The 1,018,049-nt window shown below is 33.1% G+C and overlaps 8 protein-coding genes across 8 annotated transcripts; 6 read left to right on the plus strand and 2 right to left on the minus strand.

Moving 5' to 3' along the window:
* Positions 1 to 4,223: 4,223 nt before the first annotated feature.
* sav (scaffold protein salvador) lies at positions 4,224 to 14,459 on the minus strand. Its single transcript, XM_085948000.1, has 9 exons — positions 14,175 to 14,459; positions 12,134 to 12,317; positions 11,695 to 11,770; positions 10,010 to 10,394; positions 8,517 to 8,645; positions 6,437 to 6,608; positions 6,207 to 6,343; positions 5,573 to 5,705; positions 4,224 to 4,435 (listed from the first exon to the last, which is right to left on the minus strand). Exons 1-9 carry the CDS (start codon positions 14,257 to 14,259, stop codon positions 4,366 to 4,368), a joined length of 1,371 nt encoding a protein of 456 aa, XP_085804126.1. The 5' UTR covers positions 14,260 to 14,459; the 3' UTR covers positions 4,224 to 4,365.
* A 12,599-nt stretch (positions 14,460 to 27,058) lies between these two features.
* On the plus strand, positions 27,059 to 46,984 carry Stt3B (catalytic subunit 3B of the oligosaccharyltransferase complex). Its single transcript, XM_085947999.1, has 13 exons — positions 27,059 to 27,317; positions 27,584 to 27,802; positions 29,517 to 29,760; positions 32,282 to 32,480; positions 33,429 to 33,600; positions 34,240 to 34,418; positions 35,129 to 35,349; positions 36,100 to 36,317; positions 39,821 to 39,923; positions 40,178 to 40,420; positions 42,503 to 42,741; positions 43,607 to 43,691; positions 45,537 to 46,984. The coding sequence occupies exons 1-13, from the start codon at positions 27,118 to 27,120 to the stop codon at positions 45,606 to 45,608; spliced, it is 2,394 nt and encodes a 797-aa protein (XP_085804125.1). The 5' UTR covers positions 27,059 to 27,117; the 3' UTR covers positions 45,609 to 46,984.
* A 19,977-nt stretch (positions 46,985 to 66,961) lies between these two features.
* On the minus strand, positions 66,962 to 616,045 carry LOC147071610 (uncharacterized). The gene is made up of 20 exons (XM_085947980.1): positions 615,770 to 616,045; positions 608,018 to 608,203; positions 602,859 to 602,918; positions 330,687 to 330,858; positions 264,742 to 264,882; positions 255,017 to 255,111; positions 152,191 to 152,309; positions 132,367 to 132,491; positions 126,743 to 126,921; positions 125,327 to 125,794; positions 83,345 to 83,503; positions 80,636 to 80,756; positions 79,637 to 79,926; positions 78,059 to 78,265; positions 76,369 to 77,764; positions 75,287 to 75,493; positions 74,108 to 74,376; positions 73,137 to 73,262; positions 72,794 to 72,906; positions 66,962 to 67,726 (listed from the first exon to the last, which is right to left on the minus strand). Exons 2-20 carry the CDS (start codon positions 608,030 to 608,032, stop codon positions 67,567 to 67,569), a joined length of 4,422 nt encoding a protein of 1,473 aa, XP_085804106.1. The 5' UTR covers positions 608,033 to 608,203; positions 615,770 to 616,045; the 3' UTR covers positions 66,962 to 67,566.
* Positions 616,046 to 705,020: 88,975 nt separating this feature from the next.
* LOC147071611 (uncharacterized) lies at positions 705,021 to 776,025 on the plus strand. The gene is made up of 2 exons (XM_085947981.1): positions 705,021 to 705,645; positions 775,970 to 776,025. The coding sequence occupies exons 1-2, from the start codon at positions 705,021 to 705,023 to the stop codon at positions 776,023 to 776,025; spliced, it is 681 nt and encodes a 226-aa protein (XP_085804107.1).
* Positions 776,026 to 928,539: 152,514 nt separating this feature from the next.
* Positions 928,540 to 929,406, plus strand: LOC147071612 (uncharacterized). The gene has a single exon (XM_085947982.1). It carries the CDS (start codon positions 928,540 to 928,542, stop codon positions 929,404 to 929,406), a length of 867 nt encoding a protein of 288 aa, XP_085804108.1.
* Positions 929,407 to 931,964: 2,558 nt separating this feature from the next.
* On the plus strand, positions 931,965 to 932,489 carry LOC147071613 (uncharacterized). The gene has a single exon (XM_085947984.1). The coding sequence runs from the start codon at positions 931,965 to 931,967 to the stop codon at positions 932,487 to 932,489; it is 525 nt and encodes a 174-aa protein (XP_085804110.1).
* Positions 932,490 to 975,782: 43,293 nt separating this feature from the next.
* Idi (Isopentenyl-diphosphate delta isomerase) lies at positions 975,783 to 989,652 on the plus strand. Its single transcript, XM_085947924.1, has 6 exons — positions 975,783 to 975,900; positions 980,556 to 980,657; positions 981,103 to 981,288; positions 986,813 to 986,941; positions 987,733 to 987,908; positions 988,274 to 989,652. Exons 2-6 carry the CDS (start codon positions 980,556 to 980,558, stop codon positions 988,416 to 988,418), a joined length of 738 nt encoding a protein of 245 aa, XP_085804050.1. The 5' UTR covers positions 975,783 to 975,900; the 3' UTR covers positions 988,419 to 989,652.
* A 19,695-nt stretch (positions 989,653 to 1,009,347) lies between these two features.
* LOC147071615 (cytochrome P450 6a2-like) lies at positions 1,009,348 to 1,014,739 on the plus strand. Its single transcript, XM_085948190.1, has 4 exons — positions 1,009,348 to 1,010,467; positions 1,011,940 to 1,012,179; positions 1,013,074 to 1,013,325; positions 1,014,182 to 1,014,739. The coding sequence occupies exons 1-4, from the start codon at positions 1,009,576 to 1,009,578 to the stop codon at positions 1,014,358 to 1,014,360; spliced, it is 1,563 nt and encodes a 520-aa protein (XP_085804316.1). The 5' UTR covers positions 1,009,348 to 1,009,575; the 3' UTR covers positions 1,014,361 to 1,014,739.
* Positions 1,014,740 to 1,018,049: the final 3,310 nt, after the last annotated feature.

A 1,018,049-nucleotide genomic window follows, 5' to 3' on the forward strand; every position in this document is an offset into this window, starting at 1 on the left:
AAATGCATACGTCACGAAGATGCGTACAGGAATGCGCACCAAACTTAAAATGGCGGCGATCTGCGCGAGCTGTCAGTGTCACTTTAATATACGTCTAAAATGAGTTTATCACAACAAGCGTTTAGTAGGAGACTTGAAACGTGCCGTTGTGCTATAGTCGGATTCATGATGATGCTAAATGATACTAAATGCTTGTAAAAATGTATACAAATCGTGGATCGATGGAGATGTATGTAATATTGTCAATGAGTCCACGAAGCTGTTTGCCATATTATGGAAATATTTACTGAGTATACTTTATCATTTTGTGCATTAAGAAGTATAAAATAAATATGATTTTATAAAAAATAAATTATTTAAAGTTCAGGATAATTATTCATTTATAATTATTAAATTTATATGGTACCGATTGCACATTTTTACACCTATTCACAATTTCGAAATTTTAAATTATCGGGAAATTTAAATGTTGGTAACATCAGCCACGGCATGACACGTATTACATCAGCGACGTGACGTTACTATTCGACAGATTCAAATTAGGTTTATGCATGCAAATTTGCAGTAAATAGCTTGAATGCAGTTTGCTGTTATATGCATAAGCCAGTTAGACAATTGTTATCAAGGCCCACTATAGTTAGGCTGCGACACGAAACTGTAAACTTCGACAATAGTACTATGTAGTATTGCTCATACTTTGAATGTAATATGGTAAACTATTTGTAGAAAATGGTGATTGTTGTATATTGAAATAAATGGTAATAATTTGAATGAAATATGCAATTGGAAATCATCATTTATTGCGAATAGGTTTCCGCGTCGCATTCGAAGATAATCAATAACTAGGCACTACCATTGTGATTCGCAATTAGTTAGCCTTGCTTGTTATAGACAGCCTGAGATAGATGTAGGTGCAGACCTGTTGTCACCTGGTGCTATTGTCTTCGGGTCAACCAAGTGGTTTATCATTCATATTATTTATAATATAGGTACCTAGATATAAATATAATGATGTTTGGAAATTTTTTATTTCGCCATTAATATATATCACATACAAATATCGTTTGTAAACAGAAGACACGTTTTAAAAGATTACATTGAGTTAAATCAGGAACTTTTAACTTAATACTAAAAATATCTTCAGAAGCATTCATCTAACACAAATACATAATAATTATTCAAGTCTCATCGATTCTAAGGCACCTACGTTTTATTTATTGGATGTTAAAACTACAAATTATAATCGGTTTATGAACTGAGATCAGTTTTATTAGACATTTATTCTTGAATTAATTATTTACTCATTCATTATTATGTATAAGTCATCTTTTTTAAAACGTTTACAGTGTTAACAATCAAATAGCAGAAGATGGATTTCTGAAATTAGTATGAAGTGGCTAGACGAATCCACGTGTACTAAAAATGTTAGCATACTATTTTGAACTGTGCCCAATTAATCTTTGCAAATCTAGGTTGTGCATTTCTGAACACATGAGAGTTTTGTTGTCTATAACTCTCATTTATTTACAGCCAATGAGATTTCTAGATTTAGAGGGAGTTAGGCCATCCACTCACGTGAATACTCAAAAAAGACAAGACTGAAACTCCAGTATCTAGCTATGTATTTCAATGGCGGCTCGCTGACGGCAAGACTAGAATCTCTCAGTTTCAAAACGTTCGCGACCGAAACAGAAGAAAAGCGACATGCTAGTCTCCCAGTCTCTCAGTTTCCAGTCACCCATTAAACAGTGGTACCAATATCAGTAGATTCGATGAAAAATCATATATTCTTACCAAAACTGGTAGCACACTGAACTAAAACTGAACAAGAAATAACAAGCCAAGACGTTAAGTAAAAGTTAAAGATGGGCAAAACGATTTTTAATTTAAAATATGTGGCAGATGTTGAGAAATACTCTGAATAATTACAGGCTGCCAGAATATTCCCGTAAAGATATTACGGAAAAAGCTTAGAATGAAGTAGGAAAGACAATGGGTTTGACAGTTTGAGGTTGAGATTATTAGGTTTCAGTATCACCATGTGCGAAGCATCAATCACTGGCCAGTTAATGAGTTCCATCACCAACCAGTTTGTCAGATTTTAGTTTCTGGGTGAGAGGATGGCCTTACTGTTATTGAAATTTATATAGATGGGTAGATAAAAAGAGAAAACAGACAATTAACGACGAAGAATCTGCAATATTATTAGGAATTATATGGCTTGACATTAGCTGTCACTTGAGAAGTAATCAAGATGGCCGGCACCTCTGATAACAACACCAAGATAGTATTGAAGGACACAATAATTAGAAAAATCAACGCAGGTTTCAAGTTTGTGAGGAATCGAAGTAGCAAATGTGAAGCATTTTTAAAATCTCTTATAACTTTCGAAAACATAGTCATTCATTTTATAACACGGCTAATTTCAGAAATCGGTTTACAGAAGAGACCACACGGTCAATTAATATCTTCGTAAAATAAAATATTTGAAAGGCACTCTGGTCGGCAATTATCAGTAGAATGTGGTGGCCCTTGTAAATATTTTTTACGTGAAAGTGAAAAAAATATTGTATTACATATCACAGTTTTTAACTCTTAGCCCAAATTTTTACTACATTCAAGATTTTATCCATACAACAACAGTATACAATATGATATGAATTTTTACAAAAATATAATATAATACAATAAAAATACACTGTTTTTTTTGAGAAAACATGTATCACATAAAAATATGTATTTTCAATACCCTTCATTAGAAACTATGTATCAACAGAAATTATAATATGTTAACGATTACATATCTATATTATACACTGTACATTATTAGACTCACTTTGTGGGTGATTTTTATAAATTGTATACTTAATTAATATATTCTGTAGTACGGAAGACCCAAAGGCAACCATATTTTTTTATTACAATGCCTATATTATGTAGGTCTGAATACCATAAATCTGTGACATTTACTGTGAAAATGCTATAATTTGAATGCATTTTTTCCTGTCGCAGGCCACTAGTAACATAATATTATATGTAAAACATAAAGAATATTCAAATATATATATATATCAGTGGCGAAGGGTGGAGGTAGGCTGTTAAGATTCGCTATAAATAGTGCACACTAAACTTTTTTAGTCATATGTATTTTTTTTTAATGAACTAAGACTACAATTTACAGATGGTGTTAGTTAGTTTTTAAAAATCGATTAAACCATGCCTAAACGAAACCATAATAGTTTTGGTCTAATTTGGGGAATACGACAAAATTGTGTATACTTTTTCATTCATAGTTATTTGTTTTCGTTGTATTAAAAATACATATTACACATATTGTTGGTTATTTTTTTTAATTCATTAAGCCCTGACTAAACCAAACTATAATAAATAAAAAATATTATTCTATCTATAAACTATCCAAAGTTATGTATGATTTAATTGCATAATTTTAGATATTTTATAAATAGACATGTATTTTTGGACTATTATCTATTATGGCTTGGTTTCTCAGGGTTTAATTGAATTTTGAAAACTAACCAACACTATCTGTAAATTGTAGTCTTATTTCAATGAACACAAATATGTATGTCTGAAAAAGTTTAATGTGCACTATTTATGGCGGATCTTAACAGCCTACCTCCACCCTTCGCCACTGATATATATATACTAATATATTATGAAAACTGTAGTTGGATGCATGATTTTGATCTGTATAACGTAATTCAGATGTAACAAAACGTTTATTACATAGATGGGTAACTGGGTTGGTGCACAGATGTTGCATGTTTAGTTTTGTTTATCGATAGAGAATCAAAAGCACATGTCGTATGGTTGCTACGTCGATAATTTAGAGTTAACAACGGATTATGTGTCTATATATACATATTATGTATGCTAGAAAAAAGATTCAAGCTCATTCAATATTATATAGAACATGCACATAAAGCACAAAGAAATTAGCATTTTGCCTGATTTTAGAAGGCATGTCAAACTTCAAATTGCAATTCCTGCATAACATGATTTCGAGACTTAATAACTTTTGGCAGTAACTCCATTGAGAAAATATTGTTTCATTCGAATATATTATATTCAAATGAGACGATATTTTCTCAAATATACTATATTTTTATAGCATGAAGGTATGACACAGAAGGACATCTTTCATATTATAATAATTTAGTTTTAATAAAAGCTGGACTTCCAAATCTATGCACTAACCCATAATATAAATACACAGATGACACACAGAACCGTTACATAATATAATATTATTATTTATTGATCATATACAAATATTCAATGGTCGTATTTTTTAACCAATTAAAATCATTAGGCTTATTTAAGGGTAATAAATATCATATTCTATCAGCAGTTTGAATGTGCGTGATAGCCGATCCCTTGTCTTCTTCTTTCAATTTCTTGCACCAATGCAGATCTGGAATAACGTCATGGTAAAATTTGTTTAAGTAAAAGAGGATCAAATACAAACAAATTGGTTCGGTATACAAATTGCGAAGAAGTCAGACCAGTTTCACGTCTGGAAATGATAAACTTACAGTAACACCCTGAAGTTATGTCGTAGGTCCGTGGTTTATAAACTTAAGCATTAAAACTACGAACTTGGATTATCATGGGTGCTTAGTACATATTATTGTATTGTGACCGTACTGAAAAGCTCGATTTGATTTAAATGAGATTTCAAGATTTTTTAAAATTAAACATAAAATACATTAAGGGCTTGCGCAGACAGAGAGCGGTCGGAGTTCTGCGTTCAACCGACCGTTGACCGCTAGCGTTCAGGGACAGCAGACAGGTGGCGGTCAACAATGTGCGTTCCATTTGTGTACAAACGTTGTAGTGACACAGGCGCTGCATAATGCGAGACCGCTATATTCCGACTGCGAGTGGAAGTGAGAAAGCACCGCTGTTGCGTACTCACTCCCCCGTGTGGTTTCGCTCTATGTTGTTTGACTGCTCAAATTCCTATGACGGGACTGGACGGGAGGTACAGCGTTCTTTGTAATTCTGGGAATAGAACTCTAGAACGCTAGCGTTCCAATTGACCGGCGCGGTCTGACCGCCAGCTGTGTACCCATACAGTATGAAGTCCATACAGTACAAAGAACGCCGAACTCCGAACGCGGAACGCAGACCGCCTGACCGCTCTCTGTCTGCGCAAGCCCTTATACTATGAACTCGGATTATCATGCGTGGTGGTTTATAAACTTACAGCGAGAAGCTTTAGAGAAGCTTCTCGAGATCTTGGAATTACAGAAATGTTAAAAATTTCAATTCTCGAGATTCGGGATTGGAAAATCTCGAAAATTTCTCGAGAATTCCCATCAGGAAATTCCCGGAACCCAACTCTATTTACACCGTATCGTCCACGGATAATCTGCAAACTGGATAATCCACACACAGATAATCAGGAGTTTACTGTAATATGCTCGACCTTAATTAGTTTAATTGAAAGGCGATCTCCATCTGGCTCGGAGTCATGAAGCAGCTGATAAAGAGAATTGAGGAGGAGGAAGAGGAGGAGATTAGTGATGATTGTAATAATCTTAATTACCTATATTGCTCGTACTTCATTACGATAAGTTGGAGCTCTTGCTTGTATAGCCTGGTCAGCATTGCCGAATAGCAGTCTAGTTCAGTCAACCTGAACATGCCCCATCGTAGCTTGTGATCCAATTCTTTAGATGCTGTAAACAAAATTCAAAGTTATCACACACTGCTAATATCTATAGATTGACGAAAAGATCATGGGTGTGATGTCATAGCATTGTATGTCGCGTAAAGCAGCACTTCTCAAACTGGGGGGCCGTGGAGCGTAGTGATCACTGGACGATACCTGTTACAAATCAGTCAAAATATCGAGGTCGAATTTTTACACAATCACAGTACTATATCCGATATGGATAAGAATTGTAGAACTTAGAAATGAATTTCGCCCTTTCTTCATGACAAAAAATCAGATCTTTCTTTTTTTTTGGGGATGGCAGCCTTGGATTTTTTTCTTCGAATCCCTCGTTGATTGCGAAATTTCGCTTATTGCAACCGCGCCCAAAATGCATCCGTGGGGTTAACCATTGATAGGGGAATCAACAGTTACCTATATTGCATTGTTCTCATTCGTTATTTCTTTCACATACATAGGTCCAAACTTTTGGACTTTCCATTACATAGTTGATTGTATTTATTACCTTTGGAATAGACTATAAGCCACGGAGGAATCTCTTCAAGTAAATAAGGCGGAACTAGGGCTCCAGAGAGCGATCCAAACACATAGCACCCACCGACGAGGCACGGATGAGCAGAGGACGCCTGCCGGGTCATTTCACTGTAAAAAAAAATTGGTGCATGTTATAGCAAACATTAAATTTCTAGTACTTCCCAAGAGGAACTTAATGTAGAGGTAATAATAGATGCTTACTTAAAATAATAAAGGCCTTGTGGACTGCGGACTCTCTGCCAGCCAGAGGGAACTGACTCCAGTGGATGCGTCCAATGTGTGGTCTGAGTGTTGTGGTCCATGTAATATTTGCGGCCGCGTAGAGTGAAGTCCACTGACCAGCCAGGAGGCAACGGAAGTTCTCCATCTTCACCTGATTTCATTAATTTCACATTAACAATGTACCTAATAATAATAAAAGCAACAAGTAATTTGTTACAAGTGTTGGTGCTGTTCGGTTACCAGGAATACAGCGGAAAACACATTTTGAAAACAGCCGATAAACTGGATTATTTGTTAGGTTAACCTAACCAAACCTAAACTAACCCAAACTAACAAATAATCCAGTATATTGGGTATTTTCAAAATGTGTTTTCCGCTGTATTCCTGATAACCGAACAGTACCCAAGTGTTCGCATAAATCTGATCTGATGAAAAAGTCGATGTTAAAAGAGAAACAGATTTTTAAAGAAAGGGGCTGAATCTCTTTAAATCATTTGTAATTTTCTCTAAAAGTTTATCCACTGTAATTTTAACATATTCTGACTACATTTTTTACACTGAAACACCAATTTCGAGTAGACTAGAGTTATTGACAATAAAAAAAGTCAAACTAATCGACATAGGACCTGTAGGAATAAAATCAATGTTGTATCTGACCTGACATAAGACGGAAAAAAGTTAAGGTCGGTATCAATTATCGACTATCAGTTCACGGATTCTAGTATATCGGCTGCTTCCAGTGATTTTGACCTTCGTAGGCATTGGCGTAAGACACGGCTTCTCATACCCTGGGCTCGATTGCCGCTGAGGTGCATAATACATCCATGTGATTTCTACAAGTCTAAGTGTTTCACTACTATAATTGGGCCTCATGGTCTGTTGTAGTGTTAAAGAAAAAAAAATGACAACTAAATAATATGGACAAGGAATAAAATACCAATATAATTTGTGCTCACTTCAGGAATTTAATTATCATGTATATTACTCTAAACGTAAGCTTATAGTGTTCTACAATGTTGTTATGTAAATGTTTCTCTGAATGTCTCATTATGACAGACCTTCTCATTAATATTCTCTCTGTTGGGGAGGTGGACAATATATTCATACGGAAGTGTGAATTTTTGTCCTACCCGCAGAGAGCAACAGTCGCTGGTCAGCCTATGAGTAAGGGAGTGTACTCGGTGCCAATGTTCCCTGCACACCTACCGAAATGTGTCCGCACACATGTTTTCATCCCCTGCACAGTCCTCATACAAAAGTATTGTAAAAGAAAGTTTCCTTTGCCAGATTTTAGTTTTGTTCGAATGCACGAAACCATCAAATGCACAATCTTTCAACTCATTTCTCGAAAAGCGAAGGTCAAGTGCGACTAACGTGAGCACGCAAGTAAAATTTTACATCAAGCGGGATCACTATATCCGTCCCGTTCTATCGCGTGCCAAAGTATACGAAAAGAAGATACGTATTTTAGTGTTTATCAATGACCACCTATGTGCCGGGTCCTCTACATTTCTTAGTCTTTGACATGTTTCAACTTTGCAAGAAACATTGTCAGTACAGTCTCATAGTAGTCCTTATTGTGAAAACATCAGTTTTTATTCATCTTCAAATTATCGTTGTTAGTGTTATTATTATATAAAATCACTGAAATTAATAAACATCTTAAAAATATAAGTTTTAATGAAAAATTGTATGTGTGTGTTTGTGGGTGAGGGGGTGTAAATTTGCAGCACTGGGTGACACCAACCCTAATTACGTCACTGCTCAGATGCGTTGATAGTCCGCACACACAATAGAAATATTAGAGAGAACGTTGCTCAGTACCTGCTTGATTTTCATGTCATGCGACATGAACAACTCGAGCAGCGGTGTTGTATCAAATTTTGCATCAAGCTTGCCGATACCCTAACAGAAACGACCGGTTGATAGATGGTCACATGTCCGTACGCTACCCACTGACTCACATTGAACATGTGCGGACTTTGGCCGTGCAAAAATGTTCTGAAGGTCCTCCATCATCTTCAGCGCTTAAGAATATCAAAAATTAAAATATTTTAACCTTGATTACTTCCAATTATTCCTGAGCTGTGTGTCGCATTGTGAATCAGCTGTTCTCCGTACGTCATATTTGTTGGTCCATTTATCATGTTTGAATATATCGGTGCAGTCGTCATATTATTGTTATAAGCTAAAAAAAAACAATATGGATTAGAGCGCTTGTGTGTTTAATTAATAATATGCCATTTTAATGGTGTCAACACTATCAATTTTAGTTAAAAGCATTTTTACTAAACAATTTACTTGCAAGCATAGAACAGTTTCTAAGATTTTCCCAAAAAATCGACAGAATCTTGTAGTATTAGGTTCACGAATTGAACTTGTCCCACCATTATAATAACCATAATAATCTATGTACAGAATATTTTATTATAACGTTGATCTTTTCTTTTAAGAAGCGACTCTTGATATTAATGGCGGTACAGCCTGGTGTAGGTCTTGGTCGCCGCCAACATTATTCTCCACCATCTTCTCTCCCTTGCCCTGGAATGCCAGTTGGACGCACCGAGAGTCTAGAGGTTCACTGGAGTCATGATTTTCTGCGCCGTTGACTCTCCAGTTTTGTCAACGTTAAGTGCTTCAATGCTTATGTTCATCCCTTCCATGTGTGATTTTTTAATATTTTTACATAGTAAAGGTTTTAAAATTTTTTTACATAGTGAATAAAAAATAAATATGAATCTTTTGAAAGCTGCATGTTTCCATATAGAGTAACTAAATATTTTTTCTTTGGTTACTGTTAAGTCTATGTCCAACGAAATATTTAAAGTTTGCATCAAAGTAATCATATGTTTTTGCATACATACTATTATATTGCAATATTATAAATAGCAAAATTACTAAAATTTTACTTCAAAACTCTATGCTTGCACTTGAAACAGAAACCATAGAATATTCGTGGGGTTATTGTCAAAAGTTGGCAAGTCTTGAAATAATGTTATGAGGTAATAATTGCAATTTGAAAGTGTGACATGCCCTATAAAATCAGGCATAATGCTTATTTCTGTGTGCTTTATGTGCGTGTTCTATATATCGGATGGATTGAATTTTTTTTCTAGCACACATATTTATATAGACACAATCCGTTGTTACCTCTAAATACCTACCTAAATTATCGACTTACCAACTTTTGGTAGCTTCCCCACGTATTTTGTTCTATCACGAAAATAACAATTGAAAACCACAATAGGATTTAAGTAATAAGTACTGTCCGACAAGAAGATCTAGGCAATAACCGGAAGTCGCTAGTGCGGTTAAAAATGGGAGGCACTTGTTAGTTCACAGTTTTAACACGTAGACAACTCGCCGCTAACCGGAAGGCGCTTCAATCGGAGTGCGGTTAAAAATGGGAGAAGCTTGTTGGTTCACAGTTTTAATACGTAGCCAAGAAGATCCTGTTGGACAGTAATTGAAAAATCATGACTTGAGAGAGCATATTATATTTTGTACGATCACAATTTGTATCGCCAGAAGGCGTAAAAAACATATGCCAACCTTGTATTTGGCCGTGATTGACTGAATGATGAGACAGGTTGGTGGCAGAGGCGGGCAGATGATGCTGCGAAGAGGTGGGCGTGACTGCGGGCGAGGACAGGTGATGCGTGGAAGAGGCGGACGATGAGATAGCAGAGATGGCGTGCGGCTCGTTGCTGTTCTCTCTGGTCAGGATGTGATGCTGTTGCTGCTGCTGCTTGACTTGCTGTTGATTCTGGTAAATGGGATCCTTGGACTGGTGATTTTGATAGATGGGGTCCTCCATTTGGTGAATCTGATACATCGCCATGTCCGCTGGCCGGTGGTGCATTGGCGTCCTCTGTCGGCTCGGTTGTCTGCTTAAATTGCCACCTTCCATGTCCGCGTAGCTTACAGAGTGACTTATCTGTAACATGGGTAAGATATTAATGACACGTATCAATGGGTTTATTATTCGATATAAAATTATAAAACCACAATTGATAGGTTAGCGCACAGATGTATGTTTTTAAACAACTGAGTTTGAAAGATTCGAATCGATTGAAAATCAAAGACAAAATGGACATAATATTGAATGATACAGTATCTTCTCAAATACTTTATTTGGATGAATAATATTTTTACATCGATACGATTTTTCACGGATGGACGTTTTGTGTGTAATAAATAACCAGATTTCAGTAAAAATTGTATATAGAATATCCCCGCACTAAACCATCGAGTCATACATGTCCATAACTTGGTAAGTCCTGTGGCGAAGAATGTCTTAATAATTAAGGTTATATGTAAACTGTACATAAAACATTTCACTACGCCACAGTTCGCCGTGAGTTTTCTTATCAGAAAGAGATGACCGTATACTATACGGTCTCCAATTTTATTAGATTCAATATGAACATTAATTCAAGAATGAAAACCTAAACTAACAAATAATCCAGTATATCGGCTATTTCCAAAATTTATCTGCTGCTGGTTTCCTGTAAAGTGTAAACTGAAAAGAACCGTATTTTATTTAGACAATAAATTTTATGTCAGTACTATTACGACCCAAAGAGGTTGGGCTGTCTTTAATATACGGCCATGTATTTCTGATACAACATTTCACGGTGAAGTGTGATACGGCTAACTGCATACGTACAAGTTTCCGGACACGCTTAATTAAAGAGAAATATACTAAAGCCTAGCCCAGACCATGAACATCTGTACCTACATGAACAATGTTTTCCATCCCCGTCGGTAAACAAAAATACATGAACAATTATTGAATCAGAACCTGTTAAATTTTTGGAAAAAATTTTTTAAGTTTGTATAATATAATGTTAATATAAATTATATTAAATTTTACAGGTTATGTACCACGCATTATAGTTAGTTGGCGAATAGGGATTCGTGGTCTCATTCTGCAACCGTGGAAGTGAAAGGCACTGTGCAAAAGGGATGACGGTCACAGTACAGTCTTATGGCTAGGTATCTAAAATAAGCTTATATTATAAAAGCTTAACTTTACTGAAGTTAAATAAGAATGATGTCTATATAAAATCAAAAGCAACAGTCCTGTTAATATTTTGTTAGTGATAAATATATGTTGGCAATCTTCTCGATACTGTCACGTCAGTATTCTTTCAATCAAAATTGAAGAAAATACCCTAATGTTAGTAAATAATATCAACGGTATTGTACTCATCAGTAAATCGGTGATTACTTACAGAGGTCGGGTTGATGTCTGTGCTATAATGTAATGGAACGGGCAATGATTCACCGCTGGCGGAAAGACTTGCAAATCTATCGGTAAAAGAAAAAGACAATAAACTTATTACATTATTTATAATGGGTGACTAAACACTGAACCTAGAAAAAATAAGATGTCCAATGAATGCGCTGTAAATGCGATGCGACCGGTAGGTTGCAGCAACCATGTGCGTAAATGCTTTTTCCATTTCGTCTCTTCTCCCTAGTGATTGCCGGAGACCAATCGACAGTGCGCAAGGGGCCTGATACAGTAATGATAACAGTGACAAATAATACAAACTGAACCTACATCGATAATAATAATTTTTAGATTCATAACTATGTTCGATATAAAAAAAAATGTTTTGGCTATCGAAAATGTGTATAAAATAATGTGGTTTATAAATATGAATTTACCGATGTGCCAGGTTAGGCACGGATTCACTGGGTGTGTATTTTCCAGCATGGCCACCGAGGCCTTGCCCTTTTCCAAATTTATGTTCCGGCGGAGGTACAATTGCAGCCGGGCTTCCTTCAGGGACTGACTGCAATTGTTGACTGCGAGATCTTCCATTTCTCTCGCTCGTCCATACATTGATTACTAGAAATAAAATTTTAATTATGCAACAGCTAGAGAATATCCGCCATGTACAGATTAACCTCAAAGTTAATTTCCTAATTCCCAACAATGAATTATAATAATCCTTAATTAAAAAAATATGGTTAGCCAAACCGTGGATTGTACAAGAAAGACAATTAAAGCAGACATGAAATGCTTGCAATTGTATGGCAGATTAACATAACTTATCCCAGCAGAAATAAAATATAGGTACTTGAATGTTATAGCATTGAGAAGTGTCCTTGAAAAATTGCCTACACGATGGTCCAAGTAAAGGATGCTTCAGATCTGTCAATACATTCAGCTATGCAGTTGGGGAAATGTAGGGATTGCAATACCGAATGAAAACATCAATACAGGTATTTAATATTGACTGCTTAATCCGCAAACCAGCTAACTCCACTTGGGAAAATTGTTCAGGAAGGAGAAAAAACTTAATAATTTAACTATCGAGTGAAATTTAAAATTCCAAAAATACACTAAGAATTTATTTTTCACAAATAAGCTGCACTACGAATACTATTTTAGCTTCCCTTTAAATTTTATTTAAAGAGCGGAGTTGTTCCATTTATGATATTGGAAATTTGGCACCTGCAGTTGGGTGTATTGTGTGAAGAACGATAACGCATTTATTTATTTGTTTAGGACCTATAACCTATTGTTGAAAATTATTTGCCGTTTCACTTATGTATACTCTTAACAACCGCAGTGCGCGAATGCGCTGACGACTAGTTTCAGGTGACATTGGTCATTCGCAACTTGCGAATATTCACGCAAATCACAACCAAAATGTCTTATAACCATTTGATGATATCGATTAAATGTATAAATACAAATACATAACTAACAGTACTATAACTCTCATTGTATTATCAAAAAATTGACATTTACTTTCATAAACACAATATGATATTCTTGCCATAATACCCCGTTTACACTGCATAGATTCACTGTGTACAGTAAGAAAATGTATGGGGAAACATGTATTATCCTGCAGTTAGCAAGATTGCGTACATGAATCGAACAAGTTTGGAAGGTTCCAAATTTCAGCGCGCAAGTAAGATTATTTTCGATCTGCGTCTGTGCAGTAGAGCGATAGGGGCGGGGCGAACATGCCGGTAAAAAAAGAACTACTCATTTTGAGCTTAACCGATTTTCAATACGACCTGTCAGATAGTAGTATAAAATGATAACCTCGCGTCTCGCTTACTCTTGAAGAATGAGATTGGAGAGACAGTCAGCACTTTTACGTGTCACGATAAGTAAGTCCATGCACGTGTACAGGCGCTATAATGGTTATTTGTCACTTTAGTTGGGTTATTTAGATTGCTGGGTAAACCAAATAAGAGATTGGTTAACTCGATGGAAGAAGATTGGAAATGCCTGGGGAGTACTAGAATGTTAAAAATTATAATTGTTTGGTGCGCACCTCGAGAAACAGGCATTTAAACACTGTTAGGTACACATTTTAAAGCTAGTATTGATATTCACAAGGTTGCTAGAACTATCAATTGATTATGTAGTATTATTATAAAAACTACAATGGAGATCAAACTTTTTCACAAGAATAAGAACCACTTTTTGTTTTGTATTCAGTCAAATTATATTGTGGTAATAAATCATTTTGTTACCCGATTTCATCGAAATTTGTCAATTCTTGATTTTGTTCGTTTCTATCGTCCACGAAATACAAAACAAATTTTACATTGAACAAAATTTTTGACACAAACAAAAAATGAGATTTGACAACTGACTTGTTTGCATTTAAATTCTATGACAGAATTCAGCAAAAAAACTTTTATTACTCGTTGAGAAGTTTTGATGGCATAAAATACTCACTCGGAATTTCTGGAGGAGTATCCTTTTTAACGTATTTACCGACAACTCCTCCTTTTATTGTCTTTTGTCCCTTTCGTGAAATCATTTTGTCAGTTGTTGTTGTCGATGTCAGAAATGTAGTAAAAGGTTACGGTCTATAAATTTAACACACGGGTTTGATTTTAATCCACTAATGTACCTACGGCGTGGGAGATTACTATTGTTTATTATTAAATTCATAGCGAGTATCCCAAAACACAATAATTGACCCAACTCATCACGACAGATCCAAAATTTTTCAAATGTAGTGTTGCAAGTCGTAATACCAGTGTTGCCATATTTTGAAAGTGGAATTATAGTACAGAGCCTCCAAAATTATAGTATTTGGGGATAAAATATAGTACGCGTTGTCATCTCTTGAAAATGAAAATTTTCCCAATTTTTCATAGTCGGCTCGTTTTTTTTAGAAAAAATATTTCGTCGCGGGCCGCAGGTTCCCGATTTTTCGTGGTCGGCTTGTTTTTTTTAGGAAAAATATTTCGCCGCGGGCCGCAGATTTCCAAATTTTCGAAATGGCAAATGCAGAATTATAGTACTTTTATATAAAATTATAGTACGATTTTCAAAATTATAGTATTTTGGCCGTACTATACCTATTTTATATCGTACATAGTACGCGGACCAAAATTATAGTACAAATACTATAATTATAGTACGGTTGGCAACACTGCGTAATACAGACGTAAGTATTTTTATGGGTTTCTTGCCAGAATATTTTTGTATTGTGTTTCCCCAAAATTTCTATACGTGATGTAAACTTGTCTTCTTCCATATCCACTCCTAAGTTGGAGCATATGACACCACACGACGTCTCCAAGAATCCCAGTCGCTCGCCAGCATCTCGCCAGTCTTCTTACCTCTTCCCAGATCATGCCAGCAGTGGCGGCCGGTGGTCTTCAGAATAGCATTTTTTGGTAGTGCGCAATGGTTTTACCTTCTATAACGAGAATGTATTCTTCTTACACCCTGTCACGACCCAGAATTGGGGCATATGGCAAGCACAATTTCGCGTCACTTCCCTCGGTCCGTCGCCAACTCTTGCTCCTCCCGCTATGTCAGACCTGCAGCACGTAGGTCGCTTTTGTGGCACCGCTGCAGGGTGAGGAAATGCCGGCCATGGCGACGGAGCCCTTGCAGCTTGCCATAAGGGTAAGAAGTGTCACACTCTTTGGTGGCATCCGGACACGTGTCCTAGCCACGTAAGGTCGTAAAGCGTCTTTTCATGATTACCTCAATCACCGAAGGCTACCGTGTTCTCTTACCGACTTCTCAGAAGGTAAATTAAATATGTCTTTGTTTATTTATACTATTTCTCAAAAAAGTTTTTGAACAGAATGATTTAATATCATTAAAGAAATATAAATGTCACAGTTTATGGCTTTACGCTCCAAGCGAACAATGCTTCAGCCAAATAAATAACCGCTGATGTGTTTTTTATTATTTTGAATGTATGAGTGGTTTAGAAATAAACACGGGAGTTTGTATGTTCGTAAAATGTTGGCGATTCATTAAATATGTTAACTGTAAAATTGTTAAAAATTAACTCGCCAACATTGTTATAAAACAGAAACTGGCGTTTTTGTTTCTGGAGTCCTTCGTTTCGTGCGCCGATCTGTGTGTAAAAAATTCTACACAAAACGCCATTAGAGGAAAATTCGACCACGGTTTAAGTAGTATATAATGACCTCATTGTAATCCTGTGCAAACTGTAAATCTGTCTGGATCGTAATCGCTTTGCTCACGAATGGAGTATTGTTCATAATACTGCTACATGTTCTACTTCGTGAAGTGAGTGATACACGTATGAATAACAATGAAAAGTTGAGCGATGTCTTCAAAGATGGAGGCAGTGCGTAGCACTTGCATGGTATTAGAGGAGCCGCCGCTGCATGCCAGCATCCCGTAGCTTTACCGTAAATACAACGTTTGAAATGGATTTATTTTTGGAACCGGAACGTTCGATAATTTTCCCTAAATACCAACATAATATTTATCTAACTTTACTATTACCTATTATTCGAATTTGACTTTGAAGTCCTTGAGATAGGGTTTGCTCTTTCTTCTTCGCGTGAGGTTATATTCTACTAATTTATTTTCCTTTTTCTTGTCGTTGGTCATTCCTCCGATTTTATTTATTGGTCATACCCGCGCGTCAATTTTTTATGTATGGAGTTTGGGATCCTTTTGTCTTCATTAAGGATTTTTTTTTTTTTTTTGAATTATTAATAACCATGTCCTTGCTTTTTCGTACAAGGTGGTTGTTAGTAATTTTGAACAATCACAAACACCCAGGCTTTGAGAAAAACACATAAATGTTTTTGTCATGACCGGGAATCGAACCCAGGAACTCTCGGGTGGAAAAGGATTTGACTTTCTTATTGTTTACATGTTGCGTCTGACAGTTCATTCTAACTATCAAAAAAATATCTTGGACGAACGTTAAGTGATAGTTAAGTGATCAGTGGTCGCAACATCTGAATGACCGTGAGGAGGATATTCTAAAAGAAATGGTCACCAGACGGTGAAGCAGAACTGCTACAGGAGGAAAAGTTCAACGTACGAGCGTCGATTAAGATGCTGCTGTTTGAGGTATCCTCGTTACGTACCTTATTTCAGCAAGGGGACCGGCAAAGAGTGGCACAACGCCCAAAAAACAATTCTTGGCGGCCCCTACGGTCGTAGAGTTAGGTCTAAATGACAAGTTGCGTCGGTGCGACCACTCGTCATCAGCTAACCATCTGACGGAGAAGACCATCGCGGCCCTCCAGAATGCGATGTTTTCCCAACGGGACAGCTTCTAAAAGGGTATGCAAGGGTTAGTGGATTGGGCAACCAATCCTCAAAACATCATAACAGCGATGAGCCTGTACCAAAAAATTGAAGAGGGTTTTGGGGACAACGCATAATAAAATTTGCGAGAACATGACTCAGATCCTTACCGGAAAGATACCTTCACTCGGGAGGCACTATCAAGGATTCCTCCGAGCTGAGAGTCCCGGAAGGCCTTCGAACTCACATTATGGCCGGGGTACTTCTAAGGGGCGACGTCCTGTGGGAAGGGAGTTCTCCGTCGGAGGTACGGGCTCCACCAGGGATCCGTACTCTAAGCGAAGGTGACCGCATCTGGACGACCAACAACATTGGGGGCCGCCTAAGAGACGTTCGGGGAGTCTGGATGGCGTAGTGTACCCCCCCCCCCAACATTGGTAAAAATAATAGCCGTAGCCCGCATACCTTTTGTGCTGATATCACCATTGGTAAGTCCTTCTTTACTTTTACGGAAAGAATTTCAAACGCAACAATCAGCAGAGGTCACTCTCGAGATCGAGGACTTAAAGAACTCAGGGGTTCTAGAAGAAGCGGGTCAAACTCCCAGTTTTCCTCTCAACCCTGTTTCTGATCAAGAAAGAAGACGGGGCCGTATGCCCTGTTTTCAACCAAAAGCGTTTGAATGCGTTCCTACGCCAAAGCTATTCAAACTAATTCACCATTACGAGGTTCCAGCCGTCTTACAAACAGAAGACTGGCTAGTAATAAGAGATCTAAGCCAGGCGTACCTCCAGGTACCAATGGCTTCCCAACATCGTCGATTCGTTCGACTAGCCTACCAAGGGGAGCTCCTACAATTCACGTATCTCCCGTTCGTGCTGCCAACCGCTTCAATTATGTTGGCATCCCTGACCAATTGAACGCCTACGAAAGAATGGCTGAGAATATTCATTTACCTAGACGACTTCTTAGTAGCCAACCAATCCTAGAAACAGTTTCGGTTCAGGTGGAATACAGGATAACCTTCCTACAGTCTTTAGGGTGGTTAACCCAAGCCAACAATGAGGGTCCCTGGACATCACGTAGGACACACACAACAAGCGGAGGTTTCTGTCGCCGGAGAAGTGTGTAGCACTCCGTCACCATCTGCCAATGCAGGTACAAAAAGGCAGTTGGTCCCTCAGACAGGCACATATCCAATCCCTTCTGGGGCGACTAAACTTCATATCCTACCTCTACGAGGAAGGCTGCATTGCCGATGGCTACAACGCTCCAGTCAGCAATATGGCCGAGGTCTCATCCTCGCTAATTGATGACAATCCCACCACAGGCCCAACGGGACATCATGTGGTGGCTCTAGGCGATAGGATCCTCAGATTTGACACAACGCAGGTACAAAAGGCAGTTGGTCCCTAAGGCAGGCACATGTTCAATCTCTTCTGGGGCGACTTAACTTCGCATCCTACCTCCACGAGGAAGGTTGCATTGCCGATGGCTACAAAGCTCCAGTCATCAATATTGTCGAGGTCCCATTCTCGCCAATAGACGACAATCCCACCACAGGCCTAACAGGACATCATGTGGTGGCTCCAGGTGATAGGCTCCTCAGAGTTGACACACATCAATCACTTCCTGACGACAGACGCAGCTGACACAGGCTAGGGAGCCCAACTGAATGAACACCACCTATCAGGTACGTGGGAACAAGACCAGTTAGCATGGCATGGCATTCCAACAGGAAGGAAATGTTTGCAATTCAATCTCAGGTACAATCAATCATAGGATTAGATCTGCTTCTGCAGACAGACAACAAAACAGTGGTGGCATAGTTACATCAACAACGAGGGCGGCACAAAATCTGTCACCCTCCTAAACCTATGCCAACAGATACTAGTATTTACCAGTCGAGCCAACATCACGTTTACTGCACAATACTTCCGCCGAAATTACAACTGCGTGGCAGATCATCTCTCCCGCAGACAACTCATTCCCGAATGGCACCTCATCAACACCGCAACCACCCCCCTGTTTCAAAGATGGGGTGTTCCCGAGGTGGATTTATTCGCAAGCGAAACAGCACATGTCATTGCAACGTATGTGTTACGAGACGTTACAGACAGTGGCACGCTGTTTCACGACGCCTTCAGCCGAGTGTAAGACTTCAGATTGGCGTGGATATTTCCCCCACCAAACTTACTTTCACGAGTCCTAGCGCACCTGAACTCAGAAAAAGGGAAGTACTATCACTTCCCTCCATTTTGGTAAGAGAATTTCTCAACTGTCACTTTGTGTTTTGTTTTCTTTTTTATCGTCTGTATTTGGGATGAAGGTGGATAATTAAGTCACCGGAATTGTGATGGAAAACGGCGAGTTTATTTACGTTATTATTATACTATATGGTTACCTTTTGAATAATTTATTTTATCCGTACGAAATCGGCGTGCTCGCAGTTTAGCTGTTTGTCGCGATCTGCGCGCCATCTTGTGATTTTTTCCAACGAAACCGTCGTCGAAAAGAAAGCGACGTTGCAAATCTCCAACGGTTAACAAAATTTACGGCATTGCCGGCTGGGCTCTTTTATTATTATTTATTTTCGTAATCAGCGCTTTATTATTTGTTGGCTTTGATACCGATTCGGGCGTCTCCAGATACACAAAGACATCCCCAAATGGGGACCATACGGGGGTGTCACAGTACTTACTAGTGGCACCGAGCTGGAAACAATGCTTTTGGGGAGTGGACTTACGAAAAAGGGCAATAGTACCTCCTTATACAATGCCTCACCTACATACGACACTAGTAGGTATGGAGACCAACCGTCCACCTCCAAGGACCCAGGACATGTCCCTTTAACTATGGATAATTTCGGGTGGGGTGGAAATAACATCAAATTGAATGGTGGAAGAAAGGGCACTCCTTACTTCCAGATGGCGGCCTTCGACTCTAAAAACTTACAAACCAGCTTGGAATAAATGGAAGACAATGACATGGGTAACATGAACCTAATGGATCATAATAGCAATCAACCAATGGAATTGGCCAGATACCTAGGCTACATGCACAACATGGAGGGTTTGTCGTACAACATCATCCTGGTGCATAAGTCAGCCATAGCCACTTTTTGCAAACCGATTATCATTGTAGATAATATCAGCATCAACGTGGTAGTACAACACAATATGTTACAGGCAATTTCGGTACATAAAACGAAACCCGTCAAACCACCGGTTTGGGATCCAGGACGAGTGGTAGATCATCTTAGGAAAACAACACCGGTGGAGTACAACCTATTCGAAACCTCTCGCAGGACAGCTACCTACTCGGCTGCTTCTCGCATCGGGACGAAGGGTACATGACCTCATACTACTCAGTAATAGTAGACAATGGATTAGTGGAAAAAAGTGACCACATAATTGTATGGCCAATGTTTGGCTCAAATACAGATACCGCCAAGCATCGTCAATCGGAATGGAAGCTAAGCGCTTACACGTGTCAAAACATCGACCCAGTATTCTGGTTACGGAAACTCGTCTGCATGTCGAACCCAAGGAGAGGGGAAGGTGGGGATATTTCGGAATTATTTACATCTTCAAGAGGATCACCAAAACCAGCCACCAGGACAGTTATAGGGAATTGGATAAGGTCAGTACTGTTGGAAGCAGGGGTACAAGAACCACCAGGCAGTGTCCGCTCAGTGGTGGTTTCCTTAAGCTGTAAATATACCCAATAGATGATATCTTAAAGAGAGGTAACTGGCGTAGTGAGTCGACATTTCGCGAGTGGAGAACTACAAGGTTCTAAGTGTTTGTCATTGGAGAAACAAAAGTAACAATGGGGCAGCTTAGAATACTACTTCATTGTTGGGTTTGTTTTTTCAAGGACAAACACTTAGAATCTTGTAGTATTCGGCTCGCGATTTCACGACAATTACCAGAGAACGATGGATACACCATCAGAAGGGGAAAAGAACCCATTAACTTCTCTATTCAACCATATACATGGAAAGTCACGATGGTCTATACCTCGTCAATGAATCATTGTCACATACAGAAATTTGGCATACCCAACACCAGGTGATAACAAACAGATATCTCAAGGACTTCAAAGTCAAATTCGAATAATGAAAGGAGTTTTACCTACCAATAGAACTCTTATTATTCATGTTGACTTTGAAGTCCAGGTAACTTCTACCTGGTTCCATGAGTCATATCATAATGAAGACAAAAGGATCCCAAACTCCATACATAAAAAAATTGACGCGCGGGTATGACCAGTAAATAAAAACGGAGGAATGACCAACGACAAGAAAAAGGAAAATAAATTAGTAGAATATAACCTGACGCGAAGAAGAAAGAGCAAACCCTATCTCAAGGACTTAAAGTCAACATGAATAATAAGAGTTTTATTGGTAGGTAAACCTCTTTTCATTTTATAAAAATAAGTCATTTTTTTAACGAGATGGAGCGATGGATAATCTCGAAGATTTTATGAAGCTCTGGTAATTTAGAACCCTGCGTAAATACCAGAATCCGGTTAAAAAGTGAATCAATTGATAAATATAAATAAAATATTTAAATAGTAGGTACCTACATATACATTAATGCCCCTGATCCATTAAAGGTAAACCATATGGCAGAGAAGTTAAAAATGTGCACCGCGGCCAAAGGGTTTATGACGGTACACTCTCGCCTGTAGGCCTGTTGGCACGCAAATCAGACGATCTTCGGACATTTTTTTTCGCGTGGAACCCGCAGACCAGGCTCGTTGGATTTCAAATGTTTTTTTTAGGTAAAACTTAATTAACAACTAAAATAAATATTTTTTTTCAGAGGATATTATATAATATTGTATTATTCGCTATTGACTCTGAAGTCCCTTGAGATGTTGATCGTATTTTTGCCTTGTGTTCTTCTGCGCTGGCCCCCTTTTACCCCCTTTTCTTCTCGATTATTTACCTCTCTGGTTGTTCATCTTGTTTTTTACCGGCTGGCAGGACTGACGCTTGTATAGCGGCGTGCTTTGTCTTTGGTATTCAATTGTTTGATTGTATTGCTTTGTTCGAAAGCGAAAAATTTTTGTCAGTGCAGTTAAATTGTGAAAATTGTGCAATAATGGAGCGTAATGAAGCCAGTAACGTCGCGGAGGGACTAGCGATGGAGACCGACTCGAATGAATCGGAATTGCTGTTGGAAGATCCAGTGGGTGAGCGAAGGGAAACAGTTAGATCCCTGGACAACAAGGTATCACAAATTTATTCAATCTTGACCCAACAGGGTCTCCCTGCAGTGGTGCCTACTCCGCAGAAGCCGATGGTAAACATCGACTCTCCGGTAAGTTTTTTACGGCCGCCCGCAAGGCCTGAGACAGCGGAAAAACCCAACAGGATTCCGTTGCCTGTATTTAGCGTCATAGTTCAGGAGCCTGCTTTTCCGACGCCAGACAAAGCTCGGGTAGCGGAACTTACCAGGCTCCAACTGTTCGACACAGATAATTGGGCGGGGGTTCGCTACGCTGAAACCCAAAAACAATATTTGGCGGCCCCGTCTTTCGTTGAGTTGGGACTCAACGATGAGTTACGCCCCTACGACCATTCATCGCAAACAATACATTTAATGGAGCGTACGATTGCCGGCCTCCAAAATGCAATGCTCGCTCAAAAAGAGTGTATTCGGGACGCGTTGCAGCGAGTGGTCGACTCTGTCAGCGACCACACCATCGGTACGGCTCTTTTTGAGACTGTCGTAAAGGAGTTCGGGCCCTCTTCAGCACTCAACAAAGTGTCTGAGGACGTCACCCGAATCCTTTGTGGAAAGCGGGCAGAGTTAGTTCAGACGAGACGGAAGAAAATCCTCTCCGGTATAAGAGACACCTTCACCCGAGAGGCTCTTAACAAGATCCCACCTAGCACCGAACACATCTTCAATAAAGATAAACTGGCGGTATTCCTAGAGAGAGGTGGGGGTCGTGAGAAGGTCTTCGATCAGACCACCAAAGTGGTTGACCAGGTTAGGGAGAGTCAACCTAGCACTTCGTCAGGTGGACGCAAGGACACCTTTCGGAGGCAGGGATATACGAGGAGGATACCAGACCAGGTTAGGGGTGGCCTGCCGAGAGGCCCACGCCCATCCAACCGAGGTTTCCCCAGAGATAACCGAGGTGGTGCAAGGGGCACTTACCCAAGACGCAGGTGACCGGGTCTCCCTCACCACGTTCAAAGGGGGACGCCTCCAGCATTTCCAGGAAATCTGGCAGGCCAAGGGTGCACCACCACCATTATTAAAAATAATAACGGGAACCCGTATTCCGTTTATAAAGAAACCCCCTCTAATAATGCCTTCCGTGCAATTCCAGAAGGATTTCCAAACGCGACAATCGCCGGAGATCACTTCACAAATCGCGGAACTGAAGGAATCGGGAGTATTGGAATTGGCAGAACCATCTCCAAGCTTCCTCTCAACCCTGTTCCTAGTAAGGAAGCAAGACGGCAGTCAACGACCCGTCTTCAACCTAAAACGCCTAAACGGTTTCCTACAACCAAGGCCGTTCAAACTGTTCCACCACTTCAAGGTCCCAACATTCCTGCAAAGGGAAGACTGGTTAGTAAAAATAGACCTAAGCCAAGCGTACCTACATGTACCTATAGCTATACAACATCGCCGATTTCTTCGGCTAGTTTACCAAGGAGAACTCCTTCAATTCACGTGCCTTCCATTCGGACTGTCGGCAGCACCAAGACTGTTTGCCTCGTTAACAAACTGGGTGGCCGAACACCTCCGGGGAAAGGGTATGAGAATCGTCACTTACTTAGACGACTTTCTGATAGCAAATCAGTCCAGAGAGATTCTCCTGTCGCAACTGACTTATATGATAGATTTCATGCAAGCTCTAGGCTGGATAATCAACAAGAAAAAATCTTGTCTGATTCCAAGCCAACAGCGGGAGTTCTTGGGTATCACGTGGGATACTCACAACAATCGGAAATATCTATCAACAGAGAAGTGCACATCACTTCGTCACCACCTGCAATTGCAGATCCAAAAAGGCAGTTGGTCGCTCAGGCAGGCCCAACGCCTCCTCGGGCGACTCAACTTTGCAACCTTCGTCACTCCACAGGGGAGGTTGCATTGCCGACGTCTACAACGTACGAGCGCTCAATTATCGAGGAGCCACCCTCACAAATCAACATCGATTCCTCCACAAGCTCGAGAGGACATCATGTGGTGGATTCGAGCGGTGGGCTCCTCAGGAAAGATTCACAGGGCAACCTACAATCACTTCCTCACCACAGACGCAGCCGATTCAGGCTGGGGAGCGCAGTTAGACGAGTACCACCTATCAGGTACATGGACAAAACGCCAATCCACGTGGCACTCCAACCGAAAAGAGCTGTTTGCGGTACTTTCAGCCATACAACTCCGGGAGCAAACGCTCAGGGGATCAGATTTACTCCTACAAACCGACAACAAAACAGTGGTGGCCTACATCAACAACGAAAGGGGCACAAAGTCCGCAAGCCTACTAAGTCTTTGCCGACAGATCCTGGAAATCGCCAACCAGGCCAGTATATCATTGACTGCACAATACCTTCCAGGAAAATACAACTGCGTGGCAGACCATCTCTCACGCAGCAAAATTATCCCAGAATGGCACCTAGTTATGGCGGCTACAGCTCCCCTATTTCAAAGATGGGGACTCCCAGACGTAGACCTGTTCGCGTCCAACACAGCCCATGTTGTCGCAACCTATGTCTCACGAAATCCGAACGATGCTTTTGCACTGTTCCACGATGCCTTCAGTCGACAGTGGGACTTCAAACTAGCCTGGATATTCCCGCCACCGAATCTAATTCCACAAGTATTGGCACACCTGAACATGGCAAGGGGAAAATATTTACTAGTGGCCCCATGGTGGAAGAAGTGTTTTTGGAGCGCAGACCTACAGCAGAGATCACTGGAACCCCCCTACCCGATCCCGCACTTGGAGTCATTTCTAGTGGATACGGTGACAAACCATCCACCTCCACAAGTCCGGGACCTATCACTCCAGTTATGGATAATTTTGGGTGGGCAGAGTTAGTTTCTAGCTGGTCGGTAGAGGACAGATCACTTCTCACTTCTGGCTGGCGACCATCCACTTTGAAGACTTATAGACCGGCATGGGACAAATGGAAGACATGGTGCATGGCCAACACGATAAGCTATAATACCCCCGAGCCGATTGAAGTGGCTAGATACCTGGGTCACTTATACAATAAGGAAGGTCTTTCATATAACACTATTCTTGTACATAAGTCAGCCATAGCTACCTTTTGCAAACCTATGATCAGTAAAGACATCAGCAGTAACATAGTAGTGCGTCATATGTTAAAAGCCATATCCACCCGCAAGACTAGACCTACAAAACCACCGATTTGGGATCCTAGAATAATCGTGGACTACCTCAAGAAAACAACACCACTAGTATACAACCTATATGAGGTTTCACGCAGAACAGCTATACTATTATTACTCGCATCGGGACGACGGGTTCATGACCTTACCCTACTCAGTATAGCGGATAATGGCCTAGTCGATAATGGCGACCATATAATTCTATGGCCAGTGTTTGGTTCCAAGACGGACACATCAAGGCACCGCCAATCTGGATGGAAATTAAGCGCTTCCAGTTGCCAAAACATCGATCCAGTTTTTTGGCTACGAAAACTCATCTGCGTTTCCAATGAGAGAAGAGAAGAGGGTGGTAATATTCCGGCATTATTTATCTCGTCAAGAGGCCCCCCAAAACCTGCGACTCGAGCAGTCATTGAAAATTGGGTGAAGTCAGTACTCGCTGATGCAGGAGTACAGGAATCACCAGGCAGTACTCGATCAGCAGTCGCCTCTCTAAATTGGTTAGAGAACTACCCCATAGATGACATCCTGCAGAGAGGTAATTGGCGCCAAGAAGCTACTTTTAAGACATTTTACCAGAGACCGATAGACACACAGACTTCTACAGCGGGGGAACAAAATATGTTGACCTCTCTATTCAGCCCGGTACACTGAGCCTAAAAGCAAGGAGATGTTATACCTAATTCTCATGTTAGGTTCATCCACCTTATCTTGCAGGATCTATCTTGCTTTACCAGGTGATAACAAACATATATCTCAAGGGACTTCAGAGTCAATAGCGAATAATGAAAGGAGTTTTACCTACCATTAAAACTCTTATTATTCTTGTTGACTCTGAAGTCCAGAGAACACCTACCTGGTTTCCTTGAGACATATCAAATTGAATACCAAAGACAAAGCACGCCGCTATACAAGCGTCAGTCCTGCCAGCCGGTAAAAAACAAGATGAACAACCAGAGAGGTAAATAATCGAGAAGAAAAGGGGGTAAAAGGGGGCCAGCGCAGAAGAACACAAGGCAAAAATACGATCAACATCTCAAGGGACTTCAGAGTCAACAAGAATAATAAGAGTTTTAATGGTAGGTAAAACTCCTTTCATTATGTTATATAGGAGAGTAACATAATAATATTATTATTTAATTTAATTGTTTGTATTTTTTCATATTAACAAGTCTATGGTTTGCCATATTGTCTATGTGCTAGTGTTGCCAACCGTACTATAACTATAGTATTTGTACTATAAATTTGGTCCGCGTACTATGTATGATATAAAATAGGTATAGTACGCCCAAAATACTATAATTTTGAATATCGTTCTTTAATTTAATATAAAAGTACTATAATTTCGCATTTGCCATTTCGCAATCGAGTGGTCTTCGAAAATTTGGAAATGTGCGGCCCGCGGCGAAATATTTTTTCTAAAAAAAACGAGCCGACTATGAAAAATTGGGAACCTGCGGCCCGCGGCGAAATATATCTCCTAAAAAAACAAGCCTACTATGAAAAATTGGGAAAATTTTCATTTTCAACAGATGACAACGCGTTCTATATTTTATCCCCAAATACTATAATTTTGGAGGCTCTGTACTAATTCCACTTTCAAAATATGGCAACACTGCTATGTGCCATACGTCGATTGTTTATGGTACATTCTGCAGTGAGGCAACTTTCTAGCCGCGACGTGTCATTCTCATATTCACCAATATTCACTGTGACAACTTACTGCTGGCGTAGTTTGCCAGCGCATGAATAGACCGGTAAAGATGCCGGCTGTCGAACATTCCGAGAAAACCAACCGGAGAACAAATCCAAAGTTTTCAAATGCCGCAGGATATAGCACTTTGATAACATTTACCATATTAGCACTAGCATGGATATCTGGATTTGCATCCCGGCTATTCGCCGTCATCCGATTCGAGAGTATCATTCACGAATTCGATCCATGGTATGTTTATTCATTTGCCATCGCATCTCAAAAAATATACCTATTCCAAATGAAACGTGTTAATTAACGTTTTACATTCAATTTATCTTTTCTGCACACTCGCACTATTAATGCCGATGTCAATAAATTCCTTAAAGGATGTCGAATTATCAAATAAAATGTTATCGCACCGTAAAAAACCTGTTGTAAATGAGTGCAGCTGTGATAATCATGTGCTAATTTGATTAGAAACTGTGACTAAATAGTTATGTTTTACGATTTTTTAGGTTCAATTACCGTGCCACGGCATACATGGTACAGCATGGATTTTATAACTTTTTGAATTGGTTTGATGAGAGAGCATGGTATCCGCTCGGAAGGATTGTTGGGGGGACAGTATATCCCGGACTGATGATCACCTCGGGGGCCATACATTCAGTACTCCATACCCTGAACATTCCTGTTCACATCAGAGATATCTGTGTTTTCTTAGCGCCTGTGTTTAGGTATGTACTTCTTATTTATGTCTCATATAAAACTACGTACATGTATAAATATAATGATAGACAATTTGAAAATTATTAAAAGGAGTATTTTGTTAAAGGCAATGTTTTGATTATCTCTGTAAATGCTTTTGTAGTCTTGATGATGTTATGACCAACCGAAACTGCTAAGATTGTCATTATAAATTGTCAACTAAAAATGTTACTCCATAGACTGGTCAATATATTATCTGATTTTATGATTTCCTGTGTCATGAAGCAATCTCTACTTTTTGACAGCAGCATAGACAATTTAACTTTTTAGGCGACTGTAGACAATATAAAACACTGCAATAATAATATAAGTATTTGAAAGAATAAATTAATAGGTAGGTATTGAAAATAATGACAAATCAAGTAGGTAATTTCAGATTGTTGAAAAATTTTAATCTAAAAATGATTTTCTATTGTAATCTATGGGTAACGTTTTGGACACGGTAAGCGAAATTCATGATCAGAGGGAATTTGAACCACCAAACAATTTAAGATATGAAAAGCTTTTTTAACAAACTAAATACAATTAATAACAAAATAAATGTCATACATAAAATATAATCAATTCAACTTTGAAATAAACTGAAAAAAATAACATCAATTTTATTCTTCTCTCCTTTCTTTCGACCATGTCCGATCCTAATAGGATCATATTATGTGCCTCCACAGAGTAGAAGTTTGTATTAACAGATTTTGTTTTTACGAGAAATGGATGTCAGCTACTTGCTCAACCTATTAGGTCCATACTCTGACTTCTGCACAAATTGAAAAACAATAGGTGTACTTGCCAGCCAGGATTCGAACCTGGGACCTACAACGTTATAGGCTGACGCTTAAACCGCGTGGACGCCTTGCAAAAAAATAATCTACATAGTCGTTTGTCCTGCTTGGATTGTCCGCACTTACACGTAAAATTAGTCAAATAATCTGATCATAATATGCGCATGATTCCACTCATGACGATTCCTAGCAGGTGGTTAATTGCTGTCAATTGCATTGACTGGCATAGTAGCAGTGGCGAAAGATGGAGGTAGGCTCTGGAGAAGAATATCTACCATGGTTTGGCTTAGGCAGGGTTTAAAGACTAACCAACACCATCTGGAAATTGTATTCTTAGTTCAATGAATACAAATAAGTACGACTGACAAAGTTTAGTGTGCACTATTTATGTTGGATCTCCATAGACTACCTCCACTCTTCGCCACTGCATAGTGCTAATGAAAAAATAGTATGATGTCTTCTGACATTCGGGTTGGCTTAAATGTATTGGCAAACTATTTTATAACATTTGTGCTATAAACACTCTATCTGTTTATTTACTACATCTGTGAATAACTGTTAGAAAGTTGTATAAAAACTGTTAATGAATATTTCTATAAGAACGTTTGAATATTATATAATAATTATTCCACTCTTTTCAATCAAGTTACATATTAACATTTAATTCTTTTTGTCATTTGGATATGGAATTTTTGAATAGTGAAATGATAATCTTACCATGACGAAGCCATTAGGAGAAAACAGTGTGACGTCACGCGGTGTGATTTCATGCGGAACTCATGCATGAAATCACGGATGTGGTGCAAGGGGTTCTTCAGTATTTTCCGTATTATAGTGTGAAAAAATGCGCGTGTGGCCTACGCCTTGATTCCAGTAAAAACTCATTTGATATTTTTTTTTACAGTGGCCTTACAGCTATATCTACATATTTGCTAACGGCAGAATTATGGTCGAAAGGCGCTGGACTGTTTGCGGCCTGTTTCATAGCTATCGTCCCTGGATACATCAGTAGGTCTGTCGCCGGCAGCTACGACAATGAGGGCATCGCCATTTTCGCTTTACAGTTTACTTATTACTTATGGGTAAAGAGTGTCAAAACTGGATCCATATTCTGGGCGACCATGACTGCTCTTTCTTACTTTTATATGGTAAGTGAATAGAATACAGTGTTTATTATCTATGAATTCTTGCTTATACAGAAGAGAGTCAATTGGATTGTAATATAAGTATGCACAGCTGTTTCGGGCTGTAAATCCATCTTCCGAATCATGATGGCAATAACTAAAGTTAGATATTAAAAGAGCAAATGTTAATTTCTGGGAAAGAAAATGTTCAGAGATGGACTAATTAATGTAGATAGCAATCAATCAGTGTATATTAATCCTCCGGACACTTTAAATACTCGAAAGATATTTCAAGTATGTCGGAAAGAAAATCATTTTTGGCATCCCAATTTCATCCTCTTTCTTTTTCCACAGTACAATCTAATATATAAAAATTAATATTTGTGTGTTTGTGTGTTTGTTTGTTCGTATTGAATGCGCAGCCATACCGTTCATCCGATTGCGATAAAACTTTGTAAACTTATTGCTTGCACTTGCGCGAAGAGTATAGGCTATACTAATATATAAAAATGAATGTCTGTCTGTCTGTATGTCTGTATGTCTGTGTGTCTGTCCCGTATGAGTTCCTATACCATTCATCCGATTGCGATGAAATTTTGGTAAGTGGTTGTATGCACACCCATGAAGGTTTATGAATTAGAAAAATCATCATCTTCTTCTTCTTCTTCATTCTATTTTCTTTTATTCGTATGGTTCCTATACCATTCATCCGATTGCAATGAAATTTTGGTAAGTGGTTGTATGCACACCCATGAAGGTTTCTGAATTAGAAAAATTATCATCTTATTCTTCTTCTTCTTCATTCTATTTTCTTTTATTCGTATGGTTCCTATACCATTCATCCGATTGCGATGAAATTTTGGTAAGTGGTTGTATGCACACCCATGAAGGTTTCTGAATTAGAAAAATCATAATCTTCTTCTTCTTCTTCATTCTATCTTCTTTTATTCGTATGGTTCCTATATCATTCATCCGATTGCTATGAAACCTTCATAAGTTGTTGTGGTAACACCCGTAAAGGTTTCTGAATTAGTACAACCATCTTCTTCTTCTTCTTAATTATATCTTCTTTTATTCGTATGGTCCCTATATCATTCATCCGATTGCGATGAAACTTTTGTCAGTGGTTGTGCCAACACCCGCAAAGGTTTCTGAATTAGAAAAATCATCTTCTTCTTCTTCATTATATCTTCTTTTATTCGTATGGTTCCTATATCATTCATCCGATTGCGATGAAACCTTCACCAGTTGTTGTGGTAACACCCGTAAAGGTTTCTGAATTAGTACAACCATCTTCTTCTTCTTCTTATTCTTCTTCATTATATCTTCTTTTATTCGTATGGTCCCTATATCATTCATCCGATTGCGATGAAACTTTCGTCAGTGGTTTTGCCAACACCCGCGAAGGTTTCTGAATTTGTACAACCATCTTCTTCTTCATTCTATTTTCTTTTATTCGTATGGTCGTATGCCAACACCCGCAAAGGTTTATGAATTTGTAAAAACATTTTCTTCGTCTTCTTCATTATATCTTCTTTTATTCGTATGGTTCCTATACCATTCATCCGATTGCGATGAAACCTTCGTCAATTGTTGTGGTAACACCCGCAAAGGTTTCTGAATTAGTACAGCCATCTTCTTCTTCTATTCTATATTCTTATATTTGTATGAGTTCCTATTTCATTCATCCGATTGCAATAAAACTTTCGTCAGTAATTGTGCCAACACCCGCGAAGGTTTCTGAATTAGTACAACCATCTTCTTCTTTTTCTATTCGTATGCGTTCCTATACCATTCATCCGATTGCAATGAAATTTTGATCAAGTGCTGTGCTCACGCCCGCAAAGGTTTCTGAATTGATACAACCATTTTCTTCTTCTTTTTCTTCTATTCTATCTTCTTCTATTCGTATGCTTTCTTATACCATTCATCCGATTGCGATGAAATTTTGACCAGTTTTTGTTACCTCTTATGATTTTTTAAATATCTAACCACGAAGCGACCCTGTGCGAAGCCGGGTACTTCAGCTAGTAAGTAATAAAAATAGAAATTAAATTTTACAAGGGATGGAAAAAAATCTGAAAAACCAATGACTTTCAAGCCGAGGATACCAAATTTATAATAATTCCTTCTATACCAAGAAAAAAATATAATGATTATGATAAAAGGTATTCTGGAATTGCTTTAAAAATATTTTGATGTTGTAGGCGACATGTATTCTAATTCGCGTTGTTTTCAGCCTCTCCTGTAATGTTTTGAAAAATACACATTGAAGGCGCAACGACGATATGTGGAATTTATATTTAAGTTCTCTGAACCATGTACATATACCATGTACATCCAATAAGTTTTTTTCAAAACCATTATGAGTTCTATCCTGTAAACATTAAGAATATGGTTCTATAAGGCTGCACGCTTCACATTGCTATACAAATCTTAAGCGAAAACGACAATATGTAGTTAGGCCCTAGGTTGACTGATGTACATGTATGACAACTAAAAGTCAAATATGGAGAGGATGATGCTAAAATATTTTGGTTTTCAGGTGTCGGCGTGGGGTGGATACGTTTTCATTATAAATTTGATCCCGCTTCACGTGTTTGTTCTTTTGTTGATGGGTCGCTATTCCGTGCGTCTCTTCACCAGCTACACGGTGTTTTATATTCTGGGGCTGCTGCTGTCCATGCAGATACCGTTTGTTGGATTCCAGCCTATAAGAACGAGTGAACACATGGCGGCATCAGGTATAATTGCACATGCTATTTTTTAGAGTGTTACAGCTTAATATCGCTTTAGTGGTGAACTTATCTATTCCGCATTATTATGTTTTATTTGACCAAATGACTTTGAAAATAGCATGTAAAACATGTTTAGTAAGACATAATTTAAAAATACCCAATCTCTGAAATTTTACCACCAAGGTAGTCGTAGAGGAAGGTTAGTCGACTTCTAGTTCTCTACTCAATTCTTCCACTAGATGTACCCACGGTGTAGTAGTGGCAGATAGGGGCTCGAATCCTGCCGCTATTGGAAATTTTTTTTCAATGCGTGTTTGATTCAGAACAAGGATCCAATCGATTGAACAAATGGCTAACCGTTAAAACCATATTTGCCTTTTACTCTTGCTTATATCTGATAAAAAATGTTTTTTGCTTAAGGGATTGTCCATATATGACATTCTATGGGAGGAAGGGGCTCTTATTTATTGTGATGATTTATGGTGAAGGGGGTTTAGGGAGGTTGTAGAAAATGTGACATCAATGAACATCAGTGAATATAATGCCGGGTCCACACTGGCAACATGTCGCCGGCAACCTCGTTAAATTTTACGATAAGTATGATAATTATCGTAAAATTTCTTAAGCAATTATGATAATTAACGTAAAATTTAACGAGGTTGCCGGCAACATGTTGCCAGTGTGGACCCGGCATTATACTGACATGAATCATTTCCATCAAACTCATTTTTTTAACAATTTAACTACAAAAATTTGACATAGTATAAACATGTCAGTAAAAAATTTTGTGATGGGGAGAAAAAACGTTGATAAATAAGTATAGAAAATTCTGTGAAATCATTTACGTCCTGCCCCGCCCACTCTTTCTTTGTTTCCTGTCCAGATTATCGGATCTTATTACAATGTGGTAGTTATTACAATTTATATATTATCTCATGTAATGTTTGCTTTTAGGTGTTTTTGCCCTGATGATTGCCGTTGGTGCACTGCGTTATGTGCAATCAATGATGCCAAAGGGGGAGTGGAAGAAGGTCCTCATAGCTGGTGGACTCGTGGCTGGAGTAGCAGTATTTTTAGTTGTCGTTTTACTAACCTATGCTGGCGTTATTGCCCCTTGGAGCGGAAGGTAACCTACAAATTCTTTTCTGTTAATATTTAATTACTTCGTTTCTTGCGATGTCATTATCAAGACTAATGCCTTTTATTACAAAAATGTAGAAAGGGTTGGTAACCTGCAACCTTTTGAATGACCCCAAATTTTCCATATTTTGAAGCTAGTTAAGTAGGTATTAATACCTTTTGAAGTGTACCCAATTAAGTTTCTTGAATGTGGTCTATGTGGCTACATTTAAGTCTTTCAGCGCTAAAGACGCGCTAGGCACGTAAAGATTAGGTGGCCATTAGATATAATTAGCATGCTATTTAAATGTGGTAATTAATTAGTAATTATCTAGTCAGCAGTCAATGTGTTTACTGAATGCGGCTTTCCAACATGAGAAAGTTCAATGTGTAGTGATTTATCGTAAGCAAAGAATAATTTATATTTATTCTAATGGATTTAAGTTTCGTACTATTCCATTTGAGTTCAAAGTTCAAATGCAATAGTACAAAACCTAAATCCATTAGAATTCAAATTCAAATTCCATCAAGTACCTTTGGTCGATAGTATTAATATTATATTTATTCGATTCAATCAGGATCCGTCCCTGTCTAACACGTTCATATTAAGGGGCATGAGTTCTATTTTTCTCTCTTTTTGTTACAGATTCTATTCTCTGTGGGACACAGCCTATGCCAAAGTTCACATACCTATTATTGCGTCTGTATCGGAGCATCAACCTACTACGTGGTTCTCATTTTTCTTTGACCTGCATATCCTGGTGTGTACCTTCCCCGTGGGACTATGGTACTGCATCAAAAATATCAACGATGAGAGGGTATTCGGTGAGTCAATCAGCATTTTCCTCATATTGATAGTAATTGAGTGTTTGTAGAGATGTACCGGTGCTCGTAGTATAGAAAAGAGAATGTGAGTCATAAAGCTCATATTGTCGAACAAGAACTTCTTGTCCACGTGTTAAAACTGTGAACTAACAAGCCCCTCCTGTGCAATTAATTGCATTTACGTTTTCAAATGAGGGATGCCCCCAAATTTATCATTTCATTTTACGCTGTACAGATCTATCAATTTACATAATTTGATGCTTTTTATAATAAAAATATGTCTAAAATGATCAGGTGTGATGTTAAAAATATTATTAGTAAACTTTTGGTTTATTGTGAAGAAGAAAAGGAGTCATATCTAAAAAGAGAGCTGGTACATTATTATATGACAGTTATGTTACTGGGAAGTCTTCTATATGTGACTACGGCGAATTCCTGCTTTCGACGAGATCTTCTTGTTGGTCAGTACTCGACTATATTCCTACAAACATTATCTGCAGCAGAAAAGCCCAGTCCTGGTTTATTTCAGACATACAAATATTATCGTTGATGTGCGGGTATGAAACGAAACACTGTCTCACTTATTGTAAAGAGAAACCATTTCCCTTCTCCCACTTGCATTCTTATATATATTTATTGTATTTTGTAACCGGTGTGCGATTGCTTGATACATCTGGAAGAGGTCATTAAATAATTATTCGTCTCAACAGTGGCTCTCTATGCATTGAGTGCGGTTTACTTCGCGGGTGTGATGGTCAGATTGATGCTGACTCTCACTCCGGTGGTGTGCATGCTTTCCGGAGTGGCGTTCTCCGGTGTCTTGGAAATCTTCCTGAAGGAAGACGAATCAGAGGATCGGGTTTCAGGAAATTCCAATGACGGAGACGAACACACCCAATCCACCTCGACTAATAAGAATATGTACGATAAGGTAAGGTCTATTGAAATTATTTTTTCATAATTTTGATAATCACAAATTCAGATGTCCACAGACTTAAGTTCTATAAGAATATCGGTAGTCAAAAATGATATCAAAATAATATCATTTTTGATATCTTAGAGCTTATTATGCTGTGACACGGATTGATACACTGATAAGGATTACAGAACTGATTTTTGTCTCATTTCATCATATGCATGCGATCATGTTATGTCCTGACTTTAGGAAATATTCAAAATAATCAAGTAACTGCACCTTGCGTTTCACACATCCAAATAGTAAAAAATAATAAATTCGGTAAACATGATATATAAAAAATAATTTTCCAAATGGCGGGATACATTGTTACGCAGAGAATTCTGTTGTACCCGAGTTACAGACACATACTCATTAAGTCTCACTGACCATCTGGCGCGTATAACATTTTCAAACTTTTTAACAAATCATGAACGGATATAATATGAATATTTATATTAACTCATTGAATGGGGTAAGAGATTGGCTCGAAGAGTTATATTTCGCACCAAGCCTCTATGTCAATGCTATCATGTTGATGTTATCTTTTATAATACTAGTTATTTTATGTATTAATTTATTTTAAGTCATACTTTTTCAACAAGCTTTTGCGAACTCTTGAGGAATATTGTTTGGGACTCGCTGATCTATGTCTTGTAATAATATGCCTATGCAATACTTCTCTCAGCGTTTAAAAGCACCATCTTTCTTTTTGTTATGTTGAAGGCTGGCAAACTTAGGCGCATGAAGCATGAACAAGATGGTGCGAGTGGGGTGGCTACGGCGGCTCCGCAGTCCAGCGAGGGTCTGGGCGTCAACCTCCGATCTGCCGTCATCGTTGTCTGCATGATCCTCCTCATGCTGTTTGCTGTTCACTGCACTTGGGTCACTTCTAATGCTTACTCCAGCCCCAGCATTGTGCTGGCTTTCTATACCAATGACGGGTGAGACTTAATTTTGGTTTTTGACAATTTTAGTTGATGATTTTGAAACGGAGATTAAGAAACTGAATTTATTGTTATCTTTTTAAGTCTTATCTATCGAATAAGGAATCAAATATTATGACGTTAATAATTTACATTCGCTATTTAGTCACAGTAGAATTTATGTATTTCTTATAACAACTGAAATATTAATGATGGCAGTTTGGGACAAGATGCATATAATAAACTAAAACAAACTAACAAATTAAATAAACACAATTTTTAATGTCATTTAACATCCAACAAAGAAAAAAAATTTTGTTTACCGATTACATACACAATCTGTTAAGACTAGCAGTATTAAATACGTATTACAGTAAAACCTCGTTAATACGAATTCCATGGGACCAAAAATCGAAAAAAAATTCGAATTACGAATTATGAAATGTATGGGGGAAAAATATAAAAATTTTTGATTTTCATTAATTTTGTTTCCAATCATAGATGTGCCTACCGAATTGGGTCATAAAACGTCAGGATTATTTTACCTTCTTAAAATAAGAATTTTTGATTTTTTTAAGAAAAGTCTGTCACAATTTTCAATGACTGGCTCATGAAATAGTGTACTTTATTACGATTTATTGAATATTTTTGTATGCCAGGGACTCTGAAATCATTTCGAATTAAAGGTATGGTTTTATATGAAAATAATGTTCAAGGGACTTTTTTTTCAGGAAAATTTCGAATTACGGCGAATTTCGAATTATCAGTGTTCTTACTAACGAGGTTTTACTGTATAATATTATTCGCACTGTCGATATTCGATTGATATCTATTATGTAAACAGACACCATCAATATACGAATTTCATTGTCATGTCAGTAAAAAAATATACGAATGACACTGTAGGTATACTGTATACACAATGAATTCATATCTTCAGTTAACCATTGATGATGCAACCATTAAATTATTTAAAGTTTATGTTGACCATTTAATATTAGCAACAATTTTTATTGTTCTACGAAACGTTGGCTTGCTAATTATGATTTTCACATAAATTGATAATATATTAATCCGTTTACACGTGCATGGATTTACTGCTGACAGTACATAACAAGAAAATGCACATGTGAACATGCATTATCATGCAAGTTGCAAGATTGCATGCACGAATCAAAAAAGTTCAGAAGCTTCTGAATTTTCATGCGATAGTTCGAACTCGTATGCGCTAGTTGCGAACATACTGGAAAAATACGAATTACACCGCACAGCACATTTTAACGTTTACCTATTTTCACAACCTATCAAATAGCATGAAACAATAATAACAACACTTCTCCCTTACTTGAAGAATGAGATTGACAGTCAGCACCTTTACGTATAAACAGTTATTATTGCGATAGTTGAATTAACATACTATGTATGTATTGATGCCAAGTAAATCCATGCATGTATACTATATGCGCGGCTTTGATGTTATTTTGAATTAATATAATGTCGAAATTCTATGGATAAGGGCACAAGCTATCAATGAAGACATGAAAATTTGAAATAAAGAAGTAATTGAACATAGATAATTTTGAAAACACTTCTGAGTAAATATATTATAACCAATAGAAAAAATCTTTTAAAAAAGTAAGCAGGAATCGAACCTGCATCTTTCGGGTATCGCGCCGCACATAGACCACTATGCTAAAGAAGTCATACTTAATTGTGACAAATTTTAATTAATGGCTTTTAATACTCACTGAAGCGCTTTCCAAATTGAGCTACTATTGGCGATCGGTTTTTGTATTTTAAATCAAAGTAAGGTATTACTTTAATTACTAACCGACGTCATGGACCGCTCAAAGATTTTTTGTTGCAACTTACTTGAACTTGCTAATAATTTTTAATCAACTATTTTTTTTCTTCAATGAATAATTCACAAGATTTAAGAACGTTACATTCTTAATTCTTGTGAATTAATTCGTTGAATAAAAAAAATAGTTAATTAAAAAGAAGTAATTGTTAGTTTCTAAAAGGAGGATGAGAATTTTGATGAATGACTGACTTTGATTGTGTTTCTATTAATTTATTTTATTTTTATTTTTATTTCCTAAACACGCTATCCGAAGTGATGATGGAGGGTAAGCAACAATATTTATCTTTTAATTTATGATAGACCACAATATAGTGGTTGGTTAGAAAAGGCTTAAGTACTATTGGGGCCAATATTTGAACCGCGCGGCTGAAGCGTCGGCCTATAGCTTCGTGGGTCCCAGGTTCGAATCCTGGGTCTGGCAAGTACACATATTGTTTTTCAATATATGTGTGAGTCAGAGTATGGACCTAATAGGTTGAGCAAGTGGCTGATATTCATTTCTCGTAGAAACAAAATCTGTGAATACAAACCTCCACTCTGTAGAAGGCCCATGTGATCCTATTATCATCGGACATGGTCTTAAACTATTGGAGCTTTCGTGTTAAGTGTTGCACACTAAACTTTATCAGTCAAACGTATTTGTTTTCATTTAACTTAGACCACAATGTGTGTTTTTAAAATTCAATTAAACTGGGTGGGAAGTATATTTTAGCTAAACCTTTTGATGTTGATTTCACAATGGCATTCATCATATTATCCTTTAGGCATAAAAGCACTGCCCACCCCTGCCTTCCCGGCAAACATAGAGCGCTCATCAAATAGAAAGTTATTGACACAATAGAGCAGTGGCGAAGGGTGGAGGTAAGCTGTGAAGATCCAACATAAATAGTGCACATTAAACTAAGACTACATGTAGATAGTGTTTGTTAGTTTTAAAAATTCAATTAAACCCTATCTAATCCAAGCCATAGTGGATAACAGTAATAAAATATTCATTTATCTATAAAATATCTAAAATTATGCCATTAAACCATACATAATGTAGACAGGTGAATATTTTGTATCGATTATGGTTTGGTTTTAATGCAGGCTTATAGATTTTTAAAAAACTAACCAACACCATCTGTAATATTATATATTCTTAATTCAATGAAAACAAATAAATATGACTGAAAAAGTGTGCACTATTTTTGTCGGATCGCCCATGGCATACCTAAACTATTATGGTTTGGTTTAGGCAGGGTTTAATTGAATTTAACAATTAACCAGCACCATCTGCAAGTTGTATATGTTCAATGAAAACTGACAAAGTTTTGTGCGGACTACTTCTGTCGAACAGTCTACCTTCACCTCTTGCCACTGTGTTATAGTGTTTCCATTTTATCTGGGCTGCAGACGTCGCAGCAGTGATCGACGGCATTACAGATCCCCCACTCGTTCATTTACAACTCTATACCCTGACCCTCAGTTTTATCCATAATACTGCATACAGCGCTATGAAATTGCAGTCATGACATTTCTGTTATAGAATAAAACTGCACAGATATCTATTTTGTTAATAGACATTAAAGAAATATTCAATGCGACTAAATACTTCACTGTACTGGAAAAACGCATGAATCACATGTGACATGATTCAATATGTACCGTTTTTCAGATCACGCCAAATCTTAGATGACTTCAGAGAGGCCTACTATTGGCTGTCACAAAACACCGTTGATGATGCACGCGTAATGTCCTGGTGGGATTACGGATATCAGGTATGTAATTGGATTACAATATGTTTTATTTGAACATCCTATTCTCTCTTCTTCAAACCTGATGTATTCCATTAATTGAAGGACTGGTAAACACAATGAACACAGTTGAGTTATACAATGCTGGTATGACCTAGGTCTTGGGGGAAGCTAGAAAACTGGGGAGTGGTAAGGATTCCTGAAAGTGTAGTCGAAGAATGTTGTACCACTGCACGTAGTGCCAAAAACATATTAACCATTTCTGCTTGTCGTTTCAGATAGCGGGGATGGCAAATCGGACAACTCTAGTGGATAATAATACGTGGAATAATTCGCATATCGCTCTCGTTGGCAAGGCCATGGCCTCGAACGAGAGCGCAGCCTACGAGATCATGACTTCCCTCGATGTGGACTACGTGCTCGTCATCTTTGGCGGCGCCATCGGCTACTCTGGTGACGACATCAACAAGTTCCTCTGGATGGTGCGCATCGCAGAAGGAGAACACCCCAAGGATATAAGGGTAATGTTTGTGATGATTACATGGTCTCTTTCAAATAGAAATACATTAACAATTGACGGGTAGTATAGTAAAATAGATTTTGATTCTGTGATCAGATTAGAATAGTTGATAATCTACAAGACCTTCTTGGTTCCCATTTGTATTACTTTTAAGGTCGTACATTCATACTCAACATAACTAAAACACAGTGGCGTTTTCAAAACACAAGTAACTTAATGTACCGACTGTCACACACAGCGTTGATGCAACATTGTTGGTTGGAAATTATCAGCATGTAAGTGTGCATTTCCGAAAGTCGGGTTACTTCTCAGATCATATAGGGAGAGTGAACATGACAAGGGTGCTGTTCATAACGAAATGACATTTCTGATTAACAAATATCCTTAAAACAATTGAAAGAAAATGTCTCAGTCCATTGAGCATACCTTTGTGTTTACTGCAATAATTTTTTTGTATTCCGTGGATAAATTTATTTATGTCACGCGTCTGGGGTTTGAATCTCCTAGTCTGGCTAATTCACATTTTTTTTTTTAAATGTGTTTGCACCTAGAGTATGGACCTAATAGATAAGTAAACCATTTCGTGACATTGCCAAAGTATTCATTTGATTGTGCAGCCATTGATTTGGTATGATAGATATGGTTTCTGGCCTACAGTTTATATGTGTGTCAATGAAATTGGGACATAAATAGCTAGGTAATAAGTGTCTAAAATACAGGTGTTGATTACCAGTTGTGTAAATGGTGTTACTTTATAATGGTGACATTGCATCCGAGTTTGCATTAAATTTATGTTCGTCTGATCAAACATGTGTTCATCGCAAAAGTATTTCAAAAAGATTCTTTATGTGGTAATAAATATTTCATAGTTTATAGACAGAATGATGTAACATTAAATTTCTTAAAGATGATTACATTCATTGCCAAAATGTTCTAACTTCAAATTAGAAATTAAACTTGATATAATTTTTTTTTTTTTGCTGTGTTATGTTTTCGGCAACAAAAATCCTTACCAACGGGCCCTGATCCTTCACGTGGTCCAGTGGAAGGGTTATGTCAGTAATAAGACTCGATGGATGTAAATCTTCAGAGATGTTTATTTGTCATGTATCAATTTACAGTTACATGTTGTAAATAAAAGAAAAAGAACTCGGAAGAGTTCCATCCGCAGTGAAACAACTCGGAGAGTAGAGCTGAATTATGTTTGAACAAGTTGAATGGTCTGAGTTGAATGATATTTGAATCATTTACGGTAGTATAAATATAAAATAGTTTGTAAGTAATGTTAGTGACGCTTAGTTCATGTACAAGGGTTTATATGTGTGTAGTAACACAGCTAGATAGGGTGGATAAGTTTGGGGGTTGATCAATAATATAATATTGAGTAGGTACATTGCGATAGTCGAAATCACACCGATTGAATATTCTTAACAATGGTACATCATTAGTAACTCAGGGTGTCTATGAATTAAACAAAAGTCAATTGGTTATTGGGGAGATACCATAGAAAGGGGAGTTATGGATACATAGCAGCTGATAATTGGCATGACAGACGATTTGTAGTTTATCGGTGGATGAGTTTTTATTGAAGAATATCCTGACACACTGTGTACATGTCTCCTCTGTCTTTAACTTATAGTACATAGTAGTATTGTCACCAATATGGTGGCGTGTTATTCAGATTTGATTGCTGCTACCAAATTTTTCATGTGAAGAAATTTGAAATGTATGCCACTGTAGTGGAACCGCTTAACCAACAGATACAATTTCTTCTTCTGTGCATTTGTCATATTGCCTTGTCTCGCCTTGTTTCATGCTGATTATCTAACATTACTGGTTATACGGTATGTTTATAGTAGTAAACTGATAATTTTTTTTTAAATTTCAAGGATTTTTTCAGAGCAAGTATGATGTTGACATAAATAAATGACAATTCAAGTGACATCACAAACGAAATCAATCACATTGACTTATGTAACTAGTTTGATTTTGTCTGTGATTGATAACCTGCCGCCATTCGTTCAAAAAAGAATTTTTACCAAATAATATTCAACGCAGTTACAGCATTTTGTTATGTTTACAGGAGAATGACTACTTCACGGAGCGTGGAGAATTCAGAATTGACACAGAAGGAGCGCCTGCGCTGCTGAACTGCCTCATGTACAAATTATCTTACTATGGGTACGAGAGCGCGCGCGGGGATGCCCGAGGCCCTCCTGGCTTCGACAGGACCCGCCAAGCTGTGCCCGGCAACCGAGGATTCTCCCTCACCTACCTGGAGGAGGCCTACACGTCTGAGCATTGGCTAGTCAGAATTTATAGGTCAGATAATTACCTTTTTACAGATTATAGTGTCCTAACATAGAGTAATTCCAGAGTGCCTCTGAAACCGGTTCGCATCCCGTGTCTGGCTATATTCACATGTGTGTTTGATCTATTGATGATCATTGGGTATGTGGAGGTCCATATGCTCCGTCTTGGAATGGACCAATGTTTGAATGTATTCAATTAATGTAGACTAATTTTCTCTGTTCGGTAAAACTTCAAAGGGCCTTTAATTAAGAAGTACCGATGACTAACTACGCTCGGAGTACTGAATTGAAAGGTGACAGTTTGGATAGGTGCATGTGGAAAGAGTTGTTGGAGGAGACCACTACTTATTCCGGGTTATCGCACAACTGATGAATGATTTTTTGATCCTCAGGAGTCGTTTTTTGGTATTTTTTGAAAACCCTTTTAAAAGTGATCATTTTCAGTATCTACATAATATATTGTTGTCAACTCCCTTCCTTCCTTCCTATTGTCCGTTTCTTTAACGTTCAGGTTTTGTAATGAACGACTCCGTAGACCAGCACGGGTCGGGTATGGTGTAACATTTGCTCGTGCTTCGAGTGCCCAGTACTGTTTGGATTGCAGAAGAGATATTTAATTTTTTCAAAAATGCTTCTTGCTGTCTCAATCTCATGATCTGGGCGCCAGTCTTCATGTAGACGACATCCAAGGTATTTTACGTGCGTTTTACAGGTCCACCCTCAATGTATAGGTTATAATATTATGTAAAACGGTTTTTTGCATATTTATATTTTAGTCAGTAAGCATTGAAGGTCGTATTATCCATCAGTGGCACTGTGTCTTCGATTTAATGAAGATTATTTATCCATCTAACATAATATTTGTCTTTATTCAGGGTTAAAAAGCCTCATGAGTTCAACCGTCCGAGGCTGCCAGTTGCGAATAGATCAATCAAAACGTCCGGATTCATCTCAAAAAAGGTTAGTGCGTAATATCCGACCTGCTTTTATTTTATTCTAGTCTACTATAAAAAATCAACATACATTGTATTAATTATAACGAAAGTATTGTTTTGATTAGTTGAGTACTTAGATGTTAGTTTACGTTTACATGCTTCCTTTAAATATTTGAAATCATATTAATATTTTATTCTTTGAATTACTATTTATTTTAAGCACTCAAGTCATAAGACTGCATAATGTGGTAAGTTAAAATTAATTTAACAGTAATTTTTTCGTGTCCATATAGATTGTCTCGTATCTATGATTTTATTATTATTTATTGTCTATGAAATCTATATTTTTATCTATTGAGTTAAATATTTTTAATTACATAATATCACTCAATTTCAAATATTTACCCATCTTGTTTTTAGTATGGCGACAGTATTAAATTAAAATAAATTATTATCATTGAATGATCCTCAAAATTCTAGTTCTTTTTAATGTTGCCATTCATAAATCTTGATGTCTGTCTAGTAGTTTTAGAATTTTCATTTTTGTTGTGATATTTTTGTGGTCCTAGTGTTTGCAAATTTTATCCCTGTGTATTGGGGCGCAATAGATAAAAAATTAAGATTTTCGGATATGTTAGCAGTTTAATTCTGAACAATTCGTAAATATTGTCAGTAAAGATATTTGTGTCATTATGATGCCATATCTTTTCTTATACGAATTAATGAACGCATAAAATATTTTATAACCTAAAATTATTTTTCGTATTTACCGTAGAAATGTAGTGTCAATTGCAACTTCAATAAAAAGTTTTATTGAAAATATTTTTACTAAATAATATAAATGTTTATTCTTATGACCAAAGTGACAAATATCTGTCATATTAAGTTTATTGATTGATCAGGCTTAGACCCCTAACACACCCCGAATTTATCATTTTGAACACATTTCGGGCATCCGTTTAGTTAATGCAATTCCTCTTTATATTATATTTGCCAGGTTTCGTAAATCTATTTTGAAAAAAATTCAATTTAAATCAATTCGACTGCGTTATATATTAACAAAGCAAGTGGGACTATCAAAAAAAACCTCCCAGTGAATAGAATATTTAAGTTTACTAGTAAAATAAAATTATTATAAACATCCAAAAATATTGGTCAACGATACTTTGAAGTAGTTTTCAATTCAGCAACACTGCATTGCACTGATTGCGTACATTGTCTCTGTATCACGAAAAGTCATTTGTCCCATTAATGTATAACGCAGCGCGTCGTATAATGAATTTCTAACTTTTCATAACTTGTTCAGAGATTTCAACTTTTAATTTAGTATAAAAATTAAATCATTAACAAATTTACCTGATCTCAGACGACTGACCATTTGGGTTGATTCACAAGTTTATTAAAACTATTACATATACACTGATTTTTGAAGTAAATTGATGATATAAAATATAATTATATAACTATAATTGTGAATTTGTGAATAAATCCTGAAATTAAACTATTAACAGGCTAATACAGTGATAGTAAACCATGTGATCATCACTGTTTAGTAAATTATTAATTTCGAAAATCAATGTTTAGGCGGGAAGTGTATTTTCAAGGCTTGCTTGGTTGACACCTAATTTCTGTGCCTCGAAAGGAATAAGGTGATGAGTCCAAACTCATTACTTTTCAGAAGTGCAAAGGAGTTTAGGACAACTTTGTATGAATTCAGAGGCGCTGATTCGACTCACCTCTTATGTGTACTTATTCTACAATTTTTTTAAAATTTTTAAGTCATAGTTCGTTTTTCCTTTTGCTCGCAGATTTATGTGTGTATAATATGTAACATTGTGATAATGATGTGAATAATCTTTTTCCATTCCAGACTTCAAGACGCAAAAAAGGTACAATAAAGAACAAACCGGTAGTTGTGAAAGGAAAAAAATCCGTTAAATAATACATAACCTAACTTAAGTGATGGCATAAAAGACTGCTCTCATCCCGAACTAGTCTGCAAAAGTTTATAATGCAATGTAAACAAAACAACTTTGTCAGAACACCCATAAACAAACGAAAAAAAAAACCATTTGCCAGCTGTAGACTCAAAACATAACGTGGCTGTGAAGTGTCTATGGAAAAAAAAACGTATCATCCATTTTAGAACCGCAGGGTATTTCATCCCATCGCAACTATAACAAGTGTTTTAATCATAATTATTACGAATTTACGCATTGTGATTTATGAATTCAAAGTTGTAAATCGAGGTTTATAATGACGGCTTTATTTTACGTAATCCGAGTCTTCTGTAAAGGCAAAGTTCATTTAATTTGTATCAAATTGCTTCACAATTCATATTTTTCACTTATCAATAATCGATCTATCAAAATAAGGACCTGGTGCATGGAATGTCAACATTCTGTAAAACGAACTAATTACGAACCATATTCATAGATGACAGCTTACCAAAAACAATCGGTAACAAGGCAATGTTACTTTCTGCGATAAAAATTGACATTACAATGGTAAAAGTATGTAAACTTGTAATTAAATTCACCCACGGCGGATAGTAGTATCCCTAGTATTTGGACAATATTTTTCATGGATTGCAAGTATTGTACTGTGTCAACACTGTATCAGTTGATGCATGTACAACTGTCAATCTGGTTTAATTCATTGGAATAATAATATAATAAGGCAAAACAATTTTATAAAACCATATTTCATTAATTTCTGCTTAAAATACGTGATACGTAGGTGACAGCTGTCACTTTTGTTTCAATTTTATGGTTTAATATATTTTTTATTTACCCAGCCGAAACTGAGAGATTAAAAAAAAATTAAGTACCGATTATTTCGAGTACTTCTGGATGGTCTACGATGACGTATGATGGTATCATAGAATTCTAAAAAGGGCACTGCTGTAATTGTCATAATATATTCTCACACACAGTGTGTGTATGTCTATTCCACATGGTCACGAATTGACTAACATACACACTCAACTTGTATGTCTCAAAAGAATTTAAAGAAAAGAATTCGATAGTACAAAATACAGACCTTTATTAGAGGCATGTCATATATTATTATTATTAATTACCAAGTTGTTATAATAATTTTTTCTTTTGTCTTTACATTCTACTCGTCATAAAGCGTCCATTATGTATATCTCAGAATTATATCAATATTTCTATAATCATTAATATTATAAATTCTTTTGCCCCACAATCATGTTACTGATGTAATGTTAGCAGTCAATTATTACAACTACATCTTTTATAATATACAAATACACACACCAAAGTTTCTCTAAAAGAAATACATACTGAAAAATAAAGTTATATTTAATGTCATATTTTCTTTTTGGAACGACTCAAGTTTGTTAATTTTTATCGTAAATATCTTTTTTATATTAAAATTTATGTATCCAATTATCGTAACGGTGATGTCTGTTGTCGCATCACATCAATGTGGTATAAGAAAATAATGAATTTGTCATTTGTAACGCCTAAAATGGCGGTGTGTGAAATTTCACGAATTAATTTTCACTTGTGAATTGATTGAATTTCACGCTTGTCTCTTGAGAATTTGTTTTCATTTAAACCAAGCACCATTTGCACACGTCAATGTGTTGTGTTTTTTTTTATCCATAATTTAAAATGTGTCTACGATCGGTTCATAATATGTATTTTATTTTTGGCTATTGAGGAGTAGATATCCTAATCAAATTATTTATGTACTTACTTTCTTGATATAGTCTGTTGGAAGTATTTACTTTACAATATGTTTTCCCTTCCATATCCCTGATTTAAAATTCATATTCGTTGTGCTACTGCCAAAAGTTGGTAAGTCTCAAAATCATGTTATGGAGTAATTATAATTTTAAGTTTGACATGCCCTCTAAAATCAGGCATAATGCTAATTTCTTTGTGTATTACGTGCATGATCTAAATATCAGATGACATTGAATATTTTTTCTAGTGTACATGTTTATATATTTAGACACAATCCATTGTTAACTCTAAATGCCTAAATTATCGACTTACTTACTTTTGGCAGCAACATGCGATATATTATGTTACATGCATTTTTGGTCATACAGCAGACTTGCAATAATTAATTTATGTTGCGGGGCAATTGATTTGTCCAAGTATATGTAAACTATAGTATGAAGTATCAGAAATATTTTAGTAGTACTCCAGTGTGTATAATTTAATAAACCTTTTCATCACGTGACGTGAAGAGAAAACAATATCTGTACTACAGTGCGCTATTAATTAAATTTTTGTCATGTAGTGCCACTAAATTAATTCTGAGAACTATAATAGTGAACTATTCTACTGTTTTTTTACAATTTGTTCATCATTTATCCCTCGCAGTATAAGATTTAATTTAGAACTGATTTAATATTCAATTTAACCAATAGATGTCCGGTCACAAGGGTCTTGTTTTGTAATGCAACTTATTAGAATAAGTATCTCTGTTATTATTTTAAAATCAAGGATATCTATCTTTAGGAGTCTGCTGTGTGCTTATTCGATTTTTTTAATTCGTAATTTGAAATTCTCTGTCTCAAACTTAATTCGTAACGCCAATACATACATAGATTCCATTTTATATAATATTCCTTAGATACATAATAGAATGCGATTGATATATACGTAATGCCAAAATTTATCACATACATATTACTACTTAATACATCTATTACAGAAGCATCTAGAATTACTCTCGAAATTACGTTAATATCTTAGCATAATATATTATGTTGGTAACGTATACATTATTATCTGTTAATCTCTCTTGCAACCGGTGTCGGAATAGTTTTTATCACTATTATGTATTATGAATATTTGTGTTAATTACAAATGTAATTATTTACCTATTAAATCTGGGTATTAATTTATGTTTACATCACTAGTTTTTCCATAAAATTTACAAACTTTTAGCAATATTTCTTTTGTCACATAAGAAACATACAACATACAGGTAATAAATTCGATGTAGTAAAATAATATAATTTTATTGTACAAAGTATGTAACTTCGGTTTCGAATTCTAATACATATTGTCACTAACAACGATCTGTCATGCATGAGTTGATTAACAAGATTCCAATTTAACAAGTCTTGTTCGACTGATGTTCGACAGTCAAATTTGCGTACTATAGATTGAAAATTAATCTTCAAATTTTCTTTCGATTCTCCTGATGTTGGTGTACTGTTTTGTTGATTATTATTTATGTAAATATTATATTTTTATCAACGGCTAAAATTGAACTATTATATAATATTGTTTCGGTAAACTTTCTGTTGTTTGATACTGAAATTCGGTTATGACTTGTGACTTGCAGTCTTTTTGATTAGCGAGCGTTAGTAAAATAAATATGGAGCAAGGATAACTAATTTGTAAATGGCGACGGATGAATAATGTTTCAGTGTTTGACTTGGAGTTGTTGTATTTATTGTTAAAATAAATAATGATAACAACTAATGTGTTTTTTTACATTTCCTATTTGTCTATCATTCCCCCTGAAAAGAACCACAAACAAAATAATGAGACGAGGTCAAGAAAATGATACAACAGTATTTATTAGTTATTGTTTCAAAGAGAAGTACAGTAGACTTTCATTAATCGTTACACTATAGAGGTCTGGCACTATCTGATCCGGAGAAAGGCGGTGGTAGAGAGTTTTTAAACGACGTTCGGGTGAGTGAGAAAACAATCGTCGATAAGAGATTATTTTGATGAAAACGATCCAAAAAAAATCAGTTTTGGTATTACATATAAAAATAGGTTGATTTTTAAAATTCATATTATGTAAACAATATATATTTTCAATCTTAATTAAAATGACAAATATTATTTAGTCGAATCGATCTCAAAAATATTATTTAATTATTTTTAAATATATTTTTTCAGAGGCCGTCAGTGTATCGATCAGTGAGAAACGTTGACTGCGAAAATAAGGCTGTGTAGTACATACATTTGTAGCGTACAACTTTTACACGAATCTAATTACCAATTGCAAATAAGAACTTTTACCTCGGTAATATTAATATTTATTATGTTAAAAATGCATTTCTCACCGAAGGCATGGGATACTCAGTGTCAGCATTATTCAATCCTGAGGTGTTCAATAAATAGGCTATCACGACTGAATGGATATCTCACTCCGCTTTCATCTTGGTCGTGTAACAGTCACTCAGTATTGCCAAGCCTCGGGCTACATATCTCACTAGTTTTTATATCTTATATTATTGACTATACTATATACCTATGTAAACTGTATATGTCAATCTGGAAATAAACCTTACCATATCCACCAGCAACTACAAGTCTTCGAACTCTACTGTTCATCATCGCATCTCATATCATTAATCCTCCAACATCAACACCAACACTCTTCAACCCTAAAAATCTGCAAGAATATTACATAATTAAAAACGAAGAAACAACGGAAACTTCCTCATTTAGAATCAATGGTTCCGGTTTCCTTTCCAACTCTGGCCTAAACAGGGTGTCCGTGAAATAAAAAGCTTATTTTTCATTTTCCTTATTTTGTATATTACATGAAGATATACATAGTACGTATTACATTGACATTTTTTTTTATATATTATTAATACAATAATTCATTTATCAATTTGTCTATTAATCAAATTATTGAAAAGAAATTAAACTTAGATTACGTTAAGGTACTTTTGAAACAACAATCAATGCGTTCTGCCGAATAAAACAACATTATATTATAAAGAAACGAAAATTGTCTTTTTGAAATAATTTAAAAAACAGATTGAGATAAACGACTACATTTCTTAGAAATACAAAACTATTCAGAATTTCTTAATAATTTGTAATAGAAACATTAACATAATAAAATATTCAAGTGTTTGAATAGAAATATATTATTTTATGGCAATTTTCTTTAATGTAAAATTGATAGGTACATTAAACATTTACACTCATAAATTTGCAAAACATGTTTATTTACAAGATAACATCCTCTTAATTTAGGTATAAGTACTCTTAAACATTATCAACTAATTTTAGACCATTCAATGGCAAAGACACAGAGATTAAACCTTCAAAACTGTACATTTTATTTATAATATAAATAACTAGTCTAGTTTTAAGAAAATGTAACAAATATATTAAAGATTAACACAAACGCAGTAAATTGTAACAGATTAGGTCAGAGAAGTCACACCGAACGGTGACGGTGACAGGCAGTCACACGAATTTATTTATTATTAAAATAGTGTACCATAGTAATAAAATTTATTGAAATGGAAAAGTATCTTGTAACACTTATAACAAAATGATAACTGATTAACAATTAATTAATACACAATGAATAAAATACATATTAAAACTATTATGATTTCGTATAAATATAATATACTTGGTGAATATATTGTTATGAAGGTACATGAGTAAAGTTATGGCTGCTTGTAATATTCACATTTAAATTTTTACCAAACACGGGAAAATAATTAACAATAGGAAATTATGTACTATATTCTTTTTGGTACAAGACTTACTTCTTTCAAAATTTACTTCTTTCTGAATTCACCAATAAACCGACGTAATATTATATCTATATCACATGAAATAAATATATATTCTGTGATATACGTAAATCTGTATGTGAAAGGATAAATTGCTACTATACGCGGAAAACCGTGTATGAGAATTTCTGTTACCGTTTGAAATTGATTGATTCTAATCAAACAGCGTTGCTTGGACATTATGATAACCTTATTTCTTATAGGGAAACAACTCAAAATATCTTGTTCTAAGATAATGGCGTTTTAAAATTTTGCACATATTCTTATTTCAATGTTAAAAAAACCTTGATTTTTTAAGTAAATGTGTTTATTTTTTATTTGCTTCAAATGAACTTAGCAATGCACAATGAAATACATTCCCGTTAATAATCGAATCAATGATTAATCCCAGAAAGCGTTATTCAATTTTATGACACATTGAAGATTTTTTTTTATTGAATTATAAAGAAAAGATATTTCTACATCGAATGGCATTATTAACTCAAAACCTTGAAATTTTGAGTTGTTTCCCTATATAACTAGGATATCGATTATCTGTCTTTTTAATGCATGTTATGCGTTATGGGTAATTAACTAAACATAACTAATTTAACAAATATATATAATATACATATCTCCATTTTCCTTTTGCATACAGAAATATATATTAATATTACTGACTGTTGATTTCTTGGTGAATACAGAGCCATTAAAAAGGAAAACTGTATTACGGTGCAAATAAATTATAATGTATGGACTCATGACATTCATTTTAATAATGGTTTCTTTGGATTGACAAAACATATTATTAATAGTTGAAAAAAATACAGTAAAACATTAATATTTTGTTATTAACTATATTGGAAATCATTTAATTTGGCACCAAAAATTGTATCACGAAAATATTATGTACTTCAATTATTATTCAATACAGGCTTGTAATATTTATTTTTCTGCTGTTTAAAAAAATATTTACAACAATAATAATATTATTTCCGAATGACATTTGAGGCAGTGAGTACTGCAATGGCCTAACCCATAGTTCTTTACATTGGCTGATTCCCATAAGGATTACTGCAGATCTATTCCAACATACTCAGAATGCATTATTAATAGTGATAAAAGTGCTATGATGTATTTCAAGTGTTAACTATCTCGGGGTATGAAATGTCAAAAATAACATTGCCACGTTAATTAGATATACACTGATAATTATTTTTTTTTTTTTTTTGTAATATGAGGTGAGGTAGTTTGAAGAACTAATATCTTACAATACTCGCAATACTAGTGCCTCAAGTTATAGTGCTTTATGACCCTGTGAACTGTCATGCAAAATTTTTTTAACAAATTACTATGGCAATTTATCTTGCATGTACAAAGCAAAGCGAAGTAGATAATTAAGATAGTATATTATATTATACAGTGGCATCGTAGCAACCTGTCTTTGTCCACCCATTTCTTTTATGTTATTTTATATGTTTGTACAATTTAAAATAAAGAGAATTTCCGCGAAACATGTACAAAAAAAAGCGTAATGCTATGCTACCCGTTATTTTCGATAATCGTTGTGGACACAGAATACATCTGAAATACAGTGAGGTTATCTAGGATTAAAAAATATAACGAAATTGTGTTATGTTACGTGGTTGGAATAGACCTTCCGAAGTATTTGATAATCTGAGCAAAATTTTAAATTTAACTATGAGTGATGTTGCATTCAAATTTCTTTTTTTTAACAAGATAATTTTTAATGATTTGTCTCCAATCTAATTTATTGGTGTTAGGCCATTTCTAGTACTCATAGAATTATTTTATATTTCAGATCACGAAGTTAGTGTATAAAAGAAATTTTTGTTTCCTATTGCTCAAGTTGCTCACCTATTGACAAATGTTTTCTTATATAATATTATTGGGAGCAATTTGTATAGTATGTACACAGATGATAACAATATGCTGATTTTATGATTATTTAGACATTTATGACATAAAACATCAATGATCGATATAAACATGTGGAGTAATAATTTAAGTCAATTTGTTTGATACAATATTGAAGACGACATACTAGCTGTATGAAGTTACTGTAAGTATTATATTTTTTTATATTTGAAATAGAGCACCCTTTTCAGCTCGACGGGTAATATATTATTTTAGATATTAATTTTTAGGGTGCATAAATACAGTTCTTACAGCCGTAAATGAAAATTAAAATATGGGGGGACGCCCTGAATAGAATATTACATACTTGTTGTATCAATACATTTTTTTGGCACGTTATTAGTATTATTGAAGGGAATCTTTTAAAAAAGGATATGTTATTTCTACCATGACTAGATTTTTTTGAGCAGAAGAATGAGGAATATTACTTTAATTTTTTAGGTACTTAATTTAAATCAATTTAATCTTCTCCGGGGAATAAAGTTTACAAAGTAAATCAAATTTCAATAAATGAGATCAAACGATGTTCTTGTTAAGAAACCTCAACCAAAAAAAACCAAAAATTCTTTTATTAAATTTTGTAAAACCAAATTCTGTCTATTGATTTGATTGAAATTAAAATTGAGACATTTTTAGAAGAAAATAAATCAATATGTCGTCAAATATTGATTGTAAATATTTAGTTTGTAATTTGAGCATAGAAAAAATAAAATAAGCTAATTAACCCATTTAATGCCGGGAGGTATTAGCCATGGTGGGCTGTGAATTTCTAATATTTTGAAACTACAGTCGAACTTGGTTATTACGAGGAAGATGGGACCGACTGAATTTGCTCGTTATAAGCGGTATTCGTTATATCAGAGAACAGGTATTTTTAAATGAGCGGTTACAACAAAAAAGTCGAAAATATATATTTTTTAAAACCATCGTAAAAATCCCCGAAACATGCATGGCCTTCATAAACTACAAAAGAACTTCAGACTTCACAAACCTTGGATTTTTCAACCATGTGCGTGGATACTTTTTCATTATTGTCGGCGAAAACAACAATTGGACACTTAACTAGTGTCATAAACGTAATCCGTCCCAGGCGGCATCCTGTCTGATTGGATTTTATTGATTAGGGTCGAAATGTTTTTAACGATCGACACATTGACAGTATTTTAGCTCGGTATATCTGATAAGTTGCTCGTTATAACAGTTAATAAATATATGTCATAAAACCAAATCTCAACGAATGTTTCCTCATTGCATCCGAGATCTCGCTATGTCCGAGATCGTAATAACTAAGTTCGACTGTATATTAAAGTATATCACAAAGGCTTGTATTTCAATTAAGTATTTCACCATGATTTCAAGAGATGGTAGTATGTCCACAATATATTAAATTATTTAAAACAATCGACCGGGGCTAGTATAATGAGTGTGAAGTGCAGTGTTTATGCACACTTATTTTCTATGGTTGGCGCTGTGGCATACATGTGAATTAAATTCTGTAATAACCAAGTTTGACATTTATTAGCTACGTCTTCATTTGTTCACTAAATCTTCCAATTTGCTTCAAATTTTTAATTTTGCTTTTTGTCGTTGCGTATGCCTTGGATTGAATGTGTTGGACGCATTTCGTCAACCGTCTACAATTGTATGTGTTTTAAATATTTACGGAAAGCAGTGTTGCCAAATTTTATAGGCTGATTATGATACAAAGATATAAAATTATAGTATTTTGAAAAAACTTCAGTACACAGAACATTTTTCATTTTGAATTCTTCAAAATTTAATATTTTTGGTGTAAAATTACAGTACAATAATTAATACATTTTTCGCATAATCATTCGGTTGGCAATACTGACATGATGTTTAACAGAAATTTAATGCTGGTGAGACTACATTCGTTAGCACTTTCATCACGATAAATGGTCATCTTGAAACTAGTTTGAAGCAGCCAATGCACATGCCACGCATGTCCTGCGATGCGTTTCTTTAGCAAATGAAGAAATGCAAAAATGTAGATATAGCTATAGTTTGTTTTTATAATGGTGATTTATTTCTTCTATAAAAGTCTCAATTTTATCACTTCAATAATTATAGATACATATTAATTTGTTTGTATTGTTTGTTTAGCCATAAAAAATAAAAAATAATATGTTTTTACAAAAAAAGAATTAAAACAGGTAATTTGTGAATTTGTTACTAAAATAATGTTTTTTTTTGTATTTGAAATTACGATTTAAACATTTTAAACTTATATTTGAAATGGTAAATATAAAAATTTATGTTGCACCGATTTTTCCAATAATAGCATTAAAATTTTTGTGTCGGTATAAATAATAAATGCTGGGCAAAATTGCTTGTGTTGAATTCACAATATTATGAAAGGATATATATCGAGAGAAGACATATTGGGAAATAAGTCCATTTAAATATTGACTAAATTATTGTACACATATTTTCAAATACATCAATGAACAAATAAAACTATTCATCTATCTATTGGCAATTTCTCATGTAGTTTGTCTAGCATCTAAGGATTCTATGACGGTTTATCAAAGGAAATCTATTCTATGGAGAAATCACGATAATATTTTGCCTAATCTTAAATATATATATTATTTCTTGCATGAAAACAACGCATTCGTGATTTCTCTGCCTTACGATTCAAGACATTATTACACTCAAAGGGATTGTCACTTATATACGTAGGTATTTTAAATAGAATTTAAATGAGCTTCAAATCAAAAACATCACCTTTCCGTTATTACTTTTATACATTAAATATATTCACTTTCTCAGTGGAAAAAATTTAATAACAATATTTTGACTCCCAATTCATGAAACACTTAGCATGTTTTCAAACCCAAAATATCACTGACATCTATGAAAGGTGATTGATAATACAAAATATTCAATGGTAAAAATATCATAGTAATGTTTACAGATTAATAATAGATTGTTATTTACTTCCTTCTGGACATTTTCAAATTACTATGAAGATTCATAATCAACACTGGATAGTGAAGTTTTGTTTAGTTTGTCCTTTTTTTTATCTCATCTGTCAGATGAGATATTTATCGGTTTCATAGATGTCACTGATTGATTTCACGTAAAGTCATTTGAGTTAATTTTGTTATACTTCCACCGATTAGTGAAATAAAAAATGTAACTTTATTGTGCAGCGCGCTACCCTTTACCGGAAAACATTCAAGCAAATAAAGGGAACATAATGACATTATAATGTGTATTCGCTAAAAATCACCGTGTAAACATGATCTATCAATTAGAGAAGTCTGTCCTTATTGGGTAAATATTTTTTTATTATTGTTCAACGATATGCAGTGTTATTACGGCGCAGAGTACTGCCGCGGGACGACCGGGTTCGGACATCCGCTAACGAGGTGTAATATTTATTTTCTTCTTATCTATCGACATCAATTAATAACGTTCTGTAAATATGTTACGACGAGTCAAAACATAGATACATTATTTTCATCTAAAACTAGTATACGATACCTAATATGTCTAACTAACTAGGAAACGCTTCAGAGGAAAGGTAAAGTCAGTATGTCGGTTAAAATATTATGAATTAATAGAGCGCCTAGATCACAACACAGAGTGGGTACTGCACTTTCTCTATTTGAAGTGGTACAAACATAGTCGAGCACATTCAAATATTATAGACCATTAATTAGAAACATACCTATCTAATCACATGAGATATATTATTTTTATTCATCGTACACACGGCACGAATGCCAGTAGAATTTCTCGTGTACTATATTTTATATTTTCAAGTGCACGCACAACCATATTTACAAATACATTATTTTTATATCTTTATCGATCCTGATTAACTTGGAGAGCCGTGTTTTAATAGAAAACAAAATAAGTTAGGTTATTAGTATTATACAACGTTTCGTGGATAGTTATAGACTTGATTAAAGACAGAATTCAACACTGCAAAGTCTGATTTTTAATAACCGCCAATAAATTTTTAAAAAGTTATTGTGATTAAAACAAAATTAAGATTATCGATTTATATTAGAATTAGAGTATTCCAAATTAAAACTTTGGTAGCAGAATATGTGGCAAGTCAGGGAATAAATGGATCCTACACAGGCATCCCAAAAATTACTAGCAACACCGGACCTAGACTAATTTAATTAACTTTAATTTTCCTTCAATTTATCAGAAAATTCCTGAATAAAAACCTTATTCCGTTAGTAGTAAAAATATAATTTAATATTAAATTTTATTTTTTAAATAATGTAGGCTGTCGTCTTGGCGTTTTAATATAAAGTAGACTTGTTAGAGAAGTTTGTATTTTTTTAAAAATACATCCCAGAAATGTGAGACACGGATAAATACTCTTCAATTTGTCTCAGTTATTTGGAAATAAAGGTTATGTAATAGCAGAGTTGAGATTCTGTTTCTAAGTAAATGGGGAATTTAGTTTTTTTATACATGGCAATCGTTGAGTGCTTTACCATTTTATTCAAGATCGATACGGATGCATTGATGTGCGATTGAAATATTTTGAAAAAATATGAATTTAATGTAACAACTTTTACGCTTTAGGTAATGTTTTCTTTTTTAATTAGGTACTATTTTTTACTCCAGATAAATGATGAAAAATAGTTTTTGATTTCCATACTTAATCAAAAATTATAATATTATTATAATATTGTATTCACAACGAGCTTAGGCCTAGGTTTAAATTTATCGCCGTTCAGTTTGTGTGTAAATATACGAGTTTCACATCCATATAAATAACATTTTCATGCAAACACTCAATAATTAAATGCATAGATGAATAATAGTATAGAATATACATATACATATGAATTTAATATAATATTATATAATATAAAAGTATGTATACATAAACTTTCATTTCACCGATAAGAAAGTAGTTTTGTATCGTACAATAAGTATAATATTGAAAGTACCTTTTATAAATCTTTTACTATCTTCCATAGGTCAAAGGCACTTGGCTCTTATGAGGGGCGGACTTTCTAGAAATGATAAGTGATTCGTTTTTCATGAAAGTTAGTTATTAAAAAAGACTTAAATTCGACTTCTACACTAATATTATTATCTCAAATGAAAATAAATAAAATAAAATACCTACTCGAAATAAATTCTATAGCTCCTATTTATTGCATTAATCTAATATATTTTTGAACTAAAACAAAATCTTCTACAATTAAATGTTAACTATTTTGAATGAGAAGCATACATATTGATTACAATCAGTCATTGTTTTTGAACAACTCAATTAAATATACATTTTTTTAAACAATCTAATCATTCTATTCATAAGTTAATGTTACCAATACATGAATATTATTATTTTTCAGTAGTATTTAAAAAATAATATTCCAAATTAAAATACAATTGAAACTACATGGAAGATAATTACATATTATACAGAGTGTCTGATAGTTATAGTGTGTCATTAAATTTGGATTGATTGCAAAAATCGTAAGTAGACTACGGCAAGTTTAACGTCAAATGTGGCAGTTTCGAGAACTACAATACTGACAAGCCTTTCATAATATATAGCAGCTTAGGTATACTAGTTAAATGAAAAAGTGATTCGAATTTTAATCATATATAATTTTGGTTTTGGTCTATTTTAAAAAAATATCTCCATAAAAACAAAAAAATGTATATTTGGTGGTTTTTTATTTATGGGAAAATAGCATAATGATGATCTAACATTGACACCTCGTATCTGACGTTAAATGTTTCCGATAGGGGGAATTAAAATGTTATAAAAAATGAATAGCATTAAGCGTATTTTTGTTTCTGTTTATTTTCATTTAATAGTTTTTGTATAACATTTTAACTCCCCCCATGTCAAAAATATTAAATGTCAGATACGAGGTGTCAATATTAGACAGTCGATAATGTAAATTAATTTATTTTTGATACACCAAATTCCAACAAATAACGATTCAAAAATGCAGTGTTTGTTCTAAACATAGAATGATCGTTCACTAAAATTGATAACCTGCAGAGTTGGTGGATATTTTAAAGAGACAACTCATTTTTTATAAGGATTTTTTATAAACAATTAATATCGATTACCAGGCCCAGACACTCTGTACATATATAAGTCTACCCCGTTAATTATTTTGACTAATGTCATAAGCGGATTTATTAAAAATAATAATTCATAAACTATCCCTCAGATCTTTCGAAATAAGAGTGCTTAAGGGCAGTTTTAAGACGCTGTTTTCAGCTACAATGGAATTTATCTACAATACATGGTAATCATTGCATGATTTACCACAATGTTTTTTTATCCATGCACCAAACACTCTATATATCACAAAATCACCTATTTTTTCTAATATCAGAAGTCTATACTATTAATTTTTTTGTCTAATAAATGTCATAAGCACTTTTCGTCATATCTGATAAAACTGATCAAGTGCCATAGTTAAACACGGCTCTTAATGAGTTTTCTCTGGTATGACGATTTAATGCTGTCCGAACAGAATATCTTGTACTAAGTCAATATGTATGCTAATATCATCATATATGTATTGTTGCAGTGCGAGAATCCACCCCTCACTATGAACTCTGCATCTATCATTCCAACTATAGTCAAATCAAATGCTACTACTCATATTGTTATTGAACATTCTGAAAGATAAACAAAACAATGTAACAAACATTTTACATTCATACAATGAGTGTATTCATGCAAAACAGTGTGATATTTTTATACAGGGGTGAATAATTCATATTGAAATAGTTAAAAATTGAGGGAAGTAAAAGATATTTGTTAAAACTGACTACATTTACCATCATAATAATCTTATGTAAGCGGGGATTCAGACAGACGTCACTATCAACTGGCGTTTACCAATATTGTATATCATATCAATTATATGGCCAAATGCAGAGATGTCGACGTTACGTTAGCCTTTATTAAATCATTAAAATAAGAATAATATTATTAACACGTCACTTATTTTTCTCACTTTCATAAATCCACCGATATCATCATCGTAAGGTTAAGTGTTGCTTAAGCCTCAATGACATTGAGCTACTTTACAAGCTGCTTGTTGGCAAATTTAAAAGCAGGCGAGTCAGCTAGTGTGATTGTGATGATGACACACAAAATTTTCCACTCGCTTAGAACTCAACAAGCTAGCGAGTTGAAACCGTCATTTTTGGTACAATTTTGACAGGATGTATTGAGTAGTTCATTTTTTTACTGGGAGGTCACTACTATCGCTCTACTGCACAGATGCAGTAGGCCCATAAGCCAGCGTGTAAAGTTGAGCGGCTTTCAACTTTTCTCGGAAGATTGTTTACAATCTGCCTGTTAGCTTGTTCGTTAGTTTACAAGTAGATTGTAAATTCGCCAACAAGCAGCTTGTAAAGTAGCTCAATGTCATTGAGGCTTTAGGAACATAAGTATGCATTTGTCCAACAGATTGTAGTGTTGATATGAAAGGTAATAAATAATTTAATTAAAATGATGATAAATGTTGCCATGAGAGTAATATTTTTGGCTCATGGTAATTAGATTATAGTGGGTGGTACCTAGATATTCTATAGATCAATAAAATTAACTGATATACCTATTGGAACTATACATCAGTAAATTGAACCACTAGTTGTAGGTTATCAATTAATAATCATCATTGGTTTAATTACCTAATTATTTTTAATGTTTATTTAAATCTGTGAAGGAGGGTTACTGAAAAATTGCATTATTATTAATTAATTAAATAGATAATGATATCCATAGACTCTGTATGAATTAATTACCATAAGCCTCAAAGTATTACAATCGACAAACAAATTATACGTGCTTATGTAAACAGATGCTCAATAGTTTAGTTAAAACTCAAAGTTAAGATTGAATTGACATGTTTTCCTTAAGAAATAATTGAATAGTTATTTGTTTATATGGCATGTACCAACGCGCTATTGCATATTAAAAGCTATTCTCTTTTATTTTCTTGTTTGTAAATATTTTTAAATAATGATTCTTGCCTTTCAAATAAAATTTTGTGAAACATAAAAATGGACACGATTTTTTTTTTAAAAGGATGTTAAAAATTTCGTATGAAAATATGCCCTAGACATTAGCAAGTACGAAACGAAATTACGATACATTAGTTTATGTTAAGTAAGGTAAGTATATCATTTTTTTTTTAAATATCTTCTAATTTTAATTGGCATATTTTTTAAATGTTTATTTAATCTCCTATATTATTTATGTACAGACAACCCTGATAAATTTGAAAATAATGTATTGAGTAGAGAAATAGGATGAATGAATGAAATGACTTTTTTAAAATGAGAAAATAATTGCTGTTAGTTTTTTGTTATGTGACAAAGTATTTGTATCTCATGTGTATTCAAATCATTAACATAATTCATAATGTCATCAATTAATAGATGAAGCATTACTTTACGATCTTTGAAATTTTATTTATTGATTCATGTTGCCGAAAGAAAAAAAAGACATTCTGTGAGAATAAGCAATAAAATATGTACTATTTCTTTTGAAAAAAGAACAAAATATATTTCTTTTTCATGCAAAACAAATACAACATTGTTGTTTTATATAGTAAAGGACACCATAAGTTATGTTCCTTTAATCAAACACTTCATTGGTGATGGATGATTATTCTTTCATTCTGGAATTTTCATTTTTACATGAAAGAATATAATGATAGCAATTATAAACATTATTTTACATTGTTATGAGTTTCGTAAAACCTTGTTAATTGCTGTTGTTGCATTGCTATGTTGAAAATTTTACGAGGGTGGGTCAATAAGTCCTTAGAAAAGCCGACAGGTGGCGCGACTAGTACTGTAAGCGGTTTGTTTTCATGCAGCGGCACTACCGATTCAGTATGCTGCGAAGTTTCAATCAGATTGGTCGGGTTGTTGTGTGTTTCTCGTACATTTAAAAAAAAAAATTGCTTGTGGAAAATGGAAAAATGGAAAATGGAGAAAATTGAGGTTAGAGCTGTTATTAAACATTTTAATATAAAAGGGTTAACAGCAAAGGAAACAAAAAATGAGTTGGATTTAGTTCACGGCATATCTGCTCCTTCACTTGCAACTATTTATAACTGGTTAAATGAATTTAAACGTGATCGTACATCAACAAAGGATGAACCACGCTCAGGACGTCCTGTAGAGGTGACTACACCAGAAATGATCAATAAAATCCACGATATGGTGTTAAGTGACCGAAGATTAAAGTTGAGTGAGATAATTGAGGTTACAGGGATCTCAAAAGGTAGCGTCATTTCTATTTTACATGACAAATTGGGCATGAAAAATATTTCTGCAAGATGGGTGCCGCGTTTGCTCACAGTCGACAATAAACGCAATAGGGTGGTGACCTCTAAAGCCCTGTTGTCGCTCATGCAACGCAATCCGGATGAATTTTTTCGTCGCTTTGTGACTGTAGATGAAACATGGATACACCACTATACTCCCGAGACGAAAGAACAGTCAAAGCAGTGGATTGCGAAGGCAAACCATGTCCAAAGAAGGCGAAAACCGTAAAATCAGCTGGTAAGGTTATGGCTACTGTATTTTGGGATGCACGTGAAATTATTTTCGTTGACTATTTGGAAAAAGGAAAAAAAATAACAGGGGATTATTATGCATCTTTATTGGACCAGCTAAAAAACAAAATTGAAGAAAAACGGCCTCATTTAAACAGGAAAAAAATCCTCTTTCATCAGGACAATGCCCGTGTTCACACATGTTTACGATCAATGGCTAAAATTGAAGAATTGAAGTTCGAATTGGTCGACCACCCACCGTATTCGCCAGATTTAGCCCCCAGTGACTTTTTCCTTTTCCCAAACTTAAAAAAATGGCTAAGTGGACAACGTTTTTTTTCAAGTGAAGAAGTCATCGATCGGACAAATGCTTATTTTGAGGACCTTCCGAAAACTTATTTTTCTGACGGTTTAAAAAATATTGAGAAACGTCTAACCAAGTGTATTGAGCTCCAAGGAGATTATGTTGAGAAATAAAAAAAAAATACAAAAATAAAAACTGTTTTAATGCTTTTTTCTAAGGAATTATTGACCCACCCTCATACCAAAGAAGTAAATTTTTAATTTGGATCAGACAGACACCAAAGATTGAATTTTCTTTTTCTTTCTGAAACAATAATGTTATGTAAATTTCTGTGATATGGTTTTAATATAGTGAATTCTCAATATATCATACATACTTTTTTTGCAGTCACTAGATTTCTTACTAGCAACTTAACACAGTAGTTATTTATGATTCATCTTCAGATGTCAATAATATTTTTGACCTGCTTGTTAGTTTTACCAGTAAGAACATCCAGTTTTATAATATTATCAAAACCTACTAACAGATGGTGTTGAAAATACTATTAGAAGAGAATTATTAGTATAAATATTGATAATTTAAGCCACTTACTTTTTTTTACTCAAAGCTTTTCATTTATTGTACCTAATTGTTTTTACATTTTAATTTTTTTCGCAATATCTAAATGATATTTTCTTCATAATTGATAAATTGAGATGTCACCATATGTCTATCCACCATTTTCAAAAATGTTTTATATGATTTCTTTAAAATATAGTGGCATCTATGATTGAACAACAAAGCTGATACAAATTTCTTCAAATTAACGGTGAGTAATGGAAACTGTGTTTATTTTATATTCGTTTTGTGATTGTCTTTAAACATTTATTTGCTGGATGGAATATAAGCGCATTTATCTTTTTCGACTAATTTTAAACATATCTTTTATCATTCCGCACTTTACGCGGACCAGAAAAATCCCCGTGGAAGTGCGAAAGTTAAATTTATTATTTTTTTTTAAATATCTTACTCTCGACTTATTAAGAGAACAACCATTTACGAATTGTCGGTTTAATACTGAATTTATTTTTGTTTATTTTAATATTTCTTCAGTACGATATTGCCATTTAATACAAAAGATATTTTAGGGACATATGTTATTTCGTAAGTAAATTATTATCGGGAAGTATTCGAATAGACACAACCGTACGTTTGCTTTAAAGAACGACGAATGATTTAATGTAACGTTATTCATTATTTCATGAAGATAATTTCATTTGGCCTAGACCAAATTTTGAGACAGGAACATTTAAAAATGATTCAAGTCCAAATTTAAATTAAGAATTAAAATGTATTATGCAGCTTTATGTGTAATACTTGATTTTGTTTTTAATTTAAATTTGAAAACCGGTTTTAATTGTGTCTCTAAATTTGGACTGGTCCACTTTAGAAAATGATCTCCTCATTAATGTTCTATGAAATAATATAATATGTATTACCTAATTAAAATCACGTCTACGACAGTTGCTAAAACGATAAAGTGATTAATACAAGTTTAGTATGTAAGGTTAATGAAATTATTTAATGCATTTATGTTTCATTTCTATTCTTACCTGAGGAACGAGTATTTATCAATTCATATCACATGTCACTTTTGTTTTGGCTTATTTTCATTAAATTACAACGTTAAAACTATCCACAGATAACAATAACTATCTGCCACACGCTAATAAATTCGTTTAATTTTATTACCAAGTATGATTAAGAATGCGCGATGTATTGATAGTCAAAAGAATGAGAAAGTTTGCTATCCATATTCGCTAGAAATAGTTAAGAAAATACTTTTAGATTACGCAGTAGTTATACAATTCTCTAAACATAGGTAATTACTTGAGCATGCTGTTTTATTTCATGTTCAACATGTATTATTTTTATTTTTTACTGCAAATAATTTACAATCTATCACTTTGATTCGTAGGTATTTTTTTTTTAATATTAAATTACTTATGTTTAATTTTTTCTGCAAAGTGTTAATCAAATTAGAGACAGACAACTTTTACTTTACTACTTTTTAGAAGAATATTCATTTATTTTACTTAGAAGACGAGAGAAATTATATTCATAAAAAATAAAAATATAATTCTGTACACGAGAAGAAAAGGGAGAGTTAAATATGTCAAATTAATCATTACGCATATAATGCATAGATAAAAAAAAAAACGAGTTGTGAATTAATAAATTCCACAATTTTCTTTTTGCTCTCGAGAGAGTTTAAACCTATCTCCCCTTTCCTTTTCTATACAGAATTAATCATCGCAAAATTAATTGTTTTATTCGTTCATACTTTTGATTATTATTTTTTTTATTCAAAACTGAAAATCTTACGTTATGACACTCGAAGGCCGGATATAAGGCGCGAAAGAGATGAGATGATGGGAATATGAGACAGCGCCAGTGAAAGATTTCACTTTGAGTTTGTGAAAATTTAGCCAAAATGTGTGGTATATACTGTATCGTTTTGAATATAGTTGTAGGAATAAATCGATTGGGGATTACTAAAATAATCTTGAATAACAAAACAGTAATTTATTAAAAGAAACAGCATTTGATTCAGAATCAAAATGTAAAAATTTGCATAAATCTTATAATTTTTTTCTACTCTTGACTGAATGTAAATTTAGCAGAGGTTACCATATTTTGCCTCATATTGACACATTGGGCACAGATTCAAATCGGCCATGGTCACACAAGGTGAATGTCTAACAACCCATCTGCATAAGAAGTGTTTAAATCCTTACAGCGCTGACGGCACAGCTGTTGTGTCCTCATTAGGTGGCCATTAGATATAATTAGCATGTTATTTAAAACGTGGTAATTAAATGTTCCGCAATGAAGTGGTTAATATAGGTAGGTATCTTTGCACCGCGGCGGCTCATATATTCTTAATATTAACGCTAGGTACCCATTATTTGAATAATGTATGTCATGACGTATGTTTAAGTGTTACATGCAATAAAATATTATAATGATTCTTAATCGTGAATAATCAAAAGTGATGAACGAATTTTCATTTGTAATAGAAAAAAAACCGCTAATGAAAAATATTTTAAAGATTAGATCGAAGGTGTTTTAAACGTATTTTTTTTTCTAATATTAATTGAATATTTCAAATATTATATTTTCAATGTTTATTTATTTATACACAACCTATAACTGTTTTAAAAATTTAAACTATTTATTATGGCAAACAGTTAAAGTTTTGCATTGATATGTCTTTAATTTTCAGTTGTGGCATCACTGGAGAGTAGATCATTCGCTGTATGTTCCCAGACTGGTGAACCACCAGGCCCGCTATTTTTAAAAAAAAAACGACTTGACAATCCTTTTTTTATTTTTACAATACAGTAGAAATAAAGCATTATTCTTATAAAATTTCTCACGTTGACAATACAGAAATTAAAATATATATATATTATAAATTTTTGAATTGTACAATTGTATATATTTAGTTTCACAATATTCATGATTACAATTTTATCAAGTTGAAACGTACAAACATGTTGATACGACTGAAATATGTATTTCAATTTGTCTTTTCATATTAATGAAAACGTCGTAACATTAAAAAGAACACATTTATATGTAAGTATATAAGACTTTTCATTTGAAGAATGTTGATTTTTAAAAAATATCAATATTATTAAAATTGAAAAGTGGAAAATAGGGGATATTAAAGTGTTTCACTCGATCACTCAGAGACAAAAATTGTGTATTTAAAATACCGTACTGAAAATTGAGGTCTTTGCTACTAAAAAATAATTGCGTTATAGCAGATACATATCAGTATTAGCATAAACGTTCTTATAAATTTGAGGTCTTACATGACTTAATTAAGAAAATATGGCTTCGACATCTGTACTTGTGACAAAACACATAATATACCTATATTTATGTGACAGTACACATTGCTAGAACCTATCTGATATTATTTTGTGGTGAACTTCCATGGATTTTTAAGACTTGTGCGTTTAGTAACACCATTTAGATTAAAACCACATTATTTGAGTGTCATTATTTAATTCAACTCTTCATTTGACATTTAATTCAAGATGGCGTCTTTTAGATTCAGCTGATAATAATAAGATAATACGAAATCTTCTTATTGTTGAACTGTTATTTATTTTGTTTATCCTTCATAGAATAAATTGTGTATTTAGACAATTTATTTGAAGGTCTTTGAACCTCATGGTTACGTCAATACGGTATTTATAAATTACAATTAATTCATTTAGGTACATAATTAAATTAACATTTATAAAGAAAATCTGTTTATCTTTCACACCAATAAAGTCATCAATCGAAGTGCAGTTGGCTCCAGCAATGCTCTTTAATGGGACATCTGTCAAAATCAAAAGGATTATCTGTAGCTTGCATATCGTTTACGTTTACACAGAGACTGTTATACTTTGAAACATACACACTAAATGAGAATAAGTCATTGTCCAACGGGTGAGGTCTGGTATAGATTAGTCTGTCTGTTTGCATTCAGGCAGTTGGGATTGAAATGAGGCAGGATTGGGCGGGATTAGCAGATGTCCTATGGCTGCATTTTGGAATGGTTATCGGGCGAGGCTCGGTGCTTTTCCTCGAGCGGTGCGAGCCTCTCACACTTGTCAACTTTCGGTCTCTTCGATTCGGCGTCGGGCGGCCGATGCGATTTCATATGAGCACTCCGGCTTTTTACTTTGTTAAACACTCTGAAACATATCGTCACAAACACATACATGAATGAACACAGTACGGAGAGAGGATCGCAAATGTTTACATAGACAAAAACTGGTTAGTAAAACGGGACATGTTAGATGAAAAAATAAACCTATGGCCGACCGACATGCTTATTAAGCCTAGTACAGACCGACATACACCTTTCCGCAAACAAATTATGCAATTGTTTGTAAACTTTTTCCGCTACACAAATGTTTTTTTTAAAACTTAGCGCAAATGTAAATATTCCTATAAGATTAAATATAGTCTTAACAGTCCATATTGTTAAAAAAATTGTTTGCTTTAAACAAAACTAAACTCCACATGACCAGACGCTGGTATTTTCAGTGAAAGAATAATGTTGATTTACATAAATAGGTAAGTATAGGTAAGTATATAACACTTTTATTTAATTTCATATTATAGAATTTACTGGTGCAGATATTTTGACAATAATCAACAAATTCACTCTGGTGGCAGCCATATTTGATTTCAGACACTTTGAAACACTACTCGTGTTGTTGGTTTAAAAGCGCCTGTACACGTGCATGGAATTACTGTTCGCAATAGTGCTTATTTTAAACTATCATGACAATAACTTTTTACACGTACTGTCTGACTGACTGTCTCTCCAATCTCATTCTTCAAGAGTAAGCGAGGCGCCATGTTGTCATTTTTGGTACTATTTGACAGGACGTATTAAAAATCGGTTAACGTCAAAATGAGTTGTTCGCTTTTTACCAGCATCTTTGCCCCTATCGCTCTACTGCGCAGGCGCAGATCGAAAATAATCTTACTTGCGCGTTGAATTCAGAACCGTCCACACTTGTTTGATTCATGCACGCAATCTTGCCAACTGCAGGATAATAGTTTCCCCATACATTTTCTTACTGTGCACAGTGAATCTATGCACTTTATTTTAATCTGTGGTAATAATAATTCAAAATTGGAACAAACAAACATATTGAATTTGTTTCATGTCTTCCTTTAATTTTAAGTTTTATATAATTTTTTGCATCTCTATTTTATTGAAATTATCTCATTAAATGTATTTTATTACCCATAATTTTGCTTTATCCCTATAATAAAATGAAAAAATAAAAGTATCAATTCTCAATTAAATGAAGTAGGTACAAATCTATTTACATAATAATATTATGTAGTTGTCAAATGACTGACATTTTACACTACAACGAATTTGTGCACCTAAATTCACAGATATCAAAACATGGAGTAGACTTTCTACCGCAGCATCATCTCCGTGGTAGTAGTAGGAAAATAACAAACCTCCAGGGTTTTTATAAAATGCTGAAGTATTTGTTTGCGTGCAGATGTATGTTCAGGTTTGTACTAGGTTTTACAAAGTGGAACTCACACAGTCGGTGAAAGCCGGTTGCATTAGTGTGATTAACGGTGTGTCCGAAAACATGCTTGGTATATATTCAATACATTACATCTGGACATTATACTGATACGACTTTCACACCAAAACAATTGACTTTTACCGGCCAAACAATTTCTACAAAATTTCTTTCAATTTTCTACTATTTCTCAAAGCTATTCATACATTCAAATAATTTATAGAATTTGTATATATTATTATAAGCAACAGTAAATGTTTTTAGGGTGTACATTAATTTATTATTGTTTGACAAAACGATAATAAATAAAACTAACAGAAACCGCCGGAGGTTGCCGGTTGTTCTGCTAGATATATTCATTTAACAGTTTCCATCTAAAATATTAGAACAATACTCATGCATGTCTAATGTGTATGTTTAGGTGTGAATATTTTATATGACAGAACTTATTGCTTTTAGCAATTACACGCCTCATATATCGTCTCTGTTCTGGCAGAAAACACTAACTGGAGAATACTAGTTTGGAGTAATTTGACTTTGAAGTTGTTAAAATTTTTGAAATAATGGTCTATCACGTGAGTTTATTAAGTAATCGTAAAAAGGGTGACTTTAAAATAAAGACTGTTTATTTATTAAGAAGGTTTCCAGACGGTAATGTTTGAAATAAGGAACATTTTGGTACTAACTCAATATGTAATTTTTTTGAATTAGTGTTTTCTGCCAGAACAGTGACGATATATACAATCATTAATCTGTGTAATATTAATAATAAATGTATGGGAAAATTGTATTATGATATTTATCGTTTTTAATATCTTAATTAAAAGTGTAAGTGTGAATCCCATCTATTAAAAAAAGTCTAAGAGGATTGGTGCTATCCCGCTACTGTCATGTCAGTTTGCCTGAGGTTTTCTGTATAATAATTAGGTAATATGGATTAAGGATGATGTTTGTATTAAAAATGTCTAATATAGGCTAGGTATAACCCATCGTCGTCATTCAGACAAAAGTCACCAACCCAAAAAACATCATTTCAAGATATCACAATTTGAGAGTTTGGAGATAGAGGAAAAATCAGATTTTAATGTTTTTAGGGTTTTATCTATATTGCATAATTTTCTCATGTCTTCTTAATAAATTCTGTACGTTACTTTTACTTCTTGATGCTAATTAATACATACGGCAGGTTTTGAAGGAGGCAAGGTGGCTAAAATGCGGTTTAAGTAGTGACTTTTGCTTGTTAATAATCTGGACCAATGCGATCTTATTATAACAGGCTAAAGTAACTATTCCTGTTTAATTATTGTTGCTTATTTCATAAAAGTTTAGAAGTTTTCAAATGATAAATCAGTATGTCGCCATAGATAGTTTAGTAACTTTTGCTTCTATTTTTTAATAAGGAATTATTTTTTTTATAGTTTTTTGATAGTGTCAATAATCAGATTCTATCCGCCAATAATGATATATTGACTTATGCTTGTTAAGATTTTATCGAGTCATTCAGTCAAAACTAAATAATTCAGATTTAAGTAGGTACCTAACATTTTACTAACTAATGTACCGTGGTGACTTGAGCATCTCAAAGAACATAATTTTACGCTGTGGGACTGGTTTGTCGAATAGACCAAACGTTCAGGAGACGAAAAACAAATTTAATAATCCTATATTTAAATACATGGAGATATTTAAATTGTTATTTTTACAGTATATGAATGATGTATTCATTACCATTACAAAGTAATTTAAAGAAAAGGATTGTTCTAGTCCATTTAGATACAAAAAAACATTCTGCATGGCAAGGTTGATTTCGACAAAAACGGATATTCGACAAACGAATCCTTTAGCGACGATACTCAACTCAAAACTGCCTTTTTGAGGGTTGGTGACTTTTGCCTGAACGGTGACGATATATAGGTAATATTTTGAACCAAATCGATCAATAAATATATCAAGAGATTTGCATAATGCGTGTACAGTAGAACCTCGATATAACGGACTAATGCGAGTGAGGGGGTGTCCGTTAAAGCCAATATTCCGTTATATAAAGTAGGTTAAAAGGTATAAAAGTTTTTCATTCAATGTTAAATTAATTCTTTTCCGTTTGTACACATTTTAAGTGTATAATTACAACAATGTATTTGATTGTAATTTACAATTTAAACTTATTGAATGGAGTAATAAGTGCATCCATTCACTTTGTGTAAACAAATTAAACTGCTGTGCAGCTGTGTGAATTAGTGGCCAGCGTTGCAAACGTCAGTGCTATGTTAAGTCTACGAGTAGGACGGCATTATGAATCGAATTCGAGTCCGAGAAATGTGACATGATTATCATGCGTAGAGCATTGTTTACAAGCGGTGACACTTGGATATAAACATGTATAACAGTAACAGGTTGTGTTAACAATTTTCACAATTGACCAGATATTTTGTCTGTTAAGTCCGTTATATCGAGGTTCTACTGTATTGTGATTATATAGCCATAGATAATATATAATTTCGCCAGCAACACTTTTCTGACCATGTTTTAGAAAATTAATCGTTGGATACACCTGTATTCAAGTTCTCCCTTTCACTCACTTCTGTATTGATACCAGTGATGAAGAGTGCTTGTAAAGGAGAGGTAAACGATAGGCAACCAAGAAGAATAGCGCCTGATAGATATATAATAGAGATATAAATATACACATTAGTGATATATCAAATTGAGTGATGAATTTAAATTGCATATTATTATGCTTAACTATCGTTGATGGATCATAGATGGTGGTAGTATTTATTTTGTAAAATTTAACATTATTTCATTAATTATTATTGCAATATAATGAATAACAAAATTTATAACATTAATAATTATTATATTTTGGTTTCCCATACTAAACTGTGGCATAATAGCTTTCCACCCTGATACAATAATGCACTGCTTTGATAATTGTGCACTAGATGGCATTCTTCAATTTTAATACAAAAATTGTTTTTAAATTACGGTTACAATAATTTGACAGAAACAACTTGTTTGATTATTGACATTTACTATATTATAATAGATATTGCTGTTACCGTAGTGATTTTTTAAATTATTAATCTGCACAACTAAATTTGAAATTCGTAATTAAAAAAATATTCTTTAAAAAGTCTTTGTCACTGTTAGATGTAAGTAGATACCTAATTATATTATGATTGTGGTAAAATACGCGGTGATAAAATTAGTGATCCATAGTAATTAACTGAACAGAGAAGTGTTGCTAGTTATACTAGAACAATTAGACAATTAGTTGAAGGAAACAGATTTATTCCACAATTTTTAAAAATGTGTATTATTTTATGTGGCAAATCAACTCTCAAATTTAATATGTTTATCTATTGGTATAGTTTTTTTTTCTCACTATTGGTTTGTGACAGCACTTGGCTACAGTGCTGGCTTTGATAGATTCAGATATAGTTATTTTCTCTATTAGATGTATCCAATTTATAACCAGTTTGAGGCATGCATGCAAGTTATTGAACCAAAATGATTTTTTACATGCAATAAAAAAAAGAATATTTTAAAAATAAATGCAAGTCATGTAAATCTGAATGATAATTTCTGTTTGTGAATGGTCTGTAGCACAAACCAATAGTGGAGCATTTTGAGAATAGATGTATGTGTTGTATGACAGAAGTGTGGTTTTGATATGGTAATAATATGTGGTAAACTTACTTTCCACAGAGCTTGCAGGGGAATTCATCCCCGCTATCTGTAGCGGGAGTTCCTGGCGGAGTACTTGGCGGGCGGTTGCTTCCTCTCGCTGTACCTCCCCATCTCGGCCAGCCCTGGAATTTAAAAGGATTTGTTCATAAAATTGCAGGCTTGTTAACATCTAAACAATATTGCAAAAGCTACCTTGTTTTAGTTGCTTGTTTTAGTGTGTTTTATATTATTACAAATGTTTTTTTGTGCTTGACGTACAGAAAGTTGCATATGTGTGAATATTTTTTATTTAGGTATTAATGGTAGTTATCAGAGAAATCTTTGTTTATTGAATAATGGGTATTATTATTACCTGATGAAGTCGGTCGCCAATTCTATCGGGACTCCATGATCTTAGATACAAAGCCTTGTAGTCTTTTGTAACTTTCTTCCAAAAGTAGTAAAACTGAATACATTGTTTGCCGCTTTTCGTTCCAACCTGAAAAAATCAGAGATTTCTAATAACTGTATTCAAATCTGGTCGGCCTGGATCAGCCACGTGCATGGAATGCTAGAGGAGTTACCAGCAAGGTGGGGTAGTTATGTATTCCCTGACGGCAGCGCGCACACCTAAAAAGGAACGTTGCTCATGGCACGGTATTCTTCATAATGCAACTGCAATTTGCAGCCGTGGTCAAGATATATGAAATCCCGTATCTAAACTCTTTCATTGTGGGGGGGGGGGGGGGGATATTGAAGTCATCATCATCATAAGTGGCCCAACAACCCATAATGGGTTGAGCATTGTGGATTATTGCTACATGGCCCATTCATCGGAGTCTACCAAGTTTAACGAATGCAAAGATACACTCTTCTTGGAAGAGGCTATAGGTTTCTTTGTTATTTTGAATACGCCATTCTTCTCCTTCTAATATGGGCTCATATTAAATCCTACGTAGCACCTCCCTTTAAAATATATCGAGTGCTCGCTCATCGGCCTTCGTAAAAATCCAATACTCTGGCCCGTAGATCCACAAAAAAGGATGCGTGACTTAAGCTAATTTTGTAGACCAAAGTAAAACCTGTTGACTATTTTGACTCTATTTTTATTCCTCACTTATAATATTCTTGTTGTTTACTAGGGAACCGAGGTACACAAAACTATCAACATGTCGTTGATTCAGAGACCTGAATGACTATATACTCGGTGGCCTCATTGATCTTCAAGTCCATGTTTTTTGCTGATGCTTCCAGAGCAGTGAAAGCTTCTACTAGTACAAATCTGGATCTGCCAATTATGTTTATGTCATTCATATAGGCAATAATCTGCACATTTGTACTCACTTGCTTGGCGATCCTAAAGAAGTCCTTATCGTGCTCTCTCAGTCCAGCTAAGAAGGATTCTACTTCATCCGGAGACCAGCGTTCGGCTGCAGGGGATGCGTTGGCTGAGGCTGACATTGTTCCTGTGGCATTGTTTCCCCCGCTCATGAGCCGGAGTGTGGCCGCATGGATGTTTCCTCCGCATCTCCCCAGTACGTACAGCGCGTGCTCTCGTGAATGCCCACCGACCGGCATGGCAGCGCACATGGCTAGCTCCATGAACATTCGAACTGGAAATTAAAACAGATGTCTAAGTAAATATAGGTATATATTTTTTAAAATGCAACCATTACTTCGCATGTTAGTGTTAAGATATGCAGCATTACAAGTTGCAGCAAATTGAAGACAATACAATGCACATCTGGCATAACCAAACTGATTACGCGAATGCGGTAACTTGCATCGTCATGTGTCTTAGCCCTTAAAAGTATTTTATATCAGAAAGATAATGCATAGTCAATATATATCTTAGAGCTTGGTCTATTATTACAGAATGTGATGGCATTTCTAGAACGATATTCGTCTGCTAGAATTAATAGCAATAAAAATAATATTGTATGATATTTTACACTGGCTCTGAGGCAAGTAGAGTTTATTATCTTTTATAGCTTTGCACTTTTTTTTGCATTTTTTTCTACACTGATACGCCTCTTTGCTTGATTACCTCGCACAAAATTAGATAAAATGACATTCACTTGTATTAATATAATATTATCTAGTAATAAATAAATAAATAGATAATATAATATTATGTACGCCCACGGTGGCCGCGCGGCATAAGCGTTGGACTACAAAGCCGTGGGTCCCAGGTTCGAATCCTGGGTCTGGCAAGTACAAAAATTGTTTTTCAATTTGTGTGTGTCAGGGTATGGACCTAATAGGTTGAGCAAGTGGCTGACATCCATTTCTCGTAAAAAACAAAATCTGTCAATACAAACCTCCACTCTGTGGAGGCCCATATGATCCTATCAGGATCGGACATGGTCGAAAAAAAAAAAAAAAAAAAAAAAAAATAATATTATGTAAAAAAATATTTTTGGAATATATTCCATTATTTTCATCCTAGAGCCGGAGTGCAAAGTTATAAAGCGTAATATAATCTACATATTAATATGGATAATATGTTATCATAGCACGTACCTTCATTGTCATCCAAAGTGTCATTAATACCGGGATCCCACAACAAATGCTCGTAACTTGGGTCTCGGTCAAACTTCATCTCCTCAGCATTTGTCTCAGGAATCTCGGCCTGGAACTGTTGGCCGATGTTTATCCGCGGTGATCTTCTTTCCTCGCTGTCAGCCTTCAGAGCGTCTAACAGGTGGTGACTGCTGGACATTTGCGTCCCTGCAAGAGAAAGGTACAACTTAGTACATATTCTGCTAATTGGGCGACATGATGCTACATTTCGAGACATATTAATATGCATAACATATATTCTGTTCTATGGTGTGGAGTTATGGATTAAATAAGGATGTATCATACAGAGGTTGAGATCTTCGAGATGTGACTGAATATATTGTATATCTTTAAAATTTCTTTGACTAATAGGGTGACTAATGTTGATGTCCTTGAACAAATAGAAAAGGAACAAGCAAATCTGCGTAGCATCAAATCTAAAAAAATACAGTGGCGCCTCGTTCACATTATGAGTGGAGGTTCAACATTCTCCAGCTCATTATCCAAGGAAACATCAATTGTACGTTACTAATTGATTTAAGAACTTTTGTAGGAGTGCAGTTCCACTGAACTGTTTCAGTTAGCAGATGATAAAGTTAATACCATTATTATGGTGACCGACCTTTAATAAAGGAAGGTACAAGAAGAAGAAACATTAACATATTATTATATAATATGCACCTTATTATAGAATTTAATATTTTAGCTAGATAATAATATCATGGGAGAAGAAGAATGTCATGGATGATAGTAACATCTAATGTTCAGGGTAACAACTAATAGGATGTTATCGGTGGACACATTGATGTTCGGTTACGAAAATAATACTCAAGAAAGAAACATAATAGTTTCTACTCTTACCAGTGTAATTACTGACTGAGTCTTATTCTAGAACAGAACAGAAAGAACTGAAAATTTAATAAAAATGGTGTCAGAATTAATTATTTTTGATTATCTTTATAATTCTTCAAGAATATTTAATCAACCTTTTTGGTCAGGTAGGTAGAGCTTAGTAAGATGTACATACTTAGTAGATAACTTACCACTCGGGTTTACTTCGTTGTAAAGACCTGGAGCCAATCGAGTTGGATTCAGCATGGGGGGAGGAGTAAAGAAATCATCGGTGCAACTTCTGAGTCTCGACTGATGTTGCCCTTGGAAGGTGGATGTCCCGAATGTCTCTGACCTCGGTCGCTTTCTGGATATTCTTTGAGGAGGCGCACTGGCGGTCAATCCGCACAAAACCATCGATTCCGTGGGCGCTTCTTGTTTTATACCATCGACATCCACTTTCAGAGTAGTTATAATGTTATTAGACATTTGGTCGCTTTGGTCTTGCGACTGTGTCATTGCCTGAAGAGGAGACTTGATGACTCCCAGCTGCTTCGCCGGCTGCATCTGAGGCAAGCTATCTTTTGAAACTATCTGGTGAGTAGCGCTCGTTAGCCAAGATACTGGGAGTTGATTGGATGCCGCTTGAATGAGCTTGTATTCTCCGTTCGATTCAACCAAGATTCCCGTCAAATTTGGATTGTTCAGGTCGATCGGACCGTGGCTGATAATCTTGTAAGACTGATATCCGCCAAAATCGAACTTTTTCTTGCTTCCAAAATCTTTAGGGCTACTCGAGAGTAAAGGGTCTTCAGAATTAGGCATCATCTGCGACTGCAAGGTCTGTAGGGTCTGTCTAGGGAATGTTATGTGGCCGCTGGGGACAAACGGTTGGGTGCAAGGCGAGTGGATGCCGTTTCCTTGGCGGTTGGATAAAGGTGATGGTAAAGGAGTCACGCACATTGGTGATTGAGGAGGAGGCGACGGATTACTTAATCCGTACATATCCAATGCGTCTCCATGGACGATGCTTTCTCCGGGTAAGACTTCTTCTAAGGCTTCCTCGACCTCTTCCGCACTGGACATTGTGGTGGTGAAGAATGCTGCTGAGAGGGGAGAACTTGTGTTTCTTACTTCATCCACATCCGTTCCGTGAGTCATGACAGGTTCGATGAAACTGTCCGTGGTGTGCACGTTATTAGTCGGAGATAGAATTGGTAAATTCTGAACTGTCCCTTGTCCCACGGACGGTGACTGTGCTTCGTGGCTCGCGGGAGGAGTGGGATAAGTAAAGCTTGGGGAGTCATGGTACTTCAATGGAGACGGCAGAGGCGAAGGCGCAGACAGACCGACGTGAGGTGAATTTGCATACATTATGTACTCTTTCTGAAACCCGAGAACGTCTTTCGAATTCGAACTCGACTCGGCAACTGTTGAATGGTAAGTGCTGAAGTCCGCTAAACTTTCCGGCAGTGGAGAGTTGAGGACCGCTTGCAGCTGCTGATTGACCGGATACTGGATGGTAGATTGGTCTTGGAGAGAAGCTGTGACGCTCGCGTAGTCTTCCAATGAAGCCAAGTCATCCAGTTGCTCGGACGCACTCGTAAACTAAAATTAAATTATATTATAGGTATTAATTATATTAGCCTGGGTATACAAAAGGCAAAATAACAACTAGTGATATAATTTGAATTTTATTGAATAAACGATAGTAGTTATATTGGATGACCAAATGTGGAATTAGAGATGAAATATAATGTCTGCCAAAGGTTTGCTATTGGGATCTGAATACGATCGAAGTGTTATATTTGGGTTTCTCACAAACCTAAGTATCCAGTTGGCAACCTTTTATTTATTTTTGTAGGGATGTACCTGATTGAAGAGATTTATTAGTAGTTATACCTGGAGTGCATCACTTGAACTCTGCTGCAGCAAAATCGCTGGGTCTTGGACCTGATAGACTTCATCTTGAAGAGAAGGCGAGAAGTAGCCTCCCTCATCAGACTGGAACGACATGCTTGTCAGAGTGAACTCTGCTTGCTGGAAACTGAGCTGCACCGGTCCCGGTGATTGATGGCCAGGGTCTGAAGCGGATCTCTTCACAGACACCTAAGATAATATAACACATTCAAGTTTTCTTTATGCAGATTGACATATCAGGCATGGGCTCCGTGGGTTTGATTCAATTCAATTTATTTATTTTACATATTATGGACATTACAAATTATAAGTTTAAGACGTTCACAACATGACATAAAACATTATTATAAAGAAGAAAGAAAAAGAAAAGTAATAAAAGAGATAAAAAGAGAACATAATATTGTAAACATACAAACGCAGTGAAAAACAATTATGCATCTATTTATAGTAGTTCATAGAAGTACTCAGAGTTTGCTAAGGAGACCCTATTTTAAGAATTTATAAAATAGTGTCCACCTAAACTCACCCTCACGCAAGTGGAATATATCACGCTGATCTGGTATGAAATCCAGCTCAACATAACATGACATTAAAAAATATTGCTGTGCAATAATTCCGATTCCTCTCAACTCTTTACAACCCAAATCTAAAAAAGTAAAGTTAATTTTAAACCGATGACTGCCAAGTCTTTATTTTTTCTAATTTATTTTTGTAAGCATTATGTATTACAAGACCTAGCGAGACAGACTGGCGACCGCCAGCTGGCTCTGCTAGTTATGTATTACTATTAGAGGTGAGTTGGAAATACTGTCACCAGTTTGTGTACTCAAGTTTCGGATGAAACTACCCATACTCAGTATGTGTGGCCCAATGAACTTATTCCAAAAAACTTGTGATGATATCATCGCGAGTCGCTCGCCAGTTGATAGACTTTCAACACTATTGACATTAAATGCGCGCAAACGAAATAGCACTTGAATATAGGTATATTTTAATTTATTAGTCTATTGCTATATGAATATTAGGTCATAAATTTTGTGTCGCAGCACAGTGGTGAGATGACGCACAGGCTTAGGCTCCGACCACTCTAAACATATGACCGCTCAAAACATGTTTAAAATTAAAAAAAACATTGTTATTCATTTTTGTATTTCAAATACTAATAAGGAGTTGTTTTTAGTTTCAGTTGAGTATGAAACTTTTGTCGCATACTCACGCCAAACGCTATATATAGTATTCCAAATACTAGTAAGTATTTTGGAATAAGTTTCTATACTAAGTATTTTTCTATACTGGTACTCGTAGTAAGTATACTTAGTCTTCAAAATCGACCAGTTTTCCCATCTCTAATTATTACTATGCATCAGTTTCGGGAGTCTACGTCTAAAGACATGGACGTGAGGCACTGAAATCTTTTCATTCGGATTCACTGTGGACCATCAACTTACGAATATGAAGAACATAATAGAATGTCATATTAAAATATTATATGTAGTTTTGATGTATTTGATGGTTATTTTTTTTATCATAAACTGTATTAAGACAATAATTAGGACTTACTTTTGATCCTCGTTTGAGGAGTTCAATAAGTGTCGCATCCTTCTGCTGCGCCTGGTGCTGAGACGTGGGCGTCCGAGGAGGTGGAAGAAATTCAGGAGTTGGGGTCGACGGCTGCTTGGGAGTCGGCAGCGGCGACGGAGGAGGCGGAGGCGCTAGGGGACCCGGCGTCACGAATGACGGGTTCCGGCTGGCCACTGACGACGAAGAGGAGGCAGATACTGTGGAGACTGGCGTTACGGCCATCGAGGATGCGACAGTCGTGGCGCATCCTGGTGTTTCTTGAGAAGAAACTAGAACATTAAATAATATGTCACTAGTTAAAATAAAATCTTTACAACTAGGTAATAAACGTTGTCTGACATTTATATTAGTGGAATATTTTTTCATAGTTATTGTATATTGGACACGGCGCGGATAAATATAATTTGTCACAAAAATTCAACATGCGTCCATTTAATGTTATATTTATTGTTATATTAGTAATAATGATAATAATATTATATATTATAATATATTATATTCATTGTTCTTTTTCGAGTAGGTACACGAGTAACGTTTTTTAATCATCTTTACACGATATAAGAATATATTCCTCCGACGCCATCACAAAACAAATTGATGTGCTCACATATCGACTGCCGCTCTCCGATTGGCGACGAGTGCGAAATTTCGTCCCACCTGTTGTTGAAAATTATTTGCCGTTTCACTTACGAGATATTGAGCTGCTGCAAAATTTACCTAGGAGTCCCTAATTCAATATTTTCTATAATTACTGTCTTTTCTATCAAATGTTTAAATATAAAGCTGAACTGACATTTTGCTATATTGAAAGCCCATAAAATACCAAGACGGCGAAATTACTTTTTTTCTACAATTACTGTCTAATTTGAACGCGATTGATGCAATTGGACATGCCTGTTATAGAGGATATGACGCTTTGAAAATATATTATTAAAACAAGGCAATTAATCGACACGTATAAATTTTATACTTCTTTACCTGCAGGTGCGGCTCGTCTGCTAATGATCTTTTCTTCAATGAGCGCTCTGACTGAAACTGATGCTGTCTGCAAAGGAGGTCCGGTTGCTTCTTTCTTCTCTGCCTTTTTGCTTTCAGCCTCCTGAAAAAAATGCGTATTTTATTTATTTGATGTGGAGTAGTTAAATGGCAGAGCGTCGCCAGTTCATAACGTGCGTCTGGAAAATTAACATGTATTTGATCTAAATCAAGGACCTGATTGACTGAGAAAATGACTGAAAACCATTCGTCATGCTATGAGTACTGCAAGGAAAGAGTTGTTGCTCAAATCAACTAGCTGTTGGGGCCATCTAGGGGTGTCAAACCCAGTCAAGCCTAACCACAAAAATTAATTTTATAGCTTTAAACAAAATCCTATGTGCATGAAAATCTCTTCACACAATATTATGCTCGGAATGTTTAATAAAGTTTTTGTTCTTATGTTTTTATATTTATTTTATACTATTTATATTTTTCCCTCAATGTGCTCCGCTCTTCTATGCGCACTTGTAAATTTAGTGTCAAGTAAACTCATTACCAGGTATAAGGCAGGTGATACGTACGAATAGAGTTGGGTTTTGGAAATTTCCCGACGGGAATTCTCGAGAAATTTTCGAGATTTTCAATCCCGAATCTCGAGAATTGAAATTTTTAGCATTTCGGGAAATCCCGGATCTCGAGAATCTTTTCTCGGACGTCGACTCAAAATGAGCGCAATTTTTCAACATTAGGGAATTTTGTGTCTCAAAAGCATGCGGGATTGTCAGACGCATCGATACAGTCTGTGTTTTTTGAATTTCTATTTTAATAAGTAATGTTTTGAATTATTTTTGTCTTCCTACTTCTATTTGTTTGTCTTCTTACATAAATGAAAAAAAAAACATATTTTTTTGGAATTTGTCTGTTTTTATGTACACTGATTTTAGGATTTTTACAGGTTTTTTTTTAAATTTCCCGATATCTCGGGAATTCTTTTCTGGAAATCCCGAATCTCGAGATTGAGATTTTCTCGGGAAATACCCAACTCAACGTACGATGGTATCGTGCAGTATGGTTGGTTTAATGAGCTAGTAACTTCAATATTAAAACAAACACCATCCTGTGGAAGTCCATGTGCTAAAAAATATTTCATCCATTTTTACCATATAAATATTAATACTTATATTTATCTGATGACAGAAATTGTCACTATCCAATTACTTAAGATGAAAATATAAATAATTATAAATATAGTCATGTAGTTAGGTAGGTACTGTTCAGGCTGGAGTAAAAAAGAACATGGCTCTAGAACGGTTTATATTTTAAAGATCAAGACATGCAACGTACAGTTTACAATAATTATTCTATAAATTAGAAAAAATAAAATTATAAAGCCCGCCGACTGTCATTGGTTGCACTAATTTCTCAATTAATTTTCAGAACATTCGTATCTAACAGCTAATCAAATTTGTACAAATAAAATAAAAAAATCTTAATTACTATTTAATTACTAAAAATGTTCAAACACGCGCGTTACCATGATCTTACTCCCTACTTCATTTATCGTTTGTCAATTTATGGCTACGGCCGTATGTTGTAGCTTAACCACTGGGAAATGCCAATAGAAATGGCTTATTTCAAAAAAATACTACCTTATTCTTAGGTCAATAATTATTATAAAGCAATCATTATTCGTAGGATGTTTATCACATTTGAATGGTCAAAGACATAGCTTATAATCAGTATCTTTAGAATTATGTTCAAATGTGTTAATCGTGTCCATTTTTTGAATAATAAAATGCCGAATTCTTGTCAAAAGGAACATAAAAAATCTTAAAACCACTGCACATGGATGTACTGAAATATGACTATATTCTAAAACATTAGAGCGAGAGGTTTAAAAGAATACTATTTTATGTAATAAAAATACTTTATGCAGTCATCAAATGTTAAATAAATATAAAGGATAATAAGGCTTCAAAATTATATAAATAGATTATCTACAACGTTTAAGGAATGTCCAGGGTTATGCTCTGGAAATGCCATAAAAGCTCAATTTTTACCTACGCTGAGTATGTGGGCCCTTAAGCAATGTTTAAACCAAACTATAATAGATAAAAAATATTATTTTATCTATAAAATATTCAAAGTTATGTATTATTTAATTGCATGATTTTAGATATTTTATAGATAGACGAGTATTTTTTGGCTGTTATCTATTATGGCTTGGTTTTTGCAGGGTTTAATTGAATTTTAAAAACTAACTAACACCGTCTGGGAATTGTAGTCTTATTTCAATGAACTGTACTATTTATGGCAGCTCTTAACCCATAGCTTACGGGCCGCACAAAATTGTGTTTTTGCTAATTACTTTTCAAATGCAAATTAACACGTTAATTAAAAAATTAATTAAAAGGGCCCGTAAGCATTGTGTTATTAACAGCCTACCTCTACCCTTCGTCACTGCAATATAGTGTTTATTCTAAAATTGCAAATGTTCAGTCATCACATTTCGACCACAGAATCATCATAATACGATCTTATTTGCATTAAATTCCTATTTGGTGTAACATTCGAGGTATTGCAAAATTTTCGATATTTTTTATCATTCTGTTTATTGCGACCCTTGGGAGAATCTCGGCACATTGGACTGTTTACTAAAACAGACTTCCATTCAGTTATATCGGTCCATTTAGTCGAAGGTGTGTTTACCTTTTTGAAGTAGCCGCCGTGCAGTCTCATGTGGCCATTGAGGGCGGGGACATTCTTGAATTTCCTGTGGCAGAGGTTGCATTCGACGGGCACGGTCCTCGCGGCGGTCGCCGGCGGGCTGCGGACCGCACTCGATGACCTCTGCTGGCTCTGCTGCGCCTGCAAAAGCAGGGTGGATAATCAATAACACGAATCTACAACGGTACAGCGTTTATAGCACAAACTTGCACAAATAGAAAACAACAAAAGTTCGATGTTTTTGCGCTTACTGTGGTTTGTCATATTGGTTTAATAACATTTGCTTTTGGTTATTTGGCGTATTACAAGATCACGTATTTTCATATAAAATGGAAATTTGGTACACATAAATGAGTGGTGACAATAAATTCTAAATACAAATTGGGGCACTGGATTTTTGGATTTTTCTCTAGTGAGTATATGCATGAGATATTTTAAAATTATTTATGTTCAATATGTAGAATATTACATTCTCAAATCTTGTGAATTAATCGTTGAATAAAAGTAATGGATTATTAATGTTATTATTGATTGATTCTAATAACATTACTATCTGCAATGCTCCACTCACAAAGCATATTTTTTTATATCGATGCTATACGGTCATCTCTTTCCGGTACTCACAGTGAATTGTGATACGGCGAAATGTAATATGTATAATTTAGATATAACCACGCTACCACGCAACGCACAGGAACAGGACCGAGAAAAGTTGAATCAGCTTGGAGAGGCCTTCATCTAGAAGTGGATAGATTCAAGCTGATGATGATGATGGCATAACCGTCGAGTGCACCGTTTCATGATGATTTTCAGTCTATTGAGGGCTTTTCATGATCATATTATTTTTACTGAGACGGTTTATAATTAATTTATATTTGAAAAAGTAAATAGTGTTATATTCGGCCGCGAACCTACGATTGAGGATTGAGTTCCCCTATAATAATAGTATCATTTACAAAGTTTGAGAATATAAACCCTCCCCTCTCCGCCATCCGTTCGTTAGTCCTCCAGAGGTATCTTTGTTTCCCTGTGACAAATTTATTCAAAAGTCTCCGAGAGAAACTTTTGTTGAGCCAAGATAAAACTTCACCCCTGAGTAAAACTCCACTCCTGTGTGTGTGGGTGGGGGAGAGCCTTAAAAAGATTGTCGACGGGGGATGGGAGTGGAGATGGATGGAATCTAAGTTAATTAATTGCTCTTTTGAAAAGAGAGAGACAGCCATATATCATAACAGTGGTCGTACACACACTGAACTCGACTTCAGAGATAGCAGATAGCTTTAAAAGTAAGTTTAAACTAAAATTCAATACATAAAGCATACATACTGACATATGAGTATTCCGGTTCACAGAAAATAGACGGCACAATTCAAACATGAAAAACTAAGTTATTTTTTATACCAGGATTTTTGGCGTATAACATTTCGGTACGGTGTTAACAATGAATACATAGTTTGAAAGGTAAGGAATATTTCTATACGCTAAGAGAAAAATAATCATGAAATATTGATGAACTTCACACTCTCGCCGTCTAAAATATTTAATGTATAGTTTCATGACTAACTGTTGCACAAAAGCAAGAAAAATACCGAAAATCGAAAAAGGAGGCAAATGAGAATTCACAAAGGTTGAAAAAATCAATTACGGTAAACTTATTTCTTTCTTTTGCTCTATTCTTACTCAAGCAACTATCTACATCATTTTAACACAGTACAGTTTTATTTTTTGTGTCTTCGTGTCACGTTGTGAACGTCTTGAATTCGCAAAGTAAACCGTATGTAAATAAATAAATTTGAATTGAATTTTAATCAGATGTTCGTGGCTATAGCTTTTTAAAATATGTTCAGTAAACTTTCAATTGAAGTTTGCAATTGATTTGTAATTTTGGGGAAATTATTGGTCCTTGGTGTTCAATATACCACGTGTTTTCCTAAGTGAGTAACCAATTGTCATTGTATTTATTTACGAACAATGCATAGTATATTAATTTGTATACCAATACGTACTAATTCAATAATCATTCTGGACATTTAGGAAACGGTATCAAATATTGTAATATAAAAAAATGTCGTCCTATTTTTAAGGATTTAAGATGTTTTGTAAAGCATTTAGTATTTTAACGATCGGTCCATGTAGTAATTTAACCGTAAACAAATATATTACTATCTTTTTAATAATTTATGTTTCGTGAAATAATTACTTCGGCAACGTAAATTTGAATGGGGCCCCCTTGAAAACCTGGTTATGAAAAACCATAAAACCGAGTATAATACCCATACATAAAACCGAATTTTACTACCGAGGTTCATAACGTTGCCTACCTCTGAATTTAGACAATGAAGAAAACAAAGGTATTACGTTGTATACAAATCTGTTTGCAGGATTCTCTGTACAAATAAATTATATTTAAAAAAAAATACGCAAAGTAATTTAGTTTAGCTCGTTTTTTTTGAAGGAATTTAACGAAACTAATTTGATGAGAAACATTAATTTGATCTGACGAAAAAGCACGTACTGATTGATGGTATTTCTAAATTAAAATATGTAACTACATATAACATTAAATTAAAATACTATCGGATAGTGGTAACAAACTTTAATTGTAAAAGCGTCGACAGCTTGAAATAGAGTGTACCTACATTTTATAACTTAGCACTTTTTTGCACTCTTTACTATACTGACAGTTTACTATGCCAAACCAATGCCTTGTGCAAACATTAGTGTTCTCGATATTTTTATACGGAGTCGAGTCGTGGACCCTGAAGGCAAGAGAATGGAAGGCAATTGATGCCGTTGAGATGTGGTGTTGGCGCCGAACGCTTCGTATTTCTTGGATGGAGCACAGGACGAATCAGTCAATCATCCAGAGACTGAAGATAAAAGAACGGCTCTCGACGATATGTACGAGAAGAATTCTGCAGTTTTTGGATATATTGTCAGGCGCGGACCGGACAACCTGGAGAGACTGGTAGTTTTGGGTAGCCTCCAGGGAAGGCGAAGCAGAAGAAGAGCGTCTGCGCGATGCAGCGACCAAGTGAAATAGCTGACTGGGGGCACCATCCATTCTGCCCTGAGAGAAGCGGAAGATCGAGAAGGATGGAAAGTCTTGGTCGCTCAAAGGATGGCGAAATTTAAATGTGGTCACGATCCTCAGCCATGAGTGCATGACCAAGAAGAGACTATACTGATACGCCTCTTTGCCTGATTACCTCGCATACAATTAGATGATATATGATATTCACTAATTGTATTATTATATATAGTAATACATAAATAGTAGATAATATATTATATATAAAATATATTTTTAGAATATATTACATCATTTTTATTCTAAAGCCGGAGTGCAAAGTTATGAAGCATATACTCTACCTGGGGGTACACATCACGGGAGATGACATTTCGCAAAGAGAGCTCGCTATCCGAATGGGAATGGCTGGAGCAACATTCAACTCGATGCAGTATCTGGGATTCACGATTATACATACTTGGTCAAAACCAAATGCCGCCTATTCGACGCTTGCATTCTGACGGTGCTGCTTTACGGTAGCGAATCATGGCACCTTATGAAGGCTCAGAGCAACCGTTTACTGAGCTTCGAGAACAGATGTTTGCGACGGAAACTGTAGCAACGAGGAGATAAGAGAGCGCACCAAGCAGTCCCTCATCACGCTGAGCTATACGGCGGAGCTACGAGATGCTGGTTTGACCTGGAACGATGCAAGGAGATTGGCGAGCAACAGGGATTCTAGGAGGCGCCTCGTGGTATCCATATGCTCCAACTAAGGGGCGGATATGGGTAAAGAAGTATAAATTGTAAACTTGTAATTTGGCCCTGTTCGAAGGCGTACATTGATCAAGAGGCTAGGTAGGGCGGTTTTAAATAATCAGGAATTTTAGCGGAGAACGGTATTTATTTAAAAAATAAACAATTAAAGATACATTGGTATATAATAGAAAAAATAGAGTGACCGTTAGCTACTATAGTTCACAGACCGCAGTATAGTTCCATAATTATGTTTCAATATCAATACAATCACGAAATACGGTTTCAATAAATGCGTCATTGGATAGATGTCTTTTAATATTGATATTTTATAAAATACACTAACCAGACAAGTCAGTTCAACGCGTCGATAGAGAGCTATTTTTATCTTCATGAGAATAACCTGAAATAATGGTAGGTACATAAATCAAATTCATGAAAAGAAAATTATCATCCCTTTTTCGGTATGCCAAAGAGTCGTGTTTAATGTAAGGGTAGTGGTGTCACTATACTAGTCGGTTGTTAAAATAACTTCTGGTTTGCGAACCGGTTGTAATTATTTAATAATAACTAATAAACTTAGCTTAATCATGACAGTCCGACAAACTTGGAGCAATAGCGATGAACCGCATCCACCAATAATATTATTTGATATTTTGTAATATTAAATGTGACACGTAGAAAACGAAACTGACTATCTGGTCAGAGATGTTTTACTGCCAGCTTGCTTTCATAGAATACCATGCATGCTAATATAGCGAATCGCAAAAGCGCCAATCACATCCTCTGGGAGTTTCACCACATGTGAGTTGAAAGGGGATAGGTATTCAAGTCTGCCCAACCTTCAGTTGGGCCGAAAAGCGTGTATTTATCGGAAAAATAAATTCAATAACTACAATAATGACAGCGTCAGGTTGTAATCGCGGATTTGGATGAACTAGACTGATGTGATCAAGAGATTGATTATATTGATTAACTGAGAGACTTGATTCGAGTGGAATGACGGTTGACTATGTCGAGTGACGGACTTGATGAGTGAGTGAGGATTCATGCATTGTCCTTCCAATTTATACAAATGCAGTATATATATATATTACAAGAAAGATTGTCGCAATTAACATATAACAGACTCTACTGAGCTAGTTATGATTGAAGAAATGCTGACGATCATTCTCGCTCCGTTGTTTTGTTTTGACAACAAAACATACATATTATTAAAGTGTATCACTCATTTAATGCTGAATTGTAGTTTGCTACAGGCCAATGCTACCTCACTTCCATCAATGAATATTTATAATGCATTTATTAAATTTATTTAAAGTAATTGGATTAACAGATTTGAATGAGATGATGTTTTGTAGAGCAATGAATGGTTAGAATACTTCTGACTAAATCTCTGAACCTCATATTATACGATGTGGAGTCACACATGAGCAATTTGGGATTTATAAATTTCCGACGCCATATAATGAGAGAAAAAGTCATCTAGGCCAGATAAGAGAACACAATCTTGTAAGTATTTACTGGGACGTACGCAACATATGTTATCAAGTATCATTGACGAAATGTGCCAGACTGTCTAAGAAAAGGAGTATTTGGCGGCAAAACTGCTATCATTAAATATTGTTTGTCGTCTGTTTAGAATAAGTAAAGGGGAGGAGGTGTGGAGAGAGAGAATGTCAGCATGAGACCGGCCGATCTTGAAGGGACTATTTCTAACAACAATATGACGTAACTATATGAAATTGTGAGCCAGTTGTTGGAAATTTAAAATGGCAACACTATGCAAAGGCATTTCGGAATAACCGCAGTAGTAAACTGTAAAACTGTGTAGGACACTTAGCCCAGTCGCACATTGAAAATCGTCTCGACTGGGATATAGACATAGATCAAAACCGGGTGCAATGTTGCAACTTCCTTCCGTGCGTGACAGTGACAATACGCGGGTAGCCGAAATTAACGAAAAAGTAGTTCTGAACATATTGTGACGATCGGAAACCAGTTGTTTTTTTTCAAATTAAAAATGTCGCATTCGAGCAGTGTGCGAAGGTACATTAAATTAAATACGTTTTGTGAGTACCAACAAAACTACATCGACATATTCGACGTGTGAAAGTCGTGGTGAGTTTAGATGTGCGATCCGGCTAAGACACCCCGTTATCAGGCGCCATGTTGCTTTTCGGCTTTTCGCGCCGTACACAGTCTTAAGAGCTTACCCGATCCGAATACCGCTTTCAGATGGCAGTTAAGTTTGGAGTTATAAGTCACAATGGGATGTTACATAGTCACGTTGTTAAATATGTAGCGAATATACCTATCACACGTTTTATTTCATAACTAAGTAGAAAACCTATTCAACGATGTATGAAAAAATATCTAAATTCTTGTTAACTATTAAGAACTTTATGCTGGTAACTATAATTTAGAGAGGTGCCTCATGGTTAAGGCTATACTTCAGCTGAGGCATGGTCTACAAAGATCGTGACTACGCGACGCGCAGATTATGCAAACGACGCGTGACGAAAAAAACATAATTTGTCATAAAAATTCAACATGCGTCCATTTAATGTTATGTTTATTGTTATATTAGTAATAATAATAATATATTCATTGACATGTTTTCTTTGGCAACGAGTGCGAAATTACGTCCCACTTATTGTTTTTAAAATTATTTGCCGTTTCACTGATGTATGCTCTTAAATAAGAGAACAAGATTAGACCACTAAATTAAAGTCGGTACCAATTCATATATTTTTTATATTTATAAAATCTTGCATATATAATGGTGTCAGATTCTTCTGGGAGCGCAGGTGACTCATTTAGGTTATCGACAATGACACAAATGGCACTAACACAATTACAAACTGATTTCGTCGTGGCCGCAATACCAGAAGAATGTGTCTTTCCTCTACTTATGTAAAAGTATTATAATATTCAAAATTAATAATTAATTAAAGTCCATGGTCAGAATGTCTTCTAAAACCTTCCAAAAAATCTTTTTCATGCTTTGCAAAACGTTACTTATTAGGTAGATATCCTAGCGTTTCGAAAGAGTGACGATCAAAACAGTTTCCATTCGGTTTGAATGCTTTCTGCCGCTTGTTAATTGGACTGATGGTTTCGATAAACTTCCCTTCGTACAGTATGACACCACGGTCGTTTCTGGAACTAAAAACCTCCCCCATATTTACTTTCACCGCAACTACATTCCTCGCGCCCGTAATTCAATAGTGTTCAATATTACGTGTAGTCTTATTCACATTAAAATACCTAAACCGATGAAATGCCGAAATTCGAGAAAATGCACACGAATAGCATTATTACAAATGTAAAAGTAGGTATTGTGAGGAGGAGAAACAGAAAATAAAGCTTTTAGTTCCTATCAATAGTGCCAGAGATATGCTATAAGTTCAGTGACGTCCCGTGGGGGCAGGCAGATTGAGCGTCGCTTGGGGGCGGCAGTTACTCGAAGGGCGGCAAATCGAGGAAAATCATTTGGAATATATAGAAATATCTACCTAAACTTGGTAATAACGAAAATATCTTTCCATTAAAAAAATCAGCTCACTGGTTTTGTCGGGTTTGCGATATCTAGTTTACTTCCGTTGCCCTTCGACTTCCTTGGTGACCAGAAACGACACGTGCAGATTTGCGAATAATTAGTCCGATATGTTGTAAGTAATGTATTCATACAACACATTTTTTAGATATTGGACTCATGAAAGAATGATAAAAATAATGTAAGTATAAAAAAATGAGGCGGCATTTTGGCGCTGCCTAGGGGTGGCATTTTATCTAGGGACGCCACTGTATAAGTTAGCACTCAAAGAACACGTGACGTAACAGTGTCTGAACATGAAGCGCTGTGACGTAGAAAACTTGATAGAGAAGTTGGTCTATACAATAAATTATAGTCGCACAAATAACCGGATACGTTTGGATATATTATGAGTAGGGAGCGGATTTATATGCAACAAAAACATGATTATATGCATGCACGTATGCACTTAAAATCAATAAAATATGCACTAAAACCAAAGAACACTTTACCCAATATTACTGACAAAAAATCGAATAATTAGTTTTTCAACAAAATATGACAGCAGAACAAAAAAACACAAACAATTAATATAAAGTTAATCAATTACAATTTTCAAAATAGTTTTTTCACAAGTACAAATAATTGAATAATAGATGTAATGTAAACCAAACATAACTTCAAAAACAAAAACGACACACTTAACTATTTTTAATACATTTTCTGTTTTTTGCCCGAAAAAAAATACATTTTTTTTTCAATATTATGCTCTGGCATTAAATTTTTCCGAATGTCTGTATCTGTCAGTATTTTGTTCATATGCGGAAAACGTCCGCTCAACATCCACAGAGGTGATGGGCAAACTTTAAATAAAAGTGCCCTAATTGAATTCACTTTTTCTGATAAATCCACGACACGGAGATGGCATTAAAAATGCAAGTGCATCTAAACTATCTACCTTCCTAACTTAGTTATATTTCGATAAAATAATTAAAAAAAACTAAAATTATAAATTAAAAAGCTCTAAAATATGAAATTTATTTATGAAATATGCACTAATGTCTCAAATATGCTCTAACGTCTCAAATATGCATTTATATGCACAATAAAATTTTATTTTTGGATTCTGTGTCCTTCAAAACAGATTTCTGTGCAACTCTCATGTCAGTGCATACACCCTAACAAAACATGCACTAGCATATAAATCTGGGCCCTAATTATGAGTATTGCTTGACCGCTTTCAAACGGCTGGCTGTCACCAAATGCAACTTAGGTACCAAACAATAGTATAATATGCTAAGCCCATTTTGATACATAATTCAATTTTGAAACGGTGTACGCGGAGTGGTTTCCCTCATCCTGGGAAGGATGCAGAGCGTAAAACGTTGCAGGTGTTACCGCCGACTAACTGAAGAGCTATTGCGGTGGCGCCACTCGTATATCTTGTAAATTGATGTATAAAATATGGTTATATAGTCGGCAATCTTGGTTTTCTAGATTCTTGCATGGTTATTGCATGCCGTCTATTTGGGCGGAGCGCGAAACTCAAGCAGCGGGTAAGCACCCCATTGCCAGAAGTATTCAACATTTTCCATCCATTTCCATGAGTGCTGAGCTTGACCCCGATTTGCTGTAAATAGATGCATTAATATTTTTAACGACACCCTTAAGATGTTATGTTCAGATCTGCGTATAACTAACTTACCTAGAAGAAATTTCTTCGATGTCTTTATTTTAAGAGATATAACTATTTTCCTATAGATAATTCGTCAAATGATTATTTTCCGACTGCCTTTCTACAAGGCATGCTTGCTTTTAACTCTCCTCGTAGGTCTCTTCTGCTCTTGAAACACTTTTTACTGTTATCGTGAGGGATGGTTTCCAATCCTGGTGTCCTAATGAATTTGAATTTACATGCGCCTGTCAATTACCTACGTGGTCGTTTTTTATTATTAAATATTATTTTATATATTCTCTCTTGTGAGGGTAATATTATTTGTTATAATGTTGTTATTATCTCATGTTGTGCACGTCTTGAATTTAGATTTGTTGCGTCCACAATGTTCTTCTCTTAAATAAATAAAAATATAAGTTTGTCCGGAATCTTGTAGTTAGGTACGTATCACACTTCACCGTGAAATGTTGTATCGGAAATATATGGCCATATAACCTCTTTGGGTCATATTGTACTGACATAAAATTCATGTCTAAATAAAACACGGTTCAAGTCGGTTTACACTTTACAGAAGGAAACAAATTTTGAAAATAGCCAATATACTGAATTATTTCAAAATCAGCTATGCAAATTGAATTAATGTTCATATTGAATCTAATAAAATTGGATACCGTATAGTGTACGGACATCTCCTTCAAATAAGAAAGCTCATGGCGAACTGTGTCACGGTGAAATGTTTTACGTACAATTTACATGTAAACATCCAAAATAAGACAAAACTTTCTGAATGCCCGGGTAGGAGATGATTTTACACGAAGTTTATCATAAGCTATTTTTGTTGTATAATGAATCTAGTCTCAAGTAGATACTGAAGATGGGATCCTACTAAAAAAACTGATAACCATTGTACATACGACATAAGTGCAACATTTGCAAGTAGAGTTGGGTTTCGGGAATTTTCCGACGGGAATTCTCGAAAATTTTTCGAGATTTTCCATCCTGAATCTCGAGAATTGAAATTTTTTACATTTCGGACATCCTGAATCTCGAGAATCTCTTCTCGGGATTCAGGATTTCTTTATTATCAAATATTAATTGAAAAAACGATTTTCTATATGAAAAAAGTGGACAGAAAACACAAAACGTTCAAAGACTGATCGGGGCATTTAACACAATTAAGCGAACGCGACTCAAAATGAGCGCAATTTTTGCAATATCAGGGAATTTTGTGTCTCAAAAGCGTACGCGATTGTCAGACGCAGTGATTGACAGTCTGTGTATTTTGAAATTCCATTTTAATAAGTAATGTTTTGAATTATTTTTGTTTTCATACTTCTATTTTGTCTGTCTTCTTACGTAAATAAAAAAAAATATATTTTTTTGGAATTTGTCTGTAAATGCAATTTCAATGAGATCCTATAAGCTGAATTGTGTTGTTTTTTTTTAACTTCTGGAGCGACACCCATTGAAAATCTGACAATACGAAGAGGAATCAAACCATTTTTTGTATGTGGTAATATTTAAGCATTTACGTTATCGAAAAATGACGTAACTACTATAAAGATACGTACACAACTTTTAATATGTCATTTTATCGAAATGTAGGTATTTTTAACTGCGTTTATCTGTTGACGACAGAATGAAAATCAATAAACTAAGATGGTTTTATATATTAATGCTGCATCGATTAGTAAGTGGAATGGTTCAAGAGAATTGTGGAGTGTAGGTTAAACGGAAAGGTCTACATCACCGCCATATTAGATTAATAAAGCCCGAGCATAACTTTTTGCACAAGCAACGAGTGGTCCACTTTTCATCTGTCAAAATCAGATCCCAGATTGCTTGACATTGATTCGCCCTTTCTCGTTTCAAATTGAATTATAGAAAATTCTCAAATCAAATATATTAACTATCAGTGTTATTAATAAATAATATACATTCCTGTTTTTCATCAGCACTGTCAAAGTCAGACTAGTCCTTCACACAAAAACCGGTGGTAATATCGATTTCCAAACAATATTGTAGCATTGATCTATGCATTACATTTGTAGAAGGTGTTTTAATTCTAGTGTATTATTTATCATGTAACTTATCTATTCAAATAAAACCATTCCCTGTGTGAACACGATAGACGCGTCAGTATGAGGACTCTAGAACAATGACAGTTGATACATATACAACAACGGGAGGGGCGGAAAAGGAGGACTAGTCGTTGTGAATGTATCGGCTTTCTACTTGAGTCGGCAATGTCTACATCCAATGTGGATGAACATATCAAAAGACTCAGCAAAAAGTATGCTGTAAGAATATGTTTATTTTAAAATGGCCCAGTGAATACTGGCGTAAAATGTTTCCGACGTCTTCAACAGAGGGTGAATTCAGAATTTCGACGCTAAATACGGACGGAATCGACATAAGTTACGGACGTTTAAGGTTTACAAACGATCTCGACTTTGTTGAATATTTTCCGACATTATTAAATTTAAAACTGGCGGAGAGATAGGATATTCATTCCATGTTATGAATGGGATTATTTGTATATAGCATAATATTATATACGTATATTTAATTATTATTATGAAACAAATTAAAGCCAGGTATCAGTTTATGAAGTAAGTATATAATATATATATATACTTATTGAACTGGTTTAGATATTATTTAATCAATATTACATGTAAATAATTATAGTAATCTGTACCATCTTTATAATTTTCCAAGCATTGTCTTTTACAAAATTAATATAATTATATAGCAGTAGCGAAGGGTGGAGGTTAGCTGTTAAAATCTGCCATAAATACTGCACTTTCAACTTCATATTGTTGTGTAATCACAAAATTAAAAGAGAGGGGGGATTATGTCTCATTATGTGAGTAGAATACTTAGGCAGAGGCAAATTGTTTATTTTTGTGATTTTAATAATGGTATGACAACCGAAACAACTATTGACTAATAAACCAATCTATATAACAGTGGTAAAGGGTGGAGGTAGGCCGTTAAGATCCGCCATAAATAGTGTACATTAAACTTTGTTAGTCATACGAATTTGTTTTTATTGAAATAAGACCATAATAATTTACATATAGTGTTGGTTTGTTTTTAAAAGTCAATTACTGCTTACATAATGTAGTTTAAAGCTTAGAAGAGATCTACATAGCCACATATTTTTTGCGGCTTGTAGGTAAACGGTGAAAATGGAAACTCTGCCATTCTTGATAGTATTGACTTATGTGTAACTGATAATATTATTATTTTAGAAATCGGGAGCATCCGTTGTTTGTTCTCCCAATCTGCAGAACTAACCTGTCATTGATAATGTCATTTGGGCGGCAAATAACTATGTTCAATCAACACGCTTTGGATATTGATATAGGTATTCCACTTAAGTGAGAGTGAGTTTAGGTAAACGTTTTATATTTTTTTAAGATATGGTCTAGTTTGTTCACTCTCGAGTTTCCGTGTACTTTGTCTTACTCATATTAACCTATAGGTATTTTTATAAAATAACATGTATTTTTATGTCATGTCGTGAACGCTTTGAATTTTAATTCATTCATTTTAATATAAAAGTGTTGTCCTTCAACTATTTTGTATAAAATAAAGCATTTGGAAATGCCAAAAAACGAATTATTTTTTAATGTAGGTATTTATGTATTATCGACTTTGAAGTCATACTGAAATAAAAATTTACAAGCCTTTAAACATGATTGTATTTTAAACAAAGAATAATCGAAAATAAATCAATGTTTAGAGGTGAAGGTGTAGAGATGAGAGTCTAATTGGAGTGGCTCGAATGAATCGAGGAGAGAGTTTATTTACTGACTACTAAATAAATATAATGATAAAATGACAGGGCAAAGTTATGATATATTGTGCTGTAAGACTGACTATGTTAACAGACTGGGATAACCCCTCAACTATAACTCGCTATTTATATACATGTATATTCGGTAGATTGTCATTGTTGATATAGTTTCTAATTGAGAAATCTGCTGACCTCCACATAGTTGCAACTTCGAGGCGTTTCGATGACCAAGCCAGATGTAGTCGAACTCCATCGAAGAATGTCACACGCTTAGAATATGCTGAATATACGATAGTTAACAGACATGCTGATTATTACGTTGTCGAAATAATGCTGACAAGGCCCGATGTCGTTGACTGCTTCAAATATGTATATTTGATGCTAAATAATTATAATCCTGCAATCCCATATAACTAGTGTAATGCACTACCTCTTTCCTACGGCAGGCGAAGTTTTAAAACAAATCCTTTTATAATTCATATACAATCACCGCTAAAATTAGTTCTTGCTAAAAGGAGTTTAACTTTAATGTCGCGATCGCACTAAATTGAAATTAGCACTGGGATAGTAATTTATTAACGAGTTAAATTTTACCTTTGGTCGTAAAAACGTTGGAGTGTGAAAAAGCTGCGAGATCCAATGGTCCATTCTAACAACTTCATTTGCACTAAGCACTAACATAAATTATTTAAAAACGAAATTGAAAATTTAAATAGTTTTCCGAAAGCGCCACCGGTTATGGACGCTTCTCTGCAACTTTTCGCATAATTCCTCATAAAGTTTCTTTCTTTAATGTCGGTCTTAAAGCTGTGATAATGAATCATTCGGGAATTGTGTCAAACGGTTTGAGAAACACTGCACGCAATGATTATCCAAAAACTAATATAAATTTACTATTATTTATATTTTAACGGATACAACGTAACGTTCTAAAACTATGCAACCATACTTTAATAAATTTTATTACAAATAATTGAATTAATTAATTTGTTTTAAGTAGTTTAAAAAACTAAACAATCATATTATTTAAAACGTGTATTAATGTAAAGTAACAGATAGTTAAATTGAAAATGCTTTTATATTATATATTATATTGCAACTATACTATTAAAGCACATAAAAAAAACTCACAACATATTCACTTAAAACACAATAAATTATATTATTATTATTATGTAACTAGTTTGTAATTGATTACTTAAAACTAAAATTGAATATGATACTTGCAACTCGTGTACTTAATTAATTATTGTTAGAATGATTTTAATTAATATTGATTTAACTTTAGTATTAGAAAATAAATTTTAAAATTAACAACTGTTTAAAAATCTGATTAAAAACAAGGGTTTGTATTTTTATTATTAATGATAAATTAAACTATGTATTATTTAGTATGTCACTCGACGAAGGCTAATTCTGAACTAAGTGTACGTGTTAATTCTACTATCAATGTACACCGTTAAAGTATGAGATTAAATTAAAAAGTTTGCAAAAAACGTTGGTCATTTGAAGGGAACAAAATAATAATACATGAATACATTATCTGTAAGAGTACGAGTGCAGAGCCGGCGCCTGGAATATTACCGCCCCTCAATACTAATAATATAAGGACACACAAAAAATAAATTTATTTATTTATTTATTATTCCCTCGATGGCCGAGCGGTTATACGTCAGGATTATAATATCATATCTAATCCTGGGTTTGGAAAACTCAAATGTTGTTTTTGGACCTAATATGTTGAGCAAGGGGCTAACACCCATCTCTCGCAAAACAAAGATCTTTTAATATAATTTCCACTCTGTGGATATCCATATGGTTTTCTCAAGATCGAACATGGTTAAAAAATATTATTATCAAAATACAAAAAATACAATGTCTTTCCACAACGGACAGTTCACACCAATATAGGTAATATCTTTCAAGGCTTTATTATATCTATGAAAATTTTAGTAGTTGCAACATTTTTGCTTTACTATATTTTATACGTATTTATAGTCGATGTAACTGTTTGTTTCCCATTTTACAGTTAATATTACAAATTATAAATTAAAGCAGTTCACAACATGATACAAAAAATATGTATAACAGTATAACCGGGGCCCCCGAATTCGACTCGGTGAGGTCACAATATATTTATGTGATTTTCTTAAAGCCAAGAATATTTGTGATTGTTCCTCTTTTATTATTAAATACACTACCTGCTGTCATTGGGCCTCATGGCATGTTGTGGTGTCAAAAAGAATATAATATATGATATATATAATATACTTTTTTTGTAATATTTGTACAATTACATATATTATATGTAATTGTACAAATATTACAAAAAAGTACACGGAAGAATTTATTAAACAACGTTCATTAAAACTCACGTGACGCAAGCGGAATATATCAATATATGAATCAATTTAACTGAATATCGTTATTGCCCCCCAATTGGCAATACCAATGGGAGGTCAGGTCTTCCGACTGTTAATAGTGACACATAGGGCGATACTGTCGAGTCACCATTTTATAACGTGTAAGTATAAGTCAGAAAAAATACTTTGTCAAATAAAGATCTTTTATAAATTATAGATTACAGTATTCAGCCACTGGATAAGAAACCACTAAATTAGATCACACGGACTGGATGATTCTTGGAGAAACCATGTCTGACTGGTAAAAAATAAGAAGACGGTCATACCAGTAACTAAGCAGGCATCCGAATGATCTCCAGAAAGATGGTGTGATTGTGTGTGCGTATGGTATGAAATGCAGGTTAAAGAATATAAGAATAAGAGTGTAGAAGATTATAAGCTAAAATCGGTAATATTTTAATGGATGCTAATATTCTTCTTCTGTTTTTTTTATAATTTAGTTAAAACATCTTACATTGGGCATATATATTATTAGTCCATCTCTGTAGGGATGGTGCTACACTCAGAAATTCCTTCTCTGGACAGGGGTTGATTTTTAAGGGAAAACTTGTTGTGTGAGATAAAAATATCGATTTACTTTTATTATAATTTTTAGCAAGCAGTAGTGAGTTGTTTTTTTATTGTAAAGCTCGAATAGGCTTAGTTTTTTTATCGACCTATTATGTTAATACATAAATTATTTGCGTCCCTATTACAAATAAATAAATATTTTTGCGATGTTATTGTTATTCAAACTTTGTTGTATTAATTATTCAAATGTGAAATAATACATTTAGTCTTTTAGAGCTCAAAGTCTTTCATAATATAATATAAGTAGTACACGTTCGAAATGAAACATATTTTTAAGTGTGATCAGATTTATTTGTACAGGTGTATATGGCGTAGTCGTATGATTCTGATATGCCACAGGACAAAGGGATATAACTTTTCGGAGGCGTCTTGTCTTGAACGTATGCTCCACCTAGCAGTGGCGAGGAGTGGAGGTAGGCTATTAAGATTCGATATAAATAGTACACACTAAACTTTGTCAGTCATACTTATTTGTTTTCATTGAATTAATAATATCATTTTCAGATGGTGCTGGTTAGTTTTTAAAATTCAATTAAGCCCTGCCTAAACCAAACCATGGTAGTTAAGGTATGCTATAGGCGATCCGACAAAATAGTGCACATTTTTTCAGTCATACTAATTTATTTTCGTTGAATTATAAATACATAATACAGATGATGTTGGTTGTTATCATTAAACCCTGCCTGACTAAACCATAATCGAAATAATTACAAGATAAAAAGAACTTTTTATATCCAACGTTTTTAAATTCTGTTGAACCATATAAACTTGATTCGACTAGCTTAAACGATCAAAAAAAATTGTGCTTGACATGTCATATTGATTTCCATAGTAACTTACGTATATATTAATAATTTAGTTGCTAGGACCCCAGACCCCTAGAAACCAATAATGGTGTCAAAATAACTTTTCATACAAAACAGAATTAACTGAAAATGAATCCAATTCTACTTAAAGATGACTAAAAGTATTAAAAAAATGCATTGCCATCGTGTTATGATGTATTCTAAAAGTTTCAAATGTCTAGGGGGTCGGGAAGTTAGTTAAAAATCGATTGGAAGATTTGTACCGGAGAACGAATAAGAATACGAGCTAAGAAAAACGTTGTAAAAAAATATTTTTCTATCTATAGTATCTCAAATTATGTATGGTTTAATGGTATAATATTAGATATTTTATATAGATAAATGAATATTTTTGACTATTATCTACTACGGATTGGATTATGCAGGTTTTAAATTGAATTTTATAAATTAACAAACACTATCTAAACATTGTAGTCTTACTAGCGGGGTTTACTTATTTCAAAAAGATTTTTTTCTATTGGTTATAATATATTTTCTAAGTGTTTTCAAAATTATATATAAAACAAAATACCTTTGACTGTTATGTGTGTATTATGTCTAATATTAACAGCCTACCTCCACCCTTCTTCACTGCCACATAGTATGTGAATATGGCTAATGAAGAAACATTCAAGTCCTTTACAAAAACAATCAGTTGTGTCATGGCTTGAGAATTGAAAATTATTTTGACGGTAGATTTCAGTAATATAATACACTAATACACTAATTAACCACATATAGCGTTAATTCAATTTAATTATCATAATATTGCAAATTAGGTTAATGTAAACATGAATGTTATCGCTTCATATATATATAGGTAAGTAACAAGAATATAGTCCCAAATGTAGAGGTTATATTACTAGTAGACATTTTTACGAGCAAATTTACCATTCACCCATCCTCTCGGATCAAAACACTGCATCAAACACGCATTGAAAACAACATGCATTTATTTATACCCGGCGAAATTTGATAAAACGGACTCACGACCCATTGCTTCAGATACGGCCCTTCTACCAAACAAGCCACAGTAGATACGGGTATAAATTTGTCTCATTAATTCAAAAATAAAATATTTTGCAGTGCTGAATCAGTCAATTAGAAGGAGAAACCACTGTATAACCCCTATTTTTCTGTTATTTTTTTTTCTTTTTTCCCTCAGACCCACAATGAAAGGCCTTGAAATCTTCGTTAATAGGTATATAAATGCGAGTACTACATATGAAGATAAAAGACCATTTGGTCTCGGTACCTCATATTATACCTATCTAATATATTGTATGGATACTATCCGTGGCTTTGTCCAACTGACTATCGCTTAGGTATGCTTATATACTGCAGTTTGCAATTTAGAAGAAATCTTTATTTGTCTACGTATTTTTTTCGACTTATACGATGTATAAATGAGAACTCTACCATTCTTGGCATTGTTGACCTGTGTGTCCCTGATAACTATCTTAGAAATAGAGAGCATCAGTTGTTTATTCTCCCAAGGTGCAGAACCAACCTGACACTCGTAATGCCAATTGGGAGGGCGATAAGTATGTTTAACCAAATTGCTTTGGGTATTGATATATTCCACCCGCGCGAAGGTGAGTTTAGGTGGACGCTATTTTATAAATTATTCTTAAAATAGGGTCTCCTTAGCAAATTCGGTGTACTTCTTTGAAGTTCTATAGATGCATAATAATTGAATTTTCACTGCGTTTGTATGTTTAAAATATGTTCTCTTTTTATATTTTCATTGTTATCGTTTTTATTACTTACTGATTATAATTTGTAATGTCCACAATATGTTTAAAAATAAATTGAAATTGAAATTTAATTGATATAAGATGGTGATCACTAGAATTACACGCATCTATTTCGATTTGGCGCGATATGATTGATTCTGTCATTGTTAATTGAGTTGTTTTGTTAATAATGATTAATGACACCCATTTGAAAGACGTACACCCTCGTGACCTACAAACTCCCGTATATAAATAACAGGAATTACAATTTAAAAGTTGATTTTGTAATATATAATGTATCGATATAACATGAAACAGGATATTTATGTATTGTACAATTTTAAAATAGAATAATATTAATTCGATGAAGTATTTTGTTTTTCCTCGCTAATCAATTTAGTATTATTATTATCCTCTTATCAAGGCGTGTTCTCAATGGAGGAGAAAGTCCATTAAGTTATTTTTTAACGGTCTAGACAGAGCGTACTTCGAAAATATTGTATTCTGTGAAAAAATCGAGTGCCTGCTTACTCTCGACTTGTGTGTCAAAGAACTCAACTTTTTTTTGCTCTGCATATAAATTGTTTTATTAATAATATTAAATGACAAAAACAATACGAATTTTCTCGCCTACGGGCCATTATAAGGGTCGTTGAAGTGATACTAATTCGGACTTAATAAAAATGAAAATATTTTCATTACAAGTATTACCGAGAAATTTACAATAAAAAAATGAAATAATATTATTAAATTATGAAAAAGATTGGCAAAATTCAGAGGCGACTTTTTTTGATGCAAAAAATACAATAGATTTGTCAGAAAAATTAAAAGAGGGTCTCCAAATAGTTCAGACAAATTATTGTACTTAGCAAAAAAAAAAAGTGTTGGTATTTATTGCAAATATGTTGTAAAGTATTACAAAAAAATACAAATTGAATGAAAGATATTTGCCAAAAACTAAAATCGTAGAAATACTGCTGTATGTATAAAAGGAGTTTTATAAGGGAAGAAGAAAAATTGGTACAAGTCGGTGTACGGGAAGCCAGGCGAGAACCGCGTCAATTTTCATAGGCGATTTTGGTAAAATTCATGAATTGAAGAATGAAAACATAACCTAACCTAACCTAACTTAATCTAACCTAACAAGTAATCGAGTATATTGGTTATTTTCAAAAAGAACCGAAAAAATTAAATAAATGCAATTAATCCATGTTTTTATAAAATAATAAATAATTTAAATGCTATTTTTACTGTAGGGTGCTCAAAATCAGTCAGTCCGTCGAGCCTACACGCCACGAAACGCACCAATGAGTATTAAACAAGCAGGTTTTATTATCGTAAACACCCACGGTGGCCGCGCGGCTTAAGCGTTGGACTATCACGCCGTAGGTCCCAGGTTCGAATCCTGGCTCTGGCAAGTACACGTATTGTTTTTAAATTTGTGTGTGAGTCAAGGTATGGACCTAATAGGTTGAGCAAGTGGCTGACATCCATTTCTCGTAAAAAAACAAAATCTCTTAATACAAACGTCTACTCTGTGGAGGCCCATATGATCTTATTAGGATCGGACATGGTCGAAATACAAAAAACCAACCGTTCCTTTCTACATAATTTATTATATTGAACTATTTCATCAATACCAATAACTTTAAAAATCAAAAAAAAACTAGTATAAAAAGTATTTAAACCACGGTAGTCTAATAGGTAGGTCTAATTTTATTTAGTATCTATATATATATATTAAGAATGAGTTTACAGTTAAAGGAAATAATTGTGAAATATTACATGGGAATGGCTGGAGCAACATTTAACTCGATGCGAAATGTCTGGGACTCACGATTGTACTCGGTCAAAACCAAATGCCGCCTATTCGACGCTTGCATTCTGATGGTGCTGCTTTACGGTAGCGAATCATGGCACCTTACGAAGGCTCAGAGCAACCGTATACTGAGCTTCGAAAACAGATGTTTGCGAAGAATACTGGGTGTGCTTTAGGAGCAACGAGGAGATAAGAGAACGCACCAAGCAGCCTCTCATCACGCTGAAAGTGAAGAGGCGACGTTGGACCCTGGCTCGGCCACGTGCTGCGGATGCCAGAAGAGAACTTTAACCTGGCTTGCCTGTTCTTCAAGCCGACTGGATTCCGGCGACCTGGAAGGCCGCTAAATACAATCTATAGAGTGTATATGGCGGAGCTACGGGATGCTGGTTTGACCTGGAACGAAGCAAGAAGACTGGCGAGCGACAGGGATTCTTGGAGGCGCCGCGTGGTGTCCATATGCTCCAGTTAAGGGGCGGATATGGCCAAAGAAGAAGAAGACATATTATTATGATTATTAAATTATGGAGAAAGTAGTCTTCTGCGAATTCAAAAAGTAAACTTATGGTGATTACTTAAAACAAGGAAAAGCGAATTATATTGTACCTGTTCAATAAGTAGGCATATAAAATAATTATATGTTAAAATATGGCCTTAAAGTAGGTACCTGATCGATGAGTATATTTCATAAAGACGTGAGCAAATTTTTGACGAGTGTCTGTTTTTCATTTCCTTATTATTAAAGTATCCTGTCAGAGAGATTGATGCTTTTGAGACGACAGAGGGAGGCGAATAATAATGTTTTCACATAATTATATAACAGAATTTCCATATTACTTTATGGCAGCTGTACTTGAACAGTGTTCCGCGAACATGGGTGTTACCACAGAACAGATTGATAAATAAAATTCCGATAGGCTATATTATACCAATACAGTAAATTTTGACGCATGGTTTTGAATGTGTGAGTATCCTATGAAAATGAACCACGTATTATAGACGTGCAATAGTGCGTGTAATACACTAATGTTAAATGAGCGTCAATGTATAAACCGAAAGCAGTTGTCGGTATTCGACGTATTCTTGACACGTTTTTAAATTTATCCCGTATTCTGCCTTACTCGAGATCGGTTGCCTGCTTCTCCTTACCCGTTAGGTAATTCATTTCCCATTATTCCCTGGGTGTTCCATTCACTGGCTGGTTCAGAAAATATTTAATGGAATGCCTGTTTAATTTAAAAACGTAATTCACCGTAAAACTAGGTGATTTTACATCGAGTGTAGTTATGCGGAATGTAGTCAGTCCACAATTTGGGCAAAAATGAGTCATCGTGTTTAATATATTTAATGTAATTTTTCGACTGCACAAGAATATTATGTCAACTCCGATTTACTGAAAATACGCAGTAATTAAAACACTAAGCTATTCCATATGCCCTATTCCTATTTTATACCATGATGGCCGAGCGGTTTAAGCATCGGCATATAGCGTCGTGGGTCCCAGGTTCGAATCCTGGGTCTGGCAAGTACATCTATTGTTTTTAAATTCGTGTATGAGTCAGAGTATGGACCTAATAGGTTGAGCAAGTGGCTGACATCAATTTATCGTAAAAAACAAAATCTGCCTCAGCTGAGGCATGGTATAAAAAGATCGTAACTATGCGTAACTAGGCGTGCCGAACGTAACATAATTTGTCATAAAAATTCAACATGCGTCCATTTAGTGTTATATTTATTGTTATATTAGTAATAATAATAATATATTCATTGACATGTTTTATTTTTCGAGTACAGCCATGACGTTTTTTAGTCATCTTTCCACGATACAAGAATATATTCCTACGACGTCATCACACAACAAATCGACGTGCACTCACCTCGAATGCCGCTCGACGATTGGTGACGAATGCGAAATTTCGTTCCAAATATTGTTTAAAATAATCTGTCGTTTCACTTATCTATGCTTTTAATACAAACCTCCACTTTGTGGATGCCCATATATGATCTTATTACAATCGGACATGACCGAGAGAAATATTATTAGTGTATGGTGAAATGTCAATAGAAAATAATATGTATATTAAATTAAATTCTTTCAAGATAGTGGTCATTATTTCTCATCCACATTTGGTTTCGAAAAGAAATTATAATTTGACTTCCAAGGTAAAAATAAATGGGACGTAATTTCGTTAGTGTATTATAAAATATTTTTTCTTGAGTAAAAAGATTTGAGAACCACTGAAGTTAAGGTTTTACTGTAGTTAAGTACTCATACGTATTGTATTATTGGAAAACTCTTTCTTTTATATTATTACCTATGTCAAATACCTAGCTAAAACAATAAGGACTAGTACAATGATTTATTACTTGGAAAGTAGGATTTATATTTATTCCAAATTTGTTGCTACACTATACCTATTTACTATTGATTGATCATGTGATGTATGTAATAGATTTAAAAAAATGTTACATGGAACTAAGGAGGATTTATAGGTCTCGGAAAAGATATTTGATAAATATATCTAGCAGTGGCGTGGGGTGGAGGTAGCTGTTAAGATTCGACATAAATACTATTTAACAGGTCGTGAAAATTGGTTAACCTCAAAATGAGTCTCTGCGCGGTGTAGTTCGTTTTTTTACAAGCAGGTTGTTAGGTGTTGTTGACGCGATAAAAAAAAATCAGGGCATCACGGAGGATTTACTTTGGTCATTATAACGTAACCATATACTATAATCTTAACGTAGAAATTTTACCGCAACTTGATTACCAGCCCGCCCCACCATACTTTTTTTTACCATACTAGCCTGCTTCACCATACTTTCATATAACCTGCCGCCCCTAGGCAGACACAGATATTGCACGATAAAGATGTCGCGTGAAAATTCAGAAGCTTCTGACCTTTTTTGATTCATGCATGCAATCTTGCAATTTGCACGATAATACTTCTTTACAAGTGCATTTTTTTGTTATAACTGTTAATAATTGTAAAACCATGCACGTGTAAATGGAGTATTACTCTTGCTCTGAGATATGGCAGAAATTGACAAAATATTAACACAATGCTTACGGGCCCTTTTAATTAATTTTGTAATTAACGTGTTAATTTGCATTTGAAAAGTAATTAGAAAAAAACACAATTTTGTGCGGCTCGTAAGCTATGGGTTGTTCATTTGATTGATTGCAAATGCAATACAATTATTAAAACATACAGCAGTATTTTTTAATTGGAAGGTCATTTTATAAGTATTGAAAAAAATATAATAAAAGCATTACGTAATAAATCTAAGCGTATTTAAGCATAAAGCCCTCCCGTGTAAAATGAATCACACGTATTGAAGAAAAAAATGCATACAAAATGCCTACATAATCCTACGCATTTTTAAAATTCAGTGGTCCATTCTAATCGATTATACAGTTGCAACAAAAGTAAAATTATTTGCATAAAATACGCGAATATAATCAAATAGACAGGGAGGACATTGCGATTGGTCCACGAATTTATTGCTAAATCAGGGTTATCACACAACCAAATCAACCAGATATTTAAAAAAAAACATTTTGATATTTTTGATTTATTATTTTGAATGTTGTATAAATTGAAAACAAATGAAATTGTAATCTATCCATATAATTCATTCAGGATCAGAACCGGTTCCATTGAATTATGTCATTGTATATGTCTATAGAACTGTACCATAAGTGGATAATGGTAATTTAAATTTAAGCAAATATTAATTACGTATGTATTAAGTAATTATGTAGAGGTGAATTTAATATTTAAGACGGTCAATGACACCAACATAATATTTGTTATCCGATAGAATTTGCTTTATATGGCTATCCATTGGCCGATATAAATAGTCAGTATTATCAGTTATTTTAATTGAATTTTATTGTATATAATCTTTTAGTTTAAACTATTATTTCTGAGAACAAAAAGCTACACAAAACCGTCTTATAAATTTGTACTGAGTCTACAAAATGATGTTTTATAATAACATTAAATTGGGTGGCGCTTCAGTCAATAATTATTCTTGTTGCCCAATATTGAAATAAAAAAACAAATTGCCAGCCTATAATGCCATGGGTTTCGGATTCGAATCCCGGGTCTGGTAAAAAAATACATGTCGTTTTTCAACGTCTGTTTGTACCCATAGTATGGAGCTAATTAGCTGAGCAAGAGGCTTACATGCATTTCTCAAAAAAACCAAAATCTTTTAACACAATCACTGCTAACCTTTTAATTACCACATTTAAATAACACGTTAATTATATCTAATAGCTAACGACTCCAAACGCGCCAGTTAGCGCTAAATGAGTTTTAATACACCCCCCACTCAGTAGAGGCACATATTAATATGATCTTAGAATTGGACATGGCTAAAAAATAAATAAAGACATAGGTACTTACCTATACTTATAGTTTTTTGGTATTCTACATAGTTAAAAAAAAAACCTTTCTCTGAATCTTAGGACCCTAAGCAATCTAGGGAATTTATTAGTTTTCAATAAATATTATATAATTTTTAGCGACTAATACGATGTTACTTAAATGTCTATAGTTTTATTTTATATATGGAAAATTAATTGGTCATAATTCTATTGCTTTTATTTTTTGTCTTTATATAAATATTATGTATAGTGTATATTATTAGCTTTAATTGTATCAAAATAATAATATAAACTATGAATAATTAATATCATTTAAATTTAACCTACATTTCTATATTTTTATTATAAGATTACATTATTTTTTTGCTAGATTGGCAACCCTGCATTATAAAAATATTAATAATATATACTATTGGATAAGTATAAGAATGTAGTGAGCGAAGAACAAGTTGTTTAGACGATTCGTAGTGGGGTCAACTAGCGTGGGAAAGTGGCGGACCTCCGTTTTTAAAGGGGTGGGTCACCTCGCCCAGTCCGCAAAGGAGGGCGATTTGCTATCATCTTTCGCGAATAGTCAATATCGCGGCTGAGATGCTGGAATATTCCGTTATCCACCAAAAATCACGAGATTATCACTAAATTTACACAAATCAGATTTACCTAATCGTATCACACCCGGTCTTAAAAGAAAAATAAATCACTCAATATGCTTTGATCCACAGAACAGTTTAATAGACAGAAATACGAAAACTAATCCGCATAGTTCAACAGCTTGATTTATTAATTTTATTAATGCCAGTCCATAAAATGCAAGAAATACCAAGCCCGCTGAGTTTATCAAATATTACCAATTTTGAATGCGAGTTCGTAAATGTGTTGAAATTGAATGCATATTATCATAGATACGTAACTATTAAAAATATCATATTCTTTAACAAATGTTTAATTTTATCCGATGTTCTTCCACACTCAATAGTTATACATTCTTACAGCCTCATCCAGACGGTAAGAAGCTTCCCTATTTTTTTCTTCCATGGCTATAACTATTATCACATATTCGCATAGGTTTGACGCGCACATAGTTTTTGACATTTCATAAAATTTAGTCTCTTTGGTTACATATTTTTGTATGTACAGTGAATAACGAAGTCTGTCCTTTCATACACAGTTATTGCTAAAATGTATTAAACTATAACTGCTTTCTGTCCGATACAAGTAGAGATGGGTTTTGTCTTTAAAATATTTAAAATTTGTTGCAATTATGAAAAAATAATTACATACATTGACGATAATTGAATTTATGGGTGAATTTGAGCAATATACATACATATTGAAATTGACTGATTGAGTTAATGTACAACTGCGATGTTTTTTTTAAAGATGCGAGTGATAGCAGTGTCATGTTTATAACAAATGAATCTGCAATGGAAAATAACTTGCAACCAATCTAATCATTAACATTAAAAACTTTTGTTTACATATCAAGGGTCTGCATAAAAATGCAAATAATTTTTAATTGTGTTAAAATGCTTTAGGGGTTTGAAACACTTTGACCAGAATAAAGATAATACGGTGAAGTTTGAATCTACAGTACAAAGTAACTTTCAGTTAAATTGAAATCACAAATAAAATATCATTGAAAAAGAAATATCGAAATACTTAAGATAGATATCGTAAGTATTACATATTCCAAATCAGCTCCGGACTTAAGTACACAGTGCACCGCGAATAAACCGGATCTATCGACGCATTACTATGCATAACAACATAAGGGGATGCTGTAAGGAACCGGTCATTTTATTCCGCCGGACAGTAAAAATAGGTAGGTCTCCAAATACGTACCTATCTATAATTCTGTGCGCCACTGATTTATAAACTGTGGAAATATAATTGGTATTTTTTTATTCCCACTAAGAGCTTTCGTAACAGATTTTGTACGAGAAATGTATGTTAGCCACTTGTCTTGTTCGACCCATTAGGCTCATGCGCTGTGTCCAAACACGCATTGAAAAAAGAACATATGAATATTCAAGACTCGAGATTTGAAGCCGAGCACTACGATTTCATAAGCCAACACGTTACCGCTCGGCCATTGCATACAATTTACATTGTTATTTCAATAAAAACACATTAGCATTGAATATATTCTAATAATATAATTAAGTGTATGTCTGTGATTTCGAAAAGCACAACTTAGCACGAATTACAGTATTTAAAAAAAATATTTTTGTCTATCTGTCTGTTTTATATTGCGTTTTAATTCAAAAACTACATGACCAATATTGATATCACACTTCTTATTGATTCCGAAGTTAGGATAAAACTGTTCTGCAAATAATGTATTTGCACTAATACTTTTTATTTACTTTATTACTTTTATAACTTTTTATTACAATAAATTTATCACGATTGGGGAAAGTTGTCAGATAGTAGCGGTGGAGTGGCGAGGTGAGGTACGAGTAGAGAGGCTTGGACTCATACCATCCGTTGATTTAATTGATTTTTCATTAATTTAAATCGAATCAGTCTATTTCTTTATACTCTGCCTTTTATTTCAGGATTTTTTTTTATTTCAAGACTTTTATAATATGGTGGAAGATCATTCTGGTATTCAGTTGGTTTCGAAGAACAATATAGGTACCTAGTACTTGTTTGTTGTTACGATTTTTAATTTAATTTTTTTCACGATTGTTGGTTATAAGGCAATGAATGTATGCACATATTATGGCTATTGATATAATTGAAGATGTAGCTGTGATAGTTAAATTAATTTATTTAAAAAATAAACTTCTACAGAGTTAAATTGAATTGAAGTTCTCAGTGGTCTTTTATCCACTGCGTTACGATGGCAATTATTTTGTTCAAGGCATTGCCAATTATAACATATTTTAAAGTCGCGTTCTTCTCAAGACATTTGTCAAACGACGTCAGAGTTTCCTTTAACTAAACTAAATACTAACAAACGTTGTTTATGAAAAACAATCCGAAGTTTTAAATAAAGGTCCAAGCTTTAACGAACTAAACGAAGTCTCAGGTATTTCAAATAAAATTTATTATTCATTATTTTTGTTTACTCGCAGAAGTTTATATTTTATTTTGCGTGCTTATCTTCGAAATAATTGTTTTTTTTTCTCCTTTCCTTAGCCTAATATAAATACCGTCAAAATGAAACCTGTTCAGAAATGTACTTGGTCTTAAAAAAACACTGCCTTATTTATTAAAAAAAAAAAACAAAATAAACTCAGAGTGGATTAATAAACATGATAAGTAAATACAAACAGCGAAAGATCGTTGCCTTCATTTGCGATGGTGGCATCTGGTGACTTCCGCTATAATCATGAGTTTTGTAAGTAATTTCATGCTGGCGATGGACCAGCTTTGTGGCATGTATGTAAGTTCTTGATTCTTGAAATAGAGTGTGGGAGGAACACGACTTCGATGGCTTGATGGTACACAGAAAAAAACGTAAGTGCTGATAAAACCGAACAGAATGTAGGAGTCTGTTCACCTCTGGTTACGGCGTTAAAATTGGAAGCCTCCACTAAAGATAGGACACATGTTTTTTTTCCTAATATAAAATGGCGAATGGAGATAACTGTTTTGACTCCGGACCATTCACCAGTCAATTCTTGATTGGACATGGTAGTTTTGCTGTCAGGCTCTATCAGCTTGGTCTTATTACCCATATGGCTGTCATCGGATTCTTGTGACCCAGATCTCAACTATAATATTATATATTAAATATTCATTTTTCACGTACAATCAGTCAGTACCTATATATAATATGATTTCGTAATGTTATGAGATAGCGGATATGCAATTTTATAACTTTATTAATCAATATTATTTTACCATAATTTCAAAATATTATTTATATTTAAATGTATAAAAAGCGGGTCAGAATCTATTGCACATCTCATTCGATTACAAGTTTCCGTCAAAGACACATCGCACCGAACTACCGTTATATTTATCATATTGCATCGATTGTACCCTTGTAGTTATTTGAAACAGTAAATAAAATCTTGCCTCCTCCATCATCACGAACAAGACGTACTGCCGTATCTCATATGTAATACCTATCCTCCGCCGAACCAAAGAATACAACACCCGTTCAAAATCTCCATTTGTCGGAGAAATATAGGATGCTAACCACATCCTCTGGAAATGTTCTATCTAACATGTGTATGGAATGGAAAGAGCTAATAAAGTTTGTTCAACCAGCTGTTGGGTCCATCGGATCGTCCGACCTGGTTATTCTTTGCAATTAGAAAAATTACTGCGTTATAATGTCAACGTAAAGATCTTTTTACTTAAATTGTTAACTAGTTTTGCATTCGATTTTGTTATTTACTATTTTTTTTAAATGTTGCTCCTCTTGAGTATATGATGGCGCCAGTCTTGGGTAACTTCTCCTGACACATTCCCATTCATAAAAAATACTGATGCTCTACATCAAACGCAGGGTCCCATGACACGCCCGATCAAGACCGGGTGTGGTTTGGTGAGGTCGATATTTTTTTGTCTTCAGTTGTCACCGAAATCAGAAACGACATTGGATACACTGGTATCCTTGCATACAAATATTTATTTCCCGTACGTCCGATTCTTGTAGTTCATGAACCGTATAGTTTTGCATCCTGGCGAGCCTTGAGTAAAACATTCATACTACTCTCCAACAAGAAGATTTAGGCAAAAGCCTGAAGGCGCTGTTGTCGACTAAATGGGAGGAGCTTGTTAGTTTATAATGTAATTGCGGTTAAAAATAGGAGGAACTTGTTAGTTCACAGTTTTAACACGTAGACAAGAAGATGTTGTTTGAGTATACCTGAAATATCACTGTAACGAAATGTACTTTGAGATCATTGGTAAATACAATTTATGTTTAGTAAGTAAGCAAATTTTTTTTATGATTTTAGACATTTCCTTCCTCGAAATATACTTGAAGGTAAGTCAGTGGAAAGAGCTTGTAGCTAGTGGAAATATTTCTTGAAGGCAGCAAAGACTCACATGCGTTTCTTTTTAATTGATTTCGGTTCATATAATCGATAATGAAAGCGAAGGCTTTATGTATAATATTGTATAATGATTATTTTAAAATTTGATATTTTATTTGAAGAAAAGAACAGAATATTTTATTTAAATTCGAATTTAAAATTTAGAACCACTAACGCGCGGTTACATAAATTGCCCTGTCCCTAGTATTGAATTATAAAGAACCTTCCTACCTATTCTATTCCATACAACTGGTAACACTTGATATTCGATTAGAAACGTGGTGGAATTTTTAATAGCATTTACAGAATTATTTACCCCTTTCAGTTGCCTAATAGCGCTCCATTAAAACTGCTGCAATGTGCTTTGCCTTGCAAAAATAGACCAGTGACGTAGATCCTAGTTTAAATATTGAGGATTAATTTTATGAAAGCTACATGGATAATTTATATCCATAATTATTGTACTCATCGTTGGCCCTAATCTGATGTCGAGATTCGGTAAAACGATTCGCGTAATGAGAAACCGCAAGAATTATTAGTTTTGAATTTACTAGCAAAATAGATAATTTTTGTCATCACTGAAAGCGTATGTTAGTAAACTGGTATCCGTAAGCGAGTTCAGTCAATTGCTAGCTAACGCAAACGATGATGTATTGTTTCATGTACGTTCGGTTATTTTAGTTCACGAACCGTACCATATTGGAACTAATTCATTTAGAAAGTACATATACAAAATTATTAGGTGGCAATACCACCTGTCAAGATTCTTGTACTATTTTAGCTAACAATAATATCATAAGCAAAGCAATATAGGGCAATATTCATAGCTAAAAATGCATCGTTTTGAATACGAATATAGATTGGTAGGTATTTATTTCGATAAAGCCAGTGTATTTTACGTGAGTTTCTTCCAAATTTACTATGCAATAGAGAGATAGAGAGAGAGATAAAGATTTTGTGTGTGTGCTGTACTGCGTTACAGACAGACTGACTGATATATAAATTATTAGCACACATTAGCATAAAAAAGAGACATCTTAAATGTAAAAGATGATCTGGACCGCCCCTCAACAATGGTAAAATATGTTGTTATTGAAGTTGTGGAATGGTGGTTCGAATTTTGTGTCTAGAAAAGACGTGACATGTGTTTGGGATCCAGAGCAAATATCCAATGGATTAAGTGAATTGCTTACAATAATTTCAGTCTGTTAATTTAATCCTACTTATGAGAGCTAGTACGTTCCACAAAAATCGAATTTTATTTTTAAATACATATACCTCTAGTCACTAGTGTGTTGGATTTTAATAGTGGATTGGATACGGTTTTGGAAAAAAATATAATTTAACAAAACTCCTTTGTTTATATAGAAAAAATCTATGCACGTCAATGTGTATCGCAAGTCGTGCAAGAATATAGAAAAGGCACTATTCTGCAGAGCTGAACCACTTATTTTTGATAATAGCAAATATTTAGTTTTCTGAAAGCTTTTTAGAAATTAAATAATTTGATTTTGTAAGAAAAATAATATTGAATGGTTATGACGTGTTAATGATGGCACTGGTAGTGAATTGACATGAAGCTTTCAAAAGCTGTCGATTTGAAAACTAACTTTGAAAAGTTAGTGGAAAGTAATAATATAATAATATTTTCTATTTACCTATTAGGTATATGAATCGAAATTATATTTTGTACATATTCTGATTTTTACAAAGTCATTTAATTTATGGTTTTTCGTGAATATTGTGAATATTATAACGCTAATGTATATTCTATCTTACTTTTATGTAGTTATTTTTTAATCTATATAAATATATATATATAAATATATATATATATAATCATATAAAATTGTTGAACTAATCTACATTAGCAGGGCTATTCTAACATGAAACTAACTTAACTCCAAAATCAATAACAAGTGATAAAAATATTATTTTGCATTGCAGGAGTTTACTATCTCGAGGTAAGAACTATCAAATGTAACGTCAACAGCCGCGCTCACTAGATAGACAGCAATTAAATTAAATTAATACTTACATCGTAACACTAGTGCTACTACATCGCACGTCAAGTTACAGTTGTCGTATCTCACGTATACACGCCGTTGTATGTGAACTTCCTTATTTTGGCAAAACCTGGTAATAGCATTTGTATACAAATATAAATTACGATTAAAGACCAATAATTTTATATACTATAAATATATCGCTTGTTTGTCACGATGTAATTTCAATGCGACTGTAGTCTTAAACTCTTTGCCAAAAATGAGAGCTTTTTATAAAGCATGTTGTCTATGCTCACATATTATAATTTCAAACTCCCAAACCTATGAATAAATGCATTATCGTTTTTCACACAAAACAGCCAACTGCAGATGCCAAATTTACAATACCATAAATGAAACAACTCCGCTCTTTATATATTTTTTCTTTATAATATATAAAAGGGAAGCTAAAATAGTGTATTATTCATAGTGTAGTTTATTTGTAAAAAAAAGTTTAATTATTAAGCCTTTTCTCCTTCCTGAACAATTTGCCGAAATGGAGTTAGCCGGTTTGCAGATCAAGTAGTCGATATATGCTTGGATCCAGAGTATGTACCTACTAGGTTGAGTAAGTGGCTAAAATGTATTTCTCTTAAAAACAAAAATCTGTTAATAAAACTTTCACTCTGTGGAGGCCCATAATATTTATCACTTTTTAGGATCGGATATGGTATAAAAAAATCGGTTTGTGTACTTATGTACGCGCGTTAGAAGTTATACTTCTTTGGCGTAACAAAACAAAAACAAAACTTGTGATATCCTAAATTCTTCGACTAGCTTTTAATTATCTTGTTAAATTACACACTCAAGAAAAAGGACCGCTTATTGGAACGCCGTTGGTTTATTTCTATACACTTTAACTTATATTACTAAATTATATAATTATTTATCGTTGTTTTTATTTTTAAAGTAACAACTGCCACTATGACGTCTAATAGTTTGTTTACGTAAGGAATTGCAAAAGGCCGACAATAATAAATTCGCTGCCTGGGCAACGGAACAATTCTAAACCATAATATTATACTGTATAATAAATTCGATGCCTAGGCAACGGAACAATTCTAAACTATAATATTATACTGTATATTCGTCACGATTGGAGTATCATATGTGTGAAAAAAATTTTATGTGTTATACACAAAAATATACTCTGATCTGATTTTCCAAACGCGCATAAAGAAGTATAACTTCAAAAACAAAGATTTCAATTTTCACTATTCGCGGTAATTACGTCGTATTAAGTTTCGGAAATTCTCATATTGAAATATTTTTTTTAATTATTAAAGTAAATGTTAAATAATAGCTGAGTGTATCGAATTTTTTCAAACGATCTATGGTGACAAAGGAGCGATAAAGCCTTATTGGCCACCAATGCCATGAAATATGTACGCTGTAAAAAAGTTTCTGAAATCTGATATTTTTTATGACAATAATAAAATAACGTTGGCGTAAAATAAAATATAAAAAGGGGAAAGGTGGGATGGGGCGTTGTTAATGTCGATAAAAATAAGTTACAAAAAGAAAGAAAAAAAATCGCTAAGTGTTAGGTACTTACCTACAACATTCAAAACAAAATATTCATAAATCTTCAATGACTGTGAGATGTCTTTTATAGAGAATACTACTGAAAGAATACAGTGTGTTTGATAATAAATATTATAATTTGATACATTATTAAGTATCTTAAGTGTAATTTTAAATTCTCTTAAAAAATAATTACAAGATAAAAAGAACTTTTTATATACCAGCCATGTTTTTAAATTTTCTGTTGAATCATATAAACTTGACAATTCTATGTATTAATAATTTAGGACAAATAAGGCAATTGTCAACAAATCATTTTTTTGCTATTTTCCAACAAACAAACAAATATAGAATACTGCAATGTCATTTTGATTTCCATAGTAACGCACGTATATATTAATAATTTAGTTACTAGGACCACCCCCTTAGCAACCAATAATAGTCTTTTACTTTTTACAGATTTTTCTGAAATAAATTTCCATACAAAACAGAATTAACTGAAAATGGATTCAATTCTGCTTAAAGATGGCTAAAAGTATTAAAAGAATGCATTGGCATCGTGTTCTGATATATTCTAAAAGTTTCAAATGTCTAGCTAGTCGGGAAGTTAGTTAAAAATCGATTGCAAGATTTATACTGGATAAACAACCATCGGACAAACAAGAATACGAGCTAATAAAAACGTTGTAATAAGCCTGAAATACGCACGGGCCTTTTGCGCAGTCAATTACTACATCTATCTTGGATAATAACTGCCAATCAGATGTCTGTTTGACGAAATTGTACGTACAATCAAACTGGAATGAAATGCATTTGGTTGTCTGAATACCATCTTCAAAATTGACTTTCCATTGCAGTATTAAACAAATATAATATGCTACAAGTGCTCACGCATGCGTTGTGATACATGGACTATTATTGTTAGGTTTCGAAAGCTGGATATTTGACATAATTTATTTATAAGGCATTTTTTGATGACTTTTCTAATAAGTATGTTTCTGATGTATTTTCAAATTATGTACCTATGTTAAATACAGAATGTTACGTTATCGAATATTGAGAATTATTCATTGTACGTATATCAATGCAAGTAAAAGACAATAAAACTTTGGAATTATCCTGACAACGGTTAGTAATCAATAATAAGTAATACTTTGATTTAAAATGCAAAAGTCGACAGCCAAATAATATCGAAATTCAGAAAGCACTTCAGTAAGAATTCTTAAAGCCATTAGTTAACTTCGTCGCAATTGGATAGGACACACATAGCTTAACGGTTAGAGTACATGGGCGCGAATCCCAGGTGTACGGGTTCGAGCCTGGTGGGTGTCGTATTTTTTTCAAAATATTTTTTGCAGTGGTTATATTATTACTTACAGGTGTTTTAAAATTATGAATAAAAAAAAATAGTTTATTAAATTAGTAGCAAGTGCAAGTAAGTAAAAACTAAAATTTGGTAAGATCCAGACGACGGCTGGTAATCAAGACAAGTAAATATTATTGTTAGTAGAAAACTAGTAAAGTTTGACGTAATTAAATAGGATGTAGGTGTCTCATTGGTAAAGTGCATTGGCCGTTATCCGATGGATGCGTGTTTTTCTAGTACCTAGGTACGTTTTTGAAGTGTACAATATTATAATTAAGTCTCTAGTAAAAAAATATATAGTGGAACCTCTCATAACGAGAAAAACAAATTGTAAAAAATGGCTCCCAGTGACGCAGAAGAGCTTATGGAGTTGAATCGTGTTTTACAGCAAGAAGTTGTGGAGAAGAGTTTATCAGTGGAGGAGGTAGCAAACCAACAATCTTATGGCACAATAAGAGAAATGATGAAAGCATGGGAAGCTGTTGCGTCGTATATTGAGAAGCATCACCTTAATAAGGCGATGGCTATGCACACTACAAAAAATTATTCAATAATAATGATAATGCTGTGTAATTTTCACCAAATTTTGAAGCGTCGGCAAAACCAAATGTCTGTAAACAGCTTTCTAGTAAAATATAAATAGTGATTGTCATAAATTCATAAATAATAATAAGTAGTTTTATTTGAATAAACGTTACAAATAAAAAAAAGAGTATTTTTTCGGGATGGAACGTATTATCGTATTTATATTAATTTATTATATGGGAGAAATTGTTTCGCTTAACGAGTGTTTTACATTATGAGTAAGATTTTGGAACAAATTATGCTCGTTATGAGAGGTTCCACTGTACACATATATAAATTATGTATAAATGATGTGTATAATAATTGTGTCGCTACATTTCAAAATTAGCCAAGTCCATCTATTTTTTACTTTTTTATGAATTGCTGAAGAACTGTTTCTTTCTAACATTTCTGCTTTATCAAAATGTGGAATTTATTAATTTTAAATATTCTATACTAGAAATAATATAAACTTTCACCCTTGTGAGAAATTCGAGAAAACAAAAAGCTGTTTTTCTCCTATTCATCTATTATGGACTTGGCTGATTTTGAAATCTAGCGACACAATTATAATGTATGTATTATATAGATGTATATATTATATGGATGTGTAGTTCTACCGCAATGTACTGCATAGCTGGCTTCTTTCTGCATATTTATGCACAATTATGAGCCAGGTAAATAAAATAATTATTATTTTACGAGAAATTTACCGCATGCGAAAAATATTGATATTTTCCCCAAGTAAGCTAGATTACAAGGTTACCGCGTTAACTTCTACTCTACGGTGGGTTGCTAAGTAGTATGTCAAAAATATAGCCAGCAAAAATAAATAACGTTGAAAAAAATAATATTCTAATGTAAGTAGCTTTAGCCGTATAAAGAACTTCAAAGCAAAAATGTCACCGAATAAATTTAATATTTATGTAAGTAAGTAAAAGGTACACGGAAAGTTTCCTACAGGCGGTATCTTAGCGAAGTCAATATCGAGGAAGTTGCCAGTATAAATAAATATTGAGGCAGTTAATTTTATATTCCGCCGCTGGCCGCACTGTATTAGAAAACATTACGCGGGAAAACGGCGAAGTTTTTATATTGTTACGATCAGAAGTCTCCAGAGAGGGCGAACATTGTCGTCTTGAAGATATTATATTGATGCTGCTAACACAGAAGGGTTTAAATGAGGCCTATAAAAACAAATACAGCAAACTCCATATTGGTATGTTTTTCAGAAATCATAAAAAAAACTGTTTAACAGTCGGAATAATTGATACATAAGCAAACATAATATTAATAAAAATGTACAATGATTTTACTGATTTATTAATCATAAGTTATAATTATAAAAATAAGTAGTTTATTTATAATTTAATATTTATTTTTTGGAGTTTTATGGATTTGATGTTGAATTACGAAAATTGCTGTTTTTGTGTAAGCTCTTGTGGAGTTTGTTGTTTCTAATACTAACAGCAGCATGGCATGATGTCATCAATAGTAATCATTATTTACCAGTGCAGTACAATGGAAATTAAAACAATGCGTTTAGAAGAAATTTTAGAAGAAAATAAATGTATGTAAAGATATTCATAAAAACCATTCATTAATTTAAAAAAAATATTGAAGATTATTTTATATATATTTTTTTCATGTACATTGGATATAATATTATATAATATAATGTTTTGCATCAGATGATAAAGGTAACAATGCTCATTATAAAATCAATCTGTTTCTCAAACTATTTAATTATAATAAACTTTACTATAAACATGTGGGTTACATTGGGAATATATTGAATATTATTATTGGTATATTTGTAATATCAAGGATAAAACTGAATCATTTTCAGACAGTTCTGTCAGTAGGTGACAGACCATACACGAAGTATTGATCCATTTTCTTCATGTGACCTCTTCTATTCCTCTGCAGTATTCTTTAGTTCGGCGGAGGATAGGTATTGCAGATGAAAGATGGTAGTGGTTGTTCGTGATGATGAAGGATGCGAGAATTTATCTACTTTTACAAATAACTACAAGGGTACAATTGATGCAATATAATAAATATAACGGTAGTTCGGTGCGATGTGTCTTTGACGGAAACTTGTAATCGAGTGAGATGTCCAAACGATTCTGACCGGCCGCATTATGAAATAATATGTTGAAATTATTATGAAATAATATTAATTCGCAATGTTATGAAATTGCAGAACCGCTATCTAATAATATTACGAAATCATTTTATGTATAGGTAGTGACACCCACGGTGGCTGCGCGGCTTAAGCGTTGGACTATAAAGCCGTGGGTCCCAGGTTGAAATCCTGGGTCTGGCAAGTACACATATTGTTTTTCAATTTGTGTGTGTCAGGGTATGGACCTAATAGGTTGAACAAGTGGCTGACATCTATTTCTCATAAAAAACAAAATCTCTCAATACAAATCTCCGCTCTGTGGAGGCCCATATGATCCTATCAGGATCGGACATGGTCGAAATAAAAAATAAAAAAGTGACTGAGTGTACGTGAAAAATGAATATTTAAGTTTATACACATTATAGACGTGCAATGGTATGTGTTGCAACCTTCAAATACACCAATATTGAATGAGCGTCAGTGAACAAGCCAGGAGCACTTGTCAAAATAAAGGACAAGTGTTTTTTTTTTAATTATATATGTTTCTTTGTTAAACACCACAACAGGCCGTGAAGCTCAATAACAGTGGTAAAACTCCCAGGCTTGAGGAATTTATATACATATTAGATTATGTAAATATATATTTGACCTCACCGAGAATCGAACCACGAGCTCCCGGATGGAAGGCCAGCGCCTTACGCACTGTACCACGAGAGTGTACGAGAGTAAACACGTGTTCAAGTTTATCCCATATTCTTCCACACTCGAGATCGCTTGCCTATTACTCCACACCCGTTAGGTATTTCACTTCCCATCATTTCTGAGTTCCCTTGTTTTTATAGTATAATCATGCGCCGATTATTAATTATTTCAGACGTTTTATTATTTTATAAAAATGCCATTTTATCACACTGGGCTAGTGGCAGAGTTTTGATATCGCCTCGAAAATATGTACTTATTGATAACGCCAAGGAAAAGTGGAACGCCTATTTGGAGAAAAACAACGTTAGAAATAAGAAAGAGCCAAAACGTAAACGACCAACGAAATGGGCAGTGGGATGTTATTTTGTAAATAAAAATCCCCGTGATCCAGTGGCGTATGAATGACGTTTTAAAAGTATGTTAACAAATAAGTAGAATTTATATAAAATTTATAAATAAATACATAAACATATTATTTATGCTCTTTCGTCTTAGTCAAAATGTATTAATTAATATGATAGAGGTATTTTAGTGGTTATTTTTCAAAACTGGACATGTCCACTATTCACTCCTGTGAGATAAATGAACTTTACAAATAAAAACACAGAGCGAAAATACGCACGCGACAAAAACCAAACTGTCAGATTGTATGACAACTTACTACTTAGTCTACTTAGTTAACTTACTTAGTCACGTGACTCAATACAGTCCCGCCATTAGCTGAAGGTGACATGTCTCATTTCGAATGTCAACAATGTTGGACGTGTCCCTATTTGAATGTCAACCTACTTTTTGAAACCTCTTTTCAATATGAAATTGGTGTTTTGTGGCTATTTTTGAAAGTCAACAAAGTGTGAACGAGGTTATAGAATGATATTCCGATAATAACTCATTTTCGGCATATATGAAACATGTCCAGTTTTGAAAGTTAACCACTGATTTATCTTCTTGAATTTGCGAAAAGTAAAATTGCATTATAAACAACGGTGTATTATTATGTAAAATAAATCATATACTATGTAATCTTTATTCTCAAAGTGTGAAAATAAGCTTTAAATATTTGTTTGAGCTAATTATGGTAGCGTTAACCATCACTGTTGTGCATCAGGCATGTTATAAACAATGTAGTTATCTTCAGACCATCAAAGCGTCAAGATGTGTATTAGTTTGATCTTAGCGTCACCAAAGAAGTAATTCGATTATGAGTTACGGTTCGCCCAATGCTGTGTCAATCACCGACAATCATAAACTCATTACTCTTCCATCCGTCACAATTAAGTGTAACCGTGAGAATGATTGTACTAGTTGTGAGTGCGCGTGCCATATCAACATTAAATGTAAGTGCCAGGATTGAATCCCTGTATAACCCCCTCATCATCCAAATCAACCGTTTCCTACAGTCCACTGAAAAGCGCCGCCAATATTAAATAAAAGTTATAAGATTATTAAAAATTCTAGACTAAATAAATTTATTATTAAATACACTGTACCTATCTAAGTGATAAACTCCATTCGTAATAATTTATAACCACAAACAAAAATGGTTGAAGCATTTTGGTGTATGTCGGGTGTATAATCGATGTGTCTAATATCAAAAGCGATAAATCAAACATAATAATATTATGATCAAAATGTGACAAAGTATATTGTGTACACATTCTATGCGTACTATTACACGATATGTAATAATCAATAACTTCTAAAGCTCGCCAAAATCAAAACGAACGATTTACATAAACCCATATTAATTAAAGTAATAAATTAATGTTGTTGTGTTCAAATTTAACTTTCATATATTTATTGCAAACAGGGTTTTACCAGTTAATAGAAATGGATGTATAATTACTTGAAAATAAAAACACTTCATTTATCATTGAAATTGAATTATGGACTACATAGTTTTTGTAAAGATGCCTCAATTTTCTGTGGGGTTTTCCAGTGACACGAATAATGTTAATTAATTGATTAATTTTGTTATTATTTTATTCAGTACATAATCAATTCAAAAAATTATGTGTAATTTGTTTATGAGCTTGGGTATATTGAAATTATGAATGGATAGCTTTAAAATTGATTATGATTACTATCGAAATAGATTTAAGGCTCATTTTTGAGACAGTTATAAATAAATTAATGCACAGTTACTGTGAGAAAATAAATGGATTGTAAATCAAAAGATATATTAACAGTTTATTTGAATGGGAAAAATCTTCTTTAATATCCAACATTTTAATGCGGAATTTTTAACAAAAAAAAACAATGATATATGAGTCATGTTTTGTGAATATGTATATGAAGCGCCAAGTTTCAAAAGCCCCCAAAACGGTTTTTGAAATTTTCTGAGTTAGACATATTGTATTTATATAGATATTTTCGTTACCTATATGATGGCTAAAGATTAAACTTTAAAAAACGCCAAATCCGTCAATACGTATGATCAAAAATTAAGGTAAATTTCAAAACCCGCTAAAATGGTTGGGTGTGGTTTTCTTTCTTTCGACCATGTCCGATCCTGATAGGATCATATGGGCCTCCACAGAGTGGAGGTTTGTATTGACAGATTTTGTTTTTTACGAGAAATGGATGTCAGCCACTTGCTCAACCTATTAGGTCCATACCCTGACACACACAAATTGAAAAACAATTTTTGTACTTGCCAGACCCAGGATTCGAACCTGGGACCCACGGCTTTGTAGTCCAACGCTTATGCCGCGCAAATACCCCTAAAATAGAAAGCCAAAATACTCTTTAGAATATAACGAATTTAAGAATAAATACATAATGTTCACAGATTTAATAGATATGAGTTTTTCTCATTTTTCTCAAAACTACCTTAAAATCGTTTTAGGGGCTTTTGAAACTAAGCGCTTCAATAATAACTAAATTTCGGAAAAAAAACTGGATATACCACAAAATATGTGCTCTAAAAAAAACGTCATTATTATTTAGTTTTTAAACCCTTCATTATTATCATTGTAAAATTACAAGATCTTCAGAGAAACAGTAATAACTACAGATGTAATATTTATATAGCATGAAAGTATAATGTAACTCAATTTCGGTAAAAACTGGACATACAATATAAGTGCTTGAACACATTGTAATGTAGTTTTTTTCCCAGAAAACTAAGTTAAGAGCTTACATCAATTGTCGCTATAAACCAACGAACACATTGTAATGCAGTTTTCACAGAAACTATAGAACTCCTAGCTTTCATTAATTGTCGCTGTAAGCCCGCAAATTAAAATTATTGAAGGTCGTTGTTTCCTTGGCAAGCCACTGGCCATTCAAGCGCTTCCCAAAAGTTTCGACAGCGAAGCAATATGGGAATCGAGCCGGCCGCACACGGTGTCCAAACCGTACTAGTCCGCCGACGATTCGGTGAGTGTAATCCACCCTTTGCTTAAGTGATTCCGGGACGTGGGTGTGTTTTATCTGAATCTTTATTTATTTTGTTGAGAGTCTCGCTGCTCAATAAAAAGCGGAATAGCGTACGAATTTGTGTCGATAACAATATCGCAAGTCTGTCGGTCTTATCGCAAAAATGAAAACTTTATCAGAGATATCGGATACAGACGTATTTATTTAACGAGATAAAAGATCTTTCGCGAAATCATCTTAAGTTTTTTTTTATAGATGTAACTACGTTATTTACTCTACGAACAATACCATGTATAGACTCAAAAAATATAGAAGAAAACCTTATTCTATACTATATACTCTATAGAGATATAGTCTAGTCGAGACCTTCTGTAGATATATACTAACATATGAAAATGAGGCAAAAAGAACCTCAGAAGTTGAAGAATTTGGACTACGAATAGTAGCAGCCTTATACGCTGTTTATGATAACTTATTGTCAATTATTAAACAAACTTTCACCTAGTTTTTGTTTCTTCAATCAATATCTATACCTTGTGTGGAAAACGAAAATATACATAATATTTAATTGCCCTAAATACGTGGTTTTAATTAATGGTAAAATAAACCGTCTGATATAAGCCCCCTCATCTCAATGATATGTAGATTTAGAATAACGATATAAGTAAAGATGATTATAGATATTACCTGCATGTTCCATGTTCTCGGAGGACGCTGCACGGCAACGGGTCTTGAAGGCCTCTGCGGTGAACTTCCTCCACTCGTATCCTGCTGAGATCCCGTAGACCCGACGCTCTGCTGATTATTTTGTGTGCTGGCCTGCCCGCTAGGTTGCCCGCCCTGTTGGCCGCCGGCTTGACCGCTCTGTTGTCCGCTCGCCGGCCCGCTCTGCCCCTTCTGCTGAGTCCGCGGTTGGCCGGTCTGACTCCGTTGCAGGATATTCTGTTGCTGCGCTGATGAGTTTGATTTTCCGGGGACAGTCGGGTGTTTTGAATGCAGAGAGCTGTTGTTGTTGTTATTGCTGACTGATGATGTCTTGTTTTGGTGGCTCGGATGCTTTACGTGGTGCACGCTTGCTTGGCCGTTTTGTAGCCCGCTTGATGAGGTTCTCGCTTGCTGGCCTGCATTGCAGGGTTCGTTGCTTAGTTTCGCGGACTGAAATATACAAAAATTAACGATTAAGGCATTGGCATTAATTATTATAATTTTTAGTTTGAAGCAGACATGAAAACGGATCGATTGGTTTGGCTATGCGTCGTGGAGAGAAGAATTCAATTTTTTTTTCAGAGGGATTTTTTTTACTTGAAGCTGTATGTACACTATCCATGGCTTTTCTAATTGATTATTTTTTAGACTTATGCGCGGCGTAAATAAATGCACACTGACAAACAATATATCTGTGGACAAAAGGAAGAGGGTGGATAAGTCTTAAAAATCGAAAATGTGTTAAATATAGCAAATGAACCATAATACACATCTGCACAAATGAGAAAAAAGAAAAATCAAATCAACACCTTTGAATTACTAAATTCCATACAGAAACATTGGAGTTCCCATACAAAATGGTCTACAAATTAATCTTCTTTTGGTTGTCCTGAAAAGTAGCGATTTGAGACTTACGCCTTCTTCCTTTTGCACACAGATATAGGGCCTGAAAATGCTGAAAGACAAAACCCGAGTTGCAAAAAACGACACGAATAGTACAAAACGTAAATCGATTAGAATTTGAGAACCTATTTGGGTTTGGAATATAAAATTATATAAATTTATGAAATCGCTGAATCCATGTGCCAAGGAGCCGTTAATGAGTGAAATTGCGAGACTGGCTATCGCAAAATGGTAGAGGTATGATGAATCGACAAATATTTTCGGGATATAGAACTGAATTTTAATTAATTATTCACGTATTTTGAAAATTAACGGATTCAGCAATAAAGTATATAATTATTATAATAATATTGTTCCCAAAATGATACTTTTTTTAATATTGATATTTGTAAATTTATGAATAATGTCCCACTACAGATAAGGTAGGACTACGCTGTCACTTCATTGTTTTATAATACTACCCTGCAGTAAGTACCATGTTGAATTAATAATTACCTTGAGAGGTAGAGGGCTGGTGTCAGTAGCTGGTCTTCCTCCCGCAGGAGTATCTTTGTGTCTTGCAGGACTGCCCCTGGCGGGACTTCCTCGACCTCCTCCATCTCTCGCACCCTCGCGTCCACCTCCAGCATACTGTATGCAAGACGAGCCGTGAGGAGACGACGCACTTCCTGATGCTAAACAGAAAGAATTAATGGAAATTTAATATGTTTGACTTTTAGACACCATATTTATTATTCACACATTATGAAATATCATGAATTAGAATATTAGGTAGTTAATACTTGTAGGTACAATTTTTTTAAATGCACGTATAAAAAACAAAAGTTAAAATGCCGGTTTAAAACTTTTCTAATAAAACAATGCAATTCACGTTACTTATGAATTAGACTAATTTGAAAGTGTTTCATGATTGAGTACGCAAAGGCTTTCAGGTTTTAAACATATTATAGTCCCCTAATACTTAAAATTCTTTTCTTCTTTCGACCATGTCCGATCCTAATAGGATCATATATGGGCCTCCATAGAGTGGAGGTGTGTATTGAAAGATTTTGTTTTTACGAGAAATGGTTGTCAGAAACTTGCTCAACCTATTAGTTCGACACTCTGACTCTACACAAAATCAAAAAAACAATATGTGTACTTGCCAGACCCCGATTTAAACCTGGAACCCAAGACGCAATATGCCAACGCTTAAGCCGCGCGGCCATCGTGGGTGATTTTCAATGTTTTTGAGTTAGCTATTGAATATTATTCTACATATACAATATGATAAAATTACGTAATTCAGAAGTTAATGGGAACTGTATTAATTTTATTTTTGAAAATATTAGACAACTTTAAAGCCATAAATGCATTAAATAAATAAAATGATATACGTATATACAATATTTTTTCATACAATTGAACATTATTTAATTGTTCCCAATTAGACAAGTACAATTTTCCATTTTTATTTTAAATACTTATTATAGCCTAGATTTAAGTTAATTCAGTAAACTTCAGTTTCCCAACAATGACCAAACCAGAGTTATCTATTTGTAGTATTGAGGTGACGATATTGTTTATACACATAACGTTTATTATATAAATGTTTTTTGAATATAATATCATTATTAACAAACAGTAAAAATTTATTATTGACATTTATTTCTATCATATTTCGTTATATTATATTAATTAAGGGGGGGCATGCTCGTCGTAGGTCAAAATTGAGTTTTTATTGTATTTTAAAACCATGATCCTGGACACTGCTTAAACGTTGTAGATAATCTATTTATATAATTTTGAAGCCTTATTATCCCTCATATTTATTTTAAACATATGATGACTGCATAAAGTATTTTTGTTACATAAAATAGTATTCTTTTAAACCTCTCGCTCTAATGTTGTAGAATATAGTCATATTTCGGTACATAACTGTGCAGTGGTGTTACATTTTTTTACATTTATTAATTTTTAGACGCATTTATAAAACCATTAGTATAATTTATGACGAGATAATTTTGTAAAATATTCACGATAAAAAATTATACTGATAATCTCTGTGATCCCAAATTTGACAAGAATTAGGCATTTTATTATTCAAAAATCGGCAAGATTAACACATTTGAAGATAATTCTAAAGATACTCATTATATGCTATGTCTTTGACCATTCAAGTGTGATAAACATCTTATGAATAATGATTGCTTTATAATAATTATTGACCTAAGAATAAGGTAGTGTTTTTTTGAAATACGCCATTTCTTTTGTCATTCCCCAGTGGTTAAGCTACAACATACGGCCGTAGCCATAAATTGACAAACTTTAATTAAAGTAGGGAGTAAAATTATGTTAACGCGCGTGTTTGAACATGTACCTAACCGAATTTTTTTTTAAACGGTACATGTTCAAACACGCGCGTCAATATCATTTTACTCCCTACTTTAATTATAGTTTGTCAATTTATGGCTACGGCCGTATGTTGTAGCTTAACCATTGGGGAATGACAAAAGAAATGGCGTAATTCAAAAACACACTACCTTATTCTTAGGTCAATAATTATTATAAAGCAATCATTATTCATAAGATGTTTATCACACTTGAATGGTCAAAGACATAGCTTATAATAAGTATCTTTAGAATCATCTTCAAATTTGTTAATCTTGCCGATTTTTTGAATAATAAAATGCCTAATTATTGTCAAATTTGGGATCACAGAGATTATCAATATAATTTTTTATCGTGAATATTTTACAAAAATTATCTCGTCATAAATTATACTAATGGTTTTATAAATGCGTTTAAAAATTCATAAATGTAACACCACTCACTGCACATTTATGTACTGAAATATGACTGTATTCTAAAACATTAGAGCGAGAGGTTTAAAAGAATACTATTTTCATACATCAAATGTTTAAAATAACTATAAAGGATAATAAGGCTTCAAAATTATATAAATATATTATCTACAACGTTTAAGGAGTGTCCAGGATCATGGTTTGAAAATACAATAAAAACTCAATTTTGACCTACGACGAGCATGTGGGCCGTTAATTGTAGGCATAAATTGATTATATTAGGGTAAACGTTTTATCATGATAAAAAATACTATTTTCTTTCATTTTTATTCCCTACTAAAAAGTCTGCTTGAAAATTTTATGATAATTACTTATGCACATTTTTAAAAATTAACGACATTTTGACTACGTCCTCAATACGTTATACACTCTTTGAACAGGTGGGTACGTCATAATAACTTAGCCAGATGGAGCATATGGACCCCATGGTGTTGAGGTAGGTATCTTGTCAGATTATTTGAACGAGGATCGTTTGTAAAAATTCATTTAATCCAGTTGTACAATCAGAAGATAAAAACGGTTATTCATTGAATTAGTATTTATATTGTGTAATGTTGATTGACTAGTCGATAGCTATTTCCGTTATTAAACCATTATCATGACTAAGAAGATAAATGATTCGTCTTTGATTAAATAACAGTAGCGAAGGGTGGATGTAAGCAGTTAAAATTCGCCATAAATAGTGCAAACTAAACTTTGTTAGTCATACGTATTGTTTTTATTGAAATAAGACTACAATTTACAGATGGTATTGGTTAGTTTTTGAAAATCAATTAAACCTTGCCTAAACCAAACCATTATATTTTTGATATATTTTGGGCGATATAACAAAATTGTACAAACTGTTTCATTCATACTTATTTGTTTTCGTTGGATTAAGAATACATATTCCACATATTGCTGGTTCATTTTTTTAAAATTCATTAAACCCTGCCTAACCAAACTATAATAGAAACAAAATAATATTATTTTTCAAGGTCTATTTATTATCGATCTTAAGTGGTTTATGTCACAAATAGTAAATTTGTAGAAAATTTAAAGTAAAATACGTTTTCGAATGCTGTTTCATTCATACTTATTTGTTTTCGTTGGATTAAGAATACATATTCCACATATTGCTGGTTCATTTTTTTAAAATTCATTAAACCCTGCCTAACCAAACTATAATAGATAAAAAATAATATTCTGTCTATAAAATATTCAAAGTTATGTATGATATAATTGCATAATTTTAGATATTTTATAGATAGACGAATATTTTTTTGACTATTATGGCGTATGGGTTTATTCGCAAGAATCAAAACGAAAGCAGCTAATTCTCACTTAACAATAAATTAATACAATAAAGTAAGGTAAAAACTTTATCACCTACCTATTAAGTCAAAGTGCACAATGAAAAATTTAACAAACAATTAATTATGAATAGTTGAATTGTGGCAGTATGAAAAAAAAAGATTTTACCACAAACCATCTGAAAAATACATACATCATAAAACATATACGTGATTTTGTGCCCCAAAACACTTATTTTATTATTATTTTGACGATTAGGAAAATTATGACACATGTTTCAGTGGCCATTACTATGACAGCATTCGAAAACGTATTTTACTTTAAATTTTCTACAAATTTACTATTTGTGACATAAACCACTTAAGATCGATAATAAATAGACCTTGAAAAATAATATTATTTTGTTTCTATTGATAATGCCAATAAACATACTCCTGGATACGTCCCTTTGAAAATAACAAAACATGGCGACCCTGTATTAAGTACATGCAAAGTTTTTCAAATCGCTTAAAGCCCAACCAAGTAGGTATTTATCAGAATAATTAAAGTCCACCTATATTTTATCTAAACTGCTCAAGTCCAAAATATTTTTTTTTATAAATGTTGCACCGAACGAATACCTTTAGGACTTCTTTGTGGCCATCGTGGTTATAAGATTCAATTATCTTACAATATCTCACATGCTGCAACCATTTGTATTACAAGATAATAAATAATATAATATAACTACATTTTTCTCAGTTTGACATTCACTGGTATTTTATGATGTTTGATTTGTCAACACAAGTTATAACACCTGGTCTACGTCATGTGGTCTTGCCAATTTGATTGTTACTGCAATGCGAGTAAAGGTCATTTTTCTATGAGTTAAAATACTGTTCGCGACGGATAAAATTTTGGAAAAAAGACGTCATCACCCGTTGAAATTCAGAAGCCTACTAAGGTTAGAAATGAGAAATTAAAAAAACTAAATAAATTAATCGATAAAATGGTCTCTTTTTGTTAATTTTGCAAAATAATTATATTTCTAAATTGTCTGAAAATAGGATAAATACATGAAAACGTACGACGTGTTTTGGTAATATAGCGTCACTAATTGTACCGAATTTATAGGGTTTTATTTATTTTTTCATTGTTAATTAATATTTATAGTATTACTTGAATGTTATATTATAATAAAAAAATATTTTTATTGTGCAGTATATATTATTTTGTGAGAAAAAATCATTCAAAATTGGCTGATGTATACTCAAACTAAAATGGCTTTAAAATATTTATTTTTCTGATAATAAAAAAAGTACGTAGGTTAATCAATCAAATGTATTATTTTACCTATTTCTTTCATACAATATATACCAGCAAAAATATTATTAAGTTCAAAAATTCACTGTGGCGTGACAGTCGTTTTGGCCAATTTCGAAAACAGGACCGACTATTTGTCATTTATTTTAAAAAGTAAAGCGAATCAGAAAATTTTAATGACACAAAAAGTGTAATTTGAATATTATTTATTAGATTTTAAATAAATAAAGTGTTTATTATGTGTCAATTCGTGTTAAACATCCTTGCCATTTCCACGATTCTGAGAAGACAGGAAAAAACGGGTCCAATGGCCTTATCTATTATGGGTGGGTTTTTGCAGGGTTTAATTGAATTTTAAAAACTAACCAATACCATCTGTAAATTGCAGTCTTATTTCAATGAAAACAAATACGTCTGACTGACAAGTTCAGTGTGCACTATTTATGACGGATTTTAACAGCTTACCTCCACCTTACGCCACTGTTAAATAATATAACCACCCGAAGAAATGGATATTTGGCATTATTTCGAAGGTAATAAATCCCATTCCATACAGTCCACTCGCATCTTTCAAAATAATTGCGATCACTGATATTTTATTATTACTTAGTTTTTATGACATTGATATTCTAAAATAATTATTAAATACATTGTAGTAATAAGATTCAAATGACTCTTTACCTGGTGCTCCATGGTGATTCTCAGCATGACGTCTCAATGATCTGGCGTCGCAGTATGATTTCCCACAACCTTCGGCTCTACACTCGTAAGGCTTTTTGTTACGGTGCGTCAGCATATGTCCATTTCTTAAAAAAAAAAGATAACATGTTGAGTACGAAAGAAGAAGAATGAGAAAAGTTTTGAATTATCATCGCTTACAAATATTTTTAGGTAACTTTGACTCATCAGCCCAACTTTGGCCCAAATTATTTATTTTATTTTTACAGCAGTTATATAAGCCGTTATTTAATTTATATAACTGACTAACTTTTTTGCAATACGAAATATTAAAAAAATATAGGCCAAAGTTAGACCGAATACGTCATAATTATCATACTACATGTAGCATTTATTTTAAATAATTACAAGACAAAAAGACCTTTTTATAGACAACGTTTTTAAATTTTCTGTTGTATTATTATGCTGAATATGCTTGAACTTGCACTTGATATGAAGTAAATAAAAAACAAACAAACAAATATAGAATACTGAAATGTCATTTTGATTTCCATAGCAACGCACGTATACATAAATAATTTAGTTGCAAGGACCACCCCCTTAGCAACCAATAATAGTCTTTTACTTTTTAGGGATTTTTCTGAAATAACTTTCCATACAAAACAGAATTAACTGAAAATGAACTCAATTCTGCTTAAAGATGGCTAAAAGTATTAAAAAATGCATTGGCATAATGTTCTGATATATTCTAAAAGTTTCAAATGTCTAGCTAGTCGGGAAGTTAGTTAAAAATCGATTGACAGATTTGTACTGGACAAACAACCACCGGACAAACAAGAATACGAGCGAATAAAAACGTTGTAAAATATAGCATGTTCAATAAGTAAGAAGAAAAGTAAGATTAATATTGTATTGCCATAGAGTCATATTTCAGGTAACTGTGAGTCATCGGCCTAACTTTGACCAACATTGTTTTTATTTCTACGATAATAATGTAGGTAGTTATTTGACTTGTATAATCGACTTATTTTTGTGCAAAAATAAAGATTACAAATTTAGGAACCAAGGTTAGACCGATTTACCCATTTTAAAAGGATGCACGATTTTCTGTAAAGTCAATATACATTTAAATGTATGAAATCATGTTATATTTTGAATTATGTTTATTCGTAATAGTTTTGAAAAATAATGAATAAATAAAAATGCCAGATGCAATACGCAAACTAAATCATTCATCTCTATGAATATGACATATCGAATCTTAATTTTTGTTCAACACCAAAAATGTAGTAAAGAAATAAACAGATGGAGTACTTTTATACAGAAATAGTTTGCCAGGAAATATAATCCCAATTCAAAAAATGACAATTATAAATACACTGAGCTACCTACCTATCATTTTGGTTTGTTTTTCAAAATGTATGAACCGTTCTACAACTTTTGTAATTGAATGCTAAACTTGAATGTGCTTTCAATAATTGATCTATGATCCGGACTTGTTCAATAATATGTTCTGTGACCATAATCGTACCTATTAATTCAACGAGCAATGGTGGGTATGCATTAATTATGTTTTTTCTCTAACTTTATGGTCTCATTTATTACATGGTTAATATTTTGAAAATTTATTATTTTTTTCATTTAAAATAATAAAAGAAGTAGTTACCTATAAATAAACAAATTTAAAAACTATGTTTGAAAGGTATTTAATATTGCAAACATGTCTGCCATTGTTGTGTATCTGGTGTAGGTATTTCATATTTTTAATTAAACAACACACTGCTTTATTTCAAAAGAATGTCATAAGTTTTTTTGAATGCGTGCATACTCGTTTTGCTGGATTATAATGTAGTTGACAACGGGATAATTGAGTTTAAGCCTGGTGTACAAAATGATACGTTATGAAAAATGAAAATGTTTTACCCTGCAATGTCTGCAAGCGAGTGCAGACAATGGACCGAGTTTTAATTATCTCGTTAAGGGGGGACATGCTCGTCGTAGGTCAAAATTGAGTTTTTATTGTATTTTCAAACCATGATCCTGGACACTCCTTAAACGTTTTAGATAATCTATTTATATAATTTTGAAGCCTAATTATTCTTCATATTTATTTTAAACATTTGATGACTGCATAAAGTATTTTTGTTACATAAAATAGTATTCTTTTAAACCTCTCGCTCTAATGTTTTAGAATATAGTCATATTTCGGTACATAACTGTGCAGTGGTGTTAAGATTTTTTACATTTATTAATTTTTAAACGCATTTATAAAACCATTAGTATAATTTATTACGAGATAATTTTTGTAAAATATTCACGATAAAAAATTATATTGATAATCTCTGTGGTCCCAAATTTGACAAGAATTAGGCATTTTATTATTCAAAAAATCGGCAAGATTAACACATTTGAAGATGATTCTAAAGATACTTATTATAAGCTATGTCTTTGACCATTCAAGTGTGATAAACATCTTATGAATAATGATTGCTTTATAATAATTATTGACCTAAGAATAAGGTAACGTTTTTTTGAAATACGCCATTTCTTTTGTCATTCCCCAGTAGTTAAGCTACAACATATGGCCGTAGCCATAAATTAACAAACTATAATTAAAGTAGGGAGTAAAATTATGTTAACGCGCGTGTTTGAACATGTACCTAACCGATTTTTTTTTAATTTTTTTTTAAACGGTACATGTTCAAACACGCGCGTCAATATCATTTTACTCCCTACTTCAATTATAGTTTGTCAATTTATGGCTATGGCCGTATGTTGTAGCTTAACCACTGGGGAATGACAAAAGAAATGGCGTATTTAAAAAAAACACTACCTTATTCTTAGGTCAATAATTATTATAAAGCAATCATTATTCATAAAATGTTTATCACACTTGAATGGTCAAAGACATAGCTTATAATAAGTATCTTTAGAATCATCTTCAAATGTGTTAGTCTTGCCGATTTTTTGAATAATAAAATGCCTAATTCTTGTCAAATTTGGGATCGCAGAGATTATCAATATAATTTTTTATCGTGAATATTTTACAAAAATTATCTCGTAATAAATTATACTAATAGTTTTATAAATGCGTTTAAAAATTAATAAATGTAAAAAATCTTAACACCACTGCACAGTTATGTACCGAAATATGACTATATTCTAAAACATTAGAGCGAGAGGTTTAAAAGAATACTATTTTATGTAACAAAAATACTTTATGCAGTCATCAAATGTTTAAAATAACTATAAAGGATAATAAAGCTTCAAAATTATATAAATAGATTATCTACAACGTTTAAGGATTGTCCAGGATCATGGTTTGAAAATACAATAAAAACTCAATTTTGACCTTCAACGAGCATGTCCCCCCTTAAATTAAATAATGAACTCTGGCGGATTTATAAAATATAACGTGATTGGAAAATTTTAATTACGACATGTTATTATGTATTCATAATACAAAATAACTGAATACAGTTTAATAGTACTCGTATATGTAGGTACAGATAATTTTATATCATGGGGTTGCCACCAAAGGTAGAGTTAGGTAACAACTGATTATGTATCTATAATTAAATATGTATGCTAGAAAAAAAATTCAAAGACATCCTATATAACATTCACGTAAAGCACAAATAATTAAGCATAATGTCTGATTTTAGAGGGCATATTGTCAAACTTCAAATTGCAATTTCTCCATAATATGATTTCGAGACTTACCAACTTTTGGCAGAAATACCACAATATTATACTCGCGAGACTTACTGAAGAATTTTTTGGAGATCATAGCTGGGATGGAGTGTATTAAATACACTCCACTAAATTTTGATCATCTATATACTAGAAGGACATCACTCTATTTCTGAAGCCTTAGGTGTTTTTTGAGTAGATATTATTAGAGAGTAGATTGCGACATCGCATACCAGTAAAATACTGTCTAAATGCAATTTTTTAGTCATTTGAAATTTAAAACCTTTCAAAAACTTCCTGTAAACACAGGAAAAGTCTTGATGCATAAATTACTACATATTTTTATGAAAAAATGTCATTCCAGCTTACATTTCTAGATTTTCTCGAAAGCATAGGAAAATGGAGATATTTAAACATTTTTTAGTTGCCATATTACTGTATTAGGACATTTAATAACATTATTATAGTTGTTCAGATAGCTTTTTTATTTTATGAGGTATTTAAACTGTATTTAATTTGTTCAATAAGTAAATATATTTTATAAAGTGCATTTTGCTGATACTAGTTGACTTAAAAATATTATGGAAGTATTTTATTACAATACAAACAAAATGAATCCAACCACATTCATGAATCTAAATTTATTTCCGACTTATGATGGTATTTTACTGGGTGTATGGTATATTATATTATATACCTATAAAAATGGAGCTTAAGGGCACACATGCTCAGCGTAGGTCAAAATGGAGCTTGGTATTTTCAGAGCATAACCCTAGACATTCCTTAAACGTTGTAGATAATCTATTTAAATAATTTTGAAGCCTTATAATCCTTTATATTTATTTTAAACATTTAATGACTGCATAAAGTATTTTTATTAGATAAAATAGTATTCTTTTAAATCTCTCGCTCTAATGTTTTAGAATATAGTCATATTTCAGTAGGTACATCCATGTGCAGTGGTGTTAAGATTTTTTTATTTTTTAAACGCATTTAAAAACCATTAGTAAAACTAATGTTAACATTATATAGTGACATATTTACGATAAAAATATATTTAGTAATGTTTGTGATACCAAATTTAAGAATTAGGCATTTTATTATCCAAAAAATGGGCACAATTAATACATTTGAAGATAATTATAAAGATACTGATTATAAGCAATGTCTTCAACCATTCAAATGTGATAAAAATCCTACGAATAATGATTGCTTTACAATAATTATTGACCTAAGAATAAGGTAGTATTTTTTTGAAATACCCCATTTCTATTGGCATTTCCCAGTGGTTAAGCTACAACATACGGCCGTAGCCATAAATTGACAAACGATAAATGAAGTAGGGAGTAAGATCATGGTAATGCGTGTGTTTGAACATTTACCGTTTTTAACAAAATATATTTTTTTCGGTTACGTACAGTTTGCGTAAATTTAAAAAAAAAATGCAGCGTTGTATTAGTTGTTTGGCCATTATATTATTGAAAAGATATCCAAATATAAGGAAAATGACAACGCAGAATGGAGAGATCGAAGAATAAATAAATAGGTAATAGACTGAACAATATTTTTGGATGTAATATTTATAACATGTAACAATATCAAAGTAGAGAAGAGTAGGTCGTATTTAGTATAGTAGGTAGTAGAAATTTCACAATGTAATGGAACCCAATATATATGCAACTCAGAGCTCGATGGGTCAATGAGATAATGATGCAACAATGCACCCGTAACAAAGCTTCCATGCAACTATAATATTATGTAATGTTGATTTATTACTAATGTAATAATTCGAGTTATTTTTTTGTATGAAACTAGGCGGAATTCTCAACCATTCTTCTAGCTCTTCTTATGTATTTAACTCTAATATAAAATAAATTCATTTGTCGCGAATAGGGCTTGCAATACCGAATGAAAATATCAATACCGGTTTTTCGGTATTTATTCTTGAATACCGGTATTCGTTAAAAAAAATGTAAATAAGGCTATTAAAAACCTACCTATCTACATTCATTATGTTGACATTAAAAATATGTATTGATCATAATATTGTAAAACTGTTAATTTTCACAAATAATTTGAATATATTGATAATTTTAATTAAAGCCCTTTAAAAGGCTGGTGCAGGAAAAGCTTCTTCAACGCTTATACAGTCATATCAATAATTATTGTATTATAGAATAATTGAAAATTTGTCACGGATGTTTTGTATTTCAGACAATTTTATAAATAGGTATATTAAATTTAATGGATTTTGTTTTGTTGTTATTTCACCTTTGTTGGATTCAGTAAATATATTTTCATTTTAGCAGCACATAACTTATACACTCAATTTAATAGGCAATACAGTAATTGTAATGTAATGAGTAATGAAAAAAATCATTTTCAAAACGTAAACGAGTGTGGTTTCTTAATACTGAAAATTCCGGTATTTTGGATGTTTAAAACCGGTATTTCGGTATTGATAAATACTGGAATACCGGTTTTGTAATACCCGTATTTCAATCCCTAGTCGCGAATACGAGCTTGTGAAATTGTTTATTATCATTTACCACTTCACCATTTGAAATGAAATCACGAGTCATCATAAGTCGTGAGGTATTCAACAAAACAAGTTCTCGATAATTTCTCGACAAATGAGAAGCAATAATAGTATCATGATGGGTGAGCTTCGTTAGGAAGAAGAATAAATCAACTGCAGTAACTATCTAATTAATTATTCATGACGAAGTTAACTTGGTGTTTGGGTAAATATTATGAGAGAGAGCTTACTAAAATAATATTAAACAAAAATAAAAACATCCACCTACGCTGTAAACAACTTTGAATGATCAAAGAATTTCGCGCAGTAAAAACAAATAACATTAAAAAAATGTGCTAATTATGAAAAAACATAGGTAGCGGTGTACACTGTACATCAGAAGTTTACAACAAACTGTGGCTAATTTCCATACCATGTTTTTTAAAGAAATCATTTTTTTTTATAAAATTGGCTGTTGTGAACAATCGAATGAAGACAAAAAACTTCGTTAATATCTTCTTTCGCAGTGCACAACGCATAAAGAAGGTTAATTTGAATGATACATTTAATTTAATTATTGTTTTTATACATAATTCGGCAATATCCCAGAAACATGTCTATTAGAAAAAGCTTAATTTTTTTCGTACCCCGCAGCAGCCCCCTTTTTACATCGTTTTTATTAGCTCGTATTCTTGCTTGTTTGGTGGTTGTTTATCCAGTACAAATCTTGCAATCGATTTTTAACTAACTTCCCGACTAGCTAGACATTTGAAACTTTTAGAATATATCAGAACACGATGCCAATGCATTCTTTTAATACTTTTAGCTATCTTTAAGTAGAATTGAATTCATTTAATTATGTTTTGTATGAAAAGTTATTTCGGAAGAAATCCGTAATCCAATCCACTATTATTCGTTGCTAAGTGGGTGGTCCTAGCAACTAAATTATTAATATATACGTGCGTTTCAATGGAAATCAAAATGACATTTCAGTATTCTATATTTGTTTGTTTGTTTTTTATTTACTTCATATCAAGTACAAGTTTGAGCATATTGAGCATAATAATTGAACAGGAAATTTAAAAACGTTGTATATAAAAAGTTCTTTTTATCTTGTAATTATTTCAAACGTTCCTAATATATATTATGTTTCTGAAATGTAATTCAATGAATTATTAATCTTCAATAAAGAATATTACATTATTCAATTTTGTAAATTAATCATTGAATAAAAAGCTTATTCAATTATCTTTTATTTTATACTGAATTATTTTTCTTTTCGTACGGTTTTCTATCGAAGATTGGCAACAAAATATCTGCACAATTCACTATCCTAGACCAGTTGTATCAGATAACCAATTCCGTGAATATTGAGAGCCTATTAAGGAGACTGCACAGCCAAAAGATTCTCCTTATACATGAGCCTTTGTCGTTTTCTACCGTTTTCTACATTTATAAACTGGATACTTCTCCTTCAGAAAGATATGATCAAAGTATACAGACTATCTGCATGTAATAGTACCTATAATTTACATGGTTTATTGATTTATTTTAAAACTTCATTATGTTTAATATGATCAATTGAGAAAATCTTTATCGGATGCCGATATAGCCGCAACACAAACGTGCAGTCTTTTGCTGGTCCATTTAATTATATGTATGTTGATTTCAGACTTTTAAGTGCATTTATTTAATTACATTATGGGTCCTGTATTTTTCAGTAATGAATACGAATAAAAATCCACCAATCTAACTAATTTAATTGGATGTTAACTGAAAAAAATATTGAAAATTCTACAGGAAAAACTCTAATATGTGTTAATAAACGTTAAATATTTTTATTAATATACTATTTCTTTTTTTATCATAAAGAATTTGTGGAATTTTGTTAATTTTTTTTTGGTGAATAAAATAAACTACAAACTATAAAATACAAACACATGTAAATGTTACAGCAGTGGCGAAGGGTGGAGGCAGGCTGTTAAGATCCGCGATAAATACTGTACAGTAAACTTTATCAGCCATACGTTTTTGTTTTCATTGAAATAAGACTACACTTTACATATGGTGATGGTTAGTTTTTAAAATTCAATTAAACCCCGTGAAAACCAAGATATAATAGATAGTCAAAAATACTCGTCTATCTAAAAAATGTATAAAATTATGCAATTAAATCATACATAACTTTGAATATTTTATAGATATAATAATATTTTTAATTTATTATAGTTTGGTTAGGCAGGGTTTAATGAATTAAAAAAAATGTTCCAACAATGTGTATAAAATGTATTTTTAATCCAACTAAAACAAATAAGTATGCACGAAAAACTGTGCAAAATTTGTCGTATCGCCAAAAATATACCAAAAGTATTATGGTTTGGTTTGGGCAGGGTTTGATTGATTTTTAAAAACTAACCAATACCATTTGTAAAATATAGTCTTGGTTCAATAAAAACAAATACGTATGACTAACAAAGTTTAATGTGCACTATTTATGGTGGATATTAACAGTCTACCTCCATCCTTCGCTACTGTGTTACATAGTTACTGGTTAACTAAAAATGTTGGAATTTCAAAATTCTGGAATTATTTGAAATACATAATACGTTTTGAAACTTTGAAATACCAACCACTCAGTTTTTTAGCATTATATGTTGACGGTGCCTGCTATACAGCCTGGTAATTAAAAATATTATAGAAACTTTATCTGATGTGAAAGTTTCTCCTCTTAATGAATGCTATTTGCCTTGAGCTATATATTATATTTTTATTTTGTATGCAACGCTAATAAATCTGCAAATAGTTTTTGCTGGTATCATTTGTGGTGAATATGAAGTGGTACTTAGACTTGAAAAATGCATCATGTACCTACTACTACAAAGTGAATACCAAATGCTTTGAAAAAATACAAATAAACTTTGAGGATTATGCTTGGGATCCCTTGATCTGCCAGGCGTATGGATAGATTCTCCCGCGAAGAACTAAAGATAAAGACAAACTCTCAATAATCTGTCTGAGGTGGTGTAGTCTTCATTAATTTAAGCATGTGACGGTAAAAGAATATTAGGAAAAAATCCTCACGTTAGATCAATAAAAAAGGAGAAGCTGCCCACGACATACACGATCCTTAGTTATGGAGTAACGACTAAGAATCTCATCCTTAAGCAATCGAATTGAGTATGTCGTTCGACAAACTGCAATATGTCGTAACCCACAATTCAAAAATTTTACAGGAGCCACATACATTCGTATGCATATTATAATGCAATATATGACAAATCTTTAAATAGTTTCTTCTGTACATTTTTGTATCATATGACGTAGATTAAGACAAGTATAAATCTAACATGCAAAAAGTTCAATATCTCGCCTGGAAGGCACAAGACTCATTGCAATTATTTTTTTGGTATCATCTATATATATAAAAGAAAGTCGGGTTAGTTACACCATTTATAACTCGAGAACGGCTAGACCGATTTTTACGATCTTTGCATTGTTGGATTTGTCTCAGCCCCGAATAGCAGAATAATTATTAAAAAATCGGAAAAATTTACGGGAAAAAAAATATGAAGAAAATTAATTTTCTCATACATTTTGACATTTTGAACAATGAACGCGCAATCGAAAATAAAAGAAAATCACAAAAAATTTAAATCCGTATACAACGCCATCTCTGATACATGACAGAAACAATAAACAAACAAACAAAAGAAAGAATGATAGTCGAAATGTCTAACTGTCAATGGTGTAGTGTGCTCAACATTTCGTACTTCATGTCAACAGCTCAATTTGCTTGAAAACGATACGAGTTACACCATTTATAACTCAAAAACGGCTGGATCGATTTTTATGATCATTGATTGTTGGATTTGTCTCCACCACGAATAGCAGAATAACTATTAAAACATCGAAAAAATCACGGAAAAAATGTGAAGAAAATTCATTTTCTCATACATTTCGTATGGAGCGGCTTTTTTGATGACATCTCGAGAACTGATTTACTGATTTAGTTGATTTTTTTTGTTCTTCATTTGTTCGTCGTTTGTTGTTCGTTTTGTACGTCAAAATCGAGACGGAGCGCTTCACTTTCATTCGGTTGAACCAAGCGAAACTGCGTTCGGAAGTGTATATTCATTTACGCGATGCAATCAGCACCGAAGGAGATGCAGCTAATGTTGGTCGATTGACTATTCTACTGGCGACGTACATTAGCAGCCCGCGTCATATGCATGAATATGCGCAATATGCAATGACATAATATTATGTTCGTCATTACGGTCGTCTAGATCTATTCATCACCTTTACGTGCAATCCGAAATGGATAGAAATTGTTCAATTGCTGCCCCCGGACAAACATCAAATGTTCAGCACGACATCACCGCACGTGTCTTCAAACAAAAAATCCTGTCGCTGATGAACTACATTGTTAATCATCGCGTATTTGGGGATACTTGATGCTGGATGTATTCGATTGAATGGCAAAAACGAGGCTTACCGCATGCACACATTTTTTTTTGGTTAGTTGAAAGAATCCGACCAGACCAAATAGATGACATCATATGCGACGAGATTCCTGATCCCGAAACTGATCCAGACCTGCATGATGTTATAATTACTAACATGATTCACGGACCGTGTCGCGCCATCAACCCCCAATCACCGTGCATGGTCGACGGCAAGTGTTACAAGCATTATCCACAAAATTTGAAGGAGGAGACTATCACTGCGAACGATGGTTATCCACTATATTGGCGTCGATCACCCGATGATAACGGTAGAACCATCACAACGAAAGTGAAAGGAAACGATATCGTAGTCAACAACACTTGGATTGTTCCGTATTTGCCACTTCTTCCCAAAATATTCAAGGCGTATTGCAACGTGAAGTATTGCAATTCAGTGAAGTCCATCAAATACATCTGCAAATATATCACCAAAGGCAGCGATATGGCGGTTTTTGGTGTTCAAACTCCCAATACCAACGATAAAATCACACACTATCAAGTTGTCGATATGTGAGTTGCAATGAAGCGATTTGGCGTATTTTCTCATTCCCCATTCATGAACGTCATCACATCGTTGTACATTTGGCGGTGCATCTGAAGAATGGTCAACGAGTTTATTTTAATGCATCGAATGTTGCTCAACGTGCTGTAACACCTCCAGCGACAACATTGACCAGTTTATTTTCGATTTGCCAAAACGATCCGTTTGCACGAACGTTGCTCTACTCTGAGATGCCACGTTATTACACTTGGAACACTTCATCGAAGAAATTTCAATGTCGGAAGCAAGGCGATGCAGTTCCTGATCATACGGATGTGCGTTTTGCTGATGCTCTTGGTCCCATTTACACAGTTCATCCGAAGAATGACGAATGCTTCCACTTGCGGTTGTTTCCGGTGAATGTTCGTAGGCCGACATCATTTGAATCACTTCGAACTGTCAATGGTGTGGTGTGCCCAATATTTCGTGCTGCATGTCAACGGCTCAATTTACTTGAAAACAATACTCATTGGGACATGACAATCGCTGAAGTAATTATTGTTTCTGCATCTCCAAGTCAGACACGCACATTATTTGCTATCATTATTTCGACACGCTTCCCATCGAATCCACCTGAAATGTGAAACAAGTACAAGGATGACATGTCAGAAGACATTTTACATTGAATTCGTGTCAGTTCAGGGAATCCCGATCTCGGAGTGAATAAGTAAATACATAACCAGGCTTTGCTTTTGATCGAAGACATGTGTTACCTCATGTGCGGCAGTTTGTTAGTCAAGTTAGGAATGCCAACGCCACATCGTGGAATAAACGACTCTTTTAATCTAGAATCGGAACGTGAACATGAATATGATTGAGATGCATTGAACCAATCAGTTCGAACGAATGTACCACTGTTGAACCCCCAAAAGAAGGAAGTGTACGATACGTTAATGAAGGCAATTGATGATGAAAATGGTGGCTTATTTTTCCTCGATGCGCCCGGTAGAACTGGGAAGACATTCCTCATGTTCATGATTTCGCCACTATTCGTGCGAGATCCAAAATTGATGTAACAGTTGCTTCTTCTGAGATAGCGGCCACGTTGCTAGATGCTGAACGGCTCATTCAGCGTTTAAATTGCCGTAAAATCTTCAAACAACTCAAAAACCAACATGCAACATTGCTAAGTACTCAGCAATGGCCAAAGGTTTGGAAGCAAGTAAAATCATCACCTGGCATGAATGCACAATGGCGCACAAACGCGCATTGGAAGCACTCAATCGAACTATGAAAGATCTGCGATCAAGATGTTTTGGAGGCGCAATGATTCTACTATCTGGCGATTTCCGCCAAACACTACCAGTCATTCCAAGATCGACCGCTGCCGATGAAATAAACACTTGCCTCAAATCATCGACTCTGTGACGCTATCTGAAGAAACTTCAGCTGACGAAAAATATGCGTTGCATTGCTAAACGATCCATCAGCCGAAGATTTCTCCAAGCAATTGCTGACTATCGGTAACGGCCGTGTTCCTGTCGACGAATCGAATGGATTGATTTCGTTTCCGCTGAATTTTTGCAATTTCGTCTCAACGAAGGACGACCTCATCAACAAAGTGTTCCCAAACATCATTGCTAACCACGATCAACAAATCACAAGGCCAATCATTGAGTGTTTGTGGCCTGAATCTAGAAAATAAATGTTTCTCTCACGGTCAATTGTACGTAGCATGATAACGTGTCGGCAAACCATCCACTTTGTTCGTTCTCGCACCTGACAACAAAACGAAAAATGTCGTATAGCACAAGTTACTTCAATGAAGGGAATCGACCCTAGTGCAAGCCATCCACCAAATAGTTTAACAGAAAGTAGTGCAACAATGCTACGCGAATCATATCTATTCGCTTCAATAAAGCAAATGCCTTGCTGCCACGTGAATTACATTCATTTCAATGTAATTAAAATACTTTTCATTTTGATTTGATTTTTGCACATTTATTGAACTTAATTAATTTTGCGTATTCATAAAAACTGAATTAAATTATTCAGCTAATAAGTTAACACAATATTTCTTGATTCTGAGGCGGTACGAAGTTCGCCGGGTCAGCTAGTATAGAATAAATGACAATTTGATTTTTTTTGTTTAAAAGAAAACTATTCATTAAAGCTTTCTGATATTTTACAAAGATACGTATACTAAAACTCATTAAAGCATATTGGCGATACCAGTGGATATACAGGTTCAAATCCCGTCGGACGTTGTATTTTTTTTAAATGTGATTTTTTAGTAGGTATACATCTAAAGTGTTTTAAAGTTATGTATGTTCAATATATATATAATGTTACATTCTCTATTCGTTGAATAAAAGAAATGGTTATTAAAATTCCTCGACAAATATGTTAATTTATCCAAATTGGGGAGTTACGGCATATTGTTATATTTATCGAACGACATGACACTGGCTTCTGATGGTCTTAATAACAATGAGTTGGCTGCAACGCAGATAAGTATTAATGTTCAATTTTAATTAAAAAGTGTCATAAATCTCTAAAATGACCTAGAAGGAGTATATAATTTTTTTACCTGGTCCCATATTCCGAGAAAGCAAAACTCACTTAAGGCTGTGCACCTGGAATACCAAATATGGTACTTGGACCTCAGCCCTTACCGAGGTGACTCACTTTTGAAGACATTAATAATGTAGACACTTGAATAATAAAGATATTATTGATTAATTACTTTTAGACTATAAAATAAAAATAAAGAATTAAAAAAAAATTCTTACTTCGTGTAAAAATAAGTATTTAAAGATTCAGGATAAAACGTACTAAAATAGAATAATAATTATAACATTTATGATTTATTGTTGGAACGACATCTGTGTGTTTGAGGTGAAATATTAAAAAAGTGGGGCTATGAAAGAGTGAATAATCGATTTTTCGTTCGCGGTAACCTTTTCGGTAATTATTCTCACTTTGAAAGTAAAAATTATCCGTGAGACAATGACAGATTATTCAAGATTGATGTATTTACTAAGAGGGATTGTGAAAGTTTAAAAATAACGAAATCTATATAAGACTCAACGTCGTTATATTAGAAGTTAGTAACTATAATAATATTATATAGTAATACTAATATCTACGCCTTTGACCAGTTACACATAACCATTTTACCTTCGTCTTTTATCAAAGACTGATAACCAAATTGCAAATAATCTCCCTATTGTGGGCCATTCTAGGGATTGAAATACCGGTATTTAATAATTATTAATTGATACCGAAATACCAGTTAAAAAAATCAAAAATACCGGTATTTTCGGTATTAAAAAATCTTCCATTTTATGTTCTCATAAAATGAATTGAATGTATTTTTTTAATTAATTACTAGGTATATTATACTTATATTAAATTTAGTGTATATGTTGTATGGTTCCAAAACGCAAATATGTTGACTAAAACCAACAAAAGTTAAATACTCTTATTTTGAATTAACATAATTTTCGAAAAAGAAAACACTCGTGGCAAATATTTCCAATAATTATTCTCTAACTATTGATCCAACGTTTATAGTATATCCAATATTCATATAGATTTTCCTGTGCCACGGTTTATAATTGATGCTGTAAAGTATTGGTTTAAATTGATTTAAATAGTTATATTTATTGATAGGTACGTCTTTTTTTATGTTTATGTAATATGTAATATGTTTTGATGAATACCGGTATTAAAACCGGTATTCAATATGAAATACCGAAATACCGGTATTGATATATTCATTCCCTAGGGCAGTCGTATCATATCACCACCGCCTTAGACATTGAGCAACTCTTTCAGCCTACGCATTTTCCCACCCTTTACGTTTCCCTACATTATGGGTAAGACAAAATCATAATTTCCATTACCTACAGATATGATGGTCTATGCAATTAGCATGATAATTAAATGTGGTAATTAACTAGTCAGCAGTGAATGTATAAGTATCTAATAGCCACACGCCAGGCGTCATGGCCCCCACAAGGGGGGGGGGGGGGGGCTGACAGGGCTCTAGCCTGGGGCCCGGCGTAGCAAGTCGACAAAATAAGTGAGATAAACACACATCATAAATTTGCTCTAATAGTAAAAAAAATTATGTGGTTGGACAACGCAATTTTTAATTGTGTATCGATAACCGACAACTCCATAATTCAAATGGATGTAGGTAATAAAATATACAAAAAAAAACACTAAATATATTAATATAACTAGAGCGTTACACTGCCTTTATCCTAAGCGATAGGTAGGGGGACGGCCAAAGATCCTAGCCTGGGGGCCCGCTTCAGGATGTGGGGGCCATGCCTGGCGTATTCTTAGCATGGAATGTGTGATATAAAACTGGAAAAGCCAGTTGCCATGAAACAAAGTATTGAAGTTAATTTCGGTTTATGATTTAATAACGATCAGTTTTATGCAGAATTTTAGTTATTTTTAAAATACATCGGCGTGGGATCTGTGATGGGAAACGGTCATAACTGCTGTTTACACAATTTTACAGCAGAGCAAAAACAAAATTATGAAATCACTCTGATAATTTAGATTATAAGATATTATGTTAAAGTATTTTATATCAAAATAAGCGGAATTAACATAAAATGTTATTTTAAAAATAAAAAAAAGTAAAAATTTGTTTTAAAAATATTGAAGTTTTATTCTTAACTTACACTTTAAGCAAATACATATTTTTGCTATATCAAGTTTTTTCACATTTGGTCAGCTGGAGATATTTTTTAACATTACTTCTTAACCAATAAAGTTGCACGTCAAATAATGTACACTTTGAAACATATTATTATGAAAGAAAACTTAAAGAGTAAAAAAAAACTGCTTATAACAGTCTGCCATCACAGTACCGACATAATTTCCTTAAATTGAATCTCTGTATTGTGGCTCTTTGATGTGTGACAACTAACTAGAGATGGAAAACTGGTCGATTTTGAAGACTAAATATACTTACTATCAGTATAAAAAAATACTTAGTAAATAAACTTGTTCCAAAATACTTACTAGTATTTGGAATACTATATAGATCGTTTGGCGTGCGTATGCGACAAAAGTTTCATACTCAACTGAAACTAAAACCAACTCCATATTATTAGTATTTTAAAATACGTATCGACTCAGGGAACTCAGACTGTGTATCGGCTTCAATATAATCGCTAAAATACGCTGAGCTCCGCTTGTCGAAAATTCCCATTTATTATAAAATTTTAAACACAAAATGTATGGGTTGTTTTTCTGTTAGGTTACAATGTTATTGTTAACAGAAATGAATAACTTTGTTTTTTTAAAATTTCAAGCGTCTTTTGAGTGGTATATAAGAAACCTAAGCCTGTGCGTCATCTCACCACTGTGCTGCGACACATAAATTTATGACCAATTATTATTCATACATTCGAACGCAATAGACTAATAAATTAAAATATACCTATATTCAAGTGTTATTTCGTTCGTGCGCATTTAATGTCAATAGTGTTGAAAGTCTACCAACTGGCGAGTGCACAGAACAGCGACTCGCGATGATATCATCACAAGTTTTTTGGAATAAGTTTATTGGGCCACAAATACTTAGAATGGGTAGTTTCATCCGAAACTTGAGTACACAAACTGGTGACAGTATTTCCAACTCACCTCCACAACTAACGCCTAATTCTAAAATTACAATGATACGATTTTTTATTCGTTAATTTTAATTTGTCCGTGAGCCGTAGCTTGTGCACCACTGGCGTAGATGTCAGATTGCTAATGTTTCCAACTCGATGTTACCGCCGCTTTGCCAAAGAATCGTTATTATATTTTTCTATAAAAATATGTTATTTATTTCGTTGGTTATTATCGTTATTAGAAACTGTCTACGTCGTAGAATCTACGGCTACGGCGTAGAGGGCGTAGACTCTAAGGCAGAGTCATTTAACATATTTTACTATATCTCATTAAGAGAAGTATCGTCGATCTAGCATTATATGTGTAAATTTAAAGGGTATCGTATTAACTCATACTAATAATTTGGTACCTTAACTCTTATTTCACACGATGACTTCACAGCCAAGCTGCATGGTTTTCGTTTGATAGGACATGGGTCAGAATGCATTTACGGGCACGACCATCAAGACGCTAAACACGTCTAGGACTGCCCGTTGATGGGATCCAACCGAGCGGAACTGTTTGCTAGGGTCCGTCCACACACGAGCCCGATTGGCCACGCCGACTTGATATCAACTAATGCCAACTTTGATGCATTTTTAAAATTTGCTGCGTCATATGGAGGACGGAATAATTCTGATCCCTCATTAGATTCATCACTTTCAACGGGTACGTAAGACACTTCAAGTCATTAAAGATAAATGACTCAACATTCTTTTGATTTTCTAAAACTCTTCCTTTAAGCACTAAGGTGCATGGTTGCTACATCAGTCCCGTGCAGCATCGCTTCGGGACAAGGAAGTGTGGCACTAAAATCTTTTCATTCTGACACGTTTATAGTGTCATGGAAGGCGGCCGTGCGCAAACCGCGGCTCCATTTACAGAATGGGCAACTCAAATCATATACGGTTTTAACTGTACGGAAAAAAATCGATTGGTAAAAATCCGAATCGGCAACAAGCTCACACTCTTTTCACACTATACGGTTTATTCCGTCACAAGCTCAGTTTGTGGTTGAGTGTTATCGATTTGCAAACGTCTAACGTGAAAGCGTGCATTAGGTCACGTACACTACTGAGTCATCAGTGGCCGTCCGAGCGCCGTGAATACAGTAGAAATGGACGGCTGCTATACGGCGCCGTTTCGCTTTTTAGCCGTCGCCGTGTAATGTGAAAAGGAATAATGTAAAAAAAGCGTAAATAGCTAAGAAAATGGTATATTTCGGTTAAAATATTAAAGTCTTAAGGAAATATTATTGAAGAATAATGCCTGCGGTCTTATTCCAATCTACCACATGCTGTGATACAATTCGCGTTAGATGACGTCACGTTGCACGAGTTTAATAATTATTGTGGCGAGAAACCATTCGCGATAATCTTGCACGTCGGTGACGTCATCTAGCGGGAATTATATCGTAGCCCGTGAACTCGCGGGAGGCTGGAATAAGACCGCTGGTTTTAATCGGGCATAATATCGTGATACACAAAAGGTGATGTGAAGCATATTCTGCAGTTATTTAAATATGATAATCTTCTAGGAGCAACTGCCCAAGATCACGGTTATTAGTATCACACACTCAGATATGCTTATTGAATTGATGTTCAAAAAGTCACAGAAAAAGTAAAAGAAAAGAAAGGAAAAACACCAGTTAGGCCAAATAATAGATAGTATTCTCTCGCTCGTAGTATGATGTCACTTTTTTCAATGGTGACATCTGAGTTTATGGCTGTATCGTAAAGTGGATAGCATCTTACGAATCATAGCCACAAAGACATTTATGCCAATCAATAAGTTCATGGCTGAAGATTTGCCAGCAAAGCCACCATGCCCAGTCAAGAATTAATTCGTATTGTAATCTGAAGACAGACCGATTATCTCAAATCACCACTTAATACCTGTAGAAAAACAAATATTTCTACCCCTACAAAAACATCCTTGATGCCATTAACTTGTTATTCTTAATACCTTGATTTAAAATTACAAAAGATGGTCGCCAATATTAGCGGAATTGAAACAATCTTACTATCATCATTGCTAAATATATGCTAAATTGATAAATTTATGTTAATTATTATGCATATTAATTAATTTCACAAGTAGCTTAAGCGGTGAAGCTCACGACATAGATTGCTATGGATGTGGGTTCACGTCCAATGTACGAATATTGTCTTGTTTTATTTTTCGAATAGTGAAATATTTTAAATACGCTCTATATTGTGTCGTCAGTACGGAGTATTCTTGAATATGGGGTCCATTATCTGGAGTCCTTATAAGGTTTCCTATCAGCCTTTTTTAGACTTTTAGAGCGTATTCAGAAGAGATTTCTTCGACATCTTTATTTAAATGTTTATAATTATTTTTCTTTTGACAATTTCTCAAACGAGTATTTTCCGACTAACTTTCTTCGAGGCATGCTCGCCTTTCATTATCTTGAAGCTCGTAGGTCACTTCTGCTCTTAAAGCATTTTACCTGCTTTCACGTGGTATAGTATCTAATCCCGATATTCTGGAATATTTGAATTTTTATACACCCGTCAATTACATGCGTAGTCGCCATGACCTATTTTGGGTGAAAGCTGTTTCCTAATGTCAGGCTCACCAGGCACCAATAGCGAGGGCTGTGGGGATGGTCAATGCACTCCTCATTTTTAGCGATGAATTATGTATTTTGTTTTTTAAATTTTATTTTATTGCTTAATTTGTATTTTTATTGTTTTTTTTTAAATTTTATTTCTTTTGCTATGAAGTTTTTTTCTTTATTAAGTTGATTTACACTTTTTATTCTAAATGTTATGTTGTGAATGTCTTTAATTAAGATTTTTTCTCATTAAATATTTAAGAAAACCGCGCGCGCGTACCAAAGAGTCTGTACTAGTTGATGTACTAAGTAGGTACTAGTAAAACACCCTATTTTTAAAAAAACTGATTATAACAGTAGGTTTACTTACAGATGGTCCTGTCGTTTGAAAGCTTTGGCACACATTGAGCAGACATACTTCCTCTCGTCACTGTGGGTCAGCTTGTGTTTGGCGAGGGCTGACGCATTTCCGAAGATCTTATTGCACACCTGTAGAAGAAGAAGAATATTTTAAAATAATTTTACCCACTTACCCATTATATATTATTAACTTAAAGTACCTACGAGTATAAAAAATTAGCAATCATGTAAATACGTTTTTATCAAAAGCACGCATAAAACGAGACGAGGTCCTTATTCGTTTCATAAATATTACATCGAGAGTAAAAAGAAATGAAAAAAAAAACCTATGGAGAAAATACACGAGTCATTTCACGAACGAAAAATTCTCTGCTGGAAATATTGCATACGCGCGAGATTTATAAAAACGAACGATTTTTTGGATGAATAAATCTCAATTGCCTCCCGTTTGTTTCATATCCATCCAATATCATTTATAACGGAAAGTCCAACGGGAAAAATATACTAAAAAAATATACTGGAATATTCCATACATTCCGTAAGTATACTTGTAAAATTATACAATTAGTATATTGCTAAGTTAATTAGCAGACAGATTACTTATATTGCTTGAGACTTGCACGGTTGGTTATTTTTGCCTACATATTAATATTATGTAGTGCTCGGTAATCGCTGATATTCTGTAATGTTTTAACCAGAGGGTTAGAGCGGACCCTTTTTTGAGTTGCTCCGCTCTATGTATTATATTATATTGTATACAAAGGTAAAAAAATAATTTTAAAATAAGGTTTATTGTTCGTCATTTTCATTATGAACTCTACTAAACAAAATTACCGACAGCAAATCGTTTTTCATTATCTGCCTCATATGTCAAAAAAGTGAGATTTTTATTTATCACTCGGGTGTTGCAGAGTGTCAAATATAATATTTTTTCATTGGATTTTAGGACGAAAATTTAACATAAAAAAACATCCGGAGCAGTGGAGCACTACACATTTTCGCTGCTTTGGCTCCACTCCTGCTCCGGGTAAAACCCCATTGCTACACTGCTCCGTAGTCCTGCTCCGAGCTCTGCTCCAACGCTTTGGTTTTAGCCGCGTTGACCTAACTTTGCGGCGGTGAAGATCTATTTACTTAGAATGTTCGGCAGTTTTGTATTAACTTTAATTTGTTACTTACTACAATTTTTAATATTGCCTCTACGTGCTCATCTTTCCCATGGGTACCTTAAATTAAGTTCATGTAAATTCAGTCAAAGCATATTTTAGTGCATGGCGATCTTAATCTTGGGTAACTGCTCCTGAGACATTCCCAGTCATAAAAATAAAAATGATGCTTCACACCAAACGTAGGGTTTTGTGATACGCCCGATTAAGACCGGATGTGGTTTAGTGGGGCCATTAACTTCGATGCGTTGACTTGTAGTTCTCATACTCTTCTTAATTGTTTGCAAAGTTTGGCAAATATACTTTTTTAGACATCCGTGACAGTTTATTTCATATACGCCCGCCGAAACTAAAATCTACGGGTTGTTATTGGCCGTAAAACATTTCTGACCTTTATGATTGTTATAAAAATCGTTTCTACTTTATATTTCGTTATTTTACTACTTGTAGAATCGATACTATTTTTTTTATGTATTGTGGGAAAGCCCTGTCTTTGAATTCTGTATTTTCATCTTGGTCAACGGATTTCATGAGCCCGAAATATTGAGGACAAACCAAAAACAAATATACGATACGATAAAAGTACCTATTCGCTACCTACTCTGAATATCACAGAGTAGCGCAGTTATATGAACACAAAAATAACATAATATATTTATAAATGTATTTTACGTTTATTATAGAGAATAAAGAGAAACATTTAATACATTTCCCTTACACAATGCGATTTATGATCAATTTTCATTCAATAAGTCTTAATGTATTTGCACTAGCTATAAGTACATTGGTCGGTGTCAGATGGATACAGGTTTGACTTCTGTCTGACGCCATATATGTTTCAAGAGTTTTTCTAATATGATTATTTCTGAGGCTTTCCAATTTTTTTTATTATTTTTTGCTGGGTGACTTGAGGTGACGATATATATTTATATACACATAATCCGTTGTTAACTCCAAATACTAAATTATCGACTTATAGGTATATAGACTATAAATATACAAAATTTTAAAATTTCCATTAGGTACCTACTATCGCTTTATTTTTCACCAGTAAATAATTCGTTCAAAAACACTATACATTAAATTTGTTGATAGTACCATATTCATCATAGTATTGTAAGAGGCTTATATCGGATTATCTGCAATATTGTACAATGTGGACATGTCATTCAAGAAGCAAAAGAAATCAATTATAGTAACTAGACCCTTTCCTCGTTCTACAAAAGTGAAGCTCAATATTGGTGGATCCAATGCTAAGTAGCGAACTTAGACTTTACGAGTAAATATAACCTGGAATCAATCGATTCTTTTATAAATATATTGGTAGATATTTAAGAGCCGGAGTCATAATGATATTGTAGTATAGTTACCTAAAAATGATTGTGACAGATTTTTGAAATTGACTCAAAATGGCAGAATACTTTGAAAATAACGTTCTCAATTTAAAATAAAAATGCTATAAAATGTTGTTGGAAGTCCATTTTTTAAACAAGATACGCTGATAATTCAATATTCTTGTCGATGCTCTTAATGATTTAATCATTAGCAAAGCAATATAGAGAACAATATTCATAGCTAGAAACGTGTCGATTTGAATACTAATATATATTGCAGTGGCAAAGAGTGGAGGTAGGCTGTTATAAGATTCGAAATAAATAGTGCACACTAAACTTTCTCAGTCATTCGTATTTGTTTTCATTACGTTGGACGCAGGACGCAGGACGCATTACGCAGGACGTTGGGTTGTAAAATAAATAAATATTGAGGATTGGACGTGTAACGGTTTATCATTGGTCCAAATCCAAATTTCGTACACGGACCATAGACTATTGATCGAATTCTGATATTCCCCACTGAAGGATGGTTTTATTTAGAATGTCGCTTCTACTTATGTTATTAGTATTATTATATAGAACAAAAGAATAGATTGAGTATGTTCACTATTGCAAAAAAGTGTATATTGACTAGATATATTAAAATGTTGTGATGTAATTTTAATTTAAAAAGAAAATGCTTGACTTTCATTGTTTATATCGTTATCATCTAGAGAAATTAAAAATAATTAGAACAAGAGATTTTTAAATCGCCTGGTATCCGTAGTGTCAATAATAAATAAAAAAGAGAATGCCACAAACAAAAGATACATATTGCATAGTGCATAATATATATTGGCGGCGAAGAGTCATTTATAATTAATAATGATAATTATTAAACATTTGAACATACCTAATTTTGAAAAAAACTTTCTGAGAAAATATATTATAACCAATAGAAAAAAATCTTTTTTGAAAAAAGTAAACCACCCCGGCAGGGAATCGAATCCTGCATCTCCCGGGTTTACGCCCCATCCGCGCATTACCTCTATGTAGTATGTAGTGACATACTAATTGCGACAAATTTTAACTATTGGCCACTTTTAATACCCACTCGCGCCCAACATCTATCAGCGCTCTTCCAAATCAAGCTACTATGGCAATCGATTTTTGTTTATTGAATCAAAGTAGATACCTATTACTTCAATAATTACTAACCGACGTCGTGGATTTCTCCAAATTTTTTTATGATGTAACTTACTTCAACATGCTAATAATTTATAATTAACTATTTCTTTTATTCGGGGTTCGATTCCCTGCCGGGGTGGCTTACTTTTTTCAAAAAAGATTTTTTCTATTGGTTATAATATATTTTCTCAGAAAGTGTTTTTCAAAATTATGTATGTTCAATAATTAGAATGGTACATTCTTAAATCTTGTGAATTATTCGTTGAATAAAAGAAATAGTTAATTACATATTAAACATTTAATGTTTACATTGTTTAGCAAAGAAATCATTTAATTACAAGAAATAATTATCTATCACTAAAATATAATTAGTAGTAGAAAGAATAATATTAACTTACGTGTTTACTTAAATTCGACAATAGCATCTCTTCGAATTATAGAAACCTGTCGATTGTTGCAGCCTATTTCATGCATCAAAATTTAAACAAACACGCTGATGACTTCACAAATACTATTAAAAAATGTATGGGTAAACTAAGCGAATTTTAGAAAGCTTATTGTGTATTTAAAAATATTACCTACCAAAGGCGGTTTTAACTATCTGCTATTAAGTCTGTTTGCTATGTTATTTGTGTCTAGTTTGATTTGAATATTTACAGCACGCACTGTAGTCAAGGTGCTGGACCGTCTATACAACCATGGGATGCAGGATCAATCACGGTTTTTCAAAGAAAATTGCATATTGTTTATTTATTTATATATTAAAATTCAGTAAAATACGGAGAATAAAATAAAATAAAAGTCGCGTAAGCATGACTATTCTAGCATTTTTTTCTAGTTATCGATCGTCTATTTCCATCTGGCAGGTACTTTTCACCATTTTGCCATCGTCCACAATTTTAACAAAATCAAAAATATAGATATTAGGTATTTTATTCTTGTGTTTTGGAAATACGTTTTTTTAAAGAGATATTTATTTTATATAAAACGATGAATATTAGTAGAATATAATATAATAAGGGCTTGTAGATTTTAATATGTTTATGGTATATTAACTGTTTACGTACTTGTACATGTATGTATATGTTTGAGTGTAATGTGGGTAATATTTTATACCCACCAAATTTTTGAGAAATACGTATTTTTTTAAAGATTTTAGTATAATTTAATAATTATATGACCGGTTTGAACAGTTTCGAGCCCCCCTTTTAAATCTTCTGACATGTTTAATATTGCACCAAAGAAAAATCGTCGCCGCACCACCCCCCACATACTTCCATGCATAACAAACGTGTAGCGCCCTTTTATAGTTGTGTTGAGGTTCAGTATTGCTAACTTAACAGTTTTTATTATCAGATCCAGTATTTTTCGCCAGTCGTCTAGACTGTTTGTATTAATAGTTTGAAGTGTTTTAAGACCCCTTTTTAAATCTTCTGATCAATCGGTTGCGTCATTTGCGTAAAAGAAAATCCCAGCAGGGTATTGGGTGTGTTACAATATATGTGCAATAACTACCTACTGATAAAATTATAACTTAATATTATAAAGTGTTCGTTATTTCTAATAATAATAAAACTATACTGCGAGATATATACGGGAACCGTCAAATATACGTAGACACTTATATTTTTTATAATAACTTTATAAATTATGCTAGAACGTAGCACTCATGCATGTGAAATTGTTTCGTATTATGGCCACCTCTACGGCTCGCTTGCGGCAACCCAACCAATGAATTTTTTTTTAATCAAAAAAACAAATAACCTACACACTAAGTGACATGATTTTTTTTGCTTATCTAGAAATGAAATGACTAGAATTATACTCGGGGCTGCAAAAATGCTTTTCTTTTTTTTTAAATACATAATAATTGCCACAGAATTTTCCCGCCTTTGTGTTATTTTGTTGTTTCATGTTTTTTTGTCATAATATATCTGAAAAAAAAAACTCTTTATACCAACCTAATAAATTTTAAATTAAAATAAATACTATGTTTTCTTTCATATGACTCTAAATATGTATGTAAAACAACCTGTTACCATAATCTCCACTCTTCCATATCCTTTTTACTATCATTTAGGTAGTAGATTTCTTTTATATAAAAGTGTTTCTTTTTCCGGAATAATTAATTGAAAATTACAAGATAAAAAGAACTTTTTATATACCATGTTTTTAAATTTTCTGTTGAATCATATAAACATGACAATTCTATGTATTAATAAAAACTTTTTATTGTACTTGACAGAAATACTGAATAAATATTATAGAATACGGAAATGTCATTTTCACATTTCATATTGATTTCCATAGTAACGCACGTATATATTAATAATTTACTTGCTAGGACCCACTTAGCAACCAATAATGGTGAGTAGTAAATATTACTTTTAACGAATTTTTTCCGAAACATACAAAACAGAATTAACTGAAAATGAATTCAATTCTACTTAAAGATGGCTAAAAGTATTAAAAGAATGCATTGTCGTCGTGTTCTGATATATTCTAAAAGTTTCAAATGTCTAGCTAGTCGGGAAGTTAGTTAAAAATCTTGGACAAACAAGAAAAAAATTGTACCGGACAAACAAGAATACGAGCTAATAAAAACGTGGTAAAATAAAATTCATTTTATTATAGATATGTTTGAATCAATGGCGCATTTTGTTACACAGCAGCTCAACGCATTGACTTATAGCGCCTGTATACGTGGATGGATTTACTGGCGGCAATAGTGCGCATTTTAAACTATCGTGATAATAACTCTTACACGTAAAAGTGCTGACCGTTTCTCCAATTCATTCTTTAAGAGTGAACGAGACGCGATGTTGTCATTTTACGGTACTATTTGACAGGTAGTTAAAATCTGTGAATCTGAAAATTCGTTCGTAGTTCGTTTTTTTACCGGCAGGTAAACCATTGTCGTTTTACTGCGCAGGCGCAGATCGAACAAAGTCGCATGAAAATTCAGAAGCTTCCAAACTTTTTTGATTCATGCATGCATTCATGCCAACTGCAGGATAATACATATTTACCCATACATTTTTTTACTGTCAACAGTAAATCCATCCACGTAAACGGGGTATTACGCTACAACGATAACGAAATGACATTCTAATCAGTTTGTGAAAAATACGCATTTTTTCAAATTTTAATTTCAATTATTAATTCTGTTTTAACTCTTCAAACTTTCTGAGGCCCCTTTTAATTTTTTTTTGACGAAACCCGGGTCGCAAAAAACGACTCAAATGTAATAGTACAAAATTTTAATCCAAATTCAAATTCCATCAAGTAACTTCGGTCGATAGTATTATTATTTTAAAATAGTTATAGTTTTTATTCACAGGTGCCACTGTTAAATTATAAAATATTATCAAACATTAAATGTGATCGATTAGAAAAGTAATGTGTACCTACATTAAAGGGTTTACATAATTTATTTAAGGGTTAAGTAATTTTTGAGTTATATTGTAACAAACGAACACAATATAATTAGTTAGTATAAATTTACATATTCTATTTTAATTGCGGAGCGTAACTAAAAGTTGGCCGCTTGCACCGTATAAATCTTTCAAATAAATTCAGAACGTAGAAAAAGCGTTGACCTATTTTCCAGATTACTGATTGCGCAATTTGTAAAAATTATTAATTCAATCACTTGGATAATACGAATGACCCTTTCTGATATATATTTTGCTAAAACTAATTAAATTTAACCGAGTCAATCTTCTTTCCGTATTTTAATTGATACATTAAAAACGAAATCAAAACGCATTGACTCCATGAAATTATTCCCAGTGAATGGTTCCTACTTCCTATACCCATTCAGCGCAAACGCCACGAGAATTGGGTCACTCCTAAGGGTGGCCCTGTTTTACTTGGGCCGAAACGGGTGAACTAAGGACGATTTACCGCTTGGATAGATTTACAAGGCTCTTGAAAAAGGTATCACCTACTGTCACCCCTGAAGATACTCATTCATTCATTTTATTAATTAAAATTAGAGTAAATATTACAAGTAGCTCAAGACATTCACAACGCGACAAAAACAAAATATAAGTAATATTATATACATACGGATATATTACAAAAAAGACTAATTAAAACTACAATGAAGTAACCAGAATGTGTCAAATATATCATACTTTAAGAATATTACGTCAAATGATTATTTTCCGACTGCCTTACTACAAGGCATGCTTACTTTCACTCTCTTGAATCTCGTAGGTCTCTTCTGCTCTTGAAACACCTTTGCCTATTATCGCGAGGGATGGTTTCCAATTATGGTGTCCTTATGAATTTGGATTAACATGCGCCTGTCAATTACCTACGTGTTCGCAGCCATGATTTATTCTGGATCGGAACCGTTTCCTCGTGTAAAGCCAGCCTATCAGGCACCATTAGTGAGGGGTGCAAGACTAGTCAATGCGCTCCTCAAAGACGTAGACATTTTCGGTGACATGCTATGTATTTTGTATTCGAAATTTTATTTTTCTGTATACAATTGTACTTAAATATTTTTTTAATTTATTATTATTATTATTTTAAAATATATTTTCTTCTTCTCTCTTGTGAGGGTCATATTATTGTTATAATGTAAATCTCATGTTGTGCACGTCTTGAATTTAGATTCTTTATGTCCACAATGTTTTGTTTTCTTAAATAAATATATAAAACATATCTACAAAAACTTTCTTCACTCAAGTGAAGTATATAAAAAAGTGAAGCGATCTGGTTGAACAAAGTTATTGCTATTCTAATTGGTCAGGTTAGTTCTGCAGCCTGGAAGAACAAACCACTTATTAAATATTATTATTGTCTATTAAATATTGTAATTGATAAAATAAAGCGACTAGCGTTATAAAAGCAAACGTCAACATGACAACATTGATAATGAGTGGCACATGTGAGCGGAGGCGGAACCTAATGCCTTTGAGCTAATCTGTTACCACAATCCAGTGGCGAAGGGTGACTTTTGGAAAGAGGTAGGCTGTGGAGATCAAAGAAAAACGAAAACTTGTCAAGTATACTCACAGAAAATAAGACGATAATACGATATTACTGCTGATGAATAAGTACACACTAATGTCAACGTCACACTAAAACGATGAAATTTCAATAGCTCACTGACGATATAGAATTGAGCAATGAATATAAATTATGTATTGTCCTTTACCTTAACACGTAACATACGCATTCAAATATATTATCATATATCATCAACAGCCCAATATGGCAAACAACTAAACAAAAAATAATAATATATATGCTAGTCTATGACTGAATTAACTGATAAATAATAATCACGAGATAAAATTATTAATTATTTTTAAATATAGATATTCCATCATTATATGACGGGTTGAACCCATAGATTTTTTTTTAATTATCGCATTATTAATTATTATTTGAATAAAGCCCCAAAGCGACAGTACTCGACACTAAATATATCCAGAGATAAGCTTTGCCTTATAAACTTATAGATTCGTATGGATAAAACCAGACTACCCCAATGCCCTTGAGACGCAGTTCATACAATAAGCTCGGCAAATTCATCTCGAGTGAATTGATATTTCAACACTCGCTAGAGGCGTTGCTTTGTCACTTATTATTTATTTATTTTACATTATTCTGACGATAGATGGCTCTCATTTATATATATATTTTTTATATATTAATTATTTACTATTCTAACGATATATTCAATTGGTTCCCGCACATTTTTTTATTTAAATTTAAATACTTTCTATCTATTTTTTTTAGAAGGTAGGTTTCAAATAATCGCCTACTATGGAGCCATCGCCACTGTCACAATCATTGCAACAGATCGGGTAATACGTAATAAAGAATTTTATATCTTATTCACAACTCAATGAAAAGAACAAAATTATAAAAACTTGAAGTCATCTTATTTATTGATAGTTAAAACAAAAAGTTGAATTAAATATTATCACGGCCGGACACAATGGTCACCACATCTTTCCCCCATACCGACGCTACTAAATTGCAGAGTCAATGGCGCCCACTTTCTCCTCGGCTTCCGTTATCACGATGTAACGGCGAACCTACCTATAACCGGGCGTCTGTGAAAGGGATTCTAAAATAGCTTTAATTAAATTAAATTATTGCCACGGGCGGAATCAAACTTTAAAAAAAGAGAAAAATCAAAATCGAACGGAATTTTTTTACTTGGATTCCTTAATTGAAACATTATTTTGTTACTATAGTGACCATGGAATTCAAAAAAATTGGATTTGTGTTTCGGATTATTTATTTTGTCTGCGGGTGAAATAAAATTCTTACGTCGTATTGGAAATAAATAGTATAGGTTAGCTTCCTCTATTTTTTTTACTTGCTGGGCGGAATTAAATATTTCAAATAAATGTGTCCGGTAAATTGTACGTAAAAAGTTGTACGAATACATTGTTATAGCCCCGCAACTCTGAGCCTATCTTTGTATTTTTACAACGTTTTTATTGGCTCGTATTCTTATTTGTCCGGTGGTTGTTTATCCAGTACAAATCTTGCAATCGATTTTTAACTAACTTCCCGACTAGCTAGACATTTGAAACTTTTAGAATATATCAGAACACGATGCCAATGCATTCTTTCAATACTTTTAACCATCTTTAAGTAGAATTGAATTCATTTTCAGTTAATTCTGTTTTGTATTAAGTTATTTCGGAAGAAATCCGTAGTCCAATCCACTATTATTGGTTGCTAAGTGGGTGGTCCTAGCAACTAAATTATTAATATATACGTGCGTTACTATGGACATCAAAATGACATTTCAGTATTATATATTTGTTTGTTTCTTTGTTTTTTATTTACTTTATATCAAGTACAAGTTTGAGCATTTTGAGCATAAAAATTGAACACAAAATTTAAAAACGTTGTATATGAAAAGTTCTTTTTATCTTGTAATTATTATAAAGTATTAATAAGCATGCACAATGAATGACTGGGAATGTATTTGATAAAGATTTGCGTTATCGCACCATTGTTCTTATCAACATTCACGACGGCCGCGCCCGCGATCCGTCTGATAAGTACACATATTGTTTTTCAATTTGTGTATGAGTCAGAGTATGGACCTAATAGGTTGACCAAGTGGCTTTCTCATAAAGGGAAAAATCTCCAACCTGTGGAGGCGCATATGATCTTACTAGGATCGGACATGGTCGAGAAGTTTTTTTTATCAATATAAACGCCTGGAATGCAATGTATCTTTATCGCTCATTGTTTCAAACTTCTCTCTAATGGATATTGTTTTATAGGTATCCACTTTAACTAAATGGCTGAGAATGCCATGCGTAATATTAATAAAGTTTGATTTACATAGAATTAAAATAGCTTTTCAATTCAGTTTTAACTCAACCTTAAATGAGCTCGAAAACTTCTAAAATCCACGACTAACTGGTATAATTTGCGGCATCTTATTGCAGACGTGAAGATCTCTTCACATAGTCTTGTTTGTATTGTTTTAGCTTTGTTTTGTGTATCATATAATATATCATTAAATTCATTTATTTCTGTTTCTCCATGAGACTGTTTATTAAATTACGTCTTTCAGTAAATTCAGTCAAAGCTCACTTGAGAGTGTGGCGATTTCAGTCTTGGGTATCTGCTCCTGAGACATTTCCAGGCGTAAACGACTGCTGATGCTTTCGATCCAAACGTGATTTGGCCTCGCGATATGCTCGATTAAGACCGAGTGTGGTGTGGGGCGGGTTGGTTTGGAGGGGACCATGTTTGTGTTGACTGGTAAAAAAGCATTTTGATGAATTTCGTACAGTGAAATTTTGTTCCCAAAGCGACAAGTGACACTTGATAGTCACTTAAAACAACTAAATCAAACGTTTCTCTAAGTAACTGCATTGAGTTTTTTCTTTTTTAAATACCTACCGAAAATACCGGTATTTTTGATTTTTTTTAAACCGTTATTTCGTTATCGATTAATATTAGAATCCCGGTTTTAGTATACCGGTAATGTAACCCCTATACGTGACCCTTAATAAAATATCCACAAGTTATATTATACTTCACACCCGCGCAAAGATAATGTAGTATCGCAGTAAAGGAAACTTTGGCAAGTCGCCGCGGGGTATGAATTGCTTTTCTTTATCTGAAGCCTCCAATAACTGGAGATGTCAAATACACTTAGATAACAACCATATACAGGAACCGCACACTGTTGAGTGTGACACTATTACAGCATGTAAACGCATGGTAAATTGTCAAAAACATAACATAACAAAAACTTGAGATAACATATGTCTACTGTCATATGATAAGGTAGTAAGAAGATGTCTAGCATTGTAGAATAAATCAACATAAACCTGTAAAGTCATTTTAGTTTAATTGAAATAATATTACGTCATAAGCTAAGACAAGGGTTGGAAAACTTTTGATTCTGAAGAGCCAAACACGAGTATAATAACAATAAAAAGTGGAGGTAGGCTGTTAAGATCTGACATAAATAGTGCACATTAAACTTTGTTAGTCATACGTATTTGTTTTCATTGAAATAGTACTACAATAATTAGGTATTTACAGATGGTGTTGGTTAATTTTTGAAAATCAATTAAACCTTGCCTAAACCAAACCACAATAGTTTATAGTTTTGGTATACTTTGGACTATTTGACAAAATTGTGCACACTTTTTCATTCATTCTTATTTGTTTTGTTTGAGTTAAGAATACATATTACACGTATTGTTAGTTTTATTTCATTTTATTTTATTTCTTTTCTTCTATTGTTTCTTATTTTATTACTTATTGTAGGTATTATTAACTCACATCTCTCTGTATTTTTATTTTAAAAATTTATAACACTTATTTTATGTCATGTCGTGAACGCTTTGAATTTATAATTTGTTATGTTCACTATATGTAAAATAAATAAATTTGATTTAATTTGTTTAAATTAATTAAACCCTGCCTAAACCAAACTATACTAGATACAAAATATTATTCTGTCTATAAAATATCAAAAGTTATATATGATTTAATGGCATCTATATATATTATCTATTATGACTTGGTCCCTCCAGGGTTTCATAGAATTATAAGAACTAACAAACAATATCTACACATTCTAGTCTTAGTTCAATGACAAATGTATGACTGACAAAGTTTTAAGATTGGTTGAACGGTCGTCTTAATGTATCCTGGATTGACGTTATTATATTAAGGTTACGTGGTAGTGAAGAACAAAAAAATGATAAGAATGAACATAGGTTGAGGATCTAGTAGTGAGAGTGTTGACGGTGCCAAGGTCCGCAGTGGACTACCTGAACCGGTAACGTCACAATAGTGTTTTTTGTTGCGGTTTATAATCAAAACTTGAGACGACGTGAAAGGTCTTCAGGCTTTCATAGCTGCTATGATCAAACGTAGCTATAAAAAATATAAGCTTTAGATACTGAAAGTATTTACCAATAATAATTCTAAAAGCTTACACTCGAATTTTTTTCCTAAAGCATATCGTTTAAATATAATTTAAAAGAACAAAACCAACAGAATAATAAAAAAAAAAAGAATCCCAAAAGTCATCGATGAAATCCATTCAGCGAGGCAAAATTTAAACAAAATAATGGAAATTTAAAAAATATAAACGAAATAGGCCCCGGCCCGCCAGATTTTACCATATTTTTCGGGGACAATCGCTTTTTATTTCGATTTTTTTTATTATAAACTATGCTAACAATACAAAAACTAAAAGGGTTCTCCCAAATTGATCACAATATACAGCCTGTGGAAGGCTTAAAGCATGAAGCCTGTGGTAAAGGAAAACCTTTTCCAGAGCTTCTCAGATAATAACAGGTGAGCTTTCTAATATAAAATATTTTTTTATTTACTAAAAATATTAAAATTCAACACACAACTTAACCTATAGATCATATTCTATGATCATTACCAATTCTGACTTATTTAATGTTTTGAATAATGGTTCCTCAACCAAAGCTGCAAGTAATTTTAGTATATTATTTTAGTACACACTCACCACCGGATTTTATATTTATTATAAACTCGTGAATTAGAAAAAATGATATCAGCAGAAGTATATACTTATTGTGTATAGCAAATTTTAAGATGAATATTAGGGAGCGTCACACAAGTTTCGGTACCTTTTGAAAGACTCTTCACATTATCACACTTCGTCACAAAATCTTTTACCACCCATTTAAATTACGTCATATTTTTTAAAATTACTACATTGCCTTTATCAGATTATATCACACCCCCTTAACCATATTTTGGCATGACGTAATAATTATATAGATGACACCTCAATACACGTTTTAGGCCATCCTCCCACGGCGCAACTGCAGTCTGACGGAACTGAAACTAAAATCCCAGCCAGTATCTAGCTAATGTATTTCAATGGCGGCTCGCTGACGGCGAGACTGGAATCTCTCAGCTTCAAAACGGTCGCGAAGAGACGCGACATGCTAGTCGCGCGGTCTCTGAAGTTTCCAGTCACCGTAAAACAGTGGTACCAACATCATTAGATTCGGTGAAAAATCATATTTTCTTACCAAAATTGGTCGCACTGCGAACATGTGTCATGCTATAAAAATTATTAACATCCCAAAACGTAAAAAGTACAAGATAAGCAAAATTGAAATAACCTAATTCTATTCGAATAAACGCAGCAGCGTGCGTGTTGTCGGTTTTTGTACAAAACAGCTGATGGTTCAGTTTGACAGTTTGAGGTTATGTGATTATTATTTCAAGTGGTTTCAGTAGCGCCGTGTGCGAAGCATAACATTCATAGATAAGATACTTCCTTCACAAACCAGTTCTGTCAGATTTAAGTTGCGCCGTGGGAGGAGGGCCTTATTGTGATATTATGAAATTATCTGAATATGCATATAATATGAACACATACATATTTTATGCATATTTTGGATGAAAAACATTTAAGTAGTATATATTATTGATTTATTTATTAAAACGCAAAATTGTTCATTTTCATTTTTTCATGTACCTATTGGTAGATTATTTGTGTCGCCTTTTAAATTTGTTTTGGTAAATACCTGTATTATAAATATTATTCATTTAAACTGTTCCTCTGAGGCGGACGAAACCGATCCAGATTTATTTATTATAAAAGTGGAATAAATACTAAAAAAAAATGTAAAGTTCCACCATGAATTGACAGTTAACACAATAAAATTAAATATAGTATATATATATATACATAAACCATAACAAATTTCCAAAACAGCAACCCTATAAAATGTCGAAAAGTAGAATGAATATGTGAAATTTGTATTAAAATTAAGTAAAACTTTATAAGTAAACCAATCGTAAATAAGTCACCGTTATAGATGAGGATATTTATTTATGTATTGTGTTTCGACTTAATATAATATGAGACTATGGAATTTGTATTTAATTCATAATAATTTATCAAAAGTGCCCCCACATCATAATATTATTTTAAATTAACACAAATGGTCTTTGGTTTAAATAAGTAGGGACCAAACCAGAGCCAGTTTGATTTTGTTTGAAATTGGCGCGTTTTTACCCGACGCCTTGTGACGATTTTAGACATTGTTACAGATAGATGAAAAAGGTCTGTAAAGTTGTCCTCCGTTCTTACGAATAAGATTCCATTTAAAATAAAACTTACCTAAGCTTATTTTTTTCGGGACGAGAGAATTTGTAATATTCAACCAACTATTGAAATAAGTAAAAAAAAAAATCGGTGTGTGTACTTATGTACGTGCGTTAGAAGGTATAATTGTTTGGCGTAACAAAACAAAAATTGTGATAACCTAGATTTTTCGACTAGCTGTTAATTAACTTGTTAAATTATACACTTAAGAAAAAGGGCCGCTTATTGGAGCGCTGTTGGTTTATTTCTATACAATTTAACTTATATTATGTAATTATTTCTCGTTGTTTTTATTTTTTAAGTAAAAGCTGTCATTCTCACGTTTAATCGTTTGTTTATGTAAGGAATTGCAAATGGCCGACAATAATAAATTCGTTGCCTAGCAACGGAACAATTCTGCTATCAAACTTGCGTTTGTATACAGCTGACTGATTCGCAGCTAACTTCATACTGTCGCGCACTTTCGTAACGGTGTGCGTGCGAAGCTATCAGTTTCAATCTCTACCAAACGCCCCAAAAGAAGTATAACTTCAAATAAATCATAGCCGTGTATATTGTATAATTATATTAATCAATACCGAAATAACTGTGTTTGTTTGAAAAGTAAGTGCCAGTTATCAATTACTTACGCCTCGATTCGAGACTATGTTCAGTTGTTGTCATGCGACGTAAACTATCATAAGCCCTAGTATCACGATATAATATTATACCTGTACAGTTTGAGAAGCTCGCATATTCGCGGAGTGCTTAAAGCTGTTCTCTAGTTAAGTCAGGTGGGTGGCATAGATCATCGTGGAATTTTCGACGACTTTCCATGGAAAAATCTGAGGCGAGGAGGCAGGAAAATAAAAATAAGCAAAAGAATTGTTGTCGGGGAAAATGTGAAAATGGTAGGATGGAATAAATCATGTCGGAGCCGCGTCATAAAATATAATAATATATCACAAAGTTAAAAGTCGTACTTTTCCCAACAAAAAAAAATGCAAAACTGATTTGATTTATAAAAAAAAAACGAAAAAACAACACTGACATATGGTAAAAGTCTGATTGTTTCGAAAGAAGTACAAAATTGATTTTATTTGTAGTTTTTTAGTAACTTCGCTTAGGATTTATATAATATTCTTCTCTTTCTTTCGACGATGTCCGATCCTAATAAGATCGTATGGGCCTCCACAGGATGTAGGTTTGTATGAACAGATTTTGTTTTTACGAGAAATAGATGTCAGCCACTCGCTCAACTTATTAGGTCCATACTCTGATTAAAACACAAATTGAAAAACAATATGTGTACTTGCCAGTCCCAGGATTCGAACCTGGGGCCAACGACGCTATATACCGATGCTTAAGCCACGCGGCAATTGTGGGACTGTAAATATATAATATATAAGTATATAAATATATGCCGTCATATAGTGGTACTTAAAGAAAATTTAACAACCACACAGATACCTTATAACCTGTTGGATAGACGAGCACATATAGTTTAGTGAATGTACATGGCAGTGAAGGACTAGGAACTGAAAAGAGTGGAAGAAACTGATGAACGCCATCATGCAGTAGGGGTTTAACCCCGGCTAACGATAATTATATAAATGTATTAATTATAATTATATTTAATTACGCCAAAACCCTGATGGTATTAATGGTTACACGTAAGTTGTACGTATGCAGTTCATCGTGAGATACTTCTTCGTAAGCCACAGTACGTGAAACATGTGTTCGTATAACATTTAATCAAATGACGAGTTCTTCGTTGAACATTTCACTGTAGAGTATAATATTATGTACGTATGAATGATATGTATTTATTGGTTTTAAATAATTTAATGTTGAAACAACGTAATTAATATTCCTATACGATATGATTGTATTTATAATCTACTTTCTATTTTCTATTATATTATTGTATATCTATTTATACATATTTTCTTCTGTGTGTTTCTTGTTAAGTGTATTATTTAGATATGAATATTATAGATTAATCAAGGCCTGAACAAAAACGATGCATGAGTGCGAGTGAGAAAGTATTCGCCACCCTTTTAATCTCTGCGACACGCGCTAGAGTAAGATAAAAGGTCTACATATGTTTAAGTTAGTTTCCAAAACTATCGCCGACAAATCGTGGTGAATCGCTTCACGTAGCGCCGTAGCTCGTGTTGCTAAATTGCTATTTTTTGTGTTAAACATAAAGTCAGTGGTAAATATTTTTAGTTAATTAAGTAGGAAAGATCGTTCTGTGTGTTGTTGATACATGTTCGTGATAAGTTATTTGTATATTATTATATATTTTAATATCAGTGACCTAGTCTTTCTTTAAAATAACTTAAATTATGGATATTTTTACCTAATAGTTGCATTTTGACCGCTTAAAAATACTATATAACGTAAAAAATAGAAAATTATATTTTAATCCTGAGCGTCTAGTGCGAGCACTTTGGGCGAGCACTACCGAAATGGTCTATGGTCTCGAAAATTTGTAGACGAATGCGTTCGTTAGCCCACAAACCAAACGCATGACACGCAGCTTCATTTAGCAATGCAACGGGTGGCGTCTAGATGTATCTATAGTCTATGAGATTAATGGTTAACTGAAATAGCACCGCTTGTAAACGATGTACTGCGCATGATAATCACGCCATACTTCTCTCGAATGCACTCGAATTTGAGTCATAACGTCGTCCTGCTCGTAGACCAAACGTATCATTGAAGTTTGCAACGCTGGTCGCTAATTCACACAGCTGCACAGCAGTTTGATTTGTTTACTCAAGATGAATGGATGCATTTATTCCTCCATTCAATAAGTTCGATTGTAAATTACATAATCGTAATCATATCCTTAAAATATGGACAAGCGGAAATGAATTAATTTAACATTCAAATTTTTTTATACATTTTAATCTACTTTAATATAACGGACTTTCATCTTTAACGGACATCTTATTACCCGTATTAGTCCGTTATATTGGGGTTCTACTATATTTTAATTAATTAGTCTTGAATAAAAACTAACCAAAACATACCTATATTAGCGAGTACAATTTATTTGGAGCAATCTTGATACAATTTACGAAAATTAGTCATATTACATAATATAACGTAATGATTATAATAATATAATATTGCAATCACCATTCCCTTGAAGATTAAGCAACTGGACTGATATAAGATTTATATATATTTAGAGTATCCGATTTATGATGATAAAGTGATTTTCTTGCAAGGCTCAGAATACCTCCAAAGTATAATGCAGAAACTCGCTAAAGTAAGTGGCAAAACTGGTTTAAAAATAAACATACGAGTATTAGAGATGAAATGAAAGTCATGTTCAACGGCTCTGGTTACTGACTAGAGCTTTTAACCAATGCTACTTAACCATCAAAAGAATAAGAGATACAATATACTATCTGGGTAAAGTATCTATAGATGGAAGTGTGACCAGTGAAACACGTGAGAGCACTTTGCCATAAGATTTATTTGATTTAATTATTATTTATATATCATGTTAATTTGGACATGAATGTGCGTGACATACTGTGTAATGCGTGTGTACTGCGCCCCAAGCTTTATGATGGACTGAGTTTAGGCGGGACGCTGCAGGACCACCTTCGTTTTATTTTTAATCCACATATTCCATGAAATCAATTGCAGAAAATACCTGGGCTGAAAAGATTGTGGCCACCTGAATCATGTCTACAAAAATGACCTTCTATTTTGCCGATCATACAAAGCGTTTTATCTACCACCAAATATGCGTGTAAAACGTGAAATAATAGAAGAGAAAATCAAAAATCTTAAAGTAGTATGATATGGAGGGTCTAGGTCGATTCGGCGCCGGGACAACTGGGCGCCACGCAATCGAATGAAATTTGAAAATAAATAGACATTCGTGAATTATAGGTACCTACTTAAAAAAATATACTTAATATTATTATTTAATAGTTGGTGAGAATTTATATATGCACACGTAAATAATTATTTATTTGCTCTTATGTTTAAGTTCCAATGAGAAGACAGTTATTTTATTTTTATATAAAGCCTCAGGCATGATACTTATCAAACCACTAATAAAAAATATAATTTTAAGAGAAAAAATGAATTAAAACTACGAAGTAGTAGATAAAAACTGATTCAAATTCCTCGTCTACCTTCTGCATAAAATCATAACGAACGTCCATTTATTTTAGTCGACAGAGCGGCGCCCAATTGTCCTGGCGCCCAGTTGTCCCATTTCCGGTATGGAAATGTGTAAGGCCAAAAAAATCATTCGACGAGGTCACCAATAAGAGAATGCGATGTGATATAGATTTATAAAAAAGTCATATATATATATAAAATATAAAAAACAAACATTTCCTGGACGCTAAGCTCTAAGAAGAGAAAATCGCTGGACAAACCAAAGAGGTAGAAAAAAAATCTGAAACATAGATCTAGCGACTGCTGGATTGACGATAGAGATACGTTTGTGAGTTTGTGACTATGTATCGCACGGGACAATAAAAGATGGAATACACTTAGAGAGGTCTTCGTCTAGTAGTGAAAAGAAAACAGGCTAATGCCAGGATCCAGGTAGAGCCTCTTGTGATATGCCTATGAAGTTGTCAGTTTGACGTTAGTACCACTTTTGTATGCAAAGCAGAGTAGTAAATACTAGTATTTGGATTTGTAAGAAAATTATTGATCCTAGTGGTCCTTATTGCCATCAATTTCATATGTTTAGGCTCTGTTTCAATATAAAAAGGGTTTCTTCTACATCTTTGCAATGTTATTCTAGAATTTGTACCACTACTACACAGATTTTCTTATATGCGAAAAAAGTTAAATATTGTTTTCCATATAAATATTCGTTTCCCGTAGAGTATGGCGAAGTTGGATGTGCCGCCGGATTCGTATGTATGTTTGAACAAGGTGATTTGTTAGGAAGCCCCGATTTACGTGCTTCCATATAAAAGACGTCCCCCGGGAAATAGACATTCGTGCAGTGCAGGGACCCTCATCCCCATAAAGAAAGCCACAGCGAGCATTTCCATATATCAAACACACATACAGTTCAATAAACAACGATTAGAAAAAAATATGACTTGGTACTATATAATATACAACTTATTTGACGAAAATTTAAGACTTACATACTAAGACGTATAGTCCAGTCGTAATAGAGCTTTACCTGAATTTCATTCCTCTAAAAGGGAAGCTTTTAAAATGTATAGTGAGAGTGCCCAGTCAAACATAAACCTATCTAAACCAACCCGCCCCACACCACACCCGGTCTTAAGAACTAAAAATGCAGGCATTATGCAACATATGTAGTTTTGTTTTATTAATATTATTTGTATAAAAGTTTGTGAACTTTGTGTAATAGCGCCTGTACAAGTGAATGAATTTACTGTCGGCAATAGTGCTTATTTTAAACTATCATGTCAATAACTGTTTACACGTAAAAGTGCTGACTGTCTCTCCAATCTCATTCTTCAAGAGTAAACTAGGCGTGATGTTGTCATTTTATAGTACTGTTTGACAAAACGTGTTGAAAATCGATTAACCTCAAAATGAGTAGTTTGGCTGTTTACCGTCAGGTTCGCTATTATCGTTCTATTGCCCAAGCGCAGATCTTGCGCGTTAAAATTCAGAAGCTCCCAAACTTGTTTGGTTCATGCACGCAATCTTGCCAACTGCATGATAATACATGTTTACTCTTACATTATCTTACTGTGAAGTAAATCCATGCACGTGTAAACGGGGTATAATACGCCAATAAAACTACATTTTTCATTACAAAAAATTATATTTTTCTGTTGATTATTGAGTTTTCTCGACCCAATTATGGAGAAATCAGCCGCATAACGATCTAAAGAAAGTTATAGAATGCATTTAATAAGAATAATAAAACTTCTACGCTATATACGTGGATGGCAGCGTATCTGAGAATGGACCGCCAACAAATACTTTCACACATTATTACTATACAGACACATTTTTTCTAATATGTATCTACGAAACATCTTAGACTTAATACTGGAAGAAAAAGATTTACTCTATAATGCAATAATGTAATCTGACCATTGTCAGTTATTGTATATAGCAGCGGCGAAGGGTGAAGGTAGGCTGTTAAAATTCGACATAAATAGTACATACTAAACTTTGTCAGTCATACTTATTTGTTTTCTTTGAACTAAGAATACAACTTGCAGATGGCGCTGGTTAGTTTTTAAAATTCAATTAAACCCTGCCTAATCCAAACCATTAGGTATGCCATGAGCAATCTGATAAAAATAGTGCACACATTTTCAGTAATACTTATTTGTTTTCGTTGAATTAAAAATATTTATTACAGATTGTGTTCTGCCTAACCAAACCATAATAGATAAAAAATATTCTTCTATCTATAAAATATCTAAAATTATGTATGGCTTAAAGGCATAATTTAATATATTACATAATATATAAACGAATATTTTTTGACTATTAATTGCTATGACTTGGATTAGGTGGGGCTTAATTGAATAAAAAAACGAACTAAGTACACTATCTACACATTGTAGACTTAGTTCAATGAAAACAAATACGTTTGGCTGACAAGTTTAGTGTACACTATTTATGTCAGATACCTCCACCTACCTCCAGCCTACCTCCACCCTTCGCCACTGGTATATTTCTTCAGGCACCAAACGCGGTTCAACCGTCGCACTAGACTAGCCAGGTTCTCACCGGCCATGGCAACTTCGCCGCCAAGCTTCATGGGTTTCGCTTAATCGAAGATGGGCCGGGTTGTACCTGCGGGCATGACCAACAACACGCTGAACACGTCCTCTGTGATTGCCCGTTTATGGAATCCGAACGAGCGGATCTGTTTGCCAGGATTCGTCCTCACACGGGCCCAATTGGCCACGCGGACCTGATTGCAACACATGCCAATTTTGCGGCATTTGAAAAATTTGCAGCATCGTATGGGGAGCGGGACTATCCCGACTCCTCCGTAGAATCAGACTAAAATCTTGAGCATCAGTACGCGGGTACACAGGGCGTACTCACGCCGGCGGCCAGCAGAGCTGGACCTCACTTTCTCATTCTTCCTGGAGTCAGTCTTAAGCACCGAGGTGCATGGTTGCAATAATCGGTCCCGTGCGGCTCCGTTCGGGACGAAATGTGAGCAATTAAATATTCATTATGTCGCAATACAGCTCTGTTAATGGCGGCCGTGCATAATCCATGGCTGTACAGACACGGCGGGTGGAGGAGGGTGTCAGACAGTCAAATAATTATTATTTAAAAAATCTTAAGATTAAAAATCTAATAAGTGCCGTCGCCTTTTAATTTGCCAATCTACAGAATATGATTTATTTTGTTCTATAAATATTAATTCAAAAATACATAAACCTTTGTGAAATGATTATCGAGTAATATACGAGTACAATACAACAAATTTATAATATGACTCTTGTCGTAGATCAATTCCTTTGACGTAATGCGTATTCCATGTATTGGCATAAGAGGAGGTACGTACTGATACCTGTACCTAACATCAAAGCAGGTGTTATTATCAAAAAGACTCTGACAAGGATTTCTAGCCTTGTTTCCTTCACTTACCTACACCTACACCCACGTCTACATATTTGATTGCCACCCAATATCGAATGCCTGTTACCGTTTCCACTTCAACTTCAACCTCCTTAAGTAAACGTGATATCATTTTATAAATTCTGGGATATGAATGAATATAATTAAAATGTATAAAAAAATAAAAAATAAAAACAAAAATTGAAAAGTAACAATATAAACAATCTTAAAATCCGTTGTTTGTTCCATCATTTTATTTCCCTCGTCTCTTTCTTACTTAATGTATTCTGAAAAACATCATTTTTTCTTCCCCCCCCCCGTAATATACTGTTATTATGACATGTGTTTCTGTGGTCCGAAAAAAGTTCAAGCAGCTGTTGGGCCCATTGGACCGTCCGACCAGGTCGCCTCAAAGGCCAATTTTATTGAATTTACAAAATTTGCGGCATCGTACTGCCAACGTGAAGATCTCTTCGCTAAGAATGTTCGGCAGTTTTGTATTGGCTTTAATTTGTTACTTACTACAATTTTTTACGTGCCTATGAGTACCTACCTTAACTTAAAGTTATGTAAATTCAGTCAAAAAACATTTGAGTACCCAAGACCAAGGTTGCCATGCACCTTGGTCTTGAGTAACTAGTCCTGAATAAAAAAAAATGATGCTTCACAGCCAAACGTAGGGTCCCGTGACATGTCCGATTAAGACTGGATGTGGTGCGGGGCGGGTATGGTTTGGTGGTGCCATTAACTTCAATGTCGTCCAAAAAAAGTGAGATAAGTTGAGAGTATGTATTGAAATTTAAGTTAAAAATACCAAATTAATCATAATGAAAACAGCGCTCGAAATGGACCGGAACGCACCGGAGCGCAGCTCCTGTTCTTATTCTGCAGTGTCTCGTGGAAAAATTAAATATTGCATCACGGTTCGTGAATCATTAAAAAATACGAAACCTGTCGGAATCATAGTAAAAATATAATATTTATGACGTGACGTAAGCATTGATTTTCATCACCATCGCCGACACATTATAGCATTATACCATAATCTTGCATGCCATGAGTTTAAAGACAGTTACTTCATTTTATGGTCAGAGCTTGGTAAATGGTATCGAGCGCTCCGGTTCGTAAAATCTTTCATTTCGACCGCTGAATGAAGATATGCATAGAAGAAAAGAGGGATGAGTGGAATCGATATTACTGTAATGGTGAATTTCCCATGGATATAATTTATCATACAAATTGGTGTAAAAATTAATACACTTTTCCTTTTGACCACGGATTGATCTCTTGCCCAATATTAATAAAAATGTTACCGATTCAATATGAATAGTGGCTTTATTGGTGTAGTAGTTTTGGCGCTGGTCTTTCATCTGGGGTCTCCGGGTTTGATTCCGGTGAGGAAACAATCTAATTATGGGATTTTCTCAAAGCTCAGGTGTTTGTGATTGTTTCACTTCTATTACTAGATACACTACTGTTACTGGGCGTCTTAGCCAGCTGTAGTGTCAAAAAGAATATATTATGTAGGTATATATTTTAAATTATATAATATAATATATAAGTAGGTACTAAGACATTAATCCATCGAATCAAATATTAGCATATATATACGACATTGATATCATAGGCCATAATGAAAATACTGTCAGTGAAATATGTGTGGAGCTTGAGAAAACGAAATCAGTGAAGAGGTAAAAATTCGCCGCGGTGTAAGACAGGGGTGTATATTGTCACCTCTGCTATTTAACATGTACTCAGAAGCTATTTTCAAGGAAGCCTTACAGGGTGAATCGGTGGGTATTTTGGTTAATGGCAAACATATTAACAATATACGATATGCCGATGATATTGTGCTGATTGCTGATAGTTTAAAGAGTTTACACCAACTAGTAGAAAAAGTTAATGAGGTCAGTAATTCTTATGGTTTAGGCAAGAAAACGAAACTCTTACTAGTATCAAAAATAGCGACACCAGATACCAACACAAATTTCGTCATTAACAGCGAACCAATCGAACGTGTGACCCATTATACATATTTAGGTACATGGATCAATGAGAAATGGGATCAGTCTCAGGAAATAAAAACTAAAATTGAGATCGCAAGGAGCGCCTTTCTCAAAATGAGACGCCTCCTTAGCAATCGAGATCTTAACCTAGGTCTGAGACTGCGTATGGTACGTTGTTATGTTCTCTTAATTATTTCTACGGTATGGAAGTATGGGCGCTAAACCAAGAGATGTCACGGAGACTTGACGCTTTCGAGATGTGGCTGTATAGACGCATCCTCAAAATTCCTTGGACTGACCGGGTGACAAATGTTGAAGTTCTCAATCGAATGGGGTAGGACCAAGAAGTTCTACGTAGTATAAAAACCAGGAAACTACAGTACCTCGGCCACATTATGAGAGGACAAAAATACAGCATTCCCCAACTTGTCATTCAAGGAAAGATCAATGGAAGCGTAGTAGAGGACGGCGCCGCATTTCGTGGCTTAAGAACCTCCGTGATTGGTACGAGTGCAACTCCACTGAACTGTTCCGGGTAGCAGACGACAAAGATAAGATCGCCTTGATGGTGGCCGACCTTCGCTAGGGGATGGCACAATAAGAAGAAGAAGAGAAAAACGCCCGTACATTATAGTTTACTGTTAATGTGGATAAAATCAAATTTATGGTATATGCAGTAGAGTAGGGTTAAATTACAATTAAAAGAAGAATTGTACTAGGCAACTATAATTGATGTGATTATTGTGAACATACCAACATTCGATGATTTAATGTAAATTGTAAAGAAAATGCCAAAAATTAAGAAAAAGTTTCGTATTTTTCCGCTAGGTGCCTCTGGTAGGCGGAGTATTCAGTTTATGACTATTACTTTAAAATGTTGATAATTTATTGGTTTGCGTCTACAATATATTTTTTTCGATATCAATAAAGTAAAATCATATATTATGTAAGTATAGTTATATTTGTGTAGTATGAATTAAAGTTTTTAATATATTATTATACGGCAAGGTTAGATTATAGTAGAGTTTTTATCAGTAGAAGCACGAAAAAAATTAATTCAGCTGACCTGTGTTCGAGTAATACTCGAAAATAGTATTATTTTTCATTAGAGCAACGCAAAAAAACATATTTCACTTAGGCATCTGAGGGGCCTATTATCCTGGGTATAAATTTAATTGAGATTAACATCAATTAATACGTTTTCGAAATAAGCTTGGCTCTTTATGAAATTATCGTGTAAACAACCCTCTTTAAATGTTATTAAATTACAAGCTTTGTTAGACCTCCTTTGCGCCCGCTGGGGGGGACTTGCTTGGCAAGTCACGACCTTTTTGCTCCTCCCCTCTCTCCTCTTACCCTCAGGGCTCCACGCCACTGCTTCAAACCATTTAACCCCTAGCTTATCTTAATGCTTTGTATTTATTTTTTTGTCATATTGTAAAGTTTTTGTTAATATTATGCAAATACAAGGGATGAGTTTTGTGCTTCTGCCTCGGGTCAAAGATTAATATAGATTTTCTGCGAGCGTCTAGTTTTTTGTTATATCATAATAGTATTATCAAAATAATGAACTTGAATATATATTAGTGTTATATAAAGTAACAAGGTCAAATTTAATATGCTTGTAATCTTATATCTCGAATGCCACTGTGTATTTAATGCCTATATCACATGGTTCTATTAAGGCCATGCCAATGATCGCGAAATCATTAGAAATTGACTCCAACGACGGTTTTTATATGTTATATTTTCTGTAATAGATTTACAATATTTTGGTTTCATTATTTTCGTGCTAGGATAAAATATATTAATTCGAATGCCAGTATGGACTTTTTACGTAATGTTTTTGTAATCGCATTACTGCAATCACAATTAAACACAATATGAAAATAGTCCCAAAATGTTGCAGTAATTGATGAATAATTATCGATATGATTTCCAAGTGAATAAAAAAATAAAATAGATAAATCAATAGCTATTAATCGCGATCAATAAGTCGAGATGTTTTATAAGGGTTACCAACTATATAATTAATTGGAAAGAATACCGACATGGTCGAAAATTCGAAACTAATTTGTAATTGATTAATTTTGTCTAAAATTGGTGAAAGACCTTTTCGCTTGAAAATCAGAGAATTTGGATAAAATGGTAAATGAACACTAACAAATCCGATAAATAATGTGAAAAAAATAGTCACAATGCGTAAGAAAATGTGATGATTGCGAGTTTACGTGTAAAACTACACAAAGTAAGAGATAATATTATTATAATGATTGTTAATACGCACGTTGAATTTTGTTATAATATAATTACTGGTAATGTGTTTTAAATGCCTTATCGAAATGTGGTTAGTTACTTGGGTATTTAAAAAAAGGTTTACGAATCGAAAAGTATTTGAAACCCGTGTATAAAAAAATGTATGCACATAATATAATATTATGACAAATTTAAAGATTCACTATACTGATCAAAGTGGTACATGTATGATGAAATTACATTAGTGGAAAGTTGTTTACTTATCATATCAATCAAAGTCTGGATAAAATAAGAACGTAAAAGAAAAATTGTCATATTCGAGTCCTGTATTACCATAAAATAAGAAAATATTTTGATATAATGACTACAGTATAACCACACACATATTTTTTCATAATAAAATTAAAACAAAACCGTATCTGAAACTTTTAACACGTTTTTTTAATACTACAGTTTAGTACGTGAGAATACTGTTAGGAATTTAAATATTAACTCCGATTTAATATATTAGTTAAAAAATAAAGTTACAGCCAAAACATAAAATAAAATGTGTGTTTTTTTAAAGTTGATTTTTATTGGAAATTATATCGTGTTTTATTATTTTTTATCATTAAAACATGGTTTTATAAATGCTTTTTAGAAGGTGACAAACGATTATTTTTGAATTTATAGTTTTTAAGTATTTTTTGAAATTTAAAATATCGCTTTTTATAAAAAATATTAAAATGTGTTTAAAAAAAAGTTATTTCCTGATTACATATTCGAAATAATAATTATACATTGGCGTTGTGTACAGCCTTTTTCAGTTTATATGTACAATATGTATTTTACAACGTTTTTATTAGCTCGTATTCTTGTTTGTCCGGTGGTTGTTTGTCCAGTACAAATCTTGCAATCAATTTTTAGCTAACTTGCCGACTAGCTAGGCATTTGAAACTTTTAGAATATATCAGAACACGGTGCCAATGCATTCTTTTAATACTTTTAGCCGTCTTTATGAAGAATTGAATTCATTTATAGTTAATTCTGTTTTGTATGGAAAGCTATTTCAGAAAAATCCGTAAAAAGTAAAAGACTATTATTGTTTACTAAGGGGGTGGTCCTAGCAACTAAATTATTAATATATACGTGCGTTACTATGGAAATCAAAATGAAATATCAAAATGACATTTCAGTATTCTATGTTTGTTTGTTTGTTTGTTTTTTATTTACTTCATATCAAGTACAAGTTTGAGCATATTGAGCACAATAATTCAACAGAAATTTAAAAAAAGTTGTATATATAAAGTTCTTTTTATCTTGTAATTATTTCATTCTGTTTTTCCATAGGTTACATTTGAATTATAATATTATTTGGTTTGCAGTAATTATTAATGTTTTGCTTGCGATACAGGTGAAATAGCATGACTTAAGCACTTTTACCCGGAAACCACAGAATTGATGACTGTTACTATTTGAGTGAACCTAAAATTGTATTAAAATGCGTGACATTTTTGATAGTTATTATATATGATACTATAACAGCGTAAAGAAGTTTCCTAAAATGAATCAACAAAACGAATGATATGCAGGTAATTTAAATAGTAAACCAAGAATCCTTGTATGCGTGTCACTACAATAATATATTTATGTTCCGTTTACTAGTTTAGAGAAAGTTTTCTTGAACATTTTTGAATGATTCTATACGATTCTTAAGTACGAAAAACAGATTTGGCAAATATATAAAAGAATTGCCGTTTTTTTCCCCATCAAAGCTAGATACGGATCAAAAACGTTTTACGGTATAACCCTCTGAGATTAACAAAAAATAGCCCGCCTTATCTGACAGTGTGCTAAACACTAGAAAAGCTTTAGTAATGGAAACCACAGATCACCGAAAGGCTCTGAGGGTGTGGGGGTGTCGGGAAAATGCTGGGCGGTGGAGGGATGGGACGCCATGATGGATTCAGGCTGTGTCCTCCGGTCTCCAGAGAACTGAAGATACGATGATGATGATTGAATACTTCGACTAGTATCAGTTTTAGCAATGTAATATAATTATCTAATGTTATTAATAGTACATATAATATTACACGCGTCAATACGATGGCCGAGCGGCAACGTGTCGAAAAATATAGTCGTCAAATCAGGGGTCTGTAAAAAAAGTGTCTAACATACATTTGTGAAGCGTGTTCGGAAATTTGTACGTATGGAGTTCACCGTATCACACTTCACCGTTGAATGTTGTATTGAAAATATATTGTCGTATATATACCGTCCAACCTCTTTGGGTCGTATAGTACTGAGATAAAATTTAAGTTTAAATAAAATACGGTTCTTGTCGGTTTACAGGAAGCCAGCGGCAAAAAAAAAATGGAAATAGCAGATATAGATTTGGTTAGGTAAGGTTAGATTATGTTAGGTTTTCGGTTTGCCCCCATGGTGGCCGCGTGGCTTAAGCGTTGGTCTATCATGCCGTGGATCTCAGGTTCGAATCCTGGGTCTGGCAAGTACACATATCGTTTTTTCAATTTGTGTGTGAGTCAGGGTATGGACTTAATAGGTTGAGCAAGTGGCTGACATCCATTTCTCGTAAAAAAACAAAATCTGTTAATACAAACCTCTACTCTGTGGAGGCCCATATGATCCTATTAGGATCGAACATGGTCGAAAAAAAAAATTTTAGGTTTTCAATCATGAATTCATGAATTTCGCCAAAATCGGCATGAAAATTGAATAAATGTTCATATTTTTCCTAATAAAATTGGAGACCGTCTAGTATACGGTCGTTTTTTCCCGATAAGAAAGCTCACGGCAAATTGTGCTACGGTGACATGTAATACGTACATGTAACCATTTGTGGAGGCCCATATTATGATCTTCTTAGGATCGAATATGGTATAAATACAATATAATGTCTGAGTTATTTTTCAAATGATATACAAACGTAATCCATTATTAATAAGAAAGCAAAGGTTATACACGTGGAGTGTACGGGTATCTGATCCAGTAGTTCTGAACATTTTTTTCTCGGCGAAATCCTTGGAGCATTTTGTAAAATCTCAGAAAACTCCTATCTCGACACATACCCAGATTTAACAACAAGATTTAACGAGCTTTCAAAGTTTATTCAAAGCTAACGTTCACACAAATAATATTTTGAAATTGCTGGCATTTTTTATTATTAAAATATAAAATATATTTATTTCGTTCATGTTTTTAAGTACACACTAATGTCAACGTCAAACTAAATCGATGAAATTTCAATAGCTCACTACTGATGATATAGAATTGAGCAATGAATATAAATTATGTATTTTCCTATACCTACACGTAACATACGCCTAAAAATATATCATCGGTAAATCTTATCAACAGCCCAATATGACATCAACTAAACAAAAAATAATATACTTACTTATATTATGTTCTGACTGAATTAAATGATAAATAATAATCACGAGATAAAATTATTAATTATTTTTAAAAATATTCTATCTTTGACGTGATTGAACAAATATTTTTTTTTTAAATTATCGCATTATTAATTGTTATTTGAATAAAGCCCTAAAGCGACAGTCCTCGACACTAAATATATAAGCTTTTCCTTATAAGCCTACAGATTTGTATGAATAAAAGCAGACTTCCCGATGCCCTAGAGACGCAGTTCATACAATACGCTTGGAAAACTATTCTCTAGTGAATCGATATTAATTCAATACTCGCTAGAGGCGCTGGTTTGTCACTTATTATTTATTTATTCTACATTATTCTGAAAATAGATGGCTCTCATTTATATATATATATATTTGAAATATTAATTATTATTCTGACGATATAACCAATTTGTTCCCGCCCATTTTTTTATTTAAGTATTTAAATTTAAATACTTTCTATCTATTTTTCTTAGAAGGTAGGCTTCAAATAATCGCCTACTATGGAGCCTTCGCCACTGGTATGTTAGCTGGACTCCTTTACAAATCGCCAATTGTGATTTCAATCAAAGATCTCTCGAAAACGTATTTACAGATTCAAATAATGTATCTCCAAACAAAGAATGTTACATTTTTATTCTTGGAATATGAAAATAGTTTATTGAATTACGTTTATACGAAATGCATTGTTTACACAAAGAAAGAGAACATGACATGTTACTTTGTGAAATTTTACATTCTATCATTAAGTATTATTCTGAGTGGTCTATTAGGTAAGGTGATGTAACTAGATGGAAATAATAATTATACCTATGTATGTTCATTAAACATATTAAAAACAATAACGACACCTAGAGGAATAAGCGAAAAACTCAACTAAACACTTAGAACAAAAACAAAAAAAAAAATGACACATAAAACTTCTCTTTAAAAAATTAACTGAAAACAAAAAAACACGACATAAGAGTGCCCATAAGCCTTAGCAAGTTAAAAATATGTATACATTTAAACCAGAAATTCGCGGGCCTTACAGTTGAGCATATTTATCTTTGCTTATCACCAGGGAAAAGGAAAATGAAAATAAAAAACTGTAGCAAACAGCGTGCCGTTATATTTTTGTTGAATTTTCCGGCAGGAAAAATCAGAAAGCTGTTTTCATCATTGAAAAACATTATGTTTTTTTTTTGTTCGAATACCACAAGCTGAAAGTGTGATATGTTACTATTTTTCATCTGTGGGTGTGGACGTAGGACCGAGTTATGTTTATTAATGATTTTGTTTCTAGTGGTTATGATTCTGATCAATTTTGTTCGTTAATGAATTTTACTTTGGTGCAAATAATACGTTCGATTATATATACGCTCAGTTTTTAGGCTGTTTTTATAAAAACGTGTATATTATAAGCGCGATAATTCAAATTTATTTATTTTACGTACTGAACATAACAAATTATAAATTTAAAGCGTTCATAACATGACATAAAATTTTGAAATATAAATACAGAGCAATGTGAGTTAATGATACAATAGGTAATAAAATAAGAAATAAAATAAGAAAAGAAATAAAATACCATAAATAAAAGTAGATGGAAGCACACAAAGTCAACTATTGATAGACCCTATCTTAAAAACATATAAAACAACGTCCACCTAAATTCACCATCACGTAAGTGGACTATATCAACTTCCGAAGCGATTTCATTAAACATGGTTATTGCCCTCCCAATTGGCATCACTAATAATGGTAGGTTAGTTCTGCACCTTGGCAGAATAAACAACGGACACTCTCGAATCCTAAGATAATTATCAGAGACACACAAGCCAACAACACCAAGAATGGCAGAGTTTCCATTAACGCAGCGTATAAGTCGGAAAAATATGTATTCATACTGGGTAGTCTGTTTTATACGGTTATTATTAACTATTTCTTTTAATCAACGATTTGAGATAGTTTTATTGAATTATTAGCATGTCTAAGTACTAAACTAAATAATAAATAAAGTGATGCACCAGTTGCGTTGGACGCCGTGAAAAGGATTTGTTAATTGAAAAAGAATATTGGTGCGAATCAGCAGATACGGGTTCAAGTCCCGTGGGTGTCGTATTTTTTCTTCTTCTATAAAATGATTTTATCTAGTGTGTATATGCATGAGATTTTTTCAAATTATGTATAATCGGTTATTATTACCATTTAAATTTAAATATAAATCATGCAACCTTTCCAAATACACAGCAACTAGTCACAACGGATTTGCTTTAAAATTATTCGGAAACGGCAAAACTATCTTGACTGAAGGTGTGTGCTTATTATTTTAATAAAACAAACTGTTCTTTCAATTTTAACAATATAGTTTAGTATTTACTAACTTCTAAAATAGATTTGAAAAAATCCAAAAAACCATTGTAACTGTTTTAACTTGGTTACGTATATAAATTCTAAATAGTAATAATTATCGTAGAATAGTACCATTTATAAGTTGAATAAATGAAGTGGCTAATAATAATTATTAGTTCACTGCACGGTTCTCAAGACAGAAAAATGAGAGCAATACACTTAAAATAACGAGAAGGCAAAGCGTAAAAAGCGGAAATGACAATGTGCGCTTTATAGAAGAACAATTTATTTTTAAATTAGAATTTTATTAGTTAGTCGTATATTTCTCATTAACTATCCTAACAAAGGAATAATAATTGTTACTTGGACACGGAATACATTCATGCCGACACATTTTTGCAACGCTATTGATGGCATTCTAATTTATAATCTATACCATAGAATTCGTATTCTACATAATACATAACAATATATAGTAGACGCCTTATAATATGCATTCATTATTAGATTTTTTTAATTCAGTTCGATTTTTGAATCGTTATTTATTTCTTTCTTCTATTGGCAGCTCCGAAAAGAAAATGGCGGTCGAAGTTTTGGTTTGAAGTATGATGCTCCGTTTACATAACATACGTACGCAATTTTTGATGTCTTACGTGATTGTTTATAATAAAGATAATGTTAAACTGATAAGGAAATATCTTTCCACAGGTAAAGGTAAATCATCCTGCAGTGACAACAGGCGATTCGCATGTGTATTGGAAAAAGTTAGTAATAGTGCTTGTTTCAACTTAACCAAGCAATGTTAATGTTACCCATGATTATAGCTACATTTTATATTCAAATGTCTGCTTTTCAATGAATGGCAATTTGTGAGATGAATGAAATGTCAGATTAAAGTAGAATTTAATTAAACATCGTTCCTTTAAATTTAAATATTAATTGCTTATTTTGGCAATATCTGCACATACATTTTTATTACCACGTTTTTCTTAGCTCGTATTCTTGTTTGTCCGGTGGTTGTTTATCCAGTACAAATCTTGCAATCAATTTTTAACTAACTTCCCGACTAGCTAGACTTTTGAAACTTTTAGAATATATCAGAACACGATGCCAGTGCATTTTTTCAATACGTTTAGCCATCTTTAAGGAGAATTGAATTCATTTTCAGTTAATTCTGTTTTGTATGAAAAGTTATTTCGGAAGAAATCCGTAATCTAATCCACTATTATTGGTTGCTAAGGGGGTAGTCCTAGCAACTAAATTATTAATATATACGTGCGTTACTATGAAAATCAAAATGACATTTCACTATTTTATATTTGTTTGTTGCAAAAAAGCAAAAAAATGATTTGTTGACAATAAATTGCCTTATTTGTCCTAAATTATTAATAAATAGAATTGTCAAGTTTATATGATTCAACAGAAAATTTATAAACGTGGTATATAAAAAGTTCTTTTTATCTTGTAATTATTTATTTATTTAAGTCAACCAACAGGATCGATCACAAATAATTATATGATGATGGTCCTAATAAAAGGTTGACACAAAAGCAGTGACGTCCCGTGGAGGTAGGCAGATTGAGCGTCGCTTGGGGGCGGCAGTTACCCAAAGGGCGGCAAATCGAGGATAATCATTAAGTCTACATAGAAAGCTACCTAAACTTAGTAATGACGGAAATATCGTTCCATTAAAAAATTCAGCTCACTAGTTGGAAACAGAATATATTAATTAGGTAGGTACTATAAAACTTTTAAGAGGACTTTATTTTTTTCGGGTTCGCGTTGTCTAGTTTACTTCCGTTGTCCTTGGACGTCACGTTCTTGGTGAACAGCAATGATACGCGCATGCCTAATTTAAAATTTATCCAAATATATTTGCCAGTCACTCGCGAGTTTTGGAAGTTGTCATGTGCATTTTTAAATGTACCTTTCTGAAACCGTAGACCTGCAATATTGTCTATTGAAGCATAGATGGTATTTAAATTAGATTTAGTGGTATAATGGTGGTATACGTATATCTTGATAAAAGATACTGTATAAAAATGTGGCGGCATTTTGGCACTGCCTAGGGGCGGCATTTCGTCTAGGGACGTCACTGCACAAAAGGCACAATAAATCAAATGTAAACAAATATTAAATACATTTATAAAGAATTTATTTGTGAGTACATCCTGAGAGAATGAAAAATATAAGAAAATCTGAAAAACATAAAGTGAAGACAGGCAATATAGGAAAAGAAAAATACAATCAAAATAGCAGTCATCCAGATACAATTATCACATATATATTTGGGTGTCTGAAATTATAGTATAATGTGATGAAATATGTTAACAATCAAAATTAGATGTATCCACTATTTATCGTTCAAAAATAAATGTAGTTTTCTGTAATTCGATTTGCCCGCATACATATAGTAGCTACGCGCTTACGTCATTGGCGGAAATGGACATATCTCATTGTGAATGTCACTAACTTTGAACATGTCCCGATTTGAAAATCTCTTTCCAATATGAAATTGATATTTTTTGGCTATTATTGAAAGTCTTCAAGATGTGTGTGTAGTTATAGAAATTATATAATAGAATATGTATTTCGATACTAACTCATTCAAAGCATATATGGGATGTATCCAGTTTTGATTGTTAACTACTGAATTTAGTGCTAAGTTCTTTCCAAATTGACATGCAATGCGAAGTTATTTATAAGTAGACTAAAGGTAATTTTTTGCTTCAAATTAAGGGATTTTTAAACGTCTTTAATCTAATCCCATAAATAACTAATTTTTCCCTAAAAAATCCCTACACCCCTTTGGTGTAGTATCCTCGAATGATAAAGACTTTTTCACCACCCCTGCCATAGACCAAAACGGTTTTATCGTATAGGGGTTAAGGCCTCGTAGTCCTTTACAGTTCTGACCCATCCGTTAGTATTGTGTTTCCTCCATTAGCATTGTTAGGCAGTACGAAGTTTCCATGTTAAATGGCTTGTCTCCCATTAATTTGTACGCCCATTGTGTTGCTGTTGGAAGAACATCGGATGGAAAATTACTACGCCAAAAAAATAAATGGACGGCTTTGATATGTAGTTACGAATCTTACATGGGCGTACATTGTAATGGTATTGGGTCCCACAAGATGTTTCACAATTTCCCCATATTTTATTGTTAATTATTTACACCTGAAAATTAGTAGATGTACCCATCTGTTGTTCACAACGAACACTTTTTTGGATAAACGAAACTTAAGATTTTTCGGGTCATTTACATTAATGGTGTTACCACGTAATCGCCTCTGAGATATTCAAATCATAATTTATTAATTTTTATACAGTGAGCTTTACAAATTACAAATTCAAAACGTTCACAATATGGTATTCAAAAACAAAGGAATAGTATTTATTTAAGAATACAAAACATTGTGGACATAACAAATCTAAATTCAAGACGTACACAACATGAGATTTACATTATAACAAATATTACCCTCACAAGAGAGATGAAGAGAATATAGAATATAATAATAATAATAATAACAGAAAAAAATTAAATCAAAACATACTTGAGTACAATAATTTTATACAGAAAAATAAAATTTTGAAAACAAAAAACATACAATTTTATACAGTTAAATAAAGTTTCAAAAACAAAATGCAAAGTACATCATTGAAAATATCTGTGTCTTTAGAGAGGGGATTTACTAATCTAGCACCTCTCGATAATGGTGCCTGATTGGCTTGACACGAGGAAACGGTTCCGATCGAGAATAAATCATGGGTGCAACCACGTAGGTAATTGACAGGCGCATGTAAATTCAAATTCATTAGGACACCAGGATTGGAAACCATCCCTCGCGCTAACACGTAAAAGTGTTTAAACTAAAAGTGTTTAAACTATTAAAACAGTATATAAAAAAACACATAATTATATTATTATGCAGTATTAAAAAACAGTATTAAAAGGAAATATATAAAAAAATAGAAGTAATTACACGGAACTACACGGAAGTTTTATAAAAACCACCACCTATTCCACCTATATTCATCTTAATGTAAGTGGAATATATCAACATCCGAAGCGATTTGGTCGAACATAGTTATTGCCCTCCCAATTGACATCATCAATGGCAGGTTAGTTCTGGACCTTGGGAGAACAAATAACTGATGCTTCTGATTACTATGATAGTTATCAGGGATTATGTTAATTTGGGTATAAAATTTATAATTAGGTAACTCATTTGCACAAAATTCGGACACATATATTTACGTGTATTTGTGTGTACCTACATAATATAATATCGTCCATCATTAATTCAATATATATAAAGAAATCATTTTAGTATAAAAAAATACAAAAATAAAGATTTTTGAGAATAAAATCATAGAACTAGCCACATAACTAGTCATATTGGAGCCGAAATGGCTCTGGGGCGTTCATCAACATAATACAAAGGCCTCCTATATTATATCGAGCGCGACACCGGTCTGAAACTGGTCCGGAATTGCCACGTTGGATTAGTGTACCGGGTGCAATAAACAATCTTATTATAAAAAAGTATTTATGTTTACTAAAAATGTTTTAAAAAATGAGGCCCAAGTGGGAAAAAATAATAGCCACGCACGGCACTGGTGACCTCCATCTCTTTTCTGGATTTCTGATCTCTAACGAAAGGACAAAATCATCGCAAACGATTCCTGAAAAGGAATTTAATATTAATTTTATTGAAAAAGGTAGACTCGTAAATTTACGGAAGAGCCTAATTGAAGGTATAAACTTAATTGAACGATCTGTGTCCCTAGACGAATGCCGGATAAAGGCTAGATAAAAGGTATTCAAGGTATTTTACTATTTAATTGGAAAGGGCTGGATAAAACTGACTAAATCCAATTTATTGTAGAAAGTATTGATTTCGACTGACGGCATACTAAAGGTAATGATCCATTTGTGACTTTGGTGTCTTTAATATTTTTTCATTACCATCAACATAAAACTAAACGGTTCCTATCAGAAAAGAAAATGAATGATATCTATATTTCGGCTGCTCTCCAAAAATAAGCGAAAATCGGTATTTGACTACCAAAATATAAACTAGCTTTAAAATAAAAAAAATATATCAGCTGCCCAATTCTAAGAAGACTATAGGTTTGTGCGTAAAACACATCGCCAGTTGAACCCATGCAGTTACCTGTATAAGGTTCTCTTTTCCTTTTTTCTTTTGATCATATCCGATCCTATTAAAATCAAATCGGCCTCAACAGAGTGGAGGTTTGTATTAACAGATTTTTTTTTACGAGAAATGGATGTTAGCCACATGCTCAATCTATTAGATCCATACTCTGACTCCAAACACAAATTGAAAAATGTTTATTTGTCAGATCCAGGATTCGAACATGGGACCCACGTCATTATAAGACGACGCGTAAGCTGCTCGGCCATCGTTGTATATTTACTTACTCTATTTTGCATACAAAAGTGGCACTAACGTCAAACTGACAACTTTATGGTAAAATTAGAGAACGCTCTATTTGGATTCTATATTTAAATAATCCGTGAGTGTCAAAATATAGGGTTACTCAGACATTAACTTTCCAATCCCTTCAATTTCCCACGTGATTTTAATAAATGAATACGTGTATTAATTAAGGGTCTAAGTACCAAACAGTAGTGTTGCCTGTGGTTACAAAATACTAAGTCATTGCAGTAAAATTGTATGAAGCAGACCTTTTGAAAAATATGTTTTCACAGTGTGAAGCAATCTCGGTAGCTTCCATAATTTTAGAAATTAAGAATTCGCGACTGTCAACATACCGTCGTCAGCCATTTTATATTGAATTCCATTGACCACTGCATTGGTACTTACACAATTATAAATAAAACACTCCAATGGACTTACAACGTCACCAGATTTAAATAATTTGCTGTATTTTTTTGACTTTCTTGAGGCACTTAGACCATAGTTGACGTTATTGGCGTTGGTATGTAGAACCTTTTTCTATAAAAACGGCAGTTTTTATTTTTTTGGTACTTAGCGCCTTAATTAATGCACGTATTCAAATACCGAAACAAATTCTCGATTGTTGGAGCTTGCCCATCATTCTAAGCAACGTATACCGTAGATACAGGTATGAAAATATAATCCGTTTTTTTAGTAGAAGAATGTCAGCAGGTGAGCGTGGTTGATCGCAGATAGTTTTTATACTAAATCACGGCCTACTTGACGTTGGATATACCCTCGTAGTTGAAGGTCACCAACTTCATTAATCAAAAGTATTCCAAAATCCTCAGCAATAGTCTGGCAGTATCTTTGTAATCCTGATGCTGCCTAGTCTACCAATAAAGTTACAACTATAATGATGATGTAAATGTAGCCGAATATTTTTTTCAAGCAGAGATATTATTTAAATTTTCCCAGCAAATTGTCTCGTTTTTCATATACATAAGAATACCTACGGTTTAGAGTAATGTATCATTTCCATATATTGTCACTGTGGCTTTAAAATCGGTTATATATTTTCAGCAAAAATATACTCTAAAGTTGTTTTATAAATATTTTTCACGTTATACGACGCACTCGTTAAAATTCGCGGCGGCTTTTCCTTTTCAATTTTAGTTTTCCAAAATACAGCTACAGCTGAGTTTGAAAAAAATATGTAGGTAGTGGCGCATTTAATAACGGAGGGCCCACACCCTTACTGATTTTGAGGCCAATCGAAACCAAAAAAACAACCGAATTTAAATTGTTAAATAAATCCCCGCATTCAAACAATTTATTACAACGTTTTTATTAGGTCGTATTCTTGTTTGTCCGGTGGTTGTTTGTCCAGTATAAATGTTGCAATCGATTTTTAACTAACTTCCCGACTAGCTAGATATTTGAAACTTTTAGAATATATCAGAACACGATGCCAATGCATTCTTTTAATACTTTTAGCCATTTTTAAGCAGAATTGAATTAATTTTAAGCTAATTCTGTTTTGTATAGAAAATTATTTCAGAAAAATCCGTAAAAAATAAAAGACTATTATTGGTTACTAAGAGGGTGGTCCTAGCAACTAAATTATTAATATATACGTGCGTTACTATGGAAATCAAAATGAAATGTCAAAATGACATTTCAGTGTTCTATATTTGTTCGTTTGTTTGTTTTTTATTTACTTCATATCAAGTACAAGTTTGAGCATATTGAGCATAAGAATTCAACAGAAAATTTAAAAACGTTGTATATAAAAAGTTCTTTTATCTTGTAATTATTGTTTTAATTTTGTATAATTCATACAAACATAGTTTAATTGACCTCAAACACCACTTTAATAACGCCACTGTAGTGCGACAGACTGCCTTTAACCTAAGCGATGGGAAGGGGGGCCCGAATCGGGATGTGGGGGCCATGCCTACAACATACACTTCCATTAATGTCACAGCACACGACAGTAGCGCCGCAGGCGAAAAAATATCAATCACGGAATCTACGATCAAGATGTGTGTAATATTCATAAATTCTGTTTTAATTTTCTAAATAATAATATGACCTGCGAAATTCCACGTGACGTCACTAAGCTTCATTTTACCAAATTATGAATGCAATAATTTTGTAACGTTTTGGGTAATATTTTACCATCAGTTTGTTAAAAATACGTTTATTTTTTTTAAATTTCATTATAATTTAATAACTTTGTGACTGATTTTGATTCTTCGGAGGCCCCTTTTAAATTTACTTACGAATCGGTTGCGTCATTTGTGTCACGTGCTTCTATACGAAGTTAGATGATAATTCAATATAATTAATAACACAATATTTTGGCTGCATATTATGTATAATATATAAAAAAATTCTAAGCAGTATCACTGATTAGAAAAGAGACTAAGTAATAATTAACTTTTTACTCCCCGCATTTTTTGTGTTCAAATTGCCTGACTGGAAGTAGGTATGTTCAATTCCCCCAAATTCAGTTTTTCGTACGAATGCCGCCCTCGGAAATAGGTCATGCAGTCAGATTGTCGCAGATTTATGTGTATTTTTCCGCGACATTTGTTCGTATAATCTGACGCTTGGCAAGTTTTGTATTTTTTCCAACAAGAAAATTCTCTTAAATTAAAAATAATTTAGATTTGAAAACAATAAAACAACGCAAACATTTGATTCCAATTCTTTACTATAATCTAAATAATATTATGTTTATTTGATTTACTTTTTCTACTTGGCCTCGACTGACATCTACATTTAAAAAATACAATGTACGTAGTTACAGTCCTACAAACTTATCTAAAGAACGGTCAAAAATGGAACTACGAACTACCATATGGACCATCGTAATAGATTTTTGGGTTTCCACCGTGTGTCCTTCCTTCTTTCCTCGACGTTTCGGGCTCGTTGCAGAGGCCATTATCATGAGATCATATGTTTTATGATGAAATGTAGTGTAGGTGTATGAATGTAAACGTTTCTCTAAGAATGTCAAAAGGAATCCGATTAGCTAAGAGCAAACGTTACTCAGAGTAATGTGTCTATCGTTACGACCAGAGATACTGGTTTGAATATTGGATTTTGCTGATGGTGCCGGAAGCCATAACGTTTTTAACCGTAATCCATCATCCATATTAATATGTTCAGGGTTTCTATGGATTTAAAAAGCCTGAAACATTATATACCATATGGACCCCATTTTAAAAACGTCATTCGAATGTCAGATTATGTCCAGTTGCGAGTCTTGATTGGGTAGTTTTCGATAGTGGCTCCCCCATCCATTCTTTAGACAAGTTTGTAAGTCTGTATATCAAATTTGTTCAAATTACAGACCTACAAACTTATCTGTAGAATGGCAAAAAATGGAACTACGAACTACCATAGGACACCATTTTGAAAATTTCATTTGAATGTCAGATTTTGTTCAGCTACGAGCCTTGATTGGGTAGTTTTCGACAGTGGCTCCCCCATCCAATTCTTAAGATAAGTTTGTAGGTCTGTACTATATTCCTGCCAATTCTAATTTTGAATTGCATATTTGGATTCATTTTTAATTTCTTTTGTTTGACTTGGCTGTCAGAATTATTTTCATTTTGACGCGTTGTAGGTACCTAAATAATTATGTCTAGATACCTACAGATATTTTAATATTGATGAATGTAATTATTATTGTTATGTTAAGTAGAATTCCTTAAATTTTACGTCGACGAAAAAAGGAAAGTGTGATAAACTAATTAGGCCATATATATTGAAACGAGGTGAGATTATGCCAATCGCATTTTACAATACATATTTTGGTAAATAAATTGAAACCAAGACTTCGTTATAAATGAGTAATTATTTATGGGAATGGGACAACTGGACGCCGCACTGTCGTAGACACGTAAACAGAACGTAGACGAGGAATTTTAATCAGTTTTTATCTACTACTTAGTAGTTTTAATTCATTTTACTCTTAAAATAATGTTTTTTTTATTGCGAGAATTGAGAATTATCGTACCTAAGGCATTATATAAAAATTAAAAACTCTTTTTTCGTTGGAACTTAAACATATGTAAGATTAAATCATTATAAAAATTTACGTGTGCATATTTAAATTGTCACCAACTATTAAATCATAATAGGATAATTTAAATATAAATAATAATATTAAATATTTTTTTGAAAGTACATGTAAGTACCTAACGTCAATTTATTTTTGAATTGCGTGGCGTCCAGTTGTCTCGGCGCCAAATCGTCCTAGACCCTTATTTATTATGTATTATAGTTATTGAAATGCAAATATTTAAGAAGATATTAGTTAACTCCATAATATAGATTTTCTTGATAAATAATAGTACTTTCTCAATACCTTGAATTTTTTCTATGCTAGCAACACTGTCCGTAATATTTTTCCGGGAAACGTCACTGCACGTGAAAGAATCCACGTGACGTCAGACGTGAGAAGCGTAAATAAGGGGTGGAGATGAAAAGTGAAAGTAAAAAGTTTACGACTCATCTCCCGGGATGACGACGTCTGCTGTGTTAGGAGGATCACAATGATTGCGCTCGTGTGATAACGGGTTCTATTCAAATGAATGAAACGAGGGAGACGGCATGAGGTCTTGTCTTTTCGTGGCCATGAGATATCGTATAGTTCGTCATCGAGGTAATTTTAAAGCACTGATTGGGGTTAAAAGTTATATATCATTTTATTTTCTGGTTAAAATCATATAGAACATTTACTACAATGTAAACGAAAGCTTTGTTTTCATTTTGTAGGATCTCGAAGTCTCGAAATTTCGTTATGGAGCAATTGCAATTTTAAGTTTGACATGACCTCTAAAATCAGGCATAATGCTAATATCTGCGTGCTTTGTGTACGTGTTATTTAAATATAGACACATAATAGGGATTGCAATACCGAATGAAAATGTCAATACCGGTTTTTTGGTATTTATGATTGAATACCAGTATTTCTTAAACATTAAAAAAAATAGAAGTAGGTGCTTATCAATAAATATAGCTGTTAAAATCTTTTAAAAATATTATTTTATAGCAAAACCTACAGACCTACATTTATTATGTTGACATTAAAAATATATATTGATCATAATTGTAAAACTAGTGATTTTTTACAAATAATTTGAATATATTGATAATTTTAACTAACGCCCTCAAAAGTTCATCAAGTGCAAATAAGTCTGGCTGCAGGTAAAGTTTCTTAAATCCAACGCTTTTACAGTCATCAATAATATTATTATAGAATAATTGAACATTTTTGTCACGGATGTTTTCTTTTTCGAAATAATATTATGATAATTCATCGTGACAATTCCTTATATTATAAGTATATTTGATGAAATTTGTTTTATTATTTTTTCACCTCTGTTGGATTCACTCAATATATTTGCATTTTAGCAGCACATAAGTTATAATTAATTTTCAAAAACGTGAACGTGGGTGCTTTCTTAATATCGAAAATTCCGGTATTTTGGATTTTTAAAACCGGTATTTCGGTATTGATAAATACTGGAATACCGGTTTTGTAATACCGGTATTGCAATCCCTACACATAACCCGTTGTTAAATACCTAAATTATCGACTTACCAACTTTTGGCAGTAAACCCAATAGATTTGATTTTAGGTATGCTTAATCTACCCAAAAACGGTTGTCGTATCAATTGTGACATTTTGTAGTGTATTTTGATTTGAAATATAATATATTTATTCTCTATCTATTATGCAGAGTGAATCATAAATAGTGGTGAGTGGACAACCGTTTTAAAATCCTGTCATACAGTAGTATCAAAAAGAGCACTGAACTAGAATAAGGATGTCCTAAATCACTCTGGAAAGACGAACCCACAATATAGGTACGTGGCAGCGAAGAACGAGAAAACAAGAGAGTGGAGGGACCTAGAGGAAGCCTTCATTCAGCAGTGGATCGTATACAGTGATGAAATATTTTATTAATTGCCTTTTTTATATTATAAAATGATGCTATAGCCTAAGTTAAATAGTGGATTCCCTAATGATTATCCGTCTACACTTCTTCCCTCTTCTTTGTTCACCAGAAGCAGTTCTTTAGAATCATTCCCTACGTTTACGTCTTCCGACAGCTTTCTTCACCCATGTGTACACATCAATATTATTCAATGGAATTCAGTAGTCATTAATCTATTGCAGGTGTCTCTTCCTTCTAAATCGAAGCTTTTTCAGATCTATATTATAATCAAGTATTTTGGTCATAAACGGAGAATATGGATATGTATTTTTTATGCCAAACTGCGAAATACAACCCGTGACTCAAGGCTTTAGAGACGGTTTCTCTACCAATCAGACCAGCGTGGGACCTAGCAATATATTATGTGTATTAAATTTAAACAGTATAAGTGTAGTGGTAGGGGGGAGTCATAATGAGATCATTGTGTTTTATCTTTTCAGTGAGTCAAATAAGAGACAGATTGTTGAACATAATATCTATTGGTAAACACTTTATTAATATGTGTAAATTGAAATAAAAATAAAAGATATTTTTATTTTTAGTGTAGATTTTGCAACATTGTTTATGGATGTCATGTCATGAATAGCTGCATATAGAGACATTTCGCTCATTTTTTTTTTTCTCGACAATGTCCGATCTTAATAAGAGTGGAGTGGAGGTTCGTATTAACAGATTTTGTTTTTACGAGAAATGGACGTCAGCTACTTGCTCAGCCTATTAGATCCATACTATGTCTCATACACAAATTGAAAAATAATATGTGTATTTGCCAGACCCAGGATTCGAATCTGGGACCCACGATGCTATGGGCTGACGCTTAAGCTGCGCGGCCACCGCGGGTATTTTGCGCATCTATTAACGTCTTAATTATTTTATTAATAAACAATTCATTCAATGAATAACTACTATATTTACGAAAGTAATATTCTTTATTGAACATACATACCCAGTACTATTGATTAAAACCATAAAAGGCGATTGCCAATATTTAATATATATAATATAATATATACCTAAAGTAATTTTGATATAATTTCGTTTGGTGAAGTTTACTAAATTGGTAAAGCACATTGCGTGTGTTTATGAGGTGTTTCCGAATTATTCATTTCTTTAAATTGACCTGGACATTTTGTCGTAAGAAAAAGACAACTGAATTGTTATTTGAGTCCCGAAGTTATTTTGACAAGAACTATTTCATGCTGTCACTTTCACCGTATCGATAATTAGCCTGTCGAAATAGATGACGAATTGTCACGGCCGTATTGAAAGATTTACCGCGATGATGTCTTACGGACGATTGTCGGCGGAGAGTTTGTTTTTTTTATTAGGGGCATTCCCAAAGTGTTTTGCCAGCGGATTGCTTTCATCACTTTGGATGGTATTCAATGAGCCAACTCATTTTCCACCTGTTTTTGGCGCAGAATACACTATTATCTCTAGCATCATCGGCGTTGGTGTTTTAACGCCTTTCAAGTACGTCATAGATTAAATACGAAACTACCTGTATTAATCCAATATTATATCGATGGATTGGTATACATATTATGTATGTATGTAAGTCTAGTTCAATATGTTTTAAACAAATTAAATTTAAAAGGTACCCCATTTCAACGCCTTCTATATTATATTGATATTACGCCATGACGCTGTATACGATAACAGTATTACGTCACGCGATTTTTGCATGATTGCGGATTTCAACAGTTTTAGTTCCAGAAACGACCGGGGTGACGTGTATGTCTCGATATAGAAGCCGCAGTTTATGTACAATATTTTTACAGCACAATTGTATACGTACAATAGTTAATTTAGGTAAACGTTCCTAGGCAAAGTGCCGCACATAAACAGACTTAGAATGCCAATCCCTTTCATTTTTAGTTTCAAATTGTCTGGAAATTACTTTATACACTTTACATATTTTATTATTTTTTTTCTTTTTTTGTCTTACATGGATATACTGAGAATCTTTAAACAACTATTAAGGTGACGCATCAGTGAAACGCCAAATAATTTTCAACTGTACGCGCGACGAAATTTTGTACTCGCTTCGCATTCATTGAGAGAACGTCGAGTCAGACACACGTCACTTTGCTGCGTGATGGCGACGGGCCAATTAATTCTAAAATCGTGTAAAGATGACTAAAAACGTTACCCATTTACTTTAAAAAGAAAACATGTCAATGAATATATTATTATTGTTACTAATAGAATAATAAACAGAACATAAAATGGACGTATGTTGGATTTATATGAGAAATAATATTTCGTTTGACAGGCGTCTTTTGCACCCGCGACCCGCAATCCGCACATCGCCTAGCAACGATCTTTTTAGACCGTGCCTCAACTAATGCATGGCCTTAAAGCATTTCCGCAAAACAGTAGTGGTTTTAGGTACATTTTTGATGTAACATTGCTTAAATTTTGCCTGTGGGATAAACTGTTATTACAATATGTATTACAGCACGATAATAGTTATGGCATCAGGATTTTTTATGCGTAGTTTATTTTTTTAAATGAAGATATAAACTTTCTAATCAAATGACAGCATCGTCTACTTCATGAAAAACCAGTACTGCTCTCGAAAGTTGTCATATTTGTATCTGCTTATTCATTCGCCGCCCTTTATAATTTGACGCCCTGCAGCCCGATTTCCTAACTATCGTCTCGTGTGGCACCAGACGACATGACGTAATTGTGACGTCAGCCAATACACGCTCGAGCGGGCGGCATGTATTGGCTGACGTCACAATTACGTCATGTCGTCTGGTGCCACACGAGACGATAGTTAGGAAATCGGGCCCCTGCCCCCATGAGATCATACTGCATCTACGCAATATCCCATCGATATAAATGTCATTCAACTAAAATATTGTTTTATGATTAACGTGACGTATTATATAATATTGTAACTATTTCATTGCGTTTGAGACTTTCACGATTGTTTGTTATAATTAATAGTTAACTATTAGACTGTCACCGTGTGTCCTTTAAGCTTCCTTTCTCGACGTGTCAGACCACCGCCATCTTTACATTAATAAAGCTTGAGCATAACTTTTTGTACAAGCAACGAGTGGTTTACTTTTCAGCTGTCAAAATCAGATCCCAGATTGCTTGACATATTGATTCGCCTTTTCTCGTTTCAAATTGAATTATAAAACGTTCTCAAATGAAATATATTAACTATCAGTGTTATTAAGGCCATGCATTAGTTGAGGCACGGTCTAAAAAGATCGTTGCTAGGCGATGTGCGGATTGCGGGTCGCGGGTTCAAAAGACGCCTGTCAAACGAAATATTATTTCTCATATAAATCCAACATACGTCCATTTTATGTTCTGTTTATTATTCTATTAGTAACAATAATAATATATTCATTGACATGTTTTCTTTTTAAAGTAAATGAGTAACGTTTTTAGTCATCTTTACACGATTTTAGAATTAATTGGCCCGTCGCCATCACGCAGCAAAGTGACGCGTGTCTGACTCGACGTTCTCTCAATGAATGCGAAGCGAGTACAAAATTTCGTCGCGCGTACAGTTGAAAATTATTTGGCGTTTCACTGATGCGTCACCTTAATAAATAATATACATTCCTGTTATTAATCAGCTGTCAAAGTCAGATTAGTCCTTCACACAAAAACCTGTGGTAATATCGATATCCAAAAAATATGTAGCATTGATCTATACATTACATTTGTAGAAGGTGTGTTAATGCTAGTGTATTATTTAGCATGTAACTTATCTATTCAAATAAAACCATTCCCTGTGTGAACACGACAGACGCGTCAGTATGAGTATGATATAGAACAATGACAGTTCATACATAGACAACAGCGGGAGGTGCGGAAAAAGTAGGACCAGTCGTTGTGAATGTATCGGGTTTCTACTTGAGTCGGCAATGGTCAGACTCATTGTAGAGGCCATAATGGGTATACTGTATTGAAAGGTACTATTATGAATATTAATGCAAACGTTGCTCTGAGTGATTAAAAAGCGGTATGTTAAGATGAGAGTGCACATTGTTTAAAGGAAAAAGGGAGAAGATAGTGTTGGGTCAGTTGTGACGAACAGAGATAACAGAATCTAATAATATTTCATTGTGGTGTTTTAATATTATGTTATGTCTGCTTTTTTACAGAATTGAGCCAAATCGGTCAGTAAAGTCTACAGATTCCAGAAGGGAAAACTTTAGTCGATAAATCGATTAACATTTAATAGAAAAAATATTAAAGTGCATGTCTAGTAATGTCGCCAGATGTCTCTAATGCGTAGTACAATCCACCTTAAAGCTTTTACCTATACACGAAATAATAATCCTTTATCTAATGAGTAATGATATTACATTTTCCCGCCAACAGATAGCGCTGCGAGCATGACGGACCGACGTAGACGTTTCTAAAATGGCCGCCGCTCAGGGGAAACGTGGAAAAATGTATTTTTTCCGGCGTGAGAAATGGCGCAAATCAAAAAAACCGGTAGGGGATAATGAGCAGAAGGGCGGCGGGGGGTACTCGGCCAACTGCGCACTTATTGAATTGGAAAATTTATAAGTGCCACAATATAATATGTCTGATATTTTCCGAGATCGAGATGTAATGGCGGCCTTTCATCACATTCTTCTAATTACAGCGAACAGTAAAGTTTTGTAACAGTATTACTTCAAATTAAAAACTTGGGGACTCACGTACCGCAAAAAATAACTATTCATATTTCGATTTTAACAATCGTTATTTAAATCAGACGATTGTTTGTGAATCATATTATTGAGATGGTGATTATTATAAACCAATTGGTTTTTCTTACAACATCATTCGGTTATTACGTAAAGATTTGCTTTTCTACAAAAATAAAATTGCCGTTAAGTTCAGTGGATTATCCACTGAGAATTATATTGACTAAGTTTTTCCAAATTTATTGTTGAAAGTACATTATAATGCCACATTAAAATAAAAAGTAGTTATAATTTAGTTACGCTCAATTACATAGTAAACATTTTTCATTTTTTGAGAGGTTATCAATTAAGAAAGGTACTTATAATGTAAAGATTTAAAAAAAGTGAGTAATTAAATACATAGAATATTAATATTATTACACGTTCTAGAATTTTAGATGGAGTCTGTAGTGTGTACCAAATTATTATCGACATGATGTATCATGTAAGTCTGAGTGGATAAAACTGGCTCTTATCTCTGTTACATTTTTTGGATTATATACTGTATAATATTATTTTTTAATATACTAATTGATCTCACGGGTTTCTAAAAAAAATATACAGTTGGCACTAATAACGTGATACAACTAATTAATGTAGTATACATATACATTAAATAGTATAATTAATGCTTTATTATGGCTGTATATCAAAAGTTAAAGGCCAGCGCATCTATTCTATGGACACAAGGCTGATATCGGCGGTTATCGGCAGCTATCGGTGGCTATCGATAGTAGTTTATTATTATTTATGTATTGACAAGGTTAATTGTTACAATAAGTTAACCGTCTGAACTGCCAACAAGTGCTATGTATATTTAACAGCACCTCTGTTGGCTATGTTAACTTTTAGAGCCTTTATAGACAGTTTTGACAGTTTAGACGGCTAACTTACTGTAAAAATTATAAAACCTCAATACATAAATATGATAAACTACTTTTAATAGCCGCCGATAGCAGTCTTATGTATAGAATAGATGCGCTGGTGTCAGATATTGGAAATTATTGAGGAAAGAGCAAAATGAAAAATTATTTAAGTTTTGGCCATACTCAATGATAAACGCATAACTTTCGCTGTGTAATTTTTTATCACTAATATAATATTATGGTTCTGTTACAATAATTCTATATTAAACTTTTAGGTACCTATCTGAATATCTTTGACTTCGAAAAGAATTTTGAACACCTATCTATGTACAATGATTTAACTTTGTAATAATACTTCTTTGGCATTATTTTTTTTAGCAAATAATGTAAGAAAAGCAAAGAATAACTACGTTCATAAATTTTTACATAAAAAGGGACCGTCGACCATTAATTTATCATGTTTATTTATATAGAAAAAAGAGTATTATGGAATTACAAAGATTCGCCAATGCGTCACAATACATAATAAATACAAAATATAAAAAAATGATTTAATTACAAATAATAATAATAAAGTAAAAGAAACTGTATGTTGTGAATATTAAAGTAAAATGGTAAAACAATTACAAATTTAACGTATTTAACACATTCACGAATATTATATAGTTCAAAGAAATGAATCAACCTTTATGGTGTCATTAAACAGGTTAATCGCACAATACACAGCATCATGAAACATCACATCCTTCAGGGTATCATGAAAACCGCATAGTTACGAGTGATATTGATTGGTGGAAACATACCTAAAAATTAATGTTTGCCAGTATATACTGATTGTAAATGAACCACTAATAAGCAAAAAGATACCTTCCGGTGGACACGTGAAACTTTATATAGCAAAGAATTAAATTTTATTCACCTGTCAGTAAATTATTTTAAAACTTATAATATTTAGTTTAATTAATGCTTATAATGACTTTCAAAATAAATACCTGTAATATTGTGATAATAATTCAAATTTGTAAGTACCTACATGACTTTATTGAAAAATAAAAATCTGTAATATATTTATTGACCATCAATATTTAATTGTTTTTGTGGTCAATATCGACAGTGATACCGCCAGTTTTACTACTCTGATGATGTGACCAGAGCGCTTTGAGAATATAGTAATGGCCGACATCTTTACATTATATTGTTTGTGTGTCTGAAAGACTGGCGGCGTAGAGGGCGCCCTACTTCCACTCTCTTCGCCAATGGTATATAGCCATTGGAAGAATTGCTGACAATTTGTTTTATAACGACATTAATCTCGAACGTCTTATTCCAGCGGCCAATTGAATTCAGCAGGGTGCAGGAAACTTCCATAGAAAGTAATTTAATAGATTTCTCTTACGAAGCGTCAGTTATCATAGAGAATCAAATATATTATGTCTATGTATAGAAAAGCTCTTGCAGAAATAATATAATGTGAGATAAAATGAACAAACAAAATAATATAATATTTATATGTATAATAGTAGATCAATAATTAAATATACATAATTTTGAAAACACCTAATAGAAAAAATCTTTTTTGAAAAAAGTAAGACACCCCGCAGGAATCGAACCTGCATCTCTCGGGTATCGCGCACATGCACATATAACCATTATCCTAAAGGAGTCATACTTAATTGTGACAAAATTTAACTAATAAATGTGTTTTAATAATCACTGAAATGCTTTGCAAATTGAGCTACTATTAATTGGTGATCGGCTTTTTGTATTTTTAAATCAAAGTAGGTATTACTTCAATTTTGAAAAAAGATTTTTTCTATTGGTTTCTAATATATTTTCGCATACGCGTTTTCAAAATTATGTATGTTTAATAATTAGAGTATTACATTCTTAAATCTTGTGAATTATTCGTTGAATAAAAATAAAGTTAATTATTATAATTAAATATTGTATAGCATTAAGAGTAAAGAAAGTGGTAATCTTCATAAAAGTCATGTGACCTTATAAAGGCTTCGAAAATATATGTTTGCAGTTACTGGGTGTCCAGTGGTATTTTAGGAGTAACATGGAGACAAGAGAGAGCTTAGAGTGAAGAGGCAACGTTGAACTTGGTGCTACGTGTTGCGGATAAAATAATATAAACTTCGCTTGCATGTTCTTCAAGTGCACTGGATTCTGGAGTCCTCGCTAAATACCAACACATATAGTATACGGCGGATCTATGGGATGCTGACATGACCTGGGATGATGAAAGAGGACTTGTGGTTATTTTATTCACTCTCATCGAGGTAAACCATTCGTAGTTGGTTTATAATCTATTTTTTAATGTATTACTTAATTTTACTTCTTGTTGTTGACTTTATCTTGATTAACTAAATAAATTTAATTAGTTTTGCATCATGTATGGATGGACTATGTCTAGTTGCACCGAAAGTTAGTTTTATTTTCTACCAATATATGCTACTATACACTGGCGAGTGATAGGGATTATTGGAGCTACATGTTGTATCCATATGGTCCTACCTGAAGTGTATGAAGTCAAATAAGATACCTATTTAACATGAGTACATTTTTTCTATATAATAATGCAGGGTCGCAGATTTGTTGACCTACATCGACTGTCTACGCAGATGGAATGGAAATGGGCTGGACATATCACTCGGTGAGTGGACAGCCTCTGGATAAATGCCAACATATACAGTGACATCCAAAAGGCACTAAATGAGTACAGTCTTAAAACTCACTGGATAGATAAAGTCATAAAGTTGTACGTAGCACTGAAGAACTAGGACCCAAGAAGGGGGCCTTCATTCGGCAGTGGATCGATCATGGATGATGATAAACCTAAAATAACTGAAATTTAGAATGCACCGCGGATACAAGAGTATCCTAAGTTCTTAGTTAGACAATACATCTTGATTTGTCAACTATTTACGCTTGTAATAAATTTATGTCAATCGTGTGAATATTATAATTAGACACGTTTAATACTGATAGTCTTTCGTATTTGCGTAGATAATCGATACAAAAAAAATGTTTTAACGGAATTAGTAAACGACATTTAAAACTTTATTTATTTATTTAGTTTCTGTTTCGAATACCTAATTATAAGACAGTTATCACATTTGTTTTAATTTGCGGCTGAAAAACGGCTGATTAATGAATAAGTTTACTAATATTAATAAGTATAACTACGGCCTTAGGCTATCTGTGAAGTAAAATTTATTGTTAAGATTATGATAACAGGACTTAGTCTCTTTTCTTCGTTACTTCCCCATAGTTTTGGACCACTTACATTTTTTTTTCGAAATTAACAAATTGTAGATATTTGAATAATGTAGTCGTTACTAAAAAAGAAGCACAATCTTATTTATTATTCATAGTCATGAATATTTTTAATACATCATCTGTCTAGTAAATCTGTCAAAAGGGGAAAGGGAGGATGTACCAGACACAAAACGAGCCGCCGAGGAATAAGTAAAGAATAAAATGCCTGGCGTTTGTTGTTTGTTTTTCTGTGTTTTTTTTTTTTTTTTTTTTCATTGAAAATATTTAATGAAGCATTGGAAGGGCGTTTCAGCGCACTGCCTTGTCATTTGGAGGGGTAGGTAGGTAGCAATTTGAAATATTACAACGATTCTTTTTTTACGTATCCAAAAAAAAGAAAATTTTGGAGTGCAAAGTTATTCCATTGAGATTATTGTCCGTTATTTGTATCACCTCGTCATAATATGAACATGAACAAAAAAAACTACACCAGAAATAATGTAATACATTTAATACGTACAGATGGCAGATGCGGACATTCGAGACCTTCCGGGGACCATGGCAAACGAGGCCGGAAGAGATGCCCTTTTTAATTTCTGTATTGATGTAATAAAAAGAATAAAAATAATAAATGGTGACATGTAAAGATGATTCATGCCTTTCAGATCCAGTGACTGCAATCATATAAGATAGGATAAGTATATACTTAGAACATTAGTCCAATGCGACATTTCTTTTACCACGGGAAAAAACTCGACTACAAATCGCAGTCCTCAGTTCCCAATGAATACGACAAAATATTCATCAGAATCACCTCCGCCTTGCGCTACTAAGAATTTTCCAGGGTTTTTGCAAGGCGGTATCATAGGCCCTGGCCGAATTCAAATCAGCAATACCCGATGCGGGTAGAAGAACAGTTTTCAATAAGGCATATTCTCTCAGCCGGCACAATTTTCATTTGACTAGCATCAAGTAGAGTAGTTTGCGTGCCAAAGTCCTTAAGAAACCTCGATAGTAAATGCGAGGTATCCATAAAGGCATCTAGAAAAAAATAAATAAAAAAAAAATACATTTAATACGGAACAGTAAAAGGCAATCACATTACGGGAGAGCATTTTTTCAAGAAATGAAAATATAATTAATATTAAATTCTACAGGTTTTTAAAAGATTTGTCGATAGCTATTTCGGTTGTAACACCATTATCAAGACTATTCAGATAGGCCGTTTGCCTTTGCTTAAATACTATACGTGTATAGAGAGAGACAGATATAGTATACACGTATAGTATTTAAGCAAAGGCAAACGGCCTATCTGAATAGTCTTGATAATGGTGTTACAAAGCTATCGACAAACCTTTTAAAAACCTGTAGAATTTAATATTAATTATATTTTCATTTCTTGTAAAATGGAATTCTACCAAGTAAATGCTATCTCAATTAATAAAGAACATTGTTTTATTTTAAATTGATCAAAGGGATATATTTTTTGAAAAGCTGTACATATTAATACAATGTTTTGTTGTCTTAAATAAATGAATAATTAAATAATACGTGGGTGTACTATAAACCAGCGGTCCCCAACCGGACCACCACTGGTCCGTGAGAGATTTTTTGTGGTCCGCAGAGTAATTTGAATATATTTGCAATTTTTGTATTTATTTTTCAGTATATTCTATAGTATTTTCAGTATTTCGATATATATTTTTTTTTTGCAATTTTAGCCTTATTACGTCATCAGTCCATATTCAATGTGTTAAAGAAGAAATAAATTGAATACAGTTTGCTGTTCGGGATAAAATAAATTGAAAATATCGACACACTGATATTATTATTTGTAATTCAACTTTAACAAGTGTGGAAAAAATACGTGGTAGTGGTCCGCGGGATTCAAGATTTTGAGTATATTGGTTCGCGAGGTCCAAAAGGTTGGGGACCGCTGCTATAAACTATTGTTTACAGCTACTGTCTTTATAGTTAAGAAATAAGATACTATATTTAAACAATATTTCGATTTCATTATCATCAACTAAATCTATATAGGTACCGACATTAGAAATTAAATAATAAATATTCACACGTTACAGTGTTAACAGTTTTTTTCATATAGCGAGAGCCTACTCAATAGTATTAGAAGAAATCTGTAAATAAATATTTAACATTTATATTCAACTAACTGAAATATCCGGCTTTGCACGAGGTCGCTTCATTGATTGATATACATTTATATTACTTAACAATATGCAAACGTTGGAATTGACAGAAAAAGCAATTTGAACAAATAAACTTTGTATATTTTATGTATTTAGATGTCAGTTGGGGCCAAATAATAATTGTAATGTATCGTAATAAAATGGTACTATACCGTATAGTTGGGCCAATCATGGTGGCCATCATACCTTTTTTGATTAAGTTTACATTCCGTTACTTCAAGACAGCGGGCGCGCCTAGGCTTGTTAACCGTAAGACTTTATCGCGCCGTGATCTGATACGATACGAGCGAAGCCGCGTTAACCATAGAGTGACTCATCTAAAACGCATCTGTTCGACCTTCGTTACGACAAACCTGATATGGTATGAAAGAACGTCGCGTCTATCATCCATCCTAAAAACTTGTCATCATCATTTATCCCAAAACCCAAGTGAAACCGTGAGAGTAACATTCCGAACCATTCGTTTACCAGTGCGTGAACACCGAACCAGCTCCAGCGCGCTAGCCCTCTCATCATAAAAGGTCAGTGCCTGGCATCCAGTTGAAACCTCCCCCCCCACAGATCTGTAATCCATAAGACAAGCATCTCCAAAATTGAATTCTACTGCAAAGAGCGCAAATACCGTAATATTAACAATATTATTACTAGATTGCGATATTGTAATTTTACTTGAATTTAAATCTAATGTTTCAAAAATATAATTAATAATATATTTGCAATACATTGATTGTGCTATCGATATTTATGATTGCGTTTTGGTAAATACTAGCAAAGAGTTATCTCCGGATTATTGGAAAATTAAGTATACATTAAGTTTAAAATCCTAATGGCTTTCGTCAGCCAAAGATAAAGTTAAGCAAGAAATTTAATACTTCAGCTTAGAGAGAGCATAATAAATTTACAACACAAGCTTGGAGTTGTAGCCGCAGAATTCAAACAGTTCAACAAGAATCCGCCATATTGTTCGATGATATGGGCTGGCTGTGAATAATAATTGAAATTATAAAGATTACGGTTAATACTTTACCTAACAGAAGCACCTAGCGGAAAAATATGAAGCTTGCAATAATGAGACATTTATCTAAAAATGTTTGGCGGCGCTTGTCGCAGTGGACTGTATAATTTGAAGGATAATGTGTAGTCCGGATCTAGTGGTGGGGGCGATTTTACAGAATGCCAGACACTGACCTTTATGATGATTTATGATGGCTCCGTGGTCTGGTTGCACTATCACTCACGCGGTATTGTTTATTTTAGGTTACCCGATGCGCGGCACTTGCTACACAGTTTTATGGATGATAATATGTGAGGGTGGATGAATGATGATGAGTTGTATGATTGATGCGGATGCGACGTTCACTCAAGCCGTATCAGACTTAATGCAACGAAGGTCTAACAGAATGTTTTGAATCACTCAATAGTTAACGCAGCGCGGCAACACGCACTCGATCGTATCCTTGAACTGACCTTATCGTACTGTGACCTACCGTGCACAAATGAGAGTTATCTTATTGAGTATCAAAAGTTCGTACCTAAGAGCGAAATGCAGAAAAATTTGTCATAACTAAAATTTCCTTAGCAGAAAACATTATGCAGAAACATTGTCCTTAGTTAAGATCATGTTGTCTATGGTTCACCTCGTCTTAAAGCTTCGTTCGTTTTTTCTATTGAAAATAATACCATATTTAAAAATTCTCTTTCCTATAGTTTAAGGCAAATTATTTTATAATTGTTAAACGATGACAAAAATATGACAACTCCACTTTATAAATGCAATAACTATAAATACATATTAATATTTAATTATAATAATCTTATGTTTCCGTTATAAGTCATTATACGTGATTCCACAGGCACCGCAAGATATTTTTTTAACATGGTAACACTAACGTCAAGTGTCATTCTATCGTCTGGCATCTTGTATTTCTGCGGGCTGGCGTATAAAAGTAAAATAATATTCTGCAAGTACATGCCAAATGAATTAACACGATAAATATCCATATTGAGATACATTGTTAAATGAATTTGAGTGTATGGACTGTTTTATAGACATGCGAATTTATTTTGACAGCATCTATCAGTGGTAAATGGTAATACAGAAGGGGGCGTGTTCATAACAAAAGTAGTCTATGGTTAAGGATTCCTTAACTCTATACTCAGTACAGTCTATAGTTAAGTCATTCTTTTCGGCAACTTATCCTTAAGATCGAAATCTTGGACTCTGTATAGGGCTCTAAGCGTTTTTGATATCATTTTTTGACAGGTGATATTTGAATAAATTAAAAATTATAAAACTATCAAGCAAGTGTCATTTAGGCAAGGAATGCGTATGTTTTTCAAAATGATAAAGATTGATAATATGGGAGATAATCAACAAAATTATATGTGTGTTAAAATAATGTAATATTCACATTGTACTCTGGCTGTACTCTTAGGGTTTGTATGGGTTAGCTGGTTAGAACATTCAGTCTAACCGTGTGATGTGATGAGCCAAGTGTTAAGTTTCAATGAAAACACTTTTGAGTGGGAACGAAATAATGTGGGCAGACATGTTTTCAAAAAGGATTACAAAGCAACGTTGTAAATTTATTTAAATTAAGCATGTATATACTTAAGCAGTATTATTTTAATGCTTAACCCAAAATCATTTATGGATACAATCAAAAAATTCGCAGGAATACAGCCATTTGTAACATTGCTAACCGTACATGTTTAAAATAAATTAATATTCTCCCAAACATAAAGCATTGTTACTTAACATAATATTTTTTGTAAAAAATGTTGGCATAATATTCGAGTTCTTAGAAAAAAACTATTCGCAATGGATGTATTTTGTTGGTGGGAAAACAGAAAGTAAAGCATCGAATGAAGCTGTGGCTAGAGTTGGGTTTCGGAAATTTCCCGACGGGAATTCTCGAGAAATTTTCAAGATTTTCCACCCCGAATCTCGAGAATTGAAATTTTTAACATATCGGGAAATCCCGGATCTCGAGAATCTTTCCTTGGGATTCGGGATTTCTTTATTATCAAATATTAATTGAAAAAACGATTTTCAATATATGAAAAAAGTGGACAGAAAACACAAAACATTCAAAGATTGATCGGGGCATTTAACACAATTTAACCAACGTCGACTCAAAATGAGCGCAATTTTTGCAACATCAGGGAATTTTGTGTCTCAAAAACGTACGCGATTGTCAGACGCAGCGATTGACAGTCTGTGTTTTTTGAAATTATATTTTAATAAGTAATGTTTTGAATCATTTTTGTTTCCTACTTATATTTTGTTTGTTTTCTCACATAAATAAAAAAAAATCATATTTTTTTGGAATTTCCCGATATCTCGAGAATTCTCCAGAATCCTTTTCTGAAAATACCGAATCTCGAGAATTCAAAATTTCATCATTTCGGGAAATACCCAACTCTAGCTATGGCTAAGGATAAAGGTAGGCTGTGGAGATTCGACATAAATACTAAACTTTGTCAGTAATGCATATTTGTTTTCATTGAACTAAGAATACAAAATTGTAGATTGTATTGTTTAATTTTTTAAATTCAGTTAAACCCTGCCTAGGCCCAAGAGTGTAGCTAGATTAAACCATAATAATAGAGGTAGGATAAAAAGAAAAGGCACACTTTATCAGTCATATATTTGTTTTCGTTGAATTAAAAATACAAATTGCAGACGGTTTTAAAAATTTGATCGAGCCCTGCCTAAACTAATCAATAAAAACTAAAAAAAAATATTCTTCTATCTACAAAATATTTAAAACGATGTATGATTTAATGTCATAATTTTTGATATTTTATATAGAAAAATATTTTTACCTAACAATATGTATTATGGTTTCTTTAGGCAAGGTTTAAATGATTTAAAAAATAATTACAAGATAAATACAACGTTTTTAAATTTACTGTTGAATTATTATGCTCAATATGCTCAAACGTGTACTTGGTATGAAGTAAATAAAAAAAAACAAACAAACAAACAAATATAGAATACTGAAATGTCATTTCATTTTGATTTCCATAGTAACGCACGTATATATTATTAATTTTGTTGCTAGGACCACCCCCTTAGCAACGAATAATAGTCTTTTACTTTTTACGGATTTTTATGAAATAACTTTCCATACAAAACAGAATTAACTGAAAATGAATTCAATTCTACTTAAAGATTGCTAAACGTATTAAAAGAATGCATTGGCAACGTGTTCTGATATATTCAAAAAGTTTCAAATGTCTAACTAGTCGGGAAATTAGTTAAAAATCGATTGCAAGATTTGTACTGGATAAACAACCACCGACAAACAAGAATACCACCTAATAAAAGCGTTGTAAAAATAACTAATAACATATGCAGTTTGTATTCTTTGTCAATGAAAACAAATAAACATGACTGATAAAAGTTTAGTATACAGGTACTATTTATGTCGGATTTCCACAGCCTGCCTCTACTTTTCGTCAATGTAATCTGATAATAACTCCAGCATGTATGACTTTTTAATTAAAGGCTTAGGATGTCGTTGTACATATCATTTGAGAACTTGGCTTTTTTTAAACTTTTTTGTTTTGAAGAAAATATTTTGATCTGGAAAAGCTAAAGAAAGATCTCGCGTTTTTTTAAACAAAACTTATTAAACAAAGGATTATTTATTAAAATTTCCGATTTCGGGACCTTTTGAAAAAATTTTTCACATTGGAAATTATTAGTTGCAGAGTTATAGGTATACTAAAAGGTTACATGTAAGTTGTACGTATGCAGTTCATCGTGGGACACTTATTCGTGCGCCGCCGTACGTGAAACATGAGTTCGTATAACATTTTATGAAATGACGAGTTCTTTGTTGAACATTTCACCGTGGAATACATTTGTACGTATCTTACAAAATGCGGCAATAGTTTGCAAATAGTACTGTTCCAATTAGATTAACCCTAACCTAACCTAACCTAGTAAAGACATCTCATAAAATTTGCCACATGTTGTGGCATACGTACAAATATAATCCACGGTGAAATGTTCAACGAAGAACCCATCATCTCCTATATATTATTATCCTAAGAGATTTTGGAAAACGCACCAACGGCTCATTTAAGCGACATTTTATTGTTATTTTTACATCTTCACTTCGATATGTGCGCTGCCAAATTATCTACCGATTGAATTGACCAAATTTGAGAAAAATCCGTTGATTTTCCAGAAACATGACGTTTATAACCGATATTTTCTCATATACCGTATACGATTCGCCATCTTTATTTTAACGCACAGCAGAATGACGTCTTCGTCGCTTAAGACCTTCTAATCCTTTATTGACAAACGGAATCGATTATTTTTATTCAAATATCGTAATGTAGGCATTGGCGCAATTTTTTCCGGTGAGAAAGCCATACTCTTGTTTGAAACTCATGTTTCACGTACTGCGCCGCACGAATAAGTGCCCTGTGGTGAACTGTTTACGTACAAATTTCCGGATACGATACTGAAAAACCGAAAAACAATAGAATGTTTGGAAAGTTTTCATTTTTCAGAAGCATCAAGGTTTTTTCAAGAATTTGTTTGTGCTATGTATGCAACTCGATATGGTCATGTGATTAAAGTATATATATAATATATTGTACAAGTATAGTACAAAAAGGTTTATTTAAGTTTCGAACCTTCATACTTTTAAAACTTTTTTTACTGTATATAATATTCGAATTGTTAGTAGGGTAAATGTGCCTACCTGTCACAAACTCACTCTGATAAAAACACTTTTTGGAACAATTCATTTGTCATCGTTTCCCGAAAGTTTTCCCTTTTATGTTATCAGAACAAAGAAAAACCTACAGTTGGATTTTTCCGAAGCCCCACCGGTAAAACTATTTTCTTCACTATTATGTGGAAACTAAGACGAACTGAGTATGGTGGGGTAGGACTGTTTTTTGTGTTGTCGGGATTTTGAGATTAAGTGTTTCCTTCTGAAACTGATATATAATTTTTCACTTGTATTATCATGGAGACGTTTCAAGAAAAATAAAGGATTGTTTTATATACATTTTGTATGTATCGTGAGACATGGATATCGAATGCAATGTTAAAGAAAATATGCCAAATAACTGTATAATAAATCAGAAAGTTAAACTATTATTATACTTTATATAGTAAGACATTTTACTTATTCAGTACATATATAGGGTAGGGTTTTGATCTCAGATTTAAGTTACATAAAAAAACACATTGTAAATACGTCATCGCCTAGTTGGTGAATTTTATTTGGTTCTTAAATCAGTGTCCACAGAATATTGTTATATCGTAGTGGAGTTTATGTTACATACAACTACGACGAATCGATTGGACAATATTTTAGATCCATACTACCACCAATAAAAACATCATCGCAGATTCTGTTCTTCATAAAATTCGTTCTCATAGAGACAAAATTGTCCCTGCGATAGCCAACGCACATGTTACAAAACTGGCGATGTCGTGTTGCATTTGCACGAATATAGTTAACAATACTTATAACCTGTTGCAAAGTGTCACTTAAAATAGTGGCTTCAGCATTGAGATTTTGTTGATGTAAGATACTCGTACAATCAAAAGAAATGAGGGCATCTGGATCTGTTAATTATTTACTAAAACGATAGAAAAATAATCAAATAATAATAAATGAAGTATACCAAATAAATAAAAAGTTTATTAATATTGGCATATTATCGAAAGTGGATGTTGGCCGCCTCGTAAAAAGGTTTATATGGGTGTTTTATTAGGTCAATACACTTGATCGAAAAAAATAATAAAAAACAATACATAAATTTGTCAGTCAGGGTTTGAACCTGGGACCCCTGGCTTTAGAAGGGGATAACCTGCCTCTCGTCTACGGCGGATAATTTTGGTTACGATAATATACTCGTTATATAGTACCGTGATAAAATAAAGTAATTGTCAATAATTGATTTGTCGTATTGAACGGCAATAGTTAATTAATGTAATTCATTTAAAATCCACCCAATGAACCTGAAGTATTTACTTATCATCTATCAAAGCTTTGTTAAAGAATTTCTCCTTTGTCCATAATTTTGGTGCGTATTTCTCGTTCGTTTTTCTCTGACCTAGTAAGGAAAATCCTAAATATCTTTTTCGGGACCTAAATCCACAGTCATTGGGCTTGGCAAACATTGTTTTATTTGAGGATAAACATTCCTTGGATGGGTGCGGTCGTATGACATAGTGTGAAGGAATTTATTTGTTCCTTCCCACACGAATTGGACATCGAAACTTTAAAAAGTTCAAAGAAAATATTAAAAAATAATGAATATATGCAGGGGCCTCACGGTAAGTTTAAAATAAGTGGCGAAGTGGTAGTTGTTTGCTTAAGCGTCTATTAAAATGGTCCCCTATAACCTCCGTCGCGCAATGGGATAAATATTAAATTTGTTGACTTTTCAATCTAGATTTACTCAATTGGGTTTGAGTAATAAATAGTTGAAAGTCTAAGATAAATCAAATTTTAATTAGAATAAAGGTAAATCACATTCAACCACATAATACAAAAGATGTAGGAGTACTTTTTAGTGATGAACTATATGACAGGTAAAATAATGTAAGTCCTAGATAAGAACATAAAAATTTACCGACAGTATCTATAGAATTATTCTTTATTCACCATATTGACTCCTCTTCTAGAATTAGGCCGTAACGGAATTATGTTATTATAGCTAGGAGTAAGCTTAAATTATTTTGTGTACCGTTAAAAATTGATTACGCCTTCGATGGCCGAGTGGCTAACGCGGCAGTTTATAACGTCGTGGGGCGAATGGGACAACTGGACGCCAGGACAATTGGACGCCGCACTGTCGTAGACACGTAAACAGAACGTAGACGATGAATTTTAATTAGTTTTTATCTACTATTCAGTAATTTGAATTCATTTTACTCTACACATAATGTTTTTTTTTATTGTGGATTGAGAATTACCATGCCGAAGGCTTTATATAAAAATAAAAAACTCTTTTTTTGTTGGAACTTAAATATATGCCCGATTAAATCATTATTAACGTGTGCATATTTAAATTCTCACCATCAATTAAATCATAATATAATAATTTAAATATAAATCTCTATATATATAAAAATCTCGTGTCACGGTGTTTGTGGTCGCACTCCTCCGAAATGGCTCGACCGATTTTTATGAATTTTTTAATGTATATTTTTTAGGTATGAGAATAGGTCACCAAGTATATTTCATACCGCTAGGTGATTAGGGTATCTCTATCCAGAAAAAAATTTCTTTTATTTTTTTGAAAATATCTTTTTGTATTTTTTTTATTATTTTGCATCAAAAAATCCTTATAACTCCAAATTTTCATCATCCTACCCCCACCCTCACATTTTTTAATCGCGATTTTGTTATTTTTGTATAAACAAATTTAACCGTCGTTCGTATTTCAAACAGAACGAAATTAGTTATGTTTTTGAATGACAGATGGCGCTACATCTGAGAAGAATTTAATAGAAGCGTCACGTCATTTTGACATTTCATTCGGCATATCACAACGCAGTGCGTGCAAAATTTTGTACGATTTATTTTAATTTAGGAGGCACGAGCTGAACGAAATCAACAACGACAATTGGAACGGAGCCAAGCGCGCCGGTTCGTAGTTAACACACGCAGAGCAAATGACCAACAATGCCAACAAGTACATCGAGCATTTACATCCGCTTCGTTCCTTCGTCTCGCATTCGAGTACGAGCCAGATATTGAATATTCCGCTCATCCGAAAGTGCTGATTGGTGCTATAAACAAAGAATTTCCCCATTGCCATGCACTTAAATTCAAACATGAGTCAACCGGGATGTGTTGCGCATCAGGAAAAGTGCAACTACCAGAAATTGAGATACCACCAGAATCATTGAACGGCTTGCTTATCGGCACGGTTCCAGATTCAAACCTGTTCCTGAAGTTCATTTGCACGTTCAATTCATACTTCCAAATGACTTCGTTCGGAGCAACAGAAATAGTTCACAATACTGCGGCAAATGGTCAACAATTCCATTCTACGTTCAAAATCAAAGGCCAAGTATACCACAAAGTAGGCTCATTGCTGCCAATGCCAAACGAACCACATACATTTTTACAAATCTACTTCATGGGCGGTGAGAACATCAATCGTGTGGATGCAAGTTGCGGCTACAATAAACTCAATTCGCCTAATGCCAGGCGCATCGTCGGCAAACTGGACGCCCTATTGAATGAGCACAATGAATTATTGAAATTCTTCAAAGCACACATGCACGAATTGCAAAGTGACAATCACGCTATTGTCATCAATCCTGATAAAACACCAGCTGGAGAGCACGTGCGTCGATTCAATGCGTCTGTTGTTGACAATATTGCTGGAATCATGGTTGGCGACCGCACATCGACGCGAGAAATCGTGATTCGAAGAAGAAACAATAATCTGGAGTTTATCGCTGACACACACCGTTCATACGACGCTCTCCAATATCCGCTAATTTTATGGAAGGGACAAGACGGTTATTGCATAAATATTAAACAACGAGATCCTACCACAGGTAATTCATTCATTATGAACATCATTACTCATTTTGAATTGAGAAAATGAATGGTTGGTGTTTTTTTTTGTTTTTATCGGAGGTCATCGTCTACAGCGCTCCATTCCTCTTTCTATCATAGATCCCATCCCCACACACTTACGATACATTCGTTATTTTTTATTTAACAACCAAAATATTCACTAGACATAATTTATATGGCAGAACAACGTTTACCGGGCCAGCTAGTAATAATATATATTTTTTAAAGTACCTATAAGTACCTAATGTCTATTTATTTTCGAACTGCATGGCGTCCAGTTGTCCCGGCGGCAAATCGTCCTAGACCCGTCGTGAGGCCTAGGTTTTTATCCTGGGTGTGGCAAATACACATACTGTTTTTCAATGTGTATTTGGAGTCAGAATATGGACCTAATAGGTTGAGCAAGTGGCTAACGTAAATTAATCGAAAAAAAGAATTTATTAATACAAACCTAAAGATCATCTCTATATATATAAAAATCTCGTGTCACGATGTTTGTGGTCGCACTCCTCCGAAACGGCTCAACCCATCTTTATGATTTTTTTTAAATATATATTAAGTAGGTATGAGAATAGGTCAACAAGTATATTTCATACCGCTAAGTGATTAGGGTATCTCTATCCAGAAAATTTTTTCTTTTATTTTTTTGACATTTTTTTTTTGTATTTTTTTTATTATTTGGCATCAAAAAATACATATAATCCCAAATTTTTACCCTGATTTTATTATTTTTGTATGAACAAATTTTTTAACCGTCGTTCGTATTTCAAACAGAACGAAATTATTTATGTTGTTGAATGACAGATGGCGCTACGTCCGAGAAGAATTTAAGAGAAGCGTTTTCATTCGGCATATCACAACGCACTGCGTGCAAAATGTTGTACCATTTATTTCAATTTATCTATTTTTGTGTGCGTGTATTACAGTGCACAATGCCAGCAAGACGCAAAGGGGGCCATTTGGACCGTCGAACGAATAAAGCAACAAACATGCAAAGTAGTAGAGTAGAAAGAACAGACGAACAAATCCAACAAGATAACAAAAACGTGCGTGTGAGCATGTCGCAATTGCGTGCATCTCAATCACAAGAGGCACGAGCTGAACAAAATCAACAACGACAATTGGAACGGAGCCAAGCGCGCCTGTTCGTAGTTAACACACGCAGAGCAAATGACTGACAACGCCAACAAGTACATCGAGCATTTACATCCGCTTCGTTCCTTCGTTTCGCATTCGAGTACGAGCCAGATATTGAATATTCCGCTCATCCGAAAGTGCTGATTGGTGCTATGGACAAAGAATGTCCCCATTGTCATGCGCTCAAATTCAAACATGAGTCAGCCGGGATGTGTTACGCATCAGGAAAAGTGCAACTACCAGAAGTTGAGATACCACCAGAACCATTGAACGGCTTGCTCATCGGCACGGTTCCAGATTCAAACCTGTTCCTGAAGTCCATTCGCACATTCAATTCATGCTTCCAAATGACTTCGTTCGGAGCAACAGAAATAGTTCACAATACTGCGGCAAATGGTCAACAATTCCATTCTACGTTCAAAATCAAAGGCCAAGTATACCACAAAGTAGGCTCATTGCTGCCAATGCCAAGCGAATCACATACATTTTTACAAATCTACTTCATGGGCGGTGAGGACATCAATTGTGTGGATGCACGTTGCGGCTACAATAACCTTAATTCGCCTAATGCCAGGCGCATCGTTGGCAAACTGGACGCCCTATCGAATGAGCACAATGAATTATTGAAATACTTCAAAGCACACATGCACAAATTGCAAAGTGACAATCACGCTATTGTCATCAATCCTGATAAAACACCAGCTGAAGAGCACGTGCGTCGATTCAATGCGCCTGTTGTTGACGACATTGCTAAAATAATGGTTGGCGACCGCATATCGACGCGAAAAATCGTGATTCGAAGAAGAAACAATAATCTCGAGTTCATCGCTGACACACACTGTTCATACGACGCTCTCCAATATCCGCTAATTTTCTGGAAGGGACAAGACGGATATTGCATAAACATTAAACAACGAGATCCTGTCACAGGTAATTCATTCATTATGAACATCATTACTCATTTTGAATTGAGAAAATGAATGGTTGGTGTTTTTTGTTCTTATCGGCGGTCATCGTCTACAGCGCTCAATTCCTCTTTCTGTCATAGATCCCATCCCCACACACTTACGATACATTCGTTATTTTTTATTTAACAACCAAAATATTACTAGAAATAATTTATATGGCAGAACAACGTTTGCCGGGTCAGCTAGTAGTCTTATAGTAGTATGATCTTCTTAAGATCGGAAATGGTTAACTTTGTTTTTGATTAGCTGAAAAAACAAAAAAAAAACAGTCTAATCACTGACACAACAGCTTGAGTTGGAATATAAAATGGAAAAAGATGACGATTAGAAATTGTCGTCACTTGCCAATTACATGGGCAGTAGGACTTTGTCTTTTTAGCAGGCTGGTGCACCCTGTAAATTTATATTATTATTAATAAATTAATAATCGTCCCTTTTACGTAAATACCTCACCGTCGCAAGTAGTTTTTTATTGCATTAAGGGGGGACATGCTCAGCGTAGGTCAAAATGGAGCTTTTGTTGCATTTTAAAAACATGATCCTGGACATTCCTTTAACGTTGTAGATAATCTTTTTATATAAATTAATAAATATAAAAAATATTAACACCACTGCACATGCATGTACTGAAATATGACTATATTCTAAAATATTAGAGCGAGAGGTTTAAAAGAATACTAGTTTATGTAGCAAAAATACTTTATGCAGTCATCAAATGTTTAAAATAAATATAAAGGATAACAAGGCTTCAAAATTATATAAATAGATTATCTACAACGTTGAAGGAATGTACAGGATCATGCTTTGAAAATACAATAAAAGCTCCATTTTAACCTACGCTGAGCATGTCCGCCCTTAACCACCCGTCAACCGTTATAATAGGTACAAACTTTACTTACGCTAAATGAATATGATAATATTTTGTTTAATCAAAAAATTATATTACCGTTTTTGCTGAAATACCATATTGGCCGACACAGGGTGAAGGTTATCTTGCCAGGACTCTGGTTTCAACAAGAAATGTTTGTTAGACGTTCAATCAAACTGAATGTAGGTACAATGTTACCCCTTTTATGTTATCAGAACAAAGAAAAATTCTGAAGCTTCAACGGTATAACTGTTTTCTTCACTATCACGTAGAAAACAAAATGGTGCTGTAAGATTTTTTTGTGTATCAGCGCCTATTATTTAGAAAGACCCAGATGCATAGAGTGTCGACGTTACGTAAACCTAACTGACGGTAACAAATGGAATGGTAGAATACAACGTTGCTTTGTGGAATCAAATTTTTAAATTCCGATTGCCCGATACTTATTCAAATATTTTTTAATTAAAACACAATAGTAAAAGTATGAACACTGCGTAATATAAATGGCTACATAGTTAATAATATAAACTTATAATATTTTTTTGGTTATTTTATCAGTATAAATACAGTTAAGTATTCATATATTTTTTATTGTCATAGCGACGAAATTTTATTTATTGTTTACAAATAGATGTTAATATACTGTCAACATAATATTACTGCTTCGTGTTTACGTAGATAATCAGTACTGAAAATAAATTGTATTTATTGGAAAAAATTAAACGATATTAAAAATTGTGTTTAACTGTAAACGATATAAATTTTCAAAAATTAAATATTTTATTTTTTCTCTAATTCTTATATTTTAGTTATGGCTCAAATAGACTCTATGACGATCGGTCATATAAATGCCGAAAACCCCGTTTCTTATGTTGGCGTCCTATGTCACAGAGTGTAAATACGATGTCATAGCTGTCATACAATATGTATGTATAATATGTCGGAATGGCATAGATATGATCATAGACACTAAATCGCTCTTAGCATATATGTGCCCGATCGTCGTATAGTCTATTTGAACCTTTACGTTAGGACAAACTTTTTGAGTAACTATTACACTGGCTAGGAATATAGGTAAGTATCTATGGTTGGTACCTTGATTCAAACTACAAAAGTCAGTCTTAAGTGAATTTTGTCGTTATTAAGTAAGATGCAGGTGGCTAAATTGGTAAAGTGTATTGGCCGGAACCCGATGAATGCAGATTTAGATTACGGTCCGGCACCATATTTTTTCATGATTTTTTTTTATTAAGAATGTAATATGTTTCTGAGGTGTTTTACAAAATATGTATGTATTTATTTCATTTATGCTTAAAATATGTAATTATATGATATAATACTGTATTGACTGTTTTACCGAAAGGTAGAGTTGCCACTTCATAACTTTGCACTCTAGCTATAAGATGAAAATTATGTAATTATATTCTAAAAATATTTTTTAACATTTACTTATTATCTATCAATTTGTTTATTACTAAATATATTAATACAATACTAATACAGCATTTTGAACTAATTTTATGCAAGGCAATCAGGAAAAGAGGCATATCAGTATAGTAAAGTAGGTATGCGTACAGCCATTGTACACAAATCAATATTCACTGTTTACCCAAATAACGGCTGATTAGTGATTAATAACAATCTATGCATCGGGGCCAAAGTATTTTGATACTGAGATATATCATTTTTCAGTTGTTTTACCGTAATGGTGGTTTAATATCCATGCCATGGATTCAAACACATATTGAAATACGATGTAATATTATGATCATAAAAAAACTTACTCTAAGATTCAAACATGAAACAAACAAATTTAAGCTCTGTTCACTAATCCACTGGCGGTACTAAATATAGGAAGTAGCTCTATTAAAAAAAAAATAAAAGGAGAAAATTTCTATTTGAAAATTTTTAGTTAATGGATATAGGTAGGTACTGCACTTAAGCTTAGTAAGACAGAATGGATTAAAAAATCTTAAAATTCGTTGTTTTGTTTTATCATTTATTTCCGTTGCCTCATTATTACTTAATGGATTCTGCAAAATACTCGATTTTTCGTTTTTTCTTCTCATATCATACTTTTAGTATGAGATATGTATTTGTTGTATGAAAAAAAGGAGATAAGTTGAAATTATTAAAAAAATAGTTCAATAATACGTCAAAAAGCGTAAAGGAAAAGGCATAAGAAAATCAACGTTATTAAAATAGTAATTTTAGGTGGTCCAAAAGTCAATATGTTCTGCCTTTCCCGAAAATAGTGATTTAATAGAAATTTTTCCTTTTGTACACAGATTGATCTCTTGATCAGTATTAATAAAATGTTTCCGATTGAATATGAATTATAATTGAATATGCAGTCTAGTGCGTAAGGTCCCTTGTCCACATGGTGCGTTTTGACTCGCGTCATTGGGCCGTCCACGTGCACTCGCGCCGTGACGACTGTCGCGCGGTTGAGGTACAGGTGACCTCATTAAGGTGTCCACATGCACTCGCGGCGAGTCGCACTGGGACATGTGTCATGTGAACAAGACTTCGATTCTCGGTGAGGTCACAATATATTTATGTGATTTCTCTTCAAAGCATGGGTGTTTGTGATTGTTTTACTTATATTACTAAATAAATACACAACTATTTTACTACACTTTTGCCATTGATTCTCATGGTATGTTGTAGTGTTAACAAGAATATTCTTCTTATTGTGCCATCCCCTAGCGGAGGTCGAAGACGAAATGCGGCGCCGTCCTCTGCTACGCTTCCCATTGATCTTTCCTTGAATGACGAGTTGGAGAATGCTGTATTTTTGTCCTCTCATAATGTGGCCGAGGTATTGTAGTTTCCTGGTTTTGATACTACGTAGATCTTCTCGGTCCTTCCCCATTCGATTGAGAACTTCAACATTTGTCACCCGGTCAGTCCAAGGAATTTTGAGGATGCGTCTATACAGCCACATCTCGAAAGCTTGAAGTCTCCGTGACATCTCTTGGTTTAGCGTTCATACTTCCATACCATAGAAAAGAATTGAGAGCACATGACAACGTACCATACGCAGTCTCAGACCTAGGTTAAGATTTCGATTGCTAAGGAGGCGTCTCATTTTGAGAAAGGCGCTCCTTGCGATCTCAATTCTAGTTTTTATTTCCTGAGACTGGTCCCATTTCTCATTGACCCATGTACCTAAATATTTATAATAGGTTTCACGTTCGATTGGTTCGCTGTTAATGACAAAATTTGTGTTGGTGTCTGGTGTCGCTGTTTTTGATACTAGTAATAGTTTTGTTTTCTTGAGGTTCATTTTTAAACCATAAGAATTATAACCATAAGAATTACTGACCTCGAACAAGAATATGAATATAATAAAATAGAATAATCATAATATTATGTAAAATTAAAAGATTATATTAGTTTAATACAATTATTGTAATATATTAACTAAACATCCCCTTCACAATAGCACAGGTCAGGAAAGTGTTGGTGCACTTTGGTGCGTCTTGAAATACCAACACTGCGTCGATAGACGGTAAACATTTGTTGGTCAACGTTTATATCGCCCTCTTCAAAATGGTGAGCATCGCATGACCACATACATAAAAAGCCTGACTTGGACTATTGTAAGGAGCCAGCATTACACGATTACACATCAATCTTTGATAGATATTAAATATATTATATATTATAAGATTACATAATATTTATATGACATGCCTAGTACTTAATTCGTGGGAGAATACGAATTTTCAAGTTTAAAACATATTGTGCGCTACTGGAATGTAAAGAGTTTCAAATAATTTGAATGGCATAGTTATATGATATTACGAACGTAGAAATTTAAAAAGTTGTAAGCCATAAATAAATGAAAACGTCAAAAAAAGTATGAAATTATATAGATTTTTTTTTAAATCTTCTTAATAAATATGTGCCTATCAATCGAAAGATGTAAGGATGTCAACAAATATCTGACACTTTGTACATTTGACATTTACATGTAATATTTGTTCATGCTTCGAAATTTTATTGTAATATTTAAAAAAAATCGCAATATATGACATGTGAACTAGGTTAATTAATCAAATCGTAAAACATCTCGTCGGTAACGGTTTCCAAAATGAAAACTCTTCGAATAAAGCGTCGCTTCATTGCCAAGAAAAATAATATATTATTTAAGTAGGTATCTCATTCTGTCGCACAGAATTTCAACTGCAAACACAGCCATCTTTCAAACCCGAAATGGGTCACAGATAAAAGTGACGACGCTGCTGACGTATTCAGAAAAAAGCTCCGGACGGAAAAAAAGAAAAAGGTTAACCTATTTGAGATTTAACCTTTTCGTCAGGTAGCAACGGTTAGGAAAGTGACGTCGCCTTAATGGACGGACCATGTCCAGTCACACATTTCCAGTGACGTAAGGACGAGCCTTACGAACAAAACTTGATATCCACATTATTAATTATTCAACAATCCGTCAAATCCCTTTGATACGATTAGTTGTCAATGGAAACCTATTTGCTTTCAAACTATCCCGACCTATTTAAATGAAAAGTGAAGACATTAACTACTGGAAATACACAATAGGCGCACCGACCACAGGAGGTGGCAGGGAAAGAGCACTGAAAAAATATATTATGTTGGAATATTTCATAACTCATCTGCCTATCTTTTTTGTAGTTGGTTTCTAGAAAATGATGTAAAAATAAACCGTCCATTTACTTTTCGAGATAATGACAGAAAAATATTTTACTACATAGAAACTAACATGGGCAGTGCGAAAGCGTCTGATTATGTATACTTTGTGCAATGCCTCGAAAACCCGTGGCGAATACTAAGTTTTGTCTCGCCACCTTCTGTCGGGTGTCTCACTTAAAGAATTAGTGGGACGGGCTACAGATGGAGTATGTACGAATAAAGGTAAAATGATAAAATTCGAGCATAACCATAAAGTAGTTGGTACTCTTAGTAGACCGTCTACCTCTGAATCCATGGATGCTGGTTTGAATCCCACGTCTAGCAAGAAGTATATAATATTGTGTACAATATTTTTCAGTCATTTGCATTGGATCTAGCGACTACATAAATGAGATGGTTAACTTAAATCATTGTAATGGATGTGTTTTTGTGCTCCGCCGCTGGATCAAACACGAAACCATCGGTATTAAGAACAGTCGATCTACCAACCAGGAAACCGTGTGTTAAATCAACTATATCTGGGATGGCGAACCTATGGCACGCGAGATGATTTTTCATGGCACGCGATTGTTTTATGTTGAAGAGAAAAAAATAGATATATAATTTAATAGATATTTTTTTTACAAAAAGTGTTACAGATACCTATAGTATATACATATAATATATTATATAATATTAAAATTGCGTATTTTCTTCTGTTTTTAATAATATTTTTACCAATAATATTTATCAATCGATGCTCAAACGGAAACGACAAAATTCATGCATAAATGACTGATCGCATTCTATAAAAAAAATAATAGGCAGCTAATACTCTTGAAGAATTAGCATTATAATTAATTTAAATTGCATAGATGGGTCCTAAGGTTTTATGTGTCACACATAATAATATTATAGCACTGACCTCATCAGGCGACGGGGTAAGCCGTGTCGCGAACCTCTGATTTTGATCGATTTACAATCGTTTTACAATACTTGAGACCACTGTAGCGAAAGGATGGGTCATCTGATCCGAGAAATTTTGGCGTCAACTTGTGCGTAAAAAAAACAAATTAAGTAGGTATTATAGTAATACTCAAGAACTCAATTGCTTATAATTTTTGAACTTTTTTAATAGACTTCTTATAACTATTTTTTTAAATTTTTGCTCGAACTACTCGAAAAACTGCTCGGCAAGTAAATTATATTTAGGAAATTTAGGCACGTGCACGTAAAAAGGTTCGCCGTCCCTGAACTCTATCATTCATAATACCGCTGTTTAATAATTATAACTTGCCTGAATTACTAATATTGTACTCTTTTCGGCGCAATAATAATATAATATGCAATAGCTCCACTGTGTTTGTGTGACACACTAAACAATATGTGCACGCCACTGCCTTAAGGCGAGTTTTACAAATTCGTAAACCATTATAATATTTATAAGGCTTTTTAAATATTCCGTGCCCCGGCAGGCTTCTTAAGTTCGATAACATTGGCGTGGAAAAAAGCGATCGGGTGGGTAACTTTCGGGGAGGGAACTTGCGGATAAGTTTTGCTTCACAAATTTGAGGAAAACTGGGGAATGTTTTTACCCTGAGCCTGGCTTAGATCAAAGTTTCACAAGTAGGGTGCCCAATATCTATCAATCGCGTGTAGTTTTATATATTATATCATGAATAATATATTATACATGTATATATGAAGCTATTAAAAGCAAAGCAATAAACTTTTAAATAGTTTATTAAACTATTAGCAAGTGCAAGTACGTAATAACAAAAATTTAGAGTGATCCTGATAATAAAACTATTTGACTTGCGAATGTTGCATTCATATAATATGTATATGGAATCATGAGATTGGGTCTATTGTCTGGGGAACGCATCAATTGGAGTACGGCCTTATGGTAGAAAGAGTTCAGAGACTTCTTTGCCTGAAGCTATATGGATACTATCCGTGGCTTTATCCAACTGAATATCTCTTAGGTATAATATACTATATTCTAAAAATCAGAAGATATCTATATTTGGCTACCTACTTTTTCTGGCTTATGCGGAGTATAAATGCGAACTCCACTTCCATTCAAGATGCAGAACTAACCTGCCATTTATAATGCACATTGGGCGAGCAATAACTGTATTCAACCAAATCGCTTCAGATATTGATATATTCCACCTACGTGTGCATGAATATAGGTTACTTAGTTTATTCGGAGTACTTTCATGCACTTAACAATATTTTTATTTACTGTGTATACTCTTTTTATACCGTTCATCCAATATTTCTTCTATGTATTTGTTTTTTTCCTATGACATCTTATGAACGTCTTAAATTTATAATTTATAAATGTGACTATATATATATAGAAATATCAATAGTGAAACAAGTCAAAAAACCTTGTTTCAAGATACTAGGGTTTGATTTTTTTGCAGAAATTCTCATTTAAATAAATTGTAAAGTCTTGATTTTGAGAAAATTGTATGTTTTTATTTAGTTTAGTATTCAGCAATTCACAATGAAATGTTATAGTTTAATAAGGAATTAGTCTAGAAATTTCAGTTTATAACTGAATTAGTCTCAGAAAGGGTTATTCGATTTTATGACACATTGAAGAAATTTTTTGCTGGATTATAAAGACATCAAATGGCATTATTAACTCAAAACCTTGAAGTATTGAGTTGTTTATTTATTGAACTGGGGGTATCGATATATATAGGTACATATGTTTTTGACTGTACATACATAAATTTTACGTAAAATATATAAATCTAGATATTATAATATATGAAATAAATTATGACTGAAGAATGTCGTTATTCAAGATGGGTACCAATTAAAAATAAAATTTGTTCTTTAATTTCGTATCATTGCATTTAATTTTATTGAGATATTGGCAACCCCCTAAAAAAATACTTCATGACCCACGGGTTGCGACCCTGTGTCTAGGCCGAACATTCTAAACTGACGAGACTAAGGCAAGAACTTTAGGAAAATATGATACTGTCAAATATTCCCATAGAATACGCACCCTACATCACGAGCTCAGCCATCCCACAATCAATAGGAACCGCCCAATCGAAATGTGTTTCACTTGCCGATTGCGAATGATGTTCCCAGAATCCGCCTAATTAGTTTACTTATACTTTGAGTTACCTCTGCGGCTTATAGATACTTCTGACGGAGGTATTGGCTTGTACACGAGTACATATATATATATATTATATTATGAAACTCGATGAAATTTCTGCCAATCCGAAATAAACTTTTCACTGTTTGAACAGTACATTAACTATGAGAAAATTGATTTTATATTCACAATTTATGTGGTAGACACCAGGGTAAATATTATTACAAAGTCATGATCTTATATAACTACCAAGAATTATGTACCTATATAACTGTTTATTTAGCTATATTATTGACATTTTTACTATTAATTGTATTTATTCTTCTTCTTTCACCCTGTCACGACCCAGCATTGGGGCATAGGGCAAGCACAACTTTGCGCCACTTCCCTTGGTCCATAGCCAACTCTTGCGCCTCCCGCCATGCCAGACTTGCAGCGTGTAGATTGTAGCACCGCTGCAGGGTGAGGGAGGGCCGGCCACGGCGACGGAACCCTTGAGGCTGTGTCACAAGGGTACGAAGTGTCGCTCTCTCTGGTGGCATCTAGAACATATGTCCCAGCCACGTAAAGCGCCTCTTCGTGATTACCCCAATCACCGAGGGCTGCTGTGTCTGCTCACGGACGGTGTTTGTAACACGGCCGTACCAATGTATCCCTAAGATTCGGCGGAGACATCGATTCTCAAAGCTCAAAAGCCGAAACCTATGAAGCTTAGTAAAATGTCATGTCTCACAACCATACAGGTGCGCAGGTAGCACACACGCGTTGAACAAACGACATTTGGTTCTCACTACAGCCTTGACCTCCATGCGACTCCAAATTGGTTAAATGCATCCCAGCCATAGCCATGCGGATTCCAAGCTCACTAGAAATATTACCACCGTCGGCAACCGTGGCACCTAATGTTTTGTATATGGCTATGTAATATCAATTATAACAGAAAATAGATCGACGATAAAAATGTTTTTTCTCTGTATGAGAAATCGATTGGCAAAGGTTTAATCGTTTCAGATCGATACATTTAGATTATAAATATATAGTCAAAATTAATATAATATAAGTTTAGTCAAAATAAAACTACAGTTTTACACGGAGAAAAAATAAATTTGTGAGTATTAGCGTATTGTAATTACTTAAAAACAAATAAATTAGAAAGCTCATTATATTATGCTGGGCGGCCCTCGTGGTCTAAAGCGTAGGGCACTGGGCACTGGGCTCTCACCTGAGGGCTCAATGTTTGATTCCCGGTGAGGTCACAATATAATTTGTACTATGTAAAAATATGATATACCTAAAATTTTACTCAGAACATAAAACGTTACCGACAGAATCTATAAACTTGTTTATTAGATAGAAACATCCACGATATTGACTCCCTTTCAGGAATTAGGCCGTAACCAACTTGTGTTATTACAATTAGAAGTAAGCTTAAATTAATTGATGTAGCGTTAAACATTGATAACGCCCACGATGGCTGAGCGGCTTAAGCGTCGGCTTATAATGTCGTGGGTTCCAAGTTCGTATCCTGGGTCTGGCAAATACACAAATTAATTTTTCAGTTTGTGTTTTGAGTGGACCTAATAGGTTGAGCAAGTGGCTAATAATCTGAAAAAATCTGTTAATACATCTACTCTATGAAAGCCTATTTATGATCCTCTCAGAATCGAACATGGTAAAATAATAAATAATAATAAGTCATAATTCAATTTTATGAATATTACGGTTTATAATATTATTAGTAGTAGTACCCCACGGTGGCCGCGCAGCTTAAGCGTTGGACTATCACGCCGTGGGTCCCAGGTTCGAATCCAGGGTCTGGCAAGTATACATATTGTTTTTCAATTTGTGTCTGTCAGGGTATGGACCTAATAGGTTGAGCAAGTTGCTGACATCCATTTCTCGTAAAAAACAAAATCTGTTAATACCTCTACTCTGTGGAGGCCCATATGATCCTATTAGGATCGGACATGGTCGAAAGAAAAAGAAGTTTTAATGGCATTCCTATAAACAAAAGTCACCACACGTAACTGAAAGATAAAAAACATTTTTTATTTTTATTTTTCAATTTTGAAAAATAAAAATGGATTCAAAGATTGTCGTGTCAGTTGTGTGTTATATAATGAAAATCTATCATTCTATGTATTTAGCTCATTTTATAAAAGCGTATGAGATGGATCCTTTAGGTGTGACGTCGTTCAATCATTATGCAAAGCCGCACCGATATGGATATGTAAAATAATGCAAAAGCCAATGCTGTTTGATCAATGAGTAAAAAACAAAACTTGAAATATTCCCATTTCTCATGATGTTATTATTTCATAATGTGATATGTTGGTACAAAACAAAAGACATCACCATGATACAATATACCGCTGGCTTGTCGAATTACGATTCGATTTTTGTGATATGGGTTAACTTAAAATTGACAGCGGCTTGATACCTTTCTGCCAGGAGGGAAACAAAAGTGTGTTTTGCTAGAAATTCATCATTCCGGCGCGGTGAAACTGTTTAGATTCAATAAGAATGCGAGACACAATATCAATTTTGAAAACGAATATTCATGGCTATGTCTATTTATAATATTGAATGGAAACAAAAAAGTTTTTACATAATCTATTTTATGCAAATATATCTCCATCTCAATACTATCAACTAGATAACTTGATTTTCACTATTTTTGAGATAGCTATTGAATATGATTCTACATTTCCTTATCTTGCTTAACTTAACATTGTTTTATCTATTTAGTTTTATTGTTGTGTAATATAACCCGATTAATATATGTTTTGTGACTAGGTAGGTTAAGAACTTATAACTATTGTATATTTTTTTCATGGCATCACCCTTTTTACAATAAAAATAATTACAAATAAAAATTTCAGTTTACAATATAAAAGTTTGTTTACAGTCAAATTCTTGGTGGAAGGACAATGTTTTATTTTATTTTATGGATTTGAAACAATGGGAAAGTCTTTTACTCAGTGCTTAAAGTAAAGTGGATTTGTGCTAAGTATATAAAAAGAGTTTCATTTATAAAAAAAATAATGAAATAAACTTATTTGCAATACATATTTTAAATTTTCCAATAAACAAACACCAAAAAGCCCATTTCACAAATCACGCATATTGTACGCGATCTTTTAACGAGGCCATCATGCAAAATGTCTCTTTTCAGCCGGGTAGTTTCCTAATTCCACTACTTTGTATATTATTCATCGTGTGGGATAACCGATTGTTTCCAATAACTGATAAAAATCAAAACTCTGTACGCGGATCGTGCATTTTGCTCGCTCTCGCGATCGCCCGTATGATGGAGCGAGAAAGAGATATGTCAATTACTTTTAACAGTACATGGATATCTAATTGCCTCATTGTCTATTCGAAACGATAAATTAATAACGAAACGTGTTTTCATAATATTCTGATTTCGCAGAATCAATTAGAGTGGCAAGGTGTCTAAAAATAATACAATACTTTAATTTATCAACAATTATTAGTAGCAATCCTCGCCCGGATTTTGAAAAACATCGTAGCAGCCAAAGGTCATAAATGGATTAAATAAATAAAATGATACATTATCTACAATATTTTTTCATACAATTGAACATTATTTAATTGTTCCCAATTAGACAAGCACAATTTTCCACTTTTATTTTAAATATTAATTTTACCCAAAGTTTAAATTTAATTTTCCCACCAATTACCAAAATATTTGAGTTAGCTAGTTGTAGTATTGAGATGACCATATATATTATATATTGAACTTTTCTCTCATCGTGTTGTAACCACATAATATACAGATCAAAGTAATTTAATTCATGCCAGAAAAAAACAGTAATCAGGTTTCTGTAGTATTCGCCATTGCCATTTTCGTTTTCAAAAAAATTCGATCCAATTACACCTCCAGATCATAAACCACAAACTGTTAATTTTTGCAGTTGTAAAGGTATTTCAAGAAAAGCGTGTGGCTTTAATTTACTATAAATGCGACCATTATGCTTATTTAAGAAGCCAGTTTACCAAAAATGAGCTTCATCGCTAAAGATGATATTTTAAATAAATAATTATAATAATAAATAAGTTGCTCTAAAACAAAATCAGAAAAATTATGATCACGCCACGTACTGTCATGTGATGGCACGGCGACAACACGTTCTCTGTAAATTCAATGATGGAGTAACCTAGTAAACGAGTCTCTGTAAATTCTATAATATTTTGAACGGAACCCAACCCGTATAGTCTTAAAGAAAATACATAGTGCCAACTACTAAAAACAAAAAACAAGGCATGTAGAAAATAATATAACACGTTCATTGAGTCATGTTGGTGTCGATGTAGCGCGGTACGAGTGAGGTAACCTCATTGTTGTTCTTGTGATTTCGACAGATTTTGATAACTGACAATGTTCGTTTAAAAGTTCACAATGTGCTACGGGATAGTAGCATCAGTCTACATTTTAAACACCAAAAAAAACGACATTACATACATTTCTTCCTGCAATGGCAGCTTATTGTGACAACACATAACGTGATCATATTAAAACAATCGAAACATTACTGATGGAAAAAATCATTTCACTTGTTTCGAATGTTCGATATTTAAAATTTGTTTATGATAGAATCGAACACTAAGCACATAATTTTTGTGGCGAATAATTGCAGTCTAACAATCCTCTACTTCGCAATTTTACGCTAACCGGTGGTAAAGAAGTAGTACTTAAAAAATAATACAGGTAGAGATAATAACGATGATAATAATAATAGGGCTACGATAACTCTAAAAGCGGTGTAATCAATTTTGCTAAGAGCAGATGGGAAAATGTAGGAGAGACTGATTAGTAACACTTTGTTGTTCTTTCTGTTCTGCTGGGAGAGTTGTACATTTGAAACATTAAATTTAATGGAGGTCACGTCGTTCGATCGAACGTCCGAGAAAGAGACGCCGCGACGAAGTGCTCGACGACGCGCGCCGACAGTGAATCACAACATTTTAATTGTCAGAAACCATTGATTTATAGCAGACATGTCCATCTTCAACTAAACTGTGATTTACTTGCTTTTCCCTTCACCACCCGCCACATCTTTACACCCGTTATGCAGGTGTATACCGTGGCGTAACGAACGTTAGGCGCTCTTCAAATTTGTGCCGAAAGTGTCCCAGGAGCAACTTCCCAAGACCTTGGTTGGCGTGCACTAGAGTGTGCGTGATCCCTATTTCGATATAATGTATTACGGTTAATACTCGATGAGAAAAGACCTTCTCGATCGCCGTAAGATTCCGTAAAATTCCGCAAACTTTTTAAAAGCTGAGAAATTTTCCCTCGTAGATACCATAACCATAACGGTCCAACTGAGGGTCGGACCGACTTGAGAAGCTATGGGGACACTCCCAGAGGATGTGATCAGCATCCTGCAATTAGCCACATAAGCACGTCGGAGATTCTATTAGGCCAAGATGACAGAGCTTGGAGGCAAAACCACCGTGTCGGCTGTGATCTACTATCTAAGTCTTTCACAAAGAAATACTCAATTTCCCATTCGTTGCAAAAACTACGTCCTAGTTTAAAGCGTGGGGATTTACATCATCTCTTTCTCTCACTCCTGTGTGATACGACAAAATCATGCTGACGTTCTTATGGCTAATTTTAATACGACTTATACGTAAGCTGGTTAATAAAATAACAAGAAGAATAGGTAATACTTCCCCTTTAAAAATCCTAATGAAAACATAATATTTTATTTTTAAATTTTCTGTGTTGGTGTCATAGGCCCTGGCCGAATTCAAATTAAGAATAACCGATGCGAGTAGACGAATGGTTTTCAATAATACATCTTTCTCAGCCGGCACAATTTTCATTTGACTAGCATCAAGTAGAGTAGTTTGCATGCCAAAGTCCTTACAGAAACCTCGATAGTAAATCTAGAATAAAAAAAACTGGTGGACATAGCTGACTTACAGGATACAAAACAATATGTAAGAGTCGCCCTTATTACAATGTAGGTTACAATTGAATTTTTATATATTTTTTATAACAAATATCTGATTTTATAGCTGTAGATGCTTTGGACAGATTGGAACTATAATAGTTACGTATAGAGATTTACGAAAACCCAAGTCCTGAAGAAAAACTGACCATAAGTGAAAAAGCATTCGGCATATTATTATCTTTAATATACGAAATATGCATTAGAGTAAGGCAGGAAATATGAATAAATGAGAGGTCTTTGGGTGTGTCACCTGCAAATATTAGTTTGACGGACCTGCATAGGGCGAACACTGGGAGTAGGTACGTATTTTTTAAGTACATAGTTTTTTACTCTTGTTTAAGTATATAGTTTTTGTGCAAAATATAAAGTTAGGGGTAAATATTTGTAGTTGATTTAGTAACTGTGTTGTGTATAAATATGGTAGCCGCACTGAGAAGCAAGATGGGTGGTATAATGTTTCATATGTAAAACCAGCACCATATTGCCGAACAATACCCTGAATATTTAGTTTCATTGTTTCATGCGTAAATCCCAAATTGGCAAAACTGTAGGTTCATTTATCCACAATTTTCATGTTTTAGAAAGAATTATGGGAGTACTCAGGCAGTCTAACTAAACGCATGCGGCATGTTGCCATTTTTTCACACACTTCGTCCATTATTAATACATAAATATTCTGAGTAACTCCAGACATATAACTATGTATCATAAACAAATCCAAAAACCCTCAGTAGGATTTGAATATAAATATTAAATATTACGAGCAAAAGTAGTTTTTAATCAATTAACCTACCAACCTGGCAAAGTTCGTACTGTTGTAAATTCTGTCTAAAATGGGTATTTATCACTAAACTACTTCATTTTCATCGTCGATTTTATCATTTTGATTTTAAAGTTATCAGAAATATTAATAAAAATCGGTGTGTGTACTTATATGTACGCGCGTTGGAAGTTATACTTATTTGTCGTAACAAAACAAAAACGAAACTCATGATAACCTAGATTCTTCGACTAGCTCTTAAATATCTTGTTAAATTACACACTCAAGAAAAAGGACCGCTTATTGGAACGCCGTTGGTTTATTTCTATACACTTTAACTTATATTACTAAATTATATAATTATTTATTGTTGTTTTTATTTTTAAAGTAACAACTGCCACTATGACGTTTAATAGTTTATTTACGTAAGGAATTGCAAATGGCCGACAATAATAAACTCGCTGCCTAGGCAACGGAACAATTCTAAACTATAATATTATACTGTATAATCGTCACGATTTGAGTATCGTACTGTAGTGTAATGGTAGTGCGTTCGGCTGATAACTGAACAATCGGTGGTTCGAATCCAATCGAGTGCGTTTATTTTTGTGTAAAAAAATTAATTATGTGTTACATGTCACACGCCAAAAATACACTCTGATCTGATTTCCCAAACGTGCCAAAAGAAGTATAACTTCAATAAAAAATACGTACCTAAGGCATAAAGTAAAATGCTTATTGTTAATATAGTCTAGTAGAATTAATTTTCCATGTAGTATTTATTATTGTAACCTGTTATAATGCAATATTTCATTTGGAAAATAACAATTCAGTAACTAAACTAATTTGACCATATTACAATTTCGCCCTATTGTCATCATTTATACCATGTACCACGGGTTCAACGCTGCGTAGAGTAGGTCAAAAATAGGCTGAGATCCTTCTTGGGGGGGAGTTGAGCAGCCCCTCGGGGGGTCGCATTAAGGGTGTGGGCGCCCCCAGCCGCAGGTGGCGCTTTACTCAATATCACTTTGTCTTTTTTAATGGAATGTTTATCTTTCACGAAAGATGGATACTGTAGCGAGAAGAGAGGTCGCGCTTAGGGACCTCAGGGGTCTGGAGAAGGAAAAATCTCGTTATTTTTCAAAGGAGTCGTCCGCGATGTGATTATTCGACTTCCGGCTTGGCTGAAGGAGGGGACAGGAAAGAGAATTTTTACAGGTAATTTTGTTTGTTATTGTTAGTAGGCAAATAAAATTTGACGCAATTTAGTGTCACGCGAAATGAGTTTTTTTATATTAAGAAAGTGAATTTCTCTCAATTTTTTTTAAAAACATATTATTCAAAAGATATTTAAATTAACAAAGAAAAATGGCAGCTGTCTTCCCGCCGTTGTTTAAGATAACGACAGAAACCGACATTTAAAATATAATTTATATCATTTCATTTTCTCGGGGATCGCTTAGAAAATAAATATTATTTTTATGTCTTTCTCGTTTCGATTTAGTTTCTTTGTCTCTGTGTATTATTAAACAAGACATTAAAATTAGGGCGCTCGTGCTGAAAAAAAATACTTTATTATAATCAAATAACTTAGGCTATAGGTACAGAGTACAAAAGTATATTGTAATAAAATAGTAGTTGAAGGCGATTCCAATACGTTTTTAATGTTTTATAAAATATTATTAGATATAAGACATGAATTATGACTGACCGAATTCCCACAGAATTATGTTATACTGGTAAATATTATAGCAAAGGATGTTTCGATAAAAATAGATAAGGCATACCTTTTAGATTAAATACTGATTGGACTTTATTATTTATTGTGTAATTTTAAGAACTAGCTATATTCCAACAGTATTGTAGAGGGTGTAGTGCGACGGATATTGGGTGTGCTTAGAAGCAACGAGGAGATAAGAAAGCGCACCAAGCAGCCTCTCATTACGCTGAGAGTGAAGAGGGGACGTTGGACCTGGCTCGGCAAGGTGCTGCGGATGCCAGAAGAGAACCTCAACCTGGCTTGCCTGTTCTTCAAGCCGACCGGATTCCCGCATCCTGTAAAGTAGCTAAATACTATCTATATAATGTATACGGTGGAGCTACAGGATGCTGGTTTGACCTGGAATGAAGTAAGAATACTGGCGAGGGATAGAGATTCTTGGAGGCGCTGCGTGGTGTCCATATGCTCCGACTAAGGGGCGGATATGACCGAAGAAGAAGTAGTAACATGAATTGTAAATGTTCACATCATAAAATCGATAGTTTGTAATATTTTTCTAGAAAATACATAAAATATACAGGTTATTATATCCCTTTGATTGACCCTTGTCCATGGGAACATATTGCAAGTACGATATATCTCTATCCAGTATCCAAGCTATGTATTAAGCATATAGTGAATGTAAAGCGGACTCTTATTTCAGACGTCATATTGATAAGTTATGTAACTGTCAATTAATTTAATCTAATAAAGTATTTTAATAATTAAAAAAAATGTTATTTACTAATTTTTGGATAATTATAGCAGCCTGGTTAAACAGTGTTATAACAAGTGTTGTTTAAATGGAAGCTATAGAAAATATATTATTTTGTACGTTGGCGCATTTAAATATATTGGGTAATTTCGAAATTTTGTTATAATGCAGGGGAGAATATTTAAAAATTAATACTTTTGAAAGTTCTATTAGTAGAATTATCTGTACTGGGTATGGTTGTTAGTCGATCGTCAAGCCCATTTGGTCCGTGCCCCGGATCAATACCGCCTCTCTATTAAGACTGCCCTCATAAAATAAAAAAAGCCACAACTCCCAACATTGTCAAAACGATGTTAAGACTGAGAAGTTATCAGTTAGTACAGATTTATAATACTTATAGCCAGCAATATTTAAAATAGTCACGTCTCCAACATTTTTAAAAAGACTATTTTGTATAAATAACTGAAGCAGGAAAAACGTCTCTTGATCATTGTTAAATTATATGAATGAAGTACTATAAATTGAGGCTATTAGATTCAAAGTCGGTAACGTTAATTTTTACTTTTTTGATATTTTTCTTGATTTATGATTATGTGAGTACTTTTTCATCGTATACATAAAATATCGTTTGTTAGTTAGGTATATAGAATTAAACCGGAGGTTGATTGCAAAGTTCTTTAAATTCATCAGCCATTTTATTTCGCTATTGGCTTTTTCTAATAAAATATTCTATTTGCAGTCCTAAATGTGTGGTACCACAGCCGACTCGACTCTATTACAAGCCGAAACATTCGGAAACTTACCAACAGCGAATGATCCTTCCTTTCCTACCCCTCCCGTTGCTGTCTATGGATGACGTATATTTGTTCTATAGAGTGCTCATACTGACCGCGTGTGTCGTGTTCACTTGTTAGAGCATTTGTCATTTTAGATTTCATTAAAAACTGATTACTTTAACGTATCTTGGAGACCTCTAGAGTTCATATTATTTAGTGGTTATGTGTTTTATTTTTGTGTGTTTATGACGTTAATTTTGAACAATCACAAATACCCAGGCTTTGAGAAAAAAACATAAATATTGTGTGCCCAGACCGGGAATCGAACCCAGGAACTCTTACACACTGCACTACGAGAGCCGCCCTATTGTGGTTATTTATTTATTTTATTTATTTATTTGAAAAAGACACGTTGAGTACATAACAAATTATTAATTCAGGACGTTCACAACATGAGATTTAGAATAAAAATTACAAGTAATCAGTTCGGAAAATCAGAAAAAACAAAGTGGAGAAAAAAAGAAAGCAAAGATAGTTTTATACAAAAGAAAAAAAATTAAAAAAAACAACAATGATTGAAAAAGTACAAATTAAACAATAAAATAGAATTTAAAAAACAGAATATACCTACAATGGATCGCCAAAAATATCTACATCTCTAGGGAGTGCATTGAACAACCGCACAGCCCTCGCTATTGGTGCCTGGTGAGCTTGACATGAGGAAACAGCTTTCATCCAAAATAGGTCATGGCTGCGACCACGCATGTAATTGACGGGTGCGTAAAAATTTAAATTTTCTAGAATATCGAGATTGAAAATGATACCACGTGAGAGCAGGGAAAAATGCTTTAAGAGCAGAAGTGACCTACGAGCTTCAAGAGATTGAAAGGCGAGCATGCCTTGAAGAAAGTTAGTCGGAAAAGACTCGTTTGAGAAGGTGTCAAAAGGAAAATAATTATAAGCTTTAAAATAGAGATGACGAAGAAATTTTTCTGAACACGCTCTAAAACAAGCTTATAGGAATCTTCATAAGGACTCCAGATGATGGAGCCATACTCAAGAATACTCCGTACTAACGACACATAGAGTGTACGTAAAACAGTTGGATTCTTGAGTGACTTGGCTTGTCTCATGAGGAATCCTAGAAGCTTGCTCGCACGCAATGCCGTAGAAGTGATGTGCGAGCGAAATGTTATATGTTATTAATAATTGGAAGTGACGAGCAAACTAAGTAAACTTCTTTATATTGTCACAATACAATGGGACGCTTGCTAAATTGACAGTCGGTTCAAAACGGCAATAACTAATAGGTTTTTTATTTTCTTCAGTCATTATAGAATAGCAAACTCTGCTTGCAAGTACATTATCAATAGTGTGATAAACAGAATATTATTTCCAAGTTAGTTTTTTATTATAAATAATAGTATTATATCAAAATGACAAACCATGTCACGTAGATTTGATTATTAAACACACATTCAAACAGTGGGACCACTCGTTTGAGAAATATGCTTGTGCAAAAAGATATGCGCAGGCTTTGTATCTAAAGATGGCGCTGGTGGTACTCATTTGTTTGCTGTAAAATTTTTCAATAAAATAGCAATTACGCGCTATAAAAATAAGCCATTTGTATGAATTAATACAATACTATTTAAAATTGTATTTGTTATCCGTTACTGAACATATTGAAAACATTCATAACTATGACACATTGCACCAATAAAAAATAAAATAACGTAAAATGTTTATTATTGGTGCTTCAAATTGAAATACGACTATCCCATTAAGCCATGTTATTAATCAAATTTTCCATAAGCCATTATTCAAATAATTTTCAACAAGGTAAATCATTCGTTAATTACTATTTCGAAACTACATTAAAGGCTGTGCTCACCAGCTGTCTGTAGGTTGCCTTACATTTTGGTGATTGTTGTGGAGCAAAGGTTAAGACTAGGATCTTGGTCGGTTAGTCAAGGGTTTGAAACAAAGAGATCTTTATCTTTGACTTAAAATAAAAAATATTTTTCTTTTTAATGTTTTCAGATACTTACATAATATGTAATACAAATACAATACAAATGTGTACAATTGCAAGCTTGGTATTTTGACAACGTTTTTATTAGCTCGTATTCTTGTTTGTCCGGTGGTTGTTTGTCCAGTACAAATCATCTTGCAATCGATTTTTAACTAACTTCCCGACTAGCTAGACATTTGAAACTTTTAGAATATATGAAAACACGATGCCAATGCATTCTTTTAATACTTTTAGCCATCTTTAAGTAGAATTGAATTCATTTTCAGTTAATTCTGTTTTATTTTAAAAGTTATTTCGGAAGAAATCCGTAATCCAATCCACTATTATTGGTTGCTAAGGTGGTGGTCCTAGCAACAAAATTATAAGTATATATGTGCGTTACTATGGAAATCAAAATGACATTTCAGTATTCTATAGTTTTTGTTCATTTGTTGCAAAATACAAAGTATGTTGACAATTGCCTTATTTGTCCTAAATTATTAATACATAGAATTGTCAAGTTTATATGATTCAACAGAAAATTTAAAAACGTGGTATAATATGAAAAGTTCTTTTTATCTTTTAATTATTTTTCGCTAAATGCCTCTGGTAGGTAAAGACATCGCCTTGAGAGTGAAAATATTTATAGATATTTGATTGAAAACGTAAGTTAGAACTCCAGTAATACAAATCGATTTTTCCATTTATTCAATTTAGAAAAGAATATTAATATTTAAGAAGTTATAAAAGCGTTGTAATTCTGTTTAAAGCTCATTCTGTTTTTCCAACGGCCGAATCAATTTTCAAAGGTACAGCCAGTGCCGTGCACGATAGTAAAGTTTGAATCCGCAAGGGGCTAAATATTCCAATTCTGCAGTACCTTTTCATTCGGTGGGTGTCCGACCAAAGCATCGACCGTTAATAATTTATCGGCTTTCGTGAAATCTGTTTCGATGGAAACTTTGTCTTAATAAATGTACCGCGCCAAACTTTCTAGCCGCGACCACCAACACCGCTGACTACGCCGGCGATGTTCAACCTTTTTGGGCCGGGACCTACCAAACTACAAGACTTGACCATGTTCTTATTATATCGAATGTTGGTGTTTACTCTGGGAAACTATACATGTAGTTAACTTTACAAATTTATCTGTGATCGTTAAACAAGGTTAATATACGCTTCATTCACTTTATATGTTTGCGTATTGTTTCTTGTTTTATACGTCTCCTGGGCACTTAATAATTTAGTGACTTAACGACTTGTGCATCTTATTTGAATTCGTTCCATAAGCTATTAGGTACGCAAAATTTGTACCATTCAAAAGTGATATAAACTTTATGAATGTATCTTGTGAGTCGTCCACAACGCCCAAAAACTAAAAACGGTGCTTCGAGTAGAGTTGGGTTTCGGGAATTTCCCGATGGGAATTCTCGATAAATTTTTGAGATTTTCAATCCCGAATCTCTAAAACTGAAATTTTTAATATTTCGGGAAATCCCGGATCTCGAGAATCTTTTCTCGGGAATCGGGATTTCTTTATTATCAAATATTAATTGAAAAACGATTTTTCTATATTATGAAAAAAGTAGACAGACAACATAAAACGTTCACAGAGTAATCGGGGCATTTAACACAATTAAGCCAACTTCGACTCAAAATGAGCGCAATTTTTTAACGTCAGCGAATTTTATGTCTCAAAAACATACGCGATTGTCAGACGCAGCGATTGACAGTTTGTGTTTTTTGAAAAATCCTATTTTTATAAGTAATGTTATGAATTATTTTTGTTTTCCTACTTCTATTTGTTTGTCTTCTTACATAAATAAAAAAATCATATTTTTTGGAATCTGTCTGTTTTTACACTGATTTTGTGATTTTTTACAGGTTTTTTTTAAATTTCCCGATATCCATATAAAATTATCCACCATAAAATTATATAGTACTAAAATTTCTATAATCATCGATAAAACAAATAGTGCAATATAGTAATGAGAGAATTCAATATACCCGTTGACGTGTGTGCCACCACAACATTATGTAGTTGCCCGGAGTTTCTAATTCTACAATTAATATAGTCCAATCATTTAGAGATTCACGAGACGATTCGGTTAATACGATCACAATCAAACAAATAGGTGAACACATAGTGATTATGTTTGGATCACTTATAAAGACAGCTGGATAAAAAGGTGGTGCAGAGATAAATTAAAAAGGCACTCTGCGGCCGCCCTATCGTTTAGCCGGCCATGTGTATCGCACAGAATCTTAGGCCCGTTTCAGATGGGACACCGGTGTCACGATCAATATAGTGTAGGGGGCCTTTGTATTCGAATAAAGGGACGTTTGTATTATGTTTATGAACGCCCCGGAGCTAATGAGCCAACGCATAATTTCGCGTTATAAATTAGAACATAAAACTGGCTGTGGATCGGCGGCTTGAAAATGTAGCGGCCGACGGAAAAGTGTACCGGGCACGCGTTGACTCATTAGCTCTGGGGCGTTAATAAACATATTAAAAAGTTCCCTTTATTCGAATACAAAGGCCTCCTATATTATATCGAACCCGACACCAGTGTCCCGCCTGAAACGGGCCTTAAAGACGTGATGCCCCTGCTTGTGGGCTACCAGTCACCCGCGAGCTACCAGTTGAACATTACTTCATGGTCATAAATCTTTGCGTTTGTATAGAAGAACAAGACTACTTACTCATGCATAAGCCCAGAGATATTTCATTATTACCAAAGTATCGAATGTTAACTATGAAATAATTCATGCGAATTGATTTTTAATTACTCTCGCATGACCTGGCACCGCTTTCAGCGCCTTATTAACACATTTCGGCGCCCCGGGGCAAAAAATGGCTGCCTTTGTGGTAAAGGAAAAACAAGACATATATTCGGTTTATAACTCAATAATTCTGTAGAGGAAAAGAAGAAAAAACCATGCTTGCTTTAGGATTTATTATATAATTATTACACATCGTTATTACTGTGTAAATGTTCTTTAACATCATAATAATATATTATCACATAATATATTTACCAAAAAAATTGTGTGTATTTAGTATTGAATAAATGAGGGGTGTGGTGGAAAAACTGGATAACAAACAGCAAGTTCTATTTTGAGCTATCTACTTTATTGACTACAGCAGATTTTTCTTTTCATACTTCAATTATTTTAGTTAAAACATAGATTAGTAGATGGCAGTAATATATAAAAATAAATTTCACATTTACCCACTCTACCGTTTGAAAAACAAGACAAGCCACGACAAGATGGCCGCCGTTAGAGATTTTTGGGAGCATTGCAAGAGTTTAAAATCCAATAATGAAAGAATTTAGGGGAGTTTTGTAGAGAAAATAGTAAGAATTCAATCTGGTGAACCTCACACTTGTTTTGAAACTGTTGATTGAGATGAAAATAATGTCCTATTGTCCCTTAAACGTATTATATGTTGATTATCCAGTTTTTCACTATTATGCATGCTTGATTTTTGATGAGAGTTTTTAAAAACCAAAAACCAGTCAAAGAATGTTAGATAAAACTTTTGATCACTGAGTATAAATAAATTAAGAAAAACTACCCTGTCCCCCCACCCGCCGACCAGGCGACGCCGGCAACTGGATAAGCCACAATTATTTGCAGACAATTTTTTAAAACTTTGATGTTGTTTATCTCCAAAACACACTTTTCTGGGTTATCCAGTTTTCTCACCACAACCCTCAAATATATTATAATATATATCACTGATAATAAAAAAATAATATATTATATGAATTGTAATAACAGTGATAAAAATAATTACAAGATAAAAATAACTTTTTATATACAACGTTTATAAATTTTCTGTTGAATTATTATGCTCAATATGCTCAAACTTATACTTGATATTATGAAGTAAATAAAAAACAAACACACAAACAAAAATATAGAATACTGAAATGTCATTTTGACATTTAATTTTGATTTCCATAGTAACGCACGTATATATTAATAATTTAGTTGCTAGGACCACTTCCTTAGCAACTAATAATAGTCTTTTACTTTTTACTGATTTTTATGAAATAACTTTCTACACAAAACAGAATTAACTGAAAATGAATTCAATTCTGCTTGAAGATGGCTAAAAGTATTAAAAGAATGTATTGGCATCGTGGTCTGATATATTCGAAAAGTTTCAAATGTCTAGCCAGTCGGGAAGTTAGTTAAAAATCAATTGAAAGATTTCTACTGGATGAACAACCACCGGACAAACAATAATACGAGCTAATAAAAACATTGTAATATAATGATAAAGCGTCCAGACGTTTAATGTAGACAGCTAAATAATTATGTATAATATACTAAAATCAATAATTTCATCCCTAATTTTGGAATTATTCGCAGTATTGGGTAGTATTTTGCTGAGGGGTAGTTTCAATGGACGTGCAGCTTTTATTTGCGCGGTTCAAAGGCTGTATTGACTCGTTGGCGATGCCTTCAAAGCAACGCAAAACCAACAATTTTGACGCGGAAAGTGGTAGGTAGATAGATACACGTGCCGCCCGTGAACCTCAAAATGTCAAATTAACCTAACGTTGTGCAAATGTAAACTTTGAATTGCTACTTATATAATATAATTTATTATTTATAATGCTCTCGAAATTCGAGTTACTATCAATGGTAGGTCAAAAGTCATGCCATTATTTTGTTTTGTCGCCATTTTGTTTTTAAAAAGATGTGAATGTCAGTTTGGTTTTGACTATTTCTGTATAAAATTGTACTTACGTATGTTTTTTTTTTAATTATTATTATTATTTTATATAATCTCTTCTTTTCTCTTATGAGGTTAATATTTGATATAATGTAAATCTCATTTTGTGTACGTCTTGAATTTAGATTTGTTATCTCCATAATGGTTTGTTTCCATAAATAAATAAACAAAATAAAAGAATGCACTGAAGTCATTACAATTGTATATTAAGAATATTCAATGCATTCATCGAAATATCCAACATTAGGGCTCGTTTACACGTGTTTGCTACTAATCAATAGTATTCGCCACTCTCACTAATACCGACACTCATGGTAACTAGCCGAATACTAATAATAATAGTATATTCATTGATATGTTTTCTTTTTTAAGTACATACGTAAAGTTTTTTAGTCATCTTTACACGATTTAAAAATATTTTCATCCGACGCCATGATAAAACAAATCGACGTGCGGACACCTCGACTATCAGTCTCCGAATGGCGACTAGTGAGAAATTTTGTCGTACCTACTGTTGAAAATTATTTGCCATTTTACTGAAGTACGCTCTTAAGGTGATACATCAGTGAAACGGCAAATAATTTTCAACTATAGGCGCGACGAAATTTTGGACTCGCTCGCATTCTGAGAGAGAACGTTGAGCTGGAAACACGTCAATTTGTTTCGTGGTGGCGACGGGCGTATTAATTCTTAAATCGTGTAAAGTTGACTAAAAACGTTACCCATTTACTTTAAAAAGAAAACATGTCAATGAATATATTATTATTGTTACTGATAGAACAATAAACAGAACATTAAATGGACATATGTTGGATTTATATGACAAATTATATTTCATTTGACGTGTAAAAAAAAACCCTAACTATAATGGTGTGGTATTTAAGTGATTTGAATAATGTGGTATTAGTAAGTGTGGTATTTAAGTGATTGAATGAATTGGTTTAAGTGAAACTTCCCTGATAGATCCTGACATATTTTTATTTGCGTTGACTTGTAAGTGTGCGTACTGATGGTGCCGACGCCCGAAAAAGACTAACTCAGCCGGTGTCACCACTGATATAATTCAACAATTTTTAGTGGTAAAAATAGAACTGGAGGGTAAATGGTTTTTGAAAAAATGGTACTACCACACCACATGCATACGTCACGTAATGCTATGATAACTTTGAAGGACATATTCCCGGGTCTTCTCGCCCTTTGACATGTTGCAAGACCTCTGGATTTCATGAATTCTTATTTTATTTTGCAGGGGGTTTAAAATTAAATTATGTGTAAATGAGTCTGAAACTATCGATCTACTAAAGGACAGTGTTCGTGAAGAACACCCCGGCAATATTGCCAAAATCGCTGAAGAAAGTTATAAAAATTACGTTCAAAATGATGCGAGTGGGTTTGGGTCGAAATTCCGAAGGCCGGAATCCCGAAGGCTGAAATCCAGAATGCTGAAATCCCGAATGGCCGAAATCCCGAAGACCGAAATCCCGAAAAATAAAAAAAATACAATAAGCAATAATTGCGCAATCTTGTCACTTATCTTGAATTGAGCCAATTTTACAAAAGGGACAAAAAACTACTTTTTTGTGGAAAATGAGTTGTTGTCTCGTGCGCAATTCAAGATAAGTGTTAAGATTGCGCAAATTTTTAAAGGAGAGACAAAAACCCATTTATTCTACAAAAAAAAATGGTTTTTTGTCTCTCTTGTAAAATTTGCGCAATTCAAGATAAGTGCTAAGATTGCGCAAATATTACTGTTTGTATTTTTTTATTTTTCGGGATTCCGGCCATTCAAAGATTTCAGCCATTCGGGATTTCAGCATTCGGGATTTCGGCCTTCGGGATTTCGTCCGGCACCCGATGCGAGTGTTGCATAGCAGCTGACGGCGCATATTTAATATAACATACTATAATTAAAATAAAATAATTATTAACAAATTAAAAGCCAAAATAAAATATGTTTAATTTAATTTATAAACAAATTTATTAAAAGTCGAATTGGTAGCATGACACTTGCTCCACCCTATATAATAAATTTAGTACCAACTATAAGACATTCGTTTATTTACATAATTATTATATATACATGTATTAGAATCTTATAAATAAACCCGACTGAAGTTAAAATCTTATTTTGACTAGAAACTGAGAATCAGTGAAAGACTAGTTTCTGAGCAGTGGCGCCCCATTCTAATGGGTACTACGTGCACAGGCGGCCTAACCAAGATAATTTGACTATCTTCGGTACGATATGACGTCACCACGAATATTAACAAAATTTGAATTAATGAATTAAGCAACATGAACGATTGGTAATTTACAATTATTGCATACATCTTATGTATAGGTGCATTACGTGAGGTTACATAGATGATCTGCAATGAAGAATAATTCCAATAAGAGATTAGTCTTTAAGTAACGGACAACGGTACTTCAGTCTAAATATAAATTGACTCTAAAGCCCCAAATTAAAATTATTCTGATAAATGAGAACGGAATGCAGAATCCAATATTTCGATCTTAAGGATAAGTTGCCGAAAAGGATGACTTAACTATTGACTATACTGACAATAGAGTTAAGGAATCCTTAACCATATACTACTTTTGTTATGAACACACCCCCTTCTGTATTACCATTTACGACTGACAGCTGCTGTCAAAATAAATTCGCGTGTCTATAAAACAGTCCATACACTCAAATTCATTTAACAATTTATCTTAATGTGGATATAGATAGTGTTAATTCGTTTGGCATGTACTTGCAGAACATTATTTTACTTTTTATACGCCAGCCCGCAGAAATACAAGATTCCAAACAGAATGACACTTGATGCTAGTGTTACCATGTTAAAAAAAATATCTTGCGGTGCCTGTGGAATCACGTAAAATGACTGATAACGGAAACATAAGAGTATTATAATTAAATATTAAATATGTATTTATAGTTATTGCATTTATAAAGTGCAGTTGTCATATTTCATAATCGTTTAACAATTACAAAATAATTTACCTAAACTTAAATATGGTATTATTTTCAATAGAAAAAACGAACGAAGCTTTAAGACGAGGTGAACCATAGACAACGTGATCTTAACTAAAGACAATGTTTCTGCATAGTGTTTTCTGCTAAGGAAATTTTAGTTATGACAAATGTTTCTGCATTCCGCTCCTAGTTATTTATTTATAACTCAAGGTGGTATTTTTTTTCATACACGGGTGGCTGTACTCCTTGCGGCGGCCCTGGTAACAGTGGATATCTCGTATTAAACGATCCATCGGACATACTGTTCGGTCAGTTCAAGAAAGCCTCGAAAGTTTAATATTTGTGATGATTAGGTAAGGTTAGGTTAGATTAGGTTGTGATGATGTCATGTGATACAAGTAGGCCAGGGCACACCTCGGGCTGTTCAGTCACGAATGATATAATAATCTGTATATATACAAAGTTTTGGAAACTTCAGTACCAATGTATTAAGCTTCAAGCGATGTCTGACGCACCACCCTTCTATTTTCAATTCGCACATACTCGTATATGTGCAAAATATTATGTTCATATATATATGTATATATTATATCCGAATGCGAATTATGTTATATCGTGTTATTCAGTTATATGGAGGTCGCTCGCTTTGTTCCGATTTTCATTGAAGCTTAATTTGAATTGTGTTGCGTATTAAACGTACCACTGCTCTGGTGGGCATCGCCGTAGAGCTTTTATATATTATATATACATTATATATATATATATGTGATACATACATGGTGTGCTCCAAAACAATAGAAGCTTTAAATTTGGATCTGTCATACAGCTATGCAGAGTGTGGTAAATATTTGTGTTTTGTGGATACCGCGTAATTCAATTATCCATAATGGCTTTGAATTAATGATTCATCAACGTCGCACTGGTATAATATTATTCTATTTTTGAAAAATCATTATCAGTAGGTAATATATATTTACTTACATATATATATATGTAATAATATTAAACTTGTCATATTGTTCCCAACGTCACTCGTAATTCGGTGGTATTCGAGGGAAAACGTGGTGTTTGATGATGTTATTTGGTCGACCGCAATCATATGAAAATTATATATAATATATATATGCCAGGGACGAAGGGCGGTGGTAGGCTGTGGAGATCTGACAAATATAGTGCACAGCACTTTGTCAGTCACACTTATTTCTTTTCATTGAACGAATACAGATTGCCGATGGTGTTGTAAGTAATAGCGTATGTATGTACTGGTACTACAAAAGCGATCTACACGCTGCACATCTCACATGTCAAGAACCGCTAGATGTGGCGATAGACCGAGGGAAGTGGCGCGTCCTTGGTGCAATGCTATGCCCTAATACTGGGGCGTGACAAGATGAAGTTAGTGCAGTGAAAAATTCACAAAATGAAAAAAATAGGAATTAGGAACTTGTCATAATCGTCACGGAATGGCTTACAATCAACCCTTATCAGAATAATATTTATATACTCATGTTCAATCTGTAAGGGGCCGTATACATATTTTGTTTAAAGTAGATACGCCGCGCGGCATAAGCGTTGGACTATAAAGCCGTGGGTCCCAGGTTCGAATCCTGGGTCTGGCAAGTACACTTGTTTTTCAATTTGTGTGTGTCAGGGTATGGACCTAATAGGTTGAGCAAGTGGCTGACATCCATTTCTCGTAAAAAACAAAATCTGTCAATACAAACCTCCACTCTGTGGAGGCCCATATGATCCTATCAGGATCGGACATGGTCGAAAAAAAAAAAAAGATACTGTATAAAAAAAAATATTTCAATAAAAAAAATGACACAAAAAGTGCAGTATATTAATTATAAAATTAGCTGCCTGGTACTGCTCCCTATGTGAGCAAATGTGATGTTATCATCATACATCTAATATATACAACTAATTTATAAATCCATAAATACAATGTAGGTACCTTGCCCATTTCACGTCAGTACGTAAGGCGAATAAATTTTCTTAAAAATCTTTAAATCTTTTAAAAATTAAAATATCTCGCGTGATAAAAATGTTATGTAATTTAACATTATCACGTTATATTTTAATATATATATGTATGAATATATTATGCCTTTATTTGGTTATTACTTAGAGAGCTTCTGGATGTTCCTGGATCCAGAAAATGTTTAACAACTTGCTTAAGCCCGATTACCAATAACCATGTTTCAGTGAATATTAATGGAAGGGCTTTTATGAGATTATATAAATTTAGGCAACGATTGTATATTGATTATTATTGCGCAAATGGTAAAAGCATTTTTAAATCCCTCTGAAAGCTTTTTGTGAAACGGATTTATAAAAAGTATAAAACGTATTTATATAATAGAGAATAAATCAGCATTTATTTATGTAGGTAGATAAATACACACTCAGCAATATTGTTAGAACGTGGAATGAATAAAATATGAATGAATATTTTTTCATAATGCAATTTACACTATGAAGTATTATTCAGAGTGGGGCAATTTACACAAGTAATTTTTTCTATTATTATTTTGTTCTCCAAAGCAATAACATAACGAGCAAAATGACTAGCAAAAAATCTGTCAATATTACCCGTAGTATATTAAAACCCATATTTTACTCTGTTTAGGAATGAAAACAATAATTAATTTATATACTATCAAAATATAAGTAATGATAGTATAAATTAAATATACAACTATACATTAAATTTTATATACTTACAACGTTTTTAAATTTTCTGTTGAATCATATAAACAAAAAATTTGTAATTGATAGAAATAATACTGAAGTGTCATATTGATTTCCATAGTAATGCACGTATATATTAATATTAATAATTTAGTTGCTAGGACCCACTTAGCAACCAATAATAGTTTTACTTTTTACGGATTTCTTCCGAAATAACTTTTCATACAAAACAGAATTAACTGAAAATAAAACCAATTCTACTTAAAGATGGCTAAAAGTATTAAAAAATGTATTGGCATCGTGTTCTGATATATTCTAAAAGTTTCAAATGTCTAGTTAGTCGGGAAGTTAGTTAAAAATCGATTGCAAGATTTGTACCGGACAAACAACCACCGGACATATACACGAAGAATACAAGCTAAGAAAAACGTTTTAAAATATATGCAGATGGAGCATATTATTGAGGTTATCAATAAAGGTACGTTAACTGTATTTTTATAAGGGTCAGTTGTTAGCCATCTGAGTTATATTAAAAGTATCAACTGCCTTGTGGCATATCACGGGACCCTACATTTGAATATGTTTTTATGACTGAAAATGTATCAGGAGCAGTTACCCAAGACTGAGGTCGCCTTACACTCAAATATGCTTTGAATGAATTTACATGAGTAAGTTAAGAGTACCTATGGGATAGAGGAACACGAAGACGTAAAATCAAAATTTGTAGTACTTAAGTAACAAAAGCTAATACAAAACTGCAGAATAATCTAAGTGAAGAGATATTCATGATAGCAATAATTTATAAATGCAACAAAATTGACCTTTGTGGCGACCAAGTTGGGGTCTAGGACTATTTGGCGCTGGGACAACTGGGCGCCACGAAATCAAATGAAATTCGAAAATATATAGACGTTCGTAAATGATAGGTATTTATGAAATATATATTTAATATAGTTATTTATATTTAAATTATTATATTATTATTTAATACGTGGTGAGAATTTAAACATGCATCCGTAAATAATGATTTAATTGTGAGTATTATGTTTAAGTTCCAACGAGAAAAGAGTTCTTTTATTTTTATATAAAACCTCAGGCATGATAATTCTCAATACTCAATAAAGAACATTATATTAAGAGCAAAATGAATTAAAGTACTAAGTAGTAGATATAAACTGATTAAAATTTCTCGTCTACTTTCTGTATAAAATCGGAATGATCGTCTATTTTTTTAATTCGACAGTGTGATGCCCAATTGTCCTGGCGTCCAATTGTCCCATTCACACCAGGTTGGATGGTCCGATGGGCACAACAGCTGGTTGAACTGACGTAAACAGCTCTTCCCTTCCGTTTTTATGATATGTGGTTTGCATCCCGAGTATTTCAGTGTACCGGATCTACCCCTTAGTGCGTATTTAATATTAATTGTTATTCACTTTTTTACTAATAATAACTTGCGAATATATATATATATATATCTTGTGACGCCAAAGAAAATTTTGCTCAACATTGAAACAGATTCGATTAATTTTCCTACGCCCGCCGTATAGACTCGGAGATATTATGCAAAATGTAACAATAAAAAGCGGCCGTAAAAAAGGGTATGCATGCCCCCCCATCGCAGTCACCTTTGGCTGTATTATTTCTGCTCGCAGAATGTGACTCGTAAATTTGAAAATAATTCTGACAAAGCGATGAAAATATATGGCTGCCGGGACCTCTAATGCAAATGCGCAAAAATATACCTGACGATAAATTTTGCAGGCGAAATAAAATGTCGATAGGATAAGGTCGGGGGATGAAAAATTATTGTTTCTAACCGGGTCACTGTGCCTTTTGAATCAGGCACAGATCGATTCCTTTGTGACTGTACTGACATATTTCATTACTATATTTTTGAAGTTATACTTCTTTAGGCGCGTTTGGCAATTCAGATCAGAGTATATTTTTGGCGTGTGACATGTAACACATAATTTATTTTTTCACACGAAAATAAATGCACTCGATTGGATTCGAACCACCGATTGTTCGGTTATCAGCCGAACGCACTACCATTACGCCACAGTATGATACTCCAATTGTGACGATTATATAGTATGATATTATAGTTTAGAATTGTTCCGTTGCCTAGGCAGCGAATTTATTATATTAGGCCATTTGCAATTCCTTACGTCAACAAACGATTAAACGTCAACAAAACAAACGTGTCAAACGTGACAGTTGGTACTTTAAAAATAAAAACAACGAGAAACCATTTTATAATTTAGTAATATAAGTTAAAGTGTATAGAAATAAACTAACGGCGTTTCAATAAGCGACCCCTTTTCTTGAGTGTGTAATTTAACAACACATTTTTCTCTTACATATACATTATGTGTAATTTTTCCATCATTTGTAATTCTCAGATGCAGGTGACTTAAAAAACTTTTTTCCTGAAGAATCAGTTTGTAAACGATTAGTTTACATTAATATATTAGGTCACGTAATAAAAAGGAAAAAGACGGATTTTTGTTGTTGTTGCTGAAAAGAACGTATTTGCCAATTTTAATTCCATACAAACAAAACTTGCACAAAAGCACAGAAACATTGTAAAACAACAAAACAATAAAAGCGAAAATGTTATTTTTCGTGATATCGCGTTTTTACTATGAAACATTTGCATGGTCACTATGTCATGTTTATTGTAGGTTTTAACGTTGTTGTTTTACAAAGTTGTTCATTGAATTGACAAAAACAAGTCTATCCAGAATGAAAACCATACATCGTGAATCGTGATATCTCTTGGGCGTAATTTGATGATTTATTCTTCCTGCGGGAACTAGTCGAATGTTTGCTTCGTAATATGAATATCTGTGTACAAATGTAATTAAGATAGGATACTTTGGGAAGTATTGTATGTACAATTAATTAATGTATTCTTCTAACACAAATATGACATATTATCGTTTTTGCTAATCTTATAAAAAAATATAGGTATATTGGATTTCATCTTTATTCATAATATGTACCTAGCGTCTAATTCTGATTTCAAAATATTTGCCTTTTGATCAGTGCTTAGATTACTTTACATTATTGTACGTATTTTATAGTCATTATTAGAGTTGTTTTGAATTTAACATTTGAGGCGTCTAATTCCAAAAAGCGATTAGTCCAATTTTGGTCAAAATCGAGAAAAAAGTACGCACGTATTCTTTGTATAATTTTACACAATTTGTATTTATCTATAAATTCCAAAACGCGACAAAACCCAACGAAAAAAAAAATATTTTAAGTCTCGATTTATTACAAAAAGCGCCAAGTCCTTGTTTCATATTATTTAAAGTTTGGTTGACTTCGCGCGTGCTGAAGTCAACCAATAAGGGAACGTTCAATATTGAAAATGGCGTATCCCATACTGTAGCATCTGGTAAACTCATGACAGTGCCATGGAAATATGTGCCTTATGCGGCATAAATTAAAAAGTGAGGTACAAGTAGCGCTATGTCTAATTTTATTTTGCCTATATTTATTACATTTAAGAGTTTATCGGCTGAAACAAATTGACATTTGGTTCTAATTTCGACATAGAATACAACGGAAAAAATAATCTCACATTAAAACAAATAATTGAAGCTTGAAACATAAAAACTTTGTTTCCCGAAAATATTGAATTGTGGGCCATCGCATTTTGTAATTAGACGCCTAATTTAAGGTCCGAAGTCTAAAAACTACATATTAATAAAATGCTTATTGAGGAATTTGAGTAGAAATCATGTTTATTTATTTTTTCTTGTTTAGTAAAACAATATTACGTTGTTGTTAATTAAGTCACTAAAAACAATTGGTACGTCATCTATTGAAATTTTATAATTATTCTATATCACATTTATATTTTATTTATGGTTTTAACTGTCAGTTCACTGTGAAATGCATTTTATCACTAATTGACAATGTGCTTCTGAGGTGGACGAAACTGGTAGAGTTTAATATTAATTATATTGTAATAAAAGTGGAATTCGTACTATAAAATTGCGTTTTATTAAAATTAATAATCACATATATTTCCAACATTGGGTTACCTTGCATATTTCATGATAATACTAATAAAGTTATGATTATATTTAGACTGTAGACTTTGGGTTACCTGCTAATGACCAACAGAGAGCTATGAGCTGAGATTTTATATCAACAAGGCGGAGTAGCACCTAAATAATAACACATTTATACACCGTCTAGATCTCATCAAACGTTTGTATTTTATTTTCACAATACTTAATATGCTTTTTACATTAAACATATATTTAAATACGGAAATGGGGCTAAAGGGGTAAAGTTGAATATTCTTCTAGCCTCAAAATAACACATGTCGTAGTTTATATCATTACAATTAATCTACGTTCTAGTTTCCATTAGCGATCACACGGATATATGATATTTGGAGCGTTGTTCGTTGTTGACGTTTGTAGTCAAGCGAGCAACCCCTACGGCCAGTGTGGCGTCTGTTGATTTTTAGTGAAACATTGCTTTTCTCAAAGCCATACAAAAAATAAATATATAAATCAAGCAATATTTTTTGCTCAAATACTTTCGATAATTTCAACGCCTCAAAAGCCTTGATGATGTATTGTGTTGGTAATTAATACTAATATATAATTTATCATAACATCTCTACAACAATGCCTGATTCATAAAACAAATATAAGCAAATGGTGTAATTTATTGGTGTTGTGAATTTACCTGGCACTGCTGGGGTCCTTGTCTACTGGGAGAAGCTGCTTTGGGACGGAGTCTCCGAGACGCAAACCGCGCTGCAGCGGTGTTTCCTTCACCACCTGATGGATAAAAAACACATCCTCAATATAAATCGTCTCGTCATTAATTTATTATACAATTTAAAAAATGTATTAAATAATCATATTCATCAATAGGTAGGTCTAAGCGACCGTCTTCCAAATTTTCAAGTGTATTATAAGTACCTAATTAATTAATATAAAGTGCTTTTTAAAAAATTGCAATATTTGAATTATTTAGGTAGGTACGAGTATAATAATATTTCTCAAACTGATAAATAATATAGCTCCTTTTACATGAAAATCCAACTTAAAATTGAAGGATTATACATTCCAACTGCTTCAATCGAAAGAGTATTTTTTTGATAACAACATCCACCGAAACCGCAAAAATGACGAAATATGGAGCTGAATCTTTTTTGATGCAAGGTCTTCATTGACATATTAAGACATACCATTTTTATAATCGTGTTTCCTATCCGACACAATAAACTTCTTTATACCTTTCCGCCAATATTTACTTATTACTGTATTTATAAGAAATATTAAATACTACTAAATTGTACCTACACATATAGGTAGGCGAGAAACAAAGTATTTCTCTGTAATTCGACCGTTAGATTAAACTAGTTCAGTACTAAATAGTTAATTCTCTTTAAAACTTTAAAATCACTTAAAAACTCGTTTTAGTGAAGCAAATTTACAGCTTTTCTAACTTCTTTAAGAAAAAGCTCATTCCGTGACTTTATACGACGCAGGCTGCAACTTTCGGCGATGTATTTTTATTACATTCTTCAGTGTAGAAAGGAAGGAAGAAACTATTTCTCTAAGATTGTTCCGGTTTACTTAGGATCTCGCAATAGATACGATCCGTATTTGATAGACTAACATACGGAGGTATCTAGCTTTTACATTATGTATATATACAAAAGCTCAGTTTGTTACAGTTCTAAGTAAATAATATAATATAAATATTTAATAATAATAATTATTCCCTACTATTTGAATATCTATCAGAAAATAATAAATGTCATTACAAGTATATTTTGGATACTCAATCAAAAAATTTTAAAGACATATTATTCTTAATACCAATTATTATGATAGGCGGCTCTCGTGGTGCAGTGCGTAAGGCGCTGGACTTCCACCCGAGAGCTGTGGGTTCGATTCCCGGTGAGGACACAATATTTATGTGATTTTCTCAAAGCCTGGGTATTTGTGATTGATCAAAATTACTAACAACCACCTTGTACGGAAAAGCAAGGACATGGTTATTATTAATTCTAAAAAAATACCAATTATGATATACGGAATCAAGGTAAAGCAGACACAGTATGCAAAACTTAGTATAAATTGTCTTGTATCGTCGTATATCGTAGGCAAACCAAGAGGTTACAATATAACAATGGCTAATTACGATTTATATACCGAATAGTAATGTCCACAAAAGAAACCAATTGATATGATAGATATTGCTGAGCAGATAAAATAGCGCAACAAAGATGCAAAATCTTTCAACTCTTTCTTCAAACGAGTGAATAGCCGCTGGAATAATTAATACTGTCATAAAATGGTATCTAAGATGCAGTCAACGACCAGAGGGACGCCCGAAAACTTGTTAGATAGATGAACTCATAAAGTTCTGTGGATGCGCGTGGTAGTGAAGAACTAGTGCCCACAACAATGGATAACGATAGAGGAGGCCTTCATATAGCAATTGTTTGATCCCAACTGATGATGACGATATCACATAAGTACATTACAAGATCGTGAAAATGTATTATTAAGTAAATGATTTCAATATAAGTATTTGGAATTACACAAGACTATTAAAATATAATAATCTTTTTTTTAATTTGAAATCAGAAAAAATATTACAATTAATGTTATTATCTATAATATTTGCTTCAAAACTTTAAATTACTCGTCAAGTGTGCGCATTAATTATTACTAAGAAATAATAAGACGAAGCCGAGAAAGAAAAAGTTTTAAAACTTCGTGGGATGCAGCACAGAGGCAATCAATCTAATGTCGTTAAAAACTTAGACGTTCGCTGGATCACAGCAGAACTAATATCATTTAAGTTTGCCACACCACAACTACTGACTCTAACTGAGTTATTATTAATAACCAAGTAGTTACAAGAAAATTCAAATTTATGTTGAATCTGCCGGTTTTTGTAAAGATCACTGTATTAGGTTTATAAAAACATACGTCATCATTGACAAATAATTGTAAAATACACGATTTAGTACTAGAACACAGTGGTCGATCGGGCGGCGGGGCGACAGCGGCGTGCGCAACTCAAACGTGTAACCGTATAAATGTATAAAAAACAAAATACATTGTCTACGAACATTTTCACAAACTGTCATACGTTTGAGTTGCGCACGGAACTCAACGCCCCGGTAAATGCTGTCCACTCAGGCCGTACGTACACTAACGTATAACCGTGTGTGAAATATTCGTAGGCAGTGTCTTATTTTGGGCATTTCACACACGGTTATACGTTTGAGTTTCACGCACCGCTGCCGCCTCGCTGTCCGCGTGTTCACTCTGACCAAGCACTTAGACATACCAACCGGTAACTCGCGAGGGATTGAGATGTGTGCCGTATGATATTGTTACAATTGTTCGATTCCATTAGATTCAAAGAATGACAGGACTTTTTAAAGTCAGTTTAAAGATGTTTTTTAGTTGTTTGAGTTATTTCATTTATCTACAATTTGACATTAGTAACCTTCTTCATTAATTATCAATAATCTAAAAAGATTAGGTACCAATTATAAAATTTTTGTGATCGGTTTTACGAGTAGGTAGTTCTTTCAAGCATTGTTTTAAAATTTTTGAAAATTTATTTATATTCTGCCAAAATTAAGTGATACGTATTCAATATAGTAGTAAATGGTTGGGCCGATTATGGTAGCGCAATCCCTTATAAATTCCATACCCACGTTTAGGCATGATACCTCCCCCCAGCATCCGAATTATTCTGTCTAATACAGTCCACTGAAAAACGCTGCCAGTCAATTATTATGGAACATGCGTTTCAGCATCCAATTATAGTGTGAGTTTTTGAAAAACGTTATATTCTTCTGTGTAACGCAAAAATATAATTTGAATAGTGTGCCATGAAACGAAAGTGGTTGAGAAATAGTGATATATTTCAGCTATTGTATATGACGTTTAATCGTTTGTTTACGTAAGGAATTGCAAATGGCCGACAATAATAAATTCGCTGCCTAGGCAACGGAACAATTCTAAACTATAATATTATACTGTATAATCGTCACGATTGCAGTATCATATTGTGGCGTAAAGGTAGTGCGTTCGGCTGATAACCGAGCAATTGGTGGCTCGAATCCAATCGAGTGCGTTTTTTTTCGTGTGAAAAAATAAATTATGTGTTACATGTCACACGCCAAAAATACACTCTGATCTGATTTCCCAAACGCGTCAAAAGAAGTATAACTTCAAAAACATGTGATAGTGCTTTTTAGATGGGTTAGTTTTTTTTGGTTTTGCCCATTTTTTTAACAAATAAAAGTGTTACCTAGCCCCTCACCTAATTGTGTGTTTCTTTGTAATACTCTGTATGTATATTCAGCATTGATTAAAAAAAATATATCTCAACAAAACTCACTTTATTATCGGGATTAAAAACAAATTATTATAATGCGAAAAATTAAATAACGCTTATACGACTTTTAAATTTCGATAAGGATCTCAATACAGATGCATTATCAACGTGTTATTAACGGTCTAGTGAAGGCGGCATCATTATGAAACTTTTTTGCTAGTGAAGTATTTTGAGTGGGTGTTAATATAAAATACTTTTCGGTGAAAATATTTCGACGCAGCACTCTGCGAAATTCCCTCAGTACATACCAATTGAATGGTTACAACTCGTGGAAAGTTTGGAAATAATATTTCCATAAAAATAAATCATTTTGCGCCGTAGGGCGCGTCAGCGGCAGACTCTCGCGTTTCCTATTCAAAACCAAACCGAACGTCACAGAATTAAAAAGTCAACATAAATCAATTGTCCAACATCTGTATAGTATTCATTCCCAAACCGTACAATATCGACTGCTTTAAAAGTGAATCAAGTATCGAATTTTGCTCGCAAATGAAAATGGAGTAATTCCAAGGCCTGTGCAAAAAAAAAACATAAGTGCGAGTGAAAAATCATTCGGCATGCTTATATCTCCGTAATATGCGTTAGAGTAAGATAGTATTTCTACGGCTAAATTAAATATGTTCTGTACACGTCGCCGGTAAATATTGATTTAAATATTAATTGAGTCATTTAAAAATTGCGAGCATGTGTTTTGTTTGTTTTAAATTTATTGTAGCACAGCCTCAAGAGTTCCGTCGTCATCGTGGCCGGTCCTCCCTCATCCTGCAGCGGTGCTACAAAAGCGATCTACGCGCTGCAGGTCTGGAATGGCGGGAGGCGCAAGAGTTGGCGATGGATCGAGGGAAGTGGCGCGAACTTGTGCTTGCCCTATGCCCCAACACTGGGTCGTGATAGGATGAAAGAAGAAGAAGAACTATAAATTTTGTGTTAACTATTTTTAGATAATTTAGTAGAAAATATGGTTAACTATGTTATATTTAAATTTGGTGGCCGTACTGAGAGGTAACATGATGGTATAACGTTTCATAGTTAAGTTGATAATAATAAAATTGAAGTTCTACTATGCGAATAGAAACACGGCTTCATTTTGCCGAACAATACTCAGTCACTTTATATTATTACTTTGAGATAAATCACAATTTTCGTTACAATACGGAACGTATATTGTCTTTACCCTTATCGGTTGCCATCTATCGGTAGCAGAGAGTAGAGGTAGGCTGTTAAGATCCGCCATAAATAGTGGACAATAATCTTTGACTGTCATACGTATTTGTTTTAATTGAAATAAGACTACACTTTACAGATGATGTTGGTTAATTTTTAAAATTCAATTAAACCCTGAGGAAACAAAGCCATAATATATAATAGTCAAAAAATAATCATCTATCTATAAAATATCTAAAATTATACAATTAAATGATACGTAACTTTGAGTATTTTATAGATAGAATAATATTTTTTAACTATTATAGTTTGATTTAGGCAGGGCTTAATGAATTTAAAACATGTATTCATAATCGTATAATAATATTTGTATAATATGTATTCATAATCGAACGAAAACTAATAAGTATGAATGAAAAAATGTGCACAATTTTGTCGTATCGCCCAAAATATACCAAAAATATTATCGTTTGGTTGGGCAGGGTTTAATTGATTTTTAAAAACTAACCAATACCATTTGTAAATTGTAGCCTTAGTTCAATAAAAACAAATACGTATGACTAAGAAAATTTAATATGCACTATTTATAACGGATCTTAACAGCCTACCTCCACCTTTCACTACTGTCATTTATGAAAGATACAATAAAGTAGCAAAACTTTATAGCAGACGCCTACTGAGATAAGAAATTAGCGAAAAATCTGTAAATTATCCTATCTATAATAATATATAGGCTACCATTATTCTCAAACAATCAATGTCGTTTCTTTTATAAGTGAATGATTGAATTTTCATTCTAAATAAAACGGGATTAATTATTTATGCTACAATGTTTGTTATATACTGCTATCTATGAAACACATAAGAAAGTAATTATATAATATGGCAGGCGTCGGTGATTTTCCTTGACGCACATGACGCAATAAGTTCGTCAGAAATTTATAAAGGGGCCTTGAAATGGCTCAAACTTTTCATACAGTTAAAAATAACGCAAAATCTTAAAAAGTGATAGGTAGAGTATAAAATATTGTCCAAAGCGTACCTAAATAAATGTGATGATGTGATGGACACATACCTAATTATATACAAAGACATGAAGCACTAATATTATTATGTGCTATCACTGTCATCCTTGATACAAATTAGTTTTAGTTCAGATTTATGAAATTATTAATGATTTATGTTTTTTTTTACAGTGGGGGTCAAAATTGGCCGGTACGTCGGGTCTCTAAGTTTTTATACCTGCCATTAGTTGCAGGTGCCCGTTAAATAAATATCATTAACTTAAACATTAAATATTTGTGGTCAGATAATTGCTTAACAATCTCCATTAACCAATTACCCAATTATACCCAACATTATACCTAGCGCAATTCGATAAGCATTTCGTGTAATAACTACTAGTTGAAATCGTAGTAATTAATTAGGATGCTCGTAGTTTAATTGAAAGCACACTGGTGTGAATCCAGCGGATATAGGCTCAGGTCCCGTTGTGTGTCTACAAAAAGATTTTTTCTAGTGTTGATAATATATATGTTAAATATATAATGTTATAGTGTTACATTCTCAAATCATGTGTCTTATTCGTTGAATAAAATAAATAGTTTATTCAACTAGCAAACCTTTATGGACTATAATTACTGTTATCTAATCGTGCGATATTATTTATTTAAATAAAACTGAACTAAGGATTGAATGTTTGTAATGACAATGTAATTGGGTGGTTATTATTGCAAATTGTAACACAGGATAATAATATTGACCTGCGGTGATTGTTCTATATTGGTATCTGTGAGACACACAAGAAAGTTAATAATATAATTAAGCAGATGCCTGTATTATTAAGGTCAATCAGAAGCTGACATAAATGATAATTAATTTGTGAATCTGCTATGCGAAGCCATAACAGTTTACATTATTATCAATGTCAGTAAAAATTAATATATTTTATTCTCTAAAACCGTGGACCAAGTGCAGCTGTATAATTAATTAGCCATTGGGAAATGCGTATAACTAACCGACAATTTCATCTGTCTCGGGTACGTCATTACCGTAAACAATGGAATTATGTATCAGAATACTTATACAGACTGCCAACAAATATAGCTTTGGATTCCATAAACATATCTTTAGTCAAAATTGTTATAATTGAAAACGAAATTCCAAACGTACAAAACAATACAGAACCCAGTCGTTATAATATAATATGTATCAGATGATGGGTCATAAAGAAAAAAATCTGAAAACTATCAGTTACAGCGGCGCATTTCTTTGACGCAGATGACGCAATTGATTTACGTTAAAGTTCCCACCACCACCCGTCATATAGGTATGCACAGCTGTGGATATGCACGGCCGCTTTCTATGATGCTTTAAACGTGTCTGATAGAAGTGATTTTAAGTGTTCATTCCGTCCCGAGACGAAGCCGCACGGGACTGATGCTGCAACCATGCACCGTAGTGCTTAAAGAAGAAAATTAAGAAAGAATTTGTTTTTTTTTTTGTTTTTTAGACTGGCTCTGCTGTCCGCTGACGTTAAGCGCTTTGTGTATCCGCATACTGAGTGTCACGAATTGAAATGGATGAGTCTACAGAAGAGTCGGGTCTATCCCGCTCCCCATATGACGCTGCAAATTTCTTGAATGCCGCAAAGTTGGCCTCGGTTGCTATCAGATCTCCATTACCAATTGAGCCCGTGTGAGGACGGACCCTGGCAAACAGCTCCGCTCGTTCGAGTTCCATAAGCGGGAATCCCAGAGGATGTGTTCAACATCTTGGTGATCATGCCCGCAGGTACAACCCGGCCCATCTACCATCAAGCCAAACTCGTGGGGTCTGGCGGTGAAGTTGCCATGGCCGGTGAGGAACTATTGACGCAATTGATTTGTAAGAATATATTTTAAAAGGTGCATAGAAACGGTTCAAACTAGTCACACAACTATTAAATTATACCGAAATCTTGAAAACACACGTTATACAAAGTACGTGTAAAATCATATTCAAAGCATAACAAATCCCTGCAACTGACATCACATACACCATTGCAAGTTGCAGTGTTGGTACCGCATTTATGCGGTGGCGTGTGTCGTACTCCTTAGATAATATAATACGTATATACGGCATTTGGCATTTTTATTGCAACGCCGTGTATCTTCAATTTGCTGCGACTTGTAGTGCCGTGTATCTCAGCCCTAACGAGATACGCCTGTGACCTATGTAGGTTTCTATACGATTATATGTGTTTTTAATGCGGGCCATCAGTATACATGTATTTCATTTTATTTATCGTTAGAATACTCATAAAAACATATTATTTCGTGGTCGTAGAGATTTGTGTGAAATCATCTAATTTATGTTTTAAATAAAAATATGAAAATGTTTAATTAAATCTAAAAAATAATGAAGCTAACACAAACCTATTATTTATTAATTTAAATTTTAACCAGTAAAAAGGTCTATAATGAAGTCTTTCATTCCGATTCGACATACAGTTTATGAATCTCTGTTAGAAAAAGGTTTTTCCGAAAAAGTATTTTTAATGTATCAGAACAGTTTGACATGTTGAACTTTGAAATTTCGAAATACAGTATTTTTTATGTACCCACCCACATACGTATATGTACACAGATCTGTTTAGAAAAAAGAAAATAAACGGATACAATTTGTTTTTGTTTGGCACTTTTTACTAAGCGGAAACTAAAAACAAAATTGTTTACGAATTTACAAAGCTTTTTTTATCGATTATTTATTATAGTCTTCTTTTAATATATTTTATTTATCAATTCTTTTGGTTTTAACCTTTCCTGTTCTGTGATGTTAAGTCATGTTATATTAAATTTGTTTTTAAATATTTTTATTTATTTCACATTATAAAGAGCCCGATTCCATTGAAAAATTAACTACACATTATGACATTAAAGAGAATTGATAATCCTTATTATAGTGCACTGCGTAAGGCGCTGGGTTTTCACCCGGGGGCTCCGGGTTCGATTCAAGGTGAAGTCACAATATATTATTTACATAATTTAATATATAAATTCATTACGTCGGGGAGTTTTGCTAGTGTAATTGGGCTTCACGATCTATTGTGGTGTTTAAATAAAGACATAAAAAAATGTACTACACAATACTGCTTATCTATTAAACCCATTTGATTAATTGCAAATAACGATTAATTTACAGAAGGTTGTTTACAAATTGGGTTATATTCATAATATGTATGTATATAATATGTTCAGATCTTAGACTTAGATTAACTCAGATTAACTCTAAACATTGTTTTTTTTAATAATTTTAATGTATTTTGGGTAATTTTTATTTCGCGATTTACTTTTTATAATTATTTGCAATATTTTTTTAAATTTGTAGTCGTAATAATGTGATTAAATTATTTTTATAATTATCCCAAAATGGCGATACATGAAGGTGGCCGACTTTGAAACTAATATACTTACTTCCAGTTTATAGCGAACTTAAGTAATTACATCGGTGAATTTTTCTTTTAAATCATTCCATAATGCCACAGCCATAAAGTAAACAATGAAATATATACATAAAAAAAAACTTATAACCAAAACATAATCTGGATAATAAACACGTCAAAGCTTATTATGAGAAAAAAATATTCGTACAGAGCCGAACTGGATCCATTGGATTCCGGCCAATGTGCTTTACTAATAAAGTCTTAATTAACTAATAAATATCATTGTTGGCCAACATCTCGCTTACGCTCTTTTGGATTAGCATACTTAATATTTCGATGTAATCTTGAATTTTATGAAATATTATAAAACGTACCTTATTATAAGTTATAATAAAGATACTTTTTTCCTGAATAAATAAATGCACTATATCGTGTTAGTTATTACCTTGTTCCTGTTCATTCTGGCCCAGACTGTCAGAGGTGTCTGTGAGGAAAGCATCTGAGGCCAGTTGCGGTGACAGAGCCATCTCGTGGCAAGACGAGGAGTCCAAGAGGTCAAAGGTGGTAGTTGTTGATTCGCCAGTGCCTGAAGACAAAAGAAAGAAAAATCATCAGAATATATTTATATAGCCTGAACTCCTAGCTTAGATCCAGTTTCGTGTCTCGAGTCACGTTTCACGTTGATCTTCATAAGTAAATTAAACTGTTTCACGGCCTATTTAATGCGGATGATTCATATTCTGCCAAACAGTTCGTCTATCAATATGTTTAATACCTGCACTTGAGTGCTAAAACAATGCATTTCAAGAACGTGTATACTCACTTTTTCATCTGCTTAAATATCATTTATCTAAATGCTATTTAAAATGAGTTTACTGTTGCGATGTATATTATCGTATCCGGAAATTTGTACGTAAACAGTTCACCGCAGGACATTAATTCATGCGCCGTGGTACGTGAAATATGAGTTCGTGTAACATTTAATCAAGTGAAAAGTTCTTCGTTGAACATTTCACCGTGGAGTATATTTATACGTATGCTATAACATGTGGAGATGTCTTTACTAGGTTAGGTTAGGGTTAATCTAATTGGAACAGTACTATTTGGAAACTATTGCCGCATTTTGTAAGATACGTACAAATGTATTCCACGGTGAAATGTTCAACGAAGAACTCGTCATTTGATAAAATGTTATACGAACTCATGTTTCACGTACTGCGGCACACGAATAAGTGTCTCACGATGAATTGTATATGTGCAACTTACATGTAACCGTATATTATGTATTGTTGACCACATAATAGTGCCGCAATTGAAAAATATATTTTAAAAAAGGCCATTGATGTACACGTTGTCGTTTTCGATTCATCTGTTCGTAATAAAGTTGCTCCTGTAAAACGTGTTTTTATGAAGTTTAACTAATCATGTCAATTCATTCCGTTATGTTTCCGGGACAAAGACATTCACTCATTTTCCCTGCGTCAGCTTTTAATTATGTTCTATAATAAATTATCATCATCAAAATCATCGTAATTGTCAAATTCTTGATAAATATAAATATTTGTGGTTGGACGACTACGTGGATTTATTTGTTATCATATAGAGAGATAGATCAAATCTTTAGTTAAAATACCCAAGATCGGGTCTAGGACGATTTGGCGCCGGAAAACTGGACGCCACGAAATTCGAAAATATATAGACGTTACTCATAGGTACTTTAAAAAATATGTTTAATATTATTATTTATATTTAAGTTATTATATTATGATTTAATAGATGGTGAGAATTTAAATATGCACACGTAAATAATGATTTAATCGTGCATATGTTACACTTCCAACGATAAAAGAGTTTTTTTATTTTTATGTAAAGCCTTAGGTATTGTAATTCTCAATCCGCAATAAAAAAAACATCATGGTAAGAGTAAAATGAATTAAAACTACTAAATAGTAGATAGAAATTGATTAAAATTCCTCGTCTATGTACTGTTTACGTGTCTGGGAGTGTCCCTATATGTCGGTTGAAAGGGAAGAGCTTCTCAAGTCGGTCCGACCCTCAATTGGACCGGTCGGCCATTGCGACTTGGTATCTACGAGGGAAAATTTCTCAGCTTTTAAAAAGTTTGCGGCATTATACGGCAAGCGAGAAGGTCTTTTCTCATCGAGAATTGACCGTTATACATTATATGGAATTAGGGATCACGCACACTCTAGTGCACGCCAACCAAGGTCTTGGAAAGTTGCTCCTGGGACACTTTCGGCACAAATTTGAACAGCGCCTATCGTTCGTTACGCCACGGTATACGCCTGCATAACGGGTGTGGAGACGTGGCGGGTGGTGGAGGGAAAAGCAAGTGCGGCGTCTAATTGTCGTGGCGTCCAGTTGTCCCATTCATCCAAGATGTATGTATCATCAAACACATACGAATTGTCTCACATTTATGTTTTGATATTATTATATACTTATGTTTTTTTTCCAAATATCAAACTGTGAATGGAGATAACCGCTTTGACTCCAGATCATTACATCAGTCAATTCTCGACTTGACATGGTGGCTTTGCTGGCAGGCTCTCTGAGCTTGGTCTTACTACCTGATCAACATGTCCATGTGGCGGAGAAATACAGGATGCAAACCACATACTCTGGGAATGCCATAAAATGCGTACGGAAAAGGAAGAGCTGCTCAAGTCGGTTCAACCAGCTGTTGGGCCTATCGTACCGTCCGACCAGGTGGCCATAAAGACCAATTTTATTGCATTTAGAAAATTTGCAGCGTCATACTGCCAACGTGAAGGTCTTTTCACTTAGAATGTTCGGCAGTTTTGTATTAGCTTTAATATGTTACTTACTACAATTTTTAATATTGACTCTACGTACTCATCTTTCCCATTAGTACCTTAATTTAAAGTCATGTAAATTCAGTCAAAGCACATTTGAGTGCATGGTGCCCTTAGTCTTGGGTAGCTGCTCCTGAGACATTCCCAGTCATAAAAATAAAAATGATGCTTCACATCAAAACGTATGGTTCCGTGATACGCCCGATTAAGATCGGGTGTTGTGCAGGGCGGGTTTGGTTTGGAGGGATTACTTCAATTGTCTCACATTTAGTGGATCAGAAGGAAGACGAATAGACAGTGGATTGAGGTTAAAAAAATCTTCGCTTATTTCATTGAATCACAAAGAAAATATCGTCTCTGTTCTGGCAGAACACACTAACTGGAGAATACTAGTTTTGAGTAATTTGACTTTGAAGTTCTTAAAATGTTTGAAATGGTCTATCATGTAAGTTTATTAAGTAATCGTAAAAAGAATGGCTTTAAAATAAAGACTGTTTATTTATTAAGAAGGTTTCCAGACGGTAAAGTTTGAAATAAGGAAAATTTTGGTATAACTAACTCAATATGTCATTTTTTCGAATTAGTGTCTTCTGACAGAATAGTGACGATATGTTTTATATTCCATGTACGAGTACATACATGGATGTAAATTTTGATTGGAAACCTACATGACATATGCATAATTAATTAAATTATAATCAATTACTCATGTAATCCGAGCCAATCAATGGAAGTACGTATTAGCTACTCACAATCAACTAACAATCAAATAGATATGTGTTCAATTGATTGCAAATATCTGTGATATAGTAAATTAATTTATATTATCAACGATTAAAAGCCATACATGGTTTGATTTGTTTTATCTCAAGAATGTTTTGTATAATAAGCCTATATTATACCAGTAGCGAAGAGTGGGGGTAGGCTGTTAAAATCCAGCATAAATAGTGGACATTAAACTTTGTTAGTCATACGTATTTGTTTTTATTGAACTATGACTATAATAGATAAATAAAGACTATGATTGATAAAAAAAATATTATTCTATATATAAAATATGCAAAGTTATCTATGATTTAATTGCATAATTTTAGATATGTTATAGATAGACAAGTATTTTTTAACTATTATCTATTATAGCTTGGTTTCGCACCAACGTAAATTGTAATCTTATTTAAATGAAAACAAATAAGTTTGACTGACAAAGTTTAGTGTGCACTATTTATGTCATATCTTAACAGCCTACCTCCACCCTTCGTCACTGCTATATTCATACAGTTTATTAAGGTGTGCAATTCTGAGATGTAAAAATTCCGGGATTTAAGATGATTAAGTTCCATTATTTTATATAATGTTTTTACCAAAAAATGCGTTTTTTGGTGAATAAAATGTCAAACAACACTATCTACAAGAGTGCAACTTTACAGTAGAGCCAAAAAACGTTTTTTTAGTTTCTTGTAACTTAACAAAGGAGATGTTTATTTAAAACCTAATTTTCATATTTTATAATTTATTTTGTATTGTACAATTATTTTGCTTATGGTGATGTTAAAATTTATAGGTATGGTTTTAAAAAAATATGCAAACAAGGGTAACTTTATGTACCTAGTTAACGATAAACTTTTTAAGAAGACACTAGAAAATATTGACATACAGTTGTTTGACTACCATGTGGCCGAGAATGTAAAATAACGTTATGTACAAAAAACACTTTTTTGTAGATTATGTTGTTTGATTATAAGTACTCGAAAAGATATTTTAGTAATACAATGAAAAGAAAGTGGAAGTTTCACGATTTCAAGAAAACAATACCAATTGAAATTACGGTAGAACTCGTTATAATATATAATGTAATATTTATGGCAATACTATCAATGGCGTACCTATTTAAAAATTATGTTAAACTGTTTATATTTCTTTATTTATATTTATATCAGCCAAACAGCTGAAATGGAGATGGGCGGGGCCATTGCTCGCCGAAAGGATGGCCGCTGGACAAATGCCGTCATCCAATAGTACGAAACGGCCACAGGGTCACCCTAAAAGCCGCTGGATTGACGAACTGATAAAGTTCGGCGGAAATACGTAGCAGCGAACGACACAGGACCGAGAGAGTTGGAAAAAGCTTGGAGAGGCCTTCATCCAGCAGTGGATTGACTCCGGTTGATGATTATGATGATTTAAAATGTAGGCTAACGTTTTTTCATAAGGTACGTTCAGGGGATAACGAGATCAGGAAATATTTTTTTAACACAGCAGCAACAAAATATCTTCCTTATTCAATCATAATAAAAACGTTATTTTTGAATATATTTTTTTCGTTCTTCTCACATATGTAAATGCACACTGGTAATTATACGGAAAAGTTGTGTTCATAACAACATTTTTACGAATCTCGGAATCGGGAACGATATCTAGAATACCTACTTATTCCCAAAATTCAGAGATTGTAGTCCCTAATATTATTTATATCAAATCAAAGTAGTCGCAGGAAAAATAATATGGTTAAAATCATCACCGAAATTACGAATATTATAAAGAGATGAGAGAGCCAAAAGTTACTGAAAAAAATGATTTATTCGCTTATCGAGTGTATTATTAGTGTTAAGGTAATGTTTTTTTACAAACACTTCAACTATTGATAATAATTTGTTTGCTATATTTTTTAGTGTGATCCTTGACTTCATCGATAGGTGATGTAATTTTTACCTACTTTATTATATTCATTTGTTATATCAGTTAGAGTTAACTGTATTCATTGTCAATTTGTATTTTCCCTTTGGTGAGTGCACATAGTGCCCGAAGATGCCGAAAGGCGAAACCTGGGTCGCAAAAAATCGACTCACATGGAATAGTACAAAACTTAAATCTATTATAATTTCAATCCGAATTCCATGAAGTAAGTACCTTCGGTCGATAGTATTAATATAGTAAAAGACTCAATTACAGTAGAATTAACAAAAATAACTTTATTTATTGATTTCAAAACCGTTATAATAGAGTTCTACTACGTAAACGCCAATTTAAATAATGTATTTCTATTGTTGTTTCCATATAACAAGGGTGGTCTATGTCAAAAAAAATATGATGTAAGTATAGTTTATCTTATGTTCAAAAACAAAGCTTTCTGGAAAAAGCAATTTAAGATTTTTCTGATGCTTATTGTTAACCATTAACTATGGCTTTATGGTTTAAAAAATTGAGTTTTCTATTTTGAATATAATTAAAACGTTTTAGTTTTGAAAGATAATATATTATGATGCTTTACATATGTACAACATCTATACTTTTTTGGTGAATCGGTCATAAAATACATTCATTTATTATTAAATTCAAATTTAGAGATTTTGATAGTAAGCGTCGTCAGTAGGCTATACCTACTAATGCCTTACAAAGTAATCGCATCGCTAATTTTAGGAGCATTATATTACCTATGCTTAGGGCCGTAAAGTCGCTGATGACGACATTTCCCAATTACCCCTATTACGAGCGTGAGTGCATTTATGCTTTATGACGTCACACGCGACTTAAAGCGAACCCGCGGTGCAGCAACATTTCGTACACATAACAGGTCAAAGGATGGGTTGTATAGAAAGTGAAATATTGTACTGGAAGCAAACGTAAAGCGACTGTAATTTATGTTGCTACATATTATCATGGTTGATAATACGCTATCTGTAATAGAGACCATTTTGTTTATCATATTATTATCATTTACAATTTTATACTGACTATGGCTTCTCTAGAGCAGTGGTATCCAAACTCAATAAGGATGTGAGCTACTTTCAGATATTGAAATTGTCTGGTGAGCTAGTTATACATATTCTTTCTTTATAATTTTTTGTCATCGTCCTTTATCGTAACATACATAATATTATTATAGTATATAAAATAAAATTATGACATCGGACTTCCAATAAAACATAAAATGCGTGCTTTAATTATGTACCTAGGTTTTTATAAACAAAATAATAATTGAATGCAATTATCAAGATGTACATCTGTGAGTCCGTTTTTATATTTACTTTCAACCACCTTCATAGTGGAAAACGTTGATTCACATAAGTAGGTAGAACAAAACAATGCCTTCATCTTGAGCGCAATTTGAACTAAAATTCGATACTTTTGTGTTGGAACGAAGGGCCATACAGATTCTACAGTTGAGGCAATACTCTTAAGCGACAAATCACATTCCATTTATGATGTAGGTCCATTTTATTGAAAATTTTCGACGATACAGTTGGAAAGTTTTTCATTTCAGAGTCCAATAATTAAATTTGAGAGGCTAATTTATAAATAATATGATAAAATATCCTATGCGAGCTACCGGTAGCTCGCGAGCGACCGTTTGGCGGTCACTGCTCTAGAGTGTACTGCAGCCATAAAAGGTTGGCTCTCTTGACACGTTTTGTACCCATCGAATGAGAAACACTGATTTAGATGAACAATCACAAAAATAGAAAAAGTCATAGTGTATTAATTACCCAGAGCCGAGTTAATTCGTGTGTTCTTGTAAACGTCGTAACTTGAACTAAACTACTTAAAAAACTATTTGTGTATATTTTATAAATAATATTTATCATTTTAGTTTGAAAATATTCACGATAAACTCGAGAAACATGTCGATTCAAATCATCATCAAATATTTAACATTCTTTTCCTATAATATATTTTTAATGGATTTATTTTATTCCAACAATATGTGGCCTACAAGTGTCTACCCAGTAAAAGATGGCGGCTATAATCAATGGTTTAAATGCGTCAACTTACAATTTACATAATATTAATTTTCCTTAACCTAGAATTACAATTTTCACCCCACTAAAAAGCTTCCATAAATCTTATGAAGAGCTAAAAGTGAAACGATAAAAGATCACAAAGCTGCCTCTTCTATAGTCGAAGAAAATATATGATTGCAAAATATATTATGCAATAACTATCTAAATCCAGTGACGTCCGTATGCTAAATGACGCCCTTAAACAAGCTTAAAATGCCGCCCTCTTTAATTTTTGGTTTCAAATTGTCTCCAAATTCGTTAGGTATCTACTTACCTATTTTATTATCTAATTTCGGCTGTCTTAGATAGACAAGTACACTATAAATTTTTAAATTGTCATACACACAATCTATTGAGAATTGGAGCATTACCATGAAACCTACTCTAAAACAGTGATAGGTTTAAGTGGGTAGAGATCTGTATCGCTGAAAGGTGTAGAGGTACCCTTCTACGTAATAAACCGCCATTACAATACTGTTTTAGTTGTGTTGTTAGGATCATTAATGCTTCGATTGTTTTTCGAACTAATCTGTCGATTCTTTCTAATGAATCCCATCACTGCTCTCAAAAGTTATAATATTTGTATAATATATTAAGTATAATAACATCATAATGTGCCAATTTTATGCATCGCACGTCTTGTCTAACTCCACGGGACGTCACTGCCTAAATTTAATACATTAAAAAAGGTTGGCTGTCATGATATATATATATTATACTCCATCTCTGATCGGTACGCTTTTAATGCAAATTACAAAAAAACGACTATGTATGCATACTTAGGATGCTAGACAGTAACTTATATAATACACATACATTGTTTGTATTTTTGTATTTCACTGCGCACATTTTATTTTCAACTAAAGATTTACGACTATTATACATTATGTATACGGAATAGTAAGGAGAACTTTGAAACGTAACACAAGTCTACTTAGGGGGTAGATGCCTACAAACTTGCATTAATTGTACAGTAAGGTTTTAAATACTTATACAGTTATCTCCACTGCGCGTTCATGAGAGTTTTTAAAAAAACACTATTTAAAATATAACTATATAGTTTTGAAAAAAAATGTTTGACCGTGTAGAATTCTCATCCCTTAAGCAAGCTATCAGTATTTATTGTTATTCAGGAAAATGTGTTATAATAACTACTATTTTATCCGAAATTTTTCAAATTCCGCCAATACAATCAGTTTAGTAATTAAACCAATGTAATGATTCACAAACGTTGAAGTTCCCAATCGAATGGGGAAGGACCGAGAAGTTCTACGTAACCAGGAAACTACAGTACCTCGGCCGCATTATGAGAGGACAAAAATACAGCATTCCCCGACTTGTCATTCAAGGAAAGATCAATGGGAAGCGTAGCAGAGGACGGCGCCGCATTTCGTGGTTTAAGAACCTCCGTGATTGGTACGAGTGCAGCTCCACTGAACTGTTCCGGATAGCAGACGACAAAGATAAGATTGCCTTGATGGTGGCCGACCTCCGCTAGGAGATGGCACAATAAGAATAAGAATGATTCACACGATTATACGTCCTAGTCAAGTAATTTTAGAAAACAATTTTTTAATTATTTCCTTTATTTAACAAATTATTTACGAAATTTGAGAATGTAAAATTCTATATTATATTGAACATACATAATAAACATTATCAAATCTTGTGAATTATTCGTTGAATTAAAAAGGTTTGTTAGTAGGTATGTAAAACACTTGGTTAGTAATTAAGGTATTCAATTGATACTATGTCCGATCCTAATAAGATCATAATATTATGGGCATCCACAGAATGGAGGTTAAGCATTAACAGAACCCACGATTGCCGTGCGGCTTAAGCGTCAGCCTATAATGTCGTGGGTCCCTTGTACGAATCGTGGGTCTGGCAAGTATATTGTTTTTTAATTTGTATATGAGTCAGATTATAGACCTAACAGGTTGAGAAAGTGGGTTACAACCATTTCTCGTAAAAACAAAATCAAAATTGATTTATTATACAAAAACCGATATCCAACATTATTCTGCAATTTTTCATGTAAGAATTACTAGTTTAATTCGTCATAATTAAGTAGGATGCCCGTAGTTTAATTGGAAAATCAAATTGGCGCGAATCAAGCGGTTATACGTTCAAGTCCCATCAGGTGTCGTATTTTTTCTAAAAATGATTTTTTTTAGTGTGTATTATATGTTTTCAAATTATGTAGGTATGTTCAAACAATTTTTTAGTTGATATGTCATGATCTCTTTGTGTCGTACTCTGGTATCATCCGGTGGAACGAGAGCATCTAGTAAACTTAACAAAAATGGATTCATAAAATAGACGTATTATAAAACTTTTAATAGGATAAAAAGTTTACAAACTTGAAAATAATTCAAAATCTTCTGCGTTAAAATGATTCCAATAATATTGCTTTGTATTCTAGTTTGCAATTCCGGGATTAAAAATGTTCCAATCCTTGGATACCAAATATGCTAGCCCTCATTCTTTTCTTCCCACCTACTTCCAAATCCCTTATTTATTATTGTCACAAGACCAGAGGACGAGCAATTACGGGTCATCAGGTGATTGTATAACGTGATTGAATAATATTTAGTTAGCTAAAGTGACATCAAGAAAGCGGTCGAGTGCGGGCTTGTTATTATAGCTACCGAGTGACTCAAAACGAATATCTATGACCTTCGTTGCACAAACTCTGTTACGGTTTGAGTGAACGTCGCGTCTATGTCATCCATCTTGAACTTATCATCATCATTCATCAACCTCATATATCATCCATCAAAAGTGTACCATCCGTTTACCAATGCGTGAGTGCGTGAACACCGAACCGGCCCCAGCGCGCGCCAGCCTTCTCAACATAAAGAATAATGTCTGGCATCCTGTGTAAACCCCCCCCCCCCTACATCCGTAATCCGGCAATCCATCATAACCTTCATATTACAGTCCACTGCTAAAAGCGCCACCAATGATTTTTGTCAAAAATATCATGTTTTATAAATGAATATAATTTAAAGAAAATATATGAACAATATGATGTATCTAAATAAGAAAAACAATATTTAGAAACGTGGTTTTTGTCAGTTTTGAAAAAAATATATTAACACGAGCCGGTTGGTCAAATAAACAGTATTTTATGCTTTCTGCGAAAAAATATTGTTATTAATAAATACCTACATCAAGATTGTAGAATGAATATTGTTTTAAGCACATTTATTAATACTATCGACCGAAGGTACTTGATGGCATTTAAATTAAAATTCTAATGGATTTAAGTTTTGTACTGTTCCAATTGAGACTTTTTTTGCGACCCAGGTTTTGCCTTTAGACATCTTCAGGCTCTGTGAACACTCACCAAAAAGGAAAATAACCACTGACAACGAATACTATTAACTTTAACTTATATAACTAATCAAAGTTTTTACCTACTTTATTGTATTGATTGGTTATATAAATTAGAGTTAATTAGTATTTCCAGTATTCGTTGTCAGTTCATACTTCCCTCCGTTCTTTGTTTTTGAACTCAGGGGTCTGATTTACTTTCGACTTACAAATAATTCTCCGCGTTAATAAATTCACATATTTAACTTTTTCTAAATGGTGTAAGAATATTGTTTAATAAATATTGCCACCATAGGCTACTTTGAATTTAATATAATTGTCAGTGTTCGCAACCATTAGAAAATAATTACAAGATAAAAAGACCTTTTAAATACAACGTTTTTAAATTTTCTGTTGAATTATTATGCTCAATATGCTCAAACTTGTACTTGATATGAAGTGAATAAAAAACAAACAAACAAATATAGAATACTGAAATGTCATTTTGATTTCCATATTAACGCACGTATATATTAATAATTTAGTTGTTAGGACCACTGCCATAGCAACCAATAATAGTCTTTTACTTTTTACAGATTTTTCTGAAATAACTTTCCATACAAAATAGAATTAACTGAAAATGAATTCAATTCTGCTAAAAGTATTAAAAGAATGCATTAACATCGTGTTCTGATATATTATAAAAGTTTCAAATGTCTAGCTATTTAGGAAGTTAGTTAAAAATCGATTGCAAGATTTGTACCGGACAAAATAAGAAAACGAGCTAATAAAAACGTTGTAAAATAGTCTTTATAGTATGATATTTTTTAGATTAATTTGGTACAAATCGGAAATATATTTTTTTAATAAATTTAATTATTTTTTCAATTCCAGGATGCAGGAATTGCAATCCCTGACTTGTATAAAATGTTCCAGCTTTTAGTAGCATTATTTTTCTTTTCACCGCGACTGCGAAAGATTGAAGAAGAATTAAATTTGTATTTTATTCATATTTGTACAGTGAAAGCATTCAGCTTTTTGCCGAGACGGGGTGGTTGGGGGTAAGGGGTGGGGAGGAATGAATAAAAGAAAAAGTTTCTGATCATAAGCTTCTTTCAGCATTGAACGCAGGGGAGGGGGGTAATATTCAAAGGAAAATTAATGATAATTAAAAAGCCGTACAAAGTTTCAGTGGTAAAAAATAACGGTTTTAAATATACAGGGTATTATAAAAATAACCGATGGTATTAGTGGCGAAGAGTTTAATTTTTCGAAGGAAGAATTCGATGGGGATTCAAATAAATGGTGCATTCTTGTCAGTATTATTATAACTGGACGTAAAAATAACAATATAGTGATAATATGTACCTACACACTAATGGCAATGTAGAATAAGGGGTCTAGGACGATTCGGCGTCGGACAACTGATCGCCACACAATCGAATGAAATTCTAAAATAAATAAACGTTCGTGAATTATAGGTAGGTACTTTTAAAATATAAAATATTTTATATTAATAATTATATTTAAATTAATAAATAATTATTTATTAATACTTGCTGAGAATTTAAATATGCACACGTCAGTAATGATTTAATTGTGCATATAAAGAGAAGAGAGAAGATTTTTTTTTTTTAAAAAGCCTCAGACATGATTATTCTCAATCCGCAATAAAAAAACGCGATATTAAGAGTAAAACTATTTAAAACTACTAAGTATTAGATAGAAAATGATTAAAATTCTTCGTCTACTTTCTGTATAAAATCGTAACGAATATTTTGTATATAGTATATTTATTTCATTCGACAGTGCAGCGCCCAATTGACCTGGCGCAGAGTTGTCCCATTCACTCACTACTATAAGAAACAAAAGGATTTCTCTCAATTTTTGTAATCTGCAAGAGCCACTTTTTGAAATATTGAAATTAGACAAAATAGCTTCATAATTTTCAATTTACACAACGGTCAAAAGTAGCTCACCATCCTTTATTAATATAATATAATAAATCTTCTATTATAACTAAAACCTCCGCAAAACTGTGTTATTGTTTTAATGCAAATATCTCAATGTGTATGTGACGAAGAGAAGCCCTTTTGATTTTGACCTACTCAAATACATAGTAGTAGATGTCGGTTAGTTAGTTTTTTTTTAAATTCAATTACATCTTGTATAAAACATAATGGAGAAAAATTCAATTTAATATTAAAAAAAATATCTAAAATTACATTATATAATACAATGTTTTATGGATGTGTGTTTTAAATTGAAGGTTTCTTTACTTTCCTGTTTAATATCAACCTAATTGTTTTCGTTCATAATATTAAACAATATTCTCAACATGTCAAATTTAAAATAAATCGTATAAAACACAAAGAAAGAAGTTATACATGTTTGTTTGTAAATACAAATTGCTATCCGGGACCACTATGCGACGTACCTACTGTTAGTTTGACATATAGGCAATAGAGAAGACACACATTAACTTAGTATTAAAAAACTTGTCAATATTCAAAAACTATCGTCACATCAGTTGAAATCCATTATTCAAAATTTAACATATGAAACGAATTAAAATCAAAATATTGATATATACTTACATACTATCGAACACATAATCTTATTACAAAACCTTTTGTGTTAACCTTAAAATAATACATACGGTTATACAAAATAATACTATATTAGTAAGAGATGAAAACTATTGTACTGGAGTTGTATTATCAACAGTAATGGATATGAAAATGGAAAAGTGATGGCTTTATAAACATCAAGAGAAATTTTCGTTGTTTTTGTGTCAACATTGCATCTTCCGACGTTAATCTAATTTTATATCATAGTTTAGAAAAAAAAATACGAATATATTATTTTATTAACAATACAACTTCCCATGACAGTAGTGTAGTGAACCAAAAGTGCAGTTGGTAATATAAGTGAAACCCAGAAGAAAATTACTCATATATATTAGAAATAATATATTGAATATAGATAATTTTGAAACATGTCATGAATATCCCCACTAGATACAATCGTTTTTTTTAGAAAAAATAAGAAACCCGACGGGACCTGTAATCACTGGATTCGCGCCATAGTGATTTTACAATTAAGCTACTGGCATTTTATTTATTTACGACGATAAACAATATACGATCACCAATATCACTCGTAACTCGACGGTCTTCAAGATACCTCGTCGCAGGACAGATGTTATGTTTCATGATGCTGTGTATCGTGCGATTAACTTATTTGATGGCACCATTATTTTTTATTAACTATATAATGTTTGTGAACGTGTTAAATAGGTTAAATTTATAATTTTATATATTATCATGTTTCTTTAATATTTATATAAACACATGCTGTCTTTTCTACTTTTTGTTATATAAGTTGTTATTTGTAATTAAGATATTTTTATAATTTTGTATTTATTATGTATTATGGCGCATTGGCCAATCGCTGTAATGCCGTAATACTCTTTTTCTAAATAAATAAATAAATATGCTCGACAAACTGATATCAACTCATAGTTTTTTACTAGTTTCAAATTATGTTTGTTCAATTTATGGAATGTTACATTTTTAAATCTTATGAATTATTCGATGAATAAAAGAAATAGTTTATTATTTAAATATTGTGACCTTACTGGGAATCGGACCCGGAGCCCCAGATGAAAGGCCAACACCTTACTCACTACATACATATTATAAAAATACATATTTATTGAACTAACTATTATTATATTTTACAAAATATTGGATATCTTTTTTTTTTATTTTATTGGGATGTTGTTTTGTTCTAACATATAAGACGTCTTGATAACTTTATTATGATGTATTATAATACATCGGTTGCAGTAAATTATATTTTATTGTTTAAAATAGTTATATTTTAATTGGTCAAATAACAAATCTCATTAGCGTATAAATTAACCGAATTCCGTTCGAACTAATTTCGTTGAAATCGATATTGGATTAAATTAACAATAATTACAAGATAAAAAGAACTTTTTATATACAACGTTTTTAAATTTTCTGTTGAATTATTATGCTCAATATGCTCAAACTTGTACTTGATATGAAGTTAACAAAAAACAAATAAAATAATCATAGAATACTGAAATGTCATTTTGATATTTCATTTTGATTTCCATAGTAACGCACCTATATATTAATAATTTAGTTGCGAGGACCAATTCCTTAGCAACCAATAATAGTCTTTTACTTTTTACAGATTTTTCTAAAATAACTTTCCATACAAAACAGAAGTAACTGAAAATGAATTCAATTCTGCTTAAATATAGCTGAAAATTGAAAGAATGCGTTGGCATCGTGTTCTGATATATTCTAAAAGTTTCAAATGTCTAGCTAGTCGGGAAGTTAGTTAAAAATTGATTGCAAGATTTGTACTGGACAAACAACCACCGGACAAACAAGAATACGAGCTAATAAAAACGTTGTAAAATAATATTGCACATAGTATCTACATAAGAGAAATAACCTAACCTAACCTGACAAAATTAAGTGTTGATTAGTTGCATTTTTACCAAGTAATAACATTGATAAATAATAATAATGATAATGCTTGGACCTGATGCGCCCATAGATTCGTAAAACCAAAGTAATTGGCTTTAAAGTTTAATTTTTAAAATACGTGGAAGATTTTTAGATACTTTTATAATAAAAAAAAGAAATCGAACATATTTTTTCAACATTTTTTTCCTAAATTAACAAAAATGATTATGAAAAATTCCTTTGAGAATAACAAAATAGAACGGTGGAAAAACATCGACTTTTAAAAATGCTTTTTTTACCATAATGAGACTTCTTGGGTCAGTGTCTTCAAACGAGCGCTATGGATTTTTTTTAAAAGGCTTCACTCAAGAACTTTTTATTAAATTAATTTAAAAAGTATTTATATAAGACGGAAAGTAATTAGCATTCATTTTTAAGTACGTCAAAGGTAGAACGATAATAAACAGGAATACCTTCTAAAATATGTCATATTTTTAGAGCCTATAATCTAGCTAAACCTTAATTAATAATATCATCGTTGAATTGTGTTATGAAAAAACATTTACGAACAAATACCTACTAGTATTTTTTTTTGATAACACTTGTCCTGTTGTCGTTGTTAATGTTATTCTTTTTATTGTGCCATCCCCCAGCAGAGATCGGCCACCATCAAGGCGATCTTATCTTTGTCGTCTACTACCCGGAACAGTTCAATAGAGCTGCACTTGTACCAATCACAGAGGTTCTTAAGCCACGAAATGCGGCGCCGTCTTCTGCTACGCTTCCCATTGATCTTTCCTCGAATGACAAGTTGGGGAATGCTGTATTTTTGTCCTCTCATAATGTGGCCGAGGTACTGTAGTTTCCTGGTTTTGATACTACGTAGAACTTCTCGGTCCTTCCCCATTCGATTGAGAAATTCAACATTTGTCACCCGGTCAGTCCAAGGAATTTTGAGGATGCGTCTATACAGCCACATCTCGAAGGATTCAAGTCTCCGTGACATCTCTTGGTTTAGCGTCCATACTTCCATACCATAGAAAAGAATTGAGACGACATAACAACGGTCCATACGCAGTCTCAGACCTTGGTTAAGATCTCGATTGCTATGGAGGCGTCTCATTTGAGAAAGGCGCTCCTTGCGATCTCAATTCTAGTTTTTATTTCCTGAGACTGGTCCCATTTCTCATTGACCCATGTACCTAAATATTTATAATGAGTCACACGTTATGTTATAGTAGTAATGTTATAGTAAATTTATAATACTAGAAAAATACTAACTGGTAGTGCCATCTGTAAACATTATTGTCGATGCGCTCAAAAATACTATTTTTTATATCACTATATTCATAGCTAAAGAACGTATCGATTTAAATAGGAATTGGTAGGTATCTATTTCGATGAAGCCGGTGTATTTATGTGAGTAAGGGTATGAGCAAAATGCATGTATGTGACTAAGCGATTAAGTGCAGCCGTGGATGAGATAGATGCAACTTGGTTGTTCTATTTATATGATCATACAACAAAGAAACACACTCTGGACAATCGCTGGATAAATGCCGTCATACAGTATGTTCCCTAGGTGCACTATAACGAATAGGGACTAGCTGGATAGACGAGCTTATAAAGTTTGGTTGATGTACTTAACGGCGAAGAACTAGGGACCGAGAAGAATCGTATGTCTAGGGGAGGCTGTAATCCAGCAGTGGATTGAGCCATTATATTGAATACGTCAGAATTGATGAAAAATTAACTTTTTGTAGTTATAATTAGGGATCCCGAACTATTCTCGATACCTATGAACCCCGGGATTGATAAACTTAATCCCGAAACTTTCAGGATTGATTTTTATCAATTTTTATGGATAATAAAATAAAAACGAAAATATAACAGAAAAAATTATCAATATTAACATATTTGGCTGACTAATTAGATTTATGAAGTGGAAATGCCATACACCATGTTACTAGTTTAAATCTCGCTAACCCGTGCATTATGTTTTAACTATCGGAAACAGAAATCTCATATTATATATGTAAACACTAAACACAATATTGATTTTACGAAATTTTATACTTAAATGCACATTACCAACTGCACCACGAGAGCCGCCCACGTACACATTATTAACAATAAATGTCTTAAATAGTATGAATTATACTAGATTTATTTGTGACCGATTTTATCAATGTTATTTGTATACATAAAAACTTAATATTAACTATGGAAAAAATGCCAATCCCAGGATTGTCATATTGTAATCCCGAAATCCCGGGATCAAAATTTTGGCTCGGGATTGGATTCCGTAGTTGTAATGATAATTCGTCATGATTATAATACATCGTTAGGTTTGTTGTCTAACCGTGGTGTTGAGCCCGCAACCCACCACTCTACTAAACAAGCCGCCGTGTGTGCTTGTATACCACTTTAAATATTACGTTGTGTGCAATGCTTTGCAGACACTATCTTTAAAAAAATATATAAAAATTGAACAACTCGAAATGTATTCATTTCTCTTCACTTAAGTGAAAATAGAATCGCGCGCGTCGTAAAACTTAGCAGAGACTTTGAGAGGAGAGCACACCCAGGCAAGTTTTGAAGGAAGGAATGACTTGGATAAACATTTCTAAAGGTTTTATTTACGTTTTCCTACACAGCCTTCGGGCGCTCTCCGTTCTGTTTGTGCTTGAGAATATTCTGGGAAAAACTTTCTCGTCCTCGGCTCGCTTCAATGCTGCACTGAATTATCGACTTGTAATAAAATACCAAAAATCTCCTTATACAACATAACTTGACGATATTTGAGATATCAATGCATGTTATGATATTATTCAAATTGATTGAATTTGACGTAAAATTTACAAAGTATTTTTTTTACCTTATTATTGTTTGACTATTGCATTTTAGTATTAATCACTTCATGCCATTTTTGGGATTCATTTTAAATTTAATTTTTGTCCATACCGAGGCTTTGACTGCAACCCGTTATCATTTAACTGATGATTAAATGGACGGTATTATGCAACAAAGAACCAATCTACAAACATCCACTTTTGAGATAAATACCTTTAAGTTTTATATGTTTGTGAACAATGTGGTATTCATGAAAAAATATTGTGGTAGTTCAACAATATTAAAAGTAATTATTTATTTATATTGACTACTTAACTTTTGCTTTATCTGAAGAAATTAATGATTTTTTAACAAAAACGTTGATAAGTTCTTTGTTACAAAATTGAAATAGTACATTGATGAATGTTGGTTGGTTCTTTCGATGATAGATGGCAGTAACATTCACTTATACACGTGGTATTTTTTTCGAACAAATTGACTCTATTTACATTATAGCACTAACTCATATTTTAACATATTGAGGGCTGGTTCCTTATTGCATAATACCGTACAATCGTTTAAACCCTCCTTCCAATACATTTAAATAACTTTATAATTTTACCAAGCTTTTTTATTTTGTCTATGTACAATTTTAGTTCTTCTGTGTTCTCAAAAATACTTACAAATTGCTAGGTATAATAATATACTCTATGTCGCTCAAATGAGCTCGTTGGAGTCTCTGGGAATTAACATTTTTTAAGTTTAAGAATAATGAATAAAATATCGATAAAAATAGTATAAACGTTTGACATATTCCTGAATATTCATCTAAATATCTCGACAATATCATTAGGATTTAATTCATGCTGAGAGTCCATTTGACGATTTACCTAATACCCAATTATTACACGATATACCTACTGTAACATATTATTATTATACCATGCAAAGGTAAAACTATACGAGGTCGGTAATATCATGAATTAGACCTAATAATAGTAACCTATGAAATTGGCTGTTAAGTGAATCTAAATGTTCGTTGAAATGATTTCAATTTTTGACAGACGCAGGCCAACTTACTGGAGTTTACTACAGATGAATTCATATGGTGAGGTGAAATGAATTGCAGATAATTTAGTTGAAAGTCCATAAGTCTTCAGACTTTTTATCAGCTTAACTATTCGGTTTTGACGCATTTGGTTAATATACAATAATTCTCCGTAATCTCATAGAGATGGAAGATAATAGCAAAGTAGAAAGAACAATTAAATTACAACTAAAGTTTAATCCTTATAATGTAAGTAATAGAATTGCGATTAATCTTTTTTATTCAGTAATACACAACATTTAATAGTGTATCATTCATTATGAAACGTACATAATCTGGAATATCTAAAAAATATAGGTATGCACTGTGATCATGCACTGAGGCTTATGGTACGGTGTATGGTAGAAAACTGCACATAGTCTCGAATGAAGAGTTAGATAATTGATAACCGGCACTTAATCTTCAAATAAACACATTTATTTCGGTAATGATTAATTGAAGCGCCTAGTTTCAAAAGCCCCTAAAACGGTTTTTGAAAAATTTTGATTTATATATGTATTTAGATAGATATTTTTGTTACCTATATGATGGCCAAAGATTGAGCTTGAAAAAACGCCAAAAACCGTCAATACGTATGATCAAAAATTAGGGTACATTTCAAAACCCGCTAAAATGGTTGGGTGTGCTTTTCAAATAGCCCTAAAATGGAAAGCCAAAATACTCTTTAGAATGTTACGAATTACAAAATAAATACATAAAGTTCACAAATTTAATAGAAATGATTTTTTCTCATTTTTCTCAAAACTAACTAAAACCGTTTTTCTCATTTTTCTCAGAACTACCTAAAGTCGTTTTAGGGGCTTTTGAAACTAGGCGCTTCAATTACAGATTTTATTGAATTATTTTTTTTAAACTTATTGGCCGAGATAGCTACAAGCTATTTAGACCAGAAAAAACTAACCTAAGAAAGTTACATTTTTAATAGAATGCTTGTTCGAGTTTTTAAGCGTAAAATGTATCAGATATCTGAAGCAATGTCTTAAATTGACAACAGTGGCGGCTCTCGTGGTGCAGTGGGTAAGGCGCTCGCCTTCCACCCGAGAGTTCCTGGGTTCGATTCCCGGTCATGACAAAAAAACATTTATGTGTTTTTCTCAAAGCCTGGGTGTTTGTGATTGTTCAAAATTACTAACAACCACCTTGTACGAAAAAGCAAGGATATGGTTATTCATAATTCTAAAAAAAAAAAAAAATTGACAACAGTGTTATTAGTTTTCACCGCATGGCAAAGTGTGTCTTGCTAAAAATGTGACAATTTTAAATTAAATCAAACCGGATCTGCTTTTGGTCGATCGATTACAATTGCAATAATAAATCGATACACACGTCGTGTCATCGATCTATTATTACGATGGTAATGGTACATAATGTTGAAAAATATTTGTACCGACTGAGATTCAAATTTGCGGCCATCTTATTCTGGTGAATAAATATGCTTTACAAATAAGGCAATATACTAATTACCCCAGAAATTTACTAAATACTTCATTATATTATCTGCGCTCTTAGTTCAAATTTAATTAATATTGGCGCCTTTTTTGTGATTTCACGTTAAGATATTTATTTACCTTGATTATTTATAGATGGCAATTATTAAATTTAGAAAGCACGTTTTTAGAGAATTAATAAATACACAGATTTAATATGATTTAATTTATTTAACTTTAATATTCAATTGTTGCCATTTTATATATTGTCCATGTAATAAAATAGCACGTTAATATAATCAGTAAAGGCATCTTCTACGACAATGCTAACAATGGTTGACTATGTATTGCGGAAATAATGTTCACACTGTCTTTCAAAATATGTTCGCACATATTGGCACTGTTTACAATTTCCCACTTTGAAGGTTTCTAAAGTAGATATCAAGTTTTATGGCGGGAAACTCGATCTGGAGAATCAGCACTTAGGAATTTTGATGTACAAGTTTCCCGGCCCGCGCAGTCGATGGTTTATGCCGTATGTACTGCGAAACTTTTAAGATGATTAAATAAGGATTGGGCGCGATGATAGCAGAGCAAGGAAACTGAAATCGGGAGAGGATCGTAAAAATAATCTGATAAATAAAAAAGCGAGGCTAAATAACAAAGGTCCCAACTAAACAGTGGCAGTTCACTACAAGTTATTTTTTAGTGTCACAATGACATGATACAAAGTTTATTTAATTTTCAGCGTATTATCGATGTAGAACATTTAAAAGAAAACAAATATTATTTTAAAAATTAAAAAAAATACGACTATTGATAGAATAAAATACTTCATCAAGACATCTTTACATAATCAGCGTATTTAAAAAAAATGTGTGCTAGATCCTAAAATGGTTTTGTTGTAAAATCTGTACCTATTAGCAATAATATAAAATCGCTAATAAGCAAAATAAAACATAATTTTCAGAAATAGCATGGTGCTTATTTTAATGTAATATTTTTTTAAGTATTCACCGCGAGTGGAATGTATCACCCAAGTTACTCTAGGCAAGTTACCTACTAAACTGTAACCAAGGTGATAACAACTTGCTAATCTCAGCGCGATAAATTCCACTCGAAGTGATACACGGAATAAAGGCACAGGTGTCTCTGACGCTTGTGATTTCTTTGGCGAAGGATTTTCTGTTCTGCGATATGTGGAATAATGTTACTCAAATTTTCTAATTGATGTCTTGATTGAATTGAGGGCTTTTATATCATCATAATAATTTACTGCGAAATATTAATCGAAGTGTATTTAAAAAAAGTGGATTAACGTCCCTTAGCTGGTAAGGCTATAGTTTTTCCATTAGGCCGAGATATTGAAAAACTATTTCGTGCCCCATGAAGCCTAATATGGATTTCATGTAAATTTTTCTGAGCTTACTTTCAAATTATGTCATTTTTCTATGTTGTCTTTCTGATTCTTTTGAGTTTGTTTATCGAATTTATAGAATATTACATGCCCATCTATTCTATACACAAGACTGCTTTCAGCTTTTACGGCAGCTAACTAGGGTAGAAAAGTATCGAAATATTAACACTTATTGTAACAATTACAATAATTTAGCCGTCTGAACTGTCAAAACTAAAGAGAGGTGCTGTTAAAATATAGCACTTATTGTAAACTTATTGTAATTGTTGCAATAACTGCTAATACTTTCCTACCTTAGATAGCGGCCGAAAGCAGTCTTGTGTATAGAATAGATGCGCATGAATCTTATATCAGTTTCTCTTCCATCTAATTTGGATCCATCCATATAGAACAGTGATTCGCAAAGTTTTGTTTAGTGGATCTCTTCAAACATTTCATCAAATCTCGGGAAATACCAACATACACACCCGAAAGCGTTCTTCTTCTCGAAAGAATTCTAACGGAATCTCAGGCTTTCACATACTAGTGATTAGGAATCACTACTACAAAAGAAGATGAGTTTATTCAACATTTTTTCATTTATATAGTGAATATCTTATTGTTTATCTCTCAGATCGGCTTTTTTAACTTGTCATGTCATGTCAAGGCACACTTCAGTGCGTGGTGATTTAAGTCTTAGATTACTTTTCCTGAGACATTTATAGTCATAATGATAAGGGACTGATGCTTCACATCCAAATGTACAATCTCGTGATAGCCTGATTAAGACTGAGTGTGGTGCTGGGCGGGTATAATATTGTGGAGCCATTAACTTTAATGCCGGAGTTTATGAGGTTCTAATGACAAAGCTACTTGCCAAGGTCTTTTGTTATTTTCTAAACTTTTTCTTTAAGCACCAAGATGCATGGTTGCTATATCAGTCTCGTGCAGATTCATTTCATGACAAGGAAGTGTGGCACTAAAAACTTTTTATTCAGACACGTTTATGGTGTCATGGAAGGTGGCCGTGCACAAATCACAGCTACATATACATGGCGGGTGGAGATTTTTTTTATCATGTCTGATCCTAATGAGACAGAGTGGAGGTTTTGTATTAAAAGATTTATTGTTTTTACGAGAAATGGGTATGTTACTTAAAAACATTGAACAAATTCTTCATGAAAATATAATATACTTACTTATATATTTGACCATGTCCGATTCTAAGAATATCATGTGGCCCTGTACAGGATGGATGTTTGTATAAACATATTTTTGTTACGTGAAATGGATGTTAGCAACTTGCTCAATATAGGTCCATACTCTGACTATAAACACAAATTGAAAGACAGTTAGTAGTATGTGTATTTTTGCCAGACCCATGATTCAAACCTGGCGCTCACGACAATATAAGCCGACACGCAAGCCGCTCGACCATTGTGGGCGATGGATTAACTTAAATCATTGGCCTTTATAGCAATCGTATATGTTTATTTATTATTAAATTACCGAATACAACATAATTTTTATGCCAATATATTAAAATTCTATAAAAATAGTACAAAACTTAATTCAAAACAAATACAAAACATAATTAAGATAATAGAATTTAAATTCAAATTCCATCAAGTACCTTCGGTCGATAGTATAAGTAATATGCCAATGTATTATATTAGTTTATTTGAATCATACATGGAAGATAGACGTTTCCTTAAAGACAACGTATACAACAGGTGAATCGCATCAAGCAATTTTAAATAAAAACACTTTAACTTTTGCCGTGTGCACTAGATGCATATTATTTTTATCTCTGATGTAACTATTATTTTATAATGTACACACTCTGTAGTAAAGTTGTTGTTTAAAGTCTGCGTTTGGCATAACCGTCTACATTTTAATTATCTTTCATAATATTATAAACCACTCTTCCTAATAACCATTGGTGTTTGTTTTTGACATTCTGCAAGCGTGGTAAATATTTACGTTGAAAATTAAAAATGCGACGCGGCGCCTCCGTGCACGAAGCGCCACTGTCCGGGATAAAGTGGCGGCGCGTGTGCTGCGCGGATAAACACATCAATTCTTTTATTGATCTATAAAGCGAACAGCGCGGCGGCCGTAGATAATGGAGTTTGTTTCTGAGATGCGTTTTGTTCAGCACGGCGCGTGGCAGTAGCACAGTGCCAATTATTTCACACACACGTCATTAAAATACCATCATTATCAGCTAAAATCTGTGCATCATTCATCGCTCTAGGATTTTTTAATGGTTTATGTAATTATATGAGGCACCCCGATAACACCACCCAGACATTGCCGCCAAACCAAAGCCGCCCATACCAGTGCTCGTTAATACCGCCCAGACAAATCCGCATAGATAAAACCGCCCGCAAAAAATACAAAAATATATAAACAAGTGCTTTTTTGGTTTTTAGAATTGCGTATCGTTAAAAATTACATACTTACGATAATCAATGTAATTTGAGATTTATTCCGTTGCAGCTGTTACAAGAGTAATAACTTAAAATCATCAGCTTTTAACACTTACTAAACGTACTAAAAACAGAAAAAATGCCGATAATACGTTGTTAATCCGATGCAGCTGCATATCCTATTAAATCTGAGTTCCCTTATGGAATACTTGGAATATCTACTATTTTTTATATCTTTATTCGTATGTTTTTTTATTTGTGAACCTATCTAACATAATATGTTATGTAAAATTAAAAATTGTTTCATATATGAATTGTTTTGGCGACAATGTCTGGGCGGCAATGTCCGGGCAGTTTTTGTTCGGGCGGTTTTATCGGGACCCCCTATATGAAGCTGTTCTATGTTATATATCTACTGATTTTTTTCAAAAGATCTACAATCAGGTGTAGATCACTCGACTTAATAAACGAATACGTTACTACTCCACCAACGAGGGCGCCTTTTTCTCTTCTGATACCCGTATTAAATTTATGGTGTTTTCCGAAAATAATTTAGAGCCAGTATTGGACTGCCTAAATAGACAGAGTTAATTGTTTTTTTTTTATTAATATTGAGTTTTATTTTGTGTTAGGTATATGTTAAGATTAGATGTGGGATCTTAACAAACATTTTATCTACCGAGCGTGAACTGGCCAAATTCCAAGAAGGCAGGTGGGATCAGTTAATAATTATCGATACTTGATTATTCAGAGTTGGCTGTTGCTAAGAATACAAGATAGACTGCTTGAATATTGTAAATAATTAATTAAAGTATACTATACTTTCTTTTATGCTGTTAACTCTCAAATCATGGCAGAAATGCATAGTATTATTAATAATTGAAATAAAACGAAATAGTACTAATTCCACTTTTTCGTTCGCCTCTGAAGGACATTTTCAACTATACTTTAATAAAAACCGTTCTCCGTTACAATTTTGGTTATTGGACCCGTCTTATAAGAGACCTGATAAAAGACAGAAACCGGTTCAGGGTTTCGTTCTCTTTATGTATCACTACATAATATTATTTCAATTTCAATTTCAATTTATTTATTTTTACATATTGTGGACATTACAAATTATAAGTTTAATACGTTCACAACATGACATAAAAAAGAGATAGATAATATGTTATTAAACAGTAGAAATATGTACATACAAAAATATTAATTATATAGGTACATGGAAATACACCGGATGAGTTAAGCAGACCCTATTTTAAAAATTTATAAAATAACGTCCACCTATACTCATCCTCACGTAGGTGGAATATATCAACACCCGAAGCAATTTCGTTGAACATAGTTATCGCCCTCCCAATTGGCATTACCAGTGGCAGGTTGGTTCTGCACCTTGGGAGAATAAACAACTGATGTTCTCTATTTCTAAGATAGTTATCAGGGACACACAGGTCAACACTGCCCAGAATGGCAGAGTTCTCATTTATACCTCGTATAAGTCGAAAAAAATACATAGCTAAATAAAGATGTATTCTAAATTGCAAACTGCAGTATGTAAGCATGCCTAAGAGAAAGTCAGTTGGATAAAGCCACGGATAGTATCCGTACAACCTCAAATAAAGGAGTCTCAAGAATTTCTTCTGAACCCTCTCCACCATAAGGCCATACTTCAACTGATGCGGTGCCCAAACAATAGACCCACTCTCAAGTCTGCTTCGAACTAAAGAATTAAATAAAAGTTTTAATACCGTAACATCCGAAAAGACCCGGAAAGTACGCATGACGAAGCCCAACATTTTAAGCGCCTTGTTACAAATGGTAACTATATGGCTAATAAATGTCAGTTTACTCTCAAACGTAATGCCAAGATCCCTTACAGATGATATTCGTGACAGAACTCTGCCATGCATCGAGTATTGGAAAAACAACACTTTTGAGGCTCTGGTAAACGACAAAAGGTTGCATTTATCAATATTGAATTCTAGTTTGTTACGCCTGCCCCAATCTAATATATTATCTATATCAAGTTGGAGCTGACGACAATCGTCCAAGGTGACAACTTCCAAAAAGAGTTTCAAGTCATCAGCGAACAACAAAAACATTATAATCGTTTACACATTGTCTCTCTCTTTTTTTATCTCTTTTTTATGTAATACTGTTATATTTATATATCTTTGTTTCTAAATGTCATGTTGTGGAACGTCTTAAACTTATAATTTGTAATATCCACAATATGTTAAATAAATAAATAAATTGAATTGAAATTGAATTGTTTACAGCTTACCAATAATTATATGATTAATTGCTTTACCTTTATTATTTAGTCAATATATGTCGATTTGGCCAAGGATATTAACATAAAAATAAATAATAAGGGACCTCAAAATCAGTCACTGCCTCTGGACTCCGAGTCCCTCAACCCACCACTGATGCGATGGTTAAAACTTTTGAATGTTTCATTAAAAGTAATAGGTATTACGAGTGTCTTAATAAAATTAGTTAAAATTACTAATGTAATCTCATCATCGGCTTGAATCTATCCACTGCTGGATGAAAGCCTCTTCAAACTGATTTCACTTTTCTCGATCCTGTGCGTTGCGTTGCGACGTACTAATTTATTATGATTGTGAAAAAATATTAAAATATTAAACTAAAGAATTATATAATTTCCGTGAAAATGTTTTATCAACAATGGTTTGCAATTTAGTGATGGTAGCAGACACTTTACACATTGGCTCAATAAAAATATCCTCTTTTATTATTCCTCACAATAATGTTAGGAGGCAATCATCACATCGGTATGAGAAAATTTTACCTCCCATTCTGCGGAATGACAATAGGCAGTACAATAAAACGGTTATGAAACATGTGGCGTATTTTCATTGCGGGAAAAAGAACCTACGGAACCATGAAAATTCCCATAAAGAATTTGTATAGAATAGCAGGGTTGCTCATACAAGGGTTTACAATTTTGACATTCCGAAATTATGGTTTTGAAAATAGAATCTATCGATTTAGGGATTAGTTTATATTATGTTGTTTGTAAAAAAACCTATTTTTGTGATATAAATAAAATACAATTTATCTTTAAGAAGGGATTTTTTTTAAATAATATATAAATCTATAAGGGGAGGAGTTGTTATTTTATATTTTGATGGTAGCTTTTGTATGTGAGATATTATGATACAGTATGGGCAGCATTCAAGGAAACACGCTTTGTTATTTGTATCGTTTTTTTTTAATTATTTATATGGCACACATACACTAGTGATATTACACGGCAAGATAGCAGAAGGTATATTAAAATATGATTTACTTGTAAAGGTTTATCATGATCCTTTTAACTTGATATTTTGGAAAAGGCTGAGTGCCCAGTAACCTCTTTATAATATATTGAAAATTTCTAGACAACTGTCATTTCCGACTTGCTATTGTCTATGCTCTAAACATAAGCGTAGACAATAACGTGTCAGTAAAGTTAGGTAAGTAAGTGGGGTAAAATCTCTAGAAATCTATGAAAATTTGGATTATATTAAATAGTTTTCCCAAATATCTTAAAGTAATTAAAATGTAATTTTAGATGTATGTTTTGTTCCCTTTATTTAACAGACATTATTGGTAATATTTTAAAATATATTTTTATATCTCGTGACCACTGTTGCCAAGGAAATGGGACAACTGGACGCCAGGACAATTGGACGCCGCGCTGTCATAGACACGTATACAGAACGTAGACGAGGAATTTTAATCAGTTTCTATCTACTACTTAGTAGTTTTAATTCATTTTACTCTTGACATAATGTTTTTTTTATTGCAGATTGAGAATTACCATGCTTAAAGCTTTATATAAAAATAACAAACTCTTTTTTAGTTGGAACTTAAACATATGCACGATTAAATCATTATTTACGTGTGCGTATTTAAATTCTCACCAATTATTAAATTATAATATAGTAATCTAAATATAAATAATAATATTAAATATATTTTTTTAATGTACCTATAAGTGCCTAACGTCTATTTATTGTTGTTTCATTGTGTTGTTTTATTTCTCAAGTACCGACCTACCTTCGTTAAATATCTGAATAAGTAAATTAAATATCTAGCTTATTCTCAACAGATCTCTTAAAACTATTGAAGGCATTAAATAACGTTAATAAAAACCCCATAAGCTAGATGCATTTTTTGCAAGCTAGCTGGCAAGAAAAAGTTGGTAATGCTGCTCGTGACCCTGAATTCTAATCTTAAAGACCCGATACTGAAAATGTATTGACAATATGTTTTAACATTGTTTCCCAGACGTTACAATCACTCTAAATATTAGAAATATAATGAGATTTGAAATACCGCAATAACATAATATTGTTTTGTCGTACAAACATGGCTTTTAGCATATTTTTATACGGGTGTGTTTACAAAATTATGAATAACTCTTCAGCTGAATATTTTACATACCTATATATTTAATTTAAGCTTACTGCCATTCAGTTGGAATATGGATGCCGATACACTATGGATGCAATTTGATTGAACACTGACATTGCTCTACTAATTGGACATAATATTTATGCATAAAGCAATTAGTCCACAGTTCGCTACCAACCTGAAAGCAATAGTGGGAAAAGTCAAATATTCTAGTTTCGAGATAATTAAACTTTAATGTTTGATTCATACAAATCAAATCGTTAACTATATATTTATTTTGTTTATTATGCGGTTTATAATAGATGATAATAGTAACATTTTATTTCTTACATTATTAACAGTGCGTTATTTCAGTTCTGCCATTGATGCTTTCAAGTTACAAGAAATTTGTTAATAAATGCAATTTTGCTATTTTGTTACAACGTTTTTCTTAGCTCGTATTCTTACTTGTCCGGTACAAATCTTGCAATGGATTTTTAACTAACTTCCCGACTAGCTAGATAATTGAAACTTTTAGAATATATCAGAACACGATGCCAATGTATTCTTTTAATACTTTTAGCCACCTTTAAGTAGAATTGAATTCATTTTCAGTTAATTCTGTTTTGCATGAAAAGTTATTTCGACACCATTATTGGTTCCTAGGGTTCTGGGGTCCTAGCAACTAAATTATTGATATATACGTGCGTTACTATGGAAATCAATATGACCTGCCAATACAATTTTTTTTGATCGTTTATTAAACTAGTCAAGTCATGTTTATCTGATTCAACAAAAAGTTTAAAAACGTTGTATATAAAAAGTTCTTTTTATCTTGTAATTATTTATTTTAAAAGTGGTTAGGTATGACAAATTTGTTATCTTTCTTATTACTAATTTATTACTTATCACACAAAAAATCTTAGTGATTCATTATGTAGGTAGATATAGCAGTAATCGATTGTCATCTTTATCTCAAAATTAACTTATTTCACTTTATCTCACTGTGGTTTTTAGGTACCAATTTAAAGAACAATTTTGTATGAATGGAACCTGTATGATTTATGTAAAACGTAGATAAAACATGTTCATATCATGTTAAATACAATATCTCATTTTTTGCTCAAATTGTAGACTGACTTCTTTCTGCATAACTAATTTCAGTTATTATCGGAGGAGGGTTGGAGCGGACACTTTTTTCAGTTGTTCCGCTCTAACTCTGCTCCTGGACTTAATAATTATTCCAGCTCTGCTCTAGGGTCTGCTCCTCTCCGGATAAATAGTTTTAATAGGTATTATGTACGTATACAAATGTTAAAAAAATAAAAATAAGTAGTTTTGAAACAAGGTTTATTTTTTGTCTTTTTCATTATTAATTCTATTAAACAAATTCCGATAGCAAATCGTCATTTATTATCTGCTCCTTCTCATTTAGAATTGATTTTAGAACGAAAATTTAATAATATTAAAAAAACATCCGGACCAGTGGAGCACTACAAATTTTCGGTGCTCCGGATAGAGTATAATATGCTTCATAACTTTGCACTTTGGCTCTAGGATGAAAATGATATACATTCTAAAAATACTTCTTTTCACATATTATCTATTTATTTAATTATTATTACATATATTAATACAAGTGAATATCATTTGATCTAACTTTATGCGAGGTAATCAGACAAAGAGGCGTATCAGTGTAGTAATAAGTGCACAAAAGTGCAAAGTTATAAAACGTATACTCAAACCCCATGCTCGACGGTTCCGTGCCCCTGCTACCAGCTCCGCTCCAATGCTCTGGTTATTATCATCACTAATACAGCAAATTAGTTTTGATCGCTAATTAAATACATGAAAATAGATACCTTATTAAGATGCATACAAATAGAATAATCAATTTAATTAATAACAACATTTAATAAAATGATATTATAATTAATTAAATAATGGTGAACTTAATTGCTAAAGTTAATACGAGACACCACTGAGAAACGTCTACTCTCATAGGTCGGCGTCCTAGATACGGTTTATATTGAGAAATATTGCACATAGTATTATGTATACCTAGAGACACAGTCGTATTGCGCCTAAATTGTGCGCATTTTTAAAAAGTTTTTCAATCGTGGTACGTAATTTTTTAATACTAGGTGAAAAGTCTATCCATTGCTCACCGTGTGAGTGACAAACATGTCGTAAAATACTCTTTATATTATGTGGTAAATATCAAGTGATTATCTTTTAAAAATTGTATGTTTTATCCTTTTCCACTGATATATACCTACAAAGTACAAACTCTATAGATCTATTTGGTCCAAAAGCTACTGAACGCTGCAAATAAAATGATGTTGTATCTCCGCGTGCTAAGATTTTTTTGCTCCAAACGTGACGCGCGTAGATACATCAGCATTCCGCACACTCGCGCGATAAATCGGTAACGTAATCAAACAGATGCAAGTTTAGCATCACCATAACTTATTTAGCTCCACTCTCTAACATCTGACGCATCCAATCGTCGACCTATTTAGCCAAGCCAAAGGTCTATGTTAGAATTAAGAAGCTTTTTTATTGCCAGTGTGTGCTGGGTTTAAGTTTAAATGTTAATAGACTTTTTATCATTGTACCGCGAAACAGATGCATGATTTAAATTTGTAGTTATTTTAATATCACAGAGACCTACCATATATTTTACGAATAACTTTCGTTTCACTCAATTGGTTTTTGAAGAAAACTTTAATTTTGAAAACACTTCTGAGAAAATATATTATAATCAAAATTATGTATGTTCAATAATTAGAATGTAACATTTTAAAATCTTGTGATTTTTTCGTTGAATAAAAAAAATAGTTAATTAAAAATTATTAGCAAGTTTAAGTAAGCTACAACAAAAAATCTTGGAGTGATCAGTAATTAAATGATTATAAATTGAATGATTAGTAATTAGATTACTACCTACTTTGATTTAAAATACAAAAGCCGATTTCTATTGGTTGTAATATTTCTCAGGAGTGTTTTCAAAATTATGTATGTTCAATGAGATTTCTTTACCGTTTTGTTTACACTAGGGTTGCTGTATTATTAAGGAATGAATAAAGAGACTGCCGCTGTAACTTATTCAATTGGCTGTAGGTTATTAAAAAAACATATTATAAAGGAAGCATATCAAAAAAGTGGACAATAAACAAATATTGTATAACATACATAATTTTGGAAAACATTTCTGAGAAAATATATTATAACTAATAGAAAAAATCTTTGACAACCGGCAGGAAACGAACTTGCATCTCTTGGGTTTACGCTCCGTGCGCATTGTCCACAATGATACTAGGTGACATACTAATTACGACAAATTTTATCTATTGGCCTTTGTAATACCTGCGCTCTTCCAAATCAAGCTACTGCCGTGTGTCTTACTTTTTTCAAAAAGATTTTTTCTATTGGTTATAATATATTTTTCTCAGAAGTATTTTTCAAAATTATGTATGTTCAATAATTAGAATGGTACATTCTTAAATCTTGTGAATTATTCGTTGCATAAAAGAAATAGTTAATTAAATATTATTTATAATGAGTGATTAAGAATTTTATGCCACATATATAACAGTTTTTTAATAACTATTTATTATAATATAGTATTTTTTCTGGTACGTTTTAAGGGATAATATTTGTAATTCCGATATACAAGTATCCCTGCCTTGTAATACTCCAGCAGTATAGCTAAAAAGATGTACTTACATACTTTTAAATTTATTTAATCTGTGACCTTTATATAAAAGTTTGAACATGATAATTTGCTTAAATATTACCAAAAAATGAGGAGAAAAATTCTTATTATCTATAATTACCGTCAGATTTCTTTAATTTTCAGTTTTGAGATATTTTATCTTATGCTGAATACTAATTTAAAGTAAAACTTGACATTTTGAAAATTGGAATGAAGCTTATAAAATACCAAGATGGTGGCCAAGTTTCAATTATACAGAATAACCATCTGATTTGATTGATTTTCATAATATAATAAATGTGTTTAATGGTGTTGAATGCTAATTCTAAATTAATAGTCTAGATTCTTAGCTGCTTCTGCTAAACGAACAAAGCCAGTTTGGATACTTATTAAATTATGTAGTAAAAGTACCTACTATTTATTGTGTTTAATGGCTTTATTTACATTATAATATTCAAGACTTGAATATATGTACCAATGTACCTACACAAGATTTAAAAATTCGATCAAATATAAATATCTTGAAAAAGCTCCAGAAATAAAGATATTTGAAAAAAAAAACTTTGAACGAATTGAAATTTGAACCATGGCTTTTGATTGGTGGATGAAAAGTTTGAGATTATGAGATTTTTCCAAGTTATCTAAAATGACTTTCTATCCATAATTATTGACAAACACCACTAAAAAGCATGTATTTTTTTATGTATTTAAAATGAGTTTTAAAATAAATTACAGGTATTTTACAACGTTTTTCTTAGCTCGTATTCTTATTTGTCCGGTGGTTCTTTGTCCAGTACAAATCGATTTTTAACTAACTTCCCGACTAGTTAGATATTTGAAACTTTTAGAATATATCATAACACGATGCCAATGCATTTTTAACACTTTTAGCCATCTTTAAGTAGAATTGAATTCATTTTAGTTAATTCTGTTTTGTATGAAAAGCTATTTCGACACCATTATTGGTTGCTAGGGGTCTGGGGTCCTAGCAACTAAATTATTAATATATACGTGCGTTACTATGGAAATCAATATGACATGTCAAGTACAATTTTTTTTGATCGTTTAAGCTAGTCAAGTCAAGTTTATATGGTTCAACAGAATTAAAAACGTTGTATATAAAAAAGTTCTTTTTATCTTGTAATTATTTGTTTTCTTTTCGATGATAATATTCTCATTTCTTAAATTTATGCTTTGAGTATTTTATAATTAATACTGCCTTTTAAACTAATATTATAAAAAAACAATATTGTGTCTGAAAGTTATACTTACTATAAAGAAATACCAATATACCATGTTATATAAACACTAAATTATAATAACCAAATTATTTTTGCAACAGTTTTAGGAATTTACAAATAATTGATGATTATAAAGGAATAATTATACGAAAAGTAAATGAGTAGGTACATAATAGTAGACGGAATTCCCCTTCAGGAATATGGAAAATTAATACGGAAGCTTAGAGCAGTAAATCCGTATTAATTATTCTGACATATACATTCATAATGTGTTCAGTGAAAAATTTATTTTCCCCAACAAAATAATAATGTAAAGTTCATCTCTAACCACCCGGTGGTATATAGAATAGACAAATTAACTCGAGCGTCCTTGTTTCAGCTAAATTATTTAAAGACAATTCTCCAATAAATTAAATTTATTTAATACTTTTGTTGATATTGCTATGGATAGATATTATTTTATAATATTGAGGAAGTTGAGGCCATTTTGGAAATTTCTAGGGGAGAAAAATTAAATAAGTAATAATTGTATTAGTTTCGTTGATTACATACGAAAATGAAGCTGGATTAATCAAAATATCATATTATTCGTTTCATTACTGACAATAAATTAATATTACGATTCTACATATTATTTCATCTGTGGAGTTTCTAACTTGTTGGAAGTTTGATTTATTAGTTTTGAGTTAGACAGATGGAAATTGAATCCAAATATGAATACAATGTTAGTATATATGTTACGTCGAATGTGCAAAATTGACTATTACATGAAATGGGAAAAATTTCGCCTAATTCATGTAATAGTCAAGCCCGTTGCCTTATTCATGAATAAGGTAAATTATCTGCTAAGTGCGTGAATTCGCCAGGGTATGGAATTATTAAACTATCAACATGACAGTAGAAAAAGTTAATTTAATACGAATGGTTTTATTAGTTATAACTGGATATAATATAATATTATTATTATTTTTAGGTTATGTTTTGTAATTCTGCAACTGAATGTCCATTTTGAGGTTAGCTAACAAGTGTCAACAAACTATCAAATCATACTATCACAAACAAACAATCGACCATTGCACGATTGATCCCCAAGTACGAATCAAATCGCGAAAATACATTTTAATAAAATTCTTTCGTTATCATATTATAGTTGTAGATTTTTTTTGAGCATAGTAAATGGATATGACCGTCATTGCAGTTATTGATTGGTATATTTTTATATAATCAATGACATTTGACACACTTGGTTAGTTTGATTAGTTGCAAAAAACACCACCGGAGCGCGACCATCTATTTTGACCAATGCATGAGCATTTGACACATTTGGTTTAGTTGCAAAAAAATACTACCGTAGAGCTACTACCTAATTTGCCCAATGCATGAACTAGGCAGAAAAATTACTGCTGAATTCATGCAATTGGCCGATATTTTGCCTAATTCATGAATAAGGCAACGGGCTTGCATTTTTCATGATTTAGGCAAAATTTTGCCCATTTCATGTAATAGTCAATTTCGCACATTCGGCGTAACATATACAGCTTTGTATAATTTTCAGTGGCAAAGACTAAAGCCGAACAAAATATGTCAACGATCAACTGAAGAGACCAAATCTACATACAATTTTTATGATATAATAATGTAATTTTCCCATTACAATTAAAATGATTTAAAAATTTATGTGTTTGGAGTGACATGTGTGTGTTTGGTAAATTGTGGAGGAGGAGAGATGAGTTTATTTCCGAATTTACAAGTTAAGTTTATAAAGGTACAATAAAGTCATTAATATAAGGTATAACAACTAGTGAGAATGTAGCTCGAGGCTTGGCGATACTGAGTGACTGTTTCACGATCAAGATAAAAGCAGAGTGAGATATTCATTCAAGCGTGCTAGCCTATTTATTGAACAACTCATGATTGAATAATGTTGACACTAAATATTCTATGCCTTAAATAATAAATGCATTTTGACATATTGAAGATTACAAAAGTAAAAGTTCTTATTTGCAATTGGTAATTAGATTTATGTTAAATTTGTATATACTGAACAATCTTATTTTTGCCATCAGCGTTTCTCACTAAGTAAGCACTAACCAATACCGCTGACAGCTTGTGAAAAATTTATAAAAAATTATTAAATAATATTTTTACGATCGATTCGTACGTCACGGACTTTGCTGACAATGCTTGTTCTCACAGGACTCGTTGATCGTCACACATGTAAACTCTTAATTTAAATAATAAGATATTGTTTTAAAAAAAATATATATATAATTATATATAAGGGGGTCCAAACACGTAAGTTTAAATTATGAGATTATTTAAAAACCGAAATTTTTAACGCAGTGATATTTGATTAGGTATATTGATTGCGTTTAATTTGTGAAATTATGGTGTTTACACTCTCTCTGGTGTGTTCGCTGTGCTGAAACTGATACTTGAAAGTGGAATATATTTAGGTACGGTAGAGCAGTTCACGCTAATGTAACGGAAAAAAAAACGTGTCACGTAAATGAATATCGATAGAACCTAATACTGTCCCGGAAAATCCTGAAGGGCCATAAATACGTAATACAATAATCTACGTTACATTTTCCGTGTATAACACGCTTATGTATATGCCAATAAAACAACATGTAAAGTAACGTGTCCGGAAATTTGTACATATGCAGTTCACGGTGAAATGTTATCGTACATTAAAGACCGTCCAACCTCTTTGGGCCATATAGTACTGAATAAAATTCATGTCTAAATAAAACACGGTAATTATCGGTTTAAAGGGAGCCAGTTGCAAACAAGTTTTTAAAATTTACGATAGGTTAGATTTTCATTCTTGAAGGAACATTATTATCTGCAACGATAAGAAAACTCATGGCGAACTGTTCCACGGTGAAATATAATACGTACAATTTACATGTAACCGTAAAGTAGTAATGCTTTGTGTTGATTATTGAGTTTCGTCAACACGTTTATGATGAAATCAGCCGCATAACGATTAAAAATCATCGTTGATCTAAAATGAACATGCGAATACACTTTTTAATGATAAGAAAACTCATAAAACAGAGTTTCCGAAAATGGAGAAAACAAAAAAAAGATTCTCTCACCTGTGTTAGTTTCACACACACTTTTACGTATTAGACATAATATAATATATATCTACACATACTTAGTATGCTAGTAATATAGTAATAATAATATTAATTCATTTAATGACATATTTTTTATTGTGTAGTTTGCTCGATTCAGGCTTATTTTATTGACTTTCACTAAGTAGATATTTCTTGTAAGTATTATCTGTTGTTAAGTATGTGGAAAAGCTCTTTTACTGAACTATTTCTAATTCAATGTTTTATATTGCATAACCAAAGCAAGCATTTATCTGTATTTTATGTTTTCCCTCCATAATAATCTACGTATATGTATACTACTTATGAACAAACCTTAGAAATTTAATCTTTTATACAGAAAGCTCAATAGTTTGAGTAATTTGAATTTAACGTGGAGCGGGCGGAGAGCTTTTTGCATACGGTTAGAAGCTATTGTAGCGTAGGTACATTTAAGTAGTAATGTAATTATTCTCTACGGCAATTCATTTTGTTCAGTGAAATAGCGGCGGCCTCTCTAATATCCAACCACAGTTAACTGTTGATTAAACGCACAGATTATCATAAAACTTTATTGCTGTGTTTTGCACACGTCAAATATTTTACTTTGCGTTTTACCTGGTCAAAAAATATAACTAGATAATATTATCTGTACACAATGACGTTTAAAATGTAGTTATGATATAAATAACTACTAAGATAATTAATTAGGACATTTCAGACGTATTCTGAATAGATATGCTGTGAAATAACAATGTCTAACATTAAAAAAAACAATATTGTAGTATTTATGAAAGACTTATATAGAAAAGATGATGTTGGATTACTCCTCTTCTTCTTCTTTCTTCGGCCATTTCCGCCCCTTAGTTGGAGCATATGGGCACCACGCGGCGCCTCCAAGAATTCCTGTCGCTCGCCAGTCTTCTTGCATCATTCCAGGTTAAACCAGCATCCCGTAGTTCCGCCGTATACACTCTATATAGTATTTAGTAGCCCTCCAGGACGCCGGAATCCGGTTGGCTTAAAGAACAGGTAATCGAGGTTGAGGTTCTTTTCTGGCATCTGCAGCACGTGGCGATCTCTGCCTTATCATGTGAAGCCCGAAGAAGTTCAGTGGAGCTGGACTCATTTTAATCATGGAGGTTTTTAAGTCACGATTTTATCTTAAATAATTACAAGATAAAAAGAACTTTTTATATGCAACGTTTTTAAATTCTGTTGAACCATATAAACTTGACTTGACTCGATCAAAAAAATTCTACTTGACATGTCATATTGATTTCCATAGTAACGTACGTATATATTAATAATTTTGTTGCTAGGACCCCTAGCAACCAATAATGGTGTCGAAATAACTTTTCATACAAAACAGAATTAACAGAAAATGAATTCAATTCTACTTAAAGATGGCTAAAAGTATTTAAAAAATGCATTGGCATCGTGTTCTGATATATTCTAAAAGTTTCAAATATCTAGCTAGTCGGGAACTTAGTTAAAAATCGATTGCAAGATTTGTACCGGACAAACAAGAATACGAGCTAAGAAAAACGTTGTAGAAAAGGAAACATCTCATGAACATATTACAAAAATATATCAACCAATTGAGACTTAAACGTGCATTCATCAGATTCATGACAATGTGCTTTACCAATAAAACTTAGCAATCGGTCTAATACTGCTCATTCAAAAAAACATGTCGTTTTATCAATAATAAATAAAAATATTTTAACAGTAAAAAAATAAAAATGCATACACACTTTGGCCTCCGTACTATTTCATATTCGTATTTAATTAGATTTGTTTGTAACATTGATAAAATCGACATTGTAATCTCGTCTTTCCAGATGAATACAGGGTTAATTTCTTATCACAAATCGACATTCCAATCAATACAAAAGTTTCGATATCCTTTCACCCGCGCCGAGCCTTGTCCGAATGTCCGCCATCCCCATATTCTATTCATTAACAAGATTAAGATTTTCACCTTGGTTTGACACCCCCCTCGGCCTTGCTTTTCCACCTTGTTTTCTTTGGAAAAACTTCAGGAAAGTGTTGGTGGGAGCGAAAACGGAAATAACTTAATATTCTGTGACGGTCTCCGTTGATCTGTAGGGAAATTCGGATTAAAATATTTTCCATTATTCCTGATTGCTCCACGTAATTAGAGTTTTCACGACGTTGATTGAAAACCAATTTAATATTTTCTTATTAAATTTTCCTAACTATTTATATTGAAAGGGTGTAAACTCTTGCTTAACAAAATAGTAGCTACACGCTTAGCATATCCGGAAATTTGTACGTAAACAGTTCACCGCAGGACACTTATTCGTGGGCCGCAGTACGTGAAACATGAGTTCGTGTAACATTTAATCAAATGACGAGTTCTTCGTTGAACATTTCACCGTGGAGTATATTTGTACGTATGCTACAACATATAGATATGTCTTTACTAGGTTACGTTAGGTTAAGGTTAATCTAATTCGAACGGTACTATTTGCAAACTATCGTCGCATTTTGTAAGATACGTAAAAATGTATTCCACGGTGAAATGTTCAATGAAGAACTCGTCATTTGATAAAATGTTATACGAACTCATGTTTCACGTACTGCAGCGCACAAATAAGTGTCCCACGATGAACTGCATATGTACAACTTACATGTAACCCACGCTTGGACAGTAAAGTTATGAATAAGCGCTACAGATAACGTCAATCAAAATACATAAAAAATGATTGCTGTAACTATTGGACTTACAGTTATCTTGTAATAGACGACAGAGAACCATGGGTTGTGATTTTATTTTATTGGGAGTAGTAAGCAACAATGGATTCGTAATACGACGGAGATCTCACCGGACTATCAATTTTGATATCTCATGAGTGGCAGTATACTCAGTTTGTACATTGCGTTATTTCGCCCACTTTGAAAGCTCTTAAGCGTGAATCAAATTGAGGTGCATGATGCCTACATGTCGCTTACTGTCATGCTGTTGCGTCATTATGCAGAATATTTTGAACGACCATCATCTTTGTAAATTCACTGAAGAATGACACTGATGAAGAGTGCCAACTATAATCTAATTAATTATTAATGCTTATTAAAATTAATTTGAACAGTTTATACGTGTGAGTACGTTAAAATTATATTCGACATGGCATCCTTAGATAATATTTTGAACAGAACCAAACCTGCAGACTATAGATAATAGACAACATTCTTATAGAACATGCATAGTGCCAATCGCTAAAAACAAAAAAAATACGCGATTTCGACATGAGTCGAAAATGTGTAGGCATGTAGAAAATGATAAAAACGTTCATTGAGTCATGCAGGTGTCGATAGAGTGCAGTTCAACGTGAGGTGACCTCATTGTTGTTCTGGGCATTTTGGCAGATTTTGCTAATAGACAATGTTCATTTAAAGGTTAAAAATATGCTACGGGATGGGAGCATCAGTCTGATAACATTTTAAACACCAAGAAAAACGACAATACACACTTTTTTTCCCATGGCAGTTTACTGTGACGTCACGTGATAATAGGCGACATGCACTTCAATTTAGTCAGAACTTTAGTGCCGTTTGAATTAAATTAGTACTCATATTCTTTAATCAAACAGTTTTTGATTCTGGCGTTTTTACAAGTGACATAAACCCGAAATCAATTGCTTTAAAAATAACAATAACCCCAAGCGTCTAACCAAAGTACGAGCGTCGCAGGTTCTTTTTGTTGCTCTCTTTAGTACCGCTGTATTGGTAAATTTATATTTTATATATTTTTTTTAATTTAAAACAATGTCACTAAAAGTTTTCACATATTATTTCAAACGCAAGAACATTGATCGAAATAATCCATAGATTCCAATAAAGTAATACTGATAATAGCACACTTCGAGACAATTTATTTTATTTTTTACTACGAATTTTAAAACTTATCGGACTTATCTACAGGCATGTGATGGTATTATTAAATCAGCAGAAAAATCTTTGTACCTCAAAACTTTCAAAATGTATTTTCTTTATAGACTTATATGATAAATTCATTATGAATAGCTCATTTAACAAAATTGCGTGTGGAGTGGCAAGGTAAAAAAAATATTAAATTATTATTCATAATATCCTGCTTTTATGTAATATTACACAACACTACACCAAATTTATTTTTCACCACCAAATCGTAAATTATTCTCTCTTTTCTTTTCGTGACCATGTCCGATCCTAAAATGATCATATTGTCCTCCACAGAGTGAAGGTTTGTATTTTTTGATTTTTGTTTGCACGAGAAATGGACGTTAGCCACTTGCTCAACCTATTACGTCCATACTCTGGACTCCAAACACAAATTGAAAAACAATATGTGTATTTGCCATACCCAGGATTCGAGCCAGGTACCCACGATATTATAAGTCGAGTATATGAGTATATGAGTATATGGAACTCGCGATTTTACTCGGTCAAAATCAAATGCCGCCTATCCGACGCTTGCATTCTGACGGTGCTGATTTACGGTAGCGAATCATGGCACCTTACGAAGGCTCAGAGCAACAATATACTAAGCTTCGAAAACAGATGTTTGCGACGGATACTGGATGTGCGGTTGTGTGACTTTAGGAGCAACGGGGAGATAAGAGAACGCACCAAGCAACCTCTCATCACGCTGAGAGTGAAGAGGCGACGTTAGACCTGGCTCGGCCACGTGCTGCGGATGTCAGAAGAGAACCTCAACCTGGCTTGGCTGTTCTTCAAGCCGACCGGATTCCGGCCTCCTGGAAGGCCGCTAAATACTATATATAGAGTGTATACGGCGGAGCTACGGGATGCATGTTTGACCTGGAACGAAGCAAGCAGACTGGTGAATGACAGGGATTCTTGGAGGCGCCGCGTGCGTGTCCATATGCTCCAACTAAGGGGTGGATATGGCCGAAGAAGAATATGGTAAATTATTGTTCATCTATCAAATTTGTGTGTGAAGCTAAACGTTATGAACTTATTTACAAATTATTTTTAATTGATAAGTATACTATATACAAAACGCAAAGTGTTCAACCAGTGTGTGCTTCCCGTGATCACATATGCGTGTGAAACATGGACCCTAAGTAAAAGAGAGATCCAGAAACTTAGAGTAGCACAACGTGGTATGGAGAGGTGCATGCTGGGCATAACGCGAAAGGAAAAAAAGAGGAATGAGTGGATAAGGAAGCAGACAAGGGCTTGCGATGTAATAGAGTTTATTAAAAGCCTTAAATGTAGATGGGCTGGACACATAGCTCGAAGAAGAGACAATCGTTGGACAAATCTAGTCATCCAGTGGTATCCAAGAAGTACAAAACGTCCGCAAGGTAGATCTAGAGGCTGGATCGATGAAATGATAAAGTTCTGCGGAAGTACGTGGCAACGCAATGCACAGGACTGAGAGAAGTGGAAGCAGCTTAAAGAGGCCTTCATCCAGCAGTGGATAGATTCAGGCTGATGATGATGATACATTATTATTTTTTTTTACTACCAAATAGCAAATCTCACACCACACCACATTTTCTGCCATAGAAAGTAGTTCCGGAAGCTAGTCATTATTAATTTGGTATTAATTATATTGCGTTCTATTGTATATTGTATTAAAAGAGACTGTATTACATAATATGGCTCGATTTTTGTGAAAATCCTAGCGACTGAAGGATAATACACCTTGTAAAGATCGTAAAGTAAAACGAGTAAGCTAGTTCGCACGGCTTGGACGGAGAGCAAAGAAAGATAACGAAGTCGTGGGAAGCAAAACGTGCGCCCGCAAATCGTGAATCAGCCCTTTAGAGCAGCGCTCCTCAAACATTGTAATACAAATATACAAATAAATTATAACATAATGCATTAAGACAGGAGCCGAGGTATGGACAAAAGTCAACTGGGGATCATGTCTCAAATATATCAATATTTTAGTTTTTATAATTATTGATTGGTCTCGTGGCTGGGGATATACATTCTGGTTGGGATACAAATATAAGCCAACAACAGTAAAAATTATGTATTATTCCAATCGTATGTTACAGCGCTAAACTCAGTGATCAAAAAGAAATAAGACTAACATCTATAATTAATAAATATATTATATATAATATAACACGCATCATTTCGAAAACACTTCTGAGAAAAAAAAAAAATGTTACAACCAAAAGAAAAAATCTTTTTGAAAGTAAAACACCCCGCAGGAATCGGTAATGGCGCCCACGCACATTGACCACAATGCTAAAGGAGTCATACTTAATTACGACATAATTTAACTAATGGCTTTTAATACTCAACATTTTGTATGTCAAATAATTAGAATGTTACATTCTTAAATATTGTGAATTATTCGTTGAATAAAAAAACGGTTAATTAAAAATATAGGTATACATTAATTACATACTGAAAACTCTAGTAGAGAGAGTGTCGCAGAAACTGTGTGTCGTGGGTTCGATACCGCGACTAGACTTAAATTATAGTTTTTTTTATTTGTCTGTTTATACCAGTAATAACTAAAACAACTGCACAGCTTATAGATGATTACATTATTGGTATATACCAATTTGGTAGACTTTTATCCAGCATTCAAAATGAAAAATTTCACAAACCAGAGGGCTCAATAATTTTCTTAAAATATTAAAACAGTTATCAAGTTTATGTATATTTTATAAAAATAAGTGTGTTAGATTTTTCTGTTATAGGTATAGCATATTATTTAGCTTAAATGCACAAATTATTTTTTCTACGTCGACAGCGATAATTTTGGGGAGTTCATGAACCAGAACGGCGCTATATAAAACTTTTAAAATATTTCATCACGAGATAGATAGCAACGGTGGAGTGGTGAGGTGTGATGTACGTTGAAGAGCACGCGCCTATATCCAATCGTTGTAAATCGAATTGGTAATTAAAAATATAGGATAGCAGCGGTAGAATGGTGAAATGAACTGGTGCGTATCCAACCGTTGCCACTGTCTTTGATTTGAAAAAAAAATCGGTTCAGAATCAAGTCGTAATTTTGTTACAAATGCCGGCATACGCGTGAGTCCCGAACATAGCCGCTACTTTTTCTTCAAGTTTATTATACTAATAATATGACGTGTTACATTTTAATTGTATACTTATGGTACGTTTACATTTGACACTAATATCGTCATATTTATGTATGACATCATATTCACTTAAGTGTAAACAGTAAGTATATTTGTATCTGCCACTTATTTTGCGTGTGTCGACTCTCACCTACCACTTATTCAATCTACTTATATACGCAAATGTAAACACCGCGTATTCGACAAGTTCGAACTTCGAGCGATATATCACCGAAGTTGGACCACCGTCTACTTTTATGTCAAGTACCTGACACAATATTCGTAGTTTGACAGGTACCTAGTGAATTGCATATGTATATTTCTAAAACAACGGACAATCAATAATCATAGGTAAACCATGAATGTATGCCCAACGTTTACGTTAATAAATGTACTGTAGCGATCTGTCAAAAATCATAGACAATGAGAAATAAATCGGATGTGCCGTGTTCTATGGATTTTGTTCGAAAATAAAATATCGCTTGTTCTCGGCACATACGATTAATTCTGATGCACTCTGTGAAGAAAAAATGCGCTTCAAATGGTATTACCTAATTCATTTTGGCCCACACCTGCACTCGTATTAGGTACGATAATATTATATTGAATATGTAATGACGATCAAGTGCTAGATATCGCAATGTTACTGTTAATCGTTCTTCTACGCATTTCTGAATTGTGTGTCTTGTTTTTTGGCAAAAGGTCCAATCTTGCAAACTAGAGTTCACAAATTGAGTTGGATCTTCGATTTTAAACTCTGACATTAAACGGAAGGCACCTAGTTCTTCTCGTCGCTGAATCCATTCCCGCACCCATCTAGACCATTTTTTCCTCCTTTTTGTTGCTAAAAGACTTAAAATAATAACACTCGCTGCTTTCTTTTTTAACATTCCCATATTGACAACTGACATAACGTTTTTGAGAAGTATACAAAATAAGTGTCCGAATAAATTACAATATCATATGTAAACACCGCATATATTTATTCCAATGTTGCCATTGAATAAAGTGTCGAGACTTTATTTCAACGAGAAGTATACCAGAATTTTATGTCAGATCCATGCAGGTGTAAACAGTAAATGAAATTTTATGTCCGACACATAAAATAAGTATAACGGTATAAGTGTCAGATGTAAACGTTCCATTATACATAGGAAGTTCGTTGTTTGATGACAGTTTTAGAAATACTGTGGCAGAGTATGAAAATGTTTGCGCAGAGCTAAGGTACATTTTTTTATCCGTTTCCATTATAATGAGGCGAGAGCGGAATTGAGTTTATTCAGTTTTACGATAACCGCTGATGCGTGGTTATAATAAAATGGTACGCTTATTGGCAGGTCAAAGTGTTTTTTGCCGTCTGTGCGTTCCGTTTAAAAATACAAAAAACACGATGAAATAGGATTATATTATTACAAGACTACCCTCTCTCCGTGTAACGGTATATATTATAATATAAGCTAATCAAAGATTTACTGCCTTAAAGCGTATACGTATATATATATATATAAATTGCTAATAGAATAAAACAATTAGTTGAGTGTGCTGGGAATATACAGAAGAAGTCAAATTACTTTACTGTGGGTCATAAAGTCACAAAAAATATATTATAATCTATAAAATGTTAATATAAAATACATTAATCGATTCGTGTCGTTTCAATTTACATCGTCTGTAAAGCGTGAATCAAATTGAGATGCATGTCGCCTACTGTCACGCTGTCGCGGCGAAAAAAATATAGTCTATGGTTTTGTCATTTTGCAGAATATTTTAAACGGTCACCATCTCAGTAAATTCACTGAAGAATTACACTGATGAAGAGTGCCAACTATAATGCATTAGTAATTTGAATTATTATTCATTATTCATGCTAATTTCAATTATTTAAACAGTTTCTACGTGTGCGTACGTTAAAATTACTTGCGATATTATATTCATACATAATATTTTGAACAAAACCTAAGCTGTAGACTACAGATAAAAGACAATATTCTTATAGAACATATATAATAGTGCCAAACGCTAAAAACAAAAAACACGCGACTTTGACATGAGTCGAAAATGTGTAGGCGTATAGAAAATGATAAAAAAACATTCATTGAGAGATGCAGGTGTCGATGCAATGCAGTAAAATGTGAGGTAACATCATTGTTGGTCTAGTGATTTCGGCAGATTTTGCTAACTGACAATGTTCGTTTAAAGGTTTAAAATAACCTACGGGATGGGAGCATCAGTCTGATAACATTTTAAACACCAATAAAAACGACATAACCCATTGCTTACTGTGACGTCACGTGATAGTACGCGACATGTATATATATATATTTCGCGCTTAAAGCGTGAACGCACTGATAAAAAATGCTAATAGAATGAAACAATAATTAGTTGAGTGTGGTGGGAATGTATGGAAGAAGTCAAATTTCTTTGCTGTGGGTCAAATAATCATAAGTAAAATCTATTTTAATCTATAACATGTAAATATAAAATATATTCATCGATTCGTGTCGTTAAAATTTACATCGTATCACAGAGTATCAATGTATTTGGTGCATATAAATATCAGTGAGGTAATAGAACCTGAAAAGCATATAGACTTATTTTAAATATAGAACGTTCGGTATACGAGGGTGGGTCAATAAGTCCTTAGAAAAGCCGACAGGTGGCGCGACTAGTACTGTAAGCGGTTTGTTTTCATGCAGCGGCACTACCGATTCAGTATGCTGCGAAGTTTCAATCAGATTGGTCGGGTTGTTGTGTGTTTCTCGTACATTTAAAAAAAAAATTGCTTGTGGAAAATGGAAAAATGGAAAATGGAGAAAATTGAGTTTAGAGCTGTTATTAAACATTTTAATATAAAAGGGTTAACAGCAAAGGAAATAAAAAATGAGTTGGATTTAGTTCACGGCATATCTGTTCCTTCACTTGCAACTATTTATAACTGGTTAAATGAATTTAAACGTGGTCGTATATCAACAAAGGATGAACCACGCTCAGGACGTCCTGTAGAGGTGACTACACCAGAGATGATCAATAAAATCCACGATATGGTGTTAAGTGACCGAATATTAAAGTTGAGTGAGATAATTGAGGTTACAGGGATCTCAAAAGGTAGCGTCATTTCTATTTTACATGACAAATTGGGCATGAAAAAAATTTCTGCAAGATGGGTGCCGCGTTTGCTCACAGTCGACAATAAACGCAATAGGGTGGTGGCCTCTAAAGCCCTGTTGTCGCTCATGCAACGCAATCCGGATGAATTTTTTCGTCGCTTTGTGACTGTAGATGAAACATGGATACACCACTATACTCCCAAGACGAAAGAACAGTCAAAACAGTGGATTGCGAAAGGCGAACCATGTCCAAAGAAGGCGAAAACCGTAAAATCAGCTGGTAAGGTTATGGCTACTGTATTTTGGGATGCACGTGGAATTATTTTCGTTGACTATTTGGAAAAAGGAAAAACAATAACAGGGGATTATTATGCATCTTTATTGGACCAGCTAAAAAACAAAATTGAAGAAAAACGGCCTCATTTAAACAGGAAAAAAATCCTCTTTCATCAGGACAATGCCCGTGTTCACACATGTTTACGATCAATGGCTAAAATTGAAGAATTGAAGTTCGAATTGGTCGACCACCCACCGTATTCGCCAGATTTAGCCCCCAGTGACTTTTTCCTTTTCCCAAACTTAAAAAAATGGCTAAGTGGACAACGTTTTTTTTCAAATGAAGAAGTCATCGATCGGACAAATGCTTATTTTGAGGACCTTCCGAAAACTTATTTTTCTGACGGTTTAAAAAAATTAAGAAAGGTCTAACCAAGTGTATTGAGCTCCAAGGAGATTATGTTGAGAAATAAAAAAAAAATACAAAAATAAAAACTGTTTTAATGCTTTTTTCTAAGGAATTATTGACCCACCCTCGTAAAATGCATTGAAAATTGCACCAGTCAGATCCGCTATTTTTAAATCGAACCGAATACCTAACAGCATGTAAGTAAAATTTATTATCAAGTACAATTGTTTTTCATATTCACGAGTCGGTACTTAGACGAGAACCACTTACACTAAAAAGAGTAACCTAAGAGACAATATGGAGGGTTAAGCTAATAATTAGGAGTCAGCAACCTTTTCCAACTTCAAATATTTTTTTAGTCTTAATCATTGGGTCGTTAGTGTAAAAAATATTAATTTTTTATTATAAAATACAGATTTTTTTAAAATAAGAAATATGAAACAAATACACGTTAATAATTCAAACGATAATATTTTCATTTATAAATTTATGCTTTGAGTGTTTTATAATCAATGATGTCTTTTATACTAATATTTTAAAAATAATTACAAGATAAAAATAACTTTTTATATACAACGTTTTTAAATTTTCTGTTGAAACATAAACTTGACTTGATTAGCTTAAACGATCCAAAAAATTTGTACTTGATAGAAATACAGAATAAATATAGAATACAGAAATGTCCTTTTGACATTTCATATTAATTTCCTCAGTAACGCAAGTATATATTAATAATTTAGTTGCTAGGACCCCAGACCCATAGCAACCAATAATAGTCTTTTACCTTTTACGGATTTCTTCCGAAATAACTTTTCATACAAAACAGAATTAACTGAAAATGAATAAAATTCTTCTTAAAGATAGCTAAAAGTATTAAAAGAATGTATTGGCATCGTGATCTGATATATTCTAAAAGTTTCAAATGTCTAGCTAGTCGAAAAGTTATTTAAAAATTGATTGCAAGATTTGTACTGGATAAAAAACCACCGGACAAACAAGAATACGACCTAATAAAAGCGTTGTAAAATATAGTACTAATTCCAGGTAATTTTTCATGTATTTTTTCTCACTCAATTTTAATATTTCTATTCATTGAAGAATACTTCAATGAATGAAATAAATATTTGAATATATATATCCAGTGCAGCATTTATTCAATTGAAACTAGCAAGTCAGGGATGTGCTTAACGTAACGAAATGGTTCTTTGTTTTGTACCTCAGACAATATCGCGCAAATTGAACGGTTCGCCGTTACGAGGTGCTAGTTTTATGATTGCAAACTGCGCGGTCGAAAAATAAACTCGCAAGTATTGAGTTCGTGATTGCCGTCTTGGGTTGTATCCAGGGATTACAATCCCGGAAAGAATTTTCAATCTCAGGACAATTACCAATTTTTTCAACCCCGTGATACAATACAAAATGTATTTTACATTCAGGTACACTTTTTGATTGATTGTCTAATTTAGATAATATACAGAATTTGAGCTAAATTATCCCGCTTTGCTGGAGGTCGCTTCGATGAATTTATATTTATCGGTCACATGTAAGTTGCTCGTATGCAGTTCATCGTGGGACATTTATTCGTGCGCCGTAGTACGTGAAACATGAGTTCGTATAACATTTTATCAAATGACGAGTTCTTCGTTGAACATTTCACAGTGGAATACATTTGTACGTATCTTACAAAATGCGGCGATAGTTTGCAAATAGTACTGTTTCAATTAGATTAACCCTAACTAATCTAACCTAGTAAAGACATGTCATAAAATTTGCCACATGTTGTAGCATACGTACAAATATACTCCACGGTGAAATGTTCAACAAAGAACTCATCATTTGATTAAATCTTACACGAACTCATGTTTCACGTACTGCGGCGCACGAATAAGTGTCTTGCGGTGAACTGTTTATGTAAAAAATTCCGAATACGATATTTATCACAGTAATCATGAGAACTTTATTAAATATGTCAGGAGATATTATATTTGTATAGAAAATCTGTATTTTCCAGATGTGTCTTGCAGGCTTCAGATGAGGCAATTAACACAGTAACTCAGTTCCTGACCGGCCATGGTAACTTCGCAGCTAAGCTGCATGGTTTTTGTTTGATAAAACATGGGATGGAGCCCAAAATGCACATGCGGGCACGACCATTAAGACGCTGAAGACGTCCTCTGGGATCGATTCACATATGAGCCCAATTGGCCACGCCGACTTGATATCAACCAATGTCAGCTTTGAGACATTTGAAAAGTTTCCTGCGTCGTATGGAGGATGAAATAGTTCTGATCTCTCTTCAGATTCATCACTTTCAACTTCTGACACCTTTTTTTCGGCAGAATTTCAGTACACGGGTACAGATGACACTTTATGTTACTATGATAAATGATGGCAGAGCAAGTCAAGATTTTTTTCTTATTTTCTCTTTATTTAAGCACCAAATTGTATGGTTGTTACATCAGTCCCGTGTAGCTCCGTTTGAGGACAAGTAAGTGTGACAATAAAATCTTTTCATTCTGATACGTTTATCGCGTCATGGAAGGTGGCCGTTAACAATTCGCGACTATACATAACCATTAAGCATTGAAAAATCTTCAGTTAACAATTATTTTACTCCAGTACAAAGCGTGTCAACATAATATGGTTAAAATTTACCAATAGTCTTGTATTGAGAATCACAAATAATACACTTATCTACCTACTATTTAATCTTTTTCCTACTTAAATACAAAACAATAATCGCAATTTAAAAATTATTAATCTACTAATTCAATGTCACACTATTAAATAATATCAAAATAATAATTATTTGACAGAAAATAAAAGAACACGAATTTTTATTCAAATGTTGCAAACATAGTAAAAATTCAAATTCCGAATTGGGCAGCATAGACAATTTGAACATTTTTTTTATTTTTATTTGGATATGTCAGTCGGGGCTTAGTAGGAAAAGAAAATAAAATAAATATGTTTTAAATTTTACATGTAGGTACCTATAATATTTGTAAATTAGTAAATAAACATTTTTGCTATCAAGCAAAGCATACTAATACATGTGCCTTTATAGAGTTATGTACATTACAAGAGATGCTTGTAAGGCTTTCGAGCACGCCATTCAGTCATTGCACTGGATTAAATTTACAACATAATTTTTTCCCATCTGTCAGATTGAAACCACACCATCGGCTTGTGATTGATGCTCTATCAACTACACTACCGCGGGCGCATGGAGTACCTAACTTACGCTGTTTTTCATAATACATTATTAGCTTGAGGACCAGCCACTCAGATGGGATACAATATTTTATATTAAATTATTTAATTTAATATAATATCATTCTAATTGGTTCCTAAAAAAGATTAACAGTGAACACTATTTGAGAGTTAAAATCAATAACGATTTGATTAGTAATAATTGATAAAGTAGATACATCAATACATTAAATGCATTTATTTTAGAAAATTAATTTTGGCATTTAAGATTATAATATATAATGGACAATGCCAAATATATAAAAAATACCGGTGTATTTATTGCATCCGGTGTCGTAGTCCCTAACCTCGACGCCACAAAGACAGGCGTCGCCGACGATAGATGACGCCAGCCTCGGGCGTCGGTTTTTCTTCAACGCATTGTTGAGACAAATTTTCTATCTCTCGAAGTATGTGATTTTTGTACAAGTCACAAGGAATGTAGGTTATTGGATTGATAGAGGAAAGGCCATATTCTCGTATTTATTTGATTGAAAAGGTCTTTTGTTGGTGATAGTAAATTGGCACATATCAGCTAGTGGATGCGGGATATTCAATATGATTAAGAATATTGAGTGAAATCTATAATAAATAAAAGAAATATAAATTATTAAAAGCATAATTTAAAATTTAAAAACTATGTACGATTTGATTATTTCACTTTAAAGAATCAATACACGACATCTAGAAAAGTATAATGATTGACGGTGTATGGTCCAACATTCTTTGGTATTCTTACAATATAGTGCATAGTTATAGACATTTAATATCTTCTGACCAAAGTGAACGACATCTGGAACAACAAGTGAACAGGCGGACCTCGTAGTTTAGTGTGTAAAGCACTGGTCTTTCATCCGGGGCCTCCGGGTTCAATCCGGTGAGGTCACAATATATTTATGTAATTTTCTCAGAGTTTGTTTGATATATGGTAGGCTGTTAAGATCAGCCATAAGAAGTGCATACTAAACTTTGACAGTCATACGTACTTGTTTTCATTGAAATTAGACTACAATTTACAGATGGTGTTGGTTTGTTTCAAAAATTTGATTTAACCCTGCGAAATCCAAGTCATATTAGATAATAGTCAAAAAATCGTTGAATATCTATAAAATATCTAAAATTATGCAATTAAATCATACATAACTTTATAGATAGAATAATATTTTTATTTATTATAGTTTGGTTTAGGAAGGCATAATGAATTTAAAAAAATGAACTAACAATATGTATAATATGTATTCTTACACCCACGGTGGCCGCGCGGCTTAAGCGAACCATCCTGGGTCTGGCAAGTACAAATATTGTTTTTCAATTTGTGTGTGAGTCAGGGTATGAACCTAATAGGTTGAGCAAGTGGCTGACATCCATTTATCTTAAAAAACAAAAATCTGTTAATACAAACCTCTACTCTGTGGAGGCCCATATGATCCCATTAGGATCGAACATGGTCGGGGGGAGGGGGGGATTATGCAGGGTTTAATTGATTTTTAAATAATAACCAACACTGTCGGTAAATAATTGTAGTCTTAGTTCAATAAAAACAAAATAAATACGTATTACTAACAAAGTTTAATGTGCATTATTTATGGCGGATCTTAACAACCTACCTCCACCCTTCGCTACTGCTATATCGTATCCGTACTGATCTACAGAATTGAAACATGGACGTAAAAGACATTCCATAGAAGCACGCTTGGCATTTAACGTCTTTATAAGAATAAAATGTCATCTCGAACGAGAAACAAGTAACGTGTAAATTCTTATTAATTTTATTTAATACGTGAGTAGCAGTGGCATTAGGTTAGGTTTGCTCGTTGGCTTTCTGTTAGAAAAATCCAATATATTATATTATATTAAATATTGAGTTACAATTTGGAAAATACAAACTCAAAATGAAAGTTTGTTATATAAAATTATAAAACGTAAAACAATCAAAATTGATAATACTTATGCATATAATATACCATCAAATTGCGCAGTAAATACATAGTATTATCGCATACAAGTAATCGAGTATTTTGGGCATGGTTCACAGCTAGCGATTACAATACCGGTATTTAAAAACCGGTGTTCCAGTATTTATCAATACCGAAATACCGGTTTTAAAAATCCAAAATACCGGAATTTTTGGTATTGAGAAAGCATACTTGTTTACGTTTTTGACAATGAATTATAAGTTATGTGATGCTAAAATGCAAATATTGACTGCATCCAATAGAGGTGAAACAACAATAAAACAAAATTGATCACATAATATACCTATTAATATAATTGTCGCGACGAATTATCATATTATTTCGAAATAGAAAACATACATGATAAATGTTCAAATATTCTATAATGCAGCTGGGCTTATTGCGTTTAAATTAGAGCATTTAATTAAAATTATCAATGCATTGAAATTATTTGTAAAATTCACCAGTTCTATAATACATTTTTTTAAATGTCAACATGTAGGTTTTTGCTATAAAACATTTTTAAGGTATTTTAATAACTATTTTTATTTACTGATAAGTTGTTCTGTTTTTTTATGTTTAATACCGGTATTAATATCGGTATTCAATACAAGACATTTTCATTTGGTATTGCAATCCCTATTCACAGCATCTATGGATCGGACGACACCGGTGAGTTGTATTATATGAAGTATAAAAATATGTATTCTCCTATTTAGAAAATAAATATACATTAATTGAAGTTTGTTTATTAACTTTACTGTACATGACAAAAGTGTGTCGACAAATAATTAGAGGTTTACCTTAAAACTGTGGGATTTTGATCAAAAATAATATCAACATACACGTTTACCTCGCCGCGTTCAATTTTATTAGCAGGACAAAGCAATACCACATACTAAACTATTGTGGCTACGTTGTGTGTTTTACATACGTCAATAAAATTAACTGGATAAAACAGTCGAGTCGTAGTTGCGTTGAGTTTGTATATGCGATTCCGTTTAGATTATATAGTTGAATTTATGTGCGCTGTTTTTGGATTTTTTCAGTACAATGATATTTCTAACTCTAGTAATGGGCTTCTGGATAGGGTATTCAGCAACATCAATTTGTCAGTTTCCCGATGCATGTCCCCTCTTGTACGGGAGGATGACTATCATCCTACTTTGGTTTTTGTACTCAGGTTTCGGTCGATTCGCCCGCTGCGAACTGACATACCCTCACATGAAACCGATCGGTGCAGGGGATGGAAGTTTGAAGGTGGAAACTTCGAGCTACTTTACTCATTAATGAGTGAAGTAGATTGGAGTGAGTTGCTCGGGATTTGTGATGTAAATGAGGCGGTACAATTCTTTTATAATACTGTATATAATGTGTTTGATGAATGTTTTTCAAGGAAGTCGCCATGTCGTGGTGGAAGGCGATACCCGAGGTGGTTTTCTCGAGAGATTATTGGGGACATTCAGATCAAGCATTGCTATCACAAAGCTTGGAAGGCTGAGCATGGTCAACGCGACTATGAAATGTTTAGCCTTTATCGCTTGAGAGTGAGGCAAGCTGTTCGAGTGGCCTATCGAACATATATGGAATCGGTAGAAGATTGCATTCGTGAAAATCCCAAATCGTTTTGGGGTTATATTAAATCATTAAGAAGGGATGGCGGGTATGCCGATTCGATGAGTTGGAAAGGCGAAAAGGTGACCGGACATGGAGTGGCAGAAGCATTTGCTGGTCACTTCAGGTCTGTCTACGCAAGTAGTATTCCTTATTTGGATGTTGCCTCTGCGTCAAGACAGCCATCATGCGGTGCCCAGTCCATTGATATTTTTCCAGTTGATGAGAGTGATGTGTTAAAATTTATTAAAAAACTAAAAAATACTCACTCTTTGGGACCTGATAACGTCCCTACATTTTTTTTAAAGGGGTGTGTTGATTTTGTCAAAGGCCCACTTGCATATATTTATAATCTTACAATGGAGACAGGTATCTTTCCGGAAACGTGGAAGATGTCGAAGGTTACTCCAATCCATAAGAGTGGTACAGAGTTATCAGTGGAAAATTACAGGCCGGTAGCTGTTCTCTCTGCACCAGCAAAAGTTCTTGAGATGATCATGCACAACATGATTTCTCCAAAAATTGAGTCATTTATAATAAATGAACAGCATGGATTTAGAGCAGGCCGATCAACGGAAACTAACCTGATGGTATTTACCAATTATGTGTCATCGGCCCTGGATAGAGGTCACCAGGTTGACTGTTCTTACAATGACTTCTCGAAAGCATTTGACAAAGTCGATCATGATGTCCTGATGGAAAAACTCCAACTTATTGGATTGTCTGATCGATTTTTGAAGCTATTCGGGAGTTATTTTAGGAACCGTCAACAATACGTATCGTACGGCCTTTATCAGTCACAGACCTTTAACACATTTTCTGGTGTCCCTCAGGGCTCAAACTTAGGGCCGTTGCTGTTCACGATTTTTATAAATGACATAGCATTGGTAATAAAAAATGCTATGTTTTTGTTGTTCGCTGATGACTTGAAACTCTTTTTGGAAGTTGTCACCTTGGACGATTGTCGTCAGCTCCAACTTGATATAGATAATATATTAGATTGGGGCAGGCGTAACAAACTAGAATTCAATATTGATAAATGCAATCTTTTGTCGTTTACCAGAGCCTCAAAAGTGTTGTTTTTCCAATACTCGATGCATGGCAGAGTTCTGTCCCAATTTGGCATTACGTTTGAGAGTAAACTGACATTTATTAGCCATATAGTTACCATTTGTAACAAGGCGCTTAAAATGTTGGGCTTCGTCATGCGTACTTCCCGGGTCTTTTCGGATGTTACGGTATTAAAACTTTTATTTAATTCTTTATTTCGAAGCAGACTTGAGAGTGGGTCTATTGTTTGGGCACCGCATCAGTTGAAGTATGGCCTTATGGTGGAGAGGGTTCAGAAGAAATTCTTGAGACTCCTTTATTTGAGGTTGTACGGATACTATCCGTGGCTTTATCCAACTGACTTTCTCTTAGGCATGCTTACATACTGCAGTTTGCAATTTAGAAGAAATCTTTATTTAGCTATGTATTTTTTTCGACTTATACGAGGTATAAATGAGAACTCTGCCATTCTGGGCAGTGTTGACCTGTGTGTCCCTGATAACTATCTTAGAAATAGAGAACATCAGTTGTTTATTCTCCCAAGGTGCAGAACCAACCTGCCACTGGTAATGCCAATTGGGAGGGCGATAACTATGTTCAACGAGATTGCTTCGGGTGTTGATATATTCCGCCTACGTGAGGATGAGTATAGGTGGACGTTATTTTATAAATTTTTAAAATAGGGTCTGCTTAACTCATCCGGTGTATTTCCATGTACCTATATAATTAATATTTTTGTATGTACATATTTGTTTAATAACATATTATCTATCTCTTTTTTATGTCATGTTGTGAACGTCTTAAACTTATAATTTGTAATGTCCACAATATGTAAAAATAAATAAAAAAATAAATAAATAAATTGAAAAATAAATTGAAATAAGGTATAAGTAAAAAAAAAGCTCAAAAAATCGGTGTGTGTACTTATGTACGCGTCAAAAGTTATACTTTTTTGGCGTAACAAAACAAAAACAAAACTTGTGATAAACTAGATTCTTCGACTAGCTCTTAATTATCTTGTTAAATTACACACTCAAGAAAAAGGACCGCTTATTGGAACGCCGTTGGTTTATTTCTATACACTTTAACTTATATTACTAAATTATATAATGGTTTCTCATTGTTTTTATTTTTAAAGTACCAACTGTCACTCTGACGTTTAATAGTTTGTTTACGTAAGAAATTACAATTGGCCGACAATAATAAATTCGCTGCCTAGGCAACGGAACAATTCTAAACTATAATATTATACTGAATAATCGTCACGATTGGTGTATTTTTGGCGTGTGACATATTGTAACACATAATTTATTTTTTCACACGAAAAAAAATGCACTCGATTGGATTCGAACCACCGATTGTTCGGTTATCAGCCGAACGCACTACCTTTACGCCACATTATGATACTGCAATCGTGACGATTATTCAGTATAATATTATAGTTTAGAATGTAAAATTCCTTATTGAACATACATAATTTGAAAACACTTGTGACAAATATAATATAAGTACAATACAAAAGCTGATTGCCAAAACAATAATGCAATTTAGAAAGCGCTACAATGAGAATTGTTAGAACCGTTAGTTAATTTTGTCGCAATTAGATAGACCACAGATAGCTTAACGGTTAATGCTTTAATAAAAATGGCAATATTCTCTATTTTAAAACGACTGCATTTTTTACAGTAGTACTCTTTTATGCTATTAATAAATTTTAAGTGATCATTAAAATAATTTGTATTTTTTTTTGCTGAAAAAAATAGTGTATCATAATCACATTTATGCCTATTTACCACAGAGTCTATAAATTATTCAGAATTAGTTATCAAAGATTCCCAAAATTACAGCACGTGGACCTTTTATTAAATTTAGTTAAGCACCCTTAAGTACCCTTAATGAAATTTATATTTAGGCAATATAAAACAAAGCTGAGAACATTTTCAAAATAAAGCTTGAAGTAATGTTTATTGCATGCAAAATAAAACATATATAGATGTTGGGATCAAAAACAAGAAAGTCAAACGAGACTACACGGGCCTTTGTAGTCTTTGATTTCAAAGACTTCATATAAATTTAAATTGTACAGAATTCATTTTCTTCAATTGATATCCTTGAAGTTAATATATTCAAGAGCTAATAAAGCGTCATTGAAAATGAATCGAAAGCAAAGAAAAAAATGGCCGTTTGTAAACCTGGCAGTGTTGTTTTTAAATTCAAATGCAAAAACTTTCCCTAAGCGGATTACCGTATTTATTTTGTATTTTTAAATTTTCTCAGTTGATACAAGGAGAAGTTTTCTCGATTCTTCGAATGTTATCGCATTTAAAATTCTAATGGATAAAGTATGGATATTTCCCTACACGTATGAGATGTATTTTCAAGGATAGTAGCTTATACAAACATACGATTTGTGCACCTCGTGTTCTCGATATCATTATGTCGAAGTATGAAGTAGGTACTGTATAGAAAAAAGGTATACAAATCGTTATCATAAAAGATGTTGAATTTTAGGAAATGTGTCATAAATTAAAATAATTCTAAATAACCAAATAGAAATTCTACTTAAGAGCCCCATAATAGTAGAATCCTCCTGTGATCAAACATATTGATGTAATTGAATTGTAATTTTATTCAAAAAATTCTCCTTTTAGAGCTTGTCCAGATGACGCGTGTTTCCTCGCGATACGTTGCGTGAACGACTCAATAAGTCACTTGTACTCGACCGCCCGCGATTGGCGACGTGGCGATTACATGTGGACGACTTAATTAGGTCAGAAGTACCTAGAATGGGCGCGAGTTTTTACGCGCGAGTCAAATCTTGCCAAGGTGAGGTGTTAAAATATTCATCTCTAATAATTTATACATTTATAGTTAATTTACAATTTTATAATGATAAATGTTCGGTTTTATATTATTACCAAATCATTCGTAATATCAATATGTGATATTTCAGAATCATATTCATCGTACGGTTAACTCATTCTATTTCGTATTTACATGGCTGTTATCAAAAAATCATAATAATATTGTATTCTAGCCTCACTGGGAATCGAACACAGAGACCCTGAAATATTAGCTAGAGCTTGACGTATTGTAAGATACAAATACATATAGAAAAAATTGATTATTGAAAGAATTCCATTGCAACATAAATGAAAATATTTACTTTATGTATTGGCGAATATATTATATATATATATTTTTTTTTACAAAAGTTGAGAAAATTCCAAGCAATTGCTAAAAGGCGACGTGCAAAAGCTTGGAATCTTTCCAGCTAGAAAATTTCATGTCAAACGAATACCATTTAATATTAATAAAATAAAATTGAATGTTGCAACTAGAAATGATGTGCTCTCAGTGGAAAGAATGGTTGATATTATATTTACATTTAGCTATTACTTATATTATTATTTCGATAATGAAGAAAGCGGTAAAATCAAATGCGAAATAATAATTATTAATAGGTGCTTCTATGGTATTAATCCAGAAAAACAAAAATCCTCTGGAGACCGATGCTAACATACGAAGCTGAGACATGGTCCTGTAATCTATACCGGCTCGCACACTGTACTTGTCTCTTGGTACGCTTGATTAAGTGATTAAGTGTTTAATTGAGTTAGCATTTACTTGGTAGAATTCCATTTTACAAGAAATGAAAATATAATTAATATTAAATTCTTCAGGTTAAAACCTGTAGAATTTAATATTAATTATATTTTCATTTCTTGATTAAGTGTTGTTTTTCCAATACTCGATGCATGGCAGAGTTATGTCACGAATATCATCTGTAAGGGATCTTGGCATTACGTTTGAGAGTAAACTGACATTTATTAGCCATATAGTTACCATTTGTAACAAGGCGCTTAAAATGTTGGGCTTCGTCATGCGTACTTCCCGGGTCTTTTCGGATGTTACGGTATTAAAACTTTTATTTAATTCTTTAGTTCGAAGCTGAGAGTGGGTCTATTGTTTGGGCACTGCATCAGTTAAAGTATGGCCTTATGGTGGAGAGGGTTCAGAAGAAATTCTTGAGACTCCTTTATTTGAGGTTGTACGGATACTATCCGTGGCTTTATCCAACTGACTTTCTCTTAGGCATGCTTACATACTGCAGTTTGCAATTTAGAAGAAATCTTTATTTAGCTATGTATTTTTTTCGACTTATACGAGGTATAAATGAGAACTCTGCCATTCTGGGCAGTGTTGACCTGTGTGTCCCTGATAACTATCTTAGAAATAGAGAACATCAGTTGTTTATTCTCCCAAGGTGCAGAACCAACCTGCCACTGGTAATGCCAATTGGGAGGGCGATAACTATGTTCAACGAAATTGCTTCGGGTGTTGATATATTCCACCTACGTGAGATGAGTATAGGTGGACGTTATTTTATAATTTTTTAAAATAGGGTCTGCTTAACTCATCCGGTGTATTTAATTAATATTTAATATTTAAGTAAATATATAATTAATATTTTTGTATGTACATATTTCTACTGTTTAATAACATACTATCTATCTCTTTTTTTTATGTCATGTTGTGAACGTTTTAAACTTATAATTTGTAATGTCCACAATATGTAAAAATAAATAAATTGAATTGAATTGAATTGAATTGAATTAAAACCGAGTGTGGTGTGAGGTGGGTTGGTCTAGGTCAGGTTTGACGAACCTTTTTACGTACGCGTGCCAAAATTTGCCAAATATTAATTTTCGGCTGTCTGACGTGCCGAGTAGTTTTTCATGGAGAAAAAAATAGTTTCTATTAAGACTTCTAATAAAAATGATGGTGTTCTAGATATCAGTCACAGAGCATAGCATACAAATAGTTTTATCATTTTTTCAATTACGCCATACATTTCAGTCCATCAATTTTTAATCTGTTTCCCAGAATTACTACTATTACCTCCAGTTAAGTAACAAGTTTATGTTTCTTATTTAGTGCAGCTATATTCGTGGATAGAAATGAAAATATTTATTTCTGTATTAATTAGTGTGGCTCTTTTCGCACAAATTGACACCAGAATTGATCCGATCAGACGAGGCATTCTTTCGCTACAGTGGTCTAAGTAATATAAATCGATCAAAATATGAGATTCGCGGCGCGGCATCTCCTGCCGCCTGATGAGGTTAGTGCGATAATATTATATACGTGACGCCTAAAGACTAAAGACCGACTTATGCAATTATATATTTACATTAAACGTAATGCTTATTCTTGAAGAGTATTTGCTTGCTATTTTTTATACAATGCGATCTGTCATTTGTTATTACTAACAGAGCCAGCTGGCGGTCACCAGTCTGTCTCGCTAGGTCTTGTAGACGGCTTGGAGGTGTTGGATATTAATATAATTGTAAAGTATGCCTAGACGGTGCCATAGTTTTCCCTTCTGGATGGATTTTCATTCACCTCAGACAGTTTGACATTTCGCTGATTTGTCAGTCTTACGATTTGCAAGTCGTCACTGCCAATATAAATTTGGTCTATTCTGGAGTCTGGCCTTCACAATATCGTCTGGCATCACTTTAGACTGATATGCCTAGCAGCTGGCAATCGCCGATTGCTACCACTGACATTTTAATAGAATATACGTAGTAATAATAAACATATTTCTCATTTCTTCCATACATTTCTCTTCAAACGCGTGCTATAGGTTTGCCACCACTGGTCTAGGTAGCGCAAATAAAAACATTGAGAGTAATAAATTTTAATTGAAAAACGTACTGCCAATACTAGACATAGAATTTATGTCCTTTTTTTAACAGTGTTTCTATTTTATGTATACTTAATTGAAAATCTGCCGCTTTGTTAATATTGAGTCGAGATAATATTTCAATAATATCAATCACCGATATTACAAAACCAATTTCAAAAATGTCCGTAATAAAATCATTAATATCGATGATGGCCTACCGCTAGAGTTATTACCAGTGACGTCATTTGACAAAATGCCGCCCCCAGGCAGCGCCTAAATTCCGCCCCATTTTTATACAGTATATTTTATCATCCTTTCATGACTCCAATATCTAAGAAATGTGTTATATGGATACATTACTAACAAAATATATAAATCTAACTTAAATGCCATCTCTACTTCAATAGACAACATTGAGAGTCCACGGTTTCAGATACATTTAAAAATACACCTGACAACTTTCAAAACTCGCGAGTGACTGGCAAAATAATTGGATAAATTAATTATGTAAGTATATACGAGTACCTACCTATAATTCGCAAATCTCCACTTGTCATTTCTGGTCATCAAGGAAGTGACGTTCAAGGACAATGAAAGTAAGCTAGACATCACAAACTCGACAAAAAAAATTACAATCCTGTTAAACCTTTTATGTTAATTAATACATTTTGTTTCCAACCGGTGAGCTGATTTTATTAATGGAAAGATTTTTCTGTTGTTACTAAGTTTAGGTACCTATTTCTATATATATTTAATGATTCTTCTCGATTTGGCACCGTCCTAGTAACTGCCACCCCCAAGCGACGCTCAATCTGCCTACCCCTACGGGACGTCACTGGTTATTACTGCATGCAGACAGAATCATTTAAATACAACACTAATTAATATTCCACCATTTTGTTTATATATTTCGCGTTTTCGTCAATTAGCCGGCGATGTAATTACGCTTTCCGATTTCGTTTGTCCGAATTTCAAATTGAATTTTTTCGCTTTGTTGTCGCGGCGGACTAATTTATGGTAATGAATGAATTATGTTTTCATACGCCGTAATATTATTAATCATTTTCGGAATCTGGTTTAAAACATTCTGTTTGTTTTTTTCCCCGCCAACAATTTGTATTCGGAAAATGTTTAATAATGTATAAATACATAATATACTTATATAGAAAACGAGAGATAGATAAAATGACCGCAATTTAAAATTATTCAGTTGTCGTAAATTTAAAAATTCAAACGTGATTTATATTTCAGAGTTACGTCATTCGTGCTTTTGCCTGTAAAACAATGCATCATTATGTATGTACATATTGTTATTTATCCATTTCAGATGAAAGCGTTGTTTCAGCCATATCATCTCCCAGTGGCGAGGGGTGGAGGTAGGCTGTTAAGATTTGATATATTTTTTTTCTACCATGTCCGATCTTATGGGCCTCCACTGAGTGGAGATTTGTATTATCACATTTTGTTTTTACGAGAAATGGATGTCAGCCACTTGCTCAACCTATTAGGTCCATACTCTGACTCAAACAAAAATTGAAAAACAATATGTGTATTCGTCATACCCAGGATTCGAACCTGGGGCCCATAAAGCAATAGGCTGACGCTTAAGCCACGCAGCCATCACGCGGACACTGTCAAAAAATATAAATAATGCACACTAAACTTTGTCAGTCTAGTCAGTCAAAAGTTTTCTGAAGAAACACCAAAAATACACACAGAAGATAGCAATTTTATAACGTACCCTGACAATAAGACGTAGTAAGAAAAAGAGTAATCATTATTAATTTAGGCCTTTACTTCAGCAAAAATTTCAATGGCATGTTGAATATCATCATTGAAATATGCCCTATCTATTGCAGCTTCATCCAAGGAGTCCTTCCAAGCTTATCAACTAAAATTATTTTCTTTTTTTTCAAAACAATTTCGAGCAAAGCATAATCCATGGCTGCATTAATTCTTACCCTTACTACACAATCCACTCACAATATACAAGTAATGCCATGCTGTTGATGGATGATTCCAAGCTTGATGCGTTTTACTCGTTCTTCATCTCTACTCCATCATGTCCTGAGTTTCTCTCCATTTTAGCAATATATTTTAGCCATTTTATATATATGGGTAGTTCACAATAATTATGGACCACGTCCAATTTTTATAAAATTCGATTTTTTAAAGAGATTTCTATATTGTGTGTTAATATCATAATCCTAGCTCTACAATTTTCTACATAAATGGCAATACTAGTATTGATAAGACATCAAATTGAATGTGAATCATGTCCATTTTGACAGTTCCTTCAGCAGTATAAAGAGGTATTTGCTAACAATAATTTGATAATAATAATAAAACCTGAATATACTTTATGTTTCGACTATTTATTTTAATTGCTCCATATACTATCAAAATATGGTAAGTATATAGGTACTTACAGTTAGAGTTGGATATTTCTCGAGAAAATCTTAATCTCGAGATTCGGGATTTCCCGAAATGATGAAATTTTTGAGAATTCTCGAGATATCGGGAAATTTAAAAAAAACCTGTAAAAAATCCTAAAATCAGTGTAAAAACAGACAAATTCCAAAAAAATATGATTTTTTTAATTTATGTAAGAAGACAAACAAATAGAAGTAGGAAAACAAAAATAATTCAAAACACTACACTGTCAATTGCTGCGTCTGACAATCGCGTACGTTTTTGGGACACAAAATTTCCTGACGTTGAAAAATTGTGCTCATTTTGAGTCGAAGTTATCTTAATTGTGTTAAATGCCCCGATCAGTCTGTGAACGTTTTATGTTTTCTGTCAACTTTTTTCATCTAGAAAAATCGTTTTTCAATTAATATTTGATAATAAAGAAATCCCGATTCCTGAGAAAAGATTCTCGAGATCCGGGATTTCCCGAAATGTTAAAAATTTCAATTCTTGAGATTTGGGATTGAAAATCTCGAAAATGTCTCGAGAATTCCCGTCGGGAAATTCCCGAAACCCAACTCTTCTTACAGTGAAAACATTCCTGTATTTTACAAAAGGAGTTTTAACTTCAGGTCCAAATATCTCAGGATCTATTTTGATGGACTCGATCCATAATTATTTTGAACCACCCATATATATTATATTGATGATCGCAATGACAGATATACTTATTATTATTATTATTATTATTAATGTATTAAAAATGATTAAAGTTTGCTCATTTAAATTAAAAAAAAAAAACTATTATTGTCATGTTGAGTAGGTACCTATGAATGTTTCGGACATAATAATGTTGTGTCACCTTAATCATATCATTAATAATAAACTCTCATTGTGTATAGATAATAAAAAGATCTTTGACAAATATATTTTATAGCATTTATTTCAAGAGGGTTATTTTACAAAACTAGAGAGAGTATAATATGACACTGTGTAAAATATTTTATAATAATTTAGTTTAAAAAATGAATGTATGTTGGTTTGCACATATGTTTACAATTTCAGTTGTATATATTATTCATTTGTAATTTTGGTGGTGATTATTTCGATGGTTAACTGATCATTTGAAACGAGCTGTCAAAACAATGGCGGCTGGTGTTTACATGAATACTGAAATTTCAGTGTCTACTGATAATCTTACAAAACATTATTTATCATACATTAATCATTGATCGCGCTTTTATATATTATAAGAGAAATATTTTATAAAATATCACACTGCAAAAGCTTTTATAATATTTGTAAAAGATCTTTGATAGTATAACAACGGTCCAATACAAAATGAGGTGCAATTGATTTAAACGGTAGTCCATGAGTTCTTTTTAGTCTAAGATATTTGATAGTCTAATACCAGTAAAAACACAAAGTGTTTCTGCGGTGTGAAATTCTCGTAATTATATATTATTAATATGTGTGTGATACTTGGATCCTCAGAAAAGACAGATCTAGAAACTTGGAAACACATAACGTGGTATGAAAACGTGCATGCTGAGTATTATGCGTAATGTCAACTTAACAATTGGATAACTATTGGAAACTAATACTTATTTTAAAATGTGATTATATAATATCATAGTATATTAATACACTGAGTATGCAGCCCTGAATATGTAAATATTTAATTATTTAATACGTACTTTAGTACTTTTTTATATTTATATAAAGAAAGTTAGTTGGTAGATATATTTAAACGTCGCAAACAAGTGATAATAGATTATAAATTTAATGTTTTTTTCAGTTAAAGTATTTATTTTGGTCCAAGCTTTTAAGCTCTCGTGTATAAATTCTCTTTACAACAATAAATCAAGATAAAATAGTTATTTGCAAAACAAAATTGTACCCATATTTCATTCCCACGAAACAGAACAACAAAAACACGTCATGTAAATTGTAGATACGTACACAACTTTCACGTCGTTATGAATTGTGATCGATTGGAGTTTTAAACTTCGCTATATTATTATTATGTGTAGTGCTACGCTCACTGTATTGTGATCGATGATAATTTCTAGCACTCACAAAAGTTTTTAAAATATCGATCACGAAATTTAGGGTACATTAGTATTAACATAACATATTTACGTAGCCTTCAAATATAAATAATATATTATAACATATAAAACTATACTGCCTGTATTTACCACATTTTCCATTATCAATATTTCAATAAAGTTGAGTTACTATGCCAGTTTAAATTACGTAACTAAGTTACGAGAAATTAAGTCAGGATGAATCGAAAAAAAGCCTAATCAATATATTATTCCGGTGGTAATATTAGCTATTAGGATATTTCCGTCAAGTCTAAATGTGAAGAGCTAGTTGCATATTATAGTAAGCAAAGTTTGTTCTAGTGAAATCGTTCTATGATTACTCACCAGCCGCATGGAGTGTGGCAAGCAGATCGGCGAGCAGCGCCGGGTCCTGGCAAGAGACAGCGACTTCTCCAGCCCCTCGCAGCTGCAGGGCGACTCCCTCAGCACCAAGTGATCCGCACATGAGGACCGCCCGGGGACGGAGGCCACCCAGACCGAGACGAGCTCCCGACACCTACAAAATAGAGAAACACACGTTTAGTCTTATCGACAGAAGAAGTAGTGTAGTAGCGAACTTTGTGTGTTCAGTATGGAGTATTTTGTGAAGTTTTTATTTAAGTAAGTACTTAATTGTTTAATTTGTCTCAATTATTCTTTCATTATGACTGGTCGAGCCTTTATTATTTGTGTATCCTAGAGTCATAAATTATTTTTTAGGTTAAATCCAAGTGATTCTTAAGGAATCAATCGATAAAAAAATAGTTGGATTACAAAAATCACTTTTAATTATTGGTAGGGACAATAATGTAATATTATGTTATTCTTCCCACCTACCAGAAATCATATATTGATTACCGATACCAATAATTGTCGCAAGACCAGGCGACCACTAGTCACGGGTCATCAGTCGACCGTGATAAGGTTACATCCAGTTACTTTAAAACAACCGAATAAGCCTAATATTGTTAAAGTTATCACGCTATATCTGATACAATACGAACGAAGCCGCGTTAACCACAGAGTGACTCATTTGTTCAACATCCGTTGCTCCAAAACTGATACGTTTTGAGCAAACGTCACGTCTATAATCCATCCTAAACTTTTCATCATAATTTATACTAAAAAACCCAGGTGAAATTGTGAGAGTGACATTACGAACCGTTCGTTTACCAGTGCGTGATTGAGTGAATACCGAACCAGTTCCAGCGCCAGCCCTCTCAACATAAAAGGTCGGTACCTGGCTTCCTGTTAAGCCCCCCCATGATCCGTTATCTACAAGAATCTTCAAATAAATTACAGTCCACGACAAAAAAGCGCAACCAATTTTGTAAAAACCATTTTAAAAATCAGTATAGAAATCAGTTTGACCCTTTTCATATTGGTGTGTCAATTAATTAAGTAGTATTATCCAAATGCTAGAGATCAGACTGTATTCACTGTGCATATATTTATTCAAATAAATTACTCATAAAGAAATTTATAAATTACTTAAAATGTATATTAACAATTATTTAATTTATATTGTGCAGTTTTCATACTATTATCATTGTAGATGTATTTTGAAATAATGAAAATGACAGTTCGATTGATCACTAAATGCGATGTTGAAATGTTATTAATTGCTTTGATAAATTGTTGAATTATTATGCATAAATGGTTCATATTTGGTTAGTTTGACATAACGCTAAAATCTTTGCATTTGTACTTACGCTGTTTGTAAATAAATAATCGAATAGTATACCTATGTATTTAAATAGGGAAATAGTAAATATTGCAATTGTTACATATCTTACAATTATTATTATATAATTATTTTATAAATCTATTAAAATAATTACTATCAGATTGTTCAAACCATCATCATAATTACTTTTCTCTCGCTTTATGACATTTTCTTACTAAATATATACTTCAGTATACATAACTACCTACCGAGTGAACGTGTTTACGTTTTTAATTATGTTAATGAATTCATTATGCTAATGCAAAGGGACTCTTTTGATTCGAGAGGTGACAAGGCACGACCTAAAGAAAATCCTCAGCCAGGTGAAAATGCCGGAAAATGTCATTACACTCTCTTGGCAAAACAGGCGAGCTGAAAAGGTGAGATTTTTTTAGCATGAAAATGCGACGTCGACTTGCTGCTGTGTTTTTCTTTTTTCCAAAACAATTATATTACCATCAATCATAATATCATTGAAATAGATAAAAAAATCTCTATTACTTCTAAAATAATATCTATTCACTTTTCCATTTCGAATATTCTGGCGAAATTTTAAAAAGTTATAAACTATTTCTTTTATTTAACGAATAATTCATAAGATTTGAGTAAGTAACAATCTTTATGTTAAACATAAATAATTTGAAAACACCCCCGGGCCTAGATATTTGGGGGGCCTCCCATCTGCCGGTAAGGTTAAAGGCAATGTGATGCTCTCAGAGTTTCCCAAACTATGTTCCGCCGATCCTGAATAAGTGTTCCGCGACAATTTGGAAAGGTTCTACCAATATTGTGCCTGATATCAAGAAGATATGCAATTCAAAGTCTCAAAATCATCAAACTCATTAATTAAGTGCTTTATTTATTCATATTTTTATGTTTATATTATATTATAGTTTTATATTATTAAAAATAATTACTAAATAAATAATGTGTTGAAGTAACATTTTTTTTTTAAATTTTTACTACCAAGTAGGAATTACCCAACCTAAAAAATAAGTGTTCCGTTAAAATTTCCGGGTTTGCAAAGTATTCCATTGCAGAAAATGTTTGGGAAACCCTGTTCTACAGTAGCGTTCTTCAAATGGTGTACGAGGTAAATTTAAGGGTATTTTTAACGTTTTCTTGTTTTTATCTACTTGATAGTTAAGTTATCGAGTATCGACACACAACAATTAACAATTGCATTGCGCAACCACATAATTATTTTAAAAAAATAATATCTTGGAAGTAAAAAGTGGCGCAGGCGACTTTTTTTACTATTATAGAAAATGTGTGATAAATGTGCTTATCTCACTTATTTGGTCGACCCGCCACGCCGGACACCAGGCTAGACCCTTGTCTTCTACCTATCGCTATGGGTAAAATCAGTGTGACAGTAGCGTTTTCCAAATGCTCTTCGAGGTAAAATTAAGGGTTGATTCACTTGAATTATGGAGTTTTTATACAATTATTCAAAACTGTATCGTACATATTTTAAAATTTTAATGTTATTCAAGTAAAAGAACCCTGTTTGTGATATATGTTAATCTCATTTATTTGGTCGACCCGCCACGCCAGGCCCCCAGGGCGGGTATGTTAGAACTTGCGAGTCGTATGGTCGAAAACCGTGTGGTATGACAAGTTAGTATCGCCCGTTTCATACCGTATACGATAACACCTATTTTTGAAGCCACTCGCTACGGACTATTTTAACTCGCGAGTGACTAGTTGGCAACATCGCCAAAACCGAGAAAATCGGTGTCTATGGTACAAGATGAAACGTCAAAAATGAAATGTCAAACGAAATCATTATTTTTGTTGGTTATGTTTGTGTATAATTCCTACAATATTCGATTGATTTAGTATAATATGATATAGATATATGTACGTAGAATATAACCTTACATAAATGCGAAACCATATAATATTATTACACTGTAAAACAAGATTTAACAAAATAAACACAGTGTCTTCAATAACATTTATTTTTATGTAGGTATTTATTCATTACAAACCATTATAAAACATTAACATAATTAATTGAACTCAAGATAACAGAGTATTAAGTAACATTGTGAATAGGTAATATAATAATTCGGCATCTTTATTGTTTATAAATTGGTAATGCCGTGTTCTTTCCGTCAGCGAACTCATTCATTTTGACGTTTTGATTTTCAAAGTCACTGTCACAGTCATACGAAACGAAATATCAAAATAAACATGGAAATCGGGTAATATGTACATGAATTCACGTCTTTCGTCGTGCAAAAGTAGCAAAAGAATGGAGAGGTTTCAATTAAGTGATCTTAATTGAAATGAGGTAGGTGAGGTTATGTCCGTCTCAACATTATACCTACCTACGACTTTTTAATTCTCCATGGATATAATATTATAAACGTAATAATGTGTCAAAATATAACATACATCTTCTATGTCTTTGATTAATTTTAATCTATACAACCATATTCATTTTTTCGCATTGTAAACTCTTCACGCTTGTAGGTAGGTAGTAACATTAAACTTAAGATACCTAATAAACCTATATGGCGTGAGAATTTGTAAAATATATCTCACAAGCTCTTTGTTTAATCAAAAATTACGTATAAATAGTGCATCACTGAGTGAAAAAGCATTTTGACATAAGTTAACATAATTATTTGATCTGTTTCGCGGATGATTACGTGATCCTAAAAGTGCCGCAAAAGTAACTATTTATGGGATTGACATATTTTACAATAATTGGGTGAACGATACAAATCTATAGCAATGTTTTGGCGAAATATAAAATAATAATATGTAGGTAATTATTCTCGCGAGCCCAATAATAAAATACTATCTTTTCGCAGCCTAACCTTTCACTTTTATTTGACAGTTGAAAACTAAACTGCGTTATCGGCGCGAGACATCAGTGCGCATGCTCACATACTCAACTCGTATGGGGGACTATGGTCACGAGTGCCCTTTGGTATGGGCAATATTGTCGACACAGATTATGACTAATTCAGGTAGTGATAAGTTTCGACATGCCTTATTTCGATAACCTACGTCACTTTCGCGAATGACTACGATGTTTCACACGACTCGCAAGTTCTAACATAAGGCCCCTGAGGCCTATCAGCTCTCCCCTCTTTGTGGTGGCCATGCCTCAGATAATATATATACCTGCTAACAAAATCTTTTAAAAAAATACGACGTCCGACGGGACTTGAACCCGTATCCACTGGATTCGCGCCAATATGCTTTACTAGTAGACAGTTTTGGTGGGGAGCCGAAGGGAGCCAAGGGTCAAAGCCTTGTGAGTAAAAAAAGTAAATTGTCAGTTTTAATATTTTTTTGAATTATCATCAACAGTTAGGGTCCATCCACTGCTTGATAATAGCCTCTCCTAGCACATTTAGATCCTGAGTTATTTGCTGCAGTCGAAGTAGGTTTCATTGGGAATATATAATGTGAACAATAATAGAGCAAACTGAATTTGTCTTAAGGAAAGTTATCTTCAATTATCAGGATGTGTTTTGCAAACATTAATTAATAACGAGATGGAAACGTTTTTGGAGGAGGCCAAGATCCGCGAAGGGTTGTAGTGCCATAATTAGTTACAACTCCAACAAATTTCCATAGAATGGGAGATGATAACGAGAATAATTGCTTTGTTGAAGTGAGGGACTTCAAGTATATTTAAAATATTATTAAAATATTTTTGATCTTAACTTTATAAAGAGAGAGTCAAATTAACGATAGAAAATCTTTCGTAGAATAATCTATGTTTGGCGGTAGATGATAAGGAGGAGATAGAAGGTCGAAGGCTTGTAGGTTTGCCAGAGTATTTGATTGATACAAGAATACAATAAGATGGCAAAGATGACAGCGTGAGATTATAATCGCGGGTAATGATGTACTGGTGAGATCGATGTGATCAAGAGATTGATTATATTAATGAACTGAGAGACTTGATTCGAGTGGAGTGATTTTTAACTATATCGAGTGAAGAACTCGTGACAATAGTAGTGCGTCTCGTGACGGACTCGATAAGGATTCCTATATTATCCGTCCAATTTATACAAATGCAGTACATATATTAGAAGAGAGGGACCCTACTGATCTAGTTATGATTGAGGAAATTCTGATTATTATTATCGCTCAATTGTTTTGTTTTGACTAGAAAATATACATATTCAAGTGTATCACTCATTTAATGCTGAGTGGTATGATTGCTACATATTAATTGATTGCTAAATATAACATTTATATTAATATATATTTAAAAAATATATAATCTGTTTGGTAGATATATATATATAATAAATTAAAAAGCTACTTTATGCACAGTACCTATTTGTTGTCGAGCTTAATTTAAATATATTAATACGTTGCGTAATAACATATTTCAAAATCAGCTTTTAATGAAAGCTTTATTTAATATTAATACTGATACAAAGGTAGTTAGTTGTTCATAGTTTTGTTAATTATTAATAATATTAGCGAATATTATGCAATCTATCATTGGGCATGTTTATTTTGAAGCTTTGAAATTGTGCTTTGAATGTAAATTCATGTGCCTATCTATTGAAAAGTTTACTCAAAAACAAGAAGGATTATGTTATAATAAACCATTACAAATTGTTTAAGTCTAATGATATTTATTTTAAAATTGAAATATATTAATTTGTTTTCATGTATTATTAAATACAAATGAAAAGGATTTATATAACAAAATAAAATATGATAATATCACATTAATTATAGTTATATTGCTTGTATGTATATAATATAATATATCATTCATATTTCAAGAGTGACCTACCATTATGTCTTAAGCGTAGGGTGTTCAACCAATGTGTGCTACCCGTGCTCACGTATGGCTGCGAGACGTGGACCCTCAACACGAGAGATGTCCAAAGGCTAAGAGTCACACAGCGAGGCATGGAGAGGTGCATGTTGGGCATCACGCGAAAGGACCGTAAGAGGAACGAATGGGTTAGGAAGCAGACAAGAGTACGCGATGTAATAGACGTTGCCAAACAGCTGAAATGGAGATGGGCGGGGCACATTGCTCGCCGAAAGGACGGCCGCTGGACAAATACCGTCATCCAGTGGTACCCAAGGGGTACGAAACGGCCACAGGGTCGCCCTAAAAGCCGCTGGATTGACGAACTGGTAAAGTTCGGCGGAAATACGTGGCAGCGAACGACACAGGACCGAGAGACTTGGAGAAAGCTTGGGGAGGCCTTCATCCAGCAGTGGATTGACCCCGGCTGATGATGATGATGATGATATATAATAACAAAAAAATCCAAATATAATTATTTGGACTCTAGATAGGAGTCAATATTGAAGTTAGCGGAATAATCCTTGAGAAACATGAACGGTAATTTTATAATATGCGTCTAAGCTCGGAGCATTGCCGATTTTAATTGAGAGATTGTTTAGTATGCCAGTTTGTAAGTTTATGTAGGATTCACTATTAGTTTCGTTTAGTCTATCAGTCGGTAACGTGGCACTGAGCCAATACGAATTCCGAGAAATTGTAAAAAATGCCATATTTTGCGGTGCAAATATGCAAAAAACAATTTTATGAAAACAAAAAAGCCGATAGGAATAGTAACCACGTGGCAGTACGATACAACCTATATTTCGTCTATATATTTCCCATTTGAATGATGTGACATTTGTCATGTGACCTAATCAAATCAGTGATTGGCTGGTATTATGAACCGATCGTATCAATTTTTGAATATTTGGTATAGGCTATTTTCTGAAAGCATAAGCTCACTCAATCTATTAAATACCTGATATTTGTATATGTTACACCGAATGTGTGAAATTGCGTATTACACGAAATTGGCAATATTTTGCCTAGGCAATTTTTCTGCCGAGTGCGTGAATTTGGCAGGGTATGGAATTCTTAAACTGTCAACATGACATATGACAGTAGAAAAAGTAAATTTAATACGGATGGTTTTTTTAGTTATAATTGGACATAATATAATATTATTATTATTAGGTTAGGTTAGGTTTTGTATTTCTGAATTCAACTGAATGTCCATATTGAGGCTAGCTAACAAGTGTCAACAAACTATCAAATCATACTATCACAAACAAACAATCGACCATTGCACGATTCATACCCAAGCACGAATCAAATCGCGAAAATACCATTTAATAAAATTCTTCCGTTATCATATTATATTATTATATCATAGTTAATGGAAATGAACGTCATTGTAGTTATTGCTTGGTATATTTTTATAAAACACATTTGGTTAGTTTGATTAGTTGCAAAAAACACCACCGTAGCGCTACTATCTAATTTGCTCAATGCATGAACTAGGCAGAAAAATTACTGCCGAATTCACACACTCGGCATATATTTTCCCTAATTCATGAATAAGGCAACGGGCTTGCATTTTTCATGAATTAATAGGCAAAATTGTAATTATGTAATACGCAATTTCACACATTCGGTGTAACATATACATATTTATTCCGGTTAAATGAGAAGTAATCTACATTATTGTATTTACGAAAGAATGTAATTTGTTTGAACATACGCGTCATAATGTCCATGGGAGGTTTTTTTATTGTTAATAATACTGGGTTCACTAAATCAAATATTAATAGTAAAGTGTATATTTAATTTTTTTTACAGTAACTGGTTGAATAAAATAAATAATACCTACTAGTGTATTATATTTTTCACGACAAAAGAATGTTATATTTAAGTATGCAACTGTGTTTAAAAGTACCAAATTCTATAAAATAAGGTTTAACTGAAGAGTCAGTACTACATGGAATATATACAAAGCTCACAAAATAATAAGAGATGGCAACGGACATTTAATTCTGTTGCTGTACGTAGAATGTATTTTGCCAATAGCTCCTACGTAAGCTCCTGAATGCATCTACGCTGGATATAAGCTCTACGCTATGAGATACTATACAATTCACTTGGCCTACATAATGTTTACAGGACATTTGAAAAGTATCTGTGATTCGGTTTATTCATTCAATTCAATAGTTTTGTACTATTGTATGTACTGTATTGAAAATATGAAGCTTTGATGCAGATTACCAATTATTGAGGTCAAACCTTATTTTAATAAAAGCTGTGCGGATATTTGGAGGTTTATGATATGAAGGAAATAGTCGTGGTTGTTTGTAGGTTTCGAGGAGGGCGTTTATTTTTCGTTACAGGAATACAATAAATACAATAACACTTTAATAGTAATACTATCGACCGAAGTTACTTGATGGAATCTGAATTTAAATTCTAATAGATTTAAGTTTTATACTATTCCATTTGAGTCGTTTTTTGCGACCCGGGTTTCGCATCTCATTAGTTTACTCCATTAATTATTTTTATTAGAATTGACGATTTACACCTCTTGAGTGTAGTATTTTTATTGTTTTTAAAGAATAATGATCTATTATTAGGTTTTGATGATGTATTATAATATGCTATCAAGTGCATTGTTATTAATAAGATAGGATTTTTACTAATTAGGTGTTTTACTGACACTTCAACTATTCATAATTTGTTTATTGTATTTTTGTGACCTTTGACTTAATATGTAGGTAATGGAGTTTTTACCTACTTTATTGTATTGATCTATTATATAAACTAGAGTTAAAAGTGTTCGTTGTCAGTGTGTGTTTATCTTTGGTGAGTGTACACGGCGACTGAAGATGCCGAAAGGCGAAACGCACTGTGTACACTCACCAAAAGGTAAATAAACACTGATAACGAATACTATCAACTCTAACTTATATAACAAATCAATAAAAAAAGTTGGTATCATGTAAGAATATTATTGAATAATAATTGTTTGAATAATAACTTTTAAAGACTGATATAATAGTAATATCTCATTAGTTAACTCCATTAATTCCAAATGCGTTAACTCTAAATACTTCGATTGTAACAAAACTATACAATTTGTCCCTGGTTAAGTATTTTTTTGTTTTAATGATATATTTTTTCATATTTATGATAGTATTAGTATAATTACGTAATTAACATTGAGCTTAAAATAATATGAAAAATATAGCATCATATTTAAACGTTATTTTGAAAAAACTTTTGTAAATGTAAACGTTAATGAGCAATAAAAATATCCTCAAATAATTAATAAGGTATATTAATCCTTTCTATGCCGCAATTAGTTAATTGATAGTAATTAACATAAGAATCTGTGTAATTAAGGCGTCCAAAGACGCTCTGGGCACTTAACCGGTTAAATATATTATTATTGTTGAATGAAAATAATTTGCAGGCATACTATACGAAAAGGTAGTACGATGAATACATAGCGATTTTGCCAACTGCGAGCTTTTAAGTTTGTGTCATTTTATTTGAAAGTGCATTATTAACGGGTTTCCATGCCACACAGGCACATATATGTAGAAGAAATTATATCAGGTGAATGATTAATATAAGAGCTTTTTGCATACAAAAATAATTAGGTAATATATTCTACTTCTTCTCGTAACTATCGCTTTTGAAAATCGGCCACCATTAAGGTATTCTATGTATTAGTGTATGCTGCAAGGAATAGTTCGGTATATCTGCGTCTATTTTATTTTATGTTTAGAGAAATGGTTGTTAGACACTAATTGTTCAAGCTGTTAATTTCATGCTCTGTATTCATAGACACATTGAAAAACATTATGAGTGTTGCCAGACTCAGGATTTGAACCCAATACTCGTGATATAATAAGCCTTCTCGACCATGCAGCCGGGAGATTTTATATGATAATATTATTTTTGAAGTCTCTTTAGTTGTCGCTGTATGGATTCTATATGTACCAAATATGAAATGAAAAGATAGCACTCAGAAATTGATGGTTGTTTGATGTATTTAAAAAATTGCAATGAGTATGTTTCTGACTCGATGAAAGTGCTACATTATTCTTAAATATTGTTATATTAATTTATGGAGGTCAAAAACCCCAGGCCGTGTCAGCAAATGCTCCGTGATTAGAACAACGCGATAATCCTAAAGTTGCTCAATTTTTGCATATCACTTCATCTACGATTAGCACATTCTGTAAGTATGAGATACGCCGGTGAGGATCGACAACCTCAAGATTTGTCAGCAAAATGCTCCTAAGTAGTAGCAACGCGACATTCAGCATATAACCCAATTGTGACTTACATCAATAATAGCTTACCGTAATTTATTGAGTATTTATTTCAATAAATAGCGAGTTACAGTTGATGGGATATGGTACTCTACCAACACGCCTCGGATGATAGTACTCTCTATTGTAACGTCTCGGACTAAACAGACCTAACAGTGTATTACCTTTCATAGTTAACTTTACATTTGTCATTGTTTTATTTATCAGTAAATAAATGCTCTCCTCAATTCACTCGAGTAACCTCCAACCAGTCTTTCACCTCCAACATCATCAGCCCAAACACTTGACTAATAAAAGTTTAAATACACCAAGAAATATGTGTGTTTTGATAAAGATTAACTATCATGTCATACCGTCAAGAAATAACAGTGAAGAGAATTAATCATAATATTAAATTTGTAGTTTTAATACTGTTCGTCACTCAATTTCATAAAATACACCTACAATCCAGAGCATGTCTGTATAATTGCTGACGACTGAAATTTAATTGAACCTGCCTTCTCTATTCTGTGATCAACATCAGCGCCACTCGTTTCTGTGAGGAGAAACCTAATGAACAAATTCGCGTAATTATTGTTTGACTAACCAGTATTCGCTGCAGCTTTTAATCTCTTAGGAGAGAAAATGAGAAACAAAATGAGCTTTTTTAATTGCACATTGTTAAAACTAATGCGCTTAAAGCTCTGTCAAAAGAAGCACACACGTAATTATTTTTCATGAGCTCTATTTAAGTAAGCTTAATTTATTAAACACTTCGAAATATATAGTAATAATATAATAGTATTTCACAATTACTATAATATGCCTAAAATTGGTTTCATAATAACTGATATTTGCAATTGGTAGGAGAGAGATTTATTTATATACATATTATTGATACTAAGCCAGGTGATAGAGACACTCACTTTGGTTTCTTATTCGTCTAGTCGAGACTAGAGTTGGGTATTTCGGGAGAAAATCTCAATCTCAAGATTCGGGATTTCCCGAAATGATGAAATTTCGAATTCTCGAGATTCGGAATTTGCAAAAAACAATTCTCGAGAATACTCGAGATATCGGGAAATTTAAAAAAAACCTGTAAAATTTCTAAAATCACAGTAAAAACAGATAAATTACAAAAAAAATATGATTTCTTTTTATTTATGTAAGAAAACAAACAAAATAGAAGTAGGAAAACAAAAATAATTCAAAACATTCCTTATTAAAATGGGATTTCAAAAAACACAGACTGTGATCACTGCGTCTGACAATCGTGTACGCTTTTGAGACACAAAATTCCCTGATGTTTGTCATGTTATATTAACTTGCCACACTAAGGAAAACAAGTTTTACGCTGGCAACACGCAGAAGGAAGAGAGAGCAAGATGGCGGCTCGCGACGGAAATGAGTTGCTGTTTTTTGGTGTTGTGATTGGCGAATTTGTACGGAGATAAATTAATAATCGATTAACGAGACGGGAGGCTGGTGACACGGGGCTTACGTGTGGGGACCTCGAGGCAGGACGGACGTGCATGGGTGGCCTTTTTCGGTCCGCCCGAATTGAAGATGGCTTACCGACGTAAACATAACGCTCGGACAAAGGCTTGTCGACGTCGGGATTTGGTTCCACCTCGGAGACCCGGATTATCGTAAGCTGTATCGTTCCATTTGTTCCATTATTTATTAATCCCTCTCGCGGGATTGTCAGAGTGTATTTTCTCGTTATTCAGGGTTTGATCCGTTAGCTGCATTTGTTCATTTTTCTAACCTGTAAATTACCTGTCAAACTTATCGACAATATATAACTTATATCTTGAACTCAACTTAAACTTTTATTTCGCTCCTAGACTCCCAAATTTATAGCCTTTTCAGATCTAGGGGCTGGCGCCCACCTACCAGCATCTGTTCTGGGTAATATACATTGGTTTATCCTTTAGACATTTACGTTCCGGAGGAATAAAATTTGATAACGGCCGTTGGTACTCAAAAAACCCACGACCGGAAGGTAGTAGTCTTTTATACTGGCTAGCCGGCCTATACTTATATCTCCTCTATAAACCTTGACACAAAACCTACGTTACATGTTGCAAAAATTGCGCCCATTTTCAGTCGACGTTGGCTAAATTGTGTTAAATGTCCCGATCAGTCTTTGAACGTTTTGTGTTTTCTGTCCACTTTTTTCATATAGAAAATCGTTTTTTTTCAATTAATATTTGATAATAAAAAATCCCGAATCCCGAGAAAAGATTCTTGAGATCCGGGGTTTCCCTAAATGTTAAAAATTTCAATTCTTGAGATTCGGGATGGAAACTCCGAAACCCAACTCTAGTCGAGACTATATTATACATAAAAAGACACGGTATAAGTGGTCATGGCTCCCACTTCTTATATAGCTATGGTATACTATGGTCTCAGTTCGAATCACAACAGAAATTACGTGTACTACGCTTTGTAGACGTACCAATATTCACCTCTTTTTTTATCGAGCCCCCTCTTTGAATATTCACCTCTTTTTTTATCGAGCCCCCTCTTTGAACATTCATAATATGAATCAATGCATCATTTGGAGCCTGCCTTATTTTCTTTGTTGTATTAATAGGTTATTTATTTTATCAAAAATCTAATGATTTTTACCAAGTATTTTTTAATATAGTAAGTTTTTAGTACTAAGTTACGGAGATGAAGATTGGGAGCCACGATCATTTCCCGACCTGAAACCATGACTTTTCATATACACTATCGTATCAGATAGACAAATCAGAAAATAAAGTGAATCTTCCTAATTATGTATACGAATTAGATCACTGCATCTGGACTATAGGTCATACAATTTCTAGTACCAGACTAGCGTAATAGTGTTTTTGTTTGAAAAATAAATTGAAATCTCTTAGAGGCATGTGTTTTTTCATTTTGTTTTTATAAACAGTAATAATATGTATATTCAATACAATAATAATACACAACTGGGAGAAAAAAAGTATTAGGTACTTAGTAGGCGCATATGACATATTACTTAAGCTACGATAATTATATGACATTTTTACTTATATAATACTTTCTAATAATATAATTTAAAAAATGTTGGATAATTGCTTTTTTTAAAATAAATAGTAACGTATGGTTATTGCTTCACGCATTTCATTAATCTCTAAGTGATCCAGTTTATCACCCAAGTTGACCTAGCACCCAGAAGACATTGCTGTTGGTGGCACATAATCGTCCTGGTACGAAATTTTGGTAGATTATAATATTGTCATAAGTGGTTCAAGTGACTGGGAATCCAATAGAGATTATGACATTCTTGAATCTTTGTGGCGTAATTATATTTGACCATATATTCTCACCCTGCAGCAATGCTACAGAAACGATCTACATACTGTAGGTCTTCATTAAAGAAGGTGTGGGACATGACATGGACCGAGGAAAAAGGCATTTATTTTATGCTCAGATGTTGGAGCGTGTTAGTCTGATATAAGTAGGTGTAAATTTACACTAAATTTCAAATTGATAAAAACCGAAAACATATATATACATATTATATTATATTAAATTAAACAATATGGATTGACATCATACCACTGCCTCAGTACAAGGGTACTATTTGCCAAAAATCTGTTAGGAGAAAATGGTTAAAGGAAAAAGTTTACGAATACCGATAAGAGAGTAATACGATATTTTTATAAAGTATTTATATATTATTATTATGTAAATATCCTAAAAAATTAACATTTAATCTAAAATTATATAGAACCACCTTAAATGCTCTCCCATATTTAAATTAAATCAATTTATGTAATAAAATGTAGTATTGCACTAAAACAATTATTATACTCCTTTGATATTCATGTTGATATCATATAAATTTATCTGAAATAATATGGTAAAACAAATTTCTACTAAAATAGTCCCCAGAGCCCAGAAACTTCAACTGATTCTCCATATTTTGTAATTCATAAGTCAAAACTGACATTTTGTCAAATAATGTACCCTTGTACTGAGGAAGTAATTTATTACATTGGAGTTAGCGAAAGTTACCATGAAAAATTATGTACGCGCGTTAGAAGTTATACTTCTTTGGCGTAACAAAACAAAAGCCGTTACCTGAGTATATTAATATTACAGTGGATTAGGTTGATGAAAGCGTATGCGATTCATCTGTGTCTCATATAACATGATAATTGTAATTTAATTATTGTATTGGACCAAAACTCATCTTTGCCATACAGCGGTTATAATTGATTCAGAAGTGCCCATGATGAATTATTAAAAAATCAAATTTAAATATATTTTTTGAATTATTTACCAACTCAACATTCACAAAATTTATTTATTTATTGATATATAATTTTACTCATAAATAATACTTACATAAATATAGCCTCAAATTTTGATACACAATCTTTACAATAAAAAATAAATATAACTTCAATATAATGCATGCGCATGTACCCTTGAGACCGAAATGAATATAATCATAATAATAAATTATGAGTTGCATCGACACGCGCGCAACTTCGTCACACGCCAAAAATACATTCTGATCTATTTTTCCAAACGCGCTAAAAGAAGTATAACTTCAAAAAGACATACAAAGTAACATAAGTCCTCATATACTATGAAGTAAAGTTAATATAAATATGTCTAGTACAAAGTGTCCAGGCATAGATAATAATGTTGAGGTTTTCACTTAATCTTCCAAGGGCGCGGCGGGGGAAAGTTTTAAATAAATTATTCAAACAGACGAAGCCTTCGAAGAGCGCTCTGGAAAAGCGTCACCTCTCGCCGGTTTTTCCGAGCTCAGCAAGAAAATCCTCGCTGCAGAATAACTTTGGCAGTTTCCATCGGCAAGGATCACCGAGGCGTCTTATTTATTTACGAAAAGGCGGAGACGTCATTTTTTATTCCTTTTTGACGTGGAAAACTTACTGTGGAAACCAATGTGCCTGACAGTTTTATTTATACGCGTAATGGATCCTGACGGACAGAATTTGAGAACTGATTTTACCTGACTAATAATTTACTTGTTATTTCAGACAAGGTTGTTCTTGATTGATTTCTGCAAAATATTTCATGAGAATTATTACGAAAACAAAATTAACTAACAATATTTCAAATATACTGTTGTAGCCTTAAGCATAATAATGTATTATATTATTATTTTATCAAAACAACTACTACCTATTTAATTAGATATACAAATTACACTCAAATTATTGTGCAATTAATACAAGGATAAATTATTACAGAGGCCGATCTAAGTATTTTAGCGCCCAAAAAATATAAGATATGATGAAAAATAAAATTACGTAGGTTATTCAAAATTTGTATCATTCATTAATAAGGGTTTTTGGGGATACAGATTACGGAGATGGCACTTTTCATTGAGAACTATAGTTATTTACAACGTCATAGCAGCCATTTTTTCTGATTCCCACCAAAATTGAATTGTTTAGCAAATCATCATAGAAAGATATACAGTTGCACAGCGTATACAAATTGTTAAAATATATTACAACATTAATGAATCTATTCGATTTACGTTTCGGACATTACGTGAAATTTATGGTCAAAATAATCGACCTACAGAGCTTACTATTTGTAATTTAATTAGAAAATTCGAGTCAAATGGCTATTTTTGTGATGTTAAGAATCCAAACCGTCAAAAATGTAAACGTATTACTGAAATAATCGATGTTGTGAATCAAAGTGCGAATGGAAATCCAGAATAATCAATTACCCATGCCATGTCGTTATCAATAACTTGACTTTCTTATACTACACGGAATATTCTTAATAAAAATTTCCAATTGAAGGCGTATCATCATCATCAGCCTGAATTTATCCACTGCTGGTTGAAGGCCTCTTCAAGCTGCTTCCACTTCCCTCGGTCCTGTGCATTGCCTTGCCATGTACTTCCGCAGAACTTTATCATTTCATCGATCCAGCGGCATCTAGGTCTACCTTTTGTACTTCTTGGACACCACTGGATGACTAGATTTGTATAACGATGGTCTCTTCTTCGAGCTATGTTCCAGCCCATCTCCATTTAAGGCTTTTAATAAACTCTATTACATCGCTAACCCTTGTCTGCTTCCTTATCTACTCATTCCTCTTTTTGTCCTTTCGCGTTATGCCCAGCATGCATGTCTCCATACCACGTAGGGTCCATGTTTAAAACGCATATGTGATCACGGGAAGCACACACTGGTTGAACACTTTGCGCTTTAGGCGCAGTGGAACGTCACTTTTGAAGACATTATTCAGGCGGCCAAAAGCACTCCAGCCTAGCTTTACTCTGCGAACAATGTCATCATAGTATATACATCCATCTATAGACACTTGTCCCAGATAGATGTAGCTTTTCACCAGTTCGAGCTGCCATTGATGAGGATCTCTTTTTGGCCCGCAAAGCAGTTGAACATGACTTTCGTCTTTGTTACATTTATTTTCAAACCTACTTTATTGCTTACTTCAGCGAGTTCCTGCATTATGCTTTGGGGGTCTTCTGAAGGCGTATAAAATACAGTTAATACAAGAACTAGACCATTTGGCGCGTCAAAATGTTGCTAATTGGGCTTTCCAGAAATTTGAAACAGACTCATTATTTCATGAAAAAAAACGTCTTCAGCGATTAAGCTCATTTATACAGGGAGATCCTCTGATTACTATTGGGTATATTTCAGGGACCGCTATATCCTAGTAACTTGATCTATCAGGCATCTGCTTAATTTTTGTCTATACCATTTTCATGTTATTCATATAACTACATATATTACTACTTATATCATAGGTGTCCAACCTTTGGCTTCTCTTAGCTACCGTTACAGACACATGATTACTGATTTTTCTGGCATGAATTATATGATTTTGATCTAGACGAAATGTGGTTGCAACAAGATGGTGCTTAGGGATTGCAATATCGAATGAAAATGTTATTACCAGTTTTTTGGTATTTCTTATTAAACATTAAAAAAACAGAAGTAGGTGCTTATCAATAAAAATGAGTATAGCTATTAAAATCTTTTAAAAATATTATTTTATAGCAAAAACTTACATACCTACATTTATTATGTTGACATTTAAAAATATGTATTGATCATAATTGTAGAACTAGTGATTTTTTACAAATAATTTAAATATATTGATAATTTTAACAAAAGCCCTCAAAAGTTCATTAAGTGCAAATAAGTCCGGCTGCAGGAAAAGCATCTTAAATTCAACGCTTGTACAGTCATCAATAATTATGGAATGATTGAACGTTTTTGTCACGGATGTTTTCTATTTCGAAATAATATTATGATAATTCATCGCGACAAATACTTATATAAATATATTTTATGAAAATTTATTTTATTATTTTTTCATCTCTGTTTGATTCACTCAATATATTTGCATTTTAGCAGCACATAACTTATAATTCATTTTCAAAAATGTAAACGAGTGTGCTTTCTTAATACCGATAATTCCGGTATTTTGGATTTTTAAAATCGGTATTTCGGTATTGATAAAAGCTGGAATACCAATTTTGAAATAGCGGAATTGCAATTCCTAATGGTGCTATATGCCTTACAGCTCGTAACATAATCATCTTATTGAGAGAAGAATTGAAAATATATTATTATTATCTCTTATTTGATATCCCTAATAATAATATTTAAAGTTTTTTTTTTATAAATAATGATTTTGTTTGGTACACACTTATTAAAATTATTTAATAAGAATATTTACGATTTTATAATTCTGTCCTCGTCTTTAAAACGATGAAAGAACTTGATAAAATAAATACGTCAAATAAATTATGGCAAACAATGAATTGTTTCAAAATATTATAACGATCAAGTTAATTAAAATTTTGTAGACTTTCGTTAAATAAATTCGGCTTAGATAATAAATAAATTGTGAAAGTCACTCAGTCAGCTTTGGGAGTGTAACGAAATCGACATTTATATTATAAGCTCAGATAAATTTCCCCCAAGATTATACATTTAATAACTACAGGCTGCTTGAAAAAAAATCTGCGGTATTTATGCGTCGATCAGGCTGGTGGAGTTTGGACTCCCGGCTCTACGATGAAAATGATGTACTTTATATTAAAGTTATACTTCTTTTGACGCGTTTGGGAAATCAGATCAGAGTGTATTTTTGGCGTGTGACATGTAACACATAATTTATTTTTTCACACGAAAAAAAACGCACTCGATTGGATTCGAACCACCGATTGTTCGGTTATCAGCCGAACGCACTACCTTTACGCCACAGTATGATACTGCACTCGTGACGATTATACAGTATAATATTATAGTTTAGAATTGTTCCGTTGCTTAGGCGGCAAATTTATTATTGTCGGCCATTTGCAATTCCTTACGTAAACAAATGATTAAACGTCAGATTGACATACTTTAATAATAAAAACAACGAAAAATCATTATATAATTTAGTAATGTAAGTTAAAGGGAATAGAAATAAACCAACCGCGTTCCAATAAGCGGTCCTTTTTCTTGAGTGTGTAATTTAACAAGATAATTAAGAGCTAGTCGAAGAATCTAGGTTATCACAAGTTTTGTTTTTGTTTTGTTACGCCAAAAAAGTATAACTTCTAACGCGCGTACATAAGTACACACACCGATATTTTTTATTATTTTCTCATTAGTTGCTGAGTTATTGCTAAGTACTCATTTCATAATACCCCAAATCCAGAATGGCATCCAATATGGGACCGGTTTGAAAGAAGTATTCTACGTCAAGAATATAGATTATTTTATTTATTTATTTAAAAAAAGACACGTTGAACATATAACAAAGTATTTATTCAAGACGTTCACAAGATGACATTAAGAATCAAAAGTACAAGTAGAGAAAAAAAACAAAGCTAAAAATAATTTTATAGAAAAGAAATAAAATAAAAAAAACAACAATAATTCAAAAAAAAAATACGAATTAAAAAATAAAATAGAATTTAAAAAACAGAATACGTCATAATTCATCGGTAAAAATGTCTACATCTCTAGGGAGTGCATTGACCAGTCGCACAGCCCTCGCTATAGGTGTCTGGTGAGCCTGACATGAGGAAATAGCTTTCACCCACAATAGGTCATGGCTGCGATCACGCATGTCTTTGACGGATGCATAAAAATTCAAATTTTCTAGAATATCAGGATTGAAAGCTATACCACATGAGAGCAGGGTTACCAATTGCAAAAACAACACAATTATTTCTGTTATATCGTGGGTGGTAAAGAAAATTAAATAAGTTTTTAATAATACAACTTTATATTTGAATAATAAATAATGAAACATGCTTAGTGTTCCAAACATTATGACATTATTTCTACTCAAACAGTCATTTTAAAAAGAGATCCTAGCTTTGAAGTCGTTTCAAAGCTAACACTGAATTATTATGAAGGATTTAAATTTACTTATTATTACATTTGAAATTATTGTAGTAATAAATTGGATTACGTATCCGAAAAAAGTTTATCTTTTAGAGTTACGAACGAAATCAGTGTAAAATTATTTATAATGATTATTATTTCATTGAGATCATAATGTCCTTTTTTACGAAAATATCATAGTATCTCAGTTGTATTCAAACTGTGCGCCGCGGCGCCCTAAAACGCCACAACCAACACTCAGGGGTGCCGCAAGGTATTTGAAAAAAATAATAATTTCAGACAATCTTAATGCAATGCGCTAACGAATGACCAGTTTGTGTGATTAATATAACTTTTAACTTATTAAATTGTATACAATGACCACGTTAAAATCGTGGTAAGTTGGTGATTTGATGAAATTGATGTATGGAAACCTTACAATAGGTATTTTTAACTTCAACATCTTATATCAATGTTTTAGTCTCAATTTTGATTAACTTGATTTTCCCTCCACCATCCGCCAAGTCTGCCATATACCGTGGCGTAACGAACGTTAGGCGCCCTTCAATATTGTATGTATAGTATCTCAGAATCACCCTCTCAAGACGTTGGTTGACGGTTGGTTGCGGACCACTGACAATAAGATATACGTTTTGCTTTTCCTTCCACCATCCGCCACGTCTGCCGTATACCGTGGCATAACAAACGTTGTGCGCCCTTCAATATTAAGTATGGTATGTAAGAATCACTCTCTCAAGACGTTGGTTGACGTTCGCTAGAGAAGTGTTTCTGAATATTTTTACATCTGCGGACCATTAAAAATGGGAGAAACGTTTTGCGGTCTAGAAATAAAAAAAATATTTGTATATAATGTCGTTTGAGGCAATGCACAAACACGTCTTGTATGTGGACTTTGACGATTTTATTGGAATTTTAAGTAGATGAATTTGGACACCAGATATTTGCGGACCACGAGAAAATTTCTTTGGACCACCGGTTGAGAAACATTGCACTGGAGTGTACGTGATTACTATTATGATTTATTATATTATAATCAAGCCTTGATACGATTTGAAAATTGATATATTTTCCTATGCAGAAACCTAGTCGCAATGACCGAGCTGTCCAACTGAAGATCTGAATAATTCAAGAGACACTTTGAAAGGAATTCCACAAATGCTGTGACATACAACCACGTTGGTAATATAATATAGTAACATATAAATTTGTTGTGTGGTGGGTCATCGACGTATCGTAGGTCATGATGTTGAGGATGATGATGAAGAAGTCGAAGATGGATGCAGGAGCGAGTTTTATTTGCGACGTACACAGTAGGTACGAGAGTATGTCACAGTAGTTATGTTACTTATGATACGGATCAGAGGACAATAAGATGTTGTATGAAGCGATATAAAGAGTGAGATTCTAACAGACCGGGAACTTATATTCGAGTGACATTTTCGATGAATTATTATTCGCTATTTATACAATCAAAATAATATTCTTTTTTTTTTAAATAATCGAGTCAGCTATTATCTGACATTTGCGTCAATGGATGACTGACAAAGTGATAAACGGATATGCAGAATTAATTATTGAGGTCAGCTCCTTACTGAGTTTTCTATAATTTGACACTATGGAAAATAGATATTTAATTTGTAATTCTATATTTATATAGTTGTATTATTTACAAACCGATTTTAAGCGTGGATGATGGTGCTGCAAATTGATAATAGTCGCGCGCGTGGTGAGTGGCGTCCAAAGGGGAGGGTCGCACAAGAATTAATTATTCGGAAAATCGATGGTTCCGTCCCACTTGATTGAATAATTGGAAGGGGCGATACGCGATTCGAAAAAGCAAATTACGCTCCGCTGACCGCTTATTAGCTAGATACTGGACAGGGTTTCACTGTGAAAAGGTTCAATGGAGCTATCCCACAAAACCCAGGTACCTATCATCCGATGGAATGTAAAATATTTATTACGTGCCTGGAAAATTTCCGACTGATTTTTGAGTGTCGAATTTATTTTACATGCGATACTTTATAATGGTGATATAAGGGAGCGTACTGACAACGATTTCGATAGTGAAGTATATCCAAATTTATATTGCTAATTCTTTTGTTAGGCAGAATAAAGGTCATACCTATATATAATACATTAAAGCCGTGTAACTTCTCGTATATCACAATGATATTGAATTCGCGCAAAAAAAAAGATTAAAATGACCTTAATAATATTTTTTTAGTTTCAACGTTAAAACTGTATGATGGGATTAGCGATTGCAATACTGAATGAGTATAATATCAATACTGGTATTCGGTTTTCGTTAAAACATTATAGAAAAATAATTACAAGATAAAAAGAACTTTTTATATACAACGTTTTTAAATTTTCTGTTGAATCATATAAACTTAGCTTGACTAGCTTAAACGATCAAAAAAATTGTACTTGATAGAAATATTAAATAATGAAATGTCGTTCCATATTGATTTCCTATAAATACTATAAGTCCGAGTGCAGGAACATATCTCTCAAATTCATAGTTATAAAATAATTGGAAATATTTGCCACGAATGTTTTGACAATTCTATAAGTATATTTGAGGAATTTTGTTTTAGTATTATTTTACTTTTGTTGGTTTCAGTCAGTATATTTGCGTTTTGGCAGAATAAAACATATACACTAAATTTAATATACAATATAGTAGTTTTTAATGAAAATATAACATTAGATTCATTTTCGGAAAATATAAACGTATTTCCTTTCCTTTCTTAATTCCCACAATACCGGTATTTTGGATGTTTGAAACAGGTATTTTGGTATCAATAAATAATTAAATACCGGTATTGTAATCCCTAGATATGATACTCCAAGAAAAACTTTACTTCACGCTGGTTTACACCAGCTTATATCCTTTAAACTTATGTGTGTGTAGATGTGGTGGTTTAACTTACGTTTTTTTTTGTCAAATCTAGCATTTTTGATAAGGGATCTTGCAGGGTCTAGGCCCTAGGACGATTTAGCGCCGGGACAACTGGGCACCACGCAATTGAATGAAATTCGAAAATAAATAAGTAGACGCTCGTGAATTATATGTACTTCAAATTTTTGTATTATTATTTAATACTTGGTGAGAATTTCAATATGCATACGTAAATATTGATTTAATTGTGTATGTTTAAGTTCAAACGAAAAGAGAGTTCTTTTATTTTTATATAAAGCCTCAGGTATGATAATTCTCAATTTGCAATAAAAAATATTATTTGAAGAACATAATGAATTAAAAACTACTAAGTAGTAGATAGAAACTGATACAAATTCCTAATCTACCTTCTGTATAAAATCGTAACACATGTAAATTTATTTCATTCAACAGTGCGGTGCCCAGTTGTCCTATTCCCATCTTGCATGTGGCGCATGGCAATAAATATAATATATCATTCTTGACACTACAAACAGCTTAAAACTAGAATATTACACCTGATCATCAAGTTGGCCTTTCGTATACTGGAATTGTCTACAGTTGCATAATCGATACTGTAAACTAATTCGTAGTCATATTGGTATCGATAGTTACAATATCAATATAATTGCGAACCACCCCGTAACCATAGTACCACTTTAGAATTATTACAGTATAGGTAGTAAATATATAATATATTATCCTTTTCTTCTGCTTTTACCCTGTCATGCTCCAGCATTTGGGTAATGGGCAAGCACAATTTCGCGTCTCCTGCCATGCCAGACTTGCAGCGCGTAGATCGCTTGTATAGTATCGTTGAAGGGTGAGGGAAGGCCGGCCACAGCGGCGGAACCCTTGAGGCTGCACCACAAGGGTACAAAGTGTTATATACCAATGCTATCTTGCCAATAAAATAATTAATGATAATAATATATTATACAATATTAAAAGAGATGACGAAATTTCAACATCCATTCATTTTTAGTAGTTGTATTTGTATGAATTATTGAAAAGTATTAGACAATCAATTCTTGTTCAATCTTTGATCTCATAAAAACAATGTTGATAATTATTATGATGTATTTTTTGAAATGATACTTTCTAGGCATTTAAAAAAAATGTAGCTTGTTTTTTTTACTTTATCTTACATATTTTTGTGAATGACAGTTGGCAACACTGGTAGCTGCTGACTAGGAAAGAGCACGAAAAAATATTTTTAATCCGACATTATTTTTCTTTCCCCACCCCCATAGGTCCTTCGCGCACGAAAGCACCCTGCTTTGCATGACAAAATTAAACGCAAAAAAGTGTAATACGAGATGGTAAGTCATGTAATAATTCACGACTTCAATATTAAAAGGTTGTATGTTGTTTTTTCGAAAAAAAGTTTAAAAAAATTAAACATACTATGTAAGTACCTACTTCTAAATATATTTGAACGACACTCATTTTACTTAATATAACTTTTTGAAATTACGTAAAAACAAAATTATTAACATTGACTGAGGATAAAATAAATTTATTAACAAAAATACCTAACAAATATACAAGGTATTCATTAATAACAATAAATAATTACAAGATAAAAATAACTTTTTATATACAACGTTTTCAAATTTTCTGTTGAACCATATAAACTTGACTTGACTAGCTTAAACGATCAAAAAAAAATTGTACTAGATAGAAATAATAATGAAATGTCATTTTGTCATGTGATACTGATTTCCATAGTAACGCACGTATATGTTAATAATTTAGTTGCTAGGACCCCAGACTCCTAGCAACCAATAATGGTGTCGAAATATCTTTTCATACAAAACAGAATTAACCGAAAATGAATTCAATTCTACTTAAAGATGGCTAAAAGTATTTAAAGAATGCATTGGCATCGTGTTCTGATATATTCTAAAAGTTTCAAATGTCTAGCTAGTTGGGAAGTTAGTGAAAAATCGATTGCAAGATTTGTACTGGATAAACAACCACCGGACAAACAAGAATACGAGCTATAAAATATAATTCGGTAGATACACACCCACAAAAAAAAACATTATCTAAAATATAAATAATATGGTCTCTTGGATACCACAAATTAACCCAATACAGTGTCCGCATTACCTCCTTGAATTAAGTTAAATATAATATAGATATACATTTGGAAACACCTCAGAAATATAATCATTAGAGGAAAATATGGTACCGAATAGGACTCAAAGTTGTATGCGTCGAATTCCGACTAATAGGAATCAGCAATTTATTCACTTGCACCCTACCTAATTACGACGAAATCCGATGGATTCTGGTTCAAGTCTGGTCCAGTACTTTATTTTTTTCTAATATTTATGTTTATAGAATGTTTCCAGCTGTGTATGTTCAATAAAGAATGTTACATTCCTAAATATTGAGAATAATTATACGTTAATAAAATGACCTATTTTGGATGAAAACTGTTTCCTCATGTCAGGCTCACCAGGCACCGATAGCGAGGGCTGTGCGGCTGGTCAATGCACTCCCTAGAGATGTAGACATTTTTAGCGATGTAATCTGTTTTTTAAATTCTATTTTATTGTTTAATTTGTATTTTTCTTGAATTATTGTTTTTTTTCTCTACTAATTTGATTTACCAAACATTTTATTCTGAATGTCATGTTATGTACGTCTTGAATTAATATTTTTTTATGTGTTTAATGTGTTTTTTTAATAAATATATAAAAACGTATATTAATATTGAACAAGTAAGACTCCCCGCAGGAATCGAACCTGTAATACTACAATGTAACCTGAAATACTTCGGATACTTTCCGAATACCCCCCCTCCCCAAACAGATACTCTTCGATACTGTAAAGTATAAAACATGTTACATATAACGTTGTAATATTGAAATGGCGAAATTCTATGCAAAAATTACAAACGGCAGTAGCGCAATGAGAATATGTAAAAATAAACAACCCTTATAAAATGCAAAATACGTGTACGGCGCCGCAGGGACAGGTTTTGCCCGGAGGCTTCTCTGCGAGAATTCCACGTGTTAGCTCACGTAACATACATGGACAAAGATTAATCCACGTGGACGCAAACGGCGACTTATTTTAATATTATAAAACAGCATTTTTGCAGATTAATTAATCTCGCACTCTCGTTTAAAAAAAACTTGAAAAAATCTATACTTAACAACAATGGTAGTTAACAACAAACAGAGAAACAATCACAATAATAAGAACAAGTATACCTACTTAATGTAGTTTTGTAAGATTTTGTTGTTATTATTTCATTATTGGTCTCATCGTAATGGATATTTTTAATTTAATCCGAAAACGAAGAAGAAAACTGATATAATGGTTGGCCAAAGTTCATGAAGGGGTTGAAATATTTGATATCTAAAACCACTTTTTTTACACGTTTTATTTTCTAAGAGGATCTAGATTAACCGTGGACTTCACAGCCGATTAACAAACACAAATTGGGAAATTTTACTGTCAAACGAAGTAGGTACACGTATATCGTCGTCGCCACCACGGCGTGAAGGATTCTTCAAGACAATCAATAATTAGATATTCGAATAGTGGTTTTATTGATCAGGATTCAATAAGCGACCTTCAACAAATAGGCGGACTCGCAGCGCATTAACGTGAAGGTGGTTTAGACAGGTTGGAGTGGCTCCCGAACGTCACTCCAACGTATTTTGAACACCTTGAATATTTTTCCATGTAAAATCCAGTTAATGCAATATTTTAAGCTATTGCACGGTTAATCATTACAATTCCTTAATGACTTTTGACCCACCTATAAAACTGCTAGTACCACGATGACCACGCGGCTTAAGCATCGGCCTATAGCGTCGTGGATCCCAGGTTCGAATCCTGGTTCTTGCAAGGACACATATTGTATTTCAATTTGTGTATGAGTCAGAGTATGGACCTAATAGGTTGAGCAAGTGGCTGACATCCATTTCTGGTAAAAACAAAATATGTTAATACAAATCTTTAGTCTGTGGTAGCCCATATTATGATCTTATTAGGACTGGACATGGTCGAGAAGAAAATAAAACTGCTCAATGCATAGATATGCTACCCTATTTTTTACGAGAAATAGTTTGTTAATAATTTGCTTTATAAACTATTCTGGATTGATTGATATATTGGAGAGGTACATTTAAAATTAGTTACAATGTTCAACAGTAAGAGATACGAAAACGAAGATTGTATAATATATAAAGTGGCTCTATGCAGAGACATTTAAATGTACATGTTTACGAGCATTAGTATAAATTAGTCATTTAGTAGTTCTTCTTACCAACCAAGTTATATTATATCAAAATATAGTTATTAGAGAGACATAACTAGAAATAGGTAATGAGAAAAAGCTGAACAGTGCATTTAACTATGCACAGTTATATTTAAACTTTTAAAATGTGCTAAAAGATAATAACCTAGCATTAGTACGAGTATAGAAACGTTAAAAATTAACGTTAACGTGAAGCTTCCTCGTTCGAATAACGATAACAGGCAGTTCACTGTGTTCTTTCGCCATGTTATGTATTTATAATAAGAACTTGGTCGCTGAGCTTTCGCGCGAAAAAAATATACGCGCATTTTGGGTCTTAAAAATACGAATATAAAAATGGGAAAGCGGGGAATTTTCACTGAAATGTTAATCACGTAGCAGTTATGTTAATAATTCCAAGAAATTGTTTTTATGCACATCCGGAAGTGATAATCTTCCGGATGTGCTTGATAGGATTTTTTGAGAAAACTTTTTATTGCAGTTTATTTAGTTTTTTGCTTTGCATTTTTAAAAGTTTTCTTCATAGACTGGCCAAATACACTAATTCAACAAAAAAGACAATACTAATATTAGATATTATAATATGTTAATGAAACAAACATTTTATTTATTTTTTTATGAAGAATATTTGATTAAATTAGACAGATTCAAAATGGTAGAAAATCATTGAAGTCGAAAGGAATTTAAATCAATCAATAATTTAACAATTTACCAAAGCGGTGTTCAGTACATTAGATTAGAAAAAAAGATGATAATTATTTGATAGTCGTGATATTTTAGATTTAATTAGAAAATTGAACATTAATTAGAAATAAATATTTCATTACTTGATTAGGTTTCTAAAAACAGAAAATAATATGTTATATTACATTACATCAGTCATAACGTAATGTAAAATAATTTAAGTATAGTTGTCGTGTGTGGTACAGAAACATTATGTGGGAAAACAAAATGAACACGTCTTAATGAACATGTTATTTTAAATAGTTACGTCTGTCTCATATTATGTATTAAATAAAACATTTCTTTTATTCTATATATATAGAACATGCGTAACTTGAAAACACCTACTAGAAAAAAATCTATTTTTTTGAAAAAAATTGACACCCGACAAGATTTGAACTTTTATAACCACTGGTATCATGCCAATGTGCTTTATCGAATTAAACTTGTGGAATCCTACTTAATTACGATAATTTTAACTAGTAGTTCTTATATGAAATGCTTCAAAAGAGATTTTTTCTATTAGATATAATAATATATCTGAGGTATTATGTATGTTCAATATGCATTAAAACTTGTAACGTAAATAAAACTAGTATTCAATATTTGAGGACAGTTGGCACGCCTTGTGTCCACAGTTTTATGGTCTAAAGTAATTAAACTAACCCTGCTTCAAAACTTTGGTCTATGGCGACTGTTTTTCACATTTCTATCTTATTAATCAGTTCTGTGAACTATCTACAGGTGCACTGCGTAAAATAATTACCACCAATAATAATGCGTTCAAAAGCTGTAATAATCCGTACGTAAATATATACAATATAAATATTCTTCGTATTATAAAATATTATGTGTGTAAAGGGAGATTGCTAATATAAAGACATTGATTAAAACCTTGTTTTATTTATAGTGACCAAATTATTCTGCAATATTATGTTAGTAAAAAACATTGAATAATTAATATATATATATATATGTTTATAAATAATATAAGTTATATATTATACACCATGTAAAAGAGAAGTTTTTGTCCTGAATATTGGCGATGTTTACTACTAATTAATTGGTAATTAAATCCATATACATAGTATACATAAACACGTTTATGTAGATATATAGTCAAATTAATAATAAAACAATATTTTAATTATATTTGGTTGTGCGATTGCCTTCATGCGGCCTCTATTTATTTACATCTAAGTTATTTAATTAGACGCACATGTTTTGGATCAACACAAGAGAATGGTGTATCAAAATATTTAATTTATTGTTGTTTTGCTGTATATAAATTAATTAAATGAGATCTTCCCTTGTGAAACAATGGAGAGGTTATTGTATTATAACCAAAGACGCTGGAGAAGATTTATCTACTACAGTCTAGTCTAGAAGACTTGCAGAAAAAATGCGTCTTGAAGACAATGTTTAACTGAGTTAGATGCCATTTAGTAACCATGGGAACACTGGTAGCGGCTATTGTTGTGACAGTTCATTCAAAATGGAGGACGGTAAGAAATTAACCAACAAAATTATTGATTGTAGAACACAATACATTTAAAACTTATAGTTTATTTAGAACTAGAATTCTGGAAGCATATACTCGTACAACATGCATTCGTTTTTTAAAGTGAACTTTAGTATATGCCTCTCATATTTTTAAAAGATTGCTTTTAATAGAAATGCTATTTGATACAAATTTATCAAAAATCTTTGATAGACTAATACCGTTGAAAACTTCACTTTATACACCTGCTTTTATCCAATTTTAGATGCATTGAAACATACAATTCTATCGTTATCCCCTTTCGATTATTGATGTAATTTGTCTTTTACCCAACGTCACTGAGGATCTTCTTAGGAATGGCTCACTGGTAGAATAGTTGGTCTCAGCAGGTAGTCTGTTAAATTTGACTTAAAAATACAACATTTTGGATTTGTAAATTGGCTTACAAACTCTTATATTTTGGCTGTTATATGTTAAAAGTTTTCCGACCATTGTCCTAGATATGGAGCTTGCTATCCGAATGGGAATGGCTGGTGTAACATTCAACTCGATGCGGAATGTCTGGGACTCACGATTGTACTCAGTCAAAATCAAATGCCGCCTATTCGACGCTTGCATTCTGACGGTGCTGCTTTACGGTAGCGAATCATGGCACCTTACGAAGGCTCAGAGCAACCGTATACTGAGCTTCGGAAACAGATGTTTGCGACGAATACTGGGTGTGTGGGTGGTATGACTTTAAGAGCAACGAGGAGATAAGAGAACGCACCAAGCAGCCTCTCATCATGCTGAAAGTGAGGAGGCGACGTTGGACCTGGCTCGGCCACGTGCTGCGGATGCCAGAAGAGAACCTCAACCAGGCTTGCCTGTTCTTCAAGCCGACCGGATTCCGGCGTCCTGGAAGGCCGCTAAATACAATCTAAAGAGTGTATACGGCGGAGCTACGGGATGCTGGTTTGACCTGGAATGAAGCAAGAAGACTGGCGAGCGACAGGGATTCTTGGAGGCGCCGCGTGGTGTCCATATGCTCCAGTTAAGGGGCGGATATGGCAAAAGAAGAAGAAGAAGTCCTAGATATAATATGAACATTTAATTATTGTACTTATTAGAACGTTTTTATTAGCTCGTATTCTTATTTGTCCGGTGGTTGTTTATCCGGTACAAATCATGCAATCGATTTTTAACTGACTTCCCGATAAGCTAGACATTTGAAACTTTTAGAATATATCAGAACACGATGCCAATGCATTCTTTCAATACTTTTAGTCATCTTTAAGTAGAATTGAATTAATTTTCAGTTAATTCTATTTTGTATGAAAAGTTATTTCGACACCATTATTGGTTACTAGGGTTCTGGGGTCATAGCAACTAAATTATTAATATATACGTGCTTTACTATGGAAATCAATATGACATGTCAAGTACGATTTTTTTTGATCGTTTAAGCTAGTCAAGTCAAGTTTATATGGTTCAACAGAAAATTTAAAAACGTTGTATATAAAAAGTTCTTTTTATCTTTTAATTATTTAAGATTCATCCTGACTTAATACTACGAATGAACCTCATAAGATAGCATTCGAGCATATTATTTTGTTAACAAAACGCATATTTTTAAGAAATTATTGTTTGCTAGGGGTCTGGGGTCCTAGCAACTAAATTATTAATATATACGTGCGTTACTATGGAAATCAATATGAAATGTCAAAATGACATTTCAGTATTATTTCTATCAAGTACAATTTTTTTTGATCGTTTAAGCTAGTCTATATAAAAAAGTTCTTTTTATCTTGTAATTATTTTTCTTTATATATTTTCAGTATTTGCTGATGAAAATAAATACATTTTAAATTGAATTGAATAAGCCAAATAGATACTTTATTTTAAATACTGTAAGTCTACGAGTGGAGATTAATAAAAATTTAATGAAAGGGAAAATATTGAGCGTAAAATTATCACTCGAAAAGACAAAATGAAATAAAACTACGCATTTAAGTCTTTAGAGAATTCGAATCTGCCAGGGCAATAAAATTCCTACGTTAGTTATAAAACACTTAAGTTCGCAAAAGCGCGACTTTTAATGAAGATTAATGCTGTAATATTATATGCACCCTAATTTGAAACGACCCTCCTCCATAATGACTTTTGATTTAAATCCGTAGACCCACATTTATTTGAAGGCAATTAAGATAAGCACGGCAAGTTTAATCTTTTCCTCATATCCTTATGTTAGTTAGCATATAATATGAAAGCTAATTTGTTCGCCTATTTATGGCTTAACGGCTTAAAGCCTACGCATATATTAGATCGCTTCGAATCGAAACTCACATTTAAAAAAATGTAAAAAATATTAAATATACATAGTATTAAATAAATACATGTAATGCAGGTTATATGAATCGGAAACATAAATTATTATCGAACATCGAACCTGCTTCTCTCGGGTTTCGCGCCCATGCACATATATCACAATGATAAAGGCGCCATACTTAATTGCGTCAAATTTTAATTGATGGCTCTTAATATACTCTGAAGCGCTTTCTAACTTGAGTGTTTTCAAAATTATGTATGTTCAATAATTAGAATGTTACATTCTTAAATCTTATGAATTATTCGTTGAATAAAAAAAATAGTAAGTTTGTTCTATCAAAGTATTAATTAACCTGTCATTGGTAATGCCAATTAGGCGGGTAATAACTTTTAACCATTTCGTTTCGGGTATTGATGTATTTCACCCATGATGATGAGTTTAAGTGGACGTTGTTTTATACTCTTTTTACTCATTTGGAAACACCTCAAATCATAAATCAAAAATAATCAAATTTGATGAACTAGCAAAAATTTTGAAAAAATATGGCGCCGGACAGGACTCATATAATAAGTATTAAATTAAAAAAAAAAGAAATATATATATATTAACACTACACCATGCTGTGAATATGCGTGAAACGATCAAATAACAACCAGGCTTTGAGAAAACCACATATTATATTGTGACGTTACTGGGAATCAAACCCGGGAAGGCTCAGTGGTTTAAGCACTGGATTATGATGGTCGTATCCATCGAATTCCGGATATTGTGCTTAATCAATTTGGCCACCTGTCTCCTACCTATCTACGATCAAATTAGCTATTAGTCATGTAACTGAAGCGTTTTTGTTTATGACCGCGTCAACGGCGAGCTGTCAAATATCGCTGAGTTACAAGTCTTACTTGATTCCAAATGCATCTGCAATCAAGTAAGACGCAATGCAGTCTGTCAATAATTATTGTAGATAACCGTCTTGTTCATGGATTTACTCTGAGTGATATCCATGTTATTTTGGAACAATAAAAAAATGGATACGGGTTATCGTAACAATTTAGAATAATTCTACCGTGATAACAATTATAGTACATATTATTATGATGTATGTGTAATGAAAGTATTCAGTGATTACAGATTGTAAGACATCTTCTCTTACTAATTTAAATATATGCCTTCCAAACTTGTACTAATTTGTACGAATTTGAAGTATTTATTGTCAATATCAATGAGAGAGTCAAACGGGAAACAAGTCCATAAGCAAGCTTGTCATTTCATTCACACTTAGGCCAGTTTCAGACGGGACACCGGTGTCGCGCTCGATATAATATAGGAGGCCTTTGTATTATGTTTATGAACGCCCCAGAGCTAATGAGTCAACGCGTGCCCGGTACACTTTTACGTCGGCCGCTACATTTTCAAGCCGCCGATACACTTGTTTTTATTACCGCAGCCAGTTTTATGTTCTAATTTATAACGCAAAATTATGCATTGACTCACTAGCTATGGGGCGTTCATAAACATAATACACAGGCCTCCTATATTATATCGAGCGCGATACCGGTGTCCCATCTGAAACGGGCTTTACGCTCTATTTTTTTGGTGACGTAGTCTTGCAGGGAGGATGATCATCTGAAAAAACTTGGAAACTCCAGATAGATGAACCAAATCAGGAACTTCACAGATTTTCCACAGTAAAGCCCAGCTATGGACAATGTTGCTGTTTGATGATCAAATTACCAGATCATGATCTTCAGTTACGAAATTCAGACGAAGAAATTAAAAGATTTTTCTTTGCGTTTTTCCAAAAACTTGATTTTGTAGAATGTATGTTTTGACTTCAAACGACCCGTTTTGTTTGAACCGTGGAAGACGCTTCAGTCATAATTAATAATATAGGAAATTATCTACATAGTCTCACGGCTTAATTTAATTCCTTCACTAAACGAAAGGTAAGTCGTTGATTTTGGGAAACGAAAGAGAGTTTTAGATTGTCTTTATTTGATTTTACATCTATTTTTAACACAATTCCCAACTAAGAAATTAAAATTATATTAATTTCTCAAGTTTTGATGGAATTTTTAATAATATAATTATTATTTTATTCAGAACGAATAATATGCATTTAATTACTCTGAATAATTCTGAAAAGTCTCATAAACATATTTATTGGAAAATTTCAAGAATAAATCGTAGGCTTAGTATCATTACTTTCATTTATCGGACGAAAGGCTTTAACCACTTAGCAACCAGCAAAAGAATTACCACCCTCCACCCAGTGTTAGAAAAAGAATTGTGTTCAACTCTTATTATGTTATATTTTTTCTACGTGGTTTTAATATGTACATTTCAGAGTCATTTACAACACGGTTATAATTATTTAAAATGATGATAAGGGTATTTGAAGCAGTTTGCGATGACGGTGGCGTGTGACAAAGAAAATATAACCACGTACTGTATACGTTGTATACCTACTGACTATAATATTATATGTGTTGCTGGATTTCAAAATCAGCCAAGTCCATAATGGATGAATAGGAGAAAAACAACTTTTTGTTTTCTCAAGTACATAGTCACAAGGGTGAAATTTTATATTATTTTGATTATAGAATATTTAAAATTAATAAGTTAGACATTTCGATAATGCAGAAATGTTAGAAAGCAGTAGTTCTTCAACAATCCACAAAAAGTCAAAAATACTTAAACGTGGACTTGGCTGTTTTTGAAATCTAGCGACACATATCTATGTGGCTGTATTTACGGATAGTCTCATAACATTAAAGACTAAAGAACTAAGATTAAAGAGTTCATCGGACCTTGCGAACTGTTCACCAGAAAAACCACTTTTACTACATCATAGGATGAGTAACATACTTGATTAAAATAATATATAACAAACGACATACTAACCAGTCGATATCAAACCTTTTAATACAGAAGTTCAAAATTAATCCCTAAAATATCGTTCCTTGCATACTATATTTGTCCTAATAAAACTATTAAATACTAAATTCACATATATATATATATATATAAATATTTATATATTTTCTTTATAAACTTAATTTTTATAAGTATTTAAGTAATAAACAGATACTACAAAAATGAATATTTTATTTCTCCCCTGGCTGTTCTGTTTTGTCACTGTTCCGTTTGTCCATGTTCTGTTTTGTCCATATATCAACTGTCGAAAGAAAAAAGGATATAATCCACACAAATCAAATTTTTCAGTAGGCACAAAAACTTTTTGTTATGGTTTTCTTTGAAAGTTCAAATACAAAACGGACATAAGTTTGAAATGCATGATAATTCATAAAATGGTTTTTATATGCTTAATCCGATATTAGTGTTAATTTAAAAAAAAACAAAAAAATGATGGTTAAGTCTTTTTTCCCACGACATTTGCTTCCTTTTTTTTTAAATTGCTGGCTAAATTTAGATGATATATCGGCATTTGCAGCTTACATCCTTTGGACATAACGTGTATTTCGTCGTGTACAACGTTATTATGCAATAAAACCTATTTTTAAAAACTGAGGATTACCGCCTTGTTCCTTTCTACAGTCGAATTATATTATATCTGCATACTGTATTGTAAATATTAAAGCAGACATTGCCGAGTATTCGAATTGTTTGAGTGCTGCGAATATTGCGAGGATTCCCGGAAACATTGAACAAATTTAAACAGCCCATAAGGTATTCTGTTACGTTCCCTTTCAAGCACTACGCCGTTGAATAAGTTAAAAGTAGACTCGTGTTTTCTTTGCTATTCTGCCGCGAGCGGTAGCGCACGTGTGTGCAAAAATAAACGCCGCTCTAAGAGATCATTTCACTTTGTGTATTGGTGTAACTGTAACGGATACGCATCTAGGTCATGACCAGTGGGGATTTCGTTATCGAACTATTGGAATATACCGATGTGTTGACAACGAACGTATGTATTCTCATCTCACCCTTAAGCTACTAGAATTAATCAGGTTGTATAGTGCTTTATACACTTCTAGTGAGAGAAACTTTCGATTTGCACAAACATTACACATACATATTGAGAAAGGTTAGTTAACTCATAATCTAGAGACAATAAACTAGAGTTTATAAATCTGGGATCGAGAATTAGTGGAAATTGCGGATGGAAAGCAGAAATAAGAAGACGCACACATATTGCAAAAAAATGCGATGAAACAATGACAAGGATTGACAAATTTCGATTAAAAAATGATGCCTTTGCAAACATTAGTGTTCACCATATTTTTGCGTTATAAGCAGTGGCATCAGAATTGCTCCAAATTTCTTTTTACTATCTGGTTATTATTTAAATTATAATGGATTCAAGCTCTGTACTATTCCATTTAAGTCGTTTTTTGCGACCCGGGTTTCGCCTTTCGGCATCTTCAGGCACCGTGTACGCGCACCAAAGGTGTACACACACTGCCAACGAAGACTCTTTACTCTAGCTTATATAATAAATCAATACAATAAAGGAGGTAAAAACTCCATTACCTACCTATCAAGTCAAAGGTCACAAAAATACAATAAACAAATTATGAATAGTTGAAGTGTCAGTAAAAAACCTAATTAGTAAAAATTCTATCTTATTAATCGACTTAATATGCTATCGAGTATATTGTTATTAATAAGATAGGGTTTTTACTAATCAGGTTTTTTACTGACACTTCAACTATATAAATGAGGTAAGTACAAGGAAGTACACCGAATGAGCTAAGCATCTCTTTTTCTACAATACAGCCCGTTTTGCGTAATATTGACGTCTTGTTGAGGACTCGCCGTGATATATTTTGCCAGATGCTCTGTATTGTGTGTTTCAATCTTAAAAATGTCACTACTTTAAAGTAGAATGAATAAAAAAAAATAAAACTCTTTAATACGAATTACCCGCTGTAAGCGTGTTAATGCATTTTTCGACTAAATTAAATATGGGTAGAATATATCTTCTGAACTGTGACACGAATGGGGTAATTCATATATAGTTTTTCAGTTATTTTACAGCTGATCAAATATATTATTATGCTGAATGATTTTTGTGTACATAAACGAATGATTGTTGACCTGTGACCAGGGTTTCCCAAACTTTTTCTACAATGGAACACTTCGAAAACCCGGTTATTTTAACGGACCACTTAGCTTATTGTTTAGATTGATTCCTACTAGTTAAAATTTAAAGAAAATGTTATTAAAACACATTATTTAATTATTTAGTAATTACATAATTTTAAATATACAACTATAATATACTATAAACATAAACATAAAACTATGAATAAATAAAGCACTTAGGTAATGACTTTGATAATTTAGAGTCCTTGAATTGCATATCTTCTTGATATCAGGCACAATATTGGTAAGTTGCATTCTAATATCTGGTGTGGCGTCCAGCCTTTTCCTGCACTTTGACTTCGTTGTAGGATAAACACAAAATCCCGCTTCGGATAAATAGGTAGTAGAAAACGGAAGTAAAACAATCATGGCCCCCACATCCTGATGCGAGCCCTCAGTCCAGGATCTTTGGCGGGCCCCCTACCTATCTCTAATGTTAAAGGCAGTGTGACACATCACATTAACATTTTTCAAATTTTGTTACAGCTCAAATTAAGGGCCCTTATTCAGTGTATTATTAACTATTTTTTTCTATTTTTAATACATCTACTTTCATCATGGAGTTGTCAAGTATCAATACGCAATAATCAAAATTACATCGTTCAATTATATAATTTAAAATTAACAAATGTTAATAGTCATGAAGTATAATAGCGCCGCATGCGACTTTTTAAAAAAAATATTAAAGCAAATTTGTGCTGTGCATTTATTTTACTTAACTTATCACCCGCCACGCCGGGCCCACCCAGAGCCCGTGCCCTCAGGCTAAAGCCCTGTCACCCCCCTTTGTGGGGGCCATGAAAACAATTAACAATAGCTTGTTTTGAAAAATTGGGGTACTTTCCTGACAGACTCGCCCAGAAATCATTTAAAAACTGCTCTTCAAATCAGAGTCACTGATTAAATCAATACGATTTTCATAGTCACATGCGCTTAAGTCTACTGGTTTAGCAGTCACGGAAAATTTTTCCGAACCCAGGAATCGTCCTTACTAGTTTTCAGAAAATATTGAAAAAGTGTATAAAACCTTTCCAAATTGTCGCGGAACACCTATTTATTAACACTGGTGTTCCGCGGAACATAGTTTGGGAAACCCTGTGTTAGACAATCACGGTTGAATAATTAATATTTGAATACGTCAATCAGTCAAAAATCTCTGTCATTATTTTTATTTAATAAAACGTAAATAAAACTGAACTGAATTAAAATTTTTACACGTTTTGTATTTATTTTAGTGATATCATTGATTTTTACTGTTTATAACTACTATTTTTGCCGATTTTAATTTTAATTTTAATTTTAGATTTTTACTGCTTGTTAAATGCGCACGTCCTCCCTGTACTACTTTGAAATTGTGAAAAATGAAATATTAACAAGGCTTAAAGGTCTTGAATATTAAGATTTGAGAACCGATATCTCTGCCGAATTTTAGGGGTACACTGGTACGACAAATGTACGAGTTAATGAGATGACACGTCAATACTTAGGAACGGATGTTTTCATATGTGTCTCAAATGGCGATTGACATGGGAAACTAGGGCTACCTTGTGCTTACCCTATGTTATAAGAGCGTAATAGGTTGTAGTAGTTAGTAGAAGAGTAGAGTATATTTTTGTGAAATGCTTAAAAATGGTAGAAATAAATAATTTATCGGTGGGATGATAAAAATATATTTATAAGGCTTCCAGGATAAAAGGATTTTTTTGTAATAAAAAATACGCAGGTATAGAACGATAAATTATATGAACCCTATTTGTCTCCTAAATGATCATATGTGGGCCCTCAGGGATTTTTGGGACACTAAAAATGCTCAATAATTCTGATTTTTCCCCTTTGATAAATTTAACGACATTTCCTAAGACAAACGGAGACTCAGAAAGCAGCCATTTTTATTCATAATAATACTATATACCTACGGCGTATCCTGTGAGCCAAAACTAAAAGGACGAATTTTACATTATACTGCTCGATTACAATCTCTCCGTGCATGTTCATAATATTATGTGTAGTAAAAAATATGGTAGGTTGGTGGATGTTATGTATATTTAAATATAATAATTTACTTATAAAAAACCTCTTTACAATACAAATTGTAATTAAAAAAATAAATAAACTAGTTTTAAAAACCTCATATATGGACCAAAACTCAATGAATAAAAAGGATTTCAATTGCATTTAGTCATTTTTCGTAACATGGGTTTCGCCTTTCAGCATCTTCAGGCACTGTATGTGCGTGAGTGTACTTATCAATCTCAACAAATGTACAACTGGCATATAACTGAACATGCAGAAAGGCAAAACTCCGGTCGCAAACACGTTTAAAATGGGAAATGACTGTAAATGAGTGATTCTTCCTTTTTTTTTAATATGTACGTAATACGATAATTGCCGATACGGAGTCCTCGTGGTGTGCGCAAGATATTAGGTTCTCATTTGGGGGACACAAGTTCGATTACCGGTGAGGTCACAATACATGTATGTGATTATCATAAAGTCTGGGTATTTGTGATTGTTTTACCTGTATTATCACACTAATGTTTCACTAAATTACTGTCATTGGACACCATTACCTGCTGTAATGTTAAAAATAAAATAATATTATAATAACAGGTATACAAACTAAGAGTATGACAGCACGATCTGAAAAGATGCACGCTTGGCATAACGAAGAAAGATCAAAAAATAAATAAATATGTAATTAATACTATATGGAATTTGAACTCAACTTCTAATTGATTTGAGTTTTGTCCTTCGGTATTGTCAGGCACTGTGTGCAATCGCCAATGGCAAATACACACTGACAAAGAAGATAGTTAATTCTTGTTTAAATCGCAATTTAATATAATAAAAGGAGGGTCACGAAACGTGCGTCGCAAAAAATTTACTCAAGTGGAATAGTAGATACAACAGCCAAATCAATTAGAATTTAAATATATATATGACATTAAAATAAACAAAACTGGTGAATAGAATATGATATATTATAAAAACCTAGAAGTAGAGATGGGCAGGCATAATTTCTGGTAGTATAGATTATTGCTGGATAAATTAATCATATCGACCAAGAGATATTAAAATATCTAAAGTGTGACCAAGAGCCTTGATTAATTTGTCATTCTATTGTGTACGGCTAAACTGTGAAGTACTGAGAAGCTTAAAGAAAATTCTTTTGGTCTACGTCTCGGCTTACCATTTGCGAAAAGCAGTGCGAGGACAAAGCCTATAATTTAGATATAAAGCGAAGAGTTATGGCAAGAGTCCCTAAATCCATTTTTATCGTCGATTACTCTATTTTACGATTTAGTCATTTAAATATGAATATTTATTGCCTTTGCGGATAAAAAGTGAGTCATATTATGACGTAATAAAAGAGGTTTTTATATCTCGAATTTAAATAAAAAAGATCATTTGTAAATACCAGTGCTGCGGTGAAAAATAATAAATGCTACCTAACTGCCAATAATGGAAAAGTTTTGAATCTGTTTTTTTATATTACTGTGGTGAAAAGTGACTTGTTGAAGTAAATATGGTATGGGGTCTATGGGGATCATAGTGGTCATAGATAGACAGTGATATAATATCAAAAATTTTAATACTATGTATGCAAATATTATATATATACACAGTACACACTCACACATCATTTTGTGAAAACCAGAAAACCTTCGGTACAGGATACAAGAGCTTGCAAATGAAAGCTGAAAGCAGGTTTAAAGATAAATGTCTCAAAGACAAAAGGAATGATAACTAATTTGCTGAACTAAAAGCAATCATCATGAATGGCACTCACATCTATTGGGTCAATAACTACATCTATCTTGGACAACAAAATGTCAATTGACGGTAGGTATGTGTGACGAGATTAACGTATTCAACTGATGTGTGCTACCAACGCTCACATATGCATATGAAACATCGATTTTTAATGTAAAAGAAATAAAAAAAATACGGATATCGCAACGTGGCATGGAAAGGTGCATGTTGGGCATAACGCGTTAAGATCACAAAATAAACCAATGGGTAATGAAGCAGACAAAAGATAGAGGTCGCTAAGCAGATGAATTAATTGTAATGGGCTGGACATGTCGATCGGCGAGTGGACAACCGCTGGACAAATAGTAATACAGTGGTATCCAAGGGGCACTAAACGCTCAAAGGGACGCCCTAAACCCCACTGGATAGACAAACTCATAAAGTTTAATGGATGTACGTGGCAACAAAGAGCTAGGGGCCGAGAAGAGTCGAGAGAGCTTAGGGAGGCTTTCATCCAGCAGTGGATTGACTTCGACTGAATAGTACCTAATTATTAGTAATGTGGTAATTAATGATTACCTATATTTCCCCCCCCCCCCTGCTACTGCCGAACGGCTAACGCCTCGGTTTATTATGTCGTTGTCGAATTATGGGTATGGCAAATATACATACTGTTTTTCAATGTGTATTTGGAGGCAGAGTATGGATCTAATATGTTGAGCAAGTGGCTAACATTCATTTCTCTTAAAAACAAAAATCCTCTGCGGAGGTAAAAAAATCGGTGTGTGTACTTATGTACGCGCGTTAGAAGTTATACTTCTTTGGCGTAACAAAACAAAAACAAAACTTGTGATAGCCTAGATTCTTCGACTAGCTCTTAATTATCTTATTAAATTACACACTCAAGAAAAAGGACTGCTTATCGCAACGCCGTTGGTTTATTTCTTTAACTTGTACTAAATTTTATAATGGTTTCTCGTTGTTTTTATTTTTAAAGTACCAAATGTCAATTTGACGTTTAATCGTTTGTTTACGTAAGGAATTGCAAATGGCCAACAATAATAAATCCGCTGCCTAGGCAACGAAACAGTTCTAAACTATAATATTATACTGTATAATCGTCACGATTGCAGTATCATACTATGGCGTAAAGATAGTGCGGTTCGAAAGTTATATGTCATACGCCAAAAATACACTCTGATCTGATTTCCCAGACGTGTCAAAAGAAGTATAACTTCAAAAATGAAATTTTAAATGAGAAAATACAAGGTCTCATAATAACATTTACGTCTTTCTTACAAAATATACAGATTATTTACCTCGCTTTATCTCCTTTTATTATGCTCACTAAGTAACTCAAAATTCTTCATTTTCGACCTTCACAGAAAACAGTGGTCGGTAAGATGCACGAAATTCCCGTACAAATGCCACACAGATGTAAGTTTTCCTTTAATACTTGAGTAGAAAAACGTTTTGCGAAAGTGTTTCTAGTTTCCACAATGCAGCTTTGTAACTTTCCATTTGCCGGCAGTAATAATAATAATAGTTCCACTTCTGTTCGGCCACTGCAAGGGGTGGAAACACCCCCTTAGTTACAGAAGGGGTAGAACGGGGTCGCAGCGCATAGAAATAGTGTACGGACAAATTTATAGATAGAATAGAGCCTTTAAGATGCTTTCTGCGAATTACATAATTCGACGCATTCGTGGCAAAACCGTTCTAGTACAGCAGACTCCAGATGGGGAGCGGGATAGTCCTGACTCCTATGTAGACTCATCCATTTCAATTCTTGACACTCTGTATGCGGGTACACAGGGCGCTTAAGGTCAGCGGACAGCAGAGTCAGTCCAAAAAAACAAAAAAAAAATCTTTCTTAACTTTCTTCTTTAAGCACTACGGTGCATGGTTGCAGCATCAGTCCCATGCGGCTCCGTCTCGGGATGGAATGAGCACTTAAAATCACTTCTTTCAGACACGTTTAAAGCGTCATGGAAAGCGGCCGTGCATATCCACGGCTGTGCATATATGACGGGTGGTGGTGGGAGCTTTAACGTAGTACATCAATACATTTTTTTGACCGATTCAATGTTTTAAAACATACAAATATGTAGTATTGCGCAAGCCCGATTTTTAAATAAATATGGTTAAGGCTATATTTCAGTTGGGGCATGGTCTAAAAAGATCATGTCTAGGCGATGTGTGGATTGTGCAAATGACGCGTGTCGAACGAAATATAATTTGTCATAAAAATCCAACATGCGTCCATTTAATTTTATGTTTATTGTTATATTACTAATAATAATAGTATATCCATTGACATGTTTTCTTTAAGTACATATGTAAAGTTTTTAGTCATCTTTACACGATTTAAGAATATTTTCATCCGACGCCATGACAAAACAAATCGACGTGCGCACTCTTCGACTGTTAGTCTCCGATTGGCGACGCGTGAGAAATTTCTTTGCACTTACTGTTGAAAATTATTTGCCGTTTCACTGAAGTACGCTCTTAATAAAAAATTGCGCCACATGAGATTTTTTTTTTTAAATACAAGTAATTCTTCTTTTTTAATGCCATATTATTCGCTATTGGACGTCGGTAATTCGGATATTTTCTCTCTGTCCGTCGCTTCTCTAAATATGGATGGATTGTTGAGCTCCAACTAGTCTCTGAGGTTCTGAAACCAAAACGATATAGCTCTACTAGGATCACGCTTACCGGAAATCATCCCTTTAATGATAATATGCATATCAAGTTGGTATCAGGATGACACATGATGTGGCAAAAGTGCACCAACTTTCTTGTTTTTATTTCCTTGAGTATTTCTTTTGTCATTTTATCCCTCGACATTTATAACTTCCATCTTTATAACTACCTAAATTTCAAAAGCTTTGTTTTCTGAGTATTGTTTTCTGTGGGTTATGCCTCATAATATGATAAGACCATGGCCCCCAAATCCTGAAGCGAGCCCCATGGCTAGAATGTTTGACGGCCCTCCCTACCTACCGCTAAGGGTAAAGGCAGTGTGATGCGCTACAGTAGCGTTTTTCATGTTGTACGCGGTAAAATTAAGGTGTATTTTTAGCGATTTTTTGTATTTTTAATATGTACATCCATTTGAATTATGGAGTTGTCGAGTATCGGCACACAGTTAAAAATTGCATCGTACAATCAAATATTTAAATTAATAATAATCGTTGAACTAAAATAGCGCCGCAGGCAACTTTTTTTACTATTAGAGCAAATTTGTGGTCTGTGTTTATCTCACTTATCAGTCGACTCGTCACGCCGGGCCCTTCATGAGCCCGGGCCCCTAGGCTAGAGCCCTGTCAGCCCCTCCTTGTGGGGGCCATGGGTAAGACTGAAAAGACATGGCATTCAACCATTCTCAATTCGAAACCAAGGCTTAAGTCATGGCTACATAGTTTTTCTTCAGTCGAATAAAAGCACCCCTATTTTCTCGATGCGACATTTCAGTTCAATGAGATTATCCGAGTTATCATACAGAGTGCAACCAAAGTATAATCTGGAATGTGCTCTCTCCAAGAGCGCTCCATTAACTTCGCAGGTTCTGTCAGTATATAGGACTTTCTTATACTCATATATTTCAGTATTCAAGTAGGTATAGGCCATATTTGTTACAGGTTTCCATTATCCTATTAATTTGCAAACTTTCACGACTGTATGCAATAAGCAATGTATCATCCGCATACCGCAAGTTATTGAAAAAGACTCCATTTATTTTGATTCTCTCGTTTGAACCCAATAGTATAAAGTAGAATAGAAGTACCTGAATGTAAGAAATTTTTGATAAAATATGATTTTTTACGCAAATGAGAATATCATGTCGCTTGTTTTTCTTCGTCAAACGAAGTCGCCAATTTCGGCAGCGTAAGCTAGGCGTGTAACTTTTGCCGGCTCGCTCATCGAAACTCGTCTCGTCAGCAACACGTGGCGTGATGTGACGTCACAGTTATTCACAAAACATACGTTGCCAAATTTTGTGGAATGCACCATTGTAGTTTTAAAAAAAAGCTGGAGTCACATGCAACTATTTGAACCTGACATGCAGCGTATGTATAATCCCGAAATGTCGCACTTCGTCATTCATTTTGGCTTCCCGTGACGTCTGTCCTCGTACGGCTTTGCATATAGTAAAAGTTTTTAATTACTTTTTTGGTCTTTTTCATTCTCGAAATCACCTAGACATTAGTAATTTCTTTTCTTCACATCCAGATTTTGAATATATTATTATACATGTACCTATTCTCTTATTTTACAACGTTTTTATTAGCTCGTATTCTTATTTTTCCGGTGGATGTTTATCCGGTAAAAATCTTGCAATCGATTTTTAGCTATCTTTCTGACTAGCTACTAGCTAGACATTTGAAACTTTTAGGATATATCAGAATACGATGCCAATGCATTTTTTAATACTTTTAGCCATCTTTAAGTCGAATTGAATTCATTTTCAGTTAATTCTGTTTTGTATGAAAAGTTATTTCGGAAAAAATCCAAAATCCAATCCACTATTATTGGTTGCTAGGGGTCTGGGGTCCTAGCAACTAAATTATGAATATATATTTGCGTTACTATGGAAATCAATATGAGTGTCAAAATGACATGTCAGTATTATTTATATTATCAAATACAATTTTTTTTGACCGTTTAAGCTAGTCAAGTCAAGTCAAGTTTATATGATTCAACAGAAAATTTAAAAACGTTGTATATAAAAAGTTCTTTTTATATTGTAATTATTATTATTAAATATGGTGTAAATGTATTAGATTTATATGTAGGAATTAAAACTTTGTAGGTGGGTAGACAATAAAACTTTCATTCTATTCGTGCCAGTGTTAGGTTACGAGGTTTGGTTCAAGTATAAACATGGCTTTATAAACTTTAAAGTAAGTTCTCTCTCCGATTTGAATAATGTGATATTTCATGCCACAGTGTTTAATTTAGATTAATATTTAAATCCGAACGTCGAATAATATTATTTCGTTAGTTTTGTTGTTTTTTCAAACAATCAAGCGGTTCTGTGTTGTTTTCCCGTTAAACAGCGATCACCAACCCTCAGCACGTCTCCCGCGTCAGCTGTGGTAACCCGGGGTTCCGGTGCCCTGTGTGTGTTTCACATACAAATAAGATGTAGCCCGCAAACAAAGCTTTGCAAAAACAATCAACGCGAAACAGATCGCCTCAAAGAAAACGACTTGTTACTGGAAAAGCTTCTTATCCCTGTGTATGTTTAAATGATTGTTTTCCCTTTTCATTGAAGTATATTATGTTAGGATTTCTAAAAATACATATATTTTCTCATATATAATAAATAAATTTACAAAAAAGAAAACAAAGTGTAAGTTTGTGTTTATCTGTCCCTTCTAAATTTGAAATTATTTATTGAAGGATCTGAATTCATGTTAATGTACCTAAGCAAGTTGAGTAAATCGATTTTAAAGTTCAATGTTCGATTATAAATTAAACATTCTATCAATGACGTGTTGTTAAAAATTGATTCATTTCTATCTTTCTAATATACATATATATATTTGTAACTATTACCTACTTGCACTTTCTTTATTAATTGTTCGTAATATAAAAAGGTACGTGTCAGAAAAATACACTCGGCTTAGCTATCTAATTTGTTTATTTCCTTAGCAACGTATTTCTATGGAAATAATAACACTTCGTGCACAGAAATTCACGGAGAGTAATAATTATTGTAAAATGTTTGCTATCGGAATGGGACTAATTATAGTGATTTCTAATTTGTGTAGAAGACCTGGGACTCACGACTGTACTTGATTATATATTATATCATGGAACATTTGTGTGTGTTGGTGTTGAATGCTTCGTATTTCTTGGACAAAGCACAGGACGAACCAGTCATTAAAGTTAATGGCCCCACCAAACATTTTTTATTGACATATTGTTCGGACTGGATTGCCTGGAGAGACGGGTGGTTTTGGGTAGCCTCCAGGAAAGGCGAAGAAGCGACCACGCGAAGGAACTGACTGGAGGCAGCATTCACTCTACCCTGAGAGAAGCAAAGGATCGAGAAGGGCAGAAAGTCTTGGTCGCTCAAAAGATGAAAAAAATCCAATATGGCCACGATACTTAGCCATGCAGGAATGACGATGAAGAAGATTAATAAGATAGAAAAAAATGGTTTATGACTTAATGTCAGTCAGGTGAACAGGTAAGAAATACAAAGCCAGTTCTAATACATGTACTATGATTTAGACGTATATATTGATAATGACAATAATTATATTCTTAAGCACTCGAGAGAATATTGTATATTTACACAACAAACACAAAGAGAAAGAAATGCTTTTTCTCTTAGTATTGTATTCCCTGATATATAATATATAAGTATATAATATAGGCGGCTAGTTTGCTTTCAAGCGACGAATTTAAAGACTTGTTTTTCTTTGGAAAATACTGCATTCACTTGATGGCAAAATGGGTGATCAATAATGTTACTTAATAAGGCGGCTCTCGTGGTGCAGTGCGTAAAGCGCTGGCCTTCCGTCCTGGGTTCGATTCCCGTTGAGGACACAATATATTTATATGTTTTCCTACAAGCCTGGGTGTTTCTGATTATTCACAATCGATTAATACAACGATTAATACAACCACCTTGAGAAAACAAGGACATACTTAGTTATTAATAATTTAAAAAGAAAGAAAATTATATATTATACACATATAAACCAGGTGCTGCTTTACGGTAGCGAGACATGGGTGACGTTTAAGTTGCGATTATATTATGCTGCACGTCCCGTCCTATCATGTGACGTCACAGTAAGCTGCCGCTACAGAAATAAGAGTATTTATTGTCGTTTTTCTTGGTGTTTAAAATGTTATGTAAAAATCTGCCGAAATCCCCAGATCAACAATGAGGTCACCTCACGCTGTACTGCACTGCATCGACAATGACTCCATCAATCAATGAACTTTTTATCATTTTCTACACGCCTACAAATTTTCGATTAGTGTCAAAATCGCTTTTTTTTGTTTTTAGCGATCGGCACTATGTATTTTCTATGAGAATGTTGTGTATTATCTATGGTCTATCGGTTGGGTTATGTTTAAAATATTATTGAATTTACAGAGACTCGTCACTAGGTTACTCCATCATTGAATTTTCAGAGATCGTGTTTGTTAAAAATATTCTGCAAAATGATGGAACTATATACTAAATTTGTTGCCGTGATAACGTTACAGTAGGCAAGATTCATCTCAATATAATCACAACTTAGACAACAGATACTTGCGGTAGATACTGGGTATGTAGTCTTATAGTATTACGAATAATGGGAGGATAGGAGTGGACCATGCAATCTCTCGATGAAATTGAAAGTCAAGAAACGATGTTGGCCCTGGCTTGGCCAAGTGCTAGGTATGGCTTAAAAGAGACTTAACATCTCCTGGCATTTCTTCAAGTCAATTCTGACGTCTGTTAAATATCATTCAACTGATATGGTGGGGCTACGGGGTATAAACATGGCCTGGGAAGACGCATGAATGAAGCCTTCGACTAAGGAGCGAATATTTATTAAGAAGACACGAGATAAATACAATTATAAATTATAAATAAACTGAAATTTACTTAAATCATTTACCATTAATACAACGAACAATTAAAACGTGTATTAACGCCATTTTTAGTCTCTTTGTTTCGACAAAAGCCAATTATTATTTATTTTATCAAGACGATAAATGATTACTTTTACAAAAAAAAAATCTTTACAAGTAGAATAATGGCGGCCGCCCACCACAAAACGTTAATTCTAACGATCTGCAGATACTACGTACTATTAATAATGGATGGCTCTATGCAAAAAAAGAACCAACCTACATATTATTATTATCACAAAATCAGTTGAATATATGAGACTATTAAATTTAATATAATACGACAGATTGTCATATTATTCTTCTATCTATTTTTAAAAAAATATAATAATTGTCTTTCTGTGTCGTAAAGTGTAATATATACCATCACCATCATCGTCGACTCTTGAATCCAATTTAAAGCTTGCTCACTTCCCAAAGAGTTTTATTAAAAGTTTAATTGACTGACCTATAATACTGTACATCCAAAGAGCAACGTAGTCGTAGCATAGAAATATATAAGTTGGGCACAACGTGAAAAGACGAAAGGTGCATGTGGAGCATAACACGGAAAGACTAAACAAAAAACCAACGGATAAGGATGCAGATAAGAGTATTCCATATAATGATAGAAGTCGCTAAGCAGATGAAATAGTAATGGTCTGGATATGTCGCTTAGCGAATAGACAACCGCTGAAAATGCTGTCATACAGTGGTACCCAAGGGACACCAAACGACTGCAGGTAGATTGTAATATAATTATTACTTCAACCTATTCATTTACTGACCTACACTGTGCATCCAAAGAGCAACGTAACATGGAGATATACACGTTGGGCATAACGTGGAAAGACCGCATGAAAAACCAATGGATAAGGAGACAAACAAGAATATACACTGTGATATAAGACGCCAAGCAGATGATATGGCAAAAGGTTAGACACGTCGCCCGATGAGTAAATATCGTTGAAAAATTGCAGTCATTCAGTGGTATCCAATGGGTAGAGTATACGTTTTATAACTTTGCACTTTTTACTACACTGATACGCTTCTTTGCTTGATTAACTTCGCATAAAATTAGATCAAATGATATTTACCTGTATTAATATAACATGTAGTAATAAATATATAGATAATATATATAAAAATAATATTTTTAGATTATATTACATCATTTTCATCCTAGAAAAAGAGTGAAAAGTTATGAAGCATATTTTTTTTTTTTTTTTTTTTTACCATGTCCGATCCTGATAGGATCATATGGGCCTCCACAGAGTGGAGGTTTGTATTGACAGATTTTTGTTTTTTACGAGAAATGGATGTCAGCCACTTGCTCAACCTATTAGGTCCATACCCTGACACACACAAATTGAAAAACAATATGTGTACTTGCCAGACCCAGGATTCGAACCTGGGACCCACGGCTTTATAGTCCAACGCTTCTAGTTCGGTGGATGGATTTGGCAGCGAAGAACTAGGAGCTGAGTGTAGCAATGGTTATACCCTGGCTGATGGTGACTTTAGATAAAAATTTATAGTGAAAAAAAACGGTATTTGAACCTATTATTCACAGGTTCAGAAGTAAGTATTCTGTGACTTGTCTATCGTCGTTGCACTGTAATTTATTATCATTTACATAGGTGTCTCGAAATTAATGCTTAATGATATTAATTATATCTTTTTTTATTCAACGAATAATTCATAAGATTTAAGAATATTACATTCTTTTTATTGAACATACATAATTAGAAAACACTACTGATAAATATATAATCAATAGAAAAAATCTTTTTGAAAAAAATATGATACCCAGCAGGTTCGCACCTGCGTCTCTCGGCAATCAATTCGTTGAATACAAAAAATAGTAAGTTAATCAAATTATTAGCAAGTTCAAGTATGTTACAAAAAAAAATCTTGAGTGATCCGCGACGTTGGTTTGGAATTAAGGTAATTTAATACTTACTTTGATGTAAAATACAAAAGCCGTTAGCCAATTAGTAACGAAATTTAGAAAGCGCTTCAGAGAGTATTGTAAGAACCATTAGTTAAAATTTGTAGCAATTAGATAAGATACCTATAGTATAGTGGTCAGTGCGCGTGAGAGCGATTCCCGAGAGACGCAGGTTCGAATCCTGCTGGGGAGATTTTTTCTATCGATTAATTATATTTCTCAAAAGTTGTTTTAAAATTATTAGTGATATTAATTCATATTGTTGTATTAAACTAAGTCAACTTAATATTATTTAAGGACTGAGTTATCTAATCAAATAAATTTCTTTGACACAGATCAGAAAGTAATTTATAAAAAGGGTTATCTGCAGTAGCAATAATATGCATGATGAGGATAACGATTTTTTTAAAGGAAAATGCTCTCGATAAAATAATCTAGTAGTAGACTTAGAAGCCAATAGATAGACACAATTATGAAGGAAATGGGATCAGTCTGGCAAAGCCTTCATCCAGTAGTGGATAGATCCAGACTAATAATGATGAAGATGTCCTCGGTGAAGTAGTGATGGATTATTCAACCCTGAAGTGGTGATACTATACTTAAAAAATGGTTTTATTATATTATTTTTGGTATCGAAATATAAATCAATATTATAGAAATATGGCTTACCAAATTTTCGGCATTAGGACATTTATGAATGAAGAGTAAATGTGGAACTTACCTGTAAAAAAGAGAAAACCAGTGTTAGAAAAAATATTATTAAAACCATAAATCCAATAGTTTAATAATTGTCAAATAAACTAAAATTAACATATTATTTTTGTTTTTTGGATGAGAAGTAAAGTCTTATTGAAAAATTATACAACATGAGATTTAAGTTGAAAAAAATACTGGTTATACTCAAACTAGTTAAATAAAAATACTTACCTACTTATCTATATAAACCGAATATTACCCTCACAAGAGAGAAGAAAATAAATTATAACCATAAACAATATTATAAATCACAGTTGGAAAAGATTGTCTGTGGTGTAGTCTCGCGCCCCTTGCTAATGGTACATGATAAAACTTGAAACAAGGAAACGATTCTGACCCAAAAGAGGTCATGGCTGCGACTACGTAGGTAATTAACAGGTGCGCATAAATTAAAAATCTTCAGAACGCCAGGATTGGAAACCATATCTCGTGAGAGCAGGCAAAAATGTCGTAATAGCAAATGTAACCTATGAGGTTCAAGAAAGTGGTATATAATTTAGTTAATACTGCATGTTATGTTAAAGAATTATGTTATTTTTTCAGTGTATATTTGATCAAAAACTACTACCCAATGAATTGGACGAATGACTAATACCCATTACTTGTGAAAAGGTGTGTAAATTTACCTCTACAATAATTTATTTATTTAAGAAAATAAAACATAGTGGACATAACAAATCTAAATTCAGGACGATCACAACATGAGATTTACATTGTAACAAATATAAACCTCACAAGAGAGAAGAAGAAAATATATATACAAAAAATCATACAATTTTATACAGAAAAATAAAATTTCTAAAAAAAATACATAACACGCCACTGAAAAATATATGTATTTGTGGAGCGCATTGACTAGTCTTGTACCCCTCGTTAATGGTGACATGACTAAACGGTTCCGACCCAGAAGAGATCATGGCTGTGATCAGGAATGTAATTAATTGTCAGGCGCATTTAAATTCAAATTCTTTAAGACAACATTATTGGAAACCATCCCTCGTGATAACAGGCGAAAATGTCTTAAGAGCAGAAGTGACCTACCAGATTCGAGAGAGTGATAAGTAAGCATGCCTTGTAGAAAGCCAGTAGGAAAATAATCATTTGACGAATTTATTATCGAAAAGAAAATAGTCACATATTGTCTTAAAATAAAAACATCGAAAAAAAATCTGGACGCGCTCTAAAATAAGCTTGTATGAATCCTGAAAGGACACCAGATAATCGACTCATATTCAAGAATACTACTTACTAACGAGACGTAGAGTGTATGTATGACATTTCAATTCTTGAATGGTTTGGCTTGTCGCATGATCAATCCTAGAAGCTTACTCGCACGTAGAACTGTAAAAGTTATATGCGAGTGATATGCTAGTTATGCGCTAGATAGCTAGATATGCGAGTTATATGCAAGAGATAACGAAGAGTCAAAAATTATCCCAAGATCTTTCACCTCAGATTGACGCTTTAATGTTAATTTTGGCATGATATAATTATATTTAATCGGGGTTCTTGGTCAGAAAAAGTAATACAAAACTACTTGTCAGTATTAATTTCTAGTATATTCTTTATTTACCAACTTTTGAGTAAACAGAGATTTCGTTGCAACGATGATAATATGGTGAAAGAATGGGAATTTACTTTTATTTTTTGTATTATCTCGATAGTTTGTGGGATAGCTCTTTCCTGCACCACAGAGCCACCCAATTGTTCCAGACACTAATGAACGTAGTCCGTTTTATTCCCAACACACATAGAACAATGAATATGCACAGCCAACATTAATTCGACCATGCCCTAATTCGCAAAGATACGAACGATTTTCGCTCAATGGTATATTATAATATGGGCTTGTTACACACTATTGAAAGAAATAACCAATGGGCAACATGAATAAAAATATAAATTTACTTTTCCAAATACAATGATTATTTAAATATTATTAAAATACAATGCGTATTTTACTTATTAAAATACATGGCATATTATTAGTTTACTTGTTGAAAATAAAATTTAATTAATACCATGTAATATAAACGGCTTAAGCGTTGGACTATAACGCCGTGGGTCCCAGGTTCGAAACCTGGGTCTGGCAAGTACACATTGTTTTTCAATCTGTGTGTGATTCAGGGTATGGACCTAATAGGTTGAGCAAGTGGCTAACATACATTTCTCGTAAAAAACAAAATCTGTTAATACAAACCTCTACCTACTCTGTGGAGGCCCATATTATCCTATTAGGATCGGACACGGTTGGAAAAAAAATTAAACTTTTAATAATACCTATCACTAGGGATTCCAATCCCGTAATCTCGGACTATTTTCGATACCTTCGAATCCCGGGATTGGTAAACATAATCCCGAAACTTTCGGGATTGAATTTTTTTTATCAATTTTTATGGAAAATAAAATAAAAACGAAAATATAACAGGAAAAATACTTTTATTAACATATAACTACATTAGAAATAAACTGAGTTTGAATGAAGTTTGATTTATTACCCATGTGTTGCCAATTCATGTTATGTTTTCACATAAAATAATTAAATGACGAAATGGGTAGTTGGTACTTTGGTATTACTTCGGGCATATTATTCAGAATAATGTTTTAATTAGGTACTTATATCTTTAATTTTTTTATATTGTATTTATTGTCAACACAGGTTATTTTTTATTTTAATTGAACTTTTATTTGTATGTGTTATCTTTTCATATACATACATAAATAAAACTGTTTTACTTTCACATTATTATTTATATTACAATATTATTTACTCCATTAAACCTATGTATTTCTAAGATTGAGTGTACACAATATTAACAATAAATGTCTTAAATAGTATAAATTATATTATTAGTTATTTGTATAGGTATATAAAAAAAATATATTAGCTATTGAAAAAAATGCCAATCCCGGGATCGTCGAATTGTAATCCCGAAATCCTGGGATCAAGATTTTGGCTCGGGATTGGATTCCCTACCTATCACAAAGTCAGTAAAGGCACAAACAATTTTGCAGAAAATATGCATGTAAAACTATGTACCTACGCCATGATATATCTGATTGGAGATAGTTTTAGTATCATAAGTTCAAACATAAAGTTACACTGTGCTTCGAATTATCTACATCAGACTTGCAATAATTCATCACAATATTGACACCAACCAATGATGGTTAACACAGCGGGTTTTAGAGCGTCCTTGTAGGGGGTTTAATGTCCCTTGGGTATCAAAGTATGATGACATTTCTTCAGCGGTTGTAAACTCGCCGAGCGATTTGTCCAGCCCATTCTCAATTCATGTGCTTAACGGCCTCTATCACATCTTGCACTATTGTCTACTACCTTAACCATTGGTTTCTTTTGTGATCTTCATGCGTTATGCCCAACGCGCGTTGCGCTACGCGTAATTTTTAGATTTATCTTATATTAAGAGACATTGTTTCACGTATATGGGCGAGCGTTGGAAGCACACATTGGTTAAACACTTTCCGCATATAATACGCAGACAGTCTTTTTTTTACCTAGTTGTATAGGGAACCAACTCAAAAATACCTTGTTCTAAGATAATGGCGTTTGAAAATGTTGTAAGTACAAATTCTCATTTCAATGTTAAAACCTTGATTTTTGAAGTAAATGGTTTATTTTTTATTTAGTTCAAATGAACTTAACAATGCATAATAAAATTTTACATTGTTGTTTAATTTAATAAAACGCAATTTTTTTGTAGTACTTATTTCACTTTTAGTCAATAAATTAGGACCGGTTTTGTCCGCCTCAGAGGGATATTTTCAACTGAATACAAAATGTTCATCTGAGGCGGACGAAACCGGTCCTAATTTATTGATTAAAATTGGAATAGGTACTACAAAAAAAATTGCGTTTTATTAAATTAAACAACAATACAATGCAGTTCCACCATGAATTGATAGTTAATAAAATAAAAGTAATTAAAATTTTACAGTTTAATAAATAATTAATTCAGAAATTCTCGTTTATACTAATTGAATTAATGATTAATCCCAGAAAGGGTTATTTGATTTTTTGACTCGTTGAAGAGATTTTTGATTATTTTTTTATTGAATTATAAAGATAAGACATTTTTACATTGGATGGCATTATTAACTGCTAACCTTGAAATTTTGAGTTGTTTCCCTGTAGAACTAAGGTTATGTAACCTATATTAATATATTCTTGGAATTTGAGGAAAATAATAATATAGTGTTATACCCATGGGCCCCATATCCTGAAACGGGCTCCCAGGCCAGGATCTTTGGCGCCCCCCCTACCTATCGCTACGGATAAAGGCAGTGTGATGCTCTACAGTAGTGTTTTCCATATGGTGTACGCGGTAAAATTAATGTGTATATTTACTGTTTTTTATGTATTTTCATATTTCGTATTTTATCCATTTCAATTATGGAGTTGTCGATTATCGATACACAATTAAAAATTATATCGTTCAACTACATCATTTTAAAATAAAACATTATTGAAGGAAAACAGCACTGCAGGCGACTTTTATTTGCTATTAAAGCAAATTTGTGGTGTGTGTTTATCTCATTCATCTGGTCGACTGCCACGCCGGGCACGTCCTTAGCCCGGGCTCCCAGGCTAGAGCCCTGTCAACCCCACCTTGTAAGGCCATGGTTATACCTTTACGGTTTATCAACCGTATGTAACGGAAAAAACAGCTTATTTGGTGGTTAAAAAAGTAGAAAAAGTACAATGGAATAAAGCATAATAAAAAAAAAACTGTATTGTTATTTGTTTAAGTAAATATAATCTGTCTATTTTTTGTTGTTGATTTAAATTTCAAACTAAGATAAAGTGACTTCGTTAACGCTGCTATGGGAATCAAAGTTTTCTTGACTGGATAAACAATCGGATTGTTTAGTTAAGTGTTCCTTTTGAAGATAACGGAGCTTTGCAATACTTGTTTGCTTTATTTCTGGTGCAGCTTTAAGTTGTAAGTAAGGCGTAATTTTACACCACTGTTTATTGGGTTAACTAGTCTATATTATATCGTGCATTATTTTGCTCGTTATTATTGGTAGCTATGATGGTCAAACTAGTTAATTTAATATAATTTAGCTGTTTTCGTGAAAACATCACGCGTAAAAAACAATAGAACGTTCCATTTGCTGTCAGCTGGATACTATCCACTTATTTTATACAAAATTTAAAAATAATAAAAGAACAATAGAACATTCCGTCTAATGTCACTTGGGAGCAAACTTCTTTTATTTATTTTCTAATGTCAGAAAGTGTCATTTTTAAAACATACATTTGTTTATTGATTGCTACAAAATTTATTCGAATCCATATGTAGTTTTTTAAATGAGTTTTGAACCTAAAGCACGAACCTAATAGGTGACAGGTGCTTAAAATTCAATACGAGTTTTGTAAAAAAAAATCTTTTAAGAAACCTCTTCACGAGGTGACACAGATCCACATATGAACCAATTTAACAAAATGTTAAAGAATTAGTGGCGTACCTAGTTAATTTAACTTTTTTCCAATTGAATATAAATTTTTATTATTTAATTATCTGAAATTTTGCTAATGACCTTGATGCCATCTAGCGGTGAAAAAACTTAAGAATTTGTGGTAAATTTGGAAGATTTTATGAAAGATGTACTTATATTATATTTTTTATTTGATGTTATTAAGTAAAACCAACATTTAAATTGATTATGAACACGTATAAAATAGATTAAATCAAAATAATATAACTAGTAAAATTTCCATAGAAACACAACACTTAAAAAGATAGTAAAAGTATATAAACAATAGTATTAACAACCTTTGTTTGTTTAATAGTGCTAACTGTGTTTTGTGAAAATACATTCTATTAAATAAAATACAATAATGTATAAGTTATTACAATTACCTAGTTTATTAATAATCAGGACCAGTTTCATCTGCTTCAATGGGACATTGTAAACTCTAATAGAATTATTTATTTTTGCCATGTACGATCCTAGTGTGGAGGTTGTATTAACAGATTTTTAATCAGAGTAAATCACATGTTGTGCACGTCTTGAATTTAGATTTGTTATGTCCACAATGTTTTGTTTTCTTAAATAAATAAATTAATTAATATTATAGGTGCTCTCCCAGAAGATGGTTTTATTCAATTTTGTAGATGGAAAATGATAAAAGTTAGTGTGATATTAAATGATAATTTATTTCAGTCATGAAAATATATATTCTTTTGTTTACGGAGATTGAATTTTCCAGCGTCAATAATAATATGTTACAGTATACTATCTCCTTATGGACCGTATTGAAGTAAAAGCAAATGCTATGGTGGCCATCAGCTTTAGTCGGATTGATAAGATCTTTCCGGTTTGCTTTTCGAGTTAGTTACATCTCCATGTTTGGTCGTAAATAAAGCACTAGACATATCCAATATCCGGTTTATACGACATCACACCGTGCCGAATCCACGTAAAAGGAAAGCCTTGCATTTTTCAAGTGCAAACATTTTCACGAAAATTCTTCGTGAATTATTTTGGAGCTTTTTTTATCTCCTTATAAAAAAATACTTAATTTTTTGTGAACGCTATTCGAGAAATTTATATTCAAAGTATTTTAAATCTTTCTAGTGAAATAAGTGATGATATTAAAAATAAATAATTTAAATGAAATATCGCTTCTGTTATATTTAATCCAATGTCTTTTCGCAAAACACAGTTAACACTATTAAAGAAACAAATGTTGTTAATACTATTGTTTATATACTTCTACTATCTTTTTAAGTTTTACTATTTCGTTGTTTATCTATGGAAATTTTACTAGTTATATTATTTTTGATTTAACATATTTTATGCGTGTTTATAATGAATTCAACTGTTTGTTTTCCCTAATAACATCAAATAAAATAATTACAAGATAAAAAGAACTTTTTATACAACGTTTTTAATTTTTTTGTTGAATCATATAAACTTGACTTGACTAGCTTAAACGGTCAAAAAAATTTGTAGTTGATAGAAATACTGAATAATGAAATGTCATTTCATATTGTTTTCCATAGTAAAGCACGTATATATTATTTAATAATTTAGTTGCTAGGACTCCCAACCAATAATGGTATCGAAATAACTTTTCATACAAAACAGAATTAACTAAAAATGAATTCAATTCTACTTAAAGATGGCTAAAAGTATTAAAAAATGCATTGGCATTGTGTTCTGATATATTCTAAAAGTTTTACATGTCTAGCTAGTCGGGAAGTTAGTTAAAAATCGATTGCAAGATTTGTACCGGACAAACAACCACCGGACAAATAAGAATACGACCTAAGAAAAACGTCGTAAAATAGGTGGTGCACCACTGGTATAGATGCACGTTAGACATAACGCGTAAAGATCGAAAAATATATTATACTTAAATGAGCGAGGAGTAAATGCAGCTAATAAACACTGGCAAACCCTTGTTTTAATTTTACAGATTTTTGAGAATTGATAATGAGACTGATAATGGAAATTTGATGACGAACCTTCTATAGAAGGCAGTACGAAGCTTTGGTGTGTAATGGTAATATGAGATAAAAAAGAAAATGAATAATTTTGAGAACATACTATTTAGGTACGCAGTTGATATTATATCACATATTTTTAACATAATAATATCATATTTATAAAACGTTTTCATTTATAACTATGTTAAAAAAAACACAATGGCATCTAACATACGGTTTTTCACGTTCATGATTCGTTGAAAATATTTCGCTTCTGTCATGTGGAAAAAACACAATAATATTCTGTCTCTTTTGTGAACAGCCACTATGGCGTATTTTAAAAACGATTCGCATCACACTCGTCTGTCTGGGAATGTAATTAATAAACTTTCACGTTGTGTACAATCAGTGACGTTATTTAAAATTTCCAACAACCTGTTCGCATATTGAACCACGTTATTCGTTTGTATGTCAGGTAGGTTTGGATTATATTTCAAAATTAATCTATTTTTTATATTTTTCTTCCTCTTCCTAGCACTACAACCTCCTTCAGCATCCCCCTAGTATTTATATCTAGCTCGCCATTGTCCTTCCAGCTGCGGGTCTATTCTATACACAAGGCGACTATCGACCGCCAAAGTGATAAAGTGCTAGTATTTATTACATATTATTTGTATTGATGTATTATAATTGTCACAATAAGGTAGCCGTCTAAACAGTCAAAACTGTTTATCTCGCTCTAAATTTTATCACAGCCAAGAAAGGTGCTGTTAAAATATAGCACTTATTGCAACAATTACAACCAACTTATTGTAATTAAGTGCTAATACTTTAATACAAAACTACCCTAGTTATACGTCGTATTTATCACTTTATTACTTTAGCGGTCGATAAGCATACAATAGACCCACTGGTCTTAGTTTGTCTTCCGGCTTCCCGAATGTCAATTTATCTGTGTAAATGACCCAGCCATCTAAAGCGGTCTAATTTAACGGAATGTACAATGTGCAGGCTCGTACAAAGCGTACAGTTCTTAATTGTATATTCGTCTCTACACCAACAGTGTGTCATTGATGGGGAACCAAACACTCTTTCCATGCGTCTTGTACCAGGTTTCCAAGCTATGAAAACTGGTCTTATTAGAGTTTAAGATGGATTTCAAGTGTCCGTTTAATTACTTTAATGCATTGAAACGTAACACCTTCAGTGGACCGAAGCGACATTTGTTACCTAGCAAAATTCTTCTTTTAGTTTTGAATTCCAGGTTATTCTCACTGTTAATAGAGGCCTCCAAATACACGAAATTCTTGACCTTGAACAAAAGAACGGCAAAGTTAATTTGCATATGTTACGCCGAATTTGTGAAATTGCGTATTACATAAAATCGGAAAAATTTTGCCTATTTCATGAAAAATACAAGCCCGTTGTCTTATTCATGAATCCAGCAAAATATCTGCCGAGTGCGTGAATTCGGCAGTAATTTTTCTGCCTAGGTCATGCATTGGGAAAATTAGAGAATGGCGCTCCGGTGGTGTTTTTTGCTACTAAACCAAATGTGTCAAATGCTCATGCATTGGTCAAAATAGATAGTGGCGCTCCGGTGGTGCTTTTTGCAACTAAGTAAACTAACCAAATGTGTCAAATGTCATTGATTATATAAAAATATACCAATCAATAAGTAACTACAATGTCATATCCATTTACTATGCCCAAAAAAAATGTAGAACTATAATATGATAACGGAAGATTTTTATTAAAAGGTATTTTCGCGATTTGATTCGTGCTTGGGAAGCAATCGTGCAATGGTCGATTGTTTGTTTGTGATAGTATGATTTGATAGTTTGTTGACAGTTGTTAGCTAACCTCAAAATGGACATTCAGTTGAATTCAGAATAACAAAACCTAACCTAACCTAATAATAATAATATTATATTATGTCCAATTATAACTAATAAAACCATCCGTATTTAATTTACTGTCATGTTGACAGTCTAAGAATTCCATACCCTGTCGAATTCACGCACTCGGCAGATATTTTGCCTAATTGATCAATAAGGCAACCGGCTTGCATGTTTCATGAATTAGGCAAAATTTTGCCGATTTCATGTAATACGCAATTTCACACATTCGGTGTAACACATATAAAATCAAATTATAAACGTGACCATTTCATTCGACGGCTTCACGACCAAGTAAAAGTCCGATACTGTATCGACGTGAAAGGTAATTAGGTAAAAGAAACATTCCGTTTTATCGACTGAAATATATTGACGCTTACAAGATCTGATGTATAATTTTTTAATTCATAATCACACATCTATTTATTTCTCCCATTTCTCCAATAACCGGTTCGCACACATTTTATAATTATTTAGCTACCGGATCGCGATAACTGGTGAAAGTCGGTCAAGTGACACCACTGTCTACGTAATTGTTAAAATCGTACACGGAAAAGTTTCAAAGCAAACCGTGCTTCGACGGGAACACGGCAATTCATGAGAAAAGCTCAGCATGTTTCATAAAACACGGACCATATTGTGGTTTCACTGCGAATGTCCGAAAATAAAGCTTTTATTTTAAAATGATAATATAAAAGTTTATGTTATATAAGTGTTATGAAAAAATGGTGAAATTTAAACATTAAGCAATGAAATCTTAATTTAGTATAAATATGTACGTAATTTTATTGTGGTAGGATTTACTAAGTTGAATTCTATTAAATACATATTAATTAATATATCTAAAATTAATACTATCACTTACTCAACAAATTTAACACTATTCACTGAAGAAATTTTGAATATTCGAAATGTTTCTAAAAACCCGTCGTATGTACAATAGATAGGTAGGTACTCACAGTTAAGGCCCGTTACGCACTGTCGACTGGTCTCCGGCAACCATGGGTGCCAGCAAACAGAAAGTACGTCTGGTCGCCGTAGCTACATGCGTGGCTACGGCGCAGAAGAATACCTTATATATAAAATTACTCGGTATATATATATGTAGTGGTCCTCATTCAACGAGTCCACTGTAGGCCTCGGTGGAAGGCATATGCGTATTAGACAGTCACGCACTGAAATTCAAATTAATAAATTATGAGATTTGGTTGTTGGTGAGTGCTGAAACGCGTGTGAACACTTTTGATATTAGTTTTATTTGAGTTGATTTGCACTAATGTGCTTGTGACTTCTCCCGAGACTTGAAAGTTAGCTAGTTAGCTAGTTTGTAGCTAGTTAGAGCGGAATTCAAACCTGTGGCCTAGATGTCAGAAGCGCAGCGCGATAATCATGAATGGTATATTTTAATCGAAGAAAAATCTTTTTGGGGTTAAGAAATTATTTAGAATTTAAGTAGACGACGTTTATAGGGTATATTAAACTAAAGTGATGCATAAAGCGTTCTTTATTTGAAATGCAGAATTTTTCCCGCTCGTCGCTAAATGAATAATCACTGATGGAACGAAATTTACTCATGAAATGAATTTTAAATGACTGAAGTCGCAAACGGAAAATAATGTCGGAGCATTTTTCAGAACTCTTAATCTCCACCCCTGAGTTGTTGCATCCATTAAATCGGAGACATTGCTATTTACTCTGATAAAAATCTGTTCGCTTAAGCACCCTTTTAGTAATTTTTCTGAAGTGAAGAAAAAACAGATTTTTTAACGCCCCCACTTACCGAGTCTTTGTACTTTGAGTGTTATGCGAGAAACGTTCTTGATTTAATACTTTGAGGTTGGTTTGATTGTTGCCTCAACAGAAATGATAAGAATATGATTTAACTAAATAACGTACTATGTTTGTGAGAGCATAAAGTGGGTCATATTTTGTACAATAAAATCAATATTTAAATCGTCATCAGACAATTTTGTCAATAGATTTTTAACGTAAAATATAATGATTATTTGCGCCAATTCCCACATCCAAATTACCTACCCTCTTTACCTTCACGAGGGTATACAATACACTCGTGCAAGTGACAACACCAAGTTAAGTGTATTAGGACAATAAGGCCCGTTTCAGACGCGACACCGGTGTCGCGCTCGTATATAATAAGGAGGCCTTGGTATTCGAATAAAGAGGCCTTTGTATTATATTTATGAACGCCCCAGAGCTAATGAGTCAACGCGTGTCCGGTACTCTTTTCCATTGGCCGCTACATTCTCAAGCCGCCGATACACTGGTTTTTATTACTGCAGCCAGTTTTGTATTCTAATTTATAACGCGAAATTATGCGTTGACTCATTAGCTCTGGGGTGTTCATAAACATAATACAAAGGCCCGTTTATTCGAATACAAAGGCCTCCTATATAATATCGAGCGCGACACCGGTATCACGTCTGAAACGGGCCTAAGCCGGCTCGCACATCACAACTCGCCTCGTGTGCCTTACCGCCATAAATCAAATTTTCCGAGAACAGGCGGCCAGTGTTGCATGACACAACCTCGCACATCTATCTAGCGACAGTCGCGCGTAGCCTTCGAAACGTATTGATATTTCAATGCGGCGATCGGCGAGCCGGTATAGGAATGACCAATTCGTATGTGTTTCTTTGTGACTTCGACCCTCCGACTCGGAGCCCGAGAAGGATGCAACATGTCGAATGCAACAGCCAGATGTTTTTTTCAGACGAAACAGTTGCATTCGGTCGATCTGCGAAGCTCCATTTGGCAACACGTGTTATGTTGTTTCGTTAAATAACGATGACGTCACATCGACGTATTCGACACGTTTTTAGGCGAGACGAATTCCAATGTGCGAGCCGACTTAGTGTTATATTCGCCGTCATCGAGACATATGTATTTTAGTATACTATTATTAATATGGAGATTCAAAATAACCGAGTGTTTTGCCTGCATTCGACGGAACATATTTAATTACAAGTGTTCTTACCCAGCCAGTGCAAATTGTGGATGCGAATCGGTAACTTCAACATTTTTGCACATTTTTGCTCAACATACAGTCTACTCGATTTTACTCCCGACGCATTTGCGGTGTCAGACTTATGTTTTACTCACGTTTGTTCAGTGTATTAGAGTTGTGAACGAGACTTCATGCGAAATATTAGGAATATATTATTATCTTCATATCGAAATAACAATAATTGAAAACTCTGACAGATAAGAATTTAAGAAACTAACAAAATGAAGGGAAAAAAAATTAAATCAATTACAATTTTCACACTCAACATCTAAAATATTTAATAGAAATCTCGTGAATCACTCAACATAATGATTACAAACAGATACTCTTTGAATGATGCCTAAAACATCGTAATAATTGAGACCTCCCCTGCAACAACACTGTATATCAATTTTGGGCAGTTCTGAGTTATGAATGGCACAATGTTGTACATCTCTTTATGCATCGAATGATGTATTGAAAAACCATATAGGTATATGATTTAAAAACAATATTTAAATCCATTTTAAAATTGCCTTCTTTTTTTCCATAGTAAGAAATGATTTACAAATTGTTGACCACTGGGGTGATATACAGTGTTATTGCAGGGATATCTTTCTTTTTTGTTTGTAGACCACTAAAAATAATCGAAAAAATAAAAAAAATAAAATAATGTTATTTGCATTACTTCTTTTTGCTTCAAAACGTTTTTTTTTTTCATTTTGCCAATATTTGTTAAAATCTAAATACAGTGTTTGTTGCAGGGGTGGTCTCAATTTTTGTTTTACGTGTTCGTGATGCCAAGACTAACCGTTGCTCAAAAGTAAGAAAACTACCGAAAACGAAAGGAGGCATAGGTAGATTTACAGAGGCTATGCCACGATTATTGCGAATTATACTTTTTTGTGATATTGTACTGCAGATCAACGTTTGTTGATCCGCTAGTCGACGGCTGCGATGGTGGGGTGAAATTCCACTCTCGCGCGTGGCCCTATACTCTCCGGGTAAAAATGCCATTTATCCTTCCTACCCTTGGCTTAACCAGTAGCGACATAATATTATGTCTTCTATTTAACGGTACATACAACATTACGTCATGCAAGTAAATCACTTATTTGGGACATGGAGAAGAATGTAGCTCTACGTTAAAAAAAATATCGAGCAATTGAACCATGATAGATAGTTCAACCATTTAATAATTAATACTATTATACATCATCATCATCAGCCGGGGTCAATACACTGCTGGATGAAGGCCTCCCCAAGCTTCTTCCAACTCTCTCGGTCCTGTGTCATTCGCTGCCAGGTACTTTCGCCGAACTTTACCAGTTCGTCAATCCAGCGGCTTTTAGGGCGACCCTGTGGCCGTTTCGTGCCCCTTGGGTACCACTGGATGACAGCATTTGTCCAGCGGCCGTCCTTTCCGCTAGCAATGTGCCCCGCCCATCTCCATTTCAGCTGTTTAGCAAAGTCTATTTTATATAAGTACCTAATAAGAATTCGTAAGGTGTGATTCCGATATTATTTACTTTTTTTAATAAATGTTCCACGATGTCTACCTAGACCTTCCGTTTCAAATCACCTTGCGTAGAACAAACCGAAATAACAAAGGGCTGTCAGTTTAGAGCAATAACAAAAAAGTCCCCACGGCATTAAGTTTGCCGTAAAAAAGCCTAATAACGACCCAGTGTTTACAGAAAACACCCACAGCTGTTTATAAGCCTGCGATTTAAAATGTCATTTAGTTCGCGGCGGACATTTTGGGACGCGCCGTGTTGCCAACATAAAAATAATAAAAACAGCCAACGACTTTGCATAGCCTGCAATTCTTTATTACAACGTAGACATACAATGTGTAATATAAACTCTTGTGTTGCCACATTGTAGGGCTGTCATCTCCGTGTAGAGTAATACGGTTTTCTAATTATTATTACGAGGGAAAAGGGCATTGTGGGGGGAAAGGAGTGATGTTGGTAATAAACCGAAGAAGAATGGAGATTACGCATGGAAAGATTGTAAAACAACATATTATAGGTATAGTATGAACATGTAGTTTTAAAATATGGAAACATTGTAGTGAATTACCCTATAATATGGGTCGAAGAAAACCGCATTAATTTTACAAAAATCCATGGTGACGTCACATATTAGTTTTGAATTCAGCAACTGTGCAAAGGATATCTTTAAGGATACAATGAAAGAGCAAGAACTATAAGCATATATACATTTAATGCACCTACATGAAATGGTAGCCATAGACAAATTGAGTAGATTAAAAGTAAAAGAGCTTCTCACCACTTTTCAAATACACAACAGTCATTCTTTGAAATGTTGAAATTAGACTAAAAATCAAAGTAATTTTTAATTAAAATAATGTTCAAAGTAGCTCAGTACCTCTATTAATATAATAATATAATATAATGTACCTAAAACCTCTCAGAACTATGTCATAATTATTTTTATGCGCATATCTCAATATGTAGTGCAGAGAAGCCCTTTTGCTATTAACCTACTCAATGTTTAAAGATGGTTTTGATGTTATGTTTGAATTAAGGTCCAACATTTACGGTGTAATATGTGACCATAGAAGCCAGATTTGATTTAATGACGGTCAGGCAATAAAACACAAGAAATATCCTTAAATATTACCAAAATTGAATGCGTGTTTCGATTATGTGATAAAATTTTATGCCTATTATGATACACATTATATAGATATTGATAATAATGTATTTTTTAACACGTGTTTAGGTTTATCCCATATTTTTACATACTCAAGAATCGTACATGCTTACAGTCCATAAGGTATACTATTTAGCGACCTAAATGTAAGGCCTCAGTGGCAGCGTACTGCGGAGTGGGGCGTGCGGTGTTCATGTTAAACAAGTAGGTAACCATATTAATATGCATGCTGTACGCTCCGCACTACAAAACGCTGCCACGGAGGCCTTACGCCAGCGATTTCCAAGCTAGGAGGCTTGAAATGTTGCAAAGGGAGGCGCGAAAAGTTCAACACAATTAATGTAGCCACAGGTTTGCAGTTTGCAAATGCATAGTTTATAAAACGGCCGCTAGTTATAAATACATAAAAATACATTCCTATAAAAGATTGTTTGCAAACCTATCTGAAAATATGGAGTCTAATTTTATAACACCTCACTTCTATACTATTGTGAAGCGCGTTGGCTCTCGTGAAAAAATAAAATAAAAGGGTCAAATCATATATAAAAATTTGAGGCAAATTTGTTTACGAACGATAATTTTGTTGTTAAACTTGGTTATTTGGTTGAAATTTAAAAAGAAATGGGTGAATAAATCAATGCGAAGATCACTAATGCATTCACGTCTTGTTTAAAAAGACAAAGTGAAGGCATTCATAAAAAATTGAAGCTTTGGAAATCAAAATTATAAAAAAATAAGTTCGCCCTGTTTCCACTTTTAAATGATTTCTGCGCCAGATATGTTGAAGCAAACAAAAATCTATTACTGAGTTCTTGGTTAGTTTGATAATGCACTTTTCACATTATTTTATTAATAGTAAAAAAAAAATATTCCAGGGCTATTAAATATTTTAAATATGTGGTTGTGAGTTGCAATTTGATGTGATACCTATATTATGATGATTGATATACTTAAATGATGACTCCCGTGTATAATTTAGGAAACACTACTTTAGAGCAGTGCTCCGCAACCGGTGTGCCGCGAGACGATGCTAGGTATGCCGCAGCGCATTGTGTCAAAAAATGCAAATAATTTTGTATATTATACAATACTTACTTAATGGCCAAATTTGCGTGCATGGCTGGTAATATATTTGAGCACCTGAATAAAATTAATAAAAAAATGCAAGGTCAGAATGAATATATATTGATATGCTTCACTACCATAGGGATATTAAATAAATATAGAAGCACTATAATTATATTCGCGAGGAATTTTGTTGAATTGAGGAACGACGTGACGCTAAAAATGAATTTCGCCGATGTTCCATTAGGTATTTTCTGGATTTCGGTTAATAAAGAATATCCTCGGATTTCCGACAAGGCTATCGCAGTTCAGCTCACATTTTATACGACATAATATACCTATGTGAGCAACTTTTTTCAACTCAAGCTATAATTAAAAATGATAAGCAGTCATACTTGACGGGTGAACTTCGGGTTTCTCTTTCGTTAGAGCTCTAGTCTGGGAGACCAAGCTCAGGGGGGCGTAGCAGATCAACCAGATAAGTGAGATAAACACAAATTTTCTCTAATGGTTAAAAAAAGTCGCCTGCGGCGCTATATCACTACGCTGATACTAATATTTTTAAATATCTGATTGGGGAGTGTTTATATTAATAAATACAAAAAATAGCTAAACATACAATGAATACCATTATTTGACCTCGAACACCAATTAAAAAACACTACCTACTTTAGAGTATCACACTTCAGCATGTGGGGTCCATATTTTGATGTATAAATTGTTTTACCTGTGGTGTGCCGCGTAATTCTGGGAATACCTTTGGTGTGCCATGGGTGAGAAAAGGTTGCGGAGCACTGCTTTAGAGCACCACACTGCCCTTAACCTCAGCGATAGGTAGATGGTCCCGCCAAAGATCCTGGCCTGGAGACCCGCTTCAGGATGTCGGGCACATGATAGAATCCATTTGTCAATGAACGATGATGAATTTGGATTGACTACTATTGAAATTGATTGTGCTAATAAACAAGCACATTCTTCACATGAAAAACAAATTAATTTAAAAATGAATATTATATAAGTACCTAGTAAAACCTTGTATTTTTATATATTTTTTTTCATTTTTATATTAGTAAATTTTTTCTATTTAAAAAGGTGTCTGTATTATTTAATGAAATAAAGGAGGGGGGGAGGCGCCAAGATTAGATTTTTTTAAAAGGGAGGCGTAGCAACATAAAGTTTTGAAACTACTGCCTTACGCTATGTCTTCAATAATTATTGTTGCTGATACCCAAGTATAAAGACTGAAGATGCCTCAGATTAAACCTTCACTTTGAGATACGCCTGATTGAGACCGGGTGTATCTTGTGGGACGGATTTAGTTAGTAGGAACATTAAGTGGCAGGTTGTTATTTTATTTTTAATATACAGGCAATGTAATAAATTTCATCAAGACAATTGATGTTTCTATATTATATTTTTCAATTTGATTATAATAAATTTCTCATGAGTTTTAATATATAAAGGACGTTATACTTCCTCTGATATAATAAATAATGGTCAACATTTTTGCTATCCATCATATTTTTATGATGAAAGTGTCTTGTGAATACCCTAATATAATGTATTTCCTCTATCTAATCTTGTAAGAAACTAGTTAACCGTATCTCACAAATTCATAAAATTTCCTTCCCTTATACTTCTGCACTACAAAGGGTTCTCAACGGAGGCGTATATATCCAGTATACTGGGCTTCTTACGATAAGAATATAATAAATTAATTATCACCTTGAGCAGTCGTCAAGCGACCGGCCATTACTTTGTGGCCGTACCACATTCGTCTCCAGTAATGGGTGGGTGTGGGCAAAGGAAAATGGCGGGGTATATTTTCTCGTCTAAGCTTCGAATGTCAAAACTAAGAGTGATCAAATATGGTAGGCATGTCCAACGAATCGATCGTGGGATGGATTTTTACCTATGTAGAAAGAGCGTGTAGGTACATTAGGTTTTAATATAATTTCATTGAGATTTTAGAAAGAATTAACCATTGCTATTTTTATTTTTCTAAGCAGCTTACGTGTAAGTTGATTTGAAATTAACCACGAAGAAGCCCTGTGACCTCGTTGTATCACTTGATTGATATTAATAATATACTAACAGCCACCAGAAGAATGAATAACAGGGAACTCAGAAACAATGGGAACTGAAATACCCAACGGGTAAGGAGAAGCAAGCAACCGATCTCGGGTAAGGAAGAATACGGGATAAATTTAAACACGTGTCAAGAATACGTTATACATCGAATACTGACAACTGCTCTCGGTTTATGCATTGACGCTTATTTAATATTGGTGTATTACACACACTGTTGCACATCTATAATGCGTGGCTTATTTTCGTAGGACACTCACACATTCAAAATCCAAAATGTACTATAATGGTATATTTATAGCCTAACGGAATTCTATTTATTATCTGTTCTTTGATGAAGAGAAAGAGACGCCTTAAAATGAGACTTAGTTGCCCTTATCGTCACGCAGTATGCTCTTTGTTTGATGATTGGTGCAATAAGTTCCTAAAAAAGATCATAACTTATAATTTTCATGACGACTGGGAAATTGAGTATTTATTTGTGTTGTTGAATTTATAATTATTAGAAAATGTTAAAGTACGTTTATTCAAGTTGAAGAATGACTTTGAGAGATTACGGTAGATCCCTGCCAGTTTTGACACTCAACTGGATAGCTGATCACAGCCTACTTGAAAATAGACATGCCAGAACTCAGGTAAAAATATTTTTTTTATATTACAGGTAGTTAGTTATATACCTTGTTTTAGTTAGCTAACTATGAATCATTATTCTTGCCTTTCAGAGAACTTCGTGTCTGTGGGAAGATTATGATGTTTGAGTAATTCCTAAAAATTAAGTCAATTTGTTATAGATATATTCATAGTGTTCTATTTTGATATCGTACGATTATGTTGAGTTAAGACTTTTAAGAAGTGGCTGTATAGACGCACCCCCAAAATTCTTTTGACGACAGGATATTGTTGACGTTCTCAATCGAATGGGAAAGAACTGAGAAGTTCTGCGTAGTATTGAAACCAGAAAACTACAATACCATGGCTATTTATTATGAGAGGAAATAAAGTACAGTATTTCCCAACTTGTTACCTGAGGAAAGATCAATGGTAAACATAGCAGAGAACGACGCTAGATTTCGTTACCCGGTAGGGGATGGCACGATGAAAAAATAATGATTATATTATTTATATAAAAATACTCTTTACATATTATAATATGTAAATAGATGATTTTAAAAAACATCAGAAAATTAGACAAAAAATACAAGAAAAAAGTAATACTGAGTGGTAATCGAACTTATATCATTCATTTTCCGCGTTCAGTTCAACTACGACGAGTTGATAATGTCCCTTTAAGGAGGACGAAACCGGTCCAAAATGAAATTTAAAAAAGTGGAATAAGTACTATAAAATTGTATTCTATTTAATTATTAACCAAATGTAATAATTAATCAAATAATACAATGCAGTTCCACCATCAATATTTCATAATACATTCAATAAGTCAATTATTGACAGTTAGCACTATAAAAGAAACATAAAGGATCTCTATATAATGTTTGAGGTTTTCACGGTTGTTTTTTTATCGTAGTAAATTTTTGGTTAGCTAATCGGATTCCTTTTGAAATTCTTAGAGCAACGTTTACATTCATATACCTACACTACATTTTCATCATAAAACATATCATCTCTTGATAATGGCATCTGCAACGAGCCCGAAACGTCGAGTAAAGAAGGAAGAAGGACACACGGTGGAAACCCAAAAAACTACTACGATAAAGGATCTCTTCATGATTACTTCAATAACCCAAAGCTGCTGTGTCTGCTCACGAACTCGAGTGTTTGTAACGCGGTCGTACCAATGTACCCCTAAGATTTTGCGGAGACATCGATTCTCAAAGCTCAAAATTCGTGACCTTTGTAGCTTAGTAAGATGCCACGTCTCATAGACAGCTATAACAAATACAAAAAGAAGAAGCCATCTTTGATACAAAGTTTTAATAATAATACTATTTCAAATATATACAAATAATTACAAGATAAAAAGAACTTTTTATATACTACATTTTTAAATTTTCTGTTCAATCATATAACTTGACAATTCTATGTATTAATAATTTAGGACAAATAAGGCAATTGTCAACAAATCATTTTTTTGCTATTTTGCAACAAACAAATATAGAATACTGATTTGTCATTTTGATTTCCATCATAACACACATATATATTAATAATTTAGTTACCAGGACCACCCCCTTAGCAACCAATAATAGCGGATTGGATTACGGATTTCTTCCGAAATAACTTTTCATACAAAACAGAATTAACTGAAAATAAATTCAATTCTGCTTAAAGATGGCTAAAAGTATTAAAAGAATGCATTGGCATCATGTTCTGATATATTCTAAAAGTTTCGAATGTCTAGCTAGTTGGGAAGTTAGTTATAAATCGATTGCAAGATTTGTGCTGGATAAACAACCACCGGATAAACAAGAATACGAGCTAAGAAAAACGTGGTAAAATACTACAGAACATTGATGAAAATCATTGATATATAATTATATTTTGCAATAACAAGTTATGAAATTTTCGTGTTTTAGTTATCACGTTATTAAGATTACTAATACTTACTAACACATCTCGGTTTAGTTGACGGTCAGTTTTGGGCGTAAAACGTCCCATCTCAAAATGTTAGATGAAGCGCTCTATAAATAATTGAACCAAGCCGAGAATTTTCTATTGTGACATAAATCAAAATAATACCAAGACTGTTATAACGATTAATCCTTTGCGAGAGTAATGACGCTAGGGGAAGCGTTTACCTGACAAATGATTGATATCATTAATTAATGGTGGGTCTGACAAATACACTGATATGTATCATATTTGGGCGAGATTAAATGGAAATTCTAATAATTGATATTATGCTATTTTTAAATGTACTTTTTTTAAAATCTTTTAGTAACAGAAATGATCAGTAATAATATTAAAATGTGATATCTGACACTAATGCTTTTTTAACGAGAAACTTCTTCAAGGATTATAGGGAGTAGGTAGGTACCTAAGTCCGATTCAGCTTGTTACAAAAAGTATCACGGAATTATAGTTTGTCAATTTATATTATGGCTACGGCCGTATGTTGTAGCTTAACCACTGGGGAATGACAAAAGAAATGGCGTATTTCAATAAAACACTATCTTATTCTTAGGTCAATAATTATTATAAAGTAATCATTATTCGTAGGATGTTTATGACACTTGAATTCTCAAAGACATAGCTTATATTAAATATCTTTAGAATCATCTTCAAATGTGTTAATCTTGCCGATTTTTTGAATAATAAAATGCCTAATTCTTGTCAAATTTGGGATCACAGAGATTATCAATATACTTTTTTATCGTAAATATTTTACTAAAATTATCTCATCATAAATTATACTAATGGTTTTATAAATGCGATTAAAAATTTATAAACGTAAAAAATCTTAACACCACTGCACATTCATGTACCGAAATATGACTATAGTCTAAAACATTAGAGCGAGAGGTTTAAAAGAATACTATTTTATGTAACAAAAATACTCTATGCAGTCATCAAATACTTAAAATAAATATAAAGGATAATAAGGCTTCAAAATAATACAAATAGATTATCTACAACGTTTAAGGAATGTCCAGGATCATGGTTTGAAAATGCAATAAAAACTCAATTTTGACCTACGCTGAGCATGTGGGCCGTTAATACTCGTACCTAGGTGATCTTATTATTTTATATAATGAGTGTAGTATTAAAATGTGATATATCGAAATAATGATTTACAACTTAATGAAAATTAGAACAGGGATTCTTGAAGGTGAATTTATAGAGAATCACGTCTTCACGTTCATAGACAAAATGAATTGTTTCTCAGAAATATTGGGAATACTCTTTTGTATAATATTTAGTATTGATTGTAAGTGTTGCAAGCGCATTTTGTTTATTTATAAGCTACTCTGTCAATCATAATCATTCGTGAAGCAAAATTATGTTTTAAAATGTTAATAAAATATTTTAAATTAATTAAAATAAAAGACAATAGGTACATTACTTAATACAATTTAGTCTAATAAGGATTTGAATTAGGAATTCCCGTCCACTCAACTCGATATTGTCAACAACTGGTAAATGTAATAAATATTCTTTGAACAGTTTTCTTTTTTAAGGGTTGTCTTCTTTATGGCAATCATCCAAGTCTAAGTGGAGTCCAGCTTTGACACTACTGACCAGAACAATGAGGTTGAGCACATATTATACAGCCATGATATACGTCTCTTGCCGGTATTCTAATTTAGAGCTCTCCCCTTTTTAATAAGGTTGTAGGATGTGGTATTTTTCACCATTCATCCCATGGATGTAAAATGTGTGTTGTTACTCCCGATGGAACCCCGTATAAAGTATTAAATATAATAAATACTATTTCCTTGATATCTGACCACTGATTACAGTTTTATTTTTAAATTTAATTATTAATATCTGTCTGTTCGGTTATAACTCAAAAAACGACTAAAACTGTAATAATGAAACATATACAACTTATCGACTACATTGCTGGCATCAATCTTTATATATTGTATCTTTCCTTTATAAGGTTCTGAAATAGCCTAGATAAAACTTTTAGAAACGTAGCGCACTTGCAACAATGACGTGTAGGTAAAGTGGTCAGATAGCAGTTGTGGAGTGGCGAGGTGAGGTGAGATAGAGGAGTTTACTCATGTGTGATACTAATATACGTGTCTAAAGACAACATAAAGGGAATGGTTGAGTGTAGAAGCAAACAAATCGGATCAGTTCATTTCTTTATTCTGTATTATTGTATACTTCCGTATTTTATGCGGGCAAAGTCGCGTGTTATCGCTAATAAATAATATATCATCACCTTACCATTAAGACCTTGTAAGTCCGATATTATGGAAAAATTAAGTTTGTTCGACAAAATTTAAACAAAAAAACATTTAAAATCATATTATCAAAACCTCGGTTCTCTAAGACTAGTATGCTGTCCATCTGTCGACAAATTTAAAAAACTCGTAAGTCTCGTGGTTTCAAACTTGGAGTTAAAACCTTGTATTTCACAACCAGTGTTGGCAGATTCATCGATTTGTGAGGTGTTTAAAATATTGTTTGTATAACGTTTTTTCTTTCCCTTCATTATTCTTCTCAAATAGACTTACGAAGTTTTAATAGTAAAGTGACAATGTGCAATGTATCCACCAACCAACTAAACCTATCGTTAGAAATCAAATATTTAATTTAAATGTTCTTAGTGAACTGTTTCAACTATCCACTATTTTATAAAGACAAAGAGAGATTATTGTCTATTCTATTGTATTGTTATCATCGAGTATTGTTTTTGAATTTTATAATGCCTGGCAACCCTGTGAAACACCGTGGTCTATGCCAATAGAAGACGAAGAGGAGTAACAACGTATTCCATTGTCAGGACCATAGAAACGACTCGCGTGATATTATTAACCTATAAATAGAAGTAGCAACGTGCGTAACGCAGCATCCTTGCGATCGATAATGCGCGCGGTGTGGGAAAACGAGTGAACAAAATGGAAATAGGCGAAAGGCGCGCGGCAGAGCGGGACAGGGTGCATTTTAATGTGTTCCGTTCGACGCTGTTATGATCGGCGCTGTTCCGATTCCAATAGGGAGAGATTGAAAAGCTTCTATTGGAATACGAAGCCGAACGAGTGTTCGAAATTTAAATTTAATTAATTTGAAAGTTATACAGACAACCTTTTGTATGGTTTCAGTGGCTCTGCCGTCGTCATTCTGCGATATTATTAATATGATAGGCGAAATTATTATTTTGCTAAATTAATTCATAAATAAATCATAACGCTGTTATTTAAAAGAAGCCTTTGTTAAGAAACTGAAATTAATCATAATAAACTAACGCTTTATAAGGAACGACGATAATTAATTATTAAGATCTGAAATCATGTCTGATAAACATGATACGTGTGTAGAACATACTAGGTATTAATTGTAACATAGACATATTAATTATTATTTTGTTGTTCCCAACGTACATGCACCTACCTAATAAATTACATAATATAAAATGATATAAAGAATGTATTTTGAACAACGTTTATGTACTTATATAAATTTATTTAGTTTTATAGACATACCAACATAAAATCATTCAGTATTCGAATTAGGAACAAAACTCGTCACAGCAGTGGTGAAAGGTGAAGAGGAAGGCTGTGGATATCAGAGAAAAAAAGCACACCTGTCAAATATACTTACGGGAAATAAGAAGATAATCCAACACTACTGATCAATAGGTACACTCTAAATCGGTGAAATTTCAAAAGCTCACTGACGATATAAAATTGAGCGATGAATTTAAATTGTGTATTTTGCTAAAAATATATAAGTCCACTAAAATATGTCATTTTTGAAACAATCCGTTGTTGTATATCTGTTACACAACAATTTACATTTTCATCCATGTTCTTACACATAATTTTCAGATAATTTATTCAGATCAGAAAACACAACAATACGTTGAATTGTTTGGTGGGTCCCACTATCTACCTATTGTTAAGGTTAAGGGCAGTGTAATGATCTACAGTAGTATTCCCCAATAGTATTCCGCAGAACCTTAAAACGCGTAAAATTAAGGGTATTCTAAGTAATTTTTAAATAAATCCACATATATTATAAAGTTGTTGGCATTCCATATTATGAAGCACTGACCGTGTTCCCCTTTTGTGGTAGCCAAGTAATGTACTACCCTGGCTAAGGGTTGGATAAATAGCCATTTTTAGTAGTGAGTAAATACACTGAAAATTATTATACGAATCGATCATCATCAAATCACGTAAAATTGTGCCGTATAGCCACATATTTTGAAATGTTAACATTCTTTAAGTGAATAGTGCGACCCATTTTTATTATGAGAGTAAATCATGATATCTCACTTAACTGCTCTACCCGCCATGCCGTGCCCTAAGACTAGAACCGTGTCGCCCCCCTCCTGTAGTGAACCAGTCCACCTAATATTAAATAATTCACAAAGCCGAAAGTAGGTACCTATATAAACACTAGAGCTATAAAAAATCTAAAAAAATTCCGAGTGTTATTTTCATGTAAGTACACTGCCTCTCAGTACAGATATAAATTGAGAATTCTTCAAATAATCTTTCAATATATTTTAAATGGCTTATAAGTCACACAGTATATCCATTATAAAGTTAGCACAGAATCAATGAAAATTCTTTAAATGTTAAGAGAAAGCAAAATAGCGTCTTTTAACAGGATCACCGACTTGTTTGACTTCAATGACAGGATTAAACGCATGAGCTTGTTAGCAATGGGGGCGAGGCTGGAACGTGTTCAACGGAACTACTTTTTCGGGTTTCAACGTGTTGGTAACTTTTAGACAGTAACTGTACCACGTACACTGTCTTAACACTCATGGTAACAGAATAGTATTTTGGAAAATAAAATTATTGATTCATTAATTTATTATGTAATAGAAACCTAAAATAAATTACTATGAAATACCACAATCAAGTAGGCATCAGTACTAAATTTAAAAATACTTACAAAGTTTTTTTAAAGATATAAAAGCTCTACGCACATTGAGTGAATATACTAGCTAAACTTATTGACGAAAAGTTTCAATTGATTCAACATTTTAATATAAATTACGGATAAACCCAGCGCCATATTTAGATTAATAAAGCCTGAGCATATCTTTTTGCACAAGCAACGAGTGGTCCACTGTTCAGCTGTCAAAATCAGATCCCAGATTGCTTGACATATTGATTCGCCCTTTCTCGTTTCAAATTGAATTATAAAAAAATCTCAAATCAAATATATTATCAGTGTTATTTATAAATAATATACATTCCTGTTATTCATCAGCTATCAAAGTCAGACTAGTCCTTCACACAAAACTGATGGTAGTATCGATTTCCAAAAAATAAGTAGCATTGATCTATGCATTACATTTGTAGAAGGTGTGTTAATGCTAGTGTATTATTTATCATGTAACTCATGTATCCAAATCAAACCATTCCCTGTGTGGACGCGACAAACGCCTCAGTATGAGCACTCTATAGAACAATGACAGGCAATGACAGGTCATCCATAGACAACAACGGGAGGGGCGGGAAAAGTAGGACCAGTCGTTGTGAATGTATCGGCTTTCTACTTGAGTCGGCAATGATAAGCCTCATAATATAAGATCTTATTGACAACATGGTAAATAAATTTAAGTAGTAGCAAAGTGTGTATCTTGCTAACAATTAATTTACAATGCCTATAAAAATATCCTCAGAACCCTCAGAAGTAATCTTTTTTAAACATAACCTTCATATGTTTTGGCTCCAACTTTATAGAGATATTAATTATGATCCCATTATAATTTTACTAGTTGGGTTCCATCCCCCTGGCCGGCTTCGGATAATCAACTACGCCCCAACTCCCCGCATGTTAGGTTAGGTAAGGTTAAGTTAGGTTACGTTAGGTTTTTATTCTTGAATTCATGAATTTTGCCAAAATCGGCTATGAAAATTGGCGCGGTTCCCGCCTAGCTTCTTATAAACCGACTTGTACCTAAAACACTTAGAAAATACGTAATAAAACTACCGACATCGATGACCGGATAGTATACGGTCATTTCTTTCCGATAAGAAAGCTCACGGCGAACTATGCTACGGTGAAATGTAATACGTACAATTTACATGTAACCGTATTGTTAAATACTTTTAATGTAGTAAACACTGTATATTGAATATAATATACATTTTATAAACAATCATGCATTATTACTAAAAGGTAATCTCTGCATCTTCCTGAAAAGAGATATATTATTGTTTGGAAATCGCTCAACTTCAATAATAGCTTGTTTACATTAAAAAAATTAATGAATTGCTATTTTTCTCAATCTTTTGCCCATGTGTTTTAGATTGTATTACTCACGTTTCAATTTCATCAATCGGGCGCAGATGAATGAAACTAAACTTGGCAGCTGCCCATAAAAACTATGTTTGACGAATATGAAATAAAAATAATATATTTCATCAATCGCTGGCTGGTTCTTCAGGCATATTCTAACATATCACGTAACATCCAAAAAGAGCTAATTGTGATAAATATATCACATTTATCACTTTACGTATTTGGCGATTAATTATGTAAAAAAGTTAACCGTCTGAAGTGAGTCTGGGTACGAAAAATAAGACCACTTGTATAGAAAACATTTTGATATAAATATTTAAATAAACGTTTGTCAATAGTTACATTAAGTGAGTTCATTAATGAAGGTTGGAGGTAGGCTGTTAATATCCACTATAAAAAGTGCACATTTAGAGTCTAGACATCCTTTTATAAACCTTCTAGCTACCAGGATTGTAGTCTTCTGGCACGTCATCGTCTGACAATCATGATTTGTAATTGATGACTGACAAAGTTTAGTGTGCACTATTTATGGCGGATCAACAGCCTACCCCCACCCTGCGCCACTGAGTTCCACATATACTTTTTACGTTTTAAAGAAACAGAAAACATTAAATAAATAAATGTATGTACTTTTATTATATTGTTTAATCCAGCCCCGGACGATACTTACCATTTTCACAACATGCGCGATAATAATAAACATGGATGAAAAAAAATCTTACCTATTTTTTCCCAGTCTGCTTTCAAAGTAAACGCATGAAAAAATAGAGTACCTAAGAGTACCTATTACACGAGTTTATAACATTTTTAAGTGTAGCTACGGTTCTCACTTTACCGAAAATTATACTTAATGCAAGAAAAACAAGTACACGCTTAGTGTGAGTGAGATATATATTATATTATATGGTAAAAATACCTGAACGAAACATATAATGGCTCTCCATAGAGAGTGTAGTGTCAGATTACCAGTCTTTGAAGATGTGGGTTTTGCATCTGGCAAAAAACAAGTGATTGCTCGTGACGTTATAAGGGATAACTGTCACGATGTATTTAATTAGGGATTGCAATACCGGTATTTAAAAACCGATATTCAATTATTTATTGATACCGAAATACCGGTTTCAAAAATCCAAAATACCGGTATTTTCGGTATTATGACAGCATACACATAAAATAAATGTTTTCCGAAAATCAATTTAATACTATTTTTCATTACTTACTAGGTACTATTAGGTATTATATATTACATTTTGTGTGTAAGTTTTATTCAGCCAAAACACAAATATATTAACTTTTAAACCAACAAAAGTTAAATAAAATTAAAACAAAATCCTTCGAACATACTAACCTAACATATTTCGATAAAGAAAATATTCGTTGCAAACATTTCCAATTAACCTATAATATACTATTGTTCCAACGTTGGTAGTATGTACATCCAACAAACGTTGAATGACACATAAAATAGTATTTTAAATATATTACAATAGTTATATTCATTGATATGTACTTCTTTTTTCTATATCTTTTGAAAAATACCGGTATTCAATAAGAAATACCGGTATTGACATATTCGTTCGGTATTGCAAGCCCTATATTAAACACGTTGCATGTTAGTTTTTAATTGTCAAACAGTTGTCATTAATGGCGTCACGGCAGGTAAGTATGTTGTGTTTCTTTAATTTCTCTTTGATCCAGGACACCAATCGAGTGGGTCGGGAAAATGGCTTCGTTTATGGCAATTAACTTTTCTAAAACTTTACTTCATTGTTTAGGGGTGGAATAATACATCAATTTGTGTTGATTGACCAATACGAGTATCTGTATCAGGGAACTGAAATGCCTAACGGGTGTGGAGTAACAGGCAACCGATCTCGAGTGTGGAAGAATATGGGATAAACTTAAACACGTGTCAAAAATACGCTTGTCCTTCGTTCTAACAACTACTCTTGGTTTATGCACTGACACTAACTGAATATTGGTGTATTTGAAAGTTGCAACACACAATATTGCACGTCTATAATAATGTATGGTTCATTTTTGTAGGACACTCACACATTCAAAACCCTGCATCAAAATGTAGTGTATTGGGGTATAGCCTATGGGAATTAAATGTATTAATCTGCTGTATAATATACAATTCAATACCCTACACAAAATTCTATAGATACCACTGAACCTATATCGGTGGTCGATGGCTTGAATGATATGCCTGGGACCTAAGAGAGTGAGAAATTCACGATAAATATTTATTTATTTAATTGCGCAAATTTTACAAGAATTGAAAATATAAATAATATAAAATTCTACAGGTTTTTTAAAAAAGGTTTTGTCGATAGCTATATCAATATCAATATCAGTCTTGATAATGGTGTTACAACAGATATAGCTATCGGCAAAAACTTTTTTAAAAAACCTGTATAATTTAATATTATTTATATTTTAATTTCTTGTAAAATGGAATTCTACCAAGTAAATGCTAACTCAATTAATGGGCAAATTTTCTTGAAATACATTATGAGTAGATGAGTGTTTTTTAGATCAAGCAAAAACAACATAATTCTAATATATTTTAAGTAATATTTTAAGGGCCCACATACCCAACGTAGGTCAAAATGGAGGTTTTATGGTATTTTCAGAGCATAAGCCTGTACATTCCTTAAACGTTGTGGATAATATGTTTATATAATTTTGAAGCCCTATTATCCTTTATATTTATTTTAAACATTTGATGACTGCGTACAGTATTTTTATTACATATGATAGTATTCTTTTAAACCTCTCGATCTAATGTTTTAGAATAGGTATAGTCATATTTCAGTACATACATGTGCAGTGGTGTTAAGATTTTTTAGATTTATTAATTTTATCAGTAAAATTTATCAAGTGGCTGACATCTATTTTTCCTAAAAAACAAAATATGTTAATACAAAAGTCCACCCTGTGGAGGCCCATAATATAATTCTATTAGAATCGGACATGGACAAAAGAAGAATGTCTTAGAAGATGATACCCAAGAATAAGGTCGCTACGCTCTCAAGTGAGCTTTGACTTTATTCCAAAAAGCCACCAGTTTAGATAATTCTCGTATTTCAAATATGTTTATTATAAAAAAAAAATCGGTGTGTGTACTCATGTACGAGCGTTATAAGTAGGGAATCCAATCCCGGGATCCCGAATCCCGGGATCCCGGGATCCCGAGCTATTTTCGATACCTATGAATCCCGGGATTGATAAACATAATCCCGGGATTTCGGGATTGATTTTTTTATCAATTTTTATGGAAAATATAACAGAAAAAATACTTTTAATACAAAATAACTACATTAGAAATAAACTGAGTTTGAATGAAGTTTGATGTGTAGGTTGCCGATTCATTTTATTTTCCACATAGATTATTAAAAATGAGAAAGATTGGTAAAAAAGCAATGCTTCGCACTTTTAACAAAGTAATTCCACCATGATATCATACGTTTTACGGCAGTTTCATATTTGGCTGACAAATTAGATTTATGAAGCGGAAAGGCCATAAGTACGCCATGATTATTTGCTTTACTATTTTAAATCTCGCTGATCTATTCATTATGTCTTTACTATCAGAAATAGCAATCTCATATTAAATTCACATTATTATTTATATTACAATATTATTTACTCCATTAAACTTGTGTATTTCCAAGATTTAACGTATACAATATTAACAATAAATGTCTTAAATAGTATAAATTATACTAGATTTATTTTTGACCGATTTTATCAATGTTATTTGTAAATATAAAAATTTTATATTAACAATGGAAAAAAATCCCAATCCCGGGACCAGTCCCGGGATCCCGGGATTGTCAAATTGTAATCCCGAAATCCCGGGATCAGAATTTTGGCTCGGGATTGGATTCCCTAGTTATAAGTTATACTTCTTTTGGCGTAACAAAACAAAAACAAAACTTCTGATAAACTAGATTCTTTGACTAGCTCGTAATTATCTCGTTAAATTACACACTCAAGAAAAAGGACCGCTTATTGGAACGCCGTTGGTTTATTTCTATACACTTTAACTTATATTACTAAATTATATAATGGTTTCTCGTTGTTTTTATTTTTAAAGTACCAACTGTCACTCTGAGGTTTAATCGTTTGTTTACGTTAGGAATTGCAAATGGCCGACAATAATAAATTCGCTGCCTAGGCAACGAAACAATTCTAAACTATAATATTATACTGTATAATCGTCACGATCATACTGTGGCATAAAGGTAGTGCGTTCGGCTGACAACCGAACAATCGGTGGTTCGAATCCAATCGAGTGCGTTTTTTTTCGTGTGAAAAAATAAATTATGTGTTACATTTCATACGCCAAAAATACACTCTGATCTCATTTTTCAAACGCGCCAAAAGAAGTATAACTTCAATAAACTTTAAATACTTACTTAGTATAGAGTTTGCACCACTGATGTATTTGTATATATCACCCAGAATGCCTACATACAGTAGACTGTAGAGTAACGTTCATTAAAATAATAACGCGCTCGAACGCTTTTATCCATTATTGAATTCACAATAACTAACTGATGACGAAATCCTACAATCGGCTTTCAGACAATAAGGAAATCAATTCCGAATTACGGACTCTCGAGTCGTTATCAAAATCAATAGAGTCTGAAACATAATATACGACTTAATTGTCTTTTCTCGATTCGCCTTTCCCTTCCTTTCTCAGTCTCGATCCGATAATGAAAGCGCTCGCGATATTCGGCTTTAGTTGTATTCGCGGTAAAGAAGGCTATAATCGATTAATCTTAATGTTAGTTTTCTTAGTTATCACGTCAAGTTAAAACGAAATAATTAATTTGAGTTTCACGTTATTTCAATTCTTTCATATTACATTTTTGAAGTTATACTTCTTTAGGCGCGTTTGGAAAATCAGATCAGATTCAGACGAGTTTTTTTTTTTGGCGTGTGACATGTAAGACATAATTTATTTTTTCACATAAAAAAACACGCTCGATTGTATTCGAACCAACGATTGTTCGGTTATCAGCCGAACTGCTATCGTGATGATTATACAGTATATAGTTTAGAATTGTTCCGTTGCTAGGCAGCGAATTTATTATTGTCGGCCAATTGCAATTTCTTACGTAAACAAACTATTAAACGTCATAGTGGCAGTTATTACTTAAAAAAAAAAACAACGATAAATAATTATATAATTTAGTAATATAAGTTAAAGTGTATAGAAATAAACCAACGGCGTTCCGATAAGCGGTCCTTTTTCTTGAATGTGTAAATTAACAAGCTAATTAAGAGCTAGTCGAAGAAGTCTAGTTTATCACAAGTTTTTTTTGTTTTGTTACGCTAAAGAAGTATAACTTCTAACGCGCGTACGTACACACACCGATTTTTTTTTTTTTTTAATATTTTACTTTAAGCCATGTAATAAACAAGCTGGCGCAGCTTTTTGGTGGACTGTAATTGGAGTGGATTCTGGATGCTAAGGCGGGGATTACACAGGGATTCAATCCAAGCACTAATTTATAATTAACTATTTCTTTTATTCAACGAATAATTCACAAGATTTAAGAATATATCATTCTGATTATTGAACATATATAATTTAGAAAAACACTTTCTGAGAGAGTGACTTAGAACATTTAGAAAAGATTTTTAAATTTAGATTTATAACCAATAGAAAAAATCTTTTTTGAAAAAAGTAAGCCACCCCGGCTGGGAATCGAACCCTGCATCTCCACGGGTTTACGCCCCATCCGTCGCATTTAACCAATATGCTACGGCGTGACTAATTGTGACAAATTTTAACTATTGGTTAATTTTAATACCTACTCATCGATTTTTGTTTCTTAAATCAAAGTAGGTAACTATTTACTATTACTTCGATTACTAACCGACGCGACGTCGTGGAACTAACCCGTGGAGATGCAGGGTTCGATTCCCGGCCGGGGTGGCTTACTTTCTTCAAAAAAGATTTTTTCTATTGGTTATAATATACTCTCTCAGAAAGTGTTTTTCTAAATTATATATGTCCAAGCACTAATCTTTGATGTTGAAATCGCTAGCGCGCAGGAGCTGATTCTGTGTTCAAATTTCAAAATTTTCAAATTTTAAAATAGGAATCATTTTAGTTTTTCGTAATTATCAGTCGATTTTTCTGTATTTCACGCGGACAAAATCGTGGGTGATCGTTAGAAAGTAATAATATATTATCTCGGATAACCTTTGTAACAATTACCCTCAAATTTATATAAAGTTCCAAATAATATAATATCCAAAGTGTTAAGTCATATAGAAGCATTAACTAACGTTATTTGCGCAATTATATTTTTAACAGTGGATTACAAAATTACTATAACAAAAGAATGAGATAAAATCAATATTTTTTAATGTGTAATCGTGTATCTAAAATTTACATAACATACTACATAATATTATTATTAAGTCAGTGTTTTTGATTATTATGAAGTTATATCATTGGTAATCAATTATTTATAAAATTTGGGATAGATCAAAATGGTTTACATGGTTTAAATACTCTAAATTATAAAAATAGATGTATGATTCATGATATTTCTATAAAGATATTCTAGGAATAATGTATTAGACATTACATACATCAAAGAGAATAATATAATATAATAATAATAAAATATCAACCTAATGCCAAGTAAATCTCGTAATCTGAGAGGATTTGCATATTATAATATGAACTTACTATCAATCCGCTTCATATGGCAATTTATGTAAGTATATTAATATAATTTTTATATTTATACAAGGTAGGTACTTGACATTTATGGATTTACATTATAATACAGGGATGGCCATACATGAGGTCAACGAGAGTCACATTCTGGTTTTTCATATATATAAAGAGCCATACATTAGAAAGGAAAACTCGCGAAAATACAGGTATAATAGGGAAAGACAAGAGATAGGTATTCGGAGCCGCACTTAAGGCTATACCTCAGTTGAGGCATGGTCTAAAACTCTAAAGAAACAAAAAAATTGCCGACGTCGGTTAGTAATTATAGTAATACTTACCTACTTTGATTTAAAATACAAAAGCCGATCGCCAATAGTAGCTCAATTTTGAAAAAAAGCGGTTCAGAGAGCAGAGAGTGTAAAGATGACTAAAAACGTTACCGATTTACTTGAAAAAGAAAACATGTCAATGAATATATTATTATTGTTATAGAATAATAAACAGAACATTAAATGGACGCATGTTGGATTTGTATGACAAATTATTATATTTCGTTCGGCATGCGTCATTTGCACCCGCGACCCGCAACCGCCCATCGCCTAGCCACGATCTTTAAGTATAGCCTTAATATACATTATATATTATTATAATATAACAATAATATTTTCATTAATTTAATGCATTGAAATAAATATAGAGCTCTGATACCTATGGCATGTTTTGTTAAATCATCCTAGGCAGTATTAATTTATAGCGAAATCATGTTCGGACTGAAATTGGGACGAAACGTGTCCATCATTCAGACGTTTACATTATAACGCAGGAAGTAAAGGCCATCAATATGTAGGGAAACTCGCAAAGTATGAACTCTGATATCAGTGTACATAATATACGTTCATATGTAGAAGTAGTACAAGTTGTATGTACATATTCCCGTAACAGAAAATCGCACAGCGGAAAAAAATATTAGATTAATAATTACAATAAAGTATCTGGGCACTATAATATGTGACGAGGTTCGATTTTGAGGTAAACGGGCGTAAAAAAAATTAACACAAATTTTAAATATTCGAAATGATTACAACACGAAATGCTGTTTTGTCATATACTCCTATATCTTTCTTCGGCGTGAAAAGAATTATTTTATTCCAAAGTAACGCAATAATTTATTTATTTGGTACATATTCTTTTTATATTGCAACATGTTTCAAAATATGTTTAATTTGCGCTTAAATTGTAATAAACTCTAGGCATATAACCGGTTATATGCCTAGGGTTATCTCGCTCTATGAGACCATGATCGACAAGCCGCACACACAAATTTGGCGAGTTATCTCGTACAATTTGAAACTCAAATTACTAGCCACTGTCAATTGATTTGCATACTATAAAAATTAAATACACAGTGACATCTGTGATTAATAATAATTGTGACATACTAAGTCACAAATTATATGTATTTCGCGATTGTAGTAAGAGCTTTGCTCTTTATTCAACGTGTGTCGTTAAAAATCTGCGGCCTGAAGTTCCATAGTAATATGTGAGGTATAGAAAAGGCTAATGAATTTTATTTATGATAATATATAACGAGGCCACACAGATTTTTTGACGTAAAACGAAGTAGAATTCGGAACACATTGGGAGTCACCTCGGTTACTGCTTTTACTAGTGAAATGAATGATAAATTATTTGAAAGATAAAGAATATGACTATAACGAAGAAGACAAATCATAGCGGAATCTTGAAAATTGCTAAAATGACGGCAATGTAAAAATGATCTACGATTTTCACACTCTCAACATCTCAACCACTTAATATCTCGTAAACCACTCAATATAAAATAACGAATGAATACTCTTTCGAAAGATGTTACAATGCCTAATAATACTGTTACAGATGTCACGATAGCGAGACTAACTGCTGCAAAAAAGCAAGAAAACTACCGAAAACGGAAGTAAAGGTGAGATGATGATTTACAAAGGCAAGAAAAAGAGCGCCAAAATTCAACTTGTCGGCGGGAAATTGTAATAATTAAAATACGCGGTTCGGCCATAGCTTGTAATATTTTGATATATACCTAAAGTAATTTATCATTTTTTTTATGTTTAAATACCTAAGTGATGTTTTCTGTGTGATATAATTCGCGTTTCTATGCAACATCGATAATGCACTTTATTCGCTTTGTGTGCGTATTATTCCAATTTATCCACATGTATTCACCTCGCATGGATCACCTGTGTTTCGCTGAACACATTTTGGGAAACGTTGATTTAATAACAATGTTTTTTTTTTTTTTTTAGAATTATTAATAACCATGTCCTTGCTTTTTCGTACAAGGTGGTTTGTTAGTAATTTTGAACAATCACAAACACCCAGGCTTTGAAAAAAACACATAAATGTTTTTGTCATGACCGGGAATCGAACCCAGGAACTCTCGGGTGGAAGGCGAGCGCCTTACCAACTGCACCACGAGAGCCGCCTTAATAACAATGTTGATTTCAACCATGTTGTATAATAAACTATAGGCTTGTGATTTTACGTTCATTACCGCTATTAACAATTTCAATAATTAATAGGTAGGTTTGATACTATGTCATGTTTGGAGGGTCTTTCATCAAACAGTTGATAGAAAAAACTGCTACGTGGAAAATATAATTATGTATACGGTAACAAGAATAAATAACACATTTTCCTCCAGGGCGGGATATATTAAATGGTCGTGTTTTACCAAATTGCTTCAGATATCGATATATTCCACTTGCGTAAGAAAGTTCAGGTAGTCGTTCTTTTATATTTTTGACACTTTTTGTTTGTTTATTATAATATTATAAAATTATATATGAAGAGAAAATTACCACAAACTATACGAAATTGTACAGTGATCCTCCTTATATTCTTATTCTGACCATTTCCGATCATAATATGGGCCTCTACAGAGTGGATGTTTGTATTAACAGATTTTGTTTTTACGAGAAACGGATGTCAGCCACTTGTTTAACCAATTAGATCCATATTCTGACTCATACATAAATTGAAAAACAATATGTGTACTTGCCAGACCCAGGATTCGAGCCTTGGACCCACGAAGCTATAGGCCGACGCTTAATATTGTGTATAATACACTAATATTATTTGACGTATAACGTATTCTTGAAACGCGTTTAAATTCATCACGTATTTTTCCTTACTCGAGATCGGTTGCCTGCTTCTCCTTAACCGTTAGGTATTTCAGTTCCCATTATTTCTGAGTTCCCTATTGATAACCTTATATCGCGCGTTTGAAGACATAGAAAAAATTAATAATAATAAATGACAGATTGCATTGTATAAAAAATAGCAGGCAAATACTCTTCAAGAATACGTATTACGTTTAATTTAAATATAAATTTTCATAGGTCGGTCCTTAGACTTTATGTTTCATATATAATATTATCGCACTAAGCTCATCAGGCGGCGGGGAATACCGTGCCGCGAACCTCTAATTTTGGTCGATTTACTATGCTTGATACCACTGTAGCGAGAGAATGTCTCATCTGATCGGAGCAATTCTATTGTCAATTTATGCATAAATAACGAAACTAATTATTATATTAGCAAACAATTTCATTTCTACTCATAAAAAGTGACTGCACCAAATAATAAACAAAATCTTGGTGGAGCTAGTAGTAGTAATTCTGGCAGACAGTTTCAAAATTGGTGGACCGAAATATATTATGGTGTAATTGAAAAAAGTGATAAAGCTATATATGTGCTATATTCTGTGAGTGGCATCTAGAACAAAATAGAATTTTTAAAAACTGTTTTTTCCCATTACTGCTCGGTATGCCAGACAGTTGAAAAATAATATTTGGGAAATTTGGCACGCGTACGTAAAACGGTTCGCACAACCCTGCCCTATATTATATATTTAATGAAAAATAGTTTTAATAAATGTCAAGCATGTTATTTTGGGCATCGCTTACATCTTATAATTCTTGAAATATATGATGGATAAACTTAATATATATATTATATACTCACGCATTTGCGAATGAAGGTTCTCTTTGTGTAACTAAGGGAACGGAATAAGGCCTTTCCTGTTAAGCGCAGAGGAATAAGTATATACGGTCGTACACCTAGATATAATATAATATTTTGTGTCTATTATCATAACCTTCCATCTGCATTATTTGTCATTGAGAAATAGATAAGCGACCGTGGCTGGGTGTCTCTTATAATATCAGTATGCCACCGGTATAATATTTCGCCTCCACCTCACTATACCGTTGCAATGTTATTATTCTCTGTTGCTTTTTTATGTTAATAAGGGAAACCGGGGCTATTTTTGCGTACGCAATTATCTTTTTAATGCATTATGTTACCTGTATTATGCAATATAATAATACTATGTAGATGGCGTAATATATATATATATATATAAGAGAGTTCCAGTGAAACGTAAAAAAAAATTTAAATATTCTTATATGTAACGTTTTAACTCAGTGTATAATTATTGTTACAGATATACCATCATAAATCGTCAGGTGTTCGAATTTAGAACTAAGTTCATCACAGTATACACAAAATACCCTTACTCAGCGGACAACTTATTCTGATGGATCTATAGTACCTACTTATTTAAAAAAAATGTTTTAAATTATTACTTACATATTATTTAGACAGATTTTTAAAGGATATTAAAAAGATATGCCGAAATATCAATCAAATGAATGCGGTAACTGTATGTTATTTTTAACCAACTTGGTACTAGTGATGAAGGGTGGAGCTGTAGGCTGTTAAGATCCGCCATAAATGGTGCACACTAAACTTTGTCAGTCATGAGTATTTGTTTTCATTGAAAAAAGACGATGATGTTGGTTAGTGTTTAAAATTCGATTATACCCTGCAAAAACCAAACCATAATAAATAATAGTCTACAAGCACTCGTCCATTTATAAAATATCTAAAATTATGCAATTAAAATAATCTTAGGCAGGGCTTCGTGAATTTAAAAAAAAATAACTTACAATATGTGTAATAATAATATGTATTCTAAATCCAACGAAAACAAATAAGTATGAAAGAAAAATTGTGCACAATTTTATAGTATCGCCCAAAAAATACCAAATCTCTTATGGTTTGGTATAGGCAGGGTTTAATTGATTTTTAAAAACTCTGTAAATTGTAGTCTTAGTTCAATAAAAACAAGTACGTATGACTAACAAAGTTTAATGTGCACTTTTTATGGAGGATCTTCACAGCCTACCTCCACCTTTCGCTACTTCTACAAAATCACATTTGAAAAAACCAATACTCAAAAATAACGCAATTTGATAAGCATTTCATGTACTTATGACGTAATAGTTTTAATTATCGTAAGTATGAGGCTTGTAGTTTAATTGGTTAAAGCATATTGGCGCGATACCAGTGGATATACGAGTTCATATTCCGTCGGGTTTGTATTAATTTTATTTAAATGTGATTTTTTCTAGTAGGTATATAATAACTGAGGTGTTTTAAAGTTATGTATGTTCAATATTTAATATTTTTTAGATGGTGGGTTTTGATATTGCATGCATGAATCGTTCAAGTAATAAAGAAAATATTAAGAAAAGAAGATCACATTATTTTGTATACAAATTCCGTCAATTGTAACATATTTTTATTGCCCGGGAATATCAAGAGAGAGAGAGAGAGAGAGAGAAAGAGAGAGGGAAAGAGGGATAAAAATACTTAAATATGAAATGAAACGTGAGTAGTATATTAAGAAAATTGGGTAGGCTATGTAAATGCAGGGTTTCCGTAATCATTTTTGACATTTATTCTTTTATTTTGAAAGTATTTTTTTCTTTCTGAAATAAATGAAACATAATTATATTACAAATAAACGTATTACAACCCAATTATTTAAAGAATCGGAATATTTTGAGTTGTTTATACGTAATAATTAAGTCCAATATGCAGAGAGTTAAGTTAAACGCAATATAATACAGTCAGAATGACATGCATAGACTAAAATTAGATGACAGCTATGTTATTAATTTCAAAGTCGGTTATCTCCAGAATTCATCAATTTAAAATCAATACAAAAAAAAATGTCAAGCACTGCAAATAATATATTTTCTTTTTTTAAACATAGTTAATAATTCTACAACTTACAGAGTGAATGATGAAATAAAATAACGAAAAAATCATTATCATTATTTAAAATAATATTATAATGGTTATATATGGTTGAAAAATATTAAAAAGAAATGGCGACTAATGAATATAACCGATTTCGCAATAAATCTCCGGTTTAATCGTATTTTACTGATAATCGGAGGTATTTTTGATGAATTTATTATACACAATCGAAAAGTAATTAGATAATCACAATAAGGAAAAATATTGAAAAAAATAGAGACTACCAACTTTGAAACCAATAGTGTTAATTAGTAAAATCATATTGCATTTCGCCATTATTATTGTTGGAATTTTTCTACTTCCAAATAATAATTATTATATAATAAATCCGGAGAATACAATTAGAAATCTCGATTACAATACGAGTGCATCCAACTGGATCTGCTATAACAATAGTTATAGACTTTATATCAATGGTACCCTTAGCAGTGACCAAGTCAGGGTCTGCAAAATCTTAGTTCCATGAGCTCATTAATTAGTATTGAATATTGTACTGGTATTGAATTTCACGTGAAATATTTGACATTTTATTTAAAGTAGTTACTATTTTTATTTTTAAAGTTAGGATTTGATCGATATTAGCAATTAAAAAATATATATAATTATTACAATCTATATTACGTATTCAATGTTTTTTTATAACCAGTAAATCAGGCGTGTAGTGAAAATATTGGTAATTTTATATTTTTGTTAAACCTCATATTGTGTTAATTACGTGGGTTCCACGAGATTTTTCAAAATATTTAAAGACTTCCTACAAACAAACAAAAAAATCGAGAATCATTACCCAGCGCACTGGATAGAAACTTTTTCCATGCATGAAGGCCGTATTAACTGAGCTCTAACATTCAACAAACTTTAAATACATGCACTTCAAATCATATTCCAAAATACTAATATAAAAACATCGAAATGTGTTTTAATTAGGTTTAGGAATAATAAACACACAGTTTTATTAAATCACGTATGGCTTGATGATGTGGATCATGGAGAAGAATATAGATTGGTTAAAATATAATAAATGCATTTTCATTGCAATTAATAGTTGCCAAGGCATTACGTTTCGTACCTCTAACCTAGAAGATACGATCACATGCGAGAAACGTAAGTTTGTCGGTTGAAACATAATGACACATTACATAAATAATATATAAACTGATATATAGATTAATAATTACAAGATAAAAATAACTTTGTATATACAAAGTTTTTAAATTTTCTGTTGAATTATGCTCAATATGGTCGAACTTGTACTTGATATAAAGTAAATAAAAAACAAACAAATATAGAATACTGAAATGTCATTTTGACATTTCATTTTGATTTCCATAGTAAGGCACGTATATATTAATAATTTAGTGTCTAAGACCACCTCCTTAGCAACCCATAATAGTCTTTTACTTTTTACGGATTTCTCTGAAATAACTTTCCATACAAAACAGAATTAACTGAAAATGAATTCAATTCTGCTTAAAGATGGCTAAAAGTATTAAAATAATGCATTGGCATCGTGTTCTGATATATTCTAAAAATTTCAGATGTCTAGCTAGCCGGAAAGTTAGTTGAAAATCGATTGCAAGATTTGTACTGGACAAAAAACCACCGGACAAACATGAATACGAGCTAATAAAAACGTTGTAATAAAAATACAGGAGTAATTTTACACGTAGTGTACAATATTACAATGTTTTAATATACCTACCTAATTGAATTTGAATGATGTTCCATCAAAATAGCTCAAAATACATTAGAGACACATAAACAGCAACGATAAAGCAGCCTGATTAGTGATTACATAATAGGCCCAGTCAAAGTAGCCTCAATAAAACAGATGATACAACTATTAAAAACCGCATATATGCAAACTGGAAACTATAAATAATACTTTGCAACAGCGCACTTTATTTTACAATCAAAATTATTAGTGGGCTGTTTTATCAGGACTTTTTAGCGGAGAAGTTGATAATTATTATTGGGCTATTTTGAGGGATCACAATTGACTATATAATGATGTTATACTATATACCACGTTCCATATATTTTGTTAATTGAGTAAAAAAATCTTGTTACAGCATTATTATATTTATATTATTAATAATTAAAATTTAATTAAATATAAACACGTGTACGTAATACCGCCTGCTTGAAATTATTCAGGTAAGGAAAACATATTATTATTATTCTACATAAACCCATATGAAATTTTTCGAGTATTTAAGCTCAAGTTACTTGAGTTATTTTAGCAAAACATTATTATTTGAATACGGCGAAGGGGAAAACGATTGAGCGAAGGCCTCTAAAGGAGAATGCACAACTCTCACAGGGGACCAATAAAACAAGGACATATACAAATTTTAGATATAAGTATACATATAATATTATATAAATATAATATAATAATTCCGAATTTTAGATGTAGGTAAGTAAGTACACATCAATATTATTATTTTTTTTTTGTTCGACCATGTCCGATTCTAATAAGATATGGGCCTCCAGAGAGTGGAGGTTTGTATTAGGAGATATTTTTGTTTTTACGAGAAATAGATCTCAGCCACTTGCTCAACATATTAGGTCCATACTCTGACTCATACACAAATTGAAAAACAATCTGTGTACTTGCCAGACCCATGATTCGAATCTGGACCCACGACGCTATAGGGCGACGCTTAAGCCGCGCGGCCATCGTGTATGTATTATTATAATGCGTGTTAACGTGGGAGAAGAGAAATGAAAAGTTACGAGTGGCGCAACTTGGCATGGAAAGGTGCATGTTGGGCATATCGTGGAAATACCACAAAAGAAACAAATTTGATAGATGTAATGGAAACGTCCTAGACATGTCGCTTGGTGAGTGGACAACTGTTGAAAGCATCCCACCATACAGTGGTTCCCAAGAGGCATTACATGATCAAAGTGATGCAGTAAAACCCGATTACGGACTAACTTATAAAGTTCAGTGGATGCACTTGGCAACGGAGAACTAGAAGAGTGGAAGGAGTTAGGGGATGCCTTCATTCAGCAGTGGATCAACACCGGCTGATGATGGTGACGATTATTATAATGCCATATGTTATACGAAATTCTGCAAAAACAACCGAACCTATTTCGATGGTTAATGGCTTGAATGAAAGCCCTGGGTCACAAGAATATCGTGAACATATTTTTTTAGATGTCTAGCGGAAAAAGCAAAAAGGTCAATACAAAAATTACGATATTTGAATTAGGAATCTTATTTATATCCAAGAATGTATAATAGCATATATTATTATAGTTTCGTAGAAAATCGTTTATTTTTAATCCGTATTTGGCTATCGCGTTATTTTTTGTATGCTACAACTAAAATTTCGGGTCTAGGACGATTCGGCGCCGGACAAGTCGCCACGCAATCGAATGAAATTCAAAAAAAATGGACGTTCGTGAATTATAGGTACTTTAAAAATATATATTTAATATTATTATGTATATTTAAATTATTATATTTAATATTATTATTTAATACTTGGTGAGAATTTAAATAATTATGCACACGTAGATAATGATTTAATTGTGCATAATTTGTTTGAGTTACAACGAAAAGAGATTTATTTTATTTTTATATAAAACCTCAAGCATGATAATTCTCTAAGATCAAAATGCATTAAAACTAATAAGTGGCAGATAGAAACTGTTTAAAATTTCTCGTCTACTTTCTGTATAAAATCATAACAAATTACCGAAATGTTTATTTCATTCGACAGTGCGGCGCCCAATTGTCCTAGCGCCCAGTTGACCAATTCTCAAAAGTTTAGCTCAGCACTACATCTCTGTTTACGGTAGAGACAAGCATTGAAAAGATGAAAAAAATATCGCCAGCAACCGATGATGAGTATAATGTTAATATAGAAGGAAGAATGCGAGAAACAAATCAATCAATTTATTTTTTAACGTAAGGTTAGATGGAGTATCGGAAGAAGTTGAATACCATGAAGAAAGGCATCTATCTACCAAAGCTCATGAAACTATGTATTACGATCGTGAAGAAATGTCAATCATCGAATGAAGAGTGTCTGGAATTATAATTATATTTTTTGAATATCTTGAGACTCATTGTGATTTTAATCGCAGAGCCTCAAGACATCAAGGCGCACACTTTGAATACCTCTGCCATAAACCATAAAGGAGGTATTAGCTGGTTTAAATAAAAATAGTGCACGGTAAGTGTTTTTCGTATATTTCATAAAAGAAGCTGAGGCAATATATTTATTGCGCGTAATAAAAGTAAAAAAAGGTCAGAAGATCATCAATCGAAGACTGGCGAACACTTTTTTTACTACAGTGATTTCGTCAATTTCGGAACACCCCGTAAATATATATATGGCGCTAGGAAATATACTTTTACGATGCGAAAGTGATCGTAAAAATATCCACATCTCGGCTTTTGGCTGAAATCGGATGTACATAGGTACTCGAGAAAAAAATCGGACGTTTTTAAAAAAAAATGTAGACAAAACGGCGGGAATAATTTTACAAAGTGGCAACTGAAAACTTAGAAAAAAATCTTTCTTAAAAGAAAATAAAGATATATTTCAATTTTATAATAAATAACATGACCAAAGGTTACGAACACTAGAAAAGAAATTATCAAGTTAGATCATATTAGATACTGCCACAGAACAGATAATAAATATAATACCGATTTCAATACGCCACATGTTGATGCAGGGTTTTGAATGTGTGAGTATCCTATGAAAATGAAACTTGCATTATGCACGTGCAATAGTGTGTGTAATACACCAATATTAAATGAGTGTACATGCATAAACCTAGAGCAGTTTTCAGTATTCGACGTATAACGTATTCTTGACACGTGTTTAAATTTATTCCGTATTCTTCCTTACTCGATATCGGTTGCCTGCTTCTGCTACCCGGTGCGCGGCACTTGACGGTACACTTTTGATTAATGATATGATAAATGAGGTTGATGAATGACAAGAACCAGTATCATAGCTTGGCAGGTATTCACAAGCATCGTTTGGACGACGGTCACACTATGTAAAGCTGACCCGGCCGTGGTCTACGAATTACTTCTGAATCAGTTTGTATAATCGAATTAATCAGTAAACGGCGATTTAGCTGTAACAAGCCTACACGCACTCTTGAGGTAGATTGAGCTAACCGAATGTTCTGCAATCGGTCGACTGATGACCCGTAACTGAGTTATACCTGGACTTGTGACAATAACTGGGGATTTGAGGTAGGAGGGATGAAAGCCATCATAATTGGCCCAACCAATAACATAAATAAATAAATCTATATTATACTGTCTGTGAAAGGGCAGACCACATCAATGTGTACAATAGATACATAGACAAATAAATACACCGTATGTTAAAAAAAATAATAAAAAAGTTTATAACCCTTCTTCTGTCTTTTTTTTTAAATGGTAGACATTTCACATCTTGCAATTAAAATAATTATTTACATTGTCTCAAAAACGATTCAATTTGCTTGTCTTTTCGGAATGAAATAATATCAGCAGGTACCTACTTTTAATTGTATTTTAACCATGAATTGACAGTTAATCAAAATCACAGCGAATTTAAAAGTATGTAGCTTCTATGATTTCACTATTTCAATCTTTGTCACTGTAATGTCATTATGGGAGAGATAGTCGAACGCGTACAATCTTCTATCTAAGGAATATCTAGATATAACATCAGCTATCTCCTAACAAATTCCTTTATAGACTCCATTCTGCAGAAGAACATACTTTTGCCGATTGGCAATTTCCATTTTCGCTACATTCTGATATAGGGCATTTAAAAAAGTGTGTCGATCGATTTTAATACAGCTCCACACTTACATTCTACTTGATATATGAAACTCTTTCCTTTGACAATAATATACGAGTATCATGACAAATATTGAGAATATATTTGTCTTACATTACCTGTAATGTATTAAAGAAAATATATGAAAATTTGTAAGATAGAGAGAGAGATATAAATGGAGAATACGTATTAAACTTACACGTATAAACGCAAATTATAAATTTGATAAATCATGAAAGTAAACAAATGATACCTTCATAATAGTTTGACATTTTCTTACAGTGCGGTGATTGCAAATCGAGTGATTAGAGTATTGAAAAATTAGTATGTTATCAAAGAGATTTAAGAGTAATTATAATAGGGAAAGGTTGTTGTAACCTACTGCAACCTTCGGTAATACATACAATTAATCAAAACATAGAAACATTATGGATGAGAACGAACCGTCACTTAAGTTTCGCCGTTTAACAAATGAACGAGTTCGGTGATGGTATGCTTGGTAAAGTCAGGACACTACAGAGATTCCGTCAAGCTGATACAGCAGCTCACAGACAAATAATTGAATATAAAACACTAGAACAGAGACGGTGAAACAGAACATACACGCAAATATACGAGTGGAAAAAGGCGTATGAGAATGTTGACAAGTGATACTGCCACCGGTAATATTTTATAGAATTATATAATCATGCGGTGACAGTAGTATAAAAATTGGCAAAAAATACATTATAAAACAAAATTGGTCAAAACATATTATACCGATGCCAGTAAAGCATCAATCAATGCAAAAACCTTCGGTCTACGAGTATCTCGATGCGTGGTTGAAACTCCTCCGGGAAAAGCAGACAAGTTAGAGATCTCCACCATGTATTTTCGGAGTCTTGGAATCATAGTAACCCCTAATTGCACGGTATTGCCGTTCAGAAACAAACTGTACCTATCATTCTTTATATTTTTTTGTATGAATAAACTTTTATTTAAAAATTTGCAGTTTTCTTTAATGACCAAAGTTTGCTGATAAAATAGTTATAGTTTTTATTCACGGGTACCACTATTAATAAAATTTATAACAATATTAAAAGTGATAAGTAGATTAGAAAAGTAACAGGTATAATATATATATATATATATATATATATATATACCTATATTAAAGGGTTGTCATAATGTATTAAGGGTTAATGGGAAATGATTTAAGAGAAGATACGATTTGAAAGGGGCTTAATTTAATATGCAGCTCAAAACAAAGAGATCGCAAAGAAATTGAAAGTATCTACCCATATCTTCCGTTAAACTTTAAAAAGTATATTTTTTTCAAGAAACTGTACCTATTATTAATAGAATGACCCAATATATCCATTACCATTATACGTTTAGTTAGAATATTTAATAAAGAGTGTTGTTTTTAAAGCAAGTATTGTACAAGTAAACTCAAGCTTAAGACTATTTAAAATACAAAATGGATCGTTAAATTGTAGTTCGCTGCATTGGGCGGTTAGTTAGTGCCCCCGTGAAGTGCCGTAAAGCAGGGCCGGACAGCGGCCGTTTGTCCACATGGGCGTTTTAAGATTTGAATTATTAATGAGTGGGCGGCTGCTCGGGTCCCCCAGGGCCGCCCTCAGGCTGGTCCCGCCGCCCATATACACAGATCTCCGGCCGCAGCTACAAGGCCCATCTCTAAATCATGTAAAACAGACCGCCATATTTGGATACTGAAACAATGACCGGGACGACATCGGTTAAATGGACGCCGTAAATTATACGTGCTGCCTTCTTTATCTTGGGAAATGAGCGCTTCGGATGATTAAATCACCTCTCTTGGATTAAAATTCGTTATCATTGTCGCTGACATTCTGAAAATGTAGAATTACAAAATTGCGGTATTCAGTAATATTATGGAGAATAGTCATATTGAATGATTCTATTCCTTTACGCCACGTTCCCTGAAAAAGATGGTTTTGAGTGGTTTATAAGCCAAGTGAACCAAGTCCATTCCAGTTAGTTTTGAGTAAACCAGGTTCAAACATAATATTTGAGTATTTATAATTCTGTAAGGGTATGATTGTAATTCTGAAGATGTTGAGTACATTTAAGTTATTCTGTAAGAGCAATCACTCCCCTACACTGCGTTACAGAATTAGAAATACTCAAGTATAATGTTTGAACCTATTATATTCACGTAAGTAGACAAAGGAAGGAGTAAACCATCATATCACCTCAGGTTCCTTTCAACACAAGTCACCTGATTCGTTTGCCTTCTTCCCTACAACTCGACGAGTGGATAATCGCAGGACATTTGCATCATACAATGGTATTCAATAGTAATTATAAATAAAACTCAATATATATAAGGACTCAATTTTAATGGATGTATGTGGTAATAGAGTTGGGCATTTCCCGAGATAATCTTAATCTCGAGATTCGGGATTTTCAAAAAAGAATTCTCGAATCTCGAATTTCTATCGGGAAATTTAAAAAAACCTGTAAAAATCCTAAAATCAATGTAAAAACAGACAAATTCAAAAAAACTATGTTTTTTATTTATTTATGTAAGAAGACAAACATAATAGAAGTATGAAAACAAAAATAATTTAAAACATTACTTATTAAAATAGAATTAAAAAAAACAGACTGTCAATCGCTGCATCTGACAATCGCGTACGCTTTTGAGACACAAAATTCCCTGATGTTGCAAACATTGCGCTCATTTTGAGTCGACATTGGCTTGATTTCAGTTGGCAGTCTTTGAACGTTTTGTGTTTCTGTCCACTTTTTTCATATAGAAAATCGTTTTTTCAATTAATATTTGATTATAAAGAAATCCCGAATCCCGAGAAAAAATTCTCGAGATCCGGGATTTCCCGAAATGTTAAAGATTTCAATTCTCGAGATTCGGGATAGAAAATCTCGAAAATTTCCCGAGAATTCCCGTCGGGAAATTCCCAAAACCCAATTCTACGTAGTAACGAAGAACTAGGGCCTTAGAAGAGTGGTAAAAGGTTGGGGAAGCCTTCATGCAGCAGTGAATCGACCTCGGCTGATGATAATGTAGTGTAAGTACTTAATATTAGTAAGTAACACTTTTCGTAAACATACATTAACCCATAAGAATCCTCTTATAGGGAACTTAAAACAAGTTTTCCCCATAAAGACATTGTGCCCGTAACTATTATGCCTACTCATGCCGTTATTTATTATGTCTCTTAATCGTAAACTTTTACGGGAGACTTGCACATAACAATAAGAGTAATAAATTCCTACTTACAAGTTGTACGCGAATAAGCAGCGACTTTGCCATTTTAAGTACCATTACTATATTATAATAATAGTATCAATCATCTAAGAAACTTAGAGAATTTACATTTTTGAGTAAATAATGGCACCAATGAGTAAAATACGTATTTACGAAAGAATTAAAAATATTATAAGTTTGGGGATGATGAGGTATCTAAAGATAAACTCGATGTTTCTTGGATATTTTCAGAGAAGAACTTATTTATTGATACGAGAACACAATAATACTTTTTTGCTCTCATTTATTACAAGATGCTATAGGTACTAGGGAATCTAATCCCGAGCCAAATTTTCGATCCCGGGATTTCGGGATTACAATTAGACGATCCCGGGATTGGCATTTTTTTTTATAAATTTTTATATATACAAAAAACATTGATAAAATCGGTAAAAAATTAATCTAGTATAATTAAATTTATACTATAAACTTAACCCATTTATTGTGAATAATAACTGTGTACGTTCAATCTTCGAAATACATAGGTTTAATGATAAAATAATATTGTGATTATTGTAATTATATTTTGAACAATCAATATTCTGTTTAGTCTGAGATTGCTGTTTCTGATAGTAAAGACTTAATGAATGGGTTAGCGAGATAAAAATAGTAAAGTAAATCATGGTTTATCCTTCTGCTTCATAAATCTAATTAGTTAGCCAGATATGAAACTGTCGTAAAACGTATGAGATCATGGTGGAATCACTTTGTTAAAAATGCGAAGCATTGTTTTTTTTCCAATCTTTCTCATTTTTATTTATTTATGTGAAAAAATAAAATGAATTGGCAAAACATGGGTAATAAATCAAAGTTAATTCAAACTCAGTTTATTTCTAATGTAGTTATATGTTATTAAAAGTATTTTTTCTGTTATATTTTCGTTTTTATTTTATTTTCCTTAAAATTGATAAAAAAAATGAATCACGAAAGTTTCGGGATTATGTTTACCATTCCCGGGATTCATAGGTATGGAGAATAGTTCGGGATCCCGGGATTGGAATCCCTAATAGGTGTGTACTATTGTTTGGAAATCTACTTGATTTAGGTACTGTTCTCATATAATTATGTTTGCTCACATTCTAATAGAACTAACCATACGAGTATTGTAATAATTTGTGGTTTAGAACCCTACGATATATTGCCATATTTTATATTGTGGTAGTTCCTTAAAATATTGAGGGAAATTTTGAAAATCATTTATTGGAAGGTTCTAGAAGACATTTTTCACCATTTTCATGATTTCATTAACTTTAAATTGTGAATTACTTTTAAATACACTGGAATGTTACATTCTCAAAATCTTTTGAATTATTCGTTGAATAAAAGAAATGGTTTATTAAAAATTGGTTGCAAGTTCAAGTAGACGTTACAAGTTACAACTAAAATATTTGGAGAGAATTATAAATTTTACTATGGTAATGTATTAATGTGGTGTATATTTTTGGTGATATGGTAATGCATCAATGTGATGTATATTTTGGTGCATTAGTGTATTATTTTGATTTGCTACACTAAAGTATCAAGCTAGTACGAAGTTCTTAAGCTTACCGCAATTTACAGATATAAGTGATTTGTAACTTCAAACGTTGATATCTCAAAACTATACTTTTGGAGTTAATGCACTAAAATACTCATGTTGCGATGTTATAACCCTCAGTAACAGTAGTAGGACCAAGGTCTAAAAAAATTAACCATAAGATCGAGTGAGAAAGCATTAGAAACGCGTGTATTAAAGCACAAAAACCGATCGATACCTAGTCAATAATATCACAATTTAATAAACATTTTACGTATGACCTACTAATTTAAGTTATTGCCAATAGATAGGAGGATCGTAGCATAATTGGTTAATGCACAGTTGGCGCGATACTAGTGGTTATACGGGTTCAAATCTCTTCGAGCATCGTATTTTTTTCAAGTATGATTTTTTCTAATGGGTATAAATATCTGAGGTATTTTCATGTTATGTATGTTAAATCGATATGTGGGAAAATTCAAATCAATTTCTTTTTTAACATTCAACATAAAGTTGAGCGATAAAATTGACATGTGTGAAAGTAGCTTAAGCCTCAATCAATATACGTGCTATTTATACTGCGTTAAGTACGTTGTACATTATGTTGGTATTATGGGATAATTTGGACAAGTGATATCAACATAGTGTTTGTTGCCTAATCTAGCCTAAGCTGGCCTAGAGGGATGTTTGGATCGATTATTGGATTAGACAAAAGCTATTAGACGATTACCGTAGACGGTTGATGCTTTTGTCGAAATATTAATTATTGATTCTAGTATCTTCAAATTAACAAGCCAATTACAGGTGTAGTTAATTAATTATTGACTGATAGTCGGTAATCGGGTGTTAATAATGTATAGGTTTTAATTATTACCACAAAATAAAGCAGTAGTGAAGATGGCCCTTTGGGCGAAGATAAGCGATTATAACAAATGAAGATAGTGTTTTATTACAATATGACGTAATATGTACAACATTTTTTTACTTACTATAGTGTACAAAAACCATAAACTTACTCTGACTTGGATATCATTTCGCACCATGTGTACTTTAGTTTATTAGGTCAAAAATTATCATTTTGCTATTAATAATGCAGTTTTATTCAGATTTTTTTGTTTTCACGTAGTAACTCAAACAAAATGTGAAATGCGTCGTAATTGAGTTACTTCGCAGTATTTTGGAAATATTTTAAGAAGTTGATTGCTTTATTATATTATTAAGATTTACTATGGTAATGCATTAATGTGATGTATATTTTTGGTGCTATTGTAATGCATCAATGTGATGTATATTTTGGTGCATTAGTGTATTATTTTGATTCGCTATACTAAAGTATCAAGCTCATATGAAGTTCTTAAGGGGGGACATGCTCAGCGTAGGTCAAAATGGAGCTTTTGTTTTATTTTCAAAGCATGATACTGGACATTCCTTAAACGTTGTAGATAATCTATTTATATAATTTTGAAGCCTTATTATGATTGATGACTGCATAAAGTATTTTTATTACATAAAATAGTGTTCTTTTAAACCTCTCGCTAGAAGGTTTTAGAATATAGTCATATTTCAGTACATAAATGTGCAGTGGTGTTAAGATTTTTTACATTTATTAATTTTCAAACGCATTTATAAAACCATCAGTATAATTTATGTCGAAATTATTACAGTGAAATATTTACGATAAAAAATTATGTTGATAATCTCTGTGATCCCAAATTTGACAAGAATTAGGCATTTTATTATTCAAAAAATGGGCAAGATTAACACATTTGAAGATAATTCTAAAGATATTAATTATAAGCTATGTTTTTGACCATTCAAGTGTGATAAACATCCTACGAATAATGATTGCTTTATAATAATTATTGACCTAAGAATAAGGTAGTGTTTTTTTGAAATACGCCATTTCTTTTGGCATTCCCCAGTGGTTAAGCTACAACATACGGCCGTAGCCATAAATTGACAAACTATGATTTAAGTAGGGAGTAAAATGATGTTAACGCGCGTGTTTGAACATGTACCGTTTAAAAAAAATCGGTTAGGTTAATAAAAATACTTTATGCAGTCATAAAATGTTTAAAATAAATATAAAGGATAATAAGGCTTCAAAATTATATAAATAGATTATCTACAACGTTTAAAGAATGTCCAGGATCATGCTTTGAAAATATAAAAAAGCTCCACTTTGACTCACGCTGAGCACGTCCGTCCTTAAGCTTACCGCAATATTACAGATATAAATGATTTGTAACTTCAAACGTTGATATCTCAAAACTATACTTTTGGAGTTATGCACTAAAGTACTCATGGTGCGATTTTATAACCCTCAGTAACAGTAGTAGGACCAAGGTCTAAAAAAATTAACCATAAGATCAAGTGAGAAAGCATTAGACACGCGTATAATCTCCGCAATATGCGTTAGAGTAAGATAGAAGGTATATGAATAAAGGAATTTAGTTTTCAAACGTGAAGCCAGTAAATATTAGTTTGTAGAATGCGCTTAGGGAAAATACTGCAAATAGTTGTTGCTGAAATATGTAGTTTTTGTACGAAATATAGAGTCGTAAATATTTTTTAGTTAATTTAGTAGAAACGATGGTTAGCTTTACTGTGTTGTATTTATATGTGGTAGCCGTACTGAGAAGCAACATGATAGTATAACATTTTATAAGTCAGTAAATAATAATAAGATTGTAGTTCTGTTGTGCGTCATATGCAAAAAAAACACAGCTTCATATAGCCAGACAATACCGTCTCACTTTAGTATTATTGCTCTGCGGGTGGGATACATGATGTTTAATTAATTATCTCTTAAACACATATTGCCACATGGCGATCTTAGATGAGAAGAACAGTGTCTTATAGGGTTTTTTAGATTAATAAATGGAAACTAAAATTACTCTTGAATAGGTAGGTACCTGGTGACTAAAGTTTTGTGTAACCGTTTACAAAACATTTACAGGCATAACAACTGCACGTCACCCGTTTGCACATCACAATACGACCGATTACGGTGAGGGTTCTATTAAATTATCCGTGTCAATAAAACATGATATTTTACGTTATAAATAATAATATTTTGCATATCGCCACCTATGGAAATTATGTGAAACTTATGAAACCCCGCGAAAATATAATATTTAAAAAAAAATCATAATATGGAATTAATTATGTTAAAAATAAATTCCCAGGAATAAAATAATACAATAGTTACATCCCTTATAAAGTTTTTATATGTTATATGTACACATTCAAGAAAAAGACCGCTTATTGGAACGCCGTTGGTTTATTTCTATACACTTTAGCTTACATTACTAAATTATATGATGGTTTCTCGTTGTTTTTATTTTTAAAGTACCAACTGTCACTCTGACGTTTAATCGTTTGTTTACGTAAGGAATTGCAAATGGCCGACAATAATAAATTCGCTGCCTAGGCAACGGAACAATTCTAAACTATAATATTATACTGTATAATCGACACGATTGCAGTATCATACTGTGGCGTAAAGGTAGTGCGTTAGGCTGATAACCGAACAATCGGTGGTTCGAATCCAACCGAGTGCGTTTTTTTCGTGTGAAAAAATAAATTATGTGTTACATGTCACACGCCAAAAATACACTCTAATCTGATTTCCAAAACGCGCCAAAAGAAGTATAACTTCAATAGATACATATTATTGTATTGGTTATTTTTTAAACAATTGCTAAATAGGAATGAGTGAAAAATAGTGAATAGCTATGTGTACAATGTTCTGTTTGTCTCATATGCCTTTAATACTTATTTAACGGACAATTTTTCCGCTACTTGGGCAGGGAACGACTGTTTTCTAGTTATATCGTAGACACGAACGTCCACTATTAAACGGGAATTAGAACCGGTAGTTTCCACCCCTAATGATTTTTTGATTCTGCTTAAAAACAAATTTGCAGCACCGTTTGCCGGGACAAGTTGATATAATCTGAAGCAACCCTTTCGCGTTGTAAATAAAAAAAATACATTTGTCAGAAACAATCTTGGAACAAAAAATCAAGTAGAATTTGAACACTTTTAAATGTGATGATTTATCAAGTTATGAATTCGTGTGCTGTTCATATAATTTAGTTCTTTTAACTATGTACACTGTCCAATATTTTCAAATTCCACCAATGAAAGCTTTGTAATACATTAGGGAGACAACGACAAGCGAATGACAGAAATTATTACATTCATTTATTTTGATTATTTTTAAAAGATTATTAAGAATTAATATATTTAAAAAATGGAATATCCGGCGTGATACAAAATATTACATAATAATATATTAAAACGTTTTTATTAGGTCGTATTCTTGTTTGTCCGGTGGTTGTTTATCCAGTACAAATCTTGCAATCAATTTTTAACTAACTTCCTGACTAGCTAGACATTTTAAACTTTTATAATATATCAGAACACGATGCCAATGCATTATTTTAATAATTTTAGCCATCTTTAAGTAGAATTGAATTAATTTTCAGTTAATTCTGTTTTGTATGAAAAGTTATTTCGGAAGAAATCCGTAAAAAGTAAAACTATTATTGGTTGCTAAGTGGGTCTAAGCAACTAAATTATTAATATATACAATCAATATGAAGTGTCAAAATGACATTTCAGTATTCTATGATCGTTTAAGCTAGGCAAGTCAAGTTTATATGATTCAAGAGAAAATTTAAAAAACGTTGTACTTATATAAAAAAAGTTCTTTTTATCTTGTAATTATGTTTGAATATACTTAACATATTATAATATGAAATCGCGCAGGCTATAAAACATAACGACGTCTAGCAATCTAATTATGAGATTTACAAATACGGAAAGTCATGCCGAAATACTTGCACGTATAAGAAAATGGTCCTAGATAAAAGCGTTTAATAGAGTCGGCGTGATAAAATAGGACAGAGCTGGTCCAAGTTATCAGTGCTAATGTAAATTTACTTCGTGAAAAAGATAATCGCAGTCCAGTTCAGCCCAGATATTAATGCTGTCCCCATTCCACCACCGCTACTCGTATAGAGACTCTATAAAGGTCCCAAATAATATACTTGAGCAGTGGTTTTTAACCTTTCTGATTGAAATATTGAAGGTTCCACAGGTGTACGTACTTACGTGAAAATTTTATAGTTTGGAAAAAATAGGAAGCAAATGTTTTATTTAACTACTTTTAAAATAATCATTGAGAAGGTGAGGATTGAAAGAATACGAAAGTACATAGATGACATAATATTTATCAGATGAATATATATTTGATATTTTGCTATAATTTTATTGATAAGTAGGTACTATAATTTAAAATAAGAAATATAAACAATTTTTTAAAATTGGTTTTAGAGGTAGGTTTTATTTTTAGGTAAATCGATTTCAAAGTTAAATATACGATTGTATATTATACTTAACAATTTTCTTTATTCCGTATTAATATCTAATGGTTCATTATTATTTAGAAGCCAACAAATTAATGATCTTTTTGCTAATTTATGTTTAAAAGAGGGCAGATCAGGCCATCAATTCAAACTATAAACGTTGCTATAAGCAAATAAAAATATTATATATACAGCAATAAAATTATATTTTTGACCTGTTTCGTTGCTTTGTATTATGTTCTATGGTGATGTACAAAAGTGATTATTTTTTTGTTATAATATAATATATAATACCTAATATATTATATTATAACGTGTTTTTTATTATTTTCAAAAAGTAATATATTTGTTTTTAAATAATTGATATTAGCAGAAAATTATCTAACCAAACCAAAAAATCAAATTGTTTAATTGTTTCGTATTTTTATTTATTTATAAATAAATCACACAAAAGGTGGCAAGTTGCATATTTCCGAATTGCCGCAGAACCCCTACGCGAGCTCACTAAAACCTGTGGGTCTATTCTATGCTTATCGACCGCTAAAGTGATAAAGTGATAAATATTATCAAACTTAGGGTAGGTTTGTATCAAAATATTAGCACTTATTGTAACAATTACACGAAGCTGGTTTTTATTGTTGCAATAAGTGCGATATTTTAACAGCAGCAAGATATGTGCTGTTAAAATATCGCACTTATTGCAACAATAAAAACCAGCTTCGTGTAATTGTTACAATAAGTGCTAATATTTTGATACAAACCTACCCTAAGTTTGATACTATTTATTAATTTAGTGTTCAATAAGTATAGAATAGACCCACTGGTTGTAAATAACTGCAAGCGGAGAAGCGTTTTTCGATTAACTTTGATCAAGTGTTATAATTTTAATATAGGTCAATTTGTTTATTAAAATATAGCTTGGAGCAAAAGAATTTAAATTTTAATAACATACCACACAGTTTTTCTATTTAACATAAGTACTTAATTTTGAAAAACACTTATGAGAAAATATATTATAACACTTAAGAGCGCTGATGAGTAGGTATTAAAAAAGGCCAATAGTTAAAATTTGTCGTAATTAGTATGTCACCTTGTAGCATAGATGATAATGCACGGACGGGGTGGAGCGTAAACTCAGGATATGCAGGGTTCGATTCCTTGCTGAAGTGTCTTAATTTTTTCAAAAAGATTTTTTCTATTGGTTTATAATATTATATTTTCTCAGAAGTGTTTTTCAAAATTAGGTATGTTCAATAATTAGAATGGTACATTCTTAAATCTTGTGAATTATTCGTTGAATAAAAGAAATAATTAATTATATTTTTTCTATTTGTTTAAAATTGTATACTATAAAAAGGTATTATGTTGTTATATTATATGAAAGACGTTAAAGTGTAGAATTATATACTTAATTCATCGATTTATATTATGCATCTACCGTTATATTGTGATCTGAGCATCTATTCTATACACGAGACTGCTATCGGCAGCTATCGAGGGTAGTTTTTCATTATTTGTATTGATTATAATTGTGACAATAAGTGCTACTACTTCGACTCCGTCTAAACAGTCAAAACTGTCTAACTTGCTCTAAAATTTAGCACAACCAAAAGAGGTATTGTTAAAAAATAGTACTAATTGTAACAATTGTAACTAACATATTGTAAGTGTTACAATAAGTGATAATACTTCGATATAGAACTACCCTCGATAGCAGCCGTATCGGCCGATAGCAGTCTTGTGTATATAATATATGTGCAGGACTGGTTATGATTCTTATCTAAGTAAGGTAACTGAAAATATGCAATCCGAGTAACCGGCTCCGTTTTCAATTGTAGTTTTTTTTTTGGATTGTGCATATTGACATAAAAGAAAATCCATAATAATTATTATAAAAATATGTTAAGGCGTTTTTATCTTAATGAAGTACTGGGAAATATATTTTAGTAAAGTATGAATTATACCACGAATGAATTTTCAATACGAATTGACCTGTTTATCGATAGCCTAAAAAAACATTTTAAAAATTTAAATTATTATATTTAGGCAATATTTATAAAATATAAAAAATGTTTTTTCAGGATGTTCCAACTATTGTCTTTTAGAGTTTGTATTATATTTGAATATTTTGCTGGTTGTTTATCGTCTACATGAGTATTAATAAATAATATTATGGTAAATCTATTATGTTTATTTTCCGTTCAGAGGTACGGTTTTTCATTTTTTATTATTACTCACCCACTCCATTTTTAAATGAAAATTTTAATATGGTTTGTATGTACATAATATAGAAATAGACTATATTGTTTTATCTAATATATAAAACTAATATATTGTTATGTAACATTATTTTTTATTGAAAATACATCATTTTGAAAAATGATTAGAAAAAAACATCGATTCGATTACACAGCGAACAGCGAACATTTCTGTCGAAAAATAAACAATATACCTATTATCGTCTATTATAACTGAATATTTTTTTCAAACCGCAAACCATAAATAATTGTAATATATTATGAAAAGATGTCTAAATTTTGTGGAGGAGAGTTTGAATTATCGTTTACCACATAAAAACTAGTTTTTTTTTTGTTTTTAACAATGTTCATTATTTATTTATTTCATCGTAACAATATTGAAGGTATTATAAAATATATTATAATATTTTATATCAGTATTAAAATAAATATTATAATTTCGGTTAACCTATATACTTATACTATTAATGTATACATATAAAATGCTTAAAAACTATCGAAATACAAAATACAATACATGTTGATACTAATTAATAAGTATGTTTTAAATTCAATTATATTGTAAATATTTATATAGTTTCAATATTTAATTATTAAAAACCAACAAAAACATTTACATACAAAGTACAGGAAGAATTCTGAATGACCAATAGATGGTAGGTATTCGTAAGTACCTATAATTGTTATCAGATATTTGATACAACTCAGTGTTAAATGGTCTAATTTAATTTGATTGGAACATCACTGTCTACAAATAAGTGGCGCATTTTATATAAACGGAAGATGTTTTATTGAATACTGAACGAAGAGCGTGACATCCGGTACCAATGCTATTCTACCATATGTTATTTGAATACATGGTTATGGTGATAACACTGATAACGTATACATAAAATTGAAATGTAAGTATACCAATTAATTCAAGAATGTGATAGGACTCAACAGGGAGCAAAGAGAATAAAAACTGCTCAAGAAGACCATAATATTTAGTAATAAGGCCACAATTAACGGCTATTTTGCGCAAGTGCATGTAGAACGTAGCAGTTCACTTGCAACATTGGTTTTCAATTAGCCCGTTTAGGCGTTCGGGAAGCGGATGGCGGTCGAAACGACTCGGGAGGCGAAAAAAAGCAGTTGTCAGATATGTTCTGCGGACAAATTGGCCGGGTTTTGACGTTTGAAAATTATAGAGTCTGTTGGTAGCCGGTAATTCATGGCGTTTCACATATTCGTGTAAAATGGCGCTAATTAAAACTGTAGCAATCATACCACTCAGTATTACAATGGTGACATACTTCGAAATTCATGTTTTGTATGTCAAAACAAAACCAGAGTGGCGGAAGCGATTGTCAGCATTTCCTCAATCATAACCTAGATCAACAGTGTCTATTATGATTTATTTAATTGCGTCAGTGACTCTTGTAATATATTGAGTTCATTTATATAAATAGCGAAGACGATCCATAACTTGTCACTACTCACCTCGAGTCCGTCACTCGACACAGTCACTGGCTTAAAACTCATTTAGTACTAACACCACGACTGGCGCATTTGGGGTCGCTGGCCATTAGATATAATTAACGTGTTATTTAAATGTGGTAATTAAAAGGTTTGCAGTGATTGTGTTAAATAGTAGATCGGTAGTCATCGCAACCACATTTTGGCTTGGTCTGAGCACGAGCTCACCGCGATCATTCTACACTGTTTATTTTACTCAGACCATTGTAACTCTTGTAGGACTGCATCAAATATCAATATAATAAACATCCATCTCTATCTACACCACCGCTGCCTCAACACACTCATCACCTTTCACCCACTCGATCACTGAGAAACAAAAAAATCGTACATCTTTAAAATTTAATTAAACACTAGATATAACTTGACTATCCTGTTGTAAGTTTATTTCTATATTTTCAAAATGCTTTCGTCTAAAAAAGTATTTTTTTCGTCTATCAAACGAGTGAAAGAATGAGATTATTTTACATACTGATTTATAAAATAAAGTATCAGATTTCTAAACGCAAAAAAATATTATGAAATTATGATACAAATTTAATAGGCGTTCTCATTATTTTCACTGAAAATGTTGCCCGTTGTAGTAATATCGTTTCTTGATATTATATTATATTATATTATATTTTCAAAGCTGTCTGGGATATTTGAAGAATTTTCATATTGTGTGTCAGCCCTATTATTTTTAGGAATTTTCAATTAAATAAACGTTACATTCCGTACCAGGAGTAAAATTCTTCACCAAAACACAAATATTTCTTGGCTCAACTTTCTATTAATACGTATAATGTAAATAAGGCTTTGACATTTTAAACAAGTACATAATCAAAACTTTTTCAATTAATTTACATTACAATCTTTTAACTTTTAATATTGATAAATACACTTATTGATTTACCTAATTATTTTAATAAGGCCTAAATTTTTAACAATTAATAATGATTCAATTAAATTCACTTTAGTAAATAAAATATTTTTGAAGTTTTACTTCTTTTGGGGCATTTGGTAAAGAGTGAAATCGAGAGCTGCGCGCGCACACCGTTACGAAAGTGTGCGACAGTATGAAGTTAGCTGCGAATCAGTCAGCTGTGTACAAACGCAAGTTTGATAGTAGAACTGTTCCGTTGCCTGGGCAACGAATTTATTATTGTCGGCCATTTGCAATTCCTTACGTAAACAAACGATTAAATGTCCTGTTGATACTTTAAAAATAAAAACAACGATAAATAATTTTACAATTTAGTAGTTTAAGTTAAAGTGTATAGAAATAAACCGGTGGCGCTCCAATAAGCGGCCCCTTTTCTTGAATGTATAATTTAACAAGATAATAATTAAGAGCTAGTCGAAGAATCTAGGTTACCACAAGTTTTGTTACGCCAAAGAAGTACACACACCGATTTTTTTTAACAAATGCTACATTAATAAATGTTATGTATTATTAATTATATAATATAAATAAAAAAGAATAGTATAATATTACTACTGAATACTAAAACACGTTGGTCGGAACCCGCCGGATGCAGGTTCAAGTTTCGCTCAGTACAAATATATTCCAAATCATGTATGTTCAATATTTTTTTTTATTAACGTGCATGAACATTACAAAGTATACGTTTAAAACGTTCACAGCACGAAATGAAATATCTATAAAAGAAAACTAAGTAAATAGAATGAAATAAATTGAGTCAGGATGTACTTGGTAGTCAATTCAATTTTACAATCAAAATAGCAATCGACTTAAAATATCATTTATATGTTAGTTATGTTATCATTTAGTATACTCAATACAATTTATGTGAAATCATATATTATAAAAGCGATGCGATAAAAGGCAAGTGATACATGGAGGCCATTTTTAAGTTTTCATAAAATAACATGCACCTAAATTCATCGTCGCGTAAATGGATTACATCAATCCCCGAAGCGCTTTATTTCAGCAAAATTATTGCCCTCCCAATTCACCATCACATTAGTAGATTAGTTCTGCACCTTGGGAGATTAAACAATTAATGTTGCCAACTTATTAGATAGGTATTAGGGACACGCAGATGAAAACTGACAAGAATTGCAAATTTCTTATCTACGCCGTGTGTAAATTGGTAAAAATACGTTGCTAATATAGATCTCGACGACTTTTTAGGTTACATTATAACAATAAGATAAATGCCACAAATAATATAGGTACATAATAACCTCAAAGAAGATTGGTTTCTCAAAATCCATACTTACCGTAATTGACAATAATATATTATTGACATAGTTTATTTTTTTTAATATCTATATAAGTTACAACGCTGAATTATTCATGTTATTAATCAAAGCATTTAGACTCTAGATAGACGGAGTTTTATACATAATTGGAATTCGATTTTAGAATCTGATGAATTAATAATTATTTCGTATGTTGGTAATAAGTTTATTATTTTCTTGTTCTATTGGCAGCCTACAAACAAAATGGCGGCTTGTGTTCACGTGGTTTGAAATGTGTTGCCTTGTTTAAATTTCTCAGTGTTTTAAATGATTATTCATATTAAAAATAATGGTCAATGTATTGGTTATTTGGCTAAATCCATAAAATTGGGGTTTGGGTCGAATTCCCGAAGGCCGAAATCCCGAATGCTGAAATCCCGGAAGCCTAAATCCCGAAAGCCGAAATCCCGAATACCGAAATCCGGAACGCTGAAATCCCGAATGGCTGGAATCCCGAAGGCCGAAATCTGGAAATACAAGGTTTTATCAATATGTTTGGTGGGTGTTAATGTATTCTTATATTATAATGTTTCTACAACGGCGTAAAAAAAGAAATCGTGGATGATTTTCAGGGAACTCGAAAATTGTGGGAACTGAAATACCTAACGGGTAAGAAGAAGCAGGCAACTGATTTCGAGTAAGAAAGAATACGGGATACATTCAAACGTGTGTGAAGAATTCGTCATACGTCGAATACTGACAACTGCTCTCGGTTTATGCATTGACGCTCATAAATCTCATTGACCGCTGACGACATAGCTGTGTAATAGTAATTAAATGCTCCGCGGTATTGGTGTATTACAGACACTATTGCACGTCTATAATGCGTGGTTCGTTTTCGTAGGACACTAACACATTTAAAATCCTGCGTGAAACTTTACTGTATTGGTATATTGTCTAACGGTATTCTATTTATTATATTCTGTTCGGTGACGATTTTACATTGTTAATGTATAATATAATGGATTTAATTTTCCGTCTATTCAATCTTGAAACGACGGCAAGTGAAAAAGTTACAAACAAATCTTCTTAACTCTTTGTCAATAATTTATATGTTGTTTTATCATTAGACATGTTCTACAGAACAGTAAATTAATAGTTAAAACCATGATTACAAAATCTTGCGTTCTTAGATTCGTATATTATTAATATCGGTGAGAGATTACGGGTACTTTTACGAGTGGTCCTAGCAGAATTTCGTAGTGCTCGATTAAATTGAACACAAAAAATTATAATCTCTGCAAAAAATCACAATTATTTTTGCCAGCGCTAGAACAAAAGGGCTTTTCAACTATTTCCCAGTTGGAGCGCAATATTTTTTTATAGGTCCGGCAGATGGTCCGAAAGGAAACGTCGTAAAACGGCTACAATTATTATTGCAGGGAAAAACGTCCGCGATCCCAAAGCGTTAAGTTTTTATTCGCAATAATAATATTATGCAAAAGATAAAAATGGCGACGTCGAAGTCTCTCGGCGGTGAAACTAAAAATACTCCGCCATCTTGTTAATCGCGTAGGTAAATTTAATATTTTCTGGAATTTATCATATTAAAGAGACTTGCCGTAACATGTTGTCACTTTTATGCTTTCAATTTAAAATATAAAAACACTAAAAGACGTAGGTATACGCTGCTTTCGAAATATATTACTATGCTTTAAAAATAACTTCGCATATAGAAAATTTATTAATTTAATGTTTTTTTCCTCATTTTTTTCAGTTGATATTGTGGGATATTAAATATGAGGATACTAACATCTCACAAGTATATTTTGATTTATATATGGAACATAATTATTATATCACAAGTAAGAAGTCTGCAATGAATTTAATTATTAGTACCAAAATTACTTGAGTACAATGGGCTGGTCTTATCCAATGAAAAGACTTGATCGGAAAGCTTGGAAAGCTTTAGATCTGGTGTCTGGTCGAAAAAGTGTTGGGTGACACAACTTGATAACGGCTTGAAGATAGGTTGCATCCTGGACTTATACGACACGAATGACGTAGCTAGTTATAATACCTCCATAAACTTTCATTTAGATTTTAACGCTCACTGGGGCTTGTACTATTTATTGACAACGGTTGGATAGAGACGCACGCTTTTCTACCATACCTCATCAATCCACCGCTGCAATATGACAATTTTACCTACTCGTGAGAAGTTGTTTCAAGTGCGTTATTTTCGAAAAGTTTTATTACAACGTTTTTATTAGCTCGTATTCTTGTTTGTCCGGTGGTTGCTTGTCCAGTACTAAATTTGCAATCGATTTTTAACTAACTTCCCAACTAGCTAGACATTTAAAACTTTTAGAATATATCAGAACACGATGCCAATGCATTCTTTTACTACTTTTAGCCATCTTTAATACTTTGGACGCGGAAGACGCACACGGTGCGTAATGACCAGGCGGCCGATCGATGTAATTAACGTGCATTTTAAAGGGGGCAATTTAAATCTCATTATCTATTCAGCAGCGAAAGCGTTAAGCAGAATTGAATACATTTTCAGTTAATTCTGTTTTGTATGGAAAGCTATTTCAGAAAAATCCGTAAAAAATAAAAGACTTATTGGTTGCTAAGGAGGTGGTCCTAGCAACTAAATTATTAATATATACGTGCGTTACTATGGAAATCAAAAAGAAATGTCAAAATGACATTTCAGTATTCTATATTATTTGTTTGTTTGTTTTTTATTTACTTCATATCAAGTACAAGTTTGAGCATATTGAGCATAATAATTCAACAGAAAATATAAAAACGTTTATTTTAACATTTAGAACGTATATATTTGGTTATCACAAAGACGCTAAAATTAAAAGATAAACAGATAGACAGACAAAAGTGCTTTCTGATTAGGTATCTTGAATATGAAGCGTCTAGTTTAAAATGCCCCTAAAACGGTTTTTGAAAATTTTTGAGTTAGGTATGTATTTAGAAATATATTTTTGTTACCTATATGATGACCAAAGATTGAACGCCAAAAATCATCAATACGTATGATCAAAAATTAGGATAATTACCCGCTAAAATGGTTGGGTGTGCTTTTCAAATACCCTTAAATGGGTAAGCCATACTCTTTAGAATATACGAATTAAAAAATAAATACTAAAAGTTCACAGATTTTATAGATATGAGTTTTTTTCTCATTTTTATCAAAACTACCTAAAATAGTTTTCTTCATTTTTCTCAGAACTAATTAAAGTCGTTTTAGGGGCTTTTGAAACTAGAAGTTTCATATGTCAAAATGCAGAGAAAAACATTTGTGTGAGCGTAGAGTAATAATTTACAACATGGCAATCAACAGAAATGCATGCAGACTCTTTAGAATATAGTCAGTTTCCAAGTTGCACTTCCGTTTAAACTAAGATAAAATATATTAGGAACTGGGAGAGCTTATATTGCACTGTAAAATGTACGTTGTTGAAACAACGAACATTGAAACAAAGTGCTAGGGCAGGGAGGCTAGGACACAGAAATGTCGAAGACAATTGACCACATTGAAAAGGGTAATTTTTCATCTAATATTAAATGTTTTTATTTAATTTCCGATTTATTTAAAAGATATTTAAAAATGTCACGGTTTCCGACACTTTCAGCAAAATTCAATATTCGATCTGATATCTCTGGTCATCATAACTGTACACTTCATATCACCTTTTTTACTTTGACCAACGTTTGCTTTCAGCTAAAATAAAAATTCTATTTCGACATACTTAGAGCGGCGTTTGCATTAATATACCTTATAGTACACTTCAATACATTATTTCTTGATCGAGCCCAATATGTTGAGCGAAGTAGTAGGAACGTCGTGACAATCCAAAAATCTATTACGAAACAAGTGACTAGTAAAGAAGGAATTAATATTATATTGAACATAATTCGAGAATTGAGAATTATTAATGTATATTTAATACATTACTAATTCGTACACAATTTGAAGAAATAGTCAGATTCGTAAGATTAATTGATCGATCGTCTTCTATTCGTATGCGTTCCTATACCATTCATACGATTGCGATAAAACTTTGGTGAGTTGTTGTCAGCTTCTTCTTATATTCGTATGCGTTCATATACCAACTTTAAAAAATACATACTTCTCACATGGACATAATATGTATGTGGCCTGCTCACGCGCTGGAATTCGTGTACGCACCAGACGGAAGAAAAAAAAATGTGTATCCAAAAACACTTCAATAAACAGAATTAACACCCAAACAATATATTTTTTTGAGTGGCATTGCAGCGCATGCCGGGTACTCGCTAGTTTTAAATAAAAAGAAAATAAAAATTTATAACGCATTTTGTTAAAATGTAAACTTACGTTAAATTTATCATTTACATTGACATAATATTATTGAATCAATTTAAATAATTGTGAATATTACAAGCAAATCTTCGAAAATCAGGTCGGCTGATTATGGAAAATGTCTGTATGTTGCAATTAGTTATTGCCCACGATGATCGAGCGGCTTATGATGTCGAGGTTCCTGAGTCTGCGGAATGTACATACAAATATTGTTTTTTAAATTTCTGTTTGAAGTCAGAATATGGACTTCATACTAATTAGGTTGAGCAAGTGGCTAATATCCATTTCTAGTAAAAAATAACCATTCTGTGGAGTCTCATAAATATCTTGTTAGAATCGGACATGATTATAAAAAAATATATATAATATATTAGGTATATTAAAATTATGTATGCATATGTAATTTTGAAACACCTCAGATTTATAATACCTAATATGAAAAAATACAACGCCACAGTAGGATTGGAACCCAATTGTGACCCATACGTGACATATCTTTATTATTAAAATGGGGTTTGCTTAACTCATTCGGTGTACTTCCTTGTACCTATATAATTTTTTTGTATTTACACATCTATACTGTTGAATAACTTAATACTGATCTATCTCTTTTGTTATATACCTAATATTGTTTTAATAATATTTCGTTGTTTCTAAATGTCATGTTGTGAACGTCTTAAACTTATAATTTGTAATGTCCACAATATGTAAAATAAATGAATTGAATTGAATATCTAATTACAACGAAATACAACTCGTAAAGATCATATGGGCCTCCACAGAGTAGAGGTTTGTATTAGGTCCATACCCTGACTCACACACACGGTGGCCACGCGGCTTAAGCGTTGGACTATCATGCCGTTGGTCCCAGGTTCGAATCCTGGGTCTGTCAAGCACACATATTGTTTTTCAATTTGTATGTGAGTCAGGGTATGGACCTAATAGGTTGAGCAAGGGGCTGACATCCATTTCTCGTAAAAACAAAATCTGTTAATACAAACCTCTACTCTGTGGAGGCCCATATGATCCTATTAGAATCGGACATGGTCGAAAAAACAACTACTAGTAAGAAGAATTTACACTCAAAGCGCACAACGAATTGCGTAATTTCCGTCAAAACGTAAATATTACTTACTAGTTAATTAGGTAGGATTCAGGTTGTTTAAATTGGTAAAGTGCAATCACTAGAATCCGATGGACACAAGTTTGAGACCTGACTTGATTTATTCAAATACTTATAATATTATGTTTTTAAATGATGTATAAATTAATTATAAGGAATACGTATTATATTATTTATTTTATAATAAAGATTGAGAGTTAGCACCATTAAAGTGATTAATAGATTTGACGTTTTATGATTTGTATGAACTTCCTATAATAAGCTTTCTCATTTGAATTAAGTGCTAAGACAGTTTTAAAACTATTTCTGTGTGTTTGATTAAAACTACTGAGTAACGTTATTTTAATTCCTTTTATCTTGTTAAGCTTTCGTTTTGATTAATCCCAGTAAAAGCCTTTAAGTTACTTATAAAGTTTTCAATTAAAACCTCGCATTAATGTATATGTAACACGATTAAATACTTATATATTATATTTGTGGGAATGGGACGATTTGGCACCGCGAACTGGCCTCCGCCGATTGGCCTCCGGTAATTGGCCGCCGGTACAATCGGACGCCGGCCCAATTGGACGCCGACCCAATTCATCGCCGACCCAACTGGCCTCCGGGAGATTGGACGCCGCACAGTTGAATTAAATGCGCAAAGGAATAGACGTACGTTACGATTTGTTGGAGTAAATAAGCAAGTCAGTTTAATATGCTTCTATCTTCTCAGTAGGTCTACCTTATACATTTCGCGCTTGACACATTTTTAATATAGATTGAGAAAAATTATTATGCCTGATGATGTTTATTAAAAGAAAATAATTCTTCCCTCGCTAAAACTTAAAGATGTGCATAATCAATTAATTTATTGTCTATACATGGGTACTTATTTATATTTACAACAAATATTAAAAATAATGTTAGATGTTAGATGTTAGAATGAAAATTACATTATATTTCAGCGTTTTATCGACTTAATATTATAATAAAGCTTAAATATGTATATTATTATGCATAAATGCGTATTTTAAGATAGTATGAAATTACAAACAAAATATTAAGTAAGTTATCTGCTAAGTATAAATGTTTCAGTAGTTTGATTGATAAACTACTTAAGTACTGGATGCCGGATGAAATCCCGAAGGCCGAAATCCCGAATGCTGAAATCCCGAATGGCCGAAATCCCGAAAAATGAAAAAATACAAACATCAATAATTGCGCAAATTTTGCAAGAGAGACAAAAACCCATTTTTTGTGGAAATATAAAAAATGTAAAATACAAACATCAATAATTGCGCAATCGTGAGCGCAATTTTTGTAAGAGAGACAAATCCCATTTTTTCGGAAAATGGGTTTTTCTGATTGCGCAATTTTTTTCAGGAGAGACCATTTTGTAGAACGAATGGATTTTGTGCATCTTACAATAATTGCGCAATTCACGATTGCGCAATTATTGATGTTTGTATTTTACATTTTTTTATATTTCCACAAAAAATGGGTTTTTGTGTCTCTTGCAAAAATTGCGCAATTATTGATGTTTGTATTTTTTTTATTTTTCGGGATTTCGGCCTTCGGGATTCCGGCCATTCGGGATTTCAGCGTTCGGGATTTCGATATTCGGGATTTCGGCTTTCGGGATTTAGGCTTTCGGGATTTCGGCCTTCGAGATTTCGTCCGGCACCCAGTACCTAAGTAGTTTATCAATCAAACTACTAAAACATTTATACTTAGCAGATAACTTACTTAATATTTTGTTTGTAATTTCATACTACTCGTATCTTAAAATACGAATTTATGCATAATAATATACATATTTAAGCTTTATTATAATATTAAGTCGATAAAACGCTGAAATATAATGTAATTTTCATTCTAACATCTAACATCTAACATTATTTTTAATATTTGTTGTAAATATAAATAAGTACCCATGTATAGACAATAAATTAATTGATTATGCACATCTTTAAGTTTTAGCGAGGGAAGAATTATTTTCTTTTAATAAACATCATCAGGCATAATAATTTTTCTCAATCTATATTAAAAATGTGTCAAGCGCGAAATGTATAAGGTAGACCTACTGAGAAGATAGAAGCATATTAAACTGACTTGCTTATTTACTCCAACAAATCGTAACGTACGTCTATTCCTTTGCGCATTTAATTCAACTGTGCGGCGTCCAATCTCCCGGAGGCCAGTTGGGTCGGCGATGAATTGGGTCGGCGTCCAATTGGGCTGGCGTCCGATTGTACCGGCGGCCAATTACCGGAGGCCAATCGGCGGAGGCCAGTTCGCGGTGCCAAATCGTCCTAGACCCTATATTTGTACATTAATAAAATGATATTTTTTAAAAATCTTTATATTATTTTTTTTAAATTGATAGTTATGAAACTTTAAAATAATCACTGGTTATAAAATTTCCAGCATGATTACTTATCACGTGTTTTAAAACACGTGTAGTTACTTTAATTAGCATAAAATATGAATATCATTATATTACGCATTTGAGTTTAGAAACACATCTTAATATTATATTAAGTAAACTTCAATAAATAGTGCACGATTATATTATACAATAATATCATCTGAGCCACTCTTTATTCACTGCTGGGTAAACGGCCTCTCCCAACTGTCTCCACTTATAACGATCCTTACAGTGCAACTTTTATATCATGTCTTCTACGTCACTACGGCCATTTTTGGAACTAAAACCCTCTACCGCATTTACTTTCCCCGCGCCCATTACTCGGTGTATGCTCGATATAGTGTGGAGTTTTATTAACAATAACATTTGTAAACCACTGCGAAAGCAGATGGAGAGCATTATTTAGAATGTAGGGGAAAGAGAAACAGGAAAGAAAACTTCTATCAATAGGGTTTCTGTTATGACAAGTCAACATGCAAAGAGCACCGGACATAATAAAAACAGCGCGAAAAAACCACATGCAGCGCTGCGACGTAAAAAATTAGAGAAAATGGTTTCTAATCTTTCGTTGCCATGTATCTACTTCTGCTTAGCTTGATTATCTCATGAATCCAGGGTTTTCCTCGCTTTTAAATATCTTTTGATATTGAACGAGGATGCTGCGTGACTTGTTCATCTATATTTTTCACATTCATTACGAATTTTTGTATTACTATCAACATTTTTATTTGCCCTCTTACCCACTTTTTAGATCATTACGTGTTATGCCGTACATGAATCTCTCTACTCACTATATTATTAATATAAATATATATGTGAAGACAAATTCACGCTCATAATACATTTAAAATAAATGTGTTTAAGAAATCACCGATGTTCAACGTATTATTACTATTGTGATCTTCATAGACTCTTCACTAATACTCACCCTCGTAGTTAAATATCTAAAGGCACTCTCTTCTTATTTGAAGGGGGAGGGAAAAAACAACTATATTAATTTAACCCAGATTTTTTAGCTCTTCTCTATCAGTAAACGATCAGTGACGCTATACTACATTACAGACTACTGTGACACTACTATCACTGAGCCCCATGACCAGCTGTAGTGTATTGTGCATGTTGTTATGTAGTAATACAATAGATCGGGCCATTTCCACCGAAATTATTGATACCACAAAAAATATTTATATTAAATTTTAGTCTATTTCCACTAGGTATGACATGAGACAATAGAGTATAATATAAAGTTTTCTCCCTTCGTGGAGATATTAATTATTTTCTCATTCGCAGTGCTTATTTCGTAAATTAGAAGGAGAATCACGTTATATCTGGTTTATTACATTCCATATTATATATTAATTTATTTCCCCCTTTACACACTACTTAGAGCAATGCTCTTTCCATGAATAGTGTTACAAACACTAATACATCTTCAATGCGTGTGAGGTAACGTAGTATTTGTTTGTAGAGTATTTGATTAAAAGAGTAATTGATTTTTAATTTTATAGTGAATTTGAACCTAAATTTGAGTTAAGAAAGGCTCGACAAACAACCACCATATGCCACCCCGATCAGGGAGGCTTAATTTACCCCACAAATTGGACAGTTTTTTCTCCCTTCGACCATGAAAAATGCTGACTCTAATTAATTTCTACCCATGAAGTCAATTAATAACGGGCACCAAAATGTAGATCAATTAAAATAATGTAAATAAATTATGCAGCATTTGTTGTTTGGCGGCTAGGGTAAGTTTATGTACACCCTATGCCTATTTTTTTGAAATTATTATGTTTCTATTTAATGGCGTAAAAATCTTCGAAATTGAATAAATACGACCGGTGAGATTTTGACGTTGGATAAATTCGTTATCATTTACCACTCTCGAGAGGGTAAGAGAAACGAACGGGTTAGGAAGCAGACAGGAGTACGCGATGTAATAGACGTTGCCAAACAGATGAAATGGAGGTGGGCAGGGCACATTGCTCGCCGAAAGGACGGCCGCTGGACAAATGCCGTCATCAGCCACAGGGTCGCCCTAAAAGCCACTGGATTGACGAACTGGTAAAGTTCGGCGGAAATACGTGGCAGCGAACGACACAGGACCGAGAGAGTTGGAAGAAGCTTGGGGAGGCCTTCACCCAGCAGTGGATTGACCCCGGCTGATGATGATGATGATATATATATATATATATATATATAATTAGTGACGTCCTGTGAGGGTAGGCAAATCGTGCGTTACTTTGGGGAGGTACAATATAAAGGGCGACAAATAAAGGAAAGTATACAAATATAATATTGAGAGATGTAGCAGTTTTCCATTAAGCATGCAATCCATAACTATTGTTGTATTGTAATACATATTATAATGGTCGTTAATCACACAGACAATTTTTTTAGAAATCCTCTAAATATGTCAGTGCCATAAAATATCATTATGAATCTAAAACCACCGCCGTTTAAAAGTTTGTAGGTTCAAATGAAATGTTCTAATTTTCAGTAGATAGTGTGTATGTTAATTTTTTTTTTATTGTATTTGTCTGTTATCTAAAGTAAACACTTAAATATTTTGATAATACAAATGTAAAGAGACGAAGTTATTAGTTTACTGAAGGGCTGCACTTTGAATAGAGACATCACTGTATATAATCGCGAATCGCCAGGGTGGTGAAGGTAAGTGGCTGTTTGACTATTTATAGTATCTTCAGTTTATATCTACTAGAGAATGGTTTTTTTTATTTATTTGTATTATAGAAACACTTTGGGCCCACGTTGGTCGCCAGTTATAATATTTATAAAATAGAAACACTTCCGGTTTTGTATTTATTCAGAGTTCACAGATATTTAATCAATAATAACAAAGAATGCTTCAAACGGTACCCGAAGACAGTTTATCAAGATTCGTTCGTTCGATCAAATAACCAGATGAACTTTCCAAAGAGAGATATCAATTACTAAGTCAACATAGAGTTAAATCCTCATCCGGCTACGTAGGGCTTGTGGTGTCCAGTCAATGGGCAGCGCCATCTATGGGCCTCTTTTCAAAGTCATGCCACTATAGGTACCACATAATAAATCATCGAGTAGATAAAACCAGTAGCCCTCAATGCATACAAAATTAGTATACGGTTATCATGCCACTGAATAAATGAAATAATTGAGAAGCTTATGAGACCTTCATTATTGGTACAGTATGAATGTTTACGATAATAAACGTAAATTGTATAGAAAAAATAGCAATCATTAAAACTTCGAAAATATCAGCATAAATAAATTTTGTTTTCAAAATAAACCTATGTACATTGCCCGATTTGTAAAATGCCAAAGGTAAGTTATATTAGAGTTCGGGTAAAATATTATTATCCTGTTTTCATATTGCCAATCATTTTCTATAAAGGTCGATCCTATTTGCAATATTATTATTTCGTTGTTTCGTATAAAACTTTTGAAAGTCAAATAATGATTTCGATATTGATATGACTGTTGTAGGGCTTTCGTTATGATGGTATTTTATATTAAATTAAAAACAAAAACATGTATGTTGAAAGCTTGTTTTGCTGCGTGTATATTGCGGTTGTCAAGATTTAAAACCCAGTCAGAGACTTCTGAAAAAATGTTCAGAAAGGCCAAAAAATATATTTTCATGAATCACGTTGATATTTATAATAATATAATTAATATAATATATTATATTATATAGAATATTAAGTTTCCTATCGATATATCAAATAAAAATATGGTTTTCTCAACGTTTGCACTGTTTTATGGTCTTCACTTACTATCAATATACAAGAATTCAAATTTCTTTTTTATATATAAGTAAATTGAACATTACAAATTATAAATTTAAGACGTTCACTACATGACATTTAAAAACAAAGAAATAGTATTAAAACAGTGTAAATAAGACTGGAACATATCGAGGGTGTACTGACAGAACGCATTATTTCAGTTTTTGCTGTTTTTCTGTTTTAAATGCCAAATATGTATACAATTTTACGCTCTACGTCCTGGTAAAACGCCCAAAGGCATAGGATATAATGGTGAGAAAATAGAAACATTATTAAATCATATTGTTATTTTTTTTTAATCTGATAGAAAGCATGATAATGACCTAATGCGTTCTGCGTATACAAAATACAGGAATTGTAGCATGTCGTATACTGTGTTTGCCATAAAAGTTAGTCTTTATAATGTAGAAAAAATGTTTTTAAATCATAAAAAAATCTACGTGGGAGAACGAACGCTTTGAAAAAAAAATTGAAGTCCTTTTTGCGATTATCTCAGAACTTGTTTTAATGAGATAATGCTTTCTGTCAGTATACCTTCGATATGCACTATCACAAAAATAGTATAAAAAGTAAATAGGTACAAAAATTATAAAGCATGGAAGCACACCGAAGTGGACCCTATTTAAGAATTTATAAAGCAACGCCCACCTATACTCAATACATCAACATCCGAAGCGATTATTGCCCTTCCAATTGGCATTAACAATAGCAGGTTAGTTCTGCACCTTGGAAGAACATACAACTGGTGCTCCCAATTTCTAAGGTAGTTATTAGGGACACACAAGTCAATTAATGAACTCACAAATTGAAAACAGAGCATATTCACAAATTTGATTCGATACCTTGGTATTATTAAAATTTCAGTGAATTCATAATAAATAATTCATTTAGTGGGCAGATGTAATATTATTTTACTTGACATACATTTTGAAAATACTGGGAAATTAGCGTTGAGAAATAAAAAAAAAACACTAAAATATGCCATATTAAAATCAGTATTTAAATTTTTAACGAGTGTTTGGAAGAAGGAGAGAAATATCGTATTGGTACATTCTGTGAAAATGAAGTATTTTAATCGACGCCGATTTAACCACGAACTTATATTATGCAACATCTGAAATTGTGTAGAAAAATAATGTGAATCTACTGGGTGGGACACTGTAGTGGCGAAGGGTGGAGGTAGGCTGTTAAGATCCGTCATAAATAGCGCACACAACATACGTATTTGTTTTCATTGAAATAATACTACAATAATTCATAGATGATGTTGGTTAGTTTTTAAAATTCAATTAAACCCTCCTAAAACCAAGCCATACTAGAAATAGTAAAAAAATACTCGTATATCTATAAAATATCTACAGTTATGCAATTAAATCATACATATCTTTGGATTTAAAGGATTGGAAGAATAATATTATTATTTATCTAGTATAGTTTGGTTAGGCAGCGCTTATAGAATTTAATTTAAAATAAACCAACCATATGTGAAAAATGTACTTATTATTAATCAAACGAAAAATAATAAGTATGAATGAAAAAGTGTGCACAATTTTGTTGTATCGCCCAAAATATACCAAAACTATTATGGGTTGGTTTAAGCAGAGTTTTGTTGATTTTTAAAAACTAACCAACACTATGTGCAAATTGCCTTAGTTCAATAAAAAAAAATAGGTATGACTAATAAAGTAAAACGTGCACTATTTATGTTGGGTATTAACAGCCGACCTCCACTTTTCGCTACTGTGGGACAAAGTACAAAATTACAAATCATGATTGTCAGACGATGACGTGCCAGGAGACTACAATCCTGGTAGCTAGAAGGGGTAGAAAAGGACGTCTAGACTCTAAATTTGTTCAGCTGCCCAGATCCAGAATAGGAGAGAGAAGGTGGTATACAGGGATATTGCAAGAGACCATGACCCATTCCCAGACTGTTGTGACAGTGAAAATAAAATAATATACAACATTTAAATGTTTCTTTCTACATTGCTACCAACTACGTATTTAGCAATTTCGTGTCACACAATATATCCACCCTTTGTGAATTAATAGACGCGCATACGTAATAATTCCACAACTAGGCACAATATACACGGTGTTTTAAACCCTACACCCACACCATAAAGCGAGGGCCAAAGTAATAATAGTATTATAATGTCTCATCCCTTACTTAAGCACCCTCGACTTTTTATATGTAGGAGATCTAAACATTTTCCAAATAAGAACATACGTAGGTACTATGTTTACATTGTTGTTTTTACTTCATTATGATAAATGTAGTGTACTGAATTGACATAAATTAATCCAAATGTGCTTGGTGGCGAACTAGATGACTTGAGTGAGAATTCATAGATTGTCCTTCTTATTTATATTAATGCACTACATACATTGACTACATATATTATATTACAATAAATATTGTCGTAATTCTCAATCAGAACAAACACTATTGATCAGTTATGATTGAAGAAACGCTAACAATTATTATTGTTGTAATGTTTTGTTTTATTATATTAATGCTGAGTAGAATGATTGCTACAATTATATAACTTACCAAATTTTCGGGATTATAAAAATGATGTATAGACATTCTAGAGTGAAAGTAGAACTTACCTGCAAAAAAAAAGAAAACCGGCATTAAAAATGTAATTAATTGAAAGAATATAATATAAATAATATTTAAATTAAAGTTCACATAAATAAATAATGATTAGAACAGAACCATTTATGTTCATTTCAATAAGACGTCCTCCAAAGAGATTGGACTCCTCCCATAATCTCTTTGACGTCCTCAGTTTTTTATAATTTAATTCTTTTACTGTTTATAAAAAAAAAACATACGAAAACTTCTTCCACGTGATGGTTTCTGTCGTTTCACTTTTCAAGTTTCAGTTTTGGATAATGCCATTTTTTATACAGAGAGTATTTCCTATTTCAGAGTTTATATGAAAAATAATATACCCAAAGGTCCTTCTTTGTTTCATTTTCATACGTTTAGGCTTAATCTCTATACAAAAAGGTTTTTTTCAATATCTTTGGTTTGTAACAATTTATTATAAATATAATACAACACATAAATAAATGTGAACTGAAATACCTAACGGGTGTGGAGTAACAGGGAACCGATCTCGAGTGTTAACGAATTATGGGATAAACACGTATTAAGAATACGTCATTCTAAACTTATCATTTGTTCTGATAACTGCTCTCGGATTAGAAATTGACGCTCATTCAATATTGGTGTATTTGAATATTGCAACACACACTATTGGACGTATATAATATGTGTTGCATTTTCGTAGGAAACTCTTCTTCTCGCACCTTAGTTGGAGATATGGACACCACGCGGCGCCTCCAAAAATCCCTATCGCTTGCCAGTCTTCTTGCTTTATTCCAGGTCAAACCAGCATCCCGTAACTCCGCCGTATACACTCTATATATAGTATTTAGTGGCCTTACAGGACGCCAAAAACCGGTCGGCTTGAAGAACAGGCAAGCCAGGTTGAGATTTTATTCTGGCGTACGCAGCACATGGCCGAGCCAGCTCCAACGTTGCCTTTTCACTCTCAGTGTAATGAGAGGCTGCTTGGTGCGTTCTCTTATCTCTTCATTGCTCCTAAAGTCATACCACGGCATACACAGTATCCGTCGCAAACATATGTTTTCAAAGCTCAGTATACGGTTGCTCTGAGCCTTCGTAAGGTGCCATGATTCGCTATCATAAAGCAGCACCATCAGAATGCAAGCGTCCAATAGGCAGAATTTGGTTTTGACTGAGTACAATCGTAAGTCTCAGACACTGCGCGTCGAGTTGAATGTTGCTCCAGCCATTCCCATTAGGATAACAAGCTCTAAAAAACCCTACTTCTAATTAATATAGTATATTGGGGTATAGCCTATCTGAATTATATTTATTAATATGTTTTGTGTACAATACCTTTACTTATTGTGTACTGTAGAGTATATTATTACATGGTTTTGTTATGCAATATTGTTTAAATGAACAAATAATTTATAAAATAAATATAATTTAATACAAGAGTTGGTTGGCGACCCATGGTTAAAGAGTAAATGACAGTTCGCAAAACAACGTTGCATAATCCAAGACCCAAAAATTACAAGATGATTAAACTCATAAATTACTGGAAGTTTTTGGGCATTTTCATATTTTATCTAAATACGTATGTAACTAACATACAATTAACATTTTGTAGTAGCCTCTGAAAAGTTTTGCTTTTGAAGGCTTATGTCTTATCCACGCGTATAACATTATATTATTTACACTATTTACTTAAACATAATACATAAAATACACCCTTATTAGTAGATAAACGCTAAAATAAACAGTAGGTATGTGTTATTTGATAGTAGTTATTGGCTAGCATCAGGAGTAAGGGATTCCCCTCTGATTGTGAATCCTTTGTGTAGCGTGAGAATTACCGACCATACTGAAACTAGATTCGGTATCTAAAAAAAGGATATCAACTTATATTTTTTTTTTTATAAAAAATGATGTTTTTATTATGACTATCAATAGTTTAAACATAATATTTTCGGTGCATTAAAGAAAACGGTACTGTTCGGTTATACGGAATACAACGGAAAACGCATTTTGAAAATAGTTGATAAACTGGATTATTTGTTAGTTTGGGTTAGTTTAGGTTAGGTTTGGTTAGGTTAGGTTTGGTTAGGTTAACCTAACAAATAATCCAGTTTATCGACTATTTTCAAAATGCGTTTTCCGCTGTATTCCGTAAAACCGATCAGTACCAAGAAAACCTAATAAACAAAATTTTAATAATAAGCATAATCATAAAATAATATCTCTCTTGTGAGGATAATATTTGTTATAATGTAAATCTCATGTTGTGTACGTCTTGAATTTAGATTTGTATTTACACAATGTTTTGTGTTCTTAAATAAATAATATTTTTTGAATACATATAATAATAAAGACTGTAAATAAAAAAACTATTCTTTTTAATGGTTTTAAGTACACATTAATTAAATTACTTTAAACTTGTGAATTATCAATGAATTCTCTCAAATTTCAAAGTTCGTATTTTTTCGACAGGTGCCTCTAGTAGGCGGAACAGCCAATAACGCTAGATTAGGTAAGTAAACAATAGCGTGAGAAGGTTTGAAATCACTGATTTTACATCCGATCGCGGGATGGATGTTAGTCGATCGAAATCCCCTTATAGAAGAGTAGTGAAAAATGTGTTGTAATATAATATGATTTCATTGTGATTTTGAAAACGAAGCATTTAACCATTTCTATTTTAATTTCGTTTTAAAGTCGTTCAAATTCAGAAAGCCTGCATAATCTCGTCGAATCACTTGATTCGTATTGCATCAATTACAGTCTGCCGGAGGAGTTTGAGAAAGAGATGGTGTGAATTTCCGCGCTTTAAACTGACGCATAATTTCCCCTAATCGTCGCGTAGTGATCAGCAGATGATCGCAAGAAAGAGTACACGAAAGAAGACCAAAACTTATAATTTTCACGACGAATGGAAGATTGAGTATTTCTTTGTAGTTGTTTAATGTGTAACGTCACAAGGTCGTCAGTCAAATAAAATACGTTTATGTCAATTGAAGAATGATGAGGGGAGGTAGGGGATCACTAACAATGTTGATAGTACATAGTTGATCACAGTCTACTTTGATGTTGGACATGCTTGGTATATATTATATTATATTATATTATATCTTACAAAAAGATTTTTTCTATTGGTTATGATATATTTTCTCGTGTTTTCAAAATTATTAATGTTAAATAATTAGAATGTTAGATTCTTAAATCATGTGAATTGTTCGTTGAATAAAAAAATAGTTGACTATGACTGAATAATTTTTTCAAACCGCAAACCAAAAGTTGATATGAAAAGCTACCTAAATTTTGTGGAAGAGAGTTTTAATTATTGTTTACCACATAAAAACTAGTTATTTTAATTTTTTTAACAATGTTCACTACTACTTACTTTTTATTTTATTGTGATAATATTGAAAGAAGTTGAATAAAAATTATTAGCAAGTTAGTTACAACAAAAAATCTTGGAGTGATCCGTGACGTCGGTTATTAATTAAAGTAATATGTACCTACTCTGATTTAAATTATAAAAGTCGATCGCCAATAGTAGCTCAATTTGGAAATCGCTTCAGTGAATATAAGAAGCCATTATTGAAATTTGTCGCAATTAAGTATGACTCCTTTAGCATCGTGGTCTATGTGCGTGGGCGCGATAGCCGAGATATGTCTTACTTTTTCAAAAAGATTTTTTCCATTGGTTATAATAAATTTTCTCAGAAGTGTATAATATAATATAATTATATAAGTGTTCGAAGACTATCAGAATCATCACGTAGATCGTGCTCTAACTCTGCCATCTCACTCTTCACCTACCTAAATTAAATATGACTAGCGTTGCATAATTTTGATTTAGGCAATTTCATCCGAATGGTGTCATACCGTAAGTTGTAATGTTGCCCTAACAAAAGTTCTGTCTGCTTAATAATGAAAATGGAGTGACACGTGTCACTCCACGGCGAGAGGCTGCGGCGCTGGGCGATTCGCTTTGCAGAAATATAATGAAACAACTCGAGAAATACTCTAATTAATTTAGTTTCGTAATTTAATATCGCTTTCGGAATTCGCATTTGTAAATCTTGACAATCGAACAACGTACAAAAGAAACATGATCAAACACACCCTTCAAATTTATCATAATAATATGTGCAGTGGCTTATGATTTGATTGTTTATTTTTCTATTTTTTGTATTGTCTATAAACAATGGCCTCGCACGATTTTTGATAGTTTGTCCAACCCTTCCCTCAATTCTAACACATTATTATTTTTTTTACCCTCTATCTTAATTTTTAAATTTCGTACAATTTTCGCCTCCGCCCCCACGAGTGGAAGTAGACTGTTAAGATCCGACAAAGAGAGTAGAAACTAAACTTTCTCAGTTATACGTATTTGTTTTAATTAAACTACGACTACAATGAGCTAAGTGTTGGCTAGTTTTTAAAATTCAATTATACCCTGCGTAAACCAATCCATAATAAATAATTGTCAAAAACTAGTCATATATCTATAAAATATCTAAAATTATGCTATTAAATCATTCATAATTTTGGATATTTTACAGTACGAAGAATAATTTTTATGTAATATGATTTTGTTTGTCTACTGCTTAATGAATTTTTAAAAACTAGCCAACATCATCTGTAACATTATCTATTCTTAATTCAACAAAAACAAACAAGTATTACTGAAAAAGTGTGCACTATAGCATACCAAAACTATTATGGTTTGGCTTAGCCAGGGTTTAATTAATTTTTAAAAACTAACCAAAACTCTCTGTACATCGTAGTATTAGTTCAATGAAAACAAATACGTATGACTGACAAAGTTTAGTGTACACTATTTATGTCGGATCGTAACAGCCTACCTCCATCCTTCGCAATTGAACTGTAGTGATATAATAATATATAATCGACACGTGCTACTATATAAAATAATATAAAATAAATATAAAATAAATTATTCATAATATAATTAATAAATTACAGCACCCATAGTGGAAAATTTCATGTTCATAATTTTCATATCGTTGTCAAAAAACTTTGCTGGAATACTGCAGTCATTTACCCTTTTGTATAAGAATTGTGATAAAAGTTAAGGTTTTAATGATTATGATAAATATAAGTCGAGCGAGCAGTCGGCCAGTATCGTTACCAGGGTCACATTAAATTTAAAAAGCTCCTTTAGCGAGCTTTTTGCATTTAAGACACTTCTGTGCTAAGTATAAATTTGGGACTTAAGTACCTCACTCGTTACCAAGGCGAGTTAATTTGCAAAACAAAAAGTAGTTAGGAATCTGGCCTACTTGATGTAATTTCGTATGGAAAATATTATCTGAGGATTTCCGTAATATTTTACTTTGGTTTTGTGAAAAAAGTATCAAATTTTTATTGTACTTATTACTAATACTTTGAACGTATACTTTACAAAATTAATTCTATCGACTAAGGACACTTGGTGGAACTTGAATTCAAATTATATATAATTTATGTTTTGTATTATTCAATTTAAATCGTTTTTAGTCATCTTAATTTATGATAAAAGAAACAAGTGGATGAATGAGATGTGTTACAAAATCAAAGTTTTGAGTAAATTGAGGTCAAAGTGGTTTTGGTGTATTTTTTTTTCGGTTGAGGATAATTTAACTAGTGATGTATGTGAAGTGGTAACTAAGGATCATACAATTTTACTAACGTCAGAAAAAGTTTGTTAAAATGTAATTTATTTATAAAAACGTGTACATGACACTTTTATCTACTAGAGAAAATAACAAAATAAAACAAATTGGTGTGTACATACAGGATTATTTATCAAATATATCACTTTAATTGACCAAATAGTGTGCATGAATGAATAAATTGTATACATGATAATTATTATTAGTAAGTAAAGTAATTATTGTTTTATAATAGATTCGAAGTAATACTGATATTTCGGTTTTACAAACTGAAGTTGCTCCTGGAGGTCACCTCAATAGGTACTACCTACAACTAGATAACCTAATTTGGTCATTGTTGATAAAATGAAATTTAAACTTTACTTGATTAACATAAATCAAGGTTATAATTAATATTTAAAATAAAAATAGAAAAACATGCTTGTTTAATTGGAAATTAATAGGAATAAGACCAAATTAATGGTTGTTGATCGGGCCAACCTTCTACCAACACCAAGTACACTCCAAAACCTCGAAACAATCGACGAGTATGCATATCTGGGATCGACCATCAGTGGAAACGGCGGATGCAAAGCGGAAATAAGAAGGCGCACACAAATTGCAAAAAATGCGATAACACGCCTTACCACTATATGGAAGGATCGGGGAATTTCGATTGCCACAAAAATGATGCTTGTTTAAACATTAGTGTTCTCGATATTTCTATACGGAGTCGAGTCGTGGACCCTGAAGGCAAGGGAATGGAAAAAAAATTATGCCTTTGAGATGTGGTGTTGGCGCCGAATTCTTCGCATTTCTTGGACGGAGCACAGGACGAACCAGTCAATCATCCAGAGACTGAAGATAAAGGAACGGCTCTCGACGATATGTCTGAAAAGAATTCTGCAGTTTTTTGGACATATTGTCAGGCGCGGACCGGACAACCTAGAGACACTCGTGGTTTTGGGTAGCCTTCAGGGAAGGCGAAGCAGAGAAAGAGCGTCTACCAAGTGAAAGAACTGACTGGGGGGGCACCATCCATTCTGCCCTGAGAGAAGCGGAAGATCGAGAAGGATGGAAAGTCTTGGTCGCTCAAAGGATGGCGACATATCCGCTGGCCAAATTTAAATGATGAGTGAGGGCGATATGTAGTTAAAAAGCAGTCCATTGATTTGTTAATTAAATCGAAATGCTTTCAATAACTAAATTATTTGTAAAATTAGTATTTGGGACGCGATGGGATTTGAACCTGTATAACTACTGGTATCGCGCCAACTAATTCTTCTTTCGACCATGCCCGATCCTAATAGTATCATATGCGCCTCCACAGTGTAGAGGTTTGTATTGACAGATTTTTGTTTTTTACGAGAAATGGATGTCAGCCACTTGCTCAACCTATTAGGTCCAAACCCTGACACCCATAAATTGGAAAACAATATGTGTACTTGGCAGACCCAGGATTCGAACCTGGGACCCACGGCGTTATAGTCCAATGCTTAAGCCGCGCGGCCACCGTGGGCATAGAACATAGCCAACTAATTACGACAAACTAGTAGGTAATACATGAAATGCTTATAAGATTGCGTTATTATTGACTATCGGTTCTTGTGTATTAAATCAAGGAATAGTAATTACCTTAATTTATTACTAAACTAGTTTAAATTATCGTAATTAGATAGGAGGCTCGTAGCATATTTGGATAATGCACAGTTGGCGCGATAACAGTGGTTATACGGGCTCAAATCACATCGAGCATCGTATTTTTTGAAATATGATTTTTTCTAGTCGGTATATATTAAATTATTCCGAAGTGTTTTCAAGTTATATAATATGGAATGTTACATTCTCAAAATCTTATGAATTATTCGTTGAATATGAGAAATGATTTATTATCTATTTTTAGGTTCGATAAATAATTTATGGGTGGCAAATAATCGCACATCGCATTAGTCAAAATTCACATCGTCAAAAAATATTCAAATATTTAGAAAATAATTTTCGCATAATCTAAATTATACGTTGTAAAAAAATACTTAAATGGAATAGTGCGAAATTTAAATAGTCGAACTCGGTTTTTATGATCACGGATATAGCAAGATCTCGGATGTAATGAGGAAACATTCGTTGACATTTTAGTTTATGATTTTCTCCATATATTTATTCACTGTTATAATGAGCAACTTATCGGATATACCGAGCGAAAATATAGTTAAAATTTTTCTTTAAACTTTTAATGTGTCGTTCGTTTAAAAACATTTCGACCATAAGCAATAACATCCGACCGGACAGGAAGCTGCCGGGATCGCATTACGTTTATGACACTAGTTAAGCCTAAGTACCTACCTAATTGGCGTTTTCGCCGACAATATTGAAAAAGTATCCACGCATATGGTTGAAATAAGTAAAAAATGCAAGGTTTGTGAAGTCACTAGGTACCTGGATACCACCATTCATTACGATAAACAACTTATTTTGTAGTTTACGAATCCCATGCTTGTTTCAGGGATTTTTACGATGGTTTTCAGATTTTTTATTTTCGACTTGTATTATGTGACCGATCACTTAAAAATATCTTTTCTCTGATATAACGAGTAACGCTTATACCAAGCAAATTCAGTCGGTCCCATCTTCCTCGTAATAACCAAGTACGACTCTAAGTGACAATTTCAATACAATTGGCAATATTTAAGGTTTTCAATAACATAAGACAAAAATATTTCTGTGGAAATAAGGAAAAACTTATTTTATACCTAATTTAATTATTACATCACGAACAGACGCGATATTGCCGTCTCGACGCTTCTTAAAAGAACGCCTTCCCAATTTTCGAAAATTTTCATCAAACTCTTTTGTTTTTTTTTCTGCAACCCAGTTTCGGCACCGATTCTGCAAGGAGGCGGAAAAATTCGGCAAAAAAAAAGAAATAGGGAAAAAACTTTTTCAATATAGGGAGCCCTTTAAGCTGGAACGAATCGTCAGCCAATTTTCGCTACCCCGCCCCTACCCTCGTTTTGTGTGTGCCATGTCCTTTGCTACCAATTATCCAGTGGAGCCCATATTACTGTTAGCGAGGAGGGGAAACTTCGTGCGAGGCTTATAATATGTCCATTCAAGCAAATCAGAAAAAGTCACAGTAAGGCATCGGGATCAGTGTTTTACGTAAAGATTATAATAATTATCACTGTATGTATTCCACTGTATTCATTCACTATACATTCACTATACACTGTATACATTCACTGTATCCATTTATCGCCTCATAATAATTATGTGAAAATTTGACGACACTTTATTTTACCACGTTTTTATTAGCTCGTATTCTTGTTTGTCCGGTACAGATTTTGTCTTGTGTGTACAGTACAAATTTTTTTCTTGTTTGCCCAAGATTTGTATTGGACGATTGAAGATTTTTAACTAATTTTCCGACTAGCTAGACATTTGAAACTTTTAGAATATATCAGAACACGACGACAACACATTCTTTTAATACTTTTAGCCGTTTTTAAGCAGAATTGAATTCATTTTTAGTTAATTCTGTTTTGTATGGAAAGTTATTATTGTTGGTTGCTAAGGGGGTCCTAGCAACTAAATTATTAATATATACGTGCGTTACAATGGGAATCAATATGAAATGTCAAAATGACATTTCAGTATTCTATATTTATTATTTTCTATCAAGTACAATAAAAAGCTTGTATTAATACATAATTGTCAAGTTTATATGATTCAACAGAAAATTTTAAAACGTGGTTTATAAAAATTTCTTTTTATCTTGTAATTATTTTTAAAATATTTATTTCCATCTAAATTCTTTAATTACCTACATGTTTTCGTTTAACTTCTTCTTCTTATTGTGCCATCCCCTAACGGAGGTCGGTCACCGTCAAGGCGATTTTAGCTTTGTCGTCTGCTACCCTTCTTGAGGTTCTTGAGCCATGAAATGCGGCATCGTCCTCTGCTACGCATATACTTTTTAAAACTGAACATTCCTTGAAAGACAAGTTGGTGAATTCTGTACATTTGTACTCTCATAATATAGCCAAGGTACAATAGTTTTCTGGTTTTGATACTGAGCTTTAAAATCATTCGTTGTTTTCTCTATTGAAACCACGTTCAATGCTTTTATATAATATACTTAATTCGGAAAACATTAATAACATATTTGGAGATAAAATGTACCCTTCAAAAATTGGCAATAAAATGATTCAGCACCATCGACTGAATGCCTGTAAAACTGGATAACGGAACATCTAGGCGCCGTATAGATGAATTGAATGCTTAAAGAAATACAAGTTCATTACGATACGAAGCAATATGTAGACAATCACAATATCCAATACAGAGTATTTACTTACAATATAAAGTATAATAATATCATATTTTCGAATCGTCCTAGATTATGAATGTTTTACGACAAATGATAATATTATAATAAAAGTTTAAAATACTTCATCTCATACGTTATGGTGGGTCCCCACTTATACGAGTGTGATAAGATTCAGACCACGGCAGCAAAACTTGAAGTCATATTATAACATGTATGCCTTTCCCGGAAGAGTTTCAGATATACCAAGCCAAACCGGAAATAATTGCGTATTTTGGTGCCTTGTCGGGTTTACTGTGACCCGTTATATGGTTTTCTTTTCTAATAAATATATGTTTGTCTTAGCCGGCTCTCGTCAACGACGTCGTCGTTATTCACAAAATACACGTTTCCAAATGAAGCTTCGCAGATTGGTCGAATGCGACTTTTAAGTTTGAAAAGAACATCTAGTGTTGCTATCAACAAATCGCATGCTTCTCGGGCTGCGAGTCGAAGGCGCCATAACGTATAGGAACACCTACAAATTGGTTATTCATATACTGGCTCGTCGATCGCCGTATCCAAATATCTATACATTGTCACCAGGTAGATAGATGTGCGTGGTCTTCATATACAACACCGGATCGACGTTCCTAAAAGGTTTGATTTATAGCTGTGTGCAGACGAGGCGAGTTTAGATGTGAGAGCCGGCTTACTCATTTATTTTTTTTACAATTGCCATATGATTATAATTATATACAGTAACCAACGTAGTGTACCATAGTATGGCTCTACTAGATGTCTTGCCTGAATAGCAAAGTTATATTGTATAAATAAATCATCAACATATATAACTTTACAATTATTTCAGTATCTATGTACTTAAGTATTTCCATCTCGTCATAAAGTTGAAAGACATATAATCAACCATGGGGTTCCTTTTCGATAAACCGCAAGGCAAAACAGTGGAGGGACTGTCATAAACAGAGGAGAACGGAGAAGTTTCCTGGGGGAATCAAGACCCTGGTTATGATGATAATGACTAATTTACGTACATATTATTTCTTTATTTTCTATAATACTACAACCAATATCAAGTTGTAAGTAAGAGATACATTTATTGTAGCTATGATTCTATAAAAAAAATGGTTACATGTAAGTTGTACGTATTACATTTCGCCGTAGAACAGTTTGCCGTGAACTTTCTTATCGGAAAGAGATGATTGTATACTATACGGTCATCTCTATAGCACCGAGATGAAAAAAAACGCGTTGTTCTGTATTTCTAATTTAATTACATAGGTACCTATTTTCCACTGTCTTTCCATTGTATTTCTGTAGTTTTTATAACGTATTTTGTAAGTGTTTTAGGTATAATTCGGTTTACGGGAAGCCAGATGGGAACCGCACCAATTTTCATTGCCGATTTTGGCAAAATTCGTGAATTCAAGAATGAAAACCTAACCTAACCTAACCTAACAAATACTCCATTATATCGTATATTTTCAAAATTTGTTTGCCGCTGGCTTCCTGTAAACTGACAAAAACCATTTTTTATTTAGACATGAATTTTAGCTCAGTACTAGACAGTCTTTAATATACGATCATATATATTTCCAATACAACATTTCACGGTGAAGTGTGATACGGCGTACTGCATACGCACAAATTTTCGGACACGACAAAATACAGTCCATGCGATTCCAAGTTGGCTGAATGCAGACCTGTCATATCTGCCATCATTGGCAACTGTAGCACATTAAGTGTTTTAATCTGGTAACCAGCTCGACAGGCAGACCGGAAACCCGCAGAGGAGTTATCTCATTTAGTGCTAACAACGCGACTGGCGCGTTTGCATTACCTGGCCATTAAATATAATTAACATGATATTTAAATGTAGTAATTAAATATTAATTAACGGGTCAGCAGTGATTGTGTTAAGGCCGTGCTTAAACTAATACTGAGCTCAAACAATCAACCCACTCCACGTCATGTTTAATATATTATGTAATTTATTTATATTGACTCAGTACTAGGGAATCCAATCCCGAGCCAAAATTCTGATCCCGGGATTTCGGGATTACAATTTGACAATCCCGGGATTGGCATTTTTTTCCATTGTAATATTAAATTTTTATATTTACAAATAACATATAATAAAATCGGTCAAAAATAAATCTAGTATAATTTATTCTATTTAAGACATTTATATTGTATACGTTCGATCTTGCAAATACACAAGTTTAATGGAGTAAATAATATTGTAATATAAATAATAATGTGAATTTATTATGAGATTGCTGTTTCTGATAATAAAGACATAATGAATGGATTAGCGTGATTTAAAATAGTAAAGCAAATAATCATGGGGTACTTATGGCCCTTCCGCTTCATAAATCTAATTAGTCAGCCAAATATGAAACTGCCATAAAACGTATGATATCATGGTGGAATTACTTTGTTAAAAGTGCGAAGCATTGTTTTTTTCCAATCTTTCTCATTTTTAATAATTTATGTGAAAAAATAAAATGAATCGGCTACCTACACATGGGTATAAATCAAACTTCATTCAAACTCAGTTTATTTCTAATGTAGTCATTTTCTGACGATGGCCGCGTGGATTAAGCGCCGGTCTATAAGTGTCGAGGGTCCCAGGTTCGAATCCTGGGTCTGGCAAGTTGACATATTGTTTTTAAATTTGTGCATGAGTCAGATTATGGTCCTAATAGGTTGAGCAAGTGGCTGACATCCATTTCTCGTAAAAATAAAATCTGTTAATACAAACCTCCACTCTGTGGAGGCCCATATGATCCTGGATCGGAAATGGTCAAAAGAAAGAAGAAAAAGAAGTTATTTTTTATTAAAAGTATTTTTTCTGTCATATTTTCGCTTTTATTTTATTTTCCATGAAAATTGATAAAAAAATCAATCCCGAAATCCCGGGATTTATAGGTATCGAAAATAGCTCAGGATCCCTACTCACTACTATACGACCCAAAGAGGGTGGACGGTCTTAAATATACGATCATATTATATTTCCGATACAACATTTCACGGTGATTTGTGATACGGCGAACTGGATACATACAAATTTCCGGATACGTCAATTATTTAAAAAGGATTTATACAATTAATTATATCCAACTTTTTAATGAAACTTATCAATGTATTTCGTCTTTTCTATTATTATCTATTACTAGTATAAATTGAGACAAGATAGTTCCATTTCTACTCGCATGTAATATCTGTGCGTAAATGGGATTGAAGATTTTTTGTGGCAAACACCAATGTATTATAGTAAGCTCCAAATACGTGTAAGTTTTCTATTGTAAATTCCCAGAATAGACGACCAGTAGGATTAATTAATTATCTAACAAGTTTCCAGCCGGAGGAAATGTGAGAAAACATTTTCCCTCGATAGTCTTTTGTTTATTGGATACTTCTATCGTAATATTATTAAGTAGATACTAATCATTTAGTGGAGGCTCATATGATCCTATTAGGATCGGACATGGTCGAAAAAAAATCATTTAATCTATCACAAATAATCATATAAATATAATAATAATCGTAAACCATAAATTATTATCTCATAATTAATAGGAAGATTATCTTTAAATACTATTTTGTTCAGCGACTAAAAGTCAAAAACGTAAAAATAATTGGGTATATTTTTTTATTAAATGTAGCTGTTTCTATTAGGAATATTGATTCAAGTTTATTATTTAAATTCGTATCACTCCTTTGTAGCAGACAGGTATTATAATGGAAAATAAATACAATTAAATTTACGTATGTCGTAATATGATATTTAGAAAATAGTTAAATTTTAAGATATCTGAATATTATTCCAAGAATTTATTTCCAATAGTACTTTATATGTACGACAGAGGGTCAAGTCGAGACTTCTTCTCAAGTAGTGATGTGGCAATTAATAAAAAAAACACATTTATTTTTTCATCAGTTTAAACATTGAACAAAATACATTTATTATAATGGGTTAGTTGTATACAATAGATTAGAATATATTGGAAACAATATGTTTTCCTTCGGTCAGAAAATGAAAGAATCGTATTGCTTACATTTTAAGTATTACTTTTTTTAATAATGAGCCCCCACGGTGGCCGCGCGGCTTAAGCGTTGGACTATAAAGCCGTGGGTCCCAGGTTCGAATCCTGGGTCTGGCAAGTACACATATTGTTTTTCAATTTGTGTGTGTCAGGGTATGGACCTAATAGGTTGAGCAAGTGGCTGACATCCATTTCTCGTAAAAAACAAAATCTGTCAATACAAACCTCCACTCTGTGGAGGCCCATATGATCCTATCAGGATCGGACATGGTCGAAAAAAAAATGAACTATGTCAGCCCCCCTTTTGTGGAAGCCATGGTCTTAGGTAACTGCTCCTGAAACATTTTTAGGAAAATAAACAGCTAGTGTTACTATAAATTCAAAGATATGTCTTTCTCTTATACGAAGATGAACTCAATTATTTTCCTAACATATAGCGTAAATTTTATCTCCAATATTTCATTATTGAATATTTTTAATATTTTAGGTACTTTTTTAGGCATACTAATATTTCAAATAAAAAAAATATTCAATTATATAACAAGGTGCCTTGTTATATTTAAAAACAACGTGTACTGTATATTTAAAATTTATAATTATCGTAATAATTATTATTATTATAATTCGGATTCAACTGTATGTAGCAGTAAACACAAAAGCTTGTCTTGACAAAGCTCATTTCAGAATACAGCCACCCGAACATGGCGGCGGGGGGAGTAAAGCCTACTTTGGGTTGGGTGTATTATTTACCATGGTAACCGCCCTGTAATGTTTTGTCTCTGTATTTGTGTATCGGAAATATCCAATAAATAAGTGGTACCAAACTTTCGGTTTACGAATGAAAATCGTTTTATGTATTATATTATTTTATAATATTATGCATTGAGAAATTAATTTAAAACATGTAATTATTACTTATTATAATTAAAATAAAATGCACTATATTATAGTGTGCTTATTGGTATACAAATATAAATAGTTTGGTGTTAGAATTTGGGTTAACACTTAGTAGGTATCGGATTCATACGGCTTTAATTACATAAGATAAACTTATATTATTTAAAGTGAGTTGATTTTATTATTTTAAAATTGTTATAACGTATGTTTGTATATGCGAATACATTGCATTTATTCATTTATTTGCCCCTGTATCTCCCAGAAGTGTTTTAAAATTATGTATGTTCAATAAAATTATGTTACATTCTTAAATTTTGTAAATAATTACAAGATAAAAAGAACTTTTTATATACCACATTTTTAAATTTTCTGTTGAATCATATAAACTTGACAATTGTATGTATTAATAAATACTTTTTTTGTACTTGATAGAAATACTGAATAAATATAGAATACTGAAATGTGATCTTGACATTGCATATTGATTTCCATAGTAACGCACGTATATATTAATAATTTAGTTGCTAGGACTGGACACACAAGAAAAAATTTGTACTGGACAAACAAGAATACGAACTAATAAAAACGTGGTTTTTATTCGTTGAATAAAAAGATAGTTTGTTGAACTATTATTAGCTGAACGAAATTTTATTAATTTTTAGTCTAGATATAATAATTAGTCTGCCAACTATCTTTTAGGTTATTGGCTTTCTTTCATTTTTGAGACCTTGATACACAGTTTTGTCCACCAAGTCCCACCACGTGTAAGATGATAAAGGGATCACATTCCTTGCCACGTGCACTTTCCATCACATATGGCTCCAAAACTATCTTCTTTTTAAAGATATTCATTATTTCTCTCTGATATTTTTGATCACTGACCACTCCAATATAATATTATGTTAATATGACTCTGATAATTGTTTTTGATTTAGTTATTTTTAATATACGTATTGATCTGAAGTGTTTCTGTACTAAGATTTATTTGTCAGGGTAATTTTATTCTCCTACTACCTAATCGTTTTAAGGAGTAGTACACGGTTGTGACATTTTGATTTATTCTAAAACGGAAACGGATTATATTAAATTTAAACCAAAAAGGTTATATAACACTGTAAAATAGGAGTTGTCTGAATATATGTTTTGGTAACTAACCAATAACTCTGAAATACTTACTTTATCTCGATTCTACGAATCAAGTATTATACATTATTAGTATTATTTATAAATTATGTTATTTTCGTTGTATTATTATTAAATAAAGTATTATTACAAAACGATATAGGATCCAAATATCCATTTATTATAAAATTATTTTGAAAATAAAATGAAAAAAAACTATGTTGTATGATGTAAACAATAGTATCAATCAAAAACATACGTACGAATTCACTTTGCCGTATGTAGGTAGATTTTACCTAATGTTGTGTTTAGAGATATTATAATAATGTTTGGCAAAATAGTATATTTTATACCCAAAATCAATATTTTAATTACTTAATTTTTTTTTCATTCACTCAGTAGGTACATACTAAATATTATACACAAGATTTAGGAATATTAGATTATTATTATTGTGTATTCAACTTAATGAAAATATATAATTTGAAAACACCTCAGATATATAGGTACCTATTAGAAAACACCTAACGGGACTTGAACCTGTAACCATCGGATTCGGCCCAACGTACTTCTAATTCAAATTTCGACTTCGACATTCGACAAACCAATCATATAGCGACGATTTAAAAGCAAATAAATAGTATTAAAACAGTGTGAAGAAGAAAGAAATTTTAATATGCAGTATCACAAAAACAGTATAAAAAGTAAATGGTACAAAAATTATAAAACATCGAAGCACACCGAATGAACTAAGTTGTTATTTTTATTTAATAAAACGCCTTTTTGTTTGTAGTACTTATTCCACTTTTAATCAATAGAATAGGACCGGTTTTGTCCGCCTCAGAGGGACATTTTCAACTCTTTTCCAAAGGCGGACGAAACCGGTCCTAATCTATTGATTAAAAGTGGAATAAATACTACAAAAAATGCGTTTTATTAAATAAAAACAACAATACAATGCAGTTCCACCATGAATTGACAGTTAACAAACTAAAAGAAATTAAGTGGACCCTATTTTAGGAATTTATGAAACAACGCTCATCAATACTAATCAACATCCGAAGCTTTACCAATTATTAAGCTACAGGCATCCTACTTAATTGGGTAGGTAGGAATAATTTAAGTGGTAGTTCTTACATGGAATACTTATCGAATTACGTTAGTATTGACTATCGGTTTTGGTGTTTTAAATTAAGGAATCATTAATTGCCCTAATTACTAACCGACGCCCGGACCACTCCAATTTTTTAGTTATAACGTACTTGCACTTGCTAATAATTTAATAAAACTTTTCTTTTATGCGTTCAATAAAAGAAATGGTTTAATAATTTAACGGTTATTTTTATTCACGAGAATACATCTGATACCACCCATATAATCGTGTTGGTAATAACATTACCTCGAATAATCAAACAGTTGATTGCTATGACGTATTGATAGAATTTTAAAATACCTCTCACAACGTACACGTAGTTACTATAATTATAATAGTCAATTCGTATAAGTTATAGGTAAGAACACGGACAGTGCAAGTTTAGTGGTGAGTTACAATTAGGGATTCCAATCCCGGGATCCCGAGCTATTTTCGATACCTATGAATCCCGGGATTGATAAACATAATCCCGAACCTTTCGGGATCGTTTTTTTATCAATTTTTATGGAAAATAAAATAAAAACAAAATATAACAGAAAAAATACTTTTAATAACAAATAACTACATTAGAAATAAACTGAGTTTGAATGAAGTTTGATTTATATCCATGTGTAAGTTTTCACATAAATTAATAAAAATGAGAATGATTGGAAAAAACAATGCTTAGCACTATTAACAATGTAATTCCAACATGATCTCATTCGTTTTACGGCAGTTTTATATTTGGCTGACTAATTAGATATATGAAGCCGAAAGGCCATAAGTACACCATGCTTTGCTTTACTATTTTAAATCTCACTAACCCATTCATTATGTCTTCTACCAGAACTACTATGTACTATCAGAAACAGCAATCTCATATTAAATTTTCATTATTATCTATAGTACAATATTATTTACTCCATTAAACTTATGTATTTCCAAGATTGAACGTATACAATATTAACAATGTCATAAATAGTATAAATTATACTAGATTTATTTATGACCGATTTTATCAATGTTATTTTTAAATATAAAATTTTTGTATTAACAATGGAAAAAAATGTCAATCCCGGGACCAGTTCCGGGATCCCGGGATTGTCAAATTGTAATCCCGAAATCCCGGGATCAGAATTTTGGCTCGGGATTGGATTCCCTAGTTACAATCCCACTCTGTCTACTTCTTTTGGATGTTTTCTAATGGTTAGATGTAAATTGTACATATTGCCTTTCACCGTAGCACAGTCCGCAATGAGCTTTCTTAACGGAAAGAGAAAACCGTATACTATATGGTTATCTCTATAGCACCGAGATGAAAAAAATACCTGTTATTCTGTATTTATAATTTAATTACATACCTATTTCTACTGTATTTCCCTTGTATTTCTGTAGTTTTATTACGTATTTTGTAAGTGTTTTAGGTACAATTCGGTTTACAGGATGTTAGGCGGGAATTGCGCCAATTTTCCTAGCCGATTTTGGCAAAATTCATCAATTCAAGAATAAAAATCTAACCTAACCTAAGCCTACTACCTACTACGTAAGTAGGCAAGTAGCATTTAAATTCAAATAATATTATGTACCTTCGGTCGATAGTATTAATATTGTAATATGGTTTATTCAAACCTTACAATGAGAATTAACACAACGAGAGTATTGTCACATTGTGAATCTGATCATACACCTACTCAGTTCAATAAAATAGCTCGCTTGGCTCTGATAAGACTTACTTAATACAGTGTATCCGGGTTCAGGGGTTAAGCAATGCAAATAAACTGAACTAAGCGAGCTAGATATGACTGAGCTGAAGTGTTCTGTATAGTTAAATGGGCGACTCCTTCTCTGCCCCCTGTGTTATAAGTTATAAGATAAAGCTGGTTTACAAAAATCCAATATTTAGTCACGTGGATATTTCAATTTTGAAATAAAATATTTTTACAATTGAATGTTGAAATAAATGAATTCTGAACTTATTATAATTGCTTGCATAAGTGGTCAAGCTGAATTGTAATAACTTATATGTTAATTGTATATCACCTTTCAGTGATGATATCAAATATGAAGTCTCATACTACGCAATACTTGGTCACATAAGGAGCAGTACTGGGTAGCAAGTTTACATTACATTAGTTATTTAAGATTCGCTAATTAGTTGAGTATACAGACCTGGCTACATTTATATAGACCAAGGCTTTTATTTTATGAGGGGCGGTTGTATTATATTGATAGTCATTGCGTCCATTTTCTAAATTCAGTCATGTATTATACTCAGTTTACACGTGCATGATAGTATTATCGTACAAATTATTCAAAATCAAGCTTCTGAATTTTCATGCGAGAATTGAACCATGCGCAGTAGAACGATATTAGCGAACCTGCCGTTAAAAAAAGTGAACTACACTGATCAGAGGCTCATTTTGAGGTTAAACGATTTTCACGACCTGACAAATAGTACCATAAAATGACAACATCGTGTCTCGCTTACTCTTATGAGATTGGCGAGACAGCCAGCACTTTTACGTGTTTACTTACGTATGCTATTTTAAAGAACACTCTTGTAAAATGATTCAATTCGAGTTACAATAGTTGCATTCAACTGTTATTATCGCGATAATTTAAAATACATACTATTGTTGCAAGTAAATCCATGCACGTTTACAATCGCAATTAATTAAAAAAAAAACGATTTTAAAAGCTAACTAATACTAATATTATATTCTTTATTCACTTTCTACTCTTTTTCTCTTACTCTGATATGAAAGCGTTAATAATTCGGTGTATAATTGTATAATTTAATGCCTTCATAATGATTATATCAATACGTATTTATAATGTGGTTACTTAGGGGATGTCATCTCTACAAATTTGCTATTGTTATCTTTTCACTACTGGCTACACAACCATATCGAGTAACAAATACTACAGGGGATGAAATTAATATAATTATTACCAATATTCGGAAACGGGGGAATTTCCCTACGTATTCAACTACTGAGAACAGTCTCTTTTGCGCGTAATTATATCCCATTCTAATATTCCGTAGATAATTACTCAGAATCAGAGGAGAAGACTTATCTAAAGAAATTATTTTATATTACAAATAAATGGTTATTAAAGTTCTAGTACAAATTTGTTTATTACACTCAATAATTCCAGTGTTTCACGAGTCATATGAAATGTGACCCCGTCATTTTTCAAATTAAAATCTTCCAATTCTGGCGACAAAAAGTCAGTTATCATTTGCTTATAGCAGACTCTCTTACACCATTATTTACCTAAAAATTACGGCCCTACTGGTTACATGTAAATTATACGTAAAACTAATGTCATTGCGTAAAACCGTGGCATAGTACGCCGTGAGCTTTTTATCAGAAAAAGATGACCGTATTCCATACGGTCTCCTATTTTATTAAATTCAATATGAACATTAATTCAATTTCCATAGTTGCTTTTGGTAAAATTCATGAATTCAAGAATGATAACCTAACCTAACAAATAATCCAGTATATCGGCTATTTTCAAAATTTATTTCTCGCTGGCTTCCCGTAAACCGACAAGAACCGTGTTTTATTTAGACATGCATTTTATCTCAGTACTAGACGGTCTTTAATATACGATCATATATATTTCCGATACAACATTTCACGGTGAAGTATGATACGGCGAACTGCAACGCACAAATTTCCGGACACGACAAAATTCAGCATTGCCATCCATGTGATACCAAGTTGGCTGAATGCAGACCTGCCATATCTGCCATCATTGATAACTGTAGCACCTAAGTATTTTAATTTGGTCACCAGCTCGAAGTGCTAACAACGCGACTAGCGCGTTTGCATTACCTGGCCATTAGATATAAATAACATGATATTTAAATGTGGTTATTAAAATTAATTAACAGATCAGCAGTGATTGTGTTAAGGCCGTGCTTAAACTAATACTGAGCTCAAACAATCGACCTACTCTCTCACATCATGTTTAATATATTATGTAATTTATTTATATTGACGATGTTCGTTTTCTACTTTTATAATATTTCCATTAGTATTACAAAGATCTACTTGAAAAAATTAGAATGAATTTGCGTGTTATTCTTATACTTAAAGAAAATTTTGCGGAGTTTTTAATGCTCGCCCACAGCAAAGTGCGTTCAATATTTTTTTTTATATGTAAGCCTGGAGCATCGATTTTTGTTGTTGTTTGCGAGCTCATTGAAGCAGATACAAAAGTTTTGGTACTTTGAAAAAGTCATCACCGCATTTAAGTAGAGGGAAAAGTCTGTGCTTCGACCCTTTTAAAAGCTTCTCGAGTATATATCTGAAAAAGCCACTGATCAACGCAAACTTTTTCTTGATTCCGGCATTTTACAAAAGAAAATTAGACTTTATTATATAAAACGGCATTTTCATTAGTTATCGAAAGATTTATGATTCTATTTTATGATTTTGATGACATCTCGTGACGTTGTTATAATCACGATTTTACAAAGAAAAAAGTCATCAACAATATCATTAAAAAAAATAGGTCACCTAACTGACTTTTTAACCAATGGATTCGATTATAGTCATTATATTCACCCCCCTCCTACCAATCTTTTGCTACACGCTCAAAATGACGACGTGCACTAATTAAATTCAGTTCGATTATCTATTAAAGTAGATTGATATCTTATTTTTTACTTGACATTATTTTTTTTATATTTCTTTGTGGAAACCATCCATTGCGTATGTCAGTGGCGAAGGGTGGAGGTAGGCCGCTAAAATCCAACATAAATAGTGCACAGTAAACTTTGTCAGCCAAACGTATTTTTGTTTTCATTGAACTAATACTACAATTCAATTAAACCTTGCCTAAAATACAAGCCATAGTAAATAATAGTCAAAAAATATTCGTTTATCTATAAAATATTTGTATCTACTGTGGTTTGGTTTAGGCAGGGGTTAATGAATTTTAAACAACACTAACACCATATGTAATAATGTATTCTTAATTCAACGAAAACGGATGGGTGACTGAAGAATTGTGCACCATTTTTGTCGGATCACCCATAAATAGCCTACCTAAATTATTATGGTTTGATTTAAGCAGGGTTTAATTGAATTTTAAAAACTAACAAGCACCATCTGAAAATTGTATTCCTAATTCAATGAAAACAAATAAGTATGACAGACAAAGTTTAGTGTGTACTATGTATGTTGAATCTTAATAGCCTATCTCTACCTCTCGCCACTGGCTTATGTATTATCATAAGATCTATATTATCATCGACAAAAAAGTTATAAGAACATCATAATATAAAACCCCCACCGTCCATAAATTTTATTAGAATGTAATATTATTGCATTATCGTCTATATCATGGTTTCCCAAACTATGGGTCGCATATTGAGTGGGCCCTCGCCACTGTATACATGAATTAAAAAAAATAATTTTGCAGTTCACGATAAAATTCGAGCGTTCATGAAAAAGCTTATGTTGTGGAAAAGTTGTATTGATAATGGCAAGTATGATTGTTTTGAAACACTTGAAACTTTTATTATTGAAAACCAAGTGCAGCCTAAGATGAACGTACTGTCTGAAATTTCCAGTCATTTATCACTGTTAATAAATAACTTTGACGACTATTTTGGGGAAGAGATGAAAAAGTTTGATTCGTTGCGTTGGATTTGTAACCCATTTCAAGACGACTTACCAACTAGTATGTCAACAAAAACAAGCGAAGAACTCATTGATTTATCAGAAGATACGTCACTGAAAAATAGTTTCAATCGTAAACAGTTAACGAAATTCTGGCTCTCGGTTGCTGATAATTATCCTTGCCTGTTCGATGAAGCTATGAAAGTCCTCCTCCTCTTTACTACCTCATATCTATGCGAGGTCGGATTTTCGGCTATGGTTAACATAAAAACTAAATACCGAAATAAATTGGATATATCAAACTCACTGCGATTAAAAGTAACTAAAGTTGAAGTTGATGCTAAAACTGTAATGAAGAAAAATAAGAAACAAATACATCCTTCTCATTGAAATAACTTTGTAAAAAAACCTTGCAGGTGTAGGTATTTAAGTAATATATTTTTTTTATTTAAGTTGTGTTTCTTATTTCAACAGTCTTTCATTCATATTGTTAAAAAATATTTTTTTTATTTCAATTAGAACAATAATAACACAGCATTAAGGGGGGACATGCTCGTCGAAGGTCAAAATTGAGTTTTTATTGTATTTTCAAACCATGATCCTGGACACTCCTTAAACGTTGTAGATAATCTATTTATATATTTTTGAAGCCTTATTATCCTTTATAGTTATTTTAAACATTTGATGACTGCATAAAGTATTTTTGTTACATAAAATAGTATTCTTTTAAACCTCTCGCTCTAATGTTTTAGAATATAGTCATATTTCGGTACATAACTGTGCAGTGGTGTTAAGATTTTTTACATTTATTAATTTTTAAACGCATTTATAAAACCATTAGCATAATTTATTACGAGATAATTTTTGTAAAATATTCACGATAAAAAATTATATTGATAATCTCTGTGATCCCAAATTTGACAAGAATTAGGCATTTTATTATTCAAAAAATCGGCAAGAATAACACATTTGAAGATGATTCTAAAGATATTTATTATAAGCTATGTCTTTGACCATTCAAGTGTGATAAACATCTTATGAATAATGATTGCTTTATAATAATTATTGACCTAAGAATAAGGTAGTGTTTTTTTGAAATACGCCATTTCTTTTGTCATTCCCTAGTGGTTAAGCTACAACATACGGCCGTAGCCATAAATTGACAAACTATAATTGAAGTAGGGATTAAAATGATATTGACGCGCGTGTTTGAACATGTACCGTTTAAAAAAAAATAAAAAAAAATTCTGTTAGGTATATGTTCAAACACGCGCGTTAACATAATTTTACTCCCTACTTTAATTATAGTTTGTAAATTTATGGCTACGGCCGTATGTTGTAGCTTAACCACTAGGGAATGACAAAAGAAATGGCGTATTTCAAAAAAACACTACCTTATTCTTAGGTCAATAATTATTATAAAGCAATCATTATTCATAAGATGTTTATCACACTTGAATGGTCAAAGACATAGCTTATAATAAATATCTTTAGAATTATCTTCAAATGTGTTATTCTTGCCGATTTTTTGAATAATAAAATGCCTAATTCTTGTCAAATTTGGGATCACAGAGATTATCAATATAATTTTTTATCGTGAATATTTTACAAAAATTATCTCGTAATAAATTATGCTAATGGTTTTATAAATGCGTTTAAAAATTAATAAATGTAAAAAATCTTAACACCACTGCACAGTTATGTACCGAAATATGACTATATTCTAAAACATTAGAGCGAGAGGTTTAAAAGAATACTATTTTATGTAACAAAAATACTTTATGCAGTCATCAAATGTTTAAAATAACTATAAAGGACAATAAGGCCTCAAAATTATAAAAATAGATTATCTACAACGTTTAAAGAGTGTCCAGGATCATGGTTTGAAAATACAATAAAAACTCAATTTTGACCTTCGACGAGCATGTCCCCCCTTAAGTAGTTCCACTACTCGCCACTAGGGAATCTGAGCATTGCCAATATTTATGCCCTCTTTTCTCTAAGACAGCTAAGAGGTGGGTCCCAAGATTGGAAATTTTTGTTAGATGGGTCGGAGCCCAGTCAACTTTGGGAACCACTGATCTATATTAGTAAGGCATAATGTGTCAGGCGTCAGAATCGATCCTGGTGATGTCACAATATATTTATATGATATTTTCAAATCCTGGGTGTTTCACTTCTATTACTACTTACAATTAATGTGTTTCACTAAAATACTGTATATAAATATATTGTAAGCTAAGGACATTAGGTCAAAATATTAGAGCACACGATCGAGCAAGATTTCTTGGAGAGGTGTGTTTATTTATTTATTTAAACACTGCATTTAGCACATGGAGACATTTTTATTATTCAAGGCAAGTAAGTTACGTTTGGGTTTATTACAAATTATGTCACTATTGAATGTACGTGGACATCGCCGCACAGTTACAGAATATTATTCGATTTCATGTTAACATGATTTTACATTATAGATTGGTAATAAAAATGGCATACTCGTGCGCCCGGCCTTTTTCTAACTGCCGTTTTTAAAAAAGTCACAAACAACTGCATGTACTTTGTACCAGAATCTAGTGACAAGACGGCTAACGCATCTATTGGTATATTTTGTAATTAAGTACTGACAGGGCGGGAATGTTGAATAAATGAAATGAAATTAAATTGTTATTATTAATCTGTTTAGGTCACACAATTATTTAGTTAGGCCGAAATAGCATGTAGGTATAGGGATTGCAATACAAAATAAAAATATTAATATCGGTATTTTGGTATTTCCTATTGAATACCAGTATTAATACCGGTATTTTTGAAATATATGAAAAGCAAATAGAAGTATTAAGAAGTAAGTACTCTTCTTCTTTGAACTTCTATAGATGTATAATAATTATTGTATTGTCACTGCTTTTGTATGTTTATATTATGTTCTTTTTTATATTTTCATTTTTATCGCTTTTATTACTTTTTCTTTCTGTTTTTATAATATTGTGTCATGTCATGTTGTGAACGTCTTAAACTTATAATTTGAAATGTCCACAATATGCTAAAAATAAATAAATTGAAATTGAAAAAATGAAATGAAAATACAGTAACGGGAGTGTTAATAAATAAATAAATAAATAAAAATACTATATTGGACACCAAAACTACGGAAAAAGCAGCAACTTATGTTTTGACATATTCTCCAACATCACAAATCTGCGCTAAATATATATCATATGCCATAAATTGTCACAGAATCTTATCTCAAAACACTTTCTTTCAAGATTAGTTTCCGAGTAATGGCATTTTTTTTATAAAGGTCCTGGTTTTTGTGAAATATCGAACCAATTTCGAGGGCATATTTGTTATTTGAAATTCTTCCACCTCGGATAATAAGTCAAAGTATTTTCGATCCCGCTGACATGGCAGACGATAAATATAGTATTTCTGACAGAGAACATAATATAAGAAAACGCAATGTCGTTTACTGTTTTTTTTCCACTTATGTGAATCATACTCGAGTAATATTTGAATATCTAAAAGTAGTATATTATAAAGATAGAGAGAGAATATATGCTGAAATCTGCAACATTTTTTGTCACACTCAATTATTTTTGCTTACTTTCCATATACCCAGAAACTAGATTACATAATATTATCATATATATAATAATATATTGTGGTATTTTAATACCGGTATGCCAGAATTTTTCGATACCAAAATACCGGTTTTAAAAGTCAGATAATACCAATATATTCGGTGTTGAAAGTGGAAAAGTGTGAAATGACTATATTTTTTGTCGGTTTACGCGATGTCTGGTGTACTTCCGTTGCGATCCAACACCCTTGGAAACCAGCGAAGGCACGTGCTATAAAATATTTATATGTTTAAAAGATTTATAATATATTATTATATTATTGAAGTTATACTTCTTTTGAGGCGTTTGGTAGAGAGTGAAATTGAGAGCTGCGCGCGCACATCGTTACAAAAGTGCGCGACAGTATGAAGTTAGCTGCGAATCAGTCAGCTGTATACAAACGCAAGTTTGATAGTAGAATTGTTTCGTTGCCTAGGTAGTTGCCCATTTGCAATTCCTTACGTAAACAAACGATTAAACGTCAGTTATTACTTTAAAAATAAAAACAACGATAAATAATTATATAATTTAGTAATATAAGTTAAAGTGTATAGAAATAAACCAACGGTGTTCCAATACGCGGTCCTTTTTATTGAGTGTGTAATTTAACAAAATAATTAAGAGCTAGTCGAAGAATTTAGTTTATCACAAGTTTTGTTTTGTTACGCCAAAGAAGTATAACTTCTAACGCGCGTACATAAGTACACACACCGATTTTTTTTTTGTATTATTTACTCACATCACCTGTATTTGTAATTAAAAAAATTTAACACTTACTTTATGTCAAGTCGTAAACACTTTGAATTAATAATTTGTCATGTTTATTATGTCTTAAATAAACAAATTTGAATTTAAATTTGAATATGAATATGAATGTCAATGGAATTATAAATTCTTTGAATATTTTTTCACATTAATTATTCTTTAATACAAAAAGTTTAAATGAATCCCTCTTGATGTTGTCAAGCGTTTCCGTAATAACTACTTACTGAGAGATTTCTACAATCTTTCAGCTAATAATAATCACATAAGGAAAACAAATACAAAGATTATCTATTTACCTATTTAAGATATTATCGAAAAAGCTCCATGAGCATTAAATACTAATTGATCTGGTACCTATCTGTTTTATGCAACTCTGCATTAACAATGCTTAAATAATTACCTATTATATCGATAATGCCGCTATCAGCACAGCCTTAGAGCAAGGCGCTCTTAATTAAGGCTTCGTTCTAAGTGAACTGTTCGAGCGAATCTAACGTAAATGTCAAAGTTAAGGAGGCAACTTATATATATAAACTTTATATCATATATGTATATTATTGAACGTATTGAATAGTATACTCGCAGAGATTCAAACTACCACTAGTATATTATTACAAACACGTATATATGATTTTTCGTTTTTTTAAGTAACCACGCCCTTGCTTTTTTATACAGGGTGACGTATATATGATTATTAGGAGGAAGTTAACGATTATAATAAACTAATAGAATATACAATAATATTATAATATAATCTACAATATTTACGTTAGCCTGTTTAGTAGAACCGTCTAACCGTCACAAACAATGTTGACAAATTTTGTTGACAATTATATATCGATACCAGTGGCGAAAGGTGGAGGTAGGCTCTTAAGATCCGACATAAATAGTGCACACTAAACTTTGTCAATCAAAAGTATTTGTTTTCATTGAAATAAGGTGTAGATGGTGTTATTTTTAAAATTCAATTAAACTCTACCCAATCCAAGCCATAGTAGATAATATAATTATAATCTATAAAATATTATGGATGGTTTAATTGTATAATTTTAGATATTTTATAGATAGAAGAATATTTTTTATCGATTATGATTTGATTATATTTTTAATTAATTTTAATAAACTAACCAACACCATCTGTATTATGTATTATTCAACGGAAACAAATAAGTACGACTGACAAACTTATGTATACTTAAGTATGCACTATTTATGTCAAATCTTAGTAGCCTATTTCCAACCTTCGCCACTGATCGATATACCATTTCAATAATGAAATGACTCAAAATTTCAAGGTTTTGAGTTAATAATGTCATTCTATGTAGAAAAGTTTTCTCTTTACAATTCAACCAAAAAAATGTCAAAAATTTCTTCAAGGTATCACAAAATCAAAAAACCGTTTCTGATATTAATCATTAATTCGGTTATATACTAGATTTTCTAGGATTATTCCTTATTAAATGTAAAATTTCATTGTGCATTGCTGAATTCCAATAAACTAAATATAAAAAACACGTATTTTCATCAAAATCAAGGCTTTAAAATTAAAATGATAATTTCTGCAAAAAAATTTACCATTATTTTGGAAAAGGGTCTTTAAAGTTGATTTCCTATTAAAATATGGTATCGACATATACCAGACGAGGTAAGAAAATAAACTTATTTGTCAAGAAAACGCTAGATATCTTGGAATGTAATGGAAAAAATCTTATGGTAATGAGACCGATAAAAACATAATTTTCTTCAAAGCTAAATGCTGTATTTAACGCCAGATGCCAGATACATTTAAAAAAAATGCTATATCTGTTAAGTTAAACACTAACTTAGCAACATTCGTCACAATACTGTTTCTATTAAGAAAATGTTGTGTGAAAATGTGGATAGTTTTTTTATTTTTCATCTTTAACCTCACATTTTTGACAAAAATTTGATATAAAAAAATCAACGATATATATCACACTCAAAAATTCATTCCCCATAAAAAGAATCACGCGCGTTCGTCGCCGTGCAATATTAATGACAATGGGTGCGTTGTAGGTTATAAAAAAAGACGCTAAGAAATAATGCGAAAACTTTTGCCCAAATCCGGCGCGTCTGTAGTATCAGGTTGCTCTCAGTGGGTGCCTAGTTAATCAAAATTCTGAACAAATCAGCCGTAAAAGCTGCGAGCTTATCAAAAGCTTTCGAAGGCTTACAAGTAGAGCCTAAGTCTTTTAAGCTCCTTTTTTTATTGGCGCGACGAGGCGTCGAACACGCTCTGGGTGTACTGAAAATTTAATAAACAGAATCGCACTCAGGGTAAACATACCCTGTCGGCGGCCGTATGAACCTAAGTGCCCTAAAATTAAAAAAAAAATAACAACATAGGAGTATTTTAATAATTTATAATTCGTGAGATTCTATTTAAATCAGTTTTAGCAACCTAGATTAAGTGCTTCGGGAAAGCTCAAAATTGTCAACTTAGTTTAGAAACATTAATATTATTTACCATGCATACAAAATTTGTATGCAAAAGCAAGATCCAGATTGCTAAAAACGATTTTTATGAAATAGTATACAACGTACATCAATAATTACAATGTAAATTAGATTTCGAATAAAATCCACAGTTAATAGTATTAACTGTTGTAGGTAAATATATACTCCATATACATTACCCTCTATCCTATCATTAGCTTCCGGTTTGAAAAAATCCCGGAAAAGGAAACCACAATCGCCCGTAAAAAAATAAAACACATTAAATAATATACACAATGCTCAACAGATGTAATAACTATATTGGTTTGTTTTATATTATTAAATAAATAAAATTTGTAATATGTCTACCAAAATAACACAAAGTTTACCTATTTACCTATTTTTTACCTAACCTAACATTTATTGTCGTAGGGGTGTATGCATAGTCATAACAATTAAGTACGTTAATTTATGTATGTATAACTTGAATTACGAATTAGTATGGTATATTACGTGGATGTGTTCCTATTAAAAGTAACGCATAATCTCATTTATATACATACGTCTGATTATGAATAGGGTATTTAAATACTATTCACAATAATATTAGAATTACTCATATACTTGAACAAAAAAAGAACTCGCCGATCCTACTCTGCCAATAGACACTTGTTTATTATTAAAAGCTCATACGAGGTCCTTTGTTCGCGATGTGCTTTAAGCTCTGCGAGAATCAAATTGACGGACGAGGGTAAAATATTTTCCTTCTTCACTGTACCTAATGCAAATATAAACACCGCAGGAGGGTCGAGCTTACGTACGCGCGTATAACGTATAAATAAGAATAGGATATTTCAGTACCTACGATGACAATGTGAAAGCTGGGAAGAAGAATTGAATAGAAAATTCACTTAGTGTTGAGGAATACATCAGTTTATTTTACGAGTTCGATTTTATAGACCAGATAAAAGGTAGACAGCCATATTATTGGGGAGATGTAATATTTAAGATTTGTATTATTAAATCTGTTGTATTTTCCGATTGCAATATCTTTGGTAAATTTTTTACAGATACAATATTGAAATTGACATACAAAGTTGTATAAAACTCAATATTCTTTTAGCTCCCCTAACAAATACATAGTAATAATTTAAAAGGTTTTCTCCTTTTTTGACATCTTCTTGGGCCATATCCGTTACTAAATTGGAGCATATTATGGACACGACACGGCGCCTCCAAGAATTCCATAGCTCTACAGATAGTATTTAGCGGTCTTCCAGGATGCCAGAATGCGGTTGGCTTGAAGAACAGGCAAGAGGTTGAAGTTCTCTGCTGGCATCCACAACACGAAGCCGAGCCATGTCCAATGTAACGTCGTCTATTCACTCTTGTGTGATGAGAGGCTGCATGGTGCGTTAATTTATATCCTCGTTACTCTTAAAGTCATACCCCGCCGCACATCCAGTAACCGTTGTAAATATCTGTTTTCGAAGCTCAAGATGAAGTGTCATGATTCGCTAACGTAAAGCTCGGTGGCATTTTCGCGATTGTACTCGGTCAAAACCAAATACCGCCTATAAAGTTTGACACCAGCGATTAATAATATATTTTAATAATACATTTTATATTAGGTGCTATGTTTTGGAATATTGACCACATTTGAACAGACACGTTAGATCATGGAGACATGGTATCACCATGCAATGACGTATCGTCGAGGTAGGCAGGCCATGCATTGCTTAGATGCGGCATATTTTAAAGGGCGTCAAATGAAGGTATGAATACGATCTTTACGACTGTTGATATCAATAGCGGTTTTTTATAAGGCAGACGATGCGATCACTTCGTTAGAAGGTACCGATATCATAGCTGAGGGATACCTATTGTCAGCATCTCTGACCTCTACGTACGTAAAACTACCGCTATTTGAGAGTAGGTTTGGTGGAAATACTCTAATCCTCAGTAAGTGATGGCATTATTGTGTTTCAAGCTTTTTTTGCAGTTTGTTTATCTGAGATAGGCACAGAAATGGGTAATTAAAACGTAGGTATTTACCTAATGAATTTGCATACATCTCAAGACTAAAAATGAAAGGGCACGGTATTCTAAGTTTGGCTAAGGGCGCCACTTTGCGTTGGGTCACCACGTTTCTAATTTATTGTAAATATTTTTTTTAATTTCTACTAGTTATTGCAAATGTATCAACAAACTTTAGTTTTATCGAGAAATCGATGTTATCCACTTACTTAGCCTATTAAGTCCATACTCATTGAAAAACGACGAGTGAATTTGCTAGACCCGGGACTCTCAGCCATCATGAGTCAATTCTATTGTTTTAAAAAAATACGCCATCTTACTACAGACGTGAAGATTTCTTTACATAGAATATTCATCAGTTTTGAATTGGCTTAGTTTTATAATTTGTATTTTTTTTAAATTACTTGTTTGTATTTTTCTCTCCTATAGGCATATTTCTTAAAATAAGTTAATTTCAATTTCAATTTATTTATTTTCAACATATTGTGGGCATAACAAATTATAAGTTTAAGACGTTCACAACATGACATTTAGAAACAAAGAAATATAAAACAGTATTACATAAAAAAGAGATAGATCATTAAGTTATTAAACAGTAGAAATGTGTACATACAAAAAATATGAATTAGATATGTACAAGGAAGTACACCGGATGAGTTAAGCAGACCCTATTTTAAGAATTTATAAAACAACGTCCACCTATACTCATCCTCACGTAGGTGCAATATATCAACACCCGAAGCAATTTCGTTGAACATAGTTATCGCCCTCCCAATTGGCATTACCAGTGGAAGGTTGGTTCTGCACCTTGGGAGAATAAACAACTGATGTTCTCTATTTCTAATTTATACTTAGTCATATAACACCTAAGTGCGTAGGGTCCTCAGTATTGGGTAACTGCTCCTGAGAGATTCTCAACGGTAAAAACTGTTGATTCTATGGGTCTCGAGATACGATCGATTAAGATTTGGTGGATCTATATTTTTGTTGTCAGTAATTATTTAGTATAGTATTATATTCAGAAAGAGTGCAACAAAATGCCATGAAAATTTCTTTTATTTTTTCTTTACTATATTTTTCTTAGATAGACTCACTTTAGGCAAAAGCTTGAAGCTTAAACAATCCCGCTATATCCCATTTATTACGCGTCCTCGGGTTTATGACATAAGCATGTAAAATTCAGAAGAGGTTTTATCTGTGGTTGCCAAGCAACGGCGCGTTCTTTGCTTACACGTCAAGCCATGAAAGGAAGGGTCAGGTAGAGGTGCAAATATTGTGAAGGATAATTTGAATCCAAACAAAGGGAAACAGATTTGCTGATTATATGGCAGAACTGTTGCAAACTGATTCCAACTTTGAGGAAAACAAGCACAGAGAAGTGTATACAATAAGATAGGTACGCAAACCATAGAGATTGAACTAGTATTCTTTGGAAGTAAAACAAACCATAGTAATTAATAGACAATAGTGAATACGGAATGTTTTTAATATTATATCGTCGTCGAGTTGCGACAAAATTGAAAAAAAACTGCAATAATCTCCATTTAGTTCAAGTTTGTAAATAATTTTATGTATTTAATAAATAATGTGTATCCGAAAACTGACAGGATTGCTAAAAACAATAATATTACATCGGAGATTTTAATATTTCAACTGTGAGGGTCATCGCTGTGGGAGACATGGTGTGATGAATGATGAAGGTCGTCAGAAGGAGAGATGGGAAGTCGAGATTTGGTGGTTGCTCCGTTGGATGGAGGAGCGAGTTTTATTTGCAGCGTAAACAGTCGGTACTTACAAGAGTATGTTACAGTAGTTATGTTAGAATACTTCTTGTACCGAGGTCCGAATCTCGGTAGGATGAGATGTTGTGTGGAGCGATATAGAGACAGAGATTCTAACAGACCGGGAACTTATATTCGAGTGACATGTCCAATGAATTATGATCCGCTATTTATTGACGTACTCACAATCAAAATAATATCTTGAAAAGAATATTTTTTAGGAAATAATTATTGTAATTGAGTCAGCTATTATATGGAGTTTACGTCATCGGACATAGCTGACTATGCGGAGAAACGAATATCGCGGAAACAATTTGCAATAAGCTATTTACTGAGTTTACAATAATTAGACACTACGGGAAGTTGATATTATTAGAGAATTTGAAATTCCGGTAATATATTTAATATCATCGATCAATATGCTGGTATGGATTGAGTTGTTTACCACCATACATCTATGATATATCAAAAATCTACATCATAAGGAATCTCTTCGTTTACTGACGCATTTAGTGACGTAAAGGTCCAACGCACTGATTGATTTTCAGGACCTCTATAATAAAAATATTGCTAAGCAAATTTTCAGCTTCGAAGTAAAACCATGCGTTCGAATGAATTATTATTTTTAGTTTGTATTAATTATACAAACATGGTTCAACCAGATTTAATTAATTTATTTGTATAATTTATTTTCTTACAGATTACATGCCATACATCAATATACATAAAAAAATGTATTTAACTTATTAGTTATCATGAATTTACATTAATATATAGGTATGTAGGTAAATTACAATAATAACATTAGGTGTATTACAATACCATCTTAGATCCAAAAAGATTCATATGGGTCTCCACACACATAGGTTGTATCGGCTGGATCGGAACCGTTTCCTCATGTCAAGCGTATCAGCCACCATTAGCAAGGAGTACAAGACTAGTCAATGCGCTCTCAAAAGACGTAGACATTTTTAGTGACCTGCTATGTTCTTTGTATTTGAAATTTTGCTACTGTTTTAAAATAGCCGATATACCGGATAATTTGTTAGTTTAACCTAACCAAACCTAAACTAACCCATACTATCAAATAATCCAGTATATCGGGTATTTTCAAAATGTGTTTTCCGCTGTATTCCTCATAACCGAACTGTACCGAATTTTTATGTTTGTGTATAAAAACTATTAGTACTTTTTAAATACATATTCTCTTCTTCTCTCTTGTGAGGATAATATAATATGTGAATATCATGTTGTGAACGTCTCGAATTTAGATTTGTTATGTACACAATGTTTTGCTTTCTTAAATAAATAAGATGAGTTAGGGTAAGTGCTTCTATGGGGTGAGAGCATCTAAAGTCAATAACTTTTTAGTGTTTTAAATAAAAGTAGTGACATCTATGAGAATCTATTACACATGTAAATACATATGGCACCATCCAAAAATGGCAGTATACTAGTATAATTATTTAAGGTCAGTATGACATTTCAAATATTGTTGGTTGTTTGAAGTCAACGGTCGAGATCGACGCGTTTTTTTAATCGATCTGTATCTCAACAATCTTTCGTCGTATACAAGTGATTTTTGGTAAGTACCTTTATCTTGAATGATATTTTGTGGTCTTTAATATTAAATATATTAAATAATAATACTTTTACAAGGAATGGATGATGGCCACTTGCTTCTGGTACAAACCCATAAGTCCTGGGATTCTAATAATTATAAGCTGACACGTTACCGCTCAACCATCGTAGATGTAAGTATGTGAATTACGATAATAAAGGTATTTTTAATTAACATTAAAAAAATATATATTTATATATACGTAGATATATATGAAATCTTCCATTAATGAGGCTGAATAAGATACATATTATGTAGCGTAGTGGACATGGAAAAAATCACGTCCACTATCAAAGATGTAGGATAATATTCGCAATGTCTGCCTTAATTAGCTGTCTCTTAGCAACGCAATTCCCATGGGATGTGACTGATTCTAACATGGTTATCATTAAGCGAAAAGAAATCTGGAACAATATTTATATAACACTAATTTGGTAGGTTAATACTTGGATTATACTAGGTATAATATTTGCAGGCATTATTTAAAATTTTCTGATGAATCATATTTTGTGTCAAAGAACATTCACAATGGCTTCTTCCATATAATGAGAATTCTTGAAAGAATTCAATAAAACGCAAATTTTTAAAGTAGGTAATTATTCCACTTTTGTTAATTATAATAATATCTGGACCAGTTTCGTTCGCCTTAGGCTAAGGGGGCATATTCTAGTTCCCTCGTCTGAGGCGGACGAAACCAGTTCAGCGCATCTATTATATACACAAGACTGCTTTCGGCCACTATATAGGAAAGTATCCCAAGTATTAGTATAGTAGTTGAAATGTTTTAACAGCACCTCTCTTGGCTGTGATAAAGTTTAGAGCGAGATGGACAGTTTTGACAGTTCAGACGGCTAACATATTGTAATTATTACAACAGTGTTAATATTTCGATACTTTCCTACCCTAGTTAGCTGCCGTAAAGGCCGAAAGCAGTCTTGTGTATAGAATAGATGCGCAGATATAATTATTGAAAGTGGAGTAAGTACTATAAAGATTTGCGTTTTATTAAATTAAATTAATAATTATTACTAGTGAACGTTTCAGATCGATAACGTCATTAAGGCAAAAAGTTTGTTATTTAAGAACATCATATGATTTGAGTACTGGATCACCCCTAAATTATTTTTTATTTAATGTATTATTATTGCATTAGACATGTGTATATGTGTCGCTATATTTCAAAATCAGCCAAGTCCATAATAGATGAATAGGAGAAAAACAGCTTTTTATTTTCTCAAATACACAGTCACAAGGGTGAAAGTTTATATTATTTCTAGTATAGAATATTTAAAATTAATAAATTCCACATTTTGATAATGCAGAAATGTTAGAAAGCAGTAGTTCTTCAGCAATTCACAAAAAAGTCAAAAATACTTAAAGGTGGACTTGGCTGATTTTGAAATGTAGCGACACATATGGGCATATAGAAAATACGCAAAGTAATTGGAGTACAGAAAACGTTATAGATTTAAGGTTATCTTTTTTATATATCAGAGATTAGATTTAAAAAATCTTACCAATTTTGTTGAAGTTTAGGATGTTTTAGGATGATAGACGATCATTATTGATATAATAAATATTGTGACTTACCTGAAAAAAAACAAAAATACATATTAAAATCAAATTATTATTTAGTACAGTATAAACACAAACTTGGTTACCACTTTTATAACCAATTACTAGGTACGAGTACGTTACTATTAATCTATCCTATTTTTACATTAAGAAATTTGAAGAAAGCCTCTCGAGATATTAATTGGTTGGACGGCTCCACTCGTATGTGTACAGCCATGTCAAGTGAAAACGCGTGTATTAGATTTTGTCCCCAAATTGAGACATATAGTAAAAACCGTGAAAGTTATGCGCAGTCTAAGTAATTTTAAATACATCTCTAATCAATTAATCTAACTAATGAATTAAAGGAATATTAATCCACAGTATTAATTGTGTCTGCATATGTAGTATCACCCACGATGGCCGCGCGGCTTAAGGGGGGACATGCTCGTCGTAGGTCAAAATTGAGTTTTTATTGTATTTTCAAACCATGATCCTGGACACTCCTTAAACGTTGTAAATAATCTATTTATATAATTTTGAAGCCTTATTATCTTTTATATTTATTTTAAACATTTGATGACTGCATAAATTATTTTTGTTACATAAAATAGTATTCTTTTAAACCTCTCGCTCTAATGTTTTAGAATATGGTCATATTTCGGTACATGAATGTGCAGTGGTGTTAAGATTTTTTACATTTATTAATTTTTAAACGCATTTAAAAAACCATTAGTATAATTTATGACGAGATAATTTTAATATATAAATTCGAAAAAAAAAAATTTCAACAGTTTGTGGATTGGGTATTTTATAACGTTTTTATTAGCTCGTATTCTTGTTTGTCTAGTACAAACCTTGCAATCGATTTTTAACTAACTTTCCGACTAGCTAGACATTTGAAACTTTTAGAATATATCTGAACACGATGCCAATGTATTATTTTAATACTTTAAGTCATCTTTAAGCAGAATTAAATTCATTTTCAGTTAATTCTGTTTTGTATGGAAAGTTATTCTCAGAAAAATCCGTAAAAAGTAAAAGACTATTATTGGTTGGTTTGTCCTAGCAACCAAATTATTAATATATACGTGCGTTACTATGGAAATCAAAATGAAATGTCAAAATGACATTTCAGTATTCTATATTTATTTTGTTTGTTTGTTTTTTATTTACTTCATATCAAGTACAAGTTTGAGCATATTGAGCATAATAATTCAACAGAAAATTTAAAAACGTTGTATAAAAAAGTTCTTTTTATCTTGTGATTCGTTGAGAGGAGATAGTGCTGGCTGTTAGTCGATAGACAAAGTCATCTAAATGGGTAGAGCTTAATTTTTTTTTTTTTGCGTCATCAATCTCTCGTGGTATTTCGTTCTATATTCCTGTTAATAGTACGAGATAAGGGTTGTCAAATTACAGAGCCGTTCTCGTGAAGTGCGTACGAATATTAGTTTTCAAATAGCTCGCTTGATGGTCGGAGTGTAGAGGTTTATGTATGTCCATGAACACCCATTACCCCCGAAAACGTACAGCGCTAGATTTATTGTGGGAATTGTTCCACTGAAAGGGAAATAGGGGTTGGTTTTATTTTTGTAATTCTATGGAAAAGTTTTTCTGTATACATACAAAGGTGCATTGTTTATATTTTGTTAACCAGAGTATGCAGAATGTCTAAATACTCTAAATACTTACACTAATATCATATTAGATATACACTTATATATTATATTATATAAAAAGAGATCCTCATCAATGGCACTCAGCTCGAACAGGTGAAAAGCTACATCTATCTGGGACAACAAGTGTGTATAGATGGATGTATATTTGATGAAATTGTTCGCAGAGTAAAGCTAGGCTGGAGTGCTTTTGGCAGCCTGATTAATGTCTTTAAAAGTGATCTTCCACTATGCCTAAATCGCAAAATGTTCTACCGGTGTGTGCTTCCCTTGATCACATTTGCGTGTGAAACACGGACCCTAAGTAAAAGTGAGATCCAGAAACTTAGAGTAGCACAACGTGGTATGGAGAGGTTCATGCTGGACATAACGCGAAAAGACAAAAAGAGGAATGGGTGGATAAGGAAGCAGACAATGGTCTGCGATATCATAGGGTTTATTAAAAGCCTTAAATGGAGATGGGCTGGACACATAGCTTGAAGAAGAAACAATCGTTGGACAAATGTTGAAGTCATCCAGTGGTATCCAAGAAGTACAAAACATCCGCAAGTTTGATCTAGAGGCCGCTGTATCGATGAAATGATAAAGTTCTGCGGAAGTACGTAGTAACGCAATGCACAGGATCGAAAGAAGTGGAAGAAGCTTGAAGAGGCCTTCATCCAGCAGTGGATAGATTCAGGCTGATGATGATGATGATTAAATAGGTAATATGTTAGCGTCAACTCATTCTTTATTACACGAGTAAGGTGAACGTGCATACTTTATTTTAGTTCAATTGAGGTTTTTTAATTGTAACACCAGTGCCCCAGAGACTGTAGAGATGATACCGTGATTACCTTTTACAGTTACAGACGGCTAAACAGTCAAAACTATCTATCTCGCTCTAAAAGTTGGCACAGCCAAGACAACATCGCACTTATTGTAAAAATTACAACTAACTTATTATAAAAATTATAATTCTTAAATACAAAATTATGAATAACTACCCTCGATAGCGGTCGATAGCATTCCAGTGTATAGAATAGATGCGCAGTACCCGAACACGTTTTCAGGTACGAGTTCTTTACAAACTACGCCACCGTGTGACTAGAGTACTGCACAATTTATTAATGTAAAAATTTCAGACGGTAAGTTGTAAAGTTATCATTTTCGTAAAATATTATAATGAGAGGAGTGCACAATAAGTTTTTCATCCGGGATACAAATATTTTTCAGCCGCCACTGGATGCTTCGCATCGCGTACAGTATTACACGGTTGGATTGAACAATATGTGAAGGAGTATCGTATTGTTACAATTTGTATAAATGGAAACTTGTGTGATTTGATACGAGTTTGAAAGGGCGCAGAGTAACAACTAACAATGGATGCTATGTGCTCCACGTTTAACTGTGTGTGCTTTAAAAGTTTTCTAATTATGAATAATTTTAATTTAAACTTTAGTTTGTTTGGAAATTGAACATGGGAGGATTGAAAACGGGTTTATTGAATTTATTTTGCATGCAATTTAAGTATGAAAACGGAAATCTCTGCAGAGTATAAATAATATGAAAGATATTACAAGCAAACGACAACATCCCATTATAATGTTTTCGGAAAATAACAAAATATCCCTCTTAGGACGAAATATGCTTGCTAACTTTACTACGATACTGAAAATGGATTAGTAATATATGTACATACAAACCATGTCTACTCACTGATTTTATTATTACAACGTTTATCTTAGCTCGTATTCTTATTTGTCCGGTGGTTGTTTGTCCGATACAAATCTTGCAATCGATTTTTAACTTACTTCCCGACTAGCTAGACATTTGAAACTTTTAGAATATATCATAACACGATGCCAATGCATTTTTTAAATACTTTTGGCCATCTTCAAGTAGAATTGATTTCATTTTCAGTTAATTCTGTTTTGTATGAAAAGTTATTTCGGAAGAAATCCGTAAAAAGTAAAACTATTATTGGTCGCTAAGTAGGTCCTAGCAACTAAATTATTAATATTAATATATACGTGCGTTACTATGGAAATCAATATGGAGAGTCACAATGACATTTCAGTATATTTCTTCAGTATGTCTATCAAATTTTTTCTATCGTTTAACCTAGTCAAGTCAAGTTTATATGATTCAACAGAAAATTTAAAAACATTGTACATAAAAATTTCTTTTTATCTTGTTATTATTTATATACAAAATTGAATAATTCAGATTGTTGATTTTGAGAGATATCTTGTCGAGGAAAGAAGGAAGAAGTACATACGAATAAAACCCAGAAATCTATAAATACGATAAGAAACAACCATGAAAGTCTCAGACATTATACTAATAACACACGCGACGAAACAAATCGCAGGATGAACCTCACCAACAGGTGCTATTTTGGTCCCCAAAGGCTTCTGAAAAGCAAAGCACTCGCAAGGAAAAACAAAATGATCCTATATAAAACTCTCCCGTGGCCAGTATTAATGTATATTCTGGGTAGGTACTCACTGAGGAGGATGAGAGAAATATGGATATCTTTGAAAAGAATCTGTGAGGCTATTCAATGGTATTTGAGGATCAATGTATAATGGGGACCTATATATAAATTATGGGGACAAACAGATTACATGGCATATGAAAATGCAGATACTGCGCTGTATCAGCCACGTGAATAGAGTGCCGGATGACATACCAGGAATGCGAGCTATATACGTAATTACTGAAGGCAATAGAAAACCTAAAAACTGTGATGGCTGAACTGTGCCATAGGATATTTAGGACTTTTTTGTAAAAGCAACTGGAGAGTGTCAGCACCGGGTAGTCTAGGATTGAGGAAGTTTTTGAAAGAGACCAAGACCCACCGAAGGTTGTTCTCCCATAACGAAATATTATTGTAAGGTTACCTTTGCATATTGCACCGGGTATATTCTATACACAAGGCGACTATCGATCGCTTAAGTAATACTATTTATTACATATTATGTATTGAGGTACCTATTATAATTGTTACAATAAGTTAGCCATCTAAACAGTCAAAACTGTCAAAACTCTCCATTTAAATTTTATCACAACCAAGAGAGTTGCAGTTAAAATATAGCACTTATTGCAACAATTACAACCTACTTATTGTAATTGTTACAATAGGTGCTAATACTTGGATACAAACCTACCCTAGTTAGCCGTTGAAGAGGCCGAAAGCAGCCTTGTGTATAGAATCGTATCCGGAAATTTGTACGTAATTCACCGCAGGACACGTCTTATTCGTGCGCCGCAGTACGTGAAACATGAGTTCGTGTAACATTTAATCAAATGACGAGTTCTTCGTTGAACATTTCACCGTTGAGTATATTTTAACGTATGTAAACAACATGTGGCGAATTTTATGAGATGTATTTACTAGGTTAGGTTAGGTTAGGGTTAATCTAATTGGAACAGTACTATTTGCAAACTATCGCGTATTTTGTAAGATACGTATAAATATATTCCACGATGAAATGTTCAACGAAGAGCTCATCATTTGATAACATGTTATACGAACTCATGTTTCACGTACTAAAGCGCACGAATAAGTGTCCTGCGGTGAACTGTTTACGTACAACTTACATGTAACCGTATAGAATAGACCCGCAGGAGTCTATATATTTGGCCTAGAGTTAAAATCATGATTGACTCAGTATTAATAATAAGAACGTAGAAACGTAGTTAAAACAAAAACGGTTTCAACCCTGCAAAGTCAAAAACGTATACTGTTAATAACAACCGTAAAATACGGAATATCTTTTATGAGAAAACTTATTAAAAAAAATTAATAACCTTCTTCCCTGTCGCATTCGGATGACTTACAATTGTCTTCTCTGTTCCGGTATTGTGTTTACCTCGATATGACACCGAGACTCGGCGGGGAAGAGTCGGCAATTAGAGCACCCGAGACACAGTTCGTCGCTCAACTTAAATAATAAATTAAAAGTTTTAGTGGGGTGGCCTCGTTTGGCCGACTTTCCCCGTTGATATTTCCCACAGAAACTCGCTATTTCCGCCCATATTCTTGCTCTGAGACAGAAATCAGCAACCTAATAGTCAGAATGCCCGGATTGTTTATTTTGCCCCAACTTTACAAGTTTTCAAAACGGAAATATTTTCCTGAATAATATTATGTTTAGTATAAATATTTTGAGCAATTAAAAACTTGTCCCTAATAACAATTTACCTAACAGTAAAAAAGAGTAAATTTTCTAATATCGTCACCTTACTATTAAGACCTCGTATGTACGGAAAAATGAAGTTTGTTCGACAAAATTTAAACAAAAAAACATTTTAAATCATATCAAAACCTCGGTTATCTAGACCAGTATGCTGTTCATCTATCGACAAATTTTAAAAACTCGTAAGTCTCTTGGTTTCAAACATGGAATTAAAACCTCGTATTTCACAACCAGTGTTAGCAGATTCGTTGATTAGAGAGGTGTTTAAAATATGGTTTTTATTACGTTTTTTCCTTCCCCTCAACAGACTTACGACGTTTTAATAGTAAGGTGACGATATGAATAAATCCATAAAAAATATCAAGTCTATAAAGACATCGTATACATCACAACTACTCTACTTGGTGTGCTTGTACCGGTCTGTTCAATTTTTGGTCTTACACATCGCAGAAAAGTTGAGACTCGTGAAAATGTCGAAGAGGATGAGAAAGAACTTCCCCTCTTCTATTCCGCGTGGACGGATTGTATCATCCATGTTAATTAGATAATAATTGTTTTCCTATATATTATCACTATAATGAAATCATACCATTCAGCATTGCATGAGTGACACACTTTAATATTATGTATGTTTTGTTGTAAAAGCAAAACAATAGAGTGACAATGGTTGTCAGCATTTCCTCGGTCATAACTAGATCAGTAGAGTCTGTTATGCTTATGTAGTATATTATATGTCCCAAGGTGCAGAACCAACCTGCCACTGGTAATGTCAATTGGGAGGGCGATAACTATGTTCAATCAAATTGCTTCCGGTGTTGATATATTTCACTTGTGTGAGGGTGAGTTTAACTGGACGCTATTTTATAAATACAATAGGGTCTCCTTAGCAAACTCGGTGTACTTCTTTGAACTTATATAGATATAATATATAATTGTATTTTCACTGCTTTTGTATGTTTATATTTTTGTTATCTTTTTATATTTTCATTTTTATCCCTTTATTACTTTTATTTTTCTTTCTTCTTTATAATAATTTTTCATGTCATACTATGAACGACGTAAACTTATAATTTGTGATGTCCACAATATGTTAAAAAAATAAATAAATTGAAATTGAAAATAAATTAGTTTGTGGGTATTTTTTGTTGAAAAATAGTTTATTTTGAAAATTAAATGCTTTCCATAATACATTACTTTCACAACGTTTTTCTTAGCTCGTATTCTTATTTGTACGCTGGTTCTTTGTCCAGTACAAATCTTGCAATCGATTTTTAACTGACTTCTCGACTAGCTAGACATTTGAAACTTTTTGAATATATCAGAACACGATGGCAATGCATTTTTTTAATACTTTTAGCCATCTTTAAGTAGAATTAAATTCATTTTCAGTTTATTCTGTTTTGTATGAAAAGTTATTTCGACACCATTATTGGTTGCTAGGGCTCTGGGGTCCTAGCAACTAAATTATTAATATATACGTGCATTACTATGGAAATCAATATGACATGTCAAGTACAATTTTTTTTGATCGTTTAAGCTAGTCAAGTCAAGTTTATATGGTTCAACAGAAAATTTAAAAACGTAATATATAAAAAAATCTTTTTATCTTGTAATTATTATATGCTCGATTCAGCGTGTATTAATTTGTATTTGAAATATTGATTGTTAGTATGGAGTAATACACCAAGCCAATACAGATTTCGTAAATATTATAATAATGATCTCAACGGCCCTATAAAAGGTTCAAACACAAATCGAAGACTTTTTTTTGGTCAATAGGGAGATTGAGGGATACATTCCTGGTAAATTTCAGCTCCTTGCCTTGTACTTCCACCAAGCGTGCATATTTGACTAGGAATTTTAAAATTAAATATTGGAGAGAACTGGGTAGTAATGTATTATTATTTTCTGTATGGAATCATTAGGCACATTAAACTGTCGGTAAATTGTCAATTTTGTAAATAGCATTCGAAACAAAATTGAACTGGTTGCCAACATTTGGCGCGCGCTATATGAAAATAGAAGTACCTACGCGAGGAAACAGTATCCCGAACAAAAGAAGAATTCACGCGGTAATTCGTTTTATGACCACCCACTACAGTCGCCGTTCAGTTATAATAATACACAGCAGAAGTTAAAAATATTTTATCAACCATTCATGCGGAAGTAAATTATCAATGAAAATGTTTTATAATATGACATTAATTATAAGTAAACTATAATTGATTTAAGTTTTGTACTATTCCATTTGAGTCGTTTTTTGCGACCCGGGTTTCGCCGTTCGGTATTTTCAGGCACAATGTACACTCACTAAGTTAATAAAAAAAAAATATATAAAACAAATTATGAATAGTTGAAGTGTTTCTAAAACAACCCCTACCTTGTACTTGTACTATACTTGTACTTGATATGAAGTACATAAAAAACAAACAAATATAGAATACTGAAATGTCATTTTGATTTCCATAGTAACGCACGTATATATATTATTAATAAGTTGCTAGGACCACCCATTTAGCAACCAATAATAGTGGATTGGATTACGTATTTCACTCTCTTTTCATACAAAACAGAATTAACTGAAAATTAATTCAATTCTACTTAAAGATGGCTAAAAGTATTAAAAGAATGCATTGACATCGTGTTATGATATGTTATAAAAGTTTAAAATGTCTAGTTAGTCGGGAAGTTAGTCAAAAATCGATTGCAAGATTTTTACTGGATAAACAACCATCGGACAAATAAGAATACGAGCTAATAAAAACGTTGTAAAATACTACACTCAAGAGGTGTAAAATCGTCCATTCTGAGAACAATGGTAACTTATTGGGAATTAATGGAGTTAACTAATGAGATAATATAATATCTATGATATCAGTCTTTAAAAGTTATTAGTTAAACAATTATTATTAAATAATATTCTTAAAATATTATGTTAGTTGACTGTGCAAGCAACGTTGTTTTTAAAAGAGAAGAAATTCGAACTCAGGACCCATGATATTATAAGCTGACAGGGTAATAGCACGGCCATCGTAGGGTTTATGGAATTGGATAGTGATTACTTCAAAATATGAATTCAAGACGTTCACAATATCATATAAAATAACAAAGAAAGTAAGTTGTATTAACAATAGTTCAACAAAAACAGCGTATTAAAGTAATACAATTGTTAATAATTTAATCAACTTTCTCGTAATCGTATCCATTGAATATGAATTATGAGTTTGAAAGAGTATAATAATAATATTATGATCTTTATATTTTATACAATTATAAAATACAAAATGGTTGATGGTACATTGAATACAGGTAGTACTTACCTATTTTTGATATTATTATTATTCTGTTGCCAAGAATGTTTTCTAAAATATAACATGAAAATTGTTTCCAACAACCCTTTTACTTAGCGACGTCGAGAAAATTCCTTCATCGAATGTTTCCGAGAGTTTTCCCTTTACGGTGGAAAACAGAAATTATTGAATTGCTTTGGCGTTCGCATACCGAGCTTATGGAGGAAAATACATTTTCTGCGCCATGAAAACCGGTAAGGTTTTATTTTAGCTGCCGCCATTACCTAAATTGCTGACTGGACAGCCTTGGAAAAAAAATAACATACAGAACCGTGTTTTTCTGGATTTTTTTGTATCTAAATTAAGAATCATACAATGGACGTAAGTATAACGTTTTACCTAGATGAAACGTGACATTTATATATTTTGTGAAATATGATTATTGTGTTATAAACCAAAATAAAACTACCTAATTGTTTTCTATTTTATATTCTAATATATTTATTAAAAACATTCTTGATGATAGACAGTTTTAATATAAATAAAGCAAGCCATGTCTATCTGCGCATATATTCTATAGGTACACAAGACTGCTATAGGCCGCTATCGGCAGCGATCGAGGTTAATTTTTCATTTTTTGTATCAAAGTATTAGTACTTATTGTAACAATTACAATAATTTAGCCATCTAAATAGTCAAAACTATCTATCTTGCTCTAAAATTTTACACAACCAAGAAAGGTGCTGGTAAAACAAAGCACTTATTGTAACATTTACAACTAACTTATTGTAATTGTTACAATAAGTGCTAATATTTCGATATAAAAAATGAAAAACTACCCTTGATAGCTGCTGATAGCTGCCTATAGCAGTCTTGTGTATAGAATATATGCGCAGGACTGCCAAATTTAACCGAAATATTAATACTAGAAATTAAATGTTTCTTTATTAAAACAATATGCAGTAAACTGGCACATTGGCTTGAATCCTGATGATACCGGTTTTTGTCCCGTCGGGTGTCGTATTTTTTTCAAAGTGATAATATTTTCGTAGAATAAAGATGTAGAGGTTTTACCCAACTCTACAACTGATACGTTAATGTCTATGCTCATGTTTAGAGCATAGACAATGGCGAGTCGGAAATGACAGTTGTCTAGAGACCTTCAATATAATATGTAGATGTTACAAGGGCATTAAGCCCTTTTTGAAACTATCAAGTCAAAAGAATCACGATAAACTTTTACACTCAAAAACATAGTTTAATATACCTTTATGATAGCTGCCGTGTAATACCACTTATGCATTTGTGTCATATAAACGATATAAATGCCAACGCGTGTTTTCCTTCAACACTTCCCAATAATGAAAAATCACTAAAACGCAGTCAGTATATATAATAATATAGTTTCTATTGTAGTTTACAACACACCACATTATCAATATTAGCGAGGCGTCTCCGTACACTAAATTGTTTCCTCTGCCGGTAGCTCGGACCTTAATATTAATTACAAAATAGAAAAAAAAAACAAAAGCTCCTTCCTCTCTGAATTCTAATCACGTAGTTTGCGCGAAAGCCTTAGAGGAACCAATCCCCCTTACCTGCCAAAACACGGTGGGATTTCTCCCTCCTTCAACAACAGTTAATTGAGACTTTTTTTACAACTTGTTAACTCACTGTACGCGGTGGAAATAATGCATTGTTTCCTTATTTCTAACTTTGTATGTAAGTACATTCTACGAATTAAAAAAATACTGATTTTATGTAGTTGTTCATAAGAGCTTGTTTTGCATACAGATTGAAGACGATTTAACGTTTACTTTGAGTCGAAAAAATGTAAATACGAGGTTTTTTTAAGAGAATACATTTAAGCTAATTTTCGCGAATAACGTAAATTGATGTTAAATCTATCAACAAGTAACTAATGAAATTATAAGATGAGAAACTAACGATACCAATGACATAGATCAGTGATTTCGTGAAGGTTAGGGGCACCTCGTGTAGAAAACTTCTCAGTGACGTACTTGTCATGGTGGCAACGCGTGGTAGAGGCGTATTTAAATAATGTATTGGCTCTCCTTTTAGATGCGACTTCTTTTCTTATTCTAAACAAAACAAAAGTTTACTAATAATAATTCTAACATCACTCATGATCATTTTAGATATATTTTTATTATAAAAAGCTACAAATTACATAAATTGAAAGATCTGTACACCACGGGAGCGTAAAATGGAATGATAAATTTTGGGGGTGTTCCTCATTTGAAAACGGAAGTACGATTTGCTGCACTGGAGGGGATTGTTAGTTCACAGTTTTAACAAGTGGATAAGAAGTTCTTCTTTGACAGTACATACCTATAGGCCAACTTTGCGGCATTTGAGAAATTTGCAGCGTCGTATGGGGAGCGGGATATTCCCGACTCTTCTGTAGACTCATCCATTTAAATTCGTGACACTCAGTATGCGGGTACACAAAGCGCTTAACGTCAGCGGACAGCAGAGCCAGTCCAAAAAACAAAAATTTTCTTTCTTAACTTTCTTCTTTAAGCACTACGGTGCATGGTTGCAGCATCAGTCTCGTGCGGCTCCGTCTCGGGACGGAATGAGCACTTAAAATAACTTCTTTCAGACACGTTTAAAGCGTCATAGAGAGCGGCCGTGCATATCCACGGTTGTGCATATATGACGGGTGGTGGTGGGCACTTTAACGTACGTTGGTCTATTTTATTATAAATATTATAACACGCTGTTAACTGTCTAAGCGTGTATTGTTATTGATTTTGTTTATTATGACTGTTTGCCTCCATCTAACTATTATAATCATCTATCAGAGCCCATCTACTGTTACATAATGAAGAACCAACAGTTTTAAAAAAATTAAATTCTTTTTGGCGATTGAGAGAAGTTGACACGTGTCCATGCGACGATGTCACATCTCAAATCGTTGAACACAGCACAAAAATTCAAGATTACAAATATTGATATGCAACATCTGAATGATGTATGTTGAATAAAAAATAAAAGCATCAATTATGGATCCATAATATCCAAAATGTATGCATATGCAAAATGCTAAAATCTGCTTGAGCTAATAAAATAATTTCCCTGATACTATTTTTCCTCTACCCGGTACAGTAAGTTGCATTTTAAAGCAAGCAATATAACCTCTGTATTTATGTGAGCGAGGATATATTTAATAGGCTCGATTTTCACATGGGATATATCCTAACATACAAGCTCGAGCTTCTAGTGGACCAGTCAACGAAAGCTTTAGCGAATGAACGATTTTTATATATGTAATATTGAAATACTATAAATTAGACTAGATTCATAGAGAGATTTTACACTAGTTATAATATATTAAATTATACAGATACCTACTTCATAAAGGCTTTATTTATAAAAAAAAACATTTTCATTATATGTTAATTAACTTGTATTTACTGGTTGTTTGGTCACACACGTTGTATTTATATATATTTGCGGACATTAAAAATCAATGTTATAGAATGGAATAATATACTAGACATTACATTGTATTATATACTACGTAGATGAAATATAGAAATTATGTTTTATAATATTATAGTGATATAATTTGAAAGATATCTGTACACGATGGCTCGGATAGGGAAAATATGAAATTTATAATGTAATATTTGTAGAATTTTATAAGGAAGTGACACCTGTTTTTATAACTGACAATTATTATAATAATTTCGGGAATAATATATACTTATAAGATTTTTAATTATATTTTCCAAGCGTAAATAAGAAATTAAATATATGTATGTATTTTTTATATTCGATTTTTATTTTATATTAATGTCAAATAACTATTATAATAATATAAAAGTGATCGTTTAGATCGCGCATGGATTGACAAAGTTGTATTTCATTCAGAGATTGTAAGCAATTTTTTGAATGATTGATAGTCTAGCTCAGTGCTCCGCAACCTTTTCTCACCCATGGCACACCAAAGGTATTCCCAGTATTCCGCGGCACACCACAGGTAAAACAATTTATACATCAAAATATGTACCCCACATGCTGAAGCGGGCCCTCTACCTATCGCTAAGGTTAAAAAAAGTGTGATACTCTAAAGTAGGTAGTATTTTTCAAATGGTGTTCGAAGTAAAATTAATGGTATTCATTGTATGTTTAGCTATTTTTTGTATTTATTAATACAAACAGTCCCCAATCGCATATTTAAAAATATTATTATCAGGGTAGTAATATAGCGCCGCAGGCGACTTTTTTATAAACATTAGAGAACAATTGTAATTTGTGTTTATATCACTTATTTGGTTGATCTGCCACGACCCCCCTGAGCCTGGCCCCCCAGACTAGAGCTCTGACGAAAGAAAAACCCGAAGTTCTTATCACCCGTCAAGTATGACTGCTTGTCATTTTTTATTATAGCTTGAGTTGAAAAAGTTGTTCACATAGGTATGTCGTATAACATGGGAGTTGAACTGCGATAGCCTTGTCGAAAATCCGAGGATATTCTTTATTAACCGAAACCCAGAAAATATCCAATGGAACATCGGTGAAATTCATTTTTAGCGTCACGTCGTTCCTCAATTCAACAACATTCCTCACGAATATAATTATAGTGCTTCTATAGAATTTCCGGCATTGGGTTGGGCCGGACCCAAAATTCATTGCTTATTTTCAATGGTAGTGAATTTATTTAATATTCCTATGGTAGTGAAGCATATCAATATATTTTCATTCTGACCTTGCATTTTTTTTATTAATTTTATTCAGGTGCTCAAATATATTACCACCCATCCACGCAAATTGGCCATTAAGTAAGTATTGTATAATATACAAAAGTATTTGCATTTTTTGACACAATGCGCCACGGCACACCTAGCATCGTCTCGCAGCACACCAGTGTGCCGCGGCACATCGGTTGCGGAGCACTGGTCTAGCTGGTCTAGCTCTAGCATATAGTGTGCAATATTTTGATTCAAATTTAAATGAACTGAAAACTAAAAAGTACTCATTCAGATAATATCTATACAAAAGAGTCAAAGCGTATTAATTCCAAAGAAATGATAATATGAAATAACTTTGGACAAAATTAAATTAATCTTTCAGATACGAAATATTAATGAAATTACGCACGGCTTTATGGTTTTAAAAAAATCAGCTTTTTAATGCATTATATGGTAGGTAATCAGAATATGAATTAGCTCTGAAAGATACTTTAGGTAAAATATCTGTATTTAAATCGCTTTCAAAAAAATCTAATAGGCTACAGAATTGCTTTTACCTTCACACCTGATATGCAAGCATATAGGTATTATTGTGACGTGAGTCAAAAAGCGTCATTTAATGAAAATGTTCCAAGAGCAACATCCCAAGATTTTAGATGGCGCACGTTGGAGTGTGTGTAATTCCAATTATGATTGAGATTTAAATTGCTCTATATGTATAATATATATAGATATAGAATTACAAATTAAATATCTATTTTCCGTAGTGTCAAATTATAGCAAACTCGGTAAGGAGCTGACCGCAATAATACATTCCGCATATCCGTTTTTCACTTGTCAGTTATCCATTGACGCAAACGCCAGATAATAGCCGAAGAGATTATTTCAATAAAAATAATATTATTTTGATTGTATAAATAGCGAATAATAATTCATCAGAAAATTCACTTGAATATACGTTTCCGGTCTGTTACTATCTCAGTCTCTATATAGTCCTGCACAACATCTCATTGTACTGAGATGCGGACCTCGGATTCGTATCATAAGTTTAGTATTGCAACATAACTACTGTAACATACTATTGTACCGACCATTACGCCGCAAAGAAAACTCGCTCCTACTTCCATCTTCGACTTCTTCGTCATCATACTCAACACCATGACAACATATCGACGACTTCCACAGTGGTAACTCAAATCGAACCCCACAGCGATGACACCAATATATCTAGAAAAAGTCTTTTCAACATTAATTTCAAAGGTCTTGAACATCACAACAAGTTGCATGATGTATAGCCAGTAATGGCTAAAAGCGTATGCTTTTATTGAGGGGTGGGGAATGTTTTTACACATGTATCCGATATTTAACGCCGCTAGCGAGCGATAAAATCCTTCGAAGCCTTAAATAACGGATCGGCCAGTGAATGTGAAATCAGAAAAGGGTAGAATTTAATATCCGGCCAAAATATACTAAACAGACGGCCCGGTTTGCGGCGGACAGTAAACACTGCGATAAAATGATGTTCATATTATTAACAATATTAAAACTCGAATGTACCTGGCCAAAAGCTTTACAAATAGCAAACAGGAAAGCAAATACAATTAAATAAAGGTAGATTGAAATGAATCCTAGTTTGTAGTATTGCAATAACTTATTACGAATGTTTTAGAAGATTTCTTTATAGAGTAAACATACTAAAGACATAACTAATTTAAAGTATATTATACACATTTAATGAAATGTATACACTGAAATTTCGTTCAAAATTAAAACTGACATTCGGCACTCAGTGCGCACAGTATATTATATTTTATACCATTGAACTAAAATGCTGACTCGAGGAAACTAAAGCAGCTTTTACGTGACTGAATGAAGAAAATACTATGTAGCTACTACCTAAGCATAGAGCTTAAATGTGAATGCTGATACGCTATGTATTTTTGGTTCTACCATACTGAGTAAAGTCGTGGGTACTGGCAGAAACAGGGCTCAAAAAAGTTGAAGCTTTTGAAATGTTGGTAAGACAAAAAAATAACCAGAGAAGTAAATTCTAATAGATTTAAGTTTTGTACTATTCTATTTGAGTCATTTTTTGAGACCCTGGTTTCACCTTTCGACATTATCAGGCACTGTGTACACTCACCAAGTGTTTTCAAGTTATGTATGTTCAATATATGAAATATTACATTCTCAAAATCTTGTAAATTATTCGTTGAATAAAAGAAATGGTTTATTATTAATCTAATATTGTTTTGATAATGCGAGCTTTATTATTCAATATTCTACCAGATCAATAAAAATAAATTTTTGATTATTTTCTTCTCTAATCGCATATTTATTAATAAACCAACCACTTGAATCCCTTGTATACTGAGCCCCTCAATTAATCTTTGCCTTTAAGGCGTCGTTGGTTTTTGAGAACACGTCATGTAAAGACATTATTTACCTGTATCCATTTAAATGTGGGTCGAGTTGGTCGGTTGTTTTTTTTGTGCCTTGTCAATATTCGACTTAATCTTTTTGGTATAATAGGCAACGTGCCAAACACAGTGGTATATAATATATTATACGTAATATAATATTATTATATATCATTTATCAAACCAGAAGTAAGAAAAGTCAAATTAGTAAACTTGTTTACTAAAGTTAACATTGTACCTACTACACTACCTACATTCTGTAAATGATATCTAAATTATTTAAACTGTTTTCTTTATCCAACGAATAATTATTCACAATATTTGGGAATGCAACATTCTTCATTGGCAAGTCCTAGTATATTTAACTTAAATTTAGGGATCCCAACGTCAGATAGTAATTAAGGTAGGTATATAATATTATGATTGGTATATTGATTTGAACCACACAAGCCGATTACCAAAGTTAAGCGCTTCATGTGTATTAGTACCTACTAGTTAATGTCGTCAGAATTACGTAGGACATACTATTACTTGACTTAATTGGTAAAATACATTGGCACTAGTCCAGTAGATGCGAGTTCGAGTCCCGATTTTTTAGAGTGGATGTATATCTTATTATATATGAGGTGTTTTCAAATTATGCATGTGTTTTTTCCAGAGATAACTAAAATATGTTTATATTTATATTATAATGACGTTAATTTTCAGGAATTTTTAATGTCTATTTAAAGAAATACAAGTGAGACTAACTTATTATTAAAAAAAAAAAACAATACACACTTACTTGGTACTTATTTCAAATAGTTTAATAATACTTATGACCAGTTTCATCCGCTTTAATGGGATCGTATCAAATTATAATAAAAATAATGTTACAGCTAATAAATTTAACGAATTTTAAAGACGAAGGCAGATACCATAGACAAAGATTAAATACTATTCTAAGAATGTACCTGTTATAAATTAAGGCATTTAAAGATGTTTAGCTTTTCAAAAATTATTAGTAGATAAATACCTATTATCATATCACTCAGCATTCAATGAGTGACACACTTTAATATGTATGTTTTGTAATCAAAAATAAACAATGGAGAGATAATATAACTAGATCAGTAAGATCTGTTATGATTGGTAATTGGGACAATATCTCTTGTAATAATGTACTGCATTTGTATAAATAAATTGGAAGGACAATCCATGAATCTTCACTCACTCATCGAGTCCGTCACGAGACGTACTACTACTGTCACGAGTCCTTCACTCGAATCAAGTCTCTCTGTGCATTAATATAATCAATCTATTGATCATATCGATCTCACCAGTAAGTACATCATTAACCGCGATTATAATCACACGTTATAATCCTTCGTGAATTCTTGGAACAATCAATAAACTCTACCCCAAACATCCACGCAACAACGACCTTCTATCTCCACCTGCATCTACTTCCAAATGTACTCATAAAATTTTGAGGAATTTGCCAATAATCTCGAATTATAAGGTAATTAATAGTTATTAACAAAATAAGCCCCAGATTGTTAACAAAAAACATTTCAACAAATTATTAGTATAACAAGTTTGATACATTAATATTAATATCACGATGGATATTTAACTATGTATAATAAGTACTGGGTATATATTGTGTTTTATTTTAATTATTACAATGTCTTTCCACCAAGAATAATAATTAATCATTATGGAAAATAACGGTTAATATTTTCGACATTATAATATAAAGGTATGATTAAAAAGCAATACATTATTAATTATTAACCAGAAATAAATATTGATATTTTGAAAGAGTGCAGGTGAAACCAAAACATTAATTAAATATGTCACTTAGAAAATATTAACACAATTATTTTTATGAATAGGAGATAATAGAATGTTATCCAATGTCGGAAATATAATTTCTTATAATATTTCATATACTTAACGGAGTTAAAAATTAATATATATTCGTTAATTAAAGATTTTTTTAATTAAATATAAATACATCCACAATTTAATAATGTTTGATTCTTTACTCGGGACGTCGTTAACATTGAATGATTTCAACTGCAATCACCTTTCGATTGGCAGAATTTAAAGTATTTCAGATAAAATATAGTTATTATAAATAATTACCAAGAATCATAAAAAGATAATTAGCTAAAAATATAGGGTTACATGTAAGTTGTACGTATGCAGTTCATCGTGGAACACTTATTCGTGTGACGCTGTACGTGAAATATGAGTTCGTATAAAATTTTATCAAATAACGAGTTCTTCATTGAACATTTCACCGTGGAATACATTTGTACGTATCTTACAAAATGCGGCGATAGTTTGCAAATAGTACTGTTCCAATTAGATTAACCCTAACCTAACCTAACCTAGTAAAGACATCTCATAAAATTCGCCACGTCATGTTGTAGCATACGTACAAATATACTCCACGGTGAAATGTTCAACGAAGAACTCAACATTTGATTAAATGTCACACGAAATCATGTGTCACGTACTGCGGCGCACGAATAAGTGTCCTGCGGTGAACTGTTTACGTACAAATTTCCGGATACGAAAAAATAGAGCATTCACCGGGAAAGTAAAATATGTGAATTCGAGTCCCACTCGGTCTATATTTTTTCTTGGATTTATTGAGATTTGTTATAAATAAAATTATTTTTAAAAATTATAGGTGTTGGGTTCAATGTGGGTTATCAATGTGGAGTTCGATTTGAGTAACCACTATGGGAGTCGTCGACGTGTCGTAGGTCATGGTGTTTCAGATGATGATGAAGAAGTCGAAGATGGATGCAGGAGTGAGTTTTATTTACGGCGTAACGGTCGGTACAATAGTATGTTACAGTAGTTATGTTACAATACTAAACCTATGATACGGATCAGAGGTCCGCATCTCGCTACAGTGAGATGTTATGAGGAACGATACGGAGATTGAGATAGTAACAGACCGGAAACGTATATTCGAGTGACATTTCCGATGAATTATTATTCGCTATTTATACATCCAAATAATATTCTTTTTATTGAAATAATCGAGTCAGCTATTATCTGATATTTGCGTCAATGGATGACCGACTAAGTGAAAAACGAATATGCGGCATTTATTATTGCGGTCAGCTCCTTACCGAGTTTGCTATAATTTGACACTACGGAAAATAGATATTTAATTTGTAATTCTATATATTATCTATATACATATAGGCTATAAATATTGAATACCTCCAATCTTAGAAAACACAGATAATAATAATAATATATACATAGTATGAATAAATCTGCGTTCACTTTTGACGGCTTGTTTTTATTTCGTCATCGGGCCACAGTGAAACTGTTGCGACGCGAGCGCGCGATCTTCTAGTAAGTAATTTATTTCTTCTTCCGGCGGATGTATCGGATTTTCGTTCAGGCAGGTATATCCGGCGGTGGCAATATGGCGGGAATGTCTCGGTCTGCGGAGCCAATATCGATATTGCCCGTGTCGGGTATCGATCGGAAGCTGGCGACGATGTCTACAAGTTGTGATGCGGCCATTTTTAAATACGCCGTAACGGATTGTCTCTCCACTGATAGAAAATCTTAAAACTAAACACAATATTTCATAATAAATTATATGTATAAAAGTAGTAGGTAGTAAATTAAAAACACTATCATAGACACATTATTTATAAAGCCGTAATTATAATAAGTACTGAATATATTTAAAACATTTTCTTCATATAGATTTCGCCAAGGGATAACAGTGACAAATAAACCAGTGTTCCCCAACCTTTTTACACCTGCGGTTCGATAAAAAATCCCGAATGGCCGAAATCCCGAAAGCCTAAATCCCGAAAGCCGAAATCCCGAATACCGGAATCTCGAACGCTGAAATCCCGATTGCCGAAATCCCGAATGGCCGGAATCCCGAAGGCCGAAATCCCGAAAAATAAAAAAATACAAACAACAACAATTGCGCAATCTTGAATTGCGCAATTTTTACAAGAGAGAAAAGGGTCATTTTTACGGAAAATGGACTTTGTAGGTTGCGCAATTTTTTGTAGGAGAGACAATTTTGTAGAACAAATGGATTTTGTCTCTCTTGCAAGAATTGCGCAATTATTAATGTTTGTATTTTTTTATTTTTCGGGATTTCGGCCTTCGGGATTCCGCCCATTCGGGATTTCAGCGTTCGGGATTTCGGTATTCGGGATTTCGGCTTTCGGGATTTCGGCCATTCGGGATTCCGGCTTTCGGGATTTTGACCCAAACCCACATAAATAACAGTGTGATTGCGACTAATTGAATATTTGAAATTATGAGAAAGCAATACCTATTTAGTTTTAAAAAAATAGTGCAAAATTTGTTGCCGCATAGTGGAAGAGTTACCCATTTCCAAAAATCATAATTATTGTCCAGTTTTGACTTATTCAAAGGAGCTCAATTCACATTTAGTTTTTATCTACAAATAAAATATAATTTTATTTATTTTATTTAGTATACAATTATATCTTTACAAAACCATCGTCAGGCTTATACTCGTGTTTTACTATGGTTCGGAATTTTGAGCATTATCAAAACATAATTAAAGGACGCCAGATAGATGCGAAATTGTTTAATAGTCTTCCGTCTTAATACTGCTCTAATGATATATTAAGTTGAAGCAACATGAAAATATTAATTCAGTGACATACCTACTAATTTAAATATGATATAATATTTTTTTATTAATATTACTTCAATAAAAACATGTCAGGCAAATTAATACGGATGATCCACTAACATGCATAAAAAATAAATTATGACTTATTTAATAATGACCACGCTACCGCCCTTTATTTCAGGACTGTTCTTTGAATTGTTTTGTTTGTTTTCGGTGATTTATACCAAGGTTAAAGAGGATTTTTTTCTCCCACCAATATCAATTTGGATGACTTCCAAATTTAAAATTTATCTCTACATCCAATTAAGTCATGCAAATATTGTCAAAACGAAATCATTGACGAGAACGTAAATCACGATAAACTTGATAAACACTTGGACATTTGTTATATTATATACTAATGGAGGCAAATGTTAGAGGGTATGTTTTTACTGTATACTTATGTAGGGCAGAGAACAATAAATATTTTCTCCCTAACCTGACACTATTATTTGCAAATATTTTCTCGTGTCCGGAAACTTGTACGTATCCAGTTCACCGTATTACACTTCATCGTGAAATGTTGTATCGGAAATATGGCCGTATATTAAAGACCGTTCAACCTCTTTGGGTCGCAGAGTACTGTCATAAAATTCATGTCTAAATAAAACACGGAAGACGCTTTAATCGGGCAGTGATTTGATTTAAAAAAAAAGATGAATACAGATTGGCGCGTCTACTTAAGTATTAAAAATAAGTTTAGTTTACAATCAATTAAATGACTACGCAGTTACGCAACTCAAAAGAAAACAAATAAATGATAAATAATTATGGGATTTACTCAAATATTAATAATAAACTTTGTTTTCCCCTGCGGTCAGTATTTCATGAACTTAACTTACCACATTTACTCTGAAATGCCGTTTAAAAAAATATAGCAACCACTTTTTAACTTAGACGACCAATTAACTTAACTGGCATAGTTATAAATATTAAAGCCAGTCACCATGGAAAGCCAACAACGCTTTGGAGACAGATCAGCTTTATCATGTCGGAAATATATGGCCATAAATATTAAAGACCGTCGATATAAAATTCATGTCTAAATAAAACACGGTTCTTGTCGGCTTACATTTTACAAGAAGCCAGCAGCACATAAATTTAAAAAAATAACCGATATACTGGATTATTTGTTAGGCTAGGTTAGGTTAGGTTTTCATTCTTGAATTCATGAATTTTGCTAAAATCAGCTATGGAAATTGAATTAATGTTTATATTCAATCTAATAAAAATGAAGACCGTATAGTACACGGTCATATCTTTCCAATAAGAAAGCTCATGACGAACTGTGCCATGGTGAAATGTTTTACGTACAATTTACATGTAACCATAAAAAATATGATAAAGGCTAATATAAATAAGCCTTTATTGAACAATAAAAACTAAATTAAAATTGAGTTGATTTTTGTCTCATCCTCAAATACCAGTTGTTTTAATTTCGAAATTGGACTGAATACATAGCAAAGCAAACATAAAGTCCGAACAAAGTAGAGGCAGTAAAAAGAGGAGCTTTGTAGTAGCTGTGTATCTAGCAGTGTAATATCAAGAGTTATAGATATCACCAGTGATTAGATTAACTTATAGCTTTTAAAAATGGAGCTTTTAGTCTTTATTACTAGCTAGAAAAAAACTTATCCATTGAAATAAATTAAATATCACTGAATAAACAAAAGTGAACGCTTGTTTGTGTTTACACAATGAGATCCGTGATTCATAAATCTATTTGAATTTAAATTTGAATTTGGAACGAACGTATTTATTTAAAATCTCGACTAGCCAGTGAAATCTCTCGCAATAGTAATATTAAATTCCTGCTTTTTGAGCTTTGTGATTTTTTAATATCGTCAAAAAAATGTTGCACCAAACAGTTTATTTATTAAAATTTTATTTACTTATCTGTCTTCATTAGACTCACCACTGGTTTCTGTAAAGTAAACTGAATTTAAACAAACAGAAAAATAATCTACATTAAATTTAATGACAATAGATACGATGTTATTTATTTTTACTTATGAGTACAGAAAAATGTAATTCCCAGAATACTTTAATTGAAAAAAAACTGTTTACCTAACATATATTATTGTTATTTAAGGATGTTTTGTAATATGGCATATTCGCCAGAGTTAATTCTATAATAAATAATAATTGTTATGAAACCCTTTAATATAACAAACAATCACGTAAATGACGGATTTCATAATTATACCCCCGGGTAATTAATAGATTTTGTATCTGTCAGATAATCAATACAATGTTGCCTGCCACCGATTCAATAGACAAATAGAGATGAAATAGATTGACGCGTGATGTTGCCATTATAATCATTGGCATAGACATTTCCAATATTGGTAATAGGGTTGCCATCTATTACTTAGTGTTTGAATTGTTAATCATTGTTTTCAAAGGAAGGTCACTTTGCTTGGTTTGTAATATCCGTAATTGGCACTGAACTAATTTGTTTATCAAATCTGCTCCAATGGTTTTAGTCTACCTATGTTAATTTAGATGTTGCCATGATAGTTTCAATTATTGTAATATTTTAGGTTACTATAAAGTGAAAATATCAATATTATTTTTATTAATTGAATATTTGTAATTTGTTTATTCATAGTATGAACAAGTTAATCATTACATTATTTGTGATGTCAAATCGTGTTACACCCAGCACTCGAAATGGAAAATTTTATGGAGCGCTCGTAATTTCTCCGAAATATCAACATATTTTTATAATTATGTAATCCATTAAGTATATAAAAATATTACGTGTACTTATCAGTTTTTTTATTATATAGCTGCCAAACTCAATCAGTCATATATATAATAGTAGTCTTTAAAAGTGTGGCATGCAAGATTAATGCACAGTTGTCTGAGATGCAGACGTAAAACGAGGTTCGCGTCACGCCATATTTTTTTTTACTAGAATTCCAGCAAGTTTCGTATACATTTAGAAACAATATGATGTAAATTAATTTCATAAGTTTTTAATAATTTGTAAACTGGAAAGCAATATTTGATTTTTCCACGAGACGAAACAATAATATTGGTAATTTCACGAACAGGAACTGAGCTTCGGTGCGTTCCCGTTCATTTCGAGGGTTGTTAGCTTAAGAAACTCTGATACTTACTGACTTATACTAACTAAATAATAGTGGTATAAGTCACAGAACAGATAATAAATAGAATTCCGTTAGGCTATATACCAATATAGTAAATTTTGACGCTGGATTTTTAATGTATGAGTGTCCTACGAAAATGAACCAAGCATTATAGATGTGCAATAGTGTATGTAATACACCAATATTAAATGAGTATCAATGAATAAACCAAGATCAGCTGTCAGTATTCGACGTATGACGTATTCTGGACACATGTTTAAATGTATCCCTTATTCTTCCTTACTCCAGATCGGTCGCTTGCTTTTCCTTACTCGATAGGTATTTCAGTTCCCAATATTTCTGAATTTATTTGTATAAGTTCAACTTCACCCAACAGTTTCGGGTCCCGATGGTCACCAACCTCCGATAAAAAGACGAATATGAGATATTGTTTGAAAAAGAAATAGAAATATAGATAACAACATTTACCTATTAATAAGACAAGGGCGACACCACCTAAATGTATATTGTGAAGAAAATATACATAAAATATTACGCTTAGTGTAAGGCCACAGTGACAGCGTTTTGCGGAGCGGAGCGTGTGGCGTGCGTACTATACAGTATGCACGCTTCGCAAGACCCAGCTCTTTTTGTAGTAAAATAGTAATAAAGTAAACGATGATTGTAAAATCTGTTGTATTTAAAAGTTTCCATTTATTTTAACCTTTCGATCAACTTTAAACAAGGTAATTAATATTAATGTGTTTTGGATCATTTTATATTGTCTATTTTTTTCTAATTATTAACTTACTAATTGTCGTTGAAACTAAAAAAATGTGTAACTCCGTTTTAATTGAAAATTTACTTTGAATGCCAGATAGTGGCCGTTGTTAATATATACCAGTCTTGCAAATTATGGAATTCTGAAAAAAATGTAACATTGTTAAATCATAAATGATTTAACTCCATAGCCATAGATTTTTACGCAAAACTGTAATATTTTTTGTCTTTCCTGTAAAGTAGTGTTATTGGAATTATACAAATTTCTAGTTTTAATGACGTAAGGTGTTTGCAAAACAATATATTTAAAAATTAAAATTTGCTTGATGTTTTTTGAGATTATCTCGAAATGGCGATTCATAGAAGTAACCGACTTTGAAACCAATATTATCATATAAAAGAATGTTTATGGCAGATAACGGAAATATCAATATGCCCACTTATTTTTATTTGAAATAGGAAGCAGACAAATAAAGTAGTACACAGTCCGAAAATATCTGATAAGATCAACATTAAACAAGTTAATTATATTAATCTATTTTGAATTATTTTATTTTGTCATAAAATTTTTATTATTATTAAATTTTTATTGTGCTTGTGAAACAATCTATTTACACTCCTAAATTTGCTTGATGTTTTTTTGAAATTATCTCGAAATGGCGATTCATGGAAGTATCCGACTTTGAAACCAATATTATCATATAAAATAATGTTTACGGCAGATAACGGAAATATCAATATGCCCACTTATTTTTATTCAAATAAAGTAGTACATAGTCCGAAAATATCTGATAAGGTCAACTTTAAACAAGGTATTAATTAATTATATTTATCTATTTTGGATCATTTTATTTTATCATTCAATTTTTATAATTATTAAATTCTTATTGTGCTTGTGAAACAATCTATTTACACTCCTAAATTTGCTTGATATTTTTTGAGATTATCTCGAAATGGCGATTCACGGAAGTCACCGACATTGAAAGCAATATATCATATAAATATAAAAGACTGTTTGTGATAGCTAACGGAAATATCAATATGCCCACTTATTTTTATTTGAAATAAGCAGCGAATAGAGTCCGCAGGCCCAAAATATCTGATAATAATATTATTTTCGCATGAAATTGATACATCGTAAAGAGACTCAAAATAAAGCTACAAATGTAGTAATATAACTGTATCGGACGGCGTGGAAATTAAGCTTACAGCCCGAAGAGCCGGCGAAGTGAAACCCGGAGAAACCGGAGCATTAGTTTTATTGCGGACTGCCGCGGGCGCAAGCTTACGTCGAGCTTCGTAAGTTCGATTCCGAGCTTTCTGTAACTAGAGCCGGGAATTGTGCTTGGCCAATCAAAAGTTAGGGCAAACACTAGAAATGTACACCGCGTATTGAATCTAATTTTTATATATTGTTTGAATTATGTTACCGCCAGTAACGTGGGCGAATAACAAGAATCTATTTTTGGAAATAAATTTTAAGCTATACAAATATTTGTTATCAGTAAAAAATATATGAATATTATGAAGTGAATTTGACTGAAATATGTATTTAACATTCCCGTAACCGTGGTGGAATCACAGATGTTAGAGGTCATTAAATCATATATATCTCACTTATTATTACATACATACACGTCTACTTATAGCTGTTTGTAAATATTTGTAATTATTGATTATTTTATATGTAAAATTTATCAGATTTCGAAAGTCTGGTCGATATTTTGATACAATGTGATTCTGAATATTAAGAAAATGGTAGGGTTATATGAAAAGATATATATTAGAGACGCAAATCATAGTGCACATGCAAAAATGTGAAACAATATTAAAAAAATGTGAATTAATTCCCATTACAGGATATTCCTGTACAATTGAATGTTCAGGAGACCTTGCACACAATATAGTAGAGGTACTATAAGATAAGAAATATATTATGAGCTTCAAAAGTTTTATGTTTCTGATTTTATAATCCAATAAAAACTAGTTTTTGGTTATTTTGACTACGACGTTATTCGGCCGCAACATGCTGGTTTTAGCTTGTCTTCGGAGGATGCTTGTAATGTAAGTATCAGTAGGTAGTGATAATTTTTATCTCCGGCACTTATAAAAAGATAACAAGAAAGGTTAGAGTGGCGGTATTTCATCGCCAAGGTGGTCGGCAAATATTTTGAGAATACGGGTTATTTATTATACAGAAAAAATACCATATTTGGCAGAATCGTCTTGATTTCTTGAGTCACTCATTGTAACAAAAGGTACAAAAAATATTGAACTTAACAGCTGATTATGACAAATTTTATATCCTCGTGAGTGGATCTATTGTCAGACCGAATTGACCCATGAAGGAATGCCCGAATGTCTAAAAAAAGAAAGTCAGTTTATTCAATATTAAACAAACGAAGGCAGTGAGGGACAAAGATGGCGGGTTATGATGGAGGTAGAAAGCGTGTTACCAAATACTTACGCGCCCCTTAGTAAATATCAAGTTACTGTTGGCACATTTAAACTAGATAAATGTAAAAGTTCCAGATGTGTCCTGCAGACTTCAGATGAGACAACTAAGACCAACACACCGGGAAAGCCAGTTCCTGACTAGCCATGGTGACTTCGCAGCCAAGTTGCATGGTTTTTGTTTGATAGGACATGGGTCGGAATGTACAAGCAGGCACGATCATCAAGACACTGAATACGTCCTCTGAGTCTGCCTGTTGATGGGATCTGACCGAGCGGAGCTGTTTGCTAGGGTCCGTCCACACACGGATCTGATTGACCACGCCGACTTGATATCAACCAAGGCCAACTTTGAGGCATTTGAAAAATTTTCTGCGTCATATGTAGGACGGAATAATTCCGATCCATCCTTAGATTCATCACTATCAAACTCTGACTTCTCTGTTTCGGCAGAGTTTCAGGACACTTCATATCATTAAAGATAAATGATGGCTTGCTGTCAAGATTATTTGTATTTTCTACAAAACTTTCTTTAAGCAATAATGTACATGGTTGCTACGTCAGTCTCGTGCAGCATCGCTTCGGGATAAGGAAGTGTGGCACTAATTTTTTTCATTCTGATACGTTTATAACGTCATTGAAGGCAGTCGCGGCTGCATATACATGGCGGGTGGAGATGGGGAAACTCAAATCATTATCACGATACCTTGATGTTATATTCTTCATATGGTATAGGATATAAATAAATAAAGAGATAGGTATATAAATATATTATGATGTGAAATTAGCCACAGACCTCCTGGAAAAAAATCGTAAAACTGGGCAATTACTTACAGCGCGAAATAAAAAGCTGCTGATACTTCTCAACACACCCCTAAATATGTAATATGTATAGCTGGCTGGGTAATTCATTACCGAAAGATCAACATATGGGCGGGGTGGAGTAGGGTTGCCAACATAAAACACCCGGAGAATTAAAAGCAACCGCATGCGAAGGACGTGGGCAAGTACTCGCTTATTTCGGCCATCGACCGCCGAGTGATTGGGAAAATATTTTTTCACCGCCATAAATAACGAGACGAAGAAAAGGGGGAAGCCCGATTGCACGAAGCCAGTGTTTGCTTATGTTTCAAATTAAAATATATTTTTTTATTTACATGAGTAAAAGTTACAAATTGAAGATTATGTATTTATGAGCACATACAACGTTTTGTATTTATTAATAATGTCTCTAAAATGAGGATTTTATACATACGTACCATCAATTAATATATTACAGGCATTTCCAACTTCAAGTAGACTGTGATCTACTATCCAGCTTTACGGCACCATCCTATTAACATTTGTCAATTTAAATAAACGAATTTTATTTGACTGGCAACACTGTGGTGTTATACTAGAGTTATATCAGAGAGATATACTCAATTAGGTTTTGGTCTTGTTTTAGATACTCATTGTACTCGTAAAACTATTCCTCTTACTGTGGAAAGAGTTTACTGCGTGACTGTAAGATTGAACTACGCCTCAGCTTGAAGCACGGACGTTTATAGTATTATCTACATTTTTATCACTCCAGCGGCAGGCCGTAAGTAATGCAATACGACAAGGTTACGCAGGCTTTCTTGTAGTAAATTTGAAAACACCTTTTATGTATGCTGGTAAGAGAATTAAAAGTAGGAACGGTTATTTATTTTTATCAATTTATTTAAGATATAAGAAATCAAAATTCAAGACGTTTCCAATATATAATCCTCACAAGAGAGAAGAAGAAAAAAATAAAAAGCATAAACAATTTTATACAGTAAAATATTTTTTTAAAAACAAATTACACAGCACATCACTGAAAATGTCGATTACTTTCGGGAGCATATTGACTAGTCTTGCACCCTTCGCTAATGGTGCATGGATAGCCTTGACTTAAGGAAATAGTCCTGTCCCAGAATATATCATGACTGCGATCACGTAAGTAATTGACAGACGCATATAAATTTAAATTATTTAGGGCGCCAGGATTGGAAACTATTCTTCGAGATAGCAAGCAAAAATGTCTCAGAAGCAAAAGTAACCTACGAGAATGCTTAACTCTCAAAATGTCAATGCAATCATATTGTAAACTGAACGACTCAAGTCCTATGAGCTCATGGTGTGATTGATTGAATGTATATGTAATCTATCTGTTTTAAGTCAAATTTTGTCAAAAATAGCTAAACTATAAATAATCATATTTTTAAGAGCACTTTTTGAGTATTCATATGAGAAATCTAAAATTCCTAAAACCATAAAGGCAAAAGTATATTAACTTTAAACATACAACAAATTTTAGAATTTTCCTGGTAGTGTTATTTTTAGACTTAAGACACACTGGTTCTCTGAATAAAATGTATATCCTAATCGAGGAGGTATTATACCCGATTTATTACTTGTGATTTTATTTCAGTGATACCGTAGACATCAATCTCTTAACCCTGCGTTAAAAAGTTAGGTCACCGTGTTAGAGTGCCTGACGTACGAGTCTGTCAAATAAATAGTCACGAGTAAAAAGCCCACCATCTCGCAGTACGAGACCTACCCTTTATCGTCTCGAATACCCCGTGGCCTTTGGAGCATACAAAGGAAAATGAGAAAATAAGACGGTTTTCCAACGGGCGGTAACTTTTCCATGTTATATTCGACAGAATAATCTTCACGCAATATTTTTTCTTTTATTTAGGTATTAGATTTTCCAGTCATGGTGATTTAACTTAGTGCTGAGACTGCGTATGGTTTGTTGAAATATTCTTCCAATCTTTTTTTATGGCATGGAGATGTGGATGCTAGCCAGAAAACATAATTTAGCAGTGGTCTAGATATAAATATTTAGCCCTTATGCAACAATAATTCAAGTGTCATTAAAAAAAGTAATGTCAAAAATATAAGTCGATTGCTTTATTGTGACGAAGGGTGGAGGTAGGCTAGATCTACCATAAATAGTGCACATTAAACTTTATCAGTCATACGTATTTGTTTTCATTGAAATAAGACTACAATTATAGATGGGTTGGTTAATTTTTAAAATTCAATTAAACCCTGCAAAAACCAAGCCGTACCTATAGATAATACATAGTCAAAAAATATTCGTCTTTCTATAAAATATCTAAAATTATGCAATAAAAACATACATTACTTTAGATATTTTATAAATAGAATAATATTTTTTATCTATTATAGGTTGGTTAGACAGGGTTTAATGATTTAAAAAAAAAGCAAAAATATGTGTAATATGACGTATTCTTAATCCAACGAAAACAAATAAGTATGAATGAAAAAATGTATACAATTTTACTGTATCGCCCAAAATATACCAAAACTTTTATGGTTTGGCTTAGGCAGGGTTTAATTGATTTTTAAAAACTAACCAATACCGTCTGTGGCTTGTAGTCGTAGTTAAACAGAAACAAAAATACGTATCACTATCAAAGTTAAATGTGTACTATTTACGGTGGATCTTAACAGCTTCCCTTCACCCTTCGCTACTGCGTGATGATTGCTGAGGTGACCAAAGTATAAGAGATTTGCATCACCGAAGACTGTCCTTTGTGTGACTGTATCATATAGCGCAATTCATCGGAGACATGGTAATTATTTTAACCAGTATGTTAGCATTTTGCAGACAGAGGCCACTATCCAAATAAGAATGACTGGAGCAACATACAACTCATTGCGGAGTGTCTAGGACTCACGATTATACTCGGTCAAAACCAAATGCCGTCTATTCGACGCTTGCGTGCTGACAGTGCTACTTTATAGTAGAGAATCATGGCACCTTACAAAGGTTCAGAGCCATCATATACTGAGCTTCGAGAACAGATGTTTGCGACGTATAGTGGGTGTGTAGTGGTACAAATGTAGGACTTTATGAGTAACTAGAGATAATAGAATGCACCATCACACTGATAACGAAGAAGTGACATTGGACCTGGCTCGGCTACGTGGTGCGGATGCCAGATGAAAACCTCAACCTGGCTTGTATGTTATTCAAGCCAACCGGGTTCCTGCGTCTTGAAAGACCGCTAAATACTATCTATAGAGTGTAACTACTGGATGCTGGTATGACCTGGAACGATGCAAGACAACTGGGAAACGACATTTTAAAATTTTTTGTTGAATCATATAAACTTGACTTGACTAGCTTAAACTATCAATTTTTTTTTACATAGAAATACTGAATAAACATAGAATACTGAAATGTCATTTTGATATTTCATATTGATTTCCATAGTAAGGCACGTATATATTAATAATGTAGTTGCTAGGACCATCCTCTTAGCAACCAATAATAATATTTTAAAAAGCAATATGACGGGAAAATGTAGTTTTCTCCAAATATTGAATATAGACATACCAGCTTTTGAAAATATACTTTTTATATACGATGATCATTCGTTGCTTGTAGAATGTAATAATTTGCGATGCAGATTGTTTAGTATGGCCCACAAAGGAATTGAGGTCAAACGGAGTCCTCGAGGAATATTATTTGTCTAGTTTTGCGGTAACGCGATGAAAGTTTGCATACAAGAAATATCCACGACAAAGAGAGCTTCAACTGAAAATACTACACAAATTTAGTCATAATATAATATTCATATATTATTATTATTTTAAACTACAAATATGGGATGTTCTTCGTTATACTGCGCTTAGCCCCGATCTGGCGCCGAGTGATTTCCATTTCTTTTTTCAACATTTGGCCGGAAAACGTTTCGAGACCGACGAGGACGTGGAGGAAGAGGTGGGAACATTTTTGAGGACGGCGGCGCCGGAGTTTTACGACACAGGAATCAAGGAGGATCGAAGAATTGATCGTAACGGGGACAACGTCGAAAAATAGTGGGGATGTGTACCTAAAATATTATATATTTTTTTTGTAATAATAAAATTTTCCTGATTTTTTAAATAATAAAGGTCTTTAAGTAATTCTTGGACAATCCTCGCAGATGGAATGTCCTTACGAGGATGTAAGAAAAAATGTCTAAATTCTTATTAATTATTGGGCAATTTATGCTCGTATTTACAATATTTAGGAACATTCTTCACGTAAGAAGCTGAAAAGGATTGTCCCCCATATAGAATTAGTACCTAATACTAACATAATTTGAACATCGAAAACACCTCAGATAATATACCCACTAGAACAAATCATATTTGAAAAAAATACGATGCTCGACTGGTTTGAGCCCGTATAACCACTGGTATCGGGCCAACTGTGCATTAACCAATTATGCTACGATCCTCCTATCTTATTATGAAAATTTAAACTATTAGGTCATACATGACATAATGCTTATCAAATTGCGTTATTATTAACTATTGTCGTAATTAGATAGGAGGCTCGTAACATAATTGGTTAATGCAGAGTTGGTACGATACCAGTGGTTGTACGGGTTCAAATCCAGTCGAGAATATTATTTTTTTTCAAATATGATTTTTTCTTGTTACGTTCTCAAAATCTTGTCTATTATTCGTTGAATAGAAGAAATGGTTGATTATCGTACCACTAACCACAGTATTATTTCCACAATTATTGATAATAATTAATGAAGTCATACAAACGATTAGTTATATTAAAAATATAAAACTTTAAAATCTCGGCCATATAATGAGAAAATAAAACAACAGAATGGTTTTGATTAATAATCAAGAAATAATCAAAAGTATACGTGAAATGAGTAGTAGAAGTTTTGAGAACATCATATAAATATTTTGTGACCTTATCAGCAATCAAACCCGACGACCCCGGACGACAAGCTATTATCTTATGCACTGGATTATGAGAACCGCATTAGTCTGATTAAATAGCCTGAATCTCAAAAGATATAGTAATTTGTTCTATAAAAAACCACAAGATCTCTAACCTCAAGTATAATAATTAATAGTCAACATGATTTTTCATTCTAAAAAAAATTGCGTTCTAATAGCGTGGATAGTTTTTTTTCGGTCTCGTTCTAAGAAAGTACTTAAAAATACCAAATACTTGAGAAGCGTCAGTAGTAAGTGGTTAATTTGGCACAGAATGTATTGAAATATTGATAATCGTGAGTCTTAATACTAGAAAACGTGTTATGAATCTTGCATAGCATAGCTACGAGTATCTACGTCATATTTTTATTATTTGGCCGAAAAACAGATGACCGAATTACGTAGCTCTTTGTTGAAAATCTACGTAGTTATTTGAACCGGAAAATATTTTCAAACATGCATTTACTACTAAATGACTATCTTTATTCTGATGCATTTGGATGGAAGGTAACCGAACAGTTACATACGAGAAGTATGTATTATTCATACTTTGAATGGGACTCAGTATATGGTTTTAGAGTAGGTGGATATATTAGCCTGCAACTATGTAATTCAAAAATGAGATATTGCAAAACTTTAATGTTTTAGAATTTTATCAAGTAGGTTCCTATACTCAGTTGATAGAATTACTTTTCTTTTTGTCTATGGTTAATTAATTTATAACTTAAGTATTGTAACTATAATTGTAAGTGCGTCCCTAGAGGATAAGTTTGCGGCTTACTATAAATGAATCTGTAATTCGTAATGACTTACATCCAAATTAATCATTAGCCTAAATAAACATATCATTTATATCTGCTTCGCTTTCCTGTATAAATATCCCATCTATATTGATTTTTTCCGTGATAATATTTTGTATGAATCGAATTTCAAAAATAGAATATTATTTAAAATTGGAACAAATGCAACAAAACCTATCACAAGCGACAGTGCGTTTTGTTCTATTTTTCAGATGATCAATGACGTGCTTATTATTAATTTTGTAAAAATTGAGCATTTCACATTATAATTTATTATTTTTTCAAAGAAATATTAGGTTCAAGGCTAAATACTGACAAGAATTCGTGTTGCGACTCTTTTCAAAATAGAAATAGCAGGAATGAATTGGGGCGCAAATGAGACCATAATAAATTTATTAAGCCCAAATTTTCTTTAAATAGGTAAATATAATATTATAAAAATACATAATTTGAAACACTTACGGAAATGTAGATATTAAAAAATAAGGTAGGCCAAGTGGAATTTAAACTGCGTAGGTGATTGTTCTTATAGTTTGAGCTATCAGTCTACCAATCACTCATACGAATTAAATTTAATATGTATGCCGGCGGGGTATGTCAATTTTTGCCAACATAAAGCGACCAGGTTTGTGATTAAAATCGAGATGATTACAATTATAGTACGATTTTATACATGGCGCAAGGCGTTAGCCAAATTTTTTTATAATGTCTTTATACTTGCGAATAAATATTTATTGGTCAATTTAGATATGAGTAGGTATGGTGGAGGTGGCTAAATTTGTAAAGCACGTTGCAAGATTGGTCCGACGGATGCGGGTTTGAGTCGCCCCCAGTACCATATCTTTAAATTTGTAATATGTATATTTTCAGCCACGGTGGCCGCGCGGCTTAAGCGTCGGACTATAGAGTCATAGGTCCCAGGTTCGAATCGTGAGTACATATATTATTATTTTTGAGCAAGTGGCTGACATCCATTTCTTGTAAAAACAAAATCTGTTAATACAAACCTCCACTCTGTGGAGGCCCATATTTGATCTTATTGTCGGAAGATATTTTCTGAAGTAGGTATTCCAAATTACGTATATTCAAAAAATGCTACATTTTAAAATAAGTATCGAGTATTGTTCATTGAACAATAAAAAGTTTAATTAAAAACATGTATATTATTAATTTTATTCTTTAATATATTTTTGAAGTTCATGAAGTTAAGTTCATTAAGACGATACATCAGTGAAACGGCAAATAATTTTCAACTATAGGTGCGACGAAATGGACTCGCCGCTGGCATTCGGAGAGAGAACGTCAAGCTGAGAACACGTCAATTTGTTTCGTGATGGCGACGGTGGTATTAATTCTTAAATCGTGTAAAGATGACTAAAAACGTTACCCATTCACTTGAAAAAGAAAACATGTCAATGAATATATTATTATTGTTACTAATAGAACATTAAATGGACGCATTTTGGATTTATATGACAAATTATATTTCGTTCGGCATGCGTCATTTGTACCCGCGACTTGCAATCCGCGCATCGCCTAGCCACGATCTTTTTAGACCGTGCCTCAACTGAGGTATAGCCTTAAGTATGAAGTGGATTTCTAGAAGACGATATGTTGTGTACGATATTATGGTTCAACTATGGAGCAGATTCTAACTAAGGCAATATTTAAATAAGTGATATATTTTTTTAATTTAATTTCTTAATTCGTTTCTGATATTCACCAATGCAAAAAAATAAACAAACTCATCCCGTCACCGCAGATTTTTCATTACAATGGTAAAGTAGAGAAATCCTGGCGTGATGCCAAATGCTAAAAATATTTATATATACTATTATTATTTTAAAACACTGAATCAAACGTATTTATTAGCTATACTTGCAAAAGAATGCAAAACAGTCGTGGGTGGACGCTCTCCATATTATAACACGTAGGTATAACGTCTTATTATGAGATTCGGTGGACCGAATATACTTTTCAGTTGATAAAATATTCCTACTGACTGTAAATAATGTCAAAATAGAGCAAAAACATTTTGACAAAACTCATTTAGTACCAGATATATTCAAATACTTTATTTGGAACAATATGAACATAGTTTAAGTACATTATTAGAGAGTGTTGGAGCGGACCCTATTTTGAGTTTCTCCGCTCCAGCTCCAGCTTCGGGACCTAATACTTGCTCCGGTTCCGCTCCAGGGTCTGCTCCGCTCTGGGTTAAGTATTATATATTGTATACCTACATATGTGAAAAAAATAAAAAATAAGTAGTTTTTAAAGCAAAATCGGCAGCAAATCGTCTTTTTGCCTCCTCTGTCAAAAAAGTGAGGTCACTCGGCTGTGTTGCCATATTAAAAATAATTCCAGTGTTGCAAAGTGTCGAAATATACTATTTTCATTGGATTTTAGGACGAAAATTTAATAATAAAAAAAACATCCGGAGCACTACAAATTTTCGGTGCTCCTGCTCCAGGTAAAATCCCATTGCTCCAGTCCTCCGTGCTCCTGCTCCGAGCACCACTCTAACGCTCTGCATTATTACACCAATGGTAAGGGGTAAGCTGTTCGATTCGATTCGACATAAATAGTGCTTACTAAATTTTGTCAGTCATTCTTGTTTGTTTTCATTCAACTATGAATACAATTTACAGAAATAGTGTTGGTAATTTTTAAAATTCATTTAAACCATACATAAACCAAACCATAATAATTCAGGCATGCTATGGACGATCCGACAAAAATGTTGCACACTTTTCAGTCACTTTTTTGTTTTCATTGAATTAAGATTACATATGAATACGTGTATTAAATAAGGCTCTAAGTACCAAAAAGTAGTATTGCCTGTAGTTACAATATACTGAGTCATTGCAGTAAAATTTCATGAAGCAGACCTTTTGAAAAATTTAGTTTTACAGTGTGAAGCAATCACGGCAGCTTATATTGAATTCCGTTGACCACTACAGTGCTACTTACACCATTATAAATAAAACACGCCAACGGACTTACAACGTCGACAGGTTTAATTATTTTGCTGTATTTTTTTGGCTTGCTTGAGGCACTTAGACTATAGTTGAAGTTATTGGCGTTGGTATGTAGAACATTTTTCTATAAAAATGTCAGTTTTTATTATTTTGGTACTTAGCGCCTTAATTAATACACGTATTCAATGGTGTTGGCTAGTTTTTAAAATTCATTTAGCCCTGCCTAAACCAAACCATAATCGATAAAAAAATATTCTTCTATCTTTAAAATATCTAAAACGAAGTATGGTTTAATGACATAATTTTAGATACTTTACTTTATAGATAAATGAATATTTTTTGACTATTATCTACTATGGCTTGGATTATGCAGTTTTTAATTGAATTTTAAAAACTAACACACTATCTATACATTGTATTCTTAGTCCAATGGAAACAAATATCTTTGACTTTGACAAAGTTTTGTTTGCACTATTTATATCGGATATTAACAGCCTACTTCCACCCTTCGCCACTGCATTATACTAATTGTTAAAAAAATATAAAATAAAACCAGTGCGTGGAAAATATTATCAATAAAATACATTATGTCGGTGTTAACTGTAAACATACCACATTAGCGTGAAGTTCGACAGTTTTCGCGGAAAACAAGACATGGTCGAAGGAGTGCTGAGTGAGAGAAAGCGAACCATAATCACTGATGTAAATACAATCTACGTTAGCAACTGTAACAAAAATCGCATTAACCTTGTCGCACATAAGGAAATGTGCATGTTCAATGTTAAATTGTTTTATTATGCAAAACCCATACCAAGCGTAATAATACTAATTGTTGATTATTAATTTATTTTACTGGCATTCATTTTTCGACATCTTCTGACACAATGCACGACACCTGTGTTAAATAGACAACTAACACTGATTATAGTTACTTAGGGTTTGTATACATACTAAATTATATTACATATTACAAAGGCCTGAACAAAATCGAACCATAAGTGCGAGTGAGAAAGTATTCGGCACGCTTATACCTCAGCAATATGCGTTAAAGTAAGATAGAATTTATACGGCTGAATAAAATATTTTTTGTACACGTCGCCGGTAATTAATATTAATTTGAATGACTACAGTCATTTAAAAACTGCGAGCACGTGTTGCTGAATTTTAATGTTTTTGTGTTAGGTAAATATAAAGTTAGTGGTAATTATTTTTAGTTAATTTAGTAGAAACTATAGTTAACTATGCTGTGTTTAAATTTGGTAGCCGTACTCAAAAGCAACGTGATGGTATAACGTTTATAGTTAAGTTAACAATAATACAATTGAGGTTATTCTGTGCGTTATATGCAAGAAATACGGCTTCATTTTGCCGAATAATACCCACTCTCTCATTATATTATTACTATGAGCATGTTACGTATTAATAGCTTCAGTTTATATATAAATACAAATTCCATAAAAGACGACATTTTATAACATGTTATAGGTATGTTTATTTCATTACGTAATATATCTGTATTTTCAATCGTCAACTTTATTGAATAATGATATTTAAAATACTTTTAATCAACACGTATTTTTTGACAGCTGCGAATATATTTTGCATTAAATAAAATAACAAGAAATATGTAATATAAATTGAAATATAATTATTATTATATTAGGTAAGTATCTAATAATTTGCAGCAGACATTTTTCGTAGAAAAAATATTGGTTTAAATACTAATAACCAATTAAAGTGATTTCTTTGAATCTATGTTGAAAATAATAAGACAGATCATAATTTTAATACCCGTAGAAAAACGTTATTACAGATACAATACATTTGTAAGTATAAAAGACTTTCATGGAAGTATGTAGGTAAATTATCAATTATTTTGAACAAAAGAAAGATATAAAAATCGTACGCATGTAAAATAATTTGACTTAAGGGGGGACATGCTCGTCGAAGGTCAAAATTGAGTTTTTATTGTATTTTCAAACCATGATCCTGGACACTACTTAAACGTTGTAGATGATCTATTTATATAATTTTAAAGCCTTATTATCCTTTATAGTTATTTTAAACATTTGATGACTGCATGAAGTATTTTTGTTACATAAAATAGTATTCTTTTAAACCTCTCGCTCTAATGTTTTAGAATATAGTCATATTTCGGTACATAACTGTGCAGTGGTGTTAAGATTTTTTACATTTATTAATTTTTAAACGCATTTATAAAACCATTAGCATAATTTATTACGAGATAATTTTTGTAAAATATTCACGATAAAAAATTATATTGATAATCTCTGTGATCCCAAATTTGACAAGAATTAGGCATTTTATTATTCAAAAAATCGGCAAGATCAACACATTTGAAGATGATTCTAAAGATATTTATTATAAGCTATGTTTTTGACCATTCAAGTGTGATAAACATCTTATGAATTATGATTGCTTTATAATAATTATTGACCTAAGAATAAGGTAGTGTTTTTTTGAAATACGCCATTTCTTTTGTCATTCCCCAGTGGTTAAGCTACAACATACGGCCGTAGCCATAAATTGACAAACTATAATTAAAGTAGGGAGTAAAATGATATTGACGCGCGTGTTTGAACATGTACCGTTTAAAAAAAAATAAAAAAAAATTCGGTTAAGTACATGTTCAAACACGCGCGTTAACATAATTTTACTCCCTACTTTAATTATAGTTTGTCATTTTATGGCTACGGCCGTATATTGTAGCTTAACCACTTGGGAATGACAAAAGAAATGGCGTATTTTAAAAAAACACTACCTTATTCTTAGGTCAATATTTATTATAAAGCGATCATTATTCATAAGATGTTTATCACACTTGAATGGTCAAAGACATAGCTTATAATAAATATCTTTAGAATTATCTTCAAATGTGTTAATCTTGCCGATTTTTTGAATAATAAAATGCCTAATTCTTGTCAAATTTGGGATCACAGAGATTATCAAAATAATTTTTTATCGTGAATATTTTACAAAAATTATCTCGTAATAAATTATACTAATGGTTTTATAAATGCGTTTAAAAATTAATAAATGTAAAAAATCTTAACACCACTGCACAGTTATGTACCGAAATATGACTATATTCTGAAACATTAGAGCGAGAGGTTTAAAAGAATACTATTTTATGTAACAAAAATACTTCATGCAGTCATCAAATGTTTAAAATAACTATAAAGGATAATAAGGCTTCAAAATTATATAAATAGATTATCTACAACGTTTAAGGAGTGTCCAGGATCATGGTTTGAAAATACAATAAAAACTCAATTTTGACCTTCGACGAGCATGTCCCCCCTTAAGAATTTGTTATAATTAAGCATTGAAGATTTGACTATTTATACGTTCAAAATATTTGACAACTAGAAACGAATCTAGCCGCGATTTAGCGTACTATTGTGATTGATTTTAGACGTAGTAAGTTGAAATTTGGAAGGAGTATAGGAATGAAAACATTGTAAGTAGTAGGAACTGGACGTCTTTTAGCGGAAAAATGGTGAGTTACTCATGGGTCGGATAAATATATGAGACAACGGATTAGTATGAAAATCTATAAAGGTAATGCGGCTGCTATCTTGGTGTCAAAAGGGAGTTGGGAAAAGTGTTTTAGTTGTTAGGGAATATTTGGTTTATATTATGTAAAAAAATGTGTAATTAAACATGTTATTAATATTATATTGTAAAAAGAAAATTCTTTCAAATAGTATTGTATAATTAATAACATTTTTAATAAATAAAATTTTAAATATATCAATCCATATTTGATGAAAATAGGTTTTTTTTATTGATCTACTGTAAATTTTCTTCATAAAGCTTAAATTTTATAGTCTATGGTAATTACAAGTTGACCCAGAAGAGATTTTGTAAATGTCAGATTATGGAACTGGACCGCACACTTTAAAGGCCCCACATCACTTGAAAATTATAACCATTTTTTGATTAACTATTTTTTTATTCAACGATTAATTCACAAGATTTAAGAATGTAACATTCTTATTCTTGAACATATATAATTCTGAAAACACTTCTGAGAAAGTATATTATAACCGATGGAAAAAATCTTTTTGAAGGCAAACAAGTAAGACATCCCGCAGGAATCGAAGCTGCATCTCTCGGGTATCTCGCCCACGCACATATACCACTGTGCTAAAGGAGTCATACTTAATTGCGACAAGTTTTAACTAATGGGTTTTAATACTCTCTGAAGCACTTTCCAAATTGAGCTATAATTGGCGATCGGCTTTTGTATTTGAAACCAAAGTAGGTATTACTTTAATTACTAATCGACGCCACGGACCACTCCAAGATTTTTTATTGTAACTTACTTGAACTTGCTAATAATTTTTAATTAACTATATAATGTTAATTTATGTATGTTCAATAATTAGGATGTTATATTCTTAAATCTTGTGAATTATTCGTTGAATAAAAAGATAGTTAATTAATAACTATGATTATTTGTTTATTAAATTTAAAAATATTCTGATATCTTTATTATATTATCATAAGATGACAACAAGCTGAGTGAACCTCGATTAATAATTATGCATATCGATTATTTTTGAGTTATAAGAAATATTGTATTACTATTATATTTAATATTAATTTAACACAGAAACTTCAAACGTACTATAGCAAACTATTTACCAATATTACAGTTAGCCAAAATCGCTAATGAGAGTTTCAGTTTAGTAAAGCTTGAGACAAATTGGTGTGTCCTGACGACCAATAATAATAATTATTATAAAGCGTAGCACGCTGTCTACGAAATTATTACGTAGCAACGTAGACGTGTACCGTCAGTCTACGCTTTAACGTAGACCCACTCCAAACTATGAGTTTGATAGTAATTTATCTTTAACAAAATATTTATTAATAATGAAATATGTAAAATAACTATTTTATCAATATTATACAAATAAATTATAATACATATTTAAAAAGGAGGTAAAATTTGATGAAATGTGGAACGTGGAACTGGCTATCGAATGTACACCGATAGAGTAGGTAATGAAATACAGATATTTGAGTTATCTGATCTGTTACCAATGTAATCAGTGAACTGTGAATGTGAAGTGAAAATGGCAATAAAATAATACATTAGCAAAACATTTATTGGTAATATAATAAACTATTTTTTTTATTCAACAATTTGAGAATGTAACATTCTATATATTATTGAACATACATAATTGGAAAACATCTCATGCTTATTGATAAAGGGACACATTCTGACATAATAATATGTGATCTAGATTATAGTAAATATATCCAAAACGAAATGTATAATATTGCGAAGCCTAAAAATGTTGGTTAGGTATATATATATTGTACGTATTAAATTTAACCGTATCGCAGTTCACTATAAGCCGTTGTTTTTTAGAAAGAGATGGTGGTATTGACATTGAAATTGACGCGTTGTTTGTGGAGAATAAATTGCTGACAGAAATATTCCAAGTTTATTACAATCAATAAGAATATTAATGTGATATTTTATATGACTTGATACATACGAGCAAATACTTGCTTACCTTATTTTGAATCTTTCAGAATTTTATATAAATATGTAAGTATGATAGGATAGTATTAATAATTTACTTATCAACCTTTTTTCTTCAGTCTTTCTCATATATTCCGATTTTTATTACGTATTTTATTTAAACATTTCAACTCAATGCATTACGGCCATCAATTTCAGATACAATATCTCAAGGTGAGCTATGATACGACCAACTGCATATTACGTACAATTTTCTGTATACGTGAGATCACATAAAGTGTATAGTTTCGAAAAATTTGTCAATAGAAAAATAATTAAGGATGGATGAACACTTGGGAAGAATATACAAAATTTTTCTTTGGCGTAGCTAATGCAATCGATCCGTCAGAATATTCAAAAGAGGCCTCAAAACAGGTCAAACCAGTTATAAATAATCAAATATTATGGAGAATAGGAACTGTTCATGAAGAATATTTTTTTTTTTTAAATTGAGACAACGACTGATGAAAGTTATAATGGGGGTCAAATCACTTAACATAAACAACAACAACAAAAAAAACGAATCGTGGCAGGCGCGAAATCATTTATCACGCGGTATATCATGCGAGACTATCGAAATGCGCGAATGGAGGAAAAAAAATGTCACCCGATTGTGCTAATGAAAAAAAAAACTTTCGATGCGAAAAACGAGCAAAAACACAAAATAAATATCGCGATTTTGTCAAATTGAAAGCGCGCCAGAAACAATTGTCAGCTTTTCGAGCTTTTGGTTTGGGCCCCCTTTGCCCCCACCCCGGCAGCATCTCACTCGCCGCCCCTGCTCCACTCTATTGATAGAATCGGTGATTTATGTGAAATAATGCTTTCTCGGATGACAAAAAAAAACTCGGCCATTTTTTGTATTATTATTTATCGCCGAAATATATGTACGTCATTTTGTTTTCCTGTGAATTTATGCTTGCAATCATCAGCTGTGGTATTTTTTTTTTACAAAATACTAATTGATAGCTTTACATAGTTTTCAAATTCCGATACAAATTCAACTCAATTTTTTTAACATATTGTGGACATTACAAATTAAAAGTTTAAGACGTTCACAACATGACATGACATATTATTATAAAGAAGAAAAGTAATAAAAGCGATAAAAGTGAAAATATAAAAAGAGGACATAATAATATAAACATAAAAAATCAGTGAAAATACAATTATTCATCTACAGATTAAGTTAAAAGAAGCACACCGAGTTTGCTAAGGATGGCAGAGTGGTCGCGCGGCATAAGCGATGGACTATCATGCCGTGGGTCCCAGGTTCGAATCCTGGGTCTGGCAAGTACACATATTGTTTTTCAATATGTGTGTGTGAGTCAGGGTATGGACCTAATAGGTTGAGCAAGTGGCTGACATCCATTTCTCGTAAAAAAAAATCTGTTAATATAAACCTCTACTCTGTGGAGGCCCATACGATCCTATTAGGATCGGACATGGTCGGGAAAAAAGAAAGTCGAAAAAAATCCCACATAAGGCGCGTCATTTTGACGTGCATCGTGACATCTAACCCTGCATCTCCTGGGTATACGCCCCGTCCAAGAAATCTACGACGTCGGTTAATAATTGAAGTAATAGGTATCTACTTTGATTCAATAGACAAAAATCGATTGCCAAAGTATCTTGATTTAGAAGAACGCTGATGAGTGGATATTAAAAAGGCCAATAGTTAAAATTTATCGCAATTGGTACGTCACCTTGTAGCAAAGAGGTAATGCACGGACGGGGCATAAACCCAGGAGATGCAGGGTTCGATTCCCTGCCGGGGTGGCTTACTTTTTTCAAAAAGGATTTTTTCTATTGGTTATAATACATTTTCTCAGAAAGTGTTTTTCAAAATTATGTATATTCAATAATTATAATGGTACATTCTTAAATCTTGTGAATTATTCGTTGAATAAAAGAAATAGTTAATTATAAATTATTAGCAAGTTCAAGTAAGTTACATAATAAAAAATATTGGAGAAATCCACGACGTCGGTTAGTAATTCGAGTGCTTAAAGTCAGACAACGTTATCTACAAAAAAGTGTTTTTTTTTTTTTTTTGAGATAACGTTATTTTACATTTACGGCTACATGATAGTCAAACAACGTTATGTCAATCTTTTCTAATTTCTTATTAAATCGTCAGTAAAGTTTAACGCTAATTACATAAGTTACCCTTGTTTTCATATTTTTTTAAAACTATCCCTATAAATTTTAACATCATCATAAGCAAGATAAATGTACAATACACAATAAATTATAAAATATTAACATTAGGTTTTAAATAAACATTTCCCTTATTAAGTTACAAGAATTTGGCTCTCCTGTAAAGTTGCACTTTTGTAGATAGTGTTGTTTGACACTAAGCCCTCGAATTGAAGTAATAGGTATCTATTTTGATTCAATAAACAAAAACCGATTGCCAAAGTAGCTTGATTTAGAAGAACGCTGATGAGTGGATATTGAAAAGGTCAATCGTTAAAATTTGTCACAATTAGTACGGCACCTTGTAGCATAGAGGTAATTCGATTCCCTGTCGGGGTGGCTTTTTTTTTTCAAAAAGGATTTTTTCTATTGGTTATAATATATTTTCTCAGAAAGTTTTTTTCAAAATTATGTACTTATGTTCAATAATTAGAATGGTACATTCTTAAATCTTGTGAATTATTTTGTTGTCTGTTGTCAAAAAAATATAAACACGCTTCGAATCTATTTCGGAAATATCTGTTAGTACAATAATATTTATTATGAATGTACTCGGAAATACTACATTATACAAGATAAGCATCTACTTAAAATACAGTACAATTTTTCTGGGCAATGCGCCGAGTGCACTTGCACTAGAAGTGTAATGTTCATTTTGACCTTGTTACTAAAAAATTGTAAACATTGTCTTCACATTTTTATGCAATGTGGAGTAGTAGGGAGATTGCAATGATTCAAGAGTTACGCAGTGGTTTTCGAACTTTTTCGTTACATGGCGCTGCAAAAAAAAATGTTGTTCACCACGCAGTTTCTCAAATCTTAGAATAAAACAGGACATAGTGAGTCCATCAGTAATATACATAGGCAACGTGCTATTTTACAACGATTTTATCAGCTCGTATTATTGTTTTTCCGGTGTATTTTTGTCCAGTACAAATCTTGCAATTGATTTTTAACTAACTTTCCGACTAGCTAGACATTTGAAACTTTTAAAATATATCCGAACACGATGCCAATGCATTCTTTTAATATATTTAGCCATCTTTAAGCAGAATTTAATTGTCAAAATGACATTTCAGTATTCTATATTTGTTTGTTTGTTTGTTTTTTATTTACTTCATATCAAGTACAAGTTTGAGCATATTAGGCATAATAATTCAACAGAAAATTTAAATACTTTGTATATAAAAAGTTCTTTTTATCTTGTATTTATTTAATTTAATTTTATGTAAGTAAATTCATTACTTTGTCTACTTCTTAGATTTTGATATTTTACTATCTTCAGTTTTATATATTTTTAAAATATATCACATGCAGGTAAAAAATTATCACATCCAATGAATAAATTATCAAAACCTTTACATAATAATATTAGTATTATATTTAAAATGTACTACTCCTAATCAAAGCATAACCTTATCACTACCATCATCCTAATTTACAAATATTTTTAATCTTCCTCGTAGTACTTCCTTGAAAGTATTTTTGAAACATTTACTAAGAAGAAGAGAAAATATAGGAGGTGCAACAATGGTATCCATCATTACGACCATGCATCGGCGCGTTGAATAACAATTACCAAGTAATACCTATCTTTCTTTTTTTTTTAAAGCTTTTAGCGGCACTGAGAATATTAATCAACGGTGTATACCAGGGATGGCGAACCTATGGCACGCGAGATGATTTTTCATGGCACGCGAATGTTTTATATTGAAGAGAATACAAATTGGATATAATAATTTTAAAAATATTTTTTTTTACAAATAAATTCATATATATTATATAATAATAAAAAATTATAGCCATGGGCATTTTATTCGGTTTTTATTAATATTTTTACCAATAATATTTACCAATCGATGCACAAACAGAAACAAAGAAATTCATGCATAAATGACAGAATATCGCATTGTATAAAATATAGCAGGCGGATAGTCTTAAAGAATAAACATTTTGTTAAATTTAAATTGCATGGATCGGTCTATAGGTTTTACTTATGTGTTACAGATAATAGTATCGCAACGGCCTTACCAGGCGGCGGGGTAAGCAACGCCGCCAACCTCTGATTTTGATCGATTTATAATCATTTACAATGTCTGAGACCACTGTAGCGAGAGAATATCTGATCTTATCAGAGAAATCCTAAATTTGTGCGTACAGAACCAAACTAAGTAATAAAGTAATACTTATGAACTCTATTACAGTTTTTGAACTTTTTAAAAAGAATTCTTATAACTATTTTTCCCCATGAAAAACTGTTCGGCACACCAAGCAGTAGAAAAATAATATTTGGAAAATTTTGGCACGCGTAAGTAAAAAGGTTCGCCAATCCTGGTGTATACTTTGAAAACCACTGAGAAAAAGTTTGTGGATTAGTTTTAAGAAATAAAACGAATTAAATATATTTTCGGGGTGACTTCGAATTATTGATTTTGAGTTTTTACAATTAAACGTAATACTTAACTAAAATGATAAATCTCGGGAAAACCCTTTTGGCATAGACACATTATTATACTACGGAATTTTAAAAAAACGCAAAAGATTTTCAATGCAGAATATAAATTTTTTATAAATTAATTTTTGATACCATCACGCGGACATCTAACCAAGTCAAACATTCAAAATGCATTATTTATTAATAGAGCAAATGAAAAAGTTTTTTTTAGTTGCAAGAAAGGTGACAAGTTGTATGTAAATATTTCTATCGCATATTTTTGTAAATTTTGACTAAATCTTGATATGGCATTACAGGTTGAGAATATTTGCTAATCCTTACCAATCCTCAGTTACGTAACAATTGTTTACGTTATATTCACTTCAGCAAAAGAAGAAGGATTTTATTTATTTATAATGTATTGTAAATGTGGCGTCGAGGAAACTCCGGAACACGCCATGGCTTATCCGCTCGATGCATCCAGCTGCAACGTTAGTGACATGTTAAAGCCAATGTCGCGGGTGGCCAAGGTGTGGTTGGGTTATGCGTATCTCGGACACGACGGAAGAAGATTCATTCATATACACAAACACAACAAAACAGAACACAACAAAACAGAATAGTGACAAAATAGAACAGCCAGGTGAAAAATAAAACATTCATTTTTGTGGAATCTATTTATTAATTAAATACATACATAAAAACTTAAGTTTATATACGAAATATTTATATAAATATTGTAGCGCGGGACCTCTTGCTTGCACCGAATACTTTCTCCCTCGCACCGCGGCCGTCGTCTACGGTCCACACGGGCGCCTCCCATCGAGGCGTTCCCTTCCTGCGCGCGCCGGCGTCTCGGCTGGACAGCGAGGAGAGGGTCGCCCGGATGAGAATATAAGGCGCCACACGGCCTTGAACAAATCAGTGAACCTTGGGCCAGCTTGGCCCTGACTTAGCATACTAGTCTTGCTTGGTTCTGAAAAAGATATACACGGCTTTCCGTAAACTCTATCAGACCACAGTGAGCTATACTTGCTGAACCCTGCTCAACGCAATAGTCTTGTTTACACTGAAAATGGTATAAGCGGCTTCCCGTAACCCTATCAGTGTACAGTGAGCTATTGTGGTGAGGTAGGTACGAGTTCAGGTTTTGCCATAGTTATACTTTCAAAGAATACAACGAACCCTTATAATATTTATTAAGGAGTACCTACACCTACCCTTATAAATTGGCGCCCAACGTGGGGCTGAAAAATGAAAATGGCGTCCGTAAATCTGACAAGCGATCAGTTTAAGGATTTGATAAAAGAGCTGACAAAAGACGCAAAACATGGAAGTTTTGCGCAGTGTACAGCAAGATATGATGGGACCAACAATAGCAGCCAAGTGGAAGCATTCATCGCAACTGCGACTGTGTTCAGGACGATCGAACACATCGACGAGTATAATTCACTGATTGGATTACAGCTTCTATTGGAGAAACATGCTGCTACATGGTGGATGGGAGTGAAAGATACCATCACTTCCTGGGAGGATGCAATGGCGGGGCTTAGGCACGCTTTTGCACCCAAAAGGCACGCGTACAAGGTATACACAGAGTTATGCACGATCAGTCAGAAAGCAAACGAACTGACTGATCTATTCATCAACCAGAAAAGAGTTCTGTTAGCAGAACTCCCAGCCCCGGCACACGCGGAATCAGTGCAGATTGACATGATATTTGGTCAATTGCACATAAAGATTCGCGATGGAATGCCGCGAAACACTGTCAAAAGTTTCGACGATCTCATCAAAAGGGCTCGAGAGATCGAGGACAAGCTGAGAGAAAAATCACACAAGATGCAACCAGATAAGAATCACCACACGCCAGCTCCATTCTGTTCGTTGTGCTACAGGAAGGGCCATCAAGCTGATACATGCTGGAAAAAGATACAGCATAACAGTAACCCAGCCGAACAGAACATCGATACACGCATAGCCGACAAGTTTGTATGTTACGGATGCGGCAAGCCTGGCGTAATGAGATCCAACTGCCCAAGTTGCCAAAAACAGCAACCATCATCACCGACAAAGCTAAGTTTCTATGCAGTTAATGCACAAGGACTATGTGACACCGAGGCCCGTTGCCGACCAACAACCGCAGACACTCAGATGGCGATGGCCGACCTCTCAACAGAGAAACCAATACCCAGTGAAGAGTTTGGAGTATACGGACCGGACATTCTCCTGAGCCCGATAACCGGTACTCCACAACATCAAGTGGACGCAACAACCTCAAATCTGCTCAAAACTGATGCAAGCAGTAATGCATCAGGAGCTGTTTCACTCCAGGGGGAGGGAAAAGAAGAGCAACCAGTAGAACCTGCTGGTCGTCTCACACACGCAGAGAGAAACTACTCGTTAACGGAGTCAGAGAATGTTATACCCGAGATAGCGTCGAATCTACTCCAACTCACCGACCTCTCAACAGAGAAACCAATACCGAGTGAAGAGTTTGGAGTATACGGACCGGACATTCTACTGAGCCCGATAACCGGTACTCCACAACGCCAAGTGGACGCAACAACCTCAAATCTGCTCAAAACTGATGCAAGCAGTAATGCATCAGGAGCTGTTTCACTCCAGGGGGAGGGAAAAGAAGAGCATCTAGTAGAACCTGCTAGTCGTCTCACACACGCAGAGAGAAACTACTCGATAACGGAGTCAGAGAATGTTATACCCGAGATAACGCCGAATCTACTCCAACTCACCGGAAGTCTCAGACGCACTAGGGTAGTACATGACAATAAGCATGATATCAGGAAGCAATATGCCGACCACAAACGTAGGCCAGACCCTGACCCAGACCCGGAAGACACCGTACTGAATGCGTCACATGCACCCAGCAACGCATCGGAAGGCTTCAATTCCAAGCTTTCCCCTAGTCGCAGACGTGGAAGACCGAAGAAAAGATCAACTAAGAACCAACATCAAGAGACAGATTCTGGATCTTCAGCGGGGCGCTTATCAGATCCAGAGGGGGAGATTGTAGCGCGGGACCTCTTGCTTGCACCGAATACTTTCTCCCTCGCACCGCGGCCGTCGTCTACGGTCCACACGGGCGCCTCCCATCGAGGCGTTCCCTTCCTGCGCGCGCCGGCGTCTCGGCTGGACAGCGAGGAGAGGGTCGCCCGGATGAGAATATAAGGCGCCACACGGCCTTGAACAAATCAGTGAACCTTGGGCCAGCTTGGCCCTGACTTAGCATACTAGTCTTGCTTGGTTCTGAAAAAGATATACACGGCTTTCCGTAAACTCTATCAGACCACAGTGAGCTATACTTGCTGAACCCTGCTCAACGCAATAGTCTTGTTTACACTGAAAATGGTATAAGCGGCTTCCCGTAACCCTATCAGTGTACAGTGAGCTATTGTGGTGAGGTAGGTACGAGTTCAGGTTTTGCCATAGTTATACTTTCAAAGAATACAACGAACCCTTATAATATTTATTAAGGAGTACCTACACCTACCCTTATAATATTTAATATTTCAAATTTTTTCAATTTTTAAGAGAAATCATCAAGTGTTTATTATATACCTATACATTTTTTTACAAAACCGATATTTTGAAAATAATGAATTTTAAAATATTAAATATTAAAATATTTTAAAATATTTCGTTTATAAACTTAAATTTTATATGTATGTATTTATAAGAATGTATTTATAATAATATATGTATTAATAAATAGATTCCTCAAAAATGAATGTTTTATTTTTCTTCTGGCTGTTCTATTTTGTCACTGTTCTGTTTTGTCATGGAATCCGACCGAAGCTACTTGATGAAATTTGAATTTAAATTCTAATGGATTTAAGTTTTATACATTATTGATAAGGAGGGGATTTTTACAAACACTTCAAATATTCACAATTTGTTTGTTATACTTTTATTGTGATTCTTGACTTGATAGGCAGGTAATACAGTTTTTAACTACTTTATTGTATTAATATTTTACTTATATAAGTCAGAGTTAACTGTATTCATTGTGACTGTATATTTGCCTTTTAGTGAGTGTACATAGTGCCTGAAGATGCCGAAAGGCGAAACACGGGTCGCAAAAAACGACTTAAATGGGATACTACAATATGTCATTGGATACTACTTACTAAACTTCAATCCATTAGAATCTAAACGGATATACATATGCTTAAGTTATTGATTTAATTATTTTTATGTTGTTAGTTTGTAATAAATTAGTTTAATCTATTTTTAATAAACTAACAAGTCACTAGATCTGTATAGTAAATAATGTTCATCAGATTGATTTCTTGGTCGCAGCATACATAAGCACGTAGATAATTTTACAAGTGATAAGTATGCTGCCACTTACACTCGCCAGTAGATATGCAAATAAAAAATGTGTTTTTCTGGCAACGGTCCACGGAATTATTGTATTGTTATGTTTGTTTGTTACTTTCCGCTTGGAGACAGTATATAAGATTTAAAATTGGATAAACTACTGTCTAATGTCGTTTGGTATTTTCGTAGGTAGACGGAGGAAAACAGTTTGAACTATTTTTATTGTAGTTTTTGAAGCCATTATCCTTAAGTACTTCTCTATTTAAAGATTTGAATTGAGTTCTTTTTCATTGTGTACTAAAAATTTACCAAAAAATTATATTATTTGGCAAAGACGTTGAAAACAGCCGTGTTTATATGAAAATTAATTTTAAATAAGGTTAAATTCATATTTATTTAAGATTTAGACTTGCTTTTCCCTCCATCACCCGCCACGTCTTCACACCCGTTATGCAGGAGTATACAGTGACGTAAGGAACGTTAGGCGCCCTTCAAAAGTATCCCAAGAGCAACTTCCCAAGACTTTGGTTGGCATGCACTAGAGTGTGCGTGATTTTTACTTTGATATTATAATGTATTACGGTCAATCCTCGATGAGAAAAGATCTTCTCGCCACCGTAAAATGCCGCAAACTTTTTAAAAGCTGAGAATTTTTCCCTCGTATATACTAAGTCGTAATGGCCGACCGGTCCAACTGAGGGTCGAATCGACTTGAGAAGCTGTTCCATTTCAATCGACATATGGGGACACTCCCATAGGATGTGATCGGCATCCTGCAATTCGTTACAAAAGCAAGTCGGAGATTCTATTTGAATATTTCATTTAACTAATTTTTAGCAACTCAGGTTTTGGCTTTCAGTTACTTCATCCACTATGCAGAATTTATAGTGTCAAATGCATACCAACAGTGAAAACAGTTAATTCTCATTTATATAAGGAATTAATACATTAAAAGAATATTTTTACTAAGTAAAGAAACAAGTATAATATCATAATATTGTCTGCCCCCTGGATTTCGAGGTATTTGGAAACATTTTGAAGACTTTAGCTGAGTTCAGTCATCGCTTAACTGATATAACACTTCAATGCCGTTGAACTGACTACTACCTGATACAGAAAATAAGTATATGCATCCAAAGAGGTAATGCAGTCACTATTTTTAGTACTCTTGGAGTATTCAGAATACTGGAGGAGATATTTTATATACTGGAGGAAAAAAGATTTATATATATTATTATATTAGTTTATACCTACCTACATTATGTAATTATATCATTTAATCTTACACATTTCCTGTCTGTTATTTTGTTTTACTCTTTTATCGTTATTAATGTTTATCAATATATTGATTATCCATGTAATTCTCTAGGCAAACTTAGATTTTAATTAACTTTCATATTGTTCTATTCATTTTTGAAAAAAAAGTATAATATCTAGTATTGAAAATTTACCCAAAATCCTGAATAAATCGGTATATCAGCGAAAATTATTTAAATGCAGATAATGAAAGGTGAATTATGAATTGTTGTAGATGAGGATAGAACAGGATAGAAATACTTGTAAAGGTTCCGCAAATGGCTGGAAAAAGATGTGGACACTATTATAGATGAGACTGAATGCGATTCAGGGATATGTCACACTGACGAAGAATAATATTAATAAAATTCCAAATCACATTGCGAGGAAAACAGCACTACAGAAAAGCCTCAATCCATGCCATCAGTGTGGTGGATGTCAGAGAGTCCTCATATAGGTACACAGGACAGCTCTAAACAACGTGGTCAGCGGTTTGGAGATGGATTTGATCACCGCTTTTGCATATTATAACACTTGGGGTACCTACGTCAGCAGCGAATGTGGTTTAGGTTTATGATGTATTTGTGGTGGAATTGAATTCCTGGGAACTCTACTAATGGGTCTATCACTAGACAGAAGATTTTTTCTAGTTCATCATTAATTTAAACCAGGTCTTTTTCTAACATGGTGATAAAAGCAAATACAGAATAGTCTTAAATTGCTGCATTTTGCCTGAAATATTAATGTTATCTTATATTTTTAACACTACAACAGGCCATGAGACAAAATGATAATAGTGTAATGAAACAGTGGTGTAGTATTAGAAATAAAACAATCGTATAAATTCAAGCTTTGATAAAACCCTCCTTGTCCTTGGATGAGAAGCTAGTGTCTAATGTATTAGACTATTATTGCCACCAATAGATAAATGTCGGAACAAAAAGTCTCCATGTCATACATGTTTGTTAAATTTTGGTTTATAGCAACACTACTATTATGGTTTATTTTATAAATATGGTCAGAAGGAAACCAATAATCCATTCGAGAAAGCATTGGGAGTCAACACTAGGGATTCCAATCCCGGGATCCCGAGCTATTTTTGATACATATGAATCCCGGGATTGATAAACATAATCCCTAAACTTTCGGGATTGATTTTTTTATCAATTTTTATGGAAAATAAAATAAAAACGAAAATATAACAGAAAAGATACTTTTAATAACAAATAACTACATTAGAAATAAACTGAGTTTGAATGAAGTTTGATTTATTTATACCCATGTGCAAGTTGCCGATTCATTTTATTTTTTCACATAAATTAATAAAAATGAGAAAGACTGGAAAAAATCAATGCTTAGCACTATTAACAAAGGAATTCCACCATGATCTCATAAGTTTTACGGCAGTTTCATATTTGACTGACTAATTAGATTTATGAAGCGCAAAGGCCATAAGTACACCATGATTTGCTTTACCATTTTAAATCTCGCTAACCCATTCATTAAGTCTTTACTATCAGAAACAGCAATCTCATAATAAATTCACATTATTATTTATGTTACGAGTACAATATTATTTACTCCATTAAACTTATGTATTTCCAAGATTGAACGTATATAATATTAACAATAAATGTCTTATATAGTATAAATTATACTAGATTTATTTTTGACCGATTTTATTACTGTTATTTGTAAATATAAAAATTTTATATTAACAATGGAAAAAAATGCCAATCCCGGGATCAGAATTTTGGCTCGGGATTGGATTCCCTAATCAACACTGATGAGTAAGATCACCAACACTATCAGCCGTGTAAAAGATGCTACGTAGAATGCAGGGATAACTGGAGAAACATTTATTAGGACATTTAAAAGGAGTTATGCTTCTCAATAGTACAAAATACAATACGACAAAGGATAATATTTATGTTTATACTATATTATTGTATTACTACATGGAAATATAATTTTATAATATCTCTTTTTTATTAAGAATCTATCCGATGTTTGATGTTGCTTTCGTAGAATGTCTCTATTAAGAAAATTGTACTTGCGACATAGGAACCATATACTATTGAACATTCGATACAATGTTTCACCTACAAAGAAACTGTAGTCTTAAAGGAATCGTCTCTGGCCGTCGGTAATCTGATAGAAAAGTGCAAACAGTCGTCTTTTCATTGCGTTATTCTTGGATGCCTCGCTAAAAGAAATCATCCCGTCGCGATGAGATGGAAAATTCTCTGAGGAAAATGAACTACTTATAAACATTATTACGGGAACGAATAGCTTGTTAAGATTATAGCACGAATGAAAAGGCATTCAGATAATTATATTTATTTTCTTTTGCGATTCATCTTTGTGTGACCTATAATAATTACTATCACAATAATATCCGTCTATGTTTTAGATCAATATTAATATTAGAAATGAAAATATAATTAATATTAAATTGAACAGGTTTTTAAAAGGATTGTCGATAGCTATTTCTGTGGTAACATCATTATCAAGACTATTCAGTTAGGCTGTTTGCTTTTGCTTAAACGACACGACAGAATACATTTTCTTATTCGTTCAAACAATATTATGACTTTCTATACTTAGTATAATTGTGTTAATCATGTGCTTAAATAATATTTATTAGTGGCGACGAATGCATTACCAAATTTTTATTAATTATGTGAAAACTTTTGGATAATTCGACTAATTTTCAACTGTTCGAGTAAATTTAATTTTAGAACTTTGTTACTTTTTGTTTCCGTTTTTTAAAAACTTGTAGAATTTAATATTAATTATATTTTCATTTCTTGTAAAATGGAATACTACCAAGTAAATGCTAACTCAATTAATACTAATAATATTAATATGTATCTTCGTTCTGTTGCTCTCGTGTGACTATTCGAAGAGTTTTGGAGTGGGTGAGGTATAACTATGTAAAAAATTGCCTTTTCATCTGTATTAGAAGAAAAATGTCCTTCCACGGGAGATATTATTTTTTATTACATCCCCTACCCCTGGCCAAAAAAATATTCACGAAAACAAACTAGTCGTTGCATAGCGCTAAAAATGATTTATTACTCATAAACAACCAAAATTCCTTAACCAGAGAACACACACCTTTTAAGAGTGATACTATCAATTGAATTTATTTAGAAAAATAGTATTACGGCATTACAGCGATTGGCCAATGCGCCATAATACATAATAAATACAAAATTATAAAAATATCTTAATTACAACTAACAACTGATATAACAAGAAAGTAGAAAAGACAGCATATGTTTATGTAAATATTAAAGAAACGAGATATATACAATTATAAATTTAACCTATTTAACACGTCCACAAACATTATATAGTTAATAAAAAATAAATTAACCTAAATGGTGCCTTCAAATAAGTTAATCGCATGATACACAGCATCATGAAACATAACATCTGTTCTGCGACGAGGTATCTTGAAGACCATAGGGTTATGAGTGATATTGGTGGGAACATGAAAATTAATATTTGCCAGTATATATGGATTGTAAATGAACCCACGAAGAAGTAAAAAGAAATGCTTTAAAAGAGCAATCACTCTTCGGGTGGACAGGGATTGCATTGATAGCATACCCAGAAGAAAACGAGTCGGGAAATTCATTTTATTATCATTATCATAAGGAAAGAACCCGTATGTTCTTAAGTAGAGAAATCTAAGAAATCTATTGTGAACTCGATCCAACTTAATTGTGTGGATGGACCTATTAGGACTCCAAATAATACTGGCATATTTAAGAATACTCAACACAAATGATACATATAATGTACGTAGCGCTCAGACGTTTTCGAATAATTTTGAAACCCTCATAACAAAAACAAGCATTTTGCTAGATCTAGTAGTGATATTAAGAATATGCTGATTGAAAGTGAAATTCATTTGTATCTTTGCAATGCTGGATTTGTGACTGCTACGTACAAAAGTATATTCTTCAGTATCAAAGTGTACACGATAATGTTTTTGTTTCGCGAACAGTTAGTTTTCGGATATTTTATATGTTAAATACATTTTACTGGTGGCACCATCCATTCTGCCCTGAGAGAAGCGGAAGATCAAGAATGATGGAAAGTCTTGGTCGCTCAAAGGATGGCGAAATTCAAACGTGGTCACAATCCTCAGCCATGAGTGCACGACCAAGAAGAAGATACATTTAAAAAATCATATATTATATGAGCGGCAGACGAGGCGAGTTTCCATAGAAAAACACTGTATGTATTATTAACTTTTTTACTATTAATTCTTGATAGAACGAACAATATGCTATTTATATTGAAATAAGGTTAAAAGATGGGAATAACTTATAAATAAGGAATTTGAACTTAAGGGGGAGAGGCATGCCAGCAGAAAATCAAGCGGAAAAATACGAAGCTTGCAATTTGAGATTTTTTTTGATTATTTACAATTTCAACTGTATTAATTAATAAATATGTATCTGAAAACATTAAATATATATTATATTATAATATAATAAGATAAACTTACAATTGTAAAAAAATGTAATAAAATGTGAATTCGTTGCAGGGTCACATCTTAGTCATATTTATTATTAAAATTTAGTTTATTAAGTTTTCAATTTTTCGTCGTGTAGATTTTTTACTAATTCATCGTTTTATAATTTTTTATACTTATTCATTTTAAAAAACATCGATTTTTATAAAAATATAAAAACTTGAAATCCTTTTCATACACATTTATATTTTCATAAAAAATCGATGTTTGTAAAAAAAAAATTTAAAAAAAATTAAAACGATGAATAAGTCAAAAATCTACACGAAGAAAAATTGAAACTTAATAAACTAAATTTTAAATAATGTAATAATAAGATGTGACCCTGCAACGAATTCACATTTTTTTACAATTGTAAGTTTATCTTTGAATTAAAAATATACATATATTTAATGTTTTCAGATTCATATTTATTAATTAATACAGTAGAAATTGTAAATTATCAAAAAAAAATCTCAAATTGCAAGCTTCATATTTTCCGCCAGGTTCTCTGTTGGCATGCCTCTCCCCCTTAAGGGTAACTTGTGATATTGTTCGTCCTCTGATAACCTATCGAAATCGCATCATATCAAAAATGATAATGAAATAAGTGACATTTGCCCCATTTTAGGCTGATTAGTGAGATTGAAAAATGGTCGGACAACTCAAGTAGTTATCTGAAATGAGTAAACTTGAACATAACAGTATATGTATTAAGAAATCAGCTGTGTTGTGCTATTTATTGAATATATATCACCAATTTTGTTTTCTATATTTAAATAGATTTTTTAGCTAATATACTATCATTATTTTGATTCAATGCAATATAATAAAATGCCAAACTAATGTTGCCGAGGTAACCTATTAATAGTTGTGTATATTGATCAATTCAACCACAATACCCATCGAATATTATACAAAAGGTATAGGCCGTAGGGCAAACAATTTTGATTCAGATATAAAATTAAACCAAGTAAGTAAAAAACAAAAATCAGACGATAAATACAATACGCCCAAAACAACAAGTAATAAAAATAAGATATTTTACCGAACATCTGATCTGAGAACCTTTTCGTGCAATTTTTATAGTTATTTGACAAAAATAATAAATACTTAAAAGAAACTCAATTTCTTTACGCAAAAAACTGTCGATAAACCTTTCGAAAGCCTCATCACGATTCAATTCTTTACGCCGATATTTCTTTCGGCTTTATTAAATTGTATGTAGCTCTCGAAAAAAATCTATAATATAATACGACGGCGTGGCGAGTCTATATAATATATATATTCTATAATACGAAATAATAATAAATCTCTCACGGAGTCTCGAAATAATAGCGCACTTTCGGTTCCCAACCCCTGCTGTGAGATGTTATTGCCATAGAGAATTTATATGGGGGACTTCTTTACGATGGGCGAAAGGATCTTTGGTGAAAGGGACTTATAGAAAGAAAAAAAGTCACCGGCGCTGTCCGGAGCGCTTGTGAGATGAACGATTCAATTTGATCAAATAGTTTTAAAATATCATTTTGTTATAATATAAAAGAAAGGATTTTTTTTGGAATTGAAAACATACTTTTTAACGTAGATACCTTATTCGTTCATTATAATGATAGTGATATTACAGTAATAAGATAAATCTTTCTTGTAATAGTTTTGAGATAAAGGTTTTTTTGTTATTTATACAATATTTCGATATAATGTATGAGGTCGAAACTGGAAATTGTAATTTTTCAGTATGTTTAATGTTTCGATTGACACCACAGCGTTATGTTATGCTAGAACCAAGGCCTGAACAAAAACGAACCATAAGTGCGAGTGAGTAAGCATTAGGCACGCTTATATCTCCACACAATGCGTTAGACTCAAGGCCTGAACAAAAACGATGCATGAGTGCGAGTGAGAAAGTATTCGGCACCCTTACAATCTCTGTAACACGCGCTAGAGTAAGATAAAAGGTCTACATATCTTTCGGCTTGTTTCCAATAGTATCGCCATCAAATCGGGGCGAAACGCTTCACATAGCGTCGATAACTTGCAAGCTCGAGTTGCTAAAATTGATATTTTTTGTGTTAAACATAAAGTCAATGGTAAAATTTTTTAGTTAATTAAGTAGAAAAGATGGTTCTGTGTGTTGTCTTAAAATGTGGTAGCCGTACTGATAAGCAAGAAGATGGTATTACGTTTCATAGGTAAGTTGATACATGTTCGTGATAATTTATTTGTATTTTATTATATATTTTAATATCAGTGACCTAGTGTTTTTTTTAAATAATTTAAATTGTGGATATCTTTACCTAATGGTCGCACTTTGACCGCTGAAAAATACTATATAACGTAAAAAAATAGAAAAATACATTTTAATTCTGAGCGTCTAGTGCGAGCACTTTGGGCGAGCACTAACGAAATGGTCTATGGTCTCGAACATTTGTAGACGAATGTGTTCGCTCGCCCACAAACCAAACGCAAGGCACGCGGCTTCATTTAGCAATGCAACGTGTGGCGTCTAGATGTATCTATAGTCTAAGGTTAGACTCGTCAGAGTAAGATCAAATTTCTACCGCTGAATTAAATATTTTGTGTAAGTGTCACTGGTAAAAATGGATTTGACTGATTACATTCATTTAAAACCTGCGAGCACGTGTTGCTGAAATGTATTGATGTTGTGTTAAATATAAAGTTAGTGGTGATTATTTTTAGTTATTTTATGTTGTGTTTAAATTTGGTAGCTGTACTGAGAAGCAACACGATGGTATAATGTTTCATAGTTAAGTTTATATTAATAAAATCGAGGTTCTACTGTGTGTTATACGCAAGAAACACGGCTTCATTTCGCGGAAAAATTGGTGCTCTTAATATACATATATCATTAATCTGAGGCTAGAACCGTATTTTTTTTTGTTTAAGCCTACAAAATGTTATTTAAATTTTTGTTTCTTTCAGAAATATCATCGTTTTATTGTAATTTTTTTATATTTCAGATGACACTATTTTTTCTTACTTTTTGTAAAAAAAATAGTCGTATCTACCTCTTACGTCTTTTAATCGGTTACTTACGAGTACAGTTATAATTATTTTTTCAACGTAGAAAGTCGTAAGTAATAGAACGAACTAAATACGTAGGACTATGGGATATTTTTAATATTCTGATAGTATACCAGTAACAGGGATTAGCTATAGGTAAAATCAATTATGATCTTAATTAACTATTAGGTATAGTATAATTATATAAAAATAGTTTTAATTCAGTTAAATAATATTTGAAAATTTAGATACCAAACTATTTTTATTACTTTATGTTTACTGATAACTCTAATTACTGACTTCGTTGACAGTTTGCGTACCAAAAATTACAATTTCCTGAATGCACAAAAATTGCACGTGCACAGAAAATGGATAAAAAGCCTTATGTATATTTTAGAATATAGATATTGAAGTGAATTTAATATATAAAATATAAGTACGATATAACGCTTGGAAAAATATCTCGTGAAAACATCCAATTGTGTATGGCGTCATTTTTCCATTTGGTTAAATAAATGTCAGTATTGGACAAAGAAGGTACTCTTGATAATTTTTTTTTTTTTTTTTTGTGATTTTACCGAGGCTTTGACTGCGACTCGCTGTCATATCGCCTCTTCTCTTCTAGAAGGGGATCCGTCGATCAGGTCCTCACTCCTATTCTGTTAAATAACTTTACAATTTTGCCTAGCTCTTCCGTCTTACCCACCGCCAGGACACCCTTCAATTCGTCGACATTCTCATAGATATCTGCAATTCGCAGCTGTACTCTGTGAACCTCATATTTGGGGCATTGCAGTGCTATATGTACAATGTCCTCTAAAACATGACATTCATCGCAGAGCTGCGATTCGCTTCTTCCCATGAGGACATCAAATCTTTTGCCCATGGTGTGCCCTGTTCTTAGCCTCAGTATTAGCTTAAGCTCATTCCTCGTCAAAGAAGACTCTACAAACCAGGGAACCTCTCGTGGTGTTGGTAGAATCGACTTACTCCATTTCCCCTTTTCTAATGATGCCCTATGGTGAAAATCTATCCACATACTATAAAAATTACATTATTTGATGGACTAAAAAGACGGCTTTTTACCATTGTTGCTCATTCCACTGTCAAATAAAAGATAAACCGAGAAATGTTTTTTATGAATTATCTATAAAGAGATATTTGTCTTTTTATAAATTAACTTTTTAAATATATATATATATAAATATATATTTAAATAAATATATAGACTTCATTATTTCTAGTTTAAATTGTAGTATTTTGAATAAAGCTGATAACTTTATTTTTTTCGTATTACCTTATGACGTATAAATTGAACACTAAATAAAACATCTTCCATTTATAATAATGACAGATTATAATAAGATAGATACCTACTATTTGAGTTATCTAGAATATTTGAAATTATTATATATAGTTGCGCTTTTTGCAGTGGACTGTAGTTTGAAGATGCTTGTAGGATTACGGATCAAAGGGGGGGGGGAGGGTTATAACGAAGGTTGAACAAATGCATTTTGAATGAGTCACTCTGTAACTAATGCGGCTTCGGTCGTATCGTATCAGATCATGGCGCGATAGAGTCTTAGCTTTAAGAAGCCTAGGCGCCGGCTGTCTTAAAGTAACTAAATGTAACTCACAAACACGGTCGACTCATTACTGCGTTTCGCCTGGTCTTGCGACAATAACTGGGACTTTTGATAGGTAGGAAAAAAGGAATGAGGGCCACCATAATTTTCCCAACCAATATATTCAAGGACACATTGCCAATTCATATTTTCAATTTCTTAAACAGCTATGTGTAAGTCTTTTTAAATATCTTCTTTTTTTCTTTCGACCATGTCCGATCCTAATAGGATCATATGGGCCTCCACAGAGTAGAGGTTTGTATCAACAGATTTTGCTTTTTACGAGAAATGGATGTCAGCCACTTGCTCAACCTATTCGGTCCATACCCTGACAGACACAGATTGAAAAACAATATGTGTACTTGCCAGACCCAGGATTAGAACCTGGGAACCACGGCGTGATAGTCCAACGCTTAAGCCGCGCGGCCACCGTGGGTGTTTTAAATTTAACCAAGCGGTAACCCACGTGACCTCGTTGAATCACCTGATTCATGTAGCATCAATCATGACCTGTAGTAGAAGTAAAAAAAATCCCCGCGTTTTACCTTGTGTCGTAGATCCCCTTACCGTCACTGAGTAAACTCTTTCACGACGAATGAGAAATTGGATTGGTAGGTATTTCTTTGTGATGATGAAAGACGAGTGTTGCTTAATTTATAATAACTCAGTGTTTTCAGGCAAATAGAATATACCTATAAGCCTTATACTTTGACTAATTAAAATGTGGGTACTTAATTTACTGTGGTAAGTATAAATATCTGTCAAATATGTTGATATATTATTTAGGTAAGTATATAGATTTCAAGTTCTGCTGACTTATATGACTGTATATGCATATATAATGATAAAATGTTTTATTTTTATGGCACAAATCATTCCGAAAGTAATGTCCCGTGACGATACCCAAAATTGCTGACACTACTGATTGCAAATCTAGATTTTCAGGGTACTATGAACTTCCCATCCCCTCACTCTCCTGCCAATTCAAACCTTTTTACAGAGCCGAATGAGTAGTTAAATAAAATAATATTGAATTATATGTCGTAAGATAGAATACGATTACAATAGCAACAGTTTGTATTTTTACAGCACTTAAAACAACAAAGCTGGATAAAATTTAACAAAAATTTAAAATATTAACACCATCAAACTGTGAGGAAAAGTTTGTGGAGGTCACGTCTAGATGAGAAAAGAAATATCATATTGTTTTTGTCTTTCTGAGATCTGTTAAGCACCATTCTTCATAATACTGCCAAATATCTTCGACAGTTTAGTTAATTGATTTAGGTATGCCATTCGCGAGTTTCGAATTCAAATACCACGTTTGGAAAATACATATATTATTTTTCACGCAACTAATAGGTACATCTAATGACAATCAATAATCTTTCTCATAATCTGTTAAGCAACTTCTTCTAGAGATGATTTTATGGAACTAAATCGGACAACAGAGTTAGGTAATGATTGTGATGACAATTTTTGGAAACGTTCTCTTAATATATTGTCCTTACCCACCTTATAATTAAAGTGTTTCTCAACCGGTGGTCCGCAAGATTTTCTGGTGGTCAGCAAATTATTGGTGTTCAAATGCCTATTCTAAAAATTCCAATAAAATCTTTAAAATCCTTGCACCTGCAAGTATTTGTGCATTGTGTTTTTGTAATTAAAAAAGATAAATGGTTTTATGTGATGAAATCTACCGCGATCAGATAGTATTATACGTAAGTATATAAATAATATATTTTTATTACTGCGTTAATGGTTTTCAAAATGTTTTTCCTGTTTTTAGTAGCTGCAGGTATAAAAAGGTTGACAAACACTCTAATAACAGGCTCTTTGTGTTGTTATTGTATCGAGTAAAATAAATAATTGAGAGTTTTTGCTAATTATTATCTAATTGATAATAAATCACTATAACAGTTCGAAATGTAGGCTTATTTCGGAGGAAGAAACATTAAATGACCTATTTCCTAGATGCGGATATCTAAGACGGTATCCAACCTGTGGTAGATAAGGCAACAGTACACTAATACATTTGAATTGAAACCATGGAGCTGAGAAATGATATTAACTACCAATGCAGATCCTCATAAATTTATGTTAAGATATCATGCTGTAGAAGTTTCACATTATGATCCGTATTTTGGAATACTTATGTGACAATTTACTTAACAATTATTATAAGACCATACATAGGTAGTCTTAAAAGTAGGTATCTACTTAAATACGATTCCATATAGACCTTTATTATCACTAAGCAGTGTACTTGTAAGTTACCACAGATGTTTTAAGCTGCCTCAGAAGATTGTAATGACAAATAAATATTTTTCACATGCATTTAATTGTTCAATTAAATAATAAATATATGTATATACCTATACTTATTTTTCAGTATAAACCCTTATTTGTAAAATAAATATATGCCTGAATGACCACAGTTTTCATGTATATAGCAATCTCTATGCTATCATACCATCAGTTTTTTGTTCTCCCAAAGTGCGTAAATAACCTGTCTGCTGGGAGAACAAAAACTGTATTTTAACTAAATCGCTTTGGATAGGTACCTATCGACATATTATTCCATTTAGGTGAGAGTGCGTTTAATAAATGAGCGTAGTTTGTTGTTTTTATAAATTCTGAAGATAACACAATACATTTTTTTATTATTATTTTGTAACATGTGAACATTTAAAATATACAAAAAACAAAACTATCGCCCAAGGAAAAAAATATAAGTAATTGAAATCTCAAGATTTTATATTTTTACACACGCACATGTAACGTTAGACTGAGTATTAATATTTATATTGATTATAAATGTTTCAATACGGGACTGTTTGCGTGTACATATTATTTAGTATGGCTCCATATGAATACATTCGTTCCGACGGTCATTTGTCCAAAATAAAATATCGCGTCTCGAATGACACGGCACTCCCGAAAACAAGCAACACCCACACTGAATTTTCAATCTGCATGTCACTGCTGTTTTTAAAAAAAATCTGCGAACAATTCCAAGAGAGTCAACTGGAAAATAGAAAACAATTAAATACTCAGTGTGCGGATTAACGCCATTACACTTTTGATGGGTTAGTGTACAGGGATTGTACATCCAGTTTTAACCAAAATTTAGTTACCACTAGCTATAGTCTACTATTTTGTCCGCAATGAATTCTCTACCCGCGCTTCATCTTACTTATAATATTCAGCGCTCGAAATGGAAAAGTTTACGAACCGGAGCGCTTGACTAATTTTTAGAAGATATTTACATAGTCATCAAATCGTATGTGTATTTTATGAAAATAAGTGTGTCAGATTTTGTATTCTATGGCCTATCTAGCTCAGACGGTCAACATATTTTTTCCACGAGACGGAGCGATAATTTTACAAATTGCGGAACGGCGCTCCGGTGCGTTCCGTTCCATTTCGAGCCCTGATAATATTGTAAAAATATTGACAAGGAATTTGTTCGGTTTCTAAGTGCGCTCTTCTTGACCAAAGTGTAATCTCAGATTACTGTACCTAAGTGTGTTATTTTAAGGAAATTTCTTTCGCAATGTAGATATTTGAGATGAAAGTTTACTTAAAGTGTAGTAAGTTGTACAAATAGTAGTGTTTTTTAAACATGTACAAGTATTACATATTTGTTTAAGCGGTTATATCATAGGACCCTTTGATGTTAATTTCAGTGATTTTATTATGCTTTGGATAATAAATATAGGGTTCAAATTATATATTGAACTTTTCTCTCAATACGTTGTTTGGGTCACAAGCTGTATGCCATGTTGCACGATCTTGTTGGAACATCATATCATCCAGATCAAAATCATCTAATTCATGCCAGAAAAAAATCAGTATTCATGTTTCAGTAGCGTTCTTCATTGCCATTTTCGTTTACGTACGTACTTGTATTTTCTTCAAAAACGATTTTTTTGTAGTGGAGCGACATAATATATATGAGAGGTTTTCAAATTATGTATGTTTATTATAGTATGTAAAATATTACATAAATCTTGTGAATTATTCGTTAAATAAAAGAAATAGTTTATTAAAATATTAGTGTGCAAGTACGGATATGACTAAAAATTTGAAGCAATCGGTCTTGCTTTAATACAGAAAAACGATAGCCAATATTATTAACGCAATTTGATAAGCATTCCATGTAAGAACCACTAATTTAATTCGCAGTAATTAAGTAGGATGTCCGTAGTTTAATTGGAAAAGCACATTGGCGCAAATCCCATCGAGATTTTTTCTAGTAGGACGACATATATACATGAAATGTTTTCAAATTATGTATGTTCAATCTTATATAGAATTTTACATTTTATAATCTTGTGAATTATTCGATGAATAAAAAAAAATATATATTAGCAAGTGCAAGTACGTTATGATTAAACATTTGGAGCAATCGGTCGTGATTTAATCTACAAAAACCGATAACCAACATTATGCAATTTGATATGCATTTCACGTAAGAACTTCTAGTTAAAATCGTCGTAATTAAGTAGGATACCTGTAGCTTACTTGGAAAAGTACATTGGCGCAAATCCAGTGGTTACAGGTTAAAATCCCGTCGGTTGTCGCTAAATTATATGTGATGTTTATCAAATGTTGTATGTTTGAGATATCTGTTAATTATTTCAAGTTTTTTTCTTTAATTTACGGGGATTAAACAGTCAAAGTAACTTTTAACTGTCATTCTGGCGTTGTCTGTTTTTAACAGTTGTCACGATAATCCTGTGAAATATTTCAATACATTATAAATACTATTTAAAATTGTTTATAGTCTGGTCTAGATTACTGTGATTTTTTTGTGACAAGTGGTACCCGTTTGATAATATGTTCCGTAGTTTGACCGAGATACTTCACTTTTATTATGTGCATGTCTTGTAATAGGTGGATTAATAAAATAGATTAATTAATATACTATATTATTCACATTAAAACTACCGCTTGGCACTGTATATCCGTTCTTTTTCAGAACAATCGCCTTTGATATCAATTCAAGTCTAGAATGTTAATGTAGCTGACAATTAATAATACCTACATTAATATACTTAAGTATTTTTTAATAGCGTCGGCCAAAATTATGTACCACCACAATATACCTACCACTGAAAAATATACAATACATTACACATATTATATAAAATATACCTTTTTTTAAGACTTTAAAATGACACAATATTTAAAAATAAAGTATTATTTTACTGAAAATTAAGTGCGCAGTGGGCTGTTGTCAATCATAAAAGCAGTGGCGATTTTCTTTTACGTAGATAATGCAATTGATTCGTCAGAAGATTTAAAAGGGGCTACATATTTTACTGAGTACATTGGTAGTTGGCGGCTATTTATATTTTATCACGAGGGGGGTCTTGAAATCAGTCAACGGATCGGTCCTCCACGTTCTTAAACACGCCACCGTACATATCCGCGAACCTAACCTCCACACTTTCTGACGCTTAGCACAAAATTTATGTATATGGACACGTCTGTTGACAGTTTGAAAGTTTTAAATGGGTAGTTTGAATTGATCTGTGGTGTGCCCATTACCGTACAGTTATTGTCTGTGGTAAGTTTAACCTGGAGATCAAACTCGCTGTGTATGGGCACCTAAAGTCAAACCGCTCCCTGTCAAGGCTGGGACGATATCCCTCGATCTTCATGTACAGGTGCCCGGCGCATCCACGATAATCCATTGGTGCTTTTTATCTGACACCATGTACTCAATCTGTGTATGAGGAAATGGACCATTCACCTTTTCACACTGGTTATGTGGATGCCATCTACAAAGACAGGCCCACATGTTTGATTTTTGATAATTTTAATTAGCGAATGAAGATAACTGAACTCGTGTCCGATATACCAGTGAATTTTCCGCTTGAAAACTTTTTTATCTTGAAATTTTTGCCAGGTCTGCAATATTCATGTGGCTGGTGATTACAGGATATAAACCACGTTGTCTAAGAATGTCCTTTAATGTTTACGGAAAAGGAAGAGATTCTAAAGTTGGTTCAATCAACATTAAAATTTGGAATTATATGGCTGTCCAACGTGCTCACCACATAGAACAAAATACATTAAATTCTCTATCGTAACCACAAATAATACAACCCTAGAAAAGAAGGGGATAAAGGCCTTAACTCAAGTGCTGCATAAATGTGGAATACCCAAAGTAAGTCACCACCTAGATCAATTTTGTCGTATTTAGATGTTTTGGAAGCTTTGTATTATTGTTTGTATTATATTTTATTTTACTTCTCCGTGAAGTTTGAAGATTTAATTTTATTAGTTTTATTTTATGTTTTTGTAAAAAAAAATAATAAGCAATAAATTTGTAACATAGATTTACCTGAATGTTGTTAGTGAGCCATTTCCCAAAAGGTCACATGGACGTCAGTCAGCGACGGCTTAATGTGAAGAGAAAACTATTTATGAGTGAGAGGAAGTGATTTTTACATGTCGATGTCACTTATGACTCACCTGACGTTACGGTTAAGAGCGTACATAAGTGAAACGGCAAATAATTGTCAACAGTATGTGGGACGTAATTTCGGCCGCGTTGCCAGGCGGAGAGCGATTGTCGACCTATGAGCACGTCAATTTGTTTTGTGATGGCGTCGGAGGAATATATTCTTAAATAGTGTAAAGATGACTAAAAAACGTTCCGCATGTACTTGAAAAAGAAAACATGTCAATGAATATACTATTATTATTAGTAATATAACAATAAACATAACATTACATGGACGCATGTTGGATTTTTATGACAAATTATAATTCGTTCGGCTCGCATCATTTGCACAATCCGCGCATCGCCTAGTTACGATCTTTTTAGACTATGCCTCAGCTGAGTTATAGCCTTAAGGAGTCAGTAACCCACTGTATTTTCGGTACGTACAGGATATCAGAAGTAAGACATTCCTAGGCATAAGCAACTGAATATATTTTACTTCGTTATACAACTAATTAACACCTAATATTTAGTGTACCTTCATTAGTAGTATAAAACTGCATCTATTCAGTGGTTATTCATTCGCTGAGCGATTATGCCAATATAGAAAATATTACCAGTGCAAAAAATATCTTACAAAAAGGTCTCCAATGATAAGTATTTCGTATGTATAAATATAGCATGGCGTCCGAGCATTCACCGGATAATGAAATTTTTCCATTCAGAATTGCTTTTAATGTAAAATTTTATTAAACCACTCGCAGTGCGCCTCAAGGCTTGAATAATTTCATCCCCTATTCCTTTTAGAATAGATGGACGAGCGTTCAGTCCGAACAAGGATGTGTTGAAATTTAATATTATTCGTCTATCGGTATGAATTGATGCATATTTTTTTTCATTATTACGTGCGCGAGCAAGATGGAAGAACATTTTCTGTTCGGCAGAATAGTATAGATAGGAATAAGTGACAGAATGCGATACTGCAAGAGCATCTCAAACTGTGTATTGAATTTCAAAGATAATAATTTAACTAGAAAAACTGTTCATGAACATTTGTATAAAAACATGTTTTTTTAATGGGAAAACATATGAAGAGAAATTAAAAAACAAGTATATTGTAATGAGTTGTGTTGGATAAAAAAAGTTTCATCGGAAGTAGCGACGCATGGTTTCGTGTAATGTTGTTTCGATTAAAAAGTGCAAATCAATAGACGTTAACTGTCCAAACGAAGGCCTGAACGAAAACGAACCATAAGTGCAAGTGAGAAAGCATTCGGAACGTTTATATCTTATTGATTTGAATGACTATTTAAAAAATTCCGAGCACGTGTAGCTGAATTTTATTGTTTTTGTGTTAAATATACGGTTAGTGGTTATTATTTTTAGTCAAATTAGTAGACATAATATGTCCATATTATGGTTAACTATATTGTGTTTAAATTTGAAAGCCGTACTGAGAAGTAACATGATGGTATAACGTTTCATAGTTAAGTAAATAATTATAAAATTGAGGTTTACTTCCGTTATACGTAAGGAACAAGGCTTCATTTTGCCGAACAATACCCACTCTCTTTATATTATTACTCTGAGGTCCAAACTATATTAAATTTGCAACCAATGTTTTCAGACATGGGCGTATGCTTTATTTCAAAACATTCAAACATTAAATTGTTTACGGACGTTTTTGTTGAGGCAAATGTTTATATAGCATTTTTATATATTTTTTTATGCACAATTAATAATGTATCTTGGTTTGGATTAAGCTTACGTAGTACCTACATACTGTTAAGAAATCATACGTTTCATTATGACTATTATTCAATTTGTCGACGTAAAAACCTGTCAAATTTCTGTATATACATGAAAAATGGGTGCATTTAAGGTGACTCCAGAGGATGCTTAATGGATTAGTTTGTCACAGTATCTATCCACTAGCCTTCAACTGTTACTCCATTAAAAATAAATAAGTTCTGGCGAGCTTTGAAACATCGTCTGGAGCCGGATTAACAGAAGATAAGTAAGTACATATTTCGTTTTGTTTTTTTACGCAGTTTTTATAGTAGGTATTCTGATTCGGCTGAGAATAGGTATTGAAGATGAAAGATAACAGTAGTAGAAGAGGCGAGAATTTATTTACTGTTTCAAATAACGACAAGGGTACAATCGATGCAATTTATATTGCGGCAATATAACGGCAATTCGGTGCGATGTGTCTTTAACGTAAACTTGCAATCGAGTGAGATGTCCAATCGATTCTGACCCGCTTACAACGTGCCAGTCACGGAGGCAAAATTTACACAATGCATTGAAGTATCCTCAAAAATCACTGAATGGTGAAGTGTTTAACGTATGAGTGTTTACTGTTTAAATACTATTATAGTTTATTAATTATTTAATGCCTTGGATTTGATTGGAACTCTATGGTTTTCTCGACATCAATAAGATAATATCGTAAGGGCACAAAAATATCCACTATGGGCATCGCATAACCGACATATCGTCATTGTTTTGTAAAATGGGCGAATCAACCATTTTGGCGAAATCGAGATTTTAATGAAAATACAATATGTACCTCACTAGCTTTGTTGTGTAAAAACAGCGAATTTTTATCTCCACAGGAAAGTACTTAAAAACGATAATCGACTAAAATTAAGTTAATTAAAATTATGAAATAAAAAGCAAATGTGACATATTAGGCCTTTTAAAATATTATTTAATAATATCTATTTAAATGACAATATTTCGTCTCTGTTCTGGCAGAACACACTAACCGGAGAATACTAGTTTTGAGTAATTTGACTTTGAAGCTTTTAAAATATTTGAAATGGTCTATCATGTGAGTTTATTAAGTAATCGTAAAAAGGATGACTTTAAAATAAATACTGTTTATTTATTAAGAAGGTGTCCATATTACGGTAAAGTTTGAAATAAGGAAAATTTTGGTATAACTAACTCAATATATAATTTTTTCGAATTAGTGTCTTCTGCCAGAACAGTGACGATTTATTCTAAGCTTTATTATAAAGTTATTAGATATTTATAATCATCTACAGGTAAAAAACAAATAAATGTCAAAAGTTAAAAATCCTTCTCCTGTAAAGTAACATTTTGGTAAATTCGCCCTTTTTACAAAACACCGACGATATTATACTATAGATAATTTAACTATTCTAATGTAAATATCAAACCACGTACATTTCATTCAATTAAAACCAATTTCAATACTAAGTTATTGTTTGTTAAAACTCATATTGGATTTCAAAAGGTTTTTAAATTATGATGCGTTTGCATTGAAACGAATATGAAGCTTTTAAATAATTACGTTGAAAACCAAAATCGCTAAACTCAGCAGTTATATTTTGCTTTGGCAACATTTTTATTTTGGAATTAAGTACCTATGTATCTACAATATAATATTAACAATGATTTTGGAGCTATGTATGAAAGTAATAAAAAGTATTTAATTTTCACTTGATGGGAAGACATAGTATTAGAAGTAAAAACACTGAAATGTGTTTAGTTATATATTATTATGAATGTCTGTTAGGACGTTGTTAGATTTTTTAAAAATTAACGTCTGAGATGGGCATGCATTGATAAAACGTCGTATGTTGAATGGTCTCATAAGGAAAACGAAGTGCGGAAAGACCACGACTTTGATGGCATTCAAAGAGACTTTCGAGTGCTACATCCTGACGTCGGTAAGGAATCAAAGTACGTATTATTGGTACGTTGATTCAAACTACAAAGCCACTCGCCATTATTAACTACATTTGAGGTGCGCTTCAGTTGTGTGTAGAGTTGGGTATTTCCCGAGAAAATCTCAATCTCGAGATTGAGGATTTCCCGAAATGATAAAATTTTGAATTCTCGAGACTCGGGATATCCAGAAAGAATTCCAGAATAAAAAAAAGCTTATAAAAATCAGCGTAAAAACAGACAAATTCAAAAAAAATGATATTTTTTTTTTATGAAGACGAACAAAATAGTAGGAAAACAAAAATAATTCAAAGGATTACTTATTAAAAAATAAAAATCGCGTATGCTTTTGAGACACATAATTCCCTGTGTTGCAAAAATTGCGCTCATTTTGAGTCGACGTTGGCTTAATTGTGATAAATGCCCCGATCAGTCTTTCAACGTTTGGTGTTTTCTGTCCACTTCTTTCATATAGAAAATCGTTTTTTCAATTAATATTTGATAATAAAGAAATCTCGAATCCCGAGAAAAGATTCTCGAGATCCGGGATTTCTCGAAATATTAAAAATTTCAATTCTCGAGATTCGGGATGGAAAATTTCTCGAGAATTCCCGTCGGGAAATTCCCAAAACTCAACTCTAGTTGTGTGACTATTAATTATTTTCTTCATAATTAAGTCGGGTGCAGGTGGCTAAATTTGTAAAGTACATTAGCCGTTATCTGGCGGACGCAGGTTTGAGTCCTAGAGGTAGATATATTATGTTACCTACTTACTTACTGAGGTTTTTCAGATTGTTTATTTTATTCCTAAAATCGGTTTATACCTGAACTTCAAAAAGTACTAAAAACACCCATAATAAGTACCATGATTTTTTCTAGGAATAGTATTAATGACTCACTTAAAACACAACTTAATTAGATTTACAAAATGTAGAATATAAAGATAGTTTATATAGAATTTATAATTATTGTATATTTTACTTTGAAATCGATCTGCTCAACTCGGTTACCTGTGCACTTGGGTCCTTTTAATCCTCAGCTTCTCAATATTGTCAGCATGTTAGATTATTTTCATAACACCGTTTGAGAGATACTGTGGCATCTAGTCAGTGGGAATGGTAATGTCGTAACGATCTAAATTTACAACAACAAAACGAGAAAAGTGTCATGGCGCTAGTGTCGCGTCGACTCCAAACTTAATTATACATCGCGAACGCGTCAAAAACATAATTCGCGGTGCTCTTTTGCATTAGTAACATGGTCTGTGTGTATACACAACTTTATAAAGTTCCAGTAAGTACCCTCATAATAATATTATCATAATACAAATATATATGTACCACCAATTAGAAAAATTAAAAAAATAATTATTATCAAGTGGAGCTGAGCCAGCCCAAACGTTCAACGTATATTATAGTAAATCCATAGTTTATTTAAATGTAATTAATAGTACATAGACATACTTAATATTCATAATTATTTTACTAATTAGATTAGATATTCCACAAATTTATTATTGATCAAGAGACTGGTTTCGTCTGTGTTAATTGGAGAATATCAATTTATACAAAATACACATTAATAAAATACCGGTAATATAAAACTGGGATTACGATACTTATTGATACCGAAATATCAGTTTTGAAAATCAAAATATCGGTAGAGAATTCGAAAGAAATAAAAATAGAAAAAAACAGCACATATTTTTTTGTGTGGCACATTTGGAAAAAAGTATTTTTTGTGTGAATTGCTAAAAAAGCTCTTTCTTGATGTTTATGGACACAATTTTTTTAAATTTTGTTTAGAAGCGAGACAGAAAATTGTGCGACGTAAAAGAATTTTATAATTTTACGTTTACTGGTATTCGATATGAAATACTGTTACATATATATTTTCATTCAGTATTTATAATTCTAGAAGCTATTTATACCAATACATTATTTTATTGACAAAAAATATTTATTGAAGATATAAACACATGCATAATATTGTGTTATTAATACAACGTCTTTAGCAAGAATTGATAGTTAACACCTATAAAGTAAAATCATTTTTATACAATTATTGTTACTAAAAGGTGTTTAAAAAAGTTTCAGGTATGGTGCACTGTATAAAAACGATACACATACACATACGATAAACAGAATAAATTCGTAGTTCTCTAGAGTCCAGACCAGGGGTAGTCAACCTGATGCCTACCGCCCACTAGTGTGCGTTCCAGCTTTCATGGTGGCGGTAAGGGAAAAACATTTTCATTATGTTTTCATAAAATTCCCCGTGACAATTTAAATTTCAGAAAATATACTATTTGTATCGCCATCGCATAAGATGTCTCTGAATATTTCCGAAAGAGGAGACCTTCGTTTGTTCCTCACAAAAATTGAGGCAGATATCCAGTATTTAGTTTCGCAGCATCAGCCTCCGGGATTTCATTAATAATTTAATTAATTAAATGTAATTTCATCAGATTTCATGCTTCTATGTATGAAAAATATAAATAAAAATATAGATTTAACACAGTAAGTTGTTTTATACAGATTTATTCTGCCAAACTTAGCGTAAGTCTGACATAAAGTATTTGGTAAGTAATTCTTATTATATGCTTTAACTTGCGTGACTCTGCTTTATAATTTTTTTGAAGTAAAATTACTTCCCTATTTCATAAATCACCATTACTGTGGAACCGGTGGGTGGTTAGAAAATTTTACTATTAACCAAAATACAAAAGTGGGCGGTAGGTATAAAATGATTGACTACCCCATGACGTCTAGACAATGATCAGCATGTATCTTACTTTAAAATAAATAAGAGTTGAAATTCGATTAATCGGTTATTTATTTTCTGGTAAATTAGTGGTTTTGGAAATATAAAATGTATCCTAAATAAAATGTATTCCTTTTCAAATAATATATCCATATCAGATAATATTATATTTATACACAAAACTGCAATCCTACACTTTTCCATTGTTGAATGTGTAACGAGAAAGATTAACAGTTCCTATATAGGTATTTGTAAATGCTACCACGATAGATTTGATATATGGTTTTATCATCTCACTTTTATATGAAATAGGTAAACCCTTGTGGAAATAACTGCCTTGCGATCTTATAGCTTCACCATACCAGTTAAAATCAATTTATCTATAGGATTATTCAATTTTACGTTATGAAATATTTTTCCTAAGAGGTAAAATATAATACAGAGACAGGGAGCTACTCACCTTAAATGCGCGGTGCAAGAATTTACGAAAAAAATTCCTTAAAGAATGTAATCTATTTTTAAAAATATTATGTAGATAATATTTTCTTCATAAAATTGAATGAAAATTTAATAAATAGTAATATTCAATAAAGGTATATTCTACGAAAGGAAAATGTGATATTATAAAACATTTTCTCACATTCCCCCAACGTCAAAAATGTACTCTTTTTGTCATATTTTGTATTAAATTACGATGATAGTATTTGATATGCAAGTTCTTGGAAAAGCCTGGCATCAAAGAATGTCTATCGTCTTCTTGTTAGCGACACGTTCCCCAATTATTCTTCGGTTAAATTCTTATAAGAAATCCGAGCACTAGTCGCATCTAAGAGAGGAGGAAATTCATCATCTAAACTAAATGACGTTATCAAGAAAATGGTTTAGTTAGCAATGGCGGCTCTCGTGGTGCAGTGGGTAAGGCGCTGGCCTTCCACCCGAGAGTTCTGGGTTCGATTCCCGGTCATGACAAAAACATTTATGTGTTTTTCTCAAAGCCTGGGTGTTTGTGATTGTTCAAAATTACTAACAAACCACCTTGTACGAAAAAGCAAGGACATGGTTATTAATAATTCTAAAAAAAAAAAAAAATAATATTAGTGAAAGATCGCTCCAGATAGAAGAAGATTTTGGCAAAGCCTATAATTTCCGTCATCACGTTCCTCAGTAATAATACCATATAAAATAATTCGGACGCAAAAATGAGAAGATTTAATATACTAACTGATGGACATATGGAGAGAATCCACGGAAGACTGAGTATTTTGAAAGAGGAGGCCATTATGGGAGAAGAAGAAGAAAAAGAATATGGTTACATGTAAGTTGTACGTATGCAGTTCATCGTGGGACACTTATTCGTACTCCGTAGTAGATGAAACATGAGTTCGTATAACATTTTATCAAATGACGAGTTCTTCGTTGAACATTTCACCGTGGAATACATTTGTACGTATCTTACAAAATGCGGCGATAGTTTGCAAATAGTACTGTTCCAATTAGATTAACCCTAACCTAACCTAACATAACCTAGTAAAGACATCTCATAAAATTCGTATTAAATCTAATTGGAACAGCAAACTAGCGCCACATGTTGTCGCATACGTACAAATATACTCCACGGTGAAATGTTCAACGAAGAACTCGTCATTTGATTAAATGTTACACGAACTCATGTTTCACGTACAGCGGCGCAGGAATAAGTGTCCTGCGGTGAACTGTATCTAGGACTTAATGTTTCAGCAGAGCTTGAAAAGTGTTCAGTAAAAAGTCTATTTGTACTTATTTCACAATATATTAATATAATAAACTATATTTTTGATTCAACGAAAGATTCATAAGTTATTGTATATTATAAGAATGCAAATTTTTTTATTAACCATACATATTTTGAAAAAACCTCAGATTCAGATTTCAGAGATTATTGTAATATTTACTTAATAATTTTGTAGCAATTACATATGACGCACATAGGTAAGTTATTAGAAAGTTTTAATAAAAAAAAAATCTCGTGGTTATGATATAATTATTTCTCTATGTGTTTTCAAATAAAATTATATGTTATGAATATAAATCCATGGCCGGTCCCTTTTGTTGATTGGCTTTCGATTGGCTTGGATTTTTGTTTGGTGTACAAATTGAGAATGTCTATCAAGACAAAACTGGTCTATGTTTTATATTCACATATTGTGGAATAATATATCAAGTTATTATTTTTAATAATATTTAGTTTCATCAAGAATTAACAGTAAAAATAATTAACAATATTTCAATTTTTTTCAGTTGAATAATACCGAGTTTGCTAAATCAAAAGGGCGTAGCAACAGGACATTTTAAGCGAAAACTTGTTATTTTAGATTGTTAAGAATGACATACATAGCGTACGAAAAGTGTATTGCTTATAGTGACGAATTTACAATATTTTAAAATGTAGGATATAAGTGAAAAATTTGTGATGAAATCAACCGTTATTCTTTTTTATATAATATATTTCCTGTAATGTCGCAAATTGTCACGTTCCTACGCTCATTGGGTTACCATACTCTAAACGGAGACCATACAGTGTTTGTAATGAGTTGAATATTGTCAAGTTTGTAAAGTTCATGAAACTCCGAGGGTGAAACATAGTATACAAATAATAAACGATGCATCGTCATCACAGCACATTAAGTCGACAAAGCCGATGGAATGACAAAACTTCGAAAAGCTACGGGTCCGGTGGCTGGACAGAGTTAAAAATGTTTTTTTTTAATTATTAGCAAAAATGATACTCGGGCGGGTAACTTAATCGATTAAGAGCACTCGCACGACAGGCGAAAGATCTAAAAACCTTTAGTTATAAATTTCCAGATAGCATGTACAAAAAACATGGATGTCGTCAATCTACTTTTAGAGATATTGGAACTCAAATATTACATGAAATTTTAAGTAAGGTGGATAGGGGCCCTAGCGGAGTCCAGTAGGTTGGAGACCCACTAGGAATAAATAACAAGCATTGAATGGATCACAGTGGTTTCAATATTAAGGCAAGCGAATTATTTATTTTTATTTTAGTATGAATAAAGGTGGGTTCGAATTCCGCATTTGACTACATTTTTTATTTTGTGTTATTCTGTCAATGATTTTTTTATCCAGTTCACTAGCGCTCATAATTATGTTGCTATTATTTTCACGACAACATATCTGATTTGAATATTTTGACCTTAGTGCACACAAATAACTAATATTAAAATATCAATATTTTCTCTAGGCTTAGTAATAATTAATCATTTGATAATTAGATCCCATTACTGTATTTATATTATACTAATTTATATCCTCATCATTTAATGTGTAGACCCATTTAATCCTCAGCACTTAAATAATTATTATTGTATATTGTATGGTTGTGATTATGTCTGTTTATGGCCTATAAACGGTGTTGTTTTTGCTATTTTTCCGTGTGTAATAATGACATATATCCGCATATTTAATGCCGACCCAAAATACAAGATGTCTGACACCGCCTGAATAAGCATTATAATAATAATAATAAAAATGAGACGATCAGTTAGACACGTTTATTTGTGGAACTTTCGCGACACCTGTTGGACATCATTTAAGAGTGCTCAGCGATTTGCGCCAATGGGAGCCGACTGTCTGTTCTGCGTTCTATTTTTGAATTTAAATATTTTTTTTGACAGAATTCTCAAATGAGACAGATCGCCGGGGAGTATTTTCAAATTTTATTGTTGTCAGCCATGGACGAGATGTAGAGAGAGAGACGGAGACATTTTTCGCTTCCAAAATAAATCCTACTCCAAAATAAAATAAACGACCCATTTACTATTGCGACATTGCATAATCCTAATTGAATACATGCATGCAGAAATGGCGAAAGTTACTAAACAAATTAGTGCATAAAATTATTTATTTACATTTTTAAAAAATATCTAATAATTATTATACAAAAAAAAATATTTTGTTTACTATTTTCGCTTGAGACTCGAATTATATGGGTGGAGTATAATTATTGGTTGTATACTATTTGATCAGTCAATTTTTTTTACAAAAAAATATATAGGTAGTATATATTAATATATATACATATCAGGGGCGAAGGGCGGAGGTAGACTGTGGAGATTTGACATAAATGGTGCACACTAAACTTTGTAAGTCATACATAATATCTAATTTCATTGAAATATGAATAGGTACAAATTGCAGATGGTATTGGTTAGTTTTTAAAATTCAATTAAACCCTGCCGAGACCAAACCATAATAGTAAAGGTAGGCTGAGGAGATCCAAAAAGAAAATCCACACTTTGTCAGTCGTACGTATTTATTTTCATTGAACTAAGAATTCTTATATCTATAAAATATTAAGTGTGCACCGGGACAAATAGTACACAAATATTTTATGACATGTTTAAAAGAAAATAATCAACAAACGTTTTCGTATTTTACAACGTTTTTATTTGCTCGTATTCTTGTTTGTCCAGTACAAATCTTGCAATCGATTTTTAACTAACTTCCCGACTAGCTAGACATTTGAAACTTTTATAATAATATATCAGAACACGATGCCAATGCATTCTTTTAATACTTTTAGCCATCTTTAAGCAGAATTGAATTTATTTTCAGTTAATTCTGTTTTGTATGAAAAGCTACTTCAGAAAAATCCGTAAAAAGTAAAAGACTATTATTGGTTGCTAAGGCGGCGGTCCTAGCAACTAAATTATTAATATATACGTGCGTTACTGTTGAAATCAAAATGAAATGTCAAAATGTCATTTCAGTATTCTATATTTGTTTGTTTGTTTTTTTAATTACTTCATATCAAGTACAAGTTTGAGCACAATAATTCAACAGAAAATTTAAAAACGTTGCATATAAAAAGTTATTTTTATCTTGTAATTATTTGTTTGCATTTCATATTATGTCAATTATTATCTAACGATAGTGTCAAATAGATATTGTGGCTCAATTCTTTCAGTTTTATATTTTCAGAAACTAATTAACTGTAAATAAAATTGATAATAAATTCAATGTTAATTTATGAAATGAGAAAAGACAAATTACGAATTTATCCTCTATGAGTTTCGATATTGTTTTGCGTACGTCCCCAGTTAAGATGTTTTTTATAGCATTATTTTTTAACTTAGATGTGTATTCGTTTATTTATTTACATGCGTATGCCTTTTAAAATTTTGCTTGACCACTAAAAATATGCCATAACTGATCAAGTTATATTAATTTATTTCACTGGAAGTTATTAATAAATTCTAAATAGTATTGCAACCGCCGTTTCCGAATACATCGTTAAATTTTCATACAATATATCGCCAGCACTAATAAATTTGTCATTTTCTTAATCACCTCTTCAATTTGATACGTGGAATAGTCTGGTGAAACTAAACTTTATTTTTGAAGATAATCTTGTCTTGTACATCGTGAAATCAAAACGAGGTGAATAAACTTAACTACTTATTTTTTTTATTTTTTACGAGGCATGCACGACAGAGTTAATTTATGTCGTATCTTATTTTAGTATGGATTATATGTGTTTATTATTCATTTATTATACACATACAATATTAAAAAAGTGTAAATCAACAATCATTAAACTCTCCACTATACTATTAATTGCAGTCCACTGATTAAACGACATATCGCCGATAACCGAAATCTCAGATGTAACTAAATTTAAATTTTAGAGAAGAGACAAACTACTTCTTTATAAGATGAAAAATAAATGCATAATTTCAGTGTTTCCAAAGTGAATAACATGATTTATTTAAATTACAGATAATGTAACTGGGAGCTCTTCATCCACAAGCTGCCGTTTCAGCGACTGATGCTTGAGATTACTAAGGATTTTAAGACCGATCTGTGTTTCCAACAAGGTCCAGCAAGAAACCAGTGGAGTGGAGCCTATATCGTCGGTCTGTTTGAAGGAACCAACGTCCTTTCCATTCAATCTTACCGAGTGAACCATATTCGTTTACTTTAACTAAGTTTAATCGAGATGACGAAAGAAGGAACAAATACCTAGTTCATCATCATTGGGAGTTTGTAATAGTTTCGGCCGTGATGACTTTGTACATTGAAGATATTGCGGTCGTATTAAACTGATACAATATGTCACTTTAAAGGTTTAAATAATAATTTATTATATTTTATTAACTATTTATTTTATTCAACGAATAATTGACAAGACTTAAGAATGAACCATTCTATTTATTGAACATACATAATTCTGAAAACACTCAAACACAAAAAAATATTTAAATACTTTAATTTAGAATACAAAAATCGATCGCCGACCGTAACTCAATAATTAGGAGAGCGTTTATGAGCAGGTATTAAAAATACCAATAGTTAAAATTTGTCGCAATTAAGCATGGCAGTCGTAGCATAGTGGTAATGCACAGGACGCGATACCCAAGAGACGCAGGTTTGATTCCTGCCGTGTGTCTTACTTTTTTCGAAAAAAGACTTTTTCTATTGGCTATATTTACTGTTTTGTGTTTCAGAATTATGTAAGTACATTATATTTTCATTTTGGTGGTATAGATAACGCTGGGAGTAATACAAAACTATGTAGTATACTATAAAGATAAACAGACAGGTAATATAGATAATAAAAATATGTGAAATTGTCACATTGGAGGTTTTAACAGCTACTAGTGTATGTTGGGTATGCACCATTGGGTGCTGAGCCCGCGACTGGCGCGTTTGAGTTACCTGGCCAATCGATGTAATTAACGTCTTATTTAAATGTGCCAATTAAAAATTAATTATCAGCTCAGCATTGAATGTATTAATAATTAAAGCGATCAGTAAAACATGATAAAATACTTTTATCCGTTAATAAATTATAAGCTATAGCATTCATAGTGCGCGGCACATATTATATCGATAAACTAGTGTCAAATTCTAAATTTGTATTTGATAACTTAATCAATAATAGTACTCACTCGGACACTAAAAGTTATGAGTTTGAATCTCATTCGCTCTAACCTTTTTTATAATGTTTCAAAATTATATATTTACATATTTTCTTTCGCGCAGTGATTCTAATCTAATAATGTCAATAAATAATGATTGTTTTACATCAGAATATTATTAAATAGTAAATCTAAATGAGTACTTACTCATATTACCTATGTGTGTGGAATTTTCTCTCAACAGATTGTAAACACAGCCGAAAATCCTGCTTTTATTACAAAACCACGCCATTAAATCGCATCGAATTAAATCGTAAACTAAAATAAACAGTGCTGTTCTATGTATTTTTACTGTATATTTTGCAGTGTATCTAAAGGAACTAAACGTATTAATATTATTATATAACTAATATTATAACAAACTGTGATAATATTTTTATATAATAATATCGTCACCTCAATACAACTAATTTTAATTAATTTAATTTAAATTCAACTAAATCCAATTTTATCACAGTTGTCACGATGTATACTTCAATAATACAACTAGATAACTTATTTTCATTGTTTTTGAGATAGCTATTGCATATTATAATTCTACATTTCCTTCTCTACAAAATCATTAATCTAGGTAAGTCAGAAGTTGGTTGGAACTGTATTAATTATTTTGTGTTTGAAAATATTAGATAACTTTAAAACCATAAATGCATTAAATAAATAAAATAATATATCTACAATATTTTTTCATACAATTGAACATTATTTAATTGTTCCCTATTAGACGAGTACAATTTTTCATTTTTCTTTTAAATAATAATTATAGCCTAGATTTATGTAAATCAAGTAATGTTTAAATTTCATTTTCGTAATAATGACCAAATCAGAGTTATCTAGTTGTAGTATTGATGGCCGCGCGGCTTAAGCGTCGGCCTATAGTGACAAGGGTCTCAGGTTTAAGTCCTGGGTCTGGCAAGTACACATATTGTTTTTTAGTTTGTGTATGAGTCAGAGTATGGACCTAATAGGTGGAGCAAGTGGCTGACACCCATTCTCGTAAAAAAAAATTCTGTTAACACAAATCTCCACTCTGTGGAGGCCCATGATCTTATTAGGATCGGACATGGTCGGAAAAAAAAGTATTGATGTGACTACTTACATAGTAGCTGTGTGAGTACATTTTATACATTTTATTTTGTACTAACTAAATTATAGAGATTGAAATTATGTGTATATAAAGTTTTAGCAAAATAACATAGGTACCTAAGTTAAAATAGTTTTCACACTTTAAAATAAATGTTTACATAAATTGAAGTGACACATGTATATAAATTAATTAAATATTCAAGAAAAATATTAGAAAGTTGAACTTTTAATTGATATTATTATGAATAATAATGTATTCAAGGTCAATACCCGCCAAGGGTTGTTGTGCCATAAATAATAAATAATTATCGCTGTTTCGCAAATTATTATCTTTACTTTGATTGTACCTATAAAATTTGTTTGTATAAGATAATTATTACAAGCCGATCTACATGTATTTTTGTAAACATGAAACTGGGGATTTTTAGAAAATAAGGAAATTGATGGCGACCACAGAACAGATAATAAATAGAATTCCGATAGGCTATATTATGATGCAGAGTTTTGAATGGGTGAGTGTCCTATAAAAATGAAGCAGGCATCATGCACGTGCAATAGTGTGTGTAATATACCAATAATAAATGAGCGACAATGCATAAACCGAGAGTAGTTGTCAGTATTCGACGTAATTATGACGTAATCTGGACACGTGTTTAAGTTTATTTCGGATTCTTCCTTACTCGAGATCGGTTACCTGCTACTCCTTACCCGTTAGGTATTTCAGTTCCCATTATTTCTGAGTTCTCCAAAGGCGACATATCTACAGCAAGTATAATTCAATAAAACATATATAAATATGATATGCTGTATTCAGACAGTTAATTATCTCGGGATATGAACTGACAGACGTGATATTTTTTCAACGTGGATCAAGATGGTCGCGCCACCTGCTTCTACAGCGAGATATTATAGGACGGAAATTACATCTTGAGATGCGGCAATTTTGAAAATCCGTACTAACATTGTAACGTCAGTGTCACCGCGTAGAGCTAGCCGTGAAGTATGCTCAACAAATTGCAAATGCAACGTAAGTTTATAAAATGTAGAATACTTACTTATACAATGGAATGTAAAATATACAATGTAATGTATATTAATACGCCATATAAAACCTAACCGAGATAGTGCATGCATAATATTAATTATTATGTTTTATGTTAAACAAACATCAAAATGACATAATATAAAAAGTCAATAGCATTGCGCATACGTAGTGACTAGTGGCTCTATAACGACTGTTAAGTGTTAACTTGGAATTTAGATAACCACCTTGTAGACAGAATTGACCGAGTGATATCCGTGATATTTAAGATCAAAAAAATTACGGAAAATATAGAATGTTTTTATTTATAACATAGAAACACTTCCGGTTTTAGTATTTATCCAGAGTTCACATAGATTAATCAACAATAACATAGAATACTTTACACGGTACACAAAAATAGATTAACAAGATAAGATGACTCGCTAAACCAAATAATAAGATGAACTTGCCAAAGAATTAGTTTAGTTCAGGTATGTATCACATTTGACAACTAGAAAATACACTTATTACTAGATAGTGTAAGATAGTTAGTTTCAAAAATTGAGGATTTGTATGATCAAAAGGGTCAGAGCTAATCAGACTAAGCCGACAGGCTGTAAGAGTGTGCGATATAAAAATTACGGAGTTAACATAAAGATAAATCCTAATCCGTCTACATAGCGCTTTCGGCGTCCAGTCAATGGGCCGCGCCATCTATGAGTATCTTTTTAAGTCACACCGCTACAAAATTTGTTATCGTTTTAACTAGTTAGAGAATTTTAAGCTCAGTAGCTTGCGATTAAATATTATTTTTTGTGTCCTATTCAACAGAGCACGTACTTATAATATTTTTTTATTGAGAAAAAATAGTATTATGGCTTACAGAGGTTGACGAATGCGCCACAATACATTCAAAATATAAAGATGGTTTAGTTACAAATTTAATAACTGCAAACATAACAATAAAGTAGAAGAGAAAGTAGGATTCTTATGTAAATAATAAATATTGAAGTAAAATGATAAAAACAATTATTAATTTAGCCTATTTAACATACTCAAGAGTATAATAATTCAGTTCAAAAAAATCAACCTTTATGGTGCCATCAGACAGAGTATAAGTACTCACATTCTTATATCAACCACTATAAATATTTAACAGACCAAAAATACATTTGATTTGTGTTAATTGAAAATATGAAAATGATTCTCCATTTGGTACGCGCACGAAATTACTTTTTCTCGGCTTGATTGATTTTTTGAGAAACACGAATTTGTTGGAAACTAGTTTGAAAATTCTTATACCTCTTCGCGTCTAATAAAATCATTTATCATCACACCATTAACGTTCATTAATCACTCTCTTCTCAACATGTTGGAATACATATTATATTATTTTCGAGGGTATAGAATTAATGTGTAATGTATAGATGTAAGAAAAATAATATAAGTAATTATAAGTGAATCCGTTCCTATAACACATTCCCAACAATGACTTAGATTGTTTAACTCAATAATAATTATATTATCTACCTATGTGAATAATACATGTTTCTGTCAGTTCAGTGATGATCGAAATCAGCAAAAGAATTAGTCGCATAAAATGACCACCGGAAAGCGGTTATCGATGCCTATTTTCCTTCACTAGTCTCGCTAGCCATGATGATCTGACTGGTTTTAACCTTGATATTAATTTACTTCCAGGTGATTCCTTTAACCATGTTTGTTATTCAAAACTTTTAAACGGGGTTAACACTTTTTTTAGACATCACCACCATTTTTAAATTTGGAAAACTTTCTGCTGCCAACTTTAGATAACTGTAGAAATAAATAGCAATATAAGGGGGGACATGCTCGTCGAAGGTCAAAATTGAGTTTTTATTGTATTTTCAAACCATCATCTTGGATACTCCTTAAACGTTGTAGATAATCTATTTATATAATTTTGAAGCCTTATTATCCTTTATAGTTATTTTAAACATTTGATGACTGCATAAAGTATTTTTGTTACATAAAATAGTATTCTTTTAAACCTCTCGCTCTAATGTTTTAGAATATAGTCATATTTCGGTACATAACTGTGCAGTGGTGTTAAGATTTTTTACATTTATTAATTTTTAAACGCATTTGTAAAACCATTAGTATAATTTATTACGAGATAATTTTTGTAAAATATTCACGATAAAAAATTATATTGATAATCTCTGTGATCCCAAATTTGACAAGAATTAGGCATTTTATTATTCAAAAAATCGGCAAGATTAACACATTTGAAGATGATTTTAAAGATACTTATTATAAGCTATGTCTTTGACCATTCAAGTGTGATAAACATCTTATGAATAATGATTGCTTTATAATAATTATTGACCTAAGAATAAGGTAGTGTTTTTTTGAAATACGCCATTTCTTTTGTCATTCCCCAGTAGTTAAGCTACAACATACGGCCGTAGCCATAAATTGACAAACTATAATTGAAGTAGGGAGTAAAATGATATTGACGCGCGTGTTTGAACATGTACCTAACCGAATTTTTTTTTTATTTTTTTTTAAACGGTACATGTTCAAACACGCGCGTCAATATCATTTTACTTCCAATTTCAATTATAGTTTGTTAATTTATGGCTACGGCCGTATGTTGTAGCTTAACCACTGGGGAATGACAAAAGAAATGGCGTATTTCAAAAAAACACTACCTTATTCTTAGGTCAATAATTATTATAAAGCAATCATTATTCATTAGATGTTTATCACATTTAAATGGTCAAAGACATAGCTTATAATAAGTATCTTTAGAATCATCTTCAAATGTGTTAATCTTGCCGATTTTTTGAATAATAAAATGCCTAATTCTTGTCAAATTTGGGATCACAGAGATTATCAATATAATTTTTTATCGTGAATATTTTACAAAAATTATCTCGTAATAAACTATACTAATGGTTTTATAAATGCGTTTAAAAATTAATAAATGTAAAAAATCTTAACACCACTGCACAGTTATGTACCGAAATATGACTATATTCTAAAACATTAGAGCGAGAGGTTTAAAAGAATACTATTTTATGTAACAAAAATACTTTATGCAGTCATCAAATGTTTAAAATAACTATAAAGGATAATAAGGCTTCAAAATTATATAAATAGATTATCTACAACGTTTAAGGAGTGTCCAGGATCATGGTTTGAAAATACAATAAAAACTCAATTTTGACCTACGACGAGCACGTGGGCCGTTAAGACGTGTTGCGAACTTTATAAGACCGTTCACACGAGTTAGGCTGCTAATTTACACGAAATATTTAAAAATAATAATTTCAATTACGGTTACAGTGGTTAATAAATTGAGATTTTATATATTTATTCATTTTATAACAATACATATTTTGGAATTTGGGAATATAAGAAGTTTAGGAATGAAGCCTTCTTAATTTAAATAATTACAAGATAAAATTTTTTTTTTATATACAAGGTTTTTAAATTTTCTGTTGAATCATATAAACTTGACTTGAGTAGCTTAAACGATAAAAAAATGTATTTTATAGAAATAATACTGAAATGTCATTTTGACACTCATATTGATTTCCATAGTAACGCACGTATATATTAATAGTTTAATTGTTAGGACCCTAGCAACCAATAATAGTGGGTTGGATTACGGATTTCTTCCAAAATAACTTTTCATACAAAACTTGACATCGTGTTCTGATATATTCTAAAAGTTTCAAATGTCTAGCTAGTCGGGAAGTTAGTTAAAAATCGATTGCAAGATTTGTACGAGACAAACAACCACCGGACAAATAAGAATTCGAGCAAATAAAAACGTTGTAATAAAATACATCGAAAGTTAAAGGTTTTCCACTTAGTTTTTATGAAAGATATGTTTCTAAAGCCTTTTAACGTAATGAATTTTCGATAAAAATACTATATTTGTAAAAAAAACTTGTATGTATATTATGCAGTATTGGCTGTGGAAATGTGGCTTTAGAGTTTTCCTCAGAGATTCGTTTTTTCCTCATGCACATTTACCTGAATGAATCAATAAATCCGGTAAATTTAGCTTTATAGATACATCCGTGAACGTTTTAATAATCTCAAAACAAATAAAAAGTTTTTTATTTGATTTGAACGTAAATATTTATGAAAAATCGATAAAACCGTAAAAATAAAACTGCCGTTAAAGGATATTAAAACATAACCATCACTTCATCTTAGATTAGATACCCAAATGAAGTATCTATTTCGAATTATTGGTTTTAACATTTTTAATCGTCCTTACATACATTAAAACTTAAAGAGCTTTAAAAGTTTACGTTAAAATATTAACAATTCGAATTAAACGTTATTATTTTTATTACGAATTTTCTTTTAACATTGAAAAGTTTCTAGAATTATTATTAAGAAGCGTCTTTCACATCACTGGCCATTAAAAAAAAGCCCGAAAGTTATTCTTTCCGAAGAGAATTAATTTGAAATTTTAATTGAGGATTAAAACTAATTTCTTTCTGAATTCCCCAAATTTAGATAGCAAAAATAATCGGCTGATCAAATCAGAACAAAAAAAGAATAATTCGAAATCTGATTGAATTTAAATATTGTATCAATCCAGTCTCGATTTAAAAGTGCTCGCCTTGTATTTTTCATATTTTCAGTACGCAGTTCTTTATATATATATATATATTTATTAAAACTTTAGTATGTACTTCGTTCATAACTTTATAAAAAAGTTTTATAAAAGGAAGCATATAAAATGTATTTTGACACAAATGTATTGCTGGAGTATTACTATATTATATTATTATACTGAGTTAGACCGAAAGTCTATTTATTGAACACTTGCAATATTTAAAATCTTTTCGTATGGCTATATGACGTTGTTAAAAATAAGGAAATATGACAATAACGTTTTTAGAAGAAAACTGCAATTTTTGAAGAGATCACCACACGGTTATTATCCACAACCATCGCTGATGTTTAAACAATTCATCGAGATATAAATGTAAATTCTGCCATTCTGGGCAGTGTTGATCTGTGTGTCCCTGATAACTATCTTAGAAATAGAGAGCATCAGTTGCTTATTCTCCCAAGGTGCAGAACCAACCTGCCACTGGTAATGCCAATTGGGAGGGCGCTAACTATGTTCAACCAAATTGCTTCGGGTGTTGATATATTCCACTTGCGTGAGGTGAGTTTAGGTGAACACTATTTTAAAAATTCTGAAAATAGGGTCTCCTTAGCAAACTCGGTGTACTTCTTTGATGTATCTACTATAGATGTATAATTGTATTTTCACTGCGTTTGTATGTTTATAATATTATGTTCTCTTTTTATATTTCCATTTGTATCCATTTTATTACTCTTCTTTTTTTTCCTTCTTTATAATAATGTTTTATGTCATATTGTGAACATCTTAAACTTATAATTTGTAACGTCCACAATATGTAAAAAATAAATAAATTGAAAATCTAGAGGTACGCCACGGTGTCTCTCCATAGAATGCCATAACATAGTAGATGCGTGGACACTCACAGTAATAATGCTCAGAAGACTTTTTGATATGTAGGTGTACAACAGTGTACACAATATGCATTCTCTGTATCAGCTGGAAAGACAAAGTTACAAATGGTGATGCGATGATGTAAAAAATCAAATAAAATAACCTGAAACATACACAAAAGGAAGTTGACATACTTTAACCACATCATGCGGCACCCAGAGAGGTATCAATTTCTGCATCCTATTATAGAAGGGAAGATCTCCAGTAAAAGAAGCCTTGGTAGATGAAGAACGCCCTGGTTTGAGAATCGCAGAGACTGGTTTAACTTGAGCGAACTCATCGTCAAGGTTCGATATCTGTTATGATACGAAAAGTAGAAGACTCGTGCGAATATGTGGTACACTTGATGTTGAAAGCAACCAGTGACGTCCCGAGACAAAATGCCGCCCCTAGGCAGCGCCGAAATGCCGCCACATTTTTTTATTAAGTTTTTTTATCATCCATTCATGACTTCAATATCTAAGAAATGTGTTGTATGGATACATTACTAACACGATATATAGCACTAAATATAATTCAAATGCCATCTCTGCTTCAATAGACAATATTGCGAGTCCACGGTTTCATATACATTAAAAAAAACACCTGACAACTTCCAAAACTGGCGAGTATTTTGGCGAACTTTTTAGACAAAATTAAGTATTACCTACCTATAATTCAAATATAATTCGCAAATCTGCACGTGCCATTGCTGTTCAACAAGGACGTGACGTCCAAGGACAATGGATGTAAACTAGACATCACGAACCCGACAAAAAATTATAGTCCTATTAAAACTTTTATATTAATTACTTAATACATTTTGTTTCCAACCAGTGAGTTGATTTTTTTAATGGAAAGTTTCCGTTATTACTAAGTTTAGATACCTAGTTATTTATATATGCCCAATGATCCTCGTTGATCCTCCTCGATTTGCCGCCCTTTGTGTAATTGCCGCCCCAAGCGACGCTCAATCTGCCTACCCCCACCGGACGTCACTGAAAGCAACCACTTTTGATAAGAATAAGATAATTGTATTTTTATTGTTAGTAGATCATGTGGTATATTTTATTCATTTGGGTGTCAGTAATTTTTTCAACTTTTGGGTTCTCTGCGGAGAGACCTTAGTTGTGTCCATTTTTTCGACGCGGGTTTTCCTGATTTTAGTATTTGCTTTCTGCAGAGGTTTTGTAAATAGCTCTACAACTGTCATGTGGTTGTCTATGGTCATTCATAGACCATAGACAATAACGCAAATGGATATGCCACAGTAGTCTTTCGGCTTTCCTAGAATTTAGTCGACATGCTCTAGTATTCTGTGTCTCGCACCGTATCTAAATTCCAAATTAATGTTCAACTCAACTCCTTTCAACTCAAACTAAAATATTGTGATAGTCATTTATTTGTGCCGTGTTTAACTTTATTACTACAATATAAAACAACGAAAATACCAACTCCGTGTATTATTCATCACTGCCCGAACATACACATCAAGCAACCTTCGACGATTAAAAATACAATCGGGGGTAAGAACAAACCAACGTTCGTTCCCCCGATACTTTCCCCGTCTGACCGTATTCTCAGATTTTCGGAACTGTTAAACTTCTAACAAATCTCAGAGGGTTTTTGCATCCTCATTTTTATGGTTCGTAATATACATTTAGTTTTGGGTGTGTCTGCTTTGACCACAATCCCATAATATGTCATAATTTGTAATATACACGTTTTATAAATACGCGATGATGTTAACTTTTTATTTTTATTTAATTTTTGTATTCAAGCAGGTATCGCTTATTCATATTTTCGTGTGAATGAATGTCTTATGCAGAAGATATTTTAGGATTTTTTTTATTGGACACCCACTTATTCGAGGCGATGATGTTTGAGTATGAGTAAATATTTACGGAAAACTCATATTTAATGACTTGTTTATGATGGATGAAGTAATTATTTTTTCAACCGAGATTTTTACGTTTTAATGTGTATCAAATTTTGATTTCAGTGTGAAAGATAGTTTGCATTTTCTTCGTAAGTTCCTCTACACCAGAATTCGGCTTTTTCTAAAAATCTCTTTCATTGTTTTCTATTTCTTGTCAATCTTATTCAGTTTTTATCGATTTCACGGCTTTTGATTGCTCCACTAATGTTAAAGTATTTTTTTTACACAGAAATTTAATTCATTGTTTTAAACTATCGTTAGATATAAGATGTTAATCAATATTATTAAATGCAAGTAAATAACTGACTAAAGTTCTACAGTAATACTATGTTATATTACAAGGGATGTTATATATCAATAAATAAGGAATACCTTTTAGATTAAGTACTGATTAGACTAGATAGAGATTTATTGTGTAAATCTAATTACTAGCTATACTCCCACAATATTGTAAAGCAGTGGTTTCCAAACTTTATGTTACTACGCCTCCCTTTTAAAAAAATCTATTCTTGGCGCCTCCCCAACCTTTATTTCATAAAATAATACACACATTTTTAAATAGCCAAAAATGTACTACTTAATACAACAATGAAAAAAACTCAATTATAAAAATAAACAAGATTTTACTACTTTTATTATATTCATTTTTAAATTTATTTATTTTTCATGCGATGGATGTGTTGTTTATTAGCACAAAGTGCTCATTTTTATCTAAACGGGGTCGATTTTTGGATATCATTGCAGTTAAAGCAGGAATCCCGTTTCGCATAATTATGATGTTACGAATTGTAGCAGTACCTACATTACTTACAACTTGCATTGCTTTTCTTGACAAAGTAGTATAATATTATTCTTCACTTCGGTTCAATCAAAATTTAACTTGGGTTTTTGTATCAATGAATTATCGCATGATAATGTTATTATTTTTTCCTTTTCAATAGTAGTCAATCCAAATTCATCATCGTTAAAGTAGTGTTTCCTAAATTATACACGGGAGCTATCATTTAAGTGCCTATAGTTATCATCATATAGGTATCACATCACAAAATTACAACGCACAACCACATATCTAAAATATTTAATAGTTTTGAAATAAAGTATTAGAATAAAGTTGTGATGTCTGTTATGCCCAGGCCCCCAGGCTCTTTATAAACTATGCATTTGTAAACTGCAAACCTGTGGCTACATTTGTGTTACATTTTTCGCGCCTCCCTTTGCAACACTCCTCCCAGTTTGGAAATCGCTGTTGTAAAGGATATAGTAAAATGAATTGTAATGGTTCACACCATAAAATCGATAGTTTATGATGTTTTTGTGTAGAATCTGTTGATTGGAGGACTCTCCCCTTGACGCTTGTCCGTAGGAATATATCGTAATAACGAGTCTGGTGTATCTGACCTCATACTGTTAATTATAATATGTATGTATGACCTGTACCTGATTATACAATTGTCTGATAAATGAATCCAATACAGTATTTTAAAAATAAACAATCGTTAATTATTAATTTTGGACTAATTATAGCAGCCTGGTGAAACCGTAATATAACAACATATAACTCTTGTATGGTACAGTTTTATTATATGAGTATAATATGCGACTGTATTGAATTAAAATTTATTTATTTTCAACCAAATTTTCAAATGATGTGACATTATTATATAATATGTAAAATCCAGATTGTTGTGAGTTGGCGAATATTATTTGGAATATAAACTTGATTTTATTTATGATATTCAAAATGGGATTAATAATTTTAATGTAATGATCACAATTAGGTATATCAAGTGTGGATCCTTGGGGAACACCTGAATTTTTAACAACTACGTTATTGACTTCCAATAAATATCAATATTAGAAACGTTAGTAATTAAATCACTATCATTTCAAAAAATTAATCCTTCATTCATATGACAATACCAATAGATTATCTGTATCTTTTATAAACCTGTAAGCTTAAGTAAAACGAATAAGTGAAAGGGAAAATTGCCATTTACAAATTAGTGTCTGGCGGACACAGTAAAAGTGATCTATTTCTATTCGGAAATAAGTCAGAATAAATTGCCTTCGGCCAAATGGGCCATCGTTAAGAGCGATTAAAAAACTAAGTCAAAAGAAAATACTGGTGAATATTCGTCATGCCAAACAGTGTCAAGGTTTTTCTAGCAACATCAAAAAGTGTTCCACGCCCACTAGATAAAGCCAAAACTCATACACTTGCATACTTCTAAACTGAACTATCCAACAACATGAAGATTGTATTTTAGTGCACACTCAGTGACGTATAAAAATACCAAATGTACACTATCTGTCATGTATATATAATTTATCTTATTTTTTCTTCAACACGTAATTCAATATAGAAAAAATCTTGAACTGTATAGGACTTCCTATTGTCAGTCGTAAACAAAACTCTCGAAGAAGTATCAAAGTAGGACCAAAGTATTGTAGGCTAATTTGTAGGTACACCAAATATCGTGGGTGCTGCCAAAAGTTGGTAAGTCAATAATTTAGGTATTTAGAGTTAACAACGAATTATGAGTCTATTATATAAATATTTATGCTAGAAAAACAAATTCAAGGTCATCCGATATATAGAAAATGCACATTAAGTACAAAGAAATTAGCATTGTGCCTGATTTTAGAGGGTATGTCAAACTTCAAATTGCAATTATTCCATAACATTATTTCTAGACTTACCAACTTTTGGCAGTAACCTCACATATTCTAGTTTAATAGGTTTTTTTATAGAACATATTTAATATCCATAGCTGGGTTTACCATATAGCTAAAAGTGCTATAACCCAGCTCCTTTAAATCCGGATTCCGAAAAATAATCTGAAATATTGCTGGAAATATTTCCTGCAATAGCTATGGCACATAAAATGACAAATTACGTTGAAATGGTACAATAGAAATTAAATAACTCATATTGAGAAAACTTCTCGTTGCATTTCCGTTGATTTTTGACAAATTGAATACGTGTAAGTAATAAAAAATATACCTACTTAATACTAATTAATATTACTTAATACTACTTAATATACCTAATACTAGTTTTCAATAAAAATACTTACATTATGTAAAATTAAGTTTTATTTCTTAAATAAATTGAGGCCAATTTAAAATTTTAATTAGCGGAGGGCTCTTTCAAGTATAAATCCATCCCTATTAATACCACCTCTTCGTAGAGCCATATTATATGATGATTGCTGTAAACATTAGTGTTATCCATATTTTCATGATATAGTCATGAAATCTAATGGCGACGGAATGGAAGGCAATCGATGCCTTTAAATAATGTAGTGATGGTGCCAAATGCTTTGTATTTCTTACAAAGAGCACATAACGAACCGGCTACATACAAAGACTTCAGATACAAGAACGGCTCTCGGCAATATGTCTGAAACGAAATCCACAGGTTTTTGGATATACTTATGTATTATTCAGCGCGGACCAGATCACTTGGAGAGACAGGTGGTTTTGGGTAGCCTCCGAGGAAGGTAACACAGACAAAGAGTATGAACGCGCTGGAGAAACTAAGTAAAGTTGCTCACTGAGGCATAATTTACATAGAGAAAGGCAGATGACTGTCAGAAGATAACTGCATTTTCAGTCAGACCAAAAATAGAGCTTGAAGGAAAGATAATCACTGGCTAAATTTAATGTTACAGTTACACTAAAAATGTAACAGACGTCAGGAAGGCATGTCTAGTGATGTTCTATGAAAATACGTGTAAATTCTACGCAACGAGAAAAATAGAATTATCTTCGAGAAATCAAAATCGACACAAATTAATTCAAATAATGATGTGATTGATAGTAAATTAAATGTAAACTGAGGTTGAATATTACAGGGTCTAGAGAAAAGTTTTTCCTGTGACCCAGTAAAATCTAAAAGGGTATTTTTCATTCGTCACACCACTGTATAACGAAGGGACAATATATGTGTCTATTTTGATTATTAAATGAGAAATATGGATTCCATCTAATAACTAACAAAATGTTACATGAACATACATAACTTGAAAATAGCCCACTAGAAAAAATCATATTTGAAAAAAATACGAAGCTCGACGGGATTTGAACCCGTATAACCACTGGTATTGCGCCGACTGTTGTGTTAACCAATTATGCTACGAGCGTCCTGTCTAATTGTGACAATTTAAACCAGTACTTCATACATGAAATGCTTATAAAATTGCGTTATTATTGACTCTCGATTTATGTATGTTATGGAATGTTACATTAAATAGTTTATTAAAAATGTTACTTGTTCCAAAGTTTAATGATTCCGTTACATACATGTAGTGTTTTGACAGATGTATTTTATTCACCGAGCGTATATTCGTTCTCCACCACTGAGTCTTTCAAAGTATCCACGTATATTTCGGTTTCTGTATATGTGCCATCACCTTTCGAAAGGAAAGATTGACGATATATTAAAAGTGCGTGCGGAGATATGCCAGCGTGTCGTGAGTCACAATATATTGTGGCGATGCCGCGTTTGGCCCGCGTGCCAAAGTTTGCCGACCCAGACCGATCAGAGGGATATGTTTTTGGCAGCCTAAGACCCTAGCAGACAATCAAACAATTACAATAAATACGCTCACATGCGACTTCTCTTATATGTATTTGAGGCGATTTGCACCACTTGATATGCAAGTCATCATTCGAACTAATGAGATTGGTATGTTGGAGGTAAAATTAATTAAAATAACAATTAATATATACATATATTGTGACAGGATTTAAACTATAATAAAATTGGATAGTTGAATTAAAAGTTGTTTGTTTTTTATTTTGAAATATGTGCCTTTTGATAAGCGTTTTGAATATTATTTATTACGTTTGTGTGTTCATTACATTATAGCTGAGAATTAAACCAATATTGATGAAACTAGCATAGCCAAAATAATGCATCGGCAGAGTTTCATCTCGATATCTTAAAGTGTTCGAAGTTAATATAAAACTTCACGAAAACAGCGCACTTGCAACAATTCATCATGAGTAGGTAAAACGATCACATATCAGCAGTAGAGTGGTGAGGTGAGGTTTGAATGGAGAGACGCGCGCCTACGTCTAATTGTTAGGTAATACGTAGATAAACTGGTCAGATAGCAGCGGTGGAGTGGTGAGGTGAAGGGTAGATAGAATGATACTCGCCTACATCTGAATGTTGTCAATTCCATTAATTTGAAAAATATTTAAATCGAATCAGATTGATCTCTTCATTATGAATGTCTATCTACTTTTTATTTCAATATTTCACGCAGACGATGTCTTGGGCTATTGTTAGTTTACATATTATAAGACATATTATAAGTAATCCCTGAAAATATTGTTGTCGAAAAAGGTTAAAACTTGGAGTTGCTAAAAACGATCAACATGTAATAATACAAAACTCACATTCATTTTTTTTTGACACCCACGGTGGCCGCGCGGCATAAGCATTGGACTACAAAGCCGTGGGTCCCAGGTTCGAATCCTGGGTCTGGCAAGTACACATATTGTTTTTCAATTTATGTGTGTCAGGGTATGGACCTAATAGGTTGAGCAAGTGGCTGACATCCATTTCTCGTAAAAAACAAAATCTGTCAATACAAACCTCCACTCTGTGGAGGCCCCATATGATCCTATCAGGATCGGACATGGTCGGAATACATTCATTTTTAAAGATAATATAAATATGTGATATTTTATTGAATTATATTATTTTACTTAAATTTGTAATTAAATACTTATTTATAATTAGAAATAAGTACAAAAACGTCAAAACAAAATTTGAAGTGAACCTGATGCCATTTATAAATCAAATATGTAATGATATTTTACCCTGATTTAAATTATAAATACATACTGTATTTATTTTTGATAACATTATTTTACAGACGGAAAAGTACAACAGATAGCGTAGTTACCACGTCTGTGCGATGAGTTATAAACTGATTTACAAAGCTATTCTAGTTGAGTATATTATAAAAGAAACAACTTGGGTCAGCAGTTTGGTAGTGAAAAATGTGTGTTCGAATCTCAGTTAGTCCATGATTGATTCTATATTTCTAATCAATATTTTTCTGAGGCGTTTCCAAGTTATGTAGGTATAATATAAACAATAACATAACATAATGTTATTCATTTAATAGTCATAATATATACCTATTTTAATATTTTAAGTCTATTTATTTAATAATGTAACACAAACACAAAAACACTTCACCTTATATTATTGATTTTCTATAATATGATTGTTTTAAAATGCCATTACAAAATGGCGCCATTCAAACAATTCGTCAAACGTAAGAAGATAATAGTTTGGATAAGTGGCAAAGAAATCTCTCAAGAGAAGCTTACGGTTGAGACACAGGAAAGGATAATGAACAAATACTTTACAGATGCGGTTACCAACCTTTTAGGTAGGTAGATATTTTTACTATGAGTATAAGACGTACCGTCACCAGTTGAAAACAACAGTGTGCAGTAGAGGTGGGAAAACTGGTCGAATTTGAAGACTAAGTATACTTACTACCAGTATAAAAAAGAAACTTGTTCTAAAATAATTACTAGTGTTTGAAAAATCGGCTTCAATAGAATCGCTAAAAATACACTTAGCTTAGTTTTTCGAAATATCTCATTTATAATGAAATATTAAACACGTTTTAAATTTATGAGTCGTTTTTATGTTAGGTTATAATATTCTTGTTAACAAAAGATAAATACATTTTATTTTTTATTTTAAACATGTTTTGAGCGGTCATAACAAGGCTGTGCCATCACCTCACTACATTCCAGAGGGAATGTGCTGCTACACAAAATTTATGACCTATTGTTCATAAATAAGATTATGCCATTCGACTGCAGACTAATAAATTAAAATATACTTGTATTCAAGTGCTATCTCGCAATGTCAATAGTATTGAAAGTCTACCAACTAGCGAGCGACTAACGAACCAGTTTTTTGGAACAAGTGTATTGGGCCACATGTGTTGAGTATGGGTAGTTTCATCCGAGACTTGAGTACACAAATAGAATAGGTGACAGTATTTCCAACTCACCTCTAGTGTGCAGTCATTGTGTAATTTCATTTTACTCAGTTTAAAATTAATAGTAATATTATATTGTTCCAAGTATATCTGATAGAATATATATGAAGCCTCGCCTGGACGTGCTTGCTTTTTTACCATAACGACTCATCCTTGTATCTAATCAGATACATGATATCGATTCTCTTATGGGGGTAAACAACTCAATCCGTGTCAGCATATTGATCAGCGATATTAAATACATTACCACAATTACAAATTATTTAACATCCATTTCCTATAGTGTCCAATTATGGCACTGCAATTATTATTTCCGTGATATCCATTTTCCAACATAGTCAGCTATAATCCGATGACGCAAACTCCATATAGTAGCTGACTCAATTATAATAATGATTTTATAAATATTTTTTTCAAGATATTACTCGTATTTTGATTGTGAGTACGTCAATAAATAGCATAATTTAATAATTCATTGGACATATCACTCGAATATACGTTTTCGGTCTGTTAGCATCTCAGTCTCTATATCGCTCCACATAACATCTCATTCTACCGAGACTCAACCAACCCAACCAATAATACCGCGCGGGTGACCAGACTACGGAGCCATCATCAACATCATAAAAGGCCAGTGCCTGGAATCCTGTTAAACCCCCCCTTCCCTAGATACGGAATCCACCACCATCACCTTAAGGCTATACTTCAGTTGAGGCATAGTCTAAAAATATTGTGGCTAGGCGATGCGCGGATTGTGCAAATGACGCGTGCCGAACAAAATATAATTTGTCATAAAAATCCAACATGCGTCACTTTAATGTAATGTTTATTGTTATATTACTAATAATAATAGTATATTCATTGACATGTTTTCTTTTTTAAGTACATACGTAAAGTTTTTTAGTCATCTTTACGCGATTTAAGAATATGTTTTACCGATGCCATGACAAAACGAATCGACGTGCGCACACCTCAACTATCGGTCTCCTATATGCGACGAGTGAGAAATTTCGTCGCATCTACTATTGAAAATTATTTGCCGTTTCACTGAAGTACGCTCTTAAAATTACAGTCCACTGCTAAAAGTGCTACCAAACATTTTAATCTCAGATGTAACTAAGTGCGAAATAAAAGTTACCTATTTAATTAAACAAAATCGTTCTCTTTAAAGACTGCAATATAATATAACCTAATACTCATACCTTTAACAAAGCAAAGTATATACGAATTATTCCATTTGTCCTAATTTATTGGCACATGCCAGTACTTAGCTACATTGGTTGGCAATAACTGTGGCAAAGAGGTGGCACAGCGAGATAAGAAAAGACAAAACGCCGGGGCGAGAAAAACAGGTGAGTGGGGTAGTAAAAGAAATAGCCTTCCACAATCCGCAGGAAAGAAAAAAAAAACTCTTAAAACGAAAACCGTGATTTTGAAAAGCGTTGTGAGTTTTCTTCGCTAATTTATTGCGACAACTAACTTTACAGTGCTCTATACTTGTGAATTATACGGAAAGTTTTGCGATGCAGGTGAAATATGACTTGTGCGACATTACGTATTACGAAATTAGTATTGTTTTAGAAGAATATGCTAAGGGCATTCGGAAGGACCCGGGTTCAATTCCTGACTGATTTTATTAGTATTATTTTCGGTAAAAATATATTATACTTAATAAAAGTTTAAGTTTAGCAGATATAAGACTCTGACACTCAATATATCTAGAGGTAAAAAGGAATGTTAATATTTTATACATATATCTACATATTATTATATATCGTGTCCGGGAAATTGTATGTATGCAGTTCACCGTATCACACTTCACCGTGGAATGTTATATCGGAAATATATGGCCGTATATTAAAGACAGTCCAACCTCTTTGGGTCGTTTAGTACTGACATAAAATTCAAGCCTAAATAAAACACGGTTCTTGTCGGTTTACACTTTACAGGAAGCCAGCAGCTAACAAATTTTGAAAATAGCCGATATGCTGGATTATTTGTTAGATTAGGTTATGTTTTCATTCGTGAATTCATGAATTTTGCCAAAATCGGTTTGAAAATTGAATTCATGTTCATATTGAATATATTAAAAATGGATTTGTGTAGTATACGGTCATCTCTTTCCAATATGTAATCTCACGGCAAACTGTGCCACGGTAATTTTTTTTAAGTACAATTTACATGTAACCATTATAATATAATATATACTTTAATTTTACTTATTGATTATTGTACAGTTCTCAAACGAGTAAATAAATTTATTATAGTGGTTGTAAGTTTTAGTAGACTGTATGGATAGTGTGGGTCAAATTGGGCTAATAGTGGGTTTTATTTTGACTTTAAGAATTTAACTATAAGATTTTTGCATAAACATGTCAAAAGCGATCCAAATATTAACCCAATTTCGAATAACTCTGTTGATTTGCGTTCCCGTATAAATAGTGTGCGTATTTTTCGCGTTGATGTTGTGTAAGACATTAAACTTATGTCAAGATTCTTGTAAAGTAAGAAGTAAATCGAACATAATATTGCAAATATATGGGATCGTAACCACTTTTGAATTTTGTCATCTTTTGAGCGATCAAGACTTTTCATCCCTCTCGTAAACATATGATATTAAACACATAAAAACTAAGTTGTTATATAAATTGACAATATTATTATTTCAACCAAGGCAGTAAATGATCAGATCATAACTAAATATCAATCAAATATTAAACTGAAAACGAATCCGAATGAAGGCGTATCGAATTCGTATCATCGTGTGCCAACATATTCTGTAATCTCATTATAAGCATCGACTAGAAATGAATTGGCTTTCCAGATTGACCAACGACGTGTTATTGATACTGTGTTCCCTTTGTTTGGCATCTGGGATATTTCTGGAATATGCATTAACAAGATGTCAACATAACTAAGCGATGCATTCAAAGGCAATGACAAATCTAAAATCCCAGTGATGTCACCTCAAAGACACATGTCCATATTCTGTTTCATCATTCCTCATCACTCGAAATACAATGCTACATCATATTACCGCAGCGCTAGAATGCTGACAGTGCGAGAGCAAATGCAAGTGATTCTCAGAATGAAAACCAAATCCATACGCACACATTACTCTAAAATAATATATTATACTGTCGATAAATAAATGATAAAGAAGGATGAAATATTGATGAATAAAATATTTCGCATGTGACTGGTAAAATAAATAATTATGGAAAATGATTTTGAGAAAGCTATAAGATTCTAAGCGATAAACTAAACCAAGTTTTAACCTGCTGGGTTTGTCGTGATTTTGAGAATTTTTAGCACTACATATGGGCCATGAAATCAAAGCTTGTCTAGTCTGCAACGGGTCGAATACGTCGATGTGACGTCATCATTATTCATTAAAAACACATGTTGCCAAATGGAGCTCTGCACATTAGTGGAATGCGATTGTTTAGTTTGAAAAAACATCTGGTGCTGCTACCAACAAATCGCATGCGTCTCGTGCTGCGAGTCGATGCCGCCAGAACGCATACGCACACATACGAATTGGTCATTCCTATACCGGCTCGCCGGTTGCCACATCTCATACATGTTATCCACATTTCCGCATTCCAATATATTTATGTTTCGAGAGGTTATGCGTGATTGTCGCAAGTGCCTATGTCTTCAAATAAGCAACATCGAAGTGACGTTCTTGAAAGATTTGATTTATGACTGTGCGGCTAGACGAGGCGAGTTTATATGTGAGAGCCATCAAACGGTACGAAAAGTAAAATAATTAATTTAACCTTCAACATACATAAAATTGGAGACCGTATAGTACATATACGGTCATCTCTTTCCGTTAAGAAAGCTCACAGGGAACTGTGCCACGGTGAAAATGTTTTACACAAGTAACCGTTTTGTCGAACCTTGCTTATCTAATATAATTAATGATACATTATACTAATTATAATGCATCGGTTATCATTGTTATGACATTAGAATATAATAATCAGATGTCGCATTTAATGACATTTACTTGTCACAGGGTGCCAATATGCATTCACTAGACTACTAAAGCCGGCTTTATAATCGCTTCACCTAGATTCGAGGCAACGCAGTTACCCAGTTACTAACCTTACCAAAATTTCATCCATAACTACAACACAAGTCAAACTTCAAACGTCTCATACTTGCTTGAGCAATATTTCATTTTGAAGATGGGAATACGACTAGGCGATCTTTGCTATTCGTATTAAGTGAATGAAACGAAATCAACAATGCATGAAATTAAATTCCACGACCGTGTCGGAGGTTACCGCAGTTTTCTGGAATTGTATATTTAATATGTCTTATTTATTTACTTATTCGTTTCGCAGTATTAAATAATATTATGCTTTGTATTTTAACAGACAGAAGGAGCATGGAAATTATTTTGTATTACCTGCAAAGAGCTCACAACATATTTATATGTTTACCTACATGTTATGAGAGCCTTACTGGATGGAGTATTATAACTTACTGATAAAATGGTTTGACGCAACTTTTATAATAATTATTTATTACTAGCTGAAGTACCCAGCTTCGCACAGGGTCGCTTCGCGGTTATATTTATCTTTGATATTTAAAAAATAATAAGAGGTAAATATTTTTTTAATATTAAAATATCTGTGTAATACATATATGGCAATATGAAAATAATTCTAATAGGAGTAAAGGTCAAACAAAAGAACACTAAATTAAAATCGAATCCAAAATATGAAAACGTTATTAATGTTATTAATATGTAGTAAAAAAAATCAAAATTGGATGGAACAAACAAACTTTGTATTTTATATAATACTAATTTAGAGACCTTTGCAGGTGTGCGCACAACAACTGACAAAAGTTTCATCGCAATCGGATGAATGGTATAGGAATGCATACGAATAGAAGAAGAAGATGATTTTCTAATTCAGAAATCTTTGCGGGCGTGAGCACAACAACTGGTCAAAATTTCATCGCAATCGGATGAATGGTATAAGAACGCATACGAATAGAAGAAGATAGAATAGAATAAAAAGAAAATAGTTGTATCAATTCAGAAACCTTTGCGGGCGTGAGCACAATACTTGATCAAAATTTCATTGCAATCGGATGAATGGTATAGGAACGCATATGAATAGAAGAAGAAGATGGCTGTTCTAATTCAGAAACCTTTGCGGGTGTTACCACAACAACTGACGAAGGTTTCATCGCAATCAGATGAATGGTATGGGAACCATACGAATAAAAGACGATATAATTAAGAAGAAGAAGATGGTTTTTTAATTTAGAAACCTTTGCGGGTGTGCGTACAATAACTGACGAAAGTTTCGTCGCAATCGGATGAATGGTATAGGAACCATACGAATAAAAGAAAATAGAATGAAGAAGAAGAAGAAGGTAATGATTTTTCTAATTCAGAAACCTTTGCGGGTGTGCATACAACCACTTACCAAAATTTCATCGCAATCGGATGAATGGTATAGGAACGCATACGGGACAGACATACATTCATTTTTATATATAAGATATAGCCTATACTCTTTGCTCAAGTGCAAGCAATAAGTTAACAAAGTTTTATCGCAATCGGATGAACGGTATGGCAGCGCATAAAATACGAACAAACAAATAAACAAATATTGATTTTTATATATTAGATATAATAGTTACTTATACATATTATTTATTTACCGTGCAACGACCTCGGCCCTTGTCAGCATGATTGCAACAGTAATCAGCGAGTCAGTTAACTATACCAAAATCGTATTCTACAGGCGTAACATACTTCGGTGGAGTTCGATTAACTCGGACTTGGTCATCGAAACGCTTCGAAGTTGCAACAATGCAACGGCCAGATTTCTCAATTGTGAACTATATCGAAAATTACTCTCAAAATTTACCGAATATTCATGTATATAAATAGCGAGTCATAGTTGATATTACTCAGTGTTACTCCGCACCGCATCTCTTCCACCGAGCTTCGGACCAGCATATTCTCTCGTGACATCTCAGTACATAATATTAAAATAGTATCAATTTTTGGTGGAAATACGTAATTTTCTTAATTTAAATGAAATACAATATGTAGTAGGTAGGTGTTTATTCCACGTTATTTAACAATCATCAGTACCAGTTTCGTCTGGTGCAATGGCCTATTGTTAACTGCTTATTTGATAAATTAAAATAAAATATTATCATGTAACTAGTAGATACGTATTCCATATAATTAAATAATTACCAGGTTAGTTATTAAATTATTTAGAATAAGAGAGTATTAATTAAATCTAACGTTTCTTTCCTTTAATTAACATATTTTTTACCCTCTTTGGCATATTAAATATGCCATGTTTATAAAAAAAATATATAAACAGTAGGTAACATCAATGATATGCAACGTTAATACAATACTTTAACTAAAAACAATCCATCGTTTATTAACATAACTAATTAACATTGCCTGTTTCATCGGTGAATCCTGAATGAAGATGTAGTTAGGTAAAATTAACAGTTCTTACCCATTTCAGTTGGAATAATGCGAGCACTGTTTCATTATAAAATCAAAAGGTTAGGTCAGGTGCGCATTTTAAAGCGACTGCATATTTCTCGTTTGGATATGGGGCGCCTTATTTTAGACTTAGAAAATCGACTCAGACTATACTGGGTGGTTACAAACGAATACTAAAATAAAATATAATAGCATTCTAGTCCACGCAAAATATACATTTCCATCTACCAGAGCATTGGCTGAAGCACAAACTTTATTGTTAATATACAATGAAAAATCACTTTTGTTTATATTTAAATGGAACTATTGGTATATTCTCCATTATCAGATACGTAGATTATTAGTACGAACCACAGTTAACTAAATAAATTTTAAAAAAATTACCAGGAACATATAGTAGCAAAATTAAAATTTTTAGTAAGTAACAAAAGCTAATAGAAAACTTCTGAACAATATAAGTAAAGAGATCTTTACGTTGGGAGTATGACGCTGCCAATTTTTTTTTAAATGCAACTGGACTTTGTGGAGACGAGGTCGGACGGTTCAATGGGCCCAACAGCCGGCTTGAACAGATCTTTCCTCCCCGTATACATTTTAGGACATTTCCAGAAGGTGTGCTTTGCATCCTTTATTTTATTGCCACGTGGCCATGTTGACCGGGTAACAAGGCCAAGCTCGTGGAGCCTGCCAGCAAAACCTCCATGTCCAGTCAAGAATTGACTGGAGTAATGATCTAGAGTCAAAGCGGTTATCTCCATTCGCCATTTGATATTTAGAAATAAATATGCGTGTGTGTAAATAATCTAACATTTGCGTTGAAATTCATTTAAATAATATCAAAGCTAATTTTAAGATTTTCTTGTTTTTCTATATGACCGACTTTAGTAACACCGTGTTATTTAAATAAGGGAAATGCACATATGCCAAAAGTTTGATTACGTGCCAGCTCAGACAAGTCGGTTGTACCTTCAGTTGGCCGAGATTAGAAATTGCACTACTAGACCATACTAATTAAAGATATTACTGTTATGAACACTATTTTCAGATTCGGCTTATTTATGTATGGGCGTATTCTAAAGACATGTCGTACAGTGGCAGTACAGACGACATAATTCATCTGATTTCTAAAATGCTAGTGCGAAACGGTTTTTCACCCAAGTTTTTCCTCGTTATGAGTGTGATTTATTAGTTTGCAGATTAAATTCAAATATATACGATTTAATAAATACAGTGGGGTAGAATTCCAAATAACAAAGACCTAGCTTGTTGGTAAAATGAGTCGCCTAGAGTCATAACTCACAATTTGCAATTTTGTCATTTTTGAGTTAAATATACCAAGTGATTCCAAGGGCAATAATTAATATAAAGAAAAATAGTTGGCTAGAAAAAGTCACTTTCAACCATGTGAAAATTGTTAACTTTGACTGTTGGTGTCATAACTCACATTTTTCAATGAATAATGTGAGTTCTGTCATCAAGGCTTTTTTTACCAATCAGAATTATATTTCTCATAGTGTGCTGTATGTCTGCAGCCTTAGATGTTTTATATATTTATAAAAATGTAAATCGATTCACTCACTCATTAATATTCAAAGAAGTTCAATACCTTTCTTCTAATTACAAAAAACAGTGCTATGGTAGTTTTTTGCGATTATCTCAAAATTCGATTTTTGGAATATGTGCTAAAGTGATAACCGTAAAAATAGATCTGCAGATGTACAATGACAGGAATTCGCGTCGAATCACTGTTGGAACTGTGTGCTTGGGAGAGAATTGCAACATTACGGGCGGTTAAGATTTATGGGCATATTTGTGTCAAGTCGAATTTAAATGTGCATTGCCCCTTAGCTCTTACGTGTATCGTATTGCTATGGAATTTTACCTGTGACTCTGTGGATAGAAAATTAAAATGACCGGCCGTTTATTCGCAGGCTGTGAGAAATGTAGCAAAGCGCGTCACACGATGAGTGGTTGACCGATTTAATCTAGTCGCCTATATTATGAATAACGAAGCAGAGGAATAAATAATATACTAGACGGCTGATAGTATTATACCAGTTTATAATTAATTGCAGTGACAATTTATTATGCGCAATTATTACGTTTTGCTATTCAGAAATTTAGAGCGTAGACATATCGCACAGGTGGATATTATTTAATTATGTATAAATAAAGAGTGATATTCAAAATCGTATTAATACGATTCCAATTAATATAATTCCAATTTTTCATGCTATGGAACCAGATATATGAGGTTAATATTTTCAAGGTCCGTATCTTATACCCTAAATACCTCAAATATAAAATCAAAATTCGGTTGTCAGTTAAATTGAATTAAGCCAAAGGATGATTGCAAAGTCGTTTATATTAATTCATCAGCCGCCATTTTTTATAGTTTATCAATAATTGTACCTATCAACTTTAAACACGACTTTTTTTATGAATTTTATTTTATTGCGCAAGTTTATTCTAATAATTGTTGATGTATTTTTGCGTTTAGCTCAAAATATAGCGGAATATGGAGGTTAATAAAATTATGAATTAAGTTGAAAATAACGTCAAAATAACATGCATTTATATTAACATTATATTATAATGACAATTGTGAAAGCCGCGAAGTGTTCAGACAATGTCGCATGAGAAGTGCTTTCCATTTTTTTTTTTGTAAAATTTAGATTAATTATCGATAATTATTAGTATTTATATATGGTATTTTTTAATTGTCATTAAATGGTAAAACTGTGCAATTAACATAATAATTTAATTAATATTACTTTATAACAATGTTTCGATGTAGTATACTTTCGTAAAGTTCTGTCTGAAATTAAGAATATTAAGATAGTGTCTGTTTACAGAAGTATCTTTCAAATAAATTTAATATCGTTAGTCTTTTGTAATTGCGTATATAATCGAAAATTAAAATGATTTTTCTCAATCAATGAATTTATGATAAAAAACGTGTCATTGAAGTTAATCCCTCCAAACCAAAATCCACCACGCACCATACTGGGTCTTAATCGAGGGTATCACATGGCCCTATTTTGGCGATGTGAAGCATCTAGTTCAGTTTTAGGCCGAGAATGCCCTAGGAGAAGATATCCAGGACTAAGGTTGCTACGCTCAAAGTGCGCTCTGCCTGAGTTTAAAGAAGTTACTTTCTAATGCAAAGTGCCGAGAAGAAAAAAGCACAAGGAAATTATAAAAATAAAAATGATTCTAGTGTACATATAACAAAAATAATGAAGCCAATCATACGGACAGCACAAATTATGTGAAGAGATCTTCACGCCAAAACGTGATAGCAGATTTTCGTACTTTACTAATCTCATTGTTCGTTTGATGCGCAGCTTGTTATACGCATGTATGTACACAATATTTACTGTAAAGCTATTTGTTAATTATTAAATAAACGATTAAAAATAGCGTAGAGTGATTCTATGCATCAGGACCTCAAATATTATCATCAATTAATATAGAATATTTTGAATACGTAAACATTTAATATTATCGGTCAAAAGTATACTATTAGACAAAGTTACCTGAAATATTATTGAAATAATAATACATAATATTATGTGTTTGTTATAAACTTACGGAGTTGACGGCAGCCATCTCACCGGCCCGCCGCTCGTTTTGCTCCGCTATGTCGTCATTCTGAAACAAACATAACAACAAAACATTATTATTACGGATATAAAACAACAAATAAAATATAGCCAACAAAATAAACAATAAACAAAACCAGATTTATTATTATATAAAGCTGACTACATACTATATTAAATAATAACGATGTGTGTATGAGGCTTACAAATCATATTTTTGTTGTTTCGGGGTACAAGTGCTTAAGTCAATTTGGTTGCAGCGGAGATATCAGTTTTACAATACATCACAGTTTTCAAAATAATCTAACTTTAAAGTTAATTCGTGTATCTTTTTATTTATTTTACATTATTTATATATAATTAAGTTTTTGACATTGTGATATTATTCAATGTTTTGAATACGTAATTTTAGTTAGAATTAAAAATTATTTTCTCAATTTAAGCTATTTCTACAAATTAAAATATTAATTAATTTTGCTTACATGTGACAAAATCTATAATTCTTTACACACATTGGCATTAAAATCTTAATTTCGTGAAAACGCGAGTCAAGAACTTTATATAAGATTTTATAAAATCATTGTAAAAGTTTTAAAAAAATACTTTTTTATGCTCTTTCTACAATTTTCCATAAACCTAGATGGAAAACTATATAAAAAAATTGATTAAACGGAGAAAAAATTGGAATAAAAATAGAGCTCTTAAGTTTGATATTGAACGTTGTTTTTTATATGTAAAAATTGGCTGAAAGTTTGAAAACTACTAACATCACTAGTAATTAGATTAAAAAAAAATATTTGTAAGTATGTGAATATGTGTATGTGAATATATGCTATATGTGAGTTTAGTTGAGGTTTCTTATTAAGTTACATCTAACTTAATTTAACCTTCCAACATGAAAGAGAACCTTTTCATGTTTTATTTTATATATCTACTTTTCAAGCATATATTTTTAAATATTATGTACTATTAGCGATTAAAATATTTGCTTAAAAGACAAACATATAATAATATGTGAATGAGTGACAAAGGTTCTGGTGTTAATATTGTGGTGACAGAAAGCATGAAAAAAAAGGAAAATTATATTTTTTATCCAAATTGTTATGAAGAATTATAATTAACACATATTTTCTAAATTTATTAGGCTTCAAATCTTATTGAAAATAAAAAATAAACAAGATTCTTTGCCATGATTCCCATAAATTTGAAAGCGGGCTTTTAACCAGTACTCATTGTGTGAACCAAAACACAAAACCAATCAACGAAAAATTGTGTGGTATTAAAATAAATAAAACACTCTCACTAAAATCGTCCGCACACAGACAATAATTAACACAACTGTTACTGAACACGAATCTCAAAAAGTTAACCAAATTGCTTTTATGAACGTTATTTATTGTATTTGATATAGTGAAAACGTCAAACTTCCTAAGAATACTAAATACCATGTTATTATATGAAGAAGACGTAATTCTGCTAAATTCTAAGTAAGTGGACATATTGGGTACATTTGTCAATTAGAATAAGAGATAATTATTGACGCACAGTATATCGATTGTATTTTCTTTTAGATTAAAAGATCGTCTACAATGCCGTGCATTTCACGCGACATGAGTGACGTGACTTATGAAGATGGCAATTGCAGCAAATTCAGTTGTAAACAATATGCATAAAACATCACTACGAATTTAATTGCAAGTGCATGGTTTTATCAGCTATAACAAACAATGTTTAGTCAACTCTGTGAACGTCAATGTAAGTAACATAGTAGATTATACGTTTTATAACGTTTTTTGCACTTTTTACTACACTGATACGTCTCTTTCACTGATTACCTCGTATACAATTAGATGAAATGATATTTACTCGTATATATGTAATAGTAAGAAAATAAATTGATAATAAAATAAAAAATATATTTTTAGAATATATTACATCATTTTCATCGTAGAGCCGGAGTGCAAAGTTATGAAGCATATACTCTACCTATTGTGGTTAATAAATGTAAATATATATAAATGGATGTATATTTGATGAAATTGTTCGCAGAGTAAAGCTAGGCTGGAGTGCTTTTGGCCGCCTGAATAGTGTCTTCAAAATTGACCTTCCACTATGCCTACAGCGCAAAGTGTTCAACCAGTGTGTGCTTCCCGTGATTACATATGCGTGTGAAACATGGATCCTAAGTAAAAGAGAGATCCAGAAACTTACAGTAGCACAACGTGGTATGGAGAGGTGCGTGCTGGGCATAACGCGAAAGGACAAAAAGACGAATGAGTGGATAAGGAAGCAGACAAGGGTTTGCGATGTAATAGAGTTTATTAAAAGCCTTAAATGGAAATTGGCTGGACACACAGCTCGAAGAAGAGACAATCGTTGGACAAATCTAGTCATACAGTGGTATCCAAGAAGTAAAAAACATCCGCAAGGTAGACCTAGAGGCCGCTGGATTGATGAATTGATAAAGTTCTGCGGAAGTACGCGGAAACGCTATGCACAGGACCGAGAGAAGTGGAAGCAGCTTGAAGAGGCCTTCATCCAGCAGTGGATAGATTCAGGCTGATGATGATGATGATGGATTGTCAAATAAATTTAAAATCGTCAGTTGTCAGTCGCAATTCGTTTTGTCTACTCTAAAATAATAAAATATCAAATTTACAGGACATAGGTACAAACATATTAAATTATCATTGTTATAATGTAATATTACCTATTTAAATATAAGTATTTTCTGTCCGTCATATTACGCTATAATATTTGCTTAAGAATATATTTATGGACAAAATATAATATATAAAGTTTTTATAAAATTTATATTCCGGTGTTTTTACTTAAAAGAAATTGTCGATTACGCAAAAAAAAAGATATCCGACAAATATACACAAGATTTGTTGAATATACAAAATGACAAATTTATTGGAAACCAAAAACTAATTTTGTTTTATACACCAATCTGTAAGATTGTTTTCTGCGTACAATAATAAATTTGCTCTAATAGATTTCTAGAAAAAATGTAAGTAGGTATTGTTTTTATAAACGATTCCAAAGAATAAAATATAATAAAATGGTATCAGAAAGACGATTTCGTTAAAAAATTATATTTGACAACCCATGATGATAATACATAATTTGAAAACACCTGTTAGAAATACCTACACCAAGCGGGATTCTAACCCGCGCCCATGTGCCCAAACCGCTTAGAAATTAATTAGCGGTTTTTATAATTTTCACTGAAGTGCCTTATAAATTTCGTTATTGTTTTGGAAATCGGCTTTTGTATTTTAAATCAAAGTATCAATAATTTGCAGGGGCGCTGGATGGAATTCTAATGGTTATATATTTTATTACAACGTTTTTCTTAGCTCGTATTCTTATTTGTCCGGTACAAATCTTGCAATCGATTTTTAACTAACTTCCCAACTAGCAAGAAATTTGAAACTTTTAGAATATATCAGAACACGATGCCAATGCATTTTTTAAATATTTTTAGCCATCTTTAAGTAGAATTGAATTTTCAACTTCAGTTAATCATTTTCATGTTAATTCTGTTTTGTATGAAAAGTTATTTCGACACCATTATCCTAGCAACTAAATTATTAATAATACGTGCGTTACTATGGAAATCAATATGACAAGTCAAGTACAAATTTTTTTGATCGTTTAAGCTAGTCAAGTCAAGTTTATATGGTTCATCAGAAAAATTTTAAAAGTTGTTAATAAAAAGTTCTTTTTATCTTGTAATTATTTCTCAGGAATTTTTAAATTATGCATGGTGCATTTTTAAATCTTGTGAATTAATCTTCGAATAAAAATAATAATGTGTTTCATGATGATAATAATATATCGCTACTTGAAAGCAACAGTGAGATGAAGTGAACAAAATCTATTTTGAGATAAGTATGCCAATCGATTGCTGAAAGCTATACCTATATAATGAATTAGTGAGATTTTTGAAAAATTGTAGTACCCCATTTAAAAAAACAAATACCAATATTGGATTTATAAAAAATCGTGTAACAGTCGAATAACTGAAATAACCTACTGTTAATAATATTATACATAAAATTTTATTATGATCGTATATTTAAACCTCAGAAATGAAAAACAAAATAAGAGTTAACGATGTGATTAATATGAAACAAACATTAAAGTTGACGAAGAATAGCGATTGCAATGTGCGAGACCGCTAAGATGAGTGTAATTCAGTGTTCTGAAATTTGTACAGTTCGCCGTATCACACTTCACAGTGAAATCTTGTATCGGAAATATAATATGGTCGTATATTAAAGACCACCCAAACTGTTTGGGTCGTATAGTACTGAGATAAAATTTTATATCTAAATAAAACACGGTTCTTGTCGGTTTACAGGAAGGAAAACACATTTTGAAAATAGCTGATATACTATATTATATGTTAGGTTAGGTTAGGCTAGGTTAGGATTTAATAAAATTGGAACATTATTGTCTACAATGCTCTACGAACAACGCGTATTTTTACCACGTTTTTCTTAGCTCTTATTCTTGTTTGTCCGGTGGTTGTTTATCCAGTACATATCATGCAATCATTTTTTAACTAACTTCCCGACTAGCTAGATATTTGAAACTTTTAGAATATATTAGAACGCGATGCCAATGCATAATTTTACCACTTTTAGCCATCTTTAAGTAGAATTGAATTTATTTTCAGTTAATTCTGTTTTGTATGAAAAGTTATTTCGGAAGAAATCCGTAATCCAATCCACTAATACTAGTTGCTAAGGGGGTGGTTATAGCAACTAAATTATTAATATATACGTGCGTTACTAGGGAAATCAAAATGACATTTCAGTATTCTATATTTGTTTGTTAGTTGCAAAATAGCAAAAAATGATTTGTTGACAATTACCTTACTTGTCCTCAATTATTAATACATAGAATTTTCAAGTTTATATGAGTCAACAGAAAATTAAAAAAACGTGGTATATAAAAACTTTTTTTTTATCTTGTAGTTATTTCACCTCTTTCCGATAAGAAAGCTCACGGCGAACTGTGATACGGTGAAATGAAATACGTACAATAATTGTAAATTATTTATATGTAACCGTGTAATTCACCCAACTGGGTGAATGGATTATTCATTGTTTTGAAGGTTATACAAAATCTACATACAAACCAGCTGAGCATCCTGTTTTCGGGAGGTTCACATCCTCATGTAGGTAATCCTTTAGAATCCATCCCTTAGCTTGTCACTTTTGCGTAGAACACCCACTCGGCTCAATTTCAAATCATTACCATTTTGTTATTTTCCACTATGTTATTTTATTATTATATTAGATTTACATTTTTGCTACGGCCCTTTGTTTTTCCAGCGACGAAAATATTCAAATATTGGGTAAACATTTATTTCATTAGCATTCGTTGAATATTAAAAACTTCTGCCCCGAAATGTTATATTGTACCCAATTTCACTCAGTCGCAAATACAATAACAATCTTTCGATAGGCAATTATGCCATGTATCTATTTGCGAATGGAAGTTTATCAAATTGAAAACGCAAAACGACATAAAAACTATTTTATAAAATCACAGACTTCAGATATTTTACAGATACGTTTTTAATTATTAACATACCTACCTATTATTGTTTTTCTTTTAAAATACTTTCTTTTATTTATTATCATTAAAATTATAATTATATTAATAAAAAATACATCTAATCAGGCACCTACACATTCATTTAATTTAACTAGAGACTTGAAGCTTTCGAGATGTGGCTGTATAGACGCACCCTCAAAATTCCTTGGACTGACCGGGTGATAAATGTTGAAGTTCTCAATCGAATGAGGAGGGACCGAGAAGTTCGACGTAGTATCAAAACCAGAAAACTACAATACCTAGGCCACATTATGAGAGGACAAAAATACAGCATTCCCCAACTTGTCATTCAAGGAAAGATCAATGGGAAGCGTAGCAGAGGACGGCGCCGCATTTCGTGGCTTAAGGACCTCCGTAATTGGTACGAGTGCAGCTCCACCGAACTGTTCCGGGTTGCAGACTACAAAGATAAGATCGCCTTGATGGTGGCCGACCTCCGCTAGGGGATGGCACAATAAGAAGAAGTATATTATTATTGTAAAATTAAATAAATAAAAAACTTCACAATATTTATATTACTTATCCACACTATTAAAATAATATTTATCAAGGTTGGTTTTGTCCGCTTAACAGAATTTTTTTAACTAATCTAAATAAATATACCTATATTGTTTTATACCGATCTTGTAAATTTGTTCCATGTAGAGTAAAAAGTCATCAGTTTATTTCAACAATAATATGCATTAGAATTATTGTCGCCCTTATCCCTATATTTCCTTCCTACCTAAATCCTCGCTATTGTTGCAAGTCCAGGCGCAAGTCAGTTACGGGTCATCAGTCGACCAAAAAAAAAAGAAAAAATCAGTTATAAAAACAACGGGTGCATCTAGGGTTTTTACAGTTTGGCAGACGTTAACAAGTAATTCAAAGCGCATACAGACTGAATCAAAAAGTTAAGTGCAGACGTGTACAGTGTAATCGTCGTGGAAACAATAATTCTATTCGAAGTCTCCGTGCAAACTCAGTAAATCAAACCACCTAGCCAAGCCGTGTTACTGGCACAGGTGTCTCCTTATTTATCATATTAACCCAAGTGTACCGTGCGAGTGCCTACTAGAACGTGGGGGCATGTACCAGGGACCAGCTTCAGCCAGACAGTTGGAAATCAATAAGATTAGTGCCTGGACTAACTCCCGTATAACCGCCTCCCCCCAGCATCCACATCCACCTTCACAATCATAAAAAATACAGTCCACTATAAAAAGCGTCACCAGAATGTTAATAATATGCTTGCATGACAGCTACTACAAATTTTTCAGTTTTAAGCTTTTAATTGGTCAAAAATTATGTCCATACAATAATTACCCCACCAGCTATGGAATAAAAATTGCTGACCCCTAGTAGAAAATATTAAGATATTTGGTAAATACATTTAATTATTACTTATATTTTAATTTTGTAAACGACTTTCAAAAAAGTTCCGTGAAATTTGACATTTCAATAAATCAGAAAGTTGAAAAACACGATAATTACGGTACTATTTCAAAAATATATTACCAAACAAAAGCTTGGCCCATAAAGCTAACTTCCTTATTCAATTCACGGTCCGAAAATGTCAATTCAGACGAGACAAAACATGAAATTTATCGCTCAAGGATCGTAATTATAAGTGTTAGTATATCTTGTTTGCCAAAACAACCAGTTCAAATAATAATGTCTGCCCTGCGACTTCATGGTTATAAAATTAAGAGCTTTGATTTTTGAGCCAAGGTTTCTCACTCGATTCCCTCGCTGTCAATAAAAAGCTCGATATATTATGAAAAAAAGCTTATATTGTGATACATTTAAATTGTCACAGAACTCTTATAAATAGTTTGTCTAATCACCTTGTATGTTTATTTCTTCGATATTCATAAAATACAATATCTTTTTTGTTGAAACATCATTGGTGTTGGCAACAAAGTAACAAATGTCGTATATTTTTTCTATTAAAAGATACAAATATCCCAATATGTTATTGGAAATTACTATTTATTTAAAAAAAAATCAACACTTGATTTTCCACTAATCGTTAAATCACGTATATACATCTGTTATATAGGCGTATACCGTAGCGTAATAAACATTCACTCTTAAAAGTTGTGCTAAAAGTGTCCTAAGAGATACGCCCTAAGCGCGTGGTCGGTGTACACTACTTGATTTCTATTATCGTCTATTCAATTCTAAACTATCCTAAACGCCAAATCATAAAATATGCAGGAAGGCGAAATTTAGAAATTATGAACCTATACTTAATTCGATTTAGTTCTGTTATATCATAAATATTAATCATTTTTTTTTTGTTTCAAATTACAATAAATTTTGGGGAATTTTTTCCAATTTCAAATTTATGAAAAATTCAATAAATTGGCAAATAAAATCACTTAAGATACTTAAGAAGTGGCATGAAAATATTTGTTTCTTAAATTCAGTATAATCCTATGCATTTAGGTTTATACATAAATGTAGGAAATTTCATAGAGAATCGATTGATGTAAAAAAACGTTTTTCAAAAAATTGGCGTTTAGGATAGTTTAGAATGAATAGACCTTATGATAAAATAGACTACTTGCTATTTGATAGTATCTTATTTATGCTTTGCATCAGTTCCTTAATATTTTTATTATAACGTTTTTAATGTATAATTTCAACAACAGCGTCAATACATTAAACTACTTTGAAAATCTGTCATCTGTTGGTTAATATAAATAATGCATTTCAAAATTGGAATATTCGACGTGACAAAAAATGCCATCGGTATCTCAAAATACCTCTTATAATTTAGGCATGTGGTTTTTACATCATGCCCAATCCCAAAAGACACCGCATACCACCCACCGTTGGAGCATGTAGTAAAGACATTTGGATACTCCGGATTCGATTCCTAGTGTTATCGTAGTACATTTAACTGTTTCACTACTCTATTACACTCACATCATCACAGCCTAGTATTAAAAACAAACATGGCAAAAGGTTAAATTTGTATCGATAAAACCGATTTCTATAGAATGTGCAAAGCCACCATCAATTGAAATTTGAATATAAGCCCATCACCCACAGTGAGTGAATAGTAAATAGTTTGTTTTGAGTCACGTCATGATATAAAATTATAAAATAAAATAACAGAATAATTTACATTGAGTAATAATTTGTATACTTTGATATTATTATAGTCTTTTAAAGTCTGAAAGTTCGTCTACGGACTCACGGATGTTTCAGTTCTCATTCTGGGAAAATGAAAAAGAATAACTTTGTCCTTGGCAATATTTCTCTTTAGGGGGATGCAAGAGAGTCACGGGCCGGAAATTAAATGTTACTCATAAGAAAAATCGTAAAAGCCTTAGAAGAAAATTTATTCCTGCCTTCGCCGTGGGTATTTTTCTTTTTTTACAAGGCGGTTGGGATCTTTTTTTAGAGTAAAATTCACAGATTTACGCCGTAGTTTCTTCTCGCAATCTCAAGTAGATTCTATATGAAAGGGTAACCACTACCTTAAATTTAACTGACTAGATAGATACGTAGTTATAATAAGTTTTCTTCCACTAAATAATCTTATCTTTGTTCCATAAATTTTAGACAAAAAAAAACTAAATTATCGTAAAGAGAGTTTAAAAATTCACCTTCCTCTCATTTTATTTTAATACTTTAAAGGTAAAAAAGTTGAAGAAATTTATTGTCTGTAGCAGTGATTCCCAACCAGGTTCCGCGAGGCGTATTAGGGAGTCCACGAGAATTATTTTTACAGTTGTCAGATCACAGCCTTTACTTTTTTTTTTCCCGACCATGTCCGATCCTAATAGGATCATATGAGCCTCCACAGGGTGTAGGTTTATGTTAACAGATTTTGTTTTTACGAGAAACGGGTGTCAGCCACTTGCTCAACCTATTAGGTCCATACCCTGACTCATACACAAATTGAAAAACAATATGTGTTAGTACTTGCCAGACCCAGGATTTGAACCTGGGACCCACGGTGTTATAGATCAACGCTTAAGTCGCTCGGCCACCATGGCCGGGCTGCTGCACAGCCTTTACTACGCACTGTTTATTTTATTTATCAAAACGTTTAAAATTTCTACGACAACGTAATAGTTACAGTACAGAAATGATGTACTATAACACCATTTACTGTTTAGTACCGATGTGTTTATTGGTTTGCACAACGTGTTTGAACAAAATTTTGCCTGCGGCGCTAATGTGCTTTTTGTTATAAGAATGGCTGTTTGCCTTCTTAAGGGGCTGATAAATGACACCTTATTTCAGTATACTACCTACTGTTTCACATAATTTTCTCGAATTTTTAAAAAGTTTTAAACAAACACGTTGAAAATAATTAAAATAATCAGAAGTAGTGACAGACCGATATTCGATAACTGATATGGTAGGTACCGATATATTAAGAAGGTTAGGATATTCAAAAAATAACTATTAAAATTCTAATCATAATAAGTTCAAGTATCACAATAAAAAATATAACAAACAAATTATGAATAGTTGAAGTGTCGTCATAAGTTAGAATTTACTAGAGTATTTTCCTTTTGGTGAGTGTACATAGTACCTGAAGATACCGAAAGGCCCATCCCGGGTCGCAAAAAACGACTCAAATGGAATACAACAAAAACTTAAATGTATTAGAAATTAAATTAAAATTCCATCAAGTACCTTCAGTAGATAGTATTAATATAACAACTTTTAATTGCATTGTTGTCATACTTGGGATACGTAAAATATAATATGTTTCTAATATGTTATCAGTTTGAGAATCACTGCTCTAATGAATGGTCATTATTCATCAATACGCGTAAAAATAAATACTGCTGTAAAGATGATTATTATTTTACAGAAGTCATTAGATTGTCATCTCGTAATAGTACAGCGAATAACTTCGGAAATTTGTTATTTCCTCACCTTGGAATAGGCAATAATAACTTTTCAAGGATATTTTGATTCGTGTTATTATTGCAAACTATTATTTTAAATATGTGTATTTGTGGCAAATAATTACTTTTGATGACAGTAATTTTGTTCCGATATATAACAGTCGATTAGTACATTAATTCACACTAGCAACATTATTTACACACACCTACTGTATAAATGTTGAAAAAACCTTCTCTAGAAGAAGATTGCTTATTTTGTCATATATTTTTTCTATCAAAAAATAATTAAGTAAGTATGTTAATCTATTTTTGGTTCGTTGAAAATCAATTTTAAATTAATAAAATATACTTAACTAATTTTATGTCAATTTGCCTTAACAACCTCGATATATTAAAATGAAACTAACAAAACAAATGAGACTACTGCAGCATTTAAAATCATACGTATTTAAACTAAATTTAGGATTCACTTAAACATTCGTTCTATTTGCCAAGGTGAACTCTGAAACTAAAATTTGTTATGAATGAATGTTATTGTTTTATTGATTACTATATAACAGGCATGTTCAATTTCAAATAGTCTGTGATCTATTTACCCAGTATGATAATTGGCAGTGATCTACCACACTCTATTATTGTCATTATTCAACGTCAGCAAAGATAATATAACATATATTTGGCTGGACATACCAAGGCGTTATAAATTAAATAACAACACACAAACTATTCTCCTAATTTACAAAGAGCCTACTGCATGACGGTATTGAGAACTACGCCTTAGTTTATAGCACATTTTTTTTTCATCTTACTCCTAGGGAAGACCGTGAGTGATGTAATACAAAATAGATACGACGAGGACACGCGAGCTTCATATTCAAAAACTTCATTTAATCATATTGTACATATTACAACAAGTGAATGCAGAACTATTCTAACTCACAAATTTTGAAATATTTTACAGAAGTGTTCTTTTAATTATCATATTTAAGTTTTTATTATGTATTTATATCCACTCATTTATGCATCATTATTTTCAACAAAAGTCCTGGTAAAATATGATGTATACAATGTATTTATATAAATAAAATATAATTAAAGTAGGTCATTTCTAAAAACTCCCTTCTGAAATATTTAAAATATGAGTTAGAATGGTTCCGCCTTCAGCTGACGAACTGAATGTACATGCATTTTACGCATTGGAAATGCCTGCTATATAATAATATGTATGTACATACTATTAATACATTATCTTTCTTCAAGATACGCATGTCTATTAAAAATTATAATAAACACAACAATATTGTTGTGGGCATATAATTTTCTAAATATATTTTTTAGACTAATGACATTTTTATAATACGTTCCAATGTAAATTAATCGATTTCCAAGTTGTTACTCGGATGACCTGGCAATGTTTTTTTTTAATAATACTCAAAACTTCCAATACATTTATTTTACAAATGGGATCAAGGGAATCTTATATGCTTGTCATATTATGTTAATAATTGTATTTTAACCATTCCCATTATGTTAATTGAAAGAGAAGAGATTCTTAAGATAGCTGATACATGGTTTATTATTATATCAGTCATTGCGATTTGATTTTTTTCTCTTCACACCAAGAATCCGAGGGCTTAATGGCAAACAACACTATCTACAAAAATGTAACTTTACAGAACAGCCAAAAAGCGTTTTTTTTAGTTTCTTGTAGCTCAACAAAGATGTTTATTTAAAACCTAGTGTTCATATTTTATAATTTATTGTGTATTGTACATTTATCTTGCTTATGGTGATGTTAAAATTTAAAGGTATGGTTTAAAAATATATGATAATAAGGGTTACGTCATTTATGTAGTTAACGTTTAACTTTACTGACGATTTAAGAATAAACTATAAAAGATTGACATGTTCTTTGACTATCATGTAGCCGAGAATGTAAAATAACGTTATCAAAAAAAACATTTTTTTGTACATTGATAACGTTGTTTGAATTATTGTGAATCAGGATAGGAATCAATCATATTTTCGTGCACGCTTATACTTTGACGTTCGTTATGCGATGGTGTTATTAATAACATAACTATTGATAACTAATAAAAAATGTCACTTAAACGATTATGGATAATTTAACAACTTAAAATTGAATTGACATGACGTTATAAGACAGTGAAGACCAATATTTTTTACTATGAAGTTCATAAGCACAGTATTGAAATAAAAAAGTAAACTGTAATATATGTTCCACTCGGCCAGTCGTGATTCAAAAGATGACGTACTGAGAAGAACGATGTCATTACAACGTCGCTGATTCACTTGCAGTATTGCATAAACCATTACAACACTTTTGCGGTCTTAAAAAAAACTTTCATTGACACATCTTATAAATAAACATTCCAAGAAAACTCACGATGCTATTTTGGTTTATTATTGATAACTGTGCAAACACTTTAGTTAGATATACAAAACGCTGAGAGATTTTGTTTAGTTATCACTGTAGTTTTGATTACACAACTCTTTGTAGAGATCACTTCCGGATGTTTGGTATTCGCGCTAACCGGAAAGGGGGAACCGGCGCCCCGTTTTCGCGCACCCGGTTGGCAACCACAACACCTCGAACGTCATCGGCTTTGCGAAGGTTTGCGTCGATGACTAGCCGAGTCGCGTCGCCGGTTTGATGTCGACTAACGATTGTTGTTCGGTGCTGCCAGCCAGCGGTCATCTGGTCGGTGTCTGTTTGTATTTTAGGGATATCGTTGCGTTCCCATCTGATACAGCAAAGGCAAGTGGGAGCGATCACACGCAGCATGCGTGCTCCAGAATACTTCGCACAAAACAAATCTACCACCATTAATAAATCGAACCCGCATCCATTGAACTCTGACCAAAGTGCTTTAACAATTAAACCACCTGCACAAGTGTTTATTTTTTTAAATTTTTATTTGTTTCTTTGTTAAACACTACAACAGGCTATTAAACCCAATTACAGTGGCAAAACTCCCAGGCTTGAGGAATTTACATATTAGATTATGCAAATATTCTTTGAACTGACCGGGAATCGAACCCGGAGCTCCTGGATGGAAGGCCAGCGCCTTACGCACTGCACCACGAGAGCCACCTTTGTTACCTTTGCTTGTGGGGATGCTTTTGGAAAAACCTACAGTTTTATAATTTTATTATTATTATATTATATTTAGGGCTGTATAACTAATTTATTTAAAAATGGCGAGCAGATAATGTAGCAGTTTAGTTTATAGTAGCTAGGTAGTATTCATAATATACTAATATATAACGTGACAATAGCTGAAGCATTATAATGTATTATAGAATAAGAAAATATACCTACCACACAGTTGTGCATTAAATGTTATACTTTTTATAATTACCTATATAATAATTAGTCGAATATTTATGGGAATATGTGCAATGTTCAAGTGTATAGTATATATGGACCGTGCGCCACTGACTTAGACAATAACTAATCATACCGAAATTAACAAATAACTATGCGTCTAAGGTGATATCAAACTGTGCTATTTTAAATTAAGGTATTAACGATATACCTTAACTTCAAGACCACAGAATCATTTCAAATTTTAGATTTAATAAACTTGCACTTGCTATAATTTTAAAGAACATAATAATTAAATTATTTATAAGATTATTTTATTGAGTAAAAAATTATGGGTTTAATGTTTTAAATACTGAAAGGGGTCTAAATACTTAACTTGTGACGTCATTTATAGATAACTCATTATAATAAAATATTATATTCGGTTGAACTTTCTATTGGAGTTGACAATTGATTCCACAGTACAAATTGTTTACAGTTTGTGTATTTTATTTTTTAGAAATATTTTTATGCTTTTATATGCTTACTTAATAATTTTAATAAAAATATTTTAGATTTGATATAGTTAATAAATTAATTATTGGTAAATTTAAATCGAGAGATCTATTTATAAGATTGTCTGAAAAATAAATTATTTATATTGGTTGCAGTGCATCGTTTTCTTTTAAGCTCACCGCGCTGTATGTATCTATCGTATGTAGATTGTTTTGAAAGCTCTTCGAAAGCTCAGTACAGCACTAGACCAACAAGATAGACTTACTCATCATTTGACCGTCCAGGCAGGAAACCGTATGGGACACTGGACGTCTTTATCGTCAAAGAGATTGTAATTTGCCACTGCAAAATCGATTCAATATTCAACATAATAATATGTATTGTTATATGTAGGTATTGTTGGATGAAGGTAAATAATTATAATATACTAATAATAACATTCGCTTAAATAGATGTGTGCTGTTAATTAATATATGGGACTGGTTATATTGAATAAAAGTGGAATTAGTACCCTCGGTAAAATTTGCGTTTTATTTAAACTAATAATAATATAATAAATGCATTTCCATCACAAATTGATAGTTAACACATTACAAGAAATTAAAAAAATATTTAGGTGTATGGAATATTGCTTCTTCTTAGTTAGGACGTCATTCATGACGGATGATCACCGAGTTGATCCTACTCCACCATAGCCTACATAGTGGAAAACCCTTGGCACTGACATGATTAAAATTGGTACAACCATTCGGGGCATACCTACATTGTCTTCTTTAATATTTTGTATCCATGTCTTTAATGTTTTTTATGTCTTTGTCTTTAAATTGACTGCTGACTAGATAATTAGATTTAAATTACCAAATTTAAATAGCATGTCAATTATATCGCATGGTCACCCTAATCGTTACGCGCTGGGCGCGTCTTTAGCGTCCAATGTATTAAAGACAAGCCAGCGCGAACGGCACAAACGGACACTAGTGATCCTAATTATTATGACCGCTCGCCAGGGAACTCAGAAATATAACGGGAACTGAAATACCTAACGGGTAAGGAGAAGCAGGCAACCAATCTTGAGTAAGGAAGAATACGGGATAAATTTAAACACGTGTCAAGAATAATATGTCATAGGTCGAATACTGACAACTGCTCGTTTAAGCATTGACGCTCATTTAATATTAGTGTATTTCACACACCCTTGCACGTTTATAATGCGTGGTTTCATAGGACACGCACATTCAAAACCCTACGTCAAAATTTACTGTATTGGTATATAGCCTATCGGAATTATATATATTATCTGTGCTGAATTTCTTTTATCGTGTTAACTGTCAATACATGGTGGAACTGCATTGTATTATTGATATATTTTTGTAGGTTTCGTCCGCCTCAAAAGGGAAATTTGAGGCCAACGAAACCGGTCCAAATTTATTAAATAAAAAAGTGGAATAAGTACAAAAAAAAAATGCGTTTTTCAATTTGTGAATTTTTGAAGAGGTGGGACGAAATTTCGCATTCGTCACCAATTGCCGAGCGGCGTTCGACGTGAGAGCACGTCGATTTTTTTGGTGATCGCGTCGTAAGAATATATTCTTATATCGTGGAAAGATGACTAAAAAACGTTATACATGTACTCGAAAAAGAAAACAAATGAATATATTATTATTATTATGACTAATATAACAATAAACATAACACTAAATGGTCGCATGTTGAATATTTATGACAAATTATGTTTATGTCATTAGCACAATCCGCGCGTCGCATCGTCACCATCTTTTTAGACCATGCCTCAGCTGAGGTATAGCCTTAAGGCACCGGATTCAATTCCCCGAATAAAAATGGTTTTCGAAAAAAAATATCGTACAATTATTATCTAGTTGACTATGATTGTCGAATTAGTGACCTTGCTCTGACACCAACGTATATTGTTTGTGATCTGTGTTGTTAAGCGTAGGTAATTATTATGACTGGACATCCGTTTGACCCACATTTGCGTCATTTGCATCGGTCTGAAATAGTTAAGGGCGCTTATGTGGCATGTGACCGCTGCTACCGCCATCCTGTGACGTGGCTTGGAAACTAATCGAGTATCAAAACTAAGTGGACATACCCTTTGTATTAGGTAATGCATTTCTATGGCAGTTTCGGCTCCGAGCCGCCGCGGTTTAATTTGTCGAATGAGATTTGTATGCGAGAGAACCACGTTAGCAGTAAATTATTTTCAAAACTATTTTAACTGTGTCAGGCCTGTTTTAATACATCGGCGAAGGGCTGTAAAGAGAATTTTAATACTTATTATAAATACAAATAGAACATGATTATAATTTAAATCGTCTTTAATGTAGGCACTTAATTAATAATAGGTGAAACATTTGTTGGCATACCAAAATAATTTATCACACTGGCAATAATGTGTGAATACATGCGTGTTACATGTTGATTAAAAAAAAATATATATATATATTATGCAATGACATTAATAATTGATATTATGATACTTTTATAGATACCGAAATACTGGTTTTAAAAATCAGGCAATACCGATATATTCGGTAGAAAGTAAAACAAAATGTCGGATTACGCGATGTTTGGTTTACTTCTGTGGCTTTTCATCGTATTTGGTGACACAAAATGACAAATGCTATAAAATATTAATAATTTTAAGGTTGGTAGTTACTTTTGATTTTTCCAATTATTTTACGAATATACAAAATACTGAAATACTGGTATTGGTATTTTCATTCGGTATTGTGATCCCTAATTACTATTAATACATGGGTAGGTAACTAATTTGTGAATAAGTTGATTGATGGATTTAGGCTTGCCCCTCTACCCGTAACGTGGCTGGAACGTGTCGAATCTGTTGTCATTTACAAAACACACGTAACTTAATGTACAGCCACACACAGAATCGGTGCGATATTTTTGTATAAAATCATATGTTTCACTCGTCATGAGCCGGAAGTAGAATAACAAAATGTTACATCGACGCATGCATAGATGCTACTTTTAGCGATCACTCATTTAATTCGGTTAGTTGTCGAGCGTGCATGTGTGCGCGGAAGAGAGTTGCATCATTGTCGGCCGTTTTGATATATTATCACCATGTCTAGCAGTGGATTACCTTCGTCTACCAGTGGATTACCTGAGATGATGATGATTCTGATGATATGCTTAATCTCTTTATTTTTAAAAGATTTATTTAATTTACGTGACGCCTACCTACATTTTTACGAAATATCTGAGCCCGATAATAAGGTCAATTATATGAAAATAACTTTCTTTAATATAAGTAAACAAGGAATTATCTAATTTAAAATGAATGCATTAATATTTAAAATACGTATCGTGTTATCCCTGACACCTGCCAACTATTCGCGAAATCATCCGTAATCCCCTAGCGACGCGAATGTAAAAATGCACGAAACCATAATGTTGTGTAATTTAAATCATACATTTTTAGCAGATTTTTTCATTACACTAATATTATGACTTTCAAAATATATACCTATTATTATTTTTGTTTTAAGCCGTCTTAATCAGGGGTTCACAAACTTTTTCGACAAAGGGACGAAAGTTTTTAAGCAACATAAGGCAAAAAAATAAAAAAATATTTCATTGTGTAAACTTATATTATTAACTAAATATATATTATTATTACTCACAGCACTAGAATCCTCTGCCAAAAGAATGGGTTTACAAATAAACGAGGCAAAAACTAAATACATGCCTGTCTTTGTCACACCACGAGAAGTCGCACCAAAGTTAGATATTGGTGCATACAAGTTTGATACGGTCGACAGTTTCATATAACTTGGATCTCTTGTAACTCGACATAATGATATTACAGAAGAAATCAACAAGAGAATCATGTCTGCGAATAAATGCTACTTTGGCCTGTTAAGACATTTTAAGTCCCGCATACTATCTCGCCGAACTACAAGCACTCTTTACAAGACACTTGTAAATCCGCCGTATTCTGGGGGTACCAAATTGAAAAGCGGCCACACTGGATAGGGACAGGTCGCACCCCTAGTTTTAAAGTATGACAAGTCAAAAAACAGCATTCTGAGATAATTGGATTCAAAGATTCAAACCCTCTCAACTAAATCTAAAAATGTATGTACCAAACTGATTTTCTTGCTCGATGTGTATCAGGGCTTATATTTTTGTATGAAATTATTATTATATTGAAAAATTATACAGAACACATATTTTTGGTAGTTTTTTTGAAATGTCATAGTCTAAAAATGGACTATTTTAATAAATTATGAAATAACCCATAATTCACACAATGCAAACTAATATGAAACAACATAAAATCTCTTCAATATATTATCCATATCAAGTAAAATAATAAACGAAATGGTTATTTGAAATTTTTATTTCAAAATAAAATAATACAGGTAAACCATCACATACCTACCGAATTTTTAAAATATATAATTGTATAAGATTATGATTACCTATTCAAGATTCTTGCACATTACGTAATGAAAAGTAATTTAAAGAGTAATTTCCATCACTCTCTTCGTGAACCAAGTCATTTCTTGCCACTTGAGTACTTCTAGCGACTTTCGGTATCATTTTTTTTGCATATAGTTAAAAGATCTTGCCTTTTCTGCATGGTTATTCCTGGTGGCTCATTATAAGCTTTCTGTAAAATTATCATATTCATGTGAACCGGACGACCCGTCATTCGATGCCTTATATTAATTTCCTCGTAGGAAAAATCAATAAAATTGGTTTTAATGAAAAAAATATACGGTGATTCTCTTTTCAAATGCATGACTTTGATTGCTTACCATGTTACCTTCGTACCTACGGTAGTTATAACATAATTTTGTTCCAGCTCATCGGACAGCAATTTCAGGTCAAATATATCATCAGTTGCCATTGCATTAACTCTATAAGGTTCACCATTCTTTTCAGCCATGGCAATAATGGGTATCTATATTGAGCTGGTATGAACACTGGAGCACTTTTAGCATTCTCTTTTTTTCTTTTTCAATGAGTGAGTGCATCGCAATCCACTGATCTTGGGTGTGATCCATCAAATATTTTTGCTTTATAGACTTTACATTTTCTGTTTCCAATGATAAATACAACGCAACTAAATATTTATTCTTATTCTGTCTAGCACAGTTATCGCACCAAAAATGCACATTCTTATTTAGATTTTTATTCAAGTAATGGTATGTAAATACAACTACCAAATTCATTAGAACCTCTTTTAGCAGTCACTTCGTTCCAGATACAACAAAACCCTTTTTCTCAGCAATATCAAAGATGGTGAAATATGTTGCAAGTTTTCTGGTGTAATAGAAGTTTGAGACTTCACCACAGGGTTATGAGAGAACTGCTTGCAAATCGAAACATGAACCTATCATAATATTATCTGGATCAGGGATAGCTCCACTTTTCACGTCATTTTTTTCTCCTCTCGTGCTTTTTCTTTATTTGGGATTTGACATTGAACGAAATTAATTGTTTTGCTTTTTGTGTATCATTTAAATTTGTATATGCTGTGCTGACCATTGATCTTTTTTGACTGAAAGCGCCCAATATTAAATTCTGTATTAAAGATCGTAGAATACTGAGATAACTTAGACAGATACTTTTCTTTGTATAGCCTATAGTGTTGCTAAATTTAAAGAGCCATCAATAAATTGTCTGGTAGTTAGTCTGGTGTAAGCGTCGTGGGTCATAGGTTCAAATCCTGGGTCTGGCAAGTACACATATTGTTTTTCAATTTGTGTATGAGTCAGATTATGGACCTAATAGGTTGAGCAAGTGGCTGATATCCATATCTCGAAAAAAAACAAAAATCTGTTAATACAAACCACACCGTGGAGGCCCATATTATAATCTTATTAGATCGGACATGGTTGAAAGTTTGAGCTCTCAGGAAGTAGGATTCTACCCTAGGAATGCAATTGATGTGATCTCTAACATATTGTTTTAATTCGGTATCAATTTTCTTATGGTTTTCATGTGTTCCTCTGAGATCATTTTCTATGATTCTATCACTGTTTGTTTTAATTATTATTGTATTTATCAACAAACTACTGTTCAATTTTCAGAATGGCTAGTCAACAGTGTGACCACAACACAAGTTTTATTTACTTTGTCCATTCCTGACCTATGATAATTCAAGATGTCATAGTCTTAAACTCGCTAAAATTTTGAATCCTAATTTAAGACCATAACAACTCAAAATAGCATAGTCTTTAAATTTCACACAATACTATTTATAAAAATGATAGACTATTCTTTCTCTCCTGTATTTCCGTAGAATTTATTTAGACTTGTGATAGTCTTTGACCAGATAAATAATGATATTGTCAACCTTTCTGCATTATTAACTCAAAATGTCAGTTTTTTGACTTGTAATAGTTTAAAACTAGGGGTGCGAGGTGGAGGGAGCTATTGGAGGAGGCCAGGACCCACACCTGGTTGTCGCGCCCCTGATGATGATGATGACATTATTATTACTCTTTTAAGTATAAGTAAGTACTAAAAATAATATTTAATTTATTCATCACGTGATTTATAAAATTTTGTTTGTTTGAAACTAAATCCTGCAATCTTTTTTATTATTATTAAGCTCCGAAGTCTCAATTGAGTCTTATTTAGCTTTACTTTTTAACATACACTATTAATACATATTATTACAATAATAACTTATACATTTATTACAATACAAATTTACAGGAGAGGAAAAAAAAAGAAAAAGAACAAAAACAGTTTAAACTTGTAGGCCACACTCACTCAGAAACATTTGGACACACTGGAACGCCTTGATATTCGGCCGAGCCAAAAATATCGTGAGATCCAGTGGCAATTGGTACTTTTGTTTACTTAAATCTTTAAGAAGCCGCTGTCTCTGGGTGTCATACAGAATATATTGCCAAACAACGTGGTTAACATCTTCAGTCTCATTTCCGCACCGGCACCCAGGGTCATTTATTATACCCAAGCGAGCCAGGGATGATGCAAGATTATAATGGTCCGCTCTGCAGCGATTGATTGTGACGATTATCTGATAATTTGATCTTAAGATTGATTTATTAATGCTCATTGTATAAAATGTTATTTTACAAATATAGGTACTTCCAAATAAATAATGTCTTCATATATACCTAAAAAAATGTTCGTACTTTCCGTAATCACATGCGCGTACTTAATCATGGACCCTCAGTACCTATTATAAGAGAGATCCAGTGGCGCAGTAAAGTATGGAGAGGTGTATAATAGGTCTAACATAAAATACAAAGCTTAACGCATTACGACAAAAATTGAATAATTGGATAAGGGAATAAAGCATGATTTGCGACGTAATATAATTTACAAAACATATTATATGTAAATGGACAAATCAATTGCTTTGAAATAGTGTTAGAGTCATTGTTAAGTAATGATACCAACACCTAAATGATTCGCCTGCACTTCCACAAGAATCTGACATCATTTTACAGAAGACGTAAAAAACATCCGAAAGGTAGTCCTAGAGGCCACTGGATTGATGGTATTTTTAACGTCGTCAGATCGCTTCTCATAGTGATGTATTTCAATTGGGTGAGGGTAGGTTTCTAAGTTTTTTAATAATATGTCCATGATGTGAACGTCTTGAATTTATAATTTGTAAAGTTTGTTGCACTTACAGTAAATATATTTTATATACATAACTTGAAAACACTCTAGATAATATCGTAATTAAGTAGGATTCCGTAGTTTAATTAGTTAAAGCCAATGACATTAATATGGACGACACATCTGGAAAAAAAATGACACTCACTTTTTTGTCGGGTCTGCCGAATGGCATAATCTGTTCTAACGCCAATACAATAAAGGTGATATTGCTATAAATTCTTGATGCTTCTTGTAAGGTCTGCCGAATGGTTCGGTTAGAACGGGTTCACTCAAACGAACATTGATACTAGAAACACTGTTCTAACGCCATTACAATAAAGGTGATATTGCTATAAATTCTTGATGCTTCTTGTAGGGTCTGCCGAATGGTTCGGTTCGACCGGGTTCTCTCAAACGAACATTGATACTGGAAACACTGTTCTAACGCCATTACAATAAAGGTGATATTGCTATAAACTCCCGATGCGTGATATTGCATAATGGATATTGCGCGACGTCTACTTATGCACGTGCGAATGTTGCGTTTGAATTTACTTGCTAGCTACTGTACTGAGTGCGTCGTCCATTAATAATGTCATTGGTTAATAAAGCACATTGGTGCGATACCACTGGTTATAATATAGGTTCGTATGTTAATATATAGATTATTACATTCTCAAATCTTGTGAATTATTATACATTGAATAAAAGAAATGGTATATTAAAAATACATTTTAATTAAAAAAAAAAGTATAAGTTGCCAATTACCAATGCAAGAACCGTGGTTAATAGAACTAGCTTAGAGAGGTCTTCATCCAGCAACGGATTAATCCAGGCTGATGAGGATAATAAAATTATGGTATCGTATAAAACTTAAGTAAACTAAATTAATTCGTTATGAGATATTGAATACGTAATACACTCCCCCTTTTTTTAAAAAAAAGAAAAGCCTTTATCATTTTGCGGTATATCTGAAGTGGAAGTGTGTGATTTCCTTCCATGTTATTATACTTGCCTAATATTATTCTGTATAAATAATACGTCAGCATTATCAAAATAATTTTCGGGATGTTTATTGAACTCAATCGTATGAATAATAATTTCATTATTCATACGCCATACTGTAGGATGTTATTACCAAAATGCAAAATAATAATTATACTTACTAATACATTATTTTGTATAAATGAATTATTGATAGCTACGTAGTATCACTTGGTTTTCGGAAGAATGTAAAATACAAAATAACAAAGTCGATTGTTTTATTTTCATCAAAACAAAATACAGAATTATTTTGAAGCGGGGGCGATTATTCTACTTGGAAACAAAATATTTTATAATAAGTACAAAAGCCTTTATTTAGTACAATTACGCAATTAATTGTTTTTAAAGACTTAGTTATTTATTTTGTGATACAATTATAACATTAAAAAATTTATAAATCTCTTTCAATGTCATGCTTACATTCATAATATTACAAAAAAATAAGAAAAATACTTAATTTTTGTTTCAATGTAACAAGATAGCTCGCAGAACCAAAATGGCATTGATGCATTGTATAATTATTATATTTTTTTTAATAAATAATATTTATTTATTTAAGAATACAAAACATTGTGGACATAACAAATCTAAATTCAAGACGTACACAACATGAGATTTACATTATAACATATATTACCCTCACAAGAGAGACGAAGAGAATATAGAAAATAATAATAATAATAATAATAATAGAAAAAAATTAAATCAAAACATACTTAAGTACAATTTAATACAGAAAAATAAAGTTTCAAAAACAAAATGCAAAGTACAGCATTGAAAATGTCTATGTCTTTAGGGAGCGCATTTACTAATCTTGCACCCCTCGCTTATGGTGTCTGATAGGTTTGACACGAGGAAACGGTTCCGATCCAGAAACATTAGGCACTCTTCAAAGTTGTGCCGAAAGTATTCCAGAACAACTTCCCAAGACCTTGCTTGGACTAGTGGGTGCGTGATTCCTACTTCAATAATATAATGTATTACGCTCAATTTTCGATGAGAAAAGACCTACTTGCTCGCCGTAAAATGCAGCAAACTTTGTAAAGGCCGAGAAATTTTCCCTCGTATATACGCGACTATCTCAAAGTATTAAAATTGTTATACTATATCTTTTTTTGAATGACGATTTGCTTGGAATTTTCGGTACTTACCTATGTGATTTTTAAAATGGGCGACAAATATTAATTGCGGACCGGCATTTTTTTTTTAATTGTTGGGAAACACTGGTTTAAATATCAAACAAATAATACTGACATAATATTATATTCACATGGTTGCATGTTTTCTAATGAAATACAAATATTGACGTAACGCATTTGCCAACGTCGTTATGCTAACAAAAACAAGTTCATTATCTTTAAACAAATCGATGTTATTCATACTTGGATGAAATTAGAACACATTCAATGCCAAAAACTGCAGGCAATAAAATTAATTATCTATTGTATTTGTGTAGCGATGAACTCAGAGATTAATTTTTGTTATTTTTGTACCAAGAAGATAGACTCATGAGCAATCCGTAAAACTTTTTAATTTTAAAAACATTTTTTTGCTAAAAAAAAGAATCGTTTTTCACATACTTTAATTAAATTAAGTGATATTTATGCGATACAGACACTTTCAAGAGAGATGAGCTATTAAATGTAAAAATAGTTTATTAAGAAAACTTAATTTAAAACTAACCTCAGGTTACATAATTTAAAATAAACCAAGAAAATTGAATTCATATATTTCACTATCCGGCTATTAGTCTATCAGATTCAGGTGCCTACTATCAAAAGTTTCAAATTCTGCTAATATATTATGCTAGTAACAAATCAACGTAATTATATAAGTAACAAGATTATAGTCAAACAGATTTTTTTAAAAAGTAAAAGCGTTTTTAGGTTCACAGAAAAATCCCATAACATCATAAATTGCACAAAATATAACCAATTGTCATCCAGTAACTAATAAGAAGTCATTCAGTATTACAATAATATTTCAATGAATATTTTGTTTAAATATACATACGTCTGGCTTGTGTGTTTTCCCAACCTTCTTTTCAGATGTGACTTACGTGATTAAGCTTGTTTGTAATATAACATTTTCAAAACAACATTTGGTTTACGTGCTTATACAAAAATATATCGAATCTTATTGGCCCTTTGAATCGGTAATAAAACGAAAAATGCAATTGTATGAGTTATGTGATTTTACACCCCGGCCATAGATATATTATGGCATCAGTTATTGACCAAATTCAGTAATGATGTTCTTGCACTTGCAAATAATTATTACCTAGTATTTTTTTTAATTCAATACTGAAGATTTAGGAATCGTAGAAGCGCATATTAGTGATTGCCATTAAATTGAACTAATTGAACCAAGTGGCTGACATCCATTTCTCGTAAAAAAAACAAAAAAAAAATCTGTCAATACAAACCTCCACTCTGTGGAGGCCCATATGATCCTATCAGGATCGGACATGGTCGGAAAATTATACAAGAAGGATTATATCTTCCACAATGCTAGTTTAACCTTACATAATATAATTTATTTACCTTAAAAATAGAATACATATAAGTAATTTTATTACAGAAAAGTGGTCATATATACCTACTTCTGCAATATATATTTTATTTTAATTGTTTGTTCACCTCAAAATATCCATGCATACTCTAAGTATATAAAAAAATCTATAACATTATTATATACAGTAAATAACCAATGACCAACCATGACACCCACGATGGCCGCGCGGCTTAAGCGTTGGACTATCACGCCGTGGATCTTAGGTTCGAATCCTGGGCTGGGTCTGGTAAGCACACATATTATTTTTCAATTTGTGTGTGAGTCAGGGTATGGACCTAATAGGTTGAGCAAGTGGCTGACATCCATTTCTCATAAAAAACAAAATCTGTTAATACAAACCTCTACTCTGTGGAGGCCCATATGATCCTATTAGGATCGGACATGGTCAGAAAAAACATGTTGTGAGGTTATAATGAAGAAAACCAGGAATGTAATTAATAGCAACATTTTTTGCAACCAGTAAGATTTAAATCTGGATCCGCCAATTGCAGTTTTTCCAACAACTCCAAGGTACAACAATGGCTAGAAAATTTTACATTTTATTATATTATGAATTTAATGTTATTGTAAACTGACATATTATACGAGTATCGTCTTCATAATGTGCTTGTTTCTTTATCTTTTACAATATCCTATTTTATTAGTAAATACTAAATCGACATTTTTTAATAAAAATATATTATCGTGCCAATCGCTCAACTTTGGTGTGTGTAGTTATTTTACAATAATCTTAGTCAAGACAGCTAAATTGTCTTGGATGGCATCCAAAAAAACATATGCTAATGAAGTATCATATACGATTTGATACAAGTCTATAATGACTTCTGAAAAAGAATGTTCTCCTATTGTGTCAAGCTACACGAATCTGTGACTTAGTGGTCAGTAGTATCCACACCTGTCCACGGAGCACAAATTCGGTTAGTTCTAGAGTGTAGATAAATTTAGGGAAGTACCACATTTTACATATAGGTAAAATCATTTTTTTTGACTTCCTACACCAAAAAATTAACTGAACAATCCTAAGAATCATTTACAATAATTTATTAAATAATTACACGTAATATAGTCTCTCATCAGCTGGGTGAAGATCTCCCCTAGCTTCCTCTACCCTTATCGGTTCTTAGCTCTTTGCTGTCACGTACATCTATCGAACTTTATAAGTTCGTCCATCCTGCGGGTTCTAAGGCATCCCTGTTGACTTTTAGTGCCCATTGGGTATGACGATATGTTGTCCAGCGGTTATCCATTCGCTGAGCGATATGTCCAACCCATTGCCATTTCATATGCTTAGCGACCTCTATCATATCGCATAATATTGTCAGCTTCATCATCTATTGGTTTATTTTGTGATTTTTTCGCGTTATGCCCAACATGCACCTTTCTATACCGTGTTGCGCTACTCATAATATTTGGATTATTACTACGTTAAAAGTCCAAGTTTCACATGCATAAGTGAGCGTTAGTAGCACACATTGGTTGAATTGGTTACACATAAGGCTATACCTCAGTTGAGGCATGGTCTAAAATGGTCGTGGCTAGGCGATGCATGACATGCAAATGACGCATGTTAAATGAAATATAATTTATCATATAAATCCAACATGCGTCCATTTAATGTTCTGTTTATTGTTCTATTAGTAACAATAATAATATATTCATAGACATGTTTTCTTTTTCATGTAAATGGGTAACGTTTTTAGTCATATTTACACGATTTAAGATTTAATACCCCCATCGCCATCACGAAACAAATTGACGTATTCACACCTCGACGTTCGCTCTCCGAATGCCAGCGAGTGCACAATTTCGTCGCGCCTATAGTTGAAAATTATTTGCCGTTTCACTGATCACTTTTGAAGGTACAATTCAGGCGTCCAAGTGTACTCTATCAATAATTGGTTCTGCGAGAATTCTCGTCATACACACCACCTTCAATTGACATATTCTATTGACTTTCTCGATTTTAGTGGCATTAATGATATTATATTAATATCCATATATTATAATATAATATTATTTATTCAAAAAATTAAAGGTACAATGCACTTGTTATCAAAAGAATAACTTAGGTGCCATAACCCCAGAAATTCGATGTATGACTTTATACTCGACGACGATAAAAGGACGACGTAATCATGAACCATCAATTTCAAGTATCTTTGGAAGTTTAACTTGAAGAAATTGTGGTAAATATATTGTAAGAAACATATAATAAATGGGAAAGCATAGAAAAATTATAAATAATAATAAATATTAAGCCAACATTATTATATGAATGCAACATTTTATGTTGCATTCTCCTGTATTAAACTATTTTTTTATTCTCAATTTTAAAAAAATGCTAATATTTTGTAATAATACGAGGGTGGGTCAATAAGTCCTTAGAAAAGCCGACAGGTGGCGCGACTAGTACTGTAAGCGGTTTGTTTTCATGCAGCGGCACTACCGATTCAGTATGCTGCGAAGTTTCAATCAGATTGGTCGGGTTGTTGTGTGTTTCTCGTACATTTAAAAAAAAAATTGCTTGTGGAAAATGGAAAAATGGAAAATGGAGAAAATTGAGTTTAGAGCTGTTATTAAACATTTTAATATAAAAGGGTTAACAGCAAACGAAATAAAAAATGAGTTGGATTTAGTTCACGGCATATCTGCTCCTTCACTTGCAACTATTTATAACTGGTTAAATGAATTTAAACGTGGTCGTACATCAACAAAGGATGAACCACGCTCAGGACGTCCTGTAGAGGTGACTACACCAGAAATGATCAATAAAATCCACGATATGGTGTTAAGTGACCGAAGATTAAAGTTGAGTGAGATAATTGAGGTTACAGGGATCTCAAAAGGTAGCGTCATTTTTATTTTACATGACAAATTGGGCATGAAAAATATTTCTGCAAGATGGGTGCCGCGTTTGCTCACAGTCGACAATAAACGCAATAGGGTGGTGGCCTCTAAAGCCCTGTTGTCGCTCATGCAACGCAATCCGGATGAATTTTTTCGTCGCTTTGTGACTGTAGATGAAACATGGATACACCACTATACTCCCGAGACGAAAGAACAGTCAAAGCAGTGGATTGCGAAGGCAAACCATGTCCAAAGAAGGCGAAAACCGTAAAATCAGCTGGTAAGGTTATGGCTACTGTATTTTGGGATGCACGTGAAATTATTTTCGTTGACTATTTGGAAAAAGGAAAAACAATAACAGGGGATTATTATGCATCTTTATTGGACCAGCTAAAAAACAAAATTGAAGAAAAACGGCCTCATTTAAACAGGAAAAAAATCCTCTTTCATCAGGACAATGCCTGTGTTCACACATGTTTACGATCAATGGCTAAAATTGAAGAATTGAAGTTCGAATTGGTCGACCACCCACCGTATTCGCCAGATTTAGCCCCCAGTGACTTTTTCCTTTTCCCAAACTTAAAAAAATGGCTAAGTGGACAACGTTTTTTTTCAAATGAAGAAGTCATCGATCGGACAAATGCTTATTTTGAGGACCTTCCGAAAACTTATTTTTCTGACGGTTTAAAAAAAATTGAGAAACGTCTAACCAAGTGTATTGAGCTTCAAGGAGATTATGTTGAGAAATAAAAAAAAATACAAAAATAAAAACTGTTTTAATGCTTTTTTCTAAGGAATTATTGACCCACCCTCGTATATAATGTATTGTGCGGGATCATGAACTGTTAAGTTTTTGGTTAAGAAAAAAAGGGCGTCATAATGATATAAAGATCTATGAATGAGAAATGAGATAAAGATCAGTAAGAAATAAAGTAATGAATTTGTCAATAGAAAAAATGGTAGTATTAAAAGCTTGTAATAAAGTCGTATAGAATATATAGAAAAGCTAAAAACCAGTAAAGGAAGGTAGGGACATTTTAATGAGATTTCTCTTTTGCTAGAAATAATCGTGAAAATCTGCATTTCACTTATTTTCGCAGGAGACTACGCACTTTTTTAATATATTTTAATATCATGGTAGTGGATATTTTTCATGTCACAAGATGACATACCATCCGGCTTTAAATGTCACTTTTGCTTGAATGATAAAATATAGGTACCTACATCCTAAATGCGATGATTCTGCAAAGATTATTTTGTTTATTTACGCAACTAAATGTGATAAATATTCCACCAAGAAGACATACACATTATCAATATAGAAAACGAGAGATATAATATTAAAAGATAAAATCTTCAATTTAACTTAATTGCAGTAGCGAAGGGTGGAGGTAGGCTTTTAAGATCCACCATAAATAGTGCACACAAAACTAATAATACGTATTTGTTTTCATTGAAATAAGACTAAAATTTACAATAGTCTTGGTTAGTTTTTAAAATTCAAATAAACCCTGCGAAAACCATGCCAAAATAGGTAATAGTAAAAAAATACTCGTCTATCTATAAAATATCTAAAATTATGCAATTAAATCATACATAACTTTGAATATTTTATAGATAGAAAAATATTTTTATGTATTATGGCTTGGTTCAAGTAGGCCTTAATGAATTTTAAAAAACTGACCAACAACATGACGTGTAATAATATGCATTCTAAATTCAACGAAAACAAATAAGTATGAATGAAAAAGTATGCACAATTTTGTCGGATCACCCACCACCAAAATTATTATGGTTTGGTTAGGTAGAGCTTAATTGATTTTTTTTAAATTAACCAACTCCATCTGTAAAGTAGTCTTATTTCAATAAAAACAAATACGTATGATTAACAAAGTTTAATGTGTACTATTTATGGCGGATATTGACAACCTACATACACCCTTCGCTACTGCTTAATTGTCAGGGTAGTAGGTAGGTAACTTAATTTTACTGCTTACCAAATTCCAATAGCTAAAAAATACTATGAAATATATTAAATATACTTGAGTTTTATACTATTAATTCCATTTGAGTCATTTTTGCATCCCGAGTTTTCACTTTATTAATTTGGTGTTTGTTCCCGCTTTAAGCTGAATTGTTCGAATTTCGAACGACGACTTTGATCGAGTATCGATTTCGTGAATTTCGAAGTCAGACTTACAAAGCTTTGGCGAAACTTCAAATCTTCAAATCCACGATGCTTTGACTCCATCTACCATACTATGAGATCTTCAATTATTATGTTAAGCTTTTAAGCCAACATTGAAATCATTTTCTTAAACGCAGTATATTATGTAAATAAAATATACTTAACACTTATAATTATTCAAAACGTAACAACGCTTCCAAAGATAGTGTTATATATTTTGATGAATATCTAAAAGTAGGTGTGTAGTTGTTTTATATAAACAGCATTAATTAATGAACATACATAATAATTGTGAAAACACTTCTGAGAAAATATATTATAACCAATATTAAAAATCTTTTTTGAAAAAAGTAAGACACCCAGTAGAAATTGAACCTGCATCTCTCGGGTTTCGCGCCCATGCACATATACCACTACGCTATAGGCGCCATACTTAATTGCGACAAATTTTAACTAACGGCTCTTAATACTAACTGAAGTGCTTTCCAAGTATGTATGTTCAAAATATTATGTTTATTCAATAATTAGAATGTTGCATTCTTAAATATTGTGAATTATTCGTTGAATACAAAAAATGGTTAATTAAATATTAATTAATATTAATAATTCTGCCATTTTCTCATAGATAGTGTTACATTATATTATATTTGTCTTAATGGATCTAATAAACTATTTACTTCATCCCGATACGAATAATTGACAAGATGGATAATGAAACATTACATAATATATTGAACATAAATAATATTATAATATACCCACTATGTTTAAAAAATCTTTTTTTTTAATACGGCACCCGACAAGACTTGAACCCGTAACCGCTGGATTTGCGCTAGTGTGATTTTTCAGTTAAGCTACGAGCATCCTACTTAATTACGACGATTTTAACTAGCAGTTCTTCCATTAAATGCTTAATGTATATATCTGTCTATAACGAAAAGAAACACAACACATCATAATACACATACTTCCTCTATCTATCTGGCGGAGTTATGAATCTTTGTTGCGCTGTCGCATAAATATAACACCCACAGTATAACGCTTATATTCAAACATTCCAAAGATGGGTTTTAAGCTCAAAAATCTCAAAAAGCTCAAAATAGCTGTTAATATAGATAACGTAGAACTAACAAAACAAATAAGTATGTTTATGAAGATTTTTAAAATTACATATTTTCAATAATAAGAATCTAACATACTTAAATCATGTGTACATTCGAATTGAATAAAAAAAAATGATGGTATATTTCACTAAGCCCGTCTTACTAAAGTAAAAGAATATTTTCTTCAACTCATTTATTTTCAGAACCTCATTATTGTGTTTGTATAAAAGCTTGTTTTCAAATTAAGAATGTGTCAATAATTTTAATGGCATTTCAATCATTTCGAGTTTCCCGCCGTCCCGAGGAAATTATTGTTCTGATTTCGAATAACGTTAAGTAACATTTTGACATGGAAAAGAGCGGCAACGACATCTGTCGGACTGGATCATAAATAACTCAGTTGTCTAGTTGTCCATTTGTTCTTTGTAACTTGACGCGAGCTCATTTTATATTCGCTATGCAAGTCGACAGCGATGTATTATTCATTTACCGAAGCTTTTTTCTACGCGCGCCGCAGGGGCGTAACCTCAAACATTGGCAGAGGGGATATCAATATAATTGACACAAATTTCATTATTATCATCTTCATTAATCTTATCCTTATTCCGGTATATCCTCTGCTATTTTCATCCAACTATGGATACCAATTGCTCGCACATTCTGGACCACACCATTCAACTATTGCAATTTGGATCTTAGAAAACTTCTCTGACAAGATGGATTCGCATCAAAAACTTTCAAGGATATAGCCAGGAGAATATGTAATTAAATAATAATGCTATGTTGTATTTTTAATGAATAAATTGAATGGGTACCTGAAATACATGCCTCATATAATCTTGGCTTAAAATCGTGGCAGATAATATCACAAAATTGTCATATTATAACTCTTGTGAGTCTTGAATTCAAAATTACACAGGCTATCTACTATAATTTCAAGCCAAACATGATTGTAGAGCAGTGGTTATCACGTGAAATTTAACTGTGGCCGCACAATTGACATTGACAGTTCTATGGAAACTTTTTGGCACTTATCTACCGTACTGTATATTTACAGATCTCTTTCAATGTAAAAATATTGTATTTATTATTGACATAAAATATTAAATTAAATATGGGGCCATACTATACCCCTAGCAAAACTACATCACTGGGTAGGCAGATATTACAAAATTAATCATTTACAGATGCAGTGTTTTATTTTGAAAGCTCGTCGGAATTTGAAAAATTTCTTCCTATTAAATAAATCATCATTTTATACATTGTTTCTCGGGAAATAAAAGACAATGTTCTGTTGTTTGACATTGGTCTTTTGATAATAAATGTCAAAGCTCAAAGAATCGTAAACAAATAAGAATATATTTAACGATGCCGCTGCATACTTTTGAAACTCCGTAGACTAACCTCCAAAAACAGTTTTGTAATAGTTCTAATTTAGATGCTGTATCAATAAATATCACTGAAAGTTGAGGCATTTGATATAGGACATTGGGACAAAAGCTCTTAATTTAATGCTACTATGTAAGCTTATCTTGTTTATATTTCGTTATAAATCTCATTGTTACATTTGTTTTGGGATCCACGTCTTTCATTCCAGCCATCAATAATGAAATCCGTTCAAGTACAGTTGGTGGCGCTTTTAGCCGTGGACTGTAGTTTGAGGGTGATGATGGTGGTTGGTGGATTACGAATTTAGAGGGGGGGGGGGTGGTTTGGTGTTCACCCACTGGTAAATGGACGATACACTTTGATGGATGATATACGAGGTTGATGAATGATGATGACGTTTGTATGTATGATCAGACACCCTATGGCAGTAACACGGCTTAAATAGAAGTTCTGAAGCTCGTAAGTAGACTCGTATTGAGTCCTTGCTTAAACGGCGGCCACACTGTAGCAAGTTGACTCTTTCGTTGTCTACGAATAACTGACTGTCATTAAATCATGGTCAAACTGATGACCCATGATTGTTAAGTGCCTGGATGACAATAATAATAATGATGGTAGGTATGACATGTTCTTGCGGGTTTAAGGATGGGATTGGATTATAATCGGCCCAATTAACAGTATTTTATTACATATCGTAGCCGTCATGATTATGGATTGTAAAAACTCCGAAAAATGTACTGTGGGACTCTGGATCCATTTTTCCAACACCCCCAATCATTTGCAAGCCTTATAGTGGATACTATCGCTTTTTTCGTTTATTAAAATATCTAGCATTCACGTGACAGAACTCCATTAAAAACATAATAATATATAATAAGTAATATACCATTTCACTAAATATTCTTTAGGTATTTTATCCGTTTGGTGAGAAGAGAGTCTGGATCCAAAACCTCTCCCCCTGTGTGTGCAGCTGGTCAAGATTAGATTAACTAATCACATGACTTTTCAACGTTTTGTAACACGTTATTACAACGTTTTTATTAGCTCGAATTCTTATTTGTCTAGTGGTTGTTTGTCCGGTACAAATCTTGCAATCGATTTTTAACTAACTTTCCGACTAGCTAAACATTTGAAACTTTTAGAATATATCAGAACACGATTCCAATGCATTCTTTTAATACTTTTAGTCATCTTTAAGTAGAATTGAATTCATTTTCAGTTAATTCTGTTTTGTATGAAAAGTTATTTCGAAAGAAATTTCGTAATCCAATCCACTATTATTGGTTGCTAAGTAGGCGGTCCTATCAACTAAATTGTTAATATATACATGCGTTACTATGGAAATCAAAATGACATTTCAGTATTCTATATTTGTTTGTTTGTTTTTTATTTACTTCATATCAAGTACAGGCTTGAGCATATTGAGCATAATAATTCGACAGTAAATTTAAAAATGTTGTATATGAAAAGTTCTTTTTATATTGTAATTATTTAAAAAAAAATAACCTTGGCCATGCACCCGTTGTATATGTATATACAAGCACACAGTAGATTCGTGTAACTGCGATAATAATATATAAGTAAATCTATGTCTATGAAAATAAAAAAAAACAAGGACGTTTAAAATCTTTTGATTGGATGTTAATCCACAAAGTGCGTGCTTATCTAAAATGTCAAATCGATAAAGTGTGTAAACAGTGAAATTTGGGCTCAAAAGAGAGTTCCATTTTTAAATCTATAAAAAGTCATAAAAAGCACTTTTAAAAGCTTGCCTCAAAGCTTTTCCTTGTTGAAGTGGTTCGCGCAATTTCACGATATCTCCTCCCTTCTCTCTTGAGCCACAATTTTAAATGCGAATTAATCTGAAGGATTTGGGGGACAGGAGATAAGGCGGGTGGAGCTTATAATAGCCGCGGAACTCGTGATGTTGCGGCAGAACCGCATCTAAAACTTTCAGAGGCCGATATTTTGAAGGAAAGTAAAAATAAATAAATAAAAAAAAACTGTTAACCCACTGGAGACAATCGACGCTAATTTTACGTGGCTATTTAGCAATTGATTCTGGATAATCGGCATTAATTTGGTACAGCTTGTATTCGGTAAAAATGTCTTTTTAAATATTTATTAAAACTCTACAAGTTTACCTACACTTTTATAAAGATGAGTATAAATTGAAGTGTTTCAATACCTACATAAGTTTTTTTTAACATTTAAACTAAATATATACCTAGGTACTCAATAAAAAAGTTGAAGTAGTTTTAGTAAACTCTTCAAATGAAACCAAATTGTATTTATTTTAGATATAGCGAACATTACAAATTATTGATTTAAGACGTTCACAACATGACAAAAACAAAGATATAGTATGAGTTTTGTCATCAAGGTCTTTCTGTCCAATCAGGGAGCTCTATTTCTCATAGTGTGCTGTATGTCTGCAGCCTTAGGAGTATTATACATATTTAAAAAAATGTAAATCTACTATTGATTGGATCTTGTCAAATTTACTATCGGGTACTAATAGGTAAATGTTCAATAGTTATAAACTAAATTTTGTGGGTGTTCCAGTTTGTATTGTTTACGATATATGCAACAGGTGTACATATTGCTATCTTATTAGGTATATACTTTCTACTTAATATTTCCTGTGATTATTAATATAACAGAAAACACATATAAAACCATAGGGTTTCAGGAGAAATTATTAAACTCATATAGGCGCTACCTATGCTATATTTAAGAAGTGATCATGAGTATATAACAAGAGAAAAGAAAACCTATTTTTGAATTAGTTAAAAATATTCTGTTGGATAAAATGTGCCTGATTTTCTATTAAAATATATTTGGAAATAGTACTTTTGATACATAGTAGGTAACTAACACAACATAAAAATCTCAATAATATCGTATATTATTTTGAATGACCAAAAAATGATGGGTACATAATATATGGAGAATTTTGGTTTTTATGATTTAATTATCTTACTGAAAAAAATGTGAACTACGTACTCAGAAATCTTGAAAAAAAGGACACTGTTGACTTATTTTTCTTGTATTGTGTAAACTGTCAATTCATGATGGAACTGCATTATATTACATTGACTGTTAAGACGTACATTTTTCCTCCAAAATTTGTTAATATCTTATTATTTCATACCAATCACACTTTCTGTGAAATTTAAAAGTGACTTAAATAGGGGTGGGCGGATATATGTCCTGATTACGCGCCTGGCGAAAATTCTCTGATAAAAGTTTCGAAAAGCCTAAACGCGCGTTATATTATTACAACGTTAAGACACTCGGCGGCAGTTTTTGGAGTGGCAACACTGTCGTGCGGTGAATCTTAATGCCACTTAAACATTGCGCGAAAACTCGTAAACTATACTGCGATTGTTTTTAATTTTCAATGCTTTTATTTCGAGTAATCTCTTAAAAGCAGTTACCCCACCGCGTATATGTTCCCTAAATGTATTTTGAGGAGACTCCGAACAATAATATTATTCTAATTGATTTTTGTACTCCATTCGAGTCATTTTTTGCGACCCGGGTTTCGCTTTTCGGCATATTCAGGTACAGTGCACACTTATCAATGAAAAGTACACACTAACAATGTATACAATTAATAATTATTGTTTATATTATAGCAATTCAATACAATAAAAGAAGGTAAAAACCTTATTACATAGGTTAAAGATCAAATAATATTTTTTTACTCGGTCGATAATATTTTTTTTTTTTTTTAATAATATTAAACGTAATAGGTATGTGGTATGAATGACTCCACTCATATTTTATTCAGCTGGGTAGAAAGCTACCAGGCGAGCTTTTAATTGGAAGTCGCGTGCATTTAATAAGATAAAAGATTTCCATGCGCTTCGCCAACTAGTCAAAAATTTTATTTGCACAAAGATTCGACAAGTAAACATAACGTTATACGATTTAATGCAAACTTAAGATAATACATATATACTTATATTATAACAGAATTATAAGACAATACCTGAACTAAAGAAATCATTTTCTTTCCGGTAAATGAAAACAATGCCAGAATAAATTTAATTTACATACCCACTAGAACATTATGATTTCGCGGAATCGATATCCTAAATTATTAGCAGAATATTATTGTTAAAATATATTGAAAAAGCATTAGGTAGGTATCAATTATATTTCCAGAGTATTGAATACATTGTTATCTTAAGGACGGACGTGCTCAGCGTGGGTCAAAATTGAGCTTTTTTCTATTTTCAAAGCATGATCCTGGACATACCTTAAACGTTGTAGATAATCTATTTTTATAATTTTGAAACCATATTATCCTTTATATTTATTTTAAACATTTGATGACTGCATAAAGTATTTTTATTACATAAAATAGTATTCTTTTAAACCTCTCGCTACAATGTTTTAGAATATAGTCATATTTTAGTACATCAATGTGCAGTGGTGTACCTAACCGATTTTTTTTAAACGGTACATGTTCAAACACGCGCGTTAACATCATTTTACTCCCTACTTCAATTAAAGTTTGTCGATTTATGGCTACGGCCGTATGTTGTAGCTTAACCACTGGGGAATGACAAAAGAAATGGCGTATTTCAAAAAAACACTACCTTATTCTTAGGTCAATAATTATTATAAAGCAATCATTATTCATAAGATGTTTATCATACTTAAATGGGCAAAAACATAGCTTATAATAAGTATCTTTAGAATCATCTTCAAATCTGTTAATCTTGCCGATTTTTTGAATAATAAAATGCCTAATTCTTGTCAAATTTGGGATCACAGAGATTATCAATATAATTTTTTATCGTGAATATTTTACAAAAATTATCTCGTAATAAATTATACTAATGGTTTCATAAATGCGTTTAAAAATTAATAAATGTAAAAAATCTTAACACCACTGCACAGATATGTACCGAAATATGACTATATTCTAAAACATTATAGCGAGAGGTTTAAAATAATACTATTTTATGTAACAAAAATACTTTATGCAGTCATCAAATGTTTAAAATAACTATAAAGGATAATAAGGCTTCAAAATTATATAAATAAATTATCTACAACGTTTAAGGAGTGTCCAGGATCATGGTTTGAAAATACAATAAAAACTCAATTTTGACCTTCGACGAGTATGTCCCCCCAGTTCAAGTCAACAGTATCATATAAGTACCTGAAAATTTGAAAAAAATATACTACCCTAAACGAAACTCTAACAGCATCCACTGAATTCACGCCAATATAGCCATGTGTATCCTATCTTCGGCCATATCCGCCACTTAGTTGGAGCATATGGACACCACGAGGCGCCTCCCAGAATCCCTGTCGCTCGCCAGTCTTCTTGCATCGTTCCAGGTCAAACCAGCAACCCGTAGCTCCACCGACTACACTCTATAGATAGTATTTAGCGGCCTTCCAGGACGTCGGAATCCGATCGGCTTGAAGAACGGGCAAGCCAGGTTCAGGTTCTCTGCTGGCATCCGCAGCACGTGGCCGAGCCAGGTCCAACGTCGCCTTTTCACTCTCAGCGTGATGAGAGGCTGCTTGGTGCGTTCTCTTACCCGAACACCCAGTATCCGTCGCAAACATCTGTTTTCGAAGCTCAGTATACGGTTGGTCTAAGCGTTCGTAAGATGCCATGTTTCACTACCGTAACGCAACACCGTCAGAATGCAAGCATCGAATAGGCCGCATTTGATTTTGTACGAGTACAATCTCCCAGTCCCAGAATCTCTGCATCAAGTTGAATGATGCTCCAGCCATTTCCTTTCAGATATCGAGCTCTCTCTGCAAAATACCATTTCCCATGATGTGTACCCCCAGGTATCCTATCTAATTACGATGAAATTAACTGGTAGTTGTTATATTAATACTATCGATTAGGCTTTGACGATTTATCATAATATGATATCGAGTGTATTGTTATTAATAAGTAGGGTTTTTACTAATTAGGTTTCAGACACTTCTAGGACTTTTAGGACTTTTAGGACACTTCAACTATTCACAATTTGTTTGTTGTATTTTTTGTGACCTTTGTCTTGATAGGTAGCTAATGAAGTTTTTACCTAGTATATTGTATTGATTTATTATATAAGCTAGAGTTAAGAGTGTTCGTTGTCAGTGTGTGTTTGTCTTTGGTGAGTGTACACGGCTCCTGAATATGCCGAAAGGCGAAACCCGGGTCGCAAAAATGACTCAAATGTAATATTACAAAACTTAAATTCATTAGTAGTTGTTACATTTTTAAAGTGCTTAAAGAATGCTACATTCTCAAATGTTGTAAATTATTCATTGGGTAAAAAAAATAGTTTATCAAGAGTATATATATTTTTTAAATTTATTGTAGAATGATAGAATAATGAATTATAGGTTAAATGCTTTTACACGCGTTAACTTTTTCATCTACTAGTACGATAAATTTTAAAATGTCTCTTTAAATCCAGAAACAATTAAAAAAGAGCTTTCAAAAATTGAAAGCTGCAAGTCTATTTATATATAATGTAAAGCGTGTATTCATTTAGCTCCTATTCTGTAGTGTCGAAACCATGCACTAAAATACATGTTAAACATAAATAGCGCCGTGTTAGGAGCTGAATACCAAATCCCTTAGGAACGGGAGAGCTTCTGTTTACTTCGTGAATAGATATACTATGTAGATACGTACTGAGAAGTACGTACATAGCATCTGATACTGGATGTTATGGTAAACGCGGTTTGCTACTGCAGTATTGAATCTACGTACACCATGAAAATGATCATACTATTAATATGAATCATTGAAATATAAAAAACTCTCTGGAAGCTTTTTCCATTTTCTAGAAAATAACATAAAACTTTTTTGCATATATACCAATACGAAGCATTAAAATGTATTTTAAACAAAGTGATTTTTTCAAGTGACCCAAATATTCTAAACGATTATCTGGCGAAATATAACACACATTGCAACTCTCACCCATTTAAGTTAATGAAGAAGTTTTATTCGCGTGTAGTTTTCGTAAAACATCGTCCAGAATGGTTTTTGCAACTCAATGATTCATATAATGTTTTACATATTATTATTATTATGAGTACCTACAGACGGTCATACAGAAAATGGTTTGGAGGGGGGCTCCATTTCGAAAAAATATCTATAATAATTTATTACTTATTTTTAAGGTAGCGGGAGGGGCTAGAGTTCTACTCGAATACCGCAATTTTCCAGATAAATTCCCTATACCCAGACACTCCGCACTTTGGGTCTGGCGATTAACACGTGATCAGCAGTTATAACTACGTGTACTCATCTACGAGATATAGGGACGTGTCGCATCCACATATCGTTATCGAATGCGCGTGGATTATAGGTAATAATTATTAGGATCGTTGGTATACATTTGTGTCGTCCTCGCTTTTTTTACTGTCGCACCTGAGTATTAAAGCAAATATTGAATGCCACGAATTCTCCAGTCTTGCGAACCGTATAATGCTGATAGATGTGAGGTCAACCCGTTTAAAGGGTCATCGTAGTCACGATCTTCAGTCATGAGGTCCTGATGAAGTGGAAAACAAGTAGTCTTCCAATCACCTTACTAATTAATTGTATTTGTTCTTGTCCTGGGTCCGAACCCGAAACACTTGATTATGACGAACGCGATCTTAGTGTGAATCAATAAAAATAGACAATCGAGTGAGAAGTGATAAGTAATATAGCTGACAGGACAGGTTTTAACCTTAGGGCCAGAGGTGATTTACTCCAGGGCTCCCGCATTAGTAGGGTGGTAAATTGAAAATAAAATTCATAAAAAAAACATTAACAGAAACAGCCGCCTCTGCAACAAGCTTGACAATAGTATGGACTTCTAGGTACTTTCATTAAAATCAAAATCAAAATATACGGCACTGGAAGAAATATTCACATTGCAAAATTAATATTAATATATACATAAGTTAACCCACTTGCAAAACATTTGTGGGCGAAACAAATATATTGAAGAAAGCTCATGTTACATTTATGTTGTTAGTTGTACAACTTGAGCTTTTTCGTAATACAAATTACGATTAGAACATAATAGGTATATTATTAATGTGAAAAATATATATTTTTTAAATGAACTGTTATGAAGTTGGTTATTTTTGATCTGCCAATAAGTTGTGTAAGACTTAGGGGCCCATAAATTGGAAATTCGTCTAAGTCTCATGATCTGGATGGATATGCTTTACTATTGCGATGAACTTTACTGATTGTTTAACATTACATAAAGTCTTATGACAGTATAACAACTAAATACTGGGTACATACACAACTGAAAATTTCAAGTCACTTTTGTAGATAAAGTGAATTGTAATTATTTTAAATTTCTCTTTAATATTTACCCGTGTATGCCTATAGAACCCTTAAATTAAACGAATTAGTATGCTTTACCTGTCTCATAACAGGGTATTCGTTTATATCAAAATTTAAATTTAAAAATTGCATAATATTATGTCTAATAATAATAGTGTATCATGACGTGAAAATGTTAGTAAAATATTTTTAAAAAATTGTATAGCAAACGTCAATTAAATAAAGCAGTGTATTATTTTTTCTGAAACATAACAGCTACTATGGGATTACTTTAGTTTCAAAGAATAAATAATTTAATTTACTGTGTAGAGAGTAGCTAACTAACCATCGTAATATTGAAATAGATAATTTATTGTAAACTATTTATTCGTTTCAGTCAATTTGTGTACACCCGGTAAGCTCACCAAACATAGACCTCCTGCGAAGCCTTCTTAATTGAATTAATCTGGAGTGTTATAGGTTGTGCGAAGGCTTTATATCTTGGCAAGTGCGCTGAGAGGAGCTCCGTAGGGTACGTTCACTTATTCATAGCCAAGGTCGAAGCGAGTAGCTCGGCTGGAAGGCTTAATTTCAGTCAAAGGACACTTTCTTCAGACGACTGACACTTATTAAGGTAGGCATGTAGAGTACTCACTGCATTTCAGGCTTTAAATTTAAGGCTTTATTAAACAGGACGACGCAAGTTGTCCGGTTTCTTCACGGCTTTATATCATTGCCTGTTTTAATACTGCATATTATATCATAGTCTACTTTAAGTTGGGCATGCCTGTTATATAAAAGATTGTTACATATTGTGTAAAATTGTATATATCGACGATTTCTATGCAAAATACATTAACTCTCACCGATTTTTTTTTATAGGAGGCACAAAAAACGTTTTTTGACTAATTTTGGTTCAATAATAAAATATGCACAGACATTGAGTGTACAATGGTTAATGAATTGGTGTTTTACTTTCTCGGTCTGATGATAATGTAAGAAGTTATTAACGAAAAACCATTAAAATTAAGGGCTGATCCCCTTTTCCTTGCCGAATCTTTCACAACTTATTGGAACTAAAAGAATACAATGGCATTAACCCACAATAACCAGTACTAGTAAAAGAATTTTAGTAGTACTATGCAACTAAAATTTAATATCTAATAGATACTTGTATGTATGTTATATATTTTTCTTTTTAACACATTACCCAATGGAAAGGTTTGTCATATTAATATCATATATAGAAAAGAATACGTAGAATAGTACTTACCATTTTATTGACTTATATAATATATTATCTTATATAATATATTGGTGATACTATTTCACCTAAACTATTCACCGCTACTCTTGAGGACTTATTCAGGAAACTTGATTGGTAAGAAAAATGTGTTCCAATTAATGGGGAGCACCTCAGTTACCTGCGCTTTGCAGATGATATTGTTATACACTCACAGAAGCCGAAAGACCTCCAAGGTAGAATGCAAGAACTCGCGGATGTCAGTCAAACGGACGGCCTAAAAGACAAAAGTGATGAGGAACTCTTTTTCGAACCCTTCGATTATCTGTATTAATGGCACCCAACTCGAGCAAGTCAGCAGCTACGTCTATCGCGGATAGCAGGTACCCTTAAACGGAAGCATACACGATGAAATTGTTCGAAGAAAAAAGCTGGAATGGAGTGCTTTCGGACGTCTGAATAGTATCTTCAAGAGTGACCTACCATTATGTTTTAAGGTTAAGGTGCTCAACCAATGTGTGCTACCCATGCTCACGTATGGCTGCGAGACGTGGACCCTCAACACGAGAAATGTCCAAAAGCTAAGAGTCGCACAGCGAGGCATGGAGAGGTGTATGTTGGGCATAACGATCCTAAGAGAAACGAATGGGTTAGGAAGCAGACAGAAGTACGCGATGTAATAGACGTTGCCAAACAGCTGAAATGGAGATGAGCGGGGCACATTGCTCTCCGAAAAGACGGCCGCTGGACAAATACTGTCATCCAGTGGTACCCAAGGAGCACGAAATGGCCATAGGGTTGCCCTAAATGCCGCTGGATTGACGAACTGGTAAAGTTCGGCGGAAGTACGTGGAAGCGAAAGACACAGGACCGAGAGAGTTTGAAGAAGCTTGGAGAGGTCTTCATCCAGCAGTGGATTGATCCCGGCTGATGATGATGATATAATATATTATTAATTTTTCGTAAATAGGCGCTCTATATGAATTATGATTGATTTAACTCATTTTTGAATCCAAATCTATCTTCCTTTTGCAAACAGTATTATATTCATAAGAGTTATAAAAGTCTGTAAAATGATAATTTAAAATAACTGGTTCCCCAAGACAAAAGCTATATAGCAACAAATATACCTGTGACAGTACCACATGGGTAGCCAAATTAACTTCCATCGATCTCTTATAGTAACTAAATCCATCGAGGCATCTCCCTCCATAGCCAGTCTAGAACAGGTACGAAAAATGGAAAACTCTCAATATATTAAGAAGTAAAACTTGTAGAAATACGCCCTCGAGATAATATATACGGATAAGAATCTCTGATAACTAAGCTAGAAAATGCGGCAAAATGAAAAGAACACAAAACTTACATCCATGCACGGCATGCCGAGTAAAATGCAAACACAACAGGATCAGCTAAGAAAAATTGTATTGTCTTTACATATCGTCAGTTGTAAAGGGTGGCTGTTGAAAATTGGCAGGCTAGGTAATTGAAAGAAAGTCCTTGGTCAGAAATATTTACATTAATCGATTCTGAATTTTGTTCATCTTTAACAAAAAATATTATATTTTACCCTTTTCTAATAGATATTTTTCGAAAAAACAAGCACTAAAAAAGATATTAAAAAAGTTATGCTTAACCACGATTCAAACTCGGGCTAGAAAATTCCACTGTCTCAGTGGTTAAGCGCGATAACAATGAGACCATTTGGCATTTAAGTCAACGGGTGTATGGAAAATTTAAAAAAATATATCACTGTAAAGATGTTAGGCTATCATACCTACAGCCTCAGTGCACGCGATAACATGACACAAGTTTTGAAATTGTGCGTGTGCTTGTATTTTTCACAATACGTGTGTATTTTTTTGTGCTATTGCTGACAGAATATTTTGTTAATTATTATTAGTGTGTGTTAAATATAAAATAATGAAGTTATTATTTAAATAATACGTTAATATGATATTCAAAATTTATTTTTATTAAGTAGGTTGTCTTAAAATAATATCCTAGTATCTTCGCCACTGCATACTGTAATTATAAACAGATCAAATACGACCAAAATTAGTAAAACTGCTGGTTGAAAAACCGACCTTTCTTTTTAAAAATCTTTAACATAAACATAAAATTGTCCATTTAACTATCGTTTTAGTTTTGTAATATTTCTAAAAAATATTAGTAGACAATCAAAATAATAAAAACAAAGACTTTTTCTTTTTCACAAGGCTCTGACAATTTTACAAAACAACATGTAACTTTTTTCAAACACGAAATTTGAATACATCCACATCTTCAAAGATCGGTGCTTTAAATAGTCTAAATACTATATATACAAAAGTATTCATTTTACAAAATTTATTGACTAATCGGGTCTGATTGGCATAATATGTAATACGCACTTAGGTTGACGTATATTCCCACTGTATATAAGTACAAATAAGTACACATTTTCATTTGCTAATTGGCAAGCGCTTCTACATAGAGTGTGTAGATACTTATAATAATATTATTATGGTAACATGTATATTGGTATAATGTACTTAGTCTAGAGATTTGTCAATAATGTATTGCGTCAATTAGCTTTGGTTATGTATTTCAACGATATTATAATATTATTTTTTAAATATAGCTATCGTATTGCTAGAGCTTTAAGCTTATTTTGAAAAAAAATTTAATATCCTGAGGTGTTGCAATGGTGAATTGAGACTAGACATATACAGTTATGTCTTTATTAAGGGTGGGCATTTGACACGAACAAAAACGCCGACCTTCAGTTAGTGTTTGTGGCAGAGTATGGTTTAACGACATAACTATACAAATCTAGCCTTGTAGTCAATTCTACTTCTCAATAGCCTTGCGACAACCTCACGACACGGTTCAGACAGGATATATAAGTCCCATGGTTCTAAACTATGGAAGAATCAAGAATGAAATGGTCAAAAAGACCATGAACAGGTAACCACTAGCGTAATCGTTTAGTATTAGGAAGTAAAATGTATGTTGTTAACCTTTTCTTTGTAAATGTAATAAAATTTTACGTAAAATTTTCGCCTCCGAAAATCAAGAGTGCTCCAGTGTAATTGGAACGCTGTGACCACAGACCTCGAAATGTCACGTCGTGAAATATCAGCGCGATGTATTTTTTAATATAAATTTCCGGGAAATCTCCATTAAACTTAGAAAATAAGTTATGGAAGAGATTGTTTACGTAAAATTTAGCAAGTACATGCTTCAATAACTTTTATAGCAATAATGGAAGTGTATGAAAATTGGAAAAGAAAATTGAATATTTATAAATTTATATACTGTATAATTGTGAATAAAGAATTTTTATACTAATTTTATCAATACAAGATAGAAGCTAACTACTGTTATAAAAATACTGTAAACGCGTACCTATATTTATAGACGCGTAATTATAATTATAGATTTTGTTAATGCTATAACATACTGACTATAACGAATATTGTAAAAGTAACAATTGGAAAAACTTAAGATTCTGGCATAGATGGGTTTCTACCCATAAATAATAATAAATCTTAATCGCATCTTGGGTAAATAAAAGAATTAAATACTGCAACTAAAAATACAAATTGGCGTGTGACCTTGAACTTTAACTGAATTCTGTCCGACTAGAATTTACGACCCAGCTGTGCTGGCTCGCGAGGTAAAAATAGATTCAAGGTTACATCCATATTACTATATAAAAGTCACTATGCAAGATTAAATAAGTTAGTAACTGTTCGTGTATAACATCTTGTTAGGATTAAGCATTTATATATTTAAGTTGAAATGTTAAGTATAATATTATAGTATTTTTCTCGTAATAATATTCGTCCGAAAAGTAAATATCGAATGAGAAAGATTCTGCGGCTCCAAACAGTTTTATTAAAACTTAGTAAAATTCTATTGGCCTAAAAAGGCCAAGAGTGGTGGAAAGGACTAGTACGTGGGTGTCAACCTTTCATTTTGACATTTTAAATTTAAAGACTGCCATTCCCTTATTTAGTACCCGAATACTTATTCCGATACCTCGATGGAAAGCTAGAAACTTTCCCCTTCGTTTGAACACGAAAAATCATATAAAATCAACTATTTTGCTTACGTCATCCTAACTGCGCATTTAAGGGACATGTTCTAGAGGGTGCTTGAAACACCCCTATTAAGTCTTAATTTTGCGAAAATAAAGTAGAGTAAATTTAGCCAGACTAAATTAGAAGATATCTCTATTAGAAAGTTGCCAGGAACGGGAGATATACGTAAATTCATCCCGTGAGAGAAAGATATAGATCTGCTATCCCTTACGGACTGTTTCCTGTTAAACCTCTATCCGAAGGGTATAAAAGGCGACCACTTTTCCCGTAAAATCATTAGTTTCTACACTCTTCACCAGCGATCTTCAGCAAGCAGCAGTCCTCACTGCAAAGTTGTGAGACATGGTTCTCAGTACATTCGCGATTCCTACGTACCAGTAAGTCCCCCTTCGGCGGGCAAAACGTAACGCGAATAACACGTATCTGTCGGTAGTGACGTCGGCCGCTAAAACGCAGCGCGAATAGCACGTATCTGCCGGTAGTGACGTACACGCGGAGTAATTTTATTTTTCATTACTCATCCTACGAGGTGACGTAATCGGGATAAATTACGCGATCGGATTTGTTTTATAAAAACAAATTAATAAACTCAGTCTGTAATAATAAATTTTACAAATCTTTTCGGGATTATAAAATAAATTTTTGAAACTTTATTAAGTAAACATAATCATAAAATAAATTTTAGTAAACAAATTCATAAACATAAAAACAAATTTTAGTAAATAAATTTGTAAACATTAAGCAAACCTTTTGTAAACAAGTCTGTAAACACAAATAAATATTTGTAAATACACTGTGAACATAAATAAACTTTATAAACAACAATAAAACAATTCTATTCTTTTATAAACCTAATACTGTGTGACCAAAGAATAATTTATATTTTCTTTCTTATGGGAAAATATTTCATGAATTAAAAATATCCAAAGAATATCTGCGTATACATTCTCTGAATTAGGTGTGACTTTTTGGGAACTTGTGAAAGATTTCACAGAGATCCTATAGTGAACAAATAAATAGTTTGCTGATACTTTAATGAGATTTAATTACGGGAACAATGACAGTTAACCTTATTGTGTGACCGTGAACTCTAGTACCTGAATAAATTCGGCACCACACCAGCTGAGAGTTTTATTCGGGAATTCAAAAGTTGTGATACTACAAAGGAGATCCACCTCTCCTAGTTCATCACTAGTCTCCTCAGTGACGGCCCGGTAGCATTATTGAGCTAGCCGTGAGCCGGGTCATGTCAGTATGGACATAATAGGTTGAGCAAGTGGCTGACATCCATTTCTCGTAAAAAAACAAAATATGTTAATACAAACCTCTACTATGTGGAGGCCCATATGATCCTGCTAGGATCGGACATGGTCGGGTTGAGTAAAAAAAAATAATATGCTATTACATTAACATTAGAGGAATAATAATTATTGTTATGTAAAATTAATCATAACATTGTACAATAAACTATGCTTACAATAATTATTGTTGAGGCTGGGGGTGATTGGGAAATCAATTATCACAAACTTGGGTTTATATTTTACAGATCAAAATGGATAGCGTACAGTTTGAAATAATATGTTGTCTATAAATTATCAATATTAATATTCAATTTAAAAATAAATAAATCAACGACTCACTCTCGTAAGGAATAAGGTAGGAATGTCCTCATTTAAATTTCCTGGAGAATGGCGTTACCTGAGCCTTTCTCGGAATATGGGACCAGGTAAAATGTTGCACGCAACGCACTTTATAGCTAATTTTGGATAGTTATAACACTATTTAATTAACACGTAATATAATAATTCGATGGTTTAGTGCAAATATATTGTATGTCCAGTTTTGTATGTTTTGAGAAAAACTAATTTTATGTTTTGAGATACATGAGAAAATGAAATATTATTATGTATTTGAATGATACAATATCTTCTCAAATATCATATTATTATTTGGATGTAAAATATTTTTACAGTATGAAGATACAATGCAGACGAATGTTTTGTGTATGTTTAGACTCAATTTTGACAGAAACTTGACAATCTTTACACTAAGCCATCGATATATTGTCTAGTCAATTCCTTGTTATAAGTTCGCCAGTTTCGGTCTAATCCCCTAAATGAGATCAATTTGGTGGATGTGACTTTATATTATTTACTATGTTTGGAAAACAAAAAATAGGTTCCAAAAAATATTATAATACGTATTTTGAAAAGATGAATGCAAAATACACTGTTACGCAAGAGTTAATAATGACGATTTGCGCGAGACAAAGCAAAAATTGTCTGTAAACAAGACAACATGTTTTCGCGAGAGCTAAATTTTAAGTGACATTCGGTTTGATAAGAAAATCAGATATTTGGATGAATATACGCGATGTCACTCATAAAAATAAAATTATCCGAGAGGCGCCGGATGTCATCCTGTCGCAACAAACAAAAACAAAAAAACCACATATTATTACTATCTGTCGGAGTATGAATAAATCCTATGATACTAGATCCCTGTTTCTTTGAGAATTTGCGAAGTACAGTGTTCAGAAAATGATTTTATATTTATTTAAATAATTGCTTCAAGTTTTGTTCTTTCATTCAATATAGCACCTTTCACGTTCATACATAGCTAATAATATAGTAAATATTCTATATTATGTATCATTTGTACAATTTCTATGAGTGAAAACTGATCGATTTTTAAGACTAAGTATACTTACTACCAGTATAAAATAATACTAATACTAAGTATCAAAACTGGTTCCAAAATACTTACTAGTATTTGGGATATTATATAGAGCGTTTGGCGTACCTACTTGAATTTTTGGAAGCCATTTGTACACAAATTGTTTATAAAATTATTATCCATTTACACAATCACGTATAAAATTTGAATTCAGTTTATAAGTTCCAATTATACTCGTAACACTAAAAATCGAGAAACTCGACGTGACGAAACTAGATAAACGCGTATATACTTATCAGAGCTCGAGCACTAGTACCTACCTATTCCGGGACTTAAGACTGACGTCAACTCGATATTATAAGCCTCATACTCAACTGGAACTAAAACTAACTCTATATTATTACTATAAAACGAACATGTCAACATTTCTGTCCTTCACTACACCAACTTTACAATTGGGGAGAAAGGGAGAGCAATGACAGTTGAGTATATCACGGCTAGACATACTTACGCGTATTATGCTATCTCGCTCGCGCACATTTAATGTCAATAGTAGTAATTGAAAATCTACCAACAGTAGCGAGTCGCGGCGATGATCTCATCGCATGCGTTCGAACTTTGAACAAGTTTCTTGGAACAAGTTTATTGGGCCACACGTACTGCGTATGGGTAGTACATGCCGAGACTTGAGTACGCAAACTGATGGACAGTATTAACTCACCTCTAGTGCATAGTCTTTGAAGTTACCGAAATATAAAAACCGGATAGTGAAAAACGATTACCATGGAAAAGTAAAAAAAATAAACTTTAAATTCAAAATTCACAGAGTAGGTATCGGAAGTATGTATTAATTTTTAAGACTCTATTTACATAAGGTTTAAGAATGTAGAATTCATTGAGAATACGTCATAATTACCGTCATATGTATTAAACAAAATCTTGGACCGCGATTAATTGTAACACTCGTATTTCGCTTGCAGAACTTGGGATGAGGGAACTCAGAAATAATGGAAACTGAAATACCTAATGGGTGTGGAGAAGCAGGCATCAGATCTCGAGTGTGGAAGAATACGGGATAAACTTAAACACGTGTCAAGATTACGTCATACATGTCGAATACTGACAACTACGCATTCCAACCCCTGCGTCGAAATGTAGTGTATTGGAATTATAGTCCATCGGAATTATATTTATTAATCTGTTCTGTGCTTGGGATATTACTACTATAATATTATTGAACTGACGTTTATGCGGAAAAATACCGTTATAATGGTTTTGAAACAAAGTTTTTTTTTATTTCGATTTCGCAGAGTTAACAAAAAAAATGTGTGTGAAAACCATTAAAATTTTGCTACGAAATTTCCTAATCATGTATTAGCTTTTTTTACATTAAACGAAACACCGGGCTTAATTACATTAGTTAAACACACAAAGGAAAAAGCCAGACTTAAGGGGGTACATGCTCGTCGAAGGTCAAAATTGAGTTTTTATTGTATTTTCAAACCATGATCCTGGACACTCCTTAAACGTTGTAGATAATCTATTTATATAATTTTGAAGCCTTATTATCCTTTATAGTTATTTTAGACATTTGATGACTGCATAAAGTATTTTTGTTACATAAAATAGTATTCTTTTAAACCTCTCGCTCTAATGTTTTAGAATATAGTCATATTTCGGTACATAACTGTGCAGTGGTGATAAGATTTTTTATATTTATTAATTTTTAAACGCATTTATAAAACCATTAGTATAATTTATTACGAGATATTTTTGTAAAATATTTACGATAAAAAATTATATTGATAATCTCTGTGATCCCAAATTTGACAAGAATTAGGCATTTTATTATTCAAAAAATCGGCAAGATTAACACATTTGAAGATAATTCTAAAGATATTTATTATAAGCTATGTTTTTGACCATTCATGTGTAATAAACATCTTATGAATAATGATTGCTTTATAATAATTATTGACCTAAGAATAAGGTAGTGTTTTTTTGAAATACGCCATTTCTTTTGTCATTCCCTAGTGGTTAAGCTACAACATACGGCCGTAGCCATAAATTGACAAACTATAATTAAAGTAGGGAGTAAAATTATGTTAACGCGCGTGTTTGGACATGTACGTAACCGAATTTTTTTTAATTTTTTTTTAAACGGTACATGTACAACGGTACAAAAAACACTACCTTATTCTTAGGTCAATAATTATTATAAAGCAATCATTATTCATTAGATGTTTATCACACTAGAATGGTCAAAAACATAGCTTATAATAAATATCTTTAGAATCATCTTCAAATGTGTTAATCTTGCCGATTTTTTGAATAATAAAATGCCTAATTCTTGTCAAATTTGGGATCACAGAGATTATCAATATAATTTTTTATCGTTAATATTTTACAAAAATTATCTCGTAATAAATTATACTAATGGTTTTATAAATGCGTTTAAAAATTAATACATGTAAAAAATCTTAACACCACTGCACAGTTATGTACCGAAATATGACTATATTCTAAAACATTAGAGCGAGAGGTTTAAAAGAATACTATTTTATGTAACAAAAATACTTTATGCAGTCATCAAATGTTTAAAATAACTATAAAGGATAATAAGGCTTCAAAATTATATAAATAGATTGTCTACAACGTTTAAGGAGTGTCCAGGATCATGGTTTGAAAATACAATAAAAACTCAATTTTGACCTTCGACGAGCATGTCCCCCCTTAAGATAATAACATATTTATATGTTTAATGACCTCACCGGGAATCGAATTAGGAACTCCCGGTATGGGAAACCATTGCGTCGTACATTGAACCAAGAGGATTGTCGGGTATTAATATCTTAATATTATAATGTATTTTATTAATCTAGTTTCGACAATAATGACATACTATGTACTTGTTTGTGATTGAAATCAACGTAATAACATTACCAAATTTCTGAGGCTTTTCCAAGATATGTACGATTTTTATTTATTAATTTCTAGAAATCCTACACATTTTTTTAAATAATTTGACAGAATAAATAGTTACAAATTAATGTTATTTTTTTTGTAATCCTATTGATCTCATGACTGAAAAACACAACACAGCTGTATACCAGCTACCCCCCATGGGAATCGTTAACACGCACGAACTATGGTGATTTAACATATGTGGAATTTTTCATTTCGACTGATTAATCTGCAAACCAGCTAACTGCACTTTTGACCAAAAATGAGATAGTGATAGCATTTTGTTATACAGCATATTGTTTTCTATGCTCACACAAAATTTCAAACTCCTAAACCAACTGCAGGTACCAAATTTCCAATATCGTGTAATATGGAACATTCTGCTATTTAAATAATTTTTATTTATATATAAAAGGGAAGTTAAATAGTGTATTAATTCATTCAAGTGCAGCTTATTTGGTGTGTAAGTGTATTTTTGGAATTGTTAAAATGTTGTCCGCTTGAAAGTTAAATTATTAAGTTTTTTCTCCTTCCTACGTATCGATTCTATACACAAGACTGCTATCGGCCGCTATCTAAGGTAGAAAAGTATCCAAGTATAAGTACTTATTGTAACAATTACAATAAGTGAGTTATAATTGTTACAATAAGTGCTATGTATTAACAACACCTCTCTTGGCTGTGATAAATTTTAGAGTGAGATAGACAGTTCAGAGGGCTAACTTATTGTAATTGTTATAATAAGTGTTAATATTTCGATACTTTCCTACCCTAGCTAGCTGCCGTGAAGGCCGTAAACAATCTTGTCTATAAGATGGATGCACTGAAAAATTTTCCCAAATGGAGTTAGCCGGTTTGCAGATTAAGCGGTCAATTTTGTATGTCCATCTGAAAAAACCTGTTCCTTATTCTTCTGACTTTAAATTTATATTACAAGTTTTTCCTAATTATCGTTCTCATTTCCATATGACGAACAATCTGAAAAGTGTGTTAATATCAATCCGAGCTTTTACTGAATAGTTATAATTGACGCATTTCCTAATACAGTATAACCCCTATTTTACCTTTTTTAAGGGACTGAAGAAAAAAAACCTAATTGGAGGGAAAATGTAAAAGGGGGGTATTGAAAAAAAGAACATTTAAATATTATGTTTCTAAAAAAATAACGTTTTATTAAAAAACAAGTCAATTAAAAAATTTATTGAATTTTATTTTTTATTAAAAAAAATCATGTAAGTATATTAGTTTGTTGCATTTCTGTTTTTTTGTTATGTAAAGACCAATCACCGTGCGCCATTCTAAAGACACGGAGTTTTCCCTGCAAACACCTTACGCCGTTCGAATGTCATGACCCAATCATTGTCAAGCGCGCGTAACTCGCATATTTTGAATATTTCCGACGTAAATCGCGGGAAAGAAAAACGTAAATGCGGGTATTAAATGTACTGAAATACATCGGGACTGAAAAAATTACACGCAATTGCCGGGAAAACGTGATATCCGGGCACGTAAAAACGAGGTTATACTGTATTACCATTTATTCTATCTACCTTCACCATTCAATTTTAGGAGATAAATATATGTATATAAAATACTAGAGACGTGATCATCGCTTTGGTTACGGTTGAGATAATTTTGCACCCCCAGTTTGACGTCGCAAACTTGGATGCCAGGACATTGTATGGTTGTATTATGTTTTCATAGCGTTCTCTTTTATTGCGAATTTCCTTTTGATAACTGTCACGTATTCACCTTAATCAGTGGCGAATCAAATTTAGTGACTACGTATATATTAGTTGAATATATAATATATAAATATATCCAAAGGTGTAGCAAAGTATTTTAGCGCCCGAGGGCAGTAACGAAAAATGTGTCCCCCTCCCCTTACGTAATACAAAACTTGTAGATACATATTATACACACTAATTACCAACCTATAAAAAGTTATTAAGTTCGATAGTGTCCGGTTACTATTCAAAGAATTAAATATAATGGATTTAATTACTAATAAAAATAATAGAAACATTCAAGATCCAAGATTTTGTTTGTTAGTTTAAAAATCACTGAGCTCTTTATTATGAAGCCTAGTTATGAAGGGGAAATATTGAATTTTCATATAATCGACAAAGAAAAAGAAAAAAAAAACAAAAAAAATCGGGTCAAAAAGGGCTAAGTTGTCATTTTTTTTAAATTAATATTATTTACAAAGGGTAGGTTAAATACAAATGTAAATTTCAATAAATATAAGTTTTAGTGGTTCGGGTTTCGATATAAGATACTGAAATTCGAAACCCGGGTCATTAAAATAGCTAATCTTTCTTAAAAAGTACCAAGAAAAATAATGATTTAAAATTCTACCGTTTTCTAAAATAGAATGCTACCAAGTAAAATATGATCTGTCAATTAATAAATTCGATATATCGAATATTATAATTATGCCTTCAACGATAGTGAAGACTACCTGTCGGATGGAATTAAGGTATTGCCTATAACAAACTAAAACAATCATAATACATACCTAAACAGTGTTATAATTATAACATAGGTACCTGTAGTATTCAGTCAGGCACTACAGTTTGTAGCATTAGTTCTATCGTATTCGATTAATTTATGAATAAACTGATTATATTATTTATTTATTTATTTATTTATTCACAAGGATCAGAGCACTCAATCGAACATTGAAATATGCCCGGATAGAGTCCCATATGGTCAATATTTTTTCTGATATGTGTCGAAATCAAATTTTTTGTATATTTTAAATATAGAAAATGGTCGTTTACAACGCAAACTTTACATTACTGTAGTACAAGTGTGCAATTAAGAAGCTATGTTCAAAGAAATATTAGTAACGATTATAGATTTAATCATTTCACATTATTTAACAGGTGTACTATTTACGACTGGAACAATAATAATATAATATTATGACGGTATTAGGTTTTAAGAAAATGTGCATTTAAAATTATTTTTACAACTCAATAGGTACTTGCAGTATAGAGCAGTAGTGAAGGGTGGAGGTAGGCTGTTAAGATCCGCCATACATAGTACATATTAAACTTTTTCAGTTATACTTATTTCATTGAAATAAGACTACAATAATTTATACATGGTGTTGGTTAGTTTTGAAAATTCAATTAAACCTGCGAAAATCAAGTCATAATAGATAATAGTCAAACAATACTTGTCTATTTATAAAATATCTAAAATTATGAAAATAAATCATACATAACTTTGGAGATTTTATAGATAGAATAATATTTTTTATCTATTATGGTTTCGTTTAGGCAGGGCTTAATGAATTTAACAAAGTGAACCAACAATATGTGTAATATGTATTCTGAATAAAGTATGCACATTTTTTTTATATTTCCCTGAATATACCAGAACTATTGTGGTAAATGATTATAATCTTAGTTCAATAAAAACAAATACGAATGACCAACATAGTTTAATGTGCACTCTTTATAATATTAATACTATCGACTGAAGGTACTTGATGGAATTTGAATTTAAATTTTAATGTATTCAACCTCTGTACTATTCCATTTAAGTCGTTTTTTGCAACCCGGGTTTGCTTTTTACTGACACTTCAACTATTCATATTTTTTTTATTGTATTTTTGTGACCTTTGACTTGATAGGTAGGTAATGTAGTTTTTACCTACTTTATTGTATTGATTTATTATATAAGCTAGAGTGTTCGTTGTCAGTGTGTGTTTACCTTTGGTGAGTGTACACGGCGCCTGAAGATGCAGAAAGGCGAAACCCGGGTCGCAAAAAACGATTTAAATGGAATAGTACAGAGCTTGAATCCATTAGAATTTGCACTATTTATGTCGGACCCAGCCTACCTCTAACCTTGGCTACTGGTAAAGACTCTGTAGCTGGTCTTTAGCTACTTTTTAAGGCCTAGTTCTAAACAGTTCACATTTAGTAATCGATTTACAGGCATAAAAACCCCTATTCAAAAGAAACGCTTCTAATATTTCATGACCACACTGTGAACGTATACCTACTCTCCATGTATATTTTACGCGTTTGCATCCTTTCTCTCGGTGTGTTATAAAATATGGATACGTTTACTGTTTGAACACAAAAGGTTTTCCTCTAATAATAGTTTCTTTTGTGCCACCCGATCGCGGCACATGCCGTGTAGTGTGTAGAATAGGATTATGGCCCCAACAAAGGAGACGATATCGCAAAAATAATGTATCGAAGAAGTCACCGCACTAGGCAGATTAATAATCCGATTGAAAACAACACCTGTTAACAAAAATTAATTGTCTGTATTTTTGTATTAGATAAAGATTCGGTACACGTTGGTCTGTTTATGAGAAGCCAGGCGGGAACCGTGCCAAATTTCATTGCAGATTTTGGCAAAATTCATGAATTCAGGAATAAAAACCTAACCTGGCCTAACCGAACCTAGCAATTAATAATCCAGTATATCGGGTATTTTCAAAATTTGTTTGCCGCTGACTTCCCGACAAGAACCAAATAATATATTATAATATCTATTGACAGAAGCTACTTGATGGAATTTGAAACAGTTTTCATCGAAAAGAGGTTGTAGTTGCGTATAAATTCAAGTTTTCCAGAATTTTAGGATTGTAAACTGTTTCACGTGAGAACAGGAAAATGCTTTAAGAGTAAACGTGACCTATGGAGATTCAAGAGAATTGAAGGCGAGCATGCCTTGAAGAAAGCTTGTCGGAAAATATTCGTTTGACAATAAATTATCAAAAAGAAAATATATACCTACATCGAAAAAAGATGTCGAAGAAATTTCTTCTGGACACGCTCTAAACAAGTTTATAGGAAACCTTATAAGGATTCCAGATTATGGATCTATATTCCTACTCATACTCACGAATAATCAATCAGCTGTTGAAGTGATGAGTGAGTGAAAAGATAATCGTGAGTCAAACTATATACCAAGATCTATGCTTTTTATTACAACGTTTTTATTAGCTCGCATTCTTGTTTGTCCGGTGGTTGTTTGTCCAGTACAAATCTTGCAATCGATTTTTAACTAACTTCCCGACTAGCTAGACATTTGAAACTTTTAGGATACATCAGAACACGATGCCAGTGCATTCTTTTAATACTTTTAGCCAACTTTAAGCAGAATTCAATTCATTTTCAGTTAATTCTGTTTTCTATGAAAAGTTATTTTGGAAGAAATCCGTAATCCAATCCACTAGTATTGGTTGCTAAGGGGGTGGTCCTATAAACTAAACTATTAATATATATGTGCGGTTACTATGGAAATCAAAATGAAATGTCAAAATGACATTTCAGTATTCTATATTAATTTGTTTGTTTGTTTTTTATTTACTTCATATCAAGTACAGGCTTGAGCATATTGAGCATAATAATTCGACAGTAAATTTAAAAACGTTGTATATGAAAAGTTCTTTTTATATTGTTATTATTAAATTAATAACACAAAACATTGAAAAAATTAAAATAGGAATGTATTTTAAATAAAAACATTTCTTCCATGTCCGTTTATCAGTCATATTGACACCATGTGGCATATCGCTCACCTTGAATAGTACAACCAGACATATAAATAATTATCATCAGCTGGGGTCGATTCATTGCTGAATGTTAGCCTACTCTAACTGATTCCACTCTTTTCGGTACCCAGTTCTTCAACTTCAACTTTTTCAATCCTAGAAAAGCGAATTACCAATGGCCTTTAGTTACCACCACATGACGGCATTATTTGTCCAGCGATTGTCCACTGGACAACGATTATGTCCATAAGTGGTTCCAGCTGCAAGTCAAGCAAAAGTAGGTCAATGAGGAGATTCTGGGTGTAAATTATGTATCCGTCATATGAGATTAATTAAATTGGTCACTAATGAGGCACGGTAAAGAAGGGTAGGAACGGAGGTTAAATGCAGTGATAATCTTGGATCAGTAACGCCCCTTGACAAAATGCCGCCCCATTTTTATACAGTATTTTTTATCATCCTTTCATGACTAACATATCTAAGTAATGTGTTGCATAGATACATTACTAACAAAATATAGGTATACCACTAAATCTAACTTTAATGCCATCTCTGCTTCAATAGTGAATAATATTGCGAATCCACGGTTTCAGATACATTGAAAAATACACCTGACAACTTCCAAAACTTGCGTGTGACTGGCAAAAATATGTTCATGAATAATAAGTATGTACCTAACTATTATTCGAAAATCTGCACGTGTCATTGCTGGTCATCAATGACGTAACCTCGAAGAACAACGGAAGTAAACTAAACCACGAACCCGAAAAAAAATACAGTCCTGTTAAGCCTTGCATGTTAATTAATACCTACATTTTGTTTCCAAGCAGTGAGCTGTTTTTTTTAAATGTTCCGTTATTAGGTATCTATTTCTAGATTTATCTAGATACCTTAATTGATTCTCCTCGATTTCGGGTAACTGCCGCCCTCAAGCGACGCTCAATCTGCCTACCCCCACGGGACGTCACTGTCTTGGCTCCCACAACGAGTCATATGCAATACATACGACCGTCTTACAAAACAATGAAGAGAAATTCCGTCTGCAGTCTGTGTTTATCACGGGTTGCAACCATAATACAAAATGTCGAACCTCTCACACCCTTTAATGACTGGACCCCAACTTTTGAAACAAGCAGTGTCTAAGATATAGGTACAAGCATCTTGTTATGATTTCATATGTGAATTTTTATTTCTGCTTCGATTTATAAAACTCTATACCTAAAGCGGCGAAGGTGTATGACTTCCACGCATCCCCGATTCGAAGCACCATGCTTACTTTTCAAGCTATTTCGCGTTCTCAAAGAAGTTTTCATCTTTTATGATACTGCTTGTTTCAAAAATTGGGCTTCTGCAAAGCTAACACTAAGCAATCTTGTGCTTGGCCTTTGCTCAGACGCTGGAGAGAAATGGCTACCAGTAATTGGAAATGTATTAATTATTGTTATATTACATTATTTATATTTATGTGATGTCTAGATTTTCTGAAGTAGGTATATGTCAACATAACGCATATACATATAGTGTTGTAAATCTGTCTGTAAGAAAAAATCCGTTCTGGCTGTTTAATATATTTATAATAGTTGTGAAATGAATAGGTGCCTACTTATATAATTATGACTAAATATTTTAAACATACATAATTTGGAAACACCTTGGAAATATACATATTAGAAAAAAAAATATATGGTGCAGTGAGTCAATGTGATTTACCAATTTAGCCACATACACTCTGCCTAATTACGACGAAATTGACTAATGCGATTGGAAGCGTTTCTCAAATTGCGTTAATATTGGCAACCGGTATTTGTGGTCAATAAAGAATGTAACATCATTAAATTTTGTAAATTATTATTCATTGAATAAAATGTGCGTAGGTACATGTACAAAGGGAAACGTAATATTTTAATAGTCGCTTATTTCATTATGTCCAAACATTTTTCCATAAATTTTCTTTTCAAAAAAAAATAATGTGGCATTTTCCACCTCTGATATAAGCTTTCTATGCGATACAAGGAGCTTTTCTTATGCAAGGCGACGCGACGTATAAAGATGAGACGGGGGCTTCTTTTGTTGGTACCACCACCAAATAATATTTTTTAAGGGCGAAAATTGCCTTTTCTCCACGTTTTTTTTTGTTCAATGGCTTTGATGAAAGCTTTGGTTCTAGGATAGTGTTTTCATTTTTGTGGAAATCTACAGATAAAGAGGGTGATATGCAATTTTTCGTGCTTTTGAAAGTCATATATAAATAGATGGGTATTGTTAGATATTTTAGACACCGATAATCAATCACCAGGCTAATATCATAAGAATACCCACTGACAAAATTTTAGATGTTCATTTAATACTTTCAAGAGATGATTTTGCAAGAAATACATGATGTTTATCTATATTTTGTTAAACTAGACTCAATATTTCAATCTAAGCATTAGCTGTACAAATGTTTTGATATTCTTTTAAATTAATGTAAAAAAAAAAAGCACGATTGAAAATAATACCAATATTCTAGCCTAATTACCCATGGTGATTTTTTTCTCGCTGTGTTTGCACAATGAATTCAGTTTCATAGCTATATACCTCATTGCAAGAGTATTCAAAGAATTTGGACCCATACATACAAGGGACCCTTAATTTTAGTCTAATAGTGTTAATGAAAGCACCTAAAACATTATATAAAAAATCTTGAAGCTTCTTCCAGATGAAGCCATATGTGGTTTATCTATAAATAACGTTGAAAGACATTTCAATTTCGTTAAAAATAAAACGCACGTAATTTAAAATCAGTTAATTGACTATTTCTTTTAAAGATGTAAGAATGTACCATTCTAATTATTGAACTTGCATAATTTTGAAAAACACTTTCTGAGAAAATATATTATAATCAATAGAAAAAATCTTTTTTGAAAAAAGTAAGCCACCCCGGCAGGGAATCGAACTTTGCATCTCTTGGGTTTACGCCCCGTCCGCGCATTTATCTTTTATGCTACAAGCCGACGTACTAATTGCGATAAATTTTAACTATTGGCCTTTTTAATACCTGCTCATCAGCGCTCTTCGAAATCAATCTACTTTGGCGATCGATTTTTGTTAATTAAATCAAAGTAGGTACCTACTACGTTGGCGATGGACCGAGGGAAGTGGCGCTAACTTGTGCTTGCCCTATGCCCCAATGTTGGGACGTGACAGGGTGGAAGAAGAAGAAGAAGATTAATCATAAAGGTGAAAATAATGACATTTTATTTGTATAAATAGAATATAACAATTATTATGGCATGATTTTTCCATTGGGGGGGGGGGCAATATTATTTCTAGCCATAGTTGAATAAATTTGGATGAAAATTTTAACAATTTCAGCATGTTTTTGTGGTGCGCATTTGTCTATGTCTATGATTTCCATATTATACATACAACCATTTACAAATTTACATAATATTATATATTTATAAAATAAATTACGGTGTCTTCCAATGAGGTAATGATATGTGCCATACCTATAAATGCTTAGTTTTATATAGGTATAATCCATTTTAATGATCTTAAATCAAGAAAACATAATTGAGTACTTCAATTAAACAACATATTATCGTAATTTACATGAATTAATTTTCTGAAACCGCTTACATATAATATACATAATTATAATCTTATTTTCATTCAATGGGCGCGATAGATTTTTTTTATTTTCGCCTTCGCCGAGACACAGTAAATCAATCAAAGTTGAGCGATGTTATTCTCAGTGAAGTAACCGTCCCGTATAAAATTTTTTTGTGAATGGTAGACGAAAAATAACATTATAATATAATAACACTCGTCGATACCAAATTAGCCCCACTCACACAACGGTAAGTAATACACACATAAATGTAGATAGGTGTAATACTTAACGCCGACTCTACATAAAATAACATAATAATTATACATCTGTAGTAATGTATTAAATATGTAAGCATTTTCTTAAATATATGTTATACGTTGTAATTTATATACACAGGATGTTTCACTCTAATACATTTGAATATGTAGGTACTATATTCAATACTAAATACACACAATTCATAAGATTAAGATACGAATGATTATTTTCATTATTTTTCAACACTATAGTGGACTGTAATTTTGTGACTTAATGATTGTGATGGTGAATGTGGACGCTGGGGGAGGATTATGTTAGGATGCCAGGCATTAAGTTGAGGCTGGCTCCGTGGTCTGGTTGTACTATCACTCTCGCGGTATTGTTTGTTGGGTTACCCAGTGCGCGGCACTTGACGGTATACTTTTGATTGATGTGGTTGATAAGTGATAATTATAGTCAGTATCACGTCTTGTCAGGTATTCAGAAGTATCGCTCACACTATATCAAGCTGACCCAGCCGTGGTCCACAAATCACTTCTGAATCAGTCTGTATAATCGAATTAATCATTAAACGACGGTTTAGCTTTAAAAAGCTTAAGCACGTCCGCTGATTTGGAGTAATTTGAGCTAACTGGCGTTATTTAATCATGGTCGACTGATGACCCGTAACTGCTCCTGACTTGCAAAAATATCTGAGGATTTGAGGTAGGTAGGAAAAAGCGACCATAATTGGCCCAACCAATTATAAATATTACAAATTAGTTAAAAATATATTAAAAGTATATCATAAAGACTTATATATTGGTTAAGAATGTCACCGTTATTACATAGATGTCAGTATATTGGGTACAGTATATTAATTTATTTAAAATAATCGATCGGGGCAAGTGTAGTGAGTGTATAGAACAGCGTGTATACATGCTCATTTTCTATTGCCGGCCTTCCATGGACGGATTTGTAGAGCGCGTAAACTTGCTCGTGGCATACAATGGTTTAAAATAGAGTGTCAGTGGTCTCCCGAATGACTTGAATAGACTATAGAAAAATCGTATGAAAATGTCGGTAACAGTTATTGAAAAAATAATAATAACCGAGAGTGGGAAATGCTGTCATCCTTTTAGCTACCGATTTGTAAAACTGCTAATGGGATATGCTAATTAATCATTCTAATCAAATGTATGTTTTCCAATGTTTCTAATTCCTCCAATGGACCGGCTACCAATTATGTTATTAATCAAGATAATGATATAACTAATATGATTATAGATGGCGTCCGGTATTTGTATTTGCAATAATTGAGGCACTGAGGACTAAACGTGTAGATGCAAGCGAAAGCGACACATAATTGAGTTACATTAGGTTAGTTTTCATATTACCGGGTAGCATAATTCTGGTGGATTTACCGCTAGTATATCGCTAAAAGAAGAACTTACATGTAAGTTGTACATATTATACTGCGTTGTTTTACCGTGAACTTTACCGAAAATATATTTAAAAAAAATATCGAATTGTTTGTGGATCAGTGCAGACAATAATGTTCAAATTTTATTTGATTCAATAAGAACATTAATTATTGTATACCCTATGACTATATACTTAATACTACCAGAATTTATATAAGTAAATATATGTAGGTATACAATACGCTTGTGTTTCTAATTAACTTACACAGGTGTCTATTTTATTTTGTCTTTTTCTTGTATTCCAGTGGTTTTTATTGTGTTTTAAGCGTTTCATTAAGAAATGAATTTGATCTCAATGTTACACAATTTTCCGGACGCGATAAAATGAATATTGGAATCTCATTATTGAAATTACATTATTTTGAAAACACCTCGCAGGAAATATATTAAAACCAATAGAAAAAATCGGTACAGTTCGGTTATGGGGAATACAGCGGAAAACACATTTTGAAAATATCCGATATACTGGATTATTTGTTAGTTTGGGTTAGGTTTGGTTTGGTTAGGTTAACCTAACAAATAATCCAGTATATCAGGTATTTTCAAAATGTGTTTTCCGCTGTATTCCTCATAACCGAACTGTACCAAAAACTATTTTTTGTAAAAAGTAAGACACCCCGCAGGAATAGCACCTGCATCATCGTTTCACGCCAACGCACATAGACCACTATGCTAAAGTTACCTTACTTAATTACAACAAATTTTAAATAATAGTTTTTATAATACTCTGTGAAGCGTTTTCTAATTTGAATTGCTATTGGCTATCGGCTTTTGTATTTTAAATCAAAGTAGGTAATACTTTAATTACTAACCGACATCACGGATCACTCCAAGATATTTTAGTGTTGTAGCTTACTTAAACTTGCTAATAATTTATGATTTATTACTTTTATTACTAGTGTTTTGTAAACTAAGTGTTTTCAAAAAATATGTATGTTCAATAATTAGAATAATACATTCTTAAGAGCATACATAAGTGAAACGGCAAACAATTTTCAACAGTTGGTGGAACGAAATCTCGCAGTCGTCGGAGACTGGCAGTCGAGGTGTGAGCACGTCAATTTGTTTTGTGATGGCGTCGGAGGAATATATTCTTAAATCGTTAAAGATGACTAAAAAACGTTCCGCATGTACTTAAAAAAGAAAACATGTCAATGAATATACTATTACTATTACGAATATAATAATATACAGAACATTAAAAGGACGCATGTTGAATTTTTACGACAAATTATATTTCGTTCGGCTCACGTCATTTGCACAATCCGCGCATCGCCTAGTCATGATCTTTTTAGACCATGCTTCAGCTGAAGTATAGCCTCAAATCTTTGTGAATTATAATAAAATATAATAAAAAAAGTAATTAATTAAAACGCTTGTTGTTAAAACACAAATTTATTGAATCTAAGCTTAAATTCCGTGATGGATTTTATCAAATATATCTTTGGCAGAAGTGTCGCAATGCTCATAGTAATTATTCAGGATTTTGTGAATTGCCGTTCGAGATTTTGTTTCAAACGATACATCATTTTGAATCTTAGAGATTTCAATAAATTGTTCCGCATCGGCGAAAGATATTGCTGAGTAGCGAAATTATACTTCCAATCATTTAAGGCCATGATTTAGTATATTATAATAGGTATGTATCAATAAAAATCTGCAAACACTGCAGAACTTCATGCCCATATTCTATATTATTTTATACAATTGGATTTATCGATGTTCTTAAAAACCATTATTTAGATAATTTTAATATCCTACCTGCTTTTTAAGTTGTTAATACAATTTATTATTACATGGGTATATCACTGATATCAGCTACGTCTATCTCGGACAGCAGGTGTCCTTAGACGGAAGCATGCACGATGAAATTGCTCAAAGAACAAAGCTGGGATGGAGTGCTTTCGGAAGTCTTAATAGTATCTTCAAGAGTGACCTAGCACTATGTCTTAAGCATATGGTGTTCAACCAATATGTGCTACCCGTGCTCACGTATGGCTGCGAGACGTGGATCCTCAACACGAAAGATGTCCGAAGACTAAGAGTCGCACAGCGAGGCATGGAGAGGTGTATGTTGGGCATCACGCGAAAGGATCGTAAGAGAAACGAATGGATTAGGAAGCAGACAGGAGTACGCGATATAATAGACGTTGCCAAACAGCTGAAATGGAGGTGGGTGGGGCACATTGCTCGCCGAAAGGACGGCCGCTGGACAAATGCCGTCATCCAGTGGTACCCAAGGGGCACGAAACGGCCACAGGGTCGCCCTAAAAGCCGCTGGATTGACGAACTGGTGAAGTTCGGCGGAAATACGTGGCAGCGAACGACACAGGACCGAGAGAGTTGAATGTAGGTTGGGGAGGCCTTCATCCAGCAGTGGATTGACCCCGGCTGATGATGATGATGATATCACTGATATCGCATGGTAGAAGTCTATCAGCGTTCGAAATGGATAACTTTACAAACCGCAGTACACATTTCAATATTTTTCCGAAAATATTAAAATGATTTTTGTTATATATTATCTACCATGAGTTTCGTTATGGTATGGAAGTATGGACGCTAAACTAATAAATGTGACGGAGAGTTGAAACTTTCGAGTGGCTGTATAGACGCATCCTCAAAATTACTTGGACTGGCAGGGTGACAAATGTTGAAGTTCTCAATCGAATGGGAAAGGACCAAGAAGTTCTGCGTAGTATCAAAACCAGGAAACTACCTCGGCCACATTATGAGAAGACGAAGGTACAGCATTCCCCAACTTGCCATTAAAGGAAAGACCAATGGTAAGCGTAGCAGAGGAAAACGCCGCATTTCGTGGCTTCAGAACCTCCGTGATTAGTATGAGTGCAGCTCTACTGAACTGTTCCGGGTAGCAGATAACAAATCTAAGATCGCCTTGATGGTGGCCGAATTCCGCTAGAGGATGGCACAAAAAGAAGAAGATAAGTTTCATATAAAATTTTAAGAAACAATCTATTATGATAATGAATTTATGAATTTAGTTTGTGGACGTGTAAATAGATTAAATTTAAAATTGTTTTTATCATTTTACTTTAATGCTTAGATGAGAGCATACTTTTTCTTCCACTTTATTGTTATACTGGTTGTTATTACTATTAGTAATTAAGTCATTTTAAATATGCATTATGGTGCATTGGCCAATCGCTGTAATGCCATAAATACACATTTCTATAAATAAATAAACACATGAAAATATTATACATAGTCATTCATGCATTATTCATTAGACAGTGTCCGATCCTTTTCGTTCCAAGTTTTGTGTCAACACATTTTTGTTTTTACGAGAAATGGATGTTAGCCACTTGCTCGACCTATTAGGTCCATACTCTGACTCCAAACATAAATTGAAAAACAATATGTGTATTTGCCATATCCAGGATTCGAACCTGGACATTGTAAACCTATGCGTAAGCCACTCGGCCATCGTGGCATAATCACTTGTTCAAAATTCTATTTATTATAAAATACAACAGACATATTATTATTAATGTCTGATGTATTTTACCACGTTTTTCTTAGCTCGTATTCTTGTTTGTCCGGTGGTTGTTTATCCAGTACAAATCTTGCAATCGATTTTTAACTAACTTCCCGACTAGCTAGACATTTGAAACTTTTAGAATATATCAGAACACGATGCCAATACATTCTTTTAATACATTTTAGCCATCTTTAAGTAGAATTGAATTCATTTTCAGTTAATTCTGTTTTGTGTGAAAAGTTATTTCGGAAGAAATCCGTAATCCAATCCACTATTATTGGTTGCTAAGGGTATAGTCCTAGCAATTAAATTATGAATATATACGTGCGTTACTATGGAAATCAAACAAAAAAATGATTTGTTGACGATTGCCTTATTTGTCCTAAATTACATAGAATTGTCAAGTTTATATGATTCAATAGAAAATTTAAAAACGTTGTATATAAGAAGTTCTTTTTATCTTGTAATTATTTCATACCTTTTGTATACAAAAATATAGTATCTAAGAGGCAATTCAGAAATAGATTTGTATATTATCTTTATGCGTAGATTTATTGTTTCGACAACGCAGTGAAAAAAAAAATATTAATTATTATTTCTGGACACATCCTGTTGATTCACAAGGTCGGGCGACAGGTGATCCTCATGTAAAATGGCCACGTCATGTCGACAGATAAGTCATCTCCGTATTTTTGTGGGCTATCTGCTTTTTCAATCAGCGCGTCTCTATTTCTGGAATTTTCATAAAACGCACAAAAACACGACGTGTGATGCGACACTCGGACACGGCCAAATTTAATCGTATTGTAAACATTAGCATCTGTATAGCAATTGATGACGTTAAGAATTTAATTTAATAAGATATGCATGCCGGCTAGACGACCGGCCTTGATTAGGCCTACACGCAAATACATATTATTACCTATAGCATTCAGTGACGTCCCGTGGGGGTAGACAGATTGAGCGCCGCTTGGGGGCGGCAGTTACCCGAAGGGCGGCAAATCGAAGAGAATCATTAGGTATATATTATAGAAATAGCTACCTACCTAAACTTAGTAATAACGGAAATATCCTTCCATTGAAAAAACAGCTCACTGGTTTGAAACAAAATGTATTAATTACTATAAAAGGTTTAACAGGACTGTATTTTTTAAGTCGGGTTCGCGATGTCTAGTTTACTTCCGTTGTCCTTGGATGTCGCGTCATTGGTGATCAGCAATGACATACGCAGATTTGCGAATTATATTTGAATTATAGGTAGTTTCACCAAAAGAAAAAGGAAGGCCCTGGTGCCCGACAGTTTCAAATTCCAGATCAGCGATTTAATCAAAAACACCATTGCCCCTGACGAGTGTTTAGAATCTCTGACAAAGCTAAGTAAACAATAACACCCTCGACGGGCGAACAAAATTGTACCTGCCGACAGAAAAGATCACCGTTTGGTTGTGACATGACCGAAAGATTCCCTTCGTACCCTTCCCCGCTGTCTCACCACCGAGAGGGTCGTTGCAGATAAGAGCATGGGACAGTACTCATTCTCCCGCCAAAGTGGAAGCGGACATCCGGGGTTGCACCTTCGGTGCGGCCCGGGGTCTTTACGATGTAAACTGTAAAGTCGCGCTCGTTTCATTATTATAAATCAGTGAATTCCTTTCGTGTAAGCGGCCCGATAGTAATCCCTATAACCACCTCAAAACCATGTGTCGCGTCCTCGATAAAACACTTTCACGCCGATTCGGCTAATGTGTTTAAACACGTGTTCCCATATAATGACTGTGCGATAGCTAAATCTAAGACTCCTGTGCAAGTGTAATTAATGATGTAATCCAACCAATGTCTGAAAATTTAATGTAATTAAACGTCCCTGCGCAGGGAAATTGTCAAATCAAAGAAGTGTTTTATCTTGAATTATATGTCCTGATGTCCACACAACCCTCAATCAAGGTGATACTCGTGAAGAATGCTGCCAGCATACATGTGAGTTCTCCACCCATTCTTCCCCGTATTATTCTGGCGCCCCACGTTGGGCGCCAGAATGATACCGAGAAGAATGGTTAACTCACATGTAGGCTGGTGGGATCCTTCACGAGTATCACCTTGATTGAGGGATGTGTGACGTCGTTACGGGATATGATTATAATTATAGATAACACATATTTTTGATTTAACAGCCTGCGCAGACTAGATTTATTTACACTAAATTATACAGGTTAGAAATACATTAACGGATATTATATCATAGATTACATTGTAGATTACAACAGAGAAGACACGTTATTATTACTGGCCATTGCCGCAACACTTTTAATTTATTCGAAGCAAACACTGATGCGGGTTAATATATTTAGGCGTATCGCTGGGATCAACACCGAAACACTTTATCGGGCACGTGATCCGTTTGAGGGTGGTCACACAAATTATTATTAACACGATAATGGGAAAAGAGATTCACTGATTTACAACGTCGAGAAAAGCGCGGTATTTTTCGCGTGGAAGAACACCGCCTGGCTATGCCAAGCACGTGGCCCGTGGCCCGCGGTATTTTTTGCTTTCGCCGCACAATCTGCACTGTCTCCTTTATCTGCCACGAGCCTATGGGTGGTGAGACAGGAGGGAGGGGCAGAGGGATGAAACAACTTACGGTAAATTTTTGTTTGTCTCCCGGCAAGTTACCATTTCCTAGTAGCTGGGCTTAGGTACTCGCCCTTTTTGCCGCTGTTGAAATGTGCCGTGATGATGTTATTTCGTAAATCAGGGGTGGTGTACCCTAATTCGAAGGCGTTTGATTAGGTTGTGGATTTGTGATTTGAAACTGCGGACCAGGGGTTTTTTCGTCTGGTGACAGTAGGTACATACTTACCTAATTTAAAATTTATATTAATATTTTCGCCAGTCACTCTCAAGTTTTGGAAGTTGTTACATGTATTTTAAAATGTACCTATCTGAAACTGTGGACTCGCAATATTTGTCTATAGAAGCAGAGATGGCATTTTAACTAGATTTGGTGGTAAAAGTCTTGTTAGTAATGTATCCATACAACACAATTCTTAGATAGTGGTGCCATGAAAGGATGATAAAAAATACGGTTTAAAAAATGAGGCGGCATTTTGACGATGCATAGGGGCGGCATTTTATCTTGGGACGTCACTGATAGCATTTATCTCCATCGAATTTGTTGTGGGACATCCAGCTGTCCTTATTTTATTAGTATGTGCACACCATGGATTGTATAACTTCCCCGGATGAGTTTCAGCCATATACTAGACCGAACCGGAGGGTGTTGTGTCAAGTCTACTGTAGTCAGGCCGTGGCACCGACTTACGATGGAAGTGCTAGTTATTGATTATCTTCCAATGCAATACGGTAACCTGTTTGCATTAAATAAAGATTATCGATTGAATATTTCATTCAAATAAATTATATCACAGTTTTACTTATATTAAATATACAATATTATTTATTTTTTGTAATCGTTTACATCTTTCGAACAGACGGTATTCGCCACCAATAATTGTAGTAGGCAGCCCAAGTACTTCAATGCTAGTGCATAGACCACTAACTTTACATCCATGGGTTCGGGGCTCGATTTCCTGCGACATCACAATACATTTTATGTGAATTCCTTGAAGTCTGCGGGTTTATGAGATTGTTCCCCTTCTACTAATATACTACTGTCATTAGGCCTAATGAATGTTATAGTTTTAAGGAGAATATAATATTATATCAGAGGCGTGCGGTTGCTTCTGCTTATAGGGATTTCGTTTAAAAACATTTATATTATATATCCACTGTTTGCTATCTTGTATTTATGTTAATTAATTTGAGCAGGCGTCTAATGAAGACCTATAGTGTGCGGTATTGCAATGTGTTAGCTCTGATAAACGATAAAAAGTCGTAGGTATGTAATAATAACAATATGTAATGTAGAATAATAAATTGTAAATTTTACCATACGATTACCCAATACATTTTTCATGGTACTTTCATAGGACCTCCCGAGTATATTATAATACCTACCAAACTTTGCAAGTAAATAAGGGTTAATAAACAATATCCATGTAGTATGACGCGATACCTACAGAATTATTCTAACTTGATAAGTGTGGGACATCAGACGGTCATAGTAATATGGATATTAGACACAAGCGTCAATAAACTAATTAATATGATATCAACAAAATGTATAAAAAGGGACACGCACCTCGCGCCCTTCGTCTATTTCGCTATTATCGCTGTATATTTACTTGCATTCCCGTTGAATAAACTTATTGCTTATTGAAGCTTATTGTTTCCCGATCATCTTCTGGCCATCTAGTCTAAATACATCCTTACTAAACTTACTAAATACATACTTAAACGAAAAAAAACATATTTTTTAAAAACGGTACATGTTCAAACACGCGCGTTACCATGATATTACTACCTACTTTATTTATCGTTTGTCAATTTATGGCTACGGCTATAAGTTCTAGCTTATCCACTAGGAAATGCCAATAGAAATGGCGTATTTCAAAAAAATACTACCTTATTCTTAGGTCAATAATTATTATAAAGCAAACATTATTCGTAGAATGTTTATCACATATGAATGGTCAAAGACATAGCTTATAATCAGTATCTTTAGAATTATCTTCAAATGTGTAAATCATGCCCATCTTTTGAATAATAAAATGCCTTATTCTTGTCAAATTTGGGATCACAGAGATTATCAATATAATTTTTATCTTAAATATTTCACTATAATAATGTCAATATAAATTTTTCTAAAGGTTTTATAAATGCTTTTAAAAAATAATAAATCTTAAAAAACCACTGCACATGGATGTACTGACATATGACTATATTCTAAAACATTATGCCGGGTCCACACGGGCAACATGTCGCCGGCAACCTCGTTAAATTTTACGAAAATTATCATACTTATCGTAAAAATTAACGAGGTTGCCGGCGACATGTTGCCAATGTGGACCCGGCATTAGAGCGAGAGGTTTAAAAGAATACTATGTTATGTAATAAAAATACTTTATGCAGTCATCAAATGTTTAAAATTAATATAAAGGATAATAAGGCTTCAAATGTATGTAAATAGATTATCTACAACGTTTAGGGAATGTCCAGGATCATGCTTTGAAAATAGCATAAAAGCTCCATGTTGACGTACGCTGAGCATGTTCCCCCTTAATACAATCTATCTTGATTTCTTACATGATGATAATATGAGACTGTGACAGGATATATTATTATAATAATAGATTGAATAAAAATAATTGAATGTGCAAATGTTAGTATTTGTTTCCGGGTGATAGCTTTTACTTTGATATTATTATAAACCAAATAAGTGCTGTTGATGTGTTTACGTGAAAACTCTAAATGCTTTGAGATTCTCTGTAAAGCTCCGCTCAAAATAAATGTTGTTTTTCCATGTTTTCGCTTCGTAAACATTTCCCTATTGATACACAAATAAATAATATCCTTAATTGTAGGAATAAATTTTACGAAAATGTCATAAAAAAGGCATTTGATCACCGCTGTATCCCATCATTTTGTAGGTTGTTTTGTCAATTGCCCGGTTGAAGTTTTTCTTAGCGCGCCGGAGTGGATTCCCCGAAGTGAAATTGCGATATAACTTCACAATAAATTCTGATTATTGCTATACTTTGATACGTAAATTAAGTATTCCCAACTTAAGTGCGTCTATAAAAATAAATATGCCGTTAGAGAGCTGAACCGACAATTTTTTTCTCATCAGGCGTTTTGTTTGTTTTTACCATTTATCAACACTGTTTTTTAAATACTACGAAGTAAAAATAATAGAGCATTATAATATTATAATATTAAGTAGAAAGCGGTGGTGAATACTGCCTTTTGTATGGATGTACACGATTGTTCTTAGTTTTTGTATTGCCAATTCATCAATAGTAATATCATATTAGTATTAGATTCCTTTATAGATTAGTACGACTGACTGTGCCTGTGCTCTACCTTCCTACTACATGTGCTACTGTATGGTTGTGAGACATGGCATCTTACTAACCTTCAAGGATATCGGCTTTTGAGCTTTGAGAATCGATGTCTCCACCGAATCTTAGGTGTACATTGAAACGACCGCGTTACAAACAATCAAGTTCGTGAGCAGACACAGCAGCCTTCGGTGATTAAGGGGGGACATGCTCGTCGAAGGTCAAAATTGAGTTTTTATTGTATTTTCAAACCATGATACTGGACACTCCTTAAACGTTGTAGATAATCTATTTATATAATTTTTAAGCCTTATTATCCTTTATAGTTATTTTAAACATTTAATGACTACATAAAGTATTTTTGTTACATAAAATAGTATTCTTTTAAACCTCTCGCTCTAATGTTTCAGAATATAGTCATATTTCGGTACATAACTGTGCAGTGGTGTTAAGATTTTTTATATTTATTAATTTTTAAACGCATTTATAAAACCATTAGTATAATTTATTATGAGATAATTTTTGTAAAATATTCACGATAAAAAATTATATTGATAATATCTGTGATCCCAAATTTGACAAGAATTAGGCATTTTATTATTCAAAAAATCGGCAAGATAAACACATTTTAAGATGATTTTAAAGATAATTATTATAAGCTATGTCTTTGACCATTCAAGTGTGATAAACATCTTATGAATAATGATTGCTTTATATTAATTATTGACCTAAGAATAAGGTAGTGTTTTTTTGAAATAAGCCATTTCTTTTGTCATTCCCCAGTGGTTAATCTACAACATACGGCCATAGCCATAAATTGACAAACTATAATTAAAATAGGGAGTAAAATTATGTTAACGCGCGTGTTTGAACATGTACCTAACTGATTTTTTTTTATTATTTTTTTAAACGGTACATGTTCAAACACGCGCGTCAATATCATTTTACTCCCTACTTCAATTATAGTTTGTCAATTTATGGCTACGGCCGTATGTTGTAGCTTAACTACTGGGGAATGACAAAAGAAATGGCTTATTTCAAAAAAACACTACCTTATTCAAAGGTCAATAATTATTATAAAGCAATCATTATTCATAAGATGTTTATCACACTTGAATGGTCAAAAACATAGCTTATAATGAGTATCTTTAGAATTATCTTCAAATGTGTTAATCTTGCCGATTTTTTGAATAATAAAATGCCTAATTCTTGTCAAATTTGGGATCACAGAGATTATCAATATATTTTTTTATCGTGAATATTTTACAAAAATTGTCTCGTAATAAATTATACAAATAGTTTTATAAATGCGTTTAAAAATTAATAAATGTAAAAAATCTTAACACCACTGCACAGTTATGTACCGAAATATGACTATATTCTGAAACATTAGAGCGAGAGGTTTAAAAGAATACTATTTTATGTAATAAAAATACTTCATGCAGTCAATAAATGTTTAAAATAACTATAAAGGATAATAAGGCTTCAAAATTATATAAATAGATTATCTACAACGTTTAAGGAGTGTCCAGGATCATGGTTTGAAAATACAATAAAAACTCAATTTTGACCTTCGACGAGCATGTCCCCCCTTAAGGTAATCACGAAGAGACGTTTTACGTGGAGAGTGTATACGCCAGAGAGTGCGACATTTCTGACCCTTATGGCACAGCCTCAAGGGTACCATCGTCGTGGCCGATCCTCCCACACCTTGAAGCGGTGATACAAAAGCAATCTACGCGCTGCAGGTCTGGGATGGCGGGAGGCGCAAGAGTTGGCGTTGGATCGAGGGAAGTGGCGCGAACGTCTGCTTGCCCTATGCCTCAACGCTGGGTCGTGGATGAAAGAAGAATTACTGACAAGTTCCCACGTATGGATATCTTTTTCTTCTCTCACTCTGTCACGCCCCAGCATTGAGGTATATTTCAAGCACAAAAATAAGGCCACGCAATGCTTTTAAAGCGCTACTATAGGATGAGGTAGGACTGGCCACGGCGACGGAACCGTTGAGGGTGTGCCACAAGGGTACGATGTGTCACACTCTTTGGCGCCATCCGGAGCACATGCACCCGAAAGAAAGAAGAAAACCAAGAATATCTTTAAATAGAAATAACATTAAAAGACACTATTTTAACCCAACGATTTCATATAAATGCCACAGTATGACGTCATTATTATGAAAAACCCACACTTAATATCTAAATATATTTATGTATGTATTTATTTTCTATTTCTGAGTGATATAAAAATAATCCAAATGATAACTTAAGTCAAAAATTTTCTCCAGTGTTGCATTAAAATAAATCATTTGCTCAGCATAATATTACTCTATTCCAGCAGTCTTTTTTCTAAATTAACGACATTTTTCTTAACGAGTTATATATAAAGCAAGACTTATAAAAACACGTAGGTGTGGCGTTCCTGTCATCCTGCTATAACAGATTTATTTTATGTTTAGAGAAGACGTTTCGTTTGAAAAAAAAAACCAAATATTTTAATTCGCGTTTCCTGTGTATCGTCATGCATGGTTTATAGTCGAATGATTTTTCACTCTAAATTTAATTTTGAAATAATACACTAATAATATATTTTTAGCATTCTTTTTAGACAATAAAACGTGTAAGTATTTACTTAAAGGGTATGGATTTTGAATCACCTTTTCGGATAATCATGGTGTGTAAAACTCCCACCTCCGTACCCGTTACGTATATGCAGCCACGTCATACGCGGCCGCCTAACATAACCCTTACGTGTGCCAGATCAAAGAATTTAAGCCCTCATTTTGTCCCGAGCAGAGCCGCACGGGACTGGTGATGCAACCTTGCACCGAAGTGGGAATGCATGATGTTAATTTATATGGCAACTATCAGAGTAACTTTAATTTGAAGAGTCGCAAGGGGAGTCGAGAGTGTCCCGCTCCCCGTACGCTCTGGCGAATTTAGTCAAGGCCGCAAAATTGGCCTCGGTTGCCACCATGTCCGCGTGTCCTATTGGGCCCGAATGGGGTCGGACCCGGGCAAGCAACTCCGCTCGTTCGGGGGCCATAAGTGGACAGTCCCACAGGACGTGCTCTGCGTCCTGCTGGTCGTGTCCACATGAGCAACCCGACCCATATCTTGCCAAACCAAACCCCTGCAGTTTGGCCGCAAAGTTTCCATGGCCAGTCATGAATTGACTGGTCCAGTGGGTCGGCATCAGTCTTCTCGTCATGTGCACCTTTTTGGATAGCAAACGTCTATTAACTAAACCAAAATTTGATATAAGCTCCACCCAGTGCATCTATTAATTCTATACATAAGACTGCTTTCGGCCGCTACGGTAGCTATCTAGTGTAGGTTTGTATCGAATTCGATTCACTCAATATATTAATTGCATTTTAGCAGCACATAACTTATTGTGCACTAATTCATTTTCAAAAAGGTAAACGAGTGTGCCGAAAATTCCGGTATTTTGCCTTCCTCCTTGGTGGACTTAACAGTACCTACGTATCGATTTAATATGGAAAATTATCTCTTAGCTTATAATCATTAATTTAACGTTTATTATGCACAATATATTTTTCATTATGTTTAATTTCCAATTGCTGGTTAATAAAAATATCAAATTTCACGTAAAATACGTCATATTTACCACATTTGCGAGTTAAATTCTGACAAAGCGCCGTCCAATTTTACAAATGCATTTCTGAATTTCAGTCAAAACATTGACCAGAGATATGCATCCGCCGTTCAAACACCGACCAAAGCTACCCGTTTGTTATGTGTGTAATTGTGTGTGTTTCAAAAAGCTCGCGTAGGTACGGTCACAAAATTTCGGTCTATGCGAACATTGTGTGTGTGATTAGCAAAAAGCTGCTCATAGTGACATGCCACGTGACGCAAATTTGTTAGTGCAGGTTTGTCCAACCTCAAATAGGCTATGATCTACCACACTCTCACATGGTTATTACACAATTTAAATAAACGTATGTATTGGGTACATGGGCCCCACATCGTGAAGAGGGCCCCCAGGCTAGGATTTTTGGCGGGTCCTCCTTCTTATCGCTAAGGATAAAGGCAGTGTGATGCTCTACAGTAGTGTTTTCCAAATGGTGTACGCGGTAAAATTAATGTGTATGTATAGTGTTTTATTGTATATTTTAATACATCCATTTGAATTATGGAGATGTCAAGTATTGATACACAATTAAAAATTGTATCACAACCACATAATTTTAAATAATAATATTAATGAAGGAAAATAGCGCCGCAGGCGACTTTTTTAATATAAAAGCAAATTTGTGATGTGTGTCTATCTCACTTATCTGGACGCCTCGCCTCGCCGGGCCCCTCCTGAGCCCGGGCCCCCAGGCTAGACCACTGTCAGCCCCCCTTTACGAGGGCCATAATTGGGTATATTAATAACATTTTTTTTCACTAATAATTCACAAGATTTGTAAATGTAACATTCTTTATTGAATAAATAATTTGAAAACATTGCAGATATATTATGTATACATTTTAACAAAATACGATTACCAGCGGGACTCAAACCCGCATCGACTGGATTTGTGACAATGTGTTTTACCAATTGAGCCATATGCGTCCTATCTAATTAAGACATAATTAGCTAGTGGTTTTAACATTAACATACCTACGTAATTTGAGAAGCGTTTTAATAATGTAGACAACTACTAAGTAGTTGATTTCTTAGTAGTTGAGTCCCATCGTGTATTTTTCTCTACAAAATGTTTTTTTTCTAGTGTGTATATGCATGAGATGTTTTCAAATTATGTATATTCAATATATTATAGAATATTACATTCTCAAATCTTGTGTCTTATTCGTAGTTTAGTAATATGTATCTAGTATGTCAGTATTTTCTTAATTCTGCGATAATTAAGTTATTTAATTTGACAGTTGCTATTTCTGACCATCATCATCATTAGCCGGGGTCAATCCACTGCTGGATGAAGGCCTCCCCAAGCTTCTTCCAACTCTCTCGGTCCTGTGTCATTCGCTGCCACGTATTTCCGCCGAACTTTACCAGTTCGTCAATCCAGCGGCTTTTAGGGCGACCCTGTGGCCGTTTCATGCCCCTTGGGTACCACTGGATGACGGCATTTGTCCAGCGGCCGTCCTTTCGGCTAGCAATGTGCCCCGCCCATCTCCATTTGGCAACGTCTATTATATCGCGTACTTCTGTCTGCTTCCTAACCCATTCGTTTCTCTTACGGTCCTTTCGCGTAATGTCCAACATAGCCTCGCTGTGCGACTCTTAGCCTTTGGAAATCTCTCGTGTTGAGGGACCACGTCTCGCAGCCATACGTTAGCACGGGTAGCACACATTGGTTGAACACCCTACGCTTAAGACAATACTATTCAGACGTCCGAAAGCACTCCATCCCAGCTTTGTTCTTCGAGCAATTTCATCGTTCATGCTTCCGTCTATGGGCACCTGCTGTCCGAGATAGACGTAGTTGCTGACTTGCTCGAGTTGGGTGCCATTAATACAGATTATAAACCCCAGTAAATATTGTGATACATAAAATACTGTCGGATCAATGTGTATTTAAAATTCCAATAAGTCATCATCCGAAATCAAAAGCACTTATTTACTTATTTATTACATTTTTTGAATGTTATTCTCAAGTATTGTATCTCTTTTGTGGTTATTACATTTGTGGGGTTACTGTCAAAAGTTGGTAAGTCTCTAAATCATTTTTTTTGTTGTATTTACACATTTCTACTGTAGAATAACTTAATACTGATCTATCTCTTTTATTATGTACCTAATACGGTTTTAATAATATTTCTTTGTTTCTAAATGTCATGTTGTTAACGTCTTAAACTTATAATTTGTAATGTCCATAATATGTAAAATAAATAAATTGAATTTAATTGAATTAAATCATGTTATGGAATAATTGCAATTTGAAGTTTGACATATAAAATCAGGCATAATGCTACTTTCTTTGTGGTTTATGTGAATGTTCTATATATCGGGATGGTCTTGAATTTTTTTTCTAGCATACGTATTTATATATAGATACATAATCCGTCATTTTCTCTAAATACCTAAATTATCGACATCCCAATTTTTTGCAGCGTAAACACGATATTATGTTTAATAAAACTCCCTAATATAAATAAAATTAAGTCGAAAGATCATTTTTTAATATATAAACATTGTACGCGCATAATACAAACGCCATTATTAAAAGTATGGAACGCAAATGGAAAACACAGTTTAATTATGCAAGTTCCATCACTATGAAAATTCCTATGACGTAAGGAATAAGACGCAGCTGCTGTCGGAAAATACATTTTACATAACGCTGTAACCGATTTATTACTGCGACTTATTTATATGCATATTATATTATAATATATCAACTTACTTAATGCTTATTTGAAAGCTATGACTAACTGACAAACCACGTCCGTTTCATCGCGTCGTGAAAAGCTTGCATATTATATTGGTCGATATATTATGCATGTGGATATATTTTGGTGTATAGTAAAGTTATGAAATATTATTACAATTCCATGTATGGCAGTGATATTTTGATAAATTTTTCTATTAAAAATATGAGCCGAGAATCATCATTGCTCTGCGATACCGTTTATTATTAAAACTCATTTAGTACTAACACCGCGACTGGCGTGTTTGGAGTACTTGGTCATTAGATATAATTAATGTGTTGTTTAAATGTGGTAATTAAAAGGTCAGCACTGATTGTATTTAGGTATTATACAGTGGCGAAGGGTGGAGGTAGACTGTTAAGATCCGCCATAAATAGTGCACACTAAGCTTTGTTAGTCATTATGTCACTCATATGTATTTGTTTTCATTGAAATAAGACTACAATTTACAGATGGTGTCAGTTAGTTTTTGGAATTCAATTAAACCCTGCGAAAACCGAACCATAGTAGATAATAGTCATAAAATACTCATCTATCTATAAAATATTTAAAATTATCCAAATAAATCATAAAATAAAACAACAATATGTGTAATAATAATTATATTGTATTCTTAATCACCAACAAAAACAAATAAGTATGAATAAAAAGTGTGCATAATTTTGTCGTATCGCCCAAAATATACCAAAACTATTATGGTTTGGTTTAGGCAGGGTTTGGCAATTTTTAACCAACTATACAACAATGATCTACATCACATTGCCTCTGTTTTGGCATATTTATTTTTTTGGTCTAGCCACATTAAGTCACTTGTTTTTGATCCGGTATGTTTAGGGAATTCAATCCTGAGTCAAAATTCTGAGCCCGGGATTTTGGGATTACAATTTGACAATCCCGGGATCCCGGGACTGGTCCCGGGATTGGCATTTTTTCCACTGTTAATATTATTTTTTTATATATACAAATAACATTGACAAAATCTGTCAAAATTAAATCTAGTACAATTTATACGATTTAAGACATTTATTGTTAATATTTTATACGTTCAATCTTAAAAATACATAAGTTTAATGGAATAAATAATATTGTGATATAAATAATAATGTGAATTTAATATAAGATTGCTGTTTCTGATAGTTAGGGTTAGCGAAATTTAAAATAGTAAAGAAAATCATGGTGTACTTATGGCCTTTAGGCTTCATAAATCTAATTAGTCAACCAAATATAAAACTGCCGTAAAACGTATGAGAACATGGTGGAATTACTTTGTTAAAAGTGCGAAGCATTGTTTTTTTCCAATTTTTCTCATTTTTATTATTTTATGTGAAAAAATAAAATGAATCGGCAACTTACACATGGGTATAAATCAAACTTCATTCAAACGTTTCTGTTATATTTTCGTTTTTATTTTATTTTCCATAAAAATTGATAAGAAAATCAATCCCGAAAGTTTCGGGATTATGTTTATCAATCACGGGATTCATAGGTTTCGAAAATAGCTCGGGATCCCGGGATTGGAATCTCTAGTTATGTTGGCCTCCCTAATGATCTATGTATTTATCAAAATGGAGGATGACACGAGAGTTTTTGTTAACCCTACGGATGCAAAAAGACTTCACAGTGAAAAATTCAAATGAAAACTTGGAAGAGGAATAAAAATAAGTGATTAAAGAATTCAGGAGAGATGAAGTTCTTCTCAACATAATAGTTTTATTTGATTATCTCAAAATGCCCAAATTAAACATATATCATTATTGAGGGGGAGGCTTCAATTACATTAACGACCAACATGTGCCACGTAAGTCAAAATGGAAATTTTATGGTATTTTTAGAGCAAAAGCCTAGACATTCCTTAAACATTGTACCTATTAATGTATTTATATAATTTTGAAACGTTATTATCCTTTATATTTATTTTAAACATTTGATGACTTCATTACATAAAATAGTAATATTTTAAATCTCTCAATCTAATGTTTTAGACTATAGTCATATTTCAGTACATCCGTTTGCAGTGGTGTTAAGATTTTTTAGATTAATTAATTTCAAAACGCATTTATAATTTCCAATTTGACCTACGTGACGCATGTGGGCCCTTAAGAGTAGAAAAAATGGCGGCTGATGAACATAACCTCCAAGTTAATACTATTTTACTAAGAATGGATTTGATTCCATAGTTTATGAATATTATTATTATATAAGAGAAACGAATGGGTTAGGAAGCAGACAAGAGTACGCGATGTAATAGACGTTGCCAAACAGCTGAAATGGAGATGGGCGGGGCACATTGCTCGCCGAAAGGACGGCCGCTGGACAAATGCCGTCATCCAATGGTACCCAAGGGGTACGAAACGGCCATAGGGTCGCCCTAAAAGCCGCTGGATTGACGAACTGGTAAAGTTCGGCGGAAATACGTGGCAGCGAACGACACAGGACCGAGAGAGTTGGAGAAAGCTTGGGGAGGCCTTCATCCAGCAGTGGATTGACCCCGGCTGATGATGATGATATATGATGGAGAAGTACTTGAGATGGAGAAGTAGAAAATTAGTATTTTTGATATTATTCATGATTCTAGTATGAGTATACATATTATCATGATTGAAATAATGTTTTATTTAAAAAAAATAAACATAAAAAATATATGTTTACATTGATTTGTATTTAAATTCCAGACTTCAACGTATACACCTACCTACATCAAAGAATGATTGGTTGGGCAGTTGATCTATATAAATTTAAAAATATAAACATTAAAATATATCTTTTAAGCATGGATTAATACAATGTTTCAATAATACATTGCTACAAATTGTCTAATAATATATAAGATTACATTTTTTCGCTCCTCAAACGTTTCCTCGTGCTTGAAGATCCTGATAACTTTTAAAGGTAATCTTATTTTAGGTAACCAGGACTCTCTACTCTATAAAGTCCCAAAAACCAAATGTGTTTTTCAAATTACAAATAACCATCACTGGTAAAAAGTTCATTAGCATAATGTACATATTATGCTCTATCGAGAATCGAAGCTTTATTATTTTTATTATTTATTATTTTTCTCGGTCAATTGATAATTTTACTAAAATTACAGTAAATGACCAATAGACTCATAGAAAATAAAAGCTATCGCCTGCCTGTAGTTTTAAAATATATCATTCTTTACGGACCCAATAGCCTGTAGGGACTATTGCTTTTGAGATAAAGTATTGGCGGGCTAGAGTGACTAAGTGAAGGAACTTACTAGGACCAGCCTTTACTCAATTCTGAGAGATGCAGAGGGCCATAAGTTATGGAAAGTCTTGGTTGCATGGAAGATGGCTATATATCGCAGTGGATCGCATGAACCTCAGCTTAGAGAGACTAACCAATAAGAAGATCAATTATAATAAGAAGAATAATTATATAAAATTAATAGGAAATATTTGGAAGTGAAAATTAAAGAACTTTACTATTTAAACTAGATGAAGCTAAAAATACGGATAATCTCCCCTTGAACTAAAGTCATTCATACTATAAAAAACACTGCATTTTTTAAATTTATTACCAGTGATATCCTACGACTTTATCTTAACGAAATACGAATAAGTTCATTTACGATACCAGAAAACCTGGACTGGAATGAGGCTATAAAGAAAATGGGCTAAAGTATGTGGATAGATTTTCACCATAGGGCATCATTAGAAAAGGGGAAATGGAGTAAGTCTATTCTACCATCACCACGAGAGGTGCCCTGGTTTGTAGAGTCTTCTTTGACGAGGAATGAGCTTAAGTTAATACTGAGGTTAAGAACAGGGCACACAATGGGCAAAAGATTTGATGTTCTCTTGGGAAGAAGCGAATCGCAGCTCTGCGATGAATGTTATATGCCCTAAATATGAACTTCACAGAGTACAGCTGCGAATTGCAGACATCTATGAGAATGTCGACCAATTGAAGGGTGTCCTGGCGGTAGGTAAGACGGAAGAGCTAGGCAAAATTGTTAACAGAAAAGATAAAAAGTTATTTAACAGAATAGGAGTGAGGACCTAATCGACGGTTCCCCTTCTAGAAGAGAAGAGGCGATATGACAGTGAGTCGCAGTCAAAGCCTCGGTAAAATCACAAAAAAAAAGATCGTTTACAAAATAAATAGTTTACTGGAAAAAGGATGTATAGGGCAGTGGCGAGAGGTGGAGGTAGGCTGTTAAGATTCGACATAAATAGTACACACTAAACTTTGTCAGTCATAATTATTTGTTTTCATTGAACTAAGAATACAATTTTCAGACGGTGCTGGTTAGTTTTCCAAAATAAATTAAACCCTGCCTAGCCAAACCATAATAGTTTAGGTATGCTAGTGGCGATCCAACAAAATAGTGCTCACTTTTTTATTCATACTAATTTGTTTTCGTTGGATTAATTACGTATATTTTTGGTTCATTTTTTTTAAATTCATTAATCCCTGCCTAAACCAACCTATAATATAGATAAACAATATTATTCTATCTATAAAATATCCAAAGTTATGTATGATTTAATTGCATAAATATTTTATAGATAGACGAGTATTTTTTGACAATATCTATTATGGCTTAATTTTGCAGGGTTTGGTTAAATTTTAAAAACTAACGAACACCATAATAAATGTAAATTGTAGTCTTATTTCAATGAAAGTTTTGTGTGCACTATTGATGACAGATCTTAACACTCAATCTCCACCCTTCATCACTGGTATAGGGACCCCATGTTTGGAGTACTAAACATCAATAAAATTAATATTATTTTTATTAACAATACATTCTATAAGCTGTATAAGTTTTATCAATATTGTTTTACTAGTTTTTAGTTATAACAGAGTAAATGGAAATGAATAGACATACATACAATCTAATTTTATTAAGTAGTAGTTAGGTATATAGATTTTGTTCCAATTTTAAATTATACAATTTATTGGAATGTTGAACTAAAAGCTTTTCGAATCATGTTGAGTCTACAAAATTCTATTAGTGCTTTAATGCAGGTCAATTTTTCATATACCGATGACAAGGTTCTGTCACAGTAGAGTATATTTACAGAGTTTTCCGACATTCCAAGGGTGGACTGACTTATGAGACGATGAATAATATGACAGGTTTACTCTCAAACAACTAGAGAAGGACAGTTATATGTGCCAAAGTAGATTATTAATACAAATTTTGACATAATGTCGTTGGCCTAGTAAGAAGGCAAGGCATAAAATACATAGTATGATAAGTATTCAGTAGGTATCTAGGAATATATATATATGTTTTAAATAATTTCGCACTACCTAATATCCATAACTACTGGTGAGGAAACGAATCCTATAAACAAGAACTTGAAGGTGGAAAGGTTTTTATTTTAAAATTACATAATAATGAAAAAATTGCCGAAGATACCGACCTGCTCAAAAGCACAGGATTCAACTGATACATTACCGGTGACTCTCAGATAAATGACAACTGATAACAATATCTAATCATAGCTATCTTTCTCGAGCTCATTTTCGACTTGTATCTGAAAACGTGACTGACTGAGGTTCCGTGTGACTTTCTCAGAATTTTGGTATCTATTATTCGACTGAACAGGTATATTTATATTTTAAAATTCCTTGATCCAATAAAATGTATAAGTATTTACAGAAATATAAAATACAAATAAGCTATATCCTATTTTAAGACTACCAAAAGTAGGTTGCGGCCTAATCCCCTAAATGGAAACAATTTAGTGGACTTTACTACTTATTTATACTTTATTATTATGTATGTCATTTCAAGATGAATATAACAACAAATTGGCTATTGATCGGGCCAACCTTCTACCAACACCAAGTACACTCCAAAACCTCGAAACAGTCGACGAGTTTGTATATCTTGGATCAACCATCAGTGGAAAGGGCGGATGCGAAGCGGAAATAAGAAGGCACACACAAATTGCAAAAAGTGCGATGACACGCCTTACCACTATATGGAAGGATCGGGGAATTTCGATTGCTACAAAAATGATGCTTGTGCAAACATTAGTGTTCTCGATATTCCTATACGGAGTCGAGTCGTGGACCCTGAAGGCAAGAGAACGGAAGGCAATTGATGCTTTTGAGATGTGGTGTTGGCGCCGAATGCTTCGCATTTCTTGGACGGAGCACAGGACGAACCAGTCAATTATCCAGGGACTGAAGATAAAGGAACGGCTCTCGACGATATGTCTGAGAAGAATTCTGCAGTTTTTTGGACATGTTGTCAGGCGCGGACCGGACAACCTGGAGAGACTGGTAGTTTTGGGTAGCCTCCAGGGAAGGCGAAGCAGAGGAAGAGCGTCTGCGCGATGGAGCGACCAAGTGAAAGAGCTGACTGGGGGCACCATCCATTCTGCCCTGAGAGAAGCGGAAGATCGAGAAGGATGGAAAGTCTTGGTCGCTCAAAGGATGGCGAAATTTAAATGTGGTCACTGACACGAGCAGAAACGCCGACCTTCAGTTAGTGTTTGTGGCAGAGTATGGTTTAACGACATAACTATACAAATCTAGCCTTGTAGTCAATTCTACTTCTCAATAGCCGTGCGACAACCTCACGACAAGGTATAAACAGGATATATAAGTCCCATGGCTCTAAACTATGGAAGAAGAAGGGAAGAAATGGTCGAAAGAGACCATGAACAGGTAACCAGTAGCGTAATCGTTTAGTAATAGGAAGTAAAATGTATGTTATTAACCTTTTCTTTGTAAATGTAATAAAATTTTACGTAAAAAATTTCGCCTCCGAAAATCGAGACTGCTAAAGTGTAATTGGAACGCTGTGACCACAGGCCTCGAAATGTCACATCGCGTAGGTTCAGCGCGATGTATTTTGGAAATAATTTCCGGGAAATCTCCATTAAACTTAGTAAATAAGTTATGGGAGAGATTGTTTACGTAAAATGTAGCAAGTACATGCTTCAATAACTTTTATAGCAATAATGGAAATGTATGAAAATTGAAAAAGAAAATTGAATATTTATAAATTTATATACTGTATAATTGTGAATAAAGAATTTTAATACTAATTTTATCGATACAAGATAGAAGCTAACTACCGTTATAAAAATATTGTAAACGCGTATCTATATCTATAGACGCGTAATTATAATTATAGATTTTGTTAATGCTATAACTCGCTAACTATAATGAATATTGTAAAAGTAACAATTGGAAAAACTTAAGATTCTGGTATAGATGGGTTTCTACCCATAAACAATAATAAATCTTAATCGCGTCTTGGGTAAATAAAAGAATCAAATACTGCAACTAAAAATACAAATTGACGTGTGACCTTGAACTTTAACTGAATTCTGTTCGACTCGAATTTACGGCCCAGCTGTGTTGAGTTGCAAGATAAAAATAGATTCAAGGTTACGTTTAGATTACTATGGAAAAGCCACTATTAAAGATTAAATAAATTTGTAGTCGCTCGTAATTAACATCTTGTTAGGATTAAGCATTTATATATTTAAGTTGAAATGTTAAGTATAATATTATAGAGTTTCTACGTAATAATATTCGTCCGGAAGGTAAATATCGAATGAAACGTTTTCTGCGGGAATAAATAGTTTTATTAAAACTTAGTAAAATTCTATTGGCCTAAAAAGGCCAAGAGTGGTGGAAAGGACTAGTACGTGGGTGTCAACCTTTCGTTTTGACGTTTTAAATTTAAAGACTGCCATCCCCTTATCTAGTACACGAATACCTATTCCGATACCTCGTTGGAAAGCTAAAAACTTTCTCCTTCGTTTGAACACGAAAAATCATATAAAATCAACTATTTTGCTGACGTCACCGTAACTGCGCATTTGAGAAACTTGTTCTAGAGGGTGTCTAAAACATCCCTATTAAGACTTTATTTTGTGAAAATAAGGTAGAGTAAATTTAACCCGACTAAAGTAGAAGATATCTCTATTAGAAAGTTGTCAGGAACGGGAGATATACGTAAATTTATCCCGTGGGAGAGAGATATAGATCTGCTATCCCTTACGGACTGTTTCCTGTTAAACCTCTATCCCGAGGGTATAAAAGGTGACATCCTTTTTCCGTAAAATCATTAGTTTCTACACTCTTCACCGGCGATCTTCAACAAGCAGCAGTCCTCACTGCGAGCTTGTGGGACATGGTTCTCAGTAAATTCGCGATTAATACGTTAAGTAAGTCCCCTTCGGCGGGCGAAAACGTAGCGCGAATACCACGTATCTGCCGGTAGTAACGCACGACGCGGAGTAATTTTATTTTTCATTACTCATCATACGAGGTGACGTAATCGGGATAAATTACGCGATCGGATTTGTTTTATAAAAACAAATTAATAAACTCAGTTCGTAATAATAAATTTTACAAATCTTTTCGGAATTATAAAATAAATTTTTGAAACTTTATTAAGTAAACATAATTATAAAAACAAATTTTAGTAAATAAATTTGTAAACATAAAAACAAATTTTAGTAAATAAAATTGTAAACATTAACAAACCTTTTGTAAACAAGTTTGTAAACACAAATAAATATTTGTAAACATACTGTGAACATAAATAAATTTTATAAACAACAATAAAATAAATTCTATTCTTTTTATAAACCCAATACTATGTGACTAAAGAACAATTTATATTTTTCTTACGAGGAAATATTTCATGAAATAAAAATATTCAAAGAATATCTGCGTATACATTCTCCGAGTTAGGTGTGACTTTTTGGAAACTTGTGAAAGATTTCACAGAGATCCTATAGTGAACAAATAAATGGTTTACTGATACTTTAGTGAGTTTTAATTACGGGAACAATGACAGTTAACTTTATTGTGAAACCGTGAACTCTAGAACCTGAATAAATTCGGCACCACACCAGCTGAGAGTTTTATTTGGGAATTCAAAAGTCGTGATACTACAAAGGAGATCCACCTCTCCTAATTCATCACTAGTCTCCTCAGTGACGGCCCGGTAGCATTACTGAGCTAGCCGTGAGCCGGGTCATGTCATCACGATCCTCAGCCATGAGTGCACGACCAAGAAGAGAGATAACAACAGAAATATTTCACCAAGTTAGGTACTAATAATTGCATTTCGAAATATTCTATTTGGAAAAAATAGCGAGGCCAGTTCGTGTGAAGGTTTTTAGCGAACGAAAAATCGCTATCATATTTTTCTTCTTTGTAAAATACTCTTTCCTTCATCAAATACAAATAAAACTAGTCCGATTTCTTAAAGTAAACATTGCCAATAACATAATTTGTAACGAATGAAAAATTATATCGAAACCCGGCGCTGTACAATAAATTATATTTTTTTAGCTAATTAAAAACTTTTCAATCAATTAGGTACTGCAAAGAATTTAACTCGTGCCTTGATCTTCGAATTTTATATGCCGCGAGGATAAAAGAGAAAAAAATGTCTCAATTTTATGTTAACTGAACACGACCAGCTGTTGATACAAAACACTGAACAAAAATAGAATTAGAGAAACAATGTGAAATCAGCGATGAACTTTGAATCTCTTATTATTTACCTCAATAATTTACCACTGTTAACTGTCTTGTTAATCTATTTTTATACAATTGTTAATATAGATTCTATAATAGAAAATCTAATGTTTTTTAGTCACGTTTAATTTTTTAGTACTTTCCATATACTAGGGATTTCAATACCGGTAATTAATTATTTATCGATACCGAAATACCGGTTTCATAAAACCGAAGTACCGGTATTTTCTTCATTATATTTATATATACATAAAAATATTTTTTTAAAAACGGTACTTGTTCAAACACGCGCGTTAACATGATGTTACTCCCTACTTCATTTATAGTTTGTCAATTTATGTGGTACGGCCGTATGTTGTAGCTTAACCACTGGGGAATGCCAATAAAAATAGCGTATTTCAAAAAAATACTACCTTATGCTTAGGTCAATAATTATTATAAAGGAAACATTATTCGTAGAATGTTTATCACATTTGAATGGTCAAAGACATAGCTTATAATCAGTATGTTTAGAATTATCTTAAAATGTGTAAATCTTGCCCATTTTTTGAATAATAAAATGCCTAATTCTTGTCAACTTTGGGATCACAGATATTATCAATATAATTTTTTATCGTCAATATTTCACTATAACAATGTCGAGATAATTTTTACTAATGGTTTTATAAATGCTTTTAAAAATTAATAAATATAAAAAATCTTAACACCACTGCACATGGATGTACTGAAATATGACTATATTCTAAAACATTAGAGCGAGAGGTTTAAAAGAATACTATTTTATGTAATAAAAATACTTTATGCAGTCATCAAATGTTTAAAATAAATATAAAGGATAATAAGGCTTCAAAATGATATAAATAGGTTATCTACAACGTTTAAGGAATGTCCAGGGTTACGCTCTGAAAATAGCATAAAACCTCCATTTTAACCTACGCTGAGTATGTGGGCCGTTAAACGATCAAAAAAATTTGTACTTGTACTATTTGGTCTGTACATTCCATATTGATTTCCATAGTAACGCACGTATATATTAATAATTTTGTTGCTAGGACCCCAGGCCCCTAGCAACTAATAATAGTGGATTGGATTACGGTTTTCTTCCGAAATAACTTTTCATACAAAACAGAATTAACTGAAAATGAATTCAATTCATGGCTAAAAGTATTTTAAAAAAATGCATTGGCATCGTTTTCCGATATATTCTAAAAGTTTCAAATGTCAAGCTAGTCGGGAAGTTAGTTAAAATCGATTGCAAGATTTGTACTGGATAAACAACCACCGGAAAAATAGGAATACGACCTAATAAAAACGTTGTAAAATCAAATAAAAATAAATTTAAAACAATTGCTTAACTACATTTATTATTAGGTATATATTATAATTCTATTAATATACAGTACATCCAAAATGTATGGTTCATTTATTATTGTATTGTGAGCTTTTTCCTTTGGTGAGTTTTCCTTGTGTCAAAAATAGCTTAAGTCGGTCGCAATTCCTGACAAGTCGCAGTCAAGCTAACCACGTATGCATAAATATACTTTGAATGTGTTCTGATGACATAAACTGCGCGATAATTCTCGAATACAATGTTACACATAAACAACACTGTCAATACGACAGTAGTAAAACAGTGATGAACAACCTACGAACCTCCATGCCATTAATTACGGGCGATGAACTAATTTAAAAACATCCTAAAAAAATCTAGAATGCATATTGGTGTCATAATGATTATATAAAATACATGCATATGGATCTACTTAATATAATAATATATTTGTGGTAAAAATTATAATTGTTTTAAATACTCATATTGATATTGTGCTTTCACATTCCAATATTACACTGAACCACAGCGATATTTCAAATATAAAAGTACACCATCGACACAACTTTTGAAATGACTTTGCTTTATTATAAAATTTATTTATAAAATAAGAGATATTATATTAACTGAACTTTTCTCTTAATAAGTTGATTGTGTCGCGAGCTGTATAGCATGTTGCACCATCTTGTCAGAACCACTAAAAATCTAATTCTTGCCAGAAAAAATCCGTAAACATGTTTATGTAGCATCTCCATTAATAGTAACTACATTGCCATCTTCGTTTTTTAAAAAAGGCAGTCCAATTACACAACCACACCAAACTGTTGATTTTTGTGGATTTAAAGGTGTTCCAACAATAACATGTACTTTCATTATTCCAAATACGACAATTGAGCTTATTTATGAAAGAATTTTACCAAAATTGAGCTTCGTCACTGTTGATATTTTATTAAATAATGGGTCTATTTAAGTTGATCTAAAGCCCAATCAGTACAATTTTTACACACTAAATGATCATTCGGTTTAAGTTCTTGTATTAGCTGTATTGTATATGTTACGCCGAATGTGCGAAATTGAATATTACATAAAATGGGCAAAATTTTGCCTAAATCATGAAAAATGCAAGCCCGTTGCCTTATTCATGAATTAGACAAAATATCTGGAGAGTGCGTGAAATCGGCAGTAATTTTTCTGCCTACTTCATGTCTTGGACAAATTAGATAGTAGCGCTACGGTGGTATTTTTTGCAACTAAACTAAATATATCAAATGCTCATGGATTGGTCAAAATGTACATTTATATTATCTATGGTCAAAATAGATGATCGCGCTCCGTGGTGTTTTTTGCAACTAAACAAATGTGTCAAATGTCATTGATTTGAATGACGTTCATATCCATTTACTATGCGCAAAAAAATCTAGAACTATAATATGATAACGGAAGAATTTTATTGAAAAGTATTTTCGCGATTTGATTCGTGCTTGGGTATCAATTGTGCAATGGTCGATTGAATGTTTGTGATAGTTTGTTGACACTTGATAGCTAACCTCAAAATGGACATTCAGTTGAATAATTTAATTCAGAATTACAAAACCTAACCTAACCTAACCTAACCTAATAATAATAATATTATATTATGTCCAATTATAACTAATAAAACCATTCGTATTAAATTTACTTTTTCTTCTGTCATGTTGACAGTTCAAGAATTCCATACCGTGGTGAATTCATGTACTCAGCAGAAAAATTACCTAATTCATGAATAAGGCAACAGGCTTGACTATTGCATGAATTAGCCAAAATTTTGCCCATTTCATGTAATAGTCAATTTCGCACATTCGGTGTAACATATACATCTTAAAATGCAAATCTATATGAAGAATATTCGATCTTGTGCCAAAGAAATTACAAGTTCTCGAAAACGACATGTTTTAATTGACTGTTGATTCACAAAATTGATATTTTCAACAGTACGTTTACATTTTGACGGGTTGGATTCTTAAAATCACAAATATTACTACTTCTTTCGAATTTTTCCATTAAATTACAAATAGTAAGCCCTGTAAGTCATATCCAGCTCGAATAGAGTCATTATTGTTGTTATAAATTTCAACAATTTGTACCTATACGCTGTAGCACTGTGTATCTTTCTATGAAGATTTGGATAGCAATACTGAGAAAAATGTAAATTTTGATTGGAATCAGAAAAAAAATGCCTGCTACGACGTTTTAAAATTCTATAGTAGTAATTTGATAACCCTTGTCGGTCTACTAAACGTAGATCTATGTGGACTGGATGTGGTGCGAGGGTGGTTTGGCTGACCCTTCAGTGTTAGTCTACTTGCTGGTTCAAAATGTACGTTTTTTTAGCGGATTTTGTTCATATGTGCGACGCCCATTTGTCCGAAGTCCAATTGTCATGGCGTACAGTTGGTAGTGACGAATTGTCATATCTTCTTGTTTATTTAGACGTATGTTCGTTGAATTTATTTTTCAAATACAAACCGTATTCGTCGGTTATTTTGTACATCGAAGATGACGCACATTAGAAGACGCGGAATTTTAGGTTAAAGTATTTGGCGCATGATAGTAATATACCTTCCAATTTGAAAGATAATTTTCGCAGTGACCTGAGAACGATAATAATTAAAATGGATAAATTATCCCTATTAACTAAAATGTTGTCCACGACTGATCTAAGATAAATCACTGATAATAAATCTTAATTGTTTGTCTTGAGAGAGGATAGTAAATGTAATAGGCTAGTGCAGTAAGTACCTAATTTGTAGGTTTTTATAAGATATATTAGGTAGTGTTTAATTATAAAACTGCAGTTGTGACATTTAAATTTTTATTTTCTTTTATTTTTTGTAATTCCTTTTTTCTTTTTTATGCGCATTTCTCATTATTTACTCGTAATTACCTACTCACGCAGCTGGACTCCATTTTTATCCGCTGGATTTTTTATACTCAGATAGTTTATGCACTGCACACTTAAATTTAATCTAAACTATTCTAAGCCAATGATGGTCATGCTCATGCACCAGCCGTACCAACGTGTCGCACCGGCTGGTCGTCGTAGTGTTTGGAGAGTTTTATGGGTATAGTCTCCGTCACGTAACCTTGTTATTTGGAATATATAGAAATGTGAATGAACCAATCGACTGCTTGGAATATACGGCGTACGTGTGTACACCAATCGAGTGCCCGGCTTTTACTAATACATTTATACGGTTGCGTATACACACAAAGGTTATGCGGATGATAGTCTACATAATATGGTACTACCACATTACAAATAATTAATTAAGTTGGTGAGTTACAGTGGCGCACCCAGAATCTAATATTGGGGGGGGGGGGCAAGGAGGATAATGTAAATTAGTCCCATAGGATCTTTTTCTTCTTCACAGCATAATTTCTCGTTTATCGGCCTTTTGTCTATTGCACTCGGTGTACCTACACCATGGTCCCCACATCCTGAAACGGGCCCTCAGGATAGGATATTTGGCGGGCCCCCTACCTACCGCGAAGATTAAAGGCAGTGTGAAACACTACATTAACGTTTTTCAAATTGTGTTTTAGTTCAAATTAAGGGTACTCATACAGTGAATTATTGGCGATTTTTACTATATTTACTTTAATAATGGAGCTGCCGAGTATCGACACATAATAATCAAAAAATATATTGCACAATTATATAATTGAAAATGTTTATGGCCATAAAGTATAATAGCGCCGCAGGCGACTTTTTTTACTATTAAAGCTAATGTATGATGTGTGTTTATCTCACTTATCTGGTCAACCCGACACGCTGGGCCCCCCACAGCCCGGGTCCCCAGGCTAGAGCCCTGTCAGCCCTCCCTAGCCATTACCGGAATTCGGGTGGACACCGAGAATTTTTTGACAGTTCCATTAGGGATTGGGTTTCTAAAAAAACTATTAGTGTTTCGAAATTTTTGTGTTAGAAATTAAAATCTAAGAAATTTTTCTAAAAAGGGTGCTGGAGAATTGCAAATCATTTTTTTGCAGTGTTTTTATTTGTCTAAGCCCAAAAGTATAGTTTATCGGCTTTCAATTTCAATGTTTAAAATCATTCTGATAATTTTGGGGGGTGCCAGGGCCCCTTGCCCCCCCCCCCCCTGGGTGCGCCACTGGTGAGTTACCTAGTGTTCTGTAATGAATGTGATCACGAAGATAATATGTCCCTCTTGCTGGGCATGACTCCAGATTCTTAAACTTTACTTTTCGTGACCAAGTGTACGAATATTTTTTTTGTTTATGAAACAATGATTGGCTAGTATTAACATCGATACAAGACATATTAAGTGTATCGTCGGCTTAATTTTAAAATATCGTAAGTCATTTTTCTTCAGATTTCATGTTTTGGTGATTTCGATTTACAAGTATGATAACGCATCTATTTCATTCGTTTAATATCCAATTATACAAGTGGAAGAGAGATAAAATCATGTAAACATTGTAAACTAACATATCGAATCTCAGTAGTGTCGTATATTATCTATGGTAGTATCTCGACAGCCGGTCGAACATCACGTATGTCATAAGTTTGCAAGCTATAATGTCAGTGAGTTAGCTGCGTTTGACTCGATAATAACACGTAACTCATACGCTTGATAGTTCTAATAACATATAAGTCCTGTAGATACATTATAATTTAAAAATTATTAAATATTTTGTTTAAAGTATAATTCAGAATAGTGAAAGATTATCATACAACAAAAAAAGTATATGCATTTGATTCAATGACATTATTAATGGACGACGCACTCAATACAGTAGCTAGCAAGGTATGCTGTAAACAAGGCTGTATAAGGTAGACGTTACGCAATTTCCATTATGCGATATCACGCATCGGGAATTTATAGCAATATTACCTTTATTGTAATGGCGTTAGAGCAGTGTTTCTAATGTCAATGTTCATTTGAGCGAACCCGTTCGAACCGAGCCATTCGGCAGAGCCAACAAAAAGCATCAGGAATTTATAGCAATATCACCTTTATTGTAATGGCGTTAGAACAGATTATGCCATTCGATAGACCTGACAATAAAGTGAGTGTCATTTTCTTTTCCAGATGATTCGTCCATATCAATGTCATTTATTTGATTCCGTAAGTTGAAATATTTAGTTTTAACTAAATTAAGCCAACGTTATGTTTAAAGATGTTCTGTCACAGTTTTTGAGAAAACCTGCCAGTTGCATATAAACATACATGGCAGTTATTTCATTAGTAGATTTATTTCCAAGAAGTATTTCATGATGTTCACAATACGTGCCGGACTTAGAAGCTTTTTTATTTTTAACAGAAAAGTTTACTGTTCAACTTAAATGTTTTACGCTAAAGACGTTGACAGAATCTTTATATTGAATATGGAGCCTAAAGATTTAAGAGAGAAGCCGAAAATATATTTAAAATATTATTATTTAGACTAATAAATAGTTCATTTAGGTGCAAATCATTTTCAGAACTAGACATACAACCGAAACCGAACCTATAAACCCCGAAAACTCTTTAATTGTGTGGATACCAGAAATGGAACCAGATTCTTGACTTAAAAATTATGGGAATCCGAAGGTTCCACTGTTGTGTTGCTATTGATGATTCACTTATTGAGGATCAAGTTTTTACATTTTTTACTAATATGACAGAAAACTTTTAAACTATCGTATCCGTATGGTCCACATGATAAAATAATTACAAGATAAAAAGAACTTTTTATATAGAACGTTTTTAAATTTTCTGTTGAATCTATAAACTTGACTTGACTAGCTTAAACGATCAAAAAAAATTGTACTTGATAGAAATAATACTGAAATGTCATTTTGACATTCATATTGATTTCCACAGTAACGCATGTATATATTAATAATTTAGTTGCTAGGACCCCAGACCCCCCCTAGCAACCAATAATAGTGGATATGATTATGGATTTCTTCCGAAATAACTTTTCATATAAAACAGAATTAACTGAAATTTAATTCAATTCTACTTCAAGATGGCTAAAAGTATTAAAAAATGCATTGGCATCGTGTTCTGATAATATATTCTAAAAGTTTCAAATGTCTAGCTAGTCGGGAAGTTAGTTAAAAATCGATTGCAAGATTTGTACCGGATAAACAACCGCCGGACAAATAAGAATACGACCTAATAAAAACGTTGTAAAATATCTTGAATCCATTCTATCCTATTTATCTGTATTTGTTTTGTGTGGACTGGCTGCTTTCTGCATATTTACACTCAATTTACAATCCCACTAAACTAGCAAGTATTAATTTTCATATTCCCACAAATGTCACTCGTAACTCTGCGGTCTTCAATATATTCTACCGCGGGACGGATGTAGTGTTTCACGACGCTGTCTAATGTGCGGTTAACCTATTTCATTAAACTTTTTCTCTCTGATTATTTGAACCTACATTCATTATTTATATTGTACTCACTATTGTATTATCAGTGACGGCTTGTGCGTAAAGAAGGCCAGGCGATCATCCGTAACGCAAAGATTTAGGGACATAAAGTTTTCTAATAAATAATATGTTTTTAAAAAATATATATATATATATATTCGTATGTACATTTATGTATGTATATTGCAGTGAATCTAATCAGAACATATATAACGAATTGAACATATTTTCCAGTACATTAATCCTAAAAATGTTGAAATATAGGTTTTATTATGCATGTAAGGCTGAAAACAGAGACTCATGGAATACTGTTTAAATTAGATATTTAGTATTGCAGATTAATTTGAAGTAAATTTCACTATTTTTATGAAAATTTATATTTTATTTAACCGTAGCATAATATGCCAATAATATCAAAATATTTAGTTAAACAATCACAAATATGTCAAACGCGCTTATAATTTGTATTAAAAATCATAAAAACGATAATCATATGTTTCAATTTCGTTATATTCCGTTTCAATCGCCATGTCAAAATGTCGTTTGTTCTGGACGCCAAAAACTCACGGATGGCCCTGTGTTTTATTAAATATTTAATTTATACTTGGTTATAATATTGTATAGTCAATCTCGTGGCCCCACAACCTGAAACGGGCCCTATGCCACCTACCTATCTATAAGGTGAGGGACAGTGCGATACTATTGATCTCCGACATGCTTATGAGGCGAATTGCAGGATGCCGATCACATCCTCTGGGAGTGTCCCCATATGTCGGTTAAAAGAGAAGAGCTTCTCAAGTCAGTCCGACTCTCAGTTGGACTGGTCGGTCATTGCTACTTGGTATCTACGAGGGAAAATTTCTCAGCCTTTAAAAAGTTTGCGGCATTTTACGGCGAGCGAGATGGTCTTTTTTTATCGAGAATTAACCGTAATACATTATATCGAAGTAGGAATTACGCACACTCAAGTGCACACCAACCAAGGTCTTGGAAAGTTGCTCCTGGAACACTTTCGGCACGAATTTCGCCTAACGTTCATTACGCCGCGGTGTACGCCTACATAATGGGTGTGGAGATGTGGCGGGCTGTGGATGGAAAAGCAATTGAGATGTTCTACAGTAGCATTTTCAAAATTCTACACATGAATTATTATTTACACATCAATCATCATGTCACATTAAACTGCAACACATAGCCACAAGTTAAAAAAAACTTAAATTTAAATAGTGCCGCAGGCGACTTTTTTTAACTATTAAAGCTAAATTCTGTCGTGTATTTATTTCACTTAGTTGATCCTTGTCGAGACAAATATCCAAAGAGATGTTTCCTGGTGGTCTTGTGAATCGGGGGAAAGACTGACAGTTTGAAGACCCTGGCCATGATTTTCAGTATAACATGTAAAAGTAGAAGAGGAAAAACACCTGCACGATAAACACTTATCAAATCAATATTGCGATAGAATCTTCGTTGGTATCGCTGATTGATCAGGTGAGTCCAGGTATAACTCCAAAAGAATAATTTGCAGATTTTAAACTCTTAAAGAAGATCACAAACAACAGAGACCGAAAATAAATTTAAAAAAAATTATTTAATTATATTTTAATGGGAAGTTAAGCTTTTCATATTAACCCATTTTTTCCACATCCGTCAAAGGGATTCCAGTTTGTATCTGTTTATTTTTTATTTTCCTTTGTTCCTTCTGACAGAAATAAAATATATTACATTGAACAAAAGTATCAGATGTCGCTCAGACATTTTGACACAACATTTATGTCAGCTTTAATAATAGCATAAACATCTTGATGGGATCTTTTTTTGACCTATATTATTTTTGTTTAATTTTTTTAATAATGGCAATTTCTTTTCATCTCGGGCACTAATTTCATGGTTTGTATATTAATTATATTATTTAGATATTCATTAAAACTGTCATAATATTTCATTACACCCGTCATCTTTTGATCATAATATATTAAATTTTACTAAAATTCTAGTTCATTAAGCCACTACGGGCGTTGGTTAGTTAATTGTGTATTATATTTCAATCCATCAATAGATGTATATATAATTATGGTACTATATAGACATCAATGTTTATTTTCATATAATTATAAACTATTATAATACCTAATACTTTACCTACTCATATTAGTTAAATTTTCTCGGTAGGTACTAATAAAAAGGTTTATTTTTAGTATTACAATAATTATTAATATATTATGATTATATTAATAAATTGAGGTCAATTAAATGTACACTTCCAAATTTATTTTGAACATATAAAATCTGATTTAATATATAGTTATTATTAAAATAGCTATATTTATTTCGTTCACGTGAAATACGATAATAAAAGTTTACAGATATACAGAAGAAATAAATACTTAGACTGATTTAATTTTATTTCTTTCAAATCAATGAACTGTCCAGAGGTCGGCAATCTACGGTACGCTGGCCAAATCATTTCCCTTGCATCGAATAGTCATAATACTGATCAAAAGACAAATATTTCGAAATCACAGATAGACTTATTAGTACTAAATTATTATCAATAACTATTACTTCTACTTCAATTATTGTTGGGTTAGGTTAGGTTTAGTAGTGAGGTTTAACGGCCCACATGCTCAGCGTAGGTCAAAATGGAGCTTTTATGCTATTTTCAGAGCATACCCCTGGACATTCCTTAAACGTTGTAGATAATCTATTTATATAATTTTTAAGCCTTATTATCTTTTATGGGTGGGCAAAGGCTGACTATGGCCTCAATGATGTATACTGATGCCAATAGGTATACTTCTAAAAAATGTTGAGACGCCACTGTCCAAGAAAGTCAGCAAATCCTATCTCTAGCCTCCGCGTGGCGTCCCCCGGGCAATGCAGATAATGTGCTGTATAACGCAACATAATATCTGTAGCTAATAGAGAAGGGTGCAAGGCGAAACTCTGGCGCCTTAAAACGAGAGACCTTTGGCTACGGGAAGGATCACCCAGACAGAAAAACCACACACCAACCCGTCTGGACAGCGTGGTGTGTTATGTCCAAAACCTTCATAGACTTAGATCTTCAGAGAAATGGAAATTCGGAAGACCATACTCCCGAAATTACATCCTGGGAAGTAACCCATGCTTTAAATTACATGAAAAGTGGGAAAGCCCCCGGGGAAGACGGTTTAACGATAGATATCCTCAAAAAAGCAGGAAAGGATGCAAATGAAGTACTTGCACAATTGTTCACAGCCTGCATATGCAAAGAGGATGTCCCAGAGGTATGGAAAAATGCCAGCATTGTCATTCTTCACAAAAAAGGTGACAGAGAAGACCTAGCAAATTATCGTCCAATAAGTCTACTCCCTATTCTCTACAAGACGTTCACAAAAATTCTCTCAAACCGTCTGCAAAATGTACTAGACGAGAACCAACCGAGAGAACAAGCCGGATTTAGAGGAGGATACAGCACTATGGACCATATCCAAGTCGTCAGAGAAATCATAGAGCGGTACCAGGAATACAAACTGCCACTATGCATGGGTTTTATAGACTATGAGAAGGCGTTTGATTCGATAAAGAAATGTTCAATACTCGACGCACTCAGAAAACAAGGAATCCCTGGACGCTATATAAATATTTTCAATAATATATACAGTAGCGCAACAGCATCTGTAATTCTCCATAAACCATCGCGCAGATTTCCTATCAGCAAAGGAGTCCGACAAGGTGATACAATCTCACCTAAACTATTTACAGCTACCCTTGAAGACTTATTCAGGCAACTTGACTGGAATGACAAAGGGATCCCCATAAATGGAGAATACCTGAGTCATCTGCGCTTTGCCGATGACATAGTAATTTTCTCGCAAGACTCAGAAGACCTCCAAAGCAGAATGCAGGAACTCGCTGAAGTAAGCAACAAAGTAGGTTTGAAAATAAATGTAACAAAGACGAAAGTCATGTTCAACTGCTTTGCAGGCCAAAAAGAGATCCTCATCAATGGCACTCAGCTCGAACAGGTGAAAAGCTACATCTATCTGGGACAACAAGTATCTATAGATGGATGTATATTTGATGAAATTGTTCGCAGAGTAAAGCTAGGCTGGAGTGCTTTTGGCCGCCTGAATAATGTCTTCAAAAGTGACCTTCCACTGTGCCTAAAGCGCAAAGTGTTCAACCAGTGTGTGCTTCCCGTGATGACATATGCGTGTGAAACATGGACCCTAAGTAAAAGAGAGATCCAGAAACTTAGAGTAGCACAACGTGGTATGGAGAGGTGCATGCTGGGCATAACGCGAAAGGACAAAAAGAGGAATGAGTGGATAAGGAAGCAGACAAGGGTTTGCGATGTAATAGAGTTTATTAAAAGCCTTAAATGGAGATGGGCTGGACACATAGCTCGAAGAAGAGACAATCGTTGGACAAATCTAGTCATCCAGTGGTATCCAAGAAGTACAAAACGTCCACAAGGTAGACCTAGAGGCCGCTGGATCGATGAAATGATAAAGTTCTGCGGAAGTACGTGGCAACGCAATGCACAGGACCGAGAGAAGTGGAAGCAACTTGAAGAGGCCTTCATCCAGCAGTGGATAGATTCAGGCTGATGATGATGATGATGATTATCTTTTATATTTATTTTAAACATTTGATGACTATATGAAATATTTTTATTACATAAAAAAGTATTCTTTTAAACCTCTCGATCTAATGTTTTAGAATTATAGTCATATTTCAGTACGTCCATGTGCAGTGGTGTTAAGATTTTTTAGATTTATTAATTTTTAAACGCATTTACAAAACCATTAGTAAAATTGGTCAATGCACAGTTGGCGCGATACCAGTGGTTATACGGGTTAAAATCCCGTCGAGCATCGTATTTTTTCAAATATGATTTGATAGTGAAGATAGTGTAAAGAAAAAACACATTCTATCACTAACAAATTAGGTAGGTATATATATATTATGATCCAAACATAATATTAATTAATATCCACATTGAAAATGAAAATGAATTACATGACGAACTGTATATTGCGTTTTCTAAGAATAAACATGCTGTCATATTAATATCTTAGAGATGCGTTATGCTATTCATGTCTTTATAATAAATCATACCTGATTGAAAGCTATTTATCTCATCATGTCTTTCATGTTTTATATTATTTTTATGTTACCCTGTGTGTGTTTATAGTGAATCACTTTTGATTGATTAATTACGTTATTCATATGAGACTTATTTGGGATATCTATTATTAAAGACATATTTATTAATATTACTATTAATCGGTTTGCCATATTTATTCCATTTTTTTTTTACATATGTTGAAAATTACAAATTGTTAATATAAGATGTTCACATCATGACATTTAAAAACAAATAAATAGCATTAAAACAGTATGAAGAAGAAATAAATATACCTATGCAGTATCAAAAAAACAGTGTTGAAAGTAAAGTAAAAGATGCACGAATTATAAAAATTCTAAAGCATGGAAGCACACCGAATGAGCGAAGTGGAACCTGTTTTAAGAATTTAAATATAAAAACTCGCCCACATATACTCATCCTCTGGAGAGCGTCGAGGCCTGGGGAAGGAAGGTCAAACTGTCTTTCTCCGCGGAGAAAACGAAGGCCTTATTCTTTACTAGGAGGCGCGTCTCTCCGCCTTCGCTGGTGATGAATGGGCAACCTCTATCTTTTTCTAGGGATCTTAAACTTTTAGGGGTTGTAATCGATGACAAACTAAATTGGTCAAAGCATGCGGACAGCATCTGCAAAAGAGCCGCGGTGACTTCGCTCAAACTAGCAAGAATGGCCAAACCCACATGGGGTGTATCTTCTGAAGCTCTTCGAATTCTCTACACTTGTGCTATTGAGCCTATGATCACGTATGCGGCCAGCATATGGCATGAAGCTGCCAAACGGAAAAACATAGCAAAAAAACTCAATACGGTTCAGCGAGCACTAGCGATACGAATATGCAGAGCTTACCGAACGGCTTCGCTCAATTCAACGCAAGCTCTAGCAGGACTTATGCCTCTAGATTTACGTTTAAAACAAATCGCTCTCATTTACAGAGCTAAGAAGGGCGAGGAGGGCCTCGCAGGTTTTCTGCCTGACGACAGGCTTTACGAAAAACCGGTGGACTATAGAAGGCTGCCACACCCGGCTAGACTATTTTCTGAAGTGGTTTCTTATCCTGCAACGTTGGAAAGCAACGAATGCAATAACATGCCGATTTTCACGGATGGGAGCAAAATTGATGGCGGTACTGGTGCAGGGTTTGTGGCATACATTAATGGCGGTGAGATAGCGGCTCGTAAGTACCGCCTTGCCAGCTATTGTACGGTAATGCAGGCTGAACTCTATGCCATCCAATGCGCTCTGGAGTGGGCAGGCTCAGATCCAATTCAGCGAAAGCTCACCGAAAACCATAGTATTTGTATTTATTCGGACTCCAAAAGCTCAATCCAAGCAATTGGAAATCCGTTGTCTACTAATCCGATTGTCTTTTCTATTCACAGCGAGTCCGCTCTACTGAGACGGCGCCACCCCGAGGTGCACTTCAAGTGGATAAGGGGACACACCGGGATAGAAGGAAATGAAAGAGCTGACAAATTGGCTCGGCATGGTGCCTCTGAACCCAAGACCGCGGTAGCTTATGACAAATTTCCTCTGAGCTACGCGAAAATTACAATTTCAGACATGGTGAAAAACGAATGGAACTCACGATACATAAAATCATCGACAGGGGAGTTGACCCGAAAGTTTTTACCTTCAATTTTAGCAGCACGAGACGTCAGGGTGCATAAGGGACTGTGTTTTGAGATGACTCAGATTCTTACAGGTCACGGAGTCATGCGAGCATACCTGCACCGGTTTAAAATAACATCTGATGGAAAGTGTCCATGCGACGACGGAAGCGACCAGGACGTCTTACATTTACTCCTAGATTGTCAAATCTTTAGCAAGGAGCGGCACAACCTGAACGTTTTATTACAGATGGCAGATGCGGACATTCGAGACCTTCCGGGGACCATGGCAAACGAGGCCGGAAGAGATGCCCTTTTTAATTTCTGTATTGATGTAATAAAAAGAATAAAAATAATAAATGGTGACATGTAAAGATGATTCATGCCTTTCAGATCCAGTGACTGCAATCATATAAGATAGGATAAGTATATACTTAGAACATTAGTCCAATGCGACATTTCTTTTACCACGGGAAAAAAACTCGACTACAAATCGCAGTCCTCAGTTCCCAATGAATACGACAAAATATTCATCAGAATCACCTCCGCCTTGCGCTACTAAGAATTTTCCAGGGTTTTTGCAAGGCGGTATCATAGGCCCTGGCCGAATTCAAATTAGCAATACCCGATGCGGGTAGAAGAACAGTTTTCAATAAGGCATATTCTCTCAGCCGGCACAATTTTCATTTGACTAGCATCAAGTAGAGTAGTTTGCGTGCCAAAGTCCTTAAGAAACCTCGATAGTAAATGCGAGGTATCCATAAAGGCATCTAGAAAGTAGATGGAATATATCAACATCCGAAGGGATTTGATTGAACATAGTTATTGTTCTCCCAATTGGCATCACCAATATCAGGTTAGTATTAAACCTTGGGAGACCAATCAACTGATATGTCCGTGTGTTGAAAATGTCCTTCTGGGCGGACGAAACTGGTCCAGATTTATTAAATTTAATAATAAAAGTGGAATTACCTACTAAAAAAAATTGCGTTTCATTAAATTAATCAATAATAGGTTAAGTTAGGTTAGGTTAACATTCTTGAAATCATGAAAATTAAATTAATGTTCATAATGAATCTTATAAAATTGATTCATTGTATAGATTTACACCTCTTGAGTGTAGTATTTTTATTGTTTGTAAAGAATAATGGCTTTGACGATTTATTATAATATGCTATTGAGTGTATTGTTATAAGATAGGGTTTTTACTAATTAGGTTTTTTACTGACTATTCATAATATTTTGTTTGTTGTATTTTTGTGACCTTTGACTTGATAGGTAGGTAATGGAGTTTTTACCTACTTTATTGTATTGATTTATTATATGAGCTAGAGTTAAAGAGTGTTCGTTGTCAGTGTGTGTTTAGCTTTAGTGAGTGTAAACGGCGCCTGAAGATACCGAAAGGCGAAACCCGAGTAAAAAAAAAACGAACTCAATGGAATAGTACAAAACTTAAATCCATTAGAATTTAAATTCAAATTCCATCAACGAACTTCGGTCGATAGTATTATTAAAAAAGGTTGGATATAACTGCATTATAATCAATTGACAAGAGCCAAGTATTGAAATTATTCAATCTACTGATACGTTTGAAGAAAATAAAACATTAATAATATTAATGATAATATAATTAAGCACCTTTGTGTACACGCAAAATATGGTGATTCAATGTTATATTGTATAAGTAAAGCAATTTATTCGTGCAAATTGAATTTGTTTCTACTGCAGACGAGACTGAAAGCTCAATGGAAGTGCTTAGCTTAGTTCTGTACCTAAAATGTCAGTTATTACAAAATAATCTGTCTCAGCGCTTTACTGGAAAAGTGGCTTATTTCATATAACTATTCACACATGCAGAAATATTCCCACACAGTTACACGCATGCAAGCATATTTAACTAACACTCGGCGGATTATTTAGGTTAGTTTTTCAGCATGACTTCCCAAAGTGTGAATTAAAGTTTCTAAATCTCATAAGGTAATTTTTTAAAAGTAGTGAACTCTAAACTGGGCAGTAAAAATATATTTCTTTACATAAATATTTTATGCATTCCAAAGATAAGATTTTTTTTAAAAATAGCTTAAAGTTTGAAAACCACTGCTCTAAAGAAAAGTACTTGATATTAAGTGATTTTTATAACTCACCAACTTCAATTTCAAATCGCTTAAAAACCCTGCGAAATATATGACTAATTTTCAATAGTGGATAAATCCAGCAGGTTTATTTTCAAACAGCCGCAAATCCATTTCAACCACGCACATCACGCAAAGGCAAACGTCATTGTGATAAATGTCATACATTATGCATTTGATCAAAGAGACGACGGTTTATTTTTTGATAGCAAACATAAGCGTTTTAGGAAGGAGTAAAAAATCGCATTTTCTCACTTTATGAAAAAGTGGATTTGATCAAGTTTTAAAATTATGTCCAGATTTCATCATTTACGTTTTTCTTTATATGTAATTATAATTTTCGTACAATTAGAATAACAATACCTACCTAATGATACATTATAGGAAATATTAAACTTGTCACAAGATGAAAGAATTTATTTAGAACTGTTAGTTGTACACACATAATTTGAAAATACCTTAGAAACATACTTATTAGAAATATCTTGAAAAATATGACGTCGGGCAGGACTCTAATTATGCAAAAACAGTGTTTCCAAAATACAATCTTATTTTAACTGTTATTTTATTCGACGAATTATAAATTCACAAGACTTAAGAATGTAATAGTTTTTATTGAACATACATAGCTTGGAAACTCACCAAAAATATTAACTAAAAGTCGTGCAATTGAAGCGTTACTCAAATTTTGATAATATTGGTGACTGGCTATTGTGGTTTAAATATTGTACTGATAATAATATGTAGGAACCTAGTTTCCTATATAATGATTCATGGCAAGCATAAGCACCTCGTTAAATTTTAGTTTTTACGTACTACATACAGTAATAACTTAATAATTTATTTTTTGCTGATTTTATCCGATATATTTGTATTTTACTCCCACCCGGCACCAAATTTTTTTAAAGTTTTTTTTATAATTTGTGAGTTTCTAAATTATAAATGTTCAACAAAGAATGTTATGTTCTCAAATCTTGTTGGTTTAAACTGTTTCGAGGCCCCCTTTAAAATCTCCGCCTATAACCAATAAGTAATGGGCGTAATGGCATAAGAAAAGAATAGAAATAATACAATGATTACTAAAATAGTGACCTAATATATTATCAATGATTATATTAATAAGACTACATGGTAAGATAAAACAATTTCTAGTCAATTTTCTGAAATAAAAGCCACTGAAGAGCTTGTGTTTTAATCTAGATTCTAGCGTATATCTATTATTTTTTGCTCTACTATGCCAGTGACTTTTCGCAGGATGAAAGCGGGAGGCTGTATCTACGAGTGGATAGGTTGTACAAGCCCGTCTATTTCATGCAATAAAGAGCTTTCGACTGAGCGTCCTACGTACACGTGTAGAATCGGATTGCCTTTACAACGTCGCTGTACCACGGTTATATAAAACTAAAATATCGCATGTTTCAGTGAAAAATTAAATACGAATTTGATAACTACCGTCTTATCTTGTTGCTGCCAAAAGTTGGTAATTCGACATTTAATGTACTTATTTTGAGTTAAATATATTATGAAGAATAGATAAGAATGAAAAAAAAGTGAAATAATTCCGCCAGATGAAACTGGCAGATAACAGTGGTTTTTTTTCGTACACTTCGTCCATATAATAATAATTCGTCAATAAGTATATTATCAATAATTTTATTTACTTTGTAAATACTTAAATATTATTTTAACACAGAACAATATGGTTATTATTTATTGGTCTATCTATCAAATACAATACTTAAAAGATTACAATAACCAGTAGAATAAAATATGTTTTATTTTATATTGTAAACATTAAAATGACTTAAGTACTTAAAGAAGTTTTTATTAGAGTTTTATGCCAAGAACAATATTTATGATCTGGTCATTACGAATGTAAGAACAAACAATTTTATTACTTTGTGTAATCTACAAAAAAAACCAACAGTATAATTAATTCTTTCTCACACAGAGGGAATAACTTTCTTTGGTGATAGATAAATTGACTATGAATAAATATAATTTTTGTTTCATGGTTTAAAAATGAACCAGAATAAAATAAAATTATTAATCGTATCTATAATGGCGACACCAAACGCGTTGAAGCAAGCGGAGAGCAAAGAGATTGTTTAGTATAATACCAGTATGTGCGTTCCTTGTACGACAGTTACCTTCAGTTTGTCATTAGATTTAGCCAATGCAAACCGTTCGCATAGCGTATCAATTTTCGAATAATGTGGTTACGTCATGTAAATTGTACGTAAAACATTTCACCGTGGCACAGTTCGCCGTGAGCTTTCTTATTGGAAAGAGATGACGGTATACCTACTATTCCTCCAATTTTATTAGATTCAATATGAATATTAATTCAATTTTTATAGCTGATTTTGGTAAAATTCATTAATTCAAGAATGAAAACCAAACCTAACCTAACAAATAATAATCCAGTATATCGGCTATTTTCAAAATTTGTTTGCTGCTGGCTTCCTGTAAAGTGTAAACCGACAAGAACCGTGTTTTATTTATACATGAATTTTATGTCAGTACTACTCGACTCAAAGAGGTTGGACGGTCTATATACGGCCATATAATTTCCAATGCAACATTTCATGGTCAAGTGTGATATGGCGAACTGCATACGTACAAGTTTCCGGATACGGAATAATGTAGGCAACAGTAAAGTTATGCAGTGGAATAGATCAAGGTCAGAGAAAAAATCAATGCATGACCTCACTTCATCTGTATTATATTAATTATTATATGTGGCAAACTCAATATAAATACTCATGAGACATGAGTCAATAAGAAATGGAATCAGTCTCCAAGATATACAAATAATCAAATGAGAAAAAGGAATACCTTCTTCAAAGTTGAGATTGCATATGGTTTTCTGTTATGCCCCGTCAATAATTTTCAATGGCATGGAAGTGTTGACTAGAGGTAAGTTGGAAATACTGTCACCAGTTTATGTACTCAAGTTTCGGATGAAACAACCCATACTCAGTATGTGTGGCCCAATAACTTATTCCAAAAAACTTGTGATGATATCATCGCGAGTCGCTGTTCTGTGCACTCGCCAGTTGGTAGACTTTCAACACTATTGACATTAAATGCGCGCGAACGAGATAGCACTTGAATATAGGTATATTTTAATTTATTAGTCTATTGCGTTCGAACGTATGAATAAAAGGTCATAACTTTTGTGTCGCAGCACAGTGGTGAGATGACGCACAGGCTTAGGCTTGTTATATGACCGCTCAAAACATGTTTAAAATTAAATAAATCACTGTTATTCACTTTTTTAACAAGTATATTGTAACCTATCAGAAAAAAACTCATAAATTTAAAATGTGTTTAAAATTTTATAATAAATGGGACTTTTCAACAAGCGGAGCTCAGCATTTTTTTAGCGATTCTATTGAAGCCGATACACAGTCTGAGTTTCCTGAGCCGATACGTATTTTAAATACTAATATGGAGTTGGTTTTAGTTTCAGTTGAGTATGAAACTTTTTTCGCGTACGCACGCCAAATGCTCTATATAGTATTCCAAATACTAGTAAGTATTTTGGAACAAGTTTCTATACCAAGTATTTTTTTATACTGGTAGTAAGAATACTTAGTCTTCAAAATCGACCAGTTTTCCCATCTCTAGTATTGACACTAAACCAAATAAAGGGGAACTTGAGGCAATCAGAAAGCGGCTGTAGTCAGAAGATTATAGTACCTCATCACATTACGAGAAGTTAATTAATGTGTAGTATTATAAATGTATTATCCAAGAAAAGATCAACAAAAACATATCAGAGGATTTCGTGGTTTAAAAACCATTGGTACGAGACTGTACAGCAGGGGTAGTCAACCTTTTTATACCTACCGTCTACTTTTGTATCTTTGTTAGTTGCTAGTAAAATTTTCTAACCGCCCACCGGTTCCACAGTAATGGTGACTTTTATAAAGTTGGAAAGTAACTTTATAAAATTTATAAAGTAGAGTTACAACACGTTAAAGCATATATAATAATAATTACTTACCAAATACTTTATGTCAGACTTTAACAGCAAGCTAGAGATTAACAGCAAGCACTAAAGCTTGCTTCCACAGGATATGGTGTAGGGAAACTTATGCTAGGGCGATAAGTATACTATTTTCCGAATTTTAGTTGATACAGGGAATTTTATGAAAACATATGAAATCATTTTTAAAACCCCTACCGCCCACCATGAAAGCTGGAACGCCTACTAGTGGGCGGTAGGGACACGTTGACTACCCCTGATGTACAGCTTTATTGTACTATTCCGGATATCAAACGATCGCCCTGATGTAGATAGCGGATAGCACAACAAAAACAAGAATTGCTTGATCACCTTTCTTGGCTATTATTGTACTATTTTTAAATAATAGATTATTAAACATTGACCCTTATTGTAAGAAAAAATCAAAAATCGATCAGTGGTTTGACGTGGAATATAAAGACGAAGGTTTGTAATATTATTTTCTTAATATCACTGCGAGTAAATTAGAAAATTACAATTCAATACATTTTTTTCATTTTGAATAATCGATAAGTACATACCTACATAATATTAAAAAAAATGCTTTGGAATTATGACCGCATGAAAGCTCATTTCTATATAACAATAATAAAAGAGTTTCATTTTTTATAAAGATCGTTATTTTTTTTAATTTAAAACAAAACTCGTTAAAACTATGAATTTTTACGTAATATTTTTTGTCATCCTTTAGAAGATTAACCGATAAATTAATATTTTAATGATAATACTATTCATAAAACATTATGAAACAATAATCATCGGACTGCAAAAACTGCAAATTTTGAATGGATTTCTTTAAACTGCATTTTATCACTAAAATGCAATGTCATAATTAATGGACAATGCACTCAGTACAGTAGCTAGCAAATAAATTCGAACATGTATAGGTAGACGTCACGCAATTTCCACTATGCGATATCACGCATCGGGAATTTATAGCAATATCACCTTTATTGTAATGGCGTTAGAACAGCGTTTTTAGTGTCAATGTTCATTTGAGTGAACCCGTTCGAACCAAACCATTCACAGACCCGACAACGGGAATTTATAGCAATATCACCTTTATTGTAAATGGCGTTAGAAGAGATTATGCCATTCGGCAGACCCGACAAAAAAGTGAGTGTCATTTTTTTTTCTAGATGCTTCGTCCATATTAATGTCATTGCTAAAATGTATCATATTACAGTTTTTGCTAAAAACTAAAAAATATATTATAATATACTATACGTGCATACATGGAAAGACAAATTTGTATTTTGAATCAAAAAAATTCTAAAGTTGAATTACGTCTGTCAAATGTGTGTATTATAAAGGTTTTTTTTTTTTTTTTTTTTAAATAATTGATAGTTTTATATTGTTATTTTTTTCATTCTACACCTTCATGCTGAGGTAATTTAACGTAATTTGAATAACTCACATAAGTCAAAAACAGGAATGGCTATTGTTACCGTGAAGTTTAAAATAATAAGTATTCACGATTTAAATGAAAATCTTTAAATATACTTACAGTAAGTTCTAAAGCGAAATTTTCTAAACTAGGTAATCTGTTTCTTTTGCATTTAGCAAAACATAAATAATGTAGATTAAGCAGTGAGCATTTGTTTTCACGTCATTAATTTTCACTTAGTTGCACTAAATATTTGGTTCGCTCTGTGTGAATTCCGCGTAGGTATTCCAACATTTTGCGAAGCATTCACCAGATGGTCTCATGCCGCAGTGGTTTTGAATATTTTCACCAGAACAATCTAATAAATACGTCATCACAGTAGTGTTAAATACAATATATAGCGGCATTCGAATAAACGGTAATTAGTAAGAAAAAATGTTGTAGCTATTCTCTTATCCATACGGATTACAGCAGTAATTCCCAAACGTTTAAAATGCCACTCATTAGGTACTATTTTAGTTTCTTTTATTTTGTTAACTGTCAATTCATGGTGGAACTGCATTGTATTGTTGTTTAATTTAATAAAACGCATTTTTTTAGTACTTATTCCACTTTTAATCAATAAATTAGGACCGGTTTCGTCCGCCTCAGAGAGAAATTTTCAACTAAATACATTTTTTTTAAACAATATTTATCAAACAAAATCCAAAGCGACAGAAATAATATAACAATAGGTACATAAATTATCCGTCCAATAATACCTTCCCAATAACAAATTGATTTAAAATTAATGAGGTTGGATATTAATATTTGTATAAGTATGTTAAAAAAAATGTATTCAGTTGAAAATGTCCCTCTGAGGCGGACGAAACCAGTTCTAATTTATTGATTAAAAGTGGAATAAGTACTAAAAAAAAATTGCGTTTTATTAAATGAAACAATACTATTTTAGTTTTAGATATTTTATTTCTTCTTCTTTTCTTTTGACAAGTTAGATTCAAATATGATGATAATCGGCTTCCATAGAATGGATGTTCGTATTAACAGATTTTTGTTTTTACGCAAAATGCATGTTAGCCACTCCCTCAACCTATTAGGTTCATACTCTGGCTCCAAATACAAATTGAAAGACTATATATATGTATTTTTCCAGACCCAGGATTCAAACCTGAGATCCACAACATTATAAACCGACGCTTAAGCCACTCGACCATAAAGGGCGTATATTTTGTTATTTCTACGTTGCAAGGGGCGGATTCACAGGTACTAAGTGCGGCAAGAGTAGAGCACCGCGCTCAGAAGACCCCCAAATTAAAAAAAATGACAAATAAAAATAGTAATAAGAAAATAGTCAAAACTACTATTGAAAATAAGAAACTGCCGTTTTTACAAAATTAAGGTTATGTTTACTACAAAGTATGAATACAGTAAATATTTTTTTACAGTCAAGAAAATGGTCATCCTTAATGCCTGCAGAATTATTAAATTCTCTCATGATATCTATTGTAAAGCAATGACAGAATTTTTCTAATATTAAGTTTTATGATATTTTCACAGAGTTTATATAATCTTTTGGTTTCCATTCAAAAAACAAATAAACGCAAAAAAACATTCAATGTCTTGCCTACCCTGATACAAGAGTTAAGTTCAAAACTATTAAAGAATTAAATATAACACACTAAACAATAAATAATACAGCAATAAATAAATACTATACTGTAACTGTAGGTAATGTCAGTGTGCTGATTATATATTATATTTGATGGAAACAATGGGTACAGTGCTTAGTAGGAGGCGACGTCTATAACTGACACTGAAATTTTCAATTTTTGTTCCTTTATTCCTTACTGCTACAAAAATCCCCTACACAAATATAATTAACTTTAGCTAGGTAGGTATTTCAATACTAATTATGACATGTAATCTAACACATAATATAAACTTCCAAAATATTTAATCATTTAAAACATTGGGCTCGTTAATATTTTGAAAGCTTTGGCAAATTTTAGAGGAACCCTTGACACTGGTCGCTGAACTCGGTTGAAAATAAAATCACTGGATTAGAGCAAAGCATTTAAGGGTATACACACACGAGTACGATTCTATCGTTGCATATTATTTATACAAATTGCATATGTTTTCAACTGTGTTGTTTTTTTTTTTGATAAACTGGGTATAAATTATACTTCGGTGATTTTATAATATCGGTGAAAAACTATTTTTTTTATTTAACGAGTAAGACACAAGATTTGAGAATGTAACATTCTATATATTGAATATTATGTATAATTTGAAAACATCTCATGCATATACGGACTAGAAAAAATCATTTTATAGAAAATAATTGGTGAATACGTTGTCATCACGGTGAATTGTCACTATGGTGAATAAATTGTCCGTATTTTAAACTGGCCCCAGTAAATTGACTACAGTGAATTGTCCATAAAATATTTTAAAAAAGCTCAAAAGCGATACCAGAATAACTTATTATTACTTTAAAACTGGTAATATACATGCAAGCTTTATTACCACGTTTTTCTTAGCTCGTATTCTTGTGTGTCCGGTGGTTGTTTATCAAGTACAAATCTTGCAATCGATTTTTAACTAACTTTCCGACTAGCTAAACATTTGAAACTTTTAGAATATATCAGAACACGATACCAATGCATTCTTTTAATATTACTTTTAAGCATCTTTAAGTAATATTAAATTCATTTTCGGTTAATTCTGTTTTGTATGAAAAGTTATTTCGGAAGAAATCCGTAATCCAATCCACTATTATTGGTTGCTAAGGAGGTGGTCCTAGCAACTAAATTATTAATATATACGTGCGTTACTATGGAAATCAAAATGACATTTCAGTATCCTATATTTTGTTTGTTTGTCGCAAAATAGCAAAAAAATGATTTGTTGACAATTGCTTTATTTGTCCTAAATTATTAATACATAGAATTGTCAAGTTTATATGATTCAACAGAAAATTAAAAAACGTGGTAGGTATATAAAAAGTTTTTTTTTATCTTGTAATTATTTTTGTTTTCTTAACTAGATTTAACCTAAATTGAATTATTATTTAATAATATTAATCAAAGTATGACACATTTAATTTAACAAAAGAATATCCTTCTGACTGCGATGAGTGGGACAAAAATCCACATCAAAATTAATACGAAACAATTGCCTCCGAGATAAACAAAAATCTCAAATAAGCACGCCCAAGTAATAATGGGCGGTTCAAATCGCGGCGATCACCACGTGTTTGGAACTTTGTCAATTATGGCTCATTACTTATACAACAAAGTATTGTGTCTGCCGAGCTGTCCCATATTTTCAGCTATGGAATTTCGCGTAATTGCTACTACACTGAGAAACTGCCGGAAAACTATTTAGATTTAGATAGAAATGAATGGATTCATTGTTATCAATACATCTATAACAATAAACAATAAAAGAAACAGTCGACGAGTTTGTATATCTGGGATCGACCATCAGTGGAAAGGGCGGTTGCGAAGCGGAAATAAGAAGATGCACACAGATTGCAGAAATGCGATGACATGCCTTACCACTATATGGAAAGATCGGGGAATTTCGATTGCCACAAAAATGATGCTTGTGCAAACATTAGTGTTCTCGATATTTCTATACAGAGTCGAGTCGTGGACCCCGAAGGCAAGGGAACGGAAGGCAATTGATGCCTTTGAGATATGGTATTGGCGACGAATGCTTCGTATTTCTTGGATGGAGCACAGGACGAACCAGTTAATCATACAGAGACTGAAGATAAAGGAACGACGATATGTCTGAGAAGAATTCTGCAGTTTTTTGGACATATTATCAAGTGCGGACCGGACAACCCGGAGAGACTGGAAGTTTTGGGTGGCCTCCAGGGAAGGCGAAGCAGAGGAAGAGCGTCTGCGCGCTGGAGCGACCAAGTGAAAGAGCTGAATGGGGGGGGGGCACCATCCATTTTGCCTTCAGAGAAGCGGAAGATCGAGAAGGATGGAAAGTCTTGGTCGCTCAAAGGATGGCGAAATTCAAATGTGGTCATGATCCTCAACCATGAGTGCACGAACAAGAAGAGACATCAAAATACCGAATACCTACTCCCTTTCCAGCAAAAAAAGTAAATATTAAGGGCCCACTTGCCCAATGAAGGTCAAAATGGAGATTTCATGGTGTTTTCAAAGCATTAGCCTGAACATTCCTTAAAAGTTGTATATAATCTATTTACTTATATAATTTGAAGCCTTATTATCCTTTATATTTATTTTAAACATTTTATGATTGCTATAGTTTTTCGATTTATGGCTACGGCCGTATGTTGTAGTCTAACCATTGGGAATGCCAATAGAAATTGCGTATTTCAAAAAAATACTACCTTATTCTTAGGTCAATAATTATTATAAAACAATCAGTATTCAAAGGATGTTTATCACAATTGAGTGGTCAAAGACATAGCTTATAATCAGTATCTTTAGAATTATCTTCAAAAAATGTGGTAATCTTGCCCATTTTTTGAATAATAGAATGCCTAATTCTTGTCAAATTTGGGATCACAGAGATTATAAATATAATTTTTTATCGTAAATATTTCACTATAATAATGTCAACATAAATTTTACTAATGGTTTTATAAATGCGTTTAAAAATTATTAAATATAAAAAATCATAACATCACTCCACATGGATGTACTGAAATATTACTATATTCTAAAACATTAGATCGAGAGGTTTAAAAGAATACTATTTTATGTAATAAAAATACTTTATGCAGTCATCAAATGTTTAAAATAAATATAAAGGATAATAAGGCTTCAAAATTATATAAATAGATTATCTACAGCGTTTAAGGAATGTTCAGGCTAGTTCAGCTCCATTTTGACCTACGTTGGGCATGTGGGCCGTTAAATTGTTTCTTAGATCTGATATTTTGAACTATTTAATTTCCTATACTTTTGAAACTCTCTTTTTGAGAATCCGAGAATAATAATATTGTTGTGTACCATTCATTATTATTTTGTATTTAAATATTTAATATTTATATAGTAACATCTACTATTATATTTTCATTTATAGGTTTGTGGACAGTAAAGTTATAATAAAAATTTTCATAGGTAAGGCTTGTAAAGTCATGTATGTGTCATTATGATTGCGATATGTTGACCTAACGATATATAGCGAGTGCCTACTTTTCGGCAAAATGAAGCCGTGTTTCTTGCGTATAACGCACAGTAGAACTTACACTTAACTATGAAACGTTATACCATCACGTTGCTTCTCAGTACGGCTATAAAATTTAAGCACAACATAGTTAACCATATTATGTTCTACTAAAATAACTAAAAATAATTACCACTAAGTTTATATTTAACACAAAAATAATAAATTTCAGCAACACGTGCTCGCAGTTTTTAAATAAATGTAATCAGTCAAAACAATTTTTACCGGCGACGTTTTCAAAAAATATTTAATTCAGCCGTAGAAATTGTATCTCACTTTAACGCATAGAGCGAAGATATAAGCTTGCGGAATGCTTACTCACTCGCACTTTGGTTCGTTTTCGTTCTTCAGGCCTTGCCTAAACATGTTCGGTTAATTTTTATAAATTTCAAATTTCGCGCCATTTGCGGAAATTTTCTTATTTTTCCAATGACGCAATCGATTCATCGTAAGATTTAAACGTGGGCTTCGAAACAGTTCAAACCAGTCATTAACCTATTAAATTATATGTATCAACATTGTCCGATTGCGCAATCTCGTACGATGCTTTATTCGTTTACCTTACAAAGACGCACCTCCACTCTGCTAAGTAGGATCTGCAGTAATAAAATTCAAAAGACACATAATTTTAATTCGAACTGATCTGCGTATAAGTTCAGTGACGTGAATGACTTGTGAGAGCTGACCTGCATAATATGAATTCGTATAAATTACTATTTCATTTCATTGCAAGGGGTGGGCCCTTGCAATGAAATCATAACTCCTAGCTCTCTGTTGTTACTTTTTTCATGTCATGCTGTTTCAGACAGTTAACGGATAAACTGATGACGTATCATGGCCTCTAATAATCATGAGGTATTTGAAATACATACATATGTAGTATATTATTTTAAATTGTAGGTACCTTCCTTCTATTATTATTTGTGTCTATTTAAAAAATCATCAATTATTTAAATATTCTCAAACTATAGAGAAGACTTGAATGTATTGTATTCGTTTTTTAGTGTTATTATTATTTTTATCATGCGTTGGCAAGTATTTTTTAGTGGTTATTCAAATGTGTTTTTTATTTGTTATTTTTTGCTGGCAACTTTTCAAAAGCATCGAGATAAATAAACGCTGATTCAAACGTCCGAAATGCGTTCATTTATGGTAATTGGGGATAATCTGACAGCGAATGATCTGTCTTGTTATGATATATTACACATTATTATGTTAGATATTATAAATATGTTTATAATATCACACGAACGTAATTAGGTAGGTAGTAAGACTGGTAAATACCTACATATTTATCAACTTTCCCAATATTTGTTATATTGTTATCTGAGCAGTAAATTTTGTCCACAAAAATAAACACACAAATTTTGCGTCGACAAATTACGACGTTATTATCGAAATTATCTACTAACACCGCTTTTTATGACAGTACCACGCAGAGTAATACATAATATAAAGATAGTGTACCTAGAGTTGAGTTTCGGGAATTTCCCTAGAGAAATTTTTGGGATTTTCCATCCCGAATCTCGAGAATTGAAATTTTTAACATTTTGGGAAATCCCGGATCTCGAGAATCTTCTCTCGGGATTCTGGATTTCTTTATTATCAAATATTAATTAAAAATACGATTTTCTATGTGAAAAAAGTGGGCAGAAAACACAAAACCTTCAAAGACTGATCGGGGCATTTAACACAATTAAGCCAACGTCGACTCAAAATGAGCGCAATTTTTGCAACATCAGGGAATTTTGTGTCTCAAAAGCGTACGCGATTGTCAGACGCAGCGATTGACAGTATATATTTTTTGAAACTCCATTTTAATAAATAATGTTTTTAATTATTTTTGTTTTCCTACTTCTATTTTGTTCTGTTTCTTCTTATATAAATAAAAAAAATCATATTTTTTTCAGAATTTGTCTGTTTTTACACTGATTTTAGGATTTTTACAGGTTTTTTTTAAATTTCCCGATATCTTGAGAATTCCCGGGAATTATTTTCTGGAAATCCCGAATCTCGAGAATTCAAAGTTTCATCATTTCGGGAAATCTCGAGATTGAGATTTTCTCGGGTAATACCCAACTCTTAGTGTATGTTCGGTAGAATGAAACCGTGTTTCTTGCATATGACGTATTGTAGAACCTCAATTTTATTATTATTAACTTAACTATGAAACATTATAACCATCATGCTGCTTCTCAATACGGCTACCAAATTAAAGCACAACATAGTTCACCATAGTTTCTACTAAATTAACTAAAAATTATCACTAACTTTATATTTAACACAAAAACAATAACTTTCAGCAACACGTGCCCGCAATTTTTAAATGGCTAGTCATCCAAATCAATATTTGCCGGTGACGTGTAAGAAAAATATTTAATTCAGCCGTAGTATTTCTATCTTACTCTAACGAACGCATATTTCGGAGATATAATATAAGCTTGCCGAATGTTTTCTCGCTCGCACTAATGGTTCGTTTTTATCCAGGCCTTGCAGTACCATCATTTTAAGCCCAACTTATGGTCGTAAAGTTGTTACACGAAGTTAATTCCTCCATAAGAACAATGAGTTTTAGATCACTATATCCTTAATAAGTAAACGCGTTATAAAATGAATATTCCAATATTCTCTCTTGTGTATACGTGATGTGTAAAATAAAAAAAAATGTTGTACTTAACGTAATTGCCATTGTCTGTCACAATGAATCAGTATTCGTCCTGACATAACCCCCTTCACAATAAAACATTTCACCTCATCTCCACTGCGATTTCCCACTGTATTCGCATGGAGCAAGAGCGCAATGTGTTACTACTACCTAACAAGGAATATATTAGTTTTATGTACATTGCACAATATTCTGACCTGGTTTTTGTACCTTATCTAATTAAGGTTCTGTAGGTTATCTTAGTAAGTAAGGATATAATAGTACAATAATTATATTATTATAATTATATTTCACCAAAGTAAAACATATCGTAAATATATATTTTAGCTTCAAACATCTCTCAATTTTTTTCACATATACGACCATATGCGTATGAGATATATCTATTTGTATTGTTCACCCACTTTGATCAATTTACTACCCGTGATAGGGGTTGCCTCCTACTATCATTCAGGGAGCTTTTGTCTACTGTTTTGAGTGGCTATTTATTTGGACGCAAATTACGCATTCGACAAAAATAAAAGATTTTAAAAGGGTCTGCTAATAGTTGAAACCAATCAATCAACAATTAATATACAAAAATATTTAAACTTTGCGTATTTTGATTCATCATCATCATCAGGGGTGCGACAACCCGGTGTGGGTCCTGGCCTCCTCCAACAGCTCCCTCCACCTGTCCCTATCCAGTGTGGCCGCTTTCCAATTCGGTACCCCCAGAATACGGTAGTCACTGGCAGCTCCATCCAACCAGCGAATCTTTGACCTGCCTCTTCTTCTACGCCTTATTGGATTGCTGGACATCACTCTATTTGCCGGTTCATTGTCATTCATACGGTGCACATGACCTAGCCATCACAGTCTCTCAATCTTAATTGATTGAACTGCGCTGCAATTTTCGTACAGTCCGTATAGCTCAGCATTATATCTTCTCCTCCAATTGGTGCCGTCCCTGATCGGTCCATATATACGGCGGAGATTTTTTCTTTCAAAGATGTTCAGGGCTCGTTCATTTCGCAGAGTTAATGTCCAGGTTTCCGATGCGTAGGTGAGCACTGGCTTTACAAGTGTCTTGTAAAGAGTGCTTTTAGTTCGGCGAGATAGTACTCGTATGCGGGACTTACAATGTCTTAACAGGCCAAAGTAGCATTTATTGATTCTGACATGATTCTCTTGTTGATTTCTTCTGTAATATCATTATCTTGAGTTACAAGAGATCCAAGGTATATGAAACTGTCGAATGTATCAAACTTGTATGCACCAATATCTAACTTTGGTGCGCCTTCTCGTGGTGTGACATAGACAGGCATGTATTTAGTTTTTGCCTCGTTTATTTGTAAGCCCATTCTTTTTGCAGAGGCTTCTAGTGCTGTGAATGCCTTTTTCAGCGCCAATTCTGATATAGCAATGATGTCGATATCATCGGCATATTACGCCAGTAGCTGCATAGGCTTAGTAAATATCGTGCCGCTGCCACGGGCATCAATCTTTTCATCCCGTATTGCCTTTTTTAGCGCAATATTGAAAAGAAGGCATGCCAGAGCGTCACCTTGCCTGAGGCCATTTAGTGATATAAATGGCTCGGATATTTCCGCTTGAAGCTTCATCCGGCTTGTAGTGGTGTCATTGTCATCTCTTCAAGTTTAATTATTTTCGTATTTTGATTATACATATAATATTAATACCATGCAATTTACATCAAATCTCAAGCAAATACGTACAAGTATTAAAAAACCTGCTAATGTGTAATCTGCAATGATTATTACTATTAGTTAAAAGATGTAATTCTAGGAAAGAGATACCTACATTGTTATTTTTAGTTGATACGTTGGTAGTTATGGATTTTTTATTGTATAGGGCTCAAAATCAGTCCGTACGTCGGGCTTCCAAACCCGTCACCGATTTTTATAACAGAAATTGTATGGTAGTGTACATGGGCCCCACATCGTGAAGCGGGCTCCCAGGCTAGGATTTTTGGCGGGTCCCCCTACCTATCGATAAGGATAAAGGCAATGTGAAGCTCTACAGTAGCGGTTTCCAAATAGTGTACGCGGTAAAATTAATGTGTATATTTACTGTTTATTGTCTAATATTTTAATACATCCATTTGAATTATGGAGATGTCGAGTAGTGATACACAATTAAAAATTGTATCGTACAACCACATAATTTTAAATAATATTGTTGAAGGAAAATAGGGCCGCAGGTGACTTTTTTTTACTATTAAAGCAAATTTGTGATGTGTGGGGGCCATGGTAGTGTATGGTATATAATCCAAATATATATATTCTAAAAGTCATAGACACGTATATCGGGGAAAAAAGTACAAAAAAATATGTTCATTAATTTGACTCATTTGACTCATAATAATGATATGCTTGGCGCCCTACAGAGTGTAAAATTCATTTTACGGACTTTGGGTTCATTAGTGTGAATAACTATCGTGTTATTGTAGCGTTTGGCAAAGTATCGCGTATACTTCCAAGATCTGTAGTTACAGATCGCGAAATAATTACGTAGTAGCATTGAGAACGACGCCGCTCGGGCGTCGGGACGCAACGCACAACGACGCTTTTACAAGATAACCGACGAAACTATAAAGACTCATTAGATAAGCGCCACAGATGTTTTGTTTTTTTTTGTTATGTGCGCCAAGTAATGGAAAAAAATCCCACCGCAATATATGTGATTTTCGAACGTTTTTATGTATTATGTGAATTTACATTAAGAAGTTTATTTGGATCCAATGAATTAATATAATTAATAGCAAACAACCATTTATTCTAAAACCTCTGTAGTGGTCAATGACCTCGGGCCTTGTCATCATTATTTCAACATTGTAATAATTAGCAAGTCATTTAAACTATCGCACAATCGTCGCATCTACAGTCAGCATATTCTACACGCGTAACATCAAACAAACTTCATCAACAATAATTCGCAATTTACCGAATATTTATGTATATACCTAATTAGCGGTTCATAGTTGATAAGTTGCTCAGTTTAAATACCTATTAGTATCAAATCAGTAAGCTTCTTATAAGTCGCTCCTGCCCCACGAGTTCGGACCTCGGGACAATATCATAAGTATTGTAACATAACGGGTCTTGTAACATACTCTTGTATCAACTGTTTACGCTGCAAATAAAATTCGCTCCTGCATCGATCGGAGCAACCACCAAATCTCAACTGCTAATCTCTCCTCCTGACGACTCTCCATCTACACCTCCTGACAATCCCCAAACACTGTAGTCTCGTCCTTCCACAATGAGACCCGCGAAACCTCTGATTGAACTCCATTTTTGAGGCAATAATAAAACACATTGAATAATATGTTAAATAAATTTTATAAGCAAGAATGTACCTAATAATGGTACTCACAGAGCAACCGTCTCAAACCCCACGGGTTCAATACCACAGTTGTCAATAAAATGTATGTTAAATTCGTTATATCTCGGTAATTAATAAAATTTTCGTTGTATTATATAATATGGTGTTTATAATATAATGTATTACATTGATTTTTCCACAATATAATACGAAAATATACTGCCTTTGCAGTTTTTAGGAAATATTTCTTGTAATCTATGCCATTTGACAGCTTACGGGCGTGTAATATGACAATTCTGACTTGGCTCGTGGCGCAGTTACGCTAGTATCGCAATACTATAGTGGAGCAACTTAACATTGAAACTGCACAAATTGCAATTTTTCTATTGTACACGAATTACATAAGGTAAAATTAATTATTGTTATCATTATTATTTCCAACTGCTTGCCTATCATTCTCTCTCTCTCTCTCGGCATCGCTCTAACTACAGTCATCATATATTATTTTCTGTCAAAACTATCAAAAATACCATCAAACTTCACGCTTATGTGGTATGTTTATAGTATTCATTTTCTAAATTACCCCATTTCAAGACATATTGTCCTTTATTTCGTTTTAAACAATTGGCGCAGCTGTCCTAGGTTTCGTTAAAATAATTACGGCTGATAGTTTGTATCTCGGAATAATTAACTCTTAGAATACGACATAGCATATTTAATACGTTTTCATTTATTATTAAATAGCCCTGCAATTCAGTTTCATTAAATTTAATATCCATCCATATACTATAGACGCTTGTCCTATATCACTATATCGTCGTAGTTATTCTTCTTTGTAAAATATTAATAAGCAAATGGATTGAATTAGACGAAATTCTTCAAAATTACTTAGTATTTACATACCAATGAAGCCTTAAAAGGAAATAAATTTAATTAATAGTTAAGTTAATGATTAAATAAAATATATTGCTAACTAGTCATTGGTTGGCAGAATAATCTAAGAAGGAATGCGATCGCTTGCACCTACTGTCTGGGTACACATGCCAGTTGGCTGGCAGCCATCCGACACTAAGTGACGTCATCTTTATTATGCGATTACATGTGCCAGAAGAATGGTTATTAAAGCTCACGCAACGTAATTAATGACCTGCTGATACCTAATTAAATTTATAAATTATGTACGAATCCTTTCTACATAATATTATATTAAGGTCTTATGTCCTTGCTATATTTATCATGAAAGCCTTAGTAATAAAATTAATAGGTAAGTATACATAAATAATGTCAACACCTTCGAGAAAATTTTGATCTCTATTTCAACTTATAACAATATTGGATGTGTAATTTTTGAATTTACCAAAATATTTCAAAAAGCTAGTTTAAAATTATTAAGACATCTTGTACGAAGAAACTGATTATAAAATTATTTATTATAAATTAAGTAAGTATGTAGTTAGTTTTACTGTTAATACTTGATTTAACGACAAGTTATCAGAAGTAATAAACAACCTTTTAAAATGTTTAGTCGTAAAATTATTTGTATTTCTTCTACCATGTATAAATCGAAGATTGGTTTCGATCTGACGGACATTCTCGATTGGTAATAAAACAAAAATACTTACATAGCAACATATTTATTAAATTATTTTATTTTCATATGTTGTGAAAAAATACAAATAAACATTTTTTAACAGTTATTTGTTTATTCTAATAACTATCATATTCATTTACCTATTACACATACCTACAGAATAGTTCGCTCACTATTAGTAATCAAATTAGAAAAAAATCAAATAATAGTAATGAGAAGGATGAGTCTATGTTACTAAATTGTATATTATAATATCATAATATTACGTTCTTGCCCACTTGCTTCTCAAGTCTCAGCCCCGCCCCAAATCTCTCCAGCAAAAACTTTAGGAAACCATGGTTTAAAGTGCTTAGACCAAATATGTGCTTCCAATTAATGATGTGGTGCAATATCTTATTTTTTTAATAGTAGCCCTTTCAAGCATCGATATAATGATATTATTTAAATTAGTTGTATGCCCCTAAATAGGAGCAAGTCTATTGAAAGAATTAATTAAGTATGTACCTGTTATTTAATTTTGTAATTATTTATGATAAAAAAGCTACAATATAATATATTTTGTTAATTTAAAATTTACTCCTAAGACGACAGTTAATATGCAATTTTCATATGTTTATAATATGTTTTTGTTTAAATTCCCATGATGGTCGACCGATCATGCGTCGGCTTATAATGTCGTGGATTCCGGGTTTGGAAAATTTGAATGTTGTTTTTCAATGTGTGTTTGGGCCCAGAGTATCGATCTAATAGGTTAAACATACATTTGTCGTAAAAAAATCTGGGGAGGACCATATTATTATGATCTCAAAAAAAATGTGTTTTTTGTAATATTATATTAATTATGTCAAAATGAAAAAGCTTTATTACAAAGAAATACATCTAAGCCAAGAGATACAACATAAAATTACGCCAAGCTGATGAAATGACAAATAGCTGGACGAATCGTATGTATCTATTCCTCCGCAACTGGATAACCTCAGGAAAATGCAGATGCTGTGGCACAGACCTGCTCGATCGACTAACTCACGTGACAATGGGCTACTTTTGCATGAAGAAGAAGGTAATATTTTTATATTAGAATATAATCGATAAACTCCCAGAAAACCTACACCTATTAATTATTTAATAAACTATTTATTTTGTTCAACGAATAAGAAACTAAATTTGAGAATGAAACATTCTACATATTATTGAACATACATAATTTGAAAACATCTTATACATATACCCACTAGATAAAAAAATAATTACAAGATAAAAATAACTTTTTTAAATTTTCTATTGAATCATATAAACTTGACTTGAATAGGTTAAACGATCAAAAAAATTTGTATTTGACAGAAATACTGAATAATGAAATGTCGAATAATGAAATATTGATTTCTATAGTAACGCACGTAAATATTAATAATTTAGTTGCTAGGACCCTCTAGCAACCAACAAAGGTATCGAAATAACTTTTCATACAAAACAGAATTAACTGAAAATGAATTAAATCCTACTTAAAGATGGCTAAAAGTATTAAAATAATGCATTGGCATCGTGTTCTGATATATTCTAAAAGTTTTAAATGTCTAGCTAGTCGGGAAGTTAGTTAAAAATCGATTGCAAGGTTTGTACTGGATAAACAACCACCGGACAAACAAGAATGCGAGCTAAGAAAAAAAAACAGTGTACTATTCCAATTAAGCTACGGACATCATACTTAATTACGAGGATTTAGTTACTAGTAGTTAATATACAAAAATCGATAGCTAACATTATAAAGTAATTTGATAAGCATTTCATGTAACAACTACTAGATACCCGTAGTAAATTTTGGAAAGCACACTACCGTGAATCCCGTCGGGTGTCGTTTTTTCTCTAAAAAGATTTTTTATAGGGGTATAAAATATGCATGAAATGTTTTTAAATTATGTATGTTCAATATTAATTATCGTGAAAAAATAGTATGTTTCTTACTATAAACTTTCAATGCATTTATCTCAATATGTTACTATTTGAATAGATGATAGTAGAACACTTAGCTTGCGAAACGTTTAAGATTTTAAGTACAACATATTACGATAAAATTAAACAAGGTTATGAATTAATATTCAGAATTTTCCCAATGCATACTATGTTGTACGCTTTTCCAGCAATACGAGCTTTCACCACTCCTCATTTATCTGCCCACTTAGGAGATTTTGTTCACCGTCCAATTATGAACTTTTGGGAAAGTGTTGGACTGTCGAAAAAGTTTTTCCGGCATAATCAGGCTTGGGAAAACTTTGTCTATCTGTACTGGCTTTATTATATATACTTGTCTGCGAATTATTTGACTGCAATTAATTATATTACATATTTTGTTAAGTTAAGTTAATTTCTTATTGTTATCATATTTTTTTCCCCCAATGTCAGTTTCTTAATTGAAAATAATATACCTTCTCACTAAAGTTTATTAATCTCAATAGAGTTTATTAAAAGCCTTAAATGGAGATGGGCTGGACACATAGCTCGAAAAAGAGACAATCGGACAAATCTAGTCATCCAGTGGTATCCAAGACGTACAAAACGTCCGCAAGGTAGACCTAAAGGCCGCTAGATCGATGAAATGATAAAGTTCTGCGAAAGTACGTGGCAACGCAATGCACATGACCGAGAGAAGTGGAAACAGCTTGAAGAGGTTTTCATCCAGCAGTGGATAGATTCAGGCTGATGATGATGATGATGATGATGATACCTTCTCACTGCAGGCTATTGATTACTTCCTAATGCACGTACCATACAAAAAAAAATAACGGGGTCCTCGCAAACAACCTTTTCCTAGACAACTGGACCTGCTCACAAAGCCTTCATTATTTTATTATTGAGTGGACAACTGGTGGACAAAGTATTAGCACCATCATATAGTGGTATCTAAGGTGCATTAAACGTCCAGAGGGACGCCTTAAAACCCGATGTATGTAAGGTTTGCACTCCGACTCTAGGATGAAAATGATATAATGTATTCTAAAAATATATTTTTTACATATATTACCTATTGACGTATTAAAACGTGTACTTTACAAAGTCATAAAGTTTGGTGGATGTACGTGGCAGCGAATAAATAATAAGAAATAGTCAGAGAAGATGGATGCCTAATCCAGTAGTGAATCGATCGCGGCTGATGATGATGATATTGATAAAAGTGTTTGAAAATTGAACTGTACTTACTAATAATGAGCATTTTTTCAGATCCGATTTCATAGCAGTTTTTTTGATGCAAATTTTCGTACTTTAATATTGACGTTTTCTTAAGTTATCTATAAATCAATGATAACAATAATTTCAAAAATCACGAGCTAGTAGTCTTTCTCCAAAGTATTTCAGCATTACTTAAATGGGATGCTGAAATTCAACAGTATAAAAAAAAAATCCGAAATCATTCAGATCTTCTTGGGGGGGGGGGGGGTATCCGTACGATACTTTGCAATTTTTTAGTTTTGCTATAGATCTAAAATACTCACCGATCGGTTTCTGGTGGTTGACATCTAGATAGGTAAGAACGTATAAATGTAAATTCAGTAATATAAATTTCACAAAGTTATATACTATTAATTGATATTCAATTTGCAAAAAATTGTTCGCACCTAAGAGGATTATATGAATCACATTACAAAATTGATATAAATAAAAAACACAGTGCATAGTAGGCGGTAACCTTCGTTACTGGCAATACTGTAAAAATACTTCATTGTTTAATAATAATCCTAAAAAGATCATAATATCGCATCAAGAGGTTGAAATGACATACGAGAAATGTATGTTACCATCATCCTCGAGCTGTAGCTCTATACTCTTGACTTCAAAAAAAACATGTGAATTTTCCAGAAACGGTATTCGAACCCGGATTATAAGCCGACGGGCTAATGCTCGGCCATCGTGGGTATACGATGAATAAAAAATATGCATTGATGTCTTTGAACTAATTTATTCAATGATCAAAGACAATATATCTAAACCTAGCTGATTTTATAGTAGTAGATTTTGTAGTAATTGTGTATTGAATTAATGTTGGATTACAAAAAGTTATTCGAAATTTGTACTTACATTCTAATTTGTTTTAAAGTAAATGTGTAGTTGATTTTTTAGTTCTTATTTTTTAATTAATAATAATTAAATATAATTTTAATTAAATAAAAATCTTTTCTATTTAAAATGAAATATGTACATTTAAATAATAATTATGTAATTGCAGTATTCAAATCAGTAATAAATAAAAATACATACAAACTATTATAATACTATGGCCTGTGAGCACCAAATTTTCTAGAAGATAATTTGCTTGCTCGGATGCACTTAGGGAGAAGTTTCGTCATGAGAATAAATAAGAATAATATTGTCCCATCAACCAAGCGTATTTTTTTCTGAAAAGGAATAAATCTTTTGATGTCAATGTCTACCAGAGACATCTGTGCCCAGCAGAACGGAAACTGGGACTCGTCATTTCTTAAAGAAGCATTTTCTTTGATGAACAAAATCTATCTACTCCAATGCTTTACTATTAATATAATATAAATAAATTCACAGAATAGGAATTAACTGTATTTAAACTTGTCATACATTACACAGACGTATACGGTTTCTTATATAGTTGAAGTTTTCATTATAAAAAAACGTTGTAAGTAACTGGAGCAGATTTATCAAAGTAAATTATTTCAATTTTAAATTTATTTTTAACATATTGTGTACATTACAAATTATAATTTTAAGACGTTCACAACATGACATGAAATATTATTATAAAGAAAAAGTAATAAAAACGGTAAAAATGAAAATATAAAAAGAGACACAATATAAACATACAAAAGCAGTAAAAATACAATTATACATCTATAGAAGTTCAAAGAAGTACACCGAGTTTGCTAAGGAGACGCTATTTTAAGAATTTATAAAATAGCGTCCACCCAACTCACCTTCACGCAAGTGGAATATATCAACACCCGAAGCAATTTGGTTGAACATAGTTATCGCCCCCCCAATCGGAATTACCAGTGGCAGGTTGATTCTGCACCTTGGGAGAATACACAACTGATACTCCCTATCTAGATACTAGACACACACGTCAACACTACCCAGAATAGCAGAGTTCTCATTTATACCTCGTATAAGTCGAAAAAAATACGTAGCTAAAAGATCTCTTCTAAATAATTTAGAAAAGAGTCTGAAATTATTTCAGACTGTAGCATGGAAGCATACATAAGAGAAAGTTAGATGGATAAAGGCACGGGCAGTATACATACAACCTCAAGAAAATGAGTCTCTAGAATTTCTTCTGAACCTTCTTCACCATAAGGCCATACTTCAACTGATGCGGTGCCCAAATAATTATAATATACGTAGCGTACTTTGGGATACAAAGGTACTGAATTTGAACTCCATATTGATCTGCTATGGCACACTACTTGTATGTCACTATAAGTTCTAGATATTATGTGCAGCGTTCGAAATACAAAATCTAAAAACCGGAGGGCTCGATAATTTTCCGAAAATTTGTGCGAGCTTTTTTGTTAAATACCTTATATTCCTACCTAATTACCTTAAACGGGCAAATGAAATAATTATATTTAGACATTTTATATACACTTCTACTAAACATTTGGAATGGGAGTGTTTTTCAGGGGAGCAGGCGAAAAAACTTTTTTTTTACTGAATTTCCTGCCAAAAAGTATATAATTTTTTTTCTTTACTTCATTTGCCGCATATAAGCAGCGCGTGGCTTGTTAATATTTTATTTACGATCGTTTAATTAACTAAATTAGTAATATTAAACAACATTTACAGACATTGAAGATGTCGAAAGGAGAATCCTGGAATATTAAACCCAAATCTTACGGAAAGGTACAAAGCTCTCGTAAATCAAATGTAATGTCATATTAAGATTGCATTAAAACTTTGTAACAAAACAACACAACATTTTATTATTTTTTGTAGAAATATGTGTGTAAAACATGTTAAGTTTCATAATAAATTATTAATGTTATGATTGTCATAATAATATATGGACCGGAGCACAATTTTTAATTAAATAATTGCATTTTCATTTTTATTCATACACGATGGACGCCGAAGTTTACATGGTGAAATTGTAAAATAATCACAGCGGAAGAGTTTTGCTTCCACATATCCCATCGTTTTAATTTAGCACTACTATTACAAAAAAAATTTATGCACATTTTAAATTCTTATGTTAGGTATTTATCCTAAATTATGTCGCTAGACTGCAAAATCTTGGCGGCGGCGCTCGTGTCGTATCTTGTCTATGGTATAGTACTGAAAAACTATCACCGTAAAGATTTCGCACTATAGCTAGAGTTTTCAACCCCTAGATAATTTATTTTTGCGGTACCCAACTACACCAGTGGTCTAGAGGCAGAGTTTCCTGTGAAACACGGTTGCAACGGTTGCAGCGGTGTAAACTATGTAAACGTTCCGTGGGACAATTTAATGTTAGGTTACAATAGGTAAGTATAATAAATATTATGTTTATAATAATATACTAATCCATAAATCCCGGTATTAGAAATTCTATCCGGTATTGCAATCCCTTGCGACAATATTTTGTTTTTATAAAGCTTCTGCCGCTCCCAAACAAGAAAAAAGCTGGCCTACCGAGCTGAAAATATATCGTCCGTTAAAAATTGCAAGAGCTTTTTCTTTAATAACCTAAGTTTTCCATTAAAATAAAAGTTAAGACGTCCGCGCGGGCGACTTCGGATTGTTTTTGTAGTTCTTTCTGCTGTGTTGGATTTTAACATAGTTATTTTCATTGAGATTGCTCAAGTTGCCGTATTAAACTATAGTATTACGCATATTTTAGTAGGCACTAATTTTCTTTGTGAATAATAAAAAATATCATTCTAACTTCGTGATATTAAAAAAGCTATAAAGGGTATTTTGTTGAACGACGATATTGCCTTCACAATTGGCATCACTAATGGTAGATTATAAGGCCTGGAATAAGGCGTTAGTTTATTCTCATGGTGCGGTGTAAAGCGGGTCCAGCTTTCCATCATAACACTTAAGGACTGAAACACACGGCGCTGCTTTTCCCAATGAACCGTCGGAAACTCTCGATTGCGTTGACGTTCGTTCGGTCTGTGTTAACACTACATTAAATAGACCAGCGTTGGCAAACCTTTTTACACGTATATGCTAGGAAAAAAATAGTAATATTATGTGGTGGGTCAAAGGATAAATTCCTACTAGGTAAAAAATATGAATTTAGAACAGCTGCTTTATATATGTATTATTGATAATACATACAGTTTAAATCCATTGAAATGTGACGTCTGAACATATCGACCATGTTTAGGAAAAGGGTCGTAACTCTCACAGAACAAATTTTACAGGAGGGGCAAAAAATGTTTTTTTTGAATGATTTTGGTTCAATATTTAAAAAAAAAAATAAACACAGACATTGGGTGCATAATGATTGATGATTTGGTGTAATATCTTTTCAATCTAATAAAAATTAAATAAGTTATTACAGAAAAATCATTACAGTTGGGGGTAAATGCTTTTTTCCTTAAATTAAAACTAAATTAAAGCTCAATTAAGACCTGAATTTAGATAATAATTCGGCAATTGGTGCTTATTGCTATTTTACAGAGTGTGTATTTAGTTGTATACATTGTTAATATCTAAAAAAAGCACTTTTCGAAAAATCGAGGATTACGACCTTTTTCCCAAACACAGTCGATATACATAAAGATTGTTTATCATAAATACGCAATCTGGGAATAAGCACACAAGTGCGATTTTTGTGCATTTGTAAATAGAAGGCATATCCTTCCAATATCCTAATAGACTAATTATAGATATAAAATATAGATATTATAAAAATAAAATAGTCTAATAGGTAAATTTTGATGTGATACCATATTCCAATCAACAAATATCAAGGTGTTATCAATTAATGTCAAAAACAACATGTTTACACTGTTTCTACCGGTTGCGTTAAATAATCCCGTGGCATGCCAAGTCAATTATAAAACATTTATATAGGTATAAAATTTAAATAAGAGATTAAACTTTATGAATATAACACATAAGCGGAAGTTCGATAGTTTTGACAGAAAATATGCCGTAGTCAGAGCGGCGCCGAGCAGAGAAAACAGTTGGTAATAATGACAGTAACGATAATTAAATTTGAACTAAGTATATAATTCGTGCGCAGTAGAAGAAATCGCTGTCTGCGCAATTTCAAAAGGCTATGTTGATACACTATACTTAATGGTCAAAGACATAGCTTATAATTAGTATCTTTAGAATTATCTTCAAATGTGTTAATCTTGCCCATTTTTTTAATAATAAAATGCCTAATTCTTGTCAAATTTGGGATCACAGAGATAATCAATATAATTTTTTATCGTAAATATTTCACTATAATAATGTCGACATAAATTATACTGATGGTTTTACAAATGCGTTTAAAAATTAATAAATGCAAAAAATCTTAACACCACTGCACATGCATGTACTGAAATATGACTATATTCTTAAACATTAGAGCGAGAGGTTTAAAAGAATACTATTTTATGTAATAAAAATACTTTATGCAGTCTTCCAATGTTTAAAATAAATATAAAGGATAATAAGGCTTCAAAATTATATAAATAGATTATCTACAACGTTTAAGGAATGTCCAGGATCATGCTTTGAAAATACAATAAAAGCTCCATTTTGACCTACGCTGAGCAAGTCCGCCCTTAATGAAAGTATTTTATTAAACGTTGGGGATAATTGAGGTTATCTGTCTTCCCTGTACCTATGGTGTGCTCATAATATAGCTCTTTTTGCTGCACCTTCGATACTAAACTTCTAAGTTAATGATTTTTTAATAATTACAATAATGGTTATTTGTACCGAATATTCATAAATTTGTCTTGCGAGCATATACTAATATCCTTTACGTGCGAAGATGGTAGGTAACCCTAAATTACTATGCGTCCTATATAAAGTTGTTTACTTGTCAAACTATCATAATAATAATGGACATTTGTTTTATCTACAAACACACGTAATTTAAATAATGATTATTTAGTTTTACAACTGATTTTTTAATATTATTACTTTCTATTACTATTAAAACATTCTTTTCCCCCGTCCCATTAAAACTGGCGTCCTTATACGTTATGAGGTCGTTTTGAAATACATACTTATCAATGAGTTAAAATTCTGACAGTTAAAATTTAAAAACTTTTCAAAATTAAATAATACTTACTTCAAAAATACACGCTTTAAAAACTTCATCGACGCAGTAACATCGTAGTGCCATAGTATATTATTATGTAGGAAGAAATACATGCTAACTTATAAAATAATTTTATACTATTATCACCCTTGCTAAAAAGTTTGCCAGTCTATTATTATTATTATTAGACGTACTATGTACTTAGCTATTAACATCTAAATTTCCCTGCAACCATTAGCTCGGTATCGTTGGCTCAAAGAGTATTTTACTCGTACGTTTTATAGCTGAAAGTTAAAAAAAATATGCAATAAAAAAATTAGCCTTTGATATTTTTTAAAAAGTTAGTAAGATAGATTGAAGTAACATGCATTTAATAACATATTACTAAGTGGTTTTTATTCATTAATTGAGTCAGTATAAAAGTATATAATATTAAATTAAATTCTACAGGTTGTTTTTTTTAAGCTGATAGCTATTTCAAGACAAGTGTTTATGGTGTTAGACTGTGGTTTGTATAATAAAATAAGAATCTTGATTTGCTCTGCCGTCATTTATCTCGTGTCCGGAAACTTGTACGTTTGCAGTTCGCCGTATCACTCTTCACCGTGAAATTTTGTATCGGAAATATATGCCATATATTAAAGACCGTCCAACCTCTTTGGGCCGTATAGTACTGACTGAATGTCAAAATAAAACACGGTGCTTGTCGGTTTACACTTTTTAGGAAGCCAGCAGTAAACAAATATTGAAAATAGCCGATATACTGGATTATTTGTTAGGTTAGGTTAAGTTAGGCTTTCATTCTTGAATTGAAATTGAATTTAATGTAAAAAAAATGTATAGACCGTATAGTATACGGTCACCTCTTTCCGATACGAAAACTCACGGCGAACTGTGCCACGGTGAAATGTTTACGTACATTTTCCATGTAACCTATTTATCTTCAGTGACATGAATTGTCGTATGTACCCAGAAGAGTGCAGTGAGGAGTTGAAAGCGATGGATCTAATGAGAGATCGGAATTATTCTATCCACCTCACGACCCAGCAAACTTTTTTAATGCCTGGAAGTTACCTTCGGTTTATATCAAGTCGGCGTGGACGGACCAGCTGACAGTTCCAGATAACGTGTGAACTTCTTGATGGTCATGCCCACACGTGTATTCTAGCCTATTTTCTATCGAACGAAAATGTAATTTAGCTACGAAAAATCACCATGGCCGGTTAAGAACTGGCTTACGACAGGTTAATGAAATGTCAATTAGTATTATAAATATTAATTTGTAGAGATTTTGTATAACCTTACAATTGACATGTTATTGTCTATGCTATGAAATGACACAGTCGTCATTGAGCTTTACTAGTCGTCGAAACGCGCCGCTCATCCATGCCTATTTTTAATATCTATAATTTAAGCCTTCCAAACTTTTACCTTTACACTCAAACTAGAATTAATATACTGTATTTCGTAGTGTTACCAAACTTTATTGTCATAGACCAAGAAAATACCAACTCGTATTTCCATTCATCACTGCCCGAACATAATATGTCATACACTCATGACGCAACCATTAGAACAATATAAGTAACATCGGGGGTAAGATCACATCTTACAACATCCCCCAATAGATTATACCTAATATTGAACAAAGATTTTAATGTATTGTAAGTACAATATTTTAACTTACAAAATCTCATGGTAAAAAGGTCATAAATTGCGCAAAAAGTTGCGCTTTTTAGCGATAGGTAAATGCCGCTTTTTAATTAACACTAAACTAAAACCAGGTGTCTTGGAACTTTGGATATTAAACACCCATAAAACTGTAACATTAAGGCTTCTATTACTTTGCTCCTCGGCAGTATTAAGGGTACCACCTCTGGAAGTTTTGTAAACTTGAATGTTTGTTGAGTTTTAAGGGGGCTGTTTTCTAAGTTAGTGCAGAGTTACAAAATGTAATTATTTTGAAAAATACTTCATTACAACAAAACGCTATAATGGCCAATCAGTATTAAGAGTACACTAGATTGACATACGTACAAAAGATGGACATCTCTTAAATGTGAGATACAGTCAAATATAGTATAATACCCTGTTTACACGTGCATGGATTTACTGCTGGCAGTACGTATTTATTTATTTAAGAAAACAAAACATTGTGGACATAAAAAATCTAAATTCAAGACCTACACAATATGAGCTTTACATTATAACAAATATTACAATACAATTTAATACAGAAAAATACAATTTTGAAAACAAAAAACATACTTACGATTTTACACAGAAAAATAAAGTTTCAAAAACAAAATGCAAAGTACATCACTGAAAATGTCTATGTCTTTAGGGAGCGCATTTACTAATCTTGCACCCCTCGCTAATGGTGCCTGATAGGCTTGACACGCGGAAACGGTTCCGATCCAGAATAAATCATGGCTGCGATCACGTAGGTAATTGGCAGGCGCATGTAAATTCAAATTTATTAGGACACCAGGATTGGAAACCATCCCTCGCGTTAACAAACAAAAGTATTTCAATAGAAAAACCGACGAGATTCAACAGAGTGAAAAGTAATCATTCCTTGCAGAAAGGCAGTCGGAAAATAATCATTTGACGAATTATTGAAAGGAAAATAGTTAAATGTCTTAAAATAAAGACATCAAAGAAATTTCTTCTGGACGCGTTCTTAAATAAGCTTATAGGAAACCTCATAAGGACTTATTAATTATTAAGGTATTATTGCTTCTATAACATAAAAATCCACGTGCCAATTAGACTGTGCGATATCTGCACCTGCGCAGTAGAAAGTTAGTGGTATATTCTTATGAAAGATTATTAGATATAAGTTGTGAACCAATTTTACCTACTTATATAATATGATACAATGTAAGTCAACAACTGACCAGATTCTTACAGTAATATTATGTTATATTGTAAATATCGCAAGAAATGTTTTTATATCAATAAATAAGGCATACCTTATAGATTTAGTACCGATTTTAGGTTAGATTTTTATTGTGTGATTTTATAGAGTAAGTATGTTCCCAAAGTGTAAGAAGTAATAGTAAATTGTGATATCATGGGGTCAGTGACGTCCCGTGGGGGTAGGCAGATTGAACATCGCTTGGGGGCGGCAGTTACCCAAAGGGCGGCAAATCGAGGAGAATCACTAGTTATATATAGAAATAGCTACCTAAACTTAGTAATAACGGAAATAATTTAAAAAAAATCAGCTCACTGGTTGGAAACAAAATATATTAATAAGGTAGGTACTATAAAAGTTTTCACAGGATTTTCTTGTCAGGTTTGCGATGTCTAGTTTACTTCCGTTGTCTTTGGATGTCACGTTCTTGGTGAACAGCAATGACACGTGCATAACTAATTTAAAATGTATCAAAATATGTTTGCCAGTCACTAACGAGTTTTGAACGTTGTCAAGTGTATTTTTAAATGTATGTACCGACCTAACTATCAGAAACCGTAGACTCGCAATATTGTCTATTGAAGCAGAGATGGCATTTAAATTGGATTTAATGGTATATAATATAAGTAATGTATCCACACAACACATTTCTTAGATATTGGAGTAATGAAAGGATGATATTATAAAATATAAAGTACTGAAAAAAAAAATGTGGCGGCATTTTGACACTGCCTCGGGGCGGCATTTTGTCTAGAGACGTCACTACATGGGGTCGATAGTTATGATGCTTTTGTGTAATATCTATTGATTATATGACGCTCCCCACTCATTGACCGTGTGAATGTGTCGCAAGTACAACAAAATGTCTATTGGGTAACCAATCTATATATTGAACGCCAAGCCAATATAACGGCACTCTTGTCACAGATCTCATAGTGGTAACTGTATGACAATAACTGTGTATATAATTGTCTAATAAATGAATCCAAAAAAGTATTGTAATAAGATAAAATCGTCAATTACTAAGTTAGGACTATTTATAGCAGCCTGGTCAAACCGTGCTAAGAGTAGTCCCAGAAATACCTGACCTAACAAAAAAAAAAAAAATTTGGGAGAAAATATTTTTATTTCTCTACGTAGTCTCCTTTTAGGTCGATACACTTTTACCAGAGATGTTCAATAGCTTTGATACCCTGTTTATAGTGAAAATCGTCGAGCTCTTCAAAATAGCCATCAACCGCAGACTCCACCTCTTCATTCTTGGCAAATCTTTTACCGCCGAGCCATTTTTTCAAGTTTGGAAACAGAAAATAATCCGAGGGAGCTAAATCTGACTCTCATTTAACTCATTGATTTTGGCCATCGCGATAACGGATGTCTAAACTGATGAATTGTCCTGATGAAACGAAACTTTCTTTTTCGCCAAATGCAGTTGTGTTTTCTTGATTTCATTACTCAAACGCTGCAATAAGTTTGCATATTACACGCCGTTGATTATTTTTCTTTCTGAAGATAATCAATGAAAATTGCCCCACGCGCATACCAAAAAATTGACGCCATGACCTTGCCTGCAGACGGAACCGTCTTCGCCTTCTTTGGAGCCCATTCTCCCTTTTCAGTCGATTGTTTTGACTGTTCTTTCGTCTCAGGTGTGAAGCGATGGACCCATGTTTCATCCATGCTTATGAATAGATGCAAAACTCTGCTTTATTGCTGTGAAACTTTGCCAAGCACTCGATTGAAACATTCTCACGATGCTGTTTTTGTTCCATTGTGAGTAATCGTGGCACCCACATTACGCACAACTTTCTCATGTCCAATTTTTCAGTCAAAATGTGAAGTACAGCACTTTTTGCAATGTATACCATGTCTACTAGCTCCTGCAATTTTAGTCGACGTTCATCCAATACCATTTTGTGGATTTTCATCACCATTTCTGGCGTGGTCACCTTATTTGGTCGACCACTGCGATGTTCGACTTGGCAGCTCGTCCGAGCTTGTTTAAACCAGCCACTCAATATGTTACTATTGTAAAAAAAAAGGAGCAGACACCCCCAGAGTAGAATCTAGCGCCGCTTTGATATTGGTTGGACTGAAGCCTTTCAAATGAAAGTATTGTATCGCATAACTATGACCAAGTTTACAAATTCAACGAGAGCGTTCACTGTTGATGGCTGACAAATAATTACTGAACAACGTAGTGTCGTCAAACTTCAAACTTACGCTTTATAAGGTTGGTACTTTCTATCATGGTCATTATTTTTAAACAACAACTGCTATCTATACGTCAGGTCGGGTACTTCTGGGACTACCGGTATAACAGGACCTGTCGGTAAAAAAACGAACTACTACACCACGCAGACTCATTTTGAGGTTAACTGATTTTCACTATCTATCAAATGGTACCATACAATGACAACACGCATCTCGCTTACTCTTAAAGAATGGGAGGCAGTACTGTTACGTCTAAATAGTTATTATCGCGACAGTTTAAAATACACACTATTGTTGAAGTAAATCCATGCACATGTATAGGCGCTATAAACCCATGCTAATTTTAACGCACGACGTCGTAAAAACGGAATAATTGTAGAAAAGAATTGAACGCATTCACGCAACTGAAAAAAGTAACAAACACATTTTAAACATTCAATAATAGCCAAGAGTTATAATAATGTACCGCAGCCATTTTATACACATTACTTTATAAGTAAGGATTGCAAACCGGTATTTAATTATTTATCGATATTGAAATACCGGTTTCAAAAATCCAAAATACCGGTATTTTCTGGATTAGGAAAGCATACACGTATATGGTTCAAAAATTAATTTTATGTTATTTTTCATTACCTTCTATATTGTATATTAAATTTAGTGTAAAAGTTGTATGCTACCAAAACTCAAATATATTAACAGAAACCAACAAAAGTTAAATAATAATAAAAAAAAATCCCTCAAATATACAGTTATAGAATTGTCGGGATGAATAATTAACATATTTCGAAAAAGACAACATTCGTGGCAAATATTCCCAATTATGCTATAACCATCAATACTACTTTGATAGTACCTACATCCCACAAACCTTGAATTTGAGAGAGATTTTTCTGTACCCGGACTTATAGTATTTGTAAAAATTAACAGTTCTAAAATATTATGATCTATGCATATACAAAGGTCAACATAATAAATGTAGGTACTAGTATGTACTTTAGCTTGCTATAAAATAGTATTTTAATTAGATTTATTGACAGGTACTTCTTTTTTCTACAATATGTTTTGACGAATACCGGTATCAATACCGGCATTCAATAAGAAATACCGGTATTGATATATTCATTCGGTATTGCAATCCCTATTTATAATGTATCAACTGGTCTGGAAGTTCGCGTTGTTCGTTGTACAATTTTCATTCATTCAATAAACAAAATAAAGACAATTTTTTTCAAAAAATTCACTCAAAATTGCCATCGCCAAAAAACGTATATTAACATTCTTATACTCAACGGCTGATTCTTTTTAGGTATTTCAATAATTATTCAACTAAAATAAATTTACTGAAGATAAAATAAACACTAATCAGATTTGTCTGATTATATTTTTCTATCTATTAGGCTGTCAGAAAAAAACTTCAATATCTGATTGAAATGTTTGATTTCGCAAACTAAAAGTAAGCAAACAATGACAGGCGATTTTTAAATTAAGATGAAAGTATTTTTTAATATAAATCTCTTACTGAAAATCGCATTGACTTGGAGGGGAGGGGCAAAAAAAATATTCCTGAAATCTCTTGCGAAACATTGAAAACCTTTCACAATATGCTTGAAAAAATATCACATGAGGTTTTCTTTGTCATTAAGTTGACAGCATGTATTACTTTTCAATAACGTAAGCGGATTGCTGTGTAGTATACGATGAAATAATTTTAAGAAAACAAACAATTGATTATTTTTCTGCCGCAAACATCTCAAGAACATATTATAAGTGAGGCAGAATATGACAGTTTTATACTTACAGTCAATCAATTAATAGGTATCCAATAATAAAAGTATCGAAATATCGCTTAAAATGTGCATGCTGAGCATAATACTACATTCTCACATGGCGAGTCTTTCGTAGTTCATAGTTTCATTCCACAATTTCACATTCCAACAAAGTTGATCAACTGATAAGTTAAATTGAATGAAGTCGAGGTTATTTTACAACGTTTTTCTTAGGTCGTATTCTTATTTGTCCGATGGTTGTTTGTCCGGTACAAATTTTGCAATCAATTTTTAACTAACTTCCCGACTAGCTAGACATTTGAAACTTTTAGAATATATCAGAACACGATGCCAATAAAATTTTTAATACTTTAAGTCATCTTTAAGTAGAATTGGATTCATTTTTAGTTAATTCTGTTTTGTATGAAAAGTTATTTCGGAAGAAATCCGTAATCTAATCTACTATTATTGGTTGCTAGGGGTCTGGGGTCCTAGGAACTAAATTATTAATATATATATGCGTTACTATGGAAAATAATATGAGTGTTAAAATGACATTTCAGTATTATTTCTATCAAATACATTTTTTTTGATCGTTTAAGCTAGTCAAGTCAAGTTTATATGATTCAACAGAAAATTTAAAAACGTTGTATATGAAAAGTTCTTTTTATCTTGTAATTTATTTACTTTACTGTTTAAAAACGACTCAAATGGAATAATACAAAACTTAAACCATTATAATTTAAATTCAAATTCCATCAAGTACCATCGGTCGATAGTATTAATATTTACTTTAGTCGTTCAACACCTGAGTCAACTGGTTGTCTAGGCGAGTAACAAAGGATAAAACAACTCGCATCGCCATGTAAAACTTTTTTGTTTCATTTGATGCCGTCTTAATTATGCCAACATAAATCGATGCGTGGGAACATTTCTTTTAATTTATTGTTCAACATTCAATGCGTGCATCCTGCCTGTGCTCCTGTATAGCTGTGAGACTTGGCATCTTACTAAGCTTGAAAGACCTCAACTTTTGATCTTTAAGAATCGATGTCTCCACTGAATCGTAAGGATACATTGGTACGACTGCGTTACAGTCCTCGGTAATTGAAGTAATCACAAAGAGACATTTTAGTCATCTTTACATGATATAAAAATATATTCTCACGACGCCATCACAAAAAAAACGATATACTTCAACGTCCAAAGCGGTTGCGTGACGAACCGCGTCTGACAAATATCGACTGAGTATGGGTATTGCGATGATTTGCCGTTTCACTGATGTATACTGTTAAGAATGTAGGCTTTAAATAATTGCCTAGTATGGAGTGTTATTATATAGTACTTATATTATTATGTTGATTTATTATACTCACCGAGTTGGATATGCGTTTCGGGATGATGACATCTGGTGCCAGCGTTTGACTTGCGAGGATCCGACTTCATTCAACTCCAACGCCGGTTCTGCGACGCACTCGACAATTCACTTCAAATGTTCTATGATACTATGTTTTCACTTTTCAATTATATTATGCACTATACTATAACAAAGTAACCAGTCATTAGATTAAGAGTGTTGTATGATTATGTTTGTCATGGAAAATAATAATAATTATTTATATTCTAATTTATTTAAGCTTTGTAATTTATCCGTATATGATAGAATCCAAGTGACACATTACCTGTAACTCCCAGATAACTGACAAGCGATGACAATATAGAATCATAACCTCTTTTGCTCATTTTTGACTTTTTTTTTATCTGAAGCCGTCGCTGGCTGAGGTTCCGTGTAACTTTCTTAGAATTTTGATACGCTAATATTTGATTGATAATTTTATAGTATTTTATAATTTTTGAATGAAATCTATTATTATTACCAAATTTAAGCTAACTCCTAGTATAAGACTACAAAAAGTCTCCGAAGTAGAATCAATTTCGTGAACTTTACTACCTATCAGCTAATATTTGAATTGTAATTGATTTTATTGTATACTATTTTATTTGAGTCGTTCTTTGTGACCCTGGTTTCGCATTTCTTTCGGCATCTTCGTGCACTATGCGCACTCACCAATATATACAGTTAATTCTCACTTATAAAATTGTAAATAAAAGAAGGCAAAAGATTATTACATATTATGTAAAGTCAAGTATAACAACAAATTTTGAATATTTGAAGGGTTTGTAAAAACTCGTTGAAAATACAATAAATACTCACCATTCTATAAGCACATTAAATTGACATTACTAGTAAATAATGTAACTGAATAATGTATGAGAAATTTATTAAAATTAGCGAAGAAACCGATAAGTAACCCGGATCTCAAATAGAATTTAAATAGGTCATAAAAACTTAACTATATTAGCATTTTTTTCTGTCATCTAGCTTATTTTCTTATCATATCTGGCATATTTTTGTGAATTATAGTTGGCCACAATGTTCCCTGTAAGGTGTGCGCGTGTGCGCGCGCATACCTACCAAAATGTCTCCGCACACATGTTTTCATCCCCCGTACAGTCCTCACACAAAGATATTGTAAAAGTTTCCTTTGCCAGATTTTAGTTTTGCTCGAATGCACGAAACCGTCACATGCACAATTCTTCAACTCATTTCTCGAAAGGCGGAATTGTTTGTGGGGGGGGGGGGGGGTGTAAATTTACGGTCACTGACGGGTGACATCAACCCTAGTTACGCCACTGCTCAGATGCGTTGATGATCCGCACACACGATAGAAAAATTAGAGGGAACGTTGATTGGCCACACTGCTGTTTTACACAGTTTTTTTTGTTACAATAATCTAAGGCGTGTATATCTCAGTTTCATTCAGGAAAATAAATCTCCAAGCACACGTTATGAATTTTGCTACAAATAAATCTTCTCTGAAAAATAAATTGCAGCATTAGTACTATATTTTACAGCTTCATATATTTAAACCCTATCTTCATATATTAAAATTTGTGCATATTTGGTGAATATAGACGGAAACAAAATATAATTATAATGAAATTGTTCCATTCTTAGACTCAAACAGTTTTGTAGTGAAAGAAGTAACAAGGAAATATTATAGTATGTATATGAAAAGCATTGTATAAGGAAAGCTATATGTAAATAAGGAAATGCATGTCGCCAAATGGTAAATATGGTAATATCAGCTACACCAGCGATGGAAAACTCGTAAAAATACAAAAGTACTCTTATACCTACGATATATACGTTTTTGGAAATTGTTATTATTTATTAATAGTATAAAGAAAATTGTTAACATTAATTGATAAACTTCAATATGTTTTGTGCTTTATACAAGTAAAAATGTTTGAAAAAATTGTAACGTAAAATTTATTTTGAACTCTGGAATAGTAGTCTTGATAATGGTGTTACAATCGAAATAACTATCGGCTTAAAAAACATCCAGTAAATGCTGACCCAATTAATAATATTATTTAATTTGTATGTCTTTGTAATTAAACTATGTTAATGAAGATAATAAAATGTATTTTTATAAAAAATAATAAAAAGAGTTTTTCTCTTTTTAATAAATTTATTTATTTGATCAAATATAAATAACTCCACAGTTTATACTGCCTGAATTGAAACAACAACTTCTTAAAAACTCGGTTGGATAATTATAATTATTAAACAATTTGTTATTCAATGATTAACGTGTAATTTTTATTTAAAATACATAATTTACGATACTTGGAATTTATTTAAATTATTAGCAAGGATAAGTGCCTACGTTTAAACTAAACTTTTGAGAGATCGTCAGGATCTTCTACGAATTAAGGTAAGTAGGTACTTATTTTTAACATCTTTATTCAAATAACAAAATATAAAAGCCTTGTGATTATCTTATGTATATCGATAGAAGACGTAAATTAAAACATTGGATTTTTTCCTAATTCATTCACAAGAAAATATTGTATTTTTGACAATACATTGATAAAATTAATATGCGAGCTAGTAGTTGTTTCCTTCTGATTTTAAATCTGCATAAATAAAGCGACTTGGTAAAGAAAATTATGTTGCATAATATAATTGTGGAAAATATACTATTAATATTATGAATGATATACATATATGAATCAAATATACAACAGCATGTTTTCACATTCAAAGTAAAATCATTTCCCGTTACAATTTAATTTTTATATATTTTTCACTTAAATAGATTGTACCTATTGTTATTTTTGCGATGCAGATTAAAAACCTAAACAAAAAATGTTTTTTTTGTTTTTTTTTAATTACATAAAATAAATATTTGACCGAGATTTGGAGTTTCGAATTTTCGAATTAAAATTTTTGACCCACCTGCCGAAAAGGGAATTGATAATTGAGAAACAAACATCCATATCTATCCAATTGCATAAAATATCTACAGAGCCGTTCAAAAGCTTCGATGAAAAGGCGTAGCAGGAAAAAGCTAATGACTAAAGCTTTCTATGTCATTGATTTTACTCAGTTGTTTTTCATAATATTATATTCCTACTCAGCTCCTCTTATCAGCAGTAATTCAATTCTGAATCACCATGATCAAGTAGTAAGTTCTCTATAGAAGGTCTACACAGAGAAGTGACGTGATTTTAACTAATTCTAGGTTAATAAAAACTAAGAAATATTCTTTCTCAAACACGCACATAATTTATCATATTAAATTTAGATTCAACGTCAATATTATCGACTCACTTATCAAACAATCAAATTGACTGGACACACATCTCTGAACAAAATGTCGTAAAATGAATAAGCAATGATTTCGCAAAATATCCAGTAATATTATGTGAATTCTTCAATAAGAGATAATAAAATTAATTCACATGTCTTTGAAAGGGTATTTCCTAATATAAATCATGGACCAAAGGATGTTATTATGATTGTCCGTCATTATCGTGTTAACCCTTTGACAGATGACAATAATCGTAAAGCGACAAACATGCTTTATCGGTAAGTACTAACTCAGTTATAAGGGTTTTTTTAATTGTGATCATTACTCATGTGTTTCATAAATATCAACATAATCAGGTACAAAGTATATTCAATGAAAAATGTTATAGTTTGAATATAGAATAATTTAATTAACATACTGACAATAAAGTAGGTCAAAACTAAAATTGGAATAATTACAAGATAAAAAGAACTTTTTATATACAGCGTTTTTAAATTTTCTGTTGAATCATATAAATTTGACTTGACTAGCTTAAACGATCAAAAAAATTGTACTTAATAGAAATAATACTGAAATGTCATATTGATTTCCATAGTAACGCACGTATATATTAATAATTGAGTTGCTAGGTCCCCAGACCCCTAGCAACCAATAATGGTGTCGAAATAACTTTTCATACAAAACAGAATTAACTGAAAATGAATTCAATTCTAATTAAAGATGGTAAAAGTATTAAAAAAATGCATTGTCATCGTGTTCTGATATATTCTAAAAGTTTCAAAGCTAGTCGGGAGGATAGTTAAAAATCGATTGCAAGATTTGTACCGGACAAACAACCACCGGACAAATAAGAATACGAGCTAAGAAAAACGTTGTAATAATAATAATAATAAAATACATCAACAATTATTAGAATGAACTAAATGCGTAATAAAATTAAATTCATAAAAAAGTCGTGTTTAAAGTTGATAGGTACAATTATTGATAAAATATAAAAAAATGGGGGCTGATGAATTAATATAAACGACTTTGCATATATATTCTGATATATTCTAAATGTTTTGTGCAAGATTTGTGCGGGACAAAGAACCACCGGACAAATAAGAATACAAGCTAAGAAAAACGTTCTAAAAAGGTGATAATCTGACGCAATTTAGGAATCAAAGTTACCTAATACTGTTAATAACTCCATTTATAAGTTAAAATGACGGTTATAAATTGGTAGAGTTTGAATTAAAACAAAAATGCATGGTTGTTAGGTATCTGATATCGCGTCTCGCGCGGATTGCGACGGACTTTTTTAATAGGTACGTTTCTGATGTTTATAATTATGTGTATACACAAATAAAGCTGACGAGTTGCAGTTGCATTGAACATGTGTGTGCGAGCTCGGGTATAGTTAATAAAATACATATGGCGGGAATTTTTGCGGTATTTTAAAACAAAACGCTCGATTCTCATTTTAGAAACGCGAAACTCCAACGCGGGCGTAAACAATACGGCCCGCTGTGCTACACAAACAATCCAACCACAAGAATAGCAGTAAACTCCGTGTTTTCTTTACAAGTATAAGTACATTTTAGATTAATAAATTTACAGCGTCGAATAGGTATAAGTTCATTGCAGATGCGTAAATAATCAATTCCTAGTATTTTAATTATACTCCTTCTAACTCATGTAAACATAACATTATATGAAGCGCCTAGTTTCAAAAGCCCCTAAAACGATTATAGGTAAAGAAAAACTCATATCTATTAAATCTGTGAATTTTATGTATTTATTTTTTAATTCGTTACATTCTAAAGAATATTTTGGCTTTCCATTTTAGGGGTATTTGAAAAGTACACCCAACCATTTTAGTGGGTTTTGAAATTTACCCTATTTTTTGATTATACTTATTGACTATTTTTGGCGTTTTTAAAGTTCAATCTTTAGCTACGAGTATCATATACTCGTGGGTAGCAAAAATATCAAAAACCGTTTTAGGGGGATTTGAAACTAGGCACTATATAATATTGTCTTCATTTTACAACTCACAATGATATTAAGTGATTTAATTAAGAAAAATTCAATTTAATACGATTTATTATTTCCATAGTATTTTCATTCATCAATTCAATTAAAAAAATTGATTAAAATATTTTTGGATTTCGAAAATAAACGTAACCAAAAGTAGTTAGTAATTAAAAGTAATACTACTTTGATTTAAAATACAGAAGCCGATTGCCAATAGTACCTTAATTTGGAAACATAAGTTAAAATTTGTCGCTATTAAATATTGTGCCTAAAGCATAGTGGTCTATGTGCATTGGCGCGAAACCCGAGAGATGCTGGTTTGATTCCTACTGGGTGTCTTACTTTTTTCAAAAAAGATTTTTTTCTATTGGTATAATATATTTTCTCAGAAGTTAAAAGAGAAAAATAAATGTGATTCAGTTATTATTAATTATTATTTTAACAATAAAGTGAAATGTTTCTTACTTCAAATCTTTCTTATTTATATCTAATCGAGCTTCCCTATTAATAATTTTTCAAGAGATTATTTTTATGCATTTTGTATTTATTGTGTGTTATGGTTATTTGACAGAATTTAATTTTTGTGAAACGATATAATAATATATTATTTGATCATATATGACGCCAGTATGAATATAAATAAAATTTGAATAATTATTGAAGTACGCGACATTGATGATTGGTTATTTACTATGATTATTTATGTCGAACGACGTTTTGTACATTTCGAAACGAGTCACTGATGAATTAGTAGGGTGTTTTTGTTAGTAGATTATTTCTAACAAGAGGCCATTAATGGTATAGCTAGTTTATAAAGCGATTCCAAATAATACTGTAAAAATAAATAATTATTACTAATAATGCCGGCGCTACTGTGGCAAAAATATATTATAATCATAATATGTGCAATTATAATACATATTATATTAATGAAACAATATACCTAGATGATTTTTGCGGTCAATAATAAATATTTGAAAATCTATTACTATAGTATATTTCAGTATTTTTGCTCTTGTGCCGCCCTTTGTGTTTAAATATTTTTTCACGTCGCTCTTAAAATGCCTATTCATTCCATGGGAAAGCCTGATATATTCTCCACGTAGTTTCAATCAAGCCACCCTTAAGAAGATCCAAAATTTCGCCCCATGTTATGTTTAGTCTTAAACTTTATGTAACAGTTATAACATACTTCTACATTATTATTAGTACTTATAAATGTGTTTTAAATACTTGTTAATATAGACATCGTAAGCTGTTCAGCTGAAAAATATGCGACTCCACGGAATCTACGCTAAAAGTTTATACCTATTATAAGAAGAAAAAAAAAACTCATTAATAGTAATACGTAGGCAGATAGCATGGGTGGAATGGTGAGGTGGGGCGTGTGTATAGGGACGCATGCCTACATCAAACCGTTATATATCGGATTGAATTGAGATATAAGAATACGTGATTAAATTACATTCAAAACTATTCAGTCTATTTTTTTCATTGTGTTTGTCTGTCAACATTTTATTTCCGTATTTCACGAGTACAAAGCCACGCGTTATCTACATTCTACAATATATTGTGTTGATTCCCGAATTTTGTTTTAATTAAAAATTATAATATTTAATTAATATAATTTTGGAAACAGAAATAATGTTTGATAAAACTGTATAAATAATTTTAATATAAAGCAAGAAAAAATGTAAACGATATTGTAAGTAGACACGAAACATGTTGAAAACAAAGCATTTGTACCGTGGCTTTTTTATTATGTAGATATGTATATAGAGATTGATGTAATATGTAATTCGTGTGTTTTCTTACTGGATATTCAATTTTCTATTTTTAATAGTCGGAAAATTGTTTTAAAATAAACAATAATAATATATCAATCATTTTTCACTGTGTTAGCAGAGCGATCGTTTCTCTTTCCCAATAAACAATATGTCTGACCGACTGAAATATTGAAAGGAGGTTAACGTACAAAATTTTCATGACATTTTTTGTGTAAAGTCATTAAAATCGCATTAGCTCAGATTCTGCAGATAAAATAGTATAAATGTTTGTTGGAAAAATGTCACTCTCCCCTTTATATTACATTGAATTTGGTTTTTAACTTAAAATATGATAGCAGCATAGAAATAATTGATTTAAAAGGGCGAGAGAAGACATACATATATTATGTAGGAAACTTAGGTTCATAAAACAGAAATTATTACAATTAATATATTATTATAATATTAACTATAGTAAGAATATTTTATTATATTAATTTTTAAAATGAATATAAAACTGTTGTAGTAGGTATTATAAATATTTTATTAAGTGTATAAATTTATAATTTTCCATGACAACATTTTCATTTGATATACTTACTTGTGAAAAATGTCCAGTGATGTTTTGTTTATTTTTTTTATATTATAATAATATAATTATATTAGATACACCAAATATTAAATAACACAGTTGAAAGAGGAAACACAAATTTATTGTTTAGATTCACAACCATAAAGTGAAAAATAGAAATTTTATATTTATTAATAGAAACGTTAAATTTAAAACATCGAACAATGCTTACACATCACGTTTGAAATATTTGATTAATAATAATATTATAATACACTTAATGAGTTATAATATACGATAATAAATATTTATTATTTTGTTTAACATTTATATTTTTAAATTAATTAGTACATTGAACACTGCGGATTATCTATCATTATTTTTTTGTTATATATTATTAGATACGTATAACATATATTTTTTATTAAGTAGTATTATTAAAGTGTTTAAAGTTAACAAGTAAAGATGGAAGAGTCTTACGTTTAGTGAACAACCTTTTTTTTTAATTTATCTTATGCAAACGTAAATATTATTTTTGTCCGGCGACACCTACAACGTTCCCGAACTTGAATCATAACACAGTGAGACAACACTACGCACGTATATCTATTACACGGTATAGATATACTGACCGATATATGAGATCGTAGTATATCGATCGAAGAAAGACGTCCCAATTGAGCACTTATAATAAAAAATAAATAACAACGAAAGAAAACACGATGTGTTATTGAAATATTCGGGGATCTACTATACCGACGCGCCCGTTCGGATTATGATTTGTAATAATAACATTAGTGTTAAGGGATAAACGTCACTTCGGTGAAGGGTAAGTTCTATCGGGAGCAGTGTGTTATTTAGTCACGCGAAGTGTCACAACCATTGTTTTGTGTCTACGCTGTGTGCACCCGTCGTCGGCGGCGCGCGGGTGAGGTGAGGGCCGGGCGTCGGTGGACGTCGCGACGCTCGGAGACGTAATGACGCACGCGGAGGCTGTGCGGCGCGCCTGCATCCGCCGAGCCTTCACCCCCCCTCGGACCTCCGGCAGCTACATCCCCCGCCCCCGTGCGCTCACCCTCCCGCCGCCGCCATGACACACTCTTCGCAATTAACGGCTTTTTTGGGCGAAAGTAAACGTCTGCGAGATTTATTTCTGATCGTCTGTCTGACGGATATTTTTGGGTCAATGCATTTATTCATCTCTATAAAATTGATCTGATTGTTTTCCACAATGAAAGATCATTTGTAGGGTTGAATTAAGTAAATACCCAAACGTCACAAAATCGAAAACTGGGTTAAGTGGGATATTTTATTCGCATCGATACCGTTATAAAGTAAGCAATATGCCAAAAGTTTCAAAACCGAGTTTGACAAATAAATTTTATTTCGGGCTATGACTTTTAACGTTCACTTGACGACAACAAAACAAACATATATTTTTAAACCTTAATAATGGAGTTTTAACACGCAAACATCAACCCAATTGATGAGATTAAACAGGTTCTAATAACGCTAATCTAGAAACGCCAATCTAGGATCAAAGATCTTGGCATATTGTTTGACTCGCAATTATCTTTTTACTCATGCATCACATCTACAGCTCTGCTTGCAAGCAAGCTTTTAAGATTCATCATGAGACAAGCTAAACCATTCAAGACTCCAAATATTCTACGTATACTCTACGTGTAGTTATATAGAATATGGGTATATTATCTGGAGGCGTTATGTGGTTTCCGATAAGCTTATTTTAGAGCACGTCCAGAATATTTTTTTTCGACATCTTTATTTAGATGTAAATAACAATTTTCCTTTTGATAATTTTTCAAACGAGTATTTTCCGACTAGCTTTTTTTCAAATTCATGCTCGTTTTTCATTATATTGAAGTTCGTAGATCAATTCTGCTCTTAAAGCATTTTCGCTGCTCTCATATAGTTGTTCTGGTATATTTTCCAATCCTGGTATTCCGGAAAATTTTAATATATTATTATATGCATCCGTCAATTACATGCGTGGTCGCAGCATGATCTCTTTTGGATGAAAACTATTTGCTCGTATTAGGCTTGTCAAGTACCAACAGCGTGGGCTATGCGGCTAGTCAATGCACTCTCTAGTCGTGTAGACATTTTTAGTGATGCGCTATGTATTTTGGTTTCTAGAACTATTTTTGCTTAGTTCTTGTTACTTGTTCGTGTTTTTTACTATAAGATGATCCTTTTGCTTGTTTTTCTACTAACTTGATTTACCTGCACTTTTCATTCTAAATGTCATGCTGTGAACGTCTTGAATTAATAATTTGTTATGAAGTCAATAGGGTTTTTTTAATAAATAAATTATATTAGGTTCAAATTATTCAGGTAGATATTTACCTACTGTTATTATTAATTAAATCAAAATAATATTGTATAATGTTATTACTGAACAGTGATTTGTTAAAATATTTTTTTTATATATTTTCTTTACGTTAGTTTTTTATTACATACGTACAATATGACATTATTTGAGGAACGTGATCGATTTTTTAAAGCTTACCTTCGGTTATATTTGAATCGTTCTGCAGATATATTTAAAGCTTGAAAAAGCTAAAAGCATAAATTACTCAAATACTGTGAAATTAACTGACAATATTTTTAATGGACTGTATATTTGGAGGTTGAGTTTGTATGGGTAGGGTGGACTTCAAATCGCCAGGCACTAACCTTTAGGGTTGGTGGCTTTCGTGGTGCAGTGGGTAAGGCGCTGGCTCGCCACCCGAGTGTTCTGGGTTCGATTCCCGGTCATGACAAAAACACTTAAGATATGTTTTTCTCAAAGCTTGGGTGTTTGTGATTGTTCAAAATTACTAACAACCACCTTGTACGAAAAAGCAAGGACATGGTTATTAATAAATTAATAATTCAAAAAAAAAAAAAAAAACCTTTAGGGTTTGGTGACCAGATGAAGTCTTCCTTATTAAGACTTTTAAAGCACACAGGTCATTCACTCGCGTACTTGTTATGCTATATGGTTGAGTTACTTATGCACTCGCTCGTGTTTACCTTGTATATTGGTTTGTAATTGATGTTTATCTGATCGCGTTTGGTCTGGCACTACATAAAATATGCCCGGGATAAAAACAACTTTGGAAGGGTTTGGGTAAGAGCTTTCTTAGACAATACATTGTTTCAAACATTAATTAAACAAAAAATAATAATTTCAAAACCAAATAACTTCAAATCAAAATATTCCTTATTTATTAAGGGTCGTATGCACGAGATTCCCAAATACTTGAACATGTACCGTTTAGAAAAAAAAATTCGGTTAGGTTCATGTTCAAACACGCGCGTTAACATCATTTTACTCCCTGCTTTAATTATAGTTTGTCAATTTATGGCTACGGCCGTATGTTGTAGCTTAACCACTGGGGAATCCCAAAAGAAATGGCGTATTTCAAAAAAACACTACCTTATTCTTAGGTCAATAATTATTATAAAGCAATCATTATTCGTATGATGTTTATCACACTTGAATGGTCAAAGACAAAGCTTATAATGAGTATCTTTAGAATTATCTTCAAATGTGTTAATCTTGCCGATTTTTTGAATAATAAAATGCCTAATTCTTGTCAAATTTAGGATCACAGAGATTATCAATATAATTTTTTATCGTAAATATTTCACTATATTAATGTCAATATAAATCATACTGATGGTTTTATAAATGCGTTTAAAAATTAATAAATGTAGAAAATCTTAACACCACTGCACATTTATGTACTGAAATATGACTATATTCTAAAACATTAGAGCGAGAGGTTTAAAAGAATACTATTTTATGTAATAAAAATACTTTATGCAGTCATCAAATGTTTAAAATAAATATAAAAGATAATAAGGCTTCAAAATTATATAAATAAATTATCTACAACGGTTAAAGTATGTCCAAGATCATGCTTTGAAAATAGAAAAAAAGCTCCATTTTGACCCACGCTGAGCACGTCCGCTCTTAAATCGTAATCTTACGTAAATCCATCTTATCTCTCCATGAGAAATACTGTATTTTTTGATGTTAGCGAAATACGAGAGCATTGTATCAGCTACCTACTATCTAGATTATAGACTATGGGTCAAAATTATACGTATTTTGTAAACAGCACGACTAAGAACTGTTTTTAAAGTTCGCAAATATTTGACCAGAGTCTACATAATGAACGAGGGCCTCAAGCAAACGTTTGTTGTAATGAATGCGTTATTAAAATGACATTTTAAAGTGACATATAAAGCACCCATTTTGAATGACGTGTTTCGTCAGATTGCTTACGTCACAAACAGTGATATACGCTATATGGTGGAAAATCGGTTAAATTTCGGAATCTCATACATACGGCCCTAAGTATTGATAAATCGTACTTGTACAGAGTAATTTACACACTCATTGCGAAATCACCAACAAACATTTATTATTATACTACTGTCTGACAACAATATCTCGTCGATAACCGGAAGTCGCATATAGAAGACTTCTTAGTGATGTACCTGTCATGGCAGCAACGTGTGTTTGAATAATGTATCGGCTCTCTTTTTAGATGCGACTCCTTTTCTTCTTCGCAATATACCAAAAGTTTACTAATACTAATTATAATATCACTCCTGATGGTTTTAGATATATTTTTATTTTAAAAAGCATCAAATTACGTAAATTGTTAGATCCGTACACCACGGAAGCGTAAAATGAAATAATGATATATTTAGTAGCGTTCCAAATTTAAAAACGGAAGTTCGATTAACTGCACAGGAGAGGCTTGTCAGTTCACAGGTTTAACACAAGGAAAAGAAGTTCTTATTCGACAATAAATAGTTATAGTCGAAACTCTTTTCAAGTGACACACAAAAATTTGGTATTTTAAGAATCTGAAAATATTATACTTATTCAGATCGTTACAATAATAAATTTATAAAACGTATTCTTCAGTGGACCGTGAACATGTTGTATTATAATAGTATGACGTGTTGCGAAAAAGGTTGAAAAACCCTGCATATCACGTCATTCACTGTTAGATGTCGATATTTCAAAATATAACTAAGTGGGTACAACACGGATGACTATTTATTTTTATAACATAATTTTATAAAAAAATAATATGTAATAAGTCCCTTATAATATTATATAAATAATATTTTGCAGGAAGCAAAAATATATAACACGAAAGTCACTTGTTAATTTTATTTCTTCTTGCGTGAATTTTCAAATACAACAACTTTTATCAAAATATTTTGATCAAAGATTTTTTTCTCTTCTTAACTTTACATAAAATGGAGAGTCCCCTTTGCCCGCGAAACTTTTACGTGGATCGGTTAATAACCGTTCACTATACCTCTATTTGATTCTAATGAAAATACAGGCAACATTATAAATATTACTGAGGAAAATATTTTATAATATATCGGGTGACATTTAAAATTATTGACATATTATAATATAGTAATAATTGGTTCGGCCAATTATGGTGACCCTAATAAAATATATTTAAATGTCTTAACCATCTGATATCATTATCCTTTCCAGACCTACTATATTCAATGGCAGTCATTCTGCAACCGTGTGTTTGTAAACATCTATACTTAACCTGTAAAACATTAAGACATCATTTACGTAAAATTGTTTTGCCGTCAACTCACAGGGTGAATCAATAAACAATAACGCTTAAGAGTCGTAGTGCGAATGAGTGACAACAAGATCATGGAGCCAGCTTCAGCATTATGAAAGGTCAGTGCCTGGCATCTTTGATATACCCCCCCTTAGCATCCGTATTATTCCGTCTAATACAGTCCACTAAAAAGCGCCGCCAGTAATTCTAAAGTATGTAAAATTCATAATGAAGCCAAGCTGCCCATGCCGCTTACACTTTCACTTGACAGTACTGTAATGTGACCTTAGGGAGTAATGCTCAATTCGTACTTACCATAAACTTACAGTAAAATTGGTAAGTAGCCGAAATCCATCTGTTAACTATAGATTATAGAGTTAAGGAATCCTTAACCATAGACTACTTTTGTTATGAACTTGCCCCCTTCTGTAATACCATTTACCACTGACAGCTGCTGTCAAAATAAATTTACGTGTCTATACAACAGCCCATACACTCAAATCCATTTAACAATTGATCTTAATATGGATATTGCATATTGGAGTTTGCAGGTATTGCGAACAATGATGTACGCATGGTAGAATGTAGAATTCGCGCAAAATGCCGATAATGGACAATCTCGAAAATAGAGAACCGAGATCTTTCGTTTTCGATTGAAACACAATACTTACGATAATATTATATTGTGAATAATTGTCAACAATCCTAAACTCATTCATTACTCATTATTAGGTAGGTAGTATATATTATTATTATAATGTTATGAGTAGGTAGGTAAAATTTCATAAAAGGTCGACAAAAAATCCATTGAAAAAGATTAGGTGCCTAGGTTACGTATATTATCTATGCTAGGTACGATGGTAGATATACGATATTTTAATTACCTATTGCAAATTAAAACTGTTGAACAACTATTAAATATCCGTGACATTTAATACGACATATTTTCCTTTACTTTCGTTGATTCTGTTCATGTCTTAATTTAGTAAAACCGATTATCGAATTGAAATGTCAGTGTCAATGAATTATGAATTAACTTTTCTTATTCTGATTTAGATATTTATGTAATATTAAACCAATAGATAGGTAGTTGAAATATATAAGTACTTAGTTACCTACACACCAACTTGGTGATATTAGTTTTAATCATTCTATATAATTATTCACATCATGGCATATTTGTAATAATTCTAAATGACACCATCCGACATATCAACGGCAAGTGTTACCGTATCGGGAAAAACATGGGTCAAAAAATAACTTACTTATATTCACTAATTACGGAGACATTTAATCATTTTAATTAAATATTAATTGTTATTGAATTTATTTTGTATATTTTTCATTTTTTTGTCATCGTTTAACAATTACAAAATAATTTACCTAAATTATGAAGAAAAAAAAATTTATATATGGTATTATTTTCAATAGAAAAACAGAACGAAGCTATTACAGATCTGGTGGACCATAGACAACTCGATCATAACTATGAAAGGCTTTCTGGATAGTGTTTTGTTGTAATTTTGTTGTAATTATGACAGACGATTGTGCATAGGGCTCTTAGATTACCCATCCCACTAAGCTGCAAATAATTCAATTAATATGCACTTCGTAATCTTCATATTTCGGCTATTCTTATAATCGTCAATATTACATCTAATTAAAATGTTATTAATTTAAAAATCCGCTAAATACAATATATTATCATTATTGATATAAATATCCGATTTCATTTATTTGTCATTGGTTGAGCTTTTTAAGTGGACTGTAATTATTTTTAGAGAAGATGAGGAGGTTGGATATAGGGGTGGGGGCGATTAATAAATCTAAAAAGTCTTAACACCACTGCACATGGATATACTGAAATATGACTATATTCAAAAACATTAGAGCGAGAGGTTTAAAAGAATACTATTTTATGTAATAAAAATACTTTATGCAGTCATCAAATGTTTAAAATAAATATAAAAGATAATAAGGCTTCAAAATTATATAAATAGATTATCAACAACGTTTAAGGAATGTCCAGGGTAATGCTATGAAAATACCATTAAAGGTCCATATGACCTACGCTGAGCAATGAGCATGTGGACCCTTAACAATGATGTGATATTATAAAATATTAATTCGGCCACGATCGACCTGTTGGTCATACCTGATCTGAAGTATCTCTATACCTTTTTTGTATAAGTATTGTATACCAAATCAGTAATAAATTTAATGATCAATATATTCACAAATGAGACAGTAAAGAGGCATCACAGGATTATGATGCGTGATTGTAACAATCACACACATACACACACACACAACTGGGAATCACAATAATAATCATTCCGCTCGAATGGTCATAAGCCAAAACTCAAACAGTATATGCTTACGTACCTTGTGTATATTATGATCATCTTTGACGTACACGTAATTGCAAATCTCAACCCGTTTACTACCGGTAAGTAAAAGACAATAAACCACTTTTTTTTTATTCAACGAATAATTCACAAGATATTATGAGAATGTAACGTTCTCAGTAGCGAAGGGTGGAGGTAGGCTGTTAAGATCCACCATAAATAGTACACATTAAACTCTGTAGTGACGTCCCTAAGCAAAATGCCGCCCCATTTTTTATACAGTATTTTTATCACCCTTTCATGACTCCAGTATCTAGGAAATGTATTGTATTGATACCATACTAACAAAATATACACCAATAAAGCATATAAAATTAAATTTAGATATAAAAAGCGAATAAATATAATTAAGTTAGACACTTACCCAAATCGTTAAAGTCTGATGTCGTATTTGGTTGATATTTCTGACACATTTGGTTTGTACCATTTAGCAATACGCAGATTTGTTATTTCCACACCATTTTTACAAAGCTATTATTGTAGGTATTTAATAAATATGTTTAGCTATTTCTATAAGTAGGTATACCAAATCTCGATTTGCCGCCCTTCGAGTAACTGCCGCCCCCAAGTGACGCTCAATCTGCCTACCCCCACGGGACGTCACTGAAACTTTGTAAGTCATACGTATTTGTTTTTATTGAACAAAGATTACAATTTACAGATGGTGTTGGTTAGTTTTTAAAAATCAATTAAACCCTGCCTAAAAATAGTTTTGGTTACTATAGGCAATACGATAAAATTGTGCACACTTTTTCATTCAGACTAAACATATTTTTATTCGTTGGATTAAGAATAAATATATTATATTACATATATTGTTGGTTCATTTATTTTTAATTCATAAAATATTATTCTATCTATAAAATATCCAAAGTTATGTATGATTTAATTGCATAATTTTAGATATTTTATAGATAGACCAGTATTTTTTGACTATTATCTATTATGGCTTAGTTTTCGCAGGGATTATTAATTGAATAAACTAACCAACACCATCTGTAAATAAATTGTAGTCTTATTTCAATGAAAACAAATACGTATGACTGACAAAGATTAGTGTGCACTATTCATGATGGATCTTAACAGCCTACCTCCACGCTTTGCCACTGCGTTCTAAATATTGAACATACATTATTTGAAATTGCATATACCCACTAGAAAATCCTTTTTAGAAAAAAAATACGGCACACAACGGGTCTTGAACCTGTAACCGCTGGATTTGCGCTAGTGTGCTTTTCAAATTAAGCTACGGACATCCTACCTAACCACGACGATTTTAACCAGTATTTTCTACACGAAATTCTTGCTGATAATCAATTATTTCGACAAAACTGTAGTAAGTATTACCCGTAAACCAATTGAGATGTTGAAAACTTGGGTTTCGAATCCGGGACCTACGTCATTATAAGCCTGACGCATAACCGCTCGGTAATCACTGGCGTAGAAAAATATTGTGATCATATTATTAATAATGTCTCAGCTATTTAATTTCTAAATGAATCAAACAAAAAATACCTACGTAATAAGTAGCTAGATACTTATATTTTATTTTTTTTCCGACCATGTCCGATCCTAATAGGATCATATGGGCCTCCACAGGGCAGAGGTTTGTATTAACAGATTTTGTTTTTTACGAGAAATGGATGTCAGCCACTTGCGGCTCTCGCCACTCGGGCTGCGAGTCGAAACCGCCAGAACACATACGCATACCTACAAATTGGTCATTCCTATACCGGATCGCACTGTCTTCATATGCAAACATCTGTTTTCTAAGCTCAGTATACGGTTTCTCTGAGCCTTCGTAAGATGCCATGATTCGCAACCGTAAAGGAGCACCGTCAGAATGCAAGCGTTGAATAGGCGGCATTTGGTTTTGACCGAGTACAATCGTGAGTCCCAGACATTTCGCATCGAGTTTAATGTTGCTCCAGGCCATCGCCAGGGAGTAACAGTATTGATGTCAAAGAGAGCGGCCCGTTGCCTCGTATATTATATAATATCAATAAATTCATTTATTTCTGTTAAGTCTCCGTGCGTTTCTTTCCCATGGCACCTTTTATTCAATTACGTCTTTCAGTAAACTCGGTCAAAGCTCACTCGACAGCGTGGCGATCTCAGTCTTGGGTATCTGCTTCTGAGACACTTCCAAGCATAATCAACTGCTAATGCTTTACATCCAAACGTATAGCTTCGTGATAGGCCCGATTAAGACCGAGTGTGGTGCGGGGCGGATTGGTTTGGAGAGGTCCATGTTTGTGTTGTACAAATCTTTAGTATTATTTATTAAAAACCGTTCCGATGATTGCCTGTCAACATAAATAATTTAAATATCATTCCAAACCATTATAATGGAGACCTATGTCTTACATACGCCATATTACTATTAAGACCTCGTAAGTCCGATAATATGGAAAAATGAAGTTTGTTCGACAAAATTTAAACAAAAAAACATTTTAAATCATATCGAAACCTCGGTTCTGTTGCTAGACTAGTATGCTGTCCATCTATCTACATATTTTAAAAACTCATAGGTCTCGTGGTTTCAAACATGGAATTAAAGCCTCGTAATTCACAACCAGTGTTAGCAGATTCATCGATTGGAGAGGTCTTTAAAATATTGTTTTTATTACGTTTTTCCCTTCCCCTCAACATTCTTCTCAAACAGACTTAAGTACGAGGTTTTAATAGTAAGGTGGCGATAAACGCCAGTTCAATTTATAATTTCCGTCCAATATAAAAGTATAAGAGTCCAATAGAAATAATTACAAGATAAAAAGAACTTTTAATATACCACGTTTTTAAGTTTTCTGTTGAATAATATAAACTTGACAATGCTATCTATTAAAAAATACTTTTTTTTGTACTTGATAGAAATACTGAATAAATTAATATAGAATACTGAAATTTCATATTGATTTCCATAGTAACGCACGTATATATTAATAATTTAGTTGCTAGAACCCCCTTAGCAACCAATAATAGTGTTTTACTTTTTACGATTTTTTTCCGAAATAGCTTTCCATACAAAACAGAATTAACTGAAAATTAATTCAATTCTGCTTAAAGATAGCTAAAAGTATTAAAAGAATGCATTGCAATCGTGTTCTGATATATTCTAAAAGTTTCAAATGTCTAGCTAGTCGGGAAATTAATTAAAAATCTTCAATCGTACAATACAAATCTTGGACAAACAAGAAAAATTTGTACTGGACAAACAAGAATACGAGCTAATAAAAACGTGGTAAAAATGTTAACGTAGATTTGAATAATAATAATTACATTCGATTATCAATACAATAATAATATTATGTGTATCATTATACCTATGTATATTTAACTATCTGTTCGCATACATTCGCATTGATATCAGAAAGGGACGGACTTATGAAATGAAACGGTGCAGAGATATATTGTTTTGATCGAGACAAAACAGAATCACGCCCGGTTGCTTTGGCATTAATGTTTTGCCAATCAATATATTGAGCTTTCTACTCTACGTGATCGCTAATTCGAACCAAATTTACGTGACATACCCATCCACCAACGAAATCGGATGGGTTTCCCTCATTTTATAATTTAATAATCACATGAAAATAACTACAAGATAAAAAGAACTTTTTATATACAACGTTTTTAAATTTTCTGTTCAATTATTATGCTCAATATGCTCAAACTTGTACTTGATATAAAGTAAATAAAAAACAAACAAAAACGCACGTTATATATTAATAATTTAGTTTAATTTAGTTTGGCTAAAAGCATTAAAAGAATGCATTAGCATCGTGTTCTGATATATTCTAAAAGTTTCAAATTTCTAGCTAGTCGGAAAGTTAGTTAAAAACCGATTGCAAGATTTTTACTGGATAAACAACCACCGGACAAATAAGAATACAAGCTAATAAAAACGTTGTAAAATAAGTCTGGGAACATTTTTCTCGTTCACAATTCTTCGCCAACAATTTTCTATTTCAAAATTTATTACGAACAAATTTATTAATTCTTCGCCTACAATTCTTCACCAACACTTCTTCGCGCATAATTCTTCGCCTACAATTCTTTGCCCGCAATTCTCAGCCCATAATTATTCACCCTCAATTCTTCGCCAACTATTACTAATAAACTACCAATAGTAGCTTGATTTGGAAGAGCGCTGATGAGCAGGTATTAAGGGCCGATGGTTAAAATTTGTCGTAATTAGTATGTCACCTTGTAGCATAGTGGACAATGCGCACGGGGCGCAAACCCAAGAGATGCAGGTTCGATCCTGCCGGGTGTCTTACTTTTTTCAAAAAGATTTTTTCTGTTGGTTATAATATATTTTCTCAGAAGTGTTTTTCAAAATTATGTATGTTCAATAATTAGAATGGTGCATTCTTAAATCATCGTTGAATAAAAGAAATGGTAAATTAAAAATTTGATTACTTTTGGAATACATCAGAATATTGTTTTTTTTCCGTTTATTTTAATTTATTATTTATGTGTAATTTTATTCTTCATCGCTCACGTTATGCAATTTATGCAATTATAGATTTTCATTCAGTGTTTTTCTACGGTCTATGCACAATGCTTATTATATTTGTACATAATTTCCAATATTAGACCGTGACCTACATTAAATTTCTTAACAATAAATCAGCTGCTCAAACGATATACTCGTGCAGATTGTTCATCTGAAATAGGCCACGAGACGTGATTCACCCTCTTCCCATTCATTTCTTGGAAACATTCATTAATTTAATAAAAGTAAAACTAAGTAGATAGGTAGCTAGTTATATTATCACTAAATTGTAGAGTGTTCCCAAGTGTTTCGAGTAAGTTTTCGTAATAATTAATGTACCTACACATATTTATTTAAAATATGTATGTTTTGTGGATGTATTGAACAGAGGATTAAACAAGAGTATTGATAATTGGTATAAATATAGATTTAAAAATAAATAAAGGTACCTACAGCTGTCGTGGGGCTGTGCATATTGCGCTGGTCTTTCATTCGGGAACTCCGGGTTGGATATCCGATGAGGACACAATATATTTATGTGATTTTCTCAAAGCCTGGGTATTTGTGATTGTTTCAATTCTATTACTAAATATACTACTGTTAAAATACAGTACTTTTAAAATACACAATACTATCTTCAAGGCCTATTGTCGTGTTAAAAAGCATATATTTATATATTTTTTCAAATAAAAAAAAAAACAAATTAATCATGAAAATATCATTCGTATAAAAGGTTTATTAATGACAGTGAGTATGGCATTCAAATATAAAACAATAATAATACATAATATTATATGTATCAACAATAATTGGACGTAGTTATGCAGAATGTAGCCAGTCCACAATAATGTCGAGCTGAGATAATGGCACTTTAGCAACAACATCATATTAAAAATGTAAAATTGTGAATAGTATTTTATTTCAAGAACAATTTTTTGCGGCTTGGATATTTTCAGCAGAACGTAGAGAAAACCTTCTCGCATCTGATCTATATCATATATCATATTTCATATTTTTTTATATTTTGTGGACTGGCTACTTTCTGCATAACTATGTCCAATTGAGGTTATTCGTTTTGAAGACGGTAACATTTATTTTTACTTTTTTGATATTTTTCTTAATTGTAGGAAAACAAGGCATTTTCAAGGAAAACCAAAACAACTTAATACCAAACTGTCCTGCGCCCAGTTTTAACGTGTGGACCAGAATACTCGACACAAAGCGAACAATATGAGATAAATATGGATATCTTTGAGAGGAGATTTTTGAGAAGAATCTTTGGGGCTATTCAAGAAGATGACAGTTGGAGGTCAAGATATAATGGCAAGCTGTACGTATTTTATGGGGCGAAGAGAAATTGCGCTAGATCGGCGACGTGCATAATGATACGAGTAGTTAACCGGAGGAGAAACCAGCAAGACATGCTATGTACGCAACCTCGAGGGTAAGAGAAGACCTGAACTACCAAAACTATGATAACTAGACTGCACCAAGAATAATCGGTCAAAGCAACTGGAGATTGTCAGCACTATATCGTCACGGATTGAGGAAGCTTTTAAAGAAGGCCAAGAGTTGTAGTACCATAAAAGTATATGAACTTTTCCATCGTATGTATACGCATAAAACATATTGCATCCAATTCCTTTTGTTAGTTAATTATAATGAAACATCTCTTGCCATTTTTTTTGAAATATTCTACGATTAGCGTTAAACATGATTTTTTATACTATTCCCTGTTTCTTATTGTTTACTAATAATTAATATGTTTGCGAAAAGAAAATATTATATTTGCAGTTTTAAAATATTATGCTTGACGTTTTTTTGCGATTATCTCAAAATGGTGATATGTGAAAGTTACAGACTTTCAAACTAATTTTTGTGGAAAACTTAATGTATAGTAATTATTCTAAATTGTTATTTTAAGAAACTCGTAAAGGGAATAACAAAATCATTTTTTTCACAATTATATTATTTGCCCAAATATATTTGATTGATTTTAACCACTTCTTCATATTATAATATATTTTATTTCCCATTTTTGAAAATATATTGACATAATATTATCAACATATTATTATATTTCATGAAATAAACTATTTCTGTAAAACAAACAGGTTTTTAAACATTTTTTTATTATGATTTTGAAACGTTTTAGACGTCATTAATCATCGGATATACCTAGTGTGAAATTGCACATCGAATATGTACGTATTTTTTCTAGATTTCGATGTCTTTATAACGCAAGTACATATTCATTTTAGTATTTCAGTAATTATTATTATTGAAATTATTACGCACACCACCATGCTAATAGAAATTAATAGCAGTGACGAAGGGTGGAAATAGGCTGTTAAGATCCAACAAAAACAGTGCACTCTAAACTTTGTCAGACATACGTATTTTTTTTCTTTGAACTAAGAATACAAATTGCAAGTGGTGGTTGTTAGTTTTAAAAATCAATTAAGCCCCGCCTAAACCTAACCCACTATCTACAAATTGCAGACAGTGTTGGTTAAATTTTTAAATATGATAATTAAACCATGCCTAAACGAAACCATAATAGTTTAAGGCATTCCAACAAACATAGTGCACACTTTTTCAGTCATATATTATGTTTGTTCCTTAAAATAATGAGGTACATTTTGCAAAGCATCAAAGAGATTTATTGCAAGATTTTAGAAGACATTCTAGCTCATTTGAATGACTTCATTCATTATTAATTGTGTAAATAATACATTAACGTACGTTAGGTACTTGGTAGCGGTAAAAAATGTGCATACCTACTTAGCATCTTTATAGAATGACGTTAAGAAATCTCTATTTGCTATTTAACCATAATTTTGATATATTTTTTATTAGTATTGGATAGTTAAACAGCTCAACTAGGTACCATATTAACATTGAACTATCAACATAACATGGATAATTACAAGATAAAAAGAACTTTTTATATACAACGTTTTTAAATTCTGTTGAACTTGACTTGACTAGCTTAAACGATCAAAAGAATTTGTACTGACATGTCATATTGATTTCCACAGTAACGCACGTATATATTAATAATTTAGTTGCTAGGACCCTAGACCCCTACCAATCAATAATGGTGTCGAAATAACTTTTCATACAATACAGAATTAACTGAAAATGAATTCAATTCTACTTAAAGATGGCTAAAAGTATTTAAAGAATGCATTGGCATCGTGTTCTGATATATTCTAAAAGTTTCAAATGTCTAGCTAGTCGGGAACTTAGTTAAAAATCGATTGCAAGATTTGTATTGGATAAACAACCACCGGACAAACAAGAATACGAGCTAAGAAAAACGTGGTAAAATAGTACTTATTACGATTTGCTGTCAAATGACTTTTATTCCAGGTCAATGTTCCTTTTTTTTAAATATACGATAATACAATAATAGAGTATATAATACGTTTTTCCATGTTTTCTTTTTCTTTTTAATAAACAAACAGACTGACAAATAGATCTAGGCCTGTTTTCATTTTATTTATTCTATTACACGCAACGTGATATAAAACGTACTCGAGACGTGCGGATTTATGAGTCGCATCTCTTGGCAAGTGTTCTCGCATCTTCGCAAAGAAAACAAACCCCGAAAGCAGTGCGTCCTCAGAAACACAAATTATAACCTAGTCATCCATTTTCAAATATTGCCGAAGCTTCACATCTCTGAAACTGGCTTACCCTTAAAATCTTACAATAATTACTTTCAGATTATTGAACATACATAATGTTGAAAAACACTTTCTGAGAAAATATATTATAACCAATAGAAAAAAAAAATGAAAAAAGTAAGCCACCCCGGCAGGAAATCAAACTCTGCATCTCCTGGGTTTACGCCCCGTCCGTTGCATTTACCTCTATGCTACAAGGCGACGTACTAATTGCGACACATTTTAACTATTGGCCTTTTTAATATTCACTCATCAGCGTTCTTCTAAATCAAGCTACATGGCAAGGATTAATTCCAACGAACCGTTAAGCAATTAAGTATAGCGCAAAAAAGAACATTGGATGGCTAGATATAGTGTCTAATGTTTTGTTACCATATAATTTAAGTCCCGAAGTAAAATACTTCCGTTCCACCAGTTGACTGTTTCTCAATCTTATTTGACTTGTGGCCGCCCGTTGAGTTCGGCAATAATGGAAGCAATACAAGCCGAGTGAGTAAGGGAGGCCTTCAGAAGGTTTGACTCCTATTTATGATAATTAAACGTTAAAATGTACATACTTGAAAGAAAAATTTAAGTCAATCTAATATATAAAAATTAATATTTGTTTATTTGTTTGTGTGTTTGTTTGTTTGTTTGTTTTTTGTTTGTTCGTATTTAATGCGCAGCCATACCGTTCATCCGATTGCGATAAAACTTTGTCAACTTATTGCTTGCATTTGCGCAAAGAGTATAGGCTATACTAATATATAAAAATGAATGTCTGTCTGTCTGTCTGTCTGTCTGTCTGTCTGTCCCGTATGCGTTCCTAAACCGTTCATCCGATTGCGATGAAATTTTGGTTAGTGGTTATATGGATACCCATGAAGGTTTCTGAATTAGAAAAATCATCATCTTCTTCTTCTTCTTCATTCTATTTTCTTTTATTCGTATGGTTCCTATACCATTCATTCGATTGCAATGAAATTTTGGTAAGTGGTTGTTTGCACACCCATAAAGGTTTCTAAATTAAAAAAATTATCATTTTTTTCTTCTTCTTCATTCTATCTCCTTTTATTCATATGGTCCCTATACCATTCATCCGATTGCGATGAAACCTTCGTCAGTTGTTGTGGTAACACCCGCAAAGGTTTTTGAATTAGTACAACCATCTTCTTCTTCTTCTTCTATTATATATTCTTCTATTCGTATGCGTTCCTATTCCATCATCCGATTGCAATAAAATTTTCGTCAGTAATTGTGCCAACACCAGCAAAGATTTCTGAATTAGTACAACCATCTTCTTCTTCTATGCTATCTTCTTCTATTTGTATGCGTTCCTATACCATTCATCCGATTGCAATGAAATTTTGATCAAGTGTTGTGCTCACGCCGCAAAGGTTTCTGAATTGACACAACTATTTTCTTTTTCTTCTATTCTATCTTCTTCTATTTGTATGCGTTCCTATACCATTCATCCAATTGCGATGAAATTTTGGTAAGTGGTTGTATGCACACCTGCAAAGGTTTCTAAATTAGAAAAATCATCATCTCCTTCTTCTTCATCATTCTATTTTTTTTATTCGTATGGTTCCTATACCATTCATCCGATTGCAATGAAACTTTCGTTAGTGGTTGTGCCAACACCTGCGAAGGTTTCTTAATTAGTACAACCATCTTCTACTTCTTCATTATATCTTAAGGTTCCTATACTTTATACATTATTCGTATGGTTCCTATACCATTCATCCGATTGCGATGAAACCTTCGTCAGTTGTTGTGGTAACACCCGAAAAGGTTTCTGAATTAGTACAACCATCTTCTTCTTCTTCTTCATCATTCTATCTTCTTTTATTTGTATGGTCCCTATACCATTCATCCGATTGCGATGAAACTTTCGTTAGTGGTTGTGCCAACACTTTCGAAGGTTTCTAAATTAGAAAAATCATCATCTTCTTCTTCTTTATCATTCTATTTTTTTTTATTCGTATGCGTTTCTATTCCATTCATCTGATTGCAATAAAACTTTCGTCAATAATTTTGCCAAAACCCACAAAGGTTTCTGAATTAGAATAACCATCTCCTTCTTCTTCTATTTTATCTTCTTCTATTCGCAATGAAACTTTTGTGAGTTGTCGTGCGCATGCCCACAAAGATTTCTGAATTAGAAAATCATCATCTTCTTCTATTCGTATGCGTTCCTATAACATTCGTCCGATTGCGATGAAACTTTTGTCAGTTGTTGTGCGCACACCTGCGAAGGTTTCTAAATTAGTATTATATAAAATACAACGTTTATTGTTTGTTTGTTCCATGCAATTTTGATTTTTTTTACTACATATTAATAACATTAATAACGTTTGCATATTTTGGATTCGATTTTAATTTAGTGGTCTTTTGTTTGACATTTACTCTTATTAGAATTATTTTCATATTGCCATATTGTATAACACAGATATTTTAATATTTAAAAAACAATTAGGTACCTATTATTATTTTTTAAATATCTAAGATAAATATACCCACGAAGCGACCATGTGCGAAGCCGGGTACTTCAGCTAGTATGTAATAATATCTTTTATTTTGTTAACTGTCAATTCATGGTGGAACTGCATTGTATTGTTGTTTAATTTAATAAAACGCATTTTTTTGTAGTACTTATTCCACTTTTAATCAATAAATTAGGGCTTCAAATTATTGGGTAAGTATATATATGCATTAACAGCAAGTATTTTAATAAAAAATTGAGCAAGTATTTTATTAAAAAGGTGGGAACTATTTAATATGAACAGCAAGTAAAAAATGATTATTGGTAAGTATTATAATATAACAATGGAAGTATTTAAATTATGATAAAGAATTATTTAAATAATTTCCGGGAATTATTAAAATAATTAATGGTAAGTATAAATATCAATTTGTCAGTATAAAATCTATTTTGGACAGATTATTTCTTTTACAGAAATAACTTATTTAGTAGCTTCCTTATTATGTTAAATTTAGTAGGATAGTATTGTTATTTCTATCTGGCTCTCCAGAACAGATTGCACTATTAGAATGGTTTTTCTCTATTATTTCATCCCTTACGCCCATTTAGTGTAGCAGCATTTGTGTATCTATAAAATGGCTCAATGATGTAATGCGAGTCTCCTGAGCAAGATTCTAGTGCCTTTAAGATACTATTTCATTTTAACTATCAGCTGTAACTTAACTTAACTGCACCTTCCGAACCATCAGTTGTAGGTAGCTGTTAGGCATACACTCTTGATCTAAGCGCACTTCAAAGATATATGTAACCTTACCTTATGAGATTCAAACCCTTAATCTCTACTTCATCGCGGAGTTAAATAAATTGTAGTGTCTATTATATACATTTTCAACTTTGCAATAATAACAAGACATACTTCAGACTTGTATAGTGCTTATTACATATTATTTTCAGTATCAGAATTAAATAATAAGACAGACTTCAGTTGTTTACAATAAATGTATTTCTTGTGTTCAAAAATTCACAATAATAATCAATGGTAACAAACATATGACAGAATAAGACGTTTCCTTCAATGATATATCAATTACATACAACCTATTACTAAAGACGACCGATGTCGATCAATGTGAATGATTGAAAATGATAATCTAGAATACACACCCAGTCAAACGATAACATAAAAATCTTTTCCTTCAATTACGTACAACCTATTACTAAAAACGTTCATGAAATTCATAAAAGAAAACATAAAATTTATGTTGTTTTTACTGTTATTTTATTTTATGCAAGTCTACATATAAATAACACAACATTTTAGGATTATCGGAAAACATTCCGATAATCGCAACTTTTGACAGCTCGATTTTTTTATTCGTTCGTTGATCAGTATCAGAGCATAGACAAATCGGACGACTTATTAATTGTCCTCGGACTTTTGGCTCGCCAATGGCAATACGTTCCACGGTCTTGTTTACATTACATACTGTAATAAATTAACAATATTAAATTATTATCTGATTCGGCATTTACACTAATAGTAAAAATAATAATATGCATATTATATAAATAATTAAGATACTTACATAAATTAGTAATTTTAAAAAACGTTGAAAAAAACCTTTTTTGTAGTGATGAGTAAAAAACATGTAAAATATAAAAAATCCACGAACCCTAACTAATTAATTTAGCATACAATTTTAATTGAGATAAATTTAATATCATACTATTAATTATTGTTGTACCCAAACTGAGATTCATTTTATTTATAAAATTAGACAATAATAGGTAATAAAAATGTACTTAGTTTAAAAAAATGATTTCTGTAATATTTGTAGTACCTACCTAGTGAACCTATATTTTTGATCAATTATTAATTTAATCTTTGAGGTTATTCGCATTTATTTTGTGAAATGTCCATCTAGCTCTTTTGTCTGCACCTCTGCGACTTCTTATTTGATCTTATTTTAATAATAATATAATCATAAATAGTTTGTTCTTACCGATATTCATGAATGCATAGACTAATATACTTTATATGCGATAATGGTAACCCTAAAATGCCGTGCGCCCCATTGAAGGTTTTTTTACTTTTCATACTATCAAAATAATAATGGATATTGATTTTATCTATTGGCCCATGTCATTTAAATAATGATTATTTATTTTTACTACTGATTTTTGAATATTATTTCTTGCTGTACCAATATTTTACATTCAACATTAAAACTGGCGGGCTTATACCGATACTTTGAAATAAATACTTACCATTCATTTAAAATTCTGACAGTTGTTATTTAAAAACTTTTCAAAATTGTCTATTAATACTTGCTTCAAAAATGCACGCCATAAATTAGCACCGGTTTCGTCCGCCTTAGAGGGACATTTTCAACTCAGTTTCACAGGAAACCGGTCCTATTTTATTGATTAAAAGTGGAATAAGTACTACAAAAAATGCGTTTTATCCAATTAAACAACAATAATATGTAATACTGTCAGAGAACTCATGTATAAAATATACGTTTTAATGTACTGAATGAATGAATTTCTGTTACGTGACTTAATTAATAATTGTATCTGATGTCATTGCTTTAGTCATGGCCCCACAAAGGGGGGGCTGATAGGGCTCTGGAGGGGCCTGGCGTGGTGGGTCGACCAGATAAGTGAGATAAACGCACATCTTAATTTGCTCTAATAGTAAAAAAAGTCGCTGTTACTTCGGAGTTATTGCCTTTTTAAATTATATGGTTGAGTGATGCAATTTTTAATTGATGTGTGTTGATACTTATCTTGATAACTCCATAATTCAATGTGTGTAAACATCGTTAAAAATACAATTCATGTTATTTGACCTTATCATTTGGTAAACACCACTGTAGAGCATTAGATACCTATTAGCGATAGGTAGGGGGACCGGCAAAGATCCCTTTTTTTAACCTGCCATTCAAGACATGAGTCGCTCCAATAGTAGTAAGATTTGCGTTTTGAATCCTACCCATTCCATTTTTTATGATTATTTCGAATGTTTCTGAAGTTAATGAAAACTATATTGTGTTTTCAATAATAAAGTATCTAATATTCCTAAAATCAGATCGTATACACTTATATTAAATATTGAATATACTTAATTATATATTCACATGTAAATAATAAACAAATAATGTCTGCTCAATTGAGTACCCAATGAGTCAGTCGGTCTATTCTTAGGGAAAATACCCCAGATTCAAATTCAATATGCCACTTCGTATCACAATGTATGTAAATTTGTAAGGAACCGTATTATTCTTCTATATCTGCTTCTTAGTCAATGCATATCCAGTCAAGTCAACTGCAAGAATTCCTGTAGCTTGTTACTCTTTTTTCATTTTCCGAGACTTTTCCAACATCCTATAACTCCGCCATATATAACCTATGGACGGTATAGGCTGATATTCATGGTACATATTTAACTTATTCAGAAAATATGTAATATAATATATAAGGCAACAGTGATGTCACTCAACCCTATAGATTGTTAGAGTTGGGTATTTCCCGAGAAAATCTCAATCTCGAGATTCGGGATTTCCCGAAATGATGAAATTTTGAATTCTCGAGATTCAAGATTTCCAGAAAAGAATTCTTGAGAATTCCCGATATTTCGGGAAATTTAAAAAAAAACCTGTAAAAATCTTAAAATCAGTGTAAAAACAGACAAATTCCGAAAAAATATGATTTTTTTTATTTATGTAAGAAGCCAAACAAAATAGAAGTAGGAAAACAAAAATTATTCAAAACATTACTTATTAAAATGGAATTTCAAAAAACACAGACTGTCAATCGCTACGTATGACAATCGCGTACGCTTTTGAGACACAAAATTCCCCGATGTTGTAAAAATTGCGCTCATTTTGAGTCGACGTTGGTTTAGTTGTGTTAAATGCCCCGATCGCTCTTTGAACGCTTTGTGTTTTCTGTCCACTTTTTTCATATAGAAAACCGTTTTTTCAAATAATATTTGATAATAAACAAATACCGAATCCCGAGAAAAGATTCCCGAGATTCGGGATAGAAAATTTCGAAAAATTCTTGAGAATTCCCGTCGGGAAATTCCCGAAACCCATCTCTACATATAGATGAGTTAATGGCTTAACTTCAATTCGTATAATTCATCATATGTATTATTTTCTCTCAACATAACAAATTAACATGTATGCATTCATTTTATATTATTCTTTTTTGAGAGACTACATATTTATTTTAAAAATATTGAAATGCATAAAAAATTACGAATTCCAAAGTTCTGAACATAACTGGTTATTATAACAATAAAACAAAATACACAGCACATAAGTAAAATGTCCATATCCCTGGGGAACGCATTGACCATTCTCGCAGCTCTCGTTAATGATGCCTGATAAGCCGATACAAAAAATAGTTTTAATCCAGACTACAACTACGTAAGTAGGTATATATGAATGCCGACTATGGGACAGTCATTTTCTTTTTAAACATCTTCTAACCGAATTACATAACTTCTAAATACAGTCATATACATGTTCAGTGACGAGCTACGAGTATGTATTTTGTTTTCGATTTTTTTGTTTCTGTATAAAATTATATTTATGTTTTTTTATATAGTTTCTTCTTCTCTCTTGTGCAAGTAATTTTTGTTATAATGTAAATCTCTTATTGTGAACGTCTTGAATTTAGATTTTTTATGTCCAAAATGTTTTAATTCCTTAAAAAAAAAAAATATTTAGCAGTTCAATCACAACTTTAGACCCCCCCCCCCCTTCCAGAGATTCTACACTTCTTTCACTACATGTACAAAACGACGACATGCACTAATGCAATGTTTACTATTATCTTGAAAAGCAGATTGACGATGCCCATGAGTTTTCACATTTCTAACTGGAAACTGTCCATGAAGAATTTATTAGTCAATGTGTCAAACGGATGAGATGATTTACAAAAATGCCGGATTGTACACAAACTTAAATAATTTATGTTGTATTGTCACCACACCAACGTGTGTACCAAATTTCAAGTCCCTCAGTATACGGAGAGTAGATGAAAAGGAACAAAAGCCCATCACAAAAACTTTGCAAGAAAAGGCTTCAAGAAAGAGTAATTAGGTAAATTTTAAAATAGAATACATTATATCCGACAATGTCCGATCCTAATAAGATCATATGGGCCTCCACAGAGTAGAGGTTTGTATTAACACATTTTATTTTTACGAGAAATGGCTGTCAGGCACTTGCTCAACCTATCAGGTCCATAGTCTGACTCATACACAAATTTAAAAACAATATGTGTACTCGCCAGACCCATGATTCGAACCTGAGACCCACGACGCTATAGGCCGAATAAAATAAACAATACAAAAAATACATAAATTAATTACAACCAAGAAAGTTCACATGTTTTATAATATAACGTTGAACAACAAAAGTGCATTCAAGTTAAGGAAAATACAGCTTTCAAAGCCCATGTGTGATATTATTTTCATTTTACCGAGATGTATGTATCTTGAAAAAGCTCTCTCACACATATGCCGTCCGGTAACCATAAAGCATTGCTTGAAACGTGGCCATATATAACAGTTGAGATACGCTATTCAATAACAAACCATTTCTCTTATTCAATATTTATTTATTACCAAATTCGCAAACAGCCGACCTGACTACTAAATACCTACCAGACCCATTGCGTGCGCATCCATCCGCTCGATAGATACGCCGAAGACTCACGAAACCTCCCGAACGACGTCTCGGGAAATGCCCCCTCTTGTTTTTTGTTTTTCTTCCCGCATTTGTTGTTTTCCATCACTTTTATTGTTGTACCGAGACAGTGTCTCGCGAAGTCGGCCCCCCGCCATCCCAGCCCCATCCCCGAGCGACCCCGTGACCGAGTGACGTAGCCCACTCGGTCGCCATGTTGTCTGTCACGCGTCTTTTTAAAAAATGGCCACCCGCCCGTGATATTTCTCGCGAGAATAATTATTGCCGAGGGAGGGGATTATTAATTTTGATTGACAAGGATAATGGCGGATGAATAATTAGTACAGTTTTATGAATATCCGATCTGCCTAATGAAATTTAGAAACTTTCCCTCAGATGATAATTATTATTTAACATTATTTAGAATGTTTTAGCCGTCTTAGCCAAAGATATTAAAAACTCTTTAAAAAATATTGACAAGACATAACTGTATAAAAATACTGACAGCATCATTGATCAATATTTGGTATTTTTTTCGTAATAAACAAAATATGAAAGTGATTATTAACAGGTAGTTAATTGAAAATTAACTAGGTACCTACCTGCATTGTAATAAGGTTCAAATTCCAAATTACGTTATTTTTTTTTTGTAATTTTACCGAGGCTTTGACTGCGACTCGCTGTCATATCGCCTCTTCTCTTCTAGAAGGGGATCCGTCGATCAGGTCCTCACTCCTATTCTGTTAAATAACTTTACAATTTTGCCTAGCTCTTCCGTCTTACCCACCGCCAGGACACCCTTCAATTGGTCGACATTCTCATAGATATCCGCAATTCGCAGCTGTACTCTGTGAAGTTCATAATATTAAGGGCATTGTAGTGCTAAATGTACAATGTCCTCTAAAACATGACATTTATCGCAGAGTTGCGATTCGCTTCTTCCCATGAGGACATCAAATCTTTTGCCCATTGTGTGCCCTGTTCTTAGCCTCAGTATTAACTTAAGCTCGTCAAAGAAGACTCTACAAACCAGGGCACCTCTCGTGGTGATGGTAGAATAGACTTACTCCATTTCCCCTTTTCTAATGGTGAAAATCTATCCACGTACTTTAGCCCATTTTCTTTATAGCCTCATTCCAGTCCAGGTATTCTGGTATCCACTGATATGGTACCCCTGGATGGCCAGCTTCCTTTGCCAGATCATCCGCCCTTTCATTGCCCTCAATGCCCATGTGCGATGGGATCCATTGAAGGCATGGATCTCCTTATGTTAATTTGTAAACGTCAATTTTATTATTATTTTAATTTAAAACAAACAAAAATAATTGTTATAAAAACATTATTATATGTAGTTAGAAGGGTATCGGGAGAAATCAATCATTGTTCACAGATGTCATTAATGCGATAATTGAATTTAAAGTTTAATACTGAATAAAAAATATGGGAATTATTCAAATAAAACAAATTCATCATTTTTATGTCATGGTTAGGTTTATTAAACAGAATAACATATAATTACAAGATAAAAAGAAATTTTATATACCACGTTCTCAAATTTTCTGTTGAATCATATAAACTTTGACAATTCTATGTAGGTATTAATAAAAAAAAAAATATTGCACTTGATAGAAACACTGAATAAATATAGAATACTGAAATGTCATTTCGACATTTCATATTGATTTCCATAGTAACGCACGTATATATCAATAATTTAGTTACTAGGACCCCCTTAGCAACTAACAATAATAACTTTCCATACAAAACAGAATTAATTGAAAATGAATTCAATTCTGCTTAAAAATGGCTAAAAGTATTAAAAGAATGCATTGTCGTCGTGTTCTGATATATTCTAAAAGTTACAAATGTCTAGCTAGTCGGGAAGTTAGTTAAAAATCTTCAATCGTCCAATGCAAATCTTGGACAAACAAGAAAAAATTTATACTGGACACACAAGAAAAAATCTGTACCGGACAAACTAGAATACGAGCTAATAAAAACGTGGTAATAAAAAATAACAATTAAAATACTATCAGTGAAACAAAACGAAAGTTACACTCTTGTGAAATAAATTAGCAGTTAATATTCATCAAAATTGTTGTAAATAATAATAATAATAATATTTAGTAGTAAAACTAGTAAATAGTATGTGTTTTTAAAGAGTTTATTACCACTAAAGAAAATTGAGGAATGAACGTTCTAAACAAAACAATTTTTTTTGGCAACGATGCTATTAAAATGTAGTTGATGTACCTACCTATTATTTATTAAATTATATATTTTTACATGAAAATAATTATTGCCATAATTTGGTACGGGGAGCTTTTCTACACATTAAAAAGCTTTATATATACTGACTGATGCCTAGCCAACAATATCCGTTGGGGCTACAGTCTTTAAAAATAATATGTTATCAAACATCTAATAACAGTATAAAGATGGCATAAACTTTTTAAATATTCGTGAGTTATTTTATTATATTATAATGAGTAAAAAACGTTGATTAAATTCATTTTTTTGTAAAAATTTTACAACAGTCAACTAAAAAATAATGTTTTTCGCAAAATTTACTCACCGTTTACGCCCTTTTTATGAATATTTTTTTTACTAACTTATTTAACGAATGGCGTATTATGTTTTCGTATTGAGTAGAAACGCATAGTCAATCGGATGTATGCAAGGATAATATGGTATGAACTAAAGATAATTTACTTAAAGCTGTCCATTCGAATTTACGCCCAACTGAAAAACTATCCTCCAACTATCTGTTCGGCTGGGCACACTCAGCCTCTTCGTATCATTCTTGAAATTGTCCTCACGTCTCTAGGGCAGCTCAGGATTCTAGTGTCTATAGAGTTTTCTTCATAAACCTTATGGAAAGCCGAGTCTTCGCGTCATCAAGATATTAAACGAGAAAGTCTGACGGCTTATACACACCTACTTCATAATATTATACTGCAGGTATGACCATATGGTGCCTGTACACGTGCATGGATTTACTTGCACTAATAGTGTGGCGATAAAAACTGTTTAGTACACATAAAAATGCTGACTGTCTCTCCAATCTCATTCTTGAAGAGTAAGCAAGACGCGATAATATCATTGTTTGGTACTATTTGACAGGTAGTGAAAATCGGTTAACCTCAAAATGTGGTGTATTTCGTTTTTTTGCCAGCGGGTTCGCTACTATCGTTCTACTGCGGAGGCGCAGATATTGAACCGTCCAATTGTCGCGTGAAAATTCAGAAGCTTCTGACATTTTTTTATTCATGCATGCAATCTTGCAATATACATGATGATACGTGTTTACACGTGTATTTTTTTGTTATGGCTGCGATAATACGGAGTGTTAGCAGTAAATCCATGCACGTGTAAGGGCTTGTCAATACGGCGCGTTTTGACTCGCGTGAATTCCAGCTATACGTGACCTCATTGAGCTGTCCACAAGCACTCGTACCGTGACGACTGTCGCACACGGTCGAAGTACAGGTGACCTCATTAAGGTGTCCATATTCACTCGCGGCAAATCGCGACGAGACATGCGCTACGTGGACAAGGCCTAAATGGGGTAATAAGGTCGATAGCCAATAATTAGTAATTTTACATCAAAATATAGTATGCTTTGAGATTCTCTAATTAATTAACATTTTTATATTAGTTGATCGTTTCGAATTGAAAACTGAAACAAAGAAAAAAGTATGTTACTACATTAGCAGGTAGGTTTAATCTGATAATAATTTCATCAAAGATCTCTGACAAAAAAGCATTGATCACTTTAGAAATAAATATTGATAACTCCATTTACAAAAATATTCAAATTGTAATTTCACTTTTAGAAAATATACTGTAGAAATTGAAAAAAATAAAGATGATTTTGTCAGATTTACAAAAAATCCAATATGTAATTCAGTATCTACATAATGTGTCTAGTTTTTTTTGAAACATAATATTATGTATTCATATATTTAAAATATTCTGATTGTTTTCCATATTTAATGACACATACATACTGGATAGAAATTATATCAACGCGATGTTTGCTAATTTAAATACTCGCAATCGCGTGATTTTAAAAAACATTGTAATAAAACATAGGTACCACTGATGAAAACCCAAATCAATGAGTTTTTAACTCATTTATTATGCAAATTTATAGGTAACTGGCGATTAAGTGTATTTGTATGCAATGAGTCAATCACAACAACAAAATAGTAGCTACACGTACATCAATAAACTAATTATTGGCCCATTCCACTTAGCTTTATTTTGAAAATCACATAAAACCTGTCAATAAAACAAAACAATAAACAAGAGAACAAAAACAAAGGACATTCAAACATAATTAACATGGCAGCCCACTCCCACTCGTTCCATTTTCAAATCCACCATCGACGATGAATATAATATACCATAGACCAGTGCTTCTCAAACTTTTTCATCCCACGACCGCCGAAATCAGAAAAAAAAATCCAAGGCTCCCGTCCCGAAAAAATTTAGTCTTTTCTGACCAACAGTACTTTTTTTATATTTTTATTAAAAAAATAAAAACAATTAAATGGGAGGAGGGGTGTTATTTCATATTTTTATATAATACATCTATATCCGGTACAATGTTTAAAATGCTAATTCGCAGGGTTTGCTCCAAAGTCTCCGTTGAAAAACACGATATGTGTTTATTTTTTATTAACAATAATGGTAAAAATGCTGTTTCGCATAGGTATGTTGTCTAAAAAGGAATTATCATTAACAATTCTGCTTTTGCGATTGACGCATATTCTTGCTGTCACCTTATACAAAATTCTGCAAGACTTCTTTCATTAAATTCGACTTCAAGGGAACTATTTGATCTAATATCAATCAATTCTTCTTGAACTGCCCACGTTATATAATTATATTTTAAGGATTTAGCGAATGGTGTTCTTATCCAATTGTACTTTTGGTATTCATTTAAGTTTTTTTTAAATATATGTTGAAAAATCGTTGTGATTCGACAATGTGATCTTTGTCATTTTATCACTTAGTCGAGAGTGATAATTCATTGGTGGTAAAACACTCTCATTCGAGCATGAAAACAATATGTCAGTGCATCCTAGATTAATTAATACGTTTTGACCAAAGCTTGAAGTTTTATATTCAGAATTAAAATGTTGATATCTTTTATTATTTTTATTTTTTTTTATTTTTTTTATTTCTATATTTTATTCAAAATATGAAGCAAAACACATCCATTTTTCATCACTAAAGTGGGAAGAAAGAGGCGAAGTTCATTATTAAGTTCTAAAATTCATTGTGTGATTCACTCATTGTGATCGTGTAAAAATGCGATCTTGAGATTTTGACTGATTTGTATCAGGTATCGTCCAGTGATCACGTTATGATTTTTGTTTTTTCAAATATTGAAATATTTTACGGCTCCCTGGCAGGAACTCCACGGCCCCCCAGTTTGAGAAGTACTTCCATAGACAAAAAACAATATTAAAGGTAGATAATTTTATAATAATAATAATAATATAACGAAAAACTCCTATATTACAAAATAAATAACAATACATTTAATGATTATTGACTAAAAGAAACTTCTAGGGTGACGCAAATATTTTAAACATGAAAGCTTGTGCTCATCGGCTACTATTAAGCCTACATTGGAGGCAGGTAGGTATATTATGTAATGTTATTTGACAGTTATAAAGTAGACCATTTTGAAGATGATGGCGCTCAGGTGTTGAGGCGTCACGTACTTACAAACCCAGCACTAGTTCGCAGGAGTGGCGCGGAATTTAAATGTTAGATAGGTACCTACGCACTAACTTTATGGATCACTTTGTGTAGACTTCTTACTCATTTTAAGGATACAATATATTATTTTCTGCAAAATTCAACCTGCTGTATGTAATTATTCATTGTAATATGGCATTGTATAGCTTGCATTTACATAGATAGATGTATCAGTTGATACGATGTTTCAAAATTAGTACATACTTCCAGAGTAAATACATATTTGCAAATAATTTCATCATACATAAAACAAAACTGCCAAAAGTTGGTAAGTCAATAATTTAGGTATTTAAGGTTAATAACGAATTATATGTCTATATATAAATATGTACGCCAGAAAAAAAATTCAAGGTCATCCGATATGTAGAACATGCTCAGAAAGCACAAAGATATTAGCATTATGCCTGATTTTAGAGGACATGGCAAACTTCAAATTGCAATAACTCCATAACACGATTTTAAGACTTACCAACATTTGGCAGTAATGGTTAATAAACACCGAGATAGACATAATCGGTGGCCCGTATGATTTTAATGCCGTTAATCGGTGAAAGAAAGAAAAGTCGCTTTTGGACCAGCAAAGCAATTTCTTATTGCATATTGTGTCTTCGTGTCAATAATTTATTTATATTAAACTAATCTTTTTTATTATTTTATTAAATTTTATTAATCAATTCTTAATAATTCTCACCACGGTGGTCGCGCGGCTTAAGCGTTGGACTATAACGCCGTGGTTCCCAGGTTCGAATCCTGGGTCTGGCAAGTACACATATTGTTTTTCAATTTGTGTGTGAGTCAGGATATGGACCTACTAGGTTGAGCACGTGGCTTACATCAATTTCTCGTAAAAAACAAAATCTGTTAATACAAACCTCTACTCTGTGGAGGCCCATATCATCCTATTAGGATCGGACATGGTCGGAAAAAAAATCTCAATAACTCACAATATTTGAGAAGAACAATATTTATTGAATATGCATCATACATATTAACAGATATAAACCAACAAGGAAAAATCTTTATTTTAATGACTAGCAAGTGCAAATACGTTATAACTAAAATTTGGAGAGATCCTGGTGTCGTTGCGTATTAGTATTTATTATCAATGAATGAATTTGAATCATAAAAGCCAAATGACAAAATTAATGCAATTTTTAAGCACTTCATCCGTATATAATATATTAATTACTAGTTATTTTATTGTAGGATGCACGTGGCTCAATTATTAAAGCACACTGGCGTGAATCTAGTGGATGTGAGTTCGAGACTCGCTGGGTGTCTTATTTTTTTCAAAGATTTTTTCTAGTATATAATATGTATCTGAGATGATTTCAAATTATGTATGTTCAATAAATTATTTTTTTTACATATTGTGCGGCTTTATTTACAAACTCCTGCATCCTGTCCTGGAGGGCTTTGAGTATTTTTTTTTTCAAAAACAATAATGTTGTTTGCAGAGTGTGTGATTAACGTATTCACCATTAATAAAAATCTATATGCATTACCTTTTTGGACCTATATGCTTAGTCGATGTTTCAGGTACTTAATTTAACGGCACTCACCTGTTTTACCAGTCAAGTGACGATAAAACTTGAAAAGACGTCGTCAAAGTAGATGGTCCTTAGAGTACACATATCTCTAAACCCAGGGGACAGACTGACCTTTTAAGTTTTTTTTATTATTGTTTTTTTTTTATGCAGGTACAGAATGTTGTGGGTTTTCTGTTGAAATTTTTCATCTGGAAAATTCATATGTTGTTGTTAATGTCTGTTTCGAATATGACCAGAGTATGGACCTAATATTTCTCTAAAACAAAAACCTGTAAAAGAAACCTGTTCGTGGGGTGACACAGAACCACATAAGATTGTTGATAAAAAAATTAAGGGTTTGTACACTAGTACTTGGGGTATTAAATGTATCTTAAATACATAAGATTCGTGATATTTTTCCAACTTTTAACCGAATAAATAAAACGTCTGGTATACATTGTTGAATACTTTTAAACATTCACTCAAAAAATACATAAGTATTCCATTAATCCTAATACGGATAACAAAATTTCAAATGACTTGTTTGTGTATGTTTTTTTTATCGTCACTTAATTTCCTTCAGTCACAGTAGCAATAAACTTTTGCTTGGAAGCGATGACAGTTAGTAATAAAAGAATACTTCAAGCATTTTGCATAACACATTCTCATACAAATCGACGTCCTGTCTCAGAAATGTGCCTCCTGATATACATATCAGGCTGCGAAACTTTTGGCAAAAGAAATATTTTTGAGTGCTTTTTCTCTTCTCGGCACATTATTTTCCCGCGCGTTCCTACTGCCTATAGAGATGTTCCGACTGACTGGCACCTTGATTTCCCTATCAATACTCCGCCGCAGTTGTGAGCCCAAGTTTTAAGTACGATTCAGAATTAATATATTTTCAGTTTGATTTAAAAGCAAAGGACAGTTAAGAAAAAGTGTAGAGGCACCTACTATGAACGAGTAGTCATATGCTTATAATTCACATATTGTTTTTAATATTAGGATGTGTTAACACCGAGACTGAAATCATTAATAAAAACCTCTTCAAGTCGCCTAGATCCAAATGTTTGGCAAATCATCATGAAAAGATACTCAAATGACATAGCATTGGTAATTGAAAATGCTATGTTTTTATTGTTTGCTGATGACTTGAAACTCTTCATGGAAGTTGTCACCTTGGACGATTGTCATCAACTCCAACTTGATGTAAAAAAAAATAGATTGGGGCAGGCGTAACAAACTGGACTTCATTATTGATAAATGCAATGTTTTATCGTTTACTAAAGCCTCTTACTAAAATTGTTTTTCCAGTATTCGATGCATGGCAGAGTTCTCTCGCGAATATCATCTGTAAGAGATCTTGGAATTACGTTTGACAGTAAACTGACGTTTAGTGGTCATATAGATACAATTTATAAAAAGGCGCTAAAGATGTTGGGCTTTGTCTTGCGTACTTCCCGGGTCTTTTCGGATGTTACGGTACTATAAATTCTCTATAACTCATTAGTTAGAAGCAGACTTGAGAGTGGGTCTATCGTTTGGGCCCCGCATCAGTTGAAGTACGGCCTTATGGTGGAGAGAGTCCAAAAGAAATTTTTGAGACTCCTTTACTTTCGGCTGTATGGATATTATCCGTGGCTCTATCCGACTGATTTTCTCTTAGGGATGCTTACATACTGTAGCTTAAAATTTAGAAGGGATCTTTATTTAACTACATATTTTTCAGACTTATACGCGGCATAAATGTGAACTCTGCCATTCTTGTGTGTCTCTGATAATTACTTTAGGAACGAGGGCATCCGTTGTTTGTTCTCCCACGGTGCAGAACTAACCTGCCATTAGTAATGCCAATTGGGAGTGCAATAACCATGTTTAATGAAATCGCTTTGGATATTGATATATTCCATTTACGTGAGAGTGAATTTAGGTGGACGTTGTTTTATAAGTTTTTAAGATAGGGTCTATCAAAGTTCACTCTGTGTGCTTCCATCTACTTTTACTTTGTTATTTTAGTTATTTTATTTTATTTCTTATTTTATTACCTATTGTATTATTAACTCACACTTCTCGGTCTTTTTTTCAAATTATTAACACTTATTTTATGTCATGTCGTGAACGCTTTGAATTTATAATTTGTTATGTTCATTATTATGTAAAATAAATAAATTTGATTTGATTTGATTTGAAATTATACAACGTATACAAAATTTAAAAATATATTAAAACAATAATGAATCTATTTCGGGCATTAGTTATGTGAAATTTATGGTCAAAATAATCGACTTACAGAGCTCACTGGTCGTAATTGTAATTTCATTTGAAAATGGTAATTTTATTGATGTCAATAATCCAACCGACAAAAACGTAAACGTACTGCCAAAAATATCGTGTAATGAATCAAAGTATGGGTAAAAATCCACAGAATCAAATACACGCCGTTAAAATGCCAATAGAAATGGCGTATTTCAAAAAAATACTACCTTATTCTTAGGTCAATAATTATTATAAAATAATCATTATTCGTACAATGTTTTATCACATTTGAATGGTTCAAAAACATAGATTATAATTGGTATCTTTATAATTATCTTCAAATGTGTTAATCGCGCACATTTTTTGAATATTAAAATTCTTAATTATTGTCAAATTTGGGATCACAGAGATTATAAATATAATTTTATCGTAAATATTTCTCTATAATAATGTTAACAACAATTTTACTAATGGTTTTATAAATGCGTTTAAATATTAATAAATCTAAAAAATCTTCACACCACTGCACACTGATGTACTGAAATATGACTATATTCTAAAACATTAGATCAAGAGGTTTGAAAGAATATTATTTTATGTGATAAAAATACTTTATGCAGTCATCAAATGTTTAAAATAAATTTAAAGGATAATAAGGCTTCAATATTATATAAATAGATTATCTACATCGTTTAAGGAATGTCCAGGCTTATGCTCTGAAAATACCATAAAATCTCCATTTTGACCTTCGTGGCGCATGTGGGCCCTTAATGAACATTTTTGTGTGGTCTAATTTAACAGTAGGCATATTATATTATTTAATATTCAATCAATATTGTACTGTTTTATATCGCCCATCCCTATTCGCAGTGAATTCGATCTCTGGCCGAGACAGTGAGATGATAAATTCGAAAAAGTACCGCATTTGTCATATTATTCTTTTAGAGAGAGAAAGAAGAGAGAGAGGATATATAAACGCTTAAACGCCTGCATATTATGAAAAACTCTGAGATATTTCACACACCTACTAAGCGTTATGTTAGTAATATTTTTTTATTGCAAACTACAATCTAAAACTTTATTATCATAACTCTTCGGTAACTATGTTGATTTTCCAACGAAAATATACCTAAACATAGTATTTGCACCACACTTTACTTACATGTCCGTCTACATCACAGCACAGAGAATTCAGATACCCACTACATTTTGACATAGGTTTTTGAATTTTGAATGTATGAGTGTCCTACGAAAATGAAACACAAATTATAGACTTGCAATAGTGTGTGTAGCAACAGTCAAATACACCAATATTGAATGAGCGTTAGTGCATAAACCGAGAGCAATTGTCAAAATGAAGAATATGTTTAGAATGAAGTATTCTTGACACGTGTTTAAGTTTATCCCATATTTTTCCACACTCCAGATCGGTTGAATGTTACTCCGCACCCGTTAAGTATTTCAGTTCACATTATTTCTGTGTTCCCTGGTACACATAATGAATTTGGAACAATTCAACATCAGATCAAAACTTCATCGACATTACGATAATGATATCAAAAGAATTTTCAGACACATTTTCTTCTGGATGTGCTATCAATGCAATGCCTGTCCACTCGAAGAGTGATTGGTCTTATAAAGCATTTTTGTTTACTTTCTTATTTGTGGGTTCATTTATAATCAGCTGTTTATACTCAATCATTCGCCTTAGGTTTTAGGCTGGATGAAGATAATTTGGCTAAAAAAACAACTTTAATAAGTCCTTTATTTAAAAATATTGAAATATTAGAAAACCATTAGTATAATAATTCATATTAAATTCTCATTACATTTTCAGCCCTATTATTAATGGTTACAAGTAAATTGTAGGTAAAGCATTTCACCGTGGCACAGTTCGCCGTGAGCTTTCTATCGGAAAGAGATGACCGTATACTATACGGTCTCCAATTTTATTAGATTCAATATGAACAGTAATTCAATTTTCATAGCTGATTTTCGCCAAATTTTTGAATTCAAGAATGAAAACTTAACCTAACCTAGGCGAACCTAACCTAACAAATAATCCAGTATATCGGCTATTTATTAGGCTTACAATTTTTTTACAGTTCCTGTAAAGTGTAAACCGACAAGAACCGTGCTTTATTTAGACATGAATTTTATGTCAGTACTATACGACCCAAATAGGTTGGACGGTCTCTAATATACGCCCATATATTTCCTATACAACATTTCACGGTGAAGTGTAATACGGCGAACTGCATACGTACACGTTTCCGGACACAATTATTAATACTAAAATTTGAATGTGGCTTATGAGTTTGAGAAGTAGCTGACTCTTGACATGTACACTTTTAGCCACAAACCAGATCGTTGGATACATCGTATGTTATATTGCACGGACCAGTACCTATTTAAAATACTATATTTTTGTGAAACTATTACGGTAACGCAATGTGACGGCACACTACAGATCAGAAGTTAGTCACACAGTAACATATATGTAAAAATGTATACATATTATTATATTAATATGCTCCAATTCCCATGGAGTTTTATTTGCGATAATATTATTATTGCTTCGTAAACAAACTAAAATTATTCAAAGTAAATTTATGGAAATAAGGACGATTTTATTATAATTCCAACGTAGGTAGGTCCTTAATATAATCTCGTTTTGTATTTATATTTGTTTTTAGGTAAAGAATTTTGTTATTTTAAAAGCTTGTTATTTAAATTTTTTACCGTAGCCCTACCTACTTAATTATTACGCATTAATCAACCCTCCCCATACCATACTTGGTTTTTATCAGACGTATACTTAAATACGAATTTTAAATGGTGTTGTATAGAATCTTTAGTTTTTTACATAGTTCTGGGTAGGGAATCCAATCCCGAGCCAAAATTCTGATCCCGGGATTTCGGGATTACAATTTGACAATCCCGGGATTGGCATTTTTTCCATTGTTAATATTTTTATATTTACAAATAACATTGATAAAATCGGTCAAAAATAAATCTAGTATAATTTATACTATTTAAGACATTTATTGTTAATATTGTATACGTTCAATCTTGGAAATACACAAGTTTAATGGAGTAAATAATATTGTGATATAAATAATGTCAATTTAATAGGAGATTGCTGTTTCTTATAGTAAAGACTTAAAGAATGGATTAGCGAGATTTAAAATAGTAAAGCAAATAATTATGACGTATTTATGGCCTTTCCGCTACATTAATCTAATTAGTCAGCCAAATATGAAACTGCCATAAAACGTATGATATCATGGTGGAATTACTTTGTTAAAAGTGCGAAGCAATGTTTTTTCTCAATTTTTCCATTTTTAATAATTTATGTGAAAAAGTAAAATGAATCGGCAAACTACACATGGGTATAAATCAAACTTCATTCAAACTCAGTTTATTTCTAATGTAGTTATTTTTTATTAAAATAATTTTTTCTGTTATATTTTCGCATTTATTTTATTTTCCATAAAACTTGATAAAAAAATCAATCCCGAAATCCCGGGATTATGTTTATCAATCCCGGGATTCATAGGTATCGAAAATAGCCCGGGATTGGAATCCCTAGTTCTGGGTATGTCGATATACTGCCATTCATGTCTGAGCAAAGTAGAAAGAAAGAAAACTGTTCGAGCTGAGCAACGGATGAATAAAATATATGCTCATTTGCCGATTTTTTACCACGTGTTTCTTACTCGTATTCTTGTTTGTCCGGTGGTTGTTTATCCAGTATAAATCTTGCAATCGATTTTTAACTAACTTCCCGACTAGCTAGACATTTGAAACTTTTAGAATATATCAGAATACGATGCCAATGCATTCTTTTAATACTTTTAGCCATCTTTAAGTAGAATTGAATTCATTTTCAGTTAATTCTGTTTTGTATGAAAAGTTATTTCGATAGCATTATTGGTTGCTAGGGGTCTGGGGCCTAGCAAATAAATTATTAATATATATGTGTGTTACTATGGAAATCAATATGAATGTCAAAATGACATTTCAGTATTATTGGTTGCTAAGGCGGTGGTCATAGCAACTAAATTATTAATATATATGTGTGTTACTATGGAAATCAATATGAATGTCAAAATGACATTTCAGTATTATTGGTTGCTAAGGCGGTGGTCATAGCAACTAAATTATTAATATATAAGTGCGTTACTATGGAAATCAAAATTACATTTCAGTATTTTATATTTGTTTATTTGTTTGTTTAGCAAAAATAGCAAAAAAAAAATGCGCTGGAGCTGGTTCGGTGTTCGGGTAAATGTAATTTTTAATATTCGATATGAAGATTAAAAAATAATACAGATTTAACCTAAATCTCGCGGGACTTTGCGAACCCCTGGTCTAAACAATTGAAGGCACCCCCCGAACAACGATTTGGGGAATATTTAAATAAATTTAAGGAACGAAGAAAAACGTTTAATCGAATATCTTTACCGGAAAGTAATATTTTTTTTTAGTTATTGATAGTATATTATTAATATAGAAAACATAGGCAATCAATGTACATACATTATGAAAAATAGATCAATTAATAGAAAAAATATAACACATAAAATGTATGGTAGAATAATAATGATAACAGCATGTGCTATTTATCTTTATTCCCTGAAAATGAAAAATTCCAACAAAAAGTAATTTTATCATTCTCTATGAGAACTACATTATTATTACAATAAGTGCTAATACTTCGATACAAACCTACCCAAGATAGCTGCCGTAGTGGTCGAAAGCAGTTTTGTGTATTGAATAGATGCGCTGGTGTGTATTATTAAAATAATATATAATTTATAATTAACTATTTCTTTTATTCAATAATTCACAAGATTTGAGAATGTACTATTCTAATTATTGAACATACATAATTTTGAAAAACACTTTCTGAGAAAATATATTATAATCAATAGAAAAAATCTTTTTGAAAAAAGTAAGCCACCCCGGCAGTGAATCGAACCCTGCATTTCCCGGGTTTACGCCCCATCCGCGCATTACCTCTATGCTACGCAGTGACAATAACTGCGACAATTTTTAACTATTGGCCACTTTTAATACCCACTCATCAGCGCTCTTCTAAATCAAGCTAGTACTTTGGCAATCGATTTTTGTTTATTAAATCAAAGTAGATACCTATTACTTCAATTAATAACCGACGTCGTGGATTTCTCCAATATTTTTTTATGATGTAACTTACTTGAACTTGCTAATAATTTATAATAAACTATTTCTTTTATTCAACGAATAATTCACATTATTCAAGAATGTACATTTTTCAAAAAGTTTTTTCTATTGGTTATAATATATTTTCTCAGAAAGTGTTTTTTTAAATAATGTATGTTCAATATAATAATTATTATTAATTTTAAAATAATAATAATATAATAAAAACCCACAAGGCTTTCCGACAAAACAGAATTTATAATGGTTTTCAACAAAGGCAGTAATATTGCCATGATACGAAAAAAATATCCCGAAAAACGTACGCGACTGCACAAAAAAATACGTCATTATTACTTTCGAGGGGAATTATTTTTCTGTTGACCCAATTCCGGCGCAACTTTCCGATCGTAATAAAAAGGAGAAAAGTTTCCAGCGCGCATGAAAATAGTAATATGGCGTATAAAAAACGTCCCGTCTGACGTTGAAAAAACGCCTCGAATTGTTAACGTAGAATTGCATTACGTGAAAAGTCTCGTGGATTCTTTTTTGAATCGTTCTCGAGTACGTAGTGGAACAAAGCCTTCAATTCAACGCGTACAGACATACTTTCTAACAACACAACGCGTATCAGTAGCTGTACTGACTGAAAGCCTACTATCTACGATCGATTTTCAACAAATTATAAACGAAAATCACAATGAGTTAAATTGCGCTTTCGTCGTTCGTGAATAGACATCTATTGAACAGACAAAAAGGTCAAAATCAAATTCCTACCTAAATTAAAATCAATAATCAGTAACACAAATAATAATAATATATCTATATAAATACAACAGATGTCGTATGCCTAATTAATTAATTCATCTAATTAGATACGCACGTCATTAAATCAGTCGTTATTTTACAAAACTGGACATGTCTACTATTCACTCCACATAATATTTGGATTGACTCTATAACAGCTTAAAAATTTATGATAATGATTATTATTATATAGGTATTACATTATCTTCTGGGTGTGCGATCAATGCAATTCCTGTCCATTCGAAAAGTGATTGGTCTTATAAAGCATTTTTGTTTTTATCCTTTTTTCGTTTACAATATGTCTATACTATTAACCTGAAGCTTTAAGCTGGATGTAGATAATTTAGCTAAAAAAAACAATCATGAATATAACACTCAGCACACATTATATAAATATATCTAGGACTAAAATATTATTAAAAATATTGAAATGACAAAATTTATAAGTAACATTACTTACTATAATTCATATTATATTATCTAAATTAAAATCAATAATCAGTAAAACAAATAATAATATATCTATATAAATACAACAGATGTCGTATACCTGATTAATTAATTCATCTAATTACATACGCACGTCATTAAATCAGTGGTTATTTTTCAAAACTGGACATGTCCACTATTCACTCCTCAGAGATGAATGAACTTTTCAAATAACACAGAGCGAAAACACGCTCGCGACAAAAACCAAACTGTCAGATTGTATGGTCACGTGACTCAATACAGTCCCGCCATTAGCTGAAAGTGACATGTCTCATTTCGAATATCAACAACGTTGGACGTGTCCCTATTTGAATGTCGACCTACTTTTTTAAACCTCTTTTCAATATGAAATTGGTGTTTTGTGGCTATTTTTGAAAATCAACAAAGTGTGTATGAGGTTATAGAATGATATTCCGATAATAACTCATTTTCGGCATATATGGGACATGTTCAGTTTTGAAAGTTAACCACTGAAATATAAAGGTTTTCAGATTCAGTTCATAACTTTATTTTAATCCACGTTAAATTAATATTTAAAATTTGATCATTGATGTGTGCTAGGTAAGGTTAGATTTTGAATTATTATGACTAAAATGTATATACATGATAATTAATTTACTATGTATCTAAAATGATTTTAATAATCATATACTTTAAATTAGTCAATTCTTTAATTTAATCTAAACGAGATACCATCGCTTTTGTAAAATATGTGACTCATTTTTAAAACTAAACTTGTGTAATAGAAAATCAATTCGTTTAGAAAGCTTTTTTTGCCATTTGAGAATCTGTAACATGATTTCGGACAATAATTCTCCTTCGCTCAAATTAATGAACACGGTTTCCGACAGTATTTTAGTTGTTTGTTATAAGTGCTTAGATTCAGCAGTCCTGATGAATATTGGGCCTTTGGATAGAAAAATGTATGCCACATTCAGTGACTATAACGTTAACACTTTCTCTTGGTGGCAGATTGCAGAAATTTAAATGCTTTGTTGAACTACTGCAAAGTCTACAAGGAATTTGGGGAACCCAATATAATTCAAACCATTTCTCGACTAAAATGAGCTGGTCATATTCATGATCATCAAGTTTTTGATGCGAAGCCATCTGGGCGGCAAAAAATATGGCAAGCGCAAAATGTATAACAACTACTAAGTAGATACAAACTTATTATACTTCTTTGTCTACATCAAAACGTAACGTTCGTCTATTTCTTTGCGCATTTAATTCGACCGTGCGGCGCTCACTTGTCCTAGCGCCCAGTCATCCCAGCGCCTAGTTATACCGGCGCCCAATTGTCCTAGACTTTGTCTTCGAAGACCTAAATCGCGGTGGTTAGATGGCGTGGCCCGGGATGCGCCAGCGATTAGAATCCCGGATTGGAGGAGAATTCGGCCCCTGTAAGCAAGATGTAAGTAAGGTTTGCCAGTCACATTTTGAGATAATGAGACATTAACGTTTTTTCAACTTTTCTTAATATTTTTTTAAATAATGTGGATGAATCATTAATTGATATATGGTATAAGCAAAAACCAGTATATTTTCAATCGATGCTGTGTTTTTGCTTATGAAACTCGTTATAATGTCTTTTTGTTTAGAATAACTACCATTTTTTTGTGAAAAAAAACTAAAAACAATATGTCGATTATTATACTGAAATAAATTTTATACAGCTTTTGACTTTATGTCAAATGGTTCAGAATTTCACGTAGAGCATTATCTGTACACTAACTCAATTTGTGATTTTTGTCGAAAAGCTGTCTTTTTCTTTATGAGGGCAGAATTGCGGACTATATACTGGACTGGAACTACAACTTAAGGAGGCCAGAGTCCACCCTGGGCTCTTACGGCGATACGTATAATCAATGATATTAAAGGGTAAAAAGAACATAGTATCATAATATATTTAAAAAATATATATATATAAAACAGATTTGTATGAAATATTTATAAAAAATCTTCATTTTGTGTTATTGGTATAATTGATTTTCCATGATATGCATCGTGTATGTTCTATGATACAAAAAAATAATCGCGGGGAGAATTTTCCTGAAAACGAAAGAAAAACAGCTGTCCCCATAATGCATTGTTACCACTTTCGTAAATTATTCCAGCCACGCCACTGCACGTACCTATATACTGGCTACCCTATCCTATATGCTCTGTTTGCCACCTTTTGTTTCCACGAGAAAGAAAAAAATGGTCCATTTTTCACGACCGCCGCCGCAAAGCCTGTTCTTCGCAGAAAATAACATCGTGTCATAGACTCATAAATAGACGGAGTATCTGAAAAATAAAAATATCAAACTTATAGACAAGTGGGTCTGCTATTATAAATTGTATTAATTCATTAAAATATAATATTATATGATATTTACGATAGGTAAAAAATTAAATTGAAAAAAATAACTAATCACAGTGGCAAGCATAAATCCACGCAGCAGCCTCCAATTCGATGTGGTGTATGGCTGTTACTCGTCTGGGGAAAACATGCATATTGCAAAGGCAAAGGCTGGAGGTAGGATGTTAAGATAAGCCGTAAATAGTTCATACTAACCTTTGTCAGTTATACATATTTGTTTTCATTTAAATAAGACTTCAATTTACAGACGGTGTAGGTTAGTTTTTAAAATTCAATTAAACCCTGCGAAACTAGGCCAACATGGATAATAGTCAAAAAATACTCGTCTATCTATAAAATATCTAAAATAGTGCAATTAAGTCATACATAACTGTGGACGTTTTATAGATATAATAATATTTTTTATCTATAATAGTTTGGTTAGGAAGGGTTTTATCAAAAAATAAAATGAACCAACAATATGTGTAATATGTACTTATTAATCCAACGAAAACAAATAAATATGAATTAAAAAGTGTGCAAAACTTTGTCGTATTGCCTAAAGTATACCAAAACTATAATGGTTTGGTTGAGGCAGGGTTTATTTGATTTTTAAAAACTAACTTTCACCATAAATTGTAGTATTAGTTCAATAAAAACAAATACGTGTGACTAACAAAGTTTAGTGTGCACTATTTATGGCAGATTTTAACAGCCTACCACCCTTCGCTACTGGCATATTGCAGGTTTCTTAGATGCGGCCCGTGCTCTGAATCTCACAAAGTAGACTCTTTCATATACCATTTAAACACATACGGAATGCGTACACTGGAACTGACTGAGACATTCACTATTTTTGTATGGTAGCCTAGAACCAGGAAACTCGTCCAGGCTCGACTCCAGAGTTGTGTTACTCTCAATCTAAACAATTCTTCTCCTGCGATCCAAAATAAGTTATGTCAGGATAGAGCTGGTGTTGTACCAACAAAATATATATGACCTGAACGTAACCATGTTTTGCCATTTTTTCTTTTGCACACGCATTCTGCACAAGCACACGCATTCTGGAAACAATTATCAAAAAATCGGAAAGATTAATAAATGAGTGCATATTTCAAATTCACGTTCACGTCTTTAGCCTTCCTATCTTATACTGCTTTGTGTCTATCCGTTGGTAGAGCTATAACTCAAAAATTAGTTGACCAATATTGATGAAACTTTCATAGCTTATAGGCTATATTATTCACACTACATAGATTAATATTATAGAATAAAATCGTTAAAATCAGTTGACATGGCCCGACACTTTGAAACCTCAATAATTATTATTACTGTATGATGTTAAGGTTATAAAGAAAACACAAAGCTCGTCAAGTGTATTCAAAAATATCACCAATATTGAATGCGTGTTTCGTTTATGTAATTTAAACAAAATTTCTTTAAGATACGAGTATGTTTAAATTTATATTTTATTTCTTCACATTCGAGATTCAAATCGTGCTTCAGCCTTACCTAGATGGCAACCAAATTCCCATTATTTTTGTGATCTCTAATTGGTTCATACTTAGTAGATATTTATCTCAAAAGAAACGTCATGAGTGGGTTGAAAAGCGCGCGCCTAGAAATTGAACAATTTTTTTGTTAATGATGTACGAGTACAATAATATGAGGTGAGATACGGGTAATGATGTGCGTGGCTAAATAATAAAACAAATCAGTCGTCATAAATTTTGTACATTTTTTATTATTAAAATTTAGTTTTTAATGTTGTGTCCATTAGTAAGTCAATGGCCGAGTGACACTGTGAATAACAAAAAACATGTTATTGTGACGCTTCTATTTACGACGGCGCTGCCCTCGACGTTGTGTCAATTGCGCGATTTTTTTTCTTTCAAACTTTTTCGTTGGACCTCCAACTTCAAAGCTTCAGTATTTTTTTCCCGCCAAATCGTTCAAAGTAAAGTTCAATATCTGGTCCGTAAAAAATTCACCGCCACGTGCTGTTGGATAACATAGACAAAAGACAGTGTGTTATTTTAATTTTACGATGTTGACAGTTTAAACTGGAGAGACTGGCGGTTTTGGGTAACCTCCAGGGAAGGCAAAGCAGATGACGAGCGTCAGCGATCAAGTGAAGGAGCTGATTATGAGCAGCTTACACTTTGTCTTGAGAGAAGCAGAGGATCGAGAGCGGTAGAGAGTCTTGGTTGCTCAAACGATGACAAAATTTTAAGGTGGTCATGATTAGGGTTTTCCATACCGAACCGACGTGGATCCTCAATACGAGAGATGTCCAAAGGCTAAGAGTTGCACAGCGAGGCATGGAGAGGTGTATGTTGGGCATCACGCGAAAGGACCGTAAGAGAAACGAATGGGTTAGGAAGCAGACAGGAGTACGCGATGTAAAAGACGTTGCCAAATAGCTGAAATGTTAAATTATTTAACTTTTGTTGGTTTCAGTCAATATATTTTCGTTTTGACAGCATTAATCTTATACACTAAATTTAATATTATACAATATTATAGTAGTAGTAATGAAAAAATAGCATTTAATTCATTTCGAACAACATAAACGTCTATGCTTTCTTAATACCGAAAATACTGGTATTTCGGTATTGTTAAATAATTGAATACCGGTATTGCAATCCCTAGTCATGATCATCAAACATGAGGAAACGATCAATAAGAGACATTTTATAAGTTTACTTGGACAAGAAATATTGATACTCGTGTAAAGCGCCGGCTAGACGCTCATGCTTTACGACAAGCTTACTTGCGAAAACTGGTTTGTATTGGGAAGCCCGTGTGTATGGACGAGAAAACTTAAGCTTGTGCAAACCGAAAAACGCTGTAAAAGTGATAACGAGCAGGCAAGTCGCTGCTGACTAGCCGCCGCATATACACTGTAAACCTGCTTAACCGCTACGATGACATTGGATGATGCCATCACAGCGGTGTTGTCAGTAAAAATTTAAAAACAATCCCAATTTGCGACACCATAAAAGTGATCTACGTGATATAAAACTATCATTATAAGAGAAGAGAAATGTGGCACTGGACCGAAAGAAATGCGATTCTAACAATCTATGCTGTGTGAAGATTTGTAATTCTTCTCAACCCCTAATGGAATATAATATAAAGAATTTAGTTTTTTTTGAAAATTACGAAAGGGCAGTTAAATTACGATAAGTTTTAAGCCAAAGTTTTATCTTACTAAACTTCACATCATTAAATTAAAATATCATCACGTTGACAAAGTTTATGATTTGATCATATTATACTAGCCAACTAACCGGTAAAGCTTTCCAAAGTTTCGTATATTTTCGAAAAGAAATGTTTAACAAGATCAAATACTTTAACCAATTCTACTATTTATAATTGAAAACTTTTTAGAAATAATTTAGTCATTGGTTATATCTAAATTACCTACTTCTTAATTGCAACGAGGTGGAAAACTGGGACTTGAGTTTTCAGATAAGCGAATCCAAAACCAAAATCATGATGATTGAATCAATGAGTTCCATAATAATGACACAATTCAATGACGATTTTGTTATCTAGGTTCTTATATTACGAATACTTAGTGGTGTAAACACAAGATAAGATATCGTTAAGAGACCAGTGATAAGCTTTAAAAATATGGAAAAATAGCCACATTTCAAAAAGGCGCAATAAGTCACCGTATCGAAGGGTGCATATTGAAGATAGGTAGGCTATGGTAGATAACTGAAATAAGTCATCTAAAGTATTTTATGAAACATATATAATTTTGAAAAACACTTCTGAGAAAGTATATTATAACCAATAGAAAAATCTTTTTTGAAATAAGTAAGCCACCCCGGCACAAGGCCACGTACTAATAACGACAAATTTTAACTATTGGCCTTTTTAATAACTGCTCATCAGCGCTCTTCGAAATCAAACTACTTTGGCAATTGGTTTTTGTTTATTAAATCAAAGTAAGTACCTACTACTTTGATAAGAGGTGAATAAAAATTATTTTTCTTATCATTGTCACTGTAATTTATACAGGGAAAACTGTGATCTTCTTTATCCCTCTTTATGGGGTTGGAACGTGGAACACATATGAAAAATATATGTAATATTGATGATGAGATGTGACGTTTTAGGTACATGCTAATGATCCCAAAGACGATACATAATAGGAATATCTCTGATTTGAAAAAAAAATAAACGTGAGATACCAGCTGTATAAAATATGTATGTAAAGTGGTCCAACCGAGTGAAGAACGCTACGTGCTTTTCGATACCTGCAACAATTCAAGAAGCAAAATGCAGGAATTTATGGAAAGATATTATATCATCGATATTTAAAAGGAATCAAGATCCTCAACAATATGAATATCAAAGATCAAAGAGAAAGATATCCATAGAAGTTGGTTATGATTTGTATGCAAGAATTTTAGTAAAATTAAGTTATTATGTTGATTTTTTGTACTTCATTCTTAATGTAACTCATAATGTCTATATAATATTATTTTGATATCTTTAGAAATAAACAAACGTAAGTCAATTGTGGGAATTCAAAAAACTAGAAAAATATTTTAACAGTTGTAAGTAGTAAAAATATATTAGAGAAGAAATGTAATTTTAGATACCAATTTTAAATATCTTTGCTAACAGTTAGGTTAGGTTAGGTTAGGTTAGGCAAGATGTTTAAAGTGTGAGAAATCACTAATATATATCTTCTCTAATATTGGTAATAATATGAGGGCTCTGCAAATAAAAACGGCAGCTTCTTTTTCACGTAAAATGTTGGCAAGCCAATAAAAATGTCTTATCTCTTTCGTATAGGTATTAATTCTGAAAAAAAAATATTTAAGAATACATACTTTAAAACAATATATTATATCTTATGGTTACATGTAAGTTGTACGAATGCAGTTCATCGTGGGACACTTATTCGTGCGCCGCAGCACGGGAAACATGAGTTCGTATAACATTTTATCAAATGACGAGTTCTTCGTTGAACATTTCACCGTGGAATACATTTGTACGTATCTTACAAAATGCATCTTAGTTTACAAATAGTACTGTTCCAATTAGATTAACCCTAACCTAACCTAGCCTAGCCTAACCTAACCTAACCTAGTAAAGACATCTCATAAAGTTCGCCACATGTTGTACAAATATACACCACGGTGAAATGTTCAACGAAGAACTCGTCATTTGATTAAATGTTACACGAAATCATGTTTCACGTACTACAGCGCACGAATAAGTGTTCTGCGGTGAACTGCTTACGTACAAATTTCCGGATACGATATCTTATAAGTATTTAATTATTCAGGATCACTATAGAGATATTACAGTTTTAATCATACTTCAAGTTATAAAGTATACAATATAATAAGAAAGAATTTAAGTATATCATTTGGTTGACTTACCAAAATTTTACGAAAATAAAAACTGCCGTTTTTATTTTCAAAGGCTTCATATGGACTCATCGTAGGTAGTTTACTTCTCGCATACAACTACAAGTTCTTTGTTGTGATATGTTTCTTAGTATTTCGCATGTACAATTGCTACATGTAGACAGAAACCCCTGAATTTCAATAGGTCTATAATTTAAATGTGCATTTTGTGTGTCATAGAAAAATTTATAAGGTGGTAGTAAATTAATTAATATATTATCTTAATCATGAAAAAAATGATACCCTATCCTTTGTTAGATCAAGAATTATTTGTTTTCTAATGTAACCCCTTAAGAAAAATTACAAAATCAATTTTATTACCCTTAAGTGCATTGCGAAAAGTACCTACCTATAATAATATTGTGACTGTGTTTGAGTCTAATGAATATATATTATTTCTTCTGCAAAGGTTGAGCGATGTCGAAAGAGCCAAAAACACGTTCCCGAGATCAATGTGTTGGTGTTGGTAATCGGTGAAACTAGGTCAACCTTGAAACTGTTCACAGGTTTTCCAACCGCGCGCTGCCACCACCACAACCCCATCCCCTATTTACAGCATCCTACGCCTCTTGGCCTAACGACCCCTATACAGGGGTATTCAACATCAATTCAGTTACAAAGAATTTGTTATTTTCAATGCTTTATAAAGCATTTTTTTTTAAATATTGTATATTTTCATCCACCGTCCATAAGACAGGAGTTTCAAACAGAAGCCATCGTGACCATAAAGGCTTAATTACATCATCAGACGCGCAGATCCAACCAGATCCAGCGAACCACGCCGACCATCGTAACCAGCGTCTTTACACTAAGCAATAATTACACGCAACGATTCGATCGCGTTGGTCCTTGCATTTGATTGGTTTAAAATAAACAGTGTTATTATTAAATAATTACAAGATAAAAACTTTTTATATACAACGTTTTTAAATTTTCTATTGAATTATTATGTTCAATATGCTCAAACTTGTACTTGATATGAAGTAAATAAAAAACAAACAAACAAATATAGAATACTGAAATGTCATTTTAATTTCCATAGTATCGCACGTATATATTAATAATTTAGTTACTACGACCACCCACTTAGCAACCAATAATAGTGGATTGGATTACGGATTTGAGTCGTATTGTATCAAAAGTAGATCTGTGCGTTATTCATCATTTCGAGAAAATGATGAAAAACGTTTTGTTGGATTTTTTAGTGTCATACGAGCGGTCCATCAATTTTGAAACTGTCTGCTAGAATTACTGCTACTAGCTTCAGCAAGTTTTTGTTTGGTAGCCGTTTATATTTCGGGATAAACAAACAAAAACTATTTTTTATCAATGAAAACAGTTTTATTGTTTTTTTTAATATTTTCCACGATAATTTATACACTTTTCCATGCGTTTGAACCAATCTGAAAAGCATTTTTGCCACTTTGCAGAAGGTAACGCCAAAACATGATTTTTGAATGCATCAACCGCCTCTTCTGGCGTAGAAAATCGTTGACCACGCAATTTATCTTTGACTGTCGGGAATAAAAAGAAATCATTTGATGCCAAGTCAGAGCTGTATGGCGGATGACCCATCAATTTGATGTTTTGAGTACTCAAATAGGCGCTTGTTTGAGCCGATATGCGAGAGTTCGCACTGTCTTGATGAAGGATGATTTGACGCCGACGGTTGCTTTTCCTTATTTCACCAAAAAGTTCTGACAAACAAATGGTTCTGCACCATTTAGAATTGACTGTTCTACGATTTTCTAAAGATATAGTTGCGACATGGTCCGTTTTTCCGAAAAAAAACAGGCGACCATTTGCTTCGAAGTGCTTGAGCGCGAGCAACTTTTGTCGGTTTAAGCTCATTTTGGAAGACCCATACGGTCGACTGCTATTTATTTTTGGGCTCATACGTATAGATCCAAAATTAGTCACCTATAACAATCTTATAAACGTTTTTTGAAGCACCTCGATCGTATTTTTTGAGCATTTCGTTGCATTAATCGACACGCGCCTTTTTTGTGCGATTGTCAAATTATGCGGGATCGATCGTGAACATAGCTTCTTCACGTCTAAATGTTCATGCAAGATCGTATACACGCTGGTGTTACTAATACCCAGAGATGCCTCAATCTCATAGTATAATCACATGACGATCTTGCATTGTCAGTTCACGCACAGCATCGATGTTTTCTGGAGAAACAACCGATTTTGGACGACCTTCACGCGGGTCGTCTGTGAGCAAATGACGACCACGATAAAATTCGCTGAACCAGCGATATACCGTAGTTTTTGATGGTGCTTCATCACCATATAAAGCAATAAGTTCAGTAATGCACTGTTCCCATGATAATCCACGTCGAAAGTTGTGAAAAATAATCGCACGAAAATTTTCACGAGTTAATTCCATTTTTGGCGGAGATAAATTTTTCAAATGAATTTAAAAAAAATAAAAAGCGTCTGTTAAAACGTTCTAAGTACTTTTGCCCTTAAAAATATCAAACTTCAAAATATAGAAGTCGAATTGCACCTAGCAATACCAGTGTTGCCAATTCCCGAAATATAAACGGCAACCTATGTAATAACATGAAATATGTTTCTACATTTAGAAATTAGAAATTCAATTTAAATTCAACAGTTCTACTTTTGTTTCCAAAGTATTGAACAGTTCTAATTCTGATACCAAGCCCTATTTTCTATCACAATTTTATACCACACAGATATGATTTTGATTCGAATATTATATTGCTAGTCGTACATTATGGTCAGAAGAATATTTTGGCATTCTTAGTTAAATTTCGATATATTTGCGACAGTTCTACTTTTGATACTATACGACTCATTTCTTCCGAAATAACTTTTCATACAATACAGAATTAACTGAAAATGAATTCAAGTCTACTTAAAAATGACTAAAAGTAATAAAAGAATGCATTGGCATAGTGTTCCGATATATTCTAAAAGTTTCAAATGTCTAGCTAGTCGGGAAGTTAGTTAAAAATCGATTGGAAGGTTTGTACTGGATAAACAACCACCGGACAAATAAGAATACGTGCTAATAAAAACGTTGTAAAATATAGGTTGACCGAAAACTATTTCTTCGTTAGATTGGTGGCTACACTGAACAGTTTTCCCTCGCAATTTTAAGTCAAAACTCAGCTGTCAAACCTAACCTCGCAAGTAGACGGTAGCTTCGGATGTTTTCGTACGTTTTCAGCAATCTTTGCTTGAATTTTGGCAGATGGAAATAGGATTAGTTTCAATTTGCTCACGATCATTCACGACCCCGGAAAACCATAGATAAAAGATTTTGGCAATCGTGGCAGACGATCGGGCCAGACACAATCTGCCAATGTAATTTGAGCTTAACGCGATCGAACACAAATGGTCTTACCAACCACTACCATACACCCTATTTCAACATAACCTTGTTTAATACAGTCCATTTATATTTACAACCATAAAATCGCACGATGTGACAGGTATAATAAGAGATGAGACAAAGCCAGTCTTGGACTACATGAAAAATGTAGAAAATTTATAAAAAATAAATTATTAAATTGTATCGTTATTTTTACAACGTTTTTCTTAGCTCGTATTCTTATTTGTCCGGTGGTTCTTTGTCCGGTACAAATCTTGCAATCGATTTTTAACTAACTTCCCGACTAGCTAGACATTTGAAACTTTTAGAATATATCAGAACACGATGCCAATGAATTTTTTTAATACTTTTAGCCATCTTTAAGTAGAATTGAATCCATTTTCAGTTAATTCTGTTTTGTATAAAAAGTTATTTCGACACCATTATTGGTTGCTAGGGGAGCAACAAAATTATTAATATATACGTGCGTTACTATGGAAATCAATATGACATGTCAAGTACATTTTTTTTGATCGTTTATGCTAGTCAAGTCAAGTTTATATGGTTTAACAAAATTTAAAAACGTTGTATATAAAAAGTTCTTTTTATCTTGTAATTATTTTTAATGTTAATGTCAACATTATTAACTACGTAGTATTTTATAAATAAGTTAATAAGCATAATAATTAAAACTAGTTTCACTTCCCGTTGTTCATTAATAATTAATAAGTATGTACATAATATGAGGGCTCTAGAAACAAAAACGCCAGTTACTATTTTTGAAAAATCGATAAAAATGAGTTGCCTAACGTCATAACTCACATATTCCAAAAATCGAGTTTTGATATTATCGCAAAGAACCACCAAACCACTTTTTGTAAGAAGAAAAGTACTGAGTAGTAGTAATGAGTGAATCAAATTACATTTTTTTAAATTTAATATAATATATTATATTATATAATACTCATAAGGCTGCAGATACACAACACACCATAGAGCTCCCTGATTAGTTAGAAAGGCCTTAATGACAGAACTCACATTATGCATTGAAAAATGTGAGTTGACACTAACTGTCAACTTTGTCAAAGATTTTCACATGGTTTTAAGTGATTTTTAATACCCAACTATTTTTCTTTATATAGAATCAATCTTTAGAATCAATTTTATTGGTATATTTAACTCAAAAACGACGAAATGTGAGTTATGACTCTAGGCGACTCAAATGTCTTTATAGTCATAATTTTTAAAATATGTATTTCTGTAAAATGTTTTATAATACGAGTATTAGTATAAAAACAATATTTATAAATAAAGAAATTGTACATATAAAAAAGATATTATGAGGTATATATTATTGTAATGAGTCGGCAATATTTTACGAACATAGAAACTGCCGTTTTTGTTTCTTAATCCTATCATATTATGTTATATTTTAATTCTATTTTATTTTAAATATTAAAGACGTTATTTACGCTTTACATATTTATCACCCCTGGATAAGCTGAGCGCGTGTGCATCCCCCTTTCCCCCCTTTCTCCCACGCGATTTCCTTTCCTACCCCATTCACCGCCCGCCCTGTCCCCCCACCCCGCGCGGGGCGAAAACTTTCGGATGGGATAATTTCGAGGACCAACTTGAAAGAGCATTTTCCAAAATGGATTCATTTCCTTTTCGTATTCTAAATTTGAATCGCTGATTGCAAAACAAACTTTACCGCGTCGCGGCGGCGTTGATACGTAAATGTATTTCTCGGCTCTATGGTCTTTGATCAAATTATTTATTTTCTGTATCTTTTCCCGCGTAAATTATTATACAGTTTCATACGCTTCCATTTTAACATATTGCTTCTTTAAAAAGTAGATTTTTAAATATTTTCTTTTTTACACCACCCTCGTATGTAGGTATTGTTTAGAATTTATCGTTATATTATTCTTAAAAACCAGATGGTTTGTGTATTCAGTGGATGTACGTGATAGCAAAGAGCGTGGGACAGAGAAGAATGGCGAGAGCTAGGGGATGTCTTCATCCAGCAGATGTCAAATAAATCTTGATTACTCGTTCCAAATGAAGCAAAATTTTATTAAGAACCGATTATCTATACCAGGGGTTCCCAACCTTTTTGTACTCTAGAGCACATTCTAAAATATCGGTAGGGTGGCGGGCACCACCTATTTTTAATTGACAAACTCCTTCCATAACTTCTCATTTTCCCATAATTTATTTTCTTATATTCATAATTTATTAATAAATAATAAACAAAAATGTTTCAAAATAATAAAACTATTATTCAAATTGCATACCTACACACAGAGAAATGTATTTACAAAACGTAAACAAAGTAAACAAAAAACACAAATACAAAGAAAACATTTTATAAAAAAATAGAATATCAATATGTCAATGTGATCTACTACTATCACACAACAAACAGACGCATTTATTTTTCACATTAAAGAAACAATATGATTTCTCTCAGTCAGTGTTAAAATTATAGGTTCGTTGTCTTTTACTCGGTCCACTCATTTTAGAACTATATAGAAGGAATATCAAAACTCCTAATTCGTGTTTCGTCAGACAAAGATGTCTCCTAGCTAACTGTCGCGACACGAACGGGGCAGCAATCGCAATCACAATGAAAACAACGCGGTTCCAGGCGGGGAATGCTATTTGCACATCACTCCTTGTACACGCCGAAAACCCGAACTGAGCTGATGATCGCCGAAGCAATCGGGACGGTACGAGCACGTGACTACTATCACGTGCTTCTGCGTTCATCGGCTCAGTTCGTGGCGTTCGTTCACTTCGGGTTTTCTGCGTGTGTCAGGCTAGCGTGAAAATTCTGTCTCTGTCGAATAGTGGCGGGCACATACGAATCGTTCCGCGGGCGCCATGGTGCCCGCGGGCACGGGGTTGGGAACCCCTGATCTATACAAACACAAAACGCAATCAGTATAAAAATATTGAAATCAGTTTGACACTCTTCGTATGGGTGCGTCAATTAAAGTATTGTTGTAGTCTTTGCTATACAAGTAGTATTTTCAAAATGCAAAAGTAACTAATAGTCAGCAAATAACTAGGGACCGAGAAGAGTGGAGAGCGTTATGGTGACGCCTTCATCCAGCAGTAGATTGACTCCGGCTAATGATTATGATGATGGTAGTGGGATTCCAAAAAACATTGTTTTCCCTATGAAAAAGTGCTAGGCACGTCAGACAGTCGGAAAATAATATTTGGGAAATGTTGGCACGCCTACGTAAAAAGGTTCGCCAACCCTGACTTAGAGTCTAGATTCTAGTCTTTTTGGATTATTTTTATTTCTATTCAAAATAGAATTCGGTAGAATACCAAACTATGAAAAAGGCTTGTATTATTACTGAGAATAAATTAGTTAAGATAGAATAATTACAAATGTGATATTTATTACTTTCTCGAGTATATTTAATGCAATGAAAAGGTAAAGAACTGCATTTTTAGCAATTATTATTTTCCTCAGTGACTATTTATAATCTATGAAAAAATGTCACTAATTAATGAGCACTAATTTATTATAAACCTCCCATAGATTAAAGTATCATTAAGCTGCGTCCAACGCAACTGGTGCGTTGCCCATCAGGTAGCCATTAGATATAATTAGCATGCTATTTCATTGTGGTAAAGGTCCGCATCGAGTGGAAAGGGAAACGAAATATTTTTTAATTCAACTTTGACCGTCTTGAGAGACAAGGTTCGCTATCCCTAGTCATGGGTTTGATTTAGCTATGTTAAGTACACGTGCTCATTTTTTCAATCAATAAGCTGTGCATCTGATCATTTGTGCCTATAATTTTACGATTTCTATCCATTGTTTTATATGGTTTTATGAAATGGACTTAGTCCTTTGTGTCACGTGAGCATACAGCGTTGCCAATTTACCGTTTTTATTGCCAGATCTATCATTTTTCGATAGGCATCTAGTGTACAAAAAACGGATCTGACTTGTGACGTTTTTACTAGCATTTGTTGCACTTTTATTCAATACGCGAAAGCAAAGATATTGACTTCTTTCTTGATAGAAAAAGTAAATTCACTGCCACTGCCAAATAGCTTGTTTTCATACCCCGTCTAGCATGTTCTTGTCAACGACGGTTGGCAACACTGGTCGCATATAGTGAAATTGTATAATATGCACTAATTGACATCTGACACAGAATTAAAATAAATATTCAAACTATTGAAATGGAAGTACACTGAAAGTTATGTGTATCATTTCTCGCATTGAATTACATTTAATTAAAAAAAACCAACCAACACTGTCTGTAATAATATATATTCGCGGCTCTCGTGGTGCAGTGGGTAAGGCGCTGGCCTTCCGCTCGAGAGTTCTGGGTTCGATCCCGGTGAGAACACAATATTTCTGTGTTTTTCTCAAATCCTGGGTGTTTGTGATTGTTCAAAAATTATTAACAACCACCTTGTACGAAAAAGCAAGGACATGGTTATTAATAATTCTAAAAAAAATAGTATATATTCTTAATTCAACAAATGAACACAAATAATTATCACTGAAAAAGTGTGTAATATTTTTGACAGATCTCCCATAGTATACCTAAACCAGCATGGTTTGGTGAGGCAGGATTTAATTGAATTTTAAAAACTAACCACCACCATCTGCAAATTATATTCTTAGTTTAATAAAAACAAATAACTTTGACTGACGAAGTTTAGTGTGCAATATTTATGTTGAATCTTAACAGCTTACCTCCACCCCTCGCCACCGGTATATAGTATGCCTTGTAAATATAAATGACAATTCATTTAAAAGACAATTTAGAATAGTCAGTATCAATTTCATGGAAAGAAAGAATCCGTTTTATGGGGAACAAGCCGAGATGAATTATTAAAACTTTCACCCAAGACGAATTGCATAATATTTTCATGCAAAAATTTTGAATACTAAATTTCACAATCCTAGATTATACAAAAATAACAGACCGCCAGCCACCCAAGTTAATGCAGTCGCTTGAAAAATTTACATTTCATCAAAATTTATTTGAAAGAGAAAAAACTTCAGTGTTTGGACGAGGACCGTCCTGCAAGAAACTGTGGAAATTTAATTTTGAAATACATAACACCACCGCCGCAACAAAACCTGGATTAAACTTTATTTATAAAATTCATTTATTAATGTTGAGAGTTGGTGTGGTCACAGCTTTATTGTGATTTACAATTTGTATAAATATGTAATATATTATTTATGTTATTAAACAACATTGCAGTGTAAATCTTCACCCTTAAAATTAACAACCTTATCTAACTATTCCGACCATGTCCGATCCTAATAGGATCATATTATGGGCCTCCACAGAGTAGAGGTTTGTATTAACAGATTTTGTTTTTTAAGAGAAATGGATGTCAGCCACTTGCTCAACCTATTAGGTCCATACCCTGACTCACACACAAATTGAAAAACAATATGTGTACTTGCCAGACCCAGAATTCGAACCTGAGATCCACACCCAACGCTTAAACCGAGCGGCCACCGGGGTGTTATACATTCGTACATAACTTTGGATATTTTTTTATCTATGAACCAACAATATGTGTAATATATTGTATTCCTAATCACTAAAAAAAAATGGGTATGAATGAAAAAGTGTGCACTATGTGTGGTGGGTGGTATTCAATACATTACCTATATATACCTAAAACTATATTTTTTTTCAAAATTTGGGATCTAATACCGTTTACTGATGGTAGTAATTGGTATTGACTCGTAGTTCAACGCATAAAGCATAGCCCCCACAAGGAAGGGGGGCTGATAGGGCTCTAGCCTGGGAGGCCGGGCTCAGGAGGGGCCCGATGTGGTCGGTCAACCAGATAAGTATGATAAATACACCACAAATTGACCCTAATATTAAAAAAGTCACCTGCGGTGCTAATTTACTTAAAATGTTAATGTTGATTATGGTTTTAAAACATGTAGTTATGCGATCCAATTTTTGATGTATGTCGATATTCGAATATTCAAGTGAATGTATTAAAACATAATAAAATTTGCTAAAAATATACTATTTACTCTTAATTTTACCTCGAACATCATTTGAAAAAAAATACTGTAGAGCACCATATTTCCTTTAATCTTAGTGATAAGTAGGGGGCACCATCAAAGACCCTGGCCTAGGGGCCCGCTTCAGGGTGCGGGAGCCATGGCATAAAGCACCTGTTTCTTATAGTTTCAGGGGTCCGGAGTCAATTCACATATATTTGAATATAATATATAAATTGAAAACTCCCAAAGTGACTTGAATCTGTATCCATTAGATTTGCATCAATGTGCTTTACCAATTAAACAAAAAAAATCCAATTAATTCAAAGGTTTTTTTCTAATTGTTATATCTCTAAACTTTCATCAAAATATTACTTATAATAATGTTTGATATAAAGACTTCTTACATTCTCAAATATTTAAAATTATTTATTGAAAAAAAAATGGTTCATTAAATTATTAGAAAGTGCAAGTAATTTGGAGAGATCGTGATATTGATTAATAATTAAGATAATTAATGTCCTAATTTAAATCTTGAAACCCGATAACAAAAAATTAACGCAATTTGTTAATTTTATTAATTAACGGAAATTAATTTCGTTGTAATTATACAGAACGTCCGTTACTTGACAAATAAAGCAAATTGACGCAAATCCAATGGATACTGGTTAAAGTCCTTCTGGGCATCGTATTTTAAAAAATCTGAGGTGTTTTCAATTATTTATAATGTATTCACAAATATGTAGTGTGACTACACTGTCCATTGTATCAGGAACCCCAGAAAGCCTATTAGAAAATATCTCTAAACATCAAAAAAGAAACTAATTGTGATAAATATATCACATTTATCACTTTACGTATTCTGGCAGTTAATTATGCTAAAAAGTTATACGTCTAAACTGTCAAAAGGTGATATCTTTTAACAGCCCTTCTCTTGGCCGTGATAACTTTGAGAACGAGACAGAGTACGTTGATTTTACATATTGAAAATTGAAATGTAAGAAATGATTACATAACGGCCACCGTCTTAATTTATAGTTACCCGCGAGCTGTCAAATATCAAATGGCTAGTAGCAGCTAGTAGTAACATAATATTTTATTTACTGCAATCGCAATGACATTTCTAATAAAATTGTAAGTTATGTTGATAACTCTGACGTATCAATACATAATGCTTGTGTTCGGCTAATTACCCACTAGATAGCGCTGATTCGGTTTTATCTGCCTGTATTCGGTCTTATCCACTTAGGTTCGGTAGCACAAACATAACCGAATTTGACCGACATGTCTACCAACCTAAATTTTCGCCGTATTAAGAATTGGAGAAAAGCCGCCGATAATCATTAAATTTAGTGTATAGAATGCCTTTCATGTTAATTTTTACCAATGCAAATAACGGAACGAGATAACCGTTAAGAATAGACCATAACGTCAGCTGAATGCAAAACTATTCTAACTTACATTTGAAATTTTTGAGGAGAGAGTTTTCTGAAACAACTTACTGAAATTATTTATTATCTTTTATTTTATTATTCGATTGCGATCGTGCGATTAACTTATTTGATGGCACCATAAAGGATGATTTATTTTTTATTAACTATATAATGTTTGTGGATCTGTTAAATAGATTAAATTTATAATTGTATATATTATCATGTTTCTTTAATATTTACATAAACACATGCTGTCTTTTTTACTTTCTTGTTATATTAGTTGTTATTTGTAATTAGGATATTTTTATAATTTTGTATTTATTATGTATTATGGCGCATTGGCCAATCGCTGTAATGCCATAATACTCTTTTTCTAAATAAATAAATAAACGGCAAACAATTTGTGAAAATAGCCGATATACTGGATTATTTGTTAAGTTATGCTAGGTTTTTATTCTTGAATTCATGAATTTTGCCTAAATCAGCTATGAAAATTGAATTAATGTTCATATCGAATCTAATAAAATTAGAGACCGTATGGTATACGGTAATCCCTTTCCAATAAGAAAGCTCACGGCGAACTGTGTCACGGTGAAATGTTTTACGTACAATTTACCGCTTAATAATGAATGGCCTCTGCAACAAGCCCGAAACGTCGAGGAAAGAAGGAAGAAGTACACGAGGTGGAAACCCAAGAATCTATTACTGTACTAGATTTCTATTTAGTGATGTAACATCGAGTTCTGTAATCATAATTAGTGCCATTTTTTTTTTAAATATTAACCTCTCAATAAATGTGAATATATTTTGTAATTGACACAATAATAGTTAACGTATGAAAAATGCACAGTATAAATTAATATAATTATAGATTAATAGTAAGTAATATAAACTTTTAACAATTTAACGGATACTGTATCATAGTGTTTTAATATTGTAAATGTATCCACGATGATAAAAAATACATATTGTTTTCATGTGTAGATTTTCATTCATAGACATGACAAGATATTCGTATAATATCATGCTAAGATGGTGTCTGTTTACAAAAGTATTTGTTAACGATGTTGATGCTATAATAAGACGTATTTAATACTGCTACCCTTTGCATTTTTGTATATAATCGATATATGGGAATAAACAACTCAATCCGTGTCAGCATATTAATCGGCGATATTAAATACATTACCGCAATTACAAATTCTTTAATATTCATTTCCCGTAGTGTCCAGTAATAGCAAACTCAGTAAATAGCTTACTGCAATTATAATTTACGCGGTATCCATTTTTCACTAAGTCAGCTAATATCCGATGACGCAAACTCCATATAGCTGACTCAATTATAATAACTATTTCCTAAATATTATTTTCAAGATATTATTTTGATTGTGAGTACATCAATAAATAACGGACCATAATTCATTCGACATGTCACTCAAATATAAGTTCCCGGTCTGTTAGTATCTCAATCTCTGTATCGCTCCGCACAACATCTCATTCTAGCGAGACTCGGACCTCGGACCTTGGAACAGTATCATAATAAATATTGTAACATACTCATGTACCGACTGTTTACGCTGCAAATAAAACTCGTTCCTCCATCCATTGGAGCAACCACCAAACCTCGACTTCTCCATCCACCATACCATGACTCCTACAGATACACAAAATAATATATTTTTGTCGGAAATAAGTAAACGACATTTACAATTAATTTCTAATAAAAATGACAAATGTTACATAGCAGATGACAAAATGACAGATAGCAGTGTCAGTTGAGGAACTTTAGAAGAGTCAAGAAAAATCTAGTTCTGTATTTAATTACTGAATACAATCTTCCAATAATGTTTTATGGTTTGTGGTTAGTAAGGAAATCAAGAATAAACTGAGAAGTTGTCTTATTGATGAGAACCTGCATCGTACTTTAAAATTAAAATAACAACATAGAAACCTGACTTACCCAAACTTTCCAAGGAGATACAAGGCCATTATTCAGATTGAGTGTTTCTCAGTCAGTGTCATGATTTAATTTTATGGATAGACGTTACTTACAATTTAATTTTTATCAATAAATAAGATCATTATTAAGTATGATATCAAGTAGTGTTATTCAGTGTTTAATTATTAATAGGTACTTAATTTTTTAACTAAAGTTTATTATATTAATTAACTGTGTGCCTACATATTATATGTCAGTTTAAGAAGTTTGGCTCTCAAAGGTAATCTCAATCATTGTACTGTTGATAATTGGCTCTGTTGACTAATGAGTTTGCCGACCACTGGCCTATGTCAAAAATTAATACTTGTACTAATTGTTACTAATTGTAAAGATTATATTTTCCAGGAACATGAAGAAGAATCTAAAAATAATAAAAAATTAAGAACCTATAAAAAATCAAGTGTAACGCTTTCAAAAATAGTACCCAATGAATTTGTAGGACGGGAAAATATCGACCCCCGTCCATGGGCCGTGAAACTTTTTTCATTACTGAAAATTAATATTGTGCGTTATTCATCGATTTATTTAAAACTCGCTGCCGCCACGGTCTGAGAAAACTTTTCCAGTTTTTCGCGGAAATATAAATTATATTTAGTAAAGTTATTGGGTTTCATGAAGAGTAACTTGTTTACGATCAATGTTGAGTATTCATTACCACGCACCTTCCATTCCCAATTTTTATAATCCTGATTATAAATTCAATATTATCGGCAAGTAAATACGTAACATTTTTACAAATATTTTACATCTTAAAGTAACAAACAATTACTCAAATTTTATCAAAAAAAAAAACAAAATAATGTTGATAAGTTAGTACTTTTAATGTATGGTCTTAGCTTTTTCCTATAGTTCTTTTTATATTCTTAATATTCCATTACTTGAAACTATATGAACATTAATATCCGATTGACTTTTTCTTAGGATATTTTTATATTTGTCTAAGTATATTTTCAACCAACTAATATGCCTTGTAAATGGAAAATGACTTAACGTAGGTATGTGTACCTAATTACTATCTACAATACAATGCTGCTATTAGTATTGGGTGGTAAAAATAAAGCACAATAAATTGATCCTAAGGACCAGGCTCGCATATGAGGGAGGTGGGGAGATTGGTTAGGGTCACCATATATAATTAACTATTTCTTTTATTCATCGAATAATTCACAAGATTTAAGAATGTACCATTCTAATTATTGAACATACATAATTTTGAAAAACACTTTCTGAGAAAATATATTATAACCAATAGAAAAAATCTTTTTTAAAAAAAGTAAGCCACCCCACCAAAATTATGTATGTTCAATAATTAGAATGGTACATTCTTAAATCTTGTGAATTATTCGATGAATAAAAGAAATAGTTAATTATAAATTATAAGCAAGTTCAAGTAAGTTACATCATAACAAATATTGGAGAAATCCACGACGTCAGTTAGTAATTGAAGTAATAGGTATCTACTTTGATTTAATAAAACAATAACCGATTGCCAAAGTAGCTTGATTTAAAAGAGCGCTGATGAGTGGGTATTAAAAATGGCCAATAGTTAAGATTTGTCGCAATTAGTATGTCACCGCGTAGCATAGAGGTCATGCGCGGACGGGGCGTAAACCCAGGAGATGCAGGGTTCGATTCCCTGCCGGGGTGGCTTACTTTTTTCAAAAAAGATTTTTTCTATTGATTATAATGTATTTTCTCAGAAAGTGTTTTTCAAAATTATGTATGTAACCTTGTTATCATTATCAATTTCACATAATTCAACAAAAATTTATAGAATCTGTCGACTGATAGGGAAAAAACTATATAACTTTCATCACAATCAGTTGTTGCACTGAATTTTGTTTATAATTTTAATATTCTAAAGTGAATAATTACCGATTATGACCATTGGTTATATTTTTTTTTAAATATGAGTAAATCCTATTTTTTTTTCGACCATGTCCGATCCTAATAGGATTATATGGGCCTCCACAGAGTAGAGGTTTGTATTAACAGATTTTTGTTTTTTTACGAGAAATGGATGTCAGCCACTTGCTCAACCTATTAGGTCCATACCCTGACTCACACACAAATTGAAAAACAATATGTGTACCTGCCAGACCCAGGATTCGAACCTGAGACCCACGGGTGATAGTCCAACGCTTAAGCCACGCGGCCACCGTGGGTGTCAATCTTAATTTTAGACAAAGTATAATATTTTAAAAATGAACGGTAAAAATTTCTACACAGAATTTTTTTATTTCGTACAGCAATTTTAAAAAAAAATCTATCGAATATTTCCCGTATCCAAGTTGATAAAGCGCACGTTTCTAAAACAGTGGTACACTGGCTAAAATGACAGCTACGACTGAAAAAAAATATTTTGTTAATTTCTGACCCTTAACATGCACATACAGGTGCTCCTAAAATATGAGAATTTCGTTGTTGGTGAATTTTGCCTCAAAATCTTGATGCTGAAAAATTATCACTGAAACAGAAAGTACACAAAATAAAGCTGGTGTTGAAGACTTGGCAGCAAAAGTGAGATTCTTCACCAAGCGTAGAAATATTTTTTTCTAGTGTGCAATGGCTATTTGGAAATAACCGATTTGATTCATTTTTTTTTTAACACAGTGGTTTGCTACCAAACTCAATAAGCTGGGACTTTACTCGACAAATATAGCTATGTGGCGGAGAACTACAGGCAACAAATCACATCCTCTGGGAATGTCATAATTTTTTTTGCGAAAAGGTAAAAGTCACTCAAGTCGGTCCAATCAGCTGTTGGGCCCATCTGTGCAACATGGTCGCCAGAAAGACCGACTTTATTGGTTTATAAAAAAATAGGGTGGACGTGAAGACATTTTCACATAGTTTTGTCTGTCAGTATTGATTATTTTTTTAATTAAGTATGTATGGAGACAGGTATCTTTCCGGAAACGTGGAAGATGTCGAAGGTTACTCCAATCCATAAGAGTGGTACACAGTCATCAGTGGAGAATTACAGGCCGGTAGCTGTTCTCTCTGCATCAGCAAAAGTTCTTGAGATGATCATGCACAACATGATTTCTCCAAAAATTGAGTCATTTATAATAAATGAACAGCATGGATTTAGAGCAGGCCGATCAACGGAAACTAACCTGATGGTATTTACCAATTATGAGTCATCGGCACTGGATAGAGGCCACCAGGTTGACTGTTCTTACAATGACTTCTCGAAAGCATTTGAAAAAGTCGATCATGATGTCCTGATGGAAAAACTCCAACATATCGGATTGTCTGATCGAGTTATGAAGCTATTCGGGAGTTATTTTAGAAACCGTCAATAATACGTATCGTACGGTCTTTATCAGTCACAGACCTTTTACACATTTTCTGGTATCCCTCAGGGCTCAAACTTAGGGCAGTGGCTGTTCACTGAAATACTAAATGACATACCTAGCATTGGTAATAAAAAATGCTATGTTTTTGTTGTTTGCTGATGACTTGAAACTCTTTTTGGAAGTTGTCACCTTGGATGATTGTCATCAGCTCCAACTTGATATAGATAATATATTAGATTGGGGCAGGCGTAACAAACTAGAATTCAATATTGATCTTTTGTCGTTTACCAAAGCCTCAAAAGTGTTGTTTTTCCAATACTCGATGCATGGTAGAGTTCTGTCACGAATATCATCTGTAAGGGATCTTGGCAATACGTTTGAGAGTAGGAGTAGACTGATATTTATTAGCCATATAGTTACCATTTGTAACAAGGCGCTTAAAATGTTGGGCTTCGTCATGCGTACTTCCCGGGTCTTTTCGGATGTTACGGTATTAAAACTTTTATTTAATTCTTTAGTTCGAAGCAGACTTGAGAGTGGGTCTATTGTTTGGGCACCGCATCAGTTGAAGTATGGCCTTATGGTGGAGAGGATTCAGAAGAAATTCTTGAGACTCCTTTATTTGAGGTTGTACGGATACTATCCGTGGCTTTATCCAGCTGACTTTCTCTTAGGCATGCTTACATATTGCAGTTTGCAATTTAGAAGAAATTTTTATTTAGCTACGTATTTTTTTCGACTTATACGAGGTATAAATGAGAAGTCTGCCATTCTCGGCAGTATTGACCTGTGTGTTCCTGATAACTATCTTAGAAATAGAGAACATCAGCTGTTTATTCTCCCAAGGTGCAGAACCAACCTGCCACTGGTAATGCCAATTGGGAGGGCGATAACTATGTTCAACGAAATTGCTTCGGGTGTTGATATATTCCACCTACGTGAGGATGAGTATAGGTGGACGTTGTTTTATAAATTCTTAAAATAGGGTCTGCTTAACTCATTCGGTGTACTTCCTTGTACCTATCTAATTATTATTTTTGTATGTACATATTACTACTGTTTAATAACATATTATCTATCTCTTTTTTTATGTAATACTTACTGTTTTATATTTCTTTGTTTCTAAATGTCATGTTGTGAATGTCTTAAACTTATAATTTGTAATGTCCACAATATGTTAAAAATAAATAAATTGAATTGAATGTATTAAATGGATGGAATGGATTCAAGCTCTGTACTATTCCATTTTAATGACTTAAATGGAATAGTACAGAGCTTGAATCCATTTGAATTTAAATTCAAATTCCATCAAGTAACTTCAGTCGATAGTATTAATATTAATAAGTATGTATTATATTTATTAATATAAATTATTTATTTTTGTTATTTCGCCGTGCTTCTCTCTCTCACGGGCACTTCTTGTTAGAATAAGTCACAGTAAAATTAGTCAAAGTACTCTTGAACGCGTGGTGACCTAATCTTGGGTATCTGCTCCTGAGACATTCCCAGGCGAAAAAACTGCTGATACTTCACACCAATCGTTGGGTCTAGTGATACACTCGATTAAAACCGGTCTGATGCTGGGTTGATTGGTTTGGAGGGTTATACTTATATGTAGAATTATGTAACTCTGTACAGCATCACACTTTATACCTACGTGATATGGCTATTAAGACCCATGTACTAAAAATTACAACCGTCTTCCGGGTATCTCTATTTCGGTTACATGTAAATTGTACATAAAACATTTCACCGTGGCACAGTTCACCGTGAGCTTTCTTATTGGAAAGAGATGACCGTATAATATACGGTCTACAATTTTTATTAGTTTCAATATGAACATTAATTCAATTTTCATAGCTGATTTCGGCAAAATTATTGAATTCAATAATGAAAACCTAACATAACTTAAAAAATAATCCAGTATAGGTATCGGCTATTCTCAAAATTTGTTTGATGCTGGCTTCCTGTAAAGTGTAAACCAACAAAAACCGTGTTTTATTTAGACATAAATTTTATGTCAGTACTATACGAAGAGGTTGGACGGCCATATTTTCCGATTTCATGGTGAAGTGTGATACGTACCTACATACTTACAGTTTCCGGACACGCTCTATTTCATGCTACCTCTAAAATATAACGTTAATTCCTACTAAAATACATTTATAAACTCATCTGATTAATAAACAAAACATTAAATAAGATTGATCACCATGGAAATATTTAAATATTATATCACAGTTTTATTGCGGGTAGGGAATTGGCTCGTAATATACCTACGAGTTAGGGGTGGTTGGCAGTTAAACTGACTGTTGAATATTACAATAAAAATAGTTGGAACGGAAAGTGTTAATGATTTATTTTTGGACAGCAGTTTGACAAACCCCTCACGGACAAGTGGAACATTCGGGAACATGAAAAGCATGCGGTCAAAACTGACAGTGGGAATACATTGCCAACAGACACACCTCTTGTTGTCTACAGTGTGACCGGAGTAAGGGATTTCAAAAGCCAGTGTCAGTTTACGGATTAAATTATGTTGACTTAAACTTTTTTTAAAGTATTTTAAACGACTTGTACAAGTAAGATTTTTGGTAGCAATCAGGTATTAAAATGAGCTACAAAAACTACATAAATTGACAATGAATTGGAAATAAGCATTTGAATAACATTGTCACTAACGGCCTCTGGAATCAGCCAAATGTTTTTATATTCCAACCTAGGGGTGACTGTATTAAGGATTGGTGAATGGCAGATGAGAATTGAAGGGCTTTGAATTATCTACTAACTTATGCTCATTACTGTTTTTTTTTAATATTCTACCTGATACTCTATGCAATATAATACTAATTATGTACTTAACGTGTCCGGAACCATATTACGACATGTCAAAAAATTTTAGCCGAGGTCACCGTGTAATACGATTTAACAAGTCCTATTCTGTATATAACCCTGATAAGTTGATAGATCACTACATGGACTCCGATAAAATATAATTATTATATAATGTCAAAAAGTCTTTTATAACGTCAATCTGAGACGAAAGATCTTAGAATAATTTTTGACACTATATTATCTTTTCACTCGCATATAACCTCTACAGTTTTACGCGTAAGTAGCCTTCTTGAATTCACCATGCAACAAGCTAAACCATTCAAGAATCCAAATGTCATACATATACTAGTGCGTAGTGTTCTTGAATATGGGTCTTTTATTTGGTGTCCTACAAGCTTATTTTAGAGCGCTTCCAGATGAAATTTCTTCTATGTCTTTATTTTAAGACATATAATTATTTTCCATTCGATAATTTGTCAAATGATTATTTTCCAACTGCTTTTCTACAAACCATGCTCACTTTTCACTGTCCTGGTTCTCGTAGGTCACTTCTTCTCTTGAGATATTTTTACCTACCATCAAGAGGGATGCTTTCCAATCCTGATGCCTCATCAATTTGATATTCTATGCACCCATTACTTACCTACACAGTCGCAGCCATGACCTATTCTGGGTCGGACAGAACTCTTTCCTCGTGTCAAGCCTATCAGGTACCATTAGCGAAACTAGTCAATGGGCTCCCCAAAGAGATTTTTAGTGTTGTATTTTGTTTTTGAAATTTTATTTTATTGTATAACATTGTTTTTGTTGTTTTTTTATTTTTTTTCTCTCTTGTGTGGGAATATTTATTAAACAAGTATATATTTTTATTTAACTTGTTTGATTAGATCCATTTTTTTTTAAATTTAAATACTCGTATCATGTTGTGAACGTCTTGAAGTCTGGTTTGTGGTGTCCACAATGTTCTGTTTTTTTAAATAAATAATTAAATAAATGACTAGCATCTTGTACCTTTCCATACTCACATGTGACGTCCTTACTAAATACCCTACCTCCACAAATTTGTTTTGAGATATTGACTCTTGGCCAATTTAAAACTTTCCAGAAATTTAAAGGCAATTCACGTCCTGATTAGAGTTCCTCTATTCACTCGATCGAGTCATTTTGTAAGTATGTCTTTGAACTTTTGGATGCCACATAGTGGGATCTGAGTGAGCCATTTTCATTGCTTAAACCCCGTTTACGCTACATGGATTTACCGCTAACAGTAACAAGAAAATGCACGTGTAAATAAGTTCAGACGCTTCTCAATTTTCACTTTGCGCACGCGCAGTAAAACGATAGTGGCGAACCTGCCGGAAGAAATACTAACTACACCACACAAAACATTTTGACGTTTACCGATTATCTATGAATCTGTCCAAATATCACCATTCAATAACAACATCGCGTCTCGCTTACGCTTGAAGAATGAGATTGGAGAGACAGTCAGCTCTTTAACGTATAAACAGTTATCGCGATAGTTTAGAATATTATACAGTATTGGTGCATACATGCGCTATTACTCCATATATCATTCTCAAGGTCTATATTTCAAATATCAGAATACTTTTTTGAGATTTGATCCAATGTATTAATCCATATATTATGAGAAATGGTCTCAGCTATGTATTGTACCTACAATCTGAATATCTGTGTTCGCGTGAACTTTTAATTTAAGATTTTTACCAATTCCAAAATACACTTGATTACTTTATACATAATTGTCTTGATTTATATTTTGTTGTGAATGGTGATAATAAAGCCTAGATTTGTATACTTTACCACAAAGAAAAAAAGATTCATTCAAAGTATCTTTTCTTTCCTGGCAAAAATACATATTAAATTCAACTTTTTTGTTGCCAATAATAAATCCTCGTCTTTTTTAATGTCCTTGTAGTTTGGCCATTGTGAAATCCCTAACCCGTCGTACACAAAGAGAGTCTCTTTCGACGGACTATGTCAACAGCCTCCCATACCCCTACATTCGCCCCAGCTGACTCCCACTCAGTTTACAACCCTTGTCAAGTAATGCCACTTCCCAATGGTGCAGCCTTATTTTGACATATAATATAAAAATATCCCATGTAAAGTGGCTGTATTTAGATTATGTGAATTAAATAATATTAAAATACCCCTCATTTATCTGGTAAAATGGTTAAATTACATTTTTTAAACTGACACGCATTTTTTTTACCGAAATCATAATATAAATAATATTTAATTATACAGGCTGTTTTAATGTCGATAGATATATACAGATATATAATTACAAATTAAATACACTATAACCCCTATTTTACGTTTTTTAAGGGACTGGAAAAAAAACCTAATTGGAGGGAAAATTTAAAAGGGGGGTATTGAAAAAAAGAACATTAAAATTTTATGTTTCTAAAAAAATAACGTTTTATTAAAAAAGAACATTCAATTTAAATTTTTATTAAAAAAATCATGTACATTAGTTTGTTGCATTTTTGTTTTTTTGTTATGTAATTCTCTTTCAAGACTATATAAACATTTAAAAGTGTCATCTTGGATATCAGCAAAGTTTGTAAAGTAGGTTTTTAAACCCTCGGTGAACCTCATTGCTTCTTCTTTTGTTGGAATATCAACCTCGTCTTCATCAGACAGTTCTTCAGAAGCGCGCGTAACTTGCATATTTTAAATATTTCCGACGTAAATCGCTGGAAAGAAAAACGTAAATGCGGGTATTAAATGTACTGAAATACATCGGGACCGAAAAAATTACACGCAATTGCCGGGAAAACGTGAATACCGGGCACGTAAAAACGAGGTTATACTGTATCTATTTTCTATGGTGTCAAATTATAGCAAACTCGGTAAGGAGCTGACCTCAATAATAAATTCTGCATGTCCATTTTTCACTTAGTCAGTCATCCTTTGACGCAAATTCCAGATAATAGCTGACTTGATTATTTCAATAATAAGAATATTATTTTTATTTTATAAACAGCGAATAATAATTCATCGGAAATGCCACTCAAATGTAAGTTCCCGGCCTGTTAGAATCTCAATATCTATATCGCTTCGCACAATATCTCATTGTACCGAGATTTGGGGCCGTATGTATGAGATTCCCAAATTCTTTATAGGCTATTTAACCGATTTTACATCATATAGCGTATAGCACCGTTTGTGACGTAAGCAATCTGACGTCACACGCCATTCAAAATGGCTGCTTCATCTGTCACTTTCAAATGTCATTTTAGTAGGTAACTGATACAATGCCTCGTACCTATTTCGCTTACAAAGCGCAATATTTCTCATGGAGAGATAAGATGGATTTACGTAAGATTACGATAAAATATCTCCGCTAAACGACCGCAAAAATAGGTACCTACTGCTGTATCTGGCATTAAAATATGCAATTGGAAGCATTCTGCATTCTTCAAAATATTATGGTACCTACCTACCTAGTTAAATAGTGTAAGATAACTGTAATAAACAATGCACAACTCTCAAATACACTGGATAAATCATTAGTGTCATACGGTGATTGGTATAAATGATAATATTATACAGAGATCATTACATATTATTATCTAAATCCATTTGCATTTCTGTCATTTATTCTTATTCGGTTTTGACATCTCATAATTGAAGTGAAGTTAGTCATAATAATATGTATGTATTCAGTATTGCCACTAAATGGAAATGTTAACTGGGAATACTTTATCCTTTCGTGGAGTAGAATTATAAAATAAATGTGATAAAATAACTGATAGATTATTTAAAGTTCATCATAATTATTCATTTATAACTATTAAATTTATATGGTACCGTTCGCACACTTTCAGACACACTTACAATTTCAAAATTTTGAATTATTGATCGGGGAATGAAATTTTATAAAATTGCCATTGGCCACCAAGACACATGATGACGTCACATTCGTGACGTCACTTAACAACGAATTATGTTTGTACTCATGCATACAAACGTGCAGTATATAGCCTATAAGGTTTTTGGGAATCTCATGCATACGATCCTTGGACCTCGGAACATTATCATAAGTATTGTAACATAACTACTGTAACATAGTATTGTACCGACTGTTAACGCCGCAAATAAAACTCGCTCCTGCATCCATCTTCGATTTCTTCATCATCATCCTCAACACCATGATTACGACACCCCGATGATTCCTACAGTGGTGACCCATTCGAACCCCACAGCTATGTCGGTTGTAACATCATTATCAAGACTACAAAAATAAGCAACTTCTTACACTAAAGTACAAAACTCACAGAATAAGACGAAATAATATCTCTTTCTCGCCTTGGGAATATTTAAGAGTAATATCTACTTACATGGAAACCATATTAATTTGAAACAATTTGTTTACTTTACTACAGGTTACAATAATATAGGATAACATATTGAAAGCTAATACCTACCTACTTACTTGGAAGCCATATTGATGTATGCCGATTTCAACGTATATTACGGTTCTAAAATAACGAAATCAGTCAGGTTGTAGTTTAAGGTGAAGCCTTTACTGAGCCGTTTTTAAAGAGGCACCTAGCGGAAAATACGAAGCTTGCAATTTGAGTTTTTTTTGGTAATTTACAATTTCAACTGTCTTAACTAATAAATATGTACTTATCTGAAAACATTAAAAAGAAAAATAGTTTTTATTTTAAGTCAAAGATAAACTTACAATTGTAAAAAATATAATAAAATGTGAATTTGTTGAATCAGACCGCACCCTATTGTTACATATATTTTATGGTCATATTTATTATTAAAATTTAGTTTAGAAAACTTAATAAACTAAATTTTAATAATAGATATGACTATAAAATATATGTAATAATAAGGTGCAGTCCGATTCAACAAATTCACATTTTATTACATTTTTTACAATTGTAAGTTTAGCTTTGACTTAAAATAAAAAATATTTTTCTTTTTAATGTTTTCAGATACATATTTATCCATTCATCTTCTTCTTTCTCGGCACTACATCCCGGGGCGGGATTTGGCCTCCTCTACAATTGTCCTCCACACGCTCCTTTCCCTGGCTGCTCCTCTCCAGTCTCCAGATACAGTCAGCCCACCTCTTCTTTGGTCTGCCCCTAGACCGTTTCCACTGTGGGATCCATTTGGTCATGAATTTTGGCGTCCTGTGCTCAGGCATTCTTTCGACGTGTCCAGCCCACCTTAGTCTTTGGGATCGACAGAATTTCACGACCGTTTCATATTTATCCATTAATATAGTTGAAATTGTAAATTATCAAAAAATGTCTCAAATTGCAAGCTTCGTATTTTTCCGCTAAGTGCCTCTTTAAAAAAGGCTCAGTGAAGAATTCACCTTAATGGCGATGAAACTAAATCCATCAAAAACCGGCGTTACAGTCATATTCAGATAGGTTAAAGACAATTTATAAATTATCGTGAATGTTATTATAACAAATGAAAAGGGACTACACGAATACTGTCGGTGACATTTTAAAATAAAAAAAAGTGATGCAAAAATTGTCTAATAAAGAATTTTAGAAGTACTGAAGTAAGTTGAGTAAAAAGTTATATATTCAGTTGTAAATTTTAATTACAAATATCGGCAGTATATTAAAAATCGCCCAACCTCTTTGGGTCGTATAGTACTGACATTCATGTCTAAATAAAACACAGTTTTTGTCGGTTTACACTTTACAGGAAGACAGCAGCAAACAAATTTAAAAAATTGCCGTTATACTGGATTATTAAATTTGTTAGGTTAGGTTTGGTTTTCATCCTCGAATTCATGGATTTTGCCAAAATAAGCTGCGATACCATATAGTATACGGCCATCTCTTTACGATAGAAAGCTCACGGCAAACTGTGCCACGGTGAAATGCTTTACGTACAATTTACATGTAACCAAATTCTCGATACCTCGCAGTTTTCGCCGATTCTTGGATGATATTATCAGTATTCCACCTCAGAGTGAGCAAAATACGAGCTTGTTTAAATATACAAGGAGCCTGTAGATTGTCGATAGTCTAGCACAATGAACTTGCATTGGAACTTGGGAGCCTGAATACTGACTGATTTTGAGTCTCCCCACGTTAAAAACACGTAAACATAAATTCGAACTACTAACCTACTTAGTAAAAATAACAATGTACCCATATAGCTCTTCCCAATCCAAATATTATTAAAAGCTAGTACGCTAGTACAGCACTGTAAGTACATTAGAGTATCCTATCATTGGTCTTATTTCACGACCTGATTAAAATAACCGATTTCGTTATTTGCGTGTCAGTTTATTTTTAAAATTTGGAATTTGAGTGTACGTATATGTTTTCTCTCACCTTACCCCTTTTAATACGTTTTCTCTGTGTCTCGCTATCTCCCATATCTTTACGTACGTTACAAACGATAGATAAATCAAGATAAATATATATTGTATATCAGTGGGGACATAAAATAATATTATTTACGCATTATATACGAATTTGGTAATATTATATTATCTATTCAATTTGTATTACATGCGCATTTTTTATTTTAGTATATTTTATTAATTGTATTACTAATTTGGACTGTTTCAAGGCCCCTTTTTACGTCTTTCAACGAGTCGATTGCGTCATTTGCGTCAAAGAGAATCGCCGCCACGATTAAAGTTAGGCATCTTGGATGTGGAATTTCCATCTGGTTAAAGACCGTAAACACCTGCTAATTTCATTGTAAATGTACCAACTATAAATAGTGGAACAACAGCCTATTCTTGAAATTGCGCAAATCGCGATTTCTTCTACAGCGCATGAATTACGTAGGGTAAATTTGATTATTTCTGACTCTCTTACACGAAGCATTTATTGCATCGTTTTCTCTCGCTCGGCATAGCTCTAACTACGTCATATTTTCTATTAAAACTGTCGAACTTTATGCGTACGTGGTATGTTTATAATAATATCAATATAAAATCAGGTAAGTCGAACCCTTAATAACTTTCCACCCTATTTAAAGAGGAAAATATAATTTTAATGTATAAAATATTATTGTTTAATAATTCATGAAATTCTCAAATCTAGTGAGTTATTCATTGAATAAAAAAATATTTAATTAAAAATTATTAGCAAGTACAAGTAAGTTACAAAAAAGACCTTGGAGTGATCCGTGACGTCGGTTAGTAATATTAAAGTAATACATACTTTGATTTAAAATACAAAAGCCGATCGCCAATAGTAGCTCAATTCGGAAAACGTTTCAGATAGTATTAAAAGCCATTAGTTAAAATTTGTCGCAATTAAGTATGACGCCTTAGCATAGTGGTTTATGTGCATGGGTGCGATACCCGAGAGATGCAGGTTCGATTCCTACGGGGTGTCTAACTTTTTTCAAAAAGATGTTTTCTATTGGTTATAATATATTTTCTCAGAAGTGTTTTCAAAATTATGTATGTTCATGATTATCTGTTTTAGTTTAGCTAAAAAGTTTAACTTAACTCGAAAAAAACTTGTTTTCCTCTCTCCCAAAAACTTGCTAATTTGTAGATACATTTTTGTGTTAATAACCCTTTGATATTATGTACACTACGTAGTGTGGACTTTAATTCCACCCCTTTCTCATCCAACAAGCTTAGATAAATATTTACGGTCCTTCTTAGTTTTAGTATAAGTATTATTGCGGGACTAAATAAATAATTTATGTAAAACAATATTAATATTCAGAAATATTTGACTCGTCTGCGAGGGCACTATTGTTTTAGTGAACGCAATACAATCCTTTGAGACCTGATATACAATTTTCAGACAATAAAATAAATATAGGCAATAGAGGATAGTTAACATTAAGGCTATACTTCAGCTGAGGCATGGTCTAAAAAGATCGTGACTAGGCGATGCGCGGATTGTGCAAATAACGCGAGCCGAACGAAATATAATTTGTCATAAAAATTCAACATGCGTCCTTTAAATGTTATGTTTATTATTATATTCGTAATAATAGTAGTATATTCATTGACATGTTTTCTTTCTCAAGTACATGCGGAATGTTTTTTAGTTATCTTTACACGATTTAAGAATATATTCCTCCGACGCCATCACAAAAACAATTGACGTGCGTCAATTTGGTCAAAACAAACTGGTCAACTATCGTTCTCCGACTGGTGACGACTGCGAAATTTCGTTCCACATACTGTTGAAAATTATTTGCCGTTTCACTTATGTACGCTCTTAACGAATACAATAAGTATAATACATAATGTAATAAACTATTTATTTTTCAACGAACAATTCACAAGGTTTACGAATTTAACATTCTTTTATTGAACATACATCATTTGAAAACTAGATAATTTCGTCGCAATAAGATAGGACGTACATTGCTTAGTTGGTAGCGGACATGGGTGTGAATCCCAGGGGCGCACGTTCGAATCACGCTGGGAATTGTAATTTTTTTTAAAGATTTTTTCGAATGGTATGTTAGGTTAATTATGAATATAATTCGTGGGTTGCTGCGAATGGAAGTGCGGTTAAAAATAGGCGGAGCATGTTAGTTCACAGTTTTAACACGTAGCCAAGATGATGATTCGCACATTACCTACTTCCATTCACTACTCAGTGATTATACAACCCAACTCCCAACTGACGTACCTCTCCAAGACAACCCCCAACTGCTTTCACCCTGAGCACAGACACCACGATTTTTTTCTATAGTCGACAATTAATTCACACTATAATTATTTTGGAAACATTAAAAGTTCATGTTTGGTAGAAGTAGGTACTCTAAATTCTTTTCGTTTATTGAACATACATAATTTTAAAAAACCACTAGAAAAAATCTTTTTTAAAAATAATTTTAATTTGTTTTTCAATTTCAATTTATTTATTTTTAACATATTGTAGACATTACAAATTATAAGTTTAAGACGTTCACAACATGACAAGAAACATTATTATAAAGAAGAAAAAAGAAGTAATAAAAGCGATAGAAATGAAAATATGAAAAGACAACATAATATAAACATACAAAAGCAGTGACAATGCAATTATACATATATAGAAGTTCAAAGAAGTACCCCGACTTTGTTAAGGAGGACCTATTTTAAGAATTTATAAAATAGCGTCCACCTAACCCACTCTCTCGCAAGTGGAATATATCAACAGCCGAAGATATTTGGTTGAACATAGTTATCGCCCTCCCAATTGGCATTACCAGTAGCAGGTTGGATCTGCACCCTGAGAGAATAAACAACTGATGCTCTCTATTTCTAAGATAGTTATCAGGGGTAGTTATCAGATAGGTATATACCCTGCGGGCTCGAACCCGCGCCCCCAGGGGTTTCCGCCCATCTGATCTGACCGCTAAGTTCTGTGTGTCCTATCTAATTACGACGAAATTACACTGTGGTTTTCTAAATTCTATTATTGTTTAAAGTATTAATAATTATTACATACCTTAATTACTAACCAGAGAAAGGATCTCTCCAAATTTTTGTTATTACCTACACGCTCTTTACTCAGTATATACCTACATTTTTTTTTATTCAATAATAAAATTCAATTGGATAAAAAAAGACTTTCCCTTTAACTAAAAAACTATAGCATATAAATGCTTCCTAGTAAAAAAATAATCAAATATAAGTATTTAGAAGAGATTATTATCCATAGAAAGTCATTGATAAATATTGTAAAGATCACATCAAGAATAGCAAAGAAAAATAATAATGTTATATCATGGTCCCAAATGCAAACAATAGGCAACTCGCCCACTTGCCCGAACTAACGCAAAAGATTTTCTTTTCTCAATGCGATTTCCAATATGATTATTATTCGCATAATAGTTTGAGGCTTGAGAAAGTTTCGTTTGCCATTTGGCCATCTCTAGTGTCTTCGATCCACCAGACCACTGCAACCCTCATAAATTTTCCCTACTTGCTTTACTGTGACCACGAGGTTAATAGCTTAGAGCAATATTCTCTTATATACTTACATATCTTTTCGTAACGCCGAATAAAATTACCTTATATATAATATGTAACGTATGAAAAAAAATATCAAAATGTGTATAAGAGAGCGAGACAGAGACAATATGACAGAATTTAAATTTAAAAAACTAACCTAATACACAATCTGCAATTTGTACTCTTAAGGGCGAATTATATTATGGTACATATTGCGAACTATCACGTGACGTCACAGTAAGCTTTTCTTGGTATTTTAAATGTTATCAGACTGATGCTCCTATCCCGTAGCACATTTTGAGCCTTTAAACTAACATTGTCAGTTGGCAAAATCTGCCGAAATCACCAGAACAACAATGAGGTCACCTCACGTTCAACCGCACTACATCTACACCTGTATGACGTTTTGAACGTTTTTTTATCATTTTTACATGCCTACACATTTTCAACACGCGTCAAAATCGCGTGTTTTTTTATTTTTAGAGGTTGGCACTATATATTTTCTATAAGAATATTGTCTATTATCTATGGTGTGCAGGTTGGGTTCTGTTCAAAATATTATCTATGAATATAATATCGCAAGTAATTTTAACGTACGCAGGTACACGTAAAAACTGTTAAAATTAATTGAAATCAGCATGAATAATAATTCAAAATACTAATACATTAGAGTTAGCACTATCCATCATTGAATTTACAGAGGTGGTGGTCGTTCAAAAGATTCTACAAAATGACGAAACCATAGACTAAATTTATCGCCGCGACAGCGTGATAGTCCGCGATATGCACCATAATGTATTTCGCGCTTTAGTTCAATGAAAACACATATTACACATATAAACGCATATTCTAAATTTAAAAATCGGAAGAATCATTTATTTTAATCGGGCCATGAAAAAAAAAACAAATGATACTCGCATAATAGTTTGACAGCTGATGTATACAGTGCGTTAATATCATATCGAGTATTGAGAAATTAGTGTGTTATCCAAGACATTTAATGGTAATTATAATAAGGATATGGTGCTGTAACCTATTGTAACCTTTGGCTACATACACAATCAATCAATTAATAGAAAAAATATGGACGAGGAAGAACCATCAGCTGTGCATCGCTGGTTGACAAATCAACAAGTTCAAAGATGGCATACTCGGAAAAGTCAATGAAAATTGAGTTTGAAACTCTGGAACAACGACTGCAAGACAGAAAATACACGTAAACTTTTGAAAGAGAGGAAGACAGGTAAAAGGTATATAAGAAGTATTACTACCACCTGGTAATATTTGCTAATATATTATGATATACTTGAACATTCGTAACATATTAGAAATAAAAGTAAAACTATTCATTTTTTTATATGATATAACAATACATGAAAAATTATAAATTCAAAGCATTTACGAAATGACATAAAGTAAGTGTTAACAATTTTCAATCAAAAATACAGGGTAATATGATTAAATAATAAAATAATAATAGGATCGCACCCACGACTGCTGAAGTTGGTTCTACCAGCTATTGGGCTCATCGAACCGTCCGACTTGGTCGCAACAAATACGAATTTAATACGGCGTCATACTGCCAACATGAAGATCTTTTCACGTTGATTGTTTGGTTGTTTTTTTGCCTTTGTAATATAATAACAATTTTTATTTTACCTCTACGTGCTCCATTTTTCCATGGGACTTAAAGTCATGTAAATTCATTCAAAGCGCATTTGAGTGCATGGTGATCTCACTCTTGGGTAACTCCTCCTGAGACATTCCCAGTCATAAAAAAATGATGCTTTACACACAAGCGTAGGGTCCCGTGCTGCGGGATAGTGTGGTTTGGTGGGACTATTAACAATAATCTACCGATATATTCGTTTTTGGCAGAAGGTGAGATGAATGCGAAATGGAGGAGTGATGAGAAGAACTGAAGTCTGACGATTATGTATATTGTGTGTTTATTTGAGAGTTTGACAGACGTACGGTGATACAGTAATACCATGAATATAACTGAAAAGTAAGTATTATTGTCCGAGGCACTAAGTTCTCTAACAAGATACAGTATGGAGTGTGTTTACGAAGTGAAAAGATCGAGTGAGTATTACGAGTGAGACATTAGATTGTTCGATCGTTCTAGCCTTTTTATTTAACTCAACACGGTTAAAATAAATACTAACACAAGTATTCCAGGCTTTTAGTGAAAAAAACATTTTAATGTGATAAACATTAATCACTTTACTGGGGCGGCTCTCTTTGTGCAGTGCGTAAGGCGCTGGCCTTCCACCCGTGAGTTCTGGGGTCGATCCCGGGGAAAACACAATATTTGCCTTTCTCACCGAGCCAGCGTTATTCAAAACTGCTGATGGCCTGTGAATCATTAAATAAATAAATGACAAATAAAAAAAATTATACTAATTTGAGAACTGGGTCACATGGATCCGTTGACAGCCACACTTGTCAAAAATATATTTCACAGCTAAGGAGTTAGTGTATAGTGTGGTCACCGGTCAACACGCATAACTCTTACTCCCTGATCTCCACCCCCCCCCCTGCCCCTCGTTTGTCCATTCACCCATCATCTCCTCATCACCCTTACTCGCTGTTGGGTATACACAATAGAACTTGTATTGAATAATTTTATTGAATACATCTATCTAATAAATATTATACTATTATAAATATATGTTTGAAAGTCTACCTTTATATCGTGTTTATTATAAGTAAGACTACGTTGAAATATAATATGTGAATACAGATTATAAATTAATGATTTCCCTACTTTTAGTAGATATTGAAGATTTATTTAATGATTTTATATTTTAGTACACTTATATAATATATTAAAAATTCTCCGCCGTATATATATATGGACCGATCAGGGACGGCAGCAATTGAAGGAGAAGATATAATGCTGAGCTCTACGGGCTGTACGAAGATTGCAGGGCAGTTCAATCAATTAAGATTGGAAGACTGCGATAGCTAGGTCATGTGCACCGTATGAATGACAATGAACCGGCAAAGAGAGTGATGTCCAGCAATCCAATAAGGCGTAGAAGAAGAGGCAGGCCAAAGATTCGCTGGTTGGATGGAGCTGCCAGTGACTGCCGTATTCTGGGGGTACCGAATTGGAAAGCGGCCACACTGGATAGGGACAGGTGGAGGGAGCTATTGGAGGAGGCCAAGACCCAAACCGGGTTATCGCGCCCCTGATGATGATGATGATATATATTAAAATATTTTAAACGCAAATTTAAATGCTAAAGTAGAAACATAATATAATATCAGAGGACAAAGCCATTGCATAATATACGATTGGTAGTAATGACGGCTTGAGAAGTAAGAAAGTGGTCATATGAATTTTATAATGGATAGGTACTTAGTGAAGTATCCCCATTTATTATTTTATACATTATTTACATTTATTATTATCCCCACAGTTTTGAACTATCGACCGAGGGTACTTGATGGAATTTTAATTGAAACTCTAATGGGCTTATGTTTTGTACTATTTCATTTGAATCGTTTTTTGCGACCCAGATTTCACCTTTCGGCATCTTCAGGCACTATGCGCACTCACCAATGGCGAATACACACTGACTCGTGTCGCAAGAAAAAAACTCAAATGGTACAGTAAAAAACTTAAATCCATACGAATACATATGTTTTAAAAAATCATTCAAATTGAATTGGTGCATATTTTGGGCTTTTTATATAAAAGTCTTTCAATACAGTTAAACCCCAATTTACGTTTTTGAAAGGACAGGCAAAAAATGCTAACAATGGGGAAACGTGTAAATTGGGGAGGTATAAGATATTGAAAAAAAATATATAAATCATACAAATTGATTTAGCGCATATTATTTTGTCAATGAGTTCTTTCACCTTTCCGAGACTATTTCTTTTCTTTTGATCTGACAATATTTTTCATATCAAAATAACAACAGAAATGTCTATAAATAGAACACACACATGCGTCTGAAATTTAGTTCAATGATGTCATGCATTTAATTGAATGTGTACAAATAAATTGAATTCTGAATATTTCAGACGTAAATTTCAGGAAATATAAATGTATAACTGGGAATTGAACTGCAGAAACTGAATATTGTGAATTATGAGCAAGTAAAATCGGGAGTTAACTGTATAATATTATATAATATATATCTTTTTTTAATAAGTAATTGTTATTTCTCAAAACCCTAAGTTTTTTGTAAGTAATAGTCATATTTTTTCTTAATACTATTACTTTTTAGAAAAGTCTACGAATTTATATCAGCTACAATTCCTTTTATCTATGACCTAACATTAATATCAACGCAAGGCGAACAATTATTAACAAGTAAAGATGTTTGCCCAAAGCAAAGTTTGCCTGTTTAGAGACGAAAATTTCCGTGTTTTTGTTATCGTCCTCTGTTATTCCCTACTCGAGGCGGGGTGCCCCAATTTACTTTATTTTTAATGAGTTTACTTGTGGCCCGTTATTGATATATTATGAAAGATTATTTATTGTATTGGAAATCATTCAGGCGTAATGATAATAATGGAAATTATTATGAAAATAGAAAGACGCAGAGTTATTTCTATATTAAATCATAATAATATTAACCGAATAAAGGGAAATGGGTACTTTTGTTTTCGATAAAACAATGAGTTGGTTTCTAAAGGAGCATCTTTCTTCTCCGATGAGAATTAATTTCAATTAAAACAACAATATATTATTGTGTGTACTGCAAAGATTTTAATTAAATTAATTCTGTAGCTAGCGGTTGTAAATAAATCGTAAATGAAAATTCTAAAGGTCGTACAAATACCTATGACTTACCTGTATATTAATATGATTTTTATCACGTCGACATCATTGTATGGTACTTTTTGATAGGTTGTGAAAATAGGTAAACGTCAAAATCAAGGAACTCCGAAATAATGGGAACTGAAATGTGGAGAAACAGACAACCGATCTCGAGAGTGGAAAGATATGGGAAATACTTAAATAGTGTAAAGAATACGCTTTTCGTTCGCTCTAACAACTGCTGCTCTTCTTTAAACTTTACTAGACGTAAATTGTTTACCTATTGGTATCTCAAAACATCACATTTTTGAATTGTTTGAAATGTGAATGGATCAAATATATTTTTAAAAAAAATCACTACATAGTTCGTATCTTGGTGGCTCTTCTGATTAATTAAGAATGTACAACCTGTATTATTATAAAATTTGAAAAAAATAATAATATATTATTTTAATAATGTAAAATTTACAAAATGATGTATTTATAATATTATCTAGACTATGTTTTTAAAACGCTCTGTTGAACGTATAAAAAAATAACAACACCGTTGGTATATTACAGCACACACACCATGATATTCTTTGTTTTTCAAGCTTGTTTTTGCTTGCGTAGGTAAATAATATATTTTCAGGTAATTCTTTTTTAGACCTTAGAGTTTGTTTTTTGTATTACCGTAGTGAGCCTGCAAAACAGATCGATCGCATTTCAATTTTTTCTGATAAAATATATTTTAAATACCAGACACAAAGGCGTCAGCAAAGCCTTCACAGGGTATTTCATGGGCAATTATACCATACGTAAAGATCACCATTTTCAACCTGTTGAAAAATATAAATTCAATTCGATAAATACCTTTTTTTATTGGCAGTAGTTTTTATTTAATGCGAATCCTCTACCTACCAAAGGCACCTAGCGGAAAAATACGTAGGTCACACATGAATTTTAACTCTTATCAAATTGCGCTATTATTGACTATCGGTTTTTGTATATTAAATCAAGGAATATTAATTACCTTAACCGACGCTCGGCTCTCGCCAAATATTTTAGTTATAACGTCTACTTGAAGTTGCTAACAATTTTTAATAAACCATTTCTCTTATTCAACGAATACTTCACAAGATTTTAAGAATGTAACATTCCATATGTTGAATATAAATAACTTGAAAACACCTCAGATATACCCACTGGAAAAAATCATATTTGAAAAAAAAATACACAAAAACCGATAGTCAATAATAGTGCAAATTGATAAGCATTTCATATATTATGACCTATTAGTTTTAATTGTCGTACTTAGATAGTAGGCTCGTAGCATAATTGGTTAATGCACAGTTGGCGCGATATCAGTGATTATACGGGTTCAAATCCCGTCGAGCATCGTATTTTTTTCAAATATGATTTTTTCTAGTGGGTATATTATATATGAGGTGTTTTCAAATTATATATGTTTGGAAAGATTGTTGTTGCACACTTCCTTGTCCCGAAACAGAACTTCACGACACTGATGTAACAACTGTGCACCGTGGTGCTTAAAGAAAAAAATGTATAAAAATAGTATTATCTGACAGTGTTTCGATAAATTTATCGGATTTAAGATAGGTGTCTACCTAAAGATATAGATTATATATTTAGGTAACGGAAGGCACTGCGCCATATAGATAACAATCGCCCAGTCTCCACATTCAGCATGAAATATGTCAGTTATATTTTTCAGATTATGAAATATTTGTTTTCTGAACATATATTTCCCGCATAAGTCCTCCCGCTATCATCCATTATCAATCATTTTCTTTTATTTGTCACTTCTCCTATGACAGCTTTCATATTTTCATTTTCAAAACCAAGTATTCAATCAATCCGAATACAAATAGACGTTTCAGGCACATTTTCCCCACACTTACCCTATTTATATACTTATGTTTATTTTTTTCACTGCAATATATAAATAAATATATTGCAATGAAAACAAACTACCTATTTTATCTACAGGGCAACTGTAACAATTGTGGGATAAGCTATGTAACACTCAAATCGATGACAAAGACAGCTGTTCGTCGTGATTTCATTTCAAAAGAGTGACGTGTTAATTTTGTTAATTTTACAACGTTTTTCTTAGCTCATACTCTTATTTGTCCGGTGGTTCTTTGTCCGGTACAAATATTGCAATCGATGTTTAACTAACTTCCAGACTACATAGACATTTTAACTTTTAGAATATATCAGAACACGATGCCAATGTATTCTTTTAATTCTTTTAGCCATCTTTGAGTAGAATTGAATTCATTTTCAGTTAATTCTGTTTTGTATAAGTTATTTCGACACCATTATTGGTTGCTAGGGGTCTGGGGTCCTAGCAACTAAATTATGAATATATACGTGCGTTACTATGGAAATCAATGTGACATGTCAAAATGACATTTCAGTATTATTTCTATCAAGTACAATTTTTTTGATTGTTTAAGCTAGTCAAGTCAAAATTTAAAAACGTTGTATATAAAAAGTTCTTTTTATCATGTAATTATTTCATTTACAGTGCATTTGTTATACACGATCATAAAATTAATTTTAACATGCTCTTGAAAGAGTTTCTATATATCTTCATAATATTAAAACAGTGTAAAGAAGAAATAAATATATGCAGTATCACAAAAAACAGTATGAAAAATAAAGTAAAAGGTACAAAAATTATAAAAAATATAAATTATAAAGCACACCAAATGAGCTAAGTAGACACATTTTTTAAAAAATTTATAAAATAATGCCTACCTATACCTACTCATCTTCACGTAGGTTTAATATATCAACATCCGAAGCGATTTGGTTGAACAGTTACGCGTGTTCACATCGACAAATTCGACGTGTTGTAGTCAAGACGACTTTGTATGTGCGACGGAGTTAAAACGGACATCGAAGAACTTCTTAAGTAAAAAGAAGACATACTAGATACTAGAACGGACACAATACGGTTGCTACTAGTTAACTACATATCACGTTTTTCTAACATCTATTAATTATAGGTACTGAGAAATGGTGATAGCTGGAGTTGACTTAAACCTTTCTTCATTTTCAGAGTTTTTCAAATAAGTAATATATTTTAATAAAGGTAAGATTTTAAATAAATATGCGTATGATAGTTTTGACTTTAATGGGTTACTTTTGAGTATATTCGATTTACTTAAACGTGTTCATAAAAAAATTATACTTCATTGTAGGTATACTTGCTTCTCGATATTAAAAACTGTGACGTGTGTCCTGATAAACATCCAGTATTCTGGGACAACTTTACTCAACAAAGACTGGTTAAGCATTTCAATTTATTTTGACACACGGAAAAATCTATCAATCTATTGTTTACATGAAACATTTTCTTCAATAAATAAAATAAAATATTCTGACATATTTTTATTAGGTATTGTAAAAATATTGGTTAAAAATATATTATAGTACGTAATAGTGACTGTTTCTGCAATACTGGATATCCAATATTGTACACATTTTCGACAAATAAATGGCAAATTTAATCTTGTACTATGTCCGTACGGTTACATGTAAGTTGTACGTACGCAGTTCATCGTGAGACACTTATTCGTGCGCCGCAGTACATGAAACATGAGTTCGTATAACATTTTATCAAATGACGAGTTCTTCGTTGAACATTTCACCGTGGAATACATTTGTACGTATCTTACAAAATGCGGCGATAGTTTGCAAATAGTACTGTTCCAATTAGATTAACCCTAACCTAACCTAGTAAAGACATCTCATAAAATTTGCCACATATTGTAGCATACGTACAAATATACTCCACGGTGAAATGTTCAACGAAGAACTCATTATTTGATTAAATGTTACACGAACTCATGTTTCACATACTGCGGCGCACGAATAAATGTCCTGCGGTGAACTGTTTGCGTACAAATTTCCGGATACGATGTTCGTACACTCTATGTCTCGTTAGTGCGTAGTATTCTTGAATATGTTTATTATCTGGAGTCCTTATGAAGTTTCCTACAAGCTTCTTTTAGATATTTTAGAGAGCAACCAGAAGAAATTTCTTCGTTGTCTTTATTTTAAGATAAATAACTATTTTCCTTTTAATTATTCGTCAAACAATTACTTTCCGACTACCTTTTAACAAGGCATGCTCATTTTTCACTCTCTTGAATCTCGTAGGTCACTTCTGCTCTTGTAACATTTTTGCCTGCTATCACGAGGGTCAAGCCTATCAAGAATAGTAAATGCGCTCCTTAAATAGACATTTTCAATGATATTGTATTTTGTTTATAAAACTTTATTTTATTGTATATAATTGTTTATGTTTTTTTTTATTATTATTATTATTTTCTTGTGAGAGTAGTATTTATTATAATATAAATTTCATGTTGTGAAAGTCCTGAATTTTGATTTTTTATGTCCACAATGTTTTGTTTTCTTAATCTTAATCTTAATAATCTAATAATCTAATAATCTAAATAAATAAATAAAATGTATCTTTTCTTTATTTTAAAGTTATAATTAGTAATAAGTTATAAGTTACAATTATAATTAATAATAACCTAAAATTGTATTTCATCGGCGTTATTTGTGGGACACTTTGAAACACAAAAAATGACGCATTCTGTAGATAAACTATTTAAATGCGATGTTTGCTCTTTTATATGCATAAAGTTACACGAAATGTAGGTATAAAGTGGTATCATGCAGGTAAAATACTTGAGATATCGCTATGTGTTATCTGCCCCATGATATAAATATAAATTAATGAAACTTTTTATTCTAAACCAGATGTGGAGGGTGTCTAGACACCCACGATGGCCGCGTGGCTTAAACGCCGGCCTATAGAGTCGAGGGTCCCAGGTTCGAATCTTGGGTCTGACAAGTACACATATTGTTTTTCAATTTGTGTATGAGTCAGAGTATGGACCTAATAGGTTGAGCAAGTGGCTGACATCCATTTCTAGTAAAAAGAAAAAAAAATCTGTCAATACAAACCTCCACTCTGTGGAGGTCCATATGATCCTATTAGGATCGGACATGGTCGAAAGAAGATGTGGAGAACTTTTAATGTTAAGATTAGTAAAGAATGCGCCACATAAAGACAACTGTAAATTACTAATAAACCCGCAGAAAGAAACATATATACATGATTTCGTATTAATAGGAATTTTCCGGCTGACACGTTTTATTCTGGATATGCTATCAATGCAACCCCTATCGCTACCCCACAATATTGCAAAAAAAATCTTTCAGAAGGTACTTTCGCTATGCCATACCTGTAAATCAAATTACGATCCCCTTGCGCGACCAACATGTATGTGCGTCCGATTAAAGATTTATAATCTCCCTTGCAGTGGTCTATTTATAACCATCGGTCAGTAAAGTTCATAAAATATTATCCCAAACAAATATATTATATGTCCGCAATTTGGGCTTCATTTATCCAGCGCTTGGACATGCCAAATATATCATATTTTAGATATTGGCGGGGGTTTCAAATCGCATGTTAATAAAGTTATGATATAACCAATAATTATTAAATTTCCTCTGAGCTACGCGAAAATTACAATTTCACATATGGTGAACAACGAATGGAACTCACGATACTTAAACTCTTCGCCAGGAGAGTTGACCAGAAAGTTTTTACCTTCATTTCAGCAGTACGAGACGTTAGGGTGCACAAGGGTCTATGTTTTGAGATGACTCAGATCCTTACAGGTCACGGAGTCATGCGAGCATACCTGCACCGATTTAAAATAACATCTGACGGAAAATGCCCATGCGTCGACGGAAGCGACCAGGACGTCCTACATTTACTCCTAGATTGTCCAATTTTTAGCAAGGAGCGGCACAATCTAAACTTTATATTACAGATGGCAGATGCGGAAATTCGATACCTTCCGGGGACCATGGCAAACGAGACCGGAAGAGATGCACTTTTTAATTTCTGTATTGATGTAATAAAAGAATCAAAATTATAAATGGTGACATATAATGATAATTCATGCCTTTCAGATTCAGTGATTGCAGTCATATAAGATAGGATAAGTACTCGTATATGCTCAAAATATTAGCCCTATGCGACATACTTTTACCATGGGAAAAACTCGGCTATAAATCGCAGTTCTCAGTTCCCAATGAATACGACAAAATATTCATCAGAACCACCACCGCCTTGCGCTACAAAGAATTTTCCAGGGTTTTTGCAAGGTGGTTTCATAGGCCCTGGCCGCATTTAAATTAGTAATACCCGATGCGGGTAGATAAACGGTTTTCAATAAGACATTTTTCTCAGCCGGCACAATTTTTATTTGACTAGCATCAAGTAGTTTGCGTGCCAAATTCCTTAAAGAAATCTCGATAGTAAATGCGAGGTATACATAAAGGCATCTAGAAGAAAAACAATAATTATTATTATGTCATTATATAGATAAAGATTTAATAATAAAATAGAGTTACTACGTATTTTTAACATAAATAAATGCAGCCAGTTTTAAAATAGATGCAGATTATTTACAACGATGTTTGTGGAACATTTTGCCGTAAAGTTCGTTGAACGTATTTTACAAAAACCATTTAGATGCGATGCTTGTTTGCAGATAGTAATTTTTCAATTTTATTTCATTTAATAATGCATTATAATTTGAGCGATAACTCAAAACAGTACAAGGTTTCTAGTGGATTTAAAAAACTCTACAACTGACACGTTATTGTCTATGCTCATGTTTAGAGCATAGACAATGGCGAGTCGGAAATGATAGTTGTCTAGAGACCTTCAATATAATATGTAGTGGTTACAAGAGCACTCAGCCTTTTTTTAAATTATCAAGTTAAAAGGATCACAATAAACCTTTACACGTAAAACTTAGTTTAATATTATAACTTCATGCTATCCGCTGTGTAATACCACTAGTGTATTTGTGCCATTTAAATAAAAGACAAACCTATATAAATACCAACGCGTGTTTTCCTTCAACACTGCCCATACAATAACATATGTCACATACAAAAGCAACCGTCTGAATATAAAATAATAACGGAAGTAGTTGACTAAACAAATAACAACTACCTACTCCCCTTATAGGTTCCAACTCAATCAATCAGAATCGGTTTCATTCGCTTAATATTTGAATGGGAAAAAATGAATCTTTTGATAATCATAATACCTACATACGAGCATAGGATAGATATAAGAATTATTTCTCATCTAACAAAATTGCATGTGGGGTAGGCAAATATTTGAAACACATTTACAAACTATTTTCAATAAATAAATTATATCTATGTATTATTATTTTTTTTTTTGAAATTTAAATTTTTCACTATACCAATTTTATTTTCCACTACCAAATAGCAAATCTCACACTACAACATATTTGCTCCTATAGAGTGTAGTTATAGACAGCAAGTAATATATTAAACAAACCAACATAAAATATGCATAATGTTTGTGACTTTCACGGTTGTTTGTTATCGTAGTGGATTTTTGGAGTTTTACCGCTTGTTCTTCCTCATTTTTTTCGACGTTTAGGGCTCATCGCATAGGTCATTCTCAAGAGAGATTCGTTCATGTATTACGATATGTTAATACAAAATTTACTGAATATATTTTACTAAGTATATAAAATTACTAATTAATAAAATTGTCAATATTTTCTCCTATAACCATGACATACCAAAATATTATTTTATTTTCAGTTTAAATTGACTGTTGATATCTCATATAGAAAAAATAGAGCATAATAATGACAAATAATACATAATAATTATTTAACACACAAAATTTGAAAGCATCTCATGTATATTATACCCACTAGAAAAAAATCTTTTTTGAAAGAAAAAAGAAGACGATACTCGACCAACCACTGGATTCGCGCCAATCTGATTTTCCGATTAAGTTACGGCCATCCTACTTAATTACGACAAATTTTACTAATTTCTTAAATTATGAGTAATATGTTAAAAACTCAAAATTTGGAGTGATCAGGACGTCGGTTAGTAATTAAGGCATTTATTTGATACCTACCATGATTTAATATACAAAAACCGATAGCCGACATCATAAGTGCATTGATTGTAAGAACTACTAGTCAAATTTGTCGTACTTAATTAAGTAGGTTATCTGAAGCTTAATCGGAAAAAGGAATGGTTTATATCGTTATCATTTATTTCAATAAGGAAACAACTCAAAATACCTTGTTCCTTGCTTTAGATTTTTTTGCAAAAAATTCTCATTTTAATTTTAAAGCCTTGATTTTGGGGAAAATGTGTGTTTTTATAATTTAAATTTTACAATTTAATAAGGAATTAACTCAGAAATTCCAGTATATAACTGAATTAATGATTAATGTCAGAATGGTTTTTTTTTATGACACATTGAAGAAATTTTTGACTCATTTTTCTGAATTGTAAAGATAATTCCGTTTTACATCGAATGGCATTATTAACTCAAAACCTTAAAAATTTGAGTTGTGTCCTTATTGAAATCTCGTTATATATATTTCCCACTAATTCAATGGATTGATCAAAAACATTCAAAATTCTTAATTTTAGACGTTTACAGGACATACTGGGGCTAAGAAGGAATTGGGCTAAGTTTATTTTTATCTGAGATCACAAAGGAAATAGTTGGGTACTTTCTCAATATTACATTCCGCCTTTGTTTTTATTTCTCGCTAAGACAACGATTTTCCCAGCAAGCTAATAAGTAAATAAAATGAACGTAAAATAAATGTCATACGCCAGCCCTTTCGGGGATTTTCTTTCATCAAATTGAACAGCCCCTGATATGAAAAAATCATATAATTCCGTAGTCGAATCACGCTTTTTACTTATACGAGTTTTCGGTATTATTTATGTGTTTCATTTATTGCATATAAATAGGCGTTACAGCCCTACATCCATGTCTTTTAGGTACGATTGCATTGTTGCATCCTGCAAAGTTGAACTCTGTCTCTGTTTTCTTAGAAAATGTTCTTAAAAAATAATTTAGAATGTCCCAATTACGTATATCTTGCGTAATTCGCTAACTCGGTTATTACGATCTCGGACATAGCGAGATCTCGGATGCTATGAGGAAACATTCATTGACATTTTAGTTCATGATTGTCTCCATACATTTATTCACTGTTACTACGAGCAACTTATCGGATATACCGAGCTAAAATATCTTCAAAATTTTTCTAAAAACTATTAATATATCGATCGTTTAAAAACATTTCGACCCTAAGCAATAAAATCCGACCGGCCAGGATGCCGCCGGGATCGCATTACGTTTATGACACTAGTTCAGTGTCTAAGTATAATTGGTGTTTTCGCCGACAATATTGAAAAAGCATCCACGCATATGGTTGAAATAAGTAAAAAATCCAATGTTTGTGAAGTCAGTAGGTACCTTCTAGCGTTTATTACAACAAACAACTTCTTTTGTAGTTTATGAATGCCATGCTTGTTTCGGGGATTTTTACGATGGTCTTCAGATTTTTTTTCTTCGACTTTTTGTGTTATGTGACTCATTTAAAAGTACCTATTCTCTGATATAACGAATAACGCTTATAACGAGCAAATTCAGTCGGTCCCATCTTCCTCGTAATAACCAAGTTCGACTGTATTTCAAATTTCGACGATCAAGAGGCGACCGGCTTTATGTTCATTTAAGGGAAATGATATCCTCAATGAAAAAAATGCTGCATTCTCAATCTTTAGTCTTTTGACGAGCTCAACATAGTTCTTGATGATTGTTTCCATGCAGCGTCACCAACTTCGCATTTTTCCAGCAACATCCTGCATTTTTAATATACACCTAGCTTGCATAGTTTTCGTCTGGCATGCGACGTTAAATCTAGCATTTTTTGGATTTCGCAAATAGCTTAAAACTTCTCATAAAAATATTAGAATATTTCACAAGATTTGCTTGGAAATTAAGATATAATATTTTAGTGATTTTTTTACATTCAATGGTTTAAGCATTACGGTATGTTTTATTTATTGGCTATGAAACAACAAATTTAATTCTTGTTCAATCTTTATTCTCGTAAAAATTACTTTAATACTATCTTGTTAAGTAAAAATAAGTGTTTTTGGCTTTTGTGAAATGAGAACCTAAGTTTTAAACCACATTTTCTCTTATATAGCTTAAAATTGTTGGATTGTTTTGACATAATTTATAAATAAACAGTGTCTATTTACTTAGCAGTGCGGAATAATTATAACGAATATAATTGGGACGTTCAGAATTATTTTAATTAATAATAATTAACAGAAATAGGATAATTCTTTACCACGATTATGTTACTGTTTCAAAATTAGAACTGGGAGGTTCTATCACAACTTCACTATCCCCTGGATATCAATCCGTCGCATTATTATCAATTTAGCTCAAACAAAAAAATGAAATTGCTAGCTAACACTGCAACTCGTAATTACGTAGTCTGACTATAGAGTATTAATTTAATAACTAGCTGAGCCAGCTGGCTCTCGCCAGTCTGACTCGCTAGGTCTTGCAGACAGCTTTTCGTCATAATGACATGATGTTGGATTTTAATAAAATTGCGAAGAAAATCTAATAAAAATTATAATATATGCGTTGATGGTGCGTAGTTTCCATTTGATAGTTTGAAAAATGGCCAACAACTATTTATCCAAAGAGATTTTGTGAAAACTACCCTGCATGCTTTGAAATGCTCCGATTAGGAGTGAAAATAGTTATTTTTATCACCACATTAAAATAATAATTTACCTCAGTGGGTCCGATTTCAAACAGTTTTATATGTAACACTGATCGGTACTTCTCGGTGCTACTTGGAAAGCCTGAGCAACACTTTGAAAGTCAATACAACGTATCACAAAATATGTTATATATTAATATGTACCTACGCACTCTAGAATTAGGTTGGAGAGAACTTCATCTAACAGTTAATTAGTCCAGGATGATGGTGATAATAATACTGAATTGAATAGGTAGGTATATACAGTGGCGCACTCAAGATTTAATATTGGGGGGAGCCCAAGCAGGAGAATGTAAATTAGTCCCATAGGCTCTTTTTCTTCTTCATATACTATTTTACATATTTTCACAATACACGGCGGTATATTTGTACAGTTTCTCCTAGTTTTTATTAAATTGGAGGCATAGTGGCGGTAACCGTTGAGCGTGTCATCAGCGACTGGCGGATTGGAAGTGAATAACAGCGACCTTGCTGGACATGTGCGCCTAGTATATTAAAACATTACTCAAATAATATCGGCTGTGCTACACGCTTGGTCTACCTAGAGAGCTACGATATTTATGCCGAATTCCACTGAAAAAAAATGTTCTTTTGATTTACACCACCACCGACTGTAGTGGGTGTAGTCGCTCTTTTCAAAATATTAATTGAAAATTGACAAAAAAAGTATTATTGCATTAAATTTAAATTATACACAAACCTACTCAACACAACACAGCTAATTTCTCGTTTATCGGTCTTCTGTCTATTGAATTCAGTGTACCTACACCATGGCCCCCACATCCTGAAACGGGCCCTCGGGCTAGATTATTTGGCGGGCCCCCTACCTACCGCTAATATTAAAGGCAGTGTGAAACACTACATCAACGTTGTTCAAATTGTGTTTTAGTTAAAATTAAAGGTACTTATAAAGTGAATTATTGGCGATTTTTAATACATCTACTTTAATAATGAAGCTGTCGAGTATCACAACATATACAATTATATAATTGAAAATGTTCATGGTCATGAAGTATAATAGCGCCGCACGCGACTTTTTTTAATACTAAAGCTAATTTATGATGCGTGTTTATCTCACTTATCTGATCAACCCGACATGCCGGGCCCCCCACAGTCCGGGCCCCCAGGCTAGAGCCCTATCAGCCCTCCCCAGTCATGACCTACACCACTCCGGAATTCGGGTGGACACCGAGAATTTTCTGACAGTTCCATTAGAGATTGGGTTTCTAAAAAAACCCTTCGGTTCTCATTCAGTCAGGTTTTTTTAAGCCCACGATGACTGAGTGGCTAACACGTCGGCTTATAATGTCGTGGGGCCAGGTTCGAATCCTGGACCTGACCAATACATATATTGCTTTTCAGTGTGTGTTTGGAGTCAGAGTATGGACCGAATAGGTTAACCGAGTGGCTAACATCTATCTATTTATCGTAAAAACAAAAAAAATCTGTTAATAAAAACTCCACTCCAATCGGACATAGTCAAAAAAATATAATATCTAATGAAATCAGTTCAGAGTCCCTATCTTAGCGTATTGGTATCGTACTGGTGTGACCGTAGATAATATACGTGTGATCATAGTTTCTAGCGGTCGATAAGGTAGATTCCTGTGAAACATGTATAATAATATTATTCCGCTATCAATCGCCTAACTTTAACGAAAAGATACCTATTTAATAATTTGAACTATTGCGTCATACTTAATTTATTTGAATTATAATTATTATCTAGGTATACATACTACGAATATCAGTAATCGTCCCACATTCATACTATAATATGTAACAAATCTTCAGCAAAGCGATGGGTACCTAATAAAAGTTAAACTAAAAACAAAATATCACAGATAATGTCATTGTATGTAGGTAGTTCAATGCAAAATTACATTATTAATAACATTAATACGCAGAGCAGAATGGTGAAAATTAAATAATAATGACAGCTGCAGTACCTAGGTACCTCATTAGTGCGACGATATTTAAAAGTTGGGATTTTTGACACATCGAGTCGATGTGCAGTGTTAAATTAGTTATTCAAAAACTTTCCCTTGTCATTCAGACGGATGAAACATTACAAAACATTTGAATCACTTATAATATTATGTGTATCCAGTCAATTTGATTGAGAATAGTTTTAATATTAGTAAAATACGCTTAAAAATATAAACACAAATGAACCGGTGTATCCAGTCAATTTGCTTGAGAATAGTGTATCACAAATGTTTTAATATTAGTGAAAACACGTTTTAAAACATAAATATAAATGAGCCGAACAGAGTGGTAGATAGAAACTTAACTTAAAACAAATTAAATCACTTCTAATATTAATATTATGTTTACCGATTGTGAAAACGTAAATACGCGGCGGCCATATTTTTAAATCTCTTTGTGCAGTGTTGCAAACGCATTGAAAAAATAAATTCCCAATTAATATGTATTGTCAATAAAGTGACGTATCGTGCGGGAAAGCTTTAGAGAAACATCAATATTACATCGCAAGATAACTTAAATTCTGAAAACCCTTTCTTTCACACTCTATTCGACCGTTTTGAATTAAGAACATTTAATTAGTGTGTTTGATGTTTGAACCCATCGGACATAACGAATAAGGCACACAATCGCTCACAAAAACGGTAAAAGCTGTAGGATAATAATATATAGGAGATAATTAATCTCTCAACTATCATAATGAGAAGTAACAACTAATAATACAAATAATTAATACAGGAGTTCACCTTTTGCGATGCATGCAGCAATTACGTGATATGGGTCGTCTGTGACTGCCGGCTACTGGGAACAGTCGACCAGCCATGACGATTCTCTGTTCCTTATGGCTTTTATACTAACTAAATATACCTAGTTACAGATTTCTACCCAAGTCGAGATTGCTTCTTAGCCTTTTGCGACCCTGATACTTTTTTTTACAAAAAAGGCTCTAAGTCAATAATTATTTACTATGTTATTTTAAATATTATATAATCAACATTACACGAACTCATATAGAACTAATACTAACAGGCAACGGAGTACTAAGAGCCTATCTAAAAAGGTTCTAACTCATGTTAATATGACTTCAGTCATTCATCTTCTTATTGTGCCATCCTTAGTAGAGCTCGGCCACCATCAGATTGATCTTAGCTTTGTCATCTGTTACCCGGAACAGTTAAGTGGAGCTGGGCTCGTACCAATCACAGAGTTTCTTAAGGCTATATTTCAGCTGGGGCCCGGTCTAAAACGATCGTGACTACGCGACGCGAAGATTGTGCAAACGACGCGTGCAGAACAAAACATAATTTGTCATAAAAAATCAACATGCGTCCATTTAATGTTATGTGTATTGTTCTATTAGTAATAATAATAATATATTCATTACCATGTTTTCTTTGTCAAGTAAATGGGTAACGTTTGTTAGTCATCTTTACACGATTTAAGAATTAATTCCCCCGACGCCATCACAAAACAAATTGACGTGTTCATGGCTCGACTATCGCTCTCCGATTGACAGCGAGTCCGAAATTTCGTCGCACCTAAAATTATTTGCCGTTTCACTGAAGTAATATGCTCTTAAGCCACGAAATGCGGCGTCGTCCCTGCTACGTTTATCGTTGATTTTTCCTTGGATGAAAAGTTGGAGAAAGCTGTACTTTTGTCCTCTCATAATGTGGCCGAGGTATTGTAGTTTTCTGGTTTTGATACCATTTTGTCTTTTCCCATTCGATTGATAACTTCAACATTAATTGTCACCCGGTTATTCCAAGGAATTTTGAGGATAGATTTCAGATATTTATAGATTCCAAAGTAACATTGTCTTCATATTAGTGGTGTTGATAATAGAGCTCAGCTAATATAAATTCATATAAAGACTCATTTCTAATGGTTTTTTTTATTTTCAGAAGTTAAGTCAGTATATTATTTATCATAACTCATAACCCTTGGTTATCGAGTTATACTTAAAACAAACTATATTAGTTATCAGACGAGCACACATGTGTTTTTATTAAAAATATTCAAATACCTAACCCACATTATATTTATGAGTGTTGTGTTATTAATTTTTTGCATTAGGGGCAGGCCCTCAAAGTGTTTATAATCCAAAGTTGTAGGCCGTTTGGTACGTGCGGCTTGGCATTACTTGCCAAACTTTTGGGGAGCATGTGGACTAATGGAAATGTTGTATCGACCGCGACAGGGTAAACATTATTGGAAACTTTACATGGAGCTCGTGGAATTATTGACTTTATATTATTAATATTATTATTTATTATAAAAAAATAATAAAAAGTTATCAATTAATAATAAAATATATATATACCTACTGAACTTTTCTCTCAATAAGTTGATTGTATCACGACTTGTATAGCATGTTGCACCATCTTGTTCGAACCATAATAGGTATATCGTCCAGAAGAAAATTATTTATTTCTTTATTTACTTAAGAAAACAAAACATTGTGGACATAAGCAATCTAAATTCAAGACGTTCACAACATGAAATTTACATTATAACAAATATTACCCTCACATTAAAGAAGAAAAGATATAATAATAAAAAAACATAAAAGGTACAATTGCAGACAGAAAAATAAAATTTCGAATACAAAATACATAGCACGTCACTGAAAATGTCTACGTCTTTGGGGAGCGCATTGACTATTGTTTTAGTACCTATGTTTTTTTTTATTTTAATTTTATATATTCTCTTCTTCTCTCTTGTGAGGGTAATATTATTTGTTATAATGTAAATCTCATGTTGTGTACGTCTTGAATTTAGATTTGTAATGTTCACAATGTTTTTGTTTTTTTAAATAACTAAATAAACAGGACTTTGTTTGTGTTTTCACATAGCGGACTTTTGGCTTTAACGGATACCTCCTCACCCGAATTACTCCATTAGCCATTGACCACAGAACAGATAATAAATAGAATACCGATAGGCTATATTCAATACGCCGCATCTTGATGCAGGGTTTTGAATGTGTGAGTGTCCTACGAAAATGAAGCACGCATTGTGGACTTGCAATAGTGTATGTAATACACCAACATTAAATGATCGTAGATGCATAAGCCGAGAGCAGTTTTCAGTATTCGCCGTAAAACGTATTCTTGACACGTGTGTAAGTTTAACCCGGTTTCTTCCTTACTCGAGTCGGTTACCTGCTATCGCCTAACCCGTTAAGTATTTCAGTTCCCATTATTTCTGAGTTCCCTTCCATTGACAGTAACTGCAATGACACTTTCATTTTAAAAAATATATAGTCCAATTACATCTCCAGACCATAAACCACAACCAAAGTTAAGAATATAATGTGGATTTTCATTACTCCAAATGCGACAAAATTCTACTTATTTATAAAGCCGTTTAACCAAAAATGAGCTTCATCGCTGAAGGTGATTTTTTCATGAAATAATGGGTCTATTTTAAGCTACTCTGAAGCCCAATCAACAAAATTTAAACGCGCCAAATAATCATTCAGTTTAAGTTCTTTCGTTAACTAAATACTGTATAAAATAGTATACGACTTCAATTAATGCAAATCTGTGTGAAGAATATTCCATACAGTGCCATAAGAAAGTCCAAGTTCTTGAGAGCGACAAGTAATAGATTGATTTGGATTTTCATCTACACTTTGATTCACAATATCGACATTTTCAGCAGTTCGTAGAGGTTTTACACAAATCTACAACTCTACAACTGACATGTTCTAGAGCATAGACAATAACGCAACGGAAACATACACAGTTGTCAAACAGAGCTTCCAAAATGTAGTCATTACGATACGCTCGTCATTTTCTTAAATAATCTAAATTTAAAAGTATTATTATAAACCTGCACTTTTCAATTATTCATGGATTAAATTACTGTCATTTTATCCTGCAGTGTAATAATTGTGCTTCATACTAAATATAAAATAATATAAACGCCCACATGAGTCTCCGTAAATGAGACCCATACTATATCACATCGCACACACAATCGTAACCGTCTGAACAATGTATTAACAGGGTAATTCTTCCAACGTCGAAAACCCCCCGATACGTTTGCGTTTGGATTTTCACAAATAGTACCATTTAACTCGAATTTTCCAACAAAATTACGAATAGTAAGCACTATGCTCTGTAGGTCGATCAGTGACGTCCCATGGTGGTAGGCAGATTGAGCCTCGCTTGGGGGCGGCAGTTACTCAAAGGGCGGCAAATCGAGGATAATCATTTGGTATATATATAAATAGCTACCTACATAAACTTAGTAATAACGAAAATATCTTTCCATTAAAAATTCAGCTCACAGGTTGGAAACGAAATGTATTATTGTTGTTTTTATTTAATAAAACGCAATTTTTTTGTAGTACTTATTCCACTTTAAATCAATAGCTTAGGACCGGTTTCGTCTGCCTCAGAGGGACATTTTCAACATTTTACAGTTTTCAACATTTGAAAATGTCCCTCTGAGGCGGACGAAACCGGTCCTTATCTATTGATTAAAAGTGGAATAAGTACTACAAAAAAAATCGTTTTATTAAATAAAAACAACAATGCAGTTCCACCATGAATTGACAGTTAACAAAATAAAAAAAAACAAAATGTATTAATTAACATAAAAGGTTTAACAGGACTGTATTTTTTGCGGTGTCTAGTTTACTTCCGTTGCCCTTCGACGTCCTTGATGACTAGAAACGACACGTTCACGGATGATGAAAAATACTGTATAAAAAATGTGGCTCCATTTTGGCGCTGTCCAGGGGCGGCATTTCGTCTAGAGACGTCACTGAGGTCGATTATTTTGAAAATAAATTTCACCTAATGATCAATTTGATGAATAATGTTTCAAGAATATCATATTGTATCTACCGATCACTGGTTTAGGTCGTTATTACGACTACGTTTTGTCGCTCGTAACCTTTTCCAAAAATAAAATATATTTAGTGTTTAAGAAGTGTTTATAATATAATATTAAATATATCAATTCCTACTTGATAGCTTCCGTCAACACCAATCATTTTCTTAGTCTAATAACCAGTTTGCTAACCGAAGACTGAACGAGCATTATGCTAATAGCTAATAACATAGTCTGAATAATGTTTAGTTTAGCGGCATCCCACAATTACAATTCAATAAAATTAATGTTCATATTGGTAAATACCTACATATTATATTTAATATTTAATAGACGAATATATTTATGTCCACTTCAGAAAAGTGAGCATATTGAAACAGTAGGTCATCATCATCATCAGCCTGAATCTATCCACTGCTGGATGAAGGCCTCTCCAAGCTGATTTTTTTAAAGAATTATCAATAACCATGTCCTTGCTTTTTCGTACAAGGTGGTTGTTAGTAATTTTGAACACTCACAAACACCCATGCTTTGAAAAAAATACATAAATGTTTTTGTCATGACCGGGATCGAACCCAGAACTCTTGGGTGGAAGACCAGCGCCTTAACCACTGCACCACGAGAGCTGCTCTCCAAGCTGATTTCACTTCTCTCGGTTTTGTGCGTTGCGTTGCCACGTACTTCTGCAGGACTTTATCATTTCATTGATCCAGCGGCCTCTAGGTCTACCTTGCAGACGTTTTGTAATTCTTGGATACCACTAGATGACTAAATTTGTCCAACGATTGTTCTTTTTTCGTGCTGTGTCCAGCCCATTTCCATTTGAGGTTTTTAGCAAACTCTTTTACATCGCAAACCCTTGCCTATTCCCTTATCCACTCATTCCTCTTTTTGTCCTTTCGCGTTATGCCCAGCATGCACCTCTTCATAGCACGTTGTGTTTCTCTAAGTTTCTGGATTTCTCTTTTACTGAATTACTTCTGCTAGATTAAAAGTAGGTACATAGTTAGTATAATATTTTTTTTCAATGTTTAGTCATTTTCATATGTATTTTAATCCAATAAAGACCAAACAGAGTTGCTAATTAGCTCGATTCAGTTACGCGTGTGTAGCGGGCAACAACCTAGGGCCTTGTCAGCGTTATTACAACAACATCAGAATCAGCGAGTCATTTAACTATCGCACAATCGCCGCATCTGCAATCAGCACATTATTCTACAGGTGTGATAATATACTTCGATAGGGTCGACTACCTCGGGCTTTGTCATCGAAATGCTTCGAAGGCGGTCATCAGATTTCCCAATTATTGTAAAATACAGCAATAATGACTCCGAATGAGATTTTGATGCCATTTTATTTTATGTCTTCTATGCTCACATAAAATGTTAGCTCCTATAAATAAATACGTTATCATTCTTCACACAAAACGCCCACTGCAGGTGCCAAATTTCCAATATCATAAATGGAACAACTCCGCTGTTTATATAAATTTTCTGTATAATATAAAAGGGAAGCTAAAATAGTGTATTAATTCATAGTGTAGCTTAATTATTAAAAAAATATTTACAAGTGTATTTTTGGAATTGTTAAATTCCGCTTGTTAGTTAAATTATTGCTTTTTTCTACTTCCTGCTTAAATGGTTTTTCTGCTTAAATGGAGTTAGCCGGTTTGCAGATTAAGTAGCCGATTTGCAATGGGATAAACTAGGAAGACAAACGAATGTAGGCACCTAAGAAATGCCACATAAGCATTATTATAATGTTAATTATAAAACAATGAAAATGTAAGTATCAGAAAACTCAGAATTATGTTAATTTTATTTTGAAAACACTTTTTGAAAAAGTTAAGAAACCCACCAGGAATTGAACCTGCATCTTGCGTCAAAATTTAACTAATGGCTTTTAACATTGGACACAACATTGGACGTTAAAGACGCGCCCAGCGATTAAGGTGGCCATTCGATATAATTAGCATGCTATTTAAACGTGATAATTAAAAAAATATCTAGTCAGCAGTACTCTCCGAAGCGCTTGCTAAATTGAGAGACTACTGGCGATCAACTTTTATATATTAAATCAAAGTAGGTATTACTTTAATTACTAACCGACGTCACTGAACGACAAACTGGCTAATAATATTTTTTTATTCAACGAATAGGTAATTCACAAAATTTAAGAATGTAACATTCTAATTATAAATAATAGTTAAGTAAAATTATCTATTTCAACTTAATTGAAACATTACTCACTACCAAGAAAATAACCTAATATAAATGCACGTCCGTACAAAATGACCATTCCGTCAATTAGTGTTCCACGAACGACATGTAATTTGGTCTCACGGTGATAATGTATACGGTGAACTGCATAATATATTATGGACATATGTACAATCTACATCTAACTAATTTATATGATATAGACAGATTCTCGACCCTCTCTCATCCACATTTGTATAAAAAGGCATTTTAATAACGCGGAGGAAAACTCGTAAAATAAAAAAAATCACTTGAATTTTCATTATCGATAATCACATTTTCTCTGAGTTTGTAATTATATTTTACATGTAAAAAAATATGGTACCTACCTATTTGATAAATATATTAATTACAATTTAATTACACGCCAAGTTAACGCATCTCTCTTGAAAGGATCAATACGTAACAAGTAACAACACAAACATAGACCCTCCAAATCAATCCGCCCCGCACCATACTCGGTCTTAGTCGAGAGTATCACGAGGCCCTACGTTTGGATGTAAAACATCAGTAGTTGGTTACGCATGGGAATGACTCAGGGGCAGATCGAGGTCGCCATCCACTCAAATGTGCTTTGACTGAATTTACATGACTAACTCGGAAGATATGATGGCGAATGGAGATAACCGCTTTGACTCCAGGTCATTACAACACCAGTCAATTCTTGGCTGGATATGGTGGCTTTGCTGGCAGGGTCTTTGAGCTTGGTCTTGTTACCCGTTCAATATGTCGATATGGCGGAGAAATACAAGATGCTAACCACATCCTATGGGATTGTCCTAAAATGTTTACGGAAAGGGAAGAGCTGTTGGTTCAACCAGCTGTTAGGACTATCGGACCATCCAACCCGATCTCCACAAAGGCCAATTTTGTTGTATTTAGAAAATTTGCGGCGTCATACTGTCAACGTGAAGATCTCTTCACTTAGAATGTTCAACAGTTTTGTATTAGTTTTTGTTACTTATTAAAAATTACACAGACATACACACCTTCGGTGTAATATAATGTAATGTAAATATAAAATTCATTTTATGACTTCGATGAAAAAAACATTGCCGACTCTACATATTATTGAAAAATGATGAAAATAATCTTCTTCTAATAGAGACGGAGCATAAATTTGAAGCATAAAAATGACCCATAGTCTACTGATTAAATTAGCTACAAGTCATGCTCGCAAATTTTCCAACAGGGCTACATTCAGACATAAAACGCCCATGACTTTCCAAAGTTTTGTGAGCCGTAGTGAGGCTTGAAAGGTCTAATACCTACATAAAATTATTTTATTATGGGGAAACAAAGGTTGGAAATACCTACACCTTTTTGAATAGTATAAAAAGTTGATTTCGACATTAAAGATGCTTTTCTCAGAGAATTTGTTTATTATGATTAAAAAAGAAACCAATAACTTACTTTTTAAAGATAATAAATAGTATTTTTGTATAGGTATGCAAAAAAACACAATTTGATAATGTAATACCGCTCTTTTAATCTAAATTAAATACCCACAATTTATATAGTTAAAACAAAGTGGTGATATTTACAGATATTTTAAGTGCCTACAATAAATAAGATAACATTTAAAAAAAATATGAATTTATAACTTAAAACTTAATAATACAATCTAAATCCTAAACGTTTGATAAAAGGATATTTGATGAAAATTGAATTCATTTCATTGAACGAGGTTTCGTCTTAAGACTTTGGACTTTATACAAAATGGTAAATATACTAGGTATGTATTTTTTTAAAGTGTCGATAGTTTTTCCTGTTAAAATTTGAGTTCACCCCTGCCACTAACTTTCTTTAAAACTGTCAAAATAACATTTTTGTCTACTGCATAGCATCTGGGAAATATAGCAAACTGACATTTTCTTCAGCTCTCTTGTTAACTTTGCATTTACGAAACTTATAAATTTTATCCGTTCCGGTGATATCACCTTGAGTTACCATACATGCGAGATTGACAATATCACAGTAGGTAATAAGGAAATTCATATTTTGGCAACATATATAAGTAGACTAAGATTTCATTATCATTATTTACTATTTGTTTTTTTTATATAAAATGATTGGCTCTGTGCGCCAGATATAATATTAATAATTCAGTCAGTCATCATTAGTGACAAACACCTGTTTACCTTTAGCCCGTCAACTCAACTAGAAGTTATCGCTCGAGTGATAGTACTAGTGGGAAGTGCGGGAACACGGAGCCAGCCCAACGCATCCGCCTTATCAACATTAAAGGTTAGTGCCTGGAACTATCTTACCCCCCCGCCCAGCATCCAGATCATCCCCTTCATAATACAGTCTACTAAAAAGCGCAGCTGATGGTCAAAACTTAATTAAAATCATACGAGTATTTTATAAATACACTTACAGCCTACAAGGCATAATACTATCTTGATCTACTTTCATATCTCTTTCTCACAATTATGCATGTCTCTTTGTCGCATATTTGTACTTTTAGATATCTTTTATTCGTAATGGTATGTAAATCTCTGTTCGCATTGTGTTCGCATTTATAATATATGACAGGTAAACGACATCTGACGGATATTTATCTATTACTAATACTATCGTAAGAATAATTCGACCTGTTGATTTTTTAAATTATAACATATTTTTAATTAGATGTAATATTGATTATTCTAGGAATAGCCAACATATGAGTTGTCGATGTCCGTATTAACTGAAATATTTGTAGTTTAATGTAGTGCTTCTCAAACTTTTTTTATACCACGGCCCCCGAAAACAGATAAACAACCAAGTCTCCCCACCTCGAAAATTTTAATCTTTAGTGACCAACAGTACTTTATTTACCATTAATTATTATTATATGTACATTTTTATCACGATTTTCTTGATTATGGTAGATCTATTCCTTGATGTCGCCAAAAGATCCCTACAGAAAAGCAAATCGTTATGAATTTGGGAATCATATTGATATCTTACAAAAACCATTAACTGTGCGTAGTTTCTGTACCTGTATCTATCTGTCAATGACATTAATATGGACGAAGCATCTGGAAAAACAAATGACACTCACTTTTTTGTCGGGTCTGCCGAATGGCATAATCTGTTCTAACGCCAGTACAATAAAGGTGATATTGCTATAAATTCCCGATGCTTTTTGTCGGGTCTGCCGAATGGTTCGGTTTGCGGGTTCGCTCAAATGAACATTGACAATAGAAACACTCTTCTAACGCCATTGATATCGCATAATGGAAATAAAATTGCGTGACGTCTACCTATACTACATGTGCAAATGTCGTAATGCGCGAATTCACTTGCTAGCTACTGTATTGAGTGCGTTGTCTATTAATAATGCCATTGGTATCTGTAGATTCATAGTGTTGTATTGCAAAGAAGTTTCTCTGTTTAATGCAAGATATTAATCACGTTATTATGATTTTTTCTTCAAATACTAAAATACTTCGCGGCTCCCTGGCAGGAGGTCCAGAACCCCCCAGTTTGAGAAGTACTGGTTTAATGGACTGGGTAATTTCAGGTGACATTACAGTAACGGGAGTGTTAAAGGAAGCAAAGAAGGCTCTTTCTTGTATATTATGCAACATCTCTGATATTACCCGGTATATTTTAATAATAATAATTATTGAATTCTGTTGCGTACTTCCAATTAAGTTTAGCTTGTGTTACAATATTACAATAATCACTGCTTTCTAATACTATTTCCCCCATTTACCACCTAAACTTAGGAAACATTTTTCCTATTCGGAGTACTTAGCTTCGGTGTGGAAACGGGTTGAATATGTATGGCGTGGAAGCTGCAAACTCGGAGTCGAGTTGTGAAATTAACTTTGAAAACTTATATTATTCTCTCACCCGCCTTAAGAACGCCTACCTGGCGCTTCTGAAGGGCTCTAAGGTGGGCGGGGGTCGAGGAGACGCCGTAAGTTAGGGCGAGAAGGTTCTTTGACCCACTTAGAAGTGAGAGCCTAAGTAGATGATTCACGGGCCGTGTTTAGGGGTATACATTAAGCTGTTTGTGAATTTTGAAGTGGGAAAACGCTGTGTTTTTATCGCGGGCGACTTAAAAAATTATACCCATCAAGACGATCGCGGCTTTTTCCGTATTGTACTTAAATATATTAATAATAAAAATCATTTAAAGGCTTAAATTTAATGTATAAATAATGAAGATTATGGCGAAGACTTCCTGTTGCAGAAAGGGAAACAGGCATACATACAAAAGAAAGCTCTTGGTCCGGCTCCCACTCAGAAATGAAAAAAAGATCAAAAATTATCATTTCATGTATAACCTACTAGTTTAAATTGTCGTCATTAAATAGGAGGCTCGTAACATAATTGGTTAACGCACAGATTGGCGTGACACCAATGGTTATACTGGTTCAAATCCCGTCGGGTTTCGTATTTTATTTTTAATATAATTGTTTCTAGTGGGTATTTATATCTGATGTGTTTTCAAGTTATGTATGTTCATTCCGTTAAGTGAATACACTATAAAGTTGAAAACATGGCAGTAATGATTTATTATTTGACGAACTCCCGTCATATAATTGTATGTACTGTGCGCGCCTGAAACATCAGTAGATGCACACATGGGGACTGATGCATAGGGTTACAAGTTAATTGTACGTATTACATTTCACCGTAGCACAGTTCGCCGTGAGCTTTCTTATCGCACAGAGATTATATATGATTATACTATACGGTCGGTTTACGAAGCCAGGCGGAAACCCTCGCCAATTTTACAACGTTTTTATTAGGTCGTATTCTTATTTGTCCGGTGGTTGTTTATCCAGTACAAATCTTACAATCGATTTTTAACTAACTTCCCGACTACCTAGACATTTGAAACTTTTAGAATATATCAAAACACGATGCCAATGCACTCTTTAAATACTTTTAGCCATCTTCAAGTAGAATTGAATTCATTTTCAATTAATTCTGTTTTGTATGAAAAGTTATTTCGGAAGAAATCCGTAATCCAATCCACTATTATTGGTTGCTAGGGCTCTGGGGTCCTAGCAACTAAATTATTAATATATACGTACGTTACTATAGAAATCAATATGAAATGTCAAAATGACATTTTTTGATTATTTAAGCTAGTCAAGTCAAGTTTGTATGATTCAACAGAAAATTTTAAAACGTTGTATATAAATTGTTCTTTTTATCTTGTAATTATTCATAGCTGATTTTGCAAATATTCATGAATTCAAGAATTAAACCATAACTTAACCTAACAACCTAAATTAACAAAAAAAACTAGTAGGTATATCGGCTATTTTCAAAATTTGTTTGCCCCTGGCTTCCTGTAAATCCACAATAACCGTGTTTTATTTAAACATGAATTTTATCTCAATACTATACCCATGATGGCGGCGTGGCTTAAGCGTCGGCCTATAGCGTCGTATAGGTATAAATCCTGGGTCTGACAAATACACACATTGTTTTTCAATTTGTGTTTGAGTCAGAGTATGGACCTAATAGGTTGAATAAGTGATTGACATCCATTTCTCGTAAAAACAAAATCTGTTAATACACAAACCTCCACTCTGTGGAGGCCCATAAGATCTTATTAGGATCGGACATGGTCGGAAAAAAAATACAACGAAAAGAAGTTGGACCGTCTATATTTCCGATACAACATTTTACGGTGAAGTGTGATACGGTGAACTCCATACGTACAAATTTCCAGACACAGATGCATAGAATATTGACGTTATGGAAAACAAACTTGTTAAGAACGCAATGCGTAAAATAATGACAGCAGCCAAGATCCACATTGGAAAAAAAAATATTTCAAAGAATTTAATGATTACTTTATTAGTATTTAAATTATTAAGGCACGCACAGTGTGTTATTCTCTTTAATTAATCAAATGGTAGCAAAATTTAGATAATTCTTGATCAGTTACCTAACTATGTACTTACACCTACATAAATAAATGTATATTTTACTTAAAATCGAAAATTGGGTATTTTTACATTTTTTTCAAGTTCCGGTTTGGGTTTCTCAAGATAAGGAATCAAAGTCTCTGGAGCTAGTTCCGTGATAGTTAAGTAATACTCAGAGTTCGAGGATTCAGTTCCATTTCCATCTGTACCTACCTCTAAAAAAGCCATCGCAATATAAAATGTTTAATGATACCTATCTGAAGTATAGAGAAAATAAAAGTAATAAGTATTGTCCTTATTTTGTTGAGGATGTTTTTTATAATCAAAAATGCTCCTACACCTGGGTATAACCAGCGTACTTTTATAAATAAGAAACTCTTAATAAGTAAAAATAATTATTCTTTCCGTAATATTTTCTTAGATCAAAATATTTTTAAAAACCTGTTTTTCCACGGAATAAAATAAGTAATAAAGCTAATTTAAAAATATTTTTCCCAGCACGTGTCGAATTTCATTCCGCTTTCGGATAAAAAAAATATCATAGATTTATCACTAAAGGATTTAACTTTGAAAATAATTTTCCATGTAATGAGTTTCCAGGTAATGAAATAAATTCCTATAAAAAAATCTTAATTTATTTTCGCAAAGGTTAAAAAAATATTCATTAATGACTCGCCAATTTTGGGTGTAAATCAAAAAGAAATTCAATAATATTTTCATACTTAACTAAATTTAATAATTATAAAATTTAAACATTATTTTAAAAAATTGTAAAAGTGTTATATTATTATACGTGCTCACGTCATTCACAGTCTATGTGAGTAGGTACTCTTGTCTATTGAATTACCAATCCGTCTGTGACTTTGAAGTTATTCTTAATACCTACATACACTCTAGTGTAGTGGTGGTGAACCTATAGCATGCGTGCTACTAGTGGCACGAGAGATGATTTTGCATGGCACGCGAAAATTTTATTTTGAAGAGAAAAAAATACATATTATAACAATAAATGACAGATCGCATTGCGTAAAAAATAGCAGGTAAATACTTGGAGAATAAGCAATACATTTAATGTCAATATATATTTGGATAGGTCGGTCCTTATCCTTTATACGTCAAATATAATATTATCACACTAACCTCATCAGGTGGCGGGGGAACCCGCTCCACGAACCTCTGATTTGACAATGCTTGAGACTACTGTAGCGAGAGAATGCGTGATCTGTTCGGAGCAATTCCGGTGTCAATGTGTGCGTAAAGAATCAAACTAAGTAGCATAAAAATCATTTATACCCACAAAAATGGCTGTTCCAAATATGAAACATAAACTTGGTGGAGCTTGTAGTAGTAATTCTGACAGTCAGTTTCAAAATTAGTGTACCTACCGAAATTTATGGCGTAATTTAAAAAAGTGGTAAAGCTATAAGTTTTATGAGTAATATCTAGATTCTAGAATAATCATATGTTTTTAAAAGAATTATTAAAAACCATTTTTTTTCTTTATAGTTTTTATTTTATTTTGGGCAACAATAATAAATTCGTTTCCTAGGCAACGGAACAATTCTTCGTACATATAATGATAAATTCGCTGCATATATAACGGAACAATTCAAAACTATAATATTATACTGCATAATCGTCACGATTGCATTATCATACTGTGGCATAAAGGCAGTGCGTTCGGCTAATAACCGAAGAATCGTGGTTCGGATCCAATCGAGTGCGATTTTTTTCTTGTAAAATAATAAATTATGTGTTACATGTCACACGCCAAAAATACACTCTGATCTGATTTTCCAAACGCGCCTAAAAAAGTATAACTTCAAAAATAAAAAATACTAGTAGAATGTCCGGTTCTAGTCGGTTATGCGGAATACAGCGGCAAACACATTTTGAAAATATCCTATATACTGGATTATTTGTTAGTTTAAGGTTAGTTTAGGTTAGGTTAGGTTAGGTTTAGTTAGTGACGTTACCCCGGTCCTGGTATAACCACGAGGGCGTTATACCCTCAACCGGCCCTGCCCTTAGACCAGGTTGAGAACCCTTGCTTTGGGCTAGCTCAGCTCTAAGTCGGAGGGGGTAGTCAACTAAAGTTCTTTTCGACACTATTGAACACACCGTAACAATATTATTATATTAATTGTTCAAAAATAATCACCACCTAGTAATAGGATGATGTCAGGATCCTTCAAATACTTTGTTAACCTTCAATTTAATTTTGTTTCGTACCCTCGTGCACGAAATGTCAAGAACAGCTGTTCAGCTGTCACCCAGTTTCTAAACCGGATTATTTTTAACCTTAATTCTAGACATTTTAATTACTCACATTTTTCTTACAAGACCGTTTGGTCTATCTGAAAGAAATCATCCATAGTTCACTCTGAGTGGCTGTAAGTCGCTCAGACTGTACTACGGGACTTATCACATGTTTATTATAGCTTCGTTTTGAGGTAGGCCGCACAATTTCACATAAAATCGACATTTACGATCGGACTGAAATAGTTGTGACGTCACAAAATCATTGCATGAAATGCCGGCTGAAGGCGTGCATTTCTTGTCCATGTCATTAGGTTAACCTAGCAAATAATCCAGTATATCGGCTTTTTTCAAAATGTGTTTGCCGCTGTATTCAACATAACCGACTTGTACCGAATTTCTAAAGAGGGGGTATCAGTAGATATGTCTTCCTACCAATACAGCTTTCCCGTTATTGACACAATAAATAGACTTTATACAAATATCACGATTTGCATTTCGCGTGTATAAATACATAGATACAATATTGTGTTGTTTAAAATCTTCCGTTAAATAAATAATGTCTGTATCTAGTAATGCTGTCAGTTCGGGAGAGCTTCCGCCTGTTTATTTGTTGGCTTACGTACAATATGTAACAGTGCACTAACCTAATTGGTTAATTTATCGTTTGCGAGATAACTAGGATAGAGTACATTACTATGTAGCTATGTTAGATTGCTTACATACATTTCAGTATTGACATAGTAGTTGAACATAGTCATAGTAATTCGCACCCGGGGAATAATAGTGGCACAAGTCCAAATTTGTCATTTTTTAGTTAAATATGCAAAAATGTCCCAAGATATCATTTCTATCCGCACAAATAGCGGCATAATTCTTAAAAATATAATGGTGGACTTAAAAGCATTTTTGTCATTATCATATTATAACATTTTACATGAATTCAAGCAGAAATAGTGGCACAATGATCATTGTGCCATTGTTATTGCGGATAACATTCAAAAATAGATGACTGAAGTGTGCCAACTTCACGATATTATAAAGTATATTAAAAAAGAACTGATTTAACACACGAAAACAAAATATTCAGACTGCTCTCCTGCAAAAATAAAATTTTCGAGTTGTGCCACTATTATTCCCCGGGAGCGGTATGTGTAGAGGCTTAATCAGTTATGGATTTACTAATAGGATAAGTACGACAAGAAAAAGTTCATCTTACATCAAACGTGAGCACCAAAGAATATAATATTATTGTGTAATGCCATGGCGAAGGGTGGATGGAGGTCGGCTGTTAAGATCCGACATAAATAATGCACACCAAACTTTGTCAGTCATAGGTATATAATATGTATTTGTTTTCATTGAATTTGCCAGAGCGTACGGGGAGCGGGACACTCCCGACTCCCCTTGCGACTCTTCAAATTAAAGTCACTTTGATAGTTGCCATATAAAAAAATAACATCATGCATTCGCACTTCGGTGCAAGGTTGCATCACCAGTCCCAAGCGGCTCTGCTCGGGACAAAATAAGGGCTTAAATTCTTTGATCTGGCACATGTAAGGGTTATGTTAGGCGGCCGCGCATCGACGTGGCTGCATACACATAACGGGTGCGGAGGTGGGAGTTTTATACACCTTTATGACCTTAGACTACATTTACAGATGGTGTTGGTTAGTTTTTTAAATTCAAATAAACCCTGATAAAACCATACCATTATTTTTTTTTCGACCATGTCCGATCCAAATAGGATCATATGGGCCGCCACAGAGTAGAGGTTTTTATTAACAGATTTTGTTTTTTACGAGAAATGGATGTCAGGCACTTGCTCAACCTATTAGGTCGATACCCTGACCCACACACAAATTGAAAAACAATATGTGTACTTGCCAGACCCAGGATTCGAACCTGAGAGTCCAACGCTTATACCGCGCGGCCACCGTGGGCGTTATACCATTATAGATAATAGTAAAAAAATACTCGTCTATCTCTAAAATATCTAAAATTATGCCATTAAATCATACATAATTTTGGATATTTTATAGAGAAAATAATATTTTTTATATATTATTATGGTTTGGTTTAGGCAGGGTTTAATTAATTGAAAAAAACACTAACCAATAACATATTATGTAATATGTATTCTTAATTCAATGATAACAAATAAGTATGAATGAAAAAGTGTGCACAATTTTGTCTGATCGCCCAAAGCGTACCAAAACTATTTTGGTTAAAAAAAAAATAACAAACACGATATATTATGTAAATTGTAGTCTTAGTTTAAAAAAAAAAAAAAAAAACAAATACTTATGACTGACAATGTGCACTACTTATGACGGATCTTAACAGTCTACCTTCACCCTTCGCCACTTATATAAATTAATGTTAACTATACTTCGTTAACTGACACCTGTGCTTCGTAATCTTTGAAGTTTCTCCGATGAGCTGATCATTCAATTTGGAAACACTTCAGAAGCATGCACATTACTCGAATCAACGGATTCCGGCTAACGTAATTTTCTTCTGAACATTTCCGATTCTAATAAGATCATAGGGGCCTCCATAGAGGTTTGTATTAACAGTTTCGGTATTTACGATCAGCCACTTGCTCAACCTATTAACTCATACACAAATTGAAAAAATACTTGTACTTGCCAAACCCAAGATTAAAACCTGGGACCCACAACGCTAGTATAGGCTGACGCTTAAGCCGCGCGGCAATCGGCCATTTAAAATTCTAATTCAAATTGTGCAATTCAGTCAATAATGTTACATTCTTTAGCGGTGTGAATTTATTCGTTGAAAAAAAATAGTTTCTTATAGTATTCAATAGGTATAATAAAATTTAGAATCTATTTCATTTTGTTTATCCATACTACGAGTATTATAGATCTTAACTTTTTCAACATCAGTGAAGTGTTACCAGATCATCAAAAAAGAAATAATGGGAAATTTTGGGAGATAAGAATGAATAATTATAGAATAATCGAACCTTCTAAAAATTTTATGTTTTTCCCTTTATAAATCTTCTAAATTATGATAACAGTAATATTTTCGTATAGTTTTCTAAATATTTTTTCAATAGTATACTGGTTCGAAACATACACCTATCGAAGATAATTTATCATATCTATGTATTAAGGTATTAAAATTGTACGGTTAAGTATTAAGGTACAAAACTGTCTCTCGCTCTAAAAGTTAACACAGCCAAGAGAAGTGCTATTAAAACATAGCACCTTTCGACAACTTATTGTAACAATTAACCGCCCCAATACATAAATATGATAAATTACCCTCGACAGCTACCGATAGCAGCCCATGGCCCATGGATAGCAGCGCAGGTCCATGCGCTTGGTTCAAACAGATATTGAAATGTACTAACATGAGAATTTTCGAACCCGAAACCATTGACTTGCCTACACACATGTATACAGATCGTAGGCTCAAAAACTACTGCACCTAAAGGCCGGTTCAGATCAGTCGAGTGAGGAATGATTTAGTTACCACTAAATTATTTAGTAACTGAAAAGTGTCCGAATACAGTACATTAGTGAGTGACGTGTCAAATGAATAGAGCACAACGTAACAAAGCAAAAATAAATAAGTTAACAACTTCAGTTATAATGGCTATATCAAAAGAATTAAGTAGGAAGAAATTTGCAACAAAAACACTGATGGTTTAAATATTCTGAAACGATTTTATGGATAGTATCTTCGATCTCTATCACGCCGTGGGTCCCAGGTTCGAATCCTGGGGCTGGCAAGTACACATATTGTTTTTCAATTTGTGTGCGAGTCAGGGTATGGACGTAATATATTGAGCAAGTGGCTGACATCCATTTTCTCGTAAAAAACAAAAATCTGTTAATATAAACCTCTACTCTGTGGAGGCCCATATGATCCTATTAGGATCGGACATGGTCAAAAAAAAATCTTCGATCTAACGAAATGTTATTTCTTCGACAACTAATGAACTTGACTAAAGATAACGTAGACAGACTTGTCTCTTGGCTTGTTTATTATTAAGTGAGAGGTGGTGGGGGTGAAAAAATTAGAACAAAATGGATTGACTCGACTGAACGATTTTACTAAACTACTCAACTAAATTTGTCCATTCATACATGTTTAGTTACCAAATAACTCTCCACTCGACTTAATAAGTCGACTAATCCGAAATGCCTTTAATATTGATGAAACTTGCACAGTTTACATACTACAATGTTTGTATCGTACCATTTTCACAAAAAAAAAAAAGCAATAGATTGCAATAGGTAGTAATAATGTATTCTCAGAGCTGTCAAAATGTTACAATAATAATGGCAGCTGATTATACAATCGCTTAATAACTTTTAACCGACAATGAAAATAATTAACTATTTAAATTTAAAGGATTCAAAAAGTTTTTTGTTACAAACGGGTCCGGCATTCTTTACGGTCAAAAGACTGTACTTCCATTTACGCTATATTTACATAATCGGCATTTTAGCGTACAGCGCTGGTCTTTATTAAAAGGATAAATTTCTTTAACGAAGCAATCCTGCTTTCCTCAGCAATTTTCAATGTTTTGCACTTAGTTGCGTTTTAATTAACTTTTTTGCGGCTTCAAAGAGAGCTTAGCTCTCACTTGCGCAATTTCCTTACGCTGCATATATAATATAGTAATTGGTAAATAATGAACAATGTTTTTGAAATATTTTTATTAGAAGTGCTACAACACAAACATAGACTCCCCCAAACCAACCCGCCCTGTACCACACTTGGTCTTAATCAATCGTATCACGAGTAGAATTGGGTTTCGGGAATTTCCTGACGGGAATTCTCGAGAAATTTTCGAGATTTTCCATCCCGAATATCGAGAATCGAAATTTTTAACATTTCAGGGAATCCCGGATCTCGAGAATCTTTTCTTAGGATTCGGGATTTCTTTATTATCAAATATTATATGAAAAAACGATTCTCTATATGAAAAAAGTGGACAGAAAACACAAAACGTTCAAAGACTGATCGGGGCATTTAACACAATTAAGCCAACGTCGACTCAAAATGAGCGCAATTTTTGCAACATCGGGAAATTTTGTGTCTCAAAAGCGTACGCGATTGTCAGACTGTGTTTTTTGAAATTCCATTTTAATAAGTAATGTTTTGAATTATTTTTGTTTTCCTACTTCTATTTTGTCTGTCATATTACATAAATAAAAAAATCATATTTTTTTGGAATTTGTCTCTTTTTACACTGATTTTAGGATTTTTACGGGTTTTTTTAAATTTCCCGATATCTCGAGAACTCCCGAGAATTCTTTTCAGGAAATCCCGAATCTCGAGATTGAGATTTACTCGGGAAATACCCAACTCTAATCACGAGGCTCTACATATTATGGTGTGAAGTCAGTCAGTATCAGTCAACTGGAAGTGTCTCAGGGCAGATACCCAAGACTGAAGTCAGTCTGAATATTTACAGAGACTTTCTAATGAAAAGTGCTAATGGGAGAGAGGTACACGGTTAGCTAACAAAAATAAAAAAATCTAATTAATAAACATACAGTACAACAAAAATCAAACTAAAGCTATATAGAGAGGATGTTCACGTCCACAATGAAACGCCACAATTTTTTAAACGCAACAAAATTTCTTTGTCCACCAAAACCAGGTAAGTTTTTGATCTCAATACCATACGGCCATCTTTCTCTCTAGTACAACAGCTCATACGGTTAAATGTTATACGTACAATTTACATAATATGACCATTTCAGCCATTCACCAAACCGAGACCGAGGCTGTAGCGTGGATTGATGCTTTGCCGGTTCCGCTGTGATTTGTTATATGCATGATATAGTTATATGACTAGTTGTGTGATTTTATTTTTGTGATTATATATTTTTGAATTCAAGACAATTCGAAAAAAAGTTGTTTTCCCAAAGCTTTCAGGCTTGCAAGTCAATTATGAGGCTGTACCCCCTTTTAGTCCCATGATAAATCCGGATTGAAATATTGAAAAAAAATATACTACTCATTAATATTATTAGTACCGGAATAGTAGTAGTGGAATATAATATTCCAGGTCTAAATATTTAAATTACAGAAATACGAAAATTGTGATAATTATACTCAGAAAGTATACAATACATATAAGTCAATGAACGGTAATCTAATAAAATGCTTTTAAGTTTCCATTCAAGTGGGTTAGTTAAATCCTTTTTCATTCATATATAAATATGGTAATATGAAAAGTTTTGCTAACACATTTTAGCTTACTTTACAAGCGCTTCCTCATACGCGAGGATTTCGCGGTTGGTTCCTGTTGAGGTCACAACACATTAAAGCTTGGGTGTTTCCGTGATGTGTTTCACAACTGCATTTTAACAATGCACCAATATTGAGTTTTTTTTTGTACAGTGAATAATTAATAGATGGTTATCAAATCTGTACTATAGATTTTTAAAAATTCGTAGCAGCCATTTGTGTTCAGTATTGTTTGTCAAATCATCAAAAAAAATAGGTAAGTATACAGTTGTACAGTGTGTAAACAAATTATTATTGTTGATATTACAACAATTAATGTATTTGAACATATTATATAATTTTGAAAACACTTCTGACAAAATATATTACAAGCGATAGAAAAAAGTAAGATACCCCACCCCGCAGGAATCGAACCTGCCTCTCTCTCGGGTATCGCATCCATATAGAACACTATGCTAAAGGCGTCATACTTAATTGCGATAATCGATTTTTATAAAAAAAATATAAATGTGTATAACTTGAAATCCTTTTTATTTACTTATATCAAATTTTATTTATGTATGGTCCCAATATTGAAGCTTAATTTGATATAAATAAAAATGATTTCAAGATATACACATTTATATTTTTTGTAAAAATCGATGTTTTTTAAAATATATATAAAAAATATTAAAACTATGAATTAATCAAAAATATCTTAGGTGATGCTTAGAAAACTTAGTAAACTAAATTATTTTAATAATAAATATAACCATAAAATATATGTAATAATAAGATGCGGTTCGATTCAACAAATTCACATTTTATTACATTTTTTACAATTGTAAGTTTATCTTCTACTTAAAATAAAAAATATTTTTCTTTTTATTGTTTTCAGATACATATTTATTAATTAATACAGTTGAAATAGTTAATTATCAAAAAAAAAATCTCAAATTGAAAGCTTCGTATTTTTCCGCTAGGTGCCTCTTTAAAAACGGCTCAGTAAAGGCTTCACCTTAATTAAAATGTATTTTTGTCAATCTAAATAGTGCATGTTGTGTGTGTAGCTTGTAAATTTGTATAAGTTTATAATATATAATGTATGTAATTACTTCAGAAAAAGGGTACCTACCCACAGAATGTTCTGTTGGTGTGACAAAGAATTGCGCGAGATTTTCTAAAACTTTTCACGATAGTCATAATGTGAAAGGACATTTCAAAGAGCCCGTATTTTGTTTGAACGATCGTTTTGTGTAAATGCGTCAGAAACAGCCCACACTTAACCATTTATAGGAACAGCAAAATAAATGGCACCATAAAAAGACAAAGAACCTTTTTAACTCTTCGGTTTTCAAAATTCTTACAAATTTATAGTTTCAAACAGCAGATGTGAGCGAACTCAATTTTATTGCAAAATACAATATCATAATAATATTATATTAAACGATTTTTTTTATATTCAATAAATAATTATTAGAATATGACATTTTTTTATTGAACATACTCGGACATTTTCGGAAACAACTCAGAAACATTCCACTTAGAAAAAAATTGTGATTTCCCATTTTAGTCATCTGCATTCTACCTAATTACGGTAAAATTAACTAAGGTCATACAACTGAAACGCTTCTCAATTCGCTAGTATTAATTGGCGACCGACTTTTTTAGTTTGAATCAAGGTACCAATAATTATATTAGATAAAAACCTTGATTGCTAGCTTAAATAGTTTATTAAATTATCAGCAAGTGCAAGTACAATAATAATAAAATTTGGAGAGGTCCTGACAGCCGACTTGGTAATATAAACATATTATCGTATTGTAGGAACCACAACGCAAAAGGTTCGAAAAATCATCAAGAGAACATACCAATTCAATAAACAAAACTGGCAGGCGTAAAAGAGGATATTCGAAATTCCCTCGCCGGCAAATAACCCAGCAAATCTTCTTGGTGATACAACCCTGTGTGATTCAAAACCTCTTTTCTCTAGTTTTTGATGCGCACGATCGTTAAATTCAACTCAATACCATCTTGTACAAGGTCTACCAAGTCTTTGTTTGCCTTTTGGCTTCTCGAACGTCAGTTTCTTTGCCATGCATGACACGTCCATTCTGTTTACATCATTATCCAAAATTTGATGGAAGGTGCAACGTACGGACTCATGTGCAAAGCGAACAGCTCTACCCTGACTATATTATCATTTTACTGGGTCCATATTTACAGCACAGCATCTACGTTTCGTTTTAACAAACCCAGCACTATTTTTAGAAAAGGAATATAATCAATTGGAACAATTAAAGGGTGTATTACAAAAAGAACATATGTCAGAACTGAATGATTTTACAGAAGAGCAAAATAACATATAGAATCTCTTCCTTGTAAATTATGAAAAAAAAAATTGATGTGATGCTACACAATATTATGACGTGCTTATTTTTCAATGAGAAATAATAATCATTAAAACTTTTGAAGTACCTATCAGAAAAATATGTACTAGGTCAGGGATGGCGAACCTTTTTACGGACGCGTGCAAAAATTTCCCAAATAATATTTTTCAACTGTCTTTTTAAGTTTTCTAAAATAAAAGTTAAGAATTCTATTAAAAAAGTTTAAAAATTACAATTGAGTTATTGATATTCTATCTTTCACCGTATTTCTAGCTGAAGGCATATCTTTTATTCTTTGAATATTTTTTCCTTGTGTTCAAATTACTCAAAGAGATCATTGAAGCATTTAAACTACTCTTTTTTCATATTATATTTTCTATCACTAAGCGGTTTTCCATTTTTAGAGATTATGTTTGAGATAAAATAACAAGCAGTTATTATATTTGAATGCTGCCGATAATTATTTTCATAATGTTTGTTGATTGTATATTTTAATTTTTAATTCCCCGATCCTTAGGACTGACCTATGCAACCGTATATTTACATTAAACGTAATGATTAAAATGAGATTTGTCATTATTTATACATGAATTTCGTCGTTTACGTTTGCGCATCGATTAGTACCTAAACATAATATGAAAAACCGAAAAAACTACGCATGATTATGTCATTAATATTATATATAAGTAAGTAAGTACCTACTTAAGTATATATTTATTTGTAAAACTTTTTAATAAAAAAAACATTCTTTAAATATATATAAAATAGTAATATTTCTTTTCTCTTCAAAATGAAACATTCGCGTGCCATGCAAAATCATCTCGCGTGTCATAGGTTCGCCATCCCTGTACTAGATAGATGTCATTTGACATAATTAATATTATGTTTTATTTGTAGAAACTTTTTTGTCAAATGATTTTTTTTGCTGGAATCAAAGAAAGTTTAATACATTTTAACTCATGTCATGGGCTGTTTTTGAAAGAACGCTAAATGAGAGCATATAGACAACATTTTTTTTATATAAAATTACATAAATCTCAAATATGAAAAAAACTGACATATGTTGTTTTTTTAATCAATCCTTCAATTATTATACAACAGTATAATAACAATTTTGTTGAATTAAAATGATATTATTATAACTTTTGTAGATAATCACATTAATATTATAAAAGGAACGTATTTAGCCATATTTCACCAAGAATAATCTATAGTCTAATATTTTTAAGCGTGTTTTATCGAAAAAAATATTAGAATGAATAAGCATCGATCGACTTTTCTGTATTGAACTATGAAAAACAAAACACCTAAATGTATTTATAATTAAACATTTATAGACTACTTAATGTATTTTAAGTATTTCCTGACACTTAAATAAAATTGGCCACATAAAACTGGGAATAATTTTATTTCTAACAGGTCAAATAAAAAGCCCATACTTAAGGGTAAATCATAATCAGAATGTATTAATTTTACTATTTGAATTATTGTCTTATTACATTTTATATTCAACACTATCACTAAATATAAGTTTTAACGTTACATAAAAGTGAAATAAAATATAGGTATATAAATAACTTGTAACTAAGTTAATAATGTTTAGCTTGCTCACTCCATACGCATTGTTATATCGTAGTTAAGATATGAAAACCTCGTAACTTAAAATTTTACGATATTAAGTTTTTTTTACTTATTTTAAAACTATTTTGATGAGCTATTAAGAGAGTTTAACACATAAGGTTTTTTGTTTGATTATTCTTTCAAATAATACAAGTGACATAATTAAAACATGAGTTTTCATATCACCGCATATGTGTATTTACGGAAAACCACGATACCGTAGCAAAGAACCACAAGTAGATTGTAAGTTACCAACTCATGAGTCACAGAATTTGGAATAATATTATAATAATCTACATCAGGGTTTCCCAAACTTTTTCTGCAATGGAACACTTCGCAAACGTGGAAATTTTAACAGAACACTTAGTTTATTTTTTAGGTTATTTATTAGCGCGGCTAACCGTTCTGTCAATTTTGGCAAATGTCGTTAAACTGACAAGACTTATGAGCCGCTCAGGTAAAAACGATATATCTCATCTTTTTCATGCGCACGGTGTGAGAAAAGATGATCCTCCGCCTGTATCTAGATCATGGCCCCCACATCCCGAAGCGGGCCCCACGCTAGGATCTTTAGCGGGCCCCCTACTTATCGCTCAGGTTAAAGACTACAGTTGCATATTCCAAATGGTGTTCGACGTAAAATTAAGGGCATTTTTAGCGATTTTTTGTATATTTAATACACCTACTTTTATGTTGATATGCACAATTATGGACATGTCAAATATCGACAATAATCAAAAATTGTATGGCGAAATCACATATTATTAAACGTTAGTATGCTTGAAGTGAAACAGCGCTGCAGGTGACATTTTTTACTATTAATACATGTTTGTGGTGTGTGTTTATCTCACTTGGCTGGTTGATTTCACACGCCGGGCCCCCCGTAAGCCCAAACCCACAGTCTAGAGGCCTGTCAGCCCCCACCCTCTTGTGGGAGCCATGACCTAGGTACTTGAGGCCATAAACATCAGTAGAGATTGATCATCACTCGCCTTTCAATATGAAGAAGATTCTTTAATTATTTTATTTTTACTTATTTTACTTCTACTTAGTAGAAGATCTTTAAATGTGTTGCAGTGTATAAAACTTAGACTATAGATACATCTAGACGCCACCCATTGCATTGCTAAATGAATCTGCGTGCCGTGCGTTTGGTTTGTGGGCGAGCGAACGCATTCATACACAAATGTTTGAGACCATAGAGTCTATGGCATAGACCATTTCGCTAGTGCTCGCACTAGACGCTCAGAATTAAAATATAATTTTCTATTTTTTTTCGTCATATAGTATTTTTAAGCGGTCAAAATGCAACCATTGGGTAAAGATATCCACAATTTAATTTAATTTAAAGAAACACTATGTCACTGATATTAAAATATATAATAATATACAAATAAATTAAGGGGACGTTCTACAGAATTGGCCTTGAGAATTGAAAATATGATTTTTTAACATGTGGTCCATAATATCTGGTCTACTAGTTAATATAAAAAGGTCGTGTCAAAGTTGTTTGTGTCAATAAATTTGCTCTATGACTCGATCCGACTCATATTTCATCAGGGCTGTCGAAGACATAAATCATAAATATTTATAATTTTAAATTTAAATTTTTATTTATAATATATATTATTTAAGTTTTGTGCATCTAATGCTGGGTCCACACTGGCAACAAGTTAAGTTGCTGGTAACCTCGTTAGATTTTACGATAATTATGATGATTATCGTAAAATTTCTTAAGCAATTATGGTAAGTATCGTAAATTTTAATGAGGTTGCCAGCAACTTATTGCCAGTGTGGAAATGGCTTAATATCCACTGTGGTCCACGTATTGGCATGAACCTGGGATTAACTAATTCAGGAAGTCAACACCCATGATACAATTTTTTCCAGTTTTGGTTGCATTATATTCCAAAACTCTTCTGTAAAAATCGTTTCCGATTTTATAAATGTAAATTTCTCGGTGTACATAGTAAACAAACCTACGAATAAAAAAAGACAAGAAGGAACATACTGATTCATCGCAGTAAAATCTGGCAATCAAATTCGCCATTTTGAAAAGCGACGATTTTGCGTAAACAAATATCACGTGGTCTGTACGTGTGCGGCAAACTTCGAATGTGTTTGTAATTTTGTGTATCACGCATTGTCGGCCATATTTGCCGGCCTTTCTGATTGCCGTGATTTGTACACATCTTCCTTCCTGTCTTTTTTTATTCGTAGAAACAAACAGTATTTTTTATTAGTTATATGAAGTTGGCCTTGAATCTGTAATAAAATAATACACAATTAAAAGATTTTGAAATAGAAAAAAACACATTTCTAAGCTTTCAGCCCGTGCTCACTCATGAATATCATTCGTCATTTAGATAAGTATATACACATTTTGATGTTATCTTGCAAAGTGCGAATGTAATGTTTGCAAATAATTGATATGGATTAATTATACCATCGTATTATTTTCTCGAAATCATAAACATACTATAATAGTATTTGAGTATCAACCTATGTTCAATTTGAATTGGGTTATAATAATAATATACCCGTATGATAGTATGTTTGCTACAAAATCCACCCAAGTTATCAGTACGTACTTGCACAGGTTTGATTAAAAACTATGATGAAATTAACATTTTAAAAATATTAATTCATAATATTATTTTGTCAGCCCTGTTTTCTGATCGTCGTACATCTTGCAGGTGTTTATAAAATAATAATAATGTTCAGCGGCAGACAATATCAATAATAATAATAATGTTTCTTGAAATAAAATCTCCGATGATTAGTGATTTTTGCGAAAAGATCGATTTAAATTAACGTACTTACGACGCCGAGGTCCTTTTTATACTAAATTATATTTGAATGTCGTGCTCTTCAGCCCCCCTTAAGTATCACGAACATGTATCAACTTACCTATGAAACGTAATACCATCTTCTTGCTTATCAGTACGGCTACCACATTTTAATACAGCACACAGAACCATCTTTTCTACTTAATTAACTAAAAATGTTTACCGCCGACTTTATGTTTAACACAAAAAATATCAATTTTAGCAACACGCGCTCGCAGGTTATCGACGCTTAGTTAAGCAAAAAACTAAGATTTGGCCCACAGCAAATCATTTCGCACATATTCTGTAAACCTTTTATCTACTCTAGCGCGTGTCGCAGAGATTATAACGGTGCCGAATACTTTCTCACTCGCACTTATGCATCGTTTTTGTTCAGGCCTTGGTATAAAACCTTTCCAAATAGTCGCGAAACACCTATTCAGGTTCAACGGAACACTGGTGTTCCGCGGAACATAGTTTAGAAAACCCTGATCTACATTATTGTAAAATTTTATTTAGCGTCTACAAACTTAAAATCGTGAATTTTCTTCGCAGTAACAAATAAATTTAAGTGCCCTAATTTATCTTTTTAATGAATAGATTTTCCCCTTTTCGCGGAGGCTTTTTTCGGTCACTATAAAAAAGAGTAATATCTCAAAGTTATTGTTTTTTTAACACTCGAGATCCGATTAGGTCGTTATTCAATTAAGTGATGTGTGCCAAATTGATTTTACTGCTTTGGAGGAATCTAGAAATCCATTAGGCCGCTTTTAACGGAGGGCTATAGGCAGTAAAAAAAATAACGATACTGTACGCCCAACACTTGCGAACTCCGCTTTACTTTTTTTGTACAATATATTGAGTTTTTTCTTCTTTAATATTTATGTATTATTGTATCATCATTGCGCCTTTACCATTACCTGGAATACGCCGATGATGCTGTCCTATTCGACAACTCAATCGAGGGCATTGAACAATCGACAGGTTGCATAACAACTCCTCTCGCGTTGGTTTGAAAATCAACGCGAAGAAAACCAACGTCTTGTGCAATAGCACCTGTCCTGATCCAGATTTCCCTGTGATTAGCGATGGCCAAACATCGAGAGCGTCGACAGCTTCAAGTACCTGGGGGTACACATCACGGGAGATGGCATTTTGCAGAAAGAGTTCGCTATTCGAATGGGAATGCCTGGAGCAACATTCAACTCGATGCGAAATGTCTGGGACTCACGATTGTACTCGGTCAAAACCAAATGCCGCCTATTCGACGCTTGCATTCTGACAGTGCTGCTTTACGGTAGCGAATCATGGCACCTTACGAAGGCTCAGAGCAACCGTATACTGAGCTTCGAAAACAGATGTTTGCGACGAATACTGGGTGTGCGGTGGTATGACTTTAGGAGCAACGAGGAGATAAGAGAACGCACCAAGCAGCCTCTCATCACGCTGAAAGTGAAGAGGTGATGTTGGACCTGGCTCGGCCACGTGCTGCGGATGCCAGAAGAGAACTTCAACCTGGCTTGCCTGTTCTTCAAGCCGACCGGATTCCGGCGACCTGGAAGGCCGCTAAATACAATCTACAGAGTGTATACAGCGGAGCTACAGGATGCTGGTCTGACCTGGAACGAAGCAAGAAGACTGGCGAGCAACAGGGATTCTTGGAGGCGCCGCGTGGTGTCCATATGCTCCAGCTAAGGGGCGGATATGGATAAAGAAAGAAGAAGAAGTATCATCATGTTTCCAATTAAAATAATATTAACATTTAAATATTGTTTTGTTAAATACCGACCGTGTTTAGTAAAAAGGGCGTAACCCTCACAGAACAAATTTTACAGGAGGGGCATAAAACGTTTTTTGAATGATTTTAGTTTAATATTTTTTTTTAAATAGGCACAGATATTGGGTGCATGACGTTTGATGATTTTGTGTAATATATTTTCGATCTAACAATAATTCAAGAAGTTATTACAGAACAATCATTAAAATTGAGCGTAAACGCTTTTTTTTCCTTAAATTAAAACTTAATTAATCTCAATTAAAACCTGAATTTAGATAATAATTCGGCATTTGCGACTTACTTCCTTTTAATAGAACGTGTATTTAGTTGTATACATTGTTAATATCTAATAAAACCACTTTTCGAAAAATCTAAGGTTACGCCCTAGTCGATACAATAAATCGACTTTATAATTAATTGAACATAATATGTACATAATTTTGAAAATACTTCCGAGAAAATATATTATAACCAAACGAAAAAATCTTTTTGAAAAAAATAAGACACCCTGCAGGAATGGAACCTGCATCTCTCGGGTATCGCGCCCACGCACATAGTCCACTATGCTAAAAGAGTTATACTTAATTACGACAAATTTTAAATATTGGCTTTTTAATACTCACTGAAGTGCTTTCCAAATTGAGCTACTATTGGCGATCGGCTTTTGTATTTTAAATCAAAGTAGGTATCACTTTAATTACTAATCGACGTCACGGATCACTCAATATTTTTTGTTTGTAACTTACTTGAACATGCTAATAATTTTTGATTAACATTTTTTTAGTTTATTAAAGTTAATTAAAATAATATCAATATTTAAATAATGTTTTGTTAAGACGGTACTTTAGTGAAACGGAAAATAATTTTCAACTATAGGTGGGACGAAATTTTCGAAAGACTCGCTGGCAATCGGAGAGCGAACCTCGAGCTGTGATCACGTCAATTTGTTTCGTGAAGGCGACGGGGGTATTAATTCTTAAATCGTGTAAAGATGACTAAAAAACGTTACCCATTTACTAGAAAAAGAAAATATGTCAATATACGGTAGCCGCGCGGCTTAAGCGTTGGACTATAAAGCCGTGGGTCCCAGGTTCGAATCCTGGGTCTGGCAAGTACACATGTGGTTTTTCAATTTGTGTGTGTCAGGGTATGGGCCTAATAGGTTGAGCAAGTGGCTGGCATCCATTTCTCGTAAAAAAACAAAATCTGTCAATACAAACCTCCACCTTGTGGAGGCCCATATGATCCTATCAGGATCGGACATGGTCTAAAGAAAGAATATATTATTATTGTTACTAATAGAACAATAAACAGAACATTAAATGGACGCATGTCGGATTTATATGACAAATTATATTTCGTTCGGCACGCGTCATTTGCACAATCCGCGCATCGCCTAGCCACGATCTTTTTAGACCATGCCTCAACTGAGGTATAGCCTTAAATCGACAATCAATTGACTTTAAAATTTATTGAAAAATATTATGTGTTGAATACGAGAGTTTGAAAATCAACGTTTTTTACAATAGCAGTTGTCCTGAACCAGAATTCCCGCTGATTAGTGACCGACAAAAACACGACGTCACGTCACGAGCGACGTCAATGGAAACTCTGCCATTTTTGGCAGTATTAACTTGTGTGTATCTGATAATTATCTTAGAAATCGAGAGCATCCGTTATTTGTTCTCAAACGGTGCAGAACTATTCTGTCATTTTAGAAATGCCAATTGGGAGAGCAATAAGTAAGAGTAGAATCAAATCGCTTTGTATAGGTATTGATATATTCCACTTACATGTGTTAAGTTTTAGTGGACGTTGTTTTATAAGTTTTTAATATAGGGCCTATCTACTTAGTTGACTAGGTGTAAATTTTATTTTTATTATTTACTTATATTAATTACCCTGTATTTTTATTATCTCATATCGTGAACGCTTTAAATTTATAATTTGTCATGTTGATTATACGTAAAATAAAAAAGTTAAATTTAAATCACATGACATGACAGTTTGTAAAGCGAGTTCGTGATGAGAATTGATGGCGCAACATTCAACTCGATGTGGAATATCTGGAACTCACTACGGTACTAAATAATGTTAAAACCAAATGCCACCTAATCGACGCTTGTGTCCTGAGAGCTTTAAATACTCAAGGGTGCACATCGCGGAAGATGCACTTCACAAAGAGGGTTGCTTATCCGAATGTAAATGTTTAAAGCAACATCCAATTCTATCTCTAACTAGAGAAATGTACATACTGCTAAAATCAAAATATTGATTATTAAATGCTTTTGCTGCTAATATGACTGTACCTATTCTTACTTATTATCATAACCATTTTGTAAAACGAACATTACTTACGAAGAGGCAGAAATAGGGTGCAGTGGCGAAGGGTGACTTTTTGAGAAAGGTAGAGTGTGGGGATCAGAGAAAAAGGGCATACTTGTCAGGTATACTTATGGTAAATACGATATTACTACTGATGAATGCTCTACGACTGCTTGAGCGATGAGTTTAAATTATGTATTTTCCTAAACATGCATACTATCTATAGGTCCACATAAAAAAACCATTGATAAAATATATTATTTTTTTAAATAATCTATATTTATATGTGAATGAATGTCATATATATATATATTAATTATCTTTATAATTAATTAATTATTTTTTGGGACAAGCTGCAGTCAAGGTTTTTGGCTTCGCCATCGGAGCCTACCGTATTGCCTACATTGCGGTAGACAGGATTAGATCACGTGAGGTAAATTCCATACAAAAAATATCAGCACTCTTCGTCGAATAGTCCGATAAATCCGTTAAAGACAGATGACGCGCTATGGCATATTTTTTAAACTTTTGACAGAATAATTCTATACCACCAGATGTTTCTGTAATCTTTATATATTTATAATACATTCCTACATATTATATGACAGATGTCGTTGCAAATTAAATTATTTTTATTGAATATAAAAATATAATCAACTTATTATTTGAATACGTCAATATATTATATAAACGATATATACAATAAATCAATATGCGATAGCGTACAAATTGTTCACTTTTTTCAATTCAGCTATGATAAAAGTCGACGATTTGTTTATATAGAATCAGCCATGGTTGGCTTTACAAGTAATTAAATGATATTAAAAAATTAAACTCGGCAAATGCATTTAAATCCAATTCTATCGCCATCATCAACAGTACTAAAGTTTAATGTAAATCCTGGCTGACCCTATGGACTGCTTCTACGATAAGAGGATGTAATTTGTTAATATCTGTTTTCATTCTCGTTTATAATAGTGGCGTAGCTCCGTTTATTTGATTATTAATGAGATGTTGTATATTGTGACGTCACCGAGAATCGAACTCAAAACCCTTGGATGAGGGGCAAGTGGCTTTACGTATTGGATACCATTTTCATTTGAGATGGGGTTTTAGCAAACTTTATTGCATCGCAACGCTTTGAGGCACTTTATACGTATTATACAATTGAGAATACAAGCAAATAACTTCAACAATATTTTCAGTCCTACGCATTACGGGGCTCGAGGGGTGAAAGCTCCCTGAAAATGCTAGGGGTAGCTCGTTAAAGTTTGCAATAAACACGGTCTGTGAATATTGCTTCCACGTCAGAGCGCCCATACTTTGATATCAGTACCCACCGGTGCCTATTTATTTGCTAGGTAGCGCACATCTAGGGTACCCGGTTAAAGGAAATAGGTACTTCTTACCGTAACCGATATAATCTGGAATCGTTAAGGCTTGGTTATAGGCGTCCAAAACCGAAAAGAACCAGGAGAATGATATACGTGGCGAATATGCGACCATTCCTGAGGATAATATATACGTATTACGATTATTTAACCTTCACTCAAAAAAATAATTTTAATACGATTTTTTTTAAAACATAATTCACACAATTGCCTTATTTAGCAGAATTCGGTTTATAATTTTTATTTCATCAATTAGTAATATTATTAGTAATCTTTAAATACTATGAAATTACTGCTAGCTTATATGATTATATATTATATGTGAATTAATAGCGGCTCGAATTTATATAGGAATTTAAATTGTCAATTAAGTAATTAATAATATCCTGTCTACCTGCATTTTGCTGCCTTATTCAACAAGTAAATTACGTCTACGATGGTCGAGCGGTAACGTGTCGACCGATCGGGGTTTGAATCCCGGGTCTATAAAAAATACACGTTGTTTTGCAATGCGTATATATTTGGACCCAGTGTATGGACCCAATAGGTTGAGCAAATGACTAAGATCCATTTTACGTAAAAACAAAAAAACTGTTAAAATAATCTCCACTCTGTGGAATCCCATATAATCTTCTTAGGATCGAATATGGTAAAAAATAATAATATTGTAATTACATTTTTTTGAAAAGCTCAGTAACATAACTATCAGAAAAACGCACTCACCCAGACATTTAAAAAGTTCGAATTCCAGTCAGTCCAACTTTAAATAACGATGAAAACATTCGCAACCCTGTTTACTCTTTTTTTTTCACGTTTTCGTGTTAAATAATACGTAACAAAGTATAATATGATATCATTCGCCAATATGTGCCTGGAGTAGAGCATATTACTGCATATGAAAAGGTCCTAGCCCACCTAGGGATGTTCACTCGCATTTGACTTTTTGATGATTGTGACCAATGACATTAATATTGTCGAAGCATCTGGAAAAAAAATGACGCTCGCCTTTTTGTCGAGTCTGCCGAATGGCTTAATCTGCTCTAACGCCATTACAATAAAGGTGATATTGCTATAAATTACCGATGCGTGATATCGCATAATGGAAATTGCGTGACGTCTTCCTATACATGTGCGAATGTCGCTATGCGCGAATTTACTTGCTAGCTACTGTACTGAGTGCGTTGTCCATTAATAATGTCATTGATTGTGACACGTATTCGTTACACATCTGCCGGATTCACTCTACTGGGTGTACTGACCATAAAAAGTGACATTTTGAAAGTATTTCAATCCCAATTGCTTAAAATCATTTTAACAAATTATTTAAATCCTAATTCTATACAAATCACTAATAAAAATTTAATCAATCATTTTCTAATTGCATATTATAATACACGTTGGATGGAGTGGATGAACAGTGACGTTCCGTGGGGGTAGGCAGATTGAGCGTCGCTTGGGGGCGGCAGTTACTCGAAGGGCCTCAAATCGAAGAGAATCGTTAGGTGTATATAGGGAAAGGTACTTATCTAAACTTAGTAATAACGGAAATATCTATCCATGAAAAGATCGAGTTCACTGGTTGGAAACAAAATATATTAATTAATATAAAGGTTTAACAGGCCTGAGTTTTTTTTGTCGGGTTCGCGATGTCTAGTTTATTTCCGTTGTTTTTGGACGTCACATTCTTGGTGACTAGCAATGATACGTGCATATTTGCGAATTAATTAATTTATCCATATATATGTTTGCTAGCCATTCGCGAGTTTTGAATAAATGTATCTGAAACCGTGGACACGCAATACTATACATTGAAGTATGTATGGCATTTAAATTAGATTTAGTGGTGTATATTTTGTTAGTAATGTATCCATTCAACACATTTCTCAGATATTGGAGTCATGAAAGAATGATTAAAAAAATACTGTCTAAAAATGGGGCGGCATTTTGGCGCTGCTTAGGGGCGGCATTTTGTCTAGGGACGTCACTGTGGATGAACGTGGTAGCGAATAATTATGTCCCGAATACATAACTATCACGTCACGTGCTGTCACATGACGTGTGGTACTATGTTCGGTTCACGAGTGACTGAAAAGAGTGGAAGGAGTTAGGGGAGGCATGACACTTGCTGTTTGGTTGTGGAAGCTAAATATTTTTTAAGTAGTTGACATTTTAAATGTTGATTCTAATATTATATATTAAGTATAATATCAATATTATCATATTTAGCCATTTAAAAATAATTATTAAATGAGTTAATAAAATATACGATCTCCACTATACGCCAGTGCATGATGCACATGCCAGTAAGTACTCTTTATTCGGTACCATGTCCGATCCTAAAATAAGATCATATGGACCTCCACAGAGTGGAGGTTTGTATTTACATATTTTGTTTTTACGAGAAATGGATGTCAACCACTTGCTCAACATATTAGGACCATACTCTGACTCATACACAAATTGAAAAACAATATGTGACTTTCCAGACCCAGGATACGAACCTGAGACCCACGACACTATAAACCGACGCTTAAGCCGCGCGGCTACCGTTGGTTTTTAAATTCTTACTTACTACAATCTAATTAACTATTTCTTTTATTCAACGAATAATTCACATGATTTTAAGAATGTACTATTCTAATTATTGAACATACATAATTTTAAAAACACTCATGAGAAAATATAGCCAATAGAAAATATTTTTTTTTTAAGTAAGACACCCGGCAGGAATCGAACTTGCGTCTCTTGCGTATCGTGTCCTGTGCATTGCCACTATGCTACGACTGCCATGCTTAATTGCGACACATTTTAACTATTGGCCTTTTTAAAACCTGCTCATAAATGCTCTCCAAATCGCGTTATTAAAAAGGCCAATAGTTATAATGTGTCTCAATTAAGCATAGCAGTCGTAGCATAGTGGTAATGCACAGGACGCGATACCTAAGAGACGTAAGTTCGATTCCTGCCGGGTGTCTTACTTTTTCAAACAAAAAATCTATTGGCACTGTTTTCAGAATTATACTTTTTGTAATATCATGATAATAGAAGTCGCAACAAAAAATGTTACACAATATATATATAATATACACATATATGTATCTGAAAATACCCCTTACGATATTAATATATATGATACTTAGAATATACGTCGTCTTTTCTAGATTCGCAGAAAGCTAACGATCCTCGTTAGAATGAATGGGTAGGATAGCAAACTGCCCTAAATCCATCTTGGAGAGAGTGCGTGACTGCTCGCACATTATAACAGCTGATCGCGTGTGCTATTGTAACGTTGTGATGATTGATGACAAGCTCTCGATGATGAGCGTTCTTGCAGCCATGCAATATATATATTACATAATATATATATATATATATATATATATATATATATATATATATATATATATATATATATATATATGTATCACAATGTAATATCAAATGTTACGGTAGCCGTGTATAATTACGGCGTTTGAAATGCGGGGTATAATATGAACCCTCAGAAACTCGAATCTCTCCAAGCCATTCGTATTAAAGTTTTAAATATACCGTCTATATCAGCTATAATACGTTTTCAAATTTGTAGAAAAAATAGGTGGTAAGTAATTAGCATACATAATTATTATTATGACCTTATTCTATGATTATTATTTTTTTCTAAATAATTTCGGGTCTAGGACAATTCGGCGCCGGGACAACTGGGCACCACGCAATCGAATGAAATTTGAAAATAAATAGACTTTGTGAATTTAGATTTAAATTATTATAATATTAATACTATCGACCGAAAGTACTCGATGGAATTTGAATTTTCATCTTCAGGCGTGACTTAATAGTTGGGTGATAAAGTTTTTACCTACGTTATTGTATTAATGTATGATATAAGAAGTTAAAATTAATAATTGTATTCGTTGTCAGTGAGTATTTACATTTTGGTGAGTGCACATAGTGCCTGAAGATGCCGAAAGGCGAAACCCGAGTCGCAAAAAACAATTCAAATGCAATAGTAAAAAACTTAAATCTATTAGAATTATTATATTATTACTTAATACTTAGTGGGAATTGATTCAATATGCATACGTAAATAATGATGTAATTGAGCATACGTTTAAGTTCCAATGAAAAGAAAGCTATTTTATTTTTATATAAAGCCTCAGGCATGTTAATTGTTAATCCGCAATAAAAAAACATTATGCTAAGAGCAAAATGAATTCAAACTACTAAGTCGTTAGTAGGTAAAAACTGATCAAAATTCCTCGTCTACATTCTGTATAAAATCGTAACGAACGTATATGTATTTCATTCGACAGTGCGGCGCCCAATTGTCGTGACGTCCAGTTGTCCCATTCATATTATTACATATTCGGTATCTTTTCTGTAAATATGTAATAATTTCTCTCCTATAAAAGTATGCTGGCCGCACCAAAAAATATGATTTGACGTGAACTTGACCATCGTGACATCTCGGGATATTTTATTTTTATAATAGATATTTATTTAAGTATTTAGAAAAATAGTATTACAGTATTACAGCGATTGGCCAATGCACCATAATACATACAAAATATTTAAATGATTTAATTACAAATGACAACCAATGTAACAATACGGTAGAAGAGAGAGTGTGTTGTATATATTAAAGTACAAAGTGAAATGATAAAAACAATAAATTATAAATTTAATATATTTAACACATCCACAAATATTATAATTATATAATTATTATATTAAAAAAATCTACCTTTATGGTGCCATCAAACAGGTTAATTGCACGATACACAGCATCATGAAATACCACATCCGTCCTGCAACGGGGTATCATGAAGACCGCTGAATTACGAGTGATATTAGTGGAATATGAAAATTATATTTTAAAAAAAGCTTGCGAGCATGAGATTGCAATCCCTACAACAACTTAGGTATGCCTCCATATTTTATAGAAGTAAACCCCTCCTGAAAACATAAAACAAACCCCCTTTATTAATATTCATTCTATTATTCCAAATTATAAGTAGGTATTACATACAATAGGCGGTAAGAAAGATAAATGACAGAACGATCCTAATGCTCTTCTCAAATAATAGACGAAATTTCAATGCATATTCTTAAATATTATGCAAATTTGCATGTCTTTTAATATATTTCATGCTATACTTATACTTTTAAATGTATACCTACTTATTTTATTACCACGTTTTTATTAGCTCGTATTCTTGTTTGTCCGGTACAGATTTTTTCTTGTCCAGTACAATTTTTTTCTTATTTGTTCAAGATTTTTTAAGACTAGCTAGACATTTGCAACTTTTAGAATATATCAGAACACGACGACAATGCATTATTTTAATACTTTTGGCCATCGTTAAGCAGAATTGAATTCATTTTCAGTTAATTGTTTTGTATTTTTCGTAAAAAAATCGTTCAAAGTAATATTTACTATTCACTATTATTGGTTGCTAAGCGGGTCCTAACAACTAAATTATTAATATATACGTGCGTTACTATGGAAATCAATTTGAAATGTCAAAATGACATTTCAGTATTCTATAATGTTTATTCAGTATTTCTATCAAGTACAAAAAAAAAGTATTTATTAAGGAGGGATAGTTTTATAAATGCTTTTAAAAATTAATAAATATAAAAAATCTTAACACCACTGCACATGGATGTACTGAAATATGACTATATTCTAAAACATTAGAGCGAGAGGTTTAAAAGAATACTATTTTATGTAATAAAAATACTTTATGCAGTCATGAACTGTTTAAAATAAATATAAAGGATAATAAGGCTTCAAAATTATATAAATAGATTATCTACAACGTTTAAGAAATGTACAGGCTTATGCTCTGAAAATAGCATAAAACCTCAATTTTGACCTACGCTGAGCATGTGGGCCGTTAATGCATAGAACTGTCAAGTTTATATGATTCAACAGAAAATTTAAAAACGTGGTATATAAAAAGTTATTTTTATCTTGTAATTATTTCTTTATTATGCGCCCGTTGTAGGGTAGTGGCAGTGACGTCCCTAGATAAAATGCCGCCCTTATGTAGCGCCAAAATTCCGCCCCATTTTTAAACAGTATTTTTTATCATTCTTTCATAACTCCAATATCTAATAAATGTAAGGTATTGATACATTACTAACAAAACGTATACAACTGAAACATACAAAATTAAATTTAGATATAAAAATCTAATAAATACAATATGTAATTATATTTATTAGATTTAGCTTATATTATTTTCACAACATTTTTACTATGCTATTATTGTACAACATGTAAACAAAATAATGTTAGCTATTTCTACACATACAAAATTTTTCTCCTCAATATGCCACCCTTCGAGTAACTGCCACCCCCCCCCCCCCCCAGCGATGCTCAATCTACCTATCCCCTGGAACGCCACTGAGTAGTGGACTAAATGCTCGCTTTTTGAAATACGTGGTTAGCGTGGTCGAATGCCACGACAATGGATCCAGTGGCGATTTTCGTTGATGCATGTGACGCAATCGATTCATCGGAAGAATTGAAAGGGGGTCTCGAAACAGTTCAAATGAGTCTATGGGAATCAACAATCCAAGCCGTGTCAGCATATAGAGTGGCGAGATTAAATAATTGACATAACTGCCCGTAATTATCATTTCCTTAACATCCGTTTTCGATTAATTCCGTTAACTCGATATACAATAGTTGACTCAATTCAACCAAGGCCAACTTTGCGGCATTCGAGAAATTTGCAACGTCGTATGGAGAGCGGGGTAGTCCCGACTCCTCTGTAGACTCGTGACACTCAGTATGCGGCTACATAGGTCGCTTAACGTCAGCGGATAGCATAGCCAGTCCAAAAAGATTTTTTTCTTCCTTTCTTAACTTTCTTCTATATCACTACGATGTATGGTTGTAGCATCAGTCCCGTGCGGCTCCGTTTCGGGACGGAACGAGCACTTAAAACACTTTTTTCAGACACGTTTATAGCGTCATAGAAGGCGGCCCTGCATATCTACGGCTGTACATATGATATATGACGGGTGGTGGTGGGAAAACAAAGTAGTTGACTCAATTATAATAGATATTTCTTAAATATTCTATTCAAAATATTATTTTGATTGTGAGTACGTCGACAAATAGCGGATCACAATTGATTAGGAATGCCACTCTAACATAACTTCCCGGTAAAAACACATCTCACCGCATTGTCATTGTATTTATTGCATTGTACTGATTGTATCCTGGTAATTATTGAACAGCAAATAAATTCTCTCTCCTCCATCATCACAACTACTATCGTCTTTCACCTGCAACACCTATCCACCGCCAGCGTGGACTCCCACAAGTCATACAATAATTATTAAATTATATTAAAATCAAAGAAATGCAAATTTCTCAAAAAATGAGTATAATAAATACCGAAAGCATAATAAAATCCCTAAAACTAACATAACTAATCAAACAAATACGTATTTTTACATAAAAAACAAGACACTAAGTAATATTGCTATGTGAAACCACTCTCATCTTCAATAATAATAATTTTTTTAGCTAAAGGATGTGATTCTAGGAAAGGGGTATATTGGTATTTTTACTAGGTACCTACGTTGATAGTTATATCTATCGTTGGGGGTCTTAAAATGACTTAATGCTAAGGGCCTCCAAGTCCCTAATCCGCCACTGACCGGATTAAAATATCATGTTTTTTATTAGGTATATATTGTGTTGAACCAAAATATGAACCGAATTAATTGTGTTAATGACCTGCCACAATTCTTAATAAATAAAGCTCTATTAAGATAACATTCACCATGTAGCGACACAATGCGGTCAAGCTAACTGACAATTCTAAAAATTGGTCTTACTATAATCACTTAACTAATTTTTACAATTAATAATATATCAATAATTAACTAAAATATGTGGGCTAATAGCTTATTGGTCGGGTTTGAAAATCAACGAGAATAAAACCAACATTTTGTACTATAGCACCTGTCCTTAACTGAATGCCCTTCTGGTTAGCATATAAATACCATCTATAGTGAAGTGTCGAATAGAATTGCAAGAGGAGTTTGACAGTCAAATCATCCAGGATACGATCATCAGACATGAGGTCCTGATGAAGAAGAACAACAACTAATATGCCTTTTACCCACCCCCTTGGCTGCGTGCCTGACCACCTACCTGGACGGATAGTCGTAAACTAACCCTATCAGACACTTATTACACTGTTTTATGTTAGTATATTCAATTTAATAAGCTTTTTTCACCGCAAAATAATTTGTTAAAATCATTTACAACCCCTATAGCAGCACGAGCTTCGACAGGTTGCGGGGCACTTAGTATTATGTAAACCATAAAGGCAGAAAGCTGCGATATATTTAATTACAAATTACAGTACTTAAGCTTCCACTTCTAACGGGATTCCATAAGCTGAACGATATTCCTGCAATCGAAGAGCCCTTATTGTGTGCTTTCGTTTTAATTGGCTTATTCAAAACAGCATAACAATAATAATTTAATGGATCCAAAGGGATGCTTACTTATTTATTTGCATAACAGTAGTGTTCAACGATTTAATTTAAATAGGTAAAAAAGGATAATAACAGATCTTCTTTTTATGCCATATCCATTATTATCTCTGTCAGTTATTAATAATTGCTCTAAATAGGGATGCCGTGCTGAGTTCAAACCAGTCTCTGAGGCTTTTGACCTAGGATATTAGTGTCGCTAGATTTCAAAATCATAATGGATGAATAAGAGAAAAAAAGCTTTTTTGTTTTCTTAAGTACACAGTCACGAGGTGAAAGTTACATATTAATTTAGGTTTCTTCCATGGTCTTGTTTACCGGAGATCTTCCCTTGAATTATTATAATATGCAGAAGTTGATCTCTCTCAGGCATGGCCCCACAAGGAGGGGCTGACAGGTCTCTAGCCTGGGGGCCCGGCCTTTGGAGGATCCCGGGTTAGTGAGATAAACTCACATCATAAATTAGCATTAAAAGTAAAAAAGTCGCCTGCGGCGCTGTTATACTTTATCATCATTAACATTTTAAATTATATGATTGTGCGATGTAATTTTTGATTATTGTGTGTCGATACTCGACAATTTGAAAAACGTTAAGACTATACCTCAGCTGGGGCACGGTCTAAAACGATCGTGACCACGCGACGCAAAGATTATGCAAACGACACCTGCAGAACAATACATAATTTGTCATATAAATTCAACATGCGTCCATTTAATGTTCTGTTTATTATTCTATTAGTAACAATAATAATAATATATTCATTGACATGTTTTCTTTTTCAAGTAAATGGGTCACGTTTTTTAGTCATTTTTACATGATTTAAGAATTAATACCCCCGTCATCATCACGAAACAATTTGACGTGTTCACAGCTCGACTTTCGCTCTCCGATTGCCAGCGACAGCGAGTCCAAAATTTCGTCGCACGTATAGTTGAAAATTATTTGCCGTTTCACTGAAGTATGCTCTTAATGCTTTTAGCGTTAGCGATAGGTAGGATACCCACCAAATATCCTAGCCTGAGGGCCCACTTCAGGATGTGGGAGCCATGCTCTCAGGACTGACTAATCTGACTAAAGTGTGCCAACTTTCTTGTTTTTATTTCTCTGATTTTATTAGATTAAAATAATAAGAACAATAATAATTTGATATTGATTAGTATAAATTATTATCTGACAATATCACTGGCATTATTATCAGATAAATGATAGGTGCGAATTTATACTAGCAGAATTTTATATAGATTGTACCTATTTCTAATTTACTTACCTACCTATTTTCTTCTGCTTTTTTCCTTGTATTCCTATATTTTTACAACGTTTTTATTAGCTCGTATTCTTATTTGTCCAGTGGTTGTTTATCCGGTACAAATCTTGCAATCGATTTTTAACTAACTTCCCGACTAGCTAGAACTTTGAAACTTTTATAATATATCAGAACACGATGCACATGCATTCTTTGAATACTTTTAGCCATCTTTAAGCAGAATTGAATTCATTTTCAGTTAAATCTGTTTTGTATGAAAAGTTATTTCGACACCATTATTGGTTGCTAGGGTGTCTGGGGTCCTAGCTACTAAAATATTAATATATACGTGCGTTACTATGGAAATTAATATGGAATGTCAAAATGACATTCCAGTATTATTGCTATCAAATACATTTTTTTTAATCGTTTAAGCTAGTCAAGTCAAGTTTATATGAAGATTACAGAAAATTTTAAAACATTGTATATAAAAAGTTCTTTTTATCGTGTAATTACGAGTATTAATGTTTTTTTTTAACGTTTAATACGAATAAATTTCCGGACATGGCATTATGTTTCGTAACACATCAGAAACATAGTTATTTGCACTCAATAACTATCGCATTCAGAGCGTAATGTTTCACCAGTTGAGTTAGCGATGCATTCACAAGTCACGTCTATATTATAATTAAAACAGTTATTTGAATAACCTAAGTTTATGATCGGGGTTTATTTTTTTTACGTAAAAAATGCAGTTAGGGCATCAATCATTTTTGTTTCAAGAGCATTTTTCATTATTATGCATACGCTGAAAATGTCTGGCATAGAAAACCATTCAAAATGCTCATTCATTTTTGCGATCAATTTAACTTAACCTGTCAAAAATACTGCCATCTATAAACCATGCTTAACTTTAACGGAGAAGTTGGGTTTTTTTTTGTTATATTCAAAAATGGAAAATGCATTTTCCATTGTGATTCAAATGATGTTGAATGGTTAATGGATATCTAAGTACTTGTGTAAAGTAAGTAGACATGCAGATTTTACTTTTAATACTATAACATGCCATGATGTCCAATTACAGTAAAAATTATAGTAACAGGTAGTATTATTGTGGTATTAGTGAGAAAATTAGCGAAATACACAGTCTGCGATAATCATATAAATGTATTGTAACCCCAACGTGAATCGAACCCGGAGCCCCTGTATTAGAAGCTTGTACCTTTTGCATTGGACTGTGTTATCTAAGTACAAGAATATAACCAATAATAACTATTACAGATCGTTATAAATACATAACGTGTGTTTATCTTTTCTTCATTTATAACAACAATGATAATATACTGTATCAAATTTTTCCTAACTTCTCAGCTTTCTAACCACAGAACAGTTCCTTTTTCTAACCAATCAGGGAGCCCTATTTCTCATAGTGTGCTGTGTTTCTGCTGCTTAAGGAGTATTATATATTTTTTAAATGTAAATCGACTCACTCACTCACTCATTGATTTTCAAGGGAGTTCAATACTTTTCTTCATATTATAAGCAGTACCTACTCTGGTGGTTTTTTACAATTATCTCAAAGCTCGGTTTTTTGAATGTTTGAGTTATAACTACAGGCAACTCGAATATGCTTTCAATCTCAAGTTTAACTAACAAAATAAGCTGTGTTTGATATTTTACAACGTTTTTATTAGCTCGTATTCTTATTTGTCCTGTGGTTGTTTGTCCGGTACAAATCTTGCAATCGATTTTTAACTCCCGACTAGCTAGACATTTGAAACTTTAGAATATATTCCAATTCAATTTTTTAAATACTTTTAGTCATCTTTAAGTAGAATTTAGCTCATTTTCAGTTAATTCTGTTTTGTATGAAAAGTTATCTCGGAAAAAGTCCGTAATACAATCCACTATTAATGGTTGCTAGGGTTCTGGGGTCCTAGCAACTAAATTATTAATATATACGTGCATTACTATGGAAATCAAAATGACATTTCAGTATTATTTCTAACAAGTACATTTTTTTTTGATCGTTTAGGCTAGCAAGTCAAGTTTATATGATTCAACAGAAAATTTAAACACGTTGTATATAAAAAATTCTTTTTATCTTGTAATTATTAGTATTAATATTATGAATATACATGCGATGAAAAAGTACTTACAGAATCAAGAAATAAATCACATAAAGTAAAAATGAAGGTTCCTAACTTTGAAACTAATAGCCTGAATAAGTGTGGTTTCATCAAACAATAATTCTTACTGAGAATTTTTTTAGATGCTTCGACTGATATTCCAAGCAATCAAATATCATAATTATCACATTGACTGCTGACTAGATAACTACTTTTTAATTACCACATTTAAATAGCATGCTAATTATATCGATTGGGCACCCAATGCGTTAGGTGCGTCTTTAGCGTCCAATGTATCAATAGCTAATTTTTCCCTACCTAAATTCCCTTCACGCTCATTGACTGGTGATTTGCCAATTGTCCGATTGCGCTGTGATACTGTTAATTTTATAATATTTATAAAATAATTTCAATAATTACTTCCAAAGTAATGTAATACAAAAATTTCCTCGGATTAACAGCATATATTATTTTACAGCCTCTCATCACGCTGAAAGTGAAGAAGCGACATTGCACCTGGCTCGGCCACGTGCTGCGGATGCCAGAAGAGAACTTCAACCTGGCTTGCCTGTTCTTCAAGCCAACCGGATTCCGGCATCCTGGAAGGCCGCTAATTACAATCTACAGAGTGTATACGGCGGAGCTACGGGATGCTGGTTTGACCTGGAACGAAGCAAGAAGACTGGCGAGCGACAGGGATTCTTGGAGGCGCCGCGTGGTGTCCATGTGCTCCAGTTAAGGGGCGGATATGGTAAAAGAAGATATATTATATTTGCTATATAATATGTCACTGTTATCGTAGCGATTTTATTAAAACATACATATTTAATTTTAAAATAACAAATAACTTGGTAATTCAATCTTCACTATTATGGGACTTGAATATTAACATAATATGTTAAAATGGTCATAATATGCCATTTAAAAAATGAGGTAAATCATAATTCCTCTCATTTTTAACAATATATAGCTAACTAACTTTTAAAAATCTAACACATTTTTTTTGTGTGGTGTGATACAAAATATAACTGAACAAGTCTCAAGTCCAATGATATTTAAACGTTTTTAAAATATAATACCTCTATAATTTTTAATAGAAAATATTGATAAACAAATACACCAGCTCTTGGTAATTTACTAGGATGCTGTCACTTAGTGATGCTTCACATGGCTATGCTGAATATTTTTCAGAGTTCTTGTATCCTACGGATTCCATCGTCGTAGCCCATCCTCCCTTCAGCCCGTAGCAATTCATTTATGTATGTCTGCGGTAAGTTCATTTCTCTGCATTTGTTTCAGGGACGCTACCCGTCTTTCTACACAAACCTAGACAATATTTCCAACAGCTGTCATTCACAAAAATATGCCTAATACGGTGAAAACTAGATGACAGAAAAAATCTACATGCTCAATTTTTTTTTTTTTAATCTTTGTTTTTGCGATTACAAAGATTGAAAAAGAATGTATTTTTTGTTAACTACTTAATAAATAAATAAGTCACACAACAATAAATGAATACACGGGTATGAAATTGACTTAAGTATATATTGTTTTTAACATGACACATTTAACATTCATCATAATTTGTGGCTCTATAACCCTTGGCAGACCTTGGTTTCCTTCAAAAATTTTCTCCACCCTGGAAGATCCAGCGCCAACACTATTTAATTACTTTGACCGAGCATTCATAAATCTCTTAAACGTATTTTATTTTCCTCGGGAGTTGCGTACATAGCCCGCCTTGCTGATATTTCATCCGGATAACATTATAAGGTATAGGTGTTTCATTCTACAGCAGCACTGTTGTACGCTAAAAACGATTTGCAGTTGTGTTGGTGTTCTTTAGTAGTATTGACACAGGGTGTGCATGAAAAATTACGGTAAATAAGCATATTTTTATGACTTATTTTTTTAATAAAATATGAAATAAAAATGCGTACATTAGAACATAGGTACCTACCTATATATTATTTACTTATACTGATAGTATTCAATGAAAACATCGTGTATTATTATTTATTTAGTTGGGATTGGGAATATACAATGTTTTGAAATTTATGAATTAGCCTTAACGATATCATTATCGTTATTTAACAGATTAGTTATAAATTTATAAAGAACTAAACAATTAAAGACAATTATAATACCGTAAATACATAATTTCGTTGGCAATGTCATTTAATTATACATATTATAATCATTAGGACTTCGGAAAACAATTACAAATGGCATTTTCAACTATAAGTATAAAAGTTAAAGTAAAATAAATAATAGGAAGAACATAACTTAATCGTGTATTATTATTTATTTAGTTAGGATTGGGAATATATAAAATTTTGGAATTTATGAATTAGCCTTAACGATATCATTATCGTTATTTAATAGATTAGTTATAAATTTATAGAGAACTACGCGATTAAAGACAATTATAATACCGACAATAAATAATTTCGTTGGCGGGACATTATAATTCAGTATGCAAAATCGTTTCGGGAACAATCACTATATGAACACCCTGTAGACGATTGCAAAGAATGAGTTTATGGCATGTTTATTACCAGTGACTCTCAATAACAATAGAAACTCCGCCCTTTCCTCTTCTGCACTGCACGCCTAACCAATGGGTGAGAATGTAATGATTGCAGGCGGTTCTAAATAGAGTTTTATTTCAGGCCTTAATGCATACACATAAATAATACCAAAACAGATGCGAAGCAATTTTAGCGTACAACCGTGGTGACTCTGTAGAGTGTTTTACCTATACGAAAGACAAGCATTTTAAGTTTCAAGTAAATTAGTGTACTATTTTACCTTTTACGTGAAAAATTTTAAGCTGCCTGCGATGACAAAAATACTACCTATATTAAATTTAACGCCATACGCTAGATGAAAAATTTGCAACCATGATACGTTTTAAAAAATTCTAGATCTAACAATGAAAACGCAAATTTGGTATGAATTGCTGTATCTAGCTGTCTCTATTATACAATTTTGTAAGAACTGAGCGTGTATCGTATGTTTAAAAAACACTTTCGGAAAACGGAATTTAAGATTTCTCAATCGCTGGATTACTTTCGGCTCTCCTGTTTTAAGAAGTTTGTGTTTTTGTATTGAATATACTCCAACAGTGAATTGGCTTTGAAAGATGTGATATTGTATACATTTCACATGACATACTAGCACTGAGGAGGATTGCATGAAGTCTTCTTTCCTTGAACCATGGCTGCCTAAGGAATCTCATGCGGGCACGACCATCAAGACGCTGAACACGTCCTCTGGGACTGCTTGTTGATGGGATCCGATCGAGTGGAGCTGTTTGCCAGGGTCTGTCCACACACAAGCCCGATTGACCACGCCGACTTGATATCAACCAAGGCCAACTTTGAGGTATTTGAAAAATTTGCTGCGTCATATGGAGGACGGAATAATTCCGATCCCTCCTTAGATTCATTACTTTCAACTAACTCCTCTGTTTCGGCAGAGTTTCAGTACACGGGTACAGAAGACACTTCATGTCATTAAAGATAAATGACGGCAGATCAGGTCAAGATTCTATTTATTTTCTAAAACTCTTTCTTTAAGCACGAAAGTGCATGGTTGCTACATCAGTCCCGTGAAGTATCGCTTCGGGACAAGGACGTGTGGCACTAAAATCGTTTCACTCTGACACGTTTATAGCATTATGGAAGGTGGCCGTGCACAAACCGTGGCTGCATATACATGGCGGGTGGAGATGGAGCAACTCAAATCATTGTCTAAGGAATATATCTCAGTTTATAATTATTATATATCTCGTAACAGTCGTGGCGTGAAAAATTCTTTCGTCTCATTGTCGTACCTGAGGACATGCAAAATTATTATAAATTCACCTGAGAAACGCTGGGCTATCCAACACTCGAGCAAGCTTGCAACAATCAGGTGCTTAAGGCGAGCCACACAAGTCTCGTCACGTACGGGCTTTTTATTTTAAAAGGAAAGGTTTACCTGTAAAAAGGTGTCGCGAAATATCTTTTTAAGCGCGATACACCTGAATTCCGTCGACGGGTATTCCCGTCACGAACCTCAGGTGAGATATGTGTTGTTGCGTCCACCTGCGGCACTCCACGGCCAATGGAAATTGTCAGTGTTACCTACCTGGCAAGGGTTGAATCCACTCCAATGAAAAAAGGCATCAGAAACACAACTACACTCTCTACTACAGTAAATAATATCCAAAATTTTGAGGTTGTTTAATGACATTATAATGAAAACTGGATATATTTTATGAACTATTAATTTTTATTTGTTTGGGGGTCTCGTTGTAAGTGGACGAGGATCATTTAGGAGCGACAGGTGCAGAGATGAAAGACTGATTGGAGGTTGCTCAAATGAATGGTGGAGTGAGAGTTAACGATATACAGTTGGTACAAGAGTAAATGATACAGGAATATTCAACGAATCTTATTAGAGAAAATATTGAAAAAAAGCTTAATTGGTAGGTAGGTTTAAGACATTGGCGGAAATCTAATAGATATAGGTTCAAGTTCTGTCCGGTGTCATATTTTTTCAAGATTTTTTTTCTAATTAGTAGCTATATTAATTCTAAGTAGTTTTCAAACTACGCAATATGTGTCGCTAGATTTCAAAATTAGCCAAGTCCATAATAGATGAATAGGAGAAAAACAGCTTTTTGTTTTCTCAAGTACACAGTCACAAGGCTGAAAGTTTATATTATTTCGAGTACAGAATATTTAAAATTAATAAGCTTCACATTCCGATAATGCAGAAATGTTAGAAGGTAGCAGTTCTTCAGCAATTCACAAAAAAGTCAAAAATAACTAAAGGTGGACTTGCCTGATTTTGAAATCTTACGACACATATGTTACATTCTCAAACCTTCTGAAATTTGTTGAATACAATATTAATTAACAAAAATGCTATAATAATTAATATTAAATTCAAATCCCATCATGTACCTTCGGTCGATAATATTAGTATTAAAGTGTATGTTGTGTCATTTATAAATAAATAAATGAATTAATAATGGACCATAGAATGCATAATAATTATATCAAGGCAGCGCTTCAGTGGAGAAATTCTGAATTACTGTTGTACTGAAGGTTTCCAAAGGGTTCATAAGTTGAAAAAAAATACCTATGCAAAATATACCATAGACAAAAATATTGAACTCGCACGGAAAAATCGTTTTGCACCTTTTTTATAAAGTTAATTTCACAACCAGCCGACCTTTATGTAAATAGCCAACTCAAAAGGGATCCAAGTGTATTTTTTATTCGAAAAAGTTATTTCTTTTAAATGCGCTTTGTTCGAACGCGCGCCTTTTTATTGAGTGATAAAACATAGCGTTTAAACTTTACCTGAAATACAGATAGCTTTATTACAATTTAAGTTTGTAGCCGTAGCACAATATAGAATTTTATGTTTTTGATAACTTTTTAACGAGCAATGACGATTCCAACGCCGAATTTCGCACTGACACCTAAAGTAATACGGAGTGACAATATTTCTTTACACAATCTTATTTTATCGATACTCAAATTACGCAGAACCGCGCGATTTCAGCCATCATAAAAATGTCGCTTTACATTATACATGTTTCATATTCAGGCTCACTCGACAATTTGATTCAACGATTGATCACGTCATGCGAAGATTATCGAATACTGGCGAAAATATCCGAAAAATAACCGCGAAAAATAACACAACCAGTGTTGCCAACCGTACTATAATTATAGTATTTGTACTATAATTTTTGTCTGCGTACTATGTACGATAAGAAAACAGGTATAAAACGCCCAAAATACTATAATTTTGAATATCGGAAAAAATATGTAAAAAATACTAAAATTTCGATATTTCCGTTCGATGAATTGGTGCAAAGTACTATAATTTCGCAATATAAGAAGATTTGGAGAACTTGGAAAAAATTGCTCGAGAAACGTAAAAAAATCCTTTGACTTTGGTTTAAAATAAACATTTTTGGTCGGAAGAGGTACCTAAATAAAATGGGGTATCGGAGTTTTTCAAATTCTACGTTATTTTTTTTCTGGGACACAAAAAACCTATACATTTTCAACAGATGACAACGCGTACTATATTTTTTCCCCAAATACTATAATTTTGGAGGCTGTGTACTATACTTCCACTTTGAAAAGATGGCAACACTGAACACAAAATAAAAATATAATGAGTGCTTGACATAGGCCGGAGTAGACCGGAGCGCAGCTTTGGAACAAAATAATACCTACTTAATAATTCGCGATCCTGAACACGGTTATAATTATTTTTTTCAAGAGATGGTGCGATAGTCCCGAGGACTTCACAAATCAAAGCTGCACTCCGGTCTATTTTGATCCATTCCGGTAGGTACATAATTAATTTCATTCATTTTCTTAAAGTTTAATACAAAATTTATCGGACACAAGGGTAAACAATATTTATGACATATCGCAAATCTTTATATTTATATATTTTGCTACGTGCAAAGATTTTTTATGTGATTTTAGTTTCTATTCGCTTCAGCCTTCGACGAAATGATGTGTTCCCATTAAAGAAACCTTATTGTTACCTCCACTCTGTGGAGGCCCATATGATCCTATCAGGATCAGACATGGTCGAAAAAAATTCTTCTTTTCTCTTCTTAAAAATTTTCCATAGTTTAGAGCTTTAAATACATATAATAATGAATGGTTAATAAAAGTAATGCCCCTAATAGCTTTTTTTTGATGTGTTCAAAATTGAAATACTTAAATACCTTATATATATCTTAATTGGACTATTCTATTATGGTAATCTTGTCATCATACATACATGCCGCATTAGAATATTTACGCTAACATTGGATGCCCCAGATATTTGCACCAATTTATGAGTGCAATAAGTATTCAAGTGGCCACGGGGATTTATGTGTCGTAGAATGCCGAGGGAGTGAGAAAAACCTGTTGAGAAGGCTGTTTGAAAGTCAAATCATCCAGGTCATGATCTTCAGTCATACGTAAATAATTTGTATTTTTTCCATTTATGGGTGGGTGGAACCAATCCCCCGCCCCCTTTGTGCGCGCCTGTCCCGACGAGACGTAGGGGACTGACTGTTAAAGTTGAAAAAAATTCAACTCTACAGAAATTTTAAATGAAATAATTATATTTTAATGGTGTCGTCGATATAATTATTTCTTCACTAATGATCTGGCAAAAAAGTTTGTCACTGAATAACTCTTGCCGGAGTATTTTTGGGACGCTGAAATTTTAAACAACTTAATCCACGGTTTCTTAACATATGAGTCGTGATCCCTGGATCATGTCCGATCCTAATAAGATCATATGGGCCACCACTGAGTGAAGGTTTGTATTAACAGATTTTGTTTTTATGAGAAATGGATGTCAGCCACTTGCTCCACCTATTAGGTCCATACCCTGACTCACACACAAATTGACAAACAATATGTGTACTTGCCAGACCCAGGATTCAAACCTGGGACCCACGACGCAATAGGCCGACGCTCAAGCCGCGTATAATATCATAATGCAAACGCTTTATTTTTGATGCTCTGTAATTGATGTCAATTTAATCAAAATATACTTCAAGTACCTTCATACCTTAAAACAAAGGACTATATTCCGAATCCACGTTACATGTAACGAAAATCACTTGAAATATCTTTGTACCTATCACATTTTTAAATAACGTGCCTCAAAGCTCTTCAAATTTTCTCATATTACAGGGTAGAGCCACGTCCCTTTTGCCTGTTCTCAGAAATATGATACTAGTCGGTTAGTGTTACATCAAAGTGTTTAAAGTTTTGTCTCATAGTATCATGTCTATGGCCTTTGTCTTTGTTTTTGTGGCGATCATACATGCTGGCACACATTGTAACAGCAATAGTGTGCAGGATATGTAAACCCCAAAATAAAAGAAGTATTTTTCCCCAAACGAAATAGGAAAACATTTAATAATTATACATATTATTATATTATACACGTCTATTTATTTTAATTCTTTTTTTTAATCGTATAGTTATTGAAACATACTACATTACATTTAGAATTATATATAGAGAAATAATAAATTATATAGGGGAAACAATAATAATAAAAGAGTAAAACAAAACGATATAAGTACCCATATTATATAAACCAACAAAACAATTATTATAAAACCACTAATATACTAGTTTTCCCCAAGTATATAAAATATCTCCTCCAGTTCCCTGGATACATCAAAAGTGCCTAAAACAGCAACTGCATTACCTCTTTGAATTTCTATTTCCGACCATGTCCGATCCTAATAGGATTATATGTGCCTCCACAGAGTAGAGGTTTGTATTAACAGATTTTGTTTTTTTACGAGAAATGGATGTCAGCCACTTGCACAACTTATTAGGTCCATACCCTGGCTCACACACAAATTGAAAAACAATATGTGTACTTGCCAGACCCAGGATTCGAACCTGAGACCCACAGCGTGATAGTCCAACACTTAAGCCGCGCGGCCACCGTGGGCGATTTCTATACTTATTCACTATTTCAGGTAGGTACTGAATTGAACGGCACTTTACCTGTTTTATCGATCAAGCAACGATCAATCTTAGCAACCATCTTCAAAGCAATCGATCCCCAGGATTCAAATGTCTCAAAACACATGGGACATACAATATAATTGCGTGACAGACAGTCGTAATTTTTGGCTTTATTAGAGAGATGCTGAATTTGACGATTGAACTGATCTATTCAGGTGAGATGCCGCGAGTGTATCCACCATACTGGCATCCCAAACCATGTCATATACCTATCCTCCATGGAATCATCGCGATAACGTCAAGTCATTTGCCATCTTGTCAACAGACAACAAAAGGCTTCTGCCTCGATGGAACTTCCAACAAAACCAAAGATCGATTGAGCTCATAATTGATGGCAGAATGGCGACTATGTCAACCGGCACTTTTCTGACAGCTCAATCCATATCGAGCCATACTCTCAACTAGTCTTTCGCAATTACATTTGTGTGCATGACACAAAGACACACCAAGTCGGAGAGCAACAAAGATCCGTAAACCATCATCATTCAGAAGGGTGCCGAGGTTCACATACTCACAGTTCATACACTCAAATTCATTTAACAGTTTATCTCAATATGGATATAGATAGTGTTATTTAGTTTGGCATGTACTTGCAGAATATTATTTTACTTTTTATACGCCAGCCCGCAGAAAAACAAGATGCCAGGCAGAATGACACTTGACGCTAGTGTTACCATGTTAAAAAAAATATCTAGCGGTGACTGATAACGGAAACATAAGAGTATTATAATTAAATATTAATTATGTATTTATAGTTATTGCATTTATAAAGTTCAGTGGTCATATTTTTGTCATCGTTTAATAATTACAAAATAATTTACTTACCTAAACTATAGGAAAGAGAATTTTTAAATGTGGTATTATTTTCAATAGAAAAAAACTAACGAAGCTTTAAGAAGGGGTGAACCATAGACACATAACATGATCTTAACTAAGGCAATGTTTCTGCATAGTGTTTTCTGTTAGTGCTCAGCCGTAGTGGCTTGGCGGGCGCGGCGCGACGACGTCTTGCGAAACTCAAACGTATAACCGTGTGTGAAATGTTCGTAGACAGTGTCTTTTTTGGGGCATAATACACACGGTTATACGTTTGAGTTTCGCAAGACGCCGCCGCGCCGCGCCCGCCAAACCACTACGGCTGAGCATTTAAGGAAATTTTAGTTATGACAAATGTTTCTGCATTCCGCTCTAAGATACATTCTCAAATCTTGTGAATTATTCGTTGAATAAAAATAATGGTTTATTGCTTAAGTAATTATTACTTTAAAAATAAATAAAAAATAATAGTTTAGATTAGTTTATTTCTCAATGCTATCATTGGTTCAGATAAACAGGAGTTTAATATATATAGGTAATATTTATTTGTAGAAAATGGCAAGATTGCTTTCTTCCCGACAGTAAAATCAAGATTTAGTATGCCACTGCGTTTACTGTATGCTACAATTACACACCACGCATACTCACACCAAACACAACACCAGGGAAATTATGAAAATAATATATACACGTTACGTGAATGGATGGACTCATAGAGTATAAAACAAACGCAAGCGATGAAACAAATTGTCGCTTGGTTAAACCGAGGGAAAATTTTTGCTACCCATTTCTTAGCTTTGTTTTCAGAAGTGCGCTCCACTTAAAAATACATTATTTATTTTGTTCACTGCTTTTGTTTTGAATTCAAAATAGGAATTCGCCATTTATGACTATTAACTTTATAGGCTAAATATTTTTATTACTGAATATTATATTTTAACATAATATTATCTTTTCAAATTCAATTCAAACAATTCAAATTATTTTACAACGTTTTTCTTAGCTTGTATTCTTATTTGTCCGGTACAAATCTTGCAATCGATTTGTAACTAACTTCCCCGACTAGTTAGACATTTGAAACTTTTAGAATATATCAGAACACGATTTTTAATACCTTTAGCCATCTTTAAGTAGAATTGAACTCATTTTCAGTTTATTCTGTTTTGTATGAAAAGTTATTTCGACACCATTATCGGTTGCTAAGGGTCTGGGGTCCTAACAACTAAATTATTAATATATACGTGCGTTACTGTGGAAATCAATATGATATATTGTCTAGTACAATTTTTCATACGGTGAGCATTACAAATTATAAATTTAAGACGTTCACGACATGGTATTTAAAAACAAAGAAATAGTATTAAACAGTGTAAGGAATAAATAAATATATGCAGTATCACAAAAACCGTATGAAAAGTAAAGTAAAATGTACCTACAAAAAATATAAAAAATATAAATTATACAGCATGGAAGCACAACAAATGAACTAAGTGGATCCTATTTTAAGAACCTGTAAAACAACGCCCACGTGTACTCATCCTCACGTAGGTGGAATATATCAACATCCGAAGTGATTCGGTTTGAACAGAGTTATTGCCCTCCTAATTGTCATCACCAATGGCAGGTTAGTTCTGCTACTTGTGAGAACAAACAGCTGATACTAAGATAGTTATCCACATGGGTATTGAGTGCAATGAAAGGGCGGATGATCTGACAAAGGAAGCTGGCCATTCAGGGGTACCATATCAGTGGATACCAGAAAACCTGGACTGGAATGAGGCTATAAAGAAAATGGGCTAAAGTATGTGGATAGATTTTCACCATAGTGCATCATTAGAAAAGGGGAAATAGAGTAAGTCTATTCTACCACCACCACGAGAGGTTCCCTGGTTTGTAGAGTCTCCTTTGACGAAGAATGAGCTTAAGTTAATACTGAGGCTAAGAACAGGGCACACAATCGGCAAAAGATTTGATGTCCTCATGGGAAGAAGCGAATTGCAACTCTGCGATGAATGTCATGTTTTAGAGGACATTGTACATATAGCACTACAATGCCCTAAATATGAACTTCATAGAGTACAGCTGCGAATTGCGGATATCTATGAGAATGTCGATCAATTGAAGGGTGTCCTGGCGGTGGGTATTTATAAATAGTCCTGTCCGGGAATTTGTACGTATGCAGTTTTCCGTATCACACTACATCGAAAATATATGGCTGTATAGTATTAAGACAGGAGTGCTTTTACTGTACTGAGGAAAATAATATGTAGCCACGACCTAATCTTGCGATGATGATAAAGGAGATGCTATCTTATTTTAATCATATTATATGGTGTGGGGCAGTGAATACTCACAAAAACAATGTTTATAAAACTTGAAGCTTTTGAAGTGTGAAAATCGCATGCTCTGTATTAGCTGGAAAGACAAACTTACAAATGTCGAGAATGAAAAATACCAAAGAAATACAAACAAGAAAGTTGGCAAACTTTGGCTACATCATGCGGCATTCCGAGAGAAATCCACTTCCGCACCCTATCATTTAAGGGAAGATCTCCAGTAAGCAAGGCTCTGGTAGAAAATGTACGTCGTGGCTCAAAAACCTTAAGCGCGAATCAAATTGAGGTGCATGTCGCCTACTGTCACGTCGTCGCGGGGACAAATTTAGTCTATGGTTTCGTCATTTTGCAGAATATTTTCACCAGCACCATCTCCGTAAATTCACTGACGAATGACTCTGATGAAGAGTGCCAACTAAAATGTATTAGTAATTTGAATTATTATAAATTATTAATGCTAATTTTAACAGTTTCTACGTGTGCGTACGTCAAAATGACTTTGACATCCATAGATACTATTTTGAACAGAACTCAGCCTGCAGACCATAGATAATAGACAACATTCTTATAGAAAATACATAGTGCCATCCACAAAACGTGATTTTGGCATGACAGTCGAAAAGTGTAGGCATGTAGAAAATGATAAAAAACGTTCATTGAGTCATGCAGGTGTCGATGCAGTGCAGTACAACATGAGGTGACCTGATTGTTGTTCTGGTGATTTGGGCAGATTGCTGCTAACTGACAATGTTATTTTAAAGGTTCAAAATGTGCTACGGGATGGGAGCATCAGTCTGATAACATTTTAAACACTGAGAAAAACGACATTACACACTTTTTTCCGTAGCTGCAGCTTACTGTGACGTCACGTGATAGTCCGCGATATGCACCTCAATTTTGTTCGCGCTTTAAAGACCCGTCTGACTCAACTGACGTAACTTACTGAAACTGGGTCTGGCTAACTGGCTGACTAGGGCCTCGGTACAAACCTTATCCCTAAGTCCATAATACTCAGGTGATATGTTTTTCTGAAGATTTAATATTGTAATCCATAATTTAACTGAGGTTACTAACAGTGGTTGTTATAAAATTAAAATTCCTTACGCCGTTTAAAACAGATAACTTCATACATAGGTACACCTTTATTCAAAAGCCCTTTCCACAATGCATAGTCTAAAACAGTGGTACTAACTCACGGTTTGTGGACATAGCAGTATTCCATCGTGACCTTGTCGGCAATTCGCACATTTTTAGTTTATATTATTATTGTTACCGGATTATCCAGGATGGAAAAGGGATCTTGAAGGACGTTAAGCGTTGTAGTGACCGAGTGACGTGAATGATGATGATTAATATTATTGTAATCTAAACAACTTAATTGAAGTGCTGAGAATTGAATAAATACAAGTGCACCGTTCACCAAGTTGACTAAATCTACATTCAAGTTAAATATGCATTTGCAAATTATTATAATAGAATTAAACGAGTACATGTGACGTATATATCAGATGCATGTATTAAAAAACGTACATGTACGAGTATAATTTATTGTATTGGTATGTGTAAAATAAGATTCAAACATATAACAGCGTATAATCGGATTTCTTTTGGCATTCTTAGAGCGACGTTTGCGTTCATACACCTACACTACGCCATAACGCATATTTCTTACTAATGGCCTCTGCAACTAGCCTGAAATTTTGAGAAAAGAAGAACACACGATGGAAACCCAAGAATCAATTACGTTAATTCCAAATCAGCTTGTTGAAAAACCAGCCATTGTTTTTTTCGACCAACTTTAAACATGGTTTGTTATTAATGAAACCCTCTGATGTAATTTTGTTATTTACTTTTAATAATTATTTACAATTTAAAGAAAATAAATTATTCTTCTTGGATTTCTAAATGTGCTTGACGGGTTTTTTGCAATTATCTCAAAATTGCGTAATATGGAGGAAACCGACTTTGAAAATAACAGCCCGATTAGTTAGAATTTGTAATCGCATAATATTTAACTTTAAAGTCGATTTAGTCAACTTTTCACCAGTACAATTATTGTATTAGTTCAGTCTTTAGCACCTCAATAATTATCATCAATACTGTATGGTGCATATACTCGTAGAAAAGGGCAATCTGGCGAGAGAATACTATGAGCCAGGTCACACCGGGCGACTCTGGTCTCGAGACCAGTCGCCGAAACCAGACCGATGTATGCAGTTATATGGACCATGCCACACCTGGTCGCACAGAAGTCGCGCAATCAATAAAATCTCGATCGGCGATCAATAAAATCTCGTTCTTGCGCTCGGTCTGGTCTCCCGGTCTCTCTGGTCTAACTTGCGTGTACATTCATTATTATTTATTGGCTGCCTCTCTGGTCGCCTGCAAGTCGCCCGAGAGACCACAGTTGCGCGACTGGTCTCGAGTCCAGAGTCGCCCGATGTGGCCCGGCTCTATGGGTAGTGGGAAAGGGTGGAACAGAGAACAGATTAATAAAAATATAATTCCTATAGGCTATATCCCAATACAGTACATTTTGATCCAGGGTTTTGAATGTCTGATGTCCTACATAAATAAACCTCGCATTACAGACGTGCAATAGTGTATGTTGCAACCTTCAATACACCAATATTTAATGAGCGTTAGTGCAACAACCGAGAGCAATTAAGCAATTAAGCAATTAACACGCGATTAAGTTTATCCCGTATTCTTACACAGTCAAGACTGGTTGTCTGGTTCTCCACAACCATTAGGTATTTCAGTTTCCATTTCATTTTAAGGGCGTAACGTAATATACCGTTATTTGATAACAAAAAGAAACGTATTCCATTAATTAGTTGATAATTTTATTACTACTATATCAACCTGAAATTGAAGACTGCAACGATGATTTCAGAGTATCCTAGGGATTTGTAAAAAAATCTTTGAGGGCTTCATGACATGACAAATGTTGATATCCGCTGGTCTGAAAAAAGCATCCTTCCACTAAGTAGACAAGGATGGTATGTAAGAGGCTAGTCTCGAAGCCGAAACTAGAAGGAGGCTGTCGGAAGGCAGGGCCGTATTTCACTCAGCGGGCGGATTCAGACAATGGGCGGACGTCGTGGGGAGGCGTGCTCCGGAAGGATAAGGGCCCGATTTTACCGGAAACCTCCATACAGTATACACGGACTCAAAAAAGGCTTTATTAATTCTTTCGACTTTCTAGTTTTTTTTTTCAAAATAGTAAATCATCGTTATTTCTTCGCTTGCCTTAGATCTCAGGTAATTCTGACAAACAACAATCCAATGTGAATCTTGGCTGCCTTCCGGAAATTTCGTACTCTTTTTTTATACAGTCCAACACATTATAGTATAAATCTCCCGGCTCTTCTGATACCTATATGGGACAATAAACAACTCAATCCGTGTCAGTATATTGATCGGCGATATTAAATATATTACCGAAATCACAAATTCTCTAATAATATCCATTTCATGTAGTGTCCAATTATTGTAAACTCAGTAAATAGCTTACTGCAGATTATTTCCGCGATATCCATTTTCCACATAGTCAGTTATATGCGATGACGCAAACTCCATATAGTTACTGACTCAATTATATTAATTATTTCCTAAATATAATTTTTAGATATTATTGTGCTTGTGAGTACTTCAATAAACTGTTACTCGAATATGAGTTCCCGGTCTGTTAGTATCTCAGTCTCTGAATCGCTCCGCACAACATCTCATCCTACCGAGATCGGACCTCGGAACGGTATTAAGTATTGTAACGAAACTACTGTAACACACTCTTGTATCGACTGTTTACGCTGCAAATAAAATTCGCTCCTCCATCCATCGGCGCAACCACCAAATCTCGACTTCTCATCTCTCCTCCTGTCGACTTTTTCATCACACCACACCATGGCTCCCATAGAGATGACTCCCATAGATATATTAACACTATCGTTATTTAACTGTCACATTAGGTTACTTAGCTCATTAATCTTTAAATATTTCAGTTAATATGCACTTTCTCATCTTCATAATATATATGTATTGCATATAATTCAAATTTAAATATTTTAAAAATCAATAGCATTATTTAGTACACCTTATTAGGCTAATTATTTATGTTACCAAAATAGGCATTTCATGATAATTTCAACTAATTTTAACAGTTTCTATGTGTGCGTACGTTGAAATTACTTGTGGTATTGCATCCTTAGATAAAATTTGAACAGAACCCAACCAGCAGACCATAGATAATAGACGTAAACACCAGATATAAATAATATGTTAATAGAAAATCTATAGAAAAAACAAATAAAAATTAAGAGCACGCATTTTAGGATGAGTCAAAAATGTGTTGGCATATAGAAAATAATAAAAAATGTTCATTGAGTCATGTGGTTGACGATATAGCACGATACGCGTGAGGTGACCTCATTGTTGTTCTGGCCATGTCGACAGATTTTGTTAACTGACAATGTTCGTTTAAAGGCTCAAAATGTGCTACAGGATGGGAGAATCAGTATGATAACGTTTTGAACGACATAACGCATTTTAGCATGCAACTTACCATGACAGCACGTAGCGTGATGATAATGTATTCGAACTTTAAAACGTGCAATTTACATGTAACCGACGTTGACAATGAGCACCGCTACGTTACAATTTGAGAATCCAATGCCGGGACAAAACCTTGATCCCGGGATTTCGGGATTACAATTTGACGATCCCGGGATTGGCATTTTTTTCAATAGTAAGTTAATATAAAAATTTTATATATACAAATAACGTTGATAAAATCGGTCAAAAAGAAATCTAGTATAAATTATACTATTTAAGACATTTATTGTTAGTATTGTGTACGTTCAATCTTGGAAATACATAGGTTTAATGCTTCCGCTTCATAAATCTAATTAGTCAGCCAAATATGAAACTGTCGTAAACGTATGAGATCATGGTGGAATCACTTTGTTAAAAGTGGGAAGCATTGTTTTTTTCCAATCTTTCTCATTTTTATTAACTTATGTGAAAACATAAAATGAATTGGCAACACATGGCTAATAAATCAAACTTCCTTCAAACTCAGTTTATTTCTAATGTAGTTATATGTTATTAAAAGTAATTTTCTGTTATATTTTCGTTTTTATTTGATTTTCCATAAAAATTGATAAAAAAAATCAATCCCGTAAGTTTCGGGAATATGTTTACCAATCCCGGGATACATAGGTATCGAAAATAGTTCAGGATCCCTTGTTACGATCATTCGAGGTTACGTTCTGTTAATACACATAAATAAAAAAATTAAAAAAATATTTTTAAATAGTTACTTACCTAACTAAAAAATATATTATTTTGACAAGCAAAGCAGAGAGTCTATCAAAAAAGATTTAACTGTAATATTGTGTTTGTAACTAATGGAAAAAAGTTTGGCTACATTTTTAGGAATCGTAACTTCGCCGACCGCAGCGCAAGAAATCCGCAGAAGAAAAAAACACACATAGAGTAAAATGAATAAGCAGCCTCCCTTATTCACCTTTTTAATGAACACCATATCCAATCTGTGGACGCAGAAACGGTGGTAAACAGCGGCACAAAATCGGACAACATTTTCATTCACAAATACCTACTACAATTTCGAGGTAGTGATAATCAAAAGTGATGATGAATTAACAGCATTATAAAAACTATTTATACAACACTAATCACGCCACCGGCGACCCGAATATAAGGCCTGTTTCAGATGGGACACCGGTGTCGCACTCGATATAATATAGGAGGCCTTTGTATTCGAATAAAGGGGCCTTTGTATTATGTTTATGAACGCCCCAGAGCTAATAAGTCAACGCATAATTTCGCGTTATAAATTAGAACATAAAACTGACTGCGGTAATAAAAACAAGTGTATCGGCGGCTTGAGAATGTAGCGGCCGACGAAAAAGTGTACATGCGACATGCCGGACATGCGTTGACTCATTAGCTCTGGGCATTTATAAACATAATACAAAGGCCCCTTTATTCAAATACAAAGGGCTCCTTATTATATACGAGAGCGATACCGGTGTCCCGTCTGAAACGGGCCTAAGGCTGTAAACTGCACTATAACACCAGTGGCAAAGGGTGGAGGTAGGCTGTTAAGATCCGACATAAATAGTGCACACTAAACTTTGTCAGTCAAACTTATTTGTTTTCATTGAACTAAGAATACAACGCGCGGATGATGCTGGGTATTTTTTCAAAATCAATTAAACCATGCCCAAAGGAAACCATTAGGGTTGAGGTATGCTATTGGCGATTTGACAAAAATAGTGCAAATTTTTTCAGTCATATTTATTGGTTTTTGTTGAATTAAGAATACAATTATTATAGATGTTGATTAGTTTTTTTAAATTTATCAATGAAAAATATTCTTACATCTATAAAATATCTAAAATTATGTATGGTTTAAAGGCATAATTTAAGATATTTTATAGATATAGGAATATTTTTTTACTATTATCTACTATGGCTTGAATTAGGCAAGGTTTAGTTGAATTTTAAAAACTAACAAACACTATCTACACATTGTAGTATTAGGTCAATAAAAACAAATACGTTTAACTGACAAGTTTAGTGTGCACTATGTGTGTCAGATCCTAACAGCCTACCTACACAATGGCTGCTACACAATGCTATACACAGAGTAATAATATAAAGAGAGTGGCTATTGTTCGGCAAAATATAGCCGTGTTTCTCGCGTATAACGCACAGTAGAACATCAATTTTATTATTATTAACTTATCTATGAAACGTTATACCATCATTTTGCTTCCCAGTACGGCTACCAAATTTAAACACCACTAACTTTATAGTTAACACAAAAACAATAAATTTCAACAACACGTGATCGTAGTTTTAAATGAATGAATGTGAAATCATAATAATTTTTGTTAAATAACTTTGTTTCAAAACCATTACTTCAGTATAATACTCTATTAATATAACAATATAATAAAACTTATAGTGTACGTTGAACACTTATTTTTCACGTATATCAGTGTGTATTTGATGGAGAGTAAATCCTTTTTGCTTTTGGCCTAATCAAATATAGTAAAGTAAAATTCACCACACAATTAATTGCACAATAAATATATAATATTATTATATTATGAGACTTTGTGAATTATTTCTGGGGATGCTACTTATCTACAGCATCTATGAACCCTACGCCACTGGTACTAGCCTAGATTCACCTCCATCGTGGGGTCACTGGCAAAAGTTGGTAAGTCTGGAAATCATGTTATGGAGTAATAATTGCAAATTGAAGTTTGACATGCCCTCTAAAATCAATCAATCAATCATCATAATGCTCATTTCTGTCTAGCATACGTATTTATATACAGACACAGAATTCATTGTTAACTCTAAATACCTAAATTATCGACTTATCAACTTTTGGGAGTAACCCTATTTTCCATTAATAATAATTGGTAAGATACAACCCACGGTGGCAGCGCGGCTTAAGCGTTGGACTATCACGCCGTGGGTCTCAGGTTCGATCCTGGGTCTGGCAAGTACACATATTGTTTTTCAATTTGTATGTGAGTCAGGGTATGGACCTAATAGGTTGAGCAAGTGGCTGACATCCATTTCTCGTAAAAAACAAAATCTATTAATACAAACCTATACTCTGTGGAGGCCCATATGATCATAATAGGACCGGACATGGTCGGAAAAAATACAACCATAGAGGTATTAAATAAAACATTCGGATGGCGATTATTAAAATTTCTGTCATATGCTTCGTAGGTGCTCCAAAATATGTTTAAAAATTCATATTGAATTTCGCATTTTTATCATAATATCTTTCTGCAGTTATCGATTCGATTGTTTGCGTGTCCGTTCCTATACTGTGCTTTGAACAAAAAATCCATTACACAGAAGTTTTTCTCACAAAATGTACCTCGGTTTTATTTGTATTTTGGGTTAGCGGATAATAACTTTACCCAAAAGTTTTGTCTGGCTAAGATTATTTTAACCTTTCCTTAGAGTTTATTAATTGCAAGAAAAAAACCTCCAAAGAATGTACATATTGTATTAAAAATATTATCAACCCCTTTATAAAGTACAGGTTGTACTCGGGAAACACTTTACACAAAGCCAGTGTATTTATTATTTCTCTTTATATTGCGTAAACAAAGTGTTTTAACTATAACTACTAGAGGGAACATAGTCTTATGAACAGGGCCGCCTTGTCGACGCATGCGAAATGTGTATTATAAAAGGGCGGCTGAATTTATGGGGAGGGAAAGTAGTTAAAATATTTCAAAGTTAATGGCCTTCGCTCTTTGCATAGATATCTTCCCAGTCTTATAAAAATCATTAAAACCTACCATAAAACTGTCATAGAAAGGAATTCACCAAACGTAAAACAGATATTTTATCATAGTCGTTTATTTTTTCTTCATATATTAAAATCAGTGTTAGGTAGGTATTCAAGGCATCTTACGAAGGCTCAGAGCAACCGTATACTGAGCTTCGAAAGCAGATGTTTGCGACAGATACTGGGTGTGCGGTGATGACATTAGGAACAACGAGGAGATATGAGACCGCATCAAGCAGCCTCTCATCACGCTAAGATTGAAGAGGCGACGTTGAACCTGGCTCAGTCACGTGCTGCGGATGCCAGAAGAGAACCTCAACCTGGCTTGCCTGTTATTCAAGCCGAGCAGATTTTTGGCGTCCTGGAAGGCCACTAAATACTATCTATAGAGTATATACGGCGGAACTACGGGATGCCGGTTTGCCCTATAACGAAGCAAGAAAACTGGCGGGTGACATGGATTCTTAGATGCGCCGCGTGGTGTCCAAATGCTCCAATTAAGGGGCGGATATGGCCAAAGAGGTATTTATTTATTTAAAAATATAGACTAATGAGATAAAATAAATTATAGAAATAAAACAGTATAACAGAGTAACATAATACTAATTCTAACTCTACCATTCTGGGGAGTGTTGACTTGTCTGTCTCTACTAGTTATCTTAGAAATCGAGAGCATCAGTTGTTTATTAATTCTCCCAAGGTGCAGAACCAACCTGCCACTGGTAATGCCAATTGGGAGGGCGACAACTATGTTCAACCAAATTGCTTCGGGTGTTGACATATTCCACTCGCGTGAGGTGAATTTAGGTGGACGCTATTTTATAAATTCTTAAAATAATTTTTAATAACCTAAACTCAGTGTACTTCTTTGAAGTTATATAGATGTATAATTATTGTATTTTCACTGCTTTTGTATGTTTATATTATGTTCTCTTTTTTACAACGTTTTTCTTAGCTCATCTTCTTATTTGTCCGGTGGTCCAGTACAAATCTTGCAATCGATTTTTAACTAACTTCCCGACCAGCTAGACATTTGAAACTTTTAGAATATATCTGAACACGATGCCAATGCATTTTTTAATTTTTTAGCCATCTTTAAGTAGAATTGACTTCAGTTTCAGTTAATTCTGTTTTGTATGAAAAGTTATTTCGACACCATTATTGGTTGCTAGGGTGTCTGGGGTCCTAGCTACTAAATTATTAATATATACGTGCATTACTATGGAAATCAATATGTCATGTCAAAATGACATTTCAGTATTATCTCTATCAAGTACAAAAATTTTTGATCGTTTAAGCTAGTCAAGTCAAGTTTATATGATTCAACAGAAAATTTAAAACCGTTGTAGGTATATAAAAAGTTCTTTTTATTTTGTAATTATATATTTTCATTTTTATCGCTATTATTACTTTTTATTCTTCTTTATTACCTATAATGTTTCATGTCATGTTGTGAACGTCTTAAACTTATAATTTATAAATTGAATTGAATTGAATTAATAATATTTTTTTTGTGATTTTACCGTGGCTTTGACTCCGACTCTTCTAGAAGGGGATCCGTCGATCAGGTCCTCACTCCTATTCTGTTAAATAACTTTACAATTTTGCCTAGCTCTTCCGTCTTACCCACCGCCAGAACACCCTTCAATTCGTCGACATTCTCATAGATATCGGCAATTCGCAGCTGTACTCTGTGAAGTTCATATTTAGGGCATTGTAATGCTATATGTACAATGTCCTCTAAAACATGACATTCATCGCAGAGTTACGATTCGCTTCTTCCCACGAAGACATCAAATCTTCTGGCCATTGTGTGCCCTGTTCTTAGCCCCAGTATTAACGTTAATTCTTCGTCAAAGGAGACTCTACAAACCAGGGCACCTCTCGTGGTGATGGTAGAATAGACTTACTCCATTTCCCCTTTTCTAATGATATCTATGGTGAAAATCAATCCGCATACTTTGGCCCATTTTCTTTATAGCCTCATTCCAGTCCAGGTTTTCTGGTATCCACTGATATGGTACCCCTGAATGGCCAGATTCCTTTGCCAGATCATCCGCCCTTCATTGCCCTCAATGAATCGTTGATATTAAAGAATGCTGTTTTAAAAAATCATTGCAAAAAAGGTCACCATATTTGTATCTGTAGTATAAACACAAAACTGTACTATACTCAATATTTCGGGACATTCATAGTTTGAATTATTTACAATTTTAAATATAACTAAAATATCAGCTATTTATCGCTTTGATTGTCTTTCAAAATTACCATAAACAATGGATATAGGAATAAACTAATTTTCTTAGTCCCCCAAACAAACCCACGTCTTTATTTTAGTTTGCAAATGCTTAACTAAATGCTATTCATAATATCTACATTAAATGCAGTGATATATTATACAGGCATACTTAGTTAAACTGAAAAAATAATATTAAAAATAAAAACGATTTTGCGCTGTTGAAAATTTTCACGCATTTTCTTAATTGAAGTGTGTAGAAAGGGGTTGAGTGGTTTTTCCGATGGGCGACAAAGTCACTTCAGACAGGCTTGCTTATAAATACTTTGTAATTTAACACTTCATATCTAACCCCCCGTATGTTTAGTGTGATTAATATATAGAATTGGCTATCAGAAAATAAAATACTCATTCCTGTGATAACCGTCAGATTATGAAATATTAATATACTGCCCCCATCTGGACGCAATTCCTCCACAAAACATAGTTTTCTGTTAATGTTAGTCTATCTGTTCTAAAACTTAATTATATCTAGGTACTGTAATAATGTTGATCAAACTTGAACTGCTTATAGGCTATATAATTGGTAAGTATTAATTTAGTAGAAACTCATCTTATTAAATCAAAAGTTAAAGACGTTAAAGATAACATTCCGAAAATATCTCGGTTGCAAACATTCATCACAAATAGGTAGAATAGGTAGATTACAAAAATATAATTCACATTCGTTGTTCATTTTGTCAACTAAACTTTTATAAAATATTTTGTCTCATGTTTTATAAAAAAAATGCTGTCATAATAAAAAATATAAATATATTTAGTATAATTACATACTTTTAATCAGCTCATCTTGTTGACCGTACCCTCATGACTAAAGATCGTTACCACCTTGAAATGTTGTCATCTTTTGAGCGACCAAGAATTTCTACCCCTCTCGAACCTCTGCTTCTCTCAGGCCAGAATGAAGGCTGCCCCCAGTCAACTCCTTTACTTGATCGCTCCAGCGCATCGACGTTCTTCCTCTACTTCACTTTTCTTGAAGGCTACCTAAAAGCACCAGTCCGCACCGAAGAAAACAAACAAAATAACTATATTATAATGCATCCCAGACCAGTGGCGCACCCAGGATATAATATTGGGGGGGGCCCAAGGAGGAGAATGTAAATTAGTCCCATAGGCTCTTTTTCTTCTTCACAGCCTAATTTCTCGTTTATCGGTCTTTTGTCTATTGCACTCGGTGTAGCTACACCATGGTCCTAACATCCTGAAACGGGCCCTCAGGCTAGGATATTTGGTGGTCCCCCTACCTACCGCTAAGATTAAAGGCAGTGTGAAACACTAAATTAACGTTTTCCAAATTGTGTTTTAGTTCAAATTAAGGGTACTTATACGGTGAATTATTGGCGATTTTTAATACATCTACTTTAATAATGGAGCTGTCGAGTATCGACATATAATAATAAAAAAATATATTGCACAATTATATAAGTAATTGAAAATGGTCATGGCCATGAAGAATAATAGCGCCGCAGGCGACTTTTTTACTATTAAAGTTAATTTATGATGTGTGTTTATCTCACTTATCTGGTCAACCCGACACGCCGGGCCCCCCATAACCCGGGCCCCCAGGCTAGAGCCCTGTCAGCCCTCCCAAGCTATGACCTACACCACTCCGGAATTCGGGTGGACACGGAGAATTTTTTGACAGTTCCATAAGGGATTGGGTTTCTAAAAAAACCCGACATTAGTATTTCGAAATTTTGTGTTAGAAATTAAAATCTAAGAATTTTTTATTTGTCTAAGCCCAAAGGTATAGTTTATTGGCTTTAAATTTCAATGTTTAAAACGGGGGTTTGTTAAAGTTTGGTAAAAGTTTAAAATGTTTTAAAATGGGGTGCCAGGGCCCCTTGCCCCCCCCTGGGTGCGCCACTGACTGTTGGTCACTAAAAACTAAAATTTTTGGGGAGGTGAGCCTTGAATTTTTATTTTCTGATTTCGAGGGCCCATGGTATGAAAAAGTTTGACAAGCACTGGTCTAGACTCAAGAGCTACAATATGTATGCCAAATTCAAAAAAAAAATGTTCTTTTGATTTACACCACCGCCGACTGTGGTGGTTTTAGTCGTTCTTTTCGCCGAATTTTTATTGTCGATTTTTTAATATTGAGGTTCCAAAATATTAATTGACAATGGACAAAAAAAAGTATTATTGCATTTAACTTATACACAAACCTCTTCAACACAATACAGCCTAATTTCTCGTTTATCGGTCTTTTATCTATTGTACACGGTGTACACCAGTCCGGAATTCGAGTGGACACCGAGAATTTTTTGACAGTTCCATTAGGGATTGGGTTTCTAAAAAAACCCGACATTTTCGAAATTTTTGTGTTAGAAATTAAAATCTAAGAAATTTTTCTATAAGTGTGCTGGTGAATTACATTCTGATAATTTTTATTTTGGGGGGTGCCAGGGCCCCCTGGCCCACCCCCTGGGTGCGCCACTGTCCCAGACACATTGTCGAGAGCCGTTCCTTTATCTGAAGTCTCTGGATAATTGACTGATTTTCCTGTGCTCTGTCCAAAAAAAATCAAGCATTCGACCCCAACAGCACATTTCGAAGACAACAAATTATTGCCTTGTGCTTCCTTGCTTTCAGGGCTCATGATTCTACACCAAAAATAAATCCAAAAATGTAGAGAATAATAATATTTGCACAAGCATAATTTTCGTGGCAGTCACCTAGCGTAAAGGCTAATAAAACTTAAATTTGAATTTACTTTTAATTGTATTAATACTATCGACTGAAGGTACCTACTTGATAGAATTTTTATTTTTATTCTAATGGATTTAAGTTTTATACTATTCCATTTGAGTCGTTTCTTGTTACCCGGGTTTCGCCTTTCGGCATCTTCATGCACTTTGTACATTCACCAAAAGGCAAATACACACTGACAACGAATGCTATTAATTCTAACGTATATAACAAATCAATACAATCAATTGAGGTAAAAACTACCTATTAAAAACGACTCAAATGGAATAGTACAAATCCATTAGAGTTTACTTTTAATTGTCAAATGGAATTAATTATTCGAAGTGAATAATATTATCTTTAATAATAATTGAATATTAATAACACGGCATTGATTGAAATAAAGCTTGCACTTTATATTACGAACTCAGTTTGAGTTTATTCATTAATATCCACGCAAAACATTTTTAAAACATTTATATCACTCTGCAAAAAAAAACATTTACACAAGTTAAAATATAAAATCGCCATAAAATGGCAGAGGTCACGCGACGTTATAAAGGCCAAAGTGTGTCGCAAAAAATTAAATAAAATAAAACTCACAAAATAAACGCTCGACATCAAATAATGATAATAATATGCTTAATGATGTCTTCATCGCTTCTGTGTACACTTTTCATAGACGCACGTCCAGGCTTTGAGGCCAGATGATGTACTTTTTGAAAGGACAAGTGAGTCTCCTTTGAATCGCCTGATCTTGTAACAAAGCCCAAAGAAAAACCACCCTCTTTTGGTTATTTTTCCTCTATGGAGAGGTACTCCAAAATAACTCATTGAGTCGCTGTATTACCAACGTATTTCCATTAAAATTGCTAATATTACCGTTTATTTATGTTATTTAATTTTTAACGGCCCACATGCGCCACGTAGGTAAAAATGGAGGTTTTATGGTATTTTCAGAGCATAACCCTGGACATTCCTTAGACGTTGGAGATAATCTATTTATATAATTGTGAAAGCTTACTATCCTTTATATTTATTTTAAACATTTGATGACTGCATAAAGTATTTTTATTACATAAAATAGTATTCTTTTAAACCTCTCGATCTAATGTTTTAGAATATAGTCATATTTCAGTACACCCATGTGCAGTGGTGTTACGATTTTTTAGATTTATTAATTTTAAACGCATTTATTAAACCATTAGTAAATTGTTGTTAACGTTATATAATGAAATGTTTACGATAAAAATTATATTTATAATCTCTGTGATCCCAAATTTGACAAGAATTAGGCATTTTATTATTCAAAAATGGGCACGATTAACACATTTAAAGATAATTCTAAAGATACTGCTTATAAGCTATAATCTTTGACCATTCAAATGTGATAAACATCCTACGAATAATGATTATTTTATAATAATTATTGACCTAAGAGTAAGGCAGTATTTTTTTGAAATACGCCATTTCTTTTGCTGGAATGAAATTCCAATTTTGTTCACCGGTCGATAACGTCCTATTCGATGAAACCGATCCCAGCAGGTCTATTAACGGTTATCACTTAAGCACATTTCCTTTATTTTCATTGGTCAAAATTAACATGGAAGGGTTTCGATAAACAAAACAGTTATCGGCGACTATCTCTAATTAATAATGCGCCGAAAATTTAGCTTGGTAGACATGTTGGTTAAATTTGGATACGTTCGTGCTGCCGAACCCAAGCGGATAAGACCGAACATAAGTGGATCAAACCGAACCAACGCCATCTAATCGGTAATGAGCCGCAAACTAGTATTTTGAATTGAAACGTCAGACATATCAACATAATCTACAATTTTATTAGTCATGTCAATGCGATTGCAGTACAAAAGTCGAATCTTGCAAAAGTCGAATCTTGCATCTCATTCTGAATGTGTAAAATTGAAGTACTCTGACTCGTTTTCAAATTTAGTACGACCAAGAGAGGGGCTGTTAAAACATATCACATTGACAGTCAGAGACGCTTAACTTTTTAACATAATTAACCGCCAGAATACGTAAAGTGATAAATGTGATATATTATATAATTAACTCTTTTTTGATGTTAAGTGATAATATGTTAGAATAGGCTGTTGTATTTTAAATATTTGTGCAATAAAATACGAATAAATGTTATAACCAAAGATTGTTAAAAAAATGTTTCAATATTTCTAATAATTAGAGTATTACGTAATTTATCTTCTTGGATGTCAAAACCAACAAAAGCTTTTAAAATCACACGTGTGGAAGCAACAAAAATTCTAATGACTTTTGCAAAAACCTACTTTTGTAAACAATGATTTTCCACTGTTATAATCTTAAGAACAAAGTATAAACATCAGTGAGACTCCAAAAGCAGCATCTATGTTACTCTGGCCTCAAAAAGCTCTAACGTCAAAATTATTTTATGATAACGTAACAATATAATTTTTCCAAAACCTATATTTTTTATACATGTGCTATTCGTATTACAGCATGCATGGCTGTCTTGAAGTTAAGAAACTTTTATTTATTTAAAAATATTTTTTTTAACTTTCAAGCCTGGAGGGGATGATATCATTTAATACAAATATAATATATTTCGGGAAATACCCAAAAAACTTCCCCGATCTTTGAATTACAACATATTCTTTTGCAATCAATGAACGTACTGCAGGAACTTTGGTCATTATTAACTCCACTCTTGTCCACCCCCATACGTACGTCCCAGCTCAACCCCTTTAGTCTGCATTTCCAGTCAAAACGTATTTCTCATCTCGATATATAAATTAAAATTTAACTTACTTGCACATTATCTACTAACGTTTATAATAGTTAAAGCTTGTCAACACCACAATGGAAATATTAATTGGCGCAAAACATCTACTAAAGATATTCTGTACGTTTCTTAATTTACCGCCCTTTGGAATTTGCCACTCCTGATTACTACATGACCTGCCTACCCACACTCGACATCATGTTATAAAATATTATTAAGCCAGATACTCATTAGCAAGCCGTAATTGTGATGGCCGTAGATACAGTAACTAGTATGGACGCCAAATAATTAGGTCACATCTAGAATTGGTTACAGTTACGGCTCGGTAATGAGTATCCGGCTTAAGATATAAGACATGAATCAATAAGTAAGTTAATAACAGACCAAATTTCCACAGTAATATGTTTTTAAATCACAAGGAATGTTTTTAAATCAATAAATAAGAGATACCTTTAGAAAAAGTACTGAATAAACTAAATTAAGATTTATTGTGTAAATTTAAAAACTAGACATATTCCCATAATAATATATTATCGGTGTATTATTACATTACTGCGTAAGGAATAGATCCGATAAATATAATTTGACTGACAATAAAAGATATAACACACAAGCATTCATTAAAACTAATATGAATTATAGCTTTGCGTTCATAATATTAAATAATATATATAAACCGGTGGCGAAGAGTAGAGATAGGCTGTTAAGATCCGCTATAAATAGTGCACATTAAACTTTGTCAGTCGATCGTATTTGATTTCATTGAACTAAGACTACAATATATTATGTAGATAGAGTTTGTTAGTTTTTAAAATTCAATTAAACCCTACTTAATCCAAGACATAGTAGATAATAGTAAAAAAACATTCGTTATATAACTTTAGATATTTTATAGAAAGAATAATATTTTTATCTCTTATGGCTTGGGGGGCAGGGCTTAATGATATCTGTAATATGTATTCTTAATTCAATGAAAACAAATAAGTATGACTGAAAAAGTATGCATTATTTTTGTCGGGTCCAGGGTCGCCCACAGCACACCTAGAGCAGCATGCAAAGATTTCGATCCTAAGGATAAGTCGCCGAAAAGCATGACTTAACTATAGACAATCCTGAGTATAGAGTTAAGGAATCCTTAACCATAGACTACTTTTGTTATGAACACGCCCCCTTCTGTATTACCATTTACCACTGATAGCTGCTGTCAAAATAAATTCGCATGTCTATAAAACAGTCCATACACTCAAATTCATTTAACAATGTATTTCAATATGGATATTGATAGTGTTAATTCGTTTGGCATGTACTTGCAGAATATTATTTTACTTTTATACGCCAGCCCGCAGAAATACAAAATGCCAGGTGAAGAATGACACTTGACGCTAGTGTTACCATGTTAAAAAAATATCTTGCGGTGCCTGTGGAATCACTTATAATGACTTTTAACGGAAACATAAAAGTATTATAATTAAATATTAATATGTATTTATAGTTATTGCATTTATAAAATGCAGTTGTCATATTTTTGTCATCGTTTAACAATTATAAAATAATTTACCTAAACTGTAGGAAAGAGAATTTTTAAATATGGTATTATTTTCAATAGAAATGATCTTAACTAAGGACAATTTTTCTGCATAGTGTTTTCTGCTAAGGAAATTTTAGTTATGACAAAAGTTTCTGCATTCCGCTCCTAAACTCTTATGGTTTAGTTTAGGCGGGGTTTATTTTAATTTTAAAACTAACTAGCACCACCTGCAAATTGTATTCTTTGTTCAATGAAAACAAATACGTATGACTGACAAAGTTCAGTATCCACTATTATGTTGAATCTTAACAGCCTGCCGCCACCCTTCGCCATTAATATAAACAACTTAGTATGAAAAAATATTTTTAAAATTACATGATTGTAATAACATCCATATGTCCACATCAATCAATTGGCAGTATGTAGCTACATCGCTCGCCTTGTCTTACATCGTCACAGCTTATAATCATTAATCATTCTTAAGTATATTTTGAGATATTAACTTAATAATTAATTATTTACGAGATTTTCTGTTATATGAACGTGTCTAAATATAATATAGTCTTTATGAACAGATATGACAATGTCAGTTTTTTAATATTCTGAACTATTATGTATAATTTCCGTGTTATTATGTATTTCGTTGTGATACTCATGGACTCATGGATCGAACCACCCCATAGATACTATACTTAGTACATAATTATGAAATTATTTTTTATAAAAATACATTGAAATATTCGAATACTACTTCTGTATTGGGTCTAGAATGATTCGGCGCCGGGACAACTGGGCGCCACGCCATCGAATGAAATTCGAAAATAAATAAACAGTCGTGATTCGTGAATTACAGGTACTGTAAAAATATGTATTTATTATTATAGGTTCTTTATATTTAAATTAGTATTTAATACTTGGTGAGAATTTTAATATGCACCCGTAAATAATGATTTAATTGTGCATATGTTTAAGTTCCAACGAGAAGAGAGTGTTTTTATTTTAATATAAAGCCTAAAGCATAATAATTCTCAATCTGCAATAAAAAAAATATGTTAAAAGCAAAATGAATTAAAACTACTAAGTAGTAGATAGGAACTAAATAAAATTCCTCCTCTACTTTCTGTATAAAATCGTAACTAACGTTTATTTATTTCGTTCGACAGTGTGGCACCCAATTGTCCGATTCCGTTCTGTATTGAGTATTTAAATAATCTATCGGCTCTTATTTTAGATGCGACTCCTTTTATTTTTAGCAATAAACCAAAAATTTACTAATAATATTTCTAACATCACTCTTGATCGTTTTAGACATAATTTTTATTATAAAAAGTTTAAAATTGCGTTAACTGACAGATCCGTACATCAGCGTAAAATGACATGATAAATTTAGGGGCGTTACTCATTTGACAACGGAATTACGATTAGCTGCACCGTGGGGGGTTTTTAGTTCACAGTTTTAACACGTAGACAAAAAGTTCTTGTTTGATGGTCAATGTTTTTTCAAATATTTAATTGCAATCTAAAACCAACTCTAATCTATCGTTTTATTATGTTTCTTGCAACGCTCGGAGTCACTTAGTGTCCGAGGCCCGATTGGGCCAAATCGGTCCAATTGCCCCAACACCGGCCCTGACATATTTCTTCAAAGTGTATCACAACTAACGTTTGTTCGTACAGTTAGATATTAGTAACGATCACACACTCAATATTATGACATTATTATTAGTTAGTTCCTCACGTTGTAATTTCATTTTACATAAGTATTCAAAATTTTCGTTTTCAAATTAAATTTTACAATCGAAATACTGATTTATTCAATACTCTATCTAAGACACAATATATACGATAAAAGATGCATGATCATATAAAACTTTTTTTTAAATTTATATTAGTTAAATATGAATTCCCTATTCCCGGCTGCAACACGTTAAGACGTTGGCCTCAATATGGCTGACATTGACATATCTTCCTCAGTGTTGCCAACAAAACGGCCCTTTGGTTTCAAGTCGAGCATAAACATTTGACGTGAAAGGGGCTTTGCTCATATCTCATTTCGCGGGCTTTTTTCGTAAAACCGCCGCCATCTTCGTCCGCCATTTCCTGCAGTTCGATTTGAATTTGGATAGACGTCTTGATACGGCGCCATCTTGAAAGTTATCCAGATTCGAGATGTCAAAAAAGATTTAGGGATTCTGAAGCTTTGCAACTTATTGAACGATGTTTTGTATTTCGCGTTAAATACATACAACAGTAGGTACCTAAACAATCAGGTGATTATTTATTATCTCATATTGTTTTATTATTAGTTAATTAATGATTTTTTTCAGTATAACCAGACAGTAATACAGTGGTAGATGAGTAAACGATTATAGGTTACATAATCGGGAAAGCGGCTTTAGACGGACCAGCTCATCTACTCTATACACAAGACTGCTGTCAGCCATTATCGGCGGTTATTGAGGGTAGTTTATCACATGTTTGTATTGAGGTATTATGATTATAGAGATACACAATACAGATATTACAAACTAAACATTTATTTTTCGTAGTGTCAAATTATAGCAAACTCGTTAAGGAGCTGACCTCAATAATAAATTCTGCATATCCGTTTTTCACTTAGTCAGTCATCTATTGACGCAAACGCGAGATAATAGCTGAATCGATTATTTCAATAAACAGAATATTATTTTGATTGTATAAATAGCGAATAATAATTGAGCGTAGTTATACGCAAAGCAGCCAGTCCACACAAACCTCAAACAGAGATAGAAGCACTTTTATGTAAAATGTGTTTCTTTAAATCCACAAAGCCTATGTATACTGTTTATACCTTTTGAATGATAGATATTATATATATATATACTTATGTGAATTTGTGTAACTTTGAAAAAGACAAAAGCACGAAATCTATGAAATTATTGTGTTTTAGCAGTCGAGGCTGTTTTGTGCAAAACCGTTTTTTTAGACTGTTCATTCTGGAATGCAGCTAACTCTTTATTATAAAAAAAATCTCTATTTTTGCATCTATTTTCTTAAAAAAAACTTCTAAGATACTCAAGTATTATGGGAATTTCAAAATTCTGAAAATAATTCGAAAAACTTATTAATACTTAGCTGCCTTGCACTAATTTTTGCATGAAAAATCTATAGGTATATTAAATTATATTATATATTATAATAAAATAAAAACCTTTTTTGTAATTGAGAAAATAATGTTTATTAATTGAATGTAGAAAAGAACACCTTACACTGTCAGGATTTTAATAATTAAGTACATATTATCATGTGGTTGCTTTATGCAGATCGAAAATGGCATAATTTTAAAACGCATTTACATGATATTTTTGTATGACAGCAACTTGGTTGCTTTATACAGATCGAAAAAGTCATATTCTGCGATTTGTAAAAATCTTTAATACGCATTCATACGAGATTTTTGTATGACAGCAGCTTGGCAGATTTATGCAGAACGTAAAACAAACGTGGAAATCACAATAACTCATTTTTTTTAAATTGTGGCTTGGTTGCTTTGTGTATAACTACGCTCAATTCATCGGAAATGTCACTCGAATCTAAGTACATGTTCCGTTACTATCTCAGTATAAAGAAACTGTCAGTTTATTTATATTATTGTACCGATTGTACTCTTGTACTTATGTAACCATAAATAAACTCTCACTTCTCCATCATCACGAATAACCTCGATCGTCTTTTATCGACAACACCATCAACCCTCACATCGACTACTCCCACATAACTCTTACAATTTAACCGTCTAACTAAACAGTCAAAACTGTTTATCTCGCTCTAAAAGTTAGCACAGCCAAGAGAGGTTCTGTTAAAACATAGCACGTATTGTAACAATTACAACTAACTTATTGCAAATAATTACCTGCAAAATAAAAAGAACTTTTTATATACAACATTTTTAAATTTTCTGTTGAATCATATAAACTTGACTTGACTAGCTTAAACGATCAAAAAAAATTGCACTTGATAGAAATACTGAATAATGAAATGTCATTTCATATTGATTTCCATAGTAACGCACGTATATATTATTTAATAATTTACTTGCTAGGACCCCCTAGCAACCAATAATGGTATCGAAATAACTTTTAATACAAAACAGAATTAACTGAAAATGAATTAAAGTTTACTTAAAGACGGTTAAAAGTATTTAAAAAATGCATTGGCATCGTGTTCTGATATATTCTAAAAGTTTCAAATATCTAGCTAGTCGGGAAGTTAGTTAAAAATCACGTTGTAAAATTATAATACTTCAATTCAAAAATATGAAAAACTACATTGGATAGCCGCCGATAGCAGCCGATAACAGTCTTGTATATAGAATAGATGCGCTGGGTTGAAGCCAATGCTAGAAATAGTCAAGACCTACAGAGTTGTAGCGCCAAGAAGAAGAAGCAGCGACATAGTCGACATTAAGTCTAAACGGCGTTTAAAAATTAACAATAGAGCAATTCGAAAATTGTTTTCGTGATTATATTGTTCACTAATTTGCACAGCCAAAAAAATAATTGTTATTTCGTCATAGAATGACTGATATACTTTAAACATACATAATTCTGAAAACACTCATGAGAAAATATGGCCAATAGAAAAATCTTTTTGAAAAAAGTAAGACACCCGGCAGGAATCGAACCTGCGTCTCTTGGGTATCGCGTCCTGTGCATTACCACTATGCTACGACTGCCGTGCGCTTATGAGCAGGTATTAAAAAGGCCAATAGTTCAAATTTGTCAAATGGACCCGCCCCCATACCATTAATTTGTGCGCGCGCCTGTCCTAAATTTATATCTTATTAATCGAGTATATTAAACTGTATAAACACTAATTAATTTTAACAACAACTATAATAAAATGATGTCATAAAGGCACAGCTACGCATATCTTTCCGAAGAAAGCGAATCATTTATTATTTTCTTCCTTGTCATCTAACATTTCCCATTTTCTGGCAACGGAAGATTAAGCAATGTTCACACTACGTTACGCAGGAGTTTTCTGTATTGTGATGACGGTGGCTAATTTTATTTTAATAGTTGCAAACAATAACAAAACAGTAAAAGAATTATTGGCCTTCTCGTTGTTTTTAATGTGTATAAATAGGTCAACTTCATTGGTGGAATTATTTTGCTAAACGCGAATAATAACGGCCTCAAGCTGAACACTAAAAAGATCAAAAACATGATTCTGAGAGAGTCCCTTTCCTAAGGTGTATTCATGGGGTTGCTACCAAAAGTTGGTAAGTCGATAATAAATGTCCTTAAAGTTAACAACAGATTATGTGTCTATATTATATAAATATGTATGCTAGAAGAAAAATTCAAGGTCATCCGGTATTATAGAACATGCACATAAAGCACAAATAAATCGGCATTATGCCTGATTTTAGAGAGCATGTCAAACTTCAAATTGCAGTTACTGCATAACATGGTTTCGAGACTTACCAAGTTTTAGTAGTTACCCCATGATAGTTTCAATACCCGATAAGTCCACAATTCATTATCAGTGATAAACATCGTTTTTGTCCGTCAAGCGTAACCGTATCCGGAAATTTGTACGTAAACCGCAGGACACTTATCCGTGCGTCGCAGTACGTGAAACATGAGTTCGTGTAAAATTTAATCAAATGATGAGTTCTTCGTTGAACATTTTACCGTGGAGTATATTTGTATGTATGCTACAACATGTGGCGAATTTTATGAGATGTCTTTACAAGATTAGGTTAGGTTAGGTTAGGGTTAATCTAATTGGAACAGTAGGTACTATTTGCAAACTATCGCCGCATTTTCTAAGATACGTACAAATGTATTCCACGATGAAATGTTCAACGAAGAACTCGTCATTTGATAAAATGTTATATGAACTCATGTTTCACGTATTGCAGTGCACGAATAAGTGTCCCACGATGAACTGCATACGTACAACGTACATGTAACCAAGCGTAACTGGCTGGTTTTAACGTTAGTTTGCATTTTTCCAAATTAAAACAATATTTTAACTATAATAATTCTACCATCCACACGTTCAGTGCCCTGGTTTGTAGAGTCTCCTTTGAAGAGAAATGAGCTTAAGCTGATACTGAGGCTAATAACAGGATACACAATGGGCAAAAGATTTGATGTCCTCATGGGAAGAAGCGATTAGCAGCTCTTTTATGAATGTGATGTTTTGGAAGACATTGTGCAAATATAGCAGTACAGTGCCGTAAATATAAACGACACAGAGTACAGCTGCGAATTGCGGATATCTTTGAGAATATCGATGAATTGAAAGGTACCTTGCAAAGAGCTTTGCAGAACAGAATTGGAGTAAGAACCTGATCGGCGGATCCTCTTCTAAATGAAAAGAGGCGATATGACAGAGAGTCGTAGTCGAAGCCTTGGTAAAATCATAAAAAAAGCATAATAATAAACGCTTTTTGACATGTAATTTTAAATAATTTCAGCAGATTTCAAGGTTAAAGATTCTTACATAGTGTCTGAAATTACACATAAAATATATGTACGTACTTTTTGTTAAGATAGTTGGTTGAAAATAAATAATAAAATAATTAAGTAGGAACATAGAAAATTTGCAGATAATATTTGTGATTAAACATAAAGAGGGCAGTATTCTAAGACTGGTTAAGGGTGGCACTTTATTTAGGGACGTTTTTGTAAGTAAGCAACAATTACATTGAATTTTTGTTACATAATGCTACTAATCTTTTCATGCATATCAGCAACGACCCTCTATATTTTATAATCCTGTAGTGGCCGAATAATAACTATCAAATTCATCTATTGTTTATAAAAATATCAAGTTACTTTGCAGCGATACATTCCCACTGAATGTATTTTCTAGTAAACAACATACATATCGTCAGCGAAATTAGAGTCGGTGTAGTATTACATATAACAATACTTAGTTAGTATTACGGCGTATTGAGCCGAGTAAACGTTTTCCATAGTATTTGCTTACAACTATAATAACATAATATCATAGCGCATTATACCATTACTATATTAGTTGAATAATCATTTTTCTCGTAGTGTCATATTTTATAACAAATAATATTTCATTTCACTATTCAATTTAAAACGCTGATGCTAATAATTAATCTAATGTAATTGTATACCTATTATATTGTGTCTTGTGTAATTTTGTGTTGACGTGTTACTTTTGTATTGTATAAATAAGGAAAAACAATTCAACTCAATGTCACTCGACTCAGAGTAATTAGCAAGTAACTATCATTGTATAAATACGCTGCTAAATAAATCTCACCATACGACATCGAAGACTTCGTCATTACTATCATCCTCTACCTACGCATCGAACACCACACACGAGTGACCTCAACAGTGGCGACCAACAGCCAACAGTGGTGAACCCGACGTTCCACGCAACCGCAAATTCAATATTCAAGACAATGCCGGGAGGATATGATGACACCTACAGCCCCGCCGCAACCAGTCACAGCGAACCTTCAAAGGCCGTCGGAGAAGTCAATAGAGTCGCTGTACGAATACCACCCTTCTGCCCAGAGGATCCAGAGATGTGGTTCTGCATGGCAGAAAGGAGCTTTACTGCATCAGGAGTCGTAACGGAGGAGACGAGATTCGGGTACATCTTAGGAGCATTGGACCCACGGTACGCTTCCGAAGTGCGAGACATCATACTAAACCCACCAGACGAAGGAGCATACAAACTCTTGAAAAAGGAATTGATTCGTCGCCTCAGCTCCACTCAAGAGCAAAAAACAAGACGTCTTCTAGAACACGAAGAGATGGGAGATCGAAAACCGTCACAGTTCCTACGGCATTTAAGGACGCTTGCCGGTACCGCCATCTCCGACGAAGTTCTAAGAACTTTATGGATGGGTAGATTGCCACACACAATGCAGGTAGTGCTCGCCACCCAAAAGGACACAGATCTGGATAAAGTGGCGGACCTGGCCGATGCCATGGTAGAAGCCACAGAAAGACCGTCAATCTTGGAGGTTTCCATGGAAGCACTGATTGAGACCAGGATGCGGAAATTGACAGTCTCATTGCAGGAGCAAATGACAAGTATACGAAACGAAATTGCCAGCATCCACAGCCGTGACTCACGCCCACGGGTAAATAACCACGGCCAGAGATTCAATAACCGCTCACGAAGCCGTACACGTTCATCTAGTCGCAACAGAGAAGATACCCAAGGCAAATGCTGGTACCATCATAGGTTCGGAGCAGCTGCACAGAAGTGCACACAACCATGCAGCTATCAAGAGGGAAACGCTCCGGGCAATCACTGATAGCGGCCAGCGAATACAGCCCGATGTCAAGCCGCTTATTTGTCACCGACCGCAACATGAAAACGCAATTTCTAGTAGACACAGGTGCCGATCTCTGTGTGTACCCACGTTCTAAGGTTCCAGGACGTCTAACAAAAACGACATACGAACTGTCAGCGGCAAACGGAACAGTAATCGCTACATACGGAAACCTTCCGCTGACATTAAACTTGGGCCTAAGACGAGACTTCACATGGAGGTTCGTCATTGCCGATGTTAGTAAGCCCATCATTGGAATTGACTTTTTAATCCATTTTGGATTATTAGTCGACGCCAAGAATAGACGTCTGTTGGACCAAACCACTCATCTCACCACTTCCGGAAACCGCAGTACGGGAGAGGTTCTTTCGATCAAAACCGTTTCAGGCAGGTCTGCGTATCATGACATGTTGCAACAGTTTCCAGACCTCACACGTCCTGATGGCACAGTCAAAACGCCGCATCACACAATGAAACACCATATCGAAACAACACCGGGACCACCAGTAGCTGCTCGCCCAAGACGACTCGCCCCAGGTAAATTACAGATTGCGAAGAGGGAGTTTCAGAATATGATGAGACTTGGAATCGCTCGACCATCAAGTAGCAGTTGGGCATCACCGTTACACCTGGTCGCCAAATCGAACGAACAATGGCGTCCATGTGGTGACTATCGAAGTCTGAACGCCATAACCATACCAGATCGGTATCCGGTACGTCACATCCAAAATTTTGCCCAAGCTCTCCGCGGGAGGAAAGTATTTTCCACCATCGACCTAGTCCGAGCATACAATCAAATCCCAGTCGCTGAAGAAGACATACCGAAGACTGCCATTACGACACCTTTTGGCCTCTTCGAGTTCCCATATATGTCGTTTGGCTTCCAAAACGCAGCGCAAACTTTTCAAAGATTCATCGACGAAGTACTACAAGGCATGGACTTTTGCTATGCCTACATTAACGACATCTTGATCGCTTCAAGCTCAGAAGAGGAACACCTCCAACACCTGAAAACGCTCTTTACACGTTTGCAGGAGTACGGAGTTGTGGTAAACTCAAGGAAATGTGACTTTGGTAACTCCACGGTCAAGTTCCTCGGATATCTCGTATCTGCGGATGGCATCTGTCCACTACCCGACAAGGTGGAAGCCATTCGGGAGTACAGCCGCCCAGAGAATGCCAAGAGCCTACGCCGGTTTTTGGGTATTTTGAACTTCTATAGAAGGTTCATACCCAATGCTGCAGGTACTCAAGCACCTCTGCACACACTTCTCCAGGGTAAGGTAAAAGGCAAGCAGCCTATTCCATGGACTCCCGAGACTATCAAAGCATTTGAAGCATGCAAGAAAAGTTTAGCTGATGCAACACTGCTAGCTCATCCGAAAAATGACGCACCTCTAGCTATCATCAGTGACGCCTCAGACACAAGTGTTGGCGCAGCACTCCACCAATTGATCGATGATCAATGGGAACCACTCGCGTTTTTCTCCAAGAAACTCAGCCCAGCCGAGCAGAAGTATGGAGCTTACGACCGTGAACTTCTAGCGATCTACATGGCAGTCAAGTATTTCCGACACATGGTAGAAGCCCGATCATTCGTCATATACACGGACCACAAGCCCATCACTTTTGCTTTCAAGCAGAAAGCCGAGAAATGTACTCCACGACAGTTTCGGCATTTAGACTTCATCGGACAATTTTCAACCGACATCCGTCACATCTCTGGCAAGGACAACGTCGTTGCCGACGCTCTTTCCAGAGTAGAAGCGATTACCGAAAATCCACTCGATTACGCAAGCCTGGCAGCTGATCAACAAAAAGATGAAGAGCTAAAGATATTCCTACACGACGGATCCGCCTTACAACTGAAACAGGTGCAGATTCCGGACGCTAACGTAGCTATCTTTTGCGACGTGTCTACTGCATATGCAAGACCTTTCATCACCAAGCCGTTCCGTGAAGCTGCATTCAATGCAATACACCGACTTTCACATCCTGGCATTACCGCAACCACGAAACTCGCAACACAGCGTTTTGTGAGGCCTTCTATCGAAAAGGACTGCAAGCAATGGGCTCGCAGTTGCATTCAATGTCAGAAAAATAAAGTCACACGCCATGTCTCAGCACCATTAGGCACGTTTGTGCCACCGTCAACTAGATTTGAGCACGTCCACATCGACATCGTCATCCTACCACCGTCGGAGGGATATTGATACTGTTTAACATGTGTAGACCGCTTTACTAGATGGCCAGAAGCCTTCCCGTTGAAAGACCAAGAAGCAGAGACAGTAGCACGAACATTTTACTCCGGATGGATCACGCGATTTGGAACTCCAGTACGAATCACCACGGACCAAGGAAGACAGTTTGAGTCACAGCTGTTCAGACAACTAAATCGTCTGGCAGGTACAACTCACATTCACACCACCGCGTACCATCCCGCAGCAAATGGTATGGTCGAGAGGTTACATCGTCAAATAAAAGCAGCCATCAAATGCCATCAAAACACGCGTTGGACAGAGACACTGCCCACAGTCTTGATGGGAATCAGGGCAGCTTGGCGAGAAGATCTCAAAACTACCTCAGCCGAGCTGGTATATGGCAAACCTCTACGGTTACCTGGCGAATTCTTAGGTTCAAAGCAACCCAACGACTGTGAACCAGCTAATTTTGTCAAATATCTCCGACAACATTTTTATGAATTGCAACCCGCCAAAACAACGCACCACGGCAAGAAACACTCATTTATGTTCAAAGATTTGGATAAGACCACGCATGTGCTACTCCGAGATGATACTGTCAAAAGACCTTTGCAGTCGCCATACACTGGCCCACACGAAGTCATCAGCAGGAATACTCGAACCTACGTCATTCGCGTTCGAGGCAAGGACATTACAGTCACTGTAGACCGCCTTAAACCTGCATACATCATGGCAAAAGAGGACGACAACTCATCAAAAGAGAAACCGACATTGAACGATCCAGCACCAGAAGACATCAGACGGCATGATAACGTCACACGTGCAGGAAGACGTATACACTTTCCTGATCGTCTAGGCTACTGAAAAACATCCCAAAAGTGCATATTCCATAGTGCTACGGAACATATATCGTTATATCATTTATACATTAGTAAATCGTTTAGGTTAACACGTAATTAAATTCCATTGTTATATCCATTTTTTTTCAACAACAAAAAAACCCACTCAATTATATCATATAGTATCGAAATTAGTAAATTTCTGGAAAGGGGGTATGTAGTGGCCGAATAATAACTATCAAATTCATCTATTGTTTATAAAAATATCAAGTTACTTTGCAGCGATACATTCCCACTGAATGTATTTTCTAGTAAACAACATACATATCGTCAGCGAAATTAGAGTCGGTGTAGTATTACATATAACAATACTTAGTTAGTATTACGGCGTATTGAGCCGAGTAAAAGTTTTCCATAGTATTTGCTTACAACTATAATAACATAATAGCATAGCGCATTATACCATTACTATATTAGTTGAATAATCATTTTTCTCGTAGTGTCATATTTTATAACAAATAATATTTCATTTCACTATTCAATTTAAAACGCTGATGCTAATAATTAATCTAATGTAATTGTATACCTATTATATTGTGTCTTGTGTAATTTTGTGTTGACGTGTTACTTTTGTATTGTATAAATAAGGAAAAACAATTCAACTCAATGTCACTCGACTCAGAGTAATTAGCAAGTAACTATCATTGTATAAATACGCTGCTAAATAAATCTCACCATACGACATCAAAGACTTCTTCATTACTATCATCCTCTACCTACGCATCGAACACCACACACGAGTGACCTCAACAGTGGCGACCAACAGCCAACAATCCTAAACTAAACAGACAAATGCTACAACTACATATGAGTTGCTTAGAATCATAACTCACATATTCCAAAAATCAAGTTTTGAGATAATTGCTAAAAACCAACAGAGCACTATTTTTTGTAATTAGAAGAACAGTATTGAACTCCCTAGAATATTAATGAGTGAGAGAGTCGAATAACTTTTTTTTTTTAAATATATATACCTAATACTCCTAACGTTGCAGACATACAGCATACTATGAGAAATAGAGCTCCCCGATTGGTTAGGAAGGCGTTGGTGACAAAACTCTATTCTTTGAAATATACGACATATTACACCAACAATTAACTTTGCCTTTGGCTTATAACTTCGTGGGTCCCAGGTTCGAATCCTGGGTCTGGCTAGTATATAATATATTGTTTTTCAATTCGTGTATGAGTCAGAGTATAGGTCTAATAGGTTGAGCAAGTGGCTAACATGACTGAGGAATAAAACATTTCCACAAAACATACTCTCAAACAGCAGTGATTTTAGGTACACCCCCTTGTGAAGCTTTAACAAAATTAACACCTGAAATTTAAAAAAAAATATAAAACAATTTCATTCTTCTCAATAAATTGTTGGCTATTAGATAATCATTTATTTTTTAATGTTGAAATTCCTTTTTCAATTATTCTAAAAATAGTGTTTTACTTGCGGCCCGCCGTTCTTTTTATATTCCTAATGTGGCCCTTTAAAAGTTTAGAATAGATGAATATTTTTTCAACTTCTTGCTTTCCTTATCATTACTTGGTTGGTGATTATCGAAAAAAATATTGATTTCGAAATGTCACAAACTTTAAAGGTTAGAAACGCATCATTCTAAAATGTACGCTAGTGGTAAGTGAAATTGAATTCATTGAACGTACGCATAACAGAGTGAGAGGTTATCTGCGTTTTATTTTTTGTGTGTCTTACCAAATGTAAAAAAAAATAACAGTACTTATATATTATATATAATATATATTATATACCCAGTGGAATCTAAAAAGTTGAAAACACCCGAATGGTAGGTATACCTAGAAGCCGCTGGATCGTCTAAATAGTTACGTGGCAACTCAACGTGCAGTACTGAAAAGAGTGGAATCAGATTGGAGACGCCTATGGATTCATGCTGACGATAATGGCATTCGCTTGAATACGATCCGTTGGGTAAGTCATATAATATATTTTATTAACAAGATGAATTAATGATTCCAGTGAACTCCACAGTTTTTGCATCATTTTAAACTTAGTATTCCAGATATATTGTCTACAATAATTTGTTAAAGAAACTAATTGATTTAAACCAAAATCATGAAGGTAACTAAGTAATAAACTCAATTTTGACTGCCCCGAAATTATAAGTACCTATAATCCTGTTTTGTGTCCCCACTAGACAGAAATGCAAAAAATTGTACTTAAACTTAAACTTCTCATTTCGTTTTTAAATACCGAGAATTTATTCGCTTTCGAATAATTCGTTTATGAACATGTTCAATACATTCAAGTGCTCAAGTACCACATAATTAATTAATATTTTTTGTTGGGCAATTAGGTACCAATATTATTTTAAATGCTCATTTTATTTTAGAATTTTCTTTTCATTCCATAAATGTATTTTTAAGTATTATTATCCTATGCATTTTATTGGCATATGTATCTAAAATTTTAAAAACTGTCAGTGTATAAATAAATAAATACTCAGAATATATGATGATAATTTAAAAGGGGCCTATTATCAGAGGAATTATTCGAGGAAAAACTAGGAACCCCTATTCAATCGACTGACTCAATAAATTTAGCTAATGGTCTATATAATATATAGAAGATAATAGAATATTATTCTATTATCTTCACCAGAGAGCAGTAGCAAATACGCCTTACTAGCTGTCTACCTTAATAAAAAAAATACATTATATCAGAAACATACAAACAAAGCCACCGTTATGTAATGTAATGTTATAGTTGACGCAATATAGTTATATACCTACAGCTTATGGGCTACGTCGCCTATTTACTCATGAGTTGAAAGGCTGTAATAATCTGTAAGTTAATGTATATGAAACATCGTGACATCTTCCGGCAAATTATTGTAAGAGACTTTTCATTATAAATCTTCAAGTAAATAATTAAAAACGAGTTGTTGAATGTATAGACTATCAAATATTATTACAGCCACTGTGTTCAAAGGCTGTAATAATTCGCACGTAAATGTATCGTATTTTTTATAGAATAATGTGATATCTACTGGAAAATTGCATTAGAGCTTGAAAGTTTCTTGAAGCAAATAATTAAAAAATCATTTCGAAAAAAGTTTCATTTTAAATTTAGATGGTTCTAAAAATTTAATTTAAATTATATTATGTCTTATATGTTTTTGCTCACTATGTTATTAATTATATTAAAAAAAACTAACTAACACCATATATTTTAATAATTCTATAATATTATTATACGTACGGATTAGTGTATACGTATTCATCTGTATAATAGTAATGTATTGTTATTATCATTATCTTAAATAAGTACAAATAACAAGGCACTCTGCATTATGACCTTATAACATACAAAAATCACTCTTAGCCACTGCCGGAGAGTATGCAAAGATCACAGGAAAGTCGTTACGATGAGAACCTTTTAATTAAAGTTCAATAATGAGAAAAAATACGATAATAGAGAATTAAATTTTAATAAAAACAATGTGTGGTTTTAATATGCGTATTTGACATTTACATATCCAACCGCAACTAAAAATAAATAAACACTTTATTCTTATGTCATACTTGCGGCTAATCAACGAATTTCTAGAAATTTATCATCATCGTTGAGATTTCAGACATTCAGTGCTGAATGAAGGCTTTCCCAAACTCCTTAGACTCTTCTTCATCCATAGTGTATCGCTACCACGTACATCCACCGAACTTTATAAGTTCGTCTATCCAGCGGGTTTTAGGGCGTCCCTGTGGCCCTTGGGTATCACCATATGACGGTTTTGTCCAGTCCATTGCCTTGTCGACTTCTATCACCGTATACTCTTGTCTTCCTTCTTAACGATTGGTTTCTCTATTGGCATTTATGTCCAAAATACGCCGTATTGCGCTACTCGTATTTATGTTTAGGATTTCTCATACATTAAGGGTCCACATACGTGCGCACAGATACCACATATTATCAGTGGCGATTGGTGACTTTTGGAAAGAGGTAGGCTGTGGAGATCAGAGAAAAAGAACACACTTGTCAGGTATACTTACGGAAAATAAGAAGATAATACGATATTACTACTGATGAATATGTACACACTAATTCGATGAAACTTCAATAATTCACTGACGACATAAAATAATTAAGCGATGAGTTTATATAGTTTATTGATCAAAATTATTTTAATATTTTTAAAAACAATATAAGTATATTTATATTTTATATGTGATTGAATGCCATATAAATTATCATATGTATGCAGAATATTATTAAATATTACATTATATGCAGATTTTAGTATTACGAATTAGAGCCTATCGTTCTGTGTAGACTGATCCAGACACCCTGAGGTCGCGTGACATAAATTTGAAACATAAAAAATACCACTTTTCACAGCTAATAATTATAGAAATTTGTTCAAGACAGATGTTGCGCTATGGTACTGTGCTTTAATCTGTATTTCTTTTAATAATTCATACTTATCTACATAATATGCGATTTGCAATTAAAAATTATTTTCTTAAAACGGTAGGCTTTAAATAATTGTCTAGTATGGAGTTTTCGCCAATGGCACACATTGCTCCAAGACTATACTTAAAACACAACATGAGATCACTTTTGTAGATACTATTCAGCGGCCAAATGGGCACCATACCGGTTTGGTTCTGCGACCAATCTCTTTATACATACCACAGTCAATAATTATTGACACTTTGTTGTCAGAGAGAGTCAGTTGTTGACCTACGTCCTACTCGATTGATGAGACTTTTGTCTTCGAGAAATCTATTTTATATAAAAAAAAAACAGAACATATTTAATATTATAAAGTCAATATAACAAATTTTCTACTTATAAAACAATTCATTTGACTCATGTCTTCATAGCCTAACAATACCCCATTTTACAATATAATAAAATAATATTTTATGGGGTATATTTAACCTCTGGATATTTTTAACCCTTTTCCGGGGCAAAGTTTAACCCCGACCGCGTTCGAGAGCGTCTACTTGATACTGAGCCACCCACAGTCATATTTGATTTGATGTTATTACAAAGCATAAAATTAATATTTTAATTGAGTTGTTTATAATTACATATTTGGGGAGCTCTGTAGGTACTGCCTTATTCGTTATACCTACACACCGCATCACTACAGCGAACGCAAGTTATTCTGAAACATTACATTTTAATTAAATTATTGTTTCATTAATTAAAATCTACTAACTACATACCGTATGTTAATACATTACATACTTGTGATATTACTAATTAGACGCAACATATTAACAAATAAATATAACGCACCTTATGAAGAACAGTGACATAAGTAGAAACAGGGGCGGCTCTACATTAAGGGTTGGTAGGGACCATCCCCACATCGTTATGTCAAAAATACACGTTCGACATTTTATCACTGTCATAATATACATAGGTACTTAATTACATGATTAAATTAACTATTTAATTTATTTTATCATACTGGGGAGCGAATCAAATGACCCCATGGTATTAACTAAGTTAATATTTTAAGCACGCTTTTTAGATGTGATTAAGTGACGACTCAGAGAATCATTTTATGTATTCAGAAAAATTACTCATTTCCACATTATATTATATCATATTATTATAACTATCTTGATATATAATGTATAATGTGAGAAAATAGGTAGGTATCTATATTTATTAATAAATGGCTAAACCCCACTACCTGTAAAATCGTCGAGCCGCCACTGAGTAGAAAGATAGTAACTTTTCACAAACACGCGTAGATAACCGATATGTACAGTCGCGCACACAAAGGGGTAGTTTTTGACTCCGGACTGAAAAAATACAAAATTATTTACTTACTTACTTCACCATATTCGATCCTGGGAGGATCATATGGGCCTCCACGGAGTGGAGGTTTTATTAGCAGATTATGTTTACTTGCTCAACCGATTAGGTCCATACTCTGACTCCAAACGCAAATTGAAAAACAATATATTTATTATTTCCCCACGACATTATAAACCAACGCTTAAGCCGCTCAGCCATCGCGGGCGTCAAATTATTTAGGTAAATTGAATATAATTTCTTCCTCTTTTTCGTCAAGACTTCACGACTGACGATCGTAACCTGGCTGATTTGCTGTCGAACAGTTTTCTCAAGGGACTGGTCCCACTCCTCTCGGTATTTTGCGACACACAAGACCTGTGGCCACTGGTAGATCAGTGACACTCATAAATTGGTGCAAGTAGTGCATCCAACACTTGCTTTTATATTCCGATGCGGCAGTAGGTGAACACCGTTAGGTGTACCTGCAAAATACGTATTAAATCGCTAGACTCAAATCACGGTGTGTCTGTGTATGGTGGTAGTGAAAGGTGGAGGTACGCTGTTAAGATCCGGCATAAATAGTGCACATTAAACGTTGTTAGTATTTGTTTTTATTAAACTAATACTACAATTTACAGATGGTGTTGGTGAGTTTTTAAAAATTAATTAAGCCCTGCCTAAACCAAACCATAATAGTTTTGATATATTTTGGGCGATACGACAAAATTGTGCACACTTTTTCATTCATACTCTGTTTTCGTTGGATTAAGAATACATATTACACATATTGTAAGTTCAAAATTTTAATTCATTAAGCCCTGCCTAAGCCAAACCGTAATAGATAAAAATTGTTATTAAATCTATAAAATATCCAATGCTATGTATGATTTAATTTTCGATATTTTATAGATCTTATAGATATTTTAGTATTTTTTTACTATTATCTATTATGGCTTGGTTTCACAGGGTTTAATTGAATTTTTTAAAACTAACCAACACCACAATAATATGTAAATTGTAGTGTTATTTTAATGAAAATAAAAACATATGACTGACAAAGTTTAATGTGCACTATTTATGACAGATCTTAACAGCCTACCTCCACCCTTCGCTACTGGTGTATGGGGAATGTACCTGGAAAACTGCGTTATTCCGCGGGCCGTTAAAATATGCAAGTCAGTGGCACCTACTAGATTTTGTTAACACCACCCTCTCCCGCCGCCTTAAAAATCAATAAAAAACAATATAGATATTTTTTTTCATAATGACCCCTCCCAAACATTAATTTTCCTGTGTGCGTGCCTGGATTATGTACTTAGAGAAAAACTATAAGTTTACGTAAAGAAAATAATCTTGATTCTAAATTTATTTGAGCGTCACTTGAATAATCTATATTGATTTGATCCTAAACATATTAATTCATATAAAAAGTGTACAACTCGTATCGATTCAAAGATGTTGTACTTATATAAAAGAAGAAAGGTGGAGCCCTTTATTTCACTTCGGTATAAATGTCCAGTAATTTGTCGATGAATATAATTTTTTAACTAGGGATTTCAAGTAAACTATTCACACTGATAGTAACTCAATATGGAAGGGAGATGGCGATCAACCGTTTTTTTCGTGGAAAATAATACCTATTCGTAACCCATACCTAGGGGCCTCGCGAATATAGGTACTCCAGTCTGGCCTCGCATTTACTAGGCCCGGCCCTGATTAGCAGCACAGATAGTCGTGGAAGAGAATGATGTTAATAAGTTAGCGTAACAACGAACATCCCGAAATAATTTATTTATTTATTCAAGAATACAAAACATTATGGACATAACAAATCTAAATTCAAGACGTACACAACATGATATTTACATTATAACAAATATTAACCTCACAAGAGAGAAGAAGAGAATATGGAATATAATAATAATAATAACAGAAAAACAAATTATATCAAAACATACTTAAGTACAATTTAATACAGAAAAATAAAATTTTGAAAACAAAAAACATACAATTTTACACAGAAAAATAAAGTTTCAAAAACAAAATGCAAAGTACCTACATCACTGAAAATGTCTGTCTTTTCTTCTTATTGTGCCATCCCCTATCGGAGGTCGGCCACCATCAAGGCGATCTTATCTTTGTCGTCTGCTACCCGGAACAGTTCGGTGGAGCTGTACTCGTACAAATCACGGAGGTCCTTAAGCCACGAAATGCGGCGCCGTCCTCTGCTACACTTCCCATTGATCTTTCCTTGAATGACAAGTTGGGGAATGCTGTATTTTTGTCCTCTCATAATGTGGCCGAGGTATTGTACTTTCCTGGTTTTAATGCTACGTAGAACTTTTCGGTTCTTCCCCATTCGATTGAGAACTTCAACATTTGTCACCCGGTCAGTCCAAGGAATTTTGAGGATGCGTCTATCCAGCCACATCTCGAACGCTTCAAGTCTCCGTGACATCTCTTGGTTTAGCGTACATACTTCCATACCATAGAAAAGAATTGAGAGCACATAACAACGTACCATACGCAGTCTCAGACCTAGGTTAAGATCTCGATTGCTAAGGAGGCGTCTCATTTTGAGAAAGGCGCTCCTTGCGATCTCAATTCTAGTTTTTATTTCTTGAGACTGGTCCCATTTCTCATTGACCCATGTACCTAATTATTTATAATGGGTCACACGTTCGATTGGTTCGCTGTTAATGACAAAATTTGGGTTGGTGTCTGGTGTCGCTGCTTTTGATACTAGTAATAGTTTTGTTTTCTTGAGGTTGATTTTTAAACCATAAGAATTACTGACCTCATTAACCTTTTCTACCAGTTGATGTAAACTCTTTAAACTATCAGCAATCAGCACAGTATCATCGGCATATCGTATATTGTTAATATATTTGCCATTAACCATAATACCCACCGATTCACCTTGTAAGGCTTCCTTGAAAATAGCTTCCGAGTACATGTTATTTTAACCGATTCATTTCCATTATAACGTTTTGCAATTTTTCACTTTTAAACATAGATCGCACATTCCAGGTCGCAATCTTCATAGCCGGCCCAGGGATTCTTAGCACCCTCTGACCATTTAAGGCCTGCCGGGGACTGAGGGCGATGCAATTTGATTTCCCAGCTCCAGATTACTAGAGATATAGTTAATGTGGTAGTTTCCCGTTGCTTTCCACATCGCAGTGTCAAAGCCATTAAAGCCGTTGCGACCATGCCTTCAGTTATCTAAATGTAAGTTGTACCGAAGTCCATCCTCTCCACCTTACATCAGTACTGGTAATTGCTGCTGCCCAATACCAGGGATATTTATTGACTTCCCAGTCTAGATCCGCTGTGTTCTGCGATACCAGGGTCACCTCTAGGAGGATATGGTGCTGGCACCACGCACAGACGGTCTCGGTAAGGGAGAGACTAATGATCTGTTTTAGATGTATATTACGCATCCACTTGCCTTGTAGGACAGCGAGGACCAGTGTCTGGTTTACTCAGAACAAAGGTACTACCTCTGCAGTCCAACTTAACCCCAAAGGGTCTTTCAAAAAATCTTTAGAGAGCGCATTTACTAATCTTGCACCCCTCGCTAATGTTGCCTGATAGGCTTGACACGAGGAAACGGTTTCGATCCAGAATAAATCATGGCTGCGATCACGTAGGTAATTGGCAGGCGCATGTAAATTTTAATTTATTAGGACACCAAGATTGGAAACTATCCCTCGCGCTAACAAGCAAAAGTGTTTCAAGAGAAGAAGAGACCGACGAGATTCAAGAGAGTGAAAAGTAAGCATGCCTTGTAGAAAGGCAGTCGGAAAATAATCATTTGACGGATTATTGAAAGGAAAATAGTTAAATGTCTTAAAATAAAGACATCGAAGAAATTTCTTCTGGACGCGTTCTAAAATAAGCTTATAGGAAACCTCATAAGGACACCAGATAATCCACCCATATTCAAGAATGCTACGCACTAATGAGAGGTAGAGTGTATCTACATAATACATTTGGATTCTTGAATGGTTTGGATTGTCGCATGATGAATCCTAGAAGCTTACTATAATATTCCATGGTATGTCAGGGTAAAAACTCACACAAAAATAGTCTAAATCTAACAATTTGGCAAGATAAATCTTTACTCGTGGAATTAGCGGAATTATCTTTCAGATTGTTTCTTTGTTCTCTCTTTCACTGTTACTCTCTTGTAAATATATAAATTCAGTAAAACTCTCATTTTTCTCAGATCCATATACTGTACTGAATAAAAAATGTTTAAACAAATCCACTCGTTTTGTTCGCTGTCTTGATAGTAATCTGTACCTACCTCACAAGCAGGGCCGCCGCGCCCTGTGCCACATAAGGGTGCAAAATGCTCAATAATGCGAAATAAATTCTTATCTACAAGTATGACAAGTATGAATATATACAACGTCAGTCTAAATATAAACAAACTTTCAATTATTGAAGTGTATGAAATTAATAATAATTGTTAATTTACGACTATTACGTCTTGTTTAGGCATGTCGGAGTAAAAACTCCCTTATCACTGATAAATTAGCATGACTATTTAATATCTCATTTCTTGGGGCAGTTTTCGGACACAGGTGGCTGTACTACTCGCGACGGCTCTGTTTACAAGTATAATTAAAATGAACTGATACCTATTGGCTCAGTGATTTTCAAAAATGTTAGTTAAAATTTTGTTTTTACGAGAAATGGATTTCAGTCACTTGCTCAACCTATTAGGTCCATACTCTGACTCGTACACAAATTGAAAAACAATATGTGTATCTACCAGACCCAGTATTCGAACTTAGGATCCACGACGTTATAGGCCAACGCTTAAGCCGCGTAAAATGTATTATGTTCTCAGTCGCTAATTGACAATAATTTTATTCTCTTTTCAAGATCAGATTCTAGAGCTTTTTTAAGCTTTTTCTAAGCTGGTATTTGAATTTTATTTCTCCTCAATTCAGAACCTTTTTAATCTTTAAAAGTTAGGATGGGCATGACTCTGCCAAGTGCTACGGATTCCTTAAGAGATTCTCAACCTAGTCTGTCTTTTTTTTTCAGATCAATCGCATTAAAATACTATAAATACTAGGTGTGATGTTTTCTTGATCACTAGTAATAACAGATTTGATGAAGGAAACGCTAAATTTATCAGAATTTAAAGAGACTAAATATTTAACCAATTTAACAAATTACAATGGGCCTGAAAAATAATTTATAGATATGTAAACTTTTGGAAGATGGAAGTTCAATTCTTAGTTACCTACCTTTCTAAACGTTTTAATGACTTCGATATTTTTCAGTATGCTTGTAACTAAATGCCACGGTGAAAGACCAGTGTCCATGTTATCAAGAATACTTACTTAACGGATCTAGATTCTGGAATCATGTCACTCTAACCTAGTTATTAGCCCTCCGCAGATCCTCTTCATTTTATATGACTCCAATACGAATGAAGACTAGCATGTGATTAACGTCCTCACAATATTCTTTACCTCGTCAGGTGTAGGTATCTTGAATTTTAGGATACCATAGTCAATACCTACCAGATATGGAAAGGTAGTTCGTGTCCTGGTAAGAGTTTTTCTATTTGTTCCATCCAGGCATTAGTGACCCCCTTTCCATTTTAGATGGAACTTTCTTTATGGTTACAATCCATTTTTGTCTGTCCTCTCTTTTTCTCCCTGAACGTAAGTCTTGACATGTTTACTTTATGTCTATAGAGTGGGTACCCGGTATCATGCATCTGTTTATTTTTCTCAAATTCTCGTGCATCAGAAGGAGTGATGTCAATGATTGGATAGATTTTATCCACGAAAGTCAACTGCAGTTTAGTTATAATGCTGCATTTTTCGTTGATTAACACATGCACAGATGCATCCCATAATGGCGCTATAGAATACGCAGCTGTAAACCATATATAGTCAATGTGGACAATGTGTTCCCAAAAACTCCTCCCTTTGACGCAGATGACGCAATCAATTCGTCAGGAGATTTAAAAATGGGCTATGAAACAGTTCAAACCGGTTATAAAATTATGTATTCTTATATCTTATGAGTATTTCTCAGAAATTGTTATCCAAATCAAAACAAAATCCCTGCAAATAATTTGAAAGGGCCCACTCAAACTTAATATACGTCCTTGTACAAAAACAAATGAACCACATAATACTATTACGTCATCATTGTAATCATCAAAATTAATTATTTTTAGTAAATGACTCAAAATTGTGTAATATAACCACAGAAGAGATTAATTATTTCTGAGTTCCCTGTATATGCCTATTAGCCAGTTACTTCTAAATTGTACGTAAAACATTTCACCGTGGCACAGTTCGCCGTGAGCTTTTTTATCGGAAATAGATAGAGAGAGAGAAGAGAGACTATACGGTATCCAATTTTATTAGTCGATATGAACATTAATTCAATTTTCATAGCTGATTTTGACAAAATTCATGAATTCAAGAATGAAAACCTAACCTCACCTGACAAATAATCCAATATATCGGCTATTTTCAAAATTTGTTTACTGCTAGCTTCCTGTAAAGTGTAATGTAAACCGAAAAGAACCATGTTTTATTTAGACATGAATTTTAGTCAAATTAGACGGTCTTTAATATACGACCATTTATATTTCCGATAGAACATTTTACGGTGAAGTGTGATACGGCTAACTACATACGTACAAGTTTCCGGACACAGCTATTAGCCATGGGTCTTTCAAGCGTCAACCACAAAAAGTTAGCCATTAATTTATGGTATTTTATTTTCAAAAATAAATACAATTCTTTATTTAACTGTAATCCGTATTTTTATTTAATGATTCTATTTCTGTTATGTTCATACATCATTAGACAGTAACGCACTCTGTTTCCGGTCACGCTGCCGGAAATTAGACGTGTATTGTGTGAAACTGTCAGCCCTACGGCGTTTCCTTCCCCAGCTATGAAAAAAAGACAAAAGCTCACCGATAATAAGGCTTTCGCGCTGCGCTTACTAGGCTTGCGGTGAACGTCCTCGTTCTCGCTAACTATTTCCGGTCAAAAGGCTTCGTGGTGACCTGATTCCGCGTTATTTTATTGACTATAACGACGGCCGGATGCGCCTGTATCGATTTACAATAATGCAGAAAGACATTTATGCGTTGAGTATTTTTAATGAAAACTTTACAAATGAATCTGCCACTCCGTATGCATTAAAGGTGAACCCCACAACTGATGTACTTACTTAACAAATGTGCCAATAATCGTGCATTCGTCAAACTAGTAATTCTACAAATCCATAAATGACTAGTAATTGTTAACTGTTCGCAAGCGAGAAATTTTCATGCTCAAGTCATACAATTATTCGCCTTTGTTTGATATTAAATTTGCTGACAACAAGTGGAAAAAATATTTGTCAAGTACACTTACGAGTTATGAGATTCCGCAGCGACGTACCATTGGGTAGGCAGGGGCGAGGGGTGGTGGAGGTAAGCTGTTAAGATTCGACATAAATAGTGCACACTAAGCAATATCAGTCATTCTTAATTGTTTATGTTATTGTAGTTTGCCATTAAATCATACATAATTATTTTAGATATTTTATAGATAGAATAATATTTTTTATCGTTTAAGTTTTGGAGTAGGGAGGACTTATGTATTTAAAAAACTAACCAACACCATCTGTAATATGTATTCTTAATTCAACAAAAACAAGTTAGTATGACTGAAAAGGTGTGCACTATTTTTGTCGGATCGCTCACAGTATAAGTATCTACCTAAACTATTATGGTTTGATTAAGTCAAGGATTTTAGATATTTTATAGATAGAATAATATTTTTTATCGTTTAAGTTTTGGAGTAGGGAGGACTTATGTATTTAAAAAACTAACCAACACCATCTGCAAATTGTATTCTTAGTTCAATGTAAACAAATATGTATGACTGGCAAAGTTTAGTGTGCACTGTTTATGTCGAATCTTAACTGCCTATCTCCACCCCTCGCCACTGGTAGGTACGATATGTTTGAATAGTTATGTTATTGTCGTTGGAGTTTTTTAAAACGTCTACTTTTCGGTGCGTTTATTTTGTATTATTTTGAATTGTGACTGACTTTTATTTGCATGCAGAATATTTATATGTAAATTGGAGTGCAGTTTGTATTAATTATTTTATGTAAATCCTTACGTTATTGACTGCTATCCGGAACGGTTCGGTAGGGCTGCGATCGTAGGTAGGAAGGTACTTAGTAGAGGCTGCAATTCCCGACTGAAGTTTCGATCTCTGAATTTGGAGACAGGAGAGAAATAATCCCATATGGCATTAAATGCATGTTCAACATTACAACTATGATAATTAGTATTATTAATATATGCAATTCAATATTGTACAATAAATTTTGCGTGAACCATTGAACCACAAAAAATACTATTTTTTGTTCCCTAAATTGAATATAATATTTCAGTAATTGATGCCTTGAATAATAAAATAAAATAAATTAAACCAAAATATTAACGTTTTACACATAAGTAACATTGATGTATTGTAATTTTAACAAAACAGGATACGTGCCTACACATATTTTAAAATTTTACGTAAGTAGTTAATACACAAAATATGTTTTTTTAATGGGTTAATTATATGGTGTCAATTTATGTATTCACGTTCTCGTGGTCAAGTGCGTAAGGTACTGGCCTTTTATCCGATCGGGTTCGACTCGGTGAGGTCACAATATATTTATGTGTTTTTCATGTGTTTGTTTCATGACTTCTATTACTAAATACACTACTGTCATTGGAAATCTTGGCCTGCTGTAATCTAATATATAAAAATTAATATTTGTTTGTTTGTTTGTTTTTTCGTATTGTATGCGCTGCCATACCGTTCATCTTTGTTAACTTATTGCTTGCACTTCTGCGAAGAGTATAGGCTATATCTTATATATAAAAATGAATGTCTATCTGTCTGTCTTTATGTCTGTCCCGTATGCGTTACTATACCGTTCATCCGATTGCGATGAAATTTTTGTAAGTGCTTGTATGCACACCCGCAAAGGTTTCTGAATTAGAAAAATCATCATCCTCTTCTTCTTCATCATTCCATTTTCTTTTATTCGTATGGTTCCTATACCATTCAGCAGATTGCGACAAAACTTTCGTCAGGGATTGTACGCACACCCGCAAAGGTTTCTAAATTAGAAAAACCATCTTCTTCTACTTCTTCTTCATTATATCTTCTTTTATTTGTATGGTTCCTATACCATTCATCCGATCGCGATGAAACCTTCGTCAGTTGTTGTGGTAACACCCGCAAAGGTTTCTGAATAAGTACAACCATCTTCTACTTCTTTTTCTTCTTCTTCTTCATCATTCTATCTTCTTTATTTGTATGGTCGCTATACCATTCATCCGATTGTGATGAAACTATCGTTAGTGATTGTGCCAACACCTGCGAAGGTTTCTGAATTAGTACAACCATCTTCTTCTTCTTCTTTATTATATCTTCTTTTATTCGTATGGTTCCTATACCATTCATCCGATTGCGATGAAACCATCGTCAGTTGTTTTGGTAACACCCGCAAAGGTTTCTAAATAAGTACAATCATCTTCTTCTTCTTCTTCTTCTTCATCATTCTATCTTCTTTTATTTGTATGGTCCCTATACCATTCATCCGATTGCGATGAAACTTTTGTTAGTGGTTGTTCCAACACCTGCGAAGGTTTCTGAATTAGTACAACCATCTTCTTCTTCTTCTTCATTATATCTTCTTTTATTCGTATGGTTCCTATACCATTCATCCGATTGCGATGAAACCTTCGTAAGTTGTTGTGGTAACACCCGCAAAGGTTTCTGAATTAGTACAACAATCTTCTTCTTTTATTTTATATTCTTCTATTCGTATGCGTTTCTATTCCATTCATCCGATTGCAATAAAACTTTCGTCAATAATTGTGCCAAAACCCGCGAAGGTTTCTGGATTAGAATAACCATCTTCTTCTTCTTCTATTTTATCTTCTTCTATTCACAATGAAACTTTGGTGAGTTGTTGTGCGCATGCCCATGAAGATTTCTGAAATAAAAAATCATCTTCTTCTTCTATTCGTATGCGTTCCTATACCATTCATCCGATTGCGATGAAACTTTTGTCAGTTGTTGTGCGCACACCTGCGAAGGTTTCTAAATTAGTATTATATATAATACAACGTTTGTTGTTTGTTTGTTCCATGCAATTTTGATTTTTTTTTACTGCATATTAATAACATTAATAACGTTTGCATATTTTGGATTCGATTTTAATTTAGTGGTCTTTTGTTTGACCTTTACTCCTATTAGAATTATTTTCATATTGCCATATTGTATAACACAGATATTTTAATATTAAAATATTAAATATATGTATCAATAATACCACTCAGAATTACAAGGGTGACACACTTTAATATGTAGGTTTTGTTGTCAAAACAAAATAATGTAGCGGAAGCGATCGTCAGCATTTCCTCAATCATAACCTAGATCAATAGCGTATATTATGATTTGTTTAATTGCAACAATGTCTCTTGGAATATATGGACTGCATTTGTATAAAAGGCAAGGACGATCCATAACTCGGCACTCCACTCGAGTCCATCACTCGGAGCACTACTCATCTCGAGTTCAGTCTCTCAGTTATATTAACATCTCGGTACATCGCCAGTCAATTCAATAATATGGTCAATCTTCTCAGTACATACAAGCCACAACGACTTTATTTTCACACACCTCATCATCCCCAAAGTGGTGACCCCGACGTGATATCATTCCCCAAATAAGTAAATTAAAAATAACTACAACTTTTTGCATACAACATTTTGACTTCGCCCGCGTGTCACGCAAAACTGGTACGCGTATCATAAGTTTTTCATCACTGATCTAGGTCTCAAAATAAGTGCAACATTTGATTTAAAAAAAATGAAAAGGATTACCGAGCGAGTAAGATAAAGAGACATAGTATATACCCATACAACCGGGCAGTAGCAAAGGGTGGAGGTAGGCTGTTAAGATCCGCCATAAATAGTGCACATTACACTTTGTTAGTTATACGTATTTCTTTTATTGAACCAAAACTACAATAATTTACAGATAGTATTGGTTAGTTTTTAAAAATCAATTAAACAATGCCTAAATCAAACCATAATAGTTTTGGTATATTGTGGGCGATATGACAAAATTATGCACACTTTTTCATTCATATGTAGGTATTTGTTTTCGTTGATTAGGAAAACATATTATCACACATTGTTGGTTCGTTTTTTAAGTTCATTAACTCATTTAGTGCTGACACCGCGACTGGCGCGTTTGAATTAGTTGGCCATTAGATATAATTAACATGATATTTAAATGTGGTGATCAATTAATAATTAGTAGGTCAGCAGTGAATCGGTGCCCTACCTAAACCAAACTATAATAGATAAAAAATATTATTCTATCCATTAAATTTTATATTCAAAGTTATGTATGATTTAATTGCATAATTTTAGATATTTAATAGATAGACGAGTATATTTTGACTAATATTTATTATGGCTTGGCTTTGCAGGGTTTAATTGAATTTTAAAAACTAACAAATACCGTCTGTAAATTGTAGTCTTATTTGAATGAAAACAAATACATATTACTGACAAAATCTAGTGTGCAGTAATAATGGCTGATCTTAATACCCTACCTCCACCCTTCGCCACTACTGTTTGTAATGTCCGTCAATATATTATTATACCTGAACGAATACTTACTAACTCATTGTCATTATAGATATTTTATAGATAGACGAGTATTTTTTGACTATTATCTATTATGGCTTGGTTTCACAGGGTTTAATTGAATTTTAAAAACTAAAGAACACTACTTAGCCGTCAATTATTGTAGTCATATTTCAATGAAAACAAATACGTATGACTGACAGAGTTTAGTCTGCACCTTTTATGGCGGATCTTAACAGTCTACCTCCACCCTTCGCCACTGCAACCGGGATATTGTTCTAACAAACCATTTAGTAGATATTTTAATATTCTGATATACTTGGTTAAGTTCTGTGGAAGTACACGGCAATAAAATGCACAGAATTTCGGGGAATTGGATCAAGTAGTTAAAGCAGTGGTTCTTAACCGGTGCACCGCTAGTTTGTTGCAAGTGCACCGCGAAAAAAATGATTAAAGCAGAAAAATCCGTGAAATTGTGAAAACCGAAAAAGTCCTTCACGAAATTATGAAAGCCGATGAAAGATCTAATGTGATTTCGATTTTGCCGAATCGATCGCACGTGTATTCCGTTGGCGTCACAGGCGCCACTTGCCGGACCCTATAATACCCCGCCAGACCATCCTCCTTCTCACTTTTGTGTTTGCGGTTCTCGTTTTGCGAGTTGTGAATTTTCTTACCAAGAAGAAAAAGAAGAATTGATCACCTTGTCAACGGATCGCACTCTAAAAAAAAATCTGAAATAACTATAGAGGAATTTTGAATTTCTGTCCAAGACGAATATCCAGCTCTCTACATAAGGGCACTGAAAATCTTGTAACAGATTTCAACATCATATTTGTGTGATCTCGGTTTCTCAACAATAACTAATATAAGAACTATGAAACGAGAAAGACTTACGAAATTAGACGAAGAATTGACGGTAGCTATATAAAAATATTCGACCTAATATTTCTGAAATCTACAAAATCCGACAAGCTCAGGTATCACATTAATCGATTTTCACATCAAATAAATTCCATTTTATTAAGACTGAGCTGAACAGGAACAAGGTCATTCATAGTTCATTCAGAGAGTAATCTCAGCGTTGAAAGGACGTCATTTTAATTCAGTCTAACCTCAAAAACCTCTAACCATCGGGGATTTATTTTAAGAAACGCAATAATTATTATTTACAATTCTCGTTCGAATGAATAATCATTATTACTATTATTATTATTACCTTCAAACATAACATTTATGCGACGTAGTCTGGTGCCGGCCGACGGAATACAGGGCTGTCAAAAAATTTAAAGTTAAAAATAGCTTACTGTACAGATGGAATAATTACATACTTCCAAGCGTCAAACGGCATACAACATTCATCTAAAATAATTATTATGAAAATATTAGCTGATTATGTTATGTTATTTTTGTATTGTTCTTATTTTTTTGCTTATCAAAATATTTCACATATTATCTGATGATCTGTATTTTGGATATATCGTAATATGTATCTGGTCTCATTAAAATTGCTATTAAGTTGATATAACATAGGAAAATCTGTAAATCATTAAAATGTTAATTTCGTTATAGTTTTTAATTAAACCGGTGCAATTACATATTAGATTTAAACACTGTTGTACTGTGTGACTTTTATAATATCAGATAGCCTTACGCGAGATGGGCAAGATAAAAAATAAAACTGTAGGATGTCGGCAGAAGAGTAAACAAAACCCAGCTCATGGGATAACCGAATGGTAAGCAACTGTATATATTATATTTTTCCGCCAAATTGCACACAATTAAAAACAATTTATCATAAAAACAAGTAGGACGTCTTCGACAGCCCTGGGTGATTGATTCGATAAAGTCGGCAGTTTTTTTTGTCTTGTTCTCTGCGATCCGCTAGCTTTGAATAAAAAAATTCTATGGTTGACCACGTTAATAATCATTTTTTATAAGTATAAATTATTTCTTGCATTGGCTTTACTTACCAACAAAATACAATAATTATTGTACCTACCAACTAAAAGTAAAGTTGCGTTACTTGTTTGTAAAAGTGTCAGGCTAAATTAATTAAACTAATCGGGTAAGTAGTAAAAAGTCATTAATTGAGTTAGCATTTACTTGGTAGAATTCCATTTTAAAAGAAATGAAAATATAATTTATTATATTTTCATTTATTTTAATAAAAAGTCACTTTCTTTTTATAATAAACAGACAATTTTTTTTTAAATATACATTAGAATTAAACAATATGTACGTATTTTTTTTTTAAATAATTATGTAATAGGTCTTACACATTCAAAATAAATACTATTCATTAATAAGTTTTTTGGATAGCACATGAAATAAAAATGTAGGTAGATATGTATTTCAACATCCTTCGTATGTTTAGCTCTCGGACAATTTCAGGTTAAAACGTTATTAATATATTATTATTAAGTTTATATCGTGGCTATCCATCATATTGGTTGCAATATTTTCCACCAAACAGCTGATTAACAAATTGAATTTAGTAACATTTACGTATATTAGAAGATATCATTTTTCGGTCACCCCATATTTTATACACTTTGACAGTGTTATGATTTAAATTAAATAAGAGATCATTATTTACTTTAGACCAAAGCATTGTCGGCGACCTTTGAATATTACCAGTAGAGGACCACATGTAAAAAAATCATATTTTCAATTCTCAAGGGCAATTCTGTAGAGCGTCCCCTTAAGGGAGGACGTGCGCCGCGTAGGTCAAAATGGAGCTTTTATGGTATTTTCAGAGCATATTCCTGGACATTCCTTAGACGTTGTAGATAATCTATTTATATAATTGTGAAGGCTTATTATTCTTTATATTTATTTATTATTTATTATTATATAAATAGTTTATCTACAACATTTAAGGAATGTCCAGGATCACGTCATTTTGAAAATACCATAAAACCTTCATTTTGACCTACGCAGAGCACGTGGGCCGTTAAGGGAAATTTTAGTTTATGTATGTATAATAGATATATTTTTTCTTTGACTGTTATGTAATCTGTTTAATTTGTAACAAAAGTTATGTCCGCATATTTTTCTTTTTTTTCTGACCGTTTGATTTTGGTGCACCGCAATATTTTCTCATGATGAAAAGTGCACCGATACTTCGAAAAGGTTAAGAACCGCTGGGTTAACGCCTTCATCCAGCAGCGGATTGGTCCAGACTTGGAATGATGATAATTTAACTTTATAATACGAGTATATTAATAAAAAAATATATTTTTATTTCTGGACGGGGACCAAGTGAATTCAGGAATGTCTCCTAAAGAGTAAACAATCTTCTCTGGCATGGGAACATATTATTATTTGGGGGTTGAATGAAAAAAATGTGCAATCTGAGTAGTGTCGAGTGGGCGAGGGGAGGCGTGGCGGACCCCATCGGTCGCAGGCGGAAGTGCTCGGAGCGGACCGCCCCCCCCGTAAATTACCGCCCTAACGAGACCTCGCGGGCGGAATGGTGCAGCAGACGTGATTAAACGTTCAGCGCCAGGGTTAGCCGTTTTTTTGGGAATTGCTGCGATTATGGCGTCAGATTTAGAAGTTAAGGCTGTGTGATAAAAACTACCCCCTGAACTATCATACACCTTTATAACTATCCTAATACGATTGACACGTCATTAAACGAACTTAGTCTAAAATCACATGTCTTCACTTTCTTATGGAACCTAACAGATTATATTTTTTAATCCAATACTTACTCGCAACATTTCAAAATGTTCTTATTAACAAAAATAATATATAATATTTAACCTATTAATACTGAAGTCATCTGTAATTATGATTTTTTTTAAATAATTTATTAGCTTTTTCGTACAAGATAGTTCTATTGTTACATATAGCTAAGTTATATAATATAGTAAGTAGTATAATATTTTTACATCATAAGAGCAGTGACGTCCCTAGATAAAATGCCGCCCCTAGGCAGCGCCAAAATGCCGCCCCATTTTTTATACAGTATTTTTATTATCCTTTCATGAGTCCAATATCTAAGAAATGTGTTGTATAGATACATTACTAACAAAATATCAGACTGTAATTATTCGCAAATCTGCACGTATTGTTTCTAGTCACCAAGAATGTCGAAGGCCAACGGAAGTAAACTAGATATCGACAACCCGACAAAACCAGTGAACTGATTTTTTTGATGGAAAGGTGTTTTCGTTATTACTGAGTTTATGTAGCTATTTCTATATATTCCAAATGATTCTCCTCGATTTGCCGCCCTTCGAGTAACTGCCGCCCTCAAGCGACGCTCAATCTGCCTACCCCCACGGGACGTCACCGCATAAGAGTCTGTAGTGAATACAGTATCAAAGTTGTTTCTCTATTTATTTATTTTGTGCGCAGCAATTAGATGTTTTTTGTAGGGTTACCGTGTTATTTTGTTGTTTAGTATTTCATAAGGTTTTTGGAGGTCGATTTCATAATTATGTCCGCGCAATGCTCCTTTTCTAGTATTGGGCAGTCGTTAAGGATACACTACACTGCTTGAGAGGTGTTGCCATCACATAGACAACAATCAGCGTCCATTTAGATATGCTCCCAGTGCTTCATGGACTGTGTATCTATCTGCCTGTAATCATATTATTAATACGTATAATCAGGGATCGAAATGGACCGGAGCGCACCGGAGAGCCGTTACGGTTCGTGAAATCGGTAAAATTATCTCTCCGTCTCGTGGAAAAAATATTTTACCGTTTAAACTACGTAGGCCATATAACAAAAAAATCTAACACACTTTTATAAAATATATATAAAATTTGATAACCATGTTAATATCTTCAGAAAATTTCGAGCGCTCCATATTTAGAATGTTTTTTTAACAATCTGATATTAAATTTGGTGAGTTCTGAAGATTACAATGTCAAGAAATCTCAAGAGTAAATATCTAGCATCGCCAGTAAAAAAACTTAGGGTTGAAAACTTTTTTAAATACTTCCCGATATGTGACTGGTAGAAGAAAAACATAAATTGAAGGGTTGAAAGTTTATAAGGTCTAAGTGCCGAAAAAATCTATAACGAGTTTTCTTTTACTTCAAAACAATCTATATGCCAAGCCTAATGATATTCTGAAGGATCTAAGTTCTTCTAGGTCCTCTTGTCACACAAATACATTGAAATATGGGCGGAGTATATGTGCCCATACATACCCCTCAACATAGTAATAGACAGGGCTTGAAATGGAATGGTGCGCACCGTGAAATTGGCAACGTTATCTTCTCTATACTTGTGGGAAAAATAATACCAACTGAGCTAGATATGCCATAAATAATAAAACATCTAACACTTATTTTTATAAAATACACATAAAATTTCATACTTAACTATGTTAATATCTTAAGCTAACGCTCCGGTTCGTACGCTTGTCCATTTCGAGCACTGGTAATAGAACGTTTTAATATTGTCCATGTTTAAATATTGTATTCTTCTTTTGTTTATTTTATCTTTAGAATTATGTAAACTTATCATATTATACTGATGTTCTTCTGTAACTTTGTAAAATTAAAAATGTAAGTTTTCATATTATATGGCATATGGTTTTATTCTATTTTTGAAGTTATACTTCTTTTGTGACGTTTTGTAGAGAGTGAAATTGAGAGTTACCGTTGAGTTGAGAGTGCGCGACAGTATGAAATTAGCTGCGAATCAGTCAGCTGTATACAAACGCAAGTTTGATAGTAGAATTGTTCCGTTGCCTAGGCAACGAATTTATTATTGTCGGCCATTTGCAATTCCTTACGTACACAAACGATTCAACATCAGAGTGACAGTTGTTACTTTAAAAATAAAAACAACGAGAAATAATTATATAATTTAGTAATATAAGTTAAAATGTATAGAAATAAACCAACGGCGCTCCAATAAGCTCAAGAAAAGTCTTGAGTGTGTAATTTAACAAGGTAATTAAGAGCTTGTCGAAGAATCTAGGTTATCACAAGTTTTGTTTTTATTTTGTTACAAAGAAGTATAACTTCTAACGCGTGTACATGTACACACACCGATTTTTTTTTGTTATATCTTAGTTTTACATCTTTGGCACTTATACCCTATAGACTTTCAACTTTTCAATTATGATAATATAAGATTTATACTGGTACAGTGAAGCAGTGATAATTTTGATGGAAGTTAATTACTGAATCAATCTCGCAAATAAGCCACATATTATTATTATCTTAATAGTGTGGAATTACATTGAAGTTAAGTAGAAACGAGTCGATAATAAATTACTTGGTGCTATACTAATTTGCCATTGGTCAAGACATTGAACGTACAATGTCATTGAATGTTAGCCCATTAACATTCACCGGACAACCCTGACCAGCGGAGCCAGAGATGTGATTAAACGTCCGCAAAGCATTGTTGTGTTTTGCGGGGAAAGTTTCACTTTGGCTCGGGCGGTCTCGGACTACGGGACACAATAATATCTTTAACGGGGGGAGGAGGAATTGGGGGTTGACTTGGAATTTGATTATGTTTTGTTCCTAAACTGTAGTTTGATTTATCTGCAAGGTGGCTTGCGGCGGACTGACCTAAGTTGCTGCGTCGCAAATCTAAGACTCGGTGACCTAAGCCCTTTATCATTTCTCAGGCAAACTTTTAACAAAATGTTTTAATCGGTTCTATAAGAACGTTTAAACATAAACAATTTGTTACAATTTTTAATATTGCTTCTACGTGCTCATCTCTCCCATCGGTAACTTAAGGCTATACTTCAGCTGGGGCACGGTCTAAAACGATCGTGACTACGCGACGCGAAGATTGTGCAAACGACGCGTGCAGAACAAAGCATAATTTGTCATAAAAATTCAACATGCGTCCATTTAATGTTATGTTTATTGTTCTATTGGTAATAATAATAATAATATATTCATTGACATATTATCTTTTTCAAGTAAATGGATAACGTTTTTAGTCAACTTTACACGATCTAAGAATTAATACCCCCGACGCCATCACAAAACAAATTGACGTGTTCACAGCTCGACTTTTGCTCTACGATTGACAGCGAGCCCGAAATTTCGTCGCGCCTATAGTTGAAAATTATTTGCCGTTTCACTGAAGTATACTCTTAACTTATAGTCATGTAAATTCAGTCAAAGCACATTTGAGTGCATGGTGAACTTAGTCTTGGGTAATTGATCCTGAGAGATTCCCAGTCATAAAAAATGCATGTTTCACATCTAAACGTAGGGTCCCGTGATACGCCCGATTAAGACCGGGTGTGGTGCGGGGCGGGTGTGGTTTGGTGGGCCATTAACTTCAATGGTTACCATGGTTACCGATTATTAAAATAATATAGGTATGTCGATATATTTAAATTGTCCATTTGGTTTCGCTTGGTTGTTTCCTCTTCTATAATATATTATGGTTGATTGGTAATGTATTGGTAACTTCTAATATCCTAATCTCGTGAATGAAGCTACGTAACGATCTCAAACATTTTGCGTTGATTATCGGCATATCGGCAAAAGAAATCTTATGTTGTGAATTAATTATACCTAAAATAAAGCTATAGTAAACCGCATGATGAGTATTAATTTCAGACTTTCAGACAAAATATGGGAGGATATTAGATATTATTTTTTAAAAGAATATATCGGGTTTTTGGAGTCGCACCTTTGCGATGAAGATGGCACATTTGAAGTAAGATACAACCATGAACCAGCGTTTCGCAGTGATCACCGTATCGTACCACACATGAAATTGGAGCGACTCCATTGAAAAGACCGTGTATCATGCCACCGTAGATACCTCGTAGACTCAAGTCAGCAATATCTACGCCGTAGCACTGCTGTAGAACAAAATATTCTGATAACATGATCGTAAGTATCTAGAGATTGGATTAGTAGATGAAGTTGTACAATATTACTAATTTAAGATTGTTACTAATTTAACTAATTGTAACACATGTTTGGTGTACCGGACCGCCCTCAGATTTTAATAAATTATGTATGTTCTATAATTATAATGTATTGTCACCGCATTACCTCGTACCTATATTTATAATGAATTTTGAGAATCTACGTATACGGGAAGAAGGTGACAATTGAGCATAACGCACCATGAGTACTTTAAATTATCATTTTGTAGTTAATAATGCAGTTTTTTTTGCATTATTTATTGCTTTAACGTAGTAACTCAAACAAAATGTAAAATGCGTTGTAATTGAGTTACTTCACTGAAGTACCTATTTTGAAAATATTTTAAGAAGTTGACTGCTTACTAAGATATACTTAAGATATTATACTAAGGTACTAAACATCAAACTAATAAATTTTCGATAGCAGACAAATCCAACAGGTTTATTTTCAAACATCATCAAATCCATTTCAACCAATCACACCATTGCAAAGCTAGGTGCTATTTTGCTGAATGCTATACATTCAGTGACGTCCCGTGGGGGTGGGCAGATTGAGCATCGCTTGGGGGCGGCAGTTACCCAAAGGGCGGCAAATCGAGATAAATCATTAGGTATATATAGAAATAGCTACCTAAACTGAGTAATAACGGAAATATCTTTCCATTAAAAAAATCAGCCCACTTGTTGGAAACAAAATATATTAATTACTATAAAAGTTTTAACAGGACTTCATTTTTTGTCAGGTTCGCGATGTCTAGCTTACTTCCGTTGACTCCATGGACGTCACGTTCTTGGTGAATGCAAATTTGCGAATTATATTTGAATTTTATTATAGGTTGGTACATACTTAGGTACCTAATTTAAAATTTATCAAATATGTTTGCCAGTCACTCGCGATTTGTGGAAGTTGTCAGGTGTATTTTTAAATGTAGATACCTATCTGAAACAGTAGACTCGTAATATTGTCTATTGAAGCAGAGATGGGATTTAAATTAGATTTAGTGGTTATAACCATACAACACATTTCTTAGTTATTGAATTAATGAAAGGATGATAAAAAGTACTGTATAAAAAAAAATGTGGCGGCATTTTGTCTAGGGACGTCACTGTATACAATATGAAGGCAATCAGAATGATAGCGCATTTGTTTTATTACGATACAAAATATACCACATAAGCGTGAAGTTTGAAACTTTTGACAGAAAATATGACGTAAATAGGCGACGCTAAGCGAGAGAAAACGATGCAATAGGCTCCATGTAAGAACAGTCGAAAATAATAATTGTGAAAATAATTAAATTTAAGTACCCTATGTAATTCGTTTGCAGGATTAATTTTAACAATATACTTAAACGTTTTACGAAGGGAGAATGAAAATATCGCATTTTTTCACATTTGACCAAATTTGAAAACAGTATCCTGAATTTTTTTTATGACAGATCATATTATTATCTTTATGTTACGAATATTTCGTCGTTTTGAGGATCCCAATATATATAAAGTCTTTTCAAGATATCCAGCAATGATGATAATAATACTCAACCACGTGGGATTGAGTGGGAAGAACATGGAAACAATCAAAAAAACAACAGACAAACAATCACGTATCGCCCAGACTTACTAGAATAACAAATATATATTCTGACCTTGCCAGGAATTAAATATGGAATCCCCGATATGAGAACTAAAAACAAAAAACAACAGACAAACAATTACGAAATCGCCCAGACTTACTAGAATAACAATTGTGACCTTGCCAGGAATTAAATCTAGAATCCCCATATGAGAAGCCAGTGTTTTACGTATTGGATTACGAGGGCTGCTGTTTATCAGTAGCGAAGGGTGGAGGTAGGCTGTTAAAATCAAACATAAATAGTGCACTTTGTTAGTCACGCGTATTTGTTTTTATTGAAATAAGACTTCAATTTACACATTTTATTATGGTATTGGTTAGTTTTCAAAAAATCAATTAAACCCTGCCTAAACCAAACCATAATAGATACGGTATAATTTGGGTGATACGATTGCGCACACTTTTTCGTTCATACTTTATGTTTTCGTTGGATTAAGTATACATATTATTATTACACATATTGTTGGTTCATTTTTTTAAAACCCTGCCTAAACCAAAGTATAATAGATAAAATATATTATTATATCTATAAAATATCCAAGTTATGTATAATTTAATTGCATAATTTTAAATATTTTATAGAAGAACGAGTATTTTTTGACTATTATTTATTATGGCTTGGCTTCGCAGGGTTTAATTGAATTTAAAAAAACTAACCAACACCGTCTGTACACTATAGTCTTATTTGAATGAAAACAAATACATATTACTGAAAAAGTTTAGTGTGCACTAATAATGGGTGATCTTAATAGCCTATATCCACCCTTCGCCACTGCTGTTTATAGTATCCGTCAATATATTATTATACCTGAACGAATACATACTAACTCAATCGTAGATCAAAAAATATATTACCACTAGTTAATAGGTACTATATTATAACGTTATATGAAAATACGTATATTTTCTTAATAACCCATAAAAGAGATCTGTCTACCGAGATCTTACCGGACTCATTGCGAAATAATCCACTAATATCCAGAATATCGTTTGAAATAATTTGGGACCGCGTTAACCCCAGGCGCTCGTGCATGTATTACATGGACTCGGAATATTCAAAACAGACATCTCTTATTACAGAAGTGATCAGACCAGACAACAGAATACGGTAAACCTAGTAAGCTCTACGTGTGCTTAGCTATTTTATTACTACTAACATCCATCATCAACAATAATTATTTTATTAAGTATAAATGGTAGGTAGCGTTTCTCGGTTCCATGACAAAACAAAAACAGAACAGTGACAAAACAGAATAACGATAAATATAACTATGACCTTTCAGGAAAAATATAAATTTAATATTGAAATTATCCTATCTCTATTATGTTGATAGATTTTTAATAGCACAGATTTTCAATATGCCATAATAAATAAATTATATACTTAATTTTTGCATTCCTAATCGCTAGAAAGCCTCAAATAAACGGGACTTAGCTCGGTGTTGCCGGCAAGCTTAATGATTGGGTGACTAGGTACAACGAAATAATGACCTAACCTAACCTAACCTTAAGGGGGGACATGCTCAGCGTAGGTCAAAATGGAGCTTTTATTCTATTTTCAAAGCAAGATTTTAGACATTCCTTAAACGTTGTAGATAATCTATTTATATAATTTTGAAGCCTTATTATCCTTTATATTTATTTTTAACATTTGATGACTGCATAAAGTATTTTTATTACATAAAATAGTATTCTTTTAAGCCTCTCGCTCTAATGTTTTAGAATATAGTCATATTTCATTACATAAATGTGCAGTGGTGTTAAGATTTTTTACGTTTATTAATTTTTAAACGCATTTGTAAAACAATCAGTATAATTTATGTTGACATAATTATAGTGAAATATTTACGATAAAATAATATATTGATAATCTCTGTGATGCCAAATTTGACAAGAATTAGGCATTTTATTATTCAAAAAATGGGCAAAATTAACACATTTGAAGATAAAAACATTTACCATTTACATCCTTTACCAAGGCCATCGAAATACATAGAAACCCTGAAAATATTAATAGGGATGATGGGTTATAGTTAAAAACGTCATGGCTTTCGACACTGTTAGCAAAATCTAATATTCGATCCGGTATCTCTGGTCGTAACGATTGACACAATATTACTCTGAGCAACGTTCGCATTCATACACGTACACTACACTTCATCACAACACATATCTAATGATAATTGCAACTGCAACGAGCCCGAAACGTTGAAGAAAGAAGGGAGAGTACACGAGGTGGAAATTCAAGAATCTGTTACAATAAAAAGCAACCACGAAAGTTTCAAACATTATAATTATTCCTGTTAGTATTTATTCATTTAATAATATGAGCACCGAATACATTTATCTCCAGCTCGAAATGGTCCGAAACGCACCGGATCGCAGCTCCAGTTCATGAAATCCCGAAGATTATCACTCGGTCTCGTGGGAAAAATGATTTGAAAGTCTAACCTAGATAAGACATTTATAACAAAAAATCTAGTACACATAATTATTTTATAAAATTCGACAAATGTGTTAATATTTTCGGAAAATTATTGAGCGCTCCGGTTTGTAATATTTTCCACTTTGAGCGCTTTTCATCTCATTGATTTTGATGTCGGTGTCTGCAAAATAAATATTATTTATAAAAATATATTATTATATCAAGGCATATCTCCTTCAGTTTATTCATTTCATTAGTACATTAGGTACTTCAAAGATCCATTGGTAAAACACAGTGGATATAACTTATAAGCATTGATGAAATTAGGTCAAACCTGAAAATAAAAGCGGGGTTTTGCTTATATTTCGTATTTTATATCTATGTTTACCAATAAATTCCAGACTATGCATCCTTTTAACGCTACCAGATATCTAAAAATCTTAAGAGGAGACACGAACGAAATACAAAAAATCGCAGGGTTTCCAAACTATTTTTATGAATAAAATATTTGTATTTTGATATTTCAATTTGCAGATGATATTTTATAACACATTGAATCAATATAACGTAAGTGATGGCGGACTTAAATCCTAACCTTACTGATTCTGTGTCTTCCCCCCACAATGAAAATTATGTAGAAACTATAAATCAAACCCTTATACTAAAAATAATTATTACTGACAGAAGATGACACGTTATAATATTAGTAAGTAATTTATTGTCTTTTATTATTTATTATTTATCATCCATATATGTTTAAGTGGTTATATTATTAGTATCTTGGATCAGGATTAAAAATGGACCGGTTTCTGCCTATAAGTACCTACCTACGTATCTGTTTAAGTGGTTATAATGGATATTGGATCAGGACTCAAAATTAATCGCAGCGCCTTTCCGGTTCGTGAAATCGGTAAAATTATCGCTCCGCTCGTGGAAAAAATAATTTGCCTGTCTAAGCTAGATAGGCCATATAACAAAAAAATTAACACATTTATTTTTATAAAATACACATAAAATTTGATAACTATGTATTATCTTAAGAAAATTTCGAGCGCTCCGGTTCGTGAACTTTTCCATTTTGAGCGCTGTATTGGATGTTATTTGGAGGGATTTTGTTTCGCTTTTGTGTTGGAAATACGTAGGTATAGGTATATATTTTTAAGTTATAATTCATTAATAATTGTTTGACCGGTTTGAACCATCTGGAGGCCGCTTTATATTTCTTCTGAATATGCGTCATATGCGTCAAAGAAAATCACCGTTTGGGGCATATTATAGAACCCAAGTGGAACTAATATAAGGTTAGTCAGTGACGTCCCGAGGGGATGGGCAGGCTATGCACTGTTTAAGGGCGGAAAATGAAAGAACAAATACGAATATTACAAGTAGTATGTATTGACAGCAGATTTCGTTGAAATAGGGTATTTTTGCCTGCGACGCTGACTCGTGTTGCCTACTATTATAATAAACGTCAGTATATGAGCAGGGACGGCTCTTGTATAGAAGCAAAGGTGCACTGATCTCCCAAATTATTACGTAACTATGTAATAATAAGTACGTATTCAAATACCTACATATTGTATGAATTAATTATTGTAAAATATCTTTAATTTGTCGCCCGTCTGCACGCATAAAATGCGCGTAATTTCTGGCGGCCTGCATGTATGCGTAGGTACGTCCTTCGTAGTATTAATTGTGCAGGAGAGAAATCGAACCGCCTGGCGATGATTTTTTTTTCACGCTGCCGATAATGTGGGCTCAGTTGTGATCTTTTTTTATTTCCGAACGTGCAATATTTACCTCACTTGGGACACTGTGCCTCCCAATCTGAGCTTACGAGCGCAGACGACATTTCACGACAATGCTGTGTTTGACTGGCGCGAATAATAACAACTCACAAACGCTTTTGAAGTCGGTACAAGATTCCCGCGTAATATTTCAAATTATTATATTATTATTTCGTACGTTATGAGGTAAATGCTACGTTGTTTGCCATATAATATTGAATCGATCAAAATATCGATTAGAGTGATATTGTGTTCATTAAGGGGGGACATGCTCGTCGAAGGTCAAAATTGAGTTTTTATTGTATATTCAAACCATGATCCTGGACACTCCTTAAACGTTGTAGATGATCTATTTATATACTTTTGAAGCCTTATTATCCTTTATAGTTATTTTAAACATTTGATGACTGCATGAAGTATTTTTGTTACATAAAATAGTATTCTTTTAAACCTCTCGCTCTAATGTTTTAGAATATAGTCATATTTCGGTACATAACTGTGCAGTGGTGTTAAGATTTTTTACATTTATTAATTTTTAAACGCATTTATAAAACCATAAGTATAATTTATTACGAGATAATTTTTGTAAAATATTCACGATAAAAAATTATTTTGATAATCTCTGTGATCCCAAATTTGACAAGAATTAGGCATTTTATTATTCAAAAAATCGGCAAGATTAACACATTTGAAGATGATTCTAAAGATATTTATTATAAGCTATGTCTTTGACCATTCAAGTGTGATAAACATCTTATGAATAATGATTGCTTTATAATAATTATTGACCTAAGAATAAGGTAGTGTTTTTTTGAAATACGCCATTTCTTTTGTCATTCCCCAGTAGTTAAGCTACAACATACGGCCGTAGCCATAAATTGACAAACTATAATTGAAGTAAAGAGTAAAATGATATTAACGCGCGTGTTTGGACATGTACCGTTTAAAAAAAAATAAAAAAAAATTCGGTTAGGTACATGTTCAAACACGCGCGTTAACATAATTTTACTCCCTACTTTAATTATAGTTTGTCATTTTATGGCTACGGCCGTATGTTGTAGCTTAACCACTAGGGAATGACAAAAGAAATGGCGTATTTCAAAAAAACACTACCTTATTCTTAGGTCAATAATTATTATAAAGCAATTATTATTCATAAGATTTTTATCACACTTGAATGGTCAAAGACATAGCTTATAATAAATATCTTTAGAATCATCTTCAAATGTGTTAATCTTGCCGATTTTTTGAATAATAAAATGCCTAATTCTTGTCAAATTTGGGATCACAGAGATTATCAAAATAATTTTTTATCGTGAATATTTTACAAAAATTATCTCGTAATAAATTATACTAATGGTTTTATAAATGCGTTTAAAAATTAATAAATGTAAAAAATCTTAACACCACTGCACAGTTCTGTACCGAAATATGACTATATTCTAAAACATTAGAGCGAGAGGTTTAAAAGAATACTATTTTATGTAACAAAAATACTTCATGCAGTCATCAAATGTTTAAAATAACTATAAAGGATAATAAGGCTTCAAAATTATATAAATAGATTATCTACAACGTTTAAGGAGTGTCCAGGATCATGGTTTGAAAATACAATAAAAACTCAATTTTGACCTTCGACGAGCATGTCCCCCCTTAAGTTAGGTGTAGCAATCTCAACATACAAATACCAATTTTATAATTATTTTACCTTTAAAAATTAAATAATTTTATTATGCCTAGAGCAAAGTAAACTTGTAAGTAAGTAATTGATAAACTATTAATAACATTTACATAATATAATATACATACTACAATTTTTTATGTACCTACTTATACTACTCTAAGAGAAGTAGTTATTTAACAAAAGCGTTACATTGTAACAATTTCTACAATATTAGGTATTTCAATAGTGTATGTGGAGTATGAGCGTTATTTTGAACGTAAAAGAGGATAAAATATTTTTTAAGAAGATGAACAAAGCAATTTTCCAATGTCAATTATTGAAGAAAAGAAATATAAATTATTCTATCAAATACAATATTCGTGTTACCGAAGTATTTTTCATTTTGAATACGTCTTTCAAATCAGTCCCATTTGGAGTGCAATTCTGGAGTTGAAGTGTACAAAGTATTAGCAATTTTTTAACAGATATTAACTATATCCCGTTGAAAAATCACCGATCCATAGTATTTATCAAAATGATACAGCGCGTAGGTATATGCGGAGAATGTGGGATGCAAATAACCGAAAGGGGAGTATAAGATATGCCCGAATTGCGTCAGTATGTGAACTTCAACCGACCATAACCCGCGTACTACCTATCGGAGCTACACAAATGAGGAGTTTACGGCTTTGTACCAATGACATATTGTCTAAAATACTTGCATCAGTTATAATTTATGGAAGTTAGGAGTGTCAAACGTGGAAACTACGTTGGCACATATGAAATGTATTACAATAAAAATCGAAAAGAGTTTGTATGCCTTTTGCATCATACCTATCATATCCAGAAGCTTAGACTTTATAACTTTGACAATAAATAAATGCTGTCGGTGAATGTGAGCGTCGTTTCGTTTCTCAACCCCCCCCCCCCCCCCCCCCAAGATGTATTATATATTTAAGCATAAGCCTACCTCCACTCTGAAGGCTATTGCCGATTTTTTTCAATACCACAAAAAGGAAAATGCATGTCTTTGCATGCACTCCCTAATTTTATGATCACCGGCCGCCACTGTATATGAGTGTATCTTTAATTGTTTTCAAATATGTTTATTGGATGTGTCCGTTTATACTTAGGCCTTTCGGTCATGGAGAAACTAAAATCCGACGAACTAGTTGCTGATGGAACTCATAAACTGACCAGTGACTGATACCCACTTGAAATAATAATCTCATAACTTCAAATTGTCAAGTAATATGACGTATTCAAAATATTAACGGGAATATTCTGGCAGCCTCTAATTTTCCATTCAGGGGTATTTAGTTTAGTTCAGTGCTACCAATTTTGGTAAGGAAATATGATTTTTCATCGAATTTGCTGATATTGGCACCACTGTTTTATGGGGGAATGGAAACTGAGAGATTGGGAGACTAGCATAAGATCGTGTCTCTTCAGTTTATTCGCGAACGCTTTGAAACTGAGAGATTCCAGTCTTGCCGTGAGCGAGCTGTCATTGAAATACATTAGCTAGATACTGGCTGGAATTTTAGTTTCAGTCTCGTCTTTTTTAAGTATTCTCGTGAGCGGAAGGCCTTAGGTATGTAGGTTTGTAGGTAGGTACCTACCTAATAAATTTTCTTTAAAATTGAAACAAAATAATTACAAGATAAAAGAACTTTTTATATACTTACAACGTTTTTAAATTTTCTGTTCAATTATGCTCAAACTTGTACTTGAAATAAAGTAAATAAAAAAAACAAACAACACACACACAATAGAATACTGAAATGTCATTTTGATATTTCATTTTGATTTCCATAGTAATGCACTATATTATATTAATAATTTAGTTGCTAGGACCACCAAGCAACCAATAATAGTCTTTTACTTTTTACGGATTTTTCTGAAATAACTTTCCATACAAAACAGAATTAACTGAAAATGAATTCAATTCTGCTGAAAGATGGCAAACGTATTAAAAGAATGCATTCAATTGGCATCGTGTTCTGATATATTCTAAAATTTTCAAATGTCTAGCTAGTCGGGAAGTTAGTTAAAAATCGATTGCAAGATTTGTACTGGACAAACAACCACCGGACAAACAAGAATACGAGCTAATAAAAATGTTGTAAAATGAAGAGAGAGGCATTCTAAATCTGCTTAAGGGCGTCAGCTGGCCTAGGGACGTCACTGGGGTTAGTAATAATGAAGTAAAGTAGGTAGGTAAGTTGTCGATCTCTCCGCAAAGGGAAACGCAATACAGTTGTGGGTCGTAGTAGTATCTACAATTTGTGCAAATAATACAATGAAATTACGGCGAGTGCTCGCCGAGGCGGTCTTAAAATTTTATGGCCTTGCACGTTTAATCTCCTTCGCCATTCATCGTCAACCGGTCGTTCGGGCGGATACATTGTTTGCCTTCGAAACTTACTCGCAGCTGGCGTTGCGAACATTATCTTCAAGACTTTCATGCCAAGACAAAGTCGGCTAATACATAACTGCAACACGGTTTCACAGTTACCTTCCTCTATTAGGCAGATACTCCAATCTAGAGTCTAGGACGATTTGGCGCCGGACAACTGGACGCCACCCAATTCGAAAATAAATAGACGTTAGGTACTTATACGTACTTTTAAAATTTAATATTATTATTTATATTTAAATTATTATATTATGATTTGAATTTAAATATGCACACGTAAATAGTGATTTAATCGTGCATGCGTTTAAGTTCCAACGAAAAAAGAGTTTTTTATTTTTATATAAAGCCTTAGACACGGTAATTCTCAATCCGCAATAAAAAAACATTATGTTAAGAGTAAAATGAATTAAAACTACTAAGTAGTAGATATAAACTGATTAAAATTCATCGTCTACGTTCTGTTTACGTGTATACGACTCAAATAATGTAAGGCTTTTTATTTATAATGATATCTTATTTAGGTATGGTCCCAATATTGAAGCTCGCTTTGATATAAATAAAAAGGATTTCAAGTTATGCATATATTTTTATAAAATTCGATTTTAAATTATTAAAATAAATATAAAAATATTAAAACTATCTAATAATTAGTCAAAATTTTATAATTAATTGAAGTGTAGCTTTGACAATAAAATATTTTTCGTTTATATATATGTAGTGGCCGAATAATAACTATCAAATTCATCTATTGTTTATAAAAATATCAAGTTACTTTGCAGCGATACATTCCCACTGAATGTATTTTCTAGTAAACAACATACAGATCGTCAGCGAAATTAGAGACGGTGTAGTATTACATATAACAATACTTAATTAGTATTACGGCGTATTGAGCTAAGTAAACGTTTCCCATAGTATTTGCTTACAACTATAATAACATAATATCATAGCGCATTATAACATTACTATATTAGTTGAATAATCAGTTTTCTCGTAGTGTCATATTTTATAACAAATAATATTTCATTTCACTATTCGATTTAAAACGCTGATGCTTATACTTAGTCTAATGTAATTGTATACGTGTTACTTTGGTATTGTATAAATAAGGGAAAACAATTCAACACAATGTCACTCAAATCAAGTCACTCGACTCAGAGTAATTAGCAAGTAACTATCATTGTATAAATACGCTGCTAAATAAATCTCACCATACGACATCGAAGACTTCGTCATTACTATCATCCTCTACCTACGCATCGAACACCACACACGAGTGACCTCAACAGTGGCGACCAACAGCCGACAGTGGTGAACCCAACGTTCCACGCAACCGCAAATTCAACATTCAAGACAATGCCGAGAGGATATGATGACACCTACAGCCCCGCCGCAACCAGTAACAGCAAACTTATGGAAGAACTGATCGAAACCAGGATGCGGAAACTCACATTATCATTGCACGAGCAAATGACAAGCATCCGGAACGAGATTGCCAGCATCCACAGCCGTGACTCACGCCCACGAGCAAAAAAAAACTACGACCGTCGATTCAATAACCGCTCACGAAGCCGTACACGTTCATCTAGTCGCAACAGAGAAGATACCCAAGGCAAATGCTGGTACCATCATAGGTTCGGAGCAGCTGCACAGAAGTGCAGACAACCCTGCAGCCATCAAGAGGGAAACGCCCCGGGCAATCACTGATAGCGGCCAGCGAATACAGCCCGATGTCAAGCCGCTTATTTGTCACCGACCGCAACATGAAAACGCAATTTCTAGTAGACACAGGTGCCGATCTCTGTGTGTACCCACGTTCTAAGGTTCCAGGACGTCTAACAAAAACGACATACGAACTGTCAGCGGCAAACGGAACAGTAATCGCTACATACGGAAACCTTCCGCTGACATTAAACTTGGGCCTAAGACGAGACTTCACATGGAGGTTCGTCATTGCCGATGTTAGTAAGCCCATCATTGGAATTGACTTTTTAATCCATTTTGGATTGTTAGTCGATGCCAAGAATAGACGTCTGTTGGACCAAACCACTCATCTCACCACTTCCGGAAACCGCAGTACGAGAGAGGTTCTTTCGATCAAAACCGTTTCAGGCAGATCTGCGTATCACGACCTGTTGCAACAGTTTCCAGACCTCACACGTCCTGATGGCACAGTCAAAACGCCGCATCACACAACGAAACACCATATCGAAACAACACCGGGACCACCAGTGGCTGCTCGCCCAAGACGACTCGCCCCAGATAAATTACAGATTGCGAAGAGGGAGTTTCAGAATATGATGAGACTTGGAATCGCTCGACCATCAAGTAGCAGTTGGGCATCACCGTTACACCTGGTCGCCAAATCGAACGAACAATGGCGTCCATGTGGTGACTACCGAAGTCTGAACGCCAGAACCATACCAGATCGGTATCCGATACGTCACATCCAAGATTTTGCCCAAGCTCTCCGCGGGAGGAAAGTATTTTCCACCATCGACCTAGTCCGAGCATACAATCAAATCCCAGTCGCTGAAGAAGACATACCGAAGACTGCCATTACGACACCTTTTGGCCTCTTCGAGTTCCCATATATGTCGTTTGGCCTCCAAAACGCAGCGCAAACTTTTCAAAGATTCATCGACGAAGTACTACAAGGCATGGACTTTTGCTATGCCTACATTGACGACATCTTGATCGCTTCAAGCTCAGAAGAGGAACACCTCCAACACCTGAAAACGCTCTTTACACGTTTGCAGGAGTACGGAGTTGTGGTAAACTCAAGGAAATGTGACTTTGGTAACTCCACGGTCAAGTTCCTCGGATATCTCGTATCTGCGGATGGCATCTGTCCACTACCCGACAAGGTGGAAGCCATTCGGGAGTACAGCCGCCCAGAGAATGCCAAGAGCCTACGCCGGTTTTTGGGTATTTTGAACTTCTATAGAAGGTTCATACCCAATGCTGCAGGTACTCAAGCACCTCTGCACACACTTCTCCAGGGTAAGGTAAAAGGCAAGCAGCCTATTCCATGGACTCCCGAGACTATCAAAGCATTTGAAGCATGCAAGAAAAGTTTAGCTGATGCAACACTGCTAGCTCATCCGAAAAATGACGCACCTCTAGCTATCATCAGTGACGCCTCAGACACAAGTGTTGGCGCAGCACTCCACCAATTGATCGATGATCAATGGGAACCACTCGCGTTTTTCTCCAAGAAACTCAGCCCAGCCGAGCAGAAGTATGGAGCTTACGACCGTGAACTTCTAGCGATCTACATGGCAGTCAAGTATTTCCGACACATGGTAGAAGCCCGATCATTCGTCATATACACGGACCACAAGCCCATCACTTTTGCTTTCAAGCAGAAAGCCGAGAAATGTACTCCACGACAGTTTCGGCATTTAGACTTCATCGGACAATTTTCAACCGACATCCGTCACATCTCTGGCAAGGACAACGTCGTTGCCGACGCTCTTTCTAGAGTAGAAGCGATTGCCGAAAATCCACTCGATTACGCAAGCCTGGCAGCTGATCAACAAAAAGATGAAGAGCTAAAGATATTCCTACGCGACGGATCTGCCTTACAACTCAAACAGGTGCAGATTCCGGAAGCTAACGTAGCTATCTTTTGCGACGTGTCTACTGCATATGCAAGACCTTTCACCACCAAGCCGTTCCGAGAAGCTGCATTCAATACAATACACCGACTTTCACATCCTGGCATTACCGCAACCACGAAACTCGCAACACAGCGTTTCGTGTGGCCTTCTATCGAAAAGGACTGCAAGCAATGGGCTCGCAGTTGCATTCAATGCCAGAAAAATAAAGTCACACGCCATGTCTCAGCACCATTAGGCACGTTTGTGCCACCGTCAACTAGATTTGAGCACGTCCACATCGACATCGTCATCCTACCACCGTCGGAGGGATATCGATACTGTTTAACATGTCGTCGCTATAGGATTTGTTTCCCGAATATCCATTTTTGTCGAAATCGACATTTTAATGCAGTTCAATTTCTTTTATCGAACTCTACCGAAATCATTTATAAAACAAATATATTTTTATCTAGGAACAGAGATATTTTTTTAAAAAACCCGAATACGCCATGTTAAGTTACAATTACTCCGTGGTGTTCTCCCGAATGTCCAACTATTCGTACCTGAATATCCAAGTTAATTTCGGTCGAAATATATCTCTGGCTGAGTGTTTATTTCCCGAATATGACTTTAGCCAATCAAACCGCGCTCACGCCGTGCATCTCGCTTCCACATTCACGCTGTCTAGCTCTAAAACAATCACGCCCACTTTCATATTTTTTGGCCGTCCGGAGACTTCTTTCAAATTTCGTCTTATTGATATTGTTTTTAACGTTACTATTGTTTTAATAGTGAATTCATCAAATTTGAAGAGATCATTCATAGCTGATACATCTCTAGTTCGCCCTGAACTTACAGTAGAGTTGTGGAAGTGAGTATTTTAACCTAAATAACTGCATTTTGTTTTGATAAATGACACAAAATCCCAACGGTTATATGAATTCTACAGTATGACCCGGCAACTACTATGACGTAAAAAATAATTATTATTTCAAATTATTTTTAATCAAACATTGTTTGTCTTTATTTTACTTTTAATCTAGGTATTTCTATGAAAATAAAGGCGATGCTATTATTTATATTTGAATGCACTGATAGTTAATTTAATTTAATATGTATGTTAGTAACTATTTATTTGGTGGATATTGGTACCTACCTAATATTAGCAGCCAATGGTAATTAATTTATACATGCTATTATTTTGTGTTGTTATTCCTTACAATAGTAAATATATAATATTTATTTGGTGGTTTGTAATAAGTTTAATTGTCAATTATAGAAATATATAGATATAATAATATACAGATATATATATAAATAGATTTTTTTTGTTAGCAAGTACAAGTAAGTACCATCATAAAATATTGGAGAAATGACCGTGACGTCGGTTAGTAATTGAAGTAGTAGATACCTTATAATATATTTTCTCAGAAGTGATTTAAAAAAATTATGTAAGTATATTCAATTATTAAAATGGTACATTCTTAAATCTTGTGAATTATTCGTTCAATAAAAAAATAGTTAATTACTTAAAAACTATTTAATTACTCAATCCGAAAAAAAATCGAAAAAGCGATTGCCGCATGTTATTATTACATACGAACTTGGGTAATTACGATCAATAAGTATTTAAATAGTAGAGGTAATTATTAACAATTATCGTGTAAATAAATATAACATTTGAGGCGCGTACTTTTTGACCACTCAGTAATCTGTGGGCCGTGCAGCAATACGCTACGGTCTTAAATCCCGAACGTCCATGTTTTGTCCTGAATATCCATTATTCTGAGAGAGCGCTAAAAATTTCCCGAATATCCACAGTGAGTACTTGTAAATAAAACGCATTTTCTGTGCATTTAATGATTTATACCAGTATATTATTCTTGGAATCTATTCTTAGATAATGTTGCAATCATACAGTGTAGAAAGAATGATTGATACATCTACTGATATTAAAATATACGACAATGAAATTTGTTTTTCGTCTCCTGTAAAATTGACATTTGGTCTATTCGGGAAACAAATCCTATAGCGACGATGTGTAGACCGCTTCACTAGATGGCCAGAAGCCTTCCCGTTGAAAGACCAAGAAGCAGAGACAGTAGCACGAGCATTTTACTCCGGATGGATCACGCGATTTGGAACTCCAGTACGAATTACTACGGACCAAGGAAGACAGTTTGAGTCACAGCTGTTCAGACAACTAAATCGTCTGGCAGGTACAACTCACATTCACACCACCGCATACCATCCCGCAGCAAATGGCATGGTCGAGAGATTACATCGACAAATGAAAGCAGCCATCAAATGCCATCAAAACACGCGTTGGACAGAGACACTGCCCACAGTCTTGATGGGAATCAGGGCAGCTTGGCGAGAAGATCTCAAAACTACCTCAGCCGAGCTGGTCTATGGCAAACCTCTACGGTTACCTGGCGAATTCTTAGGTTCAAAGCAACCCAACGACTGTGAACCAGCTAATTTTGTCAAATATCTCCGACAACATTTTTATGAATTGCAACCCGCCAAAACAACGCACCACGGCAGGAAACAATCATTTATATTCAAAGATTTGGATAAAACCACGCATGTGCTACTCCGAGATGATACTGTCAAAAGACCTTTACAGTCGCCATACACTGGCCCACACGAAGTAATTAGCAGGAATACTCGAACTTACGTCATTCGCGTTCGAGGCAAGGACATTACAGTCACTGTAGACCGCCTTAAACCTGCATACATCATGGCAGAAGAGGACGACAACTCATCAAAAGAGAAACCGACATTGAACGATCCAGTACCAGAAGACATCAGACAGCATGATAACGTTACACGTGCAGGCAGACGTGTACACTTCCCTGATCGTCTAGGCTACTGAAAAACATCCCAAAAGTGCATATTCCATAGTGCTACGGAACATATATCGTTATATCGTTTATACATGAGCGAATCATTTAGGTTAACACGTAATTAAATTCCATTGTTATATCCATTTTTTTTTCAACAACAAAAAACCCACTCAATTATATCATATAGTATCGAAATTAGTAAATTTCTGGAAAGGGGGTATGTAGTGGCCGAATAATAACTATCAAATTCATCTATTGTTTATAAAAATATCAAGTTACTTTGCAGCGATACATTCCCACTGAATGTATTTTCTAGTAAACAACATACAGATCGTCAGCGAAATTAGAGACGGTGTAGTATTACATATAACAATACTTAATTAGTATTACGGCGTATTGAGCTAAGTAAACGTTTCCCATAGTATTTGCTTACAACTATAATAACATAATATCATAGCGCATTATAACATTACTATATTAGTTGAATAATCAGTTTTCTCGTAGTGTCATATTTTATAACAAATAATATTTCATTTCACTATTCGATTTAAAACGCTGATGCTTATACTTAGTCTAATGTAATTGTATACCTATTATATTTTATATTGTGTAAATTTTGTGTTGACGTGTTACTTTGGTATTGTATAAATAAGGGAAAACAATTCAACACAATGTCACTCAAATCAAGTCACTCGACTCAGAGTAATTAGCAAGTAACTATCATTGTATAAATACGCTGCTAAATAAATCTCACCATACGACATCGAAGACTTCGTCATTACTATCATCCTCTACCTACGCATCGAACACCACACACGAGTGACCTCAACAGTGGCGACCAACAGCCAACATATATAATAGTTTAATAGTAGTAGCTATATACCATAATATATAATAGTTTAATAGTAGTAGTAGTTTAATATAATAGTTTTCAGATAGGTAGGTACATAATTATTTATTAATTAATACAGTTGAAATTGTAAATTATCAAAAAAAAATCTCGAGTAGCAAGCTTAGAATTTTCCCGCTAGGTGCCTCCGGTAGGTAAATACGTCATCACCTTAAGATTTGTTTACATATTGCTTTGAAAATTTGATTTCTGTTATTTTTCGTATAAAAATGTATTTATGCCTTCCTTCATAAAAAGCTTTGTCGTCAAATTGTCTTATCTTTCCACCTCTCCTCTTTCACCGTTTAAATTAATAATTAGCACTAAAAATATTTTTTATGATTCTATTAGATATTATACCTATTACTGTTTCCTAATTAGGTACATTACAAAATTTATATTGTTTGTGTAACTATCAAAAAAGGTTTTGTTTAGAAAATAATAATAATAAAAGAAAATATTGTCAAATAAATAATTATGAATTAAAATTTCAGTTATTTTTGGAAAAGCAATAAGTTCACGTATTCCAACAGTCTGAATATTACAATTAATAATATTTCGTCTTTTTCATTGCGCTTTTCTAGCGCGGCAACATTTCCAAACGTGTAGTGTCAAAATAAAATGTCTGTTTAAACAAATGTCATCGGATGATCAACGAAGATTCTTCACTGGGAATAGCGTAATAGAAAGTTTACCTTGTACCTCGACCTCCACTCAATCATTGTAAGTTCAAAAAACACTTTATTTTAACAACATCCTCCATTTTCCTTCAGTATTAACCTCTTTAATTATTCAATTTATTATCAATTTGATTGATTAATAAAATACTTAACAATTTTCTCATTAGGTAACAAGAAAGTTACAGGTGCACGATGACCCAAATACCTTCGATTTTCTAGTGAAATTCCCCATATATATAAGCAAATATGAATGAAATTATAGTTTTAACCGATGAGTAGTTATTGGGAATTCCAAAACGAATCGGACGGAAATCAAAATACAATTGGATACGAAATTGATAGCCTTACAAAACAGAATCTTCGAAATCTGTCATATATTCGCAATTTAGATAAGAATTGTGCGTAAAATTCAATGTATCTTGTGCCTTATTTATGTTAATAAGTAATAATTGAAGTGTATTAACTGTTATTATTATTTTTAATCAACTATTTCATTTATTCAACGAATAATTCACAAGATTTAAGAATGTACCATTCTAATTATTGAACATCCATAATTTTGAAAAACACTTCTGAGAAAATATATTATAACCAATAGAAAAAATCTTTTTGAAAAAAGTAAGACACCCGGCAGGAAACAAACCTGCATCTCTTAGGTTTACTATGCTTTTCTATTGGTTATAATATATTTTAAGTGTTTTTCAAAACTATGTATGTTATTATTATGTTTTCAGTTCTTTTATTTAGATCCATATTCTTCATACATAATTCTTAAAATAAAATTCCTAAGCCAAACGTTCAGGGTCAATACTTTGCTTAATATTGTTGCAATAAAAACGTGTTTTATTATTATGTGACATATTTTCGTGTCAAGGTGTTCATCTCTCCCAATTACAACAAATTATCTAAAAATCTCTTTCTAGTGTGAACTATAGTATACTCAGGGTCATAAGAAAAATATTTACATAAAATTTCCATACTTATAGGTTATAGGTATGCATCGCTGATATGCATTTATCATTGTGAAAACACTTGGTTTCTACTATAATATTACAGTGGATCACGAAATTATTCACGTTTTCCCCCATTTGCGTGTAGTTTCTGCAGTTCCGTTTTATCGTTTTATTTACTGCACTTTAAATAAGTTCGTCTGAAATATTAAAAATTCAATTAAAATTACGTACATATGTGAAAGAACAATATTCATTGTTTAATTTTATGTGGAATTCGCTTAATTGAGCCAAAATGCCATTGTCTCGATGTGTCCCAATTAAGCGGCATGGACTGTATTCTAAATTCAATTAAATTAATGTATTAAAATTCAATTTATTTGAAAACGCTCAATTCAATGCATGGCATCATTGAAAATAATTCCAGACGCTTGTGTGTGTTCCTATTTATAGGGTTTAGACCAGTGGTGGCGAACCTATGGCATGTGAGATGATTTTTCATGGCACGCGTTTGAAGGGAAAAAAATCTATAATAATAATAAATGACAGATCGCATTGTATAAAAATAGCAGGCAAATACTTTACAAGAATAAGCATTACGTTTAATTTAAATATATAATTGCATGTGTCGGTCCTTAGACTTTATGCGTCACATATAATATTATCGCACTAACCTCATCAGGCGGAGGGGAATGCCTCGCCGCGAGTCCCTAATTTTGATCGATTTACAATGCTTTAAACCACTGTATCGAGTGAATGCCTCATCTGATCGGAGCAATTCTGGTGTCAATTTGTGCATAAATAACTAAACTAAAATACATTAGCAAACAATTTTATTTCTACCGACAGAAATTGGCGGACCGAAATGTATGACGTAATTGAAAAGAGCGATAAAGCTATATGTGTGCATTCTGTGAATGGTATCTAGAACATCATCATTTTTTTAATAGAATTGTTAAAAACTATTTTTTTCCCCATAACTGCTTGGCACGTTAGACAGTTGAAAAATAATATTTGGGGAATTTTGGCACGCATACGTAAAAAGGTTCGCCAACCCTGGTTTAGACCAAGGTTACACTTTTACACCTGTTCAAATTATATCTCAGCAAAGAAAAATCTTGGTAGTTCAAGAGAAAAGGAACGTCTCGTAAAGGTTAAAGGACACGTTGATTACTCTAAACCAGTCTCTCAAGTCTCTTGAGCCTGGACATTCTTCTTCTGCCAGGCCTGGCTTACCAGAAATCTTTCCTAGAGTGATAAGATGGAGAGGTTGATATCTCTCAGGATGCTATATTATAAAGTTGCCAAACTATGACAAATTTTTCAGTTTCTATGTTATGCTTCTCTGATTATTTTTTTGGTCTTTTTCACCCTCAGCATTCCTCGACATGTATTCGTAATTTTACTATTCTTGTTGATACCCGCATGCATCTGTACTCCCATATTTCTTAATCTTCCAAGTATTCTGAGCGTTGTTTCTGTGAGTGTCGACATCTTTACTCCGTATAGTAGGACAGAAAAGACAGCATCGAACCGTTCTCATTCTAAGTCCCAGGTTTAGGTTGTGACTATATAGGATATTCCGAAGTCATATATAAGCCACCCTGGCAGTCTCGATTCGGCATTTCAGTTCAACGATATGGTCCCAGATATCCAAAGTGTGATCTAATACCCCGTTTACATATGCATGTATTTACTGCTGGCAGTACGTATTATCGCAGCCATAACAAAAAAATGCACGTGTAAACACGTATTAACAAAAAAGTTCAGAAACTTCTGAATTTTGACAATTCTGACAATTGGACCATGCAATATCTGTGCCTGCGCAGTAGGACTATAATAGTGAGCCTACCGGTAAAATAACGGACTACACCGCGCAGAGACTCATTTTGGGGTGAACCGATTTTCACAACCTGTCAAATAATACTATAATTGTGGCTTGTTTACTCTTGGTGAATAAGATTGGCGAGACAGTCAGCACTTTTACGTGTAAACGTTTATTATCGCGATTGTTTCAAATACACACTATTAGTTCAAGTACATCCATGCATGTGTACAGGCGCTATATGTACATAATGGAATGTACTCCTTGTTACTCACCGAATATTTTTAATATACGATGACATTATAATGTATTCTTCACTGTTTGATTAGTTAAAATTGTTGTCCAATTTCCAAAGTTTTATTAACAGCTTTCTTTGAGTTTACACCTGCAATTATTAATGCATTATTTATCTTGCCGTACATTATTATAAATTTTTGTGTACAGTAGGCGCACGTCCAATTGTCTGGCATTTTGCAACTCAGCTCTCCTGCTCTATAATCCGGCAGGGTTCACATTAAACTAATAAAGATTTTTACTGTGCAAATCTGTGATAGAATTATTTCCTATAGAAATCCAATAATCCGGCATTTCCGACAATCCTGCATAGGTGAAAAAATATGGGTGCCGGATTACCGGGCGCCTACTATACTTTTAAGGGTACATTAAATCACAATTCAAAAGTCACTCATTACGTATTTATTCTTTACTTGATTTTACATATCTGTAATATTTATTTATACATTCCTTTGTGTAAGTACACACTACAGAAATTCAAAGAATATTGTGAGATTATTTTTTATTCATTTTTGAAACGATCTCATTTGATCTATGCAAAATAGTTTGCTCTTTGCTCTTTTTGACTTCATCAATTATTGTCTTTTTACAGGTATTCTATTATTGTTCTTTTCATTATTTTCTTGTACGACTCTTTCTTTTTAAGAATCCTGTCTCATTATTCAGTTGGTGTTTGCCCCACGGTGATAACAGTCAATTCTGAAATATGACGTTATTCCGAGTAAGTCGTAAAACTCGTACAATATATTAATGGATTCATATTTCACTCTACCTCTCACTGCGGTTTATAGATAAATTTCTAATCGTTTTGTAAGTAAATGCAGTCGTGATCAAGGATTCTGTTTGATTCCAACATATAATCAGGCACTTCCAAAAACTTCCACTATTATTCTCTATTCTTAAACCAGTATCCCGGCTACCTCGACATTCTCAGTAACACTATTCAACCTGACTCATAAGAATCCACGGCGAATTATCTCTTTGTGCATCATAACCTGACCGTTGGATTCATTCCAAACTTGATATTCTTCCATCTGCCTCTATCTAGATCTGTCTAAAGCCTCTTGCCTTCAATTTTGCTAGCACAATATCTTTAAATCCAATTGAATACTATCTCCTCATATTGTACAACGTAATGTCAGCTTCCTGAATGTCGTTTTCATTGTTGTGCTTAATTCGTTCATGCTATTCGATGGACTTTACTCTGTCTGGAGTCTTATACAAAGCGTACATCTCGTTGTATCTCTGTGCGTCATTGACGGGCCTAAAGATAGCATGCCGCAATCTCTGCTTAAAAATATCCCTGCATCTTTTGGTCTTGCATCAAATAGCCTTACATTACAACTAGTCGTATTAGTGTTTTATACAAGATGCATTTAAAATGTCAGTTTAATGCCTTGGAAAGTAGCAGTTTGGTTAGACCTGAGCGATCTAAGTATTCATCGAATAAATTATGATAGTTTTAATTAATCCTAACTATCAATATAATCATATTATTTAATAGTTACTTTTGTGACATTTACCATTGCAATTTCAATTGCAGTCTCTTTAATGCTATAATGATTATATCTATCTATTTTGAATTCTATTGTGTGAGGTGTCCAATATATTTCTGTTGTTTGTTTTCAGATGACTTCTTTATTATCGAGGATTCTAGGAACCAGAATGGCGTCAAGATGCTTCTCAACAACCAAAAAAGTCCTTGCAGCTCCGCTTTTGGACGCCCAACAAGTAAATCTGTTTTTTTGATTAATTTTATTTTATGCAATACTGAATATAGGCATGTAGCATTCATTTCTTGACAGAATTTGTAATACCTCAAATAGTGTAATTATTAGGAATTACTCGCAAGGAGACTTGGTCAATTTTTTAATTGATTGAGAGCACTCGCCCAAAAAGTGAAAGATGTGTGTTTGAATCCCAATTATTTTATAATTATTGATATGCATTCAAATCTCAATTGTTAAACTTTTTTTTTTAATTTAAAATTTATCTTTGACTTATAATAAAAAATACTTTTCTTTTTAATGTTTTTGGATACGTATTTCTGAATTAAAACACATCTCAAATTGCAAGCTTTGTATTTTTTCGCTAGGTCCATTCGTCTTAACTTGGATAATCGAGAGTATACTGTATTATAAACCCTGAAATTGAATGTGGTCTTCTCCTCTTCCAGGAAACTGCTCTTGATCAAGAATACTGTATTCTTGTGGACGAGGCTGATCGTACCATCGGCTCAGCGTCCAAAAGAGACTGCCACGTCGTGGGTCCTGATGGAAAAATTCCTCTCCATCGAGCCTTTAGCGTTTTCCTCTTCAACAGCAAAGGCGACATGCTGATGCAGCGCAGAGGAAACAAAAAGGTATCACCACAGAACGGCCAAACTAGAAAGGGACAATTGTAAATATACGCTTTAAAAATTAGTTCTACCCTTTAGGTAGAGATATCAGGCAACAGATCATAAAAATGTCAAGTAAAACACAAGAAAGTATATTTTTGAAAAGAACACTCGATATTTAGTCGTTTGAACCGCACGCCATTGAATAGACGGGTGCGCTGAATGCACATCCGATCAAAAACAATCATTGTTTTGCGGCTTATCTCACACCTGGTATATTTTAGTTTGTGATATTTATTTTAAAAACAGTTACTTCTCAATTAAAAATAATATTTCATCGATGCACAGCTCTCCAGTAAATATGGTAAGTACATATTATGTCTTTATTCATTGTTCCATATTTTATATTTACATTTATTTTTATGTTTAATGATTTATATTTTATATGTGCCTCGAAACTGTGTTAGCATGTTTACACGGTCGATTTTTACCTAACGATCTTTTGATGCTTTGTAAAATGAAATAGCCGACGGCGCCCCATAAATTGTATAGTATTTTAGCCGTAGGTAATTATTTTTATTGATTTATTCTACAAAACATCTTAATCTTAAGGAGGGACATGCTCGTCGTAGGTCAAAAATGAGTTTTTATTGTATTTTCAAACCATGATCCTGGACACTCCTTAAACGTTGTAGATAATCTATTTATATCATTTTGAAGCCTTATTATCCTTTATATTTATTTTAAACATTTGATGACTGCATAAAGTATTTTTGTTACATAAAATAGTATTCTTTTAAACCTCTCGCTCTAATGTTTTAGAATATAGTCATATTTCGGTACATGAATGTGCAGTGGTGTTAAGATTTTTTACATTTATTAATTTTTAAACGCATTTATAAAACCATTAGTATAATTTATATCGACATTATTATAGTGAAATATTTACGATAAAAATTTATATTGATAATCTCTGTGATCCCAAATTTGACAAGAATTAGGCATTTTATTATTCAAAAAATGGGCAAGATTAACACATTTTAAGATAATTCTAAAGATACTTGTTATAAGCTATGTCTTTGACCATTCAAGTGTGATAAACATCCTACGAATAATGATTGCTTTATAATAATTATTGACCTAAGAATAAGGTAGTGTTTTTTTGAAATACGCCATTACTTTTGGCATTCCCCAGTGGTTAAGCTACAACATACGGCCGTAGCCATAAATTGACAAACTATAATTAAAGTAGGGAGTAAAATTATGTTAACGCGCGTGTTTGAACATGTACCTAACCGATTTTTTTTTTATTTTTATTTTAACGGTACATGTTCAAACATGCGCGTCAATATCGTGAATCGTCAATATCGTCAATCGTCAATATCGTCAAATTATATAAATAGATTATCTAAAACGGAGTGTCCAGGATCATGGTTTGAAAATACAATAAAAACTCAATTTTGACCTACGACGAGCATGTGGGCCGTTAACCAGTTCTATGCCGGGAGGTATTAGTAAGGCCATATACGGGGGCTACAATTTTATTATTATTCAAGTAATATAAAAAGGAGGGGTTTCTACCTACCTTCACACACATTCAAGTCCTTGCAATGGCATAACGTCAGTTGAGCTGTCAATTATCTCAGACGCTATCTTCGTAACCTCTATTGTGAATTGTAACTTAAAATCGGTAATTTGTAAATACATAACCTGTGCCTGCGAAATTGTATCAATTTTAATAGAGGGGGATAAATATATTCAGGGTATTGTATTTCACACGCCAATCTGTTTTATCATTGGAGTCAATCATCAACCTACACCTACCCTGTTCCACATCTATCCTAACTATAACCATATAAAATATAATGAATTAAAAAAAAATTAATAGTCCCGACACTAATCTAATATATAAAAATTAATATTTGTGTGTTTGTTTGTTCGTATTGAATGCGCAGCCATACCGTTCATCCGATTGCGATAAAACTTTGTAAACTTATTGCTTGCACTTGCGCGAAGAGTATAGGCTATACTAATATATAAAAATGAATGTCTGTCTGTCTATATGTCTGTCTGTCTGTGTGTCTGTCCCGTATGCGTTCCTATACCATTCATGCGATTGCGATGAAATTTTGGTAAGTGGTTGTATGCACACCCATAAAGGTTTCTGAATTAGAAAAATCATCATCTTCTTCTTCTTCTATTCTATATTTTTCTATTCGTATGGTTCCTATACCATTCATCCGATTGCAATGAAATTTTGGTAAGTGGTTGTATGCACACCCATGAAGGTTTCTGAATTAGAAAAATCATCATTTTCTTCTTCTTCTTCATTCTATCTTCTTTTATTCGTATGGTTCCTATACCATTCATCCGATTGCGATGAAACCTTCGTCAGTTGTTGTGTTAACACCCGCAAAGGTTTCTTAAATAGTACAACCATCTTCTTCTTCTTCTTCTTCTTCTACTTCATTCTATCTTCTTTTATTCGTATGGTCCCTATACCATTCATTCGATTGCAATGAAACCTTCGTCAGTTTTTGTGGTAACACCCGCAATGGTTTTTGAATTAGTACAACCATCTTCTTTTTCTTCTTCTATTCTATATTTTTCTATTCGTATGCGTTCCTATTCCATTCATCCGATTGCAATAAAATTTTCGTCAGTAATTGTGCCAACACCCGCGAAGATTTCTGAATTAGTACAACCATCTTCTTCTGCTTCATTCTATCTTCTTTTATTCGTATGGTCCCTATACCATTCATCCGATTGCGATGAAACCTTCGTCAGTTGTTGTGGTAACACCGGCAATGGTTTTTGAATTAGTACAACTATCTTCTTCTTCTTCTTCTTCTATTCTATATTCTTCTATTCGTATGCGTTTCTATTCCATTCATCCGATTGCAATAAAAATTTCGTCAGTAATTGTGCCAACACCCGCGAAGGTTTCTGAATTAGTACAACCATCTTCTTCTTCTATTCTATCTTCTTCTATTCGTATGCGTTCCTATACCATTCCTCCGATTTCAATGAAACTTTGGTGAGTTGTCGTGCGCACGCCTGCGAAGGTTTCTGAATTAGTACAACCATCATCTTCTTCTTCTATTCGAATGCGTACCTACACCATTCATCCGATTGCAATGAAACTTTGGTGAGTTGTCGTGCGCATGCCCACGAAGATTTCTGAATTAGAAAATCATCTTCTACTTCTATTCGTATGCGTTCCTATACCATTCATCCGATTGCAATGACATTTTGATCAAGTGTTGTGCCCTCGCCCGCAAAGTTTTCCGAATTAGTACAATCATCTTTTTCTTCTTCTATTTGTATGCGTTCTTATGCCATTCATCCGATTGTGATGAAATTTTGACCAGTTGTTGTGCGCTCGCCCGCGAAGGTTTTTGAATTAGTACAACCATCTTCTTCTTCTTCTATTCGTATGCGTTCCTATACCATTTATCCGATTGCAATGAAACTTTGGTGAGTTGTCATGCGCATGCCCACAAAGATTTCTGAATTAGAAAATCTTCTTCTTCTACTATTCGTATGCGTTCCTATACCATTCATCCGATTGCGATGAAACTTTTGGCAGTTGTTGTGCGCACACCTGCGAAGGTTTCTAAATTATTATTATTATATAAAATACAAAGTTTGTTGTTTGTTTGTTCCATCTAATTTTGTTTTTTTTTTTACAACATATTAATAACATTAATAACGTTTTCATATTTTGGATTCGATTTTAATTTAGTGTTCTTATGTTTGACCTTTACTCCTATTAGAATTATTTTCATATTGCCATATTGTATTACACAGATATTTTAATATTAAAAAAATAATTACCTTTTATTATTTTTCAAATATCTAAGATAAATATAGCCACGAAGCGACCCTGTGCGAAGCCGGGTACTTCAGCTAGTATCTTATAAAATAAACAATTACGACAACAACACAGGTTTTAAAAATTACAAAATCGTACCCATAAATTACGAAAAAAATGCCAAAAGTCTAAAAGTAATTATTATAAACTATCATGAAAGAAATGACGTATAAGTGAAAATATTTCAGCCGCGAAACCGAATTAGATACGTCAAACACGACTACAAATATTCAACTGATATGTATTTCAAGATGTGTCACTCGTATTGAGTAATAGTGTATATTCAGTAATCACAGTATTCCCCGTTTTTCGTATGCATAAGCAAACCATAATTTCGATTACATCTACCATAAGTAAACGGGAATCCCGGCATATGATTTGATAAATATCGCACCCGTGGTATAACCCTGCTTTAGCGACGCGCTTTGGTAACCCAAGAAAGCTTTTTTTTAAATAGACGTTTCATTTATTATAATATAAAAAATGTCAAATGTAAGTATTACACCATGATCCTAAGAGATGACGTTGTGTGGGCAATATGTTTGAATTATTCAAAACATCAACCTCGGCCGATATATTGCGTTTTAAGTGTTTTTGTGTCCTTTGTTTAAGTGCCCTTTGTTCTCGGAATACAAAAGCGTCCTAAGACGCTGGCGGCAGTTATTCAGTTAAGTGTTGACTATAGCATTGTAGCATTGATGACGAACATTAGAAATATTTTATGGCGATGAAAATAAATATATTATGATTTGAAGCGGTAATAAAATTTGAGTTTACGACTTACGAATGTTATCTTTGAACAAGTGTCGATGATTTTTTAGTGATTATATCTGTCATCGTAAAAATAGCAGCGTGTACTCAGCCCTGTATATTACAAATGCGGCAACGCGCTCTCTTGGATGTGTGCAAACCGTGCATGTAAACTTTGGACGTCAGCCATATTGGCCACGCTGTCATAGCTTCGATATTTTTTAGCGTCTTTATTTTCTTCGATTTATTTTAGCGAGGATATCATGAATATAGTTTATTTCTCGGTGTATTTGGAATAACTGATCTAGTAATCCATTTTTTAATTTTGAAATCAATCTATTTTAGCACTACACTACAAATTGCAGAAGTTAACGGTCAAGGGGACCAGTTCAACGTGGGGATATTTCGCAGGGGTATAGATGTGTTAACATGAGTCGAGGCGAAGACAATACTCACACAGACGCATTGTTTACAAACAGGAAATTTCAATATTTTAAATCGACATCAACGTATACCCAGGTTGTCTTCTTTTCGCTATAAGCGCAATTAGTAGGCGTAAGCAAGACAAAAGCTGTTTTTCGTAGACGTTGCGCAACGCCTGTTGCCTCAGAAATGCACCAATACACACAATCTGTGTTCACACCAAGTCTGGCTGGGATACCCATAAGCAGATGTGTCGCACACCCATAAAAATGGAATTGGTAAATTGGTAATAAATTCCCCACAGCTGCACCATCCTTTTGATAGGCGTATGACACCTCTGAGTAATAACCTCATGTATCAACCCTAAAACATCACCCAGATTGCTACATCCTGTAAGTTTGTGTCTTTGTGTCTAGCTGTCGTAATAGGCAGCAGAACATAACCTCTTTAATAATATTCCGAGTCGTCGATGAAATAGTATAACTAACAATTAATTCACAGGTGACATTTCCCGACGTATACACAAACGCGTGCTGCAGTCATCCGCTGTGGATAGGAAATGCAGAAGAAAACATCATCACTGCTGCCCAAAGACGCCTCCATCATGAGCTCGGTATCCCGACGGAACAAGTAAATATGTCGTCTCCTATTCTTCATAGTTTTTACATGGAGTCCTCGTACCAAATTGCAGTATGCCTCTCTGTCCTGCGCCATCCGCACTTTAACTCTTCAATGGCCTAAGTATTGAAACATTTTACCAATAGAATCTCACACGTACATATATTTGCAAGAAATGGTTATTGGCTAGCTTAACCCATTAAAACCATACTCAAGAGTGAGAGTAAGAGGATAATATGTGAATCCCTGCGCTTTAAACTGAGTCGTACTTTCCCCTTACCATCGTACAGTAGGCTCTTTGCACAGTATGGGAATATGTCCCCATATGTCGGTTGAAAGGGAAGAGTTTCTCAAGTTGTTCCGACCATCAGTTGGACCGGTCGCCCATTGCGACTTGGTATCTACGAGGGACAATTTCTCAGCTTTCAAAAAGTTTGCATCATTTCACGGCGAGCGAGAAGGTCCTTCCTCATCGAGGATTGATGGTTATATATTATATCAAAATAGGAATCGCACACACTTTACTGAACACCAACCAAGGTTATGGGGAGTTGCTACTGGGACACTCAGTACAACATTGAAGGGTGCCTAATGTTCGTTACGTCATGGAATACCCCTGAACAACAGTTGTGGAGACGTGGCCGTGGAGGGAAAAGCATGTATGATATTAGTTTGACGATGACTACAATGAGTGTCCAAAAGAAAACTAAAACTTACCATTTTCACGACGAATAGGAAGTTGAGTATTTCTTTTAATTTACAGTTAAATTTGGTGATACGATTTATTTTATTTAAATTTTCAGATGTCCGCGTCAGATTTCACGATTCTATCCAAATTTCATTATTTTGACGCCGGCGATGGAAAGTGGGGAGAGCACGAAATGGATTACATCATCTTCATGCAGAAAGACGTCTACTTAGAGCCCAACCGCGATGAGATTTCGGAAGTGTGCTATGTACCAAAAAATGAACTAGAGCTGTGAGTATCATGCTAAAATTAATAATATAAAGATTGCAATTAAGTGCTGATAAAATTTGACCCAGGTGGTTTAGAGTCTCTTCTCAACCTTTTTACACCTGCGGACCACTGAAAATAGGAGGAATGTTTTGCGGACCGCTAACACAGAAATAAAAATATATTATTTATGTAGTAACGTGTAAAGACCTCTGATCGCGTTTGATTTCGTCAAGTAAAACACAATGCACAAACTCTAAAAAATTATTTTTGTTACTAGCCCAATAGTAAAATTATTGGTTACAATGAACTAAATTGTCATCAATTCACATCCATTATTATTACTGAATAAGTTTATCATAAGAATATTTCCGTGTTTGCCATTTCAGATACATCTCTAAATTCGAAGCCCCGATATCGCCGTGGTTCAAACTGGTCCTGAAGCACCGGCTCCGTTTCTGGTGGGACAACCTCCACCAACTGCAAATGTGTCAGGATAATAAAACCATTCAAAAATTCGTCAATGAGTCTTAACTGTTGTATTATTGTATGCCACGATAATCTGACTTGAGCCGTTCTTCCACTGAAACAACATGACTGTGATGTAATTAGAAAAGATATCGCAAATAATAATTCCACAGCACCACAAACATTTGTTTGTTGCACATGACGACGTGTATAAAATGGCAATGTTACATTATAATTTGTGGGGTGGGTTACTGTGAAAAGTTGGTAAGTCTTCGAAATCATGTTATGGAGTAATTGCGATTTCAAGTTTGACATGCCCACTAAAATGAAGCAGAATGCTAATTTCTTTGTGCTTTATGTGCATATTCTATATATCGGATGACCTTGAATATTTTTTCTAGCATACATATTTATATAATATAGACATAATCCGTTGTTAACTCTAAATATCTAAATTATCGACTTATCAATTTTTGGCAGCCTTAACCTATTTGTTATGGAAGATATGAAGAAACTGAATACAGCCAGTGCCAGCTAAAAGTCGCTGAACTAATGCTTAATCCTTTAATACCTGTATAATTTTTCTAAAACGTAGGATTTAACTAACATTATCGAAGGAGCACTGTTCAAAATAAAAACAATCTGAAGTATATTTCACGTTCACCAGGCGTATACTAACCTCACTCGCCGCTTCATAAACCTGAAGCGGATCTCCTGCCAGGATCTTTGACGAACTCTCCTACCTATCGCTAAGGTCAAAGGCAGTGTGACTCTCAACAGTAGCGTTATCCAAATAGTGTTTGAGGCAAAATAAAGGGTAGGTATTCAGTGTATCTTGAGAGATTTTTCGTATTTTTTAATACGTCTACTGGAATTATGGAGTTGTCGAGTATCAACACAAAATAAATCAAAAATTGTATCACACAAACACATTTTAAAATGTTAATATCCTTGAAGTAAAATTACACCACAGGCGACTATTTTTTACTATTAGAGAGCATGATTATGAGAGAAAATTTGTGATGTGTGTTTATCTCACTGGTCGCATCTGGTCGACCCGTCAGGCTGCGCCCCCAAGATAGGGCCCCCTTCACCTCCTTGTGGTGGCCATAAACTGCGTCAAACAACTTAGTAGTTGGGTAAGCAGAAACAACGTTTTCTATAATTTATATTATGTTCAAATGAAGGAAGCCGGCATACTGTTGAAAATATGGATGCTTTGATAGGGCCTCCATTAGATGACTGGGACCCAGGTCCGTCAGTGTAAACTCGACAAATGTAACTAAACAGCTGATAACTCAACTAATGTTAAAAGTTATAGCATTGCGCCATTGTCACAGGCAACTGGCATGATCAATTGCCACAGTCAGTTACAGGTTTCGATGTGATCGGTTTGTACAAAATGCATGCAAACAATTCACTGACAACACAAAAGTGGTTATTTTTAATGATTGCATCGCAGTCACATCCCTTCAGTGGAAGATCAATTTACAGTTTTTTTTTAATGAATATAAACACCTGTATTTTTTATACTCTAAATATATAATATTTATTCATAAGTTATAAAATTTTTGCACATTGTATTTATACAAGTGTTTTTTTTTTAATAATATCTGATAATATTAAGTATTTTCTTACTGAATTATCTTCAAACTGTGCATTTAATCTAAGTTAATGTATATCTGATTTGACATGGTCATATATAGGTACCTTCTCGTAATCTTTTTTTTGCCATGTGACAAGTGAATAATTTACATTGATTTTGTTAAATAAATAGTACATACAAATGGCAAAGTCTCCTTACTAAGTTATTATTTAATGGTTAATTAACATTTCACATTTACTTTGACTCACAAAGAAATCATGTATCTAATTACAATTACAATTCGATTAATATTTATGCAAAATTAAACAGTGACATCTGTATAATTTCAATGAAGTCTTGTAAAAATGTGGAGGAATTCCTCAGGAATCTGTAAGAGCCCAAGCCGATGCATATTTTAGTGAACATTTATATTTGCTGAGGGTTCGAAACTCGAATAAAATTGTTTTTTAAATGATTCAAAAATGATATATGAATAAAAATATATTAATCATTTATCATTAGTAATTTATTATTTAATTAGTTCAATATTTTATGTCTCCTAAGAATTTAAAAAAAAATACACAACTGATTTCACAGGTACATTGTCATTAGTGTGTTCATCACTTATGTCATATTATTATCTTCTTAACTGCTGTAAGTATGATTTGTCTGGGTGTGCACTATTTTTTTGGTTGCCCATTGCTTACATACTTCCCTCAAACAGATATTCTTCGCCACTGGTTATCAAAATTACGTTGTTAATATTCAAATAAAATTACCAAGACTCATCTCTCTATCATAACAACAAATGGATACAAAATTATGACCGTGTTAATATATCTGCTTTTATTTAACGTCATATCTGTACGTACATAGTATGTAAATTTTTCTTTAGTTTACATTTACGTGTATACGTAATAGTCTCTACTTTATGGCCGAAGAGCTATTGTCATGCCATTCATGACACACACTGGCATCTTGTAAAGAAATGTCACAACAGAAGAAGTGTACTTAGTAACCTCAGGAATACCTACATCCAGTATTCAATATTCATCGATGTATATTATAAGAAATATCTATTTCAAAAATGGATATTTCCATAATTGTATATATTTGTGGTTAACAATGTTTTTGTGTTTAATGCATATAATTTAGTTTCTTTTGCCCAATATATTGTATTTCCAAATTAGCTGATGAACTCTTAATTATAATAAATACAAGCAAAATAGACATTTGGTATCAGTGTTGCCAACTGTTGTATCAGTGTTGTTTTCTTACCAGCTCTAGCATTTTTGAATATGCAGCTTGTTTGCAAAATATAAATCTGGTGTTAAATCTATCATTTTTCGAAACAGCAAACAGTTGATAACTTCTTATAGAAAAACTAAGAATTTTTCACCAAATATAACTGAAATCGACTCATTTCTGTAGGTCGTTTTGTCCGTTTACTTTTGACGAGTTGTAGATTTTATACGGATTGTTAAATATTGTGTGAAATTACATAATATACATGTATTATACCTATGCATATTTCATTCGGTTTTAACCACAATATAATTCGTGGGGATTCTGCGAAAAGTTGGTAAGTCTCGAAATCATGTTATGGAGTAATTGCAACTTGAAAGTTTGATATGCCTTATAAAATCAGGTATAATGCTAATTGAAGTGTACATGACAAAAACAGGCTCATCGACAAAATGATATTATGCAGGAGAGCAAAAAGAAGAATAAAATCAATATTGGTTGGAAAATGGTTTTAATATTAAGTAAAAGAATTTATATATCGATTTCTCATTTATTTTGAAATGCAATAAAGATGTAGTAAAGAGTAATAAAATACATCCTACGTGTTTGTGCATTTTCCTTCACAATGAGCTGATTTTTGCCTTGACTACACTTTCTTCTCCCTTCATTTATAAAACAATGAAATCGATTTTGGTAGTTTTAATAATGATACCATTCTTGAGCACTTCCTCTGTTGAACAAATTGGCATTTAAATCTCAAAAATGAAAAAATGCAATGAGCCTGTTTTTGCTGTGTACCCTTCAATTTCTTTGTGCTTTATGTGCATATTCTATATATTAGAATTATTTTCTAGCATACAATATATTTATATATAGACACATAATCCGTTATTAACTCTAAATACGTAAACTATTGACTTACCAACTTTTGGCAGCAACCCTACATTATGTGGACTAGGAAATCGACGTATTAGTTTATTTTAATGTACACCTCATATAATCAAAATCACTTGACAACATTATTTTCCATATTTATATATATAGGGAGTATATTTCCCCTAAATATTCATAAATTTTTGACCATTTCCAGAAGATTTAAATGTCAATAACACAAAAAATTACCACATACCTTTTATTTCCCTGTCAACGTAATAAATATCTACAGATATTTTATTCAACAAACAAAAGCCGATTTCCAATAGTATCTCAATTTAGAAAGCGCTTCAGAGAGTATTGTAGGAGCCATTAGTTTAAATTTATCGCAATCAGATGCCTATTGTGGTCAATGTGCACGGGCGCAAATTTTTCGAAGATTTTTTTATTGGTTATATATTTTCTCTGAAGAGTTTTCAAACTATGTATCGACTGGAAACGAAAAAGTGTGTAATCCACACAAATCAAATTTTACCGGAGGCACAAAAACGTTTTTGTTATGGTTTTCTGTCAAAGTTAAAATACAAAATATGCATAACCTGGAAGTGCATGATAATTAATAAATTGGTTTTTACATCCCTAATCTGATATTAATTATCGAGTTAATTAAAAAAAAACAAGTTGTTTTTCTCACGTCATGTCATCCTTTTTTTTTAATTGCTAAGCTAAATTTAGATAATAAATCAGCATTTTCAGTTTAAATCCTTTGGACACAACGTGTATTTAGTGGTGTACAACATTATTATAAATAAAACCTATTTTGAAAAAAACTAAGGGTTACGCCCTTTTCCCTTTCTACAGTCGGTATGTTAAATATCTACAGCTTATTATTTTGTTTGGTATAACCCGAGGAAAAGAGGGACTGTTACGGTGTATAATTTATATTTTATAAGTAGAAGTAGAACTTAGAATTTTTAATTTATTCTAATGTAAAATAAATATTGCCAGCATATCAATTTTTTTTAAATGGTTATAAGTTAAATATTGTGAAATTGTTACACAATGATGCCAAAAAAATTAATTGTACGGTGCTAAAATAATTTTGAGGATAAATTTTAAAAATATGTTTTTTTATGTTGCCAGTTATTAATTATTATAACAATATGCTAGAATTTTTAGTGAAAATTAACATGGAATTCTAAGAATGGATATACCTAATAGTATGTATAAAATCATAGATCTATATTATTTGTGGACGAGTAATCTGTTTTTTTTTTTGGTATATGGACTAATTTATATTTGTTTGAATCTGTCTATGTTGTTTTAATAAAATTATTCAATATACTTAGGTGAATCTGAATTTTCTATTCATTGTTTAATATGTAATATTTGTTTTAATAAAAATCCATGGAATGTTCGGGTTTTAATATTAGGAGTCATCCATATTATAAATCACCTACAGTCCATAACTCACATTTTGCAATTCACTCATTTATGAGTTAAATATACCAAGTGCTTCTAAAGGCATTAATTTATATAAAGAAAAATAGTTGGTTATCAAAAGTCACTTTAAACCATGTGAAAATCGTTGACAAATTTGACTGTTGTGTCATAACCACATTTTTCGGTGAATAATCTGAGCTCTGTCATCAAAGCCTTTCTAAGCAATCAGGAAGCTGTATTTCTCATAGTGTGCTGAGTGTCTGCAGCCTTAGAAGTATTTTATATATTTTTAAAAAATAATCCAAATCGACTCACTCACTCATCAATAATATTAAAGGGAGTTCAATACTTTTCTTCCAATTACAAAAAAGAGTGCTCTAGTGGTTTTTTCTATTATCTCAAAACTCGATTTTTGGAATATGTGAGTTATGACTCTAGGCAACTCATATGACCTCACATCTTAATAGGGGAGGGGGTCTGATGATGGGGAGGTTATATCATTGTGAAATTAAAATCATTTTTGATTAATATATTTTTTAATAATCAGTTCAAAGTAGGATTCAAAAATGTGACATAAATTAACAGGGGGGTAAAACATTTGATGAAATATGATATCGGGGTAGAGGGTAAAATAATACCATAATCATGTGACCATCATTTATGGATGACCGAGCGATTATTTATATTCTGTCAATATAAGAATTTAGCATGTCAAAAATGTTAATTTTTTTTTCTATTAATATGTGAGAAAAACGACATATTGTTGTGGTCTTCTTTCTCATACGTGTATGAGAATGTCCATGACGCAAGAAAGTGTTTAAAATAAATGTCTTGTTCTGATGAGTGATAGAAAACTTCTGTTAACAGAACTCTATTATTATATACCATTTAACCCGGCACCTGCCTCAAAAATCGTATGACGCACCATAACTACGCATGAATTTCATTATCGTCTTTGTTCTATACTAAAAAAAGCAATAAAAAATATGTCACAGCTCCAGTCGAGAACCCAAAGCCATTAAGATAATTTCGACACACTAAAAAACCGTAATAAATCAGTTATAATATCAGAAACACTCGAACAAACGAATGCTATCCAAATTTGAAAGAACTTACCGCAAGTCGCCATTTTGTAGCAACTAGTTATCGAGCCTTACTAATTTTCAAGTGCATATCGATAAATCACATATTAATGTCTTCGGGTTGAGTCGTAAACAAATATAAAGGGGACCCTTTTAATATATTTAAACTACACAAACACTTCACTTATTGAATATTATTGATAAATTAACACAAACTCACATATTAAAAAAAAAAACAAATACAATAATAAACCTATTTTAAAATTCTTTAGATGTGTGATATATTTTAAAGCAAGGTGACAGTCATAACGCAACATCACACGTTGGGCACATATAGCGAGAGAGTTTTGTTTTTTTCGGATTTTTTTTAGAATTCCCGCATACGAAACATCTTCTTCTAGGCTTATCGGTATTTTGTGTCGGTAAAATGTATTCTGGCAAATGTCCCGTTGCACTTTTGGGCAATAATCGTACGGGATTATCGCTAGTTGACGCTGTCGGCTTAGGCAGGGGTGCATTTGAAATTCTCACACAATATTTGTCCACTAGTTGTTTTATTACACAGAGTTGAAAATCGCCCAATGTTTTTTTGTCAGATTTAATAAAGTTATATAAATAAAAAGCATTTAATAAATATAAGTCGATCATGTGGAATGCGACCTTTTTATACCACTTGATCGATTTTCTCATACACGACAAGTTGCTAAGCATCATGTCGGACTTATCTACCGTACCCATATTTTTGTTATAATCTATAACACATTTTGGTTTTTCAATGTTTTCGCCAGTTCTATAGTTCACTTTTCCCGTTGGTCCAAATGATGCATCGTGGAGGGTGGATAGCATGTGAACATCCCTCCTATCGTGCCATTTCAGAGCCAAAAGTGGACTATTGTACTTAGCCTCGGTATCTCCCTTTTTCAGTTTGCTGAACTCTGGCATATCTTTACGATTTTTTCTCACTGTACCGCAAGCATTCGTTTTGTGAGAGTGAAGGTATTTAAAGAGCGCCGGACTCGAATACCAGTTATCACACCATAAGGTGTGACCTTTCCCGATATAGTCTTTCATTAGCGTTGTCACTACCGCACCGGAAATACTGAGATTTTCATTGTCTTGTATGTCAGTCCCTTCCCCACAATAAATTATAAAGTCAATAATATATCCTGTCATTACGTCACACATCACAAACATTTTTATTCCAAATCGATGTCTTTTGGAAGGAATGAATTGTTTAAAAATTAATCTACCCTTAAACACGATTATGCTCTCATCTATGCAAAGATTCTGATACGGTATCATCGTTTCCCTAAAAATTGTTCTTGTGTGTTCTAACAGTAATCTAATTTTAGCTAGTCTATCATTTGAGGCGGTCACACTAGGATCAGAAAAATGAAGCATTTGTAAAATAAGTTGGTATCGATTTCTAGCCATTATTTTCCCAAAAATGTCTGCATGCAGGTAAGGATCGGTACTCCAATGTTCCTCTATCGACGTGTGCTTATTTCGAGTCATCAGCATTGATACGGCAAAAAATGTATACAACTCCGGCACTGACGTGTCTGTCCAATTGTGTGACCGCGATTTCGGTCCGAGGTCTCCCGCACTGTACGAATGGTTAAAAAATGTATTCGTTTGGTTCACTATTTCCGACATTATATTTTTATTCAAAAAATGTTCAAAGAAAAGACATTCGGGAGAGGATTCGTCCAAGTCGTTCGATGTCACGCCAGATCGACAATCATTGAATTCGTGAACTATTGGAATATACGGACCAGTTCTCCATGACCGCAAAAATTCAATTGGCTCGTCAGAGTCCGTATCGTCAACATCATGATCAGTCTCATGTTGTTCCAATTCCTCTTCCGACATGTCATAATCTGAGTCCAATTCCTCATTAGTACGCACATTTTCTTCCTCCATATTTACGCACTATAAAACTATGAAATGTTTTTAAAATGTTTAACTACAGTATTAAGAAACGCCAAATCACAGAAACCATTAAACTCACACACCATAGTTATTGATATCAGTATTCATTTTCACATTCACTAAAATGGGACACGGTAGACAGTACAAAAAGTATTTTAAAAATCGCGATAAAATAAAATCATACGTTCAATAGTTAATCATGCCAGTTTTAATGTGATAAGTACACCAGACAGCAAAAAAAGTATTTATCAACGATTGCGGTAAATATTCAACTTGTATGCGATAAATACAATCCCGCGCAATGGCCCGCTCGGTTGAAAGTCTGTCGTATACTGCGCAGTCGCGGCGCGCAGTTCAAACTGATTTCTGTCGACCGGCAAAACTTGGCCGTACGAATTGGTTCGAAACTTTGGTGATTATTTTATATTTAGAACCAATGCTTTTAAAATATGTCATAGGTGGCAGGAGAAGGACAAATCAGGCCAAATTTACGTGAAAAAATCAGTCCCGTATGATAAATATGGACGCGGTGGCATCGATTTATACACATGCGCATTGCGAATTTGGCCGATTTGTACAAGGTGTGTGACATCGGCGCCGGCCGGGTTAAGAAACATTTTTCAATAGAAATTAAGTTTTTATTTGTATCAATAGTCAAATTATCTAGAATGTCCGAATGTATGGGATATAAAAATATTTATAATATTAATACTATCGACCGATGGTATTTGATGGAATTTAAAAATATTTATTATTACTGTAGATTTTTTTACGTATCTGTCATAAGTCATAATGTAATAATTAATGGTTTTGCATCTCTTCTGTTGGAGATATGGAACTTTTTCCTATCATACAATCATTCAGAACAATGGTACTGATTTGTACTGAAGTTACTTCAGCCAGGAGTCAGTCTTGTACATGCTCTACAAGTCTACAACTTAAAACTATGGTAGCCTGAATCCTGAAATTCTTCATCCATTTCTCCATAAAGCACACAACTATTGAATAAAAGCATTGTCATGAATGGTAACTAAATACTATTTCAAACTTCAATTTGGTTAGAGATTTTTACAAAGTAATGTCAAAAAATATATTAAAAAATATTAGAAGCTCTTTGGTTTTTTTTATTTACTTAAAAATCATTACAAGAAGTAGGTAATCTAATTGACATTGCATCTATATTCTCATAGTGACGCATGCTTCGCCTGGGTTTATTGAGGATTGTATGTACTCACTCATAAGTGGCGGGCAAGAAGCCGCATGAGAAGGATGTCTATGTTAAACGCTGCCATAATTCCACATCGAATTATTTTAATATCTTATAATACACCAGGGAACACAAAATTAGTGGTAACAGGCTTACAGTATCGGGTGTGGTATAAAACGGGTACAGATCTCGGGTGTGGAAAAATATGAGGTAAACTTAGAAACTTGTTAAAGAATTTATGTGTCTCTCATAATATGCATTAGGCCTTTCACTCATGGTGAAACTAAAATCCGACAAACTGGTTGCTGATGGAACTCATAAACTGGCCAATGATTGTTGCTTCGCACACGGCGTTACTGAAACCCACTTGAAATAATAGTTTCATAACCTCAAACTGTCAAAATATAATATATAAAATAATATAATATATATACAAAATATAAACGGGAATATTCGGACAGCCTGTAATTATATTGGCAGGGGTATTTCTCAACTTCTGCCACAAATGTTAAATTAAAAATCGGTTCGCCCATCCTTAATTTTTGACATCTTGACTTGTTATTGCTTATTCTGTTCAATTCAGTTCTACTAATTTTGGTATGAAAATATGATTTTTCATTGAATCTACCGATAATTGGCACCACTGTTTTATGGGGAACTGGAAACTGAGTGACTTGGAAACTAGCATGTCCCATCTCTTCAGTTAAGTAGCGAACGTTTTGAAACAGAGATTCCAGTCTTGCAGTGCACGAGCTGCCATTGAAATACATTAGCTAGATACTGGCTGGAATTTTGGTTTAAGTCTCGTCTTTTTTGAGTATTCTCGTGAGCGAAAGGTCTTTAAGTTTGTCACATAAGACCCGTTCAATATCTACAACAGTCGGCTCGCTTTGTTTCCCTTGGGCTTTAATGGCCTAAAAAAATAAAGTGGATTCTAATATTGCTACCACGCCCTGTAGGGTAAGCCAATACCCAATAATTTTGTGTTCCCTGCAATATACACTTAAAAAGCACTTTCCGTGCACTATAAATTTTTATAACATTTTAATATTGAAGTATTGGAACATAGTATTATTTTTACATGAAATAGTTTGAAATTGCCACGTCGAAAATTTATTAACTATCAGTTCTGTTTTTACCATGTCCATTCACGGTGAGAGTATCATTTGATAATTACACTTTGCTAACAGAACCTTGCATTTTCGGCAATGACGACCTTTACCCGTTTACCTATTTTAGATCGGAATGCATTGATATCCTATAACAGAGTGTGTCGAATTTTATAAAATATACGTAAATACTTTCATTTACCTTAACCGGATCCTATGCCTTCAGCGAGTATCAACAGGCTGCACATACAAATTTTGCGAGTTATCTCGTCCGACTTTAAACTCAAATTACTAGCCACTGTCGATTGATTTGCATAATCTAAACCATTAAACACAGTGACATCTGTTTGAATAATTATTATGAAATACTATGCCACAAATTATCAGTATTACAACGATTTTAGTAAGAGTTTCGCTCTACATTCAATGTGTGTCATTAAAAATCTGCAGCCTGTCAGATACTGCCATAGTAATATTTTGAGGCACAGAAAAGGAATTTACATGATTTTAGGTCCATTTATGGCTATAGTATTTGAGTTGTCAAAAAATTTGTAATGCAACTATGTACCTTATTAAATAAATGGCCATCTGTATTTTTTGAAGAATATTATTATAACAATGTGCAATCTCTACATATATAAGTCTTATCAATTGGAATATTTACGTATTATCCTATCATTTTATTTCTCATATATAACAGTTGTAGAAGGTATTTTTACATAGTCTTAAGTGGTGGATATGTGTACCTGATATTATGACTTGTTGACTTTTCATAATAAATATTTCTTATACTGTCAATTTGTGTTGTTTTATTTCATTGTGCAAAGAAGCGAGCTCGAAAATCCACACTAGACAAATATAGTGTAAATATTGAACCCCTCCAGCTCATCTATTCCATACACTAGACTGCTACCGGTGGCTATCGAGGGTAGTTTATCATATTTATGGATTGAGGATTATAATTGTTACAATAAGTTAGCCATCAAAACTGTCTATCTCACTCTAAAAGTTAACACAGCTAAGAGAGATGCTGTTAAAACATAGCACATATTGTAACAATTATAATACATAAATATGATATGGGGGCGTTTTGCTGGCAATTAGAAATGGGGTAGCATTATCCACACAAACTTTATATCCACTCAGATCAAATTTCAGTGAATATGATTTTAATTGGTTGAAAGTTAATTTTAGCTTTTGTTCACTGTACTTGGCCGCTGTATACTTCCCTCCCGGCAGCTCAGCGACTACATACAGTGACTATTTTCACATAATAGAAAATTTGGTACTGCCCAAGAAAAAACTAATTATTTTGGGAGATTTTAGACTTGAGACACTTATTGTGCCAGACAGATGTAGTTTTTCACCTGTTCGAGCTGAATGCCATTGATGAGGATCTCTTTTTGGCCCGCAAAGCAGTTGAACATGACTTTATTCTTTGATACATTTATTTTCAAGCCTACTTTGTTGCTTACTCCAGCGAGTTACTGCATTCTGCTTTGGAGGCCTTCTGAGTCTTGCAAACTACTATTTATTGTTATCGGCAAAGCGTAGATGACTCACGTATTCTGCATTTATGGGGACCCGTGTCATTCCAGTCAAGTTGTCTAAATAAGTCTTCAAATGTAGCTGTAAACAGTTAAGGTGAGATTGTATCACCTTGTCGGACTCCTTTGCTGATAGGAAATGCGCGATGCTTTATGGAGATGTTGTTGCGCTACTGTATATATTATTGAAAATATTTATATAGCGCCCGGGGATTCCTTGATTTCTGAGTGCATCGAGTATTGAAAATTTCTTTATGGAATCGAACGCTTTCTCATAGTCTATAAAACCCATGGATAGCGACAGCTTCTATTCCTGTTACCGCTCTGATTTCTCTGATGACTTGGATAATATGGTCCATAGTGCTGTATCCTCCTCTAAAGCTCGTTCTCCCGGCTGGTTCTCATCTAGTACATATTGCAGACGGTTTGAGAGAATTTTATCTTAGTGGATTATTGGATTTGCATCCTTCTGCTTCTAAGGTAGGTATGGCATTTGCATCTTTATGCTATGCATATCTTAGACTAGGACTTTCATCTCTCTGCCACTAATAGATAAAGCCTTTAGCATGACAATTCTTAAAAAACTCATTTTCCCCAAAAACGGAGTTGCATCCATCTGCCTCTGAGGTACAGATATTGAGTAGGGTAACGGAGATAAAAGATTTGGGTGTATTGTATGATGCAAAGTTCACTTTCAATCAGCATATTCTTAACATCAGTACTAGATCTAGCAAAATGCTTGGTTTTGTTATGAGGGTTTCAAAATCATTCGAAAACGTCCGAGTGCTACGTACATCTTACGTATCATTTGTGTTGAATATTCTTGAATATACTAGCATTATTTGGAGTCCTAATAAGTCCATTCACACAATTAAATTGAATCGAGTCCACAATAGATTTCTTAGATTTCTCTACTTAAGAACATACGGGTTCTTTCCTTATTGATATTCCTATATGGTTCCTTCCAATGATAATAAAATGAATTTCCCGTCTCGTTTTCTTCTGGGTATGCTATCAATGCAATCCTTGTCCACCCGAAGAGTGATTGCTCTTTTAAAGCATTTCTTTTTACTTCTTCGTGGGTTCATTTACAATCCGTATATACTGGCAAATATTAATTTTCATGTTCCCACCAATATCACCCGTAACTCTACGGTCTTCAAGATACCTCGTCGCAGGACAGATGTTATGTTTCATGGTGCTGTGTATCGTGCGATTAACTTATTTGATGGCACCATAAAGGTTGATTTATTTTTTATTACCTATATAATGTTTGTGAACGTGTTAAATAGGTTAAATTTATAATTGTATATATTATCATGTTTCTTTAATATTTACATAAACACATGCTGTCTTTTCTACTTTCTTGTTATATTAGTTGTTATTTGTAATTCAGATATTTTTATAATTTTGTATTTATTATGTATTATGGCGCATTGGCCAATCGCTGTAATGCCGTAATACTCTTTTTCTAAATAAATAAATGATAAACTACCCGCCCATAACAGTCTTGTGTATAGAATAGATGCACTGGTACAATCATTTATGAACCACAAGATCTGCCTGCACATCTATTCTATTCAAGAGGCTGCTATCGAAGGTAGTTTATCATATTTATTGAGGCGGTTAATTGCTACAATAAGTTAACCATCAGAACTGTCAAAAATCAATATGTTTTAACAGCACCCTCTTGGCTGTGTTAACTTTTAGAGAGAGATAGACAGTTTTGACAGCTTAGACGGCTAACTTATTATAACAATTATAATACCTCAATTCATAAATATGATAAACTACCCTCGATAGCAGCCTTGTATATGGAATAGATGCGCTGGTGTATACACGATGAGAAATCTTGATTGGTTACAAACGATATGGGGTGAAATCAATGTCGACTATATTCAGGCCGCCGTGTCACTAAAATGCGAATTACGATGGTATCGCTAATTATTGATTAGATTATATTGGACCAGCTAAAAAAGAAAATTGAAGAAAAACGGCCTCATTTAAACAGGAAAAAAATCCTCTTTCATCAGGACAATGCCCGTGTTCACACATGTTTACAATCAATGGCTAAAATTGAAGAATTGAAGTTCGAATTGGTCGACCACCCACCGTATTCGCCAGATTTAGCCCCCAGTGACTTTTTCCTTTTCCCAAACTTAAAAAAATGGCTAAGTGGACAACGTTTTTTTTCAAATGAAGAAGTCATCGATCGGACAAATGCTTATTTTGAGGACCTTCCAAAAACTTATTTTTCTGACGGTTTAAAAAAAATTGAGAAACGTCTAACCAAGTGTATTGAGCTCCAAGGAGATTATGTTGAGAAATAAAAAAAAATACAAAAATAAAAACTGTTTTAATGCTTTTTTCAAAGGAATTATTGACCCACCCTCGTATCATAGTAGTTCCATTTTTGTTCGTACTTTAGATAAGTTTGTGGGACTGTAGTTCATTTTTTCACCGGCTATCGTTCTAGTGCGCAGGCGCATAGAACATATCCCAACTGTCGCGTGAAAATTCAGAAGCTTCCGAACTATTTTGATTCATGCATGCAATCTTTCAACTTACATTTTCTCGTTATGACCGCGATAATACGTATTGTCAGCAATAAATCCATGCACATATCTTCTTCTTATTGTGCCATCCCCTAGCGGAGGTCGGCCACCATCAAGGCGATCTTATCTTTGTCATCTGCTACCCGGAACAGTTCAGTGGAGCTGCACTCGTACCAATCACGGAGGTTCTTAAGCCACCAAATGCGGCGCCGTCCTCTGCTACGCTTCCCATTGATCTTTCCTTGAATGACAAGTTGGGGAATGCTGTATTTTTGTCCTCATAATGTGGCTGAGGTACTGTAGTTTCCTGGTTTTGATACTATGTAGAACTTCTCGGTCCTTCCCCATTCGATTGAGAACTTCAACATTTGTCACCCGGTCAGTCCAAGGAATTTTGAGGATGCGTCTATACAGCCACATCTCGAAAGCTTCAAGTCTCCGTGACATCTCTTGGTTTAGCGTCCATACTTCCATCCATACCATAGAAGAGAATTGAGAAGAAAGATGCACATATAAACGGGGTATAATGCTGAAATGGTCTTATATTCGTATGTCCCAAATTTGGCCACCCTACCCAGGTTGGATTTTCAAGTATTAGAAGGCATGAAGGTTCTATTAATTATTTTTATAGTAAGTAATATGGGGTATCTACATAAAGTGGAAACTTTATTATTTACTCTTAAGAGCATTGCTGTAATCTCTTTATCTCATACATTGTTTGATTTAATTCAAATGTGATGATTACTAGGTAAGTATATTTACAAAATCAACAATGTTATCTGAATATTTATATAAAAAGTTTGCACTACTTCTCTTATCTAAACTGTGACTTTGTTAAATAATATTTCAAATTTCTATCATAATAATTATAACAATGTTACTAATGAAAACTTTGTTGCCATTGTTATATTGTAAAAGGTTTCTTCCCGAATCTAAAACAGTATAGAGCATGGCTAACCAATGGTCGGCAGCGGGGAAGCTATCTCATTGCAGGAATCTGCAGTTATGACAATTGGTCCTAAATCTCATACCGATAGCTGTGTTTGTAAATTGAAATTCTTTTTACATAATGTAACACAGCTCACAGAAGATTATAATTATAGTTGAAATAAAACTCACAGATCTCTGAAATCATTATGTCATAGGCACCCATATGTACCCTTTTTACGTACGCATGCCAAAATTTCCCAAATAATATTTTTCGGCTGTCTGACGTGCCAAGCAGTTTTTGATGACGAAAAAAATGAAAAAATAGTTTTTAGGAATTCTATTAATAAGGTTTAAAAATTACAATTAAGTTCTTGAGATTCTATCTTCCACCGTGTTTTTAGCCGAAGGCATATCATTTATTCTTTGAATAATTTTTTCCTTGTTTTCAAAATTTTTAAGGAGATTGTGGAAGCATTTAAACCACTCTTCTTTCATATATTCTCCATCACGGGAATAGTTTTCCATTTTTAGCGATCATTGTTATATAAAATTTTGTAATTGTGATCTTTGACGTAACAATTACAAAATAAAAGGTTTTCTAATAAAGTGAAAGTAATTAATAGTAAGCATGAGACATGAGACAAGGGCCGTGAAGTTACCTGATCTTTTCCAAGCCGAACTCCACTATTCCTTCAGAAATCTCGCAACTGATAACTGTAATTTGAATTAAAAAAAGTGATTACACGGCTGAAGGCGCGTGCAATCCAGGTTTTAGGATGTACATAATAAATTTCTGGGCGCCACACGATCTTACGACCGTGAAAGATAATAATTAAACAGTGTGGAATATAGAATTGGGAACAATAAATAAAAGAGCGATTTATACTTGACAGAAACCATATTATCGCAAAGACAATAATTTAAAATACATTAAATGGATATTAAGCAGCTCGATACTAACTTTAAATACAAGCAGCTAAGTTTGAAAAGAAATAAAGGAAGAATGGTGAATCAAATAAATAGTTTTAAAATACCCAAATTGGAACGATCAGAAACTCTTGACACGACGGCTGCATCGTGCTCCGTTAGGTGACGTCCATGATTAATATTGGGTAGACCCAAGCGGAGCACGACTGTTCTGGCGGCAGACAAAATCAAAAAGCCCTGTTGCTTCTCTCACACCTCGCGACCTGACAATAGCGACATCTGTCAATTCGCGAACGCTCTTTCAACTTGACCATCGATCATAATCGAGGTTGCCAGCGGGTCAAAGTTAGTTATGTTAAAAATGAACATAAAATCATGTTTGATGGAAAATAACAAGCAGCTATTATATTTGAATGACTGCCGATAATTAATTCCATAATGTTTGTTGATTGAATATTGTTATATTTAATTACCCTATCCTAAGAACCGATCTATGCAATTATTATATATGTACATTAAACGTAATGATTATTCTTGAAGAGATTTGCCTGCTATATTTTATACAATGCGATCTGTCATTTATGCATGAATTTCGTCATTTCCATTTGCGCATCGATTGGTAAAAGGCAAAGAAAATACGCATGGCTATGTCATTATTATTTTTTAATATAATATAAGTATATAGGTACCTATTATTTATTTGTAAAACGTTTTTTATAAAAAAATATTTTTTAAATTATTATAGATAATTTTTTTTCTCTTAAACCAGTGGTTCTTAACCTTGTTGGAGGTACTGACCCCCACCAGTTTCATATGCGCATTCACCGAACCCTTCTTAATTGGAAAAATAAAATATGATTTTTTCAAATTCAAAACATAGGTATATATTTTACTGGTGCACAAAATGAACCGTGCATCAACATCACTGTGTTCAAAGAACAAAACCATCAAATCATGATTTTCACACAAAAACAAAAACATAATAATGAATTTTTCTTTTTCTTTCCTTTGACCATGTCCGATCCTAATAGGATCATATGGGCCTCCACAGAGTGGAGGTTTGTATTAACAAATTTTATTTTTATGAGAAATGGATGTCAGCCACTTGCTCAACCTATTAGGACCATACTCTGACTCATGCACAAATTGAAAAACAATATGTGAACTTGCCAGACCCAGGATTCGAACCTGGGACCCTCGACACTATAGACCGGCGCTTAATCCACGCGGTCATCGTGGGTGAATGAATATTTACTGCAAATCAGTGTGACTTCTGCTGTTGCCTTTCAGAGACCAGTTCAGAAATGCGCGGCTTCATGTCATTTTCGCAACAAAGTCTGTTCCTTTTCTTCATTTTTATGTCCAGCATCCACGAGAAGGATTGCTCGCAAAGATATGTTGTAACAAATGGTATGAAAATCTCCAGAGCTTTCTTAGCAATAACAGGGTACGTTACCATTTGTTGACACGAAGACAAAAGAGTTGCTGTTGAATCTGGCTCTGCTGAATTTCAATGATTTCATCGAGGTATTCATCATTGACATCTGTTGTCTCAACACTAAACGTGAACGGCTGTCTCACTCATGCTGGATATGACTCTTTTGTACGGAAGTATCCGTCGAGAGACTTTGCAAACTCATCTAAGTGCATGGCAATTGCTTGCTTTAGTTCCGCGGATACAGAAATGTCTCCGATTCCAGATACATCTTCGATCTTACTTACACAGTCGTCTATCAGGGGAAAGTTTGCAAAGTTATCGTTCTCTGTTCGTCGTTTCCATAACGGTAGCTTTTTTTCGAAAAGCCTTCAGGTTTTCTTCCGCTTCGATGCTTTTGACTCCACCGCCCTGTATCTGTTGTTCCCTGCAGCACTGATAAGCCAAGCGATGTTGCGTGATCACCTGCAGCCAATGATGGCCAAGCGGGGCGTGTCATCACGGATCATATGAGTTGGGTGTGTGTCTTGACCTCCGCCGAACCCCTGAGACTCACTCACCAAACCCCTGGGGTTCGATCGAACCCAGGTTAAGAACCACTGTCTTAAACCCATTAAGTGCTGACAACGCGACTGAAGCGTTTCCATTAGTTTGCCATTAGATATAATTAACATATTTAAATGTGGTAATTAATTAGTAATTATCTGGTCAGCAGTAAATGTGTTAAAAATGAAACATTCGTGTGCCATGTAAAATCATCTCAGTGGCACGCGTGCCATAAGTTCGCATCGCTGGTCTATATGAATGAATTGAAGTTAAAATTGGACCTCTAATCCACTAATTAAGTTAGGTTAAGGTTAGGTTGCAGGATCATTTATTGAGAACTTCACACTACGGCGATGACATTTGTTTACCAATTCTCAAGGCATATGAAAAGACAATCTATCACGATGAATAGATAAGCAGCCAACTTCGGTATTATTATTTGTTTGAAAAATCATCTAAAATTTATGAGAAACCATTTATAACTGCACTCGAGTAAGTAGTCACAATGAACATTAAAAATGTCAGCCATTGTGGAAGTAAGAAAATCAGATAGGCAACTGAGCGATGTTAATATTTGTAAAGTTTACCAACATAACCATGCTTCATGCGTTTGCTAAATAATTTCAAATGTCAAATAGCCCAAATTTTTTAGATCATATGCAATTTCTTTTATTCGATTGCCTTAGGTAGGTATAGTTTATTGTTTTCATCATCACTATAACCAAATGCTGCTGGTTTAAAACCGACAAGAATCGTGTTTTACAACCAAAGAGGTTGGACGGTCTTTAACATACTACCATATATTTCCGATACAAAATTAATTTCACAGTGTGATACGGTGAACTGCATACCTTCAAATTTCCAGACAGGCTGAATTTATGATTATAAAATATTATTGTCTTAGCATAGCTATTTGAGTATGTAAAATATAATATTATAACTGGAGTTTCCCAAATACCCATTATATTTTGCATTATGTGTCTAAGATAATAATATCTCATATCATGTGATTCTGTAAGTCAAACAAAGATAAGAATGTTAATTATTGTAATAATGTCTCCACTGCATACTTACCAAACTCATTTTTCTTAACACGTTAGATGCACAACTATAATACTACCCAAAATCTAATAAATCAACACTCCGTACCCTTGTTGCACAGCCTCTAGGATTTCGTTGCCGTGGCCATCCCTTCTTCATCCTTAATAAGTGCTACAAAAGCCATCTATGCACAGGTCTAACATGGTACCTCTTCTATCTCCCTCCACTCTCTTCTCAGTCACTAGTTCTTCGCTACCACGTACATCCACTGAACTATATGAGTTCGTCTATCCATTTAGGACATCCCAGTGGTCATTTAATGACTCTTGAGCATGGCCACACATCCTAAAGTATGCTTCCAGTCCGGTATCTTTAACGGACCCTCTATCTAACGCTACGGTTAAGGACAGTGTAATGCAGTGTTTCCCAAACGGTGTACCTATCACGCACCGCAGGGTTTGGCGAGGTAAAATTAAAAGCAATCCGAATATTTTTAGCGATTTATTTAAATAAATTTAAATGTTCTTATAAAATAAATTCAGTTGTTGGCATTTTGCATCATATAAATCACTGGTTCCTAAACTTCCTCGTGTCGAGAACCCCTTTTGTAGTAGCCAGATAACCTGCGGCTACCAAATAAACATTAATATATAGGTATTTTTTTTAAAGTGACAAAACTCACAGCCACATATTTTTTTAATGTAAGGCGATATTTTTTACTCTTCATGGAACAAATTTGCAAGAATAGTGCATGTAAAATAATATAAATCGAAAAGATAAACGTCAATATGACGTTATGAAGTCGCCTAAACCAAGCCCCTCTAACCCTAGGCCCTCAGGCTCCGCTGGAGCCTTGTCAGCTCTCCTTTTGTGGGGCCATGCTCTTGGGTATCACTCTATGACAGCATTTGTCCACCTCATTGCCATTTGTATCTTTTGTGGTCTTTCCACGTTATGCCCAACATGCACCTTTATATGCCACGTTTCGCTACTTTTCATTATTGTATTTCTCTTATATTAAGAGTCAATCTTTCACACGTATACGTGAGCACTGGTTGCACACATTGGTTGAACACTTTACGCTAACGACACAATGAGAGGTCACTTTTAAAGATACTATTCAAGCGCCCAAATGCACTGCATGCCAGTTTGGTTCAGCTTATGGTATTCAGCATATAGTTCATATTATGAATATGAATTCTTCTGTCGTGTCATTGCGAGAGTTACGCCTATACTCTTCCTGACCATGCCTTGGTCATACATATCCTCAATGTTGTAGCTGGTTAGAACGGGCGGACAGACCATCAGAAGTTCGCGCCGCCTTTGCATCTTTAAGGATCATCAGAGTATCCCCATTCATATATTAATATGAATATTAATTTATTATTATTTAAATCTTTCCTCAAAGGCTTGTTGCTATAAATAAATAACATTTACATACTTAGAGATAATAAAATGAATAGAATAGAGATAATAGAATGAAGCATAAAACTAAATTGACTTTGTGAAAACAACAATTTAATTTGTTGCCTCAGTTATGCATTGCAAGCAACGAAGGGGTTAATAATAATATTGTCTTCTCGTTTACTCTACTAGCATAGAAGCTAGAAGCGATATGAATATTTTATTAAAATTAACTGTCACATTTATGAACAAGTAATATTCCGTCTAAGCATTGACATAATTACATTACGTATTCTTGGTGGTTCGATTTTATGTATTAGTAACAGTTTAAATTATTTTGTTGTGAAAACAGTGTACAGATAATGGCGTTCATCTTTCAGTCGTTCTGTGGTGATTTAATAGTCCTTTTAATATGTTTATTTGGATTGTTATATATGTGGTTCCGCCGCCGGTATACCTACTGGGAAAAAATGGGTGTTTATTCACCTGAGCCATCTTTCCCCACGGGCCATATCGAAGGTATTGTCTACGGAACTTTACAAATCGGACAGCAATTTGAAGAAATTTACTATGCACATAGAAAAAGACCTTTCATCGGAATCTACATGATGCATAAAGTCGCTTTGGTAGTTAATGATTTAGATTTGATTAAAAATATTCTCGTTAAAGACTTCATGCACTTTACTGATCACGGTTTAGTTCATCACGAAGAATCTGAGCCACTAGAAGGTCATTTATTCAACATTAATGGAAACCGATGGAGAAATATCAGAGTACGGCTTTTACCGTCATTTACATCTGCTAAAATGAAGACTATGTTTGATACTGTTGTAATGTATGGAAAAGTAGTGCAGGATTATGTGGAGTCAAAGGTATCCGCTGGACAAGTCGTCGACGTCAAAGAAACTCTTTCCAGATTCAGCACCGATATTATAGGCACTTGCGTTTTCGGGATAGAGTGCAACAGTATCAAATCTGAGGTTTCTATGTTCAGAAACATGAGCAAGAAATCGCAGAGACTGCCATTCTTGAGGTCTCTCATTCAAACAATGTCTCTAATGGCTCCGTCCATCGTGGCCAATCTTAGAGTCAGCATGTACCAGAATGATGTTAACGATTTTTTTTCTGGTCAAGCCAAACAAGCTATGGATTACAGAATCGATCAGAATATCTCCAGAAATGACTATCTTCAAGTGTTGATGAAACTCCAAGAAGAAAGGAGAGCACAAGAAAAAGAACATGGAAAAATTTTGGGTAAGTAACTACTAATTACTTAAGTATTAAGTTGGCAACAGATGGTGTTTCGAAGTTCATCGGAGCTCGATTGTCGATTGTTTAAAATTTCAATCAATATTTAGCTAGCTACATATTTTTGTGACTTATACGGTGTTTAAATGATAAACATGTTATTAAATTTATGGTACTATTGACCTGTGTATCCTTGATGATGAGTAGCCAAAATATGACGAAAGCTTATCATTTCACGACGATTGACAAAATGAGTATTTCTTTGTGATGATTAAAGAAAAGACAAGCGTTGTTGTTTAATTTGTATCAACTCAGTGACTTCAGCAAATAGTTTAAATTGAAGAATAACAATGGAAGAGTGTGGTAGAACGTTGTCATTTCTATACTATAGATTTCAAAATCAGCCAAGTCCATAATGTATGAATAGGAGAAAAACAGCTTTTTTGTTTTCTCAAGTAGGTACACAGTCACGAGGGTGAAAGTTTATATTATTTCGATTCTAGAATATTTAAAATTAATAAGTTCCACATTTCGATAATGCAGAAATGTTAGAAAGCAGTAGTTCTTCAGCAATTCACAAAAAAAGTCAAATATACCTAAACATGGACCTGGCTGATTTTGAAAGCTAGCAACACTTATAGTCAGGGAACTCAAAAATAATGGGAACTGAAATACCTAACAGGTGTGGAGAAGCAGGCAACCGATCTCGAGCATGGAAGAATTCGGGATAAACTTAAACACGTGTCAAGAATACGTCATACGTCGAATACTGGCAACTGCTTTCGGTTTATGCATTGACGCTCATTTAATATATGTGTATTGAAGATTACAACACACACTAATGCACGTCTATAATGCGTGTGTCATTTTCGTAGGACACTCACACATTCAAAACCCTGCGTCAAAATGTAGTGTATTGGAATTTTGCCTATCGGAATTCTATTTATAAATATTATTATAATCTGTTCTATGATTATAGTGCATACATCACAACCTACTTGATGTTGGACACGCATTACATAAAACAATTATTATAAACCTTGGTTTAGCAATAATTTTATAATTATAAAATTACTTATTTATGACTCAAAATGTCCACTTATTACACAAGATAGACAAAAAATTGTGACCTTTTCCCTTTGATTTTTTAAAAGCCAACTTCTCTATTCTTCAAAAATACAGATTCGTTCTCTTTCGAATAATTATTCTATTGACATGTTCAATAAATAATTTAGGCACCTCAAGTTAAAATATATTTTTGTTGTTATTTACCTACTCAACTTATTGTTCATAACATTATATGCTAATTTTATCTATATTTATTGTCTTTTACTTTTTTATTTCTAATTTAATGAAAAAAACTATTTTTTTAAATATTATGTATAATATTAATTTCACCTGACATTTTATATAATATTTTCTTTCGTAGACGAATGCACCGTTTATTAAAAAAATCTAAATTCTTGATAAATCCACAGATGAAGACGACGACGCCACAATGACTATCGGAGACTTGGCTGCACAATTCTTCGTATTTTTTGTCGACGGCGTTGAAACCTCGTCGACGGCATCCAGCTTCGCCATGTTCGAGTTGGCGCGCAACCCTGACGTACAAAAAAAGCTTCGAGATGAAATCGACGAGGTCGTCGAAAGACATGGGGGAAAGATATCATTCGATGCCCTCACAGAAATGAAATATTTAAACCAAGTTGTAGAAGGTAATTTTGTACACTATTTAAATTTATAATTTAAAATCTGTTGCATACATGCTGTATTTTGAAATTCTTAAGTGAAGCCTGCACTCAGCCTTTTTCAAAGAGGCACCTAGCGGGAAAATACGAAGCTTGCAATTTGAGAAATTTTTTTGACAATTTACAATTTTAACTGTATTAATTAATAAATACGTATCTGAAAACATTAAAAGGAAAAATATTTTTTATTTTAAGTCAAAGATAAACCTACAATTTAAGAAAAATGTTATAAAATGTGAATTTGGTGCAGGGTCCCACGTTGTTATTACATTATTATTTTATATTCTTATTTATTATTAAATTTAGTTTATTAAGTTTTCTATTTTTTGTGATAGAGATTTTAGACTAATTCTTGATTTTAATATTTTTTATATTCATTTTAAAAAACATCGATTTTTATAAAAATATAAATGTGTATAACTTGAAATCCTTTATATTTATATCAAATCGAGCTTCAATATTGGGACCATACCTAAATAAGATACCTTCAAATTTAAAAAAAAATCTGTACATATTCTTTTTGACACTACAACAGACCACGAGGCCCAATGGCAGAAGTGTAGTGAAACAGTAGTAATATAAGTGAAACAAACACCAGACAGAGAAAATCACATAAATATATTGTAACCTCGCGGGGAATCGAACTCAGAGCTCCCGGATGAACAGCTAGCGCCTTACGCTCTAGACTACAAGGTCACCTGTAGCCTCAGATATATAAGCAAACAGTGGGGATTCTCAATCTTTAGTATGCCCTTCACCGCATGGGCATACGCATTGTACTCCTGTTTTATATTGTAAGGATAAGTAAATTGTAGTTGCACATAATATGGGAAAATAAAATAGTTACTTTCTAATTTCCAGAATCTCTCCGAATGTATCCACCTCTTCCCCTCGTGTTGAGGGTCTGCACCAAGGATTACACAATACCTGAAACTGATATCGTAATAAAAAAGGGAACTTCGGTGATGATACCGATCATGGGAATTCACAGAGATCCAGAAATTTATCCAGATCCCATGAAATTCAATCCTGATAGATTCTCTGCTGAGAACAAAGCGGAAAGACACCGATTTGCTCACATTCCGTTTGGCGAAGGACCGAGAATGTGCATGGGTATGATATAGAAGACATTTTCTCTAGAGATAATCAAATTCGTATTGAGTTTAGATATTGATATTTCCTGCGATTTGTGGTTGCGTCTAGCCGTCGTAATGGGCGGTGGGCCGAAGTCGAATCTGATTGTACAGTGAAACCCCCCAATTCAAGGATTTTCAAGGGACCCTAAAAAAACGATAAATGCGGGATACATACAAAATAACTTTTTTGACGTCTTGAATTATTTTAAGTTTCTCAGCTAAAGTTATAGTTTTTTTCATGGGGGGCATTTTAGTTCCGACTTATAAAAATTCGTGATACAAGATGCGAGGCAAGATGTCATTGGAGGCAAGACTGCGAACAAAGCAACGCGACTGAACGGTCAGGCGAGATTGAGCGCCGACCGATATGTGCAAACAAAGCATAATAAAAAGTAGCTATCATGAACTATGAAAGTGACATGAAAAATATTTAAAAATCAATCGGGTCAATCAATCAAAAAAGTCAATCGGGATAATATTTGTGACAGGACCATAATATTTACAAACAATGCATCATAAAAAGTATCATAAACAATTCTACGAAAGCGTAATGAAAAATATTCAACAAAAACGGTCAATCGGGATAATATTTGTGATGGGATCATAATATTTAGACGATAGACCAAGGAAAACGATCAATCGGGGAACGGTTAATGCGGGATTATTTAACATTGTTCTTATGGGTGTTTGGCGGGACTTTAAAAATGAACGATCCGTGCGGGAAAACGATTTATGCGAGAACGGTAGATCGGGGTTCCACTGTATTGTAATTTGTAACGTAAACTAACCTCTTTGCCAAACTATAATAATATTAATTATTTGTTTAATTTTAGGTACCAGATTCGGTTCATTAATGGCGCGGATGGGTCTTTACAACATCATATCCAAGTATGAAATAACAATCGATGAAAAGTATATCGAGCCGGGCGAATTCGAGTACAACAAAAACTCATTTATTCTATCACCGATCAAGGGAATCAACGTTACCTTGTCGAAAAGAAAACTTGTATAATATATTCAATTTATGGAAGGAGTTTAATGCTACTAAGGACATCTATTGAAGGAGTCACGACAATGCCAAAGCTCAATTAAATATAAATAAAAATGATATAAAGATAAACACATTTTTAACACATTAACAGGACAAGGATTAAGTAATTATAAGTGACATTATACTTAATCAAAAACATAGTTGGAGCAGTTTTCAAATACGGTTTAATTAATAAACCATAACGGCTCTGTATTAAAATTAAGTCTTAACATTGGATTCCAATCCATAGACTCCTTTATAATGGTGTTATTGTTTCCTTAGCAACGTATGTAATTTGATGTTCTGACCTAACTTGTCCTAATTAAAACACTAAAACCATAAATAAACATAACAAAAATCAGTTGCATCATTTAAGAAAAAATCCCCATTTCCAGAAGGTATGTAATATACGCCCACGATGGCTGAGTGGTAACCAGCCGCTTTACAACATCGTAGGTCCCGGGTTCGAATCCATGGTCTGGCAAATTCACATGTTGTTTTTTAAATAATGTATATTTCGACTCACAGTAAAGACCTAATAGGTTGAGCAAGTGGCTAACGTCCATTTCACGTAAAAACAAAAATCTGTTAATACAACCACCAATCTATGGAGACCAATGACATATTAAATGGACGACTCACTTCATACCCGGCGCGCACGAGAAATTGTCCATGAAAGTCATTCACAGATGTATAGGTAGATGTCACGTGACCATTGACGTATCCGTTTCCATTATGCGATACAAGCTTCGAGAATTTATAGTAATATAACCTTTATTGTAATGGCGTATTAGTGTCATGACTCATTGCGTTAGAAACAGATTCTCGGTTACTTACGACTTCTCGGAGATTAGACGCAAGCGAGCCCAGCGAATCACAGGCGACTGACTGTCCAATGGTTCCTGTCATTCAATTGCATTGAATAAACATCCATCAATATCTTAAAATGGCATTTTATAACTAATAAATAATACTAACACATGCAAAGTGATATCCCATCTTTCTTGGAGTGTTTAGTAGATTTTTTTACAATTTTTAACTAGGCACATTGGCATTTTGTAACATAATAATAACGGTGGAGTCGAAACCTGACAGTCAGAAATTTTGTATGGGCAGACCCAGCGGTGTCGCCAGACCGCTTGCAAGCAGAATGTTCATTTGAGCGTAGGATACCGATATTAAAATATTAATTTCGCCATCCGGCAGACCCGACACAAAGTGAGTGTCATTTTATTTTCTAGATGCTTCGTCCATATTAATGTCATTGATGGAGACCCACATGGTCATCTTAGAAGTGAAAATGGTGCATTGTAACATAATGGCATGCTCGAGATATATTTGTTTTTCTTTTTCGTATTTTTAGATACGTATTGATTAATAATTAAAACACATGTAGAGGAAAATTATCAGTTAACACAATCGCTGCGTACCTTTTAATTAATGTTTAATTCCCGCATTTAAATATCATGCTAATTGGATCGATCGGCCGCAGCCGTGTCATCCGCGTTGAATGAGTTTTAAGCGCCGGCTAGACGGCAGCGACTTACCTGCGCGGTATAGTTTGTGGAAACTACTTTTACAGCGCTTTTCGGTTTGCACGAGCTACAGTTTTCCCCTCCATACACACGGGCTTCCCGATCCAAACCGGTTTGCGCAGGTAAGCTAGTGGTAAAACATGAGCGTCTTGCCTGCGCTTATGCTGATTATATTTAATTTGTTTCGCAAACCCCTCACTAGATGTGTCTAGTACGTAGCACTAACAGAATATAATAAATGTTATACTTAATATGTTTCCTGTATTTAGTTTTAAAGAATAACTTTTAAAAGAGGTAGGTAGTTTTATTTTAATTACGTTTTCAAAACTGTAATGTTTTTTTTTACATATTTTGTGATCAAAATAATTTATGTTGATTAACTCACTAAGTCACTAAACACATTTTTAAGAATGGCAATGTGCAACAATTAGATTGGTGGATGTCTCTTCTTATCCAGGCACATATTTGAAGGACGCATAACATTCGTGACATCACGGTATACGATCGTATGCGCCGGTCACACGGCAGCGACTTGTCTGCGCGGTTTTGCCTGTGCAAAAAAAAACGGAACACTCTCGCATGGCCACACGGCACAAGTAAAACAGCGCAAACCGCATTACGTTACGACAGAAGTCGTCGTCGTGAAAACATTGTTTTTCGGAATCGCAGCAATGTCGTCAAAAGTGACGATGTGTTTTTGTCACAAGCGTTTTTCTATTGTTTATTGGTTAAAAAAAGAGAAATAAATCCTCCAGATCCAAGTGGACCAAACAATGGCTACTGAGAAGAAACATACACTCGCATATAAATCAGCATTTTTTGCTTAAATACGAGGGTGGGTCAATAAGTCCTTAGAAAAGCCGACAAGTGGCGCGACTAGTACTGTAAGCGGTTTGTTTTCATGCAGCGGCACTACCGATTCAGTATGCTGCGAAGTTTCAATCAGATTGGTCGGGTTGTTGTGTGTTTTTCGTACATTTAAAAAAAAATTTGCTTGTGGAAAATGGAAAAATGGAAAATGGAGAAAATTGAGTTTAGAGCTGTTATTAAACATTTTAATATAAAAGGGTTAACAGCAAAGGAAATAAAAAATGAGTTGGATTTAGTTCACGGCATATCTGCTCCTTCACTTGCAACTATTTATAACTGGTCAAATGAATTTAAACGTGGTCGTACATCAACAAAGGATGAACCACGCTCAGGACGTCCTGTAGAGGTGACTACACCGGAAATGATCAATAAAATCCACGATATGGTGTTAAGTGACCGAAGATTAAAGTTGAGTGAGATAATTGAGGTTACAGGGATCTCAAAAGGTAGCGTCATTTCTATTTTACATGACAAATTGGGCATGAAAAATATTTCTGCAAGATGGGTGCCGCGTTTGCTCACAGTCGACAATAAACGCAATAGGGTGGTGGCCTCTAAAGCCCTGTTGTCGCTCATGCAACGCAATCCGGATGAATTTTTTTGTCGCTTTGTGACTGTAGATGAAACATAGATACACCACTATACTCCCGAGACGAAAGAACAGTCAAAGCAGTGGATTGCGAAGACAAACCATGTCCAAAGAAGGCGAAAACCGTAAAATCAGCTGGTAAGGTTATGGCTACTGTATTTTGGGATGCACGTGAAATTATTTTCGTTGACTATTTGGAAAAAGGAAAAACAATAACAGGGGATTATTATGCATCTTTATTGGACCAGCTAAAAAACGAAATTGAAGAAAAATGGCCTCATTTAAACAGGAAAAAAATCCTCTTTCATCAGAACAATGCCCGTGTTCACACATGTTTACGATCAATGGCTAAAATTGAAGAATTGAAGTTCGAATTGGTCGACCACCCACCGTATTCGCCAGATTTAGCCCCCAGTGACTTTTTCCTTTTCCCAAACTTAAAAAAATGGCTAAGTGGACAAGGTTTTTTTGCAAATGAAGAAGTCATCGATCGGACAAATGCTTATTTTGAGGACCTTCCGAAAACTTATTTTTCTGACGGTTTAAAAAAAATTGAGAAACGTCTAACCAAGTGTATTGAGCTCCAAGGAGATTATGTTGAGAAATAAAAAAAAAATACAAAAATAAAAACTGTTTTAATGCTTTTTTCTAAGGAATTATTGACCCACCCTCGTATA

Source organism: Rhyacophila brunnea, unplaced genomic scaffold, assembly GCF_057557595.1.
Source record: "Rhyacophila brunnea isolate RB1 unplaced genomic scaffold, BYU_Rbru_1.0 scaffold_20, whole genome shotgun sequence".
NCBI lineage: Eukaryota > Metazoa > Arthropoda > Insecta > Trichoptera > Rhyacophilidae > Rhyacophila > Rhyacophila brunnea.

What these genes read in the sequence shown, in the direction of transcription:
- sav (XM_085948000.1), bottom strand. Translation starts at nt 14,259, where the DNA reads ATGATTTCACGAAAGGGACAAAAGACAATAAAAGGAGGAGTTGTCGGT. An exon ending in AATAATTGGAAGTAATCAAG is followed by an intron (nt 6,609 to 8,516) that starts GTTAAAATATTT and finishes TAATGAAATCAG; the next exon opens with GTGAAGATGGAGAACTTCCG. An exon ending in ATGAAGTACGAGCAATATAG is followed by an intron (nt 4,436 to 5,572) that starts GTAATTAAGATT and finishes ACGTTATTCCAG; the next exon opens with ATCTGCATTGGTGCAAGAAA.
- Stt3B (XM_085947999.1), top strand. Translation starts at nt 27,118, where the DNA reads ATGAATAGACCGGTAAAGATGCCGGCTGTCGAACATTCCGAGAAAACC. An exon ending in TTCTTAGCGCCTGTGTTTAG is followed by an intron (nt 27,803 to 29,516) that starts GTATGTACTTCT and finishes TTTTTTTTACAG; the next exon opens with TGGCCTTACAGCTATATCTA. An exon ending in TGAACACATGGCGGCATCAG is followed by an intron (nt 32,481 to 33,428) that starts GTATAATTGCAC and finishes GTTTGCTTTTAG; the next exon opens with GTGTTTTTGCCCTGATGATT.
- LOC147071610 (XM_085947980.1), bottom strand. An exon ending in CAACGAAGTAAACCCGAGTG is followed by an intron (nt 75,494 to 76,368) that starts GTAAGTTATCTA and finishes TTTCTCTTGCAG; the next exon opens with GGACGCAAATGTCCAGCAGT. An exon ending in TTGGCGACCGACTTCATCAG is followed by an intron (nt 72,907 to 73,136) that starts GTAATAATAATA and finishes TTTAAATTCCAG; the next exon opens with GGCTGGCCGAGATGGGGAGG.
- LOC147071611 (XM_085947981.1), top strand. Translation starts at nt 705,021, where the DNA reads ATGGCCAAACCCACATGGGGTGTATCTTCTGAAGCTCTTCGAATTCTC. An exon ending in AAAGCTCACCGAAAACCATA is followed by an intron (nt 705,646 to 775,969) that starts GTATTTGTATTT and finishes GTACCGAGACAG; the next exon opens with TGTCTCGCGAAGTCGGCCCC.
- LOC147071612 (XM_085947982.1), top strand. Translation starts at nt 928,540, where the DNA reads ATGCCGGGAGGATATGATGACACCTACAGCCCCGCCGCAACCAGTCAC.
- LOC147071613 (XM_085947984.1), top strand. Translation starts at nt 931,965, where the DNA reads ATGGGAATCAGGGCAGCTTGGCGAGAAGATCTCAAAACTACCTCAGCC.
- Idi (XM_085947924.1), top strand. Translation starts at nt 980,556, where the DNA reads ATGACTTCTTTATTATCGAGGATTCTAGGAACCAGAATGGCGTCAAGA. An exon ending in AGCGCAGAGGAAACAAAAAG is followed by an intron (nt 981,289 to 986,812) that starts GTATCACCACAG and finishes ATTAATTCACAG; the next exon opens with GTGACATTTCCCGACGTATA. An exon ending in CCAAAAAATGAACTAGAGCT is followed by an intron (nt 987,909 to 988,273) that starts GTGAGTATCATG and finishes TTGCCATTTCAG; the next exon opens with ATACATCTCTAAATTCGAAG.
- LOC147071615 (XM_085948190.1), top strand. Translation starts at nt 1,009,576, where the DNA reads ATGGCGTTCATCTTTCAGTCGTTCTGTGGTGATTTAATAGTCCTTTTA. An exon ending in AGAACATGGAAAAATTTTGG is followed by an intron (nt 1,010,468 to 1,011,939) that starts GTAAGTAACTAC and finishes ATAAATCCACAG; the next exon opens with ATGAAGACGACGACGCCACA. An exon ending in AGGACCGAGAATGTGCATGG is followed by an intron (nt 1,013,326 to 1,014,181) that starts GTATGATATAGA and finishes GTTTAATTTTAG; the next exon opens with GTACCAGATTCGGTTCATTA.